Genomic DNA, 941,939 nt, shown 5'->3' with positions numbered 1-941,939 from the left:
GGAAACCAAAGGCATCAAAATTGGCAAGGATGAAGTCAAGCTTTCATTTTTTGCAGACGACATGATACTCTACATGGAAAACCCAGCAGTCTCCACCAAAAGTCTGCTAGAACTGATACGTGAATTCAGCAAAGTCGCAGGATACAAAACTAATGTACAGAAATCGGTTGCATTCTTATACACCAATAATGAAGCAACAGGAAGAGAAATAAAGAAACTGATCCCATTCACAATTGCACCAAGAATCATAAAATACCTAGGAATAAACCTAACCAAAGATGCAAAAGATCTGTATGCTGAAAACTATAGAAAGCTTATAAAGGAAATTGAAGAAGATACAAAGAAATGGAAAAACATTCCATGCTCATTTTTGGAAGAATAAATATTGTTAAAATGTCAATACTACCCAAAGCTATCTACACATTCAATGCAATCCCAATCAAAATTGCACCAGCATTCTTCTCGAAGCTAGAACAAGCAATCCTAAAATTTGTATGGAACCACAAAAGACCCCAAGTAGTCAAAGTAATTTTGAAGAAGACCAAAGCGGGAGGCATCACAATCCCAGACTTTATCCTCTACTACAAAGCTGTAATCACCAAGACAGTATGGTATTGGCACAAAACCAGACACATAGAACAATGGAATAGAATAGAGAACCCAGACTTGGACCCACAAAAATATGGCCAACTAATCTTTGACAAAGCAGGAAAGAATATCCAGTGGAAAAAAGACAGTCTCTTTAACAAATGGTGCTGGGAGAACTGGACAGCAACCTGCAGAAGAATGAAACTAGACCAGTTTCTTACACCATTCACAAAGATAAACTCAAAATGGATGAAGGACCTGAATGTGAGACAGGAAACCATCAAAGCCCTAGAGGAGAAAGCAGGAAAAAATATCATTGACCTCAGCTGCAGTAATTTATTACTTGACACATCTCCAAGGGCAAGAGAATTAAAAACAAAAATGAACTATTGGGACCTCATCAAGATAAGAAGCTTCTGCACTGCAAAGGAACCAATCAACAAAACTAAAAGGCAACCGATGGAATGGAAAAAGATATTTGCAAATGACATATCGCACAAAGGGCTAGTATCCAAAATCTATAAAGAACTCACCAAAATACACCTGAAAAACAATCCAGTAAATTTGGGCAGAAGACAAGAATAGACACTTGTCTAAAGAAGACACCCAGGTGGCCAACAGACACATGAAAAGATGATCAACGTTACTCCTCATCAGGGGAATACAAATCAAAACCACACTGAGATATCACCTCACACCAGTCAGAGTGACTAAAATGAACAAATCAGGAGATCATAGATGCTGGCAAGGATGTGGAGAAATGGGAACCCTCTTGCACTGTTGGTGGGAATGCACACTGGTGCAACCACTCTGGAAAACAGAGTGGAGGTTCCTCAAAAAATTGAAAATAGAACTACCTTATGACCCAGCAATAGCACTGCTAGGAATTTACCCAAAGATACAGGAATGCTGATGCATAGGGGCAATTGTACCCCAATGTTTATAGTAGCACTTTCAACAATAGCCAAATTATGGGAAGAGCCTAAATGTCTATTAACTGATGAATGGATAAAAAAATGTGGTTCATATGTACAATGGAATACTACTTGGCAATGAGAAAGAATGAAATCTGGCCATTTGTAACATACATGGATGGAGCTGGAGGGTATTATGCTAGGTGAAATAAGTCCCAGGCAGAGAAAGACAGATACCATATGTTCTCACTCATATGTGGATCCTGAGAAGCTTAACAGAAGATCATGGGGGAGGGGAATGGGGAAAAAAAGTTACAGAGAGGGAGGGAGGCAAACCATAAGAGACTCTTAAATACTGAGAACAAACTGAGGGTTGATGGGGGAGAGGGGAAAGTGGGTGATGGGCATTGAAGAGGGCACCTGTTGGGATGAACACTGGGTGTTGTATGGAAACCAATTTGACAATAAATTATATTTAGTATATATTAAAAAAAAGGTAACATGGGGGTGGGGAGAGGAAAACCACGAAACAGACTCTTGATTACAGAGAATAAATTGATGGTTACCAGAGGGAGAGTGGGCCTGTGGGGGGGATGGGTTAAATAGATGATGGGAATTAAGGAGCACACTTGTTTTGATAAGCACAGGGTGATGTATGGAAGTGTTGAATCATTAAATTCTACACCGGAAACTATTATTACATTGTATGTTAACCAACTGGAATTTAAATGACAATTTGGAAAGAAAAAAAAACAATCAGCACTGAAGAATACATTCAAGAAATGAAAATAACTAGAAGGAATCAACAGTAGACTAGATGATAAAAATAGATCAGTAATCTGGAAGATAGAGTCATAGAAATAACCCAAAGTGAACAGCAAAATGAAAAGAATTTTTTTTTAATGAAGATAATTTAAAGGACCTCTGAGACAACATAAAGCATATCATGTTAGCTTTATATGGGTGCAAGAAAGAGAAGCAGAATATGTATTTACAGAAATAATAGCTGAAAATTTCCCTAACCTTGGGAAGGAAGGAGATATCCAGATCCAGGAAGCACAGAGAGATCCATCAAGATAAACCCAAAGAGAATTGCACAGACACATTATAACTAATGTCAAAAATTAAAGAGATAATCTTAAAAGCAGCAAAAGGAAAGCAATTAGTTATGTATAAGGAAACTACCACAGAACTATAAGCTGATTTTTCATCAGAAATTTTATAGGCTACAAAGGAGTGGCAAGACATATTGAAGGTGCTGAAAGGAAAAACTTATAACTAAGAATACTCTACCTGGAAAAGCTATCATTTGGAATTAAAGCGAGCTAGTTTACCAGACAAGCAAAAGCTATAGGAGTTTTCGTTACCACTAAATTGGTTAAAGGGACTTTTTAGGCAGAAAGGAAAAAAATCTCACTGGTAAAGGCAAACATGTGCTAAAGATAGTGGATCAACACTTAAAAAGTTAATACAAAAGTTGAAAGACAAGAGCAGTAAAATCAACTATATCTACAATAATTTATTAAGGAATACACAAAATAAAAAGATGTAATGTATGACAAATACATAAAATTGAATGTGTTAGGAAGTATTGGAACTTAAGTGACCACCAACTTAGAATAAACTTCTATATACATAGGGTAATATATATTAAACTCCTGATAACTACAAATCTACAGCCTGTAAGGGATACATAAGAAATAAAGATCATAATCCAAACATAACACTAAAGAAAGTCATCAAGGCACAAGGGAAAAGAGAAAGAGACATGAAAGAAACAGAGAAGAATTACAAAAACAATCAGACAAAAAAAATTTCAAGGCAACAAATACATACCAATAATTACTTTAAATGTAAATGGACTAAATGCTCCAATGAAAAGAAAAAAGTGTGGCTGAATGGATTAAAAACAAGAGTCATCTATATGGTGCCTACAGGAGACTTACTCCAGATCTGAGGACACACATAAAGGATTGAAAAGATACTCCATACAAATGGAAACTAAAAGAAAGAAATTGAGGGCATCATGGAATGAAAATGGGATCAATCCAACAAGATAAAACATCTGTAAATACTTATGCATCTAACAGAGGAGAATATAAATACATAACACAAACATTAACACATACACAAAGAGAAATTGACAGAAATACAATAATAGTAGGGAAATTTAACACCCACTTAGAGATAGATATATTTAGACAGAAAATTATTAAAGAAGCAGTGACCTTAAGTGACACATTAGACCACATGCCCTTGATAGACATATAAAGAACACTCCATCCAAATGAGCAGAATACACATTCTTCTCAAGCTCACATGGGACATTCTCCCATGTTAGGTTACAAAACAATTCTCAACAAAACTAAGATGGTTGAAATCATATTAAATATTTTTTCCAACCTCAATGGTATGAAAGTAGAAATCAATTACAGGAATAAACGTAGAAAACACACAGATGTGTGAAGGCTAAACAACATGCGACTGAACATCCAATGGGGCAAAGAAAAAAAATCAGAGGAAATTTAAAAAATACTATAGGAAAAATGAAAATGAAAACACAATGTTCCAAATCTATGGGGCATGGCAAAAGCAGTTAAAAGAGTCATTTTTAGTGATACAGATCCACCTCAAGAAACAAAAAAAATATCCCAAATAAATTTCTAACCCACACCTTAAGAAGTTAGAAAAAGAAGAACAAAGCCCACAGTTAATAGAAGAAATGAAATAACTAGACAGGTGGAAATAAATAAAATAGAAATAAAGAAAAACAGAAAAGATCAATAAAACTAAGAGGGAGTTCTTTGAAAAGATAAACAAAACTGATGAATCTTTGGGCAGACTCATCAAGAAAAAAAGAGGGGGAGAGTGCCTAAAAACATAAAATCAGAGGGGTGCCTGTGTGGGTCAGTTGGTTAAGCATCTGACTTCAGCTCAGGTCATGAATCTCTATCTCATGGTTCAGGCTCTCTGTTCTCACTGCAGAGCCTGCTTCAGATCCTGTCTCCCTCTCTCTCTGCCCCTCCCACCCTCTATCTCAAATATAAACATTAAAAAAAATCAGAAATGAGAGACACATTACAACTGATACCACAGAAATACAAATGATCATAAAAGATTATTATGAACAATTATATGCAAACATATTGGAAAACCTAGAAGAAATGGATAAATTCCTAGAAACAGAAAATCTTCCAAGATTGAATAGAAATGAATAGAATGAATAGAAATGAATAGAAAATCTGAACAGAATGATTACTAGTAATGAAATTGAATTGGTGGTAATAATAAACTCTCAACAAATTCCAGACCAGATGGCTTCACAGGTAAATTCTACCAAACACTTAAAGAAGACTTAATAACTATCCTACTCAAACTATAACAAAAAAAATGGAAGAGGAAGGAATCCTTCCAACTCATTCTTTGAGGCCAGCACTACCCTGACGCCAAAACCTGACAAAGACATGACAAACAGGAAAACAACAGGATAATATCCCTGATGAAATCCCTGGATGCAAAACGCTCTACAAAATATTACCAAACTTAATTCAACAATACTTTAAATGGATCATATATGACAATCAACTGGGATTTATTTCAGGAATGCAAGGATGGTTTAGTATTCACAAATCAATGTGATACATTATACTAACACAATGGAGGATAAAAATCCTATGATCATTTCAATAGAGGCATTAAAAGCATTTGACCAATTTCAGCATCTATTTATGATAAAACTCTCAACAGAGTGGGTATAGAGGGAATGTATCTCAACAGAATAAAGGCCATATATGACAAACCCACAGCTAACATCATACTCAACATTAAAAGCTGAAGGCTTTTCCTCCAAGATCAGAAACAGGACAAGAATACCCAATCTTGTCACTTTTATTCAACACAAAAATAGTAAAATCAATTATATCTACAAAAATTAGTCAAGGTATACATAAAATAAAACAATGTAAAATATGACATCATGTTCATAAAAGTGGTGAGGAAAGTAAAAATTGTGTGCTTTTAGAATGTGTTTGAACTTGGGGCGCCTGGGTGGCTCAGTCAGTTGAGTGTCTGACTTCGGCTCAGGTCACGATCTCACGGTTTGCGTGTTCGAGCCCTGTGTTGGGCTCTGTGCTGATGGCTCAGAACCTGGAGCCTGCTTTGGATTCTCTCTCTCTCTCTCTCTCTCTGCCCCTTCTCCACTCACACTCTGTCTCTCTCTCTCCTTTGGAAATAAACATTAAAAAAAAAAATTTTTTTTTTTGAAAAGAAAAGAATGTGTTTGAACTTAAGCGACCATCAACTTAATATAGATGGCCAAACACATAAGATGTTATATGTGAACCCAATGGTAATCTCAGATCAAAAACCTATGATAGATAAAAAATACATGGAAAAAATCCAGTCATGACGCTGAAGAAAGCCATCAAACCACATGGGAAGAGAGCTGAAGAAGGAACAGAGAGTAACTACAAAAACAACCAGAAAAGAATGTAAAAATGGAAATAGGTACATAGCCATTATTACTTTAAATGGAAAGGCCTAAGTTAATAAAAAAATGGTAACTGAATACATTAAGAAATTCATCTATCTGCTGGCTACAAGAGATTCACTTCAGACCTTAAGACACACACAGACTGAAAGTGAAGGGATGGAAAAAGATATTCCATGCAAATGGATGCCAAAAAAAAAAAAAACTGAGGTAGTAATACTTGTATCAGATAAAATAGACTTTAAAAGAAAGAGTGTGGCAAGAGACAAAGAAGGGCATTATGTAATGATAAAGGAATCAATCCAACAAGAGCATTTAATGATTGTAAATATTTTTGTACCCACTAAAGAAGCACCTAAACACATAAAGCAAATATTATAAGACATAAAGGGAGGTAATGAAAGTTCTACAATACTAGTAGGGGATTTTAGCACCAACTTATAACAATGGGTATATCATCCAGACAGAAAATAAATAAGGAATCAATGACTTTGAATTACAATTTAGGTCAGATGGACCTAATAGATATATACAGAACATACATCCAAAAACAGCAAAATGCACATTTTTCCAAGTATACATGGACCATTCTCCAGGATAGATCACGTTAGGCCACAAAACAAATCTGTATAAACTGAAGGAGACTGAAATCAGATTGAGCACCTTTTCCAATCACAATGGTATGAAACTAGAAATCAAGTATATGAAAAAAAACTGGAAAAAGCACCAACACATGGAGGCTGAATAACATTCAATTAAACAAGTGGTGGTCAATAAAGAAATCAGAAAGGAAATATAAAAATACATGGAGATTAATGAAAATGAAAGCACAACAATCCAAAACCTTTGGGACTCTGAAAGTGGTCCTAAGAGGGAAATTTAGTGATAGAGGCCTATATCAAGAAACAAGAAAAATCTCAAATAAGCAATCTAGCCTTTAATCTAAAGGAGCCAAAAAGACAAGAATAAATAAATCCCCAAATTAGTAGGAGAAAGAAAATAATAAAGTTTGAGACAAAAATAAATGACAGAGAGACTAAGTATAGAGAAGATCAATGAAACCAAGAGCTGGTTCTTTGAAAATATAAACAGAATTGATTAGCCAGGGTCATCAAGAAGAAAAGGACCCAAATACATAAAATCAGAAATGAAAGAGGAGAATTAAAACCTGACACCACAAAAATACAAAATACTATGAGACTACTACAAAAAATTATATGCCAACAAATTGGACAACCTAGATGGAAGAAATGCATAAACTTCTAGAAACATACAATCTTTCAGTGCTGAATTGGGAAGACAGACTATTTAAACAGACCAATTACTAGTAACAAAATTGAATCAGTAATTAAAAAAAAAAGTGTTGCAACAACAAAAGAAGTCCAGGACCAGATGGATTCACAGGTGATTTCTACCAAATATTTAGAGAAGAGTTAAGACTTATTCTCCTCAAACTATTCCAAAAATAGAAGAGGAAGGAAAATTTTCAAATTCATTCTATGAAGCCAGCATTACCCTGATAGCAAAATCAGACGAAAAAGACACCACAAAAAAAGAAAACCACAGGCCAGTATCTTTGAATGACATAGATGTACAAATTCTCAACAAAATATTAGCAAATAAAATTCAACAAGACATTACAAGGATCATTCACTACAATCAAGTGGGATTCATTCCAGGGATGCAAGGATGATTTAATATTTGAAAGTCCATCAATCTAATACATCACATTAACAAGAAGAAACATAAAAACTATTTGATCATCTCAATAGATGCTGAAAAAGCATTTGACAAAATAAAACACCCGTTTATGATAAAAACTACAACAAAGTGGGTCTGGAAGAAACGTACCTCAACACAATGAAGGCCATATATAAAAACGCTAGGCTAACAGCATACTCATTGGTGAAAATGCAGAGTTTTTCTCTAAGATCAGGAGCAAGACAGGGACATCCACTCTCACCACTTTCATTCAAAGTAGTACTGGAAGTCCTAGCTCTGACCATTAGATAAGAAAATGAAAGGAAAGACATCCAAATCAGATTGGAAGATGTAAAACTGTCAATATTTGCAGATGACATCCTCTTATATAGAGAAAACCCTAAAGACCACCACAAATATTAGATCTAATAAACAAATCAAATTGCAGGATATAGAATCAATATATAAAAATCTGTTTTATTTTTATATACTAATACGGAACTATGAGAAATAAAAATTAAGAAAGCAATGCCTCTTGTATTTGCAAGAAAAAGAACAAAATACCTAGAAATATATTTAACCAAAGAGGTAAAAGATCTGTATACTGACACTGTAACATCCTGGTGAGATAAATTGAAGATGAGTGTATTATGCTGAGAAATAGGGCAGAAAAGACAAATAGCATATGATTTCACTTATATGTAGATTCTAAAAAACAAAACACATGAACAAACAAAACAGAAATGGACCCAAAGATACAGGAGACAAATTGTTGGTTATCAAAGGGAGAGGGTTGGGTGAAAGAAGTGAAGTGGATTAATACATATTCACATCCAGTTATAAAATGAATAAGTCATAGGGATATAATATACAGCCTATATGGTATATAGTCAATAATACTGTAATACATGTATCATGGTGAAAGATGATAATTAGACTTACTGTGGGGATTATTTTGTAATATATAAAAGTATCAACTGCTATCACATACCCATGAAAATAATACAATGTTGTATGTCAATTATGCTTCAATTTTTTTTTTTTTTACCAAAAGTCATCCAAATTGGAAAGGAGAATGTAAAACTGTCACTATTTGCAAATGACATGACACTATATAAAAACTTTAAATCCTCCACCAAAACACTATTACAATTAATAAATGAATTAAATAAATGTGCCAGATAGAAAATCAATAAAGTAAATTCTGTGGCATTTATACACACTAATAGCAAACTATCAGAAAGAGAAATTAAGAAAACAATCCCACTTACAACTGCATCTAAAAGAATAAAATACTTAGAAATAAAGTTAACCAAAAGAGGAAAGACCAGTAATCTGAAAAGTATATGCCTATTGAAGGAAACACTCCTGCATTGATAGTAACGTAAATTGGGGCAGCTTCAATGGAAAGTATGAACTTTCCTCGAAAAACTAAAAATAGAAATACTGTATAATCCACCACTTCTACTTCTGGGAATTTATCTGAAGAAAACGGTAACACTAATTCAAAAAATTACATGCACCCCTATGTTCATTGCAGCATTATTTATAATAGCCAAATATTGAAGGAAACTAATGTCCATCAATAGATGAATGGATAAAGAAGATGTGGTGTGTGTGTGTGTATTATATTATATATATACATTATATATTATATATAATGGAAATATATATCTCTATCTCCTCTCTCTCTCTTTCTATATATATATATATGTATATATATATATATATATATATATATATATATATATATATATGAACGTCACTCAGCCATAAAAAAGAATGAAATCTTGCCATTTGCAACAACTTGAATTGACCTAGAAGGTATTGTACTAAGGAAAAATAAGTCAGACAGAGAAATTCAAATGCTGTATGATTTCACTTATATGTGGAATCTACAAAACCAAACACGTGAACAAACAAAAGAAAACAAAAACAGACTCGTAGATACAGAGAAAAAATTTATGCTTGCCAAAAAGGAGAGGTAAGAAAGGATGGATGAAATAGGTGAAGGGGATTAACAGGTATAATATTCCAATTATAAAATAAACAAGACAGTGTGATATAGTATAGGGAATATAGTCAATATTGTAACAAGTTTGTATGGTGACAACATGGTAACTAGATATATTATGGTGACTACTACTAAAGTATATAAATATCAAATCACTATGTTGTATACCTGAAACTAATATTACATTCTATGTCAATTATTCTTCAATTGAAAAAAAAAAGCTATTGCCTGAGAATCAGGCTTTTAACTTCGAGAAGAATGCTGGTGCAATTTTGATTGGGATTGCATTGAATGCGTAGATTGCTTTGGGTAGTGTTGACATTTTGACAATATTTATTCTTCCAATCCATGAGCACGGAATGTTTTTCTATTTCTTTGTATCTTCTTCAATTTCCTTCAGAAGGTTTCTATAGTTTTCAGCATGCAGATCTTTTTTTTTTTTCCAGATCTTTTTACATCTTTGGTTAGGTTTATTCCTGGGTATTTTATGATTCTTGGTGCAATTGTGAATGGGATCAGTTTCTTTATTTGTCTTTCTGTTGCTTCATTATTAGTGTATAAGAATGCAACTGATTTCTGTACATTGATTTTGTATCCTGCAACTTTGCTGAATTCATGTATCAGTTCTAGCAGGCTTTTGGTGGTGTCTGTTGGGTTTTCCATGTAGAGTATCATGTCGTCTGCAAAAAGTTAAAGTTTGACTTCATCTTTGCCAATTTTGATGGCTTTGGTTTCCTTTTGTTGTCTGATTGCTTATGCTAGAATTTCCAACACTATGTTAAACAACAGTGGTGAGAATGGACATCCATGTCGTGTTCCTGATCTCAGGGGGAAAGCTCTCAGTTTTTCCCCATTGAGGATGATATTAGCTGTGAGCTTTTCATAAATGGCTTTTATGATGTTTAAGTATGTTCCTTCTATCCTGACTTTCTCGAGGGTTTTTATTAAGAAACGTTGCTGAATTTTGTCAAATGCCTTTTCTGCATCGATTGACAGGATCATATGGTTCTTATCTTTTCTTTTATTAATGTGATGTATCACGTTGATTGATTTGTGACTATTGAACCAGCCCTACTAGCCCAGGAATGAATCCCACTTGATCATGGTGAATAATTCTTTTTATATGCTGTTGAATTTGATTTGCTAGTATCTTGTTGAGAATTTTTGCATCCAAATTCATCAGGGATATTGACATGTAGTTCTTTTTTTTTTTTTTTTTTTTTTTTTTTTTTTTTGCTGGGTCTCTGTCTGGTTTAGGAATCAAAGTCATGCTGGCTTCATAGAATGAGTCTGGAAGTTTTCCTTCCCTTTCTATTTTTTGGAATAGCTTGAGAAGGATCGGTATTATCTCTGCTTTAACTGTCTGGTAGAATTCCCTAGGGAAGCCATCTGGTCCAGGACTCTTATTTGTTGGGAGATTTTTGATAACTGATTCAATTTCTTCACTGGTTATGGGTCTGTTCAAGTTTTCTATCTCTTCCTGTTTGAGTTTTGGAAGTGTGTGGGTGCTTAGGAATTTTTCCATTTCTTCCAGGTTGTCCAGTTTTTTGGCATATAATTTTTCATAGTATTCCCTGGTAATTGCTTGTATATGAAGGATTGGTTGTAATAATTCCATTTTCATTGATGATTTTATCTATTTGGGTCTTCTCCCTTTTCTTTTTGAGAAGCCTGGCTAGAGGTTTATCAATTTTATTTTTTTCAAAAAACCAACTATTGGTTTCATTGATCTGCTGTATAGTTTTTTGAGATTCTATATTGTTTATTTCTGCTCTGATCTTTATTATTTCTCTTCTCCTGCTGGGTTTGGGGTGTCTTTGCTGTTCTGCTTCTATTTCCTTTAGGTGTGCTGTTAGATTTTGTATTTGGGATTTTTCTTATTTCTTGAGATAGGCCTGGATTACAATATATTTTCCTCTCAGGACTGCCTTTGCTGCATCCCAAAGGGTTTGGATTGTTGTATTTTCATTTTCATTTGTTTCCATATATTTTTTAATTTCTTCTCTAATTGCCTGGTTGACCCATTCATTCTTTAGTAGGGTGTTCTTTAACCTCCATGCTTTTGGAGGTCTTCCAGAATTTTTCCTGTGGTTGATTTCAAGTTTTATAGCATTGTGGTCTGAAAGTGTGCATGGTATGATCTCAATTCCTTTATACTTATGAAGGACTGTTTTGTGACCCAGTATGTGACCTATCTTGGAGAATGTTCCATGTGCACTCAAGAACAAAGTATATTTTGTTGCTTTGGGATGTAGAGTTCTAAATGTATCTGTCAAGTTCATCTGATCCAATGTATCATTCAGGGCCCTGTTTCTTTATTGAGTCTGTGTCTAGATGATCTATCCATTGTTGTAAGTGGGGTATTAAAGTCCCCTGCAATTACCACATTCTTATCAATAAGGTTGCTTATGTGTGTGATTGTTTTATATATTTGGGGGCTTCTGTATTCGGTGCATAGACATTTATAATTGTTAGCTCTTCCTGATGGATAGACCCTGTAATTATTATATAATGCCCTTCTTCATCTCTTGTTACAGCCTTTAATTTAAAGTATAGTTTGTCTGATATAAGTATGGCTACTCCAGCTTTCTTTTGACTTCCAGTAGCATGATAGATAGTTCTCCATCCCCTCACTTTCAATCTGAAGGTGTCCTCAGGTCTAAAATGAGTCTCTTATAGACAGCAAATAGATGGGTCTTTTTTTTTTATCCATTCTGATACCCTATGTCTTTTGATTGGAGCATTTAGTCCATTTACATTCAGTGTTATTATTGAAAGATATGGGTTTAGAGTCATTGTGATGTCTGTAGGTTTCATGCTTGTAGTGATGTCTCTGGTACTTTGTGGTCCTTGCAACATTTCACTCACAGAGTCCCCCTTAGGCTCTCTTGTAGGGCTGGTTTAGTGGTGATGAATTCCTTCAGTTTTTGTTTGTTTGGGAAGACCTTTTTCTCTCCTTCTATTCTGAATGACAGACTTGCTGGATAAAGGATTCTCGGCTGAATATTTTTTCTGTTGATCACATTGAAGATTTTCTGCTATTCCTTTCTGGCCTGCCAAGTTTCAGTGGATAGGTCTGCTACTACCCTTATGTACCTACCTTTGTATGTCAGGGCCTGTTTATCCCTAGCTGCTTTCAGAATTCTCTCTTTATCCTTGTATTTTGCCAGTTTCACTATGATATGTCATGCAGAAGATCGATTCAAGTTACATCTGAAGGGACTTCTCTGTGCCTCTTGGATTTCAATGCCTGTTTCCTTCTCTAGATCAAGGAAGTTCACAGGTATGATTTGTTCAAGTACACCTTCAGCCCCTTTCTCTCTTCTTCTTCTGGAATTCCTATGATAGGGATATTGTTCTGTTTGATTGCTTCACTTAGTTCTCTAATTCTCCCCTCATACTCCTGGATTTTTTTTTATCTCTCTTTTTCTCAGCTTCCTCTTTTTCCATAATGTTATCTTCTAACTCACCTATTCTCTCCTCTGCCTCTTCAATCTGTGCTATGGCCACCTCCATTTTATTTTGCACCTCATTTATAGAATTTTTAAATTCCTCATGACTTTTTTTAGTCCCTTGATTCTCTGCTGTTCTCTCTGCTTTTTTCAAGCCCAGTGATTAATTTTATGACTATTATTCTAAATTCTTGTTCTGTTATATAGCTTAAATTGGTTTTGATCAATTCGCTAGCATTTGCTACTTCCTGGAATTTCTTTTGAGGAGAATTCTTCCGTTTCACCATTTTGGTTAGTCCCTGCAGTAGGTCCAAATTTCAGGGCACTTCCCCTGTGCTGTCTGGAGATATTTGTGTTGGTGGGAGGGGCTGTAGTCAGATTGGATGTCTGCCCGCAGCCCACCACTGGGGCCACAGTCAGACTGCTGTGTACTTTATCTTCCCCTCTCCCAGGGGTAGGACTCACTGTGGAGTGGTGTGGCCCCTGTCTGGGCTGCTTGCACACTGCCAGGCTTGTGGTGCTGCTTCGATGGGATTTGGCCAAGGGCGTATTAGATGGGGTGGATCTGAAGGTGCATAGGGGCAGGAGGGGCAGGCTTAGCTAGCTTTGCCATGGGTGGTCCCCTGGGAGAGGGGCCCTGCAGCACCAGGAGGGAGACAGCCCCATCAGAGGGATGGATCCACAGAAGCACAGTGTTGGGTGTTTGCGCAGTGCAAACAAGTTCGGTGATGGGAACTAGTTCTCTTTGGAATTTTGGCTGGGGGATGGGAGAGGGAAATGGCACCTGCCAGCACCTTTGTTCCCCTGAGAGCTCTGTTCTTCTGGGCCCCAACAACTCTCCCTCCCAGCATCCTCTCACCCTCCCTGCTCTCCCAGCAGAGCTATTGACTTTTAACATTCCAGATGTTAAGTCCTGGTGGTTGTCAGAACTCATGCAGTCCCACCCCTCCACTTCTGCAAGCCAGACTTCAGGGGCTCTGCCTTGCCCAGCGGGCTGCCTTTCCACTGTCCCGGCTCCCTCCCACCAGTCCGTGTAGCATGCACCACCTCTCCACCCTCCCTACCCTCTTCTGTGGGCCTCTTGTCTATGCTTGGCTCTGGAGAGTCTGTTCTGCTAGTCTTCTGGCAGTTGTCTGGGCTATTTGAGTTGATGTGGGTGGAATCTAAGTGATCAGAAGGATGAGGTAAGCCCAGTGTCCTCCTATGCTGCCATCTTTTTCTTCTTCCAACCTCAATATTTTTGTACCTATTGAGGGCTAGTTTGTGACCCAAGTACATAGAGACAAATTGAAATGAAAACACAGTGGTCCAAAATGTCTGGGACACAGTGAAAGCAGTTCTAAGAGGGAAATATATGGCAATTCAGGCTTACCTCAAGACACAAGAAAAAACTCAAACAATTTAACTTTATACTGAAAGGAACTAGAATAAGAACAAATAAAGCCCAAGATGAGTAGAAGAAAGGAAATAATAAAAACCAGAGCAGAAATAAATGACATAAATATTAAAGAAAGAATAGGAAAAAAAATCAGTGAAAACAAGAGCTGGTTCTTTGAAAAGATAAGCAAAATTGAGAAATCCTTAGCCAGACTCATCAAGAAAAAAAAGAGAAAGTCTACAAATAAATAAAATCTGAAACAAGAGAGAAGTAACAACTGACACCACAGAAATAGAAAGGATTATAAGAGAATAATATAAAAAATTATATGGCTATATATTTATTTGTTCCTGAGATGCAAGAATGGTCAATAATCACAAATCAATCAATTTCATATACCACATCAACAGAATTATGGATAAAAAGTCAAATTATTTCAATAGATGCAGAAAAAGAATTTGACGAGATTCAACATCCATTCATGATAAAAACCCTCAAAAATATGGGGTTAGAGGGAGCTTACCTCAAAATAATAAAGGCCCTATATGACATACCTACAGACAACCTCACACTCAAACGTCAGTTAACCTATGACAAAGGAGGCAAGAACATACAATGTGGGGATACAGTCTCTTCAATAAATGGTGCTGGGAAAACTGGACGGCTATATGCAAAGGAATGAAACTGGATTGCTTTCTAAAACTATACACAAAAATAAACTCAAAATGGATTAAAGCACTAAACATGAGATCTGAAACAATAAAAATCCTAGAAGGGAACACAAGGAGTAGTATCTCTGACATCAGCCATAATAACATTTTTCTAGATGTCTCCTAAGGCAAGGGAAACAAAACCAAAAACAAACTATTGAGACCACACTAAAATAAAAAGCTTTTACACAGTGAAGGAAAACAAAACAACAATCTCCTAAATGGAGAAGATATTGACAAGTGATATAGCTGACAAGGGGTTAGTATCAAAAGTATATAAAGAACTTATACAAAAAAAAACCCACGATCTAATTTTAAAATGTGCAGAGAATCTGAATATATATTTTTCCAAAGAAGACATGCAGATGGCCAGGAGATACAAGAAAACATGCTCAACGTCACTAATAATCAGGGAAATGCAAATCAAAACCACAATGAGATATCAGCTCACACCATTTTAGAATGGCTAAAATCAAGAAGACAAGTAAGTGTTGGTGAGGATTTGGAGGGAAAGGAAACTTATGCACTGTTGGTTGTAATGTAAATTGTACAACCACCATAAAAACACTATGGAGTTCCACAAAAAATTACAAATAGAAATACGATATGATTAAATAATTCCACTATTGGGTATTTATCCAGGGAAATGAAAACACTAATTTGAAAAGATATATATACTCCTATGTTTATCGTAGCATTATTTATAGTAGCCAGGGCAAGGAAGCAACCTGAGTTTCCATCAATCTGCGCACAAATGCGTGCACGCACACACACACACACACACACACACACTCTAGAATATTACATACTCATATAAAAGGATGATATTGTGCTATTTGAGATAACATGGATGGACCTAGAAGGTAATATGCTAAGGAAAATAAGCCAGATTGAGAAACACAGATACCATATGATTCTGTTCATAAACGGAATCTGAAAAAATGAATAAATAAAAAGCAGAATCAAAATTTTAAATACAGAGAATTGATGGTTGCCAGAGGGTAAGGGGTGGGTAATTGGACAAAATAGGTAAAGGGGAGTTGGAGATACAGGCCTTCCATTGTTGAATGAGTAATTCATGGAATAAAAAGCAGAGAATAAGAAATATAGTCAATGATATTGTAATAGTGATGTAATGCGACAGATGGTAGCTATACTTGTGTTGAACATACCATAATGTATAAACTCGTCAAACCATTAAGTTGTACACCTGAGGCTAATGTAACATTATGTGTCAACTATACTCAAAATACAAACAAACAAACAAAAAACAAAAACAAAACCCATCTATATACTGCCAAGAAAAGACTCACTTCAGACCTAAAGATATGACCAGATTGAAAGTGAAGGGATGGAAAAAGATATTCTATGCAAATAGAAATGAATAAAAAAGGTGAGTTACCAATACTTGTATCTGACAAAATAGACTATAAAACAGTGTGGCAAGAGACAGAGAAGCGCATTACATAATGATAAAGGGGTAACTTCAACAAGAGGATATAAAAATTGTAAATCTGCACCCAAAATTGGAGCACCTAAATACAGAAAGCAAGTATCAACAGACATATAGGGAGAAATTGACAGTAATACAATAATAGTAGAGAGCTTTAATACCCCAATTATATTATTAGATAGATTATCCAAGCAGAAAATATGGAAACAGTGTGCATTTAACAAATATATACAGAACATTCCAACCCCAAACAGCAGAATGAATATTTTTTCTTTTAAAAAAATTGTTTTAATGTTTTATATTTGAGAGAGAGAGAGAGGCAGAGAGAGGCAGAGAGAGGGAGATACAGAATCCAAAGCAGGCTCCAGGCTCCAGGCTCTGAGCTGTCAGTACCTCTGAGCTGTCATGGGCTTGAACCCATGAACCATGAAATCATGACCTGAGCTGGAAGTCGGATGCTCAACCAACTAAGCCACCCAGGTGCCCCAAAATGCATGTTTTTTCAAAGGAATATGGAACATTCTCTAGTAGATCACATGTTACTCCACAAAACAAGACTCAGTATATTTTCAGAAGATTGAAATCATAGTATACACCTTTTTCCAATGACAACAGTATTAAACTACAAATCAATCATAAGAGAAAAAACCTGCAACACACACACACACACACACACACACACACACACACACACACACACCTTTTGTGACCACAGTGGTATGAAATCACAAATTGATCATAAGAAAACAACAAAAAAATACACAATTATGTGGTAGCTAACCAATATGCTACTAAACAACTTGTAAACCAAGAAACCATTTCTTCTTGAAGAAATCAAATAATATAAATTTTAAAAAATGGACACAAATGAAAATGAAAACACAACATATCTTTGGAACACAGCAAAAGCAGTTCTAAAAGAAAATTTATGGTGATAGAGGTGCACCTCAAGACACAAAGAAAACTCAAATAAACAATCAAACTTTATGCCTAAAGGGACTAGAAAAAGAGAGCAAAGCCCAAAGCAAGTAGAATGAAGTAAATAATAAAGATCAGAACAAAAATAAATGACAGAGACTAAGACAATAGAAAAGATTAATAAAAAAAGAGATGGTTTTTTGAAAAGATAAACAAAATTAATAAACCTTTAGCAAGACTCATCAAGAAAAAATGAGACATGACCCAAATAAAATCAGAAACAAAAAAGAAGTAACAAGTGATACCAAAGAAATACAAAGGATTAAAAGAGACTACTGTGAAAAATCATACGCTAAGAAATTGAACAACCTAGAAGAAATGAATAAATTTCTAGAAACATCATCTTCCAAAACCCAACCAGGAAGAAACAAAATATAAACAGACCAATTACTGGTAACAAAACTCAATAGGTGATCAAAAAACTATGAACAAACAAAATCCAGAATTAGATGGATTCTCAGGTGAGTTCTAGCAAACATTTAAAGAAGAGTTTACACTTACTCTCCTCATACTATTCCAGAAATTAGACAAAAACATTCTGAGGCCAGCATTACCCTATATGAAAACCAGACACCACAAAAAAGAAAACTATAGGCCAATATTTGTAATGAATACAGATGCAAAATCCTCAACAAAGTACTAGCAAACCACACTCAGAAGTACATTACAAGGATCTATCAAGCAGGAATTATTTCAGACATGCAAGGATGGTTCAATACCCACAAAATCAACTTGATACACTACATTCACAAAACAAGGGATACAAACCATATGATCATCTCAATAGATGCAGAAAGAGCACTTAACAAAATCAACATCTGTTCATGATAAAAACTCTGAACAAAGAGGGTTTAGAGGGAACATACCTCAACATAATAAAGGCCATATATGACAAACCCGCAAGTAACATGATCCTTAATGGTGTAAAATGGAGAGCTTATCCTCCATGATCAGGAACAAGACAAGGATATCTACTCTCACTACTTTTATGTAACACAGTACTGGAAGTCCTAGCCACAGAAATCAGACAAGAAAAAGAAATAAAAGGCATCCATACTGGTAATGAAGAAGTTAAACTGTCACTAGTTGCTGATGACATGATACTATACACAGAAAACCCTAAAGACCCCACTGAAAACTATTAGAAGTAATAAATGAATTCAGTAAGCTGGAGGATACAAAATTAATACACAGAATCAGTTGCATTTCTATACACTAATAATGAAGCAGAAAGAGAAATTAGGAAACAATCTCATTTATACATTCACCAAAAAGAATAGAATATCTAGGAATAAACTTAACCAAGGAAATACCTGTGCTCTGAAAGTACAAAATGTTGATGAAAGAAATTGAAGGCAATACAAACAAATGGAAAGATATTCCATGCTCATGGATTGGGAGAATCAATATTAAAATATAGCACCCAAAGGAAACTACAGATTCAATGCAATTGCTATCAAAATACCTATAATATTTTTCACAGAACTAGAACAAAAAATTCTAAAATTTTTATGGAATCACAAAAGACCCTGAATAGCCAAAGCAATCTTGAGAAAGAAGAACAAAGCTGAAGTTACCGCAATTCTAGATTGCAAGATATATTACAAAGCTCTAGTAATCTAAACAGTATGGTTCTGGCACAAAAACAGACACTTATCAGTGGAACAGAATAGAGAGCCCAGAAAGAAACCCACACTTATATGGTCAGTCTATGACATAGGAAGCAAGAATATACAAAGGGGAAAAGACAGTCCCTTCAATAAATGGTGCTGGGAAAACTAGACTGCTATATGCAAAAGAATGAAACTGTACCACTTTCTCACACCACACCACACACACACACACACACACACACAAACACACACACACACACTCAAAATAGATTAAAGACCTAAATGTGAGACTTGAAATCATAAAACACCTAAAAGAAAACATAGGCAGCAATTTATTTGACATTAACTGTAGCAACACATTTCATTTTTTTAAAACCAAAAATAAACTATTGGGATGATACCAAAATAAACAGTTTTGCACAGCCAAGGAAACAATAAAAAAAGGAAAGGCAACTTAATGGATGGGAGAAGATATTGGCAAATGATATATCCAACAGATGTATTTAGATGTTTAGATATATTTATATCTATATATTTAGAGATATTTAATCTAAAATATATAAAGAACTTATATGACTCAACACAAAAAAGTCCCCCAAACTCCCTAACAATATAATTAAAAAATGTACAGAGAACATGCATATACATTTTTCCCAAAGAAGACCTACAGATGGCCAATAGACACATGAAAAGATGTTCAACATCACTAATCACCAGGGAAATGCAAATCAAAACCACTATGAGATATCACTTTAGACATGTCAGAATCACTAGAATCAAAAGGACAAGAAATAAGTGTTGCAAGGATGTGGAGAAAAAGGAACTCTTATACACTGTTGGTGGGAATGTAAATTGGTGCAGCCACTGTGGAAAATAGTATGGAAGTTCTTGAAAAAATGAAAACTAGAACTACCATATGATTCAACCATTTCACTTCTGGCTATTTATCCAAAAGAAAAATGGAATCACCACCTTAAAAAGGTATCTACATCTCTATGTTCATTTTAGCATTATTGACAATTGCAAAGACATTGAAACAACCAGAGTCCACAGAGAGATAGACAAAGGACATGTGTTGGGTACACACACACACACACACACACACACACACACACTATTATTCAGCCATAAAAAAGGAGTAAATCTTGCTATCTGGGACAACATAGATGTACCTTGTAGGCATAATGCTAAGTGAAATAAGTCAGACAGAGAAAGACAAATACCATATGTATGATATCACTTGTGGAATTATACATTATATGTGGAATCTAACAACAAACAAACTCATACAGAGAAGTGGGTGGTGGCTACCAGAGGCAGGGGGGTTGGTGTAATGGGTGTAGGGGTGTAGGTGGTAAAAATACTCAAGCTTTCAGTTAATAAGATAAATAAATCCTGGGGATGTAATGTAAAGCATGGTGACTGTAGTTAACAATACTGTACTGTATTTTTGAAAGTTGCTAAGCCCTTATCATACACACAAAACTTTTAACTATGTTTTTTGTTTGTTGGTTGGTTGGTTGGTTTTGTGATGGATGTTAACTTATTGTGGTAATCATTTTGCAATATATATACACATATCAAATTATTATGTTGTAACCTAAACCTACTACAGTGGTATATGTCCAATATTATCACCAAAAAATCAGTTGTCTTTCTATGCACTAACAATGAATTCTCAGAATAAAGATGAAGAAAACAATCACATTGAGGGGTGCCTGGGTAGCTCAGTTGGTTAAGTATCTGACTGGCTCAGATCATTATCTCAGAGTTCATGAGTTCGAGCCCCATGTTGGGCTCTGTGCTGACAGCTCAGAGGCTGGAGCCTGCTTAGGATTCTGTGTCTCCCTCTCTCTCTCTGCCCCTCCTCCACTCATGCTTTCTCTCTCTCTCTCTCTCTCTCTCTCTCTCTCTCTCTCTCTCTCTCTCTCTCAAATAAATAAACATTAAAAAATTAAAAAATACCCAATCACATTGACATTTGCATCAAAAGCAATGAAATACCTGGAATGAGTTTAACCAAAGAGGTAAAAGATCTGTACACTGAAAACTCTAAGACATTTATGAAAGGAAGTGAAGAAAAAACAAAGAAATGGAAAGATATTCCATGCTCTTAGATTGGAAGAATTAATATTATTTAAATGTCCACAATACCCAAAGCTATGTACAGATTCAAGCCCATTTCCATCAAAATTCCAATAGCCTTTTTTCCCTAAAAAATAGCATAATCCTAAAATTTGTATGGAATCACAAAAAAATCCAAACAGCCAAAGCAATCTAGAGCAAGAACACAAAGCTAGAGGCATCACACTGCCTGATTTTAAAGTATATTACATCTTCTTTATCCATTCATCAGTTCATGGGCATTTAGGCACTTTTCATAATTTGGCTATTGTTGATAGGGCTGCTATAAATGGGATGAGCCCTGGGTATTTTATGTAAGTGATGAATCACGGGAATCTACTCCTGAGACCAAGAACACACCGTATACATTGCATGTTAGCTAACTTGACAATAAATTATATAAAAAAATTTAAAAAAATAAAAAATAAAGTATATTACAATCAACAGAGTGAGGAGACAATCTATTAGATAGGAGAAAATATTTGCAAATGATACCTCTGATACGGAGCTAATATTCAAAATATATAAGTAACTCACACAAGTCAATAGTTTAAAAATCTGATTTAAAAATAGGCAAAGGATCTGAATAGACATCTCTCCAAAAAAGACATACAAATGGCCAACAGGAATATGAAAAGATGCTGAACATCACTAATTATCAGGAAATACAAATCAAATCACTAAAATTTAAATTAAAGTTGGTGCAGGCACTATGAAAAACAGTATGAAGATTCCTCAAAAAATTAAAAATGGAGATACCATATGATCCAGCAATCCCACTTCTGGGTATATATTCAAAGGAAATGAAAATAGAATTCAGAGAGCCATCTGCACTCCCATGTTTACTGTAGCAATATTCACAACAGTCAAGATATGGAAACAACTGAAGTGTCTGTCAATTAATGAATGGATAAGGAAGATGTGGTGTATGTATATATACAATGAACTGTTGATTCAATTATAAAAACGAAGGAGAAGAAATGGAGAAGTGTTGGCCAAAGACTACAAACTTAGTTATAAAATGAATAACTTGGGGCTCTGATGTTCAGCATGGTGGTTATAAATAACACTATTGTATTATATACATTAGAGCTGCTAAGAGTACATTTTTTCTCAATGAACTACCATATATCCTTTATCTAGATTTGTCAATTTAACGTTTACCCATTTTCTTTTTTTAATTGAAATATAGTTGACACACAATGTTACATTCGATTCAGGTGTATCGCATAGTGATTTGACAACTCTATACGTTATCCTATGCTCTTCACGAGTGTAGCTACCATCTGTCACCATATGACACTATTCACTATTACAATACCAATGACTGTATTACATGTGCTGTACCTTTCATCCTTGTGACTTACTCATTCCATAACTGGAAGTCTGTATCTCCCACCCCCCTTCGGCCCACTTAGTCCATCCCTTTATCCCCCTTTTCTCTGGCAACCATCAGTTTGTTCTCTGTATAGGTCTGATTTTTTGTTTGTTTGTTTTTAGATCGCTAGATTAGCACACTAAGTGAAATCATATGCTATTTGTCATTTTCTATCTGACTTATTTTACTCAGCATCATACCTTCAGAGAGTAGATCTTAAATGTTTTCACCACAAAAACACAATGGTATGTATGTGAGTTGATGGTAGTCATTGGTAATGATGGTGGTAATCATTTTTGCAATATATAAATGGATCAAGTCAATACAATTTATATCTTCAACTTAATGTTATATACCAATTATATCTCAATAAAACTGAAAAAGATGAAAAATAAAAGTATTGAGTGTTACTACCCTTGAAAGTAGAAGTGTCTATCTTCTGAAGGTCAGAGATAAGTGTGGAAGATGTTGCCATGGAAAGGGTCCCTGATTTCAATGTGGAATGGGATCCTACACATGGAAACCATGTAGCAGTGCTCACCTTCCAGGGACAGAGTAGGTGTTTAATTAACAGAAAGCATGACCAAGGAGGCCATCCAAATGATTGATCATAGAGTTCCCAGGATTGAAAAATTGATAAACCTCCTACTATATATATAGTAGGATATATAGGCTATTGGCTATCCTACTATATAGATATAGAGATAGATAGATAGAGATAGAGATAGAGATAGAGATAGAGATAGAGATAGAGAGATAGAGATATCCTATATAGGATATTGATATATATATATCATATATATGTTGATATATTGATATACATATATATTGATTGATATATATATCCTAACATATATTGATACATATCCTAATATATATTGATATATATTATCCTAATATATATTGATATTTATATATATCAAACAGGGACCTGCCTTGAGTCTCTATTTATGGATTACTCACAGTTTTTCAACTAATTCCAAGACCTGAGATAGTTCATAGAGCCTTTGATAAAATGGAAGATCAGAAACCCTTGAAGAAAGACCCTGTGGTAACATTACAGGATGCTACACATCTTCCCAGTTGTCCATCAAGAACCTTCAGGTGCTCACCAGAATAAACGTGCACCAGAGAAAGGGAAATCCTAAAACCTTTATAGGATTGGATAATGGTGCTGAACTATGCCTGAGCCAACAGTCAGAGGGGATGCTTAAGGGTTAGTAAATGGTGTTTGGGCCCAAGTCCATCTTACAGTAAGTTTCATGGGTTTGTGAACCCACATTGTGGCATTTACCCCAGCTTCTGAGTGTGTGATTAGAATAGACATTTCTAGCATATAGTAGATGCCCATATTGGATCCCTAAACCATGGCATTAAGGCCTTATGGCAGGGAAGGTCAAGGGGAAACCCTGATGCTTCTCCTCTTAAGTAATGCTGATGTATATAAATAATAAACCAAATAGAATCAGTGAGAACACTATCTTACCAAATAGGGAATGTCAATAAGAAAAATGATAAAAAGGAACAAAATAGAAATTCTGGAGTTGGAAAGGCACAATAACTGAAAAATTTCGCCAGAGGGACTCAACAGCAGATATGAGCAGACAGAATAAATCATCAGTGAATTTAAACATAGCTTAATTGAGACTATCTGGTCTGGTAAACAGAAGTAAAAAAGAATAAAGAAAAATGAACAGAGACCAAGGGGCCTGTGGGACAGCACTAAGCTTGCCAACACAGAATAATGGGAATCCCAGCAAGAAAAGAGGCGGATAAAAGGGAACAGAAAATAGATTAGTGGTTGCCAGGCACTAGGGTGAATGGGGAGTAGGTACAGAGTTTCTTCTAGAGTGATAAAAATGATCTGGAGTTAGATTGTGATGATGGTTAACAACACTATGAATACACTGCTTAATTACACACCTCACAATTTTTTGTTACACAAACTTTATCTCAACAAAAAGAAATCACCATTCAGGTCCTCTTGTCTTCCCTCCTTTATTATGCCCCATCATCCTAAGCCACACTGAATGAAATTTGCTCAGCCCCTAATGTCTTTGTTTATACTACTCCCCTGCCTTTTGTCTTGTTCTTCGTCCCCTCCACCTCAGGAAAGCTTATCTGAGTTTCCAAATCTATTCCAAGTCTACCATGACTCTCACTCCCCCACAGCAACACTTGTCATTCTTTAACATTTTATAGTTTACAAGAGGGTAACTATTGAGAAGCCTTGGGCGATTGCCTAACAGTTTCTCTAAGAATCATTTTTTTAATTTGACAAAAAACACCCAAAATTCCCATCTTAGCCATTTTTAAGCATACAGTTCAGAAGTGTTAGTTATATTACCCTGCACAAGCACTAAGACTCATTTAAACCCTGATTTGTGAAGCCTTCCCTAACCCTCTAACGAATCAATTACTCCCTCCTCTGTGATCCCATAGCATTTTGGGCACACTGCCATTTTAGTGTTAACTACATTTCTTTCTGGTTAGTTTTGTTTCTGTCTCCCTTACTAATTTTTCGGCTCCCTCAGTGCAGGGCTTGTAGCTAATTCTGCCCTGAATTCTCAGTGGCAAGCACAGCCGAGCAACACTGACTGAATGCTCATCAAGCCAAAAATAAATGGGGGAAGAATGCCTTTCATTACAAACTGAGCTTCCCAGAAGTGTGACAGCCAAAGATTTGAAGAGGGAGAAGCAAAAATGACTTTATCCACCCAGGCTTTCTCCTCTTCCTCTGTCTTGATCTGATATCTTGCCTCAGCCTTGGTCAACCACAGGGGTCATGGGGATTACTCCATGGGTTCCTGAGTCCTCAGCGGCTATCCTCAAGGAACATCCTACCTCCAGAACAGCTTCTTCCGTGGCTAATGTCCTAGAGCAGCTGAACTGCCATTATCCAAAGCTGTCTGTTTTGTGTATAAATATTTATCCTCCTCGTTTCCAATTCTCGCGGAGTATAGGACCATAGCAAACACCCTTGAGCTGTTCCATCTGCTTGCTACCTTATACAACCAACACAAGAAAATAATTATGTGGCAAAATCACTTTTTGGTTAGTTAGACACCATCTCTCCAGGGAGAGAATTAAAAAGCCCCTTGCTTTTCTCTTCCCTCTTCAGCCCTGCCTGCCATCCCCTTCCTGTCTACAGAGCTTATTGTCTTTGACACTAAAGGCTGAACAGAGTTAAGGGTAAAACTGTAAGTTTGCTGTTTTTCAGCTTTTGCTGAAGACTCAGAGAGGAGGCTGAACAAAGGAACTAAAATGAATCTTTGATGATCTGGGTTTTTCCAATTAATCCTGTACCTCATTAAAAGATCATGAGTTGGCTGTATCACCCTGTCCCTTTGAGATGAATCTTCATTTGCCAGATGGCTGAGTATGAACTGGGTGGCCTGGCATTTCATTTCTTCCTGTCCAGTAAAATGAGAAAATTCAAACCAGGCACTGAAATGCCCTTTTCTTTTATTAAAAACATCTCTTAATTGTGTAGTTGGGTACTCTGAGAGTGAGCCTCAACATTTCTAAATCTTTGAATGCTGGAAATGGAGATAAAACTGGATCGTGCCATTCTAAAAGTGCCAGACAATTACATAGTGTGACCCTAAACTTGTGGCTTTCAACCCGGACAGCCCTTAGGAACAATGGCGGAAATGTACATAAAGGGCTGCCTGCCAAGCCACTCCCTGTGTCACCTGAATGGGGCTCTAGCATCATGTCGTTTAAAAACAAAACCAATCAAATAAAAAAGCAAAACAAAATGCCTTCCATACGATGATAATATGCAGCAGGGACTGAGAAGTCACTCTGAGGGTAAAATAGGTTATTATCTTCAGAAGAAGCACTTTATTCTAGGAAAAATTATTTTGGGGAGCCCCCTTGGTTAAGACGATAACAGTTCAAGTAGTTGGAGCACCTCTAAATATTGATAAGCTGGTCCAAATGCAAATACTTTTAGCCTGGTATACATTCCTGTGTAACAATTACCACAAGGTTATTAGTAACTGTGTCATTAGTGATTATTTCGTGAAGCTATGAGATAATAATATGCATGTTTTATCGGCCTAAAGCCACTCACATTCATCATCTCATGGTTTCCCAGCTTAGCTGGATTCTCTGGTTCAGGGCTTGTCACTAGGCAGCAGCTGAGGAGTTGGCCATGGCCAAGGTCTTTGCTGAAGGCTTGACTTGATTTCCAAGCTCACATGATTGTTGGCAAGATTGGTTCCTTGTGCTGCTCAAGTGATGTCCTTAGTTCCTAGCAGCTTGCTGGCTAGAGGCTGCTCTCAGACCCACATGGGCTTCTCCAGCAAGGCTGTTTGCTTCATCAAAGTGTACAAGCCAAGAGAGCAACAGATAAAGTCTGAAAGCAAGACGTAAGTTACAGTCTTCATGAAGAATAACATCCAATCATCTTGGTAATATTCTATTGGTTAGAAGCAAGTCACTGGCTTCATATCACCCAAAGTGAGGAAAATACACAAAGACATGAATACCAGGATTTGGGGATCTGTGAGAGCCAACTCAGAGCTTGCGTGCTGAATTAAATTGAAATCCCATTCAATGTAATGGGATACAAACATGTCCTTTCATGAAGAGGATATATCCTGATATTTTTTCTAAGTTTTATGGAGGTATAGTCGACAAAAATTATATATATTTAAAGTGTACAACATATTTTTATAGGTTTATATACACTGAGAAATGTTTACCACAGTCAAGCTAGTTAACGTATTCATCACCTCACATTTCTTTTTCTTTTTTTTTCTTTTTTTTGTTTAGGAAGAATGATTGATGTCTACTATCTTGGCAAATCTCAACTATACAATATAGTATTGTTAGCTATAGTCAGCCTCCTCTATGTTAAATATTCAGAACTTAATCATCCTGCATATATATTTTTCTTTCTGTTTTTCTTGTCTTTCTTTCTTGTCTTTCTTTCTTTCTTTCTTTCTTTCTTTCTTTCTTTCTTTCTTTCTTTCTTTCTTTCTTTCTATTTCTTTCTTCTTTTTTTCTGTCTTTCACTTCTTTCTTTCTTTCTTTCTTTCTTTCATTCATTCATTTCATTTCATTTCACTTCATTTCATTTTTTTAGAGAGGGGCAGAGGGAGGAAGAGAGAGAATCTTAAGGAGGCTCCATGTTCAGCGTGGAGGGGCTCAATCCCACAAACCCTGGGGTCATGACCTGAGTTGAAATCAAGAGACACTCAACTTACTGAGCTACCCAGAACCCCTCATCCTGCATATACTAAACGTTGTATACATTGATCAATATTTCCCCATTTCCCCTACCCTCTAGCCCCTGGTAACCACCATTCTACTCTCTGCTTCTCAGAGTTTGACTCTTTTAGAGTCTATGCATTAGTGTTATCATGCAGTATTTGACTTTCTGTGTCTGGCTCATTTTACTTAGCATACATAATATCCTTCAGGCTGAACCATGTTGTCACAAATGGCGAGATTTCCTTTTCTTTAAAGAAAAGGAGTTTCTTAAGGCTGAATAATAGTCCAGTGTACTTCCATATCACATCTTCTTTATTTATTCATCCATCAGTGGACACTTAGGTTGTTTCCATATCTTGGCTATTGTAAATGCTGCAATGAATGGAATCTTTTTGAGACACTGATTTCATTTCCTTTGGATACATACCCAGGAGTGGGATTGATGGATCATACAGTAGTTCTGTTTGTAATTTTTTTTTATTTTGTGAGTTTCAGGCATATGGCTCTATAACTTAACATCTGCATACACTACAAAGTGATAACCACAACAAGACTAGTTATCATCCATCACTGTACTTTTGATCCCATTCACCTATTTCCCATACTCCCCAGCCCCTTTCCCCTCTGGTAGCTACTAGTCTTCTCTCTGTATCTATGACTTTTTTAAAACATTTCTCATACAAGTGAAATCATATGGTATCTGTGTTTCACAGTCTGACTTATTTTGCTTAACATAATATCCTCAAGATGCATCCATGTTGTTGCAAATGGTATAATTTCATTTATTTCTGGCTGAGTAGTGTTGCATTGTATAAATATACCACATCTTCATTCATTCATCTATTGATGGACCTTTAGGTGGTTTCCATGTCTTTGCTCTTAAAAATAATGCTGCAATCAACATAGAGGTGCATATATCTTTCTGAATTAGTGTTTTGTATTCATCAGATAAGTACCCAGAAATGGAATAGCAGTGTACTTTTTTGAGGAAATTGCATGCTGCTTTCCATGGGGGCTGCACCAGTTTGCAATCCCACTAATAGTGTTTGAATGTTCCCTTTTCACCATATCCTCTTCAACACTAATTTCTTGTCTTGTAGATAACAGCCATTCTAATATCACGGATATTAGGTGATATCTTATTGTGGTTGATTTGCATTTCCCTAATAATCATGACATTTAGCATCTTTTCACATGTTTGCTGTACATCTGTATGTCTTCTTTGGAGAAATGTCTATTCAGATTCCCTGTACATTTTCAAGTTAGATTGTTTACTTTTATTGTTATTGAATTATAGGAGTTCTTCATATATTTTGGATATTAATATCTTATTGGATATATGGTTTGCAATCTTCTCCCATTCAGTAGGTTGCCTTTTCATTTTGATGATGGCTTCCTTGAGGTAGGCTTTTTCTCAAGGTAGTCCTGTATTGCCAAGAACTTCCCTCTTAAACCCAGTTTTGCTGCATCCCATACATTTTGGTAGATCATATTTCCATTTTCTTTTCCCTCTAGGTCTTTATTTCCTCTTTGATTTCTTTGACAACCCATATGTTGTTCAGTAGCATGCTGTTTAAACTTCATATTTTTGCTGTTTCTCCCATTTTCTTCTTGTAACTAATTTCTGGTTTCAGACATGGTGGTCAGAAAAGATGCTTGATAGGACTACAATTTTATTAAATTTACTGAGACTCATTTTGTGGCTCAACATGTGATCTATCCCAGAAAATGTTCCATGTATACTTGAAAAGAATGTGTAGGGGCGCCTGGGTGGCGCAGTCGGTTAAGCGTCGGACTTCAGCCAGGTCACGATCTCACGGTCCGTGAGTTCGAGCCCCGCGTCAGGCTCTGGGCTGATGGCTCAGAGCCTGGAGCCTGTTTCCGATTCTGTGTCTCCCTCTCTCTCTGCCCATCCCCCGTTCATGCTCTGTCTCTCTCTGTCCCAAAAATAAATAAAAACGTTGAAAAAAATTTTTAAAATAAAAAAAAAAAGAAAAGAATGTGTATTCTGCTGCCTTTGGATGGAATGTTTTGTATATGTCTGTTAAGTCCATCTGGTTTAATGTCTTATGTAAAGCCATTGTTTCCTTATTGATTTTTTTTGTCTGGATGATCTATCCATTGATGAAAGGAGGGCATTAAAAGTGTTCTACTATTATCGTATTGCTGTCAGTTTCTCCCTTTTGATCTGTTAATATTTGCTGTATATATTTTTGTGTCCAATATGCATACATATTGCATACATATGCATACATATTTATAAATGTTATATCTTCTTGCTGGATTGATCCTTTTATCATTATGTAATTCCCTTCTTTGTCTTTCATTACATTCTTTGTTTTAAAGTCTATTTTATCTGACAGGAATATAGCAACTCCAGCTTTCTTTTCATTTCCATTTGTGTGGAATATGTTCGTTCTTTCCTTCACTTTCAGTCTGTATGTGTCCTTACTTCCAAAGGGAGTCTCTTATAGGCAGCATATAGATGGGGTCTTGTTTTTTATCCATCTGGCCACTTGATGTCTTTACATTAGTAAATTCAGTCTATTTACATTTAAGTAATTATTGATAAGTACATATTTACTGCCATGTTGTTAATTTTTTTCTGGCTGTTTTTCTAGTTCCTCTCTGTTCCTTTCTTCTCCTCTTTCTCTCATCCCTTGTGGTTTGATGAGTTTCTTTAGTGTTATGTTTACATTTCTTTCTCATTTATTTTGTGATTTCACTATAAATTTTTTCCTTGTAGTTACCATAAGGCTCACATCATATAAACATACTTGTGTAAATAGCAGTTTGTCTTAAGTTGATAACAATTTAAACACATTTCAGAGTTTTACCTTTTTACTTCCACCCAACGTTGTTTTATATTTTTGATGACACATTTTACATGCTTTTAATTTATGTTCCTTTATCTAATTATTGTAACTTTTTTTTAATTTTAATACTTTTGTCTTTTAGCCTTTATGCTTGGTTTATATGTGATTTATCAGTTACCTTTATTACATATTTGTTTTCCAGTAGATTTTTACTTTTGCGTATTTTCTTATAAGTGCCATTTCTTTTTGGCTTAAAGAACTCCTTTTAACATTTCTTGTACAACAGTTTTAGTGATGACAAACTCCTAACTTTACTTTTGGCTTATCTGGAAAGCTCTCGATCTCTCCTTCAATTCTGAGTATTAACCTTGTTGAGCAGAGAATTCTTGGTTGGAAGTTTCTTCCTTTCAGCATTTTGAATATGTCAAGCCACTCCTTTCTGGCCTGTAAAGTTTCTGCTGAAAAATCTGAGAGCCTTATGGGGTTTTTCTTGTATGTAGCAAGTTATTTTTCTCTTGCTGCTTTTAGGATTATTTCTTTATCCTTAACTCTTACCATTTTAATATAATGTATCTTGGTTTGGATCTCTCTGGGCTTCTTGGGCCTGGATGTTTGATTCCTTCCCCATATTAGGAAAGTTTTCATCAATTATTTCTTGAAATAAAATTTCTGTCTCTTTCTTGTTCTTCTGGGACTTCTATAATTCAAATGTTATTCTGCTTGATGTTGTTCGAAAGGCCTCTTATCTTCACGTAATTTTTTCATTTTGCTGCTCTCTGGATGAGATCCATTGTTTCATCTTCTAGTTCACTAATCTGTGCTCCTACTTTATCCAGTCTGCTATTCAACACTCAAGTATGTTTCAGTTCAGTTGTGACTTTTCTTTGGTATTATATTTTCTACAACTTTGTTTTTACTATGTTCATCCATTCTTCTCTGCAGTTCGGTAAGCATCTTTATGATCATTACTGTGAACTATGTATTATGTTGATTGCTTATCATCATTCCATTTAGTTCTTTTTTTTCTGAGGTTTTGTCTCATTCTTTTGTTTGGAATATATTCCTCTGTTTCCTTATTTTGGTTTTCTCTGTTTGTTTCTATGTATTAGGTAGGTCAGTTACCCATTCTAGTCAAAGGAGTAGCCTTATGTAGGAGATGGCCTATGGAGCCCAGAAGCACAATCTCCCCTGGTCACTAGAGCCAGGGACCCAAGGCATATGCTTGTGTGGGTTGTGTAGCCTTCCTGTTGTGGCAGGGCCACAACTGTGACACATTGTTGGGTGGGGCTGGTCCTTGGTCCAGCCGTGGGATGTGGCTGTTACTGCTGCAATGCATTTGTGGGTGGTGCTGTGTATCTGCTCTTCTTTGCCTTCTTGATGCTGTTTTTTTATTCTTTGTGGTGGGAGCCCTGTTTATTCAATTTTGAGGTCCATTTCAGAGGCAACATTACATATACAGTCATAGATTTGTTGTGTCCATAGGAGGAGTTGAGTTCAGGATTGTGCTATGCCACATTTTTATCCTAAATCCTATTTTTAATTTTTTAACGATCTTCCATACAGTTTTTCCTTAATAGTTGTATGAATTTATATTCCCACCAGTATTGTTAAGGGTTCCCTTTTTGTCCATATCCTTGCCCACACCTGTTATCTTCTCTCTTTTTGGTAATAGCCATCCTAACAGGTGTGAGCTGATAAATCATTATGTTTTTCACTTGCATTCCTGATGATTAGTGATGTTGAATGCCTTTTCATATACCTGTTGGTCATGTGTCAGTCTTCTTTTTGAGAAATATCTAATTCAGATCCTTTGCCTATTTTTTATTTTTTTTTTTAATTTTTTTTTCTTCTTTTTTGTCAACGTTTATTTATTTTTGGGACAGAGAGAGACAGAGCATGAACGGGGGAGGGGCAGAGAGAGAGGGAGACACAGAATCGGAAACAGGCTCCAGGCTCTGAGCCATCAGCCCAGAGCCCGACACGGGGCTAGAACTCACGGACCGCGAGATCGTGACCTGGCTGAAGTCGGACACTTAACCGACTGCGCCACCCAGGCGCCCCTCCTTTGCCTATTTTTTAATTGGGTTGTTTTCTTGCTTTTCAATTATTTGAGCTCCTTATTGATTTCTATATTAACGCCTTATAGACATATGACTTTCAAATATTTTTCTCCCATTCTATAGGTTGCTTCTTCACTCTACTAATTGTTTCTTTTACATACAATAAAAGGCAGAAGCCTTTTATTTTGATACAACTCCCTTGCCCATTTTGCTTCTGTTGTCTGTGCTTTTGGGGTTATAACCAAAAAATTATTGCCCAGACCAATGTCAAAAGGACTTTTCATTGTTTTCTAGTATTTTTACAATTTCAGGTCTATGATTTAAATCTTTAATCTATTTTGAGTTAAGTTCTGTATATGGTATGAGATAAGGGTCCATTATCATTCTTCTGCATGTAAATTCAGTTTATGTAACACCATTTATTAAAGAGACTATCCTTTACCCATTGTGTGTTCTTGGCATCTTTGTCAAAGATCAGTTAACCATAAATGTGTGGATATACTTCTGGGCTCTTAAGTTTATTCTATTGGTCTAAATGTCTGTTTTTATGCCAGACCCATACTGTTTGGATTACTGTAGCTTTGTACTTTATTTTGAAATCAAGCAATGTGATGTTTCCAGCTTTGTTCTTGTTCAAGATTATATTGGCTATTGGGGATTCTTTGTGGGTCCACAAAAATTTTAGATTTTTTTCTATTTCTATGAAAAATGTCATTGGAATTTTGATAGGGATTGCAAAGATTCTGTAAATGGCTTTGGGTAGTATGAAAATTTTAACAATCTTATTTCTTCCAATCCATGAACATGAGGTATCTTTCCATTTATATATGCCTTCCTAAATTTTTTTCTTCAATGTTTTATACTTCTCAGTATACTAATCTTTTACTTCCTTGGTTAAATTCATTTTGTCTCTTCCAAGATTTTATTTAAATTAAAGTTAGTTTATGAGCAATTATATGCCAATAAAATGGGCAATCTGGAAGAAATGGACAAATTCCTAGAAACATATACACTACCAAAACTGAAACAGGAAGAAATAGAAAATTTGAACACACCCATAACCAGTAAAGAAATTGAATTAATAATCAAAAATCTCCCTAAAAACAAGAGTCCAGGACCAGATGGCTTTTCAGGGGAATTCTCCCAAACATTTAAGGAAGAGTTAACATCTATTCTCTTGAAGCTGATTCAAAAAATAGAAATGGAAGGAAAACTTCCAAACTCTTTCTATGAAGCCAACGTTACCTTGATTCCAAAACCAGACAAAAACCTCACTAAAAAGGAGAACTATAGATAATTTCCATGATGAACATGGATGCAAAAATCCTCAACAAGATATTAGCCAGTCGGATGCAACAATACATTAAAAAAAGTATTCACAACCAAGTGGGATTTATACCTGGGATGCAGGGCTAGTTCAATATCCACAAAACAATCAATATGATTCATCACATCAATAAAAGAAAGGACAAGAACCACATGATCCTCTCAATAGATGCAGAGAAAGCATTGGACAAAATACAGCATCTTTCTTCACAGAAACCCTCAAGAAAGTAGGGATAGAAGGATCATACCTCAAGATCACAAAAGCCGTATATGAAAGGTCCACTGCTTATACATCCTCAATGGGGAAAAACTGAGAGCTTTCCCCCTAAGGTCAGGAACACAAGAGGGATGTCCACTCTCTCCCCTGTTATTCAACATAGTATTGGAAGTCTTAGCTTTGGCACTCAGACAACCCAAAGGAATAAAAGGCATCCAAATCAGCCAGGAGGAGGTCAAACTTTCACTCTTTGCAGATGACATGATACTCTATATGGAAAACCCAAAAGATTCCACCAAAAAACTGCTAGAACTTATCCATGAATTTAGCAAAGTGGCAGGATATAAAATCAATGCACAGAAATCGTGTGTATTCCTATACACCAACAACCAAGCAACAGAAAGAGAAATCAGGGAATCAATCCCATTTATAATTGCACCCAAAACCATAAAATACCTAGGAATAAACATAACCAAAGAGGTGAAAAATCTATACACTGAAAACTACAGAAATCTGATGAAAGAGATTGAAGAAGACACACAAAAATGGAAAAATGTTCCATGCTCCTGGATTACAAGAACAAATATTGTTAAAATGTCAATACTACCCCAAGCAATCTACATATTCAGTGCAATACCTATCAAAATAACACCAGCATTCTTCACAGGACTAGAACAAAAAATCCTAAAATTTTTATGGAACCAGAAAAGACCCCGAATAGCCAAAGCAATCTTGAAAAAGAAAACCAAAGCAGGAGGCATCACAATCCCAGACTTGAAGCTGTATTACAAAGCAGTAATCATCAAGACAGTATGGTACTCGTACAGAAACAGACACTCAACTCAGATCAATGGAACAGAATAGAGAACCCAGAAATGGACCCACAAATGTATAGCCAACTAATCTTTGACAAAGCAGGAAAGAATACCCAATGGAATAAACGCAGTCTCTTCAGCAAATGGTGTTGGGAAAAATGGAGAGTGACATGCAGAAAAATGAACCTGGACCACTTCTCACAGCATTAACAAAGATAAACTCAAAATAGATGAAAGACCTAAACATGAGACAGGAAACCATAACAATCCTAGAGGAGAAAGCAGGCAAAAACCTCTTTGATCTCAGCCACAGCAACTTCTTACTCAACACGTGTCCGGAGGCAAGGGAAACAAAAGCAAAAATGAACTGTTGGGACCTCATCAAAACAAAAAAGCTTCTGCACAGCGAAGGAAACAATCAGCAAAAATAAAAGGCAACCAAGGGAATGGGAGACGATATTTGCAAATGACATATCAGATAAAGGGTTAGTGTCCAAAATCTATAAAGAACTTATCAAACTCAACACCCAAAAAACAAATAATCCAGTAAAGAAATGGGCAAAAGACATGAATAGACATTTCTCCAAAGAAGATATCCAGATGGCCAACTGACACATGAAAAAATGCTCAACATTACTCGTCATCAGGGAAATACAAATCAAAACCACAATGAGATACCACCTCACAACTGTCAGAATGGCTAACGTTAACAACTCAGGCAACAACAGATGTTGGTGAGGATGCAGGGAATGAGGATCTTTTTTAAACATTTTTTTATTTTTGAGAGAGAGAGAGAGAGATAGAAAGGGAGGGAGGGAGGGAGGATGAGCAGGGGAGGGGGAGAAGGAGGGAGACACAGAATCTGAAGCAGGCTCCAGGCTCTGAGCTGTCAGCACAGAGCCCAAAGTGGGGCTTGAACTCATGAACTGTGAGATCATAACCTGAGCTGAAGTTGGATGTTTAACTGACTGAGCCACCCAGGAGCCCCGAAAGAGGATTTCTTTTGCACTGCTGGTGGGAAAGCAAACTGGTGCAGCCACTCAGGAAAAGTGTAGGGAGGTTCCTCAAAAAATTAAAAATAGAACTACCCTATGACTCAGCAATTGCACTATTAGGTATCTATCCAAGGGATACAGGTATGCTTTTTCAAAGGGGCACATGCACCCCAATGTTTATAACAGCACTAACAACAATAGGCAAAGTACGGAAAGAGATCAAATGTCCATCAATTGATGAATGGATAAAGAAGATGTGGTATATACATACAATGGAGTATTACTCGGCAATCAAAAAGAATGAAATCTTGCCATGTGCAACTACATGGATGGAACTAGAGGGTATTATGCTAAGTGAAATTAGTCAGAGAAAGACAAATATCATATGGCTTCACTCATATGAAGACTTTAAGATAGAAAACAGATGAACATAAGGGAAGAGAAGCAAAAATAATACAGAAACAGGGAGGGGGACAAAACATAAGAGACTCTTAAATATGGAGAACAAACAGAGGGTTACTGGAGGGGTTGTGGGAGGGGGGATGGGCTAAATGGGAAAGGGGCATTAAGGAATCTGTTCCTGAAATCATTGTTGCACTATATGCTAACTAACTTGGATGTAAATTAAAAAATAAATTTAAAAAAAAGGAAAAGAAAGAAAAAAGAGAAAATGAAAAAAAATAAAGTTAGTTAACATACAGTGTAATATTAGTTTTAGGAGAATTTAGTGATGCATCACTTACATATAACACCCAGTGCTCATCTCAACAAGTGCCCTTCTTAATGTCCATCATGCATTTAGCCCACCCCCATCTCCTCTCAAGCAACCATCAGTTTGTTCTCAATATTTGAGAGTCTCTTATGGTTTGCCTCCCTCTTTAGTTTTTATCTTATTTTGTTTCTCCTTCCCTTACTCTATGTTCAACTGTTTTGTTTCTTAAATTCCACATATGTGTGAAATCATATGGTGTTTGTCTTTCTCTGACTCATTTCGTTTAGCATACTATATTCTAGTTCCATCTACATTGTTGCAAATGGCAAGATTTCATTCTTTTTTATGGCTGAGTAATATTTCATTGTATGTATGTATATACATATATATATATACCACACCTTCTCTATGTATTCATCAGTCGATGGACATTTGGGTTCTTTCTATAATTTGGCTCTTGTTGACAATGCTGCTATACACAGTGGGGTGCGTGTGCCCCTTCAAATCAGCATTTTTGTATCCTTTGGATAAATACCTAGTAGTGCAATTCTTGGATCACAGGGTAGTTCTACCTCTAACTTTCTGAGGAACCTCTACACTGTTTTCCAGTGTGGCTGCACCAGTTTGCATTCCCACAAACAGTTTAAGAGGGTTCCCCTTTCTCCATATCCTCGTCAACATCTGTCATTTCCTGGGTTGTTCATTTTAGCCATTTTGATAGGTGTGAAGTGGCATCTCATCATGGTTTTGATTTGTATTTCCCTGATGAGTGATATTGACCATTTTTTTCATATGTCTGCTAGTCATTTGTATGTCTTTGGAAAAATGTCTGTTTACATTTTCTGCCCATTGCTTAACTAGATTATTTATTTTGAGGGTGTTGAGCTTTATAAGTTCTTTATATATTTTGGATACTAACCCTTTATTCAATATGTCATTTGCAAATATATTCTCCTATTCCATCAGTTACCTTTTAGTTTTGTTGATTGTTTCTTTCACTGTGCAGAAGCTTATTATCTTGATAAGGTCCCAACAGTCCATATTTGTTTTTGTTTCCCTTGCCAGTGGAGACTTATTGCTATGACTGAGGTCAAAGAAGTTGCTGCCTGTGTTCTCCACTAGGACTTTGAGGGTTTCCTGTTTCACATTAAGGTATTTCATTCGTTTTGAGTTTATTTTTGTGTATGGTGTAAGAAAGTGGTCCGGGTTCATTCTTCTGCATCTTGCTATTCAGTTTTCCCAACACCATTTGTTGAAGAGACTGTCTTTTTTTCCACTGGTTATTCTTCTCTGCTTTGTTAAAGATTAGTTGACCATATAGTTGTGGGTCCATTTCTGGGTCCTGTATTCTGTTCCATTGATCCATGTGTCTGTTTTTCTGCTAGTACCATGCTGTCTTGATGATTACACCTTTGTAATACCACTTGAAGTCTGGAATTGTGATGCCTTCCTTTTGGTGTTCTTTTTCAACATTACTTTGGCTATTCGGGGTCTTTTCTTGTTTCATATAAATTTTAGAATTGTTTGTTCCAGCTCCGTGAAAAATGCCAGTGTTATTTTGATTGAATATGTAGATTGCTTTGGATAGTATAGACATTTTAACAATATTTATTACTCCAATCCATGAGCATAGACTTCTTTTCCATCTATTTGTGTTCTCTTCAATTTCTTTCCTAAGTGTTCTATAGTTTTAGAGTAAAGATCACTTACCTCTCTAGTTAGGTTTTTTTCCTACATACTTTATGTTTTTGGTGCAATTGTAAATGAGATTGATTCCTTGATTTCTCTTTCTGCTGCTTCATTATTGGTGTATAGAAATGAACATATTTCTTTACATGGATTTTATATCCTGTGACTTTGCTGAATTCATGTATCAGTTCTAGCAATTTTTTGTGTGTGGAATCTTTCAAATTTTCCATGTATAATATCATCTGTGAAGAGGTAAAGGCTGACTTCTTCCATGCCAATTTGGTTGCATTTTTATTTCCTTTTGTTGTCTGATTTCTGAGGCTAGGACTTCCAGTAGTATGTTGAGTAATAGTGATGAGAGCGGACATCCCTGTTGTGTTCCTGACCTTAGGAGAAAAGCTCTCAGTTTTTCCCCATTGAGATAATATTAGCTGCGGGCCTTTCATATATGGCCTTTAGTATGTTGAGGTATATTCCTTCTATCCCTACTTTCTTGAGGGTTTTTATCAAGAAAGCATGCTGTATTCTGTCAAATCATTTTTCTACATCTATTGAGAGAATCATGTTTCTTATTTTTCTTTTATTAATGTTGTGTATCACATTGATTGATTTGTGGATATTGTACCACTCCCTGAAGTCCAGGAATAAATTCCACTTGATCGTGATGAATAATTATTTTAATGTACTGTGGGATTTAATTTGCTAGCATGTTGTTGAGAATTTTTGCATCCATGTTCATCAGGAATATTGTTCTGTATTTCTCCTTTATAGTGTGGTCTTTGTCTGGTTTTGGAATCAAGGTAGCCTCATAAAATGAGTTTGGAAGTTTTCCTTCCATTTCTATTTTTTGAAAAAGTTTCAAAAGAAAAGTTATTAATTGTTTACATGTTTGGTAGACTCCCCCTGGGAAGCCAAACAGCCCTGGAGTCTTGTTTGTTGGGACATTTTTGATTACTGATTCAATTTCTTTACAAGTTACGGATCTATTAAAATTTTCTATTTCTTCCTGTTTCCATTTTGGTAGTTTGTGTGTTTGTAGAAATGTATCCATTTCTTCCAAACTTCCCAATTTGTTGGCATATAATTTTTCATAATATTCTGATTGTTTGTATTTCTGCAGTCTTGATTGTGACCTTTCCGCTTCCATTTATGATTTTATATTTTTGGGTCCTTTCTCTTTTCTTTTTGACAAGTCTGGCTAGGGATTTATCAATTTTATTAATTCTTTCAAAGAACCAGCTCCTATTTTTGTTGATCTGTTCTATTGGGGTTTTTTTTATTTGGTTTCTATGTCATTTATTTCTGCTCTAATCTTTATTATTTCCCTTCTTCTACTGGTTTTGGGTTTTATTTGCTGTTCTTTTTCTAGCTCCTTTAGTTTTAAGGTTAATTTGTATATTTGAGGTTTTTCTTCCTTCTTGAGGGAGGCCTGTATTGCTATGTTATATACTTCCCTCTTATGACTGCCTCTGCTGCATCCCAAAGGTTTGGAACTGTTGTGTTTTCATTTTCATTGGCTTCCATGTACTTTTTACTTCTTATTTCATTTCCTGATTAACCCATTCATTCTTTACTACAATATTCTTTAACCCCCATGTATTTGTGGTATTTCCAAATTTTTTCTTTGGTTGACTTCAAGTTTCATAGCGTTAGGTCTGAAAGTATGCATAGTATTGATCTCAATCTTTTTATACTAGTTGAGGCCTGATTTTTTTGATCCAGTATGTAATCTATTCTGGAAAATATTCTATGTACACTTGAAAAGAATGTGTGTTCTGCTGCTTAACGGCAAAATGCTCTGAATTTATCTGTTAAGACCATCTAGTCCAGTGTATCCTTCAAAGCAATTGTTTCCCTGTTGATCCTCTGCTTAAATGATCTGTCCATTGTTGTAAATGGGGTGTTAAAGTTCTCTATTATTGTATTATCAATGAGTTGAAGTTTGTTATTAATTAATATATATATTTGGCTTTTCCAAGTTGGGGGCATAAATATTTACAATTGTTAGATCTTGTTGGATGGACCCTTTATTATGATATAATGCCCCTCTTCATCCTTATTACAGCCTTTGGTTTAAAATCTCATTTGTCTGATATAAGTATGATTACTCCAGTTTTCTTTTTATGTCTATTAGCATGATACATTGTTCTCCATCCCCTCTTTTTCAATCTGGAGGTGTCTTTGGGTCTAAGATGAGCCTCTTGTAAGCAGCATATCGATGGGTCTTGGCTTTTATCCATTCTGATACCCTATGTCTTTTGATTGGAGCATTACTCTATTCACATTCAGAGTAATTATTGATATGAATTTTGTGCCATTGTATTACTCATAAAGTTGCTGTTTCTGTAGATTATCTCTGTTCCACTCTCGTCTTTGTTGCTTTTGGGCTCTTTCCTACTCAGGGCCCCCCTTTAATAATTTTTGCAGAGCTGGTTTAGTGTTCACGAATTCCTTTAGTTTTTCTTTGTCTTGGAAACTCTTTATCTCTCCTTCTGTTCAGAACGACAGCCTTACTAGATAAAGGGTTCTTGGTTGCATATTTTTACTCTTTAGCACGTTGAGTATATCACGCCACCCCCTTCTGACCTGCCAAGTTTCTGTGGATAGGTCTGCTGCTAACCTTATGTGTCTACCCTTAGATTAAGGATATTTTGTCCCTAGCTGTTTTCAGAATTCTCTCTTTATATTTGTATTTTGCTAGTTTCACTATGACATGTCTTGCTGTTAACCTGTTTTTGTTGATTTTGAGAGAAGTTCTTTGTGCCTCTTGGACTTGAATGCCTGTTTCCTTCCCCAGATTATATAAGTTCTCAGCTATAATTTCTTCAAATAAGCTTTCTGTCCCTTCCTGCTCTTCTTCTGGGACTCTTGTGATCAGGATATTATTGTGCTTTATACATTTGCTGAATTCCCTCAGTCTATATTCATGATGTAATAGTTTTCTTTCCCTCCCCTTTTCAGCTTCATTATTTTCCATAATTTTACCTTCCATATCACCTATTGGATCTTCTGCTTCTTCCATCCTTGTTGTGATTACATTCAGTTGGTCTTGCATCTCAGTTATAACTTTTTTTATTTCAGTCTGACTACTTTTTAATGTCTTATCTTTTATTTCTGCAGCAAGGGTTTCTATGGTATCTTCTGTGCTTTTTTTCAAGCCCAGCTAGTATTCTTATGACTGTTTTTCTAAAGTCTTGTTCAGATATATTGCTTATATCTATTTTAAGGAAGTCCCTAGTTGTGGTTTCTTCTTGATAATTCTTTTGAGGACAATTCCTCTGTCTTGTCATTTTGTATAGGTTTCTGTCTTTTGTGTGTTATGAAAGCTTGTTATGTTTCCTGCCCCTGAGAGTAATGCTATATTAAGAAAAGTTTATACACTGTCCGGGGCCTCATGCTTCAGGAAGTCTTTCTGATGTATGCTGTGTATACTCTGCTGTTGTGGTTTGGCTGCTTTCCCCCCCCAGGTTGGTCCTCTGCAGAGCTCCTCCTTGCTTGCAGTGGGTAGTATCTGGACCTTTAACTAGGTATGCTTTGATTTGTCTGTTAAAATAAGTCTGATTTTTTTTAAAGTCTTGATCCAAAAAAAAAGAGAAGGGAAAGGAACAAAAAACATAAACAATAACTTATAAATCTGATTCCAAAGAAAAAGTAATCAAAAAAGAAGAAAAAAATATGAAGCCTTATTGAAAAAAATGAGAAAAGGAAATGAAAAAGCAAATGAACAAAAAAACTATTAAAATCCTGATTTAAAAAAGGAAAAGAAAAAGAAAAAACCCTGGTCCTATTTCCACCATAACAGAAGCTGATGCTTTGGAGTACTCTATGATAAGTAGTAGACTTGTGCATGTTGGGGAGCAGGGCACTGTGTTGGTCCTCTTGGAGAGTATCCTGGTGCACTGGCTCACAATGCCCTTGTAAAGATGTCCTTTTAGGGTGCAGGGGGTTAGGGTTTGGTGTAAGCAGCTTCAGCCTTGACTGCGGGTGCTGTGTTGCTCACTGAAGTCTGGCTGTGTGGTGGGCAGGGGAAGATGGCATCACACCACTCTCTCATCCCTGGGTGGGGGGCTGGCAACCAGCTGCTGTTCAGGTAGCCCTCACAGACAAGCAAACAATCTCCCCTCCTGTGTCCCAGGCTTCCATCAGATCCCTGCCCTCAACCCTTCTGAGCCTGGGTCTTTGACATGCCCCGTGCCACAGCTCTCTTGTGTTTTATCTTTGGCACCTGATAGGGTTTCACAACTCCAAATCTTAAAGGACCCAGCAAGGCATGGAGCAAGGCTCTTCCCCCGGTAGAGCCTCACAGTGCTGTGCCTAATGCCATTCTGTCCCAGAAAAGCAGTTACACAGCTATGCAGGTGCCTGGAGCTTATGGTGATGCACAGCAAAAACCTGTGACCACTTTATCCACCTTCTGCATGTGCCTCTGTCCCTGTTGTTGAATGGCCACTCAAAGGTGCCTGAAGGGTCTTTTGTCCTTGTAGAGACAATATACCTTCTTCCAAATGCAGTCCAGAAAAGGAATGTTTTCTCCCATTGTGACCAGAGGATCCCCATGCCACACTGTCTACTATCCATTCCCAGGCCTCTCCTTCTTCTCCCCAGAGGCACTGTTGCCTGCTCAGATATACTCTAGCAAATGGCACAGATTTTTAAGAAACTCAGAATTTCAGCTCCACTGTTTGCAAAAACCTGCAATAGTCAGTTCTTCATGATACCCACCCCCATTGATGATTTTGGGGAAGTGCTTTTCTTGCACAAACCTGATGTCCTGCTCTCTCTTGCCTCCTCTTTCTCCTCTCTGTAAAATTGACTCACACCCCTCTGCAGGACCAGGGCTTTTTCTCCGTCCCAGTTTCCCTCCCTGCATGGTTTACCTGCCATGTTCTCTCCCTAAAATTATACAGATTGTTCCCTTAATCCTCTGATTCCCTATAAGTGAACACAGGTGTTCAAAATGATTTGATGTTGATCTGGCTGTGTTCAAGGGACAAAATAAGCCCAGGGTCCCCCTGCTACTCCTCCATATTAACTCTGGTTAAATTTATTCTTAACTCTGTTACTGTTTTTGATGCTATTGTAAAGGGGTTTATTTTAGTTTCTTTTTTGGATAGTTTGTTAGTATATAGAAACAACTTATTTTTGTATGTTGATTTTGTGTTCAGCAACTTTACTGAATTCAATTGTTAGTTCTAACAGTATTTTTGGTGGAGTCATTAGGATTTTCTCTATATAAGATGATATGTGCAAAACAGATTATCTTCATCTTTTCCTATTTGTATATCTTTTATTTATTCTTCCTGCCTAATTGCTATGACTATGACTTCTAACACAATGTCGGAAAGAAGTAGCGAGAGGGGGCATCCTTGTCTTATTTCTGATCTTAGAGGAAAAATTCTCAGCTTTTCATCATTGAGTATAATGTTAGTTGAGGGTTCCTATAAACACAATTTTTTATTACTGTCTCCACCATTTCCACAGCTAGATATTTTTATGAAGGATCATTGGCAACCTTGGAGGTAGCTGAAAATCACAGAAGCACTGATAAGTCACCTACTACCTCCTTCATTCACTCCAATATCCAAGAGAGAGAGAGAGAGAGAGAGAGAGAGAGAGAGAGAGAGAGAGAGAGAGAGAGATTGAGATTCAATTAAAAGCACATAGAAATCCAGAGTGAAAAGAAACTAAAGACTCTGTAGCCAGCTTTATATTCCAATCTCTTCTTTAACCCTCCAATTTAGTTTGGGCTATTAGAGCATAATACCATAGATTGGGTGGCTTAAACAGCATCCTTCCTTTTTTTTTTTTTTTTTTTTAACAGTATTGTAAATTAAGAAGTCCAAGATCAAGTTGCCTGCAGATTTGGTGTCTGGTGAGGTCCCTTTTCCTGATTTTCAGCTGGTTGTCTTCTATCCACACATGGTGTAGAACATAAGAAGAAGCAAGCTATCTGTGCAACTTCTTATTAGGGCACTAACTGCATCATGAGGGTTCTACCCTCATGACCTAATAACTTCCCTAAGGCCCCATCTTCAAATACCATCACATTGGGGGTTAGAGTTTTAACTTATGAGTTTGGGGGTGGGTCACAAACATTCGGTATATTGCCTGCCTCTCTCTCTCTCTCTCTCTCTCTCTCTTGGCTGTTCAGGGTCCATGGGAAACTTCCAATTATAAACAGAATATTTCCCAGGCAGAAAGCCATTTTTGCAAAAGTAAACCCACAATGCTGATTTTTATTCTTGTTCCTTGTAAATGTTTTCTCTATGATATTGTGGAGGTGATTTAGCTTCTCTGTACTAGTTTTCCCATAAATTTTTTTTTTTTTTTTTTTTTGGGACAGAGAGAGACAGAGCATGAACGGGGGAGGGGCAGAGAGAGAGGGAGACACAGAATCGGAAACAGGCTCCAGGCTCTGAGCCATCAGCCCAGAGCCTGACGCGGGGCTGGAACTCACGGACCGCGAGATCGTGACCTGGCTGAAGTCGGACGCTTAACCGACTGCGCCACCCAGGCGCCCCTCCCATAAATAACTTTTAAAAATCAATTTATCTATCATCTTTATATATTTGCTTTCCAAGAAAGCCCCTAAAAGTAGATGAAGAGGAATGAATTTTTTTTTTTATTATTTTAGAGAGAGAGAAAGAGAGCGTGTGCACGTGAGCTGGGGAGAGGGGCAGAGGGAGAGAGAGAAAGAATCTTAAGCAGGTTCAAAATCCAATGCAGTGCCCAACACGGGGCTTGATCCCACGACCCTGGGATCATGACCTGAGCCAAAATCAAGAGTTGGATGCTCAACTAACTGAGCCAGGTGCCTCAAGAGGATTGGATTTTTTTTACACTTGTCCAAATACTTGGATATCTTCCAAAGAGCACCTCTGCCTACACCTTGTTTGCAGGCGGTGTTTAAAGTTGGCTTTCTTTGTTAGGTTTGATTTTACTTTGGGTTCCCCAAAGCAGTTTTTTACTTGGAGTTAATAACTCAGATCCAAATGCTTAGTTTGGAAGGCGAAGGCTGTAGCCAATCTCTGGATTACCCAATCCAAGGCCAAATGGAAAGTTTTTCTAAGTATCAACTAGAAGGAAATGCTAACTGAGCCCTTCCATGGCTCTCCTCCAGGTAACCCCTGTCAATGTCTTAGAGGCATAAGCCTTTCACATCCACCCAGTCTGCCAGATTGCCAAGAATTACACACCATGGAGAATTCTGAGAGCAATTCGACACATCAGTTTGAGAGACATGGTTTTTTAAACATTTCCCTAATTTTTTTGTTTAGATCATGACCATCAGTGATGATGGTAGAGCATCCATCCTGCCATCACTACAGGATTTTTATCCCAGCTACCTCCCATCCCAGCAAGAAGAATGAGGGTGGGCCTCCAGCAGCCCTGCCTAGTCTGCACATCATGACCAATGGCCCACCAGTGGCATGCAGTGAGGTCACTGATGGTGGTAGGAGTCACTGGGGGTGGGATTCTCAGGAATGGCAGAAGAGAATGTGAGAAATCCTCCCACAGTCCTAACTCCTATCACAAAGAATCTATTTCCGCCTAAAAATCACATGTTGGTCATGGTTATACATATTTTCAACTAAGACTATTGGTTATTTTTTCATTTTACTATTGCACTGGGACTTTCATTTCAAAGATTGGATTATTATCCTTTATATTTTTGAGAGTGGTAGTGGTAAAACAAAAAGGAACATTAAAAGCAGAGTACACACAAAACAATGAATAAGCAGCATTTCACAAGGAACAATTCTTACATCTCTGAAGAAGAGCCTCTACTCTCAACTTGGTTTCATCATTTTGGTATCAGACACCAAGTACCAACAAGCCAACAGTTGTACAAATCAAGTGCTTTCCATTTTCTGCCTCTCAAATAATCCATTATTGGCAAGGTTTTGGCTAGTAGAGTGATCAGTTGCTCCTTACTGGAAATTCAGGCTACAAAGATTTAAGCCCTCCCTTTTCTTTTTCCCCTTAGAGAATACTGTGATTGATGCACATGGATGCTTCAGCACTTTATCGCTCTGTTTAGTGAGAAACAGGCAGCTTTTCATCAAGGAAAGGCATCAACAATGTTTCAAAAGAAACACAAACGCTAACAACTTCCCGCATGCATCCAGATTTCTCTCAACCCATGAACTCTGATATTCTTCAGAATGATGCAAGTTTTGCCAGGTTTGCCCTTTGCCTTCATGCCTCTCTATTGGCTAACGGACATGCATAAATTAATACTCTTCAGAATGGTATGAGGCCCTCCATTCAGATTAACAAAAGTCTTCACCATTTCAACATCCCTTTACAATTTTTCTGCCACTTGATGGTCTATTTTCTTAATTGGATTGTGTCCCTTCTTATTATCTCACAAAATACCTGAAAAACAGACCTTGCTGAGAAGCAGAGATCTCTGTGGTATTTTCAGCTTGAGAGCTAGCACTTATCTTCTCCTTTCAGTCTCTCTCAAAGAAGTTGGATCCATGCTGCATTCCCAGAACTCTCCAGTGTGTTGGCTTGGAACATAAAAATAGCCTTCCCTGCAGGGGATAGATCCTGATTAGAAATCTTGAAATATTTTCCCAATTTCATTTTCCATAGAAGGGACTAGATTTTAAACCAGGCAGCTGGCAAATAGCCACATGGTTTTTCAGCTTGCTGGCCCTGACATCCCATGAGAACAACTCAAAGTGCATTTAAAAATCTTTTGTTTGAGAAGCTTAGCAGGGAGTTGGAGTAGATCCATCCATTGCTGGACCATGATCCTGCGAAAAACGATGCGTATGCCATGGTGCTCAGTAATTGATGTAAATGGTGCCCAGCACCCAAGGGCCTTGGAAATCCACCATGTTGTTTGCCCCTACATTCACTCATTATTATTCCCTGTGCTATCATTAAAAACCAGTGTCTTAGACCATATTCATCTTACATAACTCAAAATTTGTACCCATTGAATACCTTCTCTCCATTTCCCACTTACCCCTGGCAACTACCATTATACTCACATCTTCTTTGAATGTGACTATTTTGTTAAGAGGGTAAATTACATGTTAAATGTTACTAAAATAAACAAAACAAAACCCATTCACTGTCTTGGCCCGAGGGCTTGGTAATCTGGAATAAGGGTATTCCAGAATATGCTGTGAGGACTTATGAATTCATTCATGATATCTCAGTCAGGAGAAGCTCATTTACTTTATCAACAGATATTTATTGAGACCTACTATGTGCTAGGCACTGTGCTAGTTCTGGCTGACAGTGGTGACCAAGACTGGCAGGTTCCCTTCTATCAGGCAGTTTAATTCTCTCTCCAATGGACATGAGAAAAAAGAAAACCATAAACTGATAAAATAAATGAAATTATATGTTAAATGAGGAAATGCTGCTGTGGGGGGTAGAAACCAAGAGAGGAGACATATGTTACATAGGATGGTTATAAAAGGTCTTTCTGAGAAGGTGACATTGAACATGAGACTTGAAGGAGTTAGGAGTCTGCCAATATATGTGATTCCTCAGGAATGGAAAATATTCATGGGAATGTGGTCGTTGGTTATCACTGTCTGTTGAAAATCCCTTCTGTGTTTGCCTCCCCTTCCTGCCTCCACACTTCTGCTCCCTGTAGGCTTAGAGGGAGAGTGAACTGTACTTTATAGGGAGACAGGGGAGATGGTGGCCACTGTAATTCCAAGAAGTGATAACAATACACTTTACACTGCTAGGGACATTTCTTTGTATATTTAGCCTCCATCTTGCCCCTGAGCTCCAGACTCTCATATTTATTTGTGTGCTCAGTACCTCCACAGAGTTGTCTGATACACATTTCAAATTTCTTTCTTTCATTTTTTAATTTAAATTCAAGTTCGTTAACATATAGTGTAGTATTGGTTTCAGGAGTAGAACCCAGTGATTCATCGCTTACATGTTACACCCAGTGCTCATCCCAACAAGTGCTCTCCTTCATGCCCATCATTCATTTAGCCCATCCTTGCACCCACCTCCCCTCCAACAACCGTCTGTTTGTCCTCTGTATTTAAGAGTCTCCTATGGCTTGCCTCCCTCTCTGTTTTTATCTTATTTTTCCCTTCCCCTATGTTCATCTATTTTGTTTCTTAAATTCCACATACGAGTGAAATCATGATATTTATCTTTCTCTGACTGACTTATTTCACTTAGCATAATACACTCAAGTTCATCCACGTTGCTGCAAATGGCAAGATTTCATTCTTTTTGATCACTGAGTAATATTCCATTTTAAGTATATACCACATCTTTATCCATTCACTAGCTGATGAACATTTGGGCTCTTTCCATAATTTGGCTATTGTTGATAGTACTGCTATAAACATTGGGGTGCATGTGCCCCTTTGAATCAGCATTTTTGTATCTTTTACATAAATACCTAGTAGTGCAATTGCTGGGTCACAGGGTAGTTCTATTTTTAATTTTTTTGAGGAACCTCCCTACAGTTTTCCAGAGAGGCTGCACCAGTTTGCATTCCCACCAACAGTACAAAAGGATTCCCCTTTCCCTGTATCCTCGCCAACATCTGTTGTTTCCTGAGTTGTTCATTTTAGCCATTCTGACAGGTGTGAGGTATTTTCTCATCATAGTTTTGATTGTATTTCCCTGAAGACGAGTGATGTTGAGCATCTTTCCATGTGTCTGTGAGCCATCTGGATGTCTTCTTTGGAAAAGTGTCTATCCGTGTCTTCTGCCCATTTCTTCAATGGATTATTTGTTTTTTGGTTGTTGAGTTTGATAAGTTCTTTATAGATTTTGGATACTAACCCTTTATCCGCTATGTCATTTGCAAATATCTTCTCTCATTCTGTTGGTTGCCTTTTAGTTTTGTTGATTGTCTCCTTCACTGTGCAGAAGCTTTTTATCTTGATGAGGTCCCAGTAGTTCATGTTTGTTTTTGTTTCCCTTGCCTCTGGAGACATGTTTAGTAAGAAATTGCTGCAGCTGAGGTCAAAGAGGTTTTTGCGTGTTTTCTCCTCTGGGATTTTGATGGTTTCTTGTCTCACAGTTAGGTCTTTCATCCATTGTAAATTTATTTTTGTGTATGGTGTAAGAAAATGGCCCAGTTTCATTCTTCTGCATGTCGTTATCCAGTTTTCCAAACACCATTTGCTGAAGAGATGGTCTTTTTTCCATTGAATATTTCCTGCTTTGTCAAAGATTTGACAAACCCATATATTTGTGGGCCAATTTCTGGGTTCTCTATTCTGTTCCATTGATTTCATTGTCTGTTTTTGTGCCAGTACCATACTGTCTTGATGATGATAGTTTTGTAACACAGCTTGACGTCTGGGAGTATGATGCCTCCAGCTTTGGTTTTCTTTTTCAGTATTACTTTGGCTATTCAGGGTCCTTTCTGGTTCCATACAAATTTTAGAATTGTTTGTTTCTAGCTCCATGAAGAATGCTGGTGTTATTTCGATAGGGATTGCATTCAATGTGTAGATTGCTTTGGCTAGTATAGACATTTTAACAATATGTGTTCTTCCAATCCATGAGCATGGAATGTTTTTCCATTTCTTTTTGTCTTCAATTTCTTTTATAAGCTAGTAGGTCTAAAACAGAACTCTTGATTTTCTGCCTGAGACTCTGTTACCCCAGCAAATGGCACCAACATCTACCCAGTTGCCCAAGCTAAAAATACCCAAGAGGCCTTCTTGATTCTTTTGTTTTTCTCATCCCCTTCATGCAAGATATAGGTGAGACTTGCTGACTCTATCACCAAAATATATCCAGAATCCACCTACTTCTTTCCTTCCCCAAGGCACCACCAAGGTCCAGGGCCTAGTGCCTGTATTGCTGCAACAGCTTCCTACAAGCTTCCTGGCTCTGTAATTGTCTCCACTAAAACTATTTTCCTTCAGTGTTATATTAGATATTCTTAATCCCCTTTATAAACCTTCCAAGGGCTTCTCAAGGCTCCACAATTCCTTAAAAGCTACTAATCTGTGCCCCCTTCAGACTCACTTCAGACTATTCCCCTTGTTCTTGACTTACAGTTTTGTTCACTCCACTCCAGGCATATTGGGCTTTTCATTTCTTGACTGCTAGCTCATTCCAGCTTAGGGCCTTTGCACATACCATTCCTTCTGCTTGGAGCTCTAATCCTTCAGAACTTTGCAAGGTCTCCCCCTCTTCCTATAAGATTGTCACTCCAACAGGATGCCTTTCCTTGAGCACACTCTCTAAAACATTCCCTAGATAATAGCATTACTCTGGTTAATCATATTCATAGTATTTATTCTGCTGGCAATTTTTTTTTACTAGTCCATGGTCTCCCCCTAGTAAATTAGAAATTTAGCTTCATGGGCACAGAATTACTGTCTGTTTTGCTTACTGATACACTGCCCAGAATGGTGGGTTTCTTCTTCCCACCTAGAATGGAACCTGACACACAGTACATATTTATTATATATTTGTTGGATAAATGCATAAATGAATAAATACAGCATAAAATACCTTTATGATAGTCTTGAAATCTATATTAAGTGAATGTTCTTATTCCTATTTTACAGATGAGGAACTGGAGACTGAGAGAACCAGAGAGATGAAATAACTTGATCAAAATCACACAATTTGTAATGATGCTGGGATTCAGACCCAAATGGTCATTCTGGTTATCTTTTTTCTTTTTAATAGCAAGAATCTTTCTTTTAAAAATTTTAATCATTTTTGTGGAGCATCTTGGTGGCTCAGTCGGTTGAGCAACTGACTCTTGATTTCAGGTCACGTCATGATCTCATGTTTTGTGGGTTTGAGTCCTGCATCAAGCTCTATGCTGACAGTACAGAGTCTGCTTGAGATTCTCTCTCTCCCTCTCTGTCTGCCCCACCCCAGCTCGTGCTCATTTTCTCCCTCAAATTAAATAAATAAATATTTAAAAAAATAAATAATAAAAATTTTAGTCATTTTTGAGTCATGTACCCATTTGAAGCATAGAGTTAGAGGCATTTTGACAAATACATACACCCCTGAAACCACAAATTTCCCTGTGCCCCTTTACAGCCAATGCCCACTGATCTGTCATCAGGAAACTATTTTTTCACTGGTGCTTGTATTTTACTGGGTTTTTGTTTTGGGGTTTTTGTTTTTGTTTGATTGTTTGTTTGTTTTGTGTGTGTATGTGTGTGCGTGCCTGAACTACTTTTTAGCACTAAGGCATAGGACCTTTCTAAGCTTCAGGATTCTCATTTGTATTATGTAGATAATGATAATGTATTATCTTCCTCATAGGTATACAGCTGATCCTTGAGTAACTCAGGTTTGATTATATGGGGACTTTTTTTAAGGGTTGAAGACAAAAGCTACATGGCATTTATTTACAGCTGCTAACTCCAGTCTCCACAGGACCAAATTGAAGATGATTGTCACAGAGGATGCACCTGTTCCTTGCTGAGTGCCTAAAGAAGGCCAGAGAGGCAGTCAGAAGCCCCTTGGGGTCCTGGGACTGGCAGGGCTGCAGGTTGCCCCATGTGCTGACAGGGTGATTGGGTGGAGGGCCTGGGGCTGGCAGGCAGGTGGCTAGTCAGAGTGGAGGAATATGCCCAGAAGGCAGGGACAGTGCTGCAGAGAAATTTTGCTCCCTGGCACCCAGATTTCTGTGTACTGAGCTCTGGGAATGCACAAGGCCAGTCAACTGTCTCATGACTCTGCTGGGACAGATGCACACCCTCCCCACCACGGACACCCAGCTTTGTGGCCTCCCAGAGGTCAGCACACTCTCATGTAGCCACAGCTGCCAATGGCCATGCCTAGTAGTACAACTTCAGGCAGATGGAACAGCTGTTATGTGCCTCTAGGCTGCTGCCACAGTTTGTAGGCCCACCCCGTATCTGCCATAGCCTAGTTGAGGCCACCAGGCTGTGGGAAATCACCATCTCAGAGCCTGACCCCCTACCACTGTTGCCACCCCTAACCCATTGGCCCAGCTCCCCATACATAGATTTTTTTTCCCAATAACTAAACATAAAGAACGATAAATTTATTTTCCCTTATGATTTTTTTTCCTTTTAACAAAATTTTATTTATTTATTTTGATAGATCAAGCAGGGGAAGGGCAGAGAGACAAGGAGAGAGAATTCCAACATGGGGTCAATCTCACAAACTGTGAGATCATGACCTGGGCCAAAATCAAGAGTCAGACACTTAACTGACTGAGCCACACAGGTGTCTCTCTTATGATTTTCTTAGTAAAATGTTCTCTTCTCTAGCTTATTATAAGAATATAGTGTATAATACATATAACACATAAAATGTATGAGTTTATGTTCCTGGTAAGGCTTCTAGTCAACGGTAGGTTATTGGTAGTTAAGTTGCTGGGGAGTCCAAAGTTATACATGTACTTTTGACTGTGCAGGGTATTGGCACCCCTAACTACTACATCACTCAAGGGTTAGCCAGTACATCGGAACTGTTGATGCACATCAAGTGCTTATAATGGTGTTAGCCACTGTATTAATCTGCTTGGGCTGACATAACAAAATACCACAGACTGGGTGCTTAAACCACAGAAATTTATTTTTGTACAGTTCTGGATGCTACAGGTCTCAAGGCACCAAAAGATTCATTTTATGGCAAGGTCTATCTTCTTGGTTTATAGAAGGCCACTTCTCACTGTGTCCTCATGTGGCCTTTCCTCTGGACATGCATGGAGAAAAGAGAACTCTCCAGTGTCTTCTCCTCTAAGGACACCAATCCCATTAGATTAAGAGCTATCTTTATTACCTCATTTGATCCTAATTACCCCCACAGATATCTATAAATATAATCATTTTGGGAATTAGAGCTTCAAAATATAACATAATTCAGTTCATAACATTCTGCCCCCCTGGCCCCTCCAATTCATATTTTTATCACATGCAAAATACATTCATTCCATCCTAACAGCCTCCAAAGTATTGACTCATTCCAGCATTGATTCCAAGTCCAAAGTTTCACCTAAGTATCATCTAAATCAATTGTGGGGAAGACCTGAGGTAGGATTCATCCTGGGGCAAAACTCCTCTCCAGTTATAAATCTTTAAAACCAGACAAGTTATGTGCTTCCCAAATACAATGGTGGGATAGGCATAGGAACATTCCTATTCCAAAATGGAGGAATTGGAAAGAAGGAAGGGGAGATAGGCCCTAAGCATAGTCCAAAATCTTGCAAGACAAATTCCACTGAATCTTAAGGATAGGGAATAATCTTCTTTTGCTTGATACTGGGACCACTGGGGTAGCAGCAACAGCCCCATGAGTTTAGGTAGCAGCCCTGACCCCAGATCTCAGTGGTGGTCCTACCCCTGCATCCCTCTGTGATGGCTCCACCCCTGCACCTTCCTGGGTCTTTGGTGGGGCAGCCTGACATGCTGAAACTGAGGAGCGGAGCCCATCTTCTGAAGTCTTTGAGACTAAGGAGGAAACTTTGCATCCTGTGGTCAGAGTGGGATCCACGATGGTCTCTGGATCACATTTGGGGTCATTTCTCTTTCCACGAAGGATACAAAATGTTCCTAGCCAAATAGCTCTACCATCCTGTTCCCTTTGGTCCAAACTGGCAGTGTCTGCTGTGTATTCCCATCTCCATCCCTGCTTCTACGGAGATGGCTGATTACATCCGTGGTTCACATTCATGACCTCTTTATCAAATGATTTCCCACCCACATCCTGGATGTTCTTTTCCGAGCATAATTTTCTCATTTTTTTTTTGCAATAATAGTAGGCTTGAGAATTTTCCATATCTTAAATTTCTGGTTCCTTTTTGCTTAATAATTCCTTCAGCTTATCTCCGTGCTCTCACGTTTTCCTGTAAGTGGTAAGGAGAAGCTAAGCCACTCTTTTAACACTTAGCTTAAAAACTTCCTCAGCTATGTCCATTATACCTCAATAAAACTGAAATTTTAAAATCTCCTCAAATATCCAATTTCATTCCTCACAAGCTCCACCTTCCACTAAACACTAGAACACAATTCAGCCAAATTCTTTGCTACCTTATAACAAGAATAGCCTTTCCTCCAGTTTCCAAAACGATACTCCTCATTTCCATCTGAGAGCTCACCAGAATCACCTTAATGTTCGTTTTTCTATCCATGGTCTCTTCAAAGCAATCCAATCTCTACCCATTATCCAGTTCCAAAACCACTTCCACATTTTTAGGTATGTTACAGCAGCATCCCACTTTTCAGTACCAAAATCCATTTTAGTCTGCTTGGGCTATAATAACAAAGACCACAGACTGGAGGCTTAAACAATAATTTATTTTATCACAGATCTGGAAGTCCCAGATCAAGGTGCCAGCAGAGTTCTTAGATGACATTCAGTTCCTGATGAGAGCTCTCTCCCTGGCTGGTGGATGGCTAACTTGTTGCTATGTTCTTACATAGGCTTTCCTCTTTGCATGCGCAGACACAAAGCAAATGAGCAAGCTCTTTGGTGTCTTAATTTCCTCTTTTAAGCACACCAATCTCATGAGATTAGGATCTTGCCCTTGTGACTTCATTTGACTTTACTTACTTCCCAAAGGTCCCATCTCTAGAAACCATCATATTAGCAATTAGGCCTTCAACATATGAATTCAGCAGAGCCACAATTCAGTCCATGGTAGTTGTCATTATCATAAAGTTATTCAACTAGTAAACATCAGAGTTGAGACTTCCCCCCAGGGCCCTTGGGGACATGTTCATTCCATTGTTCTAGTCTTCCTCCCTCCTTACCAAAGCCATCGGAATGATATTAATAATGATAATGGGAAGATGTATGATATTTCCTTATAGAATTGGTGACTTTTCTAGTACCCTTTTATGACAGTTGTCTCATCTCAATTCCAGAGGGGAGAAAGACCACAGTAGTAGAAAGGGCAAGGCTATTGGGTCAGACTGTTCTGGAATGGAATCTGTGAAATATAGATAATGACAGCCACTCAGAGAATTGAATCAAGTACTCATGAGATTATGTAGGTAAAGAAACTTCCATATGCCTGACTTTAAGTAGGTGCTCTGCCCATGGTTTTAATTTATTTGATAATATATTTAAAGAACCATACACTATGATCAGGTGGGATTTATTCCAGAGGTATAAGTATGGTTTAACATCTGCAAATCAGTGTGATATACTACACTAACAAACAAAGTACAAAAAAAAATCATAAGATCATCTCAATAGATGCAGAAATAGCATTTGACAAAATTCAACATCCTGTCATGATAGAAACTCTCAACGAAGTGGGTATAGAGAGAATGTACATCACATAACAAAAACTGTATGTGCCAAACCCACAGCTAGCATCAAGTCAATGGCAAAAAGTCAAAGGTAAAAAGCTGAAAGTTTCCTATGCAATCAGGAACAAGTAAAGGATGCCCATTCTTGCCACCATTATTCAAAATGGTACTTGAAGTCCTAACCAGAACAATTAGGCAGGAAAAGATAAAAGGCATTCAAACAGGAAAAGATGAAATAAAATAGTCTCCATTTATAGATGACAAGATCTTACACACAAAATCCTAGAGACTCCACAAAAAAACCGTTAAATAAATTCAATGAAGTTGCAAGATACACAGTCAACATTAAAAATCAGTTGCATTTCTATACACCAAAAACAAATTGTCTAAAAGGGAAATTTTAAAAACAACCTAATTTACAATACCATCAAAATCAAGTATTTAGGAATAGGGATGCCTGGCTGGCTCAGTCAGTTGAGTGTCTGGCTCTTGATTTTGGCTCAGGTCATGATCCCAGGCTCATGGGATCAAGCTTGGCATTGGGCTCCAGGCTGAGCATGGAGCTTGCTTAAGATTCTCCCTCCCTCCTTCTGTCTCTCTGTCTCTCTCTCTGCCCCTCTCCTCTACTCATGCTTTCTCTCTCTAAAATTAAAAAAATATTTAGGGATAAATTTAATCAAGGAGGTGAAAGACCTATACTGACAACTATAAAACACTGATGAAAGAATTTAAAGACTCAAAGGGAATAATCTGTGCTTATGGGTTGGAAAAATTAATACTGTTAAAATGTGCCTTCTACCCTTTAGCTTCAATGCAATCCTTACCAAAATTTCAATGGCATTTTCACAGTAATAAAAAAAAGTCATAAAATTTGTATGGATCTACAAAAAAACCCAAATAAAAACAATCTTAGGAAGAACAAAACTGGAGGCATCAAACTTTCTGATTTCAAACCATATTACAAAGCTACAGTAATCAAAAAAGTTTGGTACTGACAATGGATCAATGGAACAGAATAATGGAACAGAATAAAGTGCTCAGAAATAACCACACACACAGTCAATGAATTTACAACAAAGGAGGCAAGAATATACAATGGGGTAAAAGATAGCCTTATCAATAAATGGTTCTGGGAAACCTGGGTAGCCAGATGGATCACTATTTTACACCAAAGATAAAAATCAACTCAAAATAAAATTAAAGACTTCAACATAAGACTTGAAATCCTTAAACTTTTAGAGGAAAATATAGGGAGTAAACACCCTGAAATCAGTCTTGGCAAAGAGTTTTGGATTTGATACCAAAAACAAACACAGCAAAAATAAATACATCATTACTTCAAACTGAAAAACCTCTGTACAGCAAAACAATCATAATAAAACAAAAAAAGCAACCTACTGAATGGGAGAAAATATTTACAAATTGTGAGCTGTCAGAATGTAAACTGGTGCAGCCACTATGACAAACAATATGGAGTTTCCTCAAAAATTACAAATAAAGCTATCATATGATTCAGCAATTCTTCCTTGAGGTATTTATCCAAAGGAAGCGAAATCACAATCTCAAAGAGGTATCTGTACTTCCACAATCATTGCAGCATTATTTATAATAGCCAGGATATGTGTCCCTTGGTAGTCAGATGAATAACAGAAATGTGCTATATGTACACATGGACTATTATTCAGCCATAAAAAGGAAATCCTGCCATTTGTCACAACATAGATGGACCTTGAGGGCATTATGCTAAGTGAAATAAGTCAGAGAAAGACAAATACTTTAAGATCCAACTTTTATGTGGAATCTTAAAAAAAGTCTCAAACGTATAGGGTGGTGAATGGATAAATGGATAAAAATTAAGCCCCATCTATATGCTGCCTCAGACCCAAACACATGTATAGACTGAAAGTAAAAGGATGGAAAAAGATATTCCATGCAAATGCAAGTGAAAAAAGAGCTGAGGTACCAATATTTACATCAGACAATACTGACTTTAAACCAAAGACTGTAATAAGAGATAAAGGACATTATATAATGATACAGGAGTCAATCCAACAAGAAGATATAACAATTATAAATATAAAGGCACTCAATTCTGGTGCACCTAAACATGTAAGGCAAATATTAACAGATATAAAGGGAAAAATTGACAGTAACACCCGAACCGTAGTGGACTAAAATTGTTAGATAGACCATTCAGGCAGAAAATCAATAAGTAGTGTTTTTGAATAACACATTAGCCCACTTAACAGATATACATAGAACATTCCATCCAAAGGCAGAAGGAACATTCTTTTTAAGTGCACATGGAACATTCTCCAAGATAGATCACATGTTAGGCCACAAAACAAGTTCCCAATAAATATAAGACTGAAATCATACCATCTCTCTTTTGTGACCACAATGGCATGAAACTATAAATCACAAGCAAACGACAAAAATCACAAATATGTGGTAGCTAAGCAGCATGCTACCAAACAACCTATAGGTCAATGATCAAAAAAGAAATTTAAAAATGCATGGAGACAAATGAAAATTAAAACACAATGGTCCATTATCTTTGGGACACAGTAGGTACAGAACTACCTCAAGAAACAAGAAAAATCTCAATCTAATCTTACACCTAAACAAACTATAAAAAGAAGAAAAAACTAAGCCCAAGATTTGTAGAAGGAAATAAAGACAGAGTAGAAATAAATTAAATAGAGACTAAAAAAAGAAAAAAAAAAGGTAAAAGATCAATGAAACCAAGATCTGGTTCTTTGAAAAGAAAAACAAAATTAATAAACCTTTAGTAAGACTTACTCATAAAAGAAAAAAAAAACTAATAAATAATATCAGAAATGAAAGAGAAGTAACAACCAATTAACATAAATACAAGGGATTATGAGAGACTACTATGAAAAATTATATGCTAACAAATTGGACAACCTGAAAGAAATAAGTGAATTCCTAGAAACATACAGTCTTCCAAACTAAATCAGGAATAAATAGAAAATCTCAACAGACCAATTACTAGTAATGAAATAGAGCAGCTATTCAAAAAACTCTCAAAATACAAAAGTCTAGGACTGGATGGATTCACAGGTGCATTCTACCAAACATTTAAAGAATGCCTATTCTCCTCAAACTATCCCAAAAAATAGAAGAGGAAGGAAAGCTTCCAAATGCATTGTATGAAGCCAGCATTACTCTGATGCAAAAGCCAGACAAAGACACTACAAAAACAAAAATAACAAGACAATATCCTGGATGAACATAAATGCAAAAATTTTCAAAAAAATATTAGCAAACTGTATTAAACAATACATTAAGAGGATCATCACGACCCAGTGGGAGTTCTTCCAGGGACACAAAGATGGTTCAATATTTGCAAATCATTGTGATACACCACATCAACAAAACGAAGGATATAAATCATATGATTATTTCAATGGATGGCAAAAAAAATTAGACAAGATTCGACATCTGTTTATGATTTTAAAAAACTTACAACAAAGGGGGTGTAGAGGAAACATAACTCAACATACTTAAAGCCATATATGAAAACCCCACAGATAACATCCTACTCAATGGTGAAAACCTGACAGCTTTTCCTCTAAGATCGAGAAAAAGACAAGGGTGTTCACTCTCATCATTTTTATTTACCACAGTACAGGAAGTCTTAGCCTTGCAATCAGTCAAGAAAAAGAAATAAAAGGCATTCAAATTGGTCACTATTTGCAGATGACATGGTACTATACATAGAAAATCCTAATGATTCCATCAAAAGCCATCAGAAGCAATAAATGAATTTAGTAAAATTGTAGGATACAAAATTAATTCACAGAAATTGGTTGCATTTCTAAACACGAATGATAAAGTAGAATAAGAAACTGAGTAAACAATTCCATTTGCAACAGAACCAAGAAGAATGAAATACCTTGGAATAAACCTAACCAAGGAGGTGAAAAACATATACTTTGAAAACTATGAAATAAATTAAAGAGGACACAAATGGAAAATATTCCACATTCATGAACTGGAAAAATTAATATTGTTAAAATGTTCATATTACCCAAAGGAAATTAGATTCAATGCCCTCCCCATCAAAATACCAACAGCATTTTTCACAAAACCTTAACAAATAATCCTAAAATCTGTATGGAATCACACAAGACCTGGACTAGACAAATCATCTTGAGAAAGAAGAACAAAGCTGGAGGTATCACAATCCATACTTACATGGTCAATTCATTTATGACATAGGAGATAAGAATATACAATGGGGAAAAGACAGTCTCTTCAATAAATGGTGCCGAGAAAACTGGACAGCTACGTGCAAAAGAATGAAATTGGGTCACTTTCTAACACCATGCACAAAAATAAACTCAAAATGGATTAAAGACCTAAATGGGAGACCTAAAAATTTAAAACTTCTCAAAGAAAAAACATAGGCAGCAATTTCTTTGATACCAGCCATAGCAACATTTTCTGGATGTGACTCTTCAGACAAGGGAAACAAAAGCAAAAATAACCTATTGGGACTACATCAAAATAAAAAGATTTTTCACAGGGACGAAAATGCTCAGCAAAATGAAAAGACAACCAAGTGAATGGGAAAAGATATTGGCAAATGATAAATTCCACAAGCAGTTAATATCCAAAACATATAAATATTTCTTTCTTTTTTTTAATTAAAAAAATTTTAATGTTTATTTTTTGAGAGAGCAAGAGTGCGTGAGAGTGCACGAGCAGGGGAGGGGCAGAGAGAGAGAGGGAGACACAAAATCCAAAGCTGGCTCTAGGCTCCGAGCTGTCAGCACAGAGCCTGACATAGGGCTTGAACCCACAAACCATGAGATCATGACCTGAGCCAAGGTCGGACGCTTAACCAATTAAGCCACCTAGATGCTCCCATAAAGACTTCTCCAAAGAAGACATATACATGGTCAATAGACAAATGAAAAGATGCTCAACATTCCTAGCCACCAGGGAAATGCAAATGAAAACCACCAGGAAATACTACCTTATACCTGTTGGAATGCTATTATCAAAAAAAGAACAAATTTTGGTGAAGATGTAAAGAAAAGGGAAAACTTGTGTGCTGTGGTGTGAATGTAACTTAGTGCAGCCACTATGGAAAACAGTATGGAAGTTCCTCAAGAAATGAAAAATAGAAATACCATATCAGCAAGTAATTCCACTACTGGGTATTATCTCAAAGAGAATAAAAACACTAATTTTAAAACAAATATATGCACTCCTATGTTGACTGCAGCATTATTTATGAGCCAAGATATGGGAGCAAACTGTCTATCGATAGATGAATGGATAAAGAAGACGTGCTATGTATACAATGGCATACTACCAACCTAAAAGGATGAGATCCTGCCATTTGCAACAACATAGATGGACCTAGAGGATATTATACTAAGTGAAATAAGTCAGATTGAGAAAGACAAATACCATATAATTTCACTTAAATGTGGAATCCAGAAAACAAATGAATAAACAAATAAATAAAAAGCAAATACAGATGCATAAATACAGAGAACTAATGGTTGCCAGAGGGGAGCAGGTTGATGGGATGGGCAAAACAGGCGATTGGAGTGGGGGACACAGGATTCCAGTCATGGAATAAATAAGTCACAGGGAAAAAAAGTAGAGCTTAGGGAATACAGTCAATGGTAGTTGTAACTGTACTGTATGGTGACAGATGGTGGCTACACTTTTGGTGAGTATAGCATAATGTATATATCAGTTGACTCACTTTACTCCTAAATGTAATGTTGTATATCAACTATATTTCTATTAAGAAATCCCAAATGTACATATACACAGAACAGACTGGTGGTAGCCAGAGGCTGGGTATAGAAGGTGGGAAAAATGGGTGAAGATGGCCAAAAAGGTACAATCTTTCAGTTATAGGATAAATAAGCATGGGAATATAACATACAGCATGATGACTATCATTAACAATACTGTATTGTACATTTGAAAGTTACTAATAGAATAGATCCTAAAAGTCTTATCTTAGTATGAAAAATTATACTTGTGTGGCTTGGACATTAACTAAACTTGTTGTGGCAAATATTTTGCAGTATGTACATATATCGAATCATTATGTTTTACACCTAACACTAAAACACTGTTATAATGTCAATTATATCTCAGCAAAGACAGAGAGAGAGAGACAGAGACAGAGACAGAGAGAGGCAGAGAGTGAAGGATGCGGGGGGGAGAGAGAGAGAGAGAAAGAGAGAGAGAGAAGGTGTAGGAGGATGTTTTACCATTGAGATAGAGACTAAGTTTTAATTATTGAATCAAAAAATGCAATGCTCCCTGAAGACCCAACCTCAAGGAACTGCGAGAACAAAATGGTATATTTCCCAAAGAAATACACTTCTCAGATCTCCTGGGAGACATTTAGTCCTCTTCAAAGTAGAACCAAATTAAATGCTTGAGAACTTAATTTAGGGAAAGTGGCCTCGGTTGATATTGCCAAGTAGTTCTTTCCTTAAAGCAGTATTACAAGATGGAGAAAGAGAAGGCTACAGTAAGGGTAGGATGTTATTAAAAATGTGTTCAGCACCATTGAAGAGCTGCACTCTGGTTGGCAGACAACTGTTGTTGAATAGGCAACTATAGCTAATGGCTTGTGGTCCACACAAAGAGGCCTCACCATGGCTGGGCTGTTATTGACTCTGCACCTGGTTCTGGGTTAAACACTTTTCAAACTGTGTTATCTCACTGAATCCACACAACCATCCTGGAGGAAATATTTTACACATATAAAATGGAGCTTCATTTTACAGATGAAAAAAAGAAAACCCAGAAAGGCTAACTTCTTCCCACTCACATAGCTAGTAGGTGATGGAACTAGGCTTGGGAACTTTGAGCTATCTCATTCCCAAGGACTCTCTTAGCCAAACTATTTGCAGAGAAGCAATACTAGTGAGAGCTTCTATGTTGGGAGTCCTTGCTCGATGTTAAGGTATTGCAATGCATACTCTAGGTAAGCGAAGATTCCCACAAGGTGGAGGATTATGGAGATGAAGTACCTTGGGGAGTGGGCAGGAACTGGAATATGCTATTAAGGGGATCCCCTGGGAAGACTTCAATTTTAACTACTTTGCTTTTGGACTTGGAGGAAAGTTATATTTAGCACACAACTATAAGGTCTCTCTACCCCCATGATGAAATTCCATTTAACTACCCAAACTCTTTAGTACAGGGCACAAGGGAGCAGGTGGAAACACTGAGAAATCCACACAGAACTCATTAAGGAAGAAAAAGAAGTAAGTTAACATGGAGAATTTCATATGTGAGAAATAGACATTTGCCTCAGAGCTGGAATCAAACCAAATATACATAAAACAGTAAAGATATCTCAGTCAGAATGCCTCTATTGCAAAGGATAGAAAACCCTTCAAACTATGTTAAGTAAACACTGAGAACTTAACTTTTAATTTTTGAATTGGTAATACATTTGCATGATTCCACATTCAAAAGGTAGCAAAGGATACACACGGAATGTCCTACCTGAATCACCCAGCCATTCTGGGTTTCCTCTTCAGAACAGCCCAAATTATTGGTTTCTTGTGTCTTCTTTCACACACACACACACACACACACACACACACACACACACACAGTCACACAATATACTATTCTGTGCTTTACCTTTTTACTTAAAAATATGTATTGGAGATTCCTCTGTATCAGTACATGAAGAAATACCTCATTCTTAGAGCAGGTAATATACTATCCATGGAGGGTTAAATTCTGGGGCACTTTTTCTGTAAACTATGAGCGAAGTCTTGTTCGGTGGTTCTCTCCCATGTTGTCATGTCAAACCTAAAGAGTTGTTGTGTGCAGACTTTGCTTTGTATGGTGCTGGTATGGACCCTCATGTGCGAGACAGGGAGGGACACTGTGGTAGATCCCACATCCCTCCTCCCACGGGTACTCAGGAGCAGGAAAGGGCATCCTATTATGGGCAGCACAACAGTGGGATCCTGAGGGGGTGGGAGAGCTTTCAGACTCCAGAAGTATGGCCAGAAGTTCTTTCTAAAGCTAACACCTACACCTTCACCATATGTTCCAAGAGGAAGGTAGCCTTGAAAGAGAGGGAGGCTGATGCTCGAGTTTGACACGTAACTAAAATTTACTTTTACCCTACCTCTATTCTTCATTTGAGAATGTCAAACAAAGGCATTTCCTTGTGAGAACGCCAGAATCTCTCCACTACAGAAAATTGTAGAAGTTAATGTAAGAGCCCCAGACGGCCCATGGAGGCCCTCTTCCAACACAGTTCTCAGGAAGGTCTACAAATATGAATTCCTTTCCCAGGAGATGGTGAGAGCTGTGCTGAGTTCAGGGACTGGAGACAGGAAACTGTTGCTTCTCAGGGGGAAATCCCTAAGGGGCAAGAATGCTGTTGGTGTTTTAAAAAGTGGAAGGAAAATTGTGAGTGGGAGGACAGTAGGGGAGGTTATCCTGGTTATGATAACTTGATTTCTATCAAACATGGAAATGATGACCCTAGCCATTCAAAATCCGCCAAGACTTTTCTTACCATTATAGGAAAGGCAGAGGAGAAAAAGCTTTATTTGAATGGCCACAATTTTAAACAATAGCCATTTATCTCTCATCCTAAAGTTCTTTTGTAATTTAGCTCAAAACCAACTACCAAGGACGGGCCGCTTCTGGGGGTTCTCTCTCCCTGGTGACTTTATGGCTACTGTGTTTTCCGTATTTGAGGAGGAAATGTGCAACCTCCTCTCTTCTTTCCACTTTCTTGCTCTTTTTCATCACCACTATTTCAGATGATTCTGCCACCACCTCCACCTCCCAACAAACACACACACAAGAAAACCCTACAGCTTTATCAAGTATTGTGCAATTTTGCCTCTTACAGAGCTTAGTGTCAGGCATGGTTTTTCTTTGATTCATGGAACTTACACTTGGAGATCTGGCATTGAATTCTGTCAGTTTTGTTCAATCTGATTTTGAGGTAAATGCTGTTTTGTGGTCAGAACCTAATTTTTCTCCTTCCCACAATGCTACCTCTTGCCATTCTACCACAGCAAAAATAATGAAGTATAATTATGTATTCTACATTGGTTGAGCTGATGTCCACTCCTAACCCATTTAGAACCATTCACTCTGAGCTCCTCCCTCCTGTGTCACTCAGAGCCTCTGTTTTCATCTCTAATATCTCCATCTTTGAGGAGCAGCCAACCGTAGTTAGAAACACACACACACACACACACACACACACACACACACACAGTGTTTGACTAGAGAGTCAGCAGATCTAGAGTCTGGCTTTAGCTTCTTCAAGAACATTCCCTGGGATCATGGATAAGTCACTTTATCATCTTGAGCCTTAGGTTCCTTATATTGAAATGAATGGGTTGGGACAGAAGACCCTCAAAATTTTCTCCACCTTGAGGAATGTTTGACTTGATGTAAATTTTCATATGAGAGGTAGGATCAAATTCCCTAAATCCCACAATCAGGAAAGATACTAGTATTAGAACCAGGGAAGGTGGCTTAGTTTTCAAAAATGTTCCAAAACACCTACCACAAAAATATGGATGCCCAAAATTAGCCCTTCCACCCCTCTCTAATAGAATAGTCTAAAAGACTTCTATTTGGTCTCAAACGTTTGCTCTCAACCCATGCTGTGTTGGAGCCAGATCATACAGACACTTGTGAGAGCCAACGGTGTGCATTTCTTCCCAACTCGGTGCTCAGTGACTTCATATTGGTAGCTGGACACTGATAATGGTCAGAATATTTGCACCACAGAAATCAGTAAATGATACAAATTAGGGATCTGTCTTCCCATGGAGAGTTGGTTTACAGCTCATGATGGCTCCCAATACACTATTCATTGTGATGGTTAACTTTGTGTGTCAATTTGACTGGGAAGTAAGTGGACAGCTGGTTAAACATTATTTCTAGGTGTGTCAGTGAGGGTATTTCTGAAAGGGATTAGCACTTGGGTCGGTGGACTGAGTAAAGCAGATGGCCCTTCCCAATGCGAGTGGACATCACTCAATCCATTGAGGGCCTGAGTAGAAAAAAGGCAGAAGAAGGTTGAATTCACTCTCTGCCTAACTGAATGAGCTCAGACATTGATCTTCTCTTGTCTTTGGTATTCCTGGTTCCCAGGCCTTCAGGTGTGAACTGGAATCTACACTATTGGCTCTCTAGCCTTACAGCTACATGACTGGCTTTCCTGAGTCCCCAACTTACAGGTGACAAGGCATGGACTTTTCTGCTTCCTTAACCATGTGAGCCAATACCTTATAATAACTAAGTAGATATACAGATATAGAAATCTAGACATAGATATAGATAGATATAGCCATTATCTTGAGGCAAAACTTCTTGTAGACCTATCTATCTATCCATCCATCCATGTATTCTATTGGTTCTGTTTCTCTAAAGAACTCTGAGTAACACAGTCATAAAAACTCCAATGCCCACTTCTTAGTCATCCTCATACCCTAGTGGAACCCTCATTGCCAAGAAAAGTTAAGAATTTGCCAATTTATAAATCTTTTTCTATGAAACATAATTTAAATAAAACCCAAAAGAAAAAATAATCAGAGAAAAAAAAGTAAAGAATACCAAATTCCTAATTCTGGGTCAACCCTGATCTCTCTAATACTCTGGCTGCAAAGTCCTTTCCTCTGGGATCACTTCTCCATCAACTAAACAAGGTTTCACCCCAGACTGAAGTTTCTGCCTCAGATTCACCAGAGCTTCACCACAGCCTCACATTCCATTAAATGAGCTTTTTGTCTCCTTCTAATGGCAAAATTTAGATGAAGAATCATGGCTCTTTTCCACCACAAACCTTATCTGATGTTTCATTCATTTAGGTAAACAGATTTCTAGCTGGGGCTGCCAGCAGTACTGAGTGCTGGCCAAGTTTGGCAGACATTAAGGGCTCTTCTCCATGTTTTCAGCTCCAAACTGGCCATAAAATCTCTCTACTCCCCCAAATCCACCAGGCACACAGCCATTCCTGCCATGCTCCTGGGTTTATTGATCCACCATCTTCCCTGCTATAGGCCCTGTGCCCACCTTGCACCTGCCTGCGCTGGTTCAAGCCAGGGCATCATTTGTGTCAGCCGTCTGACTATCCTCATGGGTCACTTCAGACCCTGCTTCCCACATATTGCTAAAGTAGGGAGAGCCTTCACTCCTCAGTTCAATTCCTAGAAATAATGGCAATTGAGGGGGGATGGGAAAGATCAAGGTTACGTGTTGATGGAGACTTTTCCTGTCCCAGAATTTCAGTTAAAGGCCACATTTTGGAGATGAAAAAACCAAAAAGCTATGCTAGGTACCCCTCATACTAAAGAGATCTATTCATGGTTAGGCATCATGAACTGGGGATCAGCCATTCTTCGGCATGGTTAACTAAAATGTGTCCTTCCCTGAGAAGGGGAGCCAACCAGGAGGTGCCCAAACCGAAGCTCAACTGGAAACAGAAATGCTAGTCTCTTTCTTGCTTGTACCCTAATCTCTGCCACTTGGCCTCTGTGAAGGGAAGGCACACCTCTTCACCCCTACAATTTACCACTATGAATATGGCATTGCCAACCAAGATAACTACAACTTCCATTTTTCCCCCTTTCATTTCTCTTTTGGTGGTGATAAGACGTAGGTAAAGGGGATGGAGTGGTATTTTGTATCTAAGACTCAAGCATTGGAGGCTTCCCTTGGCCAACTCTCTGTTGAAGGTAGGGATACTAATTTAGAACCTTTTGTTTTAACTTTGGGCCTTGGTTGAACTTCTCAGAGGTTACAAAGTTGTACTTGGCATTCTGTTATACACAGTGACCTCAGGCCAATGATGGGCCAAGTTATGGAATAGAGATGATGCCTCCTCTCTCTTTCTTGGTGCCCAATGGCCTCCTACCACACCCTCTGCCACGTTACTGGATGCCCTTGTCCTGCCTTCCTCAACAAGTATTCTATTGCTCTGTTCTTTGACTCACATCCTTCTTAAAATATCCATATTCCATGACTTCACTCATATGAGGACTTTAAGATACAAAACAGATAAACATAAGGGAAGGGAAGCAAAAATAATATAGAAACAGGGAGGGGGACAAAAACATAAGAGACTTAAATATGGAGAACAAAATAGAGGGTTGCTAGAGGGGTTGTGGGAGGGGGGATGGGCTAAATGGGTAAGGGGCATTAAGCAATCTACTCCTGAAATCACTGTTGCACTATATGCTAAATAACTTGGATGTAAATTAAAAAAATAAATTAAATTAAAAAAAATATCCATATGCCATTCTCCCAGGGCTCTGAGCCCTGGCACTAAGGTGTTCTTGGGGTTTAGCTCTCTAAGCTATGATATTTGCATTTTAACAGAGATCTTCTCCCAAATGTAACAGAACAGCCCAGAACGTAAGAATTTTAGGCACAGTAACAGGTTAAGGGGCAGATATGTTTGTAAGTAAAATGGACTTCCAGTGCCTTCCCAATGAGACCACATGGGTAATAATGAGAGGTCGAGACAAACCTATCTGTCATTTACAGAGAACTTATATTGCAGAGAAAACATCACCCTTTTCCATCTGCTTGCATCCTGTGAAGTCTCATGGCAGCAAGTTACTTATTAAAGGCTCTTTAAACTCATTGAGGAAATTTCTCTGTGATGATTCATAAGTAACTCACAAGACACAAAGAGCTTATGAAAAAAATCACTGGATTAGATCCATGAAGTAAAAATGTATTTGAATTGGATGAAAAGTTTCTCTGGCCTCTCCTGAAAGCACTGTGACTGCTTATTACGAGATATGGAGTGAGGAGTGGTCATGCATTGTGGCCGGGGATCAAGTAGGGTGACCATGTAATTTATTGTCCAAACTGGGAGCTACTGAGAAAGAAGAACTCTAACATACTGATGCTGACACAAGAGTTTTAAACTGGGACTGTCCCAGAAAAACCAAGACGTAGGTCATCCTATATCCTATATGTTGCAATTATAATGCAGTAATAACTTGCATGCCATGTGGGTAATCATTCTACCCATACTGCTTTATCAACTCCAGGGTCCACTTTAGCAACTGGAAAGGGGCTGGTAATGGGAAATAGCATGCAAAGCTCAAAATAACCCACTTGGATGTTGCACCAATGTCAACCTACTAAACCTTTTCTAGATGCTTACACTTACTTTCTGTATTTTTCTCTTGTCATGGACCACACTTCGAGCCCTGCATGTAGTATTTGAGGGTCCTTGTTATGCAAAGGAGAAGTGAGGAGCAGCCACTTAGTAGAGATTATAATAATCTTAGTAGAGATTATAATAAGAGGAGAGCTGAGCCCTGGTCTCTTGGGCATGAAGTGACTGTAAGGAGGCAGATACGTTGCTTTCAGAATGGTAGAAGGATAAATAAGAACAAAGTCTCAGAAGCCAAACAATGAGATGATTTTTAGTGGCTACACCAGTCAAAGGAAATATGGAGTTGGCATGGAAAGAACAAAGGGAAAAATCCAAAATGTCAAGGAGAAAAAAGGTAGGTGTTGGGAGTATGCATGTTTAGTGGAGGTAGGGTCTGCGGAGGTCCCTCTCTTTTCAATGTGCCCATCACCGTCCAAAGATGACGCCCTCACACATGATTATTCACTTTCTAAAAGGAGGCACATAAAAGAGAGAATTTAGAAATGGGAACAACTCCAGGACATTCAAGTCTCTCTAGAAATCAGCCCCCAATTCTCCAGCTGCCCTCTTGTCCCCTACTGTTGGCAACAATATCAGGACAATAGCTATGGCCCTGGGGACAAGAGAAGCTGCTCAGAAGAGAGAGCAGAGGGAAAGCTGACAGATGTAGTAAGTGAGGTTCACTGCTGTGCTTTTCATTTCCAGGTAACTGGCTTATCACAGGACCATTGTTTCTGTCTTATAACCTGAATGGTCTTTTATGGTTCACAAACACTTACAGAAGGTTTCTAGGCCATGGGGATATTGTTCTAGCTGCCAGAGTTGAGACATAGTCACTGATGTGTTACAGGGACCCTTGCCATCTCTATCTACCAGCTTTGCAGCTGAGTTTGCAAAATGGAGATGTATTCTCTCTATATAAACTTAAGTTGGTGGTTCTTAGCCTTGGTGGTAACTTGAAGCTCCCTGGGTGACCATAACCTTAAGAACCAGTGATCAACACCTATTGTTCAAAGTAATCCAGCCTCCTTCTCTAGTCTTTCTTCCTTTTCCCCAAGCAGTTTCCTTTTCCTAGGCCAAACCCCAAATACTGGGAAAAAGAAAATTAGAGTCTTTATCACTTACCAAGCAACCAAAGGGCTATGGGTACAATCTGTCTCAAGATAATCCTTAGATTTTCCATAGTTCCTACTTTATAGAGATTGGTGGGCTCTGAAACAATTTATCTGAACTACTTATGAAGGCCTGGTATCTAAAAGGGGCAGACGAACCCAAGAAGGGAATAAGGGCACAAACAGGAAGGGGAGGAAAAATACTTATAGGGTAAAGAGACCAGAGATAGAGGCAGGAGTAAGTCACTTCCCTGGATCTCAGGATGTTGTCACCAGGCAGCCTGATTGAAGACCTATGGAAAAGACACTTGACTCTCCAGAGACCTTCTTCCCTTTTTATTACTAGAACACATCAAGTTTTGGCTCCTCAGCTAAAGACTACAATTCCCAGACTTCCCTGCAACTAGGTGTGGCTCTTTGTCTAAGTTCTGCCCGATGAAGTGAGTGAGAGTGATATATGGAATTCTCATTGGACACTGAAATGGGAGCTGCTTGCCCATCACTTCTCCCTTCTCACTGGCTGGGGCAGGTGGATATATGGAGCTTCTCCCGATCATTCAGATGCGGAGAACATTAGTGGGATGGTAGAGTCAAAGAATGGGATCAGTGCCTTTATGAACACCAAAGAGCTCTCTTGCCCCTTCTACAATATAAAGACACAGCGAGAAGACAGCTGTCTATGGAGTGGACTGTCACTAAACACCCTCTGCTGGTGCCTTGATCTTGGACTTCCCAGCCTCCAGAATTGTGAGAAATAAAAGTTTGGTTTTCTTAAAGCCACTCAGTCTATGGCACCTTGTTATAGCAGCCTGAGAAGGCTAAGCTATTTGTCTTTTGATTACATGGTAATCTTTGCTTCCTTTTTTCTCTTCTTTGTTAGGTATTAATGGAACCTTAGCAAATGTAGAAAGGGTGTTTGGGATAGGCAATCTCCCAGTGTACTGTGCTGAGTTACAGCTGTTTCTAGACTCCAAGAGAATGAAATACACAGGCTAGACAGACTGGACCCAAGATATTAAAAAATATTTGAGGCAGGAGAATAGAGGACAGGATCCAAAGCACAACCCAAGCAGAATTTTCTCTCCCTTCTTCCTGCCTCTTTGAGACTCAGAGAAACAGATTTTTTATACTCCATCTTTGAATTATAGCTCATGATCAAGAGAAATGAAGTGATTCTCAAGGGTTGAAGTCTATCGGGCAAAATTCAGGCACACATCATAGTAAATGGAAAGTCTGTATTAATCTGTCCACATTAACCATAAACAAGGTATTTTTCATTAATGGCATAGCAACTATGCTAACAAACTTCAAGAAGAGATCAAAAAAGGAGGAAAATTTATAGAATTACTTATACTAGAATACCCAGAATATATAAAGAAGTGTGAAAATCAGTAGCAGAAAGAGTAAAAAAAAATTGGCAAGAGTTTAACGAGTACTTTACAAAAGGAAACATTCAAATAACTCAAGGAAAGGTATTCAACCTAATCAGACATCAGGCAAATGCAACTTAAAACCATAATGATGTATAAGTATACAACCACTATTTTGGCAAAAGTTTAAGAGTCTGGCAATACCAGGGGATGGCAAGGATATTGAATAATACCACAATAGAACCGCCGAGGTGCTATGTAGATTGGTACAAACATTTTGGAAAGTTATTTGACATTATTAACTAAAATTGAACATGTGCATAACTTGTGACTTAACTTTCCTCTGGGGAGTGGGGATATCCTATCCTTTAGAAATGTATCTACCAGTACATATGTAAGAGAATGTTCACAAGCAAAAACTAGAAACACACCAAATGCCCATTTACTGTAGAATGGATAAGTACATTATCGTATGTGCAGTAGCATACTGGCAGATGTTTAACAACAGGAGGAGAAAGCTCTGATTTATAGCACTTGCCAATTTCCAGGATATAAATATTCTTACTATGGCCAATTTCAGGATACCAACACGGCACCAGCTAGCTTGCAAAATTCCTTATCATTTACCCATCAGAGGTACCTGCCGGTTCTAGTACATCATTGAATAGATACATACTTTGGAATACTATTCAGTAATAAAAATCAATGAGCTATAGCTACACGCACTGACATGGATAAATCTCACAAATACATAAAGCACGATTCCATTTATACAAAGTTCAAAATAGGCCAAATTAAATCAGGATGCTGAGGGGTAGACATGTAAGTGGCAAAGTATCAAGAATAGCAGGGCAGGGATCACCTTGGGAATGACGATGTTGTGAACTCTAACGGGGAACAAGGGGATTCTGGATGGGCGAGATCACGTGGTGGACACTTAGGGTGCTGGCCATGTTCTATTTCCTGACCTTGGTGATGCGGGTATTCTTCTTACAGGTATTTGTTAAATTATGTGTACAGGTGGTAAACATCTTTACGTGCACAGGTTAGCATCAGTGGTGTACTGGAGCCAACTTGTGAGAGCCTGCTGTGTGGTCTCTCCCTACCTCCACATTCGGTGCTGCACGTTGGTAGCTTGAAATCAGCTTGGAGGGACTCTTTACACCACTGTAACCACCCAATACAACAAATCAGGACTTTTTCTTTTCCTGAAGAATTGGTTTCATGGCACACCACTGCTTAAAAGTGGTAACACATTTTTTAAAAATATGATCTCAAAATTGGCTTATTTAGGCAGAGATGTTTTCAAGATTAAATGCTGTCAGTGATTTCAAGGCACTCTGCATTTAATAACAATTAAACATGACCAGATTCCTGCAATGAAAGAAAAGGCTTGGGAGTTAAAAGAAAATAATGGGTTGAAAGAACTATAAAGTGTTCAGGACTCTTAATTACTTGATGTGTAACAAAAATCATTACATCGATGGTAAAATTAATGACCCTATCTAAGGGCCCATCATCTTTTCTTAATTTGGGGGGGGGGAGATTGAATTATTTAGTGGCCTGGACCTTAGGAATGGGGGACATCTGGGGAGGTGTATGAGGGGACTCAAGTCCCCAAGTGACATAAAATGTTTTTTTTAAATTTTAGTTAGTTAACCATACGGCACAATATTGGTTTCAGGAGAATTCAGTGATTCATCACTTACATGCAACCCCAGCTCTCATCACAAGTGTCCTCCTTAGTACCCATTACCCACTCCCATCTCCCACTATCCTCCCTCCACCAACCCATAGTTTCTTCTCTATCATTAAGAGTCTCTTGTGGTTTGTTTCCCTCTCTTCTCCTACCCCCTTCCCATATGTTCATCTGTTTTCTTTCTTAAATTCCACATATGAGTGAAATAATATGGTATTTGTCTTTCTGACTTATTTCACTTAGTTCCATCCATATATGCTAGTTTCATCTACATTGTTGCAAATGGCAAGAGATCACTCTTTTGGGCTCTCTCCACAATCTGGTTATTGATTATACTGCTATAAACATTGGGGTGCAATGTACCCCTTTGAATCTGTATTTTTGTATCCTTTGAGTAAATATCTAATAGTGCAATTGATGGATCATAGGGTAGTTCTGTTTTTAGTTTCTTGAAGAACCTCCATACTTTTCTCCAGAGTGACTGCACCAGTTTGCATTCTCACCAACAGTGCGAGAGGGTGCCCCTTTCTCCACATCTTTGCCAACACACATTATTTCTTGTGTTGTTAATTTTAGCCCTTTTGACAGGTGTGAGGTGGTATCTCATCATGCTTTTGATTTGTAATTCTGATGATGAGTGATGTTGAGCATCTGTTCATGTGTCTATTAGCTATCTGGATGTCTTCTTTGGAAAACTGTCTATTCATCCCATTTCTTAACTGGCTGATTTGTTTTTGGGGTGTTGAGTTTGATAAGCCCTTTATAGATTTTGGATACTAGCCCTTTATCAGATATGTCATTTGTGGATATCTTCTCCTATTCCATAGGCTGCGTTTTAGTTTTGTTTGTTTTCTTCACTGTGCAGAAGCTTTTTATCTTGGTGAAGTCCCAATAGGTCATATTTGCTTTTGTTTCCCTTGCCCTGGGTGACATGTCTAGCAAGAAGTTGCTCTGGCTGAGGTCAAAGAGGTTGCTGCCTGTGTTCTCTAGGATTTTGATGGTTTCCTGTCTCACATTTAGGTCAGCAGAAAATGTTCTTGATCAAGACTTTGCAAGATGGTTAAAGATATATTAGATCAGGAACTTTTTCAATCTGCCTTCACTTAATGGTCTTAGGAAATTTATACTAAAAATTACCTCAAACATTATACCATACCAATTCTTTAGCAATATTCTGAGCTTTCTTAGTAATTATTTTTCATAACTTATAAGGCAGTGAAAAAACTATTATATATTTGTATGACTCTATGTTCTTAAATTTTTATAGCCCTAACATAGGGCTATATGGTATCCCTTATGTTTATTTCAGTTTTCCCAACAAATAGTTTAAAATTTTATTTTACATTAAAATAATCCCAGATCTCTTATGATGTAGAAGAAGAATTTCAGTGGTGTTCAAGGTTTATCTTACATTTCAGACAAGTTTTAGGCCTGTGAATGTCTTCTTTAGACAGTGAGTTGAGATCCCATTGAAGGCAGTAGGGAGGTATATAGCCATATTTAGTGGAAAATCTTCCAGTACTAGAGAAGGAACTCAATGGGAATTTTTTAAATTATAAAGTATTATCATTTCAGTTAAAATATGAATCCGAAAATAGATTTAGTTGGATGTTAATATCCTTATATGTAAACCTGAAATGTGGAAACTTTGGAAATTATTGCTTTCGTTGGGGGTGGGGGGTTGTGAAGAGTTGGGGTAGGAGAGGTCCCTTTGTGAATGTTTTTAATTTTTTAATGTTTATTTATTTTAGAGAGAGACACAGACAGAGAGAACATTAACACAGGAGGGGCAGAGAGAGAGAGAAAGACATAGAATCTGAAGCAGGCTCCAGGCTCTGAGTTATCAGCACAGAGCCCGACATGTGGCTTGAACTCACAAACCAAACCATGAGATCATGACCTGAGCTGAAGCCGGATGGTTAACCAACTAAGCCACCCAGGTGCCCCTGTGAATGGTTTTGATTTGTTTTCATTTAAGACCCAAGGACTGGACCATCAAAAGATCTACACAATATAACTGTAGGGCTTTGTTATTTTTCCACTGGCTCTTAAGAAGAGGAATTTACCTGGAGTTTAGTGGGATGGGCATGCAAGTGACCCATGTATAGGAAATCTTCTATAGTTTCTGGTCATTGGGACCCTAGAGTTCAACAGTGGCATCTGCATCACAGTCAGAGACTCTGGTTGTGGGATTCTCTCCAAGCTCTCACTTGCCCTTTCCTATTTTACCAGCCTAACAATCCCATACTGCTATTACTTGGCTTTATGCTTCTCAGCTCCCCATTCCTTTTGGCTTTATTGGGAAGAATCAGATTCTTACTTATTGTAACACAAGATAAAACAATGAGTGCATTCATTCATCACCGTATTTAATATCCATGTTGCCAATGGCAGTTCTACCCCAGGATAATCATGGGGATTACTGTTACAACATGTTTTCCAAGAGTTAGGAGAGAAAGAGAGGGGAATGCTCTGTCAGAACATACCTAAGCCAACCTAAGAAGAGGAATGACCTCCCCTAATTAAGCAATGTTTTTTTTCTAGAAATGTTTTTTTGTGTTTTCATGAAAGTCGTTCTAAATATAAAACTAGTGTTGGTTAGCAGCATGCAAATTTAGGTTGGCTCACATTTCTTTTCAATTATTTCCATCACAACTGTGGTAGACCATAGTGTGAAGATGTGTTGAAATCAACCACAGGCATTGTTGTTCTAGACTTAGTTCTGATATTCCATGCAATTGAAGAGAATCAAGCTCAAACCATTTTCAATTGAAGGTGGTTTGTGGCAAGAAGAGTGTTTTTCGGAATTACTGGTGGAGCTCTTCAAAAACCAAAATATACATTCCAATCCAACCCTACATCTCAATCTTCTCAATCAGAATTTCTTGAAATATGTAATAGGCAATTTCATTTTAAAAAGTTGATTCTGAGATACATCTCTTGATGGTGAGGTATGTTAAATAGAAATGCTGATTTACAAGAGCTTGGGACAAGAGGATAAAGGAGCCTCCTCGCCATCCTTCTAGTAACTTAAAACATTCCACAAAGCCCCATTGTGGCTTCTATGAAAGAATCAAGAATCCCTACCTGCAAGAAGCTTATGCTTTGGTCAAGAACTCAAACATGAGACACATGAACAGGAACATCACAGCACAAAGCAGAATGCAGCCACTCCTGTAGATCTCCCGCTCTCTCAGGAGCATAGTCATCCACCTGCCCACAGAGCCAGTGAATTTTCAGGTGTCACCTTGGTGAGGTTACTGGGGGTACAGTGGGTCAAGAGCATATGGATGAGTCATTCAGGCATCAGAAGCCCGTCTCTTCACAGCAGATCTAGAGGTTTCTCCCACTTTTGTAGTTGGAGAGGTGCACAGAGCCTCAAAGGAGGCTTCCTTTGAGCACAGCACTATCCCTCTCACTCCTTAAATGATATACTGGGGACCTTCATCATCTCTTCTCCATGTAGAAGTCCTTGCTGGATGGCAGAGCGGGAGGCAAGGTGTTGTGTGCTCTCCCTGTAGACCTACTGAGCAACTGTGCAGTTCATTTTAGAGACCATTAGTAGGGGGGAATTGCCCCCTCTCTGACCTCACAGCCATCCTAATTTAGATTCTCCCTTCCTTAGGCAGTAATGCTCACATTTTTGGGATGAGCAAGAAATACATTTCCTCTTTGAATGGAGTACACATATGTTTGCTCAAAATCCTTTCCCTTGGAAAACCACCCATATCTGGTCTATAGTAAAGCTGAGCAGCCCCTGTGATTTGGAGAGGAAGTGACCACCGCTCTGGTCCTAAGGGTGGGCAGGTGATAAACACCAGAGCAAAGTGAGTATTCACCTTCCTTGGCTACAATGATTCAGTGAGAGACCTGTGGCTCAAACCAGAATAATCTGCCTTCCCAGTTTCTGAAGCTCTCAGAGAGACTTTCTTCCAGTGGGATCATAGGCCATTAGGGGGGCTTCTTTCCTTCTCTTTAGAAAGAACTGGATGGAGAAGAGAAGAGTAAAGAAATATGGAGAGAGGTCCCTAGATACATCTGAACACAGCCCAAATACATGGACTGGTGGTCCATGTGGTGGTTTTGTTTTTTTTTCCTTGAATTACTTAGAGTTAGGTATTGTCATTTATAACAAAAAGCTCTGATTAATGTGTCTATTACAGTCACCAGATTTATCAAGTTAAAAATACAGGATGCCCAGTGGAATTTGATTAATTTCTTAGTGTAGGTATATCCTGGACGTTGCATAAGATACCCTTCTACTAAAAAAAAAAAAAAAAGTCTTTTTTTTCTGAAACTCAAATTTAACTGAGTGTTCCATATTTTGTCTGTCACCATTATCTGGGATATTGAATTTGTGTCAAAAGCATTTTAAATCCTTTGCTCAAAAGGGAAGGGATCAGTCACCTCATGGATTTGCCCTTAAAGAACACAGAGAGTAGACAAGAAACATTCCTACAGAAGCCACAGACAGAAGCATCCTAATTCTTTGTTCTCCAGGTTATTCCTGCTTTGTATTCACCAGACAAGGGCAGTAAGGAGTTTCAGGGTCAGGCTATTTAATCCTCATCAGATCCAGAAATGCTTCAGCTGTGCCAGCGAGTCTCACTTTCCCTTACACTAGAATCATCTGAGAAAGCTTTTAAAATTCCCAAGGCACAGGTCACAGCCCAGACCAATTACATCAGAACCAGCAAAGACTCACACGAGTAATTTCAATGCGCAGCCAGGCTGAGAACCACTGGGTGAGGCCCATAAGAAGATTCAGGCAAATTGCAAAAATTCAAAAGTGAGAAAAGTCATCTTCAAGCCACCCACCCACACTCCAAGGAGCTACTGGGAGTGAGCAAATCACCGCCAGATGGGAATTAGCTGAAATGCAGCCCGACTGCTTGGACACCGTGGCAGCCACAGAGCGCTGGGTCCTTATTTCAGGCTTGCCCACACGTGGTGATGTGGCCAGCAGGAGTTTGGGCCCCAGGGAAGCAGACAGGGAGTCCCAGCCTTGACTGTGGTCTGCTCCGGAATGAATAAAGCATCGGAGAGGACAAGTTTCCTGCCTACACGCAGTTCAGTGCATGTGCCCAGAGCAAAGATAAACCACATTCTCAAGCTGAGGGAGGGAGGGGATGGGCACAGCAGGGTGGGGGCAAGGTGCCCGAGATGAGCTTCTGTGATAACAACAGCATTTCTTTCCTGCCCCTTTCCCACTCTCAACCCACCCTTCAGGTAAAGGTCTGCCTGAGCACAGCCCTGCCAGCTCTGGGTTCTAGTTTATGGCTCTCTATTCCTGTACCTCATTCTCACAGGAGAACTTCCTCAGAATCACAGAAGACACCTGGGGAGAGGGCTCCTCAACTACCCCCAAGTCTGCCTCACCCAGTTTTTCACCTGCCAACATGGTCAACCCTATCATACCCTTACACCCTTAAGGGAGGAAATCAGGTGTATTCTCTAAGACCTTATTTGCTAGAGCAGTTTTAGGTCTGCAGCAAAACTGAGAGCAAAATACAGAGATTTCCCACACATCTCTTGCCCCCACACGTGCACAGCCTCCCTCCTTACCAACATCCCCTGTCAGAGAGGAACATTTGATACAACTGACGATCCCACATGGACATATAATCATCACCCAAAGTCCAAAGCAGACACTAGGTTCAGTCTTGGCATTGCACACCCTGGGGGTTTGGACAAATATATGACATGTATCCATCATTATAGTATCACAGAGTATTTTCACTGCTCTGAAAAAAGTCCTCTCTGTCCACCTGTTCATTCCTCCCTCCCAGCTAATCCTTGGCAATCACTGCCTGGCCATGTCTATTCTTAATTAGGTCCTCAAAGCCCCTGGCATCTTTCTAGCCATCCTGAATGCATCAGATACACCCAATTGGCCAACTGAAAGGAAACATCTGGAACTGTCTCTGATTAAATTGACTTGGAACACAGCCTCTTCTGGCTGTTTCGAGTATCACCAGGGGGCCAGGCATGGTTAAAACTGAATACTGGGTCAACATCCATCCTAGTGGTGGGATGACATTATGTTGACCCTAAGATGACACTTTGCTGACACTGGGCAAAGTCCAGGGCAGGCTAGTGGACTCACGTCCCCTAGTGGCTCCAAGCAGGTTCTGGCCATTTCCCAGAAGTCATTTCTGCCCTTCTATGCCAAGCTGGGATGCTCAGTTCTTAACCAATACCTTTCAAGTTTTTAATGTTTATTGTTTTGAGAGAGAGACAGAGACAGAATGAGAGCAGGGGAGGGACAGAGAGAGAGGGAGACACAGAATCCGAAGCAGGATCCAGGCTCCGAGCTGTCAATAGAGTACAACAGGGGGCTCAAACCCATGAACCGTGAAATCATGACCTGAGCCAAAGTCAGACGCTTAACCGACTGAGCCACCCAGTTGCCCCTACTTTTCAAGTTTTAAAGCCGTTCTTCCTGGACACAAGAGGAAAGACAAACAGGATAAAGCAGTACAAGGAGGGTTCTGAACCCTACCACAGCTGGGCCTCAAGGTAAATGTGGAAAAGCCCTACCTTCCAGGAACCCCGCCTCTCACAGCCTTCATGAGCAGGTTCATGCAGACACGGGGCTGGTGACACATGCTTGGTGAGAGATCTGTGACAAGTCTCCTCCTGCCTGTCCTCTGTAAGCAGGGAAGCAGACCAAGTGTCCAGGCAGTTCCCAAGAGGGACCTAAATCTGGCAGGCCAATGACCAGCCAGAGGGAGAACGGAGTGTGGACAAAGGGAAACAGAACCAGGACAGCAGAGACTAGCAATGCCCAAACATGTGTGCTTCAGGGAGTGCCCCGAGGTGAGCGGCATTATGGGATTGCGGGCATTCATCCAGCACACGCAATTGGCAGAGAGGCTGACCCGCTAGGAGACACAGAAGGCGTCCCATTGGCTGGCCCGGTAATTTGGTGATTCATTAACTCATCCAACAAACAGCTGTATGGTGCTGCCCGGTGTGTGCTGGGGATAAAAGGGTGAGTGGAAAAGTCACAGCCCTTGCCCTCATTCATTCATACCCACCCTCTGCTATTGCCATTTGTAACCAAATAGGGGGTAGGTAGGGAGAGACAAGGGGCTCCCAGAGCTCACCCTCAACAGGGAAATTAACCTGGCGGCTTCCTCAAGTGATTCATCAGTAAGTCTGCTCAAAGTGTGAATCTGTGGGAGGATGTTTTTAAGAGCATTGCAAGAATTCACTGTCACTTTAAAACTGTTCAAAACCATCTCACTTCCTGTGATAAAAAGAGGATTGCACACATTCACATTTCCCTAGGGGCCGGGATGGTCAGGGTGCTTTGGTTCCCTTTAGCCAGGTCTAACAGTTTTTCTCACTGTAGAGGGGACACCCCCCACCCCCACCGGAGCACAGATTAATCTTTCATCTTCTCTGCTTTTAAAGACAATAGAAGTTTCCAATTATTTCATAGTAATGTGGGGGCCTGGGTATCATGGTGGAATCACAGAAGGTAGTTTCTTTTAAGAAATGAGACGATGGGGAGAGCCATGTAGTCTTGAGAGAGATAGAAATGGCTGATCCCTGTGGCCCCTGAGTCTTCAAGTTGGGGGTGCCGGAATCAGCCCTGCCCTGCAGTCCAGAGCCAACTTATTCCTCCTGGGGCTGTGACATGGGTGGCTCAGGTGACAGAGGACTTTCTATGAAGAGAAGCAGTGGAAGGGTTGTGGGCTGACACTCAAGGGCTTCATTCGCCTGTAGCCTTCAACTTCAGCCACTCAGCCACTGGCTCTTCTCTAAAGCGTGGCTGGGTTCCCGTTGGGGTTCCTTCCAAGAAGCAGGGCTCCTTCTTGGCTTTACTGCTACATCTGCTCTTTGGAGGTGATGGAATTGGAAGTTAAAGAGGTTTAGCCCAAAGATGCCATCTGATTTGGCTGGAGGCAATGCTGAGGAGCTGTGACTTGTGTGGGCAGCCACCCTCCTGATCACGAGCTTCTATACTTCATAGGCAGCTGCCCCGGGCCAGCCGCTATAGGATTCCCACCTGTTGGCTGCTGCCAGCAAATTGAGAGAGACTCAAGAAAGACTGTCAAAGACACATATTCTAGGGCCTGGTCATTCATGGTATAGTCTTCAACCAGCAGCACCTGTGTCTCTTGGGAGCTTGTTAGCAATGCAGATGATCGCCCATCCTGGTCCTGTTGAATCATAGCCTGCAGCTCAACAAGGCACCTGGGTGTTCCCTGTGACCAGTTCAGTTTGAGGATTACTGCACAAGGGGACATCTTTGCATCTCAATTCTAGCACAGATGGTTCTTATTCCGTGCAAGTGTTTTATCTGTGTCCCTCTCTCTTTTCTTTCTTCATTTTCCTTTTGGCTCCACGAGGTCACAAGTATCAATCAGCACAATGCCTGCTTTACTCTAAGGTCCTTTGGTTAGAAGGTTTGACTCAACGTAATAGGTTTGAGTTTTCAAGACAACCACTCAGAAGTCTGGATATTTATTCCAAAGTAATTGCCCTCCCACTAGGGGATGTGATCAAGGGGTCTTGGCTACGGTCAAGGATAGCAGACTGGTTGCAAGCATTACTTAATTCCTATATCCTCCAAGCTTTGCCTATAGATTGATGAAATAGGTCTCCTACATGTATTTATTATTGCTTAACAGACACAGGTGCCTCTGAGGAGTAAAATACAAACTCAATTTTTACAGCTTTATTGGGGTAGGATTGATACACAAAGGATGGTACATACTGAGTGTGTACAATGTGATGAGTCTGGACGTCTGTAAACACCTGTGATACTGGGGCATCTGGGTGGCTCAGCCGGTTAAGCATCCGACTTCAGCTCAGGTCATGATCTCACAGTCCAGGAGTTCGAGCCCCACGTCGGGCTCTGTGCTGACAGCTCAGAGCCTGGAGCCTGTTTCATATTCTGTGTCTCCCTCTCTCTCTGACCCTCCCCCGTTCATACTCTGTCTCTCTCTGTCTCAAAAATAAATAAACGTTAAAAAAATTTTTTTTAACACCTGTGATACTACCACCACGATCAAAGAACAGACTTTAAACACCTCCCAGAGTCCCTTTGGGGTTCTTTTTTGTTATTTTATCTTTGTTTTCGTAATAACACTTAGTATGAGATCTACTCTCTTAGCAGCACAATGTTGCACAACAGGTCTCTGGAATATATTCATCTTGCTTGACTTAAAGTTTATACTCATTGAGTAACTTGCCATTTCCCCCAGGCCCTGCCAACCGTGACCATATTCTCTGCTTCTGTGAATTTGTCTATTTCAGATCCCTCATATAGGTAGAATCCTGTGGTATCTGTCCTTCTGTGACTGACTCATTTCACTTAGCATAATGTCCTCCATGTTGTCACAAATGGCGGGATTTCTTTCTTAAGACTGGGTAATATTTCATCGAATGTATATATCACCTTTACACATTCATTTTTTTTTTTAATTTGAGAGAGAGGGAGAGAGAGAGAGCGAGCGAGCACAGGCACGAGTGGGAGAGGAGAATAGAGAGCGGGAGAGAGAGAATTGTAAGCAGGCTCCCCACTCAGCTTAGAGCCCAATGTGGGGCTCTATCCCACAACCTTGAGATCATGATCTAAGCCAGAATCAAGAGTCAGATGCTCAACCGACTGAGCCACCAAGGTGCCCCTATACATTCATTTTTTTAAGTTTTTTTTGCATTGTGTCTTTTCTTAGCCAATTCTATTTGCTAGTGTGCTGAGTTCCATGAAAAGAGGCCACATTCTTCAAGGGTTTGAGGACCATTGCTCTAAACAGTCTGAATCCCCAAGCTCCCTGGAGTGCTTTAATTAAGAGACAGGCATTAGTACATATTTTTATTCACTTATGATTTTTCAAAAAAATTTAAGTGTTTATTACAAGTTAAAATATGTAGGGGCACCTGGGTGACTCAGTCAGTTAAGTGTCTGACTTAGGCTCAAGTCATGATCTTGTGGTTCGTGGGTTCGAGTCCCATATCAGGCTCTGTGTTGACAGCTCAGAGCCTGGAGCCTACTTTGGATTCTATGTGTCCTCTTTCTCTGCCCCTCCCCTACTCATGCTCTGTCTCTCTGAATTAAATAAACATTAAAAAAAATTTTTTAAGTTAAAATATAAACACTGACCCATCATTTTACCTTAGAAATAAAGTCTTTGAGGAACTTTTTGCACCTGGATTATAGTGATGGTTGTGTAACATGACCTAGAGGGGTTCAAGGGTCATTGGCAGGAAGGGTAGAAGGCCGATGGGCTGTATTGTCATTACTTGGGGTCATGTAAGTTTCCAGTTTGGATTTGGCCAAGTCCCCAATAACAACCACCCCAACAATAATTCTCTCCCATTTAGATCTATGTATTTTTGCTTTGCAACTTTTCAGTTACAACAATGCTTAGAAGCCAAGGATGTGGATAAACTGGACTTAAAATCAGATTTTCATATTGTGTTACAAAAATAGTAGCCTGCTAAATCACATTGATCTAACAAAGATAAAACTTTCTTCTGTTGAAAGTGTTTCTTTTGTTTTGATCTTGCCTTTTTGATTTTTCCCTTTGTGTAGGTTTTATAGGTTCATAGATACATATGATACTACATGCCTATAATTTCCAAATATATAAATATTCATATGTTTGGAGTGCTTGCATGCTCAAAAAAATTTATCATAAGGGTGCACTATCAAACCTGTTTAGAGATCACAGAACTAGATTAATGATACCTTGCTGTCTTTTGTCAACAAATGGATCAGAAAAGTTCTTTTGCTGCAATTAGTTAAAGCCAGTGTCATGCTACCACATTCTCCAGGCCTGAGTCATCCTTGTTAACATTCATATTTGAGCTTGTTAATTTAACACCAGACTTGGAAAGAAATTACAGTAAATGTGGGTTTCATAAGTCCTAGAAACAATTCTACCTCACGCTCTTCCTTGCCTCTGGGCTGGGATCCAAGTTTGGAAAAGCCTGAAATTCACAGGTTCATCTGAGATCCTTCTCCACGTTTCTCGGGAAGCAAATGGGATACACTTGACATGGCAACAACCTTTTCCAGGCAAAGAGCAAAACCCAAAGAGAGGCACCAGAATCCAGCGCAATCATGACATGAAGATTCAGAGGTGTCTGAGTGTCAGAGAGTTCCAGAGCTTGAAGCTGCCTTTGGGATCCATCACTGTATAATTGAGGACACAGAAGGCCAAAGATTCACCCAAGATTATACAGCTTGTTAGTGGCATGTCTGAGACCATGACCAAGTCTTTGGGCTCCACTTGAGGGGACATCAGAGGGTTTGAGAGCTCAGCGTTAATGCGGGGTAGTGGCACCATGAGAAACATGGGGAATTGTTGGCTTATGATGCCAGATAATGTCTGATGTTCCCTGATCCCAGCTGGTGATTTGATAGCAATCTTCCACACACACTAGCTCAGTGCCTCTATGTGGGATCCATTACAAGGGAGTCATGGAGCCCACCTGCCTGGGAAAGGTTGCTTGGCATAGCCTGGCCTCTGGAGAGTAGGAAAGTTACTTGCTACTTCTTCAACCCTGGGTGACAGACACACACTCCAGCTCTCTGATCACACCTGCAGCTCCAGTACACACTGAAGGGCTGACAAGACAGCAATGAAAGGGGGTGGGGGAGCACGATGCTCAGGGAGGACTGAGGTCTGTGGGTATGTTGCTCACTGCCACACCCTAGTGCCTAGAATGGTGCCTAGCACACAGGAGGTGCTCAGGCAATTTTTGTTGAGTGAAAAAGGCCTCACCCAAGAAGGTGGGACAAGTGCAGAGGACCACGTTTTCAGCCCTCATCGTGCTGGGCTTGTGGGTGGCCATAGAAGCAAGAATGTAAGTCCAACCAAGAGAGTAGGCCAGGAAGGACCCAAGCAACAGTCCGGTAGTGACCCACTCGGGGGCTGCGTTATATCAACTGTTGGCCCAGGAGGGCTTAGTGAAAACTATTCTTATTTTTATTCTAAAGCCATTACCCTCTGCTTAGCTATTGCCTTTCCTAATTTGCTCAGATGAGGGAGAGAGAAACTGGGCTGGGATCTGTGGAGAGCAGGTCTGCACCCCAGGCCCGCCTCTGGCCCTTGTGCAAGTAAGTCACTTCCTCTCTCCGACACTCAGTTTTCTCATATACAAAGCAGAAATAATGAGATGTACACCATTTCCACTCACCTCATGGCTGTGTGAAGAGTGAATGAAAATTATCTTCAGACACTGGAAACCCCTCTGCACATGTGTGTTGGTTCTAGAGGAAGGGGCCACATCTGCTGGAGCCAGTGGTGGATTTTCGCCTGGGAGCTTGTTGCTGTTCCTCTACAGGTACAGGGATCCATGTTTAACTGGCCCGGGAGAAAACCTCCTTCCAGCCAGTCTCAGCACATGGGTTTAATCTTAGCTAGCTAGGAGGACCAGCTGCTTCAGGGCACGACTTCATTTCCTGTCTCCCTGTGGAGCATCAGAACTCATGAGTTCTTTAAAAAGGAACTTGTTGACATCATTTGGTAGATAGCGTTTGCCTGTGGATTTGAGGTGTTTGGCCAAAGCTTATTTTCCTTCCGAGGAATTAAAAGCTCCTTGTTAGCACAAGTAGGAAATGCTGTGTCTTATAGGTTGAGGCTTCTCCTCAGGGCAGTTTGCTAATACTTTGGTATGTTGTCCTATATATATATTTTTTACAACAAATAAAAGACTTTAAAGACATTAATTGTAGGTATATAGTTTGAGAACACTGTGGTTCTTTCCAACACCAAGTGAGTCTGTCCCCATACTGACTGTCTCTTACTGCTCATACTTGTACCCCAAATCTGAGTCCAGATCCCACCCCCTCTCCCAGTCAGCAAGGGTGACTGAGTGGTTGTTGAGTGGACCCCCAGAGGGAGTATGGTATGGCAGGCAGCCTTCCAGAGGCCCCAGTGATCCCCACATCCTGTCACTCACACCCTTGGGTAATTCTTCTTCTAATGAATAGAATATGGCAGAAGCAGTGGGGTATCACGTCCAAGATTAGGTTATAACAAGACTGGCTTCCATCCTGGGTACTTGCCCTCTCTCTGTCCTCCTTGGATCACTCATGTTATAGGTGGTCCAATGAAGAGACCCACATGGTATGACAAGGAGGGAGGCCCCCAACCCAATAGTCTATGCAGCATCAAACCTGTCACAACCACATTAGTGAGCTTCAAAGCAGATCCCTCAGTCCCAGCCAGGACCTGAGATGTCCCAGCGCCAGCTGACAGCAGCTGGACAACATCTCATTAGCAACCTGGAGCCACAGCAACCAGCTAGCCCATACCCCAACTCCTGAAGCACAAACACTGTGAGATAGCCAGTGTTTGCTACTGTAGGTCTCCCTTTGCACTATTTTGTTGCATAGCCAATAGACAACTAACACATGTGGTAAGAATTAAAAGCAGAAATGGTAGAGCTGGAGAAAGTAAAGAGAAGAGGGAGAGATAAGAGAACAAAGGAAGAAAGACGAAGAGTGGCTATGTCTCTGCAGGACAGAACACCCCCAACCACCACCATGCAGAGTGGTAAGAGCCTGGGTTCTGGCACCAGATGGCCTGCGTTTAAATCCTGGTTCTGTCACTGTATGAGTCTCCTTGAGCTGACGTAACAAAGTCCCACACGCTAGGTGACTTCAACCACAGAAATCGATTGTCTCACAGTTCCAGAGGCAAGAAGTCTGAGATGAAGGTGTTGGTATGGTTGGTTCCTTCTGAGGGTTGTGAGGTCAAAAATCTGCTCATGCCTCTTCCCTAACTTCTGGGGATTTCTGGAAATCCTTGGAATCCTTGCCTTGAAGACCTCTATTTTCATCTTTACATTGCATTCTTCCTGTGTGTTTGTCTGTCACTGTTCAAATTTCCCTTTTAAAAAAATAAAAACGTCAGTCATACTGGATTAGGGCCCACCCTAAAATCCTATTTTTAAATCAGGTCATGCTTTGAGGTACTGAGGGTTAGTACCTCAGTATATGAATTTGGGGGCGGGGAGGACACAATTCATCCCATAACAGCCATTTGCTAGAGGTATGTCTGGGAGAAGTCACCTAAGCTACCTCAGTCTCCTCTTCTATAACATTTAGATAATTATAGTACCCATACAATAAAGTTGTTATAAGGATGGAACAAGTTAATATTTGACAAGTGTTTGAAACAGTGGCTGGCATGCAGTACTATAAGTGTTTGTTGCATGAGTTACTCAATCTCTTATATCATGTGATAGTAGGCACGAGAAATGGGGGGCTATCTAGTTTACAGCAGTTCCTTCAATGGCCAGGTCTGTGGGTGTCTTTCTGCTGTGTGTAGAAATGGTTCCTTGTCCCTCTCCACCTACATGTAGAATATAAGGGATTTTGCTGATGAGAGACAGTGAGTTCTGGAAAGCACAGTGGGAATGCCTCAGAGTGATGGGAAGAACAGAGGTTGGTTCAGATAAGAGGAGGCACCATGTGCTTGTTGAAGCTGTACCTGAAGGCCGGGGCTAGAGTTGACCCTGGGCCCTCAGAGGAAGGTGGGTTATCACTTATGGTCCAGATGTGTTTCGTTGCAAGCTATGAAGTGTCTCAGCTCAAGGTGGCAGGATGACTAGGCTGTCATGGTTTTGCACTTGACCATCACTAAGTGCACCTTTCCCCCAGATATCCTGGTTCAGTTGACCTGGGCATCATTATTTTCAAATGGTCCCCAAGGTGATTCGAATACACAGGTAGGCATGAGAACCTTGAAGAGGCTCCTTCAGATCCCTTACTCCTTAAAGTGGGGTCCAGGGATCAGCGGCAGTAGGAACTTATTAGAAATGCAGATGCTCCAGCCCCAGCCTAGACCTGCTGGATAGGAGTCTGCATCTTAGCAAGATTCCCCAAGAAAACGAGTGAGAAGTGCTGGGATGTGGCTTTTTGAGCAGTGGCAGGCTGGAGGTCTCTAGCCAGAAGGATAGCTGAGGAGGAGAGGCTCTCCTCTAGGACAGTCTGACTCACCTGAGCCAGAAGTGATGCCAAGTTTCCCCCCACTTGCTGTGCCCTTGAGACATTCTTTCCTGGTGGGAATTACTGTCCAGATGCAAGACAATTAATTTTAAAGACTTACTCTCTGAGTAAGCTTCTTTTCTCCCTCAAGGGTGCCATGTGACAAGAACCTTGGGCCAGGTGAGTACAGAAGTCAGCTGTTCTCCAGGTCCGTGCTGGGGAACAGCTGGCCCTCATTAGAGGGGTCTGTAGGTATGCTCTTCTATGTGAATGCTGGTGGCTCAGCATCCCGAGTGAATTTCTCCACGAGCTGACAGAAACAGTATGGCCCACATAAATAGATCTTGATGCACTCAAGAAAGAAGATGGAGTGTTGAAGCTAAGGCCATGTTATAGAGAGAGGAGAAGAGGGACAAAGAGGTAGGCAAGAGGAAAAGGGTTAATAAATTGGCCACGAGCTGCATTTTCCTGGCCCACTGTCTTTCTGGAAAGAGTCCCCTTGCTGATGGAAACATATTAGGTGGATGAGCTCATGCTAAATACAGTTCCTCTCAAGGGAGGCTGGAAGAAAACAAGAGATCTGAGACACTTTCTTGAAAATAAATCAGGAGCTTTGAAGATGGTCTGCAGGAAGACAGCAGATGACAGGGAAGTCTGCATGTCAGGGATGAAACTCTATGTGTATGAACAGAACTTTCCAGAGATAATAATCAGAGCAGGAGGATAGACTAATTTAAAAAAAATCCAGCAGTGTTATGATTATTGTTTGCATCTCTCATTCTAGATCAAATCCAGCTTCTGTGACATTTGTCCTTGAGACATGGAACAACAGAACAGCAGAAAACATATGGGCTGCTCACACAGTGACGCCTATGTCCCTTCTCTGGTTCCTCATTTGCTGGATGACATGTAGCACCAAGCGGAGCTATAAAAGATGAATTTCTCTTGGAGATGTGGAATGGACCCTAATAATGGTGATGTAATGTTAACTGATTTGATTGTGTCAATCCCCAACTCAATAACTGTCAGTGGTCCCCAGTTACCTACTAAATAAAGTCCAGATTTCATGGTTTGGAATTCAGTGGCCTGGACAAAATCATGAGAGGCGATGTGGCAGGATAGCCTTTGATCTTAGTCCCAGCTGAGTTGAATCAGCTGACCTTGGGAAAATCACTGAAAATTTCTGAACCCAACTGTGTACTAAGCACACCTTCTTTGTCACGATCATGGTTAAATGAGATGTCAAATGGAGTGTGCTTAGCACTATTCTACAGCTCAGTAAATGATGGATACATGACATCATCATTACTATTCGTTATTGTTCATGATACTAACAACAAGCCTCCTCCAACCTGCCTTTCTCTCCCTGTGGCTTGCCCACACCTAAGGCTCCTGCCCAGGGAGATATGCACGATTCCAGCCACATAGTGTGTGTCCAGCTTCCATGCTCTTGCTCATGCCATTCCTATTAACTTCTTCCCATCAAACACTACCCTTCCTTCCAGGCTCATTCCAGAACTCCGTTTGTCATGCAACCTTTGAGGGAAGGGTCCATGTCAGATTTACCTTGTTTTTTTCAGTATACATAAAAATCCTTGAAGATAGCAGGTGCTCAAAACATGTTGAATGAATGAATGAATGAATGAATGAAAGCTTATCACAGGGTCCACCTAAAAGGCCTTGCAGGGAATGGGTGAGGGAGAGTTTGAGGGTTCTGTAGGCGCTGCAGTCTAATTTCTCTGCTCAAGGAGGTAAACTCTCCTTGAGACCCTTGCATGTGACAAAGGAGGCTAACACGTTTTCCTACAGCTATGAAGCCACATCATGTCTGTAAAGTGTTTTTATATGTACCAACTCTCTGCAATAGCCTCTTGAAGGCTCATGCTCCTCTCCTCCTCTCACATCTCTCGATGAACCCTCCCCCCATCCCCCAAGAGCCCGTGCCAGGTCCTGAGCTCTCAGCTGGCAGCTCTCCTCAGCCTTGGAAACCTGATAAAAGTTCTGGTTGTCCCACCACTCAGTCCGATGCCCCACGGTCTGCTGGGAACATGCAAGCCAGCAGGCACCGGACGGCACCCTTGTGTGGACTGGGCAGAAAAACAAGCACCCTTTTCCCTGTGCCAGGGTGCAGGGCCTGGTGTGGAGGGTGTGGACCAGCAATCGGCCCCCACTACTTACTCCCTCAACTGGAAGACCCTGTATGGTGGGTCCAAGAGCGTGTGTGTGTGCCCACACAGACACTCTTCATGAACAGCTAATATAACAGGGGAAATTATACACTCTAGGGGCTCAGCATAGACTTTGCAACCAAATATGTTAAAAAAAAAAAAAGGAACTAATCACAACTTCTCTTTCTTGGTCTTTCTCAACTAGAGAGTGCTGGCATAGCCAAGTACATACATGCCCCCAAGACCACAACTAGCCCAGCCAGACGGCTCAGCACGCGTGTGAACTGAAGACATCCTGTTTTCAGAAGCTTTCTCTATGAAGTAGTTTCGTTTCAGCCGCTGTTCTTGGGGGCGTGGAGAATCAGGATTGGGGTGTACACAATCTGTACCCCCCTTTGCCATTAAGCTCTGTGCCTGCTGTGATCAGGCGTAGCTTTTCCGGAGGCACAATCCTGTAACTATGTAAGAAGTCTTTCTTTTTTCTTGTACTGTCGGCTCCTAAGTGCATTATGATCAATGATTCACAAGAGAATGTGTAAGACCAAATGTTAGCTGGAAAATATAGGAAATTTGTGGTGAACTTCAGTGCCTGGAGGCTAGGTAAATCTAGGAAGGACAGAGAAACTTGCTTGGTCAATGTGCCTGGAGCCAAGTACAAAAAAAAAATTGACCTGAAACATTTCAACTCTAAGGCATTTATAAACACCAGCTTTCTATCAGGATTCATTTTATACTTCAGCGCATTTGCTTTGGCTAAATTTTCAGTCACACTTGGCAAGTCCTCTCTTTAATAAATCCTTACAAAGAGTTTTCAAAGGTGGTTAGGTTACCAAAGTTCTTTTTGGTCCAAAAATTTGCATCAACAATGTCACCTATGAACCCCCTGAGTGATCCCTTTGCTTTCATATGCTTTATAGTTAGGGTCTGGGCTAAGAGACGCCATAATCAAATCAGAAAAGCCTAGACGTCCGATGGTGTGCACCATATTTCTTTGGGGCTCACTTAGATCCACAATGGCCCATGCCATCTCATCTGATATGGCTGCTGGGACAGCGTTAATTCTACATTTCTCTAACACACATCCGGTTCATTTCCCCCTGCAAATAGCCACTTACCATTTAGATAGGAGGAATTGTCTGGTCATCAGAGCTAGTCCCCACTGTATGTTTGGTGACCTATGAAGTGCAGCCTCACCCCCCACACCCCCAAGAAAGAAAGATAGCAGGCAGCCTTCTGCTCAGAATGAATCTTTTTGGGGGCATGGAGAACTCCAGAGCTGTGCTGAGCAAAAATACAGGTATAGGCGTGTGCCCGCTCACCCCCTACTCAGAGAGGGATTCCCAGAAATCAGATTTCCTCTAAGCAACTCAATATCCAGCTAGTGCAATTTGAGTTAATGGGCGCACACCAACCATTTTCTGCAGCAGCAATGAAAAGGAGAGCTTTGTAAAGTGGGGCACCCTCCCTGGGTCCTGAAGCCAAGATCCGCCCGTCCCTTCCTGTCCCTGGCACTTCGGGCTCATTGGGCGGGTGACATAAAATATTTAGGGAACCCTATGTGTTTCCAGGGGTTCAAACTCCCTTCCCTCCAATCCAAACTCTGCAAAGAGGAGAAGAGAGCTGTTAGCACAACCCCCTCCTGCTCTTTATGAAGAAAACAAACCACATACATCTGAAGGTGATTAATTGTCTTTATTGGAGGAAAACAAGAAGTCATCAATCTCGTTATCATTATGATAGAAATCTTGATATGTGTACATGATTGTCAAGGCAGAGAATCATTTGCTACATAGGCCCATGAACAATTTTGCAGTGCCGCAAACCTAGGTGGGTTAAACTTCTTGCAGAGTGTTACATGCATGGAATAAATGCACAGTTTCCCTTCTTTGGGACGAACGTGTTTTTTATGGAAAAATTGAACCAATCACAAGCCTCATAATAATAGACGCAGGGACATTCCTGGATTCGTCGCTGTAAGCTTTTGGAAAACATGCTCGCTCGCTGGTGGGAGGGCTCCGAGAAGGGCAGTGACATTATGTGTAGTTGACTACAGCCAATTTAGAAATTGTTCCAAATTTTATTCTGGACGGAACGTGTCTTTTATGTTGTCCAACTTGAATGTGGCACTCAGCTAAATGTTCTCTGAAACAAGCCACCCGTCTTTTGAAACAAAGATGCTGTAGTCTCTCTGCTGTCATTGGATGGCATGTCATGACTCTGATGCCAGGGCCCCGGAAGGAGGGGACAGGCCTCTGTGTGTATGACCAATGTCCAAACAAGCGATGCGCTCCAGTTCCTTCCTTCTCTCTCTGCAAAGCCCGGCTGCCCGCCCTGCCCCGTCCCCTGCCTGTCAAGTGCAAGGCTGGCAGGACGGCCTGACAATCTCAGTCTGTCCAGATGAAGGTTTCCCTTTGAGGAGTAATTTACTTAGTGTTTAGGGCTTTGGGGTCCCTGGTGGTGACTCATCTCTATGACCGAAGCCTCACACACTCCTCTTTTTTTTTTTCCTGTCCATAAGAAAATAAAATCACCTCTAAGTAAAATAATTCAGTAAATAATCAGAAGACATAATCACTGTATGAGAAGTTCCCTGGGGACCAAAAGGTTAAAAGTAGATCTGGCAAATGCAGAAGCAGCATTAGTACAAAGGGTGAACGGAACAGTTTGTCCCTTTGGTGTAGAAAGATACAGACACCGAGAAGCCATTCCACACTTTGTCCACGAAACCAGACCTGGCAGCCACATGCAGCGGGCTTGGCTGCTGAATGCACAGCCTTTGGGTTTGCAGAAGCGGAGCCCCCCACCCCCCCACCCCGGAGCCAAAAGCCGAGCCGCTGCAGCCGCAGCCGCAGGTGGTGGGCAAGGCCGGCCTGGAAGGGCTGCTGCTCCTTCGGGTCGGGGTCAGCACGGAGCAGGCGGCGGGCCGGGCCTTGGCCGGCATGCGGGGCCGACTTCACAGTGGGGCCGGGCTCTTGCGCCCTGGCCCAGGCTGCGGACCGTGATGCACTTGGGGCCACAAGGACGGTAGGGGCAGAAGGGGGCCTGGGCTTCTGTCTTCCTCCTTCTCCTCCCTGCCCGCCGTCCACGGGAGAGCTCTTCAGGCTAGCTCATCTGCAGGCTTTCTTGGGGTCTTCAGGAAATAAGCCCCCTCCCCCTTTTCGGACTTTGTCCAATTCACCTTTGCTATCTCGACATTTTCAACTCTGAAAACCAAAGGGTTGGAACCCTTGTGTGCAAATGTCAGGTACGTTTGCAGCCGGGTGCCCCCTCCCCACAAAAAATGGTGGGTTCCATACAGGTATACACTTTTTCTTTTTTTTTTGAAACAAACTGAACAGTGTTTGGTCTGGAATGTGTTTAAGGAAAAGGCAAACTCTGCCGAGGGAGGGGGGACAGAACGCGGAATAGTACTGGTTCAGAAGAACATGCAAAGGTTTCGTGCATCGGTTGAATCAGAGGGCCTTCGTTTCATTTGCCAGAAGTGAGCGTGTGACCCTGGGAAAGAGTACATCTTAGTTCTGCTTATGAAATGGGAGGACCTGCCCTTTGCTGGCCCTTGCTTTCCTTTTGCACAGCCAAAGGAAACCCTGGGAGTCACACAGAGGAGGGGGTGTTGCTGGCTGTAACACAGAGGCAGTCACCCTAGCTCTCCTGTCTCCAGCCCTGGGGCCATGGTTCCTGCCCGGCTTCTCCGGTGCAAGGAAGCAACCCTACCTAAAGCTCTGGGTGGGCCGCAGAGCCCTGGGGGCCAGAGCCTTAACATGCTGAGTCATCCCCACTGGATATGGCCTTTTCTTTCTGTTGAAAATTACTCATAGAATGTCAAATCCCAATGGGTAAATCAGATGAAGCTGTCACTCCTCGAGAGAGAGAGGGTCAACCCCCTTTCAGGAGGGGTCAGTTGTGCTCCCTCCCCTTTGTCCCTGGTGTTCTTGACCTTTGTTCTAAAGGGGAGTTCCCCTCTCCCACCCACAACCCATCCAGGATAGGCTGGACACCAAGGTAGGTAAATGAACAGGATGAGGTCAGTGCCGGGCAGGTAAATGAGTCTGAGGGTCATATGCCAAGTCCCTGCCATCAGACGGCCAATGCTTCCTAAGTGCCAGAGTCTTGCCCATTGAGCCAAAGCCATCTTGCTTTGCCCCACGGTGGACTACTGAGTTCCTTGGACATTGTGCTGACAGCTAGTTGGAGAGTGGGACCCTCTCAAAGGAGATAAGCTCTTGTGTGGGGATATGAAACTGCTCCCTGCTTGTGAGGTGGGATTTTAGAAGTGACCAGAATCATCGCCATAGTCAACAACACTAAGCCACACATGCTTTTTGGTTTTTTGTTTGTTTGTTTGTTCATTTGTTTTTTGGTATGCTTTCTACACGGCTCTTTTCTTTAAAAAGGAGACATGAAGGGGAACATTATCCTGCTGTTCTCTTACGGGGTCAGAGGCAGTAGGAGATGGTAAGCCCTGCTGCCACAATGGCCATGCGCTGTCCTGGACTAGTTGTCAATCTATCTGGGCACCTTCTTCTTTTCCCAAGGGCTTTCTGTGGCCCTGTGTGCTCCCCGTAGGCATTCCCTGCCCTCTCAGATCCAGCTGCCTTTACCCCATCCCAACCCAATACCCCAGGCTGCAGTGTACTCACGGAGGGAAAGCAGTGAGCAGTCCAGACCCCAGGGTACCCTGCTTAAGAGCAAAAAGCAGCTGGTCATGTGGGGGCCCCGTGTGGGCGAGCACTCACTGCTCATTTCAGACCAGTGATGGCTTTGCCTATTGCCTCACTGATGAGATGAAAAGCGGGGAAGAGGAGGAGGGACAGACAGGGCAGCTGAAAGAAAGACCACTCAAGGATAGTTCAAAATGGCATATTCAAATGAAAAAAAATAATCCACTAGCTCTGAGAAGCTGAGGAGACCAATGGTTGGGGGAGGAGCTGGGGTTGAAAGGAAGCCTGTGATGGAGCTGGCGGCCATCTGTTAGCCTCGGCCACATGCTGGCTTCCACAGCGAGTGGAAGCTGTGGGCACGTATGAAAGGCTCAGCTACGACTGGTGGGATCTGACATCAGCGAGGGTCCCGGGATTTAGCCACCCCGCTTGGCAGGTCTTAACAAAAGGCACATTCTGGGTTTATTTTCCTCTCTTCCTAAAACGATAGGAAATAACCTAAGTCCAGTGGCACTGAGACAGAATGGATTTGCCTGATGTCAAGTTCAACAGAGTTGGCTTTTGAGCTGAAACCAGTCCCTACACATCACACTGCGTTGTTGACGCATTCCAGGCCAGGTGCAGCCACAGGCTCATCTGAACCACAAAGAGGACGCTGGCCACAGGGCCTCATCTCCTGCCTGTTCTGCACTTCTTGGTGAGACATACCTTCAAACTAATTGAATAGAAGGTACACCCCAAATATCAGCTCTAGGAAATAATCTAATCACCCATGAGAGAATTTGGCTTCAGAAGTTGCCCTCCAAATGCAACTGACTGCACCTAGTACAAGGTGCAAAGAACTGATTGCCAGTCAGGCACACATCACAGGTACCAGATTTGGGCACATTATCACCCCGTTACATCTAGTTCCTTGTTTTCTTGTACTGTAGAAACAAGAATGTTCCATTATACTTGTTCGTAAGCAACACCCTAATAAAGCCCCTGGAGAGAGACCACAGTTTTCTGATACTCTGTAATATTCATGCCATTTTCCTTCTGCGGGCATGGCATTGACACTTATCCAACTCACACAATACCTGCTTCTCAACTCGGTCTGTGGTCATTTTATAGACTTTTTTAGTTTTTTTTAATTAATCGTGAAGAGCGACAGCCTGATTTTCGCTCTGGATGCATGCGTGGCAGATGCCAAGTGGGATTCCTGCCAAGGGGCTGGGTGCATATGATGCATGTTGGGAACAGGGTAGACCAGCTGTCTGTCTTCCTGTCTGCTCTTATACGTACCTGCACTGCCATACTAATGGAGGCAGAATGGAGCTGCTGAGCCTAGAAACATGGTGTGTATGTGTGTGTGTGTGTGGGGGGGGTGGCGTGGCTATCACTAAACATTTGGCCTGGACACAGGCATAGGTGTGGCTTGACCACAAGATGGCTTGACCAACAGGACCTGCTGAATGTGGCTAGCTATAGGAGAAGGGCAGGAGGACCACAGCCAGTAGAGTCGTTGGGCCATCAGGCAGACCTACAGGGACTCATGGCAAGCTTGAGGCTGACGGTGTGAAATGCAGACTCATGGTATTATGGTGGGCAGGGGGTCAAGGGAGGGCTTTTGCAAACCTAGCATTTGGAGCCACCTGCAAGCCTCTGCAAGAGAGCCTCCTCAAAGGCCCCTTGGGAAGTGGTTTGCCCTGGGTTTCACGCCGTGCTCTACCCTGCACACCTATGCATCACATGGGTAAACAACACTGCCCGCTTTGCCTGGGACATTGCCAGTTTTAGCAATGAAAGTTCTACTTCCCAAGAAGTTCTTAAATCCCAGGCAACTGGCACCTTTGGTGACACCACCACTACGGGTCTTTGGTTTTCAGACTGCCCCGGTCAGAGGGAGGGCTGCGAGTGCTGGCTGGCCATCACCGCGCTGGCCAGTGTCCTGCTTGCCTGGCAGGTCACCTCTCCTTACCACCCCAGATAAATGGACTCTTTTCCAAGGCCACTTCCCTCTCCTCGCCTGGGTAACATTCATAGAAGAACAGGGTAAAAATCTGCAGAAACAACTTGTGTGAGTTGGAGGCCATTTTAAGTGTAAGATTAGAAATGCATTTTTAAAAAACAGAGAGAGAGACAGCGCGAGAGAGATTAACTTTAAAACTGCATAGCTGAGAGCAGACTTCTCTGTGTTACCCTCGTGAGAAATATAAGCTGTGTGAGACATTCCCTTTAACCAAAATGGCGTCTGGTTCCTTCTGGAAGGGAGGCTCTTATATCTTTGCTGGGTGGGCATCTCCTTCACAGCAAGTGAAGCCTCTGAAGTTTAGCCTTAGTCTTGGGGGAGCAGGCTTCTTTATTTCTGACCACTGACGGTGAAGGCCCCTAGGGTCTCTGGTTGGCCAGGGGCATGCTGGAGGGGGTGTTGGAAAAGGTCTTCTGCAGGTTCCCTCCCCAGGTGGCCCTGGAGACCAGGCAGCCTCACTGGACTGCTGAGTTGTTTTCTTAAAGAGCTGCCTCTCCAGGGAAGGGGAGAGAAGGAGGAAAAAAATGGAAGTAAAGTGCACTCTTTGCCTTGGAGACAGATTCTCGATCCTCTTATTAGAATTTTTAAAAATACCTTTACATTCCCCTTGGAGGGAAAAAAACAAAACAAAACACCTCTCTTAAAGGTTAACATAAAACTCAACTACTGATAAGCAAAAGATACAGGTCATGTGACTAAGAAGTAAAGATCAGAAGGGCATATTTCTTAAAAGGGTAAAAAATAAAACCCTAATGCGCAATATTTACCAAGACTTAAATAATCCAGTTGAAACCTTTTTTGTCATTAATGAAAAAATACAACATAGACGGTTCCCCACACCTAGAAGAGCAGAAGTGACGACGGTTGGGAGAGAGGACGAGGGAGGTCCGTTCTATCAGAGCTTTGCAAGATTCGTATGTACAGCACCAGATCCTATCACGTCAGCTCCCTTGAGTCAGTACAGTTTGTGAGAAACGAACACTTCAGAATTGCAGTATAAAATATGGCCATAAAAAACTTCTGTCTTCCAGTCCTGTGCAGGAAGGCGCACCATGCAAGGTGGGATCACTCTGGAGCGGCTGGTGGCGCTGGCGGCCCCACGGGGGCGGTGGGGGCCCCCTTCCCCGGCCCCGCCCTTGGGCCCCACCTCCAGAGCCAGTCACTTGCTCCCGGAGTGCACTGTGGTCACAGTGGCGGGCCTCGGTCTCCGCTCCGCCCCCACTCCTGAGACCCCGGATGAAGAAGAAATGAAACTACAGAGCGTGGAGGGTGCCAGACCTGCAAGGGGGACAGTGGACACAAGGGGGTCGAAGCTTCAGAAGAAAGTATTCGCTCCCCTTTCCCACTCCAGGGTTTGGGGGGACGGCGAACTCTTACGCTCCTGTCTCTAAATGTTCACCTACCTGTAGGAAAACCTTTGCAATGTGTCCTTGAAATGCTTTCTTCCTAGACACACCTCTTCCCTCCTGTTCTAGCTCTGACGCTGCTGACTGCTTTGTATTTGAACATGACATCGTTTGGCATCCGGAACAGGGTAGGTACCACTCACCGAGCACTCACTATGTACTAGGCTGCAGGCTAGGTGTTGACTACATGCTGTTGTTTATAACAGCCCCATGAGTAGAGGTGTGAGGAGTGAAGACAGAATGTGATCCCCCGGCCGACCCATTTCGTGTGTGGTCTGTACTCCTGGCTAAGGACCAGCTGTGACACAGAGCACATCGAAATGGGGCCGTTTGCCTCTTCCTCCAATTCCAGCAGCCCCGGCCTAGAAATATTGCTCACACACCGCCCTACTATGCTCCCTGAGAGTATGCGGTGGCATCAGAAAACCCTGATGTGGGACGAGTGTCCTGGAGCTCAGCTCCGGTAGCATAGTTCCCGGTGACCTTTACAGGCTCCGACGCGGGGAGATCCGTTAAATGTGGGTCTACCACAGCGTGCGGTTGGGTCAGGGGACGCGCATGGAGATTTCCAGGCAAAACGGACGGGCTCACATTCCCAAATGAGATGGGATGACTATTTAGAGAGGGAGGGAACCCTTTTCTGAGGGTCATGGGATGGAATGTGATGCCCAGAGGGGGACCAAGCTGAAGGGTTCAGTGATCAGGGAGATGAGGGCCAACAGGGACCATCAAGGCAACTGCCCTGAGGGGGACAGAAGCCCCTGAGATGGCCTACTATGGGATTAAGACAAATAGACCAGGGAGCAGTGGGGAGTAGGGGAGAGAAATAGAGTATGTTACATGCCCTCAATGATGTAACAGCCTAACACAAATATTCACAAAAAAGTGAAATATTCTTACTATTACTCTGACTGCAAAGCCAGTGCACATCATATAATTCAGCTCCAAGCATCCTCCTCCTCATCAAAAAGTAGGTATTAAAAGCCAATGAGATCAGGCTGTCACGAGTCTCTGCCACCCTTTCCTCAACCCCTGAGAACGACACGCAGTGACAAGCGAGCCTCGGGGGAAGGAGACGGATCCGAAAGTGTCTGGGCTCTTGTCCAGACAGGTATGGCTGTGCAGCGCGTGAGCCACAGATTTCCCATCTAAAAATGGAACTCATCATACCTTCGGTTGTGTGTGTATCGAATAATTAAACGTTTCGAAAACATTCTTTAAAATTAAATAACGTCCCAGGGTTGCTGGGGGACATGCAACAAGAGGAATTAAATCAGAAGTGCCTGACAGCAGGAGCTCACAAAGGACCGTGCTCGCCTCCCCACCCCAGATCTGTCTGACACGCCAGTTGGAAAGTTCTGTCTTTGCTACATACGCACAATCTTTTTGGCTGGCCAAACTGAGGCTGCTTGAAACGCTTGCATTTGAACTGTCCAGGCTGCTGCCGAGATGGAGTTTCCTCATATGTCTCACAACGGCCGTGGCATTAAATGCTTGCTGAAATTTAAGAAAGGGGAAGAAGGCAGACACAATAGTCCAGCTAATTAGAAAAGACTCAGACTGTGTCTGGTTGTTTCTTCTTACTTACCCCAACCATTTCCAGCTTCTTAAAACGTTCTCATGATACTTTAGAAAGGAAGCTTGTCTTGCCCCTTCTTCCAAAACGATGCTAATGTTTTGCACCCCTCGCCCCCACCGAAATGTTTTTTGGAGATTTAAACAAATACTCCTCTTTAGACATAGTAAACGTAGAGGATAAATGTAAACCAATACTCTCCGTCATTTAAGCGAAGTGACTTTTAGAATAAAACATGTATTCTAGTAAGACGGTCTCTTAAAAGGTGATGCTTTAAGGTAGTTTTAATTTTCCTATTATGAGTGCTTGTGTCCTAACTAATAGCATTTCCTCCGAATAAAGCGGGTCAGTGGAATTAATTTTGTTTCCCCGCACTGATTAGAACATAGGGTTTAGGTAACCAGTCGATGACCAGGAAAGCTCAGTGGTATAACTCCATCACATTTTTAGCTGAAAATATCGATGAGTTCAACTCAGATTCCCTGTCTTTCCCCACCCCCCTTTCCTATCACTTTCATAAAAGTCAGCTAGTCAAAGTTCCAGCAGCAGAAAGGAAGACAACAGGAATTATGTTCTTAAGAAACAGCAAATGAGTAAGGGCTGACACTATTGCTATTTTTGAATCACAGAGGGGAAATATTAAAGCCATACTTCATCCCTCCCACACCATAACATCCCCTTTGAGTCTTAATGGTTATCAGTTAAAATTAGCAAGATTATTTGGGTGAGGCTCTGGGGACTTTCATCAAACTCGGGTGATAGTAACCTTGAGAAATAATAAATGCTCCAACTGTAGGGCAAGTTTCATGGGGGTGGTTCAATTCATCGCAAAAAAATTTTTTTTGAGGTGGGGAAGGGCAGAGGGGAAAGAGAGAGAGACACACACAGAGTGAGAGGGCGAGAGAGAGAGAATCCTAAGCAGTCTCCAGTGCTGTCAGCTCAGAGCCCGACGCAGGGTTCGATCCTATGACCTTGGGATCATGACCTAAGCTGAGCTCAAGAGTTGGACGCTTAACTGACTGAGCCACCCAGGTGCCCTTCATTGTAAATGTAATGAGCCCAAGACTTACTCTCCATTTGCTTTTTGCGAAGTTCTTCCGGATCTGGGCACTGACAGACTCGTGGATGTTTTTGTTGAGGGCTGTGTCACCAGCGATCCTGAAACAGAGGCAAAGATGCTTCTTCAAAAGGGTTTCTTGAGGGGGGCGGGGTGCTCTGACACCGGGTCGCACGCTGCTTTCCCAGGGAAGCCCCAACCCCGTCCCTGTCCTGAGGTTCACTGAGAGGGTGGCTTCCCGCTGCCCTTCCAGGCCGTGTGGCTCTTGTCTTACATGCACACCATCTGCCACCACCGCCAAGTCCTGTCCCCCTTCTATACTCCGCACCCTCCCAGAGATTCGTTGACCTCTCTGCCTGGTTCCCACTTCTTCCCTTTTGGCCCCAACTCCTGCGACATCAGAAGTCACAAGGCAACTTGAATCCAGCCTTCCCTCCTTTCCCTCCGTCTCTGTCTCCACCAGCTCTCCACCTGCAGTTCTGAGGTCCCACACGTGTTTCCTGCCTGGTCTGACCACCAGATCCCTGCCCAGGGCCGTCTTCCCAGCTTTCTCCTGCTAGAGGCCCCTTCCTTCTGCCCTTTCCAGGCCCTCTGCATCACGGACCTGCTCACATCCCGGGCCCAGAGCATCCTTCTGGTCCTTTCCAGCAGTTAAGCTCTGCCATGTTCTCGCCTATACTTCCTCCATGCTCAGGGAGAGGGTGCCCAGCCTCAGCTCAGCCCTGCTTGCCAAATCTTCCCTTGCATTTCCCATAAGAATTATCTGAACTGCTGGGACTGGATCCACTCTGCATTCAGCTGGGTCCCTGATGTTACTGGGCATTAGTTCTTGCTTGCTCCATAGCCTTCCACCAGCAGGGAAGAGGGTGGGTCTGCTCTTCACCTCTGTCCTTAGAAACTACCTAGGAATTATCCTCCTGTCCTGTGACTTCCTCCTCCTGCTTTACCACCTCTCCTTCCCTCCCTTCCTCCTCCCTCCTCTCTCTCTCGGCTTACAATCTCCAGGCTCATTTGGTCACCTGGAGGTCACTTGCAGCTCATTCTTCTCCCACACACTCCCCTCAACCTCGACACCACCCCTGCTCTACATTTAATCACCTGGCCTTCTCCCCTAGTTTCAGAGGAAGCTGTGTTTTGCTCTTTCTTTTTTGCACTTAGAACCTTCCGTATCTTCCCTTTCATTTTTTAAAAAGTTTTTAATGTTTATTTTTGGAGGAGAGAGAGACAGAGCATGAGTGGGGAAGGGGAAGAAAGAGAGAGGGAGACACAGAATCCAAAATAGGCTCCAGGCTCTGAGCTGTCAGCACAGAGCCTGACGCAAGGCTTGAACTCACGAAGTGTGAGATCATGACCTGAGCCGAAGTCGGACGCTTAACCCACTGAGCCACCCAGGTGCCCCATCTTCCCTTTCATTTAACACCAAACTCTTAAATTCTAGGCTGGTATCTGTTACCTATGAAATCATTTTTTGCATCTGAAAAGTTAAGGGGCAGAGAGAGAGATGCCAGGAACACTGACCATCCTTTCTGGCTGGAAGGTGACTGGTAAGTGAGGAAGTGAGGAAACCTGTCATCTCCCAGACCCAGATGGCCCTGAACCCCAAACAGCCTAGATGCCACAGTATTATGTCCAACTGTTTTGGGGACATGAAAAGAATAAGCTTAGGACTTCTTCAGACAGATTAGCCCCGAGAAAAAATCTGTCCCCACCCACCCAGCCTTTCACTTTAAAATCGAAAACATGGTTGATGGATGTGATGTTTAGTCTGTGCCAGGCAGGGCCCAACTTTGGAATGAGGTCTGATATTCCCGCTCCTCCAACCATAGACTCTGCCTTTTTCCCAGCGGGGCTGCAAATCCTTAGTCAAGGGGACACTCAGAAACTAACTCAAGAGAACCAGGTTTCCAATTCCAACGATTGCCAATCGCCCCCTGTCCCCAGACACACATCAATGTCACAGAAACAGACTAGCGGGCAAATCCAAGGAACAAGGTTAGCGGACTGCAGACATCTTTATTAAGCTCTTCCTGCTAGACAATTCATGTGAGTGTTTCCTCCTGCACCGTTTTTAAATGCTACATCCTCAGAAAAGAAGGCCAATTCCAACTCATTGGTGGCCAGTGCTTTCTTGGAAACGAGCAGGCAGAAGTGGTAGGAATACGGGGTTCCTTGGGCTGAGCACCACCGCAGGGCAGAGCGACGCTCCAAACCAAACAGACCCGCGAGGGGGTCAGGGAAACTCCCTTCTCTGTGGGCTAGCATGGGCTGAGATGTAAGGAAAATGCAAACTTCCAATTATTTTAGGAATGTTCCATGCTCGCTTCCCACAGTCCCGGGGTGTGCTGTAGCTGAGTAAGACCAGGCAGGGCAGACGTGGCCCAGAGGCCCCCGTTGGGGCACTCTCCTTGGGGAAGCGAGGCCACCTTGGCCCATGACCGCACACGATCTTCCTCAAATGGGCACCGCCATGGAAATGGTTACTGCTGCTCACAAGCCAGCGACATTACAATGACAATATATGACACTCACAATGCTCGGTGCTCCTGGCTTTAGCATGATTCATCAGCAACACCAGAGGCACAGAATCCTTGAATTTAGAATTGGAAGGGACTCTAGTACCTTGATGGTCCTAGGAATTGAATGATGCCTCCGACACAGAGGAATCTCCTTATAAATCTGTGCACACACACACACACACACACACACACACACACACAAAGCTATGGCGCCCACATTCCATTCCTATCTCCCTTGCTTCTACTTTTTTAAATATTTGATTTTTAAGTAATCTCTACACACAGCGTGGGGCTTGAACTCACACACCCAAGATCGAGAGTTGCGTGCTCTACCGACTGAGCCGGCCAGGCACCCCATCTTGCTTTCCAGTTTTAACCTCATGCTAACAATGCAGATGGCATTCGTATAACTCACACTTTGTGAGGTCGCTCTTGCTCTCTTTCTCCACACCCAAATCATCAAACTCCTCTCTCCTTGCCTTCTGGTGTTTTTGTGTTCTGTACGTGGTCTGCTGTACCTCCACAGGTCTGATTTTGCATTTTTCTAGCCACTTTCTCAGGACAGGCTTGGTGATGCTGCTGTGTACCCTCAGGGACCAGTTTCCCAGACTCCTGGGCTGCTTCCCAATTCCTACGGTCAACCAGAGCTCAGCTGGCTGGAGCCCAGAAGAGGGGAGGGGACCCAGGAACACTGAGGAGAGGGCTGCAGGTGCCACCCTGGCCTGGCCAACACACGATGTCCCCCCTCCCAGGCGGACACATTGCCAAGTGTTGCCTGGGGCATGGATGCCCAAGAGTCGCCACTTTGGTTTCCTTGTCAACGCAACTAGAGACAGAGGTTCAGAACTCTCCGAACCAGAGGAACAAACCCCATCAAGGTGCCTCCCCGTAAGAAGGAACGGCTCGCATCCTGCCACTTGCCAGTTCCTACCTTCGGCCAGCAGCTGCAGGCTGCTGGTTCCTCACCATGTGCCGCCACAAGAAAGCCGTAGCCTCTCGTGGCAGGGGCTTGGGAGGGGCACCTGGGTGGCTCAGTCGGTTAAGCGTCCGATTTCAGCTCAGGTCATAATCTCCTGGCTCGTGAGTTCCAGCCACATGTCAGGCTCTGTGCTGACAGCTCAGAGCCTGGAGTCTGCTTCGGATTCTGTGTCTCCCTCTCTCTCTCTGCCCCTCCCCCACTCACAAAAGCAGATGTCTCCCGCTCTCAAAAATGAGCAAACATTTAAAATTTTTAAAAGATCAGGGGGGCACAGGAAAGACCTGGCAAGGTGGGCCGACCACCCTACCCACAGACAGCTCTGAAAGGAACCCTGTCCTGTCTGGCACGGTCTGTTTTGAGTCTGAGGAAAGGGGTCTGGGACTTCCAGAGCCCCTCCTGGCTCTTGGTAGCCTTGATTCAGCCGGAAGAGCGAGTGCAGAATAAGAGATCATGTTCTCTGGATATAATCGATGTGCCAAGAGCACAGCTTCTAGAATGGTAGTGTTGATAAAGCTGTGCTCCCTGGAATAATTACGCCACTTTCTGCCAGCTCTCTGTTGAATCAGGTGCTCTCAGCCCGAGCAATTTTACATAAAAGAAACAGGCATATCATAAATGCAGGCAGTGGGGCATTTCAATGATGTCTGAGTCAAGTGCATTCATTGGTACCATTTTCTAATGTTTGACTTCCTGGGATTTTTGAAATGCACGTAAAAAAAATTGTAAAGCGTTGGCAAAAACCCAGCTCTACAGTACAAAGGCATTAATTTGTGCAGCTCACACGTGGATACGCGGATACATCGTACCGTGACCCAGGCAGATAACTGTGAAGTCTCTGTCTCTAGCCCGACCCCCTTCCTGGGCTCCAGACTCACTTGGCAAAGGGCCCCCACCTTCAGCACCGGGACAGAGGGCTCCTGGGCCCTCCCTCCTGCTCCTCACAGTGGAGGCATCTCACCCGCCCAGGCCCTCCCCCTGGAACCTCGGGAAGGACTTCAGACCCCTCTGTCCCAGCAGCGCTCTGCCCCAAGCTGCGGCTCCCCACCCCTCAGTGTGTTCTCCATCCTGCTTCCTCCCTGTGGCTCCAGACAGGCCCCCTCCACCCTTCTCTGGGCCATCCCCCACTCTGCCTCCAGTCTGCACCTCCCTGCCAGCCTCCCTTGCCCCGTGGCCAGCAATTCGGCCTCTCTTCTGCAACCGGTTGAGCTTTCTGAGACACAAATCTCATCACTTGGCTTAAAACCTGTCAGGGGCCCCCACCGCCCAAAGGGAAAATACAAATTACTTCCTACGGTCGTAAATTAAGGGCAACTCCTATAGATCAGAGATCTGTTAGGTGCTAGGTCCTCTTCTTATTTGTATTATTTGTATGTCACGAATCTCTTGAAAAGCCCTGCAGGATATACACTGCTGTCATTTATGATTTCAGTCTGACACAGGGGCCCACAGAGCTCAGGAGCCCGCAGATGCAGTAACACATATTCTACCATTCCTGGTCTTTGGGAGGGGGGTAGCTGGGACCTGCCCTCGAGCAGGCTACCCCAGAGAACTCTGCCGGCCATGTCTTCCTTCTCGTGCCCTCCCGCCTCGCTCCTATGCCCACGCCCCCTCCAGGAACCTGAGAGTGGTGGCTCCAGGACAGAGGTGGGTTTAGGCTCCTGAGCGAGGCCCAGGCCGCTTGCCCCGCCTGGAACACCTCCCCTCCCTGGACAGTCTGGGAAGGCCTTCTCTCAGGGAGACTCGGCCCCTCTGGAAGGCCTCTGCCAGACCCTCTCTCTTCTTTTGTTCGTCAAAAACACCTGGTGAAGGAGAGACCAGGTCTCAGCCCAGACAGGGGATCCTTCCTGTCTTCCACACAGAGAGGCCGGATTAGTGGACAAGTCCTAGGAAGGAAATTGCTTCCCTTCTTTAGAGGTTCTCTTTCCTCTTCTGTCAGATCATCTCCAACGTCTTGTACGTACAAAATAAGCACGCGCTGGGGTGTCATGTACAACACGATGGCTATGGTTCTAAGAGAGTAACTCCTAAAAGGTCTCATCATAGGGAAAAGAAACTGGGGGGGGGGGAGGGTACCTATGTAAGTGGATGGATGTTAATTAAACTTATTGTGGTAATCACTTGACAATACATACAAATGCCAAATCCTTACGCTATATGATAGACACCTTCCTTAAACTTATACAGTGTCCGTCAACTATATCTCAACAAAACTGGGAGAAAACAGAGTTTCATACAGCTTTAAAGGCTGTATGACTTCAGGAGAAATTCCCCTTAACAGCACGCAAGAAAACTGCCCTGCCCCCTACTCTCATCCCAAGCATTTCCTCCAATTGTTGATAAAGTAAGAAAAAGCTTTACTAACTTTATTGCCTCATACTTCAACCTGCTGTCCAATGTAACTTATTAAAAACTACCATTTATATAAGCTGATTAAAATATGTACAATCAAATCTACCTCCTTGTTCAGAAACATCTTCTCCTTCCCTGTGGCCCTTCCTGTCTTCCTTTTACTGGTCTTTACAGGGTGGTGGTGAAGAATACTTATTTTGAAGTCAGTTCTGGCCGGAAACCATTCTGGCTTCACCACTAGGTAGTGGTTGTGCAGTCTTGGCTAAGGATAAGTTAGTTACCTTGTCTCTCTAAATTGATTCTTTTATCTCTGAAATGGAGATAAAACCTACCTTATGGAGCCATTATACAGAAAAACATGAGATGATATGTTAACGCAATGAGAACAGTACCTGAACCAGAACTCATGCTCCATAAATGACAACTGTTGTTATACATTAAGTTCAGATCTTCCTTGACTTACAGTGGGGCCAAGTCCCAATAAATCCATCAGACGTTGAAAATACCATATATTGAATGTGCATTTTAAGACACCTCACCTACCAAACATCAGAGCTCAGCCCAGCCTACTCTAACCGTACTCAGACCACTCACTTTAGCTTATAGTACAGCTTCTACTGAATGTGTATCTCTTTCACACTGTCGTAAAGTCAAAAAAATCATCGGGTTGGGGACCGTCTGTGAAACCAGGTCATGAAGCTCCCCTGAGCAGGTCCCCTTTGGAAGACTAACCAGCGTGTGAGACTCTGGAGGAAATGCTACGGGGTAGAATAGACAAGGGGGCAGTTTTCTCGAACGCTTTTTAGGGGAATTTGTCCTGAAGTCGAAGTCTGTCTGTTTGTTTTCATCAGACCACATATTCTGCCATTCCTGGTCTTTGTTTTCAGATGGCTGCTCCTGGCAGTTTAATGAAAATACCTTAATGAAACATTTACTATGCGCCAGACATGTGTTAAACCCTTCACAGGCACAATCTCAATTATTTCTTACATCAGCCCCGTAAACTGGGTATCGCTGTTCTCATTGTAAGGTAAAGAAAATGGAGGCTCAGAGAAGTAAAGTATAAATGCAGAGTAACACCTAGGGGATCGTGAAGCTGGGTTCAAACCTGGTAAGTGGCTTCAAGGGCACTGTGGAGAAATGTAGTCATACACAACACCACGCACTATCGATAAATGCCTCTGGGGTTGAAGGCATACGAAGATGAAAAGCATCTTACGAGGAGAAGAATAACATCAGTTAACTTCCCTATTGGACGGTAAGCTCAAGGAATCAAACTCCAATCTGAATGACTCCTTGAAGAATGACCTTCAATAAAAATGATCCTAAAATACTTGATGTAAAATGAAAACCCTACAGCTACTTTTTGTTTGCTTCTCTTGTCCTCCATGCATTCAGAAGACTGTGTCCTGAGGGAACAGAATAGCTCGAGTGTCGCCTGGGGGACAGGGTGAAAGCCACTGGTTGGAGATGAAATCATTCCACAATTAAGAGCAGCTAAGAAGGACATGATATTATATATGGAAAATCCGATAGACTCCACCAGAAGTCTGCCAGAACTGATACATGAATTCAGCAAAGTCGCAGGATACAAAATCAATGTACAGAAATCAGTTGCATTCTTACACACTAATAATAAAGCAACAGAAAGACAAATAAAGAAACTGATCCCATTCACAATTGCACCAAGAAGCATAAAATACCTAGGAATAAATCTAACCAAAGATGTACAAGATCTGTATGCTGAAAACTCTAGAAAGCTTATGAAGGAAATTGAAGAAGACATAAAGAAATGGAAAAACATTCCGTGCTCATGGATTGGAAGAATAAATATTGTCAAAATGTCAATACTACCCAAAGCTATCTACACATTCAATGCAATCCCAATCAAAATTGCACCAGCATTCTTCTCGAAACTAGAACAAGCAATCCTAAAATTCATATGGAATCACAAAAGGCCCTGAATAGCCAAAGGAATTTTGAAGAAGACCAAAGCAGGAGGCATCACAATCCCAGACTTTAGCCTCTACTACAAAGCTGTCATCATCAAGACAGCATGGTATTGGCACAAAAACAGACACATAGACCAATGGAATAGAATAGAAACCCCAGAACTAGACCCACAAACGTATGGCCAACTCATCTTTGACAAAGCAGGAAAGACTATCCAATGGAAAAAAGACAGTCTCTTTAACAAATGGTCCTGGGAGAACTGGACAGCAACATGCAGAAGATTGAAACTAGACCACTTTCTCACACCATTCACAAAAATAAACTCAAAATGGATAAAGGGCCTGAATGTGAGACAGGAAACTATCAAAACCCTAGAGGAGAAAGCAGGAAAAGACCTCTCTGACCTCAGCCGTAGCAATTTCTTACTTGACACATCCCCAAAGACAAGGGAATTAAAAGCAAAAATGAACTACTGGGACCTTATGAAGATAAAAAGCTTCTGCGCAGCAAAGGAAACAACCAACAAAACAAAAAGGCAACCAATGGAATGGGAAAAGATATTTGCAAATGACATATCGGACAAAGGGCTAGTATCCAAAATCTATAAAGAGCTCACCAAACTCCACACCCGAAAAACAAATAATCCAGTGAAGAAATGGGCAGAAACATGAATAGACACTTCTCTAAAGAAGACATCCGGATGGCCAACAGGCACATGAAAAGATGCTCAACATTGCTCCTCATCAGGGAAATACAAATCAAAACCACACTCAGATATCACCTCACGCCAGTCAGAGTGGCCAAAATGAACAAATCAGGAGACTATAGATGCTGGAGAGGATGTGGAAAAACGAGAACTCTCTTGCACTCTTGGTGGGAATGCAAATTGGTGCAGCCGCTCTGGAAAACAGTGTGGAGGTTCCTCAAAAAATTAAAAATAGACCTACCCTATGACCCAGCAATAGCACTGCTAGGAATTTACCCAAGGGATACAGGAGTACTGATACATAGGGGCACTTGTACCCCAATGTTTATAGCAGCACTCTCAACAATAGACAAATTATGGAAAGAGCCTAAATGACCATCAACTGATGAATGGATAAAGAAATTGTGGTTTATATACACAATGGAGTACTACGTGGCAATGAGAAGGAATGAAATATGGCCCTTTGTAGCAATATGGATGGAACTGGAGAGTGTTAACGGTAAGTGAAATAAGTCATACAGAGAAAGACAGATACCATATGGTTTCACTCTTATGTGGATCCTAAGAAACTAACAGAAACCCATGGGGGAGGGGAAGGAAAAAAAAAAGGTTAGAGAGGAAGAGAGCCAAAGCATAAGAGACTCTTAAAAACTGAGAACAAACTGAGGGTTGATGGGGGGGTGGGAGGGAGGGGAGGGTGGGTGATGGGTATTGAAGAGGGCATCTTTTGGGATGAGCACTGGGTGTTGTATGGAAACCAATTTGACAATAAACTTCATATATTGAAAAAAAAAAAGAGCAGCTAAGAGGGACTTTACTCTGGGAAGGCATCAGATGGCATTAGGTCCTTCTACTGGGTCATTTTTCTTACCATGGGTGCCGAGCGGCTTGCTCACAAGTGTATCTTTTATTTGGATCTTTCTCCATCAGATTCCGAATGAAATCTTTTGCTGTTCAAAAAGAAAGCACAAGGGGTGGAATCAGTCTGTGGCTTGTGATGTGACAATCTGATGCCACCAGGCCTTCAGGAACATTGTGTGGCACATGAAAAACAGACCAGCCCCTCCCATGCCCCCCAACCCTCTTGGGTACCTGGACATGGGAGGCAGGCGGGAATCAGTGTTTGGGGGAAAGGGAAGCCCAGACTTGGCACTCTTAAGGGGTGACACTGTGAACGAGGAGGCAGCCAAGCCAGGCGTCGGACCCAGCCTTCCCAAGTCAAAGCCCTTCTCTTTGGCAGCTGGTGACATCTTCGGTTCAGAGATCAAACGTCTTTGTTATCATATGCCTCTCCCTGAGCTCATTGCTGCCAAGAGAGCTGCTTTGTTGACGTCCTCTCTGTGTTCCAGACATCACTGATTCAACAAAATCCCCAAGGCCTCTACCAAGGCCACCAGCTCCTGGGCAGGCCCTGTGGATACACAGCCCTCAAGGAGCCCCCTCGCGGCCCACTTAGCCGATCACGATGAACATGCAATTTTGCTGAGGAATAAAGCAGGTGTTTCCAGTTAGGAGGAAATAACTCAAATAATAAAATGCGATATCTGAACAGCTCACCGGTAAGTGCAGGGCTCTGCCCTATTTATTATTTCATTTAATCCTTGCACCACCCACTTTGGTAGGGAGGAGTATTATTATCATCCTGACCTCCTCAGGAAGACACTGAGGCTCGAGAGATTCGTCAGTTTACGTGAGCCTTGGTTTTGATCTTTATCCCTGAGGAGGAAATGGTGAACGGCTCTGGGAACGTTTCAGTGTGGCACAGGAGCTGAGACGTGGGCTCTGGCGTGAGGGCTTGGGTTCAAATCCCAGATCTGCCACTTACTAGCTGTGTGGTTTCAGTCAAGGCATTTCACCTTCTGGGGCCTCAGTTAATTCACCTGTCAAGTGGGGATAATAGTAACACCTATGGGATAGGTTGTCCTGAGGACCAAGTAAGCTAGCACATGGGCACAATAAGCACTCAATAAATGTTAGCTGATACTGGTTCAGTCCTGGAGCGCCCAGATCAGGGCACGGCTAAGAGTGGTGGAGAAGTCAGTCCTGTCCCTCAATCTGGCTCGGGTCAGACGTCCCCAGCCTATCTTCCACGTGGCATGTCAAGTCCAAGTACGAAGCTAAGGAAACGTCCTTGGGAGCCTCAGGACCGCTCCGAACCCCCCAGGCCTGTCACAGTCAGGTGGTCTGGACGTAGGGTCCCAGGGGCCACCCATGGGGAGCGGAGATACCTACCAGAGTCAGAGATGTCGTCCCAATAGGGCGAGTCAAACTCATATTCCGCCTTGAGGATCTGCTCAAAGAGCTTGGAGTCATTTTCATCGTAAAAGGGAGGGTAGCCGCAGAGCCTGGAAGACAAGACAGTGTAAGGATCTGTAGTGGCTGCACGTCCACGGCGGTGGCTGGACATTCTGCACGGAAGGAAGAGCCATTTCCACCCAAACTGAGAAAACCTGCTGTGTGTATGTTACAAGTACCACGTGAGCAAAGAAATCACACATTCTATGGGCAGAGGCGGCACAGAGCTGAAACTGATCTGATAAGTGGCAAAGAGGTGATGATCTAAAGTAAACACGCACGTAAGTCCACCTTTCCATGTTATTAACCAGAGCCCCGTATACTCCCAAACCAACCCCCAAACCTTCTGTGTGCAAGTGCTTCTCATCTTATTGTCTGTAATACTATCCCCAGCAGATGATGGGTTGGTAACCAATTTGCCACAAGTTCCCCTAAAATGCACATTACCAACCTACCGTGCCCAAACTGGGTATTTGGAAGGTCACAGTTTGGGCCATTAATATACAACAAATATAAAAGCAGAAGTGGGCACAAATCATAATGCTATCACCCCTCTTCCTCCGAACCCTTTCAAAATTGATCTTTACAAGATTATATTAGGGTGTTGGTGCAAGCCACATACAGTTCTGGAGGTACCAACAGTCAGCTGACCAACCTAACAGGAGTGAAAATGTTTCTCAGATGCCCCAAATACAATTCATCCCATAAGACCATGGGTTCTCAGGCAGTCCTGCTTTCTGCACTGATGTGCATTACCAGGCCATGATGCATTTTCTGGACCAAGATTTCCTCATTTGAACATGAGGAGGCCAGACTAGAAATTCCTAATGTTCTTCCTGGCTTTAAGATGCTGTGGCTCTATGATCCCCCCGTGTCAACTTGTTTGCATGGCTAGGACACCTAGGGAAGGATCCAGTACATGCTTGAGACCCACATGGGGCAGGGGCAGGCTCTGGTCGGGACTGGACATCCAGGAAGGGGTAAGATAGAGTCTGGAGCTGCAAGGGATGGGCAGACCAGGAGGCAGGGCTGGATTCTAGAAGTCCCGGACACAGAGCCGCATGGCTGGTTCTGGGCCCACGTCAGCCTGGCGGGTGACAGCTGCAGTGGGAGTTCTGCCCCCAGACGAGCCCTGAACCTCCCCACATAGCTGAACTTTGTTCAAAACACGGCTCCAGCATAGAGATCCATTTAATGAGAACAAATGAACAGGAATCAACAGGCCTGTGAGGGATTAGGCTGTCGGCAAAGAAGAAACTTAATAAAGGGTCAAAACGCTGGGTTGGTACATTCATTTTCAGCTGCTCGGGCTGTGACACAGGGTGTCTCCGGTCACGCTACCCAGGGGGAAGGCTGATGACATTTTTAAAGGCTGTGAGACGTTTTGTGGGCCGATAAGTTTCAAACTCATCTATCCCCACAAGGTTGATTTAGGGGCTAAGTGCCTGGAAAATTTCATTTTTAAAGATTTGCTGCTTTTGGCAAAATGAGTAAGAACCAGGGTTCTGAAACCACGGAGCACATATTTCACTGCCCAGGAAATGCTGGAGCCGCGAGATGGATATGTAAATGTTTCCCATAATGAGGATTTGGGCTAAATGAAATGTGCATAGTAGGAAAAACAGACAGAGCAAAATGTTAGTTCGTCTTGGAAAATAACTGAATTTTAGATATGATAGGTTTTTGTTTATTAACAGCTGAGTGTGTTTCACTTTACAGTTTGGCTTTCTTTCCAAGGGAAAAAAAAAAAAAACCTTTAAGAAAATTCCAGGAAAGATTTATTCTTCTTATGCCAATTTTGTTAATGTATATCCCAATTTCTTATATTTCTTCTGGTTTTTAAGCTCTTTTGGGCGGGGGATAGAATACCGCTTATGTGGGTATACTGAGGATGTAAGGAAAGGACGCAGATCTAGCTTGGAGATGAAGTTAACATTAAGAAAGAGGATTCTAAAATAAGGATTGTAAAGGAAGAGAAGGACAAATAGAAGTTGTCGAATCTTCCTCAGATCTAGAAATTTCACAGAGCTCCCTGGCCAGGCTATTTCATTAGTAGGTTTGTGTGGAGGGTCCAAATAGGAGAACAAACAACTCTGAGTGGTTTATCTCCATATACAAGAACACTGACTTCTGCAGGCTAGACCTACTGGCAAGTGGAATCTTTGTGTTCTTATTTTATATATCATACCATTTAAATAACGTACAAGTTATCTCACCATGCATAGTCAAAGACGATAAAGCCATTCCCAATGTTCTAGACCTAAAAGTCTGTGGTTCAGAATGAACATCTGGGGCGCCTGCGTGGTTCAGTCCATTAAGAGTCCAACTCTTGGTTTCAGCTCAGGTCATGATCTCATGGCTCCTGGGATCGAGCCCCACACTGGGTTCTACACAGACAGCACAGAGACTGCTTGGGATTTTCTCTCTCCCTCCCTCTCTTTCTGGCCCTTTCCTTCTCACTCATGCCCTCTCTCTCTCCCCCTCTCTTTCTCAAAATAAAAAAATAAATAAACTGAAAAAAGAAAAAAAAATGGGAATGACATCTAAACTTACCAACCCAATGACTGATGGTCATGCCCAATTATAGGCAACACACATTTCCGGGGCTCATCGATTTCCTCCATCCCAGCCTCAGGACGGTCATCCAAGGGGAACCCTTATATCTTCAGTCTTTCTTACTATGCTGTCTTGTCTACCTGTGGCACCTTCATGCAAATGTACTGCTAGATTCTACTTTAGCCTTGACTGAGCACTTGTTTTAGGTAAAAAATGCCTCTAAGAGCTTTGCTGTATGATCTCATTCAAACTTCAACTCCCCCAGGAGGTGTGGGTCCCCAACACCTCTGTTCACCCTTTAGAGCCACTTTCCACTCTGCTTTGTGCCCTGGGAGGCTGACCTGTATGGATACTTGAACGAGGGGTGAACTCTGACATCTGATAGGAGGTGGCCAATGGGGCCTCCAGGGGAGATGGTGAAGGAAGGGGGTAGTCAGGGATGGGATATGTGTTGGCCTGGTTGCTCTCATCCAACACTCAGGCTGGCTACACCTGCTGACTGAGGGCCACTGCTCCTTCTCAGGGAGCATACTCTACCAGGCACTCCGCCTCGGATTCTGGAAACTGTTCCCCATCTCCCTTCGCCACCTTGGATCTAGGGGTGTTTACGTCTCAGTCGCTAAGAAGCCTGGGGTCACAGTCCCTTGCACAATTGTCATTTTAAAGGCAAAGAAGCTAATATGCAGCAAAGTCAGGACTCGAGGCCTATCCATCTGATTCCAGCTTTGTGTTCTTAAATATTTTGCTTTTTCACTCAAGGGAAGAGAACTGAGAATTGAACCTTATGCTGCAGCCTTGACTTTGAATCCTCTCTGTAGGTCATTTAGTTTGCCCACCTGCCCCTTCATCTGCAAGTAGAACCCAGTGATTGGACCCTACCTTTCCAACCCCCTTTCCTATGCTCTGGGTCTTGTGTGCTAAGGTGTTCAGAGTTGGTTCCCCACTGGGAACTTTTTATTTCTGGACCAAGGTAAAGGCATGTACTTTACCTGGGCTACCCTCCCCCTTCACTTGCCTCTGGTACACCCTTGAAGACCAGTGGAGCTATTACTAGGAAGACCTAGCCCCTTTCTGCCAGGTGGGGTAGGTGCTCTGCTCTGTGCCCCAGTGACAGTGGGCAACACCCCCAGTGACACTTCCTACACTGCACACTGCCCTGACCTGTCCTGAAGGTAGGACCATGTCTTAGGTCTCACTCTTGTCTTTGGATTCCCAGTGGCCAGCCCTGAGTTCACTCATAGCAGATGCCGAGTAAATGCTTGGATGAACAAATGTGCTCTGGAAGAAGAGGCTGCACCGTTGGCTGTTGAGCCCCCTGGTTGGGCTTTGAAACAGAGATAAGGATCTAAGATGTAGGACAGCCCCCCACGCCCCCAGCCCAGAGAGTCCTCGAAGATCCCACCTACCCTGACTCCTGTCTCCTTTACCTTCCCCTGCAGGAGGCAGTATGCTCTGCATCATTCCAGAAGAACTCAGTGTGCAAGGCCCGGTGTTGGGAGCAACCTGGACTGTCTTTGTAGAGAGAATGCAATGTGGTTTGGTTGACCTAAAATGCCCCTGTTGGGCGTGGACACAGCTCATCGGGGAGAAGATTTTCCATGAAGGAGAAGGCTTTTAGCATAAACGAATGTGAAAATCGGCGATGCCCAACCATGGCTGATTCGGCAGTGCACAATTTTTCTTGGAAACCGAAATCCTGTAATAGCTTGAGAGCTCCTGCTAAGAGGCCCTGTGGGTTTAATGGGGTAATCATGTTACATATACGGTCCTCTTGATTGTCTGCCCTTGGCCATGTATCTGTGTCCCTCTGCAAATGGGTGCTTGCTTAAAAGGATTCCCATGCAATAATCAGTTGCTACCTCTTTACCCTTTTGTGTAATTTTATTTCCAAAATTCACCTCAACCTATTGGGGGGAAACAGTATGGCGGTTCCTCAAAAAATTACAAATGGGACAACCATATTATCTAGCAACATGTCTCCTGGATATATTCCCAAAGGAAATGAAGTCAGTACCTTGAAGAGTGATATACGTTCTCATGTTCACTGCAGCGTTACTCACAAGAGTCAAGACATGGAAATGACCCCAGTGCCCACTGACAGATAATGGATAAAGACATTGTGGCATATGTATAAAATGATATATTTTCAAGCCAAAAAATAAGGTGATCCTGTCATTTGCAACAACATGAATGAAATTGGAGGACATGATGCTAAGTGAAATAAGCCAGGCACAGAAATTTTAAAAACCTGCATGACCCCACCTATACAGGGAATCTAAAAAAGTCAAATACGCAGAAGCACAGAATGGTGGCTGCCAGGGGTCAGGGGGGAGTGGTGAGGGAAATGGGGAGATGGTGGTCAAAGGTCAAAATCACAGATCTGTAGGGCAAGTAAGTTAGAGATTAAGGTACAGTGTGAAAGCAATAGTTAACACAGCACTGAATACTGGACATTGGTTGAGAGAGTAGATCTCAGGTACTCTCATCACAAGAAAACATGGTAACATGTCAGAATATATGTTAACTAGCTTGACTAGCAATCATTTCACTACGTATAGTAAATCATCGTGTTTCATACCTTAAATATATACAATTTCTACTGAAAAAAGAGAAAAGATCAGCCACGTTTAACATAAGGCAGTGACTTTGAAAAAGGTCACTTCTTGAAGCTTAAAAGAAAACTTAACATGAGATCTACTCTTTTAACAAGCTGTAAGTGTAGAGTCAAGTAGTGTTGACTACAGGCACAATGTCGCACAGATCTCCCGAGTTTACTCATTTTATGTAACCGAAACATTACATCCATTGCTTCCCCATTTCTCCCTCCTTCCAGCCCCTGTCAGTCACCATTCCACTCTTTGATTCTATGAATTTGACTATTTTAGACACTTCATGTGAGTAGAATCACGCAGTATTTCTCTTGCTGTGACTGACTTCATTTTACTTCGTGTAATGTCCTAAAGGTTTATCTGTGTTGTCGCATATTGCAGAATTTCCATCTTTCAAAAGGCTGAATAATATACCATTTCTACATATTCTACATTGCTTTAAAAAAATTTTTTTTTAATTTTTTTTTCAACATTTATTTATTTTTGGGACAGAGAGAGACAGAGCATGAACGGGGGAGGGGCAGAGAGAGAGGGAGACACAGAATCGGAAACAGGCTCCAGGCTCTGAGCCATCAGCCCAGAGCCGACGCGGGGCTTGAAATCATGGACCGCGAGATGGTGACCTGGCTGAAGTCGGACGCTTAACCGACTGCGCCACCCAGGCGCCCCTAAAAATTTTTTTAATGTTCATTTATTTTTGAGAGAGAGACAGAGTGCAAGTGGGGGAGGGGCAGAGAGCGAGGGAGCCACAGAATCCAAAGCAGCCTCCAGGCTCCAAGCTGTCAGCATAGAGCCCAATGCGGGGCTTGAACTCATTAACGGTGAGATCATGACCTGGGCCGAAGTCAGACGCTTCACCAACTGAGCCACCCAGGCGCCCCTACATTTTCTTTATCCAGTCATCTATTGATGGACATTTACACTGTCGCCATGTCTTGACTCCTGTGAATTATGTTGCAGTGAACATGAGAGAGCTAATAACTCTTTGAGATCCTAATTTCAATTCTTTTGGATATACACCCAGAAGTGGGATTGCTAACTTTCTGAGGAACCTCCATTTTTTTCCACTGTTCTCCACGGTGGCTGCGCCATTTTGCATTCCCACCAACAGTACACGAGGGTTCCCTTTTCTCCACCGTCCCACCAACACTTTCTCTTGTTTTTTGTTTTTTTCTTTTGTTTTTTCCTCCAAAGAAGAGACACACATGGCTGACAGGTACTCACCATTTCTAATCATCAGGGAAATGCAAATCAAAACCACAATGAGATATCACCTCACACCTGTCAGGGTGGCTATCATCAGGCAGCGACTTCCACAAAGTATTTCCATGTGGACGTTATCGTAATTCACTGTCAGTTTTAATCAGCCAACATACACATACTCACTTAGCGTCTTACGTATACCGAGCACTCATGCATTCATCAAATACTGATTTTGGACCTACTGCATACCAGGTCCTGGGTTTGATACTGGATACAGGATGATACATAAGAACACAGACATCGTCTCCAAACTCTTCTGGGGAGGCAGAAACAGCAGATGTCTACGCTTTATCTCAGAGGATGAGCAGGAGTTTTACAGGAGACACAGGGGCTACTGGTGGGGGTGGCTAACCGGGAATAAAGACGTGGGGACAGAAAAGAATCGTGTGTTCCAAAGCCTCGGAGCAGTTTGCTGCTGCTGCAGTGTGAAATGGAAGCCCACGGGCAGTGGGAGATGAAGCTGGCAGAATGCACAGAGGCCAGACCCCATGCTGCTGGGCTCCCCCACTAAGGCAGGTAGGCTATGGGAAGTCCCCCCAAAAGGCCCAGCCACAGGAGCCACAAGGGCAAGTGGCTTTGCAGCTGGAGTGGGGTGGATTTGAGGCAGGAAGACAAGTTGGTATTTAGGCAAAGGAAAAGCAGGAGGGCACAGGCAGTGGAGTTTGATCAGTGGGGCAGATAGATTCCAAAAGGAGTTGAGAGAGAGGATTGGGGGAATCTGGAGTCTGGGACCGTGGCCCGTGCAGGCCAGCATGATGCCCAGCCCTGCAACAGGATGCCTGGAGCTGCTGTGTGGACCGTGACGGTGGCAAAGAGTGCAAGGGAGGGGAGCAGGCCCGGGAGGCAGCCCGACACCAGTGCACCCCGGGTCTCACCTCCGTTTGGGATGAAGACTAAGAGGCTAGCAAGAGGGAGGCTGACGGTGTGGACGTGGAGAGAGAAGCAGAGATGCTGGGAGGGAAGGACCAGCTCAGTAGGCGGGGCTGCCTTCTCTGAGTACCCAACTCGGGTCCCCCACTGAGGACAGCGGATAAAAAACCACCCATCAGGTCCTCCTCTGACTGTCCCCAAATACTGACTGGGCATCGGCTGTGTCCTAGGCCTGGGGATATAGTGTACAAGGAGACGGTGAGTCCTACTCTCATGATGTTTACATTCTATTTGGGGGATGGGGGAAAGAGACACTCAACACTAAGCTTCCAAATAAACAGGAAATTTTAAAAAGAAACAGGATGTATAAAAATAGACAGGAAAGATAATGGGAAGGTTTGCAAGTATTCCTTGTCATACACTGTTCCCTGCGCCAGGAATGCTCTTCTTCCTGTGTGCACTGTTGTGGCTCCTCCTTTTCCCAGAGCTCTGTGTGTATGGCCTTATTCCATGATATCTCTCCTGACCCCCACCTTGGCCAGGCAGAACCCTTCCTCTGAGCTCCCCAGCCTCTAAGATACAGTCATCATGGTGCACGTACGGGTTGATATCTGCGTCCCACCATCTCCTCCGTTAGACTCTGAGCTCCCTGAGGGAGGTGACAGTGCCTCATTCACTTTTGTGATCCCAGTACCCAGCCCAGTATGTGTTCCACAAAAATCTGCCAGATGAATGAGCCCATAAACACCTCCCGATGTTTCTGGGACTACCACCCCATGCACTCAACCCCTCTGAACACTCGCCATTCTTCCTACTCTACTTCAATCCCGTCTCTTTCTTGGGTCCTCTCAAAGAATTTCGAAAGGATCTCTTCGTGGCTATTGCACGTGTCTTACCACCTTGATTGTAAGTTCTTAGAGGAGAGAAGACTTTGTCATATATTGTATTTCCTTTGTATGTTTCATTAGCATTCAGTAACAATCAATACATATTTGTTGGCTGATTATTCTTTGATAAGTGGGAAATATTTACATGAAAAATGCTTGTGCATGTTTGTGTGCACAGTGGCACACACTCCAGTTGACTTACAAAGTAGTGTTGATCATCCTGAAATGGATGAATAGTTTCCGGAGAAAATAATTCAACTAAACTTTCTCATGTGTTACAATTTTTCAGTCATTTTTGCAGTGAAACCTCCTAATGCCCAGTAGCATCTTCAAAGCAGACTGGAATAAGCACAACTAATCATCAACAACCATTTAGCTCACATTTATCCTGTGCCCTGAAGGTTTCCTCCATGTAACGTCTCCCAGGTCTGTCTGCCCTCCAACCAGGAAATGCCCATAAGAGGACATAACCCATAGACCATATCCCCTGCTTATTCCCAGTATGAATCCTCAAACCAGAAGCTGAAATGTATGCCTGGGGAAGGACTTTACATAGTAGGGGGATTGGCACAGAATCAAATTTTATTCTGGGGTCCAGCAGTCATCGCCTGGCCTAGCGCCTCAGTTAGGAGCCTGGGAAAGTGGGCCCCAGTGGGAGAGGTGGTCTCAACCACAGCAAGTGGCAGGCCCGGGCATCTATCTGCCCAGGGCTCTTGTTTAGAGAAACAAAAGCAACTTCAGTCCAATTCTACGGAGATTTATGGAGCACCAATGTTTGAGCCAAACGCTGATCACATGGTCGTGAAGACCAGCCCTGTTCCTGTTCCTCAGAGTTCAGAGTCCGGCCATATGTGAGTGAGACAAGTAGGGCCCTGACTCTTCTATAGAAGAGGGACTTCGTTGTGTGTGTCCTGTAAACTTAAAATCAATGGCCACTATGTGTTGAGTATTTACTGTGTATCAGACACTAGGCTATGCAATTTACACGTTCTGTCTCATTTATGAGCCATGTGTACTTAGGACGTAAGCGTGTTCATCTTCCATTTCCAGGTGAGGAAATGCATGTGAGATTAGGCAACTTTCTCACACCTAAGGGGCAGAACAGAATTTTAACTTTACTCATCCAATTCCAGAGCCAAGTCATCTTAACCTTTAATAGGAGTCCTGCAGCTGGATAGGTCAAGGCAAAGACGAGGAAATGCCACACACGTCCTCTTCCTAAACCTGTCTCTGAAGTCAGGGTGCTGTGTTTTTGTACATGATGAAACAGAGCCAGAAACAAGGCTATATGACCTGCCAAAGAGATAAAGAACAGCTCCAAGTCCTTGCACTCAGAAAATCAACACCTACCCTTCTACCCAGCCTGCTTTCTGGAAAGACAGAAGGAGGGGAACAGCTGGGACTATTATGGCCTGTCCATGGGAGACAGGGATTGGAGAAAAATGAACCTGAGTCTATATTGAACCGGATTCCAATATGATCATGTCCAGTAGCCTCGTTGAGTGCTTTGCTCCCACATGGAGCCTAGAAAGGAAGTAAAGTTTAGAAACCCTTCTGTCAAGACATCATGGAGCCCGGCAGGACTGGGAAAGAGTTCAGGCATCCCTCACTGACCCAGAGCAGGTGGGAAATCAAATAACATACATAAGAGAATTTTCTAAGCACTTGAAATGTGCTTAAGTGCCAAAACTTATTTTCAATATTTTATGCAAAAAGCATTTGGGGTGCAACAGTCCATACTGACAATCGAATTGTCACCAGAAAATAGCAACCCAGAATTTGCTGTTTAGTTTAACTGGATAAAAGGGCTCTGAAGGAGAATGGAGAAGTGACTTTTCAAGGAAAGGTTGGTACTGTCCTCTGAGAGCCGACTGCCATTCGCTTTGTTTTCAGAGAGGTTTCATGGTGTAGTTTCCTCAGCCTGGGATTTAGAGAAACAAAGACACAGATTTCAGGGGCACCTGGGTGGCTCAGTTGGTTAAGCGCCCGACTTCAGCTCAGGTCATGATCTCGTGGTTTGTGGGTTCCGGCCCTGTGTCGGGCTCTGTGCTGACAGCTCAGAGCCTGGAGCCTGCTTCTGATTCTGTGTCTCCCTCTCTCTCCATCCCTCCCCTTCTTGTACTCGGTCTGTCTCTCTCTCTCAAAAATAAATTAAAAAAAAAAAACATTAAAAAAAAAAAAGGACACAAAATCCAATCTTGGCTCCAACAAGTACTGGTCGAGTGACCTTGGGAAAATGACATATCCTCTCTGAGGCTCAGTTTCTTCTGTGAAATGAGAATAATAACACCCACCTTATAGAGAGATATGACATGTATAGCACATACTATATAATAATGTGCATTATATACAAACACACACAAAGATGGATAGACAGATGGATGCAGAGACATGAAGGTAACAGGTATACCACCGGAAAGTGCTGTCACACAGTGATCACTAAATGTAGGCTCCCTCTCCTTTATCCTGTCTTGTCTTTTCCATCCCACCAATGCTCTGCAATCCCTTTCAGGCTCCTTAAGCTGAGGCACTGACGTGGATCGCTGCTCACCACCAGGAAGAACAATGGGGCGGGGGGAGGAGGGCTGGGGACAGAGGAGCAGACGCGGCCCGAGGGACTCAGTCCAGTGGCCTCAAAGTGAAAATGAAGCGACATACCTTTAAACTTTGTGCAAAGTCTCAGAATCATCCACGAAGGCCCATCCCTCCTGACCTAAACTATAAAGCTTGCTACAGAAAAGGAGGAGGAGCCACGATCGAATTCTGGTCATAACTTCGTGCCCTGTGTGGTGAAGATAAGGGTAGAGTGTACCAGAGATCAGGTTTTCACTCCGCTCTTTGTATCCCACTATTTCCAAGCATTTAGCCCGGGAGCCCTCAATTCCAGGAAGAGCTCGAGATTTCCAGAGAACATTTACGCAAAGGCATTATTTGTGAAGAAGAATATTTTGATGGAGTTAGGCCAAGGCGCCATGGAAATGGTGAAAACAACAAACCCCTATGTATATTATTGCAAACTAGGTAAGCCACATAAGGTCAACCCAGGCCCAAAGAGTTTCTGGAAAACATTCACAAAACCAATCAAATCTGGGTATCCTCCACTGGAAACCAGGGTCTGTCTGATACGCAATAACTCTGGTAAGCCCCCGTTTGCCTTTTTGTCTCGGCACTTGGTGTGTATTTATGAATGTCTGGGTCCGGTGCTAAGGAATCTGAGTTTTATTCATCTTCCTCTGGGTAATATAACTTTCATAAAATAAAGCAAAGCTTTTTAAGCTGATAAACCTCTTGTACTTAGCTGCAAGGCCCACTTAGTGAACAAAACAGGTTTCAGCGTATCATGCGGATTTACAAAACAGAATGACCAATGAGGCCTGAATCATTACAGAGATGTAATCCAATGATTTCAGCGACCATATGTTTGACCATGCACACTCCAGAACTTTCTCCTCACAAACTTGGAAGAGATCAGGCTGGAGAAAGCAGGAATGGTTTCACGTATTAAAACCATGTGCAGGCTGACTTCAGCAAAACACTGTTGATGAAAATGTAACAGACAAGTGTCCCATGTCATCCCCGGAGATTTGGATAAGGCCTTGAAAGCTGAGAATGTGTAAGCAGATCAGGGAAAGATCTAGGGGAGAAAGGAAACATATTTCTTGGACAGTTTATATACAACTGGGGCTGAAGATTGGGAACCGCCGGGAAGGGTCGGGGGGAAGGAGATTCAGCACTTCTCCAAGCGTGAGAAGAGAGTAGCATACTCCATTCGGAGTAAAAGAGTTTGTAAAGGAGCGGACCAGACAATGCAGCATCCACAGCTGTTGGATCGTGATCCACAGGGCCGCTTCCAAGTGTATCACTTTTTGATTCTTGCGTTAGCCACAGGGATAGCACCTTGAGGCTGTCTGGGGGACGGACACAGAGGCACTGAGCCCCCTGCTGCAGGTGAAACACAGCCAGAGGAAGCCCAGACAAAGCCACTTTGCACTCCGCTCGCGCTGACCACGGAAGGGAGGGCAGGCGGGGAGGAAGATGAGCAGGGAGAGCTTCAAACAGCCAGGACTGTTGTGTTAGGAAAAACCCAGCGAAACTTCCAGCAGCTAAAATTAGTTCTCACGAGTAATGGATTTCATCCCGAAGCTCTGAGGGGTGCAGACATCCAGTCTGGAGGTGATTAACACCAGCGCTAACTGATGATTCTGAACCCGGGCGGATTTCCAATTCGACTTTTGCATCTTGACTTTTTTTTTTTTTTTTTTTTTTTTTTTTTGGTTGCAGGGCTCTTGCTTCCTCCCTCTAGGCTTGTTTCCTTCCTTTTCTCTCTCCCGTTCTGATGGGCACGCAGTTACTATTCTGCAGGTGAAAAGCAGACCAGCTGCTGCACCTGGGAAGTGTGTCGGTACAGCCACGCCATGGGCTGTCCACTTGTCCCCTGGCCTCTGCTTACTCGCGTACGAAGCGCTGCTGAGAATGCCTAGCCGGCAAGCCCTCGGAGCACAGCAAGGGGATTAGAGGGCTGAAGACGGTCCCCGGGTGCTGTCTCGCCAACGCAGAGTGCAGTGTTCGGTGCAGAGTCACGGGCTGTGGCGTGTCCTCTGTGGTTCCCTTTACCACCTCCACGAGCGTTTCCTCACTTGCTCGAGGAAATCAGGGACTCTCCCCTTCTCACTTCCATCATCTGCACCTCCTGGTCACAAACCCAGCTCAGAGTAAGTGGTCCAAACTCATGACTTGCTCCTACACCCCCCACGCACTTTCTGCAGCTTTACGCTAGCTGTGTGCCGCCTCCTTCCTGCCTCTGGGCTGCTGTGCTACGTTCCAGATGGTAAACATGGTAAAACATAATAAGGGCCTCTTTTGAGTCTTCCGTTTGCTTAGTATGGTGATAGGTGAGTTAAAAATCCTGATTCAGGGGCGCCTGGGTGGCTCACTCGGTTAAACATCCAGCTCGTGGTTTTGGCTCAGGTCATGATCTCATGGTTCCTGAGTTTGAGCCCCCCACCGGGCTCCGTGCTAACAGTGTAGAGCCTGCTTGGGATTCTCTCTCTCTCCCTCTCTCTCTCTCTCTGCCCCTCCCCCACTTGTACACTCACTCTCTTTCTCTCTCTCAAAATAAATAAACTTGGAAAAAATCCTGATAATTCAAAGATTATATTTTCCCCATCATCAAGTTTGAGACATCGGAAGGTCAAAGCTGGATCACATCTTTCAAGTTCTATTTCAAAAATTATGTTTCAGACTGAATAGTACATCTTCTCTCCAACACAGTAAGCACATCGTTACCTTCAGATAATTGGTCGTGAAGGATAAACCATCAATCTCCCTGCGTGATGGCCCTGCCAATATTTGAAGACAGTCTGTCCAAAGCCAGATCACCATCCCCTTGTGGAGACTTCCTCAAGGCCAGGACAGGGTTTACAGCTCTGCCCTGGGAGCTCTTGCCTCTCATTTCGGTGACAGCCACCAAGACTGGATTTTAAGTGATCTGTTTACTGTCTGTCCCCTCCAGCAGACAGTGAGCACCCCCAAGTCCGAGTTGGTAACGAATCCATCTCTGCAACCCCGTCGTATTGCCTGACACATATTCGGCTCAATAAATGTTAGTTAAGTGAATGCATGTCAATCCTCTGCCTTCTGTTCTCCAGGAGAAATATCCTGAAGCGTTAAATGACAGTTTCCAGGAGAGGATACTGATGATGCTGACGTGAACAGAAGAGAGCAGAGGAAGTGAAATGTTTTTCCATCTGGCCTGAAGCCCTGCCATTGAGTGTAAAGGTGATATAGGTGAGACATTCCCTATGAGCTTCTCCCTGAGGTGTCCTTTCTACCCCAGGGCCTTTGCGAGACAAAGACATTAGTGGATTCCACCTTCCCTGAAATGACTGGCAGGAAGTTGCTCCCCCTCCCCCAACTAAAGTGCAGAATTTCTTGACCTCGATTGCGCTGCTTGTAAAATTTCCTCCATCACCTCCGTGCATACCCCTCCACCCACTTTCTGAAACCAGACAATTTTTGTTTGACTATTTCCTAAGGGTTGAGAAGTGAACCAACCATCAACAGACAACCAATAAAGTCTTTCCCCAGAAGCAGCAGGGAGAGGGTCACAGGCCCACAACAAAGCAGGAATACGGTCAAGCAGTACTTGTGTCTGAGACTAAAGGTAACCAAAAGGCATTTAGCCACATACAGAATCCATTCAGTGTAGACTATGGAGGGGAGATGAAGCACCTTTCTGGAAATCCTTGGAAAGCACCATAGTGAAATGCAGTCAGTGAAATAAAGTCAGTAAGCCTGAGAATTATGACAACCAAAGCCTGCTCAAACACCGATAATAATGCCTGAATGATAGAAGATAGAGAAGGCTGGAGGCTGATCTTTAGGGCAGGAGGGAGGAGAGGGAGGCGTAAGCCCTGGCCAGTCTGTGGCCACTCTGACCAGCCACCAGGGACAGCTGTGTCACAGAGGGACAGAAACACCCTTGGATATAGAGAAGAACCCTGGAGAGGACTCTAGGCTTTGGGAAAACATGTAAGGCCATCCAGCTTTAGGCTCTGATTCCTTGTTTGTAAAGGCAACTTCTGCTTTTAATCTGCTTTCTCATGGAGCATTTCCTCTTGTGGGGAGAACATGCTAGTTTGATGACATGTGTATCCAATTACCCTGCAGGGCACGGATCTCATGATTTAGTAAACTGACACTCCAGGTTTTTTTTTGTTTTTGTTTTTTTAATCTCTTTTGAGTCTGGCTAGTGTGAACCAATTCACTGGGACTGTCTGAGCAAGATGAATAAATAGATTAATTTAGTTCCTGAACTTCGAAAGCCAAAGTGCAGCCCATGGGCCCAAAGCAGCCTAAACAAGGCAATGTGTCCCCTCCCACAAAGTTTATGAATATAACAAGATGATTGCTGCCTGCTGGCAATGCCAGTTAATTATTCTTATTAGTGCTAACACTTTTCATACTAATGGTAGTAACCACCATCATAATGCCCCATGCTTGGCTCTTTCCCTGGGGCTGAGTAATTACACCACATTCTCTCCTACTGGAGCTTGGGTTCCGGCTCTCTCCCTGGGACATGTGTATCCACAAAGCCGGATCTGTCAATGGTTTAAAATGATGATGACTACCTTGACAAGGAACATTCTTTGTCTCCAAAAATGGACCTACCATACAGATTAGGCACTCTTATCACCACTCTTTACAAAGCCAATTACACTGGGTACCAGCTGGCCGATAGATATTTATGTGACCTCGTTTTAATGACTGAACCATGTAGGAGGCCAGTCAAAAAGTAAGGGGATTACTGTAAGTATTTTGCCTGGAGTTTCTGCTAGGCAGAGAGGTCAAAGGCCACAACAAGGGTAGGGGCCCTCCCCACCCACAGCAGACCCACCCTAACCCTCTGGCCTTCCCAAACACTCTCATGCCCAAACTCCGTAAGGCCTTGCTCGATTCTTAGACTGACACACATCCACTGTGTTTCTCCATAGTACAGAGCATGCTGTATCCCTGAGCATAAGTGAGGCAAGCCATCATTAACTCATCTCCTTGAAATTTCGAGAAAGAAAGGCAGTGTGCACATGATGGCAAAATTCAGTCTTGTCAATGAAATGCTGATTCTCATCTCCAGTGGGCACATTTATTTCCTTGGAACTTGCGGGATCTTGGCTGACCACACCTCCAGGCTGGACACCGACATGCCACCAGGGTGTCCCTCACATTCTCCTCATTCTTCTCAGTAGCTTAAGTGATGCAGGCAAAGATGTTTTTCCTAAGTCCAGATCCCTAGAGGGACTCCTGATAAGGACCCATTAAATGTGTTTTTTAAAAATGAGTATCCCTCATAGGAAAAAATATTTCTCCTTCCAACATGATGGATAACATAGAAATGAGTGCAGAGATCAAAAGAGAAGGAATACATCAAGTATCTGCACTGACAAAATACAGAATGTCTGCATGCAGAGGGGACGTTTGGTACGTGGCCGGTCACAGCCGCTTTTGCTGCGATCTGATTTCTCAGTGTGACAGGTTTAGCAAATGAAAATAACGGCTGCCCTTCAAAAAACTGCAGAGGCTAACCTTTTTTCCATTACAGGTGATATGAAGAACAGGGGTTCAGCACAGACCCCCGCGGGACAGCTGCCTTCCCCTGTGTGCTGCCTGTGCGTCACGACCTGCTCAGCAGCCTTGCTCACTGGTCTCCAGATGGAAGATGAAAGCAGGGAGTCGGGGTGCAGTAGGAAGGTCAAAAGTCCCAACATGGGTAGGGGCCCTCCCCACCTATGGCAGACCCACCCTAACCCTCCAGCCGGTCAGCAGGAAGTAGCAAGAGTCTGAGACTGAGATCCAGGAGTTCTAACTTCTAACCCTAGTTCAACCTGGAGCCAGCCTTGCACCAGGAACCCCAACCACGGCCAGGGGCCTTTTACTGAGTATTTTCATCAGCGCTCGAATGTGCCTCAGGCAACCTTGATCCTGTGCCTGCAAGCATCCCTCTCCCCTCTCTGAAATGCTAGTCTTATCCAGCCTCCTAGACATATCTGGCATGGTGCCTCCTCCTTCCCGAACACCCCTGTCCCCATTGGTGGCTTCAGCCCAGGAATTCCTACAGCTGCACACAAGCCCCTCCGCGTGTCACTTAATCTGCTTTATGAACCTTCTTGTCCCACCATATACACTGTGAATATTCTCATGGGAGGCAACATGCTTTTGTCATGTTGGCATCTTTAGCACCTAACACAGTGCCTGGAATAGAGAAGGTACTCAAGAAATGCTAGTTGGTTGTTGACACTAATAATGATAAATTTGAAGTGAGTGGTTCTCCAAGCATAGCCATATTATGTAGAAAAATTTTATCTAGAATGTGGCCTATCAGCCATAAAGATCTGAACATCTTGGAAGGTATAAGAGAGAGGCTCACAGTCTCCATTTATTCTCTGCTTGAGACCCTCAGAGCTCTGGAAGGCACCAAGGAAAACAGGCACCCTAGCTGCCATTTTGAAATATGACACAGCTGATAAATCAACTGGAGACTAATCCCTGGAGCAAAACTAGTGGTGACCAGGTGACCACCAAGTTTGAGCTTACCAATTTATACTTAAAATAGAAATAAAGAAATATAGTATTGCTTTACTTAATACTATATTTTAACCCAGACAAGTATTGTATTGTATACTGTAATTATAAGGCTTTGGATATACTACATTCAAACCATACCCAGATATATATGCCAAGCATCTCTATCCCAGACTTCTGACCTCCACATGTGCATACACAATTGCATGGATATCTCAAAGTTTATCTCAAGTTTAACATGCCCCAAATGAAATTCTTGATCTCACTGATCCCCCTAGACTTGCTCATTCATCACCCTCTATTCTTTTTTCTTAGCCATCTACATGAATGCTTATGCCAAAAACTTGGGTTTACCCCTGAAACTTCTCTCTCCTTTAACCCCATATCCAAAATACACCTGCCACTTGATCACCATCACTGCCTCCCTGGTGGAAGCAACTGTCACTGCTCACCTGACAAAGCCTCCCAACAGTCACCACCCTCCACTCCTGCTTTGTCTAACCCCCGTTCACAGAGTAGCTGGAATAATACTTGAGTGAAAATCAGATCAGTTCATATCTTTGGCCAAAATCCTTCTTTGGCTTCCCACTACATTTGTTAAACCTAAACTTTCTGCCATGTCTCTCCTTCCCCAGGCTCTTGCATATAACTTTCTGATATCCTGTCTTGATATCATACTCTAACCATGTTGGACTTAAAAAAAATTTTTTTAACATTTATTTATTTTTGAGAGAGAGAGACAGACAGACAAAGGGCGAGCGGGGAAGAGGCAGAGAGAGAGGGAGACACAGAATCCGAAGCAGGCTCCAGGCTTTGGGCTGTCAGCACCGTGCCTGGTGCAGGGCTCGATCCCATGAACCGTGAGATCATGACCTAACCCAAGTCATACATTTAACCAACTGAGCCACCTGGGTGCCCCCTTGCTGTCCTTCCTGGTGTTTTCCTACCTATTGGGCCATGGCAGATGTGTTCTTTACCTACTGCAAATCCATTTCCTGCTTTCCTCTTCACCAGCAGAGGTCCCCTGCTTCATCTGGCCAACCAGCGATAATCCCATCTTCTCTGCCAGGGACTCCTTTAGAAACGAGCATGGGAGGCATTTCTGGCCAATCAGACATGAGGGAAAGTTGCCTGAGGGACTTCTGGGGAAGATATTCTAGCTCTTCCAGGAACATGGGGATAAACATCACCTCTTCTTCCACCAGTCAATGCTGTGTCTGTCCAAGATGCCCGACGCTGTGGTGGCCATCTTGTTTGGTTGTGGGGGGTGGGGGGTGGTCGCAAGGAAAGATTAACGTACTGAGGATGGTGAAGAGCAGTACCATCCCAGATGGATACCATCTGGGAGTGACATTCTGACCTAGGCAGTCTTGTGGCTCCCCTAGATCCACACTTGTTATTATGTGAGGTATGACTTGTTTTCTTGTTTTAAATGCTTAAGCCAGAATTTTCTGTTACTTGCAGCTGAAAGCCTCCTCTGTGCATGCTATTCACTCTGCCTGGAACACTTTCTCCTCACTCTATCTGCTGAACACTCACACATCATTTAGGTTTTCTTTTAAGGCCCCTTTTTCAAAGAAGTCCTCCTCAGCCATTTACCCCAGTGGAAACGAGGCAACCTCTGTTCCACTTTACTAGGGCACCTCATGCTCTTCCTTTAAGGCACTCTGCACGTTTTTAAATGTGTTGCACATGTTGCACATGTTTAAATGTTCATTTATGAGGTTTCTCTGAATACGTGTCTCTTCCATGAGACTGAGAGCCAGCTTCACAAACCCAGGGACTGTGTAGGTTTTGTTTAACGCTCATTCCCAGGATCTAGCATAGTGACAGGTGCATGGTACGTACTCAAGTAAACATTTGCAGAAAGAAAGAAATAAACACAAGCTGGATATCACAGGGGAAGAAACATCCTGTCTTCTCTCACTGACATGGCCACGTCTGCATGTGGAGGGCATGTGGCATAGCAGAAAGAGCTGGACTGGAAGTCAGAGCTGGGCTTGGGTTCAAATGTCAATTCTGACACCAAGTTATATTACTTAGTGTCCTTGAACTGAAGTTTCATCTTCTCTCAGTGGGTTTAGTAATAAGTACACCTATCTTGTAGGATTGCAGGGAGGTGAAGGGAGATAAAACCTGTGAGAATATTTATATCCTTGCACTGTTACACAGATGTTTGATGTAATATATATGTGTATATATAATATAGATATATACGTATTTATTATATACACATCATTGATATTATAAAGTAGGTACTATGTCCATCCTGAAATGTCCATGTTTTGAGGAGATTCTGCTATAAGAATTTTATCAGGCACAACACAACCAAATCATTTACTATGGACTGAATAGCATCCCCCTCAAATTTGTATGTTGAAGCCCTAACCCCCACTGTGATGGTGTTTGAAAATGGGGCCTTTGAGAGGTAATTAGGTTGGGATGAGGTCATGAGGATGGGGCCTCCATAATGGGATTAGTGCCTTTATGAAAAGAGACAGGAGACACGAGAGAGCTTAAACATTCCCCTTCTGCCTTGTGAGGACACAATAGGAAGGTGGCAACCTAGGCAGAAAGAAGGTCCTCACCAGGAACTGAATCAGCAGGCACTTAGATCTTGGACTTCCCAGCCTTCTAAACTGTGAGAAATGAATGTCTGCCTATTAAGTCACCCAGTCCATAGTGTTTTGTTATAGCAGCCAGAGCTAAGACACCAATGCCCATCCCAGTAAAGCTGTATGTACCTCCTTCTAGCTGTGCAGATATCCTACCCCAATGCCAAGACTTGAGGGAAACCATTATACATACAAAGGGAATCTATAGACATTAGTGTAGACCAGACTGTTGGGTCAAGATTCAGAAGAAGTGTGAAGGCACAAACAAGCAGAAGCCCAGATGAAGGGACACTTGTGCCTAGCCCCAGATTTCTCGAGATGACGCCAGCTTTGGTCCTCTGCAGGAAGAACAGTGGCCCATCATTCATTTCTTCTCATCTTTCATGTCAAGTTTGTCAAGGCACGACCTCTGATATGAATTTCAGCTGAGAGTTTAGGGGGCCAGAGTAAATAACACACGGCCTGTGTCTGATATCTACCTATGCAGGAAGCCCCCTAATGAGGTATGCTAAAGTGTGGGGTGTGTGTGTGTGTGTGTGTGTGTGTGTGTGAATTTATTAGGGGACAGGGTCCAGAGCTTCCACCAGATTCTCAAAAGGGTCTGTAACTCCCCCCAACACACACACTAAAAAGGATGAAACTACTATAGAAGATGGTCAAGATGCTTTAAAAGTAAAAGCACTATGTAAATGCAATGTTAGCTTTATAGCTCAGATGAATCTGCCCTTTACCTATTTTCATAAGTGGGAGTCCTACGGGCCAAGGATATCAGAATGGATAAATCCTGTGATAATGGCAGGAATCTACAGGAGCTGTCAACTAAATCCACATTAAATTACAAAAGCTGCCTGGTTGAATGTATGCTGTAGAAAGACCGCTTGCTTTCCAGATAATGAGACAACGCCAATACAGGGGGGATGTTTCCAGCAGTCCCTGAGGATGCCACATACTGTCAGACCTTTCTCTGATCACAATCCCCCACGGGCTTTCATTGTGTGTAGCAGACTCTGTCTGCTAGAAAGCCTTCCCTTCCTTGGGAAGAAATTCATTTCCTATCAATTACAGACACCAGTTGGCCTAAACCCAGCCTAGCAGTGTGCTCCATTGTAGGTGTTTGAAAGTATCACTGCCAAAAGAAATTGTAATTAAAAAACAACTTTACAGTGGATTGAAACAAAACAAAAAATAATGATAATAACCAAAACTGATCACCGTGAAAACAACTGCAACAACCCTATGCCTATGACAGCCCTTCCTGGGTTGTGGAGATGAGGCACCTGAGAAGAAATGAGGTATCTAAAGGCTAAATTTTGGTTTTCATCATATTTTTCTCATTTTGATTTCTTTTGAAGATGTCCTAATATTTTCATGGTCATCTGTATCCCCAGGAAAGCCAAGGTGGCACATGAAGAGATGCTCAACATCATTAGCCATAAGATAAATGCACTGAGGCATTATTCATAACAGCCAAGATATGAAAACAATCCAAGTGTCCATTGATAAAGAAGAGGTGATACACACATGCACACACGCATGCACACACATACACACACACTGGAATATTACTCAGCTATAAAAAGGATGGGATGTTGTCATTTGCAACAACAGGGATGGACTTAGAGGGTATTATGCAATGTGAAATAAATCAGACCTAGAAAGACAAATACTATATGATCTCACTCGTATGTGGAATCTAAAAAAACAAATGAATAAATAAACAAAAAGCAGAACTGGACCTATAAATACAGAGAACAGATTGATGGTTTGCCAGAAGGGAGGGTGGAGGGGTAAAATGGGTGAAGAGGAGTGGGAGGTACAGGCCTCCAGTGATGGAATGAATATGTCACAGAAGTAAAAGGTACAGCATGGGGAAAAGAGCCGACAGTATTGGAATAGCGTCGTATGGTGACAGAGGGTAAGCTACACTTGTTGTGAGCACAACCTAACGTATAGAGTTATGAAATCACTATGCTGTATGCCTGAATCAAATGTAACATTGTGTGTCAACTGCACTCAAAAACATTAGAAATACATTTTAAGAAAGAGAAACGCAAATCACACGCACGACGAAAGCACTTCATACCGATTAGGACGGCTGTTATGAAAAGTCAGGAAGGATGTGGTGAGACTGGAACCCTTGTGCATTGCTGTTGGGAACGTAAAGTGGGGGCGCTGCTATGGAAAACAGTGTGGAGCTTCCTCCAAATGTTAAGACGTAGAATTACCGTATGATCCAGCCATCCCACATCCGGGTAGACACCCAAAGGCAGACATCTGAACACCCATGTTCATAGCAACATTATGCATAATGGTCACAAGGTAGAAACCGCCAGGTGTCCACTGAGGGATGAATGGATAAACAAAATGTGTCATATGCATATAACGGACTGTTTGTCAGCCTTAAAAAGAATGAAATTCGGCACCTGCTCCCACATGGATGAACCCTGAGGATGTTATAAGCGAGAAAGCCAGTCACGAAAGCACAAATGCCATATGACTCCACTTACGTGAGGAACCTAGAATGGCCGACTTCACAGAGATAGAAGGAAGAATGGAGTGTATCTGGGACTACAGGGAGGGGACAACAGGAGTCAGAGTTTAATGGGGACAGAGTTTCAGTTTGGGGAAGATGAAAACATTCTGGAGATGGGTGGTGGTGACTGCATGACAGGGTGAATGAACTGGACGCCACTGACCTGTGCATTTAAAAAGGGTTAAAATGGTAAATCCTGTGTTATGTGTATTTCGCGACAATAAAAAACAAAGAAAGAAAAAAGAAGCCAAGGTAGCAAGCAATACTCACAAGATATAGGCAATCACCCCGATGGACCAGCAGTCCACAGCTTTGCTGTACGGTTTCTGGGCCAGGACCTCAGGAGCTGTGAAATGACAAAGGAGAGACACAAGCCTGACAACTCAAAAGGTGAAGACATAAAACATTTCTTAGATTTTTCTTTTCTTTTTCTCTTTGCGCCTCAGGATGAACTTTCTGTCATTCTAAAAACTGAGTAGGGATAGAGGACCTATTTTGGGTGTTGGCTTTCTTAACCAGAAAAAAGTGAGAGCATTTGTGCATGCGTGTATGTGTGTGTGTGTGTGTGTGTGTGTGTGTGTGTGTGTGTGTGTGTGACTGGAGATTATCAGTCAAATTCAATCAGTCAATCAACAAATAGGAATAGGTAGCTCTCTCATGTCAGTGCTGTGTTAAGTACTACAGCTCAGCTGAGACTGAGTCGGGGACAGGTACACTTCACGGGAGTCTGGGGTGTGACTCCACCTAAAATTAACTCAGGGAAGCCTCTCTGGGCCCAGCACAGGGCTTCCCTGGGTGCCGTGGGGCATGAACAGGAAGCCTCTTCCTAATGCCTTCACAGAGCTCACAATCCAGGGCAGTGAAGACCTGAAATCTGGCCCCTGGGGGGCCTGGCCCAGGCCCGCTCTCAGCTCATTCTCTAAGGTTTGGGGTGGGTCTCCTGTCAATACAGACAGTTCAGCCTCTCCCCTGTCAAACAGCAAAAACGCTCCTTAATCTCAACTCCTCGCTTCTAACCCGAGGGTCCTCCAGCCCAGGGGTCTCAGCTTATTCTGTCCCTATTCTCACACTTGCTATTCCAGGCCTTGCATGCTTTCCTAAGCAGGACTAGGAACGCATACAAACTATTGTTGAATATTTCTGGTTACGACGGTAAGAAATACCAACCACAGACAATCCCCGAATCTGCTTGTAGGTTTCGGCCCCAATTCCTCCAAACTTCTGATGAGACTTTATTTTTTTCCTTTTTTCCCAAGAGCAAAATAAATAGGTCGGTATGTCCTTTATTGGCTACATTCAGCCTCAACATGGTAGCAGAAGGAGACCCAGTACTGTAACGCTGGGCAGCTCACAAACTGGAGAAGCGGTCCCTGGATACTTGGGAGCTGGCTGCATCTTCCTTGTCCCCACTTGTCCCCACTTCCTTGTCCCTGTGCCTACTAAGAGCAGATTTCTCAGATGCTTCTATTACGGCAACTGACGAAAGGGAGCCGTTTACCACAGTAAGTGTCTCGCTGATTTAGGAGGCATGCTCTCCATGAGCTGATGTTCTGGTATGAGTGGCTACAAGACAACAGATGGAAACATCTGCAAGGAGCTTATTTCTAAGCCTCCAGGGCCATCCACGTGGGCTGGTGGAAAGTTCAAAGGAGGCAGAGAAGGCTCACTGGTGACGCCTGACCCAGTGTCATCCCCCCAGCAGAACAGACGGCAGAATATCCTGAGCCCACAGCCAGGCTGGCAGGCAGGAGCCCTGGCTTCCACGTCACAGGGTCCGCAGGGCTCTTTAGGAAGACGGCAAGCCAGCCCGGCCCAGCCACTCCATGACACCAGATGTCAAACAGTGATGCAGGGGCAGCTAGAGCTCAGGGCAGGATTGGGGGCACAAGCTCTTGTGTCACACCAGGTATGACATGGCGACAGACATGCGGAAGGAGCCCTGAGAAGGTGCGAAGGCACCTCCAACAGCTGATTCCACAGTTTATAAGCAAATATTGAGACGATCCCCTGAGCCACGGTGTGTGGAGGGTAAGCGTCACAGCACCTGCAAAGCAGGCTTCACTCCTGGGAAGAGCTGATACTGTCTGTGTTCTTTTGCACACCCCATCCTCAGTTCTCTAGCGCTGTGGGTGTGGGAGGGAGGACTCCTTAGAGCACCCCCTCCTCCCTCCTTCTCCTCCTTCCTCCTCCTCCTTCTCCTTCCTCTCTTCCCACCCCCCCCCCTCCTTCCCTGACTGTTAGAAAGAAAGAAATTCTGGTCACCATCCATTGCTCAGAAAACAAAAGAATAAAGAACACGATGGCCCTCCAGGAATCTGTACATCCGAAGGCACCTGCAGATCTACCTTCAGCCCAGCAAACAGACCTACATTTTGGAGAACCGTGCGAGACATGGCACGCACTTGAAAAGCAAGTGGCTGATTTTTAGGCAGCTTGGAACTGGGATGTTCCTTCCGATGTTTAGATTCTTGAAGCCACAGATGACATATACACAATTTTCAAAACCAGAGATTTTGTTTAAATGGTAAAGTTTATAACATCAAACATACGGTTTAAAAAAAAGATAAAGAAACGGTGTCTGGATCTTTCTCAGATGCTTCTATTCTCGCAACGGACAAAAGGAAGCCAATGACGGAGAGATGCCAGGATCGGTAGCATGGGTGTTGGGGGGAAAGTTCTCAATGATTAACAAGCAAATATCAAGGTAGCGATACTGGGGGTGGAGGTCTGTATACCTGCGCCAAACATTTCTTGTTCTTTCTCGTGTTGTGTCTTCCCTAGGTCCTATCAACAACACAATAAACACTGTTTAACCAATTGTTGGCAGGTAAATCACTTGCCTTGGGGGTGAAGTTCTGAACTGCACTTGAAACACACAGAGAGTGAAAGTCCTTGGATGTGTAATGTAACAATAAACAAGAGAAAGTAGATTGATTTGGAAATGATATTCTCACCAACCTAAAATAATTAAAGAATTATGCAATGGCAAACCACACTAATGTGTGTTGATTCCAACTGCTCTTTTGATTTGATTCGTGAAACCAAATGTTCTCAGGACATTGTTTGAACAAGCCTGCCTCCATCCCTATAAATAGCTACTTTTCATCTCGTAGCGATTCTTGGAAAACACCGATTCTCAGGCACTATTCAAAACCCTCCTGACAATTTGAAACGGCCACCCACATCGTGACGAACCTCTGGGATCTGCGGGGATATTTTCTCTCCTGCTCTCCTCTGGGTCCTACAGTGGGCTCCCCTTGTTTGGCCAACCTGTTGAATTCTCCTCACCTCCTACCCTTTCCCCGATCCCTTCAGCCTGGGGCCTGCAGCCTCTAGTTCTGCAAGAGTCCACGCTCGCTCTGATCTTGGGAGAGACCAGGTTTCACTTTGAGAACTGGCCACACTCCCTTGTATTACGTTATTAATCTTACACCACTGGCAAGAATTTGGTTGTATTTCTTTTTTGCTAATGTTTATTTATTTTAGAGAGAGAGAGAGAGAGAGAGAGAGCAAGCACGAGTGGGGGAGGGGCTGAGAGAGGGGGAGACACAGAATCCGAAGCAGGCTCCAGGCCCCGAGCTGTCAGCACAGAGCCCGACGTGGGGCCTGAACTCACGAACCGTGAGATCATGACCTGAGCCAAAGTTGGATGCTTAACCGACTGAGCCACCCAGGCGCCCCTCGGCTGTAATTCTAAAATGTCACAGCCTCCAAGGTACAAACTCTCAGACAACAAATGCACACAGTCCCCACGGGGCCTCGGAGAGAGAGTGGGAAGGGTTCTCAGTCACACCCACCACAAATCCATCTCTCCCCCAACACCAGTCAGATGCCGAAGAACTTCCTAATGAAGGAGAAACAATTTTCTCTCCTGACTGTACCCAGCACAACTCACGTGCAGTGGGAGGGTGACAATGACTCTCGCCACCCCCACACCTCCTCACAGAGGGAGGCTTTGCACGGAAATAACTTAATCGGTGCTACTGACACTTGACAAAGAGAGCCGTCATTAACGGGCACTGCGGCTCGTTCGAGATGCCATCAGCGCCCAGGCAGAGCGGGAAAGGGCTCAGTCTCCTGGTACAGCGGAGACAGAAGGACAAGACTCCAGGCCAGAGGACACAGACATTCCTCTAGTGCATCTCAAGGCACAGTCCTGGGGGGCCGTGAGCGGCAACAGACCGACCCGGAGGCGCCGAAAAGGACACACACAAGATAGGTAGCGCCCGAGTGGGAACAGCTCTACCTGGGTGACACGTGTTGGTTTCCCAGGTTCCATCACCAAACTCCCGTGACACGCCAGCCTCCTGGATCTCCTCCCCTCCCCTATGTATCTCCTCCCTACCGTGTGAATCACACTGCCGACCACCACACTTGGTACCGCTGGACAGCAGGGACGTATCTCTGGTCTGGATATTCAGGGCTTAGCACATTCTGTTTGGTTAACCAATGGTTACTCCTGACACGAAGTGAGGGGAGGAAACGGGTAGAATTAGCCCTATGCCTCTGTCTGTGGCTGACTGTGTAGTTCATGCCACTCTCCTTTTAAGACCTTTTCTCAAAGGGATTTCGGAATCACTACTTCTAGGGCTAATGGGCAGGAAAGACCTTCGGGGAAGTGATCTCTCAGAACCTCCTTCTCGGTCAGACCTTGGGGGTTTACGATTCCGTTAACGATTCCGTTTTCTTAGCTCTCCCTGGTAGAAAGAGCATTCCATTGGCCGGGTCGGTTTACTCCAGCAAATAGAAGTCAATCACGTGAACCACGCCGTCTCAGCAGGGCAGCCCGAGCTGCTGGAGATCTGTGTGGACAGACGGGGCCCTCCTTCGGAGCCCCACGCTCGTCTCATGCTGTTCAGCGAAACAGTTGGTTCAAAATTTGAAATAATTGAATTTACTGCTGTGAGACTCACGACCAACCCACTGTGGAAAATTCCACTTGGTGGGAAGCGTCCTCCAGGCCAAGCTGTTTTATATTGGTTGAAAGCAAGGGTTCCTGGTAAAGGAATTCAGAGATTCCAAGAGGAAAAAAAAAAAAATTCAGAAACCTTTCATCTTGTTTTTGAAACAATTAAATTGCCCATTTTCCTTCCTGAAAGAGAGAGGAGCAAAAGGCTTAACCAAGTCTAACTGGAAGCAGGAAGAGGGGCTCTGTTGAAGCAGGGGCGGCACTCAACCCCCAGGCTCACAGAAAACAGAAAAAGAATTTTCCCTTTCCCTGTGCTCTCAAGGGAGTGCTGAAGAGCAGTTTCTACAGAGGGAGAGGAGGAGATTGAGAATATCTCCCCCTGTTACCAGGTTCACGGTCAAGGCCGTCTGTTCTCCTCTATGGAAGTCTAAGTACCACTGTAGTGACCACCTCCAGTGGGTGAAGCAGAGGACACGCAGGAGGGGTGGCCTGGGGTGGGGAGCAGCCCTCCATGCCAGAAAGTGGAGGTCCGGGACCCAGAACCATGGGACCCACGCAGTGTTTCTTGCGTTCCTCAGTTATTTAACAGCTTGGGTTCCATTTCAGGCACTGGCTTTGCGGTGTGAGGGAAGCAGACGCGGGCCCTATGCCACGGGCACCTGTTCTCCTGGGTGCCACGTGTGGACACAGCTGCAGAAGTAACGCCAGCCACAGCTGCCTTCTTTTTTTTTTTCAGCGTTTTTATTTATTTTTGGGACAGAGAGAGACAGAGCATGAACGGGGGAGGGGCAGAGAGAGAGGGAGACACAGAATCGGAAACAGGCTCCAGGCTCCGAGCCGTCAGCCCAGAGCCCGACGCGGGGCTCGAACTCACGGTCTGCGAGATTGTGACCTGGCTGAAGTCGGACGCTTAACCGACTGCGCCACCCAGGCGCCCCAGCCACAGCTGCCTTCTTAAGGAGACGATCAGACTAAGCCAGACAAGAGTGTGGCAAGATGGCACAGGTGTTGATCTTTAACCCTGAATACAGCCCTGAAAATACTGAACCTACTCTAAATAAAACTCCAAGTATCCAGGAAAGGATATATTACCTCCAACAGTCAAACAGTGGAGAAGGTGCAAATAAAAAGACTAGAGAACACGAAAGACACGGGGTGGGGAAGAAAGGCTGTGGCTAGTAAGTTTTGAGCATATGCCCTTGTGTTGTGCTCGAAGAAGAAATTAACAGGTTTAAACACGAAAGAGGGGGAAAGGTAAGAAAGAAGGACTGTTTTGTCATTAAATGGGAGGTAAAGATGTGAAATGGTTTCCTTTAAATGTGAAATGGATTTAGGTGGTTGTAACTTGAAACAACTTTAGCTGTCTGGAGTTAAGAATTTTTTTTAAGTGTATTTATTTATTTTGAGAGAGCTGGAGAGAGTGCATGTGCTTAGGGGAGGGGCAGAGAGAGAGGATCTCAAGCAGGCTCCTTGTTGTCAGTACAGAGCCCTATGCAGGGCTCAATCGCACGAACCATGAGATCATGATGATCACGACCTGAGCCGGCAGCAAGAGTCAGATACTCAACTGACTGAGCCACCCAGGTGCCCCTGGATTTAAGAAGTTTTATTTATTTTTTAGGGTTTTTTTTCTTTTAATGCTATTTTATTTTATTTTTGAGAGAGAGAATCTGAAGCAGGCTCCAGGCTCTGAGTTGTCAGCACAGAGCCCCAACGCAGGGCTTGAACTCATGAACCATGAGATTGTGACCTGAGCCAAAGTCGGACACTTCACCGAGCCACCCAGGTGCCCCGGATTTAAGAAGTTTTAAATAGCCATGCACACTGGCTTTGCAGTGAAAGAAATCTAGGATCTCCCACTTACTACACCTGTGGACTTGGGCCAGTCATTTAATCTTGTTAAGCCTCCATTTTGTTCATCTGTAAAATGGGATCATTAACAGAGCCCAACCTTCAGGACTGTAATGAGGCTTAATGGAAACAATAAACATATAATAAGGTATAGTCAGAGCTGGCAGTAGTTATTATGTAAGGATGAAGGGTTGAGAGAACCATAGGATAAAAACAGAACGGAGGTTTTATTATTTGTTAGAGTGAAGGATGGACAGTTCCTTGACATCACTTGGTACTTTCCCTTCATTCTTGCTTTACATAATGGAAATGATTCGTAAATGGGGATTTCCACCCTTTTGATCAGAGCCTTCGGAAATCAGAATTGAACTGGGCCCACAAGTGATGGGAGGGCATGTCTGAGTACTTGAATCTTGGAGTCGGAAGGAGACTTACAACCCCCATACCAACCTCCTGCGCACTTGGGTCCCTTTGTTCACCAAGTTGTCGATCCTTTTATTCGCTTATTCACCGACACACTCATACATCCCCTCTAGGTCCAGGCACCGTTCTAAACACCACACCCCAGGAACTGCCTGTTGATCATTACTGACAGTGCCCGGGCATGGGAACAGTCCACCATAATATCAAAGATTCCCACGGTGGCTGAGGAACACTGGCTGGCCATGGTACCTTCATGGTTCTGCATTCACTGAGAGAAGAGAGTGACTGTACTCCTACATTCTCTCTCCCTGGCCCTCTGCCTTCCCCCACAGCATCCCACCCTCTCCTACCTCCAGGCCAGGTGTATCAAGATTACCTTCCCCATCACCCTAAGCTCTTTCCAATCTTTTAACCAGCAACAAGGGGGCACTGCCCAGAACCAACCAATTCTTCTTTCCATTGGCCCCAATTATAATTCTTTTTTAAAGGGGAGTTAGAAAAATGTGTTCCAGAAGACTACTTATAAAAATGGGCATATCCTAATTTTTTCCCTAATTCTTTGCAGTGTATGAAACTCCTGCCTTCCCCCTACCTGCAGAGACAGAGCCGATGGGACACTAAGATTAGCGGCACTCTACCTTTTCTCGAATGTGCTTCTGTCTTTGGAAATGTGTCGGAAATGTCCAACCTGCCTGTGACATCAGCAAGAAGAGGCTGGCAGACAGGCTGCTTGCCATCCTGTGACCTAGTCCAAGGTTCCTTTGTGCCTCTTGCTGGCTGACCTCACCTCTCTGTGGAGGTCAAGGAGAAAGGCCCTCGACTTGAACTTCGTGTGTGTCACGACGAAAAGGCCCTAAGAGATGGGAGTCAGTCGTGGTCAGAGGTAGTGGAGACTTCTTTTACTATCACGGCTTTCCCCCAAGTGGCTCATGGAAGGAGATGGGAGGGCCTGGATTCAAGTTCAGCTGTGCTAGCCAGGTTAGGCAATGTGATAGGGTCTTTACAGGGAGGAGCTTAACAGAGAAGTAGGGAGAAGAGTGATCTTCTAGCAGAGGGCTTTTAAAATCATTAGATTGCACACACAGAGTGGTGCCACGTCTCTGCCATCTCAGATCCAGCAGTGAGTTAGAGGACAGAATTACAGGCTGAGCCCTGAGCCAATGTATCTCGGAGAATTTGTTATCTTTCTTTTTTCTTTTAAAGTTTATTGTTATTTTGAGAGAGAGAGAGAGAGAGAGAGAGAGAGAGAGAGAGAGAGAGAGAGAGAGAGAGGAGGGGCAGAGAGAGGGAGAGAGAGAATCCCAAGCAGGCTCCACGCTGCCAGTGTAGAGCCCAACTTGGGGCTTGAACTCACCAACCATGAGCTCATGACCCAAGCCGAAATCAAGAGTCAAACGCTCAACCAACGGAGCCACGCAGGCGCTCCAGATGTGTTATCTTTCTATGCCTCAGTCTCTTGTCCTGAAGGTCACCTGCTATTTTGTCCTGAAGTTACGCCTTCGTGGAAAAGAATCTGAGCTCAAGTGAAGAGCTGCATGGGACTCTGCGTTTTAGGGAATTTCCACAGGTGGGGAGAAGGAATCCGTGCAGCACCAAGTCATGTGGTGGATTAGTACAGAAGGCCTTAAATTGAACTGTAATCCAGTTGCAACGAGTTGGAGAAGTTGCATGTTGGAGAAGTGGTGAGAAGGCTTTCTTTTAATTTTTTTCTTAATATTTATTTATCTTGGGGAGAGAGACAGAGGATGAGCAGGGGAGGGGTAGAGAGAGAGGGAGACGGAATCCGAAGCAGGCTCCAGGCTCTGAACTGTCAGCACAGAGCCCGACGCAGGGCTCAAACTCATGAACCGCAAGATCATGATCTGACCCGAAGTCGGAAGCTTAACCGACTGAGTCACCCACGCACCCCGAGAAAGCTTTCTTTGAAACACTGGGAGAGAAAAACGACATTTCTGCCCAGCGGCTGCCTGTTCGGAGATGATAAATAAAATTCTACACATCAAGGAAAAGAAAATTCAGGCATCCATTTCAGGGTGGAGTTTGGCTTCAGGAAGAACTGATTACAACAGGCAGTATGAGCAACCATGCTTAGTCACAACTCTTTCTGTAAGCGGACTCTGCAGCAGGTGGGGTTAGACAAGAAAAAAACAGTTAATGAGGGGCTTTACTACAAGCCTCTCCGTAAACCGTGTGGCTTCACCAAGGTTTGGAGAACTGTAGCCTGGATTGCCGGCAATTAAAAATTCAGCTGAAACACAGACTCATTCTTCGCCTGTGGTTTGCCTTCAACCCGAAGTCACGGAAGTTAAGAGGAGCAGGGCTCTCTTTGGCTAGCTCTGTCCTCGGCCGGACAAGTTCCCTTGGAAAGCTTTCTCATCCTTCCCTCAGAGTTGTAATTTACTAAAAATGCATCGCAAAACAGTGGCTTGCTCTGATTTTCCTAGTAGCCTCTTGAATTTTACCACAGGCATGAAAAGTCCCCACGAAAGCGCCGTCCTGGTTTATAATTACTGTTCCGATCTGAGCTGGAGTACTATTCAAATGCTACCAAAGCCAGAATGTGGCCAGTGGGTGGAGGGGTGAGGCTAAGGAATGGGAAGGGAGTGGAAAATGGGAGGGTAGCTGGTGTTCTAAAATGTGGGAGAGACCTGGAATTCAGTGGGAGGGAGGAAAGGAAATGTTCGGAGTTAAGGCAATTCAGGGCAACGTGGCAAGAAATAACCCTGTGATGTCGCCCTCAAAGGTCATCCTGAGATCCAGCCTCTGCCCTCATGGGTTTGTGACCACAGTGGGATGGCTACTTTGCTCCTCCTGAAGGCTGACAAGCTTCACTTCAAGATTAAGAGGACCTTTACAGGCATTCCGGTGTTTTGGGTTTTAGTCATTAAAAGAAAAACAAAAAAAGAGTAAGTTCCAAAATGCTGCAAGGTTTCTTTCCCTCCTTGACACCACAGTGAAGTTTAGAAACCATCATACTCCATCACAGTGTCCAGTATTTAGAGAGGAGCCGTTCAGAAATTGCAGAAGGGTGGAGGCCCCTGGGTGGCTCAATCGGTTGAGCATCTGACTCTTGGTCCGAGTCCTTGTTTGGGCAAGCCCCCTCTCCAAGCCAAACGAGTCTGCATAGTTCTTCCACACTCGATAAGCAGCAGCTGGGGACTCTGAGCCTTTGTTCTTCCGCTTGCCCACATCCATTAGCCTCCTTGCCTTGGCCTGGAATTCTACTCTTCCTGCAAATCACGCCTCCTCCAAGAGTTTCTCCCTGGTCGTTCCAGGCCTTGCTGATTCCTCTCTCACCTGTATTTGTAATGTTGCTTCTGAAATATGTCGGTTACTTCATACTGCACACATGCTACCAAATATGGGTCTGTATCACCACTGGTCATACACCATTGGAGGGGCCCTCGGTGTTGGAGCGGCTCTAAGAGATGCCTGCAGTGGGACCCCCATACACAGGGATGGAGCGAGGCCCACATTCTCCTGCCATCAGTGATGTGATGTTCTGCAAGGGCGCTTGTTCTTTTAAAGGACATGTAACATCAGGGCAGCTGTTCAGGATAAAGGATGAATTCAAGGGTGATCAGATCCCTTTGCCTTTTCAGGCACCGTGTGTGTGCTGGGATACGGGGGATAAACAGCCCTTTTTTCACTATTTATTCATAGCTAGAGAGCTCAGTTAAATTGAAGTAATCTTGGGGCGCCTGGGTGGCTCAGTCGGTTAAGCATCCGACGTAGGTCATGATCTCACAGTTAGTGGAATCAAGCTCCACGTTGGACTCTGTGCTGACAGCCCAAGGCCTGCTTGGGATTTTCTGTCTCCCTTTCTCTGACCCGCCCCGCTTGCATATATTCTCTCTCTCTCAAAATAAATAGATAGATAGATAAATAAATAAATAAATAAATAAATACATAAACTAAAAAAAAAAAACTGAAGTCATTTTGACATTGCCAAAGTTCACTATTTAGCTGAACAGTCATTTAGGCAACAGCCGTAAGAACAACAAAAACAAAACAACAGTGCCCGTAAATTGAAATCAATACTTCTACCGAGAAGGGGTCTGAAGTCTGAACTATGGCTAAAAGCAGACAGCAACACTCTGCACCTGGCTGGGGCTCCTGGACAGCATGGCCCCCAGAATCAGAGGAGTGCTGACTGGGACTGGGCTCTGCCCTGTCTAGATCGAGATTGGCCAGTAGGGATGAGGCCGTGGTTTCTTTGTCCAAGATCCCAACAGCGTCCTGATCTTGCAGAGATAAGCCAGTGTTGGGGGACGGGTGGGGGGGGGGTGGTGTCCAACCCCAGGGTTGACAGCACGCTGGGGTCCTCTTACAAAAAGCCACTTCACAGCATTACTCTGGCTGTTGGGCTCCCACTGGCTTAATTAATTAATGGTTCAATTAATCCATAATTCAAGGCCCCCAAAGCCAACGATCAACACCCAGTCATCATCTTACTTGACTTTATAGCAACTGACACAAGGTACTTTCTCCAACTCAAAGTGCTTCCCAGGATACCACACCACTCTGGTTCCCTTCCTGTTTCACATGCTGCCTCTTCAGAGTCCCCGGGGCTCCAGGACTCAGCCCTGGGACCTTTCTTCTCCTCCATCTTTCCCTGCCTCCCCCTTAGCCACTTCATCCAGGTTCACAGCTTCAAAATACCTCAGCCTCTTGGGGCGCCTGGGCGGCTCAATCAGTTGAGTGTCCGACTCCTGATTTTAGCTCAGATCATGATCTCATGGTTTGTGAGGTTGAGCCCCGTGTCAGGCTCTGTGCTGACAATGTGTAGCCTGCTTGGATTCTCTCTCTCCCTCTCTCTCTGCCCCTCCCCTGCTCGCTCGCTCTCTCTCTCTCTCTCTCTCTCTCTCTGCCTAAAAATAAATAAATAAACATTAAAAAAAATACATCAGCCTCCAAATACGGTCCATCCTCATTATTCGCGGATTCTGCACTTTTAATTCACCTACTCACTAAAATTTATTTGTAGCCCCCAAATCAATACTTGCCGTGCTTTTGTGGTCACGCGTGGACATGAGCAGAGAGGCTCAAACTGAGTTTCCAAAGCTCATGTTCCCTGCTTAGAGGTCAGACAAGGTGACACTCTGCCCTCCTGTTTCGCCTCTCACACTACAAACAAGTATCATTTTCATGGTCTAGCTGCTGTCATGTTTTTTACATTTTTGTGCATTTTGTAGATTCATGGTTTAAAACAGCCCCCAAGTGCAGCGATGAAGTGCCGTCTAGTGTTCCTGGCACAAGAAAGTGGAAATGTGCCTGCAGAGAAAATGTGTGGCTAGACCAGCTTCACTTAGGGGTAAGTTATGGTGCTGTTAGCCATGAGTTCATCGTTCACGAATCAAGAATATATATTAGGGGCGCCTGGGTGGCTTAGTCACTTAAGCATCTGACTCCAGCTCAGGTCATGATCTCGCAGTTCGTGAGTTTAAGCCCTGCATCGGGCTCTGTGCTGATGGCTCGGAGCCTGGAGCCTGCTTTGGATGCTGTGTCTCCCTCTCTCTCCGCCCCTCCCCTGCTCATGCTCGGTCTCTCTCTCAAAAATAAAATCAACATTAAAAAAATAATATATGTTAAATAAGATGTCGTTAAATAGAAATACGTATAAAACAAGGTCATGTATCCATCAGTAGATGACAATGCTGTGACCAGAGACTCACAAGGACCCTAAACCTCTATTTCCCGGGTAACAGTAGGTCAGTATTTACTAGTTCAGCGCTGGTGGTGACGTTACAGAGCATAACTACTACGTGTGATGAGAATCAACTATATCTTGTTGCAGACAGGACCTCTTGAGAGAACTCCAGACTTACAGTCCAACCGCCTTCTGGACCTTGCAAACTTTAACAAATCAAAATCCAAAGCCCTGGTGATACTTCTGTAGCCTGCTCTTTCCACAGACTTTGGCATCTAAAGTAAAGGTAACAGCCTCCTTTCAGAGGCTCAGGCCAAAAAATAACTTAGAACTATCATTGGCTTCTCTCTCTCAAGCCCTACTTTTAATTTTTCAGAAAATCTTCATGAAATTACCTTCAAATTTTTTTCTGGAATCTGATACTTTCTTACCACTTGCACTCTGCCAACCTAGCCCAGCTCCCACCATTTCTCACTTGAATAATTCCAGAGCCTTCTGACTGGTCTCCCTTCTTCCACCCTGGCCCTGCACCCTGGCATCTCTCCTAATCCCCACCTGTCTCCTAGAGGGATCCTGGTACAGGTCAGATCATGCCATGCCTTGTCTCAGAACCCTCCAATGGCTCCCCACCACCCTGAGTAAAAGTCAGGGTCTTGACAATGACTTCTAAGTCCTGGTCTGCACATGCTCTGCCTATTAGTTCTCTGACTTCATCTTCTACTGCTCTTCTCTTTGTTCACCCCACTCCTGTTGTTCTCCCACATACCCCTGCCTCAGGGCCTTTGCACCATCCTTGGAACGCTTTTCCTCCAAATAACAACATGGCCAGCCCCTTCACTTCTATCAAACCTTGACCCCACTGTCACCCTCTCAGTGAGGGCTGCCTTGATTACTACATTTAAAATTGCCACCCCCTACACACACACACACACACACACACACACACACACACACACACACACAACTATTCTCTTTCCTGCTTTATTTTTCTTCATAGCACTTGTCAACCTAAGATATTAACAGACTTAGCTGTTTGCATGCAGTCTGTCTCCTTCTCGCTCAAATACAAGTACCTTGATTGAGGGCAGGGGCTTTTATCTGTTTTTCTTTTCTTGTTTTTTTAATGTTTTATTTATTTTTGAGGGAGAAAGAGCATGAGCAGGGGAGTGGCAGAGAGAGGGAGACAGAGGATCCGAAGTGGGCTCTGTGCCCAATGTGGGGCTCGAACTCATGGACCACGAGATCATGACCTGACCTGAAGTCAGAAGCTCAACTGACCAGGCCACCCAGGTGCCCCCTGTTTTTCTTTTCCTTTCTACTGATGCACCCCCAGTCTCTAGAACAGCAGGTAGGCACTAAATACATAATCCTTGAATGATGAATAACATAGCACTTACCAGACATTATTCAATTTACTGGTTTTCCCTCTTTTTCTCACAACACTGTGAGCATTTTAAAGTCTGAAACTCTGGCCCTACACATTCATATTCTTAACACCAAACCACTGAGCACAGCACATAAACTTAATAAATGCATGCTGAATGAATGGGACAAGAGGAGACAGAGAGAAATGCTAATTTCTGCGAACCTTGGGTTTTACCAGTTTAACAAGCATTTGTGCAAAGATGAGTAAGATAGTCCCTGCCCGAGAAAAAAACGTGTGGTGCGGTGGGAAAGGGACACCGGTGCATATGGACCCCGATGCAATGATGTAAAAAGGGTCAGGAAAAGAACTAGGATGACAAAAGAGAGAACGGGTGTTGGGAAAGCAACCAAAAGGGGGCAACGTGTAAGTTGGGCTTTGATGGCTGAATATCAGGAGTTGGCCATGCAGACTGAGGGGGCAGGGGAGGAAACAGCCCGATCTCTGTTGCTCACTGCCCGAGGTACGTCTACAGGTTATAAGCTCCCCCAGTGTCGCCCCTTCCTTGCTCTAAGAGGCCTTCCTAGGCAGCTCAGTGCTCAACGCACATGAATGAGCAGAACCGCTACCTTCGCACCCCTCCCCACTCAGAGAAAACTCCGTATCTGACAACAGCGTTACTTGATGGCCCCACTGGCCACCATTTAGGGTAGAAAGAGCAAGGGCCACATCTAAACACGCTTCCCAGTTCCCAGACTCGTCAGTGTCTGACATCTAAGCAGAACCAGACCACTCGAATGACAGCCACTTAGAAACCCAGAGAAAGTGCCATTCCTGGGTTCTGCCAAGACGCAAAGAAGCAAAAATCCATTTAGAAAGTACTGGAGCTTTCCAGCATCAGAGCCAAATATGAGAACAGTGCGATGCGTATGTAAATACGGACACTTCTGCCGGAACATTTGAACTGCAGCCCGAGAGTCGGCCTCCTGCAGGGGGGAAGCGGGGCGGCCACAGAGCCCTCAGCTTCTCGGCCGCGGTGGCCAGGGCAGCGGACCGCACAGAAGGTGGCAAAGCCATCCCGGCAAGGAGCGTGGACAGCGCGCCCTCACAGGCCTTTTCATTTTCTGGGGTCTGGGAATGGCCACTGTTGGAACGGGCCTTCTCCCTCCCCATCTTTGAGGACAAACGAGAAGAAGCACATCTTCACTTTTATCTGCCGCCCGCCTGGCGGCCGGGACTGACCCGGAGAGAGTCCACATACCTGCCACACATGCTCCTGCTCCCGTCACACCCCCACGCCCCTGGGGCACACACGTGTGCTCTTGCGTGCATCTCCCACCACGGCCGTGATTCCGAGTCCCCCCGACGGGGTCCACTCCGCTGGCCCAGAGCCGAGAGCACTCAGGGTACCGCTAATCTCATCAAGGCCTGTGCCACACTGGCTCCTCTGCCATCAGAAGAACCTCCCCGGCTCTGCCCAGCGCACACACCCGCCAGGGACATGATCCCCGCCTGTGCCGGTCACACCGTGGCCACCTCCTCCCCCGGCCCCCGCCCCCGAGTCCATGGCTTCCCTTCCTGTTATTCTCCGTTCCCCTCAGCCTGCTCTTCTCCCCTCTCCTTTGAGCACCTTTGCAAATGAACCGGCTGCGACAGAACACCCGTGTTATGCCAGCACCTGAAGGGCCAGGAAGGGCCCCAGAGGGCATTTGGAGTTTCCCACAATGCTCTGGGGCCCAGGCTCATCAGGTGGGAGGACTGCTTTCCTCAGCCTGCCTGGGGGATCACGCGGTTGCACCTAATACCAAACAGGAATGATGCCAGTCACAGAACATTCCCTCTCCTCTTTCAGGGCGAGCTTCCTGTTCTCATTAGGAAAAGCCATCATGGTTTGTACATTGAGAATTCAGCCTCGGTCTCTGTTTTCCAGAAGTCTTTTCCAACCTCATTTTTTTCCTGCCTCAGACATTCCCGGTTTATACCCTTTTCCCAGGATTTTCCCACTTGAGAGCTTTAGCACAAATGGATGCTTCTGCCTGGAACACCCTGTCCCCTAACATTCCCAAGGCTGTCTGCTTCTCCACATTCAAGCCAATACCCAGGTCTCATTCCTGTGCCCTTAACCGTCCTAGTCCCCCTCCCCGCCATCACCTTGCTGCTCTGTGGCATGTCCTCATTTGAGTTTCTCCATAGCACTTACCGTGGCCTGAAACAACCCTGTTCTTTGTCTGTTGTCTGTGACTCCCGACTACAACATAAGCTTCATGAGGGCAGGCCTGCTGTCTGACTCACGCACAGCCTTCACCCCAGTGCCCACAACAGCAGCTGGTCCACAGCATGCGCTTCAGTACACATTTGCTGAGTGAATGAATACATTCATGTAAGTCAACGTCTCGAAAACACAAACGGCACCGATGGCCTTTCTCCAGGTCCCCAGAAGACACAAGATGATTCTCAGTATGCGAGTGTTCAGTTCTTGTAGCCTTTTCTGCTCTCTGTATGTTTGGTACGAGGGCCCTGGGGTTCTGATTTTAGGAAAGACTTTAATTCTTGGCTTCTCCAGTACAGATCAGGACTGGCTACTTCAAGAGAGTGACTTCGACAAGGCATGAACCAGATTCCTCCTATCGATACTCTCTTTCTGGCCGCTTCTATCTCAACATTTTACATGTTCTGTTTGTGTCTGCACTTCATGGTTATCTCAGTGTCTCACTGTAAATCATTTGAAAACACAGATATGGAGGCACTATTTCTGGCATCAGAACGTGGGAATTCATCCAATCAACTCCTGGCTTCCACCCAGGCCCACACCCCAATGAGACAGGATTTCTGCCCGACTATTAAAAGGTTTCAGGGGAAATCGCCTCTCTTCTAACTCGTTCCAATGTCTCTTGGCCTTTTTATTCTCCCCTTAAGGGGAATGAAGGCAGCTGCGATCATGCACCAGGGCTGAAGTGCTTAAGACCAAAGAAGCTGATACGACACCCACGCTGTGCTTACCAACATAGCCCGGGGTGCCACAGGCTGTGGACATCACATCTCCTTTGCCCTCCATTTTTGACAGTCCAAAGTCACTGATCATTATTTTCGATTCCTCGTCTTGACTGTAGTACAAGAGGTTTTCAGGCTAGAAAGAAAAAAAGAAAAAAAACACTGACAAAGTGTGTTTAAATACGGGTTAGTTGTGGGAGAGTCACGAAGCCACAAAGCCTAATCACAATTTAAGGATACGCTTGACTCGGGACACAGCGAATGCAGTAAGAAAAGCCGTGTTTAATAGGAGTGATGAAGGGGACACTGCACAGTTTGGGGCGCTTAGAGGTTTTCAAGAAAAGTGAGTCCCTTTGTCTACTTTCAAAAAGTGAACCATGAATTGGGGCCGCCTAGAGAGCCCCTAAGACTTGGCAATTTATTTCCTGGGTCAGGGGAAAGGGAGTTCCCAGAAATGAAGTCACTTCTGTAGGTGCTCTTCCATTTCCTTGTTCTTTCTTTCTTTTTTTAATGTTTATTTCTGAGAGAGACAGAGACAGAGACAGAGTGCCAGTGGGGGAGATACAGAGAGAGAGAGGGAGACACAGAATCTGAAGCAGGCTCCAGGCTCCGAGCTGTCAGCACAGAGTCCAATGCGGGGCTTGAACTCTCGAACCCTGAGATCGTGACCTGAGCAGAAGTTGGACGCTTCACCGACTGAGCCACCCAGGCGTCCCCCACCCCTGCCCCGTTCCTTTTTCCTGACCCCTTTAGCAACCTTTCTCGAACCCAGGGTCTCTCTCCCTGCCCTCCGTAATGGCCCACGTCCTGCGGCTCTGGCAGATGCATTGCGTTTTCCCCTTTACTGAGCCAGCTGACCCCTGCTCGCTGGGCTCCCTGGGAAACAGAGGGAAGTCATCATGGATGAATCGTGTCCAGAGATCCAGCACTTTGTAGCCACGTGTCCTTAAGTGCCCTGAGCTTCTGGTTGCCTTTTCGGGAAAACATGGGTCGTGGTGGTTCCTCGTTTGCTTCCCTGAATGGGGAAGCCGGAGCTGGATGGAATGGGGAATGCTGGAGCCCAGATGGTAGTAACTCAGGACACATGGCTGAGGCCTGACCACAGCTCCTGTCTCTGCTACAGTTCTGCACAGCAGGGGCACCTCCATGGCAGCTACACAGGAGGGGTAAGGGGAGGTAGACGGGTGGAGCGGGGAGACAATGAAGCTTTATTTGCATAGTGTTTTATGAAAAGTCAAGGTATCATTCTTAGGAAAAAAAAGGGGGGTTGGAGCTCGTGGAGACCAAGGGAGATGTCCCAGCCTCAGGGCTGCACCTGTCCTGCCCAGGCAGAGCCTGACCACAGAAAGCCTGCCTCAATTAATGATGCTGTCCCTGAGAGACACAATGTTGAGGACGGACACCACTCCTTTCCCCCGACTCAGGAAATTCCAAAGATTTGCCCAGTGAAGAAGCAATCACTTCTCTGATTTACGTTCAACCTTAAAAGAAACACAACAGGGGGCACCTGGGGGGTGGCTCAGTTGGTTAAGCATCTAACTCTTGATTTCGGCTCAGGTCATCATCTCGGGGTCAGTGGGATGGAGTCCTGCATGGGGCTCTGTGCTGACAGTGGGGTCTGTTTGGGATTCTCTCTATCTCTGTCTCTCTCTGCCCCTTCCCCACTCACTCACTCTCTCTCTCTCTGTCCCCCAAAATAAATAAATAAATACACACATACACACACATACCACACCAGGAGGAATCTGAACTGGGCAAGCCACTTCCCCACAGTTTCCTGTCTGGCTCTCCTCCCATCCCCAAGAGTGATTGAAGCAAGAGTGTCTCTTGTCAGTGGTTTGCGGTGGATCTTTGGTTTCTGAGTTATTGAATTTTACCAACTCTTCTCTCATTCTCTCATCTGGTGGCGAGGGCTATTTAGATTTGAGATGGGCCTGGAACTTCTGGATTTTAGAATTCACGGGGCAATTCTGAGCTGTAGCCATTTCTGTGAGGACATTCTGAGAAGTGTTCAAGACCCATCCCCCTGCCCCGCCTTGACCAAACTATAGTCGGGCTCCCCTGAGCCCTCTTCCAGGCCTCGGTTTTGGCCTTCTGTGTCCCTCCTGTCTTGCTGGGGCTGCAAAGTCCAGTCTTAGCAAGAAACCTGTAAGTCAGAATAGAGAGAACCCCTCACTCTTGATATCTGGCCAAGCTCTTCACCTTCCAACTTGGATGTTGTTAAAGAAAATGTATTCACACACTTGGTAAAGACAGTAAGGAAGACTTTATTCGGGGGGGACCACTGAATGGGATTCTGCAGTAGGAGAGGAAGAGTGGACTCAAGACCTAATACAACAAGGAAAAGTGGAGATTTATAGCCCAGGATCAGGGTGAGGGTCAGTGAACAGAAAATTACTAAGAGGTGGGGCGCCTGGGTGGCTCAGTGGGTTAAGTGCCAACTTCAGCTCAGGTCATGATCTCACGGTTTGGGAGTTCAAGCCCTGTGCTGACAGCTCAGAGTCTGGAGCCTGCTTCAGATCCTGTGTCTCCCTCTCTCTCTCTGCCCCTCTCCCACTCATACTCGGTCTCTCTTAAAAATAAAATAAACATTTTACAAAAATTAAAAAAAAAAAAGGAAAATTACTAAGAGGGAACATCAAGGGTGGGGGGATCCTGGCTATGCCAATTTCAGAGGATCCTTGCTGAAGGCAGGCCAGGGTGGGCAGATATGAAAGGTGGAAGATAAAGAATTTGATCAGATATCAAGGGTGGGGGATGTTCACCAAAGTGGCTCAGTGGGATTCTTTTTTTTTTTTTTTTTTTTAATATTTGTTTATTTTTGAGAAAGCGCAAGCGGGGACAGGCAGAGAGCAGAGACAGAAGATGTGAAGTGGGCTCTGTGCTGACAGCAGTTAGCCCAATATGGGGCTTGAACTCACTAACTGAGAGATCATGACCTGAGCTGAAGTCAGATGCTCAACCCACTGAGCCACCCAGGTGCCCTGGCTCAGTAGGATTCTTGCTCAGCCTGGACTACACGGGCAGAGCCAGTGCACTAAGGACAGAGCCCAGGGATGGAACCTGGTCAGAAGGAAGAGAACCTGGTCAATGGAGAGAGACTGCCAATGTCTAAGTTCTTGGCCAGGCTTTAGGAAGGATCCCTCCATCCTTGATATCCCCTCTTAGTAGGTTTCTATCCACAACCCTCATTCTGGCCAATGGCTATAAGTCCTCACATGCCCTTGATGATTTTGGAGTTGAACCCAATTCTCTCCCCTATTGTGATACCCTTCTTGCAGTAGTCTTAAATAAAGTCTTGTCTTAACAAGTGTCAAAATAACTTTAACAGAACCCAAAAGAAAAAAAAAATACTACCCTTCTCCTAAAATCATAACACAAAAAGGAATGACACTTTACATTCACGGTGACGTCGATCCTGTGGATGAAGCATGAGATTAGAAGAAAATCAAATGCACACTTGAAGGTGCTTTCAATGAGTTTGAAAAGAGAATAAAATGGCCCAATCAATAATCAAAATAAGAATAATGCTTAAAAAAGCAGGCCAAAATAATCTAATCAAAAGGTGCCTGTGGTTCATGATTTGTCTGAATGTTGAGATCATCCTTTGATGAACAGTAAGGATCTGATCATGGGGGCAGAGAGGACTTTTCCTAAGTTTCTGATTTTTTTTTCAAGTTTATTTATTTTGAGAGAGGAAGAGCACACACACGTGTGTGCATGTGCATGTGAGTAGGAGGTGGGGTAGAGAGAAAGGGAGAGAGAGAACCCAAGCAGCCTCCACACAATGTCAGCATGGGACTCCTCTCATGAACCATGAGATCATGACCCGAACCCAAATCAAGAATCGGATGCTTAGCTAACTGGGCCACCCAGACGCTCCTTAAGTTTCTGACTTTTAATCTTCCTGTCCCAATGATCTCATGCTCTTAAACAAGGCTGCATCTAGGCAAGAGACTGCATGGAATCAAATACCCCTCCTTTGGGTCAATTACCAAGGAGGGTTAAATCGGCTGGTCATTCACAACTTAGATAGATACTTGTCTACAACCATCTCAAGGCTCAGTCAAGGCAGCAGGGCTTTTCTTGAGGGGAGTCAGGCAACAGGAAAGTGGGAGAGAAGACAGGCTCAAGGGCAATCCAGAGGGAGGCCCCCAGCTGGCAGTAGGAGTGCTTGGTCAGGTGGGAGGCACAGAGGGCATCTCACAATTCTGCCTGAGGTCCCAAGAGGCCCAGGACTCACCTGAAAAAAATATTATTCTTTATTTTGTGACATCGTTGCAAGACAACTGATGGACAATACTGGAATTGGAAGGTCAACACCAACCCATTAACAGTTCGCATAATAAGAGGGGCACCTGAGCGACTCAGTTGGTTAAGTATCTGACTCTTGGTTTTGGCTCAGGTCATGATCTCAAGGTTCATAAGTTCAAGCTCCACATCAGACTCCATGCTGACAGTGCAGAGCCTTCTTGGGATTCTCTCTCTCCCTTCCTCTCTCTCTGACCCTCCCGTGCTGTGCTCTCTCTCTCTCTCAAAATAAATAAACTTTTTAAAAAGTTCACATAACAATCTTTAATTTAAAAAAATTTTTAATGTTTATTCATTTTTGAGAGAGACAGAGAGACAGAGTGCAAGCGGGGAAGGAGCAGAGAGAGAGAGGAACACAGAATCTGAACCAGGCTCCAGGTTCTGAGCTGTCAGCACAGAGCCTGACATGGGTGGGGCTCAATCTCCAGAACTGTGAGATCGTGACCTAAGCCGAAGTTGGACGCTTAACCAACTGAGCCACCCAGGTGCCCCAACAGGCTTTTAAAAGATCTGAATCAACACTTCCTATAAAGTTTATATTATACATAATCACCCTCCTAATCCAGTGATTCTCAACTGGGGGCAATTTGGCATCCCAGGGGGACATTTGGCAATGTCTTTGGTTGTCACACCTGCAGGAGTCTATGGGCATCTAGTGGGTAGCAGTCAGGGATGTGGCTACACATCCAACAATGCATAGAACAGCTCCCACGGCAAAGGACACACTGCAGGGGCTGAGAAGCCCTGTCCTAATCTGAGGGGTCAGTTAGTGGGCACTTCCTGTCTGTCTCTCATTATCTCTAGTAGCTTCCTGGGGCAAGACGACACAAGAGTACCTTGCTGGAGGGAGGTGGAGGTGTATTCGCAGGGGCGTGGCGGTATCTCAGACTGCGACCCAATCTTATATTAATCTGATCATGTTCTCTATTGCTCTGACCTGGATCATACAGTTTGTTTTCATTTTCTAAGATATTTGTGAAAATTTACTATCCCAACCCCAACTCTGCCACGTAGGTCAAACTCCCTTGTGCCTCTGAAAAGCAATGACGAACAGTCCTAACATGGCAATGTTCTCTCTGCGGGGACAAGCCTGGCGTTCTCACAGCTGCACCAGCTGGGAGCTACAAGCACTTCTCTGAAAGCGCCATGTGGGCGTAGACAGCTATAACTCCTGCACAGCCCATCTGCCTTTCGAAGGGGGAATAAACACAGTCACGCATAACATGGACCCTCTAGGAATGTCATCTCTGTGGGAATTATTTCTATCACGTACACACAGCCAGCGCATCGCATCACACCTCTGTGGTCATCGCACTAACTTGTTCAGAGACCTGCCTCCTGTGTTCTGGAAGCAGAGAATCGGCATTTGGTGAGGGCACAAGAGAGCAGAGCAGGCACAGAGGCGCCAAGTGGGCTTAGTGAGCCCTTACTTAGCCCGGGAAAGGACCTCCGGGTCCTGAAGATTAGCTAATTTGTGCCCATAGCCATTTCAGCCATCAAGAAGCCTGCAAAGGGCAAAGTCTGTAAGGACCCCATCGACATTCACAAACACCCTTGTCCGGAAGTCCTCCGCGAGTAATCCCAGGGCAACATCAGGATCACCTAGAAATCCCTTAGAAATGCACATTCCCAGGCCCACTGCAGACCTATAGAATCGGAACCTCTGGGGTGGGGCAAGCAATGGCCCTCCAGGCAATTCTGATGCAGGCTAGAAGAGAAAACTTTACAGTGAGACCTTACGCAGAGAAAAGCTACACCATGTTATACCTTCACACCCAGTACTAGATAACGGGCAGATGCCGAAATTCTGTTTTAACAAATGTTTATGGTTTGTTCTTTAAATTGATTTAGATTCCACATAGTCACGCATAGCATGGTTTTAGTACATTATAATCCTTGTGTTTTTGATGTGAGCAGCAGGTAAGTGGGCTGGGGTGGAGTTTCTATCTTGACAGGTGCAGGGAGCCCTGGGGCCTGGACCTGTGTCTGCTGTCAAACGAAGCCACATTACAGCCTTGGTGAACAATGTTGCCTTTTGCTGTTCCTCAAATCAATGTGTTCGATATCTACTCTTGATAGCATATGTTGGATATCTGCCTTTCGGTATCTATACTGATCCAGGGAGGGATGTGATGCCAAGATGCCCAAGTAAGGCCCAGGTCCTTCAGTGCTATTGGGTGAAGGGTCAGTATGCCAACACCTCATCAGGGACAAGTAAGACTGGGGCGCCTGGGTGGCTCGGTGGGTTAAGCATCCAACTTCGGCTCAGGTCATGATCTCCCAGTTTGTGAGTTTGAGGCCCACATCGGGCTCTCTGCTATCAGCATAGAGGCCACTTCAGATCCTCTGTTCCCTCCCCACTCTCTGCCCCTCTGTTCTATCTCTCTCTAAAATAAATAAATGTTAAAATAATCTTTTATACAAAAAAAAAAAAAAAGAACAGGTAAGCCTGTGACCTACAGGACGCTGGGGGATGGCTGTGATTGTAGGTCGTTTAACCCATCTTTCCCAATAACCTTCCATTTCCTTTCTCGTGTTATGCCCTCCACTTACTTGCTCCCTTTCTTTCACACAGTGTACTGTGCTGCAATGGGGCCAGAACTGGGAGAACACTGTGAAAAACTGTATTGGGAGAAGGGTTATCATGGCCTCTGTGTCTTGAACAAAATTACCTTTTAGGTGGGCTTGAAGCAATACACAACCTATCTCCCTGTGGCCCTTTGGCTGCATAGCAGTTATAAAATCTCCCAAATGGTGGCCAGCCCCTCATCATCTTTCAAGCTACCTCTGGCTCCCAATGGCCCTGACAACTAACAACAAAAATGCCTCCCATTCATTCCACCCATATCTCCATCAAGGCAACCTCAGCCATCTTCTGGAACCAATCCCCTTGGACAGGTGTACTGTGGGTAGAAGAGCTGCTGGAGGATGTTGCTAGGCGACCGCCTTACCTTGAGGTCCCTGTGGACAATGCCCATTCTATGGAGATAGTAGACGGCATCCAAGACCTGGCGGATGAGGGTGCTGGCATCTTTCTCTGTGTAAAATCCTTTCTCCACTATCCGATCAAACAGCTCTCCACCGGATACGCTGTTGTTGTTTTTAAAAAAAAAAAAAAAGAAATAAGAAGTTTGAGAGGACCTGTTGAATCGTTCAGGGAAAGCCATCATTAAGAGATGTCAATATGACAGAAGAACCAAATTGGCTTCCAAAAAAATATTCATTTTCAGATTTAGGTTTTGCCCCATCTATGCCCCAGAAGCTATACCAGGGAAGTGTTTCTATTTCACGATGGTATAAGCAACCAGAATGAAATAAAGAGAATAAAAATAAACCAGGACCCATGGACTAGCCCGGCCTGAGAAGTCTTCTGGTCTTTGCATCCATCCTGCTATGACAATGTAAAGTCAGAATAACTTTCCAGAATATTGGCATCATCAGATGTAGGGGGATGATGGATAGGATGCCTCCTTTGCATGAGAGAATATCCTTAAAGGTCTGGAAGCATAGGGGGTATGGGGGGCAGTGTTGTGGGCAAAGCAGTAAACAGCCAACAGGATGTTTGGGCTCTTGACCAAGTTCCGCCCCTAATATGCTGAAGGCATGGGCATTCCTTGAATCTTTGGACCTCAGTCTTTTTATCCGTAAAATAAAGGGGTTAACTTAGTCAACCATATCCAACACTGGCTTTCAGAACCTGAAAGCTAATTGTCATTTACAAAAAAAAGAAAGAAGAATGACACCCCATTACATCATCTGCACTGGTTTTTTTGGTGACAATATTTAATTTTAATTTGCTTTGAGTTTCACATTGCACTTAACGTTTTCTTCATGTTTATTATTTATTGCCTAGGTTGTCAAAAGTCAAAATGCCCTGGAGGGCAACCCTTATAGCCCCCTTCAGCTCTGATAGTTAATGCTGCTCTGGGTTTAACAAAGTGACAGAATTGTACAATTCTGAATAGGAACAAATGAACACTTTAGCCTTCAAATTCTTAGAACATATACTTCTCTAAGAAAAACAGTGCTTCTTTCAGATAATTAAGCCATCTTGAATATTAGCTTCAAGAGATATATTAATACTATTCTCTTTTATAAAAAGAAACAGAATTTCCAAAAACAAAATGAAGACTTATTTGAAATATTAAACTCATAAAACAGTTTCACAAACCACTTTTTCAGCTTTAAGAGATGTAGTATAAGCCATGCCCTAGCAGTAACACACCCACACATACACAAACACATGAAGCTAGGACTCATTTTCTGCAATTCATGACAATTAATGTGCAATATCTGATCCATCAAAACCTTCCTCTTAAAAAGCCAACAAAGAAAACCAATTGTGGCTATAAAAGGCCTAGGTGTTCGAGTCTCTCCCATTACCTAGAGTCATTCTAAGCGATGTTGTGCTTGGATAATGTCTCGTTTCCAAAGCAAACAGCAATCGAAATAAGAAAAGGAAAGATGCTCAGGAGAAATAAGAAGCAATTCAAAGAGTGAAAAGAAATGGAAACATCAGGGGAGAAACTACCTTTTGATGACCGGGTTGTCCAAATGGTCCATCCTTAAGGAAACCAAAATCCCAAGACATCCCCTCTTAGCAGCTATACATCAAGCTCTCCCCAGTCTTCGTGTTTCTAGACCCTTCATGCAATGAGTTTCAGTGGAAGAACTCTGGAGACCTTGAGGATGTACTCTGGAAGACGCCCAGCTGCCAGGGCAAGGGGGAACCTGTGCACATTCACCTGGAGGCATTCACTTCAGGTGATGATCTGTTCGAGCATTCATTTAAGATTTACTGGGTGCCCACTATGTGCCACCTACCATGAACCACAGGTGCCAATCAAGGCAGCAGCAGCTGTGAAGAAGGAAAGGTCTGTTTTGATCGTGACCCTCCTCATTCTCCACCATTGGCCCACCTTCCAATAACGGCTCCCCTTCTGAGTGTTCCAGTGCTTTCTTACCACCGGTTCTGCTCACACCCTCTGCTCTGCAGGCTACCAGAAGACCTCAGGCAAGAACGCGCACCCCTTCCTCTACCCCTGCCTCCCGCCCTTGTTACCCTATGACCCACCTTTACCAGATTCCCTCCTTCAAAACTGATCTTTCCTGCTTCCCATTCTCTCAAAGTCCTCTTTTCTCCATGTGATAAGTAAGGTATTAACGGAGGCTATTGAATCAAATACTTGTACCCTGATAGGGCGGCCATGCAGTAAGAATGGAAGCATCAGAGTTGAAGGGTAAGGTCCAGCTATAGCATGTACTGTCACAGCCTCAATGCTCCGCACATTTGCTATTTCACTTCTGAAAGTTCAAACGGCACCAGGGTTTCATCGTTCTGAACACTGCTCAGAAAGTATTTGGTTTCCTTAGAAACCAAGGCACAGGAGAGAAGTCTAAACACTTGCCAAAACATAACAATACTCATAAAAATGCCTTAAAACTTGCAAATCGCTTTATACTCTTCAAAAATCTCCTTAAGCATACACTTCGAATGGCTACTGTTACAGACTGAATGTTTATGCCCACCCCACCCCCCATATTCATATGTCAAAGCCCTACCCCCCAGTGTGATGGTATTTGAAGACGGGGGCCTTTGGCAGGTATTTAGTTTAAATTTTTTTTAATGTTTATTTATTTTTGAGACAGAGAGAGACAGAGAATGAGTATGGGAGGGGCAGACAGAGAGGGAGACACAGAATCCGAAGCAGGCTCTAGGCTCTGAGCTGTCAGCACAGAGCCTGATGAGGGGCTCAAAGTCACAAACCACGAGATCATGACCTGAGCCAAAGTCAGACGCTTAACTGACTGAGCCCCCCAGGCGCCCCCCGCAAGTATTTAGTTTAGATGAGGTCACGAGAGTGGGGTCCCCATGAAGGGATCAGCGTCGTTATGAGAAGAGAAATCAGAAAGCCCAGACCAGTTCTCTCCCCTCTTCTCCCTCTATCCCTCTCTTTCTCCTCTGTTCTCCCACCCCCCACCCCCCTCTGCCATGTGAGGACACAGCAAGGAGAAGGCCATCTGCAAGTCGGGATGAAAGACCTTAAAAGGAACCACATCAGTTGGCACCTTGAGCTTGGATATGTCAGACCCCAGAACTGTGAGAAATACATGTCTGTCATTTACGCTGCCCTGTTTCCAGTATTTTGTTATGGCAGCCTGAGCTAAGACACCTGCTTATTTCGAAAGCCATTTGTGAACAACCAGAATCCCAGACTCGCTGATGGGGAAATAAGTTTGGAAGAGTGGCGAGGGGGGTGTCTCATTTTCAGGCCCCTGGATCATGAGGAGGTGGGTTGACGGGCTGCTGAGCTGACAGGCTGCTTTCTTGAATCAAAACCCTTCTCCGGCAAGTTTCCCAAGCGCAAGGGTTAAAGCTCCATGTTAGAAATGGAGTTCTCCAATGACAGCCTGCCAGGCATCAGAATGGAGTTAGAAGGGGAGCGGTCAGGTGACTGGGGAAAGGGAGGAGAACCATCATGATGGATCCACAAGTAAAATTAATTAATGGTGGCTCTGGGAGAGAGGTTCACTGGGGGATGTCCATGTAGAAAGAGACTGGCTATTCAAGATTAAGGGAGAGGACAGAGATCATTAAAAAATCTCTACTCTTCTCAATTTAAATTTTGACATTAATTAATTTTTAGTATTTTAAGGTTTATTTATTTATTTTGAGAGAGAGAGAGAGAGGCAGAGAGGAGACACAGAGAGACAGAGAACCCCAAGCAGTTTCCATGCTGTCAGCACGGAGTCTGACGTGGGTCTCGATTTCTTGATTTCATGACCGTGAGATCACAACCTGAGCTGAAATCAAGAGTCTTACACTGAACCGACTGAGCCACCCAGGCACCCCATAAATTTTGACATTAATTTACAGCAACCTGCCTTTGTGTTGAACTTGGGTTTGCTCAGTCTCTGATCTTCCTCGCTTATCACACTGTATGGCTATCACTGCATGTGAATTTTAAATACGCAAATACGAAATATTTTGATGTCACAGCCTCAACAAAATTCAGGTTATTTGCAAAATTTTAAGTAACGCGAATCTCCTCACATTAAAAAATCATTGTCAAGGGGCGCCTGGGTGGCGCAGTCGGTTAAGCGTCCGACTTCAGCCAGGTCACGATCTCGTGGTCCATGAGTTCGAGCCCCGCGTCGGGCTCTGGGCTGATGGCTCGGAGCCTGGAGCTTGCTTCTGATTCTGTGTCTCCCTCTCTCTCTGCCCCTCCCCCGTTCATGCTCTGTCTCTCTCTGTCCCACAAATAAATAAACGTTGAAAAAAAAATTTAAAAAATCATTGTCAAGAAACATAATTTCAAAGTCGCTGGATCAAGTACACTGCAAGTTCTGATTCCACTGTGGCGCACACACCCATACAGCGACGGGACCTGGTCAGCATATCATGTTCTATTGTTAGTACCGGGTACACTGCGCTGTTCTTTCCATGCACTTGAACTTCTCCATGTAGTTTCCACAGATGTTATCCCGTTGTTTTAAAATTCACTGCTAATTATAATTTAAGATGTTTTCTTATCTTATAACAATATCTACACGTTTGTTAAAAGACAGCACTTGTGCTAATGCTGACACATGGGCTCCAAAAACCTATTCCTCTAAAGTTAGGTATAATAAAATATGAAGAAGCTGAAGGAAACCAGAATATGTCACCCCAAAACATGCCTCCTTGCCATAAAATATATTCTGAGCAATTAAGCAGGAGATGTAGGAAAAAGTTCCCCCTTTTTGGTCTAAAGGCAAGAAATAAGTTCTCCTTTTACTGGAGACATACTCTATCAGCCCACAGACTGCACCAGAGGAATATGGCAACAATCCTCATTCAACTTCTCCCAAGTCTCTCTACCATTTACTGCCCCCGGCCCAAACTCCTTTGTTCCTGTCAAATCTTCACAAATACTGTTTGTGTAAAAGGTTACAAAGGCTTCAGGCTCTGATCACTCCCCCGGGTGAAGGATGTCAAGTACCTGCAAAAGTTCATTAACGGGTGTTGGCTTTCCTCCCGCTCCTCTGTCTTTGTCAGGCTCATCTACAGAGCTGGCCAGGGACCCTACCAGGGTCAAGGAAAACTTTTTCTCCCTCTCAAAAGCCAAAGAGTATAGGGCTGTGCTGTTAATTTTAGCGAGGGGTCTGAGAAATCTTCGCAGTAATGCTAGGATCATTAAAAAGCAGTGTTATAGCTAATATGCCTTGAAATTCACAAAGACTGTCACATAACTAGGCAGTGACCGTGGAAAAGAGCCAGGGCCATGGTTACAAAGCAAGATGGCCTTTGTGTGCCCCAGAGCAAGGCTGGTTATAAATGTGTTTCTCCAGAACCATCCCCCCCATTCACATTTAGTCCTAAGGAGAAGACAGTCTTGAAACAAGCAGGCTGTAATTGAGTGAGGCCAGAAGTGAAGCATTTTTCGACTGTGAGACCCCAAGGTCCAGATGGCAGATGTGTGTGTTTTTTCACCCAGCCTGGAGAAAGAAAGGCCTATCTTCCCGGCCCTTTCCTCAATTAAGTCCCGGCTTGGCGGTGCCTGGGATTTCCCTCCTCCCACACAGGGCAGCCGTCCGGCTCCTGGGCCTGCGCTCTTAATCCTCACCGCTTCCCTTGGCTTTGGTACCCACACATCCTGCTCCTGGGGGCAGTCTCCCAGCCACTCTGGGAAGATTAAGGGTTTATTTCATGCAACCTCTTTTCTCTGTATTTCCTCTTTCGACAAATCCTACTCTAATAATAAAAACATCTTTTTTTCATAGAATTCAGTTTCCCAATATCTTCCTGGCTCAGTCTGTTCAGAAAATTCCAAAACACAAACACATGCCTCTCCACCTTCACGGACCAGATCAGTGTAACTCCTTAGGTGCCATTATCCTTTGATTCTGGCCGTTTCGCCTTCTCAATGTCAGGATGTTACGGACTGGCTTGTATTCCACAGCCCAACTTCAGATGTGCAAGTCCTAATCCCCAGTATATATCTCAGAGGTGACTGTACTTGGAGATGGGGTCTTTAAAGAGATAAAAGTTAAATAAGGTCATATGGTTCCAATATGACTGGTGTCCTTATGAGAGAGAGACAGAGAGCGCAGAATATGAGCACACAGTGACAAGACTATGAGGACACGTGGTAAGAAGGTGGCTGTAAGCCAAGGAGAGAGGCCTCTGGAAAAACCTAATCTGCCAAGACCCTGATCTCAGGCTCCCAGCCTCCAAAAGTGTAAGAAAATTAGTTTTTGCTGTTTAAGCCCCCTAGTCTGTGGCATTTTTGTTATAGCATCCCTAGCAAACTAAAGACTGGGGAATATAAAGGGTATCCCATAACCATGTGGGGGGATCTCTGAATTAGATTCCCTTCAAATTGTTTTCAAGATTAATGGGCGGGGGGGGGGACAGTTTCTTCTACTGTATTTGCATTCTATGCTTTGTTTATTCACCAAATCATCAAATAATCTTGCATCAAACCAGATGATATGTTGCCCCTGTTTCCAAGGGGCACAGAGGGCAGTGTGGCCCGGGGTGGGGTGGGGACTAAGGTACACAGACAAGTAAAGCACAGTGTAGACAGTTCCGACATTGTGGGGTAGGGGGCAAGGAAGGTGCTTTGGAAAACCACAGAAAGACATGTAGAAGGGCCCAGGGGCAGGGCAGAAAGAGGAGAATCTGAGCTGTCTTAAAGAAGGGGTGATATTTAGTCCAGTGGAGAAAAGCCCAGGGGGCAGGAAGAGCCCAGTAACTTGAATTATCATGAAAGGAGTCTTTGGTGAACTAAGTATCTTCCGGGGAATACAGTCAGTGAAAGAAGTGTAAGCCCAGCACTTGGCAGCAGTGTTAGTCTGTATCTGGGCAGCTACAGAAGCCCAGGTTGACATGTCAGACCACTAGCGAGCAAGGACTTGCCAAGCCCCGACCCTGGCTGGATGACCACAGGACATTGCGGAGGGGAGAGATCCGTGATCACAGGAGGTGGCCTGCAGAACAGGTCCTAACTTCCCTTCTGCCTCCTGAGGCCAGCACAATGTTGTCTGCACTGCAGAAAAAAGGATTCCTGGAGGCAGGGCAGACAGGAGAGACCCGGAGTTAAGAGCAAGGGCCTGGCAGGCGGAAGAAAAGGGTAGAGGCAGGAAGGAACCATGTCCGTGAAGAAGCCTCACTTATCTAGAAAATGCAACTGGTGAGGATGAAGTCAAACCATAAAGGATTCTGAAAATCGAGCAGTGGACCTGGAAGGGCTGCACGGGAAGACAGAAAATTCTTAGCTGCCTGGGATCTAAGGTAACCCACTTCTGAAAGGGATGCTACTGAGGGAGTTACCATCTGTGGATGTGGGTGTGGGGTGAGGGGCATCTTGGGACAAGGGTCCTTCCTAAGGCGTGCATACTGTCTTCCAACGAAGATCTGCTTCTAGATTCTCAGTCCAGCAGGCTTCCTGCCACCATCCTCCAAATCCATGTTGTGCTGTGCTCACAAGAGCAAACCCATCCTCCAAGTCCAGGTTGGCCCGGTTCTGCAGTGTGCACTGATTTCCCACCCACCCAGGCAACAACTTCCATTGTTTTCCAAGGGGCCTCAGGGATTCCTTGGAATCATCTTCCTCTGTTTCCAACTAGCCCCTTTGGTTCCCAGCTGGCTCCCCCTCAAGGCAGGCCAGGGAAAGTGTAGTAATAGCCAAAACCATAGATAAGAAACAATTGGAGACATTTTAATTTTGTATGGGAAACTCATTTGCTGAGACCCTGATAAAGAAATTCTACTTTTGCATTACTCATGAGAAAAGGACAAAAGGATTTCTTAAGAAATTATTAGCATGTTCAAGTTTTCAAGAGAAAATAATTCATCTGTTTTAACTCGAAGCACCTGCTCACATTTCAAAAAAGATAAAAGATAATTACAAATCATTTTTAGTTTTTTGTATTCTGAGAGGGCAAAGCATGTCTCATTCCACTTGAGTCCCCAGTATCTTGGACTAGTATATTCCAGCGGGGGAAGAAGAGAAAGAAAAATAAATAAATCAACAACTAAACAAATATTAACCATTCACAGAGTCCATAATGGTGTGCAGAGAACTGAAAGCAGCCTGAGATGAGCGGTGTAGACACTTCTGAGTGGGCTCCAGCATGGACGGCAGGAAATAGCCAGCCAAGTGACCATGTAGGGGAAGAGCTTCTGGGCAAAGAGCAAAGAGCTTCTGAGCCAGTCCTAAGATCCTAGGACAGGAAAAGTCTTACAATATTTGGGGACCAAAATGGAGGTCAGCAGTGCAGCAGAGACCAGAATCTGGTGGGCAATAGGTAGAATGATTGGGATAGAGGAAGGCCCAGATCACGTGGAGCCATGTGTTATGGATTGAATGCTTGTGCCCCTCCTCTCCTCAATTCACATGTTGAAATCCAATACCCAATGTGATGGTATTTGGGGGGTGGGGCCTGTGGGAGATAATTAGGCTATGAGGGTGGAGCCCACACAAATGGGATTGGTGCCCTTATAAGAGAGCCCCAGAGAGGTAGCTTGCCCTATCTCTGCCATGTGAGGATCCAACAAGAAGCTGGCAGTCTACAATCTGGAATAGGGCTCTCACTAGCACCGGACCATGCTGGCTTTCCGATCTGGGTCTTCCAGGCTCACAAATGGTGAGACATAAGTTTCTGTTATTTATAAGCCACCTGTCTATGGTACTTTGTAATGGCAGCCCAAATGGACTAAGGCACCATTCAAACTAATGTTCAAATGGGGTGTGTTTATTCTAGGTTTAGTAAGAAATCACTAGAAGCTTTTCCATTGAGGGAGAGGTGAACCTATATTTTTTAATGATCACTCCAGCTGCTATGTGGACAATGGGTTGTAGAGGTAAGAGTAGAGCTGGCAGATCACTGAGGAGCTGCTGCAAGCATCCAGATGAGAGAGGACAGTGGCTCAGCCTGGGGAACATTGGAAATGGACAGAAGTGGACACATGTGGGGTATGTTCTGCAAACACAGTAGACAAGACTCACTGATGAGGTTGATGTGGGGCATGCAGGAAGGAGACGGATCAAGAATGCCTCCTAGGGGCGCCTGGGTGGGTCAACTGGTTAAGCAGCCGACTTTGGCTCAGGTCTTGATCTCACAGTTTGTGAGTGCAAGTCCCAACATCAGGCCCTTTGCTGACAGCTCAGAGCCTGGAGCCTGCTTCGGATCTGTGTCTCCCCCTCTCTCTGCCCCTCCCTAGCTCGCACTCTGTCTCTCTCAAAAACAAATAAATGTTTAAAAAATTAAAAAAAAAAAGAATGCCTCCTAGATTTTTGACTTGAGGAACATCTAGATGGTACTGCCATTATTTGAAATGGGGGACCCTGGTGAAAGAAAAGGTTTGGAAGGGTAAGAACAACTAGGGCAGCAATGACCACCAGATCTTCCCACAATGATGGAAGGCTCTTTCCCTGCAATATCCAATATGGTAGCCACTAGTTCCAGGAGGCTACTGTGCATTTGAAATATTGCTAGCACACTTGAAGAACTACCTTTTACATTTAACTTTAGTTGATGTAAATAGCCACATGGCCCTACCACACTGGATAGCTCGGACCTAGAGCCTTGAGTACAATATGTGACGCCTTGAGTACAAATCTGAGATGCCTTTTGGAGGAAGATGTCAAGCAGATAGCCGTGGATACAAGTCTGAAGTTTGGGGGAAAAGATCAAGGCTAGAGTTTAAGATTAACAAGTCATCAGCATGGAGATGGTCCCCAAAGCCAAGAGGCTAGATGTGACCAACCCCGGAGAGACTGCAGTTGGATAAGAGAAGGATGTCTGAGCACTGGGAATACAGACATCCAGATAAAGCAGAGTCAGCAAAGGACCAGACAGAGATGTAGGAAGCAAAGGAGGAGAGTGTGGTACCATGGAAATCAAAGAGGAGGGTCTGAGAGATCAAGCACCATGAAGACATAGAAATACTCGTTGCACTACGCAAGATGAAGGCCAGGGAAGGAGGTGGAGAGCTGAGGGTCACGGGCGTATGAGGCAGCCTCCAGACTACGGGACTGGAGATGTCGGAGACACGGAGAAGAGAAGGTACCCAGGACTGGGCTCTCTGAGCCTCGTTTTTCTCCTTTATAAAAGGGGGAACTATGTTTGCTTTGAGAAGTGAGACAATGCAAGGAAATCCCAAGGGAGACTCTTGGCATGCTTCACTGTGTTGTAAATGTCACTGCCTTCTCCCCTCCCACTGAGGACCTCGGGCAGGTGCAAGCCAGTGGCTACCAATGCCATCCACATGTGGCAGCTGCCAGGAGCAGAGCTGCCACCAGAGGAAGGTGGCACAGGGCCCTTGGTTCTCTGGACAGAAGAACACTTGCTCTTCTCTGCTCCCCACAGACGCGTGGGGGATTTGGGGAAATACCCATGACCTTGATTAGGATGGAAACTTGTGAAAATTTAAGCCTGATTACATAATCTCACAGTTTAGTATTGTGGCTCCTTCTGCATTAGTTATCTTCTTCTAACCTTATATAAAGAGGATCCTCAAGGGGACGGTCAGAATGCTACCAACCTAGCACGGCACAATTCCTGAGACGTTCAGGGTTAGTCGAGCACTAACTGACATGCGGTAGCCCCACATAGTGACCTTCTGGTAGAACACGCACACGCAGCACGAGCTTTGTATTAACAGATATTCTTGAATGTTTTAATTACAGTTTTTTAGAAAAATTCTGCCATGAATTGTTTGACTATTACACACTGGCTTTCCAGAATTAGCTCCAATTGGGAAGATTTTACTTGGCAATGCATTTTTCTGTTATAATTTTTCTAGTATTAAAATAGCTTTGCGTTCCTGGAGCAGTAAAGTCTGAAAGAGGCAGATGATGGCTCTGGAATAGGTCTAGGAACACAGCTTGGTTACAGATAGTCCATAAATTGCTAAGTCCCGTGTAGGGAGTGGCCACTGGGCTGTAGGCACATCTTTGTCTATCTTGGATAAGGGACTATGTTCAAAGCCGATGGAGAGCAACTATGTACTTTCATACATGCTCAGAGATTCAGAATCTGAAGGCAACTGGGTAAGACCCTGATTTTATGAGAAGCCTAAGTGCATTTCATTCATTCATTTAGAGAGACAGAGAGAGAGAGGCAGGGAGGGACAGAAAGAGGGAGAGAGAGAATCCCAAGCAGGCCTCTGCACTGCCAATGCAGAGCTCCATGCAGGGCTTGAATCCACCAACCATGAGATCATGACCTGAACTGAAGTCAAGAGTCCGATGCTTAACTGACTGGGCCATCCAGGTGCCCCTAAAGATGGTATCTTAAATTCTTTTTTTTTGTTTTTCCACTTCTCATGAAGTTCATTATATGTATTTATATTAGCTCTAGTGTTTCTCAGCCAATGAGGATCTCTACTGAAAAGCTTATAGCAGATGCGCGGGAGAGCACATGGGTTCAGGGAATGTGAGAAAGGTCTAACAATGCCTTCAAAAAGCAAAAACAAATTAAAAATTGTCCATTGTTCAGACCTGCAATATCTTCCATGCCTTTGTTGAGGAGCTCTGTGGAGTTCCCAAGTTTCCTTTCTATCAAGAGCACTGACAAAGGTCATGGTCACAGCTGCCCACTGCAGTGTGCCTGGCTCCAGGCCACCTCTGTATCTGTTGAACCCACGCATATTTTTTAAATCTAATTCCTAGTCATTGTTTGGGTCCTAGCTTGAATGTCATTACTTCAGAAAAGCCTTTCCTGACCCCCAGACCAGATTAGGCCCCCTCCCATTACACTGTCTCTTAGACCCTGTATTTTGACACGACACTCGCCTGGTAGAGTTAATTACTGGCATATTCTTCTGTGTAACGCTTTGTCCTCCTACCCTGCCCCCACCTACCCCAGACGGTGAACTCCATGTGGGCAGAGGCAGCATCAGCCTCTTTGCTGCCTCTAACCAGGCCCTTGAATGGTACCCCCCACAGATGAAAAGCTAACTAAATATTTGCTGAATAAAGAAAAGATTCTGTACAAGAAACGCACAGCGAGTGGGGTCTGGATCTTGCTGCGCATGGCATCCTTAAGCAATCATGCAAATCCTCAAAGCGTGTGCCGCAGAGTGCCCCACGGAAGGGCTCTGGAGCCTCCTCCATTCAGCAGGCCGGCGGCTGAACCGATTTTCTCTCCATCTCACCCATTCCCTTCCCTTATTCATTCACTTCTTCCTGGCTCTCTCAGCCACCTAAACTTGCTGCTGGTTTGCATGCTAGAGCTTTGCCTCACCCATCTTATCTTACTGGGGCCTCCTCTGCTCCGGGTCTTGACTTTTTCCTTGGAGTAGGCACCCACACTCTGAAGAATGTCCTAGCTTTGCCCAGGGACCCTGAGCAGACAAGACCTTGTGACTTCCCCTCAATAGAAGGTCATACCTACAGGTGTCTAAATAAGAGAACCCTTCATCATAGTTGTATAATCACTCATTTAAAAAATTATGCCAACAACAGACACGTGAAAAGCTGCTCAACATCACTAATCCTCAGGGAAATGCAAATCAAAACCACAGTGAGATATCACCTCAGACCTATCAGAATGGCTAAAATGAAAAACACAAGAAACAACAAGCGTTGGAGAGGATGTGGAGAAAAACGAAGCCTCATGCACAGTTGGGCTGAATGCAAACCGGTGGAGCCACTGTGGAAGACAGTATGGAGATTCCTTGAACAATTAAAATAGAACTGGCCTACGATCTAGTGTTCAGTACCGGATGTTTCCCCAAAGAATAAAAAACACTAATTCGAAAGGATACATGCACCCCTATGTTTATTGCATCATTATTTACCATAGCCAAATTATGGAATCAGCCCAAGTGGCCATCAATAGATGAATGGATAAAGAAGATGGTGTATGTATATAAATTTATATAATGGAATAGTACTCAACCATAAAAAAAGAATGAAATCTTGTCATTTGCAGCAGCATGGGTGGATCTAGAGGGTATGATGCTAAGTGAAATAAGTCAGTCAGAGAAAGACAAATACCATACGATTTCACTCCTATGCGGAATTTAAGAAACAAAACAAACAAAGTGTGTGTTGTGTGTGGGGGGAAAGAGATAAGCCAAAAAAAGACCCTTAGTTATAGAGAGTATACTGATGGTTACCAGAGGGGAGGTGGGGTAGAGGGGGAACGGGTGAAACAGGTGATGGGGATTAAGGAGTGCACTTGCCATGATGAGTACCGGGTGGAGTATAGAAGTGTTGAATCACTGTATTGTACACCAGAAACTAATACAACACTGTATGCTAACTGGAATTAAAATTTTTAAAAATGCAAAAACAAACAAAAAATTATGTCCCAAACCTATTTCAGATGATCTGCTAAAGGGTAAGCTAGTGAGTGATATAAAGCAGTGCATGGGGACAGCGTGATCCCCAGGGTGTGAGTGACTGGCTGGCAATGACACAGCCCCATCTGTGCACGTGGACTGGACAGGGCAGATCAAAATAGACCAAAACAGGCTGCAGACAAAAGCAGTTAAGCCATGGGAGCTTGCTGTCATTTATATATTTTGATGGATAAATATCTGAAAGCATTCCCTTGTAATTGCACAAACACGCATTATATATGCACCGAAATGTCTTCTTCGATTAATGTGCTCTTTTAGGAGGAAGATAATAAAATGAGGCAGGTGCCAGACATCCCAGGTAAGCCAGCCACTGCACTTGCTCTTTCACTCCGCTCAAAGTGCTCTAAGCTCGAGGATATAACAAAACCTTCACTCTTGGCTATGATGCCAGCGGCTTCTAGAACATAGTATTTCCTATGAGTCCTACTCCCCCATAGTGGGCAAAAATAATGCTTGCTGGTGGATTTCTTCTTTTTTTTTCTTTCTAGCATCCGCACACTGACCTTCCACACTTAGCACAGAGCGAAATAAGAAGCAGTAAGACATTGAAGGTATTCATTGTGACATGTTCAAGGACAACATTTAACAACCTAGAAAGCCATATTATGTTTGCGTTCAGCATAAAAAAAGTGACATAGAAAGGTTTCTTCAAAGTTGAGAAGGTCCATTAAGAATGGACACCACTAACCCCAAAGAGTGGACAGCAACCTTGTGAAAATTACCATCTTGAGATTGGGGTGATAATTTAGAATTACTATATTCCAAGAGGCATGCCTGAAACTTAGAAGCAGCCTTTGGGCAGAGACTGTTGGTCAAGGCATGAATCGCTGGTAAGACCTCAAGTTCACACTGTTACAACTGAAACTGTCTCTCTGTAAAAACGTTCTGTCTCTGTATCTTTCAAAAGTAAATAAACATAAAAAACCCCAAATTGTTAAAATAAGAGTGTAAAACCTCCTTAGTGACCATCAAATTTAATAGACAAACAGAAGACCTGGAAAGAATCTGAACCTCTGTAGCCCACACTTTGCTCATTATCAATCACTGCTGAGGAACATTGTGGGCCTCACCTGGCCATGCCCACTGCCAGCAGGAGTTTTGGGACACAGCACAGTAAAGAGCCCCTTCTGACAGACCGTGTAAGTAGCTGCTGTCCTTAAAGACAGAAGAGTCCCTCTGGTCTGCAGATGAGCCCCAGACCAGAAGCTCAGAGCAACTTTCAGTGGCTTTTCAGATTCCAAAAAGAAAGCTCTTGCCACAGGTGCTTTTCTTTTCCTCAAGTTCTAAAATTGTCCTAAAGGAGAACTCTGAGCCCTGCCCACCTGGTCCCTCTTCCAACACCGAGCATTCCCTCCAGCACCCAAGGTCCGGGGCTCACATGGGTTCCATGCATCCTTACTCCATTCCTTCTTCCCAATGTTCTATTTCTTTTTTAATTTTTAATTTATTTTTAGAGAGAGAGAGCATGTGAGCAGGGGAGAGGAGGAGGAGGAGGAGGAGAAGGAGGAGGAGGAGGAGGAGGAGGAGAGAAGAGAGAATCTTAAGCAGGCTCCACACTCAGCAAACAGCCCAACTCGGGGCTTGATCCTACGATCCTTGATCATGACCCGAGTGGAAATCAATAGTCAGAGGCTCAAGCAACTGAGCCACCCAGGCGCCCCTCCTTCCCATGTTCTAAGCACTGTATGGTTCTTCACTACTCCAGTTTCACACGAGGACTTTGAAGGAAATATTTCTTACTCAAGATTTTTCTGAAACACAAATAAAGCATGCTTGCTTTTGAACCATTTTTTAAATACATAGATTTTAACAAATAACAACTGGAAAAGTTTAAATACCATGAGCTGCTGGGGGCTGTGGGTGAAGAGTAGGGGAGTCCCAGCAAACTAGACAGCAGGATAGTTCCTTAGCTTCTCTTTGCTGCATCTCCAACTGGCGCTGTGACAGTTCATTTTGTGTTTCAACTTGACTGGAACACATGATACTCAGATACTTGGTCAAACATTATTCTGGGTGTGTCTGTGAGGGTGGTATCTGTTTTGGCAAGATTAACATATGACCAGATACAAAGAGTAAAGCAGATGTCTTCCCTAATGCGGGTGGGCCCCATCCAGTCAGGTGAAGGCCTGGACAGAACAAAAAATCTGAGAAAGAGGGAACTCTTCCTGCCTGAGTGCCTCAAAGCTGAGACATCTGTTTTTTCTTGCCTTTTGAACTTGAACCAAAACATCAGCTCTTTCTGGGGCTTGAGCCGACTGGTCTTTCAATGAGGACTATGCCATCAGCAGTCCTGTGTCTCCAGCTTGCTGACTCACCCAGCAGATCTTAGGACTTGTGAGGCTCCCCAAAAGTGTGAGCCAATTCCTTACAATAAATCTCTTTATATATATTTTATAGATGTATATATTTATATAAAACATATAAAATATCATGTGTACACATATCCTGTTGGCTCTGTTTCTCTGGAGAACCCTGACGAATGCATGACTCAGACAGGGACTTTCAGCTTCCCGGTTTCTGAAGCTTCTAGAACTCCTTGGCTCAACCCCAATTAATGGCATCTTCTGTGGTATTTAGAAAAATAAATGTCTGGCCTCCAAAACATAGGCACCTTCAAGGCCCTCTGGTTGAGCTCCTCATTCTGTTGATGAAGAAAGTGGTGCCCTGGGCTGCAGTGTGACTTATCTACGGTCACATAGTTCTCCATGGCAGGGCATTGCCTCATGTTGCCTTCTGGGAGATGCTTTTCTCTGCAACTCTAGTCATGATTCTAGAAGAGAAACCAGACAGCAGAAAAAAAAAAAAAAAAAAACAATGTGGCAAAGGAAGAGGAAAGCAGTAAGAGTGGAACAGAAGAGGCAGCAAGGAACACAAAAAGAGGAAGTGTTTTCAGGAGCTGTCTGTCTGCTCAGAGACCCCCGAAATGTTCTCCAGAACGGAACGGGAGTATACACCCTGGAAAATTCACATTTATAAATAATATCCCCACAATTTCTGGTAAGCTCTTCTAAGGTACTTGAGCCCCAAGCAGACGTCTCTAAGACTCCATAACTTGTGTTCTACAGGTTAATTGTAGACATCAAGCCAAATATTAAATGTACCTTTGATGACAAAAACCCTTCAAGGACAACTACAGTCTAACAGGCCGTCCAAATGCAAAAGGGGCTCAGGACACGCTTTCAGCAAAGCCACTGTCCTTGACTCACAGTTTTCTAGAAGGAGGTTCTCAGACTGTCCTCCCTTGTATTTGGAAAAGCAAAAAGACAAATAAAAAATCCATATATAGAAATACCTTAAAAACCCACAAAAATCATCGTAGGCAGCGATACACTTTCTTCAGTGGGACTGGAAGTATTTACCTTTCCTATTCTCTTCAGCACATTCTGTTTCTAGTGTTTCAGTTACGGGTGAGTGTTGACAAAGACATTTATTTGAAAATAACCGTGAGCTCTGATCATTCTGGGTGTTATAAGAGAGCAGCCTCTGTTTAACGAGGGAGGCTGGAAGGGACATCCTCACAGTCCTGCAAGTGACAGGGCTCTCAGCACAAATGGCCACCAAACCTACTCACTGAGTACAAAGAATGAAGCTTTATGGGCACAGAATTGAGAGCCCCAAGCATAGAGCTTAGGTTTCTAGCATTCACCTTTTTTTTTTTTCTGCCAGTCTTTTGAAATGTGCCTTTCCACTTCATGCAAGCTAGGATGACTATAATTTAAATAGTTTTTAATGTTTGCTTATTTTTGAGAGAGAGACAGGCCGCAAGAGGGGGAGGGGCAGAGAGAGAGGGAGACACAGACTCTGAACCAGGCTCCAGGCTCTGAGCTGTCAACACGGAACCTGACAAGGGGCTGAACCCACGAACCAGGAGATCATGACCTGAGGCAAAGTTGGTCACTTCACTTTTTTTTTTAGTGTTCATTTATTTTTGAAAGAGAGAGAGAAACAGAGGATGGCTAAAACTTAAAAACAAAGCAAAACAAAACAACCAGAATGACAAGTGTTGGTGGGAATGTGGTCATACTGGAATCCACACATTGCTGGCGGGGAGGGGGGGTGGGTGGCGGAATGTAAAATGGCGCAGCCCCTCTGGGGAAAACAGTATGGCAGTTCCTGAAAATTTAAACATAGGGTTACACTAGGACCCAGCAATTGCATTGCTAGGTGCAGTAAACAAAATTGTCTATAAAAACTAGTATGTGAAGTACATACCAAAATTACTCATATTGGCCAAAAAGTGGAAACAACCTAAATGGCCGCCAATTGATGGATGGATTAACAATATGTGGTATATCCATATAATTCATACAAGGAATATTATTCAGCCATAAAAAGGAATTCAGTATTGGTACATACTACAACACTGCAACATATTGAAAACATTATACTAAGGGAAAGAAATGAGACATAGGGTACATGTTGCATGGTTCCATTTATATGAAATATGCAGAATAGGCAAATCTATAGAGATTTGTGGTTGCCAAAGGCTGGGGGGTGGGGTGGCGATGGAAGGGTGGGTAAACACTGATGAGTACAGAGTTTATTTGGGGGTGATGAAAAGTTTCTGGAATTATATAGTGGTGATGTTTCCACAATCTAGTGAATAAACTAAAACCACTGGATGTTATACCTTCAAAAGGTGGCTTTATGGTAGCAAATTATATTTTATCTTTAAAAAATCTTCTCTTTTGTTTTTCTAGACCCCTTATTTTATCAACAGGATGACAAATGTGCAAAGGATTTTATACAAACTCTAGAAAATGCCTTGTTTTCTACCTTGGCCACTCAACAAATGGAATTTTCCCCCTTTGTCGTGGTTTATCATTTCTGTCTTCTCCACATCCATCCCTTCTTTCTGATGCTATACAAAGGTGGTCTCTCATTGGAACCACTATTTCCTTTTTTTAGAAAGCCCTCTCTCACTGCCTGCTGTCTCGTACACACTTAACTTGAACAGCTCCCGGTCTCTGACACAAGTTCTCTCCAGGAACGCAGTAGAACTAAATGCACAGAGCCATCTGTCAGATGTGATATTCTCAGATGACCTCTGGGAATAACTCACTTAAAGGGAGTGAGAGTCATTCTCTCTGGAAAAAGCCTTCGTGACATCTCCCAAGGTCTTACATGCTGTGACCTCAAATAACTGTTAAATGGCACCTCACTCATATAAATGTGAGTCTTTTCTTTTTCCTATCAACAGATGCCTTCAGTTAAGAACTTAATTGCATTAAAACCTCACTAAAATGATTTGCTTCAAACTATACCAGGAATAATTTTAAAAAGGGAGTGTGCTGTTACAGTGATAAAGAGATTCTAAAACTGGATTGCGGGTAGGGTTACATAACTTGGTGAATTTACTGAAAATCATTGAGTTGTACACTTAAGATGAGTGAATTTTATGGTATATAAGTTACACGTTAATAAATTGTCAAAAAATAAAAAATAAAATAAAGAAACCATGGGGCTGAAAGGGGCACAAGTGGGTGGAGGAAGACAAAAACCAAGCTGGGCTCCAGGCTAACAATCATGGCAGCTGACAATCATGGAAGCTGAGTGATGGGTGAATGGAGTGGATACTGTCATGCGATGCTCTGTGCTCCCCTTCAGGCCACCCTAGATGAGGGACTGGTGGCTCTTGGCTGGGTTGCCGTAAAGGCATTTCCCTTAGCAGAAGAGTGTTGCTTGTCCAAGGCTGTGCCTCCCTCTCTGAGCCGAGACCACATGCAAAGACCAGACCCTTGCTTCAAGGAAGGAGAGATCCTTTAAGGGCCATGCCCATCCAGAGGCCCCAGAGTTGGCTGAGGCTTTTTCTGAGACCGCCTTGCGGTTCAGCATCTCCCTCCACCCTGTCCTGCTTCCCTTACTCCCTGCAGATGCTAATCACAGCAGCTTTCCCTAGAAAACCACCCACACCCAAACGGGTGCTTCAGAGTCTGTTTCCAGGGAACCCGATCTAAGACTGAGGCTCATTATATATTCTTTCTATGTATGCAAACATTCAAAAATTTTTATAATAAGGAGTAAAATAAACCCTGATATTCCCCAAACGAAAATACCACAAACTCCAGGAACACTAGATTTGATGTTTCAAAGACTGTGTAGCCAATACTAAATTTATCGTTCGATGCATCCTACATCAGAACCCTGGCTCATCTTTACCAGCACTTTCCTTGCTCTTTCTTAAGGACTGAATTGCATTTACCCATCTGGGTAGACAGGGTTGTTGAATTCAGAAGGTCTTGCCCTGACTGTCTGCAATCATTTTTAAGACTATACAATCTCTGCCAAGCATGAAGAAAGGAAAACAAGGAATCTGAGAGTAATGAGACTCTCGGAAAGGCAATGAGATGCCAAGTAAGTCTGTACCCACACTTGAATTTAGAGTCCTACATTTATTTCCTACATTTAATATAATTGCATTCTCTGCTAGAGAGCCCACAGGCAGGAGGATAATAAGATTTCAGTGGTTAAATTATTTAAAGTCACCGATAGTCTAACATTTTACAGAACATTCCACATATTCTGTCTGTTACATCAAAAGGATCATCTGGAAAATCCCCTTTCCTTAGGGAGCCCAGAAACCAATTATCTGAAATTGCCTTGCTTAAAAGAAAAAAAAAATTGCAAATCTTATTAGAAACCTCTGGTTATCTTATTGTCACTAACTCCTACTGCCCCATTTCATGAATGCTGGTACTCCACCAAGTGTCTTCAACCAAACAGATATAAATTATTTATTTTGCTATGTTAGGTCCAACTCAGTACCCAGCACTATGGAATGTGTTGTCCTATGTGCAAACAGATCTCCCCAGCGGAGGCATTGCCTTCCAAGTTCTTACAAATTGCCACAGAACTGCCACAGTCTACCTTTTTCTGCCTTGCTCAGTCTCTTAGTTTCTCCAGTTGTAAGCCCACCTATGTTTATCCATCTGTCCTGCTTACCTTTCTGAATCCATCTCCTCCTTCCCACCTTGTCTTTCTCCCTTGATGTGGCATCTCCATGAATGAATCACTTACTCATATCACAAAGTCCTCTCCTACTTGTAAATTTCCCCCATAGACTGCTATCTGTGTACGCCTTGCCAAAACCCCAAACCAGCTTCAGGGAACACTGCCCAAGTGGAGAACAGGGGATTTCTTGGGCACAGGCAGGGAAGTACACAGTGAGAAATCAGGAAAATTAAACCCCAGATGAGAAGAAATAGCAAACAGCACTACTCCTTTACCATATGCTATTTTTAAAATTGTTTGTTTGTCTTATTTTATTTTACTTTTACCTTTTGACCCCCTTCACTCATTTTTCCACCTCCCAACCCCCTGCTCCTGCCTCTGGCAACCACCGATCTATTCCCCACACCTATGAGCTTTTTTTTTTAATTCGTTATTTTTAGATTTTACATATAAGAGAGATCATATGGTATCTGTCTTTCTCTGACCATGTTACCTATTATGTAATATTCTTACAAGTTAGGAAACATTTGGCACAAATAGTACCATGTTTCAACTCATAACTGTTGTCTTTTACTTTTTGAAAATATCTGTGAGATAAAAATGGCAAAATAGGAGTTTTCTATTATCTTCCTCCAACGAACACATATTTTGATAATCACCCACAGTGAGAATGCCTTTGTGGAAGTCTACAAGTACAGAGAAGATGTTCCAGCATACAACTGGAGCTTAAAATAAATCTGAGATGGGACCCATTGAGTAGGGTATTGGACCCATTGAAGAGGAATAGTTTAGCTTTACCAGTGTCATCCCTCTCCCAAGGTGCCACATCTCAGGGCCAAGGGAGACCTTTTGGCCCATGATTTTTCCCATTTGGGGAAATGAGAACATAGGAGCAAGCATCTGGCTTCCCTAGATGTGCACGATACCACCAAAGAGACCAATTTCTTTTTTACCCTACCAGAAAACTGTGGTATGCTGTATGGCTGGAAGGCAAGAAGATGCTAGCAGACAAGTAGTCAGGGTTCTTTGATGCCCTCCAAGGGACACAGATCCTATTAACTGCTTCACCGACTCTATCAGAAGTCCACCATGAGCCTTTGGGGATACCTTTCCTGCAGATCCTGCCAAGTGGTCAAGGGGCACCCCTAATGCTCCATGTACCTGAGCCCTCCAACTTGTGGCCAGTTCCCTATGCACATCCCGAACGGTAGCAAGAGTAAGCCTTTGCAGATGGCTAGTGAACACATGTGAAAAGCTGACCCAACTCTATGAAACTGAGATAGAGACCATAAACTTGAGCATTTTCACCACTGCCTGAGGGGGAAACAAACAAACGGGAGGCTGTCAGCACCTGGCATGACTCTGCAGAATTGAGAGAAGGCATACAATCTTAAGAATTCCTTCCCAAAAAGGAACAGAAATGGGGAGCAAAAGGATCCAGAGAAAAGGTCTGGAAAAGCCTCAGAAGCTCTAGCAGGACCAGTGGAATGTTTTTCTCTCTGAAGCCAGCCAGTAAACACTGGATGAGGTAACTTCACTTCAAATGTGAAGACAGCAAAGCAAGACTTTAAGAAATACGAAAAATAAAGGAAACATGATACCCTCATAAGAAAAACAATAATTCTCCAGCAACTAACCCCTAAGAAATGAAGATCTATGATTTGCCTGATGAAGAACTCAAAATAGTTGTTTTAAGGAAGCTCAGTGAGCTACAAGGAAACATAGAAGGACAATTCAACAAAATTAGGAAGACAATATGCAAACACAATGAGAAGTTTAACAGCCAGAAATCATCATAAAAAAGAAACAAATTCTAGAGCCAAGGAATACAGTGAATGAAATTAAAAAATGCAATAGAAAGTATCAACATCAGACTAGATCAAGTAGAAGAAAGAATCTGTGAAGTAGAAGACAGGCCATTTTAAATGATCCAGTCAGAGGACAACAAAGGAAAAAAAATGAAAAACAGTGAAGAAAGTCTTTGTGAACTATTGAATGGCATTAAGAGACATAATATATATGTATTATCAGAGAGCCACAAAAAGAAGTAAGGGAGAAAGGGGCAGAAAGCTTATTTGAAGGAATAGTGATAGAGAACTTCCTAAATCTGGAGAGACATTTAGATATCCAAGTTCATGATGCTTTTAAGTCTTCCCAAAATTTCAACCCAAAGTGATATTCTCCAAGATATGTTCTAATAAAACTATTTAAAATCAAAGACAAAGAGAATTTTAAAGCAGCAAAAACAAAAAAAATCCTCTCATAGAAGCAAACTTCCATATGGCTATCAGGGGGTTTCTCTTCAGGGACTTTACAGGCCAGGAGAGAGTGATAGATTCAATACATTCTTCTAGAAAGAAAATCAATACAGAAACATTAGACTTAAACTATACTTTAGACCAAATGGACCTAACAGACATACACAGACATTCCATCCTACAGCAGCAGAATACACATTTTTCTCAAGAGCATATAAAATATTCTCCAGGATAGATCATATATTAGGTCACAAAGCAAGTCTTAGCAGATTTAAGAAGACTGAAATCATATCATCATACCAAATACCTTTTCCAATTACAGTGGTGTGAAATTAGAAAAACAGAAGGAAAACTGGAATATTCACAAATTACTGGACATTAAACAAAACATTCCTGAACAACCAATGGGTCAAAGTAAAGCCAAAACATAAATTTAAAAAAATTTTTGAAACAAATGAAAAGTGGAAATACAATATACCAAAAGTTCTGGAACACAGTAAAAACCGTTCTGAAGGGAAGTTTTAGAAATATAGAAATAAATGCATAATTAAGAAAAAAAGAAAGGACAATACAGGAAACAAAAGACGTTGGCAAGGATGTGGAGAAAGGGGAACCTTCTGGTACTGTTGGTGAGGATGCAAACTGGTGCAGCCATTCTGGAAAACAGTATGGAATTTCCTCAGAAAATTAAAAATAGGGGCACCTGAGTGGCTCAGTTGGTTAAGCGACCAACCTTTGATTTCAGCTCAGGTCATGATCTCATGGTCATGAGACTGAGCCCACATTGGGCTCCACACTGAGCTTGGGATTCTCTCTCCTTTCTCTGCCCCTCCTCCATTAGCATTTTCTCTCTCTCTCTCTCTCTCTCTCTCTCTCTCTCTTTCTTTCTGTCTCTGTCTCTCAAAATACATAAACATATTTTTTAGGAAAAAGTTAAAAATATAACTACCTATGCCCTTGCAATTGGACTACTAGGTATTTACCCAAATGATACAAAAATACTGAGTTGAAGGGGCACACACACCCCAATATTTATCATGGAATTATCAACAATAGCCAAATTATGGAAAGAGTTCAAATATCCATGAACTGATGAATGGATAAAGAAGTTGTGGTATGTGTGTGTATATATACATATACATGCATACATACATACAATGGAATATTACTCAGCCATAAAACAGAATGAAATCTTGCTATTTGCAACAATGTGGATGGACCTAGACAGCATACTGCTAAGGGAAATAAGTCAGTCAGAGAAAGACAGATACCATATGATTTTACTCATATGTGGAATTTAAGAAACAAAACAGATGAACATAGGGAAACAATGGGACAGGCAAACCATAAAACAACCTTCTAACTACAGAGAACAAATTGAGTTTTGAGGGTTGATGGAGGATGGTGGGCAGGGGATGGGTGATGGGCATTGAGGAGAGCACTTGTGATGAGCAGTGGGTATTGTATATAAGTGATGAATCACAAAATTCTACTACTGAAACTAATATTACACTATATGAAAATTAACTGGAATTTAAATAAAACTTAAAATAAAAGAAATAAAAAAGAAATATCTTAAATAAACAAGCTAACTTCACACTTCAAGGAACAAGAGAAAAACTACAAAATTTAACAGAAGGAAGGAAATAAAGATGATAGCAGAAATAACTGAAATAGAGCTCAGGAAAACAATAGAAAAATTCAATAAAAACCTGAGCTGTTATTTGAAAAGATAAATGAAATTGATAAACCTTTAGTTACGCTAACTATAATAAAGGAAAAAAATCAAACAAAATCAGAAATAAAAAGAGCAGACATTACAACTGTTACCACAGAAATGAAAAGGATCATACGAGACTACTATGAACCAATATATACCAACTGATTGGATAATCTAAAAGAAATAGATAAATTCCTTGAAACACACAACCTACCAAGACTAACTCAAGAGGAAATGGGAAATCTGAACAAATAACAAGTATGGAGATTAAATTAGTGGCTAAAAACATCCTAACAAAGAGAAGCTCATAGCAGATAGTTTCCCTGGTGATTTCTATCAAACATTTAAAGAAGGGGCCGCCTGGGTGGTTCGGTCGGTTAAGTGTCTGACTTCAGCTCAGGTCATGATCTCACAGATTGTGGGCTTGAGCCCTGAGTCGGGCTTTGTGCTGACAGCTCAGAGCCTGGAGCCTGCTTCAGATTCTGTGTCTCCCTCTTTCTCTGTTCCTCCCTCGCTCTCTCTCTCTCTCTCTCTCTCTCAAAAATAAATAAGCATTAAAAAAACATTTAAAGAAGGATTAATGTCAAGCCTTCTCACCTTCTCAAACTCTTCCAAAATAACTGAAGAGGAGAGAACACTACCAAGTTCATTTTATGTGGTCAGTCTTACCCTGATACCAAAGCCAAAAAAGAACACAATAAGATAACTACAAGCCAACCTGATGAACATAGATGCAAAAATCCTCAACAAAATACTAGCAAACTGAATTCAAAAGCACATTAAAATGATCATACACCATGATCAAATAGAATTTATCCATGGCATGCAAGGATGGTTCAACATACACCAATCAATGTGACATGCTACATTAACAAAATGGTAGATAAAAATCATATGATCTTCTCAATAGATGGGGGAAAAAAATCATTTGACAATTTTAGCATCTTTTCATGATAAAAACTTTCAATAAACTGGCAATAGAAGGAATATACCTGAACATTATAAAAGTCATATTTGACAAGCCTACAGAAATCACATAATCAAAAAGATTTCCCTTTAAGATAAGGATCAAGATAAAGGTACTCACTCCTAACACTTGCCTTCGACCTAGTCCTGGGAGCCCTAGCAAGAGCTGTTAGGCAAGAAAAAGAAATAAAAGGCATTTAAATAGGTAAGGAAGAAGTAAATTTTTCTCTGTTTACAGATAATATGATCTTATGTAAATAAAACCCTAAAGACTTCACCAGAAAACTGTTACAACTAATAAAAGAATGCAGTAAAGTTGCAAATACAAATACAAAGTCTGTTGTAATTCAATACACTAACAATGAGCTATCCAAAAGGAAATTAAAATATTCCCATTTAAAATATCCAAAAAAATGAAATAAAATATTTAGGAACATATTTAACCTAGAAGGCAAAAGATCTGTACACTAAAACTATAAGAAATTGATAAAAGGAATTGGAGATGACACAAATAAATGGAAAGATATCCCATGTTCATGAAGCAGAAGAATTAATGTCATTAAAATATCTATACTACCTAAAGCAACTGAACAGATTCAATACAATTCCAACCAAGGAGTACCTGGGTGGCTCAATAGGTTAAGCATCTGACTTTAGCTCAGGTCATCATCTTGCAGTTCGTAGGTTTGAGCCACAAGTTGGGGTCTGTGCTGACAGCTCAGAGCCTGGAGCCTGCTTCAGATTCTGTGTCATTCTCTCTTTCCCTCCACTACTCATGCTCTGTCTGACTGTCTCTCTCTCTCAAAAATAAATAAACATTTAAAAAAATTTTAAGTACAATTCCCTTCAAAACTCCCACTGATATTTTCACAGAAATAGAAAAAGCAATCTTAAAACTCATATGAAACCACAAAAGATCCCATAAAACCAAAGTAATGCTGGGAAGGAAAAACAAAGCTGAAGGCATCACACTTCGGACTTTGAACCATACTGCAAAGCTACAGTAATCCAAACAGAATGGCACCAGCATAAAAACAGATACATAGACCAATAGAACAGCATCGAGGGCCCAGAAGTAAACCTATGAATGTATGGCCAACTAAAGTTTGACAAGAGAACCAGGAATTCTCAATGGGAAAATGACAGTCTCTTCAATAAATGGTGCTTGGAAAACTGAACATGCAATGCTAAAGAATGAAACAGGACCTTTGTCTTACATTGCTCACAAAACTTAACTGAATATGGATTAAAGACTTAAATCAAAGACCTGAAGCTACAAAACTCTAGAAGAAAATGCTGGGGAAAAACTATGAGACACTGGCTTTAGCAATCAATTTCTGGATGTAACACCAAAAGCACAGGCAACAAAAGCAATAATAAACAAGTGGGACTTCAAACTAAAAAGCTTCTGGCCAGCAACAGAAATAGTGAAATGAAAATGCAACCCACAAAATGGGGGGAAATACCTGCAAATCGTATATATGAGAAGGGGTCAATATCCAAAATGTATAAGGAACATATGCAACGCAATAGCACAAAACCCTAAATGATTCGATTAACAGATGGGTAGAGGACCTGAATAAACCCTCTTTTCCAAAGTAGACATACAAATGGCCAACAGGTACATTAAAAGATGTTCAACATCACTAATCATCAGGAAAATGGAAATCAAAACACTAAGAAGATATTACCTCACATCTTTTAGAATGGCTGTCAACAAAATATAAGCGATAATAAGTATTGGTGAGGATGTGAGAGAAGGGGACCCTAGAACACTGCTGTCAGAAATTAAATTGGTGTGGCCACTATGGAAATTAATATGGAGGGTGCCTCGAAAAATTAAAAATAGAAATACCCTATGATCCAGGAATCCCACTTCTGGATATATCTATCTGGAAGAAAATAAATCACTTTCTCAAAGTGATATTGGCACCCCCATATTCACTGCAGCATTATTCACAACAGCCAAGAGATAGAAACAACCTACATGTCCATGGAGAGATGAGTGGATGAAGAAAATGTGGTATATATACATAAAATGGGATATTACTGAACCATAAAGAAGAAGGAAATCCTCTCATTTGTGACAATATGGATCATCCTTGAAGGCATTAGGCTAAGTGAAATAAGTGAGACAGAGAAAGAGAATACTGTATGTTCTCACCCATGTAATCTACAAAAGCCAAACTCACAGAAATAAGAGAGTGGAATCGTGGTTTTCAGGTGCTGAGGTGTGAGGGAAATGGGCAAATGTTGGTCAAAGGGTACAAATTTCCACTGGTAAGATAAATAAGTTCTGGGGATTTAATGTACAGTGTGGTGATTACAGTTAACAATATTGTATTACACACTTGAAAGCTTCTAAGAGAGTAGATCTTAAGTGTTCTCACCACACAAAAATAAATGATAATTATGTGAGGTGAAGAATGTGTTAACTAACCTCATTCTAATCATTTCACAATACATTTTCATGTATCAAGTCACATTGTACACCTTGGATTTATACAATATCATGTGTCCATTATATTTCAAAAGCTGGGGAAAAAAGAATTTGTGCAAACATATAAATTTCATTTGCTTCTCACAAGGCCAGCTACTATCGGTGTTGTTTTAAGGGTGAAGTCCCTGGGTTACAGAAGGGATAAATGATTCGGTGGGTTAGTAGGCAAGCTGAAATGAACACAAAGTCAGAGAGTATCATACAGTTAGAGGCCTTTCAAATTTTCTGATTGCAAATAATACATGCTCATTAGAGACAATACGGAATGCACACAAAACATACAATACTTTAAAATATCACCCAAAACTACACCCTGGGGCAGCCACAATAAACACTTTGCCTTTAACCTCTCAATCTGTTATTTAAGTTATACTGAGATCAAATCACACACACATACACACACACACACACACACACACACACACACACGTTTTATTGACCTTTTCAAATAATATTATATAACAAATGTTTTAATAAAGATATTTCATAAAATATTTTGGAGGTTTTTCACAAAACCAAGTGTGATTAAAAATATTTTAACAATATACTCCTTGAGGATATTTTGGTTATAAAAATGAGAATATCTTGGTATAAATATCTTTGTTTACATTTTTGATGATGCCTTTGGGTTCCATTCCTAGAAAGAACCAAAGCTCTTGGACAAGACACTAGGAGGAAAGAAAGTGCTCATTTTCACTCATACCAACAGTCTCCTATTGAATGCCTGAGTCCTTGTCAAAATTATTTTTTTTTCATTTTATAGGTCACACACATACTCACACATGCTGCTGTAATTTGTATGTCTTTAATTGCTAGTGAGTTGGAACATTTTACATGTTTATTAGCCATGCCTCACGCATCTATGCGACTATATTTTTGTTTAGTCATTTCATAAGGTTGAGCATCTTGTGGTAGAAATTAGTGTGAACTCTTAGTATGGCAAGGATCTTAACCCTAGGGTCTGTCAACTTTTGAAGTATTCTTTACAGTTTACCCTTTGACTTTTAATTTTGTCCTCATGCCTTGTCTCCTACAGGTGCTTTCAATTTGATCAGGTTGTTCAATCTGTCCACATATTCTCTATTTCTTTCACGGACGAAAGGTCTTCCCTCTTTCAGAGAGGTCACAAATAATTCTTCCCAGAGATTTTTGTGATTTGATTTGCTGTTCTATACGATTTATTCCATCTAGAGTTTGTTTTGGTGTGGTATCTCAGCCTTGTGTTATATAACTGGCACATGAGGTCAACAAATCTAAAGGAGCAGTATTTTTGTTTATTTTAGGTATTATAACACCCATTCTTTATTTCTTAATTATTTGTGCTGATCTCATAGCTCATATACCCTACAAGTGAGCAGAAAGCTATAGAATCTAGGATGTGGTAATAAGTGACAATTATTGATAATTTTCAATAAATTGTACTCCATACTCAGGACTATATAAATAAACATTCACAATACAAAGCGCTGATGATAGAAATGTTATCCATCATCATAGATCTTAGTGGCGTGGCCAACTAAATCACAGAGAGAAGGCCTTGGGACTTTATTCTACTGGTGTTAGAGACAGTGTGCTAAGCACAGAGATCTCATGTCTAGGCTTATGTTCCGGGATGAGCATTCTAGTGCTGAGACTTGCCAGAAACCATCAAAAGGCTACTGCAACAAGTCAGAAGGATGAGGGAAGATGTCTAAAGGGGCAACAGGGAGCGGAGGGAAGAAAGGAGTCTGAGAGCTCGCTGGGAAAGAGGACTGTCGGTGCTCAATTGGATGTTGGGGGGACAGAAGGATGGGAGCCGGGGAGAAGGTTGGAGAGAGTGGGGTGTGTGTCTAGCAGCCTTTCCACCAATAAGATAACACTGTAATGTCGTGTAATTCGTGAGCAAGAGATACAAAGAATCACATAGGTCACTTAGAAACAGCTAATAAGCATTTAAAATGTTCAAACTCAAAATTTACAAAACGCAGCTTTAGGCTTTGTGAGTGTCCTGTGACTTAGACTAAGCCAGGGCATGTCTTGCTGGAAGCTGCATCTCCTGAAGTTGTTCAAGGATGCTCGCTGCTGTCTTGGGTTGGTAACCCAGAAGGAGTCCCACCTGCAGCCACGGGCCCCACTGCGGGGGCAGAGCTCCTCCATGGCAGCGACAGTGAACCGACATCCCGAGAGACTGGGAGAGCAGAGATAGTGAGAGCGGCCAGGAGAGAGAATGAATGAACACGAGAGAATCAACGGTGGCTAAAGAGGCGCCGTTCTGGAGCTCAGTTCTGCTGGAGGTTCCTGTCAGTGGCGAGCAAAGGAGTCTTTAAACGCAAATGTCATGCCGGCTTTTGGCATGAGCAACCAGGCAGACGATGGGGCCATGCATCTAGAGAAGCAATTTGCGAGGTGGAAAAAAAGGACTAGAAGGGAAAAGAAAGTCTGAAATTAGAGCATATGGATAGATCCAAGTAGCCACATACAGCCGCTCTTATACATAAGCGTATGGACTTGGCTTTCTCATTATTCACTGTCATATAGTCTTTGAGTTTTGGAAGTTCCATGAACAAAACTGCCCGGTCTAACACGTGGTTCTCTCCTCAAACGTTAGAGACCTGGGTCTCTTGGGTCGAGGCCACTCGCACACGTGCTCGTCTTGTACCCTCCATGGGGACACAGAGGGGAGGGTAGTGGCAGGAGAAAGGGCTCAGGGGCGGGGCAGGGCTGGGGCATTAAGGACGAGAAGAGAAGGTGAGAGGGAAGGAGGAGAGGAGGAAGGAGACAGCATGGCCTCTCTTCTCTCCATCAAGGAAGAAACTTGGAGGCTGCTTGAAGCAATAGAGGCTCCGCGGAAGTTTTGGCTTCTGGCACCATGATCTCTAGATGAAAAATGGCACATTTTGGGACTTGCTGCAGGTCTGGCCGTCCTCCACATTAGGCCCCTCTGCCAGCACTGCCTTCTAGCCAGTGCCAGAGCTAAACAAAAGGATCCCACAGCATTCACTGGCTCAGAGATTCTTGAAAACTCCTCAAGGTGCCTTCAGTGGAATTTCAATCAAAACCAGCTTATCCTTCTTTTTCCCTTGTGATCTCAGCACCTGCCAGCCACCTGCAGCAGTGGAGGATGGGGGTCAGAGGTACAGGAGTACAGCTTTTTTCTAAACACACTTTTTTAAAGAGCAGTTTTAGGTTCACAGCAACATTGAGAGGAAGGGACAGAGATTTCCCATACACCCCTAGCCTGCCCCCGCACATGTAGAGCACTCTCCTCATCAACACCCCCCCACCACGGCGGGACATTTGTTACACTTGGTGAGCCTGCACGGACACAGCCTTCTCTTTCAAAGCCCACGGTTTACACTGGGGTCAGTCTTGGTGGTGTATGTTCCATGGGTTTGGAAAAATGTACAATGACATGGGCAACCACCATGTTGGCATCATGCAGAGTACCTTCACTGTCCTAAAAATCCTCTCTGGGCTCCACCTATTCACCACTCCCTCCTCAGTAACCCCTGCCAACCACCATTCCTTTCATTGTCTTCAGAGTTTTGCCTTTTCCAGAAGGTCATAGAGCTGGAAAGATACAGTATGTCGCGTTTTCAGATTGACTTCCTTCACTTACTAATACGTATTTAAGTTTCGCCATGTCTTTTCATGGTAAATGCAGCTTTCTCATTTCTTTGTTTCTTTAAACAAATTTTTTTTAACGTTTCTTTACTTTCAGAGACAGACAGACCGAGCGTGAGCAGGGGAGGGGCAGAGAGAGAGAGAGAGGGAGACACAGAAACTGAAGCAGCTCCGGGCTCTGAGCTGTCAGCACAGAGCCTGATGGGGGGCTGAACTCATGAACCGCAAGATCATGACCGGAACTGAAGTCAGACACTTAATCAACTAATCCACCCAGGGCCCCATCATTTCTTTGTTTCTTTAAAAAAATGAAACTAAAAAACACTGATTGACTCTGCCATCCCGTGACTCTGCTGGGATTAGCACTTGCTGGGCCAGCAGCCCCGCGTGTCAGACTGCTGTTCTTGGCTCAGGCAGGGCGATCCACGTGGGGTTTGGTGACCTGAACCAAAGAGCACACTGAGGGCTGGTCCCACAGACCGGTGAGCGTCCAGCTCTATGACGTGCTTCTCCCACACCACCGAGCAATCCTCAGACACCAGCTGGATATCCTACAATTTAACTTAATTTTGACACTGTCTACCTGCAGACCGTGTCATATCTCACAGGTTAATGGCCCTGTCCTACAAGACCGTGTCCTCCCCCACTCGAGATGCCAATTCCAAGTTCAGATTGTCACCTGTGCTTCTGACCAAATGACTCAAAATCAGAGAGCCCCACGACCCCCTCCTTGGGTTTGATGTTCGTCACTAGATCACTGGTTTATTATAAATGGATATGACTCAGAAATGGCCAGATGGAAGAGATGCATAGGGCAAGGTACAGGGACAAGGGCGTGGAGCTTTCTCGCGCCACTCACCCCAAATCTCCCCAATCTCCCCGTGTTCATCAACCTGGAAGCTACTGAGCCTCATCCTTTTGGGGTTTTTGGAGGCATCAACACACAGGCATGAGTGATAAAATCATTGGCCGCTGGTGACTGAAAATGACTGAAAGTCTCGGACCCTCTTCCCTTCCCGGAAAGTCTGGCAGGTAGAACTAACTGAAGGCTGCAAAGCTCTCACTGCCTGGTTGGCTCCCCCTCCCCCCAGCTTTCCAAAAGTTGCCTCATTAACATAACAAAAACACATTTGTGGCTGCTCTTGTCACTTAGAAAATTCCAATGGTTTTAGGAGCTCTGTGCCATGGGACAAAAGGCAAATATCTGTTTCCTGCCTTCTATTATAAACCATAGTGTTACAAAGTTCCGTCTAGGGAAACATGCTTTGGCCAGTTTATTGTGTGGATGGTGTATTGCAGGGTGGTGGTAGGATTCTGGGTGCCGGAGGCTGAATCCTTGCTCCCCTACTTCTAGCTCCCTGAATTTGGATAAGATACTTTCCACTCTGGAACTCACATCTGTAAAATGGGCATAATAATTGTGCTGGTCTCACAGGACCATTAGGATGAAGGTACTCTGAAAAACAATTAGACACAGAGAGAGCACTCTGTAAATACCAGCCATTGTCCTTCTCCTCCTCCTCCTCCTCCTCCTCCTCCTCCCCCCCTCCTCCCCCCCTCTTCCTCCTTCTCCTTCTTCTTCTAAGGCACTTTATGCTAGGCAAACACTTGAGATCATATCTCCATCACACAGATAGTAAACCTTCACTGATCCAGCAAATGTTCACTGAGTACATGTTTTGTGACAGCACTCTGCTAGGAGTGGGGAGGGACCAGCCCAAAGGCCAAATCCATCAAAAGAACTACTTTTTATGCCCAACCCTGTCCCAAAGAGCAGGCTGGGAAGAATGCCGGCAATTCAAAAAACAAAAGCATATGTAATATAAGACACACAAAGTTAAGGAACAGAATACAGCTAAGACGGGGTGAGGGAGAGGTGAACACACAGACCCGTGAGGTTCTCTGTACCTGGTGGAAGCAGGTCACAATGTGGCTGTAACATTTTCCTACAGCCAAGTCCAAGAGGTGTGTGCCTATAATTGACCACAAATCAATTGCTCGTGGGAATCACGAGACATGAGGATCTGAATGGAAGCCACTGCAGGAGACTTAATCACACGCAGTCTTGGCAAGGCTCAAGGTTTGATTTTCTCACTTTTGAACCTCTGGCTTTTCAAAAACTTTAAAATAATTTATTTTTTAAATGTTCATTTATTTATTTTTGAGAGAGAGAGAGAGAATGCAAGAGGGAGGAGGGCAGAGAGAGAGGGAGACAGAATCGCAAGCAGGCTTCACACTGTCAGTGCAGAGCCCAAGAGTCAGACGCTTAACTGACTGAGCCACCCAAGAGCCCCTTTAAAATAATTTAGAAAGTGAGCATACGTACAATGAGTACATTTATAATAGATACGTACGGTTTTACAAGTCACAATAAAATGAATGTCTGTTTTGAACTCATTGGCTAAAGGAACAAGTTCAATTCCAGAACCATGAAACCATTTGGGCCATATGGCTCAAAGAATACTAGCATATATGATCATTACAAACCAATCGGACTGGGTCTGTGGCAGAACATAAGGAAATGTACTGAGTAAAGAGACACTGGTTAGCATTTTAATTGTGATGCTTCTAAAACACTACCCTGTGTATAATTCTTCTGTGGCTGTCTACAGTGAGGAAGTTAATTCCCAATGTGCTGAGGATTGCAGAAATGGGTCCATGCCCTGATTATTGCCAAAGCTGATGGAAACTCGCTCAGTCAATGAAGCAGCTATGTGCCAGGAAGTGTTAGAAGCTCCCTTCCAAGCTTTTCTTCTCATCTGCATGGTCACCAGAGCCAGAAACCTGGGAGACCATCTCTGACTCTCCATCCATCATTAATTCAGGTTTCAAATTGTGCCTCCTTTTGGTCTTCATATATTTCTAATCTCTCCCCTCGTCTTCATCGTCTCTCCTGCTAAGAAAGATGGCTTCTTCACCTCTCTCAGCTATTAGATAGCATTCTAGTGCACTCCTTTTCTTGCTGGCAGATCCTTCTCAAATCTGCCCTCTGTACACCATTATGGAACAGAAACTACGAAACAAAGGCAAAGGAACCATATTTAGCAAACAGCTGCTGCTACGTAAAAATAGAAAGATAAACTGCCACGATGCTCGAAACCGGAGGCACAGGGTCTCACATGAAGATTCAAAGCAGGAGAGGGACATCACAGTGATATCTTCAGTAATTACTATATACCAGGCACTGTACGTATTAACATTTTATATACATTGTCTTATTTAACTGTCATGAATTGCCCAGCCTTTGGGGTATGTACTATTATTGTGTCCACTGAGCAGATGAAGAAACCAGGAATGAGAGGGGTTAGTACTCGCCGGGCAGTAGTGGTGGAACAAAGACCTGAGATGAGGTCCACTGTGGTGCCAATGCCAATGCCTGTCAATCATATGACATAGATGATCCCGCCCCCATGAGCTAGCACCACTGCCCCTCATTGCTGTCGTTGACTCTTGACTCCAGATCACTTTCTCTCATTTGTCAATGATTTGAGCTCCTCGTTCATGGTCACGCACTTCAAAATCATTAGTACTTAGTCATTTCAATACGCATGGAAATTACACTACCCATACATGGGACTCTTGGGTCTTAAATGGAGGTCCTCTCAGAGCATCCAAGGATTTAGGTCTCCACCCCACCTCATCATCCATTCATGCTCCCGGTTGTAACTGAGACCTTGCTTGGCATCACCAATAACACTAACCCCTTCCATAATCTCAACACCAGGCGTCCAGCCTCCTTTTTCATCTCCACCTTCAATCTTTCCAGCCCATTCTTTCCAGTACCCAGACTCCAGTAATCCTTCAACCCATTGGGCTTCCTATCCATCTTTTCAATCTGCCATCTTTTCACTGTCCTTAACCAATTCCATGCTCTCTCTTGCTTCTTTAAGTAGCTTAAATTCCACAGCCACTCATTAAAATCATCCCTTCTATATGCCCTTGCTCCTCTCCTTGTCTCATTTACCCGGAAAAGTCATGACCCTGGTTAGAGCCAACCCTCTACATACTCTGTGTCTGCACCTGTGCAGCTGAACACAGAGGCAGAAAGACACCCCAGTCCATTGATGGGTCCACTTCAAATTCCTGACCATGCTGACCTTTGACGATGTCTGGCAGTCATATTCTATGTCCCTAGTCCATTTACTTTCTGAGTCCTTCTGCAGACAGTCATTTCACAACTTTTCTCCTCTCCCAATCTCTAGTTTCCAAGACTCTCAGACAAGGACCTGGTTTCCTTCTTCCCTAAGAAAATCAGAGAAGAATGTCCATAGACTCTCACCACCTAAATAAAGCATCTGCACCAAGTTATTCTGTCTTCTTCCCCTTTCACAGACAACTACATCTATCTTTCTAATACCAGCCCTTTTGCCTTTGCACCACACCTCATGCCCTCTCCACCATGCAAGAGACCCATTTGAATGATTCTCCTTATTTTCCCCCATAGTACCAGCCTTCCCCTCTCTCTGCTGAATCACTGTCATTGGAACATGAATATACAGTCCTTTTTCCATTAAGACAAACACACAAACCCCCCAACTTGACCTCGCTTCCCCTCTAGCTACTCCCCTATTTCTCTATTCTCCTTGGCAGCAAAGCAGCTCAAAAACACATTCTATGATTACATTGAAATCTTTTCCCCACAATTCTCTCTAAAACCTTCGCCTCCCGTCAGTCTTTTGCCCTAACACTTCACTGGAAGGCTTTCACCAGAGTCACCAATATAGCAACCAAGACTTGGTCCTCAACCTACCTGACCCACCAGCAGCATCATGTATCAATGGCCATACCTTCCCTCCAGAAAAATTTTTCTTGACTTACCCTCCTAGATATGGATCTCATCTCCTGACTCCCTCACCAGTCACTCCTTCTCAATCTCATTTCTGACTCTTCCTCTTCTCCCAGCCCCTCCATGTTGGGGAATCCCAGGGCTCAGTCCTCCATCCTCCTCTGTATCTATCTTCACTACTTCGGTGAGCTCATCCTGGGTCATAGATAAAAATTTAGCTGGCAATGCCAGTTCTATCTACAGCCCAGACCTCTAGCCTGAATGCACAGAACTGCTTACTCAAACTCTCCACTTGGATAGGTCTCAGGCATTTCAGACTCAGCATCTCTAAGAGTGAATTTCTGATCTTTCCCTCACATCTGCTCTAACCCCCCTCTGCCCGATATCAGTTGATGGCAAATCCATCCTTTCCCGTTGCTCAGGTCAGAAATCCTGGCATCACTCTTGAGTCCTCTCTTTCCCTTACTGGTCCACAACCAACCTGCCAGAGAATATTACTGACCCTCCAAATATATCCAGATTCCTATCACATCTGCCTATCTCCCTTGCAACCACCCTGGTCCAAAACACATCCTAAGTGGATCACTACAGTAGCCTTGTGATGGTCTCCCAGTGTCCACCACTGCCCCCTACAGTCTATTCTCAACATAGCAGGGCAGCCAGAGTGATTCTTTTATAAAGAAACATCACAATTCGCCTCGGCTAAAAATCTTCCAATAGCCCTGCATTCTCCTCAGCCTCAACCCAAAGTCCTATAGTCCACATAGGGCTACAAGGTCCTATAGAAGTGGTCCTACTGTTGCAGCTGGAGCCTTATGTTTGTCCATCTTTCCCTTCCCTTGCCCTGCCCCAGCCACATTAGCCTCTCCACTGTCCCTTGGCCACACTAGGCATATTCCTGCCTCAGACCTTTTTTTACTTTCCCTTTTGCCTGCAATGCTCTTGTCTTCAATATCCACTCTATTTTCTCCCTCAGCTCCTGAAGTCTCTGCTCAGATGTCACCTGCTCAATGAGGTTCATACCTGACCACCTATCTCCTCCTGGAACCCTCATCAATCCACACCACTTAATTTTCTCTAGAGTACTTACCACCTTCCACCATACTATAGACTGTATTTGCTGATTATTTTTATTGGTACTGCCTATCTCCCCTTCTCTAAAGAGAAAGAGATTTTGTCTGTTTTGAAACCTATAACCATCCCTGGCCCTCACTGCATACACAATATACACAATTTGAATGAAAAATACACCCAGAACTGCCCTGTCCCAGGTTCCAAAGCTCCATTATGCTGGGAATTCTTTTATACCCAACTGCAGTGACATGACAGCATGAAGGACGGCATCAGTCAAAATACCGAACCTTAGGAAGAAAGAATGATTTCGGTTACTTTTTAGTTTTTTTTATGTGTTGGAGTACCTTTTACTTTTTTTTCCCTTGTCACAGAATTTGTAGTAGTTACAATGACTTCTTTTCGGAAAAGCTGCTGCAAATGATCATCTCCAGGACTGTCATCTCTTCTAGACTTTTCTATAAGCAGGCACTTGACCAAAGAGTGAGCGAAGGCAGAAACACACACACATATACCAAAAGTCAAACAACAGTAGGGACCTCTATGGAATCATTGACTTAGGCAGCCAAGGTCTGCACCTCTGTAGCACAGGTCGGTGAGGGGAAGAAGGGAGAGTTAGAGGGCAGGTGGAAAACTCAGGCTGCCCCATCTCCTGCAACCATCAAGAGCACAGAGATAGCATCTCTTTTATAGTGATTGTACAAGCAAAGTATTCTACTTGGTCTTGTTACCACACCAGCAAGGCGACACTGGAGCACTTCTTCCAAAAGACCGTAACTCCTAGCCTACAGTTCTTAGAAAGTGGGTTGTGTTAAGCCACTTATCGCTGCTCTGATGCCAGTTCACGGTCACACACTATCTCAGCCCTGCAATGGCTATTAGCCTCAGACAGGAGCCCAGCTAATGGACTAAGATTGTCACACCTCTCAAATGCTTGCAGCCCAAGCTGCAAAGCCATCCAGCCCAAGGATCCATACCAGCAGCCAACTGGGATCATGAAGCAGACAGGGCTGTCCCTGCGAGATGCTGGCACAAAATGGTTGCTAGAAAAGCAGGCAGTATTTCCTTAGATCTTTAATTTTAAAAATTGTCAACCTGCCGCATCTATTAAGAAATGCAACACCACGACTCTGTCAGCCCTCCGATGCACCGCACAAGTCTGGAAACGTAACTCAGCCCTACGGAGGTGGCCTCTCTGCTTGGCTCACAGGGAGGCATTGGAGCACATTTTTGGGGTTAAATGGCTATGATCTACTCGGAAATGCACTATGTTTGACAAAGTCTGTGGCTTTTAGATGTGCACTATGATATACCGAGATGCACCAGAATCTGACCTTGAGAATAACCATTTTTTTTTAATTTCTTTGATGTTGGGAGTTGCATTTAAGACCGTATGCCAGGGGTCACTGCCTGGTATGGAAGAGTGCCCAAAGACACCCTCATCACAGTGTATGTACCCCACACCTCTGAATGATGTATCATCCCAATACAGTATACACAATCCCAGGACACAAATTGCTTAGGCATTCACACACTCTGTCAGTAAAAATGCTGCCTGAAGCAAGACATCAAGAAACATTGCAAATAAGCACAGCCCCCTGATTATTTAACCTCGACTCACAAATCACCCTGGCTTGATGGTTTTGAGCCATAACCTCTCTCATATTTCTGGACTTGAAAGGGATTGTTTCAAGTCTGCAGAGGGCTTTATGTTGTAGCCTACTCTAATCAAAATGAGCCTTATTTTTGCTTCCCTCACCTGGGTAATGAGTTTTCACACAGGGGAAAAGCCTCCGCCGCCGGCTCTTTGGTCCCGCCGCCCACAAGCCCCACGCACCTGCCAGGCGCCTGGGCCGAACAGCTGGGGACTATGCAGGTGGGTCTGCATGTGGTCACAGGCTCAGCCGCTAGCCGTACGGGCCTGGGTGCGCAGCTCAGAGGAAACTTGGTTCCAATGACCGCTTAGCCAGATGCACAAAGAAACGCGAAGAGTTTGAGAGAAAGAGAGAAAAAGCCCGAGAGCAACGGAGGGATATTCTGGTGGAAACAAAGGTAGGGACTCAACATCCTGCCATCTGTTTGGAAACCACAGTCGTCACAGGTACAGCTTGGGAACTGGGAGACGGGACAACAAATCCAAGCTGTGTCACTTCGGCAAGTCCCTTCTTTCTCCAACTCTCTGCACCTCAACCAGCACAGAGAGGGTGTGAGTACTTAGTAAACAATACCAAGTGTTCAGCATGGTTTGCTCTATGGACTGGAGGTCTAAAATTACTAATACCAACAGTAACATGTTCTTTAAATTTTTTTTAATGTTTATTTTTGAGAGAAAGAGAGAGAGACAGACAGAGCATGAATGGGGAAGGGGCAGAGAGAGAGGGAGCCACAGAATCCTTGAGGCAGGCTCCAGGCTCCGAGCTGTCAGCACAGAGTTCAATGCGAGGTTCGAACCCAGGAACCATGACATCGTGACCTGAGCCGAAGTCGGACGCTTAACCGACTGAGCCACCCAGGTTCCCCAACAGCAACATGTTCTGACTGTAGCTGCCATAGAACATTTTCTGGAACATGGCTCTCTTCATGCTGTGGCAGAGAAGGATCTAATTAAAGTTGATGAGATGCTGTTGATGAGGGTCTGTTTTTTATTTGACTTCAGTATTCTCTTCATAATATTAAATGTCACCAATTCTATTTTATAAGCTAGGTACGAATCCTGATGAAGTATGCAATAGCTAGAAAAAGAATTTGGCGTGTGCATAGTGGTGAAACACTGGGAAGTTCAGCCACAGAATTCTTTTCCAATGTGTTTGTTATGTGTGGGGAGAGTAATTAGTATTCATTTTATTTTGAGAAATTTAAGTGCTGCCTGTAAATCCATTATGTAAACAATGGGACTTAAAGAAAAACAAATGATAAACCATTCTGGGAGGGGGGGGTGAGCACATCCATTTTAATTTTTTTAATGTTTATTTATTTATTTTTGAGAGAAGAGAGAAAGCACATGTGCGAGTGGGGGAGGAGCAAAGAGAGGAGGAGACAGAGAATCCCAGGCAGGTTCCACATTCAGCACAGAGCCTGACGTGGAACTCAACCCCACAAACCGTGAGATCATGACCTGAGCTGAAATCAAGAGTCAGACATTTAGGGGCGCCTGGGTGGCGCAGTCGGTTAAGCGTCCGACTTCAGCCAGGTCACGATCTCGCGGTCCGTGAGTTCGAGCCCCGCGTCGGGCTCTGGGCTGATGGCTCAGAGCCTGGAGCCTGTTTCCGATTCTGTGTCTCCCTGTCTCTCTGCCCCTCCCCCGTTCATGCTCTGTCTCTCTCTGTCCCAAAAATAAATAAACGTTGAAAAAAAAATTAAAAAAAAAAAAGAGTCAGACATTTAATAACTGAGCCACCCAGGCGCCCCAACATCGATTTAAAATATATGCAGTATCGAATATCAAAATTTCATTCTGTGATGGTCATTGATGGTAGAACAAAACTGGAAATCTTCCACAGCAAATGTTATTTTGGGTATACGTCTGACACTTAAAGAACTCAGGAGCACGTTAAAATGGCTTTCACCTCAAGTAAATAAAGAAAAAGAAAAGACTTGTTTTGACCTGCAGCATGTATGAAGAAAAGAAAAAAACTTGTTTTGACCTGCAGCATGTATGAATTGGAAATATTCGCTAAAAAGAGAAATCATCTATACAAATAAATGCACACCATACCATTCAGTAGTGTCTAATCTCCCAGGAAAACGTGACCCATTTTGGAATCCTTGACATTCTTTCCTTTTCAGGAACAGGTGTAGACGTGCCTTATGCTATTAATCTCACCTACCAGATTCCAAGATGAGAGATAGACGTTGAGAAAATAAAGCATCACTTGACATTTCCTGTGGCTACTTAGCACTTTTTAAGGGAGCTGTTAGCAGCTATATGCTTAGTCACAATTCCGGCTGAATATGCACTCTCTGAAAGAATTTTTTTAAAAAATCCTGTTTGGATTAATATTTCTGAGAGGAGGTTACATTTTACTTTCTCTTTAAAAGGACTATTTTCACGTTCTTTTTGTTTAGGAAAAAAACACCCTATTTTCAAGTTTAGATGTCAAGGAGCTTTGCAATTCATTCACACATAGAAATATACTAACGGCTCACGTTGGTGACAATTTCCAAAGTTGTGACCACCCAGTGCTTTCACGTGCATTTTCTTTAGCTGATCTGCTGGGGACCCAGGACAGGGGTCTGCAAGCTGATTTCATAGACAGTGGATCATGGCTCTGGGGGTGCTCCCCAGGTTCCCCCAAAACCATGTAGCTAAAGAGGAACACAGCCGGGACTCTCTTCTGTTGCAGACTACTAGACAGACATGCTTAGTTATTATCTGAGACATTTAAGTTTTTGAACCAGTTGGGTGGAAGGAAATGCGCCTTTAATGCTTCCACAACAGTTACATCAAACATCTCTGGTGGCAGAAATCTGGACAAGAAAGCATATTATGTCACCTGGTTAGACCCAAGGGAAGGTCCAGAGAAGTATGACTGGGCAGGGCTTTATTCCAACACAGAAGGAACATCTCCTTCCAATTAGATCCCTGCCTGGGATCAAGCTCTAAAATATGAACACTTCCACAAAGAGCCTTTTATTTATTTATTTTTTATTAAAAATTTTTTAATGTTTATTTATTTTTGAGAGAGAGAGAGAGAGAGAGAGAGAGAGCAAGCAGGGGAGGGGCAGAGACAGACAGAGACACAGAATCCAAAGCAGGAGCTAAGCTCCGAGCTGTCAGCACAGAGCCCGACGTGGGGCTCAAAACCACGAACTGTGAGATCATGACTTGAGCCAAAGTCGGACCCTAAACTGACTGAGCCACCCAGGCACCCCGCAACAGTGTTCTTCAAAGCCGATTTACAAAATTTTGGTTTTGTCTAACCACCAGAAGATACAGAGTTACAACCATAAGAAATCTGAGGCAGTGACAAGCACCGGCAGTGAGAGGACTCCTACCCTTAGTTACTACGGGACACTCTCAGGGGAATAAAAGTCCCTGAGTACAAACATACAGACCTTCTCTCTTTGTACCGATGCCATTTTCCTTACACTTTTAAGATAACAGACAACCAAAGATAAAAAGATCCAGATCCAGAAATACATCTTAAAAACCTGCTCATGCATATTAAAACTACTGCAAGAACACGACCGTGATAATTTGTGTATTTGAATCGAAAACGAAAAATTACGCTGGGTTTACAGAAAAAAATGTGCTGCCTCCTGGAGGTCCTGCTACCATTTGAGCCAGGAGCTCAAAGCGACAGAAGATGCACATCCACCTGTGTCAGACTGCAATTCGGCATGCTTTTGTGTAACTGATACGCCCAGGGTATTTTTAATAATTTGTTTCCTTAAGTAGAGAACCCTCCCCTTCTTTCTGAGCTAAGATGCCCTGAACATGATGCCAGGAAGGATAGGCTTGCTTTAATTCTGGGTCTTTCGTTGACCAGCTGTGTTAGGTTAGGAAAGCTACTTAACCTCTCTGAGCTGCGGACACCTCACCTTTTCCTTTTGGAGCTGAAATTCTCCAATTCTCCTGCTGAGGGTGTTCGAAAAGTGAAGCGATCTCCATCCTCCCAAACGGTGGACTGTCTCCTTCCAAATAATCGTAAGTTAAAATTGCAAATGGTAACTCTAAGTTAAGTATGACTCAATGAGATTTTGCCTGATTAACGTGTGGGCTCACACATGGGCACCCACAACGCAGTGTCACGGAGGCTTTGGTCTCTGCATATGCTCACTTATTCTTGCCTTCATACCTGTGCCTACGTTGTTTTCCTCCCGCTATGGACTCTAGACCACCCTTCTACCTTTTGCCCCAATCTCCACTCTACCGTAGCTCCAGTCCACACAGCTTCCCATGCTACTTACTGCCGTGCGAGGTGGGCCAATTAACACTTTCAGTATCCTGTCACTTATTTATCAGATAGTATCTGTGAAGGGTTTACTTTGTTTCCTCATTTTTCACTCTTGTTTCAAGTGGTCCTAATTAGACGGCATTCGTTTCAGTGATTATGTTTCTTTCGCTCCTGCCGTAAGACTGGAAACTCAGTGAGGACAGAGATTTTTATCGGAGAGGTACTGTATGGTTTCTTCAAATTTAAATGGTAAGGCCCTTAGAGGGACCTGATCCAAATGCCCCAGTAGGCTGTGGGAGAGGAGGTAACATTTGTTGAATGGGATGGCTACCACCTTAGCTCAGGCTGCCATAACAAATTACCATAGACTGGGTGGCTTTAACAACAAACACTTATTTCCCACAGTTCCTGAAGTCCAAGTTCACAGTGCTGGCAGTTCTGGGTCTGGTAAGAGCCAGTTTCCCGGTTTTCATGGTTGTGCCCTCACGTGGTGAGAGCAGACAGAGATGAAGGAAGTCCTCAGGTGCCTGTTCTTACAAGGGCACGGATTCCATCATGAGGCTCCACTCCCGTGACCTAACTATCCCCCAAAAGACCCACCTCCTAATACCATCACATTAGAGGCTAGGATTCCAATATGAATTTGGGGTGCACACATTTAGTCCATAACAGGTACAATGTGCCAAGCACTTGGGGACATATTCTTCACAACACCTCCACAGAGAATCATTTTCTCCACCGTCTATAGGAGGATACTGAAGGACATGTTTCTATTACCTCCAGGAGATGACGTACGATTTGTGCTCATTCCAGACCTCTCTGGAATGGTTTTAAAGTGTAGCCTGCCGATCTTCCAGTGCCCGTGTCCCCCCGATCGGAATTTGCCATCCCTGACGCCAGCCCAGACACACAACTCAGCCCTGCTTTGAATTCACCAAAAATGATCCAGCCACTGAATTAGCATTAACAAGCAACGCAGACCCTGCTGAAGTCTGAGGGCACCTGGAGGATGGAGGTCACCTCTCGCTCTGCACAGACAACAATGGAGACACACGGTCTCACAAGATAGCTCCGTTCTTGCTCCAGAGTCCTTCCTCGCCCGAGCTCTCAGCAGAGGCTTTAGTTTTCCCCCAGCTCTGCCTGCCCTTGGCCTGCCCAGATTCAGGGTTCTCTCCCCCGAATCGCTTCCATTTCTCACTCCTTCCACGTACAGAGCAACTCACTCTGCCCTGAGACCCCTTCCCTACTCACGCTCCCTCATGCGCCTCTGTGATCAGTAAAATAGGGGCTGCCCGGGTTACAGAGCCCACTGCTCTTAGGAACCAAACCAGCAAGGGGTTTAAATAGCTCCTCCCCAATTTCTGTTACCGAATATTACCGGCAGTTTTGGCCTCTAGAGAGTAGCACTGTGTCCATAGCTGGTAGTGGTCTGCAGGACAGAAACCAACCAAAACTTTCTCCCACCATTTATTTCCCACTCAACCCAAACCTACTATTTCCCACCAGTGATCTTCCATCAGATCTTCACGGCGTTACCTCACCTGGAAGTACCTTGATCATTTATGTGTTTACCTATTACTATGAGTTTCCCTCTACTAGGCAATGGGCTCTGTGAGCGCAGGGTCCTTGACTGTTTTGTTCACTGCTATATCCCTCTTGCCTACAAAGGGCCTATCACTTAGCAGATGTTGAGTAAATATTTTTTGAATGAATGAACAAATACATGAATTTGTCCAGAGAAAGCAACATTGAATTTTGAAGCCCTGAGCTATGTAACACCAGAATCCCAGATTTGGACGTGCCACGAACAGTGCAAAATGGAGTGATAAATGATCTCCCTAACACATCTCTTCTAGAGAAATTTCCTTATTTTTATATGGAGTTCTACAAGGTGTTTTCATAAGCTGAACGTGGAGGGAGCCAGAAGCAGAGACGCTGCTAACTCTCATTAAGACTGTCTACTCTGTAAGAACATGTATTGCAATCAGTCTCAAAATACGTATTGAGGGACTGAAATATCCCAGAAGCTGGGGGTGGCCAATGAGACTACATGAGTTGCAACATGGTCCCTGTCCCCATTTCATATGTTCATGTGCCCATGCTTTTCCAGACTCCCAATCCCTTGGCCTTCAAGATCCTGGTTCTTGAAGTCCTGGTTCTTGAGTCCTTCCTCAAGGCTGTACCCGCCTGCACCTCCCCACACCAGTCCTTCCATCCCTGATGCTGCCCAAGCACCCTGGGGATGACTCAATGTCTGCTACTCATGCGGTGTAAATTAACCCATCTATAGTTATTCACGTATATACATCTATACCTCACCCAAAGGCAACAAGTCCACGGGCCAGGGCCTGTGTTTATATCATCTCACACAGAGTCTTTGCCAAAAGTGTCTGTTGAGTGAATCGGTAAACTCCAGAAGCTAGGCACCCTATTGTTGGCTTCTGAGAACTACTCACATGCTTGGTTCGATGTATGTCTTTGGGCTGCAATTAATTCTAAGGCTGAAAGGGCTCAGGGATGATAGCACACACAATAGGTTCCTCAGCATAACCTGCCAAGAGCAGCCTCCTTTCCATGGATTTGAAAAGCCTTAGATATGAATCCTTATTGATTCTGCAGGGTCATTGAAGAGAAAAACTTTTTTTCTCCAGGGATGCGGTTTCATTCTCAAAAAAGGTTTGAAAGGCTATTTCATATCAAAATTCTGTTAAGAGAATCAGGGCTTTGTACCAGCCACTGGCTTGGGACAATGGATCTCTGTTTACTTGACTTGAGATTAGAGAATCCGTCAGCAGTCATCTTATCTAAGATGTCACCTTTGGGTTTCATTGCCCGGAAGCAGTGTTTGGGTTGAAAGATCGGTAAGAATGCCCTGCAGTGACTTGTTGGAGGAGGCTGGTCACAGACTTGGCACGTTTCTCATCACTCGTCATGTCTCCTCACGTTCAGCAACAGGCATCAATTCTTCTGTGTTATTAATGGGATGATGTCTTGAGATGTATCTCAGTCATCTCCTTCTAAATGTAACTGAAGACATAAAACCAAGAAGGAACATTCTCTAGGAGGTTCCGATGTCCTTTCTCTATCCCAAAAGTGCTCTTTGCTAGAAATTCTGGAGATGGACCAAATTAGGCTTCTTTACACCCTAATGAAATCATGAGTCCCAAGTCACATAAAATCATGTGTGGTTCAGACTGCAAATGGTTTGATGTGGCTGCACCTGTTGTTTACCTACAAAGGCACTCCTCCCCACAGGTGACAAAAACTGAGAATGAAAGGCCTATGTTCACAGGTCTTTCTGCCTGGAGGCTAGTCCCTGGACCCTCAGCATCACCTGGGAGCCCATTTGAAATGCAAATGTATACCCCCTTTCCCAACTAGATCTACTGAATGATGCAGGAAGTAGAAACATCTTGGTGACCTTGTATAGTAACCCCCTGCCAGCTCTAAATCCATAAATTCAGTTTGAAGAGCAGTTTGATTTATCATCAGTTTTGAAGATCTGCTCACATTACCACTTTAGGGCATCATTCAAAATTTACCCAAGTAATTTTTTCAGAGAAAGCCAACTTATTTATCCAAATGGAGATTCAAAAACCTGAGGGAGCCATCTGGTGGCTTGTGTGCCTACTAACTAACACTCTTCTCTTGGGCACAAGATTGCTGTCCTGGGAGCACTGTCATTGGCACAAGCAAATGGTCAACGAAAACCAATTTAGAAACAATCAAACCATGGGGCACCTGGGTGGCTCAGTCGGTTAAGTGTCTGACTTTGGCTCAGGTCATGATCTCACTGCTCTGGAGTTCCAGCCCCACGTCATCATTGGGCTGTCCTGACAGCTCGAAGCCTGGAGACTGTTTTGGATTCTGTCTCTGTCTCTCTGCCCCTCCCCGGCTCATTCTCTCTCTAACATAAAACAAAAAAGTTAATAAAAAAAAAGAAACAATCTGGGGCGCCTGGGTGGCGCAGTCGGTTAAGCGTCCGACTTCAGCCAGGTCACGATCTCGCGGTCCGTGAGTTCTAGCCCCGCGTCAGGCTCTGGGCTGATGGCTCGGAGCCTGGAGCCTGTTTCCGATTCTGTGTCTCCCTGTCTCTCTGCCCCTCCCCCGTTCATGCTCTGTCTCTCTCTGTCCCAAAAATAAATAAACGTTGAAAAAAAAATAAAAAAAAAGAAACAATCAAACCAAAATTAAAGCTGAATGTGATTAAGAGTAATTCTGATATTATTGTCCCTACCTGCTCTGAAAAAGAAACCAAATAATGGTCATGAATAACAAAAATTGTGTTTTAACTCTATTTCAAGATAGCATTTTTCACATCGAATACAGAGACAAAAGTAGAAATCAAACCAAAAAACATCAATCAATGGCTCAGTGAAATGATGCATAGGTTTACTTAGCTTTGTATCTTTATATCTTGCTCCTACTTTGTAAGAGAAGCAGTTGAGTGGGGGCGGGAGGAGATGTAGTGCCTACTCAGAAACATTTTTTTAATTCAGATTCTGAGCACTGTAATTAAAAGTACCTTAATATTTAATGCATACTTTCTTTCAGGACTATAATGTCACACTGAAATTGTTAGTGGTTTCAAGTCAGTATCTGTTTCATCAAATACTCTTGCTCTATATTTTTTTCATGTTGAAAAATGTCTATGTATCATTTTTATTATGGAGGCAAGATCACTTCAAATTTCAGATAATTGCCTTGAATAAGAGATGGTTCTTCTATAACAATATACTTGATAAACTTTTCTTCTAAAGCTTCTATCACTCCAACCTGCCCAGTCCCAAATAAGTTACTGGAAGTGATTTTTTTTTTTTTTTTGCATGAGCAAAACCCAGTTCCTAACATGAAAGCCTAATTATATCAATTTTACTGGCAACCATGAAGAACAAGCAGTTAAGGGTTCCTATTATTGCCTTTATACCTCATTGTTAAAGTATAAATTGGCTATAAAAATGTACTTGAAAATCAGTGTAAATGTTAAAAATCAAAATGTAATTTTCAAAATGACCTACAAAACCAATACAAAGATCACTTTAAAAAAGAGATATGTCTCCTAAACTATATTTTAAACCACATATAATATTAAAACCGTGAAATGTACTATGAAATGTACATTGTCACTGGACTATTCCAAAATTGATGGCATTCTGGGTTCTTTTCCAGTCGCTTAACATTTTTGTTTATTTATTATTGTGGTTGTCTTGGATAAACTAAACATGAAGTTCATGACTAGAAGTATGTAAATTATCTGTTAGTTTCACACACTCTAATTACTTTAACTGTATGTTCCACCTTTTAAAATTTTTTTTTAGTATTTATTTTTGAGAGAGAGCGAGAGACAGAGTATGAGTAGGGGAAGGGCAGACAGAGAGGGAGACACAGAATCCAAAGCAGGCTCCAGGCTCTGAACTGTCAACACAGAGCCCGACGTGGGGCTCGAACTTATAGACCATGAGATCATGACCTGAGCTGAAGTTGGATGCTTAACTGACTGAGCCACCCAGGCGCCCCTGTATGTTCTACCTTTTATTGAATTGTTTTCTTTAAATCAGTTTTAACTCTGTTATTGCCATATATGTTTATTTCCTATGGGTATTAAAGTATAACTTGTTTCAACTTTTATTTTTAGTTTATATTCATCTTTGTGTTGTATTCAATAGGAAACGTATAATTCAGTTTTTAAAACTCAAATGATTCCTTCATATTTAAATCACAAGTTCATTATTTTAAGTTTAATGAAATCCAGCCATTTTTGCTATAGCACCTGTTTTGAAAATGTGAACTTGGGAGCACCTGGGTGGCTCAGTAGGTTGAGAGACTGACTTCCGCTCAGGTCATGATCTTGCAGTTTGTGACTAAGAGCCCTACATGGGGTTGCCGTGCTGAAGCTACTGTCAGGAGGGAGACTGCTTCGAATCCTCTGTCCCCCTCTCTCTGCCCATCTCCTGCTTGCTCTTTCTCTCTCTCTCTCAAAAATAAACATTAACAAAAATTTTAAGAAAGAAATTGTGTACTTGTTCCAATGTGATTGATATATTATAGGGAATAATATACCACAAAATTTCACATTTGCCTATATGCCATTTTGTCTGTCAGAAATGCTAGATCAATTCCAAATCTGGGTGTTTTTGCCCCTTCAGAGGTCATCTGGCAATGTCGAGAGGCATCCGTGCTATGACTGAGGGGTTTGCTACCAGCATCTAGTGGGCAGAGGCCAAGGATGATAATAAACATACAATGTCCAAGACAGACCCCACAACATGAAATTATGTGGTACAAAATGTCAGCAGTGAAAAGGGTGCGAGACGTTGCCCTAGGTGGACACAGACAACCGAGCTGAGCAGGAATCTACAACACACATGCGCGCGCGCGCACGCACACGCACGCAAGCACTCACACGCACACATACACGCACATACCCACGTACACGCACACCAACCTTTCCAGCGACTACCAGCCTCCCCCGATTACCCTGTGCCGTGAGCCCCGCCCAGCCACGTCCTCGATCACAACTTATTTCATTTCCGGTAACCTGACTTCCACCCCTTCAGGGTAACTGGCAAGCTCCACCCCTCTTTACGCCCACTCCCACAGATCTCCGGTAGATTTTAGGGGAGTGGCTCATTTTTTCATCATTTAACATGCATAAAATTATGCTGGTTTCATTAGGTTCCTACCTTCCCATTTTAACGTCATTGATGAATTTACTGAGTGTTGTGTGTCTAATACCATTTTCCCCCATAAGCTCTGTGTTTGTTTGCATGCTTTCGCATCATGCTGTCTTAGAAACACACTTGATGTATTATAGAACGGAAGGCATGGTTTTGTTTCTGTGTTAAACACACTCCTTCTCTTCTCTGATTAAATTCCTTACTTTGAAAATGTTTTCCAAAACATGCTCAAAAAGCCTTCACTGTTACTTGAATTTTCAGAAGTTCAAAAGATCTAAAAAATGTACAGAGAGCACTGTAACAGGCATTCTAGGATCCACCACTGACTGAACAAATTTAACATTCTCCTTCAGATTTCCTTCTAATGAAATAAATAGAACACAACAGAGGAAACTCAAGTTCCCTTGTCCCCCTCTTCAATCCTGTTCGCAGGCTCAGTCTTGTTCTCCCTCTTCCCTAGAAACAAACATTATGATGGATGCGGTTAGCTTTTCAGTTCCTGTTTTTAATTTTCTACTACACATATGTATCCACACATAAATACGTGGTACTGCTTTGTCTTTTATGGACAAGTGCTCTCTTATACGGCAGCTTGCATTTTTCATTCGACATCTTCAAATCTGCATATTTTGATATATACAGAACTGATTTATTTTTATTTTGTATAGAGTTTCCTTCTCTGAATAGATATGTTTAACCCATTTTCTCCACTGGCCATTTGTTTTCACTTCTGTGATGTGCCTGCTTTTTTTTGTTGCCTACATTTTTATTAGGCCACCTGTCCTTTCATTTCTAGGACAGTTTCATTTCCTCATATAACCTGTGTATTGATTATTGGTGGACTACATTAGGTTACGAATACTCTCTCCTAGTCTGTGGTTTATCTTTTAATCTATGGTGTCTTACGGGAGTTTTCAATTTTGATGCAAATGTACTGACCTCTTCTTGGGTCATTTTGCTTTTTGCATTTTAAGAAATTTTTTTCTACCTTGAGGCTACAAAAATTTTCTACATTTTCTTCCAAAACGCTGAAGGTTTGCTTTTCGTGTTTGGGAATTTAATATAGCATGAATGTGGTTTTTTGACAGTAGATACTAGTGATCTACCTTCATGTTTGTTTGTTTTTTTTCCAAACAGAAAAGTCAATTGTCCCAACACCACTTTTGAAGGTTTGTGTATTAGATTCCTAGGGCTGCTTAACAAACTGCCCCAAACTGGGTGGCTTAAAACACCCAGGGTATTCTCTGCCAGTCTTGGTGGCCAGAAGTCTGAAATCAAGATGTCAGCAAGGCCACGGTCTGTCTGAAGGCTGGAGGGCAGGATCTGTTCCATGCCTTTCTTTCAGCTTCTGGTGGTGGCTGTCGATCCTTGAAGCTTCCTGACTTGCAGCTGTGTAACTCCTGTGCTGTCATATGGGTTCTCCCTTCGTGTGTCTGCCTCTCTCTCTCTCTCTCTTCTTTGGAGTCAGCTCCTCTGCTGCCCTTTGAGGTCTCTTCTGGCCCTGTCCCAGCAACACTGGGCATCCTTGGTGGCTCTGCTGTGTCTTCCCTGCCATCCACTGCCCAGACCCTCAAGTCAAGTCCAACTGCCTAACCCCCAATGGGTTTTTATAATGTGTATTTTTTTTAATTGAAGTATAGTTAGTTAACATACAGTGTTGTGTTAGTGTGGGGGCACAACCTAATGATCCAATAATTCTATATACATTATTCAGTGTTCACAATAAGTATACTCCTTATCTCCTTTATCTGTTTCACCCATCCCCCACCCTCCAACTCCCCTCTGGCAACCATGAGCTTGTTCTTTGTATTTAAGAGTCTGGGGGTTTTTTTGGTTTGTTTCTATTTGTTTTATTTCTTAAATTCCACATATGAGTGAAAGCGCATGGTGTTTGTCTTTCTCTGACTTATTTCATTTAGCATAATACCCTCTAGGTGTCTCCATGTCATTGCAGATGTCAAGATTTTATTTTTTTTCATGGCTGAGAAATATTCAATTGTGTGTGTATATATGTGTGTGTATATATATGTGTGTGTGTGTGTGTGTCTGTATATTTATGTGTGTATATATGTGTGTGTGTGTGTGTGTGTATGTGTATATATATATATATCTTCTTTGGATGGAATGGATGTCTTCTTTATCCATTCATCTATGGATGGACACTTGGGTGCTTCTATACCTTTTCTATTATAAAAAATGCTGCAATAAACATAAGTGTGCTTGTAGCCTTTCAAATTAGTGTTTTCATTTTATTTGGGTAAATACCCATTAGTGAAATGACTGGATCATATGGTAATTCTATTTTTAATTTTTTTGAGGAAATTCTATACTGTTTTCCATAGTGGCTGAACCAATTCAAATCCCCACCAACAGTGCATGAGGGTCCCTTTTTCTCCACATCCTCACCAACACCTGTTATTCCTTGTGTTTTTTATTCTGGTCTTTCTGACAGGTGTGAGGTAACATCTCGTGGTTATGATTTTCATTTCCCTGATGATGAATGATGTTGAGCACTTTTCATGTGTCTGTTGGGCATCTGTATGTCTTCTTGGGGAAAATGTCTATTCAGGTCCCCTACCCATTGGATTATTTGTTTTTATGATGTTGAGTTGTATGAATTCTTTATATATTTTGGCTATTAACCCCTTATTGAATATATCATTTGTAGATATCTTCTCCCATTCAGTAGGTTGCCTTGTTGTTTTGTTGATGACTCCCTTTCCTGTGCAAAAGCTTTTTATGTTGGTGTCATCCCAATAGTTTAATTTTGCTTTGGTTTCCCTTGCCTTAGGAGACATATCTAGAGAAATGTTTCTACAAGCCAATGTCAAAGAAATTACTGCTTTTTTTTTCTCTAGGACTTTTATGGTTTCAGGTCTCACATTTAGGTCTTTAATCAGTTTTGAGTTTATTTTTGTGTATTGTGTAAGAAAGTGGCCCAGTTTCATTCTTTTGCGTGTGACTGTCCAGTTTTCCTGGCATCATTTGTTGAAGAGATGGTATTTTCCCCATTGTATATTCTTGCCTCCTTTGTCATAGATTAATTGACCACATAATCATGGGTTATTTTGGGGCTCTCTATTCTGTCCCAGTGATCAATCTGTCTATTTTTGTGATTGGCATTTTTTAAAAAATGTTAACCAATACACTTAACGTGAGAAATTATCAGTGTAGTCCCAGTGGATATATACGCTGGTAACTTCTAGTGGTCAGAAGCACTGTTTATGGCATCTGGTGTCTGAAAGGGGGTGGAGATCGCTGCTACTCCACTCTCCCTGGCCTCTGCTCTCCTTACTCCAATAAGAGAGTCCCAAAGCTGGGGTGAGGGTGAGTGACAGTGGTGACCTGTCCTCTAATCAGTTTTGACTTGCTGCTCACTGTTGACTAATGGGATCCTGCTCTGACCAAAAGACCCGATCTTGGTATGTCAACATATCAGCTGAGGCCAAGACCTTGGACTGTGGGGAATTAACTGATCCAAGTAAAGGCCACACCTTGGGGGCTGCCTATGTGTGCAGTTGACCTTCCCAGGTCTTCCACAATCCTAATAATCCCCCTGCAGCTGAATGAATTGCAGGCTTGGGGATGGCCGGACCATCCTCTCTTCCTCTCTTTCTATTCTGGATTCTACAAACGCGATCACAGTCTGCATTTGGGTTTTATAAAACCAAGTCTCTCCTTGGTTTTGTTTTTTCACCAAGAAGCAGCAGATAAGTGAGTATCTGCTGTGCCAACACAGCACATCCAGGTGTTAATGTCACCGCTGCAAAAAAACTCATTAGCACTTAGCACCCTGGGAATTCTTGAGAGCCACCCTTCAACCAACCTCTGGATAAAAGGCAATTCATGGAAACCCCAACGCCCAAATGAGACCCACAGTATACCTGAGGTGGCTCCCACAAGTCCCCTGTGGTTTGATTTCTTGCAGGAGGCACCCACTTGGCACCCACTTAGCAGAAGCCCTAAAAAGATCTGAAATAGGTCTGATGCCTCCAGGAATCTTAAAAGGACCTTTTCTGCACAGAAATGTCTTTTTCCACGTGACGAGGCTTTGTTCCTTTCACAGAGAGTGGTCTTTGAAGCTCCTCAAAGTGTCAGACTGACAAGGTGGCCGGCTGCCGGTAAGCTCTGTGCCCTCTGCACTTTAGTCCTCTTGTCACTAAAGGTGTGTTTGTGCGCTGGGCAGGGAGAAAGGGATCTTAGATTCGAATAACCCCACGGCTGAATCTTCCCCTCCTTTGCCTTGCGCACCTCAATCCATGGCACTTGGTGAGCCTGGCTGTCAGTGACGGTTAGATGCATGACTATCCCAGCCCCTCTCCTGCACTGGATTCTAAGCACTCTGGAAGTAAGGGCTGCATCTTAACACCTCTGAATTCTCCACAATGACCGCTACAATGTGACGCTTCATTAAGCGTCGGCCCTTAGCGACTGTTGTTGCCATCTACGGTTCGAAGAGCTTCACGTGGAGAAGAGTGGGTTTTCCATCGGAGGCACCTAAACTCTGACTCCTGAGCTTCGTGGTGAAACTCTTAAACGTACCTTCTGCACCTGCTGTGTCCCCTGTCCCGGGCACAACAGCAGAGGCTTCACAGATACTGACAAAATGTCTAAATCTGCGAATCAACCCCACTTGGCCCCTCGAAATAAACAAAACTAAACAGCTGATTCGTGGCTGAGCATACCGGGAACATGATCAGATCGCACGGCACATAGATATTTGAAATTAGGTCTGTCCAAGAAAAATGCGCTACCTTTATGGAAGCATGCATTTAAACAGAAGAATTCTGGTGGAAACTTGTCTCGGACCAGGTTGTTTTCCATGGCATACAGAAAAACTAATGTTGGACAATCTTCATTACCAATGTTCCCTTCATTCTCGACTAGTGCTGTTGTTTCTGTGGAATAGGTGGGTGGGTGCAGGGGGACAAGACAGTTAGGGCTCTGGAAAGGAGAGATACCAAAACAGTGTGGGGGCAATGGGTTGAGGGCCAGTGTCCTTCCCTAACGCATACTAACAGAGTTTGCGATAACATTCACTTTATCTTATCAAAACAAAGAATGCTTTGCTTTTTGTTAAAACATCAGCCAGCAGCAGCATGAAGCAGCAAGTTCTATGAAGGAAAATTTTAGTTTCTCCCCACGCTGAAAAAGAAAAACAAAAGGAAAGAAAATACAGGAGCGAAGGGGATTTGGCAGAACTCTTGCAAGGATGTGTCGTCACACATATTTATCGGCAAGTGATCCTGCTGAGTTCTTTGCTTTCTTTGGCTTCTTGGCCATTCTTTTTATGTTTCCTGCCTTTCCTGTAAAGCAAGGTTTGGATTCGTTTTTTTTTTTGTTTGGGTTTTTTTTCCCACATGGTGTTTTTCTCCCCTAGCCCTGCAGGTGGCGCCTCTGCTCCAGTGCGTTCAAACCGCCCAGCTATAAATAGATCTTGATTCCTCAGAAGCAAGTACTTGGCCACATCACCTTATGTAACTAAAACAGGCGGTTTTCTGTTTTGCTTTTAGCCAGAAACCAACTGTTCTGGGAATCACAGGGCCATTAGACCTTATTAAGCGGAAATTAATACAAAGGGGCCGCGAAGAAGAAAAAGAACAGGCATCCATGACTGGGAATTCTATACGACAGGTGTATGTGGGGGATGGATTTTGACTTCCTGATGAATCAGAGAAGCTAAACATACAAAAGCATATTCTGCCAAACAGAAATCCGTGTTACAGTCTGAACAAGCTGATGAAAAGCCCAAATACGATTGACCCCCAAAACACGACAGGGATTGGTGTAACTTTTTGCCTGCTGAGTGTGCTCAGGGATGCCTCAATGTACGCTTGGGGGGACATTGTCTGTGATAGGGTTCGGATCACCTCGGTTTTCTCTGTTGTCCTAGAAGTATGATGTGTGATTGTTATTTGCTCTTAATGGGATGTAGTCTGTTCTTTACAAAATCTCCCTCTGCCTGGGGCCTGTCTCTTAAAGTACTGCATTTTCACTGGCTGAGGTTGGAGAGTGTTCTGGGCTGCAGCAGGTAGATTAATCTAAGCACTGCTGGCCACACGTCACCCCACAATCTGCAGGATCTGAGCCCTAAAGAAGCCTACTGCCCTGGTCTTCCCAGTCATTGTCCAGAGTGCTAACAACTGTTATATACAAAATCAAAAGCTGGGTATCAAGAAGGATTTGGTTGCATCTCTGTCTCTCCCACTAGTCTGCAAGCTCTTTATTTTCCTTCTGGGTATCTTCCATAGCTGCTGTTGTTCCTAGTACAGAATAGGTGCTCAGGAAACATGTGTGGAATGGCTCAAGTGTTCTGGTGAAGGTGGCATAGCACTTATTTATAAACCAGTGACATTCCATCCGGACCCAGCTACTGCACCAGTTGGCAGAAATATACCTCGAGTTCTAAGTGAGAAAACTAAGGAACAATCTGAGTGTCTTTGAATCAGTTAGCTACAAGTGATATTAGTTGGTATTTCTTTGAAAAATTATGTGACACTGTTTAAGCACTTGTATACTGTCTCGTTTAGTGCTCACGGCAATCTGTGAAAATAAGGTATTATTATCATATTTTAAAGACAGGAGGGGCACCTGGGTGGCTCAGTTGGTTAAGCGTCCAACTTCGGTTCAGGCCATGATCTCATGGTTCATGGGTACGAGCCCCGCATCGGGCTCTGTGCTGACATCTCAGAGCCTGGAGCCTGCTTCAGATTCTGTGTCTCCCTCTCTCTCTGCCCCTCCCCTGCTTGCACTGTCTATCTCTCTCAAATATAAATAAACATAAAAAAAAGAAAAATATTAAAGAGAGGAAACTAAGGAATGGAGAAATTGAGTGATTTGCTTAAATCACACAGTAAATTGCTGAGTCAGGGTGCAAACCCGTGCAGTCTGACTTGAGAGCTGTTTCTCTGAATCACTATGTGTCCTGCCTCCCCGTACTGTGTGGGTATCTCCAGTTCCATTAATGGAAAGTCTTAAGCAGCACCCACACTAATACCAGTAGCTTCTCCCAGGGAGGTGGGGGCCTGGAGGAGGAAGTTCTTTGCAAATCTGACCTTACTCAACCCTATCAGTAGATGGTCAACCATGTTCTCTGACACATTCATCACCATCCACTAAGGGAGGTTTCTAGCACTTGGGTTCAGGATTTCTGTTGTTCTTGGAACTTTCAAGTGCTTCTTGGAGATCCTGTTTGTTCATCAGGATGAATGAAATTAATGAAATTCTGATGGCAAGCTCTGTTGGGAGAAACAAACCCCAAAATGTACAATGGCTCCAATGTAGTAGAAATTTACTTCTCGTGCACGCAGCTCATATGTCCTCGATTACTGCTCTCCTCCCAAGAGTGACTCTAGGACCCAAGATCCCTCCTTCAGATTGATCCATATTCAGCACAAAGGGTGCGCCTCTCCATCAACCCAGCAGAAGGAGAAAGGACACAAGGAATTCTGAAACGGTGGGCTCGATGGGTGGGGCCAAGAGGTGGCGCACATCACTTCCACTCACATACCACTGGGCAGAACACACTCCTGGGGCTGAATCTAGCTGCAGGATTAACTGGAAAAATGCAATGCTGTGCCCAGGAAGGAAAGGAAATGGGTTTGATAAATAGCTAGCCAGCTTCTGCCACACAGGCTAATCTTAGAATTAACAGAAGATGCAATCAATAAGAGAATTTCAAACCCCTGCATTATTACAGTACATCACTTTTTTTTTTTTTTTTCAGGGAGAGAACCATGACATTGGAACTTCCAGGTTCTTTATTTTACATTAGGACTTCAAGGTTGGTTTTCGCCACGCTCTCCAAACAGGCTGTGTGTAGTCTGTGAGAGGTTATACAAAATAAAACAAAGGGAGAACCTGGAGCTTCTCGGTTGCTAATGTGTCTTCTTCTGCACAAGGGGACCAGGGCTGATCTCCTTCCACTGCCTCTCGGTCATGGCTGCTCCAGCTCCAGGAGGCTGCCCTCAGCAGTCACCGCAGGGAACACAACCACAGCCAGTATTTCATTCCATCCCCTGACGCCAGTGCCCCCACAAGTGACAGATGGCAGAGGCAAAAGTGCTGATGGTGTCAGAAATCACAAAAAAGGTGAACCCGTTCTGGGTGAAGGGAGGTTGGGGGATGGGAGCGACACACTGGGCTCCTCCCATGGTTCCTCTCTGGACCCCACTCCCTGCATACCTTAGGACTCCGGGGTGTCAAGTCTGAAAACTTCTGCTCAGAAGCCCCATCAGCTACAGTCTGGAGCTACAGACAGACTGAAAAATAATTCTGGGCTACTGTCTCGGGAGTCAGTATTTCCACAACTACCTGCTACAGCTGTGCTTTTCTAATTAATAGACACTATGTGATGCTCAGGTGCCCCTTTTCTAAGGATAAATGCTCTTGAATGAAAAATGATGGATGGATCCCTGTCTGTTCTTGTCGTCAGATCATCTTTCTATGCAACGCTGGAGTCTTTCAGGGGCTTAGGCTCAGAGAGCTCACAAGCCTCCACCAGCCTGGCGACCAGCCGGTGCTAACCGATGTGCCACTGCAGACAACGGAGGGTATCACACCACCTCCAGCAGCAGTCCTGAGACGAGGATTCTATTTTGGCCCCTGCCCCCACTGCTTTCTAACTGACCAAATCAACTAAGCAAGTAGGACCCCAAATTAGTTCCTGTCTAAAACTGAACACAGAGTGACTGGTAATATAAGGCAGCAAAGATATTCAACCAGGGCATTCAATCCCTCATAAGCCTTTCTGATGAGTTAGCTACCTTAAGGATTTACCTTTCAGACAATACACATAATTCTAATTCCAGAAGATAGAACAACATTGCATTGATTTGTTTTTCTCCCCTCTTTCATATTATAAGAAGGACAATGAGGGGCGCCTGGGTGGCGCAGTCGGTTAAGCGTCCGACTTCAGCCAGGTCATGATCTCACGGTCCGTGAGTTCGAGCCCCGCGTCAGGCTCTGGGCTGATGGCTCAGAGCCTGGAGCCTGCTTCCCATTCTGTGTCTCCCTCTCTCTCTGCCCCTCCCCCGTTCATGCTCTGTCTCTCTCTGTCCCAAAAATAAATAAAAACATTGAAAAAAAAATTTAAAAAAAAAAGGACAATGATGCTATCATGATTATATTTCATTCATATTTATATCATGATTATAAATTCATTCATTAGTTCCTTCCTCCCACAGCTATTTGTGAAATACCTCTGCCAACCACTGTGAAATTATATATATATGTATATATATATAATATATATATATAATTTCACACATTTAACAAACATACATTTGTGTGTATATATATACATTGTATATATATATATATATATATATATAATTTCACAGATTTAACAAATAGCTGTGGAAGGAAGGAACTAATGAATGAATTTACAAACAAGGGAGGGAGAGAGGAGACCACTGTGATACAATCTAAAATACTCTCTTTTTTTTAAGTTTAATTTATTTTGAAAGAGAGAGCCCGAGCACATAGGTGTATATGCAAGTGGGGGCGGGGCAGAGAGACAGAGAGAGAACAGAGAGAGAGAATCCCAAGCAGGCTCCACAATGTGAGCACAGAACCTGCCATGGAGCTTGATCCCATGAACCATGAGATCGTGACTTGAGCCGAAATTGAGAGTTAGATGCTTAACCGACTGAGCCACCTGGGCCCCTCACATCTGAAATCCTCTTAAAGCCGTGTTAGATTTTCAAAAGAAGATACTGTAATCAGATGAGGAGACATCCCTTTGCCCTTGACCCACAGATAAAATGAAAGTGAGTCCAAGCCCTGCAGACAGTCGGTTCCCTAGGCCTGGTTTAATGGCCTAAATCCCTGGTTAGGAACCAGGAGATCTGGAATGGGAATTTATCTTCTTTGCTAAATAGCCGATGAGTTACAATTTGGATGGAATAATGCACATCTCTTCTGGGCCTCACTGTCAGCATTTTGAAATGAAAATGATACTTCCTGGTCTTTCTCGCAGATGGTGGTGGGGGGCGGGGGAGGGCAGGCAGGCAGGGGAGGGGCCGTGAGCAGGCTGTGGGACAACAGAAGGGTCAGCTGCTGGGAGAAGATACAAGGTCTCCATAGATGCAAAGTGTGGCTGATGCAAATTCAGATTTTTGAAGACCACATCCATTACATTTTCATTTTCAAGTTTCAAAGTGAATTATCACCTGCACGTTCCAGGTTTTATCAAACCAAGTAACAAAGGAGTGTGCTTTTGCACTGGGGATGAGACCTCGCAAATAACGAAAACCAAGATCAGGAAACTGAAGGACTGCACAAAAATCTGCTTTTTGCCCCTTTTTCTGTTTCTGTTCTTGCTAGGACCTGCACCCCCACTCTACACATGCCTCAGAATGCAAACAGTGTCCGTCTTCCTTGTAAGGGACAAGGAGTAAATGATTTCTCTAGAAGAGGTAACACCGAAGGTAGGACCAGGTGAGAATGCCCTGATGAAGCCATCACACGCGTATCCCGGACCACCCACAACAGATGTCTCAACGCCAAGACCCCCTGGCTCCAAGGAAGAACGCCTGGACCAAGGAAGAACCAAGGAAGAACGCCTGGACCCTGGTCTTTGTTCTAACCGGTTCCTGGATGCCTGAGGGGACACATGCACCAGACCAGCAGCCTCAGTAAACACTCCAGGCCCTGAGCAAAGAGGAGACTCCCTCCTTTCCTGTGTCTCCCAGACACCCTGTCCGCACCTGCACTCTCCCTATGCCTTCAGTGAACCCTGCTTTCACCTCCTGCTGGCTCGTGTTTGATTTCTACCCCACTCTCTTCGCTGGTCCTGCGGGACCTCCTCTGGGTCCTCGGACCTGGCCTGCCTGCATCAGAACCACTGAGGACCCTGTAATAGGGGCAGATGGTTTCATGGCGGGGGCAGGGGCGGGGGGAGCAAAACCGGTTTATAACACAGTTTGGCCGGCATCACACAGGATCAAGTAAACAGCTCTAGAAAATAATGAAAATCTCAACCGCCACGCAAGCAGTACCCATCATATAGCATTTTTTTTTCCCATCAGGTAATGCGAAATCATCTGTGTATCCAAAATGATTAATCAATGAGTGGACTCTAAATAGAGACCACACGGTCCCAACCAGATCTTACCTTACGCCCGAGTCATTTGGAGGTGCTCCCCTTAATTCTACTCAACAGACTATCAGTGCTTTTGTTTTATTTTTTGGAAGTGCCCTAAGTGGTCTCCAGGTATGACAAGCTTACGAACAAAAACAAATTAAAAAAAAAACCTGTTTTTAATTATGGTCAACAGTACTTAAAGCAAGAAATTCTGGGCAGCTAATCCACTGTGTTTAATTCATTTCCTATTGGCTTCCTATCAAAATAACCTTTCCTTCGAAATGTCCCACCTGTTAAATATGCCTAAAGTCCACCAGCTACTAAAAAATTCAAAATTAAATTAAAGTGAGAAAACTCTACAGAAATATTTTATTTTATTATTATTTTTTTTTAACATTTATTTATTTTTGAGACAGAGAGAGACAGAGCATGAACGGGGGAGGGGCAGAGAGAGAGGGAGACACAGAACGGGAAGCAGGCTCCAGGCTCTGAGCCATCAGCCCAGAGCCCGACGCGGGGCTCGAACTCACGGACCGTGAGATCGTGACTTGAGCTGAAGTCGGCCGCTTAACCGACTGAGCCACCCAGGCACCCCTCTACAGAAATATTTTAAAACCCACTGAATCATACATTCTTCTAATGTCCTCCCAAGGCAGTGGGTGAAACATATTCTCTTGGATGCTGTGTAGAGAGGACAGGGAATGACCCAATCCTGCAGCAACTGAACAATAACATGCTTCTTGCTGTTTCGGAGTTAGCAGACTCTTAGCCTCCGTTCTAGATATTTTTATCCCCCTAAAATGTAGGAATGCATTCAATTCTTTATATTCCCCATTCTTTCACTTTGCCTCCCCAGACTCCTAATTGCATTGCAAAGTCTTCTTTTCCATTTGTCTGTTTGTTTCCACAATGGCAAAGGGGTGGGGCCAGCTGGCCCCTTTCTGGGCCAGCAACAACAAAAACCCTCCAACAAAGGCCCTAGCGCTCACCCCACATTTTCTCAGCCAAGAATTTTCTTAGCTACATGTATTCCATCGTTACAAACCCTCAGTGTCTTTTTTTTTTTTCTCTCTTTTTACTTTCCATTTATATCATTGTGGAGGCTCCAGGCTTCACGTGGGCTTTCCCCCGAGCCTCCACAATCAGGTTCTCACCCGGCCCCCAGACAGGGTGACTCACCCAGGAGGGAGGTCTAACAATGTGCTGGGCTGCCACCACGTCCCAATATAGCCCTCCCCTCCCCCGCCACTATCCAAGCCCCCAGAGAGTCAGGGCTGCAACCTTGGCAATGTGTGGGCTGATGCTGAGAGGGGACACCTCCCCCACACCCCCACCCCCAGCTCACAGGTTCTTCCCAAAGGTCAGCGCCCCCTCACTCCCCCCCCACCACCCTCCCCCACCATCTCTTAAAGGCCTTTGTGTGGCTTCTGGCTTTCAAATCTCTTAATGACAGAAGACCTGGTATTTAAATCCTGGATCAGTTTAAATCTCCCATGTCTTAAGCATCACCCCCACAGGAACACCCAAGCTCCATATACTTTCATACTATCTAGGGTTTCTGACAACAGCTTCAAAATTGCAATTAAGTTTCATAACTAATCATCCCCCCACCCCCCGGGTTCCTTAGCTCACCAGGCTCCTGAATGGCAACAAAAGAAATGCCATCCATTAGCCCAAGTCCCTCAAAGCCTGCAATTTGTGCAGCCACAAGGTGGCCCCAGTGAGGCCATGGGGGGGAGGCCTGAGCAGCTCTAGCCTTTGGAGATTTTTTTGACCATGGTATTTTGAACTAATTACGTGATACAAGTTGTTACTCACCTTCTGCCTCTAAGTGTTCAGTTCGCTTCATGAGGAGAGGAATTCGGTTTAAGTATCTCACAGAAGCCTAGAGCCATGAACATCCATTACACTTCTCCCCCTGCAATTACTAAGCCTTCCTCCAAATCAGCATCTTAACCGGACATCAAGGCCCCATTCACTTTAATTTTACAAAGCAAAAGAATGTGCCTCTGTATGTAATTGTATACAGAATACAGCAGTCTGTGTTGTGTATTTCCAAATATCAAACATCTGGGGGTTAACGCTGCCTAAGAAAGACCCATGGGAACGGGGAAGGGCCTGAGAAAATGAACACTGAAGGGGAAGGTAGATTCCAGCTCAGCTTCTCACTGTGCACCTGACAGCTTCAGGACCCTGACATCTAAGTGGGGTCATTTAAAACACGCCCCAGCACATCGAACAAGTGGCCCGTAGTTAATACCCGACAATATCCTAGATCAGTAAAATTACATGTAGACTCACTATATAACAAAAATGAAAAGAAGTAAACAGCCTCCATAATCATGCAAGGCTGTTATGATTACACTGGCTTGGGAGTGGATATATATAAAATGATTCAAGGAAATCCATGCTATTAAAGAGCACAGAGACATGCAAAATGTTTTCAAATTACAGGCAAAGGAAAAGAGCCCCAATTCTTTTGCTGAGGTCATCCAAAGATTTTATAGAAACAAGTAACGAAAGTATATCACAGAGTTTAACAAAAACCCGGTTTGCAACGATGCTGCCTTGACCACCGTTATTCTATATTTAGATCTGACTGGGATCAGGAATCAGAAAAGCAGGGAAGTAAATATATAGGCCATATTGGCCATGCTTCCTATGGTTTTTCAATCTCTATATGGAGTTAAATAAATATCTCCCTACACACCCCCAAGTCCATTATCTTTCAACCAGAGTGTGTAAGCACATCCAAACACCCCTGGAACTGAAGTTCCAGGCTTCCCCCAGGGGGCGCACCGCCAGCTTGACTGGAGCCTGAGTCACAAGAGGCAGAAGGCTGACTGTGTACACATAAAACTATGGGGTAGGCCATTAAGGTCGAAGCTAAAACCATGGTACTATGTGTGCACCTCTGAAATTTACTCTGTTGTAGTAACACATTCTGCATTTTAGACAGAAAAAGCTAAACTAAATACAACGTGTGCCCTGGTCATTGCAGTGACAATGTCACCTTAATAATTCCTAGAGAGGCTAACAGGATTACACGTTGAGGTGAGGGGTGGGGGAGGAAAACCATTTAAGGAGCACCTCCAGTGCCCCAGGCTTTGTGCTAAACACATACAAATCTTTAGGAATCTCCACTGAACAATGGCTTGAAGGGAGTCGGTTTAGGGCTGATTTTAAACTAAGGAAGTAGGCTCAGAGAGGTTCTAGTCCTGGGCTTTGAAAGCAGGTCTTCTAGAACCCAGGGTCTTTCTACTAGCCCTCATCACACTGAAAGAACAAAGGAATCCATCCCTGAGAGGCCAGAGGGAGGAAACTATGTTGAATCAATGGAACTGACCTTTGCCTTCTATGTTCCGGATTCCCCTGCTGGTCTTCACCTCTGTCGTCTGTTTTCTGATCATGCCCAGCAGACATACCCTGCTTCTTCACTGGATTTGGCCACCTTCCCTGCTGTCCACACTTCGGTCCACCTTCTCTCTCTCTCTTCCCTTTTCAATAAACACTACAAAGTCTCGTTGGGGACAGGATATGGACGACACATTGGATTTGTAAGGGAGAACTCAAAATCAAAATGGCACAGACCATTTTCTATCCCATCCCAAACAAGCAAAAACAATAAAAAATACCTCCAGAAACAATGAAAGTGAAACACATTATTATAATCCTGCGTTCACAGTGAACCCTTAAGTAGCCAGCCCTCCACTAACGTCTACTCTGAATAACTAGAATTACTTTTCTCTGAATTCAATTTTTAAGAGAAAGATAATCAATGCTCAAAGTTCATCACGTGCTAACTAAGCAAAACAAATTCTGGGCTGTGTTCTGGAGTCAGGGCATACCCCACCCCTTTCTGACACCTATCTTTCTGTAGCTAGAAAACCCTTATTTGCCTGTTGGGTTTTCTTTCTATGATTTTGTGACAAGTAATGTCTTCCCACACCCCACACTTACTCCTTCTTTCTTTAAAATCCCAGATAACTTGGGGTGCCTGGGTGGCTCAGTAGGTTAAGTGTCCGACTTCGGCTCAGGTCATGATCTCGTGGTCGTTGAGTTCGAACCTTGAGTTGGGTTCTGAGCTGACAGCTCAGAGCCTGGAGCCTGCTTCAGATTCTGTGTCTCCCTCTCTCTCTGCCCCTCCCCCACTCGTGCTGTCTCTCCCTCAAAAATAAATAAGCATTAAAAATATTTTAATAAAATCCCAGGTAACTTTACACATCTTTCTGTCTCTACTCAAGCACTTACTATCCTGAATTGCCCCTGTGGATCTACACCTATGTTTCTGCCTCTGGACCAAGGGCCAAGGTGATCATCTTTGTTCTACCAAAATGCTTGTATTAAAGAACAAATGAAACTGAGAACTAACTGAGGGTTGATGGGGGTGGGAAGGAGGGGAGGGTGGGTGATGGGTATTGAGGAGGGCACCTGTTGGGATGGGCACTGGGTGTTGTATGGAAACCAATTTGACAATAAACTTCATATATTGAAAAATAAATAAATACATAAATTAATTAATTTAAAAAAAAAGAACAAATGAGGGAATGAAGGAAAAAGCCATCTTTTCTGCCTTTGATCTCCACAGCTACATTGCTACACCAAGGTTCCTCATTTTGGAATGATGATGGTGTAATTTACCAAATCGGTAAAGACGAAATGACTTTAGTACAATTAAATGCTAAATAAGGAGGCTGAAGTATGATAATGCGTCTCATAAAGATGCTCAACCACTGCTGGAATCATGAAAACACAAGTTTCTAGTTAATGTCACTTTAGTTAATCCCACTGTTCAATTCACGGAAGCATTCCTGTCCTCCAGTTAGTCCAGGGAAGGGAGAGATGGCTGTTCTTAGAGCAGCACACACCATACGTCAGTGACACTTACAGATACTACGTCTCCATCCTGGGCACCAGAGCCGAAGAGACGTAGTGGTCCAAATGGACATGGACCGCCATACTCACAACCAAAGACCAGGCTAGTCTTCCTAAACCAGCATCCATTTTACACACCCCCATGGGCAGGTTAGTGAAATAAAAGTTGCAAAAAAGAATCTTTTCTTGTCCTTACTATGTATAGTATACAGTTATTGTCTATTCTGTTCTGTTTTCTTTTTTCAAAGCCAGTTGAAATCCATCAAGATGGTTTTAGTATCCCATGGTGCGTCAAGACCAGAGTATAAAGAAATCTAAACTGTATCCAAAACCCACCAATTGAGCTGTGCACCAGTCAGCTGCCTGATCCCCTCCCCTCAACACTGGTCAGGAAAAATGGCTGTGAGCAACAGCACAACCACTACCTCTGTACTTCAGTTCTGTCCAACAGCTTTTACCAGGTCTCATTTCATGCCTCTGAAACCAAAATCACGACCAACACCACCACTGCAAGGCAGGAATTTACTAGACCAAGAAGAGAAAAAAGTGTTACTTAACTCGTGTTATAAATACACACGATGGGAGATGCATGGAATGAACGCCATCCAACGTAAAGGAATTACACAAACAGTGCTTTACATCTAATGATCACCATGTCCTGCCCCACCACCAACTCACAAAGTTGGACGGAAGCCATTTCATTCCCAACTGTCATCTTGGAAATTGTCAATCATCCAGAATATTCCCTTCACCTGAGTTTCGATACTTGGTGACTCATTCGCGGGGAAGTCTCTCTTCTTTTTGAGTGTTAGCAAAATAAGAGATTCTTGAAAATGTGACATCTTCTGGGAGGACCGTCTCTGGCAGACGGAGGTCTTAACTCAAAACTCCAATGGCCAGATGCAGGGTCTACGGACTTGCACCCTGCCCACATTTCCATTTGTCCCGAGCCATTATTACTCAGCGTTTCATACAAAACTAAGATAATAGTGTACTTGTTATAATGAGCTCGTGTTTATAATCCAGCAATAGTGGGAGGCTGCTGACTGTAATCAGCTACATTTATATGAAATAATGATACCAGCAAGGGGTTTTACATAAATAATGGGTCTATTTTTTAACTTTGCCTAATGAGGCTACTTCTTAAAATTATATTTAAAAGACTAAAAATGGAGGAATAGAGTACAGCAGTGGACACAGCTGCAGGAGGAGCTCATTAATACAACGAACTGGAGGGTCAGTTAAAGTACTTATTTTGCACACATCTACACACGCTTACGCACACTTCAAAAAAGCTAGAAAATCATTCAGAAAACAGTACTGGTTTAATTTCTGGTTCACCGAGAAGAGTTAATCAAGTGCCAAACGTTAGATGATTCATCTATGGAATTTATACCTTTGAATAAATATAAGAACTTACTTTGTGACAGCTTTTCACTTAACTGAACTCAAACTCGGCTCAAAAGGGATCTGGGCAATGTATAAAAAGGCTGCTGTTTGACAAAGCAGCTAAATATGGATCATTTCCAGGTTGGTGCTGTGGAAGGGCCTTTCTTACAGTGTTAGCAGTTGACTTAAGTCACCAGGAGACAAGACAACCTGGGGACCCCACGTCCACCACCCGCGGGTCCGATGTCTTCCACACAGGCTGTCCCGAGCGCCACCAGCGGGACCCTTTGAGCCACTGCCACCTGCAGCATGTGACCCGCCAACTCCCGGCACCACGTCCCTCACCTGGCCTGATTCTGGGGCTGAGCACGTAGGTCCGAGAGGGTCAGTGTTTGTGTCTGTTCCAACTCTGGAAAGACTGAGGCATTGGTACTGACTAAAATTGCTTGTGATATGGACAGCTATTTACCAAATGATAGATTTATTATTTTTTTTAATGGCTAACCTTGGGGATCGCACTTCTTGTGATGAGCACTGGGTGATGTATGGAATTGTTGAATCACTATACTGCACACCTGAAACTAATATTACACTACTCAAAAAAAATTTTTTTAAGTGAAGTCCTAAACTTCAGGAAAATCTCAGGTTTATTTTACAACTGGTTATCTTTTTTGATGGTGATAAGCTATGGCTTAGAAGGAGCCCCCAAAAATCAGATGAACTTTTTGCGAGACAGCTCTGACCTATCATGTAACTGTGGGCGAGGCATTTACTTACTGAACCTCAGTTTCTCTGTCTGTAAAGTGGGGATTATGTAACTGTAACATCCCCATTGGGCCTAGTCTCTGGCATTGTGATCCGAGAGGAACAACGGTACCTCACTGGTAGGCAATCTAAAATGACACCCAGTTCGACGACCTTCAGTCACTAGGGTGCACACTGTGTGAAACCCTCGGGAAGTACCGCAGAGGGGTGATGCGTCACTCTTGTTCATTCCCAGCGCTGCTCATTGTCTTCATCCAGCCTCCCTCACCCTCCACGAGTGGTCTGGGTTCAAATCCTAGCTCTGCCATTCCCAGGCTGTGTGCTGTGCGCAGGTTACGTGTCTTGGTGCCGCACGATTTCCTCTGCTGTAAAACTGGGGTCATACTAACAGAAGCTGCCTCGTAATGGTGATCTAGAGATTAAATGAGATAACAGATGTTAAGTGCTCAGCACAGGGTCTGGCCCACGGTAAAGCATGGTACACATTTTTCTAGTGTTATGTAGGGCCTCATAAAAACCTCTTGCCTGCTTTCCTATTCATTTTCTTTTCCCTGCTACTGGCTGGATATATATATCTACTAGTCTCTGCCTGCCCCGGGGTCTGAATGACAGCTGGAGGGGAACCCCTGGCCCCTGGCTGGGCTCCCAATTGGGTATTACATGAATGAGAAATACGCTTCTATCCTATTTGGCCTCTAAGATCCGGGATTTATCCACTCGAGCAGAAAAGAACCCTAGTTTTCCTTTCTAGGAGCAGGTGAACAGGCACCATGTGTTTGGAGAAAAAGAAAACTTCCTTCATTTATACAGGGCTCCCCAGTAAATACTGGGGAATGACCTAAGGTTCGCGGGAAGATGGACACTTAAGAAACATCTTACAATGCAAAGCACATGGTGGTTTATCACAGAGATGTCACCTAAGAAGCCACACGATCCTAAACAAAATTAAGCTGACACAGAAAAGGCCATGCAGCCGGCCAGAAAGATCTGGCATAGCCTTCCATTCCTCTCCTGATCCCCAGCTCAGCTCTTACTGGAAGAAGTCTAAAGCCGGTTCAGGGCGTACTTAAAAACAGGGACATGATGATAATTAATTGCAATTCATTTATTAGTTAAAATCCCTGCACAGGATTTTTATTTTGGTGGGGTTTTAATTTGTTTTCTTTTTCTTTTTGCAAATCGGAAGTAAAAATCCTTTGGACACTAAAGACAAAGCTATTGTAGGGGCGCCTGGGTGGCGCAGTCGGTTAAGCGTCCGACTTCAACCAGGTCACGATCTCGCGGTCCGGGAGTTCGAGCCTCTCGTCAGGCTCTGGGCTGATGGCTCAGAGCCTGGAGCCTGTTTCCGATTCTGTGTCTCCCTCTCTCTCTGCCCCTCCCCCGTTCATGCTCTGTCTCTCTCTGTCCCAAAAATAAATAAATGTTGAAAAAAAAATTAAAAAAAAAAAAAAAAAGACAAAGCTATTGTCACTACAACGTGGAAATGTCAGCTTTTAAATGACAGTGTATTTACCCAAGGAGGTAATCATACTGAACCTAATATAATTTATAGTTTAAAAAAAGCTAAAAGCTAACCTAGGAGCAGTGTAAGGTGAAATCCATAATACACGGATTCACCCAGTTTTAGAAATCAGACTTGGGCTAAACTGTCCTAAAAACTCTCAAAACGATTCTTCCTTTCATGTGTTCGAGAACCAGAACTAGATTTTAGGAGTCTCCAGGCACTGTAAAATGCTTCTCTACTTTTATCTGCTAGCTTGCTTGCTACTCTATTGCTAAATGTAAAGCAGGGGAGATTGAGAGTAGAAATCTGGGCTCAACTTCCACAGTGTTGCCAAGTTTTCTGAGAATGCAATGGTGGTTTTCAAAATCAAGAACAAGGGAAAGACCCTTGACCTGGACGTAGTTCCTGTATTTCCACTGATGTTACAGGGCCTCCAGCTCTGGTCTGGATTTTGGCCAGTATCAGAAAGGGGAAATGCCTAATTTTTATAAATTTGTAGACATACGTGTAGTAAACTAAATTAAAATGCGAGTACAGTCAGTCCTCATTCTTTGTGGATTCCATATTTGTAAATTCCACCACTTGCTGAAATTTCTTTGTAACACCAAAATCAATCCTGGTGGCCCTTTTGTGGTCATCGGTGGACATGGGCAGAGGGGAGAAAATTTGAGTCCCGACTCACAGGACGCCAGGGTGGGTCAACCGAGGTGACATGTTGCCTTCTTGTTTCGGCCCTCATACTATAAATGAGTTTCTTTTTGAAATCGATTTAGTGCCAGTGTTTTCTGCTGGTGACTGTGTTGTTCAAATGGCTCCCAAGCTCCGTACTGAAAGGCTGGCTAGTGTTCTTGACTACAAAAAAGATGGAATGTGTCTTCTGGCAAAAATACATGTGCTAGAGAAGCTTTGTTGAGGCATGAACTGTAGTGCTGTACTGGCCATGAGTCCAATGGCAATGCATCAGTAATACATATTAAACAGAAACACAAATAAATAAGGTTATGTCCTGATGGGTTGATGAAAAAGGTGTGACCAGAGGCTCGCAGGCACCTAACCCTGTTTTCCCCTAGGAGCAATGGCCAGAATTTGCTAATTTGGTGTTCAAGGTGACTTTATATGCCTGAGAATTCCAGCGAGTAAACGGCAGAAGCATCTATTTTGCATGACACATCACGCTAAACATTTCTCAAACGTGTTCGCAATTTAGGCATACTTAAAAAACTGTACCAGGCCTGACAATAGAGTAGTTCTTACAGAGTCAATATCTGGAGAAAACGAGTATCACAATTTCAATAAATAGCGGCCATTCCAAGGCCAATACAAGCTTTCCTGTCAAACAAACAATTCTTGCCAAGTCAACCGAACAGACTTTGTGAGATTTAGTAGTTTTGGAAACTACCAGAGCCATTTCCTGTGGACTGTCTACAAAGCCCTCTGACCCTTCATGTCACATGGCTGCTAAAATGAACACAGCCCACTGCCTCTATCCCAAACCCTGAGCGACGCCTGGCCGAAACCCAGACCAGAGCCAGAGGCCCGGTAACATCAGTAGAAACACAGGAAGTACGTCCAGGTCAAGGGTCTTTCCCTCGTGATTTTGAAAACCAACATTGCATTCGCCAAAAATTTGGCAACACTGAAGAAGTTGAGCCCAGATTCCTAATCTTCTCTGCTTTACATCGAACAACAGAACAGCAAGCCAGGAGGTCAGAGTAGAGAAACATTTTCTGGTGCCTAGAGAATCCCAAATTCTAGTTCTCTGACATACGAAAAGTTAAGAACCATTTTGAGAGTTTTTAGCACAACTTAGCCCAAATCCGAATCCATTGTTTCCTCTAAATTCTGGGTGAATTCAAGTATTATTCCTATAGCCTGCTTTGGGCTTCTCTTCCCTTGCCCCTAAGGTAGCCTACTTTTTTCACTGTAAATTATATTGAATTCGGTATTATTTCTTTTTTTCCTAAATTCAGGGAAAAGTACCATCAGTGTGACAGAAAACTGCTTAGCTGGGAACTCTGATCTACTTTCAAAGGATCCAGGCAGATAAATATTCTAGAATATCAAACGAGGCTGCCAAGATGGAGCCATTTCGAACCCCAAACTGTGTATTTATGGAAAACTGACACAGCTTCATAAGCTGTTTTCTTCGAAAGTCTCATTTTCCTATGAAAGCAAGAATTTGAAATCTATTACCAGAACTACTTGTTCAACTGAGTAGAAAATTCTTACATTCCCAAATATAATGAAGAACATCATCAAGAATTATAAGTAGAATTTAGTCAGTAAATGACAGCTTTTAGAGAATGACATTTTCGTCTATTAAGACAATTACTGTCGAACATGAATATGAATGTATAACTTAAGTAGATGGATATTTCTGCAGGCATTCAGATTCCTGGGATAATTTTAAAGCTGCAATTTTCAAGCTTTCTCACCCCAGGACAATTATTGAAAAAGTCTGGAAAACATTCCAGCTCCACATGTCTCTTTTATAAGGCAAAGCTATGGCAGGATTTCCAAAGAGATAAAATATTCCTTTATTTTTTTTTAATGGGCTACATTGTGACACGGATTACCTTGTAAAACTGTTCGATTTTAGAGTCGGGAACAAACTCAGTGCCTCTACTGGAGGCACAAATGGAAACCATGGCAGGTGCTCTGTCCCAGTGCCTGGACATTCAAGACCGTGGCCGAGGGGCCAAAGGCAGCGACTTCACCTGCCCTGGTTTCTGCTGGAACTTTTGGGGACAAAAGGAGAGTTCTTTGTGCAGGGCGGAGGGGCTGTCAGCCGGAAAAACTACCTAAAAATAAAGAACCGAAGAGGATGCGGAACTGAAAGATGAAAACAGATCTGGACTGGAATCCAACTGTGTCAAACGCTTGCTTTCCCCCCGCTGACTTTCAATTTTGAAGCAACACTTTTTGCTTAAGCCAAGGTGAATTGGGTTGCTAATACTGTAACTGAATGAGCCCTGAATCAGACACCATCATTGTGAAACTTCTCTTTCTTCTTCAAATAAAAACACCCGCTCGCTGACATTTTAAAGCAGGCAAATAAATTTGGGGAGTAGGGACGTTAGGAGAGAACAATAAAGTCCAGAATACACTAGCCATGTTCTGCCAGCCCAACAGTTTAAAAAATCTCCTCAAATAGTCTTTAAAAGTTAAACAAATAATACATGGTAGTTGTATAAAACTATAAACATAGAAGAAAATACATCACTTATTATCCCACTAACATAAGACAACCTCTGTTGATGCTTTAATATATACACTTCCAAAATCTGGGGGGAGATCTATTTCTATTTATTTATTTGTTTGCTTGTTTGTTTATTTATTTATTTTAGAGGGAAAGAGAGCTTGAGTATGAGAGAGGGGCCGAGGGAGAGAAAGGGAGAATCTTAAGCAGGCTCCATGCTCAGTGCAGAGCTCAATGTGGGACTTGATCCCACGACCCTGGGATCGTGACCTGAGCCAAAATCAAGAGTCAGATGTTCAACTGACTGAGCCACCCTGGCACCCCACTTTTTAGATAAACTTTTTATTTCAGAAGTTTTAGATTTCCAGAAAAATTGCAAAGATGGTACAGCACACTTCTGTGTATCTCACAATTTCCCCCTAATATTATTCCCTGCAACTAGTCCAGAGGTTTCCCTCATCACCATCCCGCTCCTAATCATCAGCCAAAGATGTTTCTTATGGGAGTTAAAAGTTACTGCACGTCCGTCCTAAACAACAGATTTGCCTTCTTCTCCCTAAAAAGGGTATATGTATGTGTGAGTCTATGTGTATCATATGATCAATAAATACATACGTAAACAAATATAACATAAGAATAATAGATAATTTTTCATATCAGTACATATCCATCCACATACTACTGTGTCGTATTCAAGTTCCATAATTCATTCAACTAATCTCTAATAGCTTATTTCCACTTCTGTTTGTTCTGTTTTTTTTTTTTTTATCACAAATGAGGCAATAAATTGATTTGCTGGACAAATTTCTAGACTTGAAATTTTAGGGTTAAGAGAAGTATGTGCATTTATATATAAAGAACTGATACAACTCAACACCAAAAACCCCAAACAATCCAATTAAAAAATGGGCAGAGGACCTGAACAGACATTTCTCCAAAGAAGATGTACAGATGGCCAGCAGGCGCATGAAAGTATGTTCAGCATCACTCATCATCAGGGAAATGCAAATCAAAACCACAATGAGATGCCACCTCACACCTGTCAGAATAAGTGGCATCAAAAAGACAAGAAATAACTAGTGTTGGGGAGGGTGTGCAGAAAAGAGAACGGTCGTGCGCTGTTGCTGGGAATGCAGACTGGTGCAGCCACTGTGGAAGAGTATGGAGGCTCCTCAAAAAATTAAAAATAGAAATACCAAATGACCCAATGATTTATCCCCCCCAAGCCCAAAAATACTAATTTGAAAAGATTTATGCACCCCATGTTTATTGCAACATTATTTGTAATAGCCAAGATATGGAAGTGACCTAAATGTCCATCGATAAATGAATGGATAAAGAAGATGCAACTGACATATATATTATATATGTCTATATATGCCATATCTTTTTTAAGTTTATTTATTTATTCTAGGAGAGACAGAGTGCGAGCAGGGGAGGGGCAGAGAGAGAGGGAGAAAATCCCAAGCAGGCTGTGCTGTCAGCTTGAACTCAAAAACTGTGAGATCATGACCTGAGCCGAAACTAAGAGTCAAATGCTTAACCGACAGAGCCACCCAGGAGCCCCTATATGCCACATCTTCTTATTTCAAGTATATATATATATATATATATATATATATATATATATATATATATGTATATATATATATATGAAACATATATATATTCATATATATGAAACATATATATTCATATATATGAAACATATATATATTCATATATATGAAACATATATATTCATATATATGAAACATATATATATTCATATATATGAAACATATATATTCATATATATGAAACATATATATATTCATATATATGAAACATATATATACATATGGAACATATATATATGAAACATATATGAAACATATATATGAAACATATATGAAACATATATATGAAACATATATATATGAAACTAATATAACACTGTGTATCAGCTATATGACATATATATAATATATTTAGTATACTACATTTAGTATACTATTATATATAGTATACTAATATATATATTTATATATACTATATATTTTATATCTATATAAAAGCAGCCATAAAAGGATAAGATCTTGCCATTTGCAACAACATGGATTGACCTAGTAGGTATTATGATAAGTAAAATAAGACCAAGAAAGATAAATATCATACAGTTTCACTCCTGGGTGGAATCTAAAAAGCAAACAAATGAACCAACAAAATGCAGAATCAGACCTATAAACCCAGAAAACAAACTGACGGTTGCCATAGGGAAGGGAGGCAGGGGAGGGGTAAAAGGCGTGAAGGGGACTGCGAGGCACAGGCTTCCAGTGATGGGATGAATAAGCCACAGGAATAAAAGGTACAGTGCAGGGAATAGAGTCAATGGTATTGGAACAGCACTGTAAGGTAAAAGATGGGAACTATACTTGCGCTGAGCACAGCATAAGAGACGGTGAAATCTTATTGTACTCCTGAAACTAATGAGCTGTTGTGTGCTAGCTATACCAAGTAAAAAAAAAAAAAAATTTATAGAGCATGTGTATTTAAAACCCTGAGCGATACAGCCAAACTGTCCTCCATAAAGACCGTGCAAACGTCTGATCTCACTGCTAGTGCACAAGAATGTTTCCTACCCTACACTCTGTGCTCCGTGGGTATTATCAACCTTTAACATCTTTACCATGTGATCGTTTTTGGTTTTTTTTTTGTAAGCCATTTTGTTGATTTCATCTGCAGGTCCCTGCCTGCCTCTCCAACTTCATATCTTAACATTCTTTCCAGCTCCGATTCTGCATCAAGCATACCCTCACAGGACCTTTGCAGAAGTTCCTTCCTCTGCCTGGAATGCACTTTCCCCAGTTCTTGGCCCAGCAGGCCCCTCCTTGTCTTCAAGATCTTTATGTGAATGTCATCTCTCCCAGGAAGCCTTCTCCGATCAACTAGCCTAAGGAAACTCCAAGCCACTCTTGTGTTTTAAAATGTAGGTTTTAGGGGTGTCTGGGTGGCTCAGTCGGTTGAGCGTCCGACTTCTGCTCAGGTCATGATCTCACAGTCTGTACGGACAGCTCAGAGCCTGGAGCCTGCTTCCAATCCTGTGTCTCCCTCTCTCTCTGCCCCTCCCCCACTCTCACTTTGTCTCACTCTGTCTCTCAAAAATTAAAAAAAAAAAATTTAATGTAGGTTTTAATTTTACTTAGCAAAGTGAGGCCAACAGACCAGGGGATGGTTGGCACTGAAAACGCAGAGTGCTACCGAGGGTTTCCGAGAGAAGGAGGCACATGGTACCATTCGGGGGCCACATGAGGAAAGCACCCGGAACAGTTGGGAGGCAGAAAGAGTGGGGAAATATGGACAAGAGCCTTTATTGTAGTTTCCAGGAAGAAACTGGCAAGGCAGGGCAAGGGGGTTTATGATTGGCTAGTCTGTTTTCAAGCACATTTTTTAAGTGTATTTATTTTGAGAGAGAGTGCATGCACAAGCAGGGCAGGGGTGGGGAGAGAGGGAGAGAGAGAGAGAGAGAGAATATCTCAAGCAGGCTCCTCACTGTCAGCACAGAGCCTGATGCGGGTCTTGAACTCAAGAACTGCAAGATCACGACCTGAGCTGAATTTGGATACAACCGACTGAGCCACCCAGGTGCCCTACGATTAGCTAGTTTTAATCATTTCAGTCTGAATAATTTCTAGGGTACAAGGGTTGCCCTAAATTGTCTGGTACCTGGCCCTGGGGGGTTAAGCATGGGAGGAACAGCGTTCCTGAGTGTAAGAGCCCAATGGAGGAGGTAGTTAGGTTGTGGCCTCTAGACTGGTTGGTGTGCATGTGCGATCACAGGTGAGTCATTTACTCTCTCTAGAAAGTGGCTAACCTGGAAGGGGCAGTCTCTCGAAGGCTATCAAGTCCCCAAGATGTCAAAACATCAGAAACACATGGTTAATACACTGTCATATTATCCCACAACACTTTATCAACTTGCTACTTCTTTGCTAATGTATTCATGTACTGTTTGCTCTCTGTTAGCTCCACCAGAATGTAAGCTCCTTTTGGGGTGCTTGGATGGCTCAGTTGGTTAAGCATCCGACTTTGGCTCACGGTTTGTGAGTTGGAGCCTCACATCAGTCTCTGTGCTGACAGCTCAGAGCCTGGAGCCTGCTTTAGAGTCTGTGTCTCCTTCTCTCTACCCCTCACCTGCCAACACTCTCTCTCTCCCTCTCCCTCTCAAAAATAAGTAACCATTAAAAATTAAAAAAAACACACACAAAAGAATATAAGCTCTTTGGACAGGATCATTGCATGTCGACTGCTAATTCCCAGCCCTACTAAAACCTACAGCAGTAGAAAACACTCATCCATGTGTGTCGAATGAATGAATGGCCATCTCTTCCCGGAATTACTTATGTATATTATTTGCCCATTTTTTTAAATTTTTTTTTTCAACGTTTATTTATTTTTGGGACAGAGAGAGACAGAGCATGAACGGGGGAGGGGCAGAGAGAGAGGGAGACACAGAATTGGAAACTGGCTCCAGGCTCTGAGCCATCAGCCCAGAGCCTGATGCGGGGCTCGAACTCACGGACCGTGAGATCGTGAGATCGTGACCTGGCTGAAGTCGGACGCTTAACCGACTGCGCCACCCAGGCACCCCTATTTGCCCATTTTTAAAATTTAAATGGCTTGGACTTTTCCTGTTGATTTGCACTTTGACTAACACAAAAATTAAAGTTTGGTTTGGTCAGTTACATGTTTTGCAAATATTTTTCCTTTTCCCTTCACTTTTTAAATTGCTTTTAGCTGTAAAGAAGTCCTTATTTTTATTTTCCTGTAGTCAAAGATATCATTATTTATTAAGGTTTCTTAGTTTTATGTCGAGCTCAGAAATTTTTTGCAACTCAGCATGATAAAAAGCAGTATGGGGCACCGAGGTGGCTCAGTTGGTTGACCGTGCAACTCTTGATTTTGGCTCAGGTCATGATCCCAGGGTCATGAGATCATGCTCGGCACTGAGTGTAGAGCCTGCTTATGATTCTCTCTCTGTCTTCCTCTGCCATTCTCCCCCACCCGCACGCTCTCTCTCTAAAAATAAAAAAAGGAATAAATAAGTAAAAAGCAGTATGACATTTAGTATTTTATTATTTCAGTATTTTACAGTTTTATCTTTGGTACAACTAGAGTTTATTTTGTATGAGTTACTAAGGTAGAGATCCAAATTACTAGCAGGATTTATTAAATAATCTATCTTCCCCATTGGCCTGAAATATTTTCTTTACCATATAAATCGTGTGTGTGTGTGTGTGTGTGTGTGTGTGTGTGTGTGAGAGAGAGAGAGAGAGAGAGAGAGAGAGAGAGAGAGAGAGAGAGAGAATAATTGTGGGGGTCTATTTTCTGAACTCTCTCCTCTGTCCCTTTATCTGTCTTGCACCAATATCACATATTAAGGAAATCACTCAGTACCAATGAGCTCTACTCTATCAGTAAGAAACAGGCCACAGTCTATTATCAGATTACTGAAGGGGCTAGTTTTGCAGCTAAATTGAAAAGCTGTATCAAAATCCAGAAATACCTGTGAAGGAGAAATAAAATTAACAATGTGTGCAATAAAGTAGGTGCTTTGTTAATACAGCCCTTTGTGACAGAGGCAAAAAGTTCACGTGGTTTAGCTAACTCTGCCTTTTATAGCAAGATAGAAGTGCCAGGTCTGTATCATCTCCCTTTGGAATCAAAGGGGACGCTAACTGTCAGTTGTAGGAGCCAAAGTGAACTAGGCTCCCTGCCAGAGGTGGTCCCGCAGCTACGATGTAACTGGCGCCACTCTCCCTCCTTGTCGCTGGCAATTTCAACATCTACAGCCACACCGTGTAAATGTTGGATTGGTTATGCAAGGCCTCCCTCTCCTCTTCATTTTATTCACAGAACAGACGCACTACGTATGTTGCATATTACAATACTGAGGAACGGAGCCCATGTCAGTTCTCCCTCTTTTGCCCAAGATCCTCGAACCCCACGCTCAAGTGCCAGCCCACACCGCCAACTAGACTGCCTTCCTATCTGTTCAGCTTCTCTGTTTCTCACACTCTGATAACCATGTATCAGCCCAATCTCTAGAAGGCCCTGCCTACCTTGGCTCTTCTTCTATTTCAAGCATCACTTCAGAGACAGTCTTCAAGAATTTGCAGACAAGGAAGAGGAAGTCTCTAGAGACCCTCTTTGTTATCCCAGGAAACCCTGGTTCAGCCAGACACGTGTGATCATGTGCGTTACAAAGCAATGGGTCAGCCTACTGTCAGTAGAAAATATGACTTGAGTTAACTTCAGTAGGCACTGAAATATTAAAAGAGTCAAGGCACAACAGTGCATGGACAGTGGCCGGCACAGCAAGGGCTCAATAAATGGTAGCTCTTCTATATTTTTGCCAGTTCTCTCTGACTCTCTGCAAGTCTATGGTCACGTGGCATAAATGGTCAAAGCCTGAGTGAAGCTCACAGATCCACACGGAGATCAGAGGACCAACCAGTCCTCAACACACGGCGTGGTGCTCAGATTAGAGGGCGGGGCTCCTGTCAAATCATAAAATACATCCATGATCTCTGCACTTTGAAGAGATCTCTGTATGTTAATGTCTTGTTCACTCTGTACACTTTACAATGAAACTGTGAATCACAATGAACCATAAAAATGAAATGACCAAATGTCAACCTTATTTTGTTTTCCACTTGATGATAAACTGCATATAAATAGAAACTTAAATATAACTTTTCAAGTAATAAATTGCAGACTGAGCTCAGTTCAAACCGATTCCTAGTATCTACGCTTTTGTGAGAAAACCTCTTTACCCACTGCCTTTAAGTGGGTTTTCTGTTCAGAAGGATTTTCAATTTTAGATGAGGGGCAGTGAAAGAGAAGCAAAATCTCTTCATGAAGCCGGCCGTCAAGCTGCCATAAGGAAAAATAGGGTATTAGAGAGTATACTTTGTTTAGCTAATGAGTATACTTAACCAGTTAATAGAGATTATGAGGTGTTTGAAAGCCGAGAGGGTGGGAGGAGAGAAACGAATGAGTTATTCAACTAGTTGCTAAGGAACCCTTCCTCTTCTAAGTGCAAAAATGCAGTCACAGCTTAGGGTGGTCATATCCCCCTTCCAGCTGCACGGAAGAGGAAGTCCAAGGGGGACCCTCTCCCCCTTCCAGAGTGCATATGGGACCACTGAGAAATGGACTCCCTGCTCTGTTTCTCAGAAGTGTAAACAGCCTTCCAAAACACCTTAAAGGACAAACCGAAGCTGTGAGCATTCTGGAAATCTGAAAGTGGTGAAGGATCCTTGCCATTTCAATGACTTCTGGATCTAAAGGCTTCTGGATGAGTTTTCTACCCACACGTGGCAGGGAAAAACTGCCAAGATTATACTAAAATTGTAACATTAAGGCACCAAATTCTGTTGAGTGGTTTGTATTTCTTTAAATCTTTCTCCTCATTATTCCTCCTTGAGAACAGAGGTTAGTCATTAGGGATAGGGTTGCAACCATTCTTATTTCAATAAATTATTTATTTTTCTAAGATGAAAGCAGACACCATGACACTATGGTTCAGTCATCCATGGCCAAACAGAGCTTGGCATCGCCATAAGCCACTTGTTCCCCTGGTGGCTGAGAGAGATGTCAGCCCTGGAAAGAACCAAACAGCCCTGAAGAGATATTGTGGAAGATGAGAGGGCTCAGATCACCATGGTATTTTCTCACCTTGAAAAACTAAATGAGAACTTGGGGATACTTTCCAAGCAGAGCCTGGATGAAAATGAGCTGTGCCTTATTCCCCTTCTGCTTTTCGTCATGTCCATTTATGGTGGGCAGGGACTCTTTGCTTTCAACTAATTTTTACAGTCAGATGAAGGGCCCACATGTATGAAGGTCATTCATCAGCCGAATTTAGGGCCATTCTCAAAGCCAGTTGGTCACAAACACTGCAACACAACTGTTTTTGAGCTTACGTGCCACGATGTTCCTGAGAAATCGTGAGGGAAGAACATGGGATAATTGGCAAGGAAACACAACTTATTACAGCCATACAGCTCTTTGGCAGGGAAGCCAAGCTTCCCTGCTACTGCAGCACTTGGCAGCTGTCCCCTTTGGCGTTCCCCTTTTTTATTTATCCCCAGAGTTGGAAGAAGTGGCCTTTATTTCAGTCAATGGCTCTCTTGCTGGCACCGTGGCAAATGTTGCCTCCTGTCCTAGCCTGGTGCCTACGGCCTTTGGTTCAGACACTCCTACGCTGTACACACAGAGGCCTTTGGTTTAGTTGAGTGATTTGATCATGAGAAAATGTAGTTTTGTTAGCGTATAGCCACCATTCACGATCATCCATCAACCACTGCACATCACCACAAAATGCGAAGCTCATAAACTCACAAAGATTCCACAATCATATATTAAAGTCATAATAAAAATTAAACAGCATCTTTAATCTACTACAAATGTAAAACCCAGTAGGGAGAGAACAGATATAAAGATTTCTGACACACAGTCGCTGGGCCACAACATAGGAGGCAACGTGTTAAAAGGCTCTTTGTCAAAACACACTGTGAAATATTTTTTTTTTTCCCTGAGCACAGAATCAATAAATCAGAAAGAAAGGCTGGTCTCAAATCAACAGGAGTTGCTCAGTGAGATAATTAAAGACCCAAATCATTAAGGGCTCAGTACAAAGGCTGACATTAAAAATGAATCTGTTCTGAAAATGCATCACATCAGACTTTTTCCCATTTAGAGTCTGTTATTACCCATCAATCTCTTCCCTCCCTCTTTCAATCCCATCCCCACACAGGAAGACTTGGGCTCTGATTGTGCCAGCGAAATGAAATTGTTTGTCATGTGGACAACTGATTCTCATGTCAGAATTATTGGCAGCCGTGAAATCACTACTATTCAAAATTGGTAGTGAGAGCTCCAGTCTGCTTAAGTAACCCATGGTTCTTAAAGATCTGGTAAGCAATTTTCACAATACGGTCTTAAAGCCCTGGGAATAAAGACAGATGGGGGCTCTTTAAAGGAAAAGTTTGTAGTACGGCAAAATAAGAAATTTTATTTGTACAAAAGTGTACAAAACAGGTTTCCTTGGTATTCTAAACACCCAATCTTTCCTCCAAGAATCAACCCCTATCAATTTTCGAAACACGCTTCCGGACACTTCCTGCACAGCTGAGCCTACATGTGTCAACATAACCGTATTTGAAAACAGAAATAAGAGAGTACACTACACAATGTTAGTGTTTAGTGCTTCTTCATTAATATCACATCTTTGCCACCATCCCATATCAGTACATATAAAGTAACCTCATTCGGGACATAATATTTCCACACATGCATATGGAACTTTCAAAGGGTAAATAACGTTAACTTCGGAATAGGCTAAATGGAGAATCAATGAATCTTAGGAACGAACCGTCCCCAGGAGCTCCTGCTGTTCCAACTCGCGTCTGCCATTTGATGGGACTCACTGCTGACACCGTTACTCCAATCCGGGAAACACTGTCTCTTTCTCAGCTCTCCGGCAAGACGTGTAGTTGGGGGAATGATGGAACAGCTTAAGGTACACTTGATGGGCAGAGGCAGGCAAGGCAGGGTTCTACCTAAGCCTCATCATCTCCTGCAAAACTTTAAGAGTCTAAAATTCCCATTACGGCCCACTCACCTGTTCTCAAGGTGCGAGTCTACCCATCCCCGGGCACTCACCTGTGCTCAATCGTCCATGACTTTCTGCCACTCAAAACTGCCATCCCCTCTCTCCCTACCAAGCCCAGGATAATTGAGAACAGGGAGAGAGTGAATCACTGCCCAGAGGGGCCTGGAGTGACTTTTCTGAATAAAAATATGTATAATTCAGTGGCTGAAGAACTATTCCTGGAGATGATGAACAACTCAGTCTTTTCACAAGGGGCCCTGGTCAAGTTGCCGTCAGTTAAACAAGCTGCACTTCGTGAGAAGGCAGGTGCTTGAGCAAAGTGAATACTGTACTTATTACTGACTTGTGGTGCCTCTTCCAACATGGGAGGGACAGTCCCTCAGCACTGAGTCCTTGTAAAAGATGCTAAAACTCAGGCATGTTTCTTAGTTCTAACACGTCTATAGTCAAGATCACAGTTCCGGTACAGTGGAGTTAAACATGACTATTTTTAGGTAACCTTCAGAAGACAAGGCTTAGCCTTCAGGAACCCTTGGAAAACATCCCTCAGTTACAGACCCTGCTGGGATATCAGGAGGTAGTCACTCTGTTTCCATTTCCATCTGGAGTATTTCCTATGAACTACTCTACATAAAGGTTTCTCTGTTTCCCACAGTGAAAGCTAACCTATTCCAGGTTCGCTGTATTTCCTGAGTTTAGAGATCTCGACACCAAAAATATAAATAAAAACCCCAGTGACAGAAAAGGATTTTGCCCAACTCCCAACATCTTCTGGATATAATCTCTTAAGGTTATTTTTCATTATTGGGATTACCAATGAGATATATAATATACATTTACACAAGAAGGTGACAGACCACATTATCTTTAAATGCTGCGGCTATAGGAAGTTGTTCAATCCATACAGTGATGCAATTTTTTAAATAAGCAGTCATTTAAAAATATTTTAAAATAACTCCATTATTTGTATTTTTTTTTTTTTTAGTATTTAGACACATACATCAATAATCTAGGATACTCAGAGATGTCTTTTAAAAATTCAGTTATCTCCCTCAAGGACTCTTACAACAAGGGCTCATAACTTAACATGGCTGGAGTCCTTTCTTCCAAAGAACTTGGCATAAATCCGTGGGAAATACCCTGGCTAGGACTGTTTCTGAGATCCTCACTTCTCTAATTCACTCACCTCATGTCTGACCCAACACACTTTCTCTGCTACCCCGATCCCATCTGACACCCTCCAGAGACGCAGTGGGAGGTCACTGATCCTTTGAAAGCGCCCAGTAACTCAAAGTACTCCACTCTCCCAGGGGGCATGATGGCTTCTTAAAATACCAAGATGGTAGCAAACTTCCTGCTGCAGCTGACTCCCTACACAGGAGCTCTCTGCCGTACTGGGAGCCACACAAACGGGCCCCTGGGCTCCGAGGTGCGTGTACTAAGGGTGTCTGTGCACATCACTCCCCTCACAGAACAAGAAATTGCTCTCCCTTCAGGTCTTGTCTTCCCTATGGCTTGCTTTGTTTGTTTTAAAGGCATCAGATGCCCCATCTGTATGCAATGCATAGGACAGCACGCTCTATGCATCCATTATGAGGGAAAACACCAGGTTTAGTTGCTTTGAAATATTTCAGTCTCATTTGCTCAGTCACTAAGAGTCTGAATAAATGGTTATCGCAGGGGTAATGAAAACAGAGGTATAGTGCTGAAAACAAATACTTGCTGATGGTTTAATTTATTAGGGAGCTATACAAAAAATAAAACAAAACAAAAACGAAAAACAAAAAACCAAACAACAACAACAACCCTAGATCCGTAAATTCATTTACTTAATAATCTTATGACAGACTTATTATGTTCTGGGCATTGGCAAATGCAAAAACAAAAAAAGAAAAAGAAAAAAAGACAATGATCTTCTTCTCAAAGAGCTTAGGTAGATGAACACGTATGAGCAAATAAAGCAGAAAAAGCACGATAAAATCATATACGGTAACAGGTGGAACAGCCAGGAAGGACGGGCTTCATTCCCAGAGAGAAGGCAGGTCAGAAACAGCATCACAAAGAGAAGTGCTGTATGATTTCGTATCCAACAAGTCCATTTCGAGAGTCAACAGAACCACATAATGTCTGAAATTTTCATTTATGGACTGACAAACTGGTTTATCACATTGGTAGGTCCACAAAAGGAATTCTGTTTAAAAACTATTTTTTTTTAAATAAAATTATTTCCAAAAAATTAAAATACTTTCTATCAATGTATGTGAAAACAAGAAAAAATTTAACTTCTTTCTGTTCATTGTCTGAATATCAGAAAATAATTTCAGCATCATTAATTACTCTCGGCACATATTCACATATTATAATCAATTTTTATTGCTAGCGTATCTGAAGAATTTACTTTTTTCCAATGTGGATTTATTATTTTGTATTTTTTCACCAGATTGTTTACAATCATCTTCAAAGTTGTATTTTATGATCACTGCGTTTGCACCTGTCAGCACCTTCAATGGATTCTTCTCGAGTGGCCATGATGTTTTAAACTTGGAAAACACTGTCATTTTGCTGCCTTCCTTCAACAAATAATACCTTTCGTCAGGAAATCTCAAAAGATAAACCTTGTCAAAGAACATGTCTCTATTAATGGATTTTTAAATGCGTCTCCAAATTTGGGGGCTGCGAAATAGTCAGCCTTCCCAATCTCATTTCACTGCAGTATAGACATAAAATTACCCAATTCAAAATAGGGGTTCCACCAAGACACTTCCCACAGATTGAGTTATGCCAAAGCACAATTCTAGAATTTCCAAACACACTCTTATACACCATCAAGCTCTCCTCACCAAATTGGTTCCGTTTCTTTCTTCCTCTCATAGGGAGATGTTGCAAGTTTTGTTTTCAATAACTGCGATTTGCGAAAAGCTTCAAAGTGGCTGTTGTTTGCACTTCACTCATCGAATACTTCGACTACAGATTTCCGACTGTCTTTTAACCAATGCACCAAACTATGGGGGATTTATTTACAAAGAAGTGTGATGCTGTTTTAGTACACGTAAATTGATTTACAAAGTTCCTCCCTCAGAGGCTCATCGGGTTCTAATGGGCAACCGATGGAGCTGGCAGCTTAGGACAAACGATAAATGTGTGGAGTAAACAGAATACAAGAGAACGGGAAAGGAATCTAACCAGAATCTCGGGAAAGGAGAGCTGAGCGGTGCCGGGGACTGAGAATACGTGGTCATGGCAGAGGTAATAAAATGGGCCATCATTTCTGAGATGAGCACCATTTAACTTTCAGCAGCTCTGAGCCACCGGGCCACGTGCTGTCCTCCAGCGGTCCCCAGCAGCCCCGCGTAGGAGCTGAAGATGCACGCTGCTACGCTCATGTCCAGCTCTGCACCTGCAGGGTGGAGGTGGCGGGCGCAGAGGGAAGGATTCTGGCCTGGCAGGACCAGTGCCCTGGCCCGTGCCAGGGGTGAGGCTGGGTAGGGGAGCCCAGGGAGGGAGGCACTGGGGGGTTCTCAGCAACGTCAAAGAACCGGCAAGAAAGAAAACATTGAGCGACTGTTGTCAGCTGGGCTGAAGGCAGGTACGGAGTGGTGGAGGTTATGTCTACAGAGCTTTGGTGGCTCTGGGAGCACCTTTGTAGAGGGCGGCCAAGGGTAGGAGAAGAGCAAGGAAGGCTGGTGGGAGCACAGCTTGAGAGCCTGAGCTCCAAAGGAAGCAGGGCATTTTACTTCCAGATGTAAAATTAACCATCTCGATGTGGCAACGGGGGATCCAGCAGAATTCTGAAGGCCTGCTTCAGAACAGGAACCAGAGACCCTCTGCTTAACCCAGCCGTTACAGAGAGGTCCTCCTCCCATCATGTGAAATATCAAATTGCATACGTTCACCAGGACTGCGAAGCCAGCTTCAGCACCAACGTGCCTTATGTACAAAGCCATGGATTCAAAGAGGTAAGACATGCTTTTAGAAACATCATCATGGGGGGCGCCTGGGTGGCGCAGTCAGTTAAGCGTCTGACTTCAGCCAGGTCACGATCTCGCGGTCCGGGAGTTCGAGCCTCGCGTCAGGCTCTGGGCTGATGGCTCGGAGCCTGGAGCCTGTTTCTGATTCTGTGTCTCCCTCTCTCTCTGCCCCTCCCCCGTTCATGCTCTGTCTCTCCCTGTCCCAAAAATAAATAAACGTTGAAAAAAAAAATGTTAAAAAAAAAAGAAACATCATCATGGGAAATGGAGAACCTTGGCTAGCAAACGCAGAAAATCCAACGGCTTTCTAACATCTGTGATTATTCCACGGGGATTTACCCTGAGGAAATGGAGACAGCAAAAGACACACGAGACCACAGGACTTTAGACCAGAGGCCTTAGGCTCATCTTGAACAAACGAACAAACAACACTAAGAACTCCTCCACGTTACAGACAGACCAAGAAGACCAGGCGCTGAGCTGTCAGGGGCAGAAAGGGAGCCTGGAACCCACAGCTTCTGAGTCCAATCCATGTTCTTCCCATTCACAGCGTTCCTAAGTAAATTTCTTAAATAATCCCTGTGACATGTCCCCCCCCCAACCCCAGATCTCTTCCAGATGCCTGACAACATCTCCCAAATGGAAACATGAGAGATTTACCCCTAATAATCCCACATTTTCTCATGAAACAATCTGAAAACCATTTGAATTTCCATGATTCTAATCAAGGGGCGGTGATTCCCTCAAAAGGACAGAAGTTAGGGTGGGATTAGATCATTTCCATGCTCATGGATTGGAAGAATAAATATTGTTAAATGTCTGTACTACCCAAAACAATGTACACATTTAATACAATCACTATCAAAATGCCAACAGCATTTTTCAGAGAAGTAGATCAAATAAGCCTGAAGTTTATATGGAACCATGAAAGACCCTGAATAGCCAAAGCAACCCTGAAAAAGAAAAGCAAACTGGAGACATCAGAATTCTGGATTTCTGGGGCACCTGCGTGGCTCGGTTGAGTGTCCGACTCTTGCTTTTGGCTCGGGTCGTGATCCCGCACTACTGGGATCGAGCCCCACATCGGCCTCTGTGCTGACAGCGTGGAACCTGCTTGGGATTCTCTCTCTCCCTCTCTCTCTCTGCCCCTCTCCCACTCATATTCTCTCTCTCTCTCTCTCTCTCTCTCAATAAATAAACATTTAAAAAAAAGAATTCTGGATTTCAAGTTATGTACAAAGCTGTAGTAATCAAAACAGGATGGTACTGGCACAAAAACAGACACATAGATCAACAGATCAGAATAGAAAACCCAGAAATAAGCCCACAGTTATATGGTCAATTCATCTTGACAAGGTAGGAAAGAATATCCAATGAGAAAAAGTCTCTACAACAAATGGTATTGGGAAAACTGGACAGCCACATGCAAAAGAATTAAACAGGACCACTTTCTTACACCATACACAAAAATAAATTCAGAATGGATTAAATACTTAATGTGAGACCTAAAACCATAAAAATCTTAGAAGAGAACCCAGGCAGCAACCTCTTTGATATCAGCTGCTGTCGCAACTGCTTTCTAGATGTCTCCTGAGACAAGGGAAGCAAAAGCAAAAATAAACTACTTGATTACATCAAAACAAAAAGCTTCTGCACAGAAAACAATCAATAAAACTAAAAGGCAGCCTATGGAATAGCAGACAATATATGCAAATGACATATCTGATAAAGGGTCACTATCCAAAATATATCAAGAACTTATACAACTCAAAACCCAAAAAACAAATAATCCAATTAGAAATGGACAGAAGACACAAACAGACACTTCTCCAAAGAAGACAGCCAGATGGCCAACACACAGGAAAAGATGCTCATCACCGTTCATCATCAGGGAAATGCAAATCAAAACTACAATGAGATATCACTTCACACCTGTCAGAATGGCTAAAATCAAAAACACAAGAAACAACAGGTGTCATATATTATTGGTAGGAATACAAACTGGTATAGCCATTGTGGAAAACAGTGTGGAAGTTCCTCAAAAAGTTAAAAATAGGGGCGCCTGGGTGGCTCATTGGTTAAGCGGCCGACTTCGGCTCAGGTCATGATCTCGCGGTCCATGAGTTCGAGCCCCGCGTCGGGCTCTGTGCTGACAGCTCAGAGCCTGGAGCCTGTTTCAGATTCTGTGTCTCCCTCTCTCTGACCCTTCCCCATTCATGCTCTGTCTCTCTCTGTCTCAAAAATAAATAAACATTAAAAAAAATTTAAAAAAAGAAGTTAAAAATAGAACTACCTTATGATCCAGCAATCGCGCTACTGGGTATTTACCCAGTAGTCCCCTAGAGGGGAAGGGAGTCCATTTTTTTCATGACTGGATCCCTACTGGCTGACAATGACAGACACATGGAAGGGGCTCCCCCATAAGTACTTGTTGAGTAAATGAATGAATGGTTATCATGATGCATAATGATCAGTAGAGACAAAAAATTTCAGGAAAGAGTGAAATTACCCCTGGGATCACAGAGGGCACAGCATACATTTTAGAGGGGAGCAATTAAAGCCCACAAATGCATTCTTCGAGGTTTATGCAGGTTTCTCTGGGTCACAGGGAAGGCCTCAGTGGAGGAGACACCCTCGGGGGGACAGTGAAGAGGACTTAAATGATGGGTGGGCTGGGCATGCGTGGGGTGCGGACAGTGCTCCGGGATGAAGGGCTGGTACAAAGATAGGCATTATGAGGAGCCTGGGTGTGATGATGAGGGATTTACTCTGATGCTGTGAAAGGAAAGGAAGGATCTAGAGGCCTGACAAGAGTCAAAAGAGCATTATCGAACTTGGAAAAACACGAGAGCAAACCTGAGGTTGGAAGGTACACATCCTATTTGCAGGGCATGAGGAAATTGGTTTTGCTGGAGTAGGGAGCCTGTTTGTTTTCATAAGTCATCAGAACTGTAATTCAGGAGCATCTCAGGCCAAAATGTGTATTCTGATATAGTCAGAAAGGTATTACTGCGTAGGCATGTTTTTTATAAGCCCTGTTTTTTTAAAAAATATTTATTTTTTAGAGAGAGAGAGAGAAAGCATGAGTGGGGGAGGGTGCAGAGAGAGAGGGAGACACAGAATCCAAAGCAGGCTCCAGGTTCCAAGCTGTCAGCACAGAGCCCAAAGCAGGGCTCGAACTCACAAACTGTGAGATCATGACCCAAGCCAAAGTCAGATACTTAACCAACTGAGCCACCCAGGTGCCCCACAAGCCCTGTTTTTTATCAACTAAGGATATCAGAAACAATGAAGTCCATGGCGATACCTTCTAGATTTTGAACTTTACAAGCCTGAGATTGCTGACTTTAGAGATGTTTCCTTAAGTCAAATAAATATGTGTATAACATATAACTTAATAAATGGATAATTTCTGAAATTGATGTTTTATGTTCTAAACATGACTCTACTCTTCCATGTACTTTTATGGTTCTCAAATTTGAGTATTAATAACCAGTTGTTACTTACCAAAATTTTTATAACTGTAGGAGAGTGGGGGGGGGGGTAAAACAGGTGAAGGGGATTAAGAGCACACTTATGATGAGCAATGAGTAATGCACAGAATTGTTAAATCACTGTATTTATAGTACACCTGGAACTAATATACCACTGTATGGTAACTATACTGGAATTAAAATATAAAACTTAAAAAACAACAACATTTTTTGATAGTTCTATAATGTATGGGATACTTAAAGTGTGCATACTTTAAAGAACTCATTGGAAACTTAATGAGGGGCACCTCGGTGGCTCAGTCGGTTAAGTGTCCGACTTCAGCTCAGGTCATGACCTCACGGTTCATGAGTTCAAGCCCCATGTTGGGCTCTGTACTGACAGCTCAGAGCCTAAAGCCTGCTTCAGATTCTGTGTCTCCCTCTCTCTCTCTAACACTACCCCACTTGTGCTCGCTCACTCTCTCTCTCTCAAAAATAAATAATAAACACTAAAAATTAAAAAAAAATTTAATGAAAAGTGTTAAATTTCATTCAAATTGGATAGAACAGATAAGACAATATTTAGAAAAGTACTGCGAAAATATTTAAGTCAATGATTATATTAAAAGCATGGTTATAAAAAGTAAAAGCTGTTACCAGAGATAAAGGAGGACATCATAAAATGATGGGGGGGTCAATTCACCAAGAAGATAAAAGCACCAAATATGCACGGACCATGAGATTTCCCAAATACACGAAGCAAACATTGACAGGAGTGCAGGGAGAAAAGGTCAGCTCTATAAAAATAGTAGAAGACTTCCACACCCTACTCTCCATAACAGAACAACCAGGAGGAACATCAGTTAGGAAACCGAGGACTTGAACAACACCAAAGACCAGCCAGACACACACAGAATGCCAACCAACAACAGCAAAGTACACATTTTTCTCAAGTTCACACAGAACATTCTCCACCATATGTTAGGAAACAAAACAAAACAAAACAAAACAAAAAAAACAAGGCTTAATACATTTTAAAAGACTGAAATCATACAAAGTATCTTTTCCAACCACAGTGGAAGGAAACTAGAAAATCAACAGCAGAAAGAACACCAGAATATTCATAAAAATGTAGAAATTAAGCAACACATTCTTAAACAGCCATGGGGACAAAGAAGAAATCACAGGGAAATGAGAAAATATCTTGGACAAATGAAAATGAAAACATAGCATAGCAAAACTTAGAGGCTGCAGCAAAAGCAGTGCTAAGAGGAAAATTAATAGTCACACATGCTTACATTAAAAGAGAAGAAAGTTCTCAGAAAACATGATTGTATATTCGAAATTTCATAGACTTGAACCTGGCTGGTTCATGATTACATTGGACTTTGGTTTTCTTTACCTTCTAAGCAATCTAAACCCTGTACATCTCAGTCGGTTTTCCAGGGGCAGGAGGGAAAAAAATAACAACATATATTAAATTACTAGCCTGGAGGATGAAAAACTAGCAGTCGCAGCAGCAGCAGAGCCCAGAGTACTGAACCCGCTGCCCCCCGCCCCCCTACAGGCTGGACTGCTCCCAAAGACTGGACTGACCCCACACACACGGACTAAGCCCTCATAGACCGGAATCAGCCACCAACAGACTGGACCCCTTACAGTTTGGACCCCCATAGACTGGACTACCCACAGATTAAATCTTTATAGGTTAGACTCACCCCAGATGAGACCCGACAGACTGAACCCCCTCCCAGACTGGATCCCCAGCCCACAGACTAAACCCTCATAGACTGGAACCCATCCCCCCCTCCTAGACTGGACCTCTTACAGTCTGGACCCTCACCCCACAGACTAAACCCTCATAGACTGGGCCCCCTACATATAGACTAGACCCCTTATAAACTGACCCCCCTCACAGACTGACCCCCCTCATAGAATGGACCCCCTCATAGACTGAACCCCTCATGTCCACCCAGGCTCCTTAAAACTTCTTATATCAGCCCTTCAGCCTGGAACACAGGTCCCACTCCACCCACACCCAACACATCCATCTGGCTTGTCCTAATCACTTCCACCCAAGGGTATCTCCTCCATATAGCCTTCCCTGTGACCCAGAGTCCCTGCATGATCCCCAAGAGATGCAGTGGTTTTGCGTCATGATGGCTCTTCCACAAAGAGAACCACTGGAGGGACCAACCACGTGCCCAACCCCTTCCCGCCCACCCAGCACTCAACAAAAGTCACCCACCCCTAGGTTCTCAATGAGTGTCTGTTGTGAACAAAGGTGAGATTTTGGAAATTTATATGTAAATATATTACGGTGTCATAGGCAGAAACACTTTTGTCTTCATTATTATGCTTGGCTACTTAAAAAGACTTTCTGTTGGGAGTAGTAATTTGTGTTCTAATTAAAACTGTTTCTGGGAACACACTGTATGAATTATGAGGACAATATCCACATGAAGCTAACACTGGCAAACCCCCCAAAACGGAACAGTTCAAACAGCTTCACGCACAAGCCAAGGGAGTAGATAAACCATATTTTCTCCTGGAAGCTGTATATATTTTCATGTCTTAGGCCACTCAGGAATCTACTATTCTTTAAAGAAAGTGCATTTAATCATTACTGTTTCAAGTTCAGCAAATAACTTGTACATATCTTAATGCTACCATGAAATGAAAGAGATACTAGAAATGTTTGTATCTTACGTGAAATACATGTAGTGCAACATATCATCATATCAGTAAAACACACTCATCTACTCCTTCATTAATTGACAGAATTATTTAAGAAAGAAACATGATCTTTGCTGTGTATGTTGAGATTACTTTAGTGATTTCCCGTGATATACATCTGTAAACTTTTTCTCCTCACAAACCATGACAAAATACAGGGCATTTCCTAGTCAGCTCTGCTTTTAAAATACTTATTGAATCATAAGCAGTAATCTTTTCCAAGTAAACCAAACTGTTTACCATTAGTATTACCTACAAGATTTTTTCCTAGAAAATATCATCAGTGTATTGCATCACACTGGTTAAGGACATTCACTGGGTCACTCGCTGGCTTGGGTAAATGATTCAACATTTCTGCTCAGCTTCTTCCTGTAAAATTGGGATTAAAGTGGTTCCTAAGTTTTTTGGTTTTTGTAAGGGTTAAATAAGTGAATAAATACATGTTAGCCATTAGTCTTTTCATATGTAATTATATTAATTGGACAAATATGTATTAAATGCCTATCATACTGTGCAAGCACTGTTCTAGCAGAGAACAAAGCAGGGAGACATTTTCTGATGGCAACAGGTGCTATAGAGGAAAGCGAAGTTGGGGAAGGGGGCAGGGGATAAACGTGAGCGTGGCAGGAGGTGGCTGGGGGAGAGGATATCTGATACGGGAGATCTGGGGGAATGGCTCAGTGAGAAGATGCTACCTGGCAACATTTCTAATTTTTACTTCATTCTACAATGGCATTAAGATATCTACGGGAAAGTGTTCCAAGCAGAGAGAACAGCAGGAACAAAGGCCCCAGTGGTGCAGGCTTGGCATCTTTGAGGAACAGCAAGGAGGCCAGTATGGTTGCGGATGAATGAAATCATGAGGGAGAAGTGAAAGATGAGATCGGGGAGGGAACCAGGGTCTGGGGACACACAGTGCCCTGAAGGTGGTTCTGAGGACTTGGTCTTTTATCCTGAGATGAAAAGCCAATGGGAGTTTTCAAAAGAGGTATAAGCAAAGTCTGGCCGATCTGCTAAGAAAGAACAGTGAAGTAGAGAAGGCTGGGGGAAGAAAGATAAGTTTTATATATGATGGAGACTTCGATCAGGGTGGTGGCTGTGGAGACGGTGGGCAAGTGGTGGGATGGTCAACTGTCCCAAGTTGGGACCAGAGGATTTGCCAATGGATAGGACTGTGGGGCGTCAGAGCAAAAGACGAGTCAAGCATGACTGTGGCTTTTGGGCTGAATAACTAGAAGAACAGAGTTGCCATTTGCTAAGACGAGGTAGACAGCAGGAGAAGCAGATTTTGTGTAAAATTCAGGAGTTTATTTTGGATCTGGTAAGTGAGTGATGCTTATTACACAGCCAAGTGGAACTCTCAAGCAGAAAATTGGATACACATCCGTGGTTTCAGGGGAGGAGTCCAGGCTGATCATATAAATTCAGGAGTGACCCATATAGAGAAATTTAAGTCCTACTGAAAATATAATTCATTAGGGAATATAATATCTTTTTAGGGAAAAGAAGTCATTCTGATATGTCCTTTGAATTGTATCAGCCTGAAATACAGTTTACATCCCACGCTGGTACAGGCACCAAAGGGGAGCAGTTGAGGGGGCGTCCTTTATCATCTCCAAACGTATGGACGGATATTCCACAACCAAAGTCAGATGAGGAATTAACTCTAAACAAACTGACTTCTCACCTGTAACTTATCTCAGTGTCACTGACCTTATACTATCTATAGAAGAATGGTCTAAAAGAATAGCATTCTGAAAAAAAAAGATAATTCTTCAAAAACCCCAAATAAAATTTTACATATAGACCAATATAAAAAATCAAGTCTCTTCTGCTGTAGCAGCAAAGGAGCAAATATGCTACAGAACTCAGACCTGATATTTCAGATATTAGCAGTTAGCTAAGTAATAAAACTAGGGTGCTGACTGCTAGGAATTTACCCAAGGGATATAGGAGTACTTGTACCCCAATGTCTATAGCAGCACTCTCAACAATAGCCAAATTGTGGAAAGAGCCTAAATGTCCATCAACTGATGAATGGATAAAGAAATTGTGGTTTATATACACAATGGAGTACTACGTGGCAATGAGAAAGAATGAAACATGGCCCTTTGTAGCAACGTGGATGGAACTGGAGAGTGTTACGCTAAGTGAAATAAGTCATACAGAAGAAGACAGATACCATATGGTTTCACTCTTATGTGGATCCTGAGAAACTTAACAGAAACCCATGGGGGAGGGGAAGGAAAAAAAAAAAAGAGGTTAGAGTGGAAGACAGCCAAAGCATAAGAGACTCTTAAAAACTGAGAACAAACCAAGGGTTGATGGCGGAGTGGGAGAGAGGGGAGAGTAGGTGATGGGTATTGAAGAGGGCATCTTTTGGGATGAGCACTGGGTTTTGTATGGAAACCAACTTTACAATAAATTTCATATATTAAAAAAAAAAAAACGAGAGTGCTGGGCAACCCGTCATATATGAGCATAAGTGCCCAAGATGATGTTTCCTAGGACACCAGAAACCTCCCAAGCACAAATATTATGAAACAAGTCCCCCCAAATGTTGTGTTCTAGATACTCCCCAAGTGTTTAGAAACAAAATCAAATCAAACCAGTTAAAAAAAAGAAAATATTTCAGAATAAATTCAACAAAGATATAGAAGATTTAGAAGATTTATACACGGAAAACTATATAACACTAAGAGAAATGAAAGATCTAAATAAATGAGAAATTGGTCATGTTTACGGATTGAAACACTTGAGTTTTTTAAGTTATCAGTTGTTTCCAAACAGATTCAATGCCGTCCCAAACCAATTCCCACAAGGCTTTCTGCAAAATAAATACACATGCCGATTCTAAAATTCGTATGAAAATGCAAACAATCTATAATACCCAAAGCAATTTGGAGAAAAGAATAATAAAGTTAGAGGATTCTAATACCTGATTTCAAGACTTACTAGAAAGCTACAGTAAGCAAGATGGTGTGGTATGGGCAAAAGACAGACATATAAAATAATGGAATAGAATGAGTCCAGAAATTAAGTCAGCTGTGTAAAGGTCAATTGATTTTTGACAAAGATACAAAGGCAATTAATCGAGAAAAGTCTTTTTAGCAAATGATGCTGAAAATGGTATATCCCAATGGAAAAATAAAAGAATATCATCCTTACCTTGCACCATACATTAAAATTAACCTGCAGGTGACCTTATATTAGACCGAAGTGGAAAACCCAAAACTATACAACTTATAGAAGAAAGAAACATTTGCAAACTTAGAGTAGGCAAAGACTTCTCATACACGACACCAAAAGCACAAACCATAAGAGAAAATAAATTGATGAGTTGAACTTTATCACCATTAAAACGTTTCCTATTCAAAAGGTGTCATTAAGAATTAGGTGTTGGGGGGCGCCTGGGTGGCGCAGTCGGTTAAGCGTCCGACTTCAGCCAGGTCACGATCTCGCGGTCCGTGAGTTCGAGCCCCGCATCAGGCTCTGGGCTGATGGCTCGGAGCCTGGAGCCTGTTTCCGATTCTGTGTCTCCCTCTCTCTCTGCCCCTCCCCCGTTCATGCTCTGTCTCTCTCTGTCCCAAAATAAATAAAAAACGTTGAAAAAAAAAAAAAGAATTAGGTGTTGGTTTTTTGGGTATGACACAGAACGCGTAAATGACAAAAGAAAAAAATAAGCTGAACTGTGTCAACATTAAAAACTTTGGTGCTACGAGTGATGGCACCGAGAAAGTAAAAGGACAGCGCTTAGGAGAAAACATTTGTAAATAATATGTCTAATAAAGGACTTAGAATATATAAGGAAGTTTTATAGCTCAAAAACAAAAACCAAATGACCCAATTTTAAACTGTGTGAGGTATTTGAACAGATGTTTCTCTAAATGAGATATACAAGTGTCCAAGAAGTACATGAAAAGATGATCAACATCACTAGTCATCAGAGAAATGTAAATCAAAACTGCACTGAGATATCACTCCACACCCACGAGGATGGCTATCAACAAAAAGACAAATAATAAACAAGTACAGGAGAGGATGTGGAGACACTGGAATCCTGACATAGTACTCATGGGATTGTAAAATGGGGCAGTCACTTTGGATCACAGTTCAGAAGTTCCTCAAAATGGTAAACACAGAGTTACCATTTGACCCAGCCATCCCACTCCTAGGTATATACCCAGGGGAAATGAAAACATACGGTCACACAAAAATTTGTACGTGGAAATGTCTAGCGCCTTTATTTATAATAACTGAAAGTATAAACAACCTAAATGTCCATCAACCGATGAATAAATAAAATGGGATATATCCATATAATGGAATATTATTTGGCCATAAAAAGGAATTGAACTATCGACACATGCTACAACATGGATAAATCCTGAAAACATTAAGCCACATGAAAGAAGCTAGTCACAAAAGACCACACATCGTATGATCCCATTGATATGAAATATCGAGAATAGGCAATTCTAAAGAAACAGAAAGTGAGAGGTTGGGGAGGGAAGACCTGAGAGTAACCGCTAATGGGTATGGATCTCTTTTAGGTGTTCTCCTTAAATTTTATTTCTTTAGTTTGAGAGAGAGAGCGCACGAGCAGGGCAGGGACAGAGAAAGAGAGAGAGAGAGAATCCGAAGCAGGTTCCTCACTGTCAGCATGGAGCCCGATGCAGGGCTCGACACGAACCATGAGATCATGATGTGAGCTGAAATCAAGAGTCTGATGTTTAACTGACTGAGCCACCCAGGCACCCCTTACATGTTCTCTTTTAGAACATAAGATGTTCTAAAATCAGATTGTGTGAGGGTTGTACAACCTTGTGACTAAAACAAAACCACTGTATACTTTAAATGCATGAATTGTTCGGTATGTGAATTATATCTCAGTAAAGCTAGTTTTTAAAAAGGCACCATTAAGAAAACGACAAAAAAAAAAAGCAAGCTATAGAATGGGAGAAAAATTTGTATGACATATATCTGACAAAAGACAGAATATATAAAGAACACTTAGAACCCAATAATATCATGATAAACAATCCAATAAAAAGTGAGCAAAAGATTTGAAGAGGCAGTTTACTCAAGAAGATAAGCAAACGGCCAATCAGGATACAAAAAGATGATCATCATCATTCATCAGCAGGGAAATGCACACACCCATGGGTGTCTACCCATAAGAATGGCTAAAATTGAATGGGTGTCTACCCATAAGAATGGCAAAGTAGCAAATATTGATAAGAATGTAGAGTAACAAGAACTTACATACACTGTTGATAAAAATGTAAAAAGGTAAAACCACTTTACAAAACTGGCAGTTTCTTAAAAAGTTCAATCTAACACCTACTATATGGCCCACTCATTCTACTCCTAGGTCCTCACCCAAACATATATCCACACTGAGGCTGTGTCCATAATAATCCAAGTGTCTAGCAATAATAAATGGATAAAATGTGGAACATCTGTGATGACAGAATGCTACTCAGCAGTGAAAAGGAACAAAGTGCTGACCACGCTACCATATGAATGAATGTCAAGAGGTACGATGAGTGAAATAAGCCAGACACAAGATGCACCGCTGTATAATTTCGTTGACATAATATTTTAGAAAATGCAAAATAATCTCTAATGAGTGTTAGTGGTTGCCTCTAGGGTTGGGGCTAAGGAAGGGAGCCCATCAAAGGGATATCTGGGGTAACGGAAATTTTCCGTTCTTGATGGTGGTGGTGGTTTCAGGAGTACGATTCACTCTCACATTCATCACTGAATTGTTCAGTTTAAATGGGTGCAGTTGATTAGGTGTAAGTTCTATCTCAACAAAGTTGACCTTCAAAAAGTAATGAGAACCAATGGGAAGAGAATTTATATACAAGTAAACAGCTCACAACCAGCAAATCCAATGTTTGTATAAATAGCGCCTCTAAACCTCTCAGTGGTGCGTGTGCACATAAATAGTGTTCTCCTTAGGCACTTCAAACATCCCTTCCCACTGATTCTGTAACGAATTTGCCTGACAAACCTCATATGGTACCCCCAACAGTCAAGTCTAGCCCACCTTCTCTGTCTAATTACAAATTCTGAACAAATGGGATCCATATCGAAGACGTTTTAGGACGATTGCAAAAGAGAGGATAAATCCCTGATGGCAAAGCTCAGTGAAGGGGTGGGACAGCTGTGTCCCCAGGAAGACTTCCAAACTTTGTTCTAAGGTTCATTCCCCTTGCAGACACTTTTATGCTCTCATGCCAACCTATCTTTACATAAACTTCTGCTGGTAAGCATACAGTCAAGATTTAAGTTCTAACTTTTGAACTTAAATCTACTTGAACTTCATCTCGTAAAATGAAAGACCATCTGTAGAGATACAGATGCAATGATACAGATGTCCACAAAGAAAGAGTCTGTATGGAGGCCCTGCTATTTATGGCACTATTTATTTCCCACACATTTTTCTCATTCAGGACTCGCTATAACCTTCCAATGTAAATATTGTTGTTATTATGTAAATATTACTATTTCTCCCCACTAAAGAAATGGATACTCAGAGAGGCCCAGGTATTTGCCCAAATGCACCCAGCTAGGAAGAGGCAGAACTGAGATTTACATAAGGGGGACACTTTCAACCGATTTATTTAGTGACGGATCCATAGAGAACTTAAAGCAAGTGAACACATACAGCTTTGGTTTCAAGTATTAATGCCTTTTCTTTTTCTTCTTTTGCATCACTGATAAAAAAAAAAAGCACACATTGAAATATACTACTGACATTTTGTGGGCCTTAATCTTGTCACTAAAATGTCATGTTCTTTCTACCGGGAAGTCAATATTTGGTGGAAAAGTGGTTCACCTGCTTTTGTAAGAACAGCCTGTATTGGTAAAAAAAGAAAACCACAGCCCCAAAATGGGCCCACTTAGGTTAAAGCCCCAAGTCAACAAACCAAGACTTAAGACCTAAACTCACCACAGTTTCAGCTCCCTAGAAGCATAACTTTTAATTAGTCAATATAGGATTTCCTGGTCAATTCTAGGAAATTTACTGATGGATCCCTTTTACTCCCCTTAAGAGGGCAACCTTGCCTATACAATGCATTCCTTGTTAAGAAATTTCTTTCTTGCTCTCTTTTAGTGCCCTCCCTCTGCCTTCAAAAACCTTCCTTCTGTTTAGCTCAGCGGAGCTTCCCTTTACTTGCTTGATGGGACGCTGCCCAACTCACGAATCATTTGATAAAGCCAACCAGATCTTCAAATTTGCTCAGGTGAATTTTGTTTTTGAACACTCTACCAAACACAGTCACATGAGCTTCTAGGGAGTACCCCGAATCTGGGGAGAGCCATTGCTCTCAAGGAAGAACCAGAATGTGGCAAATGATAAAGCCAACGGAACAGCAAGGAACCAGGGAAGAGTGCATTTAGGTAATTGGGAATTAATGAGGAACCAGCAGTCAGAGCCGCTTAAACCGCCAGCCTCGCGGCTGACTGTAAAACTTCTGGTAACCATGCAGGACGGTCACTGGACAGAGAAAAGTCGTCCATATGCTTCCAGTCTGGATACTTCAAAAAATGTCCTCCAATGTCCTATAAAAGTGTTCATACAAAAAAAAAAAAAAAAAAAAGCCTACTGGTGGGGAGGCTAATTTCATTTAACAGTTTACATGTTAACTTTTACACAGGGCTTACATGCACGAGTCAAGTTTCGGCCCGAATATTCGGCTTTCTCATTTCTTCCCTCTTCTGGTAATCTCAAGCGTTACCGGAATGCAAAAATAATCTGCTGGGGGTGACAACGTTGCAGTCTGACCCCACTGTACTTGTCTTAACGCCTGGCAGGAGGCCAGTTCAGTCACATGTGCATTTATCTGCCGGCAGTGTAGATGGAGGGACGGAGCCCACAGCTACCATCTGCTGCCCTCCCCCAGCATCCCTCGAAATGAAGACAAGGTGGGAGTTTCTCCTAGAGACGGGAGCAGAGTGTACTTCGTGGTGCGCCCACTGGAGTGTTTCCAGGAAGCAACATTTGGACCCCGCACGTTAAAAAGCAAAAGAGACATCCTGAGTATGGCTTCCCCCCTGAGGACGAGAGGTCGTCGGTCTGGCGCAGATAAGACCCAGTGAGGCCCGCAGACCCCTGTCTAGATGGGTCACACACCTCCCCCGTGTGCCTGTTCCCACTCCCACGGCTCAGCTGGCCCGCCACCTCCGTTTCTTTCACCACCCTGTGGCCCCTCAGACATCTGAGTTGGCGATCCCCACTCCCAGCCCCTTCTGCGCTCCTCAGGCGGATACGGTACTTACAGCTGCATGACCAAGTACAAGTGATTTGGGCTTTCGTAAATGTCTTCCAGGGCAACGATGTTTTCATGCTTGATCCTGAAAGAGAAAAAAGCACACACACATACACACACACACACAGAAGAGTGAGTATAATTAGACACGAAAACTTTAAAAAACAGACATCATTAGAGCAAAAACTTCTAAGACCGAATCCAAATTCCACAAAGTGACTTTTGAGACTCTTCACAATCTTGTCCCCAAGCTTCCTTCCAGACCTATTTCCCGATATGGCTCTCCTGCTCTCTGCTCCCCTTCATCCCCGAGGTGCTATTTACAAGCTGGTGACTGCGGATTTACGGTTGTTCCAGCATGTACATCCCAGTCTCCCTGCATTCATTCATGTGAATCCCAGCAATGGGCCAGACCTGTAAACATCCCCTTACCTATCAGGGCCCACCTCATCCGGCTGAGCCCCCATGGGGCGTGTAACGGCTCCCTCTTCCACAGTCCCACAGTGGCCCTCACACACCGGCCTCAACAGGTCACTGTGTGCAAACCAAACCCATCCCCCTCACAGGCTAGATGTGCCGGGGAACAGATCCACTGTCAAGTTCATGACTCCAGTGCAGGCAAAGGAACACCAGACTGACCCCTCCTTGGGGTGGGTTCTAGTCACCGCCATCACCAAAGGTCAACCCAGCACCCCAAGCTAACTAGACTGGTGCTAATCAAAATATTGTTCCCAAGCACGGCAACCAGCATCTCCTGGAAGTCTGTTAGAAATGCAAATTCTCAGGCTTCACCCTGGTCCCAACAGATTCAGAATCCCTGAGGGCAGAGGCCAGGAAGTGTTTTTAGTAAGATCCTTAGATGATCTGTATACCCAAAGCAGAAATTCTGCAGTCAACCAGTGCTTCTCGAGCTTCAGCGAATCACCTGGGATTCTGGCTACACTGCGCATTCTGATTCGGTGGGTGCGGGGCGGGCCTGTGGGTCTGCAGTTCTGACAAGTCCCTGGTCCGGGTAGCAAAGTCCTAACCACAGAACCAAGAGAGAAGGAAACAGCCTAAGGCCAGTCCCTGGAAATATCCATTAAGAGTAGCTGTTGCTCAGACTATAAGGCTTGCTATTTACTTAAAGCATTTGAGAGAAGAATCATTTCATTATTCTATGAGCTAATGAACTCTTACCACAAGCCTTTCACTTAAATGACTGCCGAGCCATTTAAAAGCAAGCATTTCATGTGCAGATTCCCCTGAGCCCCTGAAAGCAGGGACCACGTCTCACTTATTTTGTTCCCCCCTCATACTTAGCATCGTCTGCTTAATAAACGTCTTCTGGATGAATGACCGATACGTGAAGGTTGTCCCTACTAACCAGCGAGAATCATTATTAACTTAGGGGAAATGGAGGCCATTTTCCTAAGTGTGAGATGACTTTCCCTCAAAAAGAAGCTTATTAGGTGGAACAAACCAGAATATGATCTTCCCTCTGAGCAGATGAACAAAGAGAACAAAAAAGTTAACTGAGGGTGGCAATGTTTTGCTTTGATTTCTACAGCTCTTCTTAGTCAACGCAGTTGCTCGTTTGCAGAAGCCAAGACGGCAATGCACGAAATTCACATTTCATCCGCATACAGCGCATAGAGCTCCAGCCTGCTATTTATTTCTTAGCAGTGGCTACTTTGATACCTGAGCACAATAAGATCACAGTATATTACAGGAACCAAGTAAACTATGCTACCAAGGAAACCACAACACATTAAGTTAGGACTGCTGAGATCCCAGATGTTTGTGGAATTATCATTAATGGGTCTTGTGAAAGAATTATGACCACAAAAAAAGTATACAGCATATGAGTTTTTCCCAATTTTTAAATTTTTAAAAATTCGCAGTTAGAATCATTCACAGGGGCACAAACATTGTCTTTCAGTGAAATTAACTGGGCGGGGGGGGGGGGGGGTTAAGTAAGAGCTCAGACCAATGAGAAAATGAAATAATAGGGTTCATGTGAAAGGGTGCCACACAAAATTCAGGGTATCCTGTATGTCTAATTCTAGATAAACAACAACCACCTTTTTAGTGAAAGTCTGTCCCGAATACCGCATTGTTGTTTATCGGAAATTCAAATGTGATCGGGCACCCTCCATTTTCATGTGCTAAATCTGGCCACCCTAGTTACATGAATCACAGTCAATGAGCCTCTAAACTGAGCTTAGAGATTTGTACCTGCCGTTCTACCCTCTCTCAGAGGTTGAGCCAAGGAGGCTGTTTGAGTCCTGGAGTACAGCCATTGACACAAATTCAACTATATACAAAGAATCAACTATGCACAAAGTGCTTGCCCCGCCAGAATAGAAGACTCTCATAAATTAAGAATATAATCCCTTCTTTGGAGGCAAGGGATGGAGAAATTAAAGTGTACTTAACCTGCCATGTCTTACATGAGTTCTTGCAGTGGCTGGAACGATACGGGTCCTGGCTATCCCCCCTCAACTAATGAATCAAGTAGTCAAGCAAATGTCATTTACTGAGTTGCTTCTATGTTCCTGGAGGAACACAAGAAAAATACAAAATGAGATTTTGCTCTCAAAAACTTATCACCTAGCTGGAGACACCCACGAAAGCAGTGAGAAAAAAATTAAGAGGCAAACACTATAGTATCACCATTAGGTTCAGAAAAAGCGAGGCCCTGGAGGGGCCAGAATTACAGAGAAGGCCTCAGAATGGACGGGCACTGGGCTGGATGAATGATGTTTGAATAAACATACTTCAGAAATTTCAAAGAAATCCTCGAATGGCCTCTTAAATGTCTCTTAAGAAAGTGGTTTAACTAACTTGTAGATACGAAGACATGATAGAAGAAAACATTCTGGCTCCCAACAGTTGTGCTTAGGTATTTTATGCCACCCTCAGACTCTTGAAATCTATAAAAATTGAGCTCAAGATTTTAAGGCCGGGGCACCTGGGTGGCTCAGTCAGTTAAGTATCTGACTCTTGGTTTTGGCTCGGGTCATGATCTCACAGTTCGTGGGTTCGAGTACCACGTCGGGCTCTGCACTGACAGCATGGAGCCTCCTTGAGATTCTCTCTCTTTCTCTCTCTGCCCCTCCCCTACTTGTGCATTCTCTATCTCTCTCTCTCTCTCTCAAAATAAATAAATAAAATAAATAGATTTTAACATTGTTTTAGGACTAGGTGGCCTTCACAAATGCCATAGGAACATCCATGCACACATGTCTGGGCACCCACCAGGGACCAGGTGCAGCACGAGGAGTCCCAAGAATGCCAGGTCAGCCTGCATGGAGCTCACACGGGCAGGCTTCCAGCTGCAGCAAGGACACTTCACAGGCAACCTTCCTTATATTTACCAGAAACCAGCCTCCTTGTAATTAGTAGGGACTCCTGGGAGCAACAGAGAACAAGCTTAGACCCTCAGCTCCTACTCCTACAAATATCTGAGGGATAGAACATCTGCCTACTGTTCTCTTCCTATGGCCGACCAATCGTCCTCCAACGTGGTTTATTTTCCAGTCATCATGCTATGGCCACTCTCACTTTTCCAGACCTAAGAGCAGTCATCCCAGTGTAAATTCTAGCACCAAGAACACGGTATTAAGTAAGAGATGTGAACTAGTAACCATTGAGAGTGGATGTTATACTTTCGCAAATAAAGCCTAATATTAGGTTCATTACAATTTTTTAATGTTTATTTACTTACTTTTGAGAGAGAAAGAGAGAGCACAAGCAAGGGAGAGACAGAGAGAGAGAGAAGGAGACATAGAATCCGAAGCAGGCTCCAGGCTCTGAGCTGTCAGCACAGAGCCCAATGCAGGGTTCAAACTCACGAACTGCGAGATTATGACCTGAGCCGAAGTGGGATGCTTCACCCACTGAGCCACCCAGGCTCTCCGGGTTCTGTTTTTTTTTTTTTTTTTTAAAGCAGCTGCACAACTGTTGGCATATAAAGAATATACGCTCCACAGGGGTAGGGATTTTTAACTGCTTTGTTCACTGCCATCTCCCTAATACCAAGAAAAGTAAACAGCAGGTAGTATTTTCAATATGTATTTGTTGAATGAATCAATGAATGAATGAATGAATAAATATTAAGTGTTGGATCAATTAAATGACCAGATCAGTTTTATCTGAACTTCTACCAAACAAAATCTCCTTTCTTACTCAGTCTTGAGCTTTTGAGCTTAAAGTTTTCACCTTCAGCTTCATTAAATCCAATCTTTTGAGGTTCAATGGAGTGCTTCAAATGATCAAGAATACTCTGAATTTGTATCCTCTCGTCTATTATGTTTACTACCCTTCTCAACTTTGGGCGATCTACATATTTGCTTGGTACACATCCATCCCGATATGTCTGGATCCAAACTCCTAAAGTCTTAAGTGGGAAGGTTACAAGTCAGAGCTGGGCTCTGATATCACGCCAGAGACCCTCATCAAGATAACCCATGACATGAATCAGCTGGCTTTGACTGCTGTCATGCTGTAAAAGCCCAGCAGGGCTATCATCTAGCCTATGTTTTACCATCCTGTCCATAAGGAAACAATTAGATTCCTTGCTGAAATGACATTCCTCAGTTTTACACACCACGTAATACTATTTAAAAGGGAAATGGAACGTTTGGGAAGATTTGTTCTTAGTAAACCCATGGTGGCTCCTAGCAACCACTACAGTCTTTACTAAACGATCACAAACCATCTGCTTAATTTACTGTTCCCGAATTGTGCTGTGCCTTGAAGCCAGACTTCCCAATCTACACATCTCATAGCCTACCTGGTTTATGTTTGGAAAACTTGCCAACACCTCTTACATTCTTTTCTCGAGCATTTCAACCGTGACTCTTTTGTGATAGTGGAATCTGCTCAGTCTCCTGGGATGTGAGACATCTAAATCTAGGGACGAATCAATATTATCACTTTCATTAGGCCCTGCTTACACAGCTGTTTGATATAGACCATTTACTGAGTGTTTACTACAGGCACACCTTGGCAGGTTGCTGGATTGGTTCCAGACCACCATAATAAAGGGCATTTCACAACAGAGAGCATCAAATAAATTTTTTGGTTTCCCAGTACATATAAAAGTCAAGTTTACACTATACTGCAGTCCAGTAAATGTGTCATAGCGTTATGTCCAAAAAAAAAAAAAAAAAAAAAAAAACAACCCACCAAAAAACAATGTGCATACATTAGTAGAAAAAAATAACTTATTGCTGGGGCACACACTGGTGCTGGCTCAGTCACTACTGCATGCGACTTTTGACAGTGGGGTCATGAGTTCAAGCCCCACGTTGGGCATAGGGCTTACTTCAAAAAGTACTTTCTTGCCAAAAAGTGCTGACCAACCATCATCTCAGCGTTCAGTGAGTCATCATCTCTTTGCTGATGGAGGGTCCCCCCTCAATGTTAATGGCTGCTGACTGATCAGGGTGGTGGTTGCTGAAGGTTGGGGTGGCCACGGCAATTTCTTCAAATAAAACAATGAAGTTTGCTGCAAATGACTGTTCCCTTCATGAAGGATCTCTTGGTAGAAGGTGATGCTGTTTGATAGCATTGTACCCACGGAAGAACTTCTTTCACAATCGGGAGTTCGCTCAAACGCCACTGCTGTTCTCTCAACTGGGTTCATTCGTACAGTCTTCTAAATCCTCTGTTGTGGTTTCAACAGCCTTCACAGCATCTTCACTGGGACTAGATTCCACCTCAAGGAACTAATTTCTTCACTCGTCCAGGAGAAGCAATTCCTCGTCCATGAACATTTTATCACAAAATTGAGGTGATTCAATCCCATCTTCGGGCTTCACATCAAATTCTAGTTCTCATGCTGTTTCCACCACATCTGCGGATACTTCCTTCACAGAAGTCTTGAGCCCCTCAAAGCCCTTTGAGACACTTAAAATCACTTTTGCCAAACTCTTGTGAATGTTGATGTTTTGACCTCTTCCCAGAATCACAAATGTTCTTCATGGCATTTACAATGGTGAATCCTTTCCAGGTTTTTCAATTTACTTTGCCCAGATCCATCAGGTGAATCACTCTTTATGGAAGCTCTAGTCTTACAAAATGTTTTTCTTAAGTAATAAAACTTGAAAGTCAAAATGCTCCTTGATCCATGGGCTGCAGAATGGATGTTGTATTAACAGGCATGAAAACACCATTAACCTCACTGTACATTTCTATTAAAGCTCTTGGGTGATCAGATGCATTGTCAATGAGCAGTCATAGTTTGAAGGAAATCCATTTTTTAGGTCTCAACAGTGGGATCAAAATATTCAATAAACCATGTTGTAAACAAATGTGCTGTCATCCAGGCTTTGTTGTTCCATTGAAAGAACACAGAGTAGACTTAGGGTAATTCTTAAAGGCCCTAGATTTTCGGAATTGTAAGGGAGCTTCATGTTAAAGTTACCAAATGCATGAGCCCCTAACAAAAGAGTCAGGCTGTCCTTTGAAGCCAGGCACTGATTTCTCCTCTGTAGCTATGACAGTCCTAGATGCACCTTCTTCCAATAGAAGGCTGTTTCATCTACACTGAAAATCGGTTGTTTAGTGTAGCCACCTTCTTTAATTATCTCAGCTAGACTTTCTGGATCACTTGCTGCAGCTTCTACGTCAGCACCTGCTGCTTCACGTTATGCTCTGATATTACAGAGACAGCTTCTTACCTTACACTTGATCTTAGGCAAAAGGCCGAGAAGCGAGGTTTCTTACCTCAAACATCATGAAGCTATCTCTACTAGCTTCACACTTTTCTTCTGCAGGTTCCTCACCTCTCTCAGCCTTCACAGAATTGAAAAGAGTAAGGATCTTGCTCTGGGTGAAGGCTTGGCTTAAGGGACTGTTGCGGCTGATTTGATCTTCTGTCCAAACCACACAAACTTTCTCCACATCAGCAATAAGGCTGTTTTGCTTTCTTAGCATTTGTGTGTTCACTGGAGTAGCACTTTTAATTTCCTTCAAGAACTTTTACTTTTCATTTACAACTTGGCTAATTGTTTGGCACAAGAGACCTAGCTTTCAGACTATCTCGGCTTTCAGCATGCTTTCCTGACTCAGTTTAATCATGTCTAGCTTTCGATTTACAGTGAGAGATGTGTGATTCTTCTTTTCACTTTGAACACTTAGAAGCCATTCTGTGGTTGTTAAGTGACCTAATTTCAATACTGTTGTGTCTCATGGAACAGGGAGGCCCGTGGAAAAGGAGAGAGGTGCAGGAAAGGCAAATCAAGAACAGACCAGTCAGAACACACACAACAGTTATCAATGAAGTCTGCCATCTTGCATGGCATGATTTGTGGGGCCCCAAAACAATTACAATAGTAACATCAAAGATCACTAGTCACAGGTCACCGTAACAAATATAATAATAATGAAAAAGTTTGAAATGTTGCAGGAATTACCAAACTGTGACACAGAGGCACGAAGTAGGTAAGTGCTGTTGGAAAAAAATGGCACCAACAGACTTTCTCAACACAGGGTTGCCACAGCCTTCAATGTGTTAAAACCAAACAAAATCCCTCCAAAACACACACACACACATACACACACACCCCACAATAAATGCAAAGTGCAAATAAAATGAGGTATGCCTATATGTATCAAGACCATACTAAGTATTTTTCATTAGTTTATTTAATACACCAATCCTATGAAGCTGCTACTGTGAGATAATGAAAATATATATTGGCCTCTGCCCCAGGTTCCTGGCACAGAGTGGTAAGAAAACTAGGAGCATCTCTTATGTTAATATTTGGCCTCTGATGCCATCCCTGACATAGGGCTTCTAAAACTTACAAATTTCTGGGTGATAGGAGTGTCTTTTTGTTTATTTATTTTTTGAGAGAGAGAGAGAGAGAGAGTGCACATGAGTGGGGGAGGAGCAGACAGGAAGAGAGAGAACTTCAAGCAGGTTCCATGCTGTCAACACAGAGCCCAAGGTGGGATTCAATGTCGCGAACTGTGAGATCACGACCCGAGCCCAAATCAAGAGTTGGATGCTTAACCGACTGAGCCACCCAGGTACCCCTGGAGTGTCTTTTGTTCTAATGAAACTATCTGAGTGGATTCCTGGATGACTCCTTGGTGAGGGCTGGTCACTGAAAAAAACCAAGTCATCATTGGAATTTTCATCCCTGTCCCCCACTTCCCTGGGGAGGGGAGAAGGGCTTAAAACAGAGTTAACAATCCATCCTACCTACATGATGAAGCTTCCACGATATCTCAAAAGTACAGGGTTCAGAGTTTCCAGGTGGGTAAACACATCCATACCAGGAGGGTGACATGCCCCCAATCCACAAAGATAAAAGGCTCTATGCTCGGGAATCTCCCAGACCTCGCCCTGCGTATCTCTTCATCTGGCTATTCATCTGTATTTTTCATCGTACCCTCTAATAAATTGGTAAACATAGTGTTTCCGGAGTTCTGTGAGCTGCTCTAGCAAATTAATTGAACCCAAAGAGGGGGTCATTGGAACCTCTACTCTTGAGCCAGTTGGTCAGAAACACAGGTGACAACTTGGGCTTAAGACTGGCATCTGATGTGCTGGGGCTGGGAGCAGTCTTGGGCTGAGCCCTTAACCTGTGGGATGTGACACTATCTCTGGGTTAGAATTGAGTTAAGTTATAGGACACCCTGCTGGTGTCCAGAGAATTGCTTGGATGTGGGGGACACCCACACATTTAGTGATCAGAAGTGAACTTTTGCAGTGTTTTGTGTTAAGTAGTAAAGGAGATACATAGGAAAGAAACACACAATAGGCAAGAACTGGTTTTTTTCCCACATATGAGATAGTAAAATGGGAAAAATTAGTTCAATATATCATTCCCCCCATTTTTAAAAGAGGAAAACTAAGACACCAAGACATTAAGTAAGTATTCCAAGGTCATACAACTGGTAACTGGAATTGCCAAGAGTCTAACTCCCAAGTCCATGTTAAAGCACTTATCCTATAACTTTCTGTAAACTAAGTTATAATGAGAATATGGAAGAACTCATATAAATTCAGTTATTTGTATGAAATCATAACACCTAAAGTCAGGACATTACATTTCCTAACTAATGACATAAAACCCACTTCTGGGGGTACAGAGATTTGAACTATCCTGAAATCTAATGGAAGCTCTCAAGATCCTTAGAAACATCCAGACACATGAAATCCCAGTGGGTCAAAATGAGCCAAAAGAAGAGATATTCAGAAGCAGAAGGAATAGTTAGGAGTCTAGAAATTGAAACTAGAAAGGGCCTTGCATCAGACCACATCTGCTAGTGTCATCAAAAGGAACAACAGGGGCACCAGGGTGGCTCAGTTGGTTAAGTGTCCAACTCTTGATCTTGGCTAGGGTCATGATCTCATGGTTCATGAGTTCAAGCCCTGCATCAGGCTCTGCACTGACCATGCAGAGCCTGCTTGGGATTCTCTGTGTGTGTGTGTGTATGTGTGTGTATATGGAAAATAAATTTTTAAAAAAAGAATAAAGTGGACAAAGAGTTGGGGATGTCAGCTACAAGCAAATGGCAAACCAAGGTGCCACTAACCTTGCATAGCTTATATAGCTAAATCCTATAGTTCATCATTGTCTTTCTAAAGGCAAAACAGACCTTCATACATAAGGAACATTCATCCCCAAAAAACATACCTTTCTAAAATGCTCATGTTTCAAAGGAACAATGTCACTAAAAGCAGCTTTAGGTGAAGATAACCTGACTGAGTTTTAATCACTTGGCATCTACCAGGCCCAAAGCAAACATCAGCTGGTACATCCATGGTCAGAAAGTAAATGCTTTGCATGGCAATCTATGCTAAAGTTTCCATAATCACCAGTGAAAGACAGATGAGCTGGACAGAGGGAAGTGGACTCAGGCACAGAGAGAGAGTGAGAGAGAGAGAGTGAAAAAGAGAGAAACTGACTGGGAGCACAGCATACATGGGCATTGATGCAGAGGCCTGCACACGTGGTAACTGACAGCCAAGCAAGAAATCCCTAAAAAGAGCCAGGAAAACATTTGAAAGTTAATTCATGCAAAAAATTGTACCAAATGCACAAGCAGGCCCTGTTCCAAAGCCCCCAAGCTGGAGGGAGCATCGGGACCCAGAGAACAGGCACTCTATGGAACGCGCAAGCCTCTTTGAAACAGCCGCACCGGGGCGCCTGGGTGGTGCAGTCGGTTAAGCGTCCGACTTCAGCCAGGTCACGATCTCGCAGTCCGTGAGTTTGAGCCCCGCGTCGGGCTCTGGGCTGATGGCTCAGAGCCTGGAGCCTGTTTCCGATTCTGTGTCTCCCTCTCTCTCTGCCCCTCCCCCGTTCATGCTCTGTCTCTCTCTGTCCCAAAAATAAATAAACGTTGAAGAAAAAAAAAAAGAAACAGCCGCACCATTTCTCCCTCCCGTTAATTCTCCACAGGTCAAAGATTCACAAATTTTGAACTCCATGTTAAAACAAGGAATGTTAGGAAAACAGAGAAGAGGAGAGAAAGGAAAGTTCCGTATATTTTCCTTTCCTCATCCTATCATGGATCGTTGATCTGGAGTGGGAGGAATGGTGGCAGCAATTATGAGTATTGCTATAATTATCAGAAGAAGGAAAAGGCAAAAAAACACCTTTCCATTGTGTGATCACTGGAAATGGTCAATCATCTACTCTGGTTAAAGGGGCCACTGGAACAGAAGAGACAGGAGACAAGGTGATTATTAACTGAGACAGAGCAGAGGATGGTGAGGAACAGATCTCCACATGGGAGCTCAAGATGAGGAAGTTACGTCAATGAGTGGAGACAGGCTTCCCGTCCTCGTGTCTCAAACACTTACGCGTTAATTGTCCAGTCAGGAAAAGTCCCTTCTCCGGGGGAAAAGCAAGCGCCTCTTTTCAGATAAAGACCATAAAAGACTAGGTCTTTCACTACCCACCACCCCCCTTTTTTTCTAAACCACCTGGAAAATTTAAATGCCAGTCACAAAAAAGATCCTATAGTTCTCAGGCATGGCAAATTGCCTCAAAATCATTTGGAGAATATTGTGATGTCTTGGAAAACACTCTGGTTTGTCTAAGTAAACACAATGCTTTCAGGAAATAAAGAAAATCATTTCCTCCTTTCCTAGGTCAGATTATCTCCACCCTCACCCCCACCCCCTCCAGTTACAAGCAGCACAGGAAATAATGCTGAGAAAATCAGGATACTGTCAGTCACAAGGGAAAGTGGTAGAGTTGAAATATTTGCCAGATGGCATTAAAAAAGAATACCTTCCCTTTTTATAACTTACCAGGCACATTCACAGATGGTACTTCATTTCATTCTCACAATTCCACAAAGTAGGCATTATTTTTCTTATTTTGCAGATGATCGCTCCCAGTTTATAACCACTTAATTGTTCTCTCTCCCTCCCTTGCTCTTGCTAACCATTCTCCAGGCTGTCTCCTGAACCATCAGCCCACAAAATAAAAGTGATTAAACTTCTCAGTTTGAAATCCTTCCATAGCTCCTCATAGCGCAGGATGAAGTCCAAATGACTAGACACAACTTACGACGTCCCATGTTGCTTGGTCCCTACCTGCCCTCCCATCTCCACCATTGCACCAAAACTTTACTGGCCTCGGGCAGCTCTCACATACCTACGCACACCTTCTCTGGCCACATAGGTGGGCTCATTCCCTTTCGTATCTTCTCACCAACCGATGCATCCTCCTAGACGGGATTCGTTCTACATCATCCAATGAGGACCCTTTGCTATTCCTCACCTCATGCAGGACGGATCCTCTCTCTTCTGGACCAGCCCAGTTCTTTGATCACTTTGTTGCTGTACTGCATTGCACCCATCTGTCTGTATGTATATGTGTGTCCACATTTAAATGGTTTTATGTGCAGAAAAAATGTCTAAAAGGATACACATCAACCAGCTACTAATAACCTCAGAAAGCGTGCTAAGGTGGTAGGGGATTTTCACCTTGTAGTTTTTCTGTGCCAGGATTCTTCATCTGAACCAAAGAACAGAGAAAAAGGATTCGAGGGACCATTTTCTCACTTCTCCGGAGGAAGGTACCATTCTAGCTGCATAGGAGAGAAAGTTAATTCAGAACATACCATGAACGCCTTAGGGCATTTGAGCTTGATTCTCTCACTGAACACAAGTAGAAAAACGCTCCCAGACCGCTACGCTGCCAGACTTTCACAAAGAGGTGCTTTTTCAAAAGTTCTTGATCAAAATCATTAACACCTGGTTCACCAAAATATATCCAAAATGCCGGACACAAAGAAATACATACTAATTAGTCTAACTGCTCAAGAAACCAAAAGATTAGGTTGTATCTCAGCTCTGACACATCTAACTGCAAGATTTCAGACAAGCCATTAAATACTTTCTGTCTTGATTTCTTCATTTGTTAAATGAACATTAAAGTATATGGTCTCGGGGTGCCTGGGTGGCCCAGTCGGTTCAGTGTCTGACTTCAGCTCAGGTCACGATCTCATGGCTCGTGAGTTCGAGCCCTGTGTCGGGCTCTGTGCTGACAGCTCAGAGCCTGAAGGCTGCTTCAGATTCTGTGTCTCCCTCTCTCTCTGCCCCTGCCCTGCTCACACTGTCTCCCTCTCTCTCAAAAATAAACATTAAAAAAAATTTAAAACATATGGTCTCATTTTTTATCTGTTTACACATACATATCTATGTGTAGAGGTAAAATATGCTATGTATACACATGTATGTATCATATTACATATACGGTGAGATCTTGTCTGTTGAGAATATGGGCGGCCACAGGAAAGACCAGAATTCAAAATCCAAAGCTTCAAATCATCTCTTTGCCACCAGCAGATGGAGCTGTAATCAATGGGAGACTAAAGAGCAAAGATGGGTAAGTATATCAACTACATCTTAAGAATGCAAGGCAGTTTTATTGTTGTTGTTTTTAAGGAGTAAGTACCACATGTGATACTCTCTCATTGTGAAATAAGTTTTGCTTTGAATTCTTAAAAACAAACAAACAACAATTAAAATCCTTGTGTGCAGCTGACCACGTTTTCAAAAAAGGCATCTCCGGCATCCTTCGCACCATGTAGAATACACAGGGTGGGGGCCTGGCCAGCATTCCCTGACAGCCTTGGGAGGCAAGGCTAGCGCCTGTAACAGTACCCTGGGGTGGGGGTCGGGGGCACTACCTTGACTGGCTCTGTCTCTATGGGACCGTATTCTGGTGATGTCACTTCCCAGGGTCTCAGTTTTCTCATATAGAAATTAACTTGTCGAACAGGATCCTCTCTGAGGGCCTCTCTAGTAATCAATGAGTCTAAAATGATAATGAGGCAGAGTGAAGCAAAGTATATAGGAGCCCCCAAAGCTTGACTAAACTGATATTTAGGGTTCTCTAGGATAGTGCTTGCTGCACAGAAGCCTGGATGACAATTCTTGTTTCAACAGGCTCTTCTGTGTGGGTAAGTTCATCAGTTAGCCATGGAATAGAATTTCTTAAGGTAGGAAGCCATTTACATGGAAAAGACCTCCTTTTCCCTCCTCCCACAGTCAGCCTCTGCAATGCAGTGGACCAAGTGAGAAATGGCTAATTAATTTGCTCATGTCTAGAAGAGCTCCAGGAGACCCAGCTGATGCCTGGTGGTCTTTAGTATGAAAGAGAAAGAAGTTGGGTCCAAATCAGTGTGAAAAACCCAACACATACCAACATTCACTGAATGTTCTAAACAATGAATAAATGAACGCACAACGAATTCTGGCCTTCCTAAAGTCTTACAGACCAAAGATAATCAAAATCTGGATACCTGAATGGAAAACAAAACAAAACAAAACAAAACAAAACAAAACAAAACACACACACACACACACACACACATACAACACACACAAATCATTAAAAGGTTTAACTTTGTGCTTCTTTCCTACTCCTATGACCACCCAGGAGAAATTACAGTGGGTCTCAAAATCATACAGTGGGCTGTATGTCTGAATAACCTGAGGAGTTTGAAAGCGTTCTGACTCCCAGGTCCATCCCTGGAGATTAGGATTTAATCGGCGTGGGATGTGGCCTGGGCATCAGGATTTTTTAAGCCTCTCAATCGATTCAGATGCAAAGGTTGAGATCCAGTGGTAAATTACTGAGTTCGCTACAAAAACCCTGGAACACGGCACAAGAATTCCCCACGAGATACTTGGGAGGTTGGTAGTGCCACAGCTGAGGTGTCCACTTGCAGCCGTCTTGGCCGAATACGCTTACTTCACAACAGCTCTGATTTAGAGGTAAGGTGTCCTGAGGATAAACGATCAAGTCTACCTGTAGCCAACTCAGTCCCCTCAGGAAGAGAATATGAAAAATTAGCCAATGTCAACTGGTCAACTACGACACCAGCTTCTAATATTTCTCAGTCAGACCTTGAAACTCTAAGACATTTAGGGGAATGTTGTCCTTTCTTTCTTCTGATTTGTTGGTAACCTTTGGTCAAAGTAATATATATTTTCTGGATGTTTCAATATGAGAAGAGATGCCTGGAATCCGGGAGAACATCGAGAGGCTCGCCTGTCTCGGAACAGAGATGAGGCCTTGTAACTTTGATTTACTAGCTCCACTGATATGAAAATACAGCATCCAAAGGTGTTCCGGGTTCACTGCAGATAATTACAATGCGAACTTAGAGGCCATGCCCGTATGAAATACTGCTGACATATAAGCAGGCTCCGCCTGCCTGCACCGCATCCTGTGGCTTCATTAGACACAATTTGCACCCCAGACTGAAGATCCTGGGCTGGAATTCAAGAAGCATCTTAGATGCTTCTAGCTCTGAACACTTGGATTTATGTGAGCAAAAAGGAAAGGGGACCAAAACAGTGCATTGGAATCCTGGGGAAAGACATCATTTCCTTTTTCTTTCCGACCATAAAATCCCCATGCTTTTCCCTGCGCTGATCCCCACAGTGAGCACCCTGGGTTTCACGACTTGAACCCAAGACCATGCTGAGCCAACAGGTGCTCCGACTGACAGGTTCAGCCACCCGATCCTGGCACAGGCACAGCCTTCACACTGACAGAGAGACCCAGGGGTGCGGGCAAAGAGGCATGGGACTGTGGCCTATGCTCCCTCCAGATAATGAAGCATCTGGGGCCAGGTGAGCATCTGCCTAAGTCTGCTAGAATACTGTGCCACTTATTTATATAGTGAGAAGCAAAATGTTAAAAAAAAAAAAAAAAAAAAAAAGATGGGGTGGAAAAGAGTAAGAAGAAGAATAGAAAAGGAGCAAAGTCTTCTTTGGAAAACCATCTAGCATCAGTCCATTTCAGACTTCAGAGGGTTGAACGTGCACCCTAAAGCATTCCTTGCTGTTCTAGGAAAGCACCCACGTTCAGAGATAGTTTTTGCACATCAGTAATTAATGCTGCCACACGGTCTGTTCAGGTCAGACCCAGGCCTTCATATCATCAGGGGCATTCAAATGGAAAACATCACTTTTTTCAAGCACTCACATGTTGGGAATTCATAAGGGTGCTGGTGGTTGGTTGTGTATAATATATACATTTCAAAAACACAGAGATCATCTCTGTTAGTGTGTATCATAAGGGCAACTCTATACTCTTTCTCGAAAAGAGCGACCTCTTCATAACTGCGACTGACTGGGGTCATGATTAGAAAGAACAGTGTGTTTCCCTTTGTTGACGATTTTTTAAAAGGTGTGTGATATACACATCATCTTTCCAAATTACAGTTTCAGGGGAGATGGATGTTAAACGCCGAGGCAGTTCTGAGTTTGTAGTTTTATTATGTCCTGCTAATAAAAGATCATGATAACCCATGGGGAAATCAGTTCTCAAGAAACTTGCCAGGGTGAGCTCCAGGGCTATGTGCAATTCTCAGGAATGATAATGCTAATTAACTACGGTGAATAAACCAATTGCTAATCACCCAGCCCTCGAGTCCTGAGTTTGCAAGGGAATTAGGAAGGCAATTGTGCCATGAGGGACGACGGGGTAGGAGAAATCCAGCCACGTGGATCCAGCCGTCGGAGTCCTGACAATGACACAAAGGTAGCCAGAAAGGGGAGGATGGCAGTTGCCGAATTCCTGTGTCCCAGTGGTGTCTACGGTCTCCAAGCCAAAGAACAGGGGGGACTGGCTCAGGCTGAGGTCGGACACAGGCCGCTGGGTACATCTTCGGTGATTCTGCTTTTTGCAGAACAAGGTTTAGAGATATTTATTCTCTGAGCATCAGAGCATATTGTCCACTGGCTAGACTCCACTGAGGTCACTTTTGGCCAGTGCTTCTCAATCCGGTTTCCCCCAGAGCCCCCAGGTTCTCAATAAATATTTTAGGAATTGTAATGAAATACAACTGCACAGACCCAACTGCAAGAGATACCAGATGTGAACACACAGTGGAGACCCCCAACATGTTCACCGGCAGCCTCCTTGCCAGGATCCGTAATAAAGTCATAAAACTGAACTTGCACATTCACTCTGGTAAAATACCACACTTCTTACCTGCTTATGTTGCGGGGTTCTGTACAAGAATTTATTTTTTACAAGGGTTCTGCTACTAAAAAATGAAGAAGGAAGGAAAACAAAAGAGCAGAGTGGGGGGAAAAGGGAAGGAGACAGGAAACCAGTACAATCAAGAATTCAGAAGTAAAGAATAAAGTTTCTTCCCTAGAAGAGGACTATTAGTATATTTTCAGATACAAGGAGAAGTGCCGTCCCTCAGAAAGTTATTCCCGAAGATGCTAATGTACTTCTTCTTCCTCAATCCTTGACCTCTTTGGAGTCTTTTTAAGTTATGTTAAAATCAGGAAGAAACTAACAACGTAACAATAGGGACAAGCAGGGTGGTGAGGAGATAAAAACACAGACACATATACACACACGTGTGCATGCATGCACACACAGACACGTGCACACACATACACATACATACATACATATATACAGTCTGGAGGCCACTGTCCTTAAGCTCAGTCTCAAGTCACACTGCTGGGTCCACAGCCTTGGAGCTGCTATTTCACCAGAGGCCGGGAACAGCCCGCGCCGTGTAATACACTCTGTACACAGAGAACCTAGCAGAATGATTTATCTTAGGGAAAGGGTGCCAAGAACATTTGAGGAGCAAAGAAACAGAGAGAAAAAGGGCGTGTGTGGAGGAAGGAGCAAAGCGTGTGCCTCCTGAAAAGCACACACAATCCTGACTCAGGATTATTTCCCAGTCTCACTATGCAAAAGCAGAAGGCAGCCGAAGGCCCTGTGTGGCCGTGCGCTGGTGGATTTCAGGAGCTTTAGGGGGACGCGAGCTCTACTTCCGGGAATGAAGACAGACAGTTCTAGGCTCTTGCAGTAAGGAGGTGGAGTTAGAAGAACCATCTGGCAGCTTTTCCTCTTTTCCCTTTTTTCTCTCCCTCGTTTCTTCTTGGGGGGTGAGGAATGGGGCTGGCGGTAGAGGTAGCATTTGGAGATCTAACATGGTTTGATGATGAATAAATGCAGAGAAGTTCTGCTTGACAAGACAGCCACGCGATGTCACGACAGAGCACTGTGCATGACAGCCACCACTGTGCTGCAGGGTGAAGTGTGCGCGGGGAGAAGGGGAAGGGAGGGCAGAAGTGCGACTTCTGCTGTCACCACGGTCCTGTCCCAAGCTCACTGCATCCCTTATTTGCAGATAGCACACATAAAACTCACAGACCTAGACTTCATAAGACAGTGAGAGAGTACCTACAAGAACCAGACATGGGGCTAAGTAAGCAGTGGGGAATAAAGACTAATGAGACAGTCCCTAAAGCCCAGCAACGCCCAATACAGTGTGGGAAGACAGATGTGCTTATAACCATCATGATACATCACGGCCCATGTCCTGCCAGGAAGCCAGCCAAGGGTGGGGGGTGGGGGAGGCGGTGAAACACAGCCAGGTTCCATGGCTTCCATGAGCTCTGGGTGCCAGCAAGTTTATCACGTAGAGGAAGACAAGGAAAAGAGCCCACCAGAGGCAGGGAACAGCATTTGCAAAGACACAGAAGAGTAGTGTGCTGTATTGGGACAGAAGAGTGCTCGGGTGGGTAGGGGTCAGGGGAGACCAGTCGATGGAGGTACACTGGGGAACCTCATGAGGGGCTTCGGTGCCAAGTTCAACAGTGGGGGTTTTATGCTAAAGGAATGAAGAAGCAATTTGCAAAAGACCCAGCTCTGAAGAAAGGAAATGGAGTGTTTTGTGTTGCAGAAATTTTTAAATTGAGCAGGGTGAAAAAGCTCTTTAAAAACCATGCTTGAAGACCTACCCTATCTCTCCTGCAGACGGGGTAACTTTGAACATGAAATTCACTTTACTCCAGTCCATGTTTAATTTCCCAAGTGGAAAGTTCACATGTACGTTTCTCTTTCATCATGAGCAAGTATAAAACGTCAATCTGACAACAGTGTAAATGTCTAGACTTCTTTGGGGATTGAGGCTAACTAGGAACTCTTAATAGGCAGTGATGAGAAGACTAGAGTCTTGTGAAATGTCAAGTTCATGATTCTTTCCACTGTTTGGTTTTTTTTTTTTTTTTTTTTTTTTTTCTCTAAAGGAAAGGGGGGTGTGAGAAAGAAAACGTATCTGTCATTATCTGGGGTTTTGTTCTTCAGTTTTCCTATATCTCCAGAATTGGAATGTCATTGACCATTGTCTCCAGAAAACACACTGTACATATCGGAAAGACTTTTTTATCTTTGACAACCACAAACACCTTGAATAGAGAACATTCGAGTTACTTAATGGAATTTCTGGTAATTCAGAAACCCGCCTAACCTTCCATGGGCTCCCAGCAAACAGCCTCGGGCCATTTACCAGTTTGGCCTCTTTCCTTTCAGAGACTATCTGTTCTTTTTCTTCTTAACTGTCTTTCAAACTTGGTACCTAATCAAAACACAGACTGAAAATCAAGGCAGTGAACCTCACGGCTGCCTCTCTGTATTAGTGTGTGTTCAAACTCGGCACAGCACAGATCTTAAGAGATACCAAATAAATAAAGCGTCTCCCAATGAGCACATGGCCCCTGATCTCCACATATATTGGAAAATAATCTTTGAAGTGGAGAATAAATAAACAGAATAACTCTAAAGTCTGTCTAGTGCAGTGGCAGAGATCAACTGATCATCAAGCTCCCCCAAGTAACAGAGAAAAAAACAACAACATACATTTGCACCTCATACCAGATTCTACTAAAACACCATTGTCAGGGACCTGGGTGGGACCTGGGACTCATGTATATTTTTTAAAGTCTCTGACAATTCTGGGATGCCTGGGTGGCTCAGTTGGGTAAGCATCTGACTTCAGCTCAGGTCATGATCTCATGGTTTGTGAGTTCGAGCCCCGCGTCAGGCTCTGTGCTGACAGCTCAGAACCTGGAGCCTGCTTCGGATTCTGTGTCTCCCTCTCTCTCTGCCCCTCCCCAGCTCACCCTCTCTCCCTCAAAAATAAATAAATGCTAAAAATTTTTAAAAATAAATAAATAAATAAAGTCTCTGGCAATTCAGATGATTAGTCAAATTTGGGAACCAGTTTGTTGTAGCCAGCCCTCCATTTACAGATGGAAAAATGAGATGACTGTCCAATAAACTCTCAGCTACTTATGACAATATGTCCCGGTATATCATTTCTTTATATTCTATGAATAAACAGTTGTTGTAGAAATGAAGTGATAAATGAAGACAACAAGGTAGTAAGTAAAACACGTTCTACCTCCTACCCAGTCTGAATTTGGGGTTCTCCGATTCCTCTCAAGGTGATGGAATGGGGAGGGTCTCTGGGGGCAGAGCAGAGGGCACATGTACTAGGTGGGAATTATCTCCCTGGGCCTGCATTCCCTGCAGACACCTCACCCAGGAGAAGGGCATGGCTGGCACAGGGGCTGGAAGGGACCCGTGAGCCAGGGTTCTTCTTGCCGGGGATCAGGACAGAACCTTCCCCAGATGAAAGCCAGCCTCTTCCCCTCTCCGTATACATTCACACATGGAACTGTGTATATAAACTTCACAATGACAGCTTCTCTACGAAGTCCTGGCATACAGAACATTTTGAAGGCAATTATTATGTTTCTAAAGAAAAAGAATCCAATATGACAAAGGATAGTGAATTTGTAAAGCTTTAAAGCAGTAGAATAATTTCTGCAATTCAGTTGGATGTTGGTAGTCTCATATTTTTTTTAATCACTGCCATGTACGTAGAGCTTTCTATGTGCAGGACACTGGGTTAATCACCCCTCATTTCAATGTCTTATTAGAACAACTGAGGGGTGCCTGGGTGGCTCAGTCGGTTAAGCATCCAACTTTGGCTCAGGTCATGATCTCATGGTTCATGGGTTCGAGCCTCACAACAGGCCCTGTGCTGACAACTCGGAGTCTGGAGGCTGCTTCTGATTCCGTGTCCCCCTCTCCCCTTCACACTCTGTCTCTGTCTCTCAAAAATGAATAATAAACGTTAAAAATTAAAAAAAAAAAACTGAAATACTTGGGGAGGGGCCTATTATCCTTACGCTACAAGAAAAGAAACACATTTCAAGGGATTTAGCAATCAGCGCGGGTTACTTATGTGGCACATTCTGGATTCCAACCCATGACTCATTCCTAAACGGACTTCTTTCTACCACAGGAATTGCCTTTGAAACAAAAGCATGGATGTATCTCTCCGTATTTCTTTGACAAAAGTTAATTTTTCCAGAGAAAGAGAACTTTGACTATTTCTGTAATAGCATGACAGTATTGGTTATATAACAAGATTTTTTTCACTTTTCTACTCTATCTATAATTGTGGTCAGAGAGGGTTCTTGAAAGCTACACAAGTCAGCTGGGGAGAAATTATGAACTATTAAAATGAAAGAATATTAAAAAGTCTCACTGACAGTTCAGGAAATTACTATCTTAACATCCTTGAAAAAACTATTTTAAAATCAATTACAAGAATGCTTTACTTCAGGGGTGCCTGGGTGGCTCAGTCAGTTAAGTGTCTGACTCTGGCTTAGGGCATGATCTCACCGTTCGTGAGTTCAAGCCCCACATTGGGCTCTGTGCTGACAGCTCAGAGCCTGGAGCCTGTTTCAGATTCTGTGTCTCTCTCTCTCTCTGCTCTCTCTGTCTCTCAAAAATAAATAAACATTAAAAAAATTATTTTTAAATACAAAAATTTAAAGAAAGACTGTTTTACTTCAGAAATCACCTCTCATACAAAGATTCAAGGTTTTACCTAGTTTCTGGATAAAAATACTTAACAGAAGAGAAAGGAATAGTAAGTCATTCTTCTTACATTTATTTTCTATTTTAGAGGAAGATCCTCAACAGAAGCTATTTATGATGTTTCAATTAAAAAAAAACAAAAAACAAAAAACAAAAAACTAAGCATGTGTGATGAATTACAGAAATTCTTCAAACAGTATGAAAATAATTTAAATAAAGCCAGGTAGCCTCATAATGAAAATGGACACATTAACTGTAACATATCCTTAGTCTTATTTACAACATAGGGAGTATTTTTAGATGAACTGTCCATAGGCTATTTTCACATGGTTGTGGCAGGCACTAGGTTGCCTCTCATTGGCCGTGAAGCTCTTCCTTCATTAAGTTCTTGATTTTCACTGGGTCCACATTGCTGAGTCACAGCTTGTGCTTTGGGGAAAATCACCTCTACCTCTGGCAGTTAAGACTGTGTGAGGCATCTGGCTCAGGCCTGGAGCAAGGACACAACTGTTCTAGGAGCTGCTGGCAGCCATCTTGTGAGCAAAGAAGAAACTCTAGAATGAAGCTGTGGACCGCACAGCAAAAAAAAAAAAAAAAAGGGCAGAAGCCAAGGTCTTGATCTCAAGTATTGTTTTACTGAATCAAACCAAATGTAACCCATCCTGTCTTTGGAGGGTCAAACACACCAACCAATCTCCCTCCTTGATTGCTTGAGTCAATTTCAGCTTTGTTTTCTGTTGGTTACAATCAAAGGCATCCCAATTGATACAGACGGTCCAATAACTGAAGAAGTTTGCATTATTCTGAGTTGTTTCCTAAGTTTGAACAAAAATAGAAGTATAGTTCATATCTAGCTTTAGAAATCCAGTTGAAAACCAAAGGGTTAGTGTAATGACAAATATGTCATTATTATGGATCCTGGCTAAAAACAGTAGGGGGTAAATGGTTGCTCCTGTCCAATAGAAAGTGTGGGGAAAGTGTTAACTGCTCCCCATACCATTAAAGGAAGTGTTCAGCCACCGAGACTTGTGAAAATAACAAGACAGAAGATGATATCTGAGAGACATGATAAAGGTGAGATGCTAAAAGTCTGCTCTATAGAAGAAGGAAGTGGATGTAAACCATTTGTGAAATTATCTAACCTTCAAACAATCCCACTTAGATTTCTGCATATCAGAAACCAAATCCTGGGCGCCTGGGTGGCTCAGTCTGTTAGGCCTCTGACTTCGGCCCAGGTCATGATCTCACAGTTCATGAGTTTAAGCCACACATCGGGCTCGGAGCCTGGAGCCTGCTTCACATTCTGTGTCTCCTTCTCTCTCTCTGCCCCTCCCTGACTGACTCTCTCTCTCTCTCTCTCTCTCTCTCTCAAAACTAAACATAAAAAAAAAAAGAAGTCAAATCCTAACATATGAAACTTCTATGTGAGCAACCTGACAGCTATTTCCACTTTCGTCACAGATAAAGAAAAGATCCACTGAACACAGCCTTTTGGAATATTAACGTGAAATTCATAGGAACTTGTAATGGCTTATGAAAAAATAATGTAGAAAGTGATTTCTCTGCAGAGTTACAGAAGATAGGAATCAGAGCTTGCACAACCAGTAGGGAAAATATATAATTTAGTACAAAAGGCCTGGTGCTCCTTCAGAATCGGCGGAGAGCCTCCACATCTGAGGTTACTGAGATTCTACGGGGAAAGTTCCAAAGCCCAGATGGCTGGGAAGCGCCAGGAGCTCTGAGGAAAAGGTGAAGGCAAGCCAAATGCTGAGGCAGGAGCGACAACCCGGGAGAGGAATGAAGATGAGCCAGCTTCTGAGGAGAAAGGTCATGGAGGTTTCCAGTGATGAGGCAAAAGCTTTAGGTAAGGAAATATTGAATTTGATGGCGCTGTGAGATGTTGGGTTATCTGATCTGTCACAGACATGAAAGGAATTGAATTTTGGTGTTAAAGGTTTAGTCCCTTGGCATAATCCTTGGGCCTGGCTTGCATTTATGTTTTGGACTCACACGAGTGGAAAAGAGAGACATTTATTTTTGTTGAGACATTCAAAGAGGTAACTCTGTCCTGTTTGTTTTACTCAGGCAGCTCTGGGGGAAGGGGCAATGGGTGAGAGGCCTGGGGGACAGGGGACTTTTACACCCAAAGAAGGCTGGCTTGCACAGACCACATGAAAAGAATGCGTTGCTTGCCAAGGAGAATAAATAAGTTACCCTAGTTTTTACAGTCATTTGGGGGGAAAAAGAGAAAGAAAGAAAAGTTACGTAACTCACTCTTCCAAGACTACTTTTGACTCATTTTTTTTTAACCTCAAATATACTAGGAAAAACTCTCAAATTTTCTTCATAGAACACTCCCCTATACTCACTGGAAACGACTACAGAGCATTCTATATCCTTCTGTATTGTCAAGACCCAATCAGAACTAGAAACCCTAAAATAAAGAGAGTGGGTGGAAAATCAAATTAAAAGCATACAAAACATGCAAAAAAAATGAAAAGAAAAGAGACCAGTATTAGGGTAAATTTAATTTATTGTGTCATCTATTACTGGTAGAATTATTTTTGAATCTAGCCTCTGGCCATATGTAAATTTAATAAGTACGCTATTGGAAAAAATATGTTCTGAGGCAGCCCTGGGGAAAATCCCTAGAAATTTCCTTTCAGGTTCCTACTGTCCACTGATCAACAGCGTTTGGGCATGACTGCTCAACCAAACATCCATCCATTTAAGTGTGACATTGTGTGTGTGTGTGTGTGTGTGTGTGTGTGTGTGTGAGAGAGAGAGAGAGAGAGAGAGAGATTCCTATCTCACCTCCAAGGATATTCACTAATTCATTCAACAATCATCTACTGAAACTTACTACACACCAGCTCATGTCAGGGCTGCACTCAATGACTCTCGGCCCATGCCTCAAGGAAATCACAGTCTAGTCCATCGATAGGTCAATAAATAATTACAACACACGGTGACAGGTACAGCATTGCCGGCACATGAAATTTCATCCAGGTCAAAATTTTGCTGAAAACTCACTGCTGCCTCAAAGTTTTTCCTGCTTCCTTTTTTTCAGGTGCTCGCAACACAGCTCTCTTCCATGGCGTATTTCACAGTCTATAAAGAATCAACTTTATAGCTATAGATTTAGCTGTTTCTATCGTTTAAATATTCACTCATTTTTAAGTCAAAATAATTTACGAAAACTGTATTTTAAGCCAAAGGATGTCAATGATAACTGATAGCATAGTCTTTATTTTTTTTATCTTCTGTTTATTTATTTTATTTTTAAGTAAGCTCTACCCACAATGTGGGGCTTGAACTCATGACCCAGAGGTCAAGAGTCACATGATCTACTGACTGAGCCAGCCAGGCAACCCTGATAAAGCAAGCATTCTTTAAAATCAACTTGAAAGAGGGGTGTCTGGGTGGCTCAGTCAGTTAAGAGTTTGACTTTGGCTCGGGTCATGATCTCATGGTTTGTGAGTTCGGGTCATGATCTCATGGTTTGTGAGTTCGGGTCATGATCTCATGGTTTGTGAGTTCAGGTCATGATCTCATGGTTTGTGAGTTCCAGCCACTCGTCAGGCTCTGTGCTGTCAGTTCAGAGCCTGGAGCCTGCTTCGCATTGTGTCAACCTCTCTCTCTGCCCCTCCCCCACTCGCGCTCTGTCCCTCAAAAAACGAATAAACATTTAAAAAAATTTTTTTTAATCAACTTGAAAGAAAGAATTTACCCAGAATACACAGTTAAGAGAGAGATTCCAATCTTTTTCATGTCACCACACCGAAAAAGATCCCATTTGTGGAGCACTGCAGTAAAAACAGAGCTAGGCCACGCCCAGCAAACTCAGGAGCAACACAGAGCAACACAGGAGAGCTTCGGTCAGGAATGTTCTCTGAGAATGTGTAAAAAGTGTGCTCAATCTTCTTTTTACCGAATTGCAGACAGATGCAAATAGCCCGATTTTATCTCACGAAACAACAACAACAAAAAATGCTTTAGGTTCGTCCATTACTAACATCCTCGTGGTTTCCACAGAGAAAATCAAGTACCAACTGCCGCTGAGCTGTCGTAGCTGGTCTGCCCAATAGGTTTGCAAAGAATAAGCTCCCCAAGCCAGGTTCGATGCCGTTGATACAACACATCTTCACGAAGCACTCACACGTGGAAAGCTCTGTGCTAGCACGTGGGGTTGCCACGTGTGACACAGAAAGCACAAGGCCCATCTCTACAGGGAGGGGGCCTGGCAACGGAGAGGCTCCCAGGTGTGCCCGATCTAAAATCCTTTTACTTTCTACCGCCCCCTGCTGGCAAAACCTGTAACTGACACAGAGCCTCGCCTAATTGAATCGGATGGAGGCAAGCTGACAGCAACCAAAATCCCAAATCAGGAAAAACATACTCCCAAGCAGAGCGAACGGGAAGAGTTTTCTAGGAGCAGAAATTACTGGGTCTAGGAACACAGATTCTCCTTGGTGAGAGGAAGGAGCTGTTCTGTGGAATAATAATAAGGACATCTGTCGGTTTCTATCATCCAATACAGTTTTTTTCCCTCATTAAAGTCACAGAGTTTGAGGGACTAGTGCTATCAGAAATCATCAATGATTCCGGCACATCCACCGAGGGAGTTTTCATGTAAAATTTCAGGTGCAGAGAAGTCTCCAGGTGAACACCAGGGATGCAGACAGAATCTCCAATTAGGGAATATATATCCACGAGTCATTGGATTGTTACATAATAATTCTTTCCCACAGAGCACTGTAATGAGAACCACCTAAGGGCTTAAAGGATCTGGTAATGAGTGCAATGATATGCAAATCAATGTAGCTAAACACATAATAAACAGATGGACAGTGAAAAACAAAATGTTAATTAAAAAGTAAATAAACATTAGATCTCTTTTAAAGCAAGTTTTCACATGCGAGTGTCCTAGAAAAAATGGAGAAGCACATTCTCCTGGGGTTTCCTGGGAGTCGGGGTGAGCAGAATAGACCAACCCCCAAAGCCCTTTCTGATTTTGATCCTACTTCTTGAAAAACTTTTTCTCCCTATTTGTAAGGCAAATAAAGGGAGAGCTGTTTTTTTCCTTCTGACGCTGAGAGTCCTGTACTTTACTGCCACCAGATGAATTAATGTGCACATTCGGCACGAGATACTGAACACCTGTGTGTCGCAGGAAAAAACTGAGGGATGAGGCCCCCACCCCAGAAGAGAACGAGACAGGTGAGATCGCCTGTTGTACTAAACACTGGGAGGCAACTGGCAGAGACAGACATAGTGATGGAGACAACAGTGGCCAGAGAAGGTGTCTCTGAGAGGCTTTCCCCACCACAGTGGAGAGAAGGTACAGTCTCACCTTCCCCCTCCCACACTTCCACCACATTTAAGGATCTGATGATACAGGGGCACCTGGGGGGCTCAGTCGGACGCCTGATGATACAGGGGCACCTGGGGGGCTCAGTCGGACGCCTGATGATACAGGGGCACCTGGGGGGCTCAGTCAGGTGAGCGTCCGACTTCGGCTCGGGTCATGATCTCACGGTCTGTGGGTTTGAGCCCCGCGTCGGACTCTGTGCTGACAGTTCGGAGCCTGGAGCCTGCTTCAGATTCTGTGTCTCCCTCTCTCTCTGCCCCTCTCCCACCCGTGCTCTGTCTCTCAAAAGCAAATAAACATTAAAAAAAAAAAAAAGAGGATCTGATGATAGAAAATGAGGCACGGGCAGGGAGGTCTGCACAGGCAGTGCCAGAGGGGGTAAGCCTATTCCTTCAGCAGACATTCACTGAATCTGAGGACAGAGCTATGAGCAAACCCCCTAGGTTGTCTCAGGGGACACGGAGACTGGAGTGGACAGGCTATGCTGTGAGTGGCATGTCAACTTGGGGTTGTGGGATCAAGCGGGGGTGGGGGGGGGAGTCTGAGCAGCTGCAGGGGCTTGGAAAAGACTTCCTGAAGGAAATGAATGAGACAGATGAAGGACCAGTAGGCTTTACTCAAGCAAAGTGAGCTGGGCTGGGCTGGGAATAAGGCAGACAGTGTCCTCCAGGCCGAGAAGAGGCTTTGCAAAATGGGGGCCGGGGTGGGGGTGGGGGTGCAGAGAGCACTGCACGTTGTGAACAGCACGGAGGACTTGGATTATAAAGCACTGGGGGTGGGGATGGGGAAGGATGGTGGAGGCGCAGGGGTGAAGCCAAGAACGAGGGCTAGAGCATGGAGAACAGCCAGGCCAGGAGGTTGGACTTTATCCAGATGGCAACGCAGAGCCATTAAAAGTCAACTTGAGGAGGGTCATAGGACGAAAACTACGGATCTGCAAATGGGAAAAACTGAAAAATCAGCTGGGACCTTGACCTCTGTCAATCCCCAGCCCTTCACATTGACCTTCGGGTCAGTGGATGAGGAAAGCCCTACCGTGTGTGTCAGAGAAGGGAGAAGGGGAGGCGAGGCAGAGATGGGGGGTGGAGACAGAGGAGGAGGGGGCTCCTTCCATTCCCTGAGGGTTTCTCACCACAAGGATCTCGGGAGCCCCACCCACCTCCCCCCATCATTCTGCTGCCTGTGGTCACTGGAGGCACCCGCCAGCAGGGGGGTGGTAGTGGGGAGGTGAGGAGGGGATGTCACGGGGCTCCCGGTCGGGGTGCTGGGTGGCCTTCCCCTGCTCTCTAATATTAGAAGCCAGCTTCTGCCTTTGCAGTGTTTTCCCTCTTATTTGCATGTCAAACTAGAGAAAGCACATGTTTCTTTCCCTCTTCTACCATATGTTTGATGTTACCATCTGAGTGATATGCCTTAATATAGCACCACAGCCTCATAACGGGGAAGGAGCTGAGGATGCTTTACTGCTAATTCCTAACCATGTTCTCTAACAGACTGTTTCTTCCAAGAATAAAAGAGATGGCTAACATTTGCACGATTTTATGCAACTGACTTGGACCCCCCACCCCCAAAAAACGAGGGCACCTGTACATTAGCAAGTCTGGTACCAGCACCATGGGGATCTTCCCTGGACCTTCCATAGTATCAACATTTCCCCAACCTACCACCGCACGCATCCCAGCCAAGGATGAGGCTAAGAAGGAAATCCTATGTCATACGTCCACGTGTTGTCACAAAAGAAAGACACAGATGCCATCGTCAACGGGCAGAAAGATACATGTAACGGGGAAGATATTTGCTGCCTCGCGTTACTTAAAAAAAACCACCGCGTGACTTTTTAGAGGGGGAATTATTCTCAGCAGAGCTACATGGTCGTCACATTTTAGGGATACGGTTCCACATCGTCTTCCAAAAGAAAGCATGGTTTTAATTTTTAGCCGTCTTTGCAGATGCCTGTTGTGTTGGCGCTCACGTTTATCGATTAGGAAAATCTGAGCACAAGGGAAACATGCCGAGCATTCTGAGAAAAATGTGAACAGTGCTCTTGTCTGTGCTGAAGACAGTGACTGCGGGGAGGCAAGACGCCAGAATCAGAACTGCAAGCTGAAAATCACGGAACAAGTCGGGGGAGGGGGGGGAGGCCATGTCTTTGGAGGAGCTGAGTTCAAATTCCCATCCCAACCTCTACCGGCTGGGTACCCTTCAGCAGGGTAACCCCTCTCAGCCTCTTTTCTCATCATAAAAATAGTGTGTATAATGTCCCCTTATAGGGGTGCCTGGGTGGCTCAGTCGGTTGAGCGTCCAACTTCGGCTCAGGTCATGATCTCACGGTTCGTGGGTTCGAGCCCCGCATCGGGCTCTGTGCTGACAGCTCAAAGCCTGGAGTCTGCTTCCGATTCTGTGTCTCCCTCTCTTTCTGCCCCTCCCCTGCCGGCGCTCTGTCTCTGTCTCTCAAAAATAAATAAAAATGTTAATTAAAAAAAAGTCCCCTTAAAGGATTATGGCAATTAAATTAGACAACACATAAAATACCTGGTACCTAGGCTAAACAAAACATGCCTACTAGCAAAGGAAGCTGTATGAACATACTCCAAGGTCTTGAGCAAGATGGAAAGACTTTGCAGGTGATGAGTGAGAAGCAATGTGATGTATTTCATGCCACTGGGCTGTACACTTAAAAATGGCTAAGATGGTAAATTTTATGTGTACTTTACCACACACACACACACACACACACACACACACACACACACACAAACCCTCCAAGGACAATTCAAAAAGTATTTAAAATGTCTGGATGGAGGGGTGTCTGGGGGGCTCAGTCGGTTAAGCATCCAACTTCAGCTCAGGTCATGATATCACAGTTCGTAGGCTCGAGCCCCACATCAGGCTCTGCGTTGACAGCTCAGAGCCTGGAGCCTGCTTTGGATTGTGTGTCTCCCTCTCCCTGCCCCTCCCCTACTCTCTCTATCTGTGTCTCTCTCTCAAAAATAAACATTTGAAAAATAATAAAATAAACAAAGAAATACAATGTCTGGATGGAGAAACTCACAGTAATCAAGGGAGAGATTTCTTCCACTTTAAATAGCTTGGTTTTCTTTCCAGCCTAGTAGGCTACTTATCACTAGTGAAATATGCATTTTAAATAGTGAATTGGAGGGCATCAGGGCTGAGCCCTGATGCAGTAGGATTAGTGCCATCATGAGAGGACACACAAGACAGCCCTCTGTCTTGGCCACATGTGGACCCTAGAAGGAGGCCATCTGCAAGCTGAGAAGAGAGCCCTCGCCAGAAACCGAACCGGCTGGCAACTTGATCATGGACTTCCAGCCTCCAGAACTGTGAGAAATAGATTTCTGTTCTAAAAATAAATAAATAAAAATAAAAAATTAAATAGTGTATCCGCACTCATAAAGTGCTCAACGGAGCGTCACTTAACTATAAGATGAAAATGCTGGGTTTTATCAGGAATCACCCATTGTAAGAAAGAAGGAAGAAAATAATTAATCGTGATGAGATAAAAGCCTTAGTTCAACCTATCCTTGCTCCGGCTCTGAACTTCAGTTTAACATTTAAAAATAAAACCAGTTGCTGCCGCCTCATTTCTACGGACTGTGGACACTTGCAGCGCTGGGTACCAACTGACCTGAAATGCAGACGGGCCTCTTCCGGCCCCTGGGCCCTCCTGCCTTTGAGAGGTGTCTACCCCTGCACCCACCCCCAGACTGGAGCTCCTGAGGGCAGGACGTCCTCCCCATCCCTCTGCGGGACACCATGGGCTCGGAGGGCGCTCAGGAAACGACTGGTGAGTGAAGACGTCACATTTACTCTAAATGGTGAAGTCTGAACAGTTTTGCACTCAGATGTTTCAGTGATTATATTTATTAAACCAACAGAGGGGGGAAAGGTGGGAAGCATCTGTGGGCTGGACATCACAGGAGATGGCACTTGTCCGTGCGGTTGTCCCTACGAGCAGACGGTACTGGGACATCGGGCTCTCAGTGCACGGTCCACAGAGGGGCCTCCCAGCCCCCAAGCCCTCGTCCTCTGCCACTGACCCCCACAGCATCCTCTCATAGCCTTCACAGCACACATCAACTTCTGAAATTACATGGTATATTGTTATGTCCCCCCCCTCCCATGTGACCCCCATCAAAATGAAGACTGTCTTAGTTACTGTTGTATCCTACCTCCTTAGCTCTGTACTGGCACATGTGGAATGAATGAATGAATGAATGAATGAACGAACGGAGGACTGACCAGACCAAATGCTAATCTCCTCTTTACGCTGTCACCCACGCCCCACTGAACATGGCCACCAAAATGACCTCCAAATGCCTGGCTCATGCTATGAGGCCCCCTTCCTCCCCTGGGAACCCTGACACATTGCCTCTCAGTGGCAGGGAAGGTGACAGAGAACGGGCTGGTAGGGAGAACAGCTGCACCAGACTCTAGGTGCAAGCATGTGGGACATCGGCATCACAGAAAAGTCTAGAATCGTGCTGACACTCAGTGGGGAAGGCAGCTCAAGCAGTCCCAGAGGCCCGGGCAGAGTGTCTCCTGATCACAAGGTACACAGAAGGAAACACAGAAGGAAAAGGATGTGCCGTACCAGCTGGACAGGGGACAAGAGTTCCTTGGTCCCTCATGCCACTCAGTTACGTGATGAGCTTCAAAACCTTCCATCCCGTGTCTGTCCCTGTAGAACCATGCCTGAAGGACAATGGGTGGGACGACAGGCTGGCCATGTGGGGGCTATCTGATGGCTGAAAACAGCTGCCAGAGGCACCCTTGGAGGCCTCTGTTTGGAGGTGTCTCCTGACAAAGCAGATGGTGGGTTCTGCGGTTATGTTTTACTTATTTTTTTCTTTTCCAAATGAATCACTGCACATTCTACGCTGTGCGGCATGAGAACAAGGTGCCTGGGAGAAAGGAGTGGGTGCCTACCCACGAGAACCTGCCAAAGAACTGGTCGAGCCCCACGGAAAACAATGGTTTTTAACCATGATGAGGTTGAAAGTCATTCCCGAAGAAACAAAACAAAAAGCTCCTCTGAGCGGATACAGCGCAAGCGAAGGCCCTCGGCAGGAGGCTGGCTCAGCCCACAGTCATGGCACCCCTGTGAGGCCGGAGGTCCGGGATCCTCTGTCCCAGGGCAGGTGGTGCCAAGCCTGAAAATTCTTCTTTCCGTGTGAACATCAAACTTACCGGGATCACAGCCTCAGAGGGTCCAGCAATTGCAAAAGGTCAGAGCGTCACTGGGCCTCCCCTTTCCAGAAGAATGGCTCGGTGATTTCCGGGGACCAAGTTTCTACAACAGCCCTTGAGTGGGCCGCTTAACGATGCTCATCGCTATGAAGCTCATTATGCCTGATTGCTCCACAGTGTTACACTTGAAGTTGACCTTCTCCAATATAATCTTGTGTGGAGATGGAAGTCACTGGCCAGAAACCTCAGTTATTTGAAGATCACTGTTGCCACTCTTGCTTCTCAGGGCAAAAATGACAAACTCTTCCATTCCATTCACCTCTTCCCGTAAGACCAACAATACACTCTGTTGTCTACTTTCCTGTTGCCCCCTGGCATCTCTCCCAACCCCCCGCTTTCTCTCCCAGAATTGAACATGCCACTCTAGGGAGAGAACCAAAAGAAGAAAAAAGGAGTGGCTTCTCAGATCCTAGCACACACATCACGGCCCTCCCTATCGGAGGGGCTCACGACCCACACACTGCAGGTCAGCCTCGTGGGGCCTCACGATGGGGCCTACAAACCGATGCTCCCCCTTCTAGGCCAGGCTTGAGATAGCAAACAGCGACAAGTCTCACGGGCCATCGGAAGTTCTGGGTTCCAGCCTCTGAACTTCTCAGACCCCAATTTCCTTCATCTCTACAATGGGAATAACTACCTCTGACGGACTTATTTCAGGTTGCTGTGAGGTTCAAATACACGCGGAGACCCTTACATCGGGTGCTAGCCTACAGTAGTGTCCCACGCAATTAGGATACGATCCATTCTCCCTGGGATGGCCCACAAAGCCCAACCAGCCCGGTCCCACGAGCCTTTCGGACCACTCACCTCACTGTGCATCAGCCATGGACAGGGCTCTTCCTGTTGTCCGCTAACCTCCAAGGATACAGCCCCCCCCCCCCCCCCGCCACGTGAGGCTTTCACACTCCTATTTCCCCCTGAATCCGCATCCCCACATTCTTAGCTGGCTTCTCACACTTAGCGATTCTGCTCAAAAACATGACATTCTCTGATCCCCTACCCAAAACAGTCACATGGGAAATGGGGAAGGGACTGGGGCCAGGTACTTTCTGGAGGGAGGTGAATCTTAAGCTACAACATCTGCAAATCTCAGAGAAGCCTGAAACAGAGTTTGGTGTGGCCTTAATCAAATAGAGACCTCAACCATCAACCAGGGGGCAGGGGCATCATTCAGGCCAGAGACGGATCAGTTCCGCTACACTGGTGACCACCAACCTTGGCGTTGTGTTTCTGAGGGTTCTTTCATTTACTCATTCGTTCAACAAATATTTCCTGAGAACCTCCTGCATGTGGGGATAGAGACGGAGAGTTTCTGCTCTCAAGGCGCTTGTATCCTACTGGATAAAACTCTCAGAGAGTGGCAAATGCATAACCTCAAGCAGCTCTATGCCATCATATCCATTTGTCTCCTTCCTACCCCATGATCTGAACTGTTCCCCGTTGTGAACAATGATGGACAATGTCTTGATTTTTTTTTTTACCACATTCAATAGAACAAAACCCCTTTTTTTTGCTAAGATTCACCACTGCCCTTCAAATACTGACTCTCAAAACTCCTTTACTGACAAATATTTTGCACGTGTAAAAATTGCTGTGAGATCAGCAAGAGAGAGCTTCAAGGGGTCTGTGCTGACCTCTGGATTTAAATCATGACACGCTTTCAAAATAAAGTCTTTTTTAAAGTTTATTATTTTGAGAGAGAGAGAGAGAGAATGTGAGCAGGGGACGGGCAGAGAGAGAGGAGGGACAGAGAATCCCAAGTAAGCTCTGCACTGCCAGAGCAGACCCCGACACAGGGCTCAATCCCATAATCCAGGAGGTCATGACCTGAGCTGAAATCAAGAGTCGGATGCTCGGCCGACTGAGCCACCCAGGCGCCCCTGAAAATAAAGTCCTGAATGCAACCTCAGAACAGTTCCTCTTGCGTCACAAGATAATGAACCATCAAGTACCAAGAAGGATCCTAAGAGTACAAGGCATAGTTTCAGCTCTTAAGGAACGTTCACTTGAAGGCGAGACATACCGCGGGGGCTGCTTTATCCCCAGTGGTGCATCTTCTTGGTCCCCCCGCTTCTTCATCCACCCGTCCTCATGTGTAAACTCGGAAGGATCTACCAACTCTCACCCTAAAGACAGCAGTTACAAAGTGCCATAGACTGTGCTACGCGGGAAGTCGGTGCAACGGGGTCTCAAAGAAGGGAGATTTGGAGGAAGCTTAGGTCATGAGGGAAAGCTCACCGGCAAGACGAAGAAAGTTGATCTCGCCGGGCAGAACGTACACAAGGAAAGAAGAGAAGCAGGGTCCCAGCCATGGTCACGGTGGGGGGTGTTCATGAGGAAAAGCAAGACAGAAGGTCCAGAGGTACGCTTGCCAGTGAGGAAAAGATGTGGGGAAGAAAAAGGGGTGCGACAGTGATGGAACAGAAAGCCAGGGGATAAATGGCTCCAAATATCAAGGTGAGGAATCTGGGCTTTGTTGTTCAAATCCTGTATCCTTAGGGTTGGAAAGGACTTCAGAGATCATTTGTCCGAGAGATACCCAAAAGCAAGATGAAAGCCCACTTTTGGGAGCTGTCCTGGGGTCCCTGCGAGCTCACTGTCTAAGGAGCAGGTAATCAGTACACAGTGAAACAGTCCTGCCTCTGTGTCCCCTTGCTCTGGGATGGGATGTGTCCCCAACCATCCAAGCCAGGGAGCCCCTAACAGGGTCGTGGGCACCCACCTCCTCCTGTACCTGGGGTCCCTCACTTTATTTTTTCTTTCTTTTTTTTTTTTTTTTAATTTTTTTTCAACGTTTATTTATTTTTGGGACAGAGAGAGACAGAGCATGAACGGGGGAGGGGCAGAGAGAGAGGGAGACACAGAATCGGAAACAGGCTCCAGGCTCTGAGCCATCAGCCCAGAGCCCGACGCGGGGCTCGAACTCACGGACCGCGAGATCGTGACCTGGCTGAAGTCGGGCGCTTACCGACTGCGCCACCCAGGCGCCCCAGGGGGGGTCCCTCACTTTAGATGACACTCCCAACCAACACTGGTACGAGCCCCAGAGAAATGGAACATCACAACAAAATCAGGAACCCGAATATTTCCCCAAACAACACCTCAGATATCGTTAAGAGTCACCGTTTGGCACTTTTCTGCAAGATACTGTGGAGGTTGAAACAAAACCAGAGGTAGAGAATATGTCCCCATCTGTAATGACTATAATCAAGATCTTCCCACACAATGAGCTCTTTACTTAACAGCCACACAGAAGGCCTCTAACTTCTCTCCGTGTGATGTTCTGACAGCCTCAACGTGGGAACAGCACACAAGAGTTCTGGAAGAAGGGACAAGCCTTTAGCTCTGTTTCTTTACTGGTTTTACTTCATATATAAATATGTTTATTGTCATCTTGGGCTTTCATTGCCTTGGAACAAGATGTTTCCACGACATCAAGTGGAGTGCAAAGTTTATTGCATAAAGTTACGGTTTTTGAAATCGCAATAAAATAAATCCCCTGGTAAATTAAGTGGAAAGGCAGTATTTGTTGTGTGCTTTCTTTGTTTTAACTAACAAACGAGAACTCAGCATCTAATAAAAATATCCCCTTTTGAGTGCAGACCACTAACGCTCTGTTGTTTTATTTTTGTTCTATAGATCCAGAACAAATGAATTATTGTGAGGCCAAGAAAGTCTACTGGACCCTTGAATATGTTGTGGAACATTTTACCTCTTCCAAGGTTCTGCACATTTCAGAGCAACATCCTAACCCCAGGGTGCTCAAATGGGGGGAATACATCAGAACCAAGTAAAGAGAGCTTTTATTAATGCAAATTCCAGGACCCCACCCCAGACTTAATGAGGCAGGATCTCTGAAGGGGGACCCACGGGTTTTCCTCAGTGACACCTACAGTTCAGAAGTATTGCTCAAGACAAAGAAGTTATTTTCTAACTGTGAATTTTAGCCTTTAATGTGCTCTATGAAGAAAATGCAAAATATGGAAACATCCTAGTATTCCTGGAAAGAAACCAGCATAGGTTTTTGGATGTGAAACTCCCATTTCTTAACAGAAAGGCTCCATCGGTTCACTCCAAAGGAGAAGAAAGGGCCCAGACTCTCGGAGAGAAGGCAGAGGACTGGGACAGTCAGGGGCTTTCCACAAGGGTCTAGAAGAGTCTACACTAGTTAAACTGTGCTCATTTCTTCCAACGCAAGTGGCTCAGGGCTGTGCCTCCACTAATTCTGTAACAGCAGGTGGTGAGGCCAGTCCTCAGTACGCCCTGAATAATCCGCTGCACATGCCCTGAATCAAAAACGCAAGAGGAGCCTCAAGCTATTGGAGCCCAAACCCTGGTGATAAATGTTGCAGGACAGACGAGGGGCAAGCAAGGGCTGCGATTAAGGCTGTTTCCTGGACGTGAGGCAGGATAAAGTACACTGGAGACTAATTCTGAAGGGCTCTGAAGGGCAGAGCAAAGGGTCTGAACACTTCCCAATTAACAAGCATGCAGCTACCAAGGGGTTTTGCCTGCACAGAGGCTGATGTCAAGCGGCAGAGCAGTCGTGAGGGGCACGGACTCCGGAGCCAGGCTGCCTGGAAGTGAATCCCAGCTCTACAAATGCCAGCTGTGGGCTCTCGGGCAAGTGGCTCACCCTCTCTGTGCCTGGCCTTCCCACCTACAACAAGGAGATAATAGGAGCACCTACCCCCTCGGGCTGCTCTGATGACCAACTGAGCTTGTATATATGAAGAATCTGGAACATAGTAACACAGGGGAAGCTGAGTCTGTTTAATGGCATTCAGCTTGTTCCACCGATTGATACATCAACTCATGTTATCCTGATTACACTATCCAGGAGAAGCCTCTCAGGGGGCTGTGATGATCTTGTGATGTGACACGGAGGGAAAGGATGTGAGGGGCGGCACTGGCTGAGAGAACAAGGACCCGCGTATGAAGGGGAAGAGCTCAGCTGTGCATCCAGAGGCCTGGGTTTGAATCCCAGCTGGGGGCGGGGGGCGGAGGAGGGGGTTGGCGCTGGGCTTTACTTAACCTCTCTCTGTTCTGCTTCCCTCCACCGTCAAAACGGGGGCACTCTCAGGACACGCCATGCTGCCAGGAGGATCAAATGCATGAGCCATACAATATAAGGTTATGTAACACAATAAAATTATATAATAATAACACAATACATATTGTTGTCCATATCACAGCAATGTCAAGTGCTCAGAGGGGTTTCTGGCCAGGAGTGAACAGTCAGCACCACTGAGGTCCTTGTTACACTGATAATGGAAGTCAGGTGTTCCCGTGGTTTTTAAAAAGTCACAGAGGCGCCCGGTGTGGTTCGGTCAGTTCAGCGTCCTACTCAATCTCTGCTCATGTCACGATCTCCCGGTTCGTGAGTTCGAGCCCCACGTCGCACTTGGCTGTTAGCGCAGAGCCTGCTTGGGACCTCTTCTCTCCCTCTCTCTGCCCCTTCCCAGTTTGCACTCTCTCTGTCTCTCTCTCAAAATAAATACATACACTTAAAGAAAAAAAAAAGGTAAAAAGTCACAGAGAGAGAGGGACGCCTGAGTGGCTCAGTCGGTTAAGTGTCTGACTTCAGCTCAGGTCATGATCTCACGGTTCATGGGTTCAAGCCCCATGTCGGGCTCTGTGCTGACAGCTCTGAGCCTGCTTAGGATTCTCTCTCCCTCTCTCTCTCTCTCTTCCCCTCCCCAATTTGTGCTTTCTCTCTCAAAATAAATAAACTTTAAAAAAAAAAGTCACAGAGGGTGAGAGGGAGCTAGCTACCTGTGTTATTTACTAACCCCCTCAATCAGGAAATGCTGTAGGTGCTAGTGACCCTGTGGTGAGTCAAGGGCAGCCTGGCTTCACCACTTGTGTCTCCCCACTGAGCACAGCAGGAAGGGCATCACTGAGCTGGGGAGGAGTCGTGGGGAGGATGGTCCAGGGCCCCAAGCTAGAGCATGGCTTTACTGTCACAGACATCACCTGGCACCCTCCGTCCCACCTGCTGCAGAAGACAGGCTGTCCTCACTGCTCTGGGGAGGACCCGTTCACCGCTGGGGAAGCTGGGCCGCCCGTGGCCTGGATGCCAGAGAGCTCTGTGCTGCACCTAGAACCCAGTTCTGACGCTCAGCCCTCCTGTACCTCCGCCTGCCGCAGGCTAAAGCCTACTTGGGATTCTGTCTCCCACCCTCTCTCTCTGCCCCTGTCCCCTGCTCTCTAAAATTAATCATCATCATAATTGTCATCATCATCCGGCAGTATGTACCAAAACTTACTATTGAAAAAATAAAAAGTAATCATCTACTCACAAATACACTGCTTAAAATCATACAGCATGCTCCGCCCTCCCGGGACCCTAATTTTCTCACTTGGAAAGTGAAAGGGTCTCCAGTGCTGGTGGGAGTATAAAGTGCAACCAACTTTTAGAAAATGAATCTGACGACGTCTATTCACATGCAAGACATACACACCTTGGATCCTATAATCCCATGCAGGAAAATCTTTCTGGAAGTAAAAGAGCCCAGTAAGAAAGGACAGGAGTAAGAATGCAGGAGGATGTTTATCCAAGTGTTACGTGGAGAGGCTGAAACAAAAATAAAAATACAGAAGCCAACCTGAAAGTCCATCCACAAGGAAATGGTTGAATAACTGATGGTATGTTCGTTTGCAGTACATGATGCGGATCTTATTAAGGAGGATCAGTTGGGGGCTTTCATTAGGTGCAGCAAAAAGACAGAGGAGAGGAAGACATTACCTATTGAGACAGGTCAACAAAACTGAGGCAGCAGAAGCAGATGGTCAAGTTGCAACTGATTTGACAGACCAGCAGACCCAAACCTAAGCCCAAGGCTGGGACGGGGAGGGAGGCGTGGAAAATTAACACAATCGGGGCTGGTTTGCAACCCTGAACCCCAGAAGGCTCAGGAATTGAAGGCGCCGGGTGCCTCGAAAGGTTGGTTTAAAACCAAGGGGATGGATCCATCTTCAGAAGGACCATATACACCCCCGGACTGTCTCCCTTGAGCAAGCCCAGGAGGTAAAGCCGAAGGTTCGCTCTCCAGAGAGGCTGACGAGGCAGACTCGGATGTGGCTGAGGGGACACCGAGAAGACAGGAGACTGAATTAAAGTCCCGGCCTCACTCAGCTCCCAGACGCTGGGAGCCAACCTCCATCTCCGCCAAAGAAAGACACGGGATGTGTATAGCAGCTTCGTTCATAACTGCCCAAACCAGAGAGCAACGAAGGTGTCCTTGAGCAGATGAATGGATAAGCCAACTGTGGTACATCCAGACAGTAGAACGTCATTCAGCACTAACAAGAAGTGAGCCATCAAACCACAGAAAAGTCATGGAGAAGGCTTAACTGCATATTGCTAAGTGAAGGAAGGCAATCTGCAGAGCCTGCATGCTGTGTGATTCCAACTATACGATGTTCGGGAAAAGGCAAAACTATTCTGGCAACAAGAAGATCAGTGATAGGGGATGGGTAGGGAAAGAGAGGAAGGGGGAGGAAGAGAGAACTAGATGGAGGACAGGGGACTTTTAAGGCTGTGAAACTATTCTCTGCGATATTGTAACAGCGGATACAAGTCATTACACATTTATTAAAAATCCATAAAATACAACAGGAAGCGTTACCCCTAATGTAAACTATAGACTTCGGCTAATAATAATGTATCAATATTGACTTATCAATTGTAACAAACGTATCACACTAATGCAAGACGTTAAAAATAAGAGATACTGTCACCTGAAATTAATGTAACATTGTGTGTCGACGTTAAAAATAAGAGATGCTGTCACCTGAAATTAATGTAACATTGTGTGTCAACTATATTCAAATAAAAATTTATTTTAAAAGAATGGGGGGGGTGCTGGGTGGTTCAGTCAGTGAAGCGTCTGACTTTAGCTCAGGTCATGATCTCACGGGTTCATCGGTTGGAGCCCCGCTTTGGGCTCTCTGCTGTCAGTAGAGCCCACTTCAGATCCTCTGTCCCTCTCTCTCTCTGTCCCCGGTCTCCAAAATAAACATTTAGAGAAATAGAGTAAACCGAGGGTGAGGGTTTACGAAACTCTGTACTTTGCATCATTTTTTCTGAAAACCAGTAACTGCTGAAACAAATAGTCTATGGATTTTTTTTTTAACTCACAATGAGTCATGACTACATATGCACTAAAAGGGCTAAAATTAAAAATACAGACAGCACCAAATATTGATGAACAACTAGACTTCCCTTAGCTACTGGAGGCAATGAAAATGGTTCAACCACTTTGGAAAACAAACACACAACCTACCAAGTTACCCAGTCTTGCCCCTCCGAACGATTTGCCCCAGAGATGTGAAAACACATCTACACAGAGACCTGAATACAAATGTTCTATAACAGCTTTAACATAAAAGCCCCAAACTGGAAAGAACCAAACGTTCGTTGACAAGTGAACAGATAAACACCCTGTGGTATGTTTATACAGTGGAACACTAGCCAGCAGAAAAGAACAAATACAGTAGCATGTAATTCAGTATCATTAACATTATACTGAAGGAAAGACACCAAACAAAAAAAGCACACGCTGTTCTAGAATAGGCAAAAATAATTTATAGCAGGGGTGCCTGGCTAACTCAGCTGGTAGAGCATGTGATCTTGGGGTCATGAGTTCGAGCCCCATGCTGGGCACAGAGCCTACTTAAAAAAAATAATACTTTATAGTGAAAACAAAATCAAGACAAAAAACCCCCTGAGATCAATGGGTGCCTGAGACAGAAGGATTAACTGGGAACGGACACAGCACTTTTTTTTTTTTTGAGGCTATGGAAATATTCTATATTTTGATGGGGCTGGTGATTATCTGGATGTATACAATAGTCAAAAGCTCACAGAACCATATGCTTTATATGGATGCATTTTATTTTACATAAATTAAACTCCAATAGAGTTCATTAAAATGAGAAAGATAAACAAGGTAATTATTAAGTCCACAGGAAACAAACAAAAAACAAACCACAAGAAAGAAAATGTAATCCTAATGTACCTCTATGATTTTGCTGTACTATTTATGTAGTCACATAATGTAAACACTAATCTTAGATTTAATCATTTAAGACGTGTGTGGGGGGGGGGGAGGGAGAGAGAGAGAGAGCGAGAGAGAGAGCGCATATCCGTATTTGTGTGGTTAGATAAAAAAGCTAAATCCTGTTCTAAAACGGATGAGTCAAGGAAAAATAGTAGAAACATGTTGCTTAGAAATTTGGGGATAAATACCAGAAGAAACAGTTTAAAGAGTTCAAAGTGTGTTTCTCTGGGGACAGAGAATCCAAGAGAAGGGGACACTGGGACAAAGGGTTGCTATTACTCATTTTAAGTCTATTGTTACTATCGACTTTCAAAACTATGTACAAGTGTCTTGCTTTGACAGAAGTAAAGTTAAATTTTAAAATAATGCAGGGGCGCCTGGGTGTTTCAGTCAGTTAAGCATCTGACTTTGGCTCAGGTCATGATCTGGAGGTTCACGAGTTCGAGCCCCACGTTGGGCTCTGTGCTGACACCTCAGAGCCTGGAGCCTGCTTCAGATCCCGTGTCTCCCTCTCTCTCTCTCTCTGCCCCTCGCTCACTCACACTGTTTTTCTCTCAAAAATAAAATAAATATTTTTTTTAAATGTTTAATAACGTAGAGGCCCACAAGAATGTTCGTGACATACTGTGAAATGCAGAAAGCTGATTTGGGTGTAAATAGGAGAATGACACAGCTTTCACTTAAAAACAAAAACTAACAACAGAGGTAGATGAATTTAGGCGTATAAAGAAAAGAATGGTGAACAACAAAATGTTAACATTAGCTACCTCAGAGGGAAGAAATTAAAGATTACAGAGGCAGCGTGGTAGATTATTAACTTTTTCCATATACACTTCTGCATTACCCGATGTGTTATAATAAATATGTTAGTTTTCCTATCAAAAACTCAACAACAGCAGCAAAGCTTGAATAAAAAGGATTGAACTGGCTGATCTCTAAGAGTCATACACGTGTAATATGATAAAAATATGGGACCCCAGCCTAATCTCTACTAAAAGTCCAGACTTACTGTTAATGTGACTTTTATCCCAGACAGGCCCACGTGTAATCTTAGCAAATCGTTTAAAGCCTCCAGTGAATCCACAGATGGCTTCTACTATACTCTGACATACCAAATCCGAGCAATTGGAAAGCTATCCCGTCACAGATTTCCAGGAGGCGTCAGACAGTTGAAGCAGTGCGTGTGTCGGCACACAGGGAGTTGTGGGTGAGGGGAAGGAAGGTTCTGGCAACCAAGGTCATGCGTCCATGGAGGCATAGTCCTGGATACTTTACCTGATATGCCATTTAATTCTCACAACAACCATCAAAGGAGTATGATGAAGAAATTAAGGCTTAGGGGGTTCCAGATAAACGGGAAGAAACCACGTGTCACTCTCACCTCTCAGCAGAATTCACGACCAGCTGAACTAGCCTCACCTGGACCAGGAGATTTGTTTTCCCTTTTCTTTTTTTTTTTTTTTTTTAATGTTTTACTTACTTCTGAGAGACAGAAAGAGAGAGAGGGAAAGAACACGTAGGGGAGGGGCAGAAAGAGAGGGAGACAGAATGTGAAGCAGGCTCCAGGCTCTGAGCTATGAGCACAGAGCCCAATGCGGGGCTCGAACTCGTGAACTGCAAGATCATGACCTGAGCCGGTCAGATGCTTAACCAACTGAGCCACCCAGGCACCCGGAGATTTGTTTCTCTAAGTGAGACGGGACCCCCTGTATAAAAGGAAAGGAAGAAGGGGGGAAGCACATTTTGGTTACTGCCATCTTTTTTTTTTAATTTATTTTTTTAATGTTTATTTTTGAGAGACTGAGAGAGCGTGAGGGAGGGAGGGGCAGAGAGACAGGGGGACAGATGATCCGAAGCAGGCTCCAGGCTCTGCGCTGACAGCAGTGAGCCCAATGTTGGGCTTGAACTCAGGAACCTCGAGATCATGACCTGAGCCGAAGTCAGACGCTTAACCCACTGAGCCACCCACCCAGGCACCCCGGCTACTACTCATCTTGAGTTTGTCATCTCTAAAGCAAGGAACATTCCAGCCTAATGGGAGCACCCTGATGTCCCCACACAGCCCTCACTGCTGTGGGCCAGGTTCTTTCCTACTTTTCAAACACAACTCACTCCTTCCTCCCTACTACTCAGGCTATTTCAGGAAGAAAAATGGACTTTGACCTTACTTCTCAAAACCCGTTTTCCGACCAACTCAAATACCTCCCTGACCAGTGCAGCCATGCTTCTCTCCTTTCCCTAGAGCAAACTGGTGAGGCACAAGGGCCCAGGTGCCAAACTGATAGGTTTTGAAATCCAGCTGTCCACCCCTCCCCCCCCCCCCCACCCAACCCTTGCAGGAGGAAGGAGTAGACCTATTTTTCCTATTCTTCTGCTAAGTACAAGTGAAAACCCTGGGCATTAGATATGAAACAAACATAAAAAGATGCTGCTGGGTAGAGGGAAAAAGGCAGACTGGCTAGTCACCTCAGGATCTGAGGCACAACATGGTGGTGACCTCCTGGGTTTTCTCTGTGCTTCATATATCCCAGATTCAGAACTGGGAAAAGTGGCAACCCAGAAACATCAATGGGTACAGACTGAAAAAGCCCAACAAAGCCCGCTTTCTCTCCAGCCAAAGGACTAGGCTGGCAGCAAGCTAGCAAGACAAAACTTTTAGACAATAACCACTTGACAACAGCTAAATAGCACAGAAAAAACATGTGGTCCATCATCGCCCATACCAGCAAAGACCAAGTAGGGAACCTAGACTTCTAACCTTGTGAGGCTATACCAAGGGCCTCCCCCACTAGCTAGTAATAAGGGCTGCTCCCATCCCCTGCCCCTATCTTCCATGCAGTGTCAGTGGAAACCATACAGATAGGCTAAACTTTCCCCCTTACCCAGCAGTAATGGTAGCCACCCTCCCAGTAAGGAAACCTAGTGGTGAACTGGGACCTCTATCTACCTCCACCTGGCAGTAATCAGGTAGCACCCACCCCCTGCACCTGCTAAAGTAGTGCCAGCAAAGCCATCTAAAATAGAAGGTTTTAGGGGCGCCTGGGTAGCTCAGTCGATTAAGCGGCTGACTTTGGCTCAGGTCATGATCTCGCGGTCTGTGAGTTTGATCCCCACGTCGGGCTCTGTGCTGCCAGCTCAGAGCCTGGAGCCTGTTTCAGATTCTGTGTCTCCCTCTCTCTGACCCTCCCCCGTTCATGCTCTGTCTCAAAAATAAATAAACGTTAAAAAAAATTTTTTTTTAAATTAAAAAATAAAAAAAAATAAAATAGAAGGTTTTAATAATATCTAAAGCCTCATAAGACAATACAAAACTGTCCAGGAATCACCAAAAAAACAACTTTTAGAACTAAGAAGTGAGTTCAGCAAGATCTCAGGATGCAAGAAAAACTTGCAAAAGTCAATTGTACTAGCAGTGAACACATGGACACCAGTTGAAAATACAATATCATCTACAACCCCTCAGAAAAAAAATATTGAGGTAAAAATCCAACAAAACATGTGGAGGACTGGTATAATGAAAAGGACACAGTTCTGACTAAAGAAATGGAGAGACATACCATGTTCATGGAATGGCAAGTTCAACATGGCGAAGATGTCAATTCTCCCCAGATCAATATACCAAATTAACACAGTGCCTATCAAAATCACAGCATGATTTCTGTCAATGTAAACAAGATTATTCTAATATTTACATGTAAAACAGCCAAAAAAAAAAAAAACAACCTAGGATACAGTTAAATAGTAATTTTGAAAAAGGAGGATTTCTCAAGAGAAGTGGGAGGAATAATACAACTTACTATCTAGCTACACTATCAAAACAGTGTGGTACTAACAGGGCAGTAGACACACAGCCCAATGAAACAGAACAGAGAACGCTAAAATAAACCCTCCTATATATACCCAGTTGATTTTTGGTAAAGGTGCAAAAGCAATTCAATGAAGAAAGCCTTTTTAACACATAGTGCTAGGGCAATTGGAGCAAAAGGCAAAAGAAGAAAATATGGAAGCAATAGGCAAGAACAGCAAAAACCGTGACCGAAGTCTCAGGCCTTATACAAAAATGAACCCAAAATGGATCATGAGGTTACATGTAAAAGTTAAAATTATAAAACTTTTAGTAGAGAAAAAAAGGTAAAATAAAATTTTTAGGATTTAAGTGTAGGCAAGGAGTTTTTAGACTTGACACCAAAAGCATGACAGATTTACTATATATATATTAGACTTTATTAAAATTAAAAACTTTTGCTTTGTAAAAAAAAAAGCCTTGTTAGGAGGAAGAATGACAAGCTACAGAGCGGAAAGACTATTTGTGAACCACATATCCAACAAAGGACTGTCCACCCCCTCAGTCCTATATACTGTATACAGTGTGTGTATATATATATATATATATATATATATATATATACACACACACACACACACAGTATATACTATATGTATACAGTATATATACTCAGGCTATATATTGTCATATACGCAGAGTGTATAAAGACCTTTCAAACTTGACACTAAAAAAGCAACCAATCCAAATAGAACATGGGCACGAAGAAACATCTCATCAAAGAAGATAAATAGATGGCAAAAATACACATGACAAGATGTTCAACGGTACTGGTCATGAGAGAAATACAAATTGAAACTATAAGAGACCACTGCACACCTATCAGGATGGTTAAAATAAAAAATAGTAACATCACCGAATGCTGGTAACCCAAAGGAGATGGATCCCTCGCTCACTGCTAGTGGGAATGCAAAATGGTACAGCTACGCTGGGAAAACAGTTTGGCAATTTCTTAAAAACCAAACATGTAACCACTATATAACCCAGCAGTTGAACTTCTGGGCATTTATCCCAGAGAAATAAAAAATTATGTTCACTCAAAAACCTGTACACTGAAGTTTATAAGCAGTTTTATTTTTAATAGTCTAAAAAATGGAAACAACCCAGATGTCCTTCAGGTGGTGGGTGGCATAAACAGACTATGGCCCACCTACTCCGTGTAGTACTTTTCAGCAATAACATGGAATGAACTACTGATACGTGTGACAACCCGGAAGAACCTCCAGAGAAGATTAAATGACAAAGAAAATCCCAAAAGTTTATATATGCATGCATAACATTATGATGCTAATTTATGTACATCTATACATGTTAATTACACATATAATTTCATAACATTCTTGAAAAAATAAAACTATAAAAATGGAGAACAGATTACAGGTTGCCAGGAGTTAAGGAGGTAGAGGAAACAGAGAAGTGGGTATGTTACAAAAGGGTACCATAAGGGATGCTGGAACCTTCTGTATCTCGTCCGTAGCCATGTCAATATCCTGGTTGTGACACTGTAGTACAGTTTTGCAAGATGTTACCACTGGCAGAAACTGGACAAAAAGTTTCATAGGATCGCTCCATATTATTTTTTTGCAATTGCATATGAATCTGTAATCGTCTCAAAATAAAATGTTTGAGGTTTATTTTTTTTACAAATCTAGCTGTGTGCATTTGGTCAAGTTATTCTAGGCCTTTCTATGCTTTTTTTCCTCGGGAGTAAAACAGAGGTAATAGAAATAACAGCAGCCTCATGAAATTATTGTGATTTGTAAGAGTTTCCTAGACATTAAATATTTAAACAGAGCTTAACAGATACTACTCAAAAAATACGAAACACTATCATTTCAATCAATAATTCACAAGTATTTATTGACCACCTGCTATATGCCAAGACTTAATAATTTCTTTAAAAATGGGGATCTTAGGGCACCTCAGTTAAGTGTCCAACTTCGGCTCAGCTCATGATCTCACAGTTTGTGAGTTCCAGAACCGTGCTGGGCTCTGTGCTGACAGCTCGGGGACTGGAGCCTGCTTCGGAGTCTGTGTCTCCGTCTCTCTCTGGCCCTCTCCTGCTTGCACTCTGTCTCTTTCTCTCTCTCTCTCTCTCAAAAATAAATAACATTAAAAAAATAATTAAAAATAATAAAAATGGGCATCTCATCTTGACAGGCAGTGCTACATAGTAGTGAAAGCATAGGCTTTGGCATAAGCAAGCGACCTGGATTTAGAACCCCAGCACTATCATCACTCGTGTTGTGCATCCTTGGGCAATTTACTTAACCACGCTGAACTGCTTTTTCTTTAACAGTAAAATGGAGTGAATAACACACACTCATAAGGTTATGAGGACTGACATGATGCATGTAAATGCCTGCCACATTGCAAATCATCAATAAATGGTAACTATTTGCATGATGACTCATAGAGTCTCTTTACTGTTACTTCTCGCATGCATTTTAAGATTGAGAATATATCCTTGTTTTTTTGTCATGCATCCCTCCTGACACCTAGGATAATGTGATACACACATAAAGTGCTCAATAAGTACTTATTTAAAAAAATAGAATAAACATTGAAAATTATTGTTAAAATAATATATGTGGTAGTAATATAATTATCAATTAATAACATAATTTATTTAAAATAATATATATTATTTTAATATGTAATACAATATATTTTATATTATACATTTCATATATAACTATTATTAATTAATAATATAAAATGATACATTATTAGAAATTAAAAACTGGCAATCCTTAATGAAATTAAGTATACGTATGCCTTCTCCTGAATATAAGACCCAAGGAAGTTCCCCCACAAGCCCACGAAGGGGCTTATACAAGGTTGAGCATTGTGATATTCCTCAAGGACGCAGGACACCAGGGCAACCCAGACATCCACCACTAGGAAGATGGAGAGTAAAATGGAGCAAAAGCAGCTGAAAATCAATAAACTAGAGGGAAATATAGTCACATGGCCAGATGTTAGAAACAGTGTGAATTAAAAATAGTAAGAGACAGAATGGAGTTTCTTTGAGAATACCACTCATGAAAATAAAAACACAAACTTGGGGCACACTGGACTGGCTCCATCGGAAAAGCGTGTGACTCTTGATCTCGGGGTCGTGAGTTTGAGCCCCACGTTAGATGCAGAGACTACTAAAAAATGAATAAACTTTAAAAAAAATAAACAATGAAAACACAAATTCATTCACACACACACCACAAAATGACAAATTTTAGGAGGACGCGCATGTTTTAAAGAGATACATTAAATCCATCATGGTGGCTATCAGGGGATAGGAAGAACAGAAATCAAAGACGATGAAGATTTTTAAAAATCATTAACACAGAGAAGAGCCTAGAATCTGCTGCTAACGACAAGCTAGAGACTGGATGAAATACTTAAGCCACCTCTCAATATTTGGGTCCAAAACAATATGAATCCATATGAAACAAATAAATATAAACTGCTCTGTTCCAATTATTGATGTTATGCAACAAAACCAGTGGTTTGAAAAGCACATTGCTCCCTCTTCCAACTTTGAAAAGTCACTATGAGGATTTCAAGAATTTTGCCTGTGGATACAGCATTTCAGGGACACTGGTATTTTCTTCTCATTTCTGTCTTTTGCGACCGTCCGATATTTTCGTCACTGGTGAATCAGAGACCTGCAATCTGGAAGAGCGAAAATGATGCCCAGGGGTCTCAGCATCTGGAAAAGCTGAAGGAAGGGTGTGTGCACCACTCAGGGTCCTTTGCATTTGGTTTCAGGGTCAGAACCCAGATGCAGGTGGGACAGAAAATTACTTTTTTCCTCAAAGTTAATATACAGCTCTCCAAGAAGCAGGAGATACAAGTTGCCCGGCCATGGTTTCCTCAATTGCTGGCCATCAGCACACTTATATCTGTCTATCAACACAGTGGCTCATTCTCTCACTCCAAGGAAAGGCTGAGGCTAATTAATACATTCCAGGAGGAAAACGTGATGATTGGTAATACCTACCATAAATGATGCCAATGTGAACAGTGGGAATTTCTGGAACGTGGGATTCTGAATGTTTTTCCTCTTTCTCCCTATACCCTTATCCTAATTGGAAACACGCCTACAAAACATGCCTTGCTTTGGTCATTGTGGGAAAATTTTTTTTCAAAAAGAAATAATAGCATCAGTTTATCAGTCAGAAGGCTTAAAAGAGTCATGTTTCCTTTGGCACCCTAGAACTATATTGCAAAACATAAATGCATTTTCAACCAATAACTATTCTAAGTAGTTACTTAGGCCACGTGTGTCCTGAGGGGAAAAAAAGTCCACTAATCACCCTGCTTATGAGATGCCCATGGTGTAAAGGGCTTGGATGATTAGAAGATGCCTTGAGCTCCTGTGACGGGACACAGCCAGAAGCAATCCCAAGGTAAATCTCTGGCCACCAAGTCTCCCTGCCCTGCCCCCAAAACACACAGGTGATGGATTTAAAAATACCACCAAGTGGGTGTCATGTGACTTAGTGGTGAAGTGTGTGGACTTGGGAGGCACATTTTCCCGGGTCCCCACTCTGGGTCTCCACTCTCTCATTGTAAAGCTTTAGTCAAGATATTGGCCCGGTCTGTCCTTTGGGTTTTACTGTGATGGGTAGGTAAAAACAGTACCTATCTGAGAGGCTGATTTGAAAATTAAATGAGGTAATGCAAAGAAAGGATTTAGAACAGTCTGGAGAATGGGAAAATCACTAAATGTTAATTTCCATAATAACTTATCAAGATAATTTAAGTTTCATTATTCACTCAATTTCAAAATATTATGTAAGAAACATAGGGGCGCCTGGGTGGCTCAGTGGGTTAAGTGTCCGACTTCGGCTCAAGCCATCTTCTCACGGTTCGTGAGTTCGAGCCCCATGCAGGACTCTGTACTGACAGCTCAGAGCCTGGAGCCTGCTTCAGTTTCTGTGTCTCCCTCTCTTTCTACCCCTCCCTTGCTCATGCTCTGTCTCCCTCTCTCTCAAAAAATAAACAAACATTTAAAAAAATCAAATAAACATTTAAAAACAAAGGAATATTTGTTTGCCCATAATCCTACTTCCCAAACATGAGAACTAATTTCATTTCTTTGCATTCCCTTCCCAATTTTTAATTCTATATCAAACACACATGCAGAAAGACAGTCCTTCCCTCAGTTCCATTTCCGAAGAGGGGGAAAGAACTTGAATAATTCTCTCCTAGAAATTACACTTGATGGATTAATTACTCAAATGTATTTCTATATTTAGATTGAAAAGGAATACAAAACCCAAAAAGCCTTATCAAGAGTCAAAAGCAGTGACTTGAGCTTCTTCTGAGTTTAACTATCAGTGACACTGAGTCACCTGAGGGCATCTTGCCTGGTCCCATTCTGCTTCTTCCTTCCCACCCTCCAGTCACAGGCTCCTGGCTCATCCCAAATACCCTTCTAGGCTCTCGGGCTTCCTACGCGCCACTCCTCAATCCTCCCTCTCAGCTGCTTCTACCAACCCTTGAAACTGACCTCAAACGCTACATCCCCGGAGAACACCCATTGCCTTGATGATTAGTCACCAAATGAGTTTCTCTCACCACATTGTGTCGTAATTATTAGGGCACAGGCTTTCTTTTAAGATTGGAGACTTTCAGCTGACTCTTCCTGGTCAGCAGTGTTTAACACAATAGTGGTCTGGCTGCTACTCCAAGAAGCAGAGGACAAGAGATACCGCTGTCTTCTTGTATTTTTGACAGCCTGGAGCCTTAGACCACTTCCACATGGGTTTCTGCACGGCCGATGGGTTGTGTGGGGCAGGAGCACACAAATGCGGAATCAGTCACCTTCAGGAAGGCAGGATGGAGCGTCCCGGGGGTCTCTCACAGACTCCTCTCCGTAGGCTCAGTTACCACTTACAAAGCAGCCAGGCTCTCAAGTCAGCCAGAAAGGCAAAAATTATGTACATGATAGTCAAAATTTCCCTCGAAAATTCTTTCCATTGCCCATAAAGTAGGATGCACACATTTTTCTATATTCAGCTCATTAAACTAATACATATTTAGAACTCAGTAATATAGAAAACTACAGATATTGCATAATAGAGAGCACACGCTACGTGCAAAAAATAACTTCACAGTACTTTTAATCACATGAAAGAGAGATGCATATGGTTGAATTTGCTTCAGTTGAACGTGTACATAATGTAAATCCACAGTTTAGTATTTTCATCAGTGATCTCAGAGCAAGAGCAACTAAGTTTGGGCAAAACAAAAATGACATTCGTTGAGCGCCTGCTCCATGCCAAGCTCTGTGCTAAGTGCCTGTAAGTATTAACGAATGCCAGTGTCACCACCCAGTGAGGTCACAAGCACTATTATGATGCCATTTTATAGACGAGCAAACTGAGACATAGAGAGGGTCAGACAACTGGTCAAGGGGACACGGCTGCTATGTGGTCTGAGAACCCGGCAGTCTGGCTCCCTGGCCACGCCCTACGCTGACTGCCTCCCTTAGTGGCTGTACGTTGACGGAGACCGTGTGCGTGTGGTGGTGGTGGTGATGGAGATCCTGGTGATTTCAGTTGAAAACAAACTCAAGTAGAGCAAAAATGTGACGTGCCTGCCAAAAAAGCGTGATTCTTGGACCACTTCAACACTTGCTCCAGAAATGGCAAGGAGAGGTCCCATTGTACGTTCACTGGAAAGATCGGCTCACATCTGAAGTGCTGGGAGTCAACTCCAGTGATATCTCTAAACCAAATACTGAGGAGACGAGCAGGGGTGTGGAAATAATACTTGATGGGGGAAGGAAGGGACGAAGGGGAGGGGGTGTGAAATGTGGGAGAGAAACCCCAAGAAGCAGAAGAACTCAGAGTTCCAGCATACATTCTGGAATCAGCCTCCCGCACTCATTGGGCAGGACACAGTTTCCTTTTTACCACTCGGTTTTCTCCCCTGTAAAATAGGGCTATTATTGCTTACTTTGAAAAATGCTTACCAAGATGGAATGAGGTGATACACTAAGTCCCACGCAGAGCACTTGACCCACAGTAAGGACTCAAAAAAATGATCCATCGCTGTCAGCATTATGACATAGTAACAATGGGAAAAGTCTGTGAAGCCAGGGATTCGAGCCTAAGAATGAATTTCCTGATAGTTAAACTGTCCCAAAATAAAGGATGCTGCCTTAGAAGGTAGTAACTTCTCCGTCACTGGCCGTCCTGTCCACAACTTGGCAAGTTACACCCTGACACTGGGGGGTGTTACTCAGATGGTGGTCTAGGAACTCCTCACCTGACATTTTTATGCACCAATGATTCCACAGCATCCCAAGTACGGTTACATATCCCAACCAAAAATAGAATCAACAGAGGCATAAAATATGTAAAATTTATGCCTTTAGCTTCAGTTTGGTTTAGGTAAATACCCTCAAATCTTACCATTCTTCTATGGTTAGAAGCGCTAAAGGAGATTCTAAAGTTTCAAAACAAAGTTCACAGTTTCCAAGGCCACACTTCACACATTTTAGATGATGGAAATGGGCATGAGGATTCTGATCAACACTGCCCTGTGTTCTCTGCAGCTACGGCTGTGACTTTCCCGCTAAGCGGGGTGCTGTCAGGTGCACCAGCCACCCAGTTTCAGGAGCCACCTGTCACACCTAGAGACCAGTTTGGAAGGGAGACTTTACTGCATATGGATTCCCAAACCCCTGTCTGCAGAAAGAGCTTTTTCAAAGTTCCTCAAAGCCCTGAAGTTGCTAGAGGAAGGGCTTATTAAGGAGGCTGAAATCTGAGCCCTTGGAGAAGGCTCGGATGGATTATGTAGAACCTGTAGGGGAAAGTGGGTGTTCAGCCTCCGGCTTTATCTACCCTTATTCCTGCCATCAAGGACACAGGCACCCACACCACACCATCTAGTCAAGTCTTGGGACAGAAGTGGGGTCATTCATTCTATCTGGTGATCTTAGCCCCTAACGATATTACCTCCAAAATGAATTATCGTCATGTATCTACCTTATAGGATTCAGGCATGCGCCCTGAGTAGACTGATCTGAATTTTGTAAGTACAACAATGCTAACAATAAAAGTCTCTATAAGAATTTTCCCCTGTCAACACAATCATGAAAATTCTAAGTGGAGCGGTGTTTCGGAAACAAAGAGCTCCAGCCTTTTGTTGTATAGGTGACAACACTAAATGCACGAAGGACAGTGACTCACCCAGACTGCACCAGGGAATACGTGACCTCCATGAGGAGAACCACCCCCTTTCTCTCTCTGCCAAGGTCTCCCTCCACTAGGACAACTGGGGGGAAATCCGGCTGTTCCTTGTCCCTGCTCCAGAGCCTCCCGCTACAGCCAGGACACCATCAAACGCACAGGACTAAAACTAGACCTGAGTCCACAGACGTAGGAAAATGCCAAGGGACAGCATTCCTTCCCTCTGCCTCGAGAGTCACCCTGTTCTTCAGTGAGGCCTCTCCACAACCCCTGAAGGGGCCTTGTCATCTTTTTTCCAGCTCAGAGTTTTGAAGCTCACTAAGCACAGCTCCCAGGGGCATCTGTGTGAGGCCCGAGGAGGAGGGACGATGGAAGGCACAAGCCTGTCACCTTCTCCTAAGGTACTGAAGAGCCCAAGAAAGTCTTAAGAGGAGTAACTTTTTAGCTCCTGCACCCCAGGTCCCTTTCTATTAGCCTCTTAGTGGTCTAGCCTCAGACACAAAGTGCCCAGGGAAGTGCGGAAACAAGGCCTTCTCAGGAGAACGTGGGGCAAAGAGAAACTCCAGTGACATTCTCCTGGAGTATCCAGGGGATTAGGGGCACAGGAAGGGTAGGGCCCATTAGTTGGGCAGACACCTAGAGATGTGATCTCAGGGCCGAGGTTGAGCCTTCTCACCAGGAAGCAGATATCTGGGGCCAGAATAATCGCAGATTAGTCTCCAGAAACCAAAGGAACCAGGGGAGGGCAGTGCAGCTGCGGGAGTGGGAACAGTAGAGCTCCCATGAAGCAAAGAGGCTCTTACGGGCCCTGGGATGGCCTCTGCTCCACCCCTTCCAAGGACAGCAGAGATCTTGCATTCTGTAGTGTAAATGGAATCTTTCTTCCAAGTTCTCTGCATCTGAATGGCGCCCCACAGTTCAGGGTCTCCCTCTGTTCTGGAACTCACCATTAGGAGCCAGCATATGGTAGTGGTTAGAACACTGGGAACCAAATACTTACATTCAAATCTTGGTTCTAGTACTCGTGTGACCCTGGACAGATTACTAAATATCTCTGTGCCTTAGGTTCCTCATCAGTAAAATGGAGTCCTCATAGGGTTCTTGTTTGGATTTAAACAAAAGGACTTATGGGGCACCTTGGTGGCTCAGTTGTTAAACGTCCAACTTCAACTGATCTCATGGTTCGTGGGTTTGAGCCCTGCATTGGGTTCTGTGCTGACAGCTCAGAGCCTGGAGCCTGCTTCAGATACTGTGTCTCCCTCTCTCTCTCTGCCCCTCCCCTGCTCACACTCTGTCTCTGTCTCTTGAAAATAAATGCCAAAAAAAAATTTTTTTTAAAAGGACTCATAAGAGTGCCTTGTATGTACTAAATTCTATATAAGCATTTGCTATTATTATCTTTCCCCCCTGGAGTTTTCAGGTCTTGAATGCTATTAACCAAACTCAAAGGAAACGATGCACCAGACGGAAAGTCTAAATCGAGGCTTGCAACCACCGAGCAGATAGAAAAAAGTCTGGTCAGTTGGACAGTCTCTTTCCATTCAAGTAAGAGAAGTCTACTTGAGAAACTAGATAAAGATCAAAAGATTGCTTTCTGAGCCCAGAGTCAGATCATCATCCTTCTGGGTTGCCACACAGAGAAGGACAGTGTCCTCTTTCCACTCCTGATCGTCCCTGCCAAGTGGACCTGAAGACTTGTGTCGGTGGGTCAGGACATACTCTGCCCCAAAAAGTGTTAGAGACAAATGGACCAACTCATGCTCAAACTCTTCCATTTTCAATGATATGTTTCATATTGGCAAAGAGGTTTTTCTGAGAGGCAGATGACAGAATGGGGTCTGAGAATGCAGGGAGAATGTACCCTAGAATCGGGGGGTGTGCCCCAAGAGAAGGGATCAGGCCACATGTCAGCAGTACGATTCACTGAAGGCAGCTGCACCGAGGCAGCATATGGATTATCACCCTGTTCATATCCATCTACAGAAAGCTTATGAACGTGACACTTAAAGCCATCTGCTGCCCATTTCTGCCGTATCACCTGCTGTGATGCAGAGGTCAAGATCTTGAGCATCTCTTTCCAGGCCTGATCCAGTGACCTTCAGCTTTAGATCAGCCAGGTTGGGAGTCTTTGTCCCATGGAAGTGGGCCGAAGCTACAAGAGAGCCCGTTGTTAAACATTTACCAGCACACCACAGGGCTGCATCCTCACCACTTCACTGAAATGGCCCTTAGGGAGCCAAATGACTTCACTGTCACTCAATCCAACTGGCACTGTTTGGTTTGTATTTTTCTCGAGCTCTCCAGAGCATCTGATGGGTGATCATTTCCTCCCTCTTGAACCTCCTTTCCTGCCTAGCTGCTGGGGCCCTCTGCTGACTCTTCTTTTGTTTCTAAGCACGTTTACTCAGGTGCTACAAGGTTCACTTCTCCTACAAGGCCCTGAAATGTTGGGTGTTTCCCACAGCTCTCGCCCTGATCCTCGCAATATGGCCTTTAAGACACAGCTGGGTTGCTTCCTCCGGGAAGACCGCCTGACCTCACCTCCACCACAGATGAATGCCTGTCTCCTCATGTGTCCCCTCTGCTAGAGGGCAAGGACTTGGAAGACCAGGACATGGAATGACAGAAACAAGAAAAAAACCAATAATGATCAACAGCCGCTACTGGCACTTACGCTCTACCAGGCATTGTCCCAAGTGTCTCGCACGGATGATTCCATTTTGCTGTTTACACCAACCCCATGAATTCTCCCACGAGTCACTTGACACTTTCAGAGCTGAAATAACTTGCCCAAGATTACACACTGGTAGCAACTCCAAAGGGCAGGCGCCCCAAGCCAACACATGTAACCGTCATGGCCCCACCATGTCTTTTTCAGTTGGTGGAGCCCAAAAACGTGATTGTACCTATGTTTGAGGGGAAAAAAACCAGAGGGGTGGAGAGGCAGGGGCATCCTGTCCAAGTGAATGTTCTGCAATCTCAATGCAAGCTCTTGTTGCTGACATTATTGAAAAAAATGGAATGGTTCTTAATTGTGATCTACTTGGTTCTTTACAAGTACCAATTTTCAGGCTCGTGGGGCTGGATTTTTGTTGTAAAACACAACTTATGGTTCCTTCTTATCACCGGTTTCATGAAAATATTAATGCAGCATGAAAGGAGAAAAAATGCTACCTAAAGCCTGACGATCTTCAATCTCTCCACATAAACAGCAAAACACTTGACATAAATCTGCTCTTAGTTCCATGGATTCATTGGTATCTATATATTATCTCTGGGGGATCTGTTTTGTTCTGTTATGAAATCTCAGGTTCCCCCCACCCATCCCAAATAAAATAAAAAGTGTCCCCTGGGTTTGAACTCCTGCTGGTTGTAAAAGCAAAGGTATCTTTGCGTTTGGGTAGGAAAGTGCCGTGATACATCTGAGCAAGTCTGCAAAGCTGTGTCTGGCTCCGGATCCTCAGGGTAATTAGAGCCTGCCAGGAATTTGCTGGAAGGTTTATGCTTTTGTGTCTGTGGTGGAGGCGGTGCACGCTCAGGGATGCTCAGTCAACGTGAACAGTGAAGGGGAGACATTCCTGGGAAATTAACACGTCACTAAGTGGCCTAGGAGGTTTTCTGAATTCCTCTCATTACAAAATCCACAATTCTCAACAACAGTTTACCATTTACAGTGATGTTGTGGGATAGTTTATTAGAAGGTTCTTGAACAGTCAGCACTGGAGTATCCTCACTAATGACGGAATGGGACACGCAGGTGGTAAATTTGTATTTGGCTTCAAAGCCCCATAGGAAAGAAAAAGAGAGAGGGAGGGAGGGAGGGAAGAGAGAAAGACAAGAGAAGAAAGGAAAGGAGGGGAGGAGAAGAAGGAAGGAAGGAAGGAGGGAAGGGAAGGGAAGGGAAGGGAAGGGAAGGGAAGGGAAGGGAAGGGAAGGGAAGGGAAGGGAAGGGAAGGGAAGGGAAGGGAAGGGAAGGGAAGGGAGAGAGGGAGGGAGGGAAATGAAAGAAATGGCATTTGTTGGAAACCTGTTCTGCCCAGTCTGAAGATGTTCCCACACCAATCTGGTGCTGGGAGCCCAAGAATGGAATCCCTGATATGACCCCCAGAGTGCAATTCACAAGAGATTTGACTCCATTTCCTTAAGAGGAGAGTGCATACACATTTTCTCACTCAATACTACTCACGGGCTGAAGTCAATTCCTTCGCTGAGTGTTCACTGAGAGGTGGAGTTTGTCTATTCCCCCATCTAAATAGGAAGACCCAGCTCACGGGGATAATGACAAAATAAATGCCAAAATGGAAAATACTGGGCCTCAGGGGCCATGTCTGTGACGTGATGGAGGATGTGCTTTGTATGGAAGGCGCCTCTAAGAACCAGATTCTCTGATTCCAAGTTCAGGTGTCCATCACCACTGCTATCTGAGTGTTAACCACTGTGTGCCAGGTGCTCCCTAAGTACTCCTGGGTTTTAGAGAACAACAGAAAATTGAGTCAGAGAAGACATACGCCAAGGATGGAGGTGAAAATGTAAGTTTTGTTCCTGAGAGCTGGTGTTCACTGACCCCTGAACTTTTTGTTTTTATTTGTTTTGTTTATTTTTGTTTTGTTTTGTTTTTAATTCCAATATAGCTCACATACTATACTTATGTTAGTTATGTCACGTTAGTTTCAGGTATACAATATCGTGATTCAACACTTCTGTACATCACCCAGCGCTCATCACAAGTGCACTCCTTAATCCCCATTACCTATTTCACCAGCCCCCAACCCCCTCCCCTCTGGAAACCAGCAGTTTGTTCTCTACAGTTAAGAGTCTGTTTCTTAGTTTGTCTCTTTTTTGTTTTCTTTCGTCCATTCGTCTTATTTGTTAAATTCCATATGAGTAAAAATCATATGGTATGTGTCTTTCTCTGGCTGACTTATTTCACTTAGCATTATACTCTAGCTCCATCTATGTTGTTGTAAATGGCAAGATTTAAATCTTTTTCATGAAAGAATAATATTCCATTGATAATTATACCACATCCTTTTAATCCATTCATCTGTTGATGAACACCTGGGCTGCTTCCATAATTCGACTATTGTAAATAACGCTGCTGTAAACATGGGGTGCATGTATCTTCCAGAATTAGTGTTGCTGTATTCTTTGGGTAAATACCCACTACTGTAATTACTGGATTGTATGACATTTCTATTTTTAATTTTGGGGGGGGGGACCTCCATACTGTTTTCCACAATGGCTATTCCAGTTTGCATTCCCACCAACAGTATACAAGGGTTCCTTTTTCTCCACATCCTCATCAATACCTAAACGCTAAAATGTTGACTTTAGCCTTCTGACAGGTGTGAGGTGGTATCTCATTGTGATTTTGATTTTCATTTCCCTGATGATGAGTGATGATGAGCACCTTTTCATGTGTCTGTTGGCCATTTGTGTGTCTTCTTTGGAGAAATGTCTTTCCGTGTCTTCTGCCCACTTTTTCACTGAATTATTGGGTTTGGGGGTGTTGAGTTTTCTAAGTTCTTTATATATTTTGGGTACTAACCCTTTACCAGGTATGTTGTTTGCAAATATCTTCTCCTATTTGGTAGGTTTTCTGTTAGTTTTGGTGATTGTTTTGCACAGCTTTGTTGTGCAGAAGCTTTTTATTTCAACGTAATCCCATTTTCTGTTAGTTTTGGTGATTGTTTCCCTTGCTGTGCAGAAGCTTTTTATTTTGACATAGTCCCAATAGTTTATTTTTGCTTTTGTTCCCCTTGCCTCTGGAGACATATCTAGAAAAATGTTTCAAAGGCCAATGTTGGAGAAATTACTACCTGGGTTTTCCTCTAGGATTTTTATGGTTTCAAGTCTCACATTTATGTCTTTAATCCATTTTGAGTTTCTTTTCGCGTATGGTGTAAGAAAGTGGTCCACGTTCATTCTTTTGCATGTAGCGGTCTCATTTTTCCGACACCATTTGTCAAAGAGACTGTTTTTTTTCCCATTGCATATCCTTGCCCACTTTGTCAAAGATTAACTGACCATATAAATGTGGGTTTATTTCTGGGTTTTCTATTCTGTTCCACTGATCTTTGCGTCTGTTTTTGTGTCAGTACCATACTGTTTTGATTACTATATTTTTATAGTATCACTTGAAATCTAGAATTAGATACCTCCAGTTTTCCTTTTCTTTTTCAAGGGCCTTTTGTGGTGCCATACAAATTTTAGGATTGTTTGTTCTGTGAAAAAATGCTGGTGGTATTTTGATGCAATTGCATTAAATGTGTAGATTGCTTTGGATAGCACAGGCATTTTTACGAGTCTTTTACCCTCCTGGTTAAGTTTCCTCCTAGATATTATATTATCTTGGGTACAATTGTAAATGAGACCATTTTTGTAATTTCTGTCTCTGCTGCTTCATTACTAGCGTATAGAAATGCAACAAATTTCTGTACGTTGATTTTATATCCTGTGACCTTAATGAAGTCATTTATCAGTTCTAGTAGTTTTTCTGGTTGATCCCCAGATTCCGTAGCCCAATCTGCAACCCTTGGCCCCGAAGGACAGCTGCAGGTCTCTGCTGCAGAAGGATCAGAATGTACTTGCCAAGGAAGCAAGAGGCCCCTCTGGGGCCAAGCTGTGCAGTCAGGCCAGTCTCCCAGGCTCTCCATTGCTGGGTGGCTGTTCCTTGAACTGTGCAGGGTGTAAAGGAGGCCAACGAGGCCAATGAGGAGCCTCTACTGACTGAGCTGCCAGAAGTCTGAAGCCCAGGAAATGCAGGTTTTACTCTGAGCGCATGTTTTCATGTCAGTTTCACAGCATCTCTGAAGCAGGACGCCCAGATCTCCACTGTACTGAGCACAGGAAAGTGAGGCTCAGCAAGGTGGGGACAATGGACCAAGGTCAACCCAAGCAGGAAGGACAGCGGGATTGGTACCAAATGTGCCAGGCGCTCCAGCCTGTGCTGTCAGCCCTGCCCTAGAGGCACAGTGGGAGCCCTGGAAGGTGAGTGATTTGGCCCAAGTGCCACACGTGGCAGTGGTTGGGAGAGACTAAACAGAGCGCTATTTTCTGATCAATCACATAGACCTCATCACTAGGATAATAGCTTCATGTCTGTAATCCACTATCCTCCAAGGGAGAAAATGAACCTTGATTATACCATTGAAGATTTCATTTGCAAAATGATTCTTCTGACCGTAGAACCCATTGCAAATAGCTGTCTATGACCTCCAGGCACATCTTCTGCCCCAGAGGTCAGAGATTAGAGTGGTCTAGGCCACAAAATAGTGAAAGAACTCCTACAGGTCCAACCACAGCACAGAACTTTCGGATTCCTCATTTGAAACTCATTCTCCCCGAAGAACATCTGTTCACGATATTTCACACTGCTGGCTCCACTGGTACAGGATGTTAGCAGAAGAACTAGTGATTTTCTAGAACTATTTAAAGGAGTACTAGGGGGACTGCTGGGTGGATCACTTAGGTATCCGACTCTTGATTTTGGCTTGGGTCATGATCTCCGCACTCCTTAACAGTTCATGAGTTCGAGCCCCATGTCAAGCTCTGCACTCTGTCAGTGCAGAGTGAGATTCCCTCTCTCTCTCTCTCTCTCTCTCTCAGCCCCTGTGCCCCCAAAAATAAATAAATAAATAAATAAATAAATAAATAAATAAATAAATAAATAAATATTTTTAACAAAAGAAGTATTGGAGCACAGAAACATGGAAAAGAAACAAGAAAGAATAATACACAAAAAATGCCAACTAATACAAGTAGGTAACATTTATTGAGCACATATAAGTCAAGCACTGTTCCTAGTGTTTTATGGGATTTAATTCATTTAATTTCACGCTAACCTTCAAGATAAGCACCGCCATCAGCCTCTTTGTACAGATGGAGAAACTGAGGCACAGAGATGAGAACGAACTTCGTGACTCAATTTGTACACCCAGTGAGACCTCAGACCCTCCCTGCGACCCCCAAGTTACATCGCCTGACCACCAAAACTGGGCACCACACTAGCCTTTAACGGGAAGATGACTTCCTCCCTCAACCAATCCCCCTGCTTTGTTTCAAGGAAAGGAAAACAAGTCAAGTATAAATTAACTTCTCCTCGTCGAGGAGTGGACAGCAAGGCTCCAGCTTATTGCTGAGTCTCAGACATTTCTCCTCTTCATCAGTGGTCAGCTGGACAATCAAGAATGGCCTGGCCAACAGGTGCACAAAATGGTGCTTCCTATCACTGATCATCAGGGAAATGCAAGTCAAAACCACAATGAGATATTGCCTCTCGCCTGGGCTATAATCAAAAACACAAGAAACGACAAGTGTGGGCAAGAATGTGGATAAAAGGGAGCCCTCATGCGCTGTTGGTGGGACAGCCCTGTGGAGGAACAGTATGGAGGTTCCTCAAAGAATTAAAACTAGATTCCCATATAATCCAGCAGTCCTATTTCCGAAGATATACCCAAAGAAAATGAGATCGGGAGCCTAAAGAAATATCTGCATCCCCAAGTTCACTGTGGCCTTGTTCACAGTAGCCGAGACATGGAGACAACCTAAGGATCTATCGGTGGGTGAATGGATAAAAGAAATTATGATGTATGTGTATAGTAGAATATTATTCGGCCACGAAAAAGGTATAGAAATGCTGCCATTTGCAACAACATAGATGGAACTCAAGGCCATGACGCTAAGTGACCTAAGTCAGAGAAAAATAATACTGGATGATCACACATGTGGAATCTCCAAGAGCCAAATTCACAGAAACAGAGAGTAGAATGGGGGTTGGCAGGGGCTGGAGGGAAAAACGGAAAGGAGTCAGTCAGGGCACACCGGCTTCTAGTTATAAGGTGAGTAAGGCATGGTGACAATATAGTTAGCAAGTACTATATACTTGAAAGAGTAGTTCTTGACTGTTCTCACCACCATCACCACCACATCATGGTAATTCCAGGAGGTGACAGAGGTATTCACAAGTCTTACTGTGGTCATCATCTCATTTTATGTATGTACGCATGTATGTGTGTATATACATATATATATGTATATATATATATAAAATCATCAAGGGTACACCTTCCACTTCCACAATGTTATATGTCACTTACACCTCCAGAAAGCTAAAAAAAAGAATTAGCCCATTCTAAGAGTAGAAGGGCGTTTGCTCTACAGAGAGGTAGGTTTGAGTCTGGGCTACAGGGACACCACTTCCTTGCTCTGGGACCACTGGCAAGATGAGCCTTGGGTCCCTCTTCTATGAATTGAGTATGATAATATGTAACTCCCAGCATCCTTATGGTGGTTCAAAAAGCTCATATAGACAAAGTGCTTGGCACGGTGTTTGAGATGCTGTAGGGAATCAGTAAACAGAAGCTGCTACCACACAAACTGCAGCCGTGAAACACAACCTGTGTGTCCTCTGGACTGGCTCAGGACTAGGAGTAGAGCAGAGATCTGCTAGGGGAGGGTGCTTCCAGCAAACTCGTCAGGAAAGAGGCGCCTGGGTGGCTCAGTCAGTCAAGTGTCTGCTGACAGTGCAAAGCCTACTTGGGACTCTCTCTCTCTCTCCCTCTCTCTCTGCCCCTCCCCTGCTCACTCAACTCTCCCTTTCTCTCTCAAAATAAATTAAAAAACTTAAAAAGCAACAACAATGAAATCATCAGTAAGCCATGAGTTCAAACCCCTGCCTTCCATCAGGAGCCCCACCCTGCGAGGACCGCCCACGGTTCCCACAACTACCCAGTAGATCTCGGAGTGAAGCCCTGATCTACTGATGTTTGTGGCCTCTAGAACCTCAGGGCAAGCTCAGCCGAGCATGTGAAGTGTGGAGAAGATCCTGGCCCGCTCATAATTAGCCGGAGTCCTCATCTCTCTCTGAGACCTAGATACTCCGTCTCTGGATGTGGCTGCGTCTGTGCAGGCGCGTGGAGGAGAAAGGAGGCAGCACGCGGGGCAGAGGGTCCCAGGGCCGAGGTTTAGCGGACCCTCAGGAGAGGGACCCGCAGGATGCTGGCCAGTCCCAGCCCCTCTGCTCAGGTGGATATGGGGCGGAGCTCCTGCTTTCACTCAAAGAGCTATTCTGGTTGCTCTGGGCTCCAAGGCGCGTGGCTGAGAAACAAGCAGAGCAAGCGCACCTGGGTTCGCCTTCGTCTCTGACCTCAACTGGTCCCCAGCAGTCAGGACACGGGTGACCCTGGCAATGCCCGACTCTGCCCTGTGGCTCCCGGCCCCTGCATCGACCCAGAGCCCCGCAGACCGTCTGGGCACGGCTGCTGGCACAGCCCCCGCCCCCCAGTCCCGGGGCCTCGGGGGGAGGCTAGGCTGCTGACTTTTGTTTCCCAATAACTCCCGTTTCCAAGAGCTCCCTGCCAACGAGAGAGGGAGGGAGTTGGCCACAAACAGCCACGTTCAAGGGCAGCCCAGGCCTGAGGCAGGAGTGCAGGCCACACAGGCCGTGGGCTCTGACCAACTGCCCACAGTACACCTGCCCCAAGGGCATCCATCCACTCCCTCGTGCCGTCCTTCACCAGCTGACTCCTGACAACACCCCTCCTCTGGACCATTCCTCCGAAAGCAGCAAACGGGAATTATACTGTACAAGTCCTGCTGGGCCACAGAAAAGAGGATGGAGAAGAGCCACCAGGGGTCACCGTGGACCCCTGAGTGGCCCGAAGTGGTCCCAAGGTGCTGGAAGTGTGGGTAGCTGGGGGCAAAATGCCACTGATAGGTGGGCAGGGTGAGCAGACACCAGCACAAACACCACACACACACACACACACACACACACACACACACACAAAGCTCTTTCCACCCTCCAACCCTATGTTAGAAGCCATGTGATTCACAGGGAGGTGCCCGGAACTAGGTGCTGTGAGTCATGGGTCTGGTCCCAGCTTTCTCACTTCCCAGTCTCATGGCCTTCATCTATCCAGGCCTCACTTGTTCTCTCTGTAAAATGAAAACGTCGCACCAGGTCAAGACTTCCCAAAGCATGGTTCTACGGTACGCTAGTGTCCGGGAAGAGGGATTCTGTCATCAATAAGTCTGGACACGCTGGGCACTACCACCACAGGCACACTTCTCTCCCATTCTTGGGGCTTCACACTGCACCTAGGGCTCACACGCTTCACCTTTTCGGTACCTCCAGATACCTAAGAGACCAACAGTACACATTCTGACACTTCAGTGGAAGCTGAAACATTGGAAGCAATCCCTAGAAATGTTCCACGTATCACTTGCAAGTAACAGGTGACAAATTATTACTAATCTCAGGAATGAGTCAACCTGAGATCATTAAGACTGACCCTCAAATTCCAGAAACCCTTTGAATCGCATCAAATAATAGCTTCCAGAAAGTTCTCCAGAGAAGCCAAGCACACTGATTACATCTTGGATGAGGCAGAAATCCAGTATCCTGTCTGCCAATGCTATATAAGCACTTTTGCTAACGCGTCAAAGACTTACTGTGTATGTTTCATCTCATTACTGATTAATGTCCATCACCATCAAAGATGCTGGCACTTGTACTACTTCCTGTGCCCAATTTCCACCAGCCTCGGGATTTTTGCCTGACTTGTTCGCACACATTCATCTCATCGCGTTGCCTCTGCTGCTACATTCGTTCGCCCTGAGATGCTTCTGCACCAGACAATGGCCTGGTTGGGTGCTAAGAATTTGAAAATATATGAGAAATAATCCCAGGCTCTGGGAGGTGCCCCTCCAACCTGAGAAGGCGAGGATGGTTGTGGGGCAGGAAGGGACCCTGCAGGCAGGTGAGAGCATTCTAGGCACCAGAAAGTAATGCAAAGTCCCAGAGGCCCCCAGGTGCACAGCGTTTCAGGAATGGAAGTGCAGGTAAGTCATGGCAAGAATGTGTTTGTGGGCTGGAGGGGTATACAGTAGGGCTGGAAAGGTAGTTTGGGCCACGTTATGACCAGTCTGGCATGCAAAAGTAAGGAGCCTGATCTTTATCCTGGAGATGGAGGGGAAGCCCACCAAGACTGCGTATAGAAGGGACTGGTGTGATCAGGTCTGAGTTTGAGAAGAATCAAGTCGAAAAGACATGAGAATGAGCTCAGACAGGTGTAGCCCACTCATCAGCTGGGCTCCCAGGGCAAGTTCCACTTGGGTGAAAACGTGAAGGATGAATTGGAAGGGAGACGCAAGGCCAGCTAGGGGACCTCTTCCAATCGTTCAAGTAAGAGAGGACGAGGGCACTGAATGGGGAAAGTCTCATGACAAACCTAAGACATTTCAGAGGCTGAAGCGAGGTGCCCAAAGGATCAAGTAATGGGGGCACCGCTGGGTGGGAGGCAGTGCTGTGCCTTTTTCCCTTGGAAATGTCAAATGTGATTCCTGGGTTTTTCTGGCTTTGACAGCTCCGTAACCAGCAGGAGACACGGACGTGGCAGGAAAAGCCAGTCTGGGTGGGGGATAAGGAATCTGGACACGTTAAGCTTCAGGCAACTGCAGTAAGTTTATAGGGGAATATCAAGCAAGCAGTTAGAAACGCACAGGTGCAGTTTCCAGGCGAAATCCGGGCTGGAGCTGCAGCGCGAGCCTGTACTCAGATGTCCTCAACTTAGAAATTTCCACCCAGCGGAGTGTGCACATTGGACAGTCCCCTCTGCGGGCCCAGAGCCCGCCCACCGGTCACAGAGCCTGAGACAGGCGACACAGGGGCCCCACAAATAAGTGCTTACTAAGTGTTCAAAAACTATGCATCGCTCTTTATCTTCACTTACATTTATTTTTTTTTAATTTCTTTAATGTTTATTTCTTTTTGATAGAGACCGAGTGTGAATGGGGGAGGGGCAGAGAGAGAGGGAGACACAGAATCCGAAGCAGGCTCCAGGCTCCGAGCCATCAGCACAGAGCCCAACACGGGACTCGAACTCCTTAACTGTGAGATCGTGACCTGGGCCAAAATCGGACGCTTAAACGACTGAGCCTCCCAGGTGCCTCTATCTTGGCTTACATTTAAATAGAGGTGTTTCTGGTGTTCTGGGAATTCATCATGTAAGATGGGCCTGCTACCCAGGAGGGTGAAGCTCTAATCTAATCTAAGTCAGAGGGTCCCCATGGACCCATGAACTCACTCTGTTCGAAAGGCCACTCTCTCTTGCCTAATATAAAGAGTTTCTGTCACCCGGGGATCTTCTTGTCACTGAGGCTGTTTTCACACATTCTCTGGCTTGGAAAAGTAATTGGCTGAAGAGATTCCTGTTACCTTGGACTGCTTCTGAAAGTGAAGTAAACAAGAGGCTGTGAATAAAGATGACAAGTGAGCTCATAATGAGCTTTCCAATTATTTCACTGTAATCAGACTTTGTTTTGGATAAAGAACCGGTCACATGAAACAAGAGTTTCACGCAAGTATGGGAAGGCAGACGGAATCACAGGGGATGTTTTTCAAATCATGAGTAGGCATTCCCCTACTTCTGGAAGATTCCGAAGTCCTAACCTCCTAAGAGAGGTCCCATTCTTCCGGCAGGGCTCATGGGTAGGAGGGGACCTCTGTTCTCTCTCCACAGATGCCTGATGCACACCAGGTAAGCTGAAATGAGCCAAAAGTTTGTGAGAAGAAAGCCCTTCTAACGCATGAAGTCATGGGGCGCCAGGGTGACTGTCGGTTGAGTGTCCAACTTCAGCTCAGATCATGATCTCATGGTTCGTGAGATTGAGCCCCGCGACGGGCTCTGTGCTGACAGCTCAGAGCCTGGAGCTTGCTTCAGATTCTGTCTCCCTCTCTCTCTGTCCCTCTCACACTCACACTCTCACTAAAATGTTAAACAAAAACAAAAACAACAGACATGAAGTCGTGTTCGCATCCTGCATCTTCAAGGACTGAATTGAGACTCCCATGTAAGAAGCCCTCCACATACCTGCCAGGTCAGGGACTGTGTGAGACTCAGAGAGTGTTAAAGCCTGTGCATTCCCATGTGTTTTCATATAAGGATCGGCCAGAACAAAATGGAACAAGATTGGTCATAAAAGAAAACCTTGCTTGCGCTATTTACAGGCCATAGGGTATTTGTGGGTGGAAGTTCATGCCACAAAATACTGATAAAAGACTTAAAGATTTCTGAGCAAACAGCTTGTATAGTTCAGTAAATTAGAGGGAAAATTCTTTCATTATCACACACTGTGGTCACTAAAAGGGAGAGACTACCACATTTCACCAGATCAGCATTTGCTAAACAAAGGAGCTTGGAATTTCCTTGGAATCAAAACATAGGTTCATTGACCCCTCTATATTTTGTTTAAAAAAACTGAAAACAAAATGTGAATGGATTACAGAGTAGTCACTCTTTCTAGGTTTTGCCTTGAGTGACATAAAGCAGCTGAGTTAAAGTGTAGGATCCATGGTTTGTAATGTCACTCTGGAGTTGAATTCGTCCCAAAGGGAACATTTAACCAAACTTGGGGGCACCTTCCTAGCTTCCCACTTACTAGGCAGCTGGAAACTAGAATTAAATCTACTTTAGTATTTCTCTCTTTTTATTTTCCAGAGTCAGTGTTTTTACAACCTTCTATTGTTCTCTGTTTTCTTAGAAAATAAGGCCACTTGTTGATAACAGTCTTGTTAACCTTAATGTGTGTGTTCAAGCCTCTTCTGGTTGATAATGAGGCATTTATACAATGTTGACATTCTTCTCATCTCCAGAGACTGACACTGGGGATCTCCCTGGAGGGACTCTGCTGCCTTCCTCCTGGAGCCCATGTGGAAGCTTTATTAATACTTATGGGCAGGGCGCCATATCTCAAATGCAAGAGCTCACACGGGCTCACTAAATAGGAACATCTCTAATTGAAGACACAAAGCCAGAGCAGGAGGATTGCCTCACCTCTTCTATTCTTGTTCCCGTCTACCATGGAATGACCCCGTCTTTACCAGGGAATGGGCTTGTTAGGAAAGGGACTCAGCAGGGAAGAAACACTGAAGCATTGCAGAGCATATGCTTCCTTCTCATTTTGTATGTGCTTTGGTCAGAGGATTTCTCCTACTCCTGTGATGCCAGTTGGGTACAATGAAGTCATGAAATCCCCCTAGGATCCAGTAAGCCAGACGCTTGTGTCTTCTCTGTCCCCACACCACACCCTCCGGGCTCTAGGAGACCAGTTATTGAACAAGAAACTAGGGCAGCAGAGCCTTGCCTGAATTGACTAAATCTTCCCTACTCGAATTTTAAAAACAGGGCAAGGACAGGAAAACCCTTCTATTTCTAACACTCTAACCCAAAATTTGACCCATAATCTTGCAGCTCAAGAAAATGGAATGTTTGGTCCAACTAATCCAAGAAAGATACTAAGTCACCGCTATTGCTCAATAAATAATGACGATAAACATTTATTATCAGCCATAAGACCATGTGGACCCAGAGAATCCCAGACACATCTATTGCTTCTCTAATTTATGGGGAGTTGGCATCCCCCTTCTCAATTCTATGAATATTTGTACACTCCTCTGCTGATTCCAAAGTAGTTGTCTTGGGGTGCCTGGGTGGCTCAATTGGTTAAGTGTCCGACTTCAGCTCAGGTCATGATCTTGTGGTTTGTGGGTTCAAGCCCTGCATCAGGCTCTGTGCAGACAGCTCAGAGCCTGGAGCCTGTTTTGGATTCTGTGTCTCCCTCTCTCTCTGCCTCTCCCCCACTCATGCCCCATCCTTCCCTCCCCCCCTCTCTCTCTCTCAAAAATAAATAAACATTAAAAAAATTTAAAAAAACAAAACAAAGTAGTTGTTTTGTCTATACTCTCCTTATTCAACTCCCACCCCAAATACAGGGATTACATCACATCACACATATTGAGATATTTTGGTCTTTGTAGACCTAATAAAAATAGATTTGCTGTATCTAGTCACTGCACATACAGCAGATAGTATGTCATTTACAGGCCCCTCATTCAAACATTAATCTGCCTCGGTTTAATTTTGTTTCTGTCCAGGGGCAGTCCCTGGATTGCAGAGGTTCAATGGACAACCAAAAGCGAGGAAAGTTTCAGGAACCTGTCAGTATAGATCCTCTCTCCTCCCTTCAGTCCTTCCATCTTGCCTTCATCCCTACAACACAGCCAGTGTTCCAAAGATCATTTGCTCTCAGTGTTGCTCTATGACACAAGCAATGCTCGGACTTTGGCAAACTCAAAAAGAAGCCCAGGGATTTGACTTCTCAGCGGGCTGTTCTAAATCTGCAGGAGGTAGACTAGCCCAAAACATACTCCATTTTCTTTTTTTGTTAATGTTTATTTATTTTGAGAGAGACAGAGAGAGCCGAGCAGGAGAGGAGCAGAGAGAGAGGAAGAGAATCCCAAGTAGGCTCTGCACTGTCAGCACAGTGCCTGAAGCAGAGCTTGATCTCAAGAACCATGAACCGGTGACCTGAGCTGAAACCAAGAGCTGGAGGCTCAACTGACTGAGCGACCCAGAGGCCCCAATCCATTTTCGTTTGAAAGTAAGTTTGCTCCCTCAGACATGTAAAATGTTGCCTGGCACATAGTAGGTACTCAACAAATATGAGTTAAAACTCCTCAGTTTCTCTACGTCCTCTCTTGGGTCCTCTCTTTGCATGGAGCCCAAATTGATGCATCTTGGGAGCACTTTAGGGGCAGAATGTCTGCATCATTCACATTTTATCATGCTGGAGAACAGCTGGAGGAAATGAAACCATCTCAGCTGAAGCGGGAAGCCACACATAATCACGTGCTCCGACCAGATGTGCTACCATGATGGTCCACCACGGATGCGCATGAATAATGGAAAAGCAATCAAATATCCTCGAGTATTTTCATTTTCACAGCAGGGACCCCGGTTCAGCTATTGCTTTCATGTGGCAACACTGCAAATCAAGGCAGGAAAGAGGTCTTTCTGGAGCTCAGAAGCGATCATCCTTCGCCCAGGAAATGTGACCGCAGGGCTTGCACAGAAAGACCTTGCGTAACTTACAAACCCACGTGCTCTATGGTGCTGTCTTCCTTGATGTGAGCTCTTCAACGACTGGACTGGGCGTATGTTTCTCCCTTATGGCATCCAGCGTGGTAACAAACGCACCGGGGGCTGGCAAATGTTTATTGTTGTTGCTCGACACCGACTTTATTGTCCAGGTCACCGTCTCAGGTGTTTTGACAGAATACAGCACACCTCATTTTATTGCACTTCTCTTTATAATGCTTTGCAGATGTTGCTTTTTTCATTTCGTTTTGTTTTATTTTATTTATTTTATTTTATTTTATTTTGTTTTATTTTATTTTAATTTTATTTTTTTGCATATTGAAGGTTTGTGGCAACTTTGCATCGAGCAAGTCTGTCGGCATCATTTTTCCAACAGCATTGACTCACTTCATGTCTCTGTGTTACATTTTAATAATTCTCACAATGCTTCACTTTTCATTGTTATTATATTTGTTACAGGGATCCGTGATCAGACAATACAACTCGCTGAAAGCTCAGATATGCTGGTTAACCTTTTTTGGCAATAAAGTGTTTTTTAATTAAGGCATGAATATTGTTATTTTAGACATAATGCTGTTGCACAATTAACAGACTACAGTACGGTGTAAGCTTCACTGCTCTATGCTCTGGGAAACCAAAACACTCTTTTGACTCACTGTACTGCAAAATTTGCTTTACTGTCATGCTCTGGGACCAAACCCACAATATCTTTAAGGTCTGCCTGTACAGATCCTGGAGATCTGGTTAAGCACAAATAAAGCTACCCCAGCTAGCACCAGCAAACATCTAGCTTCCTGCATCTTTGAAAAGAGAGTCAAGAGCTGACCATAGATGTGGACACCCTCTGATGGCCGCCCAGGAGAACTGGGAAGTGGATACAGAACTGGCCAAGGATGTGACTGAAGCCAGGATTTAAAGCTGGAATGGCTACCATTTACAAGGAGCTGGCTCTCTCCACACGCCATCAATTAGGGAACACCTGGGCCACGACATGCCTCTCCATCACCAGAAGGACACCTGCCTCTATTCAGAGTGTAGGTCACAGCCACCCTCTTCTGTGGCCGCTACTTCAGAGCCACCCCCTCATTTACTGAAGTACCTCCCAGAAAGGGAAATCCTGTTCGGTCCAGATGGTAAACGCATCTGTGGGAGGAGACTTTCAACCCAGAAGGCCAACGACCTTGAGTCAGTGGGGCCATGAACTGGGAGAATGCCCCTGGCCTCAATTCCTGGAAGTTCAAAGTGAAATCTCCTGAGCTGGAACAGCTGGACGGTCACAGCTGAGTTCAGTTCTCGGCGGGGAGGGATTGACAGATGTTCCATCAACCATCGAGGGACGTTATTACAGATTCAGCCCAACCCCTTGCATTCAGGAAATTAAGGGCAGTCACCACAGAACCCAAGTGTGAGCTGCAAAAGGGTTTTGTTTTTCTCCAAACAGATACTGTTTCCCCCCACCCACCCCCCCCCGCTGCTTGAACCAAGCAAGGGGATAAGTGCTAAGCTTCCCTTCAAGGCTGCAAATTCCTACAAAGTTAAGAGCTGCATATTTATGACTCAATATCCCCACTAATTGGGACCTCGTAGGGGCTTAATAAATGTGGAATGAATTCAACCCCCAACTCCACAGACGGCTTCAATGCTTCATCTCCATTTATCTTTAACGCACTAAGTTTGCTAGAGCACTCACAGGAAAGAATACGCTCTGCTTTCCTTTACCGATGAGGAAGTTCACAAAGACAAATAAAACGGCCATGAGAAAAATATGAGTCTGAAAACAATGTGGACGGGACAGGTGGCCTGGAGGCCTGGAAGATGGGGTACTGGTGATCCGTCTGAACCACATCTCAGGGTCTCCAGAGAACCCCTCCCCCCCAATTCAATTCTGAGCTGCACCACAGGATTTCAGTATCACAATCTTTGGGGTTAAGGATTCATACACCTTCATTTTTTAAACTTTTTTTATAATGTTTATTTATTTTGGGGAGACAGAGAGACAGTGGGGGAGAGGCAGAGAGAGAAGGAGACACAGAATCCAAAGCAGGCTCCAGGCTCTGAGCTGTCAGCACAGAGCCCGACACAGGGCCCAAACCCACGAAGCGTGGGATCATGACCAGGGCTAAAGTCGGATGCCCAACCGACTGAGCCACCCAGGTGCCCCGTACACCTTCATTTTTAAACACACTCCCCTACTGCTTTGTCAGTTTGAGCAACACTAATCTTCAGACCACAGAAGGAAGCTTTGGGGATCGCTTCAACCCCTCCCCCAAATTTCCCTACACCCTCCTCACTCCCTCTCCCCCACCTTCCCTCACCCCAAGCCGGGGGTCTGACTGGGTCATCTCCCTTTTTAAGACTGCCTGCTCCCTCGTCTCAGCCCTGCATAGGTGGCCAAGGAGAGCCCTACTCAGACGACATTTCCCAGACTCCCCCACGGCTGGTTCTACCCCACAGGTACTGAGTCCTACAGAGCAAGGAAGGTAGACGTGAGGCAGAGGCTGCTACTCACAGTCACGCAGGTATCAGATTTATCCAGGGCCAGCTGCAAAATAAACATGCAGGGCCTCTTGTTCCAACAGCAGGGGGGAATGTTTTCCTTCCTCCCCAGTCTCTTTCTCAATCTGCCACAGTAGCTGTCCTTTGCTTCTTAATGTCACAAAGATGCAAGGCCAGTGACCCCTTCTCCTCCCCTTCCTGCAGGCCCTGACCCTCCCCACACCCATGCCCGTGCCAGCACTGGGGGCAGGGGGAGCAGCAGAGGGTGACGGGAGGGGGCAGAACCCACCAGGTGGTAGAGGGCAGAGACCCACATGAGCCCAGGGAACCAAGCCCCCAGAGCACGCTGATCGGACTCAATGTGCAAAACACAACTGCAAAGATGAAGTGATTTCAGAATTTGAAGACAGTCCTGAATGTACTGCTCACCGTGGTTGCAGAGTCCTGGGAAGCAGAGCCTAGTTTGTAAGCGGGGGTGGGGGTGGGGGGGCTGATCCCACAGCCTCAGCACCTTAGCAATTCCCCAGATATGGATCACTCTCTGTACTGTTGATCCCTCCCCGCCTCCCGGCCATGGCAAACAGGGACTCTCCCTGGAATCATCCCGAGGATCATTCCTGGCCAGCTCTGCTTCCCAAACACTTCCAGCAAGGCCAAGACCTGCGCCTCTCCGTTACGGGCTCACCAGGCCCCCCAAATACACTTGCTGAAGCCTGACACCTGATGTGATGGTGTTGGAGGTGGGGCCTTTGAGAGGTGAGCAGGTAGAGAGAAGGCCATCAGGGTAGCGCCCTTGTGATGGGATTCAGGCCCTTACAACAAGAGGAAGAGACCAGAGCTCTCTCTGATGCTCTCCCACTCATGCACGCTCCATATCGCTTGCGCTCGCTCTCTCTCTCTCTCTCTCTCTCTCTCCACCATGTGAGGACACAAGAAGGTCCACAAGCCAGAAAGCTCTCCTAGACACTGAAGCTGCTGACCTTGATCTTTTTTTTAATTGCTCTTAAAAGTTTATTTTCGGGGGGGGGGGGGGGCGGAGAGAGATAGTGCGAGCGGGGGAGGGGCAGGGGTGGGGGACAGAGGATCCAAAGCAGGCTCTGTGCTGACAGCAGAGAGCCCAATGTGGGGCTCACACTCACAAACCTCAAGATCATGACCTGAGTCGAAGTTGGACGCTCAACTGACTGAGCCACCCAGGTGCCCCTGCTGACTTTGATCTTGGACTTCCAGCCCCCACAACTGTGAGAAATAAATGTGTGTTGTGTAAGCACCCCCAGACTGTGGCATCTCCTCACAGCAGCACTAGCTGACTCAGACACCCTGTATTACTCACTCTGGGCTTAGCCAGGGGCTTGCGCTCTCTGCAGCGATACCCTGACCGGTAGCGTCTCCTCCCGGGCCCCCGGGGCCCCTGGGCCCCCGGGCATGGCTATGATTGGCTGCCTGTTCAGGTCAACCACTCTCTGGGACCCCCAGAACACGGAGCAGGCTGGCGCAGATGCGGACCGCAGGATCAACCTCCTGGAAACTGTTTTTGACCAGGACGGCGAGTGTCTGAAAAACTACGCATTTCCCAAGTAGACAAACTGCTTGTAAGCTAGAGTAGCCTTTAATCTCCTGATCATAAGATAGGGAACATTTCTACATCTGAGACATGGAGAAATGCCCCAGCTCATGGACTCCCTGCAAAGGGCAGGCAAAGAAACGGGCAGAAAGTGCAGAGTCCGTCATCATTGGCCCTGGTGGTGGGTGATTCCATGCTCCCCCAACTCTTGGCTCTGTGGACACCGAGGAGTGTTGATGGCCTCAGCTACAAGGCATTTACAAGGCAAGAAAATTACGACTAAGATCAGCACATCCCAAAATGTCACTTTGAAATTAGTTGCCTATAAAAATAAAGATCACACCTATAGACTCAAGCACAGTTGAGCAAAACAAACTCGTCTGGTATAAAAGAAATCACGACATCTTGAAATGCTTGGCATCGAGTATGATAGGTGGTGGCTATTTTTTTTTCCTTCCCCCAAATCATATTAATGACAATTTGACTCAGCCAAGCGTTCCTCCCCGTAGTGTGGGTGCCATCAGGCTCTTAAGATGAACTCATCTCTCATAATGACACACACATAACTTCACTCTCAGGTTTTAATTAGAGAAGAAGGGATCAGAGATTCCCATCTGGCCCTACAACTGCCTGACCAGAGGTAATTACCAATGGAGTGGTGCCAGCTTGGGAAGACAGAGAAGTCCAGAAGGATCTAGGCTTGGGGGAGAGGAATAAAGCCCAAAGACCACGAAGGATTTTAGTTTCAAGAAATATTCAGAGCTAGAAGATATAGAAAAGGTTTGGCAAACCGATGGAGGACAGTGCTATATTGTTGACAGATAGGAAACAGAAGGCAGACCTCGATGCCCAATGCACTCCTACCTCATGCATTCATTCATTCATTCATTCATTCATTCATTCATTCATTCATTTATTCATTCAATACATGTTATGAAGTGCCTGCCATGTGCCCAGCACTATGCTGATCCTGCAGATGCAGAAATGGACATCAGTCAGTCCTTGTATTTAACCAGCTCCAGTCCACAGAGAGGGGGATAATAAGCAGATAATCACGTGATCCTACTGTGCAGAAAAATTATATCGTGCCCTTAAACAAGTTCTGGTAAACCCCAGCCAGCCACCTACTACTTGTCTCTATAAATAAAGTTTTATTGGAACGCAGCCCACCTACTCATTTGCATATTGCCTACATAGCCCCTGTGCTACAGCAGAGTCCAGCGGTTGCCTGTATGGCCCGCACAGTTCAACATTTACTATTGGGTCCTTTTTGGAAAACATCTACTGACTCCTAGTCTAAGAGAATAAAAAAAGGGCCCTAATTTAGACTGGAGTTTAGGAAGACTTCCTGGAGGAAGTGGCATTTCTGAGACATCTGATCCAGGAAGTGGCATTTCAGAGACATATAAGGGATGAGGAAGAATGAGCCAGCCAGAAAGTGAGTGAGGCCTCAAGCAGAGGAACTGTGTGGGTGAAGGCGAGGGGCAGAAAAGAGCTTAGCATGTTCGAGAAGTGTGAAGGGCAAAGCAAACAGGACTGAGAGATGGTGGCAGCCCAGGACTTCTATGTGACAGCAGGACCAGCAGCAGTGGCTGCAGAAGTGACAGCAGCAGCCAGAGGACACTGAGTGGCTGCCACAGTCCAGCCCGTGTGCCAGGCACCTTACACACGTGAACGCTTTATCCCTGTCATAGGGGCTCATGGCATCAACATGTTTAAAACTGAGAGGCTGGCCACTGCATGTGCCCAGCACTTTGCTCCATGTGCAGAAAATGCCACCTGGTCACAGCAGACGACTGGAGGGCAGGGCTGGGCTGACAGACACCTGGGGGGACCAATTCCTGTCCCCCAACCCTGGTCAAGTACCACCTTCCCAATGTCACTATTTAGAGGAAAATGACCCACAAGATGGTATTTAAAACAAGATAACCTTATCTCTTTTATCATTGACATTCAATTTTTTTTTTAATGTTTATTTATTTTGAGGGGAGGGGCAGAAAGAGAGAGACACACACAGAATCCAAAGCAGGCTCCAGGCTCCAAGCTGTCAGCACAGGTTCCCACTCGGAGCTTGAACTCACAAACTGAGCAATCGTGACCTGAGCTGAAGTCAGATGCTTAACCGACTGAGCCCCAATTACTGACACTCAAAACAAAGATGCCACCAGTTGGTAAATTATGAACCTTATTGAGGCGCCTGGGTGGCTCGGTCAGTTAGGTGTCCGACTCTTGATTTCGGCTCAGGTCATGATCTCAAGGTCATGAGATCGAGACCCGTGTTGGGCTCCTTGTTGAGTGTGCAGCCTGCTTAGAAGTCTTTCCCCCCCACTCCCTCTGCCCCTCCCCCATGCACATGCTTTCTTTCAAAACAATTATGAACCTTACCTGTAACTTCAGACTTTATCTATCTATCATCTATCTATCTATCTATCTATCTATCTATCTATCTATCTATCTACCTATCTATCTATTTTTGGAGAGAGAGAATCTAAAGCAGGTTCCATGTTCAGCACAGAGACCGACATGGGGCTTGAGCTAATGATCCTGGGATCATGACTTGAGCTGAAATGTGATTAGAGACCTTAAATCTATACTGAGAAATGCAGGAGAATAAGAAAGTCCTGATTTTCAAAATAAGAGAAAAAGGATAGATTCCAGGGAAAAAAAAGGATCAATGATGTCTGACATCACCTTCCTTGAGTATTCCAGAAAGATTACTAAATGCAAATTTTCTGAGCATCCAGAAGACACTGCGGTGCGAACTCTAAGCCACACCAACCTCCTTTCCTATCTTGGCACAGTCCCCAGGTTGACAGGTCAGAAGAATACCACAGGTAGAGCACATGCTAACTTTTCCATATATCCTTTTGATAAAGGAAGAGACAAACAGACTTTAAAGAAACCCTATTATGCAGATGTACTGGCCGCATAATCATAACCAGAGAGAACGATGAAGTAGGCTGGTCTTTTTCTTGGTCTTTCTCCATGTGCATGAAGCCCCCCCTAATGAGAAAAGCAAAGGTTACTTCTTCAGAGCTTGTCAGAGCAAGGGACTCAGCCACCAGCATTTGTGTCTGGCAGAGACACAAAGGCAGACAGAGGAGTGGGAGAGCTTTATAGTGACAAAAGGGAGGCCCTGATTGTCAGGCTAAATAGAAACACGGCATCTTCAGTGGTTGGTCAGGGGAGTATACTGGGCTGTGTCAGGCTGGTCCTACCCTGGAAACAAAGACAAAAGTTAGGGACGTGCCGGTAACTAATCAAGTCTTGGCCATTTAGGGCCAATTGCCAGAGGAGTTACTGTTTCACTCCCTGGACTGTTTGCTGCCGATTAGAAGTCAGAGTCCTAGTGTTACCTATGGTCTGGCCACTGTCTACCTGCATAGTGTCCCTATCCAGCACCGCCCTGTATCTAACGTGGGGAGAACACACTGCTGGGGCTGGTTTCCTGGAGAGTAGCATGAAGACGGTTTACTCAGCAAAGAAAACAAGCAATTCATTAGCCCCAAATTTAGAAGAGATAAAATTAAAAATCAATTAAATATCTTCCCTAAGGAAAACCAGGGTTGCGTAAAGATTGATGACATTTAAATGCACTACAAGAGTAGCTAAAACAATCCCCTGTAATGTCGGTTTATATATCAGTGTCTGAGTAAAGCAGGTGGCTGATCGCCGACTGCTTGTTCTATGACCCTGGGCAAGTCACTGGGTCTCTATCAGCCACAGTTGCTCAACTGTAAAATAAATAGGCTGAATGAAAATCGCTCAGGTCCTTTAAGGTTGCAACATTTTATGGTTCTATGATTCCCGTCACTTGGAGAGTTCTTTTATTCTACAAATGGCAGCTTTGTGTCTGCCTGGCTAGATATATTAATTCATTAGCAGCTGAAGTTGAAAAAAACAAAACAAATCACACCCATGTTTTGTAGAAGTGCATTCATTCAATAATAATTATGGAACAGTAACTCTGAATAAAGCACTCTCCTTGGTGCCTTGGGAGAAACAAAGAGAAAAGACCCAGCACCAAAGGACTATAGTTGAGAAGTTAAATATGCACGTAATTAACACTAAGCAAGAAACAAAGTATTCAGTGCCCCCAAAATGATACAGAAAGTGCTGCAGAAAATGACAAATACTCTGTACAAACTGAGAGGCTTCCCTAAAGGTGGTAAGAAGAATCAGCTAGTAACTGTGTTTTGCAGCCTATGGTAATTTGCAGTGAATTTTTATTTGCTCCCATCCTCCCCCTCAAGCCCTCCACCCTCCCCTCACCCCTGGCCTTGGGGTTTGGCACATCAGAGTCACGCTGGCAGATCTCTACCGTAAAGGGCATTTAAAAAGATGGTTTATGCCAGAATATTGGCCACTCTACATTTTACAGGACGTTGTGGCCAGAAAAAAAAAAAGTCTCAGAAATTACTAAATAACTGGAATGAAGGGGCACAAATGTTCCCATGCGGCTGATTTTCCTTAGTCTCTGTTCCTAAGAAGTGGTAAATGTTGCAAATTGCCATTTCCTGCTGCCCTCCACCCCTCTCTGAAGTACTGGAGGGGTGGATTTTTTTTTTTTTAATGTAGCTTCATAACACTAGAATGCCTTCCATTTCCACTGGCAAAAGGAGTTAGGGGAGATTTTTCACTTGCCCCCACCTGCCTGCGGAAGCCTGATCTTTAATGTCTGCAGCTCTCCCGCAACTATCCCAAAATGCTTCTTCCATTTTCTCCAATTTAAGAGAAACACATGCAAATCACAAAACGTAGGTAGTGTGCTCTCGGCTCAGGCAGCACAGACGCTACCTGCAGGCACGCTTTTCAGACTGCCTCCAGCCACAGTTAACAGCCCGGCTTAAAAAAACAAACAATTCTGGGTCACATTTTACACAGTCCCTCTCCCATGACAAAAAGGATACATAAGAGATATCTTAAACTGAAACCACTGTCTCTTGTTTAACACAGAGCAGAAGTTACTGCTTGAGCAGCCCTTGCGAAGGGCAAATTGATTGTCCTGTTTGGGGTGGAAGGGGGAGGGGATGTCCAGTCCAATGGAAAGGCTTTCTTTCTCTATTACTTCCTTCCCAAGGTGAAGGAGGTTCAGCAGGTGCACTGTGGCGGGTAGAAAAGACCTGCATGCAGGAAACAGGAAGTTCTCAGAGACCAAGGGCTCCTGGTTTTTCAATTACTAAAAAACAAGCACCCAAATACTGACTCAATATTTACTAAACCCCACAAGGGATTTGGAGGTCCCGCCTGACGTTCGCATATTTTCACAAATCTCCAAACAATTAGCAGGTGCTTTTTGAGAGCAGGGTTTCTCTTTGTTTCCCTGCAAACTCTCATGGGTGTGTCTATTTAAATTCTGTGACTAAAAGCCCTTGGGGATGATGCTAACTACACAGTCAGGGTGCGTAATCACTGTTCTTAACAAGTTCGCCTTCTTTCTGTGGCCAAACCAGCTATGGGACTCCCCCCACCCAGTCACTAGCATTCACATCTGGCTGAGCTCTGTGCCTTACAAGCTGTCACCCATGTGAGATACCAAGGGACCAAGAGCAGCTGAGGTCCCCAAATGCCCTGCCAATTACATTAAGTACTGCACCACCCAGATTTTTTTTTTTTGCCTCCTTTGGAATATTCACTCATTTTATACTGATTTGCTACAACTAACTCATTTCAACGGTACATAGATATGAATTCCTCTACTTAATATTGAGGCTATCCTGCAAAGCTGTATGTAAACACATCCTTAAAAACAACAACAACAACAACAACAACAACAACAACAACAAAGAAAATCACTGTTGTAAAAAGCTTGAAGGCAAGATCTTTGATAACTCAGTACCTCCTTTTACAGCCAGCCAGTCATTCCTCATTTATCTCTTGGGCTTACTGGTGGCAGGTTCCTACATCTACAAAGCAATGTACATACACGCAAAAGCAAACCAAATACTCTCTCTTGAGCACTGAATAAGAAAAGGAGGGTGAGAATAGTTTTCTAAACTATGGAAAGATGAATTTTCTTACAAGAAGAAAAGGAATTCCGTGGCAACCTGCAAGAGTGGTTACACCTGCACATTCCTGTGGGACCCTCCCTGCTTTCATCCTTCCTGCTGTGGATTCTCAACCCTGGCACCACGTGGGAGCCCCCTGGGAGTCTTTTAAAAAATACACATGTCCTGACCCCAGTCCCGGAGCTTCTGATTTAATTGATGTGGAATGGATGGTTTTAACATGCAGCCAGAGTCCAGAACCACAGGCTGTAATCAAAGCCGATAAATCACTGCAATCCATTGCCTGACCCTGAATAAATGTAGACAGCTAGAAAGCCAATATGCTGCTAGCTCCAGATCTCCCAGGATTTTGTACACGGGATGTGATTAGAGGGGCTACACACCGTTGTTCGCGCCTACTCACGTTGGAGGTCGGAGTGTGTTTCAGGACAGGGGTCGGGGGACAGCTACTCTTGAGTAGCTCGTTAACTTCAGGTTATTTACCATCACACCCTCTCTCAACGATGCAGGAAAGCCTGTTTTCCTTTAAAAGGAAAGGAGACTATCAAATCAGAGCATGGTACTCAGGGATCGTGTCTAACTAGACAATTTACAGAGCAGGAAACTGAAGCCAAGAAAAAAAAAAATCAAATGAGAACTACGACAGGAAAGTTGCCCCAAGTGGGAGGAAACCAAGAATAGTAGAAGGCAGTGCAAATCTTCTTGTAGGAGATGATGCTGAAGACTAGTCTCCGCCACTAGGTAGCTAGCTAGCGGCCTCCCTGAGGCTCGTTGCTCAGCAGTAAAACAAGAGCACTGACTTACGACAGCAGTTCCCAAAAGCTGCTCTCAGAACCCGTGCCAGACAGGTTCTGATCTGTCAGTCACGGCATCGGGGAAAACCAGTCCAGGAAAAGGAGGGTTTGGAGGTGGGGGTTTTTTTTCTTTTCATTTTTTCATTTAGAGGTTCTTTATGCCAAGATCCCCTCTTTCCTATATTTTTTCATAATGTTAAGTGTATTTCTTCTGTGACGTGACTTTCATGGTAATTCAGTTGGTTTGGATGTGTGGATACAAAATAGTTGCTCAATAAACATTTCCTGAACAACCGAATGGAAAGCTCTTGTACAGGGAAGTATGTGCGTCCTGTGTGAGGCACGGGGTCCACTTTTTAACCATCAAGAACATAGACAATGCCCTTTGGCAACCAGAAATTGATTAGTACTTCACAGAAGATAGATACCTTGGCTTTTATCCACAATATATTTCAGCGGTTGTATCGGATCAATGAGTCAAACTAAGGCCATCGTGAAGGTGAGTGAGGGGAAGGGCAGCTTTCCCACTCTGTGTGTCGGTCTCTTTAATGTTCTGATACAGGCACATCTGTTGAAGGCCAGGAGGAAAAGGGCAGAGGTAATAGTCAGATCTTGCCCAAACAGTGAGGTTATTTTTGGTGTCTATCACCTGGGGCATGGGATGGGGCCCTCAAGAGACAAGAAAGGGAGGTTATAGGAGGGAACAAGAGAAGGCAGAGGGGAAACCAGGGGAAACCAGATCTTCTCTCTTGGCCAAGGTGTTAAGGGGTCCATAAATTCAGCATTTGGCTTCCAGATGGCAGGTGAGAGAGAGTAGGAGCAACCCGGGAACTAGGAAAGCAGGTTCCCAGACAGACATACATGGACCGGACAGAACCCTTGGGCTACAGATAGCAAAATACATCCCTTGAAGAAAGGTCTTGAGTTATGGGAGCCTCCACGTTTAATTTTGCCTTTGTCATCATACCCCAGCACTGGGTATCCTCAGAAAAGCCAGAGGGACCCAAAGGAAGAAAGACTGCCTGTATCTGGGCCTGTGTGCAAAGCAATGGGTGACCATGTTCCCCAGTATGAAACACAAAGCAGAAGGTTACTTGTGGGGCCTGGGTCAGGTGTTCTCTCTCTCTCTCTCTCTCTGGTGGGGTCTTCCCTCAGAACCTGCTGTGAAGCGCAGGTGTTGTTTTTAAAAAAGGAAGTCAGCCTTCCCAACCGCTGAAGTGAGCCTCTGCTGCCTCCCTTGTTACTCGGTCCATTTGCTAGCATACATAAACATGCTGACTTTTCAGACATATAGTTGGTCTTATTTTAATCATCTTGTGCTCTTTCCTCTACCAGTTGGTGTCCTAGAAGATGACACTGATCAGGGGCACTTACCCTGACCCACTGTTTCCCTCCCTTGCAAAGGAAGGACCTACACAATGGCTTCCTCAACTCGAGGTCAGCCTCTGGCCTCAAGGAGGTCCCTAGCTCAGAGAACGGCTCTTAGGGAGTCAGGAGTCAGGTGGGAAGTGAGCACTCTGTGCGAGGGCAGAAAGGGAACCCCCTGGAGCCCTGAGTCCATGTTCTCAGCCGCTGCCATGCATGGCTCCAGGTAACTCTGGTGGGACCAGGCTTCAGGAGGAAATGTCAGTGCCCCAGCGTCCAGGACGTGAGACTCACGTGTTTACATGCGTATTGAACTCTGCTGGATCCAAAACCACCTGAGCTTTTGGAGGATTCAAAACAGAAATGAAAGCAAATCTTTCTTGCTAAAAGTCAACCATCAGGATGTTCTGCGTCTCTCCTTACAAGGCATCCTGTAAGGGTGGTGGTGGGTAGGGAATTTGACTGCAAGCGGGATATACCTCTGCGATGGTAACAGAGACGTTCCTCTGAAGAGGAACACATCTATGCGTTTTTAATTGCCTGATTCCTGTTTAAGTGTGAGCACACCGTGGACAACTCTTGGTGGGGTGCTGGGTTCACACCACGGCCCCTATTTTTCTGGGCACAGCTCTTAAAACACCAAGAGGAGCCACCGTGGGCCACAGTTATGCTGTGTGAGCCTGGCCCTATCTGCTTGATCCAAGGATAACTCTTTTTTTTTTTTAATGTTTTATTTATTTTTAAGAGACAGAGTGCAAGCAGGGGAGGGGCAGAGAGAGAGGGAGACACAGAATCTGAATCAGACTCCAGGCTCCGAGCTGTCCGCACAGAGCCTGACACGGGGCTCGAACCCACGAACATGAGCTCATGACCTGAGCCGAAGTCGGAAGCTGAACCGACTAAGCCACCCAGGTACCCCAATCCAAGGATAACTCTTAAGCCAAGACAAGTCTATGCTGTCCCAGGATTCTTAAGTTTGGAAAAGGAGAGAGGTAGAGAGGGGGTGGGGGCTGGGAGGGGAGGAAGGGAGGGGAGAGAATTAGGTTGAGTTTTACCCCCGATTACGCCCTACAAAGAGGATTGTGAATTCCCAAAATGACATTCCAGCAACAGACCTGAGTGCCCCTCCTGAGGGTCTTGCTTGCTTGTTTTTCTCCTTGATTAGCTAAGATAAACCAGCATTCTCCTAATAAACATTTTTTACTTTAAGGTAACTGGCGTTGGTTTTTTCCTTTAATACAAAAATCCTGTAGGTCTATGTTAGGCTGCTAATACTTAAAAAACACAGTAGAAACAATTTAAATATACTGAAGATGCTCTCCAAAGTGTTGTGAAAGACTTTATATAGGTTTGCTGGGAGAAAGCCACTGTGTTATTCACCCACACTGGGCCTTCCGCAGCGTCGGGGTCTACAAATACTCAAGAACACTCAGGTTCCAAAGTGCTGGATCCAATAGGCCCAGAGCAGTGTCCCTAGCAAACCTCTAGTTTCACAAGGCTGAAAGAAGTTGGTGGCGTCAGTGGCTTACCCGCCACAGAGGACCCTCGGTGAAAACTTAACGCCAGGCATGCTTCAGAGTGCTCCACTGACTGAGGGGAAGTGCTCTCTAGAGCAGGGCAGATGTTGCTGTCTGGAAGCCTCCAGGAGGCCTCAGAGAGCCAGATGGCAAGTCACTGAAGACCAGCCCTAACGGTCCAGGCTGACCCTCGAGGCCGTCACACGCTCTTGCACTTGGTCACCACATTGGAGAAACAGCTGTAGAAGCAGACAGGAGACCTTGGGCTGTGACGGCTGAGTCCATGCTTTGCAAAGTGTGGTCTCTGGACCCGCGAAAATGCAGCACCTGGAGCCAGAATCTGGGGCTGGGCCCAGCAATAGGTAGTGTCACCATCCCTCCAGGTGATTCTGATAACCTCGTAAATTGGGGGAACCACACCTTAAACCTCAATGAGTTCCAAGAAAGACTGGCTGAGGGGCGCCTGGGTGGCGCAGTCGGTTAAGCGTCCGACTTCAGCCAGGTCACGATCTCGCGATCCGTGAGTTCGAGCCCCACGTCAGGCTCTGGGCTGATGGCTCAGAGCCTGGAGCCTGTTTCCGATTCTGTGTCTCCCTCTCTCTCTGCCCCTCCCCTGTTCATGCTCTGTCTCTCTCTGTCCCAAAAATAAATAAACGTTGAAAAAAAATTATAAAAAAAAAAAAAAGAAAGAAAGACTGGCTGAGGGGCGCCTGGGTGGCTCAGTCGGTTAGGCGTCCGACTTCAGCTCAGGTCGTGATCTCATGGTCCGTGAGTTCGAGCCCCACGTCGGGCTCTGTGCCGACAGCTCAGAGCCTGGAGCCTATTTCAGATTCTGTGTCTCCCTCTCTCTGACCCTCCCCCATTCATGCTCTGTCTCTCTCTGTCTCAAAAATAAATAAACATTAAAAAAAAAAAAAGAAAGACTGGCTGACCTGTGAAAGACAGCTCAGCAAGGACTTTACCTCTTTACTACACCTTACCTCTCTGTAGGGAAGGCAGACCATGTGGTCCGAATAGAGCTCCTAGCCTACTTACTACTGGGCTGTCCCTAAAACTGATCGGTAGCCTTTCCAGGCTGTGTGTGATTTCCCTTATTTCTGGTTAGCTTTTTTAAATCCCCAAATTATAATATATGTCTGTTTTAGGAGGCAGTATCACACACACACACACACACAGATACAAGGGTTTAGATCTGAGAGGCGCCTTGATTGTTTTAATTTATTTATGGTTGAGAGACAGGCACAAAGACAGGGAGAGAGAACCCCAAGCAGGCTCTGTACCGTCAGCGTGGAGCCCAATATGGGGCTCAAACTCACAAACCGTGAGATCATGACCCAAGCCGAAATCAAGAGTCAGACTATTAACCAACTGAGCCCCCCAGGTGCCCCAAGAGACACCTAGGTTTTAACCTCTGTTTGGACAAGCTACTGACCTCCCCGAGCTCCCTCATGGGTAACATGGAGACTCAACACCTGCCTTACGGTGGTGTTACACAATCTGGAGACAAATAACACAGCACCAGGATATATGTGTTGGACAACAGAGGTGTGACCGGCAGCACCACCAGCCTCCTCCTCCTCCTCCTCGTCTCTTCTCCACCTAATCATATGTACAGCCTCCTTCTTAGACAGTGGCCTGTATGGTTTTGGAGAAGGAAGTCCACTTTTTTGTTTTTTCCTGGCAAATCACATGCTACTTTCCTTACTTATCACTTAAAATGTATTGCCACTCTTCCAAGTAAGAGCAATATACCCGTATAAGCCCCTGCACCTTGCCAGCTTTTTATTTACTTACTTGCGCAAGTCTTAGGGTTCAGGCATCATTTCAAGGATCTCTACTCACATTCCCCAGAAGCTGCTCTCCAAGCATGCAAAGGCAAAAAGAAAAACAGGTGTTCCCAGGAGGGCGGAAATTGTTTCCGCTGAATACTGTGCCCTCACGCCGACAGCCACTTTGCCATCATAATGTTCTGATTACTCCAGCTCTGCTTAGTACAAAATCACACTCATGCAGCCCTTGAAAAGATAAGAACTCAAAATGGAAACGCCACCTGAATGAGAAAGCCCCAAACACGGAATTTATTTTGAATATGGAGACGTGCAAACCGACTCAGGGGGCAACGTCAGATAAAAACTAAGGGTCCCATTAGAAAACAGCATCACCCTTGCTGTTTGTCTTAAAACATATCTGGCTGAAAATAGGATGTTAAAAATGCTATCTTGAGGCCCCTGAGTGGCTCAATTGGTTAAGCATATGACTCTTTATTTCGGCTCAGGCCATGATCTCAAAGTTCGTGAGTTCAAGCCCCGCGTCGGACTCTGCGTGTGCCGATGGTGCGGAGCCGTCTTGGGATTCGCGGTCTCCCCCCCCCCCCCCCCCCCCCGCCACCGCCTCTCTCTCTCTGCCCCTCTCCTGCTCATTCGTGTGCTCTGTCTCTCAAAATAAATAAATAAACTTAAAAAAAATGCTATCTTAGCAAACGAACAAAGAAAACAAGAGACAAACCAAAAAACAGACTCTTAAGCAGACTCTTAACTACAGAGAACAAACTGGTGGTTATCAGAGTGGAAGTGGTTGGGGGGGTGGTGGATGAAACAGGTGAAGGGGATTTAGAGCACACTACCTTGATGAGCACTGAGTAATGTATACAATTGTTGAATCTCTATACTGTGCACCTAAAACATAACCTGTATGTTAACTCTATTGGCATTAAATTTTTTTAAATACTATTTTAACAGTGGCAAATACCAAACTATATGTTTGCCAAGATAATTTCTCTTACACCCACACCAAGGAAAAACCAACTCATATAACTGGAGCCATCACACTCAAGAGACACTGGGAAATCAGCTCACCCTTTCCTCCTCTCGTAGAACTCTAACTGTCCCTGTAGACACTGCGTTCTCTAAATTCTCCAGATAAAATACTCTAGTCTCCCTCATTCCAATGTTACATCATCTTCCCTCACAGGGTATTGTTTCCATCTACCCTAAATTTCAGCTGTGTCTTCTGAAGGAGTTCAAAACATGCCAACCCCAAATCTGCCGTGCCGACATACTGAATGTTTTGAGTTAAGAACAGCAAACATACAAAAAACACTCCTGACCTTCCTTCCTTTTCTCAAAAGCAGGAGATGAGATTCCCACGTGAAAGATGGCCTTTCTCTACCAGAAGGAAAGTAACACTCCTGTCATCAAGGTCGAGAAGTTGAGAACAAGAGAATTCTGCACAGACCTTATTAAAGTAATTCCCATCTACCTTTAAACTCCCCCACAGACTTTAGTCACCATCCACAAGCCTCTCTTTGCTTCATCTAACGCAGAAGTTGGCTTCCCTATTTCCTTGTGTCTTCGTTCCTCACGAAGGCTTCCGTACCCCGTAAAACTGATGTTCACTGCCTTTATAGGCTTTTCTCCTACTGATCTGTCTTCTGCCAATTCAATTCTCACAGCCAGCCTAAAAGACTCCTTAGGAGGGTAAAGGAAAAGTGTGCCCCTACATTTCTGTGTCCTCAGGTCCCACATTCTGACCCTCACCCCGCCCACGACAAATGGTGAACCGCACTGATTTAATTGGTGTAGCGCTCTCCTCGCTCTAAAAGAAGAGATGAATTATCATGTCTACATGGTTCTAAATCTCCAAGGACTTTAAAAAAAAAGCATAGTGCCCCCACAAAATGCTGGCCACTCAAATACAATCATAAATACATGTTAACTGATGCCAGTTGTCACACTTCTCCAGGTTAAACATGACCAGTTGCTTCTGGCTCTCCTCCCAGAACCTGATTTCCCACCTTTGGCCCTTCTTGTGGCTCCTTATGAAACCTCCAGAAGTGCTCGCCTATTCTTAGGCTGGTTTCAGAACACTGGGAGACAATATTCCATGACTCTTGCTTTTTTTTTCCTCTCTCTTTCTAATGTGGCTTCAATAATATGCCATTTAGTTATGATTTATGTTCTAATTTTCAAGTACAAAGTGGAACTTGAGCTGGTTAACAAGCCCTGTTTGAACAGTAAGGTTGTGCATACAAAATATATTTCCCACTGTCATCTGAAGCCGAGTCTCAGAGGAGGTAATCTCTAGCCAGTTCGACACTCAAAGTCACTGTCTTTGGACAGAGAGTGTATGACCCAGCCCAAGCAGTCTCCAATCTTCCAGGGAAGTTAGGAAGGGAGGGAGAGAGGGAGGGAGGGAGGGAGGGAGGGAGGAAGGAAGGGAGGGGGGAGGAAGGAAGGAAGGGAGGGAGGGAGGAAAGGAGGGAGGCTGGAAGGAAGGAAGGGGAGGGAGGGAGGGAGGAAGGAAGGAAGGGAGGGAGGGAGGGAGGGAGGGAGGAAGGTAGGAAGGAAGGAAAGAAGGGAGGGAGGGAGGTTGGAAGGAAGGAAGGGGAGGGAAAGGGAGGGGAGAGAGGGAGGGAGGGAGGGAGGGAGGGAGGGAGGAAGGAAGGAAGGGAGGGAGGGGGAAGGGAGGGAGGGAGGGAGGAAAGGAGGGAGGCTGGAAGGAAGGAAGGGGAGGGAGGGAGGGAGGGAGGAAGGAAGGAAGGGAGGGAGAAGGGAGGGAGGAAGGAAGGAAGGGAGGGAGGCTGGAAGGAAGGAAGGAAGGAAGGAAGGGAGGGAGGGAGGGAGGAAAGGAGGGAGGTTGGAAGGAAGGAAGGGGAGGGAGGGAGGGAGGGAGGGAGGAAGGAAGGAAGGAAGGAAGGAAGGAAGGGAGGGAGAAGGGAGGGAGGGAGGGAGGGAGGAAGGAAGGGAGGGAGGGAGGGAGGGAGGGAGGGAGGAAAGGAGGGAGGCTGGAAGGAAGGAAGGGGAGGGAGGGAGGGAGGGAGGGAGGGAGGGAGGGAGGGAGGGAGGGAGGTTGGAAGGAAGGAAGGGGAGGGAAAGGGAGGGGAGAGAGGGAGGGAGGGAGGAAGGGAGGGAGGGAGGGAGGTTGGAAGGAAGGAAGGAAGGAAAGAGAAAAGCAGGAAGAAGAAAAGAAGGGGCATCCTAAGTCATCAGTGGTGACAAACACAGACCTGAAGTCAAAACTTCAGAAGATGAATCCTCCCACTATGTACTACCAATAACAGTAAGTGTTGGTTCCATTTGGCCCATCCTACAAATCCAGGCTATAGTCGCGGCTCCACAGGTCTGAATGTCCACCCTCCCGAGTACAACGCATCTCGACGAACCTTAATACACCACGACGTGCAACCTCTCCACCTGTGTCTGGCATGCCAGTCCCGCACACGGGGAAAACGATCCATCCCCAGCACGCCCCCTCTCCCCTCCCCCACACAACGCGCCCGCCACATCACCCCCCTACAGCCGAAACAAACACGGTGATGTCATGGAGGGCTGCGGGTTTGGGGCTGATGGCTCTCTCAGCCTGTCTCATTTCTCTCAGGCCTATGGGGTCTTGCGAATTAATTCTGTCAGACCTCCCCTTGAAAGGAGAGAAAAACGTCCAAAGGTACAGCCCTGTGTCTGGCCATTGGCTTGGCTTCTCTGCTTCTGGTCCTGCTCCAGCACATCCCCAAATACTCAGATTTCAAAGCCCACTTCCCTCAAGGCTTACCTCCCTATGTACCCAGAGCTATACCGATCCTTCCTCCTTATGTCCCAGGGGAAGTCCGTGGAGCCGCAGCCCTGGCCAGGTCTCCCCCTGATCATACACATACACATAGAGGTCACAGCCTCTACCTCCCCTGCACGGCTCTGGGGGACCTTCATCTCGCACACCATCTCGGGGAGCCGTCTTCATCTCCCCAACATCCCCCCCAGTACCATCCCCCCCAGTACCATCCCCCCTATGCAAAATGCTGCAGAGGCTACCCCCCGCCCCGCCCCTGGAGGAGGTAACAAACCCTTTAGCCTCACCGGCGGGTACCTCTGTGCTCTGACCCGGCTTCCCTGCGCCTGCTCACATTAACCTTCTCCATCATTCCAGCCCCTCTTCCAGACTCAGACCGCACACGATGTCTCTCTCTGTCTAGAGGTGTTCCAGCTGTTCCATCCCCTGAGACCTCCCTCCCCTGCCGCCTTTCCGGAAAAGTCTGCCTTCCTTCAAGGTCCCTCCGATGCCGCTTTCTTCTGACTCACCAGGTGGCTATGATCGGTGCCTCTCCTCAACCCCGTCTGCCAGGCGTCTGTGCCCCTCCTGCAGTGTGTCCCAGCCACCTTACACACACTTGATGGATGTTCCAGGAAAGCTTCCTCTCTCACCATCTCAGTTCCTCGAAGACTACTGCATTTGACTTGCTTTTGAAAGCGTGTGTACTGGGATCACTAAGGCTCAAGAAATGAAATCTGGGGGGGGGGGGGGGGTACCTGGGTGGCTCGGTTGGTTGAGCGTCCAACTTCAGCTCATGATTTCACAGTTCGTTGAGTTTGAGCCCAGGGATCCTTTGTGTGTGTCTCTCTCTCTCTGCCTCTCTCTCTCTCTCAAAAATAAAATAAACATTTAAAAACTGAAATGAAATCTAGGAATTCAGGGACACCTGGGTGGCTCTGTCGGTTGGGCCTCCAACTCTTGACTTGGGCTCAAGTCATGATCTCATAGTTTGTGGGTTCAAGCCCCACATCAGGCTCTGCACTGATGGCATGGAACCTGCTTGGGTTTCTGTTTTCCTCTCTCTTTGCCGCCCCCTCCCCACCGCCCCGCTTGCTTTCTATCTCTCTCTCAAAAAATAAAACTAAGAAAGGAAGGAAGGAAGGGAGGGAGGGAGGGAGGGAGGGAGGGAGGAAGGAAGGAAGGAAGGAAGGAAGGAAGGAAGGAAGGAAGGAAGGAAGGGAAGTCTAGGAATTCAGCTCGAATTAATGCCAATATCTTTCCAGAAGGTAGTTTTCTCACTGGAACTTTAGAGCCATTTATAGAGGCCTTTTCATATTTAAAATGCTGGGCAAGCTGTAAACAGGAGAGGCAAATCTCAACCAGATTTGTTTTAAACTACAGGGGTCTGCCTTTGGGGCACCATTCACACATTTCCCTCAGTCTACGTTTTAAAAGAGAGTATTAACGGGGCACCTGGGTGGCTCAGTCGGTTGAGCGGCCGACTTCGGCTCAGGTCACGATCTCGTGGTCCGTGAGTTCGAGCCCCGCGTCGGGCTCTGTGCTGACCGCTCAGAGCCTGGAGCCTGTTTCAGATTCTGTGTCTCCCTCTCTCTAACCCTCCCCCGTTCATGCTCTGTCTCTCTCTGTCTCAAAAATAAATAAATGTTAAAAAAATTTAAAAAAAAAAATAATAAATAAATAAATAAATAAAAGAGAGTATTAAGTGTCCCATCGGAGAAGAACTGACATCCAAAGGGGGAATTCTCTGCTTGTTCTGATGGGGATTTAATGTATCATGTTGAAACTATTTTTTGTTACTTTTTAGTGTCAATTTCTCTCTTTGAAATGAATGTAGATTTGTCACTCTCAAACATTTTGTTAAGATACAACTAGTTACGTTTTCAAAGTACCTGAAGATTCTATTCACTGAAAGAAATAAAGCTTATAGAAATTTTTTAGAGGGAAGGGAATACATATCACCTTTCTCAATCTTTCCTGGTGGGAAATTGATTTACTCCAATGCAAAGGGCCTGCTGTGTCCCAGGGACCTTGCCAGGTACTACAAATACATTTGGATCTCAGTTATCACCCCTGTCCTCATGGACCTTTCAATGCAGCGGAAAAGAAAGACAAAGGAAATGGTTAATTACTCTATATTGTGGTGAGTGGTTCAAGGGAGAAAAGTACCAGATGCTGCTGGATGTCACAGAAGGGGCAGCTAAATCATCTGGCTTCCTGCAGGGAAGTTTCCTAGATCAGAGCGTCTCAAGGGTAAAGGGGCCAACAAACGTCTTGAGGGTCTGGCTACCTGGCATCTTCTAATTCAGAGGCGCAGGGGCGGGGCCTGGGAGTCTGCATTTCTAACAAGCTCTCTGGAAGTGCTGATGCTTTCCACCAGACTACACTCTGGCCAGCAAAGCACCAGAAGACCAGACCCCACCCAAGGCCAGCCCAGCCCGGTGCTGAGGAGAAAGTACATTTAAGAGTACATTAAGTACATTAAGAAGAGGTGATGTGAAAACAGCTCAGCCGGAGGGGAGACCACAGAGGGAGCCATTCCTTTTGACTCTATCTTAAAGAGGTAAATGAAGGCAGGCAGGAAATAATTGAAGGCTAGGAACATTTCTGCAGTCTTGGAAGTGGGATGCAGCCTTCTTAAGTAGATGTGAGAGCTATCCAATTCAGAGTAATTAGAAGACACATCTACATTAGCTAAAAGTCTGAACTACTAAAAAAAAATTGCTAAAGGGACCTGCGTTATTTCAAATACTTGACGGCTCTTGAACCCACAGCCACCCAGGGTCACTGCCACATCTCTTTAAGTGAAAAGGCAATCTCAGGCATCTAGCACACTGGCTTCAAGACCGTACCACTTTTCATTTTCCCAGGTAGGTTTCTTTTGAGGAGAAAGGACAAATTTCAACTAGATCTGTATCCTGGGAAACCAAATTCTAAAAGAACAAGACTCTGTATAATAAATGTAGCACAGGACACTATTCAAAAAGAGACACAATGAAAAGAAAAATCTAAATGATATATTGACATTATGGGTTAGTTCGTTCAAAAAGTAGATGCAGATAAGTAGTGTAAAAGGAGACAAAACTGCACACACGAACTGAACTCCTGAGCTCAGAGACTATAGGATCCGGAGTACGTGTTCTGAAAAGCCTCACTGCCGTCTGTTCGTCTGACTTGGCAACAATATTGTGGAAATATCAGGCATATTTCTTGCATAAGTAGTTTCTTCAGAACAAAATTTCCATTCAGAACTTTGTACTATACTGCTTGACATTATTGTATTTGTAAAGGAAGAAAAACCACTCATTCGAAATTATTTTTTAAGCAGGAATACTATCTTTTTAGAAAAATCACACCGACAGCATGTTAAGAACAATGGACTTCATAATAACTTACTAACAATTGTCCCCAAACTACCTAAATGAGCTAAAGCATCCATGCCTTCAGAAAAAAATACTGTGTCACTTCACTAAGTGACTATGTTCTGCAAAGTAAAAACTGCTGGCCATAATGCCCCAGGAAATTACACCAATAAGCAACTTATTCTTTTTTCAGCTCTACTGTGGTATAAGTAACAATGAGCAACTAATTCATGGTTACTCTTGGAGGGTCAGGTTAAGGTGCCGTCCCCTTGCTCACCTATTTCTACAATCTTGAGGCTTTAAAAAATGAAGGAAAGAAAGAGAGGAAGAAAGAAAGAAAGAAAGAAAGGAAGAGGAAGGAAGGAAGGAAGGAAGGAAGGAAGGAAGGAAGGAAGGAAGGAAGGAAGGAAGGAAGGAAGGAAATGGGGCACCTGGGTGGCGCAGTCGGTTAAGCGTCCGACTTCAGCCAGGTCACGATCTCGCGGTCCGTGAGTTCGAGCCCCGCGTCAGGCTCTGGGCTGATGGCTCAGAGCCTGGAGCCTGTTTCCGATTCTGTGTCTCCTTCTCTCTCTGCCCCTCCCCCGTTCATGCTCTGTCTCTCTCTGTCCCAAAAATAAATAAACGTTGAAAAAAAATTAAAAAAAAAAAAAAAGAAAGAAGGAAGGAAGGAAGGAAGGAAGGAAGGAAGGAAGGAAGGAAGGAAGGAAGGAAGGAAGTTAGGAAGGAAGAACTGCATTATCCCTTTCTCTCCAGACTGGACACTCACTAAAAGAATAGCCAGTGCTTGAATGAAAACTTCTTTCTGCAAGACCTAAAAGAAGGTCTGCAAGACCTTTAGATCTAAAAAAAGTTACGTATGGATGTATAAAAATGTTCCATTAATGAAAGTTCTGTGGCTTCCTGAACAGATGGACTTATCCCACAAACAGCACCTGTGAATCGAGACCCTGCTCAGCGGCTCCCCCTGTCCTGCCTCACCTACCCTGGGCCTCTGTGAGATGACCCAACGTCCCTCAAACCCAGTCTGATGTCCAGGGCAGCATGTAAGAAGGCTGCTCTCCCCTTGTTTCTAGAATATCCTGGAAAGGTACAGAGACGGCAAAGGATCGGGCAGGCCAAAGAAGGAACAGGAGCTGGGCACAGGTGTTTAGCACATCTCCCTGTCCTGAGGCTGGATGGGGAGAGCGGAGCAGGTTTCCCGGATTACAACCGCACCCCCGAGAAGCATTCCATATTTCCCAAATTATTCCCCAGTCTGCAGCTGGCTTCCTCCTACTGCACTTCTGAGAGGTACTATCTTCATTTTCTTGACAAGAAACGGGCACAAAGGACTAACATCATCAAACACACCTGAAATGGGAGTGAAGCCTTCACGTGTTTCATCCGAAACACAGGCTCTGAGGCTGGTCCCTGGGCCTCTTTCTAGTGAATTCCAGAGTACCAGAGGCAGTGTGGGTCAGAACACAAGAACCACAGCAGCCCCGCATCACCACAGAGGGGGGAGCAGAAAGAACAGCACATCTCATTGAACCACGGGGGAATTTTCCAAACCTGATTCAATATCCTGTACTGGAACCTGGCCAAGCTAGTGGGACAGAGTCCTCAGTGGGCACCGAACACACCAAGGGACTTTTAAAGACAAGGAAGAGTTATGTCTTTCATTCTCCTAAGGGAAGCCCTCCAAGGGAGCCAGGGTGGGTATGTGGAAAGGGCTCTGAATTAGGAGGTCAGAAACCACCACTCTGGATCCACACCTGCTCATGTTAGCTCTGTGATCGTGGGCCAGTCACCGAACCTCGCTGGACCTGTCTCTTTCACCTGAACGTCAGAGAGCTGGACCAAGATCCCTAAGCTCCTTTTCCAGTTCTAAGGCTCGGTGACTAATGTTAGCGGAAGCAGAGTGGAAGACAGACAAGGAGAGCATGGGCTTTCATAGTTATTTTCAGCAAGAAAACCAGCAAAGCTGACAGATTCTCGGTGATTCTGCAACTACACTGGGGATCCGGCCACCTCGTGCTGCTGGCCCTGTTCCTTCTGCCAGCAGGGTTTCCTTGGGCTCCCACAGGGCAACCTTACAGGGCATGCAAACTTGTGTGATGTAACTTCTGGAAAGGCATCTTCTCCCACCATCCTATTCCCACTATTCCCAGCATCTAGGAGGATGTCCTCTGCACACGTAATAATCATATCAACAGCAAGTATCTGGAGAGCCCATGCTACATGCCAGGTGCTCTTCTAAGTGCCTTATGCACATTGATTCTTCAATCTCTCCAACAACTATCTGAGCCAAGTACTAATGTCATCCCCATTTTCCTGACAAGGGGGGCACAGAGTTGAAATCATCTGCCCAAGGTCACAGAGCTTCTAAGTGATTAATTGGGTGAAAACTTAGGTAGGCTCATTCCCAGGTCTTCACCAATATTTTATACTGCCTCTCTAATGACAGCAGAAAGTAGACAATTAGAGGCTCATTCTTTCACCATTAATGGGCACCCCCTACATGCAGCGGGTTGTTGCCTACATCAAGAATATGTGGCTAAGCATCTGACATCAGCTTAGGTCATGATGTTGTGGTTCATGAGTTCAAGCCCCACGTCGGGCTCTGTGCTGACAGCTCAGAGCCTGGAGCCTGCTTCAGATTCTGTGTCTCCCTCTCTCTGCCCCTCCCTCCCTCGCACTCTGTCTCTCTCTCAAAAAAATGAATAAACATTAAAAAAAAAAAAAAGGAACACATAGCCCTGATTTAAAATTTTTTTTTAACGTTTATTTATTTTGGAGACAGAGAGAGACAGAGCATGAACGGGAGAGGGTCAGAGAGAGAGGGAGACACAGAATCTGAAACACACATAGCCCTGATTTAAAGAGACAACACGCTGACACCAGATGGATCAAATCATAATGGGAAAGCTCTGCCTGGTATTACTTACATGGCCTCTGGAAATTTCATAGGAAGTCCCAGTTCCTCATCTGTAAGATGTGGATAACATCTACTTCATAGGATTACATAAAACAGTGCTCGTAGTAGTCCCAGCTAGTTTCTAAATTATGGCAAACTGAGAATAACTATATTTAAAATCTCAAAGGATAGGTATAAATTGCTCTAGACTTCAGTGACCTACGTTGAGACAAGAGCTGGATTCTGATTTTTGAGTTATCAATTTTTTTTAATGTTCATTTATGTTGAGAGAGAGAGAGAGAGAGAGAGAGCGAGAGAGAGAGAGGGAGGGAGGGAGGGAGAGGATCCCAAGCAGGCTCCACGCTATCAGTGCAGAGCCTGACACTGGGCTCAATCTCACAAACCACAAGATCACAACCTGAGCCAAAAGCAAGAGTCGGATCCTTAACCGACTGAGCCACCCAGGGGCCCCATCAATATCTTACTTGAATTAATTCACATCTATTTCAATTAATCTACTGACACATGTTGACGTCAATCATCTATTGAAATCTATAGATATTTACTTCTTACTACAAGCACTCAGACTCCTACCTGTTGTTTCTAGAGCATCCAAAGTTCCCATGGTGGTTTCCTAACAGAAGGGAGGGCTGGGCACCCTAAAACATGGAAGGCAGCCCCACTAATGAAAAGCTCTCTGCTGTGCCCCCAGCTCCATCACGCACTCAAATTATACTCTATACCTCAGGTTCTCCTTCCATGAAATGATACAACAGTTTCTGCTCTCACCTCTCCCACAGAGATATTCTGAGCTCTTACTAAAGTAGAATGGGGGTAGTCATGCCTAACATTGCATCATCCCTAACACGTGAACATTTCAAAGCTCCAGAAGGCTTTTATGTATTATTATCTTACTTAGGTACCTACACTCAGAGTTTTAACAGTCTTGAGGGTATATTTACCAAATTCAGCAAGAAGAATGTTCTGCTCTGCAGTAGAAACATATAAAAATACCGAAATGTATTTAAAATGTGTGTGTATCGGGGCACCTGGATGGCTCAGCTGGTTAAGCTCCCAACTGTGGTTCAGGTCACGATCTCAGTTTACGAGTTTGAGCCCCGCGTCAGGCTCTGTGCTGACAGCTCAGAGCCTGGAGCCTGCTTCCGATTCTGTGTTTCCCTCCTTCTCTACCCCTCTCCTGCTCATACTCTGTCTCTATCTCAAAAAATAAACATTATAAAAAAATTTTTTAAATGTGTGTATATGTGTATATGTACATGTGTGAACATGTGCATATGTCTATATACATATCCACACAGACGTACATGAATATATGCACACAGGCACATGTATACATGCGTGTATCCAACACATCAGCTCTGACACAAGATCTATCACAACACAGTACTTGTTCACAAATACGCTTGTGTGTGTTTGGAGTCCCCAGTGATACCTACCACATGTCTGAATCATACAGTCAACACTATTTTAAAAATATTTATTAAAAAAATGCAAATGGCTAAAAATTGGATACTGAACCCCATTTATCAAATTCCATGCAACTACTATTTTAGAAATGATTTCTTTTGTTACATACTTCTTGAAAACTTCAGACAGTCACCTAAGACTCTGGCCTCAATTTTAAACTGACTTTGAAAAAAGATGGTCCGTCATACAGCTTTAAAATAGTGCCTGTTTAGGGGCACATGGGTGGCTCAGTCTGTTGAGGATCCAACTCTTGATTTTGGCTCAGGTCATCTCACAGTCTGTGGGTCCGAGCCCTGTGTGGGGCTCTGTGCTGACAGCACAGAGCCTGCTTAGGATTCTCTGTCTCTACCCTTCTCTCTCTCTCTCTCTCTCTCTCAAAAATAAATAAACATTAAAAAAACTAAAATGAAATAAAATAGTGACTGTTTAAACCACCTCAATGATAACCTTGGACTTCAAATATGTAAAATTGATTCTCCAAATGACACATAGTTTAAACTAAATGATCAATCATAAATAAAACCTCACTAAAATAATTTTTCTGACCATATAATGTCCAAACCATGCAGAGAACAGAACTGTCACAACATCAAAGTTTAACAGAAAAAAAAAAACAACAACAATAGACCTTTGATGTATATTTATTTATTTGTCTGGATTTGCCATCTTAGTCTATCTCGGGACTTCTGAACTTCATTTTTCCTACTGTGTGATCCTCTAAACAAGCTATTCTGGCTTTTTTAAAGCATTAGGTTACAAAATATATACACACTTCTGTCGGAATCATTTAAGTGAAATCTGTATCAATCGTGAGCTAAGTAAGTTCACAGAAGAAGGAGGAAAGCATTTGCCAAGATGTATTGTCAGAGGAACTTTGACCAGCAACCAGCCCACACGAGGCTCACTCCCCAGCCACGGGGTTAGGTGGCAGGGAGCAGGGAGGTAGCACTCTAGATAGGATGGAAACAAGCCTGCAAATAAGGGACACTGCCTCTAAACGTGTGATGAAACATGTTGTTTCTTCAATGGCTCTAAATACCTGCATTGTCACATACACAGTAGAAAAGGTGGGTACAACAGCCAGACTGGATTTAAATGTGCTCCGTGGCCATCGGAGAATCACGTTCCCCTCCTCTTCTAGAATGCCCGCATGGGCTGATACACCTGCCATCCTCTGGGTCACAAGGCCAGAGAGGGCTGTAAATCAGAACAGATTCCTTCCTTACCCTGGTCCCTCTTCCCTTACTCAGTACCCAAGTTCATGCTTCTAACCTCCTTCTTATCCCTGGAGTCCCCCACCTAACCCTGGCCTCCACCTTCACCATCACCTCTTCAGTTCAGGGCTGGGTTCAGAAAGCAGACATCACAGGCAGAAGCAGGAGGGACAGAGGTAAATGCTGTGCCATGGGGTCTCAGAGGGCAGGGCTACCCAGGCAAGGACAATCATGGGAGGATCTTCAAGGAAGGGCATCTCAACTGAGGCATGGCCCGCTGACGCAGGTAGGAGAGGTGGGGAGAGGCAGAGGCTTGAATCGTCTGTTCAGGAATCATCTGTTCCTTTTGGGGAGATCTAAACTACAACACGGGGTGTGGGGGGGGGGCAGGGAGGTGCACACTAGACGGAAAGATCACAAAGTGGGACGCCTGTTCACAAGTGTTTGGAGTCCATCATGCAGGTGGCTTTGTGGAATCAACATCAGACATGCATTTAAACTCTTATTTCACAGACAGCCTGGGTGGCTGAGTCGGTTGGGCATCCGAATTCAGCTCAGATCATGATCTCGCGGTTTATGAGTTCGAGTTCCGCATCGGGCTCTGTGCTGACAGCTCAGAGCCTGGAGCCTGCTTCGGATTCTGTGTCTCCCTCTCTCTCTTTCTTTCAAAAATAAATAAACAATTTTAAAAATTAAAAAATAAAATAAAATAAACTCTTATTTCTCTTATTTCTAGTGCTGTGGGAGCAGGGACTGATGGAAGGGAGACTGGCCAATCCAGGAAAGCCGCACTTAAGGCAGTATTTGGGAAGCAGAAACCGTAGGCTGGAGAGGTCCCAGAGGTTCATGGTCACTGCATGGATGAACCAACATGCCTGCTCAGGCCAGTCTGAGCATCCCTGTTTTGCAGTAAGGGATACCACCAATTCTATTTTCCTTGCATTCTTGGAGGTCTGCAAGCAATGCCCAAGGAATTGATAATAAAATAAAACACACTGATGATAATAAATATAATTGACAATAATTTAAAAATCTGCTGATTCTGGATCACAAATCAAATAAAAAATGTTCTTGGATTATGTGGACAGGGTACCACGTGAAGCCACTAGAAAGCATCGAACGTAGCCTCTCTGGCTATAAAACTGTATTGGCTTCAGACCATTTTTCATTTCTCACATACACACAAAACGTGAAGACGAAATAAACAGTGGGTATCAACTGTGGTACAAACGGTGGTCCACACAAAGCTGAGCTGACTGTCTACCCGGCAGAGAAAGAGTCCTCACTCAGGAGTCAGACCCACAGGGCCCCCAGAACTAGAGAAGCGTAGGTATAGAGGAAAAAAAGGGAGGAAGCACACCAAATCAGGCAAGATCGAGGTCAGGTCTCCAGTAGGGCCATAGGGAAGAGTGTCAGCTCTTCCTTGTCATTCGATGCTTCCCCAGAGTCGGGTTTCAACAGGTCCGGGATGGGCTGTGTCCACATTCCAGGAGGCCTGGGGTCACTGGACAGACACACCCACACATGCGTGCTCCAAGCTCGGCAAGATTGAGACCTTAATCACACAATGACCAAATAAGGGACCCGCATCCCTCAACCTCTGTTTTAAGTGAATGACTTTTTTTTTTTTTTTTTTGTCCAAAATTCAGGAACTTTCAGTAAGGGTTTTCTAGGGTAGTCAGGGTTCTAGAATCAAAAACGATAAACCCCCCTATTTGTTATCACATGGCCTTTCGCCATGACTTTTCATACTTCCTGCCAGTGTCCTTAATTCCAAAACTACCTTCCCAAAGAAAGGTCTCCCTGTATTAGAATACCACCTTCTAGACAGGTCAGATAGACCCTTAAAAAGCTGTGCTGGTGCCCAAGAAACTCAAGCTTTACCAGCTTAGCCATTTTCAGTCATTGGAAAAGTGGTTTTGTTCACCCTGAATCAATGAATTTCTATTGAAGCGTATGTTTCCCTAACACACACAATAAACTGGCGCTTGGCAATGATTTAAACAGTGAACAGGGCCAGCCGGCCATGAGAACAAAGCCACAGGAACAGAAGCCAGCCAGATTTAAATGAGTTAATCTACGGGGAAGCCTTTCTCTGAAGGCTATTACTTAATACAAAACCAGCTGTCCTCACCTTTTGGTGTTCAAGCCGCCTCCCTTCAAGTTAGTCTGCACCAAGAGAAGTGGGTCTGGTCTAAGAAAACCAGAGAATCAAGCTACGGCAAGGAGCATCCAAGCCTCTGGAGCCCTGCTGTGGCCGGTTAAGTGTTGACTCACTCTCTCTCCAGAAGGCCCAGCCCCGCCATGCTTCTGGCAATCCACCCTGACCTTGGCCACAGGGGCTCCTAGGTTTTGGCATCTGCCACCTTTAGCAGCCCCCATCCCCTTCCCATACACACCTGTTGCTGAGTTGTGCTGACCTGACCAACTCCTACGCCAGCCTCTTCAGGCCAGGAATGGCCAGTAACTGTCCCTCTTCCTTCTGCCACCCTGAAAGAGCCAGGCTCGCCTCTTGCACCCAGCCAGTGGCCAATAGCTGGGCTCCCCACTAATGGGATGGCAGGCTCATGTCAATTCCCCTGGCTTACAATGAAACCCGGCTCTTTGAAAGGGACCACAGTTGAGTGCCGTCCTAAAGTGAAACCTCTCGCCTCAAGGAAACTGCCTGGGAGGTTTGTGCGTGCACATCTTTCCACACTCCTGAACACAGAAGGGTGTTCCCATCCCCTGGGCGGGGAGACTAGGAGGCAAGGACCCTAAACAGCTCCTCTCAACACAGAGAAGTTGGTGTGTTTGAATCATGAGGTGGGAGCAGGGGAGGTACCCCACCATAACCTCCAACACACTCGGTCTAGGATGGGGCCTGGGCATCAGGATGTTCGGAAAAGCATCCCAGGTGATTTTAACCTGCACCCAGGGTAGAAGATCACTGATTTAGGGAGAAAACAATGGAGACGCTCAGCTAGGACTCTCCAATGCACCCAGATGGAGAATATCCAATTTCAAAGCAGGTCCTCCCCAGATCCCTCCCCTCAGCAAGCTGCAGAGTACCCTTGGGAACAGCACGGTGAACTCTGGTGCCACGCCTCATTCACACGGTGCCTCTAAACCAGGTTGAGCCTCGGTTCCCCCAGCTATTAGGAAAGGGATCTTCTAGATACATTTGTTTTGCTTCTCTTGTCTCCATTTTCCAGCTTCATGTTTCTCCTTCTCTCCTCATCTTGCATTTAAATGCACACTCCTATATATGCCTTTCTGCCTCTCCAAAAATGCACAGGGGGTTCTTGAAATTCGATTTGGGTAATGTTTGCCCTCAAAGTAAATAACACCATAAAAACTATAAGCTCTATAATCCAATCAGGGGATGGAACATTAAGAACGTGGTATTCCATAAGGCATAAAACACTCCATTCCTGAGACTATAAAACCAACCATTCTGCTGGAGAAATTCATGCAGGATCATAGAGACCCTGCCTCTTAAATGCCAGATGCGACCAGGAGTTCTCTGCTACACAGCAACTGTCTACTGTGATGTTAGTCATTTTTTATTCCTTTTGAGCCTGTTTTAATATCTATTTATCAAGTAGAAAATTCATTTTAGAACCACTTTCAGAGCAAGTATAAAGACATCCTTAAGGATAAATTAGCTACATTACTTTGATTCAATGAAATATATAAATCTCTCACCCTGCATAAGCTCACAGCCCATAAGAGCACAAGCCATCTCTCAGATGGGCCTGCTTAGATCAAAAATGGCACAGAAACACACAAATGACTAGGGTACAGAGCAGAAGCGGGCATAAAGTAGGTCTCCTTGGGACCCCATCTACAGTGATATAGCTGTAGAAAGTACCAAAAGATTTTTTGTTCTACGTCATTTCAGAAAAGTTTAACATCCACCAAGCCCAGATACAACCATGTTCCAGACTGGCTGGTCAACTGGCCATCCCAAGACCCTCAAACTCAGTGAGTCTAAATCAGAACTCACCACCTGCCCTCCAGTGCTTGCATTTCTTTCTTTTAAAAAAAAATTTTTTTTAATGTTTATTTTGTTTTTGAAAGAGAGACAGAGTGCAAGCAGGGGAGGGGCAGAGAGAGAGGGAGACACAGAATCCGAAGCAGGCTCCAGGTTCCCAGCTGTCAGCACAGAGCCTGACATGGGACTCAAACCCACCAGCCGTGAGATCATGATCCGAGCTGAAGTCCGATGCTTAACTCAATAAGCTACCCAGGCAACCTGCTTGCATTTCTGATCTCAGTTAAGGAGCTGCTATCCACCCCAGCTATCCAATCAGAAACGTGGTAGTTATCCTACAACCCTATCTCCTCTCAACCCTCTCTCCACGTCTTCCAAATCCCTATGTCCTGGAGATTCCATTCTGTGCACACCCGCATCTCTGTCTCTTCCATCCTGTCTCACAGCTCCTGTTTCAATGTGTTGCTTCCCAGACTCCTCTGACGACACTGCCCCGGTGCATTGAGGCCCCCCCGTGTCCAATCTATCCAATGTTCCACCACAATTATCTTAATGAAACAATCCTGATCACATTGTTCCTGCATTAAAACCCTTCAGTGGCTATTCCATTGACTATGGAATGATGTTCCAAGTCCAAAGCAGGGAATGTGATCCCCTACAGTCCAACCTCTCCAACCCCATGTCCCCATGCCTCACTTTGAACCCTCTGCCCTGGTCAGATGAGCTACGTGCCGTTCCCAGCACACTAGCCTGCCTCCCGTCTGATGGGGTGGCTCCTCCTGGTCAGAATATCCCTCTGCCTCTCTGCACCACCCCAGAATATACTCATTGTGTGAACCCACCTCCTCCAAGAAACGTCTGCTCACACCCCACCCCGAAGGAAGCACCAGACAGCCCTAGCCTTAAGCCTCTGGCCAGTCTTCTCTCACGGTATCTACAACATGATCACACTTACTCAGGAACACAAGGAAGGCAGAAACTATCTCTTATCTCTTCAGCCTCGGTGCCTAGCAGTGCCACCTGGTGCGTAGGACTTTAATAAATATTGGTTAAATGTGTGCATGTTTCAACGATCACATTCTAACGGCTCCAGAACTATTTTCCTGACCACTCGCGTACTTTCAGTCTGGCTGCTTCTGATATGGAACTGCCTCTTATTTCACTTGCAAATCATCTGCAGAAGACCAAAACTACATCAGTACAGGAGATACAGAACCTTCTTATCCCCTGAGGAATCATTTCTCTGTTCTTTGTTCTTCAAAGAAGAATCACACTTCAAGGCCCCCCAACAGCTGGGAGTGAGAAACGATCGAAACGAATCCCTCCAAGTCCCTGCCCTCCCTGCTTCTCAATGCCCTCTCCCTAGAAGTGATTACTGACTCAGACTCAGGGTTGAGACATTAATTAAAGTAGAATGATCGTGGTGTAAACCAAGACTGGCTCGTGATGTCTGTATCTGTGGGTCCCTTGCCCGTGTAGATGCAGAATAACCCTGAGAATAAAAACTGACTTCCCTGGTTGTGTGGCTTCTAAGCCTATGAGGGAGTTACCTGAAAATAAAGGTGCCATTCTCAATTCAGCAGTGGCAGCCCCTGGGCCCCGGTGGAGGCTCTGGAAGGCTCTGGGCCCACCCAGAATTCTACCTAACATGTCATATATTCGCGACGTGGCTGCAAATACCCTCTCCCCCAAGTGCTGATTTCATATTGGAAGATAAGCAATTTAAATAAATGTTTCATTAACATAGTGCTTTCCTGCTCGATGCTAATGTACTTAGAGTAATTTGTTTTCCCAAATTCTCTTCCATAGACTCGTTTCATGCAATCCTCCACAGGACAATCTGAAACTCTTTGGGTCCCTAATAGACAATCCAGAGAACCTAGAAACCAACCAAACAACCAAACAAATAAGCAAAAACCCTTACACTGAAAAGCTGTCGAGACCTATTTGTTCTGGAACACATATCACCCAGGCTGCGGAACAGGACAGACCATCCTGACCACTTTGGTGGCCCTGGGTTCACACTGATGGCAACACAGCATCATTCAACAGACACTACTGGTCCCAGGGAGACAAGTGGGAGAGGTGGGTTACACTGGAAGAATGTGAGTATGTAAGATATTGTTTTGACGCCCTATAAGGCGTGTTCCCGTTCCCCTTTGCTTATCTGTACATGAATTCTTGCTGTGTGTGGATTCCAAACCCCAAAAATTTCAAGGATATTTCCAACATCCTTCATTAATAGAAGCTCTTAAAAACTTCATAGCGTAATGCTCAGATACACTCCAAACATGCAAAAGCAGGTACCATATAGGGGTTTGTTCCCCCAAACCTGTGAGACTCGGGGCAGCAGCATGATCACAGTGATGTGAGCAGCTGGCTGGGCAGCAAGACACAGGCATCTGGGTGGATCCAGCCACAGTGTTTTGGCTTTGTGTATGCTACTATGCTAGAGGCAAGATTTTGGTTCTATTACACATAGGAGCAAAAATAAAACCCAATGAAGAGGTGAAGCACTTGAGCAGTGCACTCTGTGGGATGGGCTGGGGGCCATGCACCGTGTGTGTGTGGCAGGAAGCAGAAGACCCATTAAAGAGCGTGGAATAACCCTGGTGAATGGAGTTGGCTCTCCAGGCTCTGCCACAGAGGAGCCACAAGGTGTGGGACAAGTGACTCTACTCTGAGCTCCATCTCCTTCTTGTAAAAGAAAAGAAATGATAACAATACAAGCAGCAGGTGGCTACCCTGTGCTAAGCACTCACAACATAGCAGGTGCTGTTGAAAGCACTTTATAAACACTTGTTAGGCACCATCTCACCTACTCCCGAGGACCCCTGTGAGGGAGAGATCATTAATTCCAGTTCATGGAGAAGGGCTCAGAGTTCAGGGACCAGCCCACGGTCGCCCAGCTAGGGTGTGTTCAAAACCAAGTCCACCTGACTGCTGTTCTTTGGAAAGAGTAGCTCCAATGACTGCCACAAAAGCTGTGAGATTATATATATATATATATATATATATAAAATACTTAATTGAAATGCCTTGGATTGTGAGTAGCTTGTTCTGTGAGTGTTCCGCAAGACGAGCAAACATTTCTAATAAATTTTAACTTGATAAACAAGCAATGTCTTGCAATATGAGTCGTATGTGACGCTGAACGTCACATGATCACGACTGAGCCAATGGTTCTTGAAATTCACTTTGGTATACAAGGGCTTTGGGTTGCAAGCATCTTTCTGGAACAAATTATACTCGCAAATCAGGATTTTACTGCATATGCAAAATGCTCTGAATGCAACGTAAGAACATCAGTCATCCTTAACACAGCCCACCCCCTCCAGCGCTCGGATCACCCTCTTTGACCGCCGCTGAGCAACTAGCTCCTGGCTGCAGCTCCTTCCCCTGGATTGGGACCCGACAATCCAAAGGTGGCTGGAGAAGGAGGCAGGGCCCCCACCCGGTCACTTACTTTCTCAGAACTGCTATCTCGTTCTCTATGCTGCTCTCCTTGCCTTTCAGCGCCTTCTTCGGGATGCACTTCACCGCAAAGAGCCTGCCACTCGCCTTCTCTTCGGCTAAGACCACTTCAGAAAACGCCCCGCTGTGAACAAAGAGGGAGAAAAGGAAGCGGCTTAGACGCAGGAGTTGCGGCTCCTCCGATCCCACTACCAAGGTCTAAGGAATAATAACAACAATCGTCCGCATTACTGTTACTTTTTTTAGCGTGCATAGCTCCCTACTGGACTTCTTGATGCAAATAAGTACCTTGGTGCAATGGGACATGTGGATGTCCACGTGGGTTTGGCCACCGCCCGGTGCCACCTGCCACCCCACAGAACACTGCAGCAGTGGCCTTTGAGTGAACAGGGACGCTCCCGGAATGGCTCCTGTGGAGAAAGAGCATGCCCATCCCCTTGCCAGCCCCCACACCCAAGTAAATGACAAAGTAGTGCCAAAATTTCTAGCTTCCTCACAGGTCCTTCCATCCCAAGAAAATTTCAGAGCACGCTGCAAACATTAATTAATTCTTAGAGACAGGTAAGGATATCATTGAAGCATGAGCTGGTGCAACGCGTGGTATTGACATGGGGTTAATTAATTGGCAAAAACACACAAGTTTTCAATAAGCGGCTTATTTTTTTTTAAACAAACAAACAAAAGCACACACGATGCCCGGAGTTGGGGAGACTTTTCTGCCTGAAAATGTAAACCGAACTCTGCAAAAGCAGAGCAGCAAAGGACATTCGGGGTTGGAGAGGAGGCTCTGTGGTCATTGAGCCCCAGAGCCAGCACCTCAGTGGCCACCATGTCACCCACCCTAGGTACCATACTCGGGCTGGGGGGCAGAACTTCCCTAAGGGCTCAAACAGGAATAGGTTCGTCCATTACCCACTCGAGGCCTCAGTAACTTGGGCCCTGTGCACACGGGCCATGGAGAAACCACTGTCCACTGAGTCACTGTCTGTCTCTCGACTTGTCAAGGACCAACTCTTTTTCCTTCAGAGGGACACTACACATGGCTTCTACACAGTTATAATTAGAGACAAACGCTCCTACATCAAAAGAAACCACTAGAAGGACCAATATCAACCCAATACCAGAGCCTGAGGGTCTGTTCTTCAGTCAACATCAAAGAGATGCTTAAGCAAGAATTTCAGACTTTCCTCTCCCTCTGCTTACCCATCTGACAGGGACACACATCCATCCACAGACCAAAGGAAATACAAATATATAGTTTTAAAGTCCCTTCCGGGGAGAAGAATTCACTCTACTTAGCACAGTAAATTGTGAGTCTTCAGACAGTGTTCCTTCTGGAACATAAACTTGAGATAAATATATACCTATAGAATTCTATAAACCCAAGGGGGAGAGGTTGGGGGTTCTACCAAAGAACCAAAGGAAAAACGTCAGAACCAAGATCTTCTGCCCAAATCCACACATCGAGTAGGATTTTCCCTCACAGCACCACATGCCTCGCATCGACAGAAACCTTCCAGAATCAACTAGAACTACGATTATGAAATAGAAACACAAAAAACCCACAACAGATTGATCACAGAGTGATTAATGGAATCAGACGTTCCCAGCGGCGCTTGGTCACTGCCAACGGATTCCGCCTACGGAAACCAATTCTTGGCAACTTTAGGGGATCCCCCGAACCCGGCTGTCTCTTCTCCTCACCTCTGTCTCGGGGACAGACTGACACGGATTCACCGCACAACAAGGGTTCTCAGGTGGAAGGAACCATGCACAATCATGTATATGGTCCCTTCTGCTATCCTCCAGGAGGTGGAACAAGGACGATGTTAGAGATAAGAAGAATCAGTGAGGGAAGACGAGGAGTCTGGCACGATGGGTGACTTTCTACTGGGGAGTCCATGCATTTGTTTTCAGTTTCCCTATTTGCCACTTAGGTACCTGATGCTGATGACACCACAGTGGTTCCTCTCCTGAGTTTGTTGAACTTACCAGGTCCATTTTCCACAAGGGAGAGAAGCCCTTTAGCAGCAGTGACCACTGCCAGACCTGTTAGACTTCCCCGCTGCCCCCTGCCCCACTCTGCACCTACCACACTCCCTCCTCTTCAGAATCTGCACCAAGAGTAACAGACTATGCCCAACACAGAGGAGGGATTCGGCTTGGGTAGCTATCAAGCGCTCAGAAGAGTAAGCACCTCCTTATTCCATGGACAGTTCTCTCCCTGGAAAACAGAGTGGGAAGTGAGGTTTCTGTGTGAATTGACCCCTGGGGCCATGACAGAAGAGGGAGGGAACTACGTTCTCCATCAGAGCCAGTACTGGTGGGCTACTGCAAGACACTGAGGTCAAGGTGAGGCACTGGCACTCGTGGATCGAGGGCTCTCTGCCTTCATCCCTGACTTCAGGAGGGATGGACTATCTGTGACCCTGAGCGAGGGCAGGACAGTGGGACATAGATATGTAAGGGGCTTCACAGGCTAAGCAGCTGGGGCTTGACCACAAGTCACCTGTGAAAGGGGACAAGGCAGGCCCCTGATGGCCAAGGATGCCCCCAAGACTCCAGACATCTCCATCAACAGTTAACAAGTAGAATCACAAAGCCAAGGTGACGGTCCTATTCTCTCAGGCTGAAATGCAGTCTGCAATCCCATTTCTGGGCATGCTACCAAAAGAATCAATAGCAGGGACTCAGATATTTGTACACCCATGTTCATTGCCACATTATTCACAACAGCCGAAGGGTGGAAATGACCCAGATATGCATCAGTGGATGAATGGATAAGCAAAATGTGATCTGTCCGTGCAGTGGACTATTATTCAGCCACAAAAAAAGAATGGAATTCTGACACCTGCTACAACATGGATGAACCCTGAAGACATTATACTAAACGAAATAGGCCAGAATCTAAAGGACAAGTATCATATGATTCCACTTACACAAAGTACCTAGGCTAGTCAAATTCATACCCAGAAAGTGGAACGGAGGTTGCCAGATTTGGGGAAGCAGAGAACGGGGAGTCAGTGTTCAATGGGGACAAAGTTTCTATTCGGGAAGACAAAAGATGTCTGGAGACGGATGGTGGTGATGGTTACATAACAATGTGAATTGTCTTAATGCCACTGAACCTCACACTTAAAAATGGCTAATGTGATACATTTCATGTTATGTTTCACCGCAAGAAAAAATAAAAAGTCTGCCCAGTTCTACCCAATGGCATTACCTGGGGATGGATGCACTGAAAAAACATGATAAATCTTTTCTCTCATGGGGCGCCTGGGTGGCTCAGTCGGTTGAGCGTCCGACTTCAGCTCAGGTCACGATCTCACGGTTCGTGAGTTCGAGCCCCGCGTCAGGCTCTGGGCTGATGGCTCAGAGCCTGGAGCCTGCTTCCGATTCTGTGTCTCCCTCTCTCTCTGCCCCTCCCCCATTCATGCTCTGTCTCTCTCTGTCTCAAAAATAAATAAACATTAAAAAAATTAAAAAAAAAAAGATATTAAAAAAAAAATCTTTTCTCTCGTTACCTCCTCAAGGAAAAAGAAATGAGTAACTACGGGTGTTGGGTACCATGTGACACAAAGCGCTTTGGCGCCTGTCAACTAATCCAATTCTTACAGCATCCCAAAAAGTGTACAGGGAGTTAGTTACCTGTAACCCTCTGAGGTGCTTTTCCATACACTCTGCTGGGCCACTGTGTGCTGCTGGCAGAAGGGGAGGAGGCAGGCGGGGAGGATGACAGCCACGGAGGGTCACCCTGCCTCAGCACGAGCTGCCATCCTTCCCTGAGCGTGCAAATCCCCACCTCACTTCCTTATTTAGCCCAACAATGCGCATTTACCTCCTTCCACAGACAAAGCTCTCTGGTCTTCCTAGGGGATATATGATTAGCATACATTGTTACTGTTCCTGCAATAAATAGAAATCACTTGAAGACACTTACCCCATTGCAGGAAAGCTAATTAAAAACACCAGAAGCAGAAACACATGAATGAAGAGTCTGGGCACTTGCAATGTAATTACATAACAAAGTAATGTGTGTGTCTGGGCTGGGGTGGGGGTTGGGGGGGGCCCCCCGAGGAGAGAAAAGGGAGGCAGTCTGGGAGGGGGCCCGTGGCAGGAAGGAAGTCAGCAAGAAAAATGATGTGAGTCCATAAAGGCTTCAGGCAACCCAATGAAATAAATTCCTAGGAACACAAGCAGGGACAGACAGTTACAGAGTTTTAAAAATACAGAGAGGTCAGAGGAGGCTGTACTCCATCAGCTGTGAAATACAAGCACAACACATTTAAAACTGAACGGTGGTTGGGGCGCCTGGGTGGCTTGGTCGGTTGAGCTTCCGACTTGGGCTCAGGTCATGATCTCGCGGTCGACGAGTTCAAGTCCAGCATCCAACTCTGTGCTGATGGCTGGGAGCCTGGAGCCTGCTTCAGATTCTGTGTCTCCTTCTCTCTCTGCCCCTCCCCCCCACTCATACTCTGTCTCCCTCTCTCTCTCAAAAATAAATAAACATTCAAAAAAAATTTTTTTTAACTGAACAGTAGAGACTTCCAGCCAGACTGAGCGCACCTGCGTCTTGAAATGGCAGTCTGTGCGGTGTCCTGCTCCTGCCTGGCACCCAGGACCCCATGCTCTCTGCAGTCTGCCTCCCCAACCCCCAACCCCCACCGCCTGCCTGGGATCAGGTGGTCTGGGCCCCCTGAGGAGGGAGGGGGTCTCCCAATAGCTCAGTCCAATGCTTCCTCTTGCTGTTCATCCTAGCAGTTTCCTGTGTGGCCTCCTTCCTAAAACTCACTTCTTCTGGGTTCTACAACACAGTTCTTCCCTCCTCCTCCTCTTCCTCCCCCTCCTCCTATCAAAGGTTAGTGCACCCCCAGGCTGCATCTCCAATCTCCCTTCATCCTACTCCATCCCTTCCCCCTGGAAAATCTGTTATTTCCAGTTTCCACCACCTGTTTCCACATGGCCCCCTAACCTTTATCTAAATTTTAATCTCACTCATGTGCAAATCTCATCTTTCCAGCTGTCTACGAGAGCTTTCTAGCTCGATCTCCCAACCAGCCTCTCGAGAGCAGCGTCACCAAAATTACAGAACAGTATCTTCATCCCAAAACTTCTTCCTGGGTGCTCTCATTTCTACCAATGAGATACGAATGAATGTCTACATTTCAACAATGCAGCCAAGAAACCTGTTTCTCTCGTCCATCTCTCGTTCAAGTTCCCTGTCTGTTCTTCTATCCCTGCACCACTGCCCGGGTTCGAGTTCGGGTTATTTCACTCTGGACTACTTCCAGGACCCTCTCCTGGCCCCTCTGCCCCCAGCTGCTTTCTCCAACCTGCTACTGGCATTACTTTTCTAAAGCGAAGATTATGTTGCTGCCCTACCTAAAACTCTGAGGTTTTGTGTCTAGAAGGTAAAGTTTCACCTCCTCTGCAAGTTATCGATGGCGCTCAAAGCTCTTCTCAACTTGACCCCAGCAATGCGGGCTCATCTACTCTAGAGCCACCTTCGCCAACACAAACACGCCCCGCTATACACACATCACCCCTACTCCCACACCACATCAGTCAACTGGCAGCTTCCCAAACACTCCCATGCCCTTTCAGACCACTGACCTTGCTTCAAGTCCTGCCCACTTCTCCACTTCCTCGGACATCATTCCTTTTTCTTTCTGCTTGGCGAAATTCCACGTACGTTTTAAAGGACCCAGCTCGTATATTTCCCTCTCTTTGTAGGCTTTCTCAGTTGCCTCCCCACCCGAAGGCCCTCATTCTGAGACTTGTACATTTGGCTTACACCTGCATTATCCCACTTACACATTCCACTGGGGCCTTCATGTACTTTCCCACGTGACAGCAGGTGTCCTAAGCCACGCTTTCCTGTGTCTCCATCCCTAGCGATACCAGCACCAAACTGGACGATCAGTTTGGACGATCTGAGGCTCTAGTCTGTGTCCCCATCTAGCTTTCTACATTTCCCCTGTGCCATAGACACCCAAGATAAATGATACACTCTACTGACCTTCCTCTCCGTGTTGAGGGAAATAATACAGTCCCTTTCCTCCTTCATAACGCATTCCTCCACATTTGTATGCAAGTCTATGCAGAAAGAACCTCAAAGCTTTCTCTCAAAGCATAAAAATTCTTTGAGACTTTCCCGATACATTTTAAAGCCCCAATGTTTATATAAAGCAGCACTATCAACAATAAGCCAAATTATGGAAAGAGCGCAAATGCCCAACAACTGATGAATGGATTAAGAAGATGTGGTACACACACACACACGCACACGCACACACACACAATGGAGTATTACTCGGTGATGAAAAAGAATGAAATCTCATCATATGCAACAATGTGGATGGAACTGGAGGGTATTATGCTAAGTGACATAAGTCAGTCAGAGACAGACAAGATACCATATGATTTCACTCTCATATGTGGAATTTAAAAAACACAACAGATGAACACAAGGGAAGGGAAGGAAAAGTAAGATAAAAACAGAGAGGGAGGCAAACCATGAGAGACTCTTAAATCCAGAGAACAAACCGAGGGTTGCTGGAGGGGAGGCAGGTGGGGGGATGGGCTAAGTGGGCGAGGGGCATTGAGGAGGGCACTTGTTGGGATGAGCCCTGGGTGTCATATGTAAGGGATGAACCACTGGGTTCTACTCCTGAAGCCAAGACTACTGTAGGCTAAATAACTTGAGAATAAATTAATACTAAAAAAAAGTGCACACTTGTGTGCCGGAGTGCTTCAGTAATATTCTACAGTTGCAGAATCCCAAGATCACTCTCTGTCCTGTTAAAAATATAAAATCAGTGACATTGTGAGATGATATTTCTCCCCATAAACCTTCATCCTGGTTAAATAAGTCAAATTTGGGAGGAAAGAGTAGAGGGCAGATTTTTTAGATGTTTGAAAGGACTTCAGAAAATGCACGTTCATGGGAGAAATAAAAATCCCAGTGTTTTAAAAACTGCATTTTTCAAGATGTCACAACATACTTATTTGATTTTTAAAGAACGCTAACATTCCATTTCTGAAAAACATACCAAGTCTCCATCTAAATTAAATCTCTGTGACCAATTACTGAAAAGGTCAAACAAAAAATTATTCTTGAAACGCTAAATATTTTCAGCTCCTGAAGATAAGCTGTACAAATTACAAAAGTTGAAACCTTCCCCTTTTTCTTCTACATTTCAAAGAAAATCAAATCTCATCACCTGGAGGCAGCTCGCTCTGACTGCAAGCCAGGCGCCCAGGAGGAAGTAAACAATGTTTTGCTAGCTGAATTTCCAAGACTTGAGGAAATGTCACATTTTCTGTATTGACGAAAGAATTCTAAACAACTACTTTTGCTTTTAACTTCATAAATGATGGCTTTGAAATGGGCCGTTTCTTTTTGCTTTACCTAGTCAGCTGTGAGAAGGAACTCCACCGCGGTAAGGGTGGGCCATCCAGGACTTAGACCGTGTCTGCTATAAAGCCCTCCCGCCCCTCCCCTGGGCTCTGGGAATTCCTTACATTCCCGAGTGGCCTGAAAATGCAGCATTTATGGTTTTGTGAACTACCTGCCTGTTGTTAAAAAGAAATTCCTAGAGCCACTCAGGAAGCCATACCTTACCTCCAGATCTGCTACTATATACCGTCTTAGCCCTGGTTTCAGCTCCGCAGTTTCATTTACCCACAGTCAGTCAAGTACTGGAAGCACATGAGTCCCCTCCTGCCAATATGTAGCCTCATGCTCTGTCACAGTGTTCACCTCGCTTCATCTCATCAGACAGGCGTTTAATCATCTCACGTCCTCACAAGAAGGATGAGTACAGCACAAGAATACATTCTGAGAGAAACTATACCCATGCAACTCTCATTACGGCATATTGTTAAAATTGCTCTATTTGATTGTTACTGTTGACCAATCTCTTACCATGCCTAAGTTATTAATTACACTTCATTGTAAGCATGCATGTATAAGAAAAAACATACTATATGTAGTGTTCAGTGTTATCTGCAATTTCAGGCATCCACTGGGGGGGGCGGGGGGCAGGGGCAGGGCACAGATGAGGGGGACCAGAACTCAGAGCTCAGTCATGCCCAGAGCTACACTGGCTAACCCACCTACTCACTACCAGTTATTAACCATAAAAGCAAAAACAAGATTCGATGAATTCTGCTTTCCAAATTGTTAAAAAATGTTTATTTATTTTTGAAAGAGAGAGAGAGAGAGAGAGAGAGAGAGAGAGAGAGAGAGAGAGACAGAGCACAAGCGGGGGAGGGGCAGAGAGAGAGAGAGAGACACAGAATCCCAAGCAGGCTCCAGGCTCTGAGCCATCAGCACAAAGCCCGACCCGGGGTTTGAACTCATGAACTGCAGGATCATGACCTGAGCCCAAGCTGGACACTAAGCCAACTGAGCCACCCAGGCACCACCCGCTTTCCCAATTTCTAGTGATCTTTACTATGAAGTTGTTAAGAACAAATATCAGAGAGTATTTAGAAAGGGTAGTGCATGTGCTGACTGCTTTAAGTGCATATATTTTAAAAACAAATTATTTTCTCATACAACAGCAATTTAATCACAAAACAGACATTTAGCCTCCAACAACCTACAGCAACTTGCACACTGTAGATGTTCTACCAACGTCCATCCAACTGAACTGGTGATACCTTAAAAAGACAGATGCCCCTGGGGCGCCTGGGTGGCTCAGTTGGTTAAGTATCCGACTGACTCAGGTCACGGTCTCACGGTCCGTGGGTTCGAGCCCCACATTGGGCTCTATGCTGACAGCTCAGAGCCTGGAGCCTGCTTGGGATTCTGTGTCTCCCTCTCTCTCTGCCCCCGCCCCCCGACTCGAGCTCTGTCTATCTCTGTCTCTCAAAAATAATAAATAAAAATGTTGAAGAATTTTTAAATATTAAATGACAGATGCCTCTGATTTTCCACAAGAATCAGGAATTCCAGAGCTGTCGTTCTGGTTCACGATAGCTCACTAAACCAATCGCTCAGTAAAATTATATCCATCCCAAATTAGACCAAGAAATAATCAGATGGCACTGAAACGATCTGCCCTATTCGCTTAGAGTCAGCTATTATTGGATCATTGCCTTCTTGTTCTTTTTAGTCATTCGACATACAAATCAGATTGACTGTGTTATTAACTGTATTAACACCGTTGCCGCTAGTCCATTACCATTCCTGTGCCCTGTGACTGGGCAGACAGACGTTACCCCCAGGCCTCGGGCCATAAATTAAAATGTTCTTTTCCACTAAGCATACTATTTCCCCCAGTGTTAGGCCAGGACAATATTAAAGGCTAAAGGGAGGAAAAAATGGAAAAGAAACCACACAGTGAAAAATGAAGGTGGTGACCCTTGGCTTCAGAGCATCTAAGAAATAAACAGATGTCTTTTAGACCTATTGGTCCAGACCAGAATCAACTCTTAAAGTAAGAAAACCTGTCTGCTAACTCTCACGATACTGACCCCAGAGAACCCAAACAGATAAAAACAGTAGTGGGAGTCAGATGGTGTGAGCAACTCTCCAGGCAGAAATGAGACAATTTCAGAAGTGGCAGAAACTCTTTCCAGTTTGATCTCTGATCTACAATCTCCACTAATTCACACACCACTGATGACATTTTGTAGTGCTGATTCAGTCCACTGACAAGCAAACAAAGCAAAAACACATTTTGTTTTCACACACAGGCTTCAAGAACACATATGCGTATGAAAATTGGTATCCCACTTAGATAGGACATCTGCTCATTAAAGTGTGCCTTCTAAGCTCCTGGGGTGGCTCAGTCAGTTGAGCACCTGATTCTTGGTATCTGCTCAGGTCATGATCCTAGGGATTGAGCCCCGAGTCAGCCTTCACACTGAGTGTGGAGCCTGCTTAGGATTCTCTTTTTCCCCCTGTGGTCCCCTCACCACTCACGCTCTCTCTCTCTCTCTCTAAGATAAAAAAAAATAAAATAATAATAATAAAGTGTGTCTTCTAAAACCTCTACTTAGCAATTACATAGAAAGCCAGATGTTTGGGGCACCTGGGGGGCTCAGTCCCCTGAGTGTCCAACTTCCGCCTGGGTCATGATCTCACGGTGCATGAGTTCAAGCCCCGCGTGGGGCTCTGTGCTGACAGCACAGAGCCCGGAGCCTGCTTCGGATTCTGTGCCTCCCTCTCTCTCTGCCCCTCCCCCACTTGCACTCTGTCTCTCTCAAAAATAAACATTAAAAAAAAAAAGAAAACCGTATGTTTATGTGAATGCTTAAACTAAAAGTATCAAAATTCTACTTCTTAAAAAACTAGGCCCTTATGAATTGGTACCTGTGTCTCACCAACCAGTTCAAATTAGAGGCATATCCTTAACCTTAGTAAATTATGCATACAAATAGGGAGGCTCCTGCTAAAAATAGCCCTTCTTTTTCACTCAAAAAAAATCCCATTTTCCTCTTCCACTTGGTAAATCCCACAATGACTAGCAAATTCCCCTAATAGCTTTGAGAACCGTGACGAAACGTTCTTAAATATTCATACCACTGGCGTGATTTTTGCCCAGATCAATTCTCATTCTGACTACATCCCTGCATCTAAAACCACGGGCGCAGTTCGCGTTGTGACAATGCTCGTCACAGGGGAAGGCATCAAAATGCCAGCACAGTCACTGCGTGTCACAGCTCTGGTTCCTTGAGGTCTTTCTGTGGAGCTAAATCTTCATGCTAATTGCTTCACGGATCCCAATGCAGAAGACAAATACATTCCAAATGAATGCATGCTGCCTGCTTCCTTCAAGAACACAACTTTTTCGCCTTTACCTCTCTGACAGGGTCTCACATTTTATCTCTGCCCTTTTCCAGACGCTTGTGAAAGGTGGATGTGGAGCCTGACGACGCCAGTCATTTTTTCTTAGCTCACCAACAGGGAGCATTAAAGGAAGCCTGCTTTGGGGAGGCGGGGACAGGACAAAAGATTCAGTTCTTCTGGAATCACAAAGCCTCCTATAGCCACAGCCAAAAAACTACTAACACTGAAAGGCACAGAAAGTGTCCGTGTGGGCCGCATATGCACTTGGTGCAAGGGTATATTTCACTTGGATGATAAAGGTTGAAGGGGTTTTGGACAGCCCCCGCCCCTCCCAAAATGTGCCCCTTTGGCATGTGGATTATTTTGAGCTAAAGGCACTTGACACCTTGCAGGCTCAAGAGAAACTTCTGTCCCTCCCTTAACCACACGGTAAAATCTAAACTGGAGGCATTTCTCAGAATAAAGATTACTAACAGAGACAAATTTTATCTGAGTGACCCATCTGTATGGCAGGGCAAACAACGGATTAGCAAACATCTCCTCTTGTCGCCCAGAGAAGTGCATTCTTTTCCTCTGAGGTCCAGACCCCTGCCCCCTTGTCCTTAGCTCAGAGAGACACAGACACCTCATTTTCCCTGTCTTTGCAATTCCCAGGTGTATGTGGATTTCCTGTATGTTTGCCTATTACATTGCATTTTCTTGGTGCAAAGAATTTTTATTTTCCCTTGTTCTTTTGTCTCAGGTCAATTTGATTCTTAGTCCAGAGAGAAGGACCTTTGAGGGGACAGGAATTCTTGCTCCTCGACAAGGTAATGACTTGGAGGAAAGTGGCGCTCCCAGAGTATTGTCCACCTCTCTTTGTTAACTGTGCAGTGCTCACAGGCGGTGCATCTCGTCGTGGTCTGCAGAGGTCTCCTGTGGGACAAAGCATCTCCATGCCGAAGTGGCTCTTCAGGGTGGTCCTCGTCCTCACTCCCATCCCTTACGGTAAGGAAACCAAAACTAGAGGACACTCAAGTCCTCCTTCTCCTGTGACTGCTACAAAGATCCCATGTCCTCCTAACAGCAGACACATAGCTTTTATAGGGGCCAGTGGACAACATCATCAAATGGTGGGCAAAACCTTAACAGTGAAGCTGGGGTGGCTGCTTATGATAACCCCAGCTGGCCCACCATCACGTGGCCATTCCTACTCCCTGGGGCCCTCTGGAAAGCTCTGATTTTAAGTCCTTTTTTATGTTTATTTTAATTCTGGTTAAGGGCAGATGGATCCACAGGTAACTTGAGGGAAAGCCTTTTTTTTAATTTTTTTAAATGTTCATTTTTGAGAGAGAGACAAAGAGCGCGTGAGCACGAGTGGGGGGAAGGGCAGAGGGAGAGGGAGACATAGAATCTGAAGCAGGCTCCAGGCTCTGAGCTGTCAGCACAGAGCCCGACCTCGGTCTCAAACTCACAAACCATGAGCTCATGACTTGAGCCGAATCAGATACTCAACCGACTGAGTCACCCAAGTGCCCCAAAGGAAGTCTTTTAAGTGCCATGCCAGCCAAACTCACATATCAATATCCTTTCTAATTAGTTTTTCAAGATCCCGCATTAAAAAAGAGTCCTTATTGGTATAGTAACTACTACATTAAAAGGACTTTTGGCTATACCTATGTAAGAAAAAAAAAAAAAAGTCTATCAGGGCCCCTGGGTGGCTTAGTCGGTTAAGCGGCTGACTTCGGCTCAGGTCATGATCTCGCGGTTCATGAGTTCAAGCCCTGCATCGGGCTCTGTGCTGACACCTCAGAGCCTGGAGCCTGCTTCAGATTCTGTGTCTCCCTCTCTCTCTGCCCCATCCCTGCTCACGCTGTGTCTCTCTGTCAAAAATAAATTAAAAATATTTTTTTAATTAAAAAGTCTATCAATAACCTGATTAAAAAAAAAAATCAAAAGCTTGAGGAGTACCTGACTGGTTCAGTCAGTGGAGCATGTGACATTTGATCTCAGGGTCATGAGTTCAAGCCCCACGTTTGGTAGAGATTACTTAAAAATAAAATCTTATAAAAAAAAAAAAAGCTTGAAATACCAAAACATTGGAAATATTCAAAATATCTATCTATAATAGGGGACTGGTTAAGTAAATTAGAATCTAAAAATACAGTGGAGTACTACACAGCCATTTAAAATAATTAAGTAAATTTATGTGTGCTGATAAAGAATTATCCCCAAGATATACTGTTAGGTGAAAAAAAAAGAAGGGACAAAGTGCCCACTGTGTTCCCATTTGCATAACACAGACACAAAGACAGACATACACACAGACACACACACACACAATCTCTGGAAAGAGACAAGGAACAAGTTACACCGTTGCTTCCAGCAAGACGCCTAAGAATGAGGAGAGTTAGTTATTATCTATTTTACTATGTACATGCACTGTTTTTCCATTAAAAGTTACTTAATGGGGGCGCCTGGGCGGCTCAGTTGGTTAAGCATCTGACTTTGGCTCAGGTCATGAACTCGAGGTTGGTGAATTTGAGCCCCACGTGGGGCTCTGTGCTGAACAGCTCAGAGCCTGGAGCCTGCTTCAGATTCTGTGTCTCCCTCTCTCTCTGCCCTTCCCCTGCTTGTACTCACTCTCTCTCTCTCTCTCTCTCTCTCTCTCTCTCTCTCAAAAATAAATGAAACATTAAAAAAAATTTAAAGAGTTATTTAACGAACTAGAGAAAATTTTCGAAAGTGACGGTGAGAACAATCGATAATCGTCTATGCAAAATGACTATCCAGCTAATGAAAGCCTCTAACTAGATCCATCTAGCTACACCTACTATGAAATGTCAGTAACGACCCCATTAGACAGTGAAGTTTTAACCCTTTGTGATGTCTGTATATCTAAATAGGGAAAAACACCTGGTATGAATCGGCCTCATGTACCTGGTTCCCAATTAGCCCAGATACCTTCACCAATGAAGATATTCATAGCTTTTTCACAAGAAAAAGGGGGGGGGGTGGGTCAAGGGACTTTTCTTCATAGAGATCACTGATACATAACATCAGGGAACTCACTTGTAGGGAAGGGGAAAGCTGACATGGGCCCTGAAGGATGAGTATGTTTCAACAGGTAAAAACATGAGGGGAGAAGAAAGGAAGGCAAGAAAGGCAGGTTGACAGAACAGAAGCAGAACATAGCCCAGAGCCAGGCCCTCAACAGGGCAGATGCTAAACACGCGGGGGCATTGTGGGGCGAGAGAAATATTTTGTGTATGTGTGCAGAGCACATCGCGAAAAAACAAACTTTACGTATGTGTGTGTAAAACTACAAAACGCACCACTGATGCTCACAGCACCTAGAATAACGGCCCCCTAGGGCTATCCACACCCTGATCCCTGGGGTCTGTGAATGTTAGCTCATGTGGCAAAAGGGACTTTGCAGCTGTGATTAGATTAAGGGTCTCAAAACGGGGCTGTTGTGCTGGATAACCCTGGTGGCTCAGTGTAATGGCAAGGGTCCTTACAAGAGGCGGGCAGGAGGACAGAATCGGACGAGATGGTGTGCTGGAAACAGCGGTCAGAGAGATGTTGTCGCAGAAGGGGACGAGAGCTAAGGCATGCCAGCAACTTCTAGAAGCTTCAAAAAAAGCTAAGAATGGGTTCTCCTTAGAAGGGACGGAGTCCTGCCAACATCTTTATTTTGCCTCTAAGGCCCACTGGAGGACTTCAGACTGGAACAGGAAGACAAAACTGTGAAGTCTTAGTCCACCAAAATCTGTGGCAATTTGCTACAGCAGCAATAAGAATCCAATACAAATACAAGTCTATATTAATAGTATTCATCTCTATTTTACAGATGAGGAAACTGACCTCATCAAGGTTCAACAACTCGTCCAAATCTCAAAGACGAGGACTCAAACCCAGGTGTGAAGGCTGGATGGAGTGCTGTCACCGGACCGGTAGCTGGAGACACACTATGGACATTGCAGAGATCAGAGGGAAGAGTGTCAGTGCCGCAGGCAGTAACAAGGCATGAGGTTTTGAACAAAAGAGGGAAAGGAACAGAGCTGACTAAAATATGGTACTCTCGGTCTGATCCAACATGTCACAGGCAACTGTGTTCTTTTACATCGGTTTGAACAGAAACAGAGAAGTGTCCTCCCTGACAAAGGGATATGGCTTGGCCATGTAAGAAATCCATTTATGGCAAACATACTCATGTTTATGCTACAGATGCTTTCTACATTTGCACCTTGAAAATTACCTTCCCTTTCTTTTTACCTTAGTAAGCGGTAAGTCCATAATTGGCTGAATCTCCCTACACTAACCAATGAAATGCCCTGCACATCTTTTCATAACCGAGCCGTACTGTTTACAGATGGTTCCATAAACAAAGTGGTAAAGAGAACTTGGTCAAGATGCAAGACTAAAGCCTTATTAGATTATTTCTAAAAGCATATGCCGATAATTTTCCAATTCTATCAATAACCCTGCATGATGACATTATGCCTACTTGATAGCTGAGAAAACTTCAGTTCAAAGAGGTTAAAAATTTTACGAATGAGGTAACAAGTGATGTTCTAACCCTGGCCTGTTGCCAGAATCATGCTTTTTCATTTTTAGCCAATGCCATCTCTTCAGGTATAGTTAATTTCATAATTGAGAAAAGGTAACAAGATTGCAAAGGGTGCAGAGATTTTTTTTTGCTATATTTTGCCCCAAAAAAGAATGTCCAAATTCCCACCCACACTAAATCAACAGCAATCTGGGCTCTGATGGGAAAATTCACTGAAATTTTCTTAGCCAGACAACCCTCTGGCTAATAACTTTGGCTTCTTTCTAAGTTTCTGACAATGTTTGCCCATTTCAATCCCAAGGACTGAAGACAGAAGGTTCCCTTGCCTCCGACTTCCAGGTGCCCACACTCTCTGTTAAAGGACACTGGACGAATTTTCAGTTTGAATTTTCTGTTCGTGTTCTGAGTCTACTCTTCAGTGTTTTAAAACTGGGCCCCCTCTTTATTGCCTTTCTATGTTAAAATTCTACATGATAATTTGTATTCTTTTCAAAAGTACAAAAACACTATAGACTCAAGATTGACCCTTGTATTCCCTCACCTGCTAATTCCTCTTTCTAAACTGCCCACACATCTCATTATCCATTTCCTGATTAATAGAGTGAACTTCATCTTCAAGCACAAGTGACAAGTTCTGCCATTTCCCAAAACATGATCACATTAACACTGCCCCAGCTGAAAGAAAAGTTCATACATCCCTAGGCATTTGTGCCTTGGTACCCAGCTTTATTCACCAATCACACACAACACAAACTACCAAGCAATTTGTGGGGAGGTGCTGATGACGACGTTACTTCTGGATGAAAATGAGAATAAGTCTGCCTAGTGGCTACCCACAAAACCCAAAGGTCATCCCCGGAGATACCACTGCACACAAAACGGAGGCCAGAAGCACGAGGATACTGTCCTTTGAGCTTTTCTCAATGACTCAGCCATGGAAGTGATGGCCCATCGCAGAGACGATGGACATGAATGGAAGGTCTGCTCTACCTCTGCCAGCCCTGGCCATTCTCAGGTGATAGGAAGGGTGCCCTGAATGCTCTGATCCCTGTAGACACCATCAGCCCTGGCCCCAGGCTGCTTGGCTGCTTCCATCGAGGCAGAGAAACATGCTGTTGGCACATCACATCCATGTCTTTCCCCGTGCAAGGCAGAAGGCACCCGTTACAAACTCCAAGGCTCTGCTTCCTGGAAAGTGCACTACTGAGGGGGGTACTGCTCTGAGGTGTGTGAGATTCCCCAGGGCAGGTGATTTGAGGGGTTCCCAAAGGCTTGCTTGCCCAGAAACATCTCCCCAAATTGGCCATTGAAGAGCTGGAGACCCTTCTTTGGGTCAGGGACATATCTACAGACATCTCTGCTAAAGCCCAATGTGTCTCCTGGGAGCCACATGTGCACCTGCTCGGCATTAAGTCCTGACGACAGTGATTAAGGACCCATACTTCAGTCATTAGTTAGCTCTGGCCCTGGGAAGGTGGACCCCACCATCACAGAAACCTGAACTACAAGCTGGAGCTGACCGCTATATGCGGCACGGTCACCTTGCACTGCTTCCCGCAGGTGGTGAGGCACGGTGGCAATGTCCCCTGGCCCCGCTGCTGCTGCCTCGGCGAGCAGGTCGCACATCTGCGAGCTGGCAGGGGAGTAAACAGCACGGGAGGCCCAGTCTGCAAAGGACTAGTGAGCCCTGTGATACGCCAGGCCCTGGGGATATGGAGGCCAATGGAAGGCACATTCTGCCCCACGAAGCTCCCGCGCCAGCCAGAGGAGGCCAGACTGTAAACAAACACATGTGCCAGGTGTTGGTAAGAGCTAGAAACAAAGATAAAGTGGTGGGGGGGGGGGGGCAGGGGAGACAGAGTGTGCATTGATGGAGGAGGTGGCCGGGGTAGGCACTTTGCTGAGGACTGAGCGGCACAGGGAAGAGATCACGGACAGATCTAGAAGACTATACATGAAGGGCCCACAGCTGTGTGAAGGAGGGACGAGGCAGGATCATGAGATCCACAAAGAGAGTTAGCACCCGTGGTTCACGGCAAGGGTTCGGTGGGGTCTGGGGTACTGTTCCTGAAAGATCTCCATTCCACTGATGGTGCGACACATCTTACTTCCGTGTGAGAGCTTTAAAAAAAAGCACAAAGGCTCAAAGCGGGCACTGGCTTCACAGATGCTATCATTCTAGCTAACTTAACAATATTCTCATGCTCCCTAATAAAAAAGCAGAATTGATCATGATTTAGTCAAAGTTCCTCGAGACGGCGAGAAGGCCCTTCCTTCTAGGCTGAGTGATGTCACACAGCTGCTTAAACTCACCCTGGTTTTGCCTCAGTTTGGCCACGTGCAAGGTGGAGACGGTGCCCCACCTTCTGCTTCAGGTGGGGGCCGCTAAGGTACACGCCAGGCCCGCCCTCTGACCCCCTGTGGTCACAGGCTCACACCCCAGGGGCTTGGCCACCTGCGCTCCTGGTGTGTGTCTTCTGGACTGTGTTGGCCGCGTGGAGAATAATAACGCTACTCTGCATGGAATCGCTAATCTGCTGGATGCCTAACAACTGGTCTGTACCTTTCTGGAACGGGCACTTCATCCTCATAACGGCTAAAGCCATTTCACATGCCCGTCCACAAAGGAGGCTATGGAAATATATCCAAACCACACACGCTCACAGATAGAACACTAAAACGATTTAACTTTTTTTTTCTTTTGCCAAATACTTTGATGCTTCTGAAAAGTATGCTTAAAAATAGAAACTGGAACACCAATTGTTTTCACCATTAGATCAGATCTACCTCACCAGCAGCAGCAAAATGAACCCCTTTCTCTACTCACTGCTGCCTGCCTTTCTTCTCTAAGGAAAAAAAAAAAAATCACTATGTCTCAACCCTCATAAATGGCAGGAGCTAAAGAGATCCTCTGTCGGTCTCCAGGATGCTCCAGTCCTGGCATCTTTCCTCAGGGTAAACACTAGGGACAATTACAATGACTTTGTTTCTTTACTTGGTTTTTAAACAAATGTACCAGCCCAGGTCTCCCAAGTGTGCACGGCTACCAGCTGGCCATCCCTCTGTCTCACTCTGTGAGCTTCACGGTACTTGAACAGAAAAGATCTAAGTATAAATTTTTAAATGGAAAAGATAAGGGGTGCCTGCGTGGCTCAGTTGGTTAAGCATCTGACTTCAGCTGAGGTCATGATCTCACAGTTCATGAGTTTAAGCCCCATATCGGCTCTGTGCTGACAGTTTGGAGCTTGGAGCTTGGAGCCTGGAGCCTGGAGCCTGCTTTGAATTCTGTGTCTCCTGTCTCTCTGCCCCTCCCCCACTCATGCTCTGTCTCTGTCTCAAAAAATAAACGTTAAATGGAAAAGATGAGAATATATGTCACATCCTTGTTCCTCAGCAGAGCATTGGATACTCAGGCAAATAATATGTAGTCAGTGATATTTAGTAAATGGTAAATCCTTCGCCATGCTGTAATAACATACCTAGAAAATCTGGGTTCTCTAAAGATGCTGCTTAAATTTCTAAGTAAAAGCTACAGTAAAAATGTTGGAAACATGTTAGGAGAAAAGAATTAAAAGGTATGCATCAGTTAATGTCCATGAGCAAGACACAAAACCCAAAAATCATGTTGGAAAAGAGAAAACATGGTCAAGTCTTACAATTAAGAAATCAAGGCATAGTAAAAGTTAGCACAAGCAAAGTAAAAAGAGTAACAGGCTAGGGCCGGGGTGAAGGAATAATTGCAACCTGTAGGACAAAAACTTAACATCCCAGTGACACCAAGGGCTGTCACAGAGGCTGCCCCCCCCCCCTCTAGGGAGCACTGATCACAGAAACCATGCCCAGTTGAGATGCTCTGGTCTTGCAATTCAGTGTGGGCAAGGATACAACCACGCAGTTCACAGAATGGCCAATGAACATATTAACTGCTGCCCGACCTTACTAGTAGCCCAGGAAATGAGAAATAAAACCTCAACAGGACAGCTTCCTTCCCATCAGGCTGGAAAAAGGTCACTTTATGGGCTGCCTGTCAATTGCCAAAACATTCTTGGAAACTAACCCGGCTGTACCTGTTAACTTTCATCTTAAGAAACCTACCCTATAGAAATAAAAACATTACATAAGGATGTATGTGTAAAAATGCTTACTGCAGCACTGTAAGTAGTGGAAAATAACGAAAGTACTGTGAATGCTCAGTAATGGGGGAATAGTGCATCCATGCCATGGAATATTATACGTCTAATGAAGAATTAGAGCTACGTGTATTTACCTAAAGGGGTGCAATATCCCAATTAATCTACAGGGATGTAAATATCCCAAATGACTAAAGTAAGCTATGCTACAGTCATCCAGTGGAATACTCTAGCAGTTAAATTAAATGATGAAATCTACGTGTATTAACATAACAACAGGTGAGAAGAAGCAGGTTACTAAGAGATACTGACAGTATAGATTCCATTTAGGTCCTCTACAAGACGCACACACATATACACCGATAATCATAAGGCCCTACAACTGCTGGAACATAAAGTATGGACATATGGAGAAAAAGTCTCAGGGTGCCTGGGTGGCTCAGTTGGCTCAGTTGGTTAAGCATCCAACTTTGGTTCAGGTCATGATCTCGCAGTTTGTGAGTTCAAGCCACGCATTGGGCTCTGGGCTGACAGCTCAGAGCCTGGAGCCTGCTTCAGATTCTGTGTCTCCCTCTCTCTTTGCCCCTCCCTCGCGCACTCTCTCTCTGTCTCTCAGAAATAAATAAACCTTAAAAATGTTTTTAAAAAGTCTGAAGACACATAATGAAAATGGATAGCAGCTTCAGGAACAGGTTGACCCTGGGAAGAAAGGGAATGGGGTGTGTCTCCATAACCGGATCCTGTGCCCAAGACATTTTTGAGGGAGAAATCAGAAGCAAATAAGGCAAAATGTTTATCAACATTTGCTTAATCTGGGTGGGGGTTACCCAGTAATCTGTTCATTTATTTTTCTGTACTTTGTGGGAAATATGAGTATTTCATGATTTTTTTAAAAACTTTAACCTGAGGCAGAATAGCCATCGGTGCCTTCACAAAACTGCAGAGCTGGGGGCATGCAAGGAGGGAGGCCCTGGGGCCCAGTTTCCTTGGGACAGGCCCAGTTTATGCATGGCAACACAGCACAGTAACTCACAGACCTAATGTTCATTCGTGAGGCACATTCGCTGAACCTCAATGAGCCTGTCTCCTCCTCAGTACAATGGGGCGAAGTAAGACCACATACCTCATGGGGCTGTTGTAAGGGTTAAATGGAAAGATGGAAATTGTACACTCACTCCTTAGGGTGATCAGGAAATACTAATTATTTTGATGAGGTGATAGGGCCTACAATGAAAATGTTCACAGAACATCATAAGAATATAGAAAAAAGAACAAAACGTGCCTGGCCAAAACTGAGCACTGGACTTTTGCAAAGCAAGGGCATATGAGTACCCTTTTAGGAGCAGAAATTTTCTAGAGTAAACTTTGATCTAGTAAAGAGAAGGCCCCGTCTAGGTTCAGAGCACATGACCAACAGGGTTAGCATGCAACCACAGAAGCCTGGTGCCCCTTCCAGTGGCCTCCACATGTTGGCCAAATAGTGTCAACTTTAACTATTTAACTCCTGGCCTCGTTATTTCTTTGAGCTGATTTCATCGAGGACTTCTTGGCCATTCTCATGAGATGTACACATCATATTAGTAGGGCACAGTGACCCACTAATGATGACAGAAGAAGAGAATAAAGTCCCCGCTTTCACACGGTTAGAGAACAAAAACCAAGACCCAAGAAACATTGGACAAATAGAAACAAGTCACTGTGGAATCTAGAGCGAAATGTGGCAGCATGGACAAGAAGCTGGAGAGTGGGGAACACGGTAAAGACTAGCATCACCACACAGACCCAGGAAGGAGGAGGCCCAACCCGGGAGAACCAGAACAGGAAGAGTGTCCGTGGGAAAAATGAGCGGAAGCTGCAGCTAAGACTCATTCCACGTCTCAGTACATTCGAACGTCTTTCCCAGTAACAGAATCCCAACAGCCAGTGGTTGGCTACTCCCAAACCCATTACCCCCTCATTGCAGGCACAGAGCTAACTGCTAGCTATCACCTTTCAGGTACATGTGGCCGTGTGACTGAGCTCTGGCCAATGGAGCATACGTGGATGATGTGGGCCCTTCCCGGTTGGCCCAGAAACACCTCCCACACAAGACTCTCCATTCTTGCTCACCATATGTCCACTCAGTTCAAGGACGCAGGTCCTAGAAGAGGGTGTTGCCATAGATACACAGAGCCTGGTGCTCTCAGTCCCCATGGGAGAGGCCTACTGGCAAGGAGGGACATCTGTGCTGTATTTTTATGAGAAAAAAATAAAGGCCTATTGTGTGAAGCCAGTACATTTGGGGGCTTATTTGTTACAACAGCTAACATTATTCTCATACACCAAACTGCAAAGTTACATTTCTGAACTTCCCTGTCAGCTAGAGGTGGCCAGTGAGATTGAAGCCAAAGTCATCATGCGGGGCTTATGTAGCAACTCTTTTAAAGGAGAACTGATTTGGCTGTGAGGCATATTCCTTGGTCCCTTACTGTTTCTTTCCTTCTAGAATAAGGAGATGATGGCTAAATCTCGAGTGGTCAGCCTGTGACCTTGAGGATAGAAGTTCCTTGCTTGTGGCAATGGAATAGAAAAACAGAAAGAACCTAGGCTCCCTGTGTCTTCATAGAGCCACCGTATTAGCCCTGGATTCCCTATTTTAAAAATTCTTTTACCTGAAAATAATAAATGCATAACCTGTTCACACCATGTTAATAGGAACTCTAAATTCACTTCCTTACTAATAAAATGGCCGTAGGAACTACCCAGTTAGAGTGGAGGTTCTGTGTCACACTGAAGAGTTGGGGCAGGAAAGGCGGATCATGGTGATGATACAGAGCCATTAAAATAATGGCAATGCAGACTGAATAAGCAATGGAAAACTGTATCCAGAAAGCAGAGCATAAAAAAAGTACACAGTGGCCATATAGTAAACATAATTGGAAATTTATGGCATGAAAATCAGGCTTTAAAAAGATAAATTCATGACTAATCAGTCTATGAAGGAGTATTGCATGCCAGTATGAGATGATGACCAGGAGATGGCATGTGGTGTGGTGCATGAGACACTTCCTTCCATTCAGATGATCTCACAACCAGACAAACAACGCAACAGGGAGACGGTTCCGAGCAGTGTTGCATTCAGACAGGTCACTCATGAAAATAAAATGAGGAGAATTAAACATGACGCTTTGGGCCGAGTGATCAATCTTCAGTTGTTGAGTGGATGGATGGATGGATGGATGAAAACAACACGTATTTTTAAAAAAAAAAAAAAAGAAAACGGGCAAGGTGCTCTATTGAATTAAGAAAAGGAAACCCGATTAGGAATGGGAAACATGAAGATTTTTTTTTCCATTCTAGGAATGATTTAATTGCTCAATAATCTTCCTAGGGGGAGCACTGTCAAGTGGTCAGCTAGTGTGGCCAAAGGTCTCCACTGAGGAGTGTCTGGAATATCCTTTATTGGGAAGAGCTGGATTAGGTCCCTGTTGGAATTGAACTGAGAGAGAGTTCTCAGATTCCTGGATTATAAATCTCTGTAACCAGAGACAGAAAATCTCTCTTGCCTTTATTAGCAATCCCCTGGCCTCTGTAATGATACCCATACTCATCGTTTAACAGTTATTTGCCACATCAACCTCCCCATGGGGAAAACAGCAAAAGTCATTTTTTAGTTTGTGACAGAGCTAGCTTGGACATTATGAGAATATTATTGCTAGGAAACAAAGAAAGGGAACACAGTGTCAGGTGACAGCAATTTCAAGGTTTGATTCTCATTTATAATTACTCTGCATTCTCTAATTTATCATTTCAACATGGAAGATGAATCTTGAACGCGTGCCCCCCCCCAACCATGCTATTCTGTGCAAGACGCGTTTTATTTTGTTTTTTTCAATTCTGATAATTCCCTGTAGTCTCCCCTGCTCCATGGAGTGCACAATGACAGACACTGTAGTCATTATGTTTATCATTAGGAACTTGGTTCCAAATAATTGGACTTTGCCTGCAGACAATATGTTTAAGCAAATGTGATGCATACAGATGAGGAAGGGCCAGGGCACAGGATCCTTCTGATGTTGGTCATTTCCATACGTCCCCCGCAGCCATTATCTCATTTCAGCACAAGACAGAAAAGAGAATGAAGGCACCCTGGACAGGTTGCTGGGGGGAGCCCTGCTTTTTGCCTTAACGGGTCCCTAACACATACTACATGATGGTACATGCAGGTACCAGGAGTTTATCATCAGATTGTGATGGTCTCCCCACTAATGTCCAAACAAGAATGCTGATGTTAATGTGAACATCATGTCGCTTCCACACATTTTATTTGCCACGGGGGAAGCCTCACAGTTAGGGTCCTTTAAAGCCTGTGCTCTAATTGTCTTATCCCGGACAATTAGACTTCTGATCCCATTGGCCTCCAGACTAACACTGGAAGAGAAGTAAGGAAGCTTGGAATGGTAATGCAGAAAGGACAGAAGGGGTCCACAAAAGTAATACGCAAAAACAGTTCGTGGCAGAATGCACGTGACAACTACAGCCAATGCCATTTATAAACTAGGGATACCATTCCCTTTCTTGGAATTGCGATCAGCGTTATGTGCTTATGTATATTAAGATACATCACCCAGCTTGACAAATCATGACCAGTTGGCTAGATATCTTTTTCATGAGTATGTAAGAGAAAATCCACATTGAACTTGTTCCCCTTTCTAAAGCCTTACCTCCGTGAAGTACATGACAACAGATCTTCCGTCATCTCAGTGCAACAGAGGGGAAAACACATCTATTCTTGTCCATATTTAACCATGCTCATCCCAAAAGGTTCATGAGTACTCAGCCCTAGAGGAAAATCTATAAAATAGATATTGGTTTAAGGGCTTTCTTCATGACTTTGCACAACACTCATATTTTAAAATTGTATTTGCTAAAAGGATGTCCTTTCTCGCTCAGCAACAATGAGCAAAATTTGTAATTGACCTTTGTCCACCCCATTAAGGTATACCTAGTTCTGTGTGGTGCATCTCTACCAGACCAACAGATCCATTAAAATAAATACTCATGAACACTGGGCCTTTAGAACATGCTCTATCATCTAAATCAGATACACTAAGGCAAATATAAAGTGTGCAATCTGGAAGTCAAGGCACATAGCCAAGGTGACCCATCATCTCCGTTTGCCAAGGACAGTCCCAGTACAGTAACTACCAGTCAGTACCCACCGCCCTTCACTCAGAAAAGTATCTCGATTGGGACAAAATGTTACATGGTAATTACATGCATAATTAGCATATGTACAGGGTACTCAGTAAAGAAGCTGTGAATGGGTCACTGCGGTTGGGCAAGTTACCAATCATCTCTGAGCATCCGTTTCCTTATGCAAAAGACATGGGGATTATAACAGCTATTTTGCAAGGTTATTTTAAACATCAGATAGGTCTCCTACAGAGTGCCTGGGACCTTCATGTTCTACAGATGTAGCTCCGATGATGGTGATGAAGATGAGGACCTCATCACTCTAGCTCTCGAGAACTGTTTCCTTATCTACAGCAACTAACGGTCACATACCTCTTTACCTTGTATGAGATGCTTTCTGACACATCGTGATATGTGATTTATCAAACTTGGAGGTGGACCTAGACCTTGTGAGTCTCTTCCAGCTCTAACCACCTATGATCCTATTATTCCAAAGTACACTGGCTAGAAATGTCCTGTACCATCCACAGGGGACAGCAAGAGTCACTGCAGAGACCTCTTGTCTATACTAGAGAATCCTACAACCACTTCTCCGGCCAGTCACCTGACTTTTCTCAAATTTCCTACAGGCAGAATGGATATACTTGCTACCTGAGAATAAATGTGATGTGCTCACAAAAACACTTCATTCTGAAGATGATTTGTACATCTATCTCTACACCAGTTTTCTAGCTAGCATGGGATAGTTAAGTGTTGGATATTATTAGCATTGTCATTATTATTATATAATTTTTCATTATATATATGGACATTTGAACCAGACAACCTAGGTAGTTCCTCTACTGACTAGCTATGTGACACTGGGCAAGTTTCTTAATTTCTCTCATGAGGTATCATCATCTGTAAAATGGTAATAATACTATCTAGCTATCTAAAGGGTTGCTGCAAGGATTTAATGAGTTAATATACGTATAGTGCTCAGAACGGTGCCTAGAACTTAAAGTATTCAAGAACTGCTGTTTTATTGTCACTATTAATAGCATTATTGTAATCTCCAAGATACAGTCTTAAGTAAAAGAAAAAGAAACAAGTGCTAAACAGTATGCTAAATGGTATACCAAACAGTATGCTACAGCTTCTTTCTAAAGAGGAGGATGTAAGGCTTGTGGGACTGGTCAACATGGAGTAAATCCACAAAGCCTCTCTCTCCCACTGATTATAAGTGAAGCGTCTGTACAGAATACAAAACCCAACTTCCTGACGACTCTGAAAAGCAAACAATACCAGACAGATTGACAGAGGAAGTTGAAACTTGAAGAAATATACATGGCTAAATTTCCTGGATTAAGTTTTCCTCTTTGAATTCTTGGCTTTGATCCAAAGAGGAGTCAAATCAAAAACTGTACAGTGGGAGAAGATAACAAAACCTCTGAGAAAAATCTCCCCTTTCTGCCCAGAAAACAGGGAAAATGAGCCCTGGGAAACCAAAGCGTGTGATAGGACATCCCTGGTATTTTTTTCCTTTTTTTCCTCTGCCCCAATGTAAGGCCAGCCCCAGTCAGGGGGCAGCACTGAGGCTGGGCAATGTGAGAACCTAGGACACCAAGAGGTAACCCATCTCTCTGGCCAAAAGGACTCGAAAAAGGGGATCCTGTGGTCTGAAGAGTGAAAAGAGATGCTGATTATTTTTGTTCTCTTTCTCCTCTCGCTGCTTTGCCTTCTGGGTGTTCCCAGTCCACAGAGCTGAACAAAAGTATTTGTGGTGTGAGGATAAAACTCTGAAATATGTCCACCTGTTTGACAAGAAGAACAGGGGAAATGGGCCCCTGAGAGAGACTGTGAAGAAAATTCCAGAGAGGGGAGAGTTGGGGAAGGAAATCTTGAAAAAATGTGTATGCATCAAACAAGTTCCAGACTACTCATGAGATATGCATGTGTGAAATAGACCCCAAGAAGCAAGAAGTAAATTACAATATAAAGAACCACATAAATCCCAAACTAACTCCAGGTCAGCACATATAAACAACATAGCAAAGGCTATGAAAACTGAATGGACCTTGTTACCACCACCCATGAGAAATGAGACAGACTTGTCATCTGAACCTAACCTGGTTGGGTCTCAAAAGGAAAGGAAGAGAAGGAGAAATGAGAGGAGAGGAGAGGAAAGGGGAGGGGAGGGGATGAGAAGTTAGGAAACAAACAACAGCAACAAAACCATCATTCTCCAGCAGATTTTAATAGAAGCCAGAGTCTCACAACATAATATTCAAAATACCTAGGATACAATCTAAAATTATTCAACATGCCCCCCCCAAAAATGGACAAATACAATCAATAGATGCCAACCCCAAGATGATCCAGATATTAGAATTATTAGACAAAAGCTTTAAAGCATGTACTATACCCACGCTCTAGGAGTAAGTATGAATACTGCTGAAATTAATGGACAGACAAAAGTTTTCAGAGGAAAATTAAAAATACAGAAAAAAATGGATGGAAATTTTAGACTTGAACAATACAATAATTGAATTCTTTTGACAATTCACTAGATGCATGAAATAACAGGTTCAGGGAAGGGTCCAGAAACTTGAAAATACAGCAATCAAAATTATTGAATCATAAGGGTAGAGAAAAACAAATTGAAAAAAAAAATGATCAGAGTCATAGGGACTTGTGAAACAATACCAAAAGGTCGAATATTCTTGTTACTACAGTCCCAGAATGAGAGAAAAAAGCAATTGGTGCAGGAAAAAAAAATGTTTGAAGAAAGAATGCTAAAAATGTATTAAATATCATAAAAAGGCATAAATTTACAGATTCAGAAAGTTTATCAAACCCTAAATAAAATAAATTCAAAGAAAAGAATACACACTCAATGATCAAATTGCTGAAAACCAAAGGTAAAGAAAAAATCTTGAAAGCAGCCAAAGAAAATCAGCACATCACATATAGAGAAATCAGCAACCTCTTCAGAAATGCTGGAAGCTAATTCTCCTTTTTAGTGGGATCTTTGTCTGGTTACAGGATCAAGGTAATGGGCTTCATAGAAGGAGTCTGGAAGTATTCCTTCCATTTCTATCTTTTGGAAGAATATCTTCAACAAATGGTGTTGGTAAAATTGGACAGCAACATGCAGAAGAATGAAACTGGACCACATTCTCATACCATACACATTTGAGTTTGAATAAACTCAAATGTGAGACAGGAAACCATTAAACTCCTAGGGCAGAACACAGGCAGCAACCTCTTTGACTTCAGCAGGAGCAACTTCTTACTAGACACGTCACCGAAGGCAAGGGAAAGAAAAGCAAACATGAATTATTGGGACTTCATGAAGATGAAAAGCTTCTGCACAGTGAAACAATCAACAAAACTAAAAGGCAGCCTACAGAATGGGAGAAGATAGCTGCAAATGACACATCTGATAAAGGGTTAGTATCCAAAATCTATAAAGAACTTACCAAACTCAACACCCAAAAAACAAACCCAGTTAAGAAATGGACAGAAGACATGAATAGACACTTTTCCCAAAGAAGACATGCAGATGGCTAAGAGACACATGAAAAGATGCTCAATGTCACTCATCATCAGGGAAATGCAAACCAAAACCACAATGAGATATCACTTCACACCTGTCAGAATGGCTACAGTTAACAACACAAGAAACAACAGGTGTCAGAGAGGATGCAGAGAAAGAGGAACCCTCTTGCACTGCTGGTGGGAATGCAAACTAGTGCAGCCACCCTGGAGAACAGTATGGAGGTTCTCAAAAAACTAAAAATAGAACTACCCTATGACCCAGCAATTGCATGAGTATGTATTTACCCAAAGGAAACAAAACCACAGATTCAAAGGGGTAAATCACTCCAATGTGTATAGCAGCATTATCAACAAAAGCCAAACTACAAATGTCCAACTGATAAATGGATAAAGATGTGGTATATATACATATATATATATATATATATATATATATATATATATATACACACATACATACAATGAAATATTACTCGGCCATCAAAAAATGAAATCTTGTTATTTGCAATGACATGGATAGAGCTAAAATGTATTATGCTAAGTGAAATCAGTTAGTCAGAGAAAGACACATATTCAATTTCACTCATATGTGGAATTTAAGAAACACAATAGATAAAAATATGGGAAGGAGGGGAGAGACAAAACAAGCAAATAAACAAAAAAAACCACAAGAGACTCTAAAATGACAGAGAACAAACTGAGGGTTGATGGAGAGAGGTGGATGAGGGATGGGCTACATAAGTGATGAGTATTAAGGAGGGCATTTATGATGAGCACTGGCTGTTGCATGTGAGTGATGAATCACTGAATTCTACTTCTTAAACCAACATTGTACTATATATTAACTAAAATATAAAAAACCAAATAAATAGAATTAGCATTTAAAAAGAAATAAATGGGAGCGCCTGGGTGGCTCAGTCGGTTAAGCGGCCAACTTCGGCTCAGGTCATGATCTCGCGGTCCGTGAGTTTGAGCCCCGCGTCGGGCTCTGTGCTGACAGCTCAGAGCCTGGAGCCTGTTTCAGATTCTGTGTCTCCCTATCGCTGACCCTCCCCTGTTCATGCTCTGTCTCTCTCTGTCTCAAAAATAAATAAAACATTAAAAAAAATTTTTTTAAAGAAATAAATGATAGATGCTGGAAGACAATGGAAAATTTTTTAAAGATTTTAAAATTCCATATACAGCAAAAGTCAATTTCCAAGAAAATACCATTTAGGAATAAAGGTGAGATAAAGACATTATCAGTAAAGTTTAAAAGGGAAAAATCATCACCCGAAGATGTGGCCTAAAATAAACGCTAAACTAAGCTCTTCAAGCTGAAGGAAAGTAATATTAAAATGACACTTAGAACTTTAAGAATAAAGGGAAAGTTAAAGAAATGGTAAAGATCTGGGTAAATATGATAGATCATTTGTCTCTGCTTAAGGTCTTTATAATTAGGATGACTACTGACAGTAAAAATTGAGTTTTTAATGTATGGAGACAACTGTACTATAAAGAGGACACAGTAAAAAAAAAAAAAGTCTATTTGGTTGAAGAGCTTTTAAATTTTATTCAATTAACAAAATTTTATGTCAAAGTAGATTATGAAAAGGTATGTGTGTGGATATATATATATATACATATATATATATACACACACATATATATACATATATATATATATATATATATATATATATATATATAGTAACCTCCAGAGCAAATACACACACACTCACACACACATACAAAAGACAGATGACCAAAATTCCAAACGAGAGATTTTAATGGACTCTTCAAAAGATCAAGTAATCCAAAAGAAGGAGAGGTATCAAAAGAAGAAAAGACAAACAGAAAGCAAATAATAAAATGGTAGACCTAAATCCAACTATATGAATGACTACATTAAATGTAAATGATCCAAACAAACAAATTAAAAAACAGAGATGGTAAGACTGTACCAAAAAAACAGGGCCTAAGTATATGCTGCCTACAAGAAACACCTAAAAATGTAAAGATACAGATATACATAGGGTGAAATTAAAGGGACAGAAAAAGATATACTCTAGAAACATGAAATGAAGGAAGTTATTTATTAATATCAGACAAAATAAACTTCAGAACAAGGACAATAAGGAATAAAGAGGATTGTTACATAAAGATAAATGTGTGTATATCTTTTTTTTTTTATTTTAACATTTATTTATTATTGAGAGACAGAGCATGAGCATGGGAGGGGCAGAGAGAGGAGGAGACACAGAATCTGAAGCAGGCTCCAGGCTCTGAGCTGTTAGCACAGAGCCCAATGCAGGGCTCGAAGTCACAAGCCACAAGATCATGACCTGAGCTGAAGTCGGATGGTTAAATCGACTGAGCCATCCAGGCGACCCTAACTGTGTGTATATCTTAAAACAGAGCTTCAAAACATATAAAGCAAAAAAAAAAAAAAAAGACAAAGAAAAAATAGAACAAATTCAGTATTATACTAGGATAGGTACACAAACAACCCTCTCTAAGCAAGCAACAGAACAAGTAGACAGCAAGGATACAGAAGTGCTGAATAACACTATCAAATATTTTGACCTAACTGATATCTATAGAGCACTGTACCCACCACAGCAGAACACACAGTCTTTTCAAGCACATGGAATATTCACCAAAATACACTACGTTGTGGATCGTGAAGCAAACCTTAAAGTTTTTAAAGAACTGAAATCATACAAAGTATATTATCTGACTGTAATAGAATTCAATCAGAAATCAATATCAGATTCTCTAGAAAATTCCCAAATATTTGGAAAGTAAACAACATGTTTCTAAATAACCAGGAGTCAAAAGAGACAAATTAGAAAATGTCTTGAATTGGCTGAAAAAAATATACAACATATCAAAAATTTGTGGCATACAGATTAGAGACTAATGTATAGTGTTAAACGATTGTAGGAGAAATAAGAAAATTTTCAAGTCAATAATCTAATACTTGACGTCAAGAAACTAGAAAAAGAAAAACAAATTAAACCCAAACTTAGTGTAAGAAAGAACATATAAGGATAAGAGCAGGAATTGATGAAATTGAAAAGAGAAAACAACAGAGAAAAATCAATCAAACCAAAAGCTGGTTCTTTAAAAAGATCTATAAAATGATACATCTCTAGCCAGGCTGGCCAGGGGGAAAAAAAGAGAGAAGACAAATTACTAATATCAAGAGTGAATTGAAGAGATAACACTACAGACTTTATAGACATTAAAGGGCTAATAAAAGAATACTATAAACAACCTAGCCTGTGTATTTGACAACTCAGACAAGGTGTGAGCAAATTTTTTTGTAAATGGACAGACAGTAAATATTTAAAGCTTGTTGGCCATATGGTCTCTGTCATAATTACTCTACTCTGCTATTACAGTGCACAACATTAGGTAAGTAAATGGGCTCTATTCTAATAGAACTTTATTTACAAGAATAAATGGCTGGGGCACCTGGGTGGCTCATTTGGTTAAGCATCCAACTCTTGATATTGGCTCAGGTCATGATCTCATTGTGAGGTTGAGTCGCACACTGGGCTCTGCTCTGGCAGCATGGAGCCTGCTTGGGATTTTTCCTCTCCATCCCTCTCAGCCCCTTCCCCTCTTGCTTTCTCTATCTCTCAAAATAAATAAATAAACATGAAAAAAAAAGAATAAACGGCTGGTCTGTGGGCCTTATTTTACTGATGACTGGCTTGGATGGAATTGACCAGTTCCTTTAAATAAAAGCTATCACTCAAGAACAAACAGATAACCTAAACACACTCCTAAATCTATTAAAAAATTGGAATTCATAGTTAATATGCTTCCAAAAACTAAAACTAAGGGTCCAGACAGTTTCATTGATGAATTCTACCAAATATCTAAGGAAGAAATAATACCAATTCTACAAAATCCTTTCCAGAAAGATGAAGAAAAGGAAATACTTCCCAACTCATTTTTTGAGTCAAGTATTTCTCTGGTATCAAAACCAGTTATACACTGTTGGTGGGAATATAAAATGATAACAATAATCTTCATAAACATACACACAAAAACCCTCAACAAACTATCAGCAATTTGAATCTAGCAATATATAATAAGTACAATATACCACGACCAAGTGGTATATATTCCAAGAATGCAAAGCTGCTTCAACATTTGAAAACCAATGTAATCCACGTTTTAACAGACTAAAGCAGGAAAACTACACGATCATCTCAACAGATGCAGAAAAAATATTTGGCAAAATTCAATATCCATTCATGATCAAAAACAACAACTTCAGTTCTTATAACAGAACTCCCTTAATCTGATAAAGAAGATCTATTAAAACCCTACAGCTAATATCATACTTAAGGTGGAAGCCTAAATGTTTTTCCCATAAGGTCAGGAACAAGTCAAGGATGTCAGATATCACCACTCCTATCTCCCATTAAACATCATACTGAACACCCAAACAAGTGCAATAAGGCAAGACAAAAAAAAAGAAAGGGGCACAGATGGAAAAGAAAGAAAGAAATATATATATCTCCATTTATAGATGACATGATTGTTTATGTAGAAAATCCCAGAGAGCTAATGGCTCAGAGCCTGGAGCCTGTTTCTGATTCTGTGTCTCCCTCTCTCTCTGCCCCTCCCCCGCTCATGCTCTGTCTCTCTCTGTCCCAAAAATAAATAAACATTGGGGGGGAAAAAAAAGAAAAAGAAAATCCCAGAGAATCTATTACAAAAAAGTATCAGGATACTAAGCGAATTTAGCAAGATTACATGACACAAGTTCAATATGTAACAAAGCAACTATATTTCTGCATATCAACAATGAAAACTTGACAATAAAAACTTTAAAAACAGTACCATTTACAAACTGCCAAAAAAATGAAATACTTAGGCACAAAGACAATAAAATACATACAGGATCTGTATACTGAAAAATATAAAACACTGATGAAAGAAATCAAGAGAATCTAAATAAATGCAGAGATAGACCATGTTCATGGACTGGAAGATTAACATTGCTTAGAAGTTTGTTTTTCCCAAATTAATCTACAGATTCAATGCAATCTTAATCCAAATACCAGTAGGATTTTTTTGTGGAAATTGACAAAATAATTCTAAAATGCATATAGAAAAGTAAAGGACGGAGCACCTGGATATCTCAGTCAGTTGAGTGCCCGATTTCAACTCAGGTCATGATTTTGCAGCTTGTGGGTTTGAGCCCCACATCAGGCTCTGTGCTGACAACTCGGAGCCTGGAGCCTGCTTCGGATTCGATCTCCATCTTTCTCTGCCCCTCCCCAACTCATTCTCTCTCTCTCTCTCTCTCTCTCTCTCTCTCTCTCTCTCTCTCTCTCTCTCAAATATAAAAATAAACATTAAAAAATTAAAACAAGAAAGAAAAGTAAAGGAAACGTAACAGCTAAAAACATTTTGAAAAATAAGCACACAGCTGGGGGACTCACACTACCTGACTTCAAGATTTAGTATAAAACTACAATAATCAAGACAGTGTGGTACTGGCAAAAGGATTAACATATAAATCAGCGACACAGGATATTTAGTCCATCAATAGACCCACATGAATATGGTCAGTCAACTTTGACAAAGGTGCAAAGCAGAAAGAATAATCTTCGAAACCCATGTTGCCAGGACAATCTTTCCGCACAAAGAAGAATGGCAACGTGCAACTCCTACCTCAATAAAAATTAATTCAAAATGGGTCGTCTGCGTTGAGGTAAGCCACGCAGCTGTACAACTTGTAGAAGAAAATCTTTGTGACCTTGGTTTAGTCCAAGAGTTGTGAACTATGACATGAGAAGCACAATCCCAGGAACGAAAAAATTGAAATATTAGACTTCATCAAAATTAAAAACTTCTGCTCTTCAAAAAACACTCTTAAGAGGGTGAAAAGAAAACCCACAGACCAAGAGAAAATATTAGAGAATAAAATGTCTGACAAAAGAATTGTATTCAAAAGGTATAAAGAACTCTTACGCTCAATGATAAAATTTTTAATTTTTAAATTAAAAAAAATTTTTACATGAGTAAAACATTTACACACACTCCCTCAGAGACATACAGATAACAGATGAGCACATGAAAAGATGCTCAAAATCGTTAGTTATTAGGGAACTGTATATTAAAACTACAGTGAGCTAACTCTACATGACTATTCCTATGGCTACAATTTTTTTTTTAACCTGCAAATACCAAGAAGACAGAGAAATTAGAACCATTATACACTGCTAACAGGGCTATGAAATGGTACAGACACTTTGGAAAACAGCTTTGCAGTTTCTGATAAAGTTAAAAACATTCTTAACCTTATCACCTAGGGGGAGCCTGGATGGCTCAGTCGTTGAGCATCTCACCTCAGGTCATGATCTCAAAGTTTGTGAGATCAAGCCCGATATCGGGCTCTGTGCTGACAGTGCACAGTCTGCTTGGGATTCTCTATCTCCCTCTTCCTCTGCACCTCCCCTGCTAGCATGCTGTCTCTCTCTCTCTCAAAATAAATAAACATTTAAAAAATTAAAAAAAAAAAAAACCCTTATCACCCAGCAATCCACTCTCTGGTATTTAACCAAGATAAACGAAAACATGGATCTACACAAAAACCTATAGGCAAATGCATATAACAGCTATATTCATAATTGCCCAGCTTGGAAACAACCCAAAAGCCCGTCAGCTGCTGTATGGTTCACACAAACTGCTGGTTGGACCTCATACAGCAAGCAGTAGGATACTCAGACACAAAAAGGCGCACACTCCTGACACATGAACAACATGGATGATTCCAATGCACTGCGCTAAAAGAAAGAAGCCAGACTCAGAAAGGCTACCTACCCGGCGGTCCCATGTCTGTTACACTCCCGCAAAGAAAATCTAGAGAGAAAGAGGACCAGGAGGCCAAAGATGAGGGCCAGAGGTGGGTATCTGATTACAAAGGGGCAGCACACAAGGGGATCTGGAGGTTATGGAAATGGTCTGTATCTTGACCGTAGTGCTAGGTATATGATTCTATGTGTGTGTCAGAACTCACTGAACTACACACGAAAACAGCGATTTTTACTATACAAAAATTAAAAAGCCTTTTTTAAAGAGTGTATAAATGCACACCGATGAATGCATAGCACCGCTGTGTCCCAGGTCCTGCATTAGGCACCTCCTGTTGAGTGGGGGAAAATGAATTAAAGAAGCTCCTTCCCCCCAACCTGCAACTCTGCTTTGACTGAAGCCCAGCTTGGGCTAGTACTCTTTGTTAATCCCATGCTAGGGCACCAACCAAACTAAATTGTTACTAAAACATAATTACAGGGACGCCTGGGTAGCGCAGGTCGTGATCTCACGCTCAAGCCCCGCATCGGGCTCTCTGCTGTTAGCGAAGAGCCCTCTTCGGATTCGTCGATCTTCTGTCCCTTCTCTCTGTCCCTCTCCTGTTTGTGGTCTCTTTCTCTCAAAAATAAATAAACATTTTTAAAAAACAAAAAATCATAATTACAAATAGTACAGACTTGGAAGCAAGGCGGACCTGTGTGTTGCCCCACATACTTCCTATATGACCTAAGTAACGTCAGTTTTCTTATCTATAAAAAGCAAACGACACCCCTACCTCACTGTGTCTGTGTAGGAATTAAATGAGACAGCAGGAGTCTGCATCGCAGTGTCTAGCATATGGGTGGACGAGAACTGAAGAGCTGTTATTATTTTTATCATAACTCTTTACTTATTGATGCAAACGCTCCAGGTGTGGTCAAGGTGGACCTAAACTGGTGCAAAATTTGCATAATCATGAATAGTGTGCTGATATAAGCAATATATGTGTGTATAGGTTTACCCCCCCCCCCCCAATAACCCATAATCCCTCTCTTGCCTCCTGATGAGAACAGTCTGATCAAATAACTGTTGCGAGTATTTGCATTAATGAAACCTCAATATTTCTGTACCACTCTCCAGCTAAAAAGCACTTGGGATCCATTATGTCCTTACCCCACTGTAACCACCCGGGGAAACTCCGCTCTCTCCAGGACACGCACAAATGCCTGCGTGGAGAAAGCATAATTTATAATGCTATTAGAATCAAGCACAGCCCAGCACTACAACAGGGCACACCAAGAGATGAACAAATGTTTGATTTAAACAGAGACAAACGTGGAGATACGACCCCATCCATCACTTGGGCTTCCACTGCTTTAAGTTTTCACTTTAAATAGAGAATAAGGCATGATCGTTTACGAAGAAGTCACGGGCCCTGCCTTCAAGAAGCTCACAGAGTCCCAACAGGCCTTCCTTTGTGGGCCTGCTGTGCATTTTATGACTTTATTAACTAGCAGCTTGGTGCTGAAAGCCAGAAGGCCCACGCATTTACAATAATGCTGCTTCCTTCTGCAGAGGCTCACGTGATTTGTGCCCCATCCCAAGAACTCAAGAGCCTGACATAATGACTCCCCAAGGCGCCCCGAGTCCAGTGATTCTACCCCACTGTCCTAACACCTCTTGTGGACAGCCTTCAGAAAGGCCAGGAAAAAGACCCTGGAGAGGGAGGGAGGGAAGGAGGGAGGGAGAGATAGATAGATAGATAGATAGATAGATAGATAGATAGATAGATAAATAAATATTAAAGGCCAGTCAATAAAGCCAGCAAAACCCCCAGCTGCAGCCAGAAACACTCAACTGGGGAACAGATGATCACGCGTCCCCATCAGAATTTCCTCTTCTGGTCTGGAGCTGGACTGGGCAGTAAATCCAAACCTTTGCTACTCATGGTGGGATAACACAATCCTGACTGTATTCTTTGAGGTCAGTGCTATTGATTCTATTCAGGAAAAGAAAAGAGTCAAAGCAGTTAAACAAAGTGTGTCTGCCTTGGTCCTTTTATTATGGGAATTGTCAACATTGGCCACATGTGGCTTGTTTGTTTTTCCCCTCATGCTCTTTGAGCGCACCAAAATCACCTGAACCAGGAAAATTTTTTCCCTCAGAAATAAGCAAAGGCCCATATGAGCTCTGGTGAGCTTTTATAAACACAACCTTTCTCCCGAGTTTCACAAACCACAGACATGGTCTGTCTGCTGCATCACACCCACTTCTAGACTCAAAGATATTCAAAGGGGCAACTGGAAACAAGAAACCACCACAGCGGCAACCAAGGAGTCTAAATCCTGGAAGACAATATGAAGCCAGAGCTATCAAAATAAAGACATGCCATGGTTAATTACAGCTCCAGTAATGAGCCCCAGATCTCCCTACGGGCAGGTGGAAAAAAAAAAAATCAGTGGGCTTTTGGTGGAGCAGGCAGTGGAAATGTGAAAACAGTCTCAAATCAAAGGCAGGTTAAGACACCAGCTTCTTGAGCCTTCACAGATCCCAACGGAATCACAAAAGTATCTAGCTCTTTCCATCCGTGTGCCTCTTGTACAAAGGGTGTTATAAACATTTGATGATCAGTATGTGGACACATACTGATACTTGCACTCAAGCCATATGCTAAAGCTTTAGACAGAGTTACAGTGCACTGGGCTTTTTATTACACTGAAATATGCCAGGGAATAATGATAGCTTCCTTTAGTATAGTGCTTTATTATATTTCTCAGTGTGCTTTCCCAGACATGATTTATTTCATTAGCTCCTTTCCCACCAGCCCAGTGAGGAACACAGGGTAGCAATCATTATCCCCATTTCACAGATGAGACAACTGAAAAACACACACACCTCCAGTGAACTCAGGCAGCTTGTTAATAGCACAGACTCAGGGATCTTCACACTGGTAGGTTGTATTTGCTGTCCCCACTGCTCAGAGATGCTGCTGGCTTGCTGAGAAATTATGGACAGTCCATTCCTACTATCTGTGTGGTGAGATCAAGTCTCTGTGCCCACCCAGGAGTGAGGATCCTTCTGTGTGGCTGTAGGGGTTCTGGATTCCATTGCACATTTGAATCAGCCAAAAAAAAAAAAGTTGCTTTTTAAAAATACCGATTCAGGGGCACGTAGGTGGCTCAGCCAGTTAAGCATCCGACTTCGGCTCAGGTCATGATCTCATGGTTTGTGAGTGGGAGCCCCCGATCGGGCTCTGTGCTGACAGCTCAGGGCCTGGAGCTGCTTCGGATTCTGTGTCTCCCTGTCTGTCTGCCCCTCCCCAACTCATGCTCTAGCTCTCAAAAAAATAAATAAACATTATTATTTTTTTTTAATACTGGTGTCTCAGCACCACCCAGAGATTCTGATCCAGCTGGATTGGAATAGGGCCCGGGTACCCATATTTTGCAAAAGTTCCCCCCAGGAGATTCTAATTTGCACCCACACATGAAAACCACTAGGTCCTGCTGGGTAATAAGTATCTGAACTACCTATAGCATTGCAGCAATAATCCATAAGAGCCAAGCAAAGGAGACATTCAATACCAAAACCTAGATTCACTGCCACCTACACACTGAAGTTGGGAGACAGGGCAGATACCAGTGAAGAGGAACTTGAGCCTATTTATGACGAAGCAGATCACCAACTGCACAGTAAAACCAGGCACAGCGTAAGTGCCGGAGAAATGAATCGGGAAGGTCAAACCATCCTGCTTCCCAAGCCAGCTCCTTTGCAAAGCCTAACCGCCAAATCCTTTCCTTCCTTTGCACCCCATTTCTTATAAGAGCGCAGGGACCGCCTTCAAGAATGAGAAAGCAATGGTGTACACGCTGCTGAATTAAGGCTTCTCGCGGCTCGTCAGGGCCGCCGGTCTGCATTCATTTGCATTCATTTCCACTGTCTTCCCTGCAGAATGGAGGCACAGAAATCCAGAAAATGCCACGCTTGTAGATTTGTGTCCCCAATGCATCCTGCAGAAGGCACTCTGATTCATTCAGGGGTGGCCAGAATGAAATTTCATGTCACTGGTGACTCTGAGGGAAGGACTGAATTACTGCGTGTTCCCGGGGCTGCACCAGCAGCTGGCAGAAACACGACCACGGTCCTCTTGGCAAACGATGTAATTCTGCGTCACTTGTGTGTGTGGCCACCTTGGTTTCTTGGGGTTTTTTAATGTTTATTTTTGAGAAAGAGACAGAGCAAGTGGGGGAGGGGCAGAGAGAGAGGGAGACACAGAATCCGAAGCAGGCTCTGGGCTCTGAGCTGTCAGCACGGAGCCCAAAATGGGGCTCGAACTCACAAACCGTGAGACCAGGGCCTGAGGCTGAAGTCAGACACTGAGCCATCCAGGAGCCCCATGGCCACCTTAGTGATAGAACATTCGATTCTCAGACATGCTTGTCAATGAAGGAGCACTTTGGGGTGGAAAATGGGAAACGACTACACAAGGTCTTAAGACAGCTTTGGAAAAGGTTTCAAAAAGCAGAGGGCTTCCCAAACCATCTAGAACTGAGTAGCGCAGACCTTTGAGCTAAGGCCCCCAGGGCACACTGACCCAGGGCGGCTAGAGTCTGAATTTACATTCAAGTTTTTATTTGCCCACAAAGAGGTATCTATTTGAAAGTCTAAGAGCATTTCCTCCCTACTGTAATGAAAGCAGGCACCAACACAGAATGTTATTTTCAGCGATCCCAGCCCCCAAAATGGAAATCTGCATCCTAGAAATCGGCCGTGTAACGCAGGCCTTGGTGGAATTCACCTGCTACTGTGTGGCTATTTGTGAACCACAGTCACTGGCAAAGCCCTATGGGACCCCAGGAAACACTAAAGAGTACTGAGCACAGTGGCGGGGCTTTGCTGGAGCCTGTTTTCAAACAAAGATCACTGAGAAGTCACATTCTAAAACCTCAAAGTTCTGAAAGAACCATCACCCCACCCATGTCAAAAACGTGCAAATTCACGTCTAAAGGAAGATGAGGATCCATGCTCGGTCACACGATGATAACACAACACTGGTCTGGTCAAATACTGGTGCCTAAATCATTATTCCTCCCAGAGCTGGGTTCCAGGTCGGGAAATGGCTGTCGTGTGCCCTGCTCAGGGTAGTGAGGGCACACGCATTAAAGGCGGGTGATGCCTCTGGCCTGGGGCCCTTCCCATTAGCAGCTGCCGAAAGGAAAGACTTGCAATTATCCAAATGAAGGCTCTCTCTCCAGCCTCTGAATTCTGGCACTGCTGCTTCCTCTTCTGAGATGCCTTCCTGCCTCTCAGAAAATTTAATAAGATGCGATGGTCACAGCCTGTGTCCCCACACCCCCCTCTCACAGATAACTTCGTACATCATCAGGACTTGCCGGCCCCATCCTCTAGGTCGGGGGAGGCAGTTTTCCAGAAGAGTTGATGTTGCTTATGAACTCGTTTTCCTTTACAATCTTAAAGAGAGTCTAAGAACAGAGAAACCTCCTGTTTTCCTGCTTTGGCTCAAACGGGGAAATTAAGTCAATTGGTAGAGTTGTAGCAACTAAATATGAACCTCAAAATGCGAGTTTAGTAGGGAAGAGGGAAGAGAAGGGGACTTGATGTGTTTGCTTTTTCCCACTGTGGCAAAACATACATATCGTAAAAGTTACCGTCATGCCCATTTTTAAGTGTATGCTGCATGGCACCGAGAACATCCACAGGGCTGGGCAGCCATCGCCACCATCCCCCTCCAGAACTCGGTCATCCTCCCAAACTGAAACTCTGTCCCCATGAACACCAGCTCCCTGTTTTCCTCCTCCCTGAAGTTCCTGGCCACGGCCTTTCTACCTCTGTCTGTGAATCTGACGACTCTAGACACCTCATGGAAGTGGAATCATACAGTGTGTGTCCTTTTGTGTCTGCATAACTAAAACTCTACACCCACTGAAAAGAACAATTCTGACTTCCCCCTCCCCCCAGCTCCTGGCCGCGACCATCCTATTCCGTGATTCTGTGAGTCTGTTTGGAACATCTCTTGTAAGTGGAATCATGCAGGATTTGTCCATCTGTGACTAGCTTAGCATAATGTCCCTTAGGCTCATCCGTGGTGTTACAAATGGCAGGATTTCCTTCTTTATTAAGGCTGAATCATAGTCCATAGTATGTATAGACCACATTTTCTTCATCCGTTCATCTGTTGACGGACATCTGGATTGTTTCCACATCTTGGCTATTGTGAACACCACTGCAGTGACCATGGGGTGTAGCTGGGTCTTTGAGATCCCAGTTTCAATTCTTTTGTTAGCCTTAAAATTTTTAATGAGGCGCTCAGCACTGTAACAAACAACCCAATAAATCAATTCCTCAACTAATTAGTGTAGTTCATTTGAAAAATGTTCCCAGCTCTGTGTTTATATAAGGAATATTAAAAAGACCACTTCCTTGCCAAACATTTGCTCAAAAAAACATTTCTTGAGCACTGTGCTAGGAACTCAGGATGCATTGTGACCCGAGGTAGAGCGGGTCCCCACCCTAGTGCTCAGGGGTACCAAGCGCTGAATGAGCATGAGAGAAAGGACCTGAGTCCTTCCAATTCTTCCTTCACAGTATATAGAGAATTGTAAGCTTCCCAACACTCACTCACACATTATCTCTTCTGGTGCTCAAAGAAGCCCCCAGGAGCAAGCCAGACAGGCATACTATACCCATTACGAGATGAGAAAATAAGGGCTCGGGGAGTTCAGTGACTCGTCAGTCCTCACACATTTAGCGTAGCCTAGAGCCTGGAACCCACCTGGATTCTCTGTTTCTTCTAATCTATGATTCTCATACAAAGAATGAATTCTGGGAGCGCCTGGGTAGCTCAGTCGGTTAAGCATCTGACTTTGGCTCAGGTCATGATCTCATCGTCCGTGAGTTCGAGCCCCGCGCCGGGCTCTGCGCTGACAGCTCAGAGCCTGGAGCCTGCTTCGGATTCTGTGTCTCCCTCTCTCTCTGCCCCTCTCCCGTTCACACTCTGTCTTTCTCTCTCTCTTTCTCTCTCTCTCTCAAAAATAAATAAACATTAAAAAAATGTTTTTTAAAGAATGAATTCTGGGTGGAGGACGCTGCTTGGGGGGGAAATGACAGACTTCTCATATACATGGGATGTGACAGGGACTGGGGCAGAGGAGAAGGAAGAGGAAGGCACCTATCTGAAACCGCTTGTTTGGTCCAAGCAGCCCTCCTCTGCCCCATTTTGTCAGTATTTGGTACACGCCAGAGCACGCAATGCTTGCCTTAATGAAGACCAAACAGCGATAAAGCTACAAAGCAAAGCAAAGATCCAACTTTGCCATGAGAAGCATAATTAAATTCTCGTAAAACAGACACTAGTGCTGGCCCATTTGCTTTCACTATTATTTATTCTGGGTTGTGCAATCGTGCTGAATAAGCAATAAAGGAAGGACAGGGCTTGTAAAGAACACAACTTCAGCTCCTTCTGCGGACAAGAGGCGGCAGGATGGACCGCTCAGTTAGGAAAGTACCCCCCTACCCCCCCACCGTCGCCACCCCCCAGGAGGTAGAGACTAGTCTTCACTGGCATTGCAACATTTGGAAGCGTTTGATCCACCTTTGAGAAGCTTTCTACACCCCGCTTTTATTGCCTTTAAAATTACAGAACAGCCCTAATGATCTCTGCAGGCCCGATCCGCACTGGGTTTTGCAGAAGAATGTCTGTCTCCCCCAGCACCCCTGACAGAAAAGAGGTTCAGAAGAGGTTTCCCCAGAGCTGTGCTGTCACCAAGACACCCCTGCTACATTCTCACTGCTTTTGTGCCAATCGGGACATGATGGAAGTAATCATGATTCTAAAACCCCTCGAAAATAAACAACTGTCCAGAGACCAAGGGTCCATGGCTGCCCTGGTGGCCATCAGAAGCAGGAGGAGGTGAAAACCTGGGCTTACACGGGCCGCTTTGCCGCTCCCGGCAGAAATGCCCTGCCCTGTGGAGCCGCTACCCTGCCTCCGAGAAACAGGGCCCACCCCTCAGGACAGGGGCAGACGTAGCCCAAGGCTTGCACAGCAGAGTTGGGAGAAAAACCCAGGAGAGCAGCCACCTCCCAGGAGGGACTAAGAGAAGGGGACAGAGTGTCCATCAGGGTCTTTGACAAGCCATGTTCCCAGAGGACCATGCAAACCCAGCCTTTCTGACTCCGGGTGATAAAATCCAGGTCTCTGCCAGAGAGCCATGGCTCAGCTAACACAGGAAGCCAGGGACACTTGTGGGATATCTTTCCCTATCAGAGCCGGCCGGATGCCCTAAGACAGCAAGTCCAAGTCTTCTGGAGAAACACCGAGTCTCCTCAGGAACCACAGCTTTTACACATGGTGACTTTACCACCACTACAGAGCAGGACCCCAAGAGGAAATATTCCAATATGAGGTTCCATCCTACAGACGACCCCGCAGGGGTCCCCAGACCCAACTCTGAAAGACAGGCACAACAAGAGAGGAAAGGAGATGAGACTGGTTAGGAAGCACAAAACAAAACAAAAAATCAGAGTAAGACATCTCTCTAGGTTAACGCCTCCATCAAATAAATGCACCTGCTCACAAAGGGTAGCGCCAGCCTGGCGAAGGGTGGCTTTGCTTGAGTTTTTCTTTCTTCCTTTTTTAAGTTTACTTATTTATTTTGAGAGAGACAGAGAGAGCATGTGCATGTGAGCAGGGGAGGGGCAGAGAGAGAGAGAGAATCCCAAGCAGCCTCCGTGCTGTCAGTGCAGAGCCCAACACGGGGTTCAAACTCATGAACCGTGAGATCATGACCTGAGCCAAAACCAAGCATCAGACGCTTCACCAACTGGGCCACCCAAGCGCCCCCTTGAGTTTTCTGTCCCACAGCAAGAGATCCATTTGCAAACGTGTCCACACACATGCATATACGTGTTCATACGTGCATGCACACACGTGTTCATATGTGCACACACACACACCCCCGTCTCCCCATCAGCCCACCGTTGCCAACATCCCTTCTCTCCCCCACATGCCCCTTCCTCTCCTCTCCCTGCTGCCCAGCCGCCTTCCCTCGCCTGCCCTCTCCTCCACTGTTAAAAGTAGCCCAGGCTGCCAGACGGCTGTGACACACGCGGAGAGGGACCTGCTACTCTGCTGTAAACCGGCTCCCAGGAGTTGTTTTTGGTTCACGCATCTCATTGAATGTATTTAAATATATTATATGCAGCCACCTGGCTCCACAGGCAGGGAGAGGAGCTTCTCCAGTGATCCCAGCAGGGCACACACGCGCACATACACACATGCACAGACATGTGGGCACACGTGCACACATATGCACATGCACACGCATGCATACCGACACACCTGTGCACACACGTCCACATGTACCACTGCACACACGTATGCACACACACATGCACGCTTACCCACACACATTCATCACATTCATATACAAACACATACGCACAGGCGTGCACACGCGCACACACGCACGCATTAACACACCGGACGGGCGACGGTGTAGGGCTGATGAAGCCAGCGCCAAGGGCAGGCAGGCGGAGATGCTCGCATTATGAAACAAAGGGCCAGCCAAGCCACTTCCCTCCTGCAGTAAAGATGGGCTCCAAGGAGAAGAGGAGGCAATGCACAGCCCTCGTGGGACCCAGGCACACGCACATCTCCAGCGTCAGCCAGGCCTGCACCACGCCTGCGGCACGATGCCCTCTCAGTCACCCTGCTCCGTTCCCACCGCCAGCGCTGGGGTCAGGCCGAGTGGCCTCTCGGAGCACAGGCTGCCACCACGTGGGAGCGAGGCCAAAGCTGCTGCGTCAGCTCAGGCGTCCTAGTGTCAGCCCGCTCCGATTAAAGCCTGCTCTGCCACTCCCCTGAGAGGGCGTTGGGCCACTGCGGACCCTCTCAGTGTCCCCTTCCCCTCCGTACAATGCAGCTGCAGGACCGCCCCGCCTTGTGAGGGTACACGGAGGACCCCGAGTAATGCCCAGGATAGGGCCTGCCCAGGGAAAAGGTTGGCTTGGGTGACGCACGCCCTGCCTCACCTCCGCTAAGCCGTTGATTAACCAGACGTTCTGCACCCGGTTCTCTTAGGGTAAACTGAGGACCAGGCACGTGACCGCCAGTGCTCCTCCCGCTTTCACAACAGATTACCATCTGTGTGTCCATCTGCTGCAACGGACCCCTCTCTCCCTTTTGGAGTCTCCGTCCTGCAGACCAGCCTTTCTCCCACGAGGCTCACCCACCGTCGGAGAAACCTCCCTCGTCTGCCAGGGCGGTGCTCTGGCCCACCCTCCACCTGCACCTCCTTACCTTATAGTCCTTCTCCCCACTCCTCCCAACACTGAGCCGCTGCCCACGCAGGCTGGTCTCCCGCTGCCCTGCCTACTCCTCACTCACCCCTCCCCCTGAACCCTGGCCGCCCCTGCTGCCCTTCCTTCTTCCAGCAGCCTAAATTCTGCCCCCCTTCCCAGTGAGTGCAGCCTCCTCAGAGCCCTCCCCAGGGCCTTCAGCTCAGGGGGCTCTCGGCCACGACCACCATATTGGTATTGCTCACCTCTGCAACCATCACACGCTGCCCCCCGCAGCACCGCATGGCTTTTGGGAACGCCCCCTGGGGGACCCCAGGGTTTCTCGCTCTCAGCACCACTGACATTGTGGTTGGATCATTCCTCATTGTGGGGGCCGGCCTGTGCATTATAGGATGCTTAGCGGTATCCCTGGTCTCTACCCACTGAACACCGTGAGCAGCACACACAACCCCCAAATGTCTCCAGGTGTTGCTGAATGTCCCCTGGGGTGGGGGTGGGGGTGGGCAAAACCTTCCTCAGTTGAGAGTGACTGGATACACTTAGCTCTTCAAAAAAACCATGACCTGCTGGAGAACAGGGTCCATGTCATTTACTCATTTTTACTTCCGCCCCAGCACCAGGCATAGGGCTGTAAATTCCTGCTGGAATAAATAAGTACATGAGTAGGCACACAGCAAGACCACGGCACAGAAAAGGATTCAGTCCAGGGGAACCTATGTCCCCAAGGAGACCAATGCCTGAACATACATGAGGCCTTTCATGTCCTTTCCTCTCTTGTAACCAAGAACCAGATTTTCTGAATCACAGCATCCCTCGAAGAATTTCAGCCAGGACACAGTGCTTTGAATATAGCAGGGCTCACGTTGGAAGAATGAGTAATTTTTTCCTCCAGAGCACTATTTATAGGGAAAAAAAATGAACTAAAATAAACAGGAAATTACTACTACCCAGGTAGGGTGAGACGACCCTCTTTCCGTTTTCCCTGCATTCCTCTTCATTGCTGTATAAGCAGAATGGCTTTGAGCTGAGGACCCATGGTGACATACAGAAAAGGGCTTGGCACACAGGTGGGCACAGACCTGGATCACATCAATTATGAGCCCAGACACGGCTGGTGAGCTGCCTCTGCGAGCTCCACTTTCTCATCTGTAAGAGAAAAGGTGTAATGCCAACCACAGAAGGTCACTGTGAGGTTTAACTGAGGCAACTATGTGAAAATCTTTACCTAGGAGGCATTTAACAACAGTACAACTTCGTCTTCTTTGTACTAACCAGAGAATTCAACAACGCGATTTCTACTCAACCAGATGTTTGGTACAGAACACAGCGCTGTGCTTCCCTGATGACCCCCTCACAAAGAATCCATACTGTGGTGACTTCGAAAAGAAACATCTAGGGGCGCCTGGGTGGCTCAGTATGTTAAGCGTCCCACTCTTGATTTCAGCTCGGGTCATGACCTCATGGTTCATGAGATCAAGCCCCACATAGGGCTCTACGCAGACAGTGTGGAGCCTGCTTGGGATTCTCTGTCTCCCTCTCTCTCTGACCCTCCCTTGCTCGTGCTCTCTCAAAATAAATAAACGTTAAAAAAAAAAAAAAAGAAACATCGATTAGATGACAAAGTGGCAGAACATCAAAGCCACTTTTGATAGATAATCTTCTCCAAATGGAGATCCAGACAAGTAAAATAATTTCCCCAAAGTCACGAGGCAAAGGGTGATGCCAGGCCTCAAAGCTCTGCTACATACTAAGTTTATTCTCAAACAGTAGAAAGGCAGGTCACCCCAGCGGTGGTGGTGACCCCAAGAGTTCCCCCAATCCTACAAGAAAAAGGCTCCCGCTGCTGGTCACCTGTCCCCTCCAGAGTAGATTCACACGGGGTGATGCTGGGCCTCGTCCACCTCTGTCCCCAGTGAGGTCTAAAAGCAGGTGAGTCCAGCCTGGGACAGGTGCATGCGGTGAACGATTCTGCCCCAGGAGAGCAAGGAAGAAGGTGCGTAGTTTTCTTCCCCTTCTGGATCATGGAACGCTACTGAAAACCACACCCTCTCCGGGCATCGCGGCTCTGCCACAGCCTCATTAAATGACCCACAGAGGGTTCCTCTTCCTGTGACTCCTTCTCCCTAAATGGGCAGTGGACAGTGTCAGTCTGACCCGGTGCCTCTGTCAGGGGTTCTGGAACTGTACACAAGGCCTTGGAGGAGACACCCTGCTACGTAACGAGGCCGCTAACTCCCATCAACATCCCATAAAAGAGCTTCCTCAAAACCTCACAGCTAAGGGGCAGACAGCCTGCCACTGATTCTGTGCTCTGCTCTTCCTGGTCTGCTCGAAAGTGAAAATCCCCACGCCACTCCCACCCCCCCGCCATTTAAAGCCCATCCAGCCAAACCCTATCCTAAAACCCTAAGTATGCCAACCCCCTGACAGTCTCCTGGTGAGAAATTCAGATTCGGAGTTGGGGGGGGGGGGGGATCAATCCTAATGCCCCAGGGCCAGCTACATGAAAGTGTTTACTTCTGCTTTTGCCCTCCCTTGTCTTTCTTTTTTATTTTTTTCAGAAGCCACTGGAAGGTAAGAAAATCATGAAATATGCATGCAGATATGGATTGTGGGCAGCAAAGATAAAGCAGAGCCGTTCTTATCAGAAAGGAGAAAAAAGGTAGTCTCCTGGCAGTGAAACAAGACCCAGAATCATCCACCCCCACCTTAGCTAAGGCTGCTGATCGCCCTACGTGACCTCACCAGGGCAGCTCTAAGGACTGAGACTGGTAAAAAGACAATGTAAGGAAAACCCACCCAGGAGACTTTCATTACCCGATCCCCTTTCCATCCCTCATGCATCTAGCCCATTAATCAATAATATAAATGGTGTTAAAGCCCTAAGTTTGATATGGATCCAAAAAATAAAACAGCACTAGTCCAGAGGCTGAGAAAGGAGACTTCAGGTATGACCCAAGGCAGATAATTCACGATCAGCAGCATCATGTACCCACTGCTAAAAGTGTGGGGCAATACCTGCCACTTAAATTCTATGGAGAGAGCCAGCAGAAACTCTGAACTTTGATGACATTCCACGAAAGAAAAGGCTTCTGCATGCACAGCTCTGCAACCCCATTATCGCTTCTCTTCATGACTTCTTGAACACTGGACTACTGAGGACTGAAGGCCTAATAAGCCGTAGTGTGAAAAAGTATGTTCAGGGGGCGCCTGGGTGGCTCAGTACGTTGAGCGTCTGACTTCGGATCAGGTCATGATCTTGCTGTTTGTGAGTTTGAGCCCCGCGTGGGGCTCTGTGCTGACAGCTTAAAGCCTGGAGCCTGCTTCGGATTCTGTGTCTGCCTCTCTCTCTGCCCCTCCCCGTTCACTCTCGGTCTCTCAAAAATAAACGTTAAAAAAAAAAGAAAAGAAAAAATACATTCAGCGACTTTGATGTTTTCTTAGAATCCCAAGACCAGCTTGGAGTGTCGAGATCAGCCAGTTTCTCACCCCCTGTCCATCTCAAAGGTCATCTTTCCCCCTCGTTCCTCACCACCCATCTCCAATCTGGAAGCTGGAGTGTCTTTTCCGTCACCCGGCCTCCCTTGGAGACAGCCAGAGATGAGAATTAACTCAATGCTTCGGAAGTGGTCCCTTGCCTCAGACTACCAGTTGGAAATTGGGTGCATCGGTGGATACGGAGTTTAGCCATATCTCGGCCAACAAGCTCCTAGAGAGCTCTGTTAGCCAAACCTGCCTATCTTGGACTACGGAAGGCCTTCCCTATCTGGATAACTCTTTGTTTCTTCTTCTGTCCTGTTGGTACCAGATGCCAACACTTTAACATCTGGGCCACAGGGCAAATCAGTTCCTTCAGGCCTTCTTGGCGCTCAGGCCTGGGTTCCCAGTCATGACCCAAGTCTCCATGCTCTGTCTGGCTCCCCCTCCCCCCCCATCACAGCCTCCTCTTATGCCATTTTATCTCCTGCTTCTGGCCCTTCCCCACCCCCACTCAAACAACTAGGTTCCTGCCACGTCCTCTGTCTCTTGCTCCTGGCCTTGGTACTTTCTACTCTCATCACCTAATGCGTACTTTCTTACCAATATGTAGGCTTTAGTTCATTTTCAAAAACCAGGCTTTGGTAAACTATTAGGCACTTCTCAGCCCCAGTCATTTGGGGTACGGGTAATTTAAGTTTTTAATAAAATGTATTGAAGTGTGAATAAGTGCATTCTGTCATCGTAAACAAAGAATGTTTACCTCAGGTCTTGATATATGGGGGCAAACCAAATCTTAAAGCTAATCGAACGTAAGCCAGAACAACTATAAAAAGAAATTCAACTTGTTTTTAAGTGTGTTAATGGATTGTTTCTACCGCACTGTAGGTGAAGTCTGTGACCGCAGCAGAGACCGCTGGCTATGCTATTCTTCTATGGGGAGAACGCCCCCGATTTCCAGCTCGACCACACACCCCACAATGGCGACTTTACCTCCCATCTTCCGTTGCAGTTAGGCATGCCCAGCTGTCTAAGCTCCAGACAGGTTATATGTGCCCTTTTCCCCTCTTTGGTCCCTTCTTCCATTCTGCTGCCTAGAGTAAGGCTGTCCCCTGGGATTAAGGCCACACAAGGCAGAGCAACAAGCTAGATGGAGCCTGGGTCCATGACACCTTGACAGATAATACAATAAACACTCCTGTGCATTCTTTCTGTATTCTGCTACTGTAACATATTGAGGAGTGTTTACATCCTTTCAAAATTGTTTAAATGTTTATTCCTCAACTTTCCCAAGGACATAAAATCTTGAATGCTCAAGGCTCCTGGGTGGCTAAGTCAGTTAAGAGTCCAGCTCTCAGGGCACCTGGGTGGCTCAGTGGATTGGGTGTCTGACTTCGGCTCAGGTCATGATCTCATGGTTCGTGGGTTTGAGCCCCAGGTCGGGCTCTGTGCTGACAGCTCAGAGCCTGGAGCCTGCTTGGGATTCTGTGTCTCCCTTGCTCTCTGCCCCTCCCCTGCTTGTGCTCTGTCTCTCTCTGCCTCTCAAAAATAAATAAATGTAAAAAAAAAAAAATTTTTTTTAAAGAGTCCAGCTCTTGATTTTGGCTCAGGTCATGATCTCTGAGTCTTGAGATCAAGCCCCACATCGGACTCTGAGTTGAGCGTGGAGCCTGCTCAAGATGGTCTCTTTCTCTCCCTCTGCCCCTCTGCCTCTCTCTCTCTCTCTCTCTCCAAATGAAACAAAAACAAAAAGAGACTTGAATGAGCAACATACCCAAATGAACCATTCTGGTATTCTGCATTTCTTAGAGAGGTAAACATTTTGCTGTCTTAATGGGGAAAAAAAAGTCTTTGAGTTTTAAAATTAAGACAAATAATCTTTTAAAACTTGGAAAGAATGGACTCATTATAAGAAAAGTACCTTGGGTGGGGGGTGCCTGGGTGGTTTAGTCGGTCAAGTGTCTGACTCTGGATTTCAGCTCAGGTCATAATCTCACAGTTCACGGGATGGAGCCCCTCATCAGGCTCTGAGCTGACAGTACAGAGCCTGCATGGGATTCTCTCTCATCCTCGCTCTCTGCCCCTTCCTCCCTCATGCACGCTCTCTCTCAAAAAAAGAAAATTAATTAATTAATTAAATTAAAAAATAACACTCTAAAAATTTTTTTTAATGTTTATTCATTTTTGAGACACAGAGAGCACAAGTGGGGGAGGGGGAGAGAGAGAGAGAGAAGGAGACACAGAATGTGAAGCAGGTTCCAGGCTCTGAGCTGGCAGCACAGAGCACGATGTGGGGCTCCAAGTCACGGACTGTGAGGTCACGACCTGAGCTGAAGTCAGATGCTCAACTGACTGAGCCACCCAGACACCCCCAAAAATAACACTTGAAAAAAAGAAAAGAGTACCTTGGAAATTGCAAAAGGTATACTATTGTTTGAACTAACCAGAAATATTCCTTGGTAACATTTGGCTCATTCTACACAGTCACTGAAATTGATGTTATTGTTATGTCCTGCATTATTGGAAAGTTTATGCACACATCACAAAAGAAACGACTACTGGTCCGCATCTGGGAACTCTGCGGCAGTAAATAAGTCAAAGGCATTTTCCTCTCTCATAAACAGCACGGGCTGTAGCTGGGCCAGCAAATTTTGTGGCATGAAATTCATGAGAGTGAAAAAATGTGCTTGAATGTAACCAGAATCTGAAGCTCCCAACCCAGAAGTTCACAGTTTGCTTTAAGTGAAGGATTTTGACAGTGGTGTTTTTGGTTCTAAATAAGATTTTTCACCTGAAAGAGAAATTCCACCTACCTCAAAGCTACTCCTACCTGATGGATTTCTAGTTTTTGTTTATAATCCATTTTATTGCCGGATCTCAAATTCAAAACAGTGAGAATGTCAGGTCTTAACCAAGCAGACCAATGAAAGTGAAGAGGGACAAGAAAAGCCAAGGCAACAGTGAATACGAGAAAGTGACCACAAAAATCTCCGGCTTTGTCACGCACTAGGCAGCAGGGGAGGGGGAGGGGGGTGGGGGAGAGGAGGCAGCAGGTTTTCCTTACTATCTGTGACTTTCCAATATGATGTGTGTGCGTGTGACGGAGAGACGCTAATGTGAAAAAGTAGCATGTGTTCCCTAACACAAACCAGCTAAGAAAGAAAAAATGGCTCAAAAATAAGCTGCAAGCCAAAAATATACAGAGTGAAGCTGGCCTGGGATGCAACACTCCCCATAGATAATCCACCCTAGATCATCTGGTTCTATAACTGAATTTAAGCTGCAAGCTGCTTCTAGTATTTACCTTCATCGGATGTACTGTACTATAAATGGCTGAGATTTGTCTTGTCAGGACTGACTTGACACCTGACAGTCCTGAAATACCCCCATCGTGCTGGGCACTTCATAGCTCCCCCTGGAAACCCACCAGGAGGCTTGTATCGCCCCCTCCAATGTTTATTACCCTAACCCAGGTCTCAAGTCTAACGATAAATCTCCTGTAACGTCCCTTCAATTATTCTCACCACTGCATTTCTCCTCACTGTCCCCAAATTGCAATCCCCATATTTTAAAGCAACATGCATTTTCCTTCAAAAGGTCAGGGGAGGAGGGGCACTTCTACCAAAAACAAAACAAAACAAAACAAAACAAAACAGAAAAAAAAAACAGAAACGAAAAAACACAAATATAACCTCACTGTGGCAGCTAAGTTTCAATCCACTTGAACTTACCACACATAAAATGAGTAATTTAAAACAGGTATACAAACAGTTTGGGGTCGGGGCGCCTGAGTGGCTCAGTTGGTTGAGCATCCAACTCTTGAATTTGACTCAGGTCATGATCAGTGTTGTGGGATCGAGCCCCCAGACAGGTTCCGTGCTGAGCATGGAACCTGCTTAAGATTCTCTGACTCTCTCCCTGTGCTCCCTCCCTCACTCACACTTGCCCTCCCTCCTTCTCCCTCCCTCCCTCCCTCCCCTCCCTCCCTCTCTCTCTCTCTCTCTCTTGCTAAAAAAATTTAAAAAAAAAACAGGTTGGTGTCATAGGCACTATTCTAGACTACAACACATAATTAATCTTTCTTCCATGAGAATTTATCCTTCTAAATTCCTTATCTATCTATGTTGGTGGTGGTTTCTTTAATCTGATTCTGCCTTCATTCTCTGAGAGTGTGATTTCTCCACTACCAAAGGAATTTAATTGACACCATTTATAAAAATACCATTCCAAAGGACAGTTCACTCTCAACGACCATAGTACAACTGGGATTGGGTCTGAGCAGTTAGACATTTAACAACAAGGTATAAGGGGCGCCTGGGTGGCTCAGTTGGGTTTCGTGTCTGACTTCGGCTCGGGTCATGATCTCACAGTTCATGAGTTCGAGCCTCGTGTCGGCCTCTGGCTGACAGCTGGGAGCCTGGAGCCTGCTTCACATTCTGTGTCTCCCTCTCTCTCTGCCCGTCCCTTGCTCGCATTGTCTCTCAAAAACAAACATTAAAGAAATGAAAATAATTAAACAATAAAACAACAAGATAGGAGATTCTTCCAAACCCAATCCCATTGGCTCAAGCATGAAAATCATAATCGCCTTATGAAGGTGTTCACTGTCCTCCACCCTTACCCCCAAGCAAATTTTACTGACGCAGGGTGGATGTTCAGCATACTTGCCAAGTGGTTCAGTAAAATCAAGATTTTTCCCCAACATTTCAAAAATTTGTCTGGTCACTCTTTATAGGAAGTGGAGTCCCAATAAAGCAGATAGGACAGTGTAATGGAAAGCACACTGGACCAGGTCAAGCTGTCTTACCAAGACCTGCCAATGAGGAAATGCCTTCTGTTATGAGTTGAACTGTGTCCCCTCAAAATTCATATGCTGAAGTCCCGACCCCCAGGATTTTATAACATAACCTTATTTGGAGACAAAGTCTTTACAGAGCTAATCAAGTTAAAGTGAGGTCACTAGGGTGGGCCCTAATCCTGCATGACCGGCATCCCTTCAAAATAGGGAAATTTGGAGAGACACACATAGAGGGGAGATGATGTCAAGAGACACAGGGCAGGGGCGCCTGGGTGGCTCAGTCGGTTAAGCATCTGACTTTGGCTCAGGTCATGATCTCCCGGCTCATGAGTTCGAGCCCCGTGTCCTGCTGACAGCTCAGAGCCTGGAGCCTGCTTCAGATTCTGCATCTCCCTCTCTCTCTGGCCCTCCCCTGCTCACATTCTGGCTCTTTCTCTCTCTCAAAAATAAATTAAAAACATTGAAAAAGAATTTTTAGAAAAAAAAAACAACAACAAAGAGACACAGGGAGAAGAGAATCACCTGAAGTCAGAGAGAGAGAGGCCTGGAACAGATCCCTCCCTCACAGCCCTCAGAAAGAAGGATGCCAGCACCTTGATTTGGGACTTGCAGCCTCCGGGACTTTGACATAACACATTTCTATTGTTTAAGCACCTGGTTGGTGGTACCCTGTTAAGGCAGTACACCTTGTCTTCTAAAATGACCTTGTTCTCTGTACCCAAAATACTGCTTTCCAAGAAGAACATCAGGTAAAGTGGGATAGGGAAGGCCCTGCGGCCAGCAAGGATGTTACAAACTCTCCTTCCCAGAAGGAGCTCTAAATTCTCAGGTGGGAGGGTGAGGGGGGAGTAAGGAGGCAATCAAGGCTGCTCTCCACTTACCCCCTGGGAAAACAACTGGAATCAACAGTCTGCACGGAGATGCAAAAAGACAAGTCATTTTCATGCGAATGTCACTGAGGTCAGCAAAGGAGGGAAGTTAAGGTGAAAGCATCATAGGGTTATAGAAGGAGCACCGCATAGAGTGTCTAGACAGGGTCTGTGAGCTGTGGCCCCTGACTATGCCGCTAACCAGCTAGGTGGTGGGAAATGAGTCCAGACATCATCTTACCAGTGAACAAAGGAATGGGGGGGGGGATCCAGGTATCTGGCTCAGCTGTCCCTTTTCTATGCTCCATGAACACATTTCCAGCAGTCCGTGAACTCCTACAATTGTCTGGAAAACTGCTGGGGTGTATGCCTATGTGCATTTCTCCCAGGGGATGGTACACAGCTCACAGCAGATACTGAAATGGTGTAGAAAGGTTAAGAATTTGCTCAAGGGGTTCTTGGAAGGTTCCTTCTCGCTCTAACACTTTGCAGGTGGGGGGGGGGGTGGCTATGGTTGCTTGCCACACCTTTGCCAGGGCCACCATGCACCCCCAAAGGCATCCACCCATCTCAAGGCTTCAGCCTGAGCTCCTCGATTCTCACGGAATCAATCTGCTGGCCCCACTGCCACTTGCTTCCAGGAGACACAGGCAAATCCTGTTTTCTGGACAACCCAAGGGACAGCCTGGAGACTGCAAAAATCGTTCATAGAGATCGTGTCATAAAAAGATTTGCCGACGTGGCAAAACAAAAACCAAATCCGTGTTACAGTGCCCTGTTATTAATAAGAATATATAAAGCAAGGGTTCAAGGGTTTCTTCACACGTTGATTAGACCCATCGACCCTGCCAAAGCTGGATATCCGTGAAGTGCAGAGGTGGAGCCAAGGGAGCTAAGAATCCGTGCCCAGCCAGAGACAGGAATGGGGCTACGAAATCAGCTGCAGAAGAGGAACAACCTGGGGTCAACCACGAGCAGCTGGGCCCTTATGTCCAGCCCAGGGAGCCCCAAGCCCCACCTTGCTGGGCCACTCACACCTACCAGGTGGGCAGGCTGGGGGCCCACAGGCGACTGTAGGAGGAGGGCAGCCAGCTCCCTGGATCAGAAGGTCTCGCCTCTCACCACAGGGCCCTTGCACGAACGTTTACGGCTGCCAATGACGGCAGCTGTGTGTGCTTTTGTGTTGCTCCAGCTTCCTAGTGAATGGGTTCCACCGTAAAGGAGTTCTAGGCTCTCTGCCATGAACCTCCCCCCTTGGAGCAGGGGGCACGGGCCCTGGGGGCTGTGGCCACAAAATCCACAGTATCTTGTCTCATTTAATCCTGTGACATACTGCACAGGTGAGGATGAAGCAGGGCCTGCCTGGTTCTCAGAACTGGTAAGTGACAAAGAAAGGATCCAGCCAGGACCGCCTCACTTTGCAGTCGGACTTTATCCACTACTCAGTCTCCCGTGGCGGATGTGAGGATCTTTTATTCTGGTGGAATTTTCTTTTAGACACAGGAATTTCCTACCCCCCTTCTCCCCCCACCCCCGCAAACACAGGAGGGGAAATACACCTCCTTATCCTTGCATCAGCTCGCAAAGTAAATTTAAAGTGACCTTTCCTGGGCCACTTGGTGGCTCAGTCAGTTGGGCCTCCAACTTCGGCTCAGGTCAGGATCTCACGGTTCGTGGGTTAGAGCCCCATGTCGGGCTCTGGGCTGGCAGCTCAGAGCCTGGAGCCTGCTTTGGATTCTGTGTCTCCCTCTCTCTCTGCCCCTCCCCCACTCGTGCTCTGTCGCTCTCTCTCAAGAATAAACATTAAAAACTAATTTAAGGTGGCCTTTCCCCATGAGGCTGGATGAATTTTATAACAAAAACAAGTTAATAAGACAAATATAAGCATTCCTGACGAAAGCAGTATCACTTGATTTAGCCTCTCCCCCAAGTTTGGCGACTGCTCTGTCCAGCCCAATGAGCTCAATTAACCACCGTCGGTCACATACCAGAACAGCACAGCCCAGACACTCCCAGATACTTTCTTTCAAAGCTTGAGACTTAGTCCGTTCAGGCTGCTATAACAAAATACCATGGACTGGCTGGCTTCTAAACCACAGGCATTCATTTCTCACAGGCCTCAAGGGTGGGAAGCCCAAGAGCAAGGTCTGCTGAGCACCCCCTTTCTGGTTCACAGACCGTGTCCTCACGTGCCAGAAGCAGGGAGAAAGCTCTCGGGGGTCTCGCGCCTAAGGGCACTGACCCCATCACGAGGGCTCCCCCCTGTGACCTACTCACCTCCACCTGCAGACACCATCACACTGGGGGGTTAGCATTCAACATTCAACTTTTGGGGGCAGGGGGCAGGGGACAGCTGATAGCACACGCATGCTCATGCCCTCCAGTGACCCGGAGTTATGACCGAACGTGCATGGAGAAGGAGGATTCCTGGAAGAGCAAGGAAATGGGCCGTGGAAATGTGATGTGTCCAACTCAGCATGCATTTATCAATCCCCAGGGTGCACATGGCATTATTTTCCTTGTCAATACATAGCGGGCGATGCACGTCCACATGGCCCGACTCCAGTATGCTGAGAACGCTCACAACGGAGGGGCGGTAGTGGGGGGGGCACATTTTTCTGCAACACCATCCTGTCACCTCCCTCGGTCTATAAACCCTTCTCCCGGCACCACTTCCCTATCTTCTGGGTCCCCAAGTGCCCTTTCCACACCGCAGGAGCCTAACAGCCGCGGGAGGTGGAAGAATGTAGCAAGTCAGAGTGTCCCGGCGCCCTGCGAGCAGCTGGCTTTGATGACAGTTCCAAGGGCAGTATTGCTGTTTCACAACACTTATCACAACTGTAATTAATTTCAAAACAACATCTCTCGAGTCCTGTGCCTCCGCACACCAGGCGGGGAGGGGACAGCCCTCAAGCGCTTTCCCGGGCCAATTACAGCTTCCCAGCAATGGCTGTGGTGCAGAGAGTGCTGCTGTCACGCAGGGCCGACTAGAGATGGCACCCAGAGAAACTTGGACACATGCCAGCGCGACACTGGCCTGCGCCCTCCCGTGCCCTGGCCAGGTGTCGCCGACACCGTCAGTGCCAGGAGCCTCCTGCAAGGGTGGCTGCCCCCTTCACGGCTGCCCCGGGCGCTGTCTGGAGCACGGGAACACGGTGTCCAACAACCCGTTCCCCTCGTGCTAAGGGCGCCGAGCTCCTGGCCGCTCACGGCTCTGGGCCGAGCTGGTCTTGTAAAAAAGCCACTGGTACAGATGGTCGACCAAAGACAACCCAAGGCAGAAGCTCAGAAGGGAGAGTGGTGGTGGTCACACGGATGGGTACCAAGGGCAGAGGCAGATACCCTGGAAGAGGGCGATAGGAAAGCATCCTTTCATTCAGGTCGTGTGGATGGTCTATATCAAAATATGGACTCTGGGACCCGCATCGCACAGTCACTACTGTTAACTGATGGTCTGACAAGTCATCCCCTCCCTTGGGTGCTCAGCAGGGGACTCTCTGAAGATAAACTCATTTTCCCATAGGATGCGTATCCAGGGCACAGGAAGCATCACCAAGTGTGTTTCCCTACGATCACATACATCATGCGGGCACCCACCTCTGTGGTTTCAGGGAGCTTTGGAAGCTTTCTATCCTCAGGAAAAAAAAAAAAAAATTCTGCACCCTTTCAAGAGTTAACCTTGAAAATCCTACCTCAGACTTGCCACTCTAGGAAGCTTAATACTAGGCTGTTATCAGTCACTTCTACTTTAAGAGTAAATGATGAGGGAAGAATGAGAGCAGAGGATATCTGTGAAGGGAGGGGACATGGGTACGAGAAGGGGTGTGTCCCATGCCTGCGTTCATCAGAAGTCAGCCTGCTGGGGTCCCCAAATGCCCAGATTGTTAAAACAAGAATGGAGCCGCCAGGAACCCAACACGCTCAGATTAGCATTTAACGAGCAGACATTAACAAATATTCTTACGGCACAGGCAATGCACTGACCCAAATTCACACTCTGCATCTCAGATCGCGACGTTTGCCGAATACTGCCAAGGGTCTATGCAGAACGTAGTGTCCTGCTGTCAGAACAGAGAAAAATCTCAGTCCCAGTGACTCTTCAGAACTCTTGAGCCTGATACCATCTTTCTGGTGACAGGAGTCCCTTATAAAACCCATCAGAAATGACTGCAGTTACCTGGTGCCTTTCTTGTGGGATACGTGTCATTATGAGGCTGAGCTGAGGCCACGGCAGGCCGGTGAATGTTTACAGAAGGACTCAAGGATTGACTTAGCGTCGACCCAGTGAAATGAAACCCAAATAAACAAGAGAAGTACAAATCAACCAGTGCAGTCCCTGCCACACAGCCACTCCCAGGGCCACGTCAGTCATTAGAGAACAGGCCGCAACATAAGTCACCAAACAAAACCTTGTGAACTGATTAGTAAGTTTGCTCAATGTTATGCAGTAGATGCTGGTAGTACAGGGGTAGTTCATTTGAGGTAATCTGTGCACAAATCAGAATTTTCCAAGCAAAACATACAACTTGTTCATTAAAGGGACCTTGGAAGAATCCTGTTTCAATGTGGAAAATCAGCTAATTTCTCCTTTTGCACAGATTTAAATTGTTATGCATTGAGTTTCCTAAAAGCAGGGCCCCTGTGGCTCTGAGTCTCTGATCCACTGGTTGCTATACAGACTAAACAATGACAGGCCTCAAGTTCGAATGCTCTGCTCACTCACTGCCTTCTTGTGAAATCTTGCCATAAAGAGGGCACTTTGGGAGGGCCACTGAGAATGACTTTATTTGGCAGATGGTTGTATTTGTTAGGATTCTACAGAGAAACTGAAGCAATAGAACCAGAAACAGAGCCAATAAATAAAGAGATTTATTATACATATAATGGGTGTACATGATTATGGAGGCAGACAAGTCCCAAGATCTACAGGGTGAGTCAGCAAGCCAGAGACCCTGGACAGCCGATGGTGTAGTTCACTGTGAAGGCTGGCAGGCTCGAGCCCCAGGAAGAGCCAATGTTTCAACTCAAAACCAAAGGCAGGAAAAGGCCAATGTCCCCGTAAAAAGGTTGTCAGGCAGGAGGCATTCCCTCCTCCTACTTGGGGAAGGGTCGGCCTTTTGTTCTATTCAGACCTTCAACTGATTGGAAAGGCCCACCCACATTAGGGAGGGCAATCTGCTTTACTCATTCTGATGATTTAAAGGTTAATCTGATCCCAAACACACTCTGAGAAACACCCAAAATAATGTTTGACCAGATATCTGAGCACCCAGTGGCCCAGTCAAGCTGACACATAAACTTAACCGTTATGGTGGTGATGGCCAATTTCTGCAAGGGAGAATACAGGGTTAGGTGTAGGATCCCCGAGGGAACTTGGCCAACACAGAGAGACCAGACTGCAAGGATGGAGCCCAGCCACGGGACTCCCTGGGGTCGGGGAGGAAGCTGCTTTAGCATCAGGCAGATACCAGGAGGACCTGCTTGGGGTTGAACTTTGCCCTATTGTGAGCAGTGCCCTTGCAAGAGGCACAGACGCATACTGCTCTCCAGTGTTAAACCCTAGCTAATCCGCAGGGAAACAAATAATATTACATGTTGGCATTTCGAGCAATTTTCTTAAAGTTCCAGCCTTCCCTTCTCTGTGACCTTGTTTGGACTCGCGACTCCCTGAGAAAGTATTAACATTCTCTGTTCGCAGATAGAAACGGTGAATTACAGAGAGTTTGGGGAAGTGTGGGCCTCATAATCTGAGTCCCCACCTTCCCTCCCAGGATTCAGGCAGTGCCCACAGCCCGCCAACCAGTGCCTTGACATCCTCCAGCTTACCCGGCTTTGTGTGACCAGGCCTTCCCTGTCCTCCACCAAGAGAGGTGGGTGGTGCAGCCATGTGTGGGTGGGCGAGCCTCCCCCCAGCCTAGTGGGTTACTGCCCCTGGCCCTTCTGGATTCCATCCCTGGGGTCCAGCACAGTCACACTGCTGTCTCTACTTACTGTCCCCACGACAGGCAAAAGCAGGAGCACAGGGGAGTCTAGAGCCAGCAAAGCATCCCCAGGAAGCCCCACCGCCCGGGACCCCAGGTGTCCTCAGTCCTTAGTTCCGGAGGACATCCAGAAGCAGCCACGATCCCCCACCCCAGCTCTATCTCTCACTCACCACAATCATCAGCTTTAGCCATATTTGCCAAAAATACACTTCGCTTCCCCGTTACAGTTACTAATACATGCTATTTCGGGCCAGTTTGCATTCTTACTTAGAAATACCCACACGGTAGCAGCAATAACATGCAGAATGTTATAACTTTTCCTCCAGGAAGGTTCCCCTCTGCCCTGCCGTGCTCGGCACAGGAATCCCTAAAGCAAACCTTTCCCCAGCTGGATGGGAGCTGGGCATGAAAACTTTCGTCACAGGACGGGAATTAGTGATAGAAAGGAAAAAGGCTGCCTCGGAGGAGGAAGGAAGGAGCCAGTAAGAGACTCAGCTGGGCACAAATGGAGCTCTGCAGCTCCTTCCTGGCACACCTGCCCTCCACAGGCACACATGCAGCCTCGACCCCCAGAGTCCCTGTTGCCCCAGAAGCAGCTGCGGGTGGCTTCTCCAGTGAAGCCGCACAGCACAAGTCAGAAGCCTGGAGAACATCGAAAGAAAGCCACAAACCCGGCTTGAGTTCGGAAGCCAGCCCCTGGAAGCTGTTTTCCACGTCTGAGGCCCGGGGAAGTCATTCTTTCCACTGCACAGTGGTCCCCTTGTATGAGCTCAGCCTCCCCCGAGCCAATGTTCCTGCTGGCTTCCCTCGGCTGTCTTGGAAAAGCTCCCTGACTTTCCTGGCGTTTCCAAGAACTTTGGCTCTCTCCTATAATTACGTGGGGGATAATGACAGCTCTCGGTCTCTGATCTTTGCCTTCCCGGAGGCAAGGAGGTGGAAGTATTGTACGAGCAATTTCCAAAGGCCTTCATTCAGGCATCCTTCTTCCTGTTTTATCCCGGGGTCTCCTTTACTGGCCTTCCTTTCTCCTAACACACACTGAATACATTTTCCTCTAACTGGAGATGAACCACAGAGGGAAACAGTGACTGGGTACTGTCGGCTGGCAGAGCAGGCATGCCAGGGGAGGAGAGAGGGACGGCGGTGCTGGGGCCGGACCGGGGAGGAGGTGGGAGTCTTGGGGGGCAAGCCAGAGCTCAGAACGCAGCTGGTGCAATATTTCTTTCCGACGGCCAAGCTCCTGGGTGACAGACGCATGGCTGAGCACCGAGGGAAGCGTTCAGAGTGCCAACTCCACCCTGCCCTTTTCCGGTCTCAGGACATTGACGGGGTGCACCTGAGTGAACTTGGAGCCACCGCGATTTCCCAGGTGTGAAATCACCTCATTAAAACACCACACAAAAAATTATAAAACAAAGCACAAGACTGAAGGACAGATAGAGCAGAGTCTCCCCAAGTCTGGAGTCTGGGGTCTTCACCCGGCTCCCACACACACAGGAAGTGACCAGAAAGAGATGGTTAATGGCAGGTAGGAGAAGCTAATCCAGCCAGACATTACAATGAAGGATCATGAGATAAGGAACAGGAAGCTCAGGGTGAGTATTTCTCTAACTGCATTGCCTCTTTTGCACACTTAGCTAGCCCCGTGATCCGGCCAGGGGAATGACTATTGACAACCCCGAAATAGGAGACTGTAATGTCTGGAAATGTCCCAAAGCCAAGCCACGGCAGATCTTATTCATCAGGCTTGATTCTACCCTTAGGAACAGGAAATATTGGTATAAACAGGGACTCCTCCATCACCACCACGGCATCCCATTGGCGAGGTCAGATCATCAAAATAACCCTTATCGCCTCAGTATATCCTCAGGTGCTGCCACTGAATTCAATTACATCCACGTAACAAAAGACAGTCACCAGCGCGGGCTGTTTAGCATGCGTTCCCAGTAGGCTACAGCACCAAGCAGGCATGGATGCAAATATGTGTGTAATATATATGCGCATATGGAAAAAAACCCACTCACACTGAAAAGAACTTTCCCAGACCTCATCCCCTTTCATTTTCTCTGCTACTCCTCCGAATAGCTTGTCTTGAACACTGTAGCTGCCAAGACAGAAGAATTCACTGCTTGAGAAGGTGGGGGGTGGGGGGGGGGAATTCTATTATTCAAACTTTCTTTCCCTGAGCGGAAGGAGAAGAGTGAAAAGGGCTGGCGAGCTCTCTATAGCAGGAAAAAAGGTTATTTCTCCATTAAGCTACCGGGTGGTGCAAAGAAAGTCAGATGCAGGGGAGCTGATCTGAGCCCTCCACGGGGAGCCCCCTCCTCCCCCAGCTCTGATGTGACTCCGAGAAAGGACTTCCTCCTTCCGAACGACCCCCCTTCTTCTTCCCACCTTGAGGCTGAGCATTCTGGAGGTAGGGCAAAGGTGAGGGAACAGGAGCAGGCCATACCAGTTCATTCCTTCTTTTCGGAGATGCTAAGAGGATTAAAGAGGTAATTGTTGCTGCTGGAGCTCTTCAGCTATAAGACGCTCTATAAATACCCGCAGCAACCTCCTCCCGGGAAAGCACATTTCATTGCAGCGGATGTGAACGCTGTGGTGTCTGTGACAAAGATGTGCGGCATCGTGGGGGGATTTCCCACCACCCCGAGTGGACCCAGAGTAGCCACCTTGCAGAAGGGGTGAGCCACACAGCATCCCACCCCAACTGGCATCGCATATGCCTACTCCCGCGTGCACTCAGGAGGCACCGACTGTCTGCCTGAGGGGCACAGGGCACGTGGTGAAGCACACAGCTCTGGAGCTAGGCTGCCCGCTCACTGGCTGTCTGACCTTGGCGAGTGGCTTAACTAACCTCTGTGCGCCTCCGTGTCCTCACCTGTGCCACGGGGGGGTGACCAAAGAACCCCCCCTCACAAGGTCACTGTGAGAATTCAAAGGGTCCGTCTTGGCCCAGGGGTGAGTCCCTGTCTGATAACGCTGGCAAGGGCCACACGAGGCATTGCTATGGAACCCACCCGTCCAACGCAGGCTCTGCAGTCTTTCATTTCTCCCTCAGGCATGTTAAAGGAGGTTATGAGCATGAACACGGAGGTGGAGGAGGAAGGACTGACCAATCGGATGTGGGCTGAGCGCTTCCTCGCGTGGAGAACAGAGGTGGGGATGGGGTCCCTGAGCGTCCCAGAGCCCCAGCAATGAAGGGTGCTTGGGTGTTCTTCTCCTTGGCTGCCGGGCAGTGGCATACAAAGGGAGGGGGCAGCGCAGACACTGCTTAGAAGTCCCGGTTCAGAGTGATACCAAAGCAGACAGACTTGGAGTCGATGTTACTAATGTTCTAAGTTCTATATGGGCGACACCCTCCACCGGCTCCAGCCCCCAACGGTTCCCTGGGCCTCAGTACACCTGCCATGCCTGCCCAGAGCTCACCTGAAAGAGAACCCCTCACCTGAACCCTCCACTAGGAAGCCCGCAGTCTACCTAGGCGGCAAGCAGGCTTCCTTCCTTCAGGTTCCTGGGGTGCACATCCCGCAAAGCAGAGAGCACATGGGCAGTCAGGCCCCGCTGGGAACCCCTGTCCTGCATTTAGCTGAGTGGCTAAGAGCAGTGGTTCCCAGTGTGTTCCTGACCCCAAGAGCTCCTGGATCAGAACCTTGAGGGGTGGGGCCCAGCAGCCCGTGCTTTCACAAACCTTCCAGGGGATTCTGATGTCCTGAGAGAACCACCACTGGCTGCAAGATGTCTTCAATTTTCCTGTGTCACAATTCTCTCATTCAGTCAAGGGGGTTAACAACACTCACCTCACCAGGCTACGGTTTAAGAATTAAACGAGATAGGGGCACGTGGGGGGCTCAGCCAGTTAAGCATCTGACTTCCTCTCAGGTTATGATCTCATGGTTCGTGGGTTCAAGCCCCGCATTAGGCTCTGTGCTGACAGCTCAGAGCCTGGAGCCTGCTTTGGATTCTGTGTCTCTCTCTTTCTCTGCCCCTCCCCCACTCACACCATCTCTCTCTCTCTCTCTCTCTCTCTCTCTCTCTCTCTCTCTCTCTTTCAAAAATAAATAAACGTTTAAAAGAATTTTTTTAAACAATTAAATAATACGTGTCAAGCACTTGGTACACTGCCCCAAACATGGTCAGCACTCAATACATTGTACCTATTATTACTATTATTCTCACTGGTCAGTCGAACAGCTCCACAAACAGCAGGAACTGGGAAACGGCTAGAGTAAGCTTGGAATCCACGACGGCCCTGATTCTCAGGCACGTGGTTTAAAGGACAGAAGAGAGAAACTGAAGGAAGCCAGCAGATATTATGACGCATTCACCCAAGGTCCCCCAGGGGCTCGGGGTCACCAACCAATTTTACCTGTGATCCATGGAGATTCTTACAATCTCTGGCTCCTCAAGCATCTTGTGGGTTGGGAATCCGGAGAATAAAAATGTCCCCTATTCTACTGTTAAAATAAGGATGATATGAATTTGAGGAGATGCCTCCAGAGAGAATTAGATGCGTCTGAGTTCAAATGCTGGTATTTAGAATGTGTAGCGGAAGTGTTTAGAATGCATTCTGGACTGCTGAATTTGGTAAGGAATGGGTGGGTGATAAGAAGCATCATGTGCTGACTGACAGAGCATCTGGAATTCAAGAGCTAAGGAGAGAGCACACTGCAAGGGTACCATCTTGGATTAGAAACCATCATTACGTGAAACAACTCGGGAAGGGATTAGGAGGGCCTCCCAACAGCCAAATTCAGGGGACACTTGTCAAGTATCTGGTCTCTCTCAGCATTGAATACTTGGCCTCTCCTGCCTCCCTCAACCTCCTTCCTTTGGCTTCCAGCACACTACCTGCCCTGGTTCACCAATTATTCCCCTGACCCTCTTCCCAGCTTCCTCTGGGGGCTCCTCTCCCCCAGCCCATGTGGCTGCCATGCCTCAGCCCATCTCCCCACCATGTCTCCTGAAACCCCCCTCTTCCTCTCTGGAGTCTTCCCACATGAAGACAGAGGAAAGGCACATGGCACCAGTTTGGATGCCACCTCTGAATCATGGCCTACTGTTCATTCTGTCACCCAAAATGGATACAGGAGTAGACGAAGAAGAGGATGGTCTTTCCCTCTGTGCCTTCTTTCCCTCAGGCAATCTCCTCCCCCTGGGCACTGGGATGGCTTCCATAGCTATGTCCCATTTAGCTCAATCCTGAGCACTGGACATCTACCCGCCTACATGCTTACATGATGGTCTCGAGATCAAGACATCTGAAAGTGAACCCATTATCCTTACCCTACATCCATCCGTTCCTTCTACTGTGTGGTTCCTCCCAATTCTACAGGAACAGGATACATCACAGAGGAAGTGAAGGGCTGGGTGCGCTAGGAACCAGGGCTGGCAAGTCTATGAGGAGGGGCTGACAAGGTCAGACAACAGGGTGCTAGTAAAGGAAAAGTTGTAGCGACATACCCCAAGTTCAAGTTCAAAATAGAGTACAAAAATTCAGGTGGAAATACTAATAGCATTTAATAACAAATTACTTACCTACTTCCATCTGTCACCTTTGAACCAAACCAAGAAAACATTGGCCTTCACCACAGATACCCCAACAAAAAATCCTGACATGACAACAGAAGTTTCTGTAAAGAAATGTAACCATCTTTCAATAAGATGTTGTGGTGTATGTGTATACAATACTCAGCCATAAAAACACAAGGAAGTCTTATCATCTCCAACAACATGGGTGGACCTTGAGGACATTATGCTAAGCAAAGTAAGTCAGACACAGAAAGACAAATACTGTATCATCTCACTTATATATGGAATCTTTAAAAAAAAAAACTCAAAACTCAGGGGAGCCTGGGTGGCTCAGTCGGTTAAGTATCCAACTTTGGCTCAGGTCATGATCTCGCAGTTTGTGAGCTCAAGCCCCGCATCCGGCTCCGTGCTGACAGCTCAGAGCCTGGAGCCTGCTTCAGATTCTGAGTCTCCCTCTCTCTCTACCCCTCCCCTGCTCACGCTCTGTCTCTCTCAAAGTTAAATAAAAACATTAAAAAAAAAAGAAAAACCTCAGAAAAAAAAATAATTAGGCTGGTGGCTACCAGAAGCAGAAGGCGGGAAGGGGGAGATAGAGGACAGTGATCAAAAGGTATAAACCTCCAGTTATAAAATACATAAGTACTAGGGATGGAATGAACAGCATGGTGACTGTAACTCACACGGATCACACGGAGGATGGTATACAGGGAAGTTGTTCAGAGAGAAAATTCTAAGAGTTCTCATGACAAGGAAACAACTGTTGCCTTTTTTCTAGTCTTTTTTTTTTTTTAAGGTTTTGCTGTGACTGCATGAGAAGAAAGATGTTAGCTAAACCTACTGTGGTAATCAGTTCACGATACTTGCACATCAAAATCAAACCATCATGCTGCACGCCTCAAACTTATACAGTGATATATGACAATTGTTTTCAATAAAGCCGGAAAGAAGAAATAAATTCGCATTAATTATACGGTACTGTCACTTCATTTTCCAGCCCCACTATTCGGCTGCACTGTAATGACCCTCACCCTGCAGATCGTCGGCAGGCCCGTGGAGGTTCTCCCCCTATTTTCAAGGGGTCTGACACAGGTGCAGGCTCTGTGATCCCCCAGCATCACCCATGCCGGTCATCCTAGTTCTGGGGACCATTTAGCCAACTGAGCTAGAAATTTGGGATTCACCCTAGATTCTTCTCTTCCTCATGCCCTCCCGTGAAGTGCAACGAATGCCCTAAATTCTTCTCCCTAGACTGGGCCCCAGGTAGCACTACCCTCCCAGCCCCATCCCTCCCTCACCCTGAATCTCTCCTGGCGCTTCCACAGCTCAGGGAGTTGTCACAACCTGCATGGAGTTTGTCAGTAAATACTTCCTGTTCCATAAAAGTGGGAAGGAGGACCCATTCTAAAATACAACCCCCTCCTGAAACCTACCTCTACTACTATATTAATATGATTCATTTGACATGATAGAAAAGGGAGAGAGAAGAAGGCAGCTTCTATGCCCATGAATGCAACTGTGTTATATATAGTTCCCAAGGTCAGACCGAGGAGACAGTAAAACTTCATGCAATACCACGAAAGCAGAGACTTGAACAGATACTGATACATTTTCATAGCAGCATTACGCACAAGAGCCAAAAGATGGGGACAATTCAGGTGCCCACTGAGGGCTGAACGGGTAAACAAAATGTGCTCTATCCATACAGTGGAATAGTATCCAGTCTTAAAAAGCAAGTAAATTCTGAAACCTGCTACAACATGGATAAACCTTGAGGACATCATCTTTTTTTCTTTAAGTTTATTTATTTTTAAAGTGGGGAGGGGCAGAGAAGAGAGGGAGAGCGAGAATCCCAAGCAGGCTCCATGCTGTCAGCATAGAGCTTGACACAGGGCTCAATCTCACAAACCATGAGCTCATGAGCTCATGAGCTGAGCGGATATGAAGAGTCAGAGAGTTAACTGACTGAGCCACAGGAGCCCCTGAGAACATTTTTGTAAGGGCAATGAGCCAGACGCAAAAGGTCAGTTACTATAGGATCCCACTTACATGAGGTACGAACAGTAGTCAAATTCAAAGAGACAGAAAGTAGAATGTGGGTTCTAGGGGCTGGAGGGTGAGGGGCTCTGGGGAGTCTTGTTTACTGGGTCCAGAGTTTTAGCTTCGGAAGATAAAGAGAGTTCTGGAGATGGATGGTGGCAATAATTGCACAACACTGTGAATACACTTAATGCCACTGAACTGTTCACTTAAAAGTGGTTAAAATGGTAAAGTTTATGTTATGTGTATTTTATTACAGTTTAAATAATGGTTAAAAAAAAAAAAACTCATGGAAGAGGCAGCAGTAGGGACACCATATCATAGAGGAGCCAACTACTTCCCCAGAGGTACTGTAAGTGAAAGTGCCTACCTCCCATCAGACCCAGAAGTGGAAGGAAGGTCCAAAGGGACTTACAAAAAGTGTCCAATTTAAAAAACTTACTTTTACTTATAGCAAAATACTTGAAATCACATGAACATATTGATTACTTACTTTGAACATCAAATTCTATCAGCATACAGGGCATGTTTCCTTATAAACTAACGTTCGGTTAAAAATAGGTCCCAGAACTGCCTTTTCAGTATATATAATTCCGAGAAAGCAATTCTAAGAGACTGTTGCACCAAATACCCACACAAAAACTGTAGGGACTTCTACGCAGCCTTCCTGGATCGAATCTCCATCTGTCTCTAAAGATAAAGAACTCTCTGTACAAATTTCAGATCTTTTTCCCCACCAGTTAACCCCTTTCTGTCATTCCCCAAGGCCAGCATGATGAAGTCCTGCTCTGGAGTGTGAGAGGTGGCCACTGGGCCATTAGGAGAGCTGGCTCTGGGCCATCTGGCCACACACAGCAGATTCCCCAGCTCAAAGCCCAGCTCCACCCTGCTGTCTGGAAGACCTTCTCTAAATCTCAAACTCTCTGGCCTCAGTTTTTTCATCTGTAAAATGGAGAGAATAATGGTCCCTACCTCTTCGAGTCGGTATGAGGATTAAATGAATTGATGATTATAAAATGCTCAGTGGCTGGCACATAACATGGGCCACGTACGTGTTAACTGTTGTTTCATTCTGATAAGCAAGGGCGTTCCGGGTGGGGCCACAGCCTACTGTCTCCCAGTACACCTTCTGACCTTGATTTCCGCATGGAGGGTTTTCACAAACAGGCCAACTGTTAACGCCTCCAGCCTCTGCACGTCCTGTTCCTTCTACTCGCACGACCTCCTCCCTCTGCCCCACACTCTGGCCTTGCAGACGCTTTAAGGGGTGTCACCTCCCACTGATGGCTTTCCTGACTCCCGCACAGACTTATGTCCGCTTCCCTGTGTTTCTGTCGACCCTCGTGATCCCCACCTTGGATACGCAGCAGCTTACCTGACTTCCCAGGTGATGAGCAGCAGGCTCCTGGGAGGCAGGAATGTGCTGCACATCACTGTGCACTGAGCTTCAAGCAATGGGCCTGGCACAACAGAAACTGAATGAATGAATGAATGAATGAGTGAATGAATGAATGAACGAGCAAAAGGACGCTGCACATAAAAAGTGTAAGACTGAGGGGCACCTGGGCGGCTCAGTCGGCTAAGTATCTGACTTCGGCTCAGGTCATGATCTTACAGTCAGTGGGTTCGAGCCCCGCGTCGGGCTCTGTGCTGACAGCTCAGAGCCTGGAGCCTGCTTCCGATTCTGTGTCTCCCTCTCGCTCTGCCCCTCCCCCACTCACACTCTGAGTCACTCTCTCTCTCTCAAAAATAAATAAACATTTAAAAAAAAATTTTTTTAAGTGTAAGACTGAGCCCAGGAATGAAGGGAGGCAGGAAGGAGACAGGAGACAGGTGGAACAGAGTTGCATGAGGCCTCCGTGGAGGAAGACAAGTGTGCTCAGGTGAGAGGAGGAGAAGCAAGATTTTTAATCACAGGAAGGAAAGAATCAAAGAACCCAGGAGAGCAAGCCATCAGGGATGTTGTGTACAGACCACTGGGGCTCACGGGTCTCTCCGGGGCCTACGCCATCAATGCACGTGACAAATTTAGACACAGAGAGACCAGTGATGGGAAACTGCATGGATAGCATGCCATCTGTGTCTCAACATGCCCTCACCCCTCAGTGAATTGAGTTACATACCCAAAATATCTGTGCTGACAAAGGAGGGGATAAGAAGGGCTCACGTTACATGGGGACTTGCAGTCAAGCTCAGAATCGCACCTTTTCAACATGTCTGTCCTTATTTTACACTAGCAATAAAGGAAGAAGTCAGAGACCCGCGCGGCAGGTGGGGAGATGGGTGGAGCACACAGGCCCTGGGGAACGGTGCTCCAGGCCCCGCCTTGCCTGATTCTCAGGAACCTACAAGCTAAAGGGCCCTTGGCCAGCACCTGGCAGCCAGGTTAGCTCTTGACCCGAGGAGCCTCGGGTTTTGGGTTGCTAAGCTCTGGTCAAAGAGCCAGGGCACGCTTCCCACGGTCACCACCTAGGCCAAGCCAGCCCCACACCAGCCACTGAAATATGGGTTCTCCACCTTCTAGGAGGTGCAGTTTCCAGTAAGCAGTCAACAAGGAGGACACATGATCTCAGGCCCAGAAGGAAACGTGACTGAGAATCCTAAAGGCAGCCGCCCCCGTGTGTACCCCACACACTGATGCAGGGTCTCCCCACTCCCAGGACGAGCCAGCGGGCTCCCCGCAGCCTGCAGTGGGCATCCTCACGGGCAGAGGACCCATGGTCACAGAGCAGCCACTTAGCCCCCAGCCTCGGATCGATACTGGCAAGTGAGAAAGAACTAAAAATAAACACAGGAAAACACTCATGGGGAAAAAGAGGAGAGGGAGCAGAGAGAGAGGAGAGGATTATTATGGCACTTCCGTGACTTCCGGAAGGCAAGTGGGACCCCCTCCCTCACACATACCCCGGGGCCCTGGTCAGTATGGAGGTGGTGGCTGTACTGGGCCGTGGCACACACGTGGGATTCGAACGGCATACACAGGATCCGAGGGAAAGACTTACAAATATGAGAAAATGCCCAGGATAGGTCCTTTAATGACAAATGGAAGGAACAATATATGATAGGAAAGTAACTGCGTTAACTCCATGCCTAGAAAAAGCCTGGAAAATACATTTTCAGAGTTTAACAGTGATTATGTCTGGAGATGAGAGCCAATTTTTATATCCTTCTTCAAATCTTTATAATATAAGGGTTGGGGACGAGGGAACACACTTTCTTTAATTTACAAAAGCAAGCCTACATATACTATACAGAAAGTCAAAGTTTTCAAAAGCATTCGAGAAAGTCACCACGAAATCTGGGCGGCAAATGTAGCCTTCAAGGCTAGCTGTGTTTATATAATAATGGACATTCAACGATTATCTGAAAAACCTCATTATCTGGCTGTTTCCTAATATGTGAACATTTGGATCCAAAGAAAAATCCAAAGCAATCAAGCAGAAATTCACCATCCTTTCTTCCTGGTATTCATGCATTTACTTAAATATCAGAATATGCCCTGAAGAAAATGTTCAATACTTAAAAAGAAGAATAACTTGGTAAACAACAACAACAAAAAAAAGTGAGAGCAGAGAAAAAAAAAAATCCACCAGGAATAACAAGGTTCTATGAGAACCCATTATATAAAAAGGCTTAAAAGAATAATTGAACACGTGCATTTTCCAAATCCCTTGAAAGGGTCATTTCAACGAAATTGTTCTCCAAGTAAAATATAACATTATTTTCTCCAGAAGCTGCAAATTTAAAAACCGGATTCTTAAAACCTTATTAAATAATATTATAGTACAGGCACGTTTGCCAAAGCATTTTATTATATTAGCTTTTCCTGGAAAAGTGCTCAGGGTTCCCACATGGTAAGCAGTTGTTATGCAGTTATTTGTTTAAGAACTAGCAATTCCTGCAAAAGGTGTGTCTTTTATTTTCCAGATCTATGGCAGAAGGTGGCAAACCAAATAAGGGAATATTATGCAAATGTTGCCTTTCTTGGCTCTGGCCCCGCAAAAGCAGTAATGATATTGCTAGCAGCCTGCCCACCACCAAGGGAAGGCCTGGCTCAGAGGGAAGAGTTAACTGTGAGTTAGCTACTTATACAGGCTGAACCCAGCTACTTTTAAGCCTGAAAAGGGGAGGTGGGAGAAACTTCTTCGAACCTAGAAGGCTGGATTCATTTCCGGAGCGTAAAAACGCTAGGCAGTTTTTCTCCCCCTAAATAGAAAGAAGGCCACAGTCCCAGAAATATAATGGGCACCACCACCTTCTTTTCACCCCTGCCTCCCCCGCCCCCCACCCCCCAGCATGGGAGTCACAGGTCTTCATTCCCTGGAAACGTCTCCCTAGGGAGAAACTGACTTCATTCCCATCAGCATTAACGATCCACCTTTCCAGGGCGATGCTGTGCGGGCTTCAAGGGCAGATGAGATTTGGTTAAGAGACTGCGAAATAATGAATCAAAAGAGGGACCATCAGCCCTCCAATACCTCATTATTTGCTTGCCTGAATCCAGTAAGAAAAACAACCACTCGAAAGGAAAGAATGACAAAGACTGAGGCTAATTCTCAAACCTTCTGGAAATTCTGGTTCAGAAGGGGGCGGGTGTGGTCTGGGATTTGGGTGTAGACCAGACTTAGGGCCCCTGTAAGCCTAAACCACAGCACGTGTTCCTGCCTCGTGGCTGGAGCAGGGAAGCCACAGGCGGGAAGGGCACCCACCAGTGGCCACCTCAGCCCTGGAAAATGCAGGACAAGGCTCCCTCCTTCCTCTGGGCTGCCCAATAGACTCTTACTGTGCTGGGCCCCAAGGCTGGAGCCTGGAAAACCTCTCCTCCCTGGGGTACCCCCTAGGCATCCCACAGTGCTCTCCTCTGCAGCTGGAAACCGGCCTCACCCCAACAGATGTTCACAAAGTCCTGGTTGCACCTTTGCCACAAGAGCCTACAACCTGGCTATTTTGGCTCCCCAATCATACTCCATCATTTAAAATCACTTCAGAAAGATATCTGAACAAAATCAGCAGATCATATGAATGATATGGGTGGACTGTGTCAACATCAACATCCTGGCTGTGATATGGTGTTATATTTTTATAATATGTTGCCTTTAGGGGAAACTGACTAAAAAGGATACAGGATCTCTGTATTATTCCTTATAACTTCATGTAAAGTGGGGTACCTGGATGGCTCAATCAGTTAAGCATCCAACTCTTGATTTCGGCTCTAGTTGTGATCTCGGCTCAGGTCATGATCTCACAGTTCATACATTTGAGCCCCACATCAAGCTCTGAGCAGGCAACGCAGAGCCTGCTTGGGATTCTCTCTCCCTCTCTCTGCCCCTCCCCTGCACGCTCTTTCTCTCTTTCAAAATAAACTTTAAAAAAAACTTCATTTACATTTACCTCTACAATTACCTCTATCAAATTTCCATTAAAAAACCCAAAGAACATATTTTATAAACTTTGAGTGAATAAAGACCAATTAAGAGGTCATCCTACTCACAGATGCTCCTACAAACTGAGCCTGGCTTCTGGTAGATGCTTCTGTAGTTCGTATATTCAACAAATACACACACACGCACGCACACACACACACACATATATATATCATCCCTCGTTGTGCCAGTTACTATACTGGGCATTACAAAGTCGGTCTCAACCAATGTTCTCAGAAAATGAACAGTGATGAGAGAAAAGTCACTGGTAGCCCTTGTGTAACTGACAATTTCATTAGTTTTAACACAGGTAAAAATGTTTAGGCACCACATTAAGTAACTGCACTATTTAGGTTAAGACATTGCTCAAGGAACAATTCATCAACGACCAGAGTTCCAACTGTCAAGAAAACATGAGGGTGGACCCCCAACCACCAACTCTTACTATCTGCTACATGCTTAAATATGGTGGCCATCTTTCCACTCCTACTCTGCGCATATTGATGTGCAAGTTTCTCAAGGGGCGAAGAGAGAACACAGGACTTGGTTTGCCTTAAAATGAGTTATCAAAACTCTGTGTGCCTTTAGTAGGAAAGTTGCAGAGATCGTCAACCATAAAATGTGCTCCTGGCCATGACAATCCTCGTTCAATTCGTTGCTTTGTTTGGCAGTTATTTGTCCGGACCACAGAGAAGTCTCAGCTAGAGTACACAGCCCTTCAGAGCTACCATGGCGTCCGTCCTGTGACTCAGGAGGGCCAAGGGTACAGTCCCAGGTACAGATTCTTCTCAAAGGGCAGAGGTTTAATGGATAGTCTTCCTTTGTATATTTAGAGCTAGTTGTACTTACCAAAGTATTTATAAATGTTTTTTAATGTTTATTTTTGAGACAGAGTGCGAGTGAGGGAGGGGCAGAGAGGGGGAGACAGAGACTTTGAAGCAGGATCCAGGCTCTGAGCTGTCAACACAGAGCCTGACACGGGACTCAAACCTACTAACCACGAGATCGTGACCTGAGCTGAAGTCGGACCGCTGAACCGAGTGAGCCACCCAGGCACCCCTTACCAAAGTATTTTTAATCCATTACCTCCTTTGTTCCTTATAAGACTTATTAATACTTTTGCATGAAGAAACCAAAGCTAACTCTCTCAAATATTTGTCAATTCTTGGTTACTCAGGAATTGATGATTCGCGATTATGTCAGCCTTTCTTAGGCCTCCTCCTATCTTTCAGGACATTTTACCATATTTCTACCAGTGGATAGGCAGTAGTTTGAGAGACGGAGAATGAGTCTTGAGTCAGAGAGGTGAAGTTACAGCCCAGCTCCATGACTCAGTGGTCTTGCATTAGCCTTCCTGAACCTCTGTCTCTTCACCTGTAACAATGGGGTAACACCCACATTGCTCAAAATGTTACCTCTTCTGTCAAAATTTGGCTTTAAAATAAGACTGGTTCCATAGAAACAAGAACTAACCACCAAAGTGAAAATTTTCAATTATCAAAGAATTGAAATGATCTACAAGAAATGAAATGAACCCCCGAACTCATGGGCAATTGAGAATCATCTATAATTAGTAGATTCTATAATTCTGCTACAGAAATGCCCGATGAGGAGGGTTTCTTTTATTTTCATTTATCTGAGTTAGTAAAGAAATGCTGCCCCATTATCTTATTTTTCAGTTGGAAATCCACCATTAAATCTCTGCATGTAACTAAAATCCACAGAATGCTACGTACTTCAAGAGTGTGTCCTCATCAGATTGCTACATTTTCGCTGAACGTGCAAATGCAGAATTTAGGAACAATGATTCCCTGCCCACTGTCCAGGGCGGCTGGAGAACGGGTGTGCTGTCGAATCCAACATGCTTAAGGGAATTATCTTATAAACCATATGTAAGTGGCCAAATTGCAAAGCATATCAAACATGACAAAATACATTTGGGGCGAATATATTGACCACTCCCTTCTGCCAGGTTGAACATTAGCCATGAACACTAACCTTCTCAAGTTACAGTATGTGTGCCAGGGAGTAGTGAAGCCACAAGGTTACAAGGGCACATCTTCCTAGAACATTGGTGTTCCTCAATGGGAGTCTGGGAAACATCCAGAGGGGCCTGAGCTCATGTGTCTACTGCTCTCTGCAGTTGAGGATACTCAGGGAAAGGCTGAAAAGCACTACTGAAGGGCATGGCTGGCTCAGTTGGTAGAGCATGTGACTTTTGATCTCAGGGTCATGAGTTCAAGCCCCATGTTGAGTGCAGAGCCTACTTAAAAAAAAAGAAAGAAAGAAAGAAAGAAAAGACAAGCACTATTGAGGGTGAGGGAAAATACCAATTTACTGAACACCATCTGCCCAGGCCTGTGCTATGGGTATCTACACAGCAATCAGGTTAATTCCTCACTTAGTCATTCAGTAATCATGGGAAGAAGATAGGAAACAGCCAGTGACTTTTATTATTGTTTTGGTTTTCAGAGCCCAGCTCGGCATCTGAATCACATACTTCAAGTCATGGGTGAGAAAAAAAAGAAAAAAAGAGTACACCAGGAACTTGGTAGCGAAAATGCCAGTACCAACCTCAGACATGAGAAAATTGGTTGACAGAGATACAAAAGTGATGGCAGACTGTGAATTTTATTTACTTAAAAAGGGCAACTTCTGAATATAAACATATGACCAAATTTACTAATAAATACTAATAAGCACCAACACATGATACATTTATATATATACAAATAATTCACATATATAACATATATAAATAATTCATATATAAATATATTCATATATAAATAGTATTTATATTAATATTTATATATGATAAACACATACAAGTATTAACAAAATAATACTTTGTTAGAGTTTATTTTTTTTCCCTAACCCAATCAGGCAGGAGATAAGTTTGCTGCTGACCTGAATTTCAGCCGCCATTTGCTCAAGAGAATTTTGCCAAGAGATGGACCTTCTCCGGTGTAATGCTCACCACTTCTTCCCACCCCATTCCGAATGTGCCTTGTCCACGATGCTGTTAAATGCTGGCCTCTGGGTTATTTTCACCAACATGAAAGGACCCCATTACCTTCTCTGGTTAGACATAAAAGCTCTTTGACTCCAACTGGCCGGTAGAGCCTGTTAGGTCTGTCCTCCAATCCATCTCCTGTTGACTAACACAAGTGACACAGAAAGTGCATGTCATGAGCTCCAACGAAATATACAGACATGAGCTCTCCATGTTTGTTTTCCTCGTGACTATCCTATTTTACACCCATTCTGTCGGACTGCCTTGACACTCCCACAAATACGGTTAAAAAAACTCTTGACAGGCTAGATGTACAAACTGTCAATTCAGTAAAATATGCCCATAAAAAAGAATCCATTTATTTTTCATGAAATCAACAGAATGTGGGCTTTGGCAGAATGCTAAAACTGTTGTAACATACACTCGTCTTCTTTCGCTGACTCACCAAAGAGCCAAGGATCGTGCTGTGAGCAGAAGATGTAAGCAGTGTTGGCTGAGAATATTCAGGCAGAGTGGACACCAGAGAATAGTTTACTGTGTGCTTAGAAAACAAGGAGTTGCTTCCAAGAAAAGCTGTTCTTTGGTTTCTGTGATGAGCAACAAACTTTGTCCTCCGCAGTTGTTGTGACAAAGCAACACAATCTCCACTCAATGTGGCTGGGCTTCTATTAGAAGCTTGCAGGGAGGGGCGCCTGGGTGGCTCGGTCGGTTAAGCATCCGACTTCAGCTCAGGTCATGATCTCATGGTTTGTGAGTTCGAGCCCAGCATTGGGCTCTGTGCTGACAGCTCAGAGACCGGAGCCTGCTTTGGATTCTGTGTCTCCCCTCTCTCTGCTCCTCCCCTGCTCATGCTCTGTGTCTGTCTCTCAAAAATAAATAAAACGTGAAAAAAAAATTTTTTTTTTAAAGAGAAGGTTGGGGGGGCGCCTGGGTGGCTCAGTCGGTTGAGCGGCCAACTTCGGCTCAGGTCATGATCTCGTGGTTTGTGAGTTCAAGCCCAGCGTCGGGCTCTGTGCAGACAGCTCAGAGCCTGGAACCTGTTTCGGATTCTGTGTCTCCCTCTCTCTGACCCTCCCCGTTCATGCTCTGTCTCTCTCTGTCTCAAAAATAAATAAACGTTAAAAAAATTTTTTGAAATAAATAAATAAATAAATAAATAAATAAATAAATAAATAAATAAATAAAAGAGAAGGTTGGGGAGGCCACAGTCATGGAGGGAGAACGCCCAAAGATTATGAGAAATTTCACAGGCTGCTGCACAGCATTTGGATATGCTTACTCTACAAACATCTCCCCAAACAGCAAAAGGCATCAGAGCATTGGCTCTGTCATCCTTTCTCACCTTTGCATCCCTGCCGTGTTTATTTCCTCTCCGGAAATGAATTTCAGAAAGAAAACACAACCTAGTGTGAGCACCGGATACGTACCCCTACTGTTCCCAGATTCCTTGCATTACCCTGGAGCAAAGCTGCCTAATGCACCTCCCGGCCTTGCTATGCTGGTGATGGACTATGAGAATAGTCACACCATCAGGGAGCAGCTCCGGGGACTCCCACAGCCAAGCCCGGTGACGTCACACATCCCTGTAAGGCCAGGACAGGTGACAGAGCAGAAGAGCTCACGTGGTCACTCCTTCTCCTCTTCTTTACCTACCGAGAAGCAGAGACCACATCCTAGCTAGTTCGCCCTGAGATTCCCAGAGAGAGGAGAACTGGCCAAGTCTCAAAACGGCCAGCCCTCCAAGATGGCCCACGTCTCTCAAGCAACAGGCAACAGGGAAACACGCAGGCAAGCCCCCATCATCATCTTCAGCTTTTTGTGCATCCCCTAGGATGACAGTGGACCCCAGGGACCCCTGAGCTTCTCCCTACGGTTCTGTAGATAGCACTTGGCTGTGCCCATAAAATAAGGATCTGCATTACTCTCCTTTTTTTTTTTTTTTTTTCCACTCTTAAATCTGATTTCTGGTGCTTTCCTAACTAACTCACGAACCTACGACTGTTTGTGAATGTGCTGGCTTCAGATAGATCTGCATTTTCGAATTTGGCTGCCAGGAAAATTGCACACTCCCAACTCTGGCTGCCCGTCTGCGCTGTTATTCTGTCAAATCTGAGCAAGGTTTAAGTCACTGGGGAACTGGCGAGGTGAGAAGCACTTTGACCATGACATTTTCCTATGGCCTTTGATCTCTGTTTCTCAAGCTTCACCAAAATGTAATGGAACAGAAAGAAACAGGGAGAAAAAAAAAATCTCTCCCTTTAAAAAATCACGTCATTGTAAAAACTTTAAAAAATAACCATATTAATATTTCATCTGCTTTAGAAACTCTGAAAGAGAAATATGCCAGTAAAAGACCAGAATGAGAAAAAAATAATAAACAGCAGAGAAATGTTTCAAATGTCTACCTCATCTACTGTGGAAACATCATAGTATTTTCAGAAAATAATTGTCATGAAGATACTAGAACATGAAGACCGTGGTGGGGGAGGGTTCAATTTTCTATAGCTCATATGTCCCCGTATAGGGAAAATTTACATTTAACTGCTTTCTTTTCAAAAATTTTTTTAACGTTTTATTTATTTTTGAGACAGGGAGAGACAGAGCATGAACAGGGGAGGGTCAGAGAGAGGGAGACACAGAATCTGAAACAGGCTCCAGGCTCTGAGCTGTCAGCACAGAGCCCGACGCGGGGCTCGAACTCAGAGACCGCGAGATCATGACCTGAGCCAAAGTCGGCCGCTTAACCGACTGAGCCACCCAGGCGCCCCTTAACTGCTTTCTGAATGGAAAAATAAATAAATAACAGGCTAGTCAGAGTAATATCTTGTCTGTTCAATAACCTATGGTTATAGTCACAAATCATGGAGATAACATGATCCCCAACATAACCCCACCACTGTGAAAACAAAACTATAATGGTCAAGTCAACTTTTTCTTTATTCACCTAAATTCTGGCCTCCTGCCCACACAGTAGTACACTGGGGGACCCATGACTGCTATAATGTGTTTATTTCTTTATTTGAAATTTAACTGAAGACGTAATGAGACTATGGTAAAATGACATCCTGACTGCTGTAGTGCAAGAATAAAAATGAGAATTTACCCCACTTTCTTATGTACAAAAATACTGCCCACCAACGAGCCTTGAACATGCAGGAATATAGATCAGCAATTATCCTCCCCTGTGACCCCAACAGAGGCTGCCCTCACCTCCTTCCCTGGGCCTACCAGCGGGAGTCTTCTCTCCCTCACTGGTCATCTCCTTGCTGTCTGCCCCTTCAGGCAGCTCCAGGAAAGCTTGGACCTTAAGGCTCCCACCGACACCACCTAAGATAGTGGCTGGCACATCAGATTGGCAGACCGGTTCAATAAGCACCCGTGACTGAGCAGCTGAACTTGAGAGCATCTGAGAAAGGAAATGGAGTGTATGATCTCACCCTTTCGTGATGCATTCAACCAGCTTCACTTTCTGCCATGTGCTCTTGGTCTACTTCAATGTCAAGAGCGTGCCTGATCAGATTCATTTTTGTGGGTGGTTGTCTTCTGCATGATTCCAAAAGTCAACACAAGATAAACAGATCTATGCAGAAGGAGCCATTCCTATGCCTACTCCCAACCCTTACGTATCCCGTTGACTGCTACAGATCCCATTTCTATTTATGTCTTGTTTATCTTTCCAGTTTTTCTCTATGCAAATATAAGTAAATTCCCCTATACCTCCACCTTTCTTACATAAAGGGAGCACAGTCTATACGCTGGCCTCCACCTTGTTTCTTTCACATGGCAATGTACCTGGACATCAGTCCACATCAGGACATACGTCATCGCTCTCTTCTAACAACCACACAGCATCCGCTGCACACATACACCACCCTTCGGCCCCTCCCTTTTAGACGGACGTACATCTGGTGGCTTCTGGTGTCCTGGTGTTACACACAAAGCTTCAACGCTAACCTTGTACAAGTGTCATCTCAGTACACGTGCAACGGTGTGTGTGTAGGAAAGACTCCCGGAACAGGACATCTGTAATGTTTAACACACCGTAGGGTTGTTGAAAAAAATGTTGTTAGGTGCTATGAAGAGGTGGTGATACCTTAAATGTATGCATGTGCTACAGACCATTAGAGTTTTTTGCATTCTTGTCAAGGGGACTGCTAACCTAATTCTTCACTTTCACAAAACACAGACCCTTTTCAATTTTAAATCAATGCAGCATCCCCATTGGTGGCTGGAGTTCAGTTTCCATGTTCTACTTCCATCCATCAATTTTCTAGGCTAAAAGATTTTCCCTCTAGTAATCTATTAGAGGAAAACAGGCCCTCTGAAAAAGCCTTGAAAGCCTAGTTAATATGGGTGGAATTAAATTTTTATAAGAGTATTCAGGGATTCTAAATCAGCAGCAAATAGTTTATTTTCATCACAATACCCAAAATGACATGGAAAGAAAAACATAAATGAATATTTAAGAATCTTATTCATTCCAATGCAGGGGACCCCCCAAAAGTAGTTGATATTCTCAAGAGTTTTTAGTAATCCATGGCTTTTTTCACAATGACAATCTAAAATTAGAGAATGATGCGTACTTGCAGAATTAATGAAAAGGTCCTTTTCCCACTCCTTCTAGAGAAGCCACAAGGAAACAGCATACTTTCACATGAGAATCTCGGCTCCCAGGAAATTGACTCTGTGGCTTAGAATATTTATTATAGTCAGGGAACACAAAAAGCAATGATGTGCTTTTGTTCCAGCACATACTTTACGAGACTATGCTCCTTTGTTTGTATATGTAGTTTTGTATGATCCCTTTAATATACTCTAAAACCATGTGTCATGGAAAATATGATATACTCTCTGTGTGTGTGAATATAAACCAATTCTAGGGACAGTTAATTACCTTAATCAATAACTCCTACTCCGTCCACCAAAGATATGCACAAGAATGTTTTTAGCTGCCTTATTCACTACAGCCCCAAGCTGGAAGTGATCAAACATCTACCAGGTGTAGAAGGGCTATCTACATTTCACACAATGGAATACTACACAGCAGTGAAAGAAAATGAACAATTTACACAGCATGAAGGAATCTCACAAAACTTAAGTAGGATTCCATGCATATGGAATTCAAATCAGGAAAAACTAATTTATGGTGACAGTGGTCAGAAGAGTGATTACCTTGGAGAAGGAGGGGCATTCTTCTCACTGGGGAAAAAGGATACCAGGGAGCCTTGGAGGGTCCTGGAAACATTCTACATCTTGATCTAGGTGGTCCTTATAGGGGCTTAAAAATTCTGAGATTTGTTATTTTTACTATAGGTAAATTATATCTCAGCATCCTGAGCGGATCAGCTAGCATCCAGACCAAACAGTCCTCACTCCAAAAGTGCCCCACTAGAACCCCTTCTGTTACGTATATTTGAGTAAGATCAGATCCTCTACTAACTAGAAGAATGAATGTGAGGAAGGATTTTTTTTTCCGTGATGAAATCGGTGATTTGTTAATTAGCGTGATGCGCATCAAGAACGGGGCAAAATAGTTTAGACAGTCTCTATCCTTGAATAGATAGGGTATAAGGTTCCATCCGACAAGGCCCTTAGCCTGTATCCTTAGACTTGATCCCAAATGGTCCAGCCACTGGTTTCATCCCACCACCCTTCATCCCAAGTGGTGTTCAGAGCACCTAACAGGACACAGAGCTGAGACTTCAGGTGACAGAACAGGACATACGGACTAGACTCTGCCTGATTGCTAATACCCATTTGTTTCAGGGTCCAATGTCGAATTGGTTCTGAAACTTGCTTTCATTATAACCTGCTCATGAGGCTGTAAGAGAACAGCTCATTCCCCCTCACCTACAACGTGCTGGTGGCTACCATTCCCAAACAACACCAGAGTATGACTGACCAGTCTGGTGTAGTCCCATTCTCAGTAAGTCTGGAGACTGTTACGGCATGAAAATGTGCAGACATACGTGGCGGAGGGGGACGTGTTTCCTTACAAACCAGCGGTGAGGAAAGCTGGATAAATGGGTATATGACAGCACAGCAATGCCCAGAGAAAAGCCAACCAGAAGGGAGGCAGGGAGAGGTTTCCAGCAGCACCCAAGACTTGTACAGAGATAGAGGAGATATGATCAGATTTGTGAATGACCCAAAATTAAACTAGATGAAACACTCAGAATTCTAAAAGGTCATGACAGGCTAAGTTGGTGAACTAGATCTAACAAGATTAAATATACAACTGGGTGCACAAAAACTAACAACTCAGGACAAAAGAGGCACAGCTCAATAATAAAATGCACTACAGTCATACATTTAAAACTTTAGGGGTATTGAATAACAAATTCAGGTTCCAAATGAGTTAGATATGTTTTGTGGTCACCAAAAACGTAATGTATATATTGTATTTCTAAAAAAAAAAAAAAGTTTATTTTGAAAAGATGTAATGCCAATAGATATCTGTACATCAATGTTCATATCAGCATTAATCCCAAAACCCAAAAGGTGGAAACAACACAAGCGTCCATTAACAAATGAATGGATAAACAAAATGGGACATATCCACACAATGGGATATTATTCAGTCTTAAAAAGGAAAGAAATTCTGGGGCGCCTGGGTGGCTCAGTAGGTTAAGTGTCCAACTTCGGCTCGGGTCATCATCTCACAGTTCGTGGGTTCAAGCCCCGCATGGGGCTCTGTGCTGACAGCTCGGAGCCTGGACTCTGCTTCGGATTCTGTGTCTCCTTCTCTCTCTGCCCCTCCCCTGCTCATACTCTGTCTTTGTCTCTCTCTCTCAAAAATAAACATTAAAAATTAAAAAAAATAAATAAATAAATAAGGAAAGAAATTCTGATGCCTGGTACATCATGGATCAACCTTGCAGACATTATGCTGAGTGAAATAAGCCAGTCACAGAAAGACAAGAACTGCATGATTCCACTTATGTGAGGTGCCTAGAGTAGTCTAATTCATAGACAGAAAGTACAGTGGTGGTTTCCAGGGGTGGTTAGTGGATGCAGTTCCAATTGGGAAAGATGAAATTGTCCTGGAGATAGACGGTGGTGGCCCACTGCGAATGTATTTAATGTCACTGAACTGCACACCTAAGTGGCTAAAATAGTAATGTTTTGTTACATATGTTTTATTACAAATTTTTAAAGTCCGTAAAATGTAATGCATTCTTCTGCTCCATTAATGTGAACGAAGGTTGTTGTCCTGCTCCATACTTGGCTCTCAGAACATACCCGACCACAAAGTACGGTTTCCATACCTTGTAAGAGGTACCTTATAAGGTACCTACCCAATCCATCTGCCTACCCAATCCACCTGCTCTACCGGCCCCTGGTTCCTCCTTGCCTATCATACCAACTTCTTGGGACCTGGATGGCTCATCTCCCTCCATGAGGGGACTGCTGGTCACTTGGGAAAGAGGGGGCTCCCAAAACAAGTGCTAGGGCAAGTCCCCAACGTCTCAGCCCTGGGACACCAGGGGCAGAAGGCTGTCAGTCAGAGGAGCTGACTTCTGGGACACTCGGGACACCCTTCAGAGAAGCTTGGAATTCCTGTAGGTAATAAATATTTCAGAAAGCCTTGGCTCTCCAACCCACTTCCTCTCTGCTTCCTTCCCAACACACACACACACACACACACACACACACACACACACACACACACAGAGCCATCCTGAGTCTCCCAAATGCAAACAAGTGATTGGTGCATTCATTCATGCCACAAATATCCAGAGTTTGGGGGAAATTTTGAAGTTGAATTTTTTTTAAGATTTATCTATTCAGGGAGTGCATATCATATGAATGGAAGTATTTATTGAACAATACTATTATCAGAACTTGTCTCATTTCTCTCTCTCCTCTATTAATTAGTCTGTAGAGCCAAGACAGAGGGGAGGAGCCTACAAGGCACCCATGACAGTCGGCCCCAAGAGGAAGCTAACTGTAAGGGGTGTCCCTTTGTCTGTGGCTGTAGCTCCCTGTGTCCCCTCTCGCACCCTCCTCCCCAGGGCAGGAAGAAGGGTTGGATGCTCAGCCCCTTCTCCCTCCATCCCTGGGAGCCTTCTGGAAGCACACCTACAGCTTCCCTCCCTTAGGCCTGGGGAGGAGGCCCGCAGTGGGCACTGCTGCCTGATTTGCAGGTTCAGAATTAAGCTCTTTATCGGCACACACTGCAGCCAATTCCTCTTTTATCCACAAGAGTTCTCATTCTGGCCTCTACCTGCCTGACCCCTCAACCCTACTTCTCAACTGATTCAGACCATCGGCCCTCAGAGCTCACACACATAACACAGTGGCCCCAGGGAAGTTTGGTGGGGGGGCACTAAGAAGCTGAGAAGTGACTTCACCGGGACACCCACACAATGCAGAGAATGTGCCAACAGGCCAGTGACCCCTGACGCTGCAGCACCTGAGATCTGAGATGGGAGCTAGGCTCTCACTACGTGACTTTTTCACTCTTTTGTTCTGGAACAATGGGACTTTCCCTGGACAGGTAATCTGAGAGATCAGCATTTAGTCTCCCTGAATAAAACACGAGAGTCTCAGGTAACAAAACAAAAGGGAATCAGAAGGACGGCACAAGTCTTCCTCTTACCGGTAAACGGCATTATGAACATTTAGGGAGCACATCAAATGCAAGCCAGTCTGGGGCCGAAAACTCTGTCTCCCCTATGTAACCAGCATGAGGGCTGGGTCTGCCCAACCCAGTGTGACACACCCCTGACCGTCTCCACTGATTCCATGGGCCAAATACTTTCCACATTTCCATCCGCTCATGCTGAGAGCCATAGCTGGTGTCTATACGTTGCGAATCCTCCTTCTCCAGGAACAAGAGAGAAATGAACCGAATCGGAGCAGCACTTGGTTAAAGGTATTAAAACACGAACACTGAGCCTGGAGACCATTTAGTCAGTACCACCCCTCACCCCCCGCCCCCCATACGAAGCGACTGTGATAACATAAATTCAGTGTATGACCTGACCATACCTGGGAAAACCTGAATGTGAACTGATGTTAGCAAATATTAAAGACGTATTATTAATTACATTAGTAATGGCAATGTTATTTTGGTTACATGGAGAAATTTCTTTTCTTCCTTTTTTCCTTCCTTTCTTTCCTGGGGGTCTGGGAGGGATGGAAAGCCTTATTCTAGGAGGGGTGGAATGTCAAGATATCTTTTTTTTTTAATTGAGATATAACTGACCTATGACACTAAGTTTACGGTGTACAATGTGTTGATTTGGTACACTTAGTTGCTGCAATATGATCACCACCGTCCTGTCAGCTGACACCCTCACTGTGTCACATAATTACCCCTGCTTTATGTGCCGAGAACATTTATGACCTAGTCTCTCAGCAACTTTCAAGTACATAATATAGAGCATTCACTCTCATCACCATGCTGTGCGTTAGATTCCCCAGAACTTATTCATCTTCTAAGTGAAAGTTTGAGTCCTTTGACCAGCATCTCCCCAACCCTCTCACCCCATGGCCCTGGGAACCACCACACTACTCTCTGCTTCTACAAGTTCGGCTTTTTTAGACTCCACGTGTAAGTCATATCCTACGTTACTTGTCTTTCTCTGTCTGACTTATCTCACTTAGCATAATGCCCTCGAGGTCCTTCCACATTGTTACAAACGGCAGGATTTCCTTCTTTCTCATGGCTGAATAATAAATACTCCATTGAGCATATATACCGCATCTTATATATCCAATCACATGTTGACAGACACTTAGGTTACTTCCATGTCTTGGTTACTGTGAAATTCTGCAATAAGAGAGCTTTAATTTACTTCAAAATACCTTAGCACTATTTACAAATGGAGTGAACTGAATGAATGAATAAATGAATGAACAAACGAACGAATGAACAGCTGGTCTGACCCTGAGCACACACAGCTGGTTAATGGTGGGGCTGGTTAATAGTCAGGTGTCCGTCCCCTAATGCTCCACAAAAGACCATTTGCCATGTTTTATATCCTCTACACCAGAGGAGCTACTCAAGGGCTCTGCCCACTCAGCTTTCGAGGGGCTCCGTAGATTCCCGATGAGTGTGGCAAACTGAACTTTCATGAAAAAAGTTGCTACGCTGGCCTTCTTCTCTGATCCAAATGACCAAGTCATGGCCAAATAGTCATTAAACATTGGCCTGGGCGGACATTTGTTCCTAGTTTCTAAGACCACATCACTATACCAAGAAACTCGATTCTTTCATAATGTAATAATATGACCTAACAGAATTAGTGTATAATCATACATAATAACCATGAACTGCTTACTTACTAAGTTCCAGGCACTGTGGAGTGCCTGGGTGGCTCAGTCGGTTAAGCATCCGACTCTTGATTTCACTCAGGTCATGATCTCACTGTCATGAGATCAAGCTCCAAGTCAGGTATGGAGATTCTTAAGTGCTTAAGATTCATTCTCTCTCTCTCTCTCTCTCTCTCTCTCTCTCTCTCTCTGCCCCTCCCCTACATGCACACACACTCTCTCTCTCAAAAAAAAAAAAAAAAAGACCACATACCAGAGACTATTCTAAGCATTTGACAAGAGTGACCTCAGTTAATCACAACATCCAAAGAGATTATTGTCTCCATCATGTAGATGAAGTGAGTGGGGCACAGAGTTTAAGAAAACTGCCAAGCCCATAGAGCCCTGAGGGAGGCAGTCAGCATTTTGGATGATTCTGCCATACCCTGTCCTTATGGCCACATGCCATTTCCTCAGAGTCACAACTAATGTTTTTCACTGAGAGTAAAGGTCCAGGGGTAATTCCTTCTCACTGTTGTCTTTAAAAATACTACAGAAGAATAAAAACCAAAAGTAAAAGAGAAAAATAACATCTGCCCCAGAGGCAAAAAAAAAAAAAAAAAAAAAAAGTCTGATGTCAAAAAAATCTTTGACTGTGTTCTCCTCATGCAAAATTCAAATCATCTACATGCTGTCTAACTCTCTCCCCCAAACACACCTGGGCAAGAAATCCAGGTAGTTCTGCAATTTCTCATCTAGAAAACTATCTGGAGGCTGCCCAGGGGGCATCAGAGGCCTGAGGCTGCCCACTCAGCCTCTCCTCATGACAGGACAGAAAGCTGCCAGTCATTCCCTTTAAGGGCTCTGGGTGACCTTCTGCAGAAATGTCCACACGCGCGCACACACACACACACACACACACACACAGGAAATAAAGGAGAATGCAGTCAACCTTCCAGTATCTTCACTACTGTCAGTACTGACAACGACGTTGAATGAGACGATAACTTCTTTAATATTGTGCCATCAAAGCTAAAATAAGGCACAAGACCAAAACAACTCAGATTCAAACAAATGATCCCAGAAAAAGGGAGGTGTCTTAGGATGAAGTGGGGAAACGTCCTGTTGGGGTGGTGCTCAGCTCTGTTCCAAACCGCCCCCCCAACCCATCCATTCATCCAATTATCCCAACAGGAATAAATTCATTGCAGAAGCCAGAATTCTCAACAGACACCAAAGTCAAACGAAGATACAGCATACACAGCACCTGAAGGCATGGAGGAAAGGAAGCCTAAAAACCAGATCAATGTGGACTGAGTGGTCTAAATCCAAAGGGTTCGGTGATTCCTGGCATGGAGGTTGCCACACAGGGCTTTGATTACAAGAAGAGAAAGGATTTATAACGTGGCTCCTATCCCTACTTGTAAAAGCTGAGGTTCCTCAGGGACAAGCAGGCGGAATGATAAAGGTAACAATGGAGGCAAACAAGCCATATTTCCTACTACAACAGAAATGAACACTGCTCTGTATGAAGGACAGGAGCCTCTCCCGCACAGGATCTTCCTTTGACTAGTTGAGAGCTTCTCGTTCCTCCCCCAAATTTATTATCGTTAAAATCAGGATTTGACATTCACCAACTGCCAACATGCCTATATCTGCTCTTATGGCTATACCATTAGTTCACCTCTGAACTGACTCTGCAAACGTTGTTCACTTTGTTCCAGAAAACAACAGGAAGGGCACGAAGACAAAGAAGGCAATTAAAAGTTATACCAACAATAAAATAAAGTGGTGCAACCACTTTCTGCAGTTGTCAAAGGCACAGTTCACGGCTTTTACGTTAAAAAGACTGGGAGTCTTTCTTCTTCTTGTTATTACTGCAGACAGGGCAGATGTGACAACTGTAAACAGCAAGCCAGGAAAGGAAAAGATCTTGGGACAGTCTCCTGTCTAAAAATGTGTGTGACATTATGAGATGATGATACTTTAAATACCCAAAGGAAAAAGCTGTCAACCCTGCAGCCCAAGCCCATCTTCCCCTTTCTGGCCCAGGTTTCTGAGCTCCGCGTCTCACACTGGGGACAGCAAAGCGGACGTAGGAGCCAGCGGGATAACAGACGAAAGTAAGGTGAAGAAAGGAAGCTGAAACAAAAATGGCAGAATCGAAACTAGGCCTAACCAAACGGGAGTCGTGAAGAGTTCAAACCTCCAGGATGGTTTCATTACAGAACTCACGTCACCTTATTTCGAAAATTCCCCTCCTTAAAGTCTCTGAGACCAGGGAATGGATGCTTCCATGGTTGTTCTCACACCCAATCACGCAGGCGCAACGCGTGGTTCCTGCCTCCATGAAGGCAATTACAAGACTATACGGTGACTACTAATTTCCATGCTTGTCTGCCCCCTCCCCTGCCATTGCCCTCAAAACCGTGAGCAACAACATTTATCCATCTGTGTGTTTAACGGCAGCACCTGGCCCACAGTGGGCATCCGTCATCTCTGTCCCATAAATAGTGAACAGATCTTATAAACAGACAATTCCTGAGAAGACTCTCAGTTCATAAGTGCCCCTCCAACCGAAGCCAAAGTTTCACTATTGAGGGTTAATTTCTTTGGATCTGTTGTCCAGAGTCCTTAACAAAATAGATCTCTCTGAAAGGGGTGTCACTTTTTCTCAACTGCTGTGAGCTAATATATAAAGGGAGTAAAAGAAAATGGCTAACAATTGAAGGGAAGGATGAGAAAGGACAGAAATACTGAAAGAGGAGACAAGGAAAGGAACTGAGAGAAAAAGGGAAGGTGGAAAGGAGGCAAAGAAATACCTCTCCTTCCTCAGAACTCAGCCTAGAATCTGCCATCACCACCTCCTCTCCCAGCAGAATCATGGGTGCTTGCTTCTAACTTGCTTCTCCTTGTAAATGAAATACAGGGAACAGATTTTCACTTTTCCCAAAATGCTCAACAATGGCTCAATGTTCCTTTTTGATCTTTTTTTTTTTTGCTTTTTTTTTTTAATGTTTATTTATTATTATTTTTTTTTAATTTTTTTCAACGTTTATTTATTTTTGGGACAGAGAGAGACAGAGCATGAACAGGGGAGGGGCAGAGAGAGAGGGAGACACAGAATCAGAAACAGGCTCCAGGCTCTGAGCCATCAGCCCAGAGCCTGACACGGGGCTCGAACTCACAGACCGCGAGATCGTGACCTGGCTGAAGTCGGACGCTTAACCGACTGCACCACCCAGGCGCCCCTAATGTTTATTTTTGAGAGAGACAAGTGAGCTCAAGTCGGGGAAGGGCGGAGACAGAGGGGACAGAAGATCCGAAGCAGGCTCTGTGCTGACAGCGCATAGCCTGATGCAGAGCTTGAACCCACAGAATGTGACTTCATGACCTAAGCCAAAGTCAGATGTTTAACCAACTGAGACACCCAGGTGCCCCCTTTTTTTTCTTTTCCTTGTTAGAAAAGAAAACAAAGGAAGAGAAAAGCACTCCACGTATAAACTTCCACAATCTAAAAGAACAGAATGGCGGGGGGGGGGGGGGGGGGGGGAGGGGGGAGGGATGCGCGGTGCGGTGGGGCCTGGCTGGCTCAGTCAGTGCAGCAAGCAACTCTTGATCTCCAGGTTCTGAGTTTGAACCCCACATTGGGTGTATAGATTACTTAAAAATAAAACCTTTAAAAATAAATAAATGAAAGAGCAGAATGATTAAACTTTACACAAATGAAAACCCTGACGGTCAATATTCAAGTTCTGGTGGGGCAAACACAAGGTGACTATAACCGGAAGGGCTTTGCAGGTCCAAATGAATTAAGCCATTAGGAAAATGAAGTTCCATTTTTGTATAATGTTTAAGGGGAACCAAAGTTTTAAGAAAGCGAACTCCTAGAATAACCCTTTGAGCCTATAGTTTAAATGGTATTGAGTTTTGGTCCATTCTAAAATCGGAAGAATTATTACTGCTGCAATTTTATTTCATCAAAGAGATTCTTTTTTAAATTTTTTTATGTTTTATTATATTTTTGAGAGAGACAGAGCACAAATGGGGAAGGGCCAGAGACAGAGAGAGAGAGACACAGAATCCGAAGTAAGCTCCAGGCTCCAAGCTGTCGGCACAGAGCCTGATGCGGGGCTCAAACTCATGGATGGTGAGATCATGACTGGAGCCAAAGTCAGATGCTTAACTAAGCCACCCAGGAGCCCCTCAAAGAGATTCTTGTTCATAAATTTAAAAATAAATTTGGGATTTCTATTTTTTTTTATCTTTGTGTGCAAGAAAACTCATTTTATACAATTTCCAATCCATTCTGTGCTCTGGAGACTTTACTGAGACAGACTTTTATCAAGTGCTTCTGAGGTGATGGGAGGGTTTTAGTTACTGTCTTTGAGTAGGATATATAAAGTTTAGACTGGGGCTGGGGGAGGATTTTGGCTCTTGTCACACAAATTAAACAAACCAACTAAAAAAACATATACATACATGTATCCAAAAGGGCTAAAAGAACTATCAACAGGGGCGCCTGGGTGGCTCAGTCGGTTGAGCGTCCAACTTCGGCTCAGGTCATGATCTCACACTCCATGAGTTCGAGCCCTGCGTCAGGCTCTGTGCTGACAGCTCGGAGCCTGGAGCCTGCTTCGGATTCTGTGTCTCCCTCTCTTTCTCTGCCTCTCCCCTGTTCATGCTCTGTCTCTGTCTCAAAAATAAATACAAATATTAAAAAATTAAAAAAAAAGAACTATCAACAATAGCCGAATTATGGAAAGAGCTCATATGCCCATCGACTGATGAATAAAGAAGATGTGGTTTATATATACAATGGATTACTACCTGGCGATCAAAAAGAATGAAATCTTGCCATTGGCAACAACGTGGCCACTCATATGTGGAAATTAAGAAACACAACAGATGCACATAAGAAAGGGAAGGAAAAATAAGATAAAAACAGAGAGGGAGGCAAACCATGAGAGACTCTTAAATCTAGAGAACAAACTGAGGGGTGCTGGATGAGGGGTGGGGATGGGCATTAGGAAGGCACTTGTTGGGATAAGCACTGATATTGTATGTAAGTGATGAATCACTAAAATCTACTCTTGAAACTATTACTGTATGTTAACTAACTTGGATTTAAGTAAGATTTTTTTTAAATAGAAAAAAATAAATTCAATACAAAGTAGATACTCCTGGTGCTAAGGGCTATTAGACTAAGCTACAAATATATGGAAATGTTCAGCTGCAAAGAGTAAAAGTGCCCTCGGAAAAAAACGGGGGGGGGGGGGGCTGAAATATAACAAGAGTGACAAGAGGGGGTAGAAAAACGTCAAGCAACCGATATACTAGTTTGTAAGTACCACGTGACCAAAGAGCAGCTCTTCTGAGGAGCAGCAAGAGTTTGAACCCCAGGCCAGGGCATCCCCAGCTCCACGTGTCACCAGATTTAAATTTCTTTTTAATGTTTATTTATTTTTCAGACACAGAGCATGAGCGGGGGAGGGGCAGAGAGAGAGGGAGACACAGAATCCGAAGCAGGCTCCAGGCTCCGAGCTGTCAGCACAGAGCCTGACATGGGCTCAAACTCACAAACGGTGAGATCATGACCTGAGCTGAAGTCAGGCTCAGGCTTCACCTGAGTTTAATCGACTGAGCCACTCAGGCACCCCAACCTACCACCAGATTTAAAGAGACGCGCTAGAAAGCAACACAGATCAGGCCACCAAATTGTCTTTTTTTTTTTTTTTTTTTTTTTTTTTTTTGAAATAAAATTTCATCAGCCTCTCTGGTGACAAAGACACAGCAGAATAAACAAAGTAAGTCCTTGCCCCTCTCAGGGCTTTGGGACCGTCAGGTTCCAGTGCAAACTGCTCAGAAGTCCAGCTCTGAGACGCTCACACTGACCAGGCTAATAGAATGGGGGTGGGGGGGGTGGGGGGGGGTGGAGAGAAAGCACCGGAAGAGAAAGCATCTACAGCCGTTATCACAACCAAGCCCTAAAATGCAGGCAAATAAAATGCACAATGTTTCTGTCCTATCAATCCAATCTCCATAGCTCAACTGAATGGTGAGAAAGCTTCCTGCAAACATAAAGGGATGTACGTTTCACAAAATAATTTTGCAAACATGTGGCTCTCACTGTCTGGGCTCCAGTCAACACATGCACCATAGACAAACATGTTCAATAAATATTAAACCACAACAAGCAACCATTCTGATCTCTGCGATGCATACAGCGTTTTTAGCTGCAGAAAGCACCTGTCATAATAACTTCAAAAATGAATTGTGGAGAAGAAAAATCACTTTAGCTTGTGGTACACAGAACAATAGTCCTCAGACAGCCAGGCACTGGGATGGGGATAATAGCTCCTGGTAGACACAGACAAGAGTGCCTGACATCTGCCCAGACTACCTGCCCAGACTACCGCCTCCCACACATGGAGAGTGCATGGATCAGTTATAGTAACTGGGAGGGGAAGACAAGAAAGAATCCTGCAGCAGAAGGCTGAGATCTTGGGAAAATTCCGTGGAAAGCCAAAATCAAATAGAAGTATTATGCCTAAAAAAACCCCACAAACGATATAGTGCTATTCAAGGGTGTGGTTTGTATTTGGTGTCCAAAGGCAAGTTTTCTTTACTCGTTGTTGTTAAAGTCAAAACTGTTAACTATTCACTACCTGGTAGAATGGGACAAGGCAGGAAGGAAAGAGGTCCGCTTCATCTATGTTATGGAGACCAAATCGATCACATCTCTGCCACAACGCCTCAACCTTCAGAAGGAATGTTGAGAATTTTAAATCTGAAGGTTAATAATCCCTAGCATAACGCCAAAAATGTAGATCCACTACCCCTGGGTGAGAGGTCCGCAATTGTAGGCCAATTTCATTAAAATGTTTAACTCTGAGGGGTGCCTAGGTGGCTCAGTAGGTTGAGCGTCCAACTCTTGATTTCCGCTCAGGTCACGATCTCACAGTTTGTGCTGACAGTGCAGAGCCTGCTTGGGGATTCTCTGTCTCCCTCTCTCTCCACCCCTCTGCCACTCATGCTCACTCCCTCTCTCTCTCCTCTTTCTCTCTCTCTCGCTCTCTCAAAATAAATATATAAACATTTTTTAAAAATGTTTAACTCTCAGATGAGTAAAGTGAATAGAAAAGGGGTCACAGCAGACAGGAATGTGACCATAAGGAAAAGACATGCCTTCGTCATGGAATAACTTTGGCTTAGAAAACAAACTTTTCCAGGGGTGTCTGGTGGCTCAGGGGGGTTGAGTGTCCGACTACAGCTCAGGTCATGATCTCACAGTTTGTGAGTTCAAGCCCCATGCTGGGCTCTGCGCTGACAGCACAGAGCCTACTTGGGATTCTCTCTCTCTCTCTCTCTCTCTCTCTCTCTCTCTCTGTCCCTCCCCAGCTTGTGCACGTGCGCTCTCTCTCTCTCAAAAATAAACTTAGAGGAAAAAACACAGGTTTTTCTTAGAAAAGCATGCCATTTAAGAAAGGAACTGAATTAACAGTTCAGGAATTATACCTTTTCGTCCTTCCAGGTCAGACAGGACAACAGCCATACACAAAGTTTCATCGGGGCAGAGGACGAACAGGTCATTTACCCAATGTGAAGGAGGCACCAGAGGAAGACAGAAGACACCAGGAGTGGCTCAGAGCGAGGATTCTTTCCCCATGCAGATCCGAGAGCAGTGGTCCAAGAGAGAAGAGGATGAGGGGCATTGCTCAGAGCGAAGGGCCAATACCCACAGCCCCTGAAATGGCTCTGTGAAAAGCCAGGCACAGAGAGGGGTGTGTGGGAAAGAGGTCACACAGCAAGGACCAGACTCCTACCCTTGGCGGGAATCTGAGAATTTGGATTCGGAAAGCATTCCCACTGCTTAACTGATAAGACTGGCTCGCTGTGCCTATTTATGCAATCAGTATGGTTCATGGCCAAGTAGAACAAAAAGGCAGAGAAAGGGAGAATTTACTCACTCTGCTGGGAGAGCAAGCTGGGACACTGGCCTTCTCCTCAGACTGAGACACACAGCTTCGGCTCTCCTGGCTCACAGGTCTTCAGATTGGAATTACGCTGGCCTCCCAATGGCAGATTATGGGGCTTCTCGGTCTCCATAATGACATGAGCCAATTCTTTATCCCCAATCCCTATCCAACCATCCATCCATCCACCCACCCATCTCCTATTGGTTCTGTTTCTCTGGAAAATCCTGACACAAGACTATTACTTAATAGGTTTGAGAATATCACAAGGAATTTTTCAACTTTTCAATTATGGGTGGAGATTTGTTAATTTAGGATCTGTTTTGTAGTCCTCAGGCAATCACCTGTTGGAGACTATTATCCCTAAAGCCACCAGCTAATTCCGGGCCAGTACTGAAGGCTCACAATGGATGAGAAGAACAGACTGGAAAACGTAAGCCAGCACCCAGCCTGCTTCATAACTTTGACTGGATCCAGGCCTACTCCTGGCCCCTGATAACTACAACAGTGGCCATCTACTGGGCACCCATGATCTGGGCTCAGTGCTAGACCCTTCTCACATATCACTGCAAAACCTCAAATCCTAAAGGACTCTCCCATTTTTGCAGATCAGACTCAGAAAGGCCAAGCAACCAGTCAGAAGTCACCAATCACGGTGGTGTGTCTGATTCCAAAGCCCACACACCCTATACCATCTTCCTGTATCCAGCTATGATTTGAGAAATACCCCAACAGACTTGGGGTTTTATTTAGTCTTTGGAAGAGAACAAAATTTAGGGCTAGTTATTCAAGGTAAGAAACAAAAAGAGAAAAGAGAGTTTTCCTCTGTTGGCAGATACAAAAATATCCAGTATTACTCTAGACCTTTGGAAATACTAAGAAGAATGGCCCCGAGAAGAATGGCCCCGGGCCAGGTCAGACCCTCAAGGACGTAAGGTAAAGTTGCTGAAATTCATGGCCCCACTGACCCCGTGACAGACAACCTAAGTGTCTCGTTCTGTTCAAGTTGAAGGGGAAAAAAAAACAAAACTATACTCTGCCTACAAAGGCTTCCACAATGGAAAAAAAAAAGGGTTTTGTTGAACATCAACTTCCCTTCTGGGATTCTGGAATGTTGATAAATGCCAGGCAGAGGGTGCCCACATGATCAGCCCCCGGTAAAAACTCTGGCCACTGAGTCTCTAACAAGCTCCTCTGTGGACACCACTCCACACGTATTGTCACAACCCACTGCTGTAGGTATGGAGGCTGAGGAGTCCCAGAGTCTGCTGTCTGCAAGCTGCGGGACCAGGAAAGCCGACAGTGTGATTCAATCTGAGTCCGAAAGCTCAAGAACCAGGAGCTCCAACGTCCAAGGGCAGGAGACGACAGACATCCCAGCTCAAGAAGAGAGAGGCCAAATTCACTTTTTGCTGCCTTGTCCCATTTGGGCTCGCAGGATTAAAAGAGGGCCATCCACACTGGGGAGGACAGTCTGTGTTTACTGTCTACTAGTTCAAGTGCCAATTTCTTCCAGAGACACCCTCACAGACACACCCAGAAGTAATGTTTTACCAGCTATCTGGGCATCCCTTAGCCCAACCTACCTGACACATAAAATCACCTATCGTAATAGATGACTGCTGCTAAGACTCTCTGAAGAGAGATCTTGTTTTCCTCTCTTTTCCGTGGTTTCCATTCAGCTAATACGCACTAAGTTCTGACTTTCTGGAGAGCCACATGCACAGCATTTGGGGACGATACCGAATGTCCCAGGTGAAACTTGGAAAAGCATTCTAAAATTCCATGCATTAGAATGATCAGATTCTCATTCTGTTGGCCCAACTTCATCCTTCTGTTGACCAAATCACTAAGCAAAATTGGGGGAGAAGACCATAAGAAAGCCCAGGCTATTTTGTTTGAAAAAGCAAATATTATCAAACTCCTAAGAACCCAAAGGCACTAATTCAAAAGAATATATGTACTCCTGTGTTTCCAGCAGCACTATTTACAATAGCCAATCCATGGAGGCAGCCTAAGTGACTGATGAATAGATAAAGAAGATGTGATTTGGGGCGCCTGGGTGGCTCAGTCGGTTAAGCGTCCGACTTCGGCTCAGGTCATGATCTCGCAGTCCTTGAGTTTGAGCCCTGTGTTGGGCTCTGTGCTGACCGCTCAGAGCCTGGAGCCTGTTTTGGTTTCTGTGTCTCCCTCTCTCTCTGACCCTCCCCCATTCATGCTCTGTCTCTCTCTCTCTCAAAAATAAATAAACGTTAAAAAAAAATTAAAAAAAAACATGTGATTTATACACACACACACACACACACACACACACACACACAATGAAATATTACTCAGCCATAAAAAAGAGTGAAATCTTGCCATCTGCAACAACATGAATGGAACTACAGAGTACAATGCTAAGTGAAACAAGTCAGAGAAAAACAAATACCATATAATATCACTTACATGCAGAATTTAAGAAACAAAAAAAATGGGCAAAGGGAAAAAAGAGAGAGAGGCAAACCAAAAACACTCTTACCACAGAGAACAGACTGATGGTTACTAGAGGAGAAGTGGGTGATGGGGATTGTTAAGAGTACACTTATCATGACGAGCACTGAGTCATGTATAGAATTGTTGAATCACCATATTGTACACCTGAAACCAACATAATAACACTGTGTTTGTTATACTGGAATTAAAAATTTCTAAACAAAAGAAAAAGTGAAAAAAACATAAATACATAAATAAAATAATGAATAATCAAACCTTTCGATCTGCAAATAAAAAATGCTATGCACCTGGAGAGGGAAATGAGGGCAGAAAGAAAAATATAGTGTTGGTAATTAAATCCTGTGGTCTGCAGAAGGGCACTTGGTAATAATGAGATGAGAACAATCAGCGAATCTCCAGCAAAGTGTTTTAGGCATAAATGTAGCTGAGACGAGAGAAGGTTTTCAGCTGAGAGCCTAGGGGATCTCCATGCCCTTCCTCCCTCAGTCTCTAAAAAAACAGTATAAACAGGGTCATTCTGAGGTTGGCAGACATGAAATCTGACCCAGCACCTGGTGTGTGGTTTGTCAGTTTTTCCCTGGTAAGATGATGTAATTCATGCCACACCGGTCCCCAGGCTCAGAATGCATCTGGGCACGGTCTGTGGTTCTTTTCAGTTAACTAGTGACATAGTTCAGAGATTGTTAAATCACTGTGGAACATGTGTATTTACTTTAATTCTGTGGACCTTGTACAAGACTCTCAGGAAAAAAAAAAAAACAGTCGGGCTGTAAGAAATTGCAAAGGTCTTCAAATCCTCAACAGAAGCAAGGAGGTTATAAATCTTAAAATGTAATATAGAAAAATGGATAATAGCTATGACTTGTAACTTTCCTAGCTAATCCTTCAGGGACTTGGGGGGGGGGGGAGGAGAAAAGTCAGACGTGGCCACACAGGCAAGATGAGAGTCCTGTAAAGCATGGACATGTCCCCACCCCCACCCCCCAACCTCCCCTGGAGTAAGAGAGAGCACACTCATTCCACCAGCGGTCACTTGGCCGCTTCACACTAGTGAGGCTGGCGCTCTGAACAACCACACTAGTCTTTCTGGAGTATCAGAGAATCTTTTAAACAAATCATTCCTTGGGGAAGTGAGAGGGTCATTTATTACAACTTGGTAGTGTATGTGATTACTCGGTTCTCTTGCAGGTGTCTGAGAACCAGTGCTGCACCCACTCAGTCTCTTGGTGTCCATTTATCTGCTCTCCCCCAGTTACTGAGTGATCAGAACCTCGGATTCATCCAGACCCAACTGCCTCCCTAGTTCCCTCTAGCAACTGAACCACCTCGTAATCGGTGTGGATGAGCTCAGAGTGGGGCTCAGTTTCCCCTCCCGCTCTCACTAAGCAGAGATGACAGTACTCCTGTGAAAAACAGTTCCCGCCTCCATACGCAGGTGACACATGGGTTTGATCAACTTGGCCACAAACCGCCTTTAACATTTTGGTTTATTGTTTTAATTTTCTTCTTCCTTTCTCTACTCCAACAATAAGGCAATAAGAGCAAGGTGGGGAAAACATAAGGAAATGAGGCAAATCTCCCGATTTGTTATTCAAAACACAATAAAAACACTGAAACATACTAATCACATCTCTGCATAAAAGACATACAGATTCTAGCTCCAGCTCGGTCCCTAAGGAAGCACGGGGTCCTCACAGGCTGGAAAAGCCTCAGGTCTGAGTCTCTTCATTGGCAAAATCCACAACGTAAGGCCTCATTCTCAGACGACAGCACATGGCCCGTATGCAGGATGAGGGGAAGGTTGTGTAATTAAGTCCAATGGCCTAGGGTAAAGCTCATTTGATTTAGTGAAAGCTGGAGGGCACTGATCTCTTTCACCCTTGTCAGAAGCAAAAGTTCGGGCTGCAGGGCACTGTCCTCCTACAACCTTGGCATTAGCCACCCGCCAGCAGGGGTGAGCGCCCTAAGACGGTTTCTTCTCTCCAACAGCCCTGCACGGCTCCCCTCTGGTGTTTATCTATCACGGGGCTTTGCTGAGCCATGCCTCTTTCACGGGAATACAGAGGTCAACATCAGCTTATCCCATCCACGCACTCACAAATTCCCCAAGAGCAGGATCCCAAGTGATCAGGGTTTTCGATGATTATCCTGGCTGCTGCCTTCTACCCAAGAGAGAGTGTGTGTCTTCATCATTATGCAAGGCAGCGAAAATGAGGCCAGAAAGTCAGAGGTTGGGAAAGACAAGAGGAGAGAACAAGGAGGATAGAATGTGGGAGACAAAACAAAAGAAGTGGCTGACCAGCAGTTATGTAAGGGACGCCCACAATGGGGGGGGGGGCTGTTCTTCTAAGAGCCACATTTGCTCAGCCCTGTGGCCCACAGGCTACTAAACCAGTACATTAAATTACATTAATAGGAACCGGCACACAAGCACAGCCCAGGGATTCCCCAGAAGCGGAGCCCCAGGAGGAGCATGGCTTCAGGCGTTCTCTCTGCCCTGGCCGCACAGAGGCACCTTCCGCAGCCCCTGTGCCAAGGGTGGGCATAGCTGTGTAGGGTCACAGAGGTTACAGGAGAGACAATGGGGCGGGGGAGGTGCCGAGGGGCCATCCTGACCTTCGGTGGTCAGGAAAGAAGTCCCTGACCGGTGACAGGTTAACTGCTAGCTGAATGATGAGAAGAAGCCAGCCCAGCAAAGAAAGAAGGTGGGGAGGTGGAGGCAGAGGCAGAAAGGAGGAAGCAGGGGCAGAAGGCAAGGTGGGAAGGTCCTGGGGAGCTCAGTGTGACTGCGGGGAAGTGAGAAGCACACAGAGGCCCCCACATCTGGCCTCTCGGCCCAGGCAAGGGAGCTGAGGCATACCCCGCCTATGGCAGGAAGGTGATGTGGGCACAGGATGCCCAAATCCACCTGCCCTTTCCCAGGACTGCACTGGCTCCTGTGGAGAGGTCGAACTGAGAGGGAGCAAAATGAGAAGGAAGAAGCCACTAGAAAGCCACTGCATCTGGCAGGAGAGGGAGACAGTGCCTCGGTCTAGGGCGGTGTGGAGATGCAGGGGTGTGGACACCTTGAGGGATGACACATGGCAGGATTTTGAAGGTGGGATAAGGAAAGAAACCCTGGTGAGAAGAGACTGTGAGGCAAGCATCTTCAACAGGTATGTATCTGCAGCAGGCCAGGCCCGATCCAGCACTTTCTTGTCAAGGAAAGGTAAGTTCCACGAAGCTAGACAATTATTTACAGTCCTACGACATTTCCCGCAGAGTAAAAGGGCTGAAATCAAATGAAAGAGAACAGTTTTGGCCTCCAGGATGGCCAGGGGGAGGACTCATCAGGGCTGGTTATTCCCTGTCCTCTCAGATCCATCTTGCACCCTCCTATGTCCTGCTCTGTGTCCCGGAGGCCGAGCTGCTGACGGAATCACCCAGGCCCTCTGGCTTTGGGCTGGCCAGTGGGGGCCCCATCAGAAGAGCAGAGAGGCCAAGAGACAGATCAGGGTATTTCCTCCCTGTTCCCTCCATGTTTCAGTCTCGGGTTCCAGCAATGGCTGTGTCCCCAAGCCACAGTTCGCTCTGGCACCATTTCCCGTGGCTCATTGGACCCCTCTCTCTTGTGCCCAGGGATGGCACTAGTCCTGGGTGCCCAAACAGCTATTGCTGATATCTTCCACCCTGCCTGCACTTCTGTCATTAGCCCCTCTAGTAAGTTCTCGTCACTGGAACCGTCTGGAGTGAGTTCCCTGTCCTGCCAGGGCCCCGTCTCAAACACCGGGGCTGTCCAGCTGTCTTGAAAACCCTCTACGGCAAAAATACAGCAGCCCAGCAAGCAATGGGGGGTGCCTTTCTGGTAACAGGGGGCTGACTCTATATCCGGTGCAACTATTCCTGAGCTCACAAATGTCTCATTAAAGAGGAATCGTTGTGCTCAAAATAACAGCTTATCACAAACGGTGTGCTGCAAGGGAAATTGTAAAATAATACCAGGACCAGCTAAAGTTAGCTGAAGAGGCGACACATACCTGGCCTGGCCCGTTCTCCCGCACCATCACCGTGAGCCTGAATTATTCAACAGCAGGATGAGAATTTTCTGATCTGTATCCCCAGTGTTTCCAGGGACACAATCAAAACTGTTCCCAGTTCAGGGTTTTAAAGGCTTCCTTTCACCACATAGGAGTCCGGATGGCTGAGACATTACAGTTTCTTAATTGGGTGGAATCCTACTTTAATCCTGCCTTTTTCTTCAGTGGTGAAACAGTATTTATCAAGGTTTGTTGATACTGGCGGGTGCTGGGCAAACCTGAAGGGAGAGCAAGGACCAACATAGAGCCCTTGGCCCTCAAGGAGATGAGAATCCAGCCGCGGGGAGGAGGAAGCACGCACAGTTAAAGGCAAAGCGATAGGCTGTGCACAGGGCTGAGTGCAGGTGCTGGGGGAGCACAAAGGAGGGGACATCCTGTGTAGGGGGCAGGACAGGACAGGGGGTGGGGGTTCCTGGAAGAAATGAAATCTGAGCAGAGGCCAAGGGGAAGTGCGGGGGCCAGCCGGGAGATGGGGGGAGGGGATCAGACTCCAGGCAGACGGAACAACATATGTAAAGGCTAGAGGTGGAAGATAGCACCCAGCATAGCTCTAGGAGTTCAGCACAGCTGACGGGAGAATGTGACCAGGACAGAGGCGAGGAGGCTGGGGGTGGGCGGCACCTCTCAAAAGACCTTATAAAGTTGGGAGACCATACAGTTTATCATCCAAACGGGGGACATGAAGAAAGACATGTCTGCACTGGGAAAGAAGACAGAGCAGACAGTCAGTTCACGCACATCACTTTGTGGGCAGTGGGATGTCCCTGTTGGGGCTGGAGTAGAGGAGTAACCATCAGATCCGTGCTTCGGGAAAATCACTCCGAGCCCCTCGTGGACGCTAAGCCGGAGAGGAGCCAAAACCGAAGAAGGAGACAGCGAGTAGGGAAGATGTTATTGGAGAAATTCAGGAAAGAGATGCTGAGGATTCCCTGCATATGGGACGTGGCGGTGAGTCACTGTTAACAGATAAATTCAAGAGGCTGAAATTGAACTTGATGATGAGGGACAAGTGACTGGAAATTGGGGCTGGGAGGGGAGATGAGAGGTAGAAGAAGGAGTGCAAATTTTAACTGGATGCCAGGCAGGGGCAGGTAGAGGAGGATGTTGTCCCCGGGGAGATGAGAGATGAAGGAACCCTGTGGGACGGCAGAGGGATGGAGGGAGAGTGTGCTTGAGATATCACCATTTAGGAACATCCAGGGAGCCGCTGGATATAGGGGAAACGGCTCAGGAAGGAGACCAGGGCTGGAAACCAGGACATGGGACTTAGTTAGCAGCATTCGTGCGATAATGAAAATGGCCCTGGAGCAGGTGGCAGTGACCTGGAGAAGTCCCCATGGAGGACAGGGATACAGGCTGCAGCGAGTACAGAAGTGAGGGGATGAAGAAGCAAACCGGGCAAGACATGTGGCCTTGGAGGGTGTCATCCAATTGGGGCTGGGGACACTGAACAAGACAGATCAAGACTTTGCACAGGAAGGTACTAGACATATGTGAATAGACACAAATGTCATAACAGACATATAAAGTCACAGCAAAGCCCTTTCTAAATTCAAATATGCACCATTCAGGGTCTTTTTCTTGATTTTGGCTCCACCGAAACCTACCCCTAAAATAACCGAATTAGTCAGGATAAAACATTCATGCCTATCTGAACAAATCTGCAGGGAAAGGTCTCCTATCCAAATCTGGGACATGCAAGCTACGATTTCGAGCTGGCTTCAATCTAGTTGGCAAGAGGAAGACTAAAATTCTGCCACGGACACTTCCAGACAAACAGGGGTGCTGTGCACCTGGGTATTCATGCCAGAACATCTCGCTCAGTGGCCAGACGTAACAGAGTTTGTCACAGGTAGAATTTCAGGGGGCTTTTTTTTTGATACAATTAAGTGGTCGCACATAATATTAGATGAGGTGCATGGGTAGTACAAGAGGAAATTCTCAAGTGCCTAGAAGTACAAGGAAAGCACATAAATCCCCCTTTCCTCCATTGTTCTGAACCATAAACTCACCCTTCCTTTCTAGATATATAGAGCTCCATGTACATAAGCAACATCCCCCTCGAAAGAAACAGATAAGACTGTGTAAATTTTTACAAACAAAATCATTACATACATGTACGTATATATGCTTTCCTAAAGAAAGCTCAGACTGGGAAAACAGAAGCCAGAATACTATCTTCCATTTATCTGTTAAGTCCTTTTTTCTTTAATCTCCTAGCTTCCCTTCCATTTTGGTTGGACATTCCAATGGCATGCTGCAGCTTGAAATACAGCAGCTGTTCACATCCAGGGAACTGCGTCCCCTCCTAATACCTGTCATTATGCGGTAATTCTCACGGACACGGGCACTTGCTAGTCAGAGCTGCTGAGTTATTTTTTGATCGTTGTGTAATTATCTCATTACCAACAGACGCTGAAAATCAAGAGTAACCAGAGGAAGGAAACACTCCATTCTCTGTCCCTCTTGTTATACACAACTAAAACCCTTCCTGAGACATTCCTCACCAACAGATTTATTGGCCTCTCAATATCTATCAGTGGTTGGACCAAAGAGAGAATGTTCCTATGGTGGAAATACCAAATAGGAAGAGTAAAAGTGCTTCCTGAATGCCTGGCCTCAAAGGGATTAAAAAAAACACACACACACACAAAGGCATGATTGGGACTATCAAAAAGAACGCAGACAACGCGGCTCTGCCTTAACAACGGACAGTGAAATGAGGCACAGATCAACTGCAAATGGAGGCAAGGTTTGGCTGTTATACTTGGTTACGTGAAAGGAAGTGGTTATACTTGGTTATACTCTTGGCTGGGGGACACCTGGGTTTCAAGCTCTGACTCTCAGTGTCAGTCATACAAGCAAAGGGCTTTATTAAATAGAATTTTACCGGTCTTGCTAAGCTGAGAGAGCAAAACCCAGGTCAATTCACATTTGAGAGAAAGTTCTTCCTACACTTGGATGTGCAAGTGGGAAGGACACCAGGCCCACACAACCTGGAGCCTATACCTGCCCAGCCTTGGAGTTCCAGAGACAGGTGGCTGGGCTGGGGTGGGCTTGGGTTCACTGGAAATCATGACGCTTTTCAGGGCCTCCTGCCTCCTACGAGGTAGAAGACTGGAGACTGTAATATAAAGTCTGCCAGGACTCTGAGTGGGCAGATCGAACCAGCAAGTGGGACCTCTGTAGGCATAAAGGAAAGCAATATGCTTATTTCTTTTAGACGGGCAGACACCATAGTGAGGCAGTAAGGAGCCCGTCTGCACCCCTCTACCCTCTTTCTGGTCTGATGACCAGAGTGCTGGACTCCTCGGTTGTCCCAGACACCAAGGTAAATGAGCCCAGAGGAAAGATGACAGGAATGGAAAAAATGTCACCTCTTTATTTTATTAAAGTAGAATTACCTCTGGCAGGCATTGGCTGTAACAATGCTACTGTAACGCACATGGTTTTCTCCGGAAATCTTCAGCCTTCCTAGATAACACGATGACGCTTTGCGAGGGAGAGGCTCTTCGAATAACCAGAATTGCAAACAGTCTGGGACGTTGCATTTTTCCAAACTCAAAAAAATATATTTGACTAAGATTTCCACCAAAATGTTCCAAACAAAGGGTTCATTCGATTAGCAAACCTCAGTTTGAACCTCAAAATCATACCTAATCCAGAAAATCCATTGCCAATAAGGCCCCGTTGGAGTTACAAAAACAAATATAATTCATAAATAAAAATAATTATACACATCTGTTCATTTGATGTGGTCCATCAAGGTAAAATATTAAAAGGGCTATTATGTCACAAATCCACTATCACAAAATCACCATGTTTTGAAAAGTTGCATAGTTGTGATGTTTCACAAAGCCTAAAAAAAACTATTATATCCAGTTCTTCATCATTTATTAAAACTTTTGAAAATTCAATTTACTGAAGTCATTTTGAAAGTAGGTTCCATCTGGAGTCATGCTCCAGATGAACAGCTATGATGAAAATCTTACATAAAACCCCAATGTATAAAATGAAATTCTAAGTGGCTGAAAAATCAGTGTTCCCAATATTCATATTTTCTGCAACCTCAAAATAATGGTAACTCTTTTTGTTTTTTGGCGTGTGTGTGTGTGTGTGTGTGTGTGTGTGTGTGTGTGTGTTTTCTCTTTTGATCTAAGGCTGAATCACTTTCTGGCTTCATTCAGAACCCACTGAGGCCCAATGGGGAGCTAGCTCTTTGTGCACAGTGCTTTATGCCCTCGGAAAACCATGGGTCTGACTCATTTCTAATGTGTACCCTGTGTGTTGTTCATAAAGCCTGTGGAAAAGTCAAGAAACAGGACTTGGCTCTGGGTATCTAGCGGATTTTCCCATTTTTCACAGTAACTTGGAAAATGTTCCTGCCCAAAGCCAGTGGGTATTGGAATAACCCAGTTCTATTCTTAGAACCTCCAGTAAGAAGCTTCAGGCTAGCAAACCTCACCTCACTGGGCTTAATTTTCTCAATTTTGCCTTTTTTGTTTTAAGTGGAAGGAGTGTGAAGGGTAGATATTGATGAGATCATGTCTGCCAAGATTTTAAGAAAATACTTTATATGAAAACTGATAATGCTTATGAAATCTGTCCCCAGGGTTTTAAAAAGCAGGATGGATTTCCATTTATTTGAGATGATGAGGTCTGAAATGGACATGCATGATTCTCAGGGACCTTTCTACATGTTATGTCAAAAAGAGACAGAGAGGGGCGTCTGGATGGCTCAGGTGGTTCAGCATTCGACTTCGGCTCACGTCATGATCTCACAGTTTGTGAGCTCGAACCCCATGTCAGGCTCAGTGCTGACAGCGTGGAGTCTGGAGCCTGCTTCGGATTCTGTGTCTCCCTCTCTCTCTTTCTCTCTCTCTTTCTCTCTCTCTCTGTCCCTCCCCCACTCATGCTTTCTCTCTGTCCCTCAAAAAAATAAACATCAAAAAAATTAAAACATAAAAAATAAGAAGAGAGACAGAGAAGTTCATTCACTCACAAAAGTTGAGCAAAACAGAATCGGGCAATTATTCTAAAGTTTCACATGAGCAATGCCTTAACCGCACCCCAACGTCAGTTCAAGTCCTCCATCCACAGTAAACCTGTGGACACCTCTCGGTACGGACTGACACTCCCCATCTTCTACCCAACTGGCGGTCTGAAATTCCCAGCAAATGCAACAATTAGGGTCTTTGCTCAACTGAACATCAAGTGTTTTCTTATAATACCTCGGTTAGTTTCTTAGAAAGCTTCATTTCGGACTTTCAAGTTAGCAGAAAATAAAATAAAAATTAATGATAATTACTCACAAGGATGTGATACGATGGACATGTGCATTAGTAGTAGCAGGAGTGGTAATTAGTAAAAATCTTTCTAAGAACCATGATGGGATCATGTAATCCCTTAAGACAAATATACATCTTTTAACTTCATTTCCCTTCTCAGAATCTATCACAAGACCGATGTTCATTGCAGCACTATTTGCAATAGTCAAGACATGGAAACAGCCTAAATGTCTGTCAGTGGAAGAATGGATAAAGAAAATGTGGTTTAAATGTAAAATGGAATATTATTCAGCTCTGAAAAAGAGGGACATCCTGCCGTTTTCAACAACATGGATGGAACTTCAGGACGTTATGCTATGTGAAATAAGTCAGACAGAGAAAGACAAATATTGCATGGTATTACTTCTATGAGGAATCTTTTTTCAAAAAAAAAAAAAAATGAACTCATAGAAACAGAAAACAGAATGGTGGTTACCAGGGCCTGGGGGATAAGTGAAAGAGGGAGAGATTCAGAAAAGGGTCCAAACTTTCAGCTATAAAGTCTGAGGATCTAATGTATAACATGATGATAATAGGTGATAACACTGTATTATATCATTGACCTTTTCCAAGAGAATAAAACTTAAATGTTCTCACCAAAAAAAATATATAAATCTGTGAAAGATGTGAAAATTCACTGGAAGAAGGAAGCTTTCCACAATGTGTACAAACGTCCTATCACCACCATATACACCTTAAATATCTACCCACTTTATCTGTCATCAATAAAACTAAAAAATATATCTCAATACTACTATATGTGCTGGCAAAGCAAACACTAAAAAGCATTATAGCAAAACCAGGAGATAAAAAAAAGAAAATAATCAGGATTGTGAAAAGTATACATAAGGGTGTCCCTGCATGTTATATTTTGTATAATAGTAAAAAAAAAAAAAAAAAAAAAAAAAAAAAGGAAATAAGCCAAATAGTGAACAGGAAAATAGAAAAATAAAATAAGACATGTCCAGACAAGGAGATATTAAAAAGCCATTGAAAAGCATATTTGCAAACAACTATATAATTCATGGTAGACTGCTCCATATATAATATTGGAAGAAAAAAAATTAGGTTTAAAGTTATATAATAAGTGTGATACCCACTTAGATAAATGCAATTTAGCCAGTGAGAATAATAATTTAGAAGGAGTCCATAAGAAAGCAATTCCCTGTCTAGTGCTAAAGTGCGTTCATTTGCTTCTCTAACCTGTCAACAGTTGGCCAATGTTTCCTCCTCCATAGAGCGTCCTGGTATTGGAACCACAGGTTTCTTCTGATGACATATCTGTGCCCCACCTGACCCACTAAACTGAGAGCTGTGGTCTACACACTGCTTTGGACACCAAGCAATATACTCTGACATCCTGGGGATGCTTATTCATTCCTGCTCAACTTGCTATGGGTCAGTGAGCATGCAGTGCGCAGTTGGCTGGAAGACGCTTCTTTGAAAGAAAACAGTGATCGCAGTTCACTGCCCAGTGATTGCAGTGCTGGCGTGGGGCCCCCACGTCAGAGATCTCTGGGCAACTCCCTCTCACGCTCCTCAGGGCGGGCCTGCCCAGGTCTGGTTTCTGCAGGAGCCATGAGGCAGAGAAAACATCAGGAGAGGTCTGCAGTTCACTGTGGCTTAACCCTGGCTCCCAGGCTAACTGCCCCCAGCCCCCTTCTCCAGCCCCCACCCCAGGGTGAATGTTCCCTCCACCCAGCCAGGGCCCCGGGACTGCCTTCTGAGAAACCCCCCTAGCTGAATGCTACCTCCTGATCCCGCCTCGGTTTGCTTTCTCTGGAACCCGTTTTCTCTGGCACGATGGCATTCCCAAAATATTCCGGGCTCTCTTCAAAGAGGTGACACTGAAACGCCCCCCACAGTCCATAAAGCGGTTGTGCTATCTCTCTCTCTCTCTCTCTCTCTCTCTCTCTCTCTCTCTCTCTCACACACACACACACACACACACACACACACACACACACACAGAATGGAAGAAAATTCAGAAGATTACGATCCATCACCCTGTTTGGGCAATAATAATAGCTACTATTTTTTGAAAACTTACTCTATGCCTGCACTGTGCTAGTAAGCTCTCTCCATGGACTGTTCTATGAGAGCAGTGCTGGTACTATCCTCACTTCACAGATGAGAAAACAGAGGCTTCAAGAGCTCAAGTACGGGTCCAATGTCACACAAGTGAACTAGGACCCACGCCCGAGTAGTGTGGCTATGGAGCCCCAACAATGTTGCAGTGACACCGAAGTCCACGGGCTCAGCATCTCCCACACTGGAAGACTTTTAGGGGACCCACCAACACATCACATGGACACACACATGATGGGGCTCATTCCTGGCAGAACGTGGTTGGGAGGCTGGAGCAGGGGTGGATGAAGGAATAAGGAGGGGAAAGAGGTAAGGATCAGGGCCACAAGGGCAGCAGAGTGCACAGGCAGAGAGAACCCCACTCACCCTGGAAAAAACGCAACACTGAGTGGGGCAACGGTTTCCAGCTCTTTCTACTACCAAGTACTAGTCAAAACCTTCCCTCTGGTGCCCAGAGAAATCCCTGCCTCAGAGCCACTCCCACCTGCACACAAAGCCTTTGCACCTTTACTATCTCCCCAACACACAGTCTGTGGGATTCCTCACACGGCGGCTCCGTGTCCTGGGCTGGGATTATCAGGCCATCCAGACAGTTTAAAAATGAAGCCCTCCAGCCAGAGGGCTGTTAACACAAGGAGAAACAGGACTTGGCAGCCTTGAGTCATTCCACCAACACCCTTCCTCTCTGTGCTACATAATTTTTCCTTCTCTGAATTTTATGTGCAACCAGCAATCAAGACAGGAAAAACAAGCAAAGTCTTACATACACCGCAAAATGCTGATTTGTCTATTCTATTAATAATACAAAATCTCAGCAAATGCAAATGGTATTACATGAATAATTCCATAAAAAGTTAAATCCAAACTAAATGTTTCCATTTTCAAATGACATTTGCAGAGACCTCTCCATTAATATGTTTGATACTGATTTTTTACTATCCTGTATTTCCTAAGGAGAAAACCATGAAGACACAAAAAGCCAAGAAATATTTTTAAACGTGAATTGTCAAGCTGTCTGCTCTACTGCACGAGTCTTGGCACAAGAACAGCCACAATCGTATATTAATAAATGCTCTTGCCCCGCAAATGCTGATCTTTCAAAGAAGACCGGGATTTCAATCTGCTCAAACACGGAGGTTATTTCTTAGCACTGAGTTTGGAATCATGAAGCAAAACGTGCAAAGTCAACCAGACCTTGATAAACAGTCATGGACATATAACGCTTAGGAGAAATAGTTTTTAGAAAATATAAATAGTTACAGGATAAATGTGTTTCACCAACATACACTCCAGATACCAAAATAAATGGTTAGCTGACTTACTAAGTAACTTTATTTTTGAAAGGAAAAATCACACATATGTCAAATTATATGAACAGACTAGAAAAGCCTGGGAAGCATGCAGCACCATTCTTTAAGAAAGGGGAAGGTTAGGGGCGCCTGGGTGGCGCAGTCGGTTAAGCGTCCGACTTCAACCAGGTCGCGATCTCGCAGTCCGTGAGTCCAGGCTCTGAGCCATCAGCCCCGCGTCGGGCTCTGGGCTGATGGCTCAGAGCCTGGAGCCTGTTTCCGATTCTGTGTCTCCCTCTCTCTTTGCCCCTCCCCTGTTCATGCTCTGTGTCTCTCTGTCCCAAAAATAAATAAACGTTGAAAAAAAAAAATTTAAAAAAAAAAAAGAAAGGGGAAGGTTGGGGCACCTGGGTGGCTCAGTCAGTTAGGTGTCCAACTTCGCCTCAGGTCCTGATCTCGCGGTTCGTGGGTTCGAGCCCCGCATCAGGCTCTGTGCTGACAGCTCAGAGCCTGGAGCCTGCTTCGGATTCTGTGTCTCCCTCTCTCTCTGCCCTTCCCCTGATCATGCTCTATCCCTCAAGAATAAATAAACATTAAAAAAAATGTTTTAGGGGCGCCTGGGTGGTGCAGTCGGTTAAGCGTCCGACTTCAGCCAGGTCACGATCTCGCGGTCCGTGAGTTCGAGCCCCGCGTCGGGCTCTGGGCTGATGGCTCGGAGCCTGGAGCCTGTTTCCGATTCTGTGTCTCCCTCTCTCTCTGCCCCTCCCCCGTTCATGCTCTGTCTCTCTCTGTCCCAAAAATAAATAAAAACATGGAAAAAAAATTAAAAAAAAATAAAAAAATAAAAAATAAAAAAAAAAAATTGGGGCGATAATGTGATCAGAGAAATAAGACATTCACAAGAGAAAATCAAAGAGGGTCAACTAGATTTCTTTTTCCAGTAGAAATTAAAAATTAATATTAAAGGGAATCTTCTGAGCACAAAAAAAAAAGAGGGAGAAACTGATTCTCCCTAATTTACTTCCTGAATATGAACTGAATTTGGCCCTCAAGCCAGATCTGAAAAGCATCAACTAAGAGCACATCTACACAGGCAAAGCCAAGTACAGAATTAAGGTAATCAAGCATCCAACGAATTGACACAAAACGCTGGGAAACTGTGACCAAGAAAGAGGTTTTTTTTCAGGGAAATTATCCAAATTCAAGTTAATGGGGAAAAGTTGCTAAATTGTCTTCAACACTTTGCCTAAAATACTCCAAAATAATGGTGAGAGCTTATCAGAACATGTCCGGAAAGAAGCCTACAAGTGGGCCTCTGTGTTAGATTTTTTTTCCAATAGTGAGGCTTGAGAAACCTAGAAAACGTTAAAAAAAAAAACGCAAGCTGCTTGTACAAAATTTAACATCTCCCACCAACTATGAGACGTTGAGGCACAAGAGATAAAAAATGCCGGATAAAAAAGCTCTAGCCAGGGTCCTTGTGGCTGGTCACTCTCCCCAGCTATTTCTGAAATCAGAGGGAAAAAGAGGGTTTCAGGTAAAACACGTCACGACTAATATAGATCACTGTGCACAGGCTGCTGTCTTCTCTGCACAGTGCGTTTGCTTCTAGGCACAGGGTTCTTGCAAAACAGACAAAGTTTATCACAATCATTATCATCAGACAATAAAACAGCTTAAGACTTAGCCGAACTGAAAAACAGTGTCTCTTACTCCATTCCCCCCACCTCCTGTTGAAAAGCAGTTTTTCAATTAAGGAACTAAACTACACATTTATTAGAGGATGATCCTCAGACTTTCGGCTTTCAGAGAGCTGTAGGATTTTCCCAAAACTCAAGGAATGGGATTTAGAGTCACCAACTGTGACCTTTTCCACTAAGGTCAATACATCCAAACAGTACCCATTGTTTCATGAAAGGGAGGATAGGGAACATCAGAAAATAGGAAAGACAAGATTTCAAAGAAAAAGAGGGTTATCTCTTCCATGTGATACCTTTGGATTTCTAAAAACCTAAAATATCTAAAAACCCCATATCTTTTCTCCCTCCTGATCCTGCACACCAGGGAAAACTCTGTCATGAACCAGCGTCAAGACTGAGTGGTCCACGCGGTACAGAGCAGTGGTTCGCAAAGCGTGGGGCCTCAGACCAGCAGCACTGGCATCATCTGTGAACGTGTCAGAAATGCAAACTCTCTAGCCCCAAGCAACTCTGGGGCTAATGCCTAGAATTTAGCAAGCCCTCCATGGGATGCTGGTATCAGCTAAAGTTTAAAGACCAGAGTAGAACCCAAATCATATGCATCTCAGGACTGGGAAGGAAGACCAAGAAGCCTGATTCAAGGCTGGTGGAACCAGGTTTCTCATCTCCAAACTCTGTGAAAACAGTATATTTTTCCCAAACAATGGCACAATTTTGATCTGAAACGTGTGGTATGACAATGGAACAGAACATTCGAAATCAGAACTACCCACATGCAGGGATTCAAGATTCGTAAACACCAGCAAATGACCAGCAACTTCCTCAAACACACAGTGCCAGGACCTTCTGGACGGACTCATCATCACCATCACCATCATCATACAACACTTACACCACGTAACATGTCGATAAAGTAACATTCAAATTTGGTTTCATTTTTATTTTGATCAAACCCAGCAACCCTGTGAAGCTGGCACAGGGACAGATACTATCATCCCATTTGGCAGATGTGGATCCCGAGGCTTTGCAAGGTAAGTTAGCCACCTTGAGCATTGACAGTTTTTTTGTTGTTTTTAAGGGAGGGAACCTCCATTCCTTCCCTTGGAATGTAGCCCAGGAAGACTGCTGACCAGGATATAATCCCCCCCAATTTGTTATTTCCCCAGTGGGCTGAGAGTGTGGTCATGACATGCTGCACACATAGAATGTTACAGAGGTTCTTGGTAATTCTCCAGAAGGTCTCCGGAGCAGGTCCTAGACACACCTCAGGGACCTGCCATCTGTCCCCTGTGAGCCTGCCCAGAGGAACCCCAGGGACCATCACGTGCTTTTTGCGATTTTTCTGGGTCGCCCCCTGTATCTCAGCAAAGCCAGCCCTCACCTCTGCCAAAGCAGGTGGGCTATTTCTCCTCAGCACTTCAATAAACCTTCCACCTGCCAAGAGATGCAGGCATTACTCTGGACCATCAAGACCACAAGGCCCCTCAGAGAGGAGGAGGGGCCTGACCCCCATATAAATTGCTACATTCGGTGAAAAGGACTGCACCCCACCTCGCTGCGGGCTGAACCCACCCCTGTGACACAATCCAGAGTGAGCAAGGACCCATCATGAGTCAAGTAGAAAAGAATGGTGAGAAGATGTTCAGGAACTCTTTCCAGGGACAGAAAGAACCCAGGAGGGCCAAACACAGATGAGCAAATGATTTATCTAAGGCAAAGACAAAAAAAAAAAAAAAAAAAAAAAAAAAGAGGCTGGAAAATTCAGTGCTGAACACCCCCACTTTACCCTGGATCGTTTCTGTGACACTCAACCCAGGCATCTGCTACAACTTATAAGTGGTTTCATTCTTAATAGACACCAGTTTGACTTTTCTTTCTTTTGTGGCTGGGAAGAGGAACAGCGAAACACGTCAGAGCTGGCTGGGGGAAACAGCTTCTTGGTCCTCCCATCCAGAGCCATCCATGCCACAAACTCACCCCACAGGCGGAGCCCCGGGAAATACCAGGGGATGAGGATCATGATGCCAGAAATGCCCCTTTTGTTGTAAACAGGTGGGAAGGAACATATCTGCACTATCAGCCCTGCGGACTCCGGTCTTGTACTTTGTTTCTCTCACCAAACATCACTGCCTCCAGAGATACCAACCGCTCTGATGGACTCACACCTCAAACAAGACCAATCAAAAGACATCAACAGACATTCTAGCCTTTATTTTGGAGGCACGATTTTGGTTCCTGGCATTGTAGCTATCATCAACAGTAAGCCTAAGAAACCGGGTTGGATGATCCCTACAATTTAGGAAGCATTTACAATATTTTTCTACTCATGGACCCACAGTGTACAAGTCAAGGCTTAGAGGACCCACGGAATAAGAAAACAAGACACAGAGGGCTGGCCGAGGTCATCTTGTCCCAGAGGCGGTTACTCACACCCAGACTGGCCCAAATAAATACTCCATGAGTCAACATTCAATGAGATGGTGTCAGAGGAGCCCATGAGAGAGGCTCAAAGCTTAGTAATGAATGAACACACTGGATTTTTTAGCACATACCTCACAGACGAGGAAGGAACGAGCAAAGTTCACCACGAGCATTCTAGAAATGTCACACACACGCTGGCCACTACAACAAATCATTATGATCTGCCACTTTTGGTCATGATCACAAAGCCAAGAAGAGCAAAGGCACTGAGAATATCTGCAAAGATGGGTTAAAAATAATCAATACAAAAGGGCAGAGGAAAGAATATCTTCCAAGGAGAAACTGAGACTCAGCAAAGGCCATTCCTAATCTGAAATTGCTTTCCCTCAGGTCACCTATTAAACATGTGTCACTACAGCTGGAGAGAACTATCTGTCATCAAACACATTATATATTTGCCCCACTGCCTCATAGTACTCGATGTGTCCTCCTTTGATTTGTGAAAGCAACAACAAAAAAGATTTATCAATTCATTTTCCCTGGGGAGCAGCCTGCCAGAGAAGTACATTTTTTTTCTATGTGTTTCTCCAGCCCCGCGAGACACATTTATTATAAGGAGACAGATATAAATCTGTTTTGAGCAGACTGAAAGAGTAAATTGGGATGATATTAAACTTCAGAGGAACTAGGTTTTCTTTTAAATACCTCTGGAGCACAGAGTAGGGAGACTTGCTCCAAGTTTTTGCAATTCTACCCTGACCCCACACGTTATCTTCTCCAGACATGTTTATTAACTGGATGACCTCCCTTATGAGAGACACAGAAATACACACCCAAGGAAAGACACATAGCTACACGCATCCACACCAGGAAACGGCATTCCTGACTTGTTGCTACCATTACCTTGCTGGAAAATGTTAGTCAACGCAATCGAGAAATATTTACTAGCAATATGGTGGGCGAGTTAATCTGATGAGAATTATGGGGAAGCCCTAAGAAAATACAAAGCATGTGTCACAATTTCAAGTGACATGGATAGACGAAAGAAATGTGGTATATACTTACAACAGACTATTATGCAGCCATAGAAAGGGAAAGTTCTGACACCTGTTACTACACAGATGAAATGTGAAGACATTATGCTGAGTGAAATAAGTCAGTCACAGAAGGGCAAATACTGTATGATTCCACTAACACGCGGTACATAGAATAGGCAAATTCACAGAGACATTAAGTAGATTAGAGGTTACCAAGAGCTGGGGGAGGGGGTTCTGGAGAATTATGGCTTAATGGTTACAGAGTTTCTGCTTGGGATGATGAAGAAGTTTTGCAACTGGATGGTGACGATTGCATGACATTGTGAATGTAATTAATGCCACTGAATTGTACACTTAAAAATGGTTAAAATGGCCAACTGTGAGATCTGTATCTATATCCACATCCACAACATAAGAAGAATAATATGCTAAAAACCACTGAATAGTAGACTTTAAATGGGTGAACTGTATGGCCTCTGAATTGTATTTGTACCTCAATAAGATTGTTTAAAAAAAAAAAAAGATCTCAAATGTCACAAGAAAGCTTCCTGAACATTCCCTTTTCTTTCCCTTTATTCTCTATCACGGCATCATCAGGAGCATAACTGTTTTATTTGAGTACACATTCCTAGTCTACAGTCCATTTTCCCTCCTGCCCATGGATGTAAAGACCAAATACAGAGACGCAGGGCCATGGGTGTCTGATTCATTTGACTACCCTGTGCCTAACCAGGAAAGGTGCTGAATACTCATGTATAAATGAGTAAACAAAGTAAATCAGGAGTGAAAATGGCAAGAAAGGGACAAAAATCATAAAAGAGAAAAACGGCCTCTATTACTTGAAAAGAATGAGCACAGAACACCAGTGGTAGAGTATATCATTGGAACATGTACAGTGTGTGACAGGTGAGTCAAGAAAGAGCCCTTCAGAAGACACGAATAGACACTTTTACAAAGAAGACATACAGATGGCTAACAGACACACGAAAAGATGCTCAACATCACTCATCATCGGGGAAATGCAAATCAAAAACACAATGAGATACCACCTCACACCTGTCAGAATGGCTAAAAAGAACAACTCGGGAAACAACAGACGTTAGCGAGGATGCGGAGAAAGAGGAACCCTTTTGCACGGTTGGTGGGAACACAGACTGGTGCAGCCACTCTGGAAAACAGTTTGGAGGTTCCTCAAAAAATTAAAAATAGAACTACCCTACGACGCAGCAATCGCACTACTAGGCATTTATCCATGGGATACGGGTGTGCTGTTTCAAAGGGGCACATGCATCCCCATGCTTATAGCAGCACTATCGACAATAGCCAAAGTATGGAAAGAGCCCAAATGGCCATTAACTATACACACACACATACACACACACAATGGAATACACCTTGGCAATGAGAAAGAATGAAATCGTGCCATTTGCAACAACGTGGATGGAACTGGAGTGCATTATACTAAGTGAAATAAGTCAGAGGAAGACAAATATCATATGACTTCACTCACGTGTGGAATTTAAGAAACAAAACAGATGAACATAGGGGAAAGAAAGAAAAATAAGATAAAAACAGGAAGGCAAACCATAAGAGACTCTTAAATCCAGATAACAAACCGAGGGTTGCTGGAGGGGAGGTGGGTGGGGGATGGGCTAAATGGGTGATGGGCATTAAGAAGGCACTTGTTGGGATGAGCACTGGGTGCCAGTTGTAGGAGATGAATCACTGGGTCCTACTCCGGAAATCAATACTACGCTGTATGTTAACAAACTTGAATTTAATAAATAAATGTGAAAAAAGCAAGAGAGCTCTTCACACATCTAAGCTCCTGAGTCACCCAAGTCTTCCCACATCACCACATGCCACACCCACCTGACCCAGAGCCCCCAGTCTGCCCTGGATATGAACAATTCTCAGGAGAAGACCTGACAGGGCACCTGTCTTTGGTTCAAACGTGTTCACAAGTAAAGGAAGCCGACTATGCCACGTGCAAACCTGGAACAGTGGTGACGGGGTTTCAAACAGGGCATGAGAAAATTAGAGGGTCAGCAAACCATGTCCCTGGGAAAGAAGTCTGTTTTTATTTTCCCCAGAAGATTTGTTTGGGGAAAAGCACTTAGACCATGACTGCTGTAAAATGCTCAAGAAAACCGCCTATTTGGACGATTTTGTCAACTTCTACCACAGCTGGAAGCAACGGGTCACATCTCCTCCCAGCCTGGACATTCATTCAACCAACGATTTCTTCACCAACCCCCTGTCACCTCCTGAGGCAGCCTTCTCCTTGCTCAGGAGGCCACTCACAGTCTACTGGGAGGAGCCTGATCCCCACCCCCCAACCGCCAGCCCACTGTGATACAATGTACTGGTGCAGTGATAAGGGGGGAGTGGTCTCCAGCAAACTTCCAGAAGAAGGGCTTACTACAAAATAATAAACGGGAGTCAACTGTGGGGGCAAGGGGAGGGCTGGAGGCAGCCAGTCAGTCAGAAAAGACCCAGACAAGCACTAGCAAAGCACACAGGGCTGGGGGCTCTTCCCCCAGGGGTGCAGATGGTACCATCAACAATTCAGTGGGACTGAAATTGGAAGCTGGAGGGAAAGGATGCTGAGAAAAGAAAATGTGCAAAAAGCAGCAAGGCCTTGTACGATTTGCTGAGATTCTCGCCCACTGGCAATGGCACGCTCCTGAAGGGTGCTAGGCTGGGGCACTGACCTGACCCTGCGTCCATTTTAGATCCAGCACTCAAGGTGACCTTTCCTTCCATGGTAGGCATTACTATCGCCATGGAACTCAGGCTCAGAGAAAGCCAAACAGGCTGGCCCCCACCCTGGGCTGCCTCCCTGCAGCACCCATGCCTTTTCCACCACGCTAAGGAGAATTTATTGAGGGGTTTAGACATGAGCCTAAGGACCGAGATAGGCTAGTAGATGGTGGTGCATGAATATGGATGTTAAAGACTTATTTTAGAACTTAGGGACATCTGAGAAGGTTGACAGGCAGCATGGAAAGAGTGGAGAAGACAAACAGAAAATGCTAGAGACACGGGATGGCCAAAGGGCAGCAAGCCAGGGCAGCGAGGCCCCAGCAGATGGAGTCTTCCTAAGAAAGGAGGAGGGATTATCAGGTTTGGAGACGTGAGGTGAGGTCGCAACAAGTCACTCTGGGTGGCCTCGGTCCCCTGCAAAGAGGCAGGAAAACTTGAGAACAAGCAGTATGAAAAAGGACTGGAATAACTCATGAGAAAATCTAACAGATAATTAGAGGTAAAAACATGACACAGCGGGGGGAGGCCCAGGTTAGAATTAGAAAGCATGATTTTGCAGAGAACCCAACAGTTTAAATGTTTGAAATATTCTTGTCAGGTATCAACACATTTTCTTCTACTTGCATTATCATTTCTTTTTTTACATTGAACTTTCGGATATCTGGAACATATTCTGATGTCTGGGGGGAGGCGGTGGTCCGTAACTAGGGCTGGCACCTGCTCCCCCAGGGGGTATCTGGAAGCAAGTGGGGCTTGGTGGTCTGTCTCAGTGGGGTGGGCGCTACTGCCTTTGGTGGATGGATGTCAGGGATGCTCAATGTCCGGAGATGCACCAGGCTGTGCTCAGCAAGAATCATCATCTCGGCCACGGTACCAACAGTGCACGCCCCACACTGAGAAACACAGCGTGTTACTTTTTCCCAGTGAGCCCACAATCCCAGGGTCACTGTACTGAGTCACACATTCAGTGATACATCTGACAAGTAAGCACTGAGCGACCCTCTGTGCCACGTCCTCTTGGTGGCACTATGAAAACAAGTCAGACACTACTGCTGATGGCCTGTCAGCACAGAGCCTACTTCCGATCCTCTGTCCCCCTCACTCTGCCCCTACCCCACCTGCACTCTTCCCAGAATAAATAAACATTTTTTTAAAACATCCATGGGGCACCTGGGTGGCTCAGTCGGTTAAGCGTCCAACTTCCGCTCAGGTCATGATCTTGTAGTTCATGGGTTCGAGTCGCATCAGGCTCTGCGCTGACAGCTCAGAGCCTGGAGCCTGCTTCTGATTCTGTGTCTCCCTCTCTCCCTGCCCCTCCCCCTGATCGCATGCGCACGCTCTCTCTCTCTCAAAAATAAATACAGCTTAAAAAAAATTTTTTTAATCTGTAGAGAAATGCAATTTAAATGCTTTGCAACTCATCAACAACTTTTAAAAATCAGCCAAGTATGGCTACTGCAGGAGTCTTGCTGGTCCCGATAAGAATTACTTATAATGAACACTTAACTACACATGCAAATATTAAAGCTAAGTGGTTAAACAACATGATCGCGTCTGTGTTGATACAATCCATTTGCTTAGCAAACTCCTTTTTCGTAGATACTGGCTTGAACAAACTCCTACCTACCGCTGTTGGTTGTGACTTGGTACTCCAAATGGATGGAGATGTCGATGAATGAGGTTTTACTGGGGCTTCTGACCTGCCAGGGGTTCTGGGGCAAGACAACTGCAGGTGCTCATTGTTCTGTTTCTGTCTGACAGACTGTGACTAATTTGTTTCAGACAGCTGCTCAGGACAGCCCGCTTGAGAGTCGATACACAGACACTCTAAGCAAAGGGGAGCTGCTGCGCCCCCGTTCATCGCCGGCCTTCCTCCTGAACGTGAACGTGGCGTGTCCTACAGCTCTCTGGCCGTGGTTTTTACAGAGACATTAGGGGTGGCCTCCACAGCTCCCTCCAGCTCTATCCGCACTGGATACAATGTATTACCTTACAAAGTCCCTGTGTTTCTAACCTGGGCAAGGGATTTAAACTCGAGGTCTACAAAACAAGCAGACTTGACTGTGGGCAGCTGCGGATGTCCCCAAAGGGAAAAATGGGAGCACCAGGGCTAACCTCAGTATTTGGAAAGGTCTGACAGAAAGCACACATGTACCCACGGTGTGATGGCACAGGCTAAAACGTGTTCACTTTGGACTAGAATTATGTCAACTCAGCAGGCAGTGGCCGTGGTGACAGCTCATGGAGGAGCTAGGCCTGTCCTTTACTAATAAAAATATAAAGGAAATGAATTAGCACTTCAAAAACACAGTTTCCTTGTTCCTAGTGATTAAAAGGTGATCCTCAAGGTCCCGTGTGTTCTAAAGTTCTATGATTGTTTCACAGGAAGTTATTCATACCAAGAATAACCCATTCTTGGTGTAGCTTTAATACATAATTAACAGTAACAAATAGCTTTCTCTCTTGGCTTCCCTAGACTTATTTATAGCTTTTCAACTAATTAAAGGCATATTTATTTATAAGGGGTGCCATACTTCCAGAAAGAATTAGATGCCACTGTATATTCTCTAAAGGTAACAAGAAATGGTCTGGATTTGCTCAATTAGCAGCTTCTTCCTCAATTTCTACCTCTTCAAAAAGTGTAAGAACTAAATATTCACTTCTTTCCTTTGACCCTTTTCTTTCCAAAGCACAAGAAAGGTTTTTCGGGTGGCTCCAATGCCATCTTCTGAGTGATGCCCTTGGCCTTGGCATCATCACCAGTAACACCCAGCTCTACTGTGAGGCCTATGCCAGACGAGTAGTTGAGATGATGTATGGGCAACACTTCAAGGTTCAATGCATTACATAACTTATTCTCATTTCAATTATTCATTTATGAATACTCATAAATGAATAATTTTGTTATTATTAACAACAGACTAAGACTTTAAAGTATACGGAGCTTTTTTGCAGGTCAAATTTGTTTTTAAGTTTATTTATTTTTGAGAGAGAGTGCACGGGGGAGGGGCAGAGAGAGGGGGTAAAGGAGGATCTCAAGCGGGCTCTGTGCTGTCACCACAGAGCCCGATGCAGGGCTCGAACTCGCGAACCGTAAGATCGTGACCTGGGCTGAAATCAGATGCTCAACCAACTGAGCCACCCAAGTGCCCCACAGGCCAAATATTTTAAAATGCACTAATAGTAAGGTTTTCTATAGGAATTGTACAGTGCATCCTTTCGTAACTGAGAAATGAAATCTCTTAGAAAACCAAACCTGAATTCCAGTGTTATGGTTGGTTGTGAATTTGGAGTCGTTATATAAGATCTGTTCATGTAATTATTTTGAGATACAATCTTTTCAAGGGCTCACTATGCCAGGAACTGGGCTAAGAAAGAGCATCAATTATCTCATTTAATCCTCACAAATGAGGTGGGTTCTGTTATCACCATGCAAGAAAGAGGTTTAGACACAGAGCAGGTACTTGCCCAAGGCCTAGACTCGCCAGTAATGGGATAAATGAGGTCCACCTGCAACCGGAATTGGTGTGCTTAGCCGCTGTGCGATTCCACAGGGCAGGTGTGAACACAGGAGGGCAAGCAGACGACAGCCTGTCCCAAGTCACTTGAAAAACAGCCCACCGCCTGTCACTGTATCTGGTTTCATGTGCCCACATTGGTATGTGCGGACCATATCATCAGAGATTTTTTTCTTTCTGCCCAGGGTACATTGACACATTTTGTTCCACACTCTTTCTCCGCCAAAATGCAGATCAACATAAATTATTTAAGTAGATAATGCAGGCAAAAACAAGCAAATAAGACAAAAATAAAATAACGTAAAACAAAAACCCGTTTCAAGGATATAACCCCGGAGCTGTATTTATGCCATGATGATGAATCCATTCACCCGTATACTGGCTATCTCCACTCGAAGGTCACAAGGCAATTCTGTGTGTTCAGAACCCCTTCCCTTTCTCCCACAGACCTGCTCCTGTTGGTTTTCCCAGTAGAGGGCACCATCTTTGACCCAGCTGTCCAAACATGAGCCCTCTTAGCCCTTCTTTCCTGGATGGTCCCAAATCTAGAATGACCCCAAAGAACCAGATGTGACCTACCTCAGCGCGCCTTCTGTCTGTCCCGTCTTCCCATACCCCTGCCAGTTCCCATACCCTCACCTCTCCCCCAGATCCCCTCCATGAATCCAAGAGCAATCTAGCTGGCCTCCTTGACACCTGCCTTAAACTTCCCAACTACAGCACCAAGGTGGGCTTTCAAATGTACAAAAAGGCTCATCATGTTTCCTCTCCAATTCCCTCACCTTGAAGGTAAATTCCAAGCTACGAAGCGTGGCATAAAAAGTCCTGGAAACCACAACTCCCTTTCCAGCATCTTCTCCCACCACTGCCCTATTCTTGCCTGAACCCCCATCATACACCCTGTGCTCTTTAATCCTCTGGATAGTAGGACCAGAGTGGGGCCATCTGCTAGGAAGCCCTCCCACCCTTGCTTAGCTGGTAAACTCCTCACCATCCCTCAAGCCTCAGACCATGCACCGCCTCCTCCATGAAGCCTTCCCTGACTCTCCCAGGCAAACTCAGAGACACCTCAACCATGCCCTTCTGAGGCTCATCTCAGGGACGTTCCCTGCCAGCCTGTCCACACTGCAACACGGATTCTTCTCACCAGCAGAAAGTGGGCTCCTTTTCCCTGGGTTGAGGACTGGCTGTCTTTATACCCCCAGGACCCAGCAGCACAGGCCCAGGCATAAAGTAAGGGCTCTGCAATATCTACTGATTAATTAAACATGAATAAAACAAGCTATGCGGGAAGGAAAGAAAACCACTGGCTTCATAATTTCTTGAGGTGAGAACCAGTCTTGGAATCTGATTTGAACTTCTAAAACATTCCCTTAAGGGGAGAGGTGAGGAGAGGAAAGGTATTCTTGGACCGGAGATCTGTCCCAGATGGAGCACAAGAGATTAAATAAGGAACACATACTTCCCGAATGCCTATGTCATACCCTGGGTGAAGGCTGTGAGTCCCTGTCCACTAAAACGCAAAGCCCTCAAGTGGGGATTCCGGAAAGATGAAGTCACATCTTAAAATACACTCTGTTCCTCAGAATATAAGTTTCTCAAAACCACAACAATTACATCTTATGTACTATTTAGTTGGGATTGGTGCTTGTGGGACAAGCGGCTATTAAAAAAAAAAAAATAGTGTAAGCTTATGTGAAATCAGCGAATAAATGATGGCTCTGAATATAAACTAGGAGGTCGGTGTGGCTTCCAAACTCCAGGCTTCTTCTCTGAGCTCTTTTATCTTCCAGTCACAGAAGCTTCAGTGGAATAATAAAAGAGTAACTCAGATGCTGTTCTCCTCACTTGGCCCTCTGTCTGATTCTCAGACTTCCAGTTCACTGTGCAAACAAGTTCACAGTCAAGTCTAAGTAGCAAAGGCATCTACCGGCATTGGAACATTACCCCTTTCGATGAACCCTAAAGACTCACGAATGAATGCCATCCTGTTAGGGAAAGACTTTAAAAGACTACTTTGTAAAAATGAAATAAAATAAAATACTTCATATTCTGAATGAAAAACCTGCCCACCTATCCATTACCCTGAAATCTGTACTTAAATGTCTAAAGCCATAATATCCATGTGCAAATGACAGATCTTTCCTGACTGATGATGGGGTTACATCCCAAAAAACCCATTCCCAGATGGAAATGTGGTTAAGTGGAAAATGCATTTAATACACTTAACCTACTGATCATCATGGCTTAGCCTGGGCCAGCCTTCAACATGCCCACAACACTCACACCAGCCTCCAGGTGGGCAAAATCCTCTCACACAAAGCCTATCTGATAATAAGGTGTTGACTATTGTCAAGGTCAACACAACGTGTAATGCATCGAGGACTGTCCTGAAAGCGAAGAACAACGTGGGTGATGGGGTGCAGAATGGATGTCGCCAGCTGCCTGTGAGCTGCGGCTCACCGCCCCGCATCCGAGAGGGGACCCACCTCATGTCACTAGCCCAGGGCAAGATCCAAGTTCAAAATTCCAACTATGGTTTCTACTGAATGCGTACCACATTTGCACCATTGTCAAGTTGAAAAATTGTGGGTCAGGGACAGTCTGTACCTTCAGGTGATTCTCATTATCCACAGGAATCGTGTCCTATAAAATCACAGCGCACACTGGGTTTGCAAATACTGAACTATTGCTCCCAGGGGAAATAACAGCACTGGGCTCCTTTGGGCCTCTGGCCACGTCATTTTTGTCAACCAATCCATACACAACCTTGTTTTATGTGTGTTTCTGTTTAAAGATGCCCTATTTAATATACATTTCTGGTTCATTAACACGAAACATGATCAACAGCACCATAACTCATGTCTGAACAAGCTTGTCTAGCACATGCCTTTGCTCCTGAAGGCACATCCCAGGCTCCTGTCGTTCAGGAAGACAGCAGGACACCTCAGCAGTGTGCTTGGGGGCCGTTCCCAACAGTGAAATCACTAACAAAAAGCACAAAAATGTGAAAAATACGGCACTACAGAGACCATGAAAAGGACACTTGTTTACAGTGGGTTAGCTGAAACAAGAAGGCAGCACGTGGCCTTGTTCAACCTCAGCAGGGAACATGTGCATTCAGCGACACAAATTTTTCACCGCTCTGCTCATGGCCCCGAATGACCGCAAAGAGCATCTCAACTCTTGTTTTGGGGGGATAACAAATACATTTTACTAAGTAGGTGAATTTGAAAATACAGAAGCTGGGGAGCGCCTGGGTGGCTCAGTCGGTTAAGTGTCCGACTTCAGATCAGGTTAGGATCTCACGGTTTGTGGGTTCAAGCCCCGTGTCGGGTTCTGTGCTGACAGCTCAGAGCCTGGAACCTGCTTCAGATTCTGTGTCTCCCTCTCACTCTCTGCCCCTCCCGTGCTCACATTCTGTCTCTGTCTCTTAAAAAAATAAAAAAATAAAAAAAATAAACGGTGAAAATGTTTTTAAAAAATTTAAAAAAAATACAATACAGAAATCTGGGAATCACAAGAACTGGTTGTAGTTTATGTACTTTGAAAACATGACCCAGACTAGGTTGGGTGTTGTGGGAGGACCCCACAGAACTAAGCCATGGTGTGTTCTTCTTCTTATGGAGAGACAGGCTAGAAATGACCTTCATCTCTTATCCTCCAGAATGCACTGGAAGACAACTCCCTCTCTTTCATGCCAGTGAGCCTAGAAGAGACACATGTATGGTTGGAGAGCATCCCACTTGACCCCTATGCCGATTCCAATACACCACGCAGAAAGGCATGCTCCCTGCCTTCCGAAGAGGAAGGAAATAATACTAACCACTTGTCATCCCGTGGGTGCAAGCGGGATGCCAACGTGACATATAACTCGGAAACAGTTCCCAAAAGTGCAGAACTCTTCTAACAAGTCCTGGTCCCATATACTTATTTGGCTTTATATCGTTTCTTTGTGCTTACATCTGTTAAACCACAAAAACAGGAATGAACTAATGTTGAACTTCTTACTCAGCAATAAGCAATATTCATCCATGGATACAGAAAACAATGACAAAAACATGAAGGGCTGTATGCATTTCGTTAGGAGGCGTGTTTCCAAGCAAATTTTGTATTCTCCCATTAATGTATTTACCTAAATTTGTAGCAGATTTATGATTTGTTCAAACGTGTAATAGTGATCACCCACAGTAAGTAAATGCAAGAACTTTTTCATGGTTAGACCCTTACAGCCTAGGAAATTTAATTTAAATGTATATACGTATTTTTGCAAGGACAAAGATAACACCCAAGAATAACGTTCCATGAGGACAGAATATAAATTCAGAAAAAAGAAAAGAGAATGAAGTAGAAATTCCAATGGTTAAAGAAGAGTCAATTCAAGTACTTTTGAAATGGGTGATGATGGGTATCCAGTGTCTGTGGGATTTAGATTCCACTGGTTATATTTAAAAGAATGATGTAAAGTTTTATTTAAAGATGTCGATATTTACAATAAGCTAGAAATAACATCCTTTGCAGCTCTTAAATTACGATGAAAAATGTTAGCTATCAACGCAGAGTGTGTGAGGGGATAGATGGCTTTACAAAACTATTTTAGGGATGAGGTGAGCCAAAGGCAGAAGACAGGCCAGGCCCCTCCAAGGCAAGCTGACCTTTGAGTCCCAGCCCAATGTGGTGGGGCTTAACATTTTGCAAGAGAAGCTGGAAATCTGGATTTTTCTATGTACAGTTTACCTTTTTTAAAACATGTTGGTTCAGAAATTTTTTAAACAGCGTGCAAGTCAAACAAAACACAGCTACAGGCCGCATTTTTTTCTACCTTGACTCTGAGCGCTAGCATCTTCTGTCAACTTTTCCACACGGTGATAGGAGAGCCCCTCATTCAAAAACACACTCACTGAACACCTCCTGGTGTTCCAGACACTCTCCTGGGTCCTGGGGACACAGAGATGGCTGAAACACAACAGTGCCCTCAAGGAAGATGAATGATAGATAGATAACATTTTGCAATCCCATCTGTTACATTCTGTGCTAGTTAGATCCGAGGTGCTGTGGCCATGGAACCTTGGCTTCGGTGGGTCAGGAATGTGTGGTTTGTTTGGGAAAGCTTCGTGGGGGAGGACGAGGCAGGACCAGATGCATCCTGAAGAATAACCAGCATCCTGAATAACCATGCCGGTGACTGAAGCAAGGCTACCTGGGGAAGCAAGGCTCCTTGGAAGATGGCCAACAAGGCAGATAGGAGCACACATCAGAGCAGGATGTCTGACTGCAAAGAACACCCACAGGGAGACAAAAACCAGCCCCACTCCTCATTTTCAGTTCCTCTCTTAAAAACAGGCACATGATGGAAATAAACCATTGAGACAAGATCCAAAAATAATCTTAACTGGGCATAAAAGCTCATATAAAAATTCTTCTCTTAATCACTTCTGGAAGGCAGCTGAAAGGTGCGTACACCCAAACTCGGCTTGCGCAGCAATCAACTTAATCTGTTTCTTTGAAAGATTAATTAAAACTGAGATTACCGATGGCGGCAGATGAGCTGGGTCAGCCGATGGGGCACGGTTAAGAGGAGAGAGAAATTGTCTTAAGATCACACAAACACAGCTGCAGGCCAAACGCGGAGATGTGACGGAAAACCTGCTTCTTCCCGGGCCCTGTAATTCCATTCCTGGGGATGAGGCTAGAGTTAAAAGCCCGAATCCCAGGAACAGCAGGCAGCGGGACTCCAATGTGCCAAGCAAGCAGCCCGGCCTGTGGGGAGCCTAAGGAGGCCTTGAACTTCTGAGTCAAGTCAGCAACAGCTGCAGAAGACCAGGCCCAGCCCAGAGGGACCAGCCAAGGGAGCAAGGAGCATGAACACAACTGCTGCTCAGAACTCGAGCAAGTTTTCAAGTGCTCGTTTGACACAATGTCAAGGATCTGCTCAAGTCAGGCCTTGATGAGAAGCAGAGGTGATTAGAAACCACCAAAACCGTGAGGAGACACCACCCACATAGCCCTTCCCCCACAGGGAGCCTCTCAGAAAAGGTGTTTTCTCTGATGGAGAGCTGCTCTTATTTTTCCCCCACTGGCAGCAGAGAAGGAGAAAAAGCAGGAGATGCTTATAGAAATCCTGGTTTGGGGACCCAGGATTTGAAAACCCTGTCATTGGATGTGAGCTTTGACACTGAAAACTCCTCGGTTCCGGCGGGGGCCTTCTCTGTCTTTTCCTCTGCAGGGCTCTCTGTGCTATCCAGCCCCATCCTCGTCACCACGGCAACACCCGCGCTCGCTGCCACCATGACTGAGCAGATGACACTTTGTGGCACCCTCAAGGGCCACCATGACTGGGTGACTCAGATGGCCACCACTCCCCAGTTCCTGGACATGATACTGTCCACCTCTTGAGAAAAGACCATCATCAAGTGGGCAGGGATAAGTCCAATGATGGCACCCCACAGCATGCTCTTCACTCCTGCTCTGTCAGTGATGTGGTCATCTCCTCAGGTGGCCAGTTTGCCCTCTCAGGCTCCTGGGACGGAGTGCTCTGTCTTTGGGATCTCACAATGGGTACCACCACACGCAGATCCACAGGACATACCAAGGATGTGCTGAGCGTGGCTTTCTCCTCCCACAACCACCACATTGTCTCTGGCTCCTGAGATAAAACCATCAAGCTGCGTAAGACCCTGAGCGTATGCACCTACACTGTCCAGGATGAGAGCCATTGTGTCTTCTTGTCACCCGATAGCAGCAATCCCATCACTGTCTCCTATGGCTGGGACAAGTTGGTCAAGGTATGGAACCTGGCAAACTACAAGCTGAAGACCAAGCCACACGGGCTACCTGAACACGGTGACTGTCTCTCCAGATGGATCCCTCTGTGCTTCTGGAGGGGACGATGGCCAGGCCATGCTGTGGACCTCAACAAAGGCAGGCACCTTTGTATACTAGATGGTGGGGTCATCATCAGTGCCCTAACTGATACTGGCTCTGTGCTGCCACGCGCCTCAGCCTCCAGATCTGGGACTTGGAAGGCAAGATCACTGTAGATGAACTGAAGCAGGAAGTTATCAGTACCAGCAGCAAGGCACAGCCACCCCAGTGTACCTCTCTGGCCTGGTCTGCTGATGGCCCGACGCTGTTTGCTGGCTACACGCACAACCTGGTGCTAGCTGATGGTAGGTGACCATCAGCACCTGCTAGAAATATACGGCAGAGTTTTAGAAAGAAAATATTGGTTCGCGGAAGGAAGGAAGGAAGGAAGGAAGGAAGGAAGGAAGGAAGGAAGGAAAAGGAAAATCCTCCATAGCCCTCACCAGAAAAATAATAACTTGGGCAATAGTTCCCAAAGTTCTTAAACCCACAGGAGGAACAGAGGAAGACGATGAAGACAGAGCCAGAATGAGGGGACAGCAGCAGTGGAGGAGGAGTGCCTGTAGAGGCAGAGCCCCTGGGGCTGTGGTGCTGGCTTCCTGCATCCTCTGGGCCTGTAGATCAAAGTCCACTGGGGCCTCCATCCAAGAAACCTGGAAGGCGGGCTCTTTAGTGAGCCCTCCCCAAATGCAACAGAACATTCCCGACTGCACCTGACACGGAGCCCTGGACTCCAGCCCAGTCCTGACGGCCTCTGCCAGCCACTGGCCCTCCCCGCATCTTTCTCCCCATGTGTGCGCTGAGGAGGCAGGGCCAGAATTTCATGAGCAGATAGTCTCTTCCGTCATCCTCTCTCGAACAAGTTCTCCTTCTCCTGGGTCAGCAATTCCCATCCAATTTTGTGTAAAAGCCCTCATGACAAATCTCATTCTAGATGCTTCTAATGTGTGGATTACATATCCAATGGAAACGTAACCATTTTAGGAAGGGAAGAGAGTCAGGATTCAGGGAGAGACACTAAAATCTGAATTGTCAAATGTAGTGGTAACACCAAAGTAGTGGTTAAGAGAACAGATCCTAGAGCCAGCCTTGATGGTCTCATGTGTAAAATGGGAATAATCATCATAGCCTGCCTTACGGGGTAGTCATGAAGAGTAAACGTGTGAGCTATAAAGCAGTTAGAACACAAATGTGACACAAAGCATTGTGTTTAAATAAAACTCTATAACCATTGTATGTACCATCAAGAAGTAACCCCCAGCTACACCCAAGTCAGACTGGAGGGGCACTGTGCTATAGCCAATGGGAAGCTTGCCCGAGGCAATGCCAACACGAGCCTCGCTTCTCCCACCTCCCAGGTGAGACCGCCACTAGGCACCAACGAGGCTCCCCCACCCCACCCCCTGCTCTGCTCCCACCACCACACGAACTCAGCCCTCCCATGGGGACCATCACGCCAACCTCCCAGCTCTCCTCCCAAGAGCTCTTTTCCCCAATCCCCCCACCCAAGACACTGAGGTTGGCTTCTAATATTCTAACTTTAGATTACACTCCAGTAGCTTATATCATCAGCTAAAATTAAAAACAATTTTTCCTGGCCTTCAAAACTCATCATGATCTGGGGCACCTGGGTGGTTCAGCTGGTTAAGCCACTGACTCTTGATTTCAGCTCAGGTCATGATCTCACAGTTAATGGGAATGAGCCCCTCATCAGCTCCATACTGACAGTGCAGAGCCTGCTTGGGATTCTCTCTCTCTGCCCCTCCCCTACTTGTGCTTGTTCTCTCTCTCAAAATAAAATAAATAAACCTTTAAAAAAAAAAAACTAATCATGATCTGACCCCCTACCTACCTTTAAGGTTTTTTTTTTTTTTTTAGTGTTTATTTATTCTTGAGAGAGGGAGAGCGAGTGAGCAAGGAAGGGGCAGAAAGAGAGAAAGACAGAGGATCCAAAGTGGGCTCTGTGCTGACAGCAGAGAGCCCCATGCAGGGCTCGAACCCACAGTGAGGTCATGACCTGAGGTAAAGTCGGATGCCCAAACAACTGAGCCACCCAGGCACCCCTCCTTTACCCACCTCTGTAACCTTATTTCCTACTGGCTCCTTCTTGTATCCTTCATGACCAGCAAACTGAACCCCACCCTTGACATCCACCCTGCCATCTCCCTCCGCGATGCCTTCGGCCTGGCACGTTCATCTGGCCTGTGGTTACCACTTCCCAAGTTGGACATCCCCCCATGCTTCAAGGTTGGGCTCATGTTCGGGCTCAAGTTCTAACATTTCCACCATGTCTCCCCAACCAGGCAGAATTACTATCTCTACTTCTGAACTCAAAGAACATTCATCTCTGCCCAGGGAAGGCAGAGGACTGTCTGGTCAGGAAAGGGAGTCTCAGCTCTGCCATGCACTGGCTGAATGTCTCTGGGTCAGAAAATTAAGATCTCTGAACCTATCTCACTGTGGTTATACAGATAAATGGGGATAATATATGCAAAAGGCTTGGATCAAGTTCTCTTTATCTGCCCTCTCTCATGGAATTTATTACTTCTCTAAATTTTATTAGAGTTATTAGGCTGTTAAGTTTTCTTCTTCATGACACTGTAAATTCCTTAAGTGCATATTTTTGTGTTTCTCAAAGAACCTAGCACAAGGCCTTACACTTAGTAAGAGCTAAATTGACAATTTATCAAATGAAGAAAGAGAAGGACAGGATATTTTATACTTACTGTTTATATTATTTTTAATCATTCCTCATTTTCACTTATATTGTTAATGACAGTAACTATCCCATAAATTTCATACAGGTATCCTGATGGTTCTGAGGGGAAAACTGTATTCTGAGTCCTCAATGATTCAATTCCACTCACTCAAGTTTATCTATTTTCTACTGGTCCCTTCATGTACCTTACTACCAGGAAACACTGTACTCAAAACTATGTGACCTATAGAAAGACAAGTCCTCTTCCCAAATTTCCCCACTGGCATTATAAGGACGTTTTAACAGGCCTTATAAATTTAACCAACTGGGTTGTTTTGTTTTTCTTCAAAAAAAAAAAATTTGAAAATCAACATCCTGAAAAGGAATATTTTATTCATGCCAGTTTAAGTAGTGACAGGAAAATATTCAGTACTCAAAATGGAATGAAAAGAAAAAAAAAAAAACGGTCAGCATGAATTTCCAAAAGCATCTGGAAAATTGGCAAAAGATTTAAGAATGTAAAAAGCAACCGGCGATCCCAGCTGGGGTGAAGTTGCCTTCACATTATATGGAATACCAACCGTAAGACAGCTTTGGGAATTTCCAAAGACAGTACTCTGCAAAGCTCCTTTACACAGTGATTCCCACTGAATCCAAAGAAAGCACGCTGCAACTTGTCCCCGGCACCCCAACAGGATTTAAAGTATTCAACTTTGTATGGAGAACAACATGAATCCAGGTAGAAACCTGATTTAAAACGGAAGGTAAATATTCCCCCTTATATTCCTACATATACCACGACCAGAGAAAAGGGTCTCCTCTCTCTTAGCAGAAGAGAGTGGGAGCTCGACACATCAGCTCTAGAGCTGGCCAAAACTGAACTTGAACCCCACACGCCCCCATTCAGTGGCACACTTTGAGTACATTAGTGACCCCAAACTGAATGCCATCAATGTGACTCACGAAGTCAAGATAAAGTACAGACAGCATTCCGTATTTCATGCACAATGGACCTGACATAGTGGGCCAGAAGGATCCGAATGGAGAAGGATCTGAATGTGGTGGGCCAGAAGGATACCCTTGTGGGGATAAATGGACCTGTATCTTAGACCAAGATCAGCAACTCATTAAGTGTGTGGCCTTGGGCAAGTCCCTCCAACCCTCTGGGCTTCTGGGTCCTAATGTGTCATTTTCACATCAGACTCGATGCTCCAGCTCTCGGATCCCATAACACCAGCATAAAAGAACTGAGAGAAGGAAAACAGTTTCAGAACCGCCCCCAGAGGCCATTCTGTGACCTGGCTTTGCTCTCTTATATGGATTTTGCTCTTGCCTCTTGGGTCCCAATGTGTCCCTAACTAGTTACATGGGGCTGAGCAACATGCTTAACCCTTCTCTGCTAGGTTTTTTTGTTTGGTTGGTTGGTTTTTTTGTCTCTGTAAAACATGAGGATAATCTGTATATATCCAAGTCCTTCTAGTTCTAGCATTCCACCTATCAGAGGAATTTCTTCCCCTAGGGAGTAAATAAATCAGAGACTGAACCACTTTATAGTGTGTCAGCCCCTTGGTGCAAATCGCCAGCAAAAGGACGACAAAAATTCTGCATCAGCTTTGAAAATGAACAGACCACACAGAACAAGTGCTTTACAAAAGGTCAAGTATAGGATAAACATTACAAATTCATTCCTTCAGAGCAGCCAGAGCAGTGGATTGGTCACACTCATGACTCAAAAGGAAATTCCATCCAGGACCACCAGCCACCTCCCAAAGTTAGTCACCCTGCACAGTGGGGGCCAGGAAGGGGGGTGGGGGGAGGGCATCCCATGGCCAGCACAAAAATGACCTCTAGGGAAAGTGACCTTTTCACTGGGGCTCTGGGAGATCTACTAAAGGTACTTACACTGAATTCACCCCCACTCCCTTGGTTGAAATCCATATGGAAGTCACCAAAAAAACCCAAAAAACAAAAAACAAATCAGAAGACCATAGGTGACAGTCCAAAGCCACAGATTTTGTGACCACTTTGTTCTCAGCCTCTTCCCCAAGAAGGAAGGGGCTTCAGACCGATAACAGTCGACAAGGACACCAGGGTCAAGAGAGACCGTTTCTTTATAAATAAAATTTTCAAACTCACGGACATTAACACTCACCCGAAATAACTGGACAAGAGCCAGCCAGGAAAGGGCACGTTACTAAAACTGGCCCTCCGGCCTCCAAGAGGCTCAGCAGAATTATTCTTGCTGTGAGGAGAGGAGGAAGGAAGGGCTGGTTATATTGTGCCAACGTGCCGGGAGGCACATAACTAGGTCACGTTCCCACTCGGGCCTGCCTGCTGCAGGCGGGCATCTCGGTGGTGGCCGGTCCCACACCCCCTCCCATGCCCAGCATCTCTCAAGAGGCCTGAGGGAGGCACCTCTGGCCACACCCCCCACGGGGAGCAGGGCCGGGATGTCTCCGTAGCGCGTGACATCCGAAGGAGCCTGTCCCAAGAGCAGTGGTCTAGCACACATCCTGGGCTTGCAACGGCATGAAATACACACCCACAACGCACTGCAACAGCCTCCCGTCCACCCAAACCCTTCAACTCACTCGAGACCACACACAGTCCTTATCTCAGGAGCTGGTGCAGGGAGTCACCCAGAACCTGGACAACAAGCCCCTTGTCTAACCCGACGTGCCTGTGTCTTCCAGGTCCTGTGGAGTGAAACCCTCTCCAGGGCGGTACAGGTGCATCTCCAGCAGCTCCCTGGGATGTAAATCATGTAGCTTTAAGGAAAATATCCTTCACATCTGGAATCTCAAGCCTTACCTTTCTCCAAGGCTCAGAAAGCATTTTCCTCCAAACACAGAGCTTGTAGAACAACGTGATGTGATTCGGGGAGCTTAGTATCACACTCACACTCATGCCATATCTCGAGACTTCCTCGGGCGGTGATGCTTTTCTTTTCAGAGCAGACAAACCTCCACGTTGGCACAGTTTATCTGAAAAACTGTTGGAGCCTCTAGCCCCAGGCGATCACAGAGCTGTTTACGAATACCTCGGGGGGCTCACAACTGTGCATTTTTCACAATTTGTTAATTTAAGAGGCACATTAGAGGAGAGGTGCTCCTAGCCAATCGGAAGCTCTCCTTGTACCTGTCTCTTAACAGCACACAACAGAGACACCAATAATGAGAGCGCCAAAGCATGTCCTGGGGACAGCAGGCACACCAGCACATTCCAGGGCTTGCTTCTTCCCTGCTTTTAACCAGTTTTACTTGACGCCATTTACTTGCACGCATAGGATTTAGAAGCTGGAGTCTGAGGGGAAAAGCTGAAGGCAAGAAAACCGTGAGTTCGAGGCTAAACTCAGGTAAAATTCTACGGATACAAAGGCTTAGAAGTCTCTTCCTCCCAAAGCAGAGGGAAAAACCACCCAGTGGCCCAAAACAGTCTCCCAAAATATCCCTGAAGGAGCCACTGGATACAGACATCACCGGAGAGTGGACATCTCCTGAGAATCACCGCTCTAGGTATCGCCTGAAGCCACGCACAGAACACTAGCTGCACAAGAGATGCTAAGTGGCAGGTGCCTGTATCAGGAGAGAAACATCTGAGGTTTCTTCCCTGCCCCCAAGAGGCTCCGTTTCCTCGCTGTTTACTCATGAGAGCAACTTGCTACAGGAGGCAGGGGTGGGGGGAGGGCGAGGCAAGGGAAACAGAAGTATTATGGCCCAATTTTTAGAAATGAATAAAATCTTTCAGAACATTCTAAAGCATGCAGCTACTATTAATTGAGCAATTACTATGACATGGTAAGATACACACATATAACTTTTAGTAACAGCTTACAACGTCTTAACATACATATTTTTAAGCTCTCAGTGAAAGTTCGCTATTTTATATTACGTATACGTGTGTGTGTCAAAGCAAAGAAGAACGTCATCATTCTGAGAATAGTCACAATTGTGAAATAAAGTAGGTGAAGGTCAGGTTATCTTCTTAGTTCCTTATTATTTTATTAAAGTATTAAACCAGTCCATTGCAAACTGTACATAAAACTTCTTTTTCTGATCACTAATCAGAAATGACCAGCATTACAAAAGTCTAGGAAATACAGCAAGGCAAAAAGGAGAAAATTAAAGTTATCTGTCATTTCAACACCCAAGAGGTGACGACTCTCACTATAATTGATGTACATACTTCCAGCCCTCTGCCTATGCATATAATTACAAATGTTCCTCCACCAAATTGGGATCATGTCATTTGATAACTTATTTTTCACAATAAATGGTTTATCATTTATCCATGCCCTAAGATAATATCCTGCATCATGAGTCAAAGACTACGGAGTGTCACATTCTACTGATGTGCTATATTTTATAAATATTATTAACTGAGTTGTTTCCAACTGCCAATTACTATAGTAAATACTAGTAGATGGATAGAGAGATAAACAGATTTCATTTTCTTCATAAAAGCTTCATGGAGATATAATTCACAATTCACTGGTTTAAAGTGTACAACTTGGGGTGCCTGGATGGCTCAGTCAGTTAAGCATCTAACTCTTGATTTTGGCTCAGGTCATGATCTCACAGTTCATGAGATCGAGCCCTGCATGGAGCCTACTTAGAATTTTCTCTTTCTTTTTTTCTCTTTCTCTCTCTCTCTCTCTCTGTCCCCCCAAATAAACTATAAAAAATAATAAAGTACATTTGGTGGTTTTAGTATATTAATAGAACTATGCAACAATCGCCATAATCAATTTTAGGACATTTTCATCATCTCCACCCCCCAAAACAACCCAGTACCCTTTTAGCAGCCACTTTCCACTTCCCCTCAAGCCCTTCCCCCTTGCCCGAGGCAACCACTAATCTGCTTTCCGTCTCCACAGATGTGTCTGTTGTGGAAATTTGACAGGAAGGCAATAACACACTACCTGGCTTTTGGTAATTTACCCTAACGTTTTCAAGGTTCAACCATACTGTGGCACGTATCAGTACTCCATTCCTTCTTATGGCTACATATTACACCACTGTTTGGATAGCCTACGTTCTGTTTATACACTCATCAGTTGATGAACGTTTAGGTCTTTTCCTCTTTTTGGCTAATATGAATAAGGCTGCCCTGAATAGCCACGTACAAGGTGTGGACACACACTGGCAGTTCTCCTGGGTATACACCTAGGAGGAGAATTGCCCGCTCATATGGTAACTGCATTTTAACCTTTTAAGGAACTGCCAGCCTATTTCCCAAAGCAGCTGCACCATTTTACATTGCCACCAGTAGTGTGTGAGGGCTCCAATTCTCCACACTTTCACCAGCACTGATTACCCATCTTTGCATTACAGCCGTCCCAGCAGGCACGAAGTGACAGCTCACTGTGGCTCTGATATGCATTTCCACGTTGGCCAACAAATGAGCATCTTTTCGAGTGCTTATCTGGCACGTGTTTATCTTCTTTGGAGAAATGTGTATTCGGAGTCCTTGTCTATGTTCACTTGGATTGTATTTTAATTGCTGAGTGGTGTTTTAAAACATATTTGAGATTAGTTCCTGATCAGCTCTACAAAAAAAAAAAAAAAAAATTCCTCTTCTATGGATGGTCTTTTCATTGTCTTGATGGTATCCTTTGAAGCACAAAACTTTTTGGTTTTGATGAAGTATTAATTCACCTATTTTTGTTGTTGTTGCTTCTGCTTTTGGTGTCCTATCTAGGAAACACTTCTCACTCCAAATAATGAAGATTTACACCTATCTTTTAAGTGTTTTATAGTTTTAGTTCTGGTATAGAGGTCATGGATCCACCTTCAGTTAATTTTTGTATGTGACATATATGAGCTAACAGCCCAAATTCATTCTTTATGTTGGATATCCAGTTGTCCCAGCATCATTTATCAAAAAGACGATTCTTTCCCCCATTACACTGTCTTAGTAACCGTGTCAAAAGTCAGTAGACCATAAATGTAAGGGTTTCTTTCTAGACTCAATTCTAGTCCACTGATCTATATATGTCTGCTTTTATGCCAGCACCACACTGTCTAGATTACTGTAGACTTGTAATAAGTTTTGAAATCAAGAAGTGTGATTTTCTGGGGCACCTGGGTGACTCAGTCAGGTGAGCGTCCGTCTTTGGCTCAGGTCATGATCTCACAATTCGTGGGTTCGAGCCCCGCATCGAGCTCTGTGCTGATAGCTCAGAGCCTGGAGCCTGGAGCCTGCTTCGGATTCTGCGTCTCCCTCTCTCTCTGCCCCTCCCCCACTCACGCTCTGTCTCTCTCTCTCTCTCCCCAAAGAATGAATAAACATTAAAAAATATATATAAAAAAAAAAAGAAGTGTGATTTCTCCATCTCTGTTCTTTTTTTAGGACTGTTTTGGGGTCCTCTGCATTTCCATATGAAATTTAAGACCAGCTTGTCAATGTTTGCAAAAAGGGCAGCTGGGATTGTGACAGCTACTATGTTGACTCTGTAGATATACTTAGGGGCTTTGCTATCTTGACCCTATTAAGTCTCCCAATCCATTAATACAGGATGCCTTTTTTTTAACACTTTTTTTTAAGGTTTATTTATTTTGGGAGAGAGGGATGGGGAGGGAAGGGCAGAGAGAGGGGAAGAGAGAATCCTAACAGCTCCAAGCCCAATGTGGGGCTTGAACTCACCAATCGTGAGATCATGACCTGAGTCAAAACCAAGAGTCAGACGCTTAACCCACCTGAGCCACCCAGGCCAGGCGCCCCAAGATGTCTTTCCATCTATCTAGGACTTCATTAATTTCTTCCAGTGATATTTTGTAATTTACACTGAAGAAGTCTCGTACTTCTCTGGTAAATTTATTCCACCTTTATTATTTTTGATGCTATTATAAGCGGAATTGTTTTGTTAATTTTGTTATCGGATGGTTCATTGCCAGAATATATGAATACACACCCAATTGATTTTGCATAACATTTATTTAATTCTGTATCCTATAGCTTTGACGAACTCATATTAGGACCAATAGATTTTTACTGGAGATTTTAGTGGAGTTTAGGATTTTCTCTCTATAAAATCAGGTCATCTGCAAATAGAGACATATTACTTCTTATTGCTTAAAATCTGGGGGCCTTTTTGTGTGTGTGTGTGTGTGTGCCCAACTGTCCAGGCCAGCACCTCCAGTACAATGTTCAACAGAAGTAGTGAGAGCAGACATCTTGCCCTAGTCCTGATCTGAGGAGAAAGCATGCATTCTTTCAACATTCAGTAGGATGTTAGCTCTGGAAGTAGAATTGCTAACTGTAATTTTTGTGGGAAGGTAAAAAAGGCTACTTTAGCATTCTGACCATTCATAAAAGTCCTAAGTATGCCTGTTTCCCAATGCACAGTTTCCTCAATATTTACTTCCCTAAGTGAATTTCCACACTCTTTGTACTTATACTAAGTCATAAAGGGACAGGGATGTGTTAAAGAACACCTCAGGTGACCGCAGTTCAAGAAGACTTGAAAGGGACAGGTTTAATGAAATCCAAAGCCTGTGTCTGGTGAAATAAACACCTGCTAATGTAAAGCCCAAGCAGGGGATGTTACGTTAAAGGCAATTTGACATTTCCCTGGGTTGTCAGTCAATTCACTGCAGAAAGGAAGACTTCATTCTGAGCCCATCCTGAAATTCTGTGTCAGTTTACCTGTTAGAATGTTCCCTGAATTCTCATTGCCCTACCCACCAAAATTAGTTCTGCCACAAACACTCTTCACAGCGCCTAAAAAAAAACACATTTGGGAAAATCTATTCTAATTGTATTTAAATCTGTAAATCCTAGAACAAAAGGGATTTGACAGTTACTTAATTTGATTATTTAGTCACACCAAATACTTCAGATCAAAAACTACACCCTGAAACCTGGATTATCCGGTTTGACCCCCTAAACAAATTATATTAGAGCAACATCTTGGATAGCTGGGATACATATTCAGAAGTATAGGGGGGGAAATCTGGACTTGAAAAGACATGACTTCAAATTCCAGATCTTTCTATTCCTAGCTGTGCATCTTTGGGCAAGTTACTTATCCTCTCTGTGCCAACTGCTAAAAGTTTTTATTTTTTTATTGTTTTTTTAGTATTTATTTTTGAGAGAGAGAGAGAGACAAAGAGAGCACGAGCAGGTGAGGGGCAGAGAGAGAAGGAGACACATAATTTGAAGCAGGCTCCAGGCTCCGAGCTGTCAGCACAGAGCCTGATGCGGGGCCTGAACCCACAAACCATGAGATCATGACCTGAGCCAAAATGGGATGCTAAACCGACTGAGCCACCCAGGTGCCCAACTGCTAAAAATTTTTAGAGGATGAAAACTTCTACGCTCCAAGGATGTTGTGAAAATTATACGACACACTATTCATAAAGTGCCTAGAACACAGTAGGTGCTGTTACCACTAAGAACAGAAATATTTCTTAACTCAAGTGTTCAGGAAATGGGGATGTCCAATCCATTACAATTTCTGGTTTTCAAACTTTGGTGGCTGAAAATCCTTCGAAACACTATTTGTATTTTTTGCATCTATATGATGATAAGAGAGTTCCATCTTCCATTTCATTTCTGGGTATTTCATAGGCGAGATCCCATGTAAGGTACCGAAAGGCATGTCAGGCTCATCCACAAGTAGTTTATAATCTGGAATAAGTAAGTGTGCCACGCACCATAAGGATTCATGTGCGTTACGATGACACAGTATCGCAGGGACAGACGGTGCAGGAGTTTGGGCTGACCACACAAAGAGGGACTCAGCGCATGTTCTAAAACATGCTTTTCGCTAATAAATTCCAAGTAAGAGCTAAGACAACTGCTGTTTGCCTGTTTTCCTTTAAAGGGTAGCGGAAGAAAAAAAGCCAATGAACGGCAACTTTACCTCGTATCCCCAAGTCCCCGGAAAGGCCACGTCTGCGCTCTGAAAAACTCGTCAGCAATGGCACAGCCAAACTCCTCGCTCCTCCCATTTCAGCATGCTCCTGACACAGGCTAATTGGCACATCTGAAATCGTCCGATTCACATGATGATGAAAACTGCCCAACGCCGTGAAGGTGAACTCGGGCCGGTTCTGCGTGTGCGCCACACCACAGCCTTCCGATCGGACTGTGATTCTAATCAACCCTGAGAGGTCGGCTCCGTCCTCTTTGAAAGCTGGACAATGAGCCTCAAGACAATAGATTTTCCTCACTGTGAAAACTGGATCCACCTGACACAAGTTCCTGTCTCGGAAAGGTTAGCGCGTTGGCAAGCAAGGGAAACCCAAGGGAGCGGAGGTCTAGCTGCTACATAGCAGAGGCGGGGAGCTCCTCCCAGATACCGGCGGGCGCTCCCCCCAGAGCTGAGGCTGGACGCCTCCCGTGCCCAGGCGCTGGGCTTGGCTGAGCCACTGGCTTTCCAGAAGGCAACACAAAACTTAATTAAGCAGTATCAAGCATCTATTATATGCATAAAACGTGCACACGCTCACAGGGCTGTCTGGAAAGCTCATCGAGCGATGACAGAAATCAATCCTACAAAAATTTAGCAGACGGGCTTCTACACTTGGTCTCCCGAAACGAAAGCAGCCCCCTCAGGCAGGAGAGCCAGGCTGCTGGCACCGAGGGACGCAGGCCACGTGGTAATAAGGCCCGCTCCCCTGTGTCCTGTAGCTCTGGACAGTAATGGCTCACGCACGGTGACTGAGCGCTTACTCTGAGGGAGGGCTGTGCTAAGAACTTTACCTCTTGTCAGTTCACTCAGTTCTCACAACAGCTGAGACAGGGTCTCCAGACTACCACACTCCTAGGCCTCCCTGAGAGCCTGATAAGCAATGAAAAGTAGGACAAGAAGAAGGAAGGTCTCAGTTATGTTTATTCATTTGGAAAGAGAGCCTACATGCATTTCTGTCCCTGAAGACGTTGAGCCTCTGTGGGGTTTTTTAAATTTTCTTAAATGTTTATCTTTCAGAGAGAGCACGAGCGGGGGCGGGGGGAAGGACACGAATCTGAAATAGGCGCCAGGCTCTGAGCTGCCAGCACAGAGCCCCACACGGGGCTCCAACTCATGAGCTGTGACATCATGACCTGAGCTGACGCTTAACCAACTAAGCCACCCAGGTGCCCCAAGGTTGAGCATCTGTGATCCCAGAGCCATCATGGAAAGAGGCCTCTGCACACAAAAGCTCTGTTTACACTGAATCCGCCACCTTTTGCCATGTGGCCCTGGGGAAGGCCCCCAACCAGCCAGGGCCTCTGTTTTCTCAACCCGATCAAAGAACAAGATGTTCTTCACAAGGCCCTCTCCAGAGTCAACATTCTGAACCTTGAAAATCCAAAACGTCCCTACATCTGCTCAAAGGCCACGTGAAGACTGTGTGATACAGACTCGGGCTGAGCCTGGTTACACCAGAGGAACCTGACAAATGACATGTTTCATCAAAAACAAAACCAAAAAAAAAAAAAAAAAAAAACACACACACCACAACCACGGCATGTTTTTCACTTCTTCCTACTACCCATTTAAGAAATGCTACCCAGGATTTCTCCTAGAAAGATGCAGGATTGGGGCACCTGGGTGACTCAGTCAGTCAGTTAGCACCCAACTGCGGTTCAGGTCATGATCTCACAGTTCGTGGGTTCAAGCCCCGCGTCAGGCTCTGTGCTGGCAGCTCAGAGCCCGGAGCCTGCTTCGGATGCTGTGTCTCTCTGTCCCTCCACCGCTCACGTGCTCTGTCTCTCTCTCAAAATAAATAAATAAACATTAAAAACTTAAAGAAAGAGAGATGCAGGATTTTCTCACATTTGTCCAAGTCTGGCTCCAAGCACACCAGGGAGAGGGCAGCATTAATTCTGTGGTTTCATGAGGTGCTGGGCCCATTGTTGGTGTTCCGTGTATGTACAAAAGTGACCTCCTTTGCACAACTGTTTTGAAGGTACAGCTAGTTCTTTTCACTTCCCCCTCCTTTTTATTACCCTCAAGTCTAAAGATGAAGGCCTTCAATTAAATCAAAATGGAAGAAATACATAAAATGCACCTGTGACTTCACAAGGCACTTACCTTTAATTGTTTTCACCTGAACCTCAAACCGCTCATTTTAAACCAAAACAAATGGGCAAATGACCAGCTGGTTGATTATATCACTACCAAATACATGAGCCTTACCTTAGCTAAGAAATGCTCTTTAAAAATGCGCTGATTTCGATGCACCATGATAAAAATCAATCCATTTTATGAAAGCAATAATCGCATGAAAAGCCAAAGTGCCATTATGTTATCTGCTTCATAAAAGGAAGGATTCTTCAGGCTTTCTGTTGTCAAACTGAATAATTATGACATAAAATGGGCCACAAGTGTGACTGAAGCTTCGCAGCATTACAAACGCCGATCTCACACTTGAAACCAGGTATCGGCTTAACTGGCAGCTGGAACAGCATTACAATACGTGCTCTGCTGGTTTCGGGGGTGAGGAGAAAAGGGTTTCACCTGATCTGAAATGAGACCTGCCTCCTCACCACCCTGCTCCCAACCCACCCCCACTTACAGTTGCCCAGGCCAAACACTCACTTGTTCCCATTTGGACCCCTCTCCCAGCATTCCTTGCAATGCCAGCCCACAGACACTGCGGGTGCATGGCCCGTGAACTGTAACATCAGAGAAGAAACCACATGAGCCCATGCCTCCGTTTTTCTCTAGCTCTGCGGGGCCGTGTAGCAAATATCATGAAAGAGTACCTTCTAAGACCTCCTTGAGGAAAGGAGCGGTTGTGACCTTTTCATTTTTGTATCCACATGGCCTATAATATCCTAGGGTGTACGTGTGTGTGTGTGTGTACATGTGCATGTTGCACACTTAACTACATTCTTACTTCTTTTCAGCTTGACACTCCAAATATTATTTCTGGCTACACTTTGATTCATCAATTAAGAGGAAACCTAGCAATCCCTGCCCTTCATAGGCAAGGACAACATCTCAAAACACCCTTTTTTTTTTTCTTTTTGCCTTTTTTCAAAGTTCTCCTAAAGGATTTATGCTGACCCATTCACTTTAGGACACATTTTTGAAAGCTATCAAACTGGGAGTGAAAGGTGTCATACTTGGCCATGAATCTGAGTGGCAAAAATGGGCCCAAAATGAAGTGATTTCAGCTAACATTTATTGAGCACTTACTATACCCCAGGAATTATGCAAAAAAAAAAAAAAACAAAAAACAAAACAAAAACAACTTACATACCTCAGCTCACCAAAACCTCTTAGCAATCTCAGACAATGTGTGCCATTGTTATCTCCATTCTCTGAATTACAGAGACTCCACATTCCACACACATAAGGCTGGTGGGCAGGAGAGCCAGGAATCAGGCCTAGGGAGGGCTGATCCCCATCCACAGACCATGACCTACTTATAAGATCCATTATGTTGTGATGTCAGCACTGGCGGCCAGGAAGCTGGCCACATGAAGATTGAGCGCTTTGCAGACGTTGTGCCTAAGACGGCCAAGAATTTTAGGCAGCTCTGCACTGGAAACTTCGGGAGAGTCCCTTGGCTCAAGTACGCGGTAAATTGGAGAGGCTTATGATTACCTATCCTCATTCCAAATCTCTTTCTTTTGGGTTATAGAAAAGATGGGGTTCTGATGGGATACCAAGGGGAGCACCTTCCCCAGGATCATAAAGGATTTCATGATTCAGGGTGGGGATTTGGAGACAGCACACGTGTGTGCACGCGCACACACACAAGTGAGGGCGGGGCAGAGGGAGAGGTAAGGAGAGGATCTTAAGCAGGCTCCACACCCAGCGCAGAGGCTCACGACCTTGAGATCATGACCTGAGCCACAATCAAGGGTCCAATGTTTAACCGACGGAGCACCCTGGAGTGGCCAGTATTCACCGGGGGCCATTTGCAGGTGAAATTTTCAACTTAGACACAGCTCCAGGCCTGCCTTCACGGCAGACAGTGGTCCCAGTACAAATGGCTGCCAGGTCTTCATCACCTGCTCTAATTGTGATTGGCTGAATGGGAAGCAGGTGGTGTTTGGAAACATCATTGGCAGGCTAGTGGTGCGAAAGATTGAGAATGTTCCCACAGGCCCTAACAGTAAGCCCAAGCTGCCCATGGTGACCTCACAGTGCAGGGAAATGAGGTGCAGAACGAAACTGCTCAGGCCTTCCCTTGCTCTCGGTGACGCTCTTGAGTAAGATAATCTGCACTGTCCCCCTGTTTGCTTCCCTGTCTGCTGCCGCCCCATTTGAGCAAGAGACCTTGGAAGTGTCACAGATTCAGAACCCAAGATTTTCTGTTTACGTTTTCAACTGTAAATAAAGCTGTTAAAAAAAAAAATCCATTATAATGCTGAGAAAGCCTGCAGGCCACAGCATTTTAGGAACACCTCAAATTTTTGCAAAGTAGTGCCTCAGAGATTTTTTTGTAAGTTTATTCATTTATTTTGAGAGAGAGAAAAAGAACATGAGCAGGGGAGGGGCAAAGAAGAGGGAGCAAGAGAACCCCAAGCAGGTTTCACACTGTCTGCACAGAGTTCGATCCTTCGAACTGTGAGATCATGACCTGAGTCAAAATCAAGAGCCGGATGCTTAACCTGACTGAGCCACCCAGGCGCCCTGAGATTTGTTTATATACCCAAAAATATACACCCGTACCTGAGTAGTGTTTACCACTCAGGATATCACAATACAGCATTTCCCCAAGTATCCGATACCTTTAGTATTCAGTAAATTTTTTTAACCAGTAACCCTAAGAAAAGTTGAATCAATCAGTAAAACCCCTTTGACATCAGGCTGAAAGGGTGGAGGGGAAAATTTTATAATTAAAAGGGGTCAGACTAGCTATGTAACTCGCAGAACCCAGTGCAAAATGAAAATGAGGAGGAAGGGGGAGGGGAGTCCTTGCTCAAAGAATATTGAGAATTTCAAGAGAGAGGGAGAAGCCCACGTAACTGTGTGACTGTGAAGCTCGCACACCCGGAAGCTGGCCCCAGAAGGCATCGGTGTGCAGGACCACAGAGGTCACTCTGGAGTCCAAAGGAATGAGGCCTCTTCGGCTGCGAAATGGCCTGTGAGCTCAGCTGCGTGTGTCAGATGCCTTCTCCAGAAGGAAACGCATGCAAACTCAGAACCTCAGACTGGAATGTTAAACAGCTTGGCTCCTGCTATCTCTGGATGTGAACTCAATACAAGATAAAGCCTCGCTGCTTCTTTAGGCTGAGATGTTGCCTGTAACAGCGGGAAAAGGTCATCCTGCATATAAATCATTAGAGAAACAGATTTCAAAACATATCCTGAAGAGAAACAATGAGTAACATCGCATAGCACACTGGCACGTCTTCCTTAATACAGCAGGTGTTCAAAACTTTTAATATTTCCATTAAATATTGGCTCCCTCCCGATATTTTCCAACTAGTGAAAATATAAAGAAATCATCTGAGTTACGTCATATATGATGAGGCTTTGAGTGCACAGTGAGAAATGACTTTAAAATTACCAAGCCCTGAGAAAAATTTAAGTCTCATCTAATAAACTTTTGAAAAGCACTTAGAATACTTTGTAACAAGAAAGGGGAAATAGTTAACATTAGTGGGATCTGAGCAAAAACAATTTTTAAAAAATTTCAGTGAGGAAAGGACACTGAGTTGGGAGTAAACAATGTAACAATATCTGTCCCCTACTAGCTGGACAGCCACTAGGTAACCAGCTCAACACCAGCTCATGGAGGAGGGACAAGGAAAGAGATCATACTGTGCGCATCTTAGCCATTTCAATTAATAAACCAGATTTGATCTGAATTTTGGGATATCTGCCTAAATTTTGCATGACCTTTTGCTAATGGATACCTAAGCTATACATGATGTGTATTTTGTAAGTTCCAGAGAACACTACATTTTGTTTGCCAGAGCCCTGGGGTGAGCACTCTATTTTTTTCTTTTGCAAACAGTCTAATTTGAAATCTCAGGGTTTCCTGGGTGTGTTAAAAGTTATTTTCGGGGTGCCTGGGTGGCTCAGTCAGTTGAGCTTCTGACTTTGGCTTGGGTCATGACTTTGCAGTTTGTGAGTTCGAGCCCCACCTGGGCCTACTGCTGTCAGTGTGGGGCCTGCTTCAGATCCTCTGTCCCCTTCTCTCTCTGCCCCTCCCTCTCTCTCTCTCTCTCTCTCTCAAAAATAAATAAAACATTGGGGCACCTGGGTGGCTCAGTCGGTTGGACATCCAACTTTGGCTCAGGTCATGATCTCACAGTCCGTGAGTTCGAGCCCCACGTCGGGCTCTGTGCTGACAGCTCAGAACCTGGAGCCTGTTTCAGATTCTGTCTCCCTCTCTCTCTGACCTTCCCCCATTCATGCTCTGTCTCTCTCTGTCTCAAAAATGAATAAACGTTAAAAAAAATTAAAAAAAAATAATTATTAAAAATAAATAAAACATTTAAAAAATTATTTTCTTCATTTAACCAGTACAGAAATAGCAGCCCAATGACAAAACGGATCCTTAACCTGTAAATCAGTTATTAGGCCCCATCCTCTCGGTACAGAGCTTCCTGAGGAGCACGAGCCAGGTCACAGACCCCCAAGTCCCCGGCTCCTCACCCACACACTGAACACAATACGACTTCCCAGCTCCAGCACGAAGGCACGGCCTCCAACACATCCCTGAAGTGAGGTGAAGTTCTGGAGACTCAACGGCAACGGTCATGATACACAGGGCACACAAGTCTCCCTGCCAGCGCCCCCGGGACCATGCCAAGTGGTGCACATTCCTAGGACACACCCCGGAGAAGCCTGCTCCACCTCAGTCTGAGCACTTGTGAAGCTTCCAGAAGCTTCTTCAGGCAGAAGAAGTTCAATCTCTGTCCTGTGACGTATGAATCACGTGACCTGGGGCCAGTCAGCTCTCCTCAACTGTCAAACAGTACGTAACACACAGGGTTAGTGACAAATTAAATGGTCAAGTGTCCAGCCAAGTATCCCTTGCCTAGCAGATACTGAAATACGGTAGCCATTATTATTCTTTTTCAAATCACCTCCACACCTTCGCACGAATGCCAGCCTTGGCAACCTCCTCAGAAAATCTAGTACTTTCAGAAAGTAGGTGTTGGCAAAAGAAAAAAAAAAAAAACGCACATTTTTTTCACTCAGGAGGTCTGGCCCAGGTACCAAGAACAAAGAAAACTTTTACTTCAAGAGTCAATAAATCTGGGACATTGAGACAAAGGGTTTGATAGATTCTGAGGGGGGAAACGTCAGGGGAATACTACTGTGCATGCCCAGAAAGTTCTCATCCTATCCTCAGTTCTGCAGACATCACAGCTTCTGAAGAAAAATGATGCAGTTGATTACTATAGCCACGGGTTCGTCTTTGGATTTTAGACACACTGGCCTGCGGGAAAAAAAAGTCATAAAGCCCTTACAGGCCCGATTTGCAAGGGAAAGATGAAAAAAGCCAACTACGCCTTGCTTCCATGAGTGATCTCAAGACTACCAACAAGCCATGTCTGAGGTGAGATATCTCAAGAAGAAACAGAAAATAGTATTTAAAAGGACAGCACAGGACACAGCTAATTGTGGTGCCCAACCAACAGAGCGGATAATGATGCAAACATCACTGATACATCACTGATGTATCATCACTGATGATACATCACTGTATCACTAATGATGCTACATCACTGATGTAGCGTGGGGCCATCCTACTGAGGAAGACTCTGGTTTCGGAGCCTGACAACTCGTTTCCTTTCCCGGAGCACAGTCTCGATGGCGGCCAACAGAAAGAACCTGCCAACAGGCTAAGGGAGGAAGCCAGGAAAAGCCCCACAGATTAAAAGTTCACCCCAGCTAATCCACCAGTGAGTAATCCACATGCAGAAAAGTGATGACCATCTAGAGAGACGAAATCCAGAGGGGGGACAAAATGGGGACAGAACATCCCGAAGAGCTTATCAGTTATGAAAACATTTAGGAAAGCCAGCTTCCTGAGCAAGTACTGAGACAACTTCACGACTCGGGATTTTTAAAACTGAACCAACCACACCCTCCATCTGTTGCTCAGTGTGCAAGGTTACTGTGGGCGATTCAGGGACGTCACATGTGGGAGATGTCCCCTGCTCTCAAAGAGCTGGCAGTTCCAGCAGAGAAAACTCTCGCCAAAGAAAAACCTTGGAACAACGGACCCTTCGCAGTCTAAGCCCAAGACTGAAGAACAGGGACAGAAAAGCCCCCAGTGGGCTGCTTATCTTATGTCCAGGGCCTCTCGACGGAAGAGACTGGACTGAAGCAGAACCCTGCGGAACCAACAGGAAGGTGATGGAAGCAGGAGACACCACAGGAGCAGGGCACAGAGACTAGAATACGGCTGCATACATTTAGGACACGGGGGACAGCATCTCACATCTGCCACCAAAGCCCCAGCTGGTACAGCAGCAGCCACATGTAAGAGCTTAACAGCCGTCTATTAAATCAGTACGTGACAGTGGTGCCTGGGTGGCTCAGTTGGTTAAGCCTCCAACTTTGGCTCAGGTCATGATCTCACAGTCCGTGAGTTTGAGCCCCACGTCGGGCTCCATGCTGACAGCTCAGAGCCTGGAGCCTGCTTCAGATTCTGTGTCTCCCTCTCTCTCTGGCCCTCCCCCATGCGTGCTCGGTCTCAAAAATAAACATTAAAATAAATTTAAATTTAATTTAAATTTAAAAAAAAAGAAAAAAAAACACATGATGGAATTTAACATGTATTTACTTAAAAACCAAGCCAGTGCCCCTTTTCTTATCACCTGTAATATGCAACATGCCTTGTATCTCCTGTTTTTTTTACAACACGACCCCACAGCAAGCTGGAAAGGTAGGTACTGTTATCCCCACTTAAATATGAGAAAACAGAAGCTCAGAAAGATTATATAATTTGCTGAAGTCTCATAACTCCTAAATGGCAGTTAGGATTTGCACTTCCTTAATCTAATCAAAGCCAGGGCTCCATTTACTCCACGTATCCATTCATTTACTCAACAAACACTGATGAAATGTGGGGCATCTCATCTGAGCCAGTGGCCTTCATACAGGCTCCTGATGTGGGGCTTTGCCAGCGAGCCCCTGTAGGGACACAGGAGCCCCCACTCTGCTCTCAGGTCTCTGAATGCGGCCCCCTCTCCCCCACCTGGGGACCCCCACGGCCAGGGAGCCACAGCATGGCCAGAGGAAAACCCGCAGAGGCAGCAGCGGTGTTCCCAGCTCTGAATTCTCTCCGGAGCTCACCTTGCACACCTACAAAGTGCATCGCTGAGGCTCCAGGAACATAAACAACGGCTCAAGTGAGAAACCTCTAACGCGGACGGTTTCTTCTCTGGTTACTTTCATCACGTTGATGGGGATGGTACGGTGCCTCTCATGTTCACTGTCACCATCAGCAGGGATAACATGACATCCACACTCTAGATGTGGTCCAGACCAACTGTGGGATCTCAGGCAGCCCACCAATGAGAGCAGCCTGGCCGGTATCCCTTCAAGTTAGAAAGACCTCACCTTCTGACTGCAAGAATGAGTGGACTGTGGGGGTGCCTGGGTGGCTCAGTTGGCTGACTCTTGATTTCGATTCATGTCATGATCCCAGGGTCATGGAATCAAGCCCAGCGTCAGGCTCTGCACTGAGCGTGGAGCCTGCTTAAGATTCTCATTCTCTCATTGTCTCTCTCTCTCTCCCTCCCTCCTGCCCTCCGCCTGTCTCTCCCCTGTTCTCTATTAAAAAAAAAAAAAATGAGTTCATTGTGAACACACTGTGAACATGTTCTAAAGAGAGGCTTGGCTTGGTTTTGGTGTGAGCCATTTGGCAGAAGGCAGGACTGTGTGTGTAAGGTCTTAGTCCCTTTCAGCTATCGTAACAGAATGCCATAGGCTGGGTGGCTTATAAACAATAGAAACCTACTTCTCGCAGTCCTGGAGACTGGAAGTCCATGACAAGGTCGTGGGCAGACTCTCGGGGTCTGGTGAGAGTCCACTTCCTGCTTCACAGATGGCCGCCTTCCTGCTGTGCCCTCGAGAGCTGGAAGGGCCACAGAGCCCCCCAGGGTAGGTCTCTTTTACAAGAGACCTAATCCCCTACAAGGGCCTTCCTCCCATGACCTAATCCCTTCCCAACGGCCCCACCTCCTAGTACCACCACATGGAAGGTTAGGTTTCAACATAAAACTGGGTGGGGAGGAGACAAAAACATCCAGTCTATAGCAAACAGTTTTTATTTTATATCGTGAAGTACCTGAGAAGCCAAGGTTCTTGTGTCCTACCCCAACCAGGGAGCGTCAGCCACACTTGGATATAGTTTTAGCTCTTTCTTCCCACGTGTATAAGCAGCCCACCAGATGTCTGTTGAACAAGGTCTTCTGTGAGCACCAGCACCTGACCCCCTGCAGCCAGCGTACACGTTCAGAGGTGTGGATGAGGGCAGAGATGAGATCGGGACCATAACCCCAGGAACGCCCTTCACCCGCCCCACCCCGCCCCGCACCAACAACAACCTAATGCAAATCATCAGACACCCACAGCACTCAACAAAGACCACCACCCCCTATATCCAGAGCAGATACCCAAACTGTGCACAGTGGGTCCACCAGCCCAGCTGGTAAAATAATGAAATATCTTCAACCAATCAGTAAATAACCACAGCCTGACCCTAGCCCCAGCAGCTGACCTCCGGGGCGTCTCTTGAGATTTCCTCACCCCCTCCAGAGACCGACTACCCAAGACCCATCCAGACAATTCTTATGGCCTTCCTTACGACACTCTTCCAGACCCTTCAAATTCTCTACTAGGAAGACATGTTGCTTTTATACTTTTTTTTGAAGTTTTTAAGGTACCAATCAAACACTAAGAATAAAAACAACATGCACCTGAGTAGAGCCAGTTAAACTATGCTATGAAACTTCAGTTTTTGTTGACGTTTCCTGAGTCAAGGTTGACATACAGCCCAACTTCTACGGGAACACTGCCCAAAAGATGATACCTAGGTTTCAAAGAGTGTATGTGATACTAACATTTATGAGAAAGGACTATTTTTAAAGCTATAATCCTCATAACATAATAATACATTCTATTTGTATAAGGCCTTACCACACATGCCTTATCTCATTTGGGACTTAACAACAGATCTGTAATGTAAGCAGGTGTAATTCAGGTTTAATTATCCATTTAACAAACAAGGTAATCAAGACGTAGAGAGGATAATATCATGATTCCGCAGTTCTCTAGTGACAGAGCTAGGACTCACTCTGATCTCCTGACCCCTAGTTCCTTCAGTGGCTTGCTGGAGTCACCTCATACCCACTCGTAAGAGCCTGACTGGAGAATTCTGCAGTAGGTTGTTAAGCCATGGGTAGCTTGAAACTGTTCCATGTGGGAGTATTTACACCATGGAAATAAGCAATTGTCACAAATCAGAGCCTATCTCCTTGCCATTCTATAATGCATCCACAGAAAGGGAGGTATTTCTTATTAGTTTGTTAATATTCTCTATTCCCATCAACCCCACCAACTTGTAAATCATGTGACACAAGAGAAAGGGCACTGAACTTGGGAGTCAGAAGACACTTAAATAACCACCTGCCATTCAGCAGCCTTTTCCCATGAGTCATTAAACCTCTCTGCACCTCCATTTTCTTATCTGTAAAATGAAGGCAGTAACTGCTGCCCACGGACCACGCAGGTAAAAACATTTCGCCAACTGTAAAACACCACACAGCTGTGAAAAACAATATGGCGGTACTTCCAAAACTTCAACATAGAGTTACCGCATGATCCAGCAATGTTACTTCTGGGTACACACCCAAAAGAATTGAAAGCAGGGACTTGAAGAGATATGTGTACCCCCACGTGCATGCAGCACTACTGATGAGAGCCAAAAGGTGGAAATAACTCCAACTGTCTACCGCCAGATGAATGAACACACACAATGGGGTACAGACACACAATGGAATATTATTCTGCCTTAAAAAGCAAGGGAGGAAAAACCTTTAAGGTTCCAGTTACAGCACCAAATCCAATTCATTGTGAAGGCAATTACAGTGATGTGTGCTGTGGTCATGAAAGACAGAGAGGTCCTCCCAAAAAGTAGAGATGTCAGGGCATTTACCCCCCTGCTCACCCCATTACAGAGGTCCCAGTATTCTGTCACCCCAGACTTTGGCCATCAAAAAGGCTCAAATGGAGAGGTCAAGACAGAGGATATCGCCCAATCTGGACATCTGCTTCCCAACTGTCACTGACATCCTAAGACCTGGGAAATTAAACATTTGAGACCTTCTCCCACACCCCATCCAACAATCCCCCCAAAGAGATTTTTAAATAAGCTGTTACACATGTCCATGTGGTATATACACATATATGCTGCCATTTCTTAAATATTCTGCCACCAAAATTAACTCAGTGCATATTGATTTTATTAAGTTTAATGTTTTGAGAGAGAGAGAGAGCAGGAGGGGCACAGAGAGAGGGAAAGAGAGAGAACCCCAAGCAGGCTCCACACTGCCAGCACAGAGCCCAACGCGGGGCTTGAAATCACGAACTGTGATATCATGACCTGAGCCCAAACCAAGAGTCAGATGCTTAACCGACTGAGCCACCCAGGCGCCCTATTACATATCGATTTTAAACTACTCAACTCCGTGATGTGTTGTCATACTGCAAATAAATTACTTAAGTCCTCAAATCAAAACGTGTTTTCAGTAAGAAACAAAGCCCACACACTGAAGCAGTTCTCAGAAAGGAAAAACACATTTAAGCCAAAGCGGGGCCACAGCCGCGCCGAAGCCTATGTGTTGTTTGGGAAGAAGACAGAAGCTGCCGCTGGAAAGCTGTTGCACAAGCTGATGCAGATAGGGACAGGCTAAAACACAACACAAGACGAGACCCAGCTCAGGGTGCAGGGAGAGGTGCAGAGACCAGGCTGATAAGATAACCAGAGGAAGGAAAGAGCCTGTGATATCCAGCAAACTAGGTCACTCCAGTACCCGAGCTGGCCCGGAGGACGTTCCTGGCTGGGTCTCTTGGTTAATGCCAGCACTCTACGAACTCATCACCCTCCTTTGGGAGGCAAATGTTGAATGGCTCCATGGACCCTCCAACTTCGTGCACACGGCCTCTGAGGAGCACTGTTCCGGCACCCCAGGGGCTAATGAGAGGGAATGAGCACTTACCAAGACAGATCCATAGGCCATGCCCTGCACTAAGTGGTTTTCATGCACCTTCATGTAATCCTCACGACAGCCCTGGGACTATGTGCTGGTCTTATCCCATTTTACGGGAGAGGACAGGAGTCTGAGAATGGCCAAACAATTTGCCCAAAACCAGATGGCTAGGAAGCAGAGGACCAAGATCTGCCACTCGTGGCCCAGTGACCTCAGAGCCTACCTACTTAGCTACTCACTACTGTGCTGTGCAAAACAACCAGCAATTGTTCTTCCTGACTGATGGAAGACTTGTTGGTAGTTTCTTAAATCAACTTGGGACGGGGGAGGGGAGTAGGTCAAGTATGCACCATTGTGCATATTCGCAACAAGAGCTTCCAAAAATCAATTTCCAACAGATACGGACATGTTCCTCCCCAAGGTACCCAGAATTGCCACTGGCAGTCCCCCTCAACCACAGCTGCTGATGGCGACCAGAGCTGATGACAGCTACCGTTTACTTAATCCCAATTATGTGCCAGGCACCTCATGTACATCACTGAATCCTTACAAGTATCCCACAAGGCAACAACGTCCAACTCCATGTTAACTCGGGAAGATTAAGGAACCTCTCCAGAGGCGTACAGCTAGGAACGGCTGGGCTGGAGTCACCCTTCCATTATGGCTCATGGCCTCCCGCTGCCTCCCCTACCTGGCCTCACCAAGGATGCTGTTTTAAAAGCTGATCCTCGGGGTGCCTGGGTGGCTCAGTCGGTTGAGCATCTGACTTCGGCTCAGATCATGATCTCACAGTCCATGAGTTCGAGCCCCGCGTCGGGCTCTGTGCTGACAGCTCGGAGCCTGGAGCCTGCTTCAGATTCTGTGTCTCCCTCTCTCTGACCCTCCCCCGTTCATGCTCTTTCTCTATCTCAAAAATAAATACTTTTAAAAATAAATAAATACATACATAAATACATAAATAAATAAATAAATAAATAAATAAATAAATAATAAAAGCTGATCCTCAAGATTTGGTGTTATCCACCAAATCCCTCGGTTTCTGAATCCTTCTGAAATAACTAGGAAAAATAGCACAAGACACATAGCTGATCACTGGAGATGTGGAAAGAACTTGGTGTGCCATCACACAAACTTGGCCTGTGCCATCCATTTGAAGGTTACCTTTGGTCTGAATGGAGCCCGAATAATACATATACTGCATAATAAACATCTTTTTAATCAAGCAGGATCTAATGAAAGCTAGCCCAGGGAAAAAGTGGTTTCCTGCACCAGAGAAAGTCAAAGGGACACAAGCAACATGAACTGAGAAAGATCAGGACAGCATCTTTCCCAGAGCCCACAGATCCTCCCCTTTTAGCTACATATGCATTGGGCTGACCATCTTGGGCCAGAAAAGAAACTTAAGGCAACTGACCAGGATACCAGTCTTCCTGCTGGTCACCCAGAAGCAGTTCCTTCTTCAATTAAAAATATGGGTCCTCAGGGGGGTCTGGCTCCCTGACGATTCCTGTGAAATGGGAGGCATGAGGGTGGAGGTCTGCCACTGAGAGTGCAAGCTGATCAGAAATGTGACAATCCCCCACTGGATCAATGCCAAAGCCGTCCCAGAGGAGAGAGGAGGAGAAGGAAAGAGATTGAAGGGGATTAAGGAGATTTATTTGGGGAAAGGAAAGATTAAAGGGATTTATGGAGACCCAGCCAAAGAAAAATTCAACAAATTAACCCCTAAAATCCTCCCCTGAGGGGACACAAATGTCCACCTACCAAGCCTAATTATTGTCCATTCAGTGGCCAAGTTCAAACCAGAAAGTTCTACTTGAGACACGGTCCTTACGACCCCCTCTGGAATGAGCTCTCTGCCCAAAGGAGCAATTTCCCAAATCCCACTACACTAATCAATAAGGACACTAGCGTTGTTACCTTTTTTCCAATCAAGAAAAATGTCTGGCTTTTCCCCTCCAAATATAAAACATCCTGCCAAAAAAAGGAGTAGAAAAGAGTCTTGTGTTTATTATTTTTCATGGAATGTTTGGGCTTTAAATGGCCAAATCGAGTGGGAGAGTTATAGTGCATAGGCCCACCTGTGCAGGTGAGCTAGCTCTTCCTACTGATAATTCTACAGCCAAGACCCAGCATTTTCCCAGAAAGTTAAGCAGTTCTCCCAGCTGCTAAAATGTCCAGCTTGCCACAATTTTCCCTCTGTGACTGAGGAGGAAGCCCTTCAAAAGCCCTTTCCACACAAGCTCAGAGGGAAGGAAACTCACCTGGGGATGCAGGAGTCCCTCACGGGGAGGGCCCAGAAGCCCGAAGGATGTGAGCTTACCTGCTAAACTGTTTCCTGGAGCTTCCCAGAGCAGGCACTCAGAAAACCCTTGGATGAACTGACCCAAACCACCCAATGGCACCATTTTTCCAACCCCATATCCTTGGAGAATCTCATATCCAACCACAGCAATTCCTTTCTGCTTGTCCCTTCCAAAAATATCGAGGACCCAACCACTTCTGACGAGAAGTGGAGCCTGTGTAGCTAAGGTTACCCTTCTAAACCACCTCTGTCTCTCACCTGGATCGTTGCAATGGCCTCCAAGCTGGTCCCCCCCATCTCTGCCCTCGAGACCACCAGACGGTCCTCAACACGGCACACAGATCACTCTGTGATGGAAACACCTAAGTCACTTCAAGGTGCTCCTCTGCTCAAAACCCTCCAATGTGCCCCATTTCTCTCAGGGCAAAAGCAAAGTTTCTACTATGGCCTGCAAAGGCCCTTTGAGGAATCCGATCTCCTCACCTCCATGCCTCTCTTACCTCAGCTCCCGCTTCCTTCCCCCAACCACCAACTTCCAGCCACACGGACCTCTCTGAACACTGGACAAGCTCCCCGGCAAGCCCTCAGCCCTCGCTGTTCCCTCTGATGGGAACATTCTGCCTTCAGCCGTCCCACATTAGCTTCTTAGTGAGGCCATCCCTGGCTACTCAGCCTCACTCAGCCATCATTGTGGCTCCTTGCTGGGGCACCTGAGGCACCTGGGTGGCTCAGTCCGTTAAACGTTAAGCGTCCGACTTCGGCTCAGGTCATGATCTCACGGCCCGGGAGTTCAGCCCGCATCGGGCTCTGTGCTGATGGCTCAGAGCCTGGAACCTGCTTCGGATTGTGTGTCTCCCTCTCTCTCTGCCCCTCCCCCACTTGTGCTCTGTCTCTCTATCAAAAATGAATAAGCATTTAAGGTTCTAAATAAATAAATAAAACCCTTCCTTGGTTGGCTTTTTTCCCTCACATGTCTACTACGCATCACACTCTACATTTTACTTACTTATCTTTTTCACTCCCAGGCCCCCTCACCAGAAGGTAAGTTCTGAGAGGGCAGGCATTTTTCGTTGTTGTTGTTTGCAGCGATGTGCCACCACCCCCCAACACACAGAGCCCAGACTAGATCAGATGCTCAACAGAGATCTTTAAGCAAACGAGCGGCTGAATGTATATCCTTCCTCACAACAAAACAGAGCTGAGAAATACAAACTCCTAGTGAACACAGCAGCTGGGACACCCTCAGGGAGAAATCTGGGGACTTCCAACTCTGTTTCCCTCTTGCTAATATTCTTCCAAATGCTTCTCCCAGACTCTAAAATTCTGAGTAATCCCAGAATAAATACTACAAAATCAGCCAAATACACAAACCACCTGAAGCCGCTTTGCCTTTCTACCCCTCCCCCGCAACACACACATCCCAAAAAAGAACCATTGAAAGTGGTTCCCACTGGGGCTTTCAGATAAGTCAATCACCTGTGTCCTCAACAGGTGTATTTACTGAGCAATTTCAGAATAAGGAATGTAAGTATGATACTAGTGGGAAAAGACAGTGGTTGCCCCACGGAAATTTCTATTTATACTCTTCCTAAAGCAGCACCCAGCAGGCACTCGTTTGATGGAAAAGGGAACACGCTATGCTATTGACATGAAGTGGGATAAGGCTTCCTGTCCTGAGCTGTTTTCACTTTGCTACGAGCCTGGGCATAAAAATGTCGCTCCAAACAGAAATGAGTTGCACTAGCCATGCAGGAAGGCTCGTAAAGAACCACGCAAGTACCTTCCTGATTCAGGTGAGCCATAAAATCTCAGGGTTGGAAGGGCACTTGAAAACCATCTTGTCTTCCCTGCCCCTGTGACTTTAGAGACAAGGAAGCTGAGACAGGGAGAGAGTGGTGTGGACAAATGACCAAGCAGCCCACAGGCCACACAACCTATTAGTGGCTGAGCCATACCTGAAAGCCAGGCTCCAATCCTCCATGATGGCCAGTTCCAGCCCCCTACAGACAGCAATCACTTCACCGTAAAATGTTCAGTCTATAAGAAAAGCATGTATTCACACCCTGCAGAGATGAAGATCTATTTTCTAGGACAGGCCATTTCCTATACTCCAGAGGAAAGGAGGAAATTGGGACAATCATTCTGTGTCATGCCAAGGACTCAGACCTTCTCTGTCCAGATGGCTTCCATGGCATCAAAATTACAGAAGTGATTTCCATGAGTCTGGGGTACTTCCTGGACACCACACCAAAGATTTCTTGCCATCCATATACTTCTCCGAATGGCACAGCATCATTTTTTTCACTTCAGAAGCCGTTGAAGGACATCTCCGCTAGAGATGGTCTGGAGGGCCTCAGCAAACGCGCTGACAGAAATGCTCACTATCCCTGATTTGCTGTTACACAACATTTATTTGCTCCCAGTGTGCCAAGGACCTGAAAACACATCTCTGATTCATAAATAGTGCTTAGGTCTTCCATCTCAGGTTCTGGAGTTCCTTTCAAAGGAAGCTACAGGCAGCCCACGAGTTGCAGGTTCTTCCTGAGGCCCGACTCAGAGGCACATCAGCTAACCCAGGCCCAAATCCCAAAGGCACGTCCCTTCACCCACCAGGCCGTCCCTGGCTTCCCTAATCTCTTTCCCACCCTCCTGAGCCAGTCTTCACTCCCATTTGGCCCCCAGGCCCCATCAAGGCCCCTCTGACCACATGAACTAAATGGCTTGACCCTTTGGCTTCAACAGTAAGTGTTCTACTCTGCACAGAAAACTACCTGAATCAGGCAGCCAGGTATCGGATTACAAAGTTTGGCCAAATGTGTTCCTCTGGCCTTTACATCGCTTTATTTTAAAAGCATTTTAACACTCTAAGATGACAGTCTGGCTGCTGCCAGGGCTTTCCTGCCTTAGGATCTTGAAGACATATGGGGAAGGTGCGACAAACAAAATGACTGGAGCTGTAGAATACCTTGGAAATGAATCCCAACCGTGATCAGCGATGCCTCCGACTGACAGTAGGTTTCATTACAAACAGGAGAGGGGTCCAGACTCAACATCTACACAGACAGGACTGGAAGCAACCTCCCTATTTAGACTCAGGCCAAGGTCACTGGAGCTGGCCCAGCATGAAACAGGCATCCTAAAACTTCACATGACTGCTAGAAAGTCCAAAGAGACAAAATAATGCTGATTATCCAAGAGCTTTGAAATGTTACTGTATTTAGATAACAGGTTACCCCATAATTATGTTTTCCTTGCATTAATACTAAAGCTAGCTTTCCAAATACTGAAGTTAAATCAAATTATTAGTAAACATTTGCTGTTACATAACCCACAAAGTGACTCAATGCCATAGTGATTGTAATGAGTTATTCTGCCTAGGTTCCACACTTAATACCTAGCTCATGCTTGGCAAGTCACTTAATCGTTCTGTTGCCTCAGTTTTCCCATCTGCCAATTGGGGATAATACCAAACACCTACCTTATAAGGTTATTATGAGGGTAAAATACATGTAAGACACTTAGAATAATACCTGATACACGGTATTCATTTAAGAAAGTCACTTACGATGACTACTATTATGTCATTGAACAAAAACATTTTGACCATTTTCTTATTTGTGTTAGACTCTTCTAGAACCCACGCCTGCACCACAGGCCTCACTGGGAAGCTTCTTTCCAAAGAATTATTTCCAAGGCAGGAGGCAAAGCTTTGGGACCCCAATAGAAACCCATGCCCAAGTTCACCGGGCACCTGACCACAGTCCAAGAGACTGTTCCACAGCAGCTCCACTGGTCTCTCTGGCACCAGAAGGCAAACCCCCATCCTTCACGGAGGAAAAACCACCCACAGTCACCCCCCCAAACAGCGCCTGCTACAGCAGGAGCCACTCAATAAAGCCACAGCTCACTGAGCTTCAGCGCCCCCCCTCCCACCCAACACCAGGCTGCTGCAAAGGTGCGGCTGCAGGGCTCTCCTGAAAAGCAGGAGTCAGTTAGGGGGAAATGCCTCTGTCCTCGTGGAGGCTGCGGGCAGGGGGGGCCGGAGCAAGGGGTTCAGGTGGGGATACGCCATGCAAAGGAAGGCATTCCCACATGATGAGACTCCGCGCTCTGGCGTCCCCTCATCCGCAGCCACATAACCGGTCTCAGGATGACAAGCAAGGGCATGCTTCTGGTTTCTCCATAACCCGAGCATCTCCGTGTCCAAACTCCAAATCCCAATAAGCCTCAGTAGCAATTTTCAAAAGTTCTGACCAAAACTCACCCCTTAACTGGCCAGGCTGAGAGAAGCAGTCCCAAGCCCCTCCTTACGAAAAAGTCTAAGTCCTTTCTGTTTTCATCCCAACAAAGATAGACCGTCTGTACCCACAGGTGCCCTCCCTAACGTGCAGCACAGCAGCTGGGAGACCCTATTCTCGGCCTCGCCAGAGTGCTTTCCTGGGAATCAGAAGCAAGGCTGGGAATGCTGCCTTCACAACTTCGATCTGGGGGACCCACTGCAAAGGTGAGGGCGAGGGCAAATGACTGAGCAACCGTGGGGCACCCTAAGGAGGGGGCAGGAGACCACCTGGGTTTGAAAATTGTGGTTCTGGAAAGCAAACCAACCACAAAAGCAAGTAAAGGGGGGGGGGGGCGGGAGGAAGGAAAGAAGGAAGAACACAGTGGTTTATCTCACCTAACACCTCCTCTTTCTCTTCCCAGCCTAATCAACACCTCCATGAACCCCTGCAAAATGTTCCGTTCATATAGCACATGTATGTGTGAGAGAATATATATACTGACAGATACTGATCATCAACAGATACTGATCACATGAGGGGAGAACATAACTTGAACTTCAGACTCACCCCAGCAGTGCCTGATTCTCTTTCACTATCAGCCTCCTTACCTATTCTGAGGCGCTTCAAAACAAAACAAACAAAAACCAACTCCTGGGCAGAAAGGGAACAGCAGCTGAACTGAGCGGCACATGCTTGGAGCATTCCCGCCATGGACTTCGGAGTATTTCTGCTTTCTTGAGCCACAGCCACCAGCACTGGACTACAGAACAGCCCTGGAGAGAAATCGCCTGTAGGGAGACACTCACAGACCCTCCCTGGAGCCACGCACCCCAGCGTGTGCAGCTGAGTCTCTGTGAAATGGACAGACGCTCAGGTAAGGCTCTGCCCACACGTGACCCAGAACACTGCGAAATTCTTCCCTTCCATAATCGCGTGGCATCCAAAGTCTTGCCTACACCTAGTACGTGCAGATGTCGATTCCGTAAGAACACATGATGGAAGGACAGAAATGGGAATGGCCAAAGCCCCATTTTCTCGTGACCACATCTCTCCTCTCCACGGTGCGCCCACACACACGGTGAGTAAACGCACACGACCGGTAGGTAAACGTTAATATCCACCATGCTCAGCCCAAAGTCACGCGTGGGGAGAAAGAAGTCGAGAGGGCGGCGGTGTCAGGGGAAGTGGAAAGTCGCCTGCCGGTGACTGTCCTCCCCAAAGCTCGGAGCTCCTCCCGCCCCCGCCCGGGAGCGGTGCCCACCCGCGCCCCGGGGACGCAGACCCACGCGTTGGACACGCGGGGGGCTCCGCGGAGCCGAGAACCGGACAATGAGGACGCGGCCACCAGCCTGTTCCTGCCGCGGTGGCAGTGGCGGTGGCGGCAGGAGCCGCCTGTGCACCCGTGGCCGCTGGCACCTCCACCCTTTTCTCCCCGAGCCCCACTTACGTCCCGAGGGTCTCCTTGAACTCGAAAATTTTCTTGATGTCTTCAGCTTGCTTTTTCCAGGAGGAGCTGCTCTCGCCGTTCTCCCGGGCCATGGCAGACGAGGACGGCGTGTGCGGAGGGCGGCGAGGCGGCGCGGCCGGGCGCGTGGGGCCGGGGTGGGCGCGCTGAGGAGGGGGCGCCCGGCGACCGGGGCGCAGGGGGCGGCGGCGAGCCTGTCCGGGAGGGCTGGGGCGCGCGCGTGGGGATGCTCGGCGCGGGAGCCGGAGACTTTGTGCTGCGGCAAGAGCTTCCTCTTCTGCAGTTTCCTCTTTCACTCTCGCCGCCGCCGCGGTCCCTCCCTGGCTCTTATTTCTGCTGGTCTCGGGCACAGACTTCCTGCCGCCGCCGCTGCTCGCCGGGCTCCTTTGCAGCCGGCTGCCAGCCTCACTTTCTGCTACTTTCTTGCCTCCCTTCTCCTCCCTCCCCGCCGCCCGCCCTGCTCCCTCCTCCTCCTCCCCCTCCTCCTCCTCCCGCGGGCTCCCCGCCCTCCCCGCGCGCCCCGGCCGCCTCCCGCCTCCCCGCCTCCGGCGCGCTGCCGCCTTCGGGGATGTCCTGCTCCCCGGGAGCGCCGTGCCCCGGGCGCGGGGCACCGCCGTGGGTTGGCGGCCTCGCGCGCCCTGGAGCCCCGGAGAGGGCAGGTGCAGGGGACCCGGGCAGGTGCAGGGTGCCGGGGAGCACGCGAGAGGACTCCAGCCCCTTGGGGAGCTTTATTAATTCTGCAGTCAAGTCCCAGGGGCACGAGGGCTTTCCTCCCTGGCGGCGGGAGGGGGCGCCTCTGCGTAGCGCTCCGCAGCGGCGCGGTGGGGGCGGGAGTGCGTGGCCGCCCGGATCCCCGGCGCCGAGGGCGGGGGCGCTTTCCCCGCGCGCCGGGGGCCGGGGGCCGCTGCGGGTGCGTCCCCGGGCCGCGCGGGGCTGGCGGGCGGGGGCCGGTTGTTATGGCGACGGGAGGCGGCGGTGGGGATGCGTGTGGCGGTGGGCGTTGACTCGCGGCCCGCAGCGCCGACCCGCTTCTGGCGCTCCCGGAGCCTGCCGGTCCCTCCCGACTAGGCGACTGGAGCTAATTCGCATTGCACCAAAATCGGCGCTCGCGTCAAATTCTGGCCGGGGGAGGGGGCCTCGTGGCGAAGAGAAAGCCTGGGAGCCTCGGGGCCGGGGATGCGCAGGACGCGCCAGGCGCCGCCTCGTGTTCCCTTAGAGAGCTAGACTCCAGGAGTTACCGGGCGCCCGGGCTGCGGGTGGATTCGGGGACCGCCCGGCGCGGGCTCTGTGCTCCCCGCGGGCTGCCCCGGCCCCCGGGCTGGAACTGCCAGCGGGTCTGGGCCGGCCTGGCTGGCCTGCGCTCCTCTTTGGCCCCTCCTGGCTTCTCCCTTTCTCCTCCCGCGGAAACCCAGAGACTTAGTGTAAAGTGAACGCCTGCCCCACACCCTCCTGGAGCGGAGGGCTGCCCCTCCTAGCCCTACCTGCGGCGGGCTTAGTAGGGTACCCTGAGGTGGGGCTTGTCCCTCGAAACATCTTTTCCTACTGGCTGAGAAACGAACTCAAGAGTTCCCTCTGGCCTCCCATCTCCGAGATTCTCTTCTAACTGCCCACCCTTCTCCCATGTCCACTTGTCAGCGGGGGAGCCGCGTGTGTATCCCCGTCCCCGACCTGAAGGGACTACCTCTTCTTCCAGAAAATAGTAGTTTTCCTGGTATCCAGGTTATCGCTCCCGTAGGGCCCCTCGGCTGAGTTGTGTAAACAGCCTTGTCTCTTGATTGTTGACACCTGCCCCATTTCCCCAGGACTGTTCCAATTTCAATTTAAAGGGGGGGGGGGGAATGTACTCCCTGAAAAGGAAACTTAATCCAGCACCTTCTTCCTGGGTCTGACAGGGTGGATGCAGGCCCAGGACTCTCCCAGAAGCCATCAGGACCCCGCCAGCCCTTCACTCCTACTCTGACCCGGAGGAGGTCAGAAGATACCCTGGCTTCCCCCATCCCTCCACACCTCCATGCTGGTTTCCTGTCTTTCTGGGGCTGTTAGCTCCAGGCTCTCCAGGCTGGGGACAGCAAATTTGGTCTTGCTTGACTGTTAGCAACACAGATTAAAGGGACAAACACAACTTCCGGGACAGACTTCCAGGGAAACAAGAAGATGGGGCATATAACCAAAATGCAAGGCAAACAGCACCTCTTTCAACAAGAACTGGATTTGAGCAACTAGAATATCTTTTATTTCCGTCAGATGTTCAGTAATATGAAGAGTTGGACCCGGGCATTACCTTCCCATGCTCTACTGTGAGCATTTTCTCTTCTTTCCCTCCTTCCCTTCCACTCTCCTTCTTCTTACTCAGTTCTTTATTCCCTGTTTCACCCTTGCTCCTTGCCTAAGGATCAGCCTCCAGAGCTCTTGAAAACCATTCTCAGTCTCTGCTCTTGTCCCCAAAACTAAAGAAATGCTGATGTTCTCTCTCTTTCTCCCTATGGAAAAGAGGCTGCTGTCCAGAAGGAGCAAAAGTGAAGGGAAAGAAAGCAGGGAGTATGGCACATGGCTCTGTGGCCGTGACTTTCTCTACCAACCTGTTAGGTCTATGAGGTCAAGGAACACACTGCCTTTTGCACCACTGTATGCCCAGCACCTAGCATGGTAACTTACACCTAGTAACTGATGGATGAATGGGTGTTAGGTGGATAAAGAAAACGAATTAGGACAGCTATTTGACATTTGTTGTACTGGTCGAAAGCCTATTAAGAATTTTCTTTCTCTTCCAAACTTCGTAATGATGTTCATTCAGCATTATCAAGTCATAGTCAGCTGGACCAGGTCCCAGAGAAAAGATGCAGACATTTAATGCGGAACTGAGGAGGCCAGACCCAGAGGAATGGATCCCAAAGGAGGTAGAAATGCCAAAGACAACTTGCGTGGCTTTAGTATGGTCACTTCTCCCTTACTGGACTCCATGTGAAATAAAAGATCTTGATCTGGAAATTGCCATAGAAAACAAAACCCATCATTTCCTAAGAATGGTTATGCCTTAGACTATACACGGCCTAATTCTGTTCACCCGAGGGCCCTCACGTGGACTGTTATCCAGTAACTGACCTTCAGCCTGCCGTGTTTTTCTAGAGGAAAAGGTGATGGCTGCCAGGCTCATCATTCTATCCCACTTCCACGGTTAATCAGTTATTATCTAACCTTCAAAATCTCTCTGTTCCCCCCAACAATTCCACTCTAGAAAGCCCTGCCACATATTCTGGATTACTAAAGTTAGGTCCTAAGTCTTTATATTTTCTTAAAGCTCTTATAATTTTCATTAAAGGACCCAAAGAAGAGGTGCTTTTAATAACACATCATTAAAGAGTTACTGTTCCCATCAAACTTTTCTCCCACCAACCCTCCTGCCAATAGTTCAGGTTTGTGTGGCCCAAGTTCAGACCTGGGCAGATGGTGTAAGGGAAATAAAGAACTAGAAACCTAGAAAGCTAGACTTAAGTCCCAGGTCACAAAATCTGTAAAAACACTTGGCCTCTCTGGACATATAAAATACATGTTGTAGCAGGTTTAATAGTATGTAAACTCAGTAATTTTTAGGACTTGTAAATCAATGATTTTTCTTCATTTTATGAAAAGCTCATCAAGAATATCATTAATCTTTGAAAATTTAAGAACCTTTGGTCCAAAAATGTATTGATCAAAAATATTTTATTAGATGAACTCCTATAGATACATTCTACGTGGAAAAACTTAAATCTCAACAAGAAATATTGCAGGGAAAAACATTTCTTTCTTAAAAGGTGGGTGCTATCCTCTCCATCAAATGGATTATTTGACAACACTTTGATGTTAGAGCCTCTTCTCATAAATGCTGCAAAAGTTTCAGTGTCTTAAATTGTGTACTTAGTTCTTAGAAATCGGTAAAAGAGTTACTAGAGTATGTTTTATATACTGATGATTAACCTAAGTCATGGACAGTTTACAGGACAATGACATCTAGGAAAAGCATAATTGAGGAATCACAAAGAAGGGCTTCCTTTGCGAAAAGAAGAGAGGCATAGTCAAGAAGAAGGACTCAATATTATGACCTGGGTCATAAACTGAATGTGATCCAAGGAAAATTCCAGCTAGCCTGCAAAATGTCTAAGGCCCACTCCTTAACATGAACCTCTTACAAATAGCTGCTCATGGAGGAACTCATCTCGTTCACATGATGAAAAGTCAAGGTGGAACCAGCACAAAATCATTACAAAATTCCTCCAACTAAAACCTAAAACAAAAAAATTGGGGGGGGGGGGGCAGAATAGGAAAAACAAGTGGCAGTGAAGACTCAACAGCAGAAAAAAAATTGCTATAGAAAAGATAAAGTCTGTGATCAAACATATCATAATTTACAAAAAAAAATACTATAAAACAAGGAAAGATGCATTTGCTCAGGAAAGATAGGGCAAGTCAACAGGAGAAATTAAAACATGAGCTGGAGAGCTCAGGAAGGAAGTAGGAAACAGTAAAACTACCATAGATACACAAGACTATCTTGGAAACAGCACAAGGGAAATTGCTAAAAACGCTTTTTAGTGAGCTAGAGGACAAATCAAGAATAGTAGGGAAAATAAAATAGAACAAAGATTAGCTAGAAAATTATATGAAACACAAAGGAAGAGCAACATATCCATAAATGGTATCCCTTCTGAAGAAACTGAAATAATGAAACAAAAAATATTTAAAGATGTTATTCAAGAAAACTTTTCAGAAATGAGGAAAGACTTTAATCGACAGACTGAAGGAGCACATCATGTACCAGAAAATGTATGGATGATCGATATGAAGATGTATCCTAGTAAAATTTACCTCTAAAGAAATAATGTTTTGATTTTTGAAAATAATTTATTGTTGGGGCACCTGGGTGGCTCATCAGGTTAAGCGTCAGACTTCAGCTCAGGCCATGATCTCACAGTTTGTGAGTTTGAGCCCCGCATCAGGCTCTGTGCTGACAGCTCAGCCTGGAGCCTGCTTCAGATTCTGTGTCTCCTCTCTCTCTGCCCCTCCCCTGCTCACACTCGGTCTGTCTCTCTCTCAAAAATAAATAAACATTAAAAATAATAATAAATAGGGGTGCTTGGGTGGCTTAGTCGGTTGAGCGTCTGACTTCGGCTCAGGTCATGATCTCGCGGTCCGTGAGTTCGAGCCCCACGTCGGGCTCTGTGCTGACAGCTCAGAGCCTGGAGCCTGTTTCAGATTCTGTGTCTCCCTCTCTCTCTGACCCTCCCCCATTCATGCTCTGTCTCTCTCTGTCTCAAAAATAAACGTTAAAAAAATTTTTTTTAGTAATATTTTATTTATTTATTTGTTTGTTAATTGTCAAGTTAACAATTTTCAAAGAAAAAATAATCAAGTGACATACATTGAAGAAAAAAACCATATCAGTCTGTTACAGACTTCTATAGCCACAGCCAGTGATAGAAGACATGTTTACAGTAAAGTCCCTAAGGAAAGTAATTGTCACATAAGAATTTCATGAGCTAACATTTACTGCATTCATATTATTCATCAGCCCTGTTCTAAATGCTTTACCATATTTATTTATTAATCTTCACATCAATTCTATGATGCAGGTAATATCCTTCTCCCCATTTCATAGTGGAGCAGACCAAGATTATAAAGGTTAAATAACACACCCCAGATCACACCACACGAGTGAATAAAACCCAAGCAGCCTGGCTCCAGAACCCTGCTTGTAACTATGGCAGTATCACATAATGGACCTCAGACGAACACTGAGAAGGTATTACTAGAAGGAGGAATGGATGTTGAGCAAGCAAACAGGAGAGATGTCCACTACAACGTAAAAAAGAGAGAGAGAGAATTGATAGTTGTTTAAAACCAAACTAGCAGAATCAAATGGCTGCTAAATCCACAAAAGTATCTTTTTGTTTTTTTACTTTTTTCAAACCTTTAAGGGACTTTTAAACAAACACACACCTTGGATACTACCTAGTATGGACATAACCTTTATCTTTCTACCTTAGACCCGAGACAAGGGTGAGACCTTGCCTGACATTCTCCTGGACCTGGATTTTGCCTCTTCTACAAGTGACATTGAGTCACAATCTTGTCAGTTCATGTTAGAATTAAGAGTCTCTTCTTAACTCACTGAAGTGCATTTGGCAATATGCACAGGTGCATTTATAAAATTAAGTAAACTACAAGCAGTAAATATGCTGCCTCGTCTAAACAAAATGGCACCTCCCCTGATTTTCTACCCAGAATGGAATCTACCACAGACATTGAAACTTCCTCAGTTTATATTGGAACTAATTCCGCACAACTAAGGGAAGTACATTTGATGATGTATATAAATGCATTTACATAAATGCGTTTACAAAAACTGAGGGCATTGAGTCAATAAATACGCTGTTTCATATAAGCAGAGCTAGACCTAAACACCCAACTACAACAGCTTCAAAAAACTGCCCATAAGGGTTGATTTTCTCCAAAACCTCCTATCTTTTAAAAAATCGTTTCCTCTAAAGATCATTGTCAAAAGATGGGAGCCTGATTGTACAATATTTTCTTCCTTTTAGCTATTTGAACTACAAACATGTTTGAAATATAACAGTTACTTAAATAGTGTTGAAAAAAGAAAGGAATCAACCTTCAAAAATGTCTTCCAATACTTGGTAAATTATCAGTTCTCGTATATCTGGGAGCATTGGGACAATGAATTATAACACCTTATAGTGGGTTGACCTTAATTACATCTATAAATTATTTGGAGTGTGTTATTTTCTCGGTGAGATGTTTGTTGAGCTTGTACTTTGAAATAAGACACTTTGGATAGAAAAATTAAGCACAGTTCCTACCCACAAGATGGTCAGCATCTATTAAGACATGTAAACAGATAGCAAGAATAAAATGTGATTAAGGCCATCATGGAAGTTTGCACAGTGACTAGTGGGGAAGCACAGAATAGAGAGGATCCACCTTCCTGAAGATGTCAAAAGAAGCTTCACAGAAAGGAACTTTTGAACTGGGTCTGGAAGGATCTGGAAGAATCTGCCAAGCAGAGAAGGAACGGTGCAGATTTCAAGCAGAAGACGCAGCACATTTTAAGGTATGAAAATCAAAGAAAGTTGTATCCATCTGAAAAGCCTGGTGTCCATCCCAGAATCGTAGTGACTCATAATGACCAAGTTTGTTTCTCACATCCATCATAAATTGGTTGGGGGCTGACAGAGCAGCTGCCATCTTAAGCTTTGCCAGTTGCTATGATGGAAGGAAATCCAGCCAGGTCTTGAACCGGCAGTTAACTGTCCTGTCCTGGAACTGATACACATCACTTCCACTCCAAGTATTGGTCAGAACTATTGACACAGTCTCTCCCAACCAAAAATGGGCCAGGAAGTGCCATCTTTTCAGGGACCCAGAAGCCCAAAGGAGATTTGGCAAAAGCACTCATGGTTGCCACAAAGGCTGTGCATTCTGGAACTGGTTCTGTGCATATGGGGACACAGTGCAGCAAGCTGAGAGGGGAACACAGACAAAGCTGGAGGAAATCTAAGGACCTGTTTGTGAAAGCCCTAACTTGCTCTTCCTTTGAGCCACCAAATAAATTTTTTTAAGTGCTTCAACGAGTATGACAACCAGGGTTGAAAACCTAGCAACACCCCACCCTGCGTTTCAGTAATGGCTCTGTCACCCACACAAAGAACACGGGCTTGTGGTGGCTTTTCTAATCCTGGCCAACCACAGCCTTAACCACAATAGAACCCTGTACACCTCTGAAGGAATTCGGGCCAACAGCTCCAGAGAAAACTGCAATATTGCTTCCTGCATTCCTACTTTTGATGTTAATAATAAATTTCAATTTCTAGTCATTAAGGAATCTTGAAGTCTGGGTGAAGTGCTAGGATGTGCCAAAGATGGACTGATTAGCCAGGATTCTAAAATGCAATCTCCCATTGGGGTATCTCTGCAGGTGTTAGTCTCAGGTAGTCAGAAGCAATTCACTGAATCTTAACTCCAATAGAGCTGTGGCCCTGGAATTACGTTACTGATACACCATGCTAGTGACTTTGCAAACAGCTGATGCAGGAAACAAGCCAAGAAGCAACTGGGTGTGTCCATGGGTCTGGCAAGAGTCCTTTGCATGTTCAGTGTTTTTGCCGTGGGGCCATAGGGAGACAGCCGAGGGGGTGCAGTGAGGGGCTGTCTAAAACAAGACTCTGGTTAAAGACAGCTAGCTTGTGTTCCAACCCTGGTGCACTGAATACAGAGTGCAAACCAGAACAAGGTGTGGTGCACGATGCAAGAACCCAGTCTCATCTGATGTCTAACATACTCCCTGACTTCAGGCATTTTCCAGTCCTTTCTTCAAATGAGGATAACATATGGGGATGGAGGAGATAACATCTGCAAAGCACTTTGAACTTCTCAGAAGAAAGGCACTAGATAAACATAAGGTATTCATAGTATGCATCTTTTTCTCTTAATAGCTGTCACATCTGGCTCTTTGTTGTTGTTGCTGCTACTGTTGTTGTTGTTGTTTGCCTCAGTTATAAATGAAAGAAAGGCCAAAAAGAAAACGTATCCCCACTAAAAATATATCTACCCACGAGACTTCTACTATTGTTGCATTTTATATTAGATGTAAATAATCTTGGAATGTCACAAGATTATTGTTTCCCCCAGGGGGTTTCTAGCTGAAGGAAACCTATCAATTAACTACATCCTGCCAATACATTATTCCCTGAGAGTGTCTTGGCACTGTGGCATTAACTCTTCGGAACCAAGACTCTAAGAATCTATAACCGGAAACATATCAGTTTTTATATTTAAACCTACAAGTGGAGACAAATATTTGTATAAAAGCAAATGTCTTGTTGCTTAATTTAAAGAAAAAAAAAAAAGATATGCTCCTTCAAGCTGACAAAGTCCCTGTCGGCCACCATGGAGCTACTATTTCCCCAAGTGTTTCTGAAAACAGGAAAAGGGGAAGGGGAAATAAATATCCAGCCAAAAGTGACAGGTCAAAAAAAATCAGCTAAAGGCTTCTCGGCATTCCTGGTCCAAATGCTTTTCCCAGGGCTCACAGATGGAGGCATCCATGGAATTTACACCTTCAGTGGACATAAACCAGCCCGTGGGATTACTGGGGTGTTAACTACACCCGTGACAAAATGTAGGCACTCTACCGAGAGCAACCACCTGCCTTAAACGGATGCACTTAGGAAGGAGGTTTACACGGCCGGCCTCGAGAAGAGTCTTTCTGCGGATAAAATGTACATGGGAGCTCAGGGAGGGCTGCTGAAGCCTAGGCCGGGGGAGTCTGAGAAGCAACTCATCTTCTCTCATTCTCCTCCCTGGAAAGGCCAGGCCTCCCAAATCTTAGTCCCCTCAAGGTTAACAATGCTGTTTCCTGCTGAACCAGCCAGAAACAACACTGGAAGTGGGTTTATTTTTACCCCGGGCTTTGTCATCTATCATTACGGAAAAACTAAGAGACAGGTTTTGGCTGAGTATCCTACAGAATATTCAAGATCTCCAGGCAGGATTTGGCCCTCCCTCTGCCGCATTTATCTTATTTGGAATGGCCTTCTTCTCCCTGCCAATGCGCCTCATTAGCAAGGATATTTGTATTCAAGAGGCGTCTCCCTGGTCAGGCACCTAAGGGATCCTGCCATGATATCAAGACGCAGCCCTTGTGAGGTCATAGCTTCTTTCCTGGAAACAAATTATTGGCACCTGGGATGACGTGGTATGTTTAACTGAAGGGGAGTGGGGAGGCAAGTTTAGAAATCTCTCGCAGATTTCTTCAGCACACATACATAACTGGCTTTTCTCTCTGGATTCAGGTATATTTCACTTCAGGAGGTCTGCAAGATGGAAACTATATTACCTACTGATTTGATGCCTTCTCAAACCTCGAGACCCAGTTGTGCGAGGCACTTCTTATCTCCTACATTATATTCAAACTATTCGTTTTTGGTTCCAGAGTCCTCTGTTCATGGCGCTAGGCATATATCTCCTTTCTCACCTTCCTTTCCAATCAAGCAAATTTGATGGGAGCCTCTCAGAGCAAATCCAGAATGACTTAGGAATTGGTGACCACATGCCCAACACTATTGCTGAGCCCAGACAGAGTCCTTTGCTCTCTCTCGTTTCCATATCTAATTCCAAGCTCCTTCCTATTTCCAGTTGATTTTCCCCACGCACCACACTACAGCCCACTCTTCTCAAACTCAACAAAGACTTCTTTTGACAGATGAGGAAACTGAGCCATCAAACTTGCCCAAAGTCACACATCTACACAGAAAGGAATGGGGCCTACAGCAAAGTTCTAACTGAAAGAAAACCCACTAGGATATATCACCTCCAAGAGGAAAATAAATGGAGAAGACAGCTTTGGGTGAAAGCCAAGTGTAACCATCCACGCGTGACCTTTACATCTCGAATTCCAATTCTAAAGCAAAAATCCTTACGGCAAAACCTATGTTTCTCAAATAAATACATTTATTTATAAATAAGAACTAAAGCCAAGTTCAGAAACAAAAGACAGGTTTCCCCACGCTATGCAAAAGCAGAGCGTTCCTATGAAAACTTTCATAAGCCAAAATGATGTAAAGCAAAGAAACAATTACCATTAATTTATGTGGAAAATTTTTTGAGCATTCCCAGACCCAAAAAATAACCTCTGTTAGGCTTTTCTGATACTCTAGGACATATCTTAATGAACAGATGCACAAAATAAATCAAGATAAAGTATAGGTGCTCACAGATATGGTATTATTTTTTTCAATAATTTTTTTAATGTTTATTTTTGAGAGAGAGAGAGACAGAGATACAGAATGTGAGTGGGGGAGGGGCCGAGACAGAGGGAGACACAGAATCCAAAACAGGCTCCAGGCTCTGAGCTGTCAGCACAGAGCCCAATGAGGGGGCCCGACCCCACAAATGGTGAGATCATGACCTGAGTCAAGTCCGAGGCTTAACCAACTGAGCCACCCAGGCACCTCTAGACGTGGTCTAACTCTGAGGCAATAGATGATGAAATACAGAGTGTAGTTCCCCAGGAAGGGGCTTGGCAGGGCCCCCCCCCCCCCACTGCTGAGGTGCACGCTGGCTCTGTGATGGCCGACTGCAAACAAATGCTGAGCCCCATTTTTGTTTGCCACCTTTTTCTCAAATTTTCAAACAGCAGAGGATACCTGTACGCTGGTAAAAGTTTAAGGCCTATATAGATCACTCCCTGGTCATGAGAATGGCACTGCTAGCTCAGCTGTCCGCCTTGTGTTGAGAAAGCGGGGTTTCCCCAGCACTCCTTTGAGCACTGACCCCTCAGGTCTCTCTAGGACACTTTTGCTCTAGGCATTTCCAGGAGGGGGGGGCGGGGAGGGTAAGTCACTGGGTAATTTTATTTATTTATTTATTTATTTATTTATTTATTTATTTTAATGTTTATTTATTTTTGAGACAGAGAGAGACAGAGCATGAACGGGGGAGGGGCAGAGAGAGAGGGAAACACAGAATCGGAAGCAGGCTCCAGGCTCTGAGCCATCAACCCAGAGCCCGACGAGGGACTCGAACTCACGGACCGCGAGATCGTGACCTCAGCTGAAGTCCGATGCTTAACCGACTGAGCCACCCAGTTGCCCCAGTCACTGGGTAATTAAAGCCCAAGAAGCTGGGTGCGTGGCTCTGATTTTGAATCCAAGGCAGCCTTCACAATGTCCAGTTACAGCTCAGAAAGCCGGCACTTGCTCTGGAATCCGTGAATTTTGCTCCGAGATGCCCCCTGCATGACCAAGCACCAAGCTTTGATTTCTTCTTCATTCCCATACCAGCATCTTTCCCATCAAGTAAACAATCATAATGTAAGAATTCTATCATCCTAAACCCTCCTCCAGATCCCTGGCAGAAGGTCAGTGGGGGTTTTTCCTCTGTTGCTTGGCTGACTCAGATCTCTCCTCTCCGTGTTGCTGCCTGAGGAGGCCGAGGTTCCAGGTTTTCTGGTTTCAAAATAAATTGGCAGAAATCTGAAGCCATGCCAATACCGCCCTCCTGCCCGCAGGCAGCTGGGTCCCAGTGGGAGGTCTCTTAGCAACCAGGCTCAAATCAAATATTTGGGCGTCTGGACACATTCTGATTGGAATGAGCTCATGAACAGAAACTTCTCTCTTTCCCTCAACGCAGCTACTGAGAGTTATGAAAAGATGCTGAGTCCCTCGGTTGCCTCCCGGTACTGGATGAATCTGTGACTCACGCAGAACGTTAAATTAGAGGCAGCCCCAGACTGGCAGGCCAGAGATCCGACTTCTATTTCTGGGTTGATATGTATCCTTGGACAAGACACTTGAACTTTTTGTTGCTGTGCCTACACAGAGCCCAGAGTTTTAATTTGACCTTCTGCATGCTGCCTGTTCACCAGAAATCAGAATATTCACAGGCTCACAAAGGGCCTGAGCTCCAGTTCCATTCAGAAGGGAACCAGGAGGAAGGAGGGTGTCAGACCCCTCTTCCTCCATCTGCTACCTTGTCCTATCCCACCTCAGCCTTCCCCCAAAATGCCAAATGGCCAATGGAAGGGAGAAGGGGGCCAGTAGGTGCTAGCCAAGAGCTTCACATCTGTTCCTTTCTAACCCCAAATCCCAGGTTCACACTATTCCTGTGTACTCAGGAAAAGACTAAATACTTCACATTTGGCTTTGGATGATAATTCAAATCAATATCCTCATGCACCAGGGGAAGCTTTATCTCAGCTTTTGCATCTATGAACTAGAGCCTTTAAACCCTAGTCTCCTGATCTTCTGAGAGATGGCTGGTCAGGGCTTCCCCCTCCTCAGCAGCACACCCACCCTTCCTGCCTCTGGAAACCCATCATAATTACTGATGGTACCACCCCGCTGGCCCCGGTTGTTGCTTCTTTCTGTGGGCAAAGATGCCTACCCTCTCCATTGAGCCTCCAAAGGCAGATGCCATGCCTTATACCCCCTTATCATTTTTTTTAATGCTTTTTTTTTTCCTTGAGAGAGAGAGAGCGAGCGTGAGCGGGGGATGGGCAGAGAGAGAGGGAGACAGAATCCAAAGCAGGCTCCAGGCTTTGAGCTGTCAGCACAGAACCTGATGTGGGGCTTGAACTCATGAATTGTGAGATCATGACTTGAGCCGAAGTCAGATGCTTAACTGACTGAGCCACCCAGGTGCCCCGCCCCCCCATCACCTTTTAAGTCAGCTTCCCCATGGGGGCAAATGTGGCTAGTCCTAAAGAAACACTTAATGAATTTAATGCACACCCAAATTTCATGGGCCTGAGGATGCTCAAACAGGGCGACATGAAGAGCTGTCCCCAACAGGAAATGTCCTGTTTCCTTTCCAAAGAAATGAGAAGTCAGAGGGCAGTGAAAAGAGTGTGTGGCTCTTAACTGGTACCACGGGTTCACCTCAGCCACGACTGTAGCTGTGTGGCCTTGGGCACGTTGCATAATCTCGGCCTGCATTTCCTTGCCTGGAAAATGGAAATAACAGTAATATCTAATTTGCTGGATGGTTGCAAGCAAATTAAATGATGAGTAACTGTAAAGCTTCTACCACAAAGGTAGTCAATAAAGGGAAGTTCTTATTGTTGTCATAACTTGTCCCCCAATCATTTGATCATTAAGTAAAAGCAAAGTTGGGTTACTTAGTTGTTCTGGTTGCAAAATTATTTTAACTGTTTATCTAAAAAGCTGCAGAAGAGTATGATTGAGGGAATCAAGTGCCCCAGCTTCTCTGGCTTCAAGTAAATGGCATTATTGTTTTTAAATCACTCCTTGGTTAAAAAAAAAAAAAAAAGGTATCTGTGGCAACAATGATTGATAGAGCATTTATTAAAATAATTTTTGTCCAAGGAAACACACAAGTTAGTCATTAGGATTCAACAGAGACCCTGAATCCCATATTTCACGGCCTCCTTCCTTGATCTGTCTTGGAAGCAGCTTGAACTTTCCTCTGGGGAGAGTCAGAGATCAATTTTTGTTGATTTTGTTTATACTATAGAAGATGCCAGACCTCAAGCACTAAAAAGCATTCTCCTTCTGAAATGAGTCTGAACAAGTCTTGACAATGGACACATTTTATCCATTTCACTTTCTTATTTTTTTATTTTTAAATTTTTTTAAACATTTATTCATTTTTGAAAGAGAGACAGAGACAGAGCACCAGCAGGGGAGGGGCAAAGAGAGAGGGAGACCTGGAATCTGAAGCAGGCTCCAGGCTCTGAGCTGTCAGCACAGAGCCCTATGTGGGGCCTGAAGCCGCAGACCACAAGATCATGACCTGACATGAAGTCAGATGCTTAACTGACTGAGCCATCCAGGCACCCCTTATCCATTTCACTTTCATCGGCAAAGAAGCCAGCATTATGTATCATAGCCCAAACTGGAAACCGCCCAAGTGACCAACAGGTGGAGACCCTGTTTTCACAAAGCAATGGAATAGAATACTTTCACTGAAGGTGGAGAGTCTAGTCAAAATAATATCAAGTGAAGAAGCTAAAACAGAGTAACAGTGGTTATATTGATTTAATAACCAGGTTTATAAAATCACAAAGAGGAATAGGACCTTCTTTTTTTTTTTTTTTAATGTTTATTTTTGAGAGAGAGCTTGAGAGCTGGGGAGAGGTAGGGAGAGGGGGGACAGAGAATCCGAAGCAGGCTTTGTGTGACAACAGAGAGCCTGATGCAGGGCTTGAACCCACGAACCGTGAGATCATGACCTGAGCCGAAGTTGGACACTTAACCCACTGACCCACCCAGGTGCCCCAAGAGGAATGTGATCTTCTAAATAGTAGAAGCTATTATGAAGATTTGAGCTTGACCCCCCCCCACACACACAAGAGTACACTTTTCCAATAGGTTTTCATTTTAAAATACACACAGCAACCCTTTCTCCTAGTCAGTGTTTACCGAGTATCTACTATGCATCAGGAATTTTTAGGGAAACAACAGTGAAAAATAAATTTGCCATCCTTACAGCTCTTCCATTCTAGTGTGGGACACAGGTAATAAACAAACATGTTATTGTACCACTTAACAAAAAACTGTCACATTTTAATTCTACAGGCATACCGTCAAGTAGCTAGGGTTTCATGAACACATGTGCTAAATGTGGGAGCAAACCTGGCCAACATCAGCTAGCTGGTGAGTGTCAGACCTGGGATTTAAAGCTACATCATCTAGTACTTGCGCTTCTGGCAATGGTGGACTAAGTAATTAAGAGCAACCCTCCTACCAAAGGCAACTTAAAAAGTTGGATGAAATATTTGCTTAATTTTCTTAAAAGCAACAACGCAATAATAAGGTAGTGAAGATACACCTGCCAAAAACTAGAGAGGACAAAACCCAGAGAGCTTTGCCAGGCCCACAAAGCTTTTATCCTAAGACATTTGTCAATCTGGAAAAAAGAAAAAAAAAACAACTTTGAGAATGAGGTCTTATTCTGATAGCCTCACAAGGCTGAAGCCCAGAGACTACCAAAGCTGAGGGTTCACATCAACCACTTGCCATTTTAAGCTGGGTTGCCAGGGTGAGGGAGCAAGGGAAGGCTACAGCCCTCAGTCTCATAGACAAGTTCCCAGCATCATTGGGTCAAGGGAATCTCCAGCTTTGCACTTTGATTCAGGTAGCTTCAGACAGGAAGTGCTCTCGGTGCCTGGCAGACACAGGGAAAGCCTCTCCAGAAGATTCCACAATTATTCATATTTTTTTTTCCAATGCCTAATGTATTTGTTTCAATGTCAGGACATTGTGAGTAAAAACAGCAGAGGGGCGCCTGGGTGGCGCAGTCGGTTAAGCGTCCGACTTCAGCCAGGTCACGATCTCACGGTCTGTGAGTTCGAGCCCCGCGTCGGGCTCTGGGCTGATGGCTCGGAGCCTGGAGCCTGTTTCCGATTCTATGTCTCCCTCTCTCTCTGCCCCTCCCCCGTTCATGCTCTGTCTCTCTCTGTCCCAAAAATAAAATAAACGTTGAAAAAAAAAAAATTAAAAAAAAAAAAAAAAAAAAAAAAAAAAAAAACCAGCAGAAACCGCCCAGAATGCCAACAGGCCCACAAAGACTTCAGAAATGGGTATTCTTTGATACGGACCGCTAAACAACTCCACCTACTATAGTCAGAAATATAAATGCCACACTTGAACATTTTTACAGGCAACTGGAAACTAGAAAATTATGTAAAAGATTTTTTTAAAAGAACCAGACACTCTTAAACGGAGAAACTCCCAAACGACCACCAAAGTCAAAAACCCCAGTGGCTGAGTTAACAGCAGACGATCACAGCTAAAGTGAGGATTAGTGAACCAGAATATAGGTCAGAGATAACTTCCAGAATTCAGTTAAAGGGGGGGGGGGGGGGGCGGGGAACAAAAGGGAAAATATGGAAAAAAAAAAAGCAGGAGACATTGAAAACATGGAACATACATTGAACTGGCAGGTGGAAAGGAAGGAAATGTTGGAACAAAGGCAGCATTTCCAGAACTGATGGCAGACATCAATTTACGGTTTCAAGATTCCAACTAATCCCAAGCAACCTGATTTTTTTTTAATCCACACCTAGATGCAACGGAAGAAACCGTAAACAACCCAAACCTGAGCAGTCTTGAACCTGATCACCTGAGGCCGAGTTCAGCTTTCTTCCCATCCCATCAAGGCCCTTTCCCACGGAGGTCTTGCTTTTCTTCCACTGGCCCCACTCCCCCTGAGCAAGTGGCAATCCACTTCAGTTTCTAAGTGGCCCTCTTTTCACATGAGCAGAAACGCTACTGGTCTCTAGAACATTTCTAACTGCTGCACCTAGTGAGCAGTAATCAGGAGAATGGAACGTGCTTGTAAGCCAGCAGGCCCGGAAGGGGATCAGAATGCAACTACTGGGGCAGCTTTCTCACCAATCTGAGCTCGCAGCAGAGGGACGCCCGCAGGGCTGTGACTGGCCATCCTTGTTCCCAACAGTCCTCTCTCTCTCTCCCTTTTTCTCTTTCTCTATCTGTCCTACAGCCCTTACTGCCATGTTCTGCCTCAAACTCCAGCCTATGGCCCCATACGATGTGCCCTCTCACACCAGAAGGATTTCTAATATCCCATAAAAGCACAAGAATCAGCAGGTGCCAGGTGGAAATGGGATGAGCACAATAAAACCATTTCACTCTTTCTCAGTGCCCAGTTACCCATGTGATCCAATGACCCCATAGCCACTAATATAAAGTAGAGCTCAAGGCAGTGGGGGTGGGGTGGGGGGATCTCAGGAAGGTTTCAGACACACAGACTGTAACTCCCTAGAGAAATGAATGCTCTCCATCTGGTTTCTGTCAACTTCTCCTATCATACATTATCTGCTGTACTTTCTAAAAATATAAAGAAATTTTCTGGGGCGCCTGGGTGGCTCAGTTGGTTAAGCATCCGACTTTGGCTCAGGTCATGATCTCACGGTTTGTGGGTTCGACCCTCACATTGGGCTCTGAGCTGACAGTAACCAGAGGCTGCCTCAGATATTGTGTCTCCCTCTCTCTCTGTTCCTCCCCTGCTCACACTCTGTCTCTGTCTCTGAAAAATAAACATTAAAATAAATAAATAAATAAATAAATAAATAAATAAATAAATAAATATAAAGATTTTTTTAACTTTATTTATTTTGAAAGAAAGAGAAAACGCAGGGGAGGGGCAGAGGTAGAGGGAGAGAGAGAGAGAATCCCAAGCAGAGCCTGACATGGGTCTCGATCTCATGAACTGTGAGATCATGGCCTGAGCCGAAATCAAGAGTCGGACGCTTAACCGACTGAGCCACCCAGGTGCCCCTCAAAAAATATAAAGATTTTTAACATTTAGGGTGAAAATGGACTTCTATGCTTTTGCAGTGTACTGAGTCCTTTTAAAAGTACTAAGCACCATCACTGTCGGGCCATGGTCCTGAAGTAGTGCTAGTGCTTTGGCTGATCCTACACTGTCCCCAAACCGCCTTACTGGGCTCTCTGGCGCTTGTCCCCAGCTAACTCTAGAAGTCCTACCATCCTGCACAGGGTGGGGTAGGACATAGTTGAAAGGGTACTAGGCCAGAAGTCGGGATATGAGGCCACCTGTGCGCTGTGGGCAAATCACTTGCACACCCGGGACCCAGGGTCTCAGTGGCAAGAGCTTACGGCAGAACGGCTGTAGGGGGAGCGCAGGAGGGGTGGGATGGGTGTGTTCTGCCCAAATCTCTAGGTAGTGTGAGTGTGTAGGTCCCCCACGGCCCCAGGCAGCTCCAACAGGCACTCTCCCAGAAGTGGCCACTGCTCGCTGCTCGAGAGGATGGTTCCTTCATGTCCGAGTAGGAGTGAATGCTCTGCACTTGTCCCGTGTGCCCTCCTCATTCTGCCTGGGCCCCCCTTCTGCTTCCACCTCTGTTAGAATCGGGAGTGGTGGTTTCTACAGCAGACCCCTCTGGCTCTGGCCCCATGCCTGACACTCTTAGTTACCGCAACACATGAGCTGAAGCCACATTGCAGCCCCCAAAGCCATTCTGTGGCAAAGCAGATCCCCCAACCAGCCAATCAGCAATCAAAATGCAACCACTGGAGGCAACTTTATCGCCAATCTGAGCTGACAGCAGAGGGACAACCCCCCCTGGGGTTGTCACTGGCCATCCTTGTCCCCAACTGTCCTCTCTATCTCCCTCCCTCTCTCTCTCTGTCTCTCCTACAGCCCTTACTGCCATGTTCTGCCTCAAATTCCAGCCTGTGAATGTCCCCAGTCACTCCAGAAGCTTTGTAAGAAACCTCATATTCTGCACAGGAAATGGTACCCAGAAGTCATTCATTTAGGGGGCCCTTTATGGCTTTTAAAGAGTGTTCATACGGTGGAAAGGCTGTAGTTATGAAATGTTGGGTTGCTTTGCTTCAGGAGGATCTGGGGGTTACAGAGAAGTGGCTTGCTTTCCACGTATAAATCTTTCCTGAAATCCTTGGTTGCAGCCCTACCAAGGAACACAAAACACATACCCTCGCCCACCTCCAAGACTAATTCGTGCCAGGGAAGAATAATCGTCACCCTTGTTGGTCTTCAGACGTTCACAAGGTGGCTTTGCTGCCACATCACTCTCCATGGGACACGTGCTTCTGTTGGATGGCTTTGCCAGTTTTGAGGACATTTACGCCAACTCTTCCATCCACACCCTCAGTCAGCTCCTTACCCTGTGACCAGCGTTCGACACTTAGAGAATGTCTGGCCGCTGGCTGAAGCCCTGGAAAAGAGCAAAGCTCCCTGGTTTAGGTGTGGCCAGACCTTCTTAATGAGCAGAGGACAAGGAGAGCAGCGGGCCCTGACACAGCCGTCCTAGTATTTGGCAATTCTGTAACTGTTATGGGCTCAAATAACCAGAAGTCACTGTCTGGCAGTCCCTGGGCCCAATCAAGTCTCTTGATATGACTTGCTTTGGCCAGAGAGGGTTGGGTTTTGGGGGGTTTTGTTTGTTTAAGTTGCCAACACTTAAAATCTAGGAGATTTCATACAAAAATCTGGACTCCTTGCTGCTCTTGAAAAATCAGAAGCTCTAAGAATGCTTCTGATCAGCTGTCAGCACTTGGGAGATGAATAATCCTACTTGTTTAGACAGGGTACCCCAGTCACCAGAGCTACACTGGAGCCAGGTTTTGTGGGGCCTGAAACTTATGTAATGTGGGGTGACCTCTCTAAGAAAAATAAAATTCTACGGGCGCCTGGGTGGCTCAGTTGGTTAAGCAACCAACTCTTGGTTTCAGGTCAGGTCGTGATCTTGTGGTTTGTAGGTTTGAGCTCCATGCTGGGCTTTGCACAGACAGTGTGGAGCCTGCTTGGGATTCTCTCTCTCTCTCCTTTTGTCTCTGTTTCTTCCCTGCTTGTGCCCTCTCTGTGTCTGTCTCAAAATAAATGAATAAACTTAAAGAGAGAGAGAGAGAGAGAGAGAAAATTGCTAGGGCCCCTCCAAGGGCCTGAGCAAGCGGTGGGCCATAAAGCTTAAACACCATGAGCCCCCAGCCTCTCCTTTCACCCCCAGCCAGGGCCTGCGTGCTGCCCATGTAGGTGTCAGAGTCCGCGGTGACCCCTTGCTTATCCTCCACATCCTGCTCACCAGCCCCTGCCACCACTCCGTTCCAGCCCCAATGTCCAGTATAAACACAGCCCTGTAAAGTAGGCCCCACTTTCCCTAAAACTCCAGTAACTAAAGGACGCGTGACTTCATTTATTTTAAAAGGCAATAAAAAGAAGTTTTCATGCCTTATACCTCCCTCTCCTTTGCGAGGTTAGGAGGAAAGGACCCACCAAGTGTCTGCCCGGAATTAACATAGAAAGGGACTCCTTCCAGCATGGAGATCTAAGAACTGCAACAAAGGCAAGGAGGGTCCTAAATGTCTGATGGGTCTATAGCCTGATTTCCATTCCCTGGGGGATGCTCACTGAGATTGTCTGTCGCCTCTAAATGACTTTGTTTCGAGTCGGGTGGAGGGGAAACGCGCCAAAAAAATGTTTTTCAAATGGTTGGTGGACTGCACTGCCACAGACACATCAGGCATGAGACCATCAGCAGCATTTATCGAGTGCCTACTGTGTACTAACTCTACCTCTTGTACCTGCAGAAGTGTACTAGGAGGCACATGGTGGCTCCCAGTGGGAACCTGCAGTCTAGTTGAGGAAAAGGACACCCATAGAAAGACTAGGACAACACGGAAATACAATAAGGGTTTGTAAGAATCCAAAGCCCAGACTGGGAAGATGATCCCAGAGCAGAGGTGAACGCCGGGAACCTTGGAAATGCAGGTAGTGGCACTGAGAACATTCCAGATGGTGAGAAGGGTTTGGGGGACCAGGAGGTCTGGGTCTGGAGAGCCAGAGGGTGGGCTGGGAACAAAGAAATAAAAGAAAAGTAGATAGGGAACCTATCAGGAAGAGATATGAATTGAAGATAAAGGTCTCTGGATCGTGTGACTCAGTGACAAAGTACAAGAAGTATAATAAAACTGCATGTGGGTGGTGATTTTCAGTTTACTGAAAATAAGCATTGTGACTTATTCCCATTTGATTTTTACTTATGCTCTGCATTATACATGTTTTTGTAGAAAATGTGAAAAATGGCAAAACTTCAAAACTGTAATTCTATCAACTAGCAATCACCACTGTTAACATTTTGGCATATTTTCTTCCTGTTTTATTTCCAAAGATAATTTTTTTTCAAAAATGGGGTAAACGGATCTGTTTTCACTAAACACTATAAGACTTTCCCCATGTCACTGAATATTCTTTGAAAACGAGATGTTTACTAGCTGCATAATAATTCCATTTTTTTTGATGTACCATAATGCTATTAATCACTCACTGTTGAATATTTAAATTGCTTCCAAAATTTCATTTATTTTATTATAAATCATACTGCATTGAACATTCCTGTACATAAATATTGATCCACACCTCTTCAATTGCTTTGTGATATGTAATTATTAGAGCAAAGGGCATAAGTATTTTTAGGACTCTTAAGATAGATTTTCAAATTGTTTTCAAAAAAAGTTTTTACCAATTTACACATTCATCTAGGGTACATGAAAGGGCTTGTTTCCTGCAGATGTACCCTAGAATTATGTAATATTTTTCTAATCTTCGCTAATTTGATAAATTAAAAATGGAATCACATAATTGCATCTGAATAATCATTTTTGTTACTCATGAATTTGCATTTTTTACATGTATTTTTCATCCATTTTTCATTCACATGTATTATGCAAATTATCTGTACTTTCACTCATTTTTCTACTGGTACAAAGCATTTATCATTTTATTTTACTTTTTTTAAATGTTTACTTATTTTTGAGACAGAGAGAGACAGTGCACAAGCAGGGAAGGGGCAGAGAGGGAGAGAGAGACACAGAATCTGAAGCAGGCTCCAGGCTCTGAGCTGTCAGCACAGAGCCTGACTCGGGACTCATACAAACCGCGAGATCATGACCTGAGCCAAAGTAGGACGTTTAACCAACTGAGCCACCGAGGCGCCCCAGCATTTATCATTCATTTAAAAAGCCTCCATATATCTGATTGCCTATATTTGATTGCCATTTGTTGTCATGTGTGTTTTAATTTTGCTTGATATTTTGACCGAAAACTGGCTTATATTTTATATCATTCAATCTGTGGATCTTTCCCTTTTTAATTTCTTTTGCTGATTTTTTTTTTATTATAATGTCCTTCTCTACTCTGAGACCACTTATATTTTCTTCTCGTTTTTTGTATGGCTTCATCTTCACATCTCACTCTTAACCATCTGGAATTCGTTTGCATATGCCTTCACCTCCAATGGTAAAAGTAAGTATAACCTGACAATCCCCAGATAGTCTGTCTTCCCATCAACATTTTTCATTGAATAATTCATTAAATAAATTCATCCCTTTAGCACATTATTTGTAAAGCTTTTTTGTCATATACTCTCTATTATGTGTTCTGGGATTGGTTTCATGGCTGTCTGTTTATCTGTGTTTTATTCTTTACACCAATAACATACTGCTTTAATTACTGTGATCTTCAATGCACATATAGAACTTTCCATAGTTTCATAGATCTTTTATGCATGTGCTTTCATAAATAATTCTGTTTGAAAATAAAGACAATCTTTTCCTCTCATTTCTTTTTTTTTAGTTTCTTTTAACATTTATTTATTTTGAGAGACGGAGAAAGAGCATGAAGCGGAGAGGGGCAGAGAGAGAGGAAGACACAGAATCCGAAGCAGGCTCCAGGCTCTGCGCTGTCGGCACAAAGCCCAACACAGGGTTCGAACCCATGAACTGTGAGATCGTGACCTGAGCCGAGGTCGGATGCATACCTGACTGAGCCACCCAGGCACCCCTCCTCTCATTCTTTATTATTACTCATGTAAAAGACAAATAGTCACATAAAAGACAAATGTTCTGAGATACAGATGTCTGGACTTAACCTAAGAAAGGGTCTTGCAGTTCTATGCCTCTTCTTTGGTGGAAAAAAAAAAAAACCCATAAAATAAAAAGCACTGTCTTGTTATTAAAATGGAACATTTACTGAATTGGAAAAATCAAAGCAAAACAGGAATGAAATCTAAACCTGTGCTTGCTTTGTTTTTTTGTTTTGTTTTGTTTTGTTTTGTTTGAGAATGGGAAACCTGAACTTGTACAAAGAAAGCCAAGCCTTGAAGATGGAAAGTTATAATCCTCTGATCTTTACTTTCCTACACAGAAACCTTTAAGGAGGAGCAGAGAAATCCACAGAAGTAGAAATGAATGAATTTGTCCTGCTCTTTAGAAGTGATGCATGAATCACTGGCTTTACATTGAACTTTCTCTAGGAGAGTTCAAATTCTTCTCTAAAAATGATCTACAGTGATGGTGTCTCCACCCTACACAGCACCCTCAGTATAGGATCAACGGCTGAGCATTTAGGGATAGCTGGTTCATCTGGGCATAAAACTTTGCAAATCAGTTGACTTGCAGCCTTTGCCATCATCACGAGACACGTCACAGCTGAGTCTTGCCAGCTTACTTGACCAGAACACGGTGCGAGTGGGGCTGTGGTCACCAAGCCTCCCTACACTCTGAGTCTTCCCTGCACCCCCGGCTCAGCTAGCCTTGGGAAAGGAGTGCCCTGGTTCACACGCGAATTCTCGGTAAGCTATGAGTCAGTACAACCCACTGCCATCCCTAGAAAAGAATGAAGGTGCCCACCCCCTCAGGTAGGTAAGTCAGCCTGTCTTACCTACTGATTGTGAGCTCCCACAGGATGAGGTCCCTGCTTTGTCTATTACTCTTCTATAGCTAGAAGGCATCTGACAACCATGGCATGTTTCTCGAATGAATGAATGAATGAATGAGTGAATAAATGAACTGCAACATTCAAAAGATAGTCTGTTACCAGGGACTTGAGCTAAACAGTAGTCACTATGAGTTAAACTCATGATCTTAGCAAATTGGACGTTTTTACGTGGTCTGAATATGTATGTGATTTCCTTTATCTACATATTTTGAACAACCCAAAAAGAATGTCAAAAAAAGCACGTATGATGAACAGCATCAAAGGTAATCTTCCTGGAGCTTGAGAGCCAGCCTTGCATTTTTTTCTGTAGGTAGGTAATTAAGAACCAGATGAGAGAGAGAGAGACCTGTGCATGGGAGCAGATATGCTGATGCCTCCATTACAAACAAACCCTGCTCCAGGAAGGGAGACCCATGAGGCGTCTGATTTTCCTCGAATTGTCTGTGGGTTGTGTTTTCAAGGAAATGGATGTTCCTGAGGAATGTCTGAAAATGATGGAGTTGGCTACCTTGAAGCTCCTGTCTAGCCCTAAAATGCTATGAATCTGGGACAGCTCATCTTTTGCAGAAATGGCCACGAGAAAAAATGTGGAAGCAACGCCCTTCTCCTGGGATTAGTTCGGTTTTCCTTCGTGCACATTGGTTTCCTCACGGCTCTGTGCGTGATAAGTGTGTATATGACAGCACTGCCTACCAGACACTGACCATCGCCAAAGTATTGTGGGGACATAAATGCAAATTTTCAGGGAGAAGCCACCTCATTAAATGAGAAGGAGGACTGCTCGCAGTCTGAAACAATCTTGATCCCAGAATTGTATAGAAAAGTGTGACACCCTTGGCTAACGAGGCTGCCTAAGGAGAGGGTCACATTCTTTAGTGGAGGGAATCGATGGGGCCACTTTAATAATCTGGGAATAGGACACGTACCTAATATTTACTGTCATCTGGGAAGAAATGTGCCTAAGGCGCTGAAACTCACCCCAAACCGTTTACCTTTAACAGCCCCAGTTCTTGTTTACCTTATTCATTTCCTCGATCTTTAAAGGAATTGTTTTGCTAAGTACACACAGGAAAGCTTCAACTCAGCTGCTGTTCAGCGGCTGTGAATTCCAAATTAGAAGTGTCTGAATTTACTGAAACTGCATTACAGATTGAATTTCGTCATTTTATAACATACCGTAAAACCTGGGCACAAAACCCACCATCGGTTACCCACTTCTACAGCCACCAATTGTTGATTCTATGAGGCTAATTTCTAACCTCAGCGTGATTTTGACCCTTGATTCCCAGGCTCTCCAGCTGCAGTCTTATCTTCCCAAACCCTGAGCTGCTGTAAACTCACAAAACGCACATTAATTTCAATATTAGCCTAAATAAAACAAGTAAATCCCATAAATAATGGATTCCAGAAGCAAACAGGAATATTTTCAAGTGTGCTGTTGTTTGGATTAGCCTCACAGGCACCCCCTTTATCCTTATAGGGGACTACAAGGCAGCTAGAGGCAAGACAGCATGGTGGTTAGGAAAACAGGCTTTGGAACTAGACCAAACTGGGTTTCTTTTTTTTTTTTTTTTTTTTTTTTTTTTTGTAGGAGAGAGAGGGCGCGAGCAGGGTAGGGGCAGAGAGACAGAGGGAGACACAGAATCCAAAGCAGGCTCCAGGCTTCGAGCTGTCAGCACAGAGCCCGATGCGGGGCCCAAACCCACAAACCGTGAGATCATGACCTGAGCCGAAGTCAGATGCTTAACCAACTGAGCCACCCAGGTGCCCCATTTTTTTTTTAATATAATTTATTGTCAAGTTAGCTAACATACAGTGTATACAGTGTGCTCTTGGCTTTGGGAGTAGATTCCTATGATTCATCAACACCCAGTACTCATCCCAACAAGTGCTCTCCTCAGTGCCCATCGCCCATTTTCCCATCCCCCTCTGCCCCACCATCAACCCTCAGTTTGTTCTCTGTATTTAAGAATCTCTTACAGTTTGCCTCTCTCTCTGCTTATAACTATTTTTTCCCCTTCCCTTCCCCATGGTCCTCTGTTAAGTTTCTCAAATTCCACATATGAGTGAAAACATAGATACCTGTCTTCTCTGACTGATTTATTTCACGTAACATAATACCTTCCAGTTTCATCCACGTTGTTGCAAATGGCAAGATTTCATTTTTTCTCATTGCCAAGAAGTATTCCATTGCATATATAAACCACATCTTCTTTATGCATTCGTCAGTTGATGGACATTTGGGCTCCTTCCATAATTTGGCTATTGTTGATAGCACTGCTATAAACATTGGGGTACATGTGCCCCTATGAATCAGCACTCCTGTATCCTTTGGATAAATAGTAGTACAATTGCTGCGTCATAAGGGTAGCTCTATTTTTAATTTTTTGAAGAACCTCCACACTGTTTTCCAGAGTGGCTGCACCAGTTTACATTCCTACCAACAGAGCAAGAGGGTTCCTGTTTCTCCACATCCTCACCAACATCTGTTGTTTCCTGAGTTGTTAATTTTATCCACTCTGACCGGTGTGAGGTGGTATCTCAGTGTGGCTTTGATTTGTATTTCTCTGATGAGGAGTGATGTTGAGCATCTTTTCATGTGTCTGTTGGCCATCTAGGTGTCTTCTTTGGAAAAATGTCTTTTCATGTCTTCTACCCATTTCTTCACTGGATTATTTGTTTTTTTGGGTGTTGAGTTTGGTAAGTTCTTCATAGATTTTGGATACTAACCCTTTATCTGATATGTCATTTGCAAATATCTTCTCCCATTCCATCAGTTGCCTTTTAGTTTTGTTTAGTTTCCTCTGCTGTGCAGAAGCTTCTTATCTTGATGAGGCCCCAGTAGTTCATTTTTGCTTTTGTTTCCCTTGCCTTCAGAGATGTGTTGAGTAAGACGTTGCTGTGGCTGAGGTCAAAGAGGTTGTTGCCTAAACTGGGTTTCAACCTCAGCTCTACCTATAGTTTTAACTCCTCTGAGCCTCAGTTTCCTCATCTGTGAAACTGGTGACAATGCATATAAAGAACAGACTCATGAAATAATAGCTATTTAATCATCATTAATAAAGAATTCCTTACAAGCAGGCACTAAATACCTCCCTTACATTAACAAGGGACAGAAAAGATGACACTGTGGGAGCCTGGGTGGCTCAGTCGGTTATGCGTCCACTTCAGCTCAGGTCATGATCTCGCAGTTCTTGGGTTCGAGCCCTGCGTCAGGCTCCATGCTGACAGCTCAGAGCCTGGAGCCTGCTTCGGATTCTGTGTCTCCCTCTCTCTCTGCCCCTCCCCTACTCACGCTGTCTCCCTCTCTCTCAAAAATACATTAACATTTAAAAAAAAGAAAGAAAAGGGGCGCCTGGGTGGCGCAGTCGGTTGGGCGTCCGACTTCAGCCAGGTCACGATCTCGCGGCCCGTGAGTTCGAGCCCCGCGTCAGGCTCTGGGCTGATGGCTCGGAGCCTGGAGCCTGTTTCCGATTCTGTGTCTCCCTCTCTCTCTGCCCCTCCCCCGTTCATGCTCTGTCTCTCTCTGTCCCAAAAATAAATAAACATTGAAAAAAAATTAAAAAAAAAAAAAAAAAAGAAAAGAAAGAAAAGATGACAGTGCTATTCCATCTCCCTGCTGCTAATATGTGAAAAGAGCATGGAAAATGCTTTCATAAAAGTGACAAGTAATAGTTAAAATATTTGATAACCCCAAGACCCATTCTGTAAATTAGACCTCCCACGTGGCAGCCAGCACTTGAAACAGCGCGGCTCTCTCTGGAGGGTTATGTGTAGGAAGCCACTGAAAACTAGGCCACTCCAAGTGGAGGGTCCAAAAGCATAAAGTAGTTGCTGAAAGCCTGCCAGGCCCACTGACTCCCAACAATGACACCCCAGATGTGTGGAAGATGAACATCTGAGTCCCAGCCCTGTGTGAGGGTGACCAGTTTACAACACAGCTTCAGCCCAAACATACACTTAGGAGCCCCACTCCCCACCCATTTCCATCAGCCTTGATTTGACAAAGGAACACCATTCCAGATACACTGGCTTTTGGAACTCAAAATACACTTTCCTCCAAAAGGTGTTACAAATAGTTGTTAGATTTTTTTTTTTTTTTTTATGGTTAGGTCCACAAAAGACTCCACAGTTAAAGGTGTCACTGAAGGGGTAGCCCTGAGCCTGAACCCTGGGGCCAGTGACTTTCTTAATTGCAACAGCTAGGCAGCAAATTAAAGCATCCCTGTGCCTCAGTTTCCTTATATATAAATTAGAAATAATAATACTTCTATCTCGTTGCATTTTTGCAAGGACTGAGTTAACGTATAGAAAGCATTTCGATAGTGCCCAGCACACAGTAGGTACTGGATAAATATTGGTTGTCATTACATTTCTTGTGAAGTCAATGAGGTCACATGGTAGGACCTTCAGGAGGACCACAGCAGGGAATTTCAGCCTCCAAGGAGAGTGAGGAATTACACAAGAACCCTGTGGCCAAGGAGAAGGACTTGGGGGATCCAGCCCCCCAAGGCATCTATCTATCAAGCACTTGGTGCATCCCGGGCAGAGTGTTGACAGTGTCCCATGCACCATCCCTTACTCCTCCAAACAAAGCTTTAAGGGAATTTTTACAGCGATCGCTATCACCTCATTTGTTCACGGGGACACTAGGGCCCTAACAGGCAGAGGGACTCATCTACCACTGAGTTCCAGTCTTCCCTTCCATGAAATAGTTTCAGCTGCCTGTCTTCAGGTCTATGGCCAGAAATGAAGAGCTGCCTTTGTAAACAGACTGTTGCTCAGTAACTTCCATGTTAAGAAAAATACCAGCAAACCTTCATGCGCCACAAAAGCAAAAGGTTGAAAATATGAGCCCCCAGTGATAATTCCCTCTTGCTTTCTAAGAAATGTTTATTCCCTAAAGCATTCAGGCAACATGCACTGGGAAGGGGCCTATTTTGCCCTCTTCTTCACTAGAACATTCTTTGCATACTGCCTCTCTATCTTGTTAGTTCCTGGATCCATTTCCAGTACCAAAAGCAGCGGGAACTACGCCAAGGGCACAGGTGGGGCAGCCTCTGTGGTGTTGGATGGGAAACTGGCACTGAAATGTCTGTTGTTTGTGAAAATTGGGTCTGCTTCAACTTATAATGACAATTCAGAAAGGAAGAAACTTTCATTGCTCAAGAATTTTCAGAGGAATGGTCATCAATCATTCCTGTACTAAAAGACAAGGAATAGGGGTGCCTGGGTGGCTGAGTTGGTTAAGCGTCCAACTTCGGCTCAGGTCATGATCTCACAGTTTGTGAGTTCGAGCTCCATGTCGGGCTCTGTGCTGTCAGCTCAGAGCCTGGAGCCTGCTTCAGATTCTGTGTCTCCCCCTCTCTCTGCCCCCTCCCCTGCTCACACTCTGTGTCTCTCTCTCAATAATAAATAAACGTTAAAAAAATTTTTTTAAGAGACAAGGAATAAACCAGCTAAATGCTGGGGGGAAGATGGGAGCAAGGGGGCTCCTATGGGTGTTCATCATGATTTTTTTAGCAATCATAAACTCGAAAGTTCAGCCAAGAGAAGCTTAATAGAATTGGGGTGTTGAGATGGGGAAGATCACCTGAATGTGAAGGAAAACCTCATCATCTACAGGGAAAGTAGATGGCCCTCCCCTTGACAGTTTAATGTTAGCAAAAACCTCACGGATCAAAGATGAGAAAGAGGGTAAAGACAGAGAAGTAGCAGATCCACTGAGGACTAAAATGCATCGATAGCTGGTTGGAACCTAAAAATTCAAGAAAGCAAAAAATCCTAGCTTTTTGGTGTCACACAGGACATCTGGTTTACCTGAGTTAGCAAATATTTGTTGAACATCTACCACTGACCCAGCACTTGGAGTGTTTTTATTGTCCATAAACACTGTGATTCATCAAAATTCTTCATCCTGGAGACACAGAATCTTCTTCACTGGACAGAACAACTCATCTCACTTAAAGTCAAATTCTGCTTGGAGACAGAGAGTGTCCTCTCTAGTCAAAATTTCTCCAAAGTCAAAGACTCTGCTGTGTGAGTTGAAGTCTCAAAACTACAGACTGTGAAGGGATTCAAATGTTGATAATTGGATATAGTATTTTGCTTCTAATAGATATATTATTACTCTTCTCATGGTTTCATTTGCCTTTTAATAGTTTCCAGTTTTGTACATTGTCATGGTTGCAAAGAAAACATTTCAAATCCGTGTGAATCAAATTAAAGTCAAGTCAGGAAACTTTTTCCTCTTAATATTATAAGAACATTTGTCAGGAAAGTGCCCTGGCACTCAGTCAGAACTCCCCCTTATAAACTGGAGAATTTTCTTGAGACAGATTACCATATGTTGGGCAATGAATCTCTAGGTCTTGTAGGCTGTTTCTTTTCTTTAATAGGAAATTCTCGTTCTTGGATGCACTTTATAAAACTACAGCTGGTTTGCAGGCATAAGTGCACCTAAAGTCCCATGTATAATACTAACAAAAGTTATGGTTTTTGTTTTGTTTTTCCCTAGTAAAAAGAGTATTTCAAATATGTACCCAGTTCATTTCAGATCATTTCTACTGGCAAAATATTCTATTCTGATTGTAATATAATGGAGAAAATATTTTCTGATGCTTGCCTCTTTTTTTAACTAATCTCCATGCCCAACATGGGAATCGAACTCACGATTCCCGAGATCAAGACTCACATGGTCCACTGACTGAGCCAGCCAGATGCTCCAATTGAGAAAATCTTTTATTGAAGAAAATTGTATTTAAATATTTGACATCTCAAGGTTGCTTTATCAAATCACCACAAAGCAGCATCGGCTAACATTTTGGTGAAGATGGGTCAAAAATAAGGTGTAATCCTTGCACTCAAGGATCTAGATTCTGTATTTGTAACCCAAACTATTCTAATGAATACCGTAAAATAATACGTACCTTAAAAAAAATACATCTTAGGATTAGTCTTATTGATAAAACAAACGGGAGGCTTACTTGGCTTAAAATTATATTTGATTTGATCTTTCAAGCAACTGCCCAAGCTGGGTATTTTGTTTGATTGAATTGTTGAGTAGATAATTCATCCATTTATCTACTCAACATTCATTCAGTGTTTATGATGGGCCAGGCACCACACCAAGTGTGGAAGATTTAGCAGTGAACAGATAATCTTATGGCTTCTTCTGCTGGCTGGGTTTACCAGCCTTCTTTGTAACAGGAGTGAACAGAACAATGCTAGGACAGTCTCTCTTCTCCCCATCTTAGAGTCAACTGCGAACCTCAAATGTCTGAGATGAGACAGAAATGAGCCTCTTTTCTTTCTTATCAGCTTTGCCCAGGGTTACTTTGACTGAACCTCTTTGTACTGAAAAGATCTGGTCCTACTTTTCACTTTTAAAAGCTACAAGTTCCTTCCTGATGTTTCTGCTCAACAATCCCTCTTTGAAGGCCAAATGCCAGTCAATGAAGTCTGATGCAGACCAAGTTTAGGATTTTGCAGTTTGGAGCCTTCCACAGAGGAGACTCATGTTGATCCTTTGGGAGGGTGGAAATATCCTGAAGGAGCAGTCCACCGACATGGTAGTCTGCCTTGGTTCAGGATGGTGTTTCTACCTCCTGGTGTCTACTGCTGTGGCCCTCTTAGTCATTAAAATCTGTTAGCACAGGAACATTCTAGAGCACATTGAATTTATGAGATCTCTCTTCTAAAAGTGAATTGGTTCCTTGTTATCCTTCAAGAGCAGTGACAGATGGCTCCTGCTTGGAGCCTGTGCGGATAAACTACGGAACCTCCCTTGAGAGGCCTCTCCGTTACCATTCTCCCACTGGAGCTTTCATCCGAAGATCTAAGCTACATATCACCAATTCCTCGCAAGCCGATAGTAGTGAGCACCCACTGTATGCAGGAAGTGTGTTAGGGGGTTGACAGATACAGAGCCCCCAATTAGGAGTGGGAGAAACAAAAGGGGAAACAACCAGGTGATGTTTTGACAGGTTCTGTGATATGAGTGTATGCCGAGTTCCATGGGAGGGCAAAGAAGTGAGCGGTTACCTTCTGAATGGGTCTTAAAGGGTAAGTGACAATCTGTAGGTGGGGGTTGGGGTTGCAACACTTCTGGCAGAGGGAACATCACGAGCAAAGAACAAAAATGGGAATGAGCATGATACTGGAGAGGAGGAACCTGAAACATCTATCGTGTCTTAGTTCATTCTGTTGTTACAGAATACCAGAGAAACTTCGCACGGTTTTGGAGGCTAGAAGTCCAAGATCACAGAACCAGCAGGTTCAGTGTCTAGTGGGGGTTCACTTCCTGGTTCATAGGTGGCTATCTTCTCCCTGTGTCATTACCTGATGGGTGGGGCGAGGGAGCTCTCTGGCGTCTCTTTTACAATGGCACTAGTCCCATTCATGAGGCCTCCACCCTCACGGCCTACCTAATCCTCTCCCAAAGGACCTACCTCCTAACACCATCACACTGGGGGTTAGGCTGCAGCACATAAATTTGGGGGGAACGCATTCAGTCTGTAGCTTACTATGACCATGTGTCATGTGCATCAGGGGATGTGGTAAGAGATGAGGGTAACAGAGATGGTGACAGAGTCAAAGACTCTGGGTGTGTCATGCTAAGGAAAGATTACATGTCTATTACAAATAGGGAAACTGAGGTTTGTAGTCACTACACTTGTCACCTAAGGTCACGCTCACAAGAACATGATTTGGGGAAGAAATCTACCTTGCTCCTTCCTGCTAGGGCAGGAAGGAGGAAAGAGTAAGGACCCAGAGGTGGAGAAGATCGAAGTCTTTGGTGATCAGCTACATTATTGCCTCTTGTCCCCTCAGCCTGCCCCTTGCTCAGCAGACTGAGAGCACAACTGCCTCTGGGAAGTTCTTATTCACACACATCCTGGCTACCTCACGGGACGGCCTGGAAACCCAACCATGAACCCTACGCAGCTGAGCTAGTTCACAGGTTAAAGCCCACCCTCGTTGTCTACATCACCCACTTCTGCCTTGGGACCCAGAAGGCCCTCCCAGGGGAGAGCTGGCAGCATGTGCTGCAAGATTTTCAGCCTGGGACCTGAAAGAACCACTCCCCCTGTGCTTGCCCTCATTCTGGGAAAAAGACCGAATGCTTATCAGAATTACAGAAATTACCCTTAAGTCCTTAGGAGTTCAACCACCTTCACCTCTGAGTTGATAGTAGCCCAGGAGGCCTCCTAGAGCCTTGAGAACAGTCGAGTATAATGGATCAGTGGGGTCAGACAAGAAATCAGAACTCAAGGGGGTTTCCCATGCAGGTCCCTTCCATAAGCAAAATGTTCCTTGGTTTTCCTAATATGTGCTGCCAGCCTCTGTGACCACGAAGCCACCTCCTGTGCTGGGCTGTGGAAGGCACCCTGTTCAAATCCTAGCTCCATCCCTGTTTCTGTAGCTCTAGACAGTCTACAAACTACAGTCTTCTGGGAAAGTACTTCTCCTTTCTGAACTTTCCTATCCTATCTGAACTATCCTTTCTGGGTAGCGGGGAGCTAGGACTCACCTCCAATGTCTTTTGCCAGGACCCCATGAGAGGATTCAGATAGAAGGGGCTTGTAAAATGTCAACCTAATATAAAATGTTAGTTATGACCATTAACCATTATTGCCTATGGTTAATCTCATTAGTACTCAGTGTTTTCAGTCTCCTATGAAGGAAGAGACACATTCTCATGCTCATGGCTGGAGTCCAGAAACATTATAGAGAAGTTTCTCATTTCCAGTTAATGGTCCCAATCTCACATCGGATGGCATTGTCACAGGGTTGTTTATTTATTTATTTATTTATTTATTGGCAGAACTTCTGAGTCCAAAGCACAACTCAGCATAAACAAAGGCCTGGCTTGGACCCAACATATTAATCAATGAATTAATTCTTTCCCCCATCCATTAACCTTGCTAAGCAATGACTTAGCATTGGAGAAATCAGGAATTCTTGAGCTCTTTTTAATATCTTGAGGACTAGGGGGAAAAAAAGGAAGCAGTCCTCAGTCTCCTGAGAAAGGAGTGGCCAAAATGACCTGTGACCTCCCTGCTCTCAGGCCACCTTAGTTTTGCCTAGTCTTCCAGCAGGTTCTACCAAAAAAAAAAAAAAAAAAAAAAAAAAATCAAATGAGAGAGAGAGCTATGTTCTTGCTACCAGTTATATGCTAGGTCTAGGTGTCTCTATTACAAGGTTTATTTTAAGCATTCACTTTCCAGATAGGTTTCCCCCTCCCCTACCCTTCCTGCCTTAGCTCAGACTTCGTTTTTGTAATGGGGGCGGGGGAAGACACACCTAACATGAAATTTACCATCTTAACCATTTTAAATGTACTCTTCAGTAGTGTTCGCATTATTGAGCAGCATAGCTCCAGAACTTTTTCATCTTGCAAGACTGAGACTCTATACCTACTAAACAACTACCTCTCTCCCCTCCCCCCTTTCACAGACTTTTAAATCTTTACCATTTTGTTCTTCACAATATCTCCCACTAGTAGACTGCCCCGGCCTTTTTTTAGATATTGTAGTTGGTGTTGTTGCCACTGCCTTATAAGTTCTAGAATCATCTCTGTTTGACTTTAAAGAAGCAACAACAGGGCGCCTGGGTGGCACAGTCGGTTAAGCGTCCGACTTCAGCCAGGTCACGATCTCACAGTCTGTGAGTTCGAGCCCCACGTCGGGCTCTGTGCTGACCACTCAGAGCCTGGAGCCTGTTTCCGATTCTGTGTCTCCCTCTCTCTCTGCCCCTCCCCTGTTCATGCTCTGTCTCTCTCTGTCCCAAAAATAAATAAACGTTGAAAAAAAAATTTTTTTTTAAAAAAGAAGCAACAACAAGCATTTCTTCAGTGGTGAAGCCTGTCTCAGGGCAGCCTGGGGGGCAGCCGACGTTGGTGCGGGCATCTCCTCAGGGAGGAGAGGGCAACCGTTGGTACTCATTGGAGCCAGGTCTTGAGCACAACCCTCTATCTGCTGGTATCTAACAGACATTACTGAAAACGAAAAGGGAGGGGTCTTAAGGTCAATCATTGGAGGAAGCTTGGATGACTCCAGGTTGAAAAGAACTCTTTGGGGCGCCTGGGTGGCGCAGTCGGTTAAGCGTCCGACTTCAGCCAGGTCACGATCTCGCGGTCCGTGAGTTCGAGCCCCGCGTCGGGCTCTGGGCTGATGGCTCAGAGCCTGGAGCCTGTTTCCGATTCTGTGTCTCCCTCTCTCTCTGCCCCTCCCCCGTTCATGCTCTGTCTCTCTCTGTCCCAAAAATAAACATTGAAAAAAAAATTTAAAAAAAGAAAATAAAGAAAGAAAAGAACTCTTTCCTGTGTGATGGCGCCAAGCCGTGGCCAGGCCACTGAGGCACACAGCGCTCTGCAGAGCACCTGGCTGAGCACCGTCAACCTGCTAGCGGTCTCCAGAGGCGCTCTCCCAGTGCCATGAGAAAGCCCAGAGGTGGCCGGCAGAGCTCAAGGGTCACACTTCCTCCTGGGACAGTTGCATATCCAGGAAGTTGTGTTTATCAGAAAAAGTCACAGAGAACAGTCTGTCTGAGGGAAGGGAATGTAAAGGTTAGACTTGTCCAATTTTAGAAATCTGCCCTGTCTCTCCCCTTTTCCAAAAGGGATCAGCCAAAACAGAGTACTAGGCACAAAGCAGGCACCCATGAATGCTGTTTGCCTTAGCCAGCTCAGGTGGCCATGATGAAATACCACAGGCTGGGTGGCTCGGTTTATTTCTCACAGTTCTGGAGGCTGGGACTCCAAGGTCAAGGTGTGGGCCACTTAGGTTGCTGGTTGGCATACAGCCCCTTTCTTGCTATGACTTCAATGACCTTTCCTCAGTGTGTGTACTCAGAGCGCCTTCCCTCTCCCTCTCATGAGGATCCCACCTACATGACCTAATCCAACCCACTCTTATGACCTAATCTACTTACCTCCCAAAGGCCTCATCTCCAAGTAATATCACATTGGGAGTTAGGGCTTCAACATATGAATCTGGGGGCAAATGAACTTTCAGTCCATATTGTTGATGGACTTTATGGAAAGTAGAGCCAAACACACTGTACGCTTCCAAAGAGGATTTAAGCCATCTTAAAATAAAAGCTGAGACATCAGGAACTAGGGAGAAGAAGGTACCGTCATTACACCAGGAACCAGGGGTGGGCAGGTATTGTTATTGAACACTAAATTTAGTTCATTCTGAGCATCTTGGGGGCTAAAAAAAAATGTGATGGCTCCCTATTCAGACAAGAAAAAGGCATTTTCCCCACTGAATTAAACATTAAAAGGAATTTATTATTAAATCTAAACCAGTATGAAATTGTACATTTACTTCATGTGGCTGGTTCTTGTGTTGACCTTTGATAAAAGCCCAAGGGTCTCCTAAGCATTCTCTTCCTAATGCATATTGTCTGCATTGCTGGAGAGAAAGCACTCACTGTCCCTTAGTTACCCGATGCCATCTACAGGAATTGATAGACTGTTGTGACGATTGAGAGGTCTGACATGTATTCCCTTTCTGAAAGGAAGACCACTGTTCCCAAAGCAGCAGGACCCAAGTTTTTCTCAACCAAGGACTAGAACCCCACCTAAAGCCTCTCGTGAACATCTAGATGTAGCCCAATGTCATGCACCACAAGTACAGAACTTGTAAGTTCACCTCAAATTTCAGACAGGTGTTAGCAGTCAACTCCCGTGATCACCAAATGGTATCTTGTGGTTCCTAACATATATGTAATATTGACAAACAATCCCTTCACTGCACCCATCAGGTGAGACAGCTGTGGTCCCTAAATATCAGATTTAAAAGAAGATTCTATTGTACGCTTGACAAAGGAGAGTACTGTTTAATAGTCAAGGATATAGTGAGCCAGCTGGTAAACTATCAGTAGCTTGAAATCTGCCACATGTGAGCATTTATACCACTGAAATCAGCAAATGCTACAAATCAGGGCTCGATTTCTCCCCTCAGAGAGCTGGTTCAGCAGGGTACCACTAGTGTGGACTGAGGACTAAATCTGAAAGGCGGGGAACAGTCACCTTCCTTCATCCCATTACAGAGAGACTCCCTCTTCTTCCCACACGAACGCTCTCTCTCATCCTGTGCCCAGTGTTAACTTGGGTGATGATCTGTGTGGGAGATCGTGATTCCCCAGCTAGTCAGCTACACTTAATTCTATTTAGATAGGCTCCAGGTAGTTGACATAGAAGGGTTGCTACAACAAACAACAGTAAAAACCCTTTAGCTAATACATTTTTTTCATTAAGAACTATGCTCTTTTGAGGAGCTCCTGGTGGCTCAGTCGGTTGAGCGTCTGACTTCAGCTCAGGTCATGATCTCGTGGTTCGTGGGTTTGAGCCCCACGTTGGGCTCAGGGCTGACAACTAGGAGCCTGGCATCTGCTTCAGATTCTGTGTCTCCCTCTCGCTCTCTGCTCCTCCTCCACTCACTTTCTTTCTCTATCCTTCTCTCTCTCTCAAAAATAAATAAACACTTAAAAACTTAAAAAAAAAGAACTATGCTCTTTTGTACCACTGGGGGTAAATTCTAAGTGTGAACAACTAGAAAAATGAGCTCGCTGATTTAAATTCATACCCAGGTGGGAATGACTGACACCAGATCTTTCCTGAGTACAGGTTAGGGGAAAGGATAGAAAAGCAACAACATTTTGAACCTGAAGAAAGTGAGAAGAATAGACAGCGGGGCGTGAAAGAACCGCCAAGCAGGGTGGCTGGGATATGCACAAAATGTAGCACAAAATTAAGTCCAGAGAAGGTCCTATCAAGAAGCTTGTCTTTAGGGCACAAAAGCAGGAATTGGACACTGATTTGCACAAAGCTCTGCAGAGTTTTACACGAACATCTCCAGGGCAGGGCCTGCCCACAGCACTTCTCTCGGGACTGCAGACCAGATCTGGGCTACTCTGTACATGTTGTACTAGCGTCGTTACTACTACAAAAACGCTAGTTCACTTCAAAACCAGTAGAATGTATCTGATTAAAGACAAAAAATAGTGTGTGTTGTTGGCAAGAATCTTAGGAATGGACACTTATGGAGAACATTTTGGCTATTTGGAGCCTGAGTCTTAAAAGAAATGTATACTCTGACCTAGTAAGTCCACTTGTAAGGATTTCTCTTAATATCATCAGACTAGTCTCCAAAGATGTATGTGAAGCATGTTCATTGACGTCTTATTTATAGAAAAAAAATTTTTAAGTCCTAAACATCGACCAATGGAAAATAGTTAAAACATTATGGTACAGAGGAATTACTAGACATTAAAAATGATGTGGGTGACTAATGATGTGAAAATATGATTAAAATATACTGACGAGTGAAAAACTTTATAGCGGTATGTTTATTGTGACACCACTCTTAAAAAGTTTACATGCTTCTTATATACACTCATGGGGAAAAAAGACCAGAATGCATTGGGGAAAATGGTAGGAGTGGTTATGTCTGGATAATGTGATTTCAAGTGAATGCTTTCTTTTTGTTATCTATGTTTCTAAATTCATGAATTTATCATATATTATTTGCATAGCAAAAGTAATACAGTTTTTTAAAAGTTTTTTTTTCTTAATTTAAGTAATCTCCACAGCCAATGTGGGGCTTGAACTCACAACCCCGAAGTGAAGAGTCACATGCTCTCCCAACTGAGCCAGACAGGCGCTCCAAAAGTAATGCAGTTTTGAAAAGGAACTTCATCAGTGCAACAGAGAGGAGGGACAGGCCTAGTCTCCATTTACGACTGATTGTGTTTGTCAGCTTTGTCTGCAGTGAAGAAAGGAAATTTAAATGTGTGTGTGTGTGGATGTGCAGACAGCAAAGTTGGTAGAGAAAGAGCAGTGATTGCTGGGGATACACTGATTTTTAATGCTGGGCTGAGTCTGGTTTCTATTTGTGTCTCATCCATCTGCCCATACGCCCTCTATATTGGTGAGATCTAGTCATTCCAATTTCATTAATATCTAAGGCAATGTTATCGGAAGAACTTTTTCCTAAAATTTTACAGCCACTGTGTTTTTAGGGGGAAATGCCTGGGGCCACTTCTTGTAAAACTGAAAACCTCCCCCACAGACTATCAGCAAAATACACAGAACAATTATGGGCAGCAGCTATGGGCCAAACGAATGGACCAGAAATGGTCAAGTGAAAGAAATTGGCCCTTGTTTTTAATCCGTCCTCTTTGAACTTGAGCCCGTTGTCTTTAACTTAGAATAACACGGGTAACATGAAGACACTGCTGCCACTGGGGAGAGGTGCTCCCAGTCTAAGATGTTAAGAGGCATTCTATATGTGGACAGAACCATTATCACTGTACCCAGCTCATAGTCCTTAGAACATAGCTGGGAATGCCTTGATTCCATTCATTAATACCCAGTGTACCAAATCTCTGCTCTACCAAACAACGATCAGGTATTTTCATTTTCCCTGTCCCCAACTCTATGCCAGCTCTTATGGAAAATCCAAAGGAGATTGACTTCAAGCTTCTTTCTTCCATGAATGACCAGCTAAAGGGCCAATCAGTTTCAAAAGGCAAGACAGTGTATACTTAGGCATTAAATTGATGGTTGAGCCTACGAATGTCAGAGTTAGGGCAATAGAGTCTAATGTGGGCTCTCATGATCAGGGAGGGGGTGCTGTGTCATGAAAGATGCTGAGTTGGCTCAGGGAAAGCAAACAGACTGAGGAAAGGCATGACGGCATGAAAATAGGTACTGTGAACAAGAGGGAGACATTCATCCAGAAACTGCTGGAAGGAGGCAGCGGTTGGTATTGGTAGGAATTCAGAGACGAAGTTAGAAAGGTGAGATTGGGCCAAAATAGTGGAGGCTGAAAGTCTGGGAAAGAGTCCAAGGCAGAGGCTGTAGCATTAGGCTGCCTTTGCATGGTAGGCAGGGGTTGAGGTCTTGAGCAAGAGGGTGATGTGTTGGAAGCAATCCTCTACCAGACAGCAAAAATTTCTTAACAAGATTTTAAGTATGGTAATCCCTACAAAACCAGCAAACATATGAGAGTATGTTCTCCCTCTTTTGGATAAGCCTACATTCCTTGTTTTTGCAAACCTATTGTAAGTTTAAATCATCTAAAACAAAGACTCTTTCTTACCCCAATCATTAACCAAGTTTCCTTCTTGTTCTTTTTTTTTTTTTTTTAAGATTTTATTTTTAAGTAATCTCTATACCCAACATGGAGCTTGAGCCCACAACCCTGACATCAAGAGCCGTACCCTCCACTGACTGAACCAGCCAGGAGCCCTTTGTTTTTTATTTTATTTTTATTTTTTTAATGTTGATTTATTTATTTATTTTTGAGAGAGAGACAGAGAGAGTGGGGGGGGGGAGGGGCAGAGAGAGAGTAGAGAGAATCCCAAGCAGGCTCTGCAACGTCAGCAGGGAGCCCAATGTGAGGCTCGAACTCACAAACTGTGAGATCAGGACCTGAACCAAAACCAAGTCAGATGTTTAACCGACTGAGCCACCCAGGCACCCCAATGCTTATTTATTTTTGAGAGAGTGAGCGAGCACTCGAGTGAGCGGGGGAGGGACAGAGAGAGGGAGGCAGAGGATCTGAAGCGGGCTCTGCACTGAGAGTAGTGAGCCCGATGCGGGGCTTGAACTCACGAACTGTGAGATCATGACCTGAGCCGAAGTCCAGACACTTAATTGCCTGTGCCACCCAGGCACCCCTCTTTGTTCTCTCTTTTTAATCCACTTATATAGTTGCAGTTTCTCCACAGAAGTTGGCTCCCTTATCCCTCCAGCTAGAGAAATCCCTCCATCTTTCCCTGTTTGGAAACAAAACCAGAGGCTCTGGTGTGTTCCCAGGATAACACATGCTGTGTGCTCTCCAGGTCAGCCAAACCCTCCACCCTGCTCCTAGGACTACTAACCTGGACCCACCTGAAGGCTGGGTGACCGTGTCTGAGCCACCAAAGGAGCCAAGGCAGTGGGCCCCGTGAGAGGCTAAGGGACAGCCCAAGATCCCCCACAAGAAAAAGCAACACCACACCTCCGTCTACACCAGAATCAGAGTGGTTTCAGGGCTGGCTCTCTCAGATGCTTCTGACCTCAGAAGACCAAAGAAGCTGGTTTGCAGTGAAACAACCTGGAGAAAATCCTACCCTGGCTCCTAGGTGACCTGGTTTCTGCCTCAATCGTCGACTTCTCAAAACAGCCTAAATATCATCCAAAGAAATGCCACCCATTCTTTTGAGTGATCACTTTCCAAAGGCCAAAACAGCCTGTGGTTTCTATTTTGAAGAGTAAAAGTGAAAAGAAATCTATGTGATTTACTGTTGTATCCACCCCTCCCCCCCACCCCAAGACCCTCTTCCAGATTCCGGCTCTGTTTTGCCATAGTCCCCAGTACCAGTGATTCTCAACCTTGAGTGTGCACTCTAAGTCACCTGGACCTGGAGAGCGTGTTAAACACCCAGTGCTGGGCCCACCCCCAGAGCTTCTGATTCAGTATATTCAGGCTGGAGCCACACTTTGGCATTGGTGATGAATTTCTAGTGACAACAAATTTCTCTGTTGCATGATGCCCTCCATCCATACTTATCCACACAGATGCTCCTTCCAGTTCAAAGGTAGCTTTCTCGTGAAGAGAGATGTGGGGGGAAAAGAGACATCGACAATGACGACCTTGTGGGTGGGGTAGTTGCAGTTGGGTGGCTGTATTAGCAAAGGAGATCACCCAGGCAGAACTGCTCAGAGGTAAAGGGGGTATTCAGTCAGCAGAACCTTCTGAGGTGAATGAGTTAAAAATTTGGTCCCCACACTTATGCTTGAGTCGGAGCACCCACTATAAAATCGCAGAATCTTAGAGCTAGGTGACATCTCTTCTAATTTTCTCATTTTATTGTTTACATTTTTTTTAAGTTTATTTATCTTTATTTTGAGAGAGACAGAGAAAGTGTGAACAGGGGAGGGGCAGAGAGAGAGAGAGAGACGGTCCCAAGCAGACTCTGAGCTGTCAGCGCAGAGCCTGACGCAGGGCTCGAAGTCATGAAACTGTGAGATCGTGACCTGAACCAAAACCAAGAGTCGGATGCTCACCCGGGTGCTTCATCCCTCATTTTAAATATGAGGAAATTTGATGTTCAGAAAAATTAGGTAACTTGCCCAAGATCTGAGAGATAACAAGTAGCAGGAATGGGATTAGAACCTAAGTTTTATAACTTTTGAAAATCATTTTGACTTAATATAAAAACGAAAGGAAAGGAAGAGTTCTGCTACCAGTAACTTACTGTTAATTAACCTTTGTGCCAATAACAATTAGAAACTCAGAAAAGTTGGGGCACCTGGGTGGCTCAGTCAGTTGAGCATCTGACTTCAGCTCAGGTCATGATCTCGCAGTTCGTGAGTTCCAGCCCCACATCGGGCTCTCTGCTGACAGCTCAGAGCCTGGAGCCTGCTTCGGATTCTGTGTCTCCCTCTCTCTCAGCCTCTAACCCACTTGCACTCTGTGTCTTTCTCTCTAAAAAATAAATAAAAATTAAAAAAAAAGAAAAGAAAAGAAAAGAAACTTAGAAAAGTTATCAGACAGGAAACAGTGCAGGGAAAAAGTATACCCAAAGGCAAAAGGATGAAAAACAGGAAAAAAAAAAAAAAAGCAGACTCAGAGGTGATCTGTTTGTTGTTGCAAGCAAATATGGTAAAATTGTGAAGGAAAAGATAGATAAAAGGGGGAAATAAATGATGAATTTAAAAGCAATAAACTAAAAAAAAAAAAAAAAAGAGCTAAACGGAAATCCCAGAAGAGAAAAAATATCTGAAATAAAATTCAACACATGGGATTAATAGGAGATTATTCACTGCAGAAGAAAGAATCAGTGAACCCAGACAGATGAACAGAAATATTCTAAACTAAACAATAAAGAAAGAGGAGACTGGGAGCAGGGGAGCCAAGACTCACTGAGCTGTAGACTGCAACAAATAGTCCAAAGCAAATCTCCTTAAGTAGCCTGACAAGCATTACAAAGTAAAAGAAAAACACAGGCCAATGTCCCTGAGGAACAAGATGCAAATATTGACAAGATACTAGCAAAGCAAGCAATATATGCAATAATATATCATAGCCTAGCGGAGTTTATTACAAGAATGCAAAGTTGGTTTACCACTTGAAAATCAATGAATATATTTCACCACATTAGCAGAATAAATAAGAAAACTCACGGCTATCTCTGGGGATGCAGAAAAAGCATTTGACAGATTTCATCACCCATTCATGATAAAAAACATCCATACTTAAAGTTGAAATATTGAATGTATTTTAAGGTTGAGAACGAGGCAAGGATGTCTGCTTTTACTATTTCAACACTGTCTGCGCCATAAGGCAAAAATTAATTCATCAATCAGTTAATTAGTGGTATAGAGAATGAAAACAGAGAGGTAAAACTGTCATTATTTGCTGATGGCATTACTGTCAAAATAGAAAAGCCAAGGAATCTGGAAAAACAAACTGCAACAAAAACCACTAAAAGAACTAATGAATGAGTTTAGTAAGATTACAGAATTTAAGGTAAATAGACAGAAGTCAATTATGTTTCTATATATTAGCAATAAATAAAATTTAAATCACTATATTGTATACCTGAAACTAATATAACCTTGTATGTTAACTATACTGGAATTAAAATAAAAGTCAATAAATAAATAAAATGTTAAAATTATACTATTATAATAGCATCAAATTATAACACACTTAGGAATACATAACATATGTGTAAGAGCTCTACATTAAAAAGTGCAAAGAGGTATTGAGAAGAACTTTTTAAATGCCTAAACAAACAGAGAGACTTGTCATATTCATGTCATATTCATGTCATATTCAACTCATTCATGAGTTGAAAGACTTAATTTGTTAAGATGTTAGTTCTCTTCAAAGTGATCTATAGATTCAACATGATCCCAATCAAAATCCCAACAGATATTTTGTAGAAATTTTCAGAGTGATTCTAAGATATAGATACTTAGAATAAACAAATTAATCTTGGAAAAAAGGAGTACCAGATTGGAAGATGTACACTACCTGATTTTAACACTTAATATAAAACTACAAAATGGTTTGATATTGGGGCAAAGACAGATAAAAAGGTCAATGGAATAGAATAGGGAGTCCAGAAAGTGTGTGTGTGTGTAAAATGTGATCAATTGATTTTCAACAGAGATACACAGGTGATTTAGAGGGGATATTCATTTCAACAAATCACGCTGGAACTATTGAGTATCTATATTGAAGTAACAATGTACTTTGACCCCTGCCTCACACCACACACAAAAATTTATTTAAGCTCGATCTTGGACTTAAAAGTAAAAGCTAAAACTATAAGGCTCCTACAAGAAAACATAGGGGAATATTTTCATGACCTTGGGATAGGCAACAATTTCTTAGAACACAAAAAGTATTAACCATAAAATAAAAGATTGATAAACTGGAAATAATCAAATTTAAAACAATTCTGTTCAAAGAACACCATTAAGAAAATTGAAAAGGCAAGTCCCAAGCTGAGAGAAATATGCCATACATATATAGATATAGATATAGACACAGACATAGATATAGATATCTAGATATATATACATATATGACAGAGGTCTTACACCCAGAATATGTAAATGATTTCTACTAGTCAAAAATAAAAAGACAAACCCAACTTTCAAATGGACAAAAGACTTCAAAAGACATTTCACAAAAGACAATACACAAGTCACCAGTGAGCTCAAAATCGTTAGTCGTTATGAAAAGGCAAATTACAGAGAGACAGGCCACTTTACACCCATTATCAGTTAAAATTTAAAAGACTGACAATGTTAAGTGCTGCCAAGGAGACGAAGCACCTGGAATTTTCTTACAGTGTTAGTAGGGCTTTAAAATAGTACAACCACTAGGGTGCCTGGGTGGCTTAGTTGGTTGAGCACCTGACTCCTGATTTCGGCTCAGGTCTCGATCTCACGGTTTGTGGGTTTGAGCCCTGCATGCGGCTCTGCACCAACATTGCAGAGCCTGCTTGGGATTCCCACTCTCTCTCTCTCTGCCCCTCCCCCATTTGTATGTGCACTCTCTCCTCTCTCTCTCAAATAAGTAAACATTAAAAAAAAATTTTTTTAGGGGCGCTTGGGTGGCTCAGTCGGTTAAGCGTCCGACTTCAGCTCAGGTCACGATCTCGCAGTCCGTGAATTCGAGCCCCGCGTCGGGCTCTGGGCTGATGGCTCAGAGCCTGGAGTCTGCTTCCAATTCTGTGTCGCCCTCTCTCTCTGCCCCTCCCCCGTTCATGCTCTGTCTCTCTCTGTCTCAAAAATAAAAAAATGTTAAAAATTTTTTTGTAATAAAAATAAAATGGCACAACTATTTTGGATAAGAGCTTAGCAGTTTTTTTAACCAGGTTGTACATATAACTACCATAGGATCTGCCAGCTCAGTTCCTAGCAATTGGCCCAACAGAAATGAAAGCATAGGTCAACTGGTGAGCTGGGTGAGAGGAGAGAGATGCTGTTGGTGTGATTGAGATGGAATCCAAACCGGAGTGGGTGGAGGTGTAAGTGGGAGGGGAGGAAGTGAGGAAAGAATGGTAGCTGGGCAGGGACCTGGGTGCGTGCAGGTTGGGGGTAAGGATTTTTTTGTTTGTTGTGAAACAGCCTTGAACTGTCATATCCATCACACCAAAAATCAATATAAATTCCAAATAGTCTTGCTTAACCAAAGAGACTATAGGAAAATAAGATCTTTTTGAAATATTTGGAGAAGTTGGAGGAGACAATTTTGTCTAGAAGCAGTAAATTAAACAAAAGTTTAAAATGGCTGTATCTGACTACATGAACTTTTGAAAATATGTCAAAATGAGAAAAACAACTGAAATGCAAACAGACCAGGAGAGATATTTGCACCAACTCTAACAAAGTGTTAATAATGTCATTACTAAGAGAAAGTCCTTACAATTGACTTTTTAAAATGTCTCCAATGGATGGGGGCCTGGGTGGCTCAGTGAGTTAAGTGGTTAAGTGTCTGACTTTGGCTCAGGTCATGACCTCACGATTCGTGAGTTTGAGCCCCGCATCGGGCTCAGAGCCTGGAGCCTGCTTCGGATTCTGTGTCTCCCTCTCTCTCTGTTCCTCCCCTGTTCACACTCTGCCTCTTGCTCTCTCTCTCTCAAAAATAAATAAAGATTTAAAAAAATTTTTTTTAATAAGTAAAATGTCTCCAATGGATAGATGGAGAAAGGACATAAAGCTACAATCCAAAGAACTATAGCCAGTGGACAAATATAGGAAATAATATTTAACTGCTCTAATTACAAATATTAAAATACTACATTTTCATTTTGCTACTAAATTAGCAAAACAAAATTTTATTTATTTATTTTTATTATTATTTTTTAACGTTTTATTTATTTTTGAGACAGAGAGAGACAGAGCATGAACGGGGGAGGTGCAGAGAGAGAGGGAGACACAGAATCAGAAGCAGGCTCCAGGCTCTGAGCCATCAGCCCAGAGCCTGACGCGGGGCTCGAACTCACGGACCGCGAGATCGTGACCTGAGCTGAAGTCGGCCGCTTAACCGACTGAGCCACCCAGGCGCCCCACAAAACAAAATTTTAAACTAGCATAACTAATGCTGGCAGGATGTAATTCATGATAGATGGACAAAGAAGGTGATATTTATTTAGATATCATTTATATATCATAAATGGACATAATTTTCAAAGTCATTTTGGCACCATGCATCAACTGTCATTAAATTTTTCACACTCTGACTCTGTTATTTAGAGCAACAGCATTACATTGCAGATGGCCTATGGATAAAGATGTTCCTTTTAGGGTTCATTGCAATAACAAAAGAAAGAAAGGAAGTAATTTAAATGTCCAAATAGAAAGGAAATGATCAGCACCCTGGTTAAAAACTCAGGGCCTGGAATCAGACCTGGGCAGACCCAGTCCTGCCACTCCTTGGCTGTGTTACCAGTCCTTCATCAGAAAAAAAAAAAAAAAAAAAAAAAAAAAAAAGCTGCTATCCTAAAGCTGCGAGAAGTAAAGGAGATAAACATGGAAAGCTGACTATAATAAACATTGTGCACGTTAGATGTTCTTATTCTTTCCGCTTGACAAAATACCACTTAGCCATAAGAAGCTAAACATGTAAAACAAAAGTTGAAAGTATTTAGCAAAATGCATATATTAGGTAGAGAAAAAATTGGAAAATGTTCCAATTATAAACATTATATTAGCATTATATTTGTAATAACTCATCTATGTGTAATAAACTATATATGGCCGCAGGGAGCCTGGAATGGATTTTTGCATCTTCCTATATACTTGTAATATTATTTTCATACATAAAAATAAATTCAAAAAGCAGGAAACGCCCTCTCTCAGACCACGAGTTCTGATTTTTGATTCAGAAATGAAGCGAGGTGAGAGCAGTCTGTCTGGGCCACCAGTTTCTGTCCTCGCTTGTTTCCTGTCAGCCAGGCCATAAGGGCATAGACGCTTCTCCGTGTTGACTTCGTTGTACTCCTTTTGGGTGGCTTCTCAGGATCCTATCTGAAAGGCTCCATCTTTTCAAGCTTTCTAACTGAATGAACGGACAACATCAACTGTGTCTCTGTTGTCCTCACCCTTAAAGATTCTGTCCCTAATCACACTGCACAAGTAGGAACCGCAGGAGACAGGCCATGCTCTGGAATGCCTTCTTCAACCCTCACAGACAAGCAAAGCTGTATTTTCCAGGTCCGGTGTTGCCTGGAAGCTTCTTTCCTATTATTCAAAAGCCCTTCAGTCTGTGCCTAATCCACATGATTAAGTAGGGCTTTGCTGTTTAACTCTTCATGCCCTGTATGTCTGGGTTCTGTCCGTTCGACACCACGTTGTGGGTAGTACAGGTCCCCAGATCAAACTTAGCTACTGTTTGTGGAAGAGACTACTCTATTAACTTTTCAATATAAGTAGCTGATGGTAGTTGCAACTAAAACCTGCTTAGTATAAACTTGAATTATAGCAAGTGAAAACAGTGATGCCATTCAACTCAGCAGCTGCATGGTAAACGAGTCCACAAACATTTTATTTAGCATACATGGCGCACCTACTGTGCGCTGGGTGCCACACTATGTACTGCAAACATAAGTTCTCGTGGTTGAAAAAGAACTTAAAGATCACATCTTCCAACCGTCCAATAAATTCTTGGATCTGATTTACAATATCTCCACCAAGACTCACTCTTATCATGAGGAACTCAAAGATTCCCAAGGCAGTCCACCCCACTTTGGGCCAGCTCTGAGATTTAGCAAGTTCTCCCTTGGATTAATTCATAATTCATAATAATCAGTTACGCTAGAGACTATAACCAGTTGTCACCTCTTGCTAAAAACATTAATTACTCCTGTCCCTTGCACTCGCATCCAAGTGTCCTAACTATCTCTCACCCTGTGACTCAACAAAAGTTGCAGATGTTTTTAGAGCAGGAAGTTGACAATTACCAAACAGGTGTTCTGTAGTCTGGCACCCACTCAGAAATAGTTAGTTCCCAGGTTAGTTAAAAATTAGGCATCTCACTGGCGTTCAGCCCAAAGCAATTAGGAGCCCAACAACAGCAAATTAATCTTTCAGCCTCTTGAATGATGAGTCGCAAATTCCATAAAAGGTCCAACTTTCAGCCCCTAGCACTGAAGATTAATGACTTTTCACCCTTAGTATAAGTGCTTAATCCTCTTGCGGCAGATGCATTCTCAGAAGGAGTTCTGACCAAAAGTTATTACCCCACCCTGGTTATGAGGAAATGCTTCGCCCAAGAAGCAGAAGTTAATAGGGGCAGAGAGGCTTGATGGCTGACAGAAATGGCCTGAAAGAAAGCTCTCATTTAAATTTTTAAAACTTAATTCTTCTAGTAGACAATGAAGCAATGTGTTCAAATTTTTTATGGGAAATGACTTTGAATTTAGAGTTCTCTGTCCACTCAAATTATCAATCAGATTTGAAGGAAACAAAAAACACTGTAGAATGTGCATGCAAGAACTCAGAAGGTTAACTGCCCATGTACCCACCCTGAAAAGGTTACTTGAGAGACTATTTGGAAAAATAAAGGAGGAATTCAGGGAAGGGAAAGAAATGGGGTACAAGAAAGGATCACTAAATATGACCTGGAATACGTGCCAAGAGGCTGGACAATTCGAAGAGCCTTCTATCAGCAGTGAAATTCTAGAGCCAGGAGACTGGATTGCTGTTTCTACAGGTCCATTCACACTTCAAGAGGGCCATTCTTGAATAACTCAAAACTCTCTTTAAATATTTCTCTCCATTAAGCTGGTCCTTAACTTGTCTCATCTCCTTTCACAGTGACCAATTTATTTCAGCATCAATAATAGCATTCCATAAAAGACAAGGATGTCCACTTTCACCACTTTTATTCAACATGGTACTGGAAGTCCTAGCCACAGCAATCGGACAAGAAAAAGAAATAAGATGCATCCATATTGGTAAAGAAGAAGTTAAACTGTCATTATTTGTAGATGACATGATACTATACATACAAAATCCTAAAGATTCCACCAAAAAACTACTCGAAGTAATAAATTAGTTCAGTAAAAGTGAAGGATACAAAAGTAATACTCATAAACTGGTAGCATTTTTATATACTAATAATGAAATAGTAGAAAGAGAAATTAAGAAAACAGCACCATTTACGGTTGCACCAAATAGAATAAAATACTTAAGAATAAACTTAACCCAAGAGGTGAAATACCTGTACTCTGAAAACTATAAAACACTGATGAAAGACATTAAGGATTCCACAAATGAATGGATATTCCATGCTCATGAATTAGAAGAATATTATTAAAATGCCCATATTACCCAAAGCAATCTACAGATTCAATGCAATCCTTATCAACATACCCCCAGCATTTCCCACAAAACTAGAACAAATGATATGAAAATTTGTATGGAACCACAAAAGACCCCAATTAGCCAAAGCAATCTTGAGAAAGAAAAACAGAGTTGAAGGCGCATAATGCCAGATTTCAAGATACACTGCAAAGATGTAGTAACCAAAACAGTATGGTATGGGAACAAAAATAGACATGTAGATCAATAGAACAGAAGAAAGAGCCCAGAAACAAAGCCACGCTCATACGGTCAATCTATGACAAAGAAGGCAAGAATACATAATGGGAAAAAGACAGTCTCTCCCACAAATGGTGCTGGGAAAACTGGAGAGCTACTTGCAAGAGAATGAACCTGGACCACTTTCTTATACCATACACAAACATAAACTCAAAATGGATTAAAGACCTAAATGTGAGACCTGAAACCATCAAATTCCTAGAAGAGAACACAAGCAGTAATTTCTCTGACATCCACCATAGCAACATTTTTCTCAATATGTCTTCTGAGGCAAGGGAAATAAAGGAAAATAAACCATTGGGACTACATCAAAATAAAAAGCTTTTGCACAGCAAAGGAAGCCATCAACAAAACAAAAAGGCAACCAAGTGAATGGGAAAAGATATTTATTTGCAAATGATATATCTGATAAGGGGCTAATATCTAAAATATATAAAGAATTTATACAACTCAATACCAAAAACACAAACGATCCAATTAAAAAAATGGGCAGAATAGACATTTTTCCAAAGAATATATCCAATAGCCAACAGACACATGAAAAGATGCTCAATATCACTTATCATCAGGGAAATTTAAATCAAAACCACAATGAGATATAACCCCATACTTGTCAGAATGGCTAAAATCAAAAACACAAGAAATAGGAAATGTTGGTGAGGATGTGGACAAAAAAGAACCCTCATACACTGTGGGACTATAAATTGGTACAGCCACTGTGGAAAACAGTATGGACACTCGTTAAAAAGTTAAAAATAGAACTAGCATATGATCCAATAATTCCACTATTTGATATTTACCCAAAGAAAATGAAAACACGTAAGTATGCCTATCTTTATTGCAGCATTATTTACAACAGCCAAGATACAGAAACAACCTACCCTTTGATAGACAAATGGATAAGGAAGATGTGGTGTGGATGGACACACACACACACACACACACACACACACTGGAATATTACTTGCCCAGTGCCATTTGAGACAACAGATAGACCTAGAGAGTATTATGCTGAAAAAAAAAATTCAGACAGTGAAAGACAAATACCATATGATTTCACTCATGTAGAATCTAAAAAAGCAGAAGAAAGAAACAACCACAACAAGTGAAAAACAAACAAAAAGCAAAACCAGACTCATTAAACGCAAGAACAAACTGATGACTTCCCAGAAGGAAAGGGGGAGGGAGGCTGGGAGAGATAGGCTTCCAGGGATAGAATGGATAGGTCACAGGAATAAAAGGCATAGCATGAGGAATACGATCAATGACATTGTAACAGCACTGTATGGTGACAGGTGGCAGACACACTTGTGGTGAGCATAGTGCATAAACCTGTTGAATCACTATGTTGTACACCTGAAACGAATGTAACATTGTGTGTCAACTATACACAAATTTGAAAAGTTAAAAAAAAAAAGCGGACACCTGGGTGGCTCAGGCAGTTGAGCCTCCAACTTCGACTCAGGTCATGATCTCACAGTTGGCAAGTTCAAGCCCCACACCGGGCTCTCTGCTGTCGGCAAAGAACCCACTTCAGATCGTCTGTCTCCTTCTTTCTCTTTCCCTCCCCCGCTCACTCTCTCTCTCTCAAAATAAATAACTTAAAAGCATTAAGCCCCAATATTGCCCACAGGGACTGACACAAGCAATGCCCAGGCAGTTTCCCAGGTGGTCCATTTCTGATTGTCTGGTAGGGGGCTTCCTACTGCAAGAAAGAACTTTTGAATGCAAAGTTCTTGAGTGTGTGGTGACTAATTTTCTGAGCCAAAAGTCAGGATGTGAGACCTTACCATCAAGTTAAAATACACTTGGCTGAACAAATTGGACAGAATATTTCAAGCCAGACTGTTCTTGAAAATTCAGTCTCTGTGGCTATCATTGCCCCGAGAAGCCTGGGCCAGAGGGACAACAAAGAAGGTGTGAAAAGCAGAGGCCCTTGCCCAGCGAGCATTCAGATAATAACCGTTTCACATGAAGCTCTTCTTACACTTCTCTGTGAGGAGTCCTCCCAAGCACTGGGCAGGGTAAAGACAGGCTTATAACTGGGCACTCCTTTAAACCTGTAGTCTTAATGGAAAAACATTCCATGCTCATGGATTGGAAGAATAAATCTTGTTAAAATGTCAATACTACCCAAAGCTATCTACACATTCAATGCAACCCCAATCAAAATTGAACCAGCATTCTTCTTGAAGCTAGAACAAGCAATCCTAAAATTTGTATGGAACCACAAACGACACCGAATAGCCAAAGAAATATTGAAGGAAACCAAAGCAGGAGGCATCACAATCCCAGACTTTAGCCTCTACTACAAAGCTGTAATCATCAAGACAGCATGGTATTGGCACAAAAACAGACACATAGACCAATGGAATAGAATAGAGACTCCAGACGTGGACCCACAAATGTACGGCCAACTAATCTTAGATCAGCGTACTCTTAATTCCCTTCACCTACTTCACGCATCCCCCACTGGTAAAACCATGCCCCACTGGTAAAACCAGTTTTTACAAGTGGTAAAAACTGGTTACCACTAGTTTCTTCTTTAATAGTCTTGTTTTTTGTGTGTCTTTTTCTTTTGTTTCTATTTGGGGTTTCTATAGAAACCCCAGAATTAGACCCACACAAGTATGGCCAACTAATCTTTGACAAAGCAGGAAAGAATATCCAATGGAAAAAAGACAGTCTCTTTAACAAATGGTGCTGGGAGAACTGGACAGCAACATGCAGAAGGATGAAACTAGACCACTTTCTTACATCATTCACTAAAATAAACTCAAAATGGATAAAGGACCTGAATGTGAGACAGGAAACCAGCAAAACCCTAGAGGAGAAAGCAGGGAAAAACCTCTCTGACCTCAGCTGCAGCAATGCCTTACTTGACACATCCCCAAAGACAAGGGAATTAAAAGCAAAAATGAACTATTGGGACCTCATCAAGATAAAAAGCTTCTGCACAGCAAAGGAAACAATCAACAAAACTAAAAGGCAACCAAGGGAATGGGAAAAGATACTTGCAAATGACATATCGGACAAAGGGCTACTATCCAAAATCTATAAAGAGCTCACCAAACTCCACACCCGAAAAACAAATAATCCAGTGAAGAAATGGGCAGAAAACATGAATAGACACTACTCTAAAGAAGACATCCGGATGGCCAACAGGCACATGAAAAGATGCTCAACGTCGCTCCTCATCAGGGAAATACAAATCAAAACCACACTCAGATATCACCTCACGCCAGTCAGAGTGGCCAAACTGAACAAATCAGGAGACTATAGATGCTGGCGAGGATGTGGAGAAACGGGAACCCTCTTGTACTGTTGGTGGGAATGCAAACTGGTGCAGCCGCTCTGGAAAACAGTGTGGAGGTTCCTTAAAAAATTAAAAATAGACCTACCCTATGACCCAGCAGGGGGATGAGCACTGGGTGTTGTATGGAAACCAATTTGACAATAAATTTCACATTAAAAAAAAAAAAAACTATAGTCTTTGGGGATGTTTTTTAATGATTATGAGAGTTTGTTTGGAGTTAAGGGATGGGGAGACAGAGAAAAAGAAAGTGTCAGACAACTCAGCCTCTTCTCTTTGTCCCTACAAATGTAGCTCAGGCTGTATCCCAGAAGGCTGCTGCACAGCTTGTCGTGACTCCTGAGCAAGCCCTCAGAAGTATGGCAGAGTGGGGGTGCGATCTTACCCTGGCCTTAAGCCGCTCATCAAAGTACTTCTTCCTACCCCTTAAAATATTCTACCTCAGAAGAATTCTGGAAAGATACGATTTCCATCTCATTACATCTCCACAATATTTTAGTGTTTCTTACAGATCAATGCTCCCAGCACCCATAGGGCTAAGTGGTCTCCTCAAAGGCCCTGGGAAATACTACCGCTTCAGAAACGTATATTCAGAAGGTGAACATCTGGGCCTACGCTTCTCTCCAAGGCTCCTGCAGATGACCCGTTGGCCTTGACCACCAGAACTCCCCTGTGCTGGCTGAAAGGGAAAGATAAGACGGCAGGCATCCCTTCTCTTTGGAGTGTGTGTCATTCGGTGAACTCTGCCACAAGAGAGAGATAAGGGCTGGGAAGGCTCACTTCCCACAGAGATTGTTGCATACCCAGTAGACACGTGCCTCGAAGCCAGAGAAGAAGTAGGAGGTTTGCAAATATTTACCTAGCTACTTGGCAACAGGGCAGTACCACTTAGAATACTATTTAACGTCAAGGACACACGCCCTGCACCCCATTCTCACATAAAAAAGGAGGGGCGCCTGGGTGGCTTAGTTGCTTAAGAGGCCTTCTCTTGATTTTGGCTCTGGTCATGATCTCATAATTGGTGGCATTGAGCCCCATGGCAGGTTCTGCGCTGACAGCCTGGGGCCTGCTTGGGATTCTCTCCCTTTATCTCTGCTCCTTCACCCCTCCCCCCCCAAAATAAATACATAAACATTTAAAAAAGAAAAGGCTACATCCTTTCCTCTGGGTATCTTTCTAAGTGCTAAAAGCCATGTGAATGTCAGGCCCCTTTAATCCCCAAATCATCCAGTTATCCAGGATCTGAATATCCAATGGAGAAAATACCAGGTTTGCTTCCATGTGTGAAATGAATGGCTGTCACTGAGCCTTGGAATTCAGACTCATCCTTACATTCTCAAAAATGAGAATCACAAGCACTTCGGACTTTTCTAGTTCTACTGCTGATCTTCCACAGATAAATTAAGGAAACCAAGTGTTTGGTGCTTTGGCAAATCCACAACAAACACAATAGAGAGAGGACCCAGAACATGACCTTCCCATACTTTCCATCACTTGCTAAGGGAAAAACTTAACAAATGCCTTCAGAGACCAACCTAACTAAGCCACCTTCTCCTCAAAATATGTAAGTAACTGTTGACTCCATGCCGTCACGATAATAGCATGTTACCAGAAAGGCTTGGTTGAGGGTGGAGCACATATAAAGAACAAACACAAGAGGAAGACTTTAGTCACTAAAACCCACACAGCAAGACAGACATTTGTCTCTGTATGCATAGCATTATCAGATTACCATATGCCACTGCTCTTGAAGTACGAGGGCCTAAAGTAAGATAAACAACATGCACAGGGTACGCCTTTGTAGTAACTACTACTTGCATGGTGCCATCTTGTGGTGAGTCCCTTCAGCAACTTGCAAGAAACAAGACCACTTTTACAGAATTATAAAATTTTGAAACTATATACAAAATTAAAGTGTACAAAATTATGAATTTTATGAAGTGCAGTATTTAGACTATTTTCGACCAGTTTAAGAACAGTTTGAGCTCCCACTTCCTAATTTTTTTTTAAAAAAGAGTCCTTGATATAATATCCATTGGGTCTAAAAATTAATGAGTACTGAGATTTCCCCACACCAGTATCAATAATCATAAAATTGAGGAAGGAATTTGACTGCTTCATAGAAAAAGATGTTTTTAATTACAATTACCTTTTCTTATTTGAGGGGAAAAAAGTTCAAGCTTTAGACTACGTTGTACTATCTCATGTCCGAATGGTTTAAAAGGTAAGGGAATTTTTCCAGATGGCCATTGATAGATTCATTTCAGACAACCTGAAAGGAACTTAAGATCTGGGCACATGGACTCTGGATTTTCCTATTTCTTTCTTTTTTTTTTTTTTTTTTATCTCGAGAAAAGGTTAACCAATGGTGTCTCCCTGGAACTCACATGTCAAGGGTACAGGACAACCTGTACACTTATGAAAACTTCACAGGATTGAATGTGCACCTGCAGAACCAGAACTGAACAAAGGTTTCCTCATTTCTAGTCTTTGCTATAAATCTGAGTTCTCAGTGTAGATAGTGAGCCCACACTGGCTAGGAGCGGTGTGAAGTTGTACATTTTGGGTGGTTATGAAATCAGAGTGGCAGACCTGTGGTTGGGTAGTCAAGGGAAGTCACCTGAGAAACATGCCCAGACCTGTCAAGATGGGGACTGGAGATGGCCCAGGCCACATTCAGGGCTCTTTATGTTGCCTGACTAGCCTTATAGCAAACAGACTCCCAAATTCACCAACCTGTCCAACACCCCAGCCCCCAAAACTTCCCAAGTCCTTCTCTTCATGGTGATACCACACCATGTGCCAAGTTCACAGGAAGTGCTCAGTGGATGCTCTTTCCTGGTTGACTGTGTGATATATCTCATCGCAGTGAACATCGTAGAACCCAATGCCTGGAACATAATGGCCACTATACCTGTAATTTTTTTTTTTTAATTGTAAAAACCTACCAATAAATACCTGGAATTTTTTTTAAGTTTATTTTATGTAATTTTTTTTAAATGTAAATCAGAGTTCTCTCTTGCTGAAACTCTGATTTCTTTTGTCCAGATTAAGATAAACCAAACATTTGTTGAATGCCCACTGGTATGTTCCAGGCACAGTCACATATATCTTCACTTGTGGCTAAATGTATATACAGCCGGCCTGGCTGACTGAGACCATCCTTCGGTAAACATGTATCTTTGTGTTGGGAAGTCACTCCACCACAAGAAATAATCAGTGATGGACAAGATGTTTCACAATTGATTTTCAGGGAATAGAGTGAGAAGGGTGTGACTGAAAATGATTTTCCGGGTCAGGAGGGCATCTGAGTTCAGCTCTCAGAAAGCCAGGTGCAGGACATAGCTTAAGCGGGGGGACAGAGAAAGCCACAGATGATGCCATCAGTCAGAGAGAGACAGAGCAGGATGTGACTGGAGAAAAAGGAAAAGATGAAAAGCGATGTGGTTGGAAGTTCGTCATCAGGTTCTGAGGAAAAGAGGATCACCAAAGGAGGCCCAATGGCAGAAATTATTTTGGGGACAATCTTCAGGTGGAACAAAGGCTCAAAGTGTGTTGACAAGAGATCAACTAGATGAACGAGTTTGAGCATTTTGTATCTCCCCAATTTCACTGCTCACTGTCATTTCATGGAAGGGAGAAATCAAGGGCCTAAAACGAGGAACAGTCATTTTTTTTTTGTTGGTCTTCGCAGCCCACAGAAAATGTTAGAAAGGAAAGAAAATGAACACAAATGACTAAGAGGAGCGAGGGAATGGTGGCGACAAAGTGAGGATTTGGGGTGTCCATTTTCTCCTTGTTCCATTACTGGAATACTCCAGGGACATATGTGTGAGGCACCAACTTGGAAGGAAGGGTAGAGGCCCCAGAAGATAAGGTACAGATGGAAGGATTATGCCTAGGGCATAATTAGACAGTGGGAGGCAGGTTGGAGAAGAGAAAACAGTCTTGGGAGAAGCAATGGAAATAGTTGCAAGGCCCCAGAGAGGAGCTGAAAGTAGCACTTAGGAAGTCATCCTGGGGGAGGCAGGGGACAGCCGTGCCCAGAACAGGCAAGTAGCGAAGAGGCGGGTGGAGGGAGGGCAGACAGGCACAGAGCTTATGGTGGGAGGGCATCATCACACCCTTGAGTGAATCCTGCTGCTCTGAGGAGACCCACTCCAGCTGCTCCCTGCCCCAAAGGCCACTGCCCCTGCCCCCATCATCAGGCCAATGATTAAGTCACAAACTCAGCTTCAGGTGGGGGTAACTGCAGCTAAAACAATGATGCGCTATAAGGGGAGATGTAAAAGGACTCTATTCTCTTCTCTCCCATCTCTCCATCTCCCAAAGAGAATGTCCATTATCATGGGGCCATCTTGAATAACAAACTCCAAGGGAAAGGGGAAGAACGGAAGCAATGCAGAAGTTTTTCTAAGAGCAGAATTTTCTAAGAGACAGCAGCAGCTCCATTCTCTGCTTTTCACGGCCCACTGTGCATAAAGCATTGCCTGATGGTCTGGTGGCAGGAAAGCCCCTGGGGGTGGAGGGTTGTTTCTCCCTGTCTGTTGAGGTCAAGGCCACTGGGTGTGAGCATCCTTTGGGAAGTTACCTCTCTGTGGGCTCCATGCTTCCTCCACCCAACCAAGCCAGTTACTTAGTCTCTTTGTGCCTCAGTGTTCTTATCCATAAAATGGGATAATAATGTATTTACTTTACATGTTACTATGAAGATTAAGTTAATTGACAGAAAGTGTTTAGAACAAGGCTGGGCACACAGTATTATGTTTGTTAACCACTATTGTAAGTGCTCAAAAATTGCTAAATAGTTTTCCATAGCCTACCTGATATATCATCAGCCTTGGATTTCATACCTAACAATTATTCAAGGATTAAGCTAATCTCAAAATAAATCCTATTCAGCCTGTGTTCTTATAGAATCCTTATCAAAACATTTTAAAACTCAGAGTGATCAAGAGTGTTCTTTTGGAAAAAAAAAAAAAAACAAATCTCAATTGTAAACCGTGTAAAACAGAACATAAATTGACATGTTTTTGCAAATTAGTATCAAGGTGCCACCTGTTAAATAAAGCTTAATCGTGTCCCTTCATTCAACTAAACAGAACATTTTTATCACAGATTCTCACTGGATACCTCAATTAGAACTTTTTGTTAACCAGTCCTTACCGTGAACTTTCTCAGGATGGTTATTTAAAACAGATTCACAAAGACAGAGGTGTCCATTCACATTTCCAGGAAATTTAAACTTGGATTCCTCTGTCAAGTTACATCATCAGAAACTTACTCATTTAAATCCCCCACAGAAATCCCTTCAAAAATTTTATTTTGATGATGTCTTTGGTGTTTAGTCAGAGGTTGATTTAAAAAATGGGCGTTGATTTCCAGCCTGGGCCCAGCAGAACGGCTCTCACACAGAAGGCTGGCAGGAAGAAGGAAGGGCCTTTCTTCCATCAGCGAGGTAGTGACCAGAGGGCATACCATTAGCCTTCACAAGCACATCCAGGGAGTGGGTTTCAAGAAGCATGTCCCCCCGGCACTCAGAGAGAGAGATCCAGAAATTTGCCATGAAGGAGAAGTGAACTCCAGATGTTTACACTGACACCAGGCTCAACAAAAGTGGGCCAAAAGAATAAGGAATATTCCATACTGTATCTGTGTGCAGTTGTCCAGAAATGTAATGAAGATAAAGATTCACAAAACAAGTCTATATGTTGGTTACCTATGTACCTGTCACCACTTTCAAAAATCTACAGATAGTTCATGGATGAAAACTAACAGCTGATTGTCAAATAAAGGTATAAAATTGCAAAAGAGAAAGAGAGAGAGAGGCACAGACAGAGGATGTGAATAGACATTTTTCCAAAGAAGACATACAGATGGCCAAGAGACACATGAAAAAATGCTCAACGTCACTCATCATCAGGGAAAAGCAAATCAAATGCAAATGCAATGAGATATTACCTTACACCTGTCAGAATGGCTACAATCAGAAAGACAAGAAATAACAAGTGTTGGCAAGGATGTGGAGAAAAAGGAACCCGTGCACTGTTGGTGGGAATGTAAAATGGTGCAGCCACTGTGGAAAACAGTATGGAGGTTCCTCGAAAAATTAAAAATAGGACTACCACATGATCTAATAATTCCATTACTGGGTATTTACCCAAAGAAAATAAAAAGCACTAATTCAAAAAGGTATATGCACCCCTCTGTTTATTGTAGCATTATTCACAATAGCCAAGATATAGAAGCAACCTAAGTATTCATCAATAAATGAATGGATAAAGATGTGACATACATATCTTTTATTTTGTTATATATACATAATGGAATATTACTCAGCCACAAAAAGGGATGAGATCCTGCCATCTGCGATATGGATGGACCTAGAGGGTATTATGCTAAGTGAAATAAGTCAGAAAAAGATAAGTACCGTATCATTTCCTCCTTTGTGGAATCTAAAAAACAAACGAATAAACAAACAAAAAGCAGAACCAGACTCATAAATACAGAGAACAAACTGATGGTTGCCAGAGACAAGGGGACAGTGGGGGATGGGCAAAATGGATGAAGGGGAGTGGGCGATACAGGCCTCCAGTGACCAGGATCAAAAGCACAGCTTAGAGAACATAGTGGTACCGTGTTAGCATTGTATGGTGATGGCGGAGGAGGGTAGCTACACTTGTGGTGAGCACAGCATCGTATATAGAGATGTTGAATCACCATTTTGTATACTTGAACTAATGTAATCTTGTCTATCAACTATACTCAAATAAAAACTTTTTAAAAGAAAGGACCATATAAATGTCTTTGCGTTTTCTGCAAAACTACTTAAGCATAAAGGTATAAAGACATTCTCCATTGGGCCGCCTGGGTGGCTCAGTCGGTTAAGCGGCCGACTTCGGCTCAGGTCATGATCTCGAGGTCCGTGAGTTCGAGCCCCGCGTCGGGCTCTGTGCTGACAGCTCAGAGCCTGGAGCCTGTTTCGTATTCTGTGTCTCCCTCTCTCTGACCCTCCCCGTTAATGCTCTGTCTCTCTCTGTCTCAAAAATAAATAAACGTTAAAAAAAAAAAAAAGACATTCTCCATTATACAAGTTTCACAAAATAAAATCCCAAAAGATAATGTATCTCTCCTAACAAATCAGGATGTTTGATAATAAAAATAACATTTTGGTGGTTCATCACCAAGGCTGCATATTAGAATCACCTGGGGCAGCTCGAATGGCTCTTGGGACTCAGTCTTCATGCTGTACCAATTAAGTCAGAATCTTTGTGCACAGGACTCAGGCATTGATGGTTTTTAAAAACTTCTCCAAGGGATTCCGATGTACACCTAGGTCTGAGAAACCCTGCTGTAGTTTATCATTTTACCTCTTTAAAAATATCTTGACTTCTTTTTAATTTTTTAATGTTTATTTATATTTGAGAGAAAGAGAGCATGAATGGGGGAGGGGCAGAGAGAGAGCAAGAGAGAGACAGAATCTGAAGCAGGCTCCAGGCTGTCAGCACAGAGCCTGACATGGGGCTTGAACCCACTAACTGGTAGATCATGATCTGAGCCAAAGTCAGACACTTAACTGACTGAGCCACGCAGGTGCCTCCAAAAGTATCTTGACTTCTAAGAAGTTCAAAGCTAAAGTTATTACAATACTTGGCCAAGATTTTTCATGCTGTCCATTCCTCATCCTCCATGGTTTATTATTTTCTATTTGTCTCTTTAATTATCATTAAACAAGCCCTATAAAAATCACCTCAATCATTTTTGGAAGCAGGTAGAGAATAAGCTCTCATTTTTTAAAAAGGTCATCCATGATCTCCTGGAAATCCTTCTAAGACCTATTTGTTGTTTTGACTCCACGGGTTCTTTGGATAACTGGTTCCATAAATTTATTCTCTGGCATACAAAGCCATGTTAAATTTTAGTTGTTTAAAAACTAAACAACTTTGAGCTTTCAAACCTTCCAGGATTTAGTAAGTAAGTTCTGTATCAGCTTTCTTTTTTCTTTTAATGTTTATTTATTTCTGAGAGACAGAGTGTGAGTGGGGAAGGGGCAGACAGAGAGGGAGGCACAGAATCCGAAGCAGGCTCCAGGCTCTGAGCTGTCAGCACAGAGCCCAACGCGGGCCTCCAACTCACGAACCGTGAGATCATGCTCTGAGCCAAAGTCGGACCCTTAACTGACTGAGCCACCCAGAAGCCCCGGTTTTCTATTGCTGTGTAAAAAATATCCACAAATTAATGGTTTAAAACAACACACAGTTATTTCATGTCACAGTTTCTGGAGGTCAGAAGCATGGACTTATCTGGCCTCTCTCTGCTCAAGGCCTCACGAAGCTGAAATCCAGGCATTGACTGAAGAAGGATTCGCTTCCAGGTGGCTGCATGGTGGCATGCCTCTTCAAAGCCAGCGACACAGATAAAACTCCTGCTGTTTTGAGTCTCTTACTTGAGGAAAGACCTCACCTGAACTGCACACACAGCCTCCCAGGTGCAGACATTTCTCTGCTGGGTGTGTTTCTAATACCCTTTGTGAAGATGTTCCTACATTTAGTGATGACTGCATCGGGCTGTGGCCTCGGAGGGCAGCCCGCAGTGGTGTCTGTTAATGGGTGGTGTCTGACAGCTCAGAGCTTATAAGTATAATTTAGAATATCTTCCCCAAACACACTAATTTCCCCGCCCCCTTATTTCATCCATGTGTCTGCTAGGGCTGCCGTAACAAAATAGCACAGACTGGGGGCTTACACACTAGAAAGTCATCTTCTTCCAGTTCTGAAGCTGGAAGTCCCAGATCAGAAGGTTTGGTTTCTTCTGAGGCCCCTCTGGTTTGTAGATTATCTTCTTCTCCCTGTGTCCTCAGTTGGTCCTTCCTCTGTGTGTGTGTGTGTGTGTGTGTGTCTATGTATGTCCACATTTCTTCTTCTTCTAAGAATGCCAGTTAGAGTACATCAGGGCCCACCCTAACCACCTCATTTTAACTTAATGACCTCTTTAAAAAGCCTGATCGCCAAACTCAATCCTATTCGGACATACCTGGGGTTAGGGAGTCAATATATGAATTTGGCAGGGACAGAATTCAGCCCATTACACTTCATTGCCCACTCACGGTCATCTGAAACATTCTTGGATTGACCTCCATCTATTTGATATTTCACTATCTGGAAGAGCTTACTAACTGCCTAAGCCTTTTATTCCTTCCCTCAATGGGCTTATGATATAAACAAACACCAGAGACAACCAGGAAAAAAATATAATCAGTAAAGTAGGGATGTAGCTACTGCTTTGGACAAAGTGGACTGTAGTTTTCTACAAGTTCAGAGAAAGACTGGGAACAAAGGCACAGTGGCTGCAGTGTTAGGAGGGCTTCAGGAGCAGGACTGGTTTGTGGACACTGGGCAGTGGGCCTGCATTTCAACTAGTCATTCTAAAGTCTAGCAGTACCTTAGAAGTATCTGGCCGATCTAGCTGGGTCCTATGCATTGGTATTAAAAACCAAAAACAAAAGGGTGCCTGGGTGGCTCAGTTGATTTAGCATCTGACTTCAGCTCAGGTCATGATTTTATGGTTTATGAGTTCGAGCCCTGCATCAGGCTCTGTGCTGACAGCTCAGAGCCTGGAGCCTGTTTTGGATTCTGTGTCTCCCTCTCTCTCTCTCTGCCCCTCCCCTGCTCATGTTCTGTCTCTCTCTCTCTCTCAGAAAGAAACATTAAAATGAATTTTTAAAAATAAATAAAATAAAAAACAAAAACAAAGCAAAACAAGCAGAAACAACCCTCTCCAGGGGATTAGAATGCATGGCTGGGCTGTGAACTGATGATTTGAACAGGTGGATGAATAAAGGAGGGTGGTGTAGGTGAGGAGGAGGAGATGAGCAGGGGCAGGAAAGCAGTAACCTGGGATATCCAAAGGACAAGGAGAAGACCCACCTGCCTGGAAGGGTGTGAGTGTGCTGGGAATAGTGGAAAATAAGTTTGCATGGGTGGGTCAGAGAGAAGTTCCTGGAGGTAAGCGCTTACGGAACCTGTGTACAGACCAGAAAGGTGGGAGGAAGGCAGACACCAAGTTAGCCAACTCAGCCAGTTGGTTATTCCAGAAAAATGGGTGTAAGAGAAGGAGGGCTTTGCACGTGGTGGCACCAACCCAGAAACGCACACAGGGCTGTGAGGTCAGGAAGGACGCATTGGTAGGACTGGCTAAGTGGGTAAATTGACAAGTGATTATAAATACGAGAGATTAAGACAACGCTGGAGTTGTAAATGTCCCCAAGGTTTCGAGGCTGATGTTCTGGGCATATGCTATTAACAAAAAAATAGACGCATAAAAGAAATTGTTGGTGTGGACTAATAAGCATAAATTTGGCTAAAATGTATGCTTCCCTCTATGAGATTTTAAGTCAGGGGTCATGTCTTATTTATTCACGCTTAGCATGACGTCTCGTATGTAACAACTGCTCCACACGCTGTGGTAAAATCGGAACATGGGGGCACCTGGGTGGCGCAGTCGGTTAAGCGTCTGACTTCAGCCAGGTCACGATCTCGCGGTCCGTGAGTTCGAGCCCCGCGTCGGGCTCTGGGCTGATGGCTCGGAGCCTGGAGCCTGTTTCCGATTCTGTGTCTCCCTCTCTCTCTGCCCCTCCCCCGTTCATGCTCTGTCTCTCTCTGTCCCAAAAAAAAAAAAAAAAAAAAAAAAAAAAAATCGGAACATGGAAGCAGACATCAAGTAAGAAACAGCACACGACAGAGAAGAGAAATGAGCAGAGAATAGGGAAGAAGAGAGGCTTTGATGCAGCCGAGGCCCCGGAGTGCTGCCCCCCCACCTCCAACAAGGATTGGTAAGAATCTCAAGAGATGCCTCCATGCAGCGCCCTTTCTCTTCCCCATCGCCCGCACACGTGGAATGAGTGGGCCTCTGCTGTTTTGTCACCCTGCAACCCCGTCCCTTTGCCGGTTCCTATTTTGTCTTGAGGAACTTCCCTTCCCCCAGAGCATGCAGTCTTGCTGGGCCTATCAATCAAAGGGCTCTGTCCCACCCTGACTTGGGGTTCCAACCACTGCTTAAACGTTGGGCCTTGTGCCTTCTCTTCCCCGAGAGCTTCCCAAGACCGCAGTGCCTTCCATCTCCCTCGTCCTTTCAGTTTCTGGGGAGCTATTGTCCACACTGTTCCAATCAATAGCATTCATTTCCCCTTGACCTAATAAGCTTGGCCCGTCAGACTCTCTGTCCTGGGATTCTGGGTCTAGAGCAGACTAACAGCAGGACAGAAGCCACAATCTCTTTGGTGGCTGAGTCCTGGTGACACTCCCCACTAGATCTCTGAGACTGCTTGGGTCCCTGTTTATTCAGCTTTGCTGTGAAGTCTCTGAAGTACCTCAAATCCTTCCAGTACATCCTCCTTCCTATGGTTAATCAGTACTAGTTTCTGTCGCTTGCAACCGAAGCTTCTTTACTGATTGACCACATTTCTTCCCATTATTCAAATTGTGCCACCACAGCTTTATTTTGCGTTCAAAATCCTGGGATCTTTATCTCTCTCTTTTTTTTTTTAAGGAAAGTTCTAATGTGGAGCTTGAACTCATAACCCTGAGGTCGAGAGCCAAATGCTCTACCAACTGAGCCAGCCAGGTACCCCTATCTCTTGTTTTCTAAAGGTGCTCACCCCAGGAACTCTCATTTCCATTTCAAACAACAGATGGTGACGGTGACAGCCTTGCACCCTTTCATTTCTCATACCTACTAACTGATTGGAAGAGGTCCTCATGATCCTTTTGCTCTGGACTGGATTTTAAGTCATCTGTTTAAAAATGTTGTGTCTCTTCCCACTCCATTTATTTCTCCAACCCTAAATCCCCTGGCAGTTCAGACGCCACTGAAGAGTATTTGAGAATATGCCTTTCCATCCCTTCTTTCCCATGTCCCTACCTAATGTCCTCTTTTTTGGGGTGACCACTTTATTTTAAAAACTAAGAGCAACGATGCTCTCAGCGTCTCCAATGCATGTGCTCTGCGTCTCTTGTACGTGACAGAAACAGATATGAATTCTGGCTGGGGAAGTGTGGGCTTCCAGTGGGCCTAGAGATAAATGCCCTTGGCCACCCTGACAACAAACACCCCTAAAAGCAATAATGTTACTTGGCATCGATGCAACAACACTTTTCATCTAACAAAGCAATTTGTAGCCATTAAAGAGCAAGCTGTCAGTTCCTTCCTCAAAAATCAATGTATAATGCTGGGTATAGTCCTGTCCAGTTCCTCAGACCCCAACAATGGGCCATGCTTGTAAACTGTGGCTGTACAAGATGACTTCTTGGGAGGAAAAAAGGGGAACAAATGTGGGGGAACAGAAAGAGGAAGAAAGAAGAAAAAGACCTATAATTTATTGAGTGAATGTTGTGAGTCTGGCATGATGGTTTGGAGAAAAACCCTCCAGTATTCTGCCCTGGCTCCACTGCTGTTTATTCTACTTTGTGACCCACTGAAAAGTTTCCACAGAGATTAGGTTGTTCCCAGTCATCTGTCAAGCTGTAGTATCCTATCTTTTGATGATTCTTCCTTCATGTTCCCAGCGCATGTCCTTATTCCCAACTCACGACCTACCTAGCACACCGAAGCAAATCAACTTTAACAGTTGTGAGTTCATGTGTCCATAGACATGTACATATACAACCTCCGTGCTCTTTCTTGCCCCACTGCTCCCTTCCCCCTCCCTTCTCATCTGGGGCTGGGAGCTGGGGAGGAAGGTAAATAACGAACCATGTCTGTTAGCCCAATGTTTTGCAATGATGTGACTGGAAAGAACTCAATGAGATTAAGGATGGGCTTACTTCTTAAGAAATCTATCCCATCAAAAGAAAGACGAGCCTCTACCTGCTCAGAGAAATGGTTGGCTGAACTTCTTAGCAGTCAGACACCCTGTGAACTGCAAATAAATGCAGGCAGGAAGGTAGTGTGCCAAAGCCTTTCAATGCTTTGCACACAAATCTTCCATGAAGACCACTGTATATCAGAGTTTAGGCACCCACACAGTATCCTCTTGTGCCCTGATTCTCCAATCACAACCAATAATCATTTATATCCTAGTCAGGGAAGTCTGACACAGAAAGTACAATTCTTTCAACAAGCCCTATCTCCCTTCTCAAATGCCATCATAGTATGCATATGGAGAGTGTGGCATTAAAGAAAACAGATATGCAACAAACCACATTTAGGACTGATCATTTGATGAATAGGTATTTGCATAATGAGACATATTGGGAGGACTTTTTTTTTTTAATTTTTTGTTTAATGTTTGTTTATTTTTGAGACAATGCGAGAGACAGAGTGCAAGCAGCGGAGGGGCAGATGCAGGGAGACACAGAATCTGAAGCGGGTTCCAGGCTCTGAGCTGTCAGCCCAGAGCCCGACGTGGGGCTCAAACTCACCAACCGTGAGATCATGACCTGAGCCAAAGTCGGACACTTAACTGACTGAGCCACTCAGGTGCCCCAGGAGGACTTATTTTTTTTTAACTACAGAGTCCTGTTCTCATAAACTCAATAAATTATATTAAACCAACCTTTAATTTATAAAACTTCACTTTCCACACCTTATAAAACCAACTATAAATCAAAGCACATCTTCAATTACTGCTCTTTGGCTGTTAACACATATGTGTATCTACCTATCTTTTCTTGGACATTCTGTGTGTGTGTCCCTATTTCACCACTGGACTGTAAACCTCCTCGAGGTCAGGGACTATCACCTCCTACCAGTCCAGGGGAATCAGAATAAAAGGGAAATCAGCAGGGAAAAAATATATAGTAACCTAAGACCTAGAAACAAGTGAAAATTCTAAAATATTTCACCGGCCCTGATGCTTATTCCCAGCAGCCACACAGGTGCATCATGCTTACACTCTAAAGTGCTGAAGAGCAAGAAGAAAGTGCCCAGTATCAACACATAAGCTTTCAGATTTGTAGGTGTGCCACCGTTTTCTTCCAAATGTAATGAAAGGTGAACTATGCATTCAATCACAATTTATTTAGAACAAGAACACACGGGTACAACACCCAGTCGTGTAATGTGTAGCTTTACTACTGTTTTAGGAGAAGGGATGGCATTAAGCCAAAAGCTTAACTGAGGGCACACAATAAAAATATACAAATGGAGCCATGAGTACTGACACTGAATTACAGAACCAAGACAAAGCTGAGGGAGCTCGTCAGGTCCAGAGGACAGAGCACATGCTCTCCGGAAGGGCTGTCGCCCCGGCCTCCGGGAGGAACGGTGGGCCTCTTGGAATTTCACTGTGGAAGTACAGTGAACCAACCTGATTTAAGTGGGCAGTGATTGGTATGCTGAGAGAATCATTAACTCTCGAAACAGAACAATGAAAGCAGTCTGTCCCAGAAGTACAGAGGAGATTCAAGTTTCTTTCTGTATGCTTCCAAATTTGTTCTGTACTTGGTGTCTAGCTCGTGAGAGTAGGAGACATTTCTATCAATGGCCTCCGTCAGGATTTTCTAAGAACGCTCTATATACTCTACTTGTAGAGGAAAATTAAAAGGGCCACAGATTAAAGACAGTCTGGATAAACCCGCACAGACTCCAGGTTATTCTTCTGTGAGTTTTGAAGTAGAACATAGAGTGAATCACGGAGGCTTTAGTCTAAAGCATATGTGGGTTTGAATCGTATGTCTAACATACTGCTTGTTATCTAGACCAAAACCTACAGATTCATCTTCTGTAAAATGGGAGAAATTATTGCTTAATTCATACAGCTATAGACTTAAAAATTAGGTAATGTCCACAAAGCACTTGGCATTCCTTTATCCTAGAATTTTTTATTTCCAGGTTGGTCATTTCTTGTGTCTCCTGAATGGGTGTATTTGTTTCAGTCACTACTCTGTTGCATTAATATAATTATATCTGAAGCATTTCTGATATATCTGTTCTATTCTCAACTAAACGTTTACCCCGCATGCTGCTTCTTCCTTGTCCAAGGCCAAGTGGAGTGGCTCCAGAAATGCACACATTGACACTCAGGAAACCAGAGTCTTGGGAAGCTGTGTGAATGTTGGTTCCACTGAAGGCAATGCTGTGGAAGGGCAAAGGCTGGGTATGCAGGTAGGATGGAGAAAATAAACACAGCGGGATCTCTCATTAGAACCCTTCCCACAAACAAAGAAAGGCAGAAAGCAGAAAATATTATTGGATTATTATAATATAGAAGTTAACAGGTCACTGAAATCACACGACAGTGATGTAATATAGCAAGTAAGAGCTTGTGTATACTGAACATGGGCTACGATGCCAAGAACTGTCCTACAATGACGTCTAGAAACAACTCTGAGAGGTAGGTGCTATTGCCATCTCTGTTTTGCAGACTGGGAACCAGAGGGCCAGAGAGATTCAGTACTTTGCCCTGGACCGCGCTGTCAGCAGGTAGGTAACAAAGCCAATTCTAAACCAGGCAGTCTGGTTCCTAGGGCTGTGGTGACATTCAACAACCCACAATCATGATTTTTCACTTCAATGTAAAACAAACAAAACAAAAACAGAACTACCTTCTAAGAGGTTATCGTTCTGAATGACTTTTAAACATATGGAAGGTATAGCCCCCCCACCCAGGCAGTGGCTACAGTTCTGTCTGTGCCTGCCTCATACTGAGACAGTGCTTGTTAGTGCTGGGGATGGGGACTAGAAAGGGGTACAAATGTCTGAAAGATGAAGAGCAAGCAAGCATAGAATATACTAAAATTCTACAGAATTTTTTTTAGAATAGGCAGAAATACTCAGAGTTTATTCACAGTTTAAGGGCCAGCACATGCTCTATCATGAATACTATGGCTTGAGATATCAGCAATAGGTTTTGATGATCTGGTTCACTTAAGGGAAGACAAGAACTCTAGTAACTTTTTGGAGCAGTGATTCTATAAGGTGAATAAAAAAGATGAACATACATAATTGAGTGTTGCATTATTCAAACTGTCGACCTTGAGAGTGATGCCTTAGCTTGGGTGATGCTCTTGTTGTGGAAAGTGTTTAGGGAACTCATTTTGAATTGCATCTAAGTCAGATCACCTTCAATGATGTTAAGTCACATTCCATTTGGCCAAGACAGAGTACCAGACCACTGGGAGACAACAAAGCAAGGATTCCATTCTTGCCCTAAGTTTATAATAAGTAGAAAGATCATGAGAGCTACATCCTACAAATACTGCATCAGGTTCTAAATGTAAGAGGAACAGTAATATCAGAGTGCCTTGTAAATTCCAGCACAGAAGAAACCCTCTGGATAATTTCATGAGGAACATACCACTTGAGCCAGTCTGTGAAGGCTGGCTTTTAATAACCAGAAGACTGGGCAGGAGGTGAGTGGGGGTAAGGGGGGGAGGCACAGCAGAGGGAGCAGATGAGAAAGATAAGGACATCCTCAGCTATATCAAGTAATCTAGGTTGGCTGGAGAACAGTATGTGCTGGTGAGGATGAAATTAGCCCATAAAGACAGATTGAGGCAACACTGCACAGGGCTTTGGATGCCCACCGAAGCCTGTACTTTAACTTGCAAGCAATGGGAAGCCGAGAGGCTGTAAGTGTTAGAATGACTGGAATTGTGTTTCAGGAAGGTTAATGTCCTAGTGGCGCATAAAATGGATTAAGGCTTCTTGAGGATGACATGTGAATTTTGGAAAAATTCTGAACCATTTCTGATGAATAAGAAAGAAAAGTGATATGGAACCGTGTAACATTTTTGGTCAAAAAAAACAAGGTATTGAACGAAACAGTAAGGTAGATTTTCTTCTGTGGCTTATAAATGGATCTGATGGAACTTCCCCAAAAAATTTAAGGAAAGGCTTTTGGAGTGGTGGTGGCATCACAAAATAAGTATATAATCTTCTCTAAACCACCTGCTTCTAAGTATAACACCTATCCCAGTGAATAATCAGTTGCTCCTTTATTTATATACTTATTTATTTAATGTTTATTTTTGAGAGAGACAGAGTGTGGGTGGGGGAGAGGCAGAGGGAGAGGGAGAGACAGAATCCAAAGGGAGGCTCCAGGCTTTGAGCTGTCAGCACAGAGCCCAATGTGGGGCTCAAACCCACAGACCATGAGATCATGACCTGAGCCAAAGTTGGACATTTAACTGACTGAGCCACCCAGGTGCCCCAGTCATTCTTTTAAACACAATCAGAATTATTACTTAAGTCACACAGTATACTCTTGAAATACATCTATTATAAGCCATCATCAGAATTAGCTTCTAAAGTACAATGCAACCTTCTTATCCAGTCTGCGATGACTCTCCAGCGTTACTCAAACATTAACCTAGGTTCTGCTGTGAAGCGATTTTTGCAGAACTAACTAAAATCCCTATCTGTTAATTTTTTTTAAATTTTTTTCAATGTTTATTCATTTTTGAGACAGAGAGAGACAGAGCATGAATGGAGGAGGGGCAGACAGAGAGGGAGACACAGAATCTGAAACAGGCTCCAGGCTCTGAGCTGTCAGCACAGGGCCCGACGTGGGGCTCGAACTCACGGACCACGAGATCATGACCTGAGCCGAAGTCGGATGCCCAACCGACTGAGCCACCCAGGCACCCCTATCTGTTAATTTTAAATAAGGAAGAATATCATGGTGGGCCTGACTTAACCAGTTGGAGGGTGTTAAAAGCAGGGCTGAGGCTTTCCTGAGAGGAGGAAATGAAAATCTACCTGTGGACAAGAGCTTCCACTCATGCTCAGAGTTCCAGCCTGGCCTACAGATTTCAGACTTGCATGGCCAGCGCACCTCAACTGCATAAATCAATCCCTTGTAATAAAATCTTTTATTGTATTTACACACACACATATGTATATATTTATATATGTGTGTATATAATGTGTGTACATATAAACACAATTGCAGTAAGGAGATTTTACATATGCATATGAATGCATGTACATATGTATTTCATACTGGTTCTTTTTCACTGGTTGAATTTTTTTTTTTAATTTTTTTAATGTTTATTTTTGAGAGACAGAGAGACAGAGCATGAGCAGGGGAGGAGCAGAGAGAGAGGGAGACACAGAATCTGAAGCAGGCTCCAGGTTCCGAGCCATCAGCATAGAGCCCGACGTGGGGCTCAAACCCACGAACTGTGAGATCATGACCTGAGCCGAAGTTGGACGCTCAACCGACTGAGCCACCCAGGGGCCATTCTCTGGTTGAATTCTAACACACAGTTTACTTTATGAGAACTGACAATCTGAAGGGGATGCACTATAAATGAATTAATTACATAAACACCATTGTTAGAAACTAGTAAAGTTAGAAACTCTTAAGTTAAAAGTGCAGGTACACTACACATTATGAAATGGTCCCATTCTTACAACTACAGAAGCCTTGGCTTCCAGTCTGATCCCACGTGGCTTCAAACCAGGGATTCTTAATCTGGGGTCTAAGACCACCTCAGGCAAGCCCATAGCTTCCACCAGATTCTCAGAGAAACCCATTCCTCCTCAAATTATGAAGCATCGCGGTAGCTCATTTAGAAGGTTGTAAGGTTATTTACACTCAATTTCCCAATGATTGCTTGTATATACAACTATGAATGGGTAGTTGACTCCTCAGCTGCTTGCCTGGTTCCAAAGTCAGTGCTGACATTTTATAGACGTTTTTTCAAGAATCGAAGGCAGGCCACTTGTAATTCGCAGGAGAAATCCATTTAAGTCTTTACTTGACTAAAAGTCCATGAATAATACATGGGGAGATAATCCACCTAAGAACTCGACATATTAAACACGAGTCTCAAAGAGTCAAGAAAATCAGTGATGCATGGGAATGCAAGCTGGTACAGCCACTCTGGAAAACAGTAAGGAGTTTCCTCAAAAAATTAAAAATAGAACTACCCTATGACCCAGCAATCACACTACTAAGTATTTATCCAAGGGATACGGGTGTGCTGTTTTGAAGGGGTACATGCACCCCCATGTTTATAGCAGCACTATCGACAATAGCCAGAGTAAGGAAAGAGCCCAAATGTCCATCGATGGATGAATGGATAAAGAAGATGTGGTACATACATACAATGGAGTATTACTCGGCAATCAAAAAGAATGAAATCTTGCCATTTGCAACTACGTGGGTGGAACTGGAGGGTATTATGCTAAGTGAAAGTAGAGAAATACAAGTATCATATGACTTCACTCATATGAGGACTTTAAGAGACAAAACAGATGAGCATAAGGGAAGGGAAACAAAAATAATATAAAAACAGGGAGGGGGACAAAACAGAAGAGACTCATAAACATGGAGAACAAACTGAGGGTTACTGGAGGGGTTGTGGGGGGGGGAAGGGCTAAATGGGTAAGGAGCACTAAGGAATCTACTCCTGAAATCATTGTTGCACTATATGGTAATTTGGATATAAATTTAAAAAAAATAAAATTAAAAAAAAAAAGAAAAGGAAAAAATAAAGTAGGGGGAAAAGTTTTATAAAAAAAAAAAAAGAAAGAAAATCAGTGATGCGGCAAATACAATGTAAGTCATATGTGGTTCCCACTGAGGCTTTCATAAAATTAATAATGCTCAGAGAATCTCAACATAATTATACTGCCATATATTATCAACTTTATTGTGTGAAGAGAGAGAGTTGTACTTGACACGTCAAAGTCAGTAAGAGGAACCATTCTATATTCACACTGCCCACAGTGAGTCTTATTACTACTCCTAATGCATAAACACGACTGTTCTGGTATATTCAACCCGCTAGCCGTGTCCCACCCAGCTGAACACAGAGCCATCGCTGGACGGCCGTCGCGGGCGCCCTGCGTGCCTTCCCGACCCCCCACGGCTCCTTGCACACAAGCTCCAACGGTGGAATCCGCTGTGCCTCCACATCCTTGTTTGGGTCAGTCACTGGAATCTCGAGTTCGTGTCCAACACCAGCATTTCGATTTCCCTCGTCTTTTCGTCTTTCCCGTTAGACAAATCACATTATGTCGCGCCTGACGGCTCAAACCCAGAACCTGGGCGTCGGCCGGGTTCCTCCCTCCCTTCCCACTCCCTCCCTGCCGCCCAGGCTCCCCCTTGGCCGTGCAACCACTGGCCCTCTGGGTTCCCCTCGAGGCCGCCCCCGTTTCCCGATTCCCACCCTTCCTGCCCCCCCCCTGCCGCCCACACCCCCCTCGGCCACGCCCCCATCGGCCCGTCGACGGAGCCACATTATCACCATGAGGCACCCTTCTCCCGACTGATCCGCTTTCCACACAGAAACCAGAAAAGCACTGCAAACACCTAAACTAGACCATCTCTCTTCCTCGCTTAGAACCCCGCCCCGGCTTCCCACCCCGCGGGGGCCGTGAGCGTGAAATCCTCACACCTCAGACGCTGGGCAGGTCCCTGGCCCTGGGCAGGTCCCCGCGGCCTCTCCCGTCTCGGCGGGCGCGTGCGCCTGCGCGTGGTCCCCCTCCCTGCCTGCGGCGTCCCTGCCCTGCCCCCACCCCACTCCCACCTCAAGACTGGGCTGGGCTCTCCTCAGCCCCAGGTCGCCCTTGCTTAGCGCCACCCCGGGGCTTCCTTCTCACCAGAGCGGACGTCTCTGTCCACAGCCCTTTACTCGCCACACACGGTGCCCGCCTCCGCGGCTGCTGGGCCACCTGGCGGGGTCCGTGAGGCACACGACACCTGACACGGTCCTGCCCGGGGAGGATCGGCCCGAGGGACGAGGGACCAGTCGCTGCGGCAGCACTCTTACCTGACGGGCTTATCACGCAGCCTGTGTGCACTTGCGAGGGTGGCTGTGGTCTGGTTTCCCTTGACTGAAAAGAGCCGCGTGTGACTGCGTGCTCTCGAGGTCATGCGGGCCAGACCCGCGGGCTGCCCGCCGCCTCTGTGCGGCCGCGTGTCCTTCGCACGCCTGTCCGCGCGTTCGCAGGACCCCCGCGCTGCGTGTGCGCGGCCAGCCCGCCGTCACTTCCCGGCGTCCCTTACCCGACGCTGTGTTGTAGGAGCCAGCGCCACGTGGGAACCAAGGAACAATCACAGAGAAATTCTGCCTTTAAAATGTCTAAAAGTCACTGTCACCTCTCAAGATCAGCCTGGTTAATATAAACACGAAACTGAATTCATCTTTTAAAGACGCTGATTTCATTTAATTTCCGCACTCTTTTCATCAAATTCTTCCACACAAATGTGAGGTGAATTTGTACTTACTTTTATTGGGGAAAAAAAAAAATTCCTGGCTACATACACTTGTGGTAAACACAACATCATGTATAAATCTGTGGAATCACTATGTTGTGCACCTGAAACTAATGTAACCTTGTGTCTAAGTGTACTCAAATTTTTTTTGAAAATTCCATTATTAAAATAATAATTTGTTCTGGATGAAACTTATCTATTGAAAATACTAGGCTAAAAACCCTTAGAGGACAGCATTAGAAAAGTTCTTTCATGGCCCCGATTCTGCTACAATTTTGGACAAGTCTTAACTTCTCTGGGCAGCAGTTTCCTGCTGTGTTAAAAAATGAAGAAAGAGGGGGAAAAAGGGCAGGGAGGAGGAAAGGAGGGTAAAAGGAAAAGAAACTGGGCTGAACAATCTCTAAAGTCCTCCACCACTCAAAATTTTCTTGATTCTATTAAAAAACAACCTGCCTCGGGTGGCCTGGGTGGCTCCAACGCTTGGGCGCCAATTCTTAATTTAGGCTCCGGTCATGATCTCACAGCTGCCAGATGGATCCCCGCATCTGGCTCTGCGCTGATGGTGCTGAGCCTGCTTTGGGATTCTCGCTCTCCCTCTCCCACAGGCACACACGCATGTGCTGTCTCTCAAAGAAAAAACCCACAAAAAAAAAAAAAAAAAAAAGAAAGAACGAACTTGCCTTTAGCGTACTAGGTCTGCAAAGCATAATGATAATGACGGCTACCATGTGTTGGGGGGCTTAGTAAGTACAACACACTATATGAAAGGTGTTGCATGGGCTCTCATTTAACAAACGCATGAACTTATGGTTATTATTCACCGAACTTATAGGTAAGAAAGCAAGCCAAAAAACCCAATCATGTAACATTTGTTTTTTTGACACAGCCCTCAATTATCAGAAAGAGAAATGACTGAGTAGATGGGAAAACTTTATGAGAACTCAGAAAATGCACATCAACACGAGGCTTAAAAACAGAACTTTGAGGGTGCCGGGGTGGCTCAGCGCCAGACTCTTGTTTTTTGCTCAAGTCATGATCTCATGGTTTGTGAGCATCGAGCTCTGCGCCGACATCAATGAGTCTGCTTCCAATTCTCTCCCTCTCTCTCTGTCCCTCCCCTGCTTATACTCCCTCTTCCTCTCTCAAAATAGATAAACATTTAAAAAGAAACGGAAAAAAACACAACTTTTTGGCAACATGCGCTATACTGGAGGCCCATCCTACATGCTGCCGTTCTGTAGCACAAAGTAAACATGTTTGTCCCAATCTGACTAAACAGATGCAACGTCTTCTATTCAGAAGGTAGGATTTTAGAACCGAGCTAATGAATTCACTTTCTAAATTCAAGCACAAACCTGAGGTACCTGAAAAAAAGGACAGATAATGCCAATAAAATAAAAAGATACTCAAAACTAATCTTTAGGATGCAAAAATGATATTTCAACCGAGGAGAATATTTCCTGCATGTTATCCTGTATTTACTATTCACATCAGGATAATCAGCCAAAATTAAATACACAAAGGGGACAATGTAGAAAAGTCACATTTTTAAAAGTGAAGTGAGAGTTGAACTCAATAATGCCTCAGGAAAATTAATGCAAAAATTTAGTGAGTTTTGCACCAAGAATTGTGCTTTTTATAACATATGTGCCAAATTTTGCTTCAGTCTTTTTATTACTTATAGTCCAATTTTTTCAATTGATACTGAAATATATCAACTATTTTTTTTTCTTTTGGGCTGGTGAAGTACCACCTTGACGAAGCCCGCTTCCAGAGCTAAGTTTAAATCAACTCATGATTATAAATCCCTCCATTATGAGTTAACAGTTAAGTCCCTCATGAGCAGTTTATTTAAAAACCAAAAATATTTTAAAGCACCTCAATTCCAGACAACTGGCCTCAGAAATGGCATATGATATACTGAGTACAAAGATCACAAGTTGATCTCTGTATTTTGTATTTAAAATACTAATATCCAAGTGATTGTAACTGAGAAACCACACAAAAAGCTACAATTTGAGATAACCAAAAAAGAAATACCTTTCTTCATTATGTATAATCTGCCTTAACCAAACAGAAAGGGGAAACTCTGCTCCATTTCCCTACCTTCCTATGGGAACACTCATATGTGCTCTCCTAAGTTGAAAAACATACCTCCAACTAGTAAAATATTCCTTCATACACACTACATATATACCCTAGGAATGATTTCCTTCAAACTGTTCCACAATGTAAAACAATACACAAAGATCACATGGCAAAGTGTCTCAGCATATAGTAATGTACTAAGTAAATTAGTACTGATGATATCCTCACCATCAATTAGGGCACTGAAGAATAATTACTAAAATGGTGGCCTAAGTGAACTTACCTCCCCAAAATTCCGGTATTTTTTAAAAAGGCCAAATTCTAACTCTGTGATCATTTTACTAATACATGTTAGACTAGTTGTAATATACTGACATTTTCAAGGTTATGTGATAGCTTGAGAAGTCTGTATTATTTTACCGACACACAAACCAAAGATAAACCAGTAGAAAACGTATATGAAAATTCTCTCAAAGTAGGAAAAATATTTTCTACAGTAATAGAAGGATCAACTTTTTTCTGTGAAAAAGTAATGATTAAACAAGAACCCATTTCTGTATAACAAATATAAATTCGCCCATCTACCCAATAGGTATAAAAACAGCACAAGAAACATCGGTAAATCTAAACAGACTGAGCCAAAAGAGTGAGGTATTTCACAGAAGGTATTTTATCATCAGAACAGTATGCTTTCCTATGTTTAAGATCTATTTATTATTTATTTTTACAGGTAGCAAAGTCCCTCCATTTTCTTCCAGCTTAATATACATGGATATAAAAAGCTATTGATTTCACACTGTCTCCCACCCTGACCCAAGAGGGGGAACAGAAGTTGCGAGCTCAGAGCAGCCTTTTGACACCAAGGTGGTCTCCTCTTTACCTCGGACTTAACTCTGGCACTCTAATCAGTCATCCTCTTGCTGATTTCTTTTCTGTCAAGGGAAACCAAGATACATTAAAACAGCACATTCTACTGGGGATATATGTTCAGCCAAGATCACTTTTTCTGTCAGCAAATATAATTTTCTAGAGGCCCTGGTCAAAGATATGATTGAAAATCATGACGGAAAAATATGCCTTAACTAATTCATCGGACCAGTTTATCACTTTGGCTCCTGGGCACATTACCCTCAGCTATTTGAATACTTGACTTTCTTCCACATGCGCAAACATTCCCACACAGAAGCACACAAGTACAAATACACATATTCCTCCCCACCCCCGCCCCTGCCAAATAACCATAGCAGAGAGCTGGATCTTCTCTTAGCCCAATAACAGTATACAGACTTCCTTCAAAATCAGAAGTATTATGGGGCGCCTGGGTGGCTCAGTCAGTTAAACATGAGACTTTGGCTCAGGTCATGATCTCATGGTTCGTTGAGTTCAAGCTCTGCATTGGGCTCTGTGCTGATAGCTCAGAGCCCTGAGCCTGCTTTGGATTTTGTTTCCCTCTCTCTCTGCCCCTCCTTGCTTGTGTTCTATCTCTCTTTCAAAATAAATAAACACTAAAAAAATTTTAAAAAAGAAGTCAGAAGTACTGTGAAAATTATTCAAAAAGCATAAACATAAAACACATTTCCTATCATTCTAAGCAAATTATTCTTTCAGCTTACTTCATATATTTCTTTATAAGATGACCTCAGTAATTCTGCCCAATTAATTCATAATCACCAAATAAAACCTAGGTACTATATATAACTAAAATGAAATATTACAAAGTCAATTTGAAAATTTGAAAACAAAGGTGTACACGTATGTGTACTAAGTATATATATACTTTACCAGTTTAAGAAAATCTATGAGTTTGTGAGCATCCTCCCCAGTAGACAGGTCTACAAAGTCCTTGGGAAGTCGGTAACTCAGATAGGGACTTGGTTGAACTGTCACTTCACTGTTTGTGCAACGGAAAGCTGGAGAATCCTGTACAAAGAAAAAAAGGGGAAAGTCTGTGAAAAATTATCTTTTTAAGTCTATTCGTCAAAGTGACAAAGATCCTAGTATAACAATTTCATGTTCCCTTCTGTACGAGGTAAGGAAGAAAATAAAACTTTTTTTGAGTGTGACCGTGTATGTACACGTGTGCGAACAAGCAGAGAGGGGGCAGAGGAAGAGAGAGAGAGAGAATCTTAAGCAGACTCCACTCCCAGCAAGGAGCCTGACTTGGGGTTCCTTCTCACAACTGTGACCTGAGCCAAAATCAAGAGTCAGACACTTAACCGACTGAGCCACCCACGTATCCCAGAAAATAAGATTCTGAAGTGAAAGAAACACCAAGATTTTAAGAATACTTCCACATGGGGGTGCCTGGGTGGCTCAGTCAGTTAAGTATCCGACTCTTGGTTTTGGCTCAGGTCATGATCTCACAGTCTGTGAGATCGAGCCCTATGCTGGGCTCTGCGCTGACAGCACGGAGCCTGCTTGGGATTCTTGCTCTCTGTCCTCTCCCTCCACTCATGTGCACGCTCTCCCTCAAAATAAACAGGAAAAAAAAAAAGAGAATACTTCCACATGTTCACTGGAAAATAAACACATAGTATCTGAAAACAGTGTCCTCATGGAGAGCTATGGTCAAGCCCTAAATGCTACCAGCCACTGTGTCCTGTATATGGGTTATGGGTTCCTTAGCCCCGGAATGGGCCCGAGGCCTAGGGCTAGTTCTCTCTGGCCTTGAGCAATCTCATGCAGGCTGGAGTGCTTTCTCAGTATTATCATTTTGTACAGGTGCACAGTTGAGAAGTACTGCCCTGGACCCTACACTTTTGTGCTTCTCTTAGTCATTTAACTTACTTATTTATCTCTCTCAGCACCTATGGAAAACTGCAAATTTGAGTTTCACATTTAACAAGTCTTCACATTCTTCAACGTACTTGCTTAGAGTCTTGCATTTAATATTTACACGTTGCCTTGTGCCAAAAAAGGATTTCAGAGACAGAAGGCCTCGGGTTTGGACTTCCTGGGTGGCAAATATCTAGGTGAGGGATGAATGGGGTCCAGCAGATGGAGACAGGCCACGAACTGGAGTAGAACAGGAGCGCAGAGCCCTAGAAAGCAGGCCGTATCTTATGACAGACAGACCAATCATCTGGCAAATACTTAGGAAACATCCACGTGGTGCTCACCTTGTCCTAGGTATAGAAGATCAACTGGTAAACCAGACTGGCAGCCAGCCAATAAACAAGCAAATAACTACAACAGCAAGATCATTTCAGATAGGAAGAGGTGTTAGAAAAACACAACATCCGGGTGCCATAATATGAGGAGAACAACACAGGCTACTTCACCAGGATGGTAAGACCTCGCTGAGGAGGGGCCACGGGGTCTGAAGAGCAGGACGAAAGCAGCCTCGTGAGGTCTGGGGACTCGGACAGGGACTGAGCATGGCCTGAAAGGCAGCGGGCACAGCCAGGGGGGGACTGCGAGCCCCAGAAGGAAAGCCGGTTCTCTAGCGGTGGGGAGTAAGGATGGGGAGACAGCAGGACAGGCCACCGGGGAAAAAGCAGGAGCCAGTTCTTGTTCCCTGTCCTCCCCCGACCTCCAATATAATGTTGTCTAAATTAAAAAGAAAGAAAAGATTTGGATCATAGAGTGAATTTTGTACAAACTGTTTCTATCCACTGACTGTGTCCCTCATCTTTAAAAATAGCCCGGTGCTGAATAATTTACATTCTCTTTCCTTGACGCTCAGATTGAATGGCCCCCAAATCTAAGATGCCAGCACAAAGAAAATTCCTGCACTCGTTAATTCCACAAAAATCCGCTGTGCCAGAATTGTGCCAAGCTGCACAGATCTGCGGAGAACACGAGAGATACTACCCCTGTGCTCGGAAACTTACAATCTGAGGCTGGACACAGGGAAGTACGACACAGCAGGGCAAGAGCCGTGACAGGGAAAATAACCATCTGAGCCACATCCAGAAGAAGAGGGCCCCAGAGGGCCCAGGACAGGGAAAGGATGAAAAGAAGCCTTTCAGACGGAGACAAGAGATAAGATGCGCACACTGAAGGCGAGGCGGCCACCAGAAGAGCAGAAAGAAGGCCGGGAGGAGAGCTTGTGTCACGGAAACCGAGGGAAGAGTGTGGTGAAAACCCAGAGGGGTAACACTTGCCGAGGGGTTAGGTGAGAAAAGGGCGGTGCGTCGTCCACTGGCATCGGCAACGGGTCAGTGGAGCCCTTGCTGGGTGTGGTTTCTGTGGAGCGGCAGGGACAGGGGCACCCCGGTAGTGGGTGGAGGGCGCACAGGTGGGAAGCAGCAGGCAGAGGTGGCCAGGGAAGGAAGCCGGCCGCCAGACGCACAATTACTGAGCAGCTACAAAAAGCAGGTCACACGCTAGCGTGAGTGAGGCTGCTACAGTCCCACTAGTGGGACATGTGAGTGTAGGTGCCTACAGAAACCTGCCCGCACTGATGTTAACGGATGTGGTAAGGATGGCAATCTAATTCTGTCCTTGAAAATGAGCAGGTAGAAACACGACTTTGTAAAAACGATATAAAAAATACACATAAGGTAGCAGGAAGGTAGTACATTCTCATTTAAAACGTTTGTATATATATTTACAGATATGTTACACATACCAAATATGATATACAAAAATATAAACCATGGTTCTCAAGGTGGTAGGATTACGGGCAATTTCAGAATTCTCTTTAAAAATGGGCATGGGCTGTAGCACCTGGGTGGCTCAGTTAAATATCCGACTTGGGCTCAGGTCACAATCTCATGGGTTTTTTTGTTTGTTTTTGTTTTTTAATGTTTATTCATTTTTGAGAGAGAGACAGACAGAATGCAAGCCGAGGAGGGGCAGAGAGAGGGAGACCCAGAATCCGAAGCAGGCTCCAGGCTCTGAGCTGTCAGCACAGAGCCCGGATGCGGGGCTTGAACCCACGAACTGGGAGATCATGACCTGAGCCGAAGTTGGACGCTCAACCGACTGAGCCACACCCAGGCACCCCACGATCTCATGGTTTTTGAGTTTGAGCCCCACATCGGGCTCTGAGCTGACAGCACAGAGCCTGCTTCGGATCCTCTATCTCCCTTTCTCTGCCCTTTCCTGGCTTGTACTCATTCTCTCTCTCAAAAATAAACATTAAAAAAAGGGGGCATGTATTAATTTTCTAAGTAGAAAAAAGCAACACAAAGGTGTTGTTCAAATAAAGTCTGGCTGTGAAGATGAGACAGAAGGGCTGGCTGAAGACATGGTGTTAAAAGGCGTTTGTCTATTAGGACAGAAGATGTGCGAACACAGATGGAGGGCGGGTACAGAAGAGAACAGGGACAGGAAGGAGTGAATGGCAGCATGGGTATCAGAAGAGGCAGGAAGGAGCGGCATGCTGTTAGACTCAGAAGGAGGGACGCAGGGATGCTTGTTGGTTCGAGGACAATTATATGGAGTCAATTCACACCAGATTTTCTTCCTGTGAAGGACGTGGAATCATCTGCTGAGGAGGAAAGGGATGATGCGCAAGGAGGTGTGAGGGGTGTGCAGAGGTGCGGCATGGCCACCGTGGGTGGAAGAGGAAGCTGGTGAGGCAAACACCATAGGAGGGCCCCCTCGATGGGGCAAAGACGGTGCAGAGCACCTGCAGTTTCGCTCTCTCAGGGGTCAGCAGGTGGGGTTAGGATCAGCGTCAACATATAAAGTGACCCAGGGTCAAGATTCTTCCATGTGGGCAGGACCGAAGGAGCCAAGAGAAAGAAAAACTAGGGAAATATATAAAAGGTGATCATTATTTGTTTTTATAATGTTAAACAAATGAATCACAACGCACACGCTTTTTTGGTCACCTCCACAGGCAAGTATCTATTGGCAAATCTGTATTCGTGCCTAAAGAACAAGCAAGCCATTATTCAGTAGTTTATAAGGTTTCCTGGTATCCTTTTTATCCCCTTACCTGCTCCAGGCCTTCTCCTTCACTAAAATCACCTTTTAAGTTTCTTCCAGATATCAGTTCTTCCCAAGTAAACAGCAGTGAATCAGTTACTTCACCAAATGGATTAAAGTCAATCAGCCACACCTTCCCCTGGAGTGAAGAGAGAAAACTTAGTAAGCAGGGAAAAAAAACAAACACTTCCAATATGTCATCTGTCTTATCTGGAAGATCTTCACATTATTTTACCCGAAAGGTAATCTTAAAAATCTTTTAACTCATTTCAAAAGACAGTTCCTCCAGGTCCCAGCTGAGAAAGGGTCACCTGTCTAAAGAAAGCAGCGCCAGGCCCAGAGAGAAGGCTGCCGCTGAATGCAGAGAAGGGGCCTGGGAAAGCAAAGGCCTGACGAAGGCAGACACGTCAACTTCCTGCCTGGAATCACTCAGAAATTATAAGTCAAAAAACCCAAGCAGGAGAAAGGACAATCTCACAAAATGGTTCCACCAAAACACATGACTGGAACGCTTTCAAGGGTGTCTGTACACTTCTCTGACAAGAGGAAGCCAGGCGGAGGCAGGGAAGAGCCGGCAGATCTGAGAGCACCCTCCTTACCCTCAAGAGCCTGCTACAAGGCGGGGAGGAGGTTTAAAAAAACATATGAAAGATGTAGGAAAATGCTCAGTGCTCTCTAACCTTGATGCCTTAATGTAGTATTTGTTTTGTCTGCATGATAGAGCTTGCAGCTCATGAAGATCAAAACAAAACAAAACAAAACAAAACAAAACATATCAATCTTTAAAAGAAACTTCTGTCTTCTGTTCTGAGTAGTGGTGGGCAATCGGATAGGTTCTAGCCTCGAGGAAGGAATACTTCTGACCTGATCATGAGTTAGGTTAGGGAGGTGCATCTTAGTATATAAAGCAGCAGAGTAACTGACGAAACACACCTGGGAAATCTGGAAAATCCTGCCAAGAGATTAAAGCCACCATTGATCACAGAGATCCATGTGACATTTAGTAGATTGTTTCCTTGAAACCTTTATCATTGTTCCTCTTGATTCTTCTCACGGAAACATTTATAAAACTGAACCAGGGGCGCCTGGGTGGCTCAGTCGGTTGAGCGTCCAACTTCGGCTCGGGTCATGATCTCACGGTCCGTGAGTTCGAGCCCCGTGTCAGGCTCTGTGCTGACAGCTAAGAGCCTGGAGCCTGTTTCGGATTCTGTGTCTCCCTCTCTCTCTCTGGCCCTCCCCCATTCATGCTCTGTCTCTCTCTGTCTCAAAAATAAATAAACGTTAAAAAAAAAAATTAAAAAAAAAACTGAACCATTTTATTGTTGGCAATTAATTTTTTCTGTAAATACGTAATCACGTCTTGATCAGATGTGCATGTACAAAATTACATACACCTCAGGAACTGGACTGTTGAGCCGGCATTATTAATATCTAGCACTGTTTCTCATCCGGGTTACAGGACAATTTTAAGAAAGATGGAACACCTTATTAGGACTAGTTTCAAACATCAGAAACATGTAGTAAGTAGCCAAGAACCATTACAAGAAGTTTGGACCACACACCTTTTGGTAAGTTTCCTACTATATACAAACCCCAGGAGAAAGCCCGTTAAGTCTTGCCACTTGAGTTGTTTCCTCACAGAGATTCTACAACCACCTGTACGTTGTTTGACTATGTGCAATGTCAGCCTTTCACCATCTTCTGTGATGTTAGCTTTATTGTGGGGTGATTACTAAGATGTCTTTAACATACTGGATTTATTTTAACAAAATAGGTATTTTCTAACCTCCACACTCCTTCTACTTGAGTTTTTACAACTAGTAAAACTAACCCATTATTAAAAAGGGGGGGGGGACCCTACCATACTTGTTAGTATAGGAATATTAAGCTCCGTAAACTAAAAATATGCCATCCTATAAAAAACAAGCAAAACAAATAAAAAACAAAATAGACCACCATCGTTAGGACTGACAGCTGGCAGTGTGTGTTCTGTAGCTCAGAAGGCAGCCTCCACTTTAAAGGAAAATGAAACCAGCTGTAATAAGGTATGAAACAAACCATCAGAATGAAGATTTTATAGCTGTAACATGTTTTTTATGTGATATCTCAGGCACAAGACATCCTGAGAAATTCTGTTTTTAGGCAATCCATCAGATAAGAGTGGTCACGCTGACTTATCCACCAACTAACCCCCTCACCCGCCCAAATAAATCTCTATGCACCAAACACTGCTAGGCACTGAACATAAAGATCAATAACACAGAATCTATTCATTCAAAGAGCTCAGGCCGGGACACACACACACACACACACACACACACACACACACACACACAGGATTGTTCACAGGAGTTTGTAAAACACTAGAAATAAGCTATGTATTAATTGACAGGAAAATAGCTAAGCTATATAGTATATCCACAAAATTAAACACTACACCATTGGAAGAAACTGGAAAGCTCTAAAAAATACAATGTTTTAAACAAATGTGTATATAAAGCAAGGTGCAGTGCGTATATCATATGCTAACTCTTCTGTAAGAAAGATGAAAAAAATAAGTATACTGCTTGTTTTTGCATCAAGAAATACTGGAAGGATATATAAGAAACTGATAAATGTAAACCTGTAGGAATACAGAGGAAGAGGGTAAGACTTTCTACATATATTTTCACATTGATTTAATTTTTGAGCAATACAAATGTTTTATCAACTAAAAAGTTTAAAACTCAGAAGGTTTTACAGAGCAGTGTTTGCCAAGGGGTAGGGTACAGGGAGGGTCATGAGGAAGTTTGGGGGAGTGATGGAGTTCTACATGTTCACTGTAGCAGTGATTATACAACTGGATATACCTGTCAAAACTATCAGAACTATACCCTAAAAAGGATGAATTTTACTCTATGTAAATTATTTCTCAAAAACTCTGATCAAAAAATGCAGTAGTTTTAAAAGACTGAAAATATAAAAGAAATCAAAACCCAAAGATGCAAGATACTATGAAAAAAAAACATACACAGAACTGAAGTTACCAAATGGAACCTACAGAAATGACAAAATGTAGCTAATACAATTCAAATTTAGTGGAAGGTTAAAACGTATCCAGTTGGACACAGCTAAAAGATGTAAACCAGATGTATCTGAGAAAATTACACAACACAGTACAGGAAAGAAAAGAGGTAGAGAAAAAGTTGGCACACATGAGGATAAAATGAGATGCACTAACATTCCTCTAAACAGATTTCCAAAGGACAGAACCCAGAAAGAAAGAGATAACATATGAAACGATAGCTGAGGGGCACCTAGGTGGCTCAGTTGGTTTAGCGTCCAACTCTTGATTTTGGCTTAGGTCATGATCTCATGGTTTGTGAGTTTAAGCCCCATGTGGGGCTCTGTGCTAACAGAGCCTGCTTGGGATTCTCTGTCTCCTCCCTCTGCCCTTCCCCTCCCCTGCTCTCTCCCTCCAAAATAAATAAATAAACTTAAAAAAAAGATAGCTGAGAACTTCTCACAAGTGACAAAGGAAATGAATTCTTGGACTTAGGAAGTATTCAAAAAAGACAAAAGAAAAGGAAAAAAAGATGCCAACGACAACGGAGCAATGTCTTCAACATGCTGAGGCAACAGAACTTGTCAATCAAAAATTCTATACCCAGCTAAGCTTGCCATTCATGCTTGAAAGCTAAAAACTCTTCCAGCCAGTGGCTGAGGGAATTTCTACTAAAGAATATACTACTAAAGAGAAAATGGATCCAAAGAGGAGTGGTAAGAGGCACTAGTAACCAAAGAAAGTGAATAGCAACAGTCATGACTAATTTAGGGCTATTAAATGCCAAGTGGAACTCAAAATCAGAAATCATACATAAAATGAAAGCAGGTACTGGGAATTAGTGTTCCAAGGTCTTTGTATCATGAGGGCAACAGGAAGTGAGATTAACTTTTGAGCTTAATAAATATCCTTATTAAGATTTAACAGTAACTACCAAAATAAATAAAACTCAACACTTCAAAATTTAGGGGGAAAGGGTAGGGTGGAAAGAATAAACAAAAGCCAGTAATATAAATGAAAGGAGAGAGAAAAGCAAATTGAAAACTCAAGATGGTATGAAACATTCAGATAGCAAATATAATATATGCAAACTACACTCACCTGTTAAAGCCAGAAATTGTTGGTGATTAAAAAAACAAAACCCAACAATGTGCCACTTATAAGATATGTGCACACACTTAAAACCTAAAGGCTAAAACTAATAGGAATGAAAAAAGGTAAATTCTAAGACCAAAAGAAAATTAGACTAACACTATTAATACCAGACAAAACATACTTTAATGTGAAAACCACAAAAGCATTCTTAGGGATAGAGAAGGTCACCACCTAATGAGAATTCACTGGGTAAACAAGACCATTATAAACTAGCATTTGTCTAAGAACATACCCTCAAAATATGTTATCACAAAAACTGACAGAATTAGAAAGCTGGAGATTTTAACATACCTTGTTCAGTAACTGATAAATTAAGTAGACCAAAAATTAGGGAAGATACAGATATTTTTTCATGGCTTTTAAAGTTAAAAAAATTTTTATATGAAAAAGTTTAAATACATACAAAGTAGACAAAATAGTATAAAGAACCCCAAAAAGCTACCACTCGGTTTCAACAATTATCCTGGGGAACATCACGGCCAGTCTTGTTACATCTATATCCCATCCATTTCCCCCAAATCTCTATTATCTTGAAGGTCTCCTCAGACATCATTTTGTCCATAAGACATAGATTTTCACATTATCACCAAGCTTAATGTAACAAACATCTACAGAATACTTCAGACATTAGTTGTAATTTTTCAGTCACACATAGAACAGTCACAAAAGAAGTGATCAAGTTACAAAACCAATCACAACAATATCAAAGACTCAAGATCAGACAAAGTCCACAAAGCAATGAAATTAATAACAAAACAACAGCCGTCACTAAAGGAATACATAAGGAGACTGAAATAATTTTTCAAGTCTCTGAAGAAGTTATTCTAAATTCTAGTTACGCGTTATCATCACTCAAGGAGCTTCTTAAAATACATATTCCAAAGCCTCATCCCGGACCTACTGAGTGTATGGGCCACCTCTGACATACATGATGGTTAGAATCTGTCAACACTGAGTCACCTTGCCCAGCTGCAGTAAGAAAGTAGACACATCCAAGTACTGTCAGGCTCAAACACACTTGAATTCTACTGCACAGAAGAGACCACCATAGAGTTAGTTTTCTACAACTGTCATTAAATCGTCTATGCAACAAAGTTCCTAACAGTGATACATGTGCCACTGAGTAAATGCAAATGGGTTTTACATCATGGTTTAAATCTCTTCTCAGAAACTGTCAGGATGTTTATACTAGCATGCTTCTCACATGAAAAACACACAACTACTTTCAGTTCTGTTAGATCACAGCAGTAATTACTTCTGTATACGTGTCCAACTTCAGTTAAGACGTTTATATAACTCTTTCACCAAATTACACATCTGCAACCTTCTACCGCTATTGAATCAAAGCAGATCTTGACATTTGCCAGGGAAATATGGAGACCGTGGCAAATTCTAAATTTTTAAATGCCATTAAATATAACTGCATCAAAATATGATTGCTTCAGTTTTAATATGTGTAAAATGAGAACAAGTGATACATACCTCATAGGGTATATATGGATAACCTAAACTAAATACAAAGTTCTTCTCAGCTGCTCATCAGGGTAACAGGCTAGGTTTACTCACTAATTGATTTGATCCTGCCTGCTACCAGGCCAATTCCCTGGAATGTTTAAGCCTTGAAGATAAGCTGCTTGTAGGTCAGGGGATCACTTTGTTGGAAGCTTCTCGTTAGAAACATGGCATCAGACAGTCCAGGCTCTCTATAAATGTTGGCTACGTGAGTGATTATGTGGCCAGTGTGTATCTATCCGTTAGAAGCAGAGGGAGGACCAGAGCCTGGGCCCCTATCAGCTCCAATTTCTATCCATTCCATCACACCAGCCTCCTGCCCTTTCTCTAAGGTTTCTTTCCACTAAACAGAAAGTGTGAGTAACATCCCTCTTCCTTACCAAGTCTCAGTTGATAATTCCTCTTTTTCTTAATTTTTTTTTTATGTTTATTTTTCACAGAGAGAGAGAGAGAGAGACAGAGCATGAGCAGGGGGAGGGGCAGAGAGAGAGGGAGACACAGAATCCGAAGCAGGCTCCAGGCTCTGAGCTGTCAGCACAGAGCCCGACGCTGGGCTCAAACTCACAGACCGCAAGATCATGACTTGAGCCGAAATTGGACGCTCAACCGACTGAGCCACCCAGGCGCCCTGATAATTTCTCCTTCTAACTCTTAATAGATGTTATCACCCTTGAAGACAGGTGAAAACAGAGGAAATGATGTCTTTTGGCTAAACAGAGGCAAGTCAACATTTAATAGTTATTTTGAGACATGACCATATGGGCCATTTCCTTGTGTCCACCAAATGATTCAAAGGTTATCGCAAGCATCACGACAGTGAAGCTGATACGAGCTTGGAGAGGGAGTGAGAAATAGGCGGGTAACATTTGGAAAACATATGGTCACATATTCGGAAAACACACCTGCTGTCTTCTCAACAGCTTGGTAAATAAGCACTAATCGCAGTATGTTTAGTGACCCAAATTTCTTTGAAAAGATGGCATGTCTTGATAAGGAAATCTCTGCTGTAAAATGTATGAAGTCAGGTTTTTGTTTTCTTTTTCATTACACAAGTTTCCATCACTTGGAAGATTTAAAGAATACACTAATCCTCATCTTCACTCTAAAGATATAAGCGATTCCAATCATGCTAAGTGTCTTTCAGTTGACTAAAAATAATTATCTAAGTATCAAAGGAAAACTTCCTGGCCACATTTAAGGGCACAAACTGAACTTTTTAAGCAGGCCTGGACCACTGACAAAAGGGGAAAGCGGGATATAAGGCAGCCATTTAGCCATCTCCGAAATTAACAATCCCTAAACTTGTGACACAAAATCACTGAAGACACTATGTCTCCCAACGTTAAGTATGTGTTCAAGGAGATTCTTGAGCACTGTGAATTTCCAACACCTTAGCTGGTTTGAGAAAGTAGTTTTTGAGCAGTGGGCCCTCTACATGCATAACGGCCATGTACTCTGTACTCTGACTTTAAAGCATGTCAGAGAGCTGCTACTTACCCTACTGTCTCTATATACATCGAACACAACTGTAAAAGAGAAAAAATTCAAGGTTAACAATGAACCACTATTTTCATGATCTGAGTCTCCTTTTGAAAATTAAAATGCATATTTTTATTACTCAAATAGCAGAATTTAAGTGCATTGGGAACTTCATGCTTCTTAGTATCAAAACTTTCAAACATGATAAAGTAGCCTACAATGTTTTATTTGTATCATTTTGTTTTCCTTTTGTCTACCCTCAGCCATAATCTTTTCATACAGTTGATCATTAAATAATGTGGAGGCTAGGGGTGCTGACTTCCCCAAAACTTAACTATTAACAGCCTACTGGTGACCCAAATCCTTAACAATAACATAAATAGTCGATTAACATGTATTTTGTGTGTATATATATTATATATATATAAAAAATACTGCATTATATATATAAATAAATAAATATAAATATAAATAAATATATATATATATAAAATACTGCATTCTTACAATAAAGAGAAAAAATGCTAGTAAAATCATAAGAAAAATATATTCAGAGCCCTATATTGTATGTATCAGGAAAAAATCTGCATCAAGTGGGCTCATGTAGTTCAAACCTGTGTTATTTAAAGGTCAATTATAATTAAAATTCAAACACATCATCTCAACAAATTCACCATCATAAACAACTTATACGTACTAGTGAAAAAAACATCACTCACTTAACTCATCTGATGAGGAATGATATCAATATAACGTGTAGTAGAAAAGCATAAAACCAAGCTGTGGTTATGGCATGATGAATCTTTTTTAAAATCACATCTGCCATAGAACACAGACTTGGCAAGTGAAAAAATATAAATCAGAGCAGATGCAATTTTAAGATCCGTGAAAACTCTCATACACGATGCGCTTTCTTAAAAAACAAGTCACAAATGTTTACTTTGTAACTGGTGCTGTCTGATAATTCAAATAAAAAAATCTAGAAAGGTAGATGAGTCAACTAATTCAGTCTGAATAACAGAAGCATTTTGCTCTCTGTAGACAGCCCTTTAAAATGAATAATAAAACATGTACAGAGAGAGAACTACCTCCATATTAAAAAGTGACTCTGATTAAATCAGGTAAAATCAACACGCAAACCATCAGTAATACCGAAGAGCCATAAGGCAAAATGCTGAAAATACAGTGTTTTGAATCCAGTTTTAAAATATGAGCCACCATGAGGGGCGCCTGGGTGGCTCAGTCGGTTGGGAGTCCGACTTCGGCTCAGGTCATGATTTCACACTCTGTGAGTTCAAGCCCCACATCGGGCTCTGTGCTGACAGCTCAGAGCCTGGAGCCTGCTTTGGATTCTGTGTCTCCCTCTCTCTCTGCCCCTCCCCCGCTCACGCTCTATCAAAAAATGAATAAACGTTGAAAAAAAAATTTTTTTTAAATATGAGCCACCATGAAATAAGGTTCAATAACATCATGTACTTCATTTCACTGGGTCAATAAAAATACTCACAGTCTTCATCTAAGAATTTGTACTGTATGTGTTTCTTGAAAAAGTCTTGTATGCATCTGCAAATCTCTTCCTTTTGTTTAGAAATATGATCATAGTACTGTGTATAGTCCCTTTGAGAAATACCTGACAAGAAAAATATTTTATACCCATTATCATATAACATTCTTTTCAAAAACACCAAAATGTGATTTAAACCTCTTTTTGAGAGAAGCATTAAAGTAGACCAGGTAAATAATGCATTATACATGATTCAGCATTTTATATAAATATAAAACTTATCAGTTGTAAAAACTTACCCATTCAAGGAGTTGTATCTAAGCTGCATATCATGCATTCTTACTTTAGAAATAGTATTTTTATTTAGTACAATGGAAAGAACTCAGTCATAAATACGTTCATAATGTAAAAAATGGAAGAGGCGGTTTTAAGCCTCTGCTTCTTTGATTTTTTCTATCAAACTCTCTACAAATTAGTATTCTTTCCCACTTTTCTTTGGGACACTTAAAATATTCCATAGGTCTTCCGTGTTCATATTGTATTTCATAGAAACTGGCTATTTCTCCTGCTCATACATGCTACCCTGCCTTCACAAGCCTGAGGTTTCAAGCCATGGAAAAGTAAACATTCCTTTCTTCAGAGTTACTTGCTGATTTTATTCCAAATACGCTAAAGGGATTATTGTAAAAACTCTCTCAGTTTGCTCTAGGCCTAGGAAAAAGTTTTCTGCTCTGAAAGAAGGGTTTCCACCCAATTTCTTAATCACATGCCAATATGACTGCCTTCTTTAGCTGGATTTCTATTGCAGTTTTTCCAGGACTATCTAACAATATGATAAATTCAGACACCCCAAGTTACTTTTAGGTAAATTAACAGATGTCAACATCACATTCACTACATAAGAGTGCTGATTCGACTCTAAATCACACATTTCTTGGCTGAAGGCAAGTTTCACTTCATGGAAAACATGCAAAGACAAAAAAAAAAAAAAAAGAAATTATCTTCAATACTTAACTTGAGTACATCACAGCAAACAAAATAATAATCTGACAGGAAGAAAACGGGTGGTTTTTAGAGTAATGCACTTACTTGTCCACATATTTCCTCTGGTTAGAATAATAAACACTGCTCCAATAATAGAAATAAAGATCCCAAAACTTGGCTTTTTATGATGCTTAAAATAAGCAGTGTGTTGCTAGTAATACTTAGGAAAGTCCCAAGGAGAAAGCAGGTAATACGGTACATATCCTAAACTGGGGATGGTCAAGACCATCACTTTCATCTCCAGAATCCAGACAGACATAATTAATGGACAAGATTCTTTTTGTGGAAACTGAATATGGCCTCAGGGTCATTATCAATATAGCATTCCAGTGAGTTAGTACCAATTGATTAGAGGTAGCATCGGAAATATACACTGATTTATTACCCTGTCCTAATTACTAGAAATTCACTTTCATCAAAAGCTTGTCTTGTTGGGGTGCCTGACTGGCTCAGTCCGAGAGGCGTGTGACTCTGGATCTTGGGGTCGTACGTTCAAGCCCCACGTTGGGTGGAGAGATTACTAAAAATAAATAAACTTTAGGGACGCCTGGCTGGCTCAGTTGGTAGAACATGCAACTCTTGATCTCGGGGGTCATGAGTTCAAGCCCCATGTGTAGTGTAGTTTACTTAACACAAAATTTTTTTAAAAATTAAAATAAATAAATAAGCTTAAAAAAAAAAAAGGCTTGTCTTCTTTCAATGGGTAAAAAAAACTCACCAATAAGCTTGTTTTCCTTTACAAAACATCTGAACTCAGCCCCCGGAATTAATTCACACCATTTTCGAAGAACAAGCTGTAGACAAAGGAAAAATGTAACAAAACTATGTAACAAGGGAATGTTTACTGGTCTAACAGACAATTTTATGTCAAAAGTATATCTTAACAATTGCCATTATCAAATAGTTTGGGGAAAAGAAGGCATCATTTCACTCATATGTGGATTTTAAGAAACAAAACAGATGAACACAGGGAGGGGGGCGGGGAAGAGAGAGGGGAAGGCAAACCATACCAGACTCTTAACAACAGAGAACAAACTGAGGGTTGCTGGAGGGGAGGTGTGTGTGTCGGGGAGGGGGGTGGGGAGGGGATGGGCTAAATGGGACATGGGCATTAAGGAGGGCACTAGGGATGAGCACTGGGTGTTGTATGTAGTAAGTGATGAATCACTGAATTCTATTCCTGAAACCAGTATCACACTATATGTTAACTAACTAGAGCTTAAATAAAAATTTAAAAAATAATAAAGTAATTACAAGACTTGCACTTTGAAGACAGACCCCCAAATATCATGTGACAACACTTTTCCCTGTGTATCTTTTCGTTTATCATAAAATTGTAACATTTACTTAATAAATATGCTGCTCAAATTTTTAAAAATGGCATCATAAACCATTCTCATCACGAGACGTAGGGGACAGATCTATTAATTCAGTAAGCGGGGGAAGCACTATTGAAACTGTTTATGACAAAACGCATCTCTGTCACTTACTCATCACTCTGAGAGCTCTGACATGATATACATATCCAAGGATGAAGTCGAACCCTACCATCATTGTGTACAGCTGCCCTGTAATTCGTATGTTCTTCACCCCTTTAAGTATATCAAAAAAATAAAACGATTTCCGAGTTATCTACCTTAGCAACATTGTGTACGATGCTGATAAAATTATTATGACTTATCACTAAAACTCCCTATAACCCTCCCATGATTTTCCCACTACTTTAAAGTAAAACAATTCTACCAATGGCCCAAGTCATAAATGGGTTCTACTACCATAATTATTTAACATGTATAAATTCTCATATACTATTGAATTGCTACGATTTTATAAATAGGATAGTTGACAGATGCATGCTTCTGAGCCTTTCTTTGGAAAAGACGAGCCCTGTTCCTGTGAAGTATTAATTCTAACGAGTGGCCAGTGCCTCCAGGCTCCCTCTTCCTGGCACACACTTTGCATACACGTCTTTGCCCTTTAGGACCTAAGAGATGGAACCTGAATTCTTCTAAGCCTCATTCCTGGAATTCCCTCCAGTGGGCCCAGTATTCCCCCTTCCCATATCCTGTGCTCCCAGTTTCTTGTACCTAACATTCTAGAGTAAGCCCATGCATACCAAGCTGTACTGTGATAATCTGATCCAGGTCTCTTTTCCTTCCTAACTAGCAACTTCCCTAAGGGCCAGGAACTGGGTCTTACTCATCTTATGTCCCCAGCACAAGTATGTAATAACTAACAGGTGTTTAAGGAATGTTATAAAGTAAAACAGCAAATATATAGGATAAACAGCCACTAAAAATCCTGATATAAAAAAATAGCTACTGAACTGGAAAAATGTTCACACTAAGTGAAAAAAAAATGATACGCAAAGTAATGAAGAGAGTGTATATATACACAGATATACACATCTCAAGAAAGGGAAGTTAGTTAAATGCCAAAATGCTAATACTGAGGATATGTTCAGGTGGTAAATTCTGCACAATTTCTTACACTTTTAAATTTTTGACAGTAAATTTCTTTTCTTAAAAAAAAATCTACATTGTTAAAATATGTCTAAGATTTTAAAATGCACTGATTTCAATTCTCATTATTGTGAGCTCTTGGTCAAGCTTTTTACGTGCCGTATGTTTAAAATAGAAGTGAATTATTAAATGAAGAACCCCAAACTAAAAAATTACACTGCTCTCATCTATTAAAAGCTGATACTGGGGCAACAGAGTGACTCAGTCAGTTAAGCACCAGATTTCAGCTCAGGTCATGATCTCACGGTCTGCGAGTTCCAGCCCCACATGGGGCTCTGCGCCGTCAGCACAGAGCCTGCTTGGGATTCTCTCTTCTCCCCACCTACTCTCTCTCAAAATACCGAAAAAAAAAAAAAAAAAAAAGCAAAAACTGATACTGCCAAATATAGTTTTTTAGAGCTATAGTAATATTCACTTAAGCAACAAAGAAATAAGCAATTGCTATAAACATTAATTTTGGGAAGAATTTGCATAATGTTTACTAAAATGTTTTGGACAGGTAGCACATATACTATAGTCAGTTAAAAAATTACATGGCGGGGGCGCCTGGGTGGCTCAGACCGTTGAGCATCCGACTTCGGCTCAGGTCATAATCTCGCAGTTCGTGGGTTTGAGCCCCGCGTCAGACTCTGTGCTGACTGCTCAGAGCCTGGAGCCTGCTTCAGATTCTGTGTCTGCCTCTCTCTGTCCCTCCCCTGCTCATGCTCTGTCTGTCTCTGTCTCTCAACAATAAATAAATGTTAAAAAAAAAACACAAAAAACCATGAGGGTAAAAGAATTCTCCTCCCACCTCCCACCACCGTGCAAGACCATACAGTCCCTCTGTCTTCCTCCTCAGAGGTAATCAGTGCTGTCAATTTCTCACATATCTTTACAGAAGTAATCTATGAATACAGGAGCATGGAGTACACGTACGTATCTTTTTAAATATACACAAAAGGAATACACGACTATCCAGGATTCTGCTTACAACTTTTTTCATTTTAATTATTCTAGTATTACTTTCCTGAGCTTTTAAAACTGAGTTTTAAATGCTGTGCCTTCACATGATGATAGGATATTCCCAAAAAAAAACAATAAAAGCACAAATAGCTGGGGAAATGAATCTTGGGGACAGAAGATGACATCTCAACAAAGATCATGCCTCAGGGCAGACTCGAGAAACGATCTTTGTCACTGTGTTTTCAAGCACCAAGTAATAAGATACAGCAGGTGTTTAATACATGTTTGTTCAATGAAACAAGAGACAAGAATATAATATGTGCACAAAAATAATGTTATAAAAATGTTTAATGATTTGGGAAAATGCTCATACTGTGTTATTAAGCCAAAAAAACCCTCACTAATGGTACATAAAAAGCTCCATTACAAGTACTAAGAGATCCAGTTCAGTGGCCTAGGTAAATAGTAAATTATTCCACACCATGGCATGATCACAGAAGATACATCAATATATGCTTTAACTGTATCAAGTGATACAGTGAGTCAATGGACAAGTTTTGAAAGCACATGTGTACAAAAGTGAGTGGAAGCAAACAGACAATGAAGAATTTTTTTAAAAGGCCAGTGAACTGATTCTAATTGGTGTCATAAATCCCAAAATGCAATTTTGCAATTATGGAGCAGGCTGGCTACTCTCTTCAACAAATTACAAGCTATCAAAGTTTTCAAAAGTATTACATTTTGACAAGCCAAGTGCAGGAAGAACCAGGAGTGATGATAATAAGCAAGAGCCTATCAGGCATGTAGCTGAAACCTGGGGTCAGGATTTCAAAGAAAAGTATGTTCCAGATTCACTAGTGACAGCTGATGTTGGGATGGGCATGGGTGGGGGTGTAAAATACCCTCAAACTAGGAAAATACAGAATATAAATTTGGTTTTGCTATGTCTGAATTCTCACTGTTACTTCTAATAACATTTTCACTATCCTTTCATTCTTACTTCTGCATGTAATTTGCAAAATGAATCAACAACACAAAAATAAAAAGGGCCACTGGGCCTAAACAGTAAAATGATGATCACTATTTTTCTTCATATACCAGGTTAAAAAGCTTACCCAGGTTAAGCTAGATGGTGGGTACAAAGCTATTTGTGTTGTTACAAAATATGTACATTCTATAGTATATATATATATATGTGTATATATATATATGTATATATATGCATATATACATATATACTATATATACTTTGTATGCATGTGTGTATATATTTGTATGTATATTTCATAAATTTAAAAATTCAGTGCTTCTAGATTGCCAGAGAGATTGATCCAAAAAAATTTATTCATTCTGCTTAAGAATAAATAGCAATTTTCAAAACATCTTCATCTAGGATTATCAATTTCATCAAAATTAAAAAAATAAATCCTTACCTCATATTCTATACAAGGATCTGGAGAATCATCAGTACAATGAATAAATCTTTAAGAGAAAAAAAAGGCAGTTGAATCTTTTTTATGGTGCCAGTTTATGTACACACATTACTTACATTCAATGTGAGAGTAGGTTTTACTAGAAGCATCCAGAAACAGGAGGCTAATTCAAATCCAATAAACCTTTATTAAGCACTATCGAACATCAGACGTTAGCCGAGGCACTCTGAGATGTTATTTCACTAGTCCTCAAAACAACCGTGTAAGCGTTACTTCCATTTTTTGGTCAAAAAAAAACAAAGAAACTTAGACCCAGAAAAGACCAAATTTAGTGACCAAGCCAGGACTACAACTCAGATTATCTGAAGATAGATTCCAAATGAAGGCAGGACAGCGCTGAGGTTTTACAATACTCATTGCCTTCTTTTTTATGGCTAAACCAGAAGTCTACTTCTCTGTTGACATCAACTCTACCATCTAAAGCCACACAAAGTTATAATCTAACCCTTCCACTGCATGCCATTTAAAAAAATATTTGATAGAACTACTCGTTCCTTAAGTAAACTGCTTTCCACTCTAAAAATCCTCCATTTCATGAACAATTTTTCAGGTATTAAATGCCTTTATTAAATACCTCCCTATGCCAAGGACCGGCCAGACACCAGGAATGCTAAAATCACTTAAGTCCCCTGTTCTTTAGGAGGTTAGTCTAATGGGGAACGCCTAACAAGTAGACAAAGAACTTAAAACACTGAAAGTAAAAATAAAAATACTCTGGCAGCATAAAGGAAAAATGGAGTAGCTCTCCATTGTATAGGGAGGAGGGAGGTCAGGAAAGCTTCAGTCAGCAGGAAGGGAAGGTCCACATTTAAGGCAGAGGGAAGCATGTGCTAAAGCAGGACGAGAAATGAGAACGGCCATGCAGAATGTGGAGAACTACTGCAGATGGGCCCTGATGGGAGTGCAGAATGCAAGGGGAGAACCGCCAAAAGATGGGCTTAGACCTCGCGCACCGCTGGTGGCCATGCAAGCTGGCACAGCCACTATGGAAAACCGTATGGAAGGTATTCACAAAATTAAAAGTAGAACTACCATACGATCTAGTAATCCCACTACTGGGTATTTACTCAAAGAAAAACACAACGCTAATCCAAAAAGAGATTCACGCACCCCTATGTTTATTGCAGCATTACTTACGACAGCCAAGATAAGGAAGCAGCCTAAGTGTTCACAGATAGATGAATGGATAAAGAAGATACGAGGCTTGAGTTAAACAAACAAAAAGCAAAAACAGACTCATATAAGAAATAGACTCATAAATACAGAGAACAAGCTGATGGTTGCCAGAGGGGAGGGCAGTAGGGGGGCGGGCAAAAAGTGAAGGGGACTGGGAGATCCAGGTTTCCAGTTAGAGAATAAGTCCCAGGGATAAAAGGCACAACAAAGGGAATCTAGTCAGTGGGACTGGAACAGCGCTGTATGGGGACAGACGGTAGCTACACGTATGGTCAGCAAACCATAAAACACAGACTTGGTAAAGCACGGTTTCACACTTGAAACTAACGTAACGTTGTGTCAACTATACTTCAATTAAAAAAAAAAAAAGATGAGGCTGGAGAGAAATTTGGGAAAGGGAGGAGCATTCATATTGTGAAGGCTCTTGTCTCCCTAGGGAGGCTGTACTTCATTATACAGACAACGGGGCGCTCCAAGTTTCTAAACGCAGGAGGGCTTTCACTGTGGCAGCGGCACTGGATAGCCTGCGGGGGGGAGTGGCAAGTAGGGAGGCAGAGAACCAGTTAGAAGACTCCGTCCGATAGCCCTGGGGAGAGATGAGGGTCTAGCTGTCGCAGCGGGAGCAGGGAAGGAGGAAAGCGCGATGTAAAGATATTCAGGAGGCAAAGCCAACATGGCCTGGTGCCCTGGTGGAAGTGAGGGGTGAGGGAGAAAGCGGTCGGGATGACTGAGGTCATCAATGGCTGGCTGGCAGGTGATGGGAATGCCATTCACTGAGACCGGAAGAAAAGCAGCTGACGGGTGAGAGAACGATGGAAGGGAACTATGTTTGCACGTGGAGAGCTGGAGACATCCGGGAGAACCGCACAGAGAGGTCTAGGAAGCAACTGGAAATGAAGAAACTCAAAGAGAAGGAGGAACTGGAGACAATTATCTGGAGGTGATCCCACGGGTGTAAGAGATAAAGCTGAGAAGTAAATGGAAGGGATCACCTCAGGCACATGACAGAACCTTGGAGAATACTAACAAAGAGTGAGCAAAACTTGTGGTGGAGAGACACCGTTATTAAAAAAACAACAACAAACAAAACACCACGCAAAAAAAACAGAAAATACTTTTAAAGATCTCTTTAAAAGAAAAAAAAAAAGATCTCTTTTAAGCAATTTAAAGTAAAATTGAGTTTCCAAAGATTTTAGGGGGCACCTGGGCGGCTCAGTAGGTTAAGTGACCTACTTCAGCTCAGGTCATGATCTCGCAGTTCGTGAGGTGGAGCCCCGCATTGGGTTCTGTGCCGACAGCTTGGAGCCTGGAGCCTGCTTGGGATTCTGTGTCTGCCTCTCTCTCTCTGCCTGCCTCTCTCTCTCTCTCTCTGCCTCTCTCTCTCTCTCTCTCTCTCTCTCTCTCTCTCTCTCTCTCTCCCCCTCCCCACTCACACTCAAGCGCACGCGCGTGCTCTGTCTCTCAAAAATGAACATTAAAAAAAATTTTTTTTAAACAAAAGCTTTTAAATTTCCCTGAACATTCGATTAGGTTGGAATTCTCTGTAATCATTTGTGACCTATACTCCAAACAGTTAACAATTCTAATTTATTTGGCTGGCTGAGGTCCTCAGAAAAAAACTTTTATCCCCACTAACAACTGGGCGTCGGTTGATAAAATCTGAATTACAAAGAAAAGTACACTCAATGTGCTTTGTTAAAAAGCAGTGGGTTTTCCCTGTATTCTTGAATGGGCACCAAAGGAAGGATCTTACATTTGCTATCTCATTTAATCCTTTCAAAAGTTCTGTGAGAAAGTGCTACTAATATCCACATTTATCACATGAGGACACCAAGACTCTGAAAGGTGAGAGATCAAGCTAGTGGTAGGGAGGGTATGAAACCCTCGTCCAGCTGCTGCTGAAGCTCAGATTTCAGCAAAAAGAAACAAACAAACAAACAAAACCACAACAAAATACCACAAATACCAGATGCATCTAAATAAAAGTCTTTGACCATCTTTTTTAATAGTCCACAATAGTCCATAATAAACTTTTCTTCATTTCAAAAGATCCCTCACTTTTTCTTCCTAGTTTAACAGTCTAAACATTTTAATTAGTAAAAAATTGCTAATTATTTTATGAATTCTATCATAAAAATCCCTTTTATCCTTAAAACATTTTCCATTTATCCTTAAAACATATATATCTATACACTCTAATTTTACCTTCTAATTTTAAGAATTAAAACATACATAAAAGTACAAAGTATACATGTATTGCTTTTATAAGAAACCAATTCAAGTTTACAAGCTAATAATTTACATTTTGGAACGTATACAAATATGGAATCATCATGTGGTACACCTGAAATAGAACGTTGGCTTCCAACTAACCAATAGTTCATTATCACATTAAAAGTGAACTGACTGCCTGTCTTTTCTTAATGTAAACGTATCTACAACATACAGGGAGATGAAAGGAGAGAGATGACAAAGGGCAAAATCACAGGGTATTATCTTAACGGTTAGTGTAGTCACAGAACTAGGACCATCTGTATTTTTGAAATGTGACTTTAATCGTGTGGATGGCATACTTTTTATATGTCTGGTAACAGAGGATAGTTCTTATTAATATTCTATAAAGAACATGGTAGATTAAGGTTCTGTATCTACCTATTTTTAAAACACTACAGGAAACCCAAAAGGCACAATTCCAAAATCCAGATATTCATTGTTGAATATTTTTAATGCTTCAGTATTCCTACAAATACTGATTTCACTTGGTTAATCCTCATATTGCTACTTCAAAACAGATACACATTTTATTTTTTTAATTTTTATTTTAGAGAGAGAATGAGTGAGCGGGAGAATGGTAGAGGGAGGGGGAAGGAGGGAGAGAGCGAGAGCGCGAGCGAGAGAAAGAGAATCTCAACCAAGTTCCAATCTCAGTGCAGAGCATGACTCGGGGCTCAATCCCATGACCCTGGGATCATGACCCGAGCCCCAATCAAGAGTCAGACACTCAACCCACTGAGCCACCCAGAGGTCCCAAAACAGGTATACATTTTAAAACATATTTGCATTCTCCCATCTTGGAACATTATTTAAGTGTTGATTGGTTTAGCATTTAATGTTATTTTAAAAACCTGACTAGTTTCAAAAGGTAGAAATGAGAATGTCTGTGGTATGTGGGATTACTGTAGAAGGCTTTTTCATATTAAGATGATTAACCAAATGGTCGGGTACAGACCCTACAAGAGCAGAGAGCAGAGTCAGTCAATAATAACATTTACAGGAGCTCAGCTGAAATACTGCAAAGAACGCTGTGTGTGAATATTTAGATTCCATTTACATTCTGGAGAAGGCAGGTTTAAAAGAGTAAAATGAGTAAGATAATTACAGTACTAACAACACTGGAATTTTTACAATCCTTCTGTGTAAATTAACAAACCTAAAACTTGTTCTACGAGTATCGATTCTTTTTATGTGTAAGTAATTCAAACACATCATTTACATTATCTTTGAGACTTCTGCTTTTAAATTCATACAGCTCTACTTCCTCTTGCCTGTCGTCTAGTTTGGGGGCCTGGTGTGCTGTTTCCTCAAGTATTTCCGTATTTTTGCCGAGAGCACCCATCTGGTGCAGCTCAGTTCTCTGAGGGTCCCCCTGAGGCCTGGGTTGCCGAAGTCTTTCCAGAGCACGTTGTGTTTGCATCTTCTAGGTGCCTCAAGGGTAAAATGATTCAAGGACTGACTTTTACCTTAATGTCTTAGTTTGGGAGAGCTCCAACCAGACAGGTGGTTTAAATTTGTACTCCAAGTTCCTTGTGAGGTACAGGCCTGAGGTCTCAACACTTTAAAATGCAAAACCCAAAGCGCAAGGAGTTTCAGTTCTGCCTCCTGGTCTCTGTGCCAGTGGATGAATTGTTTTCTAGTTCATCCTTTACTGGAGGTGCAATAGGGTCTCTTTTCCAGAACTTTACTTCATTTTGGCTTAATGCTCGGCCTCCAGTCCCAGTAAGGGATTAAAAGTTCTGTCCCTTATCAGTTCTGGTAACCGTCCCTAAAAGGCTTATCTACCTAAGCGGCTGATTCTCCATCCTCTTTCCATTTCTTGCATCTGGGATTGCCGTTTGTTTCTTGTGAATTCAGCTGTGCCTTACATTTTTGTGTCGTAGCTCATATCTTATCTAGCATTTTTAGATACTTGTAACAAAACATTTTTCAAGTTATCTTAGCCTGTTACTTAGGCAGAACCAGAAATTAATGATCAGTTTCTTAAAGTTCTTTCATAACTACAAATAAGAACATTTTGAATCGCATTTGAAGATCTGCCAATCTGACCAGCCTAGCTATATTAGATTAGCACTTAATAGCCATTTTCATATACACTTATGACCATGTTGGCTTTTAAAAATTTTTTTCCTGGGTGTGGGGAATAAGCTTAAGAATTCCCTGAGCCTGCAGCGATGGGTTAACAAGGCATAAAGAATTAGAAAGCCATAGGGTGTACATACCCAAGTTTGGGTAAACAAGATTAGGTAAAGGCAAAGGCCCCCAGTACGGGTAAAGCGGGACAAAGGCCCCCAGTATAGGACAAAAGTATAGGAATAGGGAATCTCAGGATGAAGACATCCATGATGAGGTAAACAAGATTAGGTATTCAGGGAGGAAGCACCCCCCCCCCCAACTTAGTACAATAGCAGAAAGCTGCTTTCACGGGAAGGAAGGACCAAATTAGGTAAACAGGTAAATAGGGCTATGGACCCCTGAGGGGCAAAGTTTCCCAGGGCGGAGCTAGTCAGCAAAAGAAAGGTGCCTTGCTGACCCTGAGGTAGCAATCTCCGTCTTTCTTGTCCCCTAGGCCAGTTTAAGTAAACAGAGGTGGGGCCTCAAGTCCGCTGTAAACAACCTTCTGCCCAGCACCAGGATTTTGTTTTGTATTGACCCAAACCCCCTTTCCCTCAGGCCCAGCCAGGAGTTAAAGTTCAGGATTTCCTTGTCTTTGTGCACGTCCATCGCTATGTTTGTAAGCCTTCTGATCCTAATAAAAATGGAGCAAGGACCCTTACTCGGGGCTCTTGTCTCCTCTGGGACATTAGCCTCTCTCACATTTTTAATCCTGCCCCCGCTTTCTTGCTGGATCAGAGAGAACTCTAGACCCAGAGTCTACGACACCTGGGTTAGTATTTTATTTTAACTTGGGTAATTTCTTTGATTGAAATTTTCAACAAGGTAACAAGAGAAAGTAGTACTGAACTCCCTGCTTTACAGTCTGGATAGAAAGGAGGCCCCTGTACTGAATTACAATTACAGTTCCTCTAGCTCACCATTAAAACTCTGAAATAAACACAAATGTTATTAAGGATGAACATTGCATTACCTACCATGGGAATTACAAAATAAAAAGAATTCTCAATATACAAAAATAAAGATTTTACTTTGGGAAAAAGCAACAAAACCTAAAGGCCTATTCTGATGAAAGCTACTATGAAATTATGCCAGTGTGTTTTTAATATATTTTGAAATTAGTTAACAAGAAGTTTTCAAAGAAATGTTCTAGAGTCGAATTTGTAAAAAAGAAAGAAGGGGCGCCTGGGTGGCTCAGTCAGTTAAGTGTCCAGCGTCCGACTTCAGCTCAGGTCATGATCTCACAGTCCATGAGTTCCAGCCCCGAGAAGGGCTCTGCGCTGACAGCTCAGAGCCTGGAGCCTGCTTCGGATTCTGTGCCTCCCTCTCTCTCTGCCCCTCCCCTGCTCATGCTCGGTCTCTGTCTCAAAAATAAATAAAAACATTAAAAAAAATTTTTTTAAAAGAAAGGAAATAAAAGGTAAGTCCTAGCCCCAAACTGCAGGGACTGTGCTTGGCCAGCACTGATGAGTGGCAGGCAGAGGGCCATCTTTTTTGTCTTTCACTTCTACTCAAGCTACTGCCCACATCATTCCCTCGACTTAAACAAGGTTGCATTTTCTATCGGCCAAGAGGTCTTAGTGTAACAGGCTTATTCATCAGGCCCTACACATCATGTCCTAAACATGTCTTAAGATTGACATACTTTTTTTCTGTTAACTTCCTAACTGTGCTCAGCAAGTTTTTATTATGCTATTCCAAATATTTCACACATCAAAAGAGAATATGATACGTTTAATGGTAAGGATGCAGGTGAGTGGAAGAGCGGGAGCACAATCAGGAAAATATGGATGTATTCTATCTAGTTTACAGAAGATGATGCAGAATGTGTCCCACGCCTCATTACAAGGAAAGGAGAGAGGAAGAGAAAGGCTACAATGTACCTGCACTCTGTTGAGCTGTGCTACGATTAAAAAATACACTGTACAAGAAAGAGCTAGAGGGAGATGAGAAAACAGAATACACCAGTGGAAAACATTTAAGTTGAAGATGAATCCTATTTGCTGGGGGTAAGGGGTGAGACTCTGGCATCGGAGGTACAGATTTACAAGATCACCTACTCACGTGGGATGGTCTCTAATTTGTGCCCTTCACATGGCAGGTTGGGGGAAGGAGAATCATGGTGTTGGTAAACTTTGAGAGTATCACCTGTATGAATTTACCGTGGGTAACTTAGTATAGCCTAAGTTCACTGACTGAGATCGCAATTTCAGCATTTTTATTAAGTAATGAGAAAACATCATCACTAAAGTTTTCTCAAGTGGCAGTAACCACAATCATTAATGCTTTAAAGTGGCATGCCATCCTAGATGTTTTCCTAGGGCACAATTCTCGTTGGTAAGCGTTTTAAAAAACTTGAAAGCTGACATTATACCTCAGAGGAAACAATTAAGTATAAGAAAAAGTATAAATCATGGGCAGAAAAAAAAAAAAAAGAGAGAAAAGAAAACTGTAAAGCCAGGGGACATGCAGTATCAAAGTTGTGGTGATGTAGACTTTACTGCTTGTGAGGAACCAAGTTAGGAGCACTGGGGCACAGACTCCATTTCAGATTTCACCCATGGTAGAAAAGGAAAGATAAAAATAAAACGATACTGAACAAAGGATCATTGGGTGTGTTCATTCAAATTTTCATAGAGGGGCGCCTGGGTGGCTCAGTGGGTTAAGCGGCCGACTTCGGCTCAGGTCATGAGCTCATGGTCCGTGAGTTCGAGCCCCACGTCGGGCTCTGTGCTGACAGCTCAGAGCCTGGAGCCTGTTTCAGATTCTGTGTCTCCCTCTCTCTGACCCTCCCCCGTTCATGCTCTGTCTCTCTCTGTCTCAAGAATAACTAAACGTAAAAAAAAAATTAAAAAAAAAATTAAAAAAAATTTTTTTCATAGAATTTTTCTTCAAAAAGATAAAATATGGGGTGCCTGGGTGGCGCAGTTGGTTAAGCGTCCGACTTCAGCCAGGTCACGATCTCGCGGTCCGTGAGTTCGAGCCCCGTGTCAGGCTCTGGGCTGACAGCTCAGAGCCTGGAGCCTGTTTCAGATTCTGTGTCTCCCTCTCTCTCTGCCCCTCCCCTGTTCATGCTCTGTCTCTCTCTGTCCCAAAAAATAAATAAACGTTGAAAAAAAATTTTTTTTAAATAAAAAAAATAAAAAAAGATAAAATGTGCTATCTAAAATTAATATAATCTGGGGCGCCTGGGTGGCGCAGTCGGTTAAGCGTCCAACTTCAGCCAGGTCACGATCTCGCGGTCTGTGAGTCCGAGCCCTGCGTCAGGCTCTGGGCTGATGGCTCAGAGCCTGGAGCCTGTTTCCGATTCTGTGTCTCCCTCCCTCTCTGCCCCTCGCCCGTTCATGCTCTGTCTCTCTCTGTCCCAAAAAAATAAATAAATAAACGTTGAAAAAAAAAATTAATACAATCTATAGCAGAAAAGTGTCAACTAATTAAATGGGTCTTAAAAGTCACAAGGCATAGGGGCGCCTGTGTGGCTTAGTCGACTGAGCGTCCGACTTCGGCTCAGGTCACAACTTCACAGCTTGCTGAGTTCGAGCCCAGCATCAGGCTCTGTGCTGACAGCTTAGAGCGTGGAGCCTGCTTCGGATTCTGTGTCTCCCTCTCTCTCTCTGCCCCTTCCCTGCTCAAGCTCTGTGTCTCTCTCCTTCAAAACATAAACATTAAAAAAAAAAAAATTTTTTTTTTAATCATAAAGGTCTAACACACACAAAATTTTACTCCTGAGACTATTTGCTGAATTTTATGTTTAATAACCAGTTTTGTAATAATCTTAAGAATGCATACAAACTGGGGAGCCTGGGTGGCCCAGTTGGCTGAGCGTCCGACTTCGACTCAGGTCATCATCTCACAGTTCGTGGGTTCGAGCCCCACGTCAGGCTCTGTGCTGACAGCTCAGAGCCTGGAGCCTGCTTCGGACTCTGTCTCCCTCTCTCTCTGTCCCTCCCCTACTTGTGCTCTCTCTCTCTCTCTCAAAAATAAACATTAAAAAAAAAAAAAATGCATACAAATTATGTCGAGCATAGCAGTTAAATTACTAAGCCAAGTGAAATTTCCTGACCTCTAGTCAAACCTATCTCGTAAGTGACAAGTCCCTCAGACAAACACTTAATGGATTAATTTTTTTATTTGCTCAGCCCTTTCTTCTAAATGCCAATATGAATAGCGAATATTATTTTCTTGCCTTGGCCTACTGAAGTGCCACTTAATCAAGAAAATAATTACTGAAAGCAGCCATGATATTCGACAAGTCTAACCACATAAAATGTTTACATCTGGGCCAATAACTTGCTCAGTGAGCACAGTGCAGACACACTGCGTTCAATGTGTCATACTTCAACTTCCACTTTTTAAAGCTTCCTGTGTACCATAACCAGTTGAGGAACGGGAAAAAGAGGAGTATTTAATATTCTGTCTTGGATTACAGCTGTGGCCGACAGTGCTGGTCTCCCGCTAGCTCTTTCCAACCTCCGTCCTTGCTAACACATCAGGAAGCACTCACGTTCTCGTTACCCTCCCGAATGCCAGGGATGCACATGCCGGTTAATCTCAGCGGTCCTCAAGGTGTGGACCTGCCCAAGCATCATCAGGATAACCTGGGAATATTTTAGAAATTGTATTATTCTTGCACCCGGCTCCCAGCCTACTGAACCGAAACTCGGGGAGGGGACCAGAAACCCAAACTCTGTTTCACCAAACCCATCAGGTGATTCTGACGCGTGCTCACGTGTGACAGCCCCGGTCCAAACCAGTCACGGCATTTCTGTTCCCTGACCATCGCTGGATTAGGCTGGTCACACTGTGCGACCAATGAGTCTGACAGGAAGTCTCCTGGAGAGCTTCCAGAATGCTCTACTTGCTCACACACGGAGAAGAGTGAGAGGAAACACACCACCCCTTCTATTTCTGGTGCAGATACTGTCAGGTCTTCATGTGATGTTCAGAACCGCAGCAGCAATCACGTAACCATCGGGTGATAATCCCAGATACCAAGCCAGCGAGCCAAGGATGAGAGTGCGTAAACACTGAAAGAGCCGGGGTCCCTGGAGACCTCGAGGACCTGCTCAACCAACCCCAGCAACACCCAAGCTCCAGAGTCCTTGTTAAATAATATACTTTTTAAAAGTCTGCATGTGTCAAGTGCTTTGAGTTGGCCCTCTGTTAACTGTAATGTCTTTGTTTCTTTTTTTGAGGCAAGCCCCAAAATAGTATAAACAACATAATGTCACTTTCATCATCTTATATAATCTTATACATATCACAGATTATATAATACCCCATAAAGCCTTATTATGGTCTATGCTTATATTTATTATTATTTATAATATTCCTTATTATTTAGTAATTAAATTCTTATAAAATAAAGTTCTTTACAATATTTTACTATATTTTAATTTGAAGCATTGCTAGGGGGAGGCATTTATAACCTTACTATAACCTAACCTTACTATAAAATACTGTAAACATTTAGCATGACGTTGACTGAGATCATATTCTGGTTTGGGCTCTAGTAACTAACTTGTGCAAACAAATTACTAAACAGATTTAGGCCAATTTTCTAGCCAACAGAAGGAAAGAGATTAAACCATTAATACAATCCTGTCTACTTTAAAAAATTAGACTCCTAGTTTAATCTTTAAGGGGTCCTGAAAGGTCTAATATGACACAAGTTCATTTTTCGGTGGAGATCCTGTCAATAAAGATTTCTGCGCAGTGACAAGACTTACTGGCATGCAGCTTACTACCGACAAACGTTTCCAGAAATGGGTGATGACTCAGAGCCACCCAGATGAAAGGCTGCAGGCTCCGTGCTTGGGGTTTGCTCCTGCCGACTCTCAATTATTTAGACTAAGAGAAGGCTGGTATTCTTCGGGTAAACGCTCTTAATCCGGGGCCTCAAATTCACTTGCTGACTTTACTTCCCCCCCATGCAAAAATCAAAGAGTACAGAATACAAAACAACTGACGGGTATTTCCATCTTTTACTGGAGTCCCGGTTACATTCATGCACAAGGAGAGAGAGAGGTGAGCTGGGAAGAAGCAGCAGTTCACCAAACTCCAAAGGTGATGTGAAACACCACTAGCCACAGAGAATTAAAAGTGACTTACAGTTATTTTTGGAAAGGAAAAGATGTCCTCATACTCTCAATGCAACTAGTATTAAAGGTACATGAAAGCCTGTATCTGAAGAACTAACAGGTACAGAGCATTTTTTTAATGTAATGTATTTTAAGGCCTCTTTAAAGCATTAGATATCAAAAAGCTTTATAATAGGGGTGCCTGGGTGGCTCAGCTGGTTAAGCATCCGACTTAATTTTTTTTAAGTTTTTATTTTATGTTTTGAGAGACAGAGCATGAGCAGGGAGGGGCAGACAGCAAGGAAGGGGTAGAGAGAGAGGGAGGGGCAGAAAGAGAGGGAGACCTAGAATCTTAAGCAGGCTGCAGGCTCTGAGCTGTCAGCACAGAGCCTGATGCGGGGATCGAACCCACAAACGTGGGATCATGACCTGAGCTGAAGTCGGATGCTTAACGGACTGAGACACTCAGGTACCCTGCGTCTGACTCTTGATCTCAGCTCAGGTCTTGATCTCAGGGTCATGACTGCAAGCCCTGCATTAGGCTCCACGCTGGGCATGAAACCTACTTAAAAAAAAAAAAAAGGCTTTATAATGGACAAAGTAGATAGCCATCACTTCCTCTAACCAGAGGGTCTCTCCTGGAATGGAAATGCCTCTGCATTATTACTAAAACAAGGGCCACCAAACACCTAGTAATATCTGTGCCAACATGATCATAAAAGGTGGACAATGAAATATCAAAACAATACGAAGCTTTCTTCTGTAGATGAACCAAAAATATCAATACAGGTAAAAACCCTTTGTAATAACATTACAACATGACCACACTCATTTATTATTACTGAATTTCATTTCTTTGATTACTGTAATACTAAAGTCAATGCCTGAGGTACCGAACTCAGATATAAAAGGGTAGATACACAACCGACGTGCAGTGAATTTATTGTTTGGTGCCAGGCTCCTCAAAAAAAGATCTGAGGCTGAAATGGGGTGAATGGGCAGGGTGAACTACATGAACAGATGGGCAAGAAGTGGCAAGTGCGCACCCCGTGTTTGCACCCCTGCTCACCTGCTTAGTTGCTGGATTTTGTGAGACACTTCACTTGAGAGGTCAGTTTAAGTATTAGTTTAAGTGAATTGATGGTTTAAGATGGGAGGGATGGAAGGGGCGCCTGGGCGGCTCAGTCAGTGAAGCGACTGACTTTGGCTCAGGTCATGATCTCACAGCTCATGGGTTCGTGCCCCACATCGGGCTCTGTGCTGACAGCTCAGAGCCTGGAGCTTGCTTCAGACTCTGTCTCCTCTCTCTGCCGCTCCCCTGCTTGTGAGCAGTCTGTGTGTGTGTGTGTGTGTGTGTGTGTGTGTGTGTGTGTGTGTGTGTGTGTCTGTCTGTCTGTCTCTCTCTCTCTCTCTCTCCCCCCCACCCCAATATAAATAAACATTAAAAAAAAAAAAAAAAAGAAAAAAGAAAAAAAAAGATGGGTAGGATGGGAAATCTAGAAGAATACCTGCTATTTGGTGACAGAACAAGAGTATAAAGAGCTCACCGACAGGTCAACAGTGCAGGTGCATTACCTGCCTATGATAAAGACAGCACAGGGTCAAGTTCTTTAGTTACAGAATTAACTGGCAAAGAAAGGAAAACAGCAATTCCACTTCCAGAAATTTATTCTAAAAAAAAAAAAATTAGGAACATGCACAAAAATTTAGCACAGGGATATTCATGGCAGGACTGTATAAAAATAGAGGGCTGATCAAACAAATTATGCCATAGCTATCCAGTGGAATACCATTAAGGTAATTTTAAACCATGATATACACAAGTATTTAATGACACATAAAGATGTTAATTATACACTGCAGTCTACTAAGCAGTGTGAACTACATGATCCCATTTCTGTCTTTAAAAAAAAATCAGAATATGGTTAGGGACAGGCATATCTTTATTAGACGTATGCAAAGAAAGAATTCTGGAAGTATATAAAACCAACTGTGGTGAGATCATGGGTGCTTACTTTCCTTTGTTTAGCTCGAATCCCTAATTTTGTTTTTCTATGATGAGCATATATTGATTTTTCAATAAAAAAATTATCAAAATACTTAATAAGCAGATATAAAGAAAGCCCTTGATATTTAGGAATATTCACTGTGGAGCATTTACTATCAAAGGAAAAGGAAGGTTTGCTTTAATAGGTCTGTTCTATGGAACTGCTTTTTTTAACAGTACTAGAAGTAATGGCATTTCGCCTTCAGAAAACTTCTCACAAGTACTGAACCTACTGACATGGGAGATCAAGAGACATACTTACGGCTGAGTGAAGTCACGAGTGATGAAATCAGAGCTCTTGAACAACAGAAAGATGTCGCTGAGGGTTTTACATTTCAGAGAACTGTTCATTGCTATCCAGTACGCATCCTAAATGACAAAGCACATGCTACTTAGGGTACATTCCAAGTTAGTTGTTATGAATGAAGCTCAGGCCTATACACAGAATCAACAATGCACATTACGTTTAAAGAAAAAGTTGAGGTAAGACATTTTAGCTGTACTGTCCAATTTCAAATTATACTTCTAAACAGTGAAGAGCGGGGCCACTGCATGGGGGACGCTGGGTTACAAACACACAGGTCCTCACCATCCCGCTCAGGCGCAAGCACTTCCCTGTGTTTTTCTCACCGATGATGAAAAGAGGGGTGAAGAAATATTAGAAATCTGACACTTCAGCTCAACGATCAAGGTGTAAAGAGTCTGACCAGCTACTCTCTAAGAAAAAGGAGATCCTTTCTCTCTTCCTGTTTCTGGGCAGTGACAGCTGGGACACCTGAACTGTGAGGACTGGAGTTTAGACCCATGTCTATCAATCTGCACCATCACAGCTTTACACGGTGAATGTCTCACACACATGAACCAAAAAAAGGTAACAAGAGCAGGCATGTGAGGCACAAAGCTTAGCAGAACATGCCTAAAAAGGACAGAATAATTAAGTCACTTACACAGCATACTTCTCCCATAGATCAGACACAGGACAGTAATGTGATTTTAAGAAAATTAATGTTTGCAAAAAACTATCCAAAAATTATCCACACTATGTGAAAGAAAGCAGTGGCACATGGTAGGCACAGAGAAAATAAAATATAAATGAACAAATGAATAACTCAAAACCAAAATAATATACCCATCTTAAGTGGAAAGCCTCAGCCCAGTTCAGCAGTAAGGAATGATTCAAATTACTGTTCATATACAAACTACAAATGAGTCTCAATGACTTCGTTATAATAGCTTCTTTATAATTTCCCCCAATGAAAAAGATGATGAGCTTCTAGTTGAAAATGGTACACTGACCATAGATTTCCCTCCACTGAAACAACGGTTTATGCGTAGAAAACCATGAACTCCAGGAAAAACAAAAGGTTGAGTAAGAAAACTGCGTCATCCTGGGGTGCCTGGGTGGCTCAGTTGGGCTAAGCATCTGACTCTTGATTTCAGCTCAGGTCGTGATGTCCCAAGGTTTGTGAAATCGAGCCCCACATCAGGCTCTGTGCTGACAATGAAGAGCCTGCTTGGGATTCTCTCCCCATTTCTCCCTCTGCCCCTCCATGCATGCATACGCATGAGCTCTCTCTCAAAATAAATAATCGTTAAAAAAAAAAAAAAAGAAAACTACGTCATCTTGTGAAGCATGTATCAGATGTGCATACAGTGTCTGTGTTACCCTAACAGGAGAAACAGGGAGTCCTGACCTAATGAAAACATGCTATTACTCGAAGAAGGAGAATGGAATATAAAACAATGGGAAAGAGGAATGAGCATAATCTTCTCATTCCCAAATGGGCAACAATAATGAGTATTATAGCTACAGCTAAAGAATAAAGTAGAGGAAAATAACAAAAAACGCACTGAAATATGTGAAAGCAGTTGCCTCTGAAGAGGAAGAAATGGTGAAGAAAAAGAAATGTTAGGATCTGCTTATTTGGGAAGCAAGCGTATAGATCTTTTAAAAATTTAAATTGTATAAAAAATTTTAATTCTATACATGTGTAACTAATTTTAGTAAGTAAAAATACAGGCTAGATGAGGTAGAATTTATCTTTCACTTTAGAATAAGCAAAGATAGGCACATGGGATGATTTTTGAAAATGTAAATAAGTCTTTGATTCCTTAAAGGAGCTTTGCTGACATAGTTGTTTTCTATTGGATTAGAAAAAAGAACAAATTTTTCCACAAAACTTAATATAAAAAAAAAATCTTGTCAATGCACTATTATAATAAAACACAATTTAAGAAAATGTCTGTTGATTTCCCAAATGTCTCTATTTTTTAGGTGTTTTGACAGTTTAATTTTTTTTTGTTTATTTTGAAGGAGAGAGAGACAAGGGGAGGGACAGAGAGAGAGGGAGACACAGAATCCCAAGCAGGCTCCAGGCTGTGAGCTGTCAGCACAGAGCCCAACATGGGATTCAAACCCACGAACCGTGAAATCATGACCTGAGCCCAAGTCAGACGCCCAACCGACTGAGTCACCCAGGTGCCCTGGTCTTGTGTTTTAATTTTCAGTACTTTTCAAAAGAGAAAATTTCCTGTTACACTGTGAACAGCTGAAGTTTTGAAAAGGGGCAGAGAATGGATTTCCTCAGATTTCTAGCATGATCAGCAACATGAGAGATTGCAACTGTCTTCTGGCAAAATATATAGTATTTTACAAACCCAGGGAAGTGCTAAATCAGGAAAATAGGAGGAGGAAAATAAAAATAAATTCCACAGTATTTTCCCTAGAATTAGGAATAAAATTGTATCTGTGGGGGATATAAAAAGAAAGAAATAGCAAAACAAAGAATATTTCAAACAGTGAGAGATTTACTGATGTGTTCCTACCCTTGGGGCACTCCAGTTAAGCTTAGGAAATACACTGCCCCCCAGGGAATTGATAGCTTCTTGGACCTTAGTGGTGAACTCGGGAAATTCTGGTGCCTATAGAGAAAGAAGAAAGCATTTGGGCACGTCAATAACGTCACAATAAATATAGAAAACAAGATCAAAATCTCAAACAATTAAGCGTGTTAAAAGTTGGAATACAAAGTACTATCAGAATTTCTGAACTGAGCCAAATAAAATCAATGATCAAATATTTACCAGAAAGGGGGGAAAAAATAATAACAAGCTCCCAAATGGCGCTTTCTAAAACCATCGAAGCCCACATAGCTAAAAAGACAGACATCATGAGGCATCTGGGGATGTGAGGAAGGACTGAATGGTTCTCTTCACATCTACAGAACCCACAGTTATGAAGTGAAAAGAAACAGATGAAATGTCACCTGTACACATATTCCAATGTTCAGAAATTAACACCTCCCATTTAAAGGGCCAGAAGCCTTTCCATCTAGAAGAAAAGATTCTTGGACATATCCTCAAAAGGCTTCATAAGAATGAGAAATAAATGATGTGCTTAGCCATATTTAAACACCGCTATTTCCAGACAAGTTTTAATATAAACACACTCAAAAATAGGACCTTGGTTAAGTTAAAATGTTCTTTCCTTTTTGGCTGACTTCAAAATGTGTATTTTATATAAGCAAGTAATCAAAATGTCCAAATGTGTGAAGGAATGCTCTGCCGTGAGCCTTATGTCACTAGCTAGGGAGGAGTTGGACACGAGTAGAGAAAAGGGGAGTAACAGACGTGGAAGTGGAACCTGCAGGGGACAGAATACGAAAATATGAACAGATTCGCTATGGGCACGTTATCCATTTATATTTGCCGCCCCCTACTGGGCAACTGCAAATTCTGAAAAAGTCCAGTAATGACCAGTTCTTCCAGAGGGGGGAAAAGTTAGAATGGGTCTAGAATTAGCTCAACTGCACACTGCAAAAAGAACCAAATGGCTTCTGTTGACCCCCATCGTCTAATCCAGTTGCGACAGGGAGCACACTGTGTCAAGAGTTTGGAAAACACACCAAAAAAATGTCATTTAAAAAAAATGGTGGCCTATTCCCCAAACTAGAAACCAGCGTTAAGCAACAAGCTAGTGAGTAAAGAAGGGAGAGCAGGCTGGACTCCCTTCCCTATGCTACAGAGGTCTGTGACTTCTAGACCAGCTGGCAGCATCTTTCGTATGTGCCACCGCATCCATTTTTTTGGACACCTTCAGTTTAGACACAGGAAATTAAACTGCAGCCCTTCAGAGAGGCTTTCAAAATGAGTAACAGCCTTGAGTCCTTTATTTTCCATTGGCCTCTCCCCAATGAGAAGCGATCAGGATCTCTATTAAGCCAGTAATTTCCTTATAATCCCCTGAAGTTGCTAATATGGCTCGCCAGGGTTCTATCCATAAAAACACTTCTCAAAAATCTGCTGTAGCAATATTTTCGATGAATGGCAGTTACACAAATTTTATAACATGAAGGGATTCAATCTTCAAAGACAAGACAATTTAATTTTCCTAACCCGTAACAGTTCAGATTGCTTTGTATTTACGTATTATATTTTAAGAGGTGACAGAGTTCCTCAAATCCTCAAATTATTCCACTTTAGGAAATCCTGCTATCAGGATCCAAAAACAAATTTAAATTATGAAAAGTTTCCATACTGTGGAGACAAATGCGTGCTTCGTGGAAGACCGTATTGTGCACCCACAGCGCAACCCCTGGATTATCTGACTGTAGCCAGGTCGACAAGTGGCTTTAGGACTTGGTGAACTGCAGGTAAACGATGACAATGAAAAGTACTTCTTTTGGACACACAAATTCCATCCTGGCTGAGAGAAATCCAGCAGTCTTCCTCCCACCCTTGAAGGAGGCAAAACCAATCATGCCTCATTTACATATTCATTTCAGTATTTCTGATCTACAAAGGTGTCTCTTCTTTGGTTTCCCTTTGGAACCAGTTAAAATATCTGCCTAGCTCCCTCAAGAGTTAAATAAAACCTTCACCATGTGTCAAAGAGTTTTATTTCAATATGGGAGCCATGATTCTACCTTTTTCTGAAAATTATCTTTCAACAGATCATTTTAAGCTCGTCGCTCAGTGAGTCGATTTTAAATATGCAAAACACCTCAGTTTTCTGGGTAAAGGTTCCTGTTGTGAGGTAAAATCTACTCTTTTTTATCGTATCTGTGGACTTTCTGTGATCCAAACTCTCCTGTCTTTCCAACTACACCTACCATACCCATTAAGAAAGGATATTTCTTCTTACATTTTTTTTTAAATCATGAAATGTTTAAAATATACAAAAAAATATATATTCATGTTCCTGGACCCATATATTCAACAATTTGGTATACTTAACCCAGATGTTTAAATCTCTTAAGGGAACCAAGTGACAATACAAATGAAGTTCCTTACCTCCTCACTCTCTTCCCTAATCCTAACCCTTCCCCCTCCCCAAAGGCAACCAGCATTACAGACTCAGGCATATTCTTCCAGAGTCATGATTTTATAATTAATGATACATGTGACTGACCACGAATTATAGCATTTAAAAAATTTAACATAACTGCTGTCATTGATATGTATACCTTCAGCAAACAGCTCTCACTTTTGAGATTTACCCACCTGGACTGTGTTTTAATTTTTAGTTCCATGTCTTTGTATCTAGATTAATGGACCATTACCATTCGCCAATACCATGTATTACCTGCCCGTGGACCTTGGCTCACATTCCTCCGCTAAGAGTGTGCTACTATGAATGCTCCCCTGCCCAACAACATCTAGTTCCAGCCAGTGAAACCCAATCACTTTAGTGACTTTTTATTTTGAAATAATTTCAGTCCTTCAGAAGGCTTAAAAGAAGAATAATCAGAATTTCCAGATACTCTTCACCCAAGCATTTACCATGTTTGTTTTATCCTTCCCTGCCCCAAATCTCTCTCTTATAGATCTATGCAGATATATGCATTTATTTATACATATGCACACATAAAACAAACCTTTTTTCTTACATTCTTAAAGTAAGTAGAAGTCCCAATGCCTTTTAACCCCTAAATACTTCAGTATGGTTCCTAAAAAGCAGTAACATTCTTTTTTTTTTTTTTTTTTTTTTTTTTTTTTTTTGGGACAGAGAGAGACAGAGCATGAATGGGGGAGGGGCAGAGAGAGAGGGAGACACAGAATTGGAAACAGGCTCCAGGCTCTGAGCCATCAGCCCAGAGCCTGATGCGGGGCTTGAACTCACGGACCGCGAGATCGTGACCTGGCTGAAGTCGGACGCTTAACCGACTGCGCCACCCAGGTGCCCCCAGTAACATTCTTTTATATAACCTACAAAATTATCAAAACGAGGGAGCCAACAATGACAGAATACCCTCATCTCATCTGCAGATCTTATTCACAATGTGCCCATTTCCCCAATAATGTCTTTTATAGCAAAAGAAAAAATTTTTCTGACCGAGGATCAGGTTGCCATTGACTACACTTAGCTGTTTTCTCTCTTCAATATCCTTTAATCCTTCTTCCTGTTCTTATCTTTCATGACCTTGACGTTTTTGAAGAGTACAAAGCAGTTATTCTGTATAATTTCCAAAGAGTTGAGTATGCTGGATGCTTCCTCATGATTAGATTTAGGTTATGGATTTTTGGCAGGTGATGTGTCCTTAGTGTATTGTATCAGGAGGCACACAATGTCGGTTTGTCCCATCACTGACAAGGTTAACTTTGATCACTTGGCTGCCACGTCTTTCCTCTGTAAAGTTACCATTTTCCTCTTTATAATTAGTAAGTAATTTTGGTGGAAATACTTTGAGAATATTTAAATATCCTCTTTCTCACCAAATATTCACCCAATGGCTTTAACATCTACCCCATCAATTACTATGATCATTGCCAAATGGTGATTTCCAAGTCTGTAATCCCTACATTTGTGATTTGGTGCCTTTTCTACTCTAAAGGGTTTTCCTCTCTGCTCCGTTTAGTTAATATAACCATTTGTTTGTCAGTATGGGATCACAGACTCTCATTTTGACCAATGGTGACACTTCACTAACGTCCCTGTTTTGAGACTCCGCTATCTGGCTGGGGGTTGGCCTATTCAAGCTGGCCTCTGGGTCCTTCTAGTCATGTCTGCCTCCTGCTTACTTTCTGACACAAGCTGTCACAGGTTCATCTTCACTTTCTGACCCCTGGTCTTGACTTTCTCCAAGGAGCTTCAATTTCTTTCAGTGGAGAATGGTATCTAGAAACCACGATCAAAACACTTGGTGTGCTCACTGCTGCCATGATGTCACTACATGACAGCTCCCAGGCCCTGGAGAACAGAGTCTGGTAGATATACACACATGTAAGTTATTAATTTCCCAATCTACGCATCTATTAGATAACAGGAGTTAGAACTGATAATCCTTAACCTTTTTAGGGTCCAGGTCAAATATCATTTCTCCCTTGACACATTCTAACTGTTGTCTGTTCTGACAGCACTTTGCCATCTACCACCAAAGTGAGGCATCTTTCCCTGCTGGCTTATGAACTCCCTAATGGAAAAGAAACAACCCAAATTCACCTTTGCTCGGAACTGACTACAGTGCCCTAAATATGGTAGATAACTACCATGTATGTTTAACTGAACAGGACTGTCATGAACAGAGAGTGATTGACCTGCATGACATCCAGAGTAAAAGGAAAACATAGAAACTTTCCCTTTCTGCATATAATGGCATGCTTTTATACCTAAGGAAATACACTGGTTTAAGCACCTCCAGTTACTTTGCTTGTACTATGTTTACCAGGTCTCTTCTGTTGAAATAAACAAAAGTATCTTCTTATTTAGAATTGTATCAGAATATAACCTCCCTTAAAACTAGTTTCCTTTGTTGTGCCTTTACGTCTATTGGCAGAGAATTTGATAAAAATTTCTCGTCTCACGGTATAAGAAGTTTCATTTACCTACTTCATTTTTAGAAATACGTGTTTTACTTCACTCATTCCTTTAAAAATATTTTTATTGGGGCACCTGGGTGGCGCAGTCGGTTAAGCGTCCGACTTCAGCCAGGTCACGATCTCGCGGTCCGGGAGTTCGAGCCCCGCGTCGGGCTCTGGGCTGATGGCTCGGAGCCTGGAGCCTGTTTCCGATTCTGTGTCTCCCTCTCTCTCTGCCCCTCCCCTGTTCATGCTCTGTCTCTCTCTGTCCCAAAAAAATAAATAAACGTTGAAAAAAAAAAAATTTTTATTAAATAGGGGCGCCTGGGTGGCGCAGTCGGTTAAGCGTCCGACTTCAGCCAGGTCACGATCTCGCGGTCCGGGAGTTCGAGCCCCGCGTCAGGCTCTGGGCTGATGGCTCAGAGCCTGGAGCCTGTTTCCGATTCTGTGTCTCCCTCTCTCTCTGCCCCTCCCCCGTTCATGCTCTGTCTCTCTCTGTCCCAAAAATAAATAAACGTTGAAAAAAAAAATTAAAAAATATATATATTTCAAGTTGACTTAGACAACAGCATTCTTATCCTCAAAGACTCCATAATACTCAATCCACTTCCACATTTTGATACAAGATACTGGTTAAAGCCACACATTACTCTCACCTGAAAGAAACTGTAATTTTTATGCCATTTAAATATAGTTGAATAAGTGAACAGAGATTTCACTTTAGGTTCCACAGATCTGGGAAACGTCAAAGTTTAATGTTAGGCTTGATTACTTCTTTCAGAGCTTAACAGAAACAAGTCATAGCACCAACTATGCACCTTAATAAATAAAAGCCAACGAGAAAAATAAGTAAATGGGAATCCATCGAGATCTGCATTGAAATCCCGAAATACCCCAGGTGACAGTGTGAGGTTGAGCCCCGGCTGGCACAGCTCTGCTCTTACCGTTAGCGTGGCCGTGTTCTCGTCGTCCGACCACTGCACGGAGAGGACAGAAACAAAGTATTAAATGTGGATAGTGCACTGGGCTTCCCCAAAGCAATGCTCTATCTAAAACTGATACATAAATAAGAGACATCTTTTCCTGAAAACAAAGTACATGTCAAAGTGAGATTTTCATGTAATTTCTCACTTTACCAAACATAGGCTAAGATGTAAATATGAGAACCATTTCAGGGCTCACTGAAATGATAGAATGGGCTGTTTTATTCTGAACCAACCTGTATTTCTTCTGCTTCATCATCACTGTCTGGCTGAGAACATGTTGGTGGATCTTCCCTAGAAGAACATAAAACAAAAATTAAGCAAGAAAAAGGCTTCAGTACCATGTATGTAGTCCTAAGTTCAGTCATACTCAATATATATATTTGAAAAGGGAGAGGGTATGGCTTGCTCAGTTGGTTGAGCATCTCTCAATTTTGGCTCAGGTCACGATCCCAGGGTCATGACTCCACATTGGGGTCCATGCCAAGTGTGGAACCTGCTTGAGATTCTCTCTCCCCCTCTGCCCCTCTCCCCTGTCACACTCTTGCTCGCTCTTTCTCTAAAATAAAAATAAAAAGACAGCCTCAGAATTGGAGGATAATGTTAGGAAAAGTTCATTTTTTTAGAGAGAAAAACCAATACAAAATAAAAAGAATACAAACTTCCTGCCCTCTTCTCATATGTCACTAGAACTACGGAAAAGAAAAATTCAACCTCCAACTCCAAGGACACTAGCAGTCATCTACAACTCTGAATCCCGATATATGAGAAAGTGCTGCCACAGACGAGGAAGATCAAGTGAGATGAAGAAGGCAAAAGGAATCATCGGACGAGCTGTTCTACCGAAGAGCGGGTCCCCCTGAGAGGCAAAATCAAGAATCTTTTTCTACCTAGTAAGAAAAGAGTGTGTGGGCTGGGGTCAGGTATTGCCCTGCACCTTGACTGGCACCACGGAAACGTGTGGGGGGAGACAGGCAACGAAAGACTTGACGTGCCTCCTTTGAAGCAGCTGGCGAGCACAGCACGGGTGGAAACGGACCACCCAGTAGCCAATCTTCATTGCCTAGGGAGAAAGCAAAGGCTGAAAACACTCAGAAGGAATAACACTGCTTTGGTCTCTCATCAACACTAAACCACAAGTAACTGGCCTACAAAGAACTCACCACGTCAATGAAAACAAATAATAATCCAAACAAGAACCAGCACAGGATCTGTACCAAGAAACTATCAGAAGAAGGGAAAGGGAGGCTGCCGGTTGACCAGGGGCATTTATCTATCCCTATGCTCCTCTGGAAACCCCACTAAAATGATAGGAAAACTCTCAAGGAAAAAAGGGATCAAAGAAGAGACAGCTGCAGAAAAGAGACAGCAACACAACTTTGGAAAACAGAAAGCCAATGAGGAGGATAACCCAGCGAGCAAAAGGGGGAAGCTAGAACTACCACTGATGACGAGACCGAAGTTCTGGGCTACAAACAGGTAGGAGGCTTGTGTGAAGTCCACAGAAGGGACAGTAAGATGCACGTAGCCTTCCTCACCCTGCACACCAAAACAACTGATCCTCTCCATGAACCAAAGAGGGTAAGGACTCAGGTCCATACTGCCCCGGAGGAATACGAGGGTGAAATGCTAGAGTGCGACAAGCAGCCTTGTGAAAGTCACACTAACAGTGAGGCCCCTAGTCCCCTTCCTCCCACTCTGCTCCCAGAACACACACAGGTTACAACATTCTTCTCTGTAGAAACTCAACCACCCCAGAGGAAAGACCTGTAGATCTTTCCGGGAAACTTCCATCAATTTCTGCTCATTGCTGGCACTCTTAGCCAGCCCCACCCGGTTTTTACAAAGTTTCCAAGTGTGTGTGTGTATGCGTGTATGTGTGTGTGTGTCCCCCTCACTCTCAAATATGAATAAAAGGCCTAGAATCATTAGAAAACTAAAGAAAGGCTCCAAGATGGAAAAAAAAAAAAGTTTTTTAAAAGGAAAAATATTTTTTAAATCATTAATATCCTTAAAAATAAAGATCCTGAATCCACAAGAGAAGAACAGAGGGAACAGAGGACAGGATTGAACCTGTAGAAATGAAATTTAGTTGTCTTTATTTTTCCTAATGTTTATTTTTGAGAGAGAGAGAGAGAGAGAGAGAGCGTGCAAGCAAGCAAGGAGGGGCAGAGAGAGGGAGAGACCCAGAATCCAAAGCAGGCTCCAGGCTCTGAGCTGTCAGCACAGAGCCAATGTGGGGCTCAAACTCACAGACTGCAAGATCATGACCTGAGCCGAAGTCAGATGCTTAACTGACTGGGCCACCCAAGTGCCCCAAGTAGCTGAAATTTAAAAATTCAATAGCATGAATATGGCAAAATGAAGGAAATGTCCCAGAAAGGAGAACCAAGAAGACAAAGAAACAGATAACAGAGAAGGAATGATAAAATTCAGAGAACCCAGCAAGATCCAATATCTAAATAATAGGAGTTCAAAAAAGAGAAACAAGAAAATAAGAAAAAATTATCAAAGACACAGTATTTTTAAATGTCCCCGAACTGAAAAATAGGTCTCTAGAATGAAAGGGCTCACCAAGTACACAGCATAGAGAATGGAGGAAAAAAGCCTTAAATGCTACGCAAAGATGGCCACAAGAATTCTTGCCATCTAGTCTGATATGCTCGTCTGCAGGGCGACTTTGCCACACTTGCCATCAAATAATGGCATTTATTTCCCCATTCCTTTCATTTAAACTGGCATCAAGATTCACTGTGATCAGCAAAATGTAGCACAAGTGACAGCATGTAATTCAAGGTGTCAGAAGCCTTTACAGCCTCCACTCTCACATTTGGAATGCGGCCAACCCTATGCAAAGTAAGGGTGAAAGGGCGGGCCTACGCAGGCCGACTCCATCCTGTTCCTTCATCCTGTGTCCTTCCTGTGTCCTTCACCTTGACCACACCTCCTCCCCTTGAGTAAACCCCCCCTCACCAGCCTAACAGGACTCGGACCCTTCCCCAGCCAATCGGCTGAGGCCATAGCCATTACCTCACCAACTGCCCCCAGGCCCCAATAAAACCTTTTGTCCTTTTGAAACTCGCTCTCTCTCCCTGGTATCTCACCGCTGTGTTGGTACAGGTAGGGGACTGAGCTCGAGCTAGCTCGAATAAAGGCTCTTTGCTTTTGCATCGGACTCGGCTCCCTGGTGGTCTTTGGGGATCACGAATTCTGGGCATAACAAGGGTAGTCTTTCTTCTTTAAAAAAAAAAAAAAATTAATATTTATTTATTTATTTGGGGAGGGGGGTAGACAAGCAGAGAGAGAGGGAGAGAGTGAATCCCAAGCAGGCTCCAGGCTGTCAGCACAAAGCCCGACATGGGGCTCGAACTCCCAAATCATGAGATCATGACCTGAGCCAAAATCAAGAGTCTGATGCTTAACTGACTGAGCCACCCAGGCGCACCCTGCCCCCTCCCCCAGAAGGGTAGTCTTTCTGAGATGAGAGTCCACATGGGAAGAGAAGCCCAACATCAACTGCCAGACACGTGAGCGAGGCCATCTTAGCAGAACCACCAAATGACGACAGCAACAAGAATGCCTTAGCAAGACCAACAGAAGATGCATCCAGTGTCAAGAAGTATGGGCGTCAGTTCCCTCTGGCCAGTCTAGTCCCGTGGGAGGTCAAGGTGTGGGCCAGGTTTGCATCACAACTGAGGAACCCTGAACTTAGGGAATCACATCTTCTACAAGGTAAACCGGTTCGGTCTCCGACCCAAGGGCAGAAACACTGTCTTCACCTGTCCCAGACAATAAAAAACCTGTTCTCTGCTAGAGAGGGAGCTCCTATCTCTACCTTCCAAGGCTCTCTGCTATATAAACATCCTTGAAAAGATAACAAGAATAAAAGGTATCAGTGCTTCTGCTAGCAAGGTAAGCAGGAAGTGAGAGACCCAAGGAGAACTCTCAACACCCAGCGATGCAATCACTGACAAAGTGTTCATTGTTTTTAAGTCAATACGTTTGGGCAATACAGAGGGCTATTGTGAAATGTAAAAACATGAAAGAGGAATTCTCAAAAACATTCATAAAGAAAACCAAGTCACAATAAAGGAACACAAATCAGAATGACATGGGACTTTATGGAAGATAGTAGACCATGCCTTCAAAATCACAGGGAAATACTCTGCCTAAAATCCCATACTAAGCCAATTCACCCCCTCAAAAAAATCCAGAGTAAAATAAAAACTTTTTCCAGGTATGAAAAGACTCAGTTTCTCTTCCTATGCATTTTAGAGCATGTGCTTCAATAAAACAGGTAAATCAAGAGACCCAAAAACGTGATATCCAAGGAAAAGAAAATCGGGCACAGAATAGGAAAGTTCCAAGGTAACAACTGTATACTAGCCCTGAAGAGCTGCCAGACTGGAACAGGAAGATGGACTGCTAAAATGAATCTGGGAAAGGAAAATGGACCCGCTGGATCTGAAATGTCCTGGAGTGTTTAGAGAAACAGCTAACAGGCTTACACCCTGTTTACTGGAAAAATTACTAAGTATTAGTGACAGACATATGGGAATTAAGTAAATTTAACGAAGCTGGCTAGTAGTTCCAGAGAAAACAAGGTTATAAAAAAAGAAAAGGTTGGGGCGCCTGGGTGATCTTGGGCTCAGGTCATGATCACATAGTTTGTGGGATCGAGCCCCGAGTCGGGCTCGGTGCTGATGGCGTGGAGTCTGCATGTGATTCTCTCTCTCCCTCCCTCTCTCTCTCTCTCTCTCTCTCTCTGCCCCTCCCCTGCTTGCACATGTGCCCTCTCTCAAAATAAACTTAAGAAAAAAAAGTACAAAAAATAATTTTTTTAAAAAGGTCATCATAGTACACAACGTGGCTCAGCAGCCAACAGTAACATCATAACATTGTGACCACTGACTAGTGATTTAACCAAAAGCTGTAATGAAGATCTCGAGGGTGTAAGAAAACTAAATCTTCAAATATCATAACAGAAAGGTGGAGATAGCATCTTTTTAAGAAATAATTAGTGTAAGTATATTGTTAAATACAAAGCTACCAACAGTGGTTCCATTCAAATTTGAGGGCATAATAAATTGTTACGGCAGCAATCACTGGAATGGCATATCCTCCTTTATAAATCAAGAAACTGACACATGGACTTATCAATAATTTAATCAATCAGTCAATCTGGTGTGATTTCGGTTAATGCAGATCAGTTCCCTACATTTTTTTTTCAAGTAAGCTCTATGCCCAACGTGGGGCTTGTACTCACAATCCTGGGATAAAGAGTTGTGTGCACGACCTACTGAGCCAGTCAGGCACCCCAGGTCTCTAAAGTTTAATCAGTCCTCTGTAATCCTCAAGAATAGAGTTCCCAGATCCACAAAGCTAAGACCCAGACCCTGCAGTATAATGAGAACGCTAACACTGTCACCTGTGAGTTCCCTGCTCAAAGAGCTATACAGCCTTTCCTTCTCTTGCATCTCTTTCAACACCACACATCCTTAAATATGACATTATCATCTTTAATGTGGCTCCATCGTACAAAAGGTACTCAATGAACTTGAAAGTGTGTTTTACCACTCTAAAACATCAGGTGTTTTTGATTGTATAATGAAATACATTGAAAAATCATGTTTATAATCAGTGTCTTCATATAGTTCTTAGAAGGACTTATCACAATGCCTACTCTGAGGTAGCTCACAAAACCGGATCACTGTAAATGATGACGGAAGGTATAAATTCTCAAGTTTACTAGACTTTCTTTCTAAGGTATAGCTCTAAACACTGATGACTGGAATGGTCAAAGTATGATGCTAATATTTAGAACTATTCTGTATTTCCTGTATCACCTCCAGCACAGAGCAATGGGAACCCTTAAGAGCACTGGCTTTGGAAAAAGACATGGTCTGAGTGTGTCAGTTCTCCCACTGTTAGTCGAGAGCTTTGCACCATTATCCCGTCTACAAAACCAAAAGAGAGGGGCTACTCTAGAGTTGTGAGGATTCAAATCAGGAACATACGCAACATGTGTTTAATAGCTGGTGTCTATTATTATTCTGCCTTAAGGGAGACAGATCAGGAAAGAAAAGAACTCAAGACCAGAAAGGAACAAATCAAGATTAGTTCTTGGAACCAGTGAGTCAGACCACCTGAGTCAGACCCAATTTGTGAGACCAGTTCAAGTATCACCTCTACTGCAGCTTACAGTGATTATTTAAACTTGAAAAACATGCTTATCAGAATATGGATGGTTTTATTTAAAAAAAAAAAAAACAAAAAACAAAAAACAAAACCCAGACACCTATTTATTTACATCTAACTTGGCCACTGAACATGGATTCCCAAGGTAGGATACCCCACCCATCTTGTTATCTCAGTAACACACTCAGCACCCATTTCATATTAGGCACCTAATAATGTGCAAAAAATGACTCACTTGTATCAGAAATGGATGTTACCAGCCTCCTTTCCCAACCCACTACAGACAGTAATAATCGAACCAAGCTTTCTTTCTTACTGAACCCTGGATGCAGCCTCAGAATCCTTCTCAACACATCACTCTAGGAAACCATTACCAGATCTGAGTTGGCAAACAAGATAAACCCAGTTATCAGCCTTGGTCTATACTATTCATTTGACTCTACCGTGGAAGAGAGTGAAGTAACCATGTTCATTTATTCATTCATTCACTCAATACATACTCATTAGGCCCAGACTCCGTACTAAGTTAAACATGTAAACAAGATCCCTTACAGAGCTGAAACGCAGAAATGAAAAAAAACGTACTGCATGTGGAGGTTATGGGAGATTAGGAATGAAGAATCAAGACCTATGGAAACCCCAATACCCATTTCCCCACTTCTCTAATAATAAAACCTCCAATTTGTTCAGAAACTAAGTGCCCCTGTGCCTTGAGGACTTCTCCCTAACCACACCAGTACCTACAGACCAGTCCACCGCTCATGGCTATTCCAACGCCTTGCTACTGAGGGGACCACCCCTGACCAACAAGGGACAGAGAGCTCCTGAGAAGGTTTGCTCTGCTCTTCAAGAGGAATGTGAGACAGGATCTCCTTTCTTCTGGCTTCTGGATATGACAGTGTGAGGATGTGATGCTTGAAATCACTACGGTGAACTTGGACCCTGGAGAGGAGAATCAAGAAGTTCACAGAGAAGCTCTTTTTGAGTCCTAGCATCACTGACCTACTACACTTCCCAACAATTACCATGTCATAGGACTTCTGAAATAATTCATTTGCCTCCTTGTTTAAGTCATGTTTAAAATGGGATATTAAGTTAGTCTGTCTGGGCTACTAAAACAAAACACTGAGTGGCTTTATACTGAGTGGCTTATAAACAGGAATTTATTTCTCACAGTTCTGGAGGCTGGAAGCCAAGATCAGGGTGCCTGCAGGGTCAGGTTCTGGGCTGCAGATGGCCACCTTCTCACCGTGTCCTCACATGGCAGAGGGGGCAAGGGAGTTCTCTGGGGTACCTTTTATTAGGGCACAAATGCCATTCACGAAAGCTCCACCTTCATGACCAAATCACCCCCTAAAGGTCCCACCTTCTAATACCGAGTATCTTTGGGAGTCAAGACGTCAACATATGAATTTGGGGGCCACACAAACACTCTGACCATAGCAGATATCCTGTATCTGCAATGAAAATCAACCCACTGACCTGGGGAACACACACAGGGAGCACTGGGTGGCAGGTTAAGGAGAGTACGTAAGAGCTGGAGGAGCAAAAAGGCCACATTCACTTCATGAGAGATGAAACTGAAGAAATTATATTCACAGCCTTGGTCTGCCTTTAATTTCTTTGTACCAACTAACTTGGAAACCTAGAGGAAAGCATTTAATTAGGAAATCCACTTTCTGAGATAAGTACCTTAATACACTAGTGTTAAACATATAAATTGGTACAATGGTTAGTGAAAACTATCTGGCAATACTAGTCAATATAGGAGTCAAGACTCCTATAACTGGAGTCTAGGATTCTTATTGTACAGAAATAATCCTACGTGCAAACGGTGTTCCATGCAAAAATATGATCACTGAGGAATTATTTTTCTATAAACTTGCAAATGACCTAAATGCCCAACAACTATGGAATTAATTATAGCAAGTACATATCCATGGAAATTATGCAGTTACTAAAAATAATTTTATGCCAGGGCGCCTGGGTGGCTCAGTTGGTTGAGCGTCCAACTTCAGCTCAGGTCATGATCTCACTGTTTGTGGATTTGAGCCCTATGTCGGGCTCTGTGCTGACAGCTCAGAGCCTGAAGACTGGTTCGGATTCTGTGTCTCCCTTTTTTTCTGCCCCTCCCCCACTCATGCTGTCTCTTTCTCTCTCTCTCAAAAATAAACATTAAAAAAAGATTTTTTTTTTTTTAATAATTTTATGCCATTTTAAAAACACATGGAGGGGTGCCTGGGTGGGTCAGTCGGTTGGGCAGCTGACTTTGGCTCAGGTCATGATCTCACTGCTAGCAAGTTCGGGCCCTGCATCAGGCTCTGTGCTGACAGCTCAGAGCTTGGAGCCTGCTTCATATTCTGTCTTCATCTCTATGCCCCTCCCCTGCTTGAGCTCTGTCTCTCAAGTATAAAAAATTAAAAAAAAAACTTAAAAACACATGGAAAATTACACAATTGTGTTCACTGAAATAAAGAATATAAAATTCTATATTATGTAAAATATGTATTATATACAAACATGTATTATGTATAATATGTATTACATATTAGATGAATATAGTATAAACTATACAAAATATAACATTACATATTATATAAAATATAGTATGCTCATAAGATAGGTAAAACATGTATTTAAAAAGACTAGAGAAGATATTCCAATATTTGAACAGGATTTGCTTTTAGGTAGTAGAATTATAAGTAATTTTTTTCTGCTTCTTTATATTTTCTCTATAAAGTTTTCAAGTTTACTATAATAAGCAAGTACTCCTTTGGTAATTAATAATAAGGTGGGGCATCTTTTACACATGATGGAATCTCTAGACATTCATATTGTTCCCACTCCGTACCATTTCAGAATTTATCTTACCAAACAAAACTGAGTCATACACAAGTCCCATAGTCTATACTAAGGAAAGATGCCTAATCGACAGATCTGTGTCTACCAGCCATAGTTCACTACTGGCCTACTCACAATAGAAAGAATATTCAGTAAGTCTAGTCCATTAACTCCATTCTATTTATTTGAAACTATAATACTGTATTCCTCGATGCAGGGAAACATCCCATATAAAAGAGCTAAAATGTCCACATATTAATAGACACAATTGTGGTACTCCATTAATATTTTAAACACACACACTCATTCAACTAATTGATACTATCTGAACTCAGGGAGAAATTACTGATGGACAGAAACCAACCTGGATTACTCTGGCCTGAATGGAGATATTCTGGCCTGCAGCACTTCAATAGCTGAACAAATGAAACCACTGGGATGTCCGGATCCGAAGCCATAAACCCTACTGTCGATATGAACCCCAGGATAGGACTGTGCTGTTTTCCCTAGCGTAACTTGCTCCGTTGGTCAATATCGTGGATCCATAAGTGATGTGATATTGTAACCAGTGCATCTAGATTGTAATCACCTGGAGGTTGTTTTGTTCTCCAGGGTCATTCCAACCAAAACTGTTAACCCATTTAAAGTTTAATTATCCCTTTAGGTTAAATTAAATTATGTTCTTTTTGGGTTAATTAAAGCTTCATGGGGTGTTCTTGTTTTACTTTTTTACCCCCGTACTCTTCCTGGGAAAGTCAAAAAGGTTAGGATAGCAAGTGTTGTCTGAGCTGAGATGTCAGCACTCCCCTTGACAAGGACGGAAGGGGCCTTCAGGCCTGACCACACACATTCGGTTAAGGCACCGCCAACTACTGTGACACACCAACCATCATTTTTCAAGAAACAGACTCTTAACTATGGAAACAAACACCTGGTCACCAGAGGGGAGGTGGGTGGGGGTATGGGTGAAGAAGGTGATGGGGATGAAGGAGCGCACCTGTCATGAGGAGGACCTGGTGATGTTTCCAAGTGTGGAATCACTGTATTGTACACCTGCAACTAGTATTACACTGTATGGTAACTGGAATTTGAATAAAAACTTTAAAAAAAAATTCGTAGGTTAAAAAAATAAAAAAAAAAAATAGCATGGACTCCAAGGAAAAAAATGAAAAGACTAGGACAGCAAAGAATATACTGAGAGGGATACACAACCAAGCCCGCACACAAAACAAACACTGAGCTTTAAAAAGACACATCCGGAGGCACCTAGCTGGCTCAGTCAATAGAGCATGTAACACGTGAGCTCAGGGTTGTGAGTCTGAGCCCCAGGCTGGATGCAGAGATTACTTAAAAATATCTTTTAAACAAAAAGACAGGTTTGAAGAAAGCTACTTAGCAATGAAACAGAATAACACATGAATCTCAAAAGCATTATGTTGAGTTGAAGAAGCCAGACACAAAAAAATACATACTATATAATTTCACTTACACCAAGGCCTAGAACTGACAGAACTAAGCCATGGAGACAGAAATCAGACCAGTGTTTGCCTGGGGTGGAGTTGGAGGAGGTGGGCAGGATTGACCAACAGGGGAGAGTAGGGACTTTCCCAGGGACTGGAAATGTTTGATCTCCTTCCTTCCTTCCTTCCTTCCTTCCTTCCTTCCTTCCTCCCTCCCTCCCTCCCTCCCTCCCTCCCTCCCTCCCTTCCTTCCTTCCTTTTCTTGTTTAATGTTTATTTTTGAGAGACAGAAAGAATGAGAACAAGAACGAGTGGGGGGGAGGGGCAGAGAGAGAGGAGACACAGAATCTGAAGCAGGCTCCAGGCTCTGAGCTGTCAGCTTAGAGCCCAATACGGGGCTCAAACCCACAAACTGCACGAGATCATGACCTAAGCTGAAGTCAGACGCTTAACCGACTGAGCCTCCCAGATGCTCCGGAAATGTTTGATACTTTCAATGGCAAGGTGATGAAACAAGTGTGCGTTATTTATCAAAACTCATCAAACGTTACACTCAAGATCTGTGCATTTTATTGTAAATGTACCTCATTTAAATTTCACCTGTATTTTCAAGTTTTTACCTATAAAAATAATCCCACCTAAAATTACTGCCCTTTTCAAATCAAAGGTTTTTCTCAGCCAGAGTAAATGACACCTTCGTCCATCCAGATGTTCAGCCAGAAATGAGAGGGTAATTCTTGCCAGCTCCTTCTCACCACGTTCTGATGGTGCAGCTCCAACACCTCACATCCACTCACATCTCCCCTCCAGTGTCACCATCGTAGTTCATGCCACTGTCAGTTCTAACTCGGTCCAATGCAATATCCTCCTAACCGGTCTTCAATTCCCACACAGTAACCGGTCCCAATTCAAACCCTGAAATCTGCTCAAGTCACTGTCTTGTTCTGAGGTCTTCAATGCACTCCTACTGACCTCAGAATAAATACTAGAATCTTTTTTTTTTTAATTTTTAAAAAAAAATTTTTTTTTTTAACATTTATTTATTTTTGAGACAGAGAGAGACAGAGCATGAATGGGGGGAGGGCCAGAGAGAGAGGGAGACACAGAATCTGAAGCAGGCTCCAGGCTCTGAGCTGCTGGCACAGAGCCTGATGCAGGGCTCGAACTCATGGATCGCGAGATCGTGACCTGAGCGAAGTCGGACGCTCAACCGACTGAGCCACCCAGGCGCCCCAATACTAGAATCTTTAACAGGACTCCCACACACCCCCTAACTACCTCCCCGGTGGCACCAACCAACTCTTGCATCGTTCGGCCCTCCGTGCTCCAGCTGCATGACTCCCTGTAGTTCCCCGCAGATCAAGACCTTCCATGCCTCAGAGCACTCCTTAATGCTGTTCCCTCAGCCTGGAAGATCTTTCCCTCCACCCATCAACTGACTACCTTCCACCCAAACTTCCTGACTGAGAGGCTCCTAAGTTACTTCTTCAGGGTATTCTCTGTCCTTCCCTGCCATCTTCAGCCACCCCACCCCCAGTGATTTAAAGTCTCATCAGAATTCTCAGTTACATATTTACTGGTGTGCTTGCTTAATGTTCCAGGTGAGATCAATGATGACGGTGAGAGCAGGTGGTGTTTCTTCAGAGCATACAGTAGACCAGGCACTGGGCGAAACATTTTACACATTATCTCTTTTCATCTGTGCAACAACCCACAGTAAGTTCTAGGGTGTCAGTCACCCCATTTACGGACAGGGAAACCCAAGCACAGAGCACTAGAAATTACAAAGACATGATCTGCCAGCAGGCAACGGGACTGGAGGACCGGCACTAGGCTGGATCCATTCCCACACACTTGAAGCTGAACCGCCAACTCCAAAAGGGCAGGATCCCTCTCTGATGGGTGCACTACTGTGCGGCAAGGCGCCACAGAGCCGTGCGACGGTATTTAGCAGGGCCCACCCACGCCACAAGCTCGCACAAACACCTGGCCAATGAAAAACAACACGGAGCTCTTCAATACGCTTGCAATACGGAAATCTACCCAGTACTTTCTAATGTTAGAAATTATTTTCTTTATAGTCCCATTTATTTATTTTTGAGAGAGTGAGAAAGAGAGCACAGGGAGGGGCAAAGAGAATCCCAAGCAGCCTCCACGCTGTCAGTGCAGAGCCTGAGGCAGAACTCGATCTCATGGACCATGAAACCATCATCTGAGCTGAGATCAAGTGTCGGGTGCTTAACCGGCTGAGCCCCTCAGGCACCTCTACAGTTCCATTTATAGAAATAAACTCATTATTGTTCTAGACTTGAGAATAATAAAATTATGTTTTGTTTTTTTTAATTTTTTTTTCAACATTTATTTATTTTTGGGACAGAGAGAGACAGAGCATGAACGGGGGAGGGGCAGAGAGAGAGGGAGACACAGAATCGGAAACAGGCTCCAGGCTCTGAGCCATCAGCCCAGAGCCTGACGCGGGGCTCGAACTCATGGACCGCGAGATCGTGACCTGGCTGAAGTCGGACCCTTAACCGACTGCGCCACCCAGGCGCCCCTAAAATTATGTTTTTAAGTGCCCCAAAGTTGAGTCTTGCTTAACTATTCTACTGTTTCCTTATCCTGCAATTAGAATTCATGAGACTCTCATTAACAATCTTCAGGTTATTATGAGGCTAAGAATAACCAAAAACAGAAATGTAATCCAGAAAACTACACAGAAAATTCACAAGAGAAAGGGAAGCAGAGTATGAAATTAGTGTTACTGAAAACACACACAATTCTATTCCCAAGTTCCTTCATCCAACAAATGTCTACCAAGCACCTCTCACGTATCAGGTACTGCCCCAAGCGGCAGGAACAGACCTGTCCAAGTCCCCGTTCTCATGAAGCCTGCATTCTAATAACAGAACAATTATGGGAATTATGCCAGATGGAAGTAAGTATCATGCAGAGAAATAAAATGAGGCAAAGAGTAAAAGTGAGGCACCAAAATGTGCCCACTCATACCATGAAGCAGTATTCAACCTTAAAAGGAAAGAAATTCTGACACACGCTAGAATATGGGTGAAGCTTGTGGACATTATGGCTGAGTGAAATAAAGCCAGTCACAAAAGGACAAATCCCCTACGAGTCTGTTCATGTGGGGTATTTAGAGTACTCAAAATCATAGGCACAGAAGGTAGAACAGTGGTGAGCAGGGGCTAGTGGGAAGAGAAATGAGTAGTTCGTGTCTAATGGGGGCTGAGTTTCAGTTTTACAAGATGGAAAGAGTTCTGGAGGTGGATGGTGGTGATGGTTGCACATTATAAATGCACTTAGTACCCCTGAGCTGTGCACTGAAAAATAATTATGACAGCAAACTTTATCTTATGGGCATTTTATCACAACAAAAAAAAAATTTTTTTTAAACAATTCCAAGGGAGGGATGCCTGGGTGGCTCAGTCGGTTGAGCATCTGACTCTTGATCTCAGCTCAGGTTTTGATCGCAGGGTCATGAGTTCAAGCCCTCCATGCTCTATGCTGGGCGTGAAGAATACTTAAAAACCAAGGGCTCCATGCTGGGCGTGAAGAATACTTAAAAAAAAAAAAATACTAAAAAAAAAAAAAAAAAAGGGATAATAATGATAATAATAGTAATTCCAAGGGAAAATTATTTCCAACCTGGAATTCTACAAAAAAGGAGTTCTGTACACCAAGGGTTCCTGTTAAGCTAGTTCAGAAAGGAAGCGAGGGATGAGCATTTATTTAGGTAACATGACCTGTGAGCAGACACCTGAATGAAAAACCAGGAACTTCATTACATTCTATGATTCTTAAACTTTTTCAAGTTTGCACTAAAAAGACTGAAACATGGTAATGTCGTCCCTTTATAACTAGAGGAATTACAGCAACAGAGAAGGTGGAGGGGGGTTAACCATGGGGAAGAAAAGGTTAAGGAATTACACGATACCCTAGTAAAGCTTTCTGTTTGTAATGGACAATAAATTTTTTATCTTAAAAGTTGAAAGATCTCAAAAAAAAAAAAAAAAAAAAAGGCTGAAGAACTTCAGAGGGTCCTAATGGGCCCTCCTCCTGCCCCCGCCCCCCTCCATTTTCTCAAGCAAGAGATGGAAGGAACTGCCCAGTTTCACAACCAGCAACTATCAGAGGAAGGAGTACTCAATTCTGAGTCTTATTAATTGAACACTGACAAGAAATACAGGACAAAGATCAGGATGTAATTTTAACAAGAGGGAAAAAAAAGGAGAGAATTGTGCCAAAGCTAATGTATTTATTTTACCTGGTAATTATTGAGATCTAATCACTGCAACATTTCTTTGTGATAAAGTTTAAAGAATTTTTCCTGGTACACTTTACCTTCCTGAAACCACCAGAGTTCCATCATCGAGTAAATAATCCTTCACATTCTGAGGAAGTGGAAGAATGACACTAAAAAAAACAAAAAACAAAAAACAAAAAAAACAATAATAATAAATAAATTTACCAAAAAGGCATCATCTTAAAAGACCAATCATAAGCAGAGAGAAAAATTCCAAACTCAATTTTTTAATTACTTGTTACCTTTATTTTAAAATAAAATGGGAAATGTTAATGATGTACATTTGATAGGAGACTGAAAATTAACAATATCAATAAAGATTGTGGGAAACTAAATTCGGCTCATATATTAACAACCGTGGTGAAGAAACAAAAAACCACCAAATCCAAAGAACCACACTGAAATTACAGCATGAAAGGCACAAGCTCAAGAGAATTCTGAGTGAGTACATGGGCCTTCCAGAAATCAGACACCAGCAGATATCTGCAGCAACACAGGAAATGCAGTAAGCAAATCAGAAATTTCCAGCATCTGACCACCTTCTATGACAGAAGACAGAGGTAGCCTGAAGATCTGGAAACCCTTCCTTGGTTGGCCGTGAGCACCTAAGGCTAAGAATCCACCATGTGTCTGGATGTGTTCTGGTGGAATCCCATTCAGCAGACTGGACTGCCAGAGCTAGAAAGCTGCTTTAGTTTCGTTTGTTTCAGACAATTAAGGGAGGGCAAAGCCACAACCTGAAGTCACTTCAGAATCTCATGGGATAATCTGCTTTTTACTCTGTAATAATAAACCATCAAGAAATTCTTCAACAGGTACCTAAACGTAATGCTATTATTTTGACCTTGAGGCATATAGTCTTTAACAACTGAAAAGAAATGATGGCTTGCTTTCAGAGTCAAGAGGACATCCACTCGTGCATCATTTATTAAGTTTTCTGGCAAATCAGAAATGGTTTGTGTGCCCAGAGATTATTCATGGGCTAGTTCAGTTCTTAAAACTAATACCTGATTTATCGAATTTTACAATTTTACATTGAAAAGCTTAATTCTTCAGGCTTTTAAGGTCAACCACTAGATCTTACTACTCTGTTTGTAAATCTGCTAAACTTTAACCCATTTCAAGTGAAACTATGAAACTCAAAAGCTGGAAAAAAAAAAAAAAATCACCATATTAACATGTTAAGTGCTACTCCAGGCGAGAATGTGCTTTACACAAACTAATGAGGCTGTCCAGGAAGAGCTTAGATCGGTCACTGAAATCCAAGTCAGGTGAGAGTCCAATGAGGTCTGTCCAACAGATGTAAAAGAATTAAATGACAAAGTACCTACTCCATTCTATATCCCATTCAGTACCTTATACATTCAGTATCCTCTTCTAGATTCTAGAATTCTAGATCTTATCTGATTCTAGACGAAGGGGACATAATTGTATACACACAGACAAGTTATTCTAATACAATTTTAAAGGTAAAAGGGGGATTAAAAGATTACTTAATATAGCTTTTATGTTTGAGGAAAATAACCGATTTTAAAAAGTAAAGCAGATGGCCCAAAGTTATCTAGCTAATGATTCTTAAGCCTGAGTCAAAGTTCTAGAACTCATCAAAAAATAAACTTGTATTCTTACCCACCTAGTCATCTCTAAACCATGTAATAAACACTGAATAATAATGCTGAGTCAATAACAACAATATGGTCTCTCAGCATTAAAGCTGACAAGGACAATGACAAAGCTAACACAACGCCACCAGACTGGCCCAGATTGTGGAGGGATATCCTGCTGTATGTTAGGTTCCCGTGGTATTACCACAGAACTAAACAGACTGAAGAAACAGTTTAAAGACAGAGTAAAGAACAGTTTCAGGCAACACGGCTTAGTTGTGGACTTTTAAAAACCCCACCTCCTGGTTATTTTTCACTCTTTTGCTTCCTAGGAGTGGTACACACTCTAAGTGAACTAAAGTTATTTTGCGTCAATGGAGCTTTGACTAAATCCAAAATGTAACAACAAGCAGCATTTCCGTGTGTTTACTACACGCCAGAAACAGTGGCAAGCATTTTAAATGTTTTATCTCATTTAATTCCCATGCCAATCCTATTATTTTCTCAAATTTCCAGATGGGGCTTAGAGAGATTAAGCAATTTGCTCAAGATGCTGGTGGAACCAAAATCCAAAGCCAGGCAGACGGCCCCGATTCGAGAGTCCAATTCTTAACCATCAGACTTTTCCTGCCGAAGGCAAAGGAAAAACCACGCCACAGATGACAAAAAGGCACCTGCACACATTGCAGGTCAGCTTTAAGTGCACTCAGTAGGAAAATGTCTGACAGGTTCACAAATACCTCTCTCTCACCAACACAAATAACTCTAGCCTCATCTCAGACCTAAAGCTTATTCCGATTATACAATGTAACAAAGGATTGGAATATCATAAGGGAAGATAACTTCTTAGGAGGCAAGGTCCATTGCAGCTCTTGAAGCTCTTCCTTTTGTTTTGGTGTCACTTCAACCACCTTCAAATGCAAGGATTATCTTCCTTGGAGCTGCTCTAACCTCCAACTAGAAACAGATCCTATGTATGAATACCAGGATGGAAGAGAACGGTCTTGTGAATAATCTCCTTACGCTCTTCCAAACCCTCAGGATTTCAAAATCGTTGGCCTCTCTGTATTCACACTCTGCACCAAGGGGACCAAATGAACAGAAGACAGTTGGTATCTAAATTAAGTGATAATATAGGCCTAAAGGGGGAGCGGGCAAAATACAGAAACTCCTGGCCATGAATATGCGGTTCTTTGATCTATCCCTCTTAGTGAGTGACAGCCTGCTCTTGCATTATTCTCCAGATGTTATGATTGCTTTTGAACACTGGGGGTATTCTCCTAGCTGCCTTGCCTATATTACCTTGAATGACCCAGTGAAGGATGAAAGTTCTCTTCTGCTTGCCCTGCAAACCAGGGATGGATCCCCTGTTGTAGGCCAGAGAACTAGACAACGAATCCCATTCCACTCCTTTTCCAGGGATGGCTTCCTGTCAACGTACATCTCGATCCCTAACAACATGTAACTACACTAATGCTTTCTTGTTATGCTATCTTATCGGAGCTTCGCAGGAGAATTTCAAGCAGGGCCTGTATCACTGTTCTCATCTTAGAGCGACTGAAAGCAATTAAGACCCCAGCGGGTTAGTCAGTGGTAAAATCCAGACTACCCAGTTCTCCTGATCACTTCTCCTCTCTGGCAGTTCTACAAGCAGTGATGGTGAACTCCCAAGCCTGAACCGGCTTAATCCACTAGTCACCCCGCCATCTGACCTTCGATGAACCATGACCTGCCCCCTTCTACCCGCCCTAGCACACGCCGTGAACGCAACACGACGCACAGCAAACTCGCATCGACTTCATTAATCTCCCCACCTGAAATAGTACTAGGAAGTCGAAATCTGGGCACTGGCGCTCCCATCCAGTCGCTAAAAGGCCTGTGTTGTTGTTGTTGTTGTTGTTGTTTTTCGCTGATGGAGCTAGGACTCGCCCCAAATGTCGCAGTTCCCTTTTGCCTATCGCCCCGGCGTAACCCCTCCTGTCTTACCTCTTGATGGTAAGGCTTCGGAACAGTGGATACCACGCGGAGAACTGACAGCGCAGCACATGCTCCTTCTTCATCCTCCAGCCGCCGCCGCCTCTCCCTCTCTTTCCAGCACCCTCCCGGAACCCAGGTCTCCCGTCCCGGAAGTACCCGCCGAGCTATTTTGGCTCAAGGACTCTTCCGGTCCATCAAGCCAGGAGGCAGTAGCAGAAAAGGGAGCGGAGGAGAATCGCGGGGCGTCCTTGTAGTAGTCACTCGTACCCGCACACACGCACAAACGCACGCGAGGCGTTCGCGTCCCGGGAAAGGAATTCCGGAAGTGTTGAGAAGCGGCTTCTAAGAAGTGCCCCGCCCCGGAAGGTAACTTTCTCAGGCGAGGTTACGGGCGGGGATTCTACGGGTACCGGGAGGGGCCGAGTGCACATCCTCATCACCGCGAGGTGAGGCTTTGCCTCCAGCAGTAGCACCGGTGTCTTCTGAGACTGCTGCCTCGGCTTCGTGCTTTCTTCTTTCGTCCCCCTCCCCAAAGGAGTACCCTCCCCTTCACCCCACACCTTGGAGTAGGTAACTGGGCGCGGGCCAATCATGTGCAATCCCCTCTTTGGGGAAGAGGGAGGGAGCACATCTGGTGCGTGCGGGCAGCCCCACGCGCGTGTCCCAGTCTGCGGACTGGGTGCGCGACCCGGGAAGCGAGGGGGCGGCCGCTGCGAAGGCGCGGAAAGGAGGGCCAGCTTAGAGAAAACCAGGGACTGGGGTAGAAGAGCCTGGACTATTCGGAGAAAAAGCAGGAAACGACTGCAATTAACTTCATTTGAGTGCAGTGTTTGAAGCATCTGCAAAGAGGATGATAGCACCTCTTCGTTCGTGGAGGGGAACTAGGAGAGATAGGGAGAGAATCCTGGCCGTACGCTCCTGGGGGTTCGACTTTGAAGGTAGAGGAGGAGAGAGAAATTTGGGAACACCGACGAAAGGGGAGAGGAGTCTCTTTTGAGCGTGAAATTCATTTATTCCAGCCCTGCCAAAGTAACAGCCTGGAAAAATACAGCCAGATTGTATCAGTAGCCGGGCCATGCTGGAATCATAAGACTGGAAGAATTCTAGTCTAGTGAAATTTGCAGTATCATTCTTTTTCCTTCTCTTGCCTCCACCACTCCGTTATTTTCCTTATCTCTTCCGTAATGACGTTATCAGATGGCTACGAGACAACAGCATATTTTAAAAGTAAACTTTTGTTTGTGTCTTCAAATGAATCAGATTCTAGGTGCTGAGAAATGCCTTTTAGAACCTAGCTTTCTTAAAACTACATGCCCTGGACTTGCCCCAGTCACGTCTGTCTAAGGACGTGTATTTTAGGTATCTTTTTAAAATTGCACTCTCTCCGGTGATCTCCAGGTTGTGAGTTCAGGCCCCACGTTGGGTGTAGAAATTACTTAAATCTTTTGTTTGTTTGTTTGTTTTTAATTGCACATTCCGGGCTAAGCAGTTTTAGGTTAGAAAGCAGGAAGCCCACCGACTACGGGCCTCTGTAGAAAAGTATTCATTAGGATAATTACAGGATCCTCTGCCTGTTTGGAGTGAAAAGCTCTTCCCCCAAAGAGTTCAATGGTTGGTTTTTCTCACAAATGCTACTGGCTAAGTGGTTTAGTTGGGAGCATCACTTTTAAAGATACGTTTTTCCGAGCAGAGGTAAATTACAATGTTGCAGTATATTCTGGGGGAGGGGAGGGCAGTAGTTTTTCCTAAGTGTTTTGAGAGCCAAGATGATGCAGTTCTTTCTGTTTTGAGGGGCAATGAAGCAATATTCCATATATTGCTGGGAGAATAGTGCCAGACTGCTAGATTTAGGAGAGACCTGATGTGGGGGAGGGGGGATTGGAGCAGTCCCTCTAAATGTTTGTTTTGTTTTGATTTGACTTGGAAATCAACAGGTTACTGCTGAAGAAATATTAGCAGTGCTGGGGTGAATTGGGTTAAGGTATTTTCTGTTGAAGATAATCAATAGATGTATAGGAGGAAGTAGAAACTGGGAACACGGTCACTCCAGGAGGAGTAATATGTTAGCAGCGCAGGAAACCTGAGTGTCGAGGTTGAGGCAGCTGCAAAGCATTAATACAGAGCTGCAGTTATTTGTGCCGAAGCAGCCAAATTTGTAAACTTAAATATAAACACTGCAGGGAAGGAATTTGTTACAGATGTCTTCTATTCAGGCTCTATACTTGAGAAGCAGTGTTCAGTGACTTTTTAGGATTACAGTTAATTTTAAGTAACTAGTTACACATTTAACCAGCCTCCAATAAATCAACATTACAACCAGATGTGCCAGTATTCTGAATGGATACAGCTAAATTCCCTTCCATTATTTTTTAGCCACCATATTTGTCTTTTCTTAGCCATGAAGTGTTTATACTCAAGTTGCTTCAATAAAACCTTTACAACAATGGAAATAGTTGCTTTTTCTCATGCATGCCTGAAAATATCAACAGTTAAGTGATTGTGGAAGGGGGGGTTATTGTGCAATTCCAAATTAAATAATGGAAAAACATTTCCTTCCTTGAATCCCCCTTCTAAATTAATATTTCCATCTACCTGCTGGTTTTACCCACTTGGATATCTTGCCACCATCTCAAACTTAGTGGGCCCATGTTTGAATGCTGTACTGCCCCTTTCTCCTGATGTCCCGATGTCCTTTAAGAACATCTTCTTGCAGTAGCTTTGGAAACCCTGTCCCTAGACACTGGTTTAGGACAAGTAATAAGGTGTCATGTGCAAGTTTCCTTGCCACTGCGGCCACCCTAGACCAAACCTACATTCTCTCTTGCCTGGGCTGTGACTCGTGGTTCTTTGCTGGTCTCATTACTGTAGGCCTGTAACCAATTAACCTTCTCAAGGGTAATTAGCTCCCAGCCGGAACTAAATGTAATGATCATAAATCACCAAGTAGCATAATTTCAGTAGAATGTTAGTTACCTCTTTGCCCACCCAACCCCCACATCTGCCAGAAAAGAAAAGAAACTCGATGACTTTCCATAATAAACAAATTCACTACAGGAAGTCTTCATTATCAAGATAATCCTTGTCAGCAAAGGAAAATTCATATGAAGTGGATCCTTTTGATGTGGATGCCGAAATTTTACCATAAGTGGTGCCAGAGAAGGACCCCTCAAAACGTTATTTTAAAAAAAAAAAACTGAATTTTTAAAAGTTTTATGACTATAACCAAGACTTAAATGTAGCGATACTAATTGATTATTTGTTCATTATAAATCAAGTGTTTTTTCTGTGTAATTATTCTGAAAGAATGTAGAATGGCATCTTGGTCAGGCCTGAGCATTTGATGTTTGACTTTACAAGGTCATAAAGTTATTTTTGCAAAAAAAAAAAAAAAAAATTTTTTTTTTTTTTTTTGCAAAAATTAACCCTTTCCCACTTAATTTCTTTCAAAATGCCTTATTGTAAATGTCTCGATCTATTCATCAAACTGTTCCGACTGCCTGGCTTTGGTTCATCAGAAGCTTTGCTCATGATTTGAGTTTCCACACCTTTTATTTGGTTGAGTATAAATGGTGTTTCCAACATTTAGTCTTTACCTGGGAGAGAGGAGCCAGCGTGTTTTTTCTTGTGATTTTTTGCTTCACTTTGCAACCTCAGCAAACTGCAAGGATTCCGATATGGTAATAACTGAATAATGACAACCCTGAGTGCGAACTTCCCTCCCTCTTAACCTGAATCCAGCTCTTGTTACTAAGACTGAAATACCTGAGGTTGTGAAAAAGTAACCCTTTCCCTTCTTCCCTGGAGCAGAGAATTTAAGTGCTGTCCTCAAGAGGAGTTTACATAGCAACAAGAGTTTGTGGCATGCCATTAGGGTTGCCCACAAATTTGGGGGAGGGTCAGGCATCCAGCCAAATCTGCGTAAGCCCTTGGAAATGACTTTGCAAGTATTAACATCATCCATTATATGTGTGGACTTGGTTTCAGGTGTTTTTGTTTGTTTTGGAGGGGGTTGGGAGGGAAAGGTTGAGAACAACAGAGTTTGCCCAACTCTACTGTACTTTCTCAACCCTTCCCCCAGTTAGTGTTTTTGTTTTTCATCTGGTTCCTTCTACTTCAAATGTTCTCCCTGCCTTCTTGGTATCTAAATCATATCTTAATGACCTCTTAGTAGCAGCCTTTTCAAAGTCTACGATTTTCCCTGCCTCCCAAGTGGATGTGATTTGTCACGCACTTAAAACACCCTGATATCGCATTATCTCTAGGATAGTCGTAGAGAACCAGGCATACCCTCTGGTTCTTTTCGAGTTGAACTATAAGGTCCCCAAAGGCAGGAATATGGATCAGTTTACACTTAGTATATACCTACCCAAATGTTTGAACTGCCCATGCTCATAAAGCCAGCTAGCTTCCTGCCTATCACTGTATGGCCCTCCTAACAATCCTTTGATGTTTTCCCTCACTAGAGTTTTTTGTGTCCTGGAAAAATCATACAGCTAACACATCATAGACCTTCAGTGTTTCAGACCAAACTAAGCGAAAATGCGTTATGTGAATTAAAACAACTCAACAGTATGTATACGGATATTATTTTAAGTCTAATGTGCATATTAGTAAAATGTAGGTGACTTGAAATGCTAGCTAATGAAGTGGAGAAAATTTACACTTTACTTTTAACTCTCAAAATAGCATTGAGTCAGCTCAGGAAAGCTCTGTCACAGTAAGGGGAGGGGGACGCAGGCTGCAATGGAGCCTCATTTGTTTCTGCGCTGCCTAAGCCTACGTGTAATGACTGCCTGTAATGACTGTCCCCAAATGGCACCATTTAGCTTCTGTTTTTGAAATGCTGCTAAAAATAATATTCTTTTTCTGTTTCAGTAGCATTTTTGAGATGCTTTTATAATCCTGAACATTTTGGGAATCACAGGGTGAATAATATACTTTGGAAATCACCCTTTAACCTCATTTTTCTTTTCCAGTTATTTACACTGTCAGCAGATTGCTACGAAATACTGTTGCCCCTTGGGGCTGATTGCATTCCAAGTAATTACCCTAGAGAGTCCCAGCCCTGTTTGCCACTTTTTTTCTTTCATGTAATTTATGTTTGTAGCTTGTTTTTTGTTTTTCTAGCTCTCTAACATTTCTAGCTTCAGTATTTTTTAATATGATCTGTTGAAACAACTGTTTAGAGCTTAACATTTGCTGACCAAAAATCCAGCTTTTGCTTATGGAGACTGTTTTGTAAGGGAGTTTAACCTGGTTAAATGAAGAGTAGTAGATGAGGAGCAGTCCTTCAGAAAAGTACTTTTTCACCTTTGGGCCATCAACAATCCCTTTGACAATCTAAGGGAAGCTATAAAGATACAAAGATAAGGAGACCTAGCAGATAATTTAAAGGAGCTGGTGGCCCCTTTGCCCCTAAAGATACTCACCTGGGGCTGGGGAACTTTCTCCATTTTGTCTAGATTTACTGGCAGTCCAGATTAAGAACCCTTTTCATAGAAAAAGTGACAGATTATTTAGCACTTCCTTTATGAACTTCTGGTGGTGCTTATACTTGTGAGGTCTGCAGTTCGCTGTTTTTAAGTTTGGGTAAGCACAGAAAAGTTATTCGGGGTCAAAATACCATTTTTCAAAAGGAGGTAGAGGGGCGCCTGGGTGGCTCAGTAAATTGAGCGTTAGAGTTCGGCTCAGGCCATGATCTAACGGTTCATGGGTTCCAGCCCCACATTGGGGTCTGTGCTGACAGCTCAGAGCCTGGAGCCTGCTTCAGATTCTGTCTGCCTCTCTCTGTCCCCTCCCCCACTTGCGTTCGGTCTCTCTCTGTCTCTCAAAGGCAAATAAATGTTAAAAAAAAATGTTTTTTTCAAAAGGAGGTAGAAAATTAATCCAAGTATTTTGCATCATTCTAGACAGATGACGTTGTGCAATAAATGGGGTCGCTTGGTTGCCTAAAGGTTATTTTCTTTTAAGTGTTAGAATTAAAAGCAGAGGAAATAATTCCTTCTCTGATGTATTTGTTACTAATGAAAGGAAATGGAAATCTGGAAGATAAAAATCTAGGTAGATGAAGTTCTTTTATTTGGGTGTAGAGACCACAAGTAGTGACGAGCAGCCAACCTTTGATTTAGCTAATGGTTAGTTTTCATGCTGTTTTGATTGCCTCTAACAATGTAGGTTATTTGTCATGTATAAACCAAGGCTAGTTAAAAGTTTACCAGGAATCACTGCCTGTTTTCTTATGCTATATGCCTGTAGCTAAATGACTGCCTCTACATGTCCACATGGCTTACTGTTTTATTACTTTCAAATGTCACAAAATTAAAGGGAGCTTTCTTGATCACTCCATGCCCCCCCCCCCCACCATCTTCGCCACTCTTCTTCTTGGCCTTTTTCCGTAAACTTAGCAGCTCTGACATAAATTATGTATGTTGTTCCTCAGTTTCCTCCCTTCCCCACCCCCCCCCCCCCAGAAAGCGAGCCCCTGGAGGACAGGACCTTTGTCTGTCGTGTGTGCGCTGCTGTGTCCTCGCAGCACGAGATGGCCTCACTTCCAGTGGGTCTGCTGCAGGGTGCTTTAGCCGAGTTACCTAAGACACACACTTGATGTTGGTTTGTGTGTGTGCTTTTTTACAAACATTAATACAGTTTGTGCGTATCTCTTCAAAGTTTAAATGAGTGTGAAAATGTGTTAACATTTCTTTCTCTCATCTTTATTAAGTGGTTTTTATTTTTTTAGCATAAAGTCATTTTTTCTTACCTAGGGCCTCAAGTTTTGCTTCTTTGCCAAAGTCCTTATTGGAAACTGAAATCGTAGGCTTGCCCACGTAATAATCCACAGGAACCGTATTGATCACATCTTAATAATACAACAGAAATACATTTAATTTTACAACAGAAATACGTGTTGAGTATCAGGCAAAATATACACCCAGAAACGGTAGAATGGTTGCTTGGGTTCAGTCACTCAGGGCTCCTTGAACTAGACTCCCAGGCTTTGTCAACCTTGAGATTTAAGGTGGCTTTCAACAACCCAACTCTTTGTTTCTTGGGGGTTTTAAAACTGCAGAGGTGATTGTTGTTAATTGAAATGCAATTCACATACCATAAAATTCACTTTCTTAAATTGTAAAATCCCCTGGTTTTTAGTGTATTTGCAAGATGGTGCCACCATCACCACTATTTAATTCTAGAACGTTTTCCATCAAAAAGAAACCCCATACCCATAAGCAGTCACTCCCTACTCTCTCCTTCCCCCTAGTCTCTTGGTAACTACTACTCTGCTTTCTGTGTCTCTGGATTTGCTATTCTGGGTATTTCATATGAATGGGATCATACAATATTTGGCCGCCTGTGTGTGACTTCTCTCACTTGACATAATGTTTTCAAGGTTCATCCATGTTGTAGCATGTATCAGTACTTCATTGCCTTTTTTTTTTTAAGTTTATTTATTTTGAGGGAGACAGAGCACACGCATGTGGGGGAGGGGCAGAGAGAGAATCCCAAGGAGGCTTGGCAGTGGGGGCTGGGATTCACAAACTGTGAGATCATGACCTGAACTGAAGCCAGATGCCTAACCAACTGAGCCACCCAGGGGCCCCTGTACGGATGAATATTATTCCATTGAATGGAATACCACATTTCATTTATCCATTCAGCAAATGATGGACATCTGAGTTGTTTCCACTCTGGAGCTATTACAAATAATACTGCTCTGAACGTTTGTGTACGACACGTTTCACTTCTCTTGGGTGTATATATACTAGGAGTGAAATTACTGGGTCACATGGGACCTCTGTGGTTAACCTTTGTAAGATTGTTTTCCGAAGCGACTGCACCATTTTGTATGCCTTCTGGCAGTGAATGCCAGTTTCTCCACATCCTCACCAACACTTGTTATTATCAGTCTTTTATTATAATCATCATCATAGGGGTGAACTGTGGTATCTCAGTGTGGTTTTGATTTGCCTCTTTCTGATGGCTAATAACACTGAACATATTTTCATGTGCTTATTGGCCATTGTGTATCTTCTTTGGAAAAATGTCTATCCAAGTCCTTTGCCTATTTTTAATTATGTTATTTGTCTTTTTAATTACTGGGTTTTAAGGATTTTTTATTTTGCATGTTTCAGATAGAGTTCTATCAGATTTATAAATTTTTCCCCCATTTTGTAAGTAGTTTTTCACCATCTTGATGGTATCCTTTGAAGCACACAAGTTTTTAATTTTGATGAGGTCCGGTTCATCTGCATTTTCTTGGAATGCCTGTATTTATGTGTCACATCTAAGAGATTATTGCCTAAGATCATGAAGATATACACTTTTTTCCCCCTAAGAGTCTTGTAGTTGTAGCTCTTAGGTTAGATCTTTGATCTGTTTTGAGTTAATTTTTATATATGGTGTTAGGTAGAGGTTCATTTTCGTCCTTATGAATGTATGCATCTAGGCCCAGAACAATCTCTTGAAAAGTCTTTTTTTTATCCCCCTTGAATACATGGCACTTTTGTTGAAAATCAGTTAAGCAAAAAAAAAAAAAAAGAAAGAAAGAAAAGAAAATCGGTTAAGCAGGGGCACCTGCATGGCTCAGTCAGTTGAGCACCCAACTCTTGATTTTGGCTCAGGTCATGATCCCAGGGTCATGGGATTGAGCCCCACATCAGGTTCTGTAGTGATCATGGAGCCTGCTTAAGATTCTCTCCCTCTGCCCCCTACTCTGCTCGCTTGCTCTCTCTCAAAAAAAAAAAAAAAAAAAAAAAAATTGACCATAAATCTGTGGGTTTAATTCTGGAGTCTCTTTTCCAGTAGTTTATATGTCTATCCTTATGCCAGTACCCACACCATCTTGGTTACCATGGAGCCTGTTTCAGATTCTCTCTGTCTCCCTCTGCCCCTTTCCCCTGCTGGTGCTCTCTCTCTGTCTCTAAAATAAAAATAATAAATTGTTTTAAAATGACAAGAAAACAGAAAATAGGAATGAAAAAGGCAAGACAGAAGATCAGTTCAGGAAGTGCAACAGTTCCTGAAAGAAAGAATAGAGAAAATGAGGAGATTATCTGTGAAATAATTCGAGAAAAGTTCCCCATAAGCACAGTACGGTTTCCAGACTGAAAGGACCCACTTGACAAAATAAGGGAAGGGGATTAAAAGGCACAAACTTCAGTTATAAAAAAGACACGGGGACGTAATGTACAGCATAGGGAATACAGTTAATATTGTAACAACTTTGGTGACAGATGGTGGTAGATTTAGCACGGGAGTGACTTCATAATATATGTAAACATTGAACCACTATGTTGTATACCTGAAACTAATATAATATCGTATGTCCACCACATTCAATAAAAAAAGAAGGACCCATGTGAGTACCCAATGCAATAACGTCTACGTGAAGGCATGATTAACCACAGATTTCCTGAGAAAGAAAACTGGCCACATAGAAAAAGAATCAGGAATCAGAATGGCTTCAGATTTCACAGCAGCAGCACCAGAAGCCAGACAACTGAGCAGTGCCTGCATATTTCTGGTAGAAAGTGACTTTCAGCCCATAATTCTGTATGCAGCCAGGTTATTCAGCCCATTTTGAGGGCAGAAAAAGATTTTGAGACATTCAGGGTACAAACGGGAGAATAAGCCAAGAATAGAGGACGTAGTAGTGGATAACAAAAGAGAGGGGGCCTTCTCTTTCCACAACAGACATGGTGGTACTTGTCAGCTCATGGGCAACCGTGACCCTGATAATGTGTTAAAACTTCAAAGTGAACAGGCCACAATGGGATTGTGTTTAATTCCACTGAACCGCACATTTCGAAATTATCAAAATGGTATATCCATTTACTACCAGTTTAAAACAAAAAAAGAAAAAACGATACACGGGAGGTAGAAAGAGCCAGCCCATGCCACTCTTACAGTTGAGCTGTAAAGGGTAGATAAGGGACAGTAGTTGAGGGGTGGGAGTGAGGAATGGTATACAATTTTTGAACTGTTTACCCTGGAAAGTTTTTAAATTTGGAGTCAGAAAATGCAAGAATGTATATGTAAGTGCCTGATGCCCGCCCAGAAGGAGCTCAGCCCACATGGGCTGAATCTCACTGGGCCGGCTGTTGGTTCTTTTTGGATGTTTCCTGGGGCCTCTGCACTGACCTTCCCTCTAGGGCAGTTCTCCCAAGCTCACGTGAGCAAAGCAGCTTTGATGACAAATAAGTCTTTCACCACGTGAAGTACTTTGACCAGCAGCCTCTGTTCAAATGTTGAATTCGGAAAAATAACTGTAGCCTAAACAAATCTTATCTTACAGCGTGAACTTCTTGCCTGAGCATTGTAAAGACTGACTGGTTTGAAAATGGAAAACCAAGAACCCGCGGATCCTTCTCAAAATACCAAACAGTCTATTATTTCAGAGGAGGTATAAATTGTTTTTCACTACCCTGCTCTCTCCCCACACACAGCCAAGTCCAAATGAAATGTGTAGACTGTCGTTTCAAATGATTGTATTTAATTCTTAAAGACGGGTTTTAAACATTGTTCCTGCTCCCTTTTTAGGACTCAGGGACATTTTGCTCTTGTGTGGGAGCAATTGTGTATCTCTTAATTATATGCACTCGTGAAATTGAGACTGTTTTAAAGCGGATTTTGGCTCTTCGTACAAAAAGTCTCAAATTTTATTAAAAGTTTGCCCGGGTAGAAGAATTAGTCCTCTGGGAGTTTTAGGGTTTAGACATTTCATATTTAAGCCTCGCATCTTCGTTAGCTGTTTATGGTCTCAGTATATATGTTTAAGAACAATAAAAACCTAAGTTGTTAGTTGTAGTCTGAATTCCAGAACTAATGTACGTCTTACATGTTATTCAGTTTAGCTTTTAATAAGTCTCTTCCTGCAGGAACCATTGGAATGGATAAATTTTAAGTCCTTCATCTTGGAACTCTGATCTTGACACCTTCCTGCGGTTGTTTATGATTTAAAAATCTTTCCATGTTGTCTGTGAATAGATCTGCTGATAATTATTAGGTTGCTGCCGGGCAGAAGTAAAAGATAGGATAGTAAGAAAAAGGCTACTGCTTTCTGTCCGCAGCGAAACTCCCCTCTCAGTTCAGTATAGTGCCGTAGGAACGTTAGTCCTCGTAACCGAAACTCGGTGTCTAGGCAGAATGACCCTGGGCTGGGTGGGAAACCCACGTGTCACTGGAAATTCGCAGTCGTTGGACACGGTCTCCTCAGTCAGCCTTCCCATGTCGTCACTGACTAAAACGCCAGCGAGGAGTTTCTACCTACTGAACATACCTGTGTGACGGGCCCCAGGCTCAGAGCATAGAACGCTGGGTCCCAGAAAACCCCTCACTTCTTCGTCCTTCGTCCTCCCTCTCTACCTACAACCCCCCCCCCCAGCCCCCGCCGCCAGGATTTTTTCAACTATCATCTCTTTTCACCTCTCAGTATTACTTCCAAAACTCCAAAAAGAAGCAGAACCACCCTTCAGGAAGATAGCTTTCCATACTTCGAACTGAAAACCTGCACTAATTATTGGGAGGGAAACGTGATCCCTGGGAGGGCCACACAGAGAAAATCTGAAAGAAAACACACCTTCTAAATAAAATCCTCGGTGTAAAAGCCTCCCAACTTATTGTCTCCTTTTAGTTAATTTCAGAAGGAAAATGGGTCAAGCTTGAAAAAACAACGTACATGGATCCTACTGGTAAAATAAGGTAAATGATTTTTTTCCCTTTTGTAAAATGCTCGGTATTCGGGTTCTCGGGGTCTCCGCTTACTGTTTGACATGAACTCTGATACTTGTCTTATTGTAAACTCGATCTTAAATGAGAAATCTAATTCAGTATTTTCCCACTCTCAGAATGTTTGGATCACTTCTCATCTCCGAATACAAGCACATTGTAAATTTGTTACATTAACTAATCAGGAATTGATTTCAACACCATTCTCCCTGAGTAGATTAGTAAGAACCTGAAATTTTGGTCCGAGCCCCATCGAAGCCAATAAAGCAGCAAAGTAATTAACAATCCAGATTGCCTCGTCCGAATCATACCAGGTTTTAATTTCTAAATTAGGATGAAGGAGAGAACATTGCTGGGTTTGAGGTAAAACTTACATGCTTTACACCTTGCTCATGGAAACGTAAACTGGAAAAAAAGAAAAAAAGTTTTGCAAAACATTTCACAGTATGTACCAATTGCTCGTAAAGATATGACACCCTTCAATCCAAGTAATCCCACTCCTGAGACTGTTTGGAGTCAGATTTATGCATGAAAAATGTTCACAAAATTAAAAAAATAAAAACAAATCGAAAGCACCCTAACCATCTTAAAAATGGGGAAATAATTGTTATAGTGTAGCATGATAAAAGAATATGTACAGTATGAAGGCATACAGTCAATGATATTATAACAACTCTGTAGGGTGACAGATGGTTACTACATTTACTGTGGTGACTTGTAATGTATATAACTTGAGTGACTATGTTGTACACATCAGATACAATATTGTATGTCAATTCTCAGTTTAAAAATGGGGAGATAATTATTTAGTGTATTTGGTAAAATCTATGCAGTTATCTACAAAGCATATTCTGAAGACAATCTAGCAAGTTGAGAAAAGTTATTAAGTTGATGATAAAATAGGAAATTGTGTATATGCTTTTTAAATTCTTTCCAAATAATATATAAGAAAAGGCTAGAAGGAAAATTGGCAAAACATTAATGGCATCTGTGTGGTAAACCTGTTTTCTTCTGTTTTCCACGTTTTCTGTTTAGAATTTTTTCTTTCGGCCCCTGTCACTGCCCTGAAAAGAAATTTTTTGAAAATTATAATTAACTATCAGAAAAAAAAAAAGTGTTAAAATAGATTAAACATTTCCCTAGTGAAATATGAAAAGGAATGAGATAGAATGAGAAAATATAAAAATGTAACTAAATATTAAAGTATCCAGATTACATGATATATTGATTCATAAAAAAAAAAAAAAAAAACTCCATTTGCTAAGTGATCAAATGAGAATACAGAGTTTCTTCATGAGGAAATACTTATGTCATCAGCGTGAAAGTACATGGACTTGCCAGTAATTGAAAGCACTTTAATTATCTCTGCTAAACTAGCAAAAATATTCCTAAGGGCCAGTGTTGGAGAGCTGTGGGAAACATCAAGCTATCCATAGCACTCTTAAAACCTCAAAGCGAGAAAGCCAACCATGCTACCGCCCGTCAACACAGTGGATGTTCTGCCTTCGGCGTTCTTGTTTAAACAAGAACACCTGTTTAAAGAGGCTGATGCGCAGAACTAAACAGGAAATAAATAGTGGAGACAGGAATACAATACAGAAATGTGGCCAGGCCCGAGCCTGAAGGAACACAGTATGTTCAAATGGACTGATGTTTGTGAAAGCGTAGATTGGCACCCAGTTTGTAGTGATACAGCTTGGCTCTCTTTTCCCCGTTAAGCTGTTAAGGTTTATAACACAAATATGCCTCTTAACACTAATTAAAGAGTACGTGTTGGTTTGCACCGGTGGTGCATCTCTTCACTGGACTCCTCTTCCTCCTTCAGCATTTCTTAATCAGGGACGTGCATCAGAATCACGTGGAGACTCTTTTCGGGATACTCGTGTCCAGGTCTCACTTCCGGGGAGTCTGTTTGAGTAGCTGAGGCATGCACTGAAAAGCCTAGCGAGTACCTGCTTATGTGGCCTGCTTATAGCATGTTCACCTCCTTTCTTGCACGCGTAGGTCTTCCTCGTGAACGCCAGGGAGCTCGTAGGCAAAGCACTGACATTTCTACCGGAGTGTCAGGCTTTGAAGAGGGAATCCCCGTGCTTTGCCATAGGTCATGACGTATAAACTCATAAAATGTTTTATCTGTTACCTGATGCAAAAGCATGTCGGTAAGGATGAGAGCAGCTAGAAAATCCTTTGTTCCACCATGTTATTCATGGATACGGAGACGGAGACGGAGTTGAGTCTAGTAGTGTAAACCTGTGCTGGCAGTGTGCCCCTGATGGACATCGGGACAGAGCTGAAGTCATCCTTCGGTGCCCTTCCTGCCTCCTGCGTTTGTTGACCAGGGGAGGAACGCAGAGCAAGCTTTCTCCTATGACAGTTACTCAGAAAACGGAGTCGCTTAACTAGAATCAGAATTCTAACGCCACAAGAGGCTTTTGAGCTAACATACTCGTAATTCCCTAGTTTTACACCGGAGGGAACGGTCTCACGGGATGTGTGGCTGTGCGCTCAGCTGGTAGGCAGGTGGAGACTGAGATTGTCTGACTCGGTCAGACACTCATCTTTCAGAGTCCCTGGAAGATGACCGGAGCTCCCATGGGGCATCCCTGTTCTAGGATCCCGTGTAAATGCGTTTATATTTCGTGGTTCACAATGTATGGCTCGTTACTGGTTATTTTACATCATCTTAACCATAACCATGCTGCTCTTTGGTTTCCCTTATTCCTAGAGTATGTGGGATGGCGCCTTCACGGCTCCTCCCAGCACTGCCTTCTTCAGTCTTTAGGACTAACCCTGAGGGGTGGCACAGAGAGCTGAAAAGGTTTTCATCTCTTGCCATCTGTACTATTTACTTACCAGAGTTGCTTGTTGGTTGGCTTCTTGTTACTAACAGGAATGTCGGACGGTTGTGAGTCGTCACAGCAGCGTTTGGCTTCCACAGGTTCATTTTGACACATTCGCTGCTCGAATTTGGGTATAATATCGAGAGATCTACAGTTTATAGAAAGGCGTTTTTGGGGTTTTTTTAACTAGACTAAATACCGGGATTTCTTTCACAGAAACAGGACACAGTCCAACCCAGCCAGATAAAAAGTGCGAGGCTCCCCCCACATGGCCCGTCTCATCATTCCTGCTCTTCTGGAGGGAGGCGGATGTTGACGCCTTCCTTACTCCGGTCCCCAGAGCCACTCAGATGTCTTACTTCTCCCAGATCCAAAGCTGAACTGCTTCTCCACTTTCATTTCTTATCACTGCTTCTTTCCAGTTCAAGGGAGAAGAGAGTGAAGGGGACTTTGCCTCATATGTCCTTCCCCTTCAGACAGCATTGTACCAGTAACCGGATTCTCGGGACGCCGTTCCCCAGAAACAAACAGCCCATCGGGAATAAAGCCATAAAAGGGAGCAGAAACCTACCATTCTTCATCTCACTTTCTCCACTCTGGACCGTTTTCCCCTTAGATAAGAGAGATCTCACACATGCAAACTAGAGCACTCAACTAAATGTAATAATTCCTCAATTAGTAAATGGGACGGCCCTGCTTTCTAAAATTGTTATTTAGGTCACATATAAATAACTGTCTCAGTGGTTCCTATTCTGCAGAGTATCTTTTCCTCTTAGCGAAAGGCTGGAATTCTCCTAGGAGCTTAATTTGCACAGACTGGTCAATACTTTCATTTACTGCTAACCTGTAGATTTAGGATCAAACTGAAATCTTCCCAGTGAATGATCTGAAAGGCAGCTCAAGCGATCAGTAGGCCTTCTGTTTAATTTTTTTTTTTTTTCAACGTTTATTTATTTTTGGGACAGAGAGAGACAGAGCATGAACAGGGGAGGGGCAGAGAGAGAGGGAGACACAGAATCGGAAACAGGCTCCAGGCTCTGAGCCATCAGCCCAGAGCCTGACGCGGGGCTCGAACTCACGGGCCGCGAGATCGTGACCTGGCTGAAGTCGGACGCTTAACCGACTGCGCCACCCAGGCGCCCCTAGGCCTTCTGTTTAGATAGTGCTCAGAGGGTCAGGCGTGGGTGGCACGTTTTCTTCAGAAGAAGTTTCAGAAGCTACAGGAAAGCACGATGGAATTGGCTTTTCCCATATAGATCTGTACTGTCGTGGTCTCCTTGGCCATTATCATTATTACACTCGCATGCTTCGCATTTGTAAAGTTCTGGTTGTGGACTGAAAACCCAAGGGCATTCTCCTCTGTGACGTTAGTGATTTTGTTTTTGCTTCTCTGCCTGAACAGAACGTGGGAAACGGTGAAACGTACGACCAGGAAGGGGCAGTCGGCCGATGGTAGGAGTGCAAACCCCTTACGACTCTTCATGGAGGAAGTCACCGTGCTTTACTGCAAGAGGCGGGGTTCTTTTTACTTTAACCCAGACCTCAGAGCAGCTCTCTTCGATTATGGTCTTTTATGTTTAAGTCTGGTATTCCTTTTTGCAGTGCTTTGTGGCTAAATCAGGCTTTCTCTGTAAATAACTTCTGGCTTCAGTCCCAGTGTTTTTGAGGGAAAGGTATACTAATATTTACAGCCAAACAGAAGTCAGTATAATTTGAAGCCACATACTGCATCTAGATAGGACTTCTAGAAATCCTGTGTTCTGTTCAAAGGACCTAGGTGAGAGCCTTTCGTTTGGAAAAATATTTGGCACTACTTTATGATGGACCAGTTGCTTTATAAATTGAGAAGGATGCGGAATTAGGAGAAGAGACTATCCATTCAGTTCACATTCCCTTCTAGGCATAAATGCACTGACTGCAAAGATCCTGAGAATCACCTGTGCTCTGGGGGAAGTGGACAATAGGTCTTTGTTTTTCCCTTTCATTCCTCCCTTTCATCTTGTTCTCTTTTTAGTGGAAGTAAACAGAGTAGCTGCCACAGCTGCTGTTTTGGTCTGCCGGGAGAGTTGGGTGGAGGGAGGTAGCCAAGAACTACTTGTGGGCAATTTGTGTTTTCCAGAACGCACTGGGGTTTTGTCTGTGTTCTGTTGTAAGTAAAATATTTCTCTCTTGGGAGAAAAGGTCCTTTATCCTAAAACAATAGACTCTAACTTAGCATCTACTACAAACACTGGGACTGACTCCATTTACTGCTGAAAGGAAATACAAGCACATGTAGATCAGTGAAAACGGCCTGGCTGCTGCAGGTTGAGAAATAGGTCTCGGCAGAGGTTAGCGTAGGCAGGAATTTGGTCCTTGACCCTGTGCGAAGTACTCCCTGACCTTTCATGAGGGACCTCCTTGGTTTTATCTCCTGGTCACAGGTGTGGCGGTCATCCCAGTGCTGCAGCGGACACTTCATTACGAGTGCATCGTTCTGGTGAAGCAGTTCCGACCGCCCATGGGAGGCTACTGCCTAGAATTCCCTGCAGGTGAGTCCCTAACCGCTGGGCCGAGCACCTAGAACAGCCAGAACGGCAGTGCTTGGACATTTAACACCTTTTTATGTGTCTCGGCAGTTTTAAGTTTTAAAGAAAAAAAAAGCATCCCTCAAATGCACTCTTTGATGCACTGACCCCCCAAAGCGAGGCGAGGGTCTGTGAAATAATCCAAGTTCTACCGTCTTCCCCACTTGGCCTCCCTGGTTACTGCTGGCTCTGAGCACGGCCCCGCCCCCAGTCCGCCAGCCTCCCGTCCTCCTCACAGGTGATCCTCATCCGGGCATTTCTCTGCGGCCTCAGTTTTGCTCTGCGAGGGAGGAAAGCAAGATAGGTGACAGGGTCACATGAGGAAAACGGAAAAGAATGACAGGCTTCCTGAGCCATGCCACAGAGCCAGATCCGTGAGCCGCGCCAGGGGGCCAACAGCAGCACCAAGCCAGCTCTCCTCACGGGTCTGCGCTGTCTGTGCTGCAGAGATGCCCATGGGAACAGTCGAGGTCTGAATAAGAGGAACAGCTGTCGGAACCTACTTACTCTGCCTGGGGTTTTATTCTTTTGCTTTTTTTTCTTCTTTTCTAAAGAGAGAGAGGGTGAGCGCGTGAGCAAGGGAAGGACAGAGGGAGAGGGAGAGAGAAAATCCCAAGCAGGCTCCATGCCCAGTGCTGAGCATGATGTGGGGCCCGATCTCATGACCTGAGCTGAAATCAAAGGTCGGACGTGCAACCGACGGAGCCACCCAGGCGTCCCTTCCTTTTCTCTTAGAAAAGTTCCAAGCCTCAGTCAGTGTCACCTGTGCAACCGCTTCCCACAGTCCTCTGATTCCTCGCGTAGCTCCCAGCAGTACGTCAGGAGAGGGTTTCCCTGTCGCACCTCACAAAGGATTTGGACTTCCAGGTCTCATCGATGATAACGAAAGCCCGGAAGCAGCAGCTCTTCGGGAACTTGAGGAGGAAACTGGCTACAAAGGTGATGTGGCAGAGTGCTCTCCAGGTTTGTACTGCTCTCCGGGCGTGCGCTTGGGGACAGACCCTTGAAAATTAGCCAGCCATTACACTGTGCGTGGCGTAAAGGATCTTGCGTTGAGGCTCATCCACGGAGGAGAAATCCTAACTAGGTTCGGTCACTGTCTACAGGCGAGTCTCTCTCCGCGCGAGGGCAGGTTTGAACAAGGAGGCCCCGAAGCTGGAGAAGAGATGGGAAATTCGCTTATCTTCCAGAGTTTCTCACATCCTGAGCTTTATTACCTCATCCACGTGCCAGGCTCCTCACTAGGTTTTTTTTCTCAATGTGGTGAAAGGACCTGACAACATGTCAGCACCGTCTCACCCCCAGACTTAGCACGCTTAACCCAGGAACTCTGGAGGGAAACACGTATGCTGTGCTGTCCCACAGCGTATACTGAGCGCATCGGGCCGAGTGTAGTTTTCCCGCACGGGCTCCGTGGGCACTGTGAATCATGAGCCCGGTTTCCTTCCGAAGGCATTTAAGTAATGAAACGTGTCGTGTCGGACCGGTGTCTGAACTTGAGCGTTTGCTTCTCTCCACAGCTGTATGTATGGATCCGGGCTTGACAAACTGTACCACACACATCGTGACGGTAACTATCAACGGAGATGATGCTGAAAACGTGAGGCCTAAGCCAAAGCCAGGTGAGTGTGCACCGGCCACGGTTAAGGTGGTTCTGTCGCACTGATGATTGGTTAACTTGCTACTGCCTTGGTTTTTGATTTGTGAGAAGAGGAACAGGGTTCTAGATACTTCAGTACTCTGGGCTCTTTTGCTCATCGTGGGTCCTGTAGCATTTTTAACTCTTAACTGATTTTTAGGTGTTCTTTACAAAGGTTAAATTCTCACATTTCCCTATCTTCTGTATGGAGTTTATTCCCACTTAGGATTATGAGCCCGAGGTCTGAAGAGGAAACAGTGAACACCTTCAGAATCACAGATGTGTGTCTTTGTGTGTATTATAAGAATGGCAGAAGTACTTATCACTGAGTTCCGTACTTAGAGAAACGTTTAAGAACTTCCCTTGCTCTGTTAGATTTCTTAGCAAGTTTGGGCTCCAGCTTTGATGCTTCTGTCAGTTCCCTGTCGTCTCCCACCCCGTTAAAGGGGGTGTCAGGTAGCACAGCCATATTCTTCCGTTTCTCATCACCTCGGTGGCTCCTGAATGTGTTAGGGCCCATCACAGCTGATTTTAAATGTTCGATGTTCAAACTCGCAAGTAGGCACCTAACGTGCCGTGAAGCAGCCTGCCAGTCCTCAGAGGTGAACAGAACCACCGTATCAAGTCCCCTCGGAGGTGTATACCCCAAAGCACAAAGCTCATGTAGGGACTTGCATACCAGTGTCAGCACAGTCCCCAAAAGGTGGACGCCACCCAAGTGTCCACTAGCAGATGAGTGGACCCACAAAATGTGGTGTAGATGCCCCGTGGAATACCATCCAGCCGTTAGAGAAACACGCTGGTGCCTGCTGTGGTAGGGTGACTTTTGATAATGTCGCGCCGAGTGCTTCGGGAAGCCAGACAAAAAAGCGTAAATAGGGGCCCCTGGCTGGCTCGGTCACATCTGGGGGGTGTGAGTTCAGGCCCCACATTTGAGTGTAGAGTTTACTTAAGAAAACAAATTTTTCAAGTGTAAATATTGTGGTTCCACTCATATGAGGTTACCTAAAATATTCATAGAAACAGAAAGTAAACTAATGGGCACCGAGTTTCTGTTTGGGATGCTGAAAAGGTTCTGGAGAAGGATAGTGCTAATAACTGCACAACACTGTGAATGTATTTAATGCCTTTAAATTGTATTTTCAAAAATGGTTACTGGGCACCTGGGTGGCTCAGTCGTCTAACTTCAGCTCAGGTCATGATCTCATGGTTCACGGGTTCAAGCCCCGCGTCCGGCTGTGTGCTGACGGCTCAGAGCCTGGAACCTGCTTCGGATTCTGTGTCTCCCTCTCTCTCCGCCCCTCCCCTGCTCTCTCTCGCTCTCTCTCAAAAATTAACACTAAAAAAATGGTTAAAATGGTAAATTTTATATACTTTAACAACTTAAAAATACCTGTGTGTATTATCATAGAGTATGCTTTCAATTTGGCTATTAAACATTTGATTTGGAGAACAAATTCTGTACTGTTGGAATGTTTTTTACATAGATTCTAATAGAATCTATAGAATCTGATTCTCCATAGATCACACACAGAATCTAAGGTACATAGATTGGATTAGTAGAGACCCAGGTCTCTGTTGAAGTCTCAGACCCTTTTCAGTATGTCTTGCACTAACCTCTTCCAGTGTTTGACCAGAGCAGGCCTTGCTGCAATGTCCTCCTTCTGTTTCTTTTCAGGAGATGGAGGTACGTCACCCAGCTCAGCAGTGGCTGACGTGCGTATGGCTTAGCGCAGTGGAAATGGCTACAGGCATGTTGTGGCGTTCCGGTAGGCTCTCTTATTCTGGAGCTTTGTTTTCACTTGCACTTTCTTTGTTTAGAATTTGTTGAAGTAATTTCCTTACCAAAGAATGACCTGCTGAAGAGACTTGATGGTAAGCATTCTTAAGACTGCCGGTTTTCTCAATTTTCCCCATCCCCAGTCCCATTCAGTGAGGAACTAAGTATAATTCCATTTCTTTATATTCTTCCTCGTTAAAGCCAAATACCTAGAAATGTTAGAGAACTGCAGTTAACCAACAATGATTCTCTTTTCTGGGTGGCACTGAGTTTGAAAATACGAGCAAGACATTCTCTGTCAAGTTGAAGGCTTTCAATGGGATTTTTTTTTCTATAGAATAGCCAAAACTATATTCCTGCAGATTAGCCAAAACTTCTGTACCTCATGTCGCTAATCCATGGCACTGAAGAGGCCTAAGTAGGTATCTCTTAGCTGATCCTCAAAAATGCTAGCATGTTGGATGGTACTTCGTGCAGGGTAGAAGTTAAAGGAGAATTTAACAATATTCTTTCTACAAAGACTGAGGTATCTGCTATATACAAAGAGCAACATGCTGATATAATGAACCAAACTAACAGCGTCACCCCTAGTAAATTACTGGTCATGAAATTACATGGTGTACTTTCTGGCCAGCCCGTCTCCTAGGGATTTTGTAAAAAACTGAGTAAGCCTATGTGGGCAGATTGGGATATGCTGTACTGGAGCGTGACAGAGACCCTTCAGAGGGAGCTCCTCCATGCCGGCTGCTAATTCCCCGATCACTCCTTTGTAAAGGAACAGACAGTCGTCATGACTTGAATGTTTTAAAGTTTTTACTTCAAAAATTAACTTGAAGCACAATTTGACCTGAGGCTTTGAGGGCTGTCTCTTCCTCCCCTTCCGTAAGTACCAGTGGCTTACAATTTTATTTCTAATGACTCTCTTGTTTTAAAAGTAAGTATGAGGGGCACCTGGGTGGCTCAGTTGGCTAAACGTCTGACTTCAGCTCAGGTCATGATCTCACTGTCTGTGGGTTCGAGCCCCACATCGGGCTCTGTGCTGACAGCTCAGAACCTGGAGCTACTTCGGATTCTCTCTCCTCTCTCTCTCTCTCTCTGCGCCTGTCCCCCACTCGTGCTCTGGCTCTGTCAAAAATAAATACAAATTCATAAATTAATTAATTAAAAGTAAATATGAGCTTCCAAGAACTACTGTGATTCAGATTCCTAGAAAGCTTCCCTTCCTGCTTTGCCTTTTTGAAAACTAGACCTAAGGTAACAAGTACCTCAAGATCTCAGTCCGAATGAGAAGTGCTCATACCGGAGAAAGCCCTAGTTTCCTCAGAGAGCTGTGGCTGGCAGTAAGGGGCAACACATCTTTGAGTCTGTCGGGTCTGACTGGGTCTGAGGTTCCGCCGTGTATGGGTTACGACCTTGAACACATGCCACAGCCTCTCCTGGCTTTTCTCCTGAAACAGGAACAAGAGGTTGCCCCTGTCTCTGGGGAGGCGTGAGTACAATTAAACAAGACAGTGGGCACAAAAGGACTTAAATGTTAGATGCTAGATGTCTTTACTGCATTTTTATATTAGAGAAGTATTCTTTTAAAGAACGTCCTTCTCCCTTCCATCTAACTTAACCTCCCTGGATCTAGGCTTGGAAGAGGGGGCAGTACATAGCGCTAGAGAGGGAGAAAGGAAGGTAGACGGGGACAGATCTACAGGAGGAGGAAGGGGGGAAAGAACCAGTTTTCCTAGCTTTATTAGGTTGGAAATATAGTAATCAAACCATTTATTCAACAAGTCACATTTGAGAGATTGGGAGGAAAGTATCCAGAGTTCGGGTGGTTACACAGAATAGCTTTCAGCACTCCCCCAGCCCCCGCCCTGCACAGAGGAGTAGGACGCCAGCCTCCCTTCCGGGATCAACGTGTCTGAGCTTGCGCCTAAACTAGTGGCTGGGAGAACAAGTGACAGATTCCAGGTCCGATAACCTCCACCTGAACAAAACAGAAGTTCCCCTCAAAGCCCATGGTACGACGTACACTCCCGCGGCCTTGTTCTGGAATTCTCTAGAATTCCAGTCCTGTCGTGCACGCGGCTGAACTTGTAGGCGGAAAATCAGTGCTGTCTGGCAGCAGAGAGGACGCACGAATCCCGAGATAAGGCACTGAAGGGTCACCACAGCAGCGCTCTAGAGTGCACTCTAAAAGAAGTAGTGATTTGCATCTATAGACTTACAGCTTTGCTGTTTTAACGCATCAAGTCCTCACCTCTGGTATGTGTGATCTGCCTTTATTCTTTCTTCTTGTTCTGGTCTTTTGCTGGAAATGTAATCCTGCTTATATATCCTTTTCTCTTCTGACTAGAGCAAGGTCCTTGAAGGCAGAAGGGGTCCTGTTCACCGCTGTATCTCTATCTAGCATTGTAACCAGCACATAGTAGCTCAGTCTGTATTGATTGATTGATAAGGGGTATTCTCCTTTATTCTCTTCATTATCTAACTTGTATTCTTTGCTTCCTGTAGCTCTGGTAGCTGAAGAACATGTGACAGTGGACGCCAGGGTCTATTCCTATGCTCTGGCACTGAAACATGCAAACACGAAGCCGTTTGAAGTGCCTTTCCTGAAGTTTTAAGGCCAAAGGACAGTAGCCATGTTTTTACAAACAAGACCACCCACCAGGCCTCCTTCACTAAGACTTTGTTATTCAGCTTAGCTTAATGTAGATTTGAAATTAGTTTTTTCATTAAATAAAAGCAACACAGAATACATGTGGTGATATGGAATTGTAATTACAGGGAGGCTGTAGCCTTCATATTTAAATGCTAAACTCCAGCAAATATTAATGAAAAAGAACATAAATGCAGATATGTTTAATCCAGTGTGTTTTAATCCAGTCTAGTCCAGGAGATAAAGGTATTTCTAGAGGAAAAAAGACCTGAATTCCAAATTAGGTCAACCGCACCCACCCTCAGCCCCCATATAAACTTCTGTAACGAGGTATGCAAATAACTATTTACCGTATTACTGTTGAAACAAAGATTTTTTATAAACAGATTTTTTTTAAAAAGAAAGACCTATGTAGGGACTTTTTTGGTCTCCTAATTGCTGTATGGAATTAATATACATCCCTGCAAAGCAGAGAATGTACAATCAACAGAGAGTAACATTCGTGACAAGCAAATGTTTACATTTGGCCAGTCCTGCCTACCTATCGAGGGTAAACCAGCTCGTAGGTAATGAAAAGTGGCTGATTCCATTCATTGTAACAAGGTTAAGAAGCCACTGAAAATACAGGGCCCTTCCATCAAGCAAGTACATATATTTTGGAATCTCTTTTCCTACCCTTACCTCAGAAACCAAGTCCATTTACATGGCTGGTGGGCATTATGGTCTTGGTGTTAAATCATGAGTGTAGCCAGCAAGGTCACCAAATACCAGAAACCCAATACAACTACCTTAAAGGGGAGAATGGAGGACTGTTTCCAGCTCATTCCATGCCTAAAGCCTGTCATTCAAAACATCTACCAGTGTTGTGGGCCGTTTTCTCGTCCTTTGGCTGAGTTCCCCTCTTATGGTGACTTCCACAAGTCTCCAGAAGCTCAGGTTAGCCCCCAGCCAAAGTCTCACGGTGATGCTCCCTGGCCAGCCCAAAGTTGGGTTTCCAGCCCGGGGCTCAGGCCCCTCCAGTCAGATAAAACCAGGGCATTCATGCCAAAAATGGCATGATGTAGTTCATTTGTCTACAGGTCCGCTGTGCTACCCAGAGAGGTTTTTGTGAGCAAAAAAACACGTATCTTTCTATTATACTTCCTAAACAAACGGGGAAGGTATGGAAGTGGAGAACTGTCTAGATCAAATCTACTCTCTATAAATATTGCAAAAATTAGGCCCCAACTACTTGCTCTAATAGTAGCCTTCCCCTGGGCCCCTAACCTTTTTTTAAAAAATCATTATGGGCATCATGATGCTCCAGAGATCTTACTCTCTTCCTGAGCTCTCAAAGACCAAGTTGTATAATTTCCCTTGTTACTGTTCTCCTTCAAAATCAAGAACCAGATGGTGTGTAGAAAATCTACAGACTCAGGCTTATTAGAGCAGTCTCCAAACGGACCAGCTCTTCCAAAGCCATTCCCCACAGGAATTGAGAAACCTACTCTTAAATGTCGGTAGAAGAGAGATGTTTGTAACCCCCACCTGTTCTGCTGCCTTCTCTTCCTAGGAGTGCACATTAGAAGTGACAGCTAAATCCTAGAACCTACCCCTAATGCCATTTATGTTAACCTTTAAACATCCAGGGCTGTGCTTTGGAAGTCAAGTCAGTTTGAGAGTTGGCAGCCTGGAGGTCTCCACTGGCTGGCACGGTTAATTTATGAGCATTTAAAAGGTGAAGGTTTCCTATAAAAAGCCCTGTTTCCACCTTCTCTTGAAAAAAAAAAAAAAATCCTATATAACAACACTGGATCCACATTTCTATTCTAACAATGGTCTGAGCCCCTTAGGAGATGACCCTTGTTCCTATCCTGCCAGCCTTTATTTTATCTGCCTTGCCCCTGTAATTGTTTGGTTTTGTGATGCTAGGCTAAAAAAGGTATACTTCCTGCACTTACTAAATAAACGAGAAAATCTTACTTCTGAAAAGGATCTTTCAAAAATTAAGTTTGATCTCTTTCTGGACAACAGAGCACATATTTATAAAGAGCTATGTTATTTCAAATGGAGGCTGGGATGTTAATCTGACACCGTTTTCCTATCCTTTGTAGTATCAGTCATGTAACTGAGCACCTTTAAGTTGGTCAGTGTTCCTCAACCATTTTAGGATTAAATACTAATTACATTTGACCTCTTACAACAGACATCTCAGGATGGGTGAGATGACTACGATGAACCTATACAAATAATCTCAGAAATCGTTTAATATCTGATTTTATTTTTCCAACACAACTGAAACAGTTTTATTAAATAAAGGTTTATTTTCTACTGTTTACACTCATGTTGCTGCTGTAAAGTACAACAACATACACAAATTCCTAGCATGAATTACTCATAATGTTCACCCCCACTGAACTACAGACATTGCTTGAGAATTAGATCTTTGCTTTAGGGGTTTTAAAAAAAAATGGGGCATTGTATCTTGAAAGCATATTCTCAAGTGATGGGTTGGAATTCGAAGGCATAGCCAATACAGTCAAACAGCACTGACTGCTGTCACTGGGAAGAAAGGAATGAAAATCAGCAAGAGTCCTCACGAGCGGTTGTTTCTAGGAACAGCTGTAACCGAAGCCTGATTCTGCCAGTCGGCTGAGTGGCAGCTTTGAGAGGGGACAAGAAGGGGCGGTGGACGGAGAGGGAGGGTGGGAACGTGGATACTATGAGTTAAAAAAGTATAAAAAGTTAATTATATCTAAAATACAGATTAGATATAAATGTTCCAGAACTCATTAAATAAGCTCAAAAATACTGGAAAGTGGCAATTTGAACTACATTTATTTTTAAACAAGTGGGGGGAATATCGAGTGTTTTGAATGTGTGCAAAACTGATCCACGTCACCATCTCACCGTCACAACTGAACATGGCAAGGCGGGCACATTGGTTTCCAGCATCACGGGCAACACTACGAGTACATTTTTTAACGAATAATGTAAACTTTAGTTTTAAGGCAGCTGGTACTAACGCTGCACACAGGCTTAGCTCAGTGCCCATTTCACAAATGGGACAGTCAGCACTTGAAAACAAAGTGTGAGGGAAGAAAAGGGGAACCAGCATTTGACAGAAACAACGTGTCAAGATTATTTTCCCTTTCACACACACAAGAAATACTGGAACACTTAGAAAAACAAAGCACCCATCCCGCCAACTTCAGCCTGCTCCTTGACAAAAATTTCAAAATACTGATAAATGATAGTGACTGCGAGCAGAATCCCAGTGCCAGAGCCGATGGCCCCAAGGAAGTCGGCCAACACCGACAGGGCTCCGATGCACAAGCCCCCAAACGCAGCTGCTGTGGGGATGTACCTGGAAGACAAAACCCTGGGTCAGGCGGTGCAGCGAAACAGGAAAAGGTGCAACAGTCAGAAACAACACACTGACGCATTGTTAAGCCTGTCGTGAACTCCAGCACGGAATGACCTGTTGTGCACAGTAGTTACGTGTTGGTGAAAACTTTGCCATTAAGGTAACGATGTGACCCCGACTTCCAGAAACCAGTAAACAGCCGCGGAAAACAATACGTGATTTTTATGGCAGGTTAGGATCCTCAGCAGATCTACGCATTAAAACATTTAGTACTTTAGGTCATCTTTAGCTCCCTCTTGTAGATGAAGAGTAAACTTCAAAATGCTTTCTAAGTAACAAATTTATGGGACAAGATGTGGAGGACCCTCTTTACGGTAATTCAACCTTGGCTGCGCATTAGAATCACCTGGAGAGTTGTTTCATATACTTGGATGATATTTAAAATATTCCAGAAAGGAAAAACAAAAGACTGGGGACATGGTCGATGAACAGGAATGGCAGAAAGATGCTTAACTACTGAAGCTGGATACAGTTGAATACCCAGAGGTTCCTTATACTACTCTCTGCAATCTACATTCTAGATAAATAAAAAAAATTACATAAAAATACAAATGCCTGTTCAATAAATAGTTCTGGAACAACTGGATATCCACACGCACAAAAAGAAATCTGGACCCCTATCAGACCAAACACAAAAAAAATTAGCTCAAAGTGGAACACAGACCTGAATGTTAGAGCCGAGACTCCTAATGGAAAATAATAAATCTTTGTGACCCTGGGTTAGGCAATGGTTTCTTAGATAAACACCAAGACCAGCACAATGCAACCAAGAGAAACTGAACGTTGTCAAAATTAAAAACTCGTGCAAAGGACACCAAGAAAGTGAAAAGACAACCCACAGAATGGCAGCAAATTATTTATAAATCATACACCGAAGAGGAGCCATATCCAGGATATTGTCATAAAAAAATCTTACAACTCAGGGCGCCTCAGTAGTTCAGTCAGTTAAGTTCAACTCTTGATTTCAATTCAGGCCATGATCTCACAGTTCATGAGTTCAAACGCAGAGCCTGCATGGGATTCTCCGCCCCCCCTTTCTATCCCTCCCCAGCTCAAGGGCATGTGCGCGCGCGCGTGCGCTCGCTCTCTCTCCCTTTCTCTCTCTAAATAAACTAAAAAATTTTACAACTCTGTAACAAAAAGACAACCCAGTTAAACATAACCAAAAGATGTGAATAGACACTTCTCCAAAGAAAGTACACAAATGGCTGATTAAACACATGAAAAGACACTCCACATCATTACTCATCAGGAAAAGGCAAATCAAAACCACAATGAGCTACCACTGCATGCCCACTAGATGGCTAGAATCAAAAAGCAAGAACCGGTGCTAGCAAAGGCATGCAACGACTGGAAGCTTCACCCACTGCTGGTGGGATGGAGAGCAGTCCAGCCGCTCTGGATACACTCTGGCAGTTCCTCGATACTAAACACAGAATTGTTAGGACCCAACGATCCCACTCCTACAAGAAGGAAAACATAGGTCCACACAAAACATGTACAAGTATGTTCTGAACGGCATTATTCATGATAGTCAAAACACTGGAAGCAACCAAAATCTCCATCAACCGATGAACAGATAAACAAAACATGGTGCTATACACCCATATAATGGAATATTATTCACAAATAATAGATGAATCCTGAAAACATTATGCTAAATGAAAACTATTACAAAAGATCACAATTCCACTTACATGAAATGTCCAGAATAGGCAAATCTGTAGAGATCAAAAGTAAAAAGTGGGCTGGGGCGTGGGAGGGTGCAGTGAATGGGAAGAGCCAACAGGTGCAAAATTTCTTTATTGGTGATGAAAAAAAAATTTTTTTTAAGTTTAAAAAGTAAGCTTTATAGCCAATGTGGGGCGTGAACTCATGATCCCGAGATCAAGAGTCACATGCTCCTCCAACTGAGTCAGCCAGCTGCCCTGGGGACAAATGTGTTTTTAGAATTACACTGTAATGATTCCACACTCTGAATATACTAAAAACAAAAAAAAAACCACTACACCATACACTTCAAATGAGTGAATTACACAGTATGTGAATTACAGCCCAATAAAGCTGTTATCAAAAAATAAACTAACGCAAAAAAAGAAAAGAAGGGGCACCTGGGTGGCTCAGTCGGATAAACCTCTGACTCTGTTGCAGCTCAGGTCAGGACCTCACATTCGTGGGATCAAGCCCCATGTTGGGCTCCGCACTAAGGGTGGAGCCTATTGGTGAGCACGTGCCCATGCGTGCTCTCTCTCTCAAAAAAAGTAAAAAAATAAACGAATGTATGGGATCCACCTTGGGCCAAATAAATCATAATTCCTAGAGGTTGAATATCAGTGCCTTTTAAAAGCTCCCAGGTGATTTTATGTGCAGCCAGACAACAAGGACTTCCAATCAAGAACATTTTACCACTGGGCTGAGGAGTGAAGGAAACACAATTTTACTTAAATCATTTAGATGTCAATTTTGATGTGGAGAACAATTCAGTGTTGTGTTAAATTTTGGTTCTTCTGTGTGAAGTCGAAGAAAAATGCTTCATATTTAAACAGGACAATATTTGACCATAAATTAAAGACTGAAAAGCCAGGTACATATGTACGTACACACACATGTACACACACATCAAGGGTTAAATTCCATGACCTTACCTATTGAGCTCATGAACCATAGAGGTATCTCTGTGGCCCCTCATAACCATTTGCTGTTCTTTAAGCTGTTTAGCAACCTGCCAAGAGAAAAACAACTTTTAAAATCAAACTCTAGGGGCACCTGGTTTGCTCAGTCAGTTAAGCATCCGGTTCTTGATTTTTGCTCTGGTCATAATCTCACAGTTCACGAGTTTGAGCCCCTGCACTGACAGCACAGAGCCTGCTTGGGACTGTCTCCCTCTCTCTGCCCCTGCTCCACTCTCTCTCAAAAACGAACATTAAAAAAAAAATTAAACATGGGGCACCTGGGTGGCTCAGTCAGTTAAGCATCTGACTGGCTCAGGTCGTGCTCTCACAGTTCGTGAGTTCGACCCCCACGTCGGGCTCTGTGCTGACAGCTCAGAGCCTGGAGCCTGCTTCAGATTCTGTGTCTCCCTCTCTCTCTCTGCCCCTCCCCTGCTCACACTCGGTCTCTCAAAAATAAACATTAGTCAGTGGGCCACATGCTAGAAAGAACGTATTGGGAACACGGCAGCATAGGAGGACGCTGGGCTCACCATGTCCTGCTGACCACTTAGACTCCACCCACATCTGCCTAAATAACCCAGAAAACCGCTGGAAGACTAGCTGAATAGACTCTCCAGAGCCAAGCATAGACAAGAGGCCCACGGAAGAGGGTAGGAAGGGCAGAGAAGCAGTGCACACTACACGGACTGGTGGGACGGAGCCGGGGCGGTGGAGGGGCAGCCCGCCCGGCAAGGCAGAGCCCCCGAGTCTGGCTTGCAAAAGCGGAGGGGCCAGACGGAGTGTGTTCTCACAGCCAGCGGGACTTAACACCCGGAATGTTGTAAGTCAACAGCTCTGCTCGGAAAGCGGGAGGGCGAGAGGACGCTGGGAGGGAGAGGTGTTGAGCCCCGGAAGACAGAGCTCAGCTCGGCGGGGAACAAATGCGCTGGCCAGCTCCATTGCCCTCTCCCACCCCGCACCCCCCCCCCCCCACCAAAATTCCAAAGGGAACCAACTCCCGGCACTGCGCAAATGCCCAACATTGTGCTTCTGTGGATCCATCCCTCCGATGGGCCTGCCTCCCTCCTGGTGCTTCAGGGCCTCTCCTGCAGGGGACCACCGACAGCAAAGCTGGCTAAGCTTGCCCCTCCCGCCCCTGTGCACCTTGCAGATCCACCCCATCTGATACGCCCTTGGCCAGATCCCATCAAAGCAGCTCCACAAGCCTGGCAGTGTGCAAGCAGCCCAGACAGGGGCCACACCACTCCACAGTGAGTCCTGCCCCTAGGAGAGGGGAAGATAAGGTACACACCAGTCTGACTGTGGCCCCAGTGGTGGGCTGAGAGCAGACATTGGGTCTGACTGCGGCCCGCCCAGCTACCGCAGGGACAAAATGACAAAGCAGAAGAATTCTCCTCAAGAGAAACTCCAGGAAGTAGCGACAGCTAACGAATTGATCAAAATCGATTTAAGCAAAATAATGGAACAAGAATTTAGAGTAATAGTTATAAAATTACTCGCTGGGCTTGAAAAAAGCATAGAGGACAGCAGACAATCTATTGCTACAGAGATCAAGGGACTAAAAAATAGTCATGAGGAACTAAAAAATGCTATAAATGAGGTGCAAAATAAAATGGAGGCTGCTTCAGCCTCTCACAGACCGAAGGGGCAGAGGGGAGAATAGGTGAATTAGAAGATAAAATTATGGAAAAAGAGGAAGCTGAGAATAAGAGAGATTAAAAAAAATCCAGGAGTCTGAGGGGAGAATTAAAGAACTAAGTGATGCAATCAAATGGAACAATATCTGTATCATAGGAATTCTAGAAGAAGAGAGAGAGAAAGGGGCTGAAGGTGTACTTGAATAAATCATAGCTGAGAACTTCCCTGATCTGGGGAAGGAAACAGGGATTGCAATCCAAGAGGCACAGAGAACTCCCTTCAGACATGACTTGAATCAATCTTCTGCATGACATATCACAGTGAAACTGGCAAAATATAAGGATAAAGAGAGAATTCTGAAAGCAGCTAGGGATAAACGGGCCTTAACATACAAAGGTAGATACATAAGGGTAATAGCAGACCTATCTACTGAAACTTGGCAGGCCAGAAAGGAATGGCAGGAAATCTTCAATGTGATCAACAGAAAAAATATGCAGCTGAGAATCCTTTATCCAGCAAGTCTGTCATTCAGAATAAAAGGAGAGAGAAAAGTTTTCCCAAACAAACAAAAACTGAAGGAATTCATCACCACCAAACCAGCCCTACAAGAGATCCTAAGGGGGATCCTGTGAGACAAGGTACCAGAGACATCACTACAAGCATGAAACCTACAGACATCACAATAACTCTAAACTCGTATCTTTCTATAATAACACTGAATGTAAATGGACTAAATGCTCCAACCAAAAGACATATGGTATCAGAATGGATAAAAAAACAAGACCCATCTATTTGCTGTCTACAAGAGACTCATTTTAGACCTAAGGACACCTTCAGATTGAAAGTGAGGGGGTGGAGAACTATCTATCATGCTACTGAAAGTCAAAAGAAAGCTGGAGTAGCCTTATCAGACAAACTAGACTTTAAATTAAAGGCTGTAACAGGAGATGAAGATGGGCATTATATAATAATTACAGGGTCTATCCATCAGGAAGAGCTAACAATTATAAATGTCTATGCACTGAATACGGGAGCCCCCAAATATATAAAACAATTACAAACATAAGCAACCTTATTGATAAGAATGTGGTAATTGCAGGGGACTTTAATACTCCACTTACAACAATGGATAGATCATCTAGACACATGGTCAATAAAGAAACAAGGGCCCTAAATGATACATTGGATCAGATGGACTTGACAGATACATTTAGAACTCTGCATCCCAAAGCAACAGAATATACTTCTTGTCGAGTGCACATGGAACATTCTCCAAGATAGATCACATACTGGGTCACAAAACAGCCCTTCATAAGTATACAAGAATTGAGATCATACCATGCACACTTTCAGACCACAATGTTATGAAGCTTGAAATCAACCACAGGAAAAAGTCTGGAAAACCTCCAAAAGCATGGAGGTTAAACACCCTACTAAAGAATGAATGGATCAACCAGGCAATTAGAGAAGAAATTAAGAAATATGTGGAAACAAATGAAAATGAAAATACAACAATCCAAACGCTTTGGGATGCAGCGAAGGCAGTCCTGAGAGGAAAATACATTGCAATCCAGGCCTATCTCAAGAAACAAGAAAAATCCCACATACAAAATCTAACAGCACACCTAAAGGAAATAGAGAAGAACAGCAAAGACACCCCAAACCCAGCAGGAGAAATAATAAAGATCAGGGCAGAAATAAACAATATAAAATCTAAAAAAACTGTAGAGCAGATCAATGAAACCAAGAGTTGTTTTTTTTTTCAAAAAATAAAATTGATAAACCTCTAGCCAGGCTTCTCAAAAAGAAAAAGGAGATGACTCAAATAGATAAAATCATGAATGAAAATGGAATTATTACAACCAATCACTCAGAAATACAAGTAATTATCAGGGAATACTATGAAAAATTATATGCCAACAAACTGGACAACCTGGAAGAAATGGACAAATTCCTAAATACCCACACACTCCCAAAACTCAAACAGGAAGAAACAGAAAGCTTGAACAGACCCATAACCAACAAAGATATTGATTCAGTTATCAAAAATCTCCCAACAATTAAGATTCCAGGACCAGATGGCTTCCCAGAGGAATTCTACCAAACATTTAAAGCAGAAATAATACCTATCCTTCTCAAGCTATTCTAAAAAATAGAAAGGGAAGGAAAACTTCCAGACTCATTCTATGAAGCCAGCATGACTTTGATTCCTAAACCAGACAGAGACCCAGTAAAAAGAGAACTACAGGCCAATATCCCTGATGAATATGGATGCAAAAATTCTCAGTAAGATACTAGCAAATTGAATTCAACAGCATACGAAAAGAATTATTCACCATGATCAAGTGGGATTCATTCCTAGGCTGCAAGGCTGGTTCAACATTCGCAAATCAATCAATGTGATACATCACATTAATAAAAGAAAAGAACCATATGATCCTGTCAACTGATGCAGAAAAAGCATCCGTTAATAAAATTCAGCATCCTTTCTTAATAAAAACCCTCGAGAAAGTCGGGATAGAAGGAACATACTTAAACATTGTGAAAGCCATTTATCGGGGCACCTGGGTGGCTCAGTCGGTTAAGCGGCCAACTTCGGCTCAGGTCATGATCTCGCGGTCTGTGAGTTCGAGCCCCGCGTCGGGCTCTGTGCTGACAGCTCAGAGCCTGGAGCCTGTCTCAGATTCTGTGTCTCCCTCTCTCTGACCCTCCCCCGTTCATGCTCCGTCTCCCTCTGTCTCAAAAATAAATGTTAAAAAAAAATTAAAAAAAAAAAAGGCATTTATGAAAAGCCGACAGCTAACATCATCCTCAATGGGGAAAAACTTAGAGCTTTCCCCCTGAGATCAGGAACATGACAGGGATGTCCACTCTCACTGCTGTTGTTTAACAGTGTTGGAAGTTCTAGCATCAGCAATCAGACAACAAAAGGAAATCAAAGGCATCAAAATTGGCAAAGATGAAGTTAATCTTTCACTTTTTGCAGATGACATGATACTCTACGTGGAAAATCCAAAAGACTCCACCAAAAGTCTTCTAGAACTGATACATGAATTCAGCAAAGTCGCAGGATACAAAACCAATGCACAGAAATCAGTTGCATTCTTATACACTAATAATGAAGCAACAGAAAGACAAATAAAGAAACTGATCCCATTCACAATTGCACCAAGAAGCATAAAATACCTAGGAATAAACCTAACCAAAGATGTAAAAGATCTGTATGCTGAAAACTATAGAAAGCTTATGAAGGAAATTGAAGACGATATAAAGAAATGGAAAAACATTCTGTGCTCATGGATTGGAAGAATAAACATTGTTAAAATGTCAACACTACCCAAAGCTATCTACACATTCAACGCAATCCCAATCAAAACTGCACCAGCATTCCTCTCAAAGCTACAACAAGCAATCCTAAAATTCATACGGAACCACAAAAGGCCCCAAATAGCCAAAGTAATTTTGAAGAAGACCAAAGCGGGAGGCATCACAATCCCAGACTTTAGCCTCTACTACAAAGCTGTCATCATCAAGACAGCATGGTATTGGCACAAAAACAGACACATAGACCAATGGAATAGAATAGAAACCCCAGAACTAGACCCACAAACGTATGGCCAACTAACCTTTGACAAAGCAGGAAAGAATATCCAATGGAAAAAAGTCTCTTTAACAAATGGTGCTGGGAGAACTGGACAGCAACATGCAGAAGGATGAAACTAGACCACTTTCTTACACCATTCACAAAAACAAACTCAAAATGGATAAAGGACCTGAATGTGAGACAGGAAACCATCAAAACCCTAAAGGAGAAAGCAGGAAAAGACCTCTCTGACCTCATCCGCAGCAATTTCTTACTTAACACATCCCCAAGGGCAAGGGAATTAAAAGCAAAAATGAACTACTGGGACCTCATTAAGATAAAACACTTCTGCACAGCAAAGGAAACAATCAACAAAACTAAAAGGCAACCAACGGAATGGGAAAAGATATTTGCAAATGACATATCGGACAAAGGGCTACTATCCAAAATCTATAAAGAGCTGACCAAACTCCACACCTGAAAAACAAATAATCCAGTGAATAAATAGGCAGAAAACATGAATAGACACTTCTCTAAAGAAGACATCCAGATGGCCAACAGGCACATGAAAAGATGCTCAACGTCACTCCTCATCAGGGAAATACAAATCAAAACCACACTCAGGTATCACCTCACGCCAGTCAGAGTGGCCAAAATGAACAAATCAGGAGACTATAGATGCTGGTGAGGATGTGGAGAAAAGGGAATCCTCTTGCACTGTTGGTGGGAATGCAAACTGGTGCTGCCGCTCTGGAAAACAGCATGAAGGTTCCTCAAAAAATTAAAAATAGACCTACCCAATGACCCAGCAGTAGCACTGCTAGGAATTTACCCAAGGGATACAAGAGTGCTGATGCATAGGGGCATTCGTACCCCAATGTTTATAGCAGCACTCTCAACAATAGCCAAATTATGGAAAGAGCCTAAATGTCCATCAACTGACGAATGGATAAAGAAATTGTGGTTTATATACACAATGGAATACTACGTGGCATTGAGAAAGAATGAAATCTGCCCATTGTAGCAACGTGGATGGAACTGGAGAGTGTTATGCTAAGTGAAGTAAGTCATACAGAGAAAGACAGATACCATATGTTTTCACTCTTATGTGGATCCTGAGAAACTTAACAGAAGTCCATGGGGGAGGGGAAGAAAAAAAAAAAAAAAAGAGGTTAGAGAGGGAGAGAGCCAAAGCATAAGAGACTCTTAAAAACTGAGAACAAACTGAGGGTTGATGGGGGGTGGGGGGGAGGGGGGAGTGGGAGCGGGGGGGGGAGGGGGTAGGAGGGAGGGGAGGGTGGGTAATGGGTATTGAGGAGGGCACCTTTTGGGATAAGTACTGGGTGTTGTATGGAAACCAATTTGACAATAAATTTCACATTAAAAAATTAAAAAAAAAAACAAAAAATAAACATTAAAAAAATTTTTTTTAATCAAACTCTAAATATTTCACTGTTTACTACCTCCAAGGTTCTGTGGGAAGTGCTTTCCACACATCAATAAATACAAGAACCCTGAAGCAGGTGCGGCCTTACCATTACACCTGAGGCTCACTGCTGTGGAACCACCTAGTACCCACATACTAAATCATGGTTTCTCAATCTTTTTTACGTTATCACCTCCCTGAACAGAAATTAAATACTAAGGAATAAGAATTTGTTGGGTAAGGTTAAGCTTTGGAGGGTCACAAACCATTGTAAAACTCTAAAAATTTTTCCACTTTCAGAAACCGGTTTTTAATCCCCGACAGGTGACATTACCTCATTACGAACATATGACTTAAAGTTTAAATTACAAAAGTAATTAAGAGAGTTCCAATTACCATTTTTTGACAGCTAAAAAGTAAAAATGTTTATTTTCATATAAAACAAATACCTACATCTTTGGCTGAGGAACCAGACACCTCTATCCACGTCTTAGAAAAGAATGCACATGATCCCAACATGAAGATGATGTAAACAACCACATGGACAGGATCCTCAAATATGGCGCCCATGGACTCGGGAGGAGAAAGATAGTAACAAAGGCCTCCCACTGGGTAAGAACGAGCAGGTCCTCCCCCACTGACATCCTACAGGACAAGAACAATAAGGGCAAATAGTCAACCCAACTGGTCAAGATACATTTTTATGACTTTTCAAACTCCTCAACAATTATGACAATGTTGTAAGCTCAAAGCACCTACAGCTAATGATCCCATGTAACTTGAAGACTTACTTCTGTGTCTGATATTTTCACTCCTTCAAAATTATATAGTGAGCATCTTTTACATAAAAGACACTGTGAATATATTATTAACAGAAGAGTGATCTTCTAAAAACCAATATTATAATACATCTACAAAAAAAATCCTCCTCTTCCTAAAATGGTTCCATTTACAGGCAACCTCTGATTACATTTAGAATCTGAAACTTTCTGCAGTATACAAGACCATGCAACATATTCTTTCACTTCATAGCATTCCATGAAGAATACAATTAACTGAAATACTGACAGACAACAAACAACTCGCTGCCTAAACTTTATATGTTTTGCATATTTTAAGAAATAGTCTTTTAGTAAATATTTGTGAGGGTATTTATCCAAACATTTAAGAATTTTTATAGTAACAGAACTAGGTACAGCGTATGTTCTGGGGTATATGGGGTAGAAAGCAATTTCTGGCCACAATGATTAAAATGTCTGCTTCCTGAATATACGTTTCAAAATGATTTCTTTACTGTGCCCCTAGAATCACTAATCCCCAATCAAAAGCACTGTTTATAGACAAATTCAATTTCCCAGTAATTATCTCATTAAAAAGAATCTTCGTTAGACCACAACACAGTCTATATACAACCACTCAATGCATTTATTGCTATAAAATTACTATAGTCATAATTATTGCTGGACTATTAGCTTGCAAGGGGAGGGACCACATCTTCCCTCATCACAGGTAATCACATTTCTGTTACATGAATGGAAAAAGAGTACTATAGATAAAGAGAATCCTATTTCCTTCAACTAACACTCAAGAGTTGCTGTCTTGCCCTGTTAAACTTTAAATTTAAAAAAAAATGAGGGGCGCCTGGGTGGCTCAGTCGGTTAAGCGTCCAGCTTCGGCTCAGGTCATGATCTCGCAGTTCGTGAGTTCAAGCCCCGCGTCAGGCTCTGTGCTGACAGCTCGGAGCCTGGAGCCTGTTTCGGATTCTGTGTCTCCCTCTCTCTCTCTGACCCTCCCCCGTTCATGCTCTGTCTCTCTCTGTCTAAAAAATAAATAAACGTTAAAAAAAAAATTTAAAAAAAAAAATGACCATTAGAAGCAGAAAGATATGTCACTATAACTTACAATGGAAAAGCTAGCATATTAAGATAAATGCGTAGAATGAGCACATTTCAGAAATAAGGTAGTTGGTGAAATACTAATTCCACAGTTACATGTTCTGTAAAAGAATAAAGGCTCAGAGTCTCCTTCAATTCTATAGTTGTAAGGGGGAAAAGTACTCCGTGGTCATATGACAGAATTTAAATCACTCAAAATTCAATCCGACAAGAACTCGCACTCCAGTAACAACGACATGGCTGGGCCTCTTTAGAAAAAGCTATGCTGACAGGATCTAAAATGGGAAGTCAGAGAGTGCTGGATTCTATTTCTAGTAACTCTGTTCTCTCCTCAGGCCAATAATCACGTGCCTATCTCCAGCCCAGTTCATCACAACTAGTTTATTGCCACTCAGGCTGTGAAAAATGAGGGTGAAACAGGAGATCTCAGTACCCCACATACAGTCAGCAAATAGCTTCCTTAAAAAACATTCTAGATAACAGCAGAGTAAGTTAACAAAACAGAAAACCGCTTTCATGAGAGCAGCTGTGATTTTAACCTTGAGGTCCCTCCAGGGAGATGTGAAAATACTTCCTAGACAGTAAATTAACACAAAGAACCTGGCCAATCTTAGTTTTGCAACACTCATCACTCCTTCCAAATAAATGACAAATTCTGCTACAGGTCAGTGAATGTGAAAATGCTACAGCAACTGTTTCAATTTTGGCTCATCTCTTTCGACTAAAAATACAACCATGAAATGCAAATTACAATAAATTTAAATGCTTAGAATAAATAAGAAAATACTCACAGCCCACTGTCCTAGTAAATTTACCAAAAAGTTGCCACTAAATCGAACAGACAGCATCTGGGAAATAACATACAGGTTTGACACTAAGGCCGACTGGAGAATAATGGGAATGTTCGAGGTGTAGAAGAGCTTGATGGGATAGCTACTGTACTGTCCTCGATACCGGGCCGACTTGATGGGCAAGTCAACACGAAATCCCTAAAAAATGAAAGGAAGAGGAAGGAAGAGTAACTGTACACATCAAATAAAGAACATACAGACGGCAGACGGGACCACCGCAGTGGGGAGTATGAAAAGGCCGTGCTAATGTTTTCCTTCCACAGGGCACACAGAAACGGAAATCCTGTTCTAGGCGGTAACCACAAACATTTTGCACCTTGGAGTCTAAGAACAGAATCATGTGCTTGACTAGATTCTGCAACACTGACTTGTTAGATACTAACATTTCAAATGGCATGCTTTTCTTTAAAAGCTAAATAAAAGTCCACATCCCACGTATTTCAGTGAAGAAAGCAGACTTACCTGAAAATATATGACAACGGCAAATACAAAAACTGTAGCAATGAGGTTCATGAGGTTGGGTAAGTTCTGCCGGTAGAAAGCCTCCCTTAGAGCTCGGACTTTGTCTGTCCTGGTGGCCAGTAAATGAAAGAGAGCTATGACTGCACCCTCAAACTCCGTACCTGATAAATGAAGATAGAAATGGACTGTAGACTCGTCACCCAAAGTTGTCCCAGAAGCAAACAAATAACCTTGAAACTCCAGTACATGGCAGAAAATAGGAGTCAAAATAATTCACCAATGTTTACTCTTTAACACAGCCATGTGTGGGGCTTCTAAAAATAGCAACATCGTTGAGGCAAATGTATCTTTTTTAGCACAAATCTCAAGTTTTCTCAAAAGACTGTTCCTCATGAAAACAGCCAAAGTAGAATAAGCCTACGCAAATATTTAGGTCATAATGATTTGCCTCTCCTTTACTTTAGGGAAGGGAAGGGGACTATTTTTAGGTGGGGCTAGGGGGAAGCAGCAGCAAAGCAGAGTAAAGATGTCAGAATCAAAAGGTATGTGTTACTCTATCGTGCTTGCTTTTAAATTTGTTTTACCAAGAATATTAACAAACCATCATTGCCATTTTCCTAAGGCTGGGATCAGTTTAGATGTTAACCACTATGAACCGTGGATGGCATCTGAGAGAAATGGAAATGGGGAAAAGGAAAGACAGAACAAATTACTTCAAAATTTAGTTGCTATTACAAAGCCAAGTAGGATAGCAGCAAAAGTATTAGTGCTCCCTCATACAATATGTAATAGTTTTTTCATTTGAAAAATCTTAATCCACTACCTTTCTGTCCCCCTGGGATGCGGAAATTGGTCAAATCAATGACTTCTGCAGCAATGACTTAAGCAAAAAACATTTTTGAAAAGCTGTTTGCAATCACTGAAATTTTCAATGAGCAGAGGCTAAAATTTAGTTATTGTTCTTTGTGAAGTAGTATTTCATACTCCACAAATCTCTGCTGCTTAACTCTTGAGCAATCAGCATCAGTGGTCCCCTGGGAGGGCAAACCAGGATGTCTACAGGCATGTCCTGCTCCGAGACAGGTTACTTTCCAGCACACATCCAGCAAAACTCGTGCAGTCGCAGACACTGTGCAATGTACCTCTGCCAGTGTTAATAGTAGTGGGACTAAAGGCCTTCCAGACAATGGTTTCACAGATGTTGGTGGCAATAAAGAGGGAAATACCAGACCCCAAGCCGTAACCCTTCTGTAGCAGCTCATCTAACAGCAGCACAATCAAACCAGCAACAAACAACTGTGGGGAAAGAAATGCAAGTAAGCTGAAGCAAGAATCAACTCAAGAAAGGGGAAGATGAACACCATTGACTACTTTCAAAGTACGGGCATTTGTAAATTTAAAACCTAACTGTTGCAGTATCACTGTTACTACTCTGCATCTTTTTAACCCCTCTTTAGTTCAGACAGAAGTCAGTTCTGCCAATCAGAGGGGTGGAAATATCGTTACATTATAAAGCAGACATTTCAACCTTTAAAGCATATTTATAAACCATCTGAATAGTTTCTCTTACAATGTTTCCATAAGGCCTATTGAAAAGCACACTGGAACAAAAATGTTCAAGTTGTTGAATTTAGGACAGCAAGAAACTGAAAACATTCCAAGTGAAAGACCAAATGAAATAAGGTATAGTAATGAGGTGCAACTGTATACTGCCATTAAAGGAGAAGTACGTGCACTACACGTTGACACCTTTTTAAAGCTACTGTATGTGATACTTTATAGATTATGTTATACATACAGTTGACCCTTGAACAACGTGGGTTTGAACTACACAGGACCATGTATACACAGGTTTTTGTTGTTGTTGTTGTTGTTTTATAAATACACTGCAGCACTATAAATGCATTCTCTTCCTTACAATTTTCTCAGTAACATTTTTTCTCTAACTTACTTTATTGTCAGCACCCCAGCCCCTGTACTGTTCAAGGATCAACTCTAATACATATAGAGTAAGTCAAAAAGAGCACAATATGCACAGATTATAACTGTGTAAAAAATGCATTCTATACATACAATGGCAAAGACTGAATGTAAATGTGAAGACAAGGATTTGCCAGGTTCTTAAGCTCCTCATTTTTTAAAAATAAAAGCATACTAACTTTAGTTTATGTGAAACTGAAAATTCTTAACGTTCCTCTTGGAGAAGACATTTCTGTAAAAGCATGCATCAATTAAAAATAATCCAAAGCCTTGCAAGTGACCTCCGCAGTCATGACGCCTTCCCTGAACTTCAGTAACCTGATCAAGAGGGGAAGAAAAAAATGCTTCTATGCCCCCAACCTCACACCTGTCCCCATTTTAAAAACACCATCCTACATAAGTGAGGAAATGCCACTTCCACTCTTCCCAGCTCTGAAGCCTCCCACCCGAGTATTTACTCAGTTTACCCAACATCCCCGGTTAGGAGAGAGAGCAAACAACTACCATACACATACACCATTTTAAGCATGCTTACCTTCTGCAGGGTTTTTTTTTCCTTAACTGTCATTTCAGTCCTTGGACACAGCCTACATTGTCTATTTACAGTCTTTTAGTTTGCCTTTCAAAGGACCGGAAAAAGGGTACAATTCTTCAAACTTCTAAGAGAGCTCATGAATCCTTTACTGTTTGAAAACCAAGTTTACCACTTTGACAAGATAAAAGAGAAGTTAGGACTTACTACTGAGCTTTTAGTTTGACCACAATTATGTAATAAGTAAATAAATACTCGCAATCAGAAACCCAACCCAATGCAGGGAATAAGAGCTGTCCACAATGTATCAGCCCACCAAAAAGTCTCAGCATGGGCTTCTGATTAAATGACCTGTCCAGAGTCACTGTCACTCTGAAACACCTTTAATTCTCCAAACCCACTGTTCAGACCAATGACCATCAGACTACAGAGTGATTCCACACGTATCCTGTGAAAATCAAACTCTTATTTTTCTAACTGGAGAAAGGAATTCTAGAGAATCCTAAATGAGAGACAGTTTCTATAATCAAAGGAGTAAGATAAAGATCGTAAAAAGTAGAAGTATGCCTCTGAGGGTGATGAGAAACCAGGAAGTTACAGCACCTCACTGACTAGAACAGTGACAGAAAGTGAGCGCTATGTGCATGCTCTCGCAGAATGCACCACATGTGTCTCTACAGTAGACCTTACAAATAAAGTAGACTTTAAAAATAACTCTACATTTCAACTCTGCTCATGCATGTGCACATGCACGCACACAGGCACACACATTTAGTGTGATGAAACACTTCCCTTTCGTATGTGCCATGCACACTGACGGTTTCTATTCTTTTATTTTAACCGAGAGCCACTACTTAGATTTCAAAACTCACTAGTTAAAAGACATGACCGTGAATGAAATAAGAATAATTAAGGTGAGAAACACCTTACACAACTGCATGCAAACGGTTTTCAAAATCTGCTTCTAGGTGAACCACACTGCTCCAATCATATCTCCTCAGCATATCCACACATTTGCAATGCTAGCAATGCCTTAAAAGACGCACTACCATCTATGATCAAATAAGACAAATTTCTCTCTACATTAACACCGGAAGACTCAATCTCAGAATTTATGTTAAAAAAAGTATATATTCATGTATTCACTCCTGGAATATTACTATTCCTTGACTTCTGATACTGGAAAAAAAACTAAAATAGCTTAACTCCGTTTTATGTCAAATTCAAATTCATAATGACTCCACAGAAGTTACTTCAATCTAGAACTGGTCAGATGAGGTTAAGAATCCGAAAGTATCCTAGGGTGCTTGGGTGGCTCAGTCAGTTAAGCATCCCACTTCAGCTCAGGTCATGATCTCGCAGTTCCTGGGTTCGAGCCCTACATCAGGCTCTGTGCTGACAGCTCAGAACCTGGAGCCTGCTTCAGATTCTGTGTCTCACTCTCTTTCTGCCCCTCCCCAACTTGTGCTCTGCTCTCAAAAATAAACAGAAACATTTTTTAAAAATTTTTTAAGGGGCGCCTGGGTGGCTCAGTCGGTTAAGCGTTGACTTCAGCTCAGGTCACGATCTCGCGGTCCGTGAGTTCGAGCCCCACGTCGGACTCTGGGCTGATGGCTCAGAGCCTGGAGCCTGCTTCCGATTCTGTGTCTACCTCTCTCTCTGCCCCTCCCCTGTTCATGCTCTGTCTCTCTCTGTCTCAAAAATAAACGTTAAAAAAAAAATTAAAAAAAAATTTTTTTTTAAGAATCTAAAAATAGGGGCACCTGGGTGGTTCAGTTGGTTAGGCAACCGACTTTGGCTCAGGTCATGATCTCGCAATTTGTGAGTTTGAGCCCCGCGTCGGGCTCTGTACTGACAGCTCAGAGCCTGGAGCCTGCTTCAGAGTCTGTGTCTCCCCCTCTCTCTACCCCTTCCCTGCTCATGCTCTGTGTCTCTCTGTCTCTCAATAATAAACGTTTAAAAAATTAAAAAAAAAAAAAAGAATCTAAAAATAGCTTTACTAAAATACTAGAAAAATTTTTACTGGAGCATAATGTTCTAAGAGTTAGGTACCAATTCTGACTGTCATGTAAAAATCAGGGTTATTCTCAACTATGGATTGCATAAAGCAAAGGCCATAAAGAAACGGAAGATGGCAACGAGTGATGTATCAGTATTCTCAACAATGCCAAAAGCATGTGAAGAGATCCTGAGCACTGACAACAAAATCACTTTTGAGAGGATCTTCTCTCCCAAGCCATTTTAACTCTGCTGCCTCTAATTCTCAAAGGTTATAAATTTTCCAATCAAGTGTTTTTAAAACGGAGAAATAATGATAACATCATTCTAAAAAATTCTACCTTATACCAAATGAGAGCTCACTAGGGCTCAGAAACCTACCAAAGACACTGATAGTCCATTAAAATTTCCTCCCCTGGTCAAAAAACAAGATATTTCCATCTAGTGAGAAGACCCCTCCCTGTTGTTAACGATGCCAATAAATATACTTGAACAATCTAATTCTCCTTGTTCTCAATCAGACTTACTAAACGATCTTATTTTGATTTGCTTCTATGTAACGTTTCTCATTAAAAAATAATGGTCAACCATGCCAGTCTGAAATGATCCTCTTTCTCAATGTATATATTAATAAGTTGGTATTTTAGTTTTATTTACTTCTAACCTTGATCCTTTGGCCATTAAAAAATGTTCCTAGGTGTGCCTGAGTGGTTCAGTTGGTTAAGCATCCAACTTCAGCTCAGGTCATGATTTCACAGTTTATGAGTTTGATCCCCGCATCAGGCTCTCTGTTGTCAGCACAGAGCCTACTTCGGATCTTCTGTCCTCCTCTCTCTCTCTGCCCTTCCCCCACTGGTTCTCTCAATCTCTCGCTCTCAAAATAAATAAACTAAAAAGAAAAAATAAAGAAAACAGAGGAAGGCAAATGGTGTCCCTTAAAAAAAAATGTTCCTAATGAATACTAATTCCACAGACAGAGCAAGAAGAGGCATTTCCAAAATAATCAAGACTCCAAATGTTATTTTTAGCTTCTCAAACTTCTTTTCAAAATCCCGCAATTATTCTAGAAAAGTACAATCCATTCGTGAGTAGCTTATCTAAATGATTTTTCAGGACTGCACATTAAAGAAATATCTTCTAAATTTGACACACTTTAAGATATTTAGAAGGAAAATTATGTTGGCCTTTAAAAATTCAATTCCAAAAAATAAAAAATAATAAAAATAAAAATTCAGTACCAAAGGGTTTATTTTAAAAATCCAGGGAATATATATATGTGGGCTCATGTATTTTATTACTGCTGAGATGTTATTTGTAATGCCATTATTCTGTGTACCACTAAGAGAAAAAAATACTGTCAATTAAACTATGACACAATAGCTTATCAAAATTTTTATTTTCTACTTATAAGAAAAGTTACTTTACACCTAACCACAGATTTTATCATCTAGCTTGCTCTGTGCCTTTGTGCCCATAGTGACTGTTCCATAATAAATCATAGGCTTTTGAAGACATTTTAAACAGCAACTAAACTCAAAAACATGTTACATCAACGATGCACGCAACTGATGTAACGACCATGTGAACAGCCCCAATCAGAGGACGCACACACGCAGGCGATGATTACCATCACCACTGTTGCCTGCCTGACAGCAACCATGAGGTACCATCAGCTCTGAGAAAACATCCTGGCTTCAGAGACATCAGAAAGTAAAAAATGTGCATCTAAGAAACAGTGAAATACAGTTGATCCGTAATTCTTTATCCAATGCAGCTATGAGGCTATCATAATAAATTTTAGCTTTTACATCAATACAATTTACATGGGTCCCTTCAATAATCAAAATCTTATAATTAGATAATACAAAAGTAAGAAAATTAATGTTCAGTCATTTAAGAACTGCTAGAAATGAAAAAAGAAATCAAACTGCTTTGTTATCTGCAAATGAAAAATTGGCTTTCTTACCTGAATAATGATAAGGAGACAGATGCCAGCACCCATTTCAGCAGGGTCCCCATACATGCCCGTCATGACATACACAATGGCTTGCCCAATGGTAATGATCATACCAAATACTGATGAAAATTGGGGGGAAAGGAGTACATGCTTACAACCAAAGACAAAAAAAGACTAGAAAAATATCTTTACCACAAAATTGTCAAATTTGGTAAAGACTCTAATTGCATTAATAGCTCACGTTTCTGGGCTCCATTGAACAGAGCTCTGTCTTTGGGTGTGTCTCCAACTTCAATGATTTTGGCTCCAGCCAGCAGCTGCATAATCAAACCAGATGTTACAATCGGGGAGATACCCAATTCCATTAAAGTTCCTGCAAAGGAGAAAGAAGGAAGCAAATAATCTTTACTATACTCAATGCAGATTAATTTAAAAGTGATGCAGTCCTTAATTATGTCTATTGAAATACACGCTCAAATGTTAACAAGCAGATTTTCATCCTTTAAACATTAACTGCCAAAAAACAAACAAAACAAAAAAAACTCTCATTTATTAACACAACCTTGCAACAATTGACTGAAATAAAATTACTATACCATAAAAATGTAAATTTCTGTAAAGTCTAAACTTAAAATGTGAAAGAAATCTTGGAAGATTTTTTTATTTTTTATTTTATTTATTTATTTATTTTTTAAACGTTTATTCATCTTTGAGAGACAGAGACAGACAGAACATGAGCAGGGAAGGGGCGGAGAGAGGGAGACACAGAATCCAAAGCAGGCTCCAGGCTCCGAGCTGTCAGCACAGAGCCCGACACGGGGCACGAACTCACAAACTATGAGATCATGACCTGAGCCGAAGTCAGATGCTCAAATGACTAAGCCACCCAGGCGCCCCTCAAACCATTATTTTTAAAACTTACAATGAACGTTTTACTTTAATGAAAAATAAGAAGTTACATACCAAGCCTGAAAATTAAATACCAAATTAATAAAAAATGATATTTAAGAATATTTGTGACTCTGGGGCACCTGGGTGGCTCAGTCATTTAAGTGACTGACTCTGGATTTTGGCTCAGGTCATGATCTCATGGTTGGTGAGTTCAACCCCCCATGTGGGGCTCAGTAGCAGAGAGCCAGCTGGAGATTCTTTCTCCCTGTCTCGGCCCCTCCCCCACACGAACATGTGCACATGTGCACTCTTTCTCTCTTAAAATAAATAAACTTAAAAAAAAAAAAAAGGCTAGGGTACCTGGGTGGCTCTGTCAGCTGAGGGTCCGACTTTGGCTCAGGTCAGATCTCACAGTTCATGAGTTCAAGCCCCATGTCAGGCTCTGTGCTGACAGCTCAGAGCCTGGAGCCTGCTTTGGGTTCTGTGTCTCCCTCTCTCTCTCTGACCTAGCCCCCCAAGTCATGCTCTGTCTCTCTGTCTGTCCCTCCCTTCCTCCCTCCCCCTCTCTCTGTCTCAAAAATAAATACACATTAAAAAAAAAAAACAATAAAAAACTTAAAAAAAAAAAGAGTATTTGTGACTCTTCTAATTCAAAATCTAAAATGACATAAAGTGTCATCTAAATCAATGTTGTAGAATATTTAGTGGCATAAAGAATGTTCGTGACCTACTGGGTAGCAAAAAAAACATCTGGATGGGGCGCCTGGGTGGCGCAGTCGGTTAAGCGTCCGACTTCAGCCAGGTCACGATCTCGCGGTCCGTGAGTTCGAGCCCCGCGTCAGGCTCTGGGCTGATGGCTCAAAGCCTGGAGCCTGTTTCCGATTCTGTGTCTCCCTCTCTCTCTGCCCCTCCCCCGTTCATGCTCTGTCTCTCTCTGTCCCAAAAATAAATAAATGTTGAAAAAAAAAATTAAAAAAAAAAAAAAAAAACATCTGGAAAATAGTATTACAGTTTGGTTTCAGTTAATACTTAAGTGGAAAAATAGTTTCCTGATATGGTTGCTAAGATATGATTATTTTTACCCAGTGAGATTATAGATAATTTTTATCTCCTTCTTCTTGCCTCTCTTGATTTTTTTTCAGTTTTTCTTTACAGAAAACACGTTTTGTACTTACAGTGAAAAATAAGAAAACCAAATACACCCAGTGTGTAAGGTAACATGTAGAACTAAATAATTCTACAGCACCAAGAATAGGTTTCCACTGGTTGTTTTGTTACCTTAAATCCCGGCTTTTATAAATCCTCAAAAGGTACCCTTAATATGAGAAAAGATCCCATTCTAGAAAGATTCTTTATGTCTTCTCAAATACTTCTTCAACAGTAAAAGGTAACAACATTCCCTGCTGTTAAAACCACTAGGTAGAGAAATAGGTAGGAGGGAAACATTTTCTTTTTAAGTCAAATCACAAAAATTTGTAACTGTCAAAAGGATGCAGTCCAAAATAAATCCAGTCAAACTTTGATGACAATTTCACACAGGAAATATGGCACCTCAAATCAGTAGGGAAAAGGACAAATGGACCTTACCAAGTGACTGGCCATCTATAAAAAATCATGCCTGCATTTCTTACCTCATGACTTATTTCAAAATAAAGGCCTGATGTATAGAAAATGTAACCATAAGAGACAAATAACAAAAAGACTAGAAGTGAGTACACTTGTCATCTTGGAAAGGAAATAGCTTTCCTAAGCCTGACAAAAAAACCTAGAACCCACAATAAAAAAAATCAGACCCCCTGGTTAGATATAACCATGAAAAATCCATGTGGCAAAACACTGCATAAAAGTTGAAAGAAAAAAAAAAAAAGGCAGAAAAGTTAAAAGAAAAATATTCAAACACAAATGACAAAGAGTTCTTATCTCCATATGCAAAGGGTTCTTACAAATCAATTAAAAAGGAACAAGCCAACAGAAAAAAATTTTAAAAAGGACAAAGAGAAACACAGTATGGCTGCTCCCAACAATGCTCTTTCTCAGGAAATACTGACAGTACAGGAGGGACCCCAGTACCCACATCTCAACTACATAACCCTGAAACTCTAACCAAAGCTGACAGAGCATGGTATAAATCCTGGAGTTTGGAATTTTGAGCTACGAACCAAAGAACCAGGAATCTGGGGCGCTAATTCCCCAAAAGAAGGTTCCCAGTCTCTGCTGCTGAGTCTCTCTCCCTGGCCAGGCTTAGTTCTTTTACCTCCTCTGGATTCCAAAAAATAAAACAGTTATCCTTCTAATAAATTCCATTTTTGTGTTTGAACTAGTAAATTTTCTCTTACTTTAAACAAGTCCACTCAGAAAAAATTCAAATCTTCAATAAAAATATAAAATGATGTTCAAGGTCACCAATACATAAAGAAATACAAATTACATAACAGATACCAATTTTTACATGTCCAACTTCCAAAGACTAAAGGACTAAATAATATCGACTGTTGGAAGAAAAATGTCATTCTCATATACAACTGCTGAGTGCACAAAATACAAATCGTTTGGAAGATAATTTAGCACTATCTATCAAAAATGTAGGTGTGTATATCTTGCAAACAGTTAAACTCCTAGAAATCAATTGTATTAAAAAATTACAGGACAGAGCAAAACAGTGATTGTGTCAAGGTAACACCAGTTATGATACAAAATCAGGGAAAACACTAAATGTGAGACTCAAGAGGACCCTAGTGGCCTGGAATCACACTTGAAACACCCCTTCATTTGTCTACAAAGCCATTTATAATCTGGCTCTTGGACTCATCTGCAACCACATTACTCCTTTCCTTATTTTCTTCCAGCCACAGTGACTCCTCATCATTCCTTGAACACATTAAACACACTCCCATCTCAGGGCCTTGGCACACGCTATTCCCTAGAATGTTCCTTCCCCAGATCTTCACATGGCCTTCCATATCATGTCCTGTAGGTCTCTGCTCAAATGTCTCTCCCCTCACCCAAAATACACTTCATGTAGAAGCTACGTCCCCAAACAGCGTACTATAAACTCCATGACAACAGGGACATTGTCGTGACCACATCTCTAATCTCGGCACCTGGCACAAAGTTTGGCACACAGTTAAGAACTCAATAAATATCTGAATAATTTGAAAAAATCATGGCATATCCATCTAATGGAATGGTATATGGCCATTAAATGAAATACCTCATCCAAAATATTAAGTCAACACGCTAAAGTAATAGAATAGTGACATAGTTTACCTTATTTTTAGCTTAAAAGAAAAAATACAGTTGGCCCTTGAACAATGTAGGGGTTAGAGACACTGACACCCCACACAGTCAAAAATCCACATATAACTTCTGACTGCCCAAAAACTTAATGGCCTACTGTTGACTGGAAGCCTTATCAATAACATCAACAGTCAATTAAAACATATTTTATATGTATCATATACTGTGTTTTTACAATTAAATAAGCTAGAAAAAAGAAAATGTTATGAAGACTGTCATAAGGAACAGAAAACAAATTTACAGCACTGCACTGTATTTACCAAAAAAAATCCATGTAGAAGTAGACCCACATGGTTTAAACCCATGTTGTTCAAGGGTTAACTAAATATAAATTTACATATGTGAGTGTATATGCAGAGAAAAGGTCTGGATAGATATTCACCAATCCATTACCTTCCCAGGAGTTAACCTTGACATGCGAGACTTTCATTTTCATCTTTATATAAAACCATATTCAAATTTTGGGGTGCCTGGATGGCTTGGTGGAACATCTGACTTTGGCTCAGGTCATCATCTCACGGTTCACGGGATCGAGCCCCACATCAGGCTTTGCGCTGACAGAGTGGAGACTGCTTCTGCTTCTCTGTCTCCCTCTCTCTCTGCCCCTCCCCCGCTTATGCATGCTCTCTCTCAAAAAAGAATAAACATTTAAAAAAAAATTTTTTAACTACACAAATTCTGGTGCATTTTAAAATAATTAACCAATATGACTATTTTAATCTAAAAAAATTACCAACAAAACCCTTCATAATCCAGCCCCTATCTATCTCTTTAGCCACTGCCTTACACACATGTGCTGTTAGCTCAGGCTTCCCTCTCCCATGAATCCACGCACTAAGTTCCAATTCAAATGCCATTCCAGCACTGTCTGCTCTCTGACACTGCAGATCAGGGTCATTGAGTCCCACACAAAACCCAAGGGCAGACTTTGGAGGGTCTGTGACTCTCCTGAGATTTTATGCAAAACGTGTGTGTGAGTGTATACGAATTTTTCTCAGGAGAGTATACTTAAATGTAATTAGATTCTCAAAGGAAACATGACCCATAAAAGGATGGAGAACCAAAGCTCCAGCCGGCGCTATCCCTCTGTTCTCCATTGTACATCTACACTCCATACATACTTCTATTATTACAATACATGGAGTTTTGTAAGTATTTATGTGTTGGTCTCTTCTCTTAGGCAACGAGTTTCTTTTACCATATGCTCCCCACCCCTGTAGACAACAAAATAGTTGTTTCCACATTGTCCCATCTATCTGATGTTGGTACTAACGAGCATGGAGGCAAAAGCAGAAGTCCATACCTCTGTTGGATGCAAGAATAACTCTCATCCAGTAGAAAGGATCTGCAGAATCTGATGACATGATTCCAAATAGTGGTATCTATAATATTACATAAAACAGTTTCTAAAAATGAATTATGTCAATTAAGATGGAACTTAATTCATAGTTCAATTACTTAATATTTGCAATACTTAAAAAAAAAAAAAACCGTTACTTCCCATGTTCTGTAACAAAACAAGTGTACCTAAAGGCAAAGTTTTTTTAACAAAAATAAAAAAAACAGAAATCACTACTTATAGCAATCTACTAGTAAAAATACCTAGCAGGATGAAGATCTGTTGCAAAACAACGTAAATGCACTTAACACTACTCAACTGTACACTTAAAAATAGTTAAGACGGTGGGGGCGCTTGGGTGGCTCAGTCGGCTAAACATCCAACTTCAGCTCAGGTCATGATCTTGTGGTTCACAAGTTCGAGACCCACCATCAGGTTCTGGGCTGTCAGGGCAGAGCCCACTCCAGATCCTTTGTCCCCTTCTCTCTGCCCCTCCCCTGCTCGCGCGCTGTCTCAAGAGTAAATAAATAAAGCATTTAAAAAAATAGTTAAGATGGTAAATTTTATGTTATGTGTGTTTTACAATTAAAAAATATATATATACCCCTACCAGGGCACCTGGGTGGCTCACTCAGTTAAGCGTCCAACTCTTGATTTCAGCTCAGGTCATGAGCTCACAGTAGTGAGATCAAGCCCCACATCGGGCTCTGTGATGACAGCACAGAGCCTGCTTGGGATTCTCTCTGCCCCTCTTCTGCTCATTTTCTCTCTCTCTCTCTGTCTCTCTCTCTCTCAAAATAAATAAAGAAACATTTCCGGGCGCATGGGTGGCTCAGTCATGATCTTGAGCCTCGGCTCAGGTCACGATCTCGTGGTTCGTGAGTTTGAGCCCCGCACTGGTCTCTGTGCTGACAGCATGGAGCCTGGAGCCTGCTTCAGATTCTTTGTCTCCCTCTCTCTCTGGCCCTTCCCCTCTCCCTCTCTGTCTCTCTCTCAAAAATAAATAAACATTAAAAAAAATTTTAATAATAAATAAACATTTTTAAAAAATACCACAACCTATAAATTATAGGATATATCTACCTAGTCATAAAATAATTTTGCTAAGCTATGGGTACTAAGAACAGCCACAGTCACACTCCCAATGTAAGACTGAGGATTATATATACAGTGGAATATTATTCAGCCACTGAAACTTATACTTAAAGCAGCTTATAACAGCATACAGAAGTGCTTATTTTGCAACAGTAAGTATGACACTGTTGTTATCAACCTGGGGCAATTTTACCTCCCAGGGGACATTTGGCACTATCTGAAGACAACTGTTACAACTTGAAGGGAGATGCTACTGGCATCTAGTGGGTAGGGGTCAGGGTGCTGAACATCCTGCAGTGCCCCCACAACGAAGAACTGACTGGCCTAAAATTCAGCGCCATTGCTGAGAAACCCTGGGATAAAAAGAAAGGTGCAGAATTGTACGAATAAAAGTTCAACACTATAAAATATGTTCAGAAGATAAAACTAAGTGTAAATATTTACAATCCTGAAGAATACTAATCTGTAGGGATAGGATTATGGTTGACTTTACTCTTTTCAGCATTGGTCAAGTTTTCTATAGTGAGTGCGTCTTAATTTTTAATCAGAAAACAAAATAAATTCTTAACTTCAGAACGTTTTGTATTATATGACCAATGTTTAGGACACAGCACCAGGCCATACCCCTCCCCTCCCCATGTGGAGATCAGACACAAAAGAAAAATACATTTCCAATCTCAAAAACCTTCTTTATAATAAAGCTGCTTTTCTTTTTTAAGTTCCAAAAGATGCTGCCAACAATGGTGAATGACCCATCTGGTCAACCTAAACCTCTCTAGATGTCTGGATTTATTAGCTGGGTAAGCAAAACTGGTGAAGCAAGAAGCATGGATGTTTTACGTGTACCCTAATGCTGCAGATGGTCTTCAGAAACAGGGAGGAAGGAAGTTATTGTATTAAAACTAACGCTATAGGACAGTCTACATCACAACATTCCCTAAGTGGAAAGAGGTCAATCAGTCAAATTACTTTCCTTAACTGCACCTGATGGAGATGGCCATTTCCTCCACAATTAGACAATTTGTGGGACACTGAACAAGAAAAAGTGAGCCAAACTCCCCTAAGTAAGGGCATTCCCTCCTTTCCTGTAGTCAACAGGATTATTAAACTCAGTGTCTAATTTTATTCCTCTTAGTAAAATCCATAGCTATAGGTTTACGTACAACAGTATTTGGGCAGCAACAGGAGCTATTTTCTGTGACCGTCACAGTTGCAAAGTTCCGGATTTTGCCCTACATTACATACAATAATCAGTTTCAACTTGACAAGATACAGTACAGTACTTCAGAGAAGTGTTCTATATTTTAATGAAAACCCTCAACCGATAAGGTAGACAAAAGAAAATTAGCAGTAGGGATTTCCAAAGGCAGTGGGAATGGAAAGCCAAGCAAAATACTTCTGGGCTAAGGTGGTGAGCTGCAATTCAGTTACACAATATCCTCCCCAGTGCATAAGAAAACACGATTTTTTAAAACGTGTAAAATAGTAAAAGCTAATACAACTGAAAAAAGCTAAGGAAAAAGAAAAAGGGAAAAAAAAAATCTGTAAAACAGCCAAAGAAGAAAAGAATCGTAAACTTGAAGCACTAGTGGTCACGGGCACGAGAAAACCATAGACAACTGAGAAGTAGATAGAGACTCAGCACCAAGGCGGCTCCAACCATCACAATGGAAGGTAAGAGATTCCTCACAATTCCCACAACATTCCAAACCTGGAGAACAGCAATCTGCACGGACAGCCTTATCTTTTTTGCCTCCTTTGGTTAGAAGGGAGTAGAAACAGCAGCTGGGAAGAAACGGATGAGAGAAGTGAGCGGTGGGGCTCTCTGCTGGTCCAATTGACAATTACAGGGCTGCCCTGAGTTGGGAAACAGGGACCTGATCTGAGGTTAGGAAGGAACAGAGCCCTCCTCAGTCGCGTGGTGAGAACCACCCAGGAGAAGAGAGAAAGCAGAGTGCAGGGAGCATTCGCTGCGCTTCTCACGGCTCATCACCCCTCCCGCCATTCCCTCAGGTCAAAGAACAATGGGTAGAACAGGAGACCCCAAGCCCTTTAACTGTGGCTGAGAGGGGAAAATAAACCTGAGATTCAGTGGTAAAAGAATCAAGAAATCACCAGCAGAACTGCCCAAGCATGAGAAAGACAAAAAACACAGCTTGGCAACTGTGCAATCATACTGTAGGGAAAAAAAATAAATAATACAATAATATAAAATGCATAAAAATATTTACTGTATGAAACAGTCGTGAGAAATGCCACAGTTTTTGAGCAACACAGTTCTTACGATTCTTGGGTTCTAGCTGCCAAGCTTAAAATATTTACTACCTAGCCCTTTACAGAACGTTTGCTGACTCTTGGATTAGAAGATTCAATACTGTCGACACGGTAATTTTCTCTAAACTTATCTATAAAGTCAAAGCAATAAAACCATAATCTCAGCAAGCTTTCATATAACAACTGACAAAGCTGACTCTAAAATCTATATGGAAATATGAACAACCTACTTAAGCCAAAAACCATTTTGAAAAGGAAAAACAAAGTTGGAGGATTTTTATGACCTGATTACAGGACTTAATATAAAGCTACAGTAATCAGTGTGGTTGACCATAACAATCATGGAATATACATCAGTGGAACGGAACAGAATACAGAAATATATCCATGCTTATATGACTAACTGATTTTCAACAAAGATGCCAAGGTAATTCAATGAAGAATGGGCAGCCTTTCAACAACTTGCTATCTATACAGAAAAAAAATGAATACCAACCTTACCTTATGCCATAACACAAAAATTAACTTGGAATACATCACAGACCAAAGCATACAAGCTAAAACTGTAAAATATTTAGAAGAACACAGGAGGAAATTTTCACCACCTTAGAAGAGGCAAAAATTTCTCAGGAAACAAACACCATGGGCCATCAAAGGACTTGATCAAAACTTAGGATGTTTGCTCTTCAAAAGATATTAAGAAACTGAAGAGTCAAGCTATAGACTAGGAGAAAATATTCACAGTACATACATCTAAGAAAGGACTTAATCCAGAAAATATTTTACAATGCATACAAATCAATGGACAATAATGTAATTATTTTCAATGGGCACAAGATTTGAAAAAGATATTTCACAGAAGCTAAACACCTGATAAGTACATGAAAAAGTTGCTCAATATCATTTAGCAGGGAAATGCACATTAAAACTTCAACATCATTTATCAGGGCAATGCAAATTAAAACCCTACCCGTTAGAGGACTAGTACTGAACTGCCGAACAGTATCAAGGGTAGGCAAGGACGCAGAGAAATGGAACTCCTATCCGTGACTGGTGAAAATATAAAACAGGACAACCACTTAGAAAAAAGTTTGACAATTTCTTATAAAGCTGAACCTGTAATTGCCATACAATCCAGCAATTCTACTTCTAGGTATTCACCCAAGAAAAAGGAAAACAAATATTCACAGTCTTGCACAGGATTGTTCACAGCAACTTTATTATAGCCAAAATTTGGAAACCCAAATGTCCAACAAGAGATGAACAAATCATGATATAGTCCTAAAACAGAACACTACTCAGAAATAGGGATGAATTACTGGTACACCAAACACACGGACAAACCTCAAAAAGCTAGTGATGAAGTCAGACACTAAGGAATAACACTCTATGACTCCACTTATGTGAAATTAAAAGAAAAGAAAAGAATCAAATTCTAGGTACAGAAAGCAAATCGGTGCTTGCCTGACACTGGGGGTGAGGTGAAAACTGACTAAGACAGATTACACAGAACTTTCTGGAGTGACAGAATGTTCTATATCCACTGAGGTACTAGGTATGTGGGTGTATACATTTGTCAAAATACTTCAAAATGTACACTTAAGAAATGAGTGTATTTTACCATACATAAATTATACCTTCATAAAGTTGTGTGGTTTTTTTTTGTTTTGTTTTTTGTTTTTATGGAGAGGAAGGGAACTTCTAAGATGTTAAAAGCGGTAAAAATAAGATTGTTTTTTCTACTTTTCCATATTTTAAAAAAGTTCTCTCTCCCTGACAACCCAAAACAATTTTAAACTACATAAGTAGTAAAATATTAATGATCAAATCATTTCACTCTTCAAAAAGATATATTTAGCTTTTCCCCAGATTATGGACTTAATGTACTCCACTGCTTCCTAATACAATTTTTTTTGTATTTCCTTATATGTATCTCAATAGCTTTTCAAAATCCTCAAAAAATTTTCACCTAAATTATCTAATTTAATCCACACGACAATCCCATGACATGGACAGGTCACATTTATTCTCATTTTGTGAACTTAATCTCTGCAAAATATCATTTAAACGCATCACTGAATTTCATCAACTTATACAGCATATTACTGGGGTTCTAGTATTTGACTTTGGGGGATTTTTAAATCAATACATGCTACTTACAACATGATTAAAGGCAAACAAAACAGAAAATACATTTGCAATGTGTATGTCAAAGGTGTAACACATTTATATACAAAAATCCATCTTAAATCAGGAAGACAAAAAAATCTCAAGAAAAAAGTGGGTAAAGATTATTAACTGCACGCTAAGAGAAAAAAAGGAAAAAATGTTCAAACCCACTACTAAAAAAACTAGAACAAGGTAACCATTTTCGTCACCAAGTCAGATTAAAAATAACAATGCTCAAATGGTATTTATTGTTTTAACTAAAATAAATTTCTCAAACTCTAACCAACCAAAACCCTCCAACAATTGCATAGATATCTAATTAGTATTTGGTTTACATACCTGACAACATACTAAGAAAATGAAGAGAGTTATAGCAGTCCATAGTACCTTCTCTCTAAACTGGATCTGTACAACAAAATGAGGATGAGCCATCAAAACCAGGAAACCGCAATCACAGGGCAAAATTCCACATTAAAGCATAACATTCCGCATCGTGACATGCTCCTATTAGTTGCTATTACAATACTCTCACCTAGTTAGTAGCAGCCAAAGCAAACAGCTCAACTTTTCGAACATAACTTTCTTTCCTTTTCCAAGAGTTAAGTAAGTTACATACAGGCCCCATCACACCGCACGACGTTAACGGAAACCAAAAAGGACAACATGCAAGACACAGACCCGATACGCATGCACTTCAGTTAACAGCATTGTGCAAAGCTGGGGTGCCCGTGATAATATGCTACGAATATTTCACGGAATATAAAAAGCTAGAGCTTCTTGGGACGCCTAACATGGACCTGGAACAACTATTTTTAAAACCTCAAAGTAATTAAAAAAAAAAAAAAAAATATATATATATATATATATATATATATATATATATATATGCTTGTAAATAAAACAATAAGATGAACACAAGTTTTCCTTATTTCTTTCTACATCCCTCTCCCATTAGTTTTGTGAGATATCACAAGCACAGCAGAAGAGGACTGTCTGGGAATTGGCCACTTCGGGATTAACACTATTTCTGAATTTAAATACCTTAGCTCCAGAAGTGTACAGTGATGGAAGAACAATGTGATACAGTCACATTATTTTCTGAATGCATTTCTGTAATTTTTCTTTGTACTGAATGATCAAGAAATGCGAGGTCTATACTTGCACAATTTAATTCATTTATGTAAAACAGCTGTAGTCCTCCAAAGTGACCCAGCAGACTGGGTCATTCATAGTGCGGTGGGATCACCAGAGATAGAAGAGTATCTTACCTAACAAGTAGGCCAAAGAAACACTTGGTTTGGAAATGTCAACCTCAAAGAACCGTCATTTTTAAGACCACAAGATAACCTATCTGGATTTACACTGGCCCATACTAGTTTTACTCACTTTGTGCCTCTTGCGAGGAGGAGCAGGTAATATTTCTCCAATTACACCATAAGAGGGTTGGGGATGGTAAATCCATCAGGAGCACAAGTCATTTAGCTGCCCTCTATATTACCAAAATGGTATACTTACTTTCCTTTCAGGTTTCTGAATTTCTGGTAGTACTGCACAGAAAGGTTTGATAACTTCTAAAAACTTGACTGTTAAAAAAAAAAAAAGAAAGAAAGAATAAATGTCCCTATCACAAAGTTTTTAAAAAGAGATGTACCTTTTCACAGAAACAAATACAAACGTTCTCTAACTTTCAATGGCAATCCATCCCATTCCTACCTCCAAAAGTAATCATGGTGTTCTCCATTTCAAATACATCAGGAAAGAGAAATAATTCAAGGGAAAAAAGAATCCAAAAGGTTTAAGGGTTTAGTCAGTGGAAGCAATACAAGCATTCTTTTACCATGATTTTGCTTCCTCATGCTTGAATCCAGCTTTATAATATATAGAAAAGGAATAATTCAACGAGCATCAAAATACATCAAAGGAAGCAAATGCAGTCTACTACGTTACCCACAAGACAATACGCCAGAGAAGAAAATAAGACCTACCAGAGGAGGAATACAGAAGGAAAGTACAACAGGAAATGGGCTAGACTGCAGGACTGACTTTAGATGGAAAGACGCTGAAATGGATACGTGAGAAACATCGCGGAATCACCTGCTATTTAGATAGCTCTTTTTGAAGCGTACAATCTCTACTTCATTTCACTAAGTCAACATTCATTGCCTGGTTGCTCTCCCACATAACAATCTCAAAGTACTTGTGTATGTGTAATAATCAGCCCAGAAAATGACAATTACATTTCATTAGAAAGTACTGCTTTCCCAGAGAACTCATTATACACAAAAGTAAGATAAACCAAGGTTCTTTAAGGATAGACACTATCTTCTGGCATAGCTTAAGTCAATTCCTGCCAAAGAACGGGAGAATGAAGATGATATTCTCTCAGTCTTTGCCAGCGTCTGTAATGTGCAGAAACACAAGAAGGCACAACTAGCTATTAGTTATGATCATCTTCCCCTACAGACACTGGATTCTGTATACTAACATCACGAAATTGTTTTAACACGGACCTGAGTAATTACGCTCTCACAGTTAACCAAAAGTTGACTCGATAATCTCATGAAACTCTCAAAATGATGGCAGTCACTGATGTTTGACAAAAGAATTCAGAAATTCTCATGGGAAGATATTCACTGCCCAAGTACGATTCTGGACTATTTGGAAAGCAAATATGAATTATGGAAGAAGTATTCTCTATGCAAAACAAATATTAATCACATCGGGAACTTCCTAGACCCCTTTATCCCTTTTCTGCCCCACCTCAATCCAAATCCCCTCCCAGATTTCTTGGCTTTTTATGATCATTTGTGTTGGAGAGTTCAAACAATGCTTTTGTCAGCCACTTGTCCATTCTTGTGTTGCAGAATTTCACCCATTATACTGTAAATTCAAGGTCAGGGGTCTCCTCTACTTCCTTTCTAAATGTCCACTAGTTGGCCAATGGGGGCACGGCTCTCGTTTGCACTTACCCACTCATCCAACAAAGATCTGAACAGCTATGTAAGTATCTATGTGAATACATGTGGTGTTGAGTGTTAAGGGGATGGCCCTCAAAGATGCCCATAATTCAAGGCCTTGTCCCTACCCTGAGGTTTATACAGCCTGACACACAGTGAGTTTTCAGTAAACGCTACAAAATGACTGAAATGAAAATTTTAGGGAAAACGCTATGCTACCAATCGCGCTTCTTTCCTCCCCTAACATATATACATGCCATGCATCACTTTCTAAAAAACCAAACAAGCCAGGGCGCTTTATTCATCCCAACTAACACGCCAAGGAAGGGTGATTTGGAAATAAAAATACGAGCTTCCTAAGCTCCTGAAAAATCAGAAGTGGTCCAGGTTTCACTCGGTTCCCTAACTCCCCGCCCCCAAAACCACTGGCCGCCCCTCGCCGTCCCCCGCTCCTCGCCACCCAGCGAGCGCAAACCCCGGGCCTCCGGGTGCGGGCCCCCGCTGGCAGCCGGGGCAAGGCCGCACCGCCGGAGGAGCCTCGGCGGAGGCCCCCGGCCCGCGCCCGCCGCAGCGGCCCGGCGCGGCCCGTGCCTCTCCGGCCCCCAGGCTGGGCCACCCCGGGCGGGCGCCCGCCCCACCGTCCGCAGCCCGTCGGGGCCCGCACGCCGGCGAGAGCCGCGCCGACGCTACTCACTGCCCATGGCGGCGGCTGAGGCGGCCCGGCGGGGCACAGCGGCCTCGGCACTGCCTTCGCTCGGGTCCCGCGGCTTGGGTCTCGCCGCCCGCTCCCGACGCGCTCCGGCCGGCCCCGCGCAGACTCCGCCCTGGGCCACGTGACCCGCGCGCCGGCCCCGCCCGGCCCCGCCCCCCGATGAGGCCCAGGCAGTTGGCAGCCGGCGCGGCGGACGTCCCAGCGCGTTGCCATGGCTACCGCCGGCGCTCCAGTGGGCGTGCTCCCGCGTTGCTGCGGGCTTCTGGAGCTTGGGCGAGACCATGGCGGCTAGAGCCTTTCCTGCCTGAGCTCGTCTGCGAGCTTGGTGTCAAGCAGTGGCGGTTTCCTCGACCGCCTGGTCCGGCCCAGGCCTCCCGAGCGCCCCGCGCGACGGGTCAAGACCCGGCCAAAGCGGCCGCCCGAGGGTCGCGGCCCTGAGACGTGGAGCTAAGCCGTCCGGAGAACCAGTGTTGACCCTAACAGCCTTTTTTATTTTGCTCCCGCCTTATCGGAACTTCTTGGAAGCTTTCAAAAATCTGTGACACTTTGGCTATGGTTAATAGCTTATGAACTTTCCACTATTACACGTGATCCTTCTTCAGCTTCTCTGACATACAGAGATCAGGATTTTGTCCTCTTTACCCTTCCCGGACAGCGTGGTGTAAAGGAAAGCAATCCTACAAATCAGCCAGCCCCACAGTTTAATCCCTCCTCTCCTTCTTAATGCCTTTAGGCAATTAACCTTCCTGAGCTACATCAATAAAATAAGGATAATAGCTGCGAACTAAAGGTGTGAAAATTAAAGGACAAGATTGACACACAGAAGCCGTTCAAATGTATTTCCTAACTCAATTTTAACCCCCTGCAGTGTAACTTCTCTAACTTCTAATAAAACAAGCTATTTCAAAGGCCACTAATGACCCATAATCACCAAATCCAGTGATCTGTTCTAATGCTTAGATCTGTGTCTAAGAAGGAAACAAATTATTCGTGTGTGTGTGTGTGTGTGTGTGTGTGTGTGAGAGAGAGAGAGAGAGAGAGAGAGAGAGAGAGAGAGAGAGAGATTGAGAGATTTTTCTCCTTGACCAAACTGCATCCAGCCTCCTATGAGCCCTTTCTCCACTAGGCTTTACCTTGGTCTAGAGAGACTAAAACAGAAACAAAATTTCTGACAGCTCCATCCCTAAGATGACATTAGCTCTCCCTTAGAGAATCTGCCTTGGAAAACTCAAAACTGCCAGAAGAATTTACCAACACCTGAAGATAAGGGTTTCTGTCTCCCAGACTCTGAGGAGGGTAGGAGCCTAACTTCCAGAAGCACCAGCTAACAAACCCACAAGGGTGTCACATGGACCAATCCTTCCTCCTTCCAGCTCTCTGTAATTTTTCACTTCCCTGACTCTACTGAGCCCCACCCACCCCCTCCCTGTTCCTTTAATTTCCCTTTAAAACTCCAGTTGCCTCTGTACAAATTAAAGTTGAGTTCAGTTCACTCTGGACTCTCTTTTCTTTTTTTTTTTTTTCAATATATGAAGTTTATTGTCACATTGGTTTCCATACAACACCCAGTGCTCATCCCAGCAGGTGCCCTCCTCAATGCCCATCACCTACCCTCCCCTCCCTCCCACCCCCCATCAACCCTCAGTTTGTTCTCAGTTTTTAAGAGTCTCTTATGCTTTGGCTCTCTCTCCCACTCTAACCTCTTTTTTTTTCTTTTTTTCCTTCCCCTCCCCCATGGGTTTCTGTTCAGTTTCTCAGGATCCACGTAAGAGTGAAAATATATGGTATCTGTCTTTCTCTGTATGGCTTATTTCACTTAGTATAACCCTCTCCAGTTCCATCCACGTTGCTACAAAGGGCCATATTTCATTCTTTCTCATTGCCACATGGTACTCCATTGTATATATAAACCACAATTTCTTTATCCATTCATCAGTGGATGGACATTTAGGCCTTTTCCACATTTTGGCTATTGTTGAGAGTGCTGCTATAAACATTGGGGTACGAGTGCCCCTATGCATCAGTACTCCTGTATCCCTTGGGTAAATTCCTAGCAGTGCTACTGCTGGGTCATTGGGTAGGACTATTTTTAATTTTTTGAGGAAACTCCACACTGTTTTCCAGAGTGGCTGCACCAGTTTGCATTCCCACCAACAGTGCAAGAGGGTTCCCGTTTCTCCACATCCTCGCTAGCATCTATAGTCTCCTGATTTGTTCATTTTGGCCACTCTGACAGGCGTGAGGTGACATCTGAGTGTGGTTTTGATTTGTATTTCCCTGATGAGGAGCGACGTTGAGCATCTTTTCATGTGCCTGTTGGCCATCTGGATGTCTTCTTTAGAGAAGTGTCTATTCATGTTTTCTGCCCATTTCTTCACTGGATTATTTGTTTTTTGAGTGTGGAGTTTGGTGAGCTCTTGGATACTAGCCCCTTTGGACTCTCTTTTCTATTGCAATAGTATACTACTGGTTAAAAGCTGTCCTGACCATTGTAACCCGTGTGGGGCATTATTTATCTTTGAACACACACACACACACACACACACACACACACACACACACACACGGCAATTTAGGCTGGGGATGCACAGGTCTCTGCTCTAATTGGGGTCATCTGGGATAGCTCCAAGGCTGGGGATTTGAATAATCAGAAGGCTCTCTCACAAGTCCAGCATTTGCAGCTGGCTGCGCGCTAAGACCTCAGCTGAAGCTGTCAGTTCCAGTATTTCCACAGTCCTTCTTCACATTGCCTGGGCTTCCTCACAACATGGCCGCTGGGTGCCAAGGGGGACCTTGTTAGTGACGCAACACCACTTTCAGTGTATCATATTCATAGAGGCACCCACAAAGTCCTGCTCAATCTCAAGAGAGGTGGAAGTTTGACTCTACCACTAGGTGTGGTTGTGGCAAGGTTCTGGAAGGGCAGATGGAGCAAAATACTGCTCTAGCCACTTCGGGAAAATCCAGTTTGCCCTAGTTATAACTTCACATCCTATGACGTAATTCTTACCTCACTCTACTTTGTATTAATCATTTTCATACTTGTCTAATCTTCCCTATTATCCATAAACTGCTAGATGGCATCATCTACAGTGACTTGCAAATGGTTGACTTACATACAGTTTTGACCCTAGATTATGAGGTAGTTTCATGAATATAATTTCCTTTCAGTAAAGATGTGTGAAATTGAAAGTCTAATTGACAGAAGGAAAGTTGTTTGCACTTCTCTTTACTTTCTATTTCTGCTACAACTCCATCTTTCTTTTTTTTTATATGAAATTTATTGACAAATTGGTTTCCATACAACACCCAGTGCTCATCCCAAAAGGTGCCCTCCTCAATACCCATCACCCACCCTCTCCTCCCTCCCACCCCCCATCAACCCTCAGTTTGTTCTCAGTTTTTAACAGTCTTTTTTATGCTTTGGCTCTCTCCCACTCTAACCTCTTTTTTTTTTTTTTTTCCTTCCCCTCCCCCATGGGTTCCTGTTAAGTTTCTCAGGATCCACATAAGAGTGAAACCATATGGTATCTGTCTTTCTCTGTATGGCTTATTTCACTTAGCATCACACTCTCCAGTTCCATCCACGTTGCTACAAAAGGCCATATTTCATTTTTTCTCATTGCCACGTAGTACTCCATTGTGTATATAAACCACAATTTCTTTATCCATTCATCAGTTGATGGACATTTAGGCTCTTTCCATAATTTGGCTATTGTTGAGAGTGCTGCTATGAACATTGGGGTACAAGTGGCCCTATGCATCAGTACTCCTGTATCCCTTGGATAAATTCCTAGCAGTGCTATTGCTGGGTCATAGGGTAGGTCTATTTTTAATTTTCTGAGGAACCTCCACACTGCTTTCCAGAGCGGCAGCACCAATTTGCATTCCCACCAACAGTGCAAGAGGATTCCCGTTTCTCCACATCCTCTCCAGCATCTATAGTCTCCTGATTTGTTCATTTTGGCCACTCTGACTGGCGTGAGGTGATACCTGAGTGTGGTTTTGATTTGTATTTCCCTGATAAGGAGCGACGCTGAACATCTTTTCATGTGCCTGTTGGCCATCTGGATGTCTTCTTTAGAGAAGTGTCTATTCATGTTTTCTGCCCATTTCTTCACTGGGTTATTTGTTTTTCGGGTGTGGAGTTTGGTGAGCTCTTTATAGATTTTGGATACTAGCCCTTTGTCCGATATGTCATTTGCGAATATCTTTTCCCATTCCGTTGGTTGCCTTTTAGTTTTGTTGGTTGTTTCCTTTGCTGTGCAGAAGCTTTTTATCTTCATAAAGTCCCAGTAATTCACTTTTGCTTTTAATTCCCTTGCCTTTGGGGATGTGTCGAGTAAGAGATTGCTACGGCTGAGGTCAGAGAGGTCTTTTCCTGCTTTCTCCTCTAAGGTTTTGATGGTTTCCTGTCTCACATTTAGGTCCTTTATCCATTTTGAGTTTATTTTTGTGAATGGTGTGAGAAGTGGTCTAGTTTCAACCTCTGCATGTTGCTGCCCAGTTCTCCCAGCACCTTTTGTTAAAGAGGCTGTCTTTTTTCCATTGGATGTTCTTTCCTGCTTTGTCAAAGATGAGTTGGCCATACGTTTGTGGGTCTAGTTCTGGGGTTTCTATTCTATTCCATTGGTCTATGTGTCTGTTTTTGTGCCAATACCATGCTGTCTTGATGATTACAGCTTTGTAGTAGAGGCTAAAGTCTGGGATTGTGATGCCTCCTGCTTTGGTCTTCTTCTTCAAAATTCCTTTGGCTATTCGGGGCCTTTTGTGGTTCCATATGAATTTTAGGATTGCTTGTTCTAGTTTCGAGAAGAATGCTGGTGCAATTTTGATTGGGATTGCATTGAATGTGTAGATAGCTTTGGGTAGTATTGACATTTTTCCAATCCATGAGCAGGGAATGTCTTTCCATTTCTTTAAATCTTCTTCAATTTCCTTCATAAGCTTTCTATAGTTTTCAGCATACAGATCCTTTACATCTTTGGTTAGATTTATTCCTAGGTATTTTATGCTTCTTGGTGCAATTGTGAATGGGATCAGTTTCTTTATTTGTCTTTCTGTTGCTTCATTGTTAGTGTATAAGAATGCAACTGATTTCTGTACATTGATTTTGTATCCTGCAACTTTGCTGAATTCCTGTATCAGTTCTAGCAGACTTTTGGTGGAGTCTATCGGATTTTCCATGTATAATATCATGTCATCTGCAAAAACCGAAAGCTTGACTTCATCTTTGCCAATTTTGATGCCTTTGATTTCCTTTTGTTGTCTGATTGCTGATGCTAGAACTTCCAGCACTATGTTAAACAGCAGCGGTGAGAGTGGGCATCCTTGTCGTGTTCCTGATCTCAGGGAAAAAGCTCTCAGTTTTTCCCCGTTGAGGATGATGTTAGCTGTGGGCTTTTCATAAATGGCTTTTATGATCTTTAAGTATGTTCCTTCTATCCCGACTTTCTCAAGGGTTTTTATTAAGAAAGGGTGCTGGATTTTGTCAAAGGCCTTTTCTGCATCGATTGACAGGATCATATGGTTCTTCTCTTTTTTTTTTGTTAATGTGATGTATCACGTTGATTGATTTGCGAATGTTGAACCAGCCCTGCATCCCAGGAATGAATCCCACTTGATCATGGTGAATAATTCTTTTTATATGCCGTTGAATTCGATTTGCTAGTATCTTATTGAGAATTTTTGCATCCATATTCATCAGGGATATTGGCCTGTAGTTCTCTTTTTTTTACTGGGTCTCTGTCTGGTTTAGGAATCAAAGTAATACTGGCTTCATAGAATGAGTCTGGAAGTTTTCCTTCCCTTTCTATTTCTTGGAATAGCTTGAGAAGGATAGGTATTATCTCTGCTTTAAACGTCTGGTAGAACTCCCCTGGGAAGCCATCTGGTCCTGGACTCTTATTTGTTGGGAGATTTTTGATAACCGATTCAATTTCTTTGCTGGTTATGGGTCTGTTCAAGCTTTCTATTTCCTCCTGATTGAGTTTTGGAAGAGTGTGGGTGTTCAGGAATTTGTCCATTTCTTCCAGGTTGTCCAATTTGTTGGCATATAATTTTTCATAGTATTCCCTGATAATTGTTTGTATCTCTGAGGGATTGGTTGTAATAATTCCATTTTCATTCATGATTTTATCTATTTGTACAACTCCATCTTTCAAGTAAGAGCCTGGAATAAACTTTGACACTCTAGATCACTGCTGTGAATTACCCTTTCAACATCCCTCAATCTTTCTGCTGCTACGTGCTACTCAGGACTTTTTCTTGTATAACCACAATATGCCACCTAATCTACAGCTGTCGGGAATCTCACTCTACCTTGACATCCCACACTGTCTTAGTACATCCAACAAGAACATTTCTCCCTACGTGTAAAATACTTTGTCTTCTCAAATAGATGGTTAGTCCAACTGAGGACAAATGGCAAACCATGTTCTCTTTTCTTCCTGTGTATTTCTAATGTCCAGAACAATGCCATATATGCAGATGTCCAATAAACTATTGAGGAAATACCATTCTACTCTTACAGGGTCATTTCTTATTTTTGTTCATTTGTAGCCTGTTCTCCATATGAATCAGAGAAGACACAGGGAAACAGCTCTAGAGTAACACACTTTTACTAAAAGTTTTCTAAAATTAACTGATTTTGCAAATGTCATTTGGGGAAATGACAGTGTGCTTTAGACTGTTTTATCAGATTTAAATACAACCATGACAATGAACTACAACTTCCATAGAGTAATTTAGGAGTTGTTTATTTGTGTCATCATGGGTTATAAATATTGAGGATTTAAGCATGTTGTCCAAATGTCCCGAAAATATGATGGTTTTAGCCTGAAACTTATGAGAAGCTGAAGATGAAAACCAAATACCCAAGGAAATCCAAGAGAAATGGAGGTGAAGCTTTTGGAACCCCAGGATCTAAAAGTCTTGACTCTTATCTGTGACTTCCTTCCTGTATAACCCCTAATTTCTTTCAACTGTAGTTCCTCAGTTTTGTAGAAGGGATACGATTTCTATTGTCAGTCAAGGAATTTTTAAATAATAAAATTTCAGAGGTAATTACAGTCAGGCTAAAAGAGGTTATGCTTTAGAATATTTTCCTCATAGTATGCAGACAGAAAACTGAGCAAAATGGTTCTTTTTTAAAATGGTTTATTTATGTTTGAGAGAGAGACAGAGCAAGTATGGAAGGGGCAGAGACAGAGGGAGACAGAGGATCTGAAGCCGGCTTCACGCCGACAGCAGAGAGCTCAATGCAGGGTTCGAACTCACGAATCATGAGATCATGACCTGAGCTGAAGTCGGACGCTCAACCAACTGAGCCACTCAGGCGCCCCCCCCACCTCTTTTTTAATGTTTTATTTATTTTTGAGAGATAGAGAGAACGAGTAGGGGAAGGGCAGAGAGAGAAGGAGACAGAGGAAAAATGGTTCTTAAGGAAGAAAAATTTATTTTACAATGAATATGTCACCTGAGACAAAATGAACATTTTTTTCATGGTTGTTAAAATTTCTATTCACTGAATACCCCATTTAAGTCTGCTCTTCATTGAACATGAACTTAATTAGCATAGATATAAACAGGATACAAATATCACATTATCGAATTTCTCTGAGAAATATAATAAAATATTTTTATTTTACTTTGTGATTATATTTTTATCCCATACTTTCTAATGAGAGTATTTGATTTGGAATTCTTTAAATGGTCCCTTCCTACAAGGTGATTCAAGATGCTGACCCGTGTTGCAATCATGATTGAGAGTAAGAAGGTTAAGATACAGGAGACATCTTCTTTTTCAGAAGACACATTTGATGGCTCTAGGTGGAGAAGTGTAATAAGATACCAGAGATGAAAAGTTAGAAATTTGGAGAAATCTAAACTGAACTTAAAAAAAATGAAAAAAAAAACAAACCAGTTTTCCATCTCATTATGTGCTTAAACTTTGAAATGTTTAGCCAAGAGATCTGAAAAACATGACAGTGCTTTTATGTTTTTCCAGTTCAGTATACCACATCGAAAACCATTCTCATTAAAGGGACCTTTGTAATTTTACCGATTTACATGCATGGCACAAAGTTACGTGATTTATAAGGCCTGACACAGGAAGGAAGCATTAAGGTGCATAGGGATAAAAAAAAGGATGTGAGTTTTACAGAAATATTAAATCAATACACTAACGCATACGTTTAAGATGTGAATCATGAATCCACTCCTGTGGCCAGAATAACCTACACATCGATTCAGAAAGACATTGCCAGCTGCCAGGAAAAGTGCCCCAGCATGTCCTCCATCACCTCTGAGAAAAATGTCATGGCACAAGAATGGTAGATGGCGAGTCTCTGCAGCACCGAGCCACGCAAAGCTACACCATTTGCTGCCGTTTAGTTATGTGTCCACAAAGTTTCAGAAGTGACAGACTGGGTTGGTGATCTCTGTAAAACCCCAAGTACCTGGTGCTGGGAAGTCTCCAGCATCAAAGTTAAAAAGCTCCTTAAACACTGTGAATGAACATCACATCACGTTGTCATACCTTTCAGAAGTAAGACTGACCAGGAGCTGAAATCCCCACATCAGATACCCAAAGTCAATTAAAAATATCAAGATAACAATTTAGGCGGGGAAAGAGACTGTGTAGCCCACAAATCAATTTCATTGTAGCTAAAACTCCTTAATAATACTGTGCAAAAAGATTATACATCCAGAGAGTTGTATTGAATGGGACCGATATATAAGGACAACGGGTGAAAACAACTATCCTGAAAAACACGAATCAGGACTAATATGGTTTTGCTGCAGCATTTGGTGAAACATTCTTCACAGTGGCTTGAAAGCAGCACTAGATATTACGTCAAAAGAAAATACTGATAGTCACAATGGCAGAATTAATGAAGTGACACGCATCAAGCAAACGGAGAAGTAATGTTGAGGTCATCTGGATGGAGCTGCAAATTCCAGCTAACGAACTTTTCCTAACGAACTTTTCCACCTAACGAACTAGTTAGCTAATGAGAAAGAGTGGCCTGAAAAAATCTGGTTCATTGAATTAGCTCTACAACTCAGAACCAAAACAAAACACTGCTGTACCTTTAAGGCTACAACGGACTGGTCAGATTCATGTATTCATGGATAATTCATGCCCTTGGCTATTCCACATATTCTGATTAAACTGCCCCCATGAATCCCAACATCTTAGAGGAACATCGGCTTTTCATGTTACCTAATGGAAGGGGAGAGTACAGAAGCAAGCCTTTCTTTTCACGGAAGTTTTCTTAAAGGAAGTAGTAGTGATTGGAAGGACACCATCAAGCAAAGGTCTTGGTGAGGACATCTTCATGCTGCTGCAGGTGAAGGGCGCCAATTCCTACAGCGGGTGCTGGCAAAGGGGGTCGGCTCACGAGACGGAGCTGTCATTGGAGCAGAAAAGAAATAAGATGGCATTTGAACCTGATGAGAGCCCTGCTTCCTTCTCCCAAGGCAGTCCATGCATTTCTCTTAGCTTGTTTAACCACAAATCACCTTTTGGGCAAAATAATGAGTTACCTAGAATAGACTGGAAGGAGATATTTGTCACGACTAAAAACTAAATTCCAGGCACCATGAGGTGAGATGAATTCTTGAATTATGTCCTGTTCTTCAGTAATTATTAGTTGGTTTAACCTGCAGATTTTCCTAAATTAGAAGTATCTATAGGTGAAAATGACTTGGGCCCAGCAAACTAGTAACAAATGTGTAAACTGAGTCCTGATCGAAACAGAATAGGAAGATAAACAGAAGCACACTTGCTCTTCTCATTGTTCTTCCCTTCCTACAGCACGATCAGGAAGAATTTGGCCTTTGATGGATGCCAGCTATGCAGATGAGCCTGGGACAAGCGTTACTGGGCACCTTTTCTCCCACATTGTAAAATAAACCCGCTCATCACCCTGCTCCCCAGGGCTGGATACTGAGCTTTGGGACAAGGCTTCTGAATGGACTAGTGGGAAAAGTAGACAACAGGGAAGGGCTTTTACTGTTTGAAGGATAATCATTTTTTTCTTACATGATACTAGCATGTACACATATGTGTCTTTCTTGATAAACATGCAACATTTTATTCTGAGAAAAGAACCTAAAATTAGATTTTATGTTTTTGTTTATCTTTAAAACAACTGGAGGGGCACTTGGGTGGCTCAGTTGGTTAAACACCCAACTTTGGCTCAGATCATGGGTTCACGGTTCATGGGTTCCAGCCCTGCATCAGGCTCACAGGGGACAAACGCATGTCTTGGCACTCCAGGAGAAATAACACACATACACAAAACATTACAAGACAGAAAGCCATTACCTTGCAGGCCAGTTGCTTTTCAAACCTGGGAGAAACAAAGCACCATGGACCCATGTTCTGAGGCTCCTCCTGACTCCAAATAAAATCTATAACAGAAGAAAGTTCATTTCAGTATTCCAGGTAAATGTACAATAACACACACACACACACACACACACACACACACTCTCTCTCTCTCTCTCTCTCTCTCTCTCTATATATATATATATATGTATGTATATATATACGTATGTATATATATATGTATGTATGTATATATACACACAGTGAATACATACATACACTATGTATCTACACACATAGACACATCATATCCATTTTTATACACATATGTACATATATAGCGTGTATGTATGGATAGCTCTCCTCAAGTAAATATATGCCTTTCCAATATGGCATAGTGTTACTTGGCTTTTTTTTTTTTTTTTTTTTTGACAAATGCATAGTCGTGTATCCAGCACCTCACTTGTGATACAGAAAAATGCTATCAATCCCCCAAATTCCCTCAGCCTGGCCCTTTCAAGGCAACACCTCCACCCACCCAACCTCTGGCAACCACTGATCTTTCCTCTCTCCCTAAAGTTTATGCCTTTTCCAGAACATCAGATAAATGGAATCATATTATGTAGCCTTTGGTTCTGGCTCCCTTGAACTGGCAAAATCCATTTGTGATTTTGCCTGTAGCCATAGGTCATGCTCTTATTCCCGAGCAGTAGATATTGTAAGAATGTAACATGGATCATGTATCCATCCGCAGGCAGAAGGATGTGCTGGTCGCTTGGGGCAATTATGGATGAAGCTGCTATAGACATTTTTCTGTGAACATGTTTTCATTCCTCTTGGACAAATACCTCCAAGTGAACCGCTGGGCTGTACGGTAACTCTGTGTGTAACATTGTAAGGAACTGACACATGTTTCCAGAGCGACTACACCAGTTTCCATTCCTTCCTGCAGTGAATGCAGGTTCCGGGTGCTTTGCTTTCTCATCAGCCTTGGATACTGCCAACTTAATGTTTTAATTTGAGCCATTCTAATAGGTGTGTGGTTGTATCTCATTTGGGTTTCACTTGCATCTCCATTATCACTGATTATAGTTGTGCATCTTTTTTTTAATGGTTGTTTGCCCTCCCATTCTTTGGTTCAAATCTTTTGCACATTTTAAAAACTCGGATTATTTGTTTTTCTTGCTGTTGAGTTTTGGACACTCTCTGAACAATCTGGATAGTCCTTTGTCACATATGTATTTGCAAATACTTTCTCCCAGTCTGCGTCTTGTCTTTCCATTTGCTCTGCAACACCTTTCAGCAGTGCAAAAGCTTTTCGCTTTGATAAAGTCCAATTTTTCTGTTATCTGATGTTCTTTTAGTGTTACATCTAAGAACTTTTTGCCTAACGGAAGGCCACGAAGGTTTTCTCCTAGAAGTTTTAGAGTTTTACGTTTTACATTTAGGTCTGTGATCTTGAGTTAATTTCTGTACCCAATGCATAGAGATGTCCAGTTATTCCAGTCCAATTATTGCAGCCAAAAAAAAAGCCTTGCCTTTTACAGTTACATCAATTTATCCAAAGTAATATTATAGCAGAGATTATCTCCAGCCTCTCAAGAAATGACATGTCTTAAGTGAGAGAAGGGGAGACTGAAAGGGATACCAGAAAAGACAAGGAGACATTGGCTCTAGCAGTACTTTTTTTTTTTCATATTTCTAGACTCCAAGGTTGTTTCCTAATGACTCTCTCTGCCCCCAAACCTCTTTTCACATGAGATAGCTGGAATAGGTTTCAGGTATCTGAATCCAGAAGAATCCCAACAAGACCAGTGCCATACCTTTAACATGTTTGTATTTGCTCATCTCTTGCTGTAACGAATCCACTGGGAAAGGACAGAGTTCTTCTAATCGGATGATGGCAAAGTCACCCTTCTTGGCCTCCAAGGATTCTCTTTGCTTCAGTAGGGCATAGAAATGTTTGCCACAGCAGAACACTAGACTCTTAACACTGTTGGGTAGAAAAGGGACAATGTGGTAGAGGAGAAATGTCTGAAAGAATTGTATCAGAAAAGGAGGAAACCGCGCAGATGAAAATGCTTCATTACTGAAGGAGTGGGGGTCTCTGTAGTTGGGTTCAGTCTCATGCTGTGCCCTGGCAAGTCTTATCCAGCAATTTATGCCTCTTCCGCACATATTCTAACTCCTACCCCATGGATGCAAAGGACTTTCTTCTATCAGGATACTGGAGATTTGGGTCACTTTGGGCTCCTTAACATGAACTAGTTTCCCCACTAATTAAAATTCTACCGCAGAGTATGAGAACAGAGATACACATCAAATTACTTTTTGGGATCCACAGATGAATCACCAATGACCGGCTTGAATGTTGTTCCTGGTGCCATTTCGTGAAGACTTGATACGGCTGCCTAAGGAGAGGGAAAAAGGCCACAAATCTAGCAGCTGAAGGCAAGGAGCCGAAGGTGCCTTACTTATAAGGGATCTTTACCAAGAAATAACAACAAATTTCCCTCCTAGCATTATATGTAAACATGTGTACTAATAAGCACAATATCTTTCCCAAAAATATCGATTCTGTTTATTTCAGAATAAAATTATTTGTTCAAAGTGACTTAAAATTGCCTATTGTCTGATGCCACAATAACATTTTAAGAATCAACATTTCAGTTCAATCACACTTTAATATCCATCAAAAGTGTGCTTTAATTTCTTGGAATTGGAGGGGGCAGTTCATGGAATCTGTGAATGAAAACAGCTCAGCCAGGGCAATGATTTCTGTCTTTAGGATTTTAACCATAATTTATAAGTGAAACCTAATGAGTCACAGAACAAACCAGGAACAATACACAAAGATTTCTGTGATGAAAAGAAATGGTATTAAGGAGTTCAATTTAAATAAGTACTTGTTGCAAAGAACTCAGAATAGACCATTAATGAGGGTAAGGTTGGGGAGTAGATTCCATTTCCTCATCTAGTTCATTTCCCTATAGTCTAGTCCCAACTGGGAAGGTGACACTTTGACTGGGCCACTGATAGGCAGCCTCACTGACGCAAGACACTGTGATGTAACCTAAAAAAATAATATTAGTGAAGAGAATAAAATAAAAATGAATATATATTATAAAATAAAATGTATTATATTTATATATTACATGAGTTATAAATAGATACATTATATAAAAATATATATTCTTTATTCTTGTTGCTCAATAATGCACAATAGAATCAATCTTTTTCCATCCTGAACCAGAGCCCTTGGTCAGCTCACACTTCCTATGGTGGGAATCAAAAGGGGCTGGAGGAGCAACTGGCTGGCTCGGTCAGTAGAGCATGTGACTCTTGATCTCTGTTCAAGCCCCGCATTGGGTAAAGAGCTCACTAAGAAAAAAAAAAAAGGAGCTGGAGTTGAGAGCTGGGTGGGAAATTGGGGTAGAATTTAGGTACCACTTGACAGGCAAACTCCATAGAGCCCCGAGTCGTGTTTGTCACATGGTAAGTCATCTCCAAATGGGCCATGGAAACAAAGAGTGGACTTCTATTCTGCTAGATCACTTGTACCTACTGGTACAGTAGCTAATTTTCAGGAAGAAATCAGACTTCAATAACGGTGGTACTCACTTTCAATTACTAAAAGGACTTATATGTTTAAGGAAGATAGTTAACTACTTAATAAGAGTACATTTTGCTTGAAAATCTGTAGGAAAGCTATTGATATTTTAAAGGCTCCAGAGCAAGGCCTCACTTATTTCGTAAGTTATAGATTAGACATGGGGAGAGGAGTGGACAACAACTAGGGCCAGAATTAAATCTAACTCTCAGTTACAAACAGCAAAAGAAATTCTCAATAAAATTTCCGATAGTTCATTCAATACTTAGTAACATACATATATTATATTTAATATGATTATACTCTTTTAGAGGAATAATTGAGGGAGCAGGTGACAATCTTGCAAGTACAATGAAAGTTGGGTGAAGAATCCCAGGTGTACATATTTCTTAGAAATAAATTAATGTGTATTATGACTTTGCCCCTTTCACGTTGCCATTTCAAAATATCTGTGTCAGGGGCTCCTGGGTGGCTTAGTCAGTTAAGCGTCTGACTTCGGCTCAGGTCACGATCTCACGGTTAGCGAATTTGAGCCCCTGCGTTGGGCTCTGTGCTGACAGCTCAGAGCCTGGAGCCTGCTGCAGATTTTGGGTCTCCCTCTCTCTCTGCCCCTCCCCCCCCTTTGCTCTGTCTCTCTCTCTTTCTATCTCCAAAATGAATAAACATTAAACAATTTTTGTAATTAAAAAAATTAAAATTAAAAGATGTTTCTAAAAATTTGTTTTAATGTTTATTTTTGAGAGCCAGAGTGAGACAGTGCGAGGAGAGGGGCAGAGAGAGAGGGAGACAGAATCTGAGGAAGGCTCCAGGCTCTGAGCTGTCAGCACAGAGCCCAACACGGGGTTCGAATTCATGATCTGTGAGATCGTGACCTGAGCCAAAGTTGGACACTTAACCGACTGAGCCACCCAGGCGCCCCTAGATGTTTCTGTTTAAATACAATGAGACACAAAGGGAGGTGGGGGGGGGGGGTTAAATAGGTGATGGGGATTAAGGAACGCACTTGTCATGATGAGCACCAGGTGATGTATATGGAAGTGCTGAATCACTATATTGTACACCTGAAACTAAAGTAACACTGTATGTTAACTAACTGGAATCAAAATTTTAAAAAGGCCAAGACGTTTTAAATAAATAACATTAGATACAGAAAATAGAGGCAAATGCATATAAAAACGACAGAAGGAGAAAGGCTTCCTAACCAGTTGTTTCTACTTACAGGGAACCTGAGTAACATCTTCGGAGAAGCAACAATGAGGGGTTTTCGGAAATTCCGGACCATCTGTCTCCTGAGCAAGTGGAAATACTGTGCAGGAGTAGTTGGGTGTACCACGAACATGTTCACTGTGTCTCCATCCACCCCCTCTTCTACACTGTCACACATCTGGGAGAGAAATGAAAGAAACAAGCAAATGTTCCTATCATCTAATTCAATCATAAGGACACGGCTGTCCTAAGGGAAACCCATCTGTATACTCATGACTCCCAAACGATGTCTTCCGCATACTCGTCCTATATTTCTTCCCAAAACTGTAGTTTTGTATTTCACATGTAGTCTTTAACTAACCTTCAGTTTATTTATTTCTGTAATCTACTTTTTATAAAATCATTTTTCTGTATTATTACCTATCAACATAACTATCCATCTATCTACTGTTCTACAGTAGACTAAACTGTCATCTAGCTATACATTTATCTGCACATATGCTAAAATAATTAATGATATTCATGCACTTAGGATAATGTGTACAGATTACACATCTGTGACCTGTACGTGGACACACGTCTCCATTTACCCTGAAATGCATCAGCAGATAATATAGATTTATAGATAGAAGAATGATAGATGAGTAAATGTGATAAAAACAAGTACAGTATAATAAAATATTAGTGGTAGAATCTAAGGGATTGGCATATGAATGTTCACTGTAAAATTTTATAACTTTTCTGTATGTTTGAAAATTTTCTTAATACTAGGAAGTCATATGCATAAAAAGACATAGGTAATGATCCTTACCAAATATTAACTGTGGTTATTTCTGCATGATTATTGAAACATTTTTTAATGATCATGAATCACTTTATAAAAAATACTATAGTTACTCAAAAATAATTTTTTAGGTAAAAATACAGGCTAGGCCACACTCTGAAGAATCTGATCTGGTGTTGGTCCCTGGATCTCTATTTACAAAAAGCTCTGTAGATGATTTTCATTATCAGCATGGTTTAGAAACCACTGATCTTTTCCATACAAGAACCGCTTTTTTGCCATAAAACCACGACACTAATATACCCAAGGCATCATGTTGATAAAGAATACTGGCAGTGCCTTAAACCCGTTTCATTCAGATACTACAAGGCCTTACAGTTTAAGGTACATACTAAGTATTCACAGGAGGTAGGTCTCTTTCAAAGCACCTAGGAAGCAGGGAGCGGACATACCTGCAAGAAACGCTCTATGCGACAAGAGGAGTGGTCGGGTCCAGCCCCGTCATACCCATGGGGAAGCAGGATAACAATGCCACTCTGAAGGAGCCACTTGGCCTCCCCTGGGAAAGCACGTGACAGGGAGTGAGAACTCTCCAAAGCAGGAACAGAACCGTCTGATGTGACGTGAGTAGTGACACAAACGTTACTTTGCCGTCTGATCCCCTAGAGTCGTTTTCCATTCTGTGTGCTTTCCAGCAGTGCTATGCGCTTAGGAGGGCAATGTCCATCTTACCGGCTGAAACCCTGTATGACACACTCACTGAACGGGCTGTGGCAGATCAGAGACAAATCACGAGGTGAATGTACCGGTTTCAAGGACAGCATGGGCCGCTCTGCTTCCTTTGCAGACACGACTCCTACTGAGCACTGGTGGCTCTTGTCTTCCCCCCACAGCACCAATTACAACACAGCCCACTGTCCTCAGGCTGCAAGTGTGGACACTTCTGGATAGTCTCTGGACATGTCAAAGTCCAGTCTCAAGGCACTTTTCTTCCCTACAACCACAAGGTCACAGAGAAACACGGCCAGAGGGACGACTGGAGTGCAAAGAATCCAAGGGGGTTGGTTACCCCCCGAAAATGGGGTGACGGGGACTCACACTTGTACTTTACATACTCTGATTTTTATAATAAGTAGGTTCTGCTTTTGTAAATGATTATTTTTTTTTCAACATTTATTTATTTTTGGGACAGAGAGAGACAGAGCATGAACGGGGGAGGGGCTGAGAGAGAGGGAGACACAGAATCGGAAACAGGCTCCAGGCTCTGAGCCATCAGCCCAGAGCCTGACGTGGGGCTCGAACTCACAGACCGCGAGATCATGACCTGGCTGAAGTCAGACGCTTAACCGACTGCGCCACCCAGGCGCCCCGAGTAAATGATTATTTAAAACAATAAGGGAGCACCTCGTTGGCTCAGTCAGTTAAGCATTGAACTTTCGCTCCGGTCATGAACTCAGGGTTTGTGAGTTCCAGCCCCTTTTCCAGTGGGTGAGCTGGAGCCCTGATTCCGGTGAGACTTGCTTCTCTCTCTCCCTCTCTGCCCCTCATGGGATTCTCCCTCTCTCTTTCTCCCTCTTTGCCCTTCGTGGGATTCTCTCCCTCTCTCTCTGCCCCTTGCTCACATGTGCCCTCTCATAAAACAAAACAAAACAAAACAAAACAAAACAAAACAAAACAAAACAAAACAAAACAAGGGGTGCCCAGGCGGCTCAGTCAGTTAAGCCTCCGACTCTTTGGCTCAGGTCATGATGTCATGGTTTCATGAGTTCGAGCCCTAGGTCGGGCTCTGTGTTGACAGTGCAGAGCCTACCTAGGATTCTCTCTCTCCACCCCCCCACCCCTCCTCCACTCACACTGTCTCTGTCTCTTTCAAAATAAATAAACTTAAAAAAAATTTTTTTTAAACACAAAACAAAAAAATAAAGATGTCCCACTACCAGCTTTCAGATAGTTGAACATCCTTGGGTTGAGGGAAGTGGATTTTCTTTTCTTTTCTTTCTTTCTTTCTTTCTTTCTTTCTTTCTTTCTTTCTTTCTTTCTTTCTTTCTTTCTTTCTTTCTTTCTAATATTTTTATTTAATTTTGAGATAGAGAGACAGAGACAGAGCACGAGCGGGGGAGGGGCAGAGGGAGAGAATCCGAAGCAGGCTCCAGGCTCTGAGCTGTGACATGGGTCTCGAACTTATAAACTGCAAGATCATGACCTGAGCCGAGGTCAAAAGCTCAACTGACTGAGCCACCCAGGCGCCCCGAGGGAAGTGGATTTTCAAGGCTGCCATTCACTCTGACCACAAATCTCTACTATGTCCCCACTGCCTGCTTGGTATTCATGTCACAGTTATGCAACATGCCCCAAGTGCAGACCACAAAGTCAAACTACCTAGGAGCTGGCAGGTACATGCCCTTCTCCCTACAGCCAAGCACACTGCCCTGGAGAAAGTGCTGCCTGTACAGTGACCGAGTGGCCCCTAGCCCTCCAGCAGCTTCTGTAACCATCCAATAGCTGCCATGCCCCAGGAGATGGCAGGGCAGCCCCTAACTCTTGTGGTACAGCAGTTATGGCCCCGTCTCATTCATGTTTCCCCACGAGGCTGGTGCTATGCACCATTCCACATGCATATGCTGACACCCACCTCCAGAGATGAACGTGTCAAAGATGATCTGAGCACCATTGAAGAAATCGCCAAACTGAGCCTCCCAGATGGGCAGTAACCTGGGGCTTTCGATGCTCATCCCATATTCAAATCCCAGGACAGCCTCTTCTGACAGCGGGCTGTTGCTGATCTAATTAATACAAAGGAAGAGAACAGAAACACTGTCATTGCAAGGAAAGCTGGGGACATAGATCAGTCAAGGTAAAGCGTCACAAACCTCTCAAAAAGGAGGAAGGGCACAGAGGGGAGCTTTCTTTCCAGTTATCTCCTCATTTCTTGAGAAAGGACATCTACTGCCCCCTGTGAGTGACGCATGTGGGGGAAGGTGGCACAAGGAAAGGGGGAGAAGAATGCAACGTGGGCAGTAAAGGCGATTTTTAAGGATAAGCAAAATTAATTTCTTAGATGATCTACCTTGATTGGTTAGAGTAAAACTGTGTCATACAAGCTTTTAAAAAACATATCACAAAGCAAAGGGGGGAAAGTTACCAAAAGAAGGCCTACCTTTGGTTAGAATCCATTATTCTAATATCCTATCTGCACAATAAATCAAAAGAACCGTCACAGCATGTTAAGATAAAAAAGAAAAGCAGAACACAAAATTAGATCTCTGAGGAGGCAAAAGAGGACAATTAAACGCAACGTGATTCTACTCAGTCGTATGACCACATGGGTGGATCTAGAGGGTACGATGCTAAGTGAAACAAGTCAGACAGAGATGGACAAAAACTATATGATTGTGCTTAAGAGAAACAAAAAGACAAACAAAAGTGGAAACAGACCCATAAACACAGAGAACAAACTGGTGATTGTGGAGGGAGGAGGAGCGGGGAACGGGCAAAATGGGTGGAAGAGTGTGGGGAGTACAGACTTCCAGCCATGGAATGAGTAAGTCACAGGGATGAAAGGTACAGCATAGGGAGCATCATCAATGATATTGTAATAGCGCTGTTAGGTGACAGACGGTAGCTACACTTGTGACCAATGCATAACACAAATAGACCTGTCAAATCACTATGCTGTACACCTGAAACTAACACAACTTTGTGTGTCAACTATACTTCAATTTAAAAAATAATATAATAGGGGCACCTGGGTGGCTCAGTCGGTTGTGTCTGACTCTTGATTGCAGCTCAGGTCATGATCTCACCATTTGTGGGAATTTTGCCCTTTAAGCTAGTAGCGTCTAGCTTCTGTTCTCACTGCTCCACTAAAATAGCTTACGTGAAGTCAACTCTTGACTTTACAGTGGCTAAATCCAATGGCCATGTTATTCTTCCTCATATTTGACTTCTTTCTTCTTCAGGTCATGACACAGTGACTCCTTGTTCTCCTCCTCCTCTGGATGCTCTCTAGGGAAATACTTTTCCCCTGCCAGTCCCTTAGAAGCTGTTTTTCCCAGGACCCTCTCCCTTGGCTCTCTTCCCATTCTGCTCTCTCCCAGGGAGATTCTCCCACCCTTGTGGTTTCAATCACTTCACCCTGATATGTCCAAACCTATATCTCAAGATCAGATTCCTTCATTAAGTCCAGACATACATATCTAATTGCCTTTCTGTAATGGACAGAAACTTGTATGTTATTCAGCCACCTCAAAGTCAAATGTTCAAAACTGAATCCATCAGCTTTCCTTACCAAACCTGTTCCCCCTCTTTATATTTGGGTGAGTATCACCATCATATAGCAATTGTCCAAGTCAGGAAGCCAGGAGATAAGCGAGACTAGTCTTCCTCACTCCCTCCATCTACCGCTAAGTCCCATAGCTGTTGTTTGGTAAATGTTCTCAAATCTGGTCCCATCTTCTGTCTGCACTGCTATTGCCCTCATTCAGGTCCATGTGATTTCCTGCCTAGACTACTGAGAAGCCTCCTTAGAAATTGTCCTATTATGGGGCACCTGGGTGGCTCAGTCGGTTGAGTGTCTAACTTTGGCTCGGATCATGATCTCATGGTTCGTGGGTTCAAGTCCCATGTCAGGATTTGTGCTGACAGCACAGAGCCTGCTTTGCATTCTCTGTCTCCCTCTCCCTCTGCCCCTCCCCACTCACGCTGTCTCTTAAAAATAAATATTAAAAAATTCTTTTAAAGAAAAAAAGAAATTGTCCTATTATACCTCAATAAAGCTGGGTGGATACACCATCTGAAGTTCTCATCCATCTTCAGCTTCCAAAGTACCATGGGGAGGGTTCTTTCTGATACAAAAATCTGATCACCTGTTCAAAATTCCTCCATGGTTTCCTGTTTACATAACATTCCGAGTCTTTCACAAGGTGGGGAGTCTGGCCAGTCTCCTCTTCCTGACTCCTGTTTCCACTTTGCAACTTAACCTCCAGTCACATGAAGCTATTTGTAGGTCCTGTCTTCTCACTTCACAGGCTTTGTAGGTATCATGGTGTCCACCTGGAATGTTCTCTCTAGAGGCATCAGACTAGGCAACTCCTTATGTCCTTCCAGGCCCAGTTCAAATCTGGCTTCCCCTCCCAAGGTTTTCCTGACTTCCCAAGCAGATTCTCTGCACCTTCTCCTAAGCATTCATTGTCATTTGTACTCATGTATACACATATCTACTTTCATTTCTTGGATTTATTAATCCTTTTATTTATTCCAAAACATACTTGAGATGGCTCATAAATATATATGATGTACAATGTGATGATGTAAATGTACATAGAGAGAAAGAAGATAAAGATTGAGACACAGAATAAAGGGGAAAGACAGCCTGGTGGCTTACAGTCACCAGAGGTCAGTGGCGTCCACCTCTTCCTGGGAGCCATTACTGACAGAAGAATGTGGCTCAATTGCAGAATTCACGGTACACACACCATAGAGAGAAACCACTGCTCAGTCAACTCAGTCAGTACCAGGAGCAAGCAGGAGTTCCTCCCAGGGTCCTTCATATAAAAGACATGGTTTTAATAGAGAAAAAAACTGAGGGTTGCTGGAGGGGTTGTGGGAGAGGGAATGGCCTAAATGGGTAAGGGGCATTAAGGAATCTACTCCTGAAATCATTGCTTCACTATATACTAACTAATTTGGATGTAAATTTTAAAAAATAAAAAATGAAGTTAAATTATAAAAAAATAAATTTAAAAAAAAGAAACAAAAGAAATGAACAAATAGAAAAAGACACACACAAAAACAGACTATTAAAGAAGAAACTAATGGTAACCAGTTTTTACCACTTGTAAAAACTGGTTTTACCAGTGGGGCATGGTTTTACCAGTGGAGGATGCGTGAAGTAGGTGAAGGGAATTAAGAGTACACTGATCTAAGATTAGTTGGCCATACATTTGTGGGTCCAGTTCTGGAGTCTCTATTCTATTCCACTGGTCTATGTGTCTGTTTTTGTGCCAATACCATGCTGTCTTGATGATTACAGCTTTGTAGTAGAAGCTAAAGTCTAGGATTGTGATGCCTCCTGCTTTGGTCTTCTTCTTCAAAATTACTTTGGCTATTCGGGGCCTTTTGTGGTTCGATACAAATTTTAGGATTGCTTGTTCTAGATTCGAGAAGAATGCTGGTGCGATTTTGATTGGGATTGCATTGAATGTGTAGATTGCTTTGGGTAGTACTGACATTTTAACAATATTTATTCTTCCAATCCATGAACACGGAATGTTTTTCCATTTCTTTTCTTCAATTTCCTTCATAAGTTTTCTATAGTTTTCAGCATACAGATCTTTTACATCTTTGGTTAGGTTTATTCCTAGGTATTTTATGCTTCTTGGTGCAATTGTGAATGGGATCAGTTTCTTTATTTGTCTTTCTGTTGCTTCATTATTAGTGTATAAGAATGCAACTGATTTCTGTGCATTGATTTTGTATCCTGCGACTTTGCTGAATTCATGTATCAGTTCTAACAGACTTTTGGTGGAGTCTGTCAGGTTTTGCATGTAGAGTATCACGTCGTCTGCAAACAGTGAAAGTTTGACTTCATCTTTGCCAATTTTGATGCCTTTGATTCCTTTTGTTGTCTGATCGCTGATGCTAGCACTTCCAACACCATGTTAAACAACAGCGGTGAGAGTGGGCATCCCTGTCGTGTTCCTGATCTCAGGGGGAAAGCTCTCAGTTTTTCCCCATTGAGGATGATATTAGCTGTCGGCTTTTCATAAACGGCTTTTATGATATTTAAGTATTTTCCTTCTATCCCGACTTTCTCAAGGGTTTTTATTAAGAAAGGATGCTGTATTTTGTCAAATGCTTTTTCTTCATCTATAGACAGAATCATACGGTTCTTATTTTTTCTTTTATTAATGTCATGTATCATATTAATTGATTTGCAAAAGAATATCCAATGGAAAAAAGACAGTCTCTTTAACAAATGGTGCTGGGAGAACTGGACAGCAACATGCAGAAGATTGAAACTAGACCACTTTCTTACACCATTCACAAAAACAAACTCAAAATGGATGAAGGACCTGAACGTGAGACAGGAAACCATCAAAACCCTAGAGGAGAAAGCAGGAAAAAAACCTCTCTGACCTCAGCTGCAGCATTTTCTTACTCGACACATCTCCAAAGGCAAAGGAATTAAAAGGAAAAATGAACTACTGGGGCCTCATTAAGATAAAATGCTTCTGCACAGCAAAGGAAATAATCAACAAAACTAAAAGGCAACCAACGGAATGGGAAAAGATATTTGCAAATGACATATCGGACAAAGGGCTACCATCCAAAATCTATAAAGAGCTCATCAAACTCCACACCCGAAAAACAAATAATCCAGTGAAGAAATGGGCAGAACACATGAATAGACACTTCTCTAAAGAAGACATCCGGATGGCCAACAGGCACATGAAAAGATGCTCAACGTCACTCCTCATCAGGGAAATACAAATCAAAACCACACTCAGATACCACCTCACGTCAGTCAGAGTGGCCAAAATGAACAAATCAGGAGACTATAGACGCTGGCAAGGACGTGGAGAAACAGGAACCCTCTTGCACTGTTGGTGGGAATGCAAACTGGTACAGCTGGTCTGGAATAGCACTGCTAGGAATTTACCCAAGGGATCCAGGAGTGCTGATGCATAGGGGCACTTGTACCCCAAAGTTTCTAGCAGCACTTTCAACAATAACCAAATTATGGAAAGAGCCTAAATGTCCATCAACTGATGAATGGATAAAGAAGATGTGGTTTATATATACAACGGAATACTACTTGGCAATGAGAAAGAATGAAATCTGGCCATTTGTAACAATGTGATGGAACAGGGAGGGTATTATGCTAAGTGAAATAAGTCAGGCAGAGAAAGACCGATACCATATGTTTTCATTCATATGTGGATCCTGAGAAACTTAACACAAGACCATGGGGGAGGGGAAGGGGGAAACAAAAGTTACAGAGAGGGAAGGAGGCAAACCATAAGAGACTCTTAAAAATTGAGAACTGAGGGTTGATGGGGGTAGGGGAGAGAGGAAAGTGGGTGATGGGCATCGAGGAGGGCACCTGTTGGGATGATCACTGGGTATTGTATGGACACCAATTTGACAATAAATTATATTTAATAATAAAAAAGATACACTAGATGAGCACTGGGTGATGTATGAAAGTGCTGAATCCCTATATTGTACACCTGAAACTAATAAAACACCATGTTAACTATACTGGAATTTTTTAAAATTTTTTAATGTTTTTATTTATTTCTGAGAGAGAGAGAGAGAGAGAGAGAGAGAGCGAGCAGGGGAGGGGCAGAGAGAGAATGGGAGTCACAGAATCTGAAGCAGGCTCCAGGCTCTGAGCTGTCAGCACAGAGCCTGATGTGGGCTCGAACTCCTGAACTGCGAGATAATGATCTGAGCTGAAGTCAGACACCCAACCAACCGAGCCACCCAGGTGCCCCTAAATTTTTTTTTAAAACGATTGAACCCAAAGTTGCTGACATCTGTTTCTAGCTACTTTAAGAATCCTGTAACTATAATTATCAGCACCTGGGTTTTACAATAGACACTAAGACATCCTACCTCTAGAAACCCTTTCTGATTTGGGTCCATATGGTTCAGAGGGATATAGGTGTCATCGGTGTTCTGGCAAACAACCATGGCGTGCCTCTGACTAAAAGTTCCACGGCCGACATCTTGCCCACTCAGACGGACATTAAAACCTTAAGCAAGCAAGGAGTAAAAAACAAACAAACAAAAAAAACACAGATTCCCGTGAATAACCTAAGTATTAACAACACATGGTGATGCTGAATTCTTACACATCAGTTCATCCTGAGAATTTCCCTTACCAATAGATTAACCACATTAAAATATACCTGTTCTGGGCACCTGGGTGGCTCAGTCAGTTAAGTGTCCAACTTCGGCTTGGGTCATGACCTCACAGTTCATAGATTCAAGCCCCAAGTGGGGCTCTGTGCTGAAAGCTGGGATCCTGAAGCCTGCTTTGGATTCTGTGTCTCCCTTTCTCTCTCTGCCCCTCCCCTGCTCACACTGTCTCTCTCTCTCTCAAAAATAATAAACATTAAAAAAAATTATAAAAAAATAAAATATATCTGCCCTATATTCAAAAGTCTGTGTAAGGCAAGATCACACAAGAATGGAGAGTCATTGCTTGCCCTACAATGTTTGGAGGAAAATATCTTTCCAATTCATCCGGCACAGGACCCTTTGTTTCCTAGCAAGAAATGTTCTATAGTCTATTCTTTGATGAAGGTCACCAACACGACTTATCCTGAAGATTAAATAATATTGTCAAAGAAGAAAAGCTAACACATTTTAGAACCTCTCTAGTTACCGAAAACAATTGGAGATAGTTTTACTCAGAACTGCAGGGGTCACATACATCAAGTGTCATATAAAGCAATCCCTACCAGCTGTGCAACTAAACAGAAATGTCTTACCCTGAGCAAGTAATGAGCCCAAGGCAAGAGCTTCTGCCGTAGCCCAGTCTAATTTTGTTCCATCCATCACTTTCTCCAGTCTGGACTGCAAAAAACAGAAGCAGAGGGGAAAAAAAGACACTTTTAACAGTCTATACCCTTTTCCACACTGAGTTCACAAAATGTAATGCAACAACAGTATGGATCAAAATTATAATGTTATATTAAAACAGAAAGTGCAGAAGGGAAAGATGAGAGTAAGATAGCAATTATAGGTTTTCAAACAGGCAAAACTAGCAGGCACTCAGGTTAGTGGTTAAGCCTGTGCACAATGGAGAGGAGACGGCACCAGGGAGGGCACGCAGAGAACTGTGCTTGTAATATTCAATTTCTTCACCTGGATGGTAAGTACACAGATTATTTTAAGAATCTCTGTACCTATAATAAGAGCCTAGGGGTGCCTGGGTGGCTCAGTCGGTTAAGCGTCCGACTCTTGATTTCAGCTCAGGTCATGATCTCACGGTTGTGAGATCAAGTCCCAAGTGGGGCCCTGCACTGACAGCAAGAAGCCTGCTTTGGATTCTCTCTCTCTCACTCTCTCTCTGACGCTCCCCTGCTGGCTTGCTCACACTCTTTCTCTCTCTCTCTCTCTCAAAATAAATAAATAAGCATTTAAAATAAATAAAAAAACTGGAAATGAAGTAAGCATCTCAAAATCATTCAGAGGACAAAGTGCCTCTATCCAAGTTTAAGAAAGACGAAGGCCTTTGACTTTTGCTCCCTCACTTTGAGCATGCAGAATCCCACGTTCCAGGAAATTCCCGAGTCCCAGGCAAACCAAAGTTTCAATCTATCTTTAACGTGAGACAATATGTAAGAAACATCAACGTGTGTAAGGGCAAATGGTTGCCTTTGGGGGTATGTTTGTTGATGTGTACTTATTTTTATTCAAGCTGGCCCCCAAAATGAAAGTGTTTTCTGCTCACTAGTCAGAGAAATCAAAACAGGTATTTCTGTCCTGTATTTTTGATAATGTGCATGTAGTGCATGTACATGTATTAAACATGTATGAATAAGTAAATCGAGGAAAATGAGAAGTAGACAAAACCTGAATGGACTATCAGTACCAGAACCTGTTTGTGTATACAAAGGAAAGAAGAGAGAAAAGAGCACAAGTAGACAAATCTGACTTAAGAGAGCATCACTACCAAAACATCACTAGAACCTAGTGGCATGCAATAAATGTCAAATTCATTAGCTGAACCGAAAAGACCAGATCAACACCAATTTCTTTGCTGCACAAGACAAACAAACAACAACCGGAAATTATAATGCTCCCTACCTGAACGTACATCTTCAGAAGGTGACTGTGCATGTGGAGTCCCTCCGGCACTTCCACGGACTTCCCACCAATAAATCGCAGGAGGTCTAGGGGCACACCAGTGTTCCAGGTTGTAATGGAAGCCTCCGGCTGGACCAGGCCCTGCCAGTGAGCCTGCAGGTTGGTGGCCGAGGGGCTATAGTGGGCCATGTTAGTTAAATGGTCATTTAACTTTGCATAGTAGGAGGTTTTGATATCCGACACCTCTTCCTCGGTCATGAGTCCGTTGGCAATAAGGTGCTCTGCATAGGTGTCTGGGATGCTCTTCCGGGCTCTGTCCAAGAGAGAGGAGAGAAAAGTCAATCGGGTTTGTAAAAACCAAAGCGTGACAGATACACTAGTTGTCCAAGGTATCACAGAGCCACGTCACTATAAAAAGGCACACAGGAAATGTTCAGGAACTGGATAGAAGGGGTGGTTGTACTACACTGTCAATGTACTAAATGCCTCTGAATTGTTCACTTTAAAATGATCCATTTTATGGGCCACCTGGGTGGCTCAGTCGGTTAAGCATCCGACTTCAGCTCAGGTCATGATCTCACGGTTCGTGAGTTCAAGCCCCACGTCAGGCTCTGGGCTGACAGCTCAGAGCCTGGAACCTGCTTCAGATTCTGTGTCTCCCCTACTCTCTGCCCCTCCCCCACTTGTGCTCTGTCTCTCAAAAATAAAAAAAAATGTAAAATAAACAAATAAATAAAATAAAAACAAAATGATCCATTTTAGGGGTTCCTGGGTGGCTTAGTCGGTTAAGTGTTCGACTTCAGCTCAGGTCATGATCCAGCTCGATGAATTTGAGCCCCGTGTCAGGCTCTGTGCTGACAGCATGGAGCCTGGAATCTGCTTCGGATTCTGTGTCTCCCTCTCTCTGCCCCTCCCCTGCTCATGCTCTGTCTCTGTCTTTCAAAAAATAAATGAACATTAGAAAAATTAAAATAAATAAAATAAAAAATAAAATGATCTATTTTATGTTATGTACCTTTCACTCCAATGCATTATTTTTTTTAAGGCAATGGTGAGTAACAACTTCTTGCAGGCAAGCAAAAAAATAAGATTCATCTTTATAAGCTTTTATCTACATCAAGGTAGAAATAATTGGTAGAGTTTTTTTATGAATTGGTACCTTCTGGAAAGTTATTTACAAGACTGACCTACATTGTCTTACCACTTTATTTCAAACAGTATTGAACTCAAAGTCACCAACATCTGTTTCAGGTGGCTTTAATAATCCGGAAACTATAATAATCAGTATCTCGGTTTTACAATAATAATGCCAATCTATGCTCAAGTAATACTTTAAACAACAAATCTTGCTCACATATTTTATCATATTTAATCATGACAAAAGTGACAGATGGGCTGGATAGATTTTTTTTTTTTTTTTTTTAATGGGGCCTTGAGCCACATCTGGTCACTCAGCAGCTAAATTCAAAGCTAAACAGAGAACCCAGATTTGTTCTTCCAAGAGCAGGGTGCTACCTCTGACCAGAAAGACCTATGAAGTGTCACCAAATTTCTTTCTCTACTTTAATTTATATCTATGAGGAAATAAAGTGGGGGAGGGGGTTCTATTGTACTTTCTAGTATCAAAAAAAGGAAATTCCAAAGTAACACATTCCCCTCCATCTCATTAACTTTCTGTCTCAATGCTGTCCAAGAGAAATGCAGAGCCAGCCAACATGCAATTAAAAAATCTCTTAGGGGCGCCTAGGTGGCGCAGTCGGTTAAGCGTCCGACTTCAGCCAGGTCACGATCTCGCGGTCCGGGAGTTCGAGCCCCGCGTCAGGCTCTGGGCTGATGGCTCAGAGCCTGGAGCCTGTTTCCTATTCTGTGTCTCCCTCTCTCTCTGCCCCTCCCCCGTTCATGCGCTGTCTCTCTCTGTCCCAAAAATAAATAAACGTTGAAAAAAAAAAATTAAAAAAAAAAAAGTCTCTTAGTGGTCATGTTAGAAAAGGTTAAAATTAAACAGGTGGAATGAATTTTAATGACATATTTAATTCAGTTTCCTCAAATATAGTCACTTTAATACTTTATCAACATAAAAATTCTTTTTTTTATTTTATTTAAAAAAAATTTTTTTAATGTTTATTTATTTTTGAGACAGAGAGAGACAGAGCATGAATGGGAGAGGGTCAGAGAGAGAGGGAGGCACAGAATCTGAAGCAGGCTCCAGGCTCTGAGCTGTCAGCACAGAGCCCGACGCGGGGCTCGAACTCACGGACCGTGAGATCATTACCTGAGCCGACGTCGGACGCTTAACCGACTGATCCACCCAGGCGCCCCATAAAAATTCTTATTGAGATAGTTTACATTCTTTTTTTCAAGGTTTTTGGAATCTGGTGTGTTCATTACACTCACAACCCATCTCCAGCAGGAATGGCCACATTTCAAGTGTTCAGTAGCCATGTATGGTAGTGGCTCCATATTGGACAGCAGAGCTCTCTAGGTTCCTTAAAATCCATCATGTTGCCTCTTGCTGAGGCACCACGTGAATCACAGAGGATCTATTTCTGATCCTGTCAGTGACAAACTAAGTAGCTTCGGGCTAAAGGCTCTGCCCCAGTCTTCCTACCTCAGTGAGATTGGTAAATTGCCTTCATTTATTCATAGAGTAAACGTGTGGAGTTTGAAGACTCTGGGGAGCTTTCCTGGGATCCGTAGGATGATCATCCCAGTTTGCTCAGGACTACCCCAGTTTCAGTCCTGAAAGTTTCATGTCCCAGGCAACCCAGGGAGTTGGTCGCCCTACTTCAGGGTGTCTAATAAAAATAATTTTAAAAAATGCAAGCCCTATGGGAGTAAGGGGATCTTCAACAAAGATTTATAAGTATACCTGATGATTTTGTACATGACTGGATTTGTGAAGAAGGGCTCATCCAGCTCATTGTGGCCCCACTGCCTGTAGCATAACAAGTCAACAATCACATCCTTCCGGAACTGGCGCTGGTATTCAAAAGCCAGTTGTGTGGCCCGAACCACTTCTTCTGGGCTGTCTCCATTGACATGGATGATGGCACAGCCCACAAGCTTCCCTGAGGCAGAGAAGACAGATGAAGCTGGCTAGCCAACCCCAATGGACATTAGCCCACCTCCAAGTCCTCTTGCCTGCGTGGGGAGGCAGCCCACATACTCAGAGATGATTTGGCTGGGCTGTTAAGAACCCACACTTTGGAGTCCAGCTGATAGGAAAGAGGTCATGTCCTAGCTCTGTGACTCACTCTGTGACCTTAGTAAAGTTATGAATCTCAGTTTTCTCATCTATAAAACTGGGATAATAGCTCCTATACCTCCTGGTGATGTTGTAAAGATTCCCTGAGTTACTGCATATAAAGTGCTGAAGAGTGCCTGGTATGTAATAACTACTATTTATTTTGTTACTGTCATTGTTACTGTATCTTTCCTCCTGAGATAAAAGGGTCATTAAAGGACGAATCCTAAAAAAAAATTGATTTTCTTCAAAGAAAAGCCCTAGAATGTGCTTCCAGTATCTTTGTCAAACTAATCACAAAACATTCACATAGATAGCCCCAAAAGGCATCTGGGCCAGGGGCTGGGTGCAAAAACGCAATAGTTCCTACCATCTAACAATTCAGGTAACTCTGAATTGGGGGATGGGTTAAAAAAAAAAAAAAGCCCTGCCTTTCTCTTAATATTGCTAATTTTCAGGGTAGAACAAGTCAACTTTGCTTCTTTGTATCTGATTTCTAACCAAGACCCCTTAGCCAAATTCAATATCATTCTTGACTAAGGTCTTGGGCACCCTGGATCTGAATCTCCTAAAGATGAGTACCCTGGTGTTGTACTAATTGTGTTGATCTTTGGTTTCCATGAGAGCATTCAACTGGATATCTGGGCAATTTGAGACGGCACCCTTTGTGTTTCCCTCTTGTTTCACCTCTTCGGATTCAAAGGTCACACTCAGATTTTAAAGGAATATGGATACCACTGTTGGTGACTACTAACCATATCTGACCCCAAATTTAAAACGGGGTAACCAGGGAGGCTTACTGTTCCTAGTGAACTAGATGTTTCTCTAGAGATGCCTCCCTACGTCACATACCGATATCACTGCAGTATAAGGAAGACCTTCCTCTTTCTGCAGGAGTGGTGTAACCCAGCTGGTTATTGACAATCAGATGGACACTCCCACCAATTCTGAAATGTGGGAGATTAGACAGCGTAAATGTTTCGGGAACAATCCCCTGACCACAGAAAGAAGCATCACCGTGAACCTGAATCATAGAGGAGAAAACAAGAAAATGAACATAAGAGGTGGAGAAATTTATGTATCCAGTTTGGAATAAATTGTTTTCAAATAATAACAGGAGTAAAAACAACCACACTCTCACTGCTCTCCTGCCCTCCTAAAAATCTGCTGGTTCCGTACAGGACTTTCTAGGATGGTTAGGCTGATCTCAAGTTGGTTTCAAAGCCCCTTTACCTCTTGTGGCCACCGCCAATTGATCTATTCTTTCACCCCCACATTGTCACTCGCATGCATCACTTCTAATATACCTATCAACATTCTAGAACGTACAGCAGCACCACAGAAGGAAGGACTATCAGCAGTACTGAAGGAAAATCAGCTCCAGTACAGTTTTCATGAAAACAGCTTGCAAGACATGAGGAACAGTGCATAGCTTTGAACTCTCTCTCTCTTCCCCAATCATCCTGCCCCTGAAAAGAGACGGTGCGCAGCTCACATCACCTAATCCCCACTGGCTGTGTTGGCCACACCGTGAACACAAAGAGGTGGGGGGAGGGAGATACGACAGCAAAGACAGGAGGCATGGGGGAAAGTATATCACAGGTAATTGAAAGGATGCTTTGAGGAAACAACAAAATACTATCACACAACATCTGAAATGTGCTATTCTCCCAGCACATCTGAAGTCTGTTAGATCACAACATCATCACAAAACCTGATAGATGGAAAGTAGTAGATAAAAGGGGAGATCATTTTCACAGAAGTTGAAAGCAAATAACAAGGGAATTATAGATCTTAGAAGATCTTAGAAGAAGATATGAGTTCTACTGACTTCAGGCTACAAGGTGATTATCTGTGACATCAACATGTTATACACCTTAAATTGACATAATGCTGTTGTCAAATATATTGCAATAAAAAAATAAATAAAAGTCTAGTATCATAAACAGTCAAAATGCTGAACTAAAGAATAAAAGTGGCGCCTGGGTGGCTCAATAGGTTAAGTGTCTGACTTTGGCTCAGGTCATGATCTCACAGTTTGGGAGTTCAAGCCCTGCATCAGGCTCTGCACTGACAGCTTGCAGCCTGCTTCAGATTCTGTGTCTCCCTCTTCTTCTGCCCCTTCTCTGCTTGTACTCTGTCTCTCTCTCTCTCTCTCTAAAAAATAAACAAACATTTAAGAATAAGTAATCTGGGGGGCCCGGGTGGCTCAGTCGCTCGAGCGTCCAACTGTTTTTTTTTTTTTTTTGTTGTTACTTTTTTAAAGTTTATTTATTTATTTTGAGAGAGAGAGAGAGAGAGCGTGTGCGCGCGCGCATGAGTCGGGGAGGGGCAGAGAAAGAGAATCCCAAGCAGGCTCCATACTGTTAGCACGGAGCCTGATGCAGGGCTCAAACTCACGAAACTATGAGATCATGACCTGAGCCCCAAACCAAGAATCAGACGCTTAACTGACTGAGCCACCCAGGCACCCCTAGCATCCAACTCTTGATTTTGGCTCTGCTCATGATCCCAGGGTCAGGTTCCTCACTGAGTGTGGAGGATGCTTAAGATTCTCTCTCTCTCTCCTTCTGCCACTCTCTCCTGCTCGCACTGTCTCTCTCACTCTCTCTAAAATAAAATAATTAATAATAATAAATAAAATAATATGATATGTCCTAACTGAAGGTAACCACTGGGCTCTAATAAGAATAAGAAGTAAAAGACCTAAATATAAATGAAGAAAGAATACCTCGAAGTACATTTTTTAAAAGGACACTGACAATGTCCTTAAAATAGTCATTTTTTTAAAATGTAAGTAGAATATTTTGGCTAAGAAAGGAAGCACTCCTTGGCTTTAGTGAAATTTCCAGGTCCTGCCTTCGTTTGGCTAGGGTGTATAGGGATGACTCCCATTTTGGAGTTATCTATACCTACTAATAACACACCCTTCCATTATCTCCACAGCATTAATCCCCTCAACAACCAGGTGGGGGCCAGGTAAGGAAGTCACTACTGTCCTTTTTTACAGAGGAGGAAACCAAGGCTCACAAAGAGTGTATACTTCACATTGGACTAGACCCTGGGCCTTCTGTGTTTTTTCTACTTATGTCTCCACCCCTCCAAGCCTTTCTCCTGGATCAAGGAAGTTGTTATGTCCATGTTCTCATTTAATTCTCAGAACACGATGAGGAATATAACACACTCCCATTTTTCTATGAGATTCAGAGAACTACCATAACAGAACCAAGCACACCAAGCCAGAAAGCAGTAAAGCCAGGATTTGAACTCACCTTCTTGGTTCCACAGTCTTTGCCTCTTCTATACCATGCTACACTGTCAAGTCCAACCCTTAGCCACAAGGGCCAGGGGCTCCTGGTATCTGAGCACTCCTCCTTGCCCATGGGATTTCTTGGGGGTAATGATATAAGAGGAGTTCATTGGGGTGCCTGGGTGGCTCAATCAGTTAAGTGTCCGACTCTTGATTTTGGCTCAGGATGTGATCTCATGGTCTTGAGATAGATCCCTGAGTTGGGCTCCCAGCTGAGCGTGGTGCCTGCTTGGGACTCCCTCTCTCTCTTTTTTTCTCTCTCTCTCCCTCTGCCCCTCCCCTGCTCACCTGTGCATGCGCTCTCGCTCTCTCTCTCTCTCTCTCTCTCTCTCTCAGAAAAAAAGAAAAAAGGAAAGAATTTCAGTAAAGCAAGGAAGATGTGTACTTCTGCTCCTTTACAAAAATGTTACACTAGAGACATCAATAAGAACATAACATCTGGTGTCAACTATACTCAAAGAAAAAAATTTTTAGGGGTATCTAGGTGGCTCAGTCACCTTGATTCTGGCTCAAGTCATGATCTCACAGTTGTGGGATCTAGTCCCAAGCTGGCCATGGAACCTGCTTAAGATTCTCTCTCCCCCTCTCTCTGCCCCTCCCCTGCTCACCCATGCATGCACACACGTACTCTCTCTCTCTCTCTCTCTCCAAAAAAAAAAAAATTTTTTTTAAAGTAACATAACATCTGCTCATAACTTGCATCATTTTATCCTGGTCTTCGGATTCACGGCACTAAGGCACACAGGTATCATCTGTTAATTTTATTTTCTTCTTAAATCAGAAGAGAAACCACTCCACTATGCTGCGTATAGCTTTTTGGGAGTGAGGGTCCATAAACACAAACAAATGCTGGATGAGGTGGAAGCTACATAGCCAAAGATGGCAAGGGGGTTTGGACACACACAGATCACAGATGACAACCTACTTTCACCAGGTTTGGGACCAAAATAAACAGAAGAGGTCAGGCAGAAAAAGTAGCATCCAGAATCTCACCCACCATGATTTTATAGGCTCCAAATTTAGAGTTCCCACAAGAAATCAGCACAGCAGGACATGTACAGACACAGCAGGGCAAGTGATTTGGGAACACAAAATAGACAAAAGAGGGAAGTTTCCTATCACTTTGAAGAAAATGTTGGGGTGCCAGCATGGCTCAGTCACTTAAGTGTCTGATTTTGGCTCAGGTTATAATCTCGCGGTTTGTGAGTTTGAGCCCCGCGTTGGGTTCTATGATGACAGCTTGGAGCCTGGAGCCTGCTTTGAATTCTGTCTCCCTCTCTCTGTGCTCCTCCCCCACTCTCTCTCTCTCTCTCTTTCTCAAAAATAAATAAAGTGTCATTTTCATCTCCTGTTTCTGAAGTCCATGTTAAGACTTGCTAATGTGAATGACTAAAATATTTTACAGTATCGTGAATTAAGTCGAGCAAAAGGTAAAGAGAATGGCTAACAATGTAAGATTTCCATTTTGAAAAACTATGTCATTGTCAAATGCAATGCTGCATACCCTCAATTTACTTACTACAAGTTTCTGGCCCATGAAAAATTAACATGAATAAGATAAAGTTGTTATTTGTATATGCAGTCAAATATTCTCCTGCCTTACAGATGTACCTATTTCTATAGGGTTTAGAGACTCAGCCACTGATACTGAGATTTCATTACTGCCTGGTAGTTAAAGGTTCATATTTAAATGAATACTCATAGGGGAAAAAAAATGTGATCCACAGTCTGAACATCTAGGCTGTCAGGTTACAAAAAACTAAAGCAAGAGCCACACTAATGAGATGTATGGGTTGCCTTAATGCCAAAGACCTTCATTTTATTTTTTATTTTTTTAAAATTTTTTTTTTCAACGTTTATTTTTGGGACAGAGAGAGACAGAGCATGAATGGGGGAGGGGCAGAGAGAGAGGGAGACACAGAATCGGAAACAGGCTCCAGGCTCTGAGCCATCAGCCCAGAGCCTGACACGGGGCTCGAACTCACGGACCGTGAGATCGTGACCTGGCTGAAGTCGGACGCTTAACCGACTGCGCCACCCAGGCGCCCCAAGACCTTCATTTTAAAACAAACAAGCAAGCTAACAAACTAAATCCAGACTCTTACAGCCTTGTTACATATATGGATACTATGTAGTTTCCTAGAGGGCCATATTTTCAGAGAAGTTCTGACATCTGTCCTCTGAAAAGCATCAGGGATACTAGTCAATACCCCCCGAAATAACTCATAAGAGAGAAATAAACACAGTGAAATCTCAGTCTAAAGTCAGTTGCCTTGAGATGAGACCTCATATCTGCTGTTAATTTTAAAAACAAGCCCGGAATCTTCTTTTACCAAAAGTTCACCTCAATTTCATCTTGGATGTCTACCATCTCCTTTCAGAACTACCAACCTGGGCTTCCCTTCTTCCTGGTCTCCCCACCCTCTGGCCTCACTTCCTGAAGCTACAAGTACCTGTAAGCAAATGACTTTGTCCCCAGGCTGAGCCGAACTGTCTGGAGAGTAGTCCCCGTCCTGTCTAGACTGCTGCCTTCCCCGAGTCTTCCCGACAGCCACGGGGTTGACAGCTTCCAGGTGCGAGGGGTTTGGCAGCATCGTCACATGGAGGGGATGGTGCGCGCCGAAGTCCAGGTCAACCGAGGAGGTCAAGTGAGATAGGACGTCACCGGTGGCTGAAACATCTTCTGGAAATTCACTTAAGCCTCGCATTTTACGGAACATCAGCTATTATGAATAAACATATAAGAAAAAATGTCTTTTATAACAATGGACAGCAGGGAAGAGATGGCTAGTTTAAATCATACAATTAAAAAATAATTAAAAAAACATTTTCTGTACATGCTTGTGTATTATTACCATGTATTAAACAAACTTTTAACTGCTCAAATGCACAGAACTATTTGAAGATCTTCCTAATCAAATGAAGTACCAACAGTTTTTGCTTTGATTTGCTTTATTTTTTTTAATTCTTTTTACTTATTTTTGAGCGAGCACAAGCAGAGGAGGGGCAGAGAGAGGGGGACAGAGGATCAGAAGCAGGCTCTGCATTGACAGCAGAGAGCCGAACGTGGGGTTTGAACTCAGGAACCGTGAGATCACGACCTGAGGTGAAGTCAGGCACCCAACCAACTGAGCCACCCAGATGCCCCTATTTATTTATTTAGAGAGAAAGAGAGAGAGAGAGAGAGAGAGAGAGAGAGAGAGAGAGAGCAGGGGAAGGGCAGAGAGAGGGAGAGAGAGAGAATCCCAAGCGGGCTCCTCACCCGATCTCACAAACTGTGAGATCACACATGACCTGAGCCGAGATCAAGAGCCAAATGCCTAACCGACTGAGCCACCCAGGCACCCCTGAAGTAACAACACTTTCAGAAGAGCTTAACATGACAGATGTGTAGATGATAAGTTAGACATGTAGACGATAAGTTAGGCAGTAAAATGTTAGATAGTAAGTCACCTCTACCTTGCCATAAGCAAAATAATTTTTTCTTGAATACACCTGTTAGAATACATTTTCCAAAAGAATTTTGTATGAATCTTGTTAAAGGTACACAGGAAAATGGCAGAATAGAACTTAATCCCATTTAGACACAAGATAACATGCACTGATCAGCTCAAATCACACCTAAAAAAACCTCTACTGTCTGATTCTCAAAGGACTTCTTTGCATACATTCTCTGACTTCATTTTCATAGTCTACCACAAGATACATGTTACTACCCATTTTAAAAATGCACAAGCTAAAAAAAAAAAATGCACAAGCTAGGAGTTAAGATGGCAGAGGAGGAGGGTGACCCCAAGCTTGCCTCCTCCCTGGAATAGCTAGATAAATATGAAATTATTCTGAACACCCAAGAAACCAACTAGAAGCTTTAGAGAACAAAGCTGCACATCTACAGACAGAAAAAAATGACCCATGGAATAATTCAAGCAAAAATTTGAAAAGAAAAAAATTAAATATTTATTATTTTACATTTAATATTTATTTATTTTTGAGAGAGAGACAGACAGAGTGTGAGCAGGGCAGGTGCAGAGAAAGGAGACACAGAATCTGAAGCAGGCTCCAGGCTCCGAGCTGTCAGCACAGAGCCCAATGCGGGGCTCAAACTCCTGGACCGTGAAACCATGACCTGAGCTGAAGTCGGACATTCAACCGACTGAGCCACCCAGGTGCCCCTTTATGATTTTACATTTTAAAAAACTCACAAACAAGAGAAATTAACTAAATTGTTAAAGGTCCTTGGCCGCTAAGTAACAAAGCTGGGTCTCAAGCCAGGACAGTTACCAAAGACAACATGTTATTCTCAATTATCCAAATGGTTTGAGTGACACAAAAGCTTCTTACTGACCAATTTACAAACAGGAACACCCATACTCACACAGTGTGGGTACATACGTGTTTCTCACAAATACGCTCATTTATAATTCAGCATCTTGGAGTCATTTTTTGGTGATATTTTTGGGAATGCAATTTTTGGCTTAGGGATTTCTGCATGTATTTAAGCACATCTGTCAATCACTTTATTTTGTCATCGTCTGCCTTTTCTAAAGTCTCCGTCTTTTAAAAGCAGATTATCAATCTCTCAGCATCAGAAAAAGTGAGGTATGAGTAGTAGCGGTAAAGCTGGGCCCCAAACATGGTGTCATGTATACTTTCCAATGATGTAATGATGACACATCCTTCCATGGGCTCCATTCACTCCATTAACTTTCACAGTCCCTTTAACACATATAATTACTTTTACTCTTCTGGCCCAGATCAGTGCTGAGGTTGATCCACACACAATGGCCACAATCTTATTAAATTACAAGTCATTCTGATGTTCCTGGCCATCAAATCTGCAATCCTGACTCACGAGTCTGTTTAGAGACTGATAGAGCAGCTGAGTTGGGCGAAAAAAGAACACCAAGATCCAATTACCTACAGAACCACTCATGTGAGTGGTCTCCCAGGATGACAATAATTCTAATGTATTATTAGTTTTAGTACAATATGTTAAGTATAAACTCTGCAATAAATGGAAGGTAAAATTGACTCCTTGGAAGGTGAAATTGTAAATAATTGCACAGATCTTAATGTTTGAGCAATTTTTATTAAATTAGTAAAGCGTGCTTCAAAGAACAGAGATAATTTCAAAGAAATTATCTATTCATATCATCCTTGAGAAAACAAACTAACTTTTACTTTCCCTGAGAGAAGAAAGAATCCATATAAGACTACCACAGAAAATCAACCCAAATACCATATCTATCAGCAGTGTTAGGTTCCATCAATTAATTAAGCTACCTCCTGGACCAATGGCTGAGATGTTTACTCAGGCTTCTAGAAGGAATTACTAGAATCATCGGTTCTATCCTGTTACAGTCAATTGTACATCATAGAAAGTACCTTACCTCCGGAGGGAATTGCAGAAGGCCTGTCAATAAATTAAGCCTCCCTCTATGGGGCATGCCAATAATAACATCAGTTATCCCACTGTAGGCTGCCATTTTCAGCAACTCATGGAAAAAGCCCATCATGCTTTCAGCTCCTTCGCCTCCATACCGCTTCACTGTAGCAAACTTGGTGGCCAAAAAGTGGTCAAACTCCTATGGAACATCATGTCAGACACATTTGTGGCGGGAAGATAGCCAACTACTTAGGTCAAAATCAGACACATTCGTGTGTATTGTAGGAAGACCCCACACTGCTTCAAGTGACCGCAGCCGTGCCCCTTCACAACACACCCCAGAGACAGATGTAACTAATCCAGAATGTGGCTGGAAAGCCTAAAGGACAGCAGGCAGCAGTCAGATTGCAGAGAAAACCACCCGAGTGGTGGAATAACTTACCCCAAGAGGGATCCTCTTAGAATGTGTTCCTCTAGAGTAGGGGCTGGGCCTTAGGGGTCTGCCCCTCCTAGCCCTTGAGTTTTAGTACCAGGCTCTACGGTACTATTTTGTCAAGGCCGCAAATGACCCAACTATCCAAATTACTGGGAATAGTTTCCTTGTCATCTTGACACGCCTGAGTCCTGATCATAGCCTTGACAGACTCAGGTCTATTAATCTGCACCAAGAGTCTCTTCCATGCATCGTTCTTTTTTTGATCACTCCAGGTCATAAAAAGAGAAGTAAGGTCTTAAGGGCTTTTCAGCCTTTTACAGAGTGAATAGGCAATTATATAAAAAGTATATATTTTGACTCAGTTGTTTGGGATTCTACTTTTTCCTACTTAGAACAAAGTGGTGTGTGTTCTATTAGCTAGTGTGTTGACGCAACGAGGTAAATAGGGGTAAGTAAATACTTTAATTCCCTCTCTTCAATATTGATATATCTTTGTAGAAAAAGAGCCATCCTATTCCATTGATGTTAGCTGGTACTTTTATACCTGAGATTCTAGCATTAGTTTTGACAGATGTTTTCGCTCTTCTGGGGTAAAGGTCTCTTTTTTCAGTTCCTCAAACCGTTTGGCAAACCAGTCTTTCTCCTCCTGGCTCTCAAGTTGGGAGGTTTCAATAGAAATTTGCCCACAGTAGATTTGGTTGAGATAGGCTAATATTTCCTCAAGAGAGGCCTCCTCCTTCCCCATGTTCAACAATCCTACAAAAACGAAATCATAGGGATCGTTTTAAAAAGCAATCAACCATGTAATTAATTATAGAACATACCAAAGTAATTATTTCAATTCAGAGCATTTTGTTTTGGATAAGTTGGGTCATCATCAATGGCTACCTAGATTTCTCTAAAGACAAAACTAAAAATAGGGTCAAAGGCCACAAAATAGTCAGACTAGGAGAGAGAATATCAGTCTTTCTCCACAAGGACAGAGCCATGCCACTTTATGCCAAATTTTGATTCTATTGTAATTTCAAACTAAAAATGGAAAGTTAACACTCAACTGCTTTATAGCTACAGATCAGATATTCTACCTTTATCTGAAATATCTCCCCAAATGTTTAACTCTTATATTAATACCTACAAAGTAATGTCTACCATTGAACAGTTGGTCTAAATGTTATTAATATTGATAGCAAAGCAACATTTTAAGGTAAAGGGAAATCTACCTGAACCTTGGTCAACAAAAGGAGAGCGCTGTAAGTGTATCAATAGCTCAGCACCAAATCAATGATCAGTCATTTGCCTTAACTTACAACGTGAGTTTTTAACAAACCAACATTTACTTTATTATTGCTTATGGTTTCTTACAATAACTTTAGCTCTTTGATACTGATTGACCATTCAAGTTATAAAAATTGTTTTGCATATCACTTGGCTTCTCTGCCCCACATTTTAATCTATAAAACAGGAACACCTCAGGAGGTAGTTGTTAAAATTAAATAAGGTAGGAGGGTGCCTGGGTGGCTCAGTCAGTTAAGTGTCTGACTTCGGCTCAGGTCATGATCTTGCAGTTCGTGGGTTTGACCCTGTGTTAGGCTCGGTGCTGACAGCTCAGAGCCTGAAGCCTGTTTTCGATTCTGTGTCTCCCTCTTTCTCTACCCCTCTCCCCCCTTCATGCTCTGTCTCTCAAAAATGAATAAATGTTAAGAATTTTTGAAAAAAAAAGATTAAATGAGATAGGAAATAACCTGATGTCCACTGATGGGATAAACAAAATGTGATATACCCATACTGTTGCAGACTATGACTCTGGAGTTCTCTCTTGTCCAGCAAGAGAGTGGACACAGAATTGAATACGAGAGAGGCTAATGTCCAGAAGGAGACAAGAGCCCTGAACACATGTTTCATCTCGTATTTATTGAGCTCTCAAGATCTTACACATGTGTTGTACATGAGGAAATAATCAGATAGTAATCAATAACTTGTGTGTGGGGGTGCCTGGGTGGCTCAGCCAGTTGAGCGTCTGACTTCGTCTCAGGTCATGATCTCACGGCTTGTGAGTTCAAGCCCCACGTCAGGCTCTGTGCTGACAGCTTGGAGTCTGGAGCCTGCTTCAGATTCTGTCTCTCTCTCTCTCTCTCTCTCTCTCTCTCTGCCCCTCCCCTACTCATGCTCTGTCTCTCACTCTCAAAAATAAATAAACGTTTAAAAAAAATAACTTGTGTGTGTAAGAAGCAAAGGGTCTGCCTGGAGAGGGGGGGGAACAAGTGGTGTTTGTGATCAAAACAAATCTGATATATTGGTACCAGATGGAAAGTAGTTTCCTGCAGGTGATATAACAAGTTACTTGTGATCCCATTATAATACCTTGCTAACTAACCTTGGGCGCTTTCACCCAGTGGTGGCAGCTTTCTGACCTAAGCTTTCTTAACCCATTTATGTAAGTATAAGGAATTCTTGAACCTATTTCCCCACACCATATGACGGAATAGTGCTCAGCCACATAAAGGAATAAAGTACCAGTTTATGCTACAGTATGGATGAAACTTGGAAACATTACACTAAATGTAAAAAGCCAGACCCAAAAGGCCACATACTGTGACTTCATTTATACAACATGTCAAGAATAGGCAAATCTATAGAAACAGAAAGTAGATTAGTGGTTGCCAGGGGTTGAGGAGAAGGCAGAATGGGGAGTGAGTAAGTAAGTTTACTAGGCACAAGATTTCCTTTTGGGGTGATGAAAATGTTCTGGAACTAAACTGATGATTGCATAACATTGTGGCTGTATGAAATGTCACTGAATTATATACTTTAAAATGGTTAGAGTAGAGGGCGCCTGGCTGGCTCAAGCGGTACAGTGTGAAACTCTTGATCTCCGGGTTATGAGTTCAAGCCCCACGTTGGGCACAGAAATTAGTTAAGGGGTGCCTGGGTGGCTCAGTCGGTTAAGCGTCCGACTTCAACTCAGGTCACGATCTCGCAGTCCGTGAGTTCGAGCCCCGCGTCGGGCTCTGGGCTGATGGCTCAGAGCCTGGAGCCTGCTTCGGATTCTGTGTCTCCCTCTCTCTCTACCCCTCCCCCGTTCATGCTCTCTCTCTGTCTCAAAAATAAATAAACGTTTAAAAAAAATTAAAAAAAAAAAAGAAAACACTAAACTTTCCATTCCTGAAGGGCCATTTAAATTATGATGGAATAGATTTTGTCTCCAAGCCCCCCAAGTGAGAATTGCCTAGCTGAGTCCAGGCAGATTCTAGAACTGCGAGATAATAAAATTGTTGTACCCTTAGAAGTTACTGCATTTTGGAGTGGTTTATTACACTGCAATAAATTACCAGAACATTACTAATTGATGTATATACCAGAATTTGACATTGCCCAAAAATAACTTTAAAAAAAATGACATGACAGGGGTCACCTGAGTGGTTTAGTTGGAAGAGCATGTGACTCTCAATCTCGGGGTTGTGAGTTTGAGCCCCGTGTTGGGTATAGAGATTACTTAAACATAAAATCTTTAAAAAATAGTAATAATAAAATAAAATAAATAAGTAAAATAAAAAAAATGGCATGAGATAGGAGCCCAGGATGCTGCCTGGTTATCTAGCCCCCATTTTTTTTTAAGTTCCCAAGCTGGGAAATAAAACAGGAAGGGAGAGCTGGATTGTCACCTTACCTCTGCCACTTCCTAGCTACGACTAACTTAAGTTCTCTGAGTTTCTGTTTCCCTGTCTGCAAAATAAAGATGGCAGTAACTTCTTAGGGAGTAGGTATGGGAATGCATTGACAAAACAGATGTAAAGTGTCTGGTCCATAATGGGTGTCCAGCTTTTTTTAAATTATTGTTTCAGGGCTTGCAATTGCAATTTTTTATTCATTTTTTTAAAGTTTTTGGTTTTGTTTTTTTTTTTTTTTTTTAGAAATGTTTGTTTTTGAGAGAGAGAAAGAGGTAGAGAGCAAGCAGGGGAGGGGCAGAGAGAGAGGGAGACAGAATCCCATGCCATTGGTACAGAGTCCGGATGTGGGGCTTGAACTCACAAACCACGAGATGATGATCTGAAACGAAACCAAGAGACAGACACTTAACTGACTGAGCCACCCAAGTGACCCTTATTACATTTTAAAAATAGTTTTCTTTTGTAGTAAGAATGCTGAACGTAAGATCTCTTCTCTTAGCAAAATTTTGAGTATGCAATACAGTATTAACTAGAGCCCCTAGAACTTATTTATCTTTCATAATTGAAACTCTGTACCTTTTGACCACCATTTCCCTATTTCCGCATCTTCCCAGACCCTGCGAACCACTATCTAAGTTTGACCATTTTATCATTTTTCTTAAATATGGAAGGCTTCACGAATTTGCGTGTCATCCTTGTGTGGGCACCATGCTGATCCTCTCTGTATCGTTCCAATTTTAGTTTTTGTGCTGATGAAGCGAGCATAAGTTTGACGATCTTAGATTCCTCCTATAGTGGGATCAATCATGCAGTGCCTGTCCTTTTGTGACTGGTTTTATTTCACGTAGTGTAATGCCTCGAGGTTCATCCATGTTGTCACAAATGGAAGGATTTCTTTCTTTTTTAAGGCTGAGCAATATTCTCTTCCATATACCACATTCTTTTTATCTTTTTTTTTTTTTTTTTTTAAGTAGGGCCTATGCCCAACGTGCGGCTTGAACTCACAACCCCAAGATCAAGAGTCACATGCTCTAGCAACTGAGCCAGCCAGGTGCTCTCATACTGCATTTTCTTTATTCATTTATCCACTGATAGACATTTAAGTGTTTTCATATTTTTTGCTATGGTAATAATGCCACAGTAAACATAAAAGTACAGATAACTCTTTAAGACCCTGATTTCAATTTCTTTGGATAAATACTCAGAAGTGGGATTCCTAGATCATATGGGATTTCTATTTTTAATTTTTTGAGGAGTATCCGTACTATTTCCCACAGTAGCTACACCTACTTGCATTCCCACCAACAGTGCACGAGGTTTTCTCTACATCCTCACCAACACTTGTTATCTTGTGTCCCAGCCATTCTGGCAGATGTGAAGTGATACCTAATTGCAGCTTTGATTTGCATTTCTCTGATGATCAGTGATGGTGAATACCTTTTCATGTACTTGTTGGCCATTTAGTTGTTTGTTTGTTTTAATGTTTTTATTTCTTTTTTGAAAGAGAGACAGACAGAGAGAGAGACAGAGAGAGACAGAGTACAAGTGGGGGAGGGGCAGAGGGAGAGGGAGACAAAATCTGAAGTAGGCTCCAGGCTCTGAGCCATCAGCACGGAGTCCCATGCGGGGCTCAAACACACGAACCATGGGATCATGACCTGGGCCGAAGTCTTAACCAGCTGAGCCACCCACGCATCCCACCTGTTGGCTATATGTATGTCTTCTTTGGTAAATGTTTTTAAACTTAGAGGAAACGAACCCTATTGAAAGACTATTCTAGAACCTCAAGACCAGTCCTCTTAGACAGTGCTTGAATGTGCCCCTCCCGGTCAACTCATGCTCCATGGAAGCCTCAGCTCCAGTGGGCATGTGAGTTCTTCAAGAACAGAGAAAGGAGCCATACTGCATCTTGGCAGCTAACCGTTACATGTAGAGTCTAGTGTTGATGGGCTTTACCTGTGGTATTAAAAGGTCCCTGTAGGGTCTGCACAAGAGCTTGGACTTCAGGCACATTCTCCGGCAAGGCTTGTCCAGTGAAGAGGGGGTTGATTTTGGCAGCTTTATGACCATGTTCACAGTATACGGTCACCAATCTGGCAAGGCCATGATCAACTAATTCAAGGGGAAAATAAAACAATACAAACAATTTAGAAAATGCCCCCAAACTAAAAAAAAAAAAACCAGTTTTTCAAAGAAGCTTTGTGGCCTTAGACACTTTTAATGCATTTCTTCTACCTACCACATCTCAGGTTTATAGACTATCAGAATCCAGGAAAACACACTTACTTTTTTTTAATGTTTATTTTTGACAGAGAGAGAGAGCATGAGTTGGGGAGGGGCAGAGAGAGAGAGAGGGAGACACAGAATCCAAAGCAGGCTGCCAGCTCTGAGCTGTCAGCACAGAGCCCGATGTGGGGCTTGAACCCACAAACTGCGAGATCATGACTTGAGCCAAAGTTGGACGCTCAGCCGACTGAGCCACCCAGGCGCCCTCAGGAAAACATACCTATTTCTTTAAATTTATCTCATGATTGCTAAAGTCAGTGAAGAAAAAAAAAAAAAAAAGGAGATAGAACTATGGGTGCACATTTGTAAAAATAACTATGCCTGTAGAGAAATAGCAAAAGGAGACACCCCACTGAAAAGAACTGTTAAAAGGCTAAGATTCTGGATAATTAGAGTCCTCTTAATTATTATTTGAGATTTTTAAATATTTTACTTAAAAAATAGACATAGGTAGAACTATAAAATCAAAGTTACATCTCCTTCCCTATTGCTTAAAGACCCAATGTACAGTTATTTCATAGACTCATGAAATTTATACTAGAAAAAGATCTTTTTTTTTTTTTAATTTTTTTTTCAACGTTTATTTATTTTTGGTACAGAGAGAGACAGAGCATGAACGGGGGAGGGGCAGAGAGAGAGGGACACACAGAATCGGAAACAGGCTCCAGGCTCTGAGCCATCAGCCCAGAGCCTGACGCGGGGCTCGAACTCACGGACTGCGAGATCGCGACCTGGTTGAAGTCGGACGCTTAACCGACTGCGCCACCCAGGCGCCCCTATACTAGAAAAAGATCTTAAAAATGATCTTGTCACAGGGCACCTGGGTGGCCCCGTCGGTTATCATGATCTCATGGTTCATGGATTTGAGCCCGGAGTTCGGCTCTGCACTGACAGTGTAGTGTCTGTCTGGGATTCTCTCTCTCCCTCTCTCTCTGCCCTTCCCCTGCTCGCACACTCACGCTCATGTTCTCTCTCTCTCTCTCTCTCTCTCAAAATCAATAAATAAACTTAAAATAATTTTTTTAATGATCTTGTCACTCACATAATGCAAAACAAAACAAAACAAAACAGGAAACAAACCCTTTATAAAGCTCTAAATGAGTGGTTCCTCAGTCTGTGCTTGGAGGAGTTGCATTATCTTTTAGTGAACCCAATATGATGATTCTATTTTGAGCCTAAACTGCTTTTCTTCTCTCTTCCATATGAAAGTTATTCCAAAATTTGAAGAAAAAAAAAAAATCCTTCATGCCCACACTCCGCTAACCTTCAGTTCATCAACGCAGCCTTACAAACAGCACAAATCCCTGACGATGAGCAGATCCACCATTTCTGAACATTTTCTGAACATTTTTTCACCTTATGTGTTTATTCTTAGAACCCAGAGAAAAGTTCAGCATATTTTGAAACATTTAATGACCATTTTATGAACATTTATTGCCATGCAGTGAGCTACATAGGTGCTTTGTATTCAGAGTACGGCAAAGTATGTGTCTTGTCACGGGCTGACAGGAAAGAACAGAGAGGTACTGAATACGTAAAGGATGTGTTGGCACTGATGCAACAGTTAGGACGATCCATGCTATGTCTAATAAATTGGTAAGCTAATCAAACAATCCCAGTAAATGAATCGATTCCAGTCTGGAGATAAGTCATATAAATTGCCATAGGGTTCTATTCTGAATCTTACTGAAGTTCTCAATTGCTGTGTTATAAAGTAGGAAACCTTCACATTTGTGACTAAAATCCAGGAAGACCACGTCTAAAGCATTGTCCCCGCCAGTCACTCCTTAAAAACATATTCCTCCTCCCCACCAGAAAACAACAAAACAGCAAAAAAACAAACAAAAAACGCCACATTCTTCCCTGGGCTCTGCGGCATCACCAAATCCTGGCTTTTCTCCTAACTCACTGGCTACGCAACCTCAGTCATTTTGGGAAAGGAGCTCCTCTTCTTTGTCCATCTCTAAAATATTAGTGGTCTGCAGATCTGCCCGCAGCCTTTTTCTCAAGCTGTTTTCTCTCTGGGTGATCTCCTGCACCTTCCACAGCTTCCAGGAACATGTACAAAACTACATCTCTAGTGGGGCAAGTCTAATAGTAGATACGCACGGTTATCATCACCATCCTCAAATTAGCAGCCCTATTGAAAACATTCTCTTAGTGAACCCACATCAACTCAGAGATTATTGCTCCAATTTCTAACTGTTCCCCAGGCTTCTCATGCCATTCTAAGAGCAATGGAATGGGAGTTGGCACAAAAGCAGGCTGCTCGCTCCCAGGGACGTGTGGAAGCTACTATTCTGGCAGAGCCAGAGAGAGAGAGGTCCACACCCCTCCACACCTCTGGGCACATCCCACATCCATCCTGGCAATCTTATTTTCTCCCAGACCCTCTTCCTGCCTTTGCTCTGGTTTCTTTTTTCCAGACCCAATCCCATATTCCTTCCCTTTCTGCCTCCCAGATCCTTCCACTGTGACCTCTGGGATTCTGCTCCATGATTAATCAACCTCTCCGCATTCTTACCCTCCTCCATAAACATTCCTTATACCCCTATCCCAACTGGAACCTGCTTTCTCCCAGAGGACAACGGGAGGTGAAGCTGCTCATCACCACACTGACCCCTCAAGTACTGAAGGTGGAGTTTCATTCCTCAGGGACATCCCCCCTCCCCCCACATTAGTCCTCTAACTCTGAAAATCTCCAGCCCCCAGGGGGACACGCCCTAGGGTTATCAACTAATCTCCATCTAATATCAGTAGCCATTACAAAACAATGTTGTAGGAGAAGCTTCACGGAAAAGTGTCAGCGTATATAGATGAAAAAAACAACTATAAACAGTATAAATAGTATGAGCCTGCTCTTTGTTACAATGTATATATGTATAGTAGGTAATGTATATTTCATTACCTAGTCTATATAGCATAATATGAGTATCTATATACTTTATATATGTGAATGTGTGTACATATATCCCATATACATAAAGGAAATGGACCAAAAATTTAGTGATTATCCTGTACAAAATTCCTCGTTTTTTCTTTCGCTTATTTGCTAAGTTTTCAATGGCAAACATGTATAGCACAGCTCTTCAAATGTTATCCTGACTTGCTGCCTACTGCACTCGTAGGGCACTCCAGTGTACCTGTCCTCACCAGTGGGCTTTATGCTTGTAAAAATCAGTTATATTTGTTCCTAAGGCTGGTGCTGTGGGAGAAAGAAAATGTGGGGGGAGAAATCATAAAAATCTAGAGAGATGCTGCATTCAGATTGCTTCCATAGTGCTCTTAATTTTAAAGATTTGCAAAAACAAATCCAAGAAGAAATACATTTGTCAAAATACATGAAGCATCTCTCATTTCTTTACCATACTCCTTGCTTTAAAGAACTTTTTTTTTTTTTTTTTTTTTTTTTTAATTAACTGACTACATTCTAGTTTCAAATCCATCAGGGGTGCCTGGGTGGCTCAGTTGGTTAAGTGTCCGACTTTGGGTCAGATCATGATCTCGCGGCTCATGAGTTTGAGTCCTGCATGAGTTTGAGCCCTGCATCAGGCTCTGTGCTGACAGCTCAGAGCCTGGAGCCTGCTTCGGATTCTATGTCTCCCTCTCTCTCAGCCCCTCCCCTGCTTGCATACTCTCTCTCTCTCTCTCTCTCTCTCTCAAAAATAAATAAATACTAAAAAAATCCACCAGATATGATTGCTTCATCTATATTTTGTAGCAAACAGTGATATTATAAGATTTCAAAGGATGAGAACACATTGAATACATATATTGTTCATAAAAAGAATTTCATATTACTATATAAATAAGTCAAAGGATTACTATAAAAGAAAAATGAATATCTTCATGCTAGGTATACTACCAACCAAATAACTTGATACTCAGGATATCTATAGAAGTTCAGAAGAATTTAATTTGATGTTTAAATCCCTAAGAAGCCAGAGAGAATAGGGAAAACAACAACACATATACACACTCCTTTACAAAACAAAATGGAAAATATTGAAGGCATGCTTCTGGCTCAAGAGACTGGCACATAGCAAATGCTCAAGAAACATTTGTCATTAACTGAATGAAGTCCTGAGATTCAGCATATTGTAAGACAGTCACAGAATCCTTGTGATGCAAGTTTTCCAGAGCCAGAGCCCTCAAACATGCAGTACAAGAGCTGCAGTGAATACATCTTCCACCTCACTTTGAGCTCCTCTTTTTTTTTTGTTTCCTTTTTAGAGAGAGAGAGAGACAGACAGACAGACAGACAGACAGACAGACAGACAGACAGAGAGACAGAGAGAACACACGAGCTGGGGAGGGGCAGAGAGAGGGAGACAGAATCTTAAGCAGGCTCCATGCCCAGCACAGAGTCCCACGCGGGGCTCAATCCCATGACCATGAGATCATGATCTGAGCCAAAATTAAGAGTCGGATGCTTAACCAACTGAGCCATCCAGATGCCCCTGAGCCCCTCTTTCCCAAGAACTGCACTCTCCCATTCCAGGGAGTGGGTTCCTAAGACCACGTCTACCTCATTCCATTCTGCCTCCCTCCCAATTAATGGACTCCAAAGACACCTGAGTCGAAGTGGGTCAGATTCACTCTTTCCAGAATTTATGACTTGGGATAGGGATACACGGGTGGTCCACTATGCCTCCTGTTTGTGCAAACAACATGGTTAACGCTGAACACCTGCTTTCCTTCTGGGAGTCTGGAATTTTGGCACAGGCAGAGGGTGTTTACATGGACGTCTGCCAATAAAAACCTCGGGTGACGAATCTCAAATGGACTCCCCTGGGTGACACGGCACATATATTGCTGTATTTATGTTGCATGAACAGGAGTGTTTCTGTATCACCCCTCACGGGAGAGAGAGCACAAGGACTCCTGCACAACGGTGCCTGTGCTGTTTTCCGTGACAGTGCAGCTGTGTATCCTTATTACATCACTGTGATGAATCTGAGCCATGAGTACAGCTATAAGCCAAGCGCCATGAGGTTCTGGCGAATCTCTAAATGTAGGGGTGGTCTCGAGGACTCCTGGCACGCATTATGGGTAGCACAGGAGCTGAGTACATTAACAGCTGTGCCCTGTGGGCCCACACACAGCTTCTGCCAATATTCCCAGAGTTAGTGCTGGTTTTCTCCCCCGCTGAGGCTTGGTTGCTGCACACATCCTTCAGCTCTGGAAGATATCCTTGTATCTTTTCAAATAAAGTCCCCGCTTCCCCTTAGGTGGCCACAGTTGGTTTCTGTTGCTTGTGATCAAAAGAACCTTTGCCGATACAGGGGTAAAAAAAAAAAAATTATGATAAGGATATCTACATCAATTACTTTATTCTCTCTGTAAGCAAGCACAGTCGGGGCACTGAAGAGGGTTTTATTTTCAGGAAAAAAGGGTTCGTATTAACCAGCATGAAGTACACTGACACATAAACTAAACTTAGTACTTAATCTAAAAGTCAATACAGTTCTTTTTCATCACCTGGTCATAAACAGCCTCCCCCCAAAAATATCTAGATCATATCCATGGGTTTCTTACATTCAAGGCAGCATATGCTTATAGCAAGTGGGAATGTTGGATATCTAGAAAATGACTGAAGATTCCAAGAAAGAGAATTTCATAACTGAAGTCTCTTCAAACCCCATTAAAATGTGATGGCCGCCCCCACCCCCCACCCAATTTCAGCTTAGGAACTTTGGAAATAACCACATTAAAACAAAGACTTCAGGGGCACCTGGGTGGCTCCATTGGTTAAGCATCAGACTCTTGGTTTCAGCTCAGGTCATGATCTCACAGGTTCACGGGATAGAGCCCTGCATTGAGCTCTGGAGCTGAGTGTAGAATGTTTGGGATTCTCTCTCTCCTTCTCTCTCTCCCCCTTTCCCCTTCTTCCGAGCTCTCTCTCCCTCTCTCAAAATAAACAAACATTTAAAAAACAAAGAAATTAAGGCAAGACTTTGTACCAGACTATTATATTCTGTACAACAAATTCAGATAAACCTAGGCTGTGCAACTGAGTTTATTTTATATCATACCTTATCTTTCCACCTCAAATACAGTATCTTTATAAAATAAATTTATTTCAGGGTGCCTGGGTGGCTCAGTCAGTTAAGCGTCTGACTCTTGATTTTGGCTCAGGCCATGGTCTCAGGGCTTGTGGGATTAAGCCCTGCATCCGGCTCTGAGCTGACAGCGCAGAGCCTGCTTGGGATTCTCTCTCTCCCTCTTTCTGCCCCTCCCCCACTTGTGCACACACACGTGCTCTTTCTCTCTTTCAAAATAAATAAGCATTTAAAAAATAAAATAAAATAAAACAAAATAAAATTTATTTCATTCTTAAAAAAAAAAAAAAAAAAAAAAAAAAAAAAAACCTTGTTCTGGTCCTTTCTGGGTTTTTTCCTAATCCTTTCTTAAATCACTGCCAAGATAGATAAGTAAGGATCACAGATTGATAGTGAATGATAGCAAGTACTAACTTTTGCTCAGTGTTTCACACACGTCATCTTACCCAACTCTTGCAACAACTCTGAAATAGGTCTCCTCATCTGCAGAAGAGTAAACTGAGGCGCAAAGAGGTTAAGTGACCTGCAAAATGTGACAGAGGTAGTAAAGAAGCTACCTTCAAGCATATTTGACTTCAATCCAATGTTTTATCCATTATATTATAACAAAAATTGAAAAGGGAAGTCCAGAGTCTACAGCAAAAAGGATGAGAGAACTGGAAATCAGTGAGACACTTGAAAAATAAAAAAAGTACAAGGGCTAATGTCATTAGCCTTTTCTGGTCTGCATTGTACCCCAGAATCATCTAGATTTTTTAAAATCTCTAATGCATTAAGATTTTCTTCAACTGCTTTTCTCATGAGTCCAGTAAAGGCTCCTATTATTTCTAATTTGCAACATACCCACAACCTCACTTCAACTACTAAAGCTCAGTGCCAAGGTCAGTAACGGCTAAATGCTGCTTGAAATCCTATGGTGCCCATCTCCTGCTGGTCCCTAAGTTCTGCCATATTTTTGTAATCTGAATCCTCCATAATGACATTGATACTCCTGAATCGGCACTCCTTCATTTTCAATTGGGATTGTTGATGAATAAACTGAAGTTTACCCGAATTGAGGTTCACAGAGGTTAAAGTACAAGCTGTTACTAATAGCCAGCAACAAAGAACACTCACCACAGGTCAAATTTTAACTAGTGAAACCACTGTCATTTAAGAGGTTACTAGAAGCAAATTCAATATCTCTTTAAAGCCTTAATGTAATGAATGTCTTAGTGAATGATGTAGTCGCCCCATGCAGGCATTGATTTTCAGCCAAGATAAATATTTGTAAAAAGAAGGCTGATGAAGGAAAGGCAAAGAGGAGGAGGGAGGCACCATAACTTTGATCGTATCCCATCTCACTATGTCACCCTGGATGTGGGAGGATGCCATGTGTCCATTTTCAGGACAGATTGTCCTTCGATTGACTTTGCCAATCCCAAAGAGTTGTGGACATGATCCACCAACCAACCCAATCATTTCTCTCAACCAAGATGGTACCTTTTAGGACAACTGGCAGGCGTCATGAAAAAGGCTTGAGCCGGTCATGATCTCACGGTCCGTGGGTTCAAGCCCCATGTTGGGCTCTGTGCTGACAGCTCATGGCCTGGCGCCTGCTTCAGATTCTGTGTCTCCCTCTCTCTCTGCCCCTCCCCTACTCATGCTCGCTCTCTCTCTCTCTCAAAACTAAATAAACATTTAAAAAATTTTTTGAAAAAATAAAAAAAGGAAAAAGACTTGAGCCAATTAAACCATGTACTCCTAATTAACGGAACTGACCATAAGCACCCACTTAAATGGAATTTAAGGAAAAACCCAGCAAGTCTTCATTGTGTTCATGAACAAAAAAGAAATTATTAGTTCTTCTAAAGCATAGTAATATAGTATATTACCCAATGTATACAGTGCTTCCTTTCTTGATAATTGGTGTTATGGTTATACACGCAAAATTCAAATGCGCTAAATGTCACAAATAAATTGTATATACAGAATTGTATTTCCATTTCTTAGTAGGAATAACTCACTTAATAAGTATTCAGTTAAATATAGAGCTGAGAGGAATGTAAGACAAGGAGCTTACCAAGCAGGATCTTACAGCATGAGAGGATGGTCTCTATATGAAACTGCACACAGTCATAAAAAGTTCAGTAGAGTCCAAGGGGTCTCTCGGACTGAGAGTTGAGGGAGATCAGATTAGGATAGCCTGGAGTTGTCTAGACAGATGTTACAGAGGAGATGGGAATGGAGATGAGCCATGGAGAATGGGTATGAAGTGGAAGGGCATACAGAATGAGCGGGGAGAGCCTTGGATAACGGTAAGAGAAAGGTAAGAAAGAAGGCAGAATGGGTCATGAAACATGAAGGGCATTCAATATCAAGCTAACGAATCTGGGATTTTATTCTGAGAGGCAAAATAGAGGCTTTGGAGACTTGAGTTAAGAAAATAACTCAATGAGGGGCGCCTGGGTGGCTCAGTTGGCTGAGCGTCCAACTTTGGCTCAGGTCATGATCTCACAGCTTGTGACTTCGAGCCCCGCATCAGGCTCTGTACTGACAGAGCCTGGAGCCTGCTTCAGATTCTGTGTCTCCCTCTCTCTCTGCCCCTAACCCACTTGCATTCTGTCTCTGTCTCTCTCAAAAATAAATAAACATTAAAAAAATAAATAAATAAAAGTAAATAAATAAACATTAAAAAAAAAAGAAAATAACTCAATGAAACCAATGTTTTAGAGAAATTGTAGCAAGACACTAGGCTACAAATTTTCATAGCAGTGAGGCTAGCTAGCAGTTTTGTGTTTTTGAAGTCATGGGAATTCAATGAAAGCTACAGGCCCTTTGCCTAAAAATAGACACACACAGTTGTGCAAAAGCCACAGACCCTCTAAAACTTTTCCACAGGGATCCGTAGACTTGGCTAGGAGCACCTGGATTAATATTTCTTGCAGCAGCAGCAGACCAGAATTAAAGGCCTATGCTAGGATCCCAACAGTGAAAACAGAAAGCAAGGCTTTGAGAAACACAGTGCTCAAGATTTGATATGAAGTATGAGGTGAAAAGTTGAAGGTGGGTTGTTTGCCCCACATTTTTACAATATGTCTGTAGCAGAGCCTACTACAACTCCTGAGATCCATTTTCTCTTCTCTTTCATGGTGATAATCAAATATACGGCCGTGCAGAATAAAGATACACGTCCCAGCCTTCCAGGCAGCCAGTTGCCCATGTGACTAAGTTCTGATGAATGAGAAGGTAGTAGCCATGATCTGTGCAACTTTGGGGTCTTGCCCTTAAAGGGAGATGTGTCCTCTTTCCCTTCCCCCTTTCCTCCATCCTGCTGCACAGTGTGGATGCAGTGATGAGCCATCCTGGACCGGAGTAGACAGCAACACCCACAGGATGGTGAAGAAACAACATAGAAGGAGCTTGAACCCCTTCAGACCTTGCAGAGCAAAGCTGTCATACCAGCTCAGACCTTTACTCATCTCACTTAGGTCACTGTTCCTCCACGTGTCCAACACAGCCCCTGAACTTACCCTATCTAATACACCATTTGGTACTCGAGGTGGGTTGCTACCATAACAGCCTAAAATACATATGACCTTGGCTTAGCAGTCAAGCGGTAGATACCACGAACCCAGATGTTTCAGACTAAAAAGCTAATGAGCACTGTGTTATGCTATCAGACAAAACGCGTGGTGAAACTGTCACCGGTGATGTCCTGCAAGGCAGACTGTATGTCCACGGAGCTGTCGCTCAGTATCATGTGATCATTGTTTCTTGTCACTTTCAGGAAAGCCCTGGGAGAGAGATGAAGTCAAGCTAGAGCGAGCTAGTTGGCAAGAAGAGATGCAGGGAAATTAAGCTCTGCTAGAAGGCAGATCCTAGCAGGTTTGGACAACTAGAGGCAATTATAAAAAGTGGTTCTGAAGAAGCTGTCTTACCAAGAGGGAAAACAGACAAACCCTTCTTCAAGGACCTTCCAGTAAGCATTCCCCGTTAGGAAATGAGGGACGCTGAGCCTCCAAGTTCCAATCAAAGGTATTACCTTCCCACTCAAGCCTATTATTTTTGATGGTCTCAAGGTAAGCACCTCTAAGTTTAGGAAGCTGAGTGGGTGGAGCACAGAAGCAGTAAATAAAAGACTGGAGTTTTCGGGCTTAAAAACTAGCTCTAGAGGAGATCTTTGTCTGGGGGCAATTTGGTCATAAAATGACCACAAGCAAAAAGACTGCAAGCCTATGAATTTCATGAGAAAACTGTACTGCCAAAGAAATCCCAACTTCGGCCATTAAAAATAAAAAAATAAGTAAAAACCGTGTCGTTGATAACCCCCTAGAGTAACTCTCAGGTTCCTAACCTTACCAAAATTAGGTAGGCTGTGGATGGTGAGCAGCCCCCAAGGAGGGCATACTCCCCAATGTCCACAGCAGAGATGGCCACAGAAGACGATGGATAAAGAAAGAAAGACCCACACGGCAAAGCCAGGGGAATGTTGTGAACTTGCTACATCACCACAGAAAGGAGCTCTTATCATTTCTCTCCAGCAGGATTTGATAACTGGTTTGAATAGTGACTACTAGAGTTCCTCATTCCTTTCTTTTCCAGATGGGAGTTTTCTTTGTATATGGAATGTGTCAGTAGGGGGTGCATGGCAGTTCATGAAATTCTAAAGCATGAGCAGACACAACCAGTCCTGACAGAGAGGACTGCACATTCTTGGGAGATAACAGACTTTGAACTGGACTCAAAAACTGAATTGAGGAGACAGAATCCATTCTATAAAGGGAAAAAAAAAAAAAAAAGAAAAGAAAAAGCTTAGGTTATTTGAGTGGCCAAAGGGGTGGAATGTGGTGATTACTAATTATTTTTCAGTATTTTCCCCAGATAATTCTTAGCTGATACATGGCCAACCTGAATAAAAATTATGCTTTCCAATCTCCTTTGCAGATACATACTGACCAAGTCCTGACGGTGAGATGCTACCAGAAGTGACAGCAACTCTCCTTGCCCCCTTTCTCCCACCTAGGCTAGTAGGAGACAGTGATCTACAAAATAACCGGTACCTTCTGAAACAGAAGAAAAAACTGCTACAGATCTGCACACAATGGTAATTTTGAAAAAGGATAAAGTGGACCACTTGCCTTTCAGTTTTATGCACAGTAGTTAAAAAATAGGAAGAATTGTGGGAAGGGGAATGGGCTAAATGGGTAAGGGGCATTAAGAAATATACTCCTGAAATCATTGTTGTACTATATGCTAATTAACTTGGGTGTAATTTAAAAAATAAATTAAATCAAATGGTAAAAAAAAAATTTTTTTTTAAATGGGAAGAATGAAGGGGCGCCTGGGTGGCTCAGTCAGTTGAATGTCCAACTCTTGATTTCGGCTCAGGCCATGATCTCACAGTTCATGAGACTGAGCCCTGGGTCAGGCTCTATGCTGACAGCTCAGAGCCTGCTTGAGATTTTCTCTGTCCCTCACTCTCTGCCTCTCTCCCTCCCTCTCTCTCATTCTCTCAAAATAAACAAATGAATTAAAAAAAAATAAGAATAAAAGATTGCCCTTAGCAACAGAATTTCTTTTCTTTTTTTTTATGTTTTGATTTATTTTTGAGAGAGAGAGAGAGACAGCATGAGTGGGGTGGGAGGGTGGGACAGAGAGAGAGAGAGAGAGAGAGAGAGAGAGAAACAGAGAATACAAAGCAGGTTTCAGGCTCTGGGCTGTCAGCACAGAGGCCAATGTGGGGCTCAAACTCAAAGACTGTGAGATCATGACCTGAGCCAAAATCAGGTGCTTAACTGAGCCACCCAGGTGCCCCAGCAACAGAATTTCTTAAGCTAGATTCTGCAACTGTGCAACAATTATTTCCCAGCATTGATTTCACTCTTTCCTCCCAATACCACATGAGCATACCCTTGGCGTTCAGTCCTAACTCAATACTGAACTTTCAAAGTCACCAAGCACCTCACAGTATAGCAAAATCATTACTAGTCTGGATGGGCGTGGGGAGCGGGAAGAGTCAATTTGGTGATGAGGGAAGAGGGAAGGGATTACATATAAAATCAACCCCAGAGATATTTTTTCAAGCCACACCAGCCCAGAGCTCCCAAAATGATTTGGATACAGTCTTCCAGGTAAAAACCACTGGCCTAGGTTTTCCAAGGCAAGGCTTAGTTTTCAGCTGCCAGGCTGAAGAATCAAATAGAGGGGTACCAGGGTCGCTAAGTCAGTTAAGTGACTAACTCTTGGTTCAGGTTCAGGTCATGATCTCATGGTTTGTGGGTTTGAGTCCTGCGTTGGGCTCCGTGCTGACAGCAGGGAGCCTGTTTGGGATATCTCTCTCCCTCTCTCTTTCTGACCCTCCCCAGCTTGCTCTCTGTCTGTCTCTCTCTTTCTAAATAAATAAGAATCAAATAGAGGCCCAATTGTGAGGGAAAACCTTAAACAAGATCACAATAATTATGCACTGAACACACACTAATATGATCCTAAATGAAGAAGAGATTGTCAAACATGTCCTACACTTGTGAGTTATGACTATAACAGTATTTGGCCATAGATGGCTATAGACTTTCTGCTAAAGAATCACCAGTGGTGCCTGATAAAAATCCATATTCTTGAAATCTATCTCAGGCCACTGAATTAGAACCCTGGGGGGGGGGGGAAGGCTTGGAGAATGGTATTTTAAAAATCAATTCAAAATGATTTGAACACACACTTAACTTTGAGAATAACTGACATAGAAAATTCTTGACACTCGATTTGCAAAGCGAAATAAGATACCAATAGTCTTATCCCCAAGGATTAACAATCTATTTGGCCAAAATGAACCTAAAGGAACCCCACTGCATCTAAGAGAGAGAAATCAGGTTTACTATCAAAGTCACCTGAGGTCAAGAGCAAACTATTGAGGTCCCAGTGTGTAATATAAGAGTCAAAGTTCAGGTACTTATATGATGAAGAGGATCTTCATTGTCAATCTAGTAACTGGATCAAAGATGCCAAATGATCTTCTTCTAATAATCAATCTGTATTCATCTGTTCTGTGAAGATTAAATGCATCACAACTTTGCGGCACAAACCAAATACCCCAAATAGATTTTTTGTACATGAGCATACAAAGAGAGGTCCCCAAAACTAATATTCAGGTCTCCTAACCCATTAAAACCATCAGTGACATGGTTCTGAACTCAGCAAAGAATCTTAAACTCTGATATTAAAGTAAGAGGCTAGTTAGGCCAAGGAGACAAATAATTATTACCATGCTATGGTCCAACCACCAGCTAACTGCCCTCTCCACCCTAGCTGTACAGTCGTGATGCCCACACATTCTGCTCACAAGAGCCTTAGAGATGGCCCTGGAAATGTATCCTTGAGTAAGCTCAACGAGCTGGGAGATCTTAGAGCTCTTCTTTTCCCGCAGCTCCGCCTGCGCAAGAGCTAAGTTCCCACAAGTTTACATCCAAGGAACAGAAAAGACAAGACCTCACAAAACCAGTTTGAACACGAGCGATGGGAAGATCACCCACGCGTGGATCCAATGCCGACACCCCGACTTCACGTTTCCCCACCTACTAAGGCTGGACAGAGGGTGACCCTCACACTGACAACCTCCCCCTGCCCAACCTGCCTTCCTTGGCCCCCTCATCTCCCCTTACTCCCTACGGGCCTGAGCGCACAGTGCAGACCCCCAGAAGTCCAGCCTCTCCCACAACAGCATCCCACCTCAGGCCTGTCAGGGAAGTCCCCTGTTTCCCCAGCCCCTACGTGCACGGCACGGCCCTATCCCCGACCTGAGGGGCGCGCCAGGCCGCCCCGGGGCTCCCGGCTCTCGGGCTTCCTCGGCCGATAGCCATAGACACCCTTCTCTGTCTGGTAGCCGCGCCGGAATAGGAGCGGAGGGGCTCGGCAGAAGCCTCGTCTTGCTGCTGCCACAGTGGCCGTGGCCATGTCTCGCCTGGACTCGGGGCGGAAGACGAGGGGCAGCAGTCGCCTGGATACGAAGGGTCAATCCTGGGCTGCCTGGAACCGGAGCAGGGGGAGGAGCGGGAAGCGGGAGGCGGGAGGCGGGAAGCGGAAGCCCCGCCCGAGACAACGCCCCCGCGCCTGATTGGCCAGGGGCCTGCCCCTGGGAGCCAATCCAGGTAAGCTGCCGGAGGGGCGGAGCCACCTGCTGGGCTCTGGCGCCAGGCGTGCGCTTCTGGCAGCGGAGGGAAGCCGGGAGTGCAGAGCCTGGCGTCGTCATCTGCTTTCCGGTACAAAACTCGTTATCTCTATATATCCTGCAGACCCCAGCCTGGAGTATTCACCCACCACCCCTCTGCTGGAAGCCCGCGAACACGACCACACAGAACGAGACAGGTTCTCGTACCGAAGGGAAAAATCAGCGACAGGGTGCAAAAAAGTCGTGGGACCGAGACCAAGGGACTCAAGGAAGGAAAGGCCATCTGAAGGAGCCAGAAAATCAATATCGCTCGTTTTATTTTTTTCTTAAGAAACACTGAGGCGGGGGGGGCGGGGCGTGGGGACTGGGTGGCTCAGTCGGTTAAGCTTCCAACTCCGGCTCAGGTCACGATCTCGCAGTTGCTGAGTTCAGGCCGGGAACCAGAGCCGGGCTCTGTGCTGACAGCTCAGAGTCTGGAGCCTGCTTCGGATTCTGTGTCTCCCTCTCTCTCTGCCCCTCCCCCACTCGCACTCTGTCTCTGTCTCAAAAAATAAACATTAAAAAATTTTTAAATAAATTAAAAAAAAGAAACATTGAGGAAGAAAGTAGAAAATAGGAGAGAAGGAGCCTGCAAGAAAGGGATAAAATAAAAGTGAAGAGAAATCAGGCAGTGTGGAGATATTTGAGATTCTCGGTTGGTCTATCTCTGACAATTTCCCCAACTAATTTATTCCACCACTTACCTGCCAATGGAGGGTGGGGGGCAATAAAAGGGATCTGAATCCTTCCCTAGCCAGTCATCCACCATTCCAGTCGGCGGTGCAGCTGTACCCCCCGCCCCCCACCATACTCCTAGAACATTACAAGATATCTCTCCACCTCGCTCACTCAACCACTGTGCCCACAGAGCACTTCGCTAGGTTACAAAGATTCGTAAGAAACAGTGTCTGCCCTTCATCAGTTCCCAGTCCAGCTGCAGAGTGAACTCAACACACAGTATGAGAGATGCTTGGACACCTGCCTGTGCAAGTACCCTGCGAGCATAGACAATCAGCATGGAGTACAAACGGGTGTGCCAGGGAAACCTGCAAGGGGAAAGGACACCAGACCAGAATTTTCAGGGATGAAGCTGATTATGGCGATTATGATTTTTTTCTTTATAATTTTAACACAAAAGAGTCCAGAACATGTTTGAAAGATATTACAAAGTACTAAATCAAAAATACAGAAGGGAGGGATAATCCAATAGACTGAAGTCCATGCAGAGGTGGGAAAGGATGTGATCCAAGCACAGAAGATGCTGGAAAGGAGGGGAGACATGTCTTCCATTGATTTAGGTGGAAATAAGAGAAGATTGGTACAAAAGCAATTGGAGTAATAGATTCAGTGGTGGAATTCTGAGGGGATTTCTTCTATGTAAAGTATGAGGCTATAATTTACCCCCAAAGAATTATCCAAGAAGGTGCTGGGGAGTGGCAAGGCAAGTCAGAGTTGAGAATGGTAGAAACAGTACGAAACTGTTATTGAGGAGAGGAGTGAAATGTAGATTGTCCTAAAGTTTTGGGGGCCACCCCGTTGAGGTTGGTGACCATGAATAGAAAGTGATAACAATTTCTGCTCTTTTGTGATTTTCTCCATTAGTGCTCATTTGGCTTGGTACAGAGAAGGTGGGAAGGATGATGACCAGATCCATTCAGGGCTATAGTTTTTCCAAGCAGATATAATAGGCCAAGAGACAAAGATGTCTAAGATACTAGTTAGAGAAGGGTGCCTGGGTGGGTCAGCTAGTTAAGTGGCTGACTGCGGCTCAGGTCATGATCTTGTGGTTCCTGAGTTCGAGCCCCGCATCAGGCTCTGTGCTGACAGCTCAGAGCCTGGGGGCCGCTTTGGATTCTGTGTCTCCCTCTCTCTCTGCCCCTCCCCACTTACACTCTGTCTTTCTCTCTCTCTCTCTCTCTCTCTCTCTCAAAAATAAACATTAAAAATTATTTTTAAAAAGATACTAGAGAATGAAATTAAAAACAAAAAAAATGGACTCTATGCTGAAAATAAAAAGGCTAGAAATATAAGAATGGACTGATAAGAGGAGGGAGGTGCCAGTGGGCTGGCGATTCCAACAAGGTTGAAGAATAGGTAAACTGGGGGTGCCTGAGAATCTGAGCTAGAACAGAAGATCTTAGCAAGAAAATGGGGTGTTTGATGTGATGATTGAAGTGATGCAAATTTTGACAATGATAAAATGGCTAAAGTAGAGTGTGGACAATGTCATCGGAGGTGTGAAGGTCAAGGAACTGAGAGGTCAGATCTTTAGGCAAGTTGCCATTGGAACATTAATATCAGGTTGGAAATGGCCAGAACTGAGGTCTTCGTCTTGCGTTGAAGCCTCTGGTGAATGAAGAGGAACAAGTAGGAAGGTGGCAGTTGACGCTGAGGAGAGGAAGAAGGTATGGCATGTCCATAAGGCATGGATTCATTTATTTATTTTTAAATGTTTATTTTTTGAGAGAGAGAGAGAGAGAGAGTCAGAGAGCGCACAGGCGCAGGCAAACAGGGTTAGGGCAGAAAGAGAGAAATCCCAAGCAGGCTCCGTGCTAACAGTGCAGAGCCTGACTTGGGGCTCAAACTGAGAGATCATGACATGAACGGCAACCAGGAGTGGGAGGCTCAACCAACTGACCCACCCAGGAGCCCCCCCTAACGTGTGGATTCAAATCAGCAGGGAAATGTGCAAAAACCTAGGCAGCAACTGGGAATAAAGATGATATAGATCCCGTCTCTGGACCCCAAGTACAGTATATCCGAAATAGTTCTCAAATCCTTCTACTCTCCATCATTACTGCCTAGTCTGGGCCATCAGCACCTGTCTCCAGGAGTACCGCAATGGCTTCCTAAATGGTCTTCCGGCCTTGGGTCGTTCCTGACCTTGCCATACTTCATCCACACTGAGTCAGACTTATTTCCTAGAATTAATATCTGATTCATATTGCTATTGCCTGAATTTAAAATTATAACATTCAATTTAAAAAATACATAGCAGACTGTGGAAAAAGAGCTATTATAATCATTACTAAACTAGTAATACTGTTATAAAACTACAGTTTTATATAGTTTAATAGTTTTATTATTCCTGGAAAACAAATGTTTTGTTCTCTTATTTACTCTTATGTTACATCTACATAGGATAGATACAGTGATGTAGAGATGGTTCTATGTACAGTTCTATATAGATAACTAGAATTAAAATGTAAAGCTGTCGGGGCGCCTGGGTGGCTCAGTCGTCCGACTTCAGCTCAGGTCATGATCTCACAGTCAGTGAGTTCGAGCCCCGCGTCAGGCTCGGTGCTGACAGCTCAGAGCCTGGAGCCTGTTTCAGATTCTGTGTCTCCCTCTCCCTCTGCCCCTCCCCTGCTCATGCTCTGTCTCTCTGTATCTCAAAAATAAATTAAAACAGTAAACAAGGTAAACCTGTCATAGTTGCTTGAGTGTTGTACTGGGTATCAGGCTACCAGATTCTAATTCTATTTTTTCCATTGATTGGCTATGTGACCTTGGGAGGATACAACCATTCTATTTCCTCATGGTCTACCTTGTCTTTAAAGTTCCTTCAAATTCTAAAAGTTTTTTATTCTAAAGCTTTCTATAAAAAGTAAAAGAATGTGTATTGGGCCACTAGAGGAGAAGGGGAAAATGTAGGCTTAACTTATTTATACCATGGAATGCCACACAGAAATTAAAAATAAATGAACTAGATGTACTCATAGAACATAAATAGTTCCCAAGAATATAAAGTTGAGGGGAGATTTGACAGGAATGATATTCACACAAATTTTAAAAATATGCAAAATTAGTCTATGTGTTTTTAATGAATATGTACATATATAGTAAAAGTATAAGTATATGGTTAGGTAGGATGCATTTCAATTTCAGTAAATTGGTTACGGGGGGGCATGGAGAAGAATAGAATGGGTGGGACAGCGGCTTTTATGATTTCTACAATGCTGTAGTACTTCTGAAAATTCTGATACAAATATTTCAAAATGTTATCTCTGTTAGTATTTCAAAATTTTAGCATTTGTCAAATTGTAGGAGAACATGGATATTTGGTTTATGGTTTTTTGTATCTTTCACGTTTAAAAATATTTTAAATTTTAGGGGCGCTTGGCTGGCTCAGTAAAGCATGTGACTCTTGATCTCAGGGTTGTGAATCTGAGCCCCACGTTGGGTGTAGAGTTTACTTATAATATCCTTAAAATAAAAAGCTATATTTTAAATTTTAAACACTTATAAAATATTTTTAAAACTGTAACTGAAAATTAGAAAGGTCTGCCCTGATGTCCCTCTTAAAATCACCAGTGGCCTCATCACCCCTCATATGTCTGCTCCCCCTTACTTCACTCTTATTTTTACCATAACGCATATAATTTCCTAACATACCATACAATCTGCTTCTCATTTTTTGTCTATCTCCCTTAACTAAAATGTAAGCTCCCTAAGGATAAAGATTGTTGTAGTTTTTACTCACCATTGTATCATAAGTGCCTAAAACAGGGCCTGGCACAAAATAGGTACCCCAGAAACATTTGTCCAGTGAATGTATGGATATTAGAGCCTGACAGCCTGTGTTGAAATCCTGCTGCTAGCTTTGGGACCTTGGCCAAGTCCCACTCTAAGTCTTAGTTTCCCTATCTGTAAAATGGGAATTGTAATACTACCTACCTAATGGTGTTGGTGTAGCCAACTATAAAACACTTTAGAACAACTCCTGGCATAATGTAAATAATACATATTAGCTGCTATCATTATTGTTATTATTATATTGTTATTACAAGGTCTTAATCATGGTAGTGGCTCTCAGCATAATTCCTAGAATGTAATGATCTTGAGCCTGCATGAGGCCTGATAAGTAAGTCTGTGTGTCAGGGTACAAGACAATTAGCAATGGATTGAGCATGAGAATAGGAATATTCTAGGTATCCTCTAAAGGGGTTCATGGTATGCCACTCCAAAATATGCCACACTGGCATAAGGATCATTTTGAGCTGAAGGCAATTTAAGAAAATATAAAAGCAAATATAAGAAGGGCAGGATGATTCTTAATCACTGGACACAACTATAGATGCTAATCAGCTCAGAGAAGGCACCAGAGGAATCTACATAACAAACTCACTAAAATAAACCTTACCTTCCATTGACTCCCTTTTATATTTACCTTTCCACAGTTTGCCACCCCTGAAAGCCTAAACCCTGTTTCCTTTGTCTCATATTTTCTACAGATTTACTGTTCTTCTGTTAAGATGCCGTATGGGCCCAAGTTCTAACCACTCCTTTGAGTTACTCGTCACTGAATTTCTCCTGTGTTTGCACACACACAGTGCATGTGTTGACAAACTCTATTCTTGTTAATCTGTCTTTTGACAATCTGTAATTTGAAGGACCCCAGCCAGAGAGTCTAGGAGGGTAGAGGGAAAAGTTTTCCCTCCTTTATCCAGCTTACTCTGTTTTATTAACAGAATGTTCAAATATGAGAATGGTCAGTTCACCAAGCTGGAAACAGGTCTATTTTATTTTTGAAGAAAGGTCTTTCCTTGGGTTCTTTGCCCTATTTGAAGCACTGAGCATGCTAAAATGTATACTTCTGAAGGTAGACTAATTTCTTCCATCAGCAACTTTTTTTAAAAAGAATTTTCAAATTACCGTGATAATGGGGCAATACACGCATTATTCTTTTTTATATATAACCCAAAATTTATCTATTGCCAAAGGTAACTAATTTCATTTTTCCTCCTTACCCCTGCCCACTTTTACTAGAGATGTTAAGAAGAGTAAGGTAAATATGAACAACTATTCTGACCCAGGAAATTGAGGGGCAAAAGGTGAAATTTATTCCAATGAATCTTTTAGGCTAAAAAATAACATCTTTCTCTATTACTGTTACTTAATCTCATTTAATTCCTAATTAATGGAAATTCTTTTAAAAAATGACTACTTCTTGCGGCACCTATGTGGCTCAGTCGGTTAAGTGGCCAATTCTTGATTTCAGCTCAGGTCATGATCTCATGGTTCAAGAGTTTGAACCCTGCATTGGGCTCTATGCTCACAGCACAGAGCCTGCTTCAGATTTTCTGTCTCCCTCTCTCTGCCCCTCCCCTGATCGTTCTGTCTCAAAAATAAATAAATGTTAAAAAAATTTTTTTTTAATGACTACTTCTTAATATCTTTACTTTCCTTGGGTTCATACCAAAGTTCTTCTCTTTGTTCTCATTAGTTTCCCCCCTACACGGTGGAATATATCTAACTTATCAAGTATATATATATATATATATATATATATATATATATACACACACACACACACATATATACATACATATATATACATACATATATGTGTGTATGTGTATATATATATATATATGAGTATATATAACATATAACATTAAAAATATATAAATAACTTTGATTATTATCATATCATTTGTCTGTTGCTGTATAACAAATTACCCCACAATGTAGTAGTTTGGAAAGACAAACATATTATCTCACAGTTTTTGTAGGTCAATAATCCAGACAAAGCTCAGCTCAGTACCTGGGGCTCCAGGCCTCTCACGAGGTTGCAGTCTGACTGCTAGTTGAGATTGTGGTCTCATCTGAAGGCTCATCTGGGGGAGAATGGACTTTCATTTCACCCATGTAGTTGTTAGCAGGATTGAATTCATCATTGGCTGTTGGTTAGAAGCCTCCCTCAGTTCTTTGCTGTGTGTGCCTTTCTGAAGAATAGGTCGCCATAGGGCAACTGGCTGCTCTCAGATTGAGAAAGAGAGAGAGGAAGCTGCATCTTGGTGTTTGTAAACTAACATGGGTACTAACACACCATCATTTGTGCTGTATTTTACTCACTGGAAGTTAGTCCTAAATTCAGCCTAGGCTCAAGGAGAGGGGATTACATGAGGGTGTGAAGACCAGAAGGCAGTCATCATTGAAGGCCATCTTAGAGACCACCTACCATAGCTATGTGACCCTTTTTAGAAATGTATGACTGCAGGATGCACTGTGCTCATCCTTTTGGCCTGTTATCCATGCATTCAATCTTGCGACTCTTCCACTGGCTGCCATGACACTTTGTCCTGTTAGTCCTCTATCCTTTGTTTCTATTCTGAATGCTTTTTCTCTCGTTTTCCTTTTCCAACTTCTGATTTTCATCTCTATGCTCACTCTCTCAGAAAGTCCATCTGTCACCATTGAGACTTGCAGCCCAGGTCTCCCACCTGTGTTCTGTGAAACCTCTAATTGATGCACCCAAGCTGACCCCTTCCTTTCCTGAATTCCCATAACACATAGAGGCAGTGTTTTCAGCTGAACATTTTTTTCCTCTGTTTATCTTGTCTCCCAAAAGATAAAGTATTTGACTGGGGATAATGATTTTTTTTTACGTGTTTGCTTGAGTGGTATTTATCTTGAGTGTTCTGTGAGAGTACTTCCAATTCTAGCATTGTATAACTCAGTGACTCCCATCTCCTACCTAACACAATAGAACCTTGCCATTATTTTACTTTATTGAAAATCAATCTGGCATATATTCATATGATGGAAAGTAACAGGCATTTACTTAATATTTATTGAGTACCTACTATATGCTAGCATTGTGCTAGGTTCTTTGGAATATAGAAGTGAAAAAGTCAGACATGGTCCCTACTTGCAGGAGTTTACAATGTCAGACAGAAGTAATCACATGAATAGTTAATTATAATTGTAAAAGAATCATGAAGGGTGGGCATAAGCTGCTATGAAACCATGTAACTGAGGCAAATGTTACCTAGTCTGGAGGATTACATAAACTGCAACCTTAAAAATGAAATAGGAGTTATGCAAGTAAAAAGAGGTGTCAAGGATGAATAACTGAAGGACAACATCAGGTTGTAACAGCTCCTTATCCTCTCCTGCTGCTTAGTGACGGAGGGAGTGTATTTTTAAAGTACTTTTTTTTTTAAACTATATTCTTTACTTGTACCATGGTCTTATTTTCATTTTCCTTCCTCTCACATCATTTCATCAGAGCCATAACAACTATCATGTTAACACACTGTCTTTGCAAACTATTGTTGGGGTGCCTGGGTGGCTCAGTTGATTAAGTATCTGACTTTGGCTCAGGTCATGAACTCATGGTTCGTGGGTTCAGGCCCACATTGGGCTCTGTGCTGACAGCTCAGAGGCTGGAGCCTGCTTTGGGTTCTGTGTCTCCCTGTCTCTCTCTGCCCCTTCCCTGCTCACGCTCTGTCTCTGTCTCTCAAAAATAATAAATAAACATTTAAAAAATAAAGAAAAGAAAACTATTGTAAATGTTGCTCCTTTAGAAAATATCCTTGAGGTAAGTGACCCATCCCCTGTCCCTTTCTTAGCTTTGCTTCTGGAACAACTGAGTTGATGTTGATGCCATTAAGTGAGATGAGGATGAGTGGAAGGGGTGGGGTGCCTGGGTGGCTCAGTCAGTTAAGCCTCAGAACTCTTGATACTGGCTCAGATCATTATCTCACAGTTCATGGGATCGAACCCCTCCTTGGGCTCTGCACTGACAGTGCAGCTGGGAACGAGGACAGGTTCCCTAACTGCTCTGTCCCTCATTTTCCCGATTAGTAAAATGGGCTTAATAGTACCTATCACATTGGATTATTGTAAGGATTAAATAATTAGTGCATGTAAAATGTTTAGAACAATGCCTGACACATAGTAAATAAGCAATGTTAGCTGTATTATGATTGAGCTGTTTTAAAATTAAAAAAAAGAATAGTTGATTCTCTCTCTCACCTTTCTCTCTGCCCCTACCCTGCTTGTGCTGCCTCTCTAAAAATAAATAAATACACTTAAAATTTTTTTTTAAAAAGAAAAATATTTTTTAAAATAAAATAATAAAAAATAATAAAAGAATAGTTGCATAGAACTTGCAAAGTAGGAAGTACCAAGAGATGACAGTTTATGTCATTATTATTAAACTGACATTGAATGTTGGGTATGAGAAATTTAAACCAAAGGGTTTAGATGAGTCTTTCATGAAGATGGAAGAAAAGGAGCAAAACACAATACGAATGGCTACTTCTACAGCTTCTATGGGGAAAATTTAGGGAAGTTTAATGTAAACATAATTGTGTCTGCAGTACAGTCTTCCCAATGATAAATAAGTTGGAAATTACACCTATTCCTTTACCACTGACACAGAAGTTGGGGCACTCGGGTGGCTCATTTGGCTGAGCATCCAAGGGTTGATTTCAGCTCAGGTCATGATCCCAGGGTCGTGAGATCGAACCCCGTGTTGGGCTCTGTGCTGAGTGTGGAGCCTACATAAGATTCTCTCTCTCCCTACCTTTGGCCCTCTCCCCTGTGCACACACACACACACACTCTCCCTAAAAAATTATTAAATAAAAATGAAACTACAGTCTATGATTGTTTCCTCTAAAGTATTGTGCCCTTTCACTCTAGTTTTTTGTTTTTTGTTTTTTGTTTTTTTTTTTTTTTTTTAATGTTTGGTGATTTTTGAGAGAAAGACAGAATGCCAGCGGGGGAGGGACAGAGAAAGAGGGAGACCCAGAATCTGGAGCAGGCTCCAGGCTCTGAGCTGTCAGCACAGAGCCCAACATGGGGCTTGAACTTGGAAACCACAAGATTATGACCTGAGCCAAAGTTGGACGCTTAACCAACCGAGCCACCCAGTCACCTTATTTTCGCCCTGGTTTAATCCTACATCCCTGCATCAGTACACAGATATTTCTGCCTCTTCCAAGCCAGCATTTGTGGAAGAGAAAAAACTTTTCCTCTATCCTCTTAGGTGTTATAGCTGATGTGTATGAATTAAGCTAACAAAAGACAGATTGAAGGGGGGAAATGGTTTACAACTTTAATTGATGTTTTTAATTTTACATGTAAGGAGGCTACACAGAAAAGAAGTGAAAATCCAAAGAAGTAGATTCAGAAGCTTGTATGCCATTTTAACAAAGGGTGATAAATTATGGAAAAGTGATTGGACAAAGGAGAGTTTGGACTTCTAGGGGCAGTAAATTATGGGAAGGTAAATATATGTGGAAACTAATGGAACATAAGGCTTGTTTTAGTAAGGTTTGTTTGTTCAGACTCATCTTGGTGTCAACTTTCCATCTTCTTCATGGTCACAGAACTCTCAGAGAGATCAATGGAAGTCCTCGTTTCATAGAGGTTTCTACTTTCAGTCAGATAATGGAAGGCCCAAGGCGGCTTCTTTGTGCCTGTTGATTCTCAATTGCTTTCAGCTCAAAATAATTTGTATGCCAAAGTAGCATATTTTGGAGTGGAATATTCTAATCCCCTTCCTATTAATTCACTTAATAATTCTTCTATCAAAATAGTATTAAATGCCTTCTGTGGCCCCAGGACACAAAGATTAAGAAGCTATAAATAATATATTCAAGGAGCTCACAGTTTTAATGAGAAAACAAATACAAACAGATTATTTCAATATAATATAATGAATGTTATAACAGAGATGTTCAGAGGCTACTATGGAAACCAGGTAGGGCCAGGGACCTAATTGGATATATGTGGGCTGGTGGTGATAAAGAATCCCTTCCCCGGGGAAACGATGCTTGAACTCCTAATTAGAACACATTCATGGGAGAAAGGGCATTCTAGACCAAAGCATAATATGTGCACTAAAGGAAGAGGAAGTCTAGTCTGTGCAGGTTATTCATTATGGCTAGAACTTAGACCTGTGGGGAAAATAGCAGGAAGTGAGACTAGATATATAGGCAAAAGGTATGCATTATTAGGGGCTCCTACTGAAGACTCTGAGTTTTACCTCATATTTGGAAGTCAGTGGCTTCCAAAGTAGACTGGCACAAAGGGGTATGCAAGATGATTTACTTAGGCAAAAACATTAGAATTTCTGTGAGTTTTTTATTCTTACCTTTTCTATTGGGAGGGGCTATATTTTTGTAGTATTACATATATACACAGCTTGTATCGAAGTAAATATACATGCATTGGGAGGATGCCCTCCTCCCCTCCCCATATGATTGTATGATCAAAGAAGTTTGGGGATGATTGCCACTAAGGGGAGTTAAATGATCTAAGACCCTCTGAGGTCGGAAGTGGAGAAGACTAGAAGCAATTAGGCAGGAGAACTAAGAGATGGTTGCCAGCAGTGTGGGTTTAAATTATGTGGGTATGAACTGAGGCTGTGGGGGTGGGGAGATGGGTGAGGACCCAGGCAAGATCTTTCTTTCTTTTTATTTTTTTTCAATGTTTATTTATTTTTGAGAGACAGAGACAGAGCCTGAGCGGGGGTGGGGCAGAGAGAGAGGGAGACACAGAATTCAAAGCAGGCTCCAGGTTCTGAGCTGTCAGCACAGAGCCAGATGTGGGGCTCGAACCCACAAACCATGAGATCATGACCTGGGCCGAAGTCGGACGCCCAACTGACTGAGCCACCCAGACGCCCCTATCTTTCTGAGACATGCAGATTGTATTTGGACAAGGGGTGAGGAATAAGGACTACCTAACTACCAGAGAAAACCTTTTCCTCTATGTTCTTCATTTGGAATTGTGAATTAAGCTAACAAAAGATTAACAGGAGAAAAGACACACTATTTTTATTAATATTTACATGCACAGGAATTCACCAAAAAGAAGTAAAACACAAAGAAGCAGTTAGACTCAAGGTTTGTGCATCATTGTAACAAAGGGGAAGGGGCTTGGGCTTCAAGGGATGACACAGTGTGGGGAAGTGACTTGGAAATACATGGGGAAACTGATAGAAGATAAGGGTTGTTGTGGTTGATCTGTTTATGCAAACGCTTCTGGGTGTTGACTATCACCAGTGATAAGAGTCCCTCTCTTCTTCCTGATACAGGAGTTGGGGGTGGGGGCAGAAACCTTCACAAAGGGAAATTCATGCACTGCTTTTATGCAGATAAGGGGAGTTCTAGAGAATTCTTCCTGAAGCTGTTGATTCTCAATTGTCTTCAGCTGAAAATAATGGTCATGCTGAAGTGCCATATTTTGGCGTGGCATATTCTGATGCCCTTTAGCACCATTAACTGAGAGAATAAAAATGAAAAAAGAAGTAGTGGAGTTGCAGACCAACATGAAGTCCAATTTTGAACATTTTAGGTTTGAAGTATACGTGGAATATTTCATCACAGCTGTCCCGTGGCAAAGGCTTAGAAATATAGTTCAGGAACTAAATTAAGACAATTAGATGACCTGGGATTAGCTTTCTTACCACTTACTCATTAGTTCCCTCCCCCCAAATATTGAGATTGGTTATTCTGCTGGACACACTGAAGTAAAACCAGAATTAGAAACAATATTTACAGGGACCCCCCGGTGGCTCAGTCGGTTAAGCATCTGACTTCAGCTCAGGTCATGATTTCACAGCTTGTGAGTTCGAGCCTTGTGTGGGGTTCTGTGCTGACAGCTCAGAGCCTGGAGCATGTTTTGGATTCTGTGTCTCCCTCTCTCTCTGCCCATCCCCCACTTGTGCTCGTTCGCTCTCTCTCTCTCAAAAACAAACATTAAAAAAATTAAAAGTACATATTAAAAAAAAGATATTTACAAACCTCTGCCTTTATTGGTTACAACAGCTGAGAAATCTCTTTCTTTTTTTCCCCTGCTGGCCTCCCAGCTTTATTGGGGTAGAATTGAAAAATAAAATTGTAAAATATTTAAGGTGTACATTGTGATGATCTGATTTTCCCCCTTTTATTTTTAATTTTCATTTTAAGTGCATCTTCTTAGCACAAGATTTCCAATGCTTGGTGTAAAAGGTTTCAGGTGCAATGGTGTCATAGTTGCATTAAGGCAAGGAAAGATGTGTTGAAACACTACTTATATGAACTGCAAGGCCAATTAGATCCTTTAGATGACTGTGTTTAATATTTCTGAAATGATTTAGTACTAGCTAACACAGAGCATATACTGTGAGCTAAGTGCTTTTATTTGAATTACCTCATTTACTGTTCACAAAACTCTATGAAAAAGTACTGTTATTATCAAGATTTTTAAGAATTAAAAGCTGTGATCTAAACTGGCTAAAGAAAAAAAAAAAACTGGTTAAAATATTAGCCCAAGCTCAAATAGCTGGTGTATTTTGGAACTAGAATTTGAATTCACGCAGTCTGACTTCAGAGATGCACGTGTCTTGCTTTCCGTGGTGGCTTTTAAACTAGTTCTCTTCCATCCTCTTTAAAAGCCCTCAGCTCTTCTGGACTTGTTCGTCTCTACTCCCAGCTACCGCAGCTCTCCAGAACCACATTCTGATGTCCTCTCCTATCCCCTTTAATTCACTGATGTTCTTGGTTTTGTTAAGAAGCAAACCACGGGGCCCAAATGGCGTCACTTAGGTGAAGGCCTCATATCAGCAAACCAAGACTAACTACCTAATGCAGTTGCAGTCCTCACAAGAGTGTAGCCTTTAACCAGTCACCATGGAATTTCCTGGTCAGCACTAGGAATACACTCATATTCCTCCCCTTACAAGGGTGACCTTGCCTAAAAGAGTGCATTCTTTGCTAATAATTTCCTTTATTCCACTCTCTGCCTTTAAAAACTGTCTCTTTATAAATACAGAGAGGGAGGGAGGCAAACCACAAGAGACTCTTAAATATGAGAACAAACTAAGGGTAGATGACGGGGTTGGGGAGAGGGAAAATGGGTGATGGGCATCGAGGAGGGCACTTTTTGGGATGAGCATTGGGTATGTAAGCCAATTTGACAATAAATTATATACATATAAATAAATAAATAAGTAAACTTAGAAAAAACAAACCAAAACAAAGCAAACAACGGTCTCTTTTTGGGGCATCTGGGTGACTCAGTTGGTTAAGGATCCGACTTTGGCTCAGGTCATGACCTCACGGTTCATGGGTTCAAGGCCCACATCAGGTTCTGTGCTGACAGCTCAGAGCCTGGAGCCTGCTTCAAATTCTGTGTCTCCCTCTCTCTCTGCCCCACCCCTGCTCATGCTCTGTCTCTCTCTCTCTCTTAAGAAAATAAACATTTAAAAAAATACAAAAAAACCAACTGTCTCTTTTCTACAGCTTGATGGAGCTTTTTTTTTCCTATTTCATAGATGGTATACTGCCCAATTCATGAATCATTTAATAAAGCCAATTAGATCTTCCAAATAGACTCAGTTGAGTTTTTGTTATTAAACAGTTTTTTGGTCACCATTTTCTTTGCAACCTCTACTCCTGTCAATATGTTAACCCTATGCACATTCACATCTTGTTCCCCTTAACTTCCCTCCATACCCATGATCCTTCATGATTATCACTCTCTTGCAAACACACAATCCCCTTACTCTTCTATCTTTGTCATCCCTCTCATGGAAAACAAACAAACAAACCCAAAACAACAAAAAAAACGAACTGTTCATCTCTTCTTGAGAAATTGGCATATGTAGGCTGGATGGTTTTACTTTAAATTCATGATCAGAAACATCGAGTAGTGTGTCAGCAACAATCCTTAGTATGCATCTCCATTGCTTTCACGCTCTTCAAGGTGTCTCTTTCCTACTTTCCCCTCTTATTTCAAACCTCCCCCAGTCTCTCCCTCACCTCACTCTTGGCTGATGACCTTGCCTCCAATTTCACTGAGAAAACAGGAATGATCAAGGAGGAAGTTCTTTATAATCCCCCTTCCAAGTCTACAAGCCTACCTGTCCACGCATCCATCTTCTCTGTCTTCTCTCTTAGTATCTTGTAGAAATGCCACTGCTATCAAAGGCACTCCTGCTTGTACTTTAGATTCCATTCCTTTTTACCAAAAGGATTTTGCTCCTTTGTTACCTTCTTTCTGTCTCCTGTATCATTAATATTTCTCTCCCTATTGGATCATTTCCATTAATACACTTCCTCTATATCTCTCATAAAAAATACAAAAAAGATATAAATGTAAAAAACACAAAACAAAATCCTCCCATAAGCTCCTCCAGTTATATTTTTTTGCGGCTCTTCACAATAGTTTCTCAAATACCTGTCTTCACTTTTCCCATCCCTAACTTAGTCCTGAACCATTCCAAATCTGTCCCCATTATTTCATTGAACTGCCACCTACAAAGTCAATATTGATCTCTATAGTGTCAATCCAATGAGCCCTTCTCTGTCCCCATATTATGTTCTCTTAACAATATTTTAGACAGTTAACCACTTTTCCTTTCCTGATGCTTCTTTTTTGGGGCTTTCGTGACACTGCACTCTCCAGGCTTTCCCTTTCTTTACTCCTCCTTTTTAGAGACCTAACCACTATATTTGGAAGTTTCTCAGAGCTTAATCCTGGACCCTCTCCTCTTATTACATTTTCTTTGGTGAACTCATTCTTTCTTATGACCTTGAATACTGGCAATGTTGATGATGCTCTAATTGTCACGTCTATGCCACAACCCTCCTCTCTGCCCATTGGATATCTATATATCAAGTTGCAAAACTTGAACCTTTCAATTCTTCAGGTTTTAGCTCAAATTTTGTATCATTACAGAAGCCTTTCCTGACCACTCTACAATAGCCAGCCTCTTCTTTCTCTCCAGTTACTCTCCATTATATTACCCTGTTTATTTCCTTTGCCACATATATTCCAACCTTTTAACTTTTTGCTTATTTACTATCCAGCTCCTTCATTAGATTATAATCTCATTTACAGGACTTTCACTAATTTGTTAGGCACTGTTCTAAGCACTTCATAAAATCTTGTGATTTATTTTGTTTTTTGACTCACATATTTATCAAAACTAAGAAAAAAAAAGAGTAAGCTCACATTGCTTCATTTCCATTTTGGTCAAATTAATAGAAGGCAGTATTAGTGAACTGATTTTCAATCTTCCAGTCCCATGAGATATCTCAATGATTTGGTAACTAGTACTATTAGGTTTCATATATGTGATATTTACATTTGCTTAAATGTACCCTCACTTAAATATTTCTTATTGAATGAATATATCACAACACATTCGAGAAACTATTACGTAGAGAGACAAAGGTAAAGTTGTTTGATAAATTTCCACCATATACTTTGAAGAGGTGGGTGCTTAAAGAAACAGGTAGCTTCAACTAGCTCAGTCAAACTGGACATTAGCATCTAAAAGACAGATGGATTTGTTCAAGATACAGCATTATTTCTGGCAGAGCACCAGGCAGTTCATCTCACATGAGGTGTTTTTTTTTAATTTAGGATTTGTCCTGCCCTGATATGTAATCCCTTTCTTTTGCGTTTGCTTTCTTCTGAGAAGCAGCATTATAACTGGATTTAAAAACATTTAATATTTATTTTTGAGAGAGAGTGAGTAGGGGAGGGCAGAGTGAGAGGGAGACAGAGGATCCTAAGCAGACTCTGCTGACAGCAGAGAGCCTGATGCGGGGCTTGAACTCATGAACTGTGGAATCAGGACCTGAGCCGAAGTTGGACGCTTAACCAAGTGAGCCACCCAAGCACCCCTTAAATAGAAAATAGTATCATGTAAATATATATATATATATATATATATACACATATCAGTTTTTTCTTTTTTCATATCATACAGTTCTGTCAACAGGCAAAAAGGAAAAGGCATTTTTTAGAATTTTCTCAAATAATGATATATCTAAACCCTTAAAAGCTAAATATAAAGTAGTTACTGAAAAAGTGAAGTTTGAATTATCAGAATGCAAAAATGATGGCTTCTTCAGAGAAATGTATTTCTTGCAGTTACAGATTGCAATGATACCCCACATTAGAAGGCTCCGGTGGCTTTTGACATCTTTCTTTGGAAAGAAAACAATGGGGAGCATTTTCAGTTTATGAAAAAGTCTAGGCATAAAGGCAGTAGGATACATCAAAAATATCTTGGGTTTTCAGTTAGATTTGCATATAATGCTATGCTTACTAGTTTTGTGGTATCAAATTGATCTTTCTGTGACTCAGTTTCTGTAAAATGAGAATCCTAATACTTACCAACAGTATTATTATGATTACTAATTAAAACATATTTAAAATAAGCAAAATCTCCATAAAAATGCTCTCCTCTTGGGGCGCCTAGGTGACTCAGTCCGATAAGCATCTGACTTCAGCTCAGGTCATGGTCTCACAGTTTGTGGGTTTGAGCCCTGCATCTGGAAAAAAAAAATTTTTTTTAATGCTCTCCTCTTTTTTGATCCCATGTATTCAGTTGGTTTCCTTTTAATACTCGATGAAAGGCAAAAGTTGACTTCAGTTAGGATAAGCAGAATTTATTTATTAACAGCATAGGTAAATTTTCTTAGGGTAGCCAGACAAAATGAGAAATACTTTTGAAAAGAACACTGGTGGTCATCCCCAGTAAGGTGTTTTGGGACAGTTCTCTCCTAACTGTTTATCAGAGGTACAGAATTGTAGTACTGTCTTTCTCTTTCACTACCCTTTAAACGATTGACCCCTTGGCAGTGTTTTGGGGAAAAAAAATTAAGTACAGGAAACATTAACACTTAACTTGTGAAGGCAATTTGCAAGCTAAACGGGATAGGAAAATAGTAAATAGAAGCAAATGGGCAAAAGCTGAATATAAGTGAACCTAGACCTTCCTCAAGTAGTTGAGGTTGGTAGCAGCTCATTTTGTGGGCTTGTATATCGGGTGGGGCGCCACATGTCAAGCAAGAATCAAGACCAGTTTGGCACCTTTGTTCCTTTGGCTCCTGATCAGCCAAAGCCAACCTGTACGAACACCCGGTGAAATCATGTTGGCAGATCCAAGCACAGTTTCAATAAAAATCGGAGGCCGGATACACAAACTCAATTAAGTTGTGTCGATAAACTAATACCCATTTTAAGAAGCTGACTTCGTTTCACATTCGGAAGAAATGACAAGACTAGCCAATTGTGACTACAATAATGACTTCATGGAGGTCATTTCATTGTAATTTTTAAAATTCGTTTGCTAGAACAGGGTACCTTCTAAGACCTGTTGAGAAAACACCTTGATTCTTCTTCACTCTGGGTTGTTTTTACGTGGAACACCTAAAAACTGCTTCTGGAAATTCCCCCACGGGACTTTAGCAGTCTTTCTAGGGCACTCTTAAACCTAGACCCATTCCTAACCAACCTGTACCTTCCTCACCAGCCATATTCTTTAGCTTCTCCAGTTTCTAACTTCCTAAGTCTTCAACCTCACCCCTTGAATTAGTCCAATCAAACTTTCCCTTCTTAGACCTCTTCCTTACGTTCGCTCCTGGAAACTCCCCTGAGGATCACGTGGCCAAACTTGTCCTTAATGGCGCTCCGTAATTCTCCTACTGTTCCACCGCCCTTCCTTACCTCCTGTTAGCTCCGCCCCACCCCATTCTAGCTACCCCCCCCTCCCCTCCGGCCCGCAGTACCTGCGCCTGCGCATCTCTAATTCAGGCGCTTTCCCTTTCCAGGCGACCAATCCACTTCCTGCCTTCGGCCCTTGTAACACTCCTCCCCTCCGCTGGGGACCTGGCTTGAGGTGCTGGTTGTGGCTGCCCTATTTGTTGCCTGTCTGAAAAACTCGCTCCTCTCATCGAGTAGACCATTTGAACTAGCCGCTTTGTGCGTCGCACATCTATGAGTATTTTCTCGCGATCCGCCACCCCAGCGTTAAGCCAAGGGCATCGTTATGCCGGCGGAATGGAGACCCGGACAGTTTGCGATCAGGCAAGTGCGTGGACGGCTTTTTCCTTTCCCCCACCCTCCGCCCCGCCCCCACTCGCTGCCTGGCCGCGCTGGTGAGTGGCGGGCGGGAGGGCCGGCGGGCGGAGGGAGGAGGGGGAGCTGAGGGAAGGCGGGCCCTCGGCTGCGAGATAGGTGGGGGGAGGGGAGGGGAGAGCCCGAGCGCTGGAGTTGGTGCTGGGAAACCCGGGGCTAATGTTGACAACAGGCTCGAGGTGAGTCCCGGGGAACCTCCTTCCCCTCCGCTCCAACGATCGGGAGGAAGCGGGACTGGGGGGCACCGGCCTGGACTCCTACTCCCCGAGGGACCCAAGAGGCGACTCCGCACCCCAGCGCTCCGGGGGCGGCGAGCAGTACACGGACCGCAGCTCCGGCGTCGTCCTCCTCAGACCCCTCTCCCGGAGGCTCCCATCACCGCGGGCGCCCCCGGCCCGGGGCAGACATGAGGGCGGCCGAGGGGGTGTCTGCCCCACATGCCCAGGCTGGGCCTCGGGGCTGAAGGCGGGGAGCCTGCTGTGGCGGGGTGAAGGTGTTTGGGGGTGTGGAGTGGCGCGAGGGGTGGTTGGGGAAAGCTCTTCGGGAGCCGGGAGGGAAGCGAGGGCGAGGAAGTGGGGAGGGTGCGTGTGTGGGAGGATGTGGAGTAGGGAGACCTGTCGGAGAGTCCCGGTCTCGGGTGGTGAGGGAGTGTGGGGTGAGAAGTTGGGGTTGGGGCGAGGATGGTCCGCGAAGGTGACCGTGGCTACCGGTGGGAAAGGGAGTTGTGGCGGGGAAGCGTGTTGGGTATGGGAATGTGCCTCCGGAGCAGGGGTTTGTGGGACATGTGTGTGGAGGGGAAGGGGTTTCGGCGTGTTTGGGAATGGTGGGCATGGGTTATTTGCTCCACTTCTGTTTAGTCACATAGACTGAGGGTTCTTCCCTTGGCTTCGTCCCAAGGCTCCTAGTACTTACTCTCGTTGGTACTTCTGAACTAAGGAGATCATCACGGGGTATTTGGTCGTCAGGTTGGCCGAGCAGAACCACCTTAGGATCTTGGGGGTACACAGTGAACCGGACCACCTGCCCGCTTGCTCTTTGAGGACCCGTATGTAGTGATGCAGCCGACCAAAGTAAAACCATCACCCTTCTCGTTTATCGTAGTTTTAGGTGTTTGTATGAAATGTGCAACTCCTCGAGAAAACCAGTTTTGAACTCTGGTGAAATTTGTAAAAACTTTGAATGAGTCCTTGATAGGAAGGACGTTTTGTAAAGCCAGAGACTGGGAGATAATGCCCCGGTGCTATTCTGCCCATAGAACATTTTGAATAATAAAGAATTAAAAGGTAAAACAGCATTGTCTAACTCTGAAATATTTTCGGAGCAGTCTGATTGTGATTTCATACGTAATCCATATGGTACTTTGTTAAAGGGATATCTTTAAAAGGGAAACATCCCTTTCTCTGCGTTCTGCCCCCCCAGTACACTCCATTGATCCTTGTTTTACTAACTAATAAGGTAGTTTTACTTTCTTTTAGGCATCGAGAGTATTTTTAGAAAACCAACTAAAATATACAACCCGAGAGCCAGGACTCTACTCGGGGAGCTAGGAAGGTGGTTTTAAAAGCATGGTTTCCTTTTAAGGACTGGCTGTGATTGTACTCCGTAATTTGTAAGCTAATCGTATTCGAATTAAAAGATCGCTCGTATTTATCTTGATTATTTTAAGATGCAGTCTATTTAAAATTTTAGTTTTTGCTTGAAAAACTTTTTGAAGCACTTCAGATACAATATTTGGCTGTTTATTAAAGCATGGATTTATCAGAATAGTTTAAATTTTGGCATTTCACTAAATACAGTTTAATTGACAGTACAAGTGCGTACTGATCTAAATTACGTTGTTTGTAAATTTGGCTTTTAAAATCTTGAGTCAGGGCATTTAGTGGAGAAGAGCACTGGACAGTGAGGCTTGACTCAGCCATTAAACTAGTGTAATTGGATGGGTCACTCTTCTGCTGTCATGTCAGTGTAAAAATTGAGAATTGGAGTGGAGAAAGTCTAGTAGTCCTAACCCTAAAAACTCTCGTCTTCCAGCGAACTTTTCAGTGTTCGGTGTGAAAGAATAAACATTTATTGAACGCCTTCTGGATGCTAGCTGCTTGGTTAGTAGTTTAAGAATGGTCTCTCTGTTAGTAGTTTAAGAATTCTCTGAGAGAGGTAGCAGTGCCTCCATTTTATCAATGGGTAGACTCAGAGAAGTTGCCCAGTTCCCATAGCTAGCAGGTTGCAGAGTAAGCGTCTGATTTCAGAGCCTGTGTTATTTTCACGTGTTGCATTGCCGTCTTTACATGAGCCTTTACATTTTCATCACATTTTTTTGTTCACTGAAATTTAGTTCCAAGTGTACTCTGGGTGTGTTTGTCATACAAAGATGAGGGGATTCAAAGAATCTATCAGTACCAAGACTTAAGAGTCTTACTGAGAATCTGTTTTATCACGCTGTAGAGCAGGACCAATTCATGAGTGCCTACTACAGTTTGATATAGTAGGCACTTAAACATTTATTGAATAAATGAGTACTGTAGAGTCACAGAAGTTTAGGAAACTCTGTTAAGCTAACAAATGATCCTTTATGAATTTGTCAGATTCTAAGTGAATTTCTTAATGTTTTTGTAGAACTTAATATGTAGTCTTACCTTGATAAATGAGACATTACTTGTAAATTTTGATGCCGTTCTTTTTAAAAAAAAAATTTTTTTTTTAACGTTTATTTATTTTTGAGACAGAGAGAGACAGAGCATGAATGGGGGAGGGTCAGAGAGAGGGAGACACAGAATCTGAAACAGGCTCCAGGCTCTGAGCTGTCAGCACAGAACCCGATGCGGGGCTTGAACTCATGGACCGCGAGATCATGACCTGAGCCGAAGTCGGCGGCTTAACCGACTGAGCCACCCAGGCGCCCCGATGCCGTTCTTTTTATTGTGTGTAGTTCCTTGTATTACTGAAATGTCGCTTGTTGATACTTCATTTCAGAAAATCCAAACTCTATGTATAAACAGTATTCTATTTTGCATATAAGGACAATCTAAATAAGATTGTATTGCTACCTTAGGAATTATCATCCCTGTATGTTTTCGCTAATATCTGCCAAAAGTTAAAAACATAATGTAAAAACTGCTATTAGGGACTCTTTATTCAGATACGTTATTGTATGATTTGTCATAGTCAGTATCTATGATCAAGTCTTCTGCCTCACAGTTTGGTACGCACGGTTCTTAATAACTTTAGTTGAGAGTATGGGTTCAAATTCCTGCTCTGTCACCAGCTGTGGAGGCCTTGGTCAAGTTACTTGGTCAAGTCTCAGTTTACTCATTTATAAAATAGGGAAAATAATACCCACCTCATAAAGATTTTAGTATTAAATGAGATAATGTATGTAAGATGTTTACTGTGGTGCCAGTGAGTGGTAGCTATGAGTATTCTCTTTTAAAAGTTTGCTTGCTTTAGGGCATGGTATTTTCACATTAAAGGTGGGTTATTTGAAGCTGTGTGAGCTGCACTTCCCAGATAGCATAAATGTTAAGGCTACCTTGCCACACAGATAAGTAATTATGCTCTTTCGTGTTTTAATGATTGCCTAAACGGGATTGACAGCTTTCTTTCCTTCTGAGTTACAAACCATTGAGGTTAACTAAAGCCTTTGGGTGTTACCGTCAAAATAAATGCATAGAACGTAGACGTAGACGGCAGAGTCAAAAGAAAAAGGGGAAGAGGTAGCTGAGAAAAGATGTAGAGTGTTGAATGTGTCTCCAAAAATTACTTAAAGTTTTCTATTGGCCTAGATTTTCTTTCTATGATAACATTTTATTGGAGTGCTGAAATAAATGTGTGTGTGTTTACGAAATAAATGTTTATTATTGCAAATGTTTTGTTTGCTAACCTAGTTTTTATTGGTGTAACTTAAAATCTATATTTGAAAATAATTAAGAATACTGTGTGTATATTTAGCTTTTAATAAACTAAGCAGTTTAAATAATTTAATTCTGTGTTTCTTAAATAGAAAGTATTTTGATTGTCTCCTGTGCAATTTGAGATGATTTAGGACTCAGAACATGAATTGCTGTCCATTAAAGAAATTATATTAGAAAACTAGTACACAGAAAATTTATTTTTTGAAAAGAAATATGCTGAATTTTGCTGGGAAATACAGTTTTTTGTTCTACAGTTTATTTCCAGTTAATAGAGCATCTACTGTAGACTTACGTTATCCAGTAGAACTTAATGTGATAATTAAAATATTCTGTATCTGCACTGATGTGGTAGTCACTAGCCATGTGGAAGTGAGTACTTGAAATACGGGTAGTGACTGAAAAATGGAATTTCAAACTCTTAATTAATTTGCATGTAAGTAGCTACTTGTGGCTAGTGCAGTGGTTTTTAACTGGTGGTGATTTTGCTCCCAGGAGACATTTGGCAGTGTGTGGAGTAATTTTTGGTTGTCAAACTGGGAAGATACTGCTGGTACCTCAGTAGAGGAGGCAGGATGCTGCTAAACTTCATGTAGTGCACAAAATAGTGTCAGCCCCCACCCCCCAAACAAAAGCCCCAAAGAATTGTCTTGCCCGAAATGTCAGTAATGCTGAGGCTGAGAAGCCCTGGGCTGATGGTTACTGTATTGGCAGGTACAGGACAGAATATACAGATTCTATAATCATCCTTATGTTTATTTATAGATTAATTTTGACTGATGCTAATGAAAAGATTCAAAGTCTAATTTGAGATATTTGGCGGTTTCTGTATTTGAAAGTTTGATAAGGTTGAGAACGATGGCATGAATTTGTGTCATTTTGTCTGTTCATTTATATAAATTTTTTTTTAATCTTTATTTTTGAGAGAGAGACAGAGTGTGGCAGGGGAGGAGCAGAGAGAGAGGGAGACACAGACTCTGAAGCAGGCTCCAGGCCCCAAGCTGTCAGTACAGAGCCCAACGCGGGGCTCGAACTCACAAACCATGAGATCATGACCTGAGCCAAAGTCAGACGCTCAACTGACTGAGCCACCCAGGCGCCCCTTGTCTGTTCATTTATAGATGGCAGGAGCTCGTTTATGTTCCTGCTGTAATACTTCTGTTGCACATTGTATGAAATAATGTCACCAGAATCTCTTCACCAAAGTGAAATGTTGGGATTGAAACTGATTCAGAGGCGCCTGGGTAGCTCAGTTAAGCGTCTCTCTTTTTTTTTTTCAACGTTTATTTTTGAGAGAGAGCACAAGAGGGGAGGGGCAGAGAGAGAGGGGAACAGAGGATCTGAAGCGGGCTCCGTGCTGACTGCACAGAGCCTACTGTGTGAGACTCGAGCTCACAAATCAGCAGATCATGACCTGAGCTCAAGTCAGATGCTTAACCCACACTGAGCTACCCAGGTTGCCCCAAGCATTTGACTCTTGATCTCAACTGAGGTCATGATTTCAGGGTGGTAAGTTCAAGCCCCGCGTTGGGTTCTGTGTTGGGCTTGAAGCCTACTTAAAAAAAAAAACAAAAACAAACCTGATTCAAAATATTCTCAGATGCGTGCTGAAGTATTTATGATTAAATGCTATGTTTCATAACTGATAATGGTTGAATTTGGGAGGTTGATTATATTGTGTTCTCTACTTTTGTTTGTGTTGTTTGTACTTAGACAAAGGCATAGCTAATAATGATAGAATGTGGAATGTGACCAGGAAGTTATTTTATCACAGAAATAATATTCATTTTGCGTGCATTTATTTGATATCTCACAACAATGCATTAATATGTTCTGTTTCAAAAACAGTGTCACGTTACTAAAAAAAAAGTCACTGCATCTACAATACTACAAAGAATACTGACATTCTTTTACTCTTACAGATTGTTCTGGGTAACATAATGCCAGCTGAGCGTAAAAAGCCAGCAAGTATGGAAGAAAAAGAAACTTTACTAAACAACAAGGAAAAGGACTGCAGTGAAAGGCGGCCAGTGAGCAGCAGGGAGAAACCAAAAGAGGAGATCAAACTTACTGCCAAGAAGGAGGTTATTAAGGTCCCTGAAGATAAAAAGAAGAAACTGGAAGAAGATAAGAGAAAAAAAGAAGACAAGGAACGAAAGAAAAAAGAAGAAGAAAAGGTGAAGGCAGAGGAAGAATTAAAGAAAAAAGAGGAAGAAGAAAAAAAGAAACATGAAGAGGAAGAGAAAAAGAAGCAAGAAGAGCAGGTAAAACGTCAGCAAGAAGAAGAAGCTGCCCAGTTGAAGTAAGAACATTTATTTTATTTATTGATAAGAAGGAATGGGAAGATTGAAGTGTTGGGAAAACAATGATTATTTGAAATCCGACTTCTGGGGTGCAGTTGCTTGAGAGTTGGGAGTATCTTAAGTTACTGGTTCCGTTAGTTTCACTGACCAGAAGCATGCTTATGATGCTTTAATTCCTCCAATTAAATAACAGGAATCTTTAATACATATTTTTTGAGAGGGTAATCTGAACTTTTTAATATTTTTGAGAGAGAGAGAGGGAGAAAGAGTGCGAGCAAGGGAGGGGCAAAGAGAGAGGGAGACAGAGGATCCCAAAGCAGGCTCCGTGCTGACAGCAGAGAGCCCGGAGAGCCCGATGTGGAGCTCAAACTCCTGAGCCATGAGACCATGACCTGAGCTGAAGTCAGACACTTAACTGACTAAGCCACCCAGGCGCTCCTGGATTGTTTTGATTTTTAAAATGGCTCTTTTTTTTTTCGTCGTCTCTGGGTTTTTATTTATTTTTATTTTTTTAACGTTTATTTATTTTTGAGAGAGAGAACGTGAGCAGGGGAGGGGCAGATAGAGATGGGGACAGAATGTGAAGCAGGTTCCAGGCTCTGAGCTGTCAGCACAGAGCCCAACACGGGGCTCAAACTCACAAGAATCATGAGATCATGACCTGAGCTGAAGTTGGATGCTTAACTGACTGAGCCACCCAGGCGCCCCTCATGGTCTCTTTGAAGTTGAAAATCTTTAGTTCTTAATGGCTGTTTGCTGAATTCTTACTATGTGCAGGACACTATAGAGTATATCAGCACATATCCTAAAGGTAGTCATAATGAATAAATTTTATGATCCTCACTTGACAGATTAATAAAATGAAGCTTGAAAAGGTTGAGTAACTTGCATAAAGTCCTAATAAACAGTGGAGCTGCTGGGTTTTTTTTTTTTAACGTAGTCAACTTTAAAACTTTGGTCCTTAAAAACGATTTCGTAGTACCTCCCATTCTTATCTTCATCTAAATCTATTTTTAACCTTGTAAATCTATGCAAGTAGTATGATGAACTGGCAAAAAACAAGGTAGTCCTCACAGGAAAACTACCAAGATGTAGCAAAAATGGCAGCTATTGAGTAGCATGGACTTTTCTCTTCATATGTATAAAAATTTTATATAATGTTTAAAAAGCTGTTTGCAAACATGAATTTTCATGGATTGCTAGAACAGCTCAACCACCTACTTTCCTATCAAAGTTTTTTAGTACCTGTATTTTTTTTTTTTAATGTTTACTTTCTCTCTCTCTCTCTCTCTCTCTCTCTCTCTCTCTCTCTCTCTCTCTCCAGTGTGAGTGGGGGAGGGTCAGAGAGAGAGTGAGACACAGAATCTAAAGCAGGCTCCAGGCCCTGAGCTGTCAGGACAGAGCCCGATGTGGGGCTCAAACTCACAAACTGAGGTCATGACCTGAGTCAAAGTCAGACGCTTAACCGACTGAACCACCCAGGCGCCCCTTGTACCTGTATTTTTAATGAGGCAGTAGAGCCTTAGGTCTGGAAGGCAATAGTAGTGGCCAGTTTGGGAATATTCAGAGCCATGATTCTTGAGAGTTTCTTATATTCTACTTTAAAAAAAAAAAAATTAACAAGGAGCTGTGGACCACACAGAATGAGGCAAGTATGAGTGTGAAAAGAACCCTGGTTTTGAAGACTCATGAAAAACAGTGCAATGTATTTCACTGCTATTTTATATTAATTACATGTTGAAATTGAACTATTTTAGATTTATTGGGCTAAAAATATGTTCAAATTAATTTTAAAAATTCATAAGGATATTCAATTTCACTGTTATTTTTGCTCCTCCCTCTACCCTACTATAGAAAGAGCAAACAAAACAAAACAAACCAACCATCAAAATCTCAACTTTTTATTGGGAAAAATTCACACATACTCAAAAAATAGGATAGAATAATGAATTAGTCCTCCCAACACCCCCCAATCACTCTGTCTACCCAGCATCAACAATTACCCACTTTTTTCCCCTGGAAAAAAAGGGTATTTTAGAGCATTATTATTTCACTGGTAAATATTTGATTTATGTATTTTGTTTTTTAAACTGTTTTAAAAGTTTATTTTGACAGAATGTGCCAGGGAGGAGCAGAGAGAGAGAGAGAGAGAGAGAGAGAGAGAGAGGGAGACAGAGAGGGAGACAGAATCCCAAGTAGGTTCTGAACTGTCAGTGTAGAGCCCAATGCAGGGCTCAAACTCACGAACCTGGGAGATCATGATATGAGCCGAAACCAAGATTTGGACGCTTAACTGACTAGAGCCACCCAGGCATCCCTCATTTATGTATTTTAAAGTGTTTTTATTGCTGATGAAAATAGATTTAATTAATGTATATACATAGTTGTTTGTTTGTTTGTTTATTTATTTATTTATTTTGAGAGAGCCAGAGTGTGTGCAGGGGAGGGGCGGAGAGAGAGAATCTCAAGCAGGCTCCACACCGCCAGTGCAAGAGCCCCACGCACAACTCCATCTCACAAACTGGGAGCTCATGACCTGAGCTGAAATCAAGAGTTGGATGCTTAACCAACTGAGCCACCCAGGCATCCCAAGAGATATTTTCTTAAAGTGCATTCTCACTGCTAATCTTGTATTTGTGTTTGGCTGGGAGACTTCAATGAGATACTCACATGTCCGTGTTTGCAGTGATGGATGCAATTTGCTGTTAAAATGTCGTGGCTTTTAGTGGAAAAATCATGGAAGGGTTGCTAAGGGATGGTTATTTCAGAAAGATGAAAATCTGATTTCTTAGAAATTTATATTTTAAAGTTACATGTTTTAGTATCTCAGAGGCCTCACAGTCGGAGAGATACCCTACCCTCCCACCCCTGCCCAAGTTATTTTATTACTTCTGCAATTTAAACATGTTCCATCTTTTAATTTTTTTTTTTTTTCAGGATAAACTGTTTGTTAGCCTTTTATTAAAGGAGTTTTATCTTATAGTTTTCTTCTGGTTCCTTTCCAGAATTTCTTAATTACACTTGAATTTTAAGACCCAAACCAAGAAAGGTACTTTATTAAAGGTTTGGTTAATGCTGAAGTATGGAAAAATGGTACTTAACATATTAAAACATTGTTTTTCTAATTTTTTTTTAACATTTATTTATTTTTGAGAGGCTGAGAGAGACAGAGCATGAGCAGGGGGAACAGAGAGAGAAGGAGGCACAGAATCTAAAGCAGGCTTCAGGCTCTGAGCTGTCAGTACAGAGCCTGATGCAGGGCTCAGACCTGCTAACCGCAAGATCACGACCTGAGCCAAAGTCAGACACCCAACCGACTGGGCTACCTGGGTGCCCCACATATTAAAACATTTTTAATGTATTTTTTACAAACCTTATTCTTTATAGTCTTTGTGGGCAGTTTTTTTTCTCTCTTACCAATGCTTTTACCTGTTTTAGGTATTTTAGGTATCCTTCCTAGGTATTTTGTATTTTTCATATTATGCATCATGTATTTAATCCATTTATTTTTTCACCTTTATTGCGGTAGAATTGACAAAAGTGTCCTACCCATTTCGTTTGCTTGTTGGCAGAATGATTTTTACTCTAGTTATTCAGAATCCTCCACTCTGTCACATTTGATATTTTCAGTGTGCTGAGTTCTTACTATCTTCAGTCATTAGTAAAATGTTTTTAAAATTAGGAAAAGGGGTGCCTGTCTGGCTCAGTCAGTAGAGCGTGCAACTCTTGATTTCGGGTTTTGAGTTCGAGCCCCACATTGGGTACAGAGATAACTTAAAAAAGATATCTTTAAAAAAGAAGTAGGAAAAGGGCCTTTGCATGGTTTGTTCCTTTTGGATGCTGATACTTATATGATTTTACTTTCTCATTTGCTTTTGCTCTTATGAAATTTGTCAGAGATGCTTCAGAATATACAAGTTATTTTATTTGCTTGTTTGTTTTTATATAGAGAGAAAGAAGAATCCCTTCAGCTTCATCAAGAAGCTTGGGAACGACATCAGTTAAGGAAGGAACTTCGTAGCAAAAACCAAAATGCTCCAGACAACCGACCAGAGGAAAATTTCTTTAGCCGACTAGACTCAAGCTTGAAGAAAAATACTGCTTTTGTCAAGAAATTAAAAACTATTACGGAACAACAGAGAGACTCCTTGTCCCATGATTTTAATGGCCTAAATTTAAGCAAATACATTGCAGAAGCTGTAGCTTCTATTGTGGAAGCAAAGCTGAAAATATCTGATGTGAACTGTGCTGTGCACTTGTGTTCTCTCTTTCACCAGCGTTATGCCGACTTTGCTCCGTCACTTCTTCAGGTTTGGAAAAAACATTTTGAAGCGAGGAAAGAAGAGAAAACCCCTAACATTACCAAGTTAAGAACTGATTTGCGTTTCATTGCAGAATTGACAATAGTTGGGATTTTCACTGACAAGGAAGGTCTATCCTTAATCTATGAACAGCTAAAAAATATTATTAATGCTGATCGGGAATCCCATACTCACGTTTCTGTGGTGATTAGTTTTTGTCGACATTGTGGAGATGATATTGCTGGACTTGTACCACGGAAAGTGAAGAGTGCTGCGGAGAAGTTTAATTTGAGTTTCCCTCCTAGTGAGATAATTAGTCCAGAGAAACAGCAACCTTTCCAGAATCTTTTAAAAGAGTACTTTACATCTTTGACCAAACACCTGAAAAGGGACCACAGGGAGCTTCAGAATACAGAGAGACAAAACAGGTGATTTTCATATTTCTCAGAATTGAGAATTTATTTTGGAGCTCATTCTTAAAAAGTTTCTTAAGTCTTCATGCCACTGAAAGAACTTGTGGAAAAGGGCTCATTGCAGGGGATTTCTTAACATTTCCAGGAGAATTTCAAAGTGTAACAGTTAAAGTACTCATGTTTAAATGGGAGTCTTATCATAGATTTTGTTTCTGAATTTAAAAGAAACCTGGCAAGTATATGGTGATTTTTACTTTGGGGATGTGTTTTGTTCCTGTGATTTAAGAAACTCCTTACTGTTGAGGGATTTTCTTTTTCTGTCACTTTAACTTATCTGCTATTATTTTTGTGTTTTGTTGTGCCCTCTCTATAACAGGTTTGCTTTCATTGTGTTGAATCTTAATTCATTGATGTCACTGTTGATACTTGCTCTTAGAAAACAAGTCGTTTTATTTCATAGTCTGTATTTTAGATCAGAAATTTGGAAAATAGTGCAACAAATTAGATGTGAAAAAATTTCTTAAATGCTACTATGTAGAGTGCATTTACAGGAGTCTCTCTCTGGGGAACATCCATTTAAAATTCTGAAGGAATAATGTATGTGTCTGTGGTAATTAGTGAAGATACCTGATTGAGGGGCCACCTTTGATTGTTACAGGATAACTATTCTGTAGCCTCTGGACCTAGGAGGCATCCATAAACTAGAAGTTGATGGAAGTTGGTGGGCACTAGGTCAACTTTTGTGGAGGGTGGATTTGGAGGGCTGAGGGGTACAGAAAGGAGACAACAGCAGTAGCCAAAGTATTTGGCTGAATACTTTCATCTATTTAAAGTGCATGGTTGAGTCTGAAATTGCTGTTTTTCAGGAATTAGTATGGGAGAGGATACTTCTCTATTTCCATAAGGTCCATCCACAGTGGGGAAGGACCTACTGGTTTAAGTAGTTACCACTAGAAGGTGATTGACTTAACTAAAGATTAGTAGTATATGCCAGTAATACAGTTAGGTCTGGGTCAGGATAGGTTCAGAGACTGTATGGCTAAACCCTGGTGGTTGAGGATCATTCAAGAGGTGAGAGTTTAAGATGGCAATGGTGTTCCTCAAGGTTTCTTTAAAAAAAAAAAATCTTTGTTTTGTGCTTTTGATAGTGAAGACTGTTTTAAACTTTAAATAGGCAACTTCAGGCTGAATTTATATAGTCAGTAATGAGTTTAAAAGGAAAGTAATGGTCCTCTTAATAATTCTCATATATTCAAGATCTTAATTATGACTTACATAGTGTTTTGTCATTTTCCTAGTCGTTTTCTTTTTCCCATATGTTCTACCTAATACATCACAACTGATTTTGTAGGTATGCTTTGATTCCTTTTTATTGGCTACTTTAAAGGTTTTGTGTGTGTGTTTATTTTTGATTGGCCTCACAGAAGCTTAGAGGGTGGAGTCTACAGTGATTTAATCTAATCACCCAATGAAGGAATCCATTTTACAGATTATCTGACAAAGTATTCTTCCTTTGAAAACCTCTCAAAGGAGCTTAGAGCCATTTCTGTGTTGGACACTCCTACTTACTAGGAATTCAAGCAGAAAATTAACTCCATAAAATGGTTCCCTTTGATGTACTTCTTTTTTCTGGTTCAGATGGAATAAAGCTGCTGAAAGTGGGGGTCCGTGAACTGTTTACCTGTTCACAATGAATTAAGTATAGAAGCACACGAAGCATTTAGACATCCTTATGGCAGTTTTCCATAGTTGTGGTATTGTTCCTGTATTTTATAAAAGCACCTGCAGTGATTAGAAAAAAAAATAATTCCTTTACCACAGTTTGAGAAGTACTGATATGGGACATGTCTCCTCTTTTCATGATAATATCTCAGATATTTGCAGACTGCCAGGTGGTTTCCCTTTCATCTTCTCAAAGGCTAAATACCTCCTGTTCCTTCAGTTTGTTCCATGATTTCGACATGACTATCCTTAGGACATTTGTTTTGGGTGCATTTTTTCCTGCCTATAATCTAAAATTCCATTAGTTTCTATAGCTGCTCTGTCATTATTTTGACTGTTAGGCTTATATATGCCTAAAGACTAATTTTTCAAATGAACTGCTGCCAAATCAGTTCTTCACCTTGAATTACTAATTTTTTGAATCTGAATGCAGACTTCTCTCTTTTAACTTTATTTAGATATTTTTGGTGTATTATTTTAGCCTAATTATAATATTGAATATTGATTATTATTATTAATATATTAGTGACTTATATTAATTTGTACTTACTTTCTGGTCATATCCAGCTTTGATAAGCAGACCTGTTCTTTAATATTATTTCTTTTTTTTCTTTTTTTTTTTTCTTTTTTCAACGTTTATTTATTTTTGGGACAGAGAGAGACAGAGCATGAACGGGGGAGGGGCAGAGAGAGAGGGAGACACAGAATCGGAAACAGGCTCCAGGCTCAGCCATCAGCCCAGAGCCTGACGCGGGGCTCGAACTCACGGACCGCAAGATCGTGACCTGGCTGAAGTCGGACGCTTAACCGACTGCGCCACCCAGGCGCCCCTTTAATATTATTTCAAGTGAAAATTTTGAACAGGATATAGTGTTAAGAGCATGGTTTTGTGGACTTTCCCTAGAAACTTTTATTCATTTCAATATGGAACTGTTAGGTTATTAGAGGAGGTTATTTACCTAGCAGAAGTTGACCTTACCATCATAGCAGTCATTTTGTCATGGGATGCTGCCTACTTAGATGTAGTAATTTGGGAGATGGGAAAATCTTAATCATCATATAACAAATAATTAGCATATAGCTTAATAAATAACTCATGCCTAGGACAGCGTCAATTCGAGGAGCCTCTGTAGTGAAGATTTGAATACCTGACTGACCAAGACGCATGAAGAATGGATTAGTGCAGAGTCCCTTAGCCTAGTATTAGTACATTACGGTGTACTGTAAAAATGATCAGTTTCCCAAAGTTTCCCCCTCCCAGTCATTATCCAGTAGGTATTTTGAGGTTTTTCTAATCATGGGAATAAATCATGGACAATAATTTTTCCCAGTAAGGTTTCTCTTAGGCATGGTAATGCTGGAAATCTAAGTGCCAAGCTAGTGGATGTTTAAGACTTATGTATTTAAATTATTTTAAGCCTTTATTCAGTATCTTAATAATGACAGTTTAAAAAAAATCAAATCCATTGTATTTTCAGTCTATGAATCCTAAATGCTTTTGGTCATTTTAATTAACTTGGGAGATGGCACTATTCATAGAGGTTGTGAAGCCTTTGTGTATACTCCTTTGTTTTTAATTTAATTTTTTTAATGTTTACTCTTGAGAGAGACAACATGAATGGGGGAAGGGCAGAGAGAGAGGGAGACAGAATCTGAAGCAAGCTGCAGGCTCTGAGCTGTCAGTACAGAGCCCAGTGTGGGGCTTGAACTCACAAACTGTGAGATTATGACCTGAGCTGAAGTCAGATGCTTAGCCGACTGAGCCACCTAGGCACTCCTATACTCCTTAAGCTCTATACTTAAGAATTCTTTCAACCAATTAAAAAAAATAGAATAATAAAATCTCTGGTATTTTCTTAAAGACGCTAATGAATGAATGAATGAATGAATGAAGACAAACTGTTCCTTTCTCAGGTTTGCTGGGCTGATACCATAGGTATTAGATAGTTAGTTCTGTTTCTAAGCCCTTGAGGGATTTACAGTTATAAGCAGAATACACCTGGCCCTAGGGTTTGGTGAATTTTAATAAATTTGAACTTACAAGCTTTTTGTACTTAAAACAATTTTTAAAATACATTTTAGTTAAGCGATTGATCCTGGGGACTTATAATTAATATTTACACATCTAAAAATATTATCTTGCAACATCTGCCAATTTAGAGTTAATACCTTTACTTCTTGGTAAGTTTTGCTTTTTATTATGTTCAGTGCTCTATACTTGAAATGTTTTGTACTATGAGATATTATTCTCATAGAGGTAATATTACTTGCTACTTTTTGGCTTTTAATAAAAATTGAAATGATTTAATTTTTATTTAGATATTACTTAATTATGTAGAAGAATTTGTTTCTTGTAGTAGTGAAATCGTGAATTCAGATGTTAAGTCAATTCTTGCTTGAATAATTTCGAAGTGTCTTAATTTCTTTCTTTCTCCCTAACTGATGGGAGTGGTAGCAGAAGTTTCTCCTTTTAAGTATTGGTGAATTAGGACCTTCATGATTACATGTTCAAACAGCACTAAGTGATTTGATTGAAAGTATAGTTAAAAAAAAAAAAGTACAATGTAGGCTTTCCTCCGCTAGTTAATAAAATCAGGGAGGTTTCTTTCATTAATGCAAATTAATGCGGTATTACTTTACCAGTGATGAAACTTGACAGCGCATTAATGTAAAATTAAATAGCGTTGCTTTTACCTTCTGCTTTTCTCCCAGGTAAGTTGTACCTTGCCTATAGTTGTGGGTTGTTGTTTTTTTTTTTTTTTAAAACAGGTGGATTGTTTGATAAATTGTGTAGTACTTAAGCGCTGTTAAGATGTTCTATCACAAAAAAAAAAAAAAAAAGATGTTCTATCACTGTACTTTATACTCAGTGAGGCTTTAACAGTTTTGTAAGTGCTCTAAAATTGTTACCTCTTTCCAGGTATTCTCTAACTCTGATTCAATGACTTTGACAGTTTAATAAATATTTGATCGAGTACATTTATGCTTACCGTGCAGTAGTGGCTTTTCACACAAGATTATAAGACATCCATAACTAAATTCTAAAATGAAACCGAAAGAAAATTATTCTCATGAAAACTTGACAAATTGCTGAGATGAAAGGTAAAATCTAGTAGCTTTTAATGGGTCTGCCTCATGATTATAAATGAGCTTGCTCATTGTGACTTATTTAGCAAGTGACAGATCGGATTCTTTCATACCTCTTCATACTGTATTTTTCACAACTTCCATGTTACTCTTCATCTGCATTTAGGACTTGTACTAGATTTTAAAGTGTCTAGTAAACACATTAGCAGTGCACACAGTGCTTACCCAGTCAGGTCCAGATAAAAGGACCTGAAGGAATATAAAATAAGCACCTCAGTGTGAGAAGGCTTGCCTTTGATAGATGCATTTGAGAGACATTCTAATTCCAATGTTAGGTACCAAGTGGACAATTTTACTTTAATTTGGGAGGCAGTATATATGGTCCAATAGTTGTGAGCATGGACGCCGTAGCCTGGCTACATGTGTTCACATCTTAGATTTGTCATTTACTTAGTTCTGTAACTCTCAGCAAGTTATCTCACATCTCTGTGCTTCAGTTTTCCCTTCTGTAAAATGGAGTAACAGTAGCACTCTACCTTGGAGATAAATGTGAACGATGCAGTGAATTCACATGTAAAAGCACTTAACAGTATCTGATTCGTTGTAAGTATTCAGTAAATGTGAGTTTATTATTTGTGATATATTGCTTGCTTAATCCTTCAGAGAGTCTTGATGAGGATGTCTCTTGTACCTTTTTATGATTTTGAAAATTTGTATATTAAGCTTTGATAGCTTTTAAAATTTTTTTCATTTTTAAAATAACGCGAGACAAAAGTATACAAAATAAAAGCGAGAAAGTCAAGAAGAATAAAAATGAAAAAAAAAAGAAAAACAAAAAATAGGTCTCAAGACTAGAATCATTTGAGACATTTATGACTTTTCTCATGAGATAGAATGCTCGATTCAAGAGTGGACTATTTGATATTTTCTGTCAGTTTTACAGTATTGAATTAGTAATATAAAAAACACTAGAAGTCAAAGGTTGACATACCTTAGGGTTGTTTCCAGATGGTGGTAGCTCATCATTGGGTGAAGGAGGTCTATTGTATTTTTATTATAATGAATCAGATTTGGAATTAATTTGGTTTTCATTGCTTGCTTTTCATATCTTTAAGATGGTCCCAGTACCTCCCTCTTGTACAATGATGTCATGAGAAGGAATGTACTCATTTATAATACCTTTAACAGTGATACTAATTCAAAGAACTCCAGTTATGACAAGTATTGGCAAACTATGGCCCGCAGGCCAGATAGACCCACCACTACTTTTTGTACAGCTGGTGAGCTGAGAATAAGAATGGTCTTTACCTTTATAATTGGTTGAAAAAAAAATCAAAGGAGGAATATTTTGTGAAATACTAAAACTATATGAAGTTCAGATTTCAGTGTCCATAAATAAAGCATTATTGGAAAATAGTCATGCTCATGTGTTGATGTATTATTGCCTATGGCTGCTTTTGTGCCAGATCAGCAGACTTGAATACTTGTAACAAAGACCATATGGTCTGCAGAGCCTAAAATATTTATATCTGGCCCCTTTGCAGAAATAGTTTGCTAACCTCTGATTTATGATGGTCTCAAAAAGATTGGCTTCCATTCAACATTCTGAATATATGTGCTTCTGAAGAGATTATAATTAAAATGATATGTGATAAATCATATATTCAGCTTGATTTTGCATAGTGATAGATTGCTGTGGAATTTTCCTAAGAAATTTTGGTGAGATTTATTTTACACTGATGAACAGACTAGGTACTTGGGTCAAATGTGCTGTGTAATGTTTAGTTCCCTTATACAGGTCTTCTAAAAAAAGCTAAACTAAAAATCTTTTCCAATGGGCTTCATAAACATAAAAAATTGCTATATATAAAACATTCATTAAAAAATGTCTCATTTTAATTTCATTCAAACCTCTAAATGATTCTAGGGATTTTGAATGTTCAGGTACCTATGGCTCATTTATTTCTCTGCTTAAAATTTATAGACTTACTACATCCTGTGTGTTCAGTCTGATGTTTAGTAAATATATATTAAATAAATGGTCAAGGAAAATATGTAGGACTGTATAAGTTTTGTGTGTAACAGAACTCTTCCCATGCCATTTCATTGGTATCTTGTATTGCTTGCCAAGTTTTCAGTATAAGGTATGATTAGAAAATAAATCTACCAAAATCTGAGCTTTTTTTCTGAGGACTGTTGTCTCTAGGTCGTAACCTAAGCACATATTAGTACTGTTAACAAGTCTGATCATGGGATTGAGATTTAGGAAGTGTGAAGAGTTACCTCTGGAGCTTCAGAGTTTTAAATTGGTTCCAGGATGACTGGAAAGGAACTGGAATGCATACAAAGGCAGCTATCATAGAATTACATCACTTTTAATTGATCCAATGCAAAGTCCCAGGCAGATGATTGAAAATGAGGTTGATATTGGAAAAAGAGTGTTTTCTTCTGTGATAAAATAGTCCTCACTTTGCTAATGCCTATGTATCATAAATCCTTGGTGAATGTTGTATAACCTAAAACTGGATGTATTGTTCTTTAGATGACTCTAGTGTTGCAACTTGTTAGAAAAATTAAGTTCCAGGTTCTGTTATTTTGAAACATTTTCCAGTGTCTTTTCAAGTACTGAAATAATTTTGCATTGTCATTAGAGGTTCTGAAATCCCTTAAAACTGTTATTATCCCTCTTAACATAATTTGCTATGGAACAGACTGCTAAGGGGGTGCCTGGGTGGCTCACTTGGTTAAGCGTCTTGATTTTTTACCTCAAGTCAGGTCTTCATGTCAGGGTCGTGAGTTCAAGCCCCACTTTGGGCTTCATGCTGGGTGTGAAACTTACTTTGAAAAAAAAAAAAGAGTAAAGTTTTTATTGTTTAACATTTTTTCTAATACGTTGCAGAACATTTTAGAGTAGCCTACTTTTGAACATTATTTATTTAAACAGTTTAATTTTAGTGGCTTTTTCTAAATTCAAAAATGACATAATTTCTAATTAAAAGTTCTAACAAGCTCACTCATTGAAAGCAGTTCCAGTCATTGCTTTCATGGTTTGAGTATTTTTTAATGCTTTGAGTTTAGAATTCATTCATATAACTTACTGAAAGACTGTTTTTTTCAGTAAGATTAGTTTGAAATAAACAGTTGAAGAGAGAAACTCTTCTTGTTGATAGAACGGTATCGTCCAATGTACTTTTAAATCGTAAGAAAATGAATGAAAATTTCTCATTTTAGATCCCTAATAGGCCAGATAAGAAAAAAAGAAAATTGAATTTAATGAATAGTAATGTATGCATTGATCTATCTTGTGCTTGTAATGGGAGCTGATAATTCCTAACAAAAAAATGTTAGCTGGAATGTTACAGCATTTAAACAAAAGTTTATGTGAGTAGGACTAGGATAAGAGAAAAATTTGGAAATTGTTCCAGCTAAACAGGGATGAATAAGTGTGGGCATTGTTTTTCACATTATTTTCTGTTAACTTTTAAGATAACATCAGAAAGTAACTCATTCTCTTCACATTTCATAAGGAAATTCAAATGACAAGTAATAAACTTTACAATAATTTGAAAATGACTTAATTTACGATTGGCTTTTTGAAACCTATATTGCATTAAGATTTGTAGATTTCAAACATTACACTACATGTGTATTATAAATAGTATTATAAGTAGTTGCAGGTGTGGACATCTCAACTGTCTATATAGAGAGATTTTTACTTGACTATACATTTTGAAAAATTTTGAAAGTTCTGCATTTCTAATTATGAGTGGCTTATTAGTGAACTGTTGGTAAAGTGAAAGACTAGTTGTGTTCTCTGCTCCTCAGATGGCCTGGCCTGGCTTAAGTGGGTTTCTCAATTAATATTTGTTAAATGGATAAATAACCAGTACTTGTGTAGGAAACAGAATTGGCTGTTTGCAATATTTGGGCTTTTTCAAAAGATAATCTTGATTCATATCATTGTGAATGTTTAAGGATACTGATTTTATAACTTACTGTTTTTGAACAGTAACTTTTTAAGGTGTGTTAAGTTTTTTTGATTAACTGTATGTCTGAAGGGGGTATGGCTTTAACAAAATACTTTAAAAATAATTTGTGTTTAGTGGCATTGTTAAATTTTATATTACTGCAGGCATAATTGTTAATTACTTTTAATGTTCTTTGAAGAACTAATGTTGAAATTTAATTACTTAGGTGAATTTGATTATACTAGTTTTAATTTCAGATACATGTTGGAAACTTTACAAATAATTTGAAGAAAATCATGCTAATAATAAGCTTATGTGATAAAATCAAATTTTGTGGAACGTTTCCAATATAATACATGATCACATCTGCTTTGATGAGTTTATCAGATTATTTCATCATTCGTTTTATAGGCGTATTCTCCATTCTAAAGGAGAGCTAAGTGAAGATAGACATAAACAGTATGAGGAGTTTGCTATGTCGTATCAGAAGTTGCTAGCAAATTCTCAATCCTTAGCAGACCTTTTGGATGAAAATATGCCAGATCTTCCTCAAGACAAACCAACACCAGAAGGTAAGATAACCCTAAAAACATTGTGATTTTTCCACTAAGCACTATCCCTTATCTTTACTTGTTTTAGATGTATATCATTAAAAATTTAAGTTTTCTTTTTTTTTTTTTCAACGTTTATTTATTTATTTTTGGGACAGAGAGAGACAAAGCATGAACGGGGGAGGGGCAGAGAGAGAGGGAGACACAGAATCGGAAACAGGCTCCAGGCTCTGATGGCTCCAGCTGATGGCTCAGAGCCTGATGTGGGGCTCAAACTCACAGACCGCGAGATCGTGACCTGGCTGAAGTCGGACGCTTAACCGACTGTGCCACCCAGGTGCCCCAAAAATTTAAGTTTTCAACATGCATTTAGAGTTTTTTAAATGAAGTAGTATTAAGACCTAATAAGAACTTTGAAAAGCTACTACTTGAAATGCTCCTCTGAATAGAGAAGGTTTGGCACTTAACAATAGTTAACTCATATGATCTTATGATCTATTCCTCTGGGTTCTTTTGTATTAAGTATCTTTGGATTATATCCAACAGGGACCTGTCTGAAAACCATACTTGGGGTTATAGAAAGATTCACTTTCTTTCTCAAAGAGGTAATAAAGTGGATTGGATCTTTGGGATTCTAGTTTTTTTTTTTTTTTTTTTAAGTTATTTTATTTATTTTGAGAGAGAGCATGAGTGGGAGAGGGTCAGAGAGAGAGGGAGAGATAGAATCCCAAGCAGTGTCCAAGCCGTCAGCACAGATCCCAACACAGGGCTCAATCTCACAAACTGTGAGATCGCAATCTGAGCCAAAACCAAAAGTCAAACACTTAACCAACTGTGCCACCCAGGTGCCCCTCTAATATTTTTATATTTTCCTTTTTTTTTTTTTAAGTTTATTTATTTTGAGAGAGAGAGAGCGAGAGTGGGAGGGGCAGATAGAGGGAGAGTGAAAGAATCCCAAGCAGGCTCTGTACTGTCAGTACAGATCCCAGTGCAGGGCTTAAACCCACGAACCATGAGATCATGACCTGAGCTGAAACCAAGAGTCAGACACTTAACAAATTGAGCCACCCAGGTACAATATTTATCCTTATTTTTAATCCATTGGTTTTGAATGATAACATTATCTTAAACTATTATTTAGAAGTAAACCTTGCTGTTTTGTGAGGTAAATTTTCATTTTGTGAGATGGGTTGTTTTTTAGATTATTTCAAAGGTGTTTTAAAGTTACTTTTTTGATTGCCCTTAAGTTGGTAGGGCTCTTAATACATTAAATCTGTCATACCAAGTACTTGATGAACGAATTATATTTATGTTTGTAGATGTATTGATATGTCACTAATCTTCAAACTATCTGGCACTTCTGTTCACTTAAAAATTTTAAGAGTGGGGCGCCTGGGTGGTGCAGTCGGTTAAGCGTCCGACTTCAGCCAGGTCACGATCTCGCGGTCCAGGAGCTCGAGCCCCGCGTCAGGCTCTGGGCTGATGCTCAGAGCCTGGAGCCTGTTTCTGATTCTGTGTCTCCCTCTCTCTCTGCCCCTCCCCCGTTCATGCTCTGTCTCTCTCTGTCCCAAAAATAAAAAAAAAAATAAAATAAAATAAAAATTTTTAAGAGTAAAGTATTTGTAAGGTATCTTTTTATAGCACAAGAGTTATTTTGTATTTTGTATCTCAAGAAATATGTGTTGCATGCCTATATATGCATTTATTTTATTTACATTTAATTATGTATATAATTCCTACTAATTTTTATATCTCTTGATCAGTGAGCCTCAAACTTTTTTATTTTTTAAAAGTTCCACGTGGGGCACCTGAGTGGCTCAGTCAGTTGACTGTCTGACTCTTGTTCTTGGCTCAGGTCATGATCCCAGGTTCTGCACTGACAATATGGAGCCTGTTTGGGATCCTCTCTTTCTCTTCATCTCCCTCTCCCTTGCTCACACATGCATGGAGTCCAGATGCAGGGCCTGATCTCATGAAACGAGATCATGACCTGAACTGAAACTGAGAATTGGATGCTTAACTGAGAGTTGTATGCTTAGCCAACTGAGCCACCCCGGTGCCCTGTGTCATCATTTAAAAAAAAAAAAAATTTAATGTTTATTTATTTTTGAGAGAGACAGAATATGAGTAGGCAGAGAGAAAGGGAGACAGAATCTGAAGCAGGCTCCAGGCTCCGAGCTGTCAGCACAGAGCCCAATGTGGGGCTCGAACTCACGAGCTATGAGACCATGACCTGAGCCGAAGTCAGATGCTCAACCGACTGAGCCACCCAGGTGCCCCGCTATGTCATCATTTTTAAAAGATATTTTCACCAGGTATAGAATTTTAGGGTGACCTTTTTTTTTCCTTTCAATACTTTTTTGCATATGGTGTATTTTTCTTCTGGTTGTTTTAAAATTTCTTTATTATCACTTAATTATGATGTGGTTTGGTGTGGTTTTTTTGTATATTTCTTGTGCTTGGGATCACTGGACTTCCTGAATCTGTGAGTTTACAATTTTCATCAAATTTCCCAAACCTTGACCCTTGTTTCTTCAAATATGTTTTCTGTATTCTTCCACCTGCTATGGAGATTTAGTTACAACTCTCAGGTGGTTTGAAGTTGTCTTTTTTATTCTTCACTACTTTTTTTGTCTATTTTTGTATTGGATAGTTTCTCTTGCTCTGTCTTCAAATTCATTAATCTTTCTTTTTACAGTGTCTAATGTACTGTTAAACTTATATAGAAACGTAGTTTTTATCTCTGGAACCTGGTTATATTTTCCATGATCAGTCTCACTGATCAGTATTCGGCTGAACATTCAAGGGGAGCTTTCTGCTGATCTTTGAGGTCTATGTGCTTTCTCCTCTCTGGTATTGTGTCCTGCAGTATCTAGCCACGTTGACTAGAGTAGTCTTGCCAGACTCAGCTCTGTCCTCAACTCAGGGGGACTGCTGGGGTCTGCCTTGCTTCTCCCTTACTTGGCTGTAGCCCAGAAAATCTTACCAGGCAGTAGTAAGCTAGGGCACTTAATTGTTGGGCTCAGCTTTTTTGTTTCTTCTCTGTAGGAATCACTTACCTGTGCTATCTGATGTTGTGTTCAAAAACTTGTATATATCGTTTGGTCTTTTTAGTTGTTTTAGGTCACTGGTACCCCATCCTGGCCTGGAGAAGCTTCAGCTTTTCAGTAATCAGAATGCCTGTTCTTGCCATTCAGAAATGATATCGTATTATATACACTATTCTGCAACTATGTATTTTTTATTTTACTTCTTATGTTTTAAGTTTTTATTTAAATTCCAGTTAACATACAGTGTAATACTAGTTTCAGATGTACAATATAGCAAATCACCAATTCCATAAGGTATGCGCATTTTAAGTTTTAATATATAAAGTTAGGGACGCCTGGGTGGCTCAGTTGATTAAGTGTCTGACTTAGGTTCATGTCATCATCTCATGGTTTGTGGGTTCAAGCCCCACATCGGGCTCTGTGCTGATGGCTCAGAGCCTGGAGCCTGTTGCAGATTTTGTCTCCCCATCTCTCTCTGCCCCTCCCCTACTCACTCTCTGTCTCTCTCTCAAAAATAAACAAACATTAAAAAAATTAGAAAAATGTATATATATTTTTAAATATTCTTCCAAAGAAATTGACATGCTACTAGCTATATGACAATGAGTGTTTCCTTACACTCTTATTATAATGTAGTTATTGATTTTTACCTTCTGAGTGAGGTTGAGTATCCTTTTCTTTAGGTTTATATTGGCTGTTTTATATATGTTTGTTTCTCTGTGACATACTGGTTTGAATCCTTTAACTCTTCCTTTTCATTTTAATAAAATATGTATCTTTAATCAAATTGTAAAAGCATTTTGCATATTAAAGAAATTATTCTTTGTCACATGCATTACAAATAGTTTCCTGTGATTATCTGTTGCTTTTTTTTTTAACTTGGTAGCATTTGTTTGCTTCTCAGAAGTTGATTTTTCACAGCTTATGATTACTATGCAAATGCATTTTTCATATATGTAAAATATTCGTGCATATTATAGAGTGGAAAGTGAAAGTCTCCTAGCATATGCATTCCATTTTCCAAGGTATCTGTGGTAGTTTGATATGAATCTGTCCAGACTCTTTTTTCTATAAAATATTTATGTAAAATATATAATCAGATATTGAGACATAGCTTGTTAATTTATGTAGTATGTTATTTTGCATGACTTGCTTTTCTCTTTCAATAACGTATTTTTGAGAACCTACTGAGTCTGTTCAGATAGATACACCTCATTTTTTTTTAGCATCTGATTAATATTACAGAGTGTATAAATATCAGCTGTTATCTTATTGGTAGATACTTAGATTCTATCCACTTTTGCTCTGTTACAAACAGTGCTATAGTCAACCTCTTTGTGAATCTTACTTCACACTTCCGTTATTTCTTTGGTATAAATTCCTAGAAGGAATCTTACGGGATCAAATATTATGCTTAATTTAAATATTGATAAGTACAGACAGATTACATCCCCTTAATGTTGTATTAGTTTATACTCTAGATAAGATATGAGAGGGGCGCCTGGGTGGCTCAGTCGGTTGAGCGTCCAACTTCGGCTCAGGTCATGGTCTCACAGTCTGTGAGTTCGAGCCCCACGTCGGGCTCTGTGCTGACCGCTCAGAGCCTGGAGCCTCTTTCGGATTCTGTGTCTCCCTCTCTCTCTCTGACCCTCCCCCGTTCATGCTCTGTCTCTCTCTGTCTCAAAAATAAACGTTAAAAAAAAAAAAAAAAAGATATGAGAGTGCTTACTTCCCTACCGTCTTGTTAGCATTTAATGATATCAGTCTTTGTTAAACATAATCTAATGGGTGAAATGATAAATGTTTGTTTCATTTAAACCTTTAAATATAAAACATAATCATAAATATAAAACACTAAGTATAACACTTAAATATAAAAATTAATAAAGCCCCTGAACAGGTAAGTAAAAGAGTATAGGAAAAGAACCTTAACCTCAGTACTCAGGTATTATTAATGAATATTAATGATATTAATTTCTTTGTATGAATATTGCTAGTATTGTCTTCTAGTTTGTCCTTTGCTTTTGTTTATATTTTTCATTAAACAGAAGTTATAAATTTATCACTCTTTTCCCTTATAGCGTATGGTTTTAGTGTCTTGTCTTTAATATATTTGGTATAAGGCGTATAAGTAATGCATCAGGGAGCCAGCGTTCTGTTGTTTTTGCTCTTGTTCTTCTTATGAAATGAATACTTTTAAAAGTTTACTTACTTATTTTGAGAGAAAGAGAGCGAGAACGGGGGAGGGGCAGAGAGAGAGGGAGAGAGAGAGAAAATCCCTGGTGCAGGGCTTGAACTCACGAACCGTGAGATCATGACCTGAGCTGAAACCAAGAGCTGGATGCTTAACAAACTGGGCTACCCAGGCACCCTTCTTATGGTTATTTTCACTGTACATCATCATTCTCCACTTTACAGTTGTGGTTTGGAGAGAAGCACAGTGAGAACAGATAAATTTGTGAATGGTCTCATGATCATGAAGTTGGAAATTAATTATCCTGATCTGAGTTTAAGAATTTTTAGTTGTATGTAAAAGGTAGAGCGTGTGTAGGTGCATGTATGTATGCAAATGTGTGCATGGTTTTCTGTCTTCTACTGAAATATCTATATATTTCTTCATCTTTTCTTCCATTATTTCCTATTTCTTTATCAGTTGACCATTTATAGCAATCTGCCTTATACTGTGGGAGATATGGATGTTTTAGGAATGGCCAGGCTTACATATTTCTTATTTGGGTTTTAAGTTTCATGAAAGTAGGCCTAATATATCAAATGGCTACTTAATCTGACAGTAATTGCTTAAAACATTTATGAAAAAAACATCTTTCTCATATGCTGTCTTCTAGTTTGTCTGGATTTAGAGCTTTACTTAAAACACAGTTTATGATTTGATGTTAAAGATGGTCTTGTGAACAATTCAGAGTGTTTGTTGATTGAAGAAGCTTTTGTTAACACTCAAGGTCCATTAGTTGTGAAATTGAAAATATAAAATACCTTGTTGCTGTGTGGTTTTACACACTAAACCTGAAATGGTTTTAATTCCCTGTGGCTTATTTTATTATAGAGCATGGGCCTGGAATTGATATCTTTACACCTGGTAAGCCTGGAGAATATGATTTGGAAGGTGGTATTTGGGAAGATGAAGACGCTCGGAATTTTTATGAGAACCTCATCGATTTGAAAGCTTTTGTTCCTGCCATCTTGTTTAAAGATAATGAGAAAAGTTGTCAGAATAAAGATTCCAACAAAGATGATTCCAAAGGTAAATTCTAGAGGATAAATATTTACATTAAGTGCTGTAAAAATTGGTTTCGAAATAGTATTTGTAAAAGGTTTTTGTTTAGTTACTAGTTTTACAATATGAACATTGAGTCATTAGATGAAATGAATGACAGAATAATATGCAACGGAGCATGAAAGGGTGATAAGTGACAGTTTCAGCAGTGCTAAAACATTTATGTTAATGTGAAATAATTTGAAAAAAAATTTTTTTCACTTTAAAATTTTTTGAGATGGTGTGAGCAGGGGCGAGGGTCTGGAGGGGGTAGAGAGAGAGAGAGAGAGAGAGAGAGAGAAAATCTTAAGCAGTCTCCATGCCCAGCACAGAGCCCAATGTGGGGCTCTATCCCTGATAGAGGCGCCCCCAGATAACTTGTTTTTAAATGTACTTTTGTATTCTTTTTTTTTTTTTTTTTTAATGTTTATTTGCTTTTGAGAGAGAGTGTGCATGAGTGGGGGAGGGTCAGAGAGCGAGGGAGACAGAGGATCCAAAGTGGACTCTGTACTAACAGCAGAGAGCCTGATATGGGGCTTGAACTCACAAACTGTGAGATCATGACCTGAACCAAATTCAGATGCTCAACTGCTCAATCGTCTGAGCCCCCCCGGGTGCCCCTGTACTTTTGTATTCTGATACATTTATTAGAGAACCCATTTAAAAAAATAATAGCTAGTGGGGCACTTGAGTGGCTCAGTCAGTTAAGCATCTGACTTCGGCTCAGGTCATGATCTCGTAGTTCGTGGGTTTGAACCCCTCATTGGGCTCTATGCTGACAGCCTGGAGCCTGCTTTGGATTCTGTGTCTCCCTCTCTCTCTGTCCCTCCCCTGCTCACACTCTGTCTCTCTCTCTGTCTCTCAGAAATAAATGTTAAAAAAAATAATAAAATAATAGGTAGTAATTTTTATTTGATGATCACTTCATGCCAAACATCATTTTAGTACTTCAAAATATAAGTGAAAAATTATTTAATTCTCATAATAACCCTGTGAGGCAGCCACTGTTGTTACCCTGTTTTCTCATGAAGAAACTGTGGCACAGAGAGGTTAAGTAACTACCCAGGGTTACTGGGTAACCCTGAAATTTCAGCCTTATTAATTAATGACTTGGGCCCTTAATTACTGTGTTCTACTGGTTTTCAGGTTATGTTAAGATGAGTAATTTCTGTGCCTTACACTAAAACTAGGAAGTAGTATTCTTTGCTTTATTGTATGAGTATTACAACACATACATCCAGAGCATTCCATTCATTACTCCTGTACCCATTGAGCAGTTTCTCTCCATTCCTCCCTTCCTCTAGCCCCTGGCAACTACCAGTTTGCATTCTGTGTCTATGGATTTATCTATTTTTAGTGTATCATATAAGTGGAATCACGTGATGTATGTATGATCTTTTGAGCTTACTTCTTTTAGTTCTGTTTTGGAGGTACACCACATTGTGCATTTATCAATACTCCATTCTTACTTATGAATGAATTATATTTCATTTTGTGTATATATCACAAATTATTTTTCCATTTATCCATGGGTGGACTTTTGAGCTGTTTCACATTTTGGCCACTGTGACTTGTGCTGCTGTGTCTGAGTCCCTATTTTCAGTTTGTTGTGTATACACCTAGGAATTATAGGGTTATATGGTAATTCCATTCTTTAAAATGTTTATTCATTTAATTTTTCTTAATGTTCATTTTTTGAGAGAGAGGCAGAGTGTGAGCAGGGGAGAGGCAGAGAGCGAGGGAGACAAACAATCTGAAGCAGACTCCAGGCTCTGAGCTGTCAGCACACAGCCCGACTTGGGGCTCGAACCCACAATGTGTGAGATCACCACCTGAGCCTAAGTTGGACGCTTAACCAGCTGAGCCACCTAGGCGCCCCTAATGTTTATTCATTTTTGAGAGAGAGAGTGCATGCGCGCACATGTTTGGGCAGGGGAGGGGCAGAGATAGAGGGAGACAGAGAGTCCCAAGCAGGCTGTGCACTGTGAGTGCAAAGCCCAGCATGGGCTCAGAGTCATGAACTGTGAGATCACAATCTGAATTGAGAACAGGAGTCAGATGCTCAACCAACTGAGCCAGGTACCCCTGTTTCTGTTTTTGTTTTTGTTTTAATTTAAGTGTAGTTGACATATAATATTATATTAGTTTCAGGTGTACAACATTGTGGTTAGAATATTCTGTATGTTGTGTAGTGCTCACCACTATAAGTGTAGTTATCATCTGTCCCCATACAATGTTATTACAACAACTACTGAATGGGAGAAGATACTTGGAAATGATATATTCGATAAGAGGTTAATATTCCAAAATATATAAAGAATTTCTACAACTCAACACCAAAAAACCAAATAATTTGATTAAAAAATGGGCAGAGGACCTGAGTACACATTTTTCCTAAGAGGACATGCAGATGGCCAATAGATACATGAAAAGATGCTCATTATCACTACTCATTAGGGAAATGCAAGTCAGAACCACAGTGAGATACCACCTCCCACCAGTCAGAATGGCTAGTATCAAAAAGGCAAGAAATAACAGGTATTGGTGACAATGTGGACAAAAGAGAATCTTTGTACACTGTTGTAAGAATATTAATTGGTGCAACTATTATAGAAAACAGTAGGGTTTTCTCAGAAAATTAAAAATAAGAACACTATACAATCTACGATTTCTACTATTGGGTATTTACCAAAGGGAAACAGAAATACTAATTTGAAAGGATATATGCACCTTCTTTATTGCAGTACTATTTATAATAGCCAAAATGTGGAAGCAAACTTAAGTGCCCATTGATAGATAAATAAAGATGTGGTATATATATAAAATGAAATGTTAGTCATAAGAAAGAATAAAATCTTGTTATTTGCAGTAACTTGGATGGCCCTAAATAAGTGACAAAGGCAAATACCATGTGATTTCACTTACATGTGGAATCTCAAAAATAAAACAAACAAGAGAAAAAGAAAAAAACCAGAAATAGATTTATTAATACATCTAAAAAACTGGTGGTGGGCATAGGGAAGGGGTGCAGAGGATGGATGAAATAGGTGAACAGGATTAAAAGATACAAACTTCAGCGTTTAAATTTTAGAACTCCCAAACTCCGTCGCACAGTGGCTGAACCATTTTAACATTCCTAGCAACCATGTACAAGGGTTCCAGTTTCTCTACATCCTTGTCAACACTTGTTATTGTATGATTTTCTTTTTGATTATAGCCATCTTAGTGGGTGTGAAAATGGTATTGTGGTTTTGATTGCATTTCCTAATGGCTAGTGATGTTGAATCTCTTTTCATGTGCTTGTTGGCCATTTGTCTTCGTTGAGGAAACAATGACATGGACAAATCCTTTGTCCATTTTTTTTAGAAGTTTTTTTTAACGTTTATTTATTTATTTTTGAGAGTGAGAGCACACAAGTGTGAGAGAGGCAGGCAGAGGTGGGGAGAATCCCAAGCAGTGTTGGCACAGAGTCTGACACGGGGCTCGAACTCCCGAACTGTTGAGATCATGACCTGAGCTGAAACCAAGGGTCAGGGGCCAACTGACTGAGCCACCCAGGCTTCCCACCTTTGTCCATTTTTCAATCGAGTTATCTTTTTGTTGTAAGTATTTTTTAAATATTCTGGATAGTAGACCCTTACCAGATTTCCAGATATTTTTTCCCATTCTGAAGACCGCCTTTTTACTTTCTCGATTATCCTTTGTTGCATAAAAGCTGTTTTTTTAATATGTTAGACTTAATTTTTAAATTTAATTTTATTTATTTTTTTAATATCTAAATTTTAAAAAATGTTTTATTTATTTTTGAGAGAGAGTGAGACAGTGTGAGCGAGGGAGGGGCAGAGAGAGAGGGAGACACAGAGTCCGAAGCAGGCACCAGGCTCTGAGCTGTCCGCACAGAGCCTGACACAGGACTCACACTCACAAACTGTGAGATCATGACCTGAGCTGAAGTCACATGTTTAACTGACTAAGCCACCCAGGTGCCCTTAGACTTCATTTTTTAGAGCTGTTTTACGTTCACAGCAAAACTGAGCAGAAAGTACACAGTTCCCATATCCTCCCTCCCCCCGCCCCCCGACATGCACAGCCTCCCTCATGGGCAACATCCCCACCACAGTGGTGCATGTGTTACAGGTAGCACATGTAATAACATATCATTATCACCCAGACACAAAAGTTTTTAACTGGGAAAAAAAAAATTGAAGGATTAGTTTTGTTCTTTTTTTCCATATGTAACATATTAAATGGGGGATGGGGCGGTGCTGGTTAGAATACTGATTGGAAGAAGAATAATAAAACCGTTTCTTAACTTTTTATAACATCCTTCAGAATCTAAGTTACAATACATTGAAAATTAGGGTATTATTGTGAAAAAGGTAGTTGGGGTCATCCTATGGTGAAAACACCTTACAAGGGGCCCCTGTGGTACTTTGAAAATATAAAAACCTTGGTTGATCTCAAAGACGTTCTTACCTTAAGGTAAATTTTACTTTATATTTTTTGAAGAATAGTGTTGAAATATTTGAAATATTTCAAAAAGTATAGGGAAAAAAATATATATATATATACATATATAATGCTCATTTTAGATGCCTCCTACCCAGTTTTGTCAGTTAAAATTTTTCAGAAGGTATCTTCTCATGTATAGAGTTGAAGTCCCGAGTGAGGAGTAGTTTCTAAAATATTAGTCACCTCAATAATTCTTACAGTTTTAAGGATTTGAAAATTTTGTGTGATTTTTGCCATGGTCTAGGTTTTTCGTATCATCATGCAAGTTTGACTTACTTGAAGGGTTCTGATATTTGTTTCTCTTTGAGAAGTGGGTGTAGGACCTCATCCTCTCATGTGAGATAATGTACTGAGAGCCACGGGCGAGACAAATATGAACACAGGGTCTGTGGTCTTCACGGTCACATTAGTGGGGAGCAGCCAGGGCTCAAAGAATTCTAATGTGAAGGAGAGTAGGTGTGGGGCCTTAGGAAAAGTACAAAGAACTGTGACAGTGGAGGCAGTAACCATGGTTGGAGATCAGATAAAACTCTGGAAGAAATGGAACTTGTGACAGACTTTGAAGTTTGGCTTGGGTTTTGACAAGAGACGGCGTGGACCTTCCAAGTAGAGACAATGGCATGAAAAAAGATATTGAAGCTGGAAATGATTGAGTATATTTGGAGAGGAAGTAAGGATCAAATAATTCATTTTGTCTTTTTAGAAGATGTAATAAATAGGAGAGTAGGGGAAATTGGTTTGGACTATCTTGCTATAGACCGTGAATACCATTTAATTGAAGTTTGTATAACATGGATCCATAGATGTGATCAATAAGCAGCTTACTGTTACTCTGGTTACTTTCTGTTAAAGTTTACTCTAGTCAGTGACATACAGCATAAAGTAAAGTGGAAACATGGTGTGGACTGGCTAGGTTTCTGTTTCAGTAATGTTAAGAGGTCTGTTATAGGAGCAGTAACAAGAATGAAAAGAAAGGGATATGGTCTCACATACAGATAATCAAGAATGAATAAATCAGATTTGGTGACTGACTAAATAGTTGAACTTCAAAAGAAAGAAAATGCCCTTGTATTTGGTAGAGGTATTTTGTGGATAAAAAATTATAGGACAGTTTCCACCAGTAACTGGTTTGAACTTAAGGAATCTCTCACTGCCTTTCATTCTTACCAGCATGATAGAAAATTAATCTTCCCATGGGGCGCCTGGGTGGCTCAGTTGTTAAGCATCCGACTTCAGCTCAGGTCATGAACGCAAGGTTTGTGAGTTCGGACCCTGCTGTGCTGACAGGTCAGAGCCTGGAGCCTGCTTTGAATCCTGTGTCTCCATCCCTCTCTGCCCCTCCCCTCCCCTTCTCATGCTCTGTCTCTCTCTCTGTCTCTCTCAAAATCAAATAAACACTAAAAATAAATAAATAATAATAATCTTCCCAAACTGCACCACCCTGAAATCTCTAACTTTAATATTTCTCTGTCCTTCAGCTTACTTTCTCAGATCCCCTCATTGCCCCTCTTACTGTGCTTCTCTGAGACCTCTAGTCCATTGCATGGCTCCCTTAATTTTGTTTTTTTCCATTCCATTAGTCTCCACGTGCTTTCATTTACCTTTTTTTCTAGATTGCATTTAGGTATTCATCTTTAGTATTTCTCTTGTACATTCTTTCTCTGTCTTTCATTTATATATGCCTGTCAAGTTCAACCTTGGCTGAACTCAGTCATCCAGCATACTGGTTTCTGTATCCAAACTGTTATGCTCTCCTAGATATAGAAGATCAGTTAGATAGCTTGAGAACTTGATAAATTCGTGGTCACCAACCTCAACCAGGTCCCCAACAGTGAATGGAAACTTGACAACATCTTTGTCCTCAGCTAACTCTCCCATACTCCAAACACATTTTCATTCTTTCTCCAGTTTCATTCGGCTTCCCAGCTTAGCAGATAATCATGTGCACTCTAGTACTTCATAGAGAAGATAGAAGCCATCACATAGAACTCCCTCAACATTGTGCCCCTTCTGATTTATAAATCTACCTGTCTTAGGGCTTCTAGAATGTTTCTTCCCTGGGTGATAAGGTGAACTTTTATACCTTCTGTTAAAGGCCAGTTCATCTTATTGCTCTGAATCTTGTCGCCCTCTTTCTTTCAAACCCGATTATAGTCCATCATCCATCCTTTTTTTATTTCTTTGGTATCAAACTCTCGGTCTCTCTGTCCTTTTCTCTACTGGATCTTTAATCTCAGTATTCAAATATATTCTCATCTTTATTTTTTTTTTAATTTTTTTTTTCAACATTTATTTATTTTTGGGACAGAGAGAGAGACAGAGCATGAACGGGGGAGGGGCAGAGAGACAGGGAGACACAGAATCGGAGACAGGCTCCAGGCTCTGAGCCATCAGCCCAGAGCCCGACGCGGGGCTCGAACTCACGGACCGCGAGATCGTGACCTGGCTGAAGTCGGACGCTTAACCGACTGCGCCACCCAGGCGCCCCTCAAATATATTCTCATCTTTAAAAAACAAAACAGATCAAACAAGTTGTGAATACTCTGACACCTCCTGGGTCTCTCATCTCTTTCCATCTATCTTTTTTTTAAGCAGTCCTTTTGAAAGAATTGGCTACGTGCAGATTCTTCACTTTCTTACTTCCTCCTCTAGTCTGCTCCAATCTGGCTTCAACCTCTCCTCTACCCTGAAACTGTTTTTGCCAAAGTTACCATCATCTTCATGTTGCTGTGTCTCATGAGCAGTTTCCAGTCTTTGTCTCATTTGATTTCTCAAACCATGCAGCACAGTTTACTATTTCCTTTGTGGGGCATTTCCTTTCCATGGCTTCTGTGGCACTAACCCTTCCTGGTTTTTCTTATTGTTTATCTTCAGCTTCCACTTTCATTTGCCCTTTTAAGCGTCAGTGTTTTTCAGGGTCAGATAGAAGAGGAGGGAGCAGTCACTTTAGTAATACAGTTAATTCAACCTTTTAAATATATCTCAGATTGGTTTTATCCTTACAGCTACTGTTCTAACCTCAGGTGCCATCACCTCTGAATGTGGGCCACTATGTGATACTTCCTCCCCGGCTGCCCTGGATATGCTTTTGTTGCCTTGTATACATTCTAAAAAATTAATTTTACTCTAATGTCTTCTAATGGACTTGCGTTTATTTGGAATATAATGTAAACTTAACATGGTCTCTTGAGCCCTGCATAGTTTGGTTTAGGTCTTCCTTTCCACTATCTGATACCACACTACTCTTACTTTTTTCTTTTCAGTGTCTGCAACGGACCATTTCTCTTGCTGCTTCATGGCCTTCATTCATTGTTCTGTTTTCTGCTTGGGGTCCTCTCCTCCCCTTCCCATACCCCTCTTGACTCTCTCATGTAAATCGGCTTAATTTCCTTGGGTAGATTGTACATTTCTTGAGTGCAAGGGTCACATTTTAAGCTTTTTGTGAATATTCAGCAGCTTGGCATAGTTTTGAATACATAGTAGCTGATCATTTGGCTTTTGATAGGCAGACGTTAGAGGTCGCTGGGGAGTGAGTGTGAGTGTATGCTGCATGTGGGCAGGGTTTTCATCTGGTACAAAGTTGTATCCTTATTGTTTAGAACAGTAGTTAGCATGTAGTAGGGATTTAAGTGTTAGTTGAATGAAAAGGTTAATGAATGAGAAAAGTCTGCCTCCAATAGAGGCAGCAAAACCAGTCCTTACTAGTTAAAGCTTTGATTCTTCCAAATATGGTGTGGTGTCATTTATCAGTGAAACATTTCTGCTTTCAATGCATAAATTATGAGATTAGAAGATGAGGGTGAGAAATATAATAATTTTAGTCAACACTATAAGTCTACCACTCTTAAGCATAAAGTCTTGAATTTAGGATTGTTTGTTTTTTTATTTATGAAAATGTTCAAACACAAAAGCAAGGCTAGTATAGTGAACTGGCGGTTACCTATCACTTGGAAATAGTGATCAACATTATGGCAATCTTGTTGAAATTGGGTTTAGTTCCTCTTTCTTTTTTATCTTTTTTATTGAGCCTTATTACCAACTGCTGGCCATTTTGCTTGTTTCTTCTAACCCCTGACATCTAAATCATAAGGATGTTTCCCTGATTGGTCTTTTTACATCTAATCTTTCCTTTCTTTCTAATTTATCTTGTATATTGTTGGTAAGTTAGTTTTCACAGCACTTCACATTTAATTTTTTTTAATGTGTATTTATTTTTGAGAGAGAAACAGTGCGTGTGGGGGAGGGGCAAGGAGAGAGGGAGACACAGAATCTGGAGCAGGCTGTCAGCACAGAGTCTGACACAGGGCTGGAACTCACAAACAGTGAGATCATGGACTGAGCCAGAGTCGGACACTTAACCACCTGAGCCTCCCAGGCACCCCTTCATATCGCCTCAGTTTTCTATGTTATCTCCTGGGGGTGCCTAGGTGACTTAGTTTGTTGAGTGTCTGACTTTGGCTCAGGTCCTGATCGTACGGTTTATGAGTTTGAGCCCCACAATGGGCTTGCTGCTATCAGCGCAGAGCCAGCTTTGGATCCTTTGGCCCCTCTCTATCTGCCCCTCCCTTACTTACACTCTCATAAAAATAAACATTAAAAAATTTTTTAAATGTTATCTTCTGCTCATGATTGAGTAAAGCTCATACTGCATAAAAGAGAAAGTCTGAACTTGTCATGGTGGAGTTTGGGACCCATCTTAATCTGAGTCCACTTTATCTAATCAACTTTATTTTCTTCTCATCTTTACTACAATTCTTCATGCCCTGTACGTCTCCTTCCTTCCTTCCTTCCTTCCTTCCTTCCTTCCTTCCTTCCTTCCTTCCTTCCTTCCTTCCTTCCTTCCTTCCATCCCTTCAGTAAATAGATGGCATATTGAATCAAAGAAGTTATGGTTTTTGTTCTCAATGAGTATACTACATTTTACAAAATCTGAGTATATTAAATATACGCTCAGACTTGTTACCAGGTATATATATAGGTTCCAGAACAAATGATGCAGATTTTATGAATCCTTACCTATTTTTTGTGTCAGGATTTCAGTATGACTTGTAATTCAGAGATACTGATTCTTTGTTTTCAAACAGAGGCAAAAGAACCTAAAGATAATAAGGAGGTATCGAATCCTGAAGATTTGGAACTTGAGTTGGAGAACCTAGAAATTAATGATGATACCTTGGAATTAGAAGGTGGAGATGAAGCTGAGGATCTTACAAAGAAACTTCTTGATGAGCAAGGTAAGCGCTATATTGCTAACAATTTAATTAAAACAATTTTTTTTTAATGTTTATGTTATTTTTGAGAGAGAGAAACCGCATGAGCAGTGGAGAGGCAGAAAGAGAGGGAGACACAGAATCTGAAGCAGGCCCCAGGCTCTGAGCTGTCAACAGAGAGCCTAATGTGGGGCTTGAACTCACAAACCATGAGATCATGACCTGAGCTGAAGTCGGATGCTTAACAAACTGAGTGACCCAGGCACCCCACTAACGATTTGATTTTTAACTAAGCTTTATACACAGAACCCTTCGTTAAGAATATAGATCTTTACTCTGTAATTCCCTGTTTTCTTGTTTCTAGGCCTTCACTTTTTTGGATTTTAGGATTTAGAACAGAAACACCACCTGTCCCATATAATGTGACTATATGCTTTAATGATCATCTACATTCTAAATATCTTCTTAATAGATATTTCTTACACTTCTTTACTTGCTAGTTTGTCCTGAATTTACTTTAATTCTGTAGTATAATCTTTACAGTCCTTTTTTTTTGTTGTTTTGTTTTTTTGTTTTTTAAAAATTTTTTCTTAATCTTTATTTTTGAGAGAGAGAGAGATAGACTGCAAGTGGGGTAGGAGCAGAGAGAGAGGGAGACACAGAATCAGAAGCAGGCTCCAGGCTCTGAGCTGTCAGCACAGAGCCCCATGTGGGGCTTGAACTCCTGAACAGCGAGCCCACGACCCGAGCTGAAGTCGGACATTCAACCGACTGAGCCACCCAGGTGCCCCTAATCTTTACAGTCTTAACATAAAGGTATTTAAAAGTTACTCTAAAATGGCTGAATTATAAAAAGACAACTAGTATATTAGTTGATCTGTTATATTTATATTTGTCTTTATAATTGAGTAATGTTTTATATTTAATAATAAAAATGTTATACTATTAATTGTTTCCTAAATACTTCTATTGAGTTTATTAGTTAGGACATTTTTAATTGAAGTATAATTAACATGTGACGTTACATGGTTTTCAGGTGTACAGTGTAATAATTCAGTGATTCTGTATATTACTCAGTGTTCATCACAATAAATGTACTCTTAATCTCCTTTATCTGTTTCATCTGCCTCCCCATCTACCTCCCCTCTGGCAACCACCAGACAACAATTCTCTGTATTTGAGAGTCTTTTTTTTTGTTTGTCTCTTTTGTCTTTGTTCATTTGTTTCTTAAATTGTACATATGAGTGAAATCCCAAGGTATTTATTTGTCTCTCTCTGTCTAATTTCATTTAGCATAATACTCTCTGGGTCCATCCATGTTGTTGCACATGGCAAGATCTCATTCTTTTTTATGGCTGATAATATTCCATGTTATATGTGTACCACATCTTCGTTATCCATTTATTAGGATTTTTTTAATTAGAAGGATACCTTCTGTCAGTATTGCGTGCATATTTCTGTATTGGCTTCGTTGTTTGCTCCTGCAGATTTTCTTTTCTCTATATCCTGAAAGGGACGGTGGGCATGGCTGGAGGCTGCTCTAGGCCCAAATCCTTCCCGCCAGTGACATCAGAGGTTCTCCTTTCTCACTGTCAGTACTGAAGTGTCATGGAAGGATCTGGCTCTGTGTCATGACTGCCTGTGGCTGGGAGGAAGGTGGTGTGCTGTGCTTTGGCAGTGCCCTTCCCTGTCACAGTCCCATGGGTTGCCTTCAAAGGCGAGCAGGTGATGGGAGTGCTGTCACTTGAAGACGTGGGGGAAGAGATGCTCAGCAGATAAAAATAACAAACTTACTGTCAGACTACGGGCAATTGTTTTTAAGTTTTTGTGTCTGGTGCAAAAGTTTGCCTTTTCATATTCAGTATTTGAAAGACTGTAATGACTTTGGGTTATGCTTCTAGAGATATCCAAACTTTAGGGTAATAGCTCAAAAAAGGCTTTATTTTTTCACAAGTAAGAAAAGCTCTAGATTATTTCCCAAATAATTTATAATTGAATGTTTATATTCTTAGATTGTCTCTCTGTATTTTTTTAACCTATTTAAACACTAATTTTATATTAGAACAAGAGGATGAAGAAGCCAGCACTGGATCTCATCTCAAGCTCATAGTAGATGCTTTCCTACAGCAGTTGCCCAACTGTGTCAACCGAGATCTGATAGACAAGGTATAATTGTCTGTTTAACTTTATGCAAGCACATAAACCTTGTAGGATAGCTCTAATTAGGAATGTCTGTGGGTTTTGGACTATTTTAGCCATAGAATGAACCATTTCTTCAAATGGAATCTTATATGAGAATACAAAATAAACATAGAAGATTGGAGCCAATTTGTAAGTGTTCTCTGAGTTGAGAACTATTTGTTATAGTCTGGAATGGTGTCTAGAATCCTGTTGGCCTGACACTTCTCCCCTTTACATAGGGACCCCAGAGTTTGGAAAATACGGTTTTAGACCAGAAGTTATTAAAGTATGCTTTGTCAGTTCTTGGAGTGAGTCTTCTGAGGTGCTTTCATGACGTTTTTAAGATTAAAACTGTCATACTAATACTAGGGTTCTATCCTTCACCTTTTCATTGTTTTTGACATTTGCAAAAGCAGCCGGCAGGTTGGCATTAGTGGGTGCAGTGGTAGCAAACTATAGCCTTTGTATTCTTCACTGCCATGAATTAAAAAAAGAGTGTTGCTTTCACTTAAGAATCTCCTTGAAGACTGCATCAAAATTTGTGATTTTATTTCATTTCAACCTTTGAGCACACATCCTTTTAATCTGAAAAAATGGGAATGGCGTGTAGGGCACTTTTGCTGTCTCAAGGTTGTCTTGAGAAAAACCACTTGTGTGATAGTTTGAGTTGCAAGCTCAACTAGTTGCTTTTTTCATGGAATACCATTTTTACTTGGAAGAAGTACTTAAATAACCAATGGGCAAACTGTGGTTATTCAACCTTGGGTATTTAGCAGACCATTTTCTAACACGAACAAAGTGCGCCTCTCACTTCAAGGAAAATAACAAAGTATTACCAATGAACAAATCTGAGTTTTCAACAAAAGTTAGAATTTTGGAAAACTTAATGTCTGCCACCATAAATTTGATACCTTCCCAATTCTTTTCTGAAGAGACTTTATTGAGGAGATTGGCAGTGATATTAAATAATACAGTTCTAAAATGTCGTGTATGTGTGTGGAACATCTGCACAACTCAGTGAACCATTGTTCTCAGTGACCCCTACGCATTGTTAACAGAATCTTGCTTGGGTATCAAAGATGCATTCAAAAGTACAAGATAGGCCAGTGGATTTTAATGTAACATGGCATGAAAAATTGATTTCTGTGGTTTTAGTTTCACATCGCAGCTAGCTCTTAAAAAACTGTCACTTGTCAAGTTTTGGTGTAGTATCAAAGAATATCTATGATTACTGGAAAGTATATTAAAATACACCTCCCTTTTTCAGCTATGTATATGTGTGAAGCTGGATTTTCTTTATTTACTTCATCCAAAAAAACAAATCACCACAGATTAAATGCATAAGTAGACACAAAAGTCTAGCTAACTTCGAAAAAAGTACTTTTGTCACTAAATTTTTTTTCATCTTGAAAAGTATATACTTATTTCCCAAAAAAGTAACAACTAATAGGTTTGTTGGTATTTTTAAGTGAATTAATATTTTAAAAGTCTTTTAGTTTTAGTTTCTAGTACAGTAAATGTTGATAAATGTAACCCATATAAACAAAATTCTTTTAGGTTCTTAATATTTTTGAGAGTATAAAGTAAAGGGCTCTTGAGACCTAAAGTTTGAAAATTGTTGCTTTAAACCATTTTTTTTGTTGACGTTTATTATAATTAATTTTTTTTCCCTCATAATGCTTTGATGGTCTCCTATAGAGAATTATAGAAGTTAGTTTATTTTTCAACTTTGAACTCGTTTAGTCCTTCTTCAAATAATTTAGATGTATTTCAGTAACTATTTGTGTAATCAAGCAGGCTTGAAAAACTGTTTCCAAGTTGGTTTACTTCTTGGGATGATTAAATCAATGTATGGCTTTCAAAAACTTAGTAAGTTTGAAATATGATTGAATCTTTCCCTTGCCAGATTTTCATATATTCATTCATATGACCTAAAAAGAGGATGAAAGAGAAATCATGATACTCTGCTCTACCCCCGTACCCCATTTTGAGCATCATCATGAAAACTGAAGGTGGAAAGGGTCTTTGGAAAGGGTTTTGTATACTAGTAGTGTTGTTGTTCCAAGTGTGTACTGGAAAGTATCCTTTAGCGCCCAGTTCAGTATTAAGAGCTGTTGCCAGTAATGACTATATATTCAATTCGAAGTTGACTCTCAGAGTCAGGTGAAAAATAGGGGCCACTCTTCCCTGTTGGACCCCAGTGTGTTCCCCTGGGAGTCCACTTCTTCATGAAGGGAATTTCTTCCCATGCAATTGGCTTAAGAGGGAAAGGTACTTGGGAAACAGGTAGAAAAATCCAAGAATTGTTTGAATTCAGTAATTAGGTAACAATATAGAAATCAGAGTGAAGATTTTTTTTAAGTAGCTTTCTATGGGTAATGTCATTCACGGTAGTTTATTTCTGCATATATTTGATGATTTTAAGAACGTATTTTTACTAAATAAAATAAGAAATGATTGCTGGATTGTCTTTCATTGACCTAAAATGTTTTGAAACAGCTTTCAAAATACTGCTTATTGAGTTGTCACTTAGCTCTTGTTACCCAGACACATACCATCAGGGCGACCTCTTTGCTTCTTTCTCCCCATAGGACAGGACTGGTTAAGTCTAGGAATTCATATACACATGAAGCTTTTTTCTTTGTGGTTTTCTGAAATTTATTCATTCTGGCAGTTTTTCTACTCATGTCATCTTTTGTTTATTTATTGCATATATTTATTAAACCCCTACTGTGTGCCAAGCATTGACATGCTTTAGGGACTCCTAATCTGTGGAGATTTTTGAACGTTGTAGGTTTGTTCCCTAACTGACCTTTGATTATTGTGGTAGGTGAAGTGAATATTGCCTTCTCTGTCTTCATAAAATTTATTTAGATAGAATATGCAAACTACTTATGTATTTTAAAGGATAGTGTTCTAAAGTAGTTATTGAAATACATTTTATTTTTCATGTTTTCTAATTTATGGTGAAATATACCCATTACTAGCTATTTAAAATTTTTCTTAGTATCTTCACAAATTTTGCTTTGAGGTTTTTTCCCATGTTTGTGTGAGAAGTTTTCCAATGTTAGCCTATTTTATTTCCTGAGTTAACCTATTTCATTTTATTTCATGACTTGGGGTTTTTGTTTATTAGGTCCAGAATTTTTCAGTGTTTCATATGGGTGAATTGCTTGAAGGAAAATGTGTTATACTTTTATATTTTCTCTTTGTTATTTTAATTAGCTGTAGTCTTTAATGTTATAAAATGTAAGCTTTAATAACATTTATTATATTCTTTTTACAAGCGTTAAGAAAAATTTATTACTATTTTTTTAATTAAAAAAATTTAAAAATATTTATTTATTTTGAGAGAGATCAGTCATGAGCAGAGGAGGTGCAGAGAGAGAGGGGGAGAGACAATCCCAAGCATGCTCCGCACTGCCAGCATGGGGCTTGATGCAGGGTTTGAACTCACGAACCCAAGATCATGATCGGAGCTGAAACCAAGAGTCAGACGCTTAACTGACTGTGTCACCCAGGCACCCTGCAGAAGAAAAATTTAAATTGATTTACTCTTTTGACTAATTGTTGATGTAAAATTTCGATCTTGATGAATACTTCCAGTGTGAGTCAGTTTCCTGAATTTGAATCTAGTCCGTGTTAGTTGTGCCATTTATTTCATCAAAAGATTTAACCAAATAGGAGGTGTTACAGTATATTCTGTCTATTGTGAAGAGTAGAAATCCTTTATAGTTCAGGGAACTCTATGGATCTTCTATTTGCATCTGATAATCAAGAGATTATCAGATTAGAAATTGGGATTAATGATAAAATAATCATTACATGTGAGCCTATGGAAGGACAATATTTGAGATCCTCAAAAGTATATTTAAAGGTAGTTTATTCCTATTTATTTTATTTATTTGAGAGAACGAGAGAGAGTGAAAGCACAGCAAGGCGGGGCCGGGGGGGGGGGGGGGGGGGGGGAAGAAAGAGCATCCCAAGCAGGCTCCATGCTGCCAGCACAGAACCTGATGGGACATGGGGCTCGATCTCATGAACTGTGAGATCATGACCTGAGCTGAAATTAAGTCTGATGCTTAACCGACTGGGCCACACAGGTGCCTCTATTCTTTTTTAAATTATAACTTAAACTTGTTATTTTTCTTAAATGAAATATCAAACAGTAAACTGAAAATCTTTAACATTTTAAAAGTATACATGCCTGGGTTTTAAAAATACCGTATTTTATTTATTTATTTATTTATTTATTTATTTATTTATTTATTTATTTATTTTAATTAATTAATTAATTAATTAATTATTTATTTATTTATTTATTTTTAATGTTTATTTATTTTTGAGAGAGAGACAGAATGCGAGTGGGTTAGGGCAGAGTGATAGGGAGACACAGAATCTGAGGCAGGCCACAGGCTCTGAGCTGTCAGCCCAGAGCCCGACGTGGGGCTCGAACTCACAAGCCACAAGATCATGACCTGAGCCGAAGTCGGAAGCTCAACCAAGTGAGCCACCCAGGCGCCCCTAAAAATACCGTATTTTAAAAATTACTCATATTTATATTTTCCAGTGGCTTTCCAGAATGTTCATCTCTTCTAGCTTTTCTTTTATGCTTATATGTTAGACATATTGATGAAATATTGAACACTTTTTTTGATCTGTAGCATAGAATGGTGGATTGCTACACTAAATAATAGTTGTATTTATTAATAGTGGGCATTTATTACAATATTGAGGTGTGGTTTCTTTAGTTTAAATTGTCAAGTCTGATTGTTGACACTAAACTAAATCTTTTTCATCAATGTTGGGGCATTTATTCTTACATATTCCTGAGAATAATGTATGCCTTCTTCTCATTTCCAGTTTATCTTTGCTCCTTTTTGATTATTGTTATTAGCATTAATAATTTTCTTGGCTCCTGGTAACTATTATTGCTACTTTCTAATTCTATCAGAGTTTTTTTCTGATATTACTTGACTTCAATGAGGTCGAAGGCATTAATTACACATTTCATACAGTTATTTTCCAGATAGTTCATGGTGGGTCTTCAGTCTACCTACTTGGGGTTCTGTTTTTAACACTAGGTTGCAATTAAAAAGTTCGTGAGGGGTGCCTGGGTGGCTCATTTGGTTCAGTGTCTGACTTCGGTTTGGGTCATGATCCACGAGTTCAAGCCCCGCATCGGGCTCTGTGCTGACAGGTCAAAGCCTGGAGCCTGCTTCGGATTCTGTGTCTCCCTCTCTCTCTGCCCCTCCCCTGCTCACACTCGGTCTCTCTCTCTCTCTCTCAAAATAAGTAAGTAAGTAAATAAATAAATAAATAAATACATTTAAAAAAAGTTTATGAAACCTGTATTTTGAGATCTAAAAGGAAAGGATAGTTTAAGTTCGGTGATCCTTTAATTTGGCATATGCTTATAATACCAGTGTTCTAAAACCATTTTGAAATATTTAGGAACACATAGAAGTCCTTTGTAGCATGGAGGGTTTCTGCTTTCATTAGCTAAATCAAAAAGTTTTTTAAGGAAAAAAGTTTGCTTTTTCTCCCATAGGCAGCAATGGATTTTTGCATGAACATGAATACAAAAGCAAATAGGAAGAAGTTGGTACGGGCGCTCTTCATAGTTCCCAGACAAAGGTAGGTACTAAAAACAAAAAGTAATTTGTTAGTGGTTTTACTCTGTAATGATGGTTATCAGATCAACATTCACATTTAATTATCCCCTCAAAATATCTTTTGTCAACCGAGATGATTGTTTTTTGCATATTTTGTAGGACTTGTTTCTCATTGACTTCTGTTCTTTTGTTCTTTTGCCCTAGTGGAAATATTTCTTCTGATGTTTACCTGTTATTTTAAGAGAAAATATTTAAGAATAATAGTAACTTAATAAGAATAGTAATAACTTAATCATTTCTAGAAGCAATTGGTTTACATTTTTGCCTTTGAGGGAGAAAAAGTAACAAAAGGTATGTAAGTTTTTTGGAGAGTTTTTATTTTGTATGAAGATCAGACTTAGTATATCTAATTTTTACAGTTGTGTATAAATGAAAAATTTCAAGTTTTTGTAATTATGCTAGTTTAGAGTTGAAAGTCACATTAGTGATTATGTTGCTAGTAATTCAAGAAGCATATTTAATTGTGTAATGCTTTTAGAGAATAATAATGCTCTAAATTACTCTAAATTAATGGTCCTGAAGTATGCAGGACCACTCAGACTATTGACCTTGGAAACCAGAGGAGATGCATTTCTATCTCTTCAACAATGAATAAATAATTTTGTGAACTATTATGATGATTACATACAACATAGCTAGGGTACATACTTTCCTCAGAAGATAAGGGTTCTGAGGGATTTAATTAGAGTTTCTGGAGCAGAATTTTAATTAGGCCCATTCGTTGGAGAGGCCCATGATCTCTTAATGTGAGATTTCTTAGTGAAACAAAATTGCTACTTTTTTTTTCCTTTTATACTGGGTTTTATCTCCTGTCACCATCATTAATATGAGCATTTGGTTTTCATATTAGTGGGGCAAGAGAGATGGAATATGTTAATAATAGTGAGTAGATAATTAAGAATTACGTAGTTGAGAAAGTCATATAGATAAATATTTTTATAATATGCATTTCATCAAATCTAAGGTACCATTAGTTATGAGGTACACCATTATTTTATGTACAACTGAGAGAGAAAAACATTGCCATTTACATTTAAGACCTTAATTGTGAGGCACATTCCACTTTCATGTATTTGTAAATGGGAAAAAGCTTACATCTTGAATTGATGAAAGCTCAAATACTTTTTCCTCAGTATCTTGGACCAGTTTTTTTTCAACTGATTCTTTTCTTTCCTTTTACAATGGAATGTTTATTTTCAGATTTTTCTTTTCAACTCTTTATTTGCATGAAGAAACATGTATTAACAATTATTTGAACTTATGTAACAGAATAAACCAAAGTTAGCAAAAATAAAAGGTCTTGTTTACAAAAGAAATTATGCAGTGATGTTTAAGTAGTTTACTTGTAAAAGACTGTCTCTTTGCATCCCCATTCTGTCCTTCAGCACACCCTTCCCTCCCAAACCACCACCCCCTCAAGAAAGTCCTCAAAAGCTACTTGGTCTTATGCCACTTGTATCTCTTATAACTCTGTTTATCTGTTTAGCTCAGGAAATAGCTGCAAATTAGATGTACTTGGAATCTGCTAGAAGTATAGACTTAAAAGTAGTGGGAATTAACAATTATGGTTTGAGAGGAAAGAAAAAAAGTCAAGGGACAAGTACTTGAAATGTATAGCATTCTAGAGCCATGAGGAAGAGACTGCATAGCCTGTATACCTGAAATATATAAATACAATCATTTGGGTTTTTTATAATCCACCTGAGTGATCAGGAAAGATTAAATTATGTTCTACAATTTATTCATTTATTAATTCATTAAGGGTCTGCTGTATTCTGTGATTAGTGCTAGAGATACAGTGTAAACAGGACAGATTAGGCTCTTGTATTCATACCACTTGCAGTTTGGAAAAGAAGAAAGACAAAGACTTCCAAGTGTAGTTACCAAGAAGAATCACAGCATGCTTTCAAGTATATAGCAAGTGGAACTGATTGATTTAGTCTCAGGAGTCTGAGAAGGCTGCCTGGAACAAGGGTTATTTAATGGGAGTCTTGAGAAAGGAATTAGCTAGGCTAGGAATGGCTGGGGAGAGGAAATGTAGAGAGCGCGTTCTGATGGAGGCAACGGAGTATGTGAAAAGAGCTAGAGACAGGAAAGGTCCCAACATCAAAGTATTGCAAAAGCTGCTTTCTTGGTTTTGTTGGGTGTTATCCTCTAGACTAAGCTACAGGGAGGAGGCCATGTTTACTTCCTTATCCCCAGCACTGAGCATAATAGCGGACATGTAGAAGGCAATAGAATTACATAACATGGTATTTCATGCCTTTTCTTATCTAGCCCCCTTTCAGCTTCAGTCAGAATTCTAGGCACTCTTCCTCTTGCAAAATCCTGATCTGTAATGATTTCTTGAATACCTTTGCTCTCTTTACTTCCAAGCCTCTGTTTTCTAATCTGGGATGTTCTTTTTTTTTAAGTTTATTTATTTTGAGAGAGAGCAGGGGAGGGGCAGAGAGAGAGAGGGACAGAGAGAATCCCAAGCAGGCTCCACACGGTCTTTGCAGAGCCCAGCTCAAGGCTGGAGTTCACAAACCATGAAATCATGACCAGAGCTGAAACCAGGAGTTGGACGCTTAACCAACTGAGCCACCCAGGTGCCCCTGCCTGGCATATTTTTTATCTTTCCACCAAAAATTTCTGGCTTGCCCTTTAAATCTTAGCCTAAGAGTCATCTTCCCTGAACAACATCCTCATTTCCATTATGTCCATATAAATGCCCTTATTGCACTTTCCACATAATGTCTTTGTACGAAGGATCAGTCACATATCCCACCTGTGTCCCCCCAAAGCGTAAAGACTACAGGCTTTTTGAACATTCTGGGGGTGCCTGGCTGGCTCCATCGGTAGAGCATGCGACTCTTAATCTTAGGTTGTAAGTTTGAGTCCCATATTGTGTGTAGAGATTACTTAAAAAAATAAAAAAGAGAGTTCTGAATCTTTTCATTTTGTACATTTTCAATACCAAAGACAGTTTTGGTAAGTGCTTGAAAATATTTGATAAATTAATGTTGGTCATCTGCAAATCTAAAATTTTATTTTAAAAAATAAGTAGTACATTTACAGGGCTCAAAATCCAGAAGTATAAAAACATTGTGTGCTGAAAAACATCCTTCAATATATCCTTGTCTCCCTATATCCAATTTCTACTCTTTCCAGTTGGAAACCACTGTCTCGATTCTTGTGTATCTTCCCGAAGTTTCTTTTTCATGTACAAGAAAATGCAATTATAGATTCTTATATTTCCTGTTTTTTGTACAAGGGCAACTTACTGTGCTTATCATTCTGAACCTTACTGTTTTCACTTAACAGTATATCTTGGAGATCTTTTCAGATCAGTATATAAAGATTTCCCTTGTCCTTTTAAAGCTGCAGTGTTTCTATTTATGAATGTGCTATATTTAATCATTTTGGACATTCCAGTCTTTGCCATTACAAACAATGCTGTATTTCTACTTCCCCTGACTTTTTTCTCCTCTTGATCATGTTAGCTACTGGTTAATCCATTTTAGTTTCCTCACCAGTAAAACGCCTCAAGAAGACCAGCTTCCAAATGATAATGTATTATATCATTTTACTATTGTTTTACTCCTTACTTGTATCTTTACTGATTTCTTCTCTCTTGGTTTCTTCATTCTGTTACTTTTTTGGCATTTGCTGTATGCCAACACATATTTGGCATTAACTGAGAATGGTCTTAGTTCTGACTTGTGATTTCTGTTTGTATGTTTTCTGGAAATTCTCCAATTTTAGTTTATATTTCCTTTTTGTTTCTTTTTTTTCAACGTTTTTTTTTTTTAATTAATTTATTTTTTTTTAAATTATTATTTTTTTTTCCTTCAACGTTTTTATTTTATTTTTGGGACAGAGAGAGACAGAGCATGAACGGGGGAGGGGCAGAGACAGAGGGAGACACAGAATCGGAAACAGGCTCCAGGCTCTGAGCCATCAGCCCAGAGCCTGACGCGGGGCTCGAACTCACGGACCGCGAGATCGTGACCTGGCTGAAGTCGGTCGCTTAACCGACTCCGCCACCCAGGCGCCCCTAAATTTATTTTTGGGACAGAGAGAAACAGAGCATGAACGGGGGAGGGGCAGAGAGAGAGGGAGACACAGAATCGGAAACAGGCTCCAGGCTCTGAGCCATCAGCCCAGAGCCTGACGCGGGGCTCGAACTCACAGTCCGGCAAGATCATGACCTGGCTGAAGTCGGACGCTTAACCGACTGCGCCACCCAGGCGCCCCATCCTTTTTGTTTCTTAAGGAGATGTTTGAGAAAGTCTTGAAAAACTTCCAGGTTGTGGGATGTTTTGGTTTTGTTTTATTTTGTAACTTGGTTAATAACTCATACTCTTACTGCACTATGAATAGAAAATACAATTTATTCTTTTTGGAATTTTTTGAAATTTTCTTTCTGCCCTATTATAGAATCAATATTTGTGAACATTCCTTGAGGTTTTTTTTTTTTTTAATTTTTTTTTTTTTTAACGTTTATTTATTTTTGGGACAGAGAGAGACAGAGCATGAACGGGGGAGGGGCAGAGAGAGAGGGAGACACAGAATCGGAAACAGGCTCCAGGCTCCGAGCCATCAGCCCAGAGCCTGATGCGGGGCTCGAACTCACAGACCACGAGATCGTGACCTGGCTGAAGTCGGACGCTCAACCGACTGCGCCACCCAGGCGCCCCGAGTTTTTTTTTTAATGTTACATGCTTTTTCTTTTTCTTCAAGTTTTTATTTATTTATTTTGAGAGCTAGACAGAATGAGTGAGAGAGGGGCAGCGAGAGAGGGAGAGAATCCCAAGCAGGCTCCGCACTGTTAGCTTGAAGACTGACCTGGGGTTTGAACTCAGAAACCGCAAGATCATGACCTGAGCCAAAACCAAGTCAGACGCTTAACTGACTGAGCCACCCAGGTGCCCCTAAAGGTTACATTCTTTGTTTTTATGGTGCAGAGTTCAATGTACTGATCAGGGAAGTTTATAGTATTAAATAACTTTTATTGAGTTCTGTTTTCTTGACCTTTTTTGTCTACTTGCCCGGGGGTCCTGGGCTAAGGAGGTAGATTAAAGACTACTATTGGTGTGTGTTGTTTTTCTAATAACTACTGTGATTTCAGTTTTTCAAATGTTACTGTTGTGTTACTTGGTGTGAAGATAAAACTTACACCTCATTGTGAATTTCACCTTTTATAAAGTGTCATTCTTCGTTTCATTTATTGTGTTTTTTTTTGCCTGCTACTACCTTATCTGGTATTTATATTACAATTTCTAATTTCTTTTTATTTGTGTTTTTATAGTATGTTTTTGCCCTTTTATATTCAATCTTTCAGAATAGCTTTATTTTAGTTGAGTTTTTCTTGTATGTTATTTATTTATTTTGTGTGTGTGAGAGAGAGAGAGAGCAAGAGAGAGAGAAAGCTGGGGAGAGGGGCACAGAGAGAGAGTGCAGGCTGAAAAGAGGGGCAGAGAGAGAATCTTAAGCACTTAATCTGAACATGGAGCCTGATACAGGACTCAATTCCACGACCCTGGGATAATGACCTGAGCTAAAATCAACAGTTGGACCTTCAACCTAGTGAGCCATCCAGGTGCCCCTCTCTTGTATATTCTTGAATTGAATTTTACTTTGAGATCTGTTCTGAAAATATGTTTCTTATAATTGAGTTAGGATTTTTACTTTATTTTTTATAATTTTATTAAAAAATTTTTTTTAATGTTTATTGAGAGAGAGACAGAATGCAAGCAGGGGAGCTGCAGAGAGAGAGGGAGACACAGAATCCCAAGCAGGTTCCAGGCTCTGAGCTGTCAGCACAGAGCCCGACGTGGCACTCAAACTCACACCGTGAGATCATGACCTGAGCTGAAGTCTGACATTTAACTGACTGAGCCACCCATGTGTCCCTAATTTTATTTTATTTTTTAACGATTATTTATTTTGAGAGAGAGCGGGAGAGAGAGAATCCCAAGCAGTATCTGCACTGTCAGTGCAGAACCCAATGTGGGGCTTGATCCCATGAGCCATGAGATCATGACCTGAGCTGAAATCAAGAGTCAGACGCTTAACCGACTGAGCCACACAGGCCCCCCCTAGGGTTTTTACATTTTTGATAAGACAGATATGATTGGTCCATGTTCTGTTACATTATTTGTCTTTTTGGTTTAATTTTTAAAGTCTTTCATTGTGTAATCTATATTTTATTTTCCGTACATTTTTCTGATTTGAGGAAGGTTTGTGTTTTTATTTTAGTAGTTAGCTTCATAATTATGGGTTTGCTTCTTGGTCATTTATTTAGACAGTCTTTGTTGTTCCTACCACAAGTGATGATAAAATTAACTGTGTTCTCGTCCTTTCTTCTCACTCTCTCTCCTCACCCATCTGGTGTTGGTCCCTACTGTTATCTTCCTTAACAATTTCCTTTTTTACTGTTAAGTGTGCTATGCTTGTATCGTAGGGTTTATCAGCTTGAATATTAATTCGCTCACAGCACTATGAATGGACAAGCAGGAAGCTTACCAGACTTCCCATCCTCTTTTCCATTCTCCCTCCCCTTGTTTTGTCTCTCTGTTGATAACACATCCTGATAGGGAATATGACATTTACATCCTCATTTGTCACTCTGACCCCCTCATTTGTTTTATCTTAGTTCTACAGCTTAAAATATTCCATGCTCCCTGCCAGTCTTGTTTCTCTGGTTTCCTAGTTATCTTTTGGTTTGCTGAAGTTTATCTTCTAATGATTTTCTGAAGGAGAGTTCTTGGGCAAAAATATCCCTTGGAAAAAAAAAAAATATCCCTTGAGTTCTTGTACAGAGTGATGTTTCTGGAGATTCATTACTCGAAGGACAGCTTCGCTGGTTATAGGATCTATGGCTCATGCCTTTTCCCTGAATACTTTATAGGTGTTACCCTGGAGTCATCTGGCATTTGCTACTACTGTGGAGAAATTGGAGGCCAGCCTGCATTTTTCTTTCTGTAATTTATTTGGTGATTCATATGGCTGCTCAACTAATCCAGTGGCTTTACTAGGATGGATATGCTGTGTTGTTGATCATGCTGGGTCACTCTCCACGCCCTTTCAGTTTTTGTATTAAATACTTCAGGGAAGTTTTCCTGATTTTTATCTTTAAATGTATTTGAATGCTTGTTGTGTTTTCTTGTTGTGGTTTTCTTTTTTAAGTACTCCAGGCATGCATATGTTGAATCTCCTTTGCGTATTTGTAGCTGTCATATTCTCACCAATCATTCTTTTCAGTGTCTTCTTTTCTTATCTTCTGTCTCTTACTCAGCGTTCTACACAGTCTGTTCTCCCCTGCGCTCTCTTCCTCATTTCTTTTAGGACTCATTTAGTATTTTTAAATTTATGCCAAAATGTTTGGCCAGAATTTTTTTTTGGCAGTATTTTTCTGGTAAATTTTGGTATTTTTAAAGGAACTGTTCTTTTTCTTTGTTCTTTCTCTATTTTTAAAAGTTTTTATTATTTTTTTAGAAGTAATCTCTAAGCTGGAGTGCCTGGGTGGCTTAGTCGGTTGGGTGGCTTAGTCGGTTGGGCGTCTGGCTCAGGTCATGATCTCACAGTTGGTGGGTTTGAGCCCCATGTTGGGCTTTGTGCTGACAGCTCAGAGCCTGGATCCTACTTCAGATTCTGTCTCTGTCTGTCTCTGCACCTCACCTGCTCATGCTCTGTCTCTCTGTCTCTCTCAGAGACATTAAAAAAAAAAGTAATCTCTGGGTCTAGCATGATGCTCAAACTCATGACCCTGACCAAGAGTCACATGCTCTAGCACGTGACTAGACTGAGCCAGCCATGCACCCCTCTCTGTTTTTTAAATAAATTGTGGTTTAAATAAATCGATTTCAAAAATTTGCCCTGTTTGGATTAGTTCTCTGTTCACTTTTCACTTGTGACTTCTGCTGTAATTTACCTTGCATTGAATCTGGACTGATTTGGTAGCCTCCATCAAACATTCTGCAACATTTGCATTTACTCTAAAATATGAAGTTTACAAACTTCATCTTAAATCATTGCCATAGCTTCCAAGACTGCCATGGCACGGGAAGACAGTGTGTGGACTCAGCTCATTCTCTGGGTACCGTGGACAAAAAGTGATGCCTCATTTACACTCAGCCTGAAGCCTGAGAGGGATCACGAGGACATTTGGAAGATGTGGGGAAGCACATGGAGCCTTGGGCTAGCACTGTTGTCTTTGCTTCACAAATACAGGGATTTGTTTCAGATCATTACATTTTTTTATCTCTAGTAAGTTCTCTTCCTGAAAACAATAAGAGATATTAATTATGGTTTGGCTGGTAGGGGGTAGTCTGTTCAACAATGGAATGTACAAGTAGCAATGACTATTACTCTTTACTGGCATTTCTGTATTTTATATACATTTCAGATGAGCTGAGTTACAGAAAAATCTCCAATTTGTGTAAGAGCAGATGTCTCATCTACCTGCTTTTCTAGTGTAAATAGTACTCTCTGGTCTCTAACAGTTTCAGTGTTTAGTTAAAATTTTGTTTTTTTAACGTTCCTGAGTGATTTGGAAAGTCAAGGCCTCTGTTTACACATCTATGAAATGGTGCGTTAGAGTCTGGGACGAGGTTAATGTTTCCTGGTTGTATATTTTTATTAATCAGAAAAGCCTTTAATTTTGAAAGGTTTTTGGTTGTTTTGTCTTAATACCCAGGCACGTTTCTACCTTACCTGCAATATTTGGCTTGTCCTGAGGATTATAGCTTGGTCCCTAGGGAGGCCAGAGTAAAAAGATAGTAGTCAAGTGCCAGTGAGTCTCTTCTCATTCTGTTTCTCATTCCCTATCTCCTTGGCCTCATAGGTTTACAAACCCTTCTCCGTCTTTTATTGATTTTATTCATTCAACCTTGAATAAAAGAGATGACTGATCACCTTTAAGGGAATCAGTAAGAAGAGGGAACAAAGAATGTTGGGTCTAGAATGAGCAGGCTAGAATATTCTCTTAGGGAGCCAGTTATTAGGGTATTAGGGGTAGCCAGTTAGTCTTTGAGTCTCTGGACTTAGGGAAAGCTGGGACACTTTGCAGGAGAGGGGAAAGGAGATTCTTAACATCTTCTTTTAGCTCTTGCTCTTACCTAGCCTCATTTTCTGCCTGTGCCCAACGAGACTCTGCGGGACCCCGGGCCCCTTTGGTAAGGTGCACCTTTCTGTTGGTGTGTCGTTTTCTCTCCCCCACCTTCCCCAAAGGACATGAATCGTTTTGAGTGTCTTTATGGCCAGGATTCTTTTCTGTGGCCGGGATTCCTTCCTTTCTCCAGCTCATCCTGCCTGAGCTAACCAAATAATGTGCTACCAAAATTAGAATGAATTGTTTAATAGTTATTTGAGTGCCTACGACTGTGAGGGCCCAAAGGTTTTATATAGACGGTAGACCTTTGAACAATGCAGGAGTTAGGTTAGGGGCACTAGCCCTCTGCATAGTAAGAAATTCACATATAACTTGATTCTCCCCAGAACTTAACTAACAGCTTGCTATTGACCAGAAGCCTTACTGATAACATAAATAGGTGATTAACACGTATTTTGTGTGTTTATACGAACATATATGTATGATATATATAATATTAACACGTATTTTGTGTTTATTACATGCTGTATTTTCACAATAAGCTGCAGAAAAATTGTCATTACGAAAATCATAAGGAAGAGAAAATAACATTTACAGTACTATACTGTATTTATTGGGGAGAAAAATCCACATATAAGTGGACCTGCACGGTGCAGACTCGTGTTGTTCAGGGATCAACTGTATATAGGTTGCCCCCACTATCCGAAAGTAGAGCGTTCCTGTAAAACCTTTTTTAAGCCAAAATGGTGTAAAGTAAAGCAGTAAGTACCATAAATTCATATGGAAAAGTTTTTTAATGTACCCAGACCCAAAGAAAATCCTGTCTTAGGCTTTTGTGATACCCTGGGACACATCGTGGTAACAGAATCCAGAATCCGTCTGGGTGAGTCACAGTTCACACGGTTCAGAGCTGTGGCGATCTGATGCAGGGTTCCTGGGGATGGAGCTTGGCTGGGCCACTCTTGCTGCCCCTGGTCCATGCTGCCTCTGTAAGTGTTTGCTGCAAAACCAGCACTGAGTGCTATATTTGCTTTTCAACTTTTTTCATATAAGTGCGAACTCCTCTTTAGATTTCTTCCAGTTAGCAAAAGAGGTGCAAATGTAGGTCTTAAGGAGAAGCAAACATGAACTTTTGAAAGGCAAGGGGTCCCTATGCTAGGGAATTTGACCGTCTTAACCTAGTCTGTATAGTTAGGTTTAGGAAGCACGTGACTAGATAAATCTTAAGGTTCTTTATAGTTCTTTTCCTTAAAAAAAAAGGAAAGGTTTTTGAGATAATAATTCACATACTGTACAGTTCACTTATTTGAAGTATACAATTCATCATTCTAAATGTTTGTAGCCATCACTATGATCATATTTTAAACATTTTGTCTCCACCCATTAGTATGGATGGATCTCCTATCCATTAGTAGTCAATCCTATAGTTTCTCTGCCCACCCTTTCCCCTGACAAAGAAACCACTAGCCTACTTTTAGTCGCTTTGGATTTGCCTGTTCTGAGTATTTCATGTAAATGAAATCATGCAATATGTGCCTTTTGTATCTAGCTTCTTTCACTCAGTATAATGTTTTCAAGATTCATCCATGTTGTAGCATGTATTTGAATTTCCTCCTTTTTAGAGCTAAATAATGGTCCATTGTGTAGATGCACCATATTTTGTTTGCCCATTTATCAGTTGACGGACATTTGGATTGTTTGTTTTAGCTACTTGGAATGACGCTGATGCGATTACTTCTGTGGATATGTCTTCATTTTTCTTGGGTATATATCTAGGAGTGAAATTGCTGTGTCCTATAATAACTCTAACATTTTCAATAATTGCCAAACTTTTTCGGAATGGCTACACTATTTTACATTCTCATCGGCAGTGTTTGAGGGTTCCAATTTCTCCACATCCTTACCAACACTTGTTATTGTTCCTTTTCTGCTTATAGCCATCATAGTGGGTGAGAAGTGGTATCTCACTGTGATTTCGATTTGCATTTTCCTAATGGCTGCTGATTTTAAGCATCTTTTCATATGCTTTTTGGCTTTTTGTATGTCTTTTGGAGAAATTTCTGTTAAATCTTTTGTCCTCTTTTCAGTTGTTATTTTTAATTACTGAGTTTTAAGAGTTCTTTACATGTTCTTTATTCGTGTGCCTTATCAAATATAATTTGCAAATATTTTCTCCTGTTCCTTGAGTGGTCTTTTCACTTTCTTGGTATCATTTGCAGTACAGACATTTTAAAATTTGATGTCCCATCTGTTCAATTTTATTTTTCGTCTGTACAGTTCTTAAAGGTTTGATCTAAAACAATGTTTTAACTTTTAGTGTATTCTTCCTTCAGTAAATAAATAGTTGGCTAAAAAAAAAATCTTACAGCCTGGGATTTTATCTCTGTTGAAGGACTCCACAGAAATGAAACCTATTAGAAATTCTCTTAGGTATTTCATATTATTTTATAGTTAATTTGTAATATAACACATATAATTGAAGTTGCACATAAAGTGTTCATATCTTAAGTATATACATGTATCCACCACCTAGCTAGAGATCAAACCTAGCACCTCAGAAGGCCCCTCACCTAAACTAACTTTTGGAATGTAAAGTCAGAATCAGGGAAAGCACGTAGGAATGTCTTAGTTCCTGTTCTGGTATAGACAAATCTGGTATTGGTTTTAATGACTTTGTAGCCAGATAGATTGCCAAGTTTTTAAAGATGAATGATCAGATTAATATAAGCAAAGTGTTGAGAGAATGAAATGCTTCTCTTGATTCTTGAACAGCTTTTCCTTAGTCTTTTGAAGAGTATTAGTGTGTTCTACCACTTGATGGCACTATTGCCCTGGGAGCGTCAACATTGCTGAAAAAATCTCTTAGAACATTTGGTTGTTGATTTTAGAGTAAATGACTCCAGTCTTTTATTATGTTTCATCCTTTTTGAATCATCATCTGCTTCATTGTTTCAATGGAGAAAATCCTTTGTATTCTTTAATCGAATGGTAGGAGTGTTCTTTCACGTTGGTTCTTTTCCTAGGCATTTTTGAACAAGGTAAAATTAATAGCTTCCACCAGTTAAATTCTTTAGATTTTAAGGAGGGGAAAAAACCTGGACATTTCTTTTAGAAAGCTGATTGATTACAAGAAAAAAACCTTTAAGAATTTCTTACCCTTGAGTAAGAAAAGTGTGTGTGTTTCTGCATTCTTGTTACTTGTAGTTAATGACTGGATGTTTACTAACTTGATCATTAACTGCTAGTGAGGTACTTAAATGACCTTGAAAATCTAAGCAAGGTTTTATTGTTTAAGAAAAAAAAATTGTTTTTAAAATGGTTCACTCATTAACTGTTGGTAAAAAATAGTCATCATTCTCTTAGAAGATGAACATTCAGTTTTCAAAGGAAGAATTTATTTTCTAATTGACTTTCAGAAAAGTCTAAAATAACATATATAGCTAGCTTAAATTTTAACACAGAAATTTGCTCTTTAGGTTGATTAAAATGTTTTATTTTGTGTGTAATACCTTTAATGATTGATATAGCATTTGGCACTCCATTCCCTTGCAGGCCTGCATGCATAGAAGAGTAGAAACAACAGAAAAACACACTTAAGCAGAACTAACATTCAGGAAATATATAATTTATTACCTTATTTACAACATAAAGGATTTTATTTTGTGAAGTAATGAATGGTCAGAGTTTGAAGATTTAAATAGGGCAAGGTGATATTTACTATCAGCTATCCCTTTGATTGTTAAAGGTATAATGGAAAAAGAGGAGTTTTAGAAACTTGTTAGTTTGAGAAAGATTTGGTGGGCTTTTTCTGAGTAGTGGGTTCCTGAGAAAATGGAATATCTAACTTTACTTTCACGTGGCCAGTCCCCACAGAACAAAAACCAGGGTTACTAACTACCTGGAAAGACATACAAGAGTTAAGATCTTCCAGGGAATTCTTAAACTATTTAAAAAAAATTTTTTTTTAATGTTTATTTATTTTTGAGACAGAGAGAGACAGAGCATAAACAAGGGAGGGGCAGAGAGAGAGGGAGACACAGAATCTGAAACGGGCTCCAGGCTCTGGGCTGTCAGCACAGAGCCCGACGCGGGGCTCGAACTCACGGACCGTGAGATCGTGACCTGAACCGAAGTCGGACGCTTAACCGATTGAGCCACCCAGGCGCCCCTTAAACTATTTTTTAAATCGCAGTGGAAGCTGAAAGCACTTAGCTGTGTTATTAGTTCACTAATGTGGCCCTCAATAGGTAGCACAGACTGCTTTCCTCTAAAAAGGATACCTATATCTGCCTTTCTTTTGGGACTAGGAAAAAGGTTTGGTATAGATTGGGCTGATTTCCTAGAAGAAAAAAATGAAACAAAGTATAAGCGACTTGTCCAGGAAAAGAAGAAAAAGGAAATGACATAGGTTGGTTAACACTTTTGATGCTAAGTGAATATAATTTCAGATTGTGTTGAAAAATACATTGAGAAAGACAAGATTAAAATTAAAAATTAATTTTAAAAACTCAAGGGCTGGTTCTTAATTTCCAAATGGAGAAGCATTTAGAAAATAATAAGGAAAAAGAACATTTATTTTTTATTTTTCGAAAAAATTTTAAATGTTTAGTTATTTTTGAGAGAGAGTGTTCACATGCGGTCTCACGAGAGAGGAGCAGAGAGAGAGGGAGACAGAATCCAAAGTAGGCTCCAGGCTCTGAGCTGTCAGCACAGAACCTGACATGGGGCTCAAACTCACAAACCACGAGATCATGACCTCTGCCAAAGTTAACACACTTAACTGACTGAGCCATCCAGGTGCCCCAAGAAGAACATTTTAAAAGTTTAAGAAAGGAGCCAGATGATAAGCTAAAAATATTTTTTAAAACACTTGAAAATCTCAGCGAAACAGAATTTCTTAAAATTTCCAAACTATTTCAACATAAAATAGACAGTGGCATTATCAGTTAATTTCATCTTAAATAATCCAAGGCTAGATAGCTTTATTGAGTTCTTTCGATCTTTTATGGAACAAGTAATTTCTCTGCTGTCTTGGTTATAGAAAAGCAAACTTGCCATTTCAGAGTATAAATGGACAGAATCTGACTGCCTATTCAGTCTCACTTTTGAATGTCAATATAAAAATTCTAAGCAAAACACTAGCAAATCATATTTAATAGTATATTTTTAAAAATCCAGTAAGAACAAAGGGAATTTGGTTTTAGGAATAAAAAGATACCTTTATTTTTTGGTGTTTTTATTTATTTTTGAGACAGCGTGCAAGCCAGGGAGGGGCAGAGAGAAGGGGCCAGAGGATCTGAGGCAGGCTCTGAGCTGACAGCAGAGAGCCCGACGCAGGGCTCGAATTCATGAACCACGAGATCATGACCTGAGCCGTAGTCAGATGCTTAACCGACTGACCTGCCGAAGCACCGCTAGAAAGATACTTTATATAAGAAACATAGATATAACATAGGAAAAATAAGAAACTATAGGTTATCCTTTTAATTGCATAAGTAATATTTGATAGTTTAGCTTTGATAAAATGTAAAATTTGAAGTTAGTATTATTTTTATAAAAGTATCAGATGATACTTCCTCACTAGGGTGAAGAATATTTTCGACTGGGGGTGCCTGGGTGGCTCAGTCAGTTGAGCATCTGACTTTGGCTCAGGTCATGATCTCACAGTTTGTGGGTTCGAGCCCTGTGTCAGGCTCTGTGCTGACAGCTCAGAGCCTGAAGCCTGCTTCGGATTCTGGGTCTCCCTCTTTCTCTGCCCTTCTCCCCACTTAACCCACTGAACCACCCAGGCGCCCCGAATGGATTGAACTTTTTATTCTTTCAGTAAAGAAGAATACGATGCCTTTAACAAAATTTATTGACACACTAGTACAAAGCCACTATTTTCTTGATTTTTCTCAACATCTGTTACCTTATTTCTGAAATGGTGATCAGAATATCTACCTCGTAAAATGTTTATTAGTATCAACAAGTTAAATAATGTATATGAGATGCCTAGGATAGAGCCTGGCACGTTAGTAAGAACTAAGTAAGTGATTATTTGTAAAAGAAATTATAATGGTTAAGGAAGAATGCAAAGTTTTTCAGGCTCTTAGGTTTGAATTTGAGCACTTTTCTCCCCTTTCGAATTTACCTCCATTCTCCCTTTCTTTGCTATATCTCCTCTTCCAGCTGAGGCTTAATCTGTCCATGTTGGGAGTTTTCCAGATCTAATCCTAAGCGTTGCATGGTGTGCAGACTTTTCTCTCATGATCAAATCATTTTCTCATATTCTGTAGTGATGTATTTAGGGATAACTAAGGCCTGTAGGATTGTTTGTTTCTGTCCTCAATGGCTTTGGGCCGTTGTAGTCTTTTGAGCTCTTGGGTTGAATTTGTATAGTTTTTATTTTTATTTTTTTATGTTTAGTTTTGAGAGAGATAGAGAGAGAGAGAGAGAGAGAGAGAGAGGAAGAGGCAGAGAGAGAGGGAGACACAGAATCTGAAGGCTCCAGACTCTGAGCTGTCGGCACAGAACCCGACTCGGGCCTTGAACCCACAAACCATGAAATCATGACCTGAACCGAAGTCTGACGCTCAACCAAGTGAGCCACCCAGGCACCCTGAATTTATAGTTTTTAAACTTCCTTCCTTACTGTCAGCTCCGCGTTACTTTGTATTGTCATTACAGCTGCTTTTGTGAGTTCCTCACTGCTTCTCACGTATAGCATATGATCTGTCCAGTGTTGCATCATTGGGTAATCGAGTTTTATAAAATAATGTCTGTGGAAGGAAGTGAAAATAAATTTTAGCTTGTATGTTCATTCTGATTAGTAGTGGCCGCTTCGAGTGCTGTGTTAAGCAGGATTCTGGAGCTGCATTGAAGTTTTATGAGAAAGTGCTCTAATAATGAAAGGGGGTGGCAGTGTGAATAACCACATATTTGTCATTTATTGTCTAGAGTAAGAGGAGATAGACACTGTGGGAGAATCTGAGTAGGTTCTGTCATGAGGAAGGTACAGAAGTTAGTGTGTGGTTTTGTGGTAATCTTTTGCCTTCTTAGATACCTTCTTAGTTATCAGTTACTGTTTCACTTTAGACATTAAAGTTTCCAAGTAACTTATCCATGGATAAATGAAGGAGCTAGTTTTCAAAGGATTCTGTTTTGCACTATTTGAGTTACCTTTAGGTTTGTTTACTCAGTAATTACATGATTAAAAATTTAGGCCATGTCAAAACTTGGTGTTCTCTCTGCTTGGTATTTCATATTTTACCAAAATTGTATACTTAGTGAAATTGCAGATGTGCAATAAATGCATGGAATAGAAAATACCAGGTTATTAGTAAGCTTTCACAAAGCAAATTGAATTTCCATATGCTTCATTATGATGGCAATAATAGGCAAGTCTGTGTGATTACTAGTTTTTATCATCATGTAATGTGTAAATATATCTGAGAAAATTTAAATTTTAAATTGAATTACTTCTGGTATGTCTTTGCTCTTACATATATCACATATAACTTTTGCAGGTTGGATTTGCTACCATTTTATGCAAGATTGGTTGCTACATTGCATCCCTGCATGTCTGATGTAGCAGAGGATCTTTGTTCCATGCTGAGGGGGGATTTCAGATTTCATGTATGTATTTAAGCATTTATTTTGTTATATATATATATATATATACCCACACATATATACTTATAAGTTAAGTGAGGATTCTTTAGTTTAAGAATAAGATTATCGTATTGGTAAGCATAGTTTTGAAATTTGATAGTGGTGTAACAGTTCAGAATGTATGGAGTTCTAAGTTTGTAAAATGTAAATTTTCTCAACAAAGCTTGAAATTGATAAGTGATGTTCCAGTTTGGAGATGAGCTGTTGCTGCTACCTTGTTTCCTACAGGTATTACACTTGTTGGTTTTGTAAAGGAAAAGCCATCCTCTAAGGTCAAGAGAGTCAGCAGGTCTCATTGGTGTTCCCACAAGAAACAGGATTGACCCTGTGAGTCAGGGCACAGTGCCTGGAGGACACCTGTTTAGGTGTTGGGAGTCCAGATATCTGGGCACCCCACATTGCATAATTGCTCTGATCAGTGAATGCTGTTCTGTCCCACTTTTTACTGACTCTTCCCTAAACAGCTTTTACCTTGAATAGTAGTCAGGGACCTGTTTCCAGACAGCTTCTCTCCCTTTCTAGTCCTAGGAGTCTTAACTGCCTGTTAGTGATTCTCCAAATCTGTATTACCCGCTCACCTTGTGCAGGTGCTACAGCTACAGCATTGAAAGGAGTAAAATGATGCCTTACAAGTGTCTGAAAGTTCCTATCAGTAGACCGAAAAGACATGAAATTCAAGTGGTTATGTTAGGCAATGGAAAAATTGTGTTGACAGAATTTAGCTTTATAGCAGGTTGCTTGGAATGCAAGTAAATGTTTGCTATGCTCACGATGCACTTTATGCACTCATTATACAGAAATTGGTATTGCTGAGCGCTCAGAGAACAGAAATAATTCCTGAGATGAGGGATCTCACAACATAGTTGGGAAGATAAGACATAAATACAAAAATAACAGTCAAATAAACATTTAAACTCTAAATATATGTAATATTATAAAGAATGGCATGCTTAATTGCCAAATGAATTGTTCAAGAGTGAGAGCCTTGAGTTCGGAGGAAGGAGAGAATCTCAGTGAGGTGTGGGTTGGCCTCTATAGGCTTCTTGCCATAGAAGCCAATTTATATGAGATTTGTGGTTAACGTTTTTTTGGGGCAGTTTTTGCTGAAGTGTGTTTTGAATTTTTATGGATAGTATTAAGCAAGGACAGGATTCTCTGTTTTAAAAAAAATTTTTTTTTCAACGTTTATTTATTTTTGGGACAGAGAGAAACAGAGCATGAACGGGGGGGGGGGGGGGCAGAGAGAGAGGGAGACACAGAATCGGAAACAGGCTGCAGGCTCTGAGCCATCAGCCCAGAGCCCGATGCGGGGCTCGAACTCACGGACCGCGAGATCGTGACCTGGCTGAAGTCGGACACTTAACCGACTGCGCCACCCAGGCGCCCCAGGATTCTCTGTTTTAAAGGAAGTTTGGAAACACTGACATCAAGAAAGTTAAATGGTTGCGTTTTGTTTTATTATAAGAATTCCCAAAGCTTTAGTAGGGTAATGTGCACTGTGAACCTCCTGGAAGGGGTCAAATACGTAGTCATTCAGAGAACACACTTTGGTAAATGCTGCCATTTGAGGGACTGATGTGTCAGGAATTGTGATATTCTTGTTGATTTATTTAATCCCATCATGCAAAACAAGGAACTGTTTTACTGGCAGGCACTATGACTCTATTACATGAGTTATATGCATATACCCCTCAACCGTATCCAAAATTAAACAACACACAGGTTGCTGGACCAAGCATAATTAGTGCTTTTGGTGAGAAACTTAAAATGAAGTATATTCTATTCATGTATACTTCCCCTCCCACCTTTGATAATTGGGGTGGATGTTGAGGAATTTGACAGTTTTGTTCCTGATATAATGCTCCATTACAACTCAAAGACTTACCAGAATTCTAGGAGAATGCTGTGGGAACACTGCTCTCAGAGGAGAGAAGAAAAGGTACTTGAGGTCTGCCTCCTCCAGGATCTGTCTTTCCCCACCCCCAAATCTGCAAACTTTGCCAATGACTTGTTATCAGTCTCTCTCTCTCTCTCTCTCTCTCTCTCTCTCTCTCTCTCTCTCTATATATATATATATATATACATATACATCAGTCTATATATATGCTCAACTTTCCCATCCTTAAATGAAAATAAAAATAGCAACAAGAAAATGTTTTCCAGCCTTACTCCCTATTCTCTTTCACTTTCTTCTTGAGTTTTTTTAGAGTATACTTGCCTCTTCTGCTTCTTCAAACGCATTTACCCTTTGTCTTACCATCATAGCAAACCTCGCAGAGACCACCAGCATCATCCTAATCACTTCATGTCAGTTGAAGTCCTTGCAGATTCTGAACTGCTGGACTGTTCTTTTTTTCTGTCATTCTGTCTCCACCACTTGCTAGCATTGTTAACTTTGATCAAGTTACTTAGGTAGTATATACTGGTATCTTTTTATACTGATATCTTTTTAAATGGGATTGTTGTTATGGATTAAACTAAATGGATATAAAGTTCATCACACAATGCCCAGACATAGATATTATTATAACAATTATCCTTTCTCTCCTACCACTGTCTCCTGGCTCTTACGAGTGCTATTCTCAATATCATTTATCGATAGTAAAAATATTTTTTTCTTTTTTCCAACTGAGTTTATTTGTTTGCATTCCCACACTTTACTTCCTTCAACCTCTTTTTTGACGAGAACCCATTTTACCCAGGATTCAGTTGACATCGATTTCTCAGCACCCTCAAATACATATTTCTTGCCAGAACCTCTCTTGGTGCTTAGTAAGTTTTCATGCACTTATAGCTAAATACGTCCATTAAAAAAAACAAAACAACTCAGTACTTCTTAAAAGCATCTTTGCCCTTGGGGCTCCTGGGTGGCTCAGTCGGTTGAGCGTCCGACTTCAGCTCAGTCATGACCTCGCAGTTCATGAGTTCAAGCCCTGCGTCGGGCTCTGTGCTGACAGCTCAGAGCCTGGAGCCTGCTTCCGATTCTGTGTCTCCCTCTCTCACTACCCCTCCCCCACTCTCTCTCTCTCTTTCAAATATAAATAAACATTAAAAAATTTTTAAAAAAAAGTCTTTACCCTTCACTTCCTCATATCAACCTCTATTTTGTCTGTAAATTTGCAGTATTCTTTTTATCTCATCACTAAGAGAAAGACTTCTGCTTTTGTCCCTCGGACATTCAGGAGCCAGCATTCACTAAATTCTGTTGGCACCATCTTCTAAAACACCTCCTCAAATCTAGCATCTCCTCTTCTTAAGCTGAATGATGAGAAGAGCATTTTACCCAGGTTTCCCTGTCTCTGTTTCCTGTCCAGTTTCCAGCACGTTGTCATAATCTGATCAATGTGTCCGCTTCTTAAGAACCTCACCTAAGGGGTGCTCAAGTGGCAGGGTCTGTTAAGCATCCGACTCTTGGTTTTGGCTCAGGTCATGATCTCACAGTTTGTGGGTGTGAGCCCTAAGTCGGGCTCTGTGCTGACTGACAGCAGGGACCCTGCTTAGGATTCTCTCTCTCCCTCTCTGTCTGTCCTTCCTCCTCCGCTCACATTCTCTCCCTTTGAAATAAACGTTAAAAAAACAAAAACACCTCACCTGAGAAATAAACCTGGTTAACAAAACTATATGAAATCTCATACAGTAGTCAAATTCTAGTTTTAAAACAACAGATCTGCTAATTTGACCAACAGATTAGTAAAGGTAACAGAAATGAGAAACCAGGTATATTTGAGGTCAGGATTTGGAGGAGGAATTGGTAATATGTTTCAAGATCCTTAGAGGTGTTTATACATTGGACAGTTTTGAGAGTCTGTCCTAAGTAAATAATCCGATACACCCAGAAAAGTTTTATTCACACCATGAATTAGTAGGAAAAAAAGGGAAAATAATCTAAAAGCCCAAGAGTGAATTAAGAAAATGGTCATATAATCAAAATGCTGAAATGATATAGAGCCATTGGTAGTAATATTTAGCAAAAAATTCTCATAACAAGGAGAAGGTGCTTCTTTTGGGCAAAAAAAAAAAAAGAGAAAGAAAAGAAAAAAGGCAACAAGCTATAAAATCATAGCATAATAAATTTACGGTTGTGATGTTAAAATGCTTGGAAAGTTAAGAACAGAAAAGGATTACATATCAGTATGTCAGCTGTGGTTGTCTTTGGATAGGGGCAATAGAAAATATTTTTTCCTTTCTAGTTTTCCATGCTTTCCAAATTTTCAACAGAGCCTACTTCTTTAATAATGGAGGTACAACTATTGTTTAGATATGAGCATATCAGTCTAACTGATTGACATTTTTAAAATCAGTGGTCTTTCAGCTTTTTAAATCAAGCCTCTTTAGTGGTAAAATAAGTTGACCACATACCCCAATTTGGCATATTTGTATATAAATTGTATGTGTTTACAGTTGCATCAAATATTTAATGTAAATTTATAAAATAAAAGCAAATTGAAACGTATGATATATCAAAAACAAATACAAGTTCCAAGATTTTTTCAAACCACACTCTAATAGATCGAGTCTTGCCCACCCTACCCTGGATATCAGTGGTCTATACCATAAAATAAATAAAATTTTTGAAGGCAAATTTGCTTGTTTGTAGACTCACTGTCTACTTAGTGTTTAGTATATAGTAGATTTTCCAAAAAATTAAAATGGTAAAATGAATAAAGTTTATGTAAAACAAAATGAGCAAATTATAGAGGAAAAAGTGTAATATCTGTTTGGGTAAAGTTATAAAAGAATCAGTTTGGGGCAGAAGATCTTCCTTGGATAGGCCTTTGAAATCCTTACTTTTTATATGTTGACATATCTGAAAAGTTTTTGTTAATGTTTATGAATTTAGTTATTCAGTTGATCTCAATTTCAGCAGTCATTAATAAGTGTAAGGATTTTTGCTAAAGATTGCTTATATAAGTAAAATTGTGTAAGAGACATTGAACCAAATATATATATATATAATTTTATGTTGTTTATTCATTTACTTTTGCGGAAGTGTTTTGCTGTGCCTTTTGATCAAAGGAGTCAACAAATGAGACTAGAAAATAATGAATAAGGAGTCAGAATAAGTTAGGCTTTTTTATAAGTTACAGCCTTTTGAAAAGCTTTTATGTTTTTCCTCTGAAAATGAGGGAGTGAGAACTGATTTCTCATACTTAATTTAAAAATTAGATAATTTTGTCACATTAGTTAGATTGTTATCTCCTTAACTTCAATAATATTTAGAATAATTGTGGATGACACACTGTGTTACATGTTTTCAAAGTTATAATGGTCAGTAATACTTAAAATTGTATGATACTCCAGAACAGTTGTTAAGAACTTGTATGTCCAGAATCACCCAAAGAGATTTTCATATATTTCTCAGCCCTACTCCCTCTATAAAGATTCAGCTTTAGCATATCGTTTTTGAAATGCTTCCTTGTACATTTTTTGTTTCCATGTTTCTTCAACTGTAAAAGAAGCACATGCTCAATGTGGATTATTTAGAAAACATAAAGGGGGAAGCCAGATAATTTCATCACTTTATTTTATTTTATTTTATTTTATTTTATTTTATTTTATTTTATTTTATCTTATTAAAAAAAATTTTTTTTAACGTTTATTTATTTTTGAGACAGAGAGAGATAGAGCATGAACGGGGTGGGTCAGAGAGAGAGGAAGACACAGAATCTGAAACAGGCTCCAGGCTCTGAGCTGTCAGCACAGAGCCCGACGCAGAGCTCGAACCCACAAACTGTGAGATGGTGACCTGAGCTGAAGTTGGACGCTTAGCTGACTGAGCCACCCAGGCGCCCCAATTTCATCACTTTAAAACAGACTTATTAATCTTATAGTGTATTTTCTTTACCTTTTTTCCTCTGTAGTTGTTACGATGAATTTATACTGTATATACAATTTTCCATTCTTTATTTCTCACTGAGGAGCTTTTTGCAGTCACTTCAAACACCTCTTACGCATCATTTTAAAGATTGTATAATCTGTTGTTCTGTACACTAATTACTTAGAAATGAATTCAAGTGTAGTTGTCAAGTTACTACCACCACTATTTCCATCATCATCACCCTCCTTATTTTTATTATTTAACCAAGTGAGCTGACAGATTCAGGGAATTTATGTGAGTTACCTTTAAGATTATATACCCCCCAAAATGGCACAAGATGACCACAATGGCTCAGATGTTCTAACTACAGATCATTTGCTCTTTTGTATCACTACAATCCATATATAAGCATTAAGCGTTTTCTTTTATTTGTTCACTCAGTGAACATTTAGTGTCCACATATTAGTGATACAAACATACAAAGATGGATAAAACTAATAATAGCTAATATTGACTCTCCTTGGTCTCAGGCACTGTTGTGTGTGCTTTACATCAGTTCACTTAAGACAACTTTTATGAGGTAGGTTACTTTTATTAGTTCCATTTTAAAGATGAGGAGATTGAGGCACAAAGTTTAAGTAACAGCTAGTAAATGATAGAGCTGTGATTTAAACCCAGCAAGTCTGGTGCAGGGTCTATACTTTTAATGTATCCTGGATAATAAGCTTAATCACTATGAGGAGCTTTTCATATGTAGCACCTCACATTTATTTGTGAAAGGATCTTTATGAAAGCTGTGCTCTTTTCTGAATTGCTGAAACAGTAAAGGTTAAAGTTCTAGAAGTTGACTTTTATGATTTTTTTTGTAATCAGTGCAGTTTTATTGATGCTTTAATAAATACTTGTAGTGAGCTTCTAGTTTGCTCTGAGTTTTTAAATGAGTAAACAAACATAGTTTTGTTTAAAAATTATCTTTGAAGAACTAAAAAATCTAAACACCTACCACTGCTTACTATGGACAGTAGGTCCTTAAAATTGAAGATGATAAACTTAAGTGTTAGCTCTCTAAATATGTATAAGTTTAGTATTTATAAAATGATTATCATGAATTGTCCGGTGAGGTTAGGCCTTATTTTAAAATGCAGTACATACTAAGGTAGTGGGATTCTCCAGTACTAGTTAGTAGACTGGGATTTTAGTACTGATCTTTCATCAAGTCATTTGAGAGTTTTATGTCATTTTGTTATTTTAATTATTAAGTCAGAATAATAACAGCCATGTGGTACAAATAAGATAGGATAGGATAGGATAGTAATCTGGAAAAGTAGAAAACACTGAAAAAACTTTTCAAGTCACCACCATATTGAACAATTGCATAAGACAGGAGAGTATTTTGAAAAACTACACTAAACTAGCACAAGGCACCACCATGTTATTGTCACTGTTGCTTGCATAGGTTGCTTGCATAGGTCACTGTTGCTTGCATAGACTGTAAGTTGTTTTCTGATGAAAATGTAATCCATTTACATTTATCTTGCTATGTCTGTTTGCACTGTACTGTTGTAAGAGGATTTTGTTGTACTGAATACTTCTTGAAATGTGTGCCTAAGTTAGAGGCCTTATATTTGTAAAGGATTTGAATTTTGATCTACAGTTTTGATGATAGAAAAGAATAGTGATTATATTGGAAATTTTGCTGTAATGAAATTATAATAAAAAATGCAAACTGTAGTTCACAAGTGTAATACATGAAGCTTTAATAATATTTTTGCTTAAGTGAACTCTTGATACTTATTATTTTTAAGTTAGCATTTCCTAAAATGTGTTCCTTATTAATTTAATGGGATGTTAACTAGTACTTGCTAGTATTTCAAAAGGGGGTTTATATTGCCAAATAAATTTGAGATAAATTGAATTAAGTTAAACAGTCCTCTTTATTTGAGAACCTATTTAAGCCTGATAAAGTGTATTGTTTCCCCAAATTACTTGACCGTGCAACTGTTTGCAAATCATATCCCAGCACTTGTGTTCTGCAGAGCTTATATTGCCTTAAATGAAAGTAAGTTGTGTAGCAAGAAATTTACCCAAATTTATTTAAAATATTTGGAATGAATGCAGACTTAATAAAATAACATTTCTTATCACAAGAGATTTCAAAATGTTAATTCTCTAAGTTAATGTCTCCTTTCTCTTAATTTGTAGGTACGAAAAAAGGACCAGATCAATATTGAAACGAAGAACAAAACTGTTCGTTTTATTGGAGAATTAACTAAATTTAAGATGTTCACAAAAAATGATACACTACATTGTTTAAAGGTTAGTGCTGCATTATTTGTGTTGTTTTAAAAAAATTTTTAATGTTTTTTTTTTGCTTTTTATTTATTTTTGAGAGAGAGAGAGAGAGAGAGAGAGAGAGAGAGAAAGTGAAAGCACGGGAGGGACAGAGAGAGAGAGACAGACACAGAATCCAGTGACAGGCTCCAGGCTCTGAGCTACCTGTCAGCACAGAGCCCAACACGGGGCTCGAACCCATGAACTGCAAGATCATGACCTGAGCTGAAGTTGGACGCTTAACCAACTGAGCCACCCAGGTGCCCCTTGAGTTGTTTTTAATAGACAAATTTTAAGTTTTGGTTATAAATGCTGGAAAAAATGAATTAAGTAAGGAATATTTGTTTAATCTGAAGGAAGATAGGAGTGAAAGGGAATATTAAACAGATGAACAGAGTAGAAAACAAATAATAATATGCTAGAAATGCAGCTATCACAGTAATTACATGAAATGTAAAAGGACAAAATACATGAAGTAAAAGCCTGAAGAATATAAGACTTGATTAAAACAACACTGTAGGCTGCCTATAAGAAACATACCCATGGGGCGCCTGGGTGGCGCAATCGGTTAAGCGTCTGACTTCAGCCAGGTCACGATCTCGCGGTCCGTGGGTTCGAGCCCCGCGTCAGGCTCTGAGCTAATGGCTCGGAGCCTGGAGCCTGGAGCCTGTTTCCGATTCTGTGTCTCCCTCTCTCTCTGCCCCTCCCCCGTTCATGCTCTGTCTTTCTCTGTCCCAAAAATAAATTAAAAAAACGTTGAAAAAAAAAAAATTAAAAAAAAAAAAAAAAAGAAACATACCCCTAAATACGAAGACCATAAAGGCTAAAGTAAAAAGATGGGAGAAATATACCAGGGAAGCATTAATTAAAAGTCACCTGGTTTCATTATTATCAGGCAATTAAGGCACGAAGCATTTGTTAGAAATAAAGAAGGATAGTTCAGAATGATGAAGAGGTAGTTTTAATAGGAAGGTATTACCTTACTGAATCATTATGAATCCAGTAAGGTAGCTTCAAAATATATAAAGCAAAAATCAAGGAAAGGAGACATAAACAAATTGACAAACGTAAAGGGTTGGAAACACCTTTCACTAGCTGAAAGAAGCAGCAGACCAAATCAGCACATATACACAGACTTGAATAACACAACAACCTGGATCTAACTGACACTCTACCCAACAGCATCAGCATTTACAATCTCTTATGATATACATGGATCATTTACCACAATTAACCATTAAAATCTCAGCACATTAGGGGTGCCTGGGTGGCTCAGTCGGTTAAGCATCCGACTTTGGCTCAGGTCATGACCCTACATTTTGTGAGTTTGAGCCCCGCGTTGGGCTCTGTGCTGACAACTCGGAGCCTGCTGCAGATTATATGTTTCCCTCTCCTTTGCTTGCTCGCTCTTTGTCTCTCAAATGAAATTAAAAACAAAAAAAAGAATCCCAGCAAATTAGAAAAGACTGAAATTATTCAGATTATGTTTTCTGTCCACAATGGAATTAAGCAAGAAATTAGTTAATAAGTAATTATATGTGGTAAAGCTGATACAGTATAGATGGAATAATTGTACATTTGGAATTGATTATTATTAACAACAACAAATTTTGTATCAAATTGATTTCCTAGGGATATTATTAGGTAGTTTACACAAAGTGGGTCTCATGGAATCAAGTACATTTGGAAAACCCTGAGTTAAACAAATTTGCCCAATTACTTAACTGCTTGATTTCTTAAGAGTGTTTAAAATACTAATAGTCATTGTAAATATTCAAGGGGTTAAGTTTCCTAAACCTACTTGGAGCATCTCAGGTGACTACAAAGTACATTTAGAGAAACTCTGGATAACATTTTAAGAGGGATTGTTAAAGATTTCTCAGTGCTGTAGTTGAAGGGAGTCATACCATGGAACAATTTAAACATTAGCATATTTCTTCATAATAATTATTACAAATACATAAGAAGGATATACTTTTTTTTGACACAGAAATTCCATTTCTATAAGTTTTAAGGTTATTATTGCACAGATTTATCTACAAGGATGTTAAGTATTGGTAAATATTAACAAGTATTGTTAAGTACACAATTGTTTAAATAAGAAATTGTAAACAGTTTTAATATTCAATAAATAAGAATCATTGGAGTTTTATTGTAGTTCATATTATACAGAAATATGTCCCTTTTAAATCATGCCATGCAAGGGTAAATAAGGACACAGCCAAAATAGTTATATTATCTAAAAAACACCAAGTTATTAAATGATGTGGTATATTTGAATCTGTTTTGGTTTAGAAAATATGCATAGAAAAAGATTGGTAGGATAAATACTTAAATGCTGTGGTAATGTGTTATGTTTGTAAATGTCATACAGTGAGCCTGTTGTAGTCAGAATTTTACAAGTAAATATATAAACCAAAACAAAAAAGCCATTTAGAAAATGTTAGCTGTGTATGGTGCAGATATTTAAATACATAGCATCTGATAATCATCATAGAAAGGGCTTTAATATTAGTTTTTCATGTATTTATCTGGAAGGAAAGGCATTAAATGTATTGAAGATTTTAGATTAAATTTTTGTGGCTGAACACAAAAGATACTTAGCAATGACTCTTGTTAAGCTAAAGTAGACTAGCTTTTGTTTTTCACACTGATATTTTTAAAATTGTTACATACAGTAGATCTGTATTTTCTTTCTCTGATAGGACTGAAGTATTGTCTTTGTGTTCTCTCATCATCATTATTATTACAGATGCTTCTATCAGACTTTTCCCATCACCATATTGAAATGGCATGTACTCTACTGGAAACATGTGGAAGATTTCTTTTCAGATCTCCAGAATCACACCTGAGGACCAGTGTACTTTTGGTAAGGGCTTGAGGATCCTGGCAAGAGCTTGAGGTTCTTGATTTACTTCAGGGGTTAGAAATATTATATTGACCAGTATCTATGATCAATCTTGCTCTGCAGCATAAACTAGAACCTCCCATATTTATGTGCTGCGCAGCCAGTCCAGGAGAGTTGCAGGAATTTTTCCCACTTGGGCGCCAGTGAGTTCACACTGTTGTAAAGGAGGATTAAGTTCAACCCCAAATAACTTTTGATAAATGATTCAAATGAGCCAAGTACTCTTAATACTATTATATTAGAGTCATTGTTATGGATGTTCTTGGATATTCAAAGAAGCCATTGTTAAGTGCCATGAGCATATAAATTATAAGCTATAAAATTGAAATTTTAAATTAAAAACAACTTTAAAAATTAACTTGGGGTAGAAGTTATTTCTTAAGCTAATTAGAATACTGAAATGGCCATCAAGTTTCTTGATCAGTTAAATTGTTATGCTTACTGATAATACCCATGCATTCCCTTGCAGTCTTGGGACCTTTCCAAGTGTGGTGGAGGGAGTGTTGGTGTTAGTGTTAAAGGGAGCTCAGGTTTAGGAATCGCCGGGCATGTACTGTCATTATTTCAGTGTTGCTGTTACAAAAGTCTGGATTGTGTCATTTTTTTTAGATGTTATTTTTTTAAAAATCTAGTTGTGAGCCTAAACATTCTCTGCCAATGCTATTTAAAATGAAGAAACACAAGAATTTATTTCTTTAAAAAAATTTTTAAAAATACTTATTTATTAAACGGTTTTTTTTTTTTTTTTTTTTTTTTTTGAGAGAGAGAGAGTGAGTGAGTCGGGGAGGAGCAGAGAGAGGGAGACAGAATCTGAAGCAGGCTCCAGGCTCTGAGCTTTCAGCACAGAGCCCAACATGGGGCTCAAACTCATGAACTGGGAGATCATTACCTGAGTTGAAATCCGACGCTTAACCAAAGGAGCAACCCAGGCACCGCTAATGTTTATTTCTGACAGCGAGACAGAGAAGTTTTGTTGGGAATAAGTATTAGAATGAAAGTATTTTGATTAACTTAGCCTTTTTTATTATAGGAACAAATGATGAGAAAGAAGCAAGCAATGCACCTTGATGCAAGATACGTTACAATGGTGGAGAACGCATATTACTACTGCAACCCACCTCCAGCTGAAAAAACAGTGAAAAAGAAACGTCCTCCTCTCCAGGAATATGTCCGGAAACTTTTGTACAAGGATCTCTCAAAGGTTACCACTGAGAAGGTAAATCTCATCGAAATTATAAAGTAATAGTAAATTTGAGATTTGTGGGAGTGTTAAGATTGTGTAATATTCAGGGGCGCCTGGGTGGCTCAGTTGGTTAATCATCTGACTTCAGCACAGGTCATGATCGCACCGTTCAGAGTTCGAGCCCCACGTCAGGCTCTCTGTGCTGACAGCTCAGGGCCTAGAGCCTGCTTCTTTTTTAAAGAAAATTTTTTTTTCAACGTTTATTTATTTTTGAGACAGAGAGAGACAGAGCATGAATGGGGGAGGGTCAGAGAGAGGGAGACACAGAATCCGAAACAGGCTCCAGGCTCTGAGCTGTCAGCACAGAGCCTGACGCGGGACTTGAACTCATGGACCGTGAGATCATGACCTGAGCTGAAGTCGGCTGCTTAACCGACTGAGCCACCCAGGCGCCCCTAGAGCCTGCTTCTGATTCTCTCTCTCTCTCTCTCTCTCTCTCTCTCTCTCTCTCTCTCTCTCTCTCTCTCTCTCTCTTCTCTCTTTCTTTCTGCCCCTCCCCTGCTCGTGCTGTCTCTGTCTCTCTCAAAAAGAAACTTAAAAAAAAAGATTATATAATATTCAAATTTATTCTTCTTCCTCCTAATGATAGTAGTATTAAGAGCATTGCACTTTCCTTCTATCCATTGCACTAAATTGTTTTAGGTTAGGAACATATATTTCAGCTTCCTTAGGTCAGTTTGTTTATAAATTGCTTCAGTGTTTGACAAAGTATGCATAAGAAATTGAATCAGAGCTGTTAAATTTCAGCACTGAAGTTTAGGAGAGGTAAGATTAGATTCCAAGTTTAATTATGGTTGATTCTATACAAAACTTCCTAAAATGGAATTCATATGATGATACTTAATGTATAGGACTTATGTTTTGTTTTCTTTTATGATTCTTACTCTGAAGTAGCAATTCTTTCCATTTTAATTTTGCTGTTGTTTATATTTGTAATTACTGCTTTGTCTCTCATATTCTATAATCAGTTTGACTAAATATTTTGCTTCAGTATAAAGGATTATAACTTTGAGTGGGCTTTCGGAGGTCCATGGCCCTCTGAAATTTCATAATTTTGAATGTCTAGGGCTGTTTATATTTTTCTAGAGGGAATGTTTATAGTCTTCCTTAGATTCTTAGCAGGGATCAATTTCCAGAAAAGGTTAAGAACTACTAACCTATTTTCTTTCTTTCTTTCTTTCTTTCTTTCTTTCTTTCTTTCTTTCTTTCTTTCTTTCTTTCTTTCTTTCTTTCTAATTTTATTTTTTTAATTTACATCCAAATTAGCATATAGTGCAACAGTGATTTCAGGAGTAGATTCCCTAATGCCCCTTACCCATTTAGCCCTTCCCCCCTCCCACAACCCCTCCAGTAACCCTCTGTTTGTTCTCCGTATTTAAGAGTCTCTTATGTTTTGTCCTCCTCCCTGTTTTTATATTATTTTTGCTTCACTTCCCTTATGTTCATCTGTTCTGTGTCTTAAAGTCCTCATGTGAGTGAAGTCATGTGATATTTGTCTTTCTCTAATTTCGCTTAGCATAGTACCCTCTACTTCCATCCATGTTGTTGCAAATGGCAAAGTTTCGTTCTTTTTGATTGCCGAGTAATACTCCATTGTGTATATGTACCACATCTTTTTTATCCAGTCATCCATCGATGGACATTTGGACTCTTTCCATACTTTGGCTATTGTTGATAGTGCTGCTGTAAACATTGGGGTGTATGTGTCCCTTCAAAACAGCACCTCTATATCCCTTGGATAAATACCTAGTAGTGCAATTGCTGGGTCGTAGGGTGGGTCTATTTTTTAATTTTTTGAGGAACCTCCATACTGTTTTCCAGAGTGGCTGCACCAGCTTGCATTCCCACCAGCAGTGCAAAAGAGATCCTCTTTCTCTGCATCCTCGCCAACCTCTGTTGTTGACTGAGTTGTTAATGTGAGCCATTCTGACAGGCATAAAGTGGTATCTCATTGTGGTTTTGATTTGTATTTCCCTGATGATGAGTGATGTGGAATATTTTTTCATGTGTCGGTTGGCCATCTGGACGTCTTCTTTGGGAAAGTGTCTATTCATGTCTTTTGCCCATTTTTTCACTGGATTATTTGTTTTTTGGGTATTGAGCTTGATAAGGTCTTTATAGATTTTGTATATTAATCCTTTACCTGATACGTCGTTTGCAAATATCTTCTCCCATTCTGTCGGTTGCCTTTTAGTTTTGCTGATTGTTTCCTTCGCTGTGCAGAAGCTTTTTGTTGATGAGGTCCCAGTAGTTCATTTTTGCTTTTGTTTCCCTTGCCTCTGGAGACGTGTTGAGTAAGAAGTTGCAGTGGCCAAGATCCAAGAGGTTTTTGCCTGCTTTCTCCTCAAGGATTTTGATGGCTTCCTGTCTTACATTTAGGTCTTTCTTCCAATTTTGAGTTTATTTTTGTGTATGGTGTAAGAAAGTGGTCCAGGTTCATTTTTCTGCATGTCGCTGTCCAGTTTTCCCAGCACCACTTGCTGAAGAGACTGTCTTTATTCCATTGGATATTCTTTCCTGCTTCGTCAAAGATTAGTTGATTGATCATACGTTTGTGGGTCCATATCTGGGTTCTCTATTCTGTTCCATTGATCTGAGTGTCTGTTCTTCTGCCAGTATCATACTGTCTTGATGATTACAGCTGTGTAGTATAGCTTGAAGTCTGGGATTGTGATGCCTCCTGCTTTGGTTTTCTTTTTCAGGATTGCTTTGGCTATTCAGGGTCTTTTCTGGTTCCATACAAATTTTAGGATTATTTGTTCCAGCTCTGTGAACTAACTTATTTTCTTGATTATTGCAGTTGCCTTGTTAAAAACTTCACATTTAAGTAAGATATGATTGAAGAGAACATTTCAAGGTTAACTCTACAAGTGTGGAACTTTTTTGTTTTTAGGAAAAAAATGTAAAACAAATTAACTTCTGAACAGAGTAAACCTGGGGGAGAAAAGGCATACAGTAATACTCGTGTTATATATGCGACTTTGGAAATTGGACTCAGCTTTCAGAGAGTCAGAGACAGTACTTGTTTCAAACAATAAGCAATTTGAAAGCTGTTTTAGAATTGGCTAAAAGTTTAAAAAATATGGATTGCTTATACAGTTGATAGCATTAACAGTTCCACTGAAGCTGATTAGAGAACATACTAAGTGCTTGAAAGATGGATTGTGGCTGTAGAGTAGAGATGGAAGGAGTGCTTTGCAATCTGCCAGCAGTATCCTTTTTTTTTTTTTTTTTTCCAGAATAAAAATGGAAAGAACTTGATTATGGGTAGAGCTCTGCTCATTTCATTACCAGTAGAGCTTTTGAAACAGTAATGGCTAACTTTTATGCGGTACTTATAATGAGCCAGACACTTCCCTGGGTATCTCACATGTTTTAATTTGTCTAATCTTTACAACAAACTATGAAATAAGTGCTGTTATTATCCCCCCTTTTGCACATGTGGAAATAGAATGCTGTGTAATGTCAGCCTTGATTTTGTACTCTCCAGTTTAAGTAGTCTTTTAACCAATTGACCTTGGGTTTAATTTACTGGAAATTTTTGATTCATAACAAGTATCAGAGATTATTTACATTAATTATATGCAAAAGAAAATACTATTTTTGGTAAACCTTTATTTTTTTTTAGTGATCTGATTTTAGGAGTGTATGTTATTAGCTTGTATGAAGATCTGGAAACTATGAAATTTAGAGACTTTATGTGAATAAATTTAGTGACAAATGTGAGTAAATTTTGCCAATAATTAGAAAAAAATCTCACTTTTCCTATGTCTAAAGTCAAGTGGCTGGTAGAGGATCTGTAAAGTATTTTTCATTTCGAAAATTATATGACTGCACAGTCAAAACTATATTACTGGGTATATGGGAATACTGTGTGCTCATGTTAGTAATTGAAACAAAATTCTCTTCATGTAGGTTTTGAGACAGATGCGAAAGTTGCCCTGGCAGGACCAAGAAGTGAAAGACTATGTTATTTGTTGTATGATAAACATCTGGAACGTGAAATATAATAGTATTCATTGTGTAGCCAACCTCTTAGCAGGACTGGTACTCTACCAAGAAGATGTTGGAATCCATGTTGTGGATGGAGTTTTAGAAGATATTCGATTAGGAATGGAGGTACTGAGTACTTTCTTTAAAGGCATCAAATTGGAGTTTGTGGAGAATTTAAACAGCTTTTAAATTTGATTATTGAAAAATAATAATTTGGAAACCTTCCTTTCCCTTCCCCTTATGATGTCAATTTACTATTACTTCTTCATAGTTAGTGTTTTCTTCAAAAACCCCTTTGTCTCAGATTTCCTGGTCTTGCAGGCTAATGCTGGAAGTTTTTTTGCCTCTTTCTCAAGTTCAGTCAGGCTTTTGAAAGATTGTAGTTTTTTTATTATTTCTGGGGCACAGTTAGGACTCAAGTGATAGGTGTTTCTAAACCTCTTAATTAGGAGAATTGGTGATCATTCAATAATTTCTGTAAACAGTTTTCTGTAAAGAATTTATGTATATAATTCATGAATTACAGAAAAATTAAGTTTTGGGGGCTTATAGGGAGAATTACATTTTAACTGTTTTGTCAACTCATTTAATGATAGCTTAATACTGAGTTTAGTATTTAACTTGTTCTTTTTGTAAAACATTTTAAACATAGCCATTTCTTAGAGAAAGAATACCCAATGATGATCACTTTATTTAGAAAAGAAGGAAAGAACCCGTTATTTTTTCTCTATTTAGTATTCTTTCAGTAATTGATATTATCAAGTGACAGAGGAGAATTTTACCTCTTTTCAAACACATTACTGTTCTTTAATGGAAATCTGTGTTTGTTTTTCCTTTAGGTTAATCAACCTAAATTTAACCAGAGACGTATCAGCAGTGCCAAGTTCTTAGGGGAACTTTATAATTATCGAATGGTGGAATCAGCTGTTATTTTTAGAACTCTTTATTCTTTTACTTCATTTGGTGTTAACCCGGATGGCTCTCCAAGTTCACTAGACCCCCCTGAGCACCTTTTCAGAATTAGGCTAGTGTGCACTATTTTGGATACCTGTGGCCAGTACTTTGACAGAGGTTCTAGTAAACGAAAACTTGATTGCTTCCTTGTATACTTTCAGGTATGTAAACTAAAATACACAGTTTCGCATTTAATGCTTTACTGCGGTTACAAAAATACTAGAGAAGAGATGCTATAGCATTCACATATCACATGTAAGATGTGCTCATCATTTGATTTACTCCTGCTGCAAGGATGTAGAGGTTAAAAAATATATGATGAATTCTATTATATAAACATTCTACTTGGCATTGTCACTTTTATAATTGACAGTAATTCATCATTAGTTTGGAAATTATTTTGGTATAGTTTATAAATTTGGTAAAGTAATATATGGATTATGGTATTTGGTATGGTAATTATGCATTAAATTACTTGTGTTTTTTTTTGTACATCTCATAACATTTTTAACTCATTTATGTTCTGTTTTTAAATCTAAAATTCTTGTTTCTAAAGGATTTAAGTTTTTTTTTTTAGAAAAAACTGTCATTTTTGGAAAATGTGTTGTTTTCAACACAGGAAAAAATATTTGTTCATTCATGGTAAATTCTTGGGTTGTACTTTTCATATCTTAATTTTAGTTAATTATGTAAACTTGTAATTTAGAGGAAGTACAGTATAAATGAAATTCAGATACAAATATGGAGACAGTTCTATAACTTCTATGAAGTTGGTGTTCCAAAAGTTAACTTATAGGTTGGTTGTTTGGAACCTACTCTTTCCCATATAATACAGTGTTATAAATACTGATTAGGGTTAGCTGTTCACTATCAAATTCTCCAGGTGTTACTGAAATAAAGTACCACAAGTACCATTCAATTCTATATGATCATTCCATTCTGTATAATCTTTTGTTAGTGTTTTCTTCCTTTATTTATTGGTGAAGAAAATAAATCTAAAACTATAATTTTTGAAGTGTCAAAACTACCTCCACATAGTGGCTGGTGTTAGATGGGGGGTGAATACTCTCAGGGAAGAGCAGTTTGTTAACTTTGTTCTGCCACCGTACCAGTGCAGTAGAGGACGACATGTCATTCCTTTTTTTTCTTAGTTGATAAGCAGAAAATGGGGAGGAGAGTTTTGGAAATTTGAGAGTGAGATTGCCTGTTGTATGTAAGGACTATCTTAAGTTGGAGACAATCTGTTTTTGAAAACCAGAGATTTGCCAGAAAATGTCACTTGTAACTATCATCATCAAAAGTAAACTCTCTTTCAGAAGTGTGTTCCTTATTTGCATTTACTCTGAAATCCTAGACTGAGAGAAAAAAGCCACTTAGAAATATCCAGGAACAAAAAGAGACCAAAGTATTTTCCATACTGATTAGTCGGCAGAAACGTGTAGTAGGGTGTACCTAGGAAATAACGAGTAAGGAGTGAGTGAGGCCGGGGAGATGAGGGCAGTGTGTTCTCCCAGGACAGAGGATGTACAGTGAAGTATGGGAAAGCCAGATGGAAAGTATCACCTGCAGCACTGCTTCTAAACTTCAATATGAGTATGCACCACCTGCAGGTATTGTTAAAGGGCAGATTGTGATTCATTCGGTCTGGGGTGGGGGCCTGAGATTCTGCATTTCTGACAAGCTCCCACTTGAGGTCCACACTCAAACTGGAAGAAGAGAATGAAAGCACCCAGAAGAATACCTGTTTATGTACAAGCAAATTCTTGGGTTGTGCTTTTTAGTTAAACTAAATGTAGGAATTACAAAGTATGAAATCGAATGAAGGAACCAGGCTAGGAGAAGAAAGGAAGGATATCTAAACAGTGCCATATACGCAGTGGATGTTCAATGAATGCTTGCTGATTAATGATTTTTTTGTATTTCAGAAACTGTATTTTCAGATACTTTAATTGACCTTTTAAAATTAAAATCAAAGCAGGTAGTATAGAGAAAATGATGAAAATGTATCAAAACTATGGCTTTGAATCTGGTTGTTTTGTAAAATCAGTATTTAAACCTGGTTTGGGAGTGGGGTTTCTGCCTTGTGTCAGTACCTAGAAATTTATTTGGTATTTTATTTATGATTTTAACTAGGTAACATCACAATACAGATTATTATTTGAAAGTATTTTGGTTAACAATTTCTTACTGCTAAATTTATTTTTCATTTGTTATCAGCGTTATGTTTGGTGGAAGAAAAGTTTGGAGGTTTGGACGAAAGACCATCCATTTCCTATTGACATAGATTACATGATCAGTGATACACTAGAACTGCTAAGACCAAAGATCAAACTCTGTAATTCTCTGGAAGAATCCATCAGGCAGGTACACGACTTGGAACGAGAATTCTTAATAAAACTAGGTAAGCAACTAATTAAAGAAAATGAAGATGATATTTGGCAGATTGTTTTTAGAATTTGCTTCATATTATCAGAGTTTGCTTTTGTATACTTCCTATTTTCAGTGTTGAGTGTTACTTAATAGTGTTAGGTGAGACCTGGGTGGCATATTTGATTTCACCGAATAATCCCAAATTGGAGGAAAGCGGTCATGTAAGTAGGGATGGAAAAAAACACAATCCTGTTAGCCTTTCTTAATTTTAGGACTTTTGGTTGCTAATACAAAGTACTTTTGATTAAAGCATCTCTTATATATACAGTATGTATGTATTTTCAACAAGTATTATTTCCTAAGACAACCTGGGCATGACACTGTAGGGAGGAGTATCTGTTAGAAGTTTGGAACTACCTTGTGGAATTTCAGACCTAATTCCCTGGGAGAGTTGTAGAGTTGTCTCTTTTTCTAAGGACTAGAGAAAATGTGAGAAATAATGTGTTACAAGAGACTTGGTCTATTTACTTTCTCCACATCCCTCTGCAACTATTCTGGAATAAGAGTTAGCTCTTGAACAGTTCCCACAAGGGACTAAATGAGCTGACTAACTTTGTCAGTGGAAATAACTGGAATGAGGTGTAGTCTTTCAAGTCTTGTTTGCTTGCTAATAGTTCTTAGCATATTAGTATGTTTTAGTGTAGTCATTTCAAAGTGACATGCTTTTAGGCTGTTAAGCTAGTGTTTTATTTCCTCCTAGCACTCAGCACCTATATGTCTGTCGCCAAAAGATCCTTAAGCTTCACCGGTTACACTAATTGCATAAATTTACTATGTTGCATATATGAAAAACTACTTTTCATGGCAAAGGCATTTGTGATTTTTTTTTTTTCCTTTAAAACTGTTTTTCTTATTATATCCAGCATTTTAATAGAATTTCTTTCTCCAAAGATCCGTCTTCCTTTGGAGAATATGATTACTGTTATCTAACTGAGCAGTATTTTTAAAGGTGCTACCGATTGTGTAACTATTGACTTTTCTACCACTCCACCCACAAGGACATATGTGATTCTTTTGTTCTTTGAACTTTGTCCCAAGTCAGCACTTTTTTTCCCTTTTCAGATTTCCAATTGTATAAAATGGTCATTTCAAGCAAAGTACTTATTTATCTACTTATTTATTTCATTTACTTAACATGCTTTAATATAGTTAAGTCTTAGTCTTATTTCCCAAAAACTTTCATGAATGGTTCTCTCTGTGTAGTGGGCATGAGATAGCTAGTTTGACACCCAGTTTGATAGCAGCAAAGAGTGTGGTATGCATTATCCTTTGTAGAGCAAAGGGTTAAATGAAAGGACCGCAAGCTTCTTTTGAGGGGTCTGTTCCTGTTTAGAATATGGCAAGGAAAAAATAGGCCACCATTTGTGAATGAAATTCTAAAGATGAGGCAACTGGAATCAATATGCTCCCAAGTCCCATTTTTCTCTTGCTTTAGAGTCTAAATATCAGGAAGAAGATGTACATGAATGAATCTATATTATATTATAGATTATATTATATATATATAATATATTAAGTATTGTATTAAATCTATATTTCCTATTGATAGATAATACAGTATCCTTGATAGTTTTTTTTTGTTTTCAAGCACTTTGTAAATTCTCTATTATTTTAACTTTATAACAACCCAATGTAAACTTAATAGTTAATGAGAAAGCACTACAAAATTCCCTAAGATTTTTAAGTCATTTTTAATATTATTAGAAGTAGTACTTATTCATGGCAGAAATCCTGAAAAATACCGAGAAAACAAAAATTACATATTTCATACATAAGAACAATCATGTGTTAACATTTTTTGGTACATGTTCTATTCTTTTGAAATTTTTTCATGTTTGTAGTTACATTACCGGATTTTTTTCTACCTAATACTTACGAAATTTCTTCCTGACATGAAATATTTTTCTAAGTCTTAATTTTTTTTAAATTGGTTATATTCCTTTGTATGAATGTGCCATAATGTATTTAATCTTGTTTGATACTTAGGCTGTTTCCAGTTTTACATTAGTATAAATAACATTTCTGTGTGATTTTTGTGTGCATCTTGGTTTTCTCAAGAAAGACATAGAATTATTGGCTCAGACATTCTCTTCCAGTTTAAGAACAAAAAACACAGTGGTAATAGGCAATATAATTTAATCAGGCATGGAAGTTGTAGACTGTATAATAATATAAGGAACAGAAATGAGGGAAACAGAAGTGAAAAAAAAAGAAGACTCATGAGTAAATTATAAAGCCAACAGTGTATTTCATAAATGAGATACAAATTCAGTAGAATAGAATAAAAGGCCTAGAAGCATCCCCAATTAAATATAAACTCATTTAGTGTATAATAAACTAGGAATCTTAAAAAATAGCATAAGGGCAACAGGTTGGCATATAGGAGGAAAACTGATATAGAGCCACATCTGATATCCTCAAACTCCAGATGGATTAAGGAGCTATGTATTTATTTTTAAAAAGTTTAAAAAGATATATGATTATCAAATATTTGGAGGTGTTAATTTTCCCAAATTCTAAAACAATTGAAGAAAGCACACACATGGCCACAGATCTAGGTGCTTAAAGCTTTTATACCATAGAAAAATAACTGAAATTAAAATGAGGACAGTTTGCATGTCAGGTTTGTTTCACTTACATAAAGGGCACAGGCAAATTGGTAATAAATTAGAATATCCCCAAAAATAAATGAACATGATAAGGGAAGGCGGGGAGAGTAAGTGTTCTTACTGAGTGCTGCCTGATGCCAGAAATCAAAGACTGTGCTCTCTCTGACATGTTGAGTATGGGAAGAAATGCTCAACATGTCTAGTAAGCAGAGAAATATAAACTAAAGCAGTCTAAAAGAAAGTATTACAGTTACTACTATCTCGGTTATGAGCAGGAAAACTGAGGCACCAAGCAGCGTTTTATTGTTTGTCTTTTGTATTTTTATCCCTATGTCCTGTGGGTATACATTTTTATTTCATTGTTTATTTTAGATTGACAGTGTCCTCGGGGTCAGCAGTAGGATCGTTCATATATACCGTTTAGTAAATGCAAAATGTATTTATAAATTGCTTTTGAAACTGACTTGCAATGCAAATGCAAATGTGTTAAAAATGTATGTATTTTTCTTAGAAATTAGGAGTATGACTATCAAAACAAAGTGACTTACAAGTTATAGTTCTTCCCAACCTGCATGTTTTAAATGGCTGTAATAAAAGCGTAAAAATAGCCCGTGCCATGTGAATTTATCAGTACGTGATATTTTTACCGAGAATGTTTAGATTTAGACAGTCGTGGGGTGCCCAGGTGGCTCAGTCGGTTGAGTGTCCCACTCCAGCTCAGGTCATGATCTCACGGTTTCTCAGTTTCATCTGTGCATTGGACTCACCGCTGTCAGCGTGGAGCCTGCTTCAGATCCTCTGTCCCACTCTCTCTACTCCCCCCCGCTCGCTCTCTCAAAATAAACCTTGAAAGAATAGTTTTAGACAGTTGTGACTTTAAATTTTTTGCCTTTGAGAACTTAATTTTTTTGTTTGTCTGTTTGAAAGAGACAGAGTGCGAGTAGGGGAGGGGCAGAGAGAGAGGGAGAGAGAATCCTAAGCAGGCCCTGTGCCACCAGCGCGTAGCCCAGTGCAGGGCTCGCAACCACAAAATCCCGAGATCATGACCCAAGCAGAAACCAAGAGTTGGATGCTTAACTGACCGAGCCACCCAGACGCCCCTCTCTTTGATAACTTAGAGAACAGTCAAATATTGTTTCTTAAAGTCTGTATAAATGAATAAGCAAATAAATAAAATTTATATATGCAAAATCTAAATTTGTGTCTGTGAAATCTAGTAAGTGATGAGAAAATAAATATTGAAGTTAATGGATTCTCATTCTGAGACACCAGCTTCTTTTCTCAGCATTAATTTTCCTTTCTCTCTGAGCATTATCCATCTTTTCTTAAATTTTATTTCCAAACTTGAATGTACCTACTTTAATCACTCTGTACACTCATGTTTTTGTCAGTTCAGTTAACTTCTTAGACTTAAGACACTGGAATAATTTTTTTTACTTTTATTGGTTAGTTAATTATTGAAACTCTCTGAACTTCAACATTCCTCATAAAATGAAAGAGTTAAATCATTTCATGGTTGCTAAAGTTTCTTTTTGCCCTAATCATCTAAAGTCTGAATAAAGTATTTATTAAACACCTGTGTGTTTATCAATATATGGCCTCTGATAAGTTTTGAATGTATAAAACAAGGTCTTTGTAGTGAAGGGTCTTATAATCTGATGTCATGTTTTATGAAATCTTAGAAAAAATACTACATGGTGTATTCTTAGATAAAAAGTGCCATGAGAAATTCTCCAAGAGCTTTAGGAGCAGATAGGAGGAAGAGTAATAGATTCAGGTACTCATTATGTATATTCAGGAAGTAAAATTTAGACTGAACTTAGAGAATGTATAGGACTTGAAAGTACATAGTGAAGGGTACTCTGCATTGAGAAGAGTATCTGATGAACAAGATTGCAAGGTAGTATGCTTTGTGACAGAAGAGGCCCAGCTATAGGAGAAGGCTAGAGAGAGACAAGAGGAAAGTCAGATCAGATGAGGCATCTTGAAAGTAGAGTCGTTTGGAATTCCAGTGTTAACTAAGAATTGACTAGGCAGTGAGATGTGACTGAACATAGGAGGTGGGAGCAAATTCAAGCCCGGGGGTTCCCTTAGGAGGAGAATGCTGTTACTGAGGAAAAAAAAAATAAGCACTTTGGTGACATGCCTTTGGCTCCTTCCCTTAGTCTTAATTTGCAGACATTCAAATTGATAGCCAAATGTGATTTCTCTTACATGGTTGAGGCGGCATTTTATGTGCTAGTACTTTTTGACCTGTTCATCTGAGATGGAGATAAACAGAAGCTGGAAAAAAAGTACACATATATTTGCGTGTGTGTGTGTGTGTGTGTACATATTATATATGTATTTATATATATATATATGTTGATTCATATATATAATGTATCATGATTTTTTTGTTGAAATGAAGGTCTCTTTAGTTTGTAAAATGTTTCTCAAAATAATTTTAAATTGTATTCTTGTTTTACTATTCTGAGAAAATGGCTTTTGAGTTACTTTAATACATACTTCTAAATTAAGTGGTATAATATTGAAAATTTATCCTTTTTTATATACTTCTTCACTTTCTCCTCATTTCAAGGCCTAGTAAATGATAAAGATTCAAAAGAGTCTATGACGGAAGGAGAAAATCTTGAAGAGGATGAAGAAGAAGAAGAAGGAGGAGCTGAAACGGAAGAACAATCTGGAAATGAAAGTGAAGTAAATGACCCAGAAGAAGAGGTGATGACTTTTATTTATAGCAAATAGGTACATTTGTACAAGAGTATCTTGATTATTTGAGCCAAGATTTCCTTGAATGCATAAAATAAGATCTCCTTCCAACCTGCGAACTCTGAAAGTTTCCTGAGAAAGTAGATATAAATGATAAAAATTTAGAACTGGAATGTTTCTGTAATTGGTTTCCATATAATAGGTAGACATTACATTGTTCTTTTAAAAAATGAGGTTGTTGTAGAAACATTCAACCATATAATTTAAATTGGATTATTAAATATTTTATAATAATAAAAGGAAATGAGTGTATCAGACCAATCTTATGGCTGCCTTTGGATTTTGCTACTACACCAGTTAGATAAACAGAATCTAATAAATTAAACAGCCTTAGTAAATGTGACTTCAAAGAGTAACTTGTGGGGCCCCTGGGGGGCTCAGTCGGTTGGGTGGCCAACTCAGCTCAGGTCACGATCTTGTGGTCTGTGAGTTCGAGCCCCGCGTCGAGCTCTGTGCTGACAGCTCGGAGCCTGGAGCCTGCTTCAGATTCTGTGTCTCCCTCTCTCTGTGTCCCTCCCCAACTCATGCTCTATCTCTCTCTGTCTCTCAGAAATAAATAAATATTAAAAAAAAAAAGTGACTTGCTTTCCAATAAATTCCTCATTTGAAGAATTGGGATGTATTACATTTTCTTCACTAAATACATTTCCTCCTTTTCTTTCTTTCTTTTTTTTTTTTTTAATTTTTTTTAACGTTTTATTTATTTTTGAGACAGAGAGAGACAGAGCATGAACAGGGGAGGGGCAGAGAGAGAGGGAGACACAGAATCGGAAGCAGGCTCCAGGCTCTGAGCCATCAGCCCAGAGCCCGACGTGGGGCTCGAACTCATGGACTGCGAGATCGTGACCTGAGCTGAAGTCGGACGCCCAGCCGACTGAGCCACCCAGGCGCCCCCATTTCCTCCTTTTAAAAAGTGAACTTTATAATTTTGAAAATTGTATCTTTAAAAAAAAATGTGTATCTATTTTGAGAGAGAGAGAGTTTGAACAGGGGAGGGGCAGAGAGAGAGGGAGAGAGAGAATCCCAAGCAGGTACCACACTGTCAGTGGCAGCCAGACATGGGGCTGGATCTTATAAACCGTGAGATCATGACCTGAGCCTAAATCAAGAGTCTGATGCTCAACCAGCTGAGCCACCCAGGCTGAAAGTTGTATGATTTTTAACCATTGCTTACTTTTCCAATTGCAGTTGAATGTCATACATGATACAGTGTGTTTGCTAAGTGGAAAAAAACACAGTGTTCGGTCGGCATTGCATGAGCCTTGTCTGGGAGCAAAAGTGAGAGAGATGTGGTTTAATAAGTGAAGTTGCATAGTTTGCTTCTCCTCCCACTGAAGACCACCCTCTCCCATGGTTGCTCTCTGAGCATAGGGAGAGCATTGTTAAAGAGAGAAAGCGGGTTGATTAATAGCAGTGAATAAGAAATTCTGCAACCGCTTGTTTCAGCTGAGAAAGAAAAGGGCTGGAGTTCACTCTTCAGACAAATTGTGCTCTTTGTTTTCATCTTGGTCCTCACTCCTTCAAGCTCCGCGTGGCATTTTGAAGTTCTCCCCAGCAGCTAACAACCAGAATATTTCCTCCTTAATATCAGCTACATAAATTAAAAATGACTTTCAAGATTAAGTAAATGTTCTTCTAAAATTTGAATTTTCTTTAGCATTTATACAATTTAGCAGGTTAAATACAAGATTTATCATTATAATAGCAAGAATATTTATCGAGCATTCATTGTTCATAGTCACTTTTTTAAACACTGTATTTACATTACCATTTCTCATACCACCCTGTGAGGTAGGTGAGAAAATAAGGGACAAATAGGTGAATTTGCCCAAGATCTCAGAGTAGTAAGTGGTGAGCCAGTATTTGAACTCAGACGGTGTGACTGGTGCTGTGCTGACCCCTCCTGCTCTCCTTAGCCAGCTTAGATTTTGCAGTCCGTTCACTTCCAGATCCCACAGGTTATTATGTCAGTGTATAATAGGGATTAGGACAATGGGATTCTTGTCCAGCCTTTCAGTTTCAGAAGTTAATTAATCCATTGTGTTTGCCTGAGTTATAAAAAATAAAGGGTAAGGAGAAAAAGTTAATGCATTTTATTTTATTTTTTTAATTTTGAAAGAGCACAGGCAGGGGAGGGGCAGAGAGAGAGGGAGAGACAGAATCCCAAGCAGGCTCCATGCTGTCAGCACAGAGCCCCACTTGGGGCTCAATCTCACAAACCGTGAGATCATCACCTGAGCCAAAATCAGGAGTCGGATGCTGAACTGACTGAGCCACCCAGGCGCCCCAATGCATTTTAATTTAAGTGTTAAGAAATGATTAATTTTTTTCCAAGGGCAAATTTAAGAGCATCTCTATTGCAAATTTGGTTGTGAATTACAGACTTACGTTAAAAAAAAAAAAAAAGTTAATGCATTTGAAAAAATGTAAATGCATTTCTGTACATTCCCAGAGTATTTCCACTTTAGAAACTCTATAAGTTTCCAGATACCAGTATAGTAAATTATAATACACTATTTGGATTTTTAAAATTGTTATGTTATTTCTCATTCACATTCATTGTCTTGGCACAATGAGAAGATGCTGGATTTAATGTAGTCTTTTTTTACACTTACAGAACCAAGTGAGAGTGAGTTGTGTTGTTGGAAGTGAAAGGCTGCACAGATGGGGCACAACTATGTGCTTTTGTATGTGTCTGCCCTTTTGAAATATCCTTTGGGGTTCTGTTCAGTCTTCTGTTTGAAAGGAAATCAGGCTGATCGAAGAGGAGGTGGGGGTATTGACAAGAGAGGATGGGGAGAAGTGGTGAGGGGGAGCAGAATGTCTAGCTCCTGCTTAATAGGTAGTGTGTCCTTGGGCAAGTCACTTATCTTATCCGAGCCTTAGTTTGTTCATGTATAACAATGGGGGCGTGAGGTCTTATCCTGCCTTCTTAGAACTGGATAAAGCAAACAAAATGAAGTATGTGAGAACACCTTATAGGCTGTTGTGCTCTGTACAGTGTAGTGCTTTATAAATCTACTGTCCTTGCTTTCCACTGCTAACCAGGCTAAATTTGAACTATTTACTGACGTTCATTCCAGAGTTAGTTGAGTATTAAAGAACTACTATGAGAAACTCAGTCTCAAAACAGCCAGGGAGGAGAAATAACACAAAAGGTTCAGGAAGCTCATTCCTTTTGGAATTCAAGGAAAAGAGTTTCTACAAAGGATCTTTGTATTATTAGATCGGTGGAAGATAGTGAAATGGGTTTTCGGCTACTGGTGTGCATTAGTTTTCAGCTAATGTTGCCAGCTGACTTTGCCCTAAATTGTAGGCAAACCACATAAAAGGCTGGAACTTGAGAATAATGAACAATTATACAGAAATTTTTGAATCTTTTTAAGTAATGTAAAATATAGTAACCCTTTTCAAAATGTTTTAATCTTCTAATGTTATATAATTTCAGGAGGGTTCTGATAATGATGATGATGAGGGCGAGGAAGAAGAGGAAGAGAATACCGATTACCTTACAGATTCAAATAAAGAGAATGAAACAGATGAAGAAAATACTGTATGTATGGCTGAAAATTTGCTTTTGAGGTCACACAATATTTTCATTAGTATTTCAGTTTTAGCCACTGAAGTTGTGTTTCTTGTGATTATTGAAAAATATTCTTTTGGAAATTCAATTTGTTTTCCTATCTAAGTACCTTACTGTATTAACAGGTTTTTTTAAACATGTAGTGTTACACATTTTACTCACTTGTTCCTTGAGTTATGTTGAGCAAGTTATCCATACAAAAGACTCTGCCATCCAAAACTCTGGTTACAATTTGTGGTCTGATTTCTTGTTTTGTTTTAATAAGGAGGTAATGATTAAGGGAGGTGGACTTAAGCATGTACCTTGTGTGGAAGATGAGGACTTCATTCAAGCTCTGGATAAAATGATGCTGGAAAACCTTCAGGTACGAGCGGTTCCCCTATTCCAGAGGGTCCTCTCCCTACAGGATACTGCAGCACATTCAGTTGTGGTGGTTACAGGGGTCTCTACAGCTTAACATTTGCCTCTGCAGCAACAGTACAGTTTGCGTCTGCCAGTACTTCTTATACTTTTCCTGATGTGCACATTTCTTTGGGATACACTGGGGGGAAATGTAGTTAATGTAAGACTTCGAACAGTAATTTCATTGTACCAGTCTGCCTTTTTTCTCTGAAGTCCTATCTCTGTTGCTAAGACCTTTTACTTACAGTTTGTTTACAATTCAAACTTGGCCAAAGATCAATATTTGGGGAAATCTAATACACTAAATTATTAAGCTTGATTTAAAATTTGAATAACTTGTCTATAAATATTTAGAGGAATATTGGTTATTTGATGTTTAAAGAAATTTTGTTTAATGTATTCTTGACATTAATACACTGGATTTTATAAAAAGCTCCATCTTCCCAGTGATACAAAATAATTATGAATAAACAAAATAGCTAGGGAACTTCTGGAAGCTGAAACATTTTAAACACACAATAATAGATTGGCACAAGAATAAATGGATTAATGAAATAGGAAAGTCCAAAATCGACCTAAAACATGACAATTTAATAATATGGTAAAGACAACACTGCAAGTCAGTTGAGGGAAAATGTATTATTCAATGGATTGTCAGTAAAAATAAAGCTGGATTTCTATTTTATATCCACACCGGAATTAACTGCAAACTTATCAGAAATCTTAATAATTGTGAAGACTGTTGATTATTGCATTAAGACTTCACCTTCTTCATACAGTGCTGTCAGACACTATTAGTATTGCTACGTTTCAGTTAAAGCCACAGTAAGGCCACAAGAGTAGTAGTGGCGTAGTCTGTTTTCAGCCATCTTGCCCTATTGCTTTCTAGCCCAGAATGCCTCGAGAAATGCCAGACCAGAAACAGACTGTATAATGTAGGGTAACGGCTGTATTATATCAGCAGGTCCTACACACCGGTGAGGACAAATGAATGACCCAGGGTTTTTTTTGTTGTTGATTGAAACAATAAATAAAGTCATGCTAAAGCTCACTGATAATCAAAAGATAAGCAGATTAAGAAGAACCTTTTTATCAGATCATCAGATACTAAGATGTGAAAAGTGATTCTACCCATTGTGGTTAAGTATGGGTAAATATCTGTATTTGGAATATGTAAATCAGTCCATCTTTTTTAGAGAGAAACTTAGTATACCTAGCAAATAGGCATGGTTTTTGATCTAAAAGTCCACCCTTAACTAATTTTCACCCGAGTATATGAAGTTAAATATATAAAGATTTCATACTGTAATGGGGAAGTAGGTTTAGTAGAGAACCAATTATATAAATAAGAGGATATCCATATAATTAGCTCTGTATATACTCAACACAAAGATGCCCATTATATAGAATCAAAAAGAAGAAAAACATGTATATAGTGAAGAACAGTATGCATAGATGGAGCTTGTGTGTACATGTGTGTTACTAGTATTTTCAAGAAAAATGTGGAGAACACGCCCCATTGATACTGGTTGTTGTTCCTTGGAGCATGGTGAGGGAGGGGTTGGTATGGAGACACTGGCTGATGCATTTTTGTATTTAAATAATTTACAAAGAGAATATGTTCGTTTTATAATTAGAAAAAAAGTTAATTTACAAATAAAGATTGATCTAACATGATCCTTTGAAATTTTAAGTTAAAAAGTCTTTGTAAATCTTATGAATCTGGGAGAGCTTCAAGCAAATTCTACAAATTGGAACTTATAAACAATAAGACCTTACCCCTTTATTACCATTATATTTGATTTAGGTCTCTTGCAAATATGGAGCCTATATCAAAGGCCATTTAAATTGTGGTAAAGCATTTTCAAAACCTTCGTGGCCTGTTAGCATTACCTGCTTAGATTTGAAGAATTACATTCAGCTCTTTCCTCATTTGTGCTCCATTCAGCAAATACAGAAAATTATGTGCGGTTTCCAAAATGCACCATGCTGTTTCATGTCCTTGCTTTTGGACCTGTCCTCCCCTTCCTAAACTCCCTCTGTATCCCCCAGACTGCTCTGCTGCCATCTGCTTACAAGAAGTCTTATGAAGCCTTAAAGACATTCTCAGACGTCCCAGTTTTGTTTAGTCTTTTGTGAAGTTTCAGCATCCACCCACTCCTAGCCAGGCCTATATAGTCACTTCACCCCAAAACAGGTTATACATGACTTGGATGAATTGTAATTAATTTATTTCTCTATCCTAATTAACAGTTTTTGAGCTCTTTGAGGATAGGGACTGTCTTTTTAGTATTAGTATCTCAAGTAATAAGTAATAAGCCCAACGCACAAGTCTTCACTGAAGGTTTGTTTAAATAATTGACTAATAAATCCAGTGTCAATCTTGAAAACTTGTTATTAACAAACAAAGTTAATCTGAACAGTAATAGATTCCATTCATTCCTGAATATTAATTGAGCACCTGCAGTATTTAAAACACCACTAGGGTATTTAAAACACCAGGGAAAGGGTATTCAGTGCAGAACCCCGCCAGTCTGGTGGAGGATTGTCACAGAGAAGCAGACACTTGTGACACATGAGAAGTATGAAGGAAGATATGTGGTGTGAGTATGCACTTCAGGAGCATGCGGAGTCAGGAGAACCTACAGCATTGTGTCTTTGAGCTGCACCGGTAAACAGAGCCAGTCACTGGGGACTTGCACAGGTCTTCCCAGCCATACGTAAGAGGTGGGGGCAGAGGAGGGGCGCCTCTGTCTCAGCTGCCCGTCAGGTTACTTTGGCTCTAAGGATCGTTGTGTTTTAAGAAATAATGGCACTGAATGAATTGTTCAGTTTATGTTTACATATATCCCTGTGTATGTTAGAGTGTTTATATTTTTTCATTTCTATCTTTAAGCAACGAAGTGGCGAATCTGTTAAAGTGCACCAACTTGATGTTGCTATTCCTTTGCATCTCAAAAGCCAGCTGAGGAAAGGGCCACCACTCGGTGGTGGGGAGGGAGAGGCAGAGTCTGCAGACACTATGCCCTTTGTCATGTTAACAAGAAAAGGCAATAAACAACAGGTAAGAAACTGGCCTGTTTCACCACAGGTGATTGTTACTTATCAAGTGTAAGCAATAACTTTGTTTTATAGGTTGTAAGTTATGTTTTGCCTATAAGAGGAGAAGAGTTGGAAACATGTAAAGTATTCAGTGGTAGGGGCGCCTGGGTGGCTCAGTTGGTTAAGCATCCAACTTCATCTCAGGTCATGATCTCACGATTCATGAGTTCAAGCCCCGCGTTGGGCTCTGTGCCACAGTTTGGAGCCTGGAGCTGCTTCAGATTCTGTCTCCTTCTCTGTTCCTCCCCTGCTCGCTCGCTCTCTCTCTCTCTCTCTCTCTCTCTCTCTCTCTCTCAAAAATAAAGATTAAGGGGCGCCTGGGTGGCGCAGTCGGTTAAGCGTCTGACTTCAACCAGGTCACGATCTCGCGGTCCGTGAGTTCGAGCCCCGCGTCGGGCTCTGGGCTGATGGCTCAGAGCCTGGAGCCTGTTTCCAATTCTGTGTCTCCCTCTCTCTCTGCCCCTCCCGCTTTCATGCTCTGTCTCTCTCTGTCCCAAAAAAATAAATAAACGTTGAAAAAAAAAAAAAGATTAAAAATAAAGAAATAAAGTATTCAGTGTAGAAGTAATTTTATTTTTTATTATCTATAGAAGACACAGCTGACTTCTTTTGAGTGTATTTTTTTTCTAAAATTTTTTTTTTAACGTTTCTTCATTTTTGAGAGACAGAGAGAGACTGAGCGCAAACGGGTGGGGCAGAGAGAGAGGGAGACACAGAATCTGAAGCAGGATCCAGGCTCTGAGCTGTTAGCACAGAGCCTGATGCAGGGCTCAAACTCATGAACTGTGAGATCATGACCGGAGCCAAAGCCAGATTTAACTGACTGAGCCACCAGGCACCCCATTGAATGGATATGTTTTATTTATTTATTTATTTTTATTTATTCTTTAAAAGGAAAGGACATTTAAATTTTGAATTCATATGTATTTGTTAGAATATATAAATCCCTTGACTTTCAGGAGGAAGGTTTCTTTTTTTTTTTTTTTTTTCCCCCAACGTTTTTTATTTATTTTTGGGACAGAGAGAGACAGAGCATGAACGGGGGAGGGGCAGAGAGAGAGGGAGACACAGAATCGGAAACAGGCTCCAGGCTCCGAGCCATCAGCCCAAAGCCTGATGCGGGGCTCGAACTCACGGACCGCGAGATCGTGACCTGGCTGAAGTCGGACGCTTAACCGACTGCGCCACCCAGGCGCCCCCCCAGGCGCCCCCCAGGAGGAAGGTTTCATAAGTAAACTCAGGGTGGGAAAGGAAAGGAGGGTGATGACAGATACATCTCAAGAAGATGTTCGTGGTTAAGATTTTTCTTGAAAATCATTGTTTTTGACCCCTAATCCTTCTCAATTCTCCTTATACTGCTTCCTCCTTGTTTCCCATGTCTTACAGATGGCCGTCAAAATCATTTCCCTGACCGCTAAGCTGTTAGTTTAGGGATTCATACTTTGGTTCATACATTCATTCATCAAATATTATTGAGTATCTCGTATGTGCCAAATACTGTTCTAGGTGCTGAGGCTATGGTGATAAATAAGTCCCTGCCCTTGTGAGCTCACATCTTGCTAAGGTTGACAAATGTATTTGCAAGGAGTGAAAAATACTATGAAGAAAATAAAGCCCAACTCTCAGACTCAACTCTAGGATATATCACATATTACTAATTCTCTAAGTTTTTTCACATTTCAACATTTCTGAAATCAAGCTGCCTCTTAGCGTTTATAACTGGCAGCATTTTTTTCTGTTTTAGTGATGTGTGATATAATGGTGTATCTTACAATTAATGGACCGCCAGATTCTACGAAATATGGCAGCCACCACAACTTAGAGACGAGTTGAATGCCTGGCTTCCATATTCATTCACACAGTCACGTAACAGGTAATTGTTGTTCACTTGCTGTGTACCAGGCACTGCCCCGTGTGCAGAAAGTACAACTGTCACTAGAGTTCCTTCTCTCTCGGGAGCTTTCATTCTGGTGCTGGGAGGCAAACAGTGAAGAAATACGTAATGTCAGGTTGGGGGGAATGCTCAGAAGGAAAATAAAATAAAAAAGAGGCTAGAGAGAGATTGGAATGGGGGGTGCGGAGCCTGCTGTTCTGAATGGGACGATCTGCAGGTCCTCTAATGAGATGCCGTCTGTGATGGACAGGATAGTCTGTTCCCTCCGGCAACACAGCCTCCACGAGATGATGCCCAAATTAATTTTTATCTTTGCTTTTGTCAGGTAATTTCTTACATGCTCAGAGGATCAGAGTTGTGCGGGGTACATTATTTTGTTATACTGCAAGTAAATCTTGAGATATAAAAACTGTACACCAATTAGAATCCTGGAAGGGAGGACCAGAAAAGACTTTCCGTCGTGTTGTATGTGAAGTTAACCTTGGCTCAGGCTCAGAGCACTGCTGTGTCTTCAGACATGGCCTTCATGATTCCTTTCCAGCCGTAGCCTTTCCTCCATTGCGGCCTCTGGGGTTCTCAGGAGAGCTCTGCCCTCGCCCACCCTCAGGCCAGGGGTGAGCTCTGGCATGTCCTCAGTCCCGATCCTCCACTGAGTCCCTAGAAAAATAAGGGCGGGGTAGGGGGAGGGTTTGATCCAGACCCTAAACTGAGCTTTGCAAAACCGCGAGTTCATCATGGTTCCTAGGATTCTCCAAGCCCAGAGTTTCTGCTTTTCTTTTCTAGGGACTACATTGCTCTCTGAGCTTCACTTTTCTGTTTCAGTCATTACCTTTTAGATCTGCTTCATTCTCTCTTTTCTTTAAAACTTCTCAGCCCCTCCCTGACGCCATCACCAAATGTTCTTGGCATGAAAGAGAGGGGTTTTTCATTGTGAAGGGCCGTACCTGACAACCTCAGGTAGCTGTCCCTTGGTTACCATTTCTGTAGCGCTGCTGGACATTCGTATTGCTGGCATACTTCTCGAACCCTTTTTCTTATCTGAAAGGGGGCTTAGGAATATCTTTCTGTGAAGATCAAATCACACAAAGGAAATAATTTGTTTTCTTCATTTGTCCCTCCTTTTTGTGAGGCACATGTGAAAATTCATTTTAACTTTGTCAACTCGTATACCCCATTTGACCTTTTTAGAACATGTAGGCATAAATTAAACCACAGCCTACCTAAGAAACTCCTGAGCTTTGAAAAATAAATTCATTTCAGCAGTCCTAAATTCTGTCAAGCAAAGTAAGACTATGTGTTTATTTTGTAGAAGGAATATTTTTGCTTTAAAGTAGATAAATTATATACTGTAGAACCCAAATAACTATACAAAATGAAGAGTGGAAGTTCTTATTTCTTAAAATGTGAAAGTCTGTTTAATTTTTAAGGAAACGTTTTTATTGAACTTTATTAAAAAATATTAGCAAGCATGAAATGAGAGCTCAGAGTACTTGGTTTTTAAGTAAATTTTCAACTCATAAACTTTATTTGGAATTTTGGAAAATGTTCAGTTTCAGGAACATTATTTGAAGAAACATCACTGGTATTTTGTGGTCTGAAAAAGAAAGTTATTTTGTTCTGATTTTTTTATTTCTTTATTTAACTTTTGGGTGTTAGCCCTTCTGGTGCAACGGTTTTTCTAGAAATGTGAAATGTTTTGCCTTATAGGAATCTTTAATTTCTAAGTCAAAGATCTCTTTGTGTACCAGATTTGTGCTCAAAAATAACTTTCTTCTGTAGTCATTAGGAAAATAAAAATTTGCGCCAATTAAATGAGTAGTTAAAAACAAAGAGGATAATGCTATTCATAATTTCTTTCTTTCTAGATTTAAATATTTATGAAATAGAGTAATGAATTGAAATAAAATATTTTGATCATTAAAACAAGTTTTAATGTAATAGGAGCATTGTATTATGGTTTAAAGAGCTTTTTTTGATTGCTTTAAACAAATATACATTATATTATAGCTTAATACTTGTAAACAACCCATTTCTTTCCAGTATTTTAATATTTATAAGGAGTCATCATTTATTTTATATATTGTTTATCAATTGATACTTAAAGTAACTCGGGATTATGTGTGTATATATGCGTGTGTGTATTTCAGTTTCAGCTACAATTATGAAGTAGCTTTAAGATACAAAGTAAATCACCTCCATTCTATTTTTATATTCCAAGAAATCTCATTCGAGTGACTTTAGTCTTTTTGTCATTTAATTTGCCATAAAGTAGTGACTCTCTTTTAAAAATGTTTTAAAAGCTTTACGGGAAAGGCACTGGTGAAGTGGCATCAGAAAATTGGCCTCTTGTGCTCTCTGTATTTAATACTGTCTCTTTGGTCTTCTTTTTAAGTACATAATACTTGGAACACTTTTGTCTCAGGCCAGTTAGTCTTATAAATGAATAGAAACCTATATTTTTCACATTTTTGATTAAATCATTATGAAATTTCTTGCATGATGTTTTATGTTGTTTCATTAGTGTGGTAAATACCATCACCATTAATCTCGTCACTGAATTATGAAGGACAATTCAAATGTTATTATTAGGAACCCAGTAAGGGGAAAAAATGGCCACCCTGTTTTCTCTCTGAATATGTTAATGTAGTGACAGATCGAAGCATCTTAGAATTGCAGCTTGTGGTTTCATAGCGATCAAGAAAGTGTCTGCATGCTTTGCCTTTAGTGTTTTGTAAAACAGTAATATGTCACTCTTTCTACGTTTGCATGTATTTATACACATTTACAAACCAGTTTGTAAAGCCCCTGAGGAAAAACCAGCCAGCTGAATAAGTAAGAGCATTGTAATATTTGGAATCTGTAACTTATCTTGAGAGACTCAGATTTGTTGTCTCTCTTTACCCTTACCATCTCAAATAAGGCATCTTATTTGACACTAGGAACAGAATGACTTAAAATTTAGCTGTGATTCTTGAAGCCTAATAGGTATTTTGCATTTCACTGAGATAGTACTCAACATTGCCCATATTTCTTTACTTTAATAAAGATAATAAAGTAATTATGGTAATAACAGCTAAAATATATTGAATTCCTACTATGTTTCCAACATTGTTCTTTTATATGTTCTTTAAAATTGTTCTTTAAAATTATGTGTTAATTTATGTAGCTGTGTCTTTATTGATTTATACTGATGGGTTAAATTTTATTTAGAGTATTTGTCCCTCTGATGTCTATTTACTAACCAGATTTCACAGTTGTTGTGTTGAGGGAAGATTGGAAAATTGTGTCAAACCATCGTTTTGGAGATTATTCTCATAGTTGTGGTCTTTGTAGAATTTGACGTCTCTGTCTCTGCTGTCCTAGTAATTTGGCGTACTTCTGTGTACAGAGTCTGTTTTAGTTCAGCTTTTCTCTACCATTAGTTCTTTTAGCAGTGGATTTGGAAATGCGGGTGCAACAGGATGCTTTCCTCATGAATAGGGCTGAAAATAAAAAATTTCGTTATGAATTACTGTGACATCTTAGTAATTATGCTGCTTATTAGGAAGAGTACATATATTATGAAGTTTTTGTTTCACATTAGATACATGTTAAGAGTCTGGCAGAAAATTCACTTGGAGCTGAACTTTTCATTAAATTACTTTTTGTGTACCTTCCTGAGTTGTAAAACATAAATTAAAAGGTTTATTGGAGGGAACATGGCCATTTTATTTTCACTTTGTTTCTGTTGTTTTTGTTAGTGGACGTAAGAGACAATTGGGACAAGTCCCATCTGATAGAGACATTCCTGGTACAGACTACTGCACAGGCCCAAGGATAGTGTGCAGAAGCATTCACGGGTTTCACTTTCTACTTGGTGGTTGTCAGTCTCATTCTGCTAAGAAGGTGATTTTTTTAATTGAACTTGTGGTTTTATTTTGCTGCGATTTTAGTTTCAGAATGTCCAGTAAGTAATGAGGGCAACTGTTCTGAACTTTGTTATTTTGGCGCATTATTAACAGGTATTATTTATGGAGAACCTGGTGTGTGCCGGGCCCTGTACTGCACACTCAGAGGTAGTACGACCTCAAAGGTAGTGTGGAAATCCTCCTTGTATAGTTGAGAGAAAGAGCTGTGAACCCCATCTGTCCGACTACAGAAATCCGTGTTCTCTGCAGCCTTGCCTGGCAGGTGCTTATTTCATGAAAGCACTGACCGTAATGTGGAACTGAAAGGAAGTTTGGGGAAGAGGCAGAAAAAAAGATAGCACAGAATTCATAGTTGTGGATGAAGGGAAAAGCAGGACCATGATCAAACCATGGACAGTAGAATTTAGCAATTAACAGTCCACAACCTGCAGTTTTTAAAGGAGATGTGGTTGAGAGGATATGGAGATCCTTTTTTTTTTCTTTTTTCTTTTGGTGTGTAGTTGATGTGAGGAAGTAGTTTTTAAAAGGCTGCGTTCAGGGTCAGAAGAACAAAGGATAATCCCACTGCTTGTGGAGAGATTTGGGAGGAAAATAGCTGTTCACTTTCATTTTTATCAAGTGGTAAGATTTCAGGGCACCTGGGTGGCTCATTTGGTTAAGCACCAGACTCTTGATTTTGGCTCAGGTCATGATCTCACAGTTAATGAGTTTGAGCCCCACATCAGGCTCTGAGCTGACACCGTGGAGTCTGCTTCAGATTCTCTCTCTCTCTCTGCCCCTCCACTGCTCGCTCTCTCTCTCTCTCAAAAATAAACATTAAAAAAAAAAAAGAGAGAGAGAGAGCAAGGAAGATTTCAACCAGGAAGGGTAAGTTGAAAATTGGGTAAAATCAGATAGTGTCCAAAGGGATAACTTATCTACTTTAAATGAGTCCCAGTTTTTAGGCAAAAATAAATTACATACTCGAGGACTGAAAGAACTTCTGTGTGTAATTGTAGAGCAGTTGTCGTTAAATTTAGAAAGTTTTTCAGAATGAGGCAGTAGTCAAAAGATTCATAAATGAGCAAATGATTTCCTTTTTCAAAGAGCAAGGAAAAGTACATTCTGAAAACTATATAATCCAGGAACCTTGATGTCAACTTTCAGCATAATTCTAGATTGAATTTTAAAACAGATGATTTTAGGGGCGCCTGGGTGGCGCAGTCGGTTAAGCGTCCGACTTCAGCCAGGTCACAATCTCGCGGTCCGTGAGTTCGAGCCCCGCGTCGGGCTCTGGGCTGATGGCTCGGAGCCTGGAGCCTGTTTCTGATTCTGTGTCTCCCTCTCTCTCTGCCCCTCCCCCGTTCATGCTCTGTCTCTCTCTGTCCCAAAAATAAATAAAAAACGTTGAAAAAAAAAAAAAATAAAACAGATGATTTTAGTCGCTAGGAAAATGAAAATTAAAACCTAGGGTGAAAAATACCACTATATATACTCACCAGAATGGATAAAATTCATAGAGATAGATAGGTGGATAGATAGACCGACCGACGGACCATACCAAATGCTGGCAAGGGTGTGACACAACCGGAACTTTCATACACTTTTAGTGGAATATAAAATGGCATACCTACTTTGGAACACATTTTTATAGTTTCTTAAAAAGTAAAACACACCACGGGGTACCTGGCTGTCTCATTTGGCAGAGTGTGCAACTCTTGACCCTTGGGGTCATGAATTCGTGCCCCATGTTGGGTGTAGAGTTAATTTTTAAAAAATTAAAAAGTAAAACACACCAGGTATTCCCAGCTTTTCATTCCTAGCATTTCACATTTAAGAAAAATGCAAACATTTGTTAAATATATTTGTAATAACCCCAAATAGAAATCCCAAATGCTATCAACAAGTGAGTGGATAAACAAATTGTGGTGTATAAGACAAGGAAATGCAGCTCTACAATAAAAAGGAACAAACTTAATACATACAGCAGCATGAATGCATCTGAAAGTTGTTGTGCAAAGTAAAAGAACCTAGACAAAATAAAATGTGTGTTGTATGATTCAACTTACGCAAACTTTTAGAAAGTACAAGCTATTCAGTAGTGACAGAAATCAAGTTGGCAGTTGCCTGGGGGTGAGGTAGAGAAAGAGATGGGTTACAGAGGGACAAAAGGAGCCTTTGGAGGTAATGGACATGCTCATTACCTTGATTGCAGTGAGGTTTTCTTGATTGTATGTGTATGTGTGTTTTTTTTTTTCTTTAAAAGATGGTTTTGAGCTCATAAAATAGAACAGGATAGTTGCAGGGAGTCTGTACTCAACCACTCAGCACATTATGTCAGACTAAGCTCATCAGGGAGAACAAGTGAGGTCTGCTAGGCTGGTAGCCAAATGGACTACCATTTTTTTTTTTTATGTTTGTTTATATTTTTGAGAGAGAAAGCACGAGCAGGGGAGGGGCTGTGGGGGGCTGCAGACAGAGGGTCTGAAGTGGGCTCCATGTTGACAGCAGAGAGCCCGACGCGGGGCTCAAACTCATGACCTGAGCCAAACCGACTGAGCCACCCAGGCACCCTGCCAAATGGACTACCTTAAATACATTTTTATTTCGCTATATGAGACACTTAGTTATCTACTGTGGTAAAGATGAAATGTAGTTAGTTGGGTTTGTAGATGTTTTGTACCCACACTTAACTATTCTTCATCTTAGTGTATCTGGCCAACTGCGCGTAGTGTTCTGGGTATTACGTTTTAAGAGGAATATTGACTGACTGAAGAGCGTCATATAAAAGAGAATACCAGAAGAAGACATCTGAGATAATAACAAAGAATCAGATTGTCAAATCAGATTCAAATGAATCAGAATTTTTATACAGTGTTAAGCTTTACTAATAATTTCAAGGTTGCAAGCATCAAAAGGGCGTAGGTCGCATAGGTCAAGCAGAGAGAGGTCTGGGATCCTGAGCACAGCTACCTATGCCCTTTCTTTCCTCATGAGGCATGCTGTTGATCCAAAGTATTAGAGGAGGTCTCTTAACTGAGTTGTGCATGTTACACACAGCAGAGAGAATTCAGGTTGTGAAATGTTTCTGTCTTGTACTCAGATAGTTACATAGCTTACTCATCCATTTCCAGGGAACCATGGCCCTTAAATTCATAGATTTCTATCTAAGTTTGTTTACCTTGCACAATCCAAACCAGGGATATCCTGCTAAAAACAAAAGCATTTCACGGATAAGGACTCTCTCTCATAACAGAGAAATATGTCTCATAGGGCAGTTGCTTAACTCTTCCTCTGTTCTAACATTGCATTCTATCTTTAGAAATAAGGTCTGTCAATACTAAAGGTGGAATAGATTTGTTCTGTATTGTTCAGGAGGCCAAAACTGGTTCCAGAGGATAGAAATGAAAAGGATGCAAGTTACAGCTTGCTATATAAAAGCCTTTTTTGACAATGACCCATAAATAATAGGGTCTGTATGATGGAAATTGATACCCTGTTGCTAGATGTGTGCCTCCAAACATAGTGCAGGAAAAGAGAGGCTTCTCCTTTTCTTGAGGTTGATCTTGATGGTCTTCCATTTCCTAACCAACCCTATTGGGTTTGTCTCTAGTAGTTTAAGACTATTGTCTGTTTATGTTCTTAGATGATACTGTCTTTATTTAGATTTGTTTGAAATCTTTTTTTTCTTCTTTTGATTTTCTCAAGCCATTTGTAATTTCTTTTGTTATTTTTTCTCAGTTTAAGATCCTTAATGTACCCATGTCTTCCCAACTTGCTGCAAATCACTGGAACCAGCAACAGGCAGAACAAGAAGAGAGGATGAGAATGAAAAAGCTCACTCTAGATATCAATGAACGGCAAGAACAAGAAGATTATCAAGGTATACAGTCACTTATAGGACAGAAGTAGAAAATGTTTATGCCTCTTGGGCTTTTTAAATATAGAATATCAGAGTTCTCCCCTCCCCCTTTTCATGTCATCTTTGTAAATGTTTAGCCTGAGAAGTTGATTGTTTTTTATATTCCTTCCTATCTTCATTTTTCTCACTTACTTGCAAAATAACAATATAATTTTCATCATACCTTGCTAACTCCATTATTCAGTTAGATCCCATACTGTTAGAGCTATGTTTGCAGCTGAGATGAGGATCAGTTTTTAATTGCGCCATGTTGCCAGTCATCTGTGAGCAAATTAAATCAATACATAGTTATTATCTTATTTTGTCTTTTGGGAGTCCTGTCTCAAGGGCCCCGTGCTTCTTCAGATTTGAGAGTATACTCAAATTAAGATTCCAGTTTTGGGGCGTCTGGTGGCTCAGTCCGTTGAGCGTCCAACTTCGGCTCGGGTCATGGTCTCACAGCTCGTGAGTTTGAGCCCCGCGTCGGGCTCTGTGCTGACAGCTTGGAGCCTGGAGCCTGCTTCGGATTCTGTGTCTCCCTTCTCTCTCTGTCCCTAACCCACTTGCATTCTGTCTCTCTCTCAAAAATAAAATAAACATAAAAAAAAATTAAGATTCCAGTTTTATGCAGATAAACCGAACACTCTTGGATTAACTGGAACCTTATGTGCACAGAGTCCATGAGCATTTCATAAACCAGCCTCTTGGCATTTCTGTGACACCTAAATTTTAGAGTCATAATATGTCTGTTGATAAAGCACTGTACTGACACACTACTTTCTATGCAAGAGGTTGTTGCATAAAGAAATATTTGGTTTTCTGTCCTTGAGTCTGTCTTCTAGAATCTCTTCTGGTTGATACCCCACATTTTTAATAATAAGTAAGCTAGTACTCAGTGTAAAGGGCTTAACTGTGAGCTGGACACTGTCTTATGTACCACAGTTCTAGGAGATAAGTGCTTATTCTCATCCCCATTTGACATTTAGGGACATTTAGGGAAACTGAACTGGAAGACCCATGGCTAGTAAGTGGCAGAACCGGGATTCGTTCCAATAGTGTCTTGTCTGGCTCCAGACAATATGCTTGTAGCTATTGAATTAGACTGCTTTTCATACTGTTTTACAGCCACACAAGATACTTCCGTGGTGGCCAAATTGACAGGATGGGGGACATTGGATATTAAATGATATTAAAGAGCATGTCTCCTCTCTTGATGTGCTCTTTCAGAATTTCTTAATCATTGTAGACTGTGTAATGGTGATTTTTGTTTACTCCCCTACCTAACAACTAGTAAACGTGATCTCCCTAGGGTTTTATTTGCTTCATGGAGGGGAGTGCATTTACCAGAGTTAGCCACCTTTTCTGTTTTGCTCCTGCTTACAGAAATGCTGCAGTCTCTTGCCCAGCGCCCAGCCCCAGCAAACACCAATCGGGAGCGGCGGCCTCGTTACCAACATCCAAAGGGAGCACCTAATGCGGATCTAATCTTTAAGACTGGTGGGAGGTAGGACAGTCCGTCTCTCTTTCTTCTGTAGCTGTTTGTTTTTCATGATGTCCACATGAATAGATGTTCTGGATTACACCTAATGATAAAGGCCTGATTACTAGCAAAATAGAAAAGTCTTTGAGTTGTAAGTATTTGAGAAAAAAAACCTATTTATAGAATAATTACAGGGTTTTTTTCTTTTTTCTTTTCTTTTTTTAATTTCAGCCACCGTGATCTTGGCTTTCACCCTCTCTGTGTGGACTTCTTTGGATTTTTAAATTTTCTCTTTTGCATTCATAGAGATAACTAGTTATAGATGAATTTGAGAGAAATCACAGGCTTTTGTGTTAGAATTTCTCAGGTCAGTGTTAAGTAATCCATGTTTACAAAAACTCAACCTGTTTCCTAGACTTTCAAGCTTGCAGGTTGAGTTTGTTTTGAGGTATTTTGTTTGTTTGTTTTTAATTGTAAAATGTCCTCCTGGGATCTATGCCAGTTTTACTTTTTTTTTTTTTTAAAGTAGGCTCTGCGCTCAGCACAGAGCGCAATGGAGAGCTTGAACTCGTGAGCCTGGTATTTGAGTTGGATGCTTAACCAACTTAGCCATGCAAGTGTGCCCCCCAACCATGCTAGTTTTTCTTAAACTTGAGTTGCTTAAAGTGAAATAGTTAAAACTCTAGAAGGAATTTTACATAGATGTTTCCTAATAAGATCTTATTTGTCTTTTAAGGGAGAAAATTATTTAAAGTTTTTCTGAGATCTGATCTAAAGACCCATACCATCAACTCAGTTTTCTGTCTTGTGGTCGAGTTATGATCAAAGGTGTCATTGACTTTGCTGCTCTTACTGATCTCCTTCGGGGTATTAGTGTTTAGCTAAGGACGTACATCAGCCCCAAGACGTCACCTTGCTGTTAGGGGCGGGCAGGTTAGGTGTGGAAGGGATTGTGCTCTGAGTGGGAGCAGAAGAGTTCATTATTGTGTAGAGGCAATGCTGGGGAAATGGCACAGGTCTCTTTTACTTGCTCTGTGTTTGTTCCCAATAACATTTTTCTTTTTCTTTTTTAATTTTTTTTTTACATTTATTTATTTTTGAGAGACAGAGAGAAACAGAGCACAAGTAAGGGAGGGGCAGAGAGAGAAGGAGACACAGAATCCCATGCAGGCTCCAGGCTCTGAGCTGACAGCACAGAGCCTGATATGGGGCTCAAACTCACAAACCGCGAGATCATGACCTGAGCCGAAGTCGGGCGCTTAACCGACTGAGCCACCCAGGCACCCCTTCACATTTTTCTTTGAACTGTATGCTTGGACAGCTCTAATCAAATTGCTGGTTAGAATATTGGTTTCTCATGACAGTTTAGGGGTCTGTTTTTTAACATCTATGGAGTGTAATGTTTTTAGAAATCCAAGTTAGAACTGATGTACAAATCCATCTAATTAGGCATAATAAGATACTAGGTTATTTTTATTATCCAAGCTTCATTAAAGTCTTTTAATAAAATCTTTTATTAGTACTAAAATGTGGAAGCCAGCTATTTTAAGAGGCCATGCAAATTTTAGTTTTCAGCTTTTATATTTTCTTACATACCTTTAAATATATTTCAGTGTTCTTGATATACCCGTTTCTCTTCTTGTCTCATGATTGGCGAACAGAGCTATTAGAATATTTTATCTTGAGTGGCGCCTGGGTGGCTCAGTCGTTTTAGTGTCCAACTCTTGATTTCAGCTCAGGTCATGATCTCACAGGTCATAGGGTTGAGCCCGCGTTGGGCCCTGTGCTGACAACATGGAGCCTACTTGGGATTCTCTCTCCCTCTTCCTCTCCCCCTCTCTCTTTGCCCCTCTCCCACCCATACTCTCTTTCTCTCTCAAAAATAAATAAACTTTTAAAAAAGCAAAAAAAGAACTTTAAAAAGAGAAATATTTTATCTTGATGTTTTCCGTCAATTTCACCTGTTTATATTACAGCTTAACATCTCTGAACAGCATTATTTCTGTTAAAACCTAATCCCTTCTTGAGTCACATAATGCAAGTACAGTGTCTTTTCCTAATTTTTAAATGTTTGGGTAGATTTATAGAATCAGTAACTATGACATTTGGTACATAATGAGTATTTCCAGTATGATTTGCTCCCCTCAGCATCTGCCATGGGTTCAGTCCTCCTGCACTATGACAAATTAAAAAGTACGAAAAGATAAAGTCTTTACCCTCAAGTCTAGTGGGAAGACTAAGTATGGGTACTTGAAAGAGCTAATTCTGTCCAAGTCATACATTTATTTTAAAAAGCCATTGAGAGTTTATTAAGTCCCAGGCATTTCCTAAGCAGTTGGGGGAAAAATATGGGAAAACAGATGTGTGAACTTACATATGCTAAAAGATAAACATAAAGCTATACCTTTCTTAGTTTGCTGTCAGTTATTCAGTTGTTTTTCCTCATTCTCTTTAACTTTTTGTTTTTCCTTCCCTCCCTCCAGCCCCTAGTTAACCAAACTTGGAAGAATTGGCCCTGTTTGCTCTTTCTTCCTCCCCTCTCACTGGTGTGGCTGACTGCGGTCTTCTGCCCTCCCCCACTCCCAGCTGCCTCCCTGTGCTTCACTTCCGTCGCTTTCAGGCTGCCTCAGCAGTGCTTAGCATGTGGCCCCTCTTTATCTTGACATACGCTGTCTTCCCTGGACTTCTGTGGCTCTCGTGTCTTCTGGTCTTTCTCCTCCCTCCTTGACTCCTCCTCCTGTCTCCTGACTCCTCTATGGGCTTGCCTCTGCCTGGAGACGCTCTGTCCCTCTGGGTCCGTCCAAGCCCTCCTGTCCTACTCTTGTGCACTCTCCACAGGAGGCGTCCTTCCCTCCTGTGGCCCAGTTCCTTTTCAGAGCTCCCGGTCAGGTCTCACAGTTTAGAGTCTGATTGCATGTCCAGCTGTCTTCTAAACAACCGTCTAGAAGGTGTGTCCTTGCCCCTATGCCACTCTCCTCCTCTGTTCTCTGGCTCATCGAGTGGAGGCACTGCTGAGCCAGTTATCCAAACTGGAAATGTAGGTTTTGGTTTGGACTCTTCGCTCCCTCAGGTTCCATGTCTAGTTAATTGACAAATACTTTGATTCTACTACTGAGCGGTTCTCACCCTTGCCTGTTTGATTCTGTCTCTGCTGCTGAGACCCGAGATCAAGCCGCCATCACCTCTCATCGCATTGCTGCCCGCAGCTCCCACATCTGCTTCTCAGTCTCCAGTGTCAACCCTTCCAGTTCATTCTCTGTGCTGCCCCCACATTGTTCTTTCTAAAATGAAGTCTGTTGTCTGAGGAGGTGAACTCTTGTGCTTAAAATCCTCAGTGGCTCCTCATGGCTTGTAGCGTATAAAGTCCAAACTCCTCAACTTGGTTACCATGGCCCTGCATGGTGAGGGTGTACTTACCTTATTGGCTTTATCTTTTCTCTTCCTTCCTCTACTCCCAGCCAAGCTGGCCTTTCTGTCTTTCTGGTTAGGTTCTTTTTTCACCTCCCTTGTTTGGAACTTTTTCACGCTTTCCTCTGGATATCTCCTGTTCTTCCTTCAGGTCTTACCTTGATATTCTCAGATCTGACGTAGGTTGGTACATATATGCTGCCTTTGCTCGCTGTATTTCTACAGACCTTATCCTGTGTAATCGCCTGCCAGCTTTTCTTTATCCCCTGTGAGACTGAGAACTGAGGCAGAAATGAAGCCGCGTCTTGTTTTCTACTGTGGCTCTTGTGTCACTCTTGTGCCCGCCATACGGTAGATGTTCAGTTAATATTTGTTAAGTGGACAAAGGGACTTTTAAAAATCTGTATTTGGTCATTTAATAAACTTTTTCCCTAAGCTCTGTTCCCTAGAAGCTCTTTTTTCCTCATTTCCTGATTTTGTGAAAGTCCCATTTCTTGAGCTACCATCTCTTCCTGTCTTAAATCTCTTCTTAAAATAATAACTCAAAAAAATGCTGACTTGTTCATCATTCTTAAAAATGGCTCTTTGTAAAGTTTTAAGGTACTTTTCAAAGCCAGTGCTCTCGAAATAGAGGTGTGAGTGAACCTGGTAGAGGAACAAGCAGTCACGTAAACAGGAGTTTTTGAGCACCAAGTGTTCTTGGCCATTTTTTTAAACTTAAGTTTTAAGTGAAGAAATGTAGTGATTTGAAAGAACATAACTGGTGGGGTGGAGTTTCCTGGTGGTTTGGCACCTCTTTATTTTTTTTCTATTTTAATGCCGGGCCAGACAGTGGAAAGATGTGTATCTAGAGCAGTGGTTCATCCGATCCCTTAGGGAGAAAATACCGCGAGGTGAGTTCCTAAACAGAGGAGGGAAGAGAAAGTGTTGAGAAAGGTCTGAGAAAGTGTTTTCAATTTCACTTTTAACTTGGCTACAGCTTATTTTAAAAATTAGTTACTAACACTGTTCATGTTCTATGGCAAATGAGGGGAAATTCATTTGGAAACTGTTTATTAAAGCAGTTAAAGTTCCTTACCCAGGGATTTTGATAGGTTCCCAGACATGAAATATAATGATTTAAAATTTTTCTAATCACAAGGTGGTCCTTAAAATAGGCTGTACATTAAAATAGTGGCCGTTCTCACTGGGCAGTGATGCCCTAATAAAGTACAGGCCTTTGTTTATAATGTGTTAAAATGGCAATAGCACTCTAAATAAAACAATTAACCAGTGTAGAACAAGGTTGTTTTCCACTCTGCTGGTGTTGAAAAAACTGAAACTTCACATCTCTGGCAAGTGTTAGTGCTGATATGGTTGATATGCTAAAATTCAAATGAATTAAACCAGTGCTCCTTAAACTTTATTTTTATTTTTTATTTCAGTTACTTAGGTAACCTCTATACCCCATGTGGGGCTCGAACTCAAGACCCCAAGATCAGGAGTTACACACTCCTCCGACTAAGCCAGCCAGGCACCCCTTCTTAAACTTCAAAATATGTATTTTAATCATCGTGACTCTTACTAAGCTGCTGGTTCTAACTCGTTTCTAACAACATCTCCCAGGTGATGTCAAAGCTGCTAGAATGCAGATCACACTCTGAGTACCAAGTGTGATTTATACTATCAGACTTTTCTTTAAACCCATCATAAGTAGATGCGCATTTTTTGTTAGGTATTTTCTTTATGTCCTTATTATAAAGTTAAGTAATTGATACTTTTGTTGTAAAGCAGGGTCCCTTGTAGAATAAGCACATAATCCAAAGCGAATATTTTAGGTACTTTCTGAGCTCTTACATTTTTTAAGTCTCTCAAAATTATTGTTTTGCCTATAAAGCAGTCAAATAATATTCTGCACTATATACAGGGATATATTTGTCTTATCAAAGACTGGACATTTTTCCCCCTATCATTTACTATATTTATTTAAAATACTCCATTTTAGGGGTGCCTCGGTGGCTCAGTCGGTTGGGCATCTCACTCTTCATTTTGGCTCAGGTCATGATCTCATGGTTTGTAGGTTCTAGCCCCGTGTCAGGCTCTGTACTGACAGGGTGGAGTCCACTTGGGATTCTCTCTCTCCCTCTCTCTCTCTTTTTGCCCTTCCCCCATTCCCTCTCTCTGCTGCTCCTTCATGTGCAAAGTAAATAAACTTTAAAACACTCCATTTTAGAACATTGCTTTGTCTTGACTTCAGGAAAGAGACGTTTCTTTCTCTCAGGGAATACTTGTGTTCTTGACCATCTTCCATTCAGTTCAGTCCCGTTTTAGATACGTCCAGCCAAAGATAACACTTTTCCATACTCACATCTTACTCTTTGAAATCAGTTTCTCGCTAATGTAACTTGCCTTGTGAGAAGCAAGCTGTGTGTTTGCTAGTGCTGCCATAAGAAGTACCACCGCTGGGTGACTGTAATGGTAGAACTAATGTCTCAGTCTGGAGGCGTCTGCAGGGCTGCTTCCTCCTGAGGGCTGGGAGGGACCGTCTGTTCCGGGGCCCTCCGTCAGCTTCTGGTGGTTTGCCCCAGTCTTGGCATGCCTTGGCTTTCGTTTGTCGATCCAACACCTCCCATCTTCACCTGGCGTTCTCCCTGTCCGTGTGTCTGTGTCCACTTCCTCCTCTTTAGGACACACACTGGATTGGGGGCCCGTCCTACTCCAGTGTGGCCTCATCTTTACTAACTCCCTCTGTACTGACCATTCCAAATAAGGTCGTATCCTGAGGTACTGGTGGTAGACTTCAACATGTGATTTTGTACACATTGTACAAACCATTGTACAAACCCTAAACACTCAGCACCTTAGAAAGTAGTTACCGGAACATTCCAAGACCACCTATCTGATCACCATCAGCCTTGCTCTTTTTAGTGCCTGCCCTTCTGTTCCTGTTGTTTTTTAGTCCAGTAGGAGTTTATGTGCTTTTTTTTTTTAAGTTGCATTTATTTTGAGAGAGAGAGTGTGTGAGCACGAGCAGGGGGGAGGGGCAGAGAGAGAATCCCAAGCAGTCGCCACGCTCAGCGAGGAGCCCGACGCCAGGCTCGATCTCACAACCTGCAATTAATACGTGAGCCAAAATCAAGAGTTTGTCACTCAACCAACTGAGCCACCCAGGCACCCCTTGTGTGCTGTTTAAGAAGCACTGATTTGCCTGGGAGACGGTGGTCTTTAGGGCACCTTTTCTTGCCGCAAGTTTGCCCTCAGTACTAGTTCTCTTTAACGTTGCCCTATTTGTACCTCCAGGAGACGTTGATCCAGCAGCACGTGTCATTTCATTAGGTCCTGTATCTGATGTTGTGGATAGTGGAGTCCTCCAGCAATTGAATGAGAGCAGTGGACACATCTCAGCATGTCGGTCTAGAGAGTTGCGAATCTAAACCTGGGACAGGCTGGGGCCGTGAGGCGGGAACAGCAGCCTCTGCCAACACCGGAACAAGCCGACGCTTCCAGATAAGGCGGAAAGGCCTTTTGCAATGGAAATCACGTGAGGGTTAATCTTCTCTTGAGAATAGCAGTCAAGAAATGAGATGGTTAACTTGACTACTGAGCAGTTACACCAAGAAGAGCGTCAGTGAGATGACTGAGCCAGAGAAGAAACGGTTGTGATGGTAATGGTATGGGGGAAATGAACTTGAGTTTTAAATTTGATTTGAGTTACAGTGTCTCTGAATTGAACATCCCATGTTGGAAGAAGATACATTTGGGGGCTCCAGGACTACAGTAGAAAAGTATAGAGCAAGCAGTAAAATCTTCTAGTAAAAACTTACATGCAGGACAACAAAATGATGAAAGATATCCAAATACCAGATAATCCACCAGGAAGGCTTTTGTTTAGGAATTTGTTTCAAGAGGAACAAGGGATGAGGGAGAAAAATCAGTTTTATCCATCAGAGTCAGTAATACAAAATTGCCTATTAGGGTAAAAGAAAAATGTGAAGACTTAGTATACAAAGAGCATGAGTTCAGATGGCTTAGGGGAGTCTGACACCAGCCCAAGAAGGGAGAGTTGAGCCCATTGTAAGTATCATTGAAAACAGACAGCGTGCCGGTCAGCATGTCACAGAAAATGGACGAAGGACAACAAGAAGGGGATCAGAAGATTTTGTTGACCTTCATGGGTTTACAGCCTTTGTCTCTAAACAAAGTATGGAAACAGTAGAGCTTTTATTTCGCGTTTGTTTTTGTTTTGTTGTTTTTGTTTTGTTTTGTTTTCCCCCCCACTAAATAGAAATGAGGGTTCTTAGTCTGTTTCTGGCAATCTGTTAATTTATTAGGATAGTTGTCTTTCGTTTGCTTTCCGATAGGCATAGTAAATTTAGTTAAAGAGCACATCTGTATGCTACAACTTGATTACATCTTTTTTTCCTAGCTATTTTGCATTTTTTCTTTTACCATGTTTCAGTTTCTGCATGTAGAATTAAATAAGAAACAAAACTTGTAAAGTTGTAACATTTCACATGGAAATGCTGCCCGATCTTCACCAGCTTCAGAAATCTGACCTTTGCCGATGCTGCAATAAAGTGTTGTCATTTAGATTTGGCGTGGTCGCGCTTTATTTGGCTTGGGTTTTGAAGATTTATTAATGGGTAGATCCTCCGCGTCCTTCTGGAACAGTTTCAGAGTCGCTTTCTTTGGCCAGGCCGCGCTGGTGCTGCTCTCCCTGCAGCATCGTGTGTTTGCATGGTTTTCCCGGGTGCCTGAGTCAGCTCACCTTCGGGTCAGTACAAAAGGGAGCCTGTGAATAGAATTAAGCATTTTTAGAATAGGCTTGAAGCTGGTTAGGATGGAAAAGGTGGTGACACAGCCTGGCCCAGCGTGAGGCAGCGTTTATGATTTTACCCGTGTGCGCGCAGTAGCATTGACAGAGCCTCTGAGCAACTCAGAAAGGAATCACAAGAACTATTGTTTTCAGTTTCTTTCCAGGTGTTCATTTCAAGGCTGCCTTAGGCAATCCACAATCTGAGAGTCAGTAGAATTTGAAAAGAAATAAACTTTTAATTAAAAAAAAAAAAGTTTCAAAACTCCATTCTGTTAACCCATTTTTCCAACCCTCATTGCCATTTTTGTCATTGTTCTATATGCCATCACCTGTGATTCTGTGTCAGGGGAAAATGGCTTACAAGTTTTATTATTTTTCTATTCTTTCTAAGTTTGAAATTACTAGAGGGAGCCAAGGGTAATTCTAATGTATATCATACACAAGGCAGAGAATGTCCAAAAATCAGCTGCAATAATTCACCTTCGATCTTTGATCTAGTGAGACTAAGGTCACTAGTAGTTGTAATGTGGTTTGGGAACCGTAAAGAAAGTGGACCAGATAGGATGGTGTGCAGCACTGGTACTTGATTGCAACAAAGGCTGATTAGTGGTGACCAAAAGATCAGTGATATGTAAGATAGGTTCTGTGTTAACCAAGAAGCTTGCTAGATAGATAGATAGATAGATAGATAGATAGATAGATAGATAGATAGATGGAAAGCCTCCTGAATTTTGGGAAACATTCTGATTCTCATAACTTTGTCAGCCTTTTGGGCCTTTTCCCTCCTATGATCCACCAAAGGTAGACAGATGCTAATGAATCAGATGTCAGACTTCGATCCTTTGATTCCTTTTTGTGGACTCATGAGCCAAAAAAGGCTCTGGGCAGCCTAAAGGTTCTTTCCAGGTGAGTCCCTGTACTTTCCTGTGAGTCGCCCACACCTTACATGCTCTGGCTCTCCCTGTAGTCATTACAAACATGAGCCATGTAAACCCAACGGCCAGACAGAAGGAAGGGGCACAGGTAGTGCGCAGTAGCTTGAAGCGTTGAAAAGGAACAAGACTAGAAAACTAACAACCACGTAAGCAAGACACAGAAACACAAAGGATGAGCGAGCGTGTTGCAGACCCACAGCCAGTGGGGTAGTAGTAATCCTGAAGTATGTGGAATGTCAGTACTGGACAGTCTGCAGATGGTGAATCATCCTGAAAGGTACGGTGACGTCACACCATTTAATGTGGAAAGGTCAGTCATTGGTGGTATCAGAATTTCTGTAATCAGCAGAAATAACTGTCTTTATAGGAAGGAAGTGGACCCAGAGTGGTGAGGCCAATAGCAAAGAGAGGTAGACCTCAGATTTCCTAATAACCCCCATCGTAGTATATAATGTCTTAATAATACTCATAATGGGAAACCTGACATATTGTTTCAAAACAACACACAGTCTCTTACAAAAGGCAGAGGTAAAACATCTTTCATTCCCTTCTAAAACGGTTTTAAAGTTTTTTACCTTTATGGATGACCTTCCAGCTATCCAGTGTGTTATTTAATTGCAAATGGAAGATACCCAAATTGAATTTGCCAAAATTCACAGGAGACTGTAAGGATCTGAGTTTGAAACCAGCACAAGAGTATTGTTTACTGCATTTAGACATAACTAAATGCAGTCAGAATTCACGTGACATGTATGTTTTCTTCTCCTGGGCTTTATTCTCCACCACTGTGGAGGGTGGGAAGCCCAAGGTCAAGGTGCCAGCACTGTCAGGTTCTGGCGAGGACTGTCAGCCTGGCTTGTAGCAGGCCACCTTCTCCCAGTGTCCTTACGTGGCCTTCTGCGCGTCCCCCGTGTCGTGCTCTCATAAGAACACCACTACACCACTCCTATCACATTAGGGCCCCAGCCTGTGACCTTATTTAACCTTAGTAACCTCCTTAGAGGCCCCCCTCCAAATAACAGTCACACTCGGGGAATTTGGGGGAGGGGGCCCGATTCACTTCATAGCATTCATTGTAAACTTGGCTGCTGACATCTCCTGAGTCTTATCTGTAGCTACAGAAATGACCTGATGTACTCTGCAACCAAGTCTGTGTAAGCAGAACTGCTGGCCCCGTTTGGCACAGGCATCCGACCTTGGGCCAGTGAGCTGTGGTCAAGGGGCAGGTCCTACAGAGTCATGGGTGGTCTTGGAGGGGCCTTAGGAATTATCTGGGGGAGGGCCAGTTCCTACACAAAGTTTTCCAAAATTGGGGTTCTCTCAGATTTTAAATGTGAGGTTTCCCACACAACGGCAAGGTTATTAGCCCCAAATGTTTTATCTATACAACGTCTCACTAAAGCATCCCTTGTACTTTGTGTACAGCTGTATCCGGGCGTAACTGTCCAGCTCTCAGTCTGGTGCTCGTCCCTAGACTTGTTTTGAGTGAAAACAAAACGGGGTGGGATCCATTTAAAACAACATCTTAAAGATACTTAGCATGCTGCAAATAAAATCACATTTTTGGCGTTCTCATTTAAGTATTTTATTCTTAATCTTTGGAAATCCAAAGGACATTCAGCCACTTTCTGGTATCTCAGATACGCTTCTTTCTAGAGGAATAAAGAAGCGTTGGATAAAATTTGTTGGATTATTATTCAAATGTTTGTTTTCCTTGGAAGTGGCTCTAATTTCATAGTTTTTGAGAAAAGCATTTCAAATTTTGTTGAGTGTGTATGTGTGTGTACAAGTACTCACGTTTTTATGTCATTCTGGTTCTATGAACCATTTGCTTTGTAATCTAAGAGGTAAAACTTCTTGTAATCTAAGAGGGGTTTGATGTGTTTCCTCCCCCTCCCAATCCCCCAAGAGCTGTGTGCCCCTGTATACACTTGACATTAGGAGGTGCTCGGGTCTGGAACATATTTTCAGTAGAGCCCCAAGGGCAAGAAATGCCTGCTATATCCAGAGGGGCAGTGAAGGCACCAGGCTGACCACTGGTCACTCACTCATGAGTTGTGTATGGAGCATCATCTCCGACTCTTCCTTCCTATATGACCTTAGGTAGTTATTAAGCTCTAGACCTGACTTTTCTTATCTTTAAAATGGGGTAACTTATCAGGGTTATACGAGGAAATAATAGGATAATGGACATGAGGGTCTTCACAAAGTGGCTGGTGTGTAGTAAGTGCTCAATAAAGGTTAACTAGTGGTGGTAGTGGTAGTACCAGAGCTTTTGTGTGCCAGATGCAGTGTTGGATACAAAGTTGACCAACATACTCTACCCTTAACTCATAAACCCCTCAAGTGTGCAGAGAGTGCATATCAGGTTCAGACCGGGGTGTAAAATCACATGCATGACTTCTAACAAACTATACTGCCCACAAAAAGATGTGCCTGAAACACAATGGGAATGCCACCCTTCAGGTGAATGTGGCCAGTGCTAAGTCCCGTTTTCTTGCCAAATAGAAAAATAATGCCTCTGTCTCCCTGGAGAATACTGGCCACTTAAATTTAGACATAAGCGTTTTATTTTCTCATCTTTTATTTCCTGTGTCTTCCTTCCCCAACAACAGCGGGTTGGTGGTTAGTGGTTGACTTGAATGTTAAGGAAAACTACATGGTGGTCCCAGTTCATAGGACTCCAGAAGTATCGTGGAAGCTGTCGAGTCCTCCTACCATTCCCAAGCAAGAACGGGCTGTTGGGTCAAACCACCCCTAGTGTTTTCCCAAGACGTATCATGCGTAGGAGGTCATAGCGAAGAAATTCCCAGACGCACTTTGGAAGAGGCGGGATGCTTGAAACTGGTGGTGACTTTCTCTTCCAGCAGACAGAGGGTGGGCCAGGAAAATACTTCAAAGTCATGTCGAGACTGAGGTGGGGTTTTTGGTGGGCTCCTTTGAGAGGGTGTTGACAATGAGAAGTAAAGGGGGAGAAACAGGAAGCAGTTTTGAAAAGAGTGGAGTTGTTCCTGGGTCTAACCAGTTTGACTACCCGCCTGCGTGTGTAGCACAAGGGCATCTGGGTCTTGGCTTTCAAATCTGTGAGCCTACGTTTACTACGACTTCTGTGTGCACAGGGGCCATTGATGAAGCATTGAGAATATGAGGAATTGTAAGGAATGGCCCAAATGCTTCAGAAATGTATAACCTTGACCAAAGCTGCACTGAGAAGGTATACCCTTCCACGTCATCCCGGGACCATCGACCGCAGTGCCCCCTTCCGTGACCCCAGTGTGGTGGCGGGATGCTGGACAGCACTGGCTGGAAACCCAGTTCCGCCCTTATTGGGTAAGTGTCATAACCTAAGCCCCATTGAACTCATTTGTACAATAAGAATCAAATTCTGAATTTTCCAGGGTGGTTTTGACAATTGAAGGTAAAGCATTCATTCAGCGCCTGGTGTGTGCTAAGCTGCGGTGGCAGGGATATACAAGGGAATATCCTGCTTCTAAGGAGCTTACATTCTAGGAGGGAGAGACATGTCATCAAAGCCATTAAGAAAAATGTCAAGAGTAGCCTTGAGGGCAATTCTGTTGCACCACCCAGACCACCTTGACTGAAGGCCTTGTTCTGGGAACATTACGGGCAGGGAGCCTTCAGCGGTCCCTCCTTGTGTGATGGACTCAGCCGCAGATGTTTCTGGCCACAGCCTGGAGAGGCCCGCAGGCAGAGACTGCTCAATGCAGGAATGCAAAGGCCTGACTATCCTTGGCCTGAGTCAGGATAAGGTGAGGGCCTTTTCAACTGCAGAGCTCCCCATGAGAGTGTCATTGGGCCTGCATCACAGCCGACTTGCCCTCTACCCATTTGTCCTGCCCCCCCTTTGCACAGTGGTGGATCCCAGGAGTCCCTGGTGTAAACTCCTCGTGGGGTCTGCTCTCCTGAGACCACACTGTAACCCAGGTGTTGTGCTAGCTGAGGCACCGTAGACAGTCGGCTGCTTGAGATCAGGTCTGTAGAGAAGGGGCCCTCCCTGCAAAGACAGCGGGCTCAGCCAAGACCCAAATGACAAGGTTCGACCCTTGGAGATGGGGGAACACATATTCCAGATGAGGTCGGAGAAAAAGATGAGAGCATGGTCCACTGAGGAACTAAGGGGAAAATCAGTGGGAGGCAGGGCTAGTTATTAGGATTTTAAGCCTGAGTGAGAAATTTGGATTCCCTTCTGGGTGTGATAGCACTGATTTGATCTGATTTTAACGAGTCACTGACTTCTGAGTGGAGAGCAAGATCGTGGGGGCTAACGTAGTACTGGGGAGACCTGTAAGGCAGGAGCTCAGACAGGACACAGTGGGGGTGATGGTGGGGAGAAGGAACAGGGTCAGACGTATTTCCTGAGGACAGCTGAGGGGACCAGCGTGGGGGGTGGGGGGATGTCTCATGGAGGAGGGAGGAGCTATTGGGTCCCTGGCCTGAGCAGCTGGGTGGTGGGATTCTGGGAAGGAGGGAGCACAGTGTCCAGGGGTATCATTCATGGGGAAAGGGAGCTGCATGGAGGTTCCTGCTTAGTCTGCTGGAATAATTTGCAGAGCTTGGCCCCATACCCAGTGTTTTTATGGGCTGCCTGAGAAAATGACCACCGCCAAATGGACCTGGTTTTTGGAGACCTTCTGGTCTGTGGGTGGGCAGGCAGAGGTCTTGGTCAGAGAGCTGAGATTATGTCTCCCTGGAAAAGGGAAAGGAGGCACCAGGAGTCTCTTCTCCAGAACTACAGCTCCATGTGAAGCTCTGAGAGCTCAGGCCCTGCCTGTCCTCTTGGGACCCCCGGGCCTGAGCCTGGGGCTTGAGGAGTGAGGGAACGCTCCCTGCAGGGCTGTGCAGGCCAGTGAGAACAGGGCCGATTGCAAACTGATCTCTCTCTGTGTTCTGTGTGACCTGGATTTTCCTTTCCTTTTAATTTGACTTTTGTTTGTTTGCTTTGCATTGTCCATGAAAGACTCAGGAGACATCACAGGCAGCCAGGCGGTGTCGTTGCACACCTGGATCGGGCCAGAGGTCTCCCAGCCACACCTGCCAATGTCCCTCTCTGAGGCCAGGGCCTCAGCAGCAAAGCCTCAGGCTTCCTAAAGTTTCAGCACCAGGCACACCACACCCACCCAGGGGCCTTTGTCCCCTCCCTGCCTCTCAGCATCCCACCAGTAGGAACCAGGAGAAGGTGCCATCGGCTGACATAGCCCCAATGGGAGAAAGACTTCTGCTTACTCAGAGCCTTGGGAGAGAGGCAGAAGGTAAGAGAGAGGATCTGTGGCTGGCAGAAGCATTTAGATTCCTAGTGGCAATTCTGTGTGGCTCTGCCCCTTCCATATTCAAGCAACCTCTCTGTGCAGGCCCTTGGCACTCTCAGCTTCTGCTGTCTCCAGTCTGAAAACAAATATGGAGATTAAATGCACAAAAGCTGGGCAACCACCTTGTGTTGCAGGGGGGAGGAAATCCAAAATAGGTACAAAACCCCTAATGTTCCATTTTACTTTTTAAAAACTTGATAGCTGGGGGGGAAAAAGCCTTTGTAGCTGGAAATAAGTATAAACTCAAGAGAGGGTGCAAAAATAGTACAAAGTCCTGCAAGCCCTTCATCCAGCTTCCACCAGTGGTGGTATCTTCTATGACAATAGCACAATATCAAAACTGGGAAATTGACCTTATTAGTTCAAAACTGATAACTAGACCACAGACTTTGTTCAGTTTCCACTAGTTTTTACATATACATTTGCGTGTATGGCTCTATATGATGTGATTCCACTTACAGATTCACCTAACCCCACCAGAGTCAAGGTACAAAACTGTTAACATCGCCACAGAGGAGCTCTGATGTGCCGCTCCCTGTCATGAGTATATTAGAGTTCTCCAGAGAAACAGAACCAATAGGATACACACAGACGTATACGAGGACATTTATTACAGGAATTGGTTTATGCGGTTATGGAAGCTGGGAAGTCCCACAACCTGTGTCTGCCAGCCAGAGAAGCAGGACAGGTGTAATTTAGTCTGATTCCAACAGCCCCAGAGCTACAGGCCCCTGTGTCTGAGGGCAGGAGAGGATGGATGTCCCAAGTCGAGCAAAAAGAACAAATTTGCTCTTCCCCTACCCGTTCTATTCAGGCTCTCAACAAATTGGATGATGCCCACTGACATTGGGAATGGCGTTATTCTTTACTCAGTCCATCAGTTCAAGTACTTATCTCTTCCAGAACCCCCCTTACACACAGACCCAGACATACCGTCTGTCAGCAATCTGGGCATCCCTTAGCCCAGTCAAGTTGACACATAACATTAACCATCACACCTGGAAACTGCTAATGTGGTTTCATGTCTATGGCTTGCCATTTTGAAAATGTTATATAAATAGAATCATACTAGTATGGGGGGCACCTGGGTGGCTCAGTTGGTTAAGCATCCAACCTTGGCTCAGGTCATGATCTTGTGTTTTGTGGGCTCGAGCCCCATGTTGGGCTCAATGCTGACAGCTCAGAGCCTGGAGTCTGCTTCAGTTTCTGTGTCTCCCTCTCTCTCTGCCCCTCCCTCGTTCTCACTCTGTCTCTTTTTAGCTCTCTCTCAAAAATAAACATTAAAAAAAGAATCATACTAGTATGGACCTATGATGCCCTAGAAATCCATCTAAGTTGGTGCTGTGTCAATAGTTTATTCTTTTTTTATTGCTGAGCAGTATCCTGTTGAATGGATGTACCAGTGGGTTGTTTGGTTTTGTTTTGTTTTTTAACCATTTACCCACTCAAGGACCTTTAGGATGCTCCCAGGTTGGGGCTATTCTAAATAAAACTGCTCTGAATATTTGTGTACAAGTTCGTTTTTTAATGTGGTAAAATATATACAGAATTTATCATTTTCACCATTTTTGAGTGTACGATTTGTGTATGTACAGGTTTCTGTGTGAATGTAAGTTTTCATTTCTCTGAGACGGATGCCCAAGAATGCACTTGCTGAATCATATGGTAAAGCAATGTTTGGTTTCATAAGAAACAATTGCCAAGCTATTTTCCAGAGTGACTGCACCAGCAATGTATGAGGGATCAAGTTTCTCCACATTGTTGCCGGCATTTGGTCTTAACCACTGCTTTTTATTTTAGTTTTTGTGATAGGTATGTAGTGGTATCACCTTAGTTCTAATTGGCATTTCCCCAGTGGCTAATATGTTAAACATCTTTCTATGTGACTGCTTGCTAATCTATCTCCTCTTTGGTAAAATGTCTGTTCCTGTCTTGGGCCTCTCTGATTTGATGACAAGTAGCCTCGCACTGGTGTTTTCTCTGCATTTGTGTTTTTGAGTTTTGAGAATAATTCTTTGTATAGATTCTGGATGTAAGTCAGATACCCAGTCTTCAGATATTTTTGTTGCCAATTCATAGCTTGTCTTTCATCTTCCTAATGGGGTTTTTGCTCAGCAAAACTTTTTAATTTTAATGAAGCTCAACTTAACCTTTCTCTTCTCGTAAGTTATTTTGCATCCAAGAACTCTGTTCTTTGCCCTGCCCCAGGTCCCAAAGATTTTCTGCCATCCTTCTTTCCTAAAAGCTTTATGGTTTTACCTTTTACGTGTAAGTCTGTGATCCATTTTGAGTTTATTTTGGTGTAAGCTGTGAGGTTTAGGGCGAGGAATTTTTTTGCCTTTGTATGTTTAATTACTCCGTACCATTTGTTGAAGAGTTATCATGCTTCCATTGGACTGTTTTTCCATCTTTGTCAGAAACACACACACACACACACACACACACACACACACACACACACACAGAACATACTGTGTGCGTCTATTTTTCGTTTCTTTATTTTCTTCCATTGATGCCTGTGTCTATCCCTCTGCGAATAGCACACTGTCTTGATTATAATAGCTCCAAATAAGCCTTGATATCAGGTAGAGGAGAGGTTCCTCCCATTTGATTCTTCTTTGTCAAGATTATTTTAGCTCATCTAGTTTCTTTGCCTTTCCATGTAAATTTTAGAATAAATATCTGTGTCTATAAAATATTTTGCTGAGATTTTGATAGAAATTGTGTTTATTTTTGAGCTATTGTGAATGGAATTATTTTAATTTCATTTTCAGATTGTTCATTGCTTATATCTAGAGATAAAGTTGATTTTTTTTTTCTTTTTAACATTGGTCTTGTGTCCCGTGACATTGTCTGAACTCGTAATTAGCTTTAGTGGTTGTTTTGTGGGTTCCTTAGGATTTTCATCATACCGGAGTATGTCATTCTGCAAATTCAGTTTTACTTGTTGCTTTCCAATCTGGATGTCTTTATTCTCCCTTTCTCACCCGATCACACTGGCTAGGATCTCCAGTACAATAATCAGGAGAACTGAGAATGGACATCCTCGCCTTGCTCCTGATCTTAGGAGAAATCATTCTGTTTTTCACCATCAGTATAATGCAGAGAAAACCATACACTGACCAAGTACTAGCGTCTTGAGAAAAGGGGCGGCTGGGTTGGGTGAAGGCATCTGGAAAGGATTCCCAAGGAGATGAGTTGGGCAGATGAGCTCACCCAGATCAGGGAGTCTGAGTTTGTCCTGACACTGCAGTGATGAAGCTGGTAGCTGAAGAGGTTGGAAGCCAGACTGGTGGTGATGTTGCAGGCATGGCTGAGCTTCCCCGGCAAGGCAGTGCTCTCCTTACCACCGTACCCATGGATGGGACAACCACAGGGTTTGTCTCATTCCCCATCACTCCAGGGTGTAGGGCAGACTTGGGGCAGATGGGCAAACTGAGATGCTCTCTGCTGTTCCAGGGAAGAAATCCAGAAGCCAGCACACAGAACTCTTGTCCTGGGGTGCCTGGGCCAGCTGCCACCAATTGGGACCTGTGGGCCTTCTCCCAGTGGTAGGAAACTGACCTTCATTTGTTCCTTCCTCCAATAATCCCTTCACTTCTTGAATGCATTTGTCCAGCACCGGCTACGTACACAAGGCATCTTTTGAGACATGGTACATGATGAAATAGACTAATAAGATCCTTATTCACCAGATGTTTGTAATTTACAAGAGATCTAAGTCTCAAATACTCACGAAACCAGTGTGAGCTCTGAGACAAGAGAGGCTTAAACCCACTGCTGTGGTCATTCTGAGAAGGGAAACAGTACGTGTGTGTGTGTGTGTGTGTGTGTGTGTGTGTGTACGTGCACGCGTGTAGGGGGTGGGTGAGAGTACGTGGGATCGGGAGAGTTCCATGGAAGGAGGCACATGAGCCTTAAAAGATGCACAGGATTTTGCCAGATATCTGGCAGGAGCTTTGGGGTCAGCTTAGACTAGTGATTTTCAAACCTTCATGTGGGTGTGGCTCGAGATCTTGTTAAAATGCAGATTCTGACTGGGTAGGTTTTAGATAGGGCTTGAGAGTTCTGACAAGCTCCCAGGTGAGGCCAATGCTGCAGGTCAGAGGGTGGCTCTGAATTGCAAGGGTATAGAGAACATCTGATGTGATTTGACCAGAGACCAGTGGGAGAGAAGGACAGAAGTAGACAAGTGGGTAGGGGCCAGATTCTAGCCTGAGGAATTTGAACTGTGTTTGGCAGGCAGCACACAACCTCTGAAGGTATTTGGGTCATGAAGTGAGCCAGTCCAGACGTTAGGAAGATTTGCCTGCAAATCACCCAATGGAAAGACAGAGGAAGGCAACTAGAGGCAGGGTGATTTTCTATTCATCCATCCTTCACCCCACCCACACATTCACCCACCATCTATCCACCCACCCATTCACCATTCGTTCACCCACTCATCCGTCCACCCACTAACATTTGTTAGATGCCTATTATGCTCCAGACCCTGTGGGAGGATGAAGACCCAGGCTTTCCTCCTGTGGATCCCGGAGCCTAGTGGGCTTGATAAACCCATATTATGTGTGCAGGTTCTATGTGAGCACAGAAGAAAGGGGTGGGCAAGAGGCTTCCTGAAGGAGGGGACTCTTGAGAGCTTTCAAAGAACCGTGGGAGTTACTTGGGTAAAGATTAGAGGGAGCTGCCTGAGCAAAAGTCAGCCACAGCAATGTGATGCGTGTGGGTAGTTGCTGGGCGTTTGAGTTGACAAGAGCTCAAGAGATGTAGTTGGGTCCCTGGTCACAAACAGTAGGGACACACACACACGCACACACACACCCTTCCTTCTCTCTCCTTCTCCTTCTGGTCCCCTGTGCCTTCAGCTCGTCATGGGCTCTGGGTCAGGGTCCCTTTGCCAGTGAAAAGATTGGGCTGATGTGGAGGGGCCAGTGAAGGATGGCAAATAATCTAGACCTAAACGAATTCTGCAGAGGCAGATACTCCCTGCCAGAGAGGGTATCAGAAACAGAGACCCTGCTAAGAGTATTTGGAGATCCTGGGGGTCCTGGTTTTCCCACCCCGGAGTCAAGCCATCGTAATGTCTCTCAAAGGTGGGATCAACCACAGAGATGACACAGGTTTGGCTCCAGGCAGTCTCTGGCACGGAAGAGCAGATCCACTTCGAGACCCAGGAAGACGGAGGGAGAAGCCTGTCGGCCTGGGCTGCCACAGCCAAGTCCCACGGACACGAAGTTCTCACAGCCCTGGACGCTGAGGTCCACATCAAGGTATCAGCAGGGCTGGGCCTTGTCAAGACCTCTCTCCTTCGCTTGCAGGAGGCTGCCTTCTCACTGTGTCCTCACATGGTCTTTCCTCTGTCATTTGTAGGAGAGGGAGAGAGCGAGCGAGCATGCTCCCTGGTGTCTCTTATCTTATAAGGACTCCAGCCCTAGTGGATTAGGGCCCCACCCTTACAACCTCATTTAACCTCCATTAGAGACCCTTAGAGCCCCTGTCTCCAAATCCAGTCCCATTGAGAGTTAGGAACTCAACGTATGAATTTGGGAGGGGACGTAATTCGGTCCATAAAAGGGCCAAAAGACCCTCTAGTCCAGCCCCCTTTTTACTGCTGAGGAAACTGAGGCTCAGAGAGGTTGAGTGGTTTGCCAAAAGTCACACAGCTAGCTGGCGTCACAACCAGAACTGGAAGTCAGGCCTGACATCTAGACGTGTGGAGGAAAGGGCAGCGTCTTCTAGCTGATGTGGCTGTGATGTGGCGAGGCCTGCCATAGGCATGCCCTTGACCGGAAGTTCTCTGTGTACGCGCGAGAGAAGAGCGGAGGGGAACAGGCCCACTGTGAAAGCTGAAGGGTTGAGTGTAGACCTCAGGAAGACTTCCTGTTTGAAAAAGATCTGACTCACCGCCAAGTGTGTCCAATGGCAATTACGGGTTTTTTTGTTTGTGTTTCTTTTCTCAGAAAATGGGAGAGAGTTTGGCAAAGGGCAGGAAGATGGGCTTCATAACGGTGAAGATCCTGGTAGACTTGGGTTTCTATGCTGATTAGGAAACTATTCCACCAAAACTTCCTGAATCCAGAAGTCTTGCCAGGAGGAAACAGTCACCGAAAAAAATCTCCCCAAACATACCTTTGGCCCAGCAGCCCGACCCTGGGGGTGAGGGCAGGGACCAGGCCTGTGCGGGGCTGTTTACCCGGGTTAGGCAATGCAGATAAGTCGCCCCGTTGTGTTTGCATGGGGGCTGATGTTAGGGTGGACAAGGTCAGGTTGGAGCCGGCGGCTGAGGCTGTGGGCAGCTGGCAGCCAGGGCGGGGTTCAGGGCTGGGGCAAGAGGTGGGGGTGGGGAGGGAGGGGGGCTGCAGGCCCAGCCAAGAGAGCCCAGTTCCCCTGTAGGCATCCTTTCACTGTCTACCCTGCACTCTGCGTAGAGGTGTGGCAGCCTTAACTCTGATGTTCCTTCTCTCTCTCTCTCTCTGTCTCTCACCCTCACCTCCCAACACACCCCTGACAGCAAAGTTCTGCCCTGACTCAAACCCAAAAGATTTTTTTTTTTTTTTTGAAAAACTGGTGTTTTCATTGAAAGATGAATTTGCACAATCCCTCTCAGGAACACAAATACGATTTTTAGGAAAGTAGGAAGATTCTGAGACCTGCCTTGTCGGGTAACATGAGCGAGTGGCATTCTGAGCAGTGTGACTGCCAGTTTGCAAGGGGAGAGCATGGTCTTTGGAGAGAGGCATGAAGGTGTCTCTTCTCACTACAGCCTGATGATGAGCTGTGCTCAGTGTAAGGAAGCCACGTCCCCCCCCTTCAGAAGACCAGGAAAGAAAGGAAGAGGCCCCCAAGCCTGCGAGGCCACAGCTAACATAAATAACATCCTCTCTTTATAAAGAGTTTCCAAAAGACTTTTTTTTTGTTTATTTTTGAGAGGGAGAGAGAGAGAGCACGAGCAGGGGAGGGGCAGAGAGAGACAGAGACATAGAATCCTAAGTGGGCTCTGTGCTGACAGCAGACAGGCTGACACGGAACTCGAACTCCCAAACCGTGAGATCATGACCTGAGCCGCAGTCGGGCGTTGAACCGACTGAGCCACCCAGGCGCCCCACAAAAGACTCTTTCCAGAACACGAATCCCTTCTCTCGGAGCCTGCCCTTGGGTCGGGGGAAAGTCCCGCTCTGTGAGACCCCATGCTCAGCCCCCCTCCACCACTGTGCAGGATGCTTTGTAATCCGTCCCTCCAGGCTGATGGAGAGACCTCCGGACTGGCAGTTTGCTCTGTTTCCTGTGGCCGCTCCCTCCCTTGGTGGGCGAGCAGAGGTGCGTGGGCGAAGGAAGGATGTAGAATGTCCAAAGGCCAACACAGGGCCCAGGTTTTGGTTCAGTCCCAATTTCAGACGCTCGGCCCCACTGTCCCTAGAGGAAGCTCTGGGGGGAGACTGGTGATTCGGGAAATGTGGTCAGTGGGCACACAGCCCTCATTCCTCACTGTTTGGTTTTCTAAAGAAATGAGTGCATTTTAAGACTGGAACGGCCTCTACCGAAGAAGGCCCTGCTTCCTGCTGATGTGGCAGAATCAGTTTCCATTCTTAGTGCTCGCCTCGTTAACCCGGGTTGGGTGTGGATTCTTCGGGCCCATGTGCCCCTGCAAGTGTGGGTGTGACTTAGATCTCAGGGCTGCAGAGGTGGAGAATGTAACCCCTTCCAAAGAGCTCTTGAATGACCTTGACCAACATCCTACCCGGCTGGACAGGATATTTGGATGGTGCCCCTGACCCAGCCGTCTGACCTCAGACATGTGGATGTGGCCTCACCAGCCTTTTGTGTTCCCTGGAAGGATCTCATCCCACCCACAGGATGCCGGGTGGGGCGGGGCGGCTGGCGTCAGACAGCTGGTGTGGTGCCCAGTCTCTGGTCACTTGCTGGCCCTGTGACCTTGGACGTTGGCCTGTCTCACCTTCAGCTTCCTCATCCTTCGGTGGAAATAATAAAGGAAACTACTTCACAGACTCGTCACACAGAGGAGTTACGACGACCCATATTAGGCCCTGAGCAGGGTACTTGGCGAAGTACACACAGCCCGTGTGCCCCCGTGGACATCTGAGGGGGGGGTCAGGAGTGAGTCCAGGACGTCTGCTGCAGGAGAACTGCGAGCGACCGTTCATTTGAACATGAGGGCATCCACAGGGCCTTGTCAAATGGAGTCCTGGGCACTTGGCTTTGAAACAGCCTTACCTCAAAGGGGGTTTGTTGGCCCTAAATGACAAACTCGGCTTGAATAATAGACTTCATGCCGACTTCCTTAGCACACAGAGGCCTAGGGGCGTTATTAAGAGCCAACAGGTCTAAAGGCATCCTGAACTGAAAGGGCTCCTGGAGCCCAGCGACTCACTGGACAGGCTGCACTAACACCAATGAGCCAGCTCAACCCCCTTCCCAATGCCCCCTGGGCCCCCCACTCCAGGGAAAAGGATATGCAGCCTGTAGCCAGTGCAGCACCAGAAGCAAAGACATTCCAGCAGCCCATCCTTGGGGCCTGGGATGGGTGGGGGGATGGAGGAGGCATGATGTCACTTCTGGCCTGGCCTGTGAGTCACCTTCGGGCCTCTTCCTCCCCACGGGTGGGGCCCAGGTGGCCCAGGAGCTGAGACTGAATGAAGAGATGAAGGGATCTCCCAGGTTGATGATTATAGTGGCCTGAACTCCCAACCAGGTCCCAGACAGGTCTTGGTCTCCCTGGGGCTTCCACACAGCCCTCTCTTGGCCAGGGGCCTCTGAATGGAATGTTCTGGGACCAGCAGGTGTGTAACACATGCTACAAATGCCTCTTCAGTGACATCAGAGGATCAGGGCTGGCCCAGAGGCAAAGAGGTAAAGGCTGACTTTGCCATTCCTAACTTCCCTCCTTCTTCTCCACCCCTTTGGCCGCCCCTTCCCACCCTAGTCCTCTTTCTTTCTCTCCTCTCCTGACATGAAAACTTTTCCTTAGAAAGGTAGACTTTAGACTATAGCATTTAGACTATAGTGTAAATGACTGGCAGCATTTCGGTGCTCCATCTGCCTTTCTCTGTCTTTTTAACACGTTTGGCATGGCCTTTGTCCTGGGTTTTCGAAACTAGGATCGTGACTCTCTGGGGACACTTGGTATACCACTGATATACAAGACTATTCTTTTCCCAGCACTTACATAATATTTTTGAGATTAAGGTTAGACTTTTCTGTCAGCCTAAACCCGCATTACCCATTCCAAACCTAACACAGAGCTTAAAGGGAATTCACAAGAATGTTCTGCTTTTCTGAGCATGTGTTTACTTAACGGCTTACAAGTTTTAAGAAGGGCAAACATGATTGAACCAGCTGTAAAACTCTGAAATCGCAGGGGAAAACCTTTAATGAAAACCTGGGAGAGAGCACAGACTGCAAGGATGAAATGAAACTACACAGAGCACTCAAGGACACAGCTGACAGTATTAAAGAACAAGGATGGATGCTTGGGAACCAGGAGGGACGGGCCATCACCAGGCAGGCCGAACAGGAGCTGCATGGGGAGAGTCGGGAAGCTGTAATCAAGGCCATTAGGAGTAAGCCGGGACTTCGTCCTTGTTCTGCACCCACACCCAACATGCCTCCCTTCTTTAGGAGCTCCCTAGTATCTAGCCGTCTGAAAGTCAAAGCCACAGGGACTGACTTTTGACACTATCTGATTCTAATTCCAAAAGCTTATCTTTGCTCTCAAGACCTCAGTATCATAACTAGTAAATGTATGTAGGAAGGATGAGGTTAGTTGTGTTTATGGTGAGACAGGTGAATAAATAAATAAAATGCATTGTTTTGTTAAGGACTCCATCCTGTCTCACTTCTCATGGGGGTCTCTTCCTGGAACTAGCATCATCCTTTGGAAACCTTCCTCTTTCCTCCTGTGATCCCCTTGCAGGGATCCCCCAGTGCACCTCCACGCAGAGGCCCCTCAGCACCCGTGGGCTCCAGGACTGATGGTGAAGACATTTCTCGTGACGCCAAAAGGGCCTCCCGGAGCACTGGTCCCAGCACTCCCTGGAGTGCCCTTCCTGGGTGGGGATAATCCTTTTCTCCCTCCGACGTATAGAGAAGTCAGACTCCAGAAAGCAAAGAAGGAAAATGTATACAGAGAAAACCTTTCATAGATCCAAGACCCTTTCGCCCTTAATGTCCTATGCGGACTGTAGAAATCATTTCCTCGCTTATGTGCAGGTGGAAACTGAGGCTCAAAGAGATTAGGGAATAGGAGTGGCTGATGCTCATCAAGGGCTTGCTACAAATCAGACACTGACATGTATTACCTGTTTAGTACTCCCCAACCCCACCACATAGGCACAATGATCTCTGCTTTACAGATGGGGAAATGACATAGAGTCACCAGGTAACTTACTCATGGTCCCAAAGTAATGAACATTGGAGCCAGGACCAGAGTCCAGAAATTCTGACTCCAAAGCATGTGTATTTCACCACCATGCTGCACTGCCCTCCAGGTCACAGAGTTATTAAACACAGGACTCTAAGTTCCCATATCTTTGCCCTCTGCTGAGGCTGTCCTGAATGCCCAGTGTCTGAGGCCGCATGGCACCTCCCTCAATACAGAAGGATGTTCCAAAAGGCTCAGTTGAATAAGAAAGGCAGGGATGCACCTGCCAGCCACGTGTGCAGCTGGCACGTCAGCCTGGCGTCCGAGGACAGGAATCCCTGCTGGTCTTTGGGCACCTGCCGCTGGCACAGGATATGCACACAGGTGAGGGTGGTTTTTACCTTACCTTACGTGCCGGCAGTTTGGCTCGGACTCCTGCCCACAGCTCAGGCTGCACTGGGGGCTGGCTGATGAGCCTGAACGGGCACCCTCGGCCAAGAGAGGCTTGGTTCTTCCGGGGGCGGCGGGGGCGGGTAGGGGGGGGTCACCTCTCCCTAGCCAGATGGAGGCAGGCAAAGTCTTGATGTGCAGAAAGAAGGAGGTGCCCGGCAGCCTCCCCCGCATGACAGAGCAGGAGGCCCCAAAACACAAAACGTGAACAAGACAAGAGGGAGAGTGTGGAATGTTAGCACAGATTCCTGAGAGAGGCGAGGCGCACACACTGGTCTAGCCTGGCTCAGACCCAGCGTGCACTTCTGAGCAGAGAAAATTGGGTCCAGCTTGGGCCTGAGAGTGTGAGCGCTGGAGAAAAAGACTTCTCTGTTAGTTCCGAGCTGCTGAAATGCTTTCCCCCGTGTGGCAGAATTGCTAGTCAATGCCCCACATGCACTTATTACATAGCACTGTATTGCATCATATACTGTTAGTATTACATTGTATCTGGTACTAGGGTTGCTAGGTTCTGAGCCTCGCCTTTACCTGGCTGTGACCACGTGACAAAGTTCTGGCAACCACATGTGCGTGGGAGTGAGGCGTGTGCAAATTCTGGGTCATGTCCTTTAAAAGGACGTGGTGTGCCCTTGCCTTTGCCATGCCACCTTCCTCATGGCGGGAATGCAAACATGATGGCAGGAACTGGAGCAGCAATTTTGGGCCACAGGATGGAAGCGCATAGGGAGGATGGCAGAGCAAATAGTGAAAGGTCCTGGATGCTGATGGATGTGTGGTTGCCATGCTAGCTCTGTCTCCTCGTCTGAACTCGCCTGTGACACAAGTACAGATTTCTGAAAACCAGTATTATTTGGGTCTCTTTGTTATAGCAGGCAAGTTGATGACCTTTTTAAATTCTTTATTTTTATTATTATTATTTTCACATTTATTTTTGAGAAAGAGAGACAGACAGAGTGCGGGCAGGGGAGGGGCAGGGAGAGAGGGAGACACAGAATCCGAAGCAGGCTCCAGTCCCCGAGCTGTCAGCACAGAGCCTGACGCAGGGGCTCAAATTCACGAACCGTGAGATCATGACCTGAGCCGAAGTCAGACACTGAGCCACCCAGGTGCCCCAGGCAAGTTGATGTCCTACGAATGCAGCTCAAAGCTCAGATAGGCTCTCCAGGTGCCCTTTGGGTGTGATGGTTTTGTAATTCCTGTGTGAACGAAACACCACACTGTAAGGGCTCTGCACACAGCCAGGCCTCATCAGCCTGGGATCAAAGGGGGTGAATTTTGGAATGAGTTTATAGGAAAACAGAAGAAAAGACTGTTCCAGGCAGCCTCCTTCTCGGCAAGCCTGTGGCCATTTTCAGGCAAGCTGACTGGTCAGTGCTTCTAGAAAAATGGGACCAGACCTGGTTCTGTTTCATTGACACTGAGGTTATTTTGATGAAAACAGCTGGTGGGGAAAGAAAACACCCCAAGGGTACAGGGAAGGACTGTGTTGTGGTTCAGATGCGGCGGTGACCAGGTGGTAGAGTGGCCCTGGGCTAGTTTCTGTCTATGTAAAAACAGAAATTGACAGTAGCTGCTCTTCACTGGGCATGGCCATCAAGGTCTGTCTCTCAGGAGCCTGGCGAGACTTTTTCTACTCATATCTGTGGCAGGTTGTGGTTTTTTTTAAAGATGAGAGAGAGGGAGACACAGAATCGGAACAGGCTCCAGGCTCCGAGCTGTCCGCACAGAGCCCGACGCGGGGCTCGAACCCATGAACCGTGACATCATGACCTGAGCCGAAAGCGGACGCTCAACCGACTGAGCCACCCGGGGGGCCCCTGTTGTGTTTCATTTTAGAAGATAAGCGTGGCATTCTGGCATCCAGCATTGTCTGTGCTGTGCTGTGCTGTAGTGAGGGGAGGCACGGATGAGACCATCTTTCACTATCAAGGGCCAGACGACCTTCCCCGGGACAGCTACGTGTACCCTACGCCTTGCCCTGTATCTCTTCACATTAGCGCTTTTGAGGGACACCTCCCCTAAAATAAACATCCTTGTCTCCCCTAAAATAAATGTCCCTTTCATAAGCAATATTTACCTCTCTCCTGGAGAAGGCTTTTCCTGAATTCCTTGTCCACTTGACTCCTGTCCCCCATGGGTGCCCGGGGCTTGAGAGGAACTTCAAGATTGATGGTAGGTTCCTGGCCATCCAGGTTCAGCCCTGCCCATCAAGTCCACACTTAATTCCATTATTTTTTCCTCTTCTGATTTCAGTGTGGAAACTGCCTGACTAGGAAAGGACCCCACAGAGTAACGCAGGGTCACGGGGAGAAGGGGTGCTCCGTGAAAGGGTGCGGGGGGGAAGCCTGGGATGTTCTGACTTCTGCCACACCCTCCTTCAGCCCCATTTATGAAATGGGTAGCCAGAGGCCCATTGCACTTCCTGCCCTGTCTCAACTATCTCTTCTGTGAAATGGGGATAATAAAAGCCATCCAGGCTCCAAGACAAGGGTCCAGACTATCTGATCTCTTGGCCCCCTGCCATCCCTGAGAACTGTAATTTTGTTTAAAAATTTTTTAGATGTTTATTTATTTATCTTGAGAGATTTATTTATCTTGAGAGCAAGCAGGGGAGGGATAGAGAGAGAGGGGGAGAGAGAAAATTCCAAGCAGGCTCTGTGCTGTCAGCATGGAGCCTGACATGGGGCTCGACCCCACAAACTGAGATCATGACCTGAGCCAAAATCAAGAGTCAGACACTTAACCCACCGAGACACCCAGGTGCCCGAGAACTATAATTTTATGGAAGACTAATTTATTTGTTTATTTATTTATTTATTTATTTATTATTTATTTATCTGTTTATTTTTTTAAGTTTATTTATTTATTTTGAGAGACAGAGAAAGGGGGAGGGGCAGAGAGAGAGGGAGAGAGAGAGAGAATCCCAAGCAGGCTGTGCTCTGTCAACACAGAGCTCTGCTCGGGGCTCGACCCCACGAACCTTGAGATGATGATCTGAGCCAAAACCAAGAGTCAGACGCTTACCTGACCGAGTCACCCAGGTGCCCCCCTGCCTGATTCATTTAGAAACGACCTCAAACTTTCACAGAAAGGTTGCAAAAGCACGTCACAAATATTTGTCCAGATCCATGTGCGAATAAACTGCTGACATGATGCCCCATATTCCCCCGGACGTTTCGGCACGTGATCTCCACACACAAAGACGTTCTGCTACGGGACCACGACATACCCGTCGAGCCGGGAAGTGTATCTGCTCCATTCCTACCGCCCAGTCGTCCTGGCCGCCTCCGACTCCCCCTCCCTCCCCAGCAGTGGCTTTTCCCAAATGGCCCCCGCAGAGAATCACATTCGGTTGCCAGTTCTCTTCTGTCTGTAGCACACTCCTCAGTCTTGGGCTGCTCTCATGGTGTCCTGACTTTTGAGTCCTACAGACCCGTTGTTTGTGGGGCGGCCCTCGGTGTGAGTGTTCTGATGCTTCCTTGCACCTGGATGCGGGTTCTGATCCTCGGGGTGGAATCGCACGAACGTGGGGCTGTGTTCTCGTCGCAGCCTGTCTGGCGGCACATGGTCTCTGTTTGTTCCAACACGGATGTAACGTTGACTCCTTGATTAGCGTCTGTCTGTCTGCCATGTTCTCACATGAAGCCAATTTTGTTATTATTGAGTGTCTTGTGGGGAGGTACCCTGAAACTATCTAAATACCCATTTACTCATCAAATAGATCATTAATTCTAAATATAATTATGATTGTAACTAATTGATGTAATTAATGAATTGACATATGTGTGGACTCGTGGTTTCCTATTCCATCCTGTGGGTTATGACTCATTATTATCATCATTTATGTTGATGTTCAGACTGTCCCTGATGTGGTCGGTGGGAGCCCATCCTAGCCAGCTTCTGTGTCCTTTTGATGTGCCCCCATCACTCTCGGAGCACTTCTGGACTCTCTGGGACAAAAATGCATTTTAGGCTGATCTTGCAGTTTTCTGTCCCAAGCTCTGGAACTGGCCATTCCCCACCACCCCCCCCCCCCAAAAAAAAAACCCAAGTCTTTTTGGCAGCCAGTGGATGGTGACAAAAACTGTCCTTGATCAACTTCATTCGGGCTCCTCTGAGCCCTCTGCTCTGCTGGAACCAGGGTGGGCTCTGTCTGTGTCCTTTTAGAATCCAGTTTGAGCAAGAACCATGCCAAGTCAGTTTATCACCAGCACCCCCCCAACCCTGACCACCCTTGCTATCTGATCAAATTCCCCGTCCCCAACCTGGACACCTTATCATCCTGGTCTGCCTTCAGCAGGAATTCTGTTGAGCTGTCTAGCAGGAATGCCCTTTGTGCCCATATTTCCCCTTAGAAATTTTCCATCCTCTGCCTCCCCATCTCTCCTGGGCTGTAACCCCACTTGTCATTGTTGGGGTTGGATCCAGTCTGATGTCTGTCCCCTGCCACAGACCCCCTCCCCCGAATCATCCGCCTTCCCATTACTAAGAACTGTGGCAAACCATTTTTCCTTCACAGTGGGATTTGGAAATGCTTGCGGACATTGTAATGTGGGCAGAACGTGGGAACATGTGTGTATGAACATGTGTCTACACACATTTATTTACATCTAGTTTATTTCTACTTCTATTGACATAGATTGAAAACACTGAGTGTACATCAACATCTCCGATTCCAGCCCAACCCCAAAGGGTTCATTCTAGTTTTCTCCTTTCTGTCTCAGTCACCCCCTTCTCAGGGACAAAGCTGGCTTCCATTGTCCTTAACACTTAGACTCCTACTGTATGTGACTCATCTCTTGTCACGCTGCCCCCTCATCCATGAAGAGGCCATCCCTCCGCCCTCCCCTGTAGGCTCTGGGGCCCTGTGCTGGGCCACCCACCCTCAACAGCTCTCTCCCCTCCCCCGCCCCCCACAGCGTGGCCCCTCCCCCAGGGAGGCTCACCTTACCGCCCCCCCCCCCCCACCCCACACACACACACTTCATGGCTTTTGGCTGTCTTGTTGTTAGGGAAGGGAGAGGGAGGAAGAGCCTATGAGAGAGGCTTTGACCATGGAATCTTCCAGTCGGGGTGATGGTCTCTGAAGCCTAGGAACCTAAGATAACCCTTGGCGATATTCACACAGACTGTTCCCTAGAGACTGAGGCTTTCTGCCTCAGGTCACCTGTGACCCTGTCTGTACCTCTTAAAAAGAAGATCTGTTTGTGGCATTCAAGAGAGAACAGGTCCTTTTCCCCTTCTGTGCTTCCAAATTAGCTTCAGGCTACACGGGTGACCTTGGATGGGTTACATGTTAATGATCCCACCCGCTTCAGGTCTGGTCGGAAAATTTTCCATGCCTTTCCCCCTGGTTGTTCATGCTTTTGGGAAGCGGGCTTCGTGCCAGCAGCTTCTGGTCTGAATCTGTCCGAGCAGAGCCAGGCCTCCAGACTCCAGCGCTTATCTGGACGGTGGGCTGAGAGGGGTGAGGGGCTATTTTTGGGTTTCCCTCACACCCCCTTGCAGATTACCCTTCCAGGGTGGAGGAAGACAGACTCAGTGCCATTGGACAGGAGAGACTTCAGGACCCCCTAGCATAGATAACTGGAGACTAATAGCCCCAGAGGTTGCAGGGCAAGGGGCCCATCTACCAAGAGGCCAACGAGGCTTAAAATGCAGGGACCCTCGCTTGCTCAGCCTCTTCCACAGCTTGTGCGATTTGCAGTCAAAGTTTTCTAGTCTTTGTCTTAAAGAAGGACCCCCAAATTGTCTAAACTGTGGGCCCCACAACCTGGATCTAATGCCATGTGCCACATGACTCCCAGCCCCTGTGTGTGTTCCAGAGGGCTGGGAAAGGCCCAATGACAGGACCCCCCTGTGCCTGGGAAAGTGGCTTCGTGTCTCGGTCAAGAGCATCACTGCCTGGGTTCAAATCTCAGCTCTGATATTCACCTTCTGTGGGATTCTGGAAGTCACCTAACCTCACCATGCCTCAGTTTCCTCAGTGCTACATGCCTCACCTCCTAGAACTGATGTGAGGATGAATACATTCATTTGTGTGTGAGCTCTGTCTGTCCATCTGTCTGTCCATCCATCTACCTACCTACCTACCTACCTACCTACCTACCTACCTACCCACCTATCATCTGAAACACACAGACACAGAGAGAGTCCCCAGAATAGCACTTAGGTAAATTATCTATCCACTGTGCTGCCATGAAACCGTACCTGGGTACATGTCCTGCGGCCTGGAGAGCCCTTAATCTTCCCCTCGTTCTTCAAAGCCAGAGATTGTTCCCTAACTTCTTTGCCTTATTTATGGAAGGTTTGAAAGACTCATAAAGGTTTCAGAACATTTAGAACTGGGGCTTGTGGTCCTGGGCTGCTTTGCCAGAGAGCAGCCTGGCCTCGCCCTGACTCATGGGCTCATGCACCCAGGTCAGCAGCCAGGAGGCAAAAGGCCTGTGGCTCAGCTGTGCTGCCTCCCGGCTCTCTCCCCGAGGGAAGGGCCTGCCTTGCCCTGTCTCCGTGAGGGAGACAATGAGAGGATTGGGGGGCTCGGGAGGGGTCAGGCTTTGGGGCACTCAGGAGGGCTGCTGGCTGACAAAGTGAGGACAAAATGAACCGGCTTGTGGGAAAAACCACCACCACCAGTCTCAGAGGATACTCTTACTTGGAAGGTGCCTTCGCTTTGTCCTGGGAATTTCAAGCCTCCCACAGGAGATCGACCACGACCACGTGGGGGACTGTGGCCCCCTTGCCACTGTCCTGCCCACCTCTTATTGTTGGAAAGCCAGGGGCTAGACTCTTGAATTTCATTTGCATTTCTTTCTTCTTCCCTAGCCTGCTGTGTGAGGCTACAGTGAGTAACAGCTCTGGTCGGGGCTCTGGATGAGGCTGGCCTGCTGGGGCCCTGGCTGGGCCTCAGAGCTCGGGTCCTCCCGCAAGGAAACCCTCTCTAGGCACCAGCCTGTCTTCCGGAGGGATTCCCTTTCTCTCCCAACTTCCCAGGACATGCCCTCCGTAGTCACTACCACCATTTTCTTCCCTCCTCCTCCTCTACCCGCTGCTACCTGGCTTCTCTGCCCACCGACCAGCCTTTCCTTCCCCAACCCCACACGCATCCCGAAGTTCTGGGGTCCCAGGAAGGCTGCAGGGCTTCACTTAGCATAGGGAAGCCGTATCATTTCAGTCCTTTTGAAGCACTTTTGAAAATAAAAAGGGACTGTGGGACAGTGACCACAGGCAGAGAGACACTATCCGGGTCACCAGGGCTGTGTGGCCACCCTCTCCCAACACTGGTCATTTCATACTTCCCCGGCTCAGCTGGTGTTCCAACCAGCCTGTGCGGTCCTTCCTTCCCCTTCTGGAATAACCACAATGCTTGCTTCTACTCAGGCGGAGCTCCTGCCTCCTCTGACCTGCCTCTGACTGCAGGCGAGAGCTGGCTTGTCCTGGCTGGCCAGACTGTTAGGTTTTGGGGAATTCTACAAGCCATCTGTGAAACACAGCCAGCATCTTAAAATTAAATGATATGAACTTACAATTAACTAAGGTAATAAATACCCTAAATTCAGCACTTCCTAATTGCATTGCTATTTTCTATGCTCTTGATGTTGTTCACATCTCCTCTGTGTTTTGCGGCAATACCATGGGCTGGTTTGCTTCCGTAGCTTGCTTTCCACCTCTGTCTCGAGCGATGTCAGGTTGGTGGCTGGAAATTGGCCAGTGGGGGGCAGCTCCCCCACTGAAATGGCCCATCCTATAACCCAGGGCTTGATTGGCTGTTTTAGTGATTGTCTCTACTTCAGAAAGTGATGTGAGAAGGAAGATGTTAGTAATTCGGATTAAACGTAAGAGCATATTTTGCATCCCTTGCTATTACATTATGAATCATCCAAAAAATAGAGGGAACATCGCCACAGCATTTGAAAACTTACCTGGTTTAGCAAAGAAGTTGCTCATGTGAAAAGAAGTTTCAGTTTCATAGATATAAATTAGTACGAAAGGGAGAGTTTACAAACAGATCACATATCAGATTTAAGGCGAATAGGGGGCACCTGGGTGGCTCAGTCAGTTGAGTGTCCGCCTTCAGCTCAGGTCATGATCTGGCAGTCCGTGAGTTCAAACCCTGCGTCGGGCTCTGTGCTCACAGCTCAGAGGCTGGATCCTGCTTCGGATTCTGTGTCTCCCCCTCTCTCTGCCCCTCCCCTGCTCGTGCTCTGTCTCTCTCTCAAAAATAAATAAACATTAAAAAAATAAATAAACTGTGTAGTGTGTCTCACCTTCTGAACTTCTTTATTTTTTTTTTTTAATGTTTATTTATTTTTGAAAGAGAGAGAGACAGACAGAGCACAAGCAGGAGAGGGGCAGAGAGAGAGGGAGACAGAATCTGAAATGGGTTCCGGACTCCGAGCTGTCAGCATAGAGCCTGATGTAGGGCTCAAACCCACGAACTGTGAGATCATGCCCTGAGCAGAAGTTGGATGCTTACTTAACTGACGGAGCCCCCCAAGCGCCCCTCACCTACCGAACTTCTTGAGGACAAGGACAACTCTATAGTTCTAACACTTAATGCCTGGCGCATATTATGTACCCCTCCCTACACGTAATGAAATAATTTATGGATTCAGTAGTTGAGCCAATGAAGGTGACGCTGTGCACTTTCCATACATTTTCTCTTCCTGGGGAGGGACTGCATTCCAGGCCCTCTTGCACTGGGGTGTGGCCATGTAATGAGTTCAGGTAGGTTATGTGTGTGTGTGGTATGAGTAATGCCAGCCCCTGTCAGACAAGACCCCCCAGAAGCCTCTTCCTTCCCTGATCTAGGGACCCAGTGTTCCTGGTGAGGTAGCCACATGACAAAGGAGGATTCCTGACCCACGAAGTGACTTTGAGTAAAAGAAGCTTTTATTTTGCTCAGCCACTAAAGTCATGGGGTTCCCTTGTTACCACAGTGTAGCCTAATCTGTCCTGACCAATACACTGAGGAAGCTGGGATGTGGCAGGTGGCTTGGACCAGGCTGCATAGCTTGTCGGTGGCGGGGCCGGGCCAAGAGCCCGTCTTCATTTTCCCTGTGCATACGACCTCCCAACACTTTTTCAGAAGTATAGAGTACAATGTGGATCTGAGGTGGATTTTGTTCAAAGCCGCATTTCAGAGGGGAGCTGGTTAAGACCCACCCGTGGTGGGGCCTCCTGAAGCCACCAGCCCGGCAGGTACGCCCACCAAACATCCTCCTTCATTAGAGGATCAGCAGGTATGGCTGGCGTGTGGGGTTCAGTCTCCCATTAACCGTCATTAGCCTGGCTGATGTTTCACCCACAAGCACCCCTCCCTGGTCCTGTCATTTACCACTTCCCTCTGAGAGTGTCTGGACAGGTCTGGGACTTGAAGGGAGAGAGAACCAGGTCTGGAAGGGAGACTCTCAGGACATAGAACTCAAGCCCCAAAGGCAAGCAGAAAAGATACCACCACACCCCCATTCTCAGCTGGAGAAACCTTAACTCAGTCCCACAAATATTTGTGAGTGTGGATTGTGTCAGGCATTAGACTATACTATAGCACAGTATGTATAGTATGGGCTTAATATAACATAATATGTATAGTATAACAGGTATAGTATAGTATTAGCATATATGTCTAATATGTGTATAGCGTAGTATAGCACAGTATAGTATATGGCATGGTGTAATATAGTATATATAGTATAGTATGTAAAGCATAGTATAGTCTCTAGTATGGTATAATATGGCATGGTATGGTATGGTATAGCATATTATAAAGCATTAGTATAGCATAGTGTGTATGGTATAGTATTAGTATAGTCTTAGTACAGCATAGTACAATATGTATAGTATATGTATAGCACAGTATAGCAGAGTATAGTATGTATAGTACAATATGTGTAGCATAATATAGCATTAGCATACAAAGTATGTATAGTGTAATATGTGTAGTATACATAGTATATATAGTGTAATCCGTATACA

The 941,939-nt window shown here is 42.8% G+C and overlaps 6 protein-coding genes, 2 long non-coding RNA genes, 4 other non-coding genes and 1 pseudogene across 34 annotated transcripts; 6 read left to right on the top strand and 7 right to left on the bottom strand.

The window, feature by feature from the left end:
• Positions 1–92,022: 92,022 nt before the first annotated feature.
• CAMK1D (calcium/calmodulin dependent protein kinase ID) lies at positions 92,023–601,233 on the bottom strand. Of its 6 annotated transcripts, none has more exons than XM_045060866.1 (11): positions 600,164–601,233; positions 365,053–365,184; positions 259,499–259,573; positions 158,719–158,857; positions 151,466–151,592; positions 134,540–134,615; positions 111,796–111,908; positions 110,435–110,513; positions 101,074–101,161; positions 99,807–99,924; positions 92,023–98,299 (listed from the first exon to the last, which is right to left on the bottom strand). In XM_045060866.1, exons 1-11 carry the CDS (start codon positions 600,265–600,267, stop codon positions 98,181–98,183), a joined length of 1,170 nt encoding a protein of 389 aa, XP_044916801.1. In that variant the 5' UTR covers positions 600,268–601,233; the 3' UTR covers positions 92,023–98,180. The 6 variants fall into 6 exon arrangements, with proteins under 6 accessions (XP_044916801.1, XP_044916803.1, XP_044916800.1 ...); XM_045060868.1 differs by lacking the exon at positions 600,164–601,233 and adding an exon at positions 527,891–528,018 and having other exon boundaries at positions 99,803–99,924; XM_045060865.1 differs by lacking the exon at positions 600,164–601,233 and adding an exon at positions 527,891–528,018.
• On the top strand, positions 110,888–116,280 carry LOC123386439. The gene is made up of 2 exons (XR_006600293.1): positions 110,888–111,122; positions 115,854–116,280. It is a non-coding gene; the product is annotated as an uncharacterized LOC123386439 (long non-coding RNA).
• Positions 440,684–440,756, top strand: TRNAK-UUU. Its single transcript has one exon. It is a non-coding gene; the product is annotated as a tRNA-Lys (tRNA).
• Positions 445,570–445,699, bottom strand: LOC111561584. The gene has a single exon (XR_002744226.1). It is a non-coding gene; the product is annotated as a U6atac minor spliceosomal RNA (small nuclear RNA).
• Positions 492,495–493,646, top strand: LOC123378963 (annotated as a pseudogene).
• Positions 601,234–603,392: 2,159 nt separating the features above from the next.
• Positions 603,393–664,284, bottom strand: CDC123 (cell division cycle 123). 5 transcript variants are annotated; one of them, XM_003988105.6, is made up of 13 exons: positions 664,151–664,284; positions 660,599–660,670; positions 645,980–646,037; positions 645,705–645,737; positions 639,790–639,885; positions 637,226–637,332; positions 623,212–623,260; positions 619,033–619,108; positions 617,274–617,396; positions 615,785–615,813; positions 608,588–608,716; positions 604,480–604,617; positions 603,393–603,629 (listed from the first exon to the last, which is right to left on the bottom strand). In XM_003988105.6, the coding sequence occupies exons 1-13, from the start codon at positions 664,222–664,224 to the stop codon at positions 603,603–603,605; spliced, it is 1,011 nt and encodes a 336-aa protein (XP_003988154.1). In that variant the 5' UTR covers positions 664,225–664,284; the 3' UTR covers positions 603,393–603,602. The 5 variants fall into 5 exon arrangements, with proteins under 5 accessions (XP_003988154.1, XP_019689493.1, XP_006933305.1 ...); XM_019833934.2 differs by lacking the exon at positions 617,274–617,396; XM_006933243.5 differs by lacking the exon at positions 639,790–639,885.
• Positions 655,559–655,680, top strand: LOC111561583. The gene has a single exon (XR_002744225.1). It is a non-coding gene; the product is annotated as a U6atac minor spliceosomal RNA (small nuclear RNA).
• An 86-nt stretch (positions 664,285–664,370) lies between the features above and the next one.
• NUDT5 (nudix hydrolase 5) lies at positions 664,371–687,442 on the top strand. Of its 9 annotated transcripts, none has more exons than XM_006933238.5 (10): positions 664,371–664,507; positions 674,433–674,540; positions 675,771–675,838; positions 680,108–680,157; positions 681,129–681,236; positions 682,140–682,235; positions 682,793–682,894; positions 684,590–684,598; positions 684,733–684,786; positions 687,197–687,442. In XM_006933238.5, the coding sequence occupies exons 2-10, from the start codon at positions 674,478–674,480 to the stop codon at positions 687,304–687,306; spliced, it is 660 nt and encodes a 219-aa protein (XP_006933300.2). In that variant the 5' UTR covers positions 664,371–664,507; positions 674,433–674,477; the 3' UTR covers positions 687,307–687,442. The 9 variants fall into 9 exon arrangements, with proteins under 9 accessions (XP_006933300.2, XP_006933302.2, XP_003988153.2 ...); XM_006933240.5 differs by lacking the exon at positions 664,371–664,507 and adding an exon at positions 664,568–664,707 and having other exon boundaries at positions 682,140–682,211; XM_003988104.6 differs by lacking the exon at positions 664,371–664,507 and adding an exon at positions 664,568–664,707.
• Positions 687,443–689,581: 2,139 nt separating this feature from the next.
• Positions 689,582–724,601, bottom strand: SEC61A2 (SEC61 translocon subunit alpha 2). Of its 2 annotated transcripts, XM_023256336.2 has the most exons (12): positions 724,458–724,601; positions 722,322–722,389; positions 721,146–721,211; positions 715,233–715,311; positions 709,983–710,114; positions 709,751–709,860; positions 704,417–704,570; positions 703,275–703,435; positions 702,753–702,950; positions 700,520–700,711; positions 693,393–693,469; positions 689,582–690,687 (listed from the first exon to the last, which is right to left on the bottom strand). In XM_023256336.2, exons 1-12 carry the CDS (start codon positions 724,462–724,464, stop codon positions 690,501–690,503), a joined length of 1,431 nt encoding a protein of 476 aa, XP_023112104.1. In that variant the 5' UTR covers positions 724,465–724,601; the 3' UTR covers positions 689,582–690,500. The 2 variants fall into 2 exon arrangements, with proteins under 2 accessions (XP_023112104.1, XP_023112105.1); XM_023256337.2 differs by lacking the exon at positions 721,146–721,211.
• A 7,307-nt stretch (positions 724,602–731,908) lies between these two features.
• Positions 731,909–783,651, bottom strand: DHTKD1 (dehydrogenase E1 and transketolase domain containing 1). 3 transcript variants are annotated; one of them, XM_019833927.3, is made up of 18 exons: positions 783,397–783,519; positions 782,491–782,641; positions 769,233–769,388; positions 764,153–764,364; positions 763,177–763,371; positions 760,240–760,509; positions 755,329–755,500; positions 754,102–754,300; positions 751,233–751,545; positions 749,912–749,996; positions 749,031–749,170; positions 743,044–743,194; positions 740,864–740,970; positions 739,641–739,805; positions 737,140–737,222; positions 736,635–736,804; positions 734,809–734,894; positions 731,909–733,888 (listed from the first exon to the last, which is right to left on the bottom strand). In XM_019833927.3, the coding sequence occupies exons 4-18, from the start codon at positions 764,351–764,353 to the stop codon at positions 733,787–733,789; spliced, it is 2,439 nt and encodes an 812-aa protein (XP_019689486.1). In that variant the 5' UTR covers positions 764,354–764,364; positions 769,233–769,388; positions 782,491–782,641; positions 783,397–783,519; the 3' UTR covers positions 731,909–733,786. The 3 variants fall into 3 exon arrangements, with proteins under 3 accessions (XP_019689486.1, XP_011281861.1, XP_011281862.1); XM_011283559.4 differs by lacking the exon at positions 782,491–782,641 and having other exon boundaries at positions 783,397–783,651; XM_011283560.4 differs by lacking the exons at positions 749,031–749,170; positions 749,912–749,996; positions 782,491–782,641 and having other exon boundaries at positions 783,397–783,651.
• On the bottom strand, positions 767,935–768,041 carry LOC111561524. The gene has a single exon (XR_002744174.1). It is a non-coding gene; the product is annotated as a U6 spliceosomal RNA (small nuclear RNA).
• An 11,704-nt stretch (positions 783,652–795,355) lies between the features above and the next one.
• Positions 795,356–802,065, bottom strand: LOC109501321. The gene is made up of 3 exons (XR_002159285.3): positions 801,689–802,065; positions 800,717–800,874; positions 795,356–795,971 (listed from the first exon to the last, which is right to left on the bottom strand). It is a non-coding gene; the product is annotated as an uncharacterized LOC109501321 (long non-coding RNA).
• A 322-nt stretch (positions 802,066–802,387) lies between these two features.
• UPF2 (UPF2 regulator of nonsense mediated mRNA decay) lies at positions 802,388–914,648 on the top strand. 3 transcript variants are annotated; one of them, XM_045060864.1, is made up of 22 exons: positions 802,388–802,411; positions 808,290–808,669; positions 812,620–813,399; positions 822,573–822,733; positions 828,827–829,024; positions 838,633–838,782; positions 840,821–840,924; positions 846,491–846,576; positions 863,220–863,328; positions 871,385–871,498; positions 874,266–874,382; positions 875,452–875,637; positions 879,580–879,783; positions 880,497–880,772; positions 882,829–883,012; positions 888,232–888,371; positions 891,871–891,975; positions 892,271–892,369; positions 895,304–895,471; positions 905,032–905,173; positions 906,575–906,695; positions 913,359–914,648. In XM_045060864.1, exons 2-22 carry the CDS (start codon positions 808,308–808,310, stop codon positions 913,366–913,368), a joined length of 3,816 nt encoding a protein of 1,271 aa, XP_044916799.1. In that variant the 5' UTR covers positions 802,388–802,411; positions 808,290–808,307; the 3' UTR covers positions 913,369–914,648. The 3 variants fall into 3 exon arrangements, with proteins under 3 accessions (XP_044916799.1, XP_011281863.1, XP_019689485.1); XM_011283561.4 differs by lacking the exon at positions 802,388–802,411 and adding an exon at positions 802,511–802,641; XM_019833926.3 differs by lacking the exon at positions 802,388–802,411 and adding an exon at positions 802,721–802,955.
• Positions 914,649–941,939: the final 27,291 nt, after the last annotated feature.

The sequence above is a fragment of the Felis catus genome, chromosome B4 (assembly GCF_018350175.1).
Source record: "Felis catus isolate Fca126 chromosome B4, F.catus_Fca126_mat1.0, whole genome shotgun sequence".
NCBI lineage: Eukaryota > Metazoa > Chordata > Mammalia > Carnivora > Felidae > Felis > Felis catus.
Note: the sequence above shows the minus strand (reverse complement) of the source record. Positions and strands in the feature narration are given on the sequence as shown.

Bases quoted from the DNA above. Each gene is read 5' to 3' on its own strand.
- SEC61A2 (XM_023256336.2), bottom strand. The intron at 704,571-709,750 runs GTAAGAAAGCCA...CTTTCCCCACAG, and splicing joins GTCTCCTTATCATTATTCAG to TTGTTTGTTGCTGGTTTGAT. The intron at 700,712-702,752 runs GTGAGTATTTTC...CTTGTCCTGTAG, and splicing joins ATTTACTAGGACAGTGGGCT to GATGTCAGTGGGGGAGGACC.
- NUDT5 (XM_006933238.5), top strand. From the start codon at position 674,478: ATGGAAAACCAAGAACCCGCGGATCCTTCTCAAAATACCAAACAGTCT. The intron at 675,839-680,107 runs GTAAATGATTTT...CTGCCTGAACAG, and splicing joins GATCCTACTGGTAAAATAAG to AACGTGGGAAACGGTGAAAC. The intron at 682,236-682,792 runs GTTTGTACTGCT...TTCTCTCCACAG, and splicing joins TGTGGCAGAGTGCTCTCCAG to CTGTATGTATGGATCCGGGC.
- UPF2 (XM_045060864.1), top strand. From the start codon at position 808,308: ATGCCAGCTGAGCGTAAAAAGCCAGCAAGTATGGAAGAAAAAGAAACT. The intron at 829,025-838,632 runs GTAAATTCTAGA...GTTTTCAAACAG, and splicing joins CAACAAAGATGATTCCAAAG to AGGCAAAAGAACCTAAAGAT. The intron at 891,976-892,270 runs GTATGTATGGCT...TGTTTTAATAAG, and splicing joins AAACAGATGAAGAAAATACT to GAGGTAATGATTAAGGGAGG.
- CDC123 (XM_003988105.6), bottom strand. From the start codon at position 664,224: ATGAAGAAGGAGCATGTGCTGCGCTGTCAGTTCTCCGCGTGGTATCCA. The intron at 645,738-645,979 runs GTTGGTTCAGAA...CTCTCCGTGCAG, and splicing joins ATGAAGCAGAAGAAATACAG to TGGTCGGACGACGAGAACAC. The intron at 608,717-615,784 runs GTAAGTAGCAGC...TCTTCACTCCAG, and splicing joins ATGTATATAGAGACAGTAGG to GGGAAGGTGTGGCTGATTGA.
- DHTKD1 (XM_011283559.4), bottom strand. From the start codon at position 783,553: ATGGCCACGGCCACTGTGGCAGCAGCAAGACGAGGCTTCTGCCGAGCC. The intron at 763,372-764,152 runs GTATAAAAGTAC...GATGTTCCATAG, and splicing joins AACTAATGCTAGAATCTCAG to GAGTTTGACCACTTTTTGGC. The intron at 760,510-763,176 runs GTAAGGTACTTT...TATTCATAATAG, and splicing joins TTCTGCAATTCCCTCCGGAG to CTGATGTTCCGTAAAATGCG.
- CAMK1D (XM_045060865.1), bottom strand. From the start codon at position 528,003: ATGGGGCAGGTGTCAACAATCAAGAGACAAGGCTGTTTACACAACTCA. The intron at 110,514-111,795 runs GTAGGTATCTCC...CTTTTTGAACAG, and splicing joins GGACGACATCTCTGACTCTG to CAAAAGATTTCATTCGGAAT. The intron at 98,300-99,806 runs GTGCGTATGTAG...TCCCCCTTGCAG, and splicing joins TTTGGCCAGCCAAAAAGATT to GTCTGGCACCCTCCACGCTC.